A 1093554-nucleotide genomic window follows, 5' to 3' on the forward strand; every position below is an offset into this window, starting at 1 on the left:
GACCGACGCTGACGCCTTGAGCTCCTGGCCAAATTTCAAGACTCCTTTTCAACATCAAGAGTTGGCCGCACGCCTCTGACCAGGCATCGAATCATTACCGAGGAAACGGCGAGACCTATTCACCAGAACCCTTATCGCGTGGCTCCAAAAGAACGTGAAGCGATACAACAGCAGGTAAACAGAATGCTTGAAGATGACGTCATTCAGCTTTAACAGAGCCCCTGGGCGTCGCCTGTGGTCCTCGTTAAGAAAAACTACGGCAGCCTGCGCTTCTGTGGGGATTACCGGAAGCTAAATCAGGTGACCAAGAAAGACGTATATCCACTACCGCGTATAGACGACTCTCTCGACAGACTTCGACATGCTCGATACTTCTCTTCAATGGACTTGCGGAGTGGATATTGGCAAATCGAGGTGGACCCGAGAGACCGCGAGAAGACCGATTTTGTGACACCAGATGGGTTATATGAATTTAAGGTCTTGCCATTCGGTTTGTGCTCCGCCCCTGCTACCTTTCAAAGACTCATGGATACCGTGCTTTCTGGGTTGAAGTGGAAAACATGCTTAGTATATCTAGACGACGTCATAGTGTTTTCCGCGACATTTGACGAGCACCTTGAAAGACTTGAGGTGGTCTTACGAGCCATACGGTCCGCGGGCCTGACGTTGAATCCTGAGAAGTGCCACTTTTGCTACGAAGAGCTGCGATTTTTTTTGGTCATGTCGTCAGTCATGCTGGTGTTCGTCCCGATCCTGAAAAAATCGCAGCCGTAGAACAGTTCCCTATGCCAACCGATAAAAAGGCTGTCAGACGCTTTCTCGGCCTCTGCGCATATTATCGACGATTTATCGTGGACTTCGCACGCATAGCATCACTGCTAACTCACCTGACGAGAGAAGACGTCACCTTTGAGTGGAATAACGAAGATGAAGCTGCTTTTAACGATCTTCGCCAGCGACTACAAACACCCCCAGTCCTTGCCCACTTCAACGATATAGCCCCTACAATGCTTCACACCGATGCTAGCAATGCTGGTCTGGGAGCTGTGCTTGTGCAGCAGCAAGAGGGCACAGAAAGGGTAATCGCTTACGCAAGCAGAACGTTAACACGCGCTGAGGCTAATTACTCTACGACTGAGAAGGAGATGTCTCGCCGTGGTATGGGCGGTCACACAATTTCGTCTGTATTTATATGGCTGCCCCTTCAAAGTAATTAGCGACCACCACTCACTGTGTTGGTTAACTAATTTTAAAGATCCTACCGGCCGATTAGCGCATTGGAGTCTCAGGCTGCAGGAATTCGATATGGCAGTTGTACATAACTCAGGGAAGCGACATATGGACGCCGACTGTTTGTCCCGTTGACCCATTGAGTCGGCAACCCTACCCGAGGAGAAGGAAACATCATTTCTCGGTGTCCTCGGCACGACCACCCTTGCGCAGCAACAACGAGACGACGCTGAGTTGCTTGGCTTAATTACCTACTTGGACAGCAGATCTCGGAAGCCGCCAAGAGTTTTCGCAAGAGCGTTGTCATCATTTTGTTTACGCGGCAGAGTACTGTTTAAAAAAATTTTCGTTGACGGGATCTGCCTATCTACTCGTCGTCCCAGCAGCCCTTCGCACCAAAGTACTGAAAGCATGCCACAACGACGTTACCTCTGGTCACTTGGGTTACACAAGAACGTTGGCCAGGGCACAGCAAAGGTATTACTAGCCAAGACTAACCACAGCCGTGAAGCACCACGTTCGTACCTGTCTCGACTGCCAGCGACGCAAGTCACCGCCAACTAAACCAGCTGGCCTCCTGCAACCCCGTACAGGTCCCAATGACTCCATTCTACCAGATCGGCATGGACATTTTGGGCCCACTCTCCACTTCTACTGCATGCAACCGATGGGTTATCGTCACGACGGATTATTTGACCCGTTATGCCGAGGCAAAGGCTATCCAGAGCGGTACAGCAGCGGAGGTGGCAAGATTTTTTATCGAAAATATTGTACTGAGGCATGGTGCACCAACCGTCGTAATCACAGACAGAGGAACCGCATTTCCAGCAGTTCTTTTGGACCATGTTTTGATGCTGAGAGGAACAACGCATCGTAAGACCACCGCATACCACCCGCAAACGAACGGGCTGACAGAGCGTCTAAACAAAACCATTGAAGACATGCTTTATATGTACGTAGACGTCAAACACAAAAATTGGGATACAATCTTGCCTTACATAACGTTTGCATACAACACGGCCAAGCAAGAAACGACCCGCATGACACCTTTCAGCCTCGTTCACGGACGAGAAGTACGAACCATGTTAGATGCAATGTTACCACACGAAGGCGACGACATCGTCCCGGACGCCGACACGTTTACGGAACGCGCAGAAGAAGCTAGGCAACTTGCACGTTTACGGATCAGCCAGCAGCAAGACTACGATGCAGGCCGCTACAATGCTCACCGCAGAACAGTCGTCTACCAAACTGGCGACAAAGTATGGGTTTGGACGCCCGTACGAAAACGAGGACTTTCCGAAAAACTCTTAAGAAGACACTTTGGACCGTACCTAGTTGTGCGACGACTGAGCGATGTCACTTACGAAGTTGTTCCCGACTGTTCGTATAGTACAAGGCGTCGCCAGCACCATCCTGAACTCGTTCACGTAGTCCGCATGAAACCTTACGTCAGCGAGTGATTGCGTGATACTTTACTTTAGAAAAATAAACTGCATTACAGACTGCGCATCGGGGCGATGCTCTTTGAGAGAGAAGCAACTGACGTGTGTCTACATGTGGACGATTAGTGGGCCTCTAGCTTCTCTCGAGGCCGAAGAAGACGATCTTGCGGCTAAGCTGTTGAGCACACGCTGTGTATATATATATATATATATATATATATATATATATATATATATATATATATATATATATATATATATATATATATCATGAAGTCTTGGTTTGGAAGACCTTTATTAGGCCCGAAGAAGCGGCAGCCGACAGCTGAGATGAACGAACCAAGATGATGATGCTACGTGACAACGATGAGGATGCATGAGCCACAGATGATTATGATGATAATGTACAGATGAAGAGGATTGGTATACTAAATGCCCACACTAATCCCCCCCCCCCCCCGTGAAAGCGGCCAGCCTGGCCGCGGCAAGTCAAGGGGACAAAGAACGTCGCATGAAGGGCTTCATACGGGAGACATGGACGACCTCAGTAGTTCGATAACGGCGATCTGCTGGGGCTACAAGTGGCGTCACGCGATAATTTACTAGTGAAGTTTCTTCAAGAACTGTGTACGGCCCGATAAACCGTGGCTGGAATTAGTCGCACAAACCAGGTGTGCGAATAGGCGTCAAAAGGAGCACTTCGTCTCCAGGTTGAAAGGATACAGCACGATGCGATTCATCATAAACCAGCTTTCTGTCTTGCTGTCGGGCTTCAGTGTTTATACGAGCACGTTGGCGGCTCTCTGCGAGCCGTAAAACGTATTCCTCTGGAGAGGATGGAGATGAATCCACATGGCAGGTAAAGAAAGAGACGTCGAGGAGAGAAGTAGGGGAGCGTCCATAAACTAGGTAAAATGGGGAGTAGCCGGTTGTCCGCTGAATAGCCGTATTGTAGGCGAAAGTTACGAATGGTAGGACTACATCCCAGTTCTTTTGGTCTGGTTGAATGTAGGCGGCGATCATGTCAGCAAGAGTGCGGTGGAATCGCTCAGTGAGGCCGTTAGTTTGGGGATGATAACTAGAGGCAGTCTTGTGAGCGTGCTGTTGGATCCCCCGTCATCCTCTCGACCACTCTACCCCACACCTCCACCACGTATGAAGTCTTGGTTTGGAAGACCTTTATTAGGCCCGAAGAAGCGGCAGCCGACAGCTGAGATGAACGAACCAAGATGATGATGCTACGTGACAACGATGAGGATGCATGAGCCACAGATGATAATTATGATAATGTACAGATGAAGACAATTGGTATACTAAATGTCCACAATATATATATATATATTGTTACGGGGGTTTATTGAGGTACACAGCGACCGGGAAGATAGCAGCAGCAGCAGCAAGCAAAGCGTAGCCAGGGAGCGAACAGCCGAGCGAGCCAGGTGATGGCAATGTGCTTCAGCATGTGTCCATCTTCTTCCTCAGAATAACCCCCGGTATCGAGAGGTAGCCATCCCGGCGACCTAGAGATAGGTCAGAGGGTCATAATACGGCTTGAGATGGTTAATGTGGACTGTTTCTCGCCCCCCCCCCCCCCGACGATGAAGGTTGGAAGATGGCATAACGGGTTGAACCACATAAATAACAGGAGAGGTCTGCGCAACCACGCGGTAGGTTCCGTGACACTTCGGAAGAAGCTTAGGCGAAAGGCCGGGAGCAGCAACTGGCGGGACCCAAAGGCACACGAGAGAGTTGACGCTGAAAGGGTCAGGAGGGATGTCGGAGTCATGACGCTGTTTTTGGCGACACTGTTGGTCGTAGGTGAAAGAACGGGCCAGTTGTCGGCATTTCTCGGCGTGGTGAGCCACCGCAGACACAGGCTGGTAGTCGTCAACGTCTGGATGATATGGTAGAATTGTATCAATGGTGCTAGAGGGTTCACGGCCGTAGAGCAAGAAGAATGGTGTGAATCTGGTGGTAGCTTGAGAGGCGGTGTTGTAGGCGAACGTGACAAATGGAAGAACAAGATCCCAATTGCAGTGGTCTGACGCAACGTACATTGACAGTATGTCACCCAGAGTTCGGTTAAACCATTCCGTTAATCCGTTTGTCTGTGGATGATATGCGGTAGTGGTGCGGTGAATAATTCTGCATTCGGATAGGAGTGATTGCAACACGTCTGAGAGAAATACACGGCCACGATCACTGAGCAGTTCCCGAGGGGCGCCATGGCGGAGAACAAAGCTCCGTAGAACTATAGTGTACTAGAATATGGGGTAGTGTGTTCACGAGCAGCCATGGCTGCCGCAGTTTGTATCGACAGCCACGAGATGGCGCCACCTTAGCATTGCCTGTGGCGAGACCGCACGCTGCAGAGCAGGTGGTGCAAGGTCAGTGCAGGTCGGTTGGTGCAGGAGCAGCGCGCTCCGCGAGATTAGTTTTCTTTTATTTCTTTGATTTTGTGAACACCGTTATTATTTTTTCTCTCCTTATAAATAACTTGCGTTGCGACTACTGTAGATGTGGGACACGGGCAACGTTGCAGTGATGTTGACCACGTGAACGGGGTAGGCGGCTGTTTTGAAGAAGTTCGGGGCACCCAGTTAGTTGCTAAACAGCTAGAGCCGAACACGAAGGGGACTTAGTGCGAGTCTACTAACAAAATCGAGCACGTGTGTGTAGGTGGCAGCTTCCAACAGTTGTTGAGGTAGGAGAGTTAGCGGAGGCGGCTGGATAGCGGGATTAGGGTGGAGCTTAGGGCTGTCGGGCGCTTGGTTCGATGGTCGGGCGGGCGATGGCTAAGGAGGCTAGAAAAACCACGGGCGAGAGTGAGCTGGTGCAGTGCGAAGAATGCAAGTGCTGGTGCTACTTGAACGAGACAGAATTCTCGAGTTTGGCTGACGTGCAGAAGGCGAGCTTCATGTGCAGGCTGTGCGAGGCATTGAAGGCGGCCGTGCAGTGCGTGGAGGCTAGCTTCGAGGAGCTTCAGGGGGAGCTTAGGGCGGAACGGGAGCAGAAGATATAACTCTAACATCCTAACAACTCTAACAGAATCTCTAACACACTATTTCTGCAGGACAGACGCTTATAAGTTCTCATATTTTCCACGCACGGTCTCAGATTGGAACGAAACACCTCGGGCATCCTCATAAAATATATTTCTCCTTCGCTCTAAACAGCATTATCCTGAAAACTCAGGATTTTGATCTTTTATTACAGCGTTTTTCTTTTCGTTTTCTTTTTCATCTTGTATGTGCTGTACTTATTGTATACTTATGTATTCATTACTTTCTTGGCTTGAACGGTGAAAATAATTGTTTCTATTGTTTTGTATTTAATATGTATGTATGTTTTACTTTAATCGCACAACATATGAAGTATGAATTTGTGGTGTTTTTTTTCTCTTTTGCCCGGTACATTCATTATTATGAAATAATTTGCTATGTCGCTCTTTGTGTTCACTATGAGTGTATGAAACACTCAACCCAAACAATCTTTATGCCACTTATTGTTTCAACTATGTCTCCTTGTAACTGCCTACCTGCTTGGACCTAAGGGTCTGTAGTATGTAATAAATAAAAAACTTCAAAAACAGCTCGCAGCGTCACGTGAGCGGGAGGAGGGTACCGCCAGCCTACTAGAGCAAATCAAGGGTCACCTTCGAAAAGAACGGGAGGGGTGGACTGAGCTCGAGCAGCGGGTAAAGGAGCTAATGGCGCTTTACCCCGGCCCCGAGGGGTGTGAGACGGAAGGCATGGGTAGCGGAGAAGGTGACAGGCGGGAAGAAACAGGTGAGAAGGGAGGTCAGGGCGCCGCAGTGTCTGGCCACAACACGGAGGCCCCGAGAACATACAGCTCGGTGGCGCGGCAGTCTTCGAGCAGGGCAGGAACACAGGACAGGCGGCAGAGAGAAAAACAGGTGAACCAAACAGGGGCGTCATCACAAACAGGAAGCCAGCGATTGGAGCGAAGAAGGGTCCTGGTGGTGGGGGACTCTAAGGTCGCCAGGATTAGGGATGGCGTCTTCGAGACAGTGAAGGATGATGGGAGAGTGAGGGTGGAGGCCCAGTCAGGGAAGGGCATGGTGGATGCACTGGCCAAAGCTCAGGAGGTTGTAGAGAACAGCATGGAGGGCGAAAATTTCGTTATTATTCACGCTGGGCTCAATGATGTGTTGAAGGGCAAGGATGAGAACCTTCAAAGACAGTTAAAGGATGGGATGCGTAAGCTCCGAGAAGCCTCTGGGAGTGTGCATGTGACCATATGCACAGTCGCAGAGGTCTGGGGGTAGTCTCGTGGTATTGAAAGGAGGGAAGTGGAGGCTAACTGTGTGATCAAGGGTATGAGCCGGCAACTCAAATACGGCGTAATGGAGCTGAACCAAGACGTGTACGAGCCCGGAGCTCGCCCCTTTGCACAGGATGGCATTCACTACAGTGGTGCGACGGGCAGGAGGGTTGGTAATAGGATAGGTCGTCAAGCCACAGCTTTTATAGAGGGGCCCAGAGCTCTGAGGCCAACAGTGTAGCAGAAGACGGTTCTAAAGGTGCACAAATATTTGAGCCACACGGAGTCCATGGGAGAAGAAATAAACGTAAGCACAAGGGCCGAGCTAATTCAGACGTAGGCTATATTAACATGCTGGGTGGCACAAATAGGTTAAAGTGGGAAGAGATAGAAGAGCAGTTGAGGCAGGAGGAGCTGATGGTATGTGGGGTTGTGGAGACACATCTTCGGTACATTGAGCAACCACCTTGCAATCCGAACTACGTAAGGCAATATTGCAATAGAACAGAAAGCAGAAAAAAGGGGGTGGAATTGTTGCATTCATACATAAAAGTATGGGTTGGCAAAGAGTCAAGCAGGGATACATGGAACATCTATGGTTAGGAAGGAAAGTCTGACACCCCTTGCTTTGGTGTACTTGTGGACGGGAGCAAAGACCACAGAGGAAAACCAGGCAATGGTGGAGTGTATATCAGAGGATATTGAGGAATTAGGAGGAGAGTGCGAGACAATGATACAAGGAGATATGAATGCGCACATAGAAGATTTAGATGGTTATACTGACCCAACAGGCAAATTGATCATGGCTATGTGTGAAAGGCATGATTTAATCATTTGCAACCGTACTGAGAAGTGTGAAGGGCAAATAACATAGGAGGTAGGAAGGCTGCAGTCAACGATAGATTATGCACTGATGTCACATAGGATGCATGATAGGCTCAGGTGAATGCGCATAGATGAATGTGGCTCCAGAAGTCTGGGTAGTGATCACAAACGTATCAAGCTAAGTTTTGGAAGAGCAGGGAAAGTGGGAAGGAGACAAGATGAGCTACTACAGGAAAAATTTTATTTAGAAAAGCAAATGGAAATAGCTACTAAGCAAATTGAGAAAGTAATCACTGAGGATAATGAAGCAGTGTGGACATACACGAATCTAATTAAACTTTTTGAGCTAGAGCTTGCTAAGGCACGTGACAAGTCACCCCGGAAAAGAAGACACAAACCCAAGAGTTGGTGTGATGAGGAAGTTAAGAGGGCCATAGCAAAACGTCAGGAAGCTTCTAGCGAACACACACATGCTAAGCAACGGGGTGAACCGTCAGATGATGTTGAAAGAAAATGGGACATCTTTTTAAGCTGTAAAGGGAAGCAGCCCTTCTGATAAATGAAAAGATGGGAAGAAAGGAGGCTCAGTGGTTGGCAGAAGTACATAAAACAAATAAAAAGGCAGCTGCGAAATTTTGGGACCATCTAAGCTCCCTAAGAAATAAGGCAAGCCTAGAACAGAGGTTTATAACTACAGCTCAAGGTGTTATGCTAGATGGGGGCGATGCTATTGACTATATAAGAACAAGGGTGTCAGAAAAATTTCAACAAAGGAGAACTTTATGCACCACAATAGAAAAGGATAAATCAAGTGGCGCGATGGCTCCGTTTTCACAAGAGTGGGAAAGGGCTGAGAAAAGGGTTCCTAGTAGTACATCAACAGGCCCAGATGGCATTCCAATTATGCTGATAAAGACATTAGGACCGAAGTCTAAGCAGGCTTTGAGAGAGGCAGTGAGCAAAATAATAATCGATGAAGAAGTTCCCAATGGATGGAAAATTAGCAGGATGAGCATGATCTATAAAGGAAATGAGGACAAAGCTGGCATAAACAACTACCGTCTTATAGCAGTGACATCAGTGGTCTACAGGCTGGCAATACAGATTATAAAGGAAAGACTGCAGGCATGGATAGAGGATGAGGGGGTGCTGGGGGAACTGCAGAATGGGTTTCGGAAACACAGGCGGTTGGAAGACAATCTGTTCTCACTGATGCAGTGCATCGAAATTGCAGAAAAGGAACTCAGGCCCCTGTGGCTAGCATTTTTGAATATCAAGGAAGCGCACGATAACATGGTTCAAGAGAACTTGTGGGGAATACTGGAAGCACTAGGTGTGTAAGATGGCGTCACTAATCTTTTAAAAAATATCTATAAAAGTAACAAGGTAGTTATAAAATAGGAAAAACAGATATCCAAACCCACAGAGGTAAAACGGGGCCTTAGGCAGGGGTGTCCTCTGTCATCCTTGTTGTTCATGATGTACCCTCAGGGATTAGAGGCCAAATTAGAGGGAAGTGGACTAGGATTCGTCAAACAAGGAAAACTCATTGAACAGGCACTACCAGCATTGATGTACGCAAATGATATAGTGCTAGTGGCCGACAACAAGGAAGATTTTCAGAGATTGGTGGACATCTGCGGTAATGAGGGAGATCGGTTAGATTTCCGATTCAGTAAGGAAAAATCAGCAGTCATGATTTTGAATGATAATGAAGGTAGTGAGCTCAGAAGTTCAGAAGAATGAGATCAGAAGTTCAAGCAAGATTAGAAATTAAGCAACGTGGAATAGTTAGGCTTGCCTTAGGAGCTCACGGGAATACACCAAATCAGGGAGTACAAGGTGATATGAGATGGACATCATTTGAGGGCAGGGAAGCTAGAAGCACGATAAAATTTGAGAAGCGATTGAGAGAAATGTTGGAGGAGCGTTGGGCTAGGAAGGTTTTCAGCTACTTGTACATAAAAAGTGTCGATACACAATGAAGGAAGCGAACCAGAAAATTGACGGGTAAATACTTAGAAAACAGCAGGGGGCCAAACCAAAAAGAACGATCAGTTAAGAAGAAGGTGAAGGAAACGTAGACTGACATGTGGAGAATTGGCATGATTAAGAAGTCCGCACTAGAGATCTATCAAACTTTTAAGCAGGAAAATGCCAAGGAAAGGATCTATGATAATACTCGGGGTAGTTCTCTACTGTTTGAGGCCAGGACGGGGTATTGCGAACCAAGACATATCGGGCCAAATACGAAGGGGTGGGCACGGTATGCAGTGAGTGTGGAGAGGAAACTGCCGAACACTTGATAATGTTCTGTAAAGGGCTTCACCCTATAGTTCAGGATGCTGGCTCAGAGTTTTTCAAAGCACTGGGGTTTAGAGACAGGGAGGGAAAAATAGACTTTAAGCGGGTACAATTAACTAGAAGGTGGTTATCTAATTGGTGGCTAAAGTCAAGGCACGAGTGAAAATTAAACTCTTCGCTTCAAAGTACCAGTCCTATATTTTACTATGTAAATGAGGGAAAAAAAGATAAATCTAGTTGGTGATTCACTAAGTATTACGGCTAGGTGGCGTTAGCCGCCGCCCGATCTAAAGGGGACAGTCACGTCAATCTATCCATCCATCCATTCATCCATGTCACCTCACGCAATTGCCCTTCATGCACTTCTGTGCTTTGATATTAGTAATAGCTAGGGCTTCACGTCCCAAACCACCATAGGATTATGAGAGACGCCGTAGAGGAGTGCTCCGGAAATTCGACCATTTGGGCCACCCAAATCTTAATACACGAGCCTACAGCATTTTCGCCTCCATCTAAATTGCAGTCGCTGAAGCCTCGATTCAATCCCGCGACCTGTGCTTGCATACGTCACGCTTAATAGTCTTGTGTTTAATTGCTGACACGTCCGCGAAAAGCTTTCTGAATGGGTGGGTTCGTACTGCATTAAAAAAAAAAAAACGAAATGTCAAAGCTGCAACGCACGGTGCGAATGCAGGTATTAAAAAACGATGGTGAAGCAGTCATTTCATGCAGGTATTAACACTTACATGAAATGCAGAGTTAATATCTGCAATCATGCAGGTATTAACAAATGACGGCGAAGCAAATGGATGGATTGATGGGAATGTGCCCTATAGATTGGGCAGTGGCTAACGCCACCTAGCTGTAATACTTAGTGAACCAACAATTAGATTTATCTTCTTTCCCCTTTAATAGTAAAATATATAGGACTGGTACTTTACAGTGAAGGGTTTAATTTTTACTCATGCCTTGACTTCAGCCACTATTCAGATAACCTCCTTCTGGTTGATTCTATCCGCTTAAAATCTATATTGCCCTCCCTGTCTCTAAACCCCAGTGCTTTGAAAAACTCTGCGCCATCATCCTGAACTATAGGGTGAAGCCCTTTACAGAACATTATCAAGTGTTCGGCAGTTTCTTCATCCTTTCCCCATGCACTGCATACCGTGTCTGCCCCTTCGTATTTGGCCCGATATGTCTTGGTTCACAATACTTCCGTCCTTGCCTCAAACAGTAGAGAACTACCCTGGGTATTATCATAGATCCTTTCCTTGGCAATTTCCTGCTTCAAAGTTCGATAGATCTCTAGCGTGGACTTCTTAATCATGCCAATTCTCCTCATGTCAGTACCCGTTTCCTCCCCCTGCTGTTTGCTTACCATTTCCCCCTCAATTTTCTGGTTCGCTTCCTCCATTTTGTATCGACATTCTTCATGTACAAGTAGCTGAAAACCTTCCTAGCCCAACGCTTTTCCCCCATTTCTCTCAATCGCTTCTTAAATTTTATCTTGGTGCTAGCTTTCCTGCTCTCAAATGATGTCCATCCCATATCACCTTGTACTCCTTGAATTGGTGTATTCCCGTGAGCTCCTAAAGCAAGCCTACCTACTCCACGTTGCTTAATTTCAAATCTTGCTTGAACTTCTGATCTCATGCACAAGACCGCATTGCCGAACGTAAGACCAAGAATCTCCAGGAATGACTGGTCTGACGGTAATAGCGCAGGGTAATAGCGCAGAGCCTCCAAGCGGCGTCGAGGGGCAGAACCGAGAGAGCAAAGAGAGAGGGCACGGTGGGCGCAGCGGGGCTCACGCGGTCACAAAAGAACGAGTCATGGCTGAAGCGGACGTTCCAAACGAGGCCGGTATGCAGACTTTTGTTGTATATTTCTCTTTCGTAGTTCGTGCCTTAGTACTTTTAGGAACCACAAATGATTGTGTGTCCCTCGGCGCGTTCAGTGTGTTACCATCATCTGGGGCGTCAGAGTAGCGCTATTGTCCATCGTCTATTGTAAGAATGGGTCTGTTGGTGGCGATTCTTGGCGAAACTTGCAGCGCACTACAAAGACATTCAGGTGATGATAGGACTTCCTACAGAATGTTTGTTGAACTGAAAAGAAACGTGTATGTGTTGGTTAGTTGCATGCACGGCTCAGAGCTGTGCCGACAAAGCAAAATAAAATAGCACGGTAACTACCGGTGCGGGAGCAGATTGAATGAACCACTTGAAATGCAATCTGACGCGCGTGGAGCTGTGCCACTGCGTTTTGTTCAGGAATACAAACAGAAGTTAGAGCTGCAGCAAAAGCCATTGTTCTTTTCCCAGCGCCGTCCTTAGTCGACTCCACCGGTTCTGTGTGCTCGTGAAACTGTTGTGCACTGCCCCTTGTGCTCTTCTAACCTTCGGGTTGTCCAAAGGCAAAATGACGGCATCTTGGGGGCGAAACAGCGCGAAAACAACGACCACAGAGAAAGGAACAAACAGGAGTGAACTACCAAACGCTTTCATTTGTGCGACCACGAATAAATACACTTTTTCACATGAGGGGAGGAGATCGAAAGAGCGCGTTGCCCTAAACGCTGCATATGTTTATTGAATTGAGTTTATTTTGCAACAAGGTTGCGAGGAGACCAGGCGAAAAAGCTGCATTGAGCAGCTTGAGGGTAATCTGGCCACCTCATACACTGAGCAGTTACAGCGGTTGAAACAGAAGTATGCCATATACAGAACAAAGCAGTAAGAACAGTAAGCAGACACGGTAAGAAATAATGAACAAAGATGTTGTGTAAACATATGAAAAGCCAAGAAGAAAAATAGCCGTTGTGATGAAAACAGCAAAAAACAACCAAAAAAACCGAGGAACCTACGGCAGTACAAGCAATCATACAAGTATGTCATTTAGCCTTTTTAGTACCAGAGTAGATACATCCAGGCTATTTTCTTTGCGTAATTGATTTAAAATAGTTGGTGGACAAAACTACAGCACTTGTTCACCATATCTAGTTCTGCTTTTGTTGACAATTCAAGGTTCTAAATGATGAAATTTATAAAAATAATTATGTTGTTGTAAGCATGCCAGTTTTGTAAAAGCATTATCATTGTTAATTTTTCTCATTCTACACATGCGACAAAGCCTGTATGTGTACAAGGATTAGATTCAGTTTTTATGGTACTAAGCTTTGTGAACCAAGGAGCAGTGTGCCAAATATATGGCACCCTGGAGACAAGGCAAATGTCTCTTTCTTATACCGTCAGTCGGTGAATGTTTCCGGCTGTAGTTGCACCCAGGCTAGAATTTCATATTAAACAAAAGAAAGAAGCATTGAATTTTATAAAGTATTATAAATAGATCTAGAAAAATAATTACAATGGCAACACATAGCACCTATTGCTCTAGATAATTTACCAAGTGATTCACTTGAAAATCCAATGACAGAGCTTCAGACAAATATACGCAAAGGGATTTGAAAGAGGGTGATATTTCTATTTCAGTATTGGCTTTACTGTGGCTTTGTAGAAATTGTTTATCATGTAGATGAAACATTACATTTGTTTGTACTACATTAATCTTAAGATAGTTACTTGCCACCCACTTGTGTTTACTTGCAAAAGTCTTGTTGGCTCGATTTGGCATTTTAGAACCAAAAGGTCCATTTGTTTTGCCTGCTCTTCGTGAACCGGTACACGGAGGGGCTGCACTTGGCATTCGTTTCATGTGTTCAACATGGGGGCAGCGGCACCGCAGTATTCGTTTCGAAAAAAGTGCAGCTGTCGTGCAAGGCTAGTTCACGAATTCCCTGCACCTGCTCGTGAGGTTGAGCCAGCTGCAGCAGACGACACAGCCGATTGCATTCGTGTCTGTTTTAGTGATGTGCAACAAGTACTACAGTGAACATTTTCCGGAAGACACATGCCAAGCAACATAGCCGGCGCCGTCTTCTACGAACCACAGGCTCTGCAACACTTGAGACGGCCGACGAGTAATAGGGCTTGTACAATGTCTGCACTCTCGTATTCGTTACCATGTCTCGTCGCTGCTGTGCTTGCTGAAACGTCACCTGCACGAAGATAACACCCAGACGGCATCACTGTGAACTAGTTCTGGAAGTGCAGGGTCAATTGGGGGGATCTAAAGTCACCCTGAAGAAATATGCTTGTATGTTTCTTGAGGGTGCACTGTGCACTGTTGCCAGGTTTGGCTATAAATAGCTAAATTGGGCGATACAAAAAAATTTTTGGTATTGACTTGGGCTACTTGGCTGTGTGGCTGTACTTGGGCTACTGAAAATCAGGGACCTGGCTTTATTTGGGCTGTGAGAGTTACTGTCATGATCAGTGGTCCTGAGGTGACTCTCATGGGGCAGAAGCAAATCTCAAAAAGTACCTTGACGTTTGAAAAGGCCATAAGTGTGAAAATTCACGAGAAATTCACATGCTTTGTCGCCTAAGCGAGCGGAAAACTATGCCACGATCTATGACCATTGATCTATGACCATTTTCGAACCAGCGACAGTGGAATGCCTTTCTGCCTCTCGGGAAGCTGCATTTTGTACTAGTATATGTGGCCTCCGAGATTTCAGGCTACAATCGCAGATTGGAGGCAAAGGAGTTGGATGTGTATATGTGTAGACACATGTGGGCCTTCAAAACCTCTTGATGTTGAGCCAGTTTCCTAATGTTGTTTTCAACGAGATTGCAGGCGCAGTGCCGTACAACCTACAGAAGTTCGAGGGGATACGAAGCAAATAATTAGTTACCCACGCGGTCATGAATAATGAGCTCACACGTTTCACCTAACAATAGATTTCGACGTTTGTGCTTTGCGTGACATCTGTGTTGTCTGGAGCAAGTTCACCCAGAAGAATTTAATGCTTCTTCTATTGCATTGTCCACAGTGGTAGGCTACTAGTTATGGTGTTTGACTCCTGAATTAAGGATAAAATCCTGGCCGTGGTAGCTGCATTACCATGAAGGCAAACATGCTGCGGAAGTGTGCATGCTTAGATACATCAATAAAAAGCCCCAGATGGTCGGACTTTCTGGAACTCACCACTGCGGTGTCCCATAATCATTTCGTCATTTTGAGGACTTGGAACCTCAACTATTATTACCGTTTCTGCAGCTAGATTACTCAGTATCGCAACAACATGACATTATACATGCTGTAGTGAAGAAAGAGAGATTGTATACAAGTGTGCTTGAGTAACTTTTTATTTGGTGGCGGCAAACTGAATTGGACTCATGAGCTGAATATTTATTGAGAACGTGGACTGCCGGTATTGATCAATCGATCACAAAATTAAAAAAAAAAAAAAAAAGAGAAAAATATTCTTGGCCCTTTTTGGCTTTATGTGCATAAATCTGCAGAGTTGGAGATAACTTGACCTATACGACATCTCTCATCGGAGGGTCATTTTCCAATGGAGAGACGCAGGTTGCGTAATGTAGTTTTCATTTCGTTATATTTTTGTTTTCAGTAAACATGCGGTACTTGGTTTAGAAAGCAGCGAAACGTTACTTTCGTCGCGTTCCTGAACACAAGGTGTTTGATAGTTGATACACTAACAAACAGGTATTGTAGTAGTTGAATGGGAAAACGTAAGTTCAAGTGAAGCTTCACATAAATATGGGTATAGTATTTGGCTACAAATATTTTTTCCTTTTCCATCTTTTCTTACACTTTGGCTACATTTTCCCGACGCCACCTTGTTTGGCCTGCCAACACTGCTGTGCAGATAGCCAATCGCCATGTCTGGTAATGCTATCGATGATGCGCTGATAGATGCTGACCCCACATGATGCATTTCAAAGGCTTCGTAGATTTCTCATGCTCGGGAGTCTCGACAACCGCGAATGGTGCGGGCCAGCTGGAAACAGGCGCTAGACCGGCACCTAGCACAATGAATCGCCATATTGCTGCCAGTTTTCGTTTCAAAGATGGCTAGTGCGTTTGAGTAGAAGATTAACTTGTGAAATTATGAAAACTTTTCACATTAAAAGAATGGGAGACAAATGTGTTTAAAGGAGCATGAGTTATCTCTTCAACGGGTCGCGCGACTTTATCTACCGGAACATTGCAGGTCGTGCGGTTGTCGTCCCATTTTTAAGAGAACCACCGTCATCTTCAAGCATACTAGCCAACTAACAAGAGAAATCGCTGATCATATCATATAAAGATTAGGGGTAGCAAGTGCATTACTAGTGAACCATCAGTCGCACTGCATGAAAAAGAATTTAGTTATTTAGGCCAATCTTGATTATCCCCATAAGTGTGAGAACGCTACCTCGGTGCACCTCTTTTTCTGCGCATGTCGTGTTGTAAGCTGCCAGTACTTATATACATTTCACCCCTTTTTTACAAGAAACAACAGTTGTGAGCCAGCGCCGTCTTTTCTTTCTCTTTTGCTCCTTTCCTGTCCTGTGTTTTCTGGTGTTGCGCTGTAAATAAGTTTACCATGGATTTTAACCAACTGGCCGAACTCACCGTCTTACTAAGAAGTTTATGTGCTTGGCTCATGTGATATCCGGTGACGTTCTGAATTTTTTTTTATGCACGTGGTGTTGCTTAATACTTTGTTTCACGGTCTCACTTATGCCCACCTCTGCTTTGCCCGGCACTGTTTTCCTGTTCTGGATTTTCAAAACAAATCTTTCAGTTGCAAGACAGCACTGCGGTCTGTGCGCTTTGTGTTCCTCCCGTCTTTGTCTCTAGGGCTGCGTCGATCAGGCAAGCAAAACCGTGTGTCCACTGCGAACAAAACAAAGTACCTCTTAAGTGTGCATCCAGGTACTTTATCTCTGCCTTGGTTAATGCAAGAGAAGGCCCATAGCCACACAGTTATCATCGGCTTCTAAGATGTTGCCAGTTTCTTGCCTTCCGACAGCCTTTTTTTTCTGCGTGATGAGCTGCTGTGTTATTCGATAGTGAGTACATTCTCTCTTGCAGGCTAATTGCTGGTAGAAATGGATATTGATTATAACGAAGTAGTTACGAATCCCCCTCCAACTTCGTTATAACCAGGTGTGCCGAAGTGCACCTAATAGTAAAATTACCTGCTCCAGAACTAAACTGCTTCAAGGTGCTCCTAATCTCAAGAATACTTGCTCCAAAATGCTCCAAAAGTAAAATTTTACTGCTCTAAAGTGCTCCAAAAGTAATATTTTGCTGCTCCAAAGTGTACCAAAACTAAAATTTTACTGCTCCAAATCGGCAGTCCCCAATAGAATCACTGGGCGCTCTATCCACAGCAACACGATCACGCTCGTTGTTGCCTTTAGAAATGCTTTTTATTTATTTATTTATTTATTTATTTATTTCACAATACTGCAGGCCAGCATGGCCCAGGCAGGAGTGGAATTACAGAAAGAAAAGAATACAGAAATCAGTGATAACAACACTGGCAGCGCAAGCAATATATCACAACACTCGTAGCATAACAGTTTAACAGTAATATGACAGCAATATAAAAGTTTATAACGCAGCATAACAGCAATATAACAGTTACAATGATTCAATGTTCAATACAACACAAATATTGCTCAAGGACTTCGTCAAAATCGTCTGCCTCGCAAACGAACTTAGGTAGACTGTTCCAATCCGAGACAGTGCGGGGGAAAAAACTCTGTTTGAATGCCTCTGTTTTGGCAAAAATGTGTTGTAGGGTGTGTTTGTGAGCGTTGCGCGTAGTTCTCGCTGTAGTGGTCTTTAAATATGAAGGTGCAGACATACCAAGTTTTCCGTTAAAAATATTGCGCAAGAATTTAAGTCGACTGATTTTTCTGCGGACAGCCAAGGTGGGGATGTTATTAGCATTCATGAGTTGAGTTGGTGAATCTAGTCTTTTGTACTTATTGAATATAAATCTGATGGCTTTCTTTTGTAGCGCTTCTAAGCTCTGTATGTCTTTTTTCGTGTACGGATCCCATACAACGGACGCATACTCCAATTTAGGTCTGATAATTGCATTATACGCTTGAAGTTTAACATTCACAGTTGCCTTTGCAAGCTTCCTTTTCAAAAAGCACAGCTTCCGAAAAGCTGAAGTGCATATTGACGAAATGTGTGCTCGCCACGTCATATCACTTGAAAGAGTGATCCCTAAATACTTATACTGCGTTACCGATTGAATGGGTGAGCCATGAATATTGTAGGTAAACACACTAGGATTTGTTTTTCGCGTTATATTTATGAGCACTGTTTTATCAACGTTTAATTCCATGTCCCATGCTGCGCACCAGCATTCAATGTTGCGAAGAGCTTGCTGTAATAGGTTATGGTCGTCAGAGCAGGTTATTTCTTTAAACACAACACAATCATCCGCGAAAAGCTTAATAGACACTGTGTCAGGGATTGCTTGCACTAAATCATTTACATATATAAGGAATAATAGTGGCCCCAACACACTTCCCTGTGGCACACCAGAAGTGACATTGAGCATCCCAGATACACTAGATTTAATTTCGACGAACTGTTTTCTATTAGTTAAATAAGATTCAACCCACTTAATAAGATAAAGCGGCAATCCTATGTTACGTAATTTCAGAAGTAATTTACTATGCGGAACCTTATCAAACGCTTTAGAAAAATCGAGTAGAAGTATATCAGTTTGCCCTGATCGATCTAAAACTGCCATAAAATCATGGATAGTTATAACCAATTGCGTTGTTGTGGACAATCCCTTCCGAAATCCATGTTGGCAAGGGGACAAGATGTTATTATCCGCTAAGAAGCACTGAATATTTTGAGCCACTATGTGTTCTAGTAACTTGCAACTTACTGAAGTTAAGGAAACCGGTCTGTAATTAGAAACAATTGATTTATCTCCCTTCTTATGGATGGGCACAACACGCGCAATCTTCCAGTCACCCGGAACTTCACCACTACGCAATGATTTATTAAATACCTCTGTCAAGAAATCAGTTATCTGTGTAGAATAGCGCTTTAAAAATGTATTTGGGATTTGGTCTGGTCCTATACTTTTTTTGGTGCTCAGTTTTCTTAGTAAAATCAAAACACCCTCCCTTGTGACAGTGGGAATGTTCACCTCGTTAACAATAGCTGGCAGAGGTACATAAGCATTGGAAAAAGTGAAGACGCTGTGAAAATATTCATTGAATGCCTGCGATATTAAGAAGCCGTCAGTTTCGTATTTGCCGTCCAGTTTAATTCTATTCACTGTTTCATTGGTTTGAGCCAGAAATCTCCAGAATTTAGCAGGATCTTCTTTAATAAATGAAGGGAGAGTGACTTGATAGTAATGTGTCCTAGCATCATTTACTTTGGTCGCCAAATTTCTTTTCAAAACCTCAAATTTTTCGGGTGCTACGTTTTTACGCTTTCTAAGTCGCTTGATTCTGCGTTTAATGTGGATAATCTCCCGAGATATCCATGGATGTTTACGGTTCTGGCGTACCTTCCGGAAGGGGACAAACTGCTGAATGGAGAACCAGACCGCACTTTTAAATCGCATCCACAATGCATGGACATCATCGTGCGTGCTGTAGCTTAGTACACTGTCTAAGTAATCTGTGATTGCTGTATCATCAGCGCGATCAAAATCTTTGACATCCACTGAATGTGTACTCGAACGCACTACAGAGCATCGATAAGGCCAAGAGAAAAACAACAAACTGTGGTCTGACACTCCTTTTTCAACTGTGATAACACCATTTAAAAAGATATCGCTGACAAAGAATAAGTCCAAGACAGCACTGTTGCGCGTAGGCTCACAGACAATTTGGTCAAGGTTCAGAGCTAACATTGCGTCTAAAACAACATCACTCGATTTATATTGCCCGTAAGCTAAGTTCTTCCATTTGATAGCTGGAAGGTTGAAGTCACCTGTAATCATGATGTGACGTGTACGGTTTAAAAGGAGATGGTCGTAAAGCTGTTCGAGAAAAGAATCTGAGACTTCCGGGGCTTTATAAACAACACAAAGCATAAAGGTTAAACCATTTACAGTGACGTTGAGGAACAGGCTTTCGTGATCGGCAATCTGATTGATCAAACATACATCAATACCAAGTTTACAAATAACCGCAACTCCTCCGCCACGTGTGCCTCGATCACGCCTGTGCATCTGATAGCCGGGAGGAATAATTTCGTCATCTCGTACACCATCATGCAACCAAGTCTCAGTGATAACAACCACATGAGGGTCGTACGTCAAAAGCAATAGTTCTAATTTATCCGCTTTGTTCACAATGCTTCTTGCGTTGAAAGAGAGCATACGAAGGTTCTTAAATGCAGACGGTGAAAGCTACGCTGTTTGTGTAGGATCTTTGCCAGATCGAACAATGACACGCGTGTTCGAAACATCATCCCATGCGTAGAACTGTGAATCAACACGCAATTTATCCTTTACCAGCGCAATCCTCTTGCCTTGCTCTTTCTCGACTTTGGCGCTTTGCCATAGCAGTTTTCGTTTTCTTAGCGTGTCAGCAGAAAAGTCATTTTGCACGGAAATTTGTGTTCCCTTCAGCTTTTTGCAGTTCCGCAGCACTTCCTGTTTTTCCGTATAATTTTGAAAAAACAGAATTACAGGTCGCTTTCCAGCACGTTTTCCCAAACGGTGTATTCTAGCAACAGACAAGCACTTTACGCCGAGCCTATCCTCAAACACCTCTTTTATTACTTTCTGCCGTAGAACATCCTCCGTTTCATTCGCTCGCTCCTCTATGCCAAACACAACAAGGTTCGACATCCGACTCCGGTCTTCCAGATCTGTAAGCTTTTCCTGCTGCAGCATGAGTGTTTGCTGAATTTTTTCAACCGAATTGTTGAGAGTTTCAAAACTGTCCACTTTCCGGGCTATTTCTCTTACATTTGTTTCTAATTTGGTCATTCGGGTCGAGAAAGAGCTAACACTTTTCTCGGCAACTTCCAACCGCTGTTTAAGCTCTGCTAAATCTTCCCTAATAGCCTGCTGGCCCTGTATCAGTGTCTGGAGCATTTCAGTATTGGTAGGACCTGGATTCAATTCCACATCACCACAGAGTAGCAGTTTGCACACATGGTAGCACTCGTACGCCAAAGCAATCAAAGTCCGTGGGCACGGCACGACAACAACACCTCTTTCATCACTACAGTATGAACCAACACAACTAACCTGGAACAAGAATGCGGGACGCATGGTTAATGGTCCGCTTCTCGAGTTTTCGCCGTGCCCACTGAAGAATCCGATTTGAAGCTGTTCTTTTATATGCGTTGAACTGGCCGATGTCACGCATGCGCTGCCGATATCCTGTCCAAGATACGAGGTCCAGTTGATGGCAAATTCCGTGAAGTTGTCGCCTGTTCCATAAGCATGCGAAGCGCAGGTGCGATTCGGCGGTGTCCAAGAAGCAGCGACAATTGGCAGCAAAGCCATCTGGAACAAGAATGCGGGACGCATGGTTAATGGTCCGCTTCTCGAGTTTTCGCCGTGCCCACTGAAGAATCCGATTTGAAGCTGTTCTTTTATATGCGTTGAACTGGCCGATGTCACGCATGCGCTGCCGATATCCTGTCCAAGATACGAGGTCCAGTTGATGGCAAATTCCGTGAAGTTGTCGCCTGTTCCATAAGCATGCGAAGCGCAGGTGCGATTCGGCGGTGTCCAAGAAGCAGCGACAATTGGCAGCAAAGCCATCTGGAACAAGAATGCGGGACGCATGGTTAATGGTCCGCTTCTCGAGTTTTCGCCGTGCCCAATGTGTACCACTGTCCTCTCACAGTGCTCTTCGTAGAGTTAAGTAATGCATCATGACCCGGAACATCCAGGATTACTTCTTTCAATGCGTTGTTTCTGTGCACTTGTCCTCTTTTGCGTGTTTACAATAACAGAAGTGCAATTTTGTCAGTGATTTAAAACAGCGCCAGGTGGCGGCCTCACCCAAAACGTTGGTATCACTCATTTCTTACATCCAGACCAAAAATAGCCTTGCAAAGTGTCTGATTTGCCTGGATGTAACTCCATGTTCCCCAACTAGGCTAGCGCCATAAAAAATTGCTGCTAGACTAGGGCAAAGACACAACACCTGCAAAGCAGGCGACGTTAGCCTAAGTTTGACATACAATGAGTCACGCTCTTCAGCTTGTCGCACTGCTTTCTTTGGTGCCGCTCTCACCATTAACTACGACTGCTATTACAGGTATCTATTATAACAAGTGCGTGTTTTGTCATTAATTATTCACATTAGTCGTTGGGTGGAGTTGTATCACTAATCATCGACGTGTATGCACCTATGTTACATGGTGAATTAGCTGTCGAACACTAACAGACCTTGTACAAGTTATATATCAATGCACGATAAACATAGAACACGTGAGGACACACTTTTTACTTCAGTGTTATACAGATTTCTGAATGGTGGAAGGATCAACCATGTTTTTTAAAATGAAAAGGCTTTCAGCCGGAGCTCACCTAGGCTCCACTGACGTATATCTGTCACGAATATGACGCTGTAAAATATATACTAACGGGGTGCAAAGAAAAAAATTAGAAGAAAAAGCTCCGAATTCGGGCATTGAACCAGTGACCTGTCGCTCCTCAGCGCGTGGCACAAAGCACTATGCCACAGAGCGCACATTGCTCAGCATGCTAACAGCGAACCTTTTGTACCATTTATATAAAACAAGTACTTTTGGTGGTCCTCGGAGCTCAGCAACTTCAGCGCGTTTTTGTCATCAGTAGCGAGACAGCACGGGGGCTGCTATAAACGTCGTTGCACCGCGCACCTTGCTATACGCACGCGCCTCCACATTACACGATCAAAGTGCATATAGATGTTCTCTGGCACGGTCGTTCACTCGGACGCGTGCTTACCTTGGGATTTGGCCGCTTTCTATCACTTGTACTTCCATCGCAAGCTCGCTTTGAGGTTGCAGTGATTAAAGAAAGCACAAAGGCCGGTTCCCTTCGCTGACGCGGTTGTGTTCACGATTGGAGTGTGCTTTTCTCGCACGAATAGGTGATCATTGTGCCAGTTGTTTGGGCTCAACCTGTCCCCGCAGGGGCGCCTGCGCAGGTAGGCGTTTGGTGTGTAGCGACACCACGTACCCGAGCTAACGGGGGAGTTTCTACTCCCTCCCACGCCTAGCCGTGCGTGGCTTTGCCGTGTCCGGGGTAAAGGGGATCCTGGGGGTTGAGCCGACGCTAGGTGATTGGACCTTTAAGGCCCCCCGGCAGAGGCAACACACCCCTTTGGCCCCGGCTTCACGTAGACGGCACTCCTGGGCTGACCCACCCAGGGGAAATCGGCAGTCGCCTTTTCCTATCTCTCTCTTCCTACATCTTAGTCTTTTCTCGTCTTTAAATCTATCCTGTCTTCTTCTCTCTTCCATTTACTTCCGATTTTTCCTGGCGGCAAGGGTTAACCTTGTGTAATTACTCAACCTTGAGTAGCTATATTTGGTTATAGTGGCAATGTACGGCTGGCGTCTGCAGCCTTATGCTATTAAGTGCTTCAGCGTCCCCTGGTTGGACTCCATGGTGGGTGGCCGCCATTGCTGCCGAAAAAAAAGAACACTATTATGGGAACACCTGCATTTCCCCATCTCCTAGATCGTCTTCCGCTTAAGAGGGGACGCACCGATGAAATATTACTTTTCAACCAACCCAGACAATGCTTTCCGAAATTCCATGTAGTGCACAGCGAAAAGCCAACAAAACAAGCCAGAGCCATATCTCCATTTCTTGTTGCTAAATCTCTGACTGAGCTCTTTGGCCAAGGATACAAGGTTACAAAGATGGCTAGCGGAGACCTTCTCCTTGAGCTGCCAGAAAAACACCACTATGAAAAACTTGGCAGTCTCAAAGCATTTGGCAATATCCCAGTATCTGTTTCACCTCATAGATCAATGAACACCTCACGCGGAGTTGTTTCAGAAGCAGACCTTCTTGAAATGTCCGAACAGGAACTGCTTGAAGGGTGGAAAGAACAAAATGTCACGGATGTGAAACGAATCGTCATCAGACGCGACAACAAAGAAATACCTACCAAACATATAATACTCACTTTTGCATCTAGCACACTGCCTTCATCTATAGACACAGGCTACATCAAACTCTCTGTCCGTCCCTACATTCCCAATCCGAGACGGTGTTATAAATGTCAACGATTTGGTCATGGTTCGCAGAACTGCCGAGGTCAGGAAACTTGTGCAAGATGTGGTGGCCGCGGCCACCCATCTGATAACTGTGTTACCACGCCTCACTGCGTGAATTGTGACGGGGAACACGCCGCGTATTCGCGTTCGTGTCCTAACTGGAAGAAAGAAAAAGAAATCATCACTCTTAAAGTCAAAGAAAACATCACATTCAAAGAAGCAAGACGAAGAGTGTCGCCATTTTACGGCGCAACATATGCTGATGCGGCGCGTCAGGGGGCAACGCCGCACCAGCCCTCGCCACCCCTTCGGCCTGCGCAGAGCGAGCCGTTGGCTGTGGCACCTGCCCCCAAGGCGGCTGTAGCCCAGGCTACACCGCCTACTCCCAAGCAGAGACCGGAGACTCCAGAGTCTTCGGGTCTCAAGGCCTCCCCTCACCAGGCGAGGCCCAAAATCCAAACTAACAGCCCGCACGTGCGGGCTTCCAGTGCCTCCGAGAAGGCAATGGATACGTCGGCACCCTTGGTGCCGAAAGAGCGGCGTGGCTCCTTGGAGCGCGCCAAGAAAACAAAAAAGCAAATAACAGGGCCTGGTGACGGCCCTGTTAAGTGAACTCAAACTCCCCGTCTAAACAGCCACTCGCATTTTGTACACACAGCATTATTTTACATTCACCATGAACACTCAAATTATACAATGGAACGTCAGGGGCCTTCTCAGAAACCTTGACGACATCCAAGAACTCCTACACGAACACTCACCAAAAGTGCTGTGTGTACAAGAAACACACCTTAATTCAAAGCACACAAATTTTCTTCGCAAATACGTTATTTTTCGAAAGGACCGTGATGATGCCATGACATCATCCGGAGGTCTTGCCATCATAGTGAATCAAGGAATTGCATGCACACACTTACAACTCCAAACATCCCTTGAGGCAGTGGCTGTTCGAGCGGTTCTTTTTGATAAACGAATCACAATCTGCACTATTTACATCCCTCCTAGCTATCATCTGCAAAAACGTGATTTACACTCTTTAATTGATGAACTTCCGGAGCCTTATGTTCTCCTTAGAGACTTCAATGCGCATAGCAGGCTATGGGGAGACTCTCGTTGGGACGCGCGAGGTCGACTGATTGAACAATTCCTTCTCTCGTCGAACGCATGTCTCCTAAATAGAAAAGAACCAACCTATTATAATCTCGCACATAACACCTACTCCTCCATAGACCTAAGCATAGTGTCTCCATCTCTTGTGCCTCTACTCCAGTGGAAAGTCGTCAGTAATCTGTACGGAAGTGACCACTGTCTCGTAGTTTTGAGCACAACTACAGCAACTGAGTGTACACCCCGTGTTCCCAAATGGCTCATGAACAGAGCCGACTGGGAACGGTTTCATACCATCGCTCGTATAGATTGGAGTGACATATGTACTTTAAGCATTGATGTTGCTGTCGACTACTTCACAGCTTTTTTGATTGATGCTGCAACAAAATGCATCCCACAAACAAATGGGCACCCAGGAAAACGGCGTGTGCCATGGTGGAACTCTGAATGCCGAAACGCGCGCAAACAGCAAAACAGAGCTTGGAGGCTGCTTCGGAACTCACCGACAGCCGAAAATCTTGACACCTTCAAGAAAATAAAGTCTCAAGGCAGGAGAACGCGTCGGCAGGCCAGAAGAGAAAGCTGGCAGAAGTTTTTGTCAGGGATCAATTTATACACACAGGAAGCTAAAGTCTGGAACATGGTCGGTAGGATAGCAGGAAAACAAGTACACACACTTACACTCGTGGACACTCGGGGTGATACCTTGGAAGATCAGGCAAACTTCCTCGGTGCACACTTCGAACAGGTGTCCAGCTCATCCCACTATACTGACACTTTCCAAAAATACAGAACAAGAATAGAAAAGCAGAAACTCGAACACAAATGCACTAGATACGAGGCATATAATCAAGCGTTCAGTCTAGCTGAGCTGCGAATGTCTCTAAACTCCTGCAGTACTTCTGCCCCAGGTTCTGACCGTGTCGTTTATGAAATGTTAAAAAACCTACCGATCGAAACACGAAAAACCTTACTTTGTTTGTACAATGCTATCTGGTTTTCTGGCACTATCCCTAACTCCTGGAAAGAGGCTATTATAATTCCCATTTTGAAAGAGGGCAAGGACCCTTCTTTACCTTCGAGTTACAGGCCTATTGCACTCACAAGCTGCTTGTGCAAAATCTTCGAAAAAATGATAAACTGCAGACTTGTACATTTCCTTGAAACAAACAATTTGCTTGACCCATTTCAGTGCGGGTTTCGAGAAAGTAGATCCACCACAGACCACCTTGTTCGTATCGAGGCACAGATCAGGGACGCCTTCATCCATAAACCATATTTTCTCTCTGTATTCCTCGATATCGAAAAGGCTTATGATACTACATGGCGTTTCGGAATTCTAAGAGACCTGTCCCACCTTGGCGTGCGCGGAAGAATGTTCCACATACTCGAAAGTTACCTGTCAAACCGGACATTCCGTGTCCGAGTGGGCACGGCTCTTTCCCAAACATTCGTTCAGGAAACAGGCGTGCCACAAGGTGGTGTACTTAGCTGCACACTTTTTCTCATCAAGATGAATTCCTTGCACTTGTCCATCCCTCGCAATATGTTTTATTGTACATATGTCGACGACGTCCAGCTTGGCTTTAGATCTTGCAACCTGGTAATGTGTGAGCGACAGGTTCAGTTAGGTTTAAACAAGGTCTCCAAATGGGCAGAGGAAAACGGATTCCGACTGAACCCACTAAAGAGCACGTGTGTCTTGTTCTCCCGAAAAAGAGGCATGCACTCAGAACCTGACATTGAATTGAACGGTCAACGTCTGTCTGTCAATGTGGAGCATAAATTCTTAGGACTAATCTTGGACAACAAGTTGACATTCGTGCCGTACATCAAGTATTTAAAAACAAAATGTTTAAAAGCCATGAATGTTTTAAAAGTGTTGTCACGTACTACGTGGGGTAGTGACAGGCAATGTCTCATGAATCTGTATCGAAGCCTCATTCGCACCCGCTTAGATTATGGGGCCATTGTTTATCAGTCTGCAACACAAAGTGCTTTGAAGATGCTGGACCTCGTGCACCATTTGGGCATCCGCCTTTCTACGGGTGCTTTTCGCACCAGCCCCGTAGAAAGCCTTTATGTTGAGTCGAATGAGTGGTCGCTTCATCTGCAGAGAACTTACATGTCCTTTGTTTATTTCCTTAAGGTGAAAGCAGATAAGAAGCACCCCTCATACTCTACAATTAAAGACTTGTCGAGCTCCATTCTTTTTCAAAACAGGCCTTCAATGAGGCAGCCCTTCTCAGTTCGCCTGAAGGGTCTAGCTGAGGACACTGGAGTGTCACTCGAACACAGTTTAATGGCTCCTGTAGCATACCCGCCACCGTGGCAGTGGCAGACTATAGATTGCGATGTGTCTTTTTTAGAAGTTACTAAACATGCGCCTATTGCCCATATCCGAACATACTTCCTGGAACTTCAACACAAATACACACGTCCTGAGTTCTTTACAGATGCCTCCAAGTCTAACTCCTCTGTGTCCTACGCTGCTGTCGGCCCATCCTTTTCGGATGCTGGCCCTCTACATCCAGGCACAAGTATCTTCACAGCGGAAGCCTACGCGATACTTGTGGCGGCTAAACACATCAAGCAATTACAAATACAAAAAGCAGTAATTTATACAGACTCCCTCAGTGTAATAACGGCTCTGCACACTCTTAAAAAACACAAAAACCCAGTCCTTGTCTCACTTTACTCCATTTTATGCACACTATACACACTCAAACAACATGTTGTAGTGTGCTGGGTGCCAGGGCACCGTGAGATTCAAGGCAACGTGAGGGCGGATCAGCTCGCTGCATCCGTCCACAAAAGCACTGCCCCTACACCCATATCAATCCCGGCCATTGATCTTAAGCCGTCTCTCAAACGAAACCTCAGAGTATACTGGCAGAGCAAGTGGGATACACACACACAAAACAAACTACACGTTATTAAGCCACACCTTGGTCATTGGCTGCCTGTATCAAAATCGCGTCATACAGAGGTAATACTAACGAGACTCAGGATAGGACACACATACACGACACACACACACCTTTTGTCCGGTGGCGATCCACCATTGTGTGACAGATGTGGTGAAGTATTGACAGTCCTTCACATTTTAATTGAGTGCAAACAATTGGACACTGTAAGAAAACAACACTTTCCATTACCCTACCGACAACATATACCTTTGCACCCTGCAATGTTCGTCGGTAGGGAACCGCTTTTTAGTCACAAATCATTGTTAGCGTTTTTTAAAGAAATTCATAGTTTTCACATCATATACCCGGGCATCCCGTAGCATGACCTCTCCAGAGAGGTTTTTGCTGCGGTGGTTACACAAGAAAGCACTTGCCTCACGGCCCTTGGATGCAAGGGTATGAACGAGTGAGGCACTTGTGCTAATGCCATACATATCCACCATCGTCTTTTGTTATCACCAACTTTTGTCATCTATTCACACCGCACACACCTTTCACGACATGGTCATGATTTTATTACTTGTATGTTTTTACCCGCCTTACCGCGAGGAATTTTATGGCCCTTATACAGCCGCTTATCACAATCATTGTCCATGTTTTTAGTAAGATGAACTGGCGCTCTTTGGCCATGAAATGGCCCTTGCGCCATAAAACATCAAACATCATCATGGGCTCAACCTGTGCAATTGTTTCGTGCGTCTTTTTTTCTGTTGGAGCAGCGTGCTTTTAATGTCAAGCTGTAATAGGTATTGGTCTGGGCTCGTCCTTTGTATGCTCATTTCTGGCGTACTTCCTGCTTCAGGTGCGCACTGCAAGTTTTTAGCTGCTTGCCATTGTTAGCGTGACATTGCAGTTTGTTGCTGTAGCATTCATTCCTTCACCCTTACGGCGAAAGAATGCACAATAAATGCTCAACTACCTCTATGAAGACATGTTTTGTATTACAATTTTTAAAAAGAAGGATCAGCCACATTGCTACCTCAATATGGCAAGCAAAGCCATTACTCCTTTTCACTGCAACACCACAGGGTGTGTACAGGTCCTTGAAAGCTACAGAATTGTTGTTTGACCTTGGAAACCTTTCACTGTTTTGAGTCCTCATTAGAGGTCTTTTCACTGGGTTTGGCAATTTCAGCTGACAAGCACAATGCATGCATGGGGCGTTCACGATTATGTCTGCCGAAATTCGCAATGCTATGTGCCGCGGAATGGGTTCTAATTTCAAGATAAGCGCTGCTTTCCCTTCTTTTCACGAGTGCATACCCAGAGAATGAGGGCATGATGTAGACGTAGAAATTGCCCTGCGTAGACTGCAGTGTTGTGACGTTGGTCCTCTACGTAGAAGACTTTGATGTGGCCAACAGTAACATGTGACAAGGCAAAAATTATTTGACATGACAGGTTTAGTTTGTGTAGTTTATTGCTTGAATAGATGAATAACACTTGGGATAAATGAGGAGACACAAAAAGTGAAGGTGTGCGTCTCTTTGATTTTTTCCCTGTTGATCGCAACGAGATGCAGGGCTAATGTGCCTGTATTTTGCATGCTTCGTGTCTCCTTGGTTGGCACATTGAGCAGACATCAGTCCTGGAAATGAAATTATTGACCCTGTGCGTTCGAGCACTAAACATGCTTATCTATTCTACTTCGTCTAGGCAAGCGTTTTCAAACGAACGCGCACCAAGGTATTCATCCGGCAGAAACAGGCAGTAGACCACAAAATAACGCTAGTCAACAAAACAACGCCGGTCACATGCTAGGGGGTTAGACTTAATCGGGTGCGTTATGGGCACGTAAGCATTTGCTCGGATGCAGGACAGGATTGAGAAATTTGGCTTGCTATGGCTATGCGGGATTGAGCGGCTAGGGTTTTGATCTCGCCTCCTGTTGTCGTGATTTTGCACCGCTTCAAAATACTGGTTTCTTAGTTGTAATGAACCCATTGCAAAAATTCTGGTGGCCTGATGCTTCCCTTTGAACGTACAACTGCCAGCGTCAAACTAGAATTTCTCATAGGGCCTGGTGAGTGGCCCTTTAGAACCCCTCATAAATAAGTGTGACAATGACTTCATCAGCATCTTGGGTTTGGTGGAGGGGCTGCAGTTTGGATGGGGGCTTGGCAAACTCTTTAATTTTAGAAACAATAATACAGTTGAACTTGGATGGTTTGGATGGGTATGTTGATAATTATATATTAGAGGAGAAGGATTGAAGGAGGAAGGACAGGTAGGTTAGCCAGTTCTCAGACCGGCCGGCTACTCTGTGTATATATTAGAGATGCAGTAGATAAGTAGCATGCTTGTCTGCATCACTACTTTTATAGTTGTTTGTAGGCTTTGCTGTGAAACCAATGTATGTCTGTATTCATTGTCTGTTTCTGCTTGCTTAATTCCTAATCCCCGCAGGGGCGCCTGCGCAGGTAGGCGTTTGGTGTGTAGTGACACCACGGACCCGAGCTAACGGGGGAGTTTTGACTCCCTCCCACGCCTTGCCGTGCGTGGCTTTGCCGTGTCCGGGGAAAAGGGGATCCTGGGGGTTGAGCTGACGCTGGGTGATTGGACCTTTGAGGCCCCCCGGCAGAGGCAACACAGCCCTTTGGCCCTGGCTTCACGTAGACGGCATCCCCGGATTGACCCGCCTGGGGGGAATCGGCAGTCGCCGTTTCCTGTCTCCCCCTCACATCTTCGTCTTTCCTCTTACTTTAAATCTTTCCTGTCCTCTACTCTCTTCCGCTGACTTCCGTGTTTCCTGGCGGCAAGGGTTAACCCCGTGTGGCTATCCTACCTTGGATACACCATATTCGGTTATAGTGGTGGTGTACAGCTGGCGTCTGCAGGTCCTGTGCTTACAGACCCTGCAGCGTCCCCTTGTAGGACTCCATGGTGGGTGGGTGGCGCCGCTGCCGAAAATAAACCTTTTCTTATGGCTAGCTTCTTCCCCCCACTCCCTGATCGCCCTCAGAAAAGAGGGCGCACCGATGAAGTATTCCAGTTTTTTGGTCACCAGAGAGTATCCTTTCCCCGATTCCACGTTATCCACGCTGACACACCCGGCAAACCAGTGAGAACAATTTCATCTTTTCTTGTTTCAAAGTCTTTGACAGAAATCTTTCGCCCAGGATATAAAGCTTCGAGAATGGCAAGTGGTGACCTCCTGTTGGAGCTCCGCGACCAGAAACAATATGAAAAACTGCCTAACCTAACGAAATTTGCAGATACAAAATTAATAGTAACCCCACACCGAACCATGAACACCACCCGTGGCGTTGTCTCAGATGATGACCTGTTAGGGCTGACGGAGGCTGAACTCCTGGAGGGTTTCAGCGAACAGAATGTCATAAACGTAAAACTAATTAGCATGAGGCGTGATGGCAAAGAAGTCCAGACTAAACACCTGATACTTACCTTCAGTTCAGGTGTACTGCCCGACTCCGTTGAGGCTGGGTATATCAATCTTCGAGTGAGGCCGTATATAATATACCAAACCCCCTCCGATGTTTCAAATGCCAGCGGTTCGGCCACAGTTCACAGAACTGCCGTGGCCGCCTAACTTGTGCGAAATGCAGTGCTGACGAACACACATCTGATGCCTGTGAAAACTCTCCCCACTGTGCGAACTGTAACGGGGAGCATGCCGCATACTCACGGTCATGCCCAAGCTGGAAATAAGAAAAGAAAATTGTCACAATTAAAGTACAACAAAACATTTCATTTAGGGAGGCACGAAGGCAGGTGTTCTACCTGCCAGAAACCAGCTTTGCCGAAGTGGCGCGTCAGGGGGCAGCGCCACGACGGCCCCCGGCGCCTGTCTGGCACACGTGTAGTGAGCCAGCGGTGACGCCATCCACCCCCTCGGCGGTTGCAGCCAGTGCTGCTCCGCCATCGAAGAAAGACCCACCAACCTCCAGGCTGGGGGCCGCGAAGGCCTTGTCTTTAGAGGCGAGGCCCTCAAAACAACTGCAGCGCTCGCAAGAGCATGTCAGCCAACTGGGAACTGTTCCGAGAAAACACATTTTTAGATGGAGAGGACATTGCTGATTTTAATATAGACGATGCTGTGGCTTACCTAACAGATTTTATTATTGACACTGCAGTGAAATGTATTAAGCAAACTAACAGAATGACTAATAAGCGTCGCATCCCATGGTGGAATGACGATTGTCGGAAAGCGCGAAATAGTCAAAATAAAGCTTGGAGATTACTCCGAAATTACCCAACGGCTGAAAACCTCGTCAATTTCAAACAGGTGAAGTCACAAGCTAGAAGAACGCGTCGTCTTGCAAAGAAAGAAAGTTGGAATAGGTACATCTCTGGTATCAATTCTTACACCGACGAAACAAAGGTTTGGAATAGGGTAAACAAGTTAATGGGTCGGGAGTCTCACCCCCTACCCTTGGTAAATAGCCGAGGTGAGAGCTTAGAGGAGCAGGCGGACTGCCTAGGCGAACACTTTGAATACGTCTCAAGTGCATCAAACTATACAGAAACGTTCTTAAAATTGAAAGAACGCGAAGAGCGACAGCCCCTTAAATGTAAGCGTCCATCCAGTGAGTCTTACAACTGCCCATTTACATTAGCTGAACTTAAGGCATCTCTTGCGTGCTGTAACAACTCAGCGCCAGGTGTTGATCGTATAACATACGAAATGGTCAAGCACCTTCACCCCGAAGCACTAAAAACACTCCTAACTCTCTTCAATATCATGTGGGCAGCTGGGTATATTCCATTGTCATGGAAAGAAGCTATAGTCATCCCAGTACTTAAACAAGGCAAAGATCCGTCCTTGGCCGCCAGCTACAGGCCAATAGCGCTAACAAGCTGTCTATGCAAACTGTATGAGAAAATGATAAACCGGCGCTTAATCCACTTTCTAGAAAGTAACAGTATACTAGACCCCCTTCAGTGTGGTTTCAGAGAGGGGAGGTCGACAACAGACCGCCTTTTCGCATAGAGACATACATCAGAGATGCATTTATTCATAGGCAGTTCGTACTTTCGGTATTCCTAGACTTAGAGAAGGCCTACGACACCACATGGCGGTTCGGGATTCTCCGCGATCTTGCCACTATGGGCATCCGTGGGAACATGCTAAACACAATTAAAAGTTATTTGTCTAACCGAACCTTTCTCGTGAAAGTGGGAAATGCTCTCTCTAGAACTTTTACCCAAGAGACTGGTGTTCCGCAAGGGGGCGTGCTTAGTTGCACACTCTTTCTTGTAAAAATGAACTCCCTGCAGTCAGTCATTCCAAGCGCGATGTTTCATTCCGTGTATGTTGATGATGTGCAGATGAGTTTCAAATCATGCAATATGTCTACCTGCGAGCGACAAGTGCAGCTTGGAATGAATAAATTCTCTAAATGGGCGGATGAAAATGGTTTTAAAATAAACACGAAGAAAAGTACTTGCATACTTTTCTCCAACAAACGAGGGGTAATGCCACTACCAAATGTTGCGATCAAGGGAGACCAACTCTCTGTGAGCAGCGAGCAGAAATTCCTGGGAACCACTTTAGATTCTAAGCTGACGTTTATTCCCCATATTAAATATGTCAAAATGAAATGTTTGAAAGCGATGAACGTCCTAAAACTCCTGTCACGTACAACATGGGGTAGTGATCGAAAGTGCCTCTTGAAGTTATACAAAAGCCTTGTCGGGTCACGCCTTGATTATGCCTCTATAATTTATCATTCCGCAACACCAAGTGCATTAAAAATCCTAGACCCCGTTCACCATCTGGGTATCCGACTTGCAACTGGTGCTTTCAGGACCAGTCCGATCCAGAGCCTCTATGTAGAGTCGAATCAGTGGTCACTTCACCTGCAGCGATCCTATAGCAGTTTCACATATTTTTTAAAGGTACGCGCAAACATCAAGCATCCATCTTATTCAACTATAAACGATATGACCGCTGCCACCCTTTTCCATAATCGCCCCACAGTGAGAAAGCCGTTCTCTTTGCGTGTGAGAAACTTAAGTGAAGAAATGGGTGTTCCGCTGCTAGAACTTTGTCCTACGCCCACAGCGATACTTTTACCCCCGTGGCAGTGGCAGCTTATACACTGTGACACCTCATTTGTCGAGATCACTAAACACGCACCAAAAGCACATATTAAAATGCATTTCCGAGAACTCCAGTCTAAGTACTCATGCGCAGAGTTTTATACCGACGCTTCTAAGTCGCATGCAGGGGTGGCTTATGCAGCCGTTGGACCATTCTTCTCGGAATCCGGTGTGCTGCACCCGGAAATAAGCATATTTACGGCTGAGGGTTATGCACTATTGTCGGCTGTGAAGCATATACGGAAATCAAACATACAAAAATCAATTATATTCACAGACTCATTAAGCGTCGTAAATGCATTAGGATCACTTTTCAGATTGAGAAATCCGGTAATAACTGAGCTGTATTCCGTCCTATGTACTGCGTACATGTCCAACCAGCTTGTTACTATTTGCTGGGTACCTGGCCATAGAAGCATCGAGGGCAATGTGCTAGCTGATGAAATGGCCACCTCAATTATATTGCGCGCTATTAACTCCACCGCTACTGTCTGCAACAGACCTAAAACCCTTCCTACGTAAGAAACTGCGAAACCACTGGCAACGCTTGTGGGACACAGAAACAAATAATAAGCTTCACTTGATTAAGCCGCGGTTGGGTTACTGGCCCTCCGCTACAAGAACACGGCGAACTGATGTCCTATTCTGTCGCCTCAGAATAGGACACACTTATGGTACCCATAGCTTTCTGCTGACTGGCGATGAACCTCCTACTTGTGGTAGATGTGGTGAGAGGCTAACCGTCCTCCACGTCCTCCTGGAGTGTCCTGAAGCTGAAAGTGAGAGAAAGAAATATTTTGCTTTAGCATACGGCTATAATCTTCCTCTGCATCCGATTATGTTTCTCGGTGAAGAGCCGCTCTTTGATGCAAAATCAGTTTTAAGCTTTTTAAAGGATGTAGTATTGAATGTTTTTAGCCCAACATTGAATGTTTTTAGCCCAACAGGTTCGTAGCGCATTCTCTGTTCAGAGGATGCCGCTGTGATAGCAGCTTTCAATGAGCCCAGGCCTCCATGCTCTTGTTTTAAGGGCTCTGTCGAGGCGCTGGTGCTCCATGCCAAGTTTTTATTTCACATACATATCACTTTTAAACCATTTTGTGTTTCCATAGCACACATCATTTGTCATTGCCATATTTTTACTATATATATTTTTTTATGCACTTACAGCGACTGTTTTTAGGCCCATTTACAGCCACGTCACATCTGTTTTATCTACACTGAACATTGCACTGAACATCATCGCTCTGGCGCTCTTTGGCCACATCTGGCCCTTGTGCCAATAAACTCCACTAATCAATCATCAGCTTAATTCCTAATGGAAGTTTATACAAGGCCTCTGCTTTGTTGCTTCTTGCACCTTTGATTTTGAGCTGTAGGTTATAAATTTTTTCTTGTAATGAAAAGTAGGCAAGCCCATACGTTTTGTGAATGACGCAGACCAGAAAAAAAAATCTCTTGCAGCTTGAGTGAACTCAAGGTCGGTAGTTAGTAAGGAGTGTTAAATTTTTTTCAGGTTCTTAGAACAAACATGTAGGAGCAGTGTGTGTTGTCCATTGCAGTGCTGGTGGAGCGTGTTTTTCTTCGCTTTGTGACGGCCGAGAGTGACGAGCAGTTTGAGTCTGTGCTTTCCAAGTTTCTGCTTCCTGTCTTGGGCAAACTGAGCAGCCCCCATGAGAGCATTCGCAAGAAGGTCTGTACCCCTTTGGTGTTCTTTTTTTTTTTTTTTGCAGTCCTCATTATTCATTTTTTCTTAAGACTGCTTCATAAAGTTCAGGGCAGTTGTAGATCTCTGGGGGTGCTACTGTTCAGAAAACAAAAGGAGACATTGCTTAATGGCACATCACAAGGGATTTAATTACAAGCAGTAAAATTGCACCCTGCTAACAGCACTCGTCGAACAAATGAACTAATCAGCAAACTGTAAGAAACACTAAAACCAAGACCCAAACCATGTTAACAGTTACTTCAGGTGTGCCTCAAGGGTCTCTTTTGGGATATTTGTTATTTTTGATATATATCAATGATATTGTGTAGGGTCTTCATTGCAATGTCAGATTATATGCAGATGACTGCGCCATTTATAGGAACATAATAAACGAACACGATGTCATTAGCCTACAAACCGATTTAAACAAAATTCAAACTTGGTGTTTCACATGGTGTATGTCTTCGAATAGTACTAAATGTCAGTTTATATCTTTTACTCGCAAGCGTTTGCCTGTGAGATCGGATTATCATTTGGACGATACATCATTTGAATGGGTACAGCATTACAAATGCCTTGGCGTTTCTTTTTCGGAAAATCTGTCATGGACTAGGCATGTTGAACATGTTACATTAAAATCTTCCTGAATGCTTAACCTCATTAGACGCAATTTTCACAAAGCCCCCAGGAGCGTTAAAGAATACCTTTTATAATACGAACATTCGTTCATTACTCGAGTATGCTTGCGCAGCATGGGACCCAGACACCGTCTGTCTTGTAAATAAACTTGAGCGTATCCAGAATCGTGCAGCCAGGCTTGTCTCTGGTAATTACAACTATGAAAGCAGGATCTCATTAATTAAAGACAACCTTGGCTGGAAAACCCTAGCCCAATGCCCTAGCCCAACCCTAGCCCTAGCCCAACCCTAGCCCTAGCCCAACCCTAGCCCAACCCAATGGTTTGACGAATATGACTCGCTGGTCATGACATGAATGATGTCATAATCCGGTTGCATATGTTGTCAAACACTTTCCACCAGGCAGTGGCACAAGCCCACCAGCAGGTGTGTGCCACAGGCATGCGGGTATGTGCGACGGGTTATTGACACTTCATATCTACCCAGGAACCGCTAGAACACACATGGGTAATTTGAATATGTGATCACATACTTCATGACACCAAAACAGGCAAAAAAAGGGTTCCACACTCGCCGTAATGGCAACAGGTGGCATTGACTTGTGTCCCGGAGGATGTTATGTTGTGTTCCGGAGGATTGTTGTGTCCCGGAGGACGTTAACAAGGTTTTAAAACTGGGACCCAAGTTCGCGTTTGAACCGAATGTTCCATCGGCGGAAAAAGTAGCTTTTTCAAGGAACATTTCCCAGTATGTGCCTGAAGGCGAGCAGATAAGGTGCGTGTCTGATTGTATAGATGTATGTACTCAAACGTCATTGGCTAGGCGAAGGCTCTCCCCTGACAAGTTGGTCGTCGAATTTTTACAGGGAAATGGGCTTAGGGTTTGTTTGTCGGATAAGGGAGGAATGTTTGTGGTCATGAATGAGGGCGTTTACAATGAAAAATCTGAGACAGCCGTATTGAAGAATATTTAAAAAGTGGACATAAAAACAGGAAAGGAGAAACAGCAAGCTATTGCTATGCTGCAAGATAGGAATCTGTCCGGTCTTGTCAGTAGAGTAAAAAGGGCAAAAGAATTAAACTTGCAAGTTTTTGTCTCCGTGAAAACCCATAAATTTAATTCCCCGGTCAGAGCCCATTGTATCTGAAAAAGCGACTTGGCTGTCTGAGATGTCGTGTTACTTGCAGATGCACCTGGAAGCCCTCAATGTAGTCAACCCTTTTGTAGTAAAGAACTCTGAAGGTGTAGATTTTCTCAAAATTAATAACCTGGGTTCTTGTTCGGCTTTCAGCATCGACATTGAGGACATGTTTTACTCCTTACCGCATGTTGAACTTCTGCAGAGTGTTAAGTCGTGTGGTTGAGGACAATAACGAAATTAATTTGATTAACAGTTGCGGTGTTTCCTTGGAAAGCTTTCTGGAATTGCTGACGTTTTACTTGCGATCAATGTGTGTGGAGTGGAAAATGGACTTTTATGTCCAGAAATTTGGTGTTTGCATCGGATCTAGGGTGGCACCAGTTTTAAAGAATATTTTCCTGGGACAAGTCGACAGGTCCATTGCCGATAAATTGATGAATATGTCCTGCCGCATTTTTTGGTATGTTGATGATTTCCTTATTGTAATGAAAACCAACAGTCAGCATAGCATGAGAGCTAACATATTAAACTTTTTTTAAGGATTCTGGCCATGGGCTCAAGTTCACCTATGAGCTGCCTGAAAAAGGAGAGCTTCAGTTTCTTGATATTAGAATGTGGTTTCACGAGGAACATTTGTGTTGGCAGTACAAGCCCCGATCCGTAAAGGGTATCTTGCCGTTGACCTCAGGCCATTCTAAGATAGTTAAGTCCGGCATTATTTATGCTGCGCTGCGGAGTGCGCTACTGAAAACCTGCACGCATGCGTTGAAAGAAAGTTTCATGAGCCAGGTTGAGAGGCTGAAGTTGGCGGGCTACCCTGATACGGAAATATTCAGGAGTTGTCAAAAGCTAATCAAGTGGGTCAAAGTCGTAAGTGATAAGCACAGGAGAACAGAGCGCGAGCGCAATGAAAAGAAACCGGTTGTGATACCCTATGTGCACAAGTTTTCACATTGCTTGAAAAATGTGGCCAGAAGGTATGGGGTTGGGTCTACGAAAGACCTGCTCATACTGTCGGGAAAAGAGAAAAAATAGATATGTTCAGTGTACACGTGTGTTGTATATCTATTGCCATTGTCATGGGGGGGGAGGGGGGTTACATAGGACAAACCGGGCGGTGCATTAACGTAAGACTAAAAGAACACTTAACCTCTTTAACGGCTGCCGGCGGGTTGTACCTGCCAGCTCATTGTAGGGAGTGTGGCTGCCAACCGTTGGCAGATAAAGCCACTTGTTTATTTGGACATTGAGATAAGTGCACCAGGGAAGTGATGGAGGCTTTTTTCATTGAAAAGGAGGGGGAAATGTGTGTAAGCAAGCCGTCTGTGGCCCTTGGTAAAAAAGAAGTTCGGTACCTGGGTTCAGCTCTGCCATGCTAAAGTGATTGTTAGTTTGTTGGGGACCATTCCGTAAGTTTTTGGCAAGTAAGAAGGCATGTTTGTTGTGTTTTTACGGGATTGTTACACACGTGTTGATTATCAATATGAATAGGCTTGTCTCATACCTCATTTGCTTTGATGCGCAGATGCCTTTGGTTGTCCACGTGACCGGGTCAAATGCTTGATATATGTGCTTGTATCTTTCAATAAAGTTTAGTTGCGAGTTCATCGCAGTGTCGTCTCTTCCTCTGTCCTTGTCTATATTTTGTGCTGTTTTTACTTTCCAAGTTTGATAGACACGTCATTCCAACATGCCGCCGTAGACATCGCTGGACTAGTGATCCTGATTTCAAAGAAGGGTGTCAGGATTTGTGCTTATGTGCCTGGCACGTTTGGCTTGTGCAAGTGGAATGTACACGTGAAGGCAAAAAGGGGTAACATAAACACGACCTTCATTACATACAAACCAATGTACGTACTCAGAAGAAATAGAAACATATGACTTAACAAATAAATCGATGTCCTATGCTCAAAACTACTAGCATCCCTCACACAGCATCTATTAACGTCTGTTTAGAACTAGCGGTGGCTTACACTCATTGTCAGACGCTGTCACAAGCCCGTCACTTAATGTGTATCTCGGCGGCGATGTTGCGGGTTGCTTTTTTGGTGAACCTCGTTGCTAGCCACGAGACACGTGCCGGCGGCACTCCTGGAACGCCGAGCCACCTGTGGCCCGTGGGCAGTTGCCAGGGCAGACGGGTAGCTGAGAGCCCGGGCTCGTTGAAGGTCGGCGGCATGACACTGGCCCGTCCCGGTAGCTCACTGCGCAGCTTGCCAGCCAGCTGGATGCCTGGAGCATGAAGACGGCTGCTCGCCGAGGCAGGAACTCAGGGGAGCCTGCAAGGTCTCAATGACTGGGCCAAGACCCAGACTGCCCAGATCATCTGCCGTCTTCTCTGCCCTGGCCAACGTTTTCCCCAATTTCTTCTGTAGCTCACGTTTCATACATTTATTTTCTTCTTTCTCTTCTACTATCACCTGTCATTGGGCAACTGGTACATTCTTACCCTAGTGGATTTCACCGCCCAGTACCCGCATGCAGTGGCTTTGCCCGCAATCGATTCAGCGACGGTAACATATAGGCTGCTGGAAATTGTTTTTCCGAATAGGATTCCTATGGGAGATTCTCTGTGATAAAGCATCTTGCTTCACGTCAGAGCTCATAGAAAAGGTGAATGCTTTTACGGCTATTCATCATTTGACCTCAACGCCTTACCACCCTATATGCAACAGCTTGGTCGAAAGATTCAATGGCGCCTTGAAACAGATGTTGCACAAATTATGTGAAGAGAAGCCGAATTCTTGGGACTGATTCCTTGCACCTTTGTTATTTCTTTATCGAGAAGTACCTCAGGCCAGTATAGGCTTCTCACTGTTTCAATTAATATACGGCCGGCGCATCCGAGAACCCTGGGATATTCTCAAGGAACTCTGGATAGGGGAAGACCTAGGGGAAGATATCACGACCACCTACGGATATGTGCTTGATCTGAGAAAACGTTTTTAACACACTTTGAAACTGGCTCAAGAGAATCTGGCCCGACCTCAAAACACGCTGAAGTATTATGATTGAATCTCCAAAACACAAATCAAATATGGTGACCGGGCCCCTATATTACTTCCAGCTAGCAAAAAAAAAAAAAAAGCTTCTTAAGCACTGGAAGGGGCCAATTCTAGTTACAGTAAAAAAGAGTGACCATGACTGTTTGTTGGACCTTGGACACACCACAAAACTGTTTCACATAAAAATGCTCAAGTGTTACAAGGGACAGCAACCGAAAGTCAGACTTCATCATTCATCGTTGTTGAAAGAGAAGAATGAGATTCACCTTTGCCCACATTTAATGTAAATGAGAGATGTTGAGTCGGTGACTCTCGGAAGTAAGTTAGACGAAGCACAGCGTGCCAACTTGTGCAATTTCTAGGCTGGGTTCCGAGACGTGTTTTCTGAAGTTCCAGAAAAGACGAACCTTCTAGAGTGTTGACTAGAGCTTACTACATTAGAGCCAACGTCTTTAGACACTTTTCAGTTTGCAAACTCGCTTCGAGAGGCGTCGTCGTTTTGTCGCCGTTGTGAAAGGTGGCGCTGGCGTTCCGTTGAGATCAGTTGGGAAGCAGTGAGTGGCGGTGACGCTTGCTTAAGACACGTGCTTTTGGTGTGTTGCTGGCGCTCGCACGTTCATCACGCCTGTCCTTCCAGCTTGGACACGTTCTACAGTGGTATGAACTCTTTGCAGTGGATACCGTGGAGTGTCAGCGCGGATTCTCGACATGCCGACGTGCACCGAGCCCGGCTGTCGTTCGGGGTATGCTTCGGCAGCTGCAAATCCCGGACCGCGACATTTTTTCAAGCCCCCAAAGGACCCTGACTTACTGAAGGCATGGCAAAACGCAATTCCACGGAAGAACTTTAAGGTAACGCCAAAAACGTACGTCTGTGACATTCATTTCGAGCCTGTAGACATCATAAGCTGCTATGAGCACACAGTGAACGGTCAAACCGTAACGATACCGTGCGGCAGATGGACACTGAAGGAGCGCGCTGTGCCTCGAATTTTTCCGAACGTACCAAAGCATCTCTCAAAACCAACGGTGCCGAAGTCGGCAAGAAAGCCACCCATAGTGAGGTCAGTGGTTTTCGCCCAAGTTTCTTCCTGCCAAAGTGATGAATATTTGTACGACGAAACTGGCGCTTGTGACGGCATGGATGTTGATGAATGCACCGATGTTATCACGCTAGGAACTGCGCCCTGGCTTGCTGTTGTGCAGGGCAGCCCGACATTTAATTCGTGGAATGTGAGGGCTTCTATCATCCAAGTTACCTTCTACAAACTCGAAGAGTCTGGGGGCGTTGTGTACATTGAAAAGGCGGTTGTGATCCGGCAAGACTTGGCGACTGAAGTTAGTTCAAGAGGTGTGCTTGTCCCGCCGTGCAGCTACATCGAGAAAGATGGAAACATTCCGACCCTGCTAACAAGCCAGAAGAATTTAACAATGTGTCTTCGCTACATCGATGCGCTCAAGATTTGCCCTGGGTGTAAATGTGAGCTGTTTCCACGTATTTCATCGTCAAAGGAAGCCATGAAAAGGCAGGGTGTATGGCGAAACAAGAAATGCATGGTGCTGTCAAATGAGCACTTGTGCCCTCCATGCAAAAAACAAAAAAAAACTTTGGTGATAGAATGAAGCGTCGTCCTAAAAAAGCACAAAACGGAAGGCTGAACGTGAAATTCAAAACCTAAAGAAAAAGGCCATCAGGGCCACTGTGTTTCGCGAAAGAGCTAGAAGAGAAGTGTCTACACTGAGACGCTGTTTGTCTGAAGTTTCAGCGAGCAAAGTTGAAAAAGCAGTGGAAAGTCTTCCGCAAGCACAGCAACTTGCCTTTAGGTCAGCATTGAAAGTCGCAAAGGCGAAATCGCCGCGAGGAAGGCGTTATGAACAGGAATGGCTCATGACTTGTCTTCTATTGAGAATTTCAAGCCCAAGAGCTTATAGACTAATGTCAAAAATGAAGCTCATGCCACTTCGAACAACCACAAGGCAGAGACAAATGATGAAAGGAATGCCATGTGAATTCGGCTTCAACAAGGTATCTCTTGACAGTATTGGGGCCTTTATGAAGAATAAAGCACGAGTACAATGCTACGGAACGCTAGTACTGGACGAGATGAAGGTGCGAGAGGTTGTCGCATTTAACAAGAGTACTTACAAGGTTGATGGCTTCGTTGATTATGGAAATGGTCATGACTCAGAAACAACAGCCGACCACGCTTTGGTACTCATGTTTGTGCCTTTATTTCACTCCTGGGTGCAACCAATTGCAAGTTTTGCTACGAGACATGCAGCCTCTGGAAGAGTGCTAGCGAGGCTTGTTTTAGAAGCCATTTTGCAGTGCAACAATGCAACAGTCGTCGCTGTTATCAGTGATGGTGCCAGCACGAACAAGGCCATGTGGTCATGTTTTGGTATCAAGGGCAAGCTTCATGAACCGAAACACAGAGTTGACCATCCTTGTGTACCTGATCAGCAGCCCTACTTCCTGTGCTATGTACCGCACATCATCAAGTGCATAAGGAACCATCTCATGCGCCACAAGTATGGCATGGTAAGTAGATTAGAATGTTTTTACTTATTTTTCATGAGTGAGCAACTCTGAATTAAGGAGTGGCTTCTGCAATGGAACACCTTTCTTCGTCTCACTGTTGTTTTTAAAAATTGCAGATCGGTGAACACAAAATAAACTTTGACCCCTATCGAAGACTCCAAGAAGTAGATGGGAAACAGCAGCTTTGGGTGGTTCTGAAATTGACAAAAGAGCACGTGAGCCCAGACAATCTGCGAAAGATGAACGTGAGTCTGGCTGTACAGGTAAACAAAAATGCCCTATCTACCATATTTAAATGCCTTTCATAGTTGACAACTGCTTGTTAATATGCACAAATGTTTGTTTATAAAAATAAAGCCGCAAATTTTTCATATATGTTGTTCTCAGCTTTTCAGCCGAAGCACTGCCATTGGGTTAAAAGTGTACCTGTGGTTAGAGGAGCCTGACCTGAAAGACTGCCATGGAACTGCTCAATTCACCCTCATGGTGAACAACCTGTTCGATGCCCTGAATGTGAAGCTTCCGAAGTTTGGAATAACAAGTTCGTCAAAGGAAGTTGAGGTAACGATAATATTGTACAACATCTGTTGCACTGTTGTGAAATAGTACAGATAATGCTTCATAACATCTGTTGCATTGTTGTGAAATTAATTTGCTCACCGGCTTATTTTGAAGGTCATCCAGGAGTTCCTTGATGCTGTAAATACGACCGAGGAAAACCATATCACCAATGGGACAGTGATGTTTGCATCGCAAGTTACAATGGAGTCACTTCGTGTTACGCTTGCATCAGTACGGGACCTCATAACAGATCTTCTCTCTAAAGGAGCGCGTTATGTGCTCACGGGCAAACTAAACGAGGATCCTTTAGAGGTAAGCCGTTTGTTCTTTTTGTTTATCACGTTTATGTTTGCGCACATTGCTTTTCTAAAAAAACGCGTCTTCCTTTTTTTTCAGAAATTTTTTGGTGTGACAAGAAGTTATGGAGGGGATGAGGATCACCCTACCCTAATCAGCTTTGCACACATATATAGGCTTCTGAGCCTGTATACACCAATCAGCACTTGTGTCACTGGGAACGTGAGTTATGAGCAGACTTTTGTGCTTGCCACTGTTGCAAACAGCATGAAAAGGGGAAGAAAGGACACACTGTCGTCCCACGAAAGACTCCAGGAGGCTATTCGAGCGAAGTTGGCAGAAATCTCTTCTACTGCACAGAATGAAACACCGACACCACCTGATCATGGGTACTCCACACCAGCAGCACAGGACTGTGTTATTTACTACTTGTGCGGCTATCTTGTCCACTCTTACCTCAAGCATCAGAGGTGTTCTGACTGTGTACGTAATATCCAGTCCGAAAATGCGGAGTGCCCGGAGGCATTTCTCACTTTGGAGAGGGAATTTAAGCACGAGAGCCTCAAATTGCCATCAGCCTCAAATTGTATGTTTCGAGGCATCGAAGCCAAAATTTCGGATGAGCTGCAAAAGAACCGGCTCTGCTCAGAGACATTTTGGAGCCTCCTTGACGCTCTTGAGGACTGCGACATTACTAGTGTGGGCTGTTCTGTTCACAAGGCCACCACTACGGCAGAGCTTCTTCACTCCTACATAGTGCTAAGACTGCATTTCGCTGCCAGAGATACTTGTAAAAGCTTCAGCTCTTCAGAAAAAGTCGCATCTGCTAGAAAGAAAGTGAAGCTGATGTGAAGGCTTGCAGTACAACTCTGACCACTTAACCCTTGTAAATATGTCCCTGTAAATAATGCAGCTGCTGCTTTCAGTTTCATGACGTCAAATAAAAATTACAAAACAATTTTTTTCTGGATTCCTTGCTGGTTCTTGATTTTCTAAGCTTTTCAGCGGATTTTGGCCGTGTAACACGTGTTCTGGTAAGGTTAGAATATCGCTGAGCATTACGGGATCCTGGGGTGATTTGCACATATACTGGCCAAAAATAAACGCCGGCTACAACGCGAACAGGAATGAAGGTAAGCGCGCTGTACAGTTTGCCTTTTCTTTTTGTCATGTCTTACGTGCTGTTTGTTTCTAGTTATAATGTTGCAAAAAAAAATGAAAAAGCTTTTTTCGGTAAAGGTTAAATGCGAGCGAAGTTTCACTTCTGCTTCTCGAATAAAAGAGTTAACCGCTGAACCGCTGCGGTAGTCTCCTGTCGGCGCCTTTCCCGTTGTAGCAGTAGCAGACGACGCGCCGAGATCGATCCTAACGCTACCGCAGCGCCACCGCCTGGTTGGCGATTGCGGTAAGCCGCCCCATGCCAATGAAATGCCGCGCGCTTTGCCAACTGAAGCTATCTAAAAACGTCGATTAGAGCTGACCAACATTTCACAATATTCCCTGCCTCTGCATTTGCAGTAGAGGTATGTTTACCGAGGCTAAGTAGTAATGGGGCACCAGAATGCGAGTGTCCGGATGAATAAAAGGAAAGGCGTGATGGAAAGTTGGTTCACGTTTATTTTTCTTTTACCAACCCTCACAGTCCTCTTTGTTTATACAGATTGAATGAAAGTGTAGTCATTAGAGCTATGGTAATTATGGTCAGCCCTTGCAATTGTTCACGACTTTGTGTTTTTTCGCAAGCCACCCGTTTTTTGTGTGCAGGTGATGGAGCTGCTGGTGCATGTGAACAAGCGACTCAAATCGCGGCCACAGGTGCAGCTGCCGGTGGAGGCCCTGCTTACTCATTATGCAGCCTCTGCTGGCGGCCAGCAGCAGTCTTCATTTTTTGTCAACTTCGCTCTCGTGTACCTGCGCATGGGATTTCCCCGTTTGCCCTCATGCCAGCAAGTGGAACTGCTGCCCCGACTCATGGAGTGCCTGACTCTCAACAAGCAGCACCAAGATGAGTGAGTGGGCTCTCAATCATCCCGAATATCATTCCAGAAGATCTCAGTTTATCATAGTGTGTATCTTGCTTTATAGCAAGTTATCAGGAATTGTTAACATCTTTCACTAACTATGCCCCGCCGTGGTGGTCTAGTGGCTAAGGTACTCGGCTGCTGACCCGCAGGTCGCGGGTTCAAATCCCGGCTGCGGCGGCTGCATTTTCGATGGAGGCGGAAATGTCGTAGGCCCGTGTGCTCAGATTTGGGTGCACGTTAAAGAACCCCAGGTGGTCAAAATTTCCGGAGTCCTCCACTACAGCGTCTCTCATAATCATAGGGTGGTTTTGGGGCGTTAAACCCCACAAATCAATCAATCTTTCACTAACTATTTCAAGGTAAAGTACTATAATTAATTGAATCCCCTTGCCACACAGGCATTTCAAAGCCCTCCCTATAGTCTGCTGTGTTGGGCCACTTGTTGCAGCTATATTTCAAATATGGCACTCCTTCTGTCTGATCTTTATTCTTCTAATTTTCATTCTTCTCGTTGGCACTGTTTTTTTTTTTTCATCTTCGTTCTTCTAATTGGTGCTCCAGCCTCAGCTTCGTTCTTTTCCTTAGCATGCTTCATGTCTCATCTTCGTTCTTCTCATTCATGGCGCTCTTTTGGTTTCATCTTCGTTCTCTTCCTCGGCTCTCTTTTTGTCTCATCTTTCTTCTCATTGGTGCTCCTTCTGTGTCATGTTCACTCTTCTCTATAATGGTACTCTTTTTGTCTCATTTTTCTTCATCTCATTGGCACATCTTCTGTCTCATCTTCGTTCTTTTTCTTGGTGCTTTTTTTGTCTCATCTTCGTTCTTCTAATTTATGGCACTCTTTTGATCTCCTCATCATTCTTTTCCTTGGCGCTCTTTTTGTCTCCTCTTTCTTCTCATTGGTGCTCCTTCTGTGTCATCTTCGCTCTTCTCATTAATGGCACTCTTTCTGTCTCATCCTTCTTCTCGTTTGTGCCTCTTCTGTCTCATCTACGTTCTTTTCCTTGCTGCTCTTTTTGTCTCAGATTCATTCTTCTCATTGGTGCTCTTTCTATATTTGCTTTTCTGTTAATAGCACTCTTTGTGTCTCATCTTTGTTCTTCTCGTTAGCAGATCTTCTGTCTCAACTTCCTTGTTTTCCTTGGCGATCTTTTTGTCTCATCTTTCTTCTCATTAGTGCTCCTTCTGTGTCATCTTTGCTCTTCTCATTAACGGCACTCTTTCTGTCTCATCTTTGTTCTTTTCATTAGCACCCGTTCTTTCTCACCTTTGTTCTTTTCTTTGGCACTCGTTTTGTCTCATCTTTCTTCTGATTGGTGCTCTTTCTGTGTCATGTTCACTCTTCTCTTGAATGGCACTCTTTCTCTCTCATCATCGTTCTTTTCTTTGGAGCTCTTTTGTCTCATCGTTGTTCTTCTCAATTAAGGTGCTCTTTTGGTCTCGTGTTCGTTCTTTTCTTTAGCGCTCTTCTTGTCTCATCTTTCTGCTCATTGGTGCTCCTTCTGTCTCATGTTCACTCTTCTCGTTAATGGCACTCTTTCTGTCTCATCTTTGTTCTTTTCATTAACACCTCTTCTTTCTCATCTTTGTTCTTTTCCTTGGCACTCTTTTTGTCTCATATTTCTTCTGATTGGTGCTCCTTCTGTGTCATGTTCACACTTCTCATTAATGGTACTCTTTCTCTCTCATCATTGTTCTTTTCTTTGGAGCTCTTTTGTCTCATCTTTGTTCTTCTCATATATGGTGTTCTTTGGTCTCATCTTTGTTCTTTTCCTTAGTGCTCTTCTTGTCTCATCTTTCTACTCATGGGTGCACCTTCTGTCTCATGTTCACTCTTCTTATTAATGGCTCTCTTTCTGTCTCATCTTTGTTCTTCTCATTGGCACCTCTTCTGGCACGTCTTTCAAGCTCTCTATAGTCCATTTACTCAATAGTCAAGGAAGGCCTGCTACAAGAGATGCTTCAAAGGCCATTAGGTCAATGTCTACAGTCACACACCAGTCACAACGTCAATGTCAATGTCTACAGTAACTACGGAACAGACTAAAAATTTCGTTGACGCGGAAGTTTTGTTGTGGTAAATGTAAATGTATAAGCTTATAAAGGCATTTTATTTCTTAGTGTAGTTTGTGCGAAGTTTCAGTTTGTTTACAGTTGTTTATGTTACAGTATATGTCCATACATTTTTAGTATATTTTCTGAGCATCATGCATTTTTTTTCATAAATGTGCGGTGCTGATACGCTGGTCTTGTCATTCGAGTCCATTGCCGCACATATTTCTGACTGTGTACAGTAGTTTCATTGTCAACACGACCCTGGAATATTATGGGGTGACACTTTCTGAAGCATTGTGTATGTTAAGCAGCGCACCACTGCTTGCATTTTGGCACAGTCTTTGCATGCAAGGGGAGCTAATATTATATTCTATGTTCTTCCCACACAGTGTTGTAACAGGAAGAGTGAGTGGGGCAGGCAGGGATTCTCACAACCATGTGCTCAGCAGTCTCTCTCTGATGTTCCATGTGCAAAGAAAAAAGTTATGTACAGGTCCTATTAATACACTACAGAGAGGCAACAACAATGTCAGAATTCGTCTTCTCACGCCGTATCTGAAGGCTAATAGTTTAAAGACCGATTCCAGTTAGCACTTCACACTTAGCCAGACAACATCTTCATTTCATTTGCAATTTTTACTAACAGCAGGTCACTCAGAGAAATCTTTGTCACTTCCCTTTGCTGCAAAAGCTGTGTGGCAGATATGAGTACACTGCTTCCTACCGAAAAACTCTTTCAAATAGTGCGGGGATCTAAAGAGCGAGTTTGAAGTTTGGTTCACTGATTTTCGAAAACGTTCGAATAGCATCTGATTCTGTTAGAATCTTCTTAACGTGAGAATATTGTCGCAACGTGGAAAGAAGAGGACACAAGGCTATGTTTCTGGGAGAACAGCAAGGCTCTAGTCTCACACAAGCTCAAAAACCGTGACATTAATCGTGACATTAGCCTCCTTTTCAAGAAGGCGTCATCCTGATGCTTCGTTATCATGACGGCAGAATATGTGGTCACTTGCAGCTCACAGGTTCATTTGTACAAATAAGGCTTCATCCGAACTACGTTCACAACTTCTGGTGCATGTCATTGACGCCTTGAACAATGTGGGCTGTCGGGAATAACCTCATAGTTAACACCACTGAGACGCCAAAGGACCTTATATGGCCTGAAGTACTGCCTTAAGAGCTTCTCTGAGAGGCCACGACGGCGAACTGGGGTCCAGATGCAAACTTTCTCTCCTGGTTCATGGGAGACTGGCTGGTGACAAAGATTGTAGTGCCTTGTGTCAAAGTCCTGGTGTCAACGAATACGTATGCGGGCAAGTTGGCAGGCTTCTTCAGCAAGCTGAGTTATGTAGTCTGCAATTGTTTCAACGCCATCGTTTTTATGGGTCAACATAGCATCGAGCATGGTTGTGACGTCATGGTCATGGAGAAGACAGAATGGTGTCATGCATGTTCTCTCTTGCTGTGCCGTATTGTAAGCGCAAGTGACGTAAGGAAGTATCTTATGCTCCACATCGACGTACATGCGAAGCATATCCGCAAGGGTTTTGCTCAGCCGTTCTGTCAGACCATTTGTTTGTAGATGGTATGCTGTGTTACGCCGGTGAGATGTTCCACTTAGGCTTGAAACTGTGTGTAATAGCTCGGCTGTGAATGCTTTTCCTCTGTCAGTTATTACTACACATGGAGTGCCATGCCTCAGGACTATATTCTCAATGAAAAACCGGGCTGCTTCACTGGCCGTGCCCCGCTCCAAAGCCTTGGTTTCGGCGTAGCGAGTGAGATAGTCTGTGGCTACAATTATTCATTTGCGACCAGCAGCCAGAGTTGGAAATCGTCCTAGAAGATTCATTTCGACTTGAGCAAATGGAGTTTCCGGTACATAAATTGGATGGAGGAGCCCTGCTGGTCTGACGGCTGGCACTTTCCTACGTTGGCACTCAAGACAAGTCCGAACGTGCTGTTGAACGGTTGCGGTCAGTCTCGGCCAATAGTAATTCTGTATCACTCGGCATAGCGTTCGTGGGTAGCCTAAATGACACTCCTCTAGCACTTCTTTCCGGAGTGGTGTTGGGATGACAAGTAAGTAGGTGTTGCCGCTCGGAGAAAAGCTCACCTTGTATAATACCTCGTTGCGCAAACAAAACAGTGCTACCCCTCTTGTGAAGAGCTTTGGCATAGCAGATGTGCGTCTCTCCAAGAAATCAATAAAGGGTTGCAACTTGGGGTCGTCCCGTTGCTGGTGTACGATTGTAGACGTATTGACAACACCGACAAACGCTGTGTTGTCGTCATCTTCGGCATTTGCATCTTGTAATGGGGCGCGATAAAGCAGTCGCCGTCCGTATGTCGCTTCTGTTACATGTGTAGATTAACTGATGGCCAGGCGGTAGTAACTACCGTGAACAGTAGGCCATTAGGCCCGCGAAGAACACGAGAACATGTTGAGCCCTTTGCCCAGAACGAACTATGGTTTATTGTTTCCGAAACGGCCACTCCGTCGCTGTGCCAGGCTTGCACAGCTCAACACAACTATCAGCGTCGCGTGGGGGCGCTGCATTTGAGCCAACGTTGAAACACTCCTCCCCTCTTAGGAGGAAGACTACGGGGAGTACCTATTCACCGGTTTCCTAGTTCTTGTGCCACGTCGCAACTTCGGCGTGCTAGGCGTAGGCACGACAGAGTCACTGTTCACATGCACACCTCTGTTGAGCGCAGTCCCGTCGCTCTCCGTGGCACAGCTACTCCCTGAGAAGCTAGTTCCAGGTAGCTGTTCCTGGTGAGGCACTTCTGGAACAGTTGGCGCATGATGAAGCGGTGGCTCCAACTGTGGTGGAGCTGCAGTGATAGCAGTTTCAAGAGAGGCCAATGTTTCTGTCTGCACAAGGCGCAAGTGGTCGCTGTGTCGGTTTCCCAAGGTGCCATCTTCAAAACGGACACTGGCTGATGATGGAGTGACGTTCATGACACTGGCAGGCACCCAGGGTGTGCCCCTGTTTCGCGCGCACGCATCATCACCTGGCTGCAGTGATGGAGCCTGCCGGGATCCTCTGTCAGCATACAACTTCTGCTTGAGTTGTTTTAGGAATACAGATGCCTGAAGGCTTGGCCTGATGACATCCAACGGAGTCTTGAACATTCTTCCTGTCAAGAGTTCACACGGTGGCCGACCTGTCACTTCATGTTGTGTGGTCCTATAGTGGTACAGAAACCTGGAGATCTGCGTTTGGAAGTTCCCAGAACCAGGCTTCTTGAGTTTGTTTTTTACAGTTTGTACAACTCGTTCAGCTGCACCATTTGAGGCAGGGTGATACGGCAGTACAAGCATGTGGCGTATTCCATTTCGAGTCAAGAACTCAAGGTACTGGGCACTGGTGAAGGCAGGACCGTTGTCTAAAACTATGACATCAGGCAGGCCATGCTGAGCAAATGCAATTCTCAGTGCAGAAATGGTAACTTCTGCAGATGTGGAAGACACAGGAAAGACTTCTATCCACTTTGAGAACGCATCCACAATAACCAAGAATGTGTGACCTAGGAATGGTCCCCCGAAGTCAATGTGAAGCCTTGACCAGGGTCGCTGTGGAAAAGACCTCGACGTCTGCTGAACCGGCTGTGCAGCTCGATGTTGAGTCTGGCACGTAGCGCAGCTCTTCACGCTGTTGGCAATATCATTGCCAATGCCTGGCCACCAAACATGGCTCCTGGCAATCATCTTGCTCTTCTCGATACCTGGGTGGCTGGCATGAAGAACACCAAGAACTTGGGCCTGCAATGACTTTGGGATCACTACTCTTAATCCCCAGAGTAGGCAATCCTCATGGAGACCGAGTTCTGAGCTTCTGGTATTGAAATGGTTCCACTCTGGTCCTACTGGGAGGCTTTCTCCTTTCAGAACAGCAAGAACAACATGGCCCAGAACTGGGTCATTTCGTGTGGCTCGGGCCACAACACCTGGTGAAAGGAGTCTCGGATATGCCTCCTCTAGCAAGAAGATTTCAGCAGGTCGTGGTAATGCAGTAGTGTCAGTTGGGAGAGGCAGTCTACTAAGAGCATCAGCGTGGCCGAGCTCTTTGCCAGGCTTGTATACAAGTTCGTACTTGTAAACAGTAAGCTTCAGAGCCCACCTGACCATTTGAGGCGAAGCTTGCACAGAAACGGGCTTGTTGGCACCCAGCAGTCCAAGAAGTGGCTTGTGGTCAGTGTGTGCTTCTAATGAGATGCCCACAAGTACTGGTGGAACCGATCCATGCCAAACACTAAAGCCAGTGCCTCCTTGTCGAGTTGACTGTAGTTTTGTTCTGCTTTTGACAAGCTCCTCGAGGCAAAAGCAATGGGATGTTCCCGGCCACCAGCATCTTTGTGCGCCAGAACTGCACCTATACCATAAGGCGATACGTCACAGCTGAGGCAAACAGGCCTGGCAGGCGTTGAAATGCACAAGAACTGGAGCTGATGTCACTAAGTGCTTGCAGGCATTGAATTCTTGTTGTTGTTCATGTCTCCACTCCCACTTCTCCCCTTCACAAAGAAGTAAGTGCAGTCGATGAAAGAGTGACGAAAGATTGGGTAAGAAGCACCTGCAGAAGTTTACAAGTCCCAAGAAACTCTGAAGTTCCCTGACATCCTGAGGCACAGGAGCATGCAGAATGGCTGCTACCTTGTCAACATTTGGGGAAAGGCCTCTCTTGCTGATGAGGTGCCCGAGATACTCAACTTGCGGCACGAAGAAATGACATTTTTCAAGTTTCATTTTAAGGCCAGATTCCTGAAGCTTGCTAAGTACAGCACGAAGGTTGCAAAGGTGCTCAGCATCATTTGCGCCAGTCACAAGAATGTCGTCAAAATAGACTGCTACATGGGGCAGTCCCCTGAACAAGTTCTCCATCTCGTGCTGAAATATGGCAGGAGCAGATAAGACGCCAAAGGCAACCGGGTGTGCTGAAATAACCCCATATGTGTCGAAATTGTGAAGAACTCCCTAGAGGCCTTGCACAAGGACAACTTGCTGGTACGCATCTCGCAAATCCAATTTTGTGAATTTCTCACCTCCAGCAAGCACAGTCCACAGATCCTCGGTGCTTGGAATGGGATACTGCTCCACTGTTGCCATTGGGTTTATGGTGACACCAAAGTCTCCACAGATTCTGATACGTCCATCCCTTTTGGTCACAGGAACAGTAAGTGCAGCCCACTTTGCTGTCTTGACTGAAACAAAAATGGAATCTCTTCTTAGTCTATGGATTTCTTGAGTTACTCCATCCGTCAAGGCGTACGGCATTGGACGTAGCTTGAAGAACCGAGGCAAAGCGTATGAAGGAACATGTAGAGAAGCTTTAGCACCCTCGAATGAACCCAGGCCTTCTTCAAACACTTCGGCGTAGTCTTGGACTAGGTGTTTGACATTGGAGAGTGCATGGATGTTCACTTCAACGTCGGAGACGCCGATGCCCGGCTCACGCATCCAGTTGCGTCCAAAAAGAGTGGGCGATCAGTCTCAGGTCAAAAATAGGTAGGTCCGCCTCCCTGCCATGAAACTTCACACTGACGTCAGCTTTGCCATGAACGTTTTTTAGTTCCCCAAAATAGCTTCGCAGAAGCACTTGTGACGGCTGCACAGAAATCGAAGGCTAAAGCTGACGAAGACGCGCCTTGGAGAGACACTTGCCCCCATGTCCACTTCCATGAGGAGCGGCTTGCCGCAAACGTAACGGCGTAACGTAACGGCGAAAGGCGAAGGCGGCGTGTTGTAGTCGACCGGCCACATGTCAAAAACTTCGTAAGATGAAGTGGTAGCGGCGTCCTGCTTGCGTACTGTATTAACACGATGACTGTTACTCGACGACGGTGAACTGCAAGCCGAGAACGAACGTGCCTTGGTAGGGCTGTTGCTTTGGGCTTGGCTGTCCCTTCGTCGCGAATTGCACACCTTCGCCAAATGACCTCGTTTGTGGTAGTAATTGGAGATTGTCTTCACATGCTTGCATTTTGATGCAAGATGTCCGTCCCCACAGCGGTAGCAGGTGACGCCCCCAAAACCTGACGAGACACGGCGAGTCCAGAAAGCGCTGCTTGTGTTTGGTTGCGCTATCTCACCTGCGCCCCTTTTTGCTGCTTCCATTGCCAGGGCGGTCTGCACGGCGTCGTCGAAGGTGAGGTCCGGTTTTTTCAGAAGTCTTGTTTGGACATCCACGTTGTTTATGCCACACACGACGCGGTCGCGGAGCATGTTTTTGAGTTCAGCCCCGAAGCTGCAGTGCTCGGACAGGCTTTTTAGTGCTGCGATAAAATTGCTGACTGATTCCCCTTCCACGCGAACACGCAAGTTGAAACGAAAACGCTGCACGATGGCAGAGGGCTTCGGACAATAATGGCTTCCAAGAGCTTGAAGACTCTTGTCCAGTGTCTTGTCACTGGGCTTGGCGGGCTTGACCAAATTGCGGAGCAAAGCATACGTTTTCTGCCCGCAGCAGCTGATGAACACAGCAGTACGCTTGTCTGGGGCGACATCATTCGCCAGGAAAAATGCTTTGAGCCGGTCCACGTAACAGGGCCAGTCGTGTCCTCCCCCCTCGAATGGCTCGAGGTTGCCGAAACCTGGCATGGTGAACAGATGGCAGAGAGGTGCGTGAACGAAGACTTACATGAAACTTCCTTTCATCCTCGTCGCCAGTTGTTACATGTGTAGATTAACTGATGGTTAGGCGGTAGTGACTACTGTGAACAGTAGGCCATCAGGCCCGTGAAGAACACGAGAACATGTTAAGCCCCTTGCCCAGAACGAACTGTGGTTTATTGTTTCCAAAACGGCCACCCTGCCGCTGTGCCAGGCTTGCACAGCTCAACACAACTATCAGCGCCGTGTGGGGGCGCTGCATTTGAGCCACCAATGTAACAGCTTCCCTGATTTTTAAACTATAGCCATATTGAATTCTTGAAGCTTGAGGCTCCAGCGCGCTAATTGTCCTGACGGGTCCTTTGTGTTGGTTAACCAGCAAAAAGAGTGGTGGTCGCTGATGACTTTAAATGGGCGACAGTACAAATAGGGGTGAAACTTCATGACCGCCCACACCACCTCAACGCACTCTTTTTCAGTGGTGGAGTAATCCTCCTCTGTACTGCAGATAGTCCTACTTACATAAGCAATTACTCGTTCGGTGCCATCTTATTACTTATTCGGCGCCTTCAGTGTGATCCGCTGTCGGAGCGTCGTCGTCGAAGTGTCCGAGAACTGGCGAGTTTTGAAGATGTCGCAGCTCGTTGAACGCTGCCTGCTGCTCTTCACTCCACATGAACGGGACGTCTTCTCGGGTGAGTTGTGTCAAAGATGATAAAATAAAAATTCACAATGAGGTGTCGGTAATAGGCGCAGAGGCCTAAAAACTGATGGCGTAGGAAAACTTGCGACAGCGGCTATTTTGTCTGGGTCAGGCCGTACACCTTCCCTGCTGACGAGGTGTCCCAAGAAAAGAAGCTCTTCGAAGCCAAAGTGAAATTTTTCTGGCTGAAGCATTAGTCCGGCCGATCTTATCGCCTGAAATAACTCGTGTAGTCGCTTGAAGTGCTCGTCAAATGTCGCTGGAAGTAAAATGACATCGTCCAAATATACCAGGCAGGTTTGCCACTTCAAGCCTGATAGGACTGTGTCCATGAGCCGCTGAAACGTTGCTGGTGCTGAGCACAAGCAAAACGGGAGAACTTTAAACTCATAAAGACTATCCGGTGTCACGAATGCTGTTCTTTCTCGATCCCTTTCGTAAAGTTCTATTTGCCAATATCCACTCCGTAAATCTATCGACGAGAAATAATGTGCATGGCGTAGTCGATTGAGGGAATCGTCTCTATGAGGTAGCGGGTAAACGTCCTTTTTCGTAACCTGATTGAGCTTGCAGTAGTCAACACAGAAACGTAAGGTGCCATCTTTTTTTTTTTTCACCAATACTACCGGCGATGCCCAAAAATTTCTTGACAGCTCAATAACATCATCCTGAAGCATCTTTCGCACCTGACTTTCTGTGGCCTCACGTTCCCACGGAGCTACTAGGTATGGGTTCTGCTGTATGAGTCTGGCCATTTCATCCGTAATGATGTGATGTTTCATCAACGGCGTTTGGCGAACTCTGGACGTGAAAGAAAAACAGTTCCGAAACTCATTAATAAGCTTCAGAAGACCTTGTTTCTGTGGGGCAGTAAACTTGGGCCTACGTCGACTCATAGAGGGGCTGACCCGGTGACATCGCCTTTCTCCATAGTCAGGCAGCCTACAATCTCAGTGAGCTCCTCCACGTATGCGATTGTACCTCTCGCAAGATGTTGTCGCTCAGTACTGAAGTTCGTAACCAAAACGTGCGTGTGTCCACAATTGAGGCTTACGACTGTTCTTGCAATAGATTAGCCATGGCATTGCTCATAGCAATGCTGAAATTTGTTCGACGATGTGGCCGAAGTTGCCTGGGTGGTCGCATGTTACCGCTACGAGAGCACTTGATGGGGTTTGAAGGGTCACGTGATCTTCGAAGACGTGTAGATGTTTATGTCGCTGGTCGTTACATCTCACATTTGAAACTTGATCTTGGGCCATCCAAAAATGTTAGAGCAGGGTTATTCGCAGATGACTGTCATATATACAGAGGTGAAATCTATTAGTGACCAGATACTCTTAAATAACTTCTTAGGAAAAGTTCAACAATGGTGCGACATGTGGCAGATGTCTCTTGACCTGCCTCGCCGCGGCGGTCTAGTGGCGAAGGTACTCGGCTGCTGACCCGCAGGTCGCGGGATCGAATCCCGGCTGTGGCGGCTGCATTTCCGATGGAGGCGGAAATGTTGTAGGCCCATGTGCTCAGATTTGGGTGCACGTTAAAGAACCCCGGGTAGTCGAAATTTTTGGAGCTTTCCACTACGGCGTCTCTCATAATCATATGGTGGTTTTGGGACGTTAAACCCCACATATCCATCCATGTCTCTTGACCCAGCAAAGACAGTATGTATGACCATCATACACAAACATGAACCTCTGTCATTCACATACAGTCGAGCCCACATATAACGGCCCCTTTAAAATGAACTTTTGCTTAAAACCAACAATATCCGCGTGACCGTCAAAATATATAGAGGTTCAATGGCACAATATCGCACTTACAACGAACGTCTCCGAGTGCTGCTGATCTGATGCAGCGAACGGAGTCAGCGGTCTGCCGACTTCCCGGGAAACCAGTGTCGACCACCGATCAGGCATCAGCGAGGTGCCCATACATTCTTATTGTTAAACGCCGACCCTGCCTCCACGCCTCGCTAGTTGCCGCTCTCCCCGACCGCTTTTTGTTACGCACCCCTCCGTCCTTTGCCCCCCCCCCCCCCCCCTGCTACCCTGGGTACACCGCATTGCCAGACGAGGCCCGTGTTTTCACACTGCGACCGGTCATCTTTCAAAGACCGGTCGGCCATCTGCCTCGTTTTTGATCGCTGCTACTGTCGTTGGCGTCGCCGGCCTGGAGTGACCAGACCATTTGCCAACATCGTTGGCCACCAATTGTATGATATTCTGCATCTAGTGCATGCGCGTACGATACCCCACCGATTCTGATAATTTGCGATTACTTTCGTGTTTAGGACTTGTTTTCACCCACTTTGCACTCGGATGAGCATGCCTTCCGCGCGCGTACAGAAGCGCGAAAACGGCTGTTAATTTGCGCGGAACAAATCGCTAAATGTCGAATTTCGTGAGGCCACGCAAACCCGCCGGCGCAACAAAACGATTTTTTGACAACGGCCGCCGATTCTTCGAACACCGCCGCGCGCACCGATTCAGGCGGCCATGCACCCTTTCCAAGTTTTTCTGCGTGCGAGTTTCCCGGACCTTTCAAGCAAGCTACCCAACCTACCTCCTTCCGGTGTGTTTTGGTTTTTAAGGTCGCCCTCCCGCCGCATCCTCCCCTCTGTTCATCGCAACTCCTTGCCCTTCTCTCGCAAGTCTGCTCACCTCTCTTGATCACAACCCCTTCACCCGTCTCCGCTGGTCCGCGACGCCCACCACGCTGGCTCGAATTAGTTTCGTTTTCTGACTGGAAACGGGCCTAGAGCTGTTCCACGCGCTCTGGCATGTGTGTCGCGTGTGCGCGTCTTGCTCGCTCTTGGTGTGCGTGTGTGGTCATGATGGCCGACGAGAAGACTAGCACGCTTTTTCGCGCAAACTGTGACCGTTTGGCTTGAGCGTAATCAGCGCGTTAGGTGCCACGTTGCGGAGCGCTTGCTCATAGCTGTTGACCACCTGGCAGGCAACTCGCGGCTTCGGGAATCCCTGTATTCAGCTGTGGAGATGGTGAATATTTTGTGGGCGGCAGTGATGACTACATGCGCACGAAACTGTTTTTGCGAGGCCGACTTCGTCGACATCGAGCCTGATGCCAAGCCTGAAGCTTCCGAACTGCGGCGGCGATTTGTGGCCACGCGTCGTAGACTCCGACCTGGAAGAGCGGGTGGGACATCTGTTGCGATGGTTTAATTACGGCCAATGATGATGATGCCGACACTGCAGAACCGTGCACGGATTGGGCCATTGTGAATTAAGTACGTGGCAAGAGCGATTTGGAGGAATCGGATTGCGAGAACGACGAAACTTTGGAGCCAGTGCCTCATGTAGCTTATGCCGCCTCAACGAACGAGCACCTTGCCGTTTTAAATGAACTCGAGACCGCCCTTATCGCTTCTGCTCTTTGAAACACGTGCATCGCGGACATATTGGGGCAAAAAAAGTTTATGTTTTCACTCGCAACTTTTTTTAAAAGCTGTGTTTCATTTACTACGAACTTCGGGATACAGCGAACGGATGCTGCGTCACGCTCAGGTTCGTTATAAGCGGGCTCGACTGTACACTCTATAAGGAGAACCACTTCATTGAGTAACAGAGTACAAATATCTCTGAATTTTAATAACATCTGACCTTAGTTGGGCACCACACATTAAAAAGGTAGTAGGGAAAGCCAACCAGAGATTAGGTTATATTTGACGTGTAAACTGGCTTTTCCAGCCACAAGATTGACTGCTTACAAATTGCTCGTGCTCCTGTGGGAAAGCACGCGCACCCAGCCTCCCTTTCCCTTTTCACGGCAGCGTGAAATCCTAATTGCAGGAGTGCGGCTGGAGCTTTAGTTAGGCTTCTGCATCAGCCGCACATAGGGCAGACCCCCTATAGGCCCTATATTAGAATATGCATGTGAAGTGTGGAATCCGTATTTTAAAGATTCAGAGTCAAAACTAGAGCAAGTTCAAAGACGTGCATTGCGGTTCATTTATTCCCGATACCGTCGGCAAGACGCCGTAACACCACTTTTCGCGAGGGCCAACCTGCCCTTACTTAACGTCAGGAGGAAGGAGAAACGACTTAGCTTTTTCTATTTAATCATTAATGAGCTGCTACTGGTTGATAAGTCTCACTACATAAATGAATCTGAGACCCGCATAGCACGAATTAAACATAGTGTGCAGGTTAAGAAAAGTAGATTTCACAAAGATTGCTAAAAATACTCATTCTTCCTTTCAACAGCACGTGACTGGAATTGTCTCCCTGCAAACATTGTAAACGTAGGGACTTGTGATCAGTTTTCTGCACTCGTGTCCGAATATTTTCAACAATAGGGCGTATATCACAGTATCGCTGTATTCTATTGTTCCGTTGACTGCTTGCTGTTTTTTGATGTATTGTTACCACTTCTGTCTTGGTTCTGATGAGGACCGACAGTATCTGTAGATAAATAAATAAAAAGACTGGCCTGTCTGAAATGTCTATGACGGTGCCGTATTCACAGAGGAAATCCATCCCCAAGGCCAGGTCTGTGCAGCACTCAGACAAAATCACGACTGTGGCAACGAAAACTGAATCACTGATACTAATTCTCGCAGTGAACTTTCCAGTCGGCGTCATCGGTTGACCCCCCCGCGGTTCTCATGTTAGGCCCCGGGGCGTCCATGAAGTTTTAACTTTTTTAAGCCAGTCGGCAAGCTTTCTGCTCATGATAGAGAAATGTGCGCCAGTATCTACTAGCGCTGTCACAAGACGTCCGTCTATGTAAACAGCTATGTTGGCGCTTACGATTTCCCTTGGGGTCGGCGGCGTTGCATAGTTTGCCGTATCGTACTGGTACTGGAGGTATTGCAGCATCTCGACGGGCGGCAACCTTCCCTCCAAAGGTCGCAGCTGTTAGTTTCCCTGATGAGGGCTTGGGACCTGCCCCGTACAGCATCGGTGTAACTACGACAGTTCGACGAAGAGCTCTGCGAAGGTGACGGAGAGCGGGATCGACGATACAGAGCGGATGGCTGTGCTTGCGGGTGTGCGCTGTCACGTCGGGTGTTGAAGTAGGGTCGTGAAAGCGTCGGCGCATAAGTCGGGTATCTTTGTTTACGATATGGGCAGATGTGGTAAACATGCCCAGCTTCTCCGCAATGGAAACACAGTGGACGCCGGTCGGCGGAGCGCCACAGATCCGTTTTGCGAACGGATGGCCGACTGGTGGGCACCCTCGGCGATCAAGTTGCAGGTGTCTGCGGAGGGTAGAATGGAGTTTCTGTATGTGCGTTATATTGCGGAGTCGTCATCGTTGGTGGCGGAGGTGGCGGCGGCAGTGGGTTGTAGAGTGGTCAGTGAGCCAGTACAGAATGAGCCAGTGCAGACAAGTTGTGTGGCACTGGCGACGGATGACGGGCGGCTGACGCATAGTTAATAGATGCCTGGGCTGGTAGTGATTTTAGGCAGCGAAAACGCTTGCCTGATTTTCTGCCGCACAACTTCTCCAACTGAAGTCATCGCAGGTTCTTGCGGAGTCGCAAGGGAGCTGTGGATCGCCTTACGAACAACCTCATGAATAAGCTCACGCAGAGAATCGTCACTGCCGGCTGTCAGATCAGAGATGCTGATTGAGGTGTCGTTCGGTCGGTCGTAATAGCGAGACCGTTGCTGCAGAATTCTCGATAGGTGTAGCTTCTTTGATGAATTCCGCAACGGTCGTCGGTGGATTGCGAAGAAGGCCAGCAAACAGCTGTTCTTTGACGCCTCACATCAAATGGCGGAGTTATTTGGCTTCAGGCATGTTAGGGTCAGCCCATCGAAATAGGCAGATCATGTTCTCTGCAAACATGGTGACACTCTCATTCGGTTTCTGGACGCAAGACTCGGTGAGTTGCTAAGCAAAATCACGGGGGTCGTTGTTTGCGAAGGTGCTGAGAATCTGCTGTTGAAATTCATCCCATGAAGACAGCGTTGCCTCGTGGTTCTCATTGGTTCTCATACCACGTACGAGTGCTGTCCGCTAAAGCAAAGTGACAGCTTTAGCTGGGTGTTCCAGCGGTTCGCCTTGGCGACTTGCTCATACTCGGCTGACCAGTCCTCAACGTCTTCATAATCCTCGCCCTGGAACGTCTCCGGAATCTGAGGCAGCTCAAAAGTCAGCTTGGCAGAACCTGCAGTTGCCATTTCTACAGGCGGAGTGCGTTGCTGGGGAATTTCCAGGGGAATCGCCTCAGGGCTAAGGCGTCGCTGTTGGCGACTGTAGCGGTGGACAGGGTTATCCACTGAAGGAACCCGTTGCGGTGTCGGACTTGAAGTGCTGGGTCACGGAGGAGTCCCGAGCATCAGTCGTAGAAGCCCAGCACCTCCACCAGTGTCGCAACGTGGAAAGAACAGGACAGAAGGCTTCTTTTCGACGAGAACAGCACACAAGCACAAAAACGCAAGAGCAGATGCGCAATGTCGTCGTCTTCGAAAAATGCCAGAAACTGCCACTCCTTCTTCCTCCTCTGTTGTACTTACGGCTAATAATTATGACAATATGTACCAGTTGCTACTGGCTGATCTAAGAACAGATGATGAGCTCAAAGGCATATTTGAGGTGAAATACACTGGGAAGTCTTACGCTGGCCTCACAGACTCAAATATTGAAGAAACTAGCCGTAGCCATGATAAGCGTTCGGCAGTACATACATACGTCTGTGAACAGATCTGTACAAGAAATAAGTTTGCCTTTTTGACTTGAAAGAAGGAATCTTGCCTTTCTGACTAGCCAGTGAAGACCCCATGAATTTCGGCATCTATCGGTGAGCATCCTTGATGTAGATATTTGTGATTCGAATAAAAATGCTCAGCACCACAGGCCGGGTTTAGGCTTTTTTTTTACGTGTAGCCAGTGCTTGTGAATTGCAATCTTGTGACACTCATCTTGAGAAAGATTATTTGTATTGCAGTTTCGCACACTATTTCCAATATCTGAAATTTTTTTTCGTTGAATTTTCGGACCCAGTAAAAATGTTGACTGGTACAAGCAGAAGGGGGTGTAGAAGCTCTAGTTGAAAGTGGCCAGCAATGTTAGCAGGGAGTGCTGGATAAGGTGTGTCGTCTGGTTTGTTTTATTCAAAGGGGCAGTTCAAGTATTTTAATAAGCAGTTCTGTCATACAGTAGACTCCCTTTAAGACGAACTTGAAGGGACCATGATCATTTGTTCATCTTACCAAGAGTTGCTCTTATCAGAAGTGCCCCCAGAAATGAAATGCTAACATGCCAAGTACACCCAAATATGTTGCTTGAAAATGCTGAATGAAGCACAGTAAAACCTCATTAATTCGAACTCGGTTATTTCGAAATCCCACTTAATTTGAAAGATTTTCGCGGTCCTGTATCTTGTAGTGTAAGTTTGAGAGGATAATTTGAAGTGGCGGCCGGCACCAGTCTTGTTAGTTCGAAAAACTTGGGTGCCATGTGCCAGCTCCAGATCCCAATTTCGTCGCAAATTCGCTGAAACGACGGCCCTTAATAGCCACAAAGCAATGTAACGTAGGGATACTAACGAGTGGCAGCTTAAGCACCCCAGCTTCTCGACTTCCAGCGCAAAAAAAAAAAAAACGGTCTCGTGGTCAACCGAAATGTGGGCCTGCGGAAAACGAAACATTCTTTACTGCAATATAGTGATGACGCGCGGGCAGCATATCGCATGTTTATCGCAAGGTCAGCGAATTATTGTTTACCCATTCTTTCTGGGATTGCAAAGAAATGAATTAAGTACAGTTTGGCGGAATTCGCGATGTATGCAAACCTGAGATGGCCGATTGCTCCAGCAATTCGTGTCTTTGCACTGCTGGCGGAGTTCTCGCCAGCAACACCTACTTCGAAAACTAAGTTCAAAGGTTTAAAAGGTCACTTTTTCCATACCAAAACACATTGCGAGTTTTGTCTTACTAGCCAATAATAAATTCCTAATTATACCAGAAAAAATGTGCAAATGGCCGCACCCTGACATGCTGACGCAGCGAGGAGCTGTCGACATGCCTCCCGTGTGTCACTACTGTTCTGCAGCGAAGATGTTTTGTTTTCTGCAGGCACACATTTTAGTTGATCACGACGTTTTGTTTTTTTTGTGGCAGTAGCGAGGTTTATCGTTCCTTCGTATTTGCCGCAGAAATAAGACGAGGTATTGCTTGAAAACCTAACCCTTGGTGCCCCAAGCTAGCTGGCACAGCAAACGACGAGCACTGATTACTTTGAATAGTTGCAAGTTGTTTGCATCCCACTTTTTTTATGTTCTGTTAATTCGAAAACCCACTTAATTCAAAGATTACTGGCAGCCCCAGTGACTTCGAACTAATGAGGTTTTACTATATACCTAAATGGGGAGGAAAAGAACAAGAAAAGGCATTTATTCAACTCAGCTTGATAAAAATTATGCTTTCAAGTTGAGTACTTAGACTAATCTAACTAGTACTTGATTTCACGAGTTCATAATAAATATGCTCTTGAATAAATTGGTACCGAATTTTAATAATAAAACTGTAGCACGACCCTAGAAAAAAAAATTTATTCCTCTGGCTCTTCACCTTCTGAGAGGCTGTTTTAATGGCCTTGCTTTCACTTTTGGATGCGCCTTTATTGCATACCGCTAGCTTGACAAAGCCAATATTTGCCAAGTTGCTTATGAAACTTTGCAACGTTTCTTTGAGGTTCGGATCTTTTCTTATTTTCAGCCCGCTGCAACTTTTCCTGAAGGATATACACTGAATGTCTTCGTTTACGCTACTTTCGATCACAAGCCTCAAGCACATAAAGTACACAAGATGCAGCTATATTTAGTGTACAAAATTCCCTTGCATTTTCCCTTCTAGCCGAGCTCTTGTGTTCTGTTCTCCACTGTATTCCTGTCGGGAAACTAAACAACGGGAGGAGAATATTTATTTATTTATTCATTCATTTATTTGTCATACTGTTAACCCTCACTTGAGGGTCGTTACAGGGAGGGTGAAGGATTGAGTTGCAAAAAATTAAATATTTGAAGAAATTGTAAAATGAACTCTGTAACATATAGCATATTTATATGAGAAACACAGTTACATGCTTTTTTACTCAGTACATTCACAACATGATATCTATGACCGTTGAAACATTTATAAGGAAACACATACATGAACACTAATAACTATACATTTTCAACAAAATGCCTATCAAGAGCAACCTCAATATCACTCAAAGTTCTTTTTTGCACCATATCATTCGGTAATTCATTCCACATATTAATAGCATCGGGAAAGAAAGAAAATCGGAAGATATCTGTTCGAGCATGTATTGGTTGTATGAATGTAGTGCATGTTGTTCTTGGAAACCTTTTGTAAGAATGCTTCAAATAATCATCCCTGTTTATTTTCACCCCGGCATGCAAGATATGAAAAAGAAGTTTCAACCTCTGTTTCCGCCTTCTTAATTATAGCGATTCTAAATCATATACTTTTAACATTTCAGTAACAGGATTCCTTCTTCGATATTTGGAGCAGATAAAGCGAGCTGAGATTCTCTGAATGCATTCTAATTTCCTTTTTAAGACCTTTTGGTGCGGGCTCCATACAGCACCAGCGTATTCCAACAGCTTGTTACTATGAGCGGGTCATAATAAGCTTTCAGGTGCTCCACGTTGACGATGGTGTATGTCCGCAGATTGTTCGACGGCTTCGATCAGATAGTTGACCGGAGATGTGTGCTCGATGACACGGTAAGGGCCTTCGTATTTGGGAAGAAGTTTAGGAGAGAGGCCAGCTACAAAGGTCAGGATCAAGAGCCATACAAGTGCACCTGGAAGGAACGTGGGCTCAGACAGACGTGGTGGAGCTGTTACAAATACACTTCTGCCGCTCTTGCTCATGCGTGGTAAAAGTCTTGGCAAGCTTGCGACACTCTTCAGCAAGCCTGGCTGTCTCAGAAATAAGTGCACACTCATATGGATCCGGCGTGTACGGGAGTATCGTGCCGATGGTGTGTGACGGGTGCCTTCCGTACAGCAAGAAGAAAGGTGAAAAACCGGTCGTACTCTGAGGGTTATGACATTCCCCTCGAAGCAAGGTAACAGTATACGGAGATGGGTTGGTTACAAAAATAGCAGCATTGCTCTGGGTGACTTGCACGGTCGCGAAAGGTACTAACAACTCTTTCCTGCTACAAGCGCGGTCGGATGGCGAAATGAGTGCAATTGTGTTCGGAGAGACCAGCGCAGTAGAGCGATACAGCCGTCCTCGAGTTTGGAGGCACTGTTGTATCGTCTTTCATGAGAATCTTGCTCAGTGTCAAGGGACTGTCTTCTGGTGTCAAATGTGAGAAGGGTGAGAGCTCAATTTCGGCGGAGGCACAATGGATGACGGCGTCGTGGCAGGAGAGAAAGTCCCATCCCATGATGACGTCATGAGAGCATGCCGGAATGATGATGAATTGGGCATCGTAAAGAACGTCCTAAACGCGAGCTGTGCACCCTGCTGTAGGATGAATACGATGCAAACTAGCAGTACGGAGGGACAACCCAGAAAGTGGCATCGTCACTTTTCGAAGTAAGCGGCAAAGTTTTTCGTCCATAACTGTTACGGCAGCTCCAGTGTCAATAAGAGCCGATGCATGAACATTGTCCACAAGCACGTCAAAGACATTCGAGGGGCTGCTCTGAGGGCTTTCACATTGAGATAGCCTCGCAGTCCTTGCCTCTGGGACTGTGACGCCTAGATTTCCCGCTCATGAGCAGCCGAACTCAGCCGCATGGGGGACAGGAAATGACGTCGTGGAGATGGCGACCTTCGAGGAGAGGGCCTGGGCGAGACGACAGTGGCATAGACGGCAGTTCATCGTTCTATGGACGGCTAAGCTGGCCGGCAACAGGCGAAGAAATGGGAGCCGGCTGTACTCGAGAGCAATAACGGGCTACGTTACCGGCTTAAGGGGGGGCGCGGCAAGTAAAGTGCCGATTTTGGTCAAAATATGCGATTTTCTGATTTATTTTTTTTCGTAATCTTCAGACCTTCAACTTCCTTGTTCTAAAATATTACAGCGAAACGTGCGCTACAAATCCCGCAAATAGTGTTTTTGCCGAGGCTAGTCGCCGAAAAGTGCGAAAAAAAAGCCCCTGAAACGGTGTTGTTCACGCCGCACAAACGCGCCAAGTTGTTGACCGTGGGCCGCCATTTTGGTAGCTTTGGAAAGAGGAGAAAGCCGGCTTCCCGATGGTCGCGGTCTCGTATTTGGCCGAGTGAAAATAAAAGCGCGAGGAGCAAGTAAAAAAACGAAAACGAAGAACGGCAATTGGCTGCGCGGGTCACGTGGTAGCAGGCGCGACCTCTTACTGGTCAAAGCTGCGCCGCGCACCTTGGCAACCTTGGAAGCGCGAGCGCATCTGCGGCCGCCGTGTCGAGAATCATCCGGCGTGCGCTTCGTTTTTTGCCAGTTTGCTGTTTTTGTGATAGTTCGCGTGCTTTTTTTACCAAGCTTTGTTTACATCGGTGGTCTCTTCTGAGTGCTTGCTCATACTGCGGTGCTATGTTGCCGCAAAAAAAGTTCCGGAGCGTCCACAAGTACGGCAAGCGTCGGAAAGCTTGGAACAAAGGGCAGACGACTGCGGCTGCCGTCCCAGTCGCAGTTCCGGACGGAGCATGCTCTTCAAGCGTCACGGAGCCTCTACTCAGACCCTTCGCTGATTGTTGTGAGGCCGAGAGTGTGGAAGGTGCCACATCGTCGTATGTCAGACCGCCGGATGCCGTCGACCGTGATGGACGCTCTCGCGAACCCGATTGCGCTGGCACCGCGTCGGCAGCCGTTGCAACTCCGGGCGTGCGCGCGTCGAACATTCTATCGCGAGTTTCGGCCCAGATTCCGAGCAGTGAAGAAATCGCGCAGCGGGCGCAGACAAGGCGGGATGTTTTGGATGCCGTAGCATCGAAGTCCGCTTCAAAGCGGAAGCTCGAGCTTCTGAACGAAGGCTGCGACGAAAATGACGGCGGTAAGGACTCCACATTCTTCATTGTAAATAAGAAGATGCTGAACGGTCTGCTTTCGTCAGTAAAGTGCAACAAGTGCGACGAAGGGTCGATACGCCTCGAGACTACGCACTGCCTTGGACTCGCGGCGAGGATGAAACTTTTTTGTGACAATTGTGGCAGAGTGAACAGTGCGTGGTCGTCCCCGAGGTGCTCCGGGCAACAAAAAACGAACCCCTTTGAGGTAAACGTGCGTGCTTTGAGGGCTGTGCAATCAGTTGGCAGAAAACAATCTGCCATAAATGACATTTTTTCTGCGATGGACATTTCGCATCGAGCACTGCACCACAAGTCCTACCAGAGACTGCAAAGGAAGTACAGCCACCCTGCCACCACATCAGCTGCCACCCGCATTGAAGCAGAAAGTGCACAGAAGGTGCATGACATTTACAAGGACCTAGGAGGAGTGCCAGGCAACATTGACGTCATTTACGACGGCACGTGGATGACGAGGGGGCACAGAAGTCATATTGGCGTGGGCTGTGTAATCGAGCTGTACACAGGCTTGGTCTTGGACCACTGTGTCCTGTCCAACTACTGCCAAGGCTGTGCTGTTGGCCCCAAGCCTGGTGACGACAACTATGAGGAGTGGCTTGAGAAACACAAGCCACAGTGCCAAAAGAACACCGATGCTAATGCAGGCCAAATGGAAGTAGAAGCAGCTAGGATCATGTTTGAAAGATCGTTTACCAAGTACAAGCTTCGATACATCAATGTGCTCTGCGACGGTGACAGCCGTACGTACCTTGCCCTCACGCAAGACAAGGTGTATGGCTACATGGTGATTAAGAAACAGGAGTGTGTGAACCATGTGAAAAAAAGAATGGGCACTTCCTTGCGCAACCTTCTTGATGAGCACAAATCCAAAGGCCGAGGACTGAGCATGGGTGGCAAAGGCCGGCTGACGCAGGGCCTGATAAAGAAGTTGACGAATTATTATGGCTGGGCCATTAAGAGCCACCCCAACGATGTTCCTGGCATGGAGAGGGCCATCATGGCCACTTATTACCATGTAACATCCACAGACCAGGATCCACACCACAACCTGTGCCCAAGTGGGACTGACTCCTGGTGCCCGCACAATCAGGCATTGGCCAAGGGAGAGCCGCTGCCGCCTCACAAACATAAACTGCCCCCTCACGTGCGAGTGGCACTGCTGCCAATCTATAAGCGCCTCTCGAACAAAGAGCTCCTTGAAAGGTGTGCGCAGGGAAAAACCCAGAACGCTGTGGAGAGTATGAACAGCCTCATTTGGTCACTCCAGTCCAAGAGCCAGTTCGCCTCCCTTCGAAGTGTGGAAAGTGCAGTTGCAGATGCAGTCTGCCGTTTCAATGGTGGCTGCAAGAGTGCGCTGCAAGAGATCACTGCTCAACTGGGCTTCAATCCAGGAGACTGCTCTTTGCGGCGAGCAGCCGAAAAGGATGCCAAAAGGGTAAAGAGGGCTCAAAAGGCGCATTGTTCCACGACAAAGAAGCGCAAAACTGGGTTGCGCTCTACAGAGGCCAAGGCCACAGCATCTCAGGATTACTGCCCAGGAGGATTCTGAGTGTTTTAGGCATGTTGTGAACTTCCAAACAAGAGTGAACTTTCAAAGTCAGTTTTCTCAACTCTTGATTTTCGCCTATGTGCCTTCGCTAGAACATCTGTCATTTTCTAACAAAGACTGATAGAGTCGTTCCGTTTTTTGCACTAGGCTCAGGAGGCCTTTAGCAGTGCAATAAAGCTTTATCTCTCTTCTTACTCATCATTTAAAATTTTTAGAACACATTTTATAATTACTGCGATGTGTGCGCAAAACAACATCCATGTTTTGGAAATTTTATTTATGGTTACAAGAACTAGAAAAATCAACTAATAGCTTCTTTGCACAAGTTGATGCTTTGGGAACATAATAATATGAAAAAATAATTTCATTTAGCAATAATTATCTCTTTAAGTGTGAAGAGCATTAATTAGTATAATTATGCTTGTAACTCAAAAAGTACAAGAGGTATTTGAAAACGGTTTTCATATTTGGAATCCTCACAATCATCCACATACACACACCAAATTTCATCACAAACAGTACATTAATAAAAAAATTAGTTTTACTTGCCACGTCCCCCCTTAACCGCAAGCAAAGCAGATGGGCCGGTTGTCGGGCGTGCGCCATCAGTTCGCCGGGGTGGGTCTCGCCCAGAACGGTGGCTGAAAAGGCTGCATGGTGGGCTGAAAATGAGGCTGAGGGGTTGCGCCAACATACATAGTGGGCATACCCGCTGCCAAGGACGGAGGTCGAGAGGCAGCTTCGGCGTTAGTTAGAGTGGCCGGTGCTGGAACGACTTGAGGCGGCCTGGCGACAACTTGGGCGTAGCTGAGGGGCGCAGGAGCCGGAGGTTGTTAAGGGTGGTACGCAGGCATGACCTCCGCTATTTCCTGCTTAATCGCCCGACGGATGGGAGGGAGAAGGGTAGTGGCCGATTGTTGAACAGCCGGTGGGTGGGCAAAGGGCAAAAGAGAGAACTGGTGCGCGATTTTCTCATAGATGAAGGACTTGAGGTCTGTCATCAACGCCACTTCGTCACAACTGGCCTCCAAGCCAGCAAGCAATGCAGCTCGTGATGGAGAGCGACGTGTCATCGAACGCTGCCGGCGGAGCTCCTCGTAGCTCTGACACAATGTAACTACCTCAGCCACTGTGCCGGGGTTTTTGGCAAGCAGCATCGTGAAGGCATCATCGTCATTGTCTTTCATGATGTTCCGGATCTTGTCAGACTTGGGCATAATTTGATTCGATTTGTTGCACAAGTCTAGTACATCTTCAATATAGCTGGTGAATCACTCACCAGCCTGCTGAGCACGTTTACTCAAGCGCTGCTCGGCTTGCAGCTTACGAATGGCAGGGCGGCCGATAACGTTGATTACAGCGGTCTTAAAATCGGACCAGGTTGTAAAATCAGACGCGTGGTTGTTGTACCACAAACTGGCTACGTCCGCGAGGTAGGACACCAAGTTTCTCAACTTGCCGTCCTCGTCCCATTTGTTGGGGACGCTCACTCATCTTCTTAAAGCTGTGATCACATCTTAAAGATGCAACTGCATCTTGTAATCTTCTATTTTGCAATAAAAAGTCTTCCTGCTTTGGCCAAGGCAATCTTTTATTGTTGTTTTTACAATATAACAAAGATATAAGTGGTTTATGACATGAGTGGCTCTACTGTAAGCATAAAATTTATACATAGATATCAAGCTCGAGAAGGCAGGTCCGACAACATAATATCAAATGACATGCTGAGGTCTCATTCCTTAATTGCTCACAACCTTTAAATTTGCTAGATTGCAGTCTACAGATACAAATCCAAATTTATATGAAATGCATGCAATCTTGGCATGCATTTATCTTGGCAGATAAACTCAAACATTTCCTTTTGAGCATTTCAGTTGGTTGGTTAGCTTTGTAAATGATCAATAATTATAAGATCTGCAAACACTGCCACAATATAGTATGTGAGCTCACATTATCAAGCACAGAATATAATTGTGAGAAGTACAGGAATTATATAATCAGCCCTCAACAGGATGAATGCATTAACCTCAAGATTCTGGGCGACCATGCATAAGTAAAAAAAAAAGCCTTGTGGTGAGAGGCGTAGTTTCAGGAGATTATTTCATGCTGTGAAGGTTGTAAGACTCCACTCTTCATACGCTCTTGTGCATGCTTGTGTGACTTCAAGAAAGGGGCCTCGTAGGTCAACATTGTTGATCATCAGAATGCCCGAGAACCTTCGAGAGTGTAGCCCATGTGGTGCGGGGAAGTTGTTTCTTTTTCTTGCACTGTTATATGTGCTGAGCATGTGTAATTCGATCGAGACATCACAACAAACTTGCCGAAGAGCATTTGCTCCCCTAATGTGAAGTGGATGTGCTATCTGTGTCTGATATCTTGTGTAATGCCACCCGATATCATTATAAAGCAGCCACGCGCACGCATGCACACACACACAACAATGCGATAGCTTCTCTAGGAAGTGGTGTTTGCCTTTTATGACGGTGAATACAAAAAAAAATAAAAAAATCGGGGCATATTTATGGAGTGATTGATGGTGAGGGGTGCGAAGCGTCCGTGCGTGCACCTGCTGCCCATGCACGCGTCCGTCTGTCCGTACGTCCATTCGTACGTGCATCTGTCTGTGCATTCGACCGTTAGTTCATGCATGCGTCTGTGCATTCATCTGTGTGTCCGTCTGTCTGTCTGTGTGTCTGTATTTCTGGTAATGAGCACGAGCCGCTTGGCCCTCCGCTCCGCTTTATTTATGATCCACCGCGTTCGGCGACGATCCAAAAGACCGGCATGCGTTTGTATTGTATCTTGGGAGCCGAGCGCTCCACGCGTGCCATGAAAGCATATCGTATCTGTTTAACGCTTAACTCGAAGAGCTTATCTGGTAATGGCTTAAAGACATGCCCCTTCTAAATCCTATATATGTACACGTATGCAATAAAGCTCGTTCTGTTTTCCACCAGTACCCAGCGCAGCATGTTTGGCTTCCTGAGCGAGACGATACATGGGGTCACAAGTGGGATCTGTATTAAAGCAAGGCTTTGATCTTCGGCGGCCAGCGCTGCGAGGAATACGCAATGTACTCGTTAACCCATTATTGCCCCTTGTTGCATATCTGCAACACCCATGTCCGTGCCCTGCCGATTGCAAGGATCCTAATGCACCGGTATAGGTTGTTCATACTATGTTATTTTGAGGGTTCTTTGTTCCAAGCAGTACAATTTTCAGCCGCTTGGGGGCCACATTCGTCGTATCTGCAGTTTTCAAAATGGCAGCATCCACGTCGTCGTCGAGCTCCGCAAACAAGGTACCGTAAATATTTTTTTATGAGCCCTCAGTTTAACCTGCGCTGCTTTTTTCACTAAATGTGTGTTCGAAACACTCTTGACAGTAATCTAGAATCCAAAAGTTAGATTTTTGCTTGCTCTGTTCGAGAAAATATTTTTTGCACGTGGTGTGTTGCACATATGCAACAGTGGGCACTAAATGCCACAATTTTCATTGTTGCAAATATGCAACTTGGCTTTTCTGCTTAAAACACGTCTTACATATCGTGACACGCATTCGTTTGGAGTGTGTGAACGGATGTTTGTTTGCTAATTTTGCTGTTTTAACAATTTTTCAGGGACATACTGCAATTTCAACCTCAACATTCTATTCTGTTCTAAAAGAGAGGCCAAAGCGTTTTGTTCATGCAAACCTGCTGGATGTTATCGACCCTAATGAGAGCGATTTTTCCGCTGATGAAAAAAAAAGTGACAAAGAAGTCTCTGGAGACAGCAGTGATGAAGGAGATGCCATCCAAATTGAGGTAACAAAAGCTAAGGAAGAGGTTGCTACCTCGACAGATGCGCCTCCTGTAGATCGGACACCGCGGAACATGAAAAGGCGGTACACATGGGTGAAGAAGAATTTTGATATCGAGGCAGGTAGTTTCGAGAACAACTTTCCGCTGCCACCTGCAGAGCTGCTGAGTGCACTGGAATTCTTTGGCATGTTTGTTTCTCGATCCATGCTAAAGGCTGTCGTCGATGAAAGCAATAAGTACTACTTTCAAAAACATGGAACCACTCTAAACTTCACCGTAGAAAAACTTACACCTGTGCTGGGCATGTTTTTCAGGATGGGACTCGTAAACATGCACAGGGTTCGTGCTTACTGGGAAAATGGAAGTAGATATGAATTAGTAGCCCAGGTAATGTCCCATAACAGATTCGAAAAGATCACAAGCCACCTGCATTTTTTCGATAATGAAGCGGCCAATGACAAAGTAAAAGAAGACAAATGCTGGAAAGTGCGCCCATGGATCAGTTCCTTGCGCAGCAACATGGTTGTCTTGCCCCAAGAAAAAAAATCTGCAGTGGACGAAATCTTGATCCCTTTCTGTGGGCGGTGTTACATTCGTCAGTACATGCCTAATAAATCAAAGAGTAAATGGGGTCTAAAACTTTGGGCACGTTCCGGGGAATCAGGTCTATGTTATGATTTTGATGTCTACCAGCGCTGCAACAAAGGTTTTTATGGCAGCCAGGGTGGCTACCAGCTTGGGTTGGGAGATGCTGTCGTGCTCCAGCTGTGTTCCAGCCTACCGAAGCGCGACGACAACCTAGTCGTCGCTGATAACTTCTTCACAGGCCCTCAGCTTGTAGAGGAGCTTTCAAGAATGAGAATTTCCTATATTGGTACGGTTCGTGAAAACAGACTGAGCTGCAGCAAGTTGATGGAGGAGAAATTGATGAAAAAGCAAGGTCGGGGCACCTGTGATACTTCAGTCACTTTGTGTGACCAAAAGACAATGGCGGCAGCGAAGTGGCATGACAACCGCACTGTTACTCTTCTTTCAAACTGCATTTGTGCTGACTCGCTTACATCAGTCAAAAGGTGGGACAGCAAGGAGAAAAAGCACATTTTTTTCAATTGCCCAGCGATCATTCCTTCCTACAACAGATCAATGGGTGGCGTGGATCTTCTTGACAAAATGGGCTTCTCCTATCGCTTTTCTAACAGGTCTAAACGCTGGTATATATATTTGTTTTGGCACACGCTCAAAATATCAGCCGTTAATGCATGGTTCATGCACAATGCGCCAGCAGCACAAACGGCCGCCTACATCCTTGAGAGAATTCCTCTCTGAGCTTGAAACAAGTCTGATCTTACTCAACAAACGACCACCAGGGCGCCCTTCGATTCAGAATGTCACACCATTCAAGAAAGTGTGCCTAAATGTCCCCCGGGATGTCAGAAGAGACAGCAAGGAGCACTGGCCCACATGGAATGCAAAACGGAACCGCTGTAACGCATGCCCAGGAGGGTACACCTATGTTTCGTGTGCCAAGTGTAAGGTGATGTTGTGTTTCAACAAAGACTGTAACTGTTTTGTTAGTTTCACCAGTAGGCGCCAAACAGCTATGCTTCAGTTTTGTGCTTTGTTCAATTTGAAAATTCACCAAAATAATTGGTGGCAATAAAAAGTTTTTTTTCACTTGTCTTGGCGTCCATTTTATACACTACTGCGCCTTGTTGCACATATGCAACATCCCATTAATAATTTGCAGACTATATCTTCAAGTTTTTTATTGAACATTTGTACTCCTAGTGACTCTAAGAGCATGGCCAAGAAATATTTTGAAGTTTGAAAAAATGTTTCTCATACTGGGAATTATTGGGTTAAGGCTGCCTGGGCCGCTAAACACGACAGGAGAAGCAAGCGAAAACTGGCAAACATTTAAGCAGAGATTCGAGCTTTTCTTTGCGGCATTTAAACTCAGTGACAAGCAGCGATCAGTATCGTCAAAGACAGCGCTCCTTCTCAGTGCAGCAGGTGAAGACGTCATCGAGATATTTAATACGCTGAGCTTCAAGGAAGGCGAAGACAAGGCTGACTATGCAACGGCCACCAAGAAATTTGACAAATATTTCACGTTGCAGACTAACGAAGCACACGAATGCTACGTATTTCGGAAGAGAATTCAAAGCCAAGGTGAGCCATTCGAGCACTTTTTATGGGATCTGAAGAAACAGACATGAGCATGCAATTTTTGGCACGCTTCTAAATTCCATGGTCCGAGACCAGATTTTGTATGGAACCAACGATGACAGGGCCAGAAAAAAGCTGCTCAGGGATGGCGAATTGACACCGCAGAAGGCTGAGCATGTCTGCAAGGCAGCGGAAACATCAGCTTTTCACCTAGAAAGCTGGGAACAAGGTCAAAGGCAAGTAGACGTCATTCGCAATGCAGGTCCAAGCCCCAAAACTGCGCATGTGAAGATGTACACGTTCTCCGAGTGAGGCCGCACACATCAGCCTGGATACTGCCCTTCGTTTTGACGAACTTGCAGAAAATGTCAAGAGAGGAACCATTTTGCAATTTTCTGCAGGTCCTCGGCGCTGGTTGGGGAAATTCAAGATCACGAAGATGACTTCAGCGTGTTAGAAGTATCGACCAGAGGAGTAATAAGCCATCGGGATTGGACGGTTGGAATGAGCGTAAACAACGTTTCGGTCGAACTTAAAGTAAATACTGGGTCTCAGGCCAACTTGCTACCCGTTGGAATGTTCGATAAGATGCACCCAAGCTCCTAAATGAAGTAGAGTGGCGTGGTGCTAAATTCATACGGTGGAGACACAATCAAGCATCTTGGAGTCGTCCATATGGAAGTGACGCTCGGTGACCAAGCTATTCCTCTCGATTTTTTTGTAGTATGCAATGGTCACCAAGCAGTGCTGGGCCTACAAGCAAACGAACGCCTCGGATTGCTCTCACGCGTTCACAGCGTATCAAAGGACGGCCGTGAAGAACTTGTGAAAGACCTCAGTCATCTTTTCACAGGAACTAGCTGCTTTTTTTTTCGTCCATATGGAAGTGACGCTCGGTGACCAAGCTATTCCTCTCGATTTTTTTGTAGTATGCAAAGGTCACCAAGCAATGCTGGGCCTACAAGCAAACGAACGCCTCGGATTGCTCTCACGCGTTCACAGCGTATCAAAGGATGGCCGTGAAGAACTTGTGAAAGACTTCAGTCATCTTTTCACAGGAACTAGCTGCGGGAAAAAAGCGTATCACATGGTGCTTCAAGACAACACTGTGCCATTCATTCAACCAGTGTGACGCGTACTGTTGGCCCTGACGGAACCACTACGGGACGAACTCGACAGAATGGAGCATGCCGGAATCGTTACGAGAGTCACCGAGCCTACTGACTGGGTGAGTGCCCTTGTGATCGTTCGGAAAAAGAACGGGAAAATTCGTCTCTGTATAGACCCTAGGAAAATGAATGAATGCATAAAAAGGAAGCACTACATAATGCCGCGACAAGAGGATTTAGAATCTGAGCTAGCGGGTACAACTGTGTTCTCCCGCTTGAACACTAACTGTGGATTTCACCAAATCCCCTTGGATGACCCTATATCGCGGATTTGCACGTTCTCTACTCCATTTGGTCGTTATCGCTTTTTACGATTACCCTTCGGCATAAGATCCGCCTCAGAAGTGTTTCGAAAAACGCTGAATGAAATTTTCGAAGGTCTTCCCGGCATGAAAATATACGTGGACGATATTTTGGTATGGGGTTCGTCGGTAGAAGAGCACAACGAACGTCTCAAATCTGTGTTGCTTGCTGCAGAATGCGCCGGATTGACCTTCAATCCTGATAAGTGCAGTATCAGCGTCCAGGATATCGAGTTTCTTGAAGACGTAATTGATAAAGCAGGCATCAAGCCAAGCCCGACGCTGATTATTTGCTTGCTGCACATGCCGACCCCAGAAGACAAGCTTATGGTGCAAAGAATTTTAGGTGTCAACTATTTCAGCAAGTTTCTTCCTTCACTAGCTCAAAGAATTGCTCTTCTTAGAATTTTGATCAGACAAGATACAGTCTTCGAAAGGACTGATAATCATGCGAAATAATGGAAGGAACTCTGTGACTACCTAAGCATACAGCCTGTGTTGTCGCTATTTGATCAGGCTAAACCCACAAAAGTGTCGTGTGATGCATTCCGAGACGGAATAGGTGCCGCTTTGTTGCAGTGATGTAACGACACGTGGAAGCCCGTGGCGTACGCATCACGAGTGCTTACCGAAACACAATGTTATTCTTAAATTGAAAAACAAGCTATGACAGTGGTGTTCGGCTGTGAAACGTTTAATCACGTCGTCTACGGTCGCCAGTTTATTGCTGAAACAGACCATTACCGTTTGGTCGCGATTTCCCAGATGGCGATTGGTGACATGCCTCCGAGCTTGCGAAAATTCTTTCCGAGATTGCTGCATTATGACGTTTAATCAAAATTTGTTCCAGGGAAGCACCTCCTCCTTGCTAACATGTTGTCACTGCTACCTCGACAGCAACAATGTGGAAGTACATGTCGTGAGTACAGTCTCTTCACTTGTTAGTGAAGGCACATGGAGACGGCTAGCCACGGAAATGGCGCGAGACGAACAGCTAAGGAACGTGCTGTGGGATCTAGAGGCTGGAAAATGCTTGGAGGGGCAGGGGAAACGATTCGAGGGAGAGTTATCAAACGTACAAGGAGTCTTGCTCAAAGACTGCTAAGTGGTTATTCCGGCTAGCATGAAAGGCAAAACACTTGAAAGAATTCACCCCGGGCACTTGGGAATCAGCAAAAGCAAGGCCAGGGCAAGACAAGTAGTTTTTTGGCCGGGAATGAACTCTGACGTAGAATCGTTTTCCAGGCGTGTTCTATCTGCAAAAAAGTACGCATATAGCCCAGCCTTTAGAGCCTTTACTGATGCACCCCGTGCAGGACCAACCGTAGTACCGCGTCGGCATTGACATTTTTGACTACGCAGGAGATCGTACCTGTGTGTTTACGATGCCCTGACAAACTTTCCCGAAGTTGAACCCCTCAAATAAATGGCGGCCAAAACAATCATTGATGTAACAAGCGCGATTTTTGCTAGGCACGGCATTCTCTTGGAAGTTTGCTCTGACAATGGCCCTCAATTTTTATGACGTGAATTTGCATTGTTCTCACGACTGTATGATTTCAAGCACGTTACGTCTAGCCCAAGATACCCACACTCTAATGGGTTGCCGAAAAAAGGCGTTCAGATAACCAAGGACATCCTCAAAAAAAAAAAAAAAAAACAAGTTAAGCAAAACAAGGTATCTGGTTGGAATTGCTTGCTTTCAGGACCACCCCACTCGAGTGCGGCTCATCAATAGCTAAGCTGCTGATGGGACGAGGGCTTCACACAACTATTCCTGATCCTGACGTTCAAGGCAACACCAGGCAAGAGGTACTCTGGCGCCCTCAAACAGACCACTCTAGAAACCATTGGCGCACCTGAGCCCGTGAGATAAGGTCCTGATCAAGAAAGGTACATGGGCGACGAAAGCTAAAGTACTCAAGTCTGCTGGTCACCCCAGCTCGTACACAGTCACAGAAAACGGCACTGTGCTCAGGTGCAACCGGCAGCACCCGTTACTCGCATGGGAGCCTTTTCGACGCAACGACCAGGAGTACGACGCCGACGACGACTTTGAGGTAGAGTCTAGGCAAAGCAACGCGATAACATATCGACATGCAGAATGGACAGCTCCGTCTACGCCCGCACAGCCCATTGCCCCAACAAGTGTCTCGTCCTCGACAGCCCCAAAAAGGTCGCTCAGACAACTTCGAGCGCCTCCACGTCTGGCCTACAACCAGAACTTCGTGCAAATGCCTTGAACTAGTGTGCCTGGCAACTTTCATTTATGTTCTTTTTTCCGGTCCTTGTTTTGTTTCCAAACAGAGGAAAATGTATCGCATTTTGGGAGCTGAGCGCTCCACGTGTGCTACGAAAGCGTATCGTATCTGTCTAACGCTTAACTCGAACAGCTTATTTGTTAATGGCTTAAAGACACGCCCTTTCTAAATCTTATATATGTACACGTATGCAATTAAGCTCTTTCTGTTTTCCACCAGTGCCCAGCACAGCATGTTTGGCTTCCTGAACAAGACGATACAGCATTCATCGCGCACCCAGGCACAGCCTGCAGAGCAGCCAATCGAAGAGTAGTGGTACAGGCCATCTAAAGTGTGCTTACTCAAGTGCATTTTGTATTTACTTTTATGAGACAGCATCATCTATTATACTGTTTGGGAGATGCTGCCCTTTTTTCTTCTTTTTGTCTTCTGCGGGTTAAGCCTGATGCAGGACAAGGTTAGACCAAGAGGAGCTTCACCCCTAAAGAGACGTAGTATCAGGTAGTATGTGGTTGCATCGTCTGACCCGGAATGAAGAGCTGCTTGATAAATTACAGTGGGCTCTTGTTAATTCAAACTCGAAGGGACCTCTGAGCTTTGTTTGAAATATCAAGAAGTTTGAATTATCAGAAGTTCTTATATAGATGACTATGAGTGAAGCAACACCACACATTATGATGAGGCATTGATTTTATCGCATCTGAAAATTTTGTAAAGTGCTCTTAAGTCATAACTGCATGCTATGAACAGAAAGCAGAGGTGTCATGTCCACAAGTTTATTGGTCATTTACTGCTGATCAGACCTTTTAAAGAAATCGTGAATTGCCAACTGCTTCATAGCTGTGGGTATGTGCCTTCAGCACAAAGCTCTCTACTATACCAGTTGAGAAGCATCATGGTTTACCATGCGTGTGTTTCATTTCAAACATTTGTTTACTTGTAAAGCATTTTTCCTTGAAGGTCTCGGGTGCTTAATTTTCATTTTTAGATTGTTATTAATATATAATCACTCAAATGTTTAAAAAAAGCAGCTGATATTTTCCAGTATGGACCTGCAAAAAGTACAAATTAACTGAATAAGGGAGTTTGAATTAAAAGGCTTTTAAATACATTGAAACAATAGAGAGACAACCAAAAAAATTGGAATATAGTTTGAAATAATCAAAAGTATGATTTATCAGAGTTTAAATTATTGTGAGTCTACTGTAAATTAATTCTAGGCTTGTGCGGATAGTGAATTTCATGTTCGAAGCTAATTCAAAGCTAACAGTAATCTTGGTCTAATCGAATTCAAATGGTGTGTATGACATATAAAAAAAGGGAATATTTATAATGACCAAACTAACCTGTACAATGTTCTTTCTTTTTCATTGTAATAAGGTTTCTATGCAAATGCCTTTTTTTTTTTTTCGTTACAAAGAAGTTGAACCAACTGTGAGTAGAAGCGGGATTTGAGGGTCGGTAGAATGGAAGTGATAACCTGTACGAAACATAGCATTTTAAAATTTATTATACTTGAGGAATATACGCTGTCATAACAAGATGTTAAGCTTAATAAAATTAATTGATTTGAGGGTAATATTTTCATTTAAAGAGGTTGTCTGACTTTCAAGTAGCCATGAAATGGATTCACTAAAGAAGCGTATTGCCTCATGAATTCACCGCCGCACAAATTTTTCGAATCCGTCCAGTACGAGCGGAGTTGCGAAGATTTGTCGCACGCTGCGATTGCAGTTTCTTTTTTCGTCCCCACAAATTAGCTAGATGCTAAACAGGGAGGGATGGCACCAGGAAAAAGGAAATATGTCGCGCGCGCCTCGTGACCTTGAGCACTTTCTCTCTCTCTCTCTTTTTTTTTCTTTCGAATATGTGGCCCTTTAATGATATCACGCACGTAGGTGTGGACAAGCGGTGGCCTTCCGCAGAAGTCCAAGTGTAACGACCGGGTGCGCCGTGCTGAAATCAGCAAATGGCTTTGACATGTGATTTTTGAGCTTGCTGTGTCATCTGCCAAGAGAAGAGAAATTTTTAGCTGACTTTGAGCATTCGTTGTGAATTGTAGGCCACATGCTGCAATGTAATATCTGGTTCGCATGTTTTTGGTAGCCTTGACTACCGATCGGCAGCGTTTTCTCACCATGCTCAATAAGTGTTGCGGGGCCCTTTAAAACTTGAAATGGGGCTTCGTCACAGAGCGAGTTTCTCTTAGATAGGTGCTTTCACGGTTTAGCCATTCTACACTGCATTGAAACCAGCTTTACAGGCAGTTATATGCGGATTAATATACACCTTTTCGATCATTGCATTTTCGATCATTGAATACTCCGAAATTTTCAATAATTTAAATTCGAATCTAAGCGAATTCGAATGCAGTAGACTCTCAGTAAACGGAACCTAAAGGGACCGGGAAATTCTGTTCCATTTAACAGGAGTTTCGTTTACTGAGAGGTGAACATGGGTGCAGAATACAAACCCGAAACGTAGCATTGCAGAGGCAATAGTTCCGTTTAACAGATTTCCATTTACTGAAATGCCCCGCCGCGGTGTTCTAGTGGCTAAGGTACTCGGCTGCTAATCCGCAGGTCCACGGCTGCTAATCCGCGTGATCAAATTCCGGCTGTGGCGGCTGCATTTCCGATGGAGGCGGAGATGTTGTAGGCCCGTGTGCTCAGATTTGGGTGCACGAACCTCATGTGGTCAAAATTTCCAGAGCCCTCCACTACGGCGTCTCTCATAATCATATGGTGGTTTCGAGACATTAAACCCCACATATCAATCAATCAATCAATCAATCAATTATTTACTGAAATTCTACTGTACTCTACTATTTGTTCCAATATTCAAAGCGTTCGAATATTTCCGCAAGCCTAATTAATTCTTTCTTAGCCATGTTTCACACTGCTGCTGTATTTATACTGTACGAATTGGTAGCTGAATACTGGCACGGGTACGCTGATATAGAGGCGAGAGCTGGCCAATGTGCCTGTTTGCCTGCACAACCCACACTAGTCACCATACTCGCCTTGCACGTGACACATGGCGTAGCGGAGCCCCGCCCTAGATGGGTGAGTTGTAAAAACGTCTCCACTATTGTTTTCTCAAAAGAAGACCCCTGCAGTAAAAAAAAATCTGGTGTCTATTGGAGCAGCAATATATGTCTCTTCAGCCAGTGTCAGAACGATGGGTGGCACACAATCTTGTCTAAGCTTTCGTTCTTTAGGCTTCATTTGACTCTGTGTTGCCTGAACCGCTTTGTTGCCAAACGAAGTTCAGCAATTGTTCAGCAATTTTACTATATTACTTTAACATTTTTAGGCTTAACAATTAAAAGCAGCTCATTAAGTTTACAGTGGTCTATTCTTTTATTGGAAACAAACACCTAAACACAACAATAAACAATGCCACAAGTGCATTTGAAGCTGCAAGCACGAAAATTGGGCAAATCCATGAGCTATTCATTCTGGCACCAGAGTTCCCTGTAGTAAATAAATATTAAAGGAAACGTAGTAGTTCAGAGAGCCCCTCCACAAATGATGAAATGAACTGTCACCGCAGGATACTGAATCTGGCCCTGGGTGCCATCCCGCACGTGGTTGCTGCCCACCAAGCAGTGGGCGGCAAGGGGCCGGCCCTTCCCGTTCCCTTAGGACAGAGCGAGGCCTGGGCCCTGCTGCGCGACCGACTGCTGGATTTGCTGTTGCTTCCCTATGGCAGCCCGGTGGACGGGGGGAAGAGTGCGCCCCCCGGGCTCAGCATGACTGCTGTCTCCTGCCTGCAGGGGTGCAGCCCCGAAGAGCTGGAGCAGCGCAAAATGGCCGTCGTACAGCTCCTGGCTGATGGGGGACTCTACCCCGAGCACTCTGTCGTCCTCCACCTCCTGGTGGCTGCTGCCGATACGCGACACAGGTGACGCTTCCACTCCATTATGCAGACAGGATGTGCACACAAGAAAAAAAGTGAGGGCACCACAAACCGACAACAGGGGAACAGAAAAGGGGAACGAAGATTTGTGAGCACATACCCGTGTAATATGCAAATCTATCGATTCGGCTTGTGTGGGGGTCTGCGCAAAATGTAACTGTTAAGGAGGGACACGGTTTCTAGAATAGGCAAAAACGGCTAAAAAGGCGATATTAGGAAAGTCTAATTTTTAGCATTTTTAGGCCTATATGCACATGTCAAGTTATTAACACTGAACTCTATGAGTAAACGGGTTAAAATCGGTTTTAAAGTTTCCACGGGAGTGCCAAGATGACCCCGCAGCAGGTAAAACTTGCTCGAACTTGTTCAAACTTCTGGCTCACGGTACTGGTGGAAGAGCTTGCCAGTTGGTGCTATTTTGAGCTGATTTCATCGTGCGCGTTTTACTGCCCTTCAGAATAGTGTCACAAAAAAACGGCTGCCCTTATACTTTTTCTGAAGTCCCCTTCTCGACTGCTTATTGGCTGGAGCGTCCACGCGCCAAGCAAGCCTGCTGTATCTCTTCCTGTTGGGTGATGCGGCCAAGGTTTCTTGCATTTTTTTTGTATTTTGATCATTGGCATCTGGCTCCCCCTATTACACATGTTCATTTTCTTTCCCACTCATAATATGCAATCATTGTACTGGCTTTCCATTAATTGCGTGCATGACTGGAGATGTTCGTGTTAAAAAAAAATGCGTCAAGCATGCGGCAAAAAAAAAATAAATGCACGGTTGCAGAAAGCAGCGGACAATGGCTGAAGAGTTTACCCGATGCATCTGGAGCAACGCATTCCAGCTGTGGCACGCAGCCGTTGGAGCCTGTTGAGTATGAAGAGGTGCACTCTCCTGAGTCTAGCTGCGACACTTCCTCGGATATTCACGTTGTCCCTTCCAGCAGCATTCAAGACCGCATTGATCCTGAATTTTATTCCATGGACAAGTATTCTAAGTGCACCAGAAATGCAGCAAGCTTGAAGCCACCGAGTTTCTTGCAAAAATACCCAGAAAGAAATCTGGGGCCACCTTCTATGTTAATTTCTTAAAAGCGCCGTTGGAGCACTGGTAATGACTGTATATGTGTCTGCAAGGCTTGTGTTGGCTGGTGTTTAGCGAGGCTTTGGCTCAAAAGCAGATACTACTGCGTAAATAAAGCATCTCTAAAACAAAGCTGTTATAAGCTGACCTCTTTCATGCAGAATATTTCTAAAATGAAAGTCCACTTACCTTTGCGGCACAACCAAAGGGTGAAAGACAAAAATAGATGACATAAAGTGGCAGAGAGAATGCTACCTTTGTCGTCTGCCTGCCAAGAATAGTGGCCATTGGTTACTGTTTACATTTTGTAAATTTGTACATCGATGCAAAAGTTTTCAGGCTTAAATAAAACACGTTTCTGTGCGGTGACAAATAATGAATAGCTTATTACATGCTCTTTTAGTAAGAAATAATCAATTTTGACACAAGGAAAGTGTCGAAGCCAGAGCGTTTTCGAGGTGTCTGGGCTTTACGTGAACGATACAAATCCAAGTTAACGTTAAAGCTCACATATACCATTATTCCCTTGCATTTAGCAGCTCACTAGCACCAGATTTCCCTCTAGGTATTTTTTTGAGAAACTCTATGCTTGAAGGTCCCACTGCAGTCGCCCGACTTGGGGACCCTCGTCTGAACACTTTTAACTGCGAGCTTTGTACTTTAAATGAATAAAACTTAACTGAACTGAAGGTATTCCTGGCATCGTAGTGCATGGCGGAACACAAGTTCAAGCTCCTAAGTTTTTAATCTGGAAAGTGATGGCAAAGAGAATGGGACAGAATTGCTGTTGTTGACTTGGCGGGGATAGGATCGGTATTCGGGCTTGTCACTCGCATTGAGTGTCGTGGAAAAAGCATGACTTTATTAAAGGCCAACAGAGAGTACAAGCTTTGATTGAAGCTTGTAGTCATGTGCAACAGTTGCTATTTTAACAAAGAGCGTATTTTGTCCCCTCGTGTAGCCAACGAGATGGATGCTGAAGTAAGAACATTAGAGGTCAATTTTTGTGCGATTAAGGCTATCAACAGTATTCGAAGAGGGGCAATGACTTTGTCAAACTTCTTCGCCATGATGAATATCACAATACAGTAGACTCAGTAAATGGAACCTGAAGGGACTGGGAAAATATGTTTCATTTAACAGGAAATCCTGTTAGGATTTCCTGTTAGGATTTCCTGTTCGAGAGATGAACATGGGTGCAGAATACAAGCCCGACACCAAGCATTGCAGAGGTAATAGTTTCGTTTAAGCACTAGTTTCGTTTAACTGATGCCCGTTTACTGAGAGTCTACTGGAATCACTCTCTGGATTTTGTGCTGACCGGTTGGGCCCCGCGACCTCCGACGACAGCGCAGCTTTGGCCGACTGGGCTCGCCCTACGCCATCTCCTGACACGGACAAGAGCTCTCGCCGAGTGGTGCCCCTTCCTCAAACTCCGACGACCGTGTCCATATTTCTTATCTCTTCTTTATTTCCGTTGTTCTCTGTCGTTTGCTGTCTCTGCGCTTCGCTCTCTCCTTTCTCTCACTCTCTTTTTACCTTTTGATCTTATCCTTTTACTCCCTCCTCTACCCCCATTCTTTGTGAGGTACTGTTGAGGTGACCCCCCCTTGAAAGACAGTTACAGGGCTCACTTTTCTCTTCGTTTCATTTAAAATCCCTCACTGAGAGTCTACTGTACTTAAAAAAAGCCATATAAACATAATGAAAAGCCCTGCAGTATGACTGCTGCTGAATGTGAAGCGGCAAGTGTTTCTCACGTCAAAGTGCTCTATGTGGAGTTCGGCAACGTGCCTGGAAACTCTCGGTACAAAGAAGGGTGAGCGCGCATTTCTTTCCTGTCCATCGGCTCTTTTTGTTTGGGGCTCGCTCGGATTTCGTCAAGGGCGCCTTGCGTCCGTGGTGAATGCTTACCTTTCATTGCCCCTTTCGAACGCTAGGCCGAAGAGCAGTGTAGTGTTTTCGTGCGTGGTCCTACTACTCCGACCCATACCTCTAGAAGCCAACCCGAGCGGAATTACCCCTCGTTCGCGCGATCAGGCCCTGTTGTCCCTGATTGCAAGAGCGCGCAACATAGTCGCGAGGGCCCGTTTCCCGCAAGGGTGTGTCATTGTGAGCCCTTTTGCCCGCGAAAACGTGCTTGCGGCACTCTTTGTGTTGTACTTTTCGCCTGTAGCGGGGATAAGCCTCGTTTGCTATCTTGCTGAGTTTTGCAACAGGTGCTGTACTGCGTTTTTGTTGTTGCCGCAGGCAATAAAGAGTTGCGACTTGTTTGAGAGCAGTACTGTGCTCTTGCCACGCTGGGCTCCGCGCCTTGGCTGTCCAAACGCGCGTGTGCAGTGGTGTTACAACGAGACGTTGAGGCTTACTAAGACCGCACCCACGCTAGTGGCCGTACACCTTCGGGATACGCTGTACACTACACCTGGCAGGGCCAAATTGGGGTGGCCTTGGCAAGAACTTGGGCCATCCTGTATAACATCTCAGTACTATGCAGGAATACGCACCTGAATATACTCGATAGAACATTCGCTGTACAGAGCATATCCAAGTGGCATTTTCAATTACCACGCCATTTTGCATGGAGAGTAAATATCCAGCCAGTACACCTGCAGTGCTACTGCAGATGGGGACCACACATAAGCTGATTCAAGCTGTGCATGCATTAATGTAAATGGCCTACACATCTTGCAATAAGAACTCCTTTTCATGAATCAGCTAACTATATCCACCTCAAGTGCACGTGTTAATGTTTGCATATTTACTAGGCACCTCCTGCTTTGCCCCAAGCAATACACCTTTTCAACAATGGCTCCTAATGTGCGGGATCAACTTTTGATGGGAGCTGCCACATAAGCAGCCACATATGTTTCCTGTGCTTGCCAGATTTATCTCGGGACATTGTGCGAGGCAGAAACGTTCTGAATGCGACACACATTCCTACATATAGCGCTGGGAGGGTGGACTATTTGAACCGACTCTCACTGCAGTGTTTATTTGCTAAGCGTGACAGGAATGCAGCTGCTACGCTCACGTTAGAGGAAGACCGCAAATCTTATAGCTTGCAAGACTTCTTCAAAGAAATGCTTGTAGTACCAGGCACGAGCAGTACTTTTTCATCTGATGAAGCCACACACATGTCATGTGTGAGCAAACTCTCAGTTTTCCTCACAGTTAAAGAATTCGCGTTTTTAGATACGTAGCTGATAAGCTTCGTGTTGAATTTATTGGTGTTTCAAACTATTAACGATCTATATGATTAGGTGCTCAAGTTTGACATGGCTCAGGTGGCTTTTTTAGGTGCGTGCTGCTGATTCATGGGGGGGGGGGGGGGGTGTGAAATTTTCTATAAACATTAAGTTGTTAATCCAGTGCTTGTAAATCCAACGGTAGTTCTTCGCGTGGTTTTTTGCTGGTTTTATCTTCCTAAAAAATGAAACAGGTACTCAATGACTTCTCTCATTTGTTTACTGCAATGCCTGTATGTTCAACCCTCACTCAGTACTGCATTGACACTGGAGAGAAAGGGTGGGCCTGAGAGATGCAAGCTGCGGCCAGCGAATGATAAAAAGCAAAAGATCTTTAAAGGATGCGCAAATGGCCTCTTGGGGTAGAGCCTTATAAGACTTAGCCCCAGCCCTTAGACTAGTGCCCCATTGCTTGTTGCCAACAGGTGTGGAGGCTACTGGCTTGCTGTGGGCTACGCACGCACCTGAAAACCTGCCTACCCAATGCTTCCAATGGAGTGGCTCCTACCACAATCGGGCCATGCCATGTTGTTCTCGAGCTTTAACCTCTCCCAGGGGCTTCTTCATATCCCTGTGTTTGAGGCTGACATGGTGGAAACAGTCTTTATCTGCCATGAATACACATTTGAGTTTACGAGAATGCCCGTCAGGGTGGCGAGTGGCTTCACATCTTGATCAACCGGCTGTTGCAAGGAATGAATCATACCTTCGCTGCATTTATACACGATGTCCTTCTCTACTCTGAAAGTATCGAGAGCCATGTGGAGTGTCTAATGAAAACGCTGCAGCGCACTGAGAATGCTGGCCTTACGATTAATCCTGATAAAATGCATATCTTCCATCAGTATCTTAAGGACTTGGGCCACGTCATCTCCCCTGAGCAGTGCGAACCAGATGGAAGAAAAAGTGTGGGTGGTGCTATATTATTGAAGACTAGAGATGCAAAGTGTGGGAAAAAAAGGGAAAATTCTGTTAAAAACTAGTTATTTTTCTGCACAGTTGGAAAAATTGGCCAAAATTTCCACGAAATAAAACGTACTGAAATAAAGCTTAGGCAACATGCAGCATTGAACGTAAAACCGAAATATCGCTCAACATCAAACGACGGCTGACCACTCATCATCGACATCACATAAAGTCAGCTCAACTTGTTTTAGCGTAGTTTCGTCGTTTGTGTGTGGGCATGTTGGGTACGGTTTATAATGTTTTGGTACTCGTTCTTCTTCAGTTTTATGCTTCCTTAGTACACTTCTGCCACCTGCAGCGGAAGTCTGCTTATAAAGCGGTGTGCAAGTAGACTCTGCAATGGTTGGGCTAATTTCTGATATGGATGTACTACCGTATTTACTCGCATAATCCTCGCACTTTTTTTGCCGCAAAACTTATGCAAAGTTGGAGGGTGCGAGAATTACTTGGGGAAAACTCTCCACGAAAATGTACCGAGCGAAGAAGAAAGCAAAGTGGCTGCAAATCGGGATTCTCACACCAGCAACTTACAGCAAGCTTTAAGAAGTACTAATTAGAACTTACCTCTACAATAAAAGCAGAGGTTCAACACAAGGAAAGATTTATTTCAGACACAAAAAGTTGAAGCAAATAGTCGAGAATTAAAATACCATACGCAAAGCTTGTGGGCGTTGCGGCCGTAGCGGTAGCGTTCGTCGCTCAACAGGAGCCCTCAAAAGTCGAGCGTAGGACGTCAGTATTGGGCTGATGGCTATTTAACAGAATCGTCCGCAGTTTCCTTCTGAAGAAATTTACCAATAATCCCAGTTCTAGGCACACGGCAGGCCCAACGCGTCTTGGTGGCTTTCAGCTGCCGCCACCAGTAGCGAACACAAAACTTGTAGACTCCGAAGGGCCTATCGGCGGCCCTATTGCCGTCGTTTAGTGCAAGATCTATCACTTGCAACTTGAAGCAGCCACGTAGCTTCAGTATCACCCCATAACGTGCCAAGATTACCGGCACAGCATACAAAACACGCCGCAACGTACATTGGCCACTTCGGCTTGGCTTAGATTACATTGAATCTGCATGCAATAGTACGCTTAATGCTTAAGAGATGGCGCCAGATGGCACGTGCTATCATCATCAGTGGCTGGAACGAGCAGGCGACATTATTGCGGCAGTTTTCGGGGGTGCGATAATTAGTCGAGGAAAAAAAGAAATCGTATTTTGTTTGGGCGAAGTGGGGGGTGCGAGAATTATGCGAGTGCGAGGATTACACGAGTACATACGGTACATGCTTGAAGAGACCAGGGGTGGGGAACGGGGACTTGCTGTCTGTAAGTACTGCAACAGCACCTATGTTTTTCCTACTGCGACATATTAACATGATGAAGAAAGCGACAGATGAAGCCAGTGATACTGACTCTGACTAATAGTTTGGACTTCATCTTTCTACCATCTTAACGTGGTTTCCATAGACATTCCTGGGTTATTTTTTTTATGTGCCATAATAATTCTGGGAAGCCACACCCATCCACAGAGTAGGAAATGAGCTTGCGGTGATGCTGCCAGCCTGCTATTCATCATGCTGTATTCGTTTGTCAAAAGAGAAGAAGCGTTTTATTTCTGTCATTTACATAATGAAAGTTATTACTCTTGACACTTGGTAATAAACAGATATCATATGGAAATAAGATACTAAATAAAATTTGTCATTTTTCATTTTTTCGGTAATTTCGGAAAAAAAAAACATGAAAAACTGTTTTTTTTCTCACTGTTCCAAATCCACAAATTTTGCTTCTCTAGGCAAGAGCCACCATGATTTAACAGTTGCACACTTTCCTGGAACTTGGTGGTTATTATTGCAGCTGCATACCACACTTCTCACTAACAGCACACCATGAAGAAAAATGAACCCTGGCGGAGGGGAGAGAGGCTTTCACTGCGCTCAGGCAGTCCTTAGTCTAGGATGCAGCAACTTATATCAATTAGTATAGTACTATTTTCATCCCCACGGTATCAATTACGCCACCAAACAACGATGCCACCGCTCATGCGAGCAAACTATGGACCTACAATATCAAATGCCCCGGTTATTAAACCTTGTGAGGAGTGACATAGAGATTCGCACACCCCGTTTCAAACAGTGTGTAAAAAGCTCTCTGTTAAATTCTATGATAACTTATCACTAACTTTTTATACACCATTTATGCATGTCTGGTCTTTATTACAGTTTCAAGCTTCATAATTTAATGCATTTAGGTACATAATCTTGAACAGTTTGAATGATATTTGAATATGTTTTTTTTTTCTTCATGAAGCGTTTTGCATGATGATTTTCATGAAGTGTTTTTATGAGTTTTTTAAAATTTTTTTTTAAATGTTTTTTATCGTATCGTCTCATGAAGTGTTCCTATATGTTTTTATACTCTGGAGGTACTTGTATAATGTGAAACTGTACTGCTTTTTTTCTGCATTTAAAGATGTGTAGTACATGCCAATGCTTTATTGTTGTACATGCATCTAAACCTCTGTCAGAGCCTCTGTCAGGTCACATGGCCTGACAGAGGCTCTTTTATTTTTTTGTAAAAGAAAGAAATAATAATAAAACAAAACAAAGCCTTCCATATCGAAATAAACTCTCCTTGGTGGTTGAAACGGATGCAAGTGGCATTGGCATTGCAGGTGGGCTACTGCAGGCTGGCCCTGGTGAACTGCAGCCAGTTTTCTTCATTAGCAGGGCTCTGACACATGCCGAAAGCCACTGAACTGTCCAGGAGTGGGAATGCCTTGCAATGGTGTGGCAATGTACAAATACAGCGCGTGTTGTGTGTGCAAAGTTTGAGATTCACTGACACCACTCATCTCTGTCACACATGCTTACCTCTGACCATGCTTCGCCCAGGGTCGAGTGTTGGTTTCCTCGGCTGCAGACTTACAAAATTGCAGAAGCAAGCACAGACGGGGCTTGGCAAATTATACCCGCAGATGCCCTGAGTAGAGCTCCTCTTCAATTTTAGGACACCCCAGTGACAGCTTGCTGAAGAGACTGTTTCCCATTGTAGCACAAGAACATGAAGGGAACATACATTTGAGCTAGTAGAAGTTGCCTTGGAGAACTATACAACAGCCTTAAGAGACACTGGATAACTTGTACAAGAGCAGGCTTGTGACAGCTGCTTCTCTAAACTGAGAGCCGTGGTCCAAGGGGTTGTGCTCGCAAATTCAGACCCAGATCATTGTCTTTTTCATGATCTGGCAGAAACAACAGAACTGGAGCCAACTGGACCGCTAGTTCAGAAAAAGGCAAAAAAAAAAAAAAAACCGCCAGGCTTGCTTGAAAGGCACCGCACAGTCACAGCGAAAGGCTTTTCAGGGCCTTTTTTAAACACTGATTGGGTAACTGCTACAAACACACTTGCTTGGTACCCACTATTTCATTAATAATAATAATAGTTTCTGGGTTTCTATGTTTTTTGCAGCGAAAGCTATTGTGAGATCGCAACTCGTGTCTCCCGCAGCACTGTAGTTGTCTGCCGCCACTGGTATGCGTAACCACATCGCGCGAAATTAGAAAAAAAAAATGTAGTACTAATGACACAGTGGGGCTCGTACCCGGGTCTGATGGGTGCCAGCCCAGTATTCTACCACTGAGCCACGCGGTGCTTGGGACTTGTTGGCAAACTTGCCTTATGCAGGCTTGGTGTCGGGAAAGCAATCACGTTAATACGACTTATAAAGCATTTCAAAACAGCAAAAGAACAAGCAGTCATCGCACAATGCGAATCGCATAACGAGTGGGTCGTCCAATGCTCCAACTCATTACAGAAGCTTGTTCTTGTTCGCCTATTAACTGTGGGGCATACCCTCTTCAGGCATAATTCTTCATCGTCGTAAGCCAGTGCATGAACAATTGGCACAAAATTCCTTGCAATAGCTTAGCGGATGCCACGCTTCTCAGAAGAATGACGAAAAATAGCATAGAGAATGCCAGCGTACTACCCTTTAATTTTTATTATTAATGCTGTAGTGGGCATCAAGCAAGTGTGCTTGCAGCAGTTACACAACGAGTGTTTACAAAAGGCTCTGAAAGGCCGCTCTTCTAGCTTTCGCTATGAAAAAACGCCAGGCCTTCTGCGCAGGCTTGGTGTTTTTCTTATTTCGCGATAGTGGTTACAGACACCGGCGGCAGACAACTACGGCGGCGCGGGTGACCCGAGTTTTGATCTCGTAATAGCTTTCGCTGTAAAAGTGAAGTGCTACAGACCAGGCCACGGTGGTTCACGCAGGGTTTTTCAAAACTTGAAGACATGTAGCGACACAATTTGTCTGGCTGGGCATGCAGGCGGGCATATCAAGGTATCTATAAAGCTGTGCTACCTGTCAGCACACAGGAGCTTGGCGCAAGATTCCTGAAGGGCTGATTAGCAGTCAGTGGGCAACAGCACCCATGGAAGAGCATAGTGTTGACATAATTTGGACCTTTGCTATCTACACCTTGTGACCACAAATAGCACTCACTAGTGGTCACCAAATAGTTCACAATGTTTTCAGTGCTGTTTTCTCAACGAGCAGCAACCAGTGCGAAAATACTGGAGTGCATGGTTCAAGTCTTTTGCTGCCATGGGACACTTGTGGCCATCACCAGTGACAACGGAAAGCCCTTTGTTTGCTCCTTATGACACAAGCTCCTGAAAAATTGGGGATTGAAGGATCGGTATACTTAGCCTTGTCTACAAGCGTACTGAACTAACTCCAAAGACCGGGACTGCCATATACCCGAGATCGGTCTTGCCATGCGCACAGCGAAGAGCATAGTTACCGGATATCCTCCTGCATTTTTTTCTGTATGGCAGAAGGTCGCGCACTCTGTGGAAATCTGGAAGCGACAAGTAGGACTCGGGACCTCCCGAAGCAGCACACCATGTGCTTGCTGCAGAACTCGGGAAGCGCCTAGGAGAAGCCTTGAAATATGCTAAGAAGCCAAGGAAAGGGCACGCAGTCGAACCCGTCTAAACAAACTCGAAAGTGTTGCGATAAATGGTCATTATATCAGTAGTTCGTTGTATACGGACCTGTTCTTAAAAACATCCACTTAGTAGCCAAATCGTGCTTTTTCTTGTATTTATCTTATCAAGAAGTGGGAGCAACCCCCTGTCGACGTGTTAAACAACGCTCGAATGCTTCCAAGTGAATTCAACCTCGTTCGCAATGAGCTCACGTCGTTCCCCTGAAGCACGGTACCGTCACATCTAACCAATCATTTCTGGCTAGTTGGGTGCAGCACGTCACTTACTTGGCTCTAGCTGTCGCACGGCAGCTCTCTTGGGGTCCAGTGTATGTGCGCGTTTGGGCTTTCTTCGCACACGCTTTATTTGGGGTCGTGCTTAGGTGTGGCGAGTAGCCTCTTCGTTCGCGTGATGCGCGCAAGCGTCCTCGCATCACCCGGCAGCAGCAAACTTGTGAGTGGCAGCATGACGGGCTTGTTCTAGTGTCACTCAACCGAGCAGCTATCTGCAAGTGACTGTGATAGGGTTGCCGGAAATGAGTTAAAATGGCACGTTCATTGCCGCGGCCACCTCACCATTGCTCTTTTCTGCAATTATTCGTTCAGGCACTGCTGCCTTTGCGGCGAAGTCGCCATCAACTAATCGATTGGTCTCTGTCGTTACCGAAACGTGGAAAAGATTTTGCGGCACATTGTCGTGCCAGAGAGTTGAGCATCGTAGTGAACTTTTATGCATCAAAATTTATCGCTCCTCGCATTTATGGCTTCTTGCATTCAAAGGCATTGTTGGTTAATTGTCGGCAGTCATAGAGGCTGAGAACGGCATCAGAAAAGTTTGCCTTATGCCAGGGGTGTACACCCAGGGGGTGGCACACCAGGCCCATGCCCCTGAAGTTTTTTGCGCCATGGCATAGAAAGGGAAAATGACCATTCAAGGGTGTGGTGAAGAAACGTCTGGAAAGTGAGCAATTTCGCTCGCAACGTTCGAAACCTGCATGCAGTGCTCGCCGCGGCCTACGGTACTTTCGTCCCAAGTAAACTGCAACGGGGTACACGCGAGCATGCACCTGTTACATGCTTTACAATGTCTGTAAAATTTTTTTCGTTTCATATGCGCTATATTTTTACTGCGACCACGTCAGAAGTGTTCGTTGTAAAAGTCGAAGGCTTTGAAAAATGTTTGTTGTATGTGTACACAATTTCAAAGTGTAGCATAGGAAAACAAAGACAGTGAAGACATGAATCAGAGACAGCGAAGACATGAAGGTCCGTGGCGTAGCTGTCCCTGTCTACGTGTCGTGCTCGTATTTCAAACCATCATGAATCACCAACTCTCCCAATGAACTATTTTGGCAATCTATCCAGCCTAACCCAATGCATATGCAACTTTTAAACTAATGTTTATTTGTTTATTTTTCCGATAGAGGCGGAAATGCTGTAGGCCCGTGTGCTCAGATTCGGCTGCATGTTACAGGTAATCAAAACTTCCTGAGCCCTCCACTACGGCATCTCCCATAATCATATGGTGGTATTAGACGTTAAACTCCACGTATCAATCAATCAATCAATCATTTATTTGATTATTTATTCATATTGTTAGCCAAAACCAATAAAGAATGGAGTAATGAAATACACTTCACACGTGGTTCAAGATGTAAGCACTGCACAGTGAAATCAGGACTGAGAACACATCTGGCAGCTTTAAACAAGCCTACAGCATACAGCGCATACAAATCGTAATTAAAAAAAATATGAATCCAACCGAAAATACAATATGCAAATTAATTCAAGTTTTACGCAGCAGTGGCCAATGATGAAAATAGAGTAAGATAATTGCAAACACTCAATGAAAGCTGTACCATATGTATCAAAATTTTCAAAATTTAGGAACTTTTCAACATCGCATACAATTACTTGAAATTGTGCCAAAGCATACATGCCACTTATCACTAGAAAAAAAAGAAAGGAAGGTAAAAAGTAATAACACAAAAGTAATATTGTCATAGATCGTGACGTTGATGAAGGCAGTAGTCGTTATGTACAAGATAAAACTGTTTATTTGGCCTGCCGGTAAGCGGAAAGTAAAGTTACAGCAACACACTGGCATTGATAGTGATGAACAGAGCGGGGGTCGTCGACGAACTGACAAGCGGTGATGCACATCGGCATTTATACATGTGCCGTCGAAAAATATTCCAGTGTCATTGCTAGCGACCATATAAGTACCGGAAGAATCTGTAATGTTCGTGTTGTGCACGTAATCGCATTGGAAGGTTCTATGATTATCTCGGTGATTTTTAGTCAATCATTCGGTTGCATAAAGCAGCATGTGTAATAAGGCAATAAGTAAACTTAAAAGTAGGGCGGCAATATGGTTATATGGAAGAATAATAGGAGAGTACCATTTTTTCAAATTCTTATGAAAAATCAATTTTGGTTATGCTATGCGGTAGTATTTTCCACCCTTCAATTGTTTTGAGAAAGAGCAAGTATTTAAACGTGTCGATTTCTGTAGGTATGGGCACAAATTGATCCTGATGGCTAGACCTAGCAGACAGGGAAACATGTGGCATTTTGTTTTGTGTGTATCTGTGAGGGTTAAAGCTAAAACAGTTGTGTTTCATTAGGTGGATGAATTTTTATCTTCCAAATTTTCGCTGCAATGAAAGCACAGGCAAGTATAGCTGAATGAGCATTTCAGTCACTCGCCATTGCCCACGGTAACAATGCCCAGTGATTATTTTTTTTTCATGAATCGAACATAAACAGACTTCGTAACATATGCTGTTGGGCTAGTTGGTGTGTAACTGTGCAGACCATCGTTGGCGCAAACTTAAAAGACGTCGAAAGAAGAGACTTCGAAAAGCACACACTCGCAACTGACTTTTATTGAACCGAAGCTCGTCTTATAAACCCTCACACATGCGTACAACCACAAGAAGAGACTAAGCAACTAGAATCACAATCTATCAGATAGAAAATCAAATTCGTTATTATACAATGACAAAGATGGAACACTGATACATTGGTCGCCAAATTGTCTAATAAGCATCGCCTCTGCCAATTCACGGGCCACTTTGTCTTTGCTTCTTAGCAATATTCTTGTACCGTGGAGTAGCGCTTCACACGAGCATTCCTTACAATGATGCGGCAAATGCGAACCCGTGCCGTTTCTCATTGACAGTGCATTCCTGCGCATGAGCTACTTTCCTTGAACAGACACATATCCAGCAGGGCTAAGGCTGAAGACCAGGAGAGGTGCGTTCTGGGTGGAGCTGATAGCTTGCTAAGGACTGTTCCTAAAGGAAGTCTTAAGGGGGGAGGCTACCCTGGAGACCGAACTTTTTTATTTTTTAGGATATCTGCATGAAACTTTCAGGGGTTGTTCACTACAATAAAACTAGCACAACTGCTAAGTTTCACGAAGCTGTGTTTCTTAGTTCCAGAGTTATTGAGGTTTAACTGGGTGCTTCACATGGGTGCCTGAGAAAGAGTCGTGAGAAATCCCAGGACATAGTAGAAAGCTGAAATTCATTGTGGTCATTCCTTGATAGCTATCCCAGGACGCTACAAAGCTGTTTTTTTTAATTCCCCCCCCCCCCCCCCAAAATTTTCACGCAACTTTGAATTTGATGTAACCAGTAATGACCAGATTCATCAAAAATTAATTGTTTATTATAAATTAACAGCACCAATTTTCAAAAATAGGAGCTTGTTACGCCCTTCCAAGGTCATTCAGGAACAGAATAAAAAAAAGGGCTCACAAATCTGATGAACGGTTTTCGAGTTCTTGCTTTCCTCAGCACCACAACTAGCGAAAAAATCCGTTCTGAGAAAACAGGCCGAGAAAGTTCAAAACACGTGTTTTCTTCAAAAAGCTCCAGCACAGTAGCTAGAAGTGTCCTGGCGCACTCTTTTCTTCTTTTGCCTGGCCTCCATCTTCTCTTGGTGTCTTTTAGAATTCTTTTTTAGGCGTAAAGCGTCTTTTTCACGAGCTCGCTGGATGGCCAGATGACCTGGTTGAAGTCCAATGGAGTCCGATATCACTTGGGTTGCTTTGCAGCGGCCGGCATTGTAGCGCAGCACTGCTTCATGCAGTGCTGTTTCTACCGCGATCAAGGATGAGTGTTGTTCCTTCGGCATCAGAGACCACAGAATGGAGTAAAATGATTCTGATGCATTTTGCGTCTTCGCTCCCAGGCAGCGCTGAAGAAGCTACTTTTGTGACAGTCTTTCGTAGATGGGCAGCATAGCTGCAGCGACATAGTCCGGTAGGCTGTGTTTATGTTTTGGCTGTGGCTCACGCTTTGCCTCTGCAGCTCTATGGCGGCAGCACGATTGAGCCCCCTCTGGGCAAAGTTCATGGTGAGGGTCCTGGTCAGTCGATGTGACGTGGTGATATGTTGCCATCACTGCACGGTGCATGGCTGTTAGGTCAGTTGGATTGTTTCTCAGGGCCCAACCATAATATCCTGTCAGCTTTTCAATGAGGGCTTTAGTCAGCTTCCCCTTCCCACTCAGTGGCTTATCACTTTTCTGCACAATGTTTCGAAGAGCACTTCCAATCCTTTTCTGAACATGGTTCAGACATTCTTCTTTTACAATTGGTACTAGCCCGTACACATTCTCTTCTGTGAGGGCAGCGAAGGTACGGCTGTCTCCGTCGGACACAAGAGTGGTGTACCGCAGGCCATGCTTGGATACAGACCGCCCAAAGAGAATCAAGTCTGCCTCCACTTCCATGCTTCCCGATTTTGCGTCTGTGTTTTTCTGGCAAATGTGGTGCTTCTGCCAGCTTTCGTATGCTGCATCTCCAAGTTTGGGCCCTGTTTGGCATCCAAGGCAGTGGTTTGAAAGAGCTACAGCATCCAAGATGAGACCTGTAAAGAAGTCAATTACCGATCCCATTCCGATGTGTGACCCCGCTTATGCCATGTGCCATCGTACACTACTGTGATGTCCTTGCAGAAGCTGGGGTCCATTTCTTTATATGTTTTGATCACTGCTGTGGCAGAATCAGCATAAAACTTCTCCAAAGCGGTGGCCTCTGGCTTCCTGAATGTCTCTTTCAAGTGCTTTTGAAACGTCTTGTGGTGAAGACCTCTGTAAGAGACGTTCATGGCAGCCCAAAAGTCATTAAGAGCTGTTTGCCCCTTGCCTATTTGCTTTATAGCCATTATGGCGCGGACATTTACATCGAAGGCCTGCGTGTCCTTTTTGCGGGGTGATGTCCATAATTTATCGACAGTGCCACAAGAGGCGCACACGACTTCAAGTTTTGTTGCAAGTCCAAGCTTGGTGCTTTCTCGGACAGTCATAGCACCTTTCAAACATTCTTTGCACACTGTGCGGCTGAGCACGACGTTAAAGATGTTCATTTGAACGAGCGAAAAATGTTCGCCCTCACTTGTCACTGCAGGTGCAAGAGCCGGCTGCATCAGTTGAAATTTCTTCTGCGTCGCCGGCGTAGACTCGAGTTCAGCGCGAACGGCGTCACGACGTTTCGCATTCGCATCGATTTCTTCCTTCGTTAGGAAACGCGTCCGCAGATGAAGCGATGGTCCACTCACGCTCGATGGCGGCACCGATTCAGACGAAGTGCTGGGTCCGGCGATATCAGAAGCACTCGGTGTCACGCTCGATGGCACCGATTCAGACGAAGTGCTGGGTCCGGCGATATCAGAAGCACTCGGTGTCACACTGGATGGCATCGATTCGGAGCACGTGTCGAGCCCGGCCATCTCGGAAACACTCGGTGCATTTGCGGCTCCAGCCACACTCGATGTGTCGGATTCTCGACTGGCAACAGCCGACAACACAGTTCCGTCGCTGCAAGCGTCTACGCAGTCGGCACCCGCAGCAGAATAGCGGAATTTCGATGATCGTACAAGCCGCATAGCGCGCCTCCGCGCACCGGACTTCCGCACTGACTTCGGCTTCGTTGCCGGCATCGCCCGCAACAACAAAGACGAAAGGCACAGAACTAGTGCAAAAAGAAAAAAAAAAAACGAGAGAAAATGATCGAAAAGATAGCACAAAGCGAAGAGCGGCTCATAAGCACACGTCTGTCGAGGCGGACGTAGCAGAGAGCAACAACGAAGCGAGCGCGCTGGACGCGCCATCGAGAGGAGCGACCACCCCCGCTGCTGCACAGCAGCTAATGGCGGGCACGCTTTCTCCCGCGAGATATGAATGCGCTGCTCTAGTCAATCAGCGCTCCGCATCGCATCGCGGGAAAACGCCAATAGCGTCTCAACTGTGCTGCCGACGCCATTTTGCAAGGCGGCGAACGAGAGAGAAAGAATTCACGGTCAAAACAACACCAAGATGGCACGGGACGACCGCATGGTCCGGGAATGGCGTGCGCGCGAAGTTTGGTTTGATTTCGGGATTTGCGCCTGTTTTGGACGCCGCGGCGGCCTCGAAATTAGTATTTTTTTTTCATTTTGCGGTTGAATTAGGTGCTGATAATTACAGAATAGGTAGTTTATGAGACATACAACCCAAAAGTGTGGTTTTTCAAAAGCCGACTTTTTCGCGATTTTTCGGTTTTCAAGAGCCGCGCCCCCCCTTAATGGGCGTGACCCCATAGATGGGGTGGTGTGCTTCCTCAGTAAGAATGATTTGTGTGTGCTAGTGTTGGACAAAGAAGGTGGTTTTGTGCTCATGAAGAAAGGGTTCTTCAGAGTAAAGGCCACTGACGCCATGCGGAAGAACTTCAAGGAAGTGCGGGTTTCTGCCCCAAAAGTAAAGTCTAAGGCTGTTGCCTTGTGTAATGAGCACGGACTGACAAGGCTGGCAAAGAGCATTAGTGAGTGCAAGAGAGACAAGCTGTATGTATTTTTTAGTGTGAAAACTCACAAACCAGATATGCCTTTTAGGACCATTGTCAGCGAAAATAGAACATGGCAGGTAATGGTGAGTCGTTACTTATGGAAACAATTTAGCACTCTTTTGTTAGACGACCCGTTCTCTGTCAAGAATTCCTGTGACATATTTGACTATCTTCAGGACAGTAGCTCTGTAGGAAAGTTTTTCTCTGTCGATGTCGAGGATCCCTTTTATTCGGTACCACACAGGGAGTTACTCGGGTGCGTGCAGTCGTGCATAGAGAACAATGGGTCTGTGTCTTTTATGAACCATGCCGGAGTTCGGTAGAGAGTTTTTTAGCGCTCTTAAAATTTTATCTTGGAGCAACGTTTATTTCATTTGAAGAAAAGCGTACAAAAGGAAGGTATTTGTATTGGTTCGTGTGCAGCACCTGTGCTGTGTAATATCTTCCTGGCTCAGATTGACCAGCACCTTGACTGTGTTTTGTCCGGAGACAAGGTGTTACGCGTTTTTAGATGCGTCGACGATTTTTTGGTTCTTTTGAAGAAGGAGTCAAATGAGTGCTACTCTGCATGTGTCACTTTTGTTTTAGATAAGTTTAGAGCATTTGGACAAGGACTCAAATTTACACATGAGCTTCCTGTCAATGACGGATTGCAATATTTAGATATTCATCTCAGGCTTGACAAAAACCATGTGTGTTGGATGTATCATCCTCGTGCTCAGAAGGCTTTTTTGCTGTATCATTCCGCTCATTCTAAAGTAGTAAAAAGGACCATTGCTAGTACGAGCTTACAATTGGCTCTTACTAGGTCTTGCCGCCACGTTCTTGATGAAAGTTTCAGGGAGCAAATAACCGGGCTCGTGTTTGCGGGTTTTCTTTCGTTCGTGTTAACGACAGTATGCGAAGCTTTACTGAGAAAATGTCGACATGACGCCACCGGCAATTCTGGCACAAAGGAAAAACACAGAAGAAGCGTCCTGTTGTCATTCCGTATGTGCACAGAGTAGCTCATTCATTGAAGCACGTTGTCTCTCGTTTTGAGGTCCCTGTCGTGTTCTCGGCACCTCGGAGGCTTTTGCGCATTTGTGCTCGTTCGTGTGGCGTACCAAGTGCTCATTGAAGCACGAAAGGACGTTTTTGAATTGTTTGGTAGGCATTGTCTACTTGATCCTGCTCAGTTGCGGCAAGCTGTACATTGGCCAGTCGGGCCGTTGTATAAGCGATCGCTTAAGGGAACATGCACTGTCAATGAGAAACGGCACGGGTTCGCATTTGCCCCATCATTTTAAGGAGTGCTCGTGTGAACCGCTACTGCACTGCACGAGAATATTGCTAAGAAGCAAAGATAAAGTGGCCCGTGAATTGGCAGAGGCGATGTTTATTAGACAATTTGGCGACCAATGTATCAGTGTTCAATCTTTGTCATTGTATATTAATGAATTTGATTTTCTATCTGATAGATTGTGATTATAGTTGGTTGGTTTCTTCTTGTGGTTGTACGCATGTGTGAGGGTTTATAACACGAGCTTCGGTTCAATAAAAGTGAGTTGCGAGTGTGCGCTTTTCCGAGTATCTTCTTTTGACGTATTTTAAATTCGCGCCAATGATGGTCTGCACAAAAACAGACTTGTTGCAATTTTTTTTTGCAACTACTTTGATTTCTAGTGGTTTATTGTACTTAAGCCCTTTGATGCTGTTAGGATCATTGGAAAATCTCCTACTCGTGGCAAATATTGTCTTATATTTTCCTTAATTTCTAGATTAGTAGACCACTGCTGTTGATTATATTGACATTTTAGATGTTCTCTATCATTGATATTTCAGTGTGAAAAATAATATTAGTGTCCTTTTAAAGGGACACTAAAGTAAAACAATGAATCATTGAAGACTGATAAGTGATACTGCGAAAAGTTTGATGTCGTTAATTTTACCATCATGAGACAGCTCTGTGCAGTTTGTCTTTTGGGGGTCAGAAGCTTGACTCAGGTATGTGAAGTTTGAAATAATTAAGGTTGTGGCCTGTCACAGTAAAATGCTGTAACACTGCTTTTGGTTTCTTTGTCATGTCCGCACGATGACCATTCAATCTAACATTAACAGGCTCTCGTTTTGCCAGTGTACTGTTGGTGACAATATGAACGTTTGATCATGTAGATGAACGTTTGAAGTAGTTTAAGTAAAGCTATAATGCTTGTTTAACTATGAGACTTCAGCAAAAGGGAGAGTTGGGCTAGTTGGCTAGTATTCATATAGGAACAGCGCAGAGACGAGTCACAAAGAAAGACAGAACAGCGCTCGTGTTGTTCAGTTTTACGTTGTGATTCGTCTCTGCGATGTTCTAATATGAGACCTTTATGAACTACAAGACTTGCAAACACCTTCAGTATTATGTCCAGGGATGGAAGTGACTTTTGTAATGGAGCATAGTGGCGCCAGCTCTGTTCCACTGTGAAAGAAGAGGTTGACGTCGGTGTGGCTCGTGCTTGCCGGGTTCCTGCCTGAACCAGCTTGTTGCGGCTAACGCTTCTTCAATAACAACAAACGTTTATACGTGAACTCACTCGTTGCATTTGGTGGAAACGTGCTGGGTAACGTCCTGGAGCTGCGCAGCCGTAAGCTACCATCTGATTCCGCAATGAACGAGTGCGTCGATCCCCCACAAGCCTCTTCCACGCCGCTGCCTGTCACGTGCCCTGGTGTACTTCGTCTGCGTGACCGACCAGTCTATAACGACACTGAAGATCACGATGTCGAGGACTGGCTGGCAGAGTATGAGCGTGCCAGCGCAATTAACAAGTGGGATGACCCTGCGAAGCTGACTCACGTCATCTTATACCTGACAGATTTGGCCAACCTATGGTTTACCAACCACCAAACCGACATCCCCACCTGGTCGGTTTTCAAAAAGACCGGGTCCTCGTTTTTCGGTCGTCCAGCTATGCGCAAGCTTCGCACTGAACTTGGCCTGCGGGGATGATTTCAGCGAAATGGTGAGAGTTTCACCAGCTACATTGAGGATGTGATCGGCCCCTGTAGGCGAGTGGATGTGAGGATGACGGAGGCTGACAGAATGGAGCATATAATGGAAGGCATTGATAACGACGCTTTTCATATGCTTGTGGCCAAAGACCCACAGACCGTCACGACCGTGATTCTGCTGTGTCAAAGTATTAATGAGCTGCGCAAGCAGCGAATTTTCACACATCGCGCTAATACACAAACAGCAGATATTTCGGCTTTGGAGTGCAAAAGCAGTGGCCCCGACTACACCGTATTGATACCTCAAATTCAACAGTACATCCGGAAGGAAGTTGCTCGACAGCTCTCTCTTGTGGCCACCATCAACGAGACCTCCTCAGCGCTGGACCACTCACTTGGCTGTGCTAATCATACGCAAGTTGCCGAGGCTTTCCCTTCGCCCGCGTCCCTAGTATCAGGTACTGCACCACTGACTTATGCAGAAGTGGTGCAGTATTATCGTGGCAGAAGCAGGTTAACTACGTAACCGGAAAGGCGGGAAAAATGCTGGGCTTCATTCGCAGGAACTCTGGTGCATTCAGTCAGTCCACACGTGAGCTACTCTACAAGACGTACGTGAGGTCCGTCCTCGAGTACGCTTGTGTAGTGTGGGACCCTACGACGGCGCGCGACGTTATTAAACTTGAAAGAGTTCAGAATCTCGGTGCGAGGTACGTGTCCCGTCAATACACAATTAATTTCAGTGCAGCAAGAACTAAGGAAGAACTCAAATGGGATACCCTGGTAGAACGACGCAGAAAGCTGCGCCTGAAGCTTTTTCATTCCATTTACTATGGTACGATTAACATGCAGAGAGACATATATATAATACCGCCTAACTATAGGTCCCAACGCGTGGACCATGAGCGAAAAGTAAGAGAGGTTCTATGCCGCACGGAACTTTTTAAGAAATCTTTCTTTCCAAAAACAATCCACGACTGGAATAGGTTACCTGCTGACATCGTCAACGTAGTTTCGAATGAGATGTTTTTTGCCCTGCTGAAATGATTGTTTCTTTGATCTTTTTAGGACGTACTGTATGTATTACTGTTCTTATCTTTTGTTCTTCTTTCTTTTGTCCTCACACTGTATGCAGAAGGGAATTGTGGCTATACTCCGATATCAAATCACTTATTTTTCCTGTTGAAGTGACTCAACCTTGTAGTGTTCTTGTTTCTCACATATACTGCATACTGCTGTGAATAACTTATATTGTCGATCTGCTGTAGCTGTTGTTGTTGCTATTACCGTTTTCCACGCTTTATATATGACAAAATAATGAACTGTCCAGACTGACTGTAAACCCCTCCCCCACTGTAATGCCTCTGGCGCTGTGGGTACTAAATAAATAAATAAATAAATAAATAATAAATAAGCCATCCGCCGACCTCCTGCCCAACCTCCGCTGACCTCCGCTCCCTTCATACAGTCCAGCCACCAACTACTACAGGTCGCCAGTTTCACTTTATGCGGTAAATCAACCCTTCTCGCCAGCTCGAGCACCTGTAAACTCTTGGCGTACTTCAGATTACCGGCCCGTTTGCTACAACTGTGGTATTCCAGGGCATATCGCGCGCTACTGTCGCCGCCGTAGAATCTATTTTAATGATGCTCAGCATTCTGGCAACATTCCTCGGCAATCAGAATCACATGTTACACCTGATGCACCTGACCCCCGCTCACGTCGACCAGACTTCAGCCCACGTCGATCACCTTCACCCCGTCTTCAATCTCCTTCTCCCATGCTTTGCCGTCCCAACCACGCCCAGGAGGAAAACTAACAGTCGCAGTTCCTAAGGCAAGAACTGCGCCACCGACGAAATTTCCAAGGCCTCATTTTTCGCTTCCTAACGATATTGCCGTGTTTATGAACGGTTTCGCCACAACGGCTCTTGTCGACACAGGTGCCGCCGTTTGTGTAATCAGTGAAGTGTTATGCCGCATACTGAACAAAGTGACGACTCCACTGGTTGAGATTTCCTTACGCACAGCAAGTTCGCAGCACGTCCAGCCTTCTGCCACATGAACTGCTCGTGTTGTGATTCAAAGAGTGCTTTACATTGTTGAATTTGTCGTCCTTCTGCATGCGTCTCACGAAATGATCCTGGGACGGAACTTTCTTTCCCCTAATCATGAGGTTGACGTCTGCGCTCGTGTACAACTCATTTTGTTTCCGTTTAGCACAACTATCATAGATCTCCCTTGCTCACCCAAAAAGGTAATCGTCGCCACTGACGTCATCCCTGCTTTTCCGTTTGCCGTGGTGCCTATTTTGTGCAACTTCGTCCCTGATTCAACTCCCCTCTTTATGTCGTCCCACGAATGCGCTCGTTGCCGAAGCCTTGTCGTCCCGTTTGCCATCATAACACTTACCGATGGTTCCAGTGCTGTGCACGTGTGCAATCCGTTCTCTTGTTCCGCTACCTTATTGCATGGCGAATGTATTGGGCGTCTTGACGCTTATGATGCCACCTTTTCTTTCGATGCCCCTTCCGATACGACGCCGGTGTCCGTGGATGCTGTCACGATTGCCACCGCACCCTCACTACCTAAAGAAGACGTTCTATTGCGCAGCGTAGACACCGGGCTTACGCAAGACCAGCGCAATCAGCTCATTCAACTACTTTACTGCGCCTCCTTCGACTATGGACAACCTCCCTTGGGACGCAAGTCAGTTGTTGCTCACCATATCGACACTGGTCTTCATAATCCGCTTCGTCAGCGCCACTACCGCGTCTCGCAGGCTGTGCGTGACGTCATGACTCAACACGTCGATGAGATGCTGCAACTTGGTGTCATTCAACACTTACACAGTCCTTGGGCTTCACCAGTGGTCCTCGTGCGATAAAAGGATGGCTCCAATAGGTTTTGCGTGGATTATCGGTGACTAAACAAGATCACACGCAAGGATGTTTTTCCCCTGCCACATTGATGACGCCTTGGATTGCCTTCAAGGTGCAGAGTTTTTCTCTTCACTGGATCTGCGCTCTGGATATTGGCAAGTGTCAATGGCCGAACCAGACCGTCCAAAAACGGGTTTTGTGACCCCTGACGGCTTATATGAAGTTAATGTGATGCCCTCCGGTCTTGGCAATGCACGGCGACTTTTCAAAGGATGATGGACAGTCCTCAAGGGGCTTAAATGGCACATCTGCCTTTGCTATTTAGATGACATGGTTGTATTCTCTGCAAATTTTTAAACTCGTCTTTCCCATCTGGAACAAGTTCTCCAGTGCCTTACGGCAGCCGGGTTGCAACTGAACTTCAAAAAATGTCATTTGGCGCCCGCAAACTTGTAATTCTTGGCCACGTCGTCTGAAAAGAAGGAATATCGCCAGACCCTGCTAAATTGTGTGCCGTTGCCGAGTACCCCAAGCCTACTACCCTAAAGGAGCTTTGTAGGCTTGTGCTCGTATTTTCAGTGTTTCATCTGCAATTTTGCTTCTATAACTGCCCCACTGACTCAGCTTCTTTCCAGTAGCGCGGACCTCTCGGGCTGGAATTCCCATTGCGATGATGCATTCACGATGCTGCGCCGGCTACTCACGTCTCCGCTAGTTCTCTATCACTTCGATCCCAATGCACCTATTGAAGTTCACACGGATGCTAGCGGCGTTGGCCTCAGTGCCATTCTCGCTCAACGCTAGAATGGCTGCGACGAGTACCTTGTCGCCTATGCCAGCCGTACCCTAACGAAAGCACAGTCCAACTATTTCGTCACAGAAAAGGAGTGCTTGGCTATATTTGGGCTTTAGTAGGAATATTTTGCACTTGCCTTTACAGACGCCTGTTTGATGTTGTTACAGATCACCATGCCTTATGCTGGCTATCGTCCATGAGAGACCCTACTGGCCGCCTTGCTCGTTGGGCTTTACGCCTTCAGGAATATGAAATCCGTGCTGTTTATAGCTCAGGACGTGGATATTCAGACGCTGATGCCCTATCCCGTTCTTCGCTGCCTCCTAACCTTGCCTGCTTACCAACTGCCATCTGCGATTCGTCAACGCTGAGCATCACCGACATGCCAGCCGAGCAGCGCAAGGATCCCTGGATCAATTCTCTGCTCGACTTCCTCTCTCACAGTTCGTCAAAACCGACTTCATGCGCCCTTTGTCGTCAAGCAAAACACTTTTCTGTCCGTGAAGGCTTGTATCGCCGCAATTGCCTAACGGATGGCCGCAGGTGGCTCCTTGTCATCCCCTGTCATTTGTGCTCGGACATCTGCGCTGCCTTTCATGACGACTCCCAGTGTGGCTACGCTGGAGTATTCAAGACTTACTCTCGCCTTCGTCTAAGGTACTACTGGCATGGCATGTATCGGCACATTTGCCAGTATGTTCGGTCATATGCCACGTGTCAACACTGCAAGACACCTTCTCACAGCACTGCGTGCCCTTTGCAACCCTTAACCTGTCCAGTGAGACCATTCGACCACCTCGGAATTTATATTCATGGTCCTCTACCTACCACTCTTCGAGGCAACCGGTGGATTATCGTCGCCGTCGATCATTTGACATGTTACACTGAAACATCTGCGCTGCCTGCTTCCACTGCAAAAGCCCTTGCGTCCTTTCTTCTTCACCATCTGATTTTTCAACACGGTGCACCTCGTGAATCACTGAGTGACTGTGGATGCATGTTTCTCTCGAACGCCGTCGACGAGCTGCTCAAGGAATGTCGCACTGTCCATCGGGAAACCTCGGCATATCATCCTCAAACCAATGGCATGACAGAACCCTATAATCGTACCCTTGAAGATATGCTTGCCATGTATGCGCCTGACGACCACACTAATTGGGACCAAGTGCTCCCTTTTGTCACGTACGCGTACAACTCTGCGCCACAAACAACCACCGGCTTCCGTCCTTTCTTCCTCCTGTACGGACGTGAATCATCATGCTCCACGGACACCATTCTCCCTTACAGACCTGATGCTTCCAAAGTGACGCCTGTTTTCAAAGCAGCTGCTTATGCCGAAGAGTGTCATCAACTCGCTCCCTCGTTTACCGTGCAAGACCAATGGCGCCAGAAAATTGACCACGATGCCTCTGCGTCTAGTGCCCACTATAACCCAGGAATGTTGGTCTGGCTGTAGGTCTCGTCTACCCTCCCGGTCTTTCCCCAAAGCTTTCGTCGAAATACCATGGCCCCTACTGTGTGGTGTGACAAACATCTCCCGTCAACTATGAAGTTGAGTCCATTGATCCACCTTCGGACCAACGCTACTGTGGCCGTGAAACGGTTCACGTATTAGGCATCAAACCGTGCTATAACCCACCTGTCCTGTCATATCCTTAAATCGCCAGGTTGGCTCTTTTCTGCACGGGGAGTACCGTAATTACTCGAATCTAACGCGCACTTTTTTCCGGTTAAGCGAGGTCATAAATCGCATGCGCGTTAGAATCGAGTACGAAAAAAAAAATGAATACGGTCATTCTATTGCCATCGGCATTTCCAAAATGGCCGCCCCCTACGTGCGTTGGCATGACGCGTCGGCCATTTCTGCCTATGTGTTTCCCATGTGTGGCACTTCGTACGTGTGCTAGGAGTTCGTCATCTTGTAGTGCATTAGCATCGACGGCATGGAAGGGCCGACTTCAAAAACTCGACGAGTGCACCACGATGCCGCTTTTAAAAGAAATGTCATCACGTGCGCCGAAACGGACGGAAATCGGGTCGCATCGCGGTCGTTCGGAGTTCCCGAAACGTGCATGCGGTACTGGCGGAAAAAAAAAGCAGAATATTGTCGACAGCAAACATTCATGCAAAGGCTTCAGTGGACCACAGCAGGGTCGATTTCCGCAAATTGAAGAGCTGTTGGGCGAGTATATGATTGAGCAGTGAGCGGCCCGTGACGACAAAACTGCTCCAAGTGCAGGCTATGCAGTTAGCCTTAGAAAAAGGGCTAATGCGGAGCCAGTTTAAAGTGAGCAGGTGCTGGCTAACTAACTTTATGAAGAGGAAAGGCTTTTCCCTCCGAAGGCGAACGGGCATATGCCAAAAGTTGCCGGAAAAGTACGAAGAAAAGCTTCAGTTTTCAGAGGTTCGTTCTAAACTTGCGGCACAACAACGGCTACCTGCTTGGGCAAATCGAGAATGCCGATCAGACGCTTCTTTACTTCGACATGCCTGGCACCACAACCGTCGAGAAGAAGGGGGCGAAGCAAGTCGGGCCATGGTAACACTAGAGTGACGGCAATACTCCGTTGCACGTCAGATGAGCCCAAGCTTCCCCCGTACCTCAAATTTAAACGGAAGACGCTCGCGAAAGGAGTCGTTTTCCTAAGTGGTGTGATCGTGCGGGCCAACAAGAAAAATGGGTGCAGGTTGCAATCGATGTCTTACTGTTTTTTTTCGTCGTGGAAACCGGGTGCGTGTTACAATCGAGGGCGCAGTAGAATCGAGTAAATACGGTAATTGTTCCGGAGCATAGTGGCGCCAGCTCTGTGCCAGTGTGAAAGAAGACGTTGACATCCCTGTGGCTCGTGCTTGCCGGGTTCCTGCCTGAACCAGCTTGTTGCAGCTAATGCTTCTTCAATAATAACAAGTGTCTATACGTGAACTTGCTCGTTGCAGCTTTTACTTTTTGGAACGTACTCTGAGCAGGAAAAGTAATGTTTTGGGGCAGATGTAAGTGTTTTCGGAGAAATTACAAAATTTGCCATACACTAATTGGAGTTCACAGCATCATCGAATTATCTAATAAATATAATATTTATATAAAATATATTCACAGACGGCAGTGCCACAGATGACACACTTATGGTGGGTTATTTCCCAGTGTGCTACACTGCACCAAGAAGTGATACCGGCTTGTGCAAACATGTTACCTATGCTAAGATTCGAAAATGGGAACACTAAGATTATGAAGATTTGTTGCTCTAATATGTCACTGGTAAAATGTGACTGCTTATATATACAATTGTCTTGGTTCATAGGGGCAGTGTATCAGGTATGTTAAAGCAGAAACAAAAATCACTGCTTTTAAAACAGCACGACAGTTATTAATTGATCGAATGTCAATGTGATGCAACTCCAAGTCTTGGCAGCATTGTTAATCACCTGCCTTTTGTCTTGCTTTTCTGTTTCTGGTGGCTCCCGCAAACTGGGCATTGAGGTTTCGAAAGACGGCGTGCGTTTTTGGGGGCCATTGGTGCTTTGATCATCGAAATTTTGGTTTTTTTATGAGGCAAAAGTGATGGGAATAAACTGGGGCAAATGTCACTGTTGAGATGCCGTTAGTGCCCGATTTACGGACTTCCTAAGAACTGCAAAATCATCCGAAAAAAGGTTCATGCCTTTTTATTCTGCCAGAATAATCAAATCGCCACAGCAGCATCTCAATTAGCTGCGATGTCTGCCAGAGTACACTTATCGGGCATTTTAGTGCACGTCCAGACTCTCGTAAATACATTCAGGACGTACCGACGTCCATTTACAAATATGCCTCGCGTGATGAGCGCCGCCAATACCATTTAAGCGGGGAATAAGTTGTGTATTTATCGCATCAAGCCTGTAGAAACGATGATGCAGAGCATAACGGGTGTGGAAGAATATAGGAATACTTTTTCCAATTTCTGCGATGTGTGTGTGCACTTGGCAGATGCGCCACTGTACAAAAATTTCTTGCAACATCTCCAGTCGCATGTGGAATTAGTTGTGTGCAGCACATCGCGAACGCAGCTGATGCCGTTCCTACTGGGGCGCTTTCACACGCACGTATTTGTCATGAAAATGTGTTCTTGACGCCCACTCCATTCTTGGTGGCACACTGGGGCGCGATGATGAGCTGCTTTCGTTCGTGAAGGCACACCACGTCTTTGCGGTGCATGTTTAGCCGACTAGCTCAGAAAGAAAGTGTGGAAGGCAGGGCGGTGCGTGTGGGTGAATAAAAGCGTGCAGTACGCCGACAAATGCACCACATACAGTAACAAGCAGTTAGCCGAAGATGCTTATCATAAAGCAATTGAGTCTTACTGGTGTGCTTGCAGCATTGCTGCCTTCACACCTGCGAGCATTTCCGGTGCTTATTCATGAGACATCACTTAACTGCACAGTGATACCGGCCCCTTCAAACATTTTTTTTTTGTCTGCTTCACCCAATAGCTCTTATGCATTGTGGCAAAGCTGACTCTCGGACATTATTGTGATGTCGAATGACTGTTAAAGGGAGATGCTACTCGAAGACACTTTTTCTTCAATATTCACCCTAAAGCAATGAAACTTGAGCTGTTTACGAAACTTTTTATGCTGATTTCAAATACATAATTAGTTTTCTTGCAAGTTACAAACCTTTGGCTCTGCAACATGATGAAGTGAAAACCTTAATCCTTTTGCCCCCCCCCCCCTCTTTTCATGCCTAAAATTCTGTGATTTTTACCATTCATAGTTCATAATGCTTCAAATGAAGCGTAGAGTGCAAGTAACTAATTAGGAAGCACATATAAAATATGTAATATGCGTGAAAAATAATAGTCGTTAAAAGTTCATATTTCACCTACCCTAATAAAGGTATACATACAATTTTTTGATATACAATAAAATATTAAAATTTAAACTAGATAATTGCATTTGTCATACTTTGGAAAAAAATTGGGCAAAATTTTATGCAGATCCAAGCCTTAGAAGTGTCCGAAAAAGGAGGGGCACATTGGAAAAAAATGGCAAAAGTTGTGTTTTGAAAAAAACGAGTTTTAAAGTGAAAATTGAGTTATTTATGAAAGATATTATTAAATCAGATGAAATTTGCACACCAAAAAGAACAATCCTTCTTGTAGTGGCCACTGCGACTAAAATACGCCAGCACCATGAATTTATCCCTCTCAACGTTTCGTGGCCGACTCCTCACAGACATTTCGCTTACAGACAGGGCTATGAAACGCTTGCCAAACTTCCGCTCCATCTGGCAAAGCCTTGTGCCAACTGCAAGCTAGGAAGAAGCTCCACAGGACTGCAAAATCCAAACTAAGTCCAGTGTCATGCCATTTTGCAGCCATGTTTGTGCCACATACCGTCGTACATAATGGCAATATCGTCCCTGTTAAGTTCTCTCACTGCGAGCTCTTTCGATCTCTCAAGATTGGTGCTGACGTTATCCATTGCCGCATCACGAACTTTCCGGCTGACGGGTGTGAATGACTTTGATGCATTCGCTTTTGCAGGCCAATAACTGCCGCAAATCGGACCAGCTGCTCGTAGCCTATTCCTACAGAGCGTGCTGCACAACAGCTTTCACTTGCGAGCAATGCCTTTTTTCATTCATAATGGAGATAATTACACGAGAAAAGCATTGTTCAGCTTCGCTGCTCGACAAGACATGGACCCCGCAAATACGTTTCACAGCACATACAGGCGCGCAGCGGCCAATGGCCGTCCCCGATTCATACCATGTGATAAGCCAGTCGCGGCGCTCGAAAAATGTGCAGAAGAGTGATTCTTTTTATTATTTCTTGCGCTGCATCAGCGAAAGAAACGGTTGTTATTTGAAGAGTGAGGCTCAACTCTTCGACTCATGTGATCAACAATGGCTAGCGGCGGCGTATTATCGGCGGCAAGGTGCTCGAAGACTGCACACTTTCGACCTTTTAACTGGCACCTTCTGCTCTTCAGATGAAATTTTAAAGCATTTCCGGTTAAGTCACGACCTGTATTATTTCTTCATAACAGTAGAGGTACTAATCCTATCAAAACAGGCGAAAATAAAAAATTGGTAGTTTTGGAAAGAACTCGCGTTTTCCGCCCACATCTCCCTTTAAGAGCGTTAATTTAAGCTGACAAGGTCATAGACGTAGCAGAGGCAGGGCTTTTATGTAATGCTGTTTCGTACCTGGAATTTTGGCTGAAAGTCCAAGAAATTGGACACCGAAGAGTTTCAGGTTCTAAAATTTCAGATTTCTTTATACATAGACATCCATAGAGCTGTGGCTTCAGATGCTCTCGCGAAATCGTCCGAAACTTGCGTCGAAAAAATTGCCAGCCAAGTTATTTTTAGTCTTGTTATATTGAAGTGCTACGGTTTTAAATTTCATCATTGGCTCTGGCTTATAAATTCAGTCAGGTTATCTGTGGGTAATTGAATGCTCTTTTTTTATGTATTATGCTTGAATAGTGTGCAGCACATTGTGATTTTATCATTCGTGAGTTGTCAACACAGGATGGGGAAGATGGAAGCCTGCGATGAAAAAAATCTGTAAACAGGGGCTGTGTCAGGTCGACGTTTCGACAAGCACACCTTTTTTAAGGCTAGAACAGAACAGCTCTGTTCCAGCCTCGAGGAAGACAAATCCGCTTGTCAAAATGTCTGCTTGACAAAACCCTTGTTTACGGATTCTGTTTATAAACAGAATATAGGTATTAAAATTGGTTCTAGCTGCATTTGCTCCAGAAGCCCGTTTTGATGCTCCAAAACGCATTTTTTCTTGCCCCAAAAGCTGCTCAAAAGCAGCTTTTGCCAGGAGCATCACTCTAATACACTTTGTATTTTGCAGTGAGCTTTCCACCCTTGCAATGTAGAGCTTGCTGGCACTTTGTGAAACGCATGGGTTTTTGCAGGTCCATCACAGTGAATAGGGGTTTTACACCTTAATCAAAAACAAATAATTGCATGCAAATGATGGAAAACAAAATCACGGGTCGCTGAATTCGCTTCACCATGCTGAATCCACAACAATAACGCAATTTCAACATGTTTCACTCATCAGGTCACTCTCTCGGGTTATTTTTTTTGGTTGTCAGAGCTGCCTTTCAGTCTGTGCCTTGATTATGCTCTTAAATAACATTGTTGGATAAACGACTTCCTCTTCACCTATGTTAATATTTATGTTCTGTGTATCATTTTGTAATCATTGAATTTGTAAATGTTGTATAATTGTTGTCACACAAACAATACTCAATCACGTTATCTGCCCCAATTGTAGCTGTCATGTAGTAATGATAATTTTTATTTGTGCAACCTTAGAAAATTTCGGGTAACATGCGAGTTTTGAGAGAAAAGACATCTCTTATTACCGTGTGTCTGCTAGCTGGTCACCACAAGATGAGAGACTCTGAGCACTCAAACTGCTTATGGCAGCTTTTGTCGGGGGTCCTGCTATTGTGTAACCATGTTTACATAAGAAATAAATAAGTGGCGTGAAGTGGAGTTGTTGTGGCAGGCACTCTCGGAGCTCGGTGCAAAGCAGGTTGTCACACTGCAGCGTAGATAAATCTGCTGCTTCTCACTATGCTTTGAACATGACACACGTCTTTTTGTACAAGACCCTATGCAGCGTCAAAAAAAACAGTCCAAGAACTGTCGCGTGAACATACCGTTCATTTGTTGTAAGTGCTTGCACATTGCCACTGCCAATCATAACATGCACCAGCTGCGGGTGCTAGACCTAACTACGACGGCAAAAGTTTTCGCAGACCACCTCTCTGCCGGAGGTTCAAAACTGAGTTTATTGTAGTAACGTTAATTGTTAATGGTGCTTCTTATGACAACCATGGTTCAGCAAAGCACCTAATGCTCCCCTTCTTTCCTTTGCTGATGCAATTCCCTCCTGCACCCACAGTACCCTTCTCTCCCTCCTTTGTTTGTGTTGGAGCACTCCTTGTCAGAAAGGCACTCAACCACTGTTTTAGGGTGTGTTTTTTTTTTTCATTGTAGAACCCAGTTGACACTCTCAAAATGTATAACATCACAGCAATTAGTGCTGGAATTTAAAGGTTGCATTTCCACCTGCATTCTCTTTTTACTTGTCTTCTCACTGCAAACGAGGTGATTTTTTCAAATTGTGAAACAGTAATTTACTGATGCTTGAGTCTCTGAATGCAGCCATGGGAGCAGCGTATTTCTAGTGCAGCCACCACACTCTTTGAACCATTAATGTAGTGGTTCTCAAATGGGGGTCCACGAAGCCATTTCTATGATCCGCGAAGCCCTTACCCGTATCTTTTTTTAGGCGTGACTGTGCCACGTATTGATGAACTGTCCAAAATGAAGTGATGCGGCACATTTGTTTGATGTTTTTGGTAGCAATGAAAAGCACCTGTTTCATGCTCCAGTTGTGTTAGTTTATCTACGTACCCCCCACTCCCTTCTCTCCCCTTCGCTGCAAGGGGTCCCCCGTCATTTCTGCCAGTTCACAAGGGGTCCCCGACACATCCATGGCTCAGAACCACTGCATTAGTGCATTTTGACACGTGGCTCTGTTTTAATTCAATGAACTTTCACCTTGCTGTCACAGTATTATTAATTTTTATATTGATGCTTAACAGCCGCGTTGTGGCGGCTCCGTTCACGTGGCTTGGCTAAAGCCCTATTACCCCCTTTCGACTTCATCTGTGTAGATTGAGCATCGGGACAGTGATTCTACCGCCGCAGGCTATGATGCATAACAGCCGCCACAATGTGGCGGCGTGGAGGAAAAGGAAAATGAAGTCAGTTTTGGTTGTTGCTGAAGTGGCGCCATCTTGCTCGCTGAGCTTTGTATATCGTAAATAGGTTATTAAAAAGTTACTTGTAACATTATGTTTTATGCACTTTCAGTACCCTCATGGCTCCACCTAACACTACTATTGTTGATCACTATCTTGGAGCTCTTTGGGCATCACTAATCCTTGTTCCATTAACAGTGGTGGAAAACCTTCACCAATCACTCGAACCTGTGCCAACTGGAAATTGCACCTTGCTGCTCCAGAAGGGTCTTTTTTGTTTAATTTGCATCATTGCTGCACCTCAAGGTAATTGTGAAACCGAAAGTAATCGTGAGTGAACTTACGAGATGGTCGCCATCTTGTACACGTGCGCTTCTGCAACAACAGCACGAAATCGGCCAATCAATTATTTCAGTGGCAGTGCGGCAGTGGAATTGCGGCAGTGCCTTTTCTGGAAACCTCTGACGATTGAAGGCGATGTGGTGACCACCGAAAAGTGTGCCACTATGACATTGCCAGCAAAAAACTTAGGTGTGCAGCGTAGCATCGCTTTAAGTCTACTGCACGCTTTTAGTAGCCGGCGACTACCTGAGTGCGCAAAGGCACTGATCGCTGGCGCCTTCATCGTTCTACGGAACAGTGTTCACCGTGCACCGCTTTGCAGAAACGAAAGCAGCTCACTGTTGCGAAGTGGAGCCTTGTGGATCGCGGGCACCTAGACAGCAAGCATACTGCATGTTTTCATAAAGCGACTACACTAACGCACCTCAGTCCCCTGCCATGACAGCTAGAGCATCGCTTGCAGAAAGCTGGCATCATCACATTAACGCAATAGCCTTCTCACCGCATGTGTGCACGGCTTGAAGTGGAGTGGGTGCTAGCAGCTCGGCATGGTGTGTACGCCAAATAGGCAAAGTGCTGTACGCAACTATCCAGCAAATGATCAGCTCCCCTGCGACCATACTGCCTCTCAGAAAAGCTGTTTCTGTTTCCGCTAAGTAGCAGATCGCGGCGCACATTTATTGCGAACAGTTGCTTATGTCCGTTTCGTCGCTTTGTTAGTCGACTGCAAATCGAGGACACCGCAGTAGTTTCGAAACGCTCCTTGATGTCGCCACTGCGTGTCGTGAGACGGCCGTGTGAGATGGTGCAAGAGGGCTGATCATTTCTGAAAATTGGCGAAGAGAAAGAAAAAAATGGCTTTGTGGTGGGCACTTTACGCAATATTTGCTGCGACACTGTACTAATTCTTTCTTCAGCGGCGATGGCACACGTAAAGAAGTGGTGTATGGATTTTGGTGACTAATGATTACTATGTTTATTGGACAGTTAACCGCATTCTCGGCACCTTTGTACATATTAACGAGGTTTTAATGTAACAAGCTTTGATCATGAGGGTGCGGGGGGGTACATAGGCCTGTACAACGTTCCTCTCCAGGGGTTGGCGAAGGTACGTTGCAGTGCCCCCTCCCTAATCAATGTACATGGCTGGCTTTGCACCCCCCTTTTACCCCCGACCCCCTGCTCTACTTCCCGTGTGCATGCCTATCTGAGTGAGTGTTTGCGTGCGCTGCTAGAACTTCATGCTGCAGCGAGCTAGATGGTGTAATATCCTTCACTGTTTTATGTCTTTGCTTCTGTATAGGATGCTGCTTTTGTTTATTTTTTGTGCTTATTTTATGGGCTTGCTGCTTCTGTATAAATGCTCATGTGGACTGAGAGAACATTAAACTAAATGAAAGCTAAGTTTTTTTTCTCTTTATGTATCATGAAAAGCCCGTGTGTGCTCAAAACACAAAGGTAGCTGCTCCAAAAGCAGGTTTTGCCTTCTCCATTGGCCGCTCCAAAATGCTGGAAGGCATTCCCACCACTGCATTAACACCACCACATGACATTGCTCGTAGCCAGGAATACAAGATTACTTTGATTAGTTTTTCTAATACCTACCAGTAATGAAAGTGGAGGCTTGCTGTTGGGCTATGCAACAGCTAATTTTGGGGTTATTTTCCTTGTGGTTGCAGATATATGTATTAGCTTTGCACTCAGTGTTACTACACAGGCAATCTGTGGACCGTTATCAAATGCTTTCTTCATTTGGTTGTGAAAATATCATGTTTTCCTACCAGAGTGACCAGGGATGGTGCAATGTTATTCGATATATGCATTACAAATTCAAACCCATTTGGAGACCATAAGCCGTATCGTGTCAAGTGGTCTTAGCGACCACTTGCCAGTGTTTTAGTGTGCCCAGCCGTGGTGGTTTAGTGGCTAAGGTACTCGGCTGCTACCAACAGTTCGCGAGATTGAATGCCGGCTGCGGCGTCTGCATTATAGATGGAGGTGAAAATGCTGCAGGCCCGTGTGCTCAGATTTGGGTGCATGTTAAAGAACCTCAGGTAATCAAAATTTCCGGAGCCCTCCACTACTGCATCTCTCATAATCATATGATGCTTTTGGGGTGTTAAACCCCACATACCAATCAATCAATCGGTGTTGTCTTTCATACCCTTGTCCTTGAAACACCAAAAGCAACAGAAGGAAATCCCCAGCAAAAGCTTATTCTTTCATCTTGTCAAAACAGCAGATTGAAGTGATATATATAAGATAAAAGTTGCTGATAAAGCCTATAATGGGTTTCTGAATGCATCACGTCACTGTTACAACACAGCATTTTCTAGAGAAGTGTCTTTTTCAAAGAGAAATTTGCTGGAAGCCTTGGATGGACTGCTCGCTTCATGAATGTTTTCAAATAAAAAACGGGCTTTGTAAAAAAATTTTAAGCCTACGTGAACCCAAAGCATTTGCTGAATACAAAAAAATACCGCAACGCGCTTACATCAGACTTTGAAAAGGCTAAACGAGAATATTGTTACGGGGAAGATTTAGTTGCTGACATAGGGTCTAGCTAACGCCGTGTAGAGTGCACAGTACTGCAGGCCAACAGGGCAGCTTGAGAGTTCAACCCACAACAACCGCGTTGTCGTCTTCCTTCATTCGGGTGTCATTTAAGTGTTTGTACCGGATCGACAGTTGTGTACCGGATCGACAGATATGTATCATTACCGTGGCCAGTAAGGCACATTCTTGGTGCCTGTTAAATGGGCGAGTCAGCGTTGTAGGGCTTCAGACGAGAAACATGCACTAAGTTTCGTTCTGGGTGTAGTAGCCGATGAGTTAGTTGCCGTGGAAATCTCATAGGTCACCAGTGTGACCTGACGAAGGACTCAGTAGGGCCCAACATATAGCGATAGTAGTTTCTGGTAAAGGGCAACACGTTGACATGGGAGCCACAGGAGAACAAGAGAGCCTGCAGAAAAAACGGCATCCCTATGTGAACGGTCGTACGGAGACTTTTGAGCTCTCTGCGAACCGAGTGCAGGCTACTGAGTGTGCCATGAGGGCACGGGTGATGGCTTCTTGAGCGTATCAAGGGGAGGATGGTTGGACAGACAAAAGCAGGGCGTCAAAGGGCAGTAAGGAATGACGGCCGAAGAGTTGATAAAACTGTGAGTCGGCAGCTGTTTCATGACGTGATGAGTTGTAGGCGAAGGTGACAAATGGCAGAACTATGTCCCAGTCAGTGTGGTCGCCACACATGTACATAGAAGGCATTTCTGTCAATGTATGGTTGAAGCGCTCCATAAGACTGTTAGTCTGAGGGTAATAAGATGAGGTGAAGTTGTGATGGGTAGCACAAGATCGAAATAGATCATCTACCACACGAGATGGAAAGCAGCGAACATGGTCTGTGAGTAGGTGAGATGAAGCGCCATGCTGGGGAATGATGTCGTAGAGCAGGAAGTCTGCAACCTCAGTCGCGCAGCTGGTTGGTAGCGCTCGAGTGATTGCATACTGAGGGGTATAATCTGTGGCCACTGCAATGCATTTATTTCCATTTGTTGAAGTAGGAAAGGGACCAGCAAGTCCAACTCTACTCGATAAAATGGCTCAGCTGTAATTGAAGGAGACTGGCAGTGCGAGTCATAGACTTCTTCCGCGCTGGCAGAGGTCGCAAGATGCAACATAACGACGAACGGAGTGGTAAAGACTCTTCCAGAATACCCGTTGTCGAACACGGTCGTAGATTCTTGAGACGCCTAAATGTCCAGCGGTTGGAGCGTCGTGAAATTGTTGCAGAACATCATTGTGCAGGTGATCTGCTACGACGAGTAAAAGTTTCACGCTGTAAGGGTGTAAGTCGCAATGGTACAATATATTGTCTTAAAGCAGGAATCTGCCAAGTGAAGGGTCAGTATTGCTCGATTGAAGGTGGTCAGTGATGGAGAGCGGCGATGGATCTTAGTGTTAGTGTTGTTTGTTCCCCACGTGCAGAAAGTCAGTGATGGCTAAGGTGCAGGCATCAGATTCCAAATCGGTGGAGCTGGGTGAATCAACGGGGTGTCGGGTTAGCAGTCGGCATAGCTGTGCAGCTTGCTAGATTTGTACACAACCAAAAACGTGTACTCCTGTAATGGTAGTGCCCAACGGCCCAGTCTTCCTGAAGGGTCCTCAAGTGTTGACAGCCAGCAAAGAGCATGATTGTCTGTGATGACTGAACGGACGTCCGCATAGTATGAATAGAATTTCGCGATGGCCCAGGCAAAAGCTAAGCATTGCCGCTCAGTGATGGAATAATTTTTTTCCGTTTACCACAGAAGGCTACTCTAGCATAGGCTATCACGCAGTTAATGCCATTCTGTATCTGAGCGAGTATAGCACCAATGCCATGGCCACTTGCCCCTGTGCGAAGCTCTGTTTGAGCGGCTGTATCGAAATGAGCCTACACAATCTTATGAGGAAAAAAAAAATTTCACAACATATAGGCTAACTCAAGAAAGGTCTGAGAAACAGTGGATGCCATTTCTGGGAAAAAAGAAAGCAGGATATGATATCACAGAAATGCAAGAAAGAAACTTGGTGCTTGTGATAAGTGGAGTGCGTGTTTAAAGTGCGTGCCTTGAAAAAGTGAGCAATAGGAAAATATTGAAGAACGTGTGAAAGGTGGCCGAGGTAGAAGAAGACGATGGTGAAGATGTAAAGAGCGAAAGCACGCGGATACGTGGCGAGACGTCAGTAAAACAAAGGAAAAGACATCCAATGGAAAAGCAACACGGATATTTCAAGGACCAATGGCTGGGCACCACGAAAGTGTAGAATCTCCAATCAAGACCGAACAAGTGGGCCAGAGCAGAAGGAGAAGCCTGAGGAGAGCAGAGCAGGAGGGTTCTAACAGGGTGGGGGCATGGGAAGGTCGTCACCAAACTGGGCGCTGAAAATAGGCCGTCAGGCGTTGAACCCAAGCCACCAAGACTTCAACCGGCCGGGGCCTCCTGTCGTCGCGTTCCCGCTCGAGGGAACCATACAGCCATCCGGTCCTAAACTCCTGCCCAGGGCCTGCGGACTTCGGTGCCGTCAGGTGAGCAACAGCCGTCTGGCTATGGGCCCGAGCTGTGCGTCCAGCTGCCTGGCCAGGTCCACCCTGTTTCCTCGACGCGCCACCAAGAGCCAGCATTCTCTCCTCATCGACATGTCCACTCCCAATTCCAGGGCCACCACGTTCCGGTCCGGTTTCAGAACGCATCGCTAGCTGCAGCGTTCTTTCATCACCGACAAGCCTGTGTCTTAAGGCCGGAGCCACCGCGTTCCGGTTTGCTCATCATCGCTAGAATTCAGTGTGTGGGTGAAACCGAACTGATATCTTGCACTACTCTGAGACTCACCTGGGTTCGAACTGAATAGCGTAGTTATGTTAATTGTCTTGCATTTTGGACGTCGTTTTCAGTGTTTTACCGTATCCAATGAACAGTTTATTAGGTGTTTCAGTGTCGTGGGGAATTTTTGTCTTTTTACCCTTCTATTACTTTTTTTTGTGTGGGTTTTGTTCGAAGCCAGGCGGCTTTGTCCTTATTAACAAAACTTTCTGAGGCTCAGCCCAAGAGAAACAAATTAGCAGCAAGAACCTGCATCACAGTGCTGCGTGGCGAGAACCTAGCCAGTACCATAAATCGACCTTTCGTCAATGCGGGCGCATACAGTAGCTGCACTAGAAGCGAAGATGACTCGTGCTTTGAAGAAACTACAGCTATGCAGAATTCAATCTTTATGCTTCCTACTGACAGTGCTGAGATAGCTAGCCTATTAAATAAATTTAAAAGCAATGGAATGCCAGGTACAGATGAAATTACCCCTGCTGAACTAAAGATATGTTCGCTAATATCCGGGGTGCTTGCTTACGTAATAAATCTTGTACTGACAACAGGCATGTTTCTGGCACAGTTTTAAGTTGCAAGGGTTGCACCCCAATTTATTAAGGAGATGGCATTAATAATATCTCACATTATAGACTTGTTTCAGTACTTTCGACATTATCAAAGGTTTTTGAAGACACTATTCATGACAGATTGTTATCCTTTTTTAATAAGCATGATATCATCACAAAATGTCAGTGTGGTTTTCAGAAAAATTAAGTCTACTGAACAATCATTAACAATTAATAAAGATCAAATAATTGCAAATATGGAAAATAAGAAATTTACACTTGCTGTATATTCAAAAACCTTTGATTCAATACGCTATCACATATTACGACGAAAACTATCATGGCACGGCATGCGTGAGATCACCTTTGTGCTTTATGAAAACTATGCGTAACCGGTACCAACTAGCACAAATGAAGACAGCTACATCTAGTCAGCTTCAGTTGACCCAAAGAGGGGTTCTGTATTGGGTCCTTTGCTCTTTTTGCTTTATGTTAATGATATTCTATATATACCCGCCTCACCACCGCTTATTATGTATGCAGATGGCATAAAACAGTTTTTAAGTCAAAGCACATGGAAACACTAGAAAAAAATGTAAATAAGTATATGACGTCACTCTAAAACTGGCTTAAACAAAACGAGCTACAGTTAAATGCCAAGAAGAAGACATATATTATATTTTGCCCAATAAATAAACAAGTTATATACACTCAAACCTTGATATAATGAACGCAGATATAACGAAATATTGGATATATCGAAGTATATGAAAAGAGGTCTTGCAAGAGATATAGTGTTAAAAATAAACCTTTATAATGAATTTTTAGATATAACGAACTTGTTTTTGTGTAAGATGCAGTTTTGTTATATTGAGGTTTGAGTGTATGACATAAAAATAAGCTTTGATGGAAACACCTTAAAACGAGAAAAACACTAAGTTTCTTGAGGTATGCTTCAGGGATGACTTAATGTAGAACGTCCACGTTAATCATTTAGTTAGGCAACTCGCGGGAACGGTAGGATGCCTGCACAGAATTGGTTCCCTCATTGCTCAGTGGCTGAAGAAAAAGTTTCTACAATGCCCTATTCTATTTGAGACTTTGTTATGGCATACTAATATGGGGTACGAAAACAACGAAAGGTTAAAACAAACTTATAATGTTACAACAGAAAATAATTTGCTCTTATAAAAGTTACCAGGGTAGAATAAATGGTTTGTGCACTTTAGTGCTCTTTCATAAACATGAAATGATAAAGTCAAACCAAATATATCATTTTAAACTGCTTCAAGAGGTACACAAAAACAAGTCGTATAAACAAAAAGAAAATGACCAACGTTATCCTACCAGAAGAAACCTACAGCGTTTACCCAAGAACCAGGAGAAATTATGGAAAACAAGTGCTGCATCACCAATCAACACGATTAGTTAATGAATTCCAAAATGTCTAGCAGTTTGATGTCAGTTTAGGGACACTTAAAAACAATTTAAATAAATTTTAATTTGACGAAATAACTTATCGTCACTTATCTATATTGTGTAAAAAAGAGTAGGTAAAGTTGGACTGTAACATATTCACTAGTGTTTGGAGAAGGTGTTGTTTCATTGTGGTATACGAATCATCCAGTATTGTTTCTGTATCTTTTTTTCTATTTTCTCTTTTTTATATTTAAGACTTGCATATCTGCAGTATTTCAAGGGTATTATATGTCGCATATTTTTGATTACTGTATTTTATTGTTAGTACGCATGTGGTACATGACATGTTAGAGTTTTATTGCTGTTATATCTGCAAAAAAAAAAATTCTTTATCTGTGACGAACTAGAGGCTAGAGGTGCAGAGGTCTTTTTCAGGCCACAGCCAGACTAGAGGAGCGGCACGCGCACACACTCTTACGGCCTGCGCTTCGTGTCTTGTTCCCACCTTTCGCCACTGCTACTTCATGGTGCTGCAACCCAACCTTTTCTTCAACCCTCCGTAATGACACTCTCCTCTGTGCAAGGGTTTCCTCCTCGATTCAAATGCTGGTCATAAGTGAGCCGTTGATTAAGAAAATAGAGGAGGGAGCGGGTGGTGGGTTGTCTTGAAGTGCCCTCACTTGCAACGAGCAGTGAAGAATCCGCCCTATTATTCTCTCAGTAGGTGCGCAGGCCGTAAAAGAGTGTGCACATGCCACTCTTCTAGTCCTGTTGTGGTCAGGCGTATGAAATGCCTTTTGCCATCTCAAGAAATAGAATAAGATTACTACTACTACTATTACTACTACTACTACTACTACTACTACTACTACTACTACTACTACTACTACTACTACTACTACTACTACTACTATTACTACTACTGCTGCTGCTACTACTACTACTACCACTACTATTACTACTACTACTACTACTAAATTTATGGACAAATAGGCGACTTGATTGGATACCATAACAATTTCTAATGAATTCTCATTTTTGTTTTAGCATTGGACATAATTGAAACGTTGCTCAGCTAGTAGATCACTTGAAAATGAAGTGAAGCAGCAGGTGCTTTTGTTGACGTGGCTATTTTAACATCCTCCTTAGCTGAAATGCAGCTGCTATTGGTGAGCCATTCAAATATGTGAGGTTCGTCGAGCAAATGGTTGTACGTGGCAGTGGTGGCATCTTGTGGGAACCAGCTTCTTGTGCTCTTGTGCAGGGGCATGAATGCTAGCGCCACATTACAGCATGAAGATGATGCTGTGCTTAGTAAGGCAATCAGTTAGGAACACAATTTGATGAAAATCTTTGCAGGGTCCACTTACCTAATCGTCACCGGTTACCTTGGAGGGAAGCAATGCAAACGACGGGTGCACTGACTTGTTTCAGATGTGATTGCATTTCTAGGTTACACTCTGCTTCTGGTCTGTTTCAGTGTTGCTGGCGCAGCTGAACTCAAGATGAAGACACTGGCAACGTACGTATGCCTTCGATTGTCTTAAGGGTTCCTTGAATTACAGAGCTGCAGTGGGAAAACCACAGGTGACCAGGGAAGCTTAGCAGGTATGCAGGCTTTTTGCCTGCCATTTTTAACGCATGCATCATGCCAGCTATTGTCGATTCTTCCACTGAGCTCTTCACCACTTGCGTCTCTGTCGCAGCTGTAAATTGGGTTAATTGTAGCAAGGCCTTCAAGTCTGTCACGTCAACCATTTCATTTGCATACGCTAGGCTTGTGTGAATAGCGAATTTTTGATTCGAAGCAAATTTGAAGCAAACAATAATCTTGGTGGAATGATTGCGAATCAACTGAGTAGTATTTATCACATATTATGTAGAAAAATGGGCATATTTTTCATAATCTTGCTAACCTGAACAATATTTTGTTAAAGACTGTCTGCCGCTCGGAAAAATTTTTCGGATTGTGGCGAAAATGAGATCGTTCATCATATTGGTGGCAATGGGCATGCTTTTGTATCATAAAAAATGAATTATAAATAAAATTTGATAATGGTAGCTGACTAAGATTGCCCACTAGCGTCACCCAACAGCAATGTAGGTCAATATATTGGCCGGACAAGAAATCTACGCAGGTAGACTGATTTTGCTTAAAAACAAACATCTGTCATTTGAAATTCCGTTTACGCACTTAGGCAGCTTTAGGTTGTGCCAAAGTAGTTTTTAATTTTCTTCTTGCACATTGAAAGAGGCACCCAGTGGCGCTGCCACTGGTGTGTTCGCTTGCCTGCATGCCTGCTGGCAAACGGCAGAGAAACGTGAGCGCTGCGTCTGCTGCCACTCATAAGAACAACGAAAAATGCCTGCATGCTTTAAACGACCACCAATGTACTCATTTTAATATTAAGCAAAAGTTGATATAGCCTGAAAAAACCCCGTGTGATTTCAGTTTTGGACTTTCGCCAGCAGTACAATTGTCATCACCTTCATCAACCAATGTTGTTCATCCGATCGATGGAAGAAGACGGAACGTACATAGAAAATTTCTGTTTAAAAAATTTTTTTACACATTCTATGAAAACAGCTGCAAGGTTGGACACTTCAGATGGTATGCTCTTTATTGCAACACAAAATGGAAAAAACAGTAAAGGATGGTAGACAGTTCCTTTGAGAATTGAAACAAGGCCAGTGCAGATGCCATTTTTTGAGCTTCAAGGAAGTTGAAGCAACTTTGAATAGTAGCAGTTGGACAATTGCTTCAGGAGGGCCGCATTGACGAAGCAACTTTGAATAGTAGCAGTTGGACAATTGCTTCAGGAGGGCCGCATTGACTGTTGCGTGCTAGTCTATCTGGGCCACGCAACGAGTTGGTCTGATGATGTGACAACAATGTCTTTGTCAGTCGATACTGGCTGTGCCTGGGTGGTCTCTCTGGCATGCCACGACAGGTCGTGTTGAGGTGTCGAAGCCTCATGTGGCTGCCATTGACTGTGGCGTAGTGGCTGCTGGTCTTGGCCACGCTGGCATCTGGCAGATGTAACTGCCGATGGTGACTCAGGAGGGTGCGTCAATAGTCGGACGTGTCTCCGCAGTTTTGAAGAAGTGCATGCACTTCATGTCGATGCACTGCCATGACGCGAGCAAGCCGTAATGTATGGCGCTGCTGAGGAAGGTGCATTCATTGTTTCAGGGCTGCGTAGTAGGGACATGTGTAAAAGGTCTAATAGTTGTGGTATTGTCTTCAAGGGGCCAGTAGAATGCCTGAGCATGTCAGGTACAGATCTGGCCCTTTCATATGCTCAAGCACTGGTGAGCTTGGAAGTGGCCTCGCCAACTGCTGTGGCTTGTAGGTCTTGTCTGGTGTAGGAAATGCCAACATAGCTTCTTCCATCTGGGGCGGAGAATACAGCTAGTGACCAGTCATATTTGCCCAGGGACATTCTGAAGAAGCCTTCATTGGTGTGGCTGGTGCGGGTATCTTCCGCGCCGAGGTTATGCCCCTCATGATCTTCATCAGAGAGCAAGAAAAGGAATGGCTGCGGCTCTTCTGGCAGTACAGGGGCCGATGACTCCACATGCCCATGTGGTGTCGAGTTTGGAGGTGGCTTTGCTAAGTGCTGAGTCTTGAAGGTGGCGCTATTGTCTGCCGCTGGGCTGGAAGGCAGCGATGAGCCATCGAGCTCACATCTCACATGAACTCGATTCCTGGGAATGGGCGCGTTGGTAAAGGGCACAACTGTGCCGCACCCTTCACACTCTGGTTCATCGAGAGAAGGTGGGGTGATTGACAGCCGAGGTGCCAATTCAGGTGCCCGGTGGACAACTTGAGTCGGCAGTGAGGGCAGCACTGCCTTGCGAAAGTGACTGAAAGACAGTAGTCAGTCTGGTACACCATTGAAGCCATGACTGTTGCTGCATGCCTTCGTAGTTGTGCCAGGCTTTAGCAGCATCGCCAAAGTGGTCGATGGCCACCAGCCATTTTCGACACTCTGACCAGGCATAGTGGGCGTCAAGAGCATTCACCGTTTCGACTCGCTGAGTAGCATTGTCTTAGAACCCTCAAAACTGTGGCAGTTCCGATGCAACTGTAGATGGTTGTGCCGAGTACAGAGACCTGGTAGTACACACAGCGAAACGATCTAGCTCCTGGGCAAGCAAGGATGTGGCCCGCATGACATTCGTAGGTAGGGCACACGAGGAGCCTAAGGAGCCAGGAGCGATGACTGCGAAGATTACGGGGTACTTACGGGGTACCCCGGTACTCACGATGGGCATTAAGACTCCTTAGTTCAAAGGTGCCAGTTGCTGATACAAGTGTTGTTGGCCTCGCAGATGATCTTCATAGCACCTTCGAAGGAGCCACCGGGGGAACCATTGGCAGCGGCTGAGGATGATTCTGTTGTCGCAGCGATGAGGGCGGCGATGTTCCAAATCATAGAAGCATGGTGAATGCGATGATTAGAAGTGTTGGTATAATACTGTCAAGTCATCGAGGAGGCCTGAATGCCGTCCCCGGACGGTGCTTGTAGCACCAGCAGGTCAGCGGTTACCAAGGAGGCCTGTACGCCATCCCTGAACTGGCTCCCTGCTGCAGCATGCTTCCAGACGCCATGGCTTAGGAAGCGTTCCTAAAGTGGCGGGCCTGTTATGTCGCAAACACAAGCACAGGTGGTTGTTATGTGCGTCTGAAAAAGATGTAGTGCCCTGATGTGATGTGCGCACTAGAAGACGACGACGAAGTCGCTGTTGCGTGTGCGGAGATGTGCGCACGTGCTGAGTTTCAAGTTTTGTGGGGAAAGAAAAAAAAAAAAAAGAAGAGGAGAAAGTACTGAGTGTTAGATGGAGTCGGGGGACCGGGCCTGAGTGTCAAGGCTCTAGCACAGAATTCAGGAGTTGAAGCTGCGGGCTTCGCGTGGCCGCTGACGTCCTCTGCCTCCGACGCTCCATTCGGCAAAACGCCCGCTCTTTGACAGCCTTTTGAAGACGCCACTGGCCTCTCCAATGCTACCAGCATCGCACGTCTTCTCTCATTGCCAGGCACGTTCGACTTCAGTACGGGTGAGCCTGTGTTGACTAGGACTGACTTTTTATCAAAGCTCATTAGAGACTGCTATTAGTTCACATTGTTTTCCCGTTGGGTTTTCTGTTTTCTCTGTGCGTTAGTGTGCGAGTTTCATGTTTTTATGAAGTCTTATTATTCCTAAACCTGCAAGCAGCCTTGTTGTTTATTGGGACGGATCGTGTTCCCAATCATACATACATTAAGAACCACACGTTATATCATTACAATGGAGCAGGACAGATACTACTACCCTTTCCAGCTTCCTCTCTCTCATGCTTTTGGCTTACTTCCTGCTGAGACACACCAGCTGCTTGGCTACTTTTGCATATGTACTTCAGAGTAAAGTTTTCTTGGTGGCTGGCAAGTCGTAGTGACAGCGTCCCATTCTTTCTTTCTGGAGGCTTTTGCAAAGGCACGTTGTTCACTTTTGGCTGCAAAGGTTGAAAGTGCGTCTGGCCAATGCGATGGTCAAGTATAAAGAGACTGTGGAAGAGCGTGTTGTTTGTCGGTACCTTTTCGGTAAGACTTTGTGAAGCGACGGCATCCAGCGGCATTTTGCTGCTGTTGTTGGGACTGTGACTTCTGCCTTAAGGTTCAGTTGTCGTACTGTGCCATTGTAACGAATGAGACTGACAAAAAACAGCACCCTAGCTGCAGGCCGGCTGTTCTTATTCTGACTTCTTTCTTTTCCGCTTCGAGCTAGCAGAGCTCATGCTAGTGCCTGAGCGCCGCTCTTGCTTCCTTGTAATATGTGTATGTACACACACACACACAAACACACACACACAAAAGATCATGTGCCGCGCAACATTACATCTGATCGATGAAACAAATTTTTTGTTCAGATAAGGCAATAGATGGCTGGCTAATGCAATTTCCAACATCCTTTGCGATGTGGTAAGCCTCAGCAATCTCACGTGTACATTGATTATGATGGTGACCGATCATTGAGGTCCGATCAAAAGGAGGTGTGCACCTGCAATCACTGCAATGGCTGGCGAGGTGAGACGAAACCCCACCCTTCAAAAAAGAGACCAGCGCTTGTCCTGTCTCCTTCTATAGTGTGTTTTCATTTTGTGCGCTGCCCACTGTAATCAAGTTCCAACTCACCGCCTTTCGGTTTTACTACAGTGTAATCTTTTTATTAGGGTTGTACGAATATTTGAGTGCCTTGAATATTTGTACAAGTGTTGTTGTACTTGAATTCACTTTGATTCGAATTTAACTTACTGAAAATTTAAAAGTATTCGAAACGAATAAATAGGTGTAAGTTCCTTCACATTCAACCTTCTGTAAAGGTGATATAACTGCAGTGGAGTTGTGCTAAGCCGTGAAAACACTTATTTGAAAGAAATTCGCTTTGTCCTGAAGTCGTACTTAAGGTTACTATAGCATATTATCCTCACATTGATTACTCTCCATACAAGTTTAAAGGCGTGTTATACTGGCTTCTATTCAAGTATAGTAAATTTCAAAACTGAATATATTTTACTAGCTATCAGTCTCATTCTACCGAAACTAAATCCTGTTACTATTCAAAGTTGTTTCCAATTTTTTTGAACCAAAGAGAATGCCATTTGCGTGAGCCTTTTTTAAAATTTACTTTGCAGGTTAGTTGGGTCATGACAATTATTCACCTTTTTCTTTATGATATGCGATAAATACTGTTTGAATTCTATTTGACATTGTTCAAAACAAATGGCTCTTTGCCTTTGAATGTGCTTCAAACCTACAATTCACTATTCACACAAGCCTAGCTTTTATTAATGTTAGTCTTTTTACTACATATTTGAAATAAAAATCTTAAGCGCAATTTCCTTCCATGAAAGGACAGCGCTTCCCACCAATGTTGCTCAAGGATCAGCATTCATACGTGTGCGTTTGTCAATTAAAAAGCAATGATTGTGCATATCTGAGGCACCATAACAACACGTATATATTGTGCATGTTTGTCTTTTACTCGAAAAGACATAAGTAATTCTAAGGACAGTAGCGCTTATCACGCTGGGCTGACCATGCAACACTTGCACGGAACGGGAAGTGTTTTCAGCGCTTTGCTAAGACGAGACGGTGGTGGCACCTACCTGTCACCTTGCTTTCTACACCTTATCACCTCTGAGACGGGCGCGCACACCCGTCTCAGGGCCAGGCGCTTTGTTTTTCTAAAAAACTGCCAGATGGGGCTCATGTCTCACGTGTGACGTGACTTGATGCACTCGTTCGCCTCCGCTGCACGCTTGAGGCCCTCTAATGCAGCGCTTCCGGAATACCATTCACCGATTTTCTTGCACAGAGCATCAAATAAATTATTTGTTCACTCTCTCCACACGCAAGACTATTGTCTTTCAACGACATTTGCAGATTACATGCAGATACGGGGCCAATGTTTTTTCTCCTATTTATCCACATGGGTAAAATGAGGTTTGTGCAATTGGAATAAAGGTTTTGGTCAATTTAATTAGTATACTTTGCTTAAATGAAACTTCTGATAAATGGAACAGTTTTCTGGATCCCCTTCGAGTTTCATTTAAGAGAAGTCGACTGTACTCACCATAGGCCTTGCAAAACTGCTGAACCTTGGCCAGTGTAGCTACAAATACTCAAATGAAACCTGCAGATACCTCTGATACTTGCACACCTCAGTAAATATACTGACAAATAATCACATTGATGCAAGCAACGCAGGTCTTCGAGCTGTTCTTGTGCAGGGGACTGATGAACTAGAAAGGGCCATGAGTTATGCTAGCCGGTTGCAAACCAAGGCCGAAGGCAACCATTCCATAACAGAAAAAGAATGCCTTGTCATCATAGATGCTACATCAAAATTTCACCCCTTAATTTACGGCAGGCCTTTCAATGTTGTGAGCAGCCACCATGCCTTGCACTAGCTAGCTAACTTGAAGGACCCCTCAAGTTGCCTCACACTGTGGAGTCCACAACTTTATATATTAAATATTATTGTCCTTCAAAAGAATGAAAACATTTAGATGACGACTGCCTGTCTCGTGCCCCATTTGACCGACTGCCGCTAGATGACGAGGACAGTGACTGCTTCTTAAGGACGTTAAGTGCGGATGACTTTGCTGAATGACAGCAAGCCAATCCAGAACTCAAAGACCTTGTGCAACACCTCGAGGAAGGGCCATCATTGTTCCAAAGATATTCATGTGGGGATTGGCGTCATCAAAAGTGTTCAAGGGGGGATTGGCGTCATTTTTCTGGCAGAATGGCATTTTTTGGAACAACTTTTAGCTATTTTGAGCGAACTACCTGCTCAATATAATTTCAGTATTGATTCCAAAGGTTCTGGAAGTTCTACAAGACAACTCGGTGGCCAGAAGCCATAAATTCATTGGCACACTGTGAGCATACTAAAAAAGTACTACTGGCTTCGCCTCACTGCCGACGTCACCCATTCCATAAGGACTTGCCGGTATTGTCAGCGACCCAACACACTGCCAACTAGGCCAACCGGACTTCTGCAGCCCATTGAACAACCTTGCCAGTTATTCCAGCTATCAGGATGTACTAACTGGGGCTGTTCATGGTGTCGACTTCTCAGAACAAATGTATTGTCGTAGCTACCGACTACCTCACCCGCTATGTCGAGACAAGGGCCCTGCCTATAGGCAGTGCCGATGAGGTACTGCTGCGCATAAACGACATGCTATGACCATGCAATGCAATCGCCCCCACGCACCCGCTTGTGAGAGAAATGCGTCTGCGAACTCTGCCAGGCCCCAAAGACTCGCTGCTTTCCTCTATGCTTATCTTCAACGACAGGGTGGCGCTGCCGGCTGCTTGTGTGTCCCATGTGGATAAAGCGACTTTACACGAGGTGCTAGTACCGTCACAAGGTATGTTTTGCTGTGGTGCAAAATTTATTTAAAGCAGCATCAAAAAAGTATAAAAAAGTACAGCAATGTTTGTTTTTCACAACTGTGCAATAGATACCTATGCAGTTTTAAACAACTTTATCGTTCTTTCTTTCTTTGGTATTACGCTGCTGCATATAGTCATGTGGTCGTGACGTAGACGAGGGGAGCTGACTGCAGGTGGAATAATAAACTGTTTATTCAAGCCGAACTTGTGGCCACATAAAAGAAAAGTTAGCTTACACCAAGACACTGGCACTGATAGATGTTCGACTCTGGAGTTTTGCGGACACGCAGAGCTCCCTGTCGACACAGTTTTGAGTAGTGCAAAGCCAGATTCCCTTGCACAGTTTGCTGTGCAACCAGGTGCAACGATAGCGTACGAAACAACGATTGAGGTAAGTATTAGATGTATTTGAGCATAGAACACTCAGAAAAAGAGGTACGAATTTCTCTCCGCTAGTTGGACGCGTTACCAAACCGCCGTGAAGTGCTTGCTGGTTCACTCGCCTGAACGATGGTGAAAACAAGAGCAGAAACAACGACTCTGCGCCCTACAAAGAAAGACTCCGGTTGACGCTGCTGTTGCGTTGGGAATTGTCACGAATGTGGATGACTTCAGTTTTACTGATTTCCACAGCTTTCGCAAAGCAGAATGCCGAGAGTGCTAAATACAGGCCGTTGCGAACATGTTCATGTCGTGTTGGGTAAGCGAATACTCGCGTTCTTCACACCCGTTCGCTTGAGTAAGTGTGATAATGTAGGTCTCCTGTTATTGTTTTGAGTAGCCTTGATGGAGAATCGTGGTTACTTTGATTATCAAGCTTAGCAGACCCTCAGACCGCGGTGCACGACGGGCAACAGTATATAGACATGTGACTCCCGGCCACGATAAACATCGCACATGCTGCGACCACCGATAATCTGAAGTTATTGCCACCGCCCAGCATTACGCACTCTAGGGCTTTGAAGACTCTAAGTGCCGGCTTTAACTAGAAAATGCGAACACGTGCGTCATACAGGTAAATCGCAAAATGATCGCAACCACAAACAGTTTTTCTTTCTTTCTTTTTATTTGTTGTTGGTCTTCAGGATTACTGGAGCTATCAAAAGGCATCGGTTTTGCCTTTCGTATTACACTGAGAAACTGGACATGCATGTATCCCCATTTGCAGTAAATAGAAACTGAAGACAACTGTCAATAGAGCATTCGAGCATGCGTAATAAAACACCTAAGTGCACAGTAAGCGAGAAATTGATGAAAATTGCAACTGCAAAGCGAAAATCACCATGGCCATTCGTGCTGGATAAAGCGAGCTTCGTACCACTGATCGCATACATTTTTCCTGTATGCACTTCACCGCTTTCGCATCATGTGTATGCCCAAGTTTAGTGCTTGCCTCGAACTCGATGTCATGCAATGCTCGCTTGCACTTAAATAGCCAGGTGCAGCTCGCCAAAAAATAAATTAAACATATTTTGCATTCTGCCTGCATTTCATTTTGATGAGCTTCCTACTTCTATGAAGCGAGCTTGGATTGAAGGAAGAAGCTTGCCAGGTCCTTGATTTTCAGAAAACTGTGCCTCAAGACCAACGAAAAAGGAGGGCCTATGCACATTCGCTTGCGGACGGCTCTCTGTGCACTACCCAATTATGGCCGATGGCAGCGTTTTTCACAGCGCCGCCTGGGCAAAGTCTTACGTCTATAGCGGCAAGCAGAGCGTCGACCGTCAATCACCTGACAAGTGGCGAAGCGTGTCGGCATTTATACACTCACCATTGAACATTCTAGCGTTATCGCTAGCGGCGACGTAGATTCTAGAGTAATCTGAAATGCTCACAACGTGAGCATAATCTCAACAAAATGATCTATGGCAGCCCTGAAGCTTCTCGAACACTGTAGGCGCAGTTTGCGCTGAGAATCGCGTACAGCGTAACGAGGTGATAAGAAAACTTGAGGAAGAAACGTGGCAATATATACAGTTAGTTATTATAACGAATCTCTATATAACGAATTCCTCAATATGACAAAGTTTTTCTATTCCCCGCTGTTGCTCCATGGAAACACATGTATTTGCGACTTCTATGTAACAAAGTAACAGTGGGAGACAACTTTGATATAGAGGGAGACAACCTGATAAGAACACACAAGGTGGCGGTATTTTTATGTTTATCAATGAACTTTTTTTATAGTAGTGGACTGTCCGCTACTTTTCATCATTCAGAATCCGTTTGGACAAGGTCCGACTTAACAATGGAAATTGCTTTGTAGTTGGTTCCTTCTAACCAATCCCCTAGCTCGACTAACAACCCAGAATCATTCGATGGGTTGTCACGATTTTTAAATACAATAAGCTGCGACTTTATTCTTGGAGGAGATTTCAATATGCCTTTGGTTGCCTGGAATAATGGCAAACCTGTCTTCTCCGACTCGAGTTCACAGTCTTCTTCTTTCTCAGAGCCTGTCACAACAAATGATCCGACTCAATTTGTATCTGAGTGCACAAGACAAGGTCCCTCTTCCGCCAGCATGATGGATTTGATTTTCGCTAACTCTGAGTCATTGCTACATGATGTGGTTGTCATCCCAGGTATCAGTGACCAAGACTGTGTTGTTGCCACTTACACTAACAAATCATTAAGATCAGCCCACAAACAACATCGAAACGCTTATTTTTATGAGCAAGGTGATTAAGCGTCTTTGACTCAAGAACTTTGTCTTTCCTACCCTGAATTCTGTGAAATTGCCGAGTCAATTAACACGGATGACTTGTGGTCTATTTTTCGTCATACATTGATGAATTTGGTTGAATACATTCCTTCTCAACTCTTAACAAGTCGACAAATGACAAACCATGGGTAAATAAGGAAATTTGAACTTTAATGAGCAGGAAACGCTGCCTCTACGCTGCATATGTAAAAAATTGCAAACAGAGTGTGTCTGAAGAAATGCGTGATATAGGCTATGAAATAAAACATTTATTTAAAGTAAGTAAGGAAAAATTACATTTTTTCGCTCAATGCAGCTCTCGGAAATAGTCCTAAAGAATTTCGGAAATTTATTAAAGTGTAATAATGTATTTATTAAAATTTAATAAAGAATTTATTAAAGTAAAGAGGTGAACGTGATATCAAATCTTTATTCAATGGAGAAGCAGTGTTTGATAAATATGAAAAAGGCTTGTTCTTTTAACTCTTGTTTTAAAACAGTGTTTTCCAACACGCGCTAAACAACTTCCCCTAATTCCAGATTTACCCTACGAGAATATGCCCATGGTCACTGTCACGTACAATAGTGTTCTTAAGCTGCTTTGTAACCTGAAAAATAATTCAGCTGGAGGTTCTGATGGCATACCAGTCAAGGTAATCAAAGCATGTCGTCGGGAAATACCTGATTTCTTAGTCGTCTTGTTCAATAAATCTTTACACAGTAGTTCGTACCAACACAATGGAAAACAGCTGGAGTTGTTCCCATTCACAAAAGTGGTCCCAAACATTCTATACAGAAGTATAGACTGATTTTGCTAACTTCTGTATATTGTAAAACTTTAGAACAGACCATTCACAATACTGTGATGAAACACCTCGAAAACAATGGTTTCTTTTCACCTTTTCAACACGGGTTCAGGTTTGGCTTGTCCTGCACAATGCAGTTGGTTGATATTCGCCATGATCTTTTTTTACTCCTACGATTCAGGATTTCAAGCTGATTGCATTTTTTTAGATTTTAGGAAGGCTTTCGATACTGTTCCACATGATTTGCTATTGTATAAATTAACATCTCTTTGTATTCAACCGGCAATAGTTGTTTGGATTAAAAATTACCTTTCCGGAAGAACGCAGCGTGTTATAATCAATGGCTTTACGTCAACTGGAATAACGGTAACTTCAGGCATGCCGCATGGATCTGTGTTGGGGCCTTAGTTATTTTTGATTTATAGCAATGATATTGTGCAGGGTCTTCAATGCAATGTCAGATTATGTGCAGATGGCTGCGTCATTTATAGGCACATAAGAAGCGAACATGATGTCATAAGCCTACAAACCAATTTAAACACAATTCGAACTTGGTGTTCCTCATGGTGTATGTCTTTGAATAGTACTAAATGTAAATTTATATTTTTAGCCACAAACATTTGCCTGTGAGATTGAATTATCATTTGGACAACATATCACTTGAACGGGTACAGCATTACAAATACAGTAAAAGCTTGTTAATTCGGATTTCACGGGACAGGAAAAACTGTCTGAATCAACAGAATGCCAAATTAACGAATGAACAGGGAAAACAACATTTAAAATAAAGCTGCAGAAGCATACCTTTATTTGTTGAAGTATTTCGTAATTGTCGTCTGCGTTTTCGCGCAGATTCCGACTGACATCACAATTTTTCTTAACTGTTCCAAATGGCCAACAGCACGCAAGCTGTCGGGGGTGTTCAGGCAAGCGTCCTCTAATATTAACAGCGCCTTCGAGACTTCCCGTGAGGTGTGATGAGGTCGCGGCTGTATCTCCTCGCATGATTCTTCGTCGGAATCGTGATCTTCATGGGCGCGCATGACATCATTAATAATCTCTTGATCGGTCAGGAGACCACTCGTGGCGACACCATTATCAATCGTGATGTAGTCCTGAAAGGTCACATCTGTGGGAAGGACAGCATCGAAAGTCGGGCAGTTATCGTCGGTGGACTCGGCTGACACCTCCTCGATACCATCGTCAGCTACTGCTGCATGCTCGGGCCTCACAAAACCGCTGTGCCGAAAACAGTTGGCAATAACTTGCGGCGGAGTGTTTTTCCACACGTGGGCGATGATGTGCACTGCGCCGAGTAAGTCCACTTGATACAACTTTCCAGCTTCTGAGCATAGGATCATTCGCTCTAGCAGGTGCTTGCGGTACTTCGACTTCACGTAGTGAATGATACCCTGATCCATCGGCTGAAGAGCAGACGTAGTGTTGGGCGGCAAAAAAACTACTTTGATGCTCTTCAGTTCGACTGTACAGTTATGGGCACTGCAGTTTTCAACAACCATAATTATCTTGCGGTCCTTCGACGTGAAGTGCCGGTCCAACTGCTGCAGCCAGCCGCGAAAAATGTCCGATGTCATCCATGCCTTTCTGTTCGCTGTGGACTCGACAGGAAGGCTTTTGACGTTCTTAAAACAATGTGGCTTAAGCGCCTTCCCGACGCCAAGTAGTGGCAAGCGCTCCATGCCAGTCATATTGGCGGCAAGAAGCACAGTTATCCTTTGCTTGCCACCAATGCACGCGTCCCCTTTGAAAGTCGCCGTCTTGTCGGGCAGTGCTCTGAAAAATAGAGCAGTTTCATCTGCATTGAACACGTCACGTGGTTCATATGCGGCGATGTGCTCCAGCAGCTTCACATTTCTCCACTCGGTGGTCGCGCTTTCGTCAACACTGGCCTTTTCGCTGCACACACTCCTGAAGACAAGTTCGTGTCTCTCTCGAACAAACCTCGCAAACCACCCTTCTGACGCTTTGAACGATTCAATATTCATCATTGCAGCGTACTTCTCACCTTGCGCCATGATGAGAGGTCCGCTCAAAGGCAGATGCTCGTTGCTACAGTCAGTAATCCACCGGAGCAAAGCTTCTTCGAGCTGGGGATGAGCTGCGGTTCGCAACCGCTTTCTAGAGGCATGAAACTTCTCGCTTTCGAAGGCTTGTCGAATCTGTTGTTCATTTTTCACGTACGTTCCCAGCGTGCTCCGTTTCACGTTGTACTTGGTCATAACCTGCTGTCGCGATTTGCCGTTCTTCAGTGCTTCCAAAATTTCCACTTTAGTCACCAAGTTCTTCGTGTCGTAGTTCTGCCGCTTTTTCGGCGTTATCACTGTAGCGCACGATGGTGGTGGCATGCAAATACGGTCACAACTCCGCAAGAAGAGATGGTTCCGACACGATAACACAAAGGAAAATGGCATCGGAGGCGCTGAGTGAAGAAGAAAGAAGACGCCGACGTTCGGTGACGCTGCGATCGCCCCCACTAGTTGATGATGATGGCGATGCCACTCAGGTTTCGGTTTCACTCCAGTGGTGCCAGCGCTGCTTTATCACACTTTTGTGTAGCAGTAGCCGTCAGCATTTGTCCGAATTAAGCGGTGCGGAGCCAAATTCCAACGAAATAACGAAAGTTTGGTTCCATAGATTAACATGCACTTTGGCCGGGACCAATAGAGCCGTCCGAATTATCCGAATTTCCGAATTAACGGGTGTCGAATTAATGAGCTTTACTGTACCTTGGCGTTTATTTTTCAGAAAATTTGTCATGGACTATATTGAACATGTTACATTAAAATCTTCCCGAATGCAAAAGAGTGGCTACTTGGGTTGTTACAGTCGAACCCCGCTACAACAAAACTGAAGGGGCGCGGAAATAATTTCGTAGAAGCGAAAATTTCATTGTAGTGAAATAAAAATAATATAGCCATTCTGAACTAGTAAAACGAACGTTTATTTTCAAAATTTAAAAAAGTGTCCGCTGCTTTTTATTCTATCCCAGCTGTGTTACGACGCGATTCTTACCCATGCATAGTGAGGCAATGGTGAAAAGCACGCTGAAACAATGACTACAACTGCTTTCGTGAATGAACCAAACAGTTGCATTAACACGTTAACACCAGCAGCTATCCGCTGTCAAAACGCTGAGATGGCAGCAGGGTATCGTGGAGCGGTGACTTTTGCCTTATTTTATGCCATTCTTATCATCTATCATCACTGACGACTAGCTGATTTTGTTGGTAATGCGGACGAACAGCCGCTCTGATTAGTTACCACACTGGCCAAGCGTGAACAAAATGACAAACATTGGAATCGGAAACGGCATTGTTGTGCAGATGCACCCAGCAGCTGCGCGAAGGAAACCATGAACTAAGCAACTGAGCTTCAGCTTCGGATCATCTGCGGCTATACAGTAAACTCAATGTTTAGCATTCTGATGCATTTTCAGAACTCGAAAACACGTCGACGAAGTCTAAAACACGCGTTGGAACCACCAAAACCGCCGTTGTTCAGCAAGCATGGGCACCGCCATTGCTCGATAGCGATAGCAATCAGACTGCCCTGCTTTCGCCATTGATATTCATGTATCTTTATTTAAAGCGTGTTATTTCTCTCCGTTACCTTATGCAAGTTTATTAGCTGCACTTTCTGCTGTTTTGATAAGTAATCTTAAAGCTATTAGCATGAGAATAATGCTGGTTCATGACACCGCTGATGTACCCCATAAGGTATACAATTATTACGCAAACTTTGCCTATTTTGTATTAGCCGGTCTTTCAGCGACTGATTGTAAAAAAAAAAGAAACGCCTATTATGTTGGAAGTCAACGATCCACTGTGCAACAGACCTTCCGAAACTCATACATTGTCCGCGTCATCCTCGCGAGGTGATGATGCACTGGAGTTACCAGTATGCAGGAGAGGTACCCGCCCTGAAGGATTGGTTGGGTATAGTATAGCTAATGCCTGTTCACGAGTATCTTCATGTATCGTATACCGCAAGACAACAGGCGTATTTGGGACGTCTTTTCCCCACAAAACAATGACGGGCATCTGGCTCGCTCACTCGCTTTCTTTTTCCACCACATCTCTGCACTCACTTTTTTGTGTGAACTCTTTTACAATCTTGCAAAACAAAAAAAGCGTATTTTGGGCTGTGTTTCTATTTCGACACAGAAGAGCCATCAATCTCGCGTATCCTTCCATTATCCCCGGGCGTGCGGTACAACCAAGTCGTAAATTACATGCGTGCTATTAGTTTGAAAAATACATTTTGGATGGGAAAGTGAGTAAGAGTGCCAAATGTTTTATTGCGATAGCAATTATATGGACACTCTCGGCTGGATTTTGCCACTGACGTCGACATGGGCGTCGGCCTCAATGTCATGCACTGTATATATATTGAAAACACAAGAAAGAAAAAAAAAGTCCAGAAAAAACTCTCCGGCGCGCGGAATCGTACGAGGGACCTCTGCGTCGTGAAAGCGAGGCGTTAACCAATGAGCCACCCCGGAGCACATTTTTCACCATTCAAAAGGCAAGCTACTTATATCTGCCACTTACCGCTGCTCACGAGTATCTCGGCGGGGGGGGGGGGAATTGTGTTTTCAGCATTACCAGCAAGATGCCGCAAAGAGCGCGGGTCGCCACATCGCGTGGCGGCGCCCGCTCTAATCTCCTGCACATACTTTGCCCGGCGAGGAGGGGAAGGTTGTACGCCCTGGCTGGCCTCGGGCTTTACCTGGAACGTTTCTGCTGCAGTTACCTGGTGCACAAATGTCACTGCAATCATTTTAGTCTCCATTTGCAAAAAGCGCACGTTTTTCAGGCACAGGCAAAGTAACAAATGAGATGCTTATTCGCGTGCATCCGCACCTGTGAGTACTTTTGGTGCGTCATTTGTGCGTAAGGATTGCGGGGCATGTTTCGATCTGCTTTCCATTCTGCACGTGACCTTTCAATTCGTTGCCATCGGGCTCATTGCTTTGCCTTTCTGGCAAAGCTGTGACTTTTTGGAGTGCAAGAAACACATGGGCAATAGATGTTGGCGGTATTATGCTAGTTCATAAGTGGAGACTTCGATTACCCGCTAAATGCAGTCAAGTTTCTTCGACTTCGTTCAATAAGCTAAAACTGCGACACCATGTTGCTCACGCTAGCTTACAATAAACTCCTGCTGAGAACAATAGGTTAGAGCACAATATGGGCCGACACTCGTATTGTGTTCACTTGCCGTGATGGAGCTGCAAAACATAAGACACGTCATGCCAATCATGATTGAATACAAAAGCTGAAAGTATGCCATTTATTACTCAATATTTTTCAATATCCCGATTCGCTGTATCGAAGCCGTTCTGCGCAACTTGTTGGGCTGGCCGGACAGAATCATAAACAACTTTTTGCCTTCGCATGAATTGTTGCGGCATCCAAAGGCGCAGCAGCTATCCATGGCAACCAACACTGAGGTTCGCTTTGTGCAGTGAGTATCTCCAAAGGTGCACAGGTAAAAGCACAGGCACTGCGTGCCAGCACATCCACGCTGCCGCACCCCAGAGCAAAGATGGCAGTCTCGGACGATAGTAAACAGAGGAAATTTCCCCGTGGTCCCATGTGACAGCCGTTGGCCAATGCCGACGCAGTGGTGGCCTCGGAGAGGTCAGGAGAGCGAGAAGAGAGGAGGCATGCAGTTAACCAAGTCCATCACTCTTTTGAGGAGTTCTAGGGGCTTCAGGCAGGCGCGCTTGCACCCCACAAGCCGGCGCTACCGTCGTCCTCGCGACCACGGGAGCACGTGCGGGTATGCCCCCTTCCTTGATTCCAAACCAAAATAATAAAAAAAACTATTTTTACGTGTTGGCAGTGCCACGCTGTTAATTAGCTTCACATATGTGGGGCCGCGCTGCATATGGAGGGCGCTTTACGGAATAGTTTTCCGTGGTATCCGTATCTGAGTCTGCGTTGTTCGCTCTTTGTTTTTGACGTCATGCGCGCATGCATAGTTTCACTGCGCGCATATGGTGTGGGGTCCGACGACGTTCAGCTTTAATACAATTATAAGACAGTCTCGGCTGGTTTATTACTGTCACCGCCGCAACAATTCACCGCATGTGTATACGTATATATATATATATATATATATATATATATATATATATATATGAACACTCAAGAAAGAAAAAAAAAGCCGCCCGCACTCGGCGCTCAGCTCGTCACAATGCACTGACGTCCTTTTCTCCCATGTGTACTTTGCCCACGATGGGGGGGTGGGGTTTGATGCTTGTGCGCGCGCGCTAATCCTTCGGTGGGGAGAATCGTGCTCCTTCGACTTTGATTGGAACAATTGCGTTTAGTTGTCCGGCGCACAAACATGCACTTCGCTCGCTGACAGGCACTGTTTGCAAAAATGGTGTGCTTTTCATGCACAGAGAAGTAATAACTGGGGAATTTGTTAGTTCGCGGTCATATCTGTACCTGTGATTACGTTTCGTGCCTCGTTTTCTAAATCAGTGCGTTAAGTGTTGAGCAGTAAACGTTAGTTTGCTCTCGTCTATGTATGTTTTTTTGTGCGTCATTTGTGCATGAGCAGCGTGCTGCACGTTTCGATCTGCTTGCCATTTTCAGCCTGTGGGGATCTGAGGTGCGCCCGCGACTATTTCGCGGGCATTCCGCCACATGGCCACAACCTTTTGCTTTTCTGCTCTGCTAACACCACGTGGCGATAGATGGCACCGCGTGCGAGCGGCACGGGTTACGTGCGCGCCGAGGGAGCTGACGGTCTCTCCTCCGTGGTCAGCGCCGGGTAAGCACGTGTTTTCCTTCGTCCGCGTCCTCTTTGGGAATCGCCGGACTGTAGCCTGCCTGGGGGTGGTTTTTGACACCTCGGCAGGCGTGTTTACTTCAGTGCTAGCTTTGGTAGCGTACGCTAAGCCCACAGCGGTGCCTAGTGCTCGAAGTGGTCGTACCACAACGAGCCGCACTTGCCGTAGGCCTACGCGTACGAGGTTTGCCCTAACACTCGTGACCAGGCCCAGTGGCCATCGTGAGAGTGCACAGCATAGCCGCGAGGGACCTTCTCCCGACCAGCGTGTCAAAGCTCGCCATTGCCAGCTGCCACGTGCTCGCAGTTTTCCCCTTATTGTGAACGTCCGCGTGCGGGTGCCTTTGCTCCCCACGTCCCTGGAGCGGACGTTGTACTGTTGTTCGGGGTGCCGCCAAAGGCAATAAAGTGTTGTGTGTTTTGTATTGGAACACTGTGTTTGCCGTGCCGCGCTAAACGCCCTATTAGTTGAGTGCGCAGAGAGCGGTGCGTTACACACGAGTAAACGGAGTCGCGGCCCTGTGGCTCGCTAAGCGTGACCCGCCGTGATCATCCGCAGTTAGTAGCGGAGGCACCATACTGGCACCCAACGCGGTATCAAAGGCTCATTAAGCCTTTGGTTAGTCTTAGCTGAGTCAGCCCGCCTTTGCAAATCAGGCTCGCTGCGTCTACCCGTGTTATGTCTACTCCGTGTGAGTTTTGTTCGCTGACGCTTTTAGCAGATACTGCATTGCTCGAGAACAGGGCCAGTGCCCCCCTTGAGCATCACAATCACGCATCCTCACTTGTCACAAGCCCCAGTCGGGATGACACGAGGCGCTACGTATCAGCTCCCACTGGAGAGGTAGCGTGTTTTGGGTCCGGGGCCATAGCCCAACCCGAACAGTGCACAAGGCCAAATTGGACTACTACTGCTCCCTTTGGAATGCATGGCAGTTCCATGTCACAGCGCTTCAAAACGGCTCTCAGAGGAGCTTCCGGGGCGCAGAACGGCACCACGGCCTCAGCCGTTGCCGAATTTTGCCCGCTGGCTGCTACGCAACCCAGTCGCCAAGCTAATTTCGAGCACGCGCCTGCACCGCTAGCCGCATGCGGCCTAGCAATTTCACGTGAAGCTGCCCCTATAGTCAGCTGTGAACAACAGGGGCTCCCCAATGTCGCGACGGCCGGTATCCATTTTGAAACCGCGCCGCTTATCGAGCTCGGAGACAGTTCACCATCGCTCGCCCGCGCCGCTAATGCACCGACAGCTTCCTTTGAAGCGGGCGCACAGACGCTGCTGCAAAATCCCGCCCAAATGATTGAGGCACTCACGGGGACAGTCCAAACGCTTTCGGTCGTTCCGAAACGCCCTCATCCCGCTGTCATGTTGGTCGTTCCGACCTACAGCGGTTATGGTGATCTGCAAAGTGCAAGAGATTACCTGGACTCCCTCACACGTTATCAGAGAGCCATGGGTCTAGACGACCAGGAAGTGCTCGGACGCCTCGTCCCGGCTGCAGTGACAGACACGGCGGCCAGGTGGCATCGGCTTTCCGGTCACCGAGCAGCAACTCTTGATGAGTTCTGCGCGGCCTTCCTGCGCGAATTTTTACCCGCTGACTACGAGAGTAGGATGCGACGCGAGCTCGAGCTCCGCACACAAGCTCCTGATGAGTCGCTTCAGGAGTACGTAAGCGCGATGGAAGACCTTTTTTCTATCGCTGAGCCTAGAGCCTCGAACGAGGAGCGCGTCGAGCGGGTGATTAGGCAGGCACACCCGACTTTTTCGGCATACCTGCGCGGCAGTCGCTTCCGTGATTTGGAGGAATTGGCCGTCGAGGCAAAGCGTATCTAATGCGACATTCTCGCCGCGCGTTCCTGTCGCCCGCCACTGCCAGCCAGCGAGGCCCTCGAACCGCGCTGCGCGTGGGGAGGGGCCATGACCCTTCCTCGGCGGCAACAGCCCGCCGGAGCTGCCTTTGTGGCTACTGCTACAGGTGGGCGCACGTGGGAGATAAGCGATCGAGCTTTACATCCCTACACGTACAAGAGGCGTGCAGCCGGTGCTGCATCGCAACTTGATGCGCGCGAGCAGGGACGAAATCCGACCCAGTGCATCACCGGTGGTATCGGTCGTCAGAGCATTTCCTTTGATCACGCGGCGAACTGACCCCTGCAGCTCGAAGCTGCTCCGTCTCGGGAAAGGGACCGCGATGGAGTGCGCTGCTTCCGCTGCCGTCAACGAGGGCACATAGCGAGGGAGTGCTTCGCGTTTGTGCCTCCTGTGAGGCAGGGAAACGGGGCCGCGGGCCGTTCGCGAAGGCACGAGCGGCTGAACCCTTGCTTCTCCCCTCTGCGTACCGGGCAAGCAGTCTTGCTGGAGCGCACGCGCCGTTTATTTCGGTCACCATTGTTAGTCGCAAATTCTCGGCGTTGCTGGACACGGGCGCAAGCACTTCGTTGTTTGGCGAACAGGTGTTGTCCCGCTTGCAGAAGCGCTCAGTGCGCTTGCGGGACAGCCGAACGACATTCACCCTCGCGAAAGGCGTGGCTCAGTCGGCGGGCGCCGCGAGGTTGACTGTCAGATGGGGAGGCCGAATGAGACGCGCGCGTTTCGTTTATCTTCCAGGGCTCAGTGTTCCTGTGATTCTCGGTCGGGACTTTCTCCTAAAAACCGGTATCGTAGTGGACATTGCGAATGGAGGCTATCATGACGGACCTTTTTCCGAGCTAAAGCAGTTCGTCAGCCCACCGGTGCTTTCTATTGCCTGTGCAGTTGAAGCGTCGAAACCGTGTCACATGCAAACTTCGGGGGGCAGGCCCCTGCGCTATGCACTCGTCGGCTCAAAATCCCCAAAAGGATCGAGCGGCACAACACGAAAAGGCTCCGCATTCTTTGATCGCCTGTGCGACTCAATTGGATGATACACAGAAGGCTCGTTTATCGGCAGTGTTGCGCGAATACAATGAGCTCTTCACCGATCAACCAAGCTGTACCGATTTGGTGAGCCATTCGATCGAAACTGGCGACGCGCTTCCTTTGAAGTGTAACCCCAGGCCCGTCACTCAGGCCAAGAGGCAGGTAATTGACGGCTTGCTGGACGAGATGCTCTCAGCTGGCATTGTTCGCTGTTTGTCCAGCGCCTGGGCGTCTCCAATTGTGTTGGTGCCTAAGAAAGATGGCAGTCATTGCCTGTGCGTAGACTACCGCCTTCTGAACGGAGTGACTCGTAAGGATGCCTATCGGCTCCCCACGATTAGCTGCATCGTAGGAAACCTCGGCACTGCGCGGTATTTTACTATATTAGATGCCTCCAAAGGTTACCTACAGGTCCGGATGGATGAGCGTGACCGGTGCAAGACCGTGTTCACGTCCTACAGAGGGTTATTTGAGTTCACTCGCATGCCCTTTGGTCTTTGCAATGCTCCTGGGACGTTTCAGAGACTCATGGACCGCATCCTCGGGGAAGCAAAGTGGTCTTACTGCATGTGCTACCTCGACGACATCGTGATTTATTCACGAACCTTCGAAGAGCATTTGGCCCACATTGCCGATGTGCTCAAGAGGGTGAGAGCCGCCGGGATGACGTTAAATCTCGCAAAGGCCCAACTAGCGTGAGCCCGTGTTCAGTTACTTGGCTTCACGCTGGGCGAAGGCTCCATTGAGCCAGATTGGGGGAAACTTCGAGCAATCTTCGATTTCCCCGTGCCCAAGGACGTGCGCGGCCTACGCCGCTTTCTCGGAATGACCAATTTTTACCGGTCGTTCATTCCGTCCTGTGCCCGAGTGCAGGCGCCCTTGACCAAGGTCTTGGGTAAGTCAGCTGAGTGGCGATGGGGACCTGAGCAGCAAGAGACGTTTTGCCGTCTGTCTAGCGCCATTGCGGAGACGGCGCAGCTCAAGCTCCCCGACCTGACCAGACCGTTTTTTGTCCAGACTGACGCAAGCGATTTGGGATTAGGAGCAATTCTCCTACAAGAATACGATGGTGTGTTGCAGCCGCTGGCCTTTGCCAGCCGCTCGTTGATACTCGCGGAAAGGAATTATTCCGTGATCGAGAGGGAGTGTCTCCCCATCGTGTTTTCACTGCGGAAGTTTGATGTCTACCTTGATGGGACAAAATTTGTGGTGCAAACAGATCACAGCGCGCTTAGCTGGCTGATGGGGCTCCGTGAGCCTGCAGGTAGGCTAGCGCGCTGGGCTCTCCTAGTACAGCATTATGACTTTTTAGTGCAGTATCGGAAGGGGAGCACTAACGTGGTAGCTAATGCGCTATCTCGTGTCTACCAGGAGCCTGGATCCCGGTGCGACAACCGTTAGCGGTGCCTTTGTGCAAGCGAGCGGCGCGGGCGAAACGGCGGCGGAGCTGCCGAGTGGAGAAAAGGGTGAGTGCGCCGACGAGCAAACCCTTTCCACGGGCCAGGCAAGCAGCGCGCCGCGAAGCGAGCGAGAGGGGGAGCGAAAGGGAAGCGAACCTATGTCGCCAATGTGAGCGGAGGCGATGGCTGCAGTCCTGAGTGGGAACGATACCAAACTCCCCTTTGGGAGAATGGGAATCGCTTTCAGCAGACAAGAGTTACTGAAGGCCCAGCAAGATGATCCGTTTTGTCGCGAGTTGAGCGACAGTCTCAGGGAGACGGAGCGTCGAGACGCTGCTGGTAGTGCGGCGGGCGCAGAGGGACGGGAACCGGCGTGTGTCGCTGGGTCCCCCGCGGATACTTACTTGCTGGACCATTATAGACTCCTGCTGAAATACATAGCCACCGATGAGGAGTCAGTGAACCCGTTTAAGGTGGTTGTGCCCAAAAGTCCGAGAGGTGCACTGTTGCGAGCCTCTCACGACAAGCCCATGGCCGGTCACCTGAGTGGCTCTAAAGTTTTTGCGAAACTGAGCAAGGTTGTGACTTGGCTTGGCATGAAGCGTCACATTTTTCGCTATTGCCGTTCCTGCCACGTCTGTTAAGCGGTGAAATCAAGGGGTGGCAAGCCGCCCGGCTAGATGAAACCAATTGTCAGTGAGTGTCCGTGGCAAGTAGCCACCTGTGATCTAATGGGGCCATTCCCCAGGAGTAAGCAGGGGTTCATACATCTGATGGTAGTCGATCATTTTCCCAAATGGGTGGAGTTGTTTCCGCTTCGGAAAGTGACAGCGCGAGCAGTGCTAGAGAGGCTACAGGAAGTGTTTTGTCGGTACGGCTTTCTGAAAAGATTGATCTCGGACATTGCGTCGTATTTCACCGCTAGGGTGTTTGGTGATACGTGCCATTCCCTAGGAATAAATCACTGCACCTCTTCGCCCTATCATCCCCAGTCCAATTTGACGGAGCGAAGCAATCGTACGCTCAAACCGATGTTGGCGGCCTTTGCCGAAAGTCAAAAGGACTAGGCAGACCATTTGAGTGAACTCCCGTTTGCAATCCGAACCTCCGAGAGTCGCTCTACTGGTTTCTCTCCCGCCTTCCTTAATTTCGGAAGGGAGTTCGCAAATTCGGTGACCAGTGTCATGCAATGCCAGCTCAGAGACGAGGAAGAACCGGCAGACTGTTCTGCTTACGCTTCAACACTTCTGGACAGGCTTTGTCGAGCTCTCAGTAGAGCGAGGCAGAGTTTGGCATCGGCCAGGGCCGAGCAAAAGGCCCAGTACGACCGAAAACGTCGCCACCTTTCACTTAAGGTAGGTGACCTCGTCCTGAAGCGCAACCATGCTCTTAGCGACGCGAGCAAGGGTTTCTCAGCTTCGCTCGCTCCAAAGTGGCTTGGTCCGTACCGAGTGGAGAAAGCTTGGACTCCACTCGCGTACTTGCTGAAAGGCCCGCTTTCGGGAAAACTCAGCCATGCCCACATCGCAGACCTGAAAGCCTTTGCGTTGAGGTCTGACGAGCCTGCGCCAGCGCCCAGTGGCTCTTCGCGCAAGCAACGGCGCACACCCGAAGCGGCGGACCGCATTCGGACCACGCACCAGTATAATCTGAGGAAGTGGTCACCTGAGTGATTTCGCGCCGGACGGCGGGCTTATTTCCGCAACCAAAGGCCCTCATTTTTACTGTCTAGTCTCAGTTAGCTAACTTCTTTACAGCCAGTGCTTGCAAAGAAGTCTGTTCTGCCCAGTTACTGCTGCTGATTGTCATTTGAGTGTTCTTATTTACTTGATGTTTTTTTCGTGTTTTCTTTTTTTCTTCTCGCTGGAGGAGGGGATTGTGAATTGGTGCTTTAGCGTGGGGAGAGGGACAAAGGACTCTGCACCTTCATTTACGGGGCGCGTTTGGAGACCCGACCATCGGAGGTGTGTGTGCGTGCGTGTGGCGACAACTTAAGAAGTCACCTACCCCTACACCACCTTGGACTCTAGAGGTGTTCGAAGACCTGCGGTCATTAGGCAGCCCGGTAGTGCCCTGCTCCCGACCGTCGCTGATAAGCTCTGCTGGCCTTTCTATCACGGCTCCTGCACGAGGCCAGCTGTCGCAGACGCTGTGCACGACTCGACCGACGCCGCAGGACACCTCGTAACCAAAGGATTTGGCGACCTTGATTCCAGCAGAAGGGCCGGTTGTCGCAGCGAGGTCCATCCAAACCTCCACCGAGGCGGCGTTCGTCGGACTCGCAGGGCTGTCGTCAACATCGATGAGACGAAGGTGAGCCCGTTCCTAGCATGAGGGCCTCAACCAGAACCCTCCCCATGCACTCTCGCATCCACGCGGTCGCCCAACCAAGTCAAACATTACGTGACGCTGCCCCTCCGAGCCAAGGACGCGCTCTTGCGTGAGCATCACGAACTCCCGTTACCCCTCTTCTGTGGAGCCAGTGTATTTCTGAAGTGTATTCTTGTGTTGTTTTATTTTTTTTCTTCAGCAGCAGTTGCAGAGCGAGGCTGAGGCTAGCTGTTGCCCATTGCATGACGCCTTTGCATGCATGGGCGACGACCGGCTTCCTTTGCAGACCAGTATATTGGGTGAACTAAGGAGAGGAGGATGTGGGGATCTAAGGCGCACCCGCGACCATTTCGCGGGTATTTTGCCACATGGCCACACCCTTTTGCTTTTCTGCTCTGCTAACACCACGTGGCGATAGATGGCACCACGTGCGGGCGGTACGGGTTACGTGCGCGCCGAGGGAGCTGACGGTGTCACCTCCGTGGTCGGCGCCGGGTAAGCGCGTGTTTTCCTTCGTCTGCGTCCCCTTTGGGAATCGCCCGACTGTAGCCTGCCTGGGGTGGCCTTGGGCACCTCGGCAGGCGTGTTTACTTGAGTGCTAGCTTCGGTAGCGTACGCTAAGCCCACAGCGGTGCCTAGTGCTCGAAGTGGTCGTACCACAACGAGCCGCACTTGCCGTAGGCCTACGCGTACGAGGTTTGCCCTAACACTCGTGACCAGGCCCAGTGGCCATCGTGAGAGTGCACAGCATAGCCGCGAGGGACCTTCTCCCGACCAGCGTGTCAAAGCTCGCCATTGCCAGCTGCCACGTGCTCGCAGTTTTCCCCTTATTGTGAACGTCCGCGTGCGGGTGCCTTTGCTACCCGCGTCCCGGGAGCGGACGTTGTACTGTTGTTCGGGGGGCCGCCAGAGGCAATAAAGTGTTGTGTATTTTGCATTAGAACACTGTCTGTTTGCCGCGCTGCGCTAAACGCCTTATTAGTTGAGCGCGCGCGGAGCAATGCGCTACACGCGAGTAAACGGAGTCGCGGCCGTGTGGCTCGCTAAGCATGAACCCGCGGTGATCATCCGCTACGGTGAGTAGCGGGGTCACCATAAGCCTTACATTCTAAGTTGTTGTTATCGCATTCATTGCTTCGCCCTCGTGGCGAAACAGTGATTTCTTAATTTCGGACAGCCGTGTTGTCACCACAGAGGAAATTTCAGATTAAGCACTGATGGAAACTTCCGAGACCACGGTGACGACGGATCTTCGAAGGTCCACTCGTCACATGCTTCTGTCTTGCGCCTCGCCGTGAGTTAGCAGGCTGATAGCTTTCGTGGTTAGCCTATTAGTTCTAGCAACACCATGGCGTGCCGAATGCAATGCAATGAACATGATAGCAAAAAAAATTGTGATGTGTTAAGAAGTAAGGCTGGCAGCCAACTCTTCTGGATCCAGTATCGCGGAACTGCTACAAAACACTGGGGTGAGCTAATACAGCTGCTCCAGGAAGAAGTGCTCTTTTCACACAGTCTCTTCGCATTGAAACTGCACTGATACTCGCCGAGATGGCAAGCGCGCCAGCAATCGTGACCGCCCTTATTATTAAAAAGTTATTTATTGCTACTCGAGCGATCCCCCCCTCATCCCCACGTGGTTTCATGCTCATTCAAGACCAGTGGTTCCCTTTCTGTTTGAGCAATTAATAACAGTTCTAACACGTGTGAGACGTTATGTTATGTACCGTACTTTCCACACGATAGGGATGGGGAGACTCATTTGATCTTTGCTTCAGCAGCACTTGTGCGATTTTACCCGCTTGTGAAAGTTATGATGCGCGGGAGCATGTTATCAATTCGAACTTGTTACGGAACGTGGCAGCGATGGCAAAAACCCACTGAGAGTGTCCACGACTTAATACGGAACGTGGCAGCGATGGCAAAAACCCGCTGAGAGTGTCCATATATTGTAACAAGACTGATTGTTGGCCTAATTGGTACTTGCTTAATGACATACTTTCGCCGCGATTATCACAAACACAGAGTAAAGGAACACACAGCAGTGCTTGTGCTTGTCGTTACGTGTTCCTTTACTTTGCGAGATATTTGCGGCCAAAGTACGTCATTAAGTGTCCATATAATTGCTATCGCAATAATAACGCTGTTTTATACTGTAGAATAAGTTTTTTGGGTAAGCTCTGCCTTCAGTCCCCCTTTTGTTTATTCTCGCATTTATTTTCCAAATTTTCGTGCTAAACTTGCATATAACAAAATCCTCTTTATAAAGAATTTTTCCCAGAATTTAGCGATTTCGTTACGTCCAGGTTTAACTGTATACTATTGCATGCTTGTGATCTTTGTTACTGGCAGTGCTGCTGTCTGTGTCCTTGTACTTGTCCTAAAAGTAAGGCATTCTTTGGCTGCGCCCAATCATCATCTCTGGTTGTTGCCATCGTGTGACCACAATGGCCACAATAAGTGACATCGTGACATTGTGTGAAAAGATTTTCTAAATATCACAGGCAAGTGTTAGATTAGGTTGAATGCTACAATAATTCATTGCAAGCAACCATGTTAGAATATTTAATGATGTGACAAAAACTCTTTGCATAAATGGTCATGTGTATTTGATGTATCCCCTACTACCTAAGGGCTGGATAGAAATGCTCACGGTAGTCACGATTTGGATTCAGCACATGCAAGCACTAGACTGATTTACGCAGGGGTGGCTACTTTTAGGAATTGAAATAATGATAGTTTGGTCCTGTAGAAAATGTGTGTTGTGCTAGCTCGTACCTAAAGTTGAGACGGAATTAAACGAAAAAAAAAAAAATTAATGAACCTGTGTTAAATTGTTGCAACTGTGTTCTGTTACCTTACCTAGTGAGGAGTGCATGCAATGCTGTTTAGGTCTTCCATTTAGGCTACTCAGCATAATTTTTTATGGGAGAATGATGTCTTTGTTTTCACACAGTGCCCTTGACTGGAACGATGAAACCTTTGTCAACGGCCTCTATAATCTTTACCTTGGAAGTTGTGTTCCAGTGGTGAGTAGCATGCTGATTGTGCTGTAGCTGCATGTTTGGGTTGTTCACTTATGTTGCTTGCTGGCGGAGTTCATTCAAAAGAGTGTATGGAGGAAACAAAGAAAAACTAGAAAGCACCACCAATAAGACAAGCTGGTGTGCAATGTACTGGGATAAAGTGGACTGAAAAAGTACTCAAGTGGGTTTTGTGTGGTTAAAGTGGTTACTTGGAAGTGCTGGTACGACATAGTGAAAAAACAAACATTGTGAAAAACGAGAGACCAGACGAAGAAGTACACACACAGGGCGCTGACTTACATGAAAAAAATTTATTCTTCGAACCACACATATTTATCTATGCACTGGAACAAGAAAAGAAGCAGCAAAAGTGAAAGTCCAAAAAAAAAAAAACTAGTAAATCATTCTCATAGCTCGTGCAATCAACCAGATAAGAAGACAACTTCCTTATCTGAGAGGGCAACCGAAGGCCTACTCACACACGTGTCCCCAGTCTAGCAATCTCCAAGGCCTTCAGTATTTCACACATAAGCTTGTCACGATAACACTTGATAACCGCACATGACTGAAAATCAGGGGGTACACCCACGATCCCGGCAGTGAATTCCTAGGTGGCCAGACACCGTTGAGGAAATGCTGTAAGCGTGTTCCTTGAGACGCTCATTCAGACATCTCCCAGTTCCTCCTATGTATAATTTACCACTGGACAATGGTATAGAACACACCACGCCATGAACGCATGGAACGAACTTATTCCGATGCTTAGTGGTGGTCTCTCTAGCTCCTGCAAGTGGTGGTCTCTCTAGCTCCTAGGTTGATGGCTCTACACATGCTAGTTAGGTTCTCCTGGGCAGAAAAAACAACCTCGACGTCACATCTGCAGATGCCTGAAGTGAAGTACTAGGTGGTGCCTGCTCCCGACATCTTGTTTGTTCTTTCCCGCATCACTGTAATCTGTAAATACTGTAAATACACCCATTTTATGTCATCTCCCCGTAACAATATCATTGAAGTATTCTATCTTTCTAACTACTGCATAATATTCCACCTTATGTATTTATAAAGGGTAGGTTGGGTATCAATAATAAGTGCACTAGGTTTCACAATATCTTAATTTTCTACATCCTCGATTTAACACAACTATGTAAAATGTGTGGAGTTGTTGACACTTTTTGTAAAGCTGTTTGAGCCGCATAGTGCACATGGGTCGTGCTGAAGCCGTATTTTGGAGTCACAGCTATTGAGCGGTAGGTCGCGTTGTGTTCGCGAGCGGTAATCACTACTATCATCATCATGGTTAGAAAGCATTAGTGCCGGTGGCACCGCCTGGCGGCACGTCTTAGTGGCAGCGCACAAGAATAAGCTGGTCTCTTGTGGCGTGGGGCGGTAGCGCGGACGGTTGCCTCCAGCGGTGGGTCTGCCGTGGATGGCTGTCTGCAGTGGGCCTATGCGGTGATTCAGGTGTTAGTGACATTGCCTTGTTTGCCATGTTGTTAAGTGTTGTTTAATATTGTGTAAGGATCTCTTAGCGTGTTGATCACGATAGATGTTATAGTTATTTGGCTGACTATATTGCCATGTTCCATTTCCCAAGTTTTGTTATCGTCCCAAAACACTACACAATTTTCAGCGCAAACCGCGCCTGCAGTTTTCGAGAAGCTTCCGGACTGTAGTAGACCATTTCAATAAGATCACGCCTACTCTGCGAACTGTACAGATTATTCTGGAACCTACGCCACCGCCAGCGATAACGTTAGAACATTCGATGGCAAGAGTATAAATGCCGACGCGCTTCGCCGCTTGTCAGTAGTTGATCGACGGCCGACGCTCCGTTCGCGGCTATCAGTCCAAGACTGCTATAGTAATCGGACTTTCCGTTTACCGGGCACAGGTTCGCCCAAATAAACAGTTAAATTCCAACGCAAGGTCTTCTGTCTTCGGCCACGTCATGACCCCGTGACATCTGGGGGAGGTGCTGCTTCTTTGATGTTCCGGACGCCCCCTTCAAGCCGCGACCCCAGCCCAAGCGGCAAAGAAGACACGGACGCTAACCCTGAACAGCGAACAAGCCGCAGGCAGAGGGGACTACAACCAGAGTACGGGCTCCTTCCTGAAGCAGCCAGGCAGACCCGGATCCCGACATCAACTACTGCAACCATGACCACCCCCGTGCAGCCTGCACCACTCCTGCTCCGGCAACCCAAAGAGCCGCCAACTTTCCGCGGTTCGCCACTGGAAGACTTGGAAAGCTGGATCGAAAGGTTTGACCGCGTCGCGGCCTTCAATGACTGGACAGACGACGACAAGCTCCGGCATGTGTATTTCGCCTTAGAAGATGCTGCTCGGACCTTGTTCGAGAATCAAGAGCGAAGCCTTACAACGTGGGACGTCTTTCGCCCCAGGTTCCTCACTACTTTCGCAAGTGTGGTCTGCAAGGAGAAGGCCGCAGCTCTTCTCGAAACCCGCATGCAGATGCCAAACGAAAACGTGGCGCTATTCACGAAACATATGATTAAACTTTTCCGCCACGCTGACTCCGACATGTCAGCGGAGAGGAAGGTCCGTCTGCTCATGCGAGGAGTAAAGCAGGAGCCGGGCTGATCAGAAACCCGCCAAAGACGGTCGCCGAATTCATTTCAGAAGCATCTACGATAGAGAAGACGCTTGAGATGCGCAAGCGGCAATATAACCGTGGCTTCTTGTCTACAAGCTACGCCTGCATTCAAGCGCTTGGAACCACTGACTTGCGTGAGACGATCCGAGCGATCGTGCAAGAAGAGCTGCGAAAATTACTTCCTTCAGCGCAGCCTCACGTGCTATCAATCGCCGACGTCGTACGCCAGGAGATCCAGCAATCGCTGGGCGTTTCTCAGCCTCAAGAGCCTCAGCTGCAAGCCATGAGCTATGCTGCTGCAGCCGGCCGTCACGCTCCTCCTCCACGCGCACGCCAAAACACTGCCCCATCACACTTCTGTCGCCAGACGCCACCACCCCCACCGACGTCCTATCGTCCGCCAGCGGCCCAGCGCAGTGCGCCGAGGAAGACTGACGTCTGGCGCACCCCTGACCACTGCCCGCTCTGCTACCACTGCGGCAAGGCTGGACACACATACTGCCGCTGCCAGTACCGACAGATGGGACTGCGTGGCTTCGCCGTCAATGCACCACATCCACAGCCAGGAGAACAGCCACGTGACATCGCCGACTACCTCACAGGAACTCAATGGACACCACGAAGCCCTTCCCGTTCGCCGTCGCCCAGCCGCCGCACGTCACCGCACCACCGGCAGTACTCTGGCCCTAGCCCGTATCCGGGAAACTAAGGGCAGCAACCGATGGAGGGGCGTTTCCTGTGCGATGAACTACCGAAGATCCCTCAACGACGACGCCGCCGCGACGGAGCTTTCTGAACACTGCGCCAATCAGGCAAAGTCCTGACGTTGAAACCTCACTTACCGAAGGTGACCTGACGACGCAACATGGAAGCAGCGGAACAAGCCGACGCAGTTGTGACCCGACGCCACGCCCTAACTGCAACGCGAGACGGCGAACTAGCGACCTCTACGTTCTTATCGGCGGCCACAGTGTGACCGCTCTCATCGATACTGGAGCCGACTATTCCGTCATCAGTGGGTCGTTCGCCGCGAAGTTGAAGAAAGTTAGGACAGCTTGGAAAGGCCCTGAAATCCGCACAGCCGGAGGTCATCTCGTAACGCCTGCAGGAATCTGCATAGCAAGAGTCATCATTAATGGCCTTATTTATCCTGCAGACTTCGTAGTCCTGCAGCGTTGCTCGAGAAGTGTCATCCTTGGCATGGACTTCTTATGCCTCTATGGTGCAGTCATCAACCTAAGAACAAAGTCGCTAACGTTATCCACAGAAGAAGCACTACCGCCATGCACGCCGTCAGGAAACCACGCCTTGAATATGCTGGAAGATAAGTCATCATTCCGCCTCACTCCAGCGTCATTATTTCAGCCAGTGCTCCTAAATCACCTTACTTGGAAGGCGTCATTGAAGGCAGTCAGCATCTGTTAGTCACCCGCAATATTTGCGTTGCAAGAGGAATTGTAGAGCTGCGGAGAGGCAAAGCAATAGTTATGCTCACGAATTTCAGCAGTGAGTACAAACATTGAAACAAAGGAACGGCGGTCACATACATAGAAAAAATTGTGGAAGGCACCAGTGCTTTCGCCCTCGCTGATTTTGCTGAACCTGCTCAGAGGAACCAAGCCCCTCCCTCAGCTTTCAACGTCGATCCCAGCCTTCCGAACCATAAGCAAGAACAGCTCAAGACCCTGCTTCTGCAATACAAAGATTTCTTTTCGTCGTCATCAAAAACTCGGCAGACCCCAATCACGAAACATCGCATCATAACCGAGGAAAATGCCAGAACACTCCGTCAGAGTCTGTACAGGGTTTCAATGCGAGAACGCGAGGTCATGAAGAGACAAGTTGAAATGCTGCGAGATGATGTCATCCAGCCGTCCAAGAGTCCATGGGCGTCCCCCGTGGTGTTAGTGAAAAAAAAACGATGTAACCCTACGTTTCTGCGTCGATTATCGCCGCCTGAACAAAACCAGAAGAAAGGACGCGTATCCTCTACCACGAACAGATGACGCACTTGATCGGCTCTATAACGCCAAGTACTTTTCGTCAATGGACATCAAGACTGGCTATTGACAAATCGAAGTCGACAAAAGAGACCGAAAGAAGACGGCGTTTATAACACCGGACGGCCTCTTCGAGTTTGAGGTGATGCCCTTCAGTCTTTGCTCAGCGCCTGCCACTTTTCAATGCATTATGGATACAGTACTGGCAGGATTGAAGTGGCAGACTTGCCTTGTGTACTTGTACGACGTCGTCATGTTTTTTTCGAGTTTCGACGAGCATCTTTCGGGGCCCTGAAGCTGTACTTCAAGCAATCAAGACGTCCGGGCTCACACTGAAGTCAGAAAAGTGCAGATTTGCGTACGAGGAGCTCTTGTTTCTGGAGCACGTTATTAGCAAGTCTGGCGTTCGTCCAGATCCACGGAAAACAGCCGCCACCGTCGACTTGCCGCCGCCCACTGACAAGAAGGCAGTGCGCCGATTTCTGGGCCTATGCGCCTATTATAGACGGTTCGTGAAAAACTTCCCCCGCATCGCCGATCCTCTCACTAACCTTACCAAGGCCGACGTGGGATTCAAGTGGGAAACGTGGCAGGAACACGCTTTCCAGGAACTTAAACATCGCCTCCAGATGCCTCCGTTATTTGCCCATTTTGACGAATTCGCCGAGACAGAAATACACACTGACGCAAGCAGCGTAGGTCTTGGCGCCGTTCTTTTGAAGAGGGCTGACGGACTTGAAAGGGTTATTAGTTACGCCAACCGATCGCTATCCAAAGCAGAAGCCAATTATTCCACAACAGAAAAGGAGTGCATCGCCATCATCTGGGCTACGTCGAAATTTCTACCCTACCTCTACGGCAGGCCCTTCAAAGTTGTGAGCGACCACCACGCCTTGTGTTGGCTAGCCACCTCTAAGGAACCTTCAGGTCGCCTCGCACAATGGAGCCTGAGACTTCAAGAATATGACATTACCATCGTTTACAAGTCCGGCAAGAAACACTCCAATGCCGACTGTCTCTCTCGTGCGCCTGTCGACCAACCACCACCCGACGACCCGGATGAGGACTACTTCTTGGGAACGATAACTGCCAACGACTTCGCTGAACGACAGCGTGCCGACCCAGAACTTAAGGCCTTAATAGAATACCTCGAAGGCAGAACCGCGGAAGTTCCAAAGGTATTCAAGCGAGCACTTGCGTCGTTCTTCCTGTGAAACAGTCTTCTCCAAAAGAAAAATTTTCACCGCGTCGAGCTAAGTACCTCCTTGTGGTGCCTTCAGCTCTGCGACCAGAACTCCTGCAGGCCCTGCACGACGATCCGACGGCAGGGCACCTCAGTGTTTCTCACACGCTCGCGAGGATACAAGAAAGGTACTACTGGTCACGTCTTACCACCGACGTCACTCGTTATGTGAGGACATGCCGGGACTGTCAGCGACGCAAGGCACCGCCGACAAGGCCAGCAGGACTTCTGCAACCAATTGAACCACCTTGCCGACTTTTCCAGCAGATTGGTATGGACTTACTGGGGCGGTTCCCGACGTCGGCTTTCGGAAACAAGTGGATCGTGGTAGCTACAGACTACCTCACCCGCTACGCCGAGACAAAAGCCCTTCCCAAAGGCAGTGCATTCGAGGTAGCTAAGTTCTTCGTCGAAAGTATCGTCCTACGTCACGGTGCTCCGGAGGTCCTTATCACCGACAGAGGAATGGCATTTACTGCTGACTTAACTCAAACGAGCTTGGCATACAGCCAGACAAACCACCGCCGGACGATTACGTACCACCCACAGACCAATGGCCTCACCGAGCGAGCGGCTTAAGATGATCGCTGACATGCTGGCAATGTACGTCGATGTCGAACACAAGACGTGGGACGGCATTTTTCCGTACGTGACCTTCGCATACAACACGGCGGTGCAAGAGACGATGCAGATAGCTCCATACAAATTGAGCTACGGAAGGAGCCCGGCAACGACGCTCGATGCCATGTTACCCAACATCACCAACGAAGAAAACCTCGATATGAGTGAGTATCTTCAACGCGCTGAAGAAGCCCGACAACTCGCGCGTCTCCGTATCAAGAATCAACAGACGACTGACAGCGGCCGTTACAATCTTCGACGACGCTTCGTGGAATACCAGCCCGGTGAACGTGGGTGTGGACGCCGATACGCCGACGTGGATTAAGTGAAAAGCTTCTGCGACGGTACTTCGGACCGCACAGGGTGGTTCGAAGTCTCGGCCCACTTGATTACGAGGTTGTCCCCGATGGCATCACGAACTCTCAACGACGCCGATCGCGACCTGAAGTCATCCATGTCGCGCGCCTCAAGCCGTTTCATGCGCGTTAACAAACTGAAAGAGTGTCTTTTATATTATTATTGTAATTTATTCATTGTATTTTCTTGCAATATTGTTGTACCTTCATCTTTAGTTAAAGCATCGGGATGATGCCTTTTTCAGAGGGGGGCAATGCCACATTCCATTTCCCAAGTTTTGTTATCGTCCCAAAACACTACACAATTCTCAGCGCAAACCGCGCCTGCAGTTTTCGAGAAGCTTCCGGACTGTAGTAGACCATTTCGATAAGATCACGCCTACTCTGCGAACTGTACAGATTATTCTGGAACCTACGCCACCGCCAGCGATAACGCTAGAACATTCGATGGCAAGAGTTTAAATGGCGACGCGCTTCGCCGCTTGTCAGTAGTTGATCGACGGCCGACGCTCCGTTCGCGGCTATCAGTCCAAGACTGCTATAGTAATCGGACTTTCCGTTTACCGGGCACAGGTTCGCCCAAATAAACAGTTAAATTCCAACGCAAAGTCTCCTGTCTTCGGCCACGTCACGACCCCGTGACAATATCGTCGATCAAAAACCAGTTAAATAAATGTGTTCTCTTTTGGTTCGGTCTGATCGCGTCTACTGTGTGCATTCACTCCAAGAGCGTGGCTCTCGCCAACTCGAGACCCCACACTGGCTGCTCCACGTGGAGCTCTTGGAGCATCGAACGACAGTGGTCGTGGTTCGGTACAAGCTTTTGTTAGAGACGGGGTAGAGTAGTCCTGGGGGGAATTCATTGCTAGCGTCGGGGTTGTGCTTCGCTGAGAGCGACGAGATTGTTTGTTGTGGCGTGTTTGAAGTTGTCGGCACGTTGCGTTTTTATTTTTTTCCTGCTCACAAGTGTTTTTTTTTTTTTTTCTTATTTTGCTGCTGTTAGTTCAAGAACGTTGTTCAGTTAGGGCGAGAGCCATGGGGTCTGCATCCTGGGGTGAGTAAAGCTTAGAGCACGTGGATTGTATGCCAAGCCTGAAGTGAGTCAGTACAGAAGCCGTTGGTGGTCCGTTTTTCTGTAAATAGCTTCTTCTATCTCTTTTGGGCTCAGTTAGCCGGTGTCGTTGCTGTCTGGTATTGCGGCTCGACGCCGGGGTGTTGTGACACCGTTCAGGACGGTGGACGCCGATCGCTCGTTAAGTTGCGGTGTGCGGCGAGCGATAGGGCCACATTACAGAGTGGATGTCTGCTTGCTGCTGCCTCTTCTGCGCCTAGGCTGGGTGCTTGGTGAATGCCGGTTGTTGTCAAGCGACTTATTAGGCCTAAGGCTCTCTGCAGCCACCTGTCACACATGGCGCAACTATGTGGATCGTGGTGTTGAGGTATTGCACTCTGCTTCCCTCACTTTTTGTTATCTTGCGATGCACGAGTTAGCAAAAGTGACCTTTGTTTTATTTTTGAGCTGGGCATCTCCGCCTCCGCCGATGTATTAGCTAGCATTACTGACCATTGTACCACGTGGGCGAGAAGTCCGAAGCTTCCTTTTCTTTGCTCTACTGCATTGTTTTTTCAAGTGTTTTGAATTTGCGTGGCGGGAGTTATGTTGCCCCCGGCTGGCTGTCTTCTGCACATCGTCAGCGCCGCTGGCGAGGAATGCGGTTGTGAGGTCGGGTAATGGGGATGTCTGGGACCTGCGCAACTGCCTGCAGTCCGGCGCCCTCCTGGGTGCTGGTCGCAACCGGAAGACGTGTCAGCGCGAGTAACGGCTCGTCGCGCTGACGGCAACGTTGCTGTTGCGGGGACTGGTACTGAGGTGAGATCGTCGAGCCGGACAGTGCAGCAGTGTCGACTGGCAGTGGTGTTGTCGTGCATGGACATTCTTTAGGGACATGTGTTGTCATTTTTTTTTAGAGCTTCTGTAGCTGATTCTTTCATGTTTCTTTCGGGATATACTTTGAAAGAAGGTTGGGGAGAAATGGGGGTGCTAACATCTCCTGTGAAGTTGTTTGTGCGGGGTGGTGGATGTGTATCGCACAGAAGCCGTATTAGGGGTCACAGCTATTGAGCGGTAGGTGGCGTTGTGCTTGTGAGCGTTTATTGCCACCATCATCATGTGGTTAGAAAACAATAAGCGCCAGTGGAGACGCCTGGCGGAAAGCCTTGGTGGCTGCGCACAAGAAATAAGCTGGTCTCTTGTGGTGTGGGGCGGTAGCGGACGGTTGCCTCCAGCGGTCTGCTGTGGACGGCACCGCAGGCCGTCTGCGGTCCCAAGTAATGAGTCAAGCGTTAGCGACATCGCCTTGTTTGTCATGTTGTTGAGTGTTGTTTAATAATGTGTAAGGATGTCTTAGCGTGTTGATCACGATTGATGTTATAGTAATTCGGCTGACGATATCGTCATTCTAAAGGTAGTTAAATAAATACAGTGTTGTTTGGTTTGTTCCGACTGCGTCTGCTTTGCCAGTTCACTCCGAGAGCATGGCTCTCGCTAACTCGAGACTCCAGAAATGGCATCATCATTTTCCTCGCGTAAAATTTGGAACGACCTTCCACTATCACTTAAACAGCTAACTTCGTCAAACACATTCAGACATGAACGAAAGCTTTAAATTTTTTGTCAATAGTTTCATTGATAGCTTTATTTGCTTTCATTTTGGTCATTTTTCAGTGTATAATATTGCTTATTTGATGTTTTTTATGCTAAACATGTGTTGCTTTTTGAATTTTTTTTTCCCTTTAGAATTGTATTCCACATTTTTTTCGTGTGCTTACTGTACACCTTCACTTTTATGTATTTTTAACGGAGGGTCCTGTTTGCAATCACTAGCTTTGGGGCTCTCGTCTGCATATCGTTCTGTACCGATCATTGTAGGTTGAATTTTGTTTATTTGATGTTTTTTCATGCTAAACATGTGTTGCTTTTTTAAGTTTTTTTTTTCCTTTAGAATTGTATTCCACATTTTTTTCGTGTGCTTACTGTACACCTTCACTTTTATGTATTTTTAACGGAGGATCCTGTTTGCAATCACTAAATTTGGGGCTCTCGTCTGCATATCGTTCTGTACCGATCATTCTAGGTTGAATTTTGTATTCCACATTTTTTTCGTGTGCTTACTGTACACCTTCACTTTTATGTATTTTTAACGGAAGGTCCTGTTTGCAATCACTAGCTTTGGGGCTCTCGTCTGCATATCGTTCTGTACCGATCATTCTAGGTTGAATTGTAATAAATTGAAACTGAACCATTGATAATGACAGGAACGGAAAAATTACCCGCTTCTGGAGCACGCACCAGTTGCTTAATTACTGTTGACTGCTCGTGGGCATTAGCATCATCAGTTGTTCGTTATCTTGCTGTTTTGCGAACAACATTTTATGACAAAATGACCACATTTAGAGCAATTTGAACACAGCTTATGGATTATGGTGGCGTTTTTTTGCAATCTTTCACAAACAGGCCTCACTGATTGAGTCAAATGCCATGATGAAGTTGTTTTGTCTTTGTATGCTCTTTCTCGGTGGGTTGCTTTTTGCTACTCGGCCTTCTGAGCAACCGCACAACTCTATGCTATCCGTGCGTGGATGATGCATAGGCTTTCGAGCCGAACACTTTGCATGTTTAGTGAATGTTTGCATGTTTGGTGTCTAGTGAATGTCATTGTGAGAGGGCTCCTGTGTTTGTGCAGAACCACAGTCTCAACGTTTTCATCATAATACCTAATCTGATCAAAGCGCGAAAAAAAAAGGGTCACATCATCTAGGCGCCTAAATGTGTTGGTAAAGAAGCACTTTTTTGCCTTGGGTGATAGCGTAGCCATGATGACTTGACCTTTTTCATGTTGTAAAACAGGATAATTTCACTGTTTCAATAGGTGAAATTTTTGGGAGGCGAAGTCTGTACATGACTTTCCAGCAAGTTTCATTGCTCTAAACATTCCCTGTTTAAACATTGGCTGCTTAAATGTTACATTGCAACTCATGTGATAATGCAGCAGTCATGTAACCATCATATAGTAAGGTATCATGTAACCATATTATATGTAAGGTCTATAACTGATTATAGACCTTACATATATTCATGTAAGGTCTATAACTGGGAGCCTTGAGATAATAAATGGTATGGTGACTTCATCAAGAACGCTGAAAATTCTGAACCACTAGTCGACTTGGTGTTATCAGGGATTTAAATCTTTCCCGAGATGCGATAAGGAGTTCGCCTCAAAACTTGAAAGTTGGTTGTCAATTGCTTCACTATTACATATGCATAGTTTGTTTTTGCCTCTAGCTTCGCTTTGTTGATTTATCGAGCCGCATTTAAGATTCATCGGCACTCTGCTCTCCTTCGCACTCATGCTTGATTTGGCACCAGAATTCTCACGAGTTTTTAACTCCAAGCACTCAATGCCTTCTACGAGTGGAGCAAGTAAGTTACAAAAAAAGTTGTGACTTGCCTTCAGCTGCTTGCCAAGAGGTGGCTTTGGTGGATTGTTGTCTCTAGCGGTCTGGTGATCCTTCAGAAGCATTTGTTTCAGTCAGTCCCTTCAGTTCATGTCGTAGCTGATTTACCTTGGTCCTTGGGGCACTGGCTTCAGACAGAGCTGACCTGTTGGCTTCCACCTGGGCGGTGTCGTCCAACTGTTCGGACACATTCATGGAAGACGAGATGATTGCCATTTTGGGATCACGGAGCTGATGCTGTCCTGCAGTCAGTGGTTGAGCCAAAGGAAACGTAAAGAGCGATATCTCAACATATAAAATATAAATGTCTTCTTAGCTCACCCTGAGCCATGGGGCACCAAATATGACAACGTGCAATTTGTAGTGTACACGTATCCTGAAGGAGTACGGCCACTAGCGTAGGTCCGGTCTTGGCGAGTTGCAGGGCACGCGTTAACCATTGCCATGGCGAGAACATGGTACTGCTTAAGGTCGCAACACTTTATTGCCTGCGGCAACACCAAAGACGCAACACATAGCCCGTTGCAACAGGGGTGGCGGGAAAGCAAATGGGCTTATCCACGCCCTGGGCGAGAAGTACTACACAGGGTTTCGTGAGCACGTCCTTGTGGCCAAAGGTGATTCACGGGGACACCGGGACAAAGGGCCCGGTCGCTCGAGCGAGGGCAAACTCCGCTCGCGTTAACTTCCGAGAGATACGAGTCAGCGTAGTATGACCACGCGTTAAGACACTGCACCACTCTTTGGCCTAGCGTAGGAAAGGAAGGGCGACAAAAGGTAAGCGTTCCCCGTAGGCACAAGGCGTCGTTGGCGAAGTTCGAACGAGCCCCAAACAAAGGAGTTGACGGACGGTAAAGCAATGCGTGCTTACCTCATGTCATCCCGGAGAGGTTATCTCTCAGTCCCGACACGCGCGCGAAACGTCCCGAGAAGCTTTGCGCACGGCGCCACAGTCGACATTTGCTACCGGGTGAGAGGGGTTAAACGTCACTCCCTGCTCCCCCAGCGCAGCAGACCGCGGAGCAGGGGAGTCATGTCGGGACATAAGAACGGCAAAAATTGGCGACAAAGCTTGCGCAAAGGCGGCGGGCTAGCCTCGATTCCCACAAATTTTAGCTTTTGGAGCTCCGCCGCTGTGGCGTAGTTGCTAAGGTATTCGGCTGCTGACCTGCATGTCGTTGTATCGTATCATGGCTGCAGCTGCTGTATTTTCGATTGAGGTGAACGTGCTGAAGGCCCGTGTGCTCAGATTTAGGTGCACATTAAAGAACCCCAGATGGTCGAAATTTGCGGAACCCTCCACTATAGCGTCTCTAGTAATCATATGGTAGTTCTAGGAAGTTAGACTCTGCATATCTTAATCAATTTTGGCTGTTGCTCATATGTTGGTTCTGAGGCCGTGCAAGAGAGACGTCTGAATGCGTTGGAGACTAGGAAGGGACTGTAAGCTCTTTTCTTTTAATACTTGAATCTCCAATCAAGCGCAAGCACAATGCTCATCCTCATTGTTTTCTTTGAACCAAGACACGGTACACGCACCGACCATCATCTGCTAGCCAACTTTTCTGTGTAGCCCTTAAGCCAGAATACCAGATACTGGTGTCAGTTACCTGTATTGTGTTGCCTTCTGTGTACGCAGCCCAATAAGTCCATGAAGCGAAATGCCATCTGGCTGAGGAACCTGCGTCTGGTAATCTAACTCTTGTCAGATAATGCAGTGTTTGCTCAAATCTTAACTGGCGTCTACTTTATATTGCAACAAACAATTCAGGCAGTCCAGAGAAAACAATTTATTGTGTGTCAACTTGTTGAACACAAGGAAAAAGCAAGAAGTGTTCTCTTGCTTGCTCGGGCAGCTCGTCACTTCTTCCTCTCTTCTGGCTCAGTCTTCTATGATCTGATCTCGTGCGCTAAAGGTGCGTGTAGTCGTGGCCGATTGTTGTGGATACAGCGGGCCGTTGTCTGCTAAGAGAGCGAGTTTATTTTGAACACTTTTATGGTATGCGTTATTATTCCCCCTCCAAGCACATCGTCTCGGTGCATATGCCGGCGAGGGAGACGGTGTTATCTCTTAAAGGCGTCGTTGATAGTGGCATTCAGCATAGAGTTGAGAATTTTCACTGCCGGTCGTAGTATGGTTTCATTCTAACCACGGGAACAGTTTCTGTGTGACGTCTGCATCTGGAGGAACTAACTTGTCTTTCCAATGAAACTTCGTAGTTCAAGGGGCTAATTCGATGCAGGACTCGGTAGAGGCCAAAGTAACAATAAAGAAGGTTTTCGGAAAGGCCAGGTGTTCGCACAGGGGTTCATATCCATGCGCTGGCATGTCCGGGCAAGCTACGCGGGTGCGCTGCACGGGCCTACGTCACAACGCAGCGCCATTTCCCATTGGGCGCACGTGACATCCTCCTCTCCTACGAGCTGTGTTGCGCCCGACGATCCGCTCGTCGCGGCAGATGCTCTCAGGCCTTCACGAGGGGTTTACGCGCTGCTAAGCAGGCGGCTTCTCGTTCGTGCGTTCGACTTCGGCCCTTGTGCGGGAGTCGTAGCGCCCTAGGCAAGTGTACTTGCTCGCTCTTGCGGAGTTCCCTATACAGCCTGCAAGCCCGTGAGTGTCGCACTGTGCTGCATCTTGGGTTAATAAACCCGTTGTTGTTATCCTGCCTCGTGCGTGGTTTCTGCGCCGTGCCGGAGGAAACGACGAACCCGGCCGCAACGTCTTCGCACACAGCGGCAGTGGAGGACGTCGCATCTCTACACGGTTGCGCATAGTAGGTAAGCCTTGTGCAAACCTATCTCCACACTCTTCATCTCCACCACCATGATAATGCATGCTCGCGTAACAACACGGACAACTTTCTGCATCGGAGGCTTGCAAGGGCCTGTTGGTTTGTCATGCCTACTGTCCCCCTCGTTTTCTGTGTCTGCGCTGCAATGCACGATTGATTGATTTCAGAAGTTTAGGTTTCACAATTCGTCCATAGTGTTTTTAAAAACGGTTCCCTTGCAAAGAGATAGAATAGTTCAGTATGTGGCAAAATTCAAGCTCATTGGCATAAAGTTTACCAAAAAAAATAGCAACTGTGTCAATGCCAAGCATATCAGTGTGAAGTGGGACGTGTGATGATTGATGCAATTCGTACAGGAAAAGGTTTCCTGCCGTTGAAGAAGGCCTTTCAATTATGTGCAAATGCTTAGGTGTTACGGTATCACCTTGTCATGAGACCCAGTTTCTCCTAGCATTGTCTAGAAAGACTTCAATAGGGCATTCGTATGTGCTCGACAGAGCTGAGGACGATGTGCTTTGGGAGGGCAGTAACGGGGGCAGTGACAATGATTCCAAGTCGGTCCTCATGATAAGTGATCCCAACTAGACTGTGTGTGACCAGAACAAATTGTTTAAAGTGCTTGATTATTCTGTTAAATAAACAAGTACACTTCGTTCATGCTCCAATTTGTTTTCTTTCTTTACTTGAACAGTGCACACGTTAGGACTATTATACATTATTTCGTATGTGTTCACCAAATCTATGGGTAACTTGCACGCCCCCTTCTTGAAGATCCAAAATTATAAAAAACTAGCAAAAGTAATGCATGTAAATAGAGTATGAGGGTGTAGATCTTGGAAGGGTGACGTCCTCTATGCTGGTGTTGACAGTAGCTGGCAGCGGCGCTCCTTGTTGGCTTCTGGTGCGATGACTATCTATCACAACACTGTCTTTTCTAGGCAGCATTACCAGTGAGCCATATTTTTCTCAGTTTTGATCATAAGCTGGTGCGTTCTTTTAAGTTCTCAAGTCTGAGCCATATTTAGTGTTTGGTGCTAGAATCTATTGAAAGAAATTATTGGCCTCAATTTAGCGAGACTATGTCCCAGAGTCTGTTCAAGGTAACTGGTGATGAGTCGCCCTGCTAGAGAAGTCTCCCATGTGTGCTCTATGGCTACTAAAATGATGCTGTTCTCCCTCAATGTTGCAGGCCTCGTCAACCGTTAGTGAGCAGAGCCGCACGCCAGCCGACACCCGACTCCGTCTCAAAATCTTGCCGTGCCTGACCAAGTCAAGCCGAGCTGCATCTATGCTGCCCCTTGCACTGATGGTAGGTGCTGCTGCAGACCGTGTTGGTCAGAGATGAAAGGTTGGGAGAGGGAAGTTTTGCAATGTTTTGCTTCATGGATGTTGCACATTTTCTTGAACACTGCTCTTGAAAATAATGCTTCAAAATGTTTGAAGCATTGAAAACAATGCTTCAAATGTGGCTAGTGAACAGAGTGACTTTTTTTATGCCTCCCAATTAAGCTCACGAAAAGGGCTATAGTGGTCACTTTTTGCTGATACCATAGCCCTGCATTCCACGTGGATGCCTCATTTTGAAATACAATTGCCATGATTAGTGCTTGTCCAGTCTACATGCGTTGCCCATGAGGTAGCACAGTTTTGCCCATACGCAACTTTACATTTCACTGACTTCATCGGTTTGTTACCTACAAAATTGCACCTAGGCCCTGCAATGCCTCAGTTTTGGTCATGCTATCCATATTTTTATTTTCCTGTACTGTAGTGGTACAGGCTGAGACATCCGGTACCGGCAGAACAAAAGCCTTGAAAATCAAGGAACATTTTGCGACTTTAGCGCTAGATGAGGGGCACAGTGCTGTGGCACGTTTGTTTTCCTTCTCACCAGTTCCTTCCACTAGCCTTCTTCACTCTGGCAGTAGCAATACGTAGAGGAAGCCTTTCTCGTTGGTACCCTGTTCGCTGATGAGAAAAGGGCACAGGCCATGTGAGAAACGAAATACAGTTGAAGCGGGTTGTACTGCACTGTAACTTCCTCATCGCAGCATTTATTTGCAAAATTTTTGAAGTAGCATGTTCACATTGTATAAACATTAAATTATCTCTCCATCAAAAATTTTCTCTGCAAGTTCTTTACTGCTCCTCAAAATTTTTATACGATAACACTAGCATCAGCATAATACGAGGTCCATTAGAAAAGTATCTGCCCTTATTCTTTTTGTGAGCTTCTGATGGATTTGAAAGAACGGCGCTTGCATCAGCCAACCTTGAACCTACTTGCACATGCGTGAATTTTTTCCTGCCTGCCAAGGGCGTCTGTTGCTGGGACTAAGCGTTTGAGTGAGGTAGTGCGCGGTGCTCTCATCGGTTTTTCATTGCAAGAAAAATGACGAAGAGACTGGAGCAGTGTTACTGCATCAAATTTTGCCAGAAACCGGCCGACAGTGAAGTGGAAACCATTGGGAAGATCAAGACTGCTTTCGATGACGGCGCTACGAACCGCATACAAAGTGGTACAACCGGTTTCAAATAACTGCACATCAGTGGAGAGCGACCAATGCTCCGGACCACCATCAACATGCGAAAATGGCCAGGTCATTGCCGAAGTGAACACTGTGGTGATGCGAGACCGTCGTGTGACTATCCAGGAAATCGCGGAAGAGGTGGGCAATAGCAATTTCTCTGCACATTGCATTATGACCGAAGATTTGGCCATGAAGAGAGTTGCAGCGAAATTCTTGCCAAAACTACTCACGGTGGAGAAAAAGCAACTTTGTGTTGAAGTCTATGGTGACCCCGCTACTAACTTCAGCGTATGATCACCGCGGGTTCACGCTTAGCTAGCCACAGGGCCGCGACTCCGTCACCTACTCGCGTGTAGCGCACCGCTCCACGGGCACTCAACTAATCAGGCATTTAGCGCGGTGCAGCAAACAGACAGTGTTCTAATACAAAACACACAACACTTTATTGCCTTTGGCGGCACCCCGAACAACAGTACAATGTCCGCTCCCGAGACGTGGGGAGCAAAGGCACCCGCACGCGGACGTTCACAATAAGAGGCAACCGCGAGCACGTCGCAGCTGGCAATGGCGAGCTTTGACACGCTGGTCGGAAAAAGGTCCCTCACGGCTATGCTGCGCACTCTCACGATGGCCACTGGGCCTGGTCGCGAGTGTTAGGGCAAACCTCGTACGCGTAGGCCTACGGCAAGTGCGGCTCAATGTGGTACGACCACTTCAAGCACTAGGCACCGCTGTGGGCTTAGCGTACGCTACCGAAGCTGCACTCAAGTAAACACGCCTGCCGAAGTGTTAAAGGCCACCCCAGGCAGGCTACAGTCCGGCTATTCTCAAAGGGGACACGGACGAAGGAAAACACATGCTTAGCTGGCGCCGACCACGGAAAAGAGAAAGCTTTCTCGGCGCGCATGTAACACGTGCCGCACCCGCATGTGGCCCCATCTATCGCCACACGCCGTTACCAGAGCAGAAAGAGCAAAAGGGTGTGGCCGTGCGGTTGAATGCCCGCGAAATGGTCTCGGGCACGCCTCAGATCCCCACAAGTCTTCCGGGCCATGCTGGATTTCAAAAGCAGTGACCTTAACTTCATGAACAGCATTATCCCTGGTGATGAGTCTTGGGTGTACAGGTACGACCCAAAAATCAAATCCCAGTCATCACAGTGGAAGCATTGCATGTCACCTAGACCAAAGAAGGCAAATAGCTTCCGTAAAGCGTGGCAGCTCGTTTTCCCGCATTTTGCAGAGAACGCGTCATATGCCGAAGTGGTTCGAGGGGGGTCAGCACCACTACTGTTTTTGGCAATGCCTTAAACTACGCGTCACGTGCCGAGGCGAATGCCAACCGCCCCCATAGGGGGAGCAGCCTCGGCTGTGCCGCCATCCTGAAACACAGCCCCACCGAAGGCCCCTGTGATCTCTAGCAGCAGCAAGGGCACCACACTAACTAAAGAGGTCTCTCCGACCTCCGGCCCGGTGGAGTTGAAGGCTCCATCCGTCGCGATGAAGTCTACACCAAGAACAGGACTGTCTGGCACCTCTCCTGAGGCGATGGACACTTTTGGTGCCCCAGTGCAGACTGCACCAAAGGAATGGCGAGGTCCCCTCGACTGCGCCAAAAAAAAAAGGTAATTACAGGGCTTCAAATGACCTTGTAAAATAAGTCACTTCTCCTTTTGATACAGTAGCCACACTCATTTTGTACACACTTCTTTACTACCATAAAGAGACAAAAATTATACTGTGGAACATCAGAGGACTACTTCGAATTTTTGACGATGTGCAAGAACTTCTGCTGAAACATTCTTCAAAAGTGCTGTGTGTACAGGTAACACACCTAAAATTTAAGAATATGAATTTTTTGTGTCTCTATGCTATCTTCCGAAAGGACAGAGAGGATGCTGTACCGTCATCTGGTAGTGTAGCCATAATTGTTAATCGAGGAGTAGCATGTACTCACGTACTTCTACTAACATTCCTAGAGGCAGTGGCTCGTCATCATCTCGTCATAAACTCAACATCTGCTCTCTATACATACCCCCACAACACACCGCCTTGATACACATGAATTTCAGTCTTTAATAGATGATTTACCAAAACCTTATCTGGTTTGGGGGACTTGAATGCGCACAGCAGTTAATGGGGTGACTGTCGCTGTGGTGCACAAGGTCGTCTCATTGAACAGTTCCTCTTTTCATCAGGTGCCTGTCTGTTGAATAGCAAAGAGCCAACATGTTACAACCTCGCTAACAATGCTTACTCGTCGATAGACCTTAGCATTGCATCTTCATTATTTTTATCCTTATTCCAATGGGAAATTATAATAAATCTTTTCAGAAGTGACCACTTTTCTGTTTTATTGAGCACACCGTTATAAACGAATGTCCTCCACAGGTTCCCAAAAGGCTCATGGAAAAAGCTGTTTGGGACCAGTTTTATGAGACAACGTGTTTTAAGTAGGACTGACATATCATATCATGTTCAAGCGTAAATGAAGCTGTAGAAAAGTGCTTTGTATTAAAGCCTTTTTGACTGACATTGCAACTCAATGCATCCCTCAAACATCTGGACTGCCCAGCAAACCACGTGTCCCATGGTGGAACGAGTGCAGAAATGCTCGCAACAAGCAAAATAAAGAATTGAAGTTGCTCTGTGACTCTTCTACAGCGGAGAATTTTACAAATTTTAAAAACATAAAGTCCCAAGGGAGGAGGACATGCCGACAGGCAAGAAGAGAATGTTGGCACAAATTTTTATCAGGCGCAACCTGATAAGGGTAAAGTACGGAACAGGGTTAGTAGGGTGATGGGAAGACAAGTGCATTCGCTCTTTCGTCCATAAACAATTTTTTTATTTTGATACTGCTCGATATAGAAAAGGCGTATGACACCACATGGCGGTTTGGCATACTGCGAGACCTCTCACACCGAGGTGTGCAAGGTAGTATGCTGATGATAATCGAAAGTTATTTGTCAAATCTCACTTTTCGTGTTCAAGTGGGCAATGTCTTGTCTAAAACATTTGCCCAGGAGACTGGAGTGCACGAAGGTGCTGTACTAAGTTGCACACTTTTTATTATAAAAATGAACAGCCTACACTTCTACATTCCACGCAATATGTTTTATTGCACATATGTCAACGACGTGCAACCTTGCAAATATGCGAGCAGCAAGTCCAACTTGGCTTGATTAAGGTAACAAAGTGGGCTGATGATAAGGGCTCACCCTTCACTCACAAAAGAGCACATGCATTCTATTCTCAAGAAAGAGAAGTCTCCATCCAGATTCGATCATTGACTTGCACGTTCTGCAGCTACCAGTGAAACCTGAACAGAAATTTTTCGGTATAATTTTAGACGTGAAATTAACATTTGCACCTCACATCGAAAAATCTCGAAAACAAGTGTTTAAGAACCATAAGCGTTTTAAAAGTGTTGTCGCCCACTACGTAGGAAGTGACAGAAAATGTCTGGTGAATCTTTACAAAAGCCTCACATGAATATATCTAGATTATGGTGCGGTCGTCCATCATTCTGCAACACAAAGCACATTGCTAATGCTTGATGCTATCCATCATTTGGGCATTCTTCTCTCTACGTGTGCCTTTTCGCGCTAGCCTGGTAGAAAGCCTCTACGTTGAATCAAATGAGTGGTCGCTCCATTTACTGAGATGTTACATGTCTTTTACATATTACCTGAAAACGATCGCAAACAAGAAACACCCCTCGAACTCCACAAACCGATTTGTCCAGCTCTGCCCTATTTGAAAACTGTCCTTCATTGAAAAAGCCCTACTCGCTTTCTGCGAGCGACATAGCCGAGGAAACGGGTGTTCCGCTGCTTCAACACTGTCCAATGGGTCTTCCTGCACATCTGCCACCGTGACAGTGCAGGCTCATAAAAAGCGATGTCCTTTGCAGGTCACGAAACATGCGCCTATTGCACATATCCCCAAATACTTTCTAGAACTTCAGCACAAATATAATTGTCCGGAATTCTTTACAGATCCCTTGAAGTTTGGTTCCTGTGTAATGGTGCGGTCGGTCTGTCCTTTTCGGACGCCGGTGTTCTGCACCCTAATATGAGCATATTCACATCGGAAGCGTACGCGATACTTGCAGTTGTGAAAAACATTGAACAATCAAAAATACTAAAGGGAGTAATTTACACCAATTCTTTAAGCTCTTGAAACTCTGAAAAAGCACAAAAATCCTGTCGTCGTCCCACTTTACTGACGGTTATGCACGGTGTGCACCCTCAAACAACACTTCGTAGTTTGCTGGGTGCGAGGGCATGGGAAGATCCAAGGTAACCTGATGGCAGATCAGCTATCTAGATCCGTCCACATAAACTCTGTCAATGCATTCATAGCCATTCCTGGGCTTGACCTCAAACCTTTTCTCAAACGACAGCTCAGAGCTTATTGGCGAAGTACATATATGGGATAGCCACACGCAAAATGAACTACACGTTGTCAAGCCACAGCTTGTCAATTGTCCGCCAGTGTCAAAATCAGGCCACACAGACGTAACACTTACAAGGCTAAGATTAGGACACGCACATAGTACATATTCATATCTTCTGTGCGAATGTGATCCGCCCTTGTGCGAAAGATGTGGTGAACCCCTCACCAATCTCCACATTCTAATCCAATGCAGCGAACAGCGCACTTCTAGAAAAAGCACTTCTCATCATCCTACCGAGAGCTAATGCCACTTTATCCATCAATGTTCATTCGTAAGGATCCACTTTCCTATCATCAGCCACTATTTGCATGTTTAGAAGATGTTGCTAGTTTTAACGTCATCTACCCCATTAACCTGTAGCGTGAGCTCGGAAGAGAGGTCACTGCTGCAGAAGATACATTACAAAGCACCTGTCTCGCTGCCCTTGGATACAAGGGCATTGAGAAACGTTCATGCTGTATCATCACTCATTATGATCATTATCAGAACCGTTAGCCACTCATCTTCACTGAACACATTTCATGTCACCCTCATGATTTTAATACCTTTATGATGTACCCGCTGTTAGCGCGAGGAACTTTAGGCCTTTCTACAGCCAGTCATCACACTCATTGCCATTGCCACCCATCACACCCATAGTTGTTTTCTGTCATGAGGTCAGGACAACAACGAAAGGAGCAGACAGTAGGTCAAAGATTAAACTATTTATTCGGGCGGAACTTGTGGCCAACAAATGAAAACTAAGATAACAGCGAAGCACTGGCACTGATAGCAGCGGGCAGAGCGTCGGCCGTCGATCAACTGACAAATGGTGAAGTCCATCGGCATTTATACACTTGCAATCAAATGATCTAGCGTTATCGCTAGTGGGGACTTAGGTTCCAGAATATTCTCTGCTGTTCACGATGTGGGCGTAATCTTAACACAACGATCAACTACAGCCTCGAAGCTTTTCGACCATCGTATGCGGGGTTTGCGCTGAACGTAGTGTAACGGGGTGATAACAAATTTGAAGAAAGGAACATGGCATTGCCCCCCTCTGAAAAAGACATCGTCCTGTTGCATTAAAAAAAAGACGAAGGTACAATAATAAAGGCAATAAACAACAAGTATAAGCAATAAAACACAGCAAAAACTACAAAATTCAGTCCTCAGGTTTGCCCATGAAATGGCTTGAGGCGCACTAGATGGTGGACGACTTCAAGTCGAGCACGGCGCTGTTGAGAGTTAGTAATGCCGTTGGGGACAACCTCGTGGTCCAGTGGTCCGAGACGTCAAACCACTCTGTACGGTCCGAAGTACCGTCTTAGAAGTTTTTCACTGAGTCCACGTAGGCGTATCGGCGTCCATACCCAGACACAGTCACCGGGCTGGTACTCCACGAAGCTTTGTCGAAGATTGTAGCGGCGGCTGTCGGCTACCTGCTGATTCTTGATGCGTAGGTGGGCGAGTTGACGAGCTTCTTCTGCACGCTGAAGGTAGACGATAACGTCGAGGTTTTCTTCATCAGGGATGTTTGGCAGCATGGCGTCGAGTGTCATTGTTGGGTCCCTTCCGTAGACCAACTTGTACGGTGTGGGGTCTCAAGGTTGTGAGCGACACCACCACGCTTTTGGATGAACGGACACAGCAGACGCGGTCGGAACAAACTAAACAACAACACACATTTATTTAACTGCTTTTTGATCGACGATATTGTCAGCAGAATTATTATACATAGATCGTAATTAACACACTAAGACATCCTTACACATTATTAAAAGCACTCAACAACAACATGACAAACAAGGTGGTGTCGCCAATGCCTGACTCACTACGCGGGCCCCCGGCAGACGGCCTGTGGTGCCGTGCACTGGGGACACAGGTCGAGAGGCAACTGTTCGCGCCAAACGCCACAAGCCGAAGAAGTGGAAACCAGCCTATTTCTTGCACGCCGCCACCAAGGCTTCTCGCCAGGCGTCGCCGTCCGCGCTAACCCTCTAACAACCATCATGATGATGGTGGCGATAAATACGCTCACGAGCACAGCGCCACCTACCACCCGATAGTTGTAACACGAAATGCGGCTTATGCTTGAGACACATGCGCCAACGTAGTGCAAACAACTTTACAGAGGGTGCCAGCACCCCCACATCCCCCCAACCTTAATTCGAACTTTCAAACTATTTATTTACCAGACAAAACTGGAAGGTCGCCAAGGCTAAATAGTTTATTTATTTACCAGACAAAACTGGAAGGTCGCCAAGGCTAAAAGCCATGAGAACGGCTTCACAAAGGCCCTGGTCACCTGCACATACACATGGCATTAGTGTGGAAATGATTAGAGGTACATAACTTGCAATTACTAATATAAAACATGAACAATGCATGCTAGCTCAAAAGTGATTTCACAATTGATTATTACAAAATACATGTTATGATTGTGCAATAAAAAGAGTTTCAAGAATCAAGGTACATCGTGCATAGACCATCGTATACATTGACACTTTTGCACTTTAAAGCACACATATATGCATTTTGTGAAGCACAAAGTACATACATATGCAAGATAACAAGATGTAGCATGATACAATGTATTTAACACAAGACTAAACTATGAAAAATACGAGACTATGAGAAAACATTGTTTCGCATGTTCCTATGACGCCAGAGATAAGAAATGAGTGTAATTGTTTCTTGTTGCAGGGGATCGTACTTTCGTGCGTGTTAAGTGTTTTGGGAACGTTGTAGGCCAAGGCTTGGTATTTATACATGGTGCGGAAATACGGTAAAAAACCAAATGTCTGTATTTATTTCTTGTGGGAACTGAAATGACACGAAGCTCGAGACGTGAAAGCGATTTAATGAAGTTGGAGAGCTTCGTATTTGAGAAATAAGGTGTGTTCAATAAGCGAAATGTATAAAGGTTGTCAGCTCATATTATATTGAATTCTTGAAAAGCTTCACGCATAGTTCCGAACAGGTCAATATTTCGATTTGGCGGACTATCTTTTTTTTGCAGAGTAATGACTTTATTTATGTTTGCTTTGCTTGTCGTGGCCCATACTAGAGAACAATACATTAGATGTGAGTTAAACAGCACGTAATATATCTGAAGTTTGACAGAGTCACCAAAGCAGAGCCATTCAAAGTTAGGGGACTTGACTTCACAGGACCTCTTTACGCAAAGGAAAAGTACCAGATAGTGAAGCGATATGTACTGATAGTCACCTGTGCGGCAACGAATCGAGTACACTTGGAAGTTACCAACATTTTGTCATCGTCAAGTTTTTTACAAGCATTCCGACGATTCACAGCTCGATGGGGATTGCCAGCAGTTAATCTATTCGGACAATGCCAAAATATTTATAAAAGCTGAAAAGGAAATCAACGAAATGCTCGAAACAATTAAGCACGAGGTCTTAAAAGATTACTGCAGTGGCCAACAAATTCAGCGGAAAATGATACCCGAGTGCGCGCTGTGATGGAGAGGATTTTACGAGCGCCTCTTAAGAAGCCTGAAGACGTCGATGCGAAAGATAATATCGAAAAGTACAGCTTCGGTAGAGGAGCTACGCACTATTGTTGCAGAAGTTGAAGGAGCACTCAACAATCGACCGTTGACTTACGTGTATGGAGAACCTGACGAGCCAATGCCACTAACGCCGGCAGACATCATAGGCGGACGGCAACAGCTTCAGGACAGACACACAAGACTGTACAACGGTGACATTGAAGACACATGGTGAATCAGATGCAAACTAGTGCGAGCTTGGTGGAAAAGATGGCATCGAAAATACATCTAGGAAATTGGAGCTGCGGTCAAAGCCAAGACGCGGCAAGCAAAACCACTTTCACAGGGTGACATCGTGTTGGTTGAGGACAAGGCTCCGAGTACATTTTGGAAAATGTGCCGAATTGAAAAACTCTACCCTGGGTGAGACGGAATAACAAGAGCTTGTCTTCTTCGCACAGGCAAAAAAAAGAACTTCTAAGAAGATCTGTGAACCACATATACCCCTATTGAGGTTTGTTTCAAATAGCCCGCAAGAGCTATCCTATTTTAAGTTGGGCGGGCGGGAGCCTATATAAAATATCATCATCAAACGCCAGAAGAAGAAAGAAGACTGCTGCCTGGAGCAAGCGCATGCTACTTCATTTCTTCAAATAAACCACATTCGTTCGAAGCAGTCCCTCATCTCGATCATCTTAATATTTGTCTCTTTACGGCGCTTTTCACACCAGCCCCAGCAGAAAGCCTGTATGTCAAATGGAACAAATGTCGCTCCATCTCCAGAGGTGTTACATGTCTTTTGTATATTACCCCAAAGCAAATGCAGGCAAGGAACACCCATCCTACTCTACAATCAATGATTTTTTCAGCTTTGCCCTATTTGAAAACCGTCCTTCGATAAAAAAGCCTGCTCGCTTTACGTTAGGGGCATAGCTGAGAAAAACGGGTGTTCCACTGCTTCAACACTGTCTAATGGCCCTCGCTGCACATCTACCGCTGTGGCATCAGCAGCTCATAGAATGAAATGCATCTTTAGTAGAAGTTACGAAACACGCGTATTGCGCATATCCGTACATACTACTATTTCCTGAAATTGTGCAACTCAAATACACTTGCCCTGAATTCTTTACATATGCCTCCTCAGAGTCTCACTCTTCAGTGTTCTGCAGTGTTCTGCAATGACGGCGTTCTGTATCGAAATACAAGAATATTTACAACAGAAGTGTATGCCACACTTGCCCCTGGTAAATGCATTATAAACACTTAAAACTACAAAAGACAGTAATTTAGACCGATTCTTTAAGTGTTATAGCTCTCAAAACTCTTCAAAAGCAGAAAAATTCTGTCCTTACTTTACTCACTTTACTCACTTTTATGCACACTCTACACAATCAAGCAACATGTCGTGTGCTGGGTGCAAGCATAGAGTTTGCTATAAATACACTATAGAGAACTCTGGTGCTAGTGTCTATGGAAGCTGCAATGCATAGTGCTTCAGCAAGGATGGGCATGATCGGTAATACACGGATTTGCCTAATATTCATACATTATGCTCCGTTTAGTTTCGCAGGGCTTGATACTGCTTTGTCATGAAACAATAATCAGTAATAGCTTATCAGTTGCCCTATACCATCTTAATTTTTTAGGCTCACCAATTGGAATTGGGCCACAAAGTTCAAACCGGTTAGTTCTTTTATTCAAAACAAAACCGAAACACTCCAATAAACGAAGTAACAATTGTCTTTGAAACTTGCAAGCATTAAGACTTGGCAAATCCATGTACTGCCCATCATTCCCATGCTCGCTGAACAATCCTCGTGCCAGAGTCCCCTCCACCTAAATTCAGGAAACTCTGAGTGCCTTGGCACTCATAGAGTTTCCAAAGGGAGATCCAAAGTAACATAGTGAGAGACCACCTAGCTGGATTCGTCCACATAAACTCTGCCAATACATCCATAGCCATTCCTGCGCTTGACCTCAAACCTTTCCTTAAATGACAGCTCAAAGCTTATTGGCAGAGCACATGGGATAGTCATACAGAAAATAAATTACACATTATCAAGGCGCTCCAGTGTCAAAATCGTGGCACACAGACGTAACACTTACTAGGTTAAGAACAGGATGCCTACACAAGACACATTCATACCTTCTGTCCAGCACATATTCATACCCATGTACGACTGTGTGCTCATATTTGGGTGCACGTTGCAGAACCCCAGGTGGTCGAAATTTTTGGAGCCCTCCACTGTGGCGTCTCTCATCATATGGTGGTTTTGAGACGTTAAACCCCATATATCTATCATTACTCATGTATGAGAAATGTGGTGAACCACTTACCATTCCTCACAATTTATTGCATTGCACGGAACTACACACTCTTAAAAGAAAAACCACTTCCCATCACCATAACGGAAACAAATGCCACTTCATGCAACAATGTTTGTTGGTAGGGGCCTACTTTTCAAATGCAAGTCGCTATTTTCATTTTTAAAAAATGTTCCCAGTTTTTAAAAAATCTTCCTACCCTGGTAATCAGCTGCGCAGCCTCTGAAGAGAGGTTGTCACAGCAGTAGATATTAGGCTTGTGCAAATATTAGAAAGCTTTGAGTATTGAACGAATAATGCAGTATTCGAATTTGATTTGAATTGTATTTAAATTATTAAAAATATCGAATTATTCGAAACGAACGAGTAGGTACATATAATCCTCATGTAACATTCTGTAAAGGTGGTCTCGCTGCAGTGAAGTTCTAAGCCATGAAAGCATCTATTCAAGCATATTAGTTTACATGTAAATGTGGTTTTACTCTATTGAAGTGGTGCTAAGCAGCCAAAACAGGTACTCAGGAAAAATTCACGCTGCAGCAATGCCCCACTTCATAATTTCTGTTTCATTGTTTATTTTATTTTCAGTTTAAAAGCTCGTTACACGGACTTGTATGCTCTAAGTATAGCAAATTTTAAAATGTAGCATATTTTACTGGCTATCACTTGGACTGTACTGAAAGTCAAATCCTGCTACTATTCAAAGTTGTTGCCACTTCTTTAGATGCAAAAAAAATGTTATTTGCACAGGCCTTGCCTTAATTAAAAAGTATATACATATTGTGCAGGTTTGTTTGATTATGACAAATATGCACCTTTTTCTTTACAATAGGTGATATATATATATTATTCGAATTTGATTCGAAATTATTTGCTTCAACCCTAAAATTCACTATTCGCACAAGCCTAGTAGATACATATGTTAAAAAGCACTTGTCTTGAGGCCCTTGGAAAAAAGGTGTTGAAAGGAGATCGTGCTTTGTCATCTGTCCATAGTTCTACCATTAGAACTTTTTGCCACTCATTTTCACTGCACACATTACATGTCATCCTCATAATATTATTACCTATATGTTTTACCCGCCTTAAGTGTGAAGAATGTTCGGCCCCTCAGTGACCATACCACTGCATTAATATTTTGTCTCATGTACTGGCACCCTTTGGCTATCACGTAGCCTTTGCGCTGATAAAGACGATGTATCATCATTATGGGTCTCTGCACCGGCTGTGCCATCCTGTTGGTAGTTGTGAGGTTGACGACACGTTTGAACAGCCTACCCATGCATTGTCATTGTAGGAGGCTCAATGGATGATTCAGTCTCCCTGGAACATTGTTTTTACAAAGGACCTCCTCTGAGTCACGTGGAGCACCTAGATGCTCTTGAGAAAGATGTGTGCCAGCTTCGTGTGAAGCAATCAGAGCTGGCAGGACATGCCTTCTCCACAATCTAGTGGTACAGTATAGACCGCTTATAACATAAGTTGTGGGAGTGCTGGAGTTGCAAATATTCGCACTATAAGTGGTACGAAACTATAACCGAAACATCCTTCTTCAAAGCTCATACTTTTGCAAAATGTGTTGAGCATGCAACTTTGCGTGTTCGAGAATCGAAGCATGCAATGGATTGTGCTTACAACCACTTGAATTTCTGAATGTTCAAAAATTTTATCGTTCATAGAGCTGCATTGCCATAGAAATGAACGCGGAAGGGCGAAGGAAGTGTGGGTGAAAGTCTAACAAAAAAAAGCACCATCGCGAAAATTTGTGAATTGCTTATCACACCGCTTCAATTGCATGCTTTAACGAAAACTGTGTCAAATCATGTTCAAAATTTCATGCACTGAATGACATCAATCGTTTCATTTTATGAGCACGCACAAGATTTTAAGACATCGCAGATGAATTGCGAAGTACTATTCGAGTCCTACACGTGCCACCCTTGTTGACATTGATATGTTTTCCTTCCCTTCAAGTGCGGCCATTGCAAGGAGTTTCACTCATTCTGTACCAAACGGCAACCTAGACAGCACGCAGCCACTACCGATGTGCAACCAACACTAATTAATTAGGCCTAGCCTGCTGTTTGGCATGTTGTCGTGGGCCTACCTTTCTAGACGTTTCTGTTGTCTTTCCCCTTTTCTTTTCATATGTGCCGCGCTAATACAAGCTAAGTTCGTGTCGTAGAAAGTTTGTCTGAAATATGAAGATTTGGCGTGAAAAAGATCACACTGAAACACCGAACCAAGAACAGTACGTGTGACACGAAGTTTGCGGTGTTGGGAGATCAACAATGATGAAGACCTGCAAAAGTTATGTAAAATAGCGCACTATCAGCAAAGGCAAAAGCTATAGCGTCGTAAAGTCGTAAATTAAATAAAAATTGATGGACGAGATAGCAAACACGATATCTATAGGCAGATTGATAACGATGACACTCGACAGGAAACTCTTGAGCACATGCACTCGGTAAGGACAGGGGTGCACGGGTGACAGCCAGTGGCCGAAGCCATGGTAGCGACACTAGTATACTGTAGCTGCGTTGGCGCCGGTGCAGAGGCTTATCCGTCGCCTAGGCACCCGCCTTCTTTCCACTTAATGAGTGCACGCAGCATGTCGCGGTTTTTTGCTTCCTTTTTTCACCCTTCGTTTTTTCCCTTTGCAACCCCTCCTTCTCTGTAATAACCTTGTCACTCGGTCCCCAGCGATTCACCCAGAGCGCCACCTTTCAGACGCGCACTTGCTACCACGTTTGTCACTACGATTTTCCAGCAACTGCATTATAAGCGGTCTTTCATCTTGGGGGACTGCACAATAAGAGCTCAACCGCAACACGTTTTTAGTCATTTACCACAAGGCCTAATGAGCTAGAGTGACGAAAGCAATGAATCGTAGCTGTTCATTGGCAAAAGCAAGCTGCTCAGTCATCATGCAAGTCAATGCATGATGACGGAGCAGCTTTTCATGCGTTGATTCTGCCATATCGGTGCTTGTTTGATGCACTGGATCATGTTGACATTGGTAGGCGACGAAAGTTATTGCAGCCTGAGCATATGTTAACTCGGTTAAACTGCCTTGTGAGAGCCCTTCGCTCAAACATTCTGTTGTTGTCAATATTTGGCTTGCGTTCGGTAGGCTCGACTACCGATCCGCAGCGTTTTCTGACACAGCTCAAAAAGTGTTGCAGGGCCCAGAGCAGATTTCTTCTGGACAGGTGTTTTCACGGTTTAGCACTTCAACACTGCAGTGAAATTACATATACAGGGGGTACATTTGGATTAATATGCATCTATTTGTTCCTTGCAAATATTTTGAAATTTTCTATAATTTAAATTTGAATTGAAGTGAATACGAATACTCTACTATTTGTTTGAATATTGGAATCATTCAAATATTTGCACAAGTCTAATTCACGGAACCCGTTTCGACCTTTGAAATTGCTTGCTGCAAATGGCAGCGCTACATTGGTGATGCGGTGGCATTGTTACAACCCCTGGAAGTCATTTAGTTCTAGTGGCAAGTTGAACAACGCATAAAAAGTTCAATTGCAAGCGCAGCTGATCACATAATGCGGTCGTCCTCCGGAATGCAGACCGTGCAGCAGCTCGCCCAGCAACCGGTTCATGTGTCACGGCTAGCGAGTGCATCAGTGTTGCCCGACTTTCAAGCCGCTCGCTCGTTTATAAAACTATTTTATTATAAATTAGTGCCTTGACCAAATTCGCTCAAATTCGCCAGCTTGTCTGTGAACGTACAAGAATCAACCCATACAACATAGATTATGGTTTAAAATTGGGTGTCATAACCCCTTTGAGGGGAAACATGGCATTTTAAAAAGCTTTTCTATTTCTTAATAGGTTTTCATAAAACTTAGGGAGTTTATGTGTAACTTCCTTTTTATGTTTAGGAAGATACTTGTTCCCCAAGAGGCTCATGAGTTATTTGGTATTTTGTAAGCTATGCACTATACCAGAAAAATAATTGCGCATATAAAATCAGCAGACAAATGTGCATACACTCACCAAGTTTTATCAATATCTGTCAAGAAATAAAAAGCTTTTTTTAGGAGCAGTGCCCCCCTTAAAGATTCGACAAACAGCACTACATCACCAAACAACATGTATTCTCTAAAGTTGATTCATGCTCTCACTCGACCAACAACTTCCTCACTGGCAGACTTCTCACAGACCGATTATGACCCTCCGTCATTGCGCCACCTTGCACTTGGATAGGTGAAGCTTCTACATGATGTGTCTTAGCGTTGCACAGCAAAACCCGTAGGGTAGGGCTACATCCTTTTCACAGATTCGTCTTTGGTATCAGACGGTGCTGCTCTGATTTCTCGGTATCTTCTTACCTTGTGCAAGCATTTGGCTGTCTCAGGATTGTGTTCTGCAGAGAGGGCAAGCAGCACACTTTCGGCTTTTTTTTATTTTCAATGTGTAGGAACCAGCAACGCCAGGTTTTCATGCCGTTGTTTGAAATTGTCACCACGAATTTTGTTAAGCGCTTGTTGGTGACAAACACCATACACAAGTCCACTTTTACAGAACTAGTCTAGTGCCTGACCGAAGACAAAATCATATGGGTGAAGCTCGTTCATCTCTTTACAGGAAAGCTTTACAAAGCACTGTCTGCTCGGCTTCCCCAACGTACTGCTGCCTGAGCCTGTATAGTGACTTTCAGTAGCGCTTTTGTAGGCATTGCACTAGGCATGTACATTTCCGATTTCATTTCTTTTCTTTCACAGCGATGGGCTGTGGCGTAACATGATACCAATCATGTAGGTAAGGGTACGCTCACCTGCTGTTCATGACCAAGCGTCACACAACAAACACTGTTGTGATTGCTATTATTCAATTAGTGCATTCTCTCAACCTTGAAGACCTGGTTGGGCCAAGTTCTGAATGGTTTCGTGCATGCAAAGTTACAACAGAGTGAAACAGGCAGTTTGACCACATTCGTCGCTAAGTGCACACAAAGCTGACACGGTATCACAAATGAATACTACTACGAAAAAATAAACTATAAATGCAAAAAGTGGGATGCAGTATGTAACAAAGGCACGAGAAGAGAATAACACAGGCGCCTCTGTTGTTTTCTTCTCTAGTCTCTGTTTCATAGTGCGCCTCACTTTTTGCATTCACAATGAACCATTACTAACTAGCCCAAATGGCTGTGTTGCTAGAAACTCAAAAGTTGTCTCTATGGTTGTGTACGAATGTGTATACAATTTTCAGGACAGCTGCATGGCACAACAGTTCACTGCGTTGTTCACAGAAGGAAGCTTCACGGGACTCATAAGAAAAGCAATAAACATTAGCTTCAAATGCACTTGTAATTGTACCATCTCGCATGGTGAAATGAGCTTTAGAAATGATGCTGAGTGAAATGACAAGTGAAGGCGTAATCTCCAAGCACCCACATTATAACCCATTGATTCCTCACTAAGATGACAGTGAGCGCGCCATGTCTCTTTTGAACGTATGCTAGTTCAAAGCCTTCGGGATAGCTTCCACAAAAAAACTAGCCAGGTTGCTTCTGGCGATCTGTGGGCTCCCACAGGTAGCCAGAATCACCCATTCTGAGAATATGAATGCCAAATGGCAGGGCCTCGTGCAGAAAAAAAGCTCACTTGCTGGCTCCAGCAGCCCACGGATAGCCAGAAGTGGAAAATGGAAAAGGAAAAAGGAACAAGTCACACCTTCGACATCTAGTCACACCTTCAGCAGTGGCACTTGTGGCTTTGTTGCAAGCAACTGCTGCTTTGTTGCGAAAAGTAAGAAGAAGCATAGTCTCCAAGATGTGTGTTTAGTAACTGCAAATATGTCGCTGTGTCGCAGATCTTGAAGGCCATACTTTTCGGGCCCGCTTGCCATCAAGTGTGAGGAAACAGGGACGGCAGTGGGAACAGTGCAATAAGGCTGCTGAGTCACTTCATGTTCATTACATTTTGGTGCTTTTGGCAATAGGCCTTGTTGAAGAACACTATGGCCGTGCATTGCAACCTACAAATGGAGAGAAAGATAAAAAAAAAAGAGTGGGAGGTTAACCAGAAAAAGACAGGTTTGCTACGCTGTGCTTGGGCAGGGGAAAGGGGGTGTAAAAAGTACAAAGCATGAGTCTCACTACCAACTCGGGAGGGCCCCACGTTGGCTTCTGCAAGAGTTAATGGTAGTTTGCTAAGAACTAAAGCAGAAAAAAGGCCTCCACCTCCCTGAAAGGACTTGTAAGAAAATTTGAATGCATTTGTTGTGCCGAGAGAGGCTACTGTTGCCGTCAGACATTCGCCTTCAGCGACTTCTGTCATCGCCTTGAGAGGCGCCCAGCCGATGAACCTTCGAGAGTGAAAAGCGAGCGGACGGGAGACTGTGGCGCCAGCATTCTCGGCTTGGCGTTGGCATTTCACAGCGGCGTTTCGAGCACACATTTCTAGATGTGTTTGAGAGGCGCTCAGCCAGTGAAGGGTCGAGAGTGAGGCCCCAGCGAAAGGGAGAGTGGGGTGCAGGGAGGACAGAGGGCGAACGGCCATAGAAAGAGCGGTGAAGCGCTGCACCTACTCCCTCCTACATTCTCCCACCACATGCTCTAGTTGCTAGGGCCAAGGATAAGCGCGCGTGTACACAGCTGTTGCTATGGGAGAGAAGAAAATGCCTGCCGGCGCGCGGACACCGCCGGATGCCTCACATAGCCCGACTAAAAAATGCCTTCGCATCTAAAGGAATGGCATTGTACGCCCCTTTGTTGGCTCTCTACGATTGCTTTGGCCCCTAAAAAAGTGGCCTGGGTTGGTAATCTCTGGCAAAAATTTCCTGCTGGTTGGCTATTGGTTCGAGTATGGAACCAGCAGACAATGAAACCAGTAGATGATGGAACCAGCAGGTGATGAAACCAGCAGGTGATAGAAGCAGCAGCTGATGGAACCAGTAGCTAATGGAACTAGTAGCTGGTGGTTCCAGCACAGTGTTGCAGGCCGTCGGCCAACTTGTAACTTGCCGTCATGGAGCATACCTCCAAGCAACAAAGCTGACAATAAGCTAAATTGAAGCTGCATATTATCAGCTGCAAGCTTTATTGCAGCTCTAACTCTTTCGTTGCAGGGCGAAAATGGTTGTTTTTCATATGTCTCAAGAATATAGTTTTTGCCAGTTTGAAAAGTACTTCAGCACACTTCAAAGCATATCAAACTTTGCACAATTAAATGCTCTTTCTAATAAATATATGTTGTAGAGCAGCAAAAATATTTTGGAATAAATAAAAATGTGAGATTGGGTGAAATTCTTGGTTGCCAGATGGTACACAGTGCAAAAAAAAAAAACACTATATATGCAAAAATATTCAAAACATAGACTTTAACAAGGTGCTTGATTGGGATGGTTGGTGCTGCATGGTAGACGAAGAAAGTTCTTGACAGCGCAAACGACAGGAGGATATAGGAGACGAGAACAGAGTGCTGAACTAACAACCAAAGTTTATTGCAATCCAAGTGCAATATATAGGAAAAACAGAATCTCCGCATAACCACGCAACATCAGCAAAATCAGACATACACAAGCCGAATGGCCTACTTAATCAAGAGCCAGTCATATCAGGGGACCCTAGATAATGAAATTCACAGCCGTGAAGAAAAATCGAAGGTTTGCTAACACAGAAAGCACCAAATTGTTTAATGTGGAAGGCTTCGCTAATCTCGCGCTCGCGCTGATCACACACTTTTTACAATGGTCCGCCAAGTGGCTGGGAGGAGCCTTTTAGAGAGTAAGCGTGCTCCCTCAACCGATCATTGATGGATCGGCCTGTTTGGCCAATGTAACAAAGCCCGCATGTAAACAATATCTTGTATACAATTGCTAAAACACATGCAACATAGCGCGTAGCGTGTTTTTTGGTGCATGCTTCTTTCTTAGGTCCTTCAATATTAACTCTGCGACATAGCCCGGCGAGTTTGTCGCGTGCGCAGAACACAACTCGTACACCTATTTTGCCAGTGATCTTTTTTAGCCCATGGGAAACCTCGTATACATAGAGAATAACAGCTGTGCTGGAATGTGGTTTGTTGAGTAGGCTGTTGCTTTGTTCCTTATCAGGCACTCTTAGTGACGTAAGAAGAGTCTCGGCGATTGAAGTTAGGAGGGAATTAGAAAAACCTGCTTGTTGAAGACGATGAACTTGCTTTGAAAAACTACATTCTACCTGGTGGTGACAAGAGCGAGTTAGAACTGCTTTTAGGCAAGAAAAAGCGATGCCACGCTTGACTAGCTTAGAATGGGCGCACTTAATAAGAAGGCTTTTCTTTGAGCGTGGCTCCTACTGCCAACAGACATGGTCCACCAAAAAAAGCATTTCTAAGTCTAGGAATCATAGCTTCTCATCAGAAATAAGCTACGACATTAATTCAAGTTGCTTCGTTTTATGCCGAAATACGTCAAAAAATCTCACCGATGGTTTGTCAGGGGTCAAATTGGTCGATGGGGCAAAACACTAAAAAGTCTTCAACGTAGCCGAACACTTTAACTGTGCTTGTCTGATGAAGGTTAGCCATAAGACTTCTGTCATACCGCGCGAGTAAAAGGTCACTAAGAACTGGAGCTAAACAAGAGCCAGTGTACACTCCTTCCCGCGGAGTGTAGAAGGTGTTCTTGGGAAGTACAAAAGTCGAAACTAGATGAAAGCGCAGTAGTTATAAAGACCTGTGAACAAGAATTCCACATGCATTCTGAAATTAGGTGCAGCCTTAAGGCTCAATGCACTGGCTGACTTCATCGCACACAAGGTCATGAGGTAAAGAATAAAACAAGTCCTTGACATCAACAGAGAAGGCACTTAATCGTTTTGGGCACTCAGTCCGGAGGTAATCACTGACGGTGACTGCGCTCTTGATTCGACAAGACTCATCAATGGGCAGGACTGCTAAAGACCTTTGCAGATACAAGGCAACAGGATGCTGCCAAGTACCGGGCTCGGAAATGATTGCTCTGAAGGGATTGCCTTCTTTGTGTGTTTTCACTGGAAAAAAAAGACCGAGAGGCTCAGGCCTTTTGCCATTTTTAAGGACTTTGCCAAAGTGGTTAGCCACGCTTCATCGCACAGTTTTGCCGCTTGCGTCCTCACTCTAGTTTCTTTGATGGCTGGGAGCACCTTGAAATTCTTCTGCATGGCTTCTTCAGCCTTGCTTTCATACAAACGTTTCAGCATAAGCACAAACCCTCCTTCCTTATCAAATTGGAGAAGCTTGACCTCGGCCCTTCGTAGGCTGGTGACCACGGCACTAGACCGTTGTCGAGCCGTCTTGACGCCTTGCGGAAGGCACTCGACTCCCTCCTGGACGAGTCGACCAATTTTGTCATCTTTTGCTCCTCCAACGGTGCTTCTTACGAGACCAAGCAGCTCCACCTTGTCCAGTTTTGGATGCTCGCAGAATTTCAGTCCATTTTGCAATAACATTTTTACACCTGCTCGTCTCTTCGTCTTCTATCCCCTCCTGTCGTTTGCGCTGTCAAGCACTTTCATCTATCAAAACATGGAAAATTTAGAATATACATTTTGTAGGTAAATGACCCAGGAAACAGCGTAAAAACTAATGAATGCTGTACAAAATGTTCCTCTTCACATAGACAAAGAAAATCAGAACCGAGGTGCTGCTACATTGCTCGTGCCGTGCGGTGAAGCATTGCATAGTTTTTCATGAGACACAAGTGTACTCCTACTCTTTTCTCAGTAAACTTTTGTTGTCTTGTGATAATTTAATTAAAAAAAGAAAGTCTCTATGCGTTTCATTAGACACCTGTGGTGTGAATAATTTCTCTATATATGAAGTTTCATATGAACTTCTCTATTTCATCTAGCGTTACGTCTTTTCATAAGCCAGCTCACTCCGCATAGGTTGGCGTTCTCATATATGCATCTATGAATATTTTTTTCTCGTTTTTGCTCAAATCGTATTAAAAAAAAGGATAATATCGCATGTAGTTCTAAAAGGTTTTGCACTGCTTCATAGTCAGGGACAAGATATGCTCTGGGAGCCTTCTTGTAGTTAGGAGAAGCTCTGCAGCCTGTGCCAGCACACCGCGCTTCAGCGAAGTGTCTACCATGCACGTAACCAGAGTAGCTATAAGATTGTGCACAAAGGACACAGTCTTATAGCTACTGGTTTGCTTAATATAATTAAACCTACAATTGGACGTATAACTTAGCAGTTATTGTGTGCCAATGGGGTACTGGATTCAATATTTCGCTTATTCGAGATTTCGAAAACTTGAAAAAAGCTTCGTTTTCTTCCCAGTGATGTATATATTTGGTTTCTTAGCCATAGAGAATGAACACTTGAGGTCATGGTAAAATGTGCATCATGTACCCCGTATGGCAACCATTCTAAATTGTCTTTAATAATGACTGGCATTAATTTCTGTAGTTAAAAAAAAATAAATTAAAATTAATAAAACACGGGTATGATGAAGAGAGGCGGCGCTGTCCTGCCTCTATTTTTCGGGCTACAGAAACAAATGCCAGCTATCGCAACCAACTAGCTCGCTTTATCACCTTGACGGATTTTATTATGAATGCACGCGATGCTATAATGTCACTGGGTGCATTCACTGATGGAACTGAGTCAAGCCAACTTAGAACTAGCAAGTCAGCTGCTGGTTCCAGCAGCATTACGGGAGAAAACCAGTGACCTACTGAAACCAGCATGAAAAAACCACTAAGCACTCTGCTGGGACCAGTACAGTAAATGGGTTGGCTGCTGGGACCAGCGTAAAACCATTAAGCCCACTGCTGGAACCAATATAACCGGCAGGTTAGTTGCTGGTTCCACCGGAAACCAGCAGCTCCCAGCAGAAAGCGAGCAGGAAATTTTCACCTGGGATAGGATGCAACTGGGACAATCTACTGATTGTGCATTAAACATGCAGATGCACTCACAAGTGCTGCACATACAGCCAAACCATCACGGCAGTCACACTGCATCTAAGGCGTGAAAAAGAAACGACAACCTCTTAGAACACTGCTAAAAGATGATTGGTGTTTTTTTATGAAAAGTGCACTTGTGGGGCTTTGACAGGGGGCAGCATTCGATATAGTATTGGAAGTTTCTTTGTGCAGGTGTTCAGTGTGTTTGTGCACCAGCTCCCTACTTTTGCATTGAATGTTCAAGGGGACTTGTCAACTCTTTATATAGCCAATAATTTGATGTATCCAAGTTTGATATCTCTGATTCTTTTGTCTCATTTTGTTTATCAAGCTTTGTCTCATGTTCTTGGTTGTTTGTGTTTTCATTTGATGTTTGCTCACTCGACTTACACTCCGTGCTTTTTCTGCACTGTTGCTGCAGGTCACTTTCGACACGCTTAACAGCCCGGGCAATGCCAAGCTGAAGGGCATGGCACTGGAATTCATCCAAGCTGTGTGCAACAAGTGAGTGTGACTGGCTCTCTCTCGTTCAGGAAGGGCTTGCAAAAGTATTGGTTTAGTTCAAAGGGAATAGTGCAGGATGGTTCGCGGGCACAAGTAGCGGCAAGGTTTGCATACAGCGTTGACTAAAGCATACAAAATACAATTGCCCCTTTTAAGGATATAAACAGGTTTGATTTGGGTAATGGCTCATCGTTAAGGGGGGACAAGGGTATGAAAAAAACTTTTTTATTATAACTTTTAAAATTTTTTATCCTACTGTCATGAAAATTACCATACATGTGTATCATTGAATGGAGATTTCAGATATCTCATTTAGAAAAGAAGTAATGATAAATTTGCGCATTTTAGTTAGGTAATTCTTTACGGGTCGAAATGGTAACTTGCTATAGAAAAAGTTTTCAAAACTACATGTTTCTTCTAAAAGGTTCATCCCACAGGCTAAAGCAAACTAGATGTCAGAACAGTTACTTCTTTGATCAGAAATAATTTAAAACTTGGCAGGTAGAAACGAGCTTCCAGTAATTAGCTGGTATTTTTTATATATCGCATTTACTCACGTAATGAATGCACTTTTTTTTCTTGAAAAATCGGAGCAAAGTTGGGGGGCGCGTTTACTACGCGGGGTAAATTTTATGTAACTTTTTCGAGAGGAGCAAAAGATGTGGTAATGCAAAAAATAGTTAGCTGGCTTAACCTTTCGCAATTGACATACGCGTACTCTGTTTGGAAATAGCTTCTTTGTTGCACTTTACTCATCTTCGGTGGTTGATGGTGCTCTCTTCTGCAAGCTGACCCCAGGTCTCCCGCGCACGCCATAAAAGTGTTTTGCGGCTATCTTTTCTCGCAATCGTTGAACCGCAACAGTGGCATATGCTGTGATCTTTAGGCGTGCCCAAGAGCGTGCACTACAAGGCCACGATGCACTTTGCCAACTTCGCGGCAAGCTTGCACGACGACCATGACGACGCCATTAACATTGTAGCAAGTAACCAACATCCTTTTGCAATCGACATACACATACACTGTTTGAAAACAGCTTCTTTGTTCCGCTTAACTCATCATCCGTGGCTGATCGCGTCATCTTCTGCAAGCTGTCCCCAGGCCGCCCGCGCACGCCATGAAAGTGTTTTGTGGCTATCTTTTCTCACAATTGTTTAACCGCAACAGTGGTCTGCTCTATTCTTGAGGGGCGCCCAAAAGTGTGCGCTACAATGCTACGACCCAATTTGCCAACTTCGACGCAACCTCGCACGATGACCGTAATGACCCTGACAACACCGTTAACATTGTAGCAAGTAGCCAACATTGTAGCAAGCTACCCCCGAAGCATCAAAACAAACTGTCCACAGCTACATTAACGACAAAATAAGGCTGCTGCCTTGCTTTTACATGAGAAGTTCCTCCATGCACGGATAACAAGTAAATCGAGAATTGGGGATGCTACCCTGCTGCCGAAATCATCACAATCTTTTCTAGACAACAAGCGATTTTTTCAGATTTTCCAGAAACCTGCGACACTATAGTGATGAATGACCCTTCGCGACAGCAAATCTTGTCGTCATCACCTGAACAACATTAGCATGTATTGGCCTTTTTTTAAACTGCCCGCATCGATTGGCATGGGCAGTTTCGTGACCTTCGCTCACTGTGTGCTTATCAGCTGTGACGTCTTTACACTCGCACCATTTGTGAACGCCGCTGTGGCACACAGATGAAAAAGACGGGGACATGCTGCGCACAGATATAAAGACAAACTATGCGGCCTGTGGCAACGGGTGAAGGGGAGGGTGTAAGCGAGCCGATATGGGTGGGCAAAATAATGAAAAACGGAAAAAATCCAACGTGTAAGAAGGCGTCAGGTGTCCGTTAGCGGGACTGCAGCGGATGAATGAAGGGGGTGCGTTTATTACTCCGGGGAAAATATTAATTTTGATGAGTGAAGTTGTGGGTTCGTTTATTATGCGAGTGCTTTCATTACGCAAGTAAATTTGGTTATTACACTGTTGAGAGAAAAAGAAGAGCCTTAGCCTGTAGTTCAAGTGCTGTGGAAAAGAATGGTACCAAGTTTGTTTAGAAATCTTCACAGAATGTTGCTCAAAACGTCACAAAAATGACAATGCCTAGAAAATTATGTTTTCAGTTTTAAAAACATTTATAATTTCATATATCAAGCTTTTAGCAAAAAAAAAATGGCATTTTACCAAAATATTAAATTTTTCTAAAACATACTTACGACTATAAATACCTCGAATTGCAATTTTTTAAGGTCGGCTCTTTTTACAATATCGTGCTATCCTCGTCCCCCCTTAACGAACTGCAACTTATATACCTTCGTACAGTGATTCCACCCCTGCACCAAACTGCACCAAAGTGCGCCAAATCGGATTTGCTGCGCCATCGTGATAATATGAACCGAGATTGCACCAAACTGTGCCAAAGTCTCAGATTTCGGGGTAGTCTATCACTGGCAATAGCCACACCGGTGGGTCAAAAGATGTGCAGCTTGTTGTCTGGGCTGCCAAAGTTGCAACCACGTATACCTAGAATTATTTTGCATAATTATCAGAGGTCACGCGTGCGTCCCTTATAATCCACGGGGCTACGCTTGGTGTTGACACAGGTTTTGTTGTGCAAGTCAGCTCAATGGCATAATGTGCTCTCTGCAGTGACTCACAAAAGGGCATGTGAATTGTGGGAACATGTTTACACTTTTCCTCAAATATGCTTCATTCATGGGAAGAGATTTTTCGTAATTCCTTCTACCAGCACATCTGCGCTTTAATCACTGTTGCAGTAAAAGCCCCCTGAAAAGCCCTGTCCTTTACGAGCTAGTGAGTGATAGGGTCCTAGTGTGAATTTTTTGCGTGCTTTTTTAAAAATGTCGTCTCGCCTTCTGGTTGTAGCAGCTGCAATTCGGTTTTAATACACTCAGCTTTGAGTAGAGGTCCCATCGCTGATGGTCGTGGTGTAGGAAGGACGGCTTACTGTCGAAGGGCTAGGCCTTGTTACATATCTGCCCCTCTAGTTCCTAGAACCAATAGCTGATGGTTAAAAAATATTCAGCATGACAGCATTGCATTCATTGCTCCATTCTGGAGGATGGGCGGCTGCGTCGCGTGAAGGGCATAGTCGCTGGTGCGCGCTATCTCGAGGCATTATGAAACAGCTCGTAAACTTGTGCTATCAGAGTCTACATCGTTTTGGCACATCTGTCTGTACCTGGTTCCTGCAAGTGTGAGCCTAGGTGATAGTACGAAAACCGCATCGGCACCTCAAGCGGCCACAGTCCTTTTAACCAGCGTTCTTTTGAGTTACGCAAGATCTGCTCCCAAAGGTACAATTTGTTAGTTTCCCTTAAGCTTTTGTCATTGAATGCAATACCAACAAATTGTATTGTTATATGAAGTAAGGCTTGACGTCATCTGCGAAGAGCACTAGTGGGCGGCCAGGTTGCCATTTGAAAATCCGCACACACGCCGTATGCTCAAAAAACTTGCTGCATTCGCTGTGTTTGAGATCCGTACGTCGACATGGGTGACTAGCGAGCCCAGAACACTTCTTGCATGCAGATGCACATACAGAACCAATGGTGCGGTGATGTTGCCATCTTGCAGATCAACGCTCAGTGCATGAACCCTTTGTGGCAATTCCAGGGTGTGAAACATTTTTGCAGTATTTTTTGTGGTGACAGTTGTACACGTAGAAGAAAGAGCCATTTCTGAAACCTGCTGAAATAGCGCGTGTCAGCGGAAGTTCACAGTTGCTGCTCTGGTGACACTCCTCCCCCCTGTATTCCTTCATGCTCCTTGAAAAAAGTTGGGGCATGTTTCTCTGCTAGAGTAGCAATGTATGGCAGTGCTGACATGCAGGGTGATGTTATGGCATGCGCCTTTCGTGCAATCAATTAATCAATCTATCAATCAATGAAACTTTATTTTCATGAATAGATATATGCAAATACAGAGATTATTTGGACCGATAGCCTACAGTGGCTAGTGGACGGTCCAATACAATGTGCAACATAAAAAAGTGTACAGGTAAGCTTTGAGGTGACAAACAAAAGCAATCATGTGAATACAGATAACTGCAGACATGCATACTTATTAGCTTGCAGCTAGCTTTCTATACATAGGCACTTATTAAAAAAATACAGTGAAAATCGAATCAAACACACACAAGCTTACATGTCTTGACTTCACAGAAAAAACAATTTATATGCCATACTGAAATTACATGCTGTTGTAATCTCTAGGGAGATCCTGTTCCATATTTTTGTTCCATAAAACTGTATCAGTCTTTCTCAGTAAACATCAAAACATTTGGGCAGATCGAAATTACCATTCGAAGCATGTCGTGTATTGCGATTAGGAATTGAAAAAAGATCAGCAGCCAAAGATGAATTTCTATTAATTATGCTATTTACACCGGAACCGAGAAAATGTGTTGTGATTGGAAAATATTACATAGTGATTCACCTTGGCTTATGATTTTCAGTTTGCGCTTTTGAAGTCATTCAAGAGTTTTTAAATAACTGTTAGACGTTACACCGCACGATTCCAGACAGTAACCTATGTGACAATGACACAATGAAAAGTAGAAGATAGGTTGGCTCTTTTCATCTCTGCATCAGTCACATTCATTAGCCCCACTTGCACGCTTTTTCCAGCATGAACAACATACAATGCACGAGGGGAGGGGATGTTATCCATTTGGACGTTACACAAAACATAACAGCGACAACAAGAGCCAGTTGAGGAGTGGGGCGTTTCGAAGTGAAGAGTGCCACGCTCTATTAGTGAACGGACACAGTAGACACGGTTGGAACGAACCAAAACAACACACATTTATTTAACTACTTTTAAAACAGCGACATTGTCAGCCAAATTATTATAACATTACAGTCGACTCCCGGTAATTCGAAGTCGCTTAATTGGAAGTTTCGGTTAATTAGAAATGAGCAAGTGGTCCCATCAGTTTTGCATGCAATCGTATAGAAAGAAATGCTCGATAATTCGAAGTTAAAAACCCATAATATTGGTTAATTAGAAGTTTTTTCAATCGACAGTCTCGTGGCGACCGTAATTTTACAGTAAAATGGGGAACTTTTTATATGCCAAAACATCTGCCGGACCGCGCTGGTGTCTTCGCCATCACTACTGTCCGCAGCGCCACAGATCTTGAAGCGACAATCTTTTTAACGCTGGCGAATCGCATCGGCGGCATTGACTGACTCTTTAGTTGACTTTTGTCGAGACTCGAGTGTGTCACCGCGTCACCCGCGCGCTGGGTTGATTCCACACGTGTTTCCGCGCTTCTGATTTTGAGTGTTGTGGTGGTGACGTACGTTTGATAATGGCAACTCGTTGCCCTTACCGAACGCTAGACCTAGCGACGAAAGTTGAAGTCTTGAAGGAAGTTGACCAGGGAGGCACCGCCAAACAAGACATTGCAAGAAAGTACGGCATTAAGCCTAACACGCTGTCGACTTTCACCGACATGCTAGCGCGAGGTTGGACCCGCGTGAAAGAAGAAACCATCGCCAATTGTTTCCGGGCCTGTGGTTTCATGGAAAACTCGGGGGATGCTTCTCCTTGTGCGCCAGTGGAAGTGCAAACAAATGAGCTCGACAACGGTAGCTTTCGCGCCGCTCTCGGTGATGTCCGTTTTGACGAGTATGTCGCTGTGGACAGCAACGTCGAAACATGCGGTCCACTAACGGACAGCGAAATCGTGCAGATGGTTCGGCCCCATGACTGCATTCCTGAAAATGACGATGATGACGACGACATCGGAAATGAGCCACCACCGAGGGCTGCCGATGTAGCTGCTGGTCTTGCTCTTGCGCAGCGGTTTTTTGTTGGAGAACACAACGCCGAAGAAGCACTTCGACACGTGTATTCCTTACAAAACTTGCTAGCCGCAGCCAGATTCGGCAAGCAGAAGATGACAGACTATTTTTCCTCAAAACTGTCGCGCTTTTAAACTAATAAAAGTGCCGTTATTAGTGCTTTTTGCTTAATTCGAAGTTCGTTTAATTTGAAGTTTTTTGTGGTTCCTGTGAACTTCGTATTAACGGGAGTCGACTGTAATTGGGATCAACACACTAAAACAACAACCTTACACAAAATTACACAACACTCAAAAACATAAAACAAGGCGGCTTTGCCAACGCTTGACTCACCACGACGGCTCTTGGTGCGCCACCCGCAGTGCCACGCACCGGGGATCCATCGCTTCTTTCGGTTCGCGCCAACCACCACCCGCCAAAGAGTACCGCTTCTTTCTCCTCCTTCACCACCAAGGCTTGCCGTGCGACGTCATGGCTGGCGCTACCATTCTAACTACCATCATAATGATAGTGGTGGTGATAAACGCTCGTGAGCAGAACGCTCAACAGTTGTGACCCTCTAAGTATAGCTTCTTTGCCAGACACGCGCGCCGTGAGGCGCAAACAGCATTACAGAATGTTCACACATGTTCACACCCTTACAGGATGTTCACACAATTGCTGTCGCATTAAAAACAAAATGGATTTTGTCTTTGAGTCGTCTTAGGCATATGCATAAAGTATATGCATAAAAAACAGAGGCATATACCCGGTGAGTTTGGTTTTTTGTTCTTCTTTTTGCACTTCTTTCTAGAAGATGCTTAGGGGTTTCCGGAGTATAGACAAAACGCCTCTGCCGTATAAAACTTTGCAGCAAAAGAAAAACAAATTTTGTTAAATCACGTAGGCCTAGCACAGAGAAATGTGTGTCGAAAGAGGTTGACCAAAATTTATGAGACTAGCTAAGTGTCATCATGTTACCATCCAGTAATATAATCGGTTAGGAAGAAAAACGACCTCTTTTTTTTCTTGGAGTCGTCTTAGAGGAATGCCGTTGGGACTGTGTGAGTCTCTAGTGTTGTATGTCAGAGGGTTTGTCTACTATGTCTGCTGATAACCTCCATTTGTGTATTTTGAATGTTATTTCATGAAGTACAATTTTATTCAACCTGTATTGTTTATTTGCTATGAAAACAAATAGCTGAACAATATATTCAAAAATGCTCAACAGCATCACACCATTTATTTTGAATCATCAAGTGAAATAAGGAGAGCTCCAAAATTGATTGGCTCCATGAGATTTGCAATGAATCCAAATATTTGTTAGCTTATCACAAGAACCCCAAAATAATTCTTCATGCCCTTGAATGTAAATGCAGCTTGCTTTTCCAATGTGATTCATGACACAACGTTAGCTGCTCCATAGATCTCCCAGATGCAAAATTACCTGCTCCCAGATGCTTTGCAATGGGAAAGTTTACTGCTCCGAAGTGCTCTAAAAATGAAAATTTTGCTGCTCCGAAAAATTGCTCCAATTCAGAAGACCACAGTAGCATCACTGCTTTAAAAAAAATGAATCAATGCGTTAGTAGTATGTTCATTCATCCTCAAAGTAAGAGTTTGCGGCGATACGTATCTTTTGTAACATGCACTCGCAGTGTTGTGCTGCTTCACTGCAGTGAAGCCACCTTTACAGGGAGTTGAAAGGCGGGCAGATTTGTATAAGAGGAGGACGAATAAACTTTATTATAAGAAACCAGCAGGTTTAGGTGTCAGGGCCTAGGCCTCCCATGAAGGGACGTCAAGGGTTTGCCTCGACGACGCCACACAGGCATGCTGGGTCGCCCAGGTTTGGTCGTCAAGAGCGGGCCCCACAGAGCCTCATGGAGCTTCGACGTAAGGGTCGTGGCGTTAGTGTGTCTGCACTGTGCCAGGCACTTCCACAGCAGTTTGTTTAAATTCAGATTTTTTTTACATCATTGGCATCATGATACAAATGCTAGGGAGCTTGCAGAAGCCTTTTTCATAAAAAAGAATATTAATAGTTGTGTTAGCTCACCATCTATATCTCTTTTAGATTGCGAAATCTCGTTACTGGATGACACTTGATCACGGTAGAGCCTTCCCCCTTGTATTTCTCTTTCCCACTGTGTTTTTCTGTGATATACTTTTTTCTGTGAATAAATCCACGTTTCGGTCTGCACTTATCTGTCTCCTCCTTTTGCGTTCCATCAGTTTGCTCTTTTTCATCCATTTCGAGTACTTCAAAATTTTGAATAATTAAAATTTATATCAAAGTGAATTCAAATACAGTCGAGCTTGCTTATAATGAACCTGAGACCTGACGCGGCATTCGTTCGCTGTATCCCGAAGTTCGTAATAAATTCAAAGCAGTTTTTAAAAAAGTTGCGAGTTAAAACACAAAACTTTTTGCCCCAAAAAGACCGTGTTTAGAATAGGAACAGTGATAAGGGCGGTCTCGGGTTCATTTAAAACGGCAGCGTGCTCGTTTGCCGATGCCCGCGGCATAAGCTGCACGAGCCTCTGGCTCCAAAGTTTTTGCATTCTCGGAATTTGATTCCTCCAAATTGCTCTTGCTGTGTACTTCATTCACAATGACTTGATCCGTGCACGGTTCCGCGGTTGTTCGCATTATCATCGGCCGTAATTAAACCATCACAACAGATGTCTCAGCCGCTCTTCTAGGTCGGAGTCAACGACGCGCTGCCACAAATCGCCGCCGCAGTGGTCCTGTTTGAAAATTTCAGGCTCGACATCGGGCCCGACGTTGACGAAGTCAGCCTTGCGAAAACAGTTTCGCGCGCATGTAGCCGTGACCGCCGCCCACAAAATATTCACCATCTCCACAGCTGAATACCGGGATGCCTGAAGCGGCAAATTGGCTGCCAGGTGGTCAACAGCTATGAGCAAACGCTCTGCAACACGGCGCCTAACACGCGGATTATGCCCAAGCCCAGCGGTTACACTTTCAACGCTTTGTTGAGGGGCAGGAAAAAGCGTGCAAGGCCTCCCAATCGCCATCCTGACCACACACGCACACGGAGAGCGAGCAACACACGCCAGAACGCGTGGTAGAGCTCTGAGCCTGTTGCTAGTCAGAAATCAAAACTTCTGAATTTTAGTCAGTGTGGCTGGCGCGGCGAAGCGGTGGAGATGAGCAAAGGAGTTGTGTCAAGAGAGAAGAACGGATTTTCGAGAGAAGGGCAAGGAGTTGCGATAGAGTGAAGAGAGGGGAAGATACGGCGGGAAGGCGATCTTGAAAACCAAAACACGCGGGAAAGAGGCAGGTCTAGCAGCTTGCTTGAAAGGACCGCCAAACGCGGAACGCGTGCGTAGAAAAAATGGAAAGAGTGCCTGCGAGCACAAAGGTCTAAGCATAGCCACCTCGATCGGCGCGCGCGGCAGTCTTCAAAGAATCAGCGGCCGTGGTCAAAGAATCGTGCTGTTGCGCCGGCGAGTTGGCATGGCCTCACCGACTTCGATGTTTCGTGGCTCGTTTCGCCCAAATTAACAGCTGTTTCTACGCTTCCGCACGTGTGTGGAGGGAATGCGGAGCTGAGTGCGAAGTGAGCAAGAACAGCCCCTAAACATGAAAAGAATCTCAAATTACCAAAATGGGTGGGGTAGCGTATGTGCGTGCACTAGAACGATACGATAAGACTAGATGCAGATGATCGGATACAGATGATGTTGGCAAATGGTCTGGTCGTCACTCTAGGCCGGCGACGTCAACGACGGTACCAGTGATAAAAAACAGGGGAGATGGCCGACCGGTTTTTGGAAGATGAGTGGCAGTGTGAAAACACGGGCTATGTCTGGCTATGCGTGGGTGCTCAGAGTAGAGGGGGACAAAGGAGTGAAGGGTGCGTAACAAAGAGCGGTCGGGGAGAGTGGCAACTAGAGGGGCGCAGAGGCAGGGTCGGCGTTAAACAATAAAAATCTATGGGCACCTCGCCGATGCCCCATTCAGGGTCAAAAGTGGTTTCCCGGGAAGTCGGCAGAGGGCGGACTCCGTTCGCTGTAACCGATCGGTGGCGCTCGGAGACGTTCGTTGTAAGTGCGATTTGGTGTCATTGAAACAATGTATATTTTCACGGTCACGTGGATATTGTTTAAGCGAAAGTTCGTTTTAAGTGGGGCCACTATATGTGGCTTGACTGTAATGTAATAGTCATCTAAATATTCAAAGTGCTCGAATATTTGCGCCAGCCTACTTATGTCACAAATTTCACCACCACAGATGTATTAAGCGGGTTTACTAAACAGTAACGTGTTTTACTGCTTTACTACAAACTTCTACATAATACTGTTTTAAGCCCGTAAATAGCATTAACATATCAAAAGTCCGCATTTTTATTACAATCCACCTCAACCACATTACTATGCATTTCCTGCATAAGGAATAACTACAGATCACATTAATTTTATTATTTTGCGTCAAAACTGTGGAACTCTACGTTGTACCATTGCATCATCCGCACCATATCATTTATGAGAGTTTTTATTCACACTAACTTGCAAAATTTATAACCTGCCATTTCCCACGCCAGCAGCAAAGCTATCGCTAGCATGCCAACAACTGCGGACGATGCTCCAGTTCTGCCTTCAGTGGAACGACCTATCATGATCTACCCGCCACGCAAGCATAGGGTCAGCATGCCATCCTGCATCCAAGTTCTCCTGTTCCCGCTGAACAAGGTGGTCCCGTATCCACACATACCCCACGCCATACCCTGGAACAGCCTGAGCCTTCTGCGCTGCACAACTTGCTGCCGAACACCTCTGAAGACAGCGCAAAGGAACTTGAGCCATTTGAGCACTCCCAACATAAACTTCAACTTCGCAGTCATTATGACGAGTGCTGCTCAAGTTCAGGCGACAGAGATGTGCCAGCGTCAGTACCATCCAGGTGCTTCACGAGTGCCTGCCACCAAGCCATCTCTGTTCAACGCGCCTGCCTGCCACTTCCTCTACAGCTCGTCGAAAATTGCAGTGTGAATTGCAGAGCTTTTCTTCCTGCATGCCGTTCCAGGGACCATCGACCAGCATGCTCATGCCTGCACCTCATGCAGACAGCGTCAGTTTCTCAAGGACGCTCATGCCTACAACGATCATGCAACACTTGCGACAACTGCCTTCACGAGGCATCCTCACGCTCCGCACTATCCTCACTGAGACATTATCTGAAAAGCGACCGATGGTGGCGCCGATGCCCGCAGTCACCAGGGCCTCGGCGGGTTGCATCACTGCTGCCCACAACATCTGTTCGGCATGCACCTCGCCCACTCTGTGGCTCCCAGTGTCGTCTGCCGGAACTTTCGAATGCCCAACCTTTATCCACAATGAGGACTCAGACTTTCCACGGACAATCCACGGACTGTCGCTCATGTACATAGATCTGTCTCCCTTCTTTTTTTTGTACATATGTTTTCGATCACGCAAAGCGCTAGGGAAAGGAGCCTATGTAGCACCACGCTAAATTTGGCCAGCTGCGTCGCTCGTGTGGCGTGGGTCACGAGGAATTAGAGAACGGCTGAGCTCCTGGCCTGGCTGGACGCTGCAGCAGCGACTCTGGCTTTGCCTGCCTCCCGAATAAAAGCTGTGACCTTGGCACGGGCTTTTCGCCGCCGTCTCCCTCTCCTTCCTCAACAGTATTTATATGTATTTACTGTGTTTTTATGAATCTATTATGAGTTTGTTGTATGTCTTTGCCTTTGTCTGGGCTTATTTGCTCTGTGGCTGAGTGGCAACTACTTCTGCAACAGCCCCTGAATTGCCTCCGGGTTTCTACCCGTATAATAATAATTGGCCATTACATGTATAGTTCGCAATAAAAATTGACTGATTGACGGGGGTGTTCCCACTTATTGTAGAGCACTCAGACATTAATCTTCATCAGCAGCAAAGACATAATTAAAGTGAGCAGCTGTGTGGGTTCACATGTAATGGACTCATATAATGGACCCATATAATGGGCCCTTAGTGGGCAATGAACAACTGTACCTGCAGTAGGCATTTTAGGATAGTTTGAATTGGCCACTATTAGGCATGCAGTCATACGCTTTCTTGCAGCTCGGTTGAGGCATCCACCTAGATCCGAAGCCAGGCCAGCAATGGAGAAGGCAGTGTGCACATGGTCTCGTAATGCTATCGTGTTGTACTCTTAAAAGCAAAGCTCAGGAATCCTCCAAGTCTTTGTTTTATCTATTTTTGTTTTTGACAACATTGGCTCAATGAATTTTCCAGGAACTTGGTGTGTTAAGTCTATGGCTCCCCCTCAGGGAGCAGTGTGCCTTCTTTTTACCGATTAAGAGCTGCGTAGTGCGTAGTACACTGTCATAGTCTTTGATGTCATGGTGTTTGGAGTGGTGTAGCCACCTGCATGTTGTTATTGCATGCCTTCTCGCTTGCCAGTCAGCTTCTCATGGCAAGCATGGGTATTTTGAAATTGTGAAAGAGTAATTAGTCAACATGGGAAGAATTGTTTTTCTCCTTACTGTCCCTTAATATCTGTGTTGTGTGTGTTAATTTTTCTGCATTCACAAGCAAGCTGCTGAAATGTTAGCTCATTTAATCGAGCAGTTACTTTATCATAAAGTTTTTTATAAATCACATGAATGGCCCGAGAGTCCAGACTCGCCAGCCATGACATTACAAGCTGCTTGCTTCTCGACAGTCTTTATTTTTGTAAATGCTATTGCTCAGTGGCCAGCTTTATATGCAACTTAACTATTTCAGCCTTATTGAGCGTTTGCACTGAAATTGAGCGGCTGATGCTTTAGGAGAAGGCAGAAGCTCCGCTCTATGCAGCACATAACATTGCCCACAAGTTGGCAGAATGATGGCCACTGGCACTGGGTGAAGGCCATAGCCGGCGACATCTAGGGCGGACTTTGCACTGAAGTGCTATTGTTTTACAGTCAATTTTTCATATATGTATAAGCAGAATAGACCTTTGAATTCTATTTTTATCTGAAAACTCAAATTATTTAAGTTCAGAAGGGTTGCTGATCAGGCGAGTTGGTCATCCATGAACGTAGCGTGTATTAGCGCACTACATAAAAGAAAGGGCCTACCTATCTCTACGTCTGCATCATGTCCCTTTCTTTTACGTACTGCGCTAATACACACTATGTTCAAATTATTGCATAATCATGTCATGGCCTTTCAATAAAGATTGAAAATGGTCTGGTGTCAAAGCGATGTTCCCAGCACCAAGTTTGTGCAAGGTGAGCTAGCTGCCCCACAATAAAAAAAAGCACTATCAAACGAGGAGATGTTAGATCCCTTTTGTGTAAGGGGCATTGTATACAAAATTCCACTTTCATGTGGAAAATTACCACGTGGCCAGAGTGGTAAACACCTGATCTGCAAGAGCACATGGGGGATGTTGGTAGTACAGCAATATGGGGGCAACTTGCTGGCCATTATTGTGTAGTGAGACAATGAGGGAGGATAGCTATTTAAGAAAGAGCCGATTTTTTTTTCCTATGGGCAACATCTCACTGTTTCTTCATTTGTGTCAGTGTTTTTCTTTTTGGAATTTCGTTGGTGCTTGTCCTGTCTTCATTTTGTCTGTTTTCTTGTTTTTTTTTTGCTTTAGTTTCAGCTGTTTTAAATCTGAGCTGAAAGGCACTCCAGAGAAAGTCATTTTGGATTTTAGTACTTTTAAATTGTATCATGATGGTGAAGGGTAACATTTGCCTTTCCTAAGCCAGTGCTTTTCAGTAAAAAAATGGCTGTTCGCATCTGTTGTGTTGCATGACTTGACTATTGCAGCAACCCTGAAGACAAGCTGAGCATGGTGGGAGGCCAGCTGATGGCAACTCTGCTGCAGTTAGCATTGCCTTCCCAGGATATGGTGCGTTGGCCTTGGAGCTTATCTTATTCACTATTACAGCCACACTGTTACACTGAGTAAAGGCACAAACACACCAGCATAAAAACGTGCATAGCTCACGACCGACAAAAAAATGCTGCAGCCACACTAGCTCCTTCTTTTTAGATTGTTGCGGGGGCAGGCCGATGTCACTGCATCTGCAGTGTGTCTTTATTGGGGGGAGTCATGCATGTTTGCAACAGCATAGAGAAGATTATGTTGGCCCTGAAGCCTTTGTTGAAAGAGTGTGTACTTTGGTTGCCGTGTCTGAGATGAGGCTTATTCGTAAAGAATGAGATATGCGTGCACAAGGTTTTTTCTGAAAGACGTGCGCTCCAAGCCAAACCAACCTGCTCATCAGGACGAAATGAATGTCCAAGCGGGTCCACATAAAATTGGTCCTGACTGTGTCGTTCACTGAAGGTGCCACTCCTAATGGTTTTCCGCAAAAGTGGCATGGGGTGCACCTTATGGAATAGTGCACAGATTTTCTGAATGCTGCCTTCTAGCAGCTTTGGAGAATCACACATAGCCACTAATAGTGGGCCACACACATTGTTTTGCTAGCGTAATTACTCTACTAACAACTTGCACCGGCAGACAAGTGTTTACACCTTGCAAGATGGCTGCTGTCTTGGGTAACTGTACTAGAGCGAACAGGAATAAAATTGTAAGGATCACTACAAACTCAATTTTCGCAAAAGATTAGTTTCATCATCCGCAATGCCTTATATTTCCTGTACCAAAGTTATTTCATTCGGAATGCTCGCAGAGTACCCACCCTCATAAATTAACTTTGTCAGCACGTGCTGTAAGCACTGAAATGTGGCTTAACTCGTCCATTTGCGATTTGAAGATTCTTCCGCTCTTTCCCCACTTCGATTTATTTCGCAAAGATCGTGCCGACGGTATACGTGGTGGTGGCGTTCTCATCGCCGCAAGCCATGAGCTACGATGCATCCCGATAATGATGCAATCACCTCTAGAAATGCTATGGTTATGTTGCACCGCATCGTTCCCGCCCACTATTCTTGGCATTTGCCGTTTTAAATAAACTCGAGACCGCCCTAATCGCTTCTGCTCTTGGAAACACGTGCGTCACGGACTTTTGGGGGCAAAAAAGTTCGTGTTTTCACTCGCAACTTTTTTTTAAGAGCTGTTTCATTTACTACAAACTTCGGGATACAGCGAACAAATGTCGCGTCACGCTCAGGTTCGTTATAAGCGGGCTCGACTAATTAAAAAGGCGACCATACAAATCCTAGTAACTACCGTCTCATTTTCCTCACCAGCGTCTGTTCGAAACTAATGGAGCATATTTTACACTCACACATTGCCAAATTTCTGTCATCTGTCAGCTTTTTTCATCCTAACCAGCACGGATTTTGCAAAGCTCACTCTTGCAACACTCGGCTCGCTCTATTCATGCATGATTTACATTCCAACCTGGATCACAACATCGTCACTGAGGCTCTATTCTTGAACTTCGAGAAAGCATTTGATGAAGTATCGCACATTCTTCCAGTGCTAAAGTTTCGAACCTAAACGTACACCCCAACACAGTTAACCGGTTGGTGAATTCTTGACCGATTGCCTATTTGTTTCCACCAGCTCATGTTCCTCCATTCTATCCCCTGTTTTATCTAGTGTGCCGCAGGGCTCCGTACTTGGACCGCCACTCTTTCTTGTATATATTAATGACCTTCCAGATAATGTATCATCAAATATACGCCTCTTTGCGGATGACTGTGTTCTGTATCGTCAAATAGCAAACTCCATAGACTCCTCTCTCCAGCATGATCTCCTCGAAATCCAAACATGGTGCAACCGATGGTACATGTCTCTCAACGTAAGTAAGTGCTCTCACGAATCTTTTCATCGCTGCCGTAACTATGTAGCATCTTCGTACTCCCTCAACAACAACACCTTGACTCAATGCTACATTTTTAAATACCTAGGAGCACATATATCTAGCGACTTGTCCTGGACCCATTATATACACCAACTAACCAATTCCTGCAATCGATTATTAGTTTATCTATGCCGTAACTTATAATCAGCATTCTCTACAGTCAAGTTGCTTGCATATAAAATGTTAATACAATCAAAACTATAATATGTCTCTACTATCTACGACAACCACCAAGTTGACATAGCATGTAGTTAACTCTTGAATCGGTCCAAAGGCATGCTGCAAGGTTTATTCTCTCTGATTACTCCTACAAGACAAGTGTATCCGCCCTGAAATCCCAGCTATGCATCCCCTCACTTTATTCTCACTGCAAGGCTGCTCATCTAATCTTTTAGGTTTTTCTATTCACTGCCTCCAGGAAACCAAATCATCATTCCTACACATCGTTCCTCTCGTCACTCTCACCAAAATGCTGTGTATCAGCCACATGCACACACGACCACCCATCAACATTAATTTTTTCTGCATACTGCTGGAGAATGGAATGCTCTCTCTTCATATATCGCCCTCATCACTGACATTGCTTAATTCAAGGCTGCAGTCGAAGACCATCTTTCAAGTCATGAAATATAACCTGACCGGCCAGTATTTTCTCTTTGCCCACTCCTTATGTAGTGTCCCAAGTGGGACCTTTGAGGTATTATGAATAAATGAATAAATAAGTGAATAAAAAGTAGCTCAGGGTAATGCCAAAGTTCTCAGAGCCATTTCACACCCTTAAAGCAGATGTTCATAGAGACCAGTAAAGGCAGGCCACTTGCTGGAAGATGTCGAGATTTATGTAGGGTCACCTGTGTACCAAGTGGTGCACAGCATTCTGTAGCCTCTCTTATGTGATGCAGGACATGCGTCTCCGAGTGCTGGCCTGTTCTGCCCTTGGCCACTTAAGCCGCAAGTTGCCCCGCTTGGTGGCCAATGACCTGAGCCTGGTTCAGACGCTGTTCAATGGGCTGGCCAAGGTTTGTCATTCTCTGCTTGCTTTGGTCACACCAGTGCTTTTGTCATGCTCTTACTTAATTAGGCACTCCACAAGTGAGGAAAGAAAGCGCTGCCTCAGAGCTCAGTTGCCTGCAACGAGCCCTGTAGAGAGCCTTTACGGTGAGTCGAATGAGTGGTCAATCTGCCTGCAGAGGTCCTACATGTCTTTTATCTATTATCTGAAAGTGAACGGTGATAAGGAACACTCTACCCATTTCATAATAAATGATTTGTCTTGTTCTGCACTTTTTGGAAATCACCCCTCGATGAAGCAGCCTTACTCACTTCGCGTGAAGGGCCTAGGCGAAATAACAGGTGTGTCCCTTTTTGAACAATTTCTCATGGCTCTTACTGCACACCTACCGCCGTTGCAGTGCCCGTTCATAGAATGTGATGTATCCTTTGTGGAAGTGACGAAGCATGCACCTATTGCACATATACACACATACTTCATGGAACTTAAACACAAATATGCTTGCCCTAAATTTTTTACAGATGCCTTCAGGTCTCTCACTCCTGTGTCCTATGCAGCTTTAGGCCCATTCTTTTCTTCTTCCGGTATTCGGCACCCTCAAACAAGCATTTTCATTGCAGAAGCTCATGCGCTCTTGGCCCCTAAGCACGGAGACGAGGCGACTTGAAAAGAAATAAACTTTATTTGAGCGAACTTTTGCCCATAAACGAATTGCGTGAAAAGACTGTCGGTGGCCTCGAAACGGCCTGCTCGGTTCAGCATCAAGGGAAGAAATACCCCTGCTCTCTTCGCCAGTACGCATCAGATTATCACTTGGTCCCACTGCTTATCAAAGGCATGCCTACCGCGCGAGCGACGGAACAACGTGTTACCGACGCCACACTGTAGATAAACTGAGGACGGTGCTGCGCGACGAAGTGGGCACCATTATAAATGCACGTGGCAAGGCTCCCCACGAAAGGGCATTGTCCTGATGCTACAACGTAATGAATGGAAATGAAATTGGGAGCTTTCTTAACAATTGGTGCAGGAAAAAACATACACATCACAAAAGATTGTCCATGAGTCCGCTAACGCTGGAAAAACTTTTTCATGTGCACGACATGCACCAGGGCGTGCCCGGCTTCATTGAGATTGCATAACCCCATCAGGAACATCTTCATATGTGAGCAGCCCCAGACGCCGTGTGATCTTGTAAGGTCCAAAGTAGCGACGGAGGAGCTTCTCGCTGAGACTGTGACAGCGAATTGGTGTCCATACCATTACACGGTCACTGGGTGCGAAATCCTGCTTGCGGCATCCCAAGTTGTAGTGTCGGGCATTCCTCGTGTTGCTGCTTCTTTATGAGTGTTCGGGCAAGCTGGCGGGCTTCCTCTGCGCGTTGTAGAAATCCGGCAACATCTTCGTCGATGTTCTCATCATCAACATGTGGTAGCATGGCGTCCAGCGTAGTCGTAGCATCTCGGCCATGAACAAGTTTGAAAGGCGTCACATGGGTTGTCTCCTGCTGCGCCGTATTATACGCGAACGTAACCTAGGGTAGAACTTCGTCCCACGTCTTGTGCTCGCCGTCCACGTACATAGTGAGCATATCGGCAAGCGTCTTGTTGAAACGTTTCGTGATCCCGTTTGTCTGGGGTTGGTAGGTTGTCGTACGGCGATGACAGGTGTGGCTGAAATGCAATATCTGTTGTGTGAGCTCTGCAGTGAACACCATTCTCCTGTCGTTAATAAGGACCTCAGGTGCGCCATGACGGAGAACGATGTTCCTCACAAAGAATCTTGCAACCTCTAGTGCACTCCCTGACGGTAACGTTTTCGATTCGACGTAGCGCGTCAGGTAGTCTGTAGCCATCACTACCCATTTGTTCGCGTTAGATGACGTCGGGAATGGAACAAGCAGGTCCATACCGATTTGCTGAAAGGGCTTCATGGGGGGTCAATTGGCTGCAAGAGTCCAGCCGGCCTAACAGGTGGGGTCTTGCGCTGTCGACAGTCCCGGCAGGTTCTTACATAGTGAGCAATGTCGGCGTTGAGACGCGGTCAGTAGTATTTTTTCTGATTCTTGATAAAGTACGAGCGAATCCAAGATGTTTGGCGGTCGGCTCGTCGTGAGACGCCTGCAAAATCTCTTGCCGCAGATTGTATGGTACGACTAAAAGGTATGTCGACCTATTTGGTGCAAGGTTCTTCCAGAGTATGCCATTGCGGAGGCACAGTGACGAGGTGACACGCCTGTACATCCTGAGTGGTGAATCGGTCTGGCTATCCAAGAAGTCAATGACTCTGCATAGGTTGGGATCTGTGCGTTGTCTGCGAAGTCACCAGCACTGATTAGCCTGAGAAAACTGTCGTCGTCATCGTCATTAGGTGGAGCTGGTTCATTGGCTGCTCTAGACAGGCAGTCCGCATCTGAATGTTTTCTTTCCGACTTGTAGACCACTGTTACATCAAACTCCTGTAACTGTAAGCTCCAACGAGCTAAGCGACCGGACGGGTCCTTCAGGTTAGCGAGTCAGCACAAGGCATGGTGGTCGCTGACTACTTTGAATGGTCTGCTGTGCAAGTACGGTCGAAACTTTGTGACTGCCCAAATGACAGCGAGACACTCCTTTTCGGTTGTGGAGTAGTTGCATTCAGCCTTCGAAAGAGACCTGCTGCCGTACGTGATGACCCGTTCCTGCCCGTCCTTTGTTTGGACCAATACAGCGCCAAGCCCTAAGCCGCTTGGGTCTGTGTAAACCTCAGTCTCGGCGTCCTCATCGAAGTGACCAAGTAGTGGCGGCGACTGTAGCCGTCGCTGAAGTTCTCGGAAGGAGTCTTCTTGTGGCTTCTGCCACTCATACTTCACATTGGATTTCGTGAGGCGAGTAAGAGACTCGGCGAATTGTGAGAAGTTTCGGACGAAACGCCTGTAATAGGCGCAAAGTCCCAGAAACCTCTCCGCCGCTTTCTTGCGAGCTGGTGGAGGAAAGTTTCCGATGGCGGCTGTTTTCTGGGGGTCAGGGCATTCTTCAAAGTTCGCTGCAAAAACAACATCGTCTAGATAAACGAGGCAGGTTTGCCACTTGAGTCCTGCCAAAACTGTGTCCATAACCCGTCGAAACGTGGCGGGTACAGATCAAAGTTCAAATGGCATGACTTGAAATTCAAATAGGCCATTCGGTGTAATGAATGCGGTCTTTTCCTGGTCTTTTTCATCGACTTGAATCTGCCAATATTCGCTCTTCAAGTCCATCGAGGAAAAGTACTTGGCACTGCAGAGTCGATCAAGAGCGTCATCTATTCTTGGTAGGGGGCACACATCTTTTCTCGTGATGCCGTTGAGTCGGCGTTAATCAACGTAAAACCTCAGTGTACCATCTTTCTTCTTCACGAGTACAAAAGGTGAAGACCACGGGCTATTCGATGGCTTAATGATGTTTTCGTGAAACATTTCCTCCACTTGTTTTCTGATTGCGTCTCGCTCTCGCGGTGAAACGCGATATAGGCTATGGCAGATGAGTCAGACTGATTCGTCGGTGATTACACGGTGCTTCGCAATCAGCGTGTGTCCGATTTTTGATGTCTTTGAGAAGCATTAGGCATAACCCAGAAGAAGGCTGCGTAGCTTTCCTTGCTTGTGCTCTGGAAGGGCAGGATTTGCGTCAAAAGTCGGGTCATCTTTCATCAGCAATTATACGTCGGCGGATGATCGTGACAGCGTACATGCGCTTCCTACTTAGTCAATCGATTCTACAAATGCGATCATCGTGCTATTATTCAAGTGCTCGTGCTCAGAACTAAGTTTGTTACAAGAATGTCTGCTCGCCCTCGATGTAATTTCACGACGTTACGTGCCACACATATTTGTCGATCGAAAAGCAACTGCGCATTCGTTTCGACGATCACGACTCCGGCTGATTTTTCTTTCATTTCAATGGATGCGAAGGTGCTTGTACGAGGTGGGATTGTCACTTCATCATCAAGGATTGCGAGGAGGGCACTTGGGTAGCCGTTGCATTCCGGTAACGAGGATTGTTCAGTGGTAAGCGTAAAAGATCCCGTTTTGAGGTCGATCACTGCACCATTTTCGGTCAGGAAATCCATCCCAAGGATGACATCATGTGAAAACTGTTGCAGAACGACAAAGTTCACTGGGTACGTATTACCGTGAAAAATCACTCGTGCGGTGCAACGTTCAATTGGCATTACGAGATGCCTTCCTGCCGTGCGAATTTGTAGTCCGTACCACGTATTTCTGACTTTCCTCAGATGTGCTGCAAACAGTCCGCCTATCACTGAGCAATCGGCGCCAGTGTCAACGAAAGCGGTTACTTGACGTTCGTCGATCATGACCTGTAAGTCGGCACTTGGCGTATGGCTTCGAGGTTGAGTAGTGATCGATTGTGCGGTGTGTCGCTTGGACTGGTCACGGCTATGTCGAGTGCAAGTTTCGAACTGTCGGCTATGTCGAGTGCAAGTTTCGAGTGCAAGTCGCGGTGTTAAGTCGTAGTGACCCAGCGTCAGATCGTGTCATCACGCCGTCTGGTGGCGTCACACCGCCGCGGCAACGGTTCGTAATGTTGGACAGTCTTGCTTAGATCGCTGAGAAGCGGCGTTATCTCCGTATGTCGCTGTCGTTAGTTTCTCTGATGAGGGCTTGAAGATCGCCCTCCTGCTCCATAGAAACGCGCTGATTGTGGCGACTGGGTGTGGCGTGATTAAGGTGAAGGCAACCTGGAGCGGGACTGCGCTTGTCCTTCCATTTCCCTCAGATATGCCTCGATTTCATGCGGCCGCTGGCCTGGAAGGGGGCGGGGGGGCGTTGACGCTGAAACCACTTAGGCCCGTTTGACGTTAAGGGCATGTTTGAAGTACGTGGCCAGGTTCGTTACAGTGGAAGCATAACAGGCATCGGTTTGGTGTCCGCCAAAGGTCAGCCTTCTTCGCAGTGGCTTCTTGATAAGCCATAGGTCGGCTTTGCAGCGGCGGTCGTGGTAACGGGGTGTAGGGCTGGGGCAGGGGTGACGGTGTGTATGTATCCGTGCGCGTGACCAAAGGCATCTGGCTACTGATGGCATCGGCATAAGTCATGACTGCAGGCTGCAGCACTGTTTGCAAGACCGTCTGGGTCGGAAATGCTGGTCCGAGCACCTGATGCAGCTCCATGCGAATGACGCTTGTCAGAGGTGCGACGTATGGGCTAGCCGCAGGGAGCAATTTCTGAAGTTCTTCGCGGATTATGGTCCGTATGGTAGCACGAAGACTATGAGCGTCGAGTGTATCGAAGTCTACGTTGCCTGAAGAAACAGCTGACAAGCTGCGATTGTATTGTCTGGCTCGCAGGTCAAGTGTTTTTTCAATCGTTGCCGCCTCTATCACAAATTCTGCAACTGGGTTCGGTCGGTTGCGAATGAGGCCGACGAACAACTGTTCCTTCACGGCTTGCATCAGGTACTGGAGTTTCTTTTCCTCAGCCATATCGTCGTCTACGTGTCAGAAGATTTTCTTCATTTCCTCGACAAACAGTTACAGGCTCATTATGGTGCTGCTGACGGGTCTGGAGCATGGCTTCAGCCTGTTCCTTTCATTAAGCTTGTGGGAATGTAGATGCCAGTCGTCATTTTAAAATGTCCCTAGTCATCAGGGAAGTCTCCTGGTTTTCATACCATGTTCGGGCGAAGTCTTCGAGAGAGAAAAAGACGTTGTGCAGCTTGTCTTCTTCCGACCACTTGTTATACGATGCAATTCTCTCGAACCTATCCAGCCATTCTTGCGAGTCCTCGCATGCGAAGCCATCAAACTTCGGTGGTTCCTTCGGTTGTTGGAACGTAAACGTAGTGGAAGCAGTGGCGTTTGTCATCTTTGTTGAAAGATGCGCTGCCACGGGTCGTTCAGGGTCTCGCAACAGTCCGTACTCCAAAGGCAGTCCCAGGCACCTTCGACTGGTTCTGATTTCTTTCGAGTTCTCTACCTTCACTGCTTCGGTGCAGTCGTCTTTGCGTAAGGGGCTAGCTTCACGGCTTGAAGGGGGTGTTCCAACCATAAGCATCTCCACCAAATGTCACACTTGCGTGGCGCTCTTGGCCCGTAAGCACGAAGATGAGGCGACTTGAAAAGAAATTAACTTTATTTCAGCGAACTCGCGCCCATAAAAGAGTTGCGTGAAAAGACTGTCGGTGGCCTCAAAACGGCCTGCTCGGTTCAGCGTCGGTGGTAGGAATACTAGTACTCTCTTCGCCGGTATGCATCAGATTATCGTGTGGTCCCACTGCTTATCAAAGGCATGCCCAGCCCGCAAGCGACAGAACGACGCTTTACCGACACTACACTGTAGATAAGCTGAGGACGGTGCTGCGTGACGAAGTGGGCACCAACATAAATGCACATGGCAATATTAAGGAATTAAAACTAGAGTGCGCGGTTGTATACACGGACTCTCTGAGTGTCGCAACAGCTTTGAAAACAATGAAAAAACATAAAATTCTAGTGCTTGTATCGCTTTACTCGCTTTTATGCATGATCTACGCACTCAAACGGCATGTTGTAGTGTGCTGGGTGCCAGGGCACCGCGATATTCCTAGAAACGTGGCCGCGGACCAGCTTGCTGTATCCGCGTAAAACAACGCTGCCACCAACCCATCTTTGACTCCCCATGCACTTCACATGAAGCACTTCCTAAAACAAAGCCTTAGAGGATATTGGCAGTGCCTATATCCTCTAAGGCTCTAATAATGTGCTTGATTTAATTTTTTGCAATGACCAAACTCTAATCTCTTCTGTCACAACAATACCAAGTATAAGCGACCACGAAGTCGTTGTTGGATCAATAAGTTGCGATATCGTGCGCCGCCCGAATCCGTTACCGCGAAAAGTGTTTTATTATAATCGCGGAGATTATGTCTCTCTTTCCCGAGAGCTAGATCAGTTTTTACCGGAGTTCAGACAACATGCTACCAACCTGGATTTGAATACTACATGGCACTTGTTCAAAACTTAGCTTTTATCACTGATACGCACTAATGTTCCGTCACGGGTGCTTTCCTCAAAGCGTAGAACTAGTAAGCCCTAGATGAACAGCAGCCTCAAGGCCTTGATTAATCGCAGGCACCGCGTGTATCGAAAGTACCGCCAGACACCACAACGCGAGCTACATGAAACGTTAAAACAACTAAACAAGAGTGTTGCTAAACAGATGCGCTGCGCTGAACTTGAGCATCTGGGTCGCCTAACTGATAGGATCAAAAATAACCCGAAAGAAGTATGGAAGTACGTTAAAAGCAAGCAGGCTGTGAAGGAAACGATTCCAGATGTTATAGATGACCTCAACTTCAGCGCAGACTTAAAGGGCAAAGCTGAGAGATTCAATTTTTATTTTCAGTCTGTTTTCACCCAATCAGTTTGCCTACCCAGCGGCCCCCAGTTAGTCAGAAAAAATTCAGAAATGTTTGAAATATGTTTTACTGAACGTGGAGTCTTAGCTCTGCTACAAAAAATTAAGGTAAATGCGGCACCTGGTCCTGATGCTATTCCTAATTATGTTTTAAAAAACTGTGCTGCCTCACTTGTACCATTTCTAGTCTTGCTCTTCGAAAAATCAATGGCGCTTGGCTGTTTACCTGACGACTGGAAAAGTGCTAACGTTGCCCCTATCTTCAAAGCTGGAGGCAAAACGCGAACAAAAAATTACAGACCGATCTCGCTAACTTGTGTAATATGTAAATTGATGGAACACATTATCTATACCAATTTAATCTCCCATCTTCAAGATAATAACTTTTTATGCACTACGCAACACGGTTTCAGAAAAGGGTTGTCCTGCGATACTCAACTAATTGAATTTAGTCATGATATAGCTGCCTCGATCGACAATGGATGCCAAGTGGACTGTGTATTTTTAGATTTTCAAAAATCCTTTGATTCTGTATCACACAATTTATTATTACTTAAACTGTCTGCTCTAAATATCCCTCCCTCTTTGTTGAAGTGGCTTGAAGCGTATCTTGTTGGTAGAAAACAGCGGGTTGTTCTCGAGGGAGTGAATTCATCTGAAGTCGATGTCTTATCAGGGGTCCCCCAGGGATCTGTTCTGGGACCCCTTCTTTTTTTGATATTTATAAATGATATAACCCAACAAGTATCCAGCCGCATGCGCATGTATGCAGATGACTGCTGCATATATCGTGACGTCACGTCTGCTCAAGATTCTGCTCAACTACAAAGTGATCTAAATGCTGTGTTATCATGGTGCACCACATGGAACATGACACTTAACTTTTCAAAATGTAATACCGTTCGCTTCACAAACAAAAAGAAAATTCTAAATACGAATTACTTTCTTGGCGAGAATCGTTTGGAAGTTGTGTCTAAATATAAGTACCTAGGCGTTTTCTTTACGAGCAACCTATCCTGGAACGACCACATTGAATACGTCGGTGCTAAAGCGAGTCGTGTATTGAACTTCCTGAAGCGTAACTTTAAACAGGCCCCACCTAAACTAAACGCTCTATCTTTCTAACGTTCGCTCAATTTTAGAGTACGGTTGTGGGGCTTGGGATCCAGACACTAAAATATGCACTAATGCGCTAGAAAGGGTTCAGAAACGAGCAGCGCGTTTTGTGTCTGGTAACTATGATTTCACTAACCGCTCTTCGTACATTCGTAAACACTTGGGTTGGCCTCTCCTGCAGGACAGGCGCAAATTCTTAAGATTAAATCTATTTCATAATATTTATATTGGTAGCACTGGTTTAAATAAAGACGTGTACATTAAAGATCCCACTTATGTATCCTCTCGCCTAGATCACTCCCGCAAAGTTCGCGAATACCGATGTCGCATAAATACTTACAAAAACTCCTTCTTCCCGAAAACCACACACGAATGGAACAACCTACCAGAATATATTGTATCCACCCCCCCACCCTCATTTCAAAATGCTCTGTCACAATTTTTGTTGAAATGAAAGATGCCAATTTCTATCTGCATTTCTGTTTGTGTTTTACTTTTCCTTGATTGCCTCATCTTCCCGAGAATGTGTACACACTGTATAAGCTGAGCATGCTTACTTGTTTTGTTATCGGTATTCATACCCTGTATCAATTTCAAGTTTTATGTCTCCTCCCCCCTACTGTAATGCCCAAACTGGGCGCTGTAGGTACTCGAATAAATAAATAAATAAATAAAATAAATAAATATGGGATAGGCAGACTGAAAATAAACTACATATTATCAAACCCAAACTTGAAAATCGGCCACCAGTATCTAGATCACGCTATGCACAAGTAACACTTACCAGGCTACGAATAGGACACACACAGCACACATTCATATCTTCTGTCTGGTGGTGAACAACTCAGCTGTGACAAATGTGGCGAACAACTTAGTTTTCCACATCCTTGTCCAGTGCAGCGAGTTGGATGGTATCAGAAAAAAACATTTTTTACTGCCCTGTCGACAGCAGCTTCCACTGCACCCTTCTATGTTCATCGGTAGGGATGCACTGTTTAAACAAAAGTTATTGTTGGCATTTTTAAAAAAGTACATGGTTTTACCACTATATTCCGAGGTGACCCGCAGCGTGGCCTCGGCCTGGAGGTTGCTGCTGTGGCCGCATAGACAGCACCCTGCCTTGCGGCCCTTGTGTTCAAGGGCACTGATGGGGCAAATGTGCTAAATATCATGTCATCCCCAAAGTTTTCTTTATTCTTTTAATATGAGTATTGCCATTAGTCTTTAGTTGATTATTTCACCTCACTCACATGGTTTTAATATATTATATGTTTTATCCGCCTTAAGGCAAGCAATTTTAGGCCCTTATACAGCCCTGTAGCATGGTCTTAGTTGATATGCTTCACATGTTATTGTTAAATCGCGAATCATTGCCACTCTTCCATCTTTTCTATGGCGCTCTTTGGCCAAGACATCGCCCTTGCGCTATTAAAACCTACATATCATCATCATCATCAGTTGCCTGCAACGGTGGTCTATTGGTTGCAGTGCTGGGCCGCTCACTCGCAGGTTGTGGGATCGCATCCTGGTCCCGACGACCGCATTTTCAATAGAGGCGAAGATGCTTGAGGCCTTTGTTTCTAGATTTAGATGCTCGTTAGAAGATCCCAGAAGGTCGTAATTTCCGGAGCTCTTTGCTGTAGTGTCTTTAATAGTCATGTCATGGTTTTCAGACAATAAACAACAACAGTTATTATTATTATTTTTACCATAAATTCAGCTTATTTTTTCATTTATGAAAAACAAATTGGATAAGCATTTTTCAACCATTCTGTAGAGCTAATACAGTTCAACTTTGATATAAAGAAATTGATAAATTCTTGACGAAATTTGTTAAAAGGAGCATTTCGTTGTATTCAGGTTGTTGTGGTCGCGAAATAGCGAGTGAGCGCCACGCTCTTGGAGTAAATGGACTCAGCAGACGCGGTCGGAACAAACCAAACAATACACATTTATTTAGGTACTCTTTGATCGACAATATTGTCACCCGAATTATTATAACATCAATCGTGCTCGACATGCTTGGACATCCTTACACAACTATCCGAAGGTTGTAGCTTCAGTCTTTGCCGGAGGAAAGTTGCGTGTTTGTCCACCCTAATTTCTGAACGATTTTATCGTGAATGCTGTACTATAATCAAAAAGCTACTAATAACGTCTCCTATATTTTTCATATGCCGTTTGTCTGTTTTTATTGAAGGACTGTATATACATCTGCACTGCTTTATAATAAATTTCAGTTAAAAGATGGTGCTGCATCTTTGTACTACGCTGGCGGAAAAGGAAAGATGGGTGGAGATCCCTCCAATCGCATTTGCTCGGAGCAGCCTTTGCAATCGAGTTAACTTGTCAGATAGATATGCAGAGGCACGGTTGTTGTCTTCAAAATATCAACAAATGATATATGCTGGAACACATTTAAAATCAACTTTACAGTGCTTGTCATACCATTACTTGCAGAACAGCCCTTTGGTTTCTGTTTAAACAACCCACTCCCTTCTACATCATAAGTTTGTGTTGGCTGCCACTACCCTTGCAAGTGTTCTCCAAGCAGACTTCTTGAAATGAAGAGGGGGCAGACTTGCATGGAAGCACAAAGGCTGATGTCCTTGCTTTTGCTGGGCATTTTTATGGGTCATGCATATTTACATCTCAGAGGCAATTATCACTGCACCCAGAAAGCCTTCATTGAAGAAAGTTGTCTGTGCGGTGACCACGTCCATGCGGTTTTGTGTTCATGTAGCCAGCTATGTTCGCATGAAAACCACGCTACGTCCCACCTCACTTGTTTAGCGCCCTCTGAAACCGAAATCGTGACTGAGCAAATGAAAACCTTTTTTTTAGGTAACTAACTCTTCCATCCACGATGAGTGTGTCATTAACTGCGTATTGCAACAAAAAAAACGCTATGCAATTATTTTGTGTGAGCGCTCAGGCTGTGTCTACAAATTATAATTCAGCCCTTAAATGCTTCTTTTGTTCTCTGACATGCAGGAGGGTCAGAGGCTCAGACAGAAACCTTACATAATAAACAACACTCCACAACATGACAAAGAAGGCGGTGTCGCTAGCACTTGACTCACCACGTGGGGCCACTGCAGACGGCTCGCGGTGCCTTACACGGCAGACCCACCGCTGGCAGCGACCGTCCACGCTACCGCCCCACGCCAAAAAAGACTCGCTCAACTCTCTCTGCTGCCACCAAGGCTTGCCTGCTACCAGGGGTCACTGGCGGCGCTAGCGCTCTAACAACCATGATGATGATAGTATCACCGCTCGCGAACACAACGCCACCTATCACTTAATAGTTGTCACCCCCGAAATATGGCTTCTGTGCAAGATAAGAGAAAGCATCCCCACAAGGTTCTGTACGAAAATTTGGAAGGTAAACACGGAAATTATACAAAAAGAGGACTGAAGGCAGGGCTAACCCAAAACACTTATTTTACAGTAAAAAACTGCATTATTATTGCGATGGCAATTATATGTACCCTCTCGGTAGGTTTTTGCCGCTGCCGCCATGCTCCCTAACAAGTCCAAATTGATAACATGCCCCCGTGCATCCTAACTTTCACGAGCCGGTAAAAGCGCGCGAGTGTTGCTGTAGCAGAGATCAAATGACTGGCCCATCCCTATCGATTGGAACGTGCATAAGATAACATCTCCAGTGTGTTAGAACTGCCGTCGAATGCTCAAACAGAAGTAAACCACCTGTCTTGAACGAGCATGAAACAACGTTAAGGAAGAGGGGGCGGGTTCGCTCGAGTAGCAATAATGAACTTGGATTTTAAGGGCGGTACCGATTGCTAACACACTTGCTATCTCGGCGAGTATGAGTGTGATTTGAACGCGAAGGGACTGTGTGAAAGGAGCACTTCTCCCTGGAGGGACCGTATTTGCTCACACCAGCGTTTTGTAGGAGTTCCACGATATCAGATTCAAAAGAGTTGGCTGCCAGCCTTACTTCTTACAACATTACAATTTCTTGCTGTCGTGTTCATTGCATTACATTTAATGCGTCGTCATGTTGCCAGAACTATTCGGCTAATTGCGAAAGCTACCAGCATGCGAACTCCCGGGGCAAGACGGAAGCGCATGACAAGTCGACCTCTGAAGATCCATCGTCACCATGGTCTCGGAGAGTTTCCATCAGCGCCTAGTCTGACATGCCCTCAGTGGTGACGACACAGTTGTCTGAAATTAAAAAAAGTCACAGTTTCGCAGCAAGAGGAAAGTAATGAACGTAATAGCAACATCTTGGAATGTAACACTGTGAATAGCAAGCAGATTGAAACATGCAGTTGCGCTGCTTATGCAAAAATGACACACAAAAATAACATACTCAGGACGAGATTAAACTAACAACGCTTATTGCTTGACACTTAACGTACTGTAAAAGCGAAAGCGAGGCACGAAATGTAATCACAGGTGCAAATATGAGTGCGAACTAACAAGTGCCTCAGTTAATACTTCGCTGTGTTTGAAAAGCGCACTCTTTAAATAAACGGTGCTTGTCCACCCGTAAACTAAACGCAATCCTTCCAGTCAAAGTCGAAGGCGCGTGATTCTCTTTTCTGGAGGATAAGAGCGCACGCACAAGCATCTAACCCCCCCCCATTCGTGGGGCAAAGTACGCGAGGAAGATAAGTGCGCGTCAGGGCATCATGACGAGCTGAGGGCAGGCGGCTTTAATTTCTTAAGTTTTCATATATATATATATATATATATACATATACACACATATATATATATGTATATACACACACACATATATATATATATATATATATATATATATATATATATATATATATATATATATATATATATATATTGTAACAGCGAGCTGTGATAAGATGGTTTTATTTACAGGAGGTGAACGATGGTCGTTTGCGGCAGCACACTGCGATCGTGCCAAGACTCTTCGTCTTCCTCTGCTTCTCTTCTCTACCTTTTTCTAGTCTGTTACATTCCCCCGCAAGCAGACGAAGCCCGTAGGGCGAGTTATGATGCACAAGGAGGGTAGAAAGGTTTCAGACGAGACACGTGACTGAGCTGCGTTCTGCTCGATCGTCGACCATTGGACAAAAAACGAGCTATTGCACAAGTGGGCTGGCTTAGACGCTCCAAAACTACAAAAGGGCCTGAATATCGTGACAGAAGCTTTTGACACAATCCACGCTTTCGTTGCGGTGTCCAAAGTAACACCAAGTCACCTTTTTCGAATAAAACCGGTTCGTGATGGTCGTCGTATCGTTCCTTCGAACGACATTGAGAGGCCAGAGTACGAAGACGAGCGATTCGACGGACTTCTTTCGTGAGGCACAGGGTGTTTGATACAGAGTCGTACCGGACGAGTGGGAAGGCGGTGACTTGCGGCGTTGGCAGTGAGGGCAGCCCATTACGAATTTTCGAACAAAATTATACATTTCGCGCCACTAGAAGCGATGGCGAATGCGTTGGTAAGTTTTGAAAACTTCGGCATGACCACATTTGGGATCGTCGTGAAAGGAGGCACAGATTTGTGATCGCAAGCTGCGCGGGACAACCAAGAGCTACTTACGACCTTCAGGGGCGTAGTTGCGTCGGTGTAGCAGCCCATCACAAATGGCAAAATGAGCAGCTTGACGTCGGAGAGTCGGGAGGTAAAGGCGAACGCGACAGGGCGTCGGCGTCAGAATGCTTGCGTCCGCTGCGATAGATGACGTGAATGTCGTGCTCCTGGATTTGCAGTGCCACCGAGCTAGGCGGCCAGAAGGATCCTTCAATGTGGCGAGCCAACAAAGTGCATGGTGGTCCATTACCAGGTCAAATGGGCGACCGTACAAATAAGGGCGGAACTTGCGAAGCACCCACACTAGCGCCATGCACTCCTTTTTAGTGACGCTGTAATTGGCCTCAGCTTTAGTAAGCGTGCGACTCGCATAAGCGACGATGTATTCGGAGTAGCCCGGCTTGCGTTGGGCGAGGACAGCGCCAAGACCGACCCCGCTAGCGTCTGTGTGAACTTTCGTTGCAGCTGTTGGGTCGAAATGCCGAAGAATTGGAGGAGATGTTAGCAGACTACGGAGCGTGGCAAACGCAACGTCGCAGTCAGGAGACCATGATGAAAGGTCTGCGTCACCGCGTAGGAGGTTGGTCAGTGGTGACATGATCGACGCAAAATTTCACACGAAGCGCTGGAAGTACGAGCATAGTCCAACAAAACTGCGTAATTCTTTCAGTGTAGTAGGTTTCGGGAACTCAGTGACTGCTTGCAGTTTTGCAGGGTCGGGTAGAACACCATGCTTGGACACGATGTGTCCCAAGATGGACAGCTCTCGTGCGGCGAAGCGGCACTTTTTAAGGTTCAGTTGTAGCCCAGCGTTGATTAAACACGTCAGAACCAGTTCGAGCCGAAACAGATGCGTAGGAAAATCGGGAGAGAAACAACAATGTCGTCGAGGTAGCATAGACGCACAGACCACTTCAGTCCACGCAGTGTGTTGTCCATGAGTCGTTCAGATGTGGCAGGAGCATTACAAAGCCCAAATGGCATTACGTTAAATTCATACAGGCCATCTGGTGTAATGAACGCAGTTTTCTGGTGATCAGCTTCTGCCATAGGAACCTGCCAGTATCCTGATCGTAAGTCTAAGGAGGAGAAGAATTTGGCTCCTTGGAGGCTGTCAAGGGCGTCGTCGATGCGCGGCAATGGATAGACGTCTTTCTGCGTCACCTTGTTTAATCGCGGTGGCTGCTGCGGGAAGGGAAGGGTAGTCGACGCAAAATCGAATCGATCCATCCTTCTTTCGAACTAGAACGACAGATGTTCAAGGACTGTGCGATGGTTGAATGACGCGACGGCGTGGCATCTCTTCGACCTGGTCATTGATGACGTGACGTTCTGCAGCAGAGACACGGTACGGTCTTTGACGCAATGGCTGGTGCGAACCGGTGTCAATGTAGTGATGCACTGCGGAAGTCCGACCCAATTGCGGCTGAGAAACGTCGAATGAATTTGCGAAGTGCTGGAGAAGATTAAGAAACTCGGCGCGTTCATGGGCACTTAAGGTGTCGGTGATGGAACTCGAGAAGGTGTCACTCGACGAGCATTCCAGTGGGGAAAGGGCATGAAGTTGTGTCGAGGCGTTACTGCACGATTCGTCTGGCATGTTAAGGGATAAAGAGGAATCAAGGTACTCCACTCGACCGAGACATTCGCCGGCAAGTAGCGTAAGCGGTGCAGAAAGGTTGTTGTGGACGAAAATATTGCTTCGGCCAGCAGTGACGTCAAGTGTAGCGAAAGGCAAGGAAACGGCTCTGCGGCTCATGAAAATGTCGGAAGGTGTAAACATTACTGTAGCATCGTTATGGTCATCACAGCAAACAGGGACAACGGCAAGAGGGGCTGGCGGAATTTAAGTGTCTTCACGCACGACGAGTTTTGGGGACCGCTTAAGAGTTTCGTGCAAAGGTTCATCAGACAGGTGCGAAAATTGAACTTAAGCGCATGCGCAGTCGATGACGGCATGATGATGTGACAGGAAGTCCCACCTGAGGATAACGTCGTGCGAGCACACCGAAAAGACGATGAACTCGACAATGTACTTAGAGCCTTGGATGAATATGCGGGCTGTACAGGTGCCGAGAGGTCGAACTGGTTGTGCGCTAGCCGTACGAAGCGATAGTCCAGAGAGCGGCATGGTCACTTTGCATAGTGAGCGGCAGAGCTGGGCGGCTATAACAGAAACGGCAGCACCTGTGTCGATAAGGGCAAAGGTAGTAACACCATTGACAGATATGGCGACGACGTTAGGAGGTGAAGTGTGAGGACTTGGGCATTTCGACGGCGGCGCAGTTCTTGCCTCTGGAACTACGGCGTTTAGTTTTCCCGGTTGGAGGAAGCGGGTCGGGGACGCATTGGGGACAGAGATCGCCTGCGCGGAGACGGCGAGCGGGGAGAGTGAGTCGGAGATGGGGGCTGGGGGGACTGAGACTCGGGAAGGTTAGTGTAGCTATACTGCGGTGAGGGGTAGGGAGCAAGTAGGTGCATGGGCTGCGGGTCATACGGTTACGGCCAAGTAGCGTTGTGTTGCAATTGGAAGCGACAACGACAATATGGTGCCACGTGTCCTGGAGTACCGCAGATGTAGCAGATTGGTCGATTGTCAGCAGTGCGCCAGGAATTGCTGACTCTAGGTGTGTCCCACGGTGTTGAAAGAGGGGTAGAGTGGGGAGCAAGTGCAGACATGGGGGGCAAATGCTGCTGGCGGGGTCTGCTGCGTACCACCTGGGCATAAGTAAGAGGTGCGGCCACGGGCTGCATAGCCGGCGCACGGGGAACAGGCATGGCCACAGGCTGCTGGTGGGCAGCGACGGGAACAGCCTGAGCTACCTCTTCGGCAATAACGTCGCAGAGTGGGGAGGGCAGACGAGAGGACGGTGGCTGCTGCGGGAAGGGAATCAACGACAGCTGCCGAGCTACTTCTTCATGCACAAAGTCTTTGATCTCTTGCAGGGTTGTTGAGTAATCAGGAACAGAAGTAACACTAGATAGTGAGTCAGCGTGTGAGGAAAATGGCCGAGTCAGGGCGCGCTGCTTCCTCAACTCGTCGAAACTTTGACATAAAGTCACAAGTTCCGCAGCGGTGGCAGGATTGCGCGCCAGGAGCATCTGAAATGCGCCGTCATTTATCCCTTTGAGGATGTGTTGAATCTTCTCCGACTCGGGCATGGCGCTGTTCACACGGTTGCAAAGACCAATAGTGTCTTCGATATAACTGGTGAATGATTCAGGTGGCTTCTGTGCGCGAATCCGCAAGCGTTGTTCGGCTCTGGACTTGCGAACAGCGGGTCGGTCGAAAACGTCAGCAAACGACGTTTCGAAGATGGACCACGTCGTAATGTCGTTTTTGTGGTTGTTATACCACATTTCGGCCACGTCAGTGAGGTAAAAGATGACGTTAGTCAACTTGTCCGCATCATCCCACTTGTTGTTTGCGCTCACCAGTACGTAGTTAGCAAACCAGTCTTCCACGTCGGTCTCATCAGCTCCGCTAATGACCTCGGGCTCTCGCAAACGAAGAACGCCGAGGTTGCGGGGGGATGGAGTGGAAGAGCCAGGTTGCGCGTTGTTGGTAGCCATGATGGGAGGTAGCGTTCGGTTGCGCATCTCCTGGTTTAGGCGACGGCGAATGGCAGCACCCAGGTTCAGGCGACGGGGAATGTCAGCACTCTCCACCAATTGAAAAGGGGTTTATTGGCGACGGTTGCGACTGTGGTCCTACGATGAAACACGATCAAAAAAGAGCAATGGTCAAGCAGATGCCGGCGATGATCAGCACGAGCCGAGCTAGAGAAGCCCAGCATCCAGTACCCAAGCGATGGCGATGTTGCTTGCCAACGATGCGTTTTCTTCTTCGCAATATATATATATTGTTACGGTTGAATTAAACGATAGGTGGATTTATTTACAGGGTGAGGATGAAGTTCGTAAGACGCGGTAAGGATGGAGTCCTCCGGCCGCACCAAACAATGTCGTCTTCCTCTTCTACCTACCCGGCACATACTACGGCCTGGCTCATACCGGAGCAATCCCCGGTTCACAGACGAAGCCCGCTGGGCGAGTTTATATCACTGGAGGGATGAAACTTCTTGAGGCGAGCCACGTGCACCAACTGCGTTCGATTTGACCGACGAGAAGGTGTCGCCAGGCGTGCCACAATGTACGTCAAGTCAGTCAAGCGATCTACAATGACGTAGGGGCCTGTGTACTGCGGTAAAAACTTTTGACATAAACCAGGTTTTCGTTTGGGGTCCACAACCACATGAATTCACCTTTGCAGAATGAAATGGCATCATGGCGTTGATCGTATCGTTGCTTGGAGCGATCTTGTGATGCCAGTATGCGCAAGCGAGCAATTTGGCGGGCTTCTTCAGCCCGGCATAATGTTTCGGCCAGGGACTCATCGGTATGGAGCTTAAATGGGAGGATTGTATCAAGGGAGCTGCGTGGTGATCGAGCGTAGAGCAGGTAGGAGGGCGTGAAGTCCGTGGTCTCGTGCTTCGCTGTATTGTATGCATAAGTAATAAATGGTAAGATCTCATCCCAGTTTTTGTGATTGGATGCGACGTACATTGCGAGCATGTTAGTAAGAGTTCGATTGGTACGTTCTACAAGGCCATTCGTCTGGGGATGGTATGGTGTCGAATGTCTGAACTGTGAAGTGCACAGGTGAAGCAATTCTTCCACAGCGTCCGCGACGAATTGGGGACCACGGTCACTGATGATTACTTGAGGTGGACCATGGGGAAGAACAACGGAGCGTAACAAAAAGGCAGCGGCGCCATCAGCTGTAGAAGATGGTATCGCAGCGGTTTCGGCGTATCTGGCAAGGTAGTCGACGCACACTATTATCGAGCGGTTGTTGTTTGAAGATCGCGGAAATGGGCCCAATAGGTCTATGCCCACTTGCTCGAAAGGCGTAGTAGGTGGTTCTACGAGATGAAGAAGGGCGTGCGGTGCACTGGTAGGTCGTTTGTGGCGGTGGCGATTCTCGCAGCTTGAGACGTATTGTTTCGTAAAATCTCGCATTCGGGGCCAGTAAAAACGCTGCTGCACTCGATGCAGGGTGCGAATGAACCCAAGGTGTCCTGACGTTGGATCATCGTGCATAGTGCAGAGAACGTCTCATCGAAGACTTTGAGGTACAACCAGTAAAGAACGTGCGCCGGTTGCTGAGTAATTCGTTTTGGACAACAGTCCATCACGAATGCGAAAGCGACCACTGCCTTTGAGATTCCGAGCGTCAACCAACAAAGGGTCTAAAGATAAATCATTCAATTGTTCTCCTTTGAAGATATTGGCGTCAGGAAATGTGTGAGAGACCGCAGCAAAACAGATGTCAAGGGTATCTGCACTGTCCTCCGTCGTGGTCATAGGTAGGGGAGAAAGGCAATCAGCGTCCGAATGACGTCGTCCACTTCTGTACGAAATGCTGAAGTCAAATTCTTGAAGGCGTAAAGCCCATCGAGCAAGGCGGCCTGAAGGGTCTCGGAGAGTAACAAGCCAACATAATGAATGATCAAGCCAACATAATGAATGATGGTCTGTCAGAATCGTGAATGGACGACCGTAGAGGTAACATCGAAACTTCTGAATGGCGAATACAGCCGCTAAACATTCTTGCTCTGTCACCGTATAATTGATTTCAGCCTTGCTTAGAGATCGACTCGTATAAGCAACAACATGCTCTGCATTATCATGGCGCTGAACAAGCACACCTCCGATGCCAATTCCACTTGCGTCACTGTGCACTTCTGTAGGAGCTGAACGATCAAAATGACGAAGAATAGGCTCGGATTTCAGTTCAGAAAACGCGGCATCACAATCAGGTGTCCATTCGAATGGGCTGTCTTTTCGCAACAAGCTCGTCAGTGGGTGTACTACGTCCGCGAATCGGGGCACAAAGCGGCGAAAGTAGGACCATAGGCCCAAGAAGCTGCAAAGTTCCTTCAGTGTCTGGGGTGGTTTGAATGTGCCGACTGCTTCGATTTTGCGGGGATCTGGCCTGACGCCATCTTTGTCAACTAGGTGACTGCGGACTAAAGCTTGTCGTTCACCAAACCGGCACTTCTTAGAGTTCGAAATCAAGCCAGCCTTTCCGACACAGTCTAAAACAAGGCTTAAACGGACGTTGTGCTCTTCGAAGGTACGCCCAAAATTGACGTCATCCAGGTAGCATAAGCACACCTCCCATTTAAGACCACGAAGAACAGAGTCCATAAACCTTTCAAAAGTGGCGGGGGCGTTGCAAAGCCCAAACGGCATCACATTGAATTGGTACAGTCCATCAGGCGTCACGAATGCGGTCTTCTCCTTGTCTGAAGGGTGCATAGGTATCTGCCAATATCCTGATTGTAGGTCTATCGAGGAAAAGTACGAAGCCCAGTGTAAGCAGTCAATAACATCGTCAATCCTAAGCAGCGGATATACATCTTTTTTGGTCACGGCGTTGAGTCTTTTGTAATCAACGCAGAACCGCCAGGCATCATCTTTCTCCTTAACCAAGGTGACTGGTGCTCCCCACGGGCTACACGACTCTTCAATAACACCCTTCTTCAGCATTTCCTGAACCTGGTCGGCAATAACTTTTCGTTCTGATGACGACACTCGGTAAGGCTTTTGTCGCATCGGAGGGGCAGTGCTTGTGTCAGTCCTATGGTGAGCATGAGAACATGGGAAAAGTAGTGGCTTCTCCTCTTGGCAAAAGTCAAACACAGAAGCATGTCGCCTCAACAGATGGCGTAACGTCTGCTGCTCGTGTGACCGCAAAGTGGCGCTAATCATGCCTAGGATCTGCGACTCGTAAGAGCAACTGCGCTTGCCAGAGACTGTACGTTTCTCGCTTTCATCGTTCTTGACGACCGCTACAGAACCTTCAGTGGAATCATCGAAGACGCCAGACTTCATTCCTCGAAGGAGCACAACCGGCATTGGCGAACAGTTCAGTGCCCATAGAAAGGTTGCTCCTTCATCAACAGATACCAAACAACGAGGGACGAGTATGCCTTTCTTAGCGCATTGAACGATGGCAGGTTCAACGATGGCGTCAAAAGATGTGGCAGATTCTGGGGTGAACACCGCAACTGACCTCATTGACCATGGCGGCACTGTCAGCTCATCGGAAACAATCAGAGCGTCCTTCGCAGCCTGCGGGCCTCATCGACGAGGGCAGGAACAATGTCACCGCTGACGGAAAGTTCACCGCTTCTACAGTCGACGAAAGCGCCACATCCTTGGAGAAAGTCAAGACCGAGAATCACATCGTGGGTACAACGTTGCAGCACAAGAAACTGTGTTGGGAACACCTTTTCTGCCAATAAGACATTGACGGCACAAACTCCGACAGGATGAAGTACTTCCCCACCAACACCACGAAACCTTGATGATTCGCCCCAAGAAAACATAACTTTGCGGCCAATGCGACTTGAAAGAAAGACTCATAACTGATATCGTAGCACCAGTGTCCACCAACGCACTTGTACAAAAGCCATCTGTTTCCACACGTATCTTGTTCTTGGACATTATAACTGGCGGAGGCATCTGAGGCAAATCCTGTTGTGCGACCTCACCTCCATCGATCGCGCTGGCTAGTTTCCCCGTGGCGGCGGTGAGGACAGGTGTCGTCCCGGCGAAGGTGAACGATGCAGTCGGCCAGATGGAGGCGTCAAACTACGGTCAGAAGTGGTAGAACTGCCAGGGTGATTTCCCTACCGTGAGGTATTCCTGGAATAGGCAGGCCAATGACAGTTGTTGTGACCAGTGCCCGCTGGCGGAAACTCTGATGGGGAACGATATCGGAATGTCGGCTCTCTCTGTTGACGACAGAACCGAGCTATATGCCCGGCGATACCGCAGCGGTAGCACACAGGGGCTTGGCGGTATGCATTGTACTCCTGGAAGGCATTGCGCTGACGTGGTGGTGGCACGGGTACATCTTCGTTCGGGTCGTAATAGGTGTTGGCTGGCTGATGGGGGTAACTGAAGCGGTCTTCATACCTCGGCAGTGGGTAGTTATTGTGCTGTGACCTCGGGGGTGAGGGTGGCCTGTAGTTGCAGTCATCGTTGCCTGCTGTGGCAATTGGCACGGAAGGGCGAGAGGGAGGCGGTGCGGGTGTAGCTTCGTACGGCGTCGAGCGAGCATGTCGAGTGAGCTCTTCCTGAACGATCTGGCGCATTGTCGACGCGAGATCAAGCGGCTTGTATTTGTCAACACTTGCCACGGTGGTTACATTCGGTAGGCGACCGAACTTGGGGGTGATACGTCGCATCTTCAGGGTCTCGAATGTGCGACACTGGATTATGACGTCGGTTACCGTAGCAAGGCTGTCTTTGCTGATGAGGAACTGATACACGTCCTCGGCAATGCCCTTCAGCAGGTGGCCAACTTTGTCTTCCTCTGACATAGAAGTGTTGACAATCTTGCAGGGCTTCAAGATTGCCTCGACATAGGTCGTGCACGTCTCTCCTGGGATCTGAGCTCTCTGCAGTAACGTTTGTTCCGCCTGCTTTCTCTTAGCTACGGAGTCTCCGAAGCACGCTCTTATTTCGGAAACGAAGCGATCCTATGACGTTAGGGCATCTTCGTGGTTCTTGTACCACACGAGTGCTGTGTCCGTTAAGAAAAATACTACATTGGTCAGCTGGGTCGCCGCGTCCCACTAGTAGTATTTGCTCACCCGTTTGTAGTGTGTGAGTCAGGCATTCACGTCCTCGCCAGATTCGCCACCGAATGTGCGAGGCACTATCAGATCCTGATGCACCCAGGGACCAGCCGCACGCGAACCTGGTACTAGTGGTGCTGCTGGGACTGGTAGAAGGTCTGCAGCTGCGGGGATCCGGTTTCCTTCTTCGCCGTGAGACATCTCAGCTGCCAGTGGTAAAGGGGACAGTCCAGCAAGGCGGCGGCTTCGTCGTAGATCAGGCGCTTGAAGCGTCGTGGTGCTTGGTTGACTACCCAGCGCCTCCACCACAAAACTGTTACGGTTTAACTAAAGGATAGGTGGATTTATTTACAGGGTGACTATGAAGTTCGGCAGACGCGATAAAGATGGAGTCCTCCGGCTGCACAAGACAACGTCATCTTCCTCTTCTACCTACCCGGCACATACTACAGTCCGGCTCATACCGTAGCAATATATATATATATATATATATATATATATATATATATATATATATATATGTATATATATATATATATATATATATATATATATATATATATATATATATATATATAAATTCCTTGGACATCTCCTGTGGTCTTAGTTAAAAAGGACAACACCTGGCGTTTTTGCGTCGACTATCGCCACCTGAATCAAATCACCAAGAACATTTATCCTCTACCCCGAATCGATGATGCGCTCGACTGCCTCCATGGCGCCAACTATTTCTCGTCCCTTGACCTTCGATCAGGATACTGGCGAATTTCGGTCGACGACCGCGAGAAGACAGCATTCATCACACCCGACGGCCTTTACCAATTCAAGGTCATGCCTTTTGGGTTGTGCGATGCCCCGGCTACTTTTGAACGTGATGGACTCTCTTCTCCGCGGTTTCAAATAGTCGACCTGCCCTTGCTTAGAAGTGTGGCAGCTTGGGCTAGTTGGTGTGGCATGACGATAGTTATAGCGCGAGAACAAAACGACGACACAGAGACAAGAAGGACACGAAAAACACGTGTCTCGTGTCTTTCGTGTCCTTCTTGTCTCTGTGTCGTCGTTTTGTTCTCGCGCTATAACTATCGTCCTGCCCTTGCTATCTGGACGATGTAATCGTTTTTTCGCCCTCCTTCCAAAGCTACCTGTCTCGTCTCTCGGCAATTCTTAACGTTTTTCGTTGCGCTGGTCTCCAACTGAATTCGTGGAAATGCTCATTTGAACTCCGGCACATTAAACTACTTGGCCACCTTGTTGACGCCACTGGCATTCAACCCGACCCTGACAAAGTCCGTGCAGTCCGAGAATTCCCGGTTCCGCGTTTCACACAAGAAGTTCGCAGTTTTATTGGGCTCTGCTCATACTTCTGGCGTTTTGTTTTCAACTTCCCAAATATTGCTAGGCCCCTCACGGATCTCCTCAAAAAGAATGTGGCCTTTTCTTGGGGGAAGGACCAAGAACATTCCTTCGCGTCATTGATTACCGCCCTCACATCACCGCCTGTGTTGGCTCATTTCGATCACGAGGCTCGAACAGAGCTTCGCATTGATGAAAGCGGCCATGGCATTGGTGCTATACTCGCTCAGATACAAAATGGCACCAGCCGTGTGATAGCCTACGCTAGTCGCCTTCTGTCGCAAGCGGAAAAAAGTTATTTCATCACTGAGCGGGAATGCTTAGCCCTCATTTGGGCCATTGCGAAATTCCGTCCGTATAAGTACGAACGTTCGTTCACCGTCATCACGGACCATCATGCGCTTTGCTGGCTGTGGACGCTTAAAGACTCTACAGGAAGACTCGGCGGATGGGCACTTAGATTACAGGAGTACGTTTTCGGCTGTGTACAAATTTGGAAAGCTGCACAGTGATGCTGACTGCTTATCCCGCAATCCCGTAGATCCACCTAACTCCACTGATTTGGAATCTGATGCCTCCGTTTTAGCCATTATTGACCGCCTTCAATCGTGTCATATTGACCCTTTCCTTAGCAGATTCCTGCTTCAAGACAACGTTTTGTATCGTCGCAACTTACAGCCCGACGGCACAGAAATTTTACTCGTCGCACCACATTACCTGTGAAAGGATGTTCTGCGACAATTCCACGACGCTCGAACTTCTGGACATCTAGGAGTCTCCAGAACTTACGACCGTATTCGACGACGAGTATTCTGGAAGGGTTTCTACCGCTCCGTTCGCCATTACATCGCATCTTGCCACCTCTGCCAGCATCGAAAGAAGCCTACGACATCCCTGCTGGTCTTCTTCATCCTATTGAAGTTCCATCTGAGCCGTTTTATCGAGTGGGGTTGGACTTCCTTGGTTTCTTTCCTACTTCTACAACTGAAAATAAATGAATTGCAGTGGCCACAGATTATGGCTCTCGGTATGCAATCACTCGAGCTCTACCAACCAGCTGCGCAACAGACGTTGCCAACTTCCTACTCTACGACATTATTCTGCAGCATGGCGCTCCGTTTCACCTGCTCACAGACCGTGGTCGCTACCTTCTATCTTGTGTGGTTGATGATCTAATCCGATCTTGTGCTACCCATCACAACTTCACCACATCTTACCACTCTCAGAGTAACGGCCTTACAGAGCGCCTAAACCGAACATTGACATACATGCTTTCCATGTACGTATCTACCGACCACACTGATTGGGACATAGCTCTGCCGTTCATCACCTTCGCCTATAACTCGTCGCGTCATGAAACAGTGGGCTGCTCCCCATTTTATCTACTCTTCGGACGTCATCCCTTACTGCCCTTCGACACACTGTTTTCATCAAACCAACCATCCTCCACTTCGTACGCTCAGGATGCGATCACCCATGCTCTCACGGCACGCGCGGTAGCCCGCGCTTGGTTATGGTCGTCGCAGACAGCACAAAAATCTCTTTACGACCGTCGACATAGGGATGCCGTTTTTTCTGCAGGATCTCTTGTTCTCCTGTGGCTCCCATCTTGACGTGTTGGCCTCTGTGAGAAACTACTATCGCGATATGCTGGGCCCTACTGAGTCCTTCATCAGGTCACACGTGTGACCTACGAGATTGCCGCTACCACAAACTCATCGGCTGCGGCACCCAGAATGGAAATAGTCCACGTTTCCCGTCTCAAGCCCCACAACGCGGACTCGCCATTTAACAGGCACCGAGAATGTGCCTTACTGGCCAGGGTAATGATACATATATGGAACTGTCGATCCGGAACAAACACTTAAATGACACCGGAATGAAGGAAGATGACAACGCGGTTCTGGTGGGTTCAACTCTCAATCTTCCCCCATTGGCCTGCATGACTGTGCGCTCTTTAAGCCATTAGCAAGACCTGCTGTTGGTGAATAAATCTTCCCCGTAAGAATATATATATATATATATATATATATATATATATATAGGAAAATTAAGTATACGCCTCTAAAAAAACAGTTTATCGGTGACGTTTGGATCGGAGACCGATCTTCATCAGTCTGGTCTGATGAAGATCGGTCTCCGATCGAAATGTCACCAATAAACAGTTATTTAGATGCGTATACTTAGTTTCCCTTAGGGGGGACGTGGGTTCTAAAATTTTTTTTTCATTTTTTGCTAAATCTTGACCAAACTTCACTACCTAGGCTAGTTTTTCATGCTGATTTCAAATATCTAATTTGTTTCTTAATATTTCAAGTGGTTTAGAAAATATAAAGGTCTGAATCTTAGGTAATTGCGTACTTCTTACGGGACTTCTTGGCAATTTATTCTTGCTAAATCCAAAAAGTGAATGCATAATCCCAATGCTGGAGACTTGCTGTAGGGGGTGATGCTATCTTTATCCATTTTAAGGCATTTATAAGCAAGAAAACGGACAAACATTTATGGTCACTATATTACAATAAGTTTCTCTCACTAAAATCTTCAATGGTAATTTTTAATGTGATGCTAGAGAAATAGAAATAGCATCACCCCCTAGATCATGTCAAGACGAATAAAATGATACCAGCTTTGTCGCATTCACTCAAGTTTAACATAGGAAAAACCCCCGTAAGGCCGAGTGCAATGTGGAAAAACATCGAACTGAGAAAAACGCTTTTGAAGTTTTTAGCAACTTTAACTTTTGCTAATGTGAAGCTACAGCGATAATAATGACATCATTCTGTAGCTGTATATTATAGGATAAATGGTCATGCTAAATTTCACTGTACCCACTCAGAATACTGCTTACAGCTTATTCTAGAACTATAAAATAGTCATTGAAGCAGTATGAGAATTATTATTTTTTACTTTGTGGTCATTCCAGTGCCTTGCAAGTGAAAGGAACACAAAAAAATCATGTAATAATGTTATCCTTGGATAGACAATAGATTTACACAATGTTTAGGTCTAAAACCAAGAATATTTATTTTTGCAAAAATTCTCACTATTTGCCATCATGACTGTTTACAGCAGACTAGGGCTGTAAGCAGAGTCCCCTGCTGGCTTGTGACGCTTTGAAAGTCTTTCCTTTATTGAACTACTGTCGAGATGCTCTCTTTGCGGTTTTTGCAGCCTGCCCTTGTCCTTTTCAAGGCTGCGACGCACCAAGGTATTGCCAGCCTGTAGCCCAGCATCTGGGCTACAGCGCTGGCAATAACTTGGTGCCTCAGTTACGAAATCAGGCAGGCTGTCCTTGTGTGGTGGCGGCTTCTCATTTTTCGCAAGAGCTCTCTGAAATTTGCACCAGGATGCAGGGTCTTCAGGGCAAAGGTCATGCTTTGGTGCTTCGTCAGTTGAAGTCATGTGGTTCAAAATTGCTGGAACAGCCTTCTGCATACCTGGAACATCGTTCCTGTGGCTTCTCAATGCGTAGCCATAGTCTTAGGTGATCTTCTTTATCTTTTGTTGCGTAAGTCTGCCCTTTCCACCAAGTGAGCCATCTTGAGCTTTTTTTTTCTCTACAAGGGTACGTAAGGCAGCTCCCATACGCTTGTGTACATGATTTATGCAGTCCTTTTTGGCCACCTTTATTAAGCCGTACACCTCTTTTTCTGTGAGTGCATGGAATGTCCTGCTCTCGCTGTCCGACAGCATTGTCGTATAACGAGGCTTGGGCATTTCAAGTGACCGCTCAAACAAGCATAGCGCTGCCCCCACTTCCATCTGGCCAGCATTACAATCAACATTCTTCTGGCACAGAGGGGCATGCTGAATGAGCCAGGCAGAATGTCCTGCTTCTCCTTTTTTGGGTCCTGTGGTGCAAGCCAGGCAAAAGTTGGATAGCACGATATGGTCTATCACGAGGCCACTATACATCTCAACAATGCAGCCAACACATATATGCGAGTTATGTCCACTCGTAAGCCAGTTGCCGTTATAAATGACGTCGACATTTCCGGGCGCGTTGCCTAACTCCGCATAGAGCTCCTTGACGCGAGCAACGCTCGCCGCTTCGCATTTGGCAGCAGTCGCACAGCAGGCGTCTTTCATTAAATTCATGTGGCTTTGGTAACTCTTGTGGTGAAGCCCTCGATGCGAAATATTCATCCTGGCGAAGAAGTCCGACAGAGCCGTTGCCCCCTTGCCGATACTGTTGATGGCCTTCATGGCACGCATATTAACTTCAAACGGCCTTAATTTGGCATCGGTCTCGTCGGCTATACGTGGGGACGAAAAAAGCTCTTCGCGAAAGTCACAACTGCTGCACGTGACTATGAGCTTTGAACACAGCCCGTACTCTTTCTTGGCCTTTGAAATTGTGACGCTTCTTTCACCGCATTCTGGGCATGCGACAAGTCCAAATACGAGCGTATCGCCGTCAGATCAATAATAACAAATTTTGTCCCGTTTTCTTTGCCACTATCTTCCAGATCAATATCTACTAACTCGAACTTACGTTCCGTCGCGCACTGCGATGCGAGTGATGCCTTCAAGCCCGCTGCATTGCTGACTGCGCTTCTCGTGCACTCAGCGAACTCGTCCGCAGAATAAAACGCCGTGTCAGTGCAGTCTAGGATGCTGCTGGAAGTGCAAGATGACGATCCGACGACGACACAATTTGATGAGGTGCTGCTGCAAGGCACAGGAGAGTGCACCGCTTTGGACACAAGCAGCTGCGACTGCGCGCCGTCGTCGGAATGCACCGCTTCGGCGGCATCGGGTGAAATTGGCTGCACGTTGTCGGCTGCTTTCTTCTGGCAGGCGTTACATGGGCGCCTCCGTTTCTTCGCCGTACGCTTGGCGCGTCTTCTTCTTTAGACGAGCGTCTCCAATCATGCCGGCAAAAGACTGTAAGTCGGTGCGTCGGTCGCGTAGCCCAAGCAGGCACGTGCGGGAAGCAGACGAACAACGTGCGTGAACGGGAACCGATGGCCGATGAACAATATACAAAAGAAAGGGCGGGCAACTTTGGCCGCCTCAGCCAATGGGAAGCGAAGAAGAGGGGGCTCGCCCGATGCGCGCGCGCTCCGGCCAATCAGCGGCCCGGAAGGGGGCTCCGGAAAAGGGGCGAGGGCTGTCATTCTGTTTAAGCGATGCCATTTTGAAGGGTGGCAAAATGCGCACAAAGGAATCAGCTTCAAAACAAGCCCAAGATGGCGGCGCGTGAAGTTTGAACAAATTTGACCTGCCATGGGTTGTTTTGCGGCTCCCGTGGCGACTTCATAATCAATTTTAATCTATTTACTGATCGAATTCAGCGTTCACAATTTCAAATATTGCATTTTCTCAAAATCGACTTTTTGGCCATTTTTCACCATTCTAAGACCTGCCTCCCCCCTTAATTCTACGGCTCTCCTTGTCTAACTCCGTAATCATGAGTTGCAGTTTGTCCCCTGAGTTACTCAGCAATGCAATGTCATCGGCGAAGCGCAGTTTACTAAGGTACTCGCCATCAACTCTTATCCCTAACTGTTCCCATTCTAGGTTTCTGAAAACCTCCTGTAAGCACGCGGTAAATAGCATTGGGGAGATTGTGTCCCCCTGCCTTACACCCTTCTTGATTGGTATTCTGTTGCTTTCTTTATGAAGCACTATGGTAGCAGTTGATCCCCTGTAGATTTCTTCCAGGATGTTTATATATTGTCGCTAGGTGAAAATAACAGAATACAGGACGACGGTGCGACCAGAAAAAACGAGGTCTGTATTAACAGAACAAAAGAGCAGCCGCTTCGACTTCTTCTTCCTCGGAGGAACCGTGGGTGCTGTCCACGCTCATCACTTCATCGTCCTCTGTCTTCTTTCCCAGCCTTTAGCCGTGACATTAGCCTCCCATTCAAAAAAGTATCGTCCCGATCCTTTATAATCAAAGCGGTTTGTACTTGTTGGAAATGCAGGAGTTCATTCGGAGAAATAAAGCTTCATGCGTACCACATGCACAACTTCTGGAGCATACCTTCGACGCCTTGAAGAGTGGGCAGTATCAGGAACAACCTCATAATTAATGTCACTGAGACGTCGCAGAACTTTATAGGGACCGAAGTACTGTCTTAACAGTTTTTCTGAGAGGCCACGGCGCCGAATAGGTGTCCATATCCAAGCTTTCTCTCCTGGCTCGTAGGAGACTAGTCGGTGACGAAGGTTGTACCGTCTTGAATCGTAGCCCTGCTGGCGACTAATACATAGGCGAGCAAGTTGTCGGGCTTCTTTGGCCAGCTGAGTGATATAATCAGCATCCGTTTCAGCGTCTTTGCACTCGTGCGGCAGCATAGCATCCAGCATAGTGGTGACTTCACGACCATGAAGAAGGCGGAATGGCGTTGTTCTTGTTGTTTTTTGGTGAGCCGTGTTATAGGCGAACGTGACATACGGCAAGATCTCGTCCCAGTTTTTATGCTCCACATCGACGTACATGCAGAGCATATCCGCTAGTGTCTTGTTGAGACGCTCCGTAAGACCATTCGCTTGTGGATGATACGCCGTTGTTCGCCGGTGGGATGTGCCACTAAGTTTTAAAACTGACTGTAATTGTTCGGCTGCAAATGCAGTTCCCCTGTCAGTTATTACCACTGATGGAGCACCATGTCTCAGCACCACATTCTCTACGAAAAATCGGGCTGCTTCACTTGCCGTGCCCCTCTCCAAAGCCTTGGTTTCGGCGTAACGAGTGAGGTAGTCGGTGGCTACTATAATCCATCTGCGACCTGCTGATGAGGTTGGAAATGGGCCCAAAATATCCATTCCGACTTGAGCGAATGGAGTAACAGGCACGTCAATAGGGTGGAGGAGGCCTGCTGATTTGACGGGTGGAACTTTTCTGCGCGGGCAATCAAGGCACGTCCGAACATAGTGTTGAACGGTCGCCGTCAGTCTTGGCCAGTAGTATTTCTGCCTCACTCTGCACAACGTACGCGTGTAACCCAGGTGGCCGGATGTTGGTTCATCGTGGCATGCCTGTAATACTTCGCTCCTTAGAGATGTTGGGACGACGAGTAAGTAGTCGTTTCCGTGTGGCGTGAAGTTCATCTTATACAGGACGTCGTTGCGCAAGCAAAATGACGATCGCCCTCTCGCAAACAGTCTAGGTACAGCTGAAGTGCGACCCTCTAAAAAACGTATTATGGGTTCTAGTTCGGGGTCATCTCGTTGCAGCTGTACGACAGTTGCCATGTTTACAACTCTGACAAAGGCTGTATCGTCATCTTCTGCCGTCGCAGGTTCGTATGGCGCACGAGAAAGGCAATCAGCGTCTGAATGTCGCTTCCCCGATCTGTAGACCACCGTCGTGTCAAATTCTTGAAGCTTCAGGCTCCAGCGCGCCAACCGTCCTGAAGGGTCTCTTAAATTCGTCAGCCAGCAGAGGGAGTGATGGTCGCCAATAACATTAAAAGGACGACCATACAGGTATGGGCGGAATTTTATAACCGCCCACACCACCGCAAGGCGCTCTTTTTCCGTAGTGGAATAATTTTCTTCCGCACGTGAAAGAGTTCTGCTCGCGTAAGCAATTACTCGTTCGGCGCCATCCTGCCACTGCACGAGTACAGCTCCTAAGCCGACATTGCTAGCGTCGGTGTGCACTGTTGTCGGTGCGTCATCATCAAAGTGTGCGAGGACTGGTGGCTTCTGAAGGCGTTGCCGCAGCTCGTCGAATGATTTTTGCTGCTCTTCATTCCATACGAATGCGACGTCTTCTCTGGTAAGGCGGGTCAACGGCGAGGCAATGCGCGAGAAGTTCTCAATGAAGCGTCGGTAGTAAGCACACAGTCCTAAAAACCGTCAACGGCCTTTTTGTCAGTTGGCGCTGGAAAATTCGTAACGGCAGCTATTTTTTCAGGGTCAGGCCACACACCTTCACTACTGACAAGATGCCTCAGGAACAGAAGCTCTTCGAAGCCGAAATGGCATTTTTCCGGCTTGAGTGTTAGTCCGGCGGAACGGATAGCTTCAAATACTGAGTGCAGTCGCCTGACGTGTTCATCGAATGTGGCAGAAAATACGATGACGTCATCTAAATACACTCAGCACGTCTGCCACTTGACGCCTGATAGTACGGTGTCCATTAGCCGCTGAAACGTTGCCGGTGCTGAGCACAAGCCAAATGGAAGTACCTTAAATTCAAAAAGGCCATCAGGTGTCAGGAAAGCTGTTTTCTCCCGGTCTCTTTCATCGACTTCTATCTGCCAATACCCACTCCTTAGATCCATCGACGAGAAATAACGCGCGTGGCGTAGTCGATCGAGTGAACCGTCGATACGTGGAAGTGGGTAGACGTCTTTTTTTGTCACCTGATTAAGCTTGCGGTAATCCACGCAGAAACGTAAGGTGCCGTCTTTTTTCTTCACTAATACAACCGGCAAAGCCCAAGGGCTTTTCGACGCCTGAATAACGTCGTCTTCAAGCATCTGTCGCACCTGCTTTTCGATGGCTTCACGTTCTCGCGGAGCTACCCGGTACGGGTTTTGCCTGATGGGTCTGGTCATGTCGTCCGTTATAATTCGATGTTTCGTCAGCGGCGTTTGACGGACCCTGGAAATCGAAGAGAAACAATCTTCAAACATGTTAATAAGCTGCATGATACTTTGCTTCTGCGCCGGCAGCAAACTTGGGCCAATATCAACAGATAGAGGTGCGGGGGTCAGATCAGTTGAATTATCTTTTTCAAGAGTTAGGCAGTCTGTCATCTCGGCGAACTCTTCCACGTACGCGACTGCCATGCCCCTCGTTAGATGTCGGAGTTCAGAGCTGAAGTTCGTAACAAGAACGTGCGTGTGTCCGCATTTTATGCTTACGACGCCTCTTGCGATAGATAAACCATGGCTGAATAGCAGTGTTGGAATTTGCTCGGCGATGTTTTCAGAATCGCTCGACGTGTCACATGTCGCAGCCACGAGTGCACTCGACCGCGATGGGATGGTCACGTCTTCGAAGACGCGCAAAGGCTGACGTCGCTGGTCTGTACAGGGCACATTCGAAACTTGATCTGGGGCCGTCCAAAACTTAACCGATCTCTCAAGAATGTTGATAATGGCACCGTATTCACACAAGAACTCCATGCCCAAGATCAGGTCTTTGCAGCACTCCGGTAAATTTACGAAAGTAGCGACGAAATCTGAACTGCCGATATTAATTCGAGCTGTACATTTGCCCGTCGGCGTCACCAATTGACCTCCTGCGGTTCTTATGATTGGGCCCGTCCATATTATTCTTATTTTCTTTAGGCAGTCGGCGAGTTTACGGCTGATAATAGAGAAGTCCGCACCAGTATCTACCAGTGCTGTTATTGGGCGTCCGTCTATACAAATGTCTAGATTGGCGCTTACGATTTCCGTTGATGTCGGTGACGTCGTATCGTCCTTGGTATCGTGCGTCATACGATCCGCGGTATCATTCGTCGTATTGCGTCGTAGAGAAGATGTTGGGGGTGTGATAGCATCTCGACGGGCGGGGACCTTCCTCCCAAAGGTCGCAGCTGTTAGTTTCCCCGACGAGGGCTAGGAGATCTGCCCGGACCACCTCGGAGTAACTGCGCTGTGGCGTCGAGCTCGGTGCAGGTGAAGGAGAGCGGGGTTGATGATACGGCACTTTGGGTTACTGTGCTTGCGGGCCTGCACTGCTGTCACAGCGGTTATCGAAATAGGCACGAAGGGAGGTTCGTAGAAAGTTGTGATGTCTACGGTCACGGTACGGGCAATTGCGGAAAATATGGCCGGCTTCTCCGCAATGAAAGCAAAGTGGTCGACGATCGACGGTGCGCCACAAGTCAGTCTTACGGATGAATGGTCGACTGGTGGGCATATCTTGCGACCAAGATGCAGATGTCGGCGGAGTGTACATCGGCGCGGTTTGCATAGGCACGTTGGACTGTGGATACGACTGCGGCGGATTGGGAGCTGGGGCCCAGGGCTCGTTGTAAGGCCCTTGGCTCACGTCGCGATAAGCCAGTGGTGACGAGTTGTACGACACTGGAGTGGGTCGACGGACAGCTGATGCGTAGCTTACAGATCGCTGGTCTGAGAGCGATTCGGGCAACGAAAATGCCTGGCGGAGTTCTTGCCGCACAAATTCTGCAATGCAAGCCATGATATTTTCTTGCGGAGTCACTAGGAGGTTTCGGATCTCCTCCCGAATGACCTCACGAATGAGTTCGCGCAGAGAGCACTCACTACCGGCACTCAAAGCAGAGAGGCTGGGAGATGTTTTGTGTGGTTTGTCATGGTATCGGCGCCGTTGCTGTAGTGCTCGCTCGATTGTTGTAGCCTCTTTGACGAATTCCACTACGTTTGTTGGTGGGTTGCGTAGGAGACCGGCAAACAGCTCTTCCTTGACGCCCCTCATCAGATGTCGGAGTTTTTTACCTTCAGGCATCTCGGGGTCGGCCCGCTGAAATAGGCGGGCCATGTCTTCCGCAAACATGGCGACGCACTCGTTTGGTTTCTGTATGCGTGCCTCGATGAGCTGCAGAGCAGAATCACGGCGGTCGATGTTTGCGAATGTCCCGAGAATTTGCTGCCGAAATTCCTCCCACGAAGACAGCGTTGACTCGTGGTTCTCGTACCACGTACGAGCGCTGTCTGCCAAAGCAAAGTAGACGCGCGATAGCTTTTGTTCAGTGGGCCAGCGGTTGGCTTTGGCCACTCGCTCATACTGGGCTAACCAGTCCTCGACGTCTTCATAAGCCTCACCGTGGAAGGTCTCAGGAATTAGAGGCTGATCAACAGTAAGCTGTGAAGGCCCTCCGGTAGCCATTTCTCCTGGTACGGTGTGTTGCTGGAGAAGTTCGAGTGGGATCGCCCCGAGACTAAGGCCTCGCTGTCGGCGACTGTAGCGGTGGACAAGAGTATCCACTGCAGAAACGGATTGCGGTGGTGGACTCGATGTGCTAGGGCGCGGAGTTGTCCCAAGCATCAGTTGAAGAAGTCCAGCACCTCTACCAATGTCGCTAGGTGAAAATAACAGAATACAGGACGACGGTGCGACCAGAAAAAACGAGGTCTGTATTAACAGAACAAAAGAGCAGCCGCTTCGACTTCTTCTTCTTCGGAGGAACCGTGGGTGCTGTCCACGCTCATCACTTCATCGTCCTCTGTCTTCTTTCCCGGCCTTTAGCCGTGACAATATACTTCATCGACGCCCTGATTCCGCAGTGTCTGCATGACGGCTGATATGCAGCCGTCATGCAGCCATTATGCAAGATGCAGCTGTTATAAGAAAGAAAAGTGGGTGAAACATAACTTGCAGTGGGCAGGAACCGAACCTGCGACCTTCGAATAATGCGTTCGATGCTCTACCACTGAGCTACCACAGCATCTATCCCCCCAGCCATTTTATTGGGTATATATGTGAATTTAAACGTGGGAGTATCAGTCAGCGCCACCAGAAGCCATGGCGGCGAGTGTGGCACACTCTTTATGAGCCTGTTTGGCGTCAAGTAGCACGTGAACTTTTTACAAGCTGGCAGCTGACCACTAGTCTCTCGTATACAACCTAAAGGCACCAAGTCTGCCAGTACGAGACCCTCGTTAATGAATAAGGGAAAGAAGTGCATACTTAAGGGCTTGTTTTTTCGTGTTTTGACACCATAATAATTAAATCTAACAGACAATAATGCCAAGAAAAGTATAGGGGAAGTTAATAGGCCGCATTGTATAGTAAGCTTGAAGAAAGAAAAATGGCTGAAAAGACAACTTGCTGTGGGCAGCAAACGAACCTGCATCCTTCGAATAATGCGTTCGAAGCTCTATTACTGAGCTACCACAGCAGCTATTTATTCCTCAAGGCTTCTGGTGGCGCTGACTGACACTCTCATGTTTAACTTCACATATATACCCAATAAAGTGACTTGGTCGAAATGCCGTCGTTCCGTTTTCTCAGTCATGTCCACTGTAATCATGCGCTTGCCCTGCTGATCACGCACGATTCGGTCTTGTAGCCTGCGTTTGAGATACGATTCAAAATGGCATTTTTTTGCCAGCCGCTTTATTTTAACAATAAACTTCTGTACACTCTATGCTTCTAGTTGTGATCGAGTTAAAAAAAGCATAACTTGCCGCTATTCCGTTGACTTCTGGGGCATAGTACTCCTCGAGGTACTTAGCGGCGGCATCATAGTTGAGTGCATTTATTTGGCTTGGATTGCAGTGTCTCTGAACTACTCTAATCGCGCTATCTGGTAGCGAGGTCACTAACACTCTTGTTGGTTCGTCATGTCCATGATCTCTTGTACTTGGAAGCAGGATTCAAAGCGAATTTGGAACGTTGACGACGTTCCTTCAAACACTAGTGGCCATTCCACACTCATGGCCCTGCAGATCCAGGACTCATTGGGGTGTTCATTGTCCTCGTTGCCATTGTTACAATGTACAACACTCACTCAACAAAACATACGTGGCTCGTTGTTTACTACACATCAGCATGAGCTTCGAATAACCCGAGTTCATGCACAGCGTGAGCTCGGGTTGTGTTTGAGGGGAGAAGGAACTGTGAGATGTCAGAGGTAATGAGAGTAGTACTGCATAGGCTTTGAGGACAAGGCTAGGCTTTGGCGGGAACACAGGACAAGATGGCATGAAGTTGTGTACGCACGGTGGTGTCGTGAAATGTAAAGTGTGGGATGACAGTGAACGTTGGACCTCGGTGGTGATCGACAAGTGAGACGTGGACACTCCATTTGGTATTTTCTTGATAATTGAAAGAATCATACCCCCAGACACGTGATATTTTTTTCCTGTTGTGGGCTTGCCATCACCCTCTATAAAGTCGTTTGCAGCTAACGGTACACGTGCGTCTTGCGAATGACTCTCAGCTAGGTCTGCTGCTGAGTGAGGTGTTGCTGTGTTTCCAAAGGTTAGGGTCTGCAGGAATGCCGGCAGTGCTGCTCACGGCGAAAAGCCTAGGCCTGCGCATGTGATGCAGTAGTGAATCTCTTTTAGGTTTTGCATTGGTCGGAGATGGACTTCTCTTGTGATGGGTCAAAGGGGGATGACACCGTGATTTGTTTTCTCTGGATTTCTCATGGCTAATTGAATGTTGGGAACACCACAATCACAGCGGAACCTTGTATGAGTGTTATATTGCTCGTATTTGGTCATGTTGCTTGTGTGCTGTATTAGCATATCGAAAAATTACATAAGGTTATTTACCTTGTCACTAGTTATGTATCAGAAATGGCTGGTAATATCGTCATTGAAAAAGCAATTGCTCATTTGTTTAATGACATCTACTAGCAGTGTCCGTTTGTTCCAAGAGCTGTGATCTATTGACACCCCACACTGAATTGGTCTACTGACTCGAAGGGCACAAGTTCGATCCCGGTTGTAGCATTCACATTTCGATGGAGGCATAATGCTGAATGCTTGTGTTCTGTGTGATGTAGAAGCTCTTTAAACGATGTCAGACGGATGAAATTTTTGGAGCCTACCAATACGGCATCTGTTACAATTGCATCGTGGTTCTGGGATGCAAAAACCGAGATATAATTTTTTTCTTAACCATTTATTTGCCGAGTGTTCTTTAATGTGTTTTATGTGCGGGCCGTTGTATCTTTTTTTCACCTGGTTACCTTATTGTGGCTCACACACAGTACTTACAATAGACGTGGCACATTTGGTCTTGATGAGGCAGTATTGTGTGGTTCCACGGAACTGTGATGCGGCATTGTGCACTCATAAATACTGTGGCTGCCTGAATGAAAATTTGGCTTTGACCTGAAGGCTTGCTCTTTGGTGGTGGCTAAAACAGGAGGAAAGCAGCGAGGGTCGCCTGGCCCTGCAGGAGGCTCTGGTGGCCGTGGGTCCAGCGTACGCCGCCTGGGCCGACAACGACACTCGGCAGATGCTGCTGGCCCTGGTGTCGACGCATGGGTCCGCTTCAAGCGCCAATTGCCGACATGCGGCCCTGCGCTATGCGGCCACTGTTTACGCAGCCGACTATGCACCAGCTCGTTACCTGCTGCTCATGGCTGCCGGTGACAGGTGAGCGCCGTCGCTCCGCTTTCATTTTCGGCAAGTGAGGGGCCTCGGGTTACCCCCCCCCCCCCCCCCCCTTGTCTGTGTGTAGATAAATCTTTTCTGGGGCTAACACCAAGGGCTAACACCCCCCACCCCCACCCCCCTAAAAAAACACATTTACCCAACATTGCAGTTTGGTTCATGTTTGATGTCAACCCATCAAAAGAAATTGAGGAATGCATTTTTAATGCATTTTTTTATTGTCCTCTTAGCTCTTTTGCAGTGTAAGCTGTTATGAGGTTACAACAGCTGTGAATTTTGGGGACAACATCATCCATTTAGGTTGCCAGGTGTTTATTAGATTAGTAGAATACCAGGTACTCGTAATAGCTCGTATGCAGACATAATGCTAGAAATAATGGTCAGCTGTGGTATCGTTCAAATAGTGAATGACTGAATACAAACACAGCACCATTGCCAGTCAACTGCTCGTTTCATAAAACTGGTTACATTCATGAATGAAGGAAAGAAGTGTAAACTTAAGGGCTTGTTTTTTTTTTTTTTGTTAGACAATGATAATGAGAACTAAAAGATAGTGATGCCAAGGAACATATAGGAGATGTTATGTAATTGTTATGTAAATGAGAAAAAGAAAAGTGAGCAAAAAAGTAACTTGCCGCCGGCACAGACCATGACATACAAATAATGCATTTCGTGGTCAACACGATATATGGATGCAGGTTAAGACGGTCCCGGTGGGAAGTTATCTTTTCATCCACTTGTCTTTCTTCTTATTCACTTTACAATTATTTATTTATTTATTGAAAATACCTTACAGGCCAGAAGGCATTGAGTAAGGGGGGTTACAGTGAAAAATCGCATGTAAATTTCAAAATAAAATTACTAGTAATAACATCTCTTATACTTTCTTTGGCATCACTGTCTGTTGGTTCTCATTGATGTTTTCAGCCGTGGTATCATCAAGACATGATATCAGACCTTAAATAAATAGTAGCTGCTCTCACCGTGATGAAGGAAAGATTCCAAACAGCCCAAACCAAAGCGCGAACAGATTCCAAAGCCCAAACAGCCTCTGAGTACATATTTCAGTGAGCTGATGGCATGTAATTTTGAACTACGTGCCAACGTGCCCCCACAGGATGAAAATGAAAGCACATCGTAACAGCACTTCTGGTGTCTCTTGTATCAGACTGTTTATCTCACTTCTTGGCCAGAAAATAAAGCAAGCAGAAAAGTACAACTCGTGGGTAACCTGCAATGTTATTCATTTAAAGCTTGTAGGGACCTCACTACTCATCGTAACGGAAGATAACCACGGGTTCAGGCTTAGTGAGCCACCTGGCCGCGTCTCTGTCACCTGCTCACGTGTAGCGCACTGCTCCGCACCCGCACGACTGACAAAGAGTCTAGCGCGACGCAGCAAAAAGCTCCTGCCACGAACATTCACGATAAAGGGAAGACCGCGAGCACGTCGCAGCTGGCAGTGGGGAGCTTTGACACGCCAGTCAGGAAAAACCCTCCGCGACTATGCTGCGCACTCTCACGATGGCCACGGAGTCTGGTTGTGAAAGTTAGGACAAACCTCGTACGTGTAGGGCTCCGGCAAGTGCGGCTTGGCATGGTATGACTACTTCAAACACTAGGCACTGCTGTTTGGCTTAGCTTATGGTAGTGAAGCTGAGACTGAGGTACACACGTTGGACGGGGATGCCTAGGTGCTAAGGCAGGCTATAATCCGGCGATTCCCAAAGCGGACGTGGACGAAGGAAAAACGCCGGCTTACCCAGCGCGCCAGCCAAGAAGGAGAGAACCTTTCCGGCGCGCACGTGATTCGGCCTCGCTGATTCTCGCAGCCCTCGAGAACATGCGCTGCGCCTACGCGCATCTATCGCCACACGCCGTTACCAAAGCATGAAAAAGAAAAGGGAGCGGCCGTACAGCCGAATTGCCTGCGAAATAGTCGCGGGCGTTCCACAGATCTCCACAAGGTATGATTGCAATGTGTATGCAAACAGGTTCCTCACATACTAAATGTGCAATGTCCGGGTTTAGCACACAAGTACGAAAAGAGCTGGAAGATGGGCAAACCTAGTTCTTTTCAATTGTACTGCTCGATTACATGGTTCACGACCCGGAAAACAAAGTTGTGGAGGTACTTGCTCTTTTTGAAGATGAGTGATACACAGTTACTGCCACGCTCCTTTTCTCAAGTTTTGTTATCGCCCCAATACACTACATAGTTCTCAGTGCAAACCGGGCCTGCAGTTTTTGAGAAGCTTCAGAACTGTAGTAGATCATTTCAATAAAATTACGCCCATTCCGCGAACTGTGCAGATAATTCTGGAACCTTTGTCACTGCTAGGGATAATGCTAGAACATTCGATGGCAAGTGTATAAATGCCGACGCGCTTCGCCGCTTGTCAATTGATCGACAGCCGACGCTGCATGCGCCGCTATCAGTGCAAGTGTGCTACCGTAACCCGACTTTCCGTTTAGCGGGCACAGGTTCGCCCAATTAAACAATTTGATTTTACCATTCCGTCTCCTGCCTTCAACCACGTCACGAGTACGTGATATCTGGTGGAGGTGCCGGGTGTCGATTCCAGTACCTCCCACTTGCCCAGCGAGGAGCTGTGAAGGAGCTGCGAAAAAGCCACCGGCAGCAAGGTCTACCACCGGAGCACGGGCCTCTGCAAGAGAAGGCGCGGAAGACCAAAGCCATGACCTCTACTGTGGTGACATTGACAACTGCAGCGTCCCAGCCCGCAATCGTCATGCATCATGCACCCAGGGAACCACCAACTTTCCATGGGTCATCGTTCGAAGACCCGGAGACCGCGCTAGAAACATACGATTGCGTGGCTGCCCTCAACCACTGGGACACTGAAGAAAAGCTCCATTGTGTGTACTTCTACCTGGAAGACACCGCAAGGACCTGGCTTGAAAATCGGGAGTTTGCGCTCGAAACATGGGATGTCTTCAGTGGCGCATTCCTGCAAACGTTCGCGAGCGTCGCTCGCAAGGAGAGGGCCGCTGCTTTACTAGAGACCCGGGTTCAGCTACCAAATGAAAATGTCACCATTTTCACAGAGAAATGACTCTCCTATTCCGTCACGCTGACCCGGACATGCCTGAGGAAAAGAAAGTTCGTTTCCTCGTGCGAGGGGTCAAACAGAAGCTCTTCGCGAGACTGATGACGAATCCACGGAACACCGTCCAAGAATTTGTAGCCGAAGCGACCACTATTGAAAAGATTCGGGACATGCGCACCAGACAGTATAATCGTCGCCTGACTCCAGATTGCGCTGCTGCTCAAGCCATTGACTCCAAAGCCCTGCGTGAAACGATCCGAGCAATCGTGCGGGAATAGCTGCGCAAGCTGTTGCCTTCGGCGCAGCCGCAAGTGGATTCGATCGCCGACATTGTGCGAGAAAATCGGAAATCACTTCTAATTACCCAAGCACCACTGCCCAAGCTGGAAGCTATGAGCTAAGCTGCTGCAGTGTGCCGCAACGCTCCTCCCCGTCCACGCCAAAACACGACCCCGCGACCCCCACTGATGTCGTACCCTTTGCCAGCGGACCAGCGCAGTGCGCCAAGGAAAACCGACATTTGGCGTGCACCTGACAACTGCTTGTACTGCTACCACTGCGACGAGGTTGGGCTCACCTACCACCGTTGCCAGTACCAACAGATGGGACTGTGTGGCTTCGCTGTCAATGCACCACGTCCGTAGCCAGGGAGACGGCCACGTGACATTACCGACTACCTGACAGGAACTCAATGGACTCCACGAAGTCCTTCCCATTTGCCGTTGCCCAGCCGCCGCATGTCACCACACCACCGGCAGTACTCTGGCCCAGTGCGAGGCCGGTCTCCCAGCCCGTATTCAGGAAACTAAGGGCAGCAACTGATAGAGGTGCGGTTGCTGTGCGACCAACTTCTGAAGATCCTCCGTCGACAACGCCGCGACGGAGCATTCTGAACACTACGCCAATCAGGCAAAGTCCTGACGTTGAAACCTCACTTACCGAAGGTGACCTGACGAGGCAACATGGAAGCAGCGGAACAAGCCGACGCAGCCGTGATCCGAAGCCACGCCCTAACTGCAATGCGAGACAGCGAACTAGCGACCTCTACGTTCTTATCGACGGCCACAGTGTGACCGCTCTCATCGATACTGAAGCCGACTATTCCGTCATCAGTGGATCGTTCGCCGCGAAGTTGAAGAAAGTTAGGACAGCTTGCGAAGGCCCCGAAATCCGCACAGCCGGAAGTCATCTCGTAACGCCGGCAGGAATCTGCACAGCAAGAGTCACCATTAATGGCCGTATTTATCCTGCAGACTTCGTAGTCCTGCAGCGTTGCTCGAGAGATGTCATCCTTGGCATGGACTTCTTATGCCTCCATGGTGCAGTCATCAACCTAAGAACAAAGTCGATAACGTTATCCACAGAAGAAGCACTACCGCCACGCACGCCGTCGGAAAACCACGCCTTGAATGTGCTGGAAGATAAGTCACCATTTTGCCTCGCTCCAGCGTCATTACTTCAGTCGGTGCTCCTAAGTTACCTAACTTGGAAGGCGTCATTCAAGGCAGTCAGCATCTATTAGTTACCCGCAATATTTGCGTTACAAGAGGAATTGCAGAGCTGTGAAGAGGCAAAGCAATAGTTATGCTCACGTATTTCAGCAGTGAGTACAAACATGTAAACAAAGGAACGGCAGTCACATACATAGAAAAAATTGTGGAAGGCACCAGTGCTTTCGCCCTCGCTGATTCTGCTGAACCTGCTCAGAGGAACCAAGCCCCTCCCTCAGCTTTCGACGTCAATCCCAGCCTTCCGAACCATAAGCAAGAACAGCTCAAGACCCTGCTTCTGCAATACAAAGATTGCTTTTCGTCGTCATCGAAAACTCGGCAGACCCCAATCACGAAACATCGCATCATAACCGAGGAAAATGCCAGAACACTCCGTCAGAGTCTGTACAGGGTTTCAATGCGAGAACGCGAGGCCATGAAGAGACAAGTTGAAATGCTGCGAGATGATGTCATCCAGCCGTCCAAGAGTCCATGGGCGTCCGGCCGTGGTGTTAGTGAAAAAAAACGATGTAACCCTACGTTTCTGCGTCGATTATCGCTGCCTGAACAAAATCAAAAGAAAGGATGTGTATCCTCTACCACGAATTGATGACGCACTTGATCGGCTCTATAACGCCAAGTACTTTTCGTCAATGAACCTCAAGACTGGCTATTGACAAATTGAAGTCGACGAAAGAGACCGAGGGAAGACGGCGTTTATAACACTGGACGGCCTCTTCGAGTTTAAGGTGATTCCCTTCGGTCTTTGCTCAGCGCCTGCCACTTTTCAATGCATTATAGATACAGTACTGGCAGGACTGAAGTGGCAGACTTGCCTTGCGTCATGTTTTCCTCGAGTTTCGACGAGCATCTTCAGGGTCCTGAAGCTGTACTTCAAGCAATCAAGACGTCCGGGCTCACACTGAAGCCAGAAAAGTGCAGATATGCGTACGAGGAGCTCTTGTTCCTGGGGCACGTGATTAGCAAATCTGGAGTTCGTCCCGATCCACGAAAAAGAGCCGCCATCGCCGACTTCCCGCCGCCCACTGACAAGAAGGCAGTGCGCCGATTTCTGGGCCTGTGCGCCTATTATAGGCGGTTTGTGAACAACTTCGCCCGCATCGCTGATCCACTCACTAACCTTACCAAGGCTGACGTGGAGTTCAAGTGGGAAACGCCGCAGAAACGTGCTTTCCAGGAGCTTAAACATCGCCTCCAGACGCCTCCGTTATTTGCCCATTTCGACGAATTCGCTGAGACAGAAATACACACTGACGCAAGCAGCGTAGGTCTCGGCACCGTTTTTGTGCTGAGGGCTGACGGACTGGAAAGGGTTATTAGTTACGCCAGCCTATCGCTATCCGAAGCAGAAGCCAATTACTCCACAACAGAAAAGGAGTGCCTTGCCATCATCATGGCTACGTCGAAACTTGTCCCTACCTCTACTGCAAGCTTTTCAAAGTTGTGAGCGACCACCACGCCTTGTGTTGGCTAGCTACCTTGAAGGACCAGGTCGCCTCGCACCATGGAGCCCGAGACTTCAAGAATATGACATTACCGTCATTTACAAGTCCGGCAAGAAACACTCCAACGCCGACTGTCTCTCTCGTGCCCCTGTGGACCAACCACTGCCCGAAAACCCGGATGAGGACTACTTCTTGGGAATGATAAGTGCCGACGACTTTGCTGAGTGACAGCATGCCGACCCGAAACTTAAGGCCTTAATAGAATACCTCGAAGGCAGAACCGCCGAAGTTCCAAAGGTATTCAAGCGAGCACTTGTGTCGTTCTTCCTGCGAAACGGTCTTCTCCAAAAGAAAAACTTCTCACTGCTTCGAGCCAAGTACCTGCTTGTGGTGCTTTCAGCTCTGCGATGAGAACTCCTGCAGGCCCTGCACAGCGATCTGACGGCAGGGCACCTCGTTGTTTCCCGCACGCTCGTGAGGATACAAGAGAGGTACTACTGGCCACGTCTTACTGCTGATGTCACTCGTTATGTGAGGACATGCCGGGACTGTCAGCGACGCAAGACGCCGTTGACAAGGCCAGCGGGACTTCTGCAGCCCATCTAACCACCTCGTCGGCCATGCTAGCAGATTGGTATGGACCTACTGGGGCCGTTTTCCACGTCAGCTTCCGGAAACAAGTGGATCGTGGTAGCTACCTACTACTTCACTCGCCACGCCGAGATAAAAGCCCTGCCCAAGAGCAGTGCATCCGAAGTAGCTAAGTTCTTTGTCGAAAATATCGTCCTACGTCACGGCGCCCCGGAGGTCCTCATCACCGACAGAGGAACGGCATTTACTGCTGGCCTTAGCTCAAGTGATCTTGGCATGCAGTCAGACAAGCCACCGCCGGACGACAGCATACCACCCACAGACCAACGGCCTCACGGAGCGGCTAAAGAAGACGATCGCCGACATGCTGGCAATGTATGTCGATGTTCAACACAAGACGTGGGACGCAATTCTTCCGTACGTGACCTTCGCATACAACACGGAGGTGCAGGAGACGACGCAGATATCTCCATACAAATTGGTCTACAGAAGAAGCCCGGTAACTACGCTCAATATCATGTTACTCAACGTCACAGACGAAGAAAACCTCGATCTGAGTGAGTACTTCCAGCGCGCCGAAGAAACCCGACAACTCGCGTGCCTTTGTATCAAGAACCAACAGATGACCGACAGCCGCCGTTACAATCTTCGACGACGCTTCATGGAATACCAGCCTGGTGAACCTGTTTGGGTGTGGACGCCGATACGCCGACGTGGACTTGGTGAAAAGCTTCTGCAATGGTACTTCGGACCGTACAGTATCGTTTGATGTCTCAGCCTACTCGATTACGAGGTTGTCCCCGACAGCATCATGAACTCTCAATGACGCCGATCGCGACCTGAAGTCGTCCATGTCGTGCGCCTCAAGCCGTTTCATGCGCGTTAACAAACTGAAACAGTGTTTTTTGTATTATTGCTGTATCATATTTATTCTTTGTACTTTCTTGCATTATTGTTGTACCTTCATCTTCCATTAAAGCATCGAGACGATGCCTTTCTCAGAGGGGGGCAATGCCACGTTCCTTTTCCCAAGTTTTGTTATCGCCCCAATACACTACACAGTTCTCAGCGAAAACCGCGTTTGCAGTTTTCAAGAAGCTTCAGGACTGTAGTAGATAATGTCGATATTATCACGCCCACTCCGCGAACTGTACATATTATTCTGGAACTTTCGTCACTGCTATCTAGCCATATCGCTAGAACATTTGATGGCAAGTGTATAAATGCCGCCGCTTGTCAATTAGATCGACGGCCGCCGCTGCATGCGCCGCTATCAGTGCAAGTGTGCTACCGTAACCCAACTTTTCATTTAGCGAGCACAGGTTCGCCCAAATAAACAGTTTGATCTGACCATTCCGTCTCCTGCCTTCAACCACGTCACGACCACGTGACATCTGGTGGAGGTGCTAGGCATCGATCCCAGTACCTCCCAGTATCCAGTAGTGAGCAAAGCTTTGACCAGTGCTTTTGCGGCAGCCAGCTGCGTCGTCCCGTCTGTTCACGTGTGTCCCAGGAAGACACACGTGAGTTGTTTTGACTGAAATAGATTCGGCTAGTTGTGTTGATCTTTTGAGACTCTCACCTTGGGGAAAAACTCTACATTCGTGTGTTCGGCCACTCCTAGCCACTATAAGACCGCAACGCTGATGTTGGCGCTTGCGACTGAGACCCCTCTCCCACCCCCTTTTGTTTTTTGCGGATTTTTTTTGTCTTTTTCTTAGTATTAATGCCCACCCCCCCCCTCCCCGTTGCGAAAATCTCCCGAATTCAGAATCCTTGAACTTGGCAGGTATGCAAGGCATACAATGAACCTTTCTGCTTGGCTAAACTACATGCCTCATTTACCTGCTGCAATAAATCTACCCCAGGCCCATACCATGTGGCATATGAAATGTTAAAACACCTGCCTACTGAAACTCAAAAAGCTCTCCTCTCCCTGTATATTGCGATATGGTTTTCCAGCCAGCTACCCTTAGCCTGTACGGAAGCTATCATTATCCCGATTCTAAAACAAGGCAAGGACCCATCTTCAGTTTCCAGCTAAAGGCCAGTAGCCTTAACCAAGTGTCTTTGCAAGGTATTTGAGAAAATTATAAACTGGTGTGTGATGCACTTCCTTGAAAATAATGGCCTACTTGACGTATACCATTGTGGGTTTCGAGAGGCTCGGTCCACCACTGACCACCTTGTCCATATCGAAGCACAAATTCGCGACGCTTTCATTCATGAGCAATATTTTCTTTCTGTGTTCCTCGATAAGGAAAAGGCATATTGTGACGACGCCAGATTGACGAGCACACAAAGCGCCTCAAACAAATATCGATATCGATCGCAGGAAACAGACTGCAACCACTTCTCTGTCTTTTGCCCTCAGCCAAGGACACTCGCGTTGCTTCGTTGTCCTCACCACTGGCACATACGCACAGCATTATTTCCCCTTAAAAAAAAACATACGTCCCGATGTTAAATGTTCGAGAAGCAAGGCGAAACCGAAACTGCACAGTTAGTCACTGAAAGTAAGGCTTCATCCGAAGCACGTGGACAATTTCTGGTGAATGTCTGCACCACTTCGAACACTGCACGCCATTCAGAACAACCTCGTAGTTGTCGTCACTGATGCGTCGCAGAACCTTGTAGGGTCCGAAGTATCTTCGCAACAGCTTTTCGGAGAGCCCACGCTGACGAAGAGGTGTCCAGACCCATACTTTGTCGTTGACGTTGTATATGACGGGTCTGGGCCGGAGGTTCTAATGTTTGGCATCGTCGTCTTGTTGTTTGGTGATTCGCAACCTGGCAAGTTGTCTGGCTTTTTCTGCTAGCTGGGTAAAAAAACTCTTCGACGTTCATCTCATTGCCATCATTTTCATGAGGGAGCCTTGCGTCTAACGTTGTCGTAACCTCGCGTCCGTAAAGGAGACTGAAGGGTGTCTTCCGAGTGGTCTCCTGACGAGCTGTGTTGTAGGCGAACGTGACGTAGGGCAAAATGACGTCCCAGTTCTTGTGCTCTACATCTACGTACATGCTTATCATGTCAGCCAGGGTCTTGTTGAGGTGTTCGGTGAGTCCGTTGGTCTGGGGATGATACGCCGCTGTCTTCCTGTGAGCTGTACCACTTAGTCGGAAAATGGTGTCCAAAAGCTCGGCCATGATCGCAGTACCTCTGTCGGTGATGACTATTGCGGGAGCACCTTTTCTTAAGACAATTGGTTCAAAGAAGAATTGCGCCGCTTCAACTGCCGTTGCCCGTGGCAGAGCGGCTGTCTCCGCGTATCGGGTCAGGTAATCCGTGGCGACGATTATCTACCTGTTTTCAGTGGCAGACTTTGGGAAGGGGCCCAGAAAATCCATGCCAATTTGTGCGAACGGTGTCGCTGGCACTCGGATAGGCTGCAGCAGGCCAGCTGGTTTGATGGATGGTGGCTTATTATTATTTTTTGGCAGTTTCTGGCAAGGGATTGAGCTCGGAAGCCAGGCCTCGCAGACGGCGGCTGAAACGGTGGACTTGTGTGTCGAGGGGTGGTAGTGATTCCGGGCTCAAATGTCGGGTTCGCGAAGGGGTGCCAAGCATGAAGACGTACCCAGCACCTCCACCAGCGTGACGACGCGAGATTGACGAGCACACAAAGCGCCTCAAACAAATACGATTTATCGATCGCAGGAAACAGACTGCAACGACTTCTTCGTCTTTTGCCCTCGGCCAAGGACACTCGCGCTGCTTCGTTGTCCTCAACGCTGGCACATGCGCGCGGCAATATGATACTCCATGGCGCTTTGGCCTCTTGCGAGACCTGTCACATTTAGGTGTCCAGGGTATAATGCTGACAGTCATCGAAAGCTACCTGTCCAACCAGACATTCAGTGTCCGAATCGGCACTGTCTTATCTCGAATATTTGTACAAGAAACAGGAGTACCACAAGCAGGTGTTTTGAGTATCACACTTTTAAAAGTCAAAATGAATTCTTTGCACTTGTCTTTCTCACGCAATATTGTCACAATGCAGAAACAGCAGCAGTTGAATACAGGAAACTCGCTTTAATTGTACCACACTGGCAAACTGATCGGAAGAGAACCTCGTCTTTTTTCTCTCGCTGCGCGTGTTCTTCGTTGTTCTCTTGGTGCTGCATATTCAATGTGGCATTTGCACCCCTCTAGAGAGCAGCGTCCCGATGCTCTTCTACAAAAGACGGTGTTGTAGATGTATGCTGTTCATCAGTCCGAAAAATAGGGCTTCATTCGCACAACGTGCACGATTTCTGGCTTTTGCTGGCGAGTTGTCGAGGGGCTGTCAGGAACGACCACGTAATTAACGTCGCTCAGGCGTTGTAAAACTGTGTAGGGGCCAAAGTACCTCTTCAGCAGTTTTTCAGACAGTCCCCGGCGGCCCCTTACCGAGACTTTGTCGCCGGGCCAATAGACCACATGTAGGTGTCGCAGATTATAACGTAGGGCGTCGTAATTTTGCTGCTGAGTGGTTCGGACGCATGCAAGCTGCCTCGCTTCTTCTGCTCGTTGGGTAAAAGATGCAGCGTCCAAATCGATGTCATTGTAGTCGTGCAGTAGCATGGCGTGAAGCATCGTTGTCACTTCACGGCCATGAAGGAGACTGAACGGCGTTCTTTGTGTAGTTTCTTGCTGCACCATACTATAGGCGAACGTGATATACGGTAGAATATCATCCCAGTTCTTGGGATTCACGTCAACGGACATACTCAACATGTCGGCAATAGTTGTGTTGAGGCGTTCTGTTAAGCCGTTGGTTTGTGGATGATAGGAAGTGGTTTTCCGATGGGCTGTTCCACTGAGCTCAAGCACTGTCTTCAGGAGCGCGGCCGTGAAAGTGGCACCTCGATTCGTTATTATGATTGTCGGAGAATTGTGCCTCAGGACGATATTTTCTACGAAGAATCGTGCGGTTTTAACGGCGTTGCCACTTGACAAAGCCTTTGCTTCCGCGTAGCGCGTAAGATAATCAGTGGCGACTATCACCCACTTGTTGCCAGCATGGGAAGTCGGATATGGTCCGAGGAGATCCATTCTAATTTGGACAAAAGGTACCATGGGCACTTGAATTGGTTGTAATAGTCCATCTGGTTTTAACGGTGGCGATTTTCGTTGTTGGCAATCGAGGCACGTGCACACGTAATGCTTCACAATAGCTGGAAGTCTTGGCCAGTAGTATTTCTGTTAGATTCTGGCCAATGTGCGTGTGTATCCGAGATAACCAGACGTTGGCTCATCGTGGCAAGCACAAAGTATCTCCTCACGGATCGACGTCGGAACGACAAGTAGTAGGGTGCTTCCTCTAGGAGAAAAGTTCTTCTTATAGAGAACACCACTACGTAAGCAGAATGACGGCAGGCTCCTTGCAAATCTTCTAGGGACGGTTGTTGTCCGGCCATTCAAAAATTCTATAAGGAGAAGCAACTCGCTGTCTTCTTTCTGCTTGCACGAAATCGTAGTGGTGACGACGGCTGCTACAAACGCCATGCTGTCATCTTCTGTGTTATCGCCGCGCTTTATCGGTGACCTTGATAAGCCATCGGCGTCGGCGTGCTGCCGTCCGGACTTATACACGACCGTCATATCAAACTCTTGAAGGCTTAAGCTCCACCGTGCGAGCCGACCAGACGGGTCTTTCAAGTTGGTCAGCCAGCAGAGGGAATGATGGTCGCTGACTACGTGGAAGGAACGACCATAGAGGTACGGACGAAACTTCATAACCGCTTATACGACAGCAAGACACTCTTTTTTCTATTATGGAGTAGTTGGACTCGGCACGGGAAAGCATCCTACTAGCATATGCGATCACACGCTCGGCTGAGTCTTTCCACTGGACGAGTACAGCGCCTAAACCCATGTTGCTGGCATCTATGTGGGCCATGGTAGGAGCATCCTAATCAAAATGAGCAAGCACAGGTGGCGTCTGCAGACGTTGTCAGAGATCGTCGAATGCCGCCTGTTGGTCGTCGCCTTATGTGAACGAAACGTCTTTTCTTGCGAGTCGTATTAACGGCGAGGCTATGTGGGAGAAATTGGCAATAAACTTTCGGTAGTATGCGCATAGGCCTAGGAAACGCCTGACTGTTTTCTTGTCTGCTGGCACCGGAAATTTTCTGACGGCCGCAATCTTATCGGGATCAGGTCGAACACCTTCATGGCTCACCACATGGTCTAAAAATTGGAGCTCCTTGAAACCGAAATGACACTTCTCGGGTTTCAGTGTAAGGCCGGCAGACCTTATTGCCCTGAATACCGATAGCAGCCTGCTCAGGTGTTCCTCAAGTGTTTTTGAGGAAACAATGACGTCGTCCAGATAGAGCAGACATGTCTGCTACTTAAGGCCTGACAGAACGGTATCCACATCAGTCTCTGAAATGTTGCGGGGGCTGAGCACAATCCGAATGGCAAGACTTTAAATTTATAAAGCCTGTCAGGCATTACAGAAGCCGTTTTTTTCTCTATCTCGCTCGTCGACCTCAATTCGCCAACACCCACTTTTGAGGTTCATTGACGAAAAATAGCGTGCATACCTCAGCCTGTCGAGTGAATCATTGATGCGCGGTAATGGGTATACGTACCGTATTTACACAATTGTAAGACAACTCGAATGTAAGACGACCCCCCCAAAATCGCATCTCAAAAAAAAAAAAAAAAAAAAAAAACTCACGTAGGCTGCAAGCTTCACCTCTAGTTCCGGAAAGCGGCCAGACTTCGGCCCGCCAAAGCCACGGCGCTTGGAGTCGCACCAGAAAATTTCCTCGCGCTGAAGCTGCCACTTCCGCACCACACATTCACCGATTCCGAACTTTCGTCCTCGTGTCACGGCACTCATGTCAGACAAAAGTGACTCGAGAGAGCCGGTCGTGGACACAAGCGACAGGAGCAGGCGGCGACGCGCCCGCTTAGAAAATTGTATCACAAAGAGGAGCTCTTCCATCAACTACCAATACCCCCCCCCCCCCCCCCCCTACGGCAGCTCTTCTATCGATTACCGGTGCTCCCTCAAGAGCCGTGCGCTCGTCATAAAGGCACTCGTAATGCGCGCAGTAGATGCTAAAAAAAGAAAAGCTTTTGTTTAAGCACGCGGAAAACTATGCGCTTTGGGTTGAGCGGGAAACTATTCGAGATGACAATACATATGGTTCGTTTTCGATTCTAAGACGACCCCCCAACATTTGATTGTCAAATTTGAAAAAAAGGGTCGTCTTACAATCGTGTAAATACGGTATTTCTTTCTCACATGGTTCAGCTTGCAGTAGTCGACACAAAATTGCAAGCATCCGTCTTTCTTTTTGACCAGCACTACCGGCGATGCCCAAGGACTTCTTGACGGCTGGATGACGACATCATCGAGCATTTTCTTCACTTGTTCCTGGATTGCTTCGCGCTCTTTCGGTGCTACGCGGTATGGGTTCTGTTGTATTGGCCTTGCCGTCTTCTCTGTTATTATCCGGTACTTCGTCAGTGGCGTTTGACTGACCCTCGAGGTCAAAGATCTACTAGACGCTGTCTCTGCGCTGGTGACATATCCGTGCTTATGTCAATGGGTGGTGGGGCTGACGTGGCTTTCGGCTCGTCCTGTTGTACTACACAGCACTCGCGGATTTCAGTGATCTCGTCCAAGGAGGCAACTGTAGTGCCTTGTGTAATGTGTCGTCGCTCGTTGGTAAAATTCGTCAACAAAACGTCCGCTTCACCGCACACAACATTGACGATACTTCTGGCAATTGCAACACCTCAAGAAAGTAGAAGCGTCAATACTTGTTCAGCGATTCCCTCTCCAGTATTCTGCTCGCGGTACGTGACTGAGGTACAGTCACATCGCCAATGACTCGCAGGGATTTTCAGTGTAGCACTGCGCTTTGATCCGCTGAAAAGGTCGGTACACCATCTGGTATATTGATGATGGCACCATATTCATGCAAGAAATCCATCCCCAAGATTGCCTGTTTGCAACACTCAGAAAGAACAACGAAAGTTGCGACGAAAGATGCATCCCCTATCTTCATTCTTGCGGTGCACTTTTCGGTAGGTGTGAGTAGCGGCCCTCCAGCTCCTCTAATCTGTGGTCCTGTCCATTCCATTCTAACCTTCTTGAGCTTGTGTGCCAGACTCTCACTCAATATTGAGAAGTCCGCGCCAGTGTCAACCAATGCCATGACGTCATGTCCGTCAATCATAATTGCAACTTCGGCAGTAACAACCCCATCTTTCGTCGATTCATTGAAAATGTGTCTCTCTTCGCTCGGCAGTATTGGGGGATTTTCAGCACCTCCACTATTTGCAACCTTCCCCCTGAGGTCGCTGCTTTTAGTTTCTCCGGCGTGGATTAGGAGATCTCCCTCTTGGCATGTCAGTGGTGCTCCATCTAGAGGATGGAGAACAACGCCCAGGAGAGGGTGAGCGCGACCGAAACCCAGGAGGAAAATCCCACGGGGTCATGACACTCGTGTCGACGTCAGGTGTTTCGTTGAAATGGCGCCGAAGAATAGTGGAACGAAACTAGTGGAACGAAACCCTTGGTACCCTGCGATGCGATACGGGCAATACCGAACGATTTGGCCTGCTTCCCCTCAATGAAAGCACAGGGGCCAATGGTCCGGGGTACGCCAGATGTCAGTCTTGCGAAGTGGTGGCCGCCTCGGCGTTGTAGTTTCCCTATAGTACCAAGGCGCTGTCGGCGGATGTTGCTGGTGGTACTGATGTGGTGTCGGCACGTTCGCTGGCTGTCTGCGGACTATGTCTGCATAGCTTGCTCTGGGAGTGCTCGTGTACGGCTCAGGAAGCGAGAGCGCTTGCCTGATCTCCTGGCGTACAACTTATGTTACTGAGGCGATCCCGCAGTCATTCGGTTTGGCGACGAGCTTCTTGACCTCTTCTTGTATGATTTCTTGTATCAGTTGGCGCAAAGAACCTTCGTCGGGTGTTGTTGCTGTGGTCTTGGCTGCCACGCTGATCGGTGCACTGTGGGTTGGGCGGTCATACTGGCGATAACGTAGATGCAGTGCGCGTTCGATAGATGTCACCTTCTTGGAGAATTCATCAACACTTGTAGGCGGGTTTCGTACGAGACCAGCGCAGAGCTGCTCCCTAACGCATGAGGTGGCTAACCTTTTTGGCTTCCGGCATATTAGGATCTGCTCGACGAAATAGCCGCGCCATGTCCTCAACAAACATCGTAACGGATTCATTTGGTTTCTGAATCCGTGACTCGAGGAGACGCTGTGCGATTTCTCGTCTTTCAGTGCTCGCGAAGGTGTCTAAAAACTTCTGCGGGAACTCATTCCAAGACGACCACACGCGATTCGTGAACCATGTTCGGGCTCCGTCTTGAAACAGAAAATAAACGTAGCCCAATTTCTGTGTGGTGTTCCACCCGTTAACATTCCTCGAGCCAGTCATGTGCGTCCTCATATGCGTTTCCGTGGAAGTCAACCGGAAGTCGGGGGTTCAAAACAGTTACCTGTGTCGTGCTTGGGCTGGACATGTTGGGGCCAGTGCTTCCAGGCGCCGTCATGCTTTCTGGCACAGTCACGCTTTCCCGCAATGGACCGAACTCCGGGCTGAGGCCTAACAGGCGGCGGTTGCAGCGGTGAACGAGGGTGTCGATGCGCGGAAGTCTTTCTGGACTAGATGCGAGGCTGTTGTCAGGCGTCCCGAACATGTACCCAGCACCTCCACCAGTGTCACAATGCAGAAACAGCAGCAGTTGAATACAGGAAACTCGCTTTGTACCACACTGGCCAACTGATGGGAAGAGAACCTCATCTTCTTTGCGGGTGTTCTTCGTTGTTCTCTTGGTGCTGCATATTCAATGTGGCAATATTTTTTACTACATATATGTCGATGATGTACAGGTTGGTTACAAATCTTGCAGCATCTCAATGTGTCAACGTCAAGTTTAATTAGGTTTGAACAAAGTTTCTCAATGAGCAGATAAGAATGGTTTTAAACTAAACGCAAAAAAGAGCACTTGCATCTTGTTCAGATGAAAAAAGGGCCTCCATCCTGACCCCGTCATTGACCTGCATGGTCACTGTTTGCCAGTGGAGACCGAGCACAAGTTTCTTGGACTAATATTAGACCGAAAACTAACCTTCATCCCTCACACGAAGTATTTAAAAGACAGGTACCTAAAAACCATAAATATTCTGAAAGTGTTATCACGCACTACGTGGGGTAGTAACAGGAAATGTCTGATGAATTTATATAAAAGCCTTGTACGCATGCGCCTAGATTACGGTGCCATAATCTATCAGTCTGCGACACCATAAGCCTTAAAGATTCTTGACCCTGCCCACCATTTAGGCGGGTGCTCTCTAGGGGTGCTTTTCGGACCAGCCCCGTAGAGAGCCTGTACGCAGAATCAAATGAATGGTTGCTCCATCTGTAGAGTTGTTACATGTCTTTTACATTCTACGTCAAGTTTAACACTGATGGGGAACATCCCACTCACCCCACAGTTAATGATCTGTCCAATTATATCTTGTTTAATAACTGTTCTTCGCTGAGACAGCCCTACCCGCTCCATGTCAGAAGGCTCGCTGAGGAAGCAGCTGTGCCACTTGTAGAACACCGTTTGATGGCTCCGGCAGTATATCCGCCACCATGGAAGTGGCAAGTTATAGACTGCAACCTATCTTACGTGGAAATCACCAAACATGCACCTACTGCACATATCTGCTCGCACTTCCTCGAACTACAACACAAGTACACATGTCCAGAATTTTTAACAGATGCTTCAAAGTCTCACACTGGTGTGTCCTATGCAGCTGTTTGCCCATCCTTGTCTAACTCTGGTATTAATGCGATAGCCTTAAAGAGCTCACGTCGCAGAAAACCCGCCGCCGACGTCAGCCCCGTTGGTTGTGAGTGAAAAATTGTCTGTACATCTGTGACCGAAAAATCAAGTTACCAAGATAGCCGCAAGAGGCTGCTACTTGTTCACGCGTGCGCGCGCAATCACACTGAAAAAGTTGCGCGTTTGAAAAAAGAAAAGTGCTCAAGGTCACGAGGTGCGGTAGTTTCTTTGTCGTGCCACCCCTCCCTGCTTAGCTTCCAGCACTTTCGTCGGGATGAGAGAAGAGATAATGCAATTTGCAGCATGCGACAAACCCTTGTAACTCCACTCGCACTGATCGGATTCCTAAAATTTTTGCGGCTTCGAATTCGTGAGGCAATAAGCTATTCTAAAGAATTCATTCTTTTGTTACTTGAAAAACTATTTTAGGGCCCCTTTAACGCATTTTGTTGACAGGTGCCACAACGAAAACGAGCCCATTCGGTGATAATAACGCACGCTGATCCAATCTACTGTGTGTTTGTGTGCATGCATGTGTACGTAACAAAACATATGATTAAGTATGCACTTAGCGGTTGAAGGGTTCACTAGGGGCCGGATTTCGCTATCGCGTTCAACTCTTAAAGGCGAACCTTAAGGGTCTCCCAATTTTTCTGCACTCCGAAACAAGCATCTTTACAGCTGAGGCTCACGCGGTATCTGTGGCCGTCAAGCATATTAAGGAACTGTGACTACAATGCGCAGCAATATACACAGATTCGCTGATTGTAGTAATGGCTCTGAAAACTCTGCGAAAACATAAAAATCCTGTCCTTGTGTCTTTGTACTCGTTATTATGCACGATCGATGCTCTTAAATGGCATGATGTAGTGTGCTGGGTGCCAGAGCACTGCGAAATCGCTGGAAACGTGTTGGCAGATCAGTGAGCCGTCTATGCTCAACACAATGCTGCCGGCAATACATACATCCGTAGCTGTCCCTGCACTTGATCTGAAACCTTTTCTACGACGGGAGCTTAGGGCATACTGGCAGTGCCTGTGGGATAGCCAAACAGAAAACAAACATGTTATCAAACCGAGAATCGGAAATTGACCAACAATATCCAGATCACGCTACACACAGTCACAGAAGACTACAGATAAAACACACACACTCGACAAATTCATACCTTTTGTGTGGTGATGATTCACCATTGTGCGAGACATGGGAAGAACTGCTAATGGTTCTCCTAATCCTTGTCCAGTGCAGTGATTTAGATTCTCTCAAAAAAAAGCACTTTTTATTGCCCTACCGACAACAAATACCCTTGCACCCATCAATGTTTATCGGTAGCATGCCCCTTTTTCCACATGAATTATTGCTGGCATTTTTAAAAGACGTACATACTTTAAACGTCTCATACCCAGGCGCTCCGTAGCACGATCTGTGAAGAGAGATCGCTGCTGCGGTGGCTACATCTCCATCATTGTTTTACTATATCACTACGTTTCGCCATTCGCTCTAACTTCACATAATTCACGCTAATCTCATGGTTTTAATTAGGCTTGTGTGAATTTTAATGTTCGAACAAATAGTTGAATATTCGAATTCGCTTCGATTCGAATTTAAATCATCGAATATTTTTGAAGTATTTGCAATGAACGAATAAATGTATATTAATCCGCATGTTACTGCCTGTAAAGGTGGTTTCACTGCAATGTATTGGTGCTAAGTCATGAAAACACTTACGTAAGGAAAATTCACTTTGCCGCGAATCTCCCCTTTAAATTTAGAGGGGCCCTGCAACACTTACTGAACATCGTCAGAAAACGCTGCCGATCGGTAGTCGAGACTACCGAGAAGACGCGAGGCAAAGTATCACTGCACGCGGCCTGTAATTCACAGTAAATTTTCAAAGCTGAAAATTGCTTTCTTTCCTTGGCAAATGACACTACAAGCTCGAAAATCACTTGTCACAGCCAAGAAGGAATATACGGCTCTGGTCACATCCATTGGCTGATTTGAGCATGGCGTACTCGTCGTTACTGGAGCCGTTGCTTGAAAAGCCATGTATTCGAAGGGAAAAAAAAAGAAAGAGGTGCTCAAGGTCATGAGGTGCGTGTGACGTTGTTTCTTTCATCGTGCCATTCCTCCCTGCTTAGCTTCCAGCTATTCATCGGGACAAGAAGAGAGAATACAATTGCAGCGTGCAAAAAATTTTTGAAACTCTGCCCATACTGGACTGAAACTAGAAACTTTGCGGGGGTATATTTGTGAGGCAACAAGCATGTTTACTGGCTCCATGGCTACTTGAAAAAGTGTTGCAGGGCCCCTTTAAAAGAACATGTTACCCTCAAATCAATTCAATTTATTAAGCTTGTTATGATGGCTTATATGCTCCAAGTATAATAAATTTTAAAACATTAACCTTTTCAGCCCTGGATTTTTGTTTTGATAGGGTAGATTTTTCGTGAGTGTTCTAGGGGCGAAGCTCCTTAAGGCGTGGGCTGTGCGTCCCCTGTATGTAGCCACCTCTCGTTTAGTTCTTGGAGTCTCCACTAGATGGCGGTACCGTCTCCCGTATGTCGCCTCCTCTCGTTTAGTTCTTGCAGTGTTCACTAGATAGCGGCACCATCTCCTGCATGTAGCCACCTCTCGTTTAGTTCTTTCAGTGCTCACTAGATGGCGGGACCTGTGGCTGATGATGAAAAGATGCAAGATGTTATAAAATAGGAATGATGTCACATATGCCACGTGTCATTGGTGGAAGGCAATCGTTCGATTTAGTGGGGCGACGTACGCTAGGGGGAGCATTGTAATAAAATCGAGTAGGCAAAATGTACGGAAGATTCATGGTTTACCAGGTTTTCCTCCCACTCATCATCATTCACTTCGTGGATATGGTGGCACTTTTTCTTGTAGTTGGGTCTTCAGACGACCAAAAACCAAAAATTTAGCCAGTGGTGCAAGCATTTTTTGAATAATTGACGTGGCATCTAATTAGGTCATCAAGGCTTAGTGATTGGAAAATGAAAAAAATTTGCTTCTTTATTTCTGCTAAATATTAGTGTACACAAAATGGGATCCAAGGACTTACTTTTCATCATTATACTTATTGAAACAGCGTCGGTACGACGTCCCGAAAATCGCACTTACCCACCTCACCTTACAAGCCCCAGCTTCACCGAAGACTTTTCTCGCGCTTCTTGTTATTTGTGGCTTGTAGCTCCCCAAACATGCCCCAATTTTGATGTCAATTGCAGTGGGGATCATTGAAAAACCATTGCACCAAGAATGAGTAGTATTGGTTACGTTTTCGAAATGATAGGGGAGATTATGCGCGATGGTGTCAATTGACACCGCCAGGGCCCAAAGGGTCAAGTCTCTTACAGGTTATCACTCGAATCCTACCGAAACTACTTCTTAAGGTTGTTTCGACTTCCTTTGAACGAAAAAAAAAGGCATTTGCATAGAGCCCTTATTTCAATTCAAAAGAACTATTGTGCGGGTTAGGAAGGTCATGATAAATATTCCCTTTTTTTTGCATGTCTTGCATACCATTCGAATTAGATTCAAAATTATTCGATCAAAATCGCTATTCGCTTCGAACCTAAAATTCAGTATTCGCACAAGCCTAGTTTTAACGCGTCTGTTTTTACCAGAGTTAGCGCGAGGAATTTTAAGGCCCTTTTGCAGCTATTTATCATAATCATTGCTCGCATCACTTGTCCATTGACCTGGCGCTCTTTGGCCATCAAATGGCCCTTGCACCATAAAACACCACACACCATCATAAATCATACTAATGAGGGTCAGTGTGCGGCATCCCAAAAGACTTTCTTTTTCTTACTCATGCACATGGGCATCACTACTGTTTCCAATCATGCTGTGAGCAAGAAACACCTGCACCAACCAGCCTAACAGCACGTTTTACTGAAGAGACATCTAGCTGCTGTGAGCTTGCCACGAAGTGCTTCCCAGACAAATATCAGTGCGTGTTTTGGGGCTTGACCCAACTCGCCATATCTGTGACTGCGACAAGTGAATGTGTACGAGCTGTGCCAAGCGCACGTGCTAAAGGTGCGCCTGCCAAACCTGTGGCCATTGTGCTTGATGAGAAGGCATCTTTAAATGATTTTCTAGACAAGAAATTGGTCACAAAAGAAATTGTTTAGTGCTTGGACAGTATAGCAACCCATGCTTCTTTTGTTTACCACTCAAGGGTCTGTTTCAAATGTGCAGAGTTTTCGAAGCAGACATACCGATCATATAACTTGCTCTAAATCATTATAAAACTGGAAATGGGAAATTTGGAAAAAAAAAAAATCGTAGACACTTCCATAATTCACTTTGAAGGATGTGTCCAGTTGAGTCAAGTAAATGTCCAATTTATCCTGATGTTCACCAAAAGTTGGGGTGCAGAGTCTCGTAGCCAGCCAGTGGCCATGAACATTGGCATTTTGAGGTGGACGCTACATTTATCGACCGAGAATCTCAGCATCACCAGATCACCTCTGCTCGTGGCTAGGGCAGCGAAAGTTGGTAACTTTAATTCCATCTTTGTCACCACTGTTGTAGTGAGCGACAGCACTTGGCAAGGAACAGATGCAGAGCAGCTTTATTTGGCAAACAACAAAATACATGACACAAGACAAAGACAGCACGACATATTGGACAGATGTTGGCACCGCACATCTTATCACATGGTACTGACTCCTATAATGAGAACTTAGCAATGAGTAAAGTTATATTTTCCGTGAAGAGAATTCTAGGTAGCTACTGACTCCTAATGAGAACTTAGCAATGAGGAAAATTATATTTTGCGTGAAGAGCGTTCTAGGTGACAGAGTCGTCACATGGTAGAGTAGGGCAGTGAGAAGTAACGCACAGGAATGTACCCGAATTAATGCTTTATCAGCAACTCATTGGCCTCTTCTTTTTTTAAGACATATCCCAACTGCTCATTGCTGTCCAGTACAGTTATCTTCCCCGGGAAGAAAGAAGCTATCCCGGCGACTTATGGGTAGCAAGCACAGGCAGATCATAGTAACACTTTAAACGTTCAGCATGCACAGTATCATGCTTCTGATGGCCCTTGTCTGAAGGTGCTTCTAAGGGTTCAACAGTATAATTCACGGGAGACATTTGCTTTACCACACAGTATGGACCCTGCTATTTCAAAACAAATTTTTGTGACAATCCAAGGCTTGTGGCAGATGCCCCAAGCCATACTAGCAAGCCAGGATCATAAGATGCAGGGGCGACCGCAGGATCTCGGCGGTGCTTTTGACGTTGCTGGTCCTCAAATATGAACATGCGGGAAAGCTTGCGGCATGCTTTTGCGTGAGCAGCTTCAGAAAGGGATGGATGTTTCGTGGCATCAGGGCTACATGAAAAAATAGTGTCCATGGTGGAGGATGGCTCATACCCATAAAGTAGAAAGAAGAGAGAAAAGCTCGTGATGGCCTGCGTGGCAGTATTATGGGCATATGTGACAAATGGGAACACATGGTCCCAGTTGGTGTGGTCAGACGCGACATACATAGTCAACATGTCACCAAGAAGAGTTCAATTAAAATGTTCCATCATTCCATTACTCTGCGGATGACATGCACTTGTGGTGCGGTTTGTGAATTATACGGCATTTTTCGGCGAGAGCTTCAATGACGTCATGGAGAAACATTCGGCCTCTGTCACTGAGTAATTTTCTTGAGGCATCGTGGTACAGAATGACGTGGTGCAAGACAAACGAGGAAACAACACCTGCAGTAGCACGAGGTAAAGGTGAAGTTTCTGCATAACGTGTCAGATGGTCGATGACTTGAATCACCCATTGGTTGCCATCAGAGGTGCTCGGTAAAGTATCATAAAGATTGATTTTTACATGATCAAATACATGGGTTGGGTAAGGCAAAGGTTGCATTGGGGCAGTTGAACAGCGAGAAAGATCCTTGCCACGTTGGCATGCGACCCAGGAGTGTACACAGTGATTGACGAAGTGGCACTTGCCGTGCCAGTACTAGCGAAGGCGTAGGCGCTTGAAAGTTTTAAATACACCTGCATGCACGCATTGTGGCTCATCATGAAACGCCGCACAGATGTCCGAGTGGAGATGCCGAGCAACGACAAGCGACCTTTTTTGGCGGTTGTAAGATGATTGCTGCGGTTTAAAAGTCCATCATGAACAGAGTGTTGTGCGTGGCGATGCAATGCCTGGCTGAACATAGAAACAATGCCTGGTTTAACATAGAAAGTTGAACATAGAAACAATTCATTGGTCCTTCTTCTGCTCGGAAAGCAAAAGCACGTTGGTAGCAGAGAGGGAGGACTGGGCTGGCGGTGTGTTAGGGGAATTGTTCTCATTAGTGGAAAGCGAGACAAGGTGCGTGCGTCGGGAGTGTTTTCTGCCGAAACGATAGACAAGCGATAGACGATAGACGTTATATTCTTGTAGCTGTAGTGCCCATCAAGCGAGACAACCTGAAGGCTCTTTTAAGGAAAAGAGCCAGCCTAGGGAATGGTGGTCCGTTATTATGTCTGTATAACTGTTTTTTTTTTATCGGAACAAGCGTCTCTTTGTTACATTGCCTAGTCATTTAGACTGCAAAATATTGATTATTTATTTTTTGGGAGGCCATATTTGTCAAAAATTCAATGAAAAGTGGTAGTTACGCCAGCCAGAATAAGTGCCTAACGGGTGCCTGAATTCAGTAATGCATTGGCATTATCGTAACCGAAGGTTGGAGCTATGCAGTGAACTAGGATAGATAATATACAGTAAATATCAAGGAAGGTATGTTAAAGAACTCCTAAAGACAGAGAAAAAATGCCAATTTAGACTGAACTTGTTTGCAAAATTAGCTTGAATTAAAAAATAATTGATCAAACTCTTTTATCCTGGTTCACTGCACAGATAAATATATTGTACCGAATTTCAGTTCGAAACATACACTGAGAAAAAAAGTTATGAAAGTTGTCGTCACATGATTCTGAGCAAGCTCTTATTTTGAGGAAAACATAAACAAAGATTTCAGAGCGGGCACAAGATGTCATAAACTTCGCACAGAGTCCTGAAATGCACCAGGTTCATAGGTGGGTTCTTCTTGAATAGCATTCTGGTCTCCTTTTTTTCGTGTGACTGCTCTTCTTTTCTTTTTGGCCTTTTTCGTCCCATCTGCTGACTTGCGTTTGGCATTTTGCATGCACTTGTGATCTCTGACGATGCAAGCTTTCGTAGTGTAGTACCGTGGTTTTATGCCAGCTTGCCTCAGGATGTCTAGGGTGCTTACACTGTCATTATTGAAGTGTACAGCATCATGCAAGGCAAACATTACTGTAAGCAAGCTTACGTAGACCTCTTTGGGAGCCCGCTGCCATATCAAACCATTAAAGCATTCATTTGCATTTGGTGTCCTTCCATGCAAACATTTCATCGGATGTTCATCCGAGCTCAAATCACTGTACAAAGTTATAACTTTGTCGAGCACATCATTCAGAAATCCTCCTTTGTGCACATACTTTCCATGGTCGAGTGCTTCGACCCTTCTGTACCCACACCAGCTGTACGGTTCAAGTGGGCACAGACCATGTCTCGAATGCTTGTCGGTAGAGCTGCTATAAAAAAGACTGGCAAGGGTAGCCTGCTCTATTGCAGAAGAGTTGCCCACATTAGTTCTTATGGCAATGCCATAGTAGTTTTGCAGACAGCCAATGAGGGCATCAGTGAGCTTACCCCTACCCCTGAGACCGTGCACTGCCTTCCTCAGTTTGCTGAGGTGACAGCGAACACGCTTCTGGAGCTGCCCAATGCATTCCAGTTTGTGGAAACTGTCCTTTCTATACATGTATCTCACAGCGGCATAGCTTTTTGAATCACCATCACCGCAGAATTTCAGGTATTTCAAGCCTCTTTTTGGCTGCAACTTTTCAAATATTTGGTACAGACCAATTCTCTCTATACTGCCAGCACTTCCTTCATGGTTTGCTTAACAGGAAGTGTGCTTTGCCTGCTATTCCTGATAAGAAGCACATTCTGGCCTAAACTTCCTTTTAGTTTTACAAGATTTACACGAGCTATAAAGGGCCTCAACATCAATGGCTTTTTCCGTGTCAGCAGAAATCACAGACACGCATACCTTCAAAGATGAATGGCCACGCTTAAGCCATGTGCCATCATCTGAAAGGCCACACTCAGCACTGCCCACAACACGACGAAGCTCCACAGGAGCATCAGCCATAGATTTTGACGCAACTTCTTCTGCCGCTGCAGAAAGCCAAGATGAGAATTTGTCGTAAGCAGAGTGACATGAAAGAGTGGACATGTTCATGACTTTGGCAATCTTTTCACACCTACGTGCCCTTTTCCTAACTGGCGCATCGCGTAAACAAGACGAACATCATTTTCATTAGCACGTCCCACCTTTTAGATGGATTATATGAATGCTCGAACCCACAGTCAGTACATGCGATCGCACAAGTTTAACACATCTCTTGATGAAAGCATTCCTCGAGCTTCAGCATTGGGTTCATGCATCCAGGGCATGTCGGTGATGAAAACCTGAAGAAAAAATTATGAATGTTGACAAGCCTGTTCCCTTGGAGCTAAGAATTCATCGGAGCCTTGTACGTTTTCGTAATGTCCGCAAGCTTCCTCGCGGTTGCCGAAATATCCACACCCATGTCAGAAGGGAGCCTCGTCGTCATGTAGAGATTTTCACCAAACTTGCGCTTCCTTGCCTTCTGAGTTCTGCACTTAGGCATGGTCCAGGTGGCCTAAGAACACACACGTTGCAGCATTCACACGGGGAAGAAATGCAGAACGATGCCTGACGTAGCCCGGCCAAGGTGAACAACAAACATTCCATGAACAACAAACATTCCATCTTGCATCCCCCTTGTGGCTGTTTTTAGACATTTAAAAACAATTTGAAACACAAACTTATATATCATGACATTCTCCTATGTAACAGTCAACATAAAATTTATGAAGTATTTTGAGTATTATTAATATACACGAAAAACACTTAATTTCGAAATCAACACATTGTGGTTTCAGTTTCGGTATACAAGTATGGGGCATAGAAATCTGGCTGTAACTCGCAAGCTAATGAATATAGGAGGATAATTTTTATTGCTACATGTTTTTGAATGTTCGGGTGTTCAGGAAAAACAAAAATAAAAAATATCGCAGAAAAAAATTTTGGCTTTGAACGGTGGCTTACCACCATGGTGATGTGTCATTACAGCCAAGAGGAGATCCGGCGGGAGGCACTCAAGGCACTGTACCCTGCAGCCGAAGCCAGCACGCAGTTCCCACCGTTTACCGACATGTTGCAGCTCGTCCTTAGCAAGGTGGGACTTGTTTTGGGGCAGTGCAGCATGGCTCTTTCAGCCGAACAACAGTTTGCAGGCACTTGTCGCCCAATGGATTATCTACAATAGAGCAAACATGCGCATTGTCTTTGGTGATGCCACACTAAAAAAAGTTCATTTTGGTGCAACTTAAAAGTGCTTCTGTATGTCGACACGGTGGTTATAGTTGCAGAAGGCCTTTTTACTATCATGTTTAATTTTTTGTAAGGCAGTAGACTATCCGTAAATTTAAATCTTTTAACTGAAATTGTTACCTAGATGCAACCTCTGCTACTAATATGATTCGTGTAGACTGTTTGAAGAACCTTGTGTCTCCTGGCCACAGGAACCATATCTGTGCCTTATTGCACCTTGGACACATGCTCGCCAAGCCCAAAGACTGCACTGCTCACCTGTGAACTGTCAAAGGGGGATAATTTACAAAGTACTATGCGAGTATTGCAACGCTGCTTACATTGGTGAAACAGGCAGCAACAAAGGATAAGTGAGGCTCAAAGAACACTAAGGAGCATCGCTTAAGCCACCCATGTGCGTTCTAAGACAAAGCACATTGAACACTGCTGGACAACATGACATGTCTTTGACTTCAACAATGGGACAACATTGGTGCAGGAGCAAAGGTGGGGTGAAAAAAAGTCCTGAAATCATGGTTTATCCGTCTCAAAAAATTGGTGCGCAACAGAAACTGCCGTTTCCTACCAGAGAGAGAGAGAGAGAGAGAGAAATGAAGAGGAAAGGCAGTGAGGTTAAGCAAGCTTCGGCTCAGTTGGCTACTTGGGGTGGGGAAAAGGAGAAATAATAGAAAGTAAAAAGAGAAAAAAAGAGTAAGAAAGAGATCGCTAAATAGTCGGCTCGAGACCACGCAGCATGGTCTCGTGTTGTTCTTTTACAAGCGCTCGGTGAGTCTGGTCTCCTACCAGACATTTATTCGGACATATGGGGCTAGCAGTGGACTGGGCGACTTCCGCTCGTTTAGTTGGATTATACGGAGGAGGCCACCTGCATAGGTGGCACAACATATATTTAGATTTGTTGTATTTTTTTTTTGTTAAGGGGGAACGCGGGTCTTAGAAAAGTAAAAAATGGCCAAAAAATCGATTTTGAGAAAAAGGTATTTTTCGAATCTTTGAACCTATAAACACCTCTCCTCAAATTATTAACGCTAAATTCGATAAAAAAATAGGTTAAAATCTATTTTCCAACCATCACGGGAGTCGCAAAACAACCCGCAAAACAGAAAATTTGTTCGAACTTCCCGCGCGCGCTGCCAGCGAAGCAGCCGGCGGATCGGCGCCATCTTGGGCTTGTTTTGAAGCTGGTTCCTTTGTGCGCGTTTTGCAGGCTCTCATTTTGGCGTAGCTCCAACACAACGACTGCCCTCCCCCGTTTTGCGAAGCCGTCTGCCGGACCGCTGATTGGCTAGAGTGCGCGCGCGCCGGCGAGCCTCCCGTCTCGCGCTTACCATTGACTGGCGCGGCGGCGCGGCCACGGTTGCTCGCTCTTTTTGTTTGTTTGTTTGGTTTTGCTCCGTCGGCACCTGCTCTCGTGCGTGTTATCTCGTCTGCTACCCGCTCGTGTACCGACGTCGCCGACGTATACGTCTTTCTGCATTTCGCCGGCATGGCTTGGGAAGCTCGCCTGAAGAAGAACACTCGTCAAGCTTTCGGCAGGAAACGAAAGCGAGCATGGAATGCGCGGCAGAAGGGAGTGGCCTGCGCGCCGCCGAGAACGCCGGAGATGGCCGAGGCAGCGCATTCTGACGCTGCCTCGGCCATATTAATGAGATATTAATATCTCATTAATATTGTGTTAAAACACGGAAAAACGAGCCCTTAGGTATACACTTCTTTCCCTTATATATATATATATATATATATATATAATATATTGTAGCGAAGCCTCCGAACTATGAAATGGGTCGAACTCTTGAGTACCTTCTAGTGGGGCTACCCAACAAGGACGCCGCTCGCCCTGAGGGCCCGTGCTTGGCTGTGACTGTCGCCATTGTGTATTCTCGCTCGTTGCCGGCTAATAAACGCCTTAACAATTTGGTGGAGAGTGCTGCGATCCCTGTGTATGCCTTTGGAGCTACGATCACGTACCCTGCCATCTACTATGTACCAAGACGCTTCTCAGCAAACGCCTCCTCCAATGCCACCCCCTTGTCCCGGTGTCCCTAGAATCCGCGATCCACCCATCTTCACTGGCGCTGATGGCACTGACGTGGAGGACTGGCTCGCCATTTACGACCGCGTGAGGGTCCCCAACAAATGGGACGAGGACGGCAAGCTGACCAACTTGGTGTTTTACCTTGCCGGTGTCGCCAGTTTGTGGTACAACAACCACGCGTCCGATTTTGCCATCTGGTCCGATTTCAAGACCGCAATCGTCAACGTCTTCGGCCGCCCTGCTGTTCGCAAGCTGCAAGCCGAGCAGCGCTTGCGTGAACGTGCTCAGGAGGCTGGTGAGTCATTCACCAGCTATATTGAAGATGTCCTCGACCTATGTAACAAATCCAATCACACCATGTCCGAGTCTGACAAGATCCGAAACATCATGAAAGGCATCGACGATGATGCCTTCACGATGCTGCTCGCCAAATACCCCGGCACGGTGGCTGAGGTCATCACACTGTGCCAGAGCTACGAGGAGCTCCGCCGGCAGCGTTCGATGACCCGACGCTCCCCACCACGAGCTGCAACGCTTGCTGGCTTGGAGGCCAGTTGTGACCAAGTGGCGTTGATGGCAGAACTGAAGTCCTTTATCCGTGAGGAAATCGCGCGTCAGTTCTCCCTCCTGCCCTTTTCCCACCAACCTGCTGTTCAACAATCGGCTACTACCCTTCTCCCTCCCATCCTCCGAGCGATTGAACAGGAAATAGCGGAGGTAATGCCTGCTTACCACCCCCAACAGCCTCCGGCTCCTGCGTCCCTGAGTTGCGCGCAAGTGGTCGCCAGGCCACCCCAAGTCGTTCAAGCACCCGCCCCTCTGACCTACGCTGAAGCTGCTGCACGACCTCCGTCCGTTGCAGCGGGTATGCCCGCTACGTGTGTTGACGTAACCCCTCAGCCTCAGCTTCAGTCCACCATGCAGCCACCGTTCCGTCCATGAGCCCTTGCGACATGGGTGAGACCTACCCTGGTGAACAGATGGCGCACACCCGACAACCGGCCCATCTGCTTTGCCTGCGGTTACGCCGGTCACGTGGCCCGTTATTGCCATCGCGTACAGCCGGCTCCAATTTCTTCACCTGTTGCTGGCCAACTCAGCCGTCCTTATCGCGAAGAACCGCCGTCTATGCCACCTCGATCTCGCCCAGGTCCATCTCGAAGATCACAGTCTCCACGACGCCGTTCCCTGTCTCCCATGCGGCCAAGTGCGGCAGCTCATGAGCGGGAAAACTAGTCGTCGCAGTCCCTGAGGCAAGGACTGCGACGCTATCGCAATGTGAAAGCCCTCAGAGCAGTCCCTCGAATGTCATTGACGTGCTTGTGGACGGTGTTTGTGCATCGGCTCTTATTGACACTGGAGCTGCCGTATCAGTTATGGACGAAAAACTCTGCCACTTACTTCGAAAAGTGACGACGCCACTTTCTGGGTTATCCCTCCGTACTGCAAGTTTGCACCGGATTCATCCTACAGCAGGGTGCACAGCTCGCGTTGTCATCCAGGACGTTCTGTATGTCGCCCAGTTCATCGTCATTCAGGCATGCTCTCATGACGTCATCTTGGGATGGGACTTTCTCTCCCGCCATGACGCTGTCATCCATTGTGCCGCCGCCGAAATTGAGCTCTCACCCTTCTCGCATTTGACGCCAGAAGACAGTCCCCCGACACTGAGCAAGATTCTAACGAAAGACGATACAACAGTGCCTCCAAACTCGACAACGGCTGTGTCTGTCTACTGCGCTGGTCTCTCCGACACCATTGGACTTGTTTCGCCATCTGACCGCGCTTGCAGCAGGAAAGGGTTGCTAGTACCTTTCGCGACCGTGCAGTCAACCAGGGCAACACTGCTATTTTTGTAACCAACCCGTTCCCGTACGCTGTTACCTTGCTTCAAGGGGAATGTCTCGGCAGAGTGGAACCAGTCGACGACGCACAAGTCCTGGACGTACCCGATGACACGCGCGCTCCCAGGTCTTGTACCATCAATGCTGTTTCCACTTCTGATTCGTCGTCTGCTGATGTATTTGGCCCCTCCATCGCTGACAACCTTACGGCCGTACAGCGTTCCCAACTTCTGGACCTGTTACAAGAATATCGTTCTTCTTTCGATGTCGGACGAAGTTCTCTCGGTCGCACGTCCGTTGTTACGCATCGCATCGACACTGGTGCCCATCCACCTTTACGGCAACGTCCATATCGCGTGTCGCCTGCTGAACGTCGAGTAATTAATGATCAGGTTGACGATATGCTCTGACGCGACGTTATTCGGCCCTCCGACAGTCCATGGGCGTCTCCTGTTGTTCTTGTTGCGAAGAAAGACGGTTCTGTGCGGTTCTGTGTGGACTACAGACGGCTCAATAGGATCACTCGCAGGGATGTTTATCCACTGCCACGCATCGATGACGCGATTGACAGCCTTCATGGAGCCGATTTTTTTTCTTCTCTCGATCTGCGCTCGGGGTACTGGCAAGTACCCATGGCTGACGACGCTCGACCAAAGACCGCTTTCGTCACGCCAGACGGCTTGTACGAGTTTAACGTCATGCCGTTTGGTCTATGTAATGCACCTGCGACCTTTGAGCGCATGATGGACACCGTTTTGCGCAACTTGAAATGGTACACGTGCTTGTGTTACCTCGACGATGTCATTGTCTTTGCTCCGGATTTCTCCACGCATCCCCAACGTCTGAAAGAAGTTTTCGCACGTGTGAGCAATGCCGGCTTACAACTAAATCTGAAAAAGTGCCGCTTTGCAGCACGGCAACTCACTATACTGGGGTACGTCGTGTCCAAAGACGGCATTCTTCCTGATCCTGCCAAGCTTCAGGCCGTGGCCGAATTCCCCAAACCTGCATCTGTCAAAGAACTGCGTAGTTTCGTGGGCCTGTGCTCATACATCCGACGCTTCATACGAAATTTCGCCACGATCATATCACCGCTGACGAAGCTCCTTGGAAGCAACGGGCCCTTCAATTCATGGTCATCCGAGTGCGACGACGCGTTCGCGAAGCTCCGCCATTTGTTGACGTCGCCTCCCATTCTACGCCACTACGACCCTATTGCCCCAACGGAGGTGCACACGGACGCCAGTGGAGTAGGCCTCGGCGCTGTCCTGGCGCAGCGAAAACCCGGATTCCCTGAATATGTCGTAGCATATGCAAGCCGTACGCTCACGAGAGCCGAGAAAAACTACACCGTCACGGAGAAAGAGTGCCTGGCGATCGTCTGGGCTCTTACAAAGTTTCGACCTTATTTGTATGGTCGCCCATTCGATGTCGTCACCGACCATCATGCACTATGCTGGCTTTCATCATTGAAGGATCCCTCAGGCCGTCTCGCCCGTTGGGCTCTTCGCTTACAAGACTACGATATCCGCGTGCTGTACCGCAACGGACGCCAGCATGCTGACGCCGACGCCCTCTCGCGCTCCCCTCTGCCTGAAGGTGATGTGCTCTGCTCAGTATCCTCGGCTGCTGTTTCTGCCATTGATGTTGACATCATCGCTACCGAACAGCGAAAGGATAATTGCATCGGCCCGCTCATCGACATGCTCTCTGATCCATCCGCAACGCCATCCACGCGTGCATTGCGTCGTCAAGCTCGCCATTTCGCCATTCGTGACGGCCTCCTACACCGACGCAATTACGACGCCTACGGCCGGCAGTGGTTACTCGTGATACCCCGCAGTCTGCGGTCAGAGATATGTGAATCCTTCCATTCTGATCCGCAATGCGCGCACTCTGGGGTATTCAAAACCTACCATCGCATTCGACAACGCTACTTCTGGCGCGGGATGTACCGCTATGTGCAGCAGTTCGTTCGCTCTTGCCTCGCTTGCCAACGCCGTAAACCGTCAGCCCACATGTCGCACGCCAGTCTACAACCGTTACCTTGCCCTGACCGTCCCTTTGGGCGCGTAGGTATCGATTTGTATGGACCACTTCCTCTGACGTCGGCTGGTAACCGCTGGGCCATCGTTGCCGTTGACCATTTAACGCGATACGCCGAAAACGCCGCTCTCCCTGCGGCTGCTGCGCGCGATGTTGCGTCCTTCCTGCTGCATCGATTTATACTGCGCCACGGACCACCCCAAGAGCTTCTCAGCGATCGAGGCCGTGTCTTCTTGTCGGAAGTCGTCAAAGCCATTCTGACGGAGTGCCATTCTGTCCACCACAAAACTACTGCTTACCACCCACAGACGAATGGCCTCACCGAACGCTTTAACCGCACCCTCGGCGACATGCTTTCTATGTACGTCGCTGCCAACCACACTGATTGGGATAATATACTGCCCTTCGTCACCTACGCCTACAACACCGCCCCTCAGAGCACGACTGGTTTTTCACCTTTCTACTTGCTGTACGGAAGGCACCCGTCGCACACCATGGACACGATACTCCCGTACACGCCGGATCCATCTGAGTGTACACCTATTTCCGAGACAGCCAGGCTTGCTGAAGAGTGTCGCGAGCTTGCCAAGACTTTTACGACGCAAGAACAAGAGCGGCAGAAGAGTATCCGGGATGGCTCCACCACTTCTGAGCCCACGTTCCTTCCTGGTGCGCTTGTATGGCTCTCGATCCCGACCTCTGCCGCTGGCCTCTCTTCCAAACTACGTCCCAAATACGAAGGCCCCTACCGTGTCATCGAGCGCACCTCACCCGTCAACTATCTGATCGAACCCGTTGAACAATCTTCGGACATGCGCCGCCGTGGGCGAGACATCGTCAATGTGGAGCGCCTGAAGCCTTATTATGACCCGCTCATAATAACAAGCTGTTAGGTCGCCAGGCGGCTCCCTCTTCGACCCCGGGGTAATTGTAGCGAAGCCTCCGAACTATGAAATGGGTCGAACTCTTGAGTACCTTCTAGTGGGGCTACCCAACAAGGACGCCGCTCGCCCTGAGGGCCCGTGCTTGGCTGTGACTGTCGCCATTGTGTATTCTCGCTCGTTGCCGGCTAATAAACGCCTTAACAATATATATATATATATATAGTGGTGATGCTCGACTGCTGACCCACAGGCTCTAATAGCCACATTTTTGATGGAGGTGAAAATGCTGGATGCTTGTGTACATTAAGGGGCACATAGAAGGCTTCCAGACAGTTGGAATTTCCGGACCGCTCCTCTGTGATATTCCTTGTAATTACATCATGTTTTTGGGATGTTAGATGCCTATAGTTATTATTGTTTTGTGTGCTTTTTCCCTTGCATGTTCTATTTGTAGGCTCTGGATAATTCTCTTTTCGTGACATGATTTTTTCTGCTATGGTATTCCCTTTTTCGGGTAATAACGTTTTGCTGGCTCAGAAATGTTCTGATGCTGTTCCTGTGCGCAAGATCCAGCTTGATGCACTCGAAACTTGTGAAATGTCTTAGAATATTTGTATCACACTTTGTGTGTGATGTGAATAGCTGCAGTCATCCGAGAGCATCGTAGCAAAAGAATTGACAGGTGCTTGAGTTGGTTGGTATGATTCATCATTCAGTGCACAATAGTAGACAACGAAAAAAAGAGCCAGAGACAAAGCAACTCTCCAGTCGTTCAGTAGAAACTAGAACAACTTAGATACATCATAGTCACAAGCACACCTGGTGGTTATGGAACACATTGTGATATTGAGATGCCATGATCCACAATCAAACTTTACATTTATCCGGTCCGCTAAAGCAGCGTCATAAAGCCTTAAAAACACGTGCTCGGCAGGAAAGCAATGTCCTCGTCTGATTACAATACAGAGGCCTGGCTGCACACCAACCTGTGTTGTTTTTCATTTACTTTGCTCTTTGTCATTGCTGGCAGTGCATTAGAAGATAAAGTTGTGCGAGCAATAGTTGAATACCTCCTTAAGGGGCCCTGCAACACTTTTCTAAGTAGTGATAGAATGCATTCACTAAAGGAACTTGTTGCCTCATGAATTCACCGCAGTGAATATTTTCGCGATTTGTTCAGTACGAGCTGAGTTACGAAGAATGGTCCCAAGCTCCAATGTCATTCTTTCTTCTTTTGCCTCCGAGAGCACTAAGCATGGAGGGGTGTGTGGTGTTTGCGAAAGACGTAAGAAGCACCAACAGCATCACCGTACAAAAAGACGTTTATTGTACGCAACACATCGAATATATACATAAAGGACAGACGCACCCCCTGGGGGTGAAAGAACACAAAGTAAAAACCGAAACTGAATAAAACGTACTCCCTCTCTTATATGTAGTGATTAGTTGTTAGTAAGTGTTAGTAAGAAACCCCTATGCATGCACTGTACATTTTACACGCTGTATACACATACATATTTACACTACATACACACTGTGCTATACACACAGGCAACTAGTGGGTCTGATAGTCCTTGAGCCAGACCGGTGGCCGGCGCTCTCGGGACGGCCGATGGGGATGCTGCACGGCCGGAGATGGTAATGAGCTTGCAGAGCTCTGTAGTACACCAGGAGACTGCGATTGCGGCCCGGGAGAAGACGGCTGCAGCATGGCAGGCTCCGGTACAAGCAGCTGCGGATCAGGAGCAGGCGACTGCGGTACGGCAGACTGTAGTACGCCAGGAGGCGGCAGCTGCGACCCGGGAGAAGGCGGCGGCGGCAGGGCAGGCTGGCTGCGGCACTTGAACCGGAAGCTGTGGCGCAGGTAGCTCCGAACGTTGGTATGGTGGACTCGTGCCCCTCTCAGGAACCCGGGAAAGCTTGGAGGCGTTCCATGTTCGGCCGTCTGCAAGTCGGAAAGAGGCAGGTCCCCTCCTCCCCAACACCTCAGTTGGCGAGGAAAAGGAGCGATCCCCCTTTAAGCGAACGGACGGCTTCTTGATATGAACGAAATCACCCACAGCTATCTTTGGCTGCTTAGCAGCTCTCCTGCGGTCCGTGTACTCCTTACTGCTTTGCTGTTGAAGCCGGACCCTTTGGCGCAGTCGCGCCAGTTCCTTTGCTGGGTCTTTTGCAAACGCTGGTGCCGAAAACCCCACAACATTCAATCTGGTTCGGGGCATTCGCCCATGCAGCAGAACTGCTGGGGCAACTCCAGTGGTAGCCTGTGGAGTACAGCGGTAAATAGAGAGGTTGAATAGAGAAATTGTAGCATAGGAGTTGCGCATTCCAGCGTGCAATTCGAAGTGGCCTTCTGCCACGTCCTTGCGAAGACAGCAACGATACCAACGCCTGATGGTCCGTTCGAATCTTGAAATGCCGACCCCAAAGGTAAGTGTGCCATCGTTCGCACGCCCAAATGCATGCCAACACTTCGCGTTCGCCGACCGAGTACTTTCTTTCTGCTGGTGACAAGGTACGAGACGCAAAAGCCACTGTGCGGAGCTCATGGCCATTTTTCTGCTGCAGAACGGCTACCAGCCCACAGTCAGAAGCGTCGGTCGACACGATGACTGGAAGTGATGGATCGAACATGTGGAGAACTGTACTTGAAGAAAGCATTTCCTTGACCCTCCGGAAACTGCTGTCTGCTTCGGCTGACCAGATGAATGGCTCATTCTTGCGAAGCAGAACGCGCATAGGCTCGACCACCTGGGTCAAGCGGGGAACAAACTTGGAATAGTATTCTACAAGACCCAGGAATGAACGGAGGGCAGCAACATCTGTTGGCACTGGAGTGTTAACTACCGAGTCTACTTTCTCTGGAAGCGGCGAGATACCTTGTGCTGTGACCTTATGCCCTAGGAAAGAAAGTTCTGGAACGTCGAAGAGGCATTTGTCATTCAATTTCAGGCCTGCGTACTTGACTTTCTGCAAGACCTTTGTTAAGTTCAGAAGATGTTCTTCTGCACTTTTCCCAAAGACTATCACGTCATCAATGTAGAACAACACACCAGGGCAGCCATCTAGAATTGTGGCCATCATCTTCTGAAATGCCGCTGGGGCAGAAGCTAACCCAAAGCAAACTCTCTTGAACCGAAAAAGTCCTTCATGCGTGATGAAGGCTGTCAGGTCCCTGCTGTCAGGTCCCTGCTGTCAGGTCCCTGCTGTCAGGGTGCAAAAGAACCTGATGGTAGGCAGAAGCCAAGTCAAGTTTTGAGAATAGTGTCGCGCCTACCAAGGCATGAAGGAGTTCCTCTGTGTGAGGCAACGGGAAGCTGCCTGGTACAATAGCCTTGTTAGGCTCCCGGAGGTCAACACAAATTCTGATGGTGCCGTCTTTCTTGTCAACGACAACAATGGGCAAAACCCATTCAGAAGCATCGATGCGTTCGATGATGTCAAGGCTCAGCAATCTGTGAAGTTCATTTGACACTGGTTCCTGAAGTGAATATGGAAGACGGCGCAGCTTCGAAGATACCGACTACACGCCTTGCTGAATCTTGACACGATGCGTAAACCGCTTAGCAAGACCCAACTCGGGACTGAAAACTGAACCGAAATCGTGTTCCAAGGCTGGCGGAAGGTTTGCTTGCCTGGGTTGCTCTAGTGACTGCATCGAAATGTGACAAGGTGTCTGGTCATTAACAGACGGCGGCAGGGCAACGGACGTGTGCAGGCACTCAAGAGTGGAGCCCTGTATTCGAAGATTTAAAGCCTTAATGCCGTCAAGGCCAATCAGACAAGTTCCTTGGCGAACGATGTAGAAAAGAAGTGGTGCAGAGCGCCCTTTAAACTGAACATCTGCCTGGAAACAGCCTAGCACGAAAATTGGGCGCTTCGAATAGTCAACCAAAGTGACATGCGGAGCTGGGAGGAGCAAACCGCTTTGAAAATGTTGGTGAAATTCTTGCTCTGATAGAATTGAAACAGACGACCCTGAGTCAACAAGGAACGACAACTTGACATCCGCTACGCGCACTTGTATGTTAATTGCGCTGCGAGCGAGATGCTACACAGTCAAAACTTGCTCAGAACTTCCCCCTGACAAAGCATCGTCATCGATGCCAACTTCACGAATCCTGCCTTGCATTTGACGCTTGCGGTTGCATACTTTCTGAAAGTGGCCCTTGATACCGCAAAACAAACACTTCTTTCCCTGCGCAGGGCACTGTGACGTTGATGCGCGGTGATTCCGCGAGCCGCATCGGAAACAGTGTGGTGAAACGGACCGGCTATGTCGGCCTCGCCGAGGGGGGCGGGGCCCCTGCTGCGCACGCGAACCGCTAGCGCTTGGAGAGTTTTGCTGAAAATGCGCTTTTGGCTGGAAATTGAATTTTCGCGAAGAATGCGAATACTGGGAACGACGCCGTACAGAAACAGGCTCGACCGAACCAGAAAATTCCTTCAGCTCTTCAGCTGCTTGCTCAAACTGAAGAGCGATCCGCACTGCGCTCTCGATCGAAAAAGAGGAACCCTCGAGCAGCAACCGTTCGCGTACGCGGTTGGAAACAACGCCGGCAACAAATTGGTCCCGCAGAGCATCATCTTGTGAAGCGAACGAACAATGCGAAACGAGCTCCCGTAAAGCAGCAACAAAGTCATGAACGGACTCGCCTGCATGTTGGCTGCGGCGGTGGAAACGATGACGCTCGACGACGACGTTACACGTCGTGGAAAACTGCTGCCGTAAGGCGATGAGTGCAGCCTCGTACTCGTCAGTAGCGGTCGCGGGAGGCTTCTCTTGTACTTCCGGTGCTGCGGCGCTTGCTGGTGCTGCGGCATTTGACCTTGCAGGTAAAGTCCGGTAAACACGCTGCCCTTCCGCCCCCAAACAATGCAGAAGAATGGCCTTGCGTCGCGCTGGTGGGAACTCGGCTGCTCCGGACGCTTGAAGGTAGACTGTTAAAGTCTGCGCCCACTTTTCCCATGGAAGTGACGGCCGGCCGGGCGTCGGGAGGAACGGCGGCGGCGGAGCAAGGCCGGAGAAACTTATGGCAGGGTGGACCCGGACGACACTCGATGCTGAAGGTAGCTTGACGTGTTTATCCCATCCTCGTCGCCAATGTGGTGTTTGCGAAAGACGTAAGAAGCACCGGCAGCACCACCATACAAAAAGACGTTTATTGTACGCAACACATCGAATATATACATAAAGGACAGACGCGCCCCCTGGGGGTGAAAGAACACAAAGTAAAAACCGAAACTGAATATAACAGGGTGTGAAGGAAATGCGTCATGTGTGCTTTGGGACCTTGAGCATTTTCTCTCTTTGAAATGCAGAACTTTTCAGTGCATTAGCATGTGCTGGGGTTGACAAGTTGTGGCCTTTCTTAGCGCCCCCAGTAATGACTGAGCGTGCTTTGCTCAAATCAGTGAATGGCTCCATACTTGGCCTGGGGCTAAGCGTCAATTGTTGAGGGAAGAGGGGAAGTGATTTTTAGCTGATTTTGAGAATTTATTGTAAATTTCAGGCCGCATGCTGCTCTCTAATATTTTGCTCGTGGGTTGTCTGGAGCCTCGACTACCGATCAGCAGCATTTTCTGACCTTGCTCGAAAAGTGTTTCCAAAGCCCATTTGAAAGGTCCAAAGAGGCCCTGCCCCAATGACCGAAGCGTGCGAGCTAATTGCCTGTGTGACTAATGAAGTAATCCCATTCATAGACTTCACATTGTTCTTCGAAGGCAGGTTTCTGCTTCTCTGGAGTCTGGAGTGCTGTCTGCCCATTCGTGTAGGCATTGAGAGCATTACCCTCTGAGAATGAGGACACTTGTATCCGACTAAACGCCTTGTTGAAGCCTTATTGGCTGTTTTTTTATCACAGTTACCACAACATGACAGTATACATTACCTCATTGGTGATGGGACGTTCTGGCCGTCTTGTAATGAGGTCAGGCGAGTCACAAAAGGAAGGTCCCTCTCGCCCGCTTTCAGGTGTGGTGTGAATGAGGTATGTGCTACGAGTGTTGCGTAATCTGAGGTGTCCTTGTAATCACTGCATTTGGAATCCACTGTAAGTGGCTGCCTTACCTGCAGGCAGGGGCCACAGCATCAGCTGGCCTTCCCCACGTTTCAAGCCTTCCCTGGAGCCAATTGCAGTATTCACAGGTGAGCCATCATAATCCTGTACTTAATTTCAGTCGTTTGTGGTGGGCCCTGTTGGTGAGTGACTGAAGACAGTGTATGTACTATTGTTTATGCTTTCAGTGGCAAGCTGAATTCCAAGTAAAGGCCTGATGGCAACTCACATGAAGCTCGCAACTGATGAAAAACATCGGTTACCAGCTTTCCGAAAATGGAGTCGCACGAGGTGTTTTATAGAAATATAGCAAGTGAAGTGCACATCCATTGTGAATACAGTACAACCTCGTTACAACACGTCTGCTTGTAAGGAGGTTACAAGCTGATGTAGTGATTCAACATACAAATTACAACATACCCATTAGCATCATTATGCCAGCTACACTATTTGTTTCATTTAGGCTTGTGGAAATATTTGAATGCTTCAAATATTCAAACAAATAGTAGAGTACTTGAATTTGCTCCTATTCGGATTTCAATTATTAAAAATTTCAAAGTATTCGCGGTGAACGAATAGGTGTATAATAATCCGCATGTAACCTTTTGCAAAGGTGGTTTCGCTGCAGTGTAGGGGTGCTAAGCCGTGAGAGCACCTGACCAGGGTAATGGCGCTCTGCAATGAAGCCCCCCTTCAAATTTAAGAGGGCCCTGCAACACTTTTAGATGCGAAGCAGCTCTTTAACTAGCCTGTGTAACCCTGTCCGTCCGTGTCTCCGTGCTAACGTGCTGCACCTTGTTTCTCCCTCCGCAGTCGTACGAACGATGCCATGTAGGTCAAGTCACTCTCTCGCTCACCCGCCACGGCTGCCGGCTCCACCCAACACAGCTAGGTGGTGTTGCTTCTTCGCCTGCCCGCTCGCAACACACTTCTCTCACTTCAACCTCACCATTGCCTGCAACCCTTGATTTCACGCCGAGTGGAAACATTCGTTCGGCTTGTTTATTTCCGATGAAACTTACATGAAGCCCAACCAGCCTCCCGGGTCTTTGCGTTTCAAAGAAACGTTTACTCGAAAGAAAGCTACACTGAGTTTCGCTTAAAACCGTTCTTCCAGCACCCACGTCGGCGCCCATTTCATCCGGGTCAACGGCGTGTGCACTGCTGCTGCTTCGCATCCGATCATGGTTCCCTTTCGGGAGATGGTTCATAACTTTCTGAGCATGGTCAGAATACGCTGCCGATCGATAGCCAAGGTACCGAGAACATGCGATTCAAATATTATAGCGTAGCATGAGGCTTGCCATTAAGAATAAATTTTCTAAGTGAGCTGAAAATCGTTCTCTTCTCTCGACAAATGACATCACTATCTGGAAAATCACTTGTCACAGCCACTTTTTCTGTCATTGGCTGATTTGAGCATGGCTAATGGGTTGTTGCTGGGTCCACCGCAGGAGGCTGGGGCTTGTCCACGCACATGTGCGCAATCTCACTGAAAAGCCTCGTATTCGAAAAAAAAATAGTGCTCAAGGTCACCAGGTGCGGTTGGCGTATTTTTTCTCCCCAGGTTATCTCTCGCTGCTTAGCTTCCAGCACTCTCGTTGAGGCAAGAAGTGAGAATGCAATTGCAGTGTGTGACAAATCTTTGCAACTCTGCTCGTACTAGATGGATTCTAAAAATTTTTGTGATGGCGAATTCGTGAGGCAATCAGTGAATCCATTTCGCAACTACTTGAAAAAGTGTTACAGGGCCCCTTTAAATGAGCTTATTACCCTCAAATCGATTCCTCACTCTTTAAAACCTTGTTAGAAGTTTAGAAGCTTGTTATGCTGGCTTACATGCTTTCAGTATAATAAACTTCAATATGTTACGTATTTTATGTGTCGTCACTTGCATCCTACCAAATGTCAAATCCTATTACTACTCAACATTGTTTCAACTTTCTTTGAATGAAAAAAAGAAAAAGGGCCTTGGCATAGAGGTCTTATTTCAATTTTCAAAAAAATGCTTTACTGGTTATTTAGGTTATGAAAAATATGTCCATTTTTCTTAATATGTCATGGATACTATTCGAGCTTGATTTGAACTTATTCAACCAAAATCACTATTCGCTTCGGGTTTGCTTCGAACATAAAGTTCACTGTTCGCACAAGCCTTACATTATTGATAGAGTTTTGCTTACTACAGATTTTGGTACAAACAATATTCGAATATAATTAACTAAAATGTGATGCCAGCAACGCAGTCACAACTATTTGCAGCGGACATCCCAAATTCAGTAACTTCTTACTAAAAAATTGGCATACTTTCAGGACGGCAACAGCGCACCAGGAAGTTCGTGTATCGATTTAAAAACGAAGGCCACCAATTTGCTGTGTGTTAATTGTCAGTTGCCTAACTAAAGTGGCAAAGAAATCTGCGCGCAGCGTGCTTTGTCTTTTGTTATGGGGCACTGACGCTGAAATTGCTAGGCGCTGGTTCGAGTGGTCGCTGCATATCGCTGAGCTTGGCTGGAAGGTCCGCCGTTCATGCACAATATGCCCATCTGTGGTTTTCAGGAGCCAGCGGATTATGTAATTCGTCGCTGTTGACAAAGCACAATATCGCTTTTTCAATTTGGCATGTACGCTAACGTGATGGTCTTGCCCGTGAAATTCAGAGTAAAGTTAGGCCTAGCCATGACTTCAAGCAGAAATCTCATTTGTAATGTATGTGGCTGCGGTGTCCGATGTTTAAAAGTATGTCATGCTTGATTGTCAGTACAGTCGAACACAGATATATCGAACTTGAAGGGGATCGTGAATTAGTTCGATATATTGAAAATTCGGTATAAAAATAATGCAGACTCCGAAAGCTTACCTGTAGCAGACCATCACCTACAATAGGCGCATTCAGGAATGACAACTAATTCCGCATACACGCCGCAACAAAATGTTTTATTTGCTTGAAAAAAAAAAAAAAAACCCTTATCTTGGCTTGCTTCTTCATTTCCCATATGAACTTGAAGGCGCTCGTCTCGATCTTATCATGGCTTTCTAGTTGCAACAGCCCGGTTCACTCCATGTTGCTGACGCAACGGTGTATGGAAGCCGAACGCTGCCACCACTTCCGCGGTGGAGTATGTGCGTGTAACCAGCGCCTTGTCCAGACGGTCCTGCTCGTCACTTGAGCTCTCGGCTTGGAATCCTGGGTCCTGCGACCGTAGTTGCTATGTCCTCGTCAGTGAGGCTTGCAATGGCCTGAACATTGCAATCCGCTTCCACGAAATCGTCCGCAGACAGTTCATGTGGAACAGCTGTCAGCAACAGGGACGACAACTCGTTAAACGCCTTGTCTAAGTGCTTGCTGTTGTCTTCACCGGTTTTCACAAGTTCCGCCATCACACGACAGGCTCCCGACGTATGCTGCTCCGCCACCTTTGCCTTGTTATCGGCCTTGTTCTTCAACAACACACTAGAAGTGCTGCGTGGTATCCCGAAGTAGTCCGCGGCGGTCGAACATTTTTTGCCCGTCTCAACACGCTGATTAGCCTTCAACGTCGTCGCAAAGTCAAGGATCTTGTGCTTCTTGACGCTCGCCATAGCTACACGAGAAGTCGACAGTTCTAGGAGTCAGCAGCGGCTTTGCACACCACACACGCAAAAGAAGAATGCTGCACATACAGTGGTACGTAGACGACGTGACAACGAAAGTGGACTTCGCCAAAAAAGCGCTCGCTAGGTGATGGTTACTGGCAAGGGCAACAGAAAAAGGCGCGATCTGTGGTTGGCTGATCAAAACTCTCAAAACAGTAACAAAAAAATTTTTAAAAATGCAAAAGGAGGAGGCCGTCAGCTTCTTTGTTTCTGCTCTCTGACCTGATGGGTACACAGGGAAACCATGAGAGAAAAAGAAAAAAAAAAAGCCATTTCGCAAGTTGCAGGCCGTGCAGTCCAAGCCCCTTTGCCTTTATCTTTTTTCGGGCGTTTTAGGTTTAGACGGAGGTGCAGGGTCAAGCGGAGGTCGCTGGGCGCTGCGAGTGCCAAAGCGCACTTACAACTCGAGTGCGGAGTCGCGCTACCGCAGAGATCGTGGGGCACGGTAAGTGCCGAAGCGCCCCTTGCAGCTCGCGCAGTGTTCGATATATCCGAAGGTGGCTAAAATTATGGTTCGATATAAAATGCGAATTCCTATACTTTTACAATGGAATTTCAAGGGGATAACTTGCAAAAATTCTATATATTGGTTTGATATATCCATGTTCAACTGTATAAAGAGCTGTGCCGCCATGGTCATCGTCTCAAGTTCCGAGGGCTGATTGGCAGATTGTCCAACGAGACGCTCTTACAGTAGATCCAAGAAGCGCATATGCTGTTCGCGATGAGCTTGGCGCGCTATCGTAATCTGATAACTGAACTTCCGCTTGCAGCTGCCTTCACTGTTTCGTGACTAGTGAACACAGAACGAGAGAGAAAACGTCACTAGGTAGCATGGTTGTGCCGTTCAGACGCTATAATTTTCTGAAAAACTTTTTTGTTTGTGATTTCCGAAATAACTCTTGCCTTCTCGGCTGGTGCGAAAATTCTTTACAGCACTTCTGCGTAGTTTTCACTGAAGATATTTTGGAATCAGATATAAAGAAAAAAGTGGGGGCCACAGAAACTCGGAAACTAAGTGTGATTTTCAAAAAATCATTTTTTTATGCCCCTGTTGAGAGTAAATTCATTTATGACTTGTAATTCTCCCTGGTTATGGGAGACCTATTCAGTGTTTATGTAAAAGTCTTTTGTAACAGCACTTGGATTTTACAGACCCCTTTTATAACAGACCAAATTCCTCGTCACTATGGAGGTCTGGTGTACTGTAACAGTGCTTGAGTCATGCACCTCAAGAATACTCCATAATTGCATGTTTAGAATGCACATGGGGGGAGCTGCTCGAGGGTCACACAACTGTAGTCTTCCCCACTTGACTCCTAATGATTTGATAGATGCTGAACCGTCTTTTCCATCCTTACTACCCTGATTGAAAACTTCGCAATCAACGAGCTGTGAATTCATAGTGATTATTTTGTAGTTGATTGACCCTACAAAAAAGATGACGAGACTTTAGCGTTTTGTCCTGTAATTTTTCTTTTGGTGTCCTTTAATGTTAAAAAATAATCTCTTATAGATCCACATACCAACTAGCCTGCCAATGCATTGTGTTTAACCAGCTATGGCCTATTCCTTGACTCCACACATCCTATATTGCAACTCCTCTATTGTACAGTCCAATCATTTATAATGATCCCAGATATAGTCCAACTTTCTATAAGAGACCCTGATATAAGAGACAAATGGGTATAATAGACAGCAGTGTGGCAATAGTAAAGTAAGGGTTGCTCAGAAAATACATATGAGGTATTGTGCTTATAAGAGACATCTCGTATGAGAGACAAGAACTGCTGTCTGGAGCATGCCTCCTATAAAGGGTTTAAGTGTGTAATGATTTTTGGCTATTACAACCTTATTTCAGTGCACTTATGATTTTCCTATGTTACCCGCTGAAACTGAGTCCACATGCAGCAAGCATTTTTCAAAGCCTCCGACATTTACAAGAAACACTTCTGAAACGATTGCAGATAATATATAATGCATACGAAGCGAAAAAAAAAAAAATGTTAGAACAGCCATTCGAAAGCATGTGATAGGCATACGCTCACGTGTGCCCCGTTGCAGTTTACTTGCGACAAAGATATCATAGACTGCAGTGAGCACAGCGCACAGATTTTGCACGTTGCAAGCGAAATCGTTCACTTGCAGAACGGAAGTCACTTACAGAACGGCAGTGAGGGGGAAAAAAAAAGAAACGGAATAAGAGGAAGAATGAAGACTTGCGGTCAGCCTTCGCACGGCAAACTTCCGATGCCATTCGCGGCATCTGCGATCGTCGACGATTAACCAACAAGGCCTTCGATTGCAAGAAGCCATAAATGGGAGAAGCGATTGCCTCGTGTGTCTTGTGCTTGAGTACGGTTCTTCAGTGCACATGTGTAAGATAATAATAATAATAATAATTATAATAAGAAAAAGAAAAAAGAAGATTGTGTGTGGTTTTCGATTCCAAAAGCACGCTATGATTATGAGAGACGCCGTCATGTAGGGCTCCGGGCATTTCGACTATCTGGTATAATTTAGCATGCAACTGTCATCTCACAGCATACTGTCACTTTGCCATTTCGCGTTCATCGAAATGCTACTGCCATGACAGAGATTGAACCCGTGAGTTTCAGGCCAGCAGCCGAGCACCTTAACCTATGCTCCACCGCGATGGATGGTGCACACATGTGTGGCAGATGGTTTGTTCTAGTGCTGTGATGCTGCTGTGGAACTCAAACGCCAGAAAACACAGTACTGTGAAGTACCGTATATTCTTGAACTTCTCAGCGCAAAAACTTCCGACAAGTAACACAAAAGACGAGGACGAGCGCAGACTTTCAACTAGATTTATAACTACTGCGACGCACATATATATGTTACAAAAAAGACGATAAGATCACTTGCTTATAAAACACAAAAATAAAAACACTATTGATGGTTTGCTGATGCAGCAAACCATCAATAGCGTTATCTGAAAAAGAATTGGCGTTTTATATTCGGCACGAGATGGTCCGGGGTGAGCACGTGGTTTCTTGCAGTCTTTTTTTACTTTTGGTTTTGTGTTTTTTATTTTTGTGTTTTGTAAGCAAGTGATCTTGTCGTCTGTTTTGTAACATATATATGTGCTTCGTAGTAGTAATAAATTTAGTTGAAAGTCTGCGCTCGTCCTCGTTTTTCGTGTTACTTGTCGGAAGTTTTTGCGCTGAGAAGTTCAATAATGCATTACCCACTAGCCCAATCCCACACTTTACCATATATTCCCCTGAAATCTGCAGTGTTGGGAAATGTATTCGTAATACATGCAAACCTTGTTTTAATATAAAGAGATACAATGAAATAATAGATATAACGAAGTAAATGAAATTCTCCTTGAAAACACCATTGAGAACCATGCATTTTAAACCTCGTTGTAACTTGACCGGTAAATGGATATAACAAACTCAAATAGTCTACCAAAAAAAAAAAAAAAACCTAGTGTGTTAAGTATAGCTTTTTCTGCGGAGTTTGACGCTCGTTCGGCACAGCTCTTTCAAAACTCCCGCGCAGACGTACAGCCACGCCCCGCGACAGCCACAGCCCGCGACAGCCACGCCCCGCGACAGCCACGCCCCGCGACAGCCACGCCCCGCGCGGCTGGGAGAGTCGTCCTTTTTACACAGCCAGCGGAGAGGATTGAGGAAGCGCTCAGCAGGTCACATGACCGAGAAGCGGTGCTGGGGTGCAAAGCGATTTCTCTCTCACGGCGGCAAGGACTGCGTCTCCGCTGCTACCATGGCTGCTTGCTCTACACCGAGAAAGGAGGACTCTCCGCGACAGCTTTCTTTTATTTTTTCCTCTCTCTGTGTTCGTGGTCTTGAAAGGAGAAGGGTCTCTACGTGCAGAGACGGAAAATGGAGAAGCTTGGAACAGGCGCATTGCAGATTGGTGTTTGAGAGAGAGCAAACAATCCGCCGCAGTCTTTTCTTTTCTTTTCTTCTTTTCCTTCTTCGCGCAAGGAGGTGCTACCGCGAAATTGGACATGGTGCTGAGAGCATTTTCGGAGCGTGGTATGTTCGAATTAACCGTCGCATGTGCTTGCGCGTTCCAATTACAGGGAGTTTTCGCCCATGGAAATACACATAGCTTTGATGGTACCTCAGCGTGAGTTCGAATTACCCGAAAGTTTGAAATAATGAGATTTGACTGAGTTTATTTTTCGTGGCACGCATGGTCGCGTAGTGGTACATTGGGCCGCAAGGCGGCTTCCTTCTTTGCATGCTTATAGGTGTGCGCCCAACTGAGCATACATTGCCACAAACTATTATAATCTATATAACGAAATAATTGTGGCTCCCCTTCAACTTTGTTATAAGGAAATTAGAGTGTAGAGGGCTTCTTTTTGTAACAAATGAGCACTGAAACAGGCACGTACTGCCGCTTACAGCATTAAATCAGTGTGCTGACTGTTTCCTCAAGGGGTGCACGCATTGAAAAATCAAGTATTGAAAGGCAGCCATGACGTGCTGTTAGCCTCTTCACCAAAGACACCATCGCGACAGCTTAAAGGCCATGCAGATCGGTATAATTCAAGACATCACAGTGAGGTCGACCGCAAATGCACCAGCGAGATGAATGCCTTTCCACCTAGCTACTTGCTATGCCGAACAATGACTTGGAATGTTTGCGAAACTTCAGAGGATCCCAACGATAGACGACGAAGAGTAGGACAGGCTGGTGAGAAAGGTATGTTGTTCGAGTGGTGTGGTCAGTCGATTTCGAAAAATCAAGTGATGATGCCGTCGGAAATAGTATTACTTTAGCGCAGCTGAGTTTGAGCATGAAGAAAGAATGCTATACGGTCAAGATGGAAAAAATAGCGCTCATTCTTGTCTTCTGTTTTTTCCTTCTTGACCATATAGCATTTCTTCCTCATACCAAAAGTGAGGTGCCCTAAAGCAGTCCCATTTTTTCATGCACCAACTCGCCCAGTCAGCAGTACTTAGGCTGTGGGAGCACAGTTTTTAAGAGTGTCACCAGAAACAACAACGATCAGCACTGGAGTTTGTTTGAGCGTTTCCTGGAAGAGAAATATTCGAGAAACGTTCGAAGAATTGTGGAGTGCACACGTTTGGTGAATATTCAACGCCTTTAAGTGTTCTTCAATAGTTCATAATGGGTTGCATTTGCAGTGAAGGAAGTTTGTTCTTATTGTTTTAAGCACTATATTGTTGTGAGTGGTAACTGAAATGTGCTGAGTGTGCATGTTTCTGTAATTGTTGTACTGTCTTTAACTGAGAATACATTTTGTTTTTGCTGCCAACTCTGGGCTCTAACTTGGCTTTTAGACCACAACGGGCATTTTTAATGCATTTCGTGGGCCAATATGTCAGTCCTTGGAACCTGCGCGGTGATTTTCTGCCCATTAACGGTATCACCGACATTTTCCATTTCAGGTGCAAGCAGCACTCATGGAGTGTATGAAGGCCCACACTATGAAAGATTAGCACTGCTAGGGCACACGATTTATATATATATCGGGTAGTAGATCTAATAATGACTTCAGTATTCAACCTTTAATGTGAAACTTCAGAACACATTATTTACAGCCTGATTAGTGTCACTACCGCGCATACTGATTTGTGTGAGTGTGTGGGGGGAAGAAGTTCGCCATCAAGTGCTTGATGAGTGTTGCGAGATCAGGCGTGATGTTAACTAGACACAAAATGCCGCCTTGGCGGTACGTAGCAGGCCACACCTTCTTTTAATGTAGCGACTGTGGTATAGTGAAGCACGAGTGCGCCCTTAAAAAGTTTTAAGTGCCATGTGCTTTTTAAAGCTAGTTTCGGTTCCTAGTGTACCTTGACGTCACAGGGTATTGTTGCATCCGCGGGCCGCGCAAAGGCGCGCCGAAGAACAGAGCTTACGTCGGTCAGCAAGAGAGCAGAACGTCCTTTATTGTCAAGCCAGGCTCGCTTATATTCAGTAGAACATAAGAGGGTAAGGGAAACGAGGAAGAGCAGCGGCGATAGCTGCCGCCGTGACAGAACGGAAGATGCGCACGTAATCGTGCGCGCTGCGCAATGGTGGCGTCGTTGCAGAATATGCAGCACTTCTTTCTCCTTAAAAGTGGAACCACTCCACTGGTCGGCGTGTTCTCATAGAACGCCTCAGGATTTGTTGGGGGCTCCTTGCAGTGTTATCCGTGGGGGCTGATCTGGTCGTAGGTTGAGGTGGGGAGGCGACGCTGGGGACTGTACCGAAGAGTTTGCACACCGCGGCGTGTTGGTCGCCAGATGACCTTTCCTTGCTGTCCTTGGCGGGCTGGATGCCAGGCGTTGCTCGATCACACCGTCAGGCTGCTGCTCGTGCTCCACTAAACTGTTGTGTTGCAAGCGCACTTGATCGGCGTGTCGCCGGGCCAGTCCTCCTGAAGTTTCCACGGTAGCCATCATTGATCCAAACGTAGTCTTGACCCGTCCCGGTATCCACTTGTCACCGCTATCATAGTTCCGCACGTAGACACTGGTCTCGGGTAGTGACGTCCAGTCGTCTTAACCTTGCAACGGCTCTGCAAGAGTAGAAGGAAAACGCGAGTCCAGCCGGGACCGGACTTGGTAACCGCGAAGCATCTCTGCTGGCGACTTCCCATTTTTCTGTGGAGTTCTCCGGTAGTTGTACAAGAGTCGCACTTGATTGTCCTCCATCTTTCCTCCTTTCATTTTTCGAAGCCCCTTCTTTATGGTTCGCACTACTCTTTCGGCCGCCCCATTTGACTGGGGGTGGTAGGGGGCGCACCTTTGATGTACTATGTTATTGTTCTTTACAAGTGTCTCAAATTCCTAGCTGGTAAATTGCGGACCATTATCAGAAATTAAGGTTCGTGGGACACCAAACCTGCTAAAAATGGCACGCAGGCAGTTTACCGTGGTTTCACTGGTTGCGTGCACCAGCGGTATGGCTTCGATCCATTTTGTATGCGTGTCGACTACCACCAGAATAATTTTTTCTGCGATCGGACCCGCAAAATCTACGTGAACACGAGACCACTTGTCATTCGTCGCTGGCCAGCTGACTGGCGGGGCTGCTGTAGGCATCGGTAGGTTCTGGATGCAGCTTTGACACGAAGTCGATTTTTGTTCGATATCTCCATCCAGTCCTGGCCACCAAAACAGCGAACGTGCAACAGCTTTCATAGCCGATGATCCCTGGTGCGTGTCATGCAGTAGACGCAACACTCGGGTACGAACCTCTTCTGGTATCACTACACGGTTTCCTAAGTAGACTAGCTCATGAGCCACTGACAACTCCAACTTCAAGTCGAAGTATGGCAGGACTAAATGATGTAAGGAGTTTTTTGTTTTAGGCCACCCGTTCAGTGTATAATGTGTAACCTCGGACAGGACTGGGCCAGTGGCAGTCAAAATCTTCAGCTCGCGTGTGGTCACTCCCCCTTCTTCGAGCGTTTCCAGGGACAGAACATATTCGGCTGGTTGAACATCCGGGGCAGGTTCCGCAGCTCGCCGGGGTAGACAGCTCAGGGCGTCGGAGTTGAACATCTGCCTCCCTGGAGTGTACTGAAGCTTGTATTGGTAGGCCCCGAGGCAAAGCGCCCACCGTTGAATTCGGGCGGCAGCCATCATTGGTGTCTGGCGGTCCGGTCTCAGCAGGCCCAGCAGTGGTTAGTGATCGGTCACCAGCGTGAATTCTCACCCTACAAGATAGTCACGAAATTTTGTCACTCCAAAAATGAGCGCCAGCGCCTCTCGTTCTAGTTGAGAATAGTTCCGCTCTGCTTGTGTCAATGTTCTGGAATGGAACCCAATGGGTTTATAAACATTGCCTACTGTGTAAAACAGAGCTGCTCTGACACCGTGGGGGGATGCATCACATTCCAACTTCAACTCTTTGTTTGAATCGAAAGGCACTGACACTTGTGCATCTTTGAGCCTTCGCTTCGCAGCTGTAAAAGCAGCTTCGTGCTGTTCCTTCCAAATCCAGCGCGCATTTTTTTCTAGCAGCTGATATAAAGAAAAAAGCGCAGTTGACATGCTAGGCAGGAACTTCGCTTAAAATGTCAGCATTCCAAGAAACGAGCGCAGCTCGGTAACATTGCGAGGACTTGGTGCCTCAACAATAGCGTTCACGTTCTTTTCTGTTGGGTGAAGACCATCTCGGTCGATTTGGTGCCCAAGATACGTCACAGATGGTCTGCGTAGTTCGCACTTATCAAATCTGAGCTTTATTCCCCGTTCGCAGAAGCGCTGCAGAACGTTTCTTAGTCTCTCGCCATTATCATTCTTTCTCTCTGACACAAGTACGTCGTTTAGATAAGCTTGTATGCCCGGCAGACCTGCCAATACCTCATCCATCTTTCTTTAAAAGATTGCCGGTGCGGATGCTATTCCGAACGGCAGCCTATTAAAGCAAAACAGGCCTCTGTGCATGTTAATGGTGCAGATTTTTCTTGCAGCTTCATCGAGTGGTACTTGGTTGTAGGCATCGCGCAGGTCAAGAGTGCTAAAGCATTCACCATCGCTTAAGCGAGCAAACATGTCCTCAATCACGGGCAACGGGTATTGCTCGGTGGCACAAGCTGGGTTCAGGATGGCTTTAAAATCCCCGCAAACTCGGACAGTGCCGTCTTTCTTTAAGACCACCACGATTGGCGTTGCCCAATCGGCATGCTTCACTGGCGACAACACTCCTATTGAAACCAGCCGGTCCAGCTCTTGCGTAACTTTATCGCGCAAAGCCTAGGAAAGGGGCCGTGCCTTACAGAATTTTGGAATGGCGTATTCTTTTAGGTGCAGACTGGCGAGGGTTCCCTCGATTAGACCCAGGTCGGAAGAAAAGACGTCCTGGTAGTCGTCGAAGATGCTGTTGATGTGGTAGCTGCGGTCTTTGTCTTCCGGAGGGACGTCCCGTGCGGCTGCCTGCAATATTGGAGCTCCTGCGTTATCGAGTAAACGAAGCAAATCACGGCCGCACAAGCTTGGCCCCGCACCGTCCAACACAGTCAGCAAACAGTTCACGGACACCCCTTCGTAGCGGACGCGTAACTGAAGTTCTTCGAGGACTGGTAGGCGGCCTAGGTAGCATGGAAGCTTCATACCGGAGGCTCTCAGACTTGGTCACTGCCTGTGGTGCTTCTCATAAAGTTCGCGAGAAATGACGATGATCGGTGACTCGGTGTCTATCTTCATTGGCAATTCAATGCCCCCCCCACACGAATACTCACCGAATTGGGGGTTCCAAAACGTTCTTCCTTTTAGACGCTAGTGTCCAGATATGGGCCGTTTCCATTTCCTCGTTAGAGAAGCCTTCTGAGACCGTCAAAGTGTTGGTTCGCCTCGTTCTAGAGTCATTTGCATGCGGTGCACGGCTTCGGCGCTTTCGTGCAAGGTGGCCTTTACGTTTACACTGATAACACCGTGACCTGGCCTAGGGACCGTCATCATCCTCGTGTTTTCCACTACCGCATCTGCCACAGCTTTTGACTTGAGAAGTCTTCCGTTCCTGTTGTCCCTACATTTTTCCAGACGCGTTTACTTGTAGTGGTGGTGTGTCTTCCGCATTCATCTTTTTTACATCTGTTTGTGCAGCTTCGGCTGCTATTGCTATAGCGTTTGCTTCTTCAAGCGTTAAGTCTTTTCTTGACAATAGCTGTTTCTGCAATGCACTAGAATGTACGCCGCAAACAATGCGCTCCCGTAGCATCTGCTCCAGTGCACCTCAGAAGTTGCAGTTATCAGCTATCCGCCGAATTTCCACCAAAAAGCTATGCATAGGCTTTGCTTCAGCTTGGCACTGGTTGAAAAATTTGTAGCTTTCAAAAATTTCGTTTCTTTTTGGGTCATAATACTTGCTGAGCGTGGCCACTGCTTCTTCGCAAGTCAAGGAATTCGGCGCGCGCGATGCTATTTTCTCTGCCAATGTCTCTACCGTGTGCATGCTCAATGCCGCCACAAGTAATGCTCTCTTTGTTGCTGAATTCTCAATGGCGTTCGCTTCAAAGAAAGCTTCTACTTTGATAAGGTATGGTTTCCACTTTGCTTTCATCGAAGTCTGGTAGCTTGAGATGGGCCATGTCGCCCCACGGCGTGCTGCGGTCTTCGGGTTCCTTCTTCGCGACTAACACGTTGCCAATCCTCGTCGCCACTGTTGCATCCGCGGGCCAAGCAAAGGCATGCCGAAGAACAGAGCTTACGCCGGTCAGCAAGAGAGCAGAACGTCCTTTATTGTCAAGCCAGGCTCGCTTATATTTAGTAGAACGTAAGAGAGGAAGGGAAACGAGGGAGAGGAGAGGCGATAGCTGCCGCCGCGACAGAACGAAAGATGCGCACGTCATCGTGCGCGCCGCGCAATAAGTGGCGTCGGCGCAGAATATGCAGCAGGTATGAGCTTCTCTTTACGTGCTCACACAAGACATTGTGGGTGGCATTTCAACAGCTGCTCGACACCATGGTTTTATTAGTGACGTGCAAGTGGCCCTTTTGAATGTTTCGGTTACTCACAAGTGGCTGTTGGTTTTTGAAGTTTTGGTGCCCTACATCATCAGAACTACAGGTTTTCTCGCTCACTTTAATCCAAGTGCCAGCTTAAATCATTCACACGCCATTGAAATAGTCTGAGCACCAAGCTATTTAATCCCTGTGTCAAACATTTAATCCAAGTGCCAACTCAATTAGGCCGCGTGCCAGTGAGTTTAAGTGCCACCATGTTTAATCCGTTTGCCAACGGCTTTAATTCAGGTGTCAGTCAGTTTAATTCATGCACAAAAAGCAGAATACGGGGCGTAGAAAACGTCAGTACCACTCAAACGCAGTTTCTACAATATATAAGATAATAGTGGCAAAGGAGAACAAATCATTGTTATTTGTATTGGCCGCTAATTTTTGTGTGAAAAAAATCACTGTCGTTGCTTGTTTGCTTGAGCCGTGTTTGTACTTTGCTTTGTGTTGTAGGGTCTGGATGATGTGAGCAGCATGCTCTTGGAGTAAACGGACACAGCAGACATGGTCGGACCAATATAAACAACACGCATTTATTTAACTACTTTTAGAAACGATGACATTGTCTGCAGAATTATTATAACTGCAATGAGGGCAGTGGGCATGGAGCTCAAGTATAGAAAAGGAAGAAGACTTGCTGTGATTGCAGGCTTGCGTTCAGTTAGCCCTTGCGCTAAATAAAGCTTTCGTTCGCCGAGTCAACTCCTGCTGGTTCAACACCCCGTTTCAAGTGGTGGAAGTGCTGGGATACATCTGGTCCTTCGCAACCTGGATACCTGGAACTTCGCAACCCCACACTCCAACCACCTTCCGCAATGACTGATTCGGGACCCTCTCAGGCCGCCACTCCAGGTCTCGCACCCATACCTGTCTTCTGCGCTGGCGCTCTCCGGCAGCGCGACCCCCCATATTTGGTGGCACAGAGGACCAAGATGTGGACAACTGGATTGCCGAGTATGAACTGGTGAGCGCGTACAATAAGTGTAACACAGCCGATAAGCTCACAAATGTGAGTTTTCACCTGATCGACGTGGCGAAACTATATTACAGGAATCACCAAAGTGATTTCAGTACCTGGTCGGAATTGGCAAAAACCCTCTCGGAAGTCTTTGGACGTCCTGCTGTCCGCTGCCTTCGTGCTGAACAGCGCTTGCGTGGCAGAGTACAGAGAACAGATGAGACTTTCACGAGCTACATCGAAGATGTGCTCTTCCTCTGCCAGCTCGTCAACCCGACTCTGGATGAGGCAGGCAAGATAAAAAAACATCATGAAAGGAATCGACGACGGTGCATTCCAAATGCTTACTGCGAAGTGTCCCCAGACGGTCGCCGAGGTGATTCAGCTCTGCCAAAGTTATGATGAGCTGCGTAGGCAACGTGCTTCCACACGCGCTGCTCAAGCCACCGCAGACCTCTCATCCCTCGACTATCGCCATGACACTGCCTACCACTCTGCTTTAATGCCACTCATAAAGCAAGTCATACGCGAGGAGGTCGCCCGGCAGCTGTCTATAATCACCAGAACTACCGAGCCGATGACACCCTTATCGCCTTTGCTTCGCCAGGTCATTGAATCGCAAGTTGCCGAAGCATTGCCGCCAGCTCAGGCTCCACCATCCGTTACCGCACCACTAACATATGCAGCCGCTGTTGCTCGGCCACGCGCTCCATCGTCTCCGGCTATCTATGAAGCAACTCGCCACGTTTATTCGTCGACGCCACCTGCCCGCCCGTTGACTGTCCCGTCTCCGGCTGTATACGAAACAACTCGGAACGTTTATATGAAGCCGCCGTCTGCACGACCGTTTCCGGTACCTTATTCAGCGACAAGTGCCCCTACCGTCAGCCAGTGGCGCACTCCGGATAATCGGCCAATATGTTTTTCATGTGGCATCCCAGGCCACATAGCTCTACACTGCCGCCTTCGCAGCTTCCCTTCTCACGAAATTGCAGGGGCCTCACACTACATGCCCACTCAGCCGCGGTATCCCGTTCCTGCCGATCCACTTCTAGACGTACGTACCGGTCGCCGCCCATCCGGCTCAAGCCGTTCGCCTTCTCCTCGTCGCAGATCTATTTCTCCGATGTTACGTCGCAACAGCCCACCGCGAGGGAAAAACTGACGGGCGCAGTTCCGGAGGCAAGAACTGCGTTGGCAGCAAAAATTTCAAGACCTAACTGCTGTCCCTCGAACGAAATCGAACTCTATATTGATGGCATTAAAGTGCACGGACTTGTTGACACTGGAACTGCCGTATCTGTAATTAGCGAGAAACTGCGCCGAAACTTGAAGAAAGTGACCACGCAACTTACCGACCTATCTTTGCAGACAGCTACGTCCCATCATATTCAGCCTTAGCTCTGTGCACTGCACAAGTCATCATTCAAGGAGCGATGTACGTCGTCACATTTGTAGTTTTTTTATTCCGTTCTTCGCACGACGTTATCCTTGGATGGAACTTTCTTTCGTCAAATTCTGCTTTGGTCGACTGTGCTCGTTCCGAACTCGCATTATCTGTGCCGTGCTATGACCCCCACGATGGCGCTTCGTGTAGAGTGTTTGCTGCTTATGACATTGACATTGTGCCTTTCTCAGCTGTTGTTGTCTCGGTGTCGTGTGCCTCCCCTCCGAAATTGCCTGTGTTGTTTATGCTATCGGTCCCATCTGCGTTCCGTCGAAATATCATGCTTCCGTTTGCCGTCGTCGTTTTTCGCAACGGTCACGCTGCCAGTTATGTGTGCAATCCTTCGGACAGCTCGTCATCCCTACTACATGGAGAATGCCTGGGAAGCTACGAACCTTACGAGTGCATTCTTATGGCTACTATACCCAATTCTACGGTTTCGCTCCCAATTTGTGCTGTCACTCCTACCAACACGCCTAATGATGTTCTCGACGTATTCTCAAATGCCATCGACTCTGAGCTCGCACCAACTCAGCGCGAAGAGATTATAAATTTTCTACTCCGCTTTCGCTCTTCATTCGATTGTGACCAGTCAGGCTTAGGCCGAACCTCTGCGTTCGTTCACCGTATTGACACCGGTCAACAAGCCCCGCTAAGACAGCGTCCGTACCGTGTATCATCTGCTGAATGCCGTGTCATCAATGAACAAGTGGACGACATGTTGAAACGTGGCATCATCGAGCCCTCCAACAGTCCCTGGGCTTCACCGGTTGTTCTCATCAAGAAAAAAGACGGATTCATCCGGTTCTGCGTTGACTACCGCCGACTCAACAAGATAACGCGCAAAGACGTATATCCTCTGCCACACATCGATGATGCTCTGGACTGCCTACAAGGTGCAGACTTTTTTTCTTTGTTAGATTTACGCTCCGGCTACTGGCAGGTGCCCATGGCAGAGGGCGACCGCCCGAAGACAGCCTTTGTAACACCGGATGGAGTATATGAATTCACCGTTATGCCCTTTGGCCTCTGCAATGCGCCTGCCACTTTCGAAAGGATGATGGATACCATCTTGCGAGGTCTGAAATGGAAAACGTGCCTCTGTTATTTGAACGACATTGTGGTATTTTCAAGCGACTTTGCGACCCACCTCAGCCGCCTCGAGTAAGTTCTTACGTGCCTTTCCACGGCGGGACTTCAACTTAACTTGAAGAAATGCCACTTCGGCACTCGCAAGCTTGTAATTCTCGGCCATGTAGTTTCTAAGGACGACATTCTCCCGGACCCTACGAAATTTAATGCAGTTGCGGCGTTCCCAAAGCCAACCATCATCAAAGAGCTTCGAAGCTTCATCGGCCTATGTTCTTACTTCCGGCGCTACGTCCGCAATTTCGCCTCCATTATCGCCCCCTTGACCAATCTTCTTGCCGAAAGTTCTGATTTGTCAGCGTGGTCGCAGGCGTGTGATGATGCATTTCAGGAACTCCGACGGCTCCTCACCACGCCTCCCATACTCCGACATTTCGATCTGTCTGCTCCAACGGAGCTTCATACAAACGCTAGTGGTGTCGGGCTAGGGGCCATACTGGCCCAACGCAAGGATGGCTTTGACGAGTACGTCATTGCCTATGCCAGCCACACCCTCAGTAAAGCCGAGAAGAATTACAGTGTAACTGAAAAGGAGTGCCTTGCGATTATTTGGGCAATCGGAAAATTTCGGCCTTATTTATATGGACGTCCATTTGATATTGTAACAGACCACCATGCGCTTTGCTGGTCATCTTCACTAAAAGATCCTAATGGTCGGCTCGCTTGTTGGGCATTGCGGTTACAGGAGTTTGATATCCGTGTTATCTACCGTTCTGGCGGGAAGCATTCCGACGCCGATGCCCTGTCACGTTCGCCATTGGCTTCAGAGCCTGTTGGCTCGCCTATCTCCACCAGTGCTGCCTTGGGCATCAGCATTTTCGACATGCCTTCCGAGCAACACAAAGATGCTTGGATTTCTTCTCTTTTGGATTTGCTCTCAAACCGGACGCCCGCTCCAGTTTCCAGGACGCTTTGCCGTCAAGCAGGACACTTCGCTATTTGGGATAACCTGCTTTACCGCCGAAACTACAGCTCGATGGGCCCTAAGTGGTTGCTCGTCATTCCCCAACATCTGCGCTCTGACATCTGTGCCACGTTCCACAATGATTCGCAATGTGGCCACGCTGGTGTGTTAAAAACATACACTCACTTGCAGCTGCGGTACTACTGGCGCGGTATGTACCGTTTCGTTCGCCGTTACGTAAGGTCTTGCCTTACGTGCCAGCGACGCAAAATGCCCACTCAGCATGCCACAGGTCCCTTGCAGCCGTTGCCATGTCCAGCACGAGCTTTCGATCGTGTCGGAATCGACCGTTACGGTCCGCTTCCCTATACTTCGAGTAGCAACCGCTGGGTCATTGTCGCTATCGACCACCTAATGCGGTACGCTGAAACAGCTGCGTTACCTTCTGCTACCGCAAAAGACGTTGCATGTTTTATACTGCACAACCTGGTTTTAAGGCATGGAGCACCTCGAGAGTTACTAAGCGACCGCGGCCGCGTTTTTTTCTCCGATGCCATCAAAGCGTTGTTGAGCGAGTGTCCCATCATACACCGCACTACCACATCCTATCATCCGCAAACTAATGGGTTGACAGAGCGTTTTAATCGTACACTTGGGGATATGCTGGGCAAGTACGCTTCATCCGACCAGTCAAATTGGGGTAGCATGCTGCCTTTTGTGACATATGCTTACAACACTGCAACGCAAAGCACCACTGGATTTTCGCCTTTCTTTCTGCTTTATGAACACGAGCCATCATCAACAATGGATACTATTCTTTCTTATCGACCGGACCCTTCAGAGATGACTACCGTCTCTCGAGCAGCAGCACACGCTGAAGAATGTCGGAAGCTTGCTCGTGCGTTCATGTCACATGACCAGACGCGCCAAAAACATCGCCACGACGCGTCAACCACGTTTATGAGCTTTGCTCCGAACTCACTGGTGTGGTTATGGATTTCCTCTACTCCTCCAGGACTCTCCCACAAGCTTTCGTCCAGGTACCATGGCCCTTATCGAGTTGTACGCCAAACATCTCCTGTCAACTACCTGGTCGAGCCGCTGGATGCATCTCCGGACAAGCGCCGTCGGGGACAAGAAATCGTACACATCTCTCGGCTCAAGCCACACCATGACCCTTCTGTGTACACCTGTCCTTAGGTCGCCAGGATGGCTCCCTCATCGCCCAGGGGTGATTGTAACGAGGGCAGTGGGAATGGAGCTCGAGTATAGAAAAGGAAGAAGACTTGCTGTGATCGCAGGCTTGCGTTCAGTTAGCCCTTGCGCTAAATAAAGCTTTCGTTCGCCAAGTCAGCTCCTGCTGGTTCAACACCCCGTTTCATAACATTAAATTAATTTGATCATGCCAAGATAACCTTACACAATATTACACAATGCTCAAAAATGTAACAAACACAGGAACACACACTAGCCAACTTCGCCAACGCTCAACTTACCACAAGGGCCCCCGGCGCGCGCCCCGCAGTGCCGCGCGCCGGGGGCCTACCGCTACAACCATTCGCACCACCCGCCACCCGTAAAAGAGGCACGCTTGTCTCTCTTGTGCCGCCACCCAGGTTTGCCGCCAGGCATCATGGCTGGTGCTATGCACTAACCGTGATGATGATAGTTGTTAAAAACGCTCGCGAGCACATCGCCACCTACCGCTCGATAATTTGCACCCCTGTATGTGGCTTATGTGCAAGACACATGCACTACGAGGCGAAAACAACTTTACAGGGGGGTGTCAGCACACCCAAAGTGTAAGTTTGTAGATGAGTGCTTAACCTGGGTGAAATCTTTTTAATGTCAACGAGAAAGAAAGCAGGAACACGTTATCGAATATGTTGCGTTCATCACAGTCATGTTTGGCACAAGCGAAGGATGGCCAGTTGGTAGACTGTACCTGACGAAAAGGGAAGATAATAAAAAGGAGCTGCGCAGACAAGGCACTTAGCCATTCGCCTCTGAACGCGTCTTTGTTGCCAAAGTACTGTTGACTGTGCGAGTTGGTGCACGATAAAAGGATATTGCTTTAGCACAGCTCAGTTTGAGCGTGAAGATGCTATACAGTCAAGAAGGGGGAAAAACAGATGACAGCTACCTTTCGTTTATTGCATACCTTTACAACACATTATATAGCTAATTCCACGTGATGCCACACACATTCAAAACCGTAAATATGTGGTGCAGCACACGTTACTAAGGAAACCTAGTGTTGATCTCATCTCAAATTAAAAATCCTATATCAATGCTTCACAGCACACACTCCAAAAAATTGAGCTCTTTTTCAGATAAGGCCACAGACGGCGTACTCACACACAGCTTCGCACATTCTGTGATAACATTCGCCTCAATAATTTCTTGTGTCAATTGGTTATAACTGTAGTCCAAGATGACACAGTGGTGCATGTATACATCTTGCAACGCATAGCCAGGAACCCACCAGGAAACTTGTTTTTTTACATTGTAAGAGTGCTCGCACAGAGGGTCATTAACATACCTACCAGTCTGTCCTACGTAAACTGCGCCAAATGACAGCAGGAACATGTAGACGACAGCTAGGGCGCATTCAAAAAACTTAGTTACGTGCTTCTTTCCACAGGTGGGTTGCACCTCCTTCTTGGTGTTCCTAAGCTTACATAGACGACTTAGTTTGTGTGGAGCAGAAAACAATACGTGGACATTTCCTCTCAGGGCTATCTTTTTTAAAATGGTGAGAACTTTGATGTATATGGTGCGACACTGGTTTTTCCAACATCGGGCTCACCATTTGTCTGCCGCCATCTTTGCATACGCGGACCGTGCAATAAACACTCAGCTACCAACACCTTCCCCAACACTGGATAGCCTGCCAAGGATAATTGCTTGCTTTGTCCTGCAGAACTAGCGGCCATAGTGTCGTGGCATGACTCCATCAGGGCATTTCTAAAACATAACCTGGCAATTTTTCCTTTTATCAGCTTTGAATTCACCGAATGGCACTTCAGGCACTCCAGGCTTTTCTGTTATGTGAACAATTTCTTGTTTTTTATTGAGTGTACATCAGTTGACATTGAACAGCAGGTTGCAGAAATCCTGCCAATAATTAAGGAGTGTCTTGCACCACTTGAAGTGATGTATGAAATACCGCAAGAAGGCACAATCTGCTTTCTTTACCTTCGTCTCTCTTGTTCGTTTGAAGACACTTGCTGGTGCTAAATACCTCGGTCGGAAGAGCCTCTCTTTCAGTACAATTCAGTGCTTTCAAAGTTGATAAAACAAGCGATTATCAAATTATGTTTTAGAAATGCCCTGATGAAGTCATTTACAATTTATATGTAAAAAACAAGATTTCTTCTGGTGGTTTCCTCTAAACTGAGCTGCCCAAAAGCAATATCACTTTGTTGCCAAACCCCGTGAGCTTTTTGTTTACCGCACCTGGCGCTGGTGAGTCACCCGCATGGCGGAAGCGTTCTCACAGTGAGCCAGTTTGAGAAACAAGTGGTCCCAGTCGCGACACCACTCCCGACAAAATAATGTGATGGCTTGCTGTCACAGTAAGTGTGTACAGATGGCAGCATCGTGAGTATTAAATCCAGACAGCCAACCAGCTGTCTAGCCAAGCTTGTTGTTGCGCTAAAGTATCTTCAAGCTGTACGTTGACAAAATGACAGAGTTCTTCTTTAGCCGTTTTCTTGGAGGTTGAGGACAGCAAAGTGTGGGAACACTGAGGCGGAGACACATCTTTGAGGAAAAGAGAGTTTTTCTGCAATGGTGGAGCATCAAGAAGGGGTTCGTCCCACAAGGCTGTCTCAGATGAGACGGGAGGTATTTAATATAGAGTACTGGAGAGTAGCAAAGCTTAGTACTCGAGAACGAGATCTAGAAGCATGGACAGAGGTGGTGCTTGGTGCCCACTCTGATCCAGGGTTTGATACTACATCAAGAAGTTGGTGTCAATGTGTCCAGCATACTAAGAGTTCGGCAAGTAACACTGACGTTTATTACAGCCCAGTGCGCACTGTGCAGTTTAGTGGCTGCCCCGGCCTTTGATGATTGTAAACAAGTTTCAGTGTGTAAATAAACTGAAGTTTGCCAGGAACTAAGCAACCGGGCCTGTCCAATCCTTTAACGTATTCTCGTGGTCATCTGAGCCATCGGGATTATTTCTATCCCAAACCTAACTGTTCCTAAACTCATAATTGGATTTGTATAGCATTACATGACCAGGACAGGTCATGTAATGCTAATTACAGACAGTGGTCATTGTCGGGATGCATACCAAGTGCCGGGATGCATACCAAGATAAGGAAAACTTGGCCGTGGGCAGCGATGGCTCAAAAGCAGGTACATAATCAAGAAATTAGGAGGCCCTCACAGGGCAGAGAGAATCACAGATAATTCGAAGATGTTTTTGCCCAGCGCACATGACATAAACTTATGATCCTGATGTGGACAACGGAAGTCTTTTTTTACATTCATATTAACTGTTATTTTTTTTATTTAAACAAAATTTAGCGTATCCAATGAAACTTGCGTGTTTCAAGCAGACGCGTTTCTGCAACACTAGCGTCGTCTGTTACATGAAAACAGGAATATGTCCTTTGTTGCTTTTATAAAAAACATAATTCCACATGAACCCAGATAAATGCAAGTTCAGTTTTTATAAATGGTTATTTCTTATTTGAAGAGCGGATGAATATCGTCTGTCGGTCACCATCGTTCTCACCGGACTTTGGAGACAACTGCAAACGCATCAGTGAATAAGCAGCTAAATGCCGTCTGCTGAGCAGACGACATGAGTCTCTGCATATGCCATGGTTTAGATGATTAGCCGAAATAATGCAGTAGCGATGAAGCATAGACTAACATGGGCTTTATGAGCAACTATGCTTAGTACCCGTAAATCCAATTAATAGTAATGCACACATTTTTTTAAGCTGTATGACAATAAAACGTTTGGTGGAAATAGCGGTGCACACACCTTATTTCATAAAAGCTGGCATGTATAAGCGAGTAAAAAGTGCTTCCTGATGCTTCATGTTTATACACTTTTGACACTTAAACTGCATAAAGTGGCAAACCGTGTGTTTCTGGTGCATAGATTAAACTGACTGACATTTGAGTCAAAGCCATTGGCAATTAAAATAAACATCGTAGCACTTGGATTAAACTCACTGGCACGCGGCATAACTGAGTTGGCGCTTGGATTAAATATGTTGGCACTTGGATTAAATGTTTCTTGCATGGATTAAATAGCTTTGCGCTCAGATTATTTCAGTCACGTGGGGATATGTAAGCTGGCACTCGAAATAAAGTGAGTGGGAAACCTGTAGTTGCATGAAGTCACCGTAATTCGGGCCTAATATCAAGCTGGTGTCGATGTTAAGGTACACCTCATAAAAATTGTCTTGAATGTCAAAAAATAAAATATCTGGGCAGCATTTGCCGAGGTTCGCATTTGCTCAGAGCTATCTCTGTATACAAAATATTTGTATGGCACTGTAAACATACCTTCAAGAATTGATGTCAGTACCCGTTTAATATAGAACCCTGCCCAAAACCTCTATGCACCCTGTTGTCACGAATATGAAGGCCATCAGTGCCTGTCATGTGGAGGTGTTATTGTGGAGCGCACAACTTAGTGTCAGGTTTGCTGTACTGGCATTCTTGTGCAGTGCATTGTTTTCGAGGCCTGGTCCCTGCATTTGCAGGTGCTGCGATACCTGCGTCGGTGCCTGCATGCAAGTGCTGGAGTGACTGGGGCGCCCGACGAGCGGTCACTTCGGGATTCCACGGGGGCACCTCGCGTCTGCCGCTACCTGCACTCGCTGGCCGCTCAAGGGGACAAGAAGCCGGAGCTGTACGCGCAGCTTCTGGTGCGATTCCTGCCCCTGGCTACGGGTATGGACAATGGTTGAGGCATTCGCCTGACTCGCTTGCTGCAACGGGTCTTCGTGTGATGTGCAGATGAAGGCCCCCTGGTTTCCCTGGTAGAGCTGGTTGCATCGGCTGCGCCTGACCAGTCCTTCAGCCTTCTGGAAGCAGGGACAGGGGTCCTCAAGGCAGGTTACTCTCGTCACCTGTACGACTCAGATTGACCAGCGTAACCCAAGTGAATGCTCCTTGTCCACCAAAGTAACTGGGTCCCACAAGAAGCTCTCGCCATGTAGCTTAGAAGTAGTCACCATGTTTACAAAGGGGCTGTTATCATAGAAGAATACAGCTGAGGACAGATTTATGAAAAGTGTTGGGACTAGGGCTGTGGGAATACTTGAGCGTTTGAGTATTTGTAGTAGTTTTTGTTATTCTATTAGGTGTACAGCAATCTATATCAAAAATTAATAGGCACAAAACTAAAGCAATGTGCGAACACAAATGCAGTTGTGGTGATCACAGGTTACCACTAAAGTACGTGCGCTGATTCGACCTAATACTGCTTGCCGCAACGCTGTGGACGAAACTGCATCCATGGGAACAAAAATTGCAGCGGCACAGTTCTAAACGCACACGCATGGCTTGCGCGGCGGCCACACATCGAAAACATTACCACCGTTTGGCGCAACCCCTGTGCAGGAAATCGAGCTCGCTATCGTCGCGTTCATCGATAGAGAATACGCTGCGAAGATGCGCAGCTCACACAGCCGTAGACTGAAGGCAATAAGACTGTAAAATGGCACGAAGCATTATGGCTATCCTGTCGATCACTTATTGATAGGGTAGTGCGAAGCTTCAGCACTTTCAGTTGCAGTTTTGAGTTGACCTCTAACAAAGCTTTGGCACGCTCGTTCACGGCACTGTGCACTCAGCATGCACCAGTAGCCTTCTGAATATCGTATTTATTGTGTAGCCTTGCTCCTAAATATAACCGGCACTCCGGACTACAAGTCGCGGGAGAAAGAAAAAAGAAATCTTGTATTGACGCAAGGCCGCCTTTCTTGCATAACCGTAAAGGCGCACCATGAAGCCAACTTGCGGACTGAAATTCTCATATATCCTACACACTGGCTTTAGCTAATTAAATTCTATATATTTTGAACGTGTTACACGCAAAAAAATACGTTCACTCGCTGTGCGGCCTGGTATACCCGACCCTGATTGTCTGCAAGCATAGAGTTTTCGAAAATTCACTAGAGGGGACTCGGGCGCTGCGATCGTTCAGCGACCATTGAAATGATGGATAGTGCAAGGATTCGCCTAGTCTTCGTACTTGAGGGCAGTGAATTGCACTTGTGGCTTCGTTTATTGCTGTGTTCTGGTTTAGTTTTGAAAGAAAAAATGAACCCTTTTGATTTTTGTGACCCTATTTGAAGTGGAAAGACTAAAAGATTAAGCGCAGCCTTATAACATTCACTGGTTTTGTTTCGTGACAGAACAGCAGCAAGCCACAATAACACACACTGAGCCAGAAGTACAAAGATTAGACAAATTCGTGTACAACCCATCATTCCCATGCTCGCTGAAGCGCCATGCATTGCTGCTCTCATAGACACTAGGGCCAGAGTTCCCTCTATTGAATATATAGTAAACTCTATGCCTGCAGGGGCTGCTATTGTCCGGCAGGGAAGCAGTGCGCGAGTGTGCTGCTCAACTGGTGGGCCTGCTGATGGCCTCGCACCCTCCAGACACCTTTCGTGGAGACCTGCAGGCACTCTGCACAGACATCCGAAGAAAAACAGAGGTGAGTGCTCATGCTCTGGTGTCTGACTGCAATCCTTCTGCCTGTGTACTGAATGAGAGGCCCAAGGATGCTTGCCAAAGGCAGGGGCAATTTGCAAACTTTGCATCATCTATGAGAATGATGTGCACGAATCTCATTTCCTTATTTGCTTTACCACCTCAGCTCAAGATTATTGACGAAACCTTCCTGCATTCATTTTTTTTTCCTCTTTCCAGGGCCTCGTCTGATAAACTCCTCTTTCCCAGAAGGCATTAGCTTATTCTTAGACAGGACGGCCAAGCAATGACCCATGACCAATCACTCAGCTAGAGTGCAAAAAGTGAGCCCACGGTAGCATCGTACAGCGATGCCCTTTTGAGTCAAGGTTCAAATTAGTTTGTCCAGAATATATGTACATGCACTGTCCAGCAAGGTTTGTCTGGTCAGTATAAGTTGGTCATGGACCGTTTGTTGGTCATTGGGACATGTGTCTCCTATCTGCCACTCCAAGCATAAACGGCATTGTGTGCTCAGAGTGAGATTGAAAATGGTTAAATGCTTATGTAGATAATTACCACAACTTATGATTTGTAGTTTTTCTTTAATTTGGAGGTGTCAGTAGTAGCACAAGTTGCCTTGTTTTTTTTTGCTGTTCTGACTCTTGACATGCTAGCATTAAGGTAATCATTCATAATGAAAGAAATGTCCATCCAGCAAGTGCAAAATATGCTTCTTTGATTCCTGCAATGCAGTTTGCTGAGCATAGCAGTTGAAACCTGAGCCTAGCAAGCTTTTGTCACCTTTGCTTTTTACTAGGTTTGTGCGAAAAGTGAATTTTAAATTCGAAGCAAACGGTGATTTTGGCTAAATAATATCGAATCAAGTTCGAATAGAATAAATGTTGCGTAAAGAACTAACCTGCACAATATATACATTTTTAAGAAGGCCTTTATGCAAGAGATTTATTTTTTTTCATTCAAGGGAAGTCAAAACAACTTTGAGAAGTAGCAGGATTTGACTTTCAGTAGGATGCAAGTGATAACCTGTAAAATACATAATGTTATTCATTACAGCTATAGTGTATAAGCTGGCAAAACAAGCTTTAAAGGTTAGAAAAGGATCGATTGAATTGAGGATAATATGTTTATTTAAAGGATTCCTGCAACAGTTTTTTAAGTTGTCATAGAATCTATTCATTAAAAAAGATTATTGCGTTATGAATTACTCACCGCAAAAATTTTTCGAATCTGTCCAGTATGAGCAGAGGCATAAAGATTTGCTACATTCTGCAATTGCATTCTTTCTTCTCGTCCCGACGAAAGTGCTTAAAGCAAAGCAGCAAGGAATGGCATAGGGAAGGAAAATACGTTTCTTGTGGGTCGTGACCCTGAGCACTTTTTCTCTTTGAATATGGGAATTTTCAGTGCGATTATGCATGTACGTGTGGACATGTCGCGGCCACACGCAGCAGCTCCAGTAACGACCCAGCGCCCCATGCTCAAATCAGCCAATGGCTGGTACAATTGCAGTGATGAGCGATTTTTGGCATTGTGGTGTCGTTTGCCAAAAGAATAGAGCAATTTTTATCTGACGTTGAGAATTTATTGTGAATTTCAGGTCACGTGCTGCGCTATAATAATTAGCTCGCGTGTTTTCGGTAGCCTCGATTACCGATCGGCAGCATTTGCTGACCATGCTCAAAAAGTGTTGCAGGGCCCCTTTAAACTTAAAGTGGGGCTTTGCGGCAGAGCAAATTTCTCCTGGGTAGGTGCTGTCACGGCTGAGCACTACTATACTGCAGTGAAACCACCTTTACAGGCAGTTACAAGCGGCTTAGTATACATTTATTCGTTCATGTCGAATACTTAGGTATTCGATAATTTAAATTCGAATCAAAGCGAATTTGAATACTATACTACTCGTTCGAATATACGAGGCATTCGAATATTTGCACAAGACTACTTTTTACGGTATTTACAGACTTTTTCAAAAAATTTTTACGTTGATTTTGCTTTTTTAATTTATACTTCTTGCTCCCATACATTGCTAAAAGACAGACAATGTGACAGAGTGTGCTGCAAGAGATATTTTTCATGTTGCACATGGGCAAAGCACAGGCTATGTTCCGCCACTACATGCAACAGGTGTCAATGGGGCTGCCCATCCGTGATGGAAAAACGCACGAAGCTTGTTTGGGGAGAACTTTAAGAGCGCTTCCACTTTTGCTTGTCTGCTCATAGAGACTGATTATGCTGGGCATAGGATAGCACCAAGAGAACAACGTGACACAAAGTGCAAACCACCATCACTTCATTGACGTCATGAGTAAGGCGACTCTTTATACATTTTTACAATGACATTGTGCATTGCAGCAGTGCACTCCCACTAAATGTATATAACAGTGGTGCAAGTTAAAATCTCAAGAACATCACTTAATGTACATACTGTGACTTGCCAACGACATTGAGCATCACAGCAGCACAAAGTAATTATAACAAAACATCACTGCACATGTGGCATGCCATGCAGATATGCTTTTTTTTAAAGACGATAGTCTTTCTTAGGGACCTTCGACAGAAAAATTTTGGTCTGTCTGTCTGTTTGTACATTTGTCTGTTTGTCTGCCCTAGCGATACCTCAAACGGCACCAAACGGCCAACCCCATCCGCAGCGCCCACCAATATTGCTCAAGGTTTAGCGTTCATAGATGTGCGATTGTCAATTGAAAAAGCAAATATTGCTCATATCTGAGACGCCATAACCACATGTCTATGTTTTGTATGTCTGCCTTTATACTAGAAGAGGCTAACACAAGTAACTCTAAGAACTGTAGCGTTTATCGCGCTGCGCTGACAGTGCAACCCGATGCTCAAGGAGGTGTTTCCAACGCTTCGCTATGACGACACGGTGGTGGCACCTGCTCATCGCTTTGCATTCTACACCTTATCACCTCCGAGACTGGCGCGCATCTTTCTCCGCGGTCGCGCGCCTTCGTTTTCGAAGATAGCTACCAGATGGCGCTTGTGTCTAATGTGCTTAGATGCGCTTGTTAGCCTCCGCTACACGCTCGAGGCACTCTTAAGGGGGGACGCGGCCCTTGAAAACCGAAAAATCGCGAAAAAGTCGGTTTTTGAGAAACCACATTTTTGGGTTGTATGTCTCATAAACTACCTATTCTGTAATTATCAGCACCTAATTCAACCGCAAAGTGCAAAAAAAATACTATTTTCGAGGCCGCCGCGGCGTCCAAAACAGGCGCAAATCCCGAAATGAAACCAAACTTCGCGCGCGCGCCATTCCAGGACCATGCGGTCGTCCCGCGCCATCTTGGTGTTGTTTTGACCGTGAATTCTTTCTCTCTCGTTCGCCGCCTTGCAAAATGGCGTCGGCAGCACAGTTGAGACGCTATTGGCGTTTTCCCGCGATGCGATGTGGAGCGCTGATTGGCTAGAGCAGCGCATTCATATCTCGCGTGAGAAAGCGTGCCCGCCATTGGCTGCTGTGCAGCAGCAGGGGCGGTCGCTCCTCTCGATGGCGCGTCCAGCGCGCTCGCTTCGTTGTTGCTCTCTGCTCCGTCCGCTTCGACAGACGTCTGCTTACGAGCCGCTCTTCGCCTTGTGCTATCTTTTCGATCATTTTCTCTCGTTTGCTTTCTTTTTTGCACTAGTTCTGTGCCTTTCGTCTTTGTTGTTGCGGGCGATGCCGGCAACGAAGCCGAAGTCAGTGCGGAAGTCCGGTGCGCGGAGGCGCGCTATGCGGCTTGTACGATCATCGAAATTCCGCTATTCTGCTGCGGGTGCCGACTGCGTAGACGCTTGCAGCGACGGAACTGTGTTGTCGGCTGTCGCCAGTCGAGAATCCGACACATCGAGTGTGGCTGGAGCCGCAAATGCACCGCGTGTTTCCGAGATCGCCGGGCTCGACACGTGCTCCGAATCGATGCCATCCAGTGTGACATCGAGTGCTTCTAATATCGCCGGACCCAGCACTTCGTCTGAATCGGTGCCGCCATCGAGCGTGAGTGGACCGTCGCTTCATCTGCGAACGCGTTTCCTAACGAAGGAAGAAATTGATGCGAATGCGAAACGTCGTGACGCCGTTCGCGCTGAACTCGAGTCTACGCCGGCGACGCAGAAGAAATTTCAACTGATGCAGCCGGCTCTTGCACCTGCAGTGACAAGTGAGGGCGAACATTTTTCGCTCGTTCAAATGAACATCTTTAAGGTCGTGCTCAGCCGCACAGTGTGCAAAGAATGTTTGAAAGGTGCTATGACTGTCCGAGAAAGCACCAAGCTTGGACTTGCAACAAAACTTGAAGTCGTGTGCGCCTCTTGTGGCACTGTCGATAAATTATGGACATCACCCCGCAAAAAGGACACGCAGGCCTTCGATGTAAATGTCCGCGCCATAATGGCTATAAAGCAAATAGGCAAGGGGCAAACAGCTCTTAATGACTTTTGGGCTGCCATGAACGTCTCTTACAGAGGTCTTCACCACAAGACGTTTCAAAAGCACTTGAAAGAGACGTTCAGGAAGCCAGAGGCCACCGCTTTGGAGAAGTTTTATGCTGATTCTGCCACAGCAGTGATCAAAACATATAAAGAAATGGACCCCAGCTTCTGCAAGGACATCACCGTAGTGTACGATGGCACATGGCATAAGCGGGGTCACACATCGGAGTGGGATCGGTAATTGACTTCTTTACAGGTCTCATCTTGGATGCTGTAGTTCTTTCAAACCACTGCCTTGGATGCCAAACAGGGCCCAAACTTGGAGATGCAGCATACGAAAGCTGGCAGAAGCACCACATTTGCCAGAAAAACACAGACGCAAAATCGGGAAGCGTGGAAGTGGAGGCAGGCTTGACTCTCTTTGGGCGGTCTGTGTCCAAGCATGGCCTGTGGTACACCACTCTTGTGTCCGATGGAGACAGCCGTACCTTCGCTGCCCTCACAGAAGAGAATGTGTACGGGCTAGTGCCAATTGTAAAAGAAGAATGTCTGAACCATGTTCAGAAAAGGATTGGAAGTGCTCTTCGAAACATTGTGCAGAAAAGTGATAAGCCACTGAGTGGTTAGGGGAAGCTGACTAAAGCCCTCATTGAAAAGCTGACAGGATATTATAGTTGGGCCCTGAGAAACAATTCAACTGACCTAACAGCCATGCAGCGTGCAGTGATGGCAACATATCACCACGTCACATCGACTGACCAGGACCCTCACCATGAACTTTGCCCAGAGGGGGCTCAATCGTGGTGCCGCCTTAGAGCTGCAGAGGCAAAGCGTGAGCCACAGCCAAAACATAAACACAGCCTACCGGACTATGTCGCTGCAGCTATGCTGCCCATCTACGAAAGACTGTCACAAAAGTCGCTTCTTCAGCGCTACGTGGGAGCGAAGACGCAAAATGCATCAGAATCATTCCACTCCATTCTGTGGTCTCTGATGCCGAAGGAACAACACTCATCCTTGATCGCGGTAGAAACAGCACTGCATGAAGCAGTGCTGCGCTGCAATGCCGGCTGCTGCAAAGCAACCCAAGTGATATTGGACTCCAGTGGACTTCAACCAGGTCATCTGGCCATCCAGCGAGCTTGTGAAAAAGACGCTCTACGCCTAAAAAAGAATTCTAAAAGACACCAAGAGAAGATGGAGGCCAGGCAAAAGAAGAAAAGAGTGCGCCAGGACACTTCTAGCTACTGTGCTGGAGCTTTTTGAAGAAAACACGTGTTTTGAACTTTCTCGGCCTGTTTTCTCAGAACGGATTTTTTTGCTAGTTGTGATGCTGAGGAAAGCAAGAACTCGAAAACCGTTCATCAGATTTGTGTGCCATTTTTTTTATTCTGTTCCTGAATGACTTTGCAAGGGCGTAACAAGCTCCTTTTTTTGAAAATTGGTGCTGTTAATTTATAATAAACAATTAATTTTTAATGAATCTGGTCATTACTGGTTACATCAAATTCAAAGTTGCGGGAAAATTTTGGGGGGGGGGGGGAATTAAAAAAAACGGCTTTGTAGCACCCTGGGATAGCTATCAAGGAATGACCACAATGAATTTCAGCTTTCTACTATGTCCTGGGATTTCTCACGACTCTTCCTCAGGCACCCATGTGAAGCACCCAGTTAAACCTCAATAACTCTGGAACTAAGAAACACAGCTTCGTGAAACTTAGCAGTTGTGCTAGTTTTATTGTAGTGAACAACCCCTGAAAGTTTCATCCAGATATCTTAAAATATAAGAAAGTTCGGTCTCCAGGGTAGCCTCCCCCCTTAACGCAGCGCCCTCAGAATACCATTCACCGATTTTCTTGTGCAGAACATCAAATAAACGTTTTGTTCGCTCTCTCCAGACGCAAGACTATCGTCTTTCGACAACATTTACAGTGTAACATGTAGATTCGGGCCAATTTTTTCTTAGATAGTACACCTGTCATTGAAATGTGTGAGGGTGTGGGCTTTGATAATGAGGCAGATCATTTCATCCTTGCTTATCCCTAAAATCATGCACTGGTAGACTTTTGGTGCTGTGAAGAGGTCAGAGGCTTATCCTATGAGAGCAAACAGGCATGGTGCAGCATTCTGCATCACCGTAGTGCACGAGGGCGTTGCGACCGAGTTCGTCGACTCTCCGACATGGTGATGAAGAGGCAATTGAGACAGGTTGTCATGAAACAGTAGGTTTATTAACCCACGGTGCAGTGCAGTGTGACAACCGTGGGCTTGGCGGCCAACAAGGAAACTCTGCAAAACCGGCCAAGTGTATGCTTGCTAGCGGCGCTACGACTGTCCCACAAAAGGCAGCAGTTTAGCATATGGACGAGAAGTTGCCTGCCAGAGCAGCGCATCACCACCTCGTGAAAAAGATGATCTCCTCTGCAGCTTCAGACTAGTGGCCAATGAGGACACGCGTGCACAGGGGCATGCTCTGGCATGTCATGCACTCAAGCCATGGGGCACTGGCAGGCATGCTAGCTGTGGCGATAGGCGCCAAGGGAAGGGCACATCCGCTGTGCAAACCCACACTTGTTGCAGTAAAGTGCCAGCCAACCTGCTGTCTTGTTTTTTTACATCATCTGTGTAATTGCAATGTCAGTCATTGAGGCGACAGCTGGTTAGCCCAACATGAAAACAGCTGCATGTCAAGGGGAGGTGCATCTCGAAAAATGCAAGTTATTTCTAAAGTTACGTATATATATTTTTAAATTGCTTTCACAAGTGTAGTTTTTCTACTTTCATGACAAAAAAAAAGATGGCTGTAATTAAGCTCAAAGTAAGCTAAAATAGTCTTTAAAGAGCACAAGGTGGCTATATAAAAACAAAAGATAGATGTCTAAGAGTCTCCTGGAAATCGTCACCTGGCTGCTTGCCATTGCATTTCGCATGAGGAGTTAACCAAAGCCACATGCTCAATATAACCACGTTTTCCAAGCTCTCAAAATGAAAGGAATCATATTAAAAAACATGTCATTGCCCCAATGATTTCATTGCTACATTTGAAATGCATTGTTTATTTTTTTTCGAGTTGCAAATTTGCAGCTTTTGCAGTTGCAGTTATGAAACAACACTTGGATCTGGGGAGTTTATTTTTTCTTGGTTGTCACTCTCCTGGCTGTCTCACTGCGTTCAGATGTTCTCACAATCCCAAGAAGTTTTCCTGCAGGTGACACTGCTAGGGGCTTCAGGGTAAGCCGCTTCCGAAAGACAGGTTCCGTGAAACTCGAGCTCATCAGGCAGGGCGAGACTTGTTAAGGGCATTTGTTAGGCTCAGGTTGGCTGTGTTTCTTTTTATGAGTTTCAAAAAATGTGCACAATTGAAAAGGAGAAGAGCTTTATTTTTCTGGGTTTATAAAAGTGTGGTTTCCTTTCAGCTCATTTTGTGTAGGGTCAGGATACCTCGAGTAGCCACAGGGCATCACTACCGTATAAACCAGAATATCAGTCGAGATATTTTCAATAAAACAACAAGCTAAAGTCGCTCCTTGTATTATATAGCGGTGTCTAGCCGACAATGCACCGCTGTCTGGCAACATGTGGCTTGCATGTGCATGAGTAGCTGGATACGGCCATATTCGCATTCAAATCTAATAGCAGGTTGTTTTTTTCTCTCTTGTCTGTTTTTTTGTGTTCGTGATTTGCCTCCGATCTGCTCTAAGTTCTCGCTCCGCTTGACATTGTATTTAATTTTTAGTGGTCTTTTTTTTGTTCACTGAATATGAGTAGCGGTACGAGAAGGCAGTACTCAGCTGCGTTTAAACCAGAGGTTGATGAGTTCGCAGAAGCGAATGGGAATATGACTGCTCAGTGCCGCTTTGGTGTATCAGAAAAAAACGTGCGCTATTGGAGGGTGCAGAAAGGGAAGCTGCAGATGTGCAATTCCGGAAAATGTTATTTCGTGGGCGAAGTACGGTTCATCCGCAGCTGGAGGATACCCTAGGTAACTTTGTTTGGAAAGTTCATGTGTGCTCCCTGCCAGTGACCGTGGATACCATTCGCAAGAAAGCTGTGGAACTCACTCGAGAAACTGGGCTCACGAGAGAAGAGTTTCGTGCACTAAACTCTTGGGTGCATCGATTCATGAGACGCAAAGGATTTTGTTTCCGGTGGCACACATCCATCTGTCAAAAGTTTCCAGACGAGTTCGAGGACAAGCTTATAAACTTTCAGGGCTTTGTGAACCGGCTTTGGGAACATGATGGGGCAGATTGACAATGCCGATGAGACCCCCTTGTGGTTTGACATGCCTTCATCGACCATGATCATGCAGCGTGACGCCAAGGATATGAAGCTGTTGTCTACTGGGAACAAGCACTCGTGCTTCACCGCCATGCTGGCATGCATGGCAGATGATAGAAAGCTTCCGTCCTTCATCATTTTTAAATGTAAGACAATGTCGAAGGAAGTGTTCCCACCCGGTGTTGTCATTCGCGTCAACAAAAAGGGATACATGGGTGAGACCATGATGCTAGAATGAATACGAGTAGTCTGAAACCGTCAGCCAGTTGCACTGCTGCGTCTTTGCAGCATGGTGGTCTTAGATGGGTTTTGTGGTCACTTAAACGATGCTGTGAAGCGTGCAGTGGGCGATAGAAAAACGGACCTCGTTGTGATACCAGGTGGTATGACGTCCACCCTCCAATCGATCGACGTTGCGCTAAGCAAGCCGTTGAAGAACTGAGTGCGGCTGGAGTACCAAAAGTGGATGTCTGGCGACAACCCAAAGACACCGACGCGCTGCCTATAGAGGCCTTCGCTTGCGACTGTTTGTGGCTGGGTGCTTTCTGCCTGGCGTTCCTTGCCAGATTCCATGGTGGAAAATGCTTTTAAGAAATGTTCCATCAGTAACTCACTGTATGCCACGGAAGACAACGCACTGTGGGAGGTGGCCAGTGACAAACTTGTCTTCAGAAGACAGTGGTGCTTCGTCTGACGAATAGGAACAGTTGCGGTGGTGGTTGAGGGGAGCTCCAACGATCGGGGTGCGGTGCACCCTATTCGCAAATAAATGTCGTTCGACAATTTTGGGTTGTTTTCCTTTTTTTTTCTTTTTTCGTAACCTGAACATGGGGGGTCGACCTATATTCCCACTCGATCTATAGTCCGTTTTATATGGTAGATATGGCTGTAAACATCAAAACGCATTTGGCAAGTACTGTATTTTCTGTGAAAGCAAGTCCATGTTGTGTAAAGGTGTGTGCATGTGCATATTCCATCCACTTGTTATGAGTAAAAGGGTGCAAGGTGCATACCAGGTGCTGGAATGTGGTGGTGGTGCACAACTTGCCACGTTAACATAAGCAATTGTTTGGAAAAAAGCCCCTGGTGTGCAACACAAGCTTTGTTGAAGAACCCTCAGAAGATGAGGTGGCATTGTCCTGTGTAACGCTTGATGAGGAAGGTGAATGCAGACAGCGTCGCTCTCGCGATGAAGGTTTGGTTAACAAGGATCTGAAGGTGACAACGTGAGGGTGCCAGAATGCAGCCGCCGATCACGGTTATCACCGGGAATAGGTGTTCTCAAGTGGTACGCCCCGCAGTCATGCACTACACCTGCACTACTCCCTACTCCCCGGTTTCTTGCCGCACCCATTGCCTCGCTCCGGACTGCCTTCAAAGCATCCAAACAGAGTTTAAAGCCGTGCTTCGCGAAGGTACTTCCCACCGCTTGTTGAAAGCTGTGGGAATTGAGGCTAGCCCGCCGCCTTTGCGCGAGCTTTGCTGCCTTTTCTGCCGTTCTCATGTCCCGAGATGACTCCCCTCCTCCATGGTCTGCTGCGCTGGGAGAGTAGGGAGGGACGTGTAACACCTCTCACTCGGTAGCGGATGTCGACTGTGGCACTGTGCGCAAAGTCTCTCCGGACGTTTCGCGCTTGCGCATCGGGAGCGAGAGAGAGACCTCACCGGGGACGACATGGGGGTAAGCACGCTTTTCTTTTCCGTCCGTCAGCCCCCTTTGGGGCTCGTTTGGACTTCGCCAACAGCGCCTTGTGGGCGCGGCGAACGCTTACCTTATGTCGCCCTCCTGCCAAACGCTAGGCCGAAAAGCGGTACGGTGTTCTAGTGCGTGATCAAACTGCGCCAACCCGTATCTCTCGTATCTCTCCGAAGCCAACACGAGCGCCTTTGCCCTCACACGAGCAACCGGGCCTTGGTCCCGGTGTCTCCGTGGATCACTTTTACCATGGAGATGTGCTCGTGGCACATTGTGTAGTACTTTATGCCTGTGGCGTGGTTAAGCCCATTTGCTTTCACGCTGCGCCTTAGCAACGGGCTGTACTTCATTTTGGTGTTGCCACAGGCAATAAAGTGTTGCGACCTTGAGCAGTATTGTGTTTTCGCCACAGCGACAGTTAACGCGTGCCCTGCGGCTTGCTAAGACTAGACCCACGCTGGTGGCCATACTCCTTCGGGATACGTGTCACTACAAAGCTTATGCCTCGCCACTTTATTTACTACGAAAGAAAACCGATGGCGGGCGCCTCTGTGTAGATGTTCGCATTTCCGCTTTCATGAGGATATAGCAGCATTCCTCGTATGTGTGCTGGCTGACACTTCAAAGGATGTCTAATAATTGCTCTGGGGTGGGCTGCTGAACTCCTACGAAAACTTGCCACTAACACGGTTTTACTCATTTACCGCAAGGCCTTATGAGAAAGAGTGATGAAAGCAATGGATCACCACTGTGTGTGTGGGCAGACGAGCTGATCCGACATTGAGCGAGTTTATGCGCCACTTCTTGTGCTCAGGTTTAGCTATGTCGTATCGGCGCTCATTGGAAGCACTCGATCATGTTGACACTGGTAAACGACAAAAGTTATCGTAGCTGAAGCATATGTTGGTTTACTTTGACGCCGTGCAAGGGCACTTTGCTCGAGCATTCTTTATTTATTATTTACAGTAACAGCAATGCGGTAATCCTTGACTTCAGAAAGAACAAGCAGTGATTTTGGCGTCGCATTTGTATTCAAAAGAAATCGGATGTTCATCGCGAGCTCCACCTTATATCTGGGTCTTGTTGCGGTGGTATGCAAGATGCTTCTTTTATATTCAGCAACTAAATGATTCACTCCAACTAGACAGTAGCGCTGACAGTTTGTTTTTCTTTGCATTCGGAGGTGATCACATGTCTCCTCGGCGGCCGTGCTCCCACGGCATCATATATTGATACTTTTTGGCAGTCTGACTGACCACACTACATCATTAAACACGTCTCCCAGGTTAAAATATTGTTACGAGGGACTGTGTTGATTTAAAGATGAGGTGAAATGGCGTTGTGAAAGAGCAGCGTACTTCCGAGACAGGTCTAGAATGCTTCACCCAATCACAGTCCAAGCGCCGCTCCACTACTCTTTTTCTTTCGCGCCCCGTAGGCTCGCCCATCTTCGTTTCATTTCCCCCGGCGGCAGACGAAGCTCGCCGAGCGAGTTAAATAGGCCTATGATGGTACTGTTTGAGGCGGGCTACGTGAACAATTTGCGTAGTGCGCGAACGCCGGTTATTGGCTGTGACTCGGGTGACAACGTAATTCACGTCACTGAGACGAGGGACTATCACGAATGGGCCGGAATAGTTTGCTAGAAACTTCTGGTACAATCCTTTTTTACGAACAGGAGTACACAGCCACACGTAGTCACCAGTAGAAAACTCTACGGGGATATGCTTAGCATCGTAGCGACTCTTGTTGTGTTCTTGTGAAGACAATGTTCAAAGGCGTGCTAGTTGACGTGCTTCTTCAGCGCGGCACAACGTCTGAGCGATTGACAGATCTTTCTGATGCGAGAAAGGTAATAGAGTGTCCAGAAAACTCTGTGGATTTCGTGCGTAAAACAGAAAGAAGGGCGAATGTCCAGTAGCTTCATGCTTCGCGGTGTTATACGCGTAAGTAACAAACGGTAAGACGGCGTCCCAGTTCCTGTGGTCAGCATCAACGTACATCGATAGCATATTCGTGAGAGTTCGATTTGTTCTCTGTGAGACCGTTAGTTTGCAGATGGTAAGGGGTGGAGTGGCGATACGAGGAGCCACAGAGGCGCAAAATTTCTTCAACCAATCAGTGATAAATTGTCATCCAAAATCACTGATGACAACCTGTGGAGCACCGTGACGCAGTATGACCCGTTGTAACAAAAAACAAGAAACAGCGGCTGCTGTGGCCGATGTCAGTGCGTCCGTTTCCGTATAACGCGTTAAATAATCCACGCACACTATAACATATCGGTGGCCCGATGGGGTCTTAGGAAGGGGTCCAAGCAAGTCGATGCCGACTTTTTCAAAAGGGGATGTCGGTGGAGGGATGGGCTGCAAATAACCTGCCGGGGCAGTGGTGGATCGCTTGTGGCGCTGACATATAGCGCAGCTGGCGACGTACTGTTTTGTGGTCTTCCACATTTTCGGCCAGTAGAACCTCTCATGTAGTCGATGTAGCGTACGTGTGAAACCGAGATGACCGGATGTTATGTCATCATGCACAGAACGAAAGACGACCTGGGGCAGGCTTTCCGGCACCACTAGAAGCAACGGGAGGCCATCGGCTGAATAGTTTCTTTTACACAGCAAGCCATTTGAAATTTTAAAGTGCTTGTCGACGGAGTTATGTGCAGCTTCGAGCAAGGGTTTCAGAGTAGGGTCGCGCTGCTGCTCACGTTTGAAGCTGCTGGTATCTAGGAAGTCGGACGAGACAGAAACTAAATAGTCATCAATGTCATCGTTGTCAGCGTTGGTGTGTACTGAAGGAAGGCTGGATAAGCAGTCGGCATCTGTGTGACATCGTCCGCTCTTATAGGTAACAGAAAAGCTGTACTCTTGGAGGCGTAACGCCCAACAAGCCAGCCGGCCAGACAGGTCACGAAGTCCCACAAGCCAGCATAGTGAGTGGTGATCGGTCACTATTGTAAACTCGCGGCCATGTAGATACGGTCGGAACTTCTGAATGGCGAAGACGACTGCTAAGCACCCGAGCTCGGTGACGGTGTAGTTCTTCACTGCTCGGGTCAGTGTCCGACTGGCATATGCTACGACGTGCTGACGGCTGTTGCAGAGTTGGACCAGCACAGCACCAACACCTAGCCCACTAGCATCAGTATCAAGTTCAGTCAAAGCATCTGGATCAAAATGCTTTAGGATGGGTCCTGAAGTCAATAAAAACTTCAGCTGTTGAAATGCAGCCTCACATTTATCATCCCACAAGTACGATGTGTCTTTATGAAGAAGGGACGTCAGTGGGGAGGCAAGTTGTGCGAAGTTCTTAATAAATCGGCGGAAATATGAGCACAGACCCAGAAAACTTCGCAGGTCCTTCACTGTTCGTGGTGGTTCAAAGTTGCGAACCATTGCGGTCTTCTGTGGGTCTGGTCGCACGCCTTCTTTATCCATGAGAAAGCCTAATACGAGGGCTTAACGTTCTCCAAAATGACACTTCTTTGAGTTTAAAACAAGGCCAGCTTCGCATAAGCATTCAAACACAAGCGACTAGCGGTGGTTATGCACTTGAAAAGTCTTGCCGTAGATAATCACGTCATCTAAATGGCACATGCAAATTTCCCATTTCAGTCCACGGAGTACTGTATCCATAAATCTCTCGAATGTCGCTGGAGCATTGCACAAACCAAAGGGCATAACGTTAAATTCAAAGAGACCGTCTGGTGTTACAAAGGCCGTCTTCTCTTTATCTGAGGAATGCATAGGAATTTGCCAATACCCAGAGCGCAAGTCAACAGAAGGAAAATAGGAGGCAGAATGTAGGCAGTCCACGGCGTCATCTATACGCGGCAGAGGGTAGACGTCTTTCTTTGTGATGGCATTTAGGCGACGATAGTCTACGCAGAATCTCCATGAATTACCCTTTTTCTTGACTAGAATGACAGGAGCTGCCCATGGACTACACGATTCTTGTATGACGCCCTTCTTTAGCATGTCTTCAACTTGCTCAGCGATGGCTTTCCTTTCTGAAGGCGATACACGATAGGGCTTCTGGCGTATTGGTGGTGCTTGGCCTGTATAGATGCGGTGTTGCGTACGTGAAGACGGTGGCGTAACGGTAGACGTCTCGTCTTGGGCAAAGTCAAAGACTGAGGCGTAGCGTGCAATCACCTCCTGCAGCAGCGACCGTTCAGTTGATGGAAGTGACTTGTTAATCGTACAGTCAATGCTGGCAGAATAGTCGGGGTACGAGTTGGTGTGGGGTTTCTTGACATCCACCGACAGTTGGAGTGACCGTATGGTAAGAGTACTTTGCTCTTGAAAGCTTGCCAATTTAAGTCCTGCAGGCAGATATATGGGCTGCGCGGAAACGTTCACAGTCCACAAATCGGCACAACCATCGACAGTGAGCACGAGGCAACGAGGCACAATAACGTTTTTCTTAAGTGCGTTACTGAAGTTTGGCTCGGCTAAACCGTAGTAAAAACCCGCACAAGAACGCGAAGAGTTTACACGCACAAACATTGCGGTATGCGGGGCCAACCAGACGTCTTCACACACGGAAAACACTTCCAAGCAGTCATCAATGGTATCTTTCGTTAATGGAGACGGCAACAGGGGACGAAAAATAATCTCACCACTATCACAATCTAGAGTTGCACCACATTCCCGCAAAAAATCTATATCTAAAATGACGTCGTGGGTCGCTCGTGCAAGCACCGTTAGTTCAGCTCGAAACGTTTGATTTCCTACAGAAAGTAAAACGGAACAAACTCCAACCGGGCTCAACGTTTCTCTCCCTATGCCGCGGAACGTACCACTCCGATTCCAAGCAAACATTACTTTCGTCCCAAGGCGATTTTTAAAAGACATGCTCATTATGGAAATGGCAGCACCGGTATCAACTAGTGCAACAGTACTCACATTCTCTACAAAAACACTCACTTTGTTCTCAACCATTACAACACAATGGGATCTTGGGGAAGTTGATTTTGCGGCCTCGCCCACATTGGTCGCACCAGTTAGTTTCCCAGTGGTGGTGGCATCCCCGAGCGGCGACGCGGAGACGGGGATCGCTGTTGGCGTGCGGGTGGTGGGGTAACGCTGTGGTCGGAGCAAGGCGAATCAGCACGTGCTGTGTGTTGCCCTTGGAAAGAACCCTGAAATGGTCGAGACTCGCCAGCAGGTACATAGGGCGTGTACACGCTGAATCGTGGAGCTCGCTGCTGGCGACGGTAGCAGTACCTAGCGATGTGTCCAGGTAGCCCGCAGTTGTAGCAAGTACGGGTGTCGCTTCTAGTCGTCCCCGGCGAAGTAGAGCTCGTCGGTTGATAAAAGCCGGGCGATGGTGGCCGAGGAGTAAATTTCTGTGATGCAGCTTGCCTACGTTCCTGGTTTTCGAGTGGTAGTTCACTCCTTCGTTCGAACCGATCGGTGTAATTCGGGGGAGGCTCGAAGTAGCTCTGTCGCATCCGAGATACCAGTGGTTCATGGGGCCGTTGGTCGAATGCACACTGATGGCAGACACCAGCAGTATCCACAGCTTGCAGTTGAGCTAGTTCTTCCTTAACCACTCGTCTTATAAGGGAAGAGATGTTGTCCTGCGATGGAAGGTTAACACTTGCAATCGTGGGCACATTCTCAAGACGTCCAAATTTCGGTAGGACTCTCCTCCTCTTTAGCGCTTCAAACGCTCGGCAGTGTCTCCTTAGGTCGAAAGGTGTGTGTAAGTCTTCCTTAGTGATAAGAAAATTGTACACGTCTTCCGCGATTCGCTTGAGCAGATGACCTACCTTGTCTTCGTCACACATGGTCGCACTCACGATTCCGCAAAGCTTCAAGACGACCTCGATGTAGGTGGTGCATGTTTCGCCAGGTAACTGAGCTCTGCGTGAAAGCGTTTGCTCCCTCTGCTTGACCTTAGCTGTTGGATCACCAAAACACCTCTACAGCTCGTCCACGAAAATGTCCCATGTGGTCAATGCACTCTCATGGTTGTCGAACCAAAGAGACGCGGTGCCGACAAGAAAAAACACCACGTTCTTGAGCTGCTTAGCAGTGCTCCAGCGGTTGCTGCGACTCACTCTTTGGTAGTGCTTGAGCCAGTCGTCAACATCGTCATCCGGCTGCCCCGAAAAAGTCCTCGGCTGACGTTCCGGCATGCCGCAGCGAGCTTGTCCTGGCGGGTGAGTGTGTTGCTCATCAGCAACGAGGTTGTTATGGCCTGCTTCCGCGTCCTCCATGTCTGGTAGCTGTGGTGGCAAGCCTGCCAAGCGTCTGCTCTGTCGCGAAATCGGTAGAGCTGGGTCGTCCAGATCGATGTACCCGGCACCTTCCACCAAACTGTTACGAGTGACTGTGTTTATTTAAAGATGAGGTGAAATGGCATTGTGAATGAGCAGCGTACTTCTGAGGCAGGCCTAGAACGCTTCACCCAACCACACAGTCAAAGCGCCGCTCCACTACTCTTCTTCTTCTTCCGCGCCCCGTAGGCTCGCGCATCTTCGTTTCAATATTCTAACTGGGAACAACTGGGACCAATTAAAGTGGTACAAGGTCAAATTCCTAGTGGGGACCAGTTGCGGGTTGGTTTCAACTGGGACCTGTGGGCAACTGCTCCCCACTAGGAATTTGACTATAAACCACTTGAACTGGTCCCAATTATTGTTTCCTGTTTCCAGTGGACCCCTGCATTGCCTATATAGACAAGGAAGCTTGGCGTTGAAACTGGACTTCATTTATTAGAAACTGCAGATTCAATGCGCATGGGCCGTGAAGCATCTTGATTGCTTTCTTGTTTTGGAAAGATGGCAGACGCTGGCAATTTTATAGATCTCATGTGTACAAAATAATCTGAACGAAATAATTACACTGTTAGCAAAACTGTAATGACTACAGTACCCCACATGCAATATGTGCGGGGTACTGAAACTCCCCAGTAAGGTTGTATGCGCTGCGTGGCCCACGTATCTCACCCAAAAGCCGCATTTCGGGGTGACAACCACCTGGCAATAGATGGCGTGTTAGCGACAGTTGACCACCACTATTGTCATCACCATCATGATGTAGCGCCGTCGGTGACTACTGGCGGAAAGCAAGACTTGGTGGCAGACGAGATTTCAGCGAGGCTCTTCTGCGCGTGGCGGTTGCCGCGGACGGTTGTCTCTAGCGTGGGTCCTCGACGCATGGTACCGCGGGCCGCGCGTCGGGGCTCCTCGTGGTAAGTAAAGCGTTGGCGACGCGTCGCCTTTGGTGTATTATTGTGTGTTTGTCGTGTTGTTGTGTTCTGTTGTTTGTATGGTAGCGTGTTGATAACGATTGATGTATTGATTCGGCAAACGATATCGTCGTTCTGAAATTGGGTAAATAAATGTATGTGGTTCTTTGATTGCCCCGACCGCGTCTACTGTGTCCATTCACTCCAAGAGCGTGGCATGGCGCGCGTTCGCCATTTCGAGACACCCACAAATACTACCAGAAATTAAACTTCATCAATATCAAACTAGTATCGGCTTATTAGAAAATCATGCATTGGGCCTCAAAGTATAGCCAATATTGCTTTAAACGAAAACAAAAGTACTATAGTCGCAATTAGGGACAGTTCCTGTAAACAGGAACTGTGGCTTTTAATGCACACCTCTTAATGTGTGACTCGATCGATGAATATACCATTGTGAGATATTTTCATGAAGCAATCATAACTGAGGTCCGGCTCACTCTGGCATTTCAACATGTCATTGCAATTTTCTACAAATACATCTATCATACAGTAAACAACATTTGTGAATAAATAGGCATGCCTATTTTTATATTTGTATATTGGTAAAAGGCACACATACACCACAGTATAATATACAGCCTTGCACAATAATTAATAACACAATTAACTCATACCGCGTACAATTGTAGATTCTAATTTCCTCAAGAATTCTCACAAATGTCACAGTACATATGCAGAGATCACGTATTGGTCTATTTCGATTTTTAAACCATGAAGTTTATCTCCGCGGCAAAAAAATAAAAGCATCGTACAGCAAAGCCGAAGCTCACACAAAGAAAACAGGTTTGGCAATATTTAATTGCCGAGCAAATACCTGCCTTTTCTCAGTATTTCAGAAAGAGTTACAAGTTTGCACGGCTATACTTCGTAGTTATTTAGCATGCTGTTCAATTCAAGTGTTGCCTGATCGAAACTCATTTTACTCATTTTTTTTGTTTGACGCTTCAAAACAAATGACAGCGAATCTGTAGTGTTTAAAGCATTATTTACAAGGCAATGTTTGATCATCTCCACTCTCAAAACACTCTGTGTTTCGTTATATATATCAATATCAATATCTTCACTTCCTCAAAGAAGAAGAGATAAATTACCTTAAAACGGCTGCGCCCCGCCGCGGTAGTCTAGTGGCTAAGGTACTCGGCTGCTGACCCGCAGGTCGCGGGTTCAAATCCCGGCTGCGGCGGCTGCATTTCCGATGGAGGCGGAAATGTTGTAGGCCCATGTGCTTAGATTTGGGTGCACGTTAAAGAACCCCAGGTGGTCTAAATTTCCGGAGCCCTCCACTACGGCGTCTCTCATAATCATATAGTGGTTTTGGGACGTTAAACCCCACATATCAATCAATCAACCTTAAAACGGCTGCATTGCAAACAAGGCAGCCAGCGCGGCATTCCGAACACGATGGATCCACATATCCATCTTGTCACAGACAAAAACACTCGTCCGAAGATGGCCTGAAGTCGTAAACTCTTCCAGGTGTGAAACTGTCGACCTCTAATCAAAATACCTAAATTATGCATGCCATGAATCTACGTTTTTCATCAAGAACATCACAACTGTGCTGCGCTTTTGTGCCTTTTTGTGGCATGGTAGATGGTCCTAGTCACATGTGCTTTACGGAACTGCTCGTCACTGTGTGAAAACTTTTTTCTTCCTGTGCGCCGATTTTATTTATCATTGGGGAATCTGCGCTTAATAAATAATTTTAGTCTATTTTACATTTATGTCCGATTATACATCACATGTTTTATTCAGTATTTGAGCGTAAGATTAGATACGCAACTACAGTGAATGGCTGCCAGCCATTCAGGTAGAACGTGAGAGAGAAAAAGCGGGAGAGAGTTGTAGATGTTTGTGGTAAAGCCGTTTGTGGTGGTGTACGATGCACATTTGCGTTAAAACTTTGCAGCATTGTCGGCAGTCTCTGCCACGGTAGCTACAGGCTCGGCGCTGTGTCATTTTTTTTGTTGTTGTTGGAAAGTAATACCTGTGCAGCACACAAGGCTGTCAAGCAGGAATGCTCCATGCAAGATAAATCTAATTCAGAAATATTATAGCCTGGCGTCAATCGAGACCACTTTGCCTGCGTATTGTCACCACGATGGATGTAACAATATTGTCAACAGCTTAATAAAGCTAAAACTAGCGTACATTTAAATGCAATGTTTTGCACACTTGTGCAGCTTAACATTCCGTGATAATGCCGTATTTTCTCGAGTAATGAACCCACTCGCTAAGGAAACCCCCTCCCCCCCCCCCCTCATCTTGGTTCTTGAAAAAAAAAAAAAGAAAAAAACTTTATCAAATGTGTTTATTTTATTTTGGTGTGCTAGACGGTGCCATCGACGATCAAAAAAACGGTAATCAAGCTGCTATATCAGAAAATAATGACGCAATAAAAGTCAAAACATAGTTAGGCAATCATGCTAAGCACTGGCGAGCAGCGCGAGCGTAGAAAATGTCAGTCAACATTTAAAAGTCACGATGGATGGATTAATATGGCTGTACTTTTTAGATTGGGCGGCAGCTAATGCCACCTAGCCATAATACTTAGTGAACAAAAACTAATTGTATCTTTTTTTTATAAATAGTGAAGTTAAGGGCTGATACTTTGCCGTGAAGGATTTTCACTCGTGCGTTGATTGTAGCCACCAATCAGATAACCTCCTTCTAGTTATTTCTCCTCGCTTAAAGTCCATTTTGTCCTCCCTGTGTATAAACCCTATTGCTTTGAAAAACTCTGTGTCATCATCCTGAACTAAACGGCGAAGCCCTTCTCATAACATTATCAGGTGTTCGGCAGTTTTCTCTTCCTCTCCACAGTCACTGCATACTGTGTCTACCCCTTCGTATTTGGCCCGATATGTCGCAATACTTCCGTCCTGGCTTCAAACAGTACAGAACTACCCCGTAATTATCATAGATCCTTTTCTTGGCAATTTCCTGCTTGAAAGTTTGATAGAGCTCTAGTGCAGACTTCTTAATCATGCCAATTCTCCACATGTTAGTCTCCGTTTCTTTCACCTTCTTCTTAAATGAGAGTTATTTTTGGTTTGGCCCCTGCTGTTTTTTAAGTATTTACCCGTGAATTTTCTGGTTCACTTCCTTTATTTTGTATCGACATTCCTCATGTTCATCAATCTTTGCAAATCTTCCTTGTTGTCAGCCATTAGCACTATATCATCTGCGTACATGAATGCTGGTAGTGCCTGTTCGAAGAGTTTTCCTTGTTTGACGAAAGAGAGGTTAAAGCCAAGTTCACTCCCCTCTAATTTGGCCTCTAATCCTTGTAGGTACCTCATGAATAACAAGGGTGACAGAGGACACCCCTGCCTAAGCCCCCGTTTTACCTCTGTGGGCTTGGATACCTGTTTTTCCCATTTTATAACTAACTTGTTACTTTTATAGATATCCTTCAAAAAATTGGTGACTCCATTTTCCTCATCTAGTGTGTCCAGTATTCCCCACAAGTCCGCTTGAATCACGTTATCGTACGCTCCCTTGATATCCAAAAATTCTACCCACAGGGGCCTGTGTTCCTTTTCTGCTGTTTCGATGCACTGTGTTAGTGAGAACAGATTGTCTTCCTCCCTCTTTTGTTTCCGAAACTCATCTTGCAGTTACCCCAGCACCCCCTCATTCTCTATCCATGCCTGTAGTCTTTCCTTTATAATCTGCAACACCAGTCTGTAAACCACTGACGTCACTGTTATAGCTTTGTCCCCCTTTTCTTTATAGGTCATGCTCATTCTGCTAAGTGTCCACCCATCAACAACTTCACCATTGATTATTGTTTTGCTCGCTGCCTCTGTCAAAGATTGCTTATACTTGTGACCCAATTCCTTTATCAGCCTAATTGGGAAGCCATCAGGGCCTGCAGATGTACTACTAGAAACCCTCATCTCAGCCCTTTCCCATTCTTGTTGTGAAAATGGAGCCAGTGCGCAACTTGCTCTATCCTTGTTTAGTAAGGTGCATAAGGGACTTCCTTGTTGCAATTTTTCTGTCATCTATGTTACAATAATAGCGAAAGTTGGGCTATTTGGTCGTTCATACTTTAGAAGTAAAAAGTCTCTTCCTCTGCCCTTGTCTATATTTTTGCACTGTTTTTACTTCCCAAGTCATCTATATTCCTATATAGTGTAACGAACAAATACAAAGCCTTCAGTTAAAACAACTGCTTATTTAGTGTGAACCTGTGCCTGTTAACTCAAGCTATTCAACTTGAGAAGCATTATTAATGCAATACCAATTATATTGCCACGTTCCATTTCCCAAGTTTTTGTTATCGTCCCAAAACACCACACGATTTTCAGCGTGAACCGCGCCTGCAGTTTTCGAGAAGGTTCCGGACTGTAGTAGATCATTTCGATAAGATCACGCCCACTGTGCGAACGGTACAGATTGTTCTGGAATGTACGCCACCGCCAGCGATAGCGCTAGAACATTTGGCGGCAAGAGTATTAATGACAACGCGCTTCGCCGCTTGTCAGTTGTTGATCGAAGGCCGACGCTCCGTTCGCTGCTATCAGTCCGAGACTGCTATGTGTGCGAGACTGCTGCTGTAATTAGACTTTCCGTTTACCGGGCACAGGTTCGCCCAAATAAACAATTAAATCCCAACACGAAGTCTCCTGTCTTCGGCCACGTCACGATCCCGTGACAATATGGACACTCGCGGCGGGTTTTTGCCGTCGCTGCCATGCTCCGTAACAAGTCCAAATTGATAATACATATGCATCCGCGCATCGTAACTTTCACAAGCGGGTGACAGCGCGCGAACGCTGCTGAAGCAGAGATCAAAAGAGTCGGCCCATCTCTATCGCCTGAAAAGTGCATAGCATCTCCTGCATGTTGTTAGAACTGCTTGTTGTTATAACTGCAGTTGAATGCTCAAACAGAAAGTAAACCACCCGTCTTGAATGAGCATGGAACAACGCGACCAGGGGGGGTGCAGTTTCAACGCGAAGGGACTAAGTGAAATGAGCACTTTTCCCTGGAGCGGCCGTATGCTCACACCGGCATTTTTTTTTTTCGTAGGAGTTTCGTGATATCGGATGCAAAAGAGTTGGCTGTTAGCCTTACTTCTTATAACATCACAATTTTTCGCTATCGCGGTCATTGCATTGCATTGAACGAGCCACCGTGCTGCCAGAACTAATCACCTAATCGCGAAAAATACCAGCGTGCAATATTGCGGCCCGGCACTAAACGGAAATGCGTGATGAGTTGACCTCCGAAGATCCGTCATCACCTTGGTCTCGGAGACTTTCAATCAGCGCCTAATCTGACATCCCCTCAGTGGTGAGAACACGGTTGTCCGAAATTAAGGAAACTCAGTTTCGCCGCAAGGGCGGAGCAGTGAATGTGATAACAACAACTTGGAATGTAACACTTAGAACGGCAAGCAGATCAAAACGGGCAGTGCCGTGCTCATGCACAAATGACACACGAAAACAACATACACAGCACGACAGCAAACTAACGTTTACCGCTCGACACATACCGCGCTGTTAAAACAAAAACGAGGCCCGAAATGTAATGAGTGCGTACTAACAGTTGCCTCAGTTCTTACTTTGCTGTGTTTAAAAAGCGCACCCTTTTTCAAATGACGCCCGTCCAGCGAGCGAAGTGATCTTTGTATACCCCAGCTACTAAACGCAATCGTTCCGGTCATAGTCGAAGGCGCGCGATTCTCCCCACCGAAAGATAAGGGACCACGCACATGCATCTAACACCTCCCCCTCTCCTTCATTCGCGTGGCAATGTACTACACGTCAGCGCACCGTGACGAGCTGGGCACATAGCAATGGTGGCTTTTTTTTTTTTTGAGTTTTCATATATACAGATTGGTATTCTGTTGCTTTCTTTATGGAAGCAACAGAATACCAATCTGAAGGGTGAATACCAATCAAGAATGGTGTAAGCCAGGGGGACACAATCTCCCCAATGCTATTTACCGCTTGCTTACAGGAGGTTTTCAGAAGCCTAGAATGGGAATAGTTAGGGATAAGAGTTAATGGAGATTACCTTAGTAACCTGCGCTTCGCCGATGACATTGCATTGCTGAGTAACTCAGGACGAATTGCAACTCATGATTACGGAGTTACACAGGGAGAGCAGAAAGGTGGGTCTTAAAATTAATCTGCAGAAAACGAAAGTAATGTACAACAACCTCGGAAAGGAACAGCGCTTCGAGATAGGTAATAGTGCACTTGAAGTTGTAAAAGACTATGTCTACTTAGGGCAGGTAATAACCGCAGAGCCTAACCACGAGATTGAAGTAACTAGAAGACTAAGAATGGGGTGGAGCACATTCGGCAAGCACTCTCAAATTATGACAGGTAGACTGCCACTATCCCTCAAGAGGAAGGTATATAACAGCTGTATCTTGCCGGTACTTAGCTACGGAGCAAAAACCTGGAGACTTACAAAGAAGGTTCAGCTTAAATGAGGACGACGCAGCGAGCAATGGAAAAAAAAAATGGCAGGTGTAACCTTAAGAGACAAGAAGAGAGCAGAGGGGATTAGGGAACAAACGGGGGTTAAGGATATAATGGTTGAAATAAAGAAGAGGAAATGGACATGGGCCGGGCATGTAGCGCGTAGACAGGATAACCGCTGGTCATTAAGGGTAACTAACTGGATTCCCAGAGAAGGAAAGCGGGTTAGGGGGCGACAGAAGGTTAGGTGGGCAAGAAGGTTAGGTGGGCAGATGAGATTAGGAAGTTTGCGGGTATAAATTGGCAGCAGCAAGCACAGGACCAGGTTAACTGGCGGAATATGGGAGAGGCCTTTGTCCTGCAGTGAACGTAGTCAGACTGATGATGATAATGATGATATAGAGATACTCTATATATACGATGAATAACGGCGGCGGCAAAAACTAGCCGAGACTGTCCATATTCATAATCGCTATCACAGTAAAAAAAGCATAGCTGAAAGTCATCGGGGGCCATACCATGTGCGCGCAGTGACACAATGCACGCATGCACGGCTTCGAAAACAAAGAGTGAACGACACACACAAATACCACGGAAAACTATTCAGTAAAGCGGCCTCCATATGCAGCTAGGCACCTAATATGTGACGCTACTTAAAAGTGTGGCACTGCCAACGCGCAATAGTACAGTCGAATCTTATTATTTAGAACACGCTTAATACGAACTTCCGGTTGATTCGAACTCACGATAAGGTCCCGTCAAAGCTAGGTGTATTCTAACAAGCGAAAGCGCCCGGTAATCCGACTGCCCAAGCACTTCTGATGGTTAATTCGAACATACCGCGCTCAGAAAATGCTCTCAGCACCCTGCCCGATCCCGCGTCAGCACCCCCAACACCTCAACACTGCCTGTGAAGGCAATGAAAAGGAAAGAAAAGGCCGCAATGGAATGTTTGTTCTCTTTCAAATGCTGATCTGCAAGGCACCCGTGTTACGCTTCTCTCTTTTCCGTCCCTGCCACGTAAAGACCCTCCTCCTTCAAACGCTGCGCGCGAGGAGAGATAGAAAAAAAAAAAGACAGCTGTCGCTGAGTGAATGAATGTGTGATTGAAGGAAAAGAAAAAGGCACTATCTTCCGCAGCCCTTTCCCCTTGCGCGAGCATGGCTTTGCGCCTGAAGGTGCAAAGGGAGGGGGGGGAATCTCACGTGCCGCTGCCACACTTCCCCCTTTCCCTTACCTGCCACCAACGCCGACTAAATTTCAAGGCCAAAAGGCTGCCGCAGTGATGTCAGAGGGTGGGGGCCCAGTTACGCCGCGAATGCGGCGTAAAGCCTGTGTTTCGTTCACGTTTTAGGAGAACGAACGCTCCCGCTCTCGCAGCTGCTGCGGCTAGATTGGGCCGAATAAAAGATGTGGAAAAAAAAGTCTTACTGAGCATGCTCAGTTGGGCAACTGGGCCCCCAACCTCTGACGTCACTGCGGCAGCCTTTCCGCCTTGAAATTTAGTCGGCATTGCTGCCGCACAACCCTTCTCTCAACAACGCGCACAAAGAGAGCAAAAAAAAAGCTGCCATGAATATCGATCTGCTTCTCTACGCATGGAGACGCTCCTCCTTTCTCGTCACGTGCTGGCCATACTGTGGCTGTCTAGCGGGAGTGGGAGGCTCTGCTACAGAGCAGTGGTTGTCATCCTTAGAAAGTGTCGGTGCTGGACGTTTCTGCGCGGAACTTCTCTTGCCAGGAGAATGCTGAAGCTGAAGTAGAAATGCTTTGCAAGCTGGGAGGCAAATCTGTGCAAACGCTCATCACCGATTAGTTCAATTAATAACAGATGTCCTGTGATTTGTGAATAAATGTAAGTTTTCCTAAACTTCCCCCTTGTGTGTTAGCTCAATGCACATGCGCCACTGCATGGAGAGCCCTCTGTTTATTTAACTTTCATTAATTCGAACTTCTTTTAATTTGAACATTTTTTTGGGCCCCTTCGAGTTCGAATTATCGAGATTTGACTGTAGTTTGTTTTTGTTTTGTTTTTTTAGTAAGGAGGGGGGCACGCCCGGTGGCAAGAACGGCTGCATTGTAAGCGCGTGGGGTGCAGGCCCACCAGCCAGCCTCACGCCGGCACGACCTGCGTGCCCCCTGCTGCCGCTTCGCACTTCGTCAGCAGTGGGGCAACTGAATAAAATTTTCCTGTAGCTGCTCATTTTGTCTCCTTCCCACTTTCACTGCTCTTCCAAAACTTAGCTTGATACGTTTGTGATCACTACCCAGACTTCTGAAGCCACATTCATCTATGTGCATTTCCCTGAGCCCATCATACATCGTTTGTGACATTAGTGCATAATCTATCGTCAACTTCAGCCCTTCACACTTCTCAGTACTGTTGCCAATGATCAAATATGCCTTTCACACATATCCATGATCATTTTGCCTGTTGGGTCAGTATACCCATCTATATCTTCTATTATCTGCTAGTATAATTACCTTGCACTCTCCTCCTAATTCCTCAATGTCATTTGTTATACACTCTACCATTGCTTGGTTTTCCTCTCTGGCCTTTGCTCCCGTCCACAAGTACACAAAACCAAGGAGTGTCGTTTACCCAGCTACTTTCCCTTTTAACCATAACTGTGCCCTGCATCCCTGCTTGACTCTTTGCCAACCCATACTTTTACGTATAAATGCCACAATTCCACCCTTCTTTTTGGTGCCTTCTGTTCTATTGCAACATTACCATATGTAGTCCGGATTGCAAAATGGTTGCTATATGTCCCGAAGATGTGTCTCCACAACCCCATATACTATCAGCTCCTCCTGCCGTAACTGCTCTTCTATCTCTTCCCACTTTAACGTATTCCTGCCACCCTGCGTGTTAATATACCCTATGTATGATTTACCTTGGCCGTTGCGTTGTGCTTAAGTCGATTTCTTCTCCCATGAACCCCTTGTGGCTTCAATATTGGTGCCCCTTTAGAATCGTCTCTGGCTACACTGTTGGCCTCAGGGCTCTGGGTCTCTATAAAAAAGCTGTGGCTTGAAGACCCATCCCATTGCCTACCCTCCTGCCTGTCACACCATTGTAATAAATGCCATCTTGTGCAAAGGTGCGAGCGGCGGGTTCGTACACATCATGTTTCACCTGCATTATGCTGTATCCGAGCTACTGGCTCATACCCCTTATGACACAGCTAGCATCCACTACTCTTCTTTTAATCCTGCGAGACTGCCCCCAGACCTCTGGCACTGTGCATATGGTTACATGCACACGCCTAGAGGCCTCTCGGTGTTTACACATCCCGCCCTCTGTCTCTGAAGGCTCTGACTCTTTCCTTTCAGCACATCATTGAGACCAGCATGAATAATGACAAGATTTTTGCCCTCTATGCTGCTTTCTACACCCTCCTGAGCTTTGGCGAGAGCATTCACCATGCTCTTCCCTGACGGGGCCTCCACTCTCACTCTCCTTCACTGTCAAAAAGAAGCCATCCCTAACCCTGGCCACGTTGGAGTCCCCCACCATGAGGACCCTTCTACGCTCCAATGGCTGGCTTCCTGTTTGCGATGGCACCCTTGTTTGCTCCCCCTGTTTCTCTCTCTGCCATGAGTCCAGTGTTCCTGCCCTGCTCGAAGACTGCTGCGCCGCAGAGCTCTATGTTCTCAAAGCCTCCGTGCTGTGGTCAGACAATGCGGCCCCCTGATCTCCCTTCCACCTGTTCCCTCATGCCTGTCGCCTTCTCTGCTACTCCCGCTTTTCCACCTCACACCAGTCAGGGCCGGGACAAAGCACCATTAGCTCCTTTACTTGCTGCTCGAACTCGGCCCGCCCTTCACGTTCTTTTCTAAGGTCACCCTTTATTTGCTCTAATAGGCTGGCGGTAGCCTTCTTCCCTTCGCCTGACACTCTGAGCTGATTTTGGAGTTCTATCCTCTGCTCTCATTCCGCCCTCAGCTCCCTGTTTAGTCCCTCTATGCTAGCCTCCATGCACTGTACCGTCGCCTTCAGTGCCTCGCACAGCCTGCACACAAACCTTGCCTTCTCCGTGTCAGCCATACTCGTGAAAGCTGTCTCGTCCAGGTAGCACCAGCGCTTGCATTCTTCGCACTGTACCAGCTTGCTCTCGGCCATGGTTTTTCTACTCTCCTTAGCTATCCCCCGCCTTACCATCGGACCGAGGGCTCGACAGCCCTAAGTTCAAGCCTAATCCCGCTATCCAGCTGTCTCTGCTAACTCTCCTACCTCAATAACTGTTTGAAGCTGGCACCTACACTGTACACACACGTGTTCAACTTCACTAACAGCTTCTCACGAGGTCCACTTTGCGTTTAGGTCTTAGTTTAACAACTAAACGGGTGCACCGAACTTGTTCAAAAATGTCGTTTATTCCGACATTAGCCTACCCCATTCACCACGTGTGCAACGTCACTGCAACATTGCCCGTGGCCCACACCCACAGTACCCGCAACGCAAGTCACCGTAGATTGATTAGAAAAAACAAAAAAAATAATGGTGTTTATAACAGTTGCCCTGATGAGTAACTCAGGAGATGAATTACAGCTTACGATTATAGAACTGAACATGGAAAGCAGAAAATTAGGTCTGAAAATGAATGTGCACAAAACTAATGTGCCAAAGTCTCGGCAGAAAATAGCACTTTGGGTAGGTGGAAAGACGCTGGAAGTTGTAAAAGAATATGTCCACTTAGAATAGGTAGTAATCGTGGAGCCGAACCATGAGAGTGAGGTAACTAGAAGAATAAGGATGAGGTAGATCAGATTCGGCAATATTCTCAAATCACGAATGGTAATCTGCCACTAACCCTCCAGAGAAAGGTGTATAACAGCTGCATCTTGCCAGTAATTACTTATGAAGCCAAAACCTGGAGGCTTACAAAGAGGGTTCAGCTTAAAGTGAGGACGACGCAGCGAGTGATGGAAAGCAAAGTGATAGGTGTAACTTTTAGAGACATGAAAAGAGCAGAGTGGGTCAGGGAACGAAGCGGCGTTAAGGATGTCATAGTTGAAATCAAGAAGAAATGAACATGGGCCTGGCATGTAGCAGGGAGGCAAGATAACCGCTGATAATTAAGAGTAACTGACTGGATTCCCAAAGAAGGCAAACGCACGAAATTGGATGAGCTGATGAGATTAAAAAGTTCGCAGGTATAACGTGGCAACAGAAAGCACAAGACCGGGTCGTTTGGGGGATCATCGGAGAGGCTTTTGCCCTGCAGTGGATGTAGCCAGGCTGATGATGATGATGATGATGGTGGTGATGTGATAATTCATTTTGTCAAATAGCTTTCATCAAATCAATAAAAGCAGATCCCGCGGGTAGTCCTTTGTGAATAGCTTGTTTAGTTTCCTCAGTGGAGGTAATTAGTGCCAGCTCAGTTCCCCGCAGGGGCGCCTGCGCAAGTAGGCGTTTGGTGTGTAGCGACACCACGGATCTGAGCTAACGGGGGAGTTTTGACTCCCTCCCACGCCTAGCCGTGCGTGGCTTTGCCGTGTCCGGGGAAAAGGGGATCCTGGGGGTTGAGCCGACGCTGGGTGATTGGACCTTTAAGGCCCCCCGGCAGAAGCAACACACCCCTTTGGCCCCGGCTTCACGTAGACGGCACCCCTGGGCTGACCCACCCAGGGGAAATCGGCAGTCGCCTTTTCCTATCTCTCTCTCCCTACATCTTCGTCTTTATCTCTTACTGTTTATCTCTCCTGTCTTCTACTCTCTTCCGTTTACTTCCAAACTTCCTGGCGGCTAGGGTTAACCCTGTGCAAATAGCCTACCTTGGTCTAGGCGCATTGGGTTATAGTGGCGTTGTACGACTGGCGTCTGCAGGTTTCAGCATCCGCAAACCTGTAGCGTCCCCTCGTTGGGCTCCGTGGTGGGTGGCCGCCAACGCTGCTGAACAAAAATAAGACAGGCATGCACGGGGCATTCCCCTTACTGTCTGATCGTACTGGCTTAAAGCGGGTACGCACTGATGATATAAACTTTTTTAACCAGCCCAAAGAAACATATCCTCACTATCATGTTATCCACTGTGAAAAAACTGAAAAGCAAGCCAGAACCGTCTTTCCTTTCCTGGTTTCTAGATGTCTTACCGAAACTCTTGGCACAGGATACAAGGTAACCAAAATGGCTAGTGAAGACCTTTTCCTCGAAATCCGTGGCACAGAACAATTTGAAAAGCTAGACCGTCTTTCATATTTCGGTGGCATACCAATAACCATAACACCACATAGATCAATGAACACAACTCGCGGAGTGGTATCTGACATGGACTTACTTGACTTGACCGAGACTGAACTTTTGGAAGGGTGGAAGAGCCAAAATGTCACTAATGTACAGAGAATCATCATTAGAAGAGATAATAAGGAAACACCGACGAAACACTTAATACTCACATTTGCATCCAGTAAACTACCGGAATCTATTCAAACAGAATACACAAAGACATCTATCAGGCCGTACATACCAAACCCTCGTCGTTGCTTCCAATGCCAGAGGTATGGCCATGGCTCTAAAACCTGTCGTGGTCGCCAGACTTGTGCACAATGTGGAGTCCTAGGCCACGTGTCTGAGAACTGCAAACAACCGCCACACTGTGTAAACTGCGAAGGAAACCATGCCGCATATTCACACTCCTGCACACACTGGAAAAAAGAAAAAGAAATAATTACGTTGAAGGTGAAGGAGAACATTACATTTAAGGAAGCACGGCGAAGAGTCGCTCCATTCTATGGACCTACATACGCTGATGCGGCGCGTCAGGGGGCACCGCCGCACCAGCCCCCGCCACTCCTTCGGCCCGCACATACCGAGCCGGTGGTTGTGGCACCTGCCCCCAAGGCGGCTGAAGCCCAGGCTACACCGCCTACTCCCAAACAGAGATTGGAGACTCCAGAGTCCTCCGGTCTCAAGGCCTCACCTCACCAGGCGAGGCCCGAAATTCGAATTAACAGCCCGCACGTGCGGGCATCCAATGTCTCCGAGGAGGCAATGGATACGTCGGCACTCTTGGTGCCGAAAGAGCGGCGTGGCTCCCTGGAACGCGTCAAGAAAACAAAAAAGCAGATAACAGGGCCTGGTGATGGCCCGGTTAAGTGAACTCAAACTCCCTGTCTAAACAGCCACTCGCTTTTCGTACACACAGCACTATTTTACATTCACCATGAACACTCAAATTATACAATGGAACGTCAGGGGCCTTCTCAGAAACCTTGACGACATCCAAGAACTCTTACATGAACACTCACCAAAAGTGCTGTGTGTACAAGAAACACACCTTAATGTAAAACACACAAATTTTCTTCGTAAATATGTTATTTTCCGAAAAGGCCGTGTTGATGCTATGACATCATCCGGAGGTGTTGCCATCATAGTGAATCAAGGAATAGCATGCACACACTTACAACTCCAAACATCCCTTGAGGCAGTGGCTGTTCGAGCGGTTCTTTTTGATAAACTGATCACAATCTGCACTATTTACATTCCTCCTAGCTATCAGCTGCAAAAACGCGATTTACACTCTCTAATTGATGAACTTCCGGAGCCTTATGTTCTCCTTGGAGACTTTAATGCGCATAGCAGGCTATGGGGTGACTCTCGGTATGACGCACGAGGTCGACTGATCGAACAGTTCCTTATCTCATCGAGCGCGTGTCTTCTAAATCGAAAAGAACCAACCTATTATAACCTCGCTAATAACATCTACTCCTCCATAGACCTGAGCATAGTATCTCCATCTCTTGTGTCTTCTCTCCAGTGGAAAGTCGTCAGTAATCTGTACGGAAGTGACCACTTCCCCGTAGTTTTGGGCACAACGACAGTAACTGAGTGTCCACCACGTGTTCCCAAGTGGCTCATAAACAGAGCTGACTGGTAACAGTTTTATACTATCGCTTGTCTAGGTTGGAATGACATCTGTACTTTGAGCATTGATGTTGCTGTGAACTACTTCACAGCGTTTTTGATTGATGCTGCAACAAAATGCATCCCACAAACAAATGGACACCCTGGAAAACGATGTGTGCCATGGTGGAACTCTGAATGCCGAAACACGCGCAAACAGCAAAACAGAGCTTGTGGGCTGCTTCGGAACTCACCGACAGCCGAAAATCTTGAAACCTTCAAGAAAATAAAGTCTCAAGGCAGGAGAATGCGTCGGCAGGCCAGAAGAGAAAGCTGGCAGAAGTTTTTATCAGGGGTTAATTCATACACACAGGAGGCTAAAGTCTGGAACATGGTCGGTAGGATAGCAGGAAAACAAGTACACACACTTCCACTCGTAAACACTCAGGGTGATACCTTGGAAGATCAGGCAAACTTCCTCGGTGCACACTTCGAACAGGTATCCAGCTCGTCCCACTATACTGACACTTTCCAAAAATACAGAACAAGAATAGAAAAGCAGAAACTCGAACACAAATCCACTAGATACGAGGCATATAACCAAGCTTTCAGTCTAGCTGAGCTCCGAACATCTCTAAACTCCTGCAGTACTTCTGCCTGGGTTCTGACCGTGTGATGTATGAAATGTTAAAAAACCTACCAAACGAAACCCGAAAAACCTTACTTTGTTTGTACAATGCTATTTGGTCTTCTGGCACTATTCCTACCTCCTGGAAAGAGGCTATTGTTATTCCCATTTTGAAAGAGGGCAAGGACCCTTCTTTACCCTCGAGTTAAAGGCCTATAGCACTTACAAGCTGCTTGTGCAAAGTCTTCGAAAAAATGATAAACTGCCGACTTGTACATTTTCTTGAAACAAATAATTTGCTCGACCCATTTCAGTGCGGGTTTCGAGAAAGTAGATCCACCGCAGACCACCTTGTTCGTATCGAGGCACAGATCAGAGACGCCTTCGTCCATAAACAATATTTTCTCTCTGTGTTCCTCGATATCGAAAAGGCTTATGATACAACATGGAGTTTCGGAATTCTAAGAGACCTGTCTCACCTTGGTGTGCGCGGAAGAATGTTTCATATAATCGAAAGAGACCTGTCAAACCGGACATTCCGTGTCCGTCTGGGCAGTGTGCTCTCTCAAACATTTCTCCAGGAAACAGGCGTGCCACAAGGTGGTGTGCTTAGTTGCACACTTTTTATTATTAAAATGAATTCTTTGCACTTGTCCATTTCCCGCAATATGTTCTATTGTACATATGTCGACGGCGTTCAGCTTGGCTTCAAGTCATGCAACTTGGCCATGTGTGAGTGGCAGGTTCAGCTGGGTTTAAATAAGGTCTCCAAATGGGCAGATGAAAACGGATTTCGACTTAACCCACAAAAAAGCACGTGTGTCTTGTTCTCTCGCAAGAGAGGCATGCACTCGGAACCTGACATTCGACTGAACGGGCAACGTCTGTCCGTCAAAGCCGAGCATAAATTCTTAGGCTTAATCTTTGACAACAAGTTGACCTTCGTACCCCACATAAAGTATTTAAAAACAAAATGTTTAAAAGCCTTGAATGTTATAAAAGTGTTGTCACGTACTACGTGGGGTAGTGACAGGAAATGCCTCATGAACCTGTATAGAAGCCTAATTCGCACCCGCTTAGATTATGGGGCCATTGTTTATCAGTCTGCGACTCAAAGTGCTTTGAAGATGCTGGATCCCGTGCACCATTCGGGCATCCGCCTTTCTACGGGTGCTTTTCGCACCAGCCCCGTAGAAAGCCTTTACATTGAGTCAAATGAGTGGTCGCTTCATCTGCAAAGAACCTACATGTCCTTTGTATATTTCCTTAAGGTGAAAGCAGACAAGAGGCACCCCTCATACTCTACTATTAATGACTTGTCGAGCTCCATTCTTTTTCAAAACAGGCCTTCGATGAGGCAGCCCTTCTCGGTTCGCCTGAAGGGTCTAGCTGAGGACACTGGAGTGTCACTCGAACACAGTTTAATGGCTCCTGTAGCATACCCGCCACCGTGGCAGTGGCAGACTATAGATTGCGATGTGTCTTTCCTAGAAGTTACTAAACATGCGCCTATTGCCCATATTCGAACATACTTCTTGGAACTTCAACACAAATACACACGTCCTGAGTTTTTTACAGATGCCTCTAAGTCTAACTCCTCTGTGTCCTTCGCTGCTGTTGGCCCTTCCTTTTCGGATGCTGGCCCTCTACATCCAGGCACAAGTATCTTCACAGCGGAAGCTTACGCGATACTTGTGGCAGCTAAACACATCAAACAATCACAGATACAAAAAGCAGTAATTTTTACAGACTCCCTCAATGTGGTAACAGCTCTGCACAGTCTTAAAAAACAAAAAAACCCTGTCCTCGTTTCACTTTACTCCATTTTATGCACACTCTACACACTCAACCGACATGTTGTTGTGTGCTGGGTGCCAGGGCACCGTGAGATTCAAGGCAACACGATGGCGGATCAGCTTGCTGCATCCGTCCACGAAAGCACCGCCATTTTACTTTTATCAATCCCGGCCCTTGATCTTAAGCCGTCTCTCAAACGAAAACTCGGGGACTACTGGCAGAGCAAGTGGGATACACACACACAAAACAAACTACACGTTATCAAGCCACACCTTGGCCCTTGCCCACCAGTATCGAAATCACGTCACACAGAGGTAACATTAACGAGGGTCAGGATAGGACACACATACACGACACACTCATATCTTTTCTCCGGTGGCGATCCACCATTGTGTGACAGATGTGGTCAAGCACTTACAGTTCTTCACATTTCAATTCAGTGCAAACAATTGGACACTCTAAGAAAACAACACTCTCCTTCACCCTACCGACATCATATACCTTTACACTCTGCAATGTTCGTCGGTAGGGAACCGCCTTTTAGTCACAAATCATTGTTAGCGTTTTTAAAAGAAATTCATAGCTTTCATGTCATATACCCGGGCATACCGTAGCACGACCTCTCCAGAGAGGTTTTCGCTGTGGTGGCTACACAATAAAGCACTTGCCTCACGACCCTTGGACGCAAGGGTATGAACGAGTGAGGCACTTGTGCTAATGCCATACATGTCCCACATCGTTTTTATTATCACTAACTTTTGCCATCTATTCGCACCACACACACCTTTCACGGCATGGTCATGATTTTATTAATTGTATGTTTTTACCCGCTTTACTGCGAGGAATTTTATGGCCCTTATACAGCCGCTAATCACAATCATTGTCCACATTCCTGTCTCATGTACTGGCGCTCTTTGGCCATCAAATGGCCCTTGCACCAAAAAACACCATATATCATCAGTGCCAGCTCAGTTGAATATCCTGGACCCAATCCAAGTTGTTGTAGAGACAAAAGGCTAAATTTTTAATCTTATGTGGAATAGTTTTTCAATTAATTCACCAAAAAAAAAGGGAGGATACAGATAGGCCAATAATTCTAGACAGAAGTCTTATCACCCCTCTTAAAAACGAAAACTAGTTTATCAACTTTATGGTAGCTCGAAAATACACCTCCAGAAAAGCGCTTGTTAACAATATGTGCCAAAGGTTGGGATATTATGATTGAAACTTGTTGTACTTTAATCAATATGATCTAAACCAGCACTCTTGGTCTTCAATAATATGACGATCTGAAAGACTTCATCTGCGGATGTTGAATGTAAATAAAATAAATGACCACACCGCAGTGCGTATATCATGTACATGATTTGCTGATTGATGCTTACCCACAGATGTGCAGGAATCCTCCATAAATGTAGTGGCCACTTTTTCGGGGTCGGTATACATTTTGTCAGCTTGCTTTATTATTATTGTAGGTGCTGAGCACTCTTTCTGTTCAAAAATTTTTTGATGATTTGCCAGCAGTATTACGCGTATCTTTTAAAAATGATATCCAGGTAGTAATTGCACTTAGCACGCTTTAACAAAGAAGATGATGTCACTGAAGAATTCTGAAAGCGTGATTTTATTGCAAGGTTGAAAGACTGCAATTTTAGTTTTTTTATGAAGGTTATTCTATTTATTATAGGACTTCAAGAACGAGTTGCTTATCTATTAATTTCTAGGTGAACAATACCACTTCATGACAGTAGTGGAAGTGGTGCGTGCCTCTATACATTTAGCAATTACTTCTGAGAAAGACTTGCGTATCTTTTAAAAATGATATCCAGGTAGTAATTGCACCTAGCACACTTTAACAAAGAAGATGATGTCACTGAAGAATTGTGAAAGCGTGATTTTATTGCAAGGTTGAAAGACTGCAATTTTAGTTTTTTTATGAAGATTATTCTATTTATTATAGGACTTCAAGAACGAGTTGCTTATCTAATAATTTCTAGGTGAACAATACCACTTCATGACAGTAGTGGAAGTGGTGCGTGCTTCTATACATTTATCAATTACTTCTGAGAAAGACTCAGCAGTCTTTTCTGTGCAGTCCTCATGAGCAACTGAAGTTCAGGCGACTACACTAATTATTTTGACAAATTCAGTGATCCCACTGTTGTGCCAACTGAGCTAAAGTGCGCCAAATCAGATTTACTGCACCATTCTGTTAATATCAACAGAAAGTGCGCCAAAGTGCGCCAAATTCAGATTTGGAAGTGTGTATCACCGGCAATAGCCACGCCTGCGCGTCAAAACATGTGCATCTTGTTTTCGAGGCCACTAAAGTCACAATCGCGTCCCTAAAATTACTCCCCTCAATTAAGAGTGGTCGTGCGTGTGTCCTAAGTAATCCACGATGCTATGTTCCGTGCCGACGCAACTTCTGTTGTGCAAGTCTGGTTAACGGTAAAACGTGCTCCCCGCAGAGGCTTGTGACGTCTAGTCCAAGCAATGCAGGAAACTGTGGCGGTGATTTGTCGGTGGACTTCTTGATATCGCAGTCTGTGCCAGCAGTCTGTGCGACGACCACAAAAAAATAAGCGTTACCATTGATCAAAGCTTAACAAGTGACTCAGTCGGCTGCAATAGAGTCAACTGCTAAATGGCATGAAAAAAAAAAAGGCAGTGTATAACTGTTGCTTCTTCATGTTGTGGGGTCTCAAAATGGAGAGCGAGCACCAGGCTTTTGGAACATGGACACAGCGGACGCGATTGGTCCAAACTAAACACACACTTTTATTTGACTACATTTAGAAATGACAGGATCGTCAGCTGAATCACTATAACATTAATCGTGATCAACACGCTAAGACAACCTTATGCAATATTTAACAATACTCAACAAAATGAGAAACAAAACGGTTTCGCTAACGCCTGACTCACCACAAGGGCCCCCGGCAAACGGCCCGCGGTGCTGTGCACCGGGGTCTCACTGCGAGAGACAACAAAAGGCTCGCCCAATTCTCTAGTGCCCCCACCAAGACCGGCCACCAGGAGTCACCACCAGCGCTACCATCTAACCATGATGATGATGATTGTGGTGATCAACGCTATCCTACACAACGCCACCTACAGCGCAATAAAAGTGACCCCGAATTACGGCTTCTGCGCGAGACACGTGCGCCTCGCGGCGCAAACAATTTTACAGGGGGTGTCAGCACCCTCACATCTCCTATATTAATTCAAATCATATCCCAGAAAAAAAAAAAAAACAGAAATAGGCTACACAGGCTTTAACAAAAATGACAACCCATGTCTCTAAAAGAATGTTCGTGCACCACGACACCGCCACCGGTCTACACTGCTGCACTGTTCGGGTCAATGACTTCACCTCAGTACCGGTCCCGCAACGGCAATGTTGCCGTCGGCATGAGAACCCATCACTTGCACCGAGACGTCTTGTGGTTCCGACCAGCGCTCACGAGAGCGCCAAACTGCAGGCAGTTGCGCAGGTCCCAGGCATGTCAGTCGCCCGACCTCACGATAGCATTCCTGGTTAGCGGCGCTGCCGGCGTGCAGAGGACAGCCTGCTGCGGGTTACATCACTTGCACTGCGTACATTCAAAACACTCGACAGAACAGTGCAGTAGGGCAAAGGAAAGGGAGCTTCGGGCACTTCCCCCACGTGATACAACGGCCAGTACTGCTAGATAATACATTGGCGGCAGCCAAGACGTGCAAAAAAATAAAACAAAAGTCGCTTTTTCTGACTTGTGCAATGCAAGATAAAGAAAAAAAGAGGGAAGGAAAGTGCAACACCTCAATGCCACGATCCACCTAGTTGTGCCACGTGCAACAGGTGGATGCGCAGAGCCCCAGGCATAATGAGTCGTTTGACAACAACCGGCATCCACCCAGCACCCAGCCTAGGTGTAGAAGAGGCAGCCGCAAGGAGACATCCACTCTGTAAGGTGGCCCCTATCGCTCGCTGCTCACAGTAGCTTACTGAGCGATCGGCATTTACAGTCCCGGACGGTGTCACGACGCTCCAGCGTCATGCCGCAATACGAGACAGCAACGATGCCGGACTCCCCGAGTCCAAAGAAATAGAATAAGCTATTTACAGAAAATCGGACCACCCACGAAGCTTCTATACTCATTCGCTTCAGGCTTGGCCTACAGTCCACATGCCTTAAGCTTTGCTCACCCCAGGATGCTGACTGCATGGTTCTGGCCCCAACTAAACGTTCTTTAAAACCAACAACAAAAACACTTGCGAGCTAAAGAAAAAATCAAAGTGCCGACAAGTTAAAACACGTCACAAAAACGAAATCTTTGCTCCCGACAAAGCATACCGCCGACGCTAGCAGTGGAAGTCCCCCTAGGCACCCTAAGCCTACTCTTCTCCGGCTCAAACAAAAGCTTGTATAGAACCGCGAAAACTGTCATCCGATGCTCCAGGAGCTCCACGTTGGGCAAGCAGTGTGGGGTCTTGGAAGAAAGAGCGAGCACCACGCCCGTGGACCATGAACACAGCAGACACAGTCGGTCCAAACCAAACACACACTTTTATTTACCTACTTTAAGAAACAACGATATCGTCAGCCGCATTGCTATAACATCAATTGTGATCAACACGCTAAGACAACCTCATACAATATTGTTACGGAAGAGAGGAGATGCCGTATCGACGAGGCTGTGGATGAAATATATTTCAAACCAGCAGCACTGGTTGACCAGACACTGAGCCGAGACCACTTTTCGTCCTCTTCGTCAGGCACACACGCGCATCGTCTCACAAAATGTCAACATGCATGTAGAATAATTCCCGGCGGCAGAAGCGCTGTCTCGGCGCATCTAGATGTCAAAGTCAGCAGGAGAGTGGTAAGGCACCAAGCCTGCCACATGTACGATACCGGTGGTCTGTGGGGCAGTTGAAGGAGATTAAGCAGCAGGGGCAATTTCGTATGTCACAGGAGTAACCTCACGAAGGACTATATATGGACTTGTGTAGCGGGATATAAGTTTTTCTGACAAGCCGACTTGACGGATCGGGGACCACAGCAGCACCAATGAACCGGGCAAGAAGTGCACGTCGCGGTGCCATTGATCGTACAAATGATCAACGGCGATTTCGCGTGCGTGGGCAGCCCGAGTGATAGCGTCGAGGGCATATTCCCTGGTTGGTGTCACGGTAGACGGAATAACTGTACCTAGGGGTAATGTAGGTTCTCGGGCGAACAACAGAAAAAATGGGGAGTACGCGGCAGTGTCATGGGGAGAAGAATTACATGCATATGTCACGTATGACAATGCAAGGTCCCCGTCAGAGTGGTTGGAAGAAACATATTTCGCAAGCATGTCTGTAAGTGTTCGATTCAGGCGCTCTGTGAGTCCATTTGCCTGCGGGTGGTACGACTTTGGGGGCTTGTGCCTCATTTCACATGACTGAAGGATATCTATTGGCTATGACCTTTGATAGAAATGGATTGATATGTGGGGTTTAATGTCCCTAAACCATCATATGATTATGAGAGACGTACTTTTGATAGAAAGGTGCGGCCGCGGTGTGTAAGCAGCTGGCGTAGAGCTCCATGTTGCAAGATAACGGCCTTGAGGAGGAAGTTGGCGATATCCGTGGCGCAGCTTGTTGGAAGTGCTCGCCTGATTTTATAGCGCGTGGCGTAGTGCATGGCCCAGGAGGTCTAAGCCAACGCCCAAGAAAGGTTCTGACGAAATGTCAAGTGGTTGAATGTGCCCGGCAGGAAGTGTGTGTGGTGTTTTGCAGCGCTGACATTTATCACAAGCCACAACGTATTTTCTGATTGAGCGTGAAAGCCCTGGCCAAAAGAAGAAGCGTCAGCGAATCCAGTCGGAAGTGCTTGACACACAAAGGTGACAGGCAGTTGGGAGGTCATGGAGTTCATGAAGAACTGCCGAGCAGAGGTTTTTTGGAATTACGAGCAGCTGGGCTGGTCCATCTGGGTAGAAGTTCTGGCGGTATAGGACACCATCGTGGAGGACGAATGAGCGATGGGACCTGTCGTAAAATGGTGATACGAGATTTTCGATTATATCATGCAAGGATGCGTCACGGCGTTGCTCGTCACCAATGTGGGTCAGTTGCGAAACAAAGAAAACGCAATTATCAGTGTCGGTGTCGGGAATGGTGCTCAATTCATCGACCAGGTAGCAGGAGAGGCAGTCTACGTCTTTGTGTAGGCGTCCCGACTTGTATGTGGCTGTATAGGTATATTCTTTCAGTCGCAGAGCCCAGCGCCCAAGCTGGCCAGTAAGATCCTTCAGTGACGAAAGCCAACATAGCGCATGGTGGTTCTTTATTACAGAGAAATTGGTGCCATATAAATATGGGCAGAACTTCGTGACTGCCCAAAGAAGAGCAATACATTCATGCTCTGTTATTGAATAGTTGGGCTCGACAGCTGTGAGAAGGCAGCTAGCGTAGGCGATAACTCAGTCATGTCCCCGCTGGCGTGGGGCTAGGACGGCTCCAATCCCGTGACCACTCGAATCGGTTCGGACTATATTCTTGCAGTCGCAGAGCCCAGCGCCCAAGCCGGCCAGTAAGATCCTTCAGTGACAAAAGCCAACATCATAGCACATGGTGGTTCGTTACTACAGAGAAATTCGTGCCATATAAATATGGGCGGAACTTTGTGACTGCCCAAAGAAGAGCAATACATTCACGCTCTGTTATTGAATAGTTGGGTTCGACAGCTGTGAAAAGGCGGCTAGCGTACGTGATAACTCGGTCGTGTCCCCGCTGGCGTGGGGCTGGGCGGCTCCAATCCCGTGACCACTCAAATCTGTTCGGACTTCTGTTGGGGTGAATGGGTCAAAGTGGGCCAATATAGGTGGAGTCGTGAGGAGGGTGATTAGGTGAGAAAAAGCGGCAGCTTGAGCGGAACCTCACGTAAAAGTCATGTCTTTCTTCAGAAGGTCGGTGAGTGGTCGAGCAATCGTTGCAAAATTTTTCACGAACGTTCTAAATTAGGAACAAAGTCCCACAAAGCTCTGCACGTCCTTGACAGACTGGGGTACAGAAAAGCTCATAACGGCACGAATTTTCTCCGGGTCAGGCTGCACACCTGATGCGTCGACAAGGTGGCCCAACACCATAATCTGCTGGCGGCCCAAGTGACATTTCGAGGAGTTTAGTTGAACGCCAGCAGTGCGGAAGATGTCGAGAATCGCTGACAAATGCTGGAGGTGTGTCTCAAATGTAGGCAAATATAAAAGGATCTCATCCAGGTGGCACAGGCATGTTGACCACTTGAACCCTTGTAATAGCGAGTCCATCATATGATCAAGTATGGCTGGGGCATTGCATAGCCCAAACGACATCACCTTGAATTGGTATAGGCCCTCGGAAGTTACAAACGCAGTCTTTTTTTGGTTTTTCTCGTCCACCGCAATCTGCCAATAGCCAGAACGTAGGTCAATGGAAGAAAAGTATCGCGTGCCGTGAATACAATCGAGGGCATTATCAATTTGGGGCAAAGAATAGATGTCCTTTTTCGTGATTTGATTAAGATGGCAGCAATCAATGCAGAAGCGCCACGTCATCTTTCTTTTTAACGAGCACAACAGGAGATGCCCAAAGGCTCAAGGAGGGTTCAATAATTTATTTGGCTAGCATTTTGTTGACTTCTTTTTGAATTATCTTACGCTTTGTGGCAGACAATGAATATTGTCGGCAGTGAATGGGAGGAGAATCAGCAGTATTAATGCGGTGCTTCATGAAGGAAGTCTGACCGAGTGGGCTGCTGTCGATGTCAAATATGTTGCAGTAAGAAGCCAGAAGGCGGAATAGGGCATCGGATTGCTCAAGTTTAAGTTTCGGGTCGATCATGGGGCGCAATGCCGCATCAGTGGATCTGGCATCCTGCGGGCGACATGGAAGATCGGAGCATGCGTCTGCCGCAAAGGCGGTGATGTAGGCGTCTATTAAGGGTCAAAGCATGGCAACTGAAATTTTGTGTGGTAGTACTTGCTGCGTGAAACCGAAATTGATAATGGGCAGACATGTTCGGTTAGAGGCCATGGTTACGACAGAGTGTGGCACAGTGATTTCACGCACCAGGAGAACATCAGAAATAGGCGTGATGACATAATCACCATCAACAGCGGGTGGACTCGTTGCCAATTCAGTGAATTTGAGGGCTTGTTGCGGTATCTGACTGAAGTCTGTGGTACAGAGGCTTTTCAGCAGCTTGTGGCGAGAATCCGGAAGAAGAAGAAGTTCTAAACAGAGAGTGCCAGCGGAACAGTCGATCAGGGCAGAATGCGTCGATAAGAAGTCCATGCCGAAGATGAGGTCATGAGGGCAATCGTCAAGCAGGGTAAATAAAACAGGAACATGGCAGCCGGCAAGGCTAATACGAGCGGTACACCTTCCAATGACGGCCACAGTTTCACCATCGGCGACATGGACGGCTTGTGTTGTGGCAGTCGTCGGTACTTTTTTGAGACGGCGACAGAGAGGAGCACTCATTATAGACACCCGAGTTCCAGGGTCGACTAAAGCCGTCAATGAAAGACCGTCCACATGCACTTCCAGCAACTTTTTATTAGTCAGGAGCGTCAACGGAGGATTTGGGTCAGTTGTACTTAATACAGCACCACCTCCAGAAGCTGCATAATCTAGTTTTCGGTTCGGAAAGATCCATAGTTAGACGGTGATAGATAGCGACGGGGTTGGGGAGACGGAGAACGGCGGCGTTGCGGTGACGGTGAACGAGTGGTAGAGCGGCTGTTAGGTGCGTCGGAAGCAGGATACCCATGGCTGGGCGAATACCGACGGGGGTTCGCGTATGGTCGAGGAGAAAAAGAAAATTGGCTCCAACGGGGGGGGGGGGGGGGGGGCGTCAAAGTGCTGCGGCAGTAGCGAGAGACATAGCCAACTCGGTGACAGCAGAAGCAGATTGGCTTGTCGTATGCTGTTCTCCATTCCGTCTGATTGCAGGATCGGGGCAGAAAGTATGGGTCATGGCGTGGTGCATTTATTGGCGTCGGTCTGTAGTCTGATCAGAAGACGGAGCAGGTGACAGGAAAACCAAGGTTAGCAATTTCTTGTCGCAGGACTGCCTGAATAACTGACACCGCCGAAGGTGTTTCCACGGTGCCCTGGTCGAGTGGAAGTGGATGAAACGGCGCCGGACGGGCTGCCTCAAGCTCGCGCCGAACGATGCGTGTAACATTCTTGTGCAAGGGTGGTGTGGCACCGAGATCAGTACAGGTTGACGGGATAGCCGTGTTTGGGAGCCGCGAAAATTGAGGCAGAACTTGGCAATTTTCGGCCATTTCAAAACGGCGGCATTCCTTAATTATTAGATCTACGGTCGTGATGTTGTCATACACAAGCAAGTTGAAAGCGTCGTCCATGATGCCTTTGAGTATGTGGCCCACAAAAGTGTCGTCCGCGATGCCCTTGAGTATGTGGCCCACCTTGTCGCTCTCGGTCATTTCCTCGTCCGCTTTGAGACACAACTCGAGCACGTCTTGTATGTTTGATACATACGACTTGGTTGGTGGACTGTACAAGGGTGGCAAGTTCTTGTCGTGCGGCCATTTGTCGACTGGACGGGTCCCTAAAGGTGTCGCGTAGTCAAAGTGTCCCAGCTGGCATGCTCGGCCTCATGAGCGTTGAACCATACACGCGGGGTGCCATCCAAGTAAAATATTACGTTGGCGAGCATTATGGTAGGGTCCCATCTGAGACAGGCTAACGCGCTCGTACATGTGGAGCCAGTAGTCGACGTCAAGGCCAGGCTGGGCAGAGAACGTATTGGGATCACGGGGGTGGGACACCGCAAGGTACGTAGTAGCTGGTGCTCCAGCTGAAGGTGGTGGCGGGTTGTTATCATTGGAAGCCATGGCAGGAGGCTGGACGGTGCGGCCACTTCGGAGTTTCGTGGTGAGGACGGGGAACGTTCCACCTCTATCAAATATGTTACAGAAGAGAAGAGACTCCATATCGACGAGGCTGTGGATGAAATATATTTCAAACCAGCAGCACCAGTTGACCAGACACTGAGCCGAGACCACTCTTCGTCCTCTTCGTCAGGCACACACGCACATCGTCCCACAAAATGTCAACATGCATGTAGCAACTTTAAAGAATACTCAACAAGATGACAAACAAGGCGATGTCGCTAATACCTGACTCACCACAAGGGCCCCCGGCAGATTCCACTGCGAGAGACTACCATTCACGCAAACTACCCAGTGCGGAAGAATCTCGCTCTATTCTCTTGTGCTGCTACCAAGGGCTGCCGCCAGGGGTCACCGCCGGCGCTACAGATTTAATCATGATTATGATGATCGTGGTGATCAACGCTAGCTAACACAATGCCACCTACCGCTCAATAGTTGTGACCTCGAAACACAATTTCTGCACGAGCCACGTGCGCCACGCAGCGCAAAGAACTTTACAGGGGGTGTCAGCTCCCCCACAGTGTGAACACAAAAAGATACATCAACCAATACAACACTAAGTTCACTGATGTTTTGGCACCCAATATGGGAGCCTTATTCACAATAAAAGCCATAAGAAAGGCCCAGCGTACTTATGTACGCCTAAGTATGTGACGTTGGCAGCGAGAGTACATCGTCAGAAGCGTCCCATCACTCCTGTTCAGTGTGTCTGTATCTGGATTGCAGGTGTAGGGACGATGCAAGCTTCTTTTCTTTGTCCACAACACGTAGGCTTGACCAGTCAATTTCGTGCCTTGTATATTCCAGGTGTTCAGCGAAGGAATGCCTGGCCAGGCATCGTTTTGCGACGTCATATTTGCATTGATGAGCTCTTTTATTCAAATCACCCGTTCCACCGATATACTGGTTTCACAATATATGGCAGTCTATAATAAACAAGACCAGGGGAATCTCTGCTTTGCAACTTGTCCTTCACATTCATTAAAACATTCCTTAGCTTCGATATTTGTAGAAGCACTATTTTCATGCTTGTTGCTTCTGGATATCACACAGTATAGCCGCCTTTCGAATCGTAACATTACTCACGTACGTGAATTTGTGCATGCTTGTTTGGAAACGATTTCGACTGGGTTTGAAGGCCTTCTTGTTAGGCTAGAACTGCAATCAGCAGTGGCTTGCCGGGCTTATCATGCCTTTTATAAATATTATACTATCATCATCATTATTATTATTATTATTATTATTATTATTATTATTATTATTATTATTGGTGAGACAACAGCAAATGTCCTCAGCTACACACTTATTGCTAGTAGCTCGCATTTCAAGTGTAGCATTTGGTTAACTCCAGCTAAACTTTTCATTTCAGTTTCTTAAGATTATTCTATTAAATAGGTTTTTATTTTTTTGCGTCACGTCCATAGAAGAGTATGTAAACGAAGGTAACATATGCCGGCATTCGTGATTCATCTGTGGAATCGAGGAAGCTGTTGCAACTTGACAGATTTCTTCTTGCCACCACATATTTAAACGTCGGCACTTTAAACGCTAGCCCAAGCTTTCATTGCAGGCGTCTGAGGACTTCCGTAGCATTTCAAGCGTCGAAGCACAGAGAAATAAAACAGCAACATGCTCGTTGAAAAAAAAATTTTGCCGTACGGCTTGGTGTTCACAACATTTGTGTTAGTCGTTCTCAAGGCAAGGCAAGGTGCACAGAATGTGCGAGTAGTAGTTATTCTCTTTTTGCTAAAAATTATATTTTATTAGGCAAGGATGTTCTATAGAACCTCTGGAGTGGCAGTCCCGGCTGCCGTTATTGGGAACAAGTGAAGCCGGCGGCGGCCATATTGCCAGAGGAAAGACAGGGTGGAACCGCCATAGACGGCCATCAAAACGGGCGTCAATTTGAAATTCCATGATGAAAAAAAAAAATGAGATGGAACCACTTTTTGGTTACACCAACGAACCAATTCTTCTTCTCATTTATGAAGCAAATTATTTAGTGCATACATTGTCAGCTGCTCACTGTCAGAATAATCTGTTGTCAATGGCTTTTTTGCTAAGTCAAAGCAAAGGCTCACAATTAGGGGTAATACTGGGCGCTTCGTTTCTTGGTTGCTCTGCTAAGCAGCTGCGAGATGTCCGAGTCCCTTTTCTGACAGAAGGCTCCTGTTGGTCAACGCCTTCACAAGTTCCCTGGAGTCATCTAAGCGCTTCGAAAGTGTATGATTTCATTGTTGCAACGTCTTCACCTTCTTCTTAATTTGCTGTATTTTTTTCGGCATTTCTCACTTTTTGCTGATTGAAAGCTCTAGGAGTCGGCATAGCATATTCTTCAATCGGCTCTTCTATGTCCAAAGCAGGCAATAAGGGCTCCCAGGCTTCGGTGGGTCTCTTTTTCTTTTTGGCAGCAAAGAAAAAAAAAAAAAACCAAGAGAGTCTTTTGTTTAATTTGCGGTTGCTTTGGTAACTATTGCGGCACAAAAAGGTTTTAGTACGTATTAGGTGTTTTAAGAAATGTGCCTGCAGATACTCAATATGAAGGGGAACGTAACATTAGCTCGCTTCTTTCATATACGTGCTTGTATGTGTCTGTCGGCAGATCACTAGAAAATATATAAGGAAGTTGAAAAATTAAGGGGTGACACTGGTCTTGAAACTTTTTTTTATTTTGAGTATTTAGTGCTGAAAATTTTATGGGATATCCATTTCTCACAGCTGAAAAGAAATATGCAATTAGTTTTCAGCTGTCTTTTTCAGATTTTAAAATATTGACTGTTCCATAAACTTGCATTCTGCCCACTGTTTAGACAGCTCTCTTATAAAATATTGCTGCAAATTAGATATGGTAGTGTTCTGTAAAGAACAGAGAGTGCAAGGAAACCGTAACTTTATTTTTAGCTTCATTGGTTCAAGAGTTATGGCCTTAACAAATAGACTCTTCAGAAATCTGAAACTGTTGCTTGATTATATCCCTAAATTAATCACTGTTCTTAATGAAGTTATCATAATGTATTGGTCTTGTTGCACTTATGAATGTATATGCTTTCGAAGGCTGCAAGAATTATCAAAATCCAACCACTAGATCAAAAGATAGTGTGGGCATTGGCCTCGTACGTGATGAAAAATGGTGTTTTGAGAAAACGAGAAAAGAAGTTTAGGGACATGGTGAGCATGTATATTCAACAGGGAATAGTGTGAATCAGTGCAGCAATGATGCTAGAAGTCTATAGGAGTGTAGTCATCATTCCTCGAGCGCTTTCTTTTCATTGCACGCCAGATGTTTCCAGGGTTTCCATAGTTCGGATTGGCATGCAGCGTTTTGAAGGTACTTGAGCAGTCGTCAGTAATGTGCGCGGCAGCCTTCTACAAAAAAGGAAACATTCCCACTTTCATGTAATCTTTATGTCTTTGCATCTCTGTGAAAATTCAGAGCGAAAAAAAAAAATGCAATTCAATGCAGTTTGTCCGTTTGTTGTGTCGCACGAACCGCGAGCACATTGATCTCAAACGGGCCGCGTTTCGCACACACCCCCCCCCCCCCCCCCTTCTCGGCGAGCTCTGTACAAATTTCAGTTCCCCGCACTCATCACATGTCAGCACAAGTTTCGTGGCGATGCCATATTCCAGATCTTTCTCGGAAATGCTGCCAGGCCCGCCACACACACCTCACTTCATACGCTGAAGCAGCTTACGACGGTGAACGGCGTTCCAGTTGTCGCGGTCGCTTTCGAGTCTCAAAAAACAGACTGCTCGCATCGTGAGGCTGACGTCCACGAACGGTCCCTTTGAATGTCACTCGCATGACACGCAAGGGCCAGTTTTTCAGCGTTGTAAACCAGGGGAGTGCTGATACGCAGATCTCGCGTGTGATCGTTGGCCTCGGGCTATAGCGTCCGGGATCGCGGAAGCTGCGTTCGTGATAGCGTTGGCACAGCCAGCTTTTCCGTGTTCTTGGCGGCAAATGGTTTCACTGATAAGATGCTGCATGCTCTCAGACGTCGTTTTCACTTCTTTTTGAACGCATGAGCAGTATAGAACTTTTGATGACCGCCTGCCATCGCACCGATCGCACAGCCGTCGCTTAGGCCTCGTCACAAAATGGCGGATTGCACACCACTTACTAGCAGACGAATCCCTTGACATCCAATAGGGAACCAGAAACTGTCCCACGTGATAAAAATGCACCAATGATGTGCGAGTATTTGGTTTTTCTCTATTCGCGATAGCTGCGTTGTAGCTAGACGAAAAGCATTCTTCCACTAGGAACAAACAGAAGAAAACGGCTTTCAAATGAGACCAAAATGACTGTGCTACTTGGCGTGGTTCTCGGGCACCGTGTCGTCGAATATGATCGTTATTGAAGTGGTTTCATGAGAAAAAATGGTGACGAAACTGACTTTGAGATCGAATTATTCAACAAATACGTATTACATGGCAATAGCATTTTAGGAACACCTTCAAGCCCTCTATATTATTTTTTTTAAATACTTCAGAAAATTGGTTTTTCGGAAATTTTTTGCCCTTTAAGACTCGTGTCTTTCTTTAAAGCTAAAGTTAGTGAAGAGAGGTAATTAAGTAAACTGCGAGTCACCAGTAATTTTGCCAGAGTTATCAAACTCTCACTAATTTACAGGCAACATCGAAACCGAAGCAAGGATGCCGCGTGCGACCGACAAACTCCAGGAGACGTACCCCAAATGAACCATTTATAAGTATGAATGTAGTGGCCTCAGTTATGCATAATATTTATCGACTTCCATTGGCGACGTGTGTTGTCATGGAAAGCGCAGCCTTCAGAGCCTAGAAACGAGGTAGCTCGATGTTTGATATAACGCCACTCTCTCATTCTGGCAACCTCATCTATCGGCGTTTTGGTTTTGGTTTCGCCGGCAAGATAAAATGGATTTCAAAAGTGTCTCGTCTTGTTTTCGATGCAGTTGCTTATTTTCGTGACTGCAATTTATTGAAGCTACGTCAAGGAGGTAGAAACTAACAGGTTTTTGCAGATGCACTGGGAAAGCAGGAAAAATCGCAGGTACACTGCCAGGCCGCAGTCTAGTTGTCTGCCCCATTCTGTCAAAGCAGCATTCTTCGAAGTGAATGAAAAAGAGGTGGTCACCGTCCTTAGCATTTCAACTATTTTTTCGAACAGCATGTTCCCAGGCAGAATGCAGCGCACTGTCTTTCAGAAACCTGTAACACAGATAATCACGACATTGAATATTCTCTACGATTGTGCATTCCTCAATAAACATGCACCGAATTTTGTATTCACTCGCCGAAAAAATATGCATGCATGCCATCAGTGAAGTCTTGTAAGACAACACCAGAAAACTTGGAATTCAAATGGCATTCAGACGTCCGACTCGTTCCCATGTTTGATAAGCGCAGCCATGGCCCGCAAGTACTTTTTGCTTCGTTCATAAACTTAAAACTCACGGAAAACTTCATCTCAACGAGCATTTAAAGCTTAAAGTTACCTTCTATGCAGCTATATGCATGTGTTACACCTGCACCTTTCATATTGTTTCTAATTTAATAGCATACGCGAAAAAACAGGCGATTGTCAGTGAATGAAGTGAGAATACTTACTTGCGAAGAGTGATCCCAGGCCTCTTCTTGATGTAATTTGTGCAGCCGTAAGCGACGCACAAAGTCATCATAGCCTTGTAAAGTCTTTAACTGCTTTACAAAAGCATATCACAGTCTCCAAAGGCCACTGCGAAGGCGAAGCTACGAAGCGCGCTTGTAGCTCCGCCCTCTTGTGACGCCATATTGCGCCGCCATATTGATAAAGGAAGTCTTTCCTTTATCTATACGGCCGCAACCGGTGTCACTTATGGAGGCGCCACTTTCACTGCAGAAAACATAGTATATAACCTCCTTGTTAGGCAGGGACGCAAATCAATAGTAAATACAGCAATCCAGGTCAAATCATATCCAATCGAATCGACATCCTGCGCCACCTCCACTGATTCGTCGATATGTGGGGTTTAATGCCCCAAAACCACCATATGAATAAGAAAGACGCCGTAGTGGAGGGCTTCGGAAATTTCGACCACCCGGTGTTCTTTAACGTGCACCCAAATCTGAGCACACGGACCTACAAAATTTCCGCCTCCATAAAAAATGGAGCCGCCGCAGCCGGGATTTGATCCCGCGACCTGCGGGTCAGCACGAGTACCTTAGCCACTAGACCACCACGGCGGGGCGCCACCTCCACTTCAGAAGACATAGTATAGAACCTCCTTGTTAGGCAGGGATGCAAATCAATAATAAATACAGCCATCCAGGTCAAACCATATTCAATTCAATCCACATTCTAAATAGCTAAGTCAGTAAAAACAGCATTTCAGGTTGTCCAATATACATTCTGAGTGGTGCTACAGTCATTATAGTGAACTGGAATATACTCCAGTGGCGGAACCAGCCAGACTCCTGCGTCCTCCCTTACACGGATCCTGCAAGATGGCACCACTTCCTCGTTTCCTAGCAGCTTTGACTGCGTTGTTGCACTATAGCAGGTTCCTTCAAACTTTCATTTGTGAATAATTTTATTTACTTGTATGTTTGCTTCCTAGTTCTTTCAGACATCAAACAGCCAACTAGCTCACTGCCTGGCTCAGAGATTTCATTTTGGCCAAATCTACATATTTTTTCACATTTACCGCACCTGCTCAGAACATTTTGAGCATGTGTGGTAAATGTGTTTTTTTTATTATATGATGATTAAAGGCAAATTACATGACCGTAACGTCTGCTTGGAAAGCTCTGTGCGCTGGAAACAAACCCTCGAGTGGTAAAAAAATATCAGGTACACCTGATATTTTTTGCCACACGACGGTTCGTTTCCAGCGCACAGAGCTTTCCAAGCAGACGTTACGGTCATGTAATTTGCCTTTAATCATCATAGAAAACATGGAAAAGTCAAAGAATTTGGAAAAATCAAATTGCTCGACACCGTGGAAGTATAACAACTGGGACACTTGTTAGTTTGCACTCATCTGTTCTCTTGATGGTGTTTCGTGTGTCGTTTGTAAAGAGCGCGTTAAGTGTCGAGTGGTACACGCTAGTTCGCTTTCATTCTGTGTAAGTTGTTTTTGTGTGTCGTTTGTGTGTAAGCAGCACACTGAACATTTCCAACTGCTTGCCGTTTTCAGCATTACATTGCATGTTGTTGCTATCACATTCATTGCTTCGCCCTTGCGGTGAAAATGTGACTTTTTTATCTCTGCTTTAGCTGTGTTCGTCACCCCTGCTCGCGTTCTTTTGCCCGCTTGTAAAACACATGATGCGTGGGGGGATGTTATCTATTGGGTTATTACACAAAACATGACGGCGATGGCCAGTGGCATAGCACATCGGGGACGTGCCACCTCCCCCCCCCCCCCCCTTGATATATTTTTTGCCATGGCCTAAATATAGTTAAATATGTTTACATGTTCCCCCTTGTGATTAAGGTGCACCCCCCCCCCCCCCCACGTAAAAAAGTTTTACCTATGCCCCTGGCGATGGCAAAGACCGGTCAAGAAAGTTCTTGTAATTGCTATCGCAGTAACAATAAAATGGCTCTCGCCTTCTAGTTGTCTTATGCGTAGGCATAAGGTACCTTGTAAGGTTTTTTCTTCTTTAAGCACTGCTTTCTAGAACACTACAGGGGGATTTTGCAGTATAGACAGAATGCCCTAGCCACAGAAAACATCACTGTAAAAGGAAAATGAAGTTTGTTAAATCTTATAGTTTCAGCACAGAGAGATGAGTGCCGTAAGAGGTTGGCTTTATGAGACTAGCCAAATGACGTCATGTCAAGTTCAGCAGTATAATCAGTTGTAAAGCAAAAACCTTTCTATATCCTTGGATTTGTCTAAGGAAAATGCAGTTATCACTGTGTGTGTGTCTATAGAGTTCTAGTATGTCACAGTGTTTGCGTACCGTATGTGCTGATAACTTCATAAGGGTATAGAATGTTATTTCATAAAGTGCCCCGCCGCAGTGGTCGAGTGGCTAAGGTACTTGGCTGCTGACCCGCAGGTCGTGGGATCGAATCCCGGCTGCGGCGGCCGCATTTCCGATGGAGGCGGAAATGTTGTAGGCCCGTGTGCTCAGATTTGAATGCATGTTAAAGAACCCCAGGTGGTATAAATTTCCGGAGCCCTCCACTACGGCATCTTTCATAATCATATGGTGGTTTTGGGACGTTAAACCCCACATATCAATCATTATTTCATAAAGTACATTTTATTCAACCAGTATTCTGTTTATTTACTTCAAAAAAAATCACTGAGCAAGTTTTTTCAGAATGGCCAACATAATGATGCTATTATTTTTGCGTCATCAACTAAAATAGGGAGGTCTTCTAAAATGACTGGCTTCATGAGATTTGAAATGAATGGAAATATTTCTAGCTCTTCACAAGAGACAAGAGCCCCAAAATAATTATTCATGCCCTAATGTAAATTCAACTTGCTTCTCCTCCAGGGTGTGAAGTTAGCTGCTCCAGATTGCTCCGAAACAGAAAATTTTGCTGCTCAAATATGCTCTGAATAGAAACTTTTGCTGCTCAAAGTACTCTGAAATGGAAATTTTGCTGCTTCAGAAACCGCTCCAAATCAAAAGACCTTGGTGTCATCACTGCAAATTTATCTTAATCGATTCGGTGTTTTCTGAAAATGTTACTGGTTGTGGTGTACTTAAAACCCGAAAAGGAAAAAAAAACATGATTATGATCTGTAATACTATAATCTATCACACCAACAATGTGATCACTTGAAACATTCGAGATTATATGACCTATTAATGTATTCTAACATAGATTGCATCTAGTTGATGTGGAAATATGCAAAGTAAAGCCAGTACAGTATAAGCAGTGCATATATTCCAAGCACGATGCCCTATCAAGATCAGTGATATTTATGTTGAAATCGCCACATAACACAGCGTTATTTTCTTTCACTAGGTTGTTGAGAATGCTGTTTAACTGAAAACAAAAGTCTGAACGTGATGATGAAGGTGACCGATAAATGGAAGCTATGATAGTGTTACGGCTATTAACTGGTATGACACTATCGTTAAATTCAAGCCAGGTCGATTCATATAAATTTTGTTGAAGATGATGTCAAAAAGACGTGTGTATGTTGTGGATAAATTTACAAGTATGGCACTGCCACCACTAGGACAGAACTGTCGATTACAGTATTCAAAGTGATAGCCTGGCAATTCATATAAGTTACCATCATTGTCAGATATCCAAATCTCATATCAGCGTATGACAGAAAATGACTGATCAAGCAAGGAGAGCACTGCAACAAGATCATCCTGATGTTCACTAAGAGTGCAAATGTTTTAATGCAGTAGCGATAGCACTGGTGACTTCTCATGTAGCAATTCTGATGTTTGCTGGCATAAGAACGCAGCCATGTTTATCGAAAGTTGGTCAACCAATTCCCTTGCATTCCCGCAACCCTTTTCTTTTTCTTTTTGTCACTCGTTTTCCCAATACTGACTTATTTGGTAGGAAAGCATTCTTTCTGGTGCACACACTCTAGCTTTACTGCAGCGTGAAAGTTTGTTTTTCATCACAAATTAACTTGCCTTTTCTGCTGTTTTCCACTTCATTTAAATTTTTTTCTAATAATTAAGCACTTTTTGTATTTCTGAACAACTTTCTTGCCTGTTTGCTTTGAAAAGTTTTTTTTGAATATTTAGGCCTTGCCCCTCTCCGAAAAAAAAATTTGCCCACGTGCCTACTAGTTGGCAGTTTTGGTCTCCACAGTGCAGGATAAACATTTCAAAGCTTGTGGGGATGCAAGCGCCCATGCTCTCTTTCTCTTTATAGCAGCATGGCAGCCTAGCTGCGGAGACACGTCGGTTTCGCGATAGAGACAATGAAACCTCTTTCAAAGGGCTGTTCACCCCACGGCTGGCGCGCGCTATCTCCCTTTTCCGGCTTGCAAAATAGGTTATCCTTATTAAGATAGGGAAACCGGGAGGTAGGTTAGAACGAACGGGCTCACAGAGAGAAGGTCTGTTGCGCTGGCCACGGCCACAGGGAAGACAATCCCATGATTTTCCTGCGAGCCAAGGCGATCGACGACAACAGGCGTAAAGGTCCTAAAGTCCTAGAGCGGACAATCCCTCTACGTGACTTTTACGCATAATTGCTAACATACGTAACGATAAAGTGTTGTTTTGTTTACCTTGCCTGTTGCCTTATTTGCCCGAACCCGTGTAGCTGTGACTCGAGCTACGGAAGGAGAAGACTAATCATGCACGGTATGACTGTGTTTGGCTGGAACATTAGATAGGCTTTTGCACCAGCCGGGCTGTGGGCAGACCCCCCTCACTCTTTTCAGACCCCTCAGGTTTTTCACCAGGTTGGAGTCCGCAGGGGCGCCTGCACAAGTAGGCGTTTGGTGTGTAGCGACACCACGGACCCGAGCTAACGGGGGTGTCTTGACTCCCTCCCACGCCTAGCCGTGCGTCGCTTTGCCGTGTCCGGGGAAAAGGGGATCCGGGGGTTGAGCCAACGCTGGGTGATTGGACCTTTAAGGCCCCCCGGCAGAGGCAACACACCCCTTTGGCCCCGGCTTCACGTAGACGGCACCTCTGGGCTGACCCACCCAGGGGAAATCGGCAGTCGCCTTTTCCTATCTCTTTCTCCCTACATCTTCGTCTTTATCTCTTACTGTTTATCTGTCCTGTCTTCTACTCTCTTCTGTTTACTTCCAAACTTCCTGGCGGCTAGGGTTAACCCTGTGCAAATAGCCTACCTTGGTCTAGGCGCATTGGGTTATAGTGGCGTTGTACGGCTGGCGTCTGCAGGTTTTAGCATCCGCTAACTTGTAGCGTCCCCTCGTTGGGCTCCGTGGTGGGTGGCCGCCAACGCTGCTGAACAACATACAATTAGCATGCAGAAAGCATTCCCTTTACTCTGTGATCGTGCCTCCTCAAAGCGGGTACGCACCGAAGACATCAATTTTTTCATCCGGCCAAGACAAATGTTTCCTCATTTCCACGTTATACACTGCGAAAAAACTAACAAGCAAGCCAGAACTGTATCCCCCTTCGTAGTTTCTAGATGCTTAACCGAAACTCTCGGTGCCGGGTACAAGGTTACCAAAATGGCCAGTGGAGATCTACTCCTTGAAATACGTGACAAAGACCAATTCGATAAACTGAACACCATCACAACGTTTGGAGACACACCCATCAGTATTACGCCACACAGGTCCATGAACTCATCTCGCGGGGTCGTATCGGACGCAGATTTGCTTGACCTGACCGAAGCTGAACTTCTGGAAGGATGGAAGAGCCAGAACGTGACAAACGTACAGCGTATTAAGATAAGAAGAGATCAAAAAGAAATACCAACCAAACACTTAGTACTGACCTTTGCTTCCAGCGATTTGCCGGAAACCATTCAGACTGGGTATACAAAGACATCTGTGAGGCCATATATTCCCAACCCCCGTCGTTGCTTCCAATGTCAGAGATATGGCCACGGCTCGCAAAGCTGTCGTGGCCGGAAAACTTGTGCTCTGTGTGGAGTCGTGGGCCATGCGTCCGACAACTGCGAAGCACCTGCACACTGTGTGAATTGTGGCGGTAGTCATGCCGCGTACTCACGTTCCTGTTCTTTCTGGAAAAAAGAAAAAGAGATCGTCACTTTAAAAATAAAAGAAAACATTACATTTAAAGAAGCAAGAAAAAGAGTCTCGCCATTTTATGGCCCCACATATGCTGATGCGCCGCGCCAGGGGGCAGTGTCGCACCAGCCCTCGCCACTCCTTCGGCCTGCGCAGAGCAAGCCATTGATTGCCTGTGGCGCCTGCCCCTAAGGCGGCAGTAGTTGAGTCTACTCCGCCTACTATCGAACAGAGACCAGGGACTCCAGGGTCCTCAGGTCTCAAGGCCTCACCTCGCCAGGCGAGGCCCAAGCTTCGAAAAACCAGCTCGCATGAGCGGGCATCCAGTGCCTCCGAGGAGGCAATGGATACGGCGGCACCCCTGGTGCCAAAAGAGCGGCGCGGCTCTCTGGAGCGCGCCAAGAAAACTAAAAAGCTCATAACAGGGCCTGATAATAGCCCTGCTACTTGAGCTCGACCTTTCAGCTTAAACAAGTCACTCCCTTAATGTACACACAGCCCTACTTTACTTCCAATATGGAAACACAAATTATACATTGGAACGTCAGAGGCCTGCTTAAAAACCTCGACGACGTCCAAGAGCTTTTATACAAACACTCACCTCAAGTGCTGTGTGTACAGGAAACACATCTGAAATCCTCCAATACAAATTTTTTACGTGCTTACGTCATATACCGAAAGGACCGAGATGATGCTGTGGCGTCATCCGGTGGCGTAGCCATTATTATTAACCAAGGAGTAGCGTGTACACATTTACCACTCCAGATATCCCTTGAGGCGGTGGCTGTTCGAGCGGTACTTTTAAACAAACTCGTCACCATCTGCTCTTTGTATGTACCTCCCCACCACCGTCTTGAAAGACGTGAATTTCAGTCTTTAATAGATGAACTGCCTGAACCCTATTTGCTTCTTGGGGACCTAAATGCACATAGTGGACTCTGGGGTGATTCTCGCTGTGATGCACGAGGTCGTCTCATTGAACAATTTCTCTTCTCTTCCGGTGCCTGTTTGTTGAATAGGAAAGAGCCAACATACTATAACGTTGCCAACAAAACTTACTCGTCTATCGACCTCAGCATCGTATCACCTTCACTCCTACCCCTACTCAAATGGAAAACCATAAATAATCTATATGGTAGGGACCATTTTCCTGTACTGCTGAGTTCACAAACAACATATGAAGGTCCTCTACACGTTCCCAAATGGCTGATAAACAAAGCAGACTGGGAACAGTTCCATAACACTACACGTTTGAGTTGGACAGACATATGTAGGTTAAACATAGATGAAGCTGTGCAGTATTTCACAGCTTTTCTAACTGACGCAGCAGCCAGGAGCATACTGCAAACATCTGGGATTCCCGGCAAACGACACGTCCCATGGTGGAACACGGAGTGTCGTAATGCGCGAAAGGAACAGAACAGGGCATGGAGATCGCTGCGGAACTCGCCAACAGCGGAAAACCTCGAGAGCTTTAAGAAAATAAAATCTCGAGGCAGGAGAACGCGTCGGCAGGCCAGAAGAGAAAGTTGGCACAAGTTTTTATCAGGAATAAATTCGTATACACAAGAGGCCAAAGTCTGGAACATGGTTCGTAGGGTAGCAGGAAGAAAAGTACACTCACTCCCACTCGTAAACACTCAGGGTGATACCTTGGAAGATCAGGCGAACTTCCTCGGTGCACACTTTGAACGGGTATCCAGCTTGTCCCACTATACTGACACTTTCCGAAAATACAGAACAAGAATAGAAAAGCAGAAACTCGAACACAAATCCATCAGATACGAGGCATATAACCAAGCTTTCTGTCTAGCTGAGCTCCGAACATCTCTAAACTCCTGCAGTACTTCTGCCCCAGGTTTTGACCGTGTGATGTATGAAATGTTAAAAAACCTACCAAACGAAACCCGAAAAACCTTACTTTGTTTGTACAATGCTATTTGGTCTTCTGGCACTATTCCTACCTCCTGGAAAGAGGCTATTGTTATTCCCATTTTGAAAGAAGGCAAGGACCCTTCTTTACCCTCGAGTTATAGGCCTATAGCACTTACAAGCTGCTTGTGCAAAGTCTTCGAAAAAATGATAAACTGCCGACTTGTACATTTTCTTGAAACAAATAATTTGCTCGACCCATTTCAGTGCAGGTTTCGAGAAAGTAGATCCACCACAGACCACCTTGTTCGTATCGAGGCACAGATCAGAGACGCCTTCGTCCATAAACAATATTTTCTCTCTGTGTTCCTCGATATCGAAAAGGCTTATGATACAACATGGCGTTTCGGAATTCTAAGAGACCTGTCCCACCTTGGTGTGCGCGGAAGAATGTTTCATATAATCGAAAGTTACCTGTCAAACCGGACATTCCGTGTCTGTCTGGGCAGTGTGCTCTCCCAAACATTTGTCCAGGAAACAGGCGTGCCACAAGGTGGTGTGCTTAGTTGCACACTTTTTATTATTGAAATGAATTCTTTGCACTTGTCCATTCCCCACAATATGTTCTATTGTACATATGTCGATGACGTTCAGCTTGGCTTTAAGTCATGCAACTTGGCCATGTGTGAGCGGCAGGTACAGCTGGGTTTAAATAAGGCCTCCAAATGGGCAAATGAAAACAGATTTCGACTTAACCCACAAAAAAGCACATGTGTCTTGTTCTCTCGAAAGAGAGGCATGCACTCGGAACCTGACATTCGTCTGAATGGGCTACGTCTGTCCGTCAAAGCCGAGCATAAATTCTTAGGCTTAATCTTTGACAACAAGTTGACCTTCGTACCCCACATAAAGTATTTAAAAACAAAATGTTTGAAAGCCTTGAATGTTATAAAAGTGTTGTCACGTACTACGTGGGGTAGTGACAGGAAATGCCTCATGAACCTGTATAGAAGCCTTATTCGCACCCGCTTAGATTATGGGGCCATTGTTTATCAGTCTGCTACTCAAAGTGCTTTGAAGATGTTGGATCCCGTGCACCATTCGGGCATCCGCCTTTTTACGGGTGCTTTTCGCACCAGCCCCGTAGAAAGCCTTTACGTTGAGTCAAATGAGTGGTCGCTTCATCTGCAAAGAACCTACATGTCCTTTGTATATTTCCTTAAAGTGAAAGCAGACGAGAGGCACCCCTCATACTCTACTATAATGACTTGTCGAGCTCCATTCTTTTTCAAAACAGGCCTTCAATGAGGCAGCCCTTCTCAGTTCGCCTGAAGGGTCTAGCTGAGGACACTGGAGTGTCACTCGAACACAGTTTAATGGCTCCTGTAGCATACCCGCCACCGTGGCAGTGGCAGAATATAGATTGTGATGTGTCTTTCCAAGAGGTTACTAAACATGCGCCTATTGCCCATATTCGAACATACTTCTTGGAACTTCAACACAAATACACACGTCCTGAGTTTTTTACAGATGCCTCTAAGTCTAACTTTTCTGTGTCCTACGCTGCTATTGGCCCTTCCTTTTCGGATGCTGGCCCTCTACATCCAGGCACAAGTATCTTCACAGCGGAAGCTTACGCGATACTTGTGGCAGCTAAACACATCAAACAATCACAAATACAAAAAGCAGTAATTTATACAGACTCCCTCAGTGTGGTAACGGCTCTGCACAGTCTTAAAAAACAAAAAAACCCTGTCCTCGTTTCCCTTTACTTCATTTTATGCACACTCTACACACTCAACCAACATGTTGTAGTGTGCTGGGTGCCAGGGCACCGTGAGATTCAAGGCAACGTGAGGGCGGATCAGCTCGCTGCTTCCGTCCACAAAAGCACTGCCCCTACACCCATATCAATCCCGGCCCTTGATCTTAAGCCGTCTCTCAAACGAAACCTCAGGGTATACTGGCAGAGCAAGTGGGATACACACACACAAAACAAACTACACGTTATTAAGCCACACCTTGGTCATTGGCTTCCCGTATCGAAATCGCGTCATACAGAGGTAATACTAACGAGACTCAAGATGGGACACACATACACGACACACACATATCTTTTGTCTGGTGGCGATCCACCATTGTGTGACAGATGTGGTGAAGCATTGACAGTCCTTCACATGTTAATCCAGTGCAAACACTTAGAAAATCTACGAAAACAACATTTTCCAGTACCCTACCGACAGCATATACCTTTACACCCTGCAATGTTCGTCGGTAGGGAACCGCTTTTTAGTCATAAATCAGTGTTAGTGTTTTTAAAAGAAATTCATAATTTTCATATCATATACCCGGGCATACCGTAGCACGACCTCTCTAGAGAGGTCTTTGCTGCGGTGGCTACACAGGAAAGCACTTGCCTCACGGCCCTTGCACGCAAAGGTACTAACGTGTGAGGTACTTGTGCTAATGCCATACATATCCACCATCTTATTATCACCAACTTTTGTCATCATTCACACCATACACATCTTTCACGGCATGGTCATCATTTTATTACTTGTGTGTTCTTACCCGCCTTATCGCGAGGAATTTTATGGCCCTTATACAGCCGCTTATCACAATCATAGTCCATATTTTTAGTAAGATGAAATGGCGCTCTTTGGCCAAAAAATGGCCCTTGCGCCAAAAAACGCCATATATCATCAACATTCCACCAGGTTGGGGCGTTCATGGATCACCAGCTACCAGCCCAGTGCCAACGAAATGATTGAGCAGTTTCTCCTACAGCTCAAGGCAACCTTCATGTGCCATCCTAACTCAACTTGGCTCGAGGCTCTCTGAGCTGTTGCTTTTTGTCTGTGTACCACTTTCGGACCAGACATCCAGGCCACACCAGTAGAGCTTGTTTAAGGTGAGCCACTTTGCCTACCTGGGTACTTTTCTTCACTTCAGTTCCCGACATGACCAGCACGGACCTTACAGACTTTATCGCCTGGCTCCATTGTACAATAGGTACACTGCACCCATCGCCAGCACCACGTCACACTAAGCCGACTGAGTTTGTGTTTCAGAAATTGGCAACATGCTCACATGCTTTTCTTTCCCACGACGCTGTATGTGCACTTTTCCAGCCACAATATTTTGGACCATATAAAGTCCTCTGTTGTAACAAGACCTTCACCCTGCAAATCAGAGGGAAGGACGTTTGTGGCTCCATTGACCAACTGAAGCCATGGTACATCCTCTCCGAGAAAAATACTACACACTCTAAGGTGCCTTCCTTAATTCAATCATGTCTACGTACAAGGCCTCAGTCGTGTCATACAACACACACTTCGGACACCGGGTACCTTTGACCTTAAGGGGGCCTCTGTGTGTGGGGGAGGGTGCAGTGACGAAACGTTGTGGCGTCGCTTCCGCGCCTGCGTGCCACCTCAATGTGCCTGAACAGGAGCATCAGCGATATGAACACTCTTGCCGAACGGAAGCTACAAAAACTGTGTATATGCCCCTGATCATATCAGTTGTTATGTCTGTCGTGTGGAAGCAATGAAGTTATGCATTCCAAAACTCTCCTGACCATGTGGACGATATCATACATTGTACGTAATTAGTTTCAAGCCTCAGCTTCTTTTGTCTCTTTTTGCCAATTGTATGGATACTACTGAATCAATGCTAAAATGATCAGTTTTTTATTTTAAAAAGCTGTCCTTCAGGCGTAGCATTGCTTAATTATCTGCAAGGCTGCAGAAGTACAATCTGTGTGTGCCTTCCTGGTGGTTCACAGGGTGGTTCGTTGGAGGGGAGGCAGTCGTCCCTCCTGGTGCTCGCGCATGCCCTCTGCCGCCGCCACCAAGCAGGCCTGGGCCTCGAGGGAGTCGCCGAGGCCATCACCCTACTAGCTGACACCTTTTGTAAGTGGCAGTGCTTACAATGTGCAGCCCATGTCATACATTGCTAAATGAATAGCACTTGAGCACTGTTTTGGGAGAGGGGATTCACAGAACACATGTTTTTTAGTCTCACAAATGTAACTCAAGGAAAATGCTCACAGAAGTCTGTGGCGTATAGGCATACATGGCATATTCTGCTCAGTTCAAAGTAATCTTTCAAGTCTTACGAAGGAATGCAATTTTGCCTAGAGTCAAATTCAACCATGGTATCAAGGCATGCAATGATCGCTTCAAAAAAAAAAAATTTACGAAGCAAGATTTTATTATCTCTTCGTGGGGCCTGGTTAAGCAGCACTTTGCTTCTTTATTTGCTGTACTATTTATTAATTTGTGGTTTATCCCAGGCAGCACCACCTCTATTTTTTCATTGCCCTTGTTCCCTCGTGCTTACGACTGTTTAGTGGTGTAGCACATTATAAGCAAGCCTTGAGTTCATGCGCTAAATAGCATAAACTGCCGCTGCAACAAGGTGATGCTTTTTTTGCTCACAACTGGCAATGCGAATGCCGACTATGAAATTTCTCCAAAATGAACTCTTACAATTGTGTTAATATAAAAAAAAGCACAGCCTCCGAAATTATGCTTCCCAGTTCTGCTGTGCAGGATTTAAGTTAACGCGATAGCTCTCGAGATGCTTCACAGAACTCTGGGGATTTTCTCATAATTCATGCTTCAGAGGATCGTGTAAGCAAGCAGTTTTTCTTTTGCTTGTGTGCTATAGAACACACTAAGAAAGGCTGGACACACATGAATGCAACACACTTGCTGAAGCTACCCAGACAACAGTAACACATTTTCAGTGTGTTTTAAAAATGTTTTCGTGAGAACGTTTGAACATCCAGAGAACATGCTCAACTAGTACAGATGGAGTCCAAGGAAGATCTTATTGTCCAGCCTCGGTAGGTTTTCTGAAGATCCACAAATGGTTCACCAGAGCATTCCTGGCACTATTTCAGGATTTGTAGGGGACTGAAACATAGTCAAATTGAATAGTATTGAAAATTAGGCAAGTTGGTAACGATTCATTGTTCGAGGTTGTAAACAGCGTGAAAAATGAAGACAGAGGAATATGAAGACACAGGACGAGCGCTGACTTTCAACTGAAAACTATTCCTGGCACTATTTCAGGATTTGTAGGGGACTGAAACATAGTCAAATTGAGTAGTATTGAAAATTGGGCAAGTTGGTAACGATTCATTGTTCGAGGTAAACAGCGCAAAAAATGAAGACAGAGGAATATGAAGACACAGGACGAGCGCTGACTTTCAACTGAAAACTATTCCTGGCACTATTTCAGGATTTGTAGGGGACTGAAACGTAGTCAAATTGAGTAGTATTGAAAATTGGGCAAGTTGGTAATGATTCATTGTTCGAGGTAAACAGCGCGAAAAATGAAGACAAAGGAATATGAAGACACAGGACGAGCGCTGACTTTCAACTGAAAACTTTAATGAAGAAACACCGTATTGATACGGGGAAGATTTATTCACCGACAGCGGGTCTTGCTAATGCCTTAAAGAGCGCACAGTCATGCAGGCGAACGAGGAAAACTCGAGGGTCCAACCCACAACAACCACGTTGTCGTCTTCCTCCTTTTAGGTTCCATTTTAGCTGTGCCGAAGCGACAGTTCCATACACTTGTCATCACCCCGGCTGGTAAGGCACTGTCTCGGTGCTTGTTAAATGAGCGAGTCAGCGTTATAGGGCTTGAGACGAAAAACGTGGACTACTTCCATTCTGGGTGCAGCAGCCGATGAGTTTGTGGTAGCAGAAATCTCGTAGGTCACAGTTGTGACCTGACGAAGGACTCAGTAAGGCCCAGGCCCAGCGTGTCGCGATAGTAGTTTCTCGCAGAGGCCAACACATCGAGATTGGAGCCATAGGTGAACAAGAGATCCCGCAGAAAAAACCAACTGCATCCCTATGCCGACGGTCGTAAAGAGACTTTTGTGCTGTCTGCGACGACAATAACCGAGCGCGGGCTATCGCGCGTGCCGTGAGGGTACGGGTGATGGCATCCTGAGCGTACGAAGTGGAGGATGGCTGGTCTAAAGAAAGCAGTGTGTTGAAGGGCAGTAAGGGATGACGTCCGAAGAGTAGATAAAATGGGGAGTAGCCCACTGTTTCATGACGCGACGAGTTAAAGGCGAAAGTAAGGAGCGGCAGAGCTATGTTCCAATCGGTGTAGTCGGTAGATACGTACATAAAACGCATGTTTGTCAATGTGTGGTTTATGCGCTCTGTAAGGCCGTTAGTCTGAGGGTGGTAAGATTTGGTGAGGTTATGACGGGTAGCACAAGATCGAAGTAGATCATCAACCACACGAAATAGAAAGTGGCTACCATGGTGTGTGAGTAGGTGAGACAGAGTGCCATGCTGGAGAATAATTTCGTAAAGCAGGAAGTCGGCAACGTCGGTTGCGCCGCTGGTTGGTAGCGTTCGAGTGATTGCATACCCAGTGGCATAATTTGTGGGCACTGAAATTCTTTTATTTCCAGTTGTGGAAGTAGGAAAGGGTTCTAGCAAGTCCAACCCCACTCGATAAAATGGCTCGGCTTAAACATCGATAGGCTGAAGAAGACCTACAGGGGGAGTCGTAGGCTTCTTTCGGCGCTGGCAGAGGTCGCAAGATGCGACGTAATGGCGAACAGAGCGGTAGAGACCCTTCCAGAATACTCGTCGTCAAACGTGGTCGTAATTTCTGCGAGACGCCTAGATGTCCAGAAGTTGGAGCGCGTGAAATTGTCGCAGAACATCCTTTCGCAGGTGATGTGGTACGGCGAGTAAAAGTTCCGCACCATGAGGGTGTAAGTTGGGGCGGTACAAAACATTGTCTTGAAGCAGGAATCTGCTAAGGGAAGGGTCAGTATGATGCGATTGAAGGCAGTCAGTGATGGTGAGCAGCGATGGATGTCGGCGCTGTTCGTCGGCCACGTTCATAAAGTCAGTGATGGCTAAAACGCAGGCAACGGATTCCAAATCGGTGAAGTTAGGTGGATCAATGAAGTGCCGGTATAAGCAGTCAGCATCGCTGTGCAGCTTTCCAGATTTGTGCACAACCGAGAACGTGTGCTTCTGTAATCGAAGTGCCTATCGGCCGAGTCTTTCTGTAAGGTCCTTAAGCGTCAACGGCCAGCAAAGTGCACGATGGTCCATGATGACTGCAAACGAACGTCCGTATAAGTACGGACAGAATTTCGCAATGGCCCAAATGAAGGCTGAGCATTTCTGCTCAATGATGGAATAATTTTTTTTCGCTTGCGACAGAAGGCGACTAGCGTAGGCTATCACAGGGTTCATGTCATTCTGTGTCTGAGCGAGTATAGCACCAATGACATGGCTGCTTGCATCGGTGCGAAGCTCTGTTCGAGCGGCTGTTTAGGCTATCACAGGGTTCATGCCATTCTGTGTCTGAGCGAGTATAGCACCAATGACATGGCTGCTTGCATCGGTGCGAAGCTCTGTTCGAGCGGCTGGTTCAAAATGAGCCAACACAGGGGGTGATGTGAGGATGGTAACCAGCGACACAAAGAAATGTTCTTGGTCCTTCCTCCAAGAAAGGGGCACATTCTTTTTGAGGAGATCCGTGAGGAGCCTAGCAATATTTGGGAAGTTGAAGACAAAGCGGCAGAAGTATGAGCAGAGCCCAATAAAACTGCGAACTTCTTGTGTGAAACGCGGAAGCGAGAATTCTCGGACTGCACGAACTTTGTCAGGGTCGAGTTGTACACCGATAGCGTCAACAACGTGGCCGAGTAGTTTAATCTGCTGGTGTCCAAATGCGCATTTTGACAAATTCAGTTGGAAACTAGCGCAACGAAAAACTTTTAGAATTGCCGAGACACGACACGGGTGGCTTTCGAAGGAGGGCGATAACACGATTACATCGTCCAGATAGCAAAGGCAGGTCAACCATTTGGAACCGCAGAGAAAAGAGTTCATCATACGTTCAAAAGTAGCCGGAGCATTGTACAACCCAGAAGGCATGACCTTGAATTGGTAAAGGCCCTCAGGTGTGATGAATGCGGTCTTCTGGCGGTCACAGTCGTCGACCGAAATTTGCCAGTATCCGAATCTAAGGTCAAGGGACAAGAAATAGTTGGAGTTATGGAGGCAGTTGAGCGCGTCATCGATTCGGGGTAGAGGATAAACGTCCTTCTTGGTGATGCGATTCAGGTGGCGATAGTCATCGCAAAAGCGCCAGGTGTTGTCCTTCTTTTTAACTTAGATCACAGGGGATGCCCAAGGACTCGATGAAGGCCCAATGACGTCTTTGCTGAGCATTTTCTGGACCTCCGTCTGTATAACTTGGTGCTCAGCATGTGACACGCGGTAAGGGCGCTTGTGTAGTAGACTGGCATCGCCGGTGTCGATGCGGTGGACTGCAGCACTTCTGCTGCCCAAGGGACGGTCGTCGATAATATCCAGGTAAGAAAATAGAACATCCCAGAGCGCTGCAACTTGGGAAGGTAAGAGGTCGCTGGATATCATTCTGTTGAGGAACACCTTATATTGCGGGGTGATGACAGGCTTTGCCACGGTCTTAGTGTCAGAGGTGAAAGAACAAGCCGAACATTCATTCAGGGTGGAAAGATCGGCTAAAGTGATGCCTTGTGGAAGAACTTGGGTCGACGTAGAGAATTTCAGAACAGGGAATAGCGCCGTGTTGTTAGCAACAACCACTATGGTATGTGGTAGTCCGATGTGGTGCGTAAGGGTCACATCAATGAGGGGAGCCACCAGATAGCCTCCATCAGGAACGAACGGAAAGGGCGACATAGGAATGTACATAGCAGCCTGGGACGTTAGTCGTAGAGACTCCACAGATCGTAGCCGAGTGCGACTTGGAGGAATGAAACTTGTGCACAAAAGCAATTCGGCCATAAGATACCGGTAGAACAACCGATGAGGGCGGGGTGGGTGGTTAAAAAATAAATTCCAAGGATGACGTCGTGTGGACAAGCATTGGGGACTGCGAAAAGAAGGGAAGTGTGGTGCCCGGCAACAGTAACGGGGGCAGTGCACATGCCAAGCACCAATGTTCGACTTTCGTTGGCCACTCGAACAGTAGAGAACATAACAGGTGTGAGAACCTTTTTCAGGCGAGATCGAAGTGTAGAACTCATAAGAGATACTTGGGCACCAGTGTCAAATAAAGCAGTAACGGCGAAGCCATCAAGGAACACTCAAAGTAAATTGCGCCTTGAATTTGTAGCCTATTGATGGTTTTCGTTCCGAGTCGTCAAAGCAGTGCCACTTCCAGGAGCTGCACTCGTCAGTTTTCCAGGGGATGACCAGAATAAGCTGGTGACGGAGAGCGGCGGCGTTGAGGGGAGCGTGACGGCCGACCCTGAGGTGACTGCGAGCGGCTAGACCAGTTTCTTAGGGCGACAACGTCAGCGTGGGACGGTTCGGAGCATGGAGATGAACGGCGAGGTGAAGAGTCCTAAAGATGGTCATCTGGAAGAGCGGGTTGCGAATACTGTCCACGGTCCTGACAGTGGTCGACATTACGAAAGCTTGGCCGGAAATACCACCTCATGGGCAATGGTGGGAGATGCGCTCAACTCGAGAGCAAGCAAAGCAGATGGGTCGATCATCGTGCGTGCGCCACTCAGATGGATTTGGGTAGTGTGGTGGAAACCGAGAAGTCGAAGCTCCTGCAGCGACAAGGGGAGCGGAGTAGTGGTCAGCTTTGTGGACAGGAGTGCTCTTGGGCTGCAGCATGTGTCTGGCGGCCTGGGGAACCTGGACGCCCAGGCTAGCAAACTCCTAACGTACAACGGCTTGAATAACGAAACTGTTACCCAGTTGTCTTGCGCAGGGGGCTGATAGAAAGCGGGCGCCGTTGCCGCCAGCTCCTGGCGAACGATCTTTGCGATATTGGCAGGCGGTGCAAGTGAACGGGGCGTTGCAGAATCCTCGTAAGATGAAGTCACAGCGGTGTTTAGTAGTCTCCAGATGTGGTGGGCTATTTGCCTGCTTTTAGCCTGTTCAAATCGTTGGCATTCAGATATAATGGAGTCGACAGTAGTACAGTTTTCACACATTAGTATGCTGAAAGCATCGTCAACAATGCCTTTCAACACGTTGCTGGTCTTGGCCGCCTTGGACATGTCTTTGCCAGTATGTCTTGGACGTATGTGACATACGACTCTGTCGATGATTGAACACGTGACACGAGTTCCTGCCTGGCTGCCATCTGTCCAGCAACTGACCGACGGAACATGTCGCCAAGCTTTTGCTTGCATGTGTTCTAGGGGGTTAATTCTTATTCATGCGTCTCATACCAGGCCATGCCGTGCCCCATAGGTAGAATAAAATATTTGCCAGCATAAGCATCTCGTCCTACCTGAAGTGCTTTCTGACGCGCTCAAATAATGCGAGCCATTTTTCAACGTCCGTGCTGTCCGTCCCAGAAAACGTGCCAGGGTTAAGAAGGGGGGGGGGGGGAATTACAGGTGATGGAGCCAATGCGGATGGCGAGGCCTGAGTGCCTGGTTTAAGGCATCGTGGCTGGACAAAGCTGGCGTCCACTGCGGAGTTCCAGAGCTCACATAAAAAGGCAGCGCAAAAACTCGGGAAAAAAGAAGGACAGTAGAGACAGAGCGCTGACTAACAACTGAAATTTTATTGCCATCACCTGTGCATATATATGTGTCTGAAATGTGATTGAGAGGAGGTTTAGAAGCAAGAAATGGAGGCTGGTTTTAACCAGCAATAAAAACTGCAAACGATAAAATCTTCAAAGGAACGCGGGCAAGCGTGATGAGTGAAATGCTTCAGGTCATGAAAAGCAAATGACACGGAAAATCAAAGAAAGTCTTTAAGATATCTAATTTCAGCGTCGGACAAGTATATGGAAGGCCTGCTCACGCACTTGTCACCTGCTTCATGAATGAAGAAAGCCTCAACAATCTCGCGCTCTATCTTATCCCTCCCCATTCCTTCTTTTTTCCCGAGTTTTTGCGCTGCCCTTTCTATGTGAGCACTATGAACCAACTAGCCCAAACCAAAGTACTTCTGGAGTTCCAAAGCCGGGTTGTGTGAAGACTCCACACCTTCCACCAAAAGATGTTACGGGGAAGATTTATTCACCGACAGCGGGTCTTGCTAACACCTTAAAGAGTGCACAGTCATGCAGGCCAACGAGGAAAGCTCGAGGGTCCAACCCACAACAACCACGTTTACGTCTTTCTCCTTTTGGGTGCCATATCAGGTGTGTCAGAGCGACAGTTTCATACACGTCTCAACTCATATACAGTTATTTTTCCATGCTCTTGAATGGCGACAAAACTAAAGAAACTAAAATAACTGCTGTGTAGACACGAGGCATCTTGCCCTAATGTTAGTAGCAGTAGTCTAAAAATGTTAATTCTTTATCAAGGAAAGCGATTGATGGTTCACTGTCGCAGTTTTTGTTGGCCTTTTAAATTCTGTAGGCTTCCAAATTTCTTTTGCCAGCTGCTCGCGCTGGCGGAAAAGAAGCTTCATTCTCGAAAAATCTAGAGTGCATCCAGAGTCCCGGCAGTGCATAGCCAAGTGTGTCAGAAATGCAATACCACGAAGGGAATTTCGGTGCTCCCTCAGTCTAGACTTGACACACTGCCCCACCTGGCCAATATGACAAGGGAAATTTTTGAAGCCTACAGAATTCAGACGCCACGCTCGGTATGCCGAGTGTAGTGTGAGAAACGAAGAAGGAGACCCCGACACGATCGTCTGGTTACGTCGAAGGTCAAGGAACAAATGAGCGAGCCAGCGCCCCTGGCTCGTGCTCGTGCTCGCCGCCTCTTTTTCCTCCTTTATTTGCAACACCCTCCCGCAGCCGGCAAATTGCAGCGAAGTTCAGGTGCACAGAGGCAGAAGTTGAGGCGGACATTGGCAAGCAAGATGCGAACAATAGAAAGGGTGAGTGGGCTAGACAACGACGATGGAGGGCTTTGGGGACGCGGTCACGCTTGGGGAGGCGGTGGTTTGTCTTGCAGGATAAGTCATTCAATCTTGCTATGATGTCCAGAATACTTGGGGGTCACGTTATTAGCCATTTTTGGGTCATAGTGGTGGCTTTTTCTCTTCTTGCGCCGCTTGTAGTATGAGCAGTCTGATCTAAGCCTGCTTTCATAAACTCTCGAGGTTTTCTGATACTTTGTGTGCCCTTGCGAGGGATGTTCATGATCTGCTCCTGGTGTTGCATCTGTAGCTTCTGTCTCTTTCGCGCAATTATGTGCTGCTTGTTCACCTCAGGTGTCAGGTGGTCCTGAGCATGCGCCTGGCTCACAGGTGCTTCTGAGCTGCATGAAGACTGCAAGATCGACGATGACTTTCTTCCTCGCTTGAAGAGGAGGACGATGATGCTGAAGCATTTTAGTTCTTTCGGGCAGTGACGTTGCCAACAGCCTGAATCTTGACCGTGTTCAGAGGCAGTTGGGGTTTATCTACGCGCTCTGTGGCCGGTAGCAGATTGTAAGCGTCCATCACGGCGTCATGACGTTTTTGGGCGCATGAGTCTGATGATGGGCGGCGTTTTCGGAGTCATCTCCATAGACATCGCTTGCAGGAGTTTCTAGAGAAATGGTTCATCACGGTGTGCCGCACTCCGCGAAAATCTTTGTTTCCGCCGGTTTCCTGCATGAGGCGCGTGGCGTAGTACTGGAGCAGTGCGGTGTGGCACTCGTACATCCAGCGCAGGTCTCTGGTGTCAGGTGCCATCTTCTTGTGATGTTCGGTGGCGTCGTAGACGGTCATGGGGTCCATGAAGGTTGAGTGTGGCTCGTAGCAGCACTTCTACTCGCACTCTCGATAGTCGACTTTCTTGGGCTTAAGGGGAGACGAACTGGAGACCCCACCGCCAGGATCAGGTTTTAGGTGCATGTAGGACGAAAAGTAGGGCTCCACGTGTTGTTGTTCACGAGCCATGTCTTGGAAGTTCATGGTGCTGTGTGACGGATAGTTTATGCGTTCGCTCTCTTGACCTGGGAAGTGGGACTGCTTTTGCAAGCTGTGGTTCAGGCCGTGAGAAGCCGGGTCCTTGTAGTCTATGTGCACGGTGCATTCGAGGTTTGCCTTGACGATCGAACTCTTAAAGGCATACCTTGGTGATAAGTCCTTGCACTGAAGCGCCATGTATCGCGTGGAAAGCGATAGATTTTCGGCATGTACCCAAAACTTGTTGGAGTTGTAGTTGTCGTTGAAGTCGGGAGGCCAGTGGAATGCGAAGTCGTCGCTTCCTTCGACGTTGAAGCGGGAGAAGTTCTGAGACCGGTGGAAGGCAAAGTCGTGGTCTGCTCTGACGTTGAGGCGAGAGGGTTAAGGAGGCCGGTCGAAGGCGAAATCACGGCCAGCGATGTGGATGCGAGAGCGGTTGAGAAGCCGGTCGAAGGCAAAGTTGTGGCTCGTTGCGACGTCGATGCGAGAGGAGTCGAGATGCCTGCCCAAGGCGAAGTTGCGGCCTGCTCCGACATCGAAGCGAGTGGAGTCGATAGGCCGGACAAAAATGAAGTTGCTGCCTGTTGCGACGTCAAGGCGAGAGGAGTTGAAAGGCTGATCGAAGACGAAATTGCTGCCTGCTTCAATGTCGAGACAAGAAGGGTCAAAAGGCTCATCGGTGATGAAGTTGCTGCCTGCTTTGACGTTGAGGCGAGATGGGTCGAAATGTTGATTGAAGACGACGTCACAGCGGGTGGCGAAGTGTAGGCGAGAGGCTTACAGAGTTGGGTGGATGTGACTGCAACAAATACGGGTGCGGTTCATGGGCACGGTTTGACTGCGTGACGAACTCTTGCTTTAGCACAGATGACTCTATCCTCGAACTCGCTGGCTGTAGTCAGGTCCGCTACCAATTCCTCATAATGAAGCACAGCCTGGATTTCCTTGTTCACGTCTATGAGTTTGGCATCCTTTGTGACGATGAGGGTGAGTACATCTTCGAGCTTATTAACAGGGGTTGACGAGTCTTCCAGCAGGGCATTGAGCGATAAGAGGTGTTGCGTGATGACTTTTGGGACGAAGTAGCGCGTGGTGATGATTTGAGGTCCATGGGCGAGAGTTGAGGTCCAGACGACCGGGTGGATCTCAGCACCAGAACAAAGTGTGGAAAATGAAAGGGGCTCGGACCCGATCGTCCGGCTACATCGAAGGTCAATGGAACAACTGAGCGAGCCAGGGCCCCTGGCTCGGGCTTGTGCCTGGCGCCCCTTCTTCCTCCTTTATTTGCAACACGTGGGTTCGCTTGGCATCTCAAAAAGCTCAGCGACCGCAACTCCTGTTTTTGTGCGAAAAAGTGCTATTTGCGTTCACTAGTGATAACATCGCTTTTAGAATGCAGCAGGGATCAAACTGTCTTTGCACACTTGTAAGTCTTTTTTTTTTCAAGCGCTTCAGCTTTTAAGGTGTCATGCACGTTACTGCGTGACTTAGTGCAAGCCCAGCAGAGCTGCTCTTGGCCACTGGTGCTGCCCTCATGTGTGGCCCTGGGACAGCTTGGCGCAGCCCTGGCACTGCCATTGCCCCCTGGCCAAGTGGAAGGTGGGCCACCAGCGACGCAAGGAGCACTGGTGTACGCACTGACCTCCCTGCTACACAATGCGAAGGCACCTTCCAAGGTGAGATTTACCATGTCTGCATCTAGCTAGACTGCGCCACTATCATCGAAGAGAACCTCGAGGGGCCGGGAACGTGCACTCTGTTTGACAGGAGTTTTGTTTACTTAGAGATAAACAATGGTGCATAGCCAGTTTTATTAGAGACAGCCATTTCATCTAAGAGATTTTTTGTTTACTGAGAGTCTACTATACTTGCTAACAGGATTGTGAATTATTGCTCAGAAAGTGCTGGTGTGTGTGATGTTAACAAATGCGAGGTACTGTTTTGTTATAGAAACAAATACACTAATTATTAACGTTGCCATAGGTTGCCTGTAGGCTTGCACTTGCTGTGTGTTATGGAAGTGAGTTTTGAAATTCTAATTGCTTTATTCAAGCAGATAAATGCAGCATTAGGTTTAAACATTACACAGAGTAAATTGAGTTCATGTACATTGATCGTGCACATTGCCTCGCACTTATAGAGGCAGTTCCTACTATAAGAAATTGCAATTATGCGTGCCGGCAAGTGTTTATGTGCATCTGTGGCTAATGTTAAGAACATAACATCGGGAAGATTAATGTGATGCTCAGATGCTAGAGCATTAAAACCAGGCCAACAGTTTGATATGCATTCCTTGATGTATTTGCACATGAGGCCCATTCAGTTTTGCTGTTTTTCTAAACTGCAGGAGATTTATATAAAACTTTTGTTCTAGTCTCTGATGAAGTGTTCAATGTGGTTTTGACACTAGCACCTTGAATTTGTTTGCCTTTATTGGGAGTAATTTTCTCCCTCCCGGCTGCGGCGGCTACTTTTCCGATGGAGGCGGAAATGTTGTAGGCCCGTGTGCTCAGATTTGGGTGCACACCAGGTGGTCGAAATTTCCGGAGCCCTCCACTACAGCGTCTCTCATAATCATATGGTGGTTTTGGGACGTTAACCCCACAAATTAATCGAGTAATTTTCTCCCCCTGATTTAAGGCATCAGCACGTTATGTTTTGTCTAACCGTCAGAACCTTCAGAACACTGCTGCAGTCCCATTGCAATCTGCATTTATTATTGGGCTACCAAAAATGGATAAGTTCATCCCTGTACAGTTTACATCTTTTCTTACCTTGAGGAAATGGGCTTATGTACAGAATGTCAGGGTGCTTTGTACAACAGCTGATGGGGTAGGCTGCTGTGCCATGCTATCATTGATGGAGAAAGAACAGGCGACCTTAAATGAAAACGACCATCTGAAGCTGTCGAGTGCTGGCGGGTCATGGTGAATGGTGCTCGCTTGTAAATAGACTTGGAATACTGCTATGGAACATTATCAAAGTCTGGCTAAGTAAATGTTTATTCTAATGGCATTTGCTTTGATATTACACTTAACTTGTTAGCTTGAGCGCAGACAAGAGGCCATTTAGCTTCGGCCACTTCTACACAAGTCAGAGAGGTCGTTGTGTTGTCCAGAGATAATTGGAACACAAGAGATAGCTAACTGAAGGCTCACCATCTAATTTACCTCTGCGTTGGCAAGAGTGTAAGCGCATGCCAAAATCCAATGAATGCGTAGTTTTTTACTGGCGCAGCATTGAACTAGGTGCGTTATTGGTTTAGGCCTGGCATATTGATAATAGTGGTAGTGCATGCATGAGCCAACCATCGATTAGCTTTCACTAGGAAATCACATGCCTGAATCTCTCACGTATACCCCTACTGATGGATATGTTTGTCTGGGCATGAGTGTATAAGCTTTTGTGTAGAGCTGTGCAAATAGCAAAATTTTGGGAGCAAGGCGAATTAAAATATTAAAGTTTCAATGCCAATAAAATCGAATATTTTTAGAATACTTTGAAGTGAAGTTTTTTTTTTTTTTTCTTGAAAAAGGTTGCAGAGATTCCTAAGCACATTGTTATGTGATGGGAAGATGAAAGTATTTCTTTTGGCTAGGTTGGTGAAGTGTCTTAGAAATGGTGTTTCCTAGTTGTTGTATATGAGGCAATGCAGAGCCCGGATTGTATTTACACGATTTCCTGGAACCAATGTGGTGTTGACAGCACATTACATGTGAGAGGGAAACTATTTTTTTTCTCCATCTCACCCCTTTTTAACAAATTTCTGGACCCTCCTCTACGGCATCTCTCATAATCATATGGTGGTTTTGGTACGTTAGGCCCCACATATTACCGTATTTACTCGCATAATTCTCGCACTTTTTTTGGCGGAAAACGGATGCAAAGTTAGGGGGTGTGAGAATTACGTGGGGAAAACTTTCCACGAAGACGTACAGAGAGAAAAAGAAAACGAAGTGGCCGCAAATCGGGATTCTCACACCAGCAACTAACAGCAAGCTTTGAAAAGTACTAATTAAAACTTACCTTAACGATAAAAGCACAGGTTCAACACAAGGCAAGGCGTCTCTCATAATCATATAGTGGTTTTGGGACGTTAAACCCCACATATTAATCAATCAATCAACACAAGGCAAGATTTATTTGAGACACAAAAAGTGCGAGCAAATAGTCGGGAATGCGTGATGCACCATACACAAAGCTTGTGGGCGTTGTGGGCGTAGCGGTAGCGTTCCTCGCTCAATGGAAGCACTCAAATGGTAAGCGTAGGACGTTAGTATTGGGCTGATGGCTATTTAACAGAATAGTCCGCAGTTTCCTTCTGAAGAAATAAAGTTTATCATCGATCCCACTTTTGTACGCACATGGCAGGCCCAACTAATCTTGGTGGCTTTCAGCTGCTGTCTCCAGTAGTGAACAGAAAACTCGTAGACTCAGAAAGGCCTTCCGGCGGCCTTATTGCCGTTGTTTAGTGTATGATCTATCACTTTCGACTTGAAATCAGCCGTGAAGCATCAGTATCGCGTCATAACGTGGCAAGATTACCGACACAAGGTATAAAACACGCCGCAACGCACACTTGCCCCTTTGGCTTGGCTTGGATTTTTGTGCAATAATAGTTAAGCTTGATGCTTAAGAGATGGCACCAGACGGCGCACGCTATCATCAACAGTGGTTGTAACAAGCAGACGACATTATTGCGGCAGTTTTATGGTTGCAATAATCACTCGAGGAAAAACAGAAATCACATTTTTGTTGGACGATGTGGGGGGTGCGAGAATTATGCGAGTGTGAGGATTACGCGAGTAAATACGGTAATCAATCACCCCTCCTCAACATCTGTGGAGGCCCAAATAATTTGGTGGACAAGGATAAGTGCTCTCTTCGAAATGATAGTTGGTTATCTTCTGCCCTGTAGTTGTTGATGTATAAAAACATCGTAAATTTTGGATGCTGAAAAATCTTTGACCTTTAGATCTAAAACGACATTAATTAAAGGCTCCATCTTTACCTTGTAGCCTCTAACCAGCGCTTTCGAGAGTCAGTCCAGTGTTGCAGAATCGGTGCCTCCATTCAATTCCAACTCCCCTCCAGAAAATTATAACTTGCCGTAATTTCATTTATTTCAATTGCTTGCAATGAAAAACTTTGCCCATTTTCACTCCGGAAATGGCTGGGCAGTTCAATTCCATTCCTGCAATTCCTCAAAAGGAAAGGCATCTTGATAATTTCATTGGGTTAAGAATGAATGCCCCCTAAATGCAAAATAGGTTACCAAGGTCGAGGGACAGTAGCTTAGTGGTATATATCGTCCAGTACAACGACCCTACTAATTCTCATGGAGCAGTTCTTCCCCTAACTATATTATTTGCTTAATGAGCAGATTTTCATGGCCAGTACAGCAACAAAAGTAAAAACAAAGTGATAGGTGGAGAGAGGTAGACAGCAGGCGGTTGGAGTGCCGCCAAGGGGAAAAAATCATGAGGCATTGGGGGGGGGGGGGGGGGGGGAGGAGTTATTCCAATGCCTTAGTTCCGCACAACAAATACCAATGCAATGGCATAGAGTGACGGTTACACAAAGAATAGAGAACTTCGGAGCAACACAGTCTACAAAAGAACCGAATCGTAATAGGTGCTCTGCTTAGAAATGTAGCATGTTTGTAATCAGCTAAGCCATTTTAAATATGCATTTTTATTGTTAAATTCAAGGCTGTCGCTTAATAATGTTTGAAGTTTGAAAAACAGCAGTATAGACGAAAATGTGCTCTATTTCTAGAAAAGATGCAATTCCATTTCCATTTCATTCTGTGTAAAAAGTGCTTGCCATAAAACACTGAGCGAGCGGCCCCCTCCATTTTTCGGCAAATTTGAAATAAGCACCAATGACTGGTCCGAGACCAAACAAGCTCCCCCCCCCCCCCCCTGCCAAATCTGGTCAGATTATCTCCATAGATGAGGCACTTGTGTGGCCTTTTACGGTATATACATTCCGATTTCATCTCTTCAAGCGTTGTCCCTAAGCTTGTGCGAATAGTGAATTTTAGGTTTGAAGCGAATTTAAAGCGAATAGTGATTCTGTCTGAATAATTTTGAATTGAGTTCGAATAGTATTTAATACATATAAAGAAGAATGAGCACATTTATCATGACCTAACTAACCGGCGCAATATATTTAGAAAATTATAATAGGGCCTCTATGCAAATGCCATTTTCTTTTTTTTTTTTTTTTGTTAGAAGGAAGTTGAAAGAACTTTGAGTAGTAGCAGGATTAGACTTTTAGCAGGGTGCGAGACATAACCCTTAAAATATGGAACATTTTAAAATGTATTATACTTTGAGCATGTAAGTCATCGTAACTAGCTCTTAAGCTTAATAAAATGAATTGATTTGAGAATAATATTTTATTTAAAGGTGTCGTGCAACACTTTTTCAAGTAGCCATAGAATAAATTCACTGAAGAAGCTTATGTGTTGCCTCATGAATTCACTGCCACCCATAATTTTCGAATCCGTCCAGTACGCGCAGTTGCAAATATTTCTCCCGCGCTGCTAGTGCATTCTTTCTTCTCAACCTGAGGAAAGCGCTGGAATCTAAGCAGGGAGGTATGGCCCAGGAAAAGAAAATACGTCACGTGCTTGGAGTCATTTGCCGAGAAAAGAGAGCAAATTTTAGTTGACATTAAGAATTTCTTGTCAATCGCATGCCGTGTGCTGCGCTATAGATTCTGGCTTGCATGTCCCCGGTACACATGACTACTTATCGGCAACGTTTTCTGACAACGCTCAAAAAATTTTGCAGGGCCCATTTAAATTTGAAAGGGGACCTTGCGGCTGAGTGGATTTCTCCTGGATTAGTCTTTTGCGGTTCAGCACCTCTACACTGCAGTGAAACCACTTGTACAGGTGGTACAGTTGAAATAACATGCATCTATTCGTTCCTTGCGAATACTTCGAAAATTTCAATAATTTAAATTTTATATCGAAGTGAATTCGAATACCCTACTATTCGTTCAAATATTTGAAGCATTCGAATATTCGCACACGTTTAGTTGTAGCCATTGCATTCTGATTCCAGAGTGGCAACTCTGGAATCAGAAGCGCTCTTTTCTGTCCTTGTTTTGTCGCTTTTCTAGGTTGCCTTGTTCCTTTATTAAGTTCTGCAACACAAATCTCTTTACAGGTGTAGTATAGCCCTAAAGCAGCTGTGCCTTTAATATGATTGGGATGCAGTGAAAAATAATAAATAAGAAGGGGCCACTTTGATGGTGCAGTGCATTTCTATGTTGGAAGCAGTGTTTGCTTCAGTTAATATATTTGATAGTTAATACATTTGCTACCACAGCAGAGCTAGAAAGGCAGCTTTGCTGCAATGCGAGAGTGCAATGGAGTGAAGCATATTAGAAATCTAAAGGCGCTACTGTCGATCAGACGTTGATTGTGTTTGTCTTTGGGAAGTACTTGTAATAGCGAGAATTCCAGTGCGAATCAAATAAAATAGCAAGCACTTTTTGAAAACTATTGGAAAGTTGCACGCAGTTGTTTACCTTTGCCTCCTCTGTCTTTCAAGTGCGGAGTACTTGAGGGGTCGTATGCTGTCGTCATCGCTTGGCGTAACACAGGCAGAACCACGTGTAGCCACCTCAGCTTGCGCCAAAGAGAATTCCTCTTGTTCTACGAGTTAATGCAGGCACAGCAATCTGTTGCACATTGAGCGCTTGCTCGTACCAAGGGGATCTTCTTCCTTATCTTTTTCAAGCAGGTGCGCATTGTTAAGATGAGCTGCAAATGTTTTATTTGTGCTTTCAGAAGCATTGCTCACTGTCTACTGATTCCTATTAGTGAGGTAAAGAAAGATATAAATTCATTATGTTTGCAGAGATTCAAGGTGCAGTGTAATGCAGGGATCATTTCAAAAGTTGTGGGTACAGCACAGTTGTGATATCCGTTTGTTTAAAAATTTTTTGCAGTCCTACAGAAATTTTTAAACTAAATGCAAGAAATTAACTTTAATCGAGACGGTTTCTGGCAGCCCCCCGCAAGGATTGTGGGCACTTCCCTAATCTGTATAGCTGTATTGTTATCTTCGGGTTTAGGAATGAGCTCACAGGTGAAATAAAAGAAGCCAAAGCTATAGAAAAAAGGTGAATCTTTTGTGTGAGTGCACAATCAGTTATTTTGACAAAATCGGGAACGAGATTTCTTACAGTGAGATCACATGAAAGTTGAGTTGTGTACGCTCAAACTTCAATATAACGAATCTGGGATATAACGAAATGACGGTTATAATGAAGCAAATGAAAAATAGTCTCGCAATAGATTTAGTGCTAAGAATAGACCTTTATTGAATTTTCAGATATAGCGAATTCATTTTTATGTAAGATGCAAGTTTGTGAAAATGAAGTTCGAGTGTATTTCGTGCTTGTACAAGATGGGTGTGAAAGGCATTGAATAAACAGTTGGAAGCTTAGCACCTACTTTTTCCTTTTTGTCTGTTTCCTTGGTATATGTACCATAAAATCACGATGATATGATGACGGTTGATGCGAATTTCGCGATGATACGAATTTTAAGGTTGCTTCGGTAGGACTACATCATACAAAATACACTGCGACTCAGTGTTATACAAATGATTTTGCCAGCAACCGTGGATGATACGAACATGCGATTGAGTGCTGCACGCGAGTGGCGCAACGCGCCTTGTCTGTGGGAGAAAGGCCCCATCACACTTGGCCTCAAAGGGCCAAGTGCGATGGGGCCTAAGTGTGATTCGGCCAAACTCACTGTAACTTCCTTCGCTTCACCGCCGGAAAAGTGGCCGGAAAACGATGTTGCGAGGCCGACATGAAAAAATCGATCTGAGACCAATTTTGCTGCCACGCGATAGTAGATCACCTTTCTGCTTTGGCTTTGGCTACACCGGCTGTGCTGGCTCTCAAACCACATGATGTTAACTACCATGCAATGAGCTGTATATTTAAAATGGCGGCCAATGCGTCGACGGGTGCGTCGGCGCAAACGCAAACTACCCGCTACGCACAATGAAGCTCACCGCCTTGAAAAAGACGCCTTCATCAAGAGCCTGGTTTGAATTACGATTGCTGTGAACACAAGAAGTAGAAGAAGGTGCAGCAGGAGGGAGTCAACATGCCCTAAACGTGTCTCTCTTTTGCACTGCCGGCTGAATCTGTAGCTGCCGCTGCATCTGTTTGTTTCATTTCTCCTGACGTATCTCCCGAAACAATGTATGCCAAAGTGTAAACTGTTTTTTTTTTTTTTTCAGTCATTTGTGCATAAATAAAACTCTGTAGGGATTTAAATGCTCAGGAATAAACTCTCAAGTGGCAAAGACGGCGGCGGTGGCATGTATACGAGGGCCAAAACGAATGTTCAACGGGCACGTACGTGGTTTTGCGGCCACTGTGGCGTTTTTGCTTGAATTCTTGTGTGTGAATTCTCTTGAACTGATTTTATTCGTATCGACTTTGCGGCACATTTTTCCTGCCGTCTTAAGCGGCGAAGCAAGTGAGTTTTCAGTAAGTTTTGCCGTTCTCGCTCCCTTCGATGCCGAGTGTAAACGCGCCTTATAGTGCCAGCAGCATGAGTGAGGAAACTAAGGCACTTTATTGAGAGGTGGTGAAAACTGCAAAGTTCAAAAGAACCTCGTGGACTTTTTTCAGCAAGAAGTAGTTGACCCCAATAAAGTTTTTGTTCATCTTCATGATCAGCTTTACCTTGCTTTTGGTTCATACGATTTCGGGATAATACGAATATTTTGCATGCTCCCTTGAAATTTGTATCATCGATACTTTACTATACTGCACTAGTGTGAGCTAAGTTCATGGTTTCAGTCTTTCATGCTCTCTTCCCTTGTTTGTAGCAGTGTAAAGTGTGAGAATGTGCCCAGACAGTGCATTAGTATGCCAAAGTAAATTAAAACACTGAGAATAGCAGGAAAGTCTCCCACTTTTAAATGAAGTAGAATATGGCCATCCACTGATTATTGTGCTTGTACCCTGCAGTCAGTTCCTTTGGGTATAATTATATCTCACATAGCAGTAAGCCATTTATTTTCTTTCAGGACAGCCATTTTTTATTTTGTTTTGAAATGTGATTCTTTTGTGCACGTCCGTTTTTGTGCACGTCCGGCATAATTTAGCGTAGTGTTTGCATGCATGTATTTCTGACAGTATGGAAATTTTTCGGTTGACTGACTAGCTAAATGGTTTAGTTGGCACATTGTGGAGTGCCCATATGGTTAATTCGTCACCTGCTGCAGAAAATGGCATGCAGTTGCGTGATGCCTTTTCAGTGCCGGGAAGAGGCGGCTCGCACCCTGGGCCTGCTCTGCCTGGGACAGCCGGACTTCCCACACGTGCACCAGGTGCTCACTGGGCTGCTCAAGTGTGGCCTGGTCGAGGTGAGCCAGGGCTGTAACGTACGTTTTTGCATCCAGGCGGCTTTGCTACAGTATTGAAGACTGTATATCTAGTGTGTATGTGAACTGGGCTTACAAAAACAGCAAGAGCTCAGACATTAAGCAAATAATTGGTTCATAGGCTCATAAGCAAGTAATTGGTTCACACTTGACAGTGTAAAAGACAATTATTGAATGGAAAGTTTTGGACTGTTCGAACCGAGCAGCATTGCCCTGTCATGCTTCAATGAACTTCATGCATTTAAAAGCTCAGCACATCAAGTTATAAATAAATACACCGACGACATACGGAGTTGTGCACTACCATGGCATCCAATGCAGGTGGCCGAAAGTACTTGTTGCTATCATTGCCACGGTGCACTGCGAGCTTGACAGCATGAGCTAGAAGGGAAAGGGCAAGGGCACCAGCACCAACATTTGTGCAAGCATGGTAGCGGGAAGGTGAGCTTCACTCTTGTCACAGCATTCAAGCCAGCAGTTAGGAAGCGGTACTGTTACTTGTTGAATGTAGATTTCCCCAGATGAATCTTTTGGAGCTGCTGCAGGCACTGTACTTTTATAACTGTCACATGGCAGTAATTATATTACTGATATGCCCAGTGAAAATGGCCATGGCATAAAATGGGGACAAAGGTGTGAGGGTGCCTTCACCCCCTGTAAAGTTATTTACACATCATCGTTCGCACACGTCTCATGGATCAGCGGCGTATAGGTTTAACAGCCGCTAAGAGAGACAAGGCACTGTGGTTGCACGGGGTAGAGGTGGCATGGAGAAGCAGCTGCATCACTCTACTGGTGGTGGAGAAGCTAGGCCGCTGCACGCAGAATAGCAGGGAGCCTCTTTTTGGGATTGGCGTAATGCAGTGACGGACATCTCCTATGGTCGACTCCTGGAAAACAGGATCATGGGTCGTTTTTCGTGGATGTCTCGCGGAGAGTCGAACGTCAATGACACTGCATGCACAGTACCTTGCTGTTGCTATGTTTGTGTGTTGTGTTGGTTTATTGTATAAGGCTGTTTAACATGTCACTAGTGGTCTGTTTGGCTCGGCTGGCAATATCGTAGTCTGTAAAAGCAGGTTAATAAATGTTCACATGTTAGTTTGCTTGAGTGCATCTACTGTGTCCATGTGTTTCGAGGGCGTTGTTTTCTTCTTCATACCCCATACAAGAAAAACCGAACAGCCATGGAATATCCTAAGAGCACGACATCCCAACACACATTTTGTTAATGCACAACTGGCATCACCTTCACCAAGTTTTGCCTGCAATCCTGTTTGACCCACTGCCCCGCCGCGGTGGTCTAGTGGCTAAGGTACTCGGCTGCTGACCCGCAGGTCGCGGGTTCGATTTCGGCTGCGGCGGCTGCATTTCCGATGGAGGCGGAAATGTTGTAGGCCCGTGTACTCAGATTTGGGTGCACGTTAAAGAACCCCAGGTGGTCAAAATTTCCGGAGCCCTCCACTACGGCGTCTCTCATAATCAAATGGTGGTTTTGGGACGTTAAACCCCACAAATCAATCAATCCTGTTTGACCCACTGTTACCACCACTCCACCACTAGTGTATTAAGGCATGGATGGCCTGTGCAGTTCAAGGCAGGCTGGGAACTCAACAATGTCTCAATACAAGAGTTCAATGCCCCGCCACAGTGGTCTAGTGGCTAAGGTACTCGGCTGCTGACCCGCAGGTCGCGGGATCAAATCCCGGCTGTGGCGGCTGCATTTCCGATGGAGGCGTAAATGTTGTAGGCCCGTGTACTCAGCTTTGGGTGCACATTAAAGAACCTAAGGTGGTCAAAATTTCCAGAGCCCTCCACTATGGCGTCTCCCATAATCAAATAGTGGTTTTGGGACGTTAAACCCCACAAATCAAATCAAATCCAGGAGTTCAAGTTCCTGGAGTACGGTCTCCAGAGTGGCGTTAAGCTATACCTCAACCTTTGCAGCACGACCCATGCCCTTCAATAAACTGCTATATGCTGGAGACTTACAGTGTCGGCTCTCATTCTCAGCCATAGACTGAGTGCTCTATATGTTACAGTCGAACCCCATTACAATGAAACTGACGGGGCACGAAAAAAATTTCGTTGAAGCGAAAATTTTGTTGTAGTGAAATCGAAAAAAATATAGCTGATCTGAGCTAGCAAAACAAAAGAACGTTTATTCTTAAAATACAAAAAATGCCCCCTGCTTCCCCTTCTTTCCCAGCACCATCACGACGTCATTCTCATTCATGCTTCGCGAGACCATGGTGAAAAGCATGCTGAAACACGCCCAAAACCGCCTTTGTGAACGAACCAAACAGTTGCATTAACACGTTAACACCAGCAGCTGTCCGCCGTCAAAAGTATCCGACAACGCCGCGATTAAGGCAGGGTATCGTGGAGAGGTGATTTTTGCAATATTCTATGCCATTTTTATCATCCATCTCTCGCAGCCAGCTGATTTTGTTGATAATGTGGATGAACAGCCGCTCTGATTAGTTACCACACTGGCCAAGCGCAAACATAATGATAAGCACCGGAATTGGAAAAGGCATCATTCCGCGGTTGCACCCAGTAACTGCGTGAAAAAAAACCATGAACTGAGCTTTATCTTCGGATTGTCTGCGGCTCAAAGTAAACTAGTGGTAAAACCAGGGCAGTCTCATTGCCATCGCTATCGAGCAATGGCGGCGCCCATGCTTCTGAACAATGATGGTAGAGCGGCAGTTTCTGGTGGCGCCAACGCGTATTTTAGACTTCGTTGACGCATATTCAGGCTCTGAAAATGCATAGAAATGTTAAAGATTGGTTTTACTCATAGCAATAAGTATCTGAGCCTGGAATTACATCGTAAAGTTTTGTTGCAGCGGGAAGATCGAAGAAAAAGTGTTCGCTGTAGTGACAATATTTATGCATTGACTCCTATGAACTGCTGACGGGGAATCGTGAATTTTTTTGTTGTAGCAGAAATGTCGTTGAAGTGGCGTTCGTTGTAGCAGAGTTCAACTGTAGTCGTTTCCACCACCTATTTAAAAAAAAATTTTGCTTATGTGGACTTGAAAATAGCACTAGGACAGGTTGCAGATTAAAAACAACAAGGCAGAGTGCTGACTGACAACAACTTCATTTGGCTGTAGCCTACCATGTACCCTCAGAAAAAACAAACAAAAGAAAAACAAAAATCAATTTTGGAAGACAAGCACTTCAGTGTTCTCTGAAGTTCTTGTTCTCTGAAGTGCTTGAGAGCATTCAAGTAATCTGAACCACAAGCAGGGAAGCAATTTGGGCTTAAATTGTTTAAAATGCAGAGGTTCACCAAACTTTCCTTCGTGCAAGGTACTAAATAGTCATCACCATGAGTTTGGAAGCTCACATAATTCTTCGGAAGTGTGATTGGTGTGTTTGCACAGTATCGTTATCGCTTAGTTAGAAGGAAATTAGTATCTTAGATAATTCACATAAACATGTAAGCTATCTCTTGTTATCTGGACAGTGTTAGGCATTTGTTACTTCGTAATTTCGTATATAGAAGCAGTTTAGAGGGTTATATTTAACTTTTTCATGGTCAGTGGTATACATAAACATCCTCTGCTAACACCATCAAGTTGGTTGAAGGTGTAGAAGGAGTGCCTTTTACATGTTTAGAAGGAGTGCCTTTTACGATAATTTGTCCTACGTGGCATGGGGTGCCACATTGTGAGAAATACATGGAATTTTTTTCCTGTGCTGATATTTTTATTCACTACAGCAGTGCACTGGCTAGTTTCAGCTTTGCCCTTTGAATTGTTCCTACTTGTCGCGCTCGCAAATTTGGTGGCTTTCTTGTTTACAGTCTTTCAAAAGGTGACTGATTTGTTTACTCTCTCATTTGTTGCTCTCTAGAACGTGGTCAAGTGCAGGAGCTGACGGACACAAACAATGCCACTGTGGTTCTGTGTCCTGTTTTACGGACTTGCAAAAACCATGTCTGTCTCATTGTAAATAAGATGAAAGATTATTATAGGTTTCTGGCTTGTTTTTCACTTTCCGGACACACGCGAAACCATATGGCTTTCTTCAGTGCACTCGCCTGCACAATTCAACTGCACTATAAAAGTGTGTAGTTTTTCATCTACAATCTACACCTAGTGGATAACTCCAGTAAAATGCCGCTCGACTGCTGAATGAGATTCTGAATTGTTAGATGTTGGTCCATCCTCGAAGGAGTTACTTGTTCAAGAAGTTCATTGTAGAAGTTCAGGCTCAGATGTTGATGAGCTAGGAACAGTTTATAAGTGCGCAGCAAGACGATGCTGATTTGATCCCAGGTGACTTTTCTTTTTCCCACTTCACGCCACTTTGTGCACTTATTCATGTATGTCTTGTGGGGGTGCTGACACTTCCTGTAAAGTTGTTTGCGCCGCGTGCCGCACGTGATTCGCACAGAAGCCATGTTTTAGGGATGACAACTATTGAGCGATAGGTGGGGTTGTGTTCGTGAGCGATGATCACCACTATTATCATCATGGTTGGCAAATCGGTAGTGCCGGTGGTGACTCCTGGTGGAAGGCAAGCCTTGGTGGCGGGCAAGAGAGTTGAGTGAGTGAGTCTCTTCGGCTGGTGGCAGTTGGCGCGAACGGTTGCCTCTAGCATGGGTCTGCTGTAGTCGACACCGGGGGTTGTCTGCGGTAGGACCTTGTGGTAAGTCAAACGTTGGCGATGCCGCCTTGGCTGTGTTATTGTGCGTTATGTTGTTGAATGTTGTTTAATAATGTGTAAGGTTGTTTAGGGTATGTATCACAGTTGATGTTAAATGATTCAGCTGATGATATCACCTATCAAAAAATAGTTAAATAAATATGTGTTTGATTTGGTTGGCTTCGACCGCATCTGCGGTGTTCGTTCACTCCAAGAGTGCGTCGCTCGACCACGTTGAGACCCCACAGTATGTACAGTATAGAAATGTTTATTGCAACAGATAATTTGGGATAAGTCATAAAGGGTTTTTTTTAGAATTTATCTTGCTATTGCTTATGAATAAACCATGTTCATGCAATAGTAGCAATGGCATTTTTTCCACTTTATGGCCACCCTGAAAAAAATTACAGTATGCTTTTTTTTCTGAAATAGATTCTATGGAAGGATTTAAAACTGGAATAAAAAAACATTGATCCTGGCAGGTCACATTTGGTGAAACCCTCAAAAGGCTAAACACATGGCTGAAGTAGAGATTCAGTTGCCAATATGTTTATTGCAGCGTACGTGTGGTTGTAAATAACATTAATGTGCCTTTGCGGATCGCAGAGTGCTGACGTGGAAGTACATTTCACTGTGGGTGAGTCCTTGTGCTGTGCTGTGCTGGGCAAGACATCGCCACTCTGCAGAGACCCTTGGACCACTGAAGAGGCAGAGTACAAGGTTGGCTTACCTGCACTTCCCTGCTTCTCTTGTGTGCCTGATGTGTAGGTATGGTCTAAAATGTACCAACTACTTAAGGTGGGTTGGGTGACATTGTACTACTTGAATCACCAAGGGCATATTTTTTATTGTATCGTGGTACTCGGGAAGTTTAAATTGTAGATTACTACTATGTAATCGATAAATTTGAAAGTGAAGCTTTCGCATATGGCTGTGTTCTATGTAATGGGTGGCATGCTTTGAATCATGGGTAATTATGCGGTAAACTTTTTTCCGACTTGCCATGCACCTAAAGTGGCCTAACAGAATAGTTGCAAAAACATGTGTGCCTTTTGTAGTGAGCGGTCAGCTTTAAACAATGAAATCATTATGATAATCACATGTTCTGACGCCCGCAGGCAATGTATGCTTATACCACGCATTATTACTGCGATATTACATGTTGTATTGTGAAGCATGTATGCGAGACAGGTGTGTTTCTAAAGCATGAAAATACTTTCACTGTATTTCCAAGCAGACACGTGCCCGTGTGGAAGGACAGTGCTTCCCCTGCAAGGGACCTGGGTTCGATCCTCACTAAAGTCAAACTTTTATTCGCATATTTCTCAATGTTTAGGTGACGCACAAGATGATAATTTTGCGCTGACAACTAACAACATCGACGCTGAATTTTTGCGAAATGAGCTATTGATTAATGCGATCACATTAATATAGACCTGTAAAGTTCTTGTAAAGGTAGTTTCACTTGAGTGGAGGCATTCAATACTGTGAATACATCTTTCCATGAAGTAATTCGAATCGAATCATTATTCGCCAAGCCTAGTAATACAGTATTTACTCGTGTAATGAATGCACACACACAATAATTAAACACACCCCACAGCTTCAGTCTTCAAAATTTGAATTTATTTTTCTCTGCGTAATAAACGCATCCGCTACATTCATCTGCTGCAGTCCCGATAACCGACACTTGGCGCCTCCTTGCCCGTTGGATCCCTTCCGTTTTTAACTATTAGGCCAACCCACCTCGGCGCTCGCTCCCTCCCCTTTTCCCGTTGACATGTGCCATATTGTTGTTCTTCCTATCTGTCCGCAGCACGTTCCCATCTTTTGTTATCTGTGCGCCACAGCGGGGTTCACAAACTGTGCGAGCGCAGAGACAGAGCGAGCTAAGGTTATGAAACTGCCTACGTCAACTGACGGTCGCTTCCTGCAAATACGAAATTTTAGGGCCCAACGACATGCATGCGATTTTCGAGCGACGACAGCATAGGCTGTTGTGAAGAGCCATTCGTCGCTATCATGTCACAGGTTTCTAGAAAACCAGAAAACATCGCTTGTCGTCCAGAAAAAGTCGTGACGATTTCTGCAACATAGTAGCATACCCGATTCTCGCTTCGTTTGTTCTCAGCGTGTACAGGAACTTCTCATGTGGAAGTGAGGTGGCGGCCATATTTTGTCGTTAATCTTGTTGTCGACGGTTTGCTCTGATGCTTCGGGGGTATTTGCTGCAATGTTGGTTTACTTGCTACAGTGTGGGGGTCATCGTACGAGGTTGCCGCCAAGTTAACAAAGTGCGTCGTAGTGTTGTAGCGCACGCTTTTGGGCGCCCCTTGGGATTACTGCAGATACCACTGTTGCGGTTAAATGCTTGCGAGAAAAAATAGTTACGAAAAGGTGTTTGACTCAGTTTCAACATTAGTAATTCAGGGACTGCAAAATCAGGGCATCGAACAACCTTACATAAACATACTGGAAGAAATCTACAGTGGATCCATAGCCACAATAGTCCTCCATAAAGAAAGCGACAGAATCCCAATAAAGAAGGGTGTAAGGCATGGAGACACATTCTCATCAGTGCTATTCACTGCATGTTTACAGGACGTTTTCAGAGCATTTGTTTAGATAGAGTTAGGCATATTAGTTCCTAGAGTGTATCTTAGTACCCTGCATATTCTGATGACATTGCATTGATGAGTAACTCAGTGGACGAATTACAGCTTATGATATCTGAACTGGACATGCACAGCAGAAGAGTAGGTCTGAAAATTGATATGCATAAAACTAAAATAGTGTGTGACAGTCTCGCCAGAGAACAGCGCTTCGCGATAAGTGGCGAGACGCTGGAAGTTGTAAAGGAATATGTCTACTTAGGACAGGTAGTAACCGTGGAGCCAAACCATGAGAGTGAAATAACTAAAAGAATAAGGATGAGATGGACCACATTCGTCAAGTATTCTCAAATCATAAATGGTAATCCGCCACTAACCCTCCAGAAAAAGGTGTGTAATAGCTGTATCTTGCCAGTACTTACCTATGGAGCAGAAACTTGGAGGCTTACAAAGAGGGTTCAGCTTAAATTGAGGACGACACAGCGAGCAATGGAGAGGAAAATAATAGGTGTAAGCTTAAGAAACGAAAAGAGAGCAGAGTTGGTCAGAGAACAAATAGAGGTTAACGGTATCATAGTTGAAATTAAGAAGAAAAAATGAACATGGGCCGGGCATGTAGTGCAAAGGCAGGATAACAGCTGGTCATTAAGGATAACTGACTGGATTCCCAGAGAAGGCAAACACACGAACGGTACATAGAAAGTTAGGTGGGTCGGTGAGATTTAAAAGTTTACAGGTGTAACATGGCAACGGAAAGCACAAGGCCGGGTTGTATGGCGGATCATGGGGGAGGCCTTTGCCCTGCACTGGGCATAGCAAGGCTGATGATGGTGATGAGTAATAAGTGATTCCAGGAACAATGTGCTGCTTTTGTAATTGCTGGAAGACAGTATACGGTTTATAATAGCAGTTGTCATTCTGTGCAGCCACCTGTCGGAGCAACAGCCAACCTGTGCGAGATGGAGTGGCTAATGTCACAGCTGCTAGACAATTACCTGTGCCACCCGCGACCTGGTGCCCGCCAGGTAAGTGGCTGGCTATTTCCATCGGTTGTTCGGTGTACAAACGCCGTTCTTGTCAATCAATGTAGACACAGATGTGATTCTTGGAAGCTATTTTTACTTGCAATAACCTACCTCAGGTGTATTGCTGTGTCTTGCATTAAAGGCACAGTGTACCTAAACAATACTCAGTCAATCAACAAACTTTATTCACAAATCGCCCTGAAGAGCCAATACGCCTCAAGAGGGTGGGTCGGCTGGGGGACCACACTCATTATAGAACAGAGAAGACACACCACTCCACCAAACTGCAGGCCCTCCGGACAGCCCAAATTAGGACGTCCCGGTCTAAGCTGGTGATTGCTGTTCACCAGGCATCCTCTGTGCAGAGCGGCTTGCCATTGCGCAGTGTTGTGCATTGCCAGAGCATGTGGGATAACGTGCATTGTTTCTCATGGCATTGAGGCATTATGCTCTCAATAAACTTACTGTAAACCAAGCCCGACGGGTAAGTACCGGTTTGCAGCATTCTTAAAGTGATGAGAAAACTCTCACTCGAACTAACTCGTATCGACTGCATCAGACATGCGACGATATTACTATATGGTGCACGGGGGTAGAGATGGATATGTTAAGGATTCTCACCAGCAGGCCCTCAAGTGCACGGAAGAGTTTTTGGATAGCACAGGGCTGCACTCGTCCACTGCCAAATCAGAGCTTCTTCTCTACACACAGCCAGAGAACTGCAAGTTTACTACCGTCGTAATTCCACCGGAAGTGATAAGGATCGAAATTCACACACGGTCAGCGCAGGCCATCCCCCAAGTCGTCGAAATCCAAATATTGGGCATGTTCCTAGAAGAGCACGGCAGTAACTCTTGTACAGTCGAGCCCGACTATATCGAACCTGTTTATATCAAATTATGTGATGTGAGTGTGAGTATGAAAGTCAGTGAGTGCGTATGAGTGTGCAAACGTGTGAGTATGAACGTGAGTGAGTTCTTATGTGTGTGAGTTGGCGTGAGTGCGATCGTGAGCGAGTGCCTACAACTCCATGACTGTGTGTAGGCTTGAGTATGAACGTGAATGAGTGCTTGTAAATATGAGTAGTCGTGGGTATAAAATCGTGCGATCCTGTGCAGGGAAGTACGGCTTAAGGCTGGGGACGTGTACAATATCAGTGGACGGCAGAGACGATGAGGATGGAGTGCCCAAGGGGGCGATCTCATAGGTGACCTCGGTCAGTTGGCGCAAGATTTTGTAAGGCCTGTTGTAGCAAGCGAGGAACTTCGAGGACAGGCCAACGTGACGGGAGGGAGTCCAGAGCAAGACCAACGATCCTGGGGAGTAAGAGACAGCACTGTGACGGCTGTCGTAGCGATCCTTTTAAGAGAGCTGCGAGGCAGAAAGAGGATCCTGTTACAATCCGGCGGGCCGCTTGAGCCCGAATAGTCGCATCGCGAGCGTACTCGGTAGGAGTGTTAGTATGCGACGGCAGAAGAGTGTCAAAAGGCAAAGGGGGGTGACGATCGTACAAGAGATAGAAGGGAGAAAAGCCAGCGGTGTCATGTCGTCACGAGTTGTAGGCAAACGTCACGTAAGGCAAAGTGCATTCCAATCACGATGATCTGCAGAAACATACATCGATAGCATTGTCGTCAGTGTGCGGTTAAGGCGCTCAGTGAGTCCATTTGTTTGCGGGTGGTAGGCAGTGGTGAGTTTATGATGTGTGGAACACGAGCGAAGAATGTCGTCCATGACCTTGGAGAGAAATGAACGACCACGGTCGGTCAGCAGTTGACGCGGTGCTCCATGGTGGAGAATAACGTCATGAAGAAGAAAGTCCGCGACATCAGTAGCACAGCTTGTTAATAGCGCTCGCGTGATGGCAAAGCGTGTTGCGTAGTCTGTAGCCACCACTACCCACTTATTCCCACTCAGAGACGTTGGAAATGGTCCAATGAGATCGAGCCCGACGCGGTAGAACGGGTCTGTTGGAATGTCGATAGGCTGAAGTGGGCCTGGTGGTGCCAATGAAGGATGCATGCGGCGCTGACAAGACTGACAAGATGCAACATATCGGCGCACAAAGCGGTAAAGGCCTGGCCAGAAGACTCGACGTCGTACATGGTGATACGTGCGGGCTGTTCCGAGATGCCCAGCAGTTGGGGCATCATGAAGTTTGTGGGGATCTGAGGCGCGCCCGCGACCATTTCGCGGGCATTCCGCCACACGGCCACACCCTTTTGCTTTCCCGCTCTGTTAACACCACGTGGCGATAGATGGCACCACGTGCGGGCACGGCACGCGGTACGCGCGCGCCGATGGAGCGCTCTTTTTTCCGTGGGTCGGCGCCGGGTAAGCACGTGTTTTCCTTCGTCCGCGTCCCCTTTGGGAATCGTGGACTGTAGCCTGCCCAGGGGGCCTTGGGCACTCCGGCAGGCCTGTTTACTTGAGTGCTGGCTTTGGTAGCGTACGCTAAGCCCAGAGCGGTGCCTAGTGCTTGAAGTGGTCGTACCACGAGCCGCACTTGAGTTAGGCCTACGCGTACGAAGTTTGCCCTAACACTCGCGACCAGGCCCATTGGCCATCGTGAGAGTGCGCAGCATAGCCGCGAGGAACCTTTTCCCAACCGGCGTGTCAAAGCTCGGCATTGCCAGCTGCGACGTGCTCGCGGTTTTCCCCTTATTGTGAACGTCCGCGTGCGGGTGCCTTTGCTACCCGCGTCCCGGGAGCGGACGTTGTACTGTTGTTCGGGGTGCCGCCAGAGGCAATAAAGTGTTGTGTACTTTTGCATTAGAACACTGTCTATTTGCCGCGCCGCGCTAAACGCCTTATTAGTTGAGCGCGCGCGGAGCGGTGCGCTACACGCGAGTAAACGAAGTAGCGGCCCTGTGGCTCGCTAAGCGTGAACCCGCGGTGATTGTCCGCGGCAGCTAGTAGCAGCGGGGGTCACCATAAGTTGTTCGAGCACAATGGAACGGAGCGTTGCAGGAACTACCAGAAATATTTCTGGGCCTTCGGTGCTTGTGTTGCGCCTGTAGAGAATTCCGTCATGAAGCGTGAAGAGGCGAAGGGAAGGATCCGAGGTGTCGGAAGCTAGACAGCGTATGATAGACCGCAAATTGGCATCACTGAGTTGTTCCCTACGTAGGTCCGTGAAATCAGAAATGGCAAAGACACAAGCATCAGAATCGTGCGCTGACAGGTCAGGGGGATCGACGGGATGGCGAGATAGACGGTTGGCATCGTGGTGCACTTGGCCAGACCTGTAACTCACGTCAAAGCTATATTCCTGTAGCATTAAAGCCTAACGACCCAGGCGTTGTTGTTACCCAGGAGTAACACTCCTGGGCAACAACGACTTTGGCAACAGCCCTTTAGGAAAGACGTCAGTTGTTACCCAGGACTAAAAACTAACGTCTTTCCTAAAGGGCTGTCGCCAACATCGAAGCTGTTCCTGAAGGATACCAAGATATGCCGGAAATCGACTGCCCGTGCTGGAACGAAGTCTGGCGCGATCATCTTGTCAAAGTCGACATAAGTGGAGCTCTGTGAAAAGGTTGCAGTAGCAGGCAAAGGAGCGTCTGCAATGAATGCAGAAACAGAATATTTACTGATGAAAGAGACGTTGGCTAGAGTCATGCCATCTGGAACAACTTGAGCGCACCAGCTGAAGTTTAGTATCGGTAGCGACGCCACATTATTCGTAATCGTCAACAGAGTATGAGGAAGGGCAACATTTCTGTCTAATAACACGTCCAAAATCGGTGCCAGCACATAACCACCGTCGGGTACCGGAGGAAAAGACCTCATGGTTACATAGGTAACAGCTTGGGGCACCAGGCGAACGTATTCGACAGAACACAAACATGGTTGAGGTGTAGTTGGAGTCTCATAGCAATAAGGTAGGTGTTACAATGTTGGTTCAAATGCAGTGCCCCGACGCAGCGCTGATAGTTACGTTGAGCTGTGCAAGCCTGGCACAGAGGCGGAGTGGCCGTTTTGGAAACAATAAACGACAGTTCGTTCTGGGCTAAGGGCTCAACATGTTCTCGTGTTCTTCGCGGGCCTGATGGCCCGCGAAGAACACGGTAGTCACGCGGTGGCCCGCGTGAACACGGTGGCCCGCGAAGAACACGGTAGTCGAAGTTCACGGTAGTCACTACCGCCTCGCCATCAGTTAATCTACACATGTAACAACTGACGACGAAGATGAAAGGAAGTTTCATCTAAGTCTTCGTTCCCGCAGCTCTCTGCCATCTGTTCACCATGCCAAGTTTCGGCAACCTCGAGCCATTCGAGGGGGGAGGAGACGACTGGCCCTGTTACGTGGACCGGCTCAAAGTATTTTTCCTGGCGAATGATGTCGTCCCAGACAAGCGTGCTGCCGTGTTCATGAGCTGCTGGGGGTAGAAAACGTATGCTTTGTTCCGCAATTTGGTCAAGCCCACCAAGCCCAGTGACAAGAATCTGGACAAGATACTTCAAGTACTTGGAAGCCATTATTGTCCTCCTTTGTCACTCCTTCATCAACTGCACTTACTTCTTTGTGAAGGGAAGAAGTGGGAGTGGAGACATGAACAACAAGATGCATTCAATGCCTGCAAGCACTTGGTGACATCAGCTCCAGTTGTACATTTCAAGCCTGCCAGGCCTATTTGCCTCAGCTGTGACGCATCGCCTTATGGTATAGGTGCAGTTCTGGTGCACAAAGATGCTGATGGCGGGGAACATCCCATTGCTTTTGCCTCGAGGAGCTTGTCAAAAGCAGAACAAAACTACAGTCAACTCGACAAGGAGGCACTGGCTTTAGTGTTTGGTGTAGATCGGTTCCACCAGTACTTGTGGGGCATCTCATTCGAAGCGCACACTGACCACAAGCCACTTCTTGGACTGCTGGGTGCCAACAAGCCCGTTCCCATGCAAGCTTCACCTCGAATGGTCAGGTGGGCTCTGAAGCTTTCTGCTTACAAGTACGAACTTGTATACAAGCTTGGCCAAGAGCCCGGTCATGCTGATGCTCCTAGTAGAATGCCTCTCCCAACTGACATTACTGCATTACCACGACCTGCTGAAATCTTGCTAGAGGAGGCATATCCGAAACTCCTTTCACCAGGTGTTGTTGTGGCCCAAGCCACACGAATTGATTCAGTTCTGGGCCATGTTGTTCTTGCTATTCTAAAAGGAGAAAGCCTCTCAGTAGGACCAGAGTGGAACCCTTTCAATACCAGAAGCTCAGAACTCGGTCTTCATGATGGTTGCCTACTCTGGGGATCAAGAGTAGTGATACCAAAGTCATTGCAGCCCAAGTTCTTGGTGTTCTTCATGTCAGCCACCCAGGTATTGAGAAGAGCAAGATGATTGCCAGGAGCCATGTTTCGTGGCCAGGCATTGACAGCGATATTGCCAACAGCGTGAAGAGCTGCGCCACGTGCCAGACTCAACATCGAGCTCCACAGCCAGTTCAGCAGACGCCGTGGCCTTTTCCACAGCGACCCTGGTCAAGGCTTCACATTGATTTTGGGGGACCATTTCTAGGTCACACATTCTTGGTTATTGTGGATGCGTTCTCAAAGTGGATAGAAGTCTTTCCTGTGTCTTCCACATCTGCAGAATCTACCATTTCTGCATAGAGAATTGCATTCGCTCAGCATGGCCTGCCTGATGTCATAGTTTCAGACAACGGTCCGGCCTTCACCAGTGCCCAGTATCTTGAGTTCTTAACTCGAAATGAAATACGCCGCATGCTTGTACCCCCATATCACCCTGCCTCAAATGATGCAGCTGAAAGAGTTGTACAAACTGTGAAGAAGAAACTCAAGAAGTCTGGTTCTGGAAACTTCCAAACGCAGATCTCCAGGTTTCTGTTTCACTATAGGACCACATCACATAAAGTGACAGGTCGGCCACCGTGTGAACTCTTGACAGGAAGAATGTTCAAGACTCCGTTGGATGTCCTCAGGCCAAGCCTGCAGGCATCAGTATTCCTAAAACAACTCAAGCAGAAGTTGTATGCTGACAGAGGGTCCCGGCAGGCTCCATCACTGCAGCCAGGTGATGATGTGTACGTGCGAAACTTTCGCAGGGGCACACTCTGGGTGCCTGCCAGGGTTGTGAACGTCACTCCATCATCACCCAGTGTCCGTTTTGAAGGTGGCACCTTGGGAAACCGACACAGAGACCACTTGCGCCTTGTGCAGACAGAAACGTTGGCCTCTCCTGAAACTGCTATCACTGCAGCTCCACCACAGTTGGAGCCGCCGCTTCATCATGCACCAGCTGTTCCAGAAGTGCCTCATCAGGAACAGCTACCTGGAACTAGCTTCTCTGGGAGTAGCTGTGCCACGGAGAGCGACGGGACTGCGCTCAACAGTGGTGTGCATGTGAACAGTGACTCTGTCGTGCCTACGCCTAGCACACCGAAGTTGCGGCGTGGCACAAGAACTAGGAAACTGGTGAATAGGTACTCCCTGTAGTCTTCCTTCTAAGAGGGGAGGAGTTTTACAATGTTGGTTCTAATGCAGCGCCTCACGCGGCGCTGATAGTTGTGTTGAGCTGTGCAAGCCTGGCACAGCGGCGTGGTGGCTGTTTTGGAAACAATAAACGACAGTTCGTTCTCGTTCTGGGCTAAGGGCTCAACATGTTCTTGTGTTCTTCGCGGGCCTGATGGCCTACTGTTCACGGTAGTCACTACCGCCTAGTCATCAGTTATCTACACATGTAACAGTAGGTCAAGCTGAAGTAAGCCTATTCCACAGTCAATTAAGGCAGAGTGCGCGGCAAGAAAGTCCATGCTGAGGATGAGTTCATGAGAGCACTTCTCGAGCACGGCAAAAAGCACAGTTGTGAAGCGGTCAGCAACACTAACACGTGCGGAGCACATCCCAAGCACAGGGAAAGTTTCACCGTCGGCGACTTGGATGAGCGGCACTGTGGGTGGTGTTAAAACCTTTTTAAGGCGGCGGCGAAGCTCCGAGTTCGTCACCGAAATGTGGGACCCTGTGTCTACAAGGGCAACAACAAGTGCATCGTCTACTTTAACGTCTATGAGGTTGCGTCGTGTCGGCATAGTCAGAGGATTTGGCTGGCAAATCGTCGATGCAGCATCACCTCTGGGAGCTGCATCGTCTAGTTTTCCCGAGCCAGTTATGCAGTCGGTGAAGGACGGCGAAATTGGGGTGAGCCCGACAGTGGGCGACGAGACAGCGCTGAGCGGGACTGGTGGCCGGGAGGGGACGGTGACCGACGATGCACCGTCGATGAACCGTTACCACCGGCTGGCTAAGGCAACTCGTGGCGAGTTCCGAAGTGGCCATCATCTGCCTCTGCACGACGGTTGTAGCCATAGGAAGGCTGACGCCAATACCACCTGCTATTGCAATAGCGGGCCACGTGACCAACACGATGACAGTTAAAGCAAATGGGCCGGTCATCAGCAGTCCTCCACTCAGCGGGATTGCGAGAGCACGCTGGGAACGTCTGCCCTTGGGCGTAGGAAACTGGTGTACAACGGTCAGCCGGTCAGGAGGGGCCGGTGGTGCCAGATTCCAGGCCCACGTTCGAAAGCTCTTGGCGAACGATGGCATGCACTAGAGGCACCATTTGGGAGCTGAACTCACAGGCACGAGAGAAAGTTGAATCGGGAGACATAGCTTCAAGTTCTCGACGGATGATCTTCGTGACGTGCTCTGCAGTCAGCGATGCCTGTGGTACAGGCATGTCTTCACACGACCATGTTGCTGCGGTGTTGGGAAGTCGAGCGAACTGATGGGAAATGCGTCGACTTTTGACGGCCTCAAAACGCCGGCACTCTTGGATAATGGCATCTACTGCGTCACAGTCTTTGCAAATAAGCAAATCAAATGCGTCATCGGCAATGCCTTTTAATATGTGCGCTACCTTCTCGGACTCCTCTATGCCGTCGTCTGCTTTGCAGCAAAGGGCGAGCACGTCCTGTATGTAAGACAGGTAAGACTCCGATGACGTTTGAGCGCGAGATGCCAGCTCCTTCTTGGCCGCTGTCTTCCTGCCAGTCTATTTGCCGAACAGTTCACACATCTTTTTTTTTGCACGCATCTCAGCTGCCAATTTCCGCTTCGTGGTTCTTAAACCACATTTTGGCTGCCCCTTCAGGTAAAATAGGATGTTCGCCAACATGAGCGTTTCGTCCCAGCGATAATTCCTGCTTGTTCGCTCGTGCAGCAGCAACCACTCTTCAATGTCGACGTTGTGGGTTTCGCAGTACGTGCCAGGGTCTTTCAGCTGGGGCAGAACAACTGCCGTCGTTGCGGTGGCCACTGCGGGAGCTGGAGCCAAACCCTCTTGTGCCATCGTGGAAGAAACCAAGTGTCGGCCGCTGCGTAGCTCCGTCTTGTTACCCGGCACCACCACCAAGATGTCATGGGGTGAGGGTAGGCAGAGGGTAAAAATATATTTACCGATTGTAGACGGAGTACACAGTGTCCTTGAACCAAAAATGGCGGAGTGGCAACCCCCCACTAGCTTTTGTACAATCGTCGTCTTCATCGCCTTTATGGTGCCGTTGTTGATGATAATGATGACTTGTATCAATATAACAAGGCACCGTTCATTTCATGGCCGATCCCCTTTGGTGCCTTGCGCAAGATTAATAAGGACCAACCAACAAACTGATGTACTAGCTTGATTCTATCGAGTGTGCTTACGCTGCTGGGTGGCTACTTGTGTTTGCGTTAAATGCTACGTAACTCAGTTCGCCCTTTCGCTCATGGACCCATCAACTGATGAAAGCACTAATTGACCTCGCATTGCATTCCTCAAAACTGAGAACGGTACACGGTGAGTTAGTAGTTATTAAGGTCCATTAAAACGTGTCATCAGCCTTGATCTAAAAGAAAATTTCTTGCATGCGTTTCTTTTCTCACCAGCTTTATGGCAGCAAAAACATCACGCAAAATCATAGCCCCTGCAGAGGGTGTCTCAGACCAATTCAAGCACATATCGACAGATTGCGAGACTACAGAAGAAATAGGAACTAAACAGTTTTTACGTCCCACAGTCGTGATCCACTGATTTTGCTGCTGCCCAATAAAGCAGGAACAACTTGAGAAGCTCTGAAACTTCGTTCCTGCAGGACACAGCGTGTACCTGTTGGTACAATTGACTACGGAGCAGTTGATGATTCAGATAAACTATGTGCTAACGCACGTTGGGGAATGTTTTATTCTGCTTGGGCTCTTAACGTTTGTCTTCCCTGACGCCCGTGCAGCTGCGCGCCATTCTCAGTGCATGGAGTATATAAGTGCGAACTAACAAGTGCCCCATTGGTTACTTTGCTGTGTTTGAAAAGTGCACTCTTTTTGCAAACGGCGCCTGTCCAGCGAGCGAAGTGATCATTGTGCACCCGGCAACCAAATGCAATTGTTTCAGTCAAAGTCAAGGCGCGCGATTGTCCCCACCGAAGGATAAACGCATGCGCACAAGCATCTACCATTCCCTCCCCCTCATTTGCAAGGCAAAGTACGGGTGGGAGATAAGCGCGGGCGGCTTTTTTCGCGGGGCAAAGTAGTACGCATGGGAGATAAGTCGTCAGCACATCGTGGTGAGCTAGGCGCCGAGCGCAAGTGGCTTTTTTAAAATTTCTTGAGTTTTCATATATATAGATAGGTATACATATATAGTGAGTGGCAGCGACGGCAGCGACAATAAACCAGCCGAGACTATCCATATAATGGCTATCACAATAAAAAAAATCAAAGCTGAAGGTCGTCGAAACCACACCATGCACGCGCAGTGAAACCATGCACGCGCGCTAGGTGTCGAAAACGAAGATCAAACGACATGGACACCGACACGGATACCACGGAGTACTATTCAGTAAAGCGCCTTCCATATGCAGCGCAGCCCCACATATCTGATGCTAACTAAAAGTGTGACACTGCCAACGCACAAAAGTAGTTTCCTTTTTGTAATTTTGGTTTGGAGGGGGGGCACACCTGCGCTTGCGTCGGCGAGAACGACTGCAACGCCGGCCCGAGGAGTGCAGGCCCGCCTTCAAGCCTCGCGCTCACCCGCACGCAATAACGAGCGCTCTTTCTCTCCTGGTTTGCCGTGCACGCCTCCGCTGCTTCGTCGGTGGTGGGGCAGCCGTGTGAAATGCATGCCCGTACTAAAATGCCAAAATGCGAAGGAAAATGCTTAGATTGCTTGTGGGAAAAATTCAATTCATCACGGTTGTCTCCCGCTGTTGTTTTGTTAGGCAAACAGGCCTGGCAGGGTTGAAATGCACAAGAACTGGAGCTGATGTCACCAAGTGCTTGCAGGCAGTGAATGCATTTCGTTGTTCTTGTCTTCACTCCCACTTCTTCCCTTCACAAAGAAGCAAGTGCAGTGGACGAACGAGTTACGAAAGATTGGGTAAGAAGCGCCTGTGACAAAAGGAGGGACAAAAGATTGGGTAAGAAACACGAAAATGAGTGCCGCGTTGGGGCGTTGCATTTGAGCTAACATTGTAACAAAATTCCCCTTGTCTCCCGTGCTATTCATGGTCCTGGTAGTTACCATAGAGAGGAAACCGAGAGAGAGCGACGCATGCTTCAACCTTACCTGCTGGAATTAGGCAGTGATTTGCCTGCGCCGTCTGCCAGCCCTATTTTATACCGATGACATTGTGCTACTTGCAGATAACACAAAGGAGCTACAGCGTTTGCTAGGCATATGTTCAGAGGAGGCACAGACTATTGGTCTGCTCTTCAACCCCGCAAAATCGGCATGCATGGTTATGGGGAACCAAAAGAACCCCATGCAATACACTGAAAACAGGCTCATGCTCCAGGGAAACCCTATAGAGTGGACAAACATGTACAGATACTTGGTAGTGACATTGTCATCTGCACCTCACTATACACACCACTGCGAGAGTGAACTTAAACCCAGAGTAATAAGAAAGCGTGCCTTTCTAAACTACAGGGCACTTTGGACATTCAACAGATCTGAAGTCACCAGAGAGCTCTGGGAGTCAGTAGTGGTTCGGGTTTGACTTTTGCAAACAGTGTGCTCTGCTCGTTATCCGGGACATTTCAGTCCCTTGAAGCACGTCAGAGGGAGGCAGGTAGAGCCGCACTGGGAGTCCACAGGGGCGTACGAAATGAGGTGGTGTAAGGCGAGGTGGGCTGGTCTTTATTTGAGGCTCAGGAAGCAGTGTCCAAACTCGCTTATGAGCGCCGCCTGAGTCAACTACCAGACAAACGTATGGCGCGTGAGGTGTATAAGTACATCCACCCAAAGTGCGTCAGCACAAAGTAGGTGCTGCGCACAAAACGCCTGGCGGAGCGGTACGAGGTTGCACCATGCCGACTTACGGAGAAACCTCAGCAGGACAGGAGGACCAAGGTATGGTACGCCGTCCAAGAGGCTGAAAGTGCCAGCTGACAAACGAGGGCAGCAGGAAATCCCGCTTTGAGTTTCTACAGAAAAGCAACACAAGCGATGGAGGAAAAACCATTGTACGAAAGCTTAAAGGGAAGCGGTCTGCTATGTAAAACCAGGTGCGGCATGTTGCGAACCCGATTGCTGCGGGCGACGTACACACTGAACCTCGACACGACATACCCCCTTTGCACCCTAGCGGAAGAAAGCATTGAGAACATCGTGCTTCGCTGCCTATCATTGCAACAACAGGTCTCCACCACTTCTTCTGCGGCCGCTACGCCACCCGAACAACGGCAGAAATTGCTGCTGGTTTCCGGGAGTCACAAGAGCAACTGCAATGGGAAGCGGTGAAGGCAATGAAGCGTCGATTTGAACAATGGTGGTGTGCTAACCATCTGCAGGACAGAAAAGGTCCGGCAGCAAGTACACCAAACTAATAATTAGACACTTATTGTACCAGATCCGAATTTTCAGTTTGATTGCCCGTTACAAAAGGCGAGGCAACAATATCATCAGCGTCATCAGGGTAGTAGCGGAGTTGCAGTCTTTGTTATCATCGTCTTTAGAGAGTGTCAGCGCTAGACATAGCCGCGCGCAACTTCTCTTGCCAGGAGAATGCTGAAGCTGAAGTAGACATGCTTTGCAAGCTGCGTGCAAAATTGATTGACTCTTTGCAAGGAAACGTGTGCAGACGTGCATCACCAATTACTTCAATCAATGGCAGATGTGCTGCGATTTGTGAATAAATGTCAGTCTTCTGAAACTCCCCCCTCGTGTGTTGGCTCAATGCTCATGTGCCACTGTATGGGGAGCCCTCCGTTTACTTAGCTTTTATTAATTCGAACTTCTTTTAAACGAAAAAATTTTCGGGCCTCTTCGAGTTCGAATTATCGAGATATGACTGTACATATTTTGTCGTTTCACGTAAGTAATCGCAGTGCTGCACTGAATGCTATCAAGCAGGCATGCTCCCAACGAAGCAAGGACATTATGAACACCCCGAGATCAATCAGGCCGCGACAGATGTAAAAGATTTACAACAGCAGCTATTTAATATTAGTTGAATGTACTGAATGCTGTTGAATGTTTGACTGCATTGTGTATAGCGCACTTGCACAAGATAATCCACGATAGTAAATACACATCAGGTGAGGTGAGACTATTAATAATATTATAAATAAGCTAAGGGGATGACGTTTAAACAAGAAAAGATAGCTGCTTTCAGTTCAACTGGTCATCTTGTAGGTGGCCAGTTGAGTTGTAACTGGGGCCAACTGCCAACTGGAGCCAGTTGCAACTGTAATCACCTGAGACCAGTTAAGTTGTAACTTGTACCAGTTGCAACTGTGATCAACTGATACCAGTTAAGTTGTAACTTGTACCAGTTGCAACTGGAATCAACTGGGTTAGTTCCCAACTGGGACCAGGTAAGTTATAACTGGTACCAGATGCTAACTGGAACCAGTTGTAACTGGTATCAACTGGGGTCAGTTAGTTTCCAACTGGAACCACTTGCCAACTGGAACCAGTTGCAACTGGAGTCAACTGGGAACAGTTAGTTTCGGACTGGAACCAGCTGATGCCAGTTGGTACTAGTTGGAACCAGTTGGATTCCCAGTTAATTTTCATTTAGGAAGCCTTGCCAGAAAGGTGCTGCTGAACTTCAGCATATTCTCGCTGTTACTTTGCATCAGAAATGAAAGGTGTGTTTGCCAACAATCTCTTGTGACTCTAGGCTTCAAATCCTTGGCATCCACCTAAGTTTGAATTGGTTGACTCGGTCTCCCTTTGCGGCAGCAGTGAAACTTTGTTGTGTTGAAGTCATGGACAAGCATTCTCTATAGTACTGAGGTTAATATAATTGCATGGCTGGTGCTTAAAACGTGAGAGTTTAGGGCTAAGTAGCGCACACAGTTTTGTTTCCACTGTCTCCAGTTCATGTCACATCAGTGCAATTTTCACTAGAACACTCACCTTTAGCAGCCAGATTGGTAGTGACATGATGCTGTTATCTCGAGCCATTGCATATACCCATCATATATACTAAATGTTTTCGTACTGGACGTGTGAGTATTCTATGTGGAGCTGTTTAAGTGTCGTGTCAGACTGTGCGAGGGAGGGGATGTCTGCACAGGCGGCGTGCGTGTGGACCCTAAGCCTCTTGAAGCGCTGCAGTCAGCAAAGTCCCGTGCTATTGCAACTCGAGCACGCCCAAGCGGCCCTGCTCAACTTGCTGGCCGACCGCAGCGGTGAGTTGATGCCTCTTTTGACAGGGTTTGTATCATTCATGTGCACTGAGTCGAGTGAAATCTTGGACCACTCACTTTTCAGCCTGCCTGCATAGATTGAGAGAAGTGGTGTATGCAGAAATTGTAAATTATAGACAGAAAAGTTGTACGAGGTTTAATTGATATGTTAGGCCACACTTAAAAAGACAATTTTTTTTAACGAAAAGCGTCGACTTTTTTTTTCTTTCTCGGTAAGCATGTCTTATTTAAATTGCCCACCTATATGAAGTCCAAAAAAGTACTTGTTTTATGTTTTTCCTGGTGTTTCTTATGTTAAAATGTATTGAAATTGTAAGAAAACTATGCACCTACGCTAGAAATAAGACACAGAGCCATCTTTTCCTTAGCATTCTTAAACGAGCAGTGACATCAACTTGATGCATGTCCCGTTCATTTTCTCAGTGCATTATTGTCAACCACCTAGTTACAATTCAGTATTAATATTGTTACGAGGCAGTGGGCATGGCTCGGCTGTCGTAGACGAATCGATGAAGAAGTGGACTCGCCGCACGAGATGCTGGCAGCCCTGGGGTGTCACACCTTTCTGTAAATATTAGAAATACACTCGTTTCTCTCTTCCATGTATTTGTAATCCCCGTAACAAATTGGTGGAGGTGCTGGGTACTTGAGCTGTCTTGGATAACCGACCTGTGATGGAGCAGGAGCGAATTCACATGGCAACACAGATGATGTTTGGTGTGTGCATGTATTCATTGCATTGCCAGAGTTTTGCGCGTCTTAGGTACATACCTCCTGCGAGGGGTATCCATCAGTATATTGTTTGATGCTTTTTTTTGGGGGGGGGGTGCGAGGGGGATTTACTTGTTTTATCATATCGCTCGATTCCTTTGCCTTTTAGGACTGTGTGCTAACGCCAACGCGCAAGTACAGCAGGTTGTTTTGAATTCGTGCGAATTCATTCCTGTATGTCACAAAGTGATCATACCCAAGACAACGGTACACCAACTAAATTCTGCAGAGCTTGAAGTTAAAACAGAGTTCAAGCCTCTGCCAGGTCTTCCACCTCGACTTCCCCAAGGTCTTCCCCCTCGACTTCCACGAGGTCTTTCCCGTCGACCACTGCGAGGTCTTCCATCAGCGGGAGAATAGCCACGACCTTGGCATTTTGGGTCTCCCCACCAGAAGGATCGTGAAGCTTTGTGGCATAGCAGGCCTTCTCGACTTCGACCACATTCTGGAGCAGAGCCCATAGGGGAGACCCACGCCGAGGGAGGCGCTGCGGAGCGTGGCGCTGTCAGTCAATGCGGGGAGAAAACTGGTTACTCGAGTCTTCGCCCCTCCGCTGTCCCATTCAACCTGCCTTAAAAACGCTTTTCTTTGCTCGTGCGCTGCACGCGTTCTGCACGTGTTTTTGAGAGTTTCGCGTCGCGTGCGGTGCGCTCTATCCGTATTTATTAGGATGCCGCAATTGAGGATTTTTTTTCGTGGCAGCACTTTAGTAAAAGGGCAGCGAAGCAAGTTGTAGCAGACGACGCCGTCCTCGTCGGAGCGAAGTGCGTTTCGCAAGTGAAAGACGACGCTGTTTACGAGGTTAGAGGTGAATAAAACTTTTTGTACGTTCATTATTATATGCTTGTTTTATTTGGTTTACTCTGTGTACTATGCACTATGTTTGTTCCTAGATGGATGGGTAAGGCCGCTTCTCGTGCTTTAGGTTAAGCGGTTAAGCTCATTGCTGTAAAGGTATTTTATCTTTTACACGTATCAAAAATGCACCGTGTTGTTCGGGCTGCCCCTGCACACTCAGTAACAACTAGTTCACTGTATCTGCTAACGGACGTGCAACAACGGCTAATGCATTTTTTTCTTTTTTTCATAGTTGTCCAAGCTTTTGGCAACCACACACTTTCGTCGGCGCTACGTAGATTTAAAAATATATAACAACACATTACCAATACCACATGTGAACACAGCTTCAACTACTACGTCCCCAACAATATCGAATAATAGTAGCAGCATAAAATATTTATTCACTATTTTTTAACAGTGCTCTAAAGACGGGCGTTGAAAATCTATACTTTTAAGATGGGGACGTGCATCTCCGAGTAACTCGATAGATTAGAGAAACGGTGACGCTGGAATGAACACACGTAATTTTGAATTTATTGTGCGCGTGCTAATGTTTATGAAAAAAAAATTGTTTACATACTTTTTTCGGGGCACTGCTTTAATCCATTTCTGTCGTCTGCTTGTTTCGTACCATCGGTTTGGGAATCGGTAGAATTTCACTGGTGGAGTCGACCTCTTCGTGTTTGCATGGTTATTGTGACAGATGACGACGCAGCGATGTCACCCCCTTTTCTGTTGGGGTGACATCGCGGAACGAGGGACGTTTCACGTGCAGCGCGTGCTTCGCAAATGCGTGGAAGCCAAAGGGAGCGGAAGGGTCGGAAGGCTCTACTGTTGTGCGATTTTTCTGGCAGGGGAAAGGCAAGCGCTGGCGTCGCCGGGCAAACTTGAGCGGGTCTCCCCTATGTCCTGTGGCCAGCTTCGCCACGAGCTCTGACAGGGCAGGAAACTGCACGAGATGACCGTGAGGTACAGGACTCGCAGGAACCTGCACATGTCGTGCTGTGTCTCCCGGTGGCCACGTCCCAGTCCGTGCACCGACATGCGTTTCAGCTCTCCGGCCATATCTGCGATGCGGTACTGGTAGTCGATGAAAGTGACCTCCAGCGAGAAGTAGCCGCCGCACTCGGTCGACTTTGCGAGCGACAGCTCTCCTGTGGAATCAGTGCGAGGGGCTCGTTCGCTTTCCGGTTCCTCAACTTGTGTCTCAAAGACCAGAGCGCTGTTGATCTCGCCCAACGTGGCAAGGCAATCATCTTTTAGGTAGCAAAAGAAGGACAACGCTCTCAGGTACTGGTGGTAGTCTTGGCCCTCCAGTTTGGCGGCCATGTGTCGGAGCAGCGAATCGCTCAGCTCGCTCTATTTGCGGTGGGCCTTCACAAGAACCTTCTCGCACTCCCTAGCACTCAGGAGACGAGAAATCACGGTCCTTGGTCATCGTGTAAGTGATGCTGGCGTCCAACCGTACCCTGACAAAATTAGCACTGTAAAAAACTTTTCTCTGCCTTCTTCTATTAAAGATCTTTGTTGTTTTGTGGTTTTATGCTCGTACTTCGGATGTTTTGTATGCAATTTCGCTACAATTGCACGACCACTAACTGATCTTCTCAAAAAGAATGCGCCCTTCTCGTGGGGCCAAGACCAAGCAGCTGCGTTTTCCACGCTAATCGAACTGCTCACTTCACCACCAATACTGGCTCACTTCGACCCGTTCGCGAGCACCGATGTTCGCACAGACATCAGTGCTCACGGCGTTGGGGCCGACCTCACTCGACACCAGGGAGGCCAAATGCGTGTTATTGCGTATGCCAGCCGCCTTCTCTCCACATTTGAGCGAAACTATTCGGTAACGGAGGGCAAGTGTCTTGCGTTGGTCTGGGCTGTAGCGAAATCCCTAGTTGTATGGCCCAAAGTTTTCAGTTATTATGAACCACCGCACTCTGTGTTGGTTGTTGTTGCTCAAGGACCCAACTGGTCGCCTAGGTTGCTGGGCTCTACGTCTCCAGGAGTACCTTTTTTTTTTTTTTTTTTTTTTTGAAGTGAACAGATTTTATTTTTGGAGAGAATACAGAAAAACGAAGCGAAGCGAAAGGCCATACGGCCTGATGTGGCTTCGCTACGCGAAAAAAGTTCAGCAAACAGTGCTACATTGAATAATAATCACAATACAAGGAGCAGCATAATAACAGAAAAACAGAAATAGCATAAAAGCAAAAATAGGTGACATATAAGTACAAAAAATAGGCTGCATAGACACACAGAATCAGACATCGAGGCTCTTTTCATTACATATAAAAAACACACATACATATTGATATATTCATATAATACACTAACATAATAATACATTGCCCATATGTTCGTACATGCTATTGTATATACACGCATTTTGTACCTAAAGGTGAGAGCATATGTGGAACCTAGCCAGAAGTTTATTGGAAACATGATGTTTACTATACTCAATTAATGAGGAGATGTTTTATGTGATATTTGAATTGCATTAATGAGAGGTTAAAATTTTATTGTTCACCTAAATGATTTATAAGCTGTGGGGTGCGGTATGCAATTAGGGCTTTATCATATCTAGTCCTAGTAGCAGGAACGCGAAATTGTTGCCTACGGAGCGAGTATATGAGTGCACCTTCCGGTGCCGTAATAGTGTGGAGTTTATTTTTATAAATGTAAAGTAATAGCTTATATTCATACACCTGTCTTGCTTTGAGTATATCATGTTTTATGAATAATGGACCGCTAGGAATCTGCCTTGGGTGGCCATAATAATCATCGAATAGGCCTTTCTGTAAGATTTCTAGTTTATTTAAATTCTTCTCACTTGTAGTGCCCCATACTAGCATACTATAATTTAAACGCGAATAAAAAAGAGAATAGTATATCTTTTTTTTTTTTTTAGCCAAATTGGTATAAGTGGATTTATTTTAAATATACACCCACCTGTTTTACTTAGTTCGGATGCGAGACTATCAACATGAGTATTCCAATACAAATTTTCTTGGAACCACACTCCGAGGAATTTTCGCGATTTAACCTGCTCCAGCCTTTGCTTCTTCAAAAAGATGTTAATGTCGTCCTCGTAAGGCTTGTTAATAGGCTGGAATACTATGTACTTACTTTTAAATATATTAAGGATGAGCTTATTTTGATGAAGCCATTTTTCTAATTTGAGTAAGTAATCATTTACTTCAGTTTCAAGGTGCATGAGTATTCTACCTTTAAAAAGTGTGTTGGTGTCGTCAGCGTAAATAATTCATTTTGGGGATCTTGGAATGTCACACAGATCATTAATATATGTTATAAATAGTAACGGTCCAAGAATTGAACCCTGCAGGACACCATTACTCGCCTAATCCTCGCATTAGTGTAATTCTCCCCCCCTCCACATCAGCCAACAAAAATTCAATTTTTTTTTCCTTGAGTAATAATCGCACCCTCGAAAATTGCCACAATAATGTCTTCTGCTCGTTTCAGCCGTTGATGATGATAGCATGCACCATCTGGTGCCATCTCTTAAGCATCGCGCATACTATTATTGCACGGAGATTCAATCCAAGCCAAGCTAAAGCGGCCAGCGTGCCTTGCAGCGTGTTTTGTATGTTGTGTCGGTAATCTTGTTATAGGGCAATACTGAAGCTACACGGCTGCTTTCAAGTTGAAAGTGATTGATCATGCGCTAAACAACGGCAACAGGGTCTCCACTAGGCCCTTTGGAGTCGACAAGTTTTGTTTTCGCTAGTGGCGACGGCAGCTGAAAGCCACCAAGATGCGTTGGGGCTGCCGTGTGCCTAAGACTGAGATTGATAGTAAACTTTATTTCTTCAGAAGGAAACTGCGGACTATTACATAGCCATCAGTTCAATTCTGACACCCTACACTTACCTTTTGAGGGCTCCTGTTGAGTGACGAAGGCTACCGCTACGCCCGCAACGTCCATAAGTTGTGCGCATGGTATTCTAATTCTCAACTATTTGCTTGCACTTTTTGTGTCTCAAATAAATCTTGCCTTGTGTTGAACTTCTGCTTTTATTGTTAAGGTATATTTTAATTAGTACTTCTCAAAGCTTGCTGTTAGTTGCTGGTGTGAATATCCCAATTTCCGGGCCACTTCGTTTTCTTTTTGGCTCTGTACATTTTCGGGTGACCGCCAGGGGGCCACGGAGTGCAGACACGCATGTCGCGTTGGGTCCGCAGATTTTGAGTGATTCTCAGCGTGAAATCGAAGAATTGACGGACACCTTCTTACAGTGAAGAAAGTGGAAGTTCCACGGAACCCCGGGATACCGCTGTCAAGTAGCTGGACGGTTAATTTTCGGCACATCGACCGCTTTTCTGTAACGCCGACGAACGCCCGACGCTGTTGCCTCCTGCTCCTGTACATAATGCACTTGGCCTAGCCCACGTACACTGGTGTCTTGAGCCCCCTCAAGGCGGTGTCTTCTCGGGTTAATGCCACAGGATGGCTACGATGAGTGTGGATGGTGGGGATATCACGCATTAAGAGTATGAGAACGAAGCAGGTTGGCGCTTTGTGAACAGAAGAAGACGAGCCAACAAAGAAACCACAACGCATGAAGCCAAGGACCAAGAAACGCACTTCTTAAACGAGAATAGATGGAGGAAGGGACAGAGAGCAAGACAAATTGTGGCTGGGAGCAGGATGCCCCGTCTGCCGAAGGAAGATTACAAGATAATTGTGCGCCCACGTGACGGCCTCAAGGTCACTGGCTACGGGATCAATAGTCTAGAAGGGTGCGTCGCCAACGCCGTTAAAATACCCAGGAATGAATAGGAAGAAGACACGGTATGTGCCAACTATAAACAGAACATTCTAGTCATCTAGTGGTCAGCACACCATCAGAGGAGCGCGCCGAAAAATACCGAACCACCGCTCAACTGAAGATTGGGGACAAGGAATTTATAGCCAATGCGTACGAGTCAGCTCCGCAAGATACATGGAAAGGGGTTATCCAAGGAGTAACGCAGGACGTGTCTCCAAGAGAGATCGTGGAAATGCTGGTAACCCCGAGAAATCCGACGGTCCTCATGGCCAAGAGGATGGGAAACACCACGAACGTCATCGTCCTCTTCGATGGGCATCGCGTTCCAAGTTATGTGAGCTACGGAAGAGCACTGGTCAAGTGCTCACTATACTGCAAGAAAATAGACGTGTGCTACCAGTGTGGACGCCTTGGTCACAGAGCTAACGTCTGCCCGAGCCGGAATAGCAGAATATGCAGAGGGTGCGGGGCTGAGAACCCACCGCAGGACCATGAGTGCGAAGTGAAGTGCCAGCTGTGTGGAAAGGACCACCCGACGGCAGATCGCCATTGCAAGGCCAGATTCAAGGTACCGTACCTGGTGAAACGACGCTGCTTGGAACGAGACGGAAGCGAAAGCACTTCACACGCAAAGATGGGGCGACTCAGGTCAACCGTCGGAGGCGGGACGCATCCGGACCAGAAGCCTTCACCAAGCTTCAAGCACAAGACAAAAACCGCTCTACGTTTACTACCACCACATCTATGTCGAGATCCAGATCGAGGTCCAGATCGAGGTCTAGACCCAAGACCGGCAATACCGGGTCTCCCCGACCATAGAAGGGAGGAGGATCCCAAAGCCCAAAAAGGACCAAGCGGCGTATGTGGCACCGCGAGACCTTTCCAGGTGAGCTGGGCTGATGTAGCTTACGGGGCGCGCGCACAGGCAGAGGCTGCTCTTCAATGTAGGATTAAGGCGCTGGAGAACAAATTGGCGCAGATCAGGCTGAACAATGTTGCATTTATGAATGAGATTAAAAAACTCGGGGAAGAAAATGACTTTCTGAAAAACGGAGGGGTTACACGCAACGAGGAAACCTCACAAGCTTTAACGGAGGAAAAAGGCGCAGCAATGGATGAAGAGGTAGCAGCCCTCACCCCCGTTAAACGTAAACCAGAGAACGCTCCGATTAAAAGCGTGGTAAAGAAACCCAAAGCAGTGGCGACGCCACAAGAAAGCCAGGAGGAATTCGCAAACATTATGGAAGCCAAAATGGAACAAACTGAAAGAAAATTGCAAACTAAGCTCGAGCAACAAGGAGTTAGATTTGAGGCAAACATAGAGGCCAAAATCGAGGAGCTAGGCAAGACGATATTGCAGAAAGTGCAGCAAATGGTGGCTGATTTCGACGCCAAGCTAGCAATATGGGGATCGCAGTCAAGTGGTGGGGGCCCAGTTAAGACGTCTTTCAAACCATACGCTAGGACTTCGGTGCCCACCGAGGGATCGGAGAGCCTGTAACGCCGCCATAGACAGACAAATTAGCTACACGATTTGGCAATGGAATTGTTGAGGATATAATTGAAAACGATACATTTTGCAACATCTTAAAGACACCAGCACCCAGAATGTTATAATAGTGCAAGAAACGCACGGGCTGGCCAAATTGTCGGGATATAAGTCATTCAGCAGTGCTGATGGGGAGACAAAGGTATTAGCAATGCTGGTTAAGCGAAATCACGCGGTGGTGCAACATGACATGGAAATTAAGGCAATAAATCACATTCTCCTCGAACTCATACCCACGCGGAAAACTGAGGACAGTCTTTTTGTATTGAATATTTACAGCAGTCCTAAATGCAGAAAGCGCAAATTTCACATGCTGTTTCGAAAAACCCTCGCTATAATGGGCAACCGGGCGCTAGTGATTGGAGGAGATTTCAACGCCCCACACAGTGCATGAGGATAGAGGATCGAAACCCAGAAAGGCAGGAACTTGTGGTTGGACGCACAGGAGGAGGGCCTGACGCTCGTGACCGATCCATTCATTCCTACAAGAACAGGTGTAAGGAAAGGACTTAAAGACCCGAGGAACTTCAAACCAAAACTGAAGAAGACGAGTGGAGGGCAGGTGGCATGAAGGCGACAACAAGAAATGAAGAAAAGAAGGCACGTGCGATTACGAGGCAACTGTGCGCCAATCAGCTGATGACCAGTGGTGGCCCATAGAGGTGGCGTGCCACGATTGGGCCACGTGCGACCATGACGTGGCAGTAGGCTGTGGGGCTGGGGACGAGCCGGAGCAGCGGCAGACGGGAGACAGCGGGCCGAAGCGTCGGACGCAGGCGATCCAGGTTCCGGCCAGGGAACGCGGCCATCCACGCTGCTGCCGTCCAACTACCAGCTGGGGCGGCATTGCCGGCACGAGTACTGCATCTCGGGGCGCGGCCTGGCCTGCTGTTCTCTTCCTTGCCACGATTGGGCCACGTGCGACCATGACGTGGCAGTAGGCTGTGGGGCTGGGGACGAGCCGGAGCAGCGGCAGACGGGAGACAGCGGGCCGAAGCGTCGGACGCAGGCGATCCAGGTTCCGGCCAGGGAACGCGGCCATCCACGCTGCTGCCGTCCAACTACCAGCTGGGGCGGCATTGCCGGCACGAGTACTGCATCTCGGGGCGCGGCCTGGCCTGCTGTTCTCTTCCTTGCCGAGGGCATCAAGGATCTCGGCGAGGCGTCTCTGCGGTCAGCCGTTCAACACAGCGATGAACGTGGCCTGGCTATTGGTCACGGTTGCGTCGAGCATCGCGTCTCGGCGCACGCTTTTCGCTGGACGGGCTGGCCATTCCCCGCATGGAGCATCGCGTCTCCGATGCAGGTTGACTGCTCAGTAGTCGCACGCATGCCATCAAGCGCCGGTGTCACCAGAGTGTCGCACTTCGGCAAGGGACGAGCGAGATGTTCTGCCGGGCGAGACGCGGGAGTGCGCGCAGGGGAGCACGGAGCCGGGCGAGGTTCAGGGTGGCCGAGGATCCAGGTGCCAGGGGAGTTCTGGCTGAATCGAGGATCGCCGAGCGGTGCCGAGCCGTACCGAGCGACGCGCCAGACTCGGACGTGGGCCGCGAGCTCATTGAGCTGCAGTGTGCACCCGAGGGTACCTGGCGGTGCTCTGGCCAAGAAGAAGGAGCGTGCGGAAAAGAGCTCGAGGGTTGAGGCCACGAAGGCAGAGAAAGCGGTGCGCCGCTCGAGAGGACGAGTTTCTGGCAGCGTTCCTGAGCCGGACGTGAGACCCGTACGTGTCGGCCAGGTTGAGCTCCAGTGTGTCTGTTCAAGGTCCAAGGCCGAGACCTGCCGAACGGCTCCTGCCTGGGTGCAGTGGCCGGGAGCAGGTTCGTGGACGAGGCCTACCGGGTGTAGTCGTCGTGAGCCGTGGCCTGATCCAAGACCTCCGGAGTTGCGACCCTGACTGCTGGGTTGGCCGCGACGTCCGACTCAACGGCGCTGCACACGGTAGCGTATCCGTGCGTCGTCAGCCGTTCCACCCATGCCATGAAATAAAAAGTTCATGTTAATCCTTTCTCGTCCGCTGTCAACAAACATAGTGACGAACGTCCGTTAACCATCACAATAAATGGACCTTGTACAGGCCGACGGACTCGACCTCGACCAGACACACCTTGTTCTTCTCGGTTTTGTGCAATTCCTGGTCCAGGAATGGGAACGTCGCAGTTTGGGTCCTCATCGTCCCGACATGATGCGGTCGTCGACGTGCGCGAGGGCAAAGGTGACAGAGCAATGTAAACGCATCCGTGTGCGGCTGGAACGGCTGACCGTTGAGACGCCTTTAAGTCCTTTTCTTACAACAGGTACTAGCGTTTGCACGAATACCATGCCAGGTTTGACGTTCACAAAAAACATACTGGACACGCAGTGGACCAATACGCAACATGACTTGGGAAGCGATCATTTTATACTTGAAGTAACCGTGAGGGCAGGGCCGCGGAAGGCAAATGGCAGACAACTTAAGCTTGTCGATTGGGACAAGTTCCAGAACATCAGAGAGGAGCCCGACGAAATAATACAGAGTATTGAGGAATGGACCAAAAAGTTATAACGAGACGTGGAGGCCGCACACAAACGGTGCCACCGGAGGCGCAGCTAGAGTATGTAGACAATAAGCTTCTCCACATGTGGGAAGCTAAGGAAGGCTTACAACGGAGGTGGAAAAACCGAGGGCACAACCGGACACTTCTTAGAAGGATAGCTAAATTGAACAGGGATATAGAGCAATACGCCCAGCAGCTGTGCAGACAACTGCGGGAGGAAAAGTGCAATGACATGGACAACCAGATAGGAATGGCGAAAACGTGTACCATCCTTAGACATTTGTTAAACCCGGACGGAAACAAGTTGGCAGAAAGACACAATATTAATCGGTTAATACAACGATATCAAGGTACAGAACAGGATTTCCTGAATGAAATCAAGAAAACATGCATCTCTCAAGCGCTTCCCGTTACACACCCTGATTACACAGGGCTGGCAAATGATGATTTTGACAACGAGATCGGGAAGGCGGAAGTGAGGGTCGTCTTGCAAAAACTCAATGCTAGATCAGCACCTGGACCAGATGGCATAACTAACAAAACGCTATGCAATTTGGATAACGAGTCCATAACCAAGTTAACTGAATTCATTAACAAATCATGGAAAGCAGGACAGATTCCGCAACAATGGAAGACTGCAAAAATCGTGTTAATACCGAAGCCAGGCAAGCGACTGCAGATTGCGGACTTGAGACCCATATCTCTCACATCTTGCGTGGGGAAACTCATGGAGCACATAATTCTGGAGCGAATAACTACCTATCTCGAGGACCGGGATGCGCTTCCACCCACAATGATAGGGTTCAGAAGGAACTTCTCAACGCAAGACACAATGCTACAGTTAAAACATCAGATTATAGATAATCCGGGAACAGCGACAAAGGACATTCTAGGGTTAGACCTCAAGAACGCCTTTGATAATGCAACCCATGCAACAGTGCTAAAAAGGGTAAAGGATGTAGATCTGGGACAATGGACGTACAATTACGTACGTAATTTCCTGAAGGGAAGGAAGGCAAAGATCATGATAGGAGGCCTAGTTTCGGAGGAAATTGAGATGGGCAGTGCAGGTACAACGCAAGGCTCGGTATTATCACCTATGTTATTCAATCTGGCTCTAATTGGACTGCCAACCAAACTCCAAGCAATCGAAGGACTGAATCATACAATATATGCAGGCGACATCACCCTATGGGTGAGAAGTGGTAGTGATGGTCAAATAAAGGAAACCCTTCAAACAGCAGTCGAAACGGTTAAGCGGTATCTGGAAGGTACTGGGCTAGTCAGCTCTGCGGAAAAATCAGAGCTGTTGCTGTACAGATCTACTCGTAGAGGTCGCAAACCAGGCAACTGCCTGCAAGATCTCGCTCATAGAGAAGAAATACAGTTAAGAACAGCCGATAAAAAAACCATACCCATAGTCAACAGGATCAAGGTACTGGGTCTGCTCATCGAAGCCAAGGGCAACAATGGAGATATCCTCAGGCGACTGGATGCAACTGTAGCCCAAATTATGAGACTCATAAAAAGGACAGCAACTAAGCACAGTGGCATGAGGCAGAAAAACACGATAAGGTTGATACAGGCATTCGTGATAAGTAGAATAGTATACGAAGCGCCGTACTTATAATGAGAAGTCGCAGAAAAGATCAAGTTAGACTGCCTCATTCGAAAAATATTCAAACTAGCTATAGGGCTACCGATTAGCACAAGCACCGACAAACTGTTACAGCTAGGCCTGCACAATGCCATAGATGAGCTTATTGAGGCGCAGCACACGCCGCAATATGAACGTCTCTCTAAGACACGAGCAGGAAGACATATTCTAGAGCGACTAGGCATAACGTATCACACGCAACACGGCATCAAGGTGGACATCCCAAAAGAGACCAGGAAAACAATGATGATACCACTCTTGCCAAAAAATATGCACCCCGAACTCAATAAGCTCAGACGAGAGACGAGCAAAACAAATACAAAAAAAGTTCGGTAATGACAAGGATGCAGTTTTCGTAGACGCTGCTCGATACAAGCGCAGACGAGGGTTCGAGAATTCAAGGACTCCTGGCCGTAACCTGGGCGGGGCCAATCGCCCACCCCATCTACTCGCCAGACTCTGAATGAAGTTTTCCTCCTCCTCCCCCTCCTGTACATTTTGGTGGAAAGTTTTCTCCGTGATTCTCGCACTCCCCAACATTGCATCGGTTTTCCAACAAAGAAGTGCGAGGTTTATGCGAGTAAATATGGTACAACTTGGACGTAATTTTTAAGTCTGGCAGGTTGCACTAAGATGCCGATTGTCTCTCGCGTTATCCGGTGGACCCTGCTAGCCTCACTGTCCATGAGAGCGATTCTTGTGTGCTTGCCATATCTGATTTGGGCCATACGGCACAGAGCAGTGCCGGGACGCAACCCTCAAGACGGTCATTGAGCAAGTATCTTTAGGACACTCCGACCCTTCGCTCCGTCAATATGTCCTTTGCAACGAAATTGTGTATCGCCACAACATGAAGCCTGATGGCCCGGAATTTTCATTAGTTATTCCCCAACACCTGTGTGCCACCATTCTTCAACATCTACATGACGCTCCGACGGCAGGACATCTGGGTTTTTCACGCACCTATCACTGCATGCGGCAAGGGTTCTTTTGACCTGGCGTGTATAAATTTGTGCGCCGCTATGTTGCTGCTTGCAAGCGCTGCCAGCGTCGCAAACGTCCTGCTCTCCGTATGGTTGACCTGCTCCAACCTGTCGACGTTCCCCCAGAACCATTTTTCTACGTCGGCCTCGACTTGCTCGGACCTTTCCCGTCTGTGTCAGGCAACAAATTGATCGCTGTCGCAACTGACTATGCGACCAGATACACTATACAGTGCAGACCACTTATAACGTAACCGCTTTTTACGCGGGACTGGTTATAACGTGGGTTTTTTGACCACCGATATGTCGCCCATACAACTCAATGTATAGGCCGACTGTTTATTGCGTAGGCACGCGAAGGAGAATACCGGTTATAGTGCGGAGTTTTTAGGCGCGTGACCATAAAATCGGCGAACGGAGGATGGTTGGCACGGTTTCCGGGCGGCGTTCTCGGCGCGCCGGAACAATGGGAGTGTGAGCGGGAGGGCGCACGTGGAGACCGCCGCGAATAGTCAAACATTGTGGAGGAGGAAAGAGGGTACAGTAGGGAGGGAGTCGAGAAGACCTTGGAAGGAGGGAGCGTGTTTTCGTCACCGTGGCGACCGTGGCAGTGTGCAATCCAGGTGCGCGCTGCGCGGAGTGGGGGAGAGAAGCGGTAGCGTGCTTTATTTTTTTTCTCAACCTCCTTCTTTTGCCTCTTTGGATTTGCTGTGTGCGCTTCGCCGTGTCGTTGCCGTCTGAGAGCCCAGAGCACGTCTGTTGCGTAGCTCCTGTCGCCATAGCGTCGGTGGCGTCTTCAAGCGGTGTGAAAAAACGCCGTGCCTTATCGCTAGAGATTAAGGAATGCGTCATAAGGGACATTGAGAGTGGCCTGAAGAAGGCGTCGGTGGCGGCGAAATACGACGTTTCTGACATGACCGTGTCGACCATCTACAAAAACAAGGACAAACTGCGGCAGCAACTGCAGCAAGATTCGTCTTCCCTGTCACGGAAGAGAATGCGTACGTCAAAATACGAAGACGTGGACGCAGTGCTGTTCAGGTGGTTCCACGAAGTTAGGGCTCAGAACATCCCAGTAAGTGGCCCTATGCTCCAATAAAAGGCCAAGTGTCTCGGAGCTCTTTTAGGCCACGACGACTTTAATCCACTCAACGGGTGGATTCAGCATTTCAAAAATCGCCATGGCATCAGCTGCAAAGTGGTGTGCGGAGAAAGCGGCGCTGTCGATGACGAGTCTATCGAAGTCTGGCTTCGCTTGAACTTGGAGAGTATGCTGTCGACCTGTACTGACAGAGACATTTATAATGCCAATGAAGCTGGTTTATTTTATAACTTTTTGCCCAACCGCACGCTTGCACTGAAAGGCGAAGCCTGCTCCGGCCGCAAGGTCTCAAAGGAGCGCATAACTGTATTGTTTTGCGCCAATTTGGACAGGAGTGACAAGCGCCGCCTCTTTGTCATAGATAAATCGGCAAGGCCACGTTGCTTTAAAAAGCGAGAGTGCCTGCCAGTGATCTGAAAAGCCAATAAAAAGGCGTGGATGACGCAGGATTTGTTCACCAGCTGGCTTTGCAAGTTTGATGAGGATATGGTGGCAGAGAAGCGGTGGGTCGTGCTTATCCTCGATAACTGCACGGCCCACAACGTCAAACCGAAGTTGACCGCAGTCAACCTAAAGTTTTTGCCTGCCAACACTACAGCAAAAAGTCAACCTCTCGACCAGGGTGTCATCGAAACCGTAAAGGCGCTGTACAAAAAGCGCATTTGCGAGAGAGTTTTGCTGAGCATGCAGCAGCAGCAGCCTCTTAAAGTGAACTTAAGAGGCGCAATTGACATGGTGGTCGCTTCATGGTGGCAGGTAAAGGCCGATACCATAAGCAAGTGTTTCAAGAGGGCAGACTTCGTACGCAATGCGGAGGCTCTGGAAGACGATGAGCAGAGCGACACGTCCCTCGCCGATGAGACCCTCAACATTGACGATGTGTGGTCCTGCCTCGTTGACAGCAACTTTGTAACCGCCACTGACACTTTCCAAGAATTTGTCGATGCCGGGGAGTCGGAGCTTTCTGTCTGCGAGGAAGCGAGCACAGATGTCGCGATCATCGCAGCGGTGCGCGGTAGTGCAGAGGTTGCAGCGGACGACGAGTCGGACGACGAAGACGATGTCGACGCGACGCCAGAACCAGATTTCCCGTGCAAAGACGCATTGGAATACCTCGCTAAAGTGCAAACGTACTGCGCAAAAAACAGTTTGAGCGAGAAATCGCTTCTGTGCTCAAGCTTTGTGGAGGACGAAATTGTTCGCAGCGCTGTTCACAAGCATCGCCAGACAAAAATAACGGCGTTCTTCCGCTGATGCCGGACTTGAGAACTTTGTTTCCATGCCGTGTTGTGATTGTGTTGAATGTGTCTGTGAGTGAAAAGTATAGTAAATTGCTTTTGAAAGGTGGGTTGCCCTTTTGACATAGGCAAAGGCCGAAAAAAGCATGCTTTGGTTATAACGCGGTACCGCTTATAGTGAGATTTTTACAATTCCCGTGACTTACGTTGTAAGCGGTCTACACTGTAACTCGTGCCTTGCCAAGTAGTTTCACAACAGACGTCACAGACTTTCTACTGAATGACGTCATTCTGCGGCATGGGGCTCCGCGCCAGTTTCCGACGGATCGTGGCCGCAGCTTCCTCGCAAAAGTTATCGACGAAATCCTTCGTAGCTGCTCTATCGCACATCACCATACTACTGCCTACCATCCCCAGACCAACAGTCTCGCGGAGCGCCTTAAACGAACTCTTACAGACATGTTGTCCATACGTCTCTGCTGACCACCGTGACTGGGCGCAACGCTACACTTCGTTACGTTTGTTTACAATTTGTCAAGGCATGACACCGCCGGCTATTCTCCGTTTTTTCTTCTGTACGGCGGCAACCCTGCGTTACCATTCGACACGCTTCTTCCTTCTGATACTACCAAACCAACGGTGTATGCCCAAGACGTTGCTTCTCGAGCCCGCATCGCTCGCCAAATTGCGCACACTAGGCACACTGCTTCTTAGCCCTAACAAAAAGTCCACTACGATGACTGGCACCGCGACGTTGATTATCCTGCTGACTCTCTCGTCCTACTTTGGACGCCATATCGACGTGAAGGCTTGTGCGAGAAGCTCCTCCCACGATACACAGGGCCCTACAAAGTCTCCGCTAGGTCATCGACATCAACTACCTCATCACTCCCATTCAACTACACTCATCTTATGTTACACCACCTACTGATGTTGTTCATGTGTCGCGACTGAAACGCTACTATACTGCCAGCCCTGATTGACTTAGCGACGCCGTGACGGCGCTTCGTCCGCCGGGAGTGATGTTATGAAGTAGTGGGCATGTCTCCACCATCATATACGAATTGATGAAAAAGAAGCGGACTCGCCGTGCGAGATGCTGGCAGCCCTGGGGTGTCACACCTACCTGTAAATATTGGAAATACACTCGTTTCTCTCTTCCGTGTGTTTGTAATCACCGTAACAATATTGCAACAGAGGAATAAATAATATATGTGTAATATCGATTCTTATGACAAGTATTCAAACCACTTCAAAGCTGGAGCAAAGCCCGCCAATTTTCAGCGCCTTCAAGTGGTCACCTATCGTAGTGGGCACCCGTCGCAGTGAGACATAGAACATCATACATTGAAGCGGCTACATATAATGCCATGCTGGATCCCCAGTGTTACGGGCCAAATGGGCGCCACCATTCAGGTACACAATTCACTTCTTTCCGATGGAAGCGGAAATGCTGTAGGCCTGTGTGCTCACATTTGGGCGCATGTTGAAGAACCCCAAATGGTCGAAATTTCCAGAGCGCTCCACTACGGCGTCTCTCAAAATCATATGATAGTTTTGGGATGTTAAACCCCACATATCAATCAACAATTCACTTCCAAAACAAAAAGCGAACCAACACAACTGTAATGAAACACTTGTCTGTTCATTCTCATCAATATTGTGCCTAACAGAAACGATCAAGCCCTTAAAATTCCCACTTCCTATAGACACAAGAGAAAATTCAAGGCATGACAACACTATGCACAGCTGTAACTTGTACCTTTAGCTTGTACTTGTACCTTTATAATACAAGTAACAGCTGTTACTTGTATTTATAACTTGTACCTGCCAAACTGCCAACCTCGAAATTTGGGAGAATATATCGTAGTGTGGAATGTGGGAAGTGGGTGTGTTAAATAAAACTAGAATGGCGCGCCCACCGCGGACCATAAAGAGAAAGCGGCCGCTTTATTTTTTCTATGCAGCGATGTCTGGGCACTTTTAATGATGGCAGAGAAACTTATTTATTTGTGGTATATAGGGGGTCCGTCTTATGTACGAATACGCAGAAGCCTATAGCTAAAGTTCCAGCCGCACACAGTCGTACCGTGCACAATTAACGTCCCCTATCTGTAGCTTTTCATTGCAGCTACACAGGTTCGGGTGAACAAGGCAATAGGCTAGGTCAACAACACACTTTATTGCTATATATGCGTTAGCAATAATGTGTAAATGTCGCGTGGCAAAACTACACAAACAAGGGTAGACGCTTACTCCTTGGTCGTTGTCGTCCTAGGTTTATAAGGGGTTGGGGCTTCAACCTCCTTTTTCCAAGGCTGATGTCAGAGAGAGTGTCCGGTTGTCAGCACACTGGTTTTCTTTACTGCCCCGGTTTCCCTCTCCCTGAGGAGAACACGTTCCCTCACTGAGGGAGGGGAAACCCGTTCCATGTGCTGGGAAAGGGGGATCATGAGCACAGGCCACGGGGGTGTTCGATCCCTTCGCAATAGGCTTTATTGACTCTCGAAGGTACAATCGTGTCCCTGCAACTAGGCTGCCACGCTGCCGTAAAAGGCAAAGGAAGGCTGGGCGCACGTGCTCCCCCACAAGTAATGTATTGCTGCCGAGCTCATAGAGGGGAGAGTTCAAATCAGGGCTTCGCTGCGGCTGTCGCTCCGCAAGCCTCATCGGTCAGCTGGACTGAGCTGGCTGTTCCAGCTGTCCAGCACTTCCTCTATTGCTTTATAGTAGAACGTTGTCCATTGTAATTACCCTTTTAAAAGAAGGTACATTACTCAAAGTGATATGGAAAAAAACAAAAACAGAAACATTTACTTGTTCAGTGCGATTACACTGAGATTGCACAGCAACAATTAACGCATCATGAATTGCCCACTGCACCAAGAAGTTTGAGCGTTAGGGCTGTCTAACAACTGTCACAGTATAGCCGCAGACAGCAACATTATTTTCCTTTAATAAAAAAAGACTGTAGAGCCAGATATGATCCTACAGTGATGACCTCGAAAACAACCACTTCTGAACCAGTGCGCTTACCCGCTACACCACCACTGCTTCACAATGGTTTTGTCTAAATTGACAACAAGTTTATAGTAATGGCCCCCTAAATTTTAACGATTACACTACGGTGACGGGCGTCCTCATTTTTACTACTCTGCTGCTCTAACGGGTCCCCTCACTTTTACGTTATAACTAAGCTAACACACCCCCTCACTAAAGTGATTGGTTTTTACAGTGATGGGGTCCGTCACTATAGTTGCGCTGCTGTCATGATGGGCCCCGTTACTATTAAGATTACATCTCAGATACACGCTACAAGGAACGGGCTTCGCTGATTTCGCAACAGTACTGCGCTGACTGGCCTTGTCGTCATAGTCAGGGCAAATCCTTGCTCATGAGCCTTTCAAAAGCATTCCCTGATGTTGAGCTTTTTTTTTTTCAGCGTACGAGCTCCATCTCAGTGACAAGAAGTGCAATTCCGAATCTAGAGATTATGGTAGTTTATTGTTATTGTATCCCCACCGGGGCATCATCTGACAGAGACAGTCTGGCCACGCTAACGCCAGAGCGCTGTGAAGAACGTCAAGCTAGGCCAAGAACCGGGAGGGGAACTTCTTATTCAGAGAGCAAGCGTTTGCGCGTAGCAATGGTTCACAATATCACCGTTGGTTGTGTGACGCCTTGCAACACATCCCATTGAAACCGAAACTGATCGGAGGTGATGAAATGCCCAACACAACATCATCTTCCCCTAGAAAGGAAGGAGATGTAAACTTTTGTGCACTTGTTCAAGAGAACGCGAATTATATAAAACTAGTACCACAGTAGGCAATCACAGTTGTTTCAAACATTACACAGCAGCAAGGCACTGAAACTGACACATAGCAACACGTGCAAGATATACCTATAAAAATGCAAAAAATCCCTGGTGCACATGACAATTTGGAAAACATTTGAAAATGTGTTGTAGCAAATTACAAAATCAAACATCATGATACAATAGTTATCACATGTAGAAATTGGAGTATTATAAATTAGTCTGCTCAAGGAACAGAATCCTTGTAACGCACCGGTTTTTACGGCATTGCTTGGAACGACGCCATGCCGGAGAATGAGGTGAAAGATCTACTGGCGTAGCCTTATCCATCGAAACATTTTGAGCTCATAGTCGGGGAGCAGTAGCGATTCTGAAGTGTCTGTACATGACACATCTGTACCTGAGACATCTTTCCCCCCCTTCGAAACAATCTGCACTGGGGCTGGGCACATCAGCTGTTTCTCGTGAGCGTGCCTGTAAGGTGGTTTGTGGAAGAGTCACTAACCAGAGCGTTGCAGCAGAACATGGAGGTGGGGAGTAATTCTGTTGCCTGAATGAAGAATTAGCTGTACCTGAGACATCTTTCCCCCCCTTCGAAACAATCTGCACTGGGGCTGGGCACATCAGCTGTTTCTCGTGAGCATGCCTGTAAGGTGGTTTGTGGAAGAGTCACTAACCAGGGCGTTGCAGCAGAACATGGAGGTGGGGAGTAATTCTGTTGCCTGAATGAAGAATTAGGCAGAGGAAGTGAATTCTTCTGTTAAGCTCAGTTTTGCTCTGCACGAACCAGTGTGAGCTTTGAAGCATTCCATACATTGCCATCACTCAGGTGGAATGAAGTCTGTCCAAGTTTACTAGTAATAGTGTATGGACCCTTGTACTTAATTTGCTTGGCCAGAAGACGCACTTTGACCCTGTGGCCCACCTGTAACTTAGGAGGCTTTGCTCCACGCTTTGAATCAATGCGTTGCTTAGTTGCCTGTTACTTATGGAATACTCGCGTTCTCACAGGATCCAACGTTGGCAAAGGAGCAGAAGACTTTGAGTGTAACCCTGCAATGTTGATTCCAGAATGTGGTTGGCGATTATGTGAAAGTTGTGCAGGTGAAAAGCCTGTTGTTACTTGAGGCGTAAAATGATATGTGCTTAAGTACTCTGTAACAGCATGTTTCAGTGGGTGGCATTCAAGTTGAGCGAGCTGAATTTGCTCTTTCAGAGCTCTGTTAAAACGTTCAACTTGGCCGTTGCTTTGTGAATGGTAGTTCGATGAGCAAAAATGCTGAATGCCTCTTTCTGAGAGAAAAGTTTTAAATAGTTGAAACTTGAACTGAGGACCGTTGTCTGTAACAATTGACCCAGGGAAGCCTTCCCTACAGAAAAGTGCTGTCAAGAATGTCATGACGTCTTCAGAAGTGACTGCAGGAGTTAAACAAACTTCCGGCCACTTAGAATGGTAGTCAACTAATGTAAATGCAAATCTGCAGTCATATGGAGCACGTTCAAGTAGACCGACAATGTCCATGCGTAGCTTTTCCTACAGTTTTCTTGGCCAGGGAACAGGCTGGAGGGGTGCAAAACATGTTTTGCGGATCTATCAGCTGTTTGACATACAACACAGTTGTGAACAGTACGTTCAACTTAGTTATCTAAGCCAGGCCACCAGTATCACTCTCTAAGCTGTTGTTTCGTCCTGACAATGCCTGGGTGGCTTTCATGAGCCAATTGCACAAGTATGTCGCATACTGATGTAGGAATGATGACTCTATCTGCGCAAAAAACTAAGTTTTCTACACAGGTCAGCTCAAATCGGACTGCAAAGTCGGGCATTAATTCTGCTGGCAGAGATTTCTTATCTGGCCAGCCATTAGCAATGAATGCAAGCACATGTTGCAATGTAGTATCGTCAGCAGTTACTGTCTATAGGTCAGCTTTACTTATGCAAGGAGTAACGAGAGAGATTATTTCTTCTTCTAGTTTGGGCAAACTGGAAACTGCAAAGGTAAACGAGAAAGTGCATCCGCCATAACGTTATGTGAACCTTTACAGTACTGTACAATGAAGTTGTAGTATAACAGTCTGGCACACCGGCGAGAAATGTGTAATGGGCGTCGGCCCTCTCATCAAGTAACGTAACAAAAGCTTGATGATCAGTGCATAATGAAAAATGTCTACGCCATAATAACACATGTCATTTCTCACAAGCAAGGAAGCAGGCTAGGGCTTCACGCTCACCAGCAGAGTATCTGTGTTCAGCAGGAGACAAAGTTCTCGAAGCACAAGCAATTGTAATTAACTGGTCCCCTTTGAGTTGTTGAAACACGGCACCCAATTTTATGCTCGACGCATCAGTCGTAATGATTATTGGAAGCTTCTCGTCAAAAAGTTGAATAAGTGGTTTTGCAGCTATTACTTCTTTGATATTGTTAAAGCTGAATTAGCTTCCTTGGACCAGTTGAATGTTTGGCCTTTATCCAACACGGAAAGCAGTGGTTCAACACTATCGGCGCAATGTGGATTGAACTTTGAGTAATAGACAGCGAGATCAAAAAAAAGAATGCAAGGTTTTAGAATCTGCAAGTGCAGGTGCATAGCCCCGCCACGGTGGTCTAGTGGCTAAGGTACTCGGCTTCTGACCAGCAGGTTGGGCGTTCGAATCCCGACTGCGGCGGCTGCATTTCCGGGAAATGTTGTAGGCCCGTGTGCTCAGATTTGGGTGCACGTTAAGGAACCCCAGGTGGTCGAAATTTCAGAGCCCGCCACTACGGCGTCTCTCATAATCATATGGTGGTTTTGGGATGTTAAACCTCACATATCAATCAATCAATCATTAAGTGCAGGTGCATTAACAAAAGCATGCACTTTGGATTCAAGAAGAGACAGTCATCTGGCACTGACATTGTGTCCTAAAAATTCAATTTGTTTGACAGCAAAGACACATTTGTCGTTCAGTTCCATTCCTGTGCTTCTTATGCGTCTTAGTACAGCTTGTAATTTAGAATCATGCTCAACACGTGTTTGACCCCAGACCAAAATGTCGTCTAAGTAGCACAGTACTCCAGAGCAGTCTTTCAAAATGTCTGACATCATTTTCTAAAAAAAACCAGGCGCAGATGCAAGCCCAAAGCAAACTCTACGGAATCTGAATAAAGCATCATGCGTTACAAAGGTAGTTGAGTCTCTACTTAATTCTGAAATGCTAACCTGATGGTACGCTTATGCAAGATCTAGCTTTGAAAAGTAAACAGCACCTGTAAGTTGCTGGAGAAGTTCTTCGATGTGGGGTAGGGGAAACCCATCAACCACGGTAGCTTTGTTTGGTTCACGCAAGTCCACACAACGTCGTAAGGAATCATTCTTTTTCTTCACCATGAGCAGTGGAGAGACCCAATCTGATCCTAAAACTCATTCGATGAGGCCTGCTTTTTCAAGACGAGAAAGTTCATTGGAGATTTGTTGTCAAAGCAGGAATGGCAATCTGGCAGTTCAAAGCAGGAATGGCAATCTGGCAGTTTGGCAACGACTGGCTGCACACCTGGATGGCGTTTCACTTCGTGCATGTAGCCTTTCAACAGTCCAAGCTCCTGGGTGAAGAGGTGATGAAATTCAGAAGGAGTATTGGCAGGAATTCTTGGAGTTTCTGAACTTGAAACTTGTTAGCAGGACAGTGTTGCACCATCGATGGTTATGTTAAGGCTTTGAATGGCATCCAACCCAAGAAATGAAGAACCCTCTTTCGTCACGTAGAATGTGACAGCAGCAGTGGTACCATTGTATCGAATGCTTGTAGAGAGGTATCCGAGGTTAGGAATGCATTTCTTCGAATAGTCGTGAAGAACAACGTACGAGTCAAGTAGTATGGCCCCCGAAAAGTACTTCTTGAAATATTGGTAGTTAAGCAACGATACGGTTGCACTGGTGTCAACGAGGAAAGCAATTTTGACTTGACCAACTTGAACAGTAATCTTCAGCGCGAAGGACGGCTGGAGCATTTATTGATGTTTAGGATTGTAACTGTGTTTGCTACAGCAGTATCTTGTTCTTCAGTTACGTTCTGTTGAGACGTGCTGACATTCGATGAGTGGCATACAGCTCGGTAGTGACCTCATTTCCCGCTGGCAGAACAAGTGCGGTTGCGGGCTGGACAATTAGGAAAATTCGCGTAGTGTTAATGCGATCCGCATCTGTAGCAGGCACCTGATTTAGACTGGTGTGGTCCATCCAGGTGGCTAGCGAAATTTGATGTAGTAGGACGGGAGTCGTGATGCCCGCGGCCATGTTGGCTTCCAGCTGAGTTCTGTCGGGGAGGCCGTCGGCCATGCTTTTGTTCAGCTGATCGCGGACCATGGAATTGGCAGAAGCGCCGAAGTCGCATTCGCTCGCGATCATCTCTAAAGCACAAATGTAGTCAGTAACTTATTCCCCCGCATATGCTTGCGCATTTAGAAGTAATGACGCTCTAAAACTTCATTGCTTTGAGCCTTGAAATGATTCTCCAGTAGTGTGAGTGTTTTGATGTATTCACTCTGCGTGCCTTTGTCTAGAATCCCGTCTCTGCTTCCCGCCTAATCCTGTGCATTTTGTAGTGTCCAGTAGTGTCTGTCCACTTAGAGTGCGTTTACTAGTAGACTCTTCTTCAGATCGAGCCGGGGGGTGTCTCCAGCGGTGACATTGACGGCCTGAAAGACACGGCGCCATTTGGCCCAAGATACGGGAGGGGCGCCCGGAGTTTGCAGGAACGGGAGAGGAGTAATCTTGGAAGTCATGCTGGAACGTTGAGGCACTGAAGAGTCGCAGTCACCAGTATACGTTGGCGAGCCACCAGTACCAGCAAGCAGTGGCCAAACGTGCAGGAATGTTCACAGTAGGCCTAACACATTTTGTGCAGCATGCAAGTAGAGTGGTGGCCTGTAAATGTGCCCAAAAAGGTGGCAATCCGCATACAAAATCAGCGGAAGATGTCGGCAAAGTACGTAAGCTGCTTACTTTTTGTTTATCTCGTCGCCAGTTTGTTGCATTGCCGCCAGGGCACTGTCCAATGAAAACAATAGGCACTAACGCGCCCGAGCGCTGTGAAGAACATCACGCTAGGCTGAGAACCGGGAAGGGGGCTCTTTATTTAGACAGCACGCATTGGCACGTAGCAATGGTTCACAATATTGCGATTGCGTGGCACCATGCGACACATCCCATTGAAATCGAAACTGATCTGAGGTCATGAAATGCCCAACACAACAATTGTTCTTACAGTTTTCGCAGTAATCGTTAAACTATGTTAAACTATGTTCTTCACGCTCTGCAGATTTCTTCAAGCATGCGTACTTGGAATAGGTGGAAGTGTTTTTGGCAGTATTGGGAATCATTCTCTGTAGAACTCAAGAAGTGCCTGTGTACTTGTATCTGATAATTGCCAATGTTGCAGCTCACATTGCTTGCGTAGGAACACAATAATATCATAATAAATAGTCATTTCATTTGCATTCAATATGTGTCTGTTTTTGCTGTGTCCTAATTTGATGCATTAGTCAGACAGAAAGTAGCGCTTTCTATGTTAGTATACCAATCTCTCAAGTATTTGTTTTCGTGCCTGTTTTCTCATGTGCAATGCACGGGTTAGGGGAGTGGTCATAGAGCATGATTGTGTGGGATGCCGCTTCGATGGAAGGACACATTTCAACATGAAAAATAGCAACTGTTTATTACTTTGGTAGCACTAGCACCGCAAGCATGCCGTCGCTGATCTCGAACAGTTCGAGAAACAATAGTTATCTTTTGGGTTTGGCAGCTTGGATTTGTCGCCATCAATATTAACGTAAGCGTTCGGTGGCGCTGTCTTTTATTGGACACATGTTGCAGCAAGCGGCCGAGTCAAACTGCCTGCATTGATTTATGCACAGTGTGTCGCCACAAATGTGAGAAGTGTACTCGTTCAAAGTCAATTGATGATCATTAGTTGAACAGCCTTTGGGGCAATTGCATGGCTATGTTGGCTCATTTGTGCTGTTACAAACTGTAGCTTCTTTTTTTTTTTTTCTCCTGTTGTAAATACAGGCCCCGTTCATCTTCGCTTAAAATTACCTGCATTTGTGGAAAAATTTATGATTTTGCTAATATTTGCTAAATTGGAGGCCTAACATTGTTATTTCACCTGCCTATTTTTGGCATCTAAAACAGGCTTCAATATTCGGCCTCTGCAGATGACAAGCTGGTGTGCTTGCAGCTATGATCGTGGGGTGTGTTCACTAGTTCGTCTTGTAAAACCTGTGTCATCCTTTTGGTAGTTCGTGCAATATGGCTGAACTGATGAAAGAACAGTTTCATGTGCTACAAAATAATTAGACGATGGAAACCTCGAGGAAAAATAGGCAAAAGAAAAGAACATCATTTGCAGGTAACTTTATTCTCTCAAAACCGGTGCAATGTATACACCATGATACATGTGCAACAACGTGCTATGAAAGGGAAAGAAGACAACCACCCGTTTGTAGCATGAAGCCATTGCCTTCTTTTCCAGTCTTGACCCTTCCATCATTGCGAGTTTCCGCAAAACTTGTTTGCAACAACACGCTACGTGTCGCATCACAACAATTGACCGCTCTCATTGCAAGTGCATGGTGATGCATGTTGTGTACAATGTGACGGTCTTGAAGTTAGTCATGAATGACGCTTTTTCTTTTTGTCTATTCTTCTTGGTGGTTCATGTCGCCTCATTAAGTTGTAGCAGGCACCAACTAGCCAAACAACAAGTTACACTCAAGTTTCAATTGCAAAGGAGTTTCAGTGGTTTAAAATGGGCAAGTGCCAAAAGAAGTCTGGTTGGTATTTTCGGCGTATGCCTGCATCACTGTGACAATGCTGATTGGTGGTGTATGCTTGCAGAACTGACCCAAAGCTTGGCCTCCAAGTGCCTGAGCTTGCTGTACGAGCTGAGTGACCAGGCCAACCGTGAGCAGCTGGTGGCTCAGCTGCTGGACACGCTCACATCTGGGCGCAAGTGAGCACTGTCTTTCGCTCTGGGACTTCCTACATGCTTATTCCAAATCACATTTGCCTTACATCATCACCATCACCATCAGCTTGACTACGTCCACTGCAGGACAAAGGACTCTCCCATGATTCTATTTTTTTATTTTTTTATTTATTACATACTGCCGATCTCATATGGCGGCCTTAGGCAGGAGTGGGGCATAAATACACAACACAGAACAAGCTCAAAGTATTGAATAGAACTGCACAAACAAAAAAGAAATACATGACTTAGTATTCTGCAAATCAACGGCATTGGCAAAATATGCAAAAGCAACGAAAGGGAACCAATTGCACAGCAGTTAGTACTCGCATAGCACAAGGTACTCACATTAAGTATTTACATAGAAGAAAGCATTGCAGGTACAGTGCAGTCCACTTATAACGATATCGAGAAAACCTAAAAATATGATAGTTATAACCGGTGATCGTTATATCTGGACTGCCGCCAAAAAATCCTCGCCGAACGTACCTTTTGTAGCTCCAGGCTTCATTTCGCTATTTTCACCAATTAATAAATATTGTAGATAGTAGGATGTCAAAAACAAGACTTTATTTCTTACTCCGAAGAACGCATCACGGGTTCGCTGAGGAAGAGAGACTGACCAACGGCGAGGTGGGAGCAGTGGGAGGAAGAAAGCACAGCCACAGGTACACAGCCGGAATGCCAACGAGGCCCCGCCCCGATGCCGCCGCGCCGCTTTGCTTTTCGCTTTTTTTATTTTCTCTCCCTTTCCCGCTTTCGTTCGGCAAGCTACGAGTAGCTTGCCGGCTTGCCGTTGTAGAAGGCGGGGAGCCGCGGAGCGCGGCGCTTTGCTTTTCGCATTTTTTTTTTTAATTCTCTCAGCCTCTCCGCGGTCGACGCGCGGCGAGGCGCAAAACGTGACACAGCTGGCGCCATCTGTAGCGCGTCGCGCCAACTCGCCATGCTCTCCTCGGCTTTTTGAACGGCCGGGACGCGGTGCCGGCGCTGTGCTGCAGTGGCGGCAGATACGTACTCGCCTACGCTAACTTTTCGTCTTGTCTCGGCATAGTTCGTTTCAGAGGAACTTATCAATCTAAATGTTACGATTATTCTGAATGAAACATGTCGTCCACGGCAAACTTTTCATCGTTGTATCCGATATGCGGTGGATAACATATCGTTATATATGGTTTTTTTCCCCATAGCCCCAATGCATAAAATGAGACTGTTAAGTCGACCCATCGTTATAACCGATATATCGTTATATGTGGTATCGTTATAAGTGGACTGCACTGTACTGACATTGTACTTACATAGCACAAAAAGTCAAAGAAAAAAAAGAAAAAAGAGAAAGAAAGTTTCACCATTTATTCGAACACAGCAAAGTGAAAGCGAATGCAAGTGAGTACATGACTTTACATGACGCTTCGAGCATAGTGGCGATTAAAGAACTTCATTTCTGATCACCTGCAGAAAGAATCAATGTTGGAACGTTCTACCACATGAGGAGATAAGGCGTTCCACTCGACGATTGTCCGAGGAAAGTAAGAGTACGTAAAAGTGTTTGTTCTGCACCTTAGCTCGGCCACCTTTTTTGCGTGAGTTAGTCAACTCGGTCCTGTGCTTGCTGCTGCCATTTTTCCCGCAAGCTTTCCAATCTCATCTGCCCACCTAACTTTTTGTATCCCCCTAACCCGCTTGCCTTCTCTGGGAATCCAGTCATTTATTCTTCGTGACCAGCGATTATACTATTTACGCGGTACATGCTTGGCCCATGTTCATTTCTTCTTCTTGATTTCAACTATGATATCCCTAACCCCAGTTTGTTCCCTGATCCACTCTGTTCTCTTCTTATCTCTTAAGGTTACACCTACCATATTCCTTTCCACCGCTCGCTGCGTTGACCTCAATTTAAGCTTAACCCTCTTTGTAAGCCTACAGGTTTCTGCTCTGTAAGTACTGGCAGAATGCAGCTGGTATATACAGTCGAATCTTGATAATTCAAACTCGAGGGGGCCCGAAAGTTTGTTCGCATTAAAAAAAGTTCAAATTAATGAAAGCTAAATAAACAGAGGGCTCTCCATGCAGTGGCGCATGTGCATTGAGCTAACAGACGAGGGGGAAGTTTAGGAAAACTTTCATTTATTCACAAGTCACAGGACATCCGTTATTAATTGAAGCAATTGGTGATGCGTGTCTGCGCTCGTTTGCCTTGCAGCGAGTCAATCAATTTCGCTTGCAGCTTGCAAAGCATTTCTGCTTTGGCTTCAGCATCCTCCTGGCAATAGAAGTTGCGCGCGAAAATGTCTAGCGCCGACACTTTCTAAAGACGACGACAATGGCTGCTGCGTAGTGGAGCCTCCCACTCTCCGCTACGTAGCCACAGCCTGGCCAGCACGTGACGAGAAAAGAGGAGCGTCTCCACGCGGAGAAAAGCAGATCGGCATTTTGAGAAAAAACCAACACTCCACGGCAGCTCTTTTTTTTTTTTTTTTTTTTGCTCTCATAAACTACCTATTCTGTAATTATCAGCACCTAATTCAACCGCAAAGTGCAAAAAAAATAGTATTTTCGAGGCCGCCGCGGCGTCCAAAACAGGTGCAAATCCCGAAATCAAACCAAACTTCGCGCGCGCGCCATTCCCGGACCATGCGGTCGTCCCGCGCATGGTATTAAAAGGAGAAGGGATACTTGGCAGGGACAGGAAAGAGGAAGTGTGGCACCGGCACGTGAGAGACCTCCCCCCCCCACCCCCATTCAAGGTGCAGAGCCGTGCTCCCACAAGGGGCAAGGGCTGCAGAAGACAGTGCCTTTTTTCTATCCTTCAACCACACATTCATTGAACCCAGTGACGGCTTTCTTGTTTTTTTTCCTCTCTCTCTCTCTTTGCACGTGGAGTTGGAAGAAGGAGGGTCTTTACGTGGGAGGGACGGAAAAGGGAGAATCGTGACATGGGCGAGTCGCAGATCGGCATTTGAGAGAGAGCAAACATTCCACCGCAGCCTTTTCTTTCCTTTTCATTTCTTTCGCGCGCAGTGTTGAGGTGTGGCAGGTACCGCCGCGCAATTGGGCGGGGTGCTGAGAGCATTTTTGGAGTGCAGTATGTTCGAATTAACCGCCGGAAGTGCTTGGGTGTTCGAATTACTGAGCGTTTTCACCCAATGGAATACACATAGCTATGACGGGACCTCATCTCGAGTTTGAATTAACCGGAAGTTTGAAGTAAGCGTGTTCGAAATAATGAAATTCGACTGTACTTTCGTCTTGAGGGATTGTGGCAGTCTATCATTCATGATGTGTGAATGCTTGCTGAATGTGCTGCACCCCATTCATATTCTTTCAGTTACTTCAATCTCGTGGTTCAGCTCCACGGTTATTACCTGCCTTAAGTAGACAGTCTTTTACAACTTCAATTGCACTATTACCTATCTTGAAGTGCTGTTCTCTTCCGAGGTTGTTGTACATTACTTTCATTTTCTGCAGATTAATTTTAAGACCTACCTTTCTGCTCTCCTTGTCTAACTCAGTAATATTGAGTTGCAATTCATCACCTGAGTTACTCAGCATTGCAATGTCATCCGCGAAGCACAAGTTACTAAGGTACTCTCCATTAGCTCTTATCCCTAACCCTTGCTATTCTAGGCCTCTGAAAACCTTCTGTTATCACACGGTAAATAGCATTGGGGAGATTGTATCAGCTTGTCTTACACCCTTCTTGATGGGTATTCTGTCGCTTTTTTTATGGAACATTATAATGGCAGTTGATTGGAGATTTATTCAGAAATGTTTACATATGCTTCGTTGATGCCCTGATTCTGCATTGCCTGGATGACTGCTGATATTTCTACTGAATAAAATGCCTTATCCTAATCCATGAAGGATATGAGTTTTGATTGCCATATTCTGAGCTTTTCTCTATTACCGCATTGATAGGATGAATGTGGTCGATTGTTGAGCAGTCTGTTCAAAATTCTGCTTGTTCCTTTAGTTGATTGATTGTTTTCTTAATTTTGTTAGCAATTACCTTAGTAAATAGTTTGCAAAGGACGGAGAGCAAGCTGGTCAGCCTGTAATTCTTCAAGCCCTTGTCATCTCCTTTCATGTGTATTAAGATGATGTTGGCATTTTGCCGAGAATTCCGTACTCTTCCTGTCAGGAGACACTTCGTAAACAAGGTGGCTAGTTTTTTTAACACAATCTGTCCTCACCATCAGCTTTGCCTCTCTGCATTCCCTCCAAGGCTTTTCTGACTTTTTCTGTCATTACTGGGAGGATGTCATCTGGGTTACTGCTAAGCTTGTGCGAATAGTGAATTTTAGGCTCAGTAGTACTTATGACATGTGAAGAGAAACGGGCATATTTCTTATGACCCAACTGACCTGCAGAAGATTTTTTTGAATTGAGATAGGGCCTATATGCAAATGCTATTTTTTTTTTCCGTTCACAAGAAGTCAAAATGACTTTGAGTAGTAGCAGAATTTGACTTTCGGCAGGATGCGGGTCATAACGCTTATTATATGTAACATTTTTAAGTCTATTATACTCGGAGCATATAAGCCGTCATAACAAGCTTTTAAGCTTAATAAAATGAATTGATTTAAAGGTAATATTTTTATTTAAAAGGGCCGTGCGACACTTTTCCAAGGAGCCATGGAATGGATTCACTAAAGAAGTTTATTGCCTGAGGAATTAACTGCCCCAAAAATATTTAGAATCCTTCCAATACGTGCAGAGCTGCAAAGGTTGTTGCTTGCTGCAAGTGAATTCTCTCTTCTCATCCCTATGAAAGTTTTGGAAGCTAAACCCCGCCGCGGTGGTCAAGAGGCTAAGGTACTCGGCTGCTGACCCGCAGGTCGCGGGTTAAAATCCCGGCTGCGGCGGCTGCACTTCCGATGGAGGCGGAAATGTCGAGGCCCGTGTGCTCAGATTTGGGTGCACGTTAAAGAACCCCAGGTGGTCAAAATTTCCGGAGCCCTCCACTACGGCGTCTCTCAAAATCATATGGTGGATTTGGGATGTTAAACCCCACAAATCAATCAATTCTGGAAGCTAAGCCGAGAGGGATAGCACGAGGAAAGAAAATATGTCATGCGTGCTTTCTGAGCTTGTGGAGTCATTTGCGGAGAGAAGTGAGCAATTTTTCACTGACTTTGAGAGTTTGTTGTGAATTGCACGCCGCTCGCTGCACTATAATCTTTGGCTTGCGTATTCTTGGTAGCCTCGACTACCGATCGGCAGCATTTTCTTACAATGCTCAAAAAGTATTGCAGGGCCCCTTTAAATATGAAAAAGGGCTTCGTGGCAAAGCGGATTTCTTCATAAGTGCTTTCACGGTTTAGCACCCCTACACCGCAGTGAAACCACCTTTACAAGCGGTACATTCAGATTAATCTGCATCTATTTGTTCCTTGCAAATACTTCAAAATTGTCAATAATTTAAATTCAAATCGAAGTGAATCCGAATACCCTACTATTCATTTGAATATTCAAAGCATTCGAATATTTGCACAAGCATAGTTACTGCTAGTTTTTACATTATGGTCGTGGTTGTCCCAGCTTTTGTACAGATCTCTGTGTTGTGTATAAGTCTTGTTAACATAGTCATGTATAAGTTGCACTTTTTGCTTCATCAAATCTTGCTTGGGCTAAGGTTATACACTAATAGTGGCTATTGATACACAATAACACACTGCACACTGCAGTGCTACTGAAAATACTGTTGTGAATAATTTCTTAAAGTGAGGACAAATAGGACTGTTTTATTTCCTTGTTTAATGTTTAATCACGGTATGGGGAAGGGGGGGGGGGCACAAGCTCACTTTATTGGCCCACTCTCATATTGTCCACTGCCACACGACATTAGAGTGACGCAGCGCACACAACACAAAAAACTTTGCAAGCTATTCGCACACTCCCCAACAACACACCAGAGGGCCTTCCAAGGTTGGGACACAGTGGCAAGTCTGCTGCTGCATGCAATTTCGGAGGCCATAGTATTGGATAGTTTCTTTTTTTCAGATTTTTGCATCCGAAAGGGCCAGGGTGTGAGTTATGCATGAGGGTGGCTTATACACAAGTATATTCCGTATATTGTCGCATATAAGTCGAACTTTTGTTTTTAATTGGAGTGCCTAGTTTAGGGGATAGGCTTATACGAGGATTTTTACACGACTAGTGGGGGGGGGTAAAAAAAAGAAACGCAAGGCAACCAATGTTCACTAAGGTTGTTACTATTACTATGCGCCTATTTTATATTCATATTAAGGGGGGAGGCTACCCTGGAGACCGAACTTTTTTATCTTTTAAGATATCTGGATGAATCTTTCAGGGGTTGTTCACTACAATAAAACTAGCACAACTGCTAAGTTTCACGAAGCTGTGTTTTTTAGTTCCAGAGTTATTGAGGTTTAACTGGGTGCTTCACATGGGTGCCTGAGGAAGAGTCGTGAGAAATCCCAGGACATAGTAGAAAGCTGAAATTCATTGTGGTCATTCCTTGATAGCTATACCAGGGCGCTACAAAGCCGTTTTTTTTTTATTTCCCCCCCCCCCCCAAAATTTTCACGCAACTTTGAATTTGATGTAACCAGTAATGACCAGATTCATCAAAAATTAATTGTTTATTATAAATTAACAGCACCAATTTTCAAAAAAAAGAGCTTGTTACGCCCTTGCAAGGTCATTCAGGAACAGAATAAAAAAAACGGCACACAAATCTGATGAACGGTTTTCGAGTTCTTGCTTTCCTCAGCACCACAACTAGCAAAAAAATCCGTTCTGAGAAAACAGGCCGAGAAAGTTTAAAACACGTGTTTTCTTCAAAAGCTCCAGCACAGTAGCTAGAAGTGTCCTGGCGCACTCTTTTCTTCTTTTGCCTGGCCTCCATCTTCTCTTGGTGTCTTTTCGAATTCTTTTTTAGGCGTAAAGCGTCTTTTTCACAAGCTCGCTGGATGGCCAGATGACCTAGTTGAAGTCCAATGGAGTCCGATATCACTTGGGTTGCTTTGCAGCAGCCGGCATTGTAGCGCAGCACTGCTTCATGCAGTGCTGTTTCTACCGCGATCAAGGATGAGTGTTGTTCCTTCGGCATCAGAGACCACAGAATGGAGTGGAATGATTCTGATGCATTTTGCGTCTTCGCTCCCAGGCAGCGCTGAAGAAGCGACTTTTGTGACAGTCTTTCGTAGATGGGCAGCATAGCCGCAGCGACATAGTCCGGTAGGCTGTGTTTATGTTTTGGCTGTGGCTCACGCTTTGCCTCTGCAGCTCTATGGCGGCACCACGATTGAGCCCCCTCTGGGCAAAGTTCATGGTGAGGGTCCTGGTCAGTCGATGTGACGTGGTGATATGTTGCCATCACTGCATGCTGCATGGCTGTTAGGTCAGTTGAATTGTTTCTCAGGGCCCAACCATAATATCCTGTCAGCTTTTCAATGAGGGCTTTAAGGTTAGGTTAGGTTAGGTTAGATTAGGTTGGGTTGAGTTGGGTTAGGTTAGGTTAGGTTAGGTTAGGTTGGGTTAGGTTAGTTTAGGTTAGGTTAGGTTAGGTTGGGTTGGGTTGGGTTAGGTTTTAGTCAGCTTCCCCTTCCCACTCAGTGGCTTATCACTTTTCTGCACAATGTTTCGAAGAGCACTTCCAATCCTTTTCTGAACATGGTTCAGACATTCTTCTTTTACAATTGGCACTAGCCCGTACACATTCTCTTCTGTGAGGGCAGCGAAGGTACGGCTGTCTCCGTCGAACACAAGAGTGGTGTACCGCAGGCCATGCTTGGATACAGACCGCCCAAAGAGAATCGAGCCTGCCTCCACTTCCATGCTTCCCGATTTTGCGTCTGTGTTTTTCTGGAAAATGTGGTGCTTCTGCCAGCTTTCGTATGCTGCATCTTCAGGTTTGGGCCCTGTTTGGCATCCAAGGCAGTGGTTTGAAAAAACTACAGCATCCAAGATGAGACCTGTAAAGAAGTCAATTACCGATCCCACTCCGATGTGTGATGTGTGACCCCGCTTATGCCATGTGCCATCGTACACTACGGTGATGTCCTTGCAGAAGCTGGGGTCCATTTCTTTATATGTTTTGATCACTGCTGTGGCAGAATCAGCATGAAACTTCTCCAAAGCGGTGGCCTCTGGCTTCCTGAACGTCTCTTTCAAGTGCTTTTGAAACGTCTTGTGGTGAAGACCTCTGTAAGAGACGTTCATGGCAGCCCAAAAGTCATTAAGAGCTGTTTGCCCCTTGCCTATTTGCTTTATTGCTATTATGGCGCGGACATTTACATCGAAGGCCTGCGTGTCCTTTTTGCGGGGTGATGTCCGTAATTTATCGACGGTGCCACAAGAGGCGCACACGACTTCAAATTTTGTTGCAAGTCCATGCTTGGTGCTCTCTCGGATAGTCATAGCACCTGTCAAACATTCTTTGCACACTGTGCGGCTGAGCACGACGTTAAAGATGTTCATTTGAACGAGCGAAAAATGTTCGCCCTCACTTGTCACTGCAGGTGCAAGAGCCGGCTGCATCAGTTGAAATTTCTTCTGCTTCGCCGGCGTAGACTCGAGTTCAGCGCGAACGGCGTCACGACGCTTCGCATTCGCATCGATTTCTTCCTTCATTAGGAAACGCGTCCGCAGATGAAGCGACGGTCCACTCACGCTCGATGGCAGCACCGATTCAGACGAAGTGCTGGGTCCGGCGATATCAGAAGCACTCGGTGTCACACTGGATGGCATCGATTCGGAGCACGTGTCGAGCCCGGCGATCTCAGAAACACTCTGTGCATTTGCGGCTCCAGCCACACTTGATGTGTCGGATTCTCGACTGGCGACAACCGACAACACAGTTCCGTCGCTGCAAGCGTCTAGGCCGTCGGCACCCGCAGCAGAATAGCGGAATTTCGATGATCGTACAAGCCGCATAGTGCGCCTCCGCGCACCGGACTTCCGCACTGACTTCGGCTTCGTTGCCGGCATCGCCCGCAAAACAAAGACGAAAGGCACAGAACTAGTGTAAAAAGGAAAAAAAAAAACGAGAGAAAATGATCGAAAAGATAGCACAAGGCAAAGAGTGGCTCGTAGGCAGACGTCTGTCGAGGCGGACGAAGCAGAGAGCAACAACGAAGCGAGCGCGCTGGACGCGCCATCGAGAGGAGCGACCGCCCCCGCTGCTGCACAGCAGCCAATGGCGGGCACGCTTTCTCCCGCGAGATATGAATGCGCTGTTCTAGCCAATCAGCGCTCCGCATCGCATTGCGAAAAAACGCCAATAGCGTCTCAACTGTGCTGCCGACGCCATTTTGCAATGCGGCGAACGAGAGAGAAAGAATTCACGGTCAAAACAACACCAAGATGGCGCGGGACGACCGCATGGTCCGGAAATGGCGCGCGCGCGAAGTTTGGTTTGATTTCGGGATTTGCGCCGGTTTTGGACGCCGCGGCGGCCAAAACCGGCGCAAATAGTATTTTTTTGCACTTTGCGCAAATAGTATTTTTTTGCACTTTGCGGTTGAATTAGGTGCTGGTAATTGCAGAATGGGTAGTTTATGAGACATACAACCCCAAAATGTGGTTTTTCAAAAACCGACTTTTTCGCGATTTTTCGGTTTTCAAGGGCCGCGTCCCCCCTTAAAGCAAAGACGAAAAGATTATTATATTTTACACAATTTTTAAGTATGGCACTAAGTGCTCTGACGGTACAGTGGTTCAACGCGTCGAATTCAGCCTCCAGAGATCCTCTTGCATGCAGGATTCTCAGAGACCGGACGAAAAGCTTCGGCTTCAGCATGGGCTTTGAATGGGTTCACGACCTGTGTCGGAGTGCATTGTGGGCGGTGCATGTTCATTCTGCTTAGCAAGCTCTCGATAGACTGCACTCACGCTCTTTAGGTCATATCCCTTTCATCCGCATCAAAATGGCTCCAATGCGTCGACGCATCCACAGTGCCGTGTTCAAGCGAAAAAGTGATCTTCACGCTGAATCAACGAGCAACCTTTTAACAGAGCGTGAATTCGGCGTCTCGAAGAAATGTGTGCAATTCTAGCACCAACAAAGGGATAAACTTCTCGCGTGCACTAAATCACGAGAATCGTTCTGGGGACCGAAGGAAGTAATATACCCTGCCATCGAGGAAGCTGTCAACAACTGGGTCGGCGAACAGCAGGAGAAAGGCCTGAAATTCTCTTGCGACGACATTCAGGTGAACCCTCGCAGTGTTGCGAATGGATTGAAATCGCCCACAGTGAGTCTAAAATTTCTAAGAACTGGGTGACTAATTTTATGAATCCGTACAGGCTGAGCCTCAGGCGGCACACGACTATTTGTCACAAGCCACCTGAGGAATATGAAAAAAAAAAAAAAAAGAATTCTTGAAGTGAATGGAAGGGAGAGCACAACAACACACTCGACCAGATCGGCTACGCGGATCGAACACCTGTCTGGTTTGATATGCCGAACAAACGGACCATGTCCGCAAAAGGTGAGCGGCAAGTGCTCCTGATGGCTACTGGCAATGAGCACAACCGTTCTATGGTAATGCTGTGCTGCACTGCGCACGACCACAAGCTGCCACCTTTTATTGTTTTCAAGCAAAAGACAATGCCCAAGGAGAAATTCTCTCTTAAGGTGATTGTTCACGTCAATGAGAAGGACTTTTTCATGAAGGAGACTTCTGTGATGGTTCCGTCTTGTCTGTATCATGGTCTCTATAGATGTTCAACGAGACAGGAACAGCAAGGAACACGAAAAACCATTTATGAAAATGAAACTGAACGAAGAACCGAATACACAAAAGACATGTTAAATGCTTTATGACAGTTTCCCACACACTATATATATACAAGACTAGAAAGTCGTATTTACAGAGTCAAAGGGGCGTTGCCTTGACTTGGCTCCGGCGTCAAGTCGCACGACTCGTCCCGTCCGTGAAGCTCATTGTGTCCATGGTCCTGGCCGTAAGCTCCACCATCAGGTCCCTAAGGTGTCCGGTCATTGAAGCGTCAGGTCCCCACAGCGGCTGTGCCGCTTGTCGTTCTTGGTGGGCCACCAACGGAGCATTGCTGCATGCCGTCTGGCGCACGACAACGGGGTTGCAATTGCTGGGCCGAGCTGGTGGAACCCTTGGCCGCGCCCCGCAGCTCACAGGGCGTTGCTGCGAAGGCTGGGGCATGTTCTTTTTAGGAGCTGTGCCCGTGGGGTTCGGGCAAACACCGTGTTGGTTCGACCCCTCGTCTGCGCACATTAGCGTTCCAAGACCCCGCACCTCCATCTCCCTCGGTCATGTCGACACACATTCCCTTTTTTTCTTCTTCCTCTTTTCTCATTTCTATTGATATTGTTCTTTTCTCTCGTTTTTCTCTTCTTCTCACTTTTCTACCTCCAGTTGACATGTTCATGACAATGCTACCCCTCTTTTTAAGAGTTTTTCTTCATGAAAAACTGCTCTTGCCGTCTGAGGGTTTTCCGTCGTCATCGAGCGATATATACATGGCCTCTTGCTGCAGTTCACTAGCACATTCGCAACTCGCATCACCCCACTATCACAAATGCACCGCACCTCACATCTATTTCACTAATAAGTCAAGTCACCTACGTCATATAGTTCAGGCGTCACCCGCACGCGGAATGTCCTGTGATTACGGTCACAATTTCAATAAATGCTCTCGATAGCCGAAATATTAGGTCCTCAACACACTTAAAGTAACAGAGTAACTACTATGAATACTCAACACATTCGCTAGTTCAGCGTCTGTGAAACTTTCGCTTTACGAAACTTCAGGCACAAACTAGGGTACTTTGAGCCTCACCCTCTACATGTTAACACAATCTTCTTTCTCCTTGCCCATCTGCTTTCAACATCTTTCGACAAATTTTTCCACATCTCTATGCAACCCAGTCTAAAACACTGCTTTAGTTAGTTCTATTACAGTCGGCCTCACTTCTTTGTGCATCTTGGCATGACACTTCTCTAATATAGCTACCCTATAATTTGCCGGCGCCATCAATTGCATACACCATCTCCCTTTCTTCACGAATTTTTGGTATACCACCCCTTTATTCAGTATGTACATCACACCTTCTCTCATTCCTTCATTTATTGGTCTACTTCCAATCCTATGTACAGCATACTTCAGTGACTCATCATACTTTTGCTCTTTACCAAACTCAGCTGTCGACATGCCTGATTCATCCAGTACTGCAGTCACATTAAGCTCGTGTCTTTCCTTTTTTTTCACTTATCACCTCCTTCGAAACCGCTGCTCCTCTCTTTCTTTCTAGCGTCCTTTCCATGCCGTCACTTGCGTGTGGACTCTGCATTTTCCTTTCCTGCAGTGGCTGCTCTATTGCTCTTACCCCTTTCACATTTCCTAAAACTATGTGATATAAAGGCTTTTCTATACACAGAGCATCTACACGTCCTGTATAGTACGGCGTATCTAACGTAATCCTCGCCTGTGGCAAACATCATTTTGACCCATCTACCAAGCACCACGTGTGATGTCCTTTCTGTAAACTCTCTGTCGTCTACCAAACGTCTTCTAACCAACACCGTATTGGCCCTGGTGTCTCGAAGTTCTGATACAGGTTTACCATTCACTGTCCGTCCAACAATCAGCAAACTGTTCTTATCTAGGCCCGCTGTGGTCACCGCTGCGCTTACTATATTTGGTGTGTTTCTTTCTTCCATGCCATTTTCCTCTACTTCTCTGTGAGCTAGTATTGCTGCTGTTTGACCTAGGGGTTTCCACCTACATTCCTCAGTCTTATGCTCCCACACACAGCATATCTTGCAATAACCACTTTCCTGTTGTCCACCACCTCTGAATCGACAGTTACAGGCTTGATGAACAATGCGATTACACAAGAAGCAACGTTGCTGCTGCCTATGTCCATTATTTCTCGGTTTGAAGCTCGACTCTTCCTCTTCTCTGACCCTGCCTTTATTTATATCTCCCAAGTTTCTGATCCCCTGGGCTTCTATATACTGGTCAGAGTGGTCGGCTACTTTATCAAGAGACTCTAGCGTCCTTTCCTTTAAGAAGACGCACAACTTTGGGTGACAACAAGCAAAGAATTGCTCTCTCAAACATGCAGTCGCGAAAACCTTCATACGTTTCGGACGTTTCAGTCATGTCCAACCATTTGTCAAGTAGCTAGACAAATGGCTCACAAACTGCTTTCCCGTTTCACCATCTTCGAGCTTGCACTTCCGAAATCTTTCACAGAATCCCTCCGCATTGAGCCTAAACTGCTGAAGCAGCGCTTTCTCTACTTTGTCATAGTCCATCGACTCAGGAGCAGGCATTCTTCCAAATACACACAAAGCCTCACCAACTAAACACGGACTGCGCTCCGTCGCCCACTCACTCTTAGGCCATTCTTGTCCCAAAGCGACTCTTTCAAATCGATGCAGATAAGCATTCAGATTATCCCTTTTCTCATCAAAGGGAGCCATCAGCTTGCGCGGACAAATGCTCTTCGCTCTAGGGGTGGTCTCCTGTTCGGCAGAAACAGATGATCTAATGTCATCATCTCATGCCAGATGCGTGTGCTAAACATAACTTAAGGGGGGACGTGGGGATCAAATCACGAAATTCTCACAAAAAAACGAATTTTGGATAAGGACAGATTTGGATTCTGCATCACCATTTCTATCATATCTAAAAATATTTCCGCCGAAAACGATCTCAAAGTGAGCTTAAAAAATGTTTTTCTGACCGCGGATCGCAAAAAGCTGGCTGAAATCTGCGCGAAAATGGCCCATTTTCGAGCGCGATACTTCCGCGCCTTCGCCGCCGCTCGCGGAAAGCTTGGTGTCACTGGAAAGCTTGCTTCACCGCCGTACTTCTCCTGGTGAAACCACGACTCTACGAGCTAAGATAAACGCACAAACAGAAAAAATGCGAAGGCATCCGCGACGCCTTAGACGCGCATCCATTGGTCGCTCCTGTCACGTGGTACTGAGCGCGCTCTGTGAGTGGCTGCTGGGACGCGCTTGCTTGCGCTGGTCGTCTGCTCCGCGCACGCACGTCTGCTACGCACACGCTGGCGCACTATAGCTTGCGAATCCCCTACCGATACGCCGATACGGTCGCCGATACGCCAACTCTTCTCTAGCGCGAGGCTTAGCGCCCGCAATGGATCGTCGCGTGGACCGGAAGCGCAGGACGAAGTACCGGACGAAGTACGCTTACGGGAAGCGTAAACGCAAGCCTCCTGTTGGGAAAACGAAGCAGTCAGCAGCGATTGAATCAGACGAACCGAGTACCGCGTGTCGTCGGAAGCCGACACCTGCTCGCTGCCGATGCTCGGCAGTGAGGCCTATGACGCGGGGCCGTCAACTAGCCGCGACGTTGCGGTGCGGCCCGAACGCGAAAGAAGTTTCGTTTTCGCTGCGGCGGGTGACGATGCGGTGCCGGCTGTTCAAAGTGACGGTGAATCGACGCCTGGCAGTGACACTGAAGACCCGGGGCCATCAACTAGCCGTGGCATCACGGTGCGGTGTGAACGCGAGAAAAGTTTCGTTTTCGCGGCGGCGGACGACGACGTGGTGCCAGCTGTCCAGGATGTCGGCGATCGTTTGCCTCAGCGGAAGCGCACCGTTCAAATACACCTGGAACCTCGTTTCGTGTCCTCGGAAGGCGCCGAGAAGCAAGCCAGCAGTGTCCGCAATGCACTTCGCGAGTGTCGGCAACGGAGCGGAAGTTCGGGTTCGCGCAGCAAACGGAGCAAACATCGGCAACAAAAGAGGATGAGTTCACCCTAATTCAGGTTTCTGCCATGAATTCCCTAATAGGACCTGCACTCTGCCCAAAATGTTGTAAGAAGACTTTGTCAGTGCAGCATGGGACAAAATTGGGCCTGGCAGTAAAACTGGTACTTTTGTGTGCTTCCTGTGGCCCTATTCATTCACCTTGGTCATCCAGTAGAAAATCCGAAGGAAGGGCTTTTGAAGTCAACCTAAGAGCCATGCAAGCAATCAAGTCCATTGGAAAAGGGCCCACTGCCCTGAATGGCTTCTGGGCTACAATGAATGTCTCTCATCGGGGCATTCATCAAAAAACCTATCAGGAACACCTAAAAAAAACATTCAAACCAGGAGCAGAGGAAGCTGCACAAAACATCTTTGCAGATGCTGTGCTTGCGGTAAAAGACGTGTACAGTAAGATGCAGCCATCAAGCCCAAACAACATCACAGTTGTGTATGACGGCACGTGGCTTACAAGAGGCCACAGCTCACACATTGGGGTAGGATGTATTATTGAGTTTTACACGGGGCTTGTGCTGGATTGCACAGTCCTTTCCAACTTCTGTCTTGGGTGTTGTCAACAACCAGCAGAGAGCGACCCCAACTTCGTCACTTGGGCTGAGAAACATCAATGTCAGAAGAATACTGATGTTGGCTCCGGACAGATGGAAGTGGAGGCTGCTCTGACACTTTTCAGGCGCTCTGTCAGCAGGTATGGCCTCCGCTACACCAACATTATATGTGATGGTGACAGCCGAACCTATCTTGCTCTGTGCAAAGATGAGGTGTACGGCTTCATACCACTGACCAAAGAAGACTGCGTGAACCATGTGCAGAAGAGAATGGGCACCGCTCTCCGCACACTGGTGACAAGAGCTAAGAAAGGGGAGCCATTGGGTGGGAGAGGTGGACTGACGCAGGAGTTGATTAAAAAACTGACCAGCTACTACGGGTTAGCCTTGCAAAAACACACAAGTGTCCCTGACATGCAAAGGGCCGTGATGGCCACTTTTTATCTCGTCACGTCCACCGACGACGAGCCTCACCATGAGCTCTGCCCACCTGGCCCTGATAGCTGGTGCAAACATCGTTCAGCACAGGCCAAAATGGAGCCAGCACCACCTCACAGGTATAACCTGTCGAAACGTGTAGCGGAGGCTCTGCTGCCTGTATACCAACGTCTCTCTGACCCGCAACTGTTGGAGCGATGCAAAGGCAACAAAACTCAGAATGCGGCGGAAAGCTTGCATTCAATTATTTGGTCACTGACTTCAAAGGACCAACACGCTTCATTGTTCGCAGTGGAGACAACAGGACATGAAGCAGTTGCACGCTGCAATTTTGGGAATTTGCGAGTTTAGACTGAAATGTGCAAGTCCGTGGGCATCAAACCTGCTAGCCTCGCCCTTCAAAGAGCTCAAGAAAAAGACCAGCAAAGAAAACGAAAAGCACGCAGTGCAGAAAAAATGAAAGAGAAAGGACGTAAGAAGACCCTCGCAAGCAAAGACACAAAGTATTACAGTCCCGGGGAATTTTGATGGACCTTTACTGACTGTTCAACTTTAACGCCAGTTTTCTCAGAAACGTGTTTTTACCCGACTGTCCAGCTTGCCACGATGCTTGCATGACTATGGCTTGACGGATTTTCATGTGGTTTTTTGCATTGTGTTCCTCAGTGAATTTTCTATGTCGTGACGTTTTCATATTTGTTAATTACTACCTCAGTATTTTTACTCCTAAGCTAATTTCACATTATGATAACGACCACATTTACAAGCATGTATACAATGTTCTCTGTAAAATAAAAACAGAGTCATAAAAATATTTGCAGAATGTCACGACATCAACCATCCCAATGGCTAAAATATAAGAGCAACTATAGGCTTCTACCATGTTTTTTTGTCACACCAGGCTTTGGGCAAGTTTGGTAGTACACTGATGGATAAAAAAATTTATAATGCCAGAACTACTGGAGATAGCTGAATGAAACTTTGTCATTTATCATTTAGCGCAGTTTCCAGTAAGCATGCCAAATTTCATTGCTCTAAGACAAAAACTAAAGAATTTCACTTTCGATCCCCACCTCCCCCCTTAAAGAGAAGTATCTCCTTCTCGGCTTCACTTGCCTCACGAGCTTCCTTTTTCACGTGCTCCTCTTTGCTGAGCCCCAACGCCGTCGTATTTCCCAACAATTTTTCGTAGTCCATGCTCCTGTGACGTGAGAGACCAATTAGCAAGGATAATTAATCCTGGCAGGCTCGCGACTCTTTTTTTCATGCTCTCTGTAGATGTTCATTGAGACAGGAACAGCAAGGAACATGAAAACTCGTTTATGAAAATGAAACTGAACGGAGAACCTAATTTACAAAAGACATGTTAAATGCGCTACGACAGTTTCCCACACACTTTATATATATATATATATATATATATATATATATATATATATATATATATATATATATATATATATATATATATATATGTATGTATATATATGTATTATATATATATATACATACAAGACTAGAGAGTCGTGTTTGCAGAGTTCAAGGGGCGTTGCCTTGACTTAGCTCCAGCGTCGAGTCGTACAGCTCGTCTCGTTTGCGAAGCTCGTTGCGTCGATGGTCCCAGCTGTAAGCTGCACCGTTAGGTGTTCGGTCACCCAAGCATTGGGTCCCCACAACGTTGTACCGCTTGTCATTTTTGGTGCGCCGCCTACGGAGCATCGCTGCAGGACGTCTGGCGGGTGACAATGGGGTTGCAGTTCCTGGGCCCTGCTGGTCGAACTCCTGGCTGCGCCCCGCAGCTCACAGAGCATTGCTGCGAAGGCTGGGGCACGTCCGTTTTAGGAGCTGTGCTCGTTGGGTTTTAGAAAACACCGTGCTGCTTCGACCCCTCGTCTGCGCACGTCTGCGTTCCAAGACCCCGGGCCCCCGTCTCCCTCGGCCATGTCGTCGCTTGTGCCCATTTTTTTTTCTTCCTCTTTTCTCATTTCTCTTCATTGATATTGTTATTTTCTCTCGTTTCTTCTTCCTCTTCTTCTCGCTCTTCTACCCCCCCAGTTGACATGTTCATGAGTCTGGCTTGGGCGCCCATAGGGTCTTCTCAGGCCCAAAAGCATGCTTGTGCTAGACTCGTTCTGAGAGCACATCACGGAACGCACGAAGAGAACCGTGGCGTACGCGGATTGCCAGTTGGCGATAATCCTGGGCGGCTTGACCCCAGTGCTACAGCCGCTGGGCGTGGCACTCGACATGCCATTTAAGGACCGGGTGGCGGCACTTTACGAAGACTGGATAGACCAGGACAACAAACCCGAAATACCGACGGGGCATGTGAGGCGGGCTCCTTTGAGCACTGTGGCACAGTGGCCGTCTGATGTTTGGTACAAGCTGCCAGACAGCATGGTGCGTGAAGCTTTCGTGAAAGCACGCGATCACAACTGCCACATGAAGGCTTAAGGTTGTAGTTTGCTGGCAAGAAAATGTTTGTTTTGTAAATGGGGACAATTTTTAAAAATAATTTACTTGTAGATTACTTGTAGATTTTTTTCAGCTTTCCAGGTCAAAAGATAGGGGAGGGGGTCTTCTTATGTTCGGAGTTAGCTTATATGCAGCAATATAGGGTAAACCCAAACCTCATTACAACAGTCTCCTATGCCACAAATATATTCTTTATTATATTGAAAAATTTGTTATAAATGATTGTTTGCTACACTGCATCTACTACAAAGCTATTCTTCACTTCCTTTGTTATAAGCAATAGTTCGTTATATCAAGATTTTAGTGGGTGGGCAACCATTCACAGATGGCTACCCTGTGTATGAGCTCATGATGTGGAACAGCACAGGTGTGGCCTTTTAGCCTCGGCAATTTTCTGTCTAGCTGTGCCAAGGAGGCCAACGTTTGTGCATGTTGCAAGCTACCTGTTTTAAAAGGTTGAACTGAGTGGCCATGCTGACTTATTGCTGCATAAAACACAGGTCCACTGTGGAAATCACGGAGGACACCCGGCTCTTTGACGAAGGCACACTGGGGAGCACACCTACAGGGTGAGTCTAAACGATAAACTTTAACTCTTATCTCAAAGACTCATGCAGCATGATATATAAGACTAATGTGTATTTGCATGAGATAAGTGGGCTGCTGTCACTTCATCAGTGTAGGTGCATACATCAGCAGGGTCGGTACCATCAAATTGAGAACAATTCTGCACTTTGAAGATGTTTTCTGGCCTCGCTGCAACTCCATTGTCATTTGCAATATGTCAGGAGGTCCCCCGCATTTTTGCTTTTCACAGAAATTCATGAACAAAGTTTGCAATACCATCCACGCTTTATTATGTCCAGTAATAAAGGTGCTGACTAACCCTCTCACATTTAAAATGCACATGTAAATGGACAGGGCGGTGACTATACCACTGTAGCTCGGTTGGTAGAGTATTGGATGCGTTATTCGAAGGTCATAGGTTGATTGATTTGATTGATTGATTTGTGGGGTTTAACGTCCCAAAACCACCATATGATTATGAGAGACGCCGTAGTGGAGGGCTCCGGAAATTTTGACCACCTGAGGTTCTTTAACGTGCACCCAAATCTGAGCACACGGGCCTCGACATTTCCGCCTCCATCGGAAATGCAGCCGCCGCAGCCGGGATTCGAACCCGCGACCTGCGGGTCAGCAGCCGAGTACCTTAGCCACTAGACCACCGCGGCGGGGCGAAGGTCATAGGTTCACTCCCTGCCAGGGGCACTTTACCCTCTTTGTCGTTTTTGTCAGTTCTAATTGATGTTGTGTCTAACAAGGCAAGAAATGAGCCCTTTATCAAATGAGTATGTCGACCCATGGAAAAAGAGGGAAGAAAATAAAATAAGGCTGTGAAATGAAAGTACAGTCGAATCTTGTTGATTCGAACACCCTTAATTCGAACTTCCGAATAATGTGACGCGCCCGTGTCACTCTTCTCCCTTTTCCGTCCCTGCCATGTAAAGACCCTTCTCCCAACGCCGCGCGCAAAGAAAGAAAGCTGTCGCTGGGTCGAATGAATGTGTGATTGAAGGAAAGAGAAAAGGCACTATCTTCTGCAGCCCTTTCCCCTTGGGGGAGCATGGCTCTGCACTTTGAAGGGAAGGGGGGTCTCTCACGCGCTAGTGCCTCGTCCCTGCCACGTAACCCTTCTCCTTTCAACGGCCTGCGTGAAGAGAGAGAAAAAAAAAAAAGCTGCCGTGGAGTGTTGGTTTTCTCTCAAAATGCTGATCTGCTTCTCTCCGTGTGGAGACGCTCCTCCTTTCTCGTCACGTGCTGGCCATGCTGCGGCTGCGTAGCGGAGAGCGAGAGGCTCCGCTACGCAGCAGTCGTTGGTGTCGTCTTCAGCTCGGCTCGGACGTTGTGGCTGCTTTCGCTGGCTAGGCCTACGATCCTACCTGGTCTCAAATACAGTTCTTGTTGTCCCAGGTCTTTATTATATTTGGTGGAGTTTGCTGGGTCTCCTCACAATCCTGGAGTTGCGAAGCCGGACTCGACCTGCCGTTGTGGCCACTACATCTGCCACAAGCCCTCCATTATTGGCTTCCCAGGCTATCGTGTGCTTCAGCACGATCCGTGAGCGAAACCCTCCCATATTCAGCGGCACTGACAATCACGACGTCGATGACTGGCTGGCTACCTACGAGCTCGTGAGTGTCTTGAACACATGGGACGAAGCCACGAAACTGGCCACCGTCGGCCTTTACTTTAGTGACATTGTCCACTTGTGGCTTCGGAACCATGAAACCGACATTCCAACCCGGACAGCATTCAAGACAAAGTTCAGCGAAGTCTTCGGTCGTCCTGCTGTCCGCAATTTGTGTGGAGCAATGCTTTCAGCCAAGATTACAGCTACCTGGTGAGAATTTTACTAGTTACATAGAGGATGTCATTGACTTGTGCAAATGCATCGATGCCAACATGGCTGAAGTGAACCGCATCAAGCATATTATTAAGGGTATCAATGAAGATGCATTCCAGATGCTCATTTCAAAAAGCCCTGCTACTGTCGCCCAAGTTGCCGAGCTCTGCCAAAACTATGATGAGCTCCGCCGGCAACGTCTCGACACCCACTGTGCTGTCCCATATCAAAAATCAATGTCCGCTTTAACTCCCTCGCAACATCCCGTCTTCCTTTCGCAGATCAGAGATTTTGTGCACGAAGAAGTTGCCCGCCAACTCTCGCTCATCTCCGGCCTACTGGAGCGCAGTGCACCGCTTAGCCCTACACTAAGGACTATTATACAAGACCAAGTGTCTGAGGTCTTTTCTCCGCAGCTGGTGCCACCAGTCGATGCACCGTTGACGTACGCCGAAGCACAAGCAAGACCTCGACCACAGACGTTCCGAGCGCCGCCTCCACTGCCTGCTCCTGTTTATACCACCGAGCCGCCACGACCTCCAGTCCACCGAGTCCCTAATCCATGGTGCACTTTTCGCGTGGTCTACCCGGACACGTCGCACGTCTGTGCCGCCGCCGCCCACTCCACTCCCGTGCAAACCCACATCCATATGAGTACGACCACACGTACACTCCCTACACTCCAGACACCAAATTGCACCCTCCTCGACCAATCCACCGACCAGCTTCTGATCGCCGATCTCCTTATTCGTGTCGTCGCTCGCCCTCCTCGATGCGCCGTCGCTCCCCTACAATCGACGTCGAAAACTAAATGACACAGTTCCCGAGGCAAGAACTGCGTCCTCATCGCAAAGCACAAGCCCTCTTCGTTAGCAGCCGAATCTAATTAATGCCGTTCCTGAAGGTGTGCCCTTACTTGCCCTTATTGATACTAGTGCCGCTATTTTTGTCATCGCTGAAAAAGTTTGCCGTTCAATTTGAAAAGTGACAATGCCTTACTTTGGTTCGTGTCTTCAAACTGCCACTGCACAGCCTGTGGCCGCGTGTACCGCTAGACTTGTAATTCAAGGAGTGCCCTACACAGTGCAGTTCGTAGTACTCCCGCACTGTTCTCACGACATCATTTTAGGTTGGGATTTTCTCTCTCCCATCACCAAGCCGTCATTGATTGCACCCGCACCGAAGTCGTCTTTTGTTCCCTTGGTGATGCTCTACATGTGGACGATCCCCCTTCCTACGCGAAGTTGGTCTTCAGTGACGACACCCAGATCCCTCCGTGCGCTACTGTCTTCGTATCTGTGTCATATTCCGCCGTCATCGACGCTACCACATTCTTCACACCTTCCACTGTTTTCGTACATCGCCACCTATCACCGCTCCCAACCGCTCTCCTTACTCTTCAAGGTGGTGCAACCAACGTGCCTGTGGGGAATCCATTCCCAATCACGATTACGCTGCTTCGGGGTGAATGTATCGGCTCAATGGAATCATTCGAAGCCATTGCTGCACTTGACGTTCCTGATGGATCACCGGAATTCGGCACCTTCTCCTGTAGTTCCGTGAATGGCCCTTTCACTGCGGACATTTTAAACCGTGTCATCGAGGAAGGCCTAAACACACAACAAAGGTGTGAGCTCTTGAGCCTCCTTGACAAGTTTCGGCCATCTTTTGGCAGTCACAGGGCTACATTAGGTCGAACATCTACTGTATGCCACCAGAGTGACACAGGTATTCACCCACCACTACGGCAGCGACCGTACCGTGTTTTGCCGATGGAACGCCGGGTCATCGATGAATAAGCAGCATCGTTCAACTATCAAACAGTCCTTGGGCGTCACCGGTTGTTTTAGTTAAAAAGAAGGATGGCATGATACGCTTTTGCGTAGATTATCGTCGTCTAAACAAAACAACATGAAAGGATGTTTATCCTTTGCCTCAGATCGATGACGCGCTCGACTCTTTACAGGGCACAAAATTCTTTTCTTTCCTTGATCTACGCTCTGGGTATTGGCAAGTGCCCATGAATCCGAATGATAGGCCAAAAACTGCCTTTGTTACACCAGAAAGCTTATACGAATTTAACGTGATGCCATTCGGTTTATGCAATGCTCCGGCCACATTTGAGCATATGATGGACACTATCCTACGAGCGAGGCCGTGTTTGTGTTTCTTAGGTGATGCGGTGGTATTTTCGCTCGATTTTCCCATGCACCTTTGTCGCTTAGAACAAGTTCTACGCTGCCTCTCTGCAGCAGGCCTCCAACTAAACTCGAAGAAGTGTCACTTTGGAGCACGCAAGCTCACCATTTTTGGACACGTCGTGTCGAAGGATGGCATTCTTCCTGACCCTGTTAAGCTGTTCGCAAGTTCTCGGGGCCCGCGTTTCTTAAGGAGCTGCGTAGTTTCATTGGGCTTTGCTCATACTTCCGCCGCTTCGTACGGGATTTCCCCTCTATCATGGCACCTCTGACAGACCTACTTCAGGGAGACCGCAATCTATCTGTGTGGTCTCCAGCGTGGGACAGTGCCTTTGCGAAGCTCCGTGAACTGCTTACAACACCACCCATACTGCGTCATTTCGATTCAAGCGCTCCCATAGAAATCCACACGGATGCTAGCAGTGTCAGTCTTGGTGCTGTACTTGCCCAACGAAAGCCTGGTTAGCTAGAATATGTTCTTGCGTACGCGTACCGCACTCTTACAAGAACAGAAGCAAATTGTTCGGTAACTGAGAAAGAATGCCTAGCGATCATCTGGGCCATTACAAAATTTCGGCCTTATCTGTATGGCCGCCCTTTCGATGTTGTTACCGACCACCACGCGCTCTGCTGGTTATCCTCCCTCAAGGATCCCTCCGGACACTTGGCACGATGGCCTTCACCGCTCTAAGAGTACGACATCCGTGTCAATTATCGCTCAGGCCAGAAGCACGGTGATGCCGATGCTCTTTCGCGTTCACCTGTTTCTACTGATATTGCGAGTGTCTCCATCCAAGACAATTTCCTTCCACTACCAGGACCCATCAACTTGGCTGCGGAGCAGCGCAAAGATTCGTGGATTGCGTCTCTGATGGATTACCTATCTGAAACACTCGCCCGCCGCCATCTCGAGCGCTACACCGACAAGCCTCCCACTTCGCCGTCCGTGATAGAATACTTTATCGCCGCTGACCTTGACGGCCGCAAATGGCTACTTGTCATACCCAGGCATCTCCGTGCCAGCATATGTGCTGCTTTCCATGCCGATCCGCATGCCGGTTTGTTAAAAACCTACGCCAGACTACGTTTTCGGTTTTATTGGCGCGGCATGTACATATTCGTTCAAAAGTACATTCGATCTTGCACAGAGTGCCAACGCCGCAAGCATGATCCTAGCCGTCCTACTGCACCAATGCAGCCGTTACCCTGCCCAGTGCGATTATTCAGCCGGGTTGGAATATACCTTTGTGGTCCTCTGCCATATGCATCAGCTGGGAATCGCTGGATTATTGTAGCAATCCACCATCTCACGAGATATGCAAAAACGGACGCTTTACCAGCTGCGACGGCACGTGACGTTGTATCTTTTCTGCTGCAACGTTTTTTTCTGCGTCACGGCGCTCCACGTGAACTTTTGAGCGACCGAGGCCATGTCTTTCTCACGGATGTTATTCAAGAACTTCTTGCTGAATGCCATATGATTCACCGCTGTACTACCGCATATCGCCCACAAACAAACGGCTTGACCGAACATTTCAACCGCACTCTTGGTGACAGGCTTTCTATGTATGTCGCTTCCGACCACACCAACTGGGATCTTATCCTTCCCTACGTAACGTACGCTTACAACATTGCACCTCAAGCGACGACAGGTTTTTCGCTCTTCTTCTTACTCTATGGTCAAGAGCCATCAATTCCAATCGACACCTATCTCCCCTACCGACCACCAGTTTCCGAAGCCACTCGGGTATGTGGAAGAATGTCGGCAATTAGCTCGCACCTTTAGAACACAAGAACAAGGGCCGCAAAATCGTGCACGTGGATTGTCTCAAACCGTATCACGAACCACTTGTCCTCATGACACCTTATTAGACCTACTTGGCTCCGTCTTCAGATAGGGGCAAATATGTAATGAAAAAGTAATGCGTCATGCAGAGCTCGGCAATCGCAGCGGCAGTGCTAATTATGAGACGCTCGGCTCAGACGCTGTGGCTGCTTTTGCTGGCTAGGCCTACGATCCTACCTGGTCTCAAATAACAGGTCTGGTTGTCCCAGTTCTTTATTATAATATAAACGATAGTCGGAATTGACAACTCTGCGCGATTCATAATATATGCAGATGACACTACTCTACTTTTTACCGTGCGAAATGCTATTGATGCTATAATTGATGCCAATTGCACATTATCAATGCTATCATCATGGAGCTCAGACAATTCTCTTAAAATAAATGCTGTTAAAACAAAGGCTGTCTTGTTTAGACCCACAAACCATAAAATAGAAGCTCAAAATGGCTTGTACAGTCAAATCTGGATAATTTGAACTCGGAGGGGCCCGAAAATTTCTTTGAATTGAAAGAAGTCGAATTTACGAAGGCTAAATAAACGGAGGGCTCTCCATGCAGTGGCGCATGTGCATTGAGCTAACACACGAGGGCAATGTTTAGGAAAACTTACATTTATTCACAAATCACAGGACATCTATTATTAATTGAAGCAATCGATGATGCGCGTCTGCACACGTTTGCCTAGCAGCAAGTCAATCAATTTGGCACGCAGCTTGCAAAAAGCATTTTTACTTTGGCTTCAGCACCTGGCAAGAGAAGTTGCACGCGGAAATGTCCTGCGCCGACACTCTCTAAAGATGACGACAACAACAACTGCTGCGTAGCGGAGCCAGCACGTGACGAGAAAGGAGGAGCGTCTCCACGCAGAGAGAAGCAGATCTGCATTTGAGAAAAAAACTAACACTCCATGACAGCTTGTTTTTTTTTTTTTTTTTTTTTTTTTCCTGGCAGAAACGGGATAGGGGGAGCGTGGCACCAACGCATGAGAGATCCCCCTCCCCCCTCAAGGCTGTGGGAATGGAGGCTAGCCCGCTGCCTTTGCGCGGGCTTTGCTGCCTTCTCTGCCGTTCTCATGTCCCGACATGTCTGCCCTCCTTTGCTGTCTGCCGCGCTGAGAGAGCGGAGTGACGTTTACCTCTCTCACCCGGTAGCGGATGTTGGCTGTGGCGCCGCGCGTGGAGCCTCCCGAGAGGTTCTCGCGCGCTGCGTCAGGGGCAGACAGTACTCTCCGGGACAGCAAATGGTGAGCCACGCAATCTTTTCCGTCCAACGACTCCCGTCACTCGGGGGCTCGTCGGACTTCGCTGACGGCGCCTCGCGCCCGAAGCGAACGCTCACCTTTTGTTGCCCCACTGCGTACTCACGGCCGGAGGGCGGTACGGTGCCCTAGTGCGTGGCCTAGCTACGCCGACCCGTCTCCCTTCGAAGCCAACGCGAGCGCCTTTGCCCTCGCTCGAGCAACCGGGCCTTGGTCCCGGTGTCTCCGTGGATCACCTTTACCGCGGAGACGTGCTTGTGACACCCTGTGTAGTACTTTGTGCCCGTGGCGTGGATAAGCCTACTTGCTTTCTCGCCGCGCCTCTTTGCAACGGGCTGTACTGCGTTTGGTGTTGCCACAATAAAGTGTTGGGACTTTGAACAGTATCGTGTTCTCGCCACGGCGACGGTTAAGGCGTGCCCTGCGGCTCGCTAAGACCGGACCCACGCTGGTGGCCGTACTCCTTCGGGATACGTGTACACCACAAGGCGCAGAGCCGTGCTCCCGCAAGGAGCAAGGGCTGCAGAAGATAGTGCCTTTTTCCTTTCCTTGAACCACACATTCATTCAACCCAGCGATAGCTTTCTTTTTTTTTCTTCCTCCCTCTCTTTGCGCGCGGTGTTGGAAGAAGCGGGGTCTTTACGTGGCAGGGACGGAAAAGGGAGAAGCGTGACACGGGCTGTGGCAGAGCGGCATTGAAAGAGAGTAAACATTTCACCACAGCCTTTTCTTTCCTTTTTATTTCCTTTCCGCGCAGTGTTGAGATGTCGCAGGTGCCGCCCCGGCATTGGGCGGGGAGCTGAGAGCATTTTAGGAGCACGGTATGTTCGAATTAACCCTCGCAAGTGCTTGCGCGTTCAAATTACCGGCTGTTTCGCCCATTGAAATACACATAGCTTTATCAGGACACCATCGTGAGTTCGAATTAACCAGAAGTTCGAATTAAGCGTGTTCAAATCAATGAGATTCGACTGTACTATCAAAATTCATCTGTAGAAATTGGGCCTTCCGTAAAGAGTCTCGGTGTTTTGTTTGAGGAACACATGTCTTGGAATAAGCACACTGAACTAATCACTGGTAAGATTTCGAGGGTGTGCGGTATTTTCGACTATTGCAAATACTATTTGCCTAAAAATATTAAGCTTGTTATTTATAACAGCCTATTTGCATCGCACAATAAGTACTGTTACTTAGTCTAGGGTATGACGACACTGACTAACATGAATATTCGCGTAATCCAGAAAAAAGCAATTCATGTCGTCATGAGCGCGCCATACAACGCTCGCACTGAACCATTTTTTATTGAGCTTAACTTAATTCCGCTTCCATCATCATACGAAAAGACACTGTCTAAGCGTTATCACACTGGTGTCCCGAAAAAAAAAAACTTTTTACGCAACCTTTCTTGCCTAACAGGAAATAAAAAGCTACGCATGACTTTTCTCACTGAAAAATGAGAACTTCCATGCAAGCTAACCAACTATGGCAAACAGATGTTATGTTAATTAATGTCATACCATTTGAGTAGTACAAATTAGCCTGTATATAGCCTGTCTTTAAAGCAAAAAAAAAAAAAAACTTGATACATTTTGTTTTGGGGGAAGGGTGGGGTGTTGTTATCGACTCTGCGTATGTGTATGCGTGTTAATTTACATAGGTATGTGTCTGTATGTTTGCTGTGCATGTTTGCCGTTATTTGTATGCATATTGTAGCGATGGTGAGGCAGAAAGGCTAATAAAACAAGTGTATTTATTAGGGCGAACTTGTGCCCACGAGTCTACTGACTATGGTCGTCGAAGTCCGAGTTAGTCGAGTTCCACAGATCCAACTGTCTTCTTCTTCTTTGTAGCCAGTGCGCATGCCAATTGGGTCTTGCCTAGGGCTCATGCCACGATAGTCGCGGTGAGCTACTTTAACGTGGCCAAACTGTCGTGGCATTATCCCCCTCCTCAGATGCATTGTCCCGATGCTTGAGACAGTGAAAAGATGCATGCGCGCTATCACTCCTTTTCCAACGATCTGTCGGGATAGGGCTTCGTGCGCACTACGTCTACCACTTCCGTGGGATCGCAGCGTCTGGTGCTCTCATGTCTAGCGGATCTGACTTCGTAAGTGATGTCGCTGATATGGTGGAGTACTTCATAAGGGCTGAAGTATCAGCAAAGAAACTTTTCAGAGTTCGCGGTGGCACACTGGGATCCATATCCACACTTTGTCACCAGGCTGATAAAGTGCGTCACTGCGTCGCTTGTTGTACCGACTAGAATCGATGCGCTGTTGCCGACGTATTCGGTATCTTGCCATTTGTCGTGCTTCTTCAACTCTTTGCAAGAAGTCATATAAGTCAGGTGAATAGCTGCTTTCATCCCGTAGTGGTAACATGGCATCCAGTGGGGTGGTTACTCATCTGCCGAATACCACTTCAAAAGGGGCAATGCGGGTTGTTTCTTGAATGGATGCATTATAAGCAAATGTTATGTAGGGTAATATTTTATCCCACTGTTTATGTTCAACATTGACATACATTGATAGCATGTCGATCAGCATTCTGTTGAGGCGTTCAGTTAAGCCATTTGACTGAGGTTGACACGTCGTTGTTCTTTTGTGATCGGTATTTTTTATGCGCATCAGGCATTGCATTAGGTCTGCAGTAAATGCGGGGCCCCAATCCGTAATAACTGCGATGGAATTACCATGTCTGAGGACTATGTTATTCACAAAGAACTTGGCGACTTCGGCAGCTGTAGCACTGTACAGAGGGTAAGTCTCAGCATAACGGGTCAGATAGTCTGTGGCTGGGACTATCCACTTCTTGCCTGCACACAATGTCGGGAAAGGTCCTAGGAAGTCCGTGCCGACTTGTTGGAATGGGTCGTACGGAGGGTCTATTGGCTGGAGAAGGCCGGCTGGTTTTACGGGTGGAGTTTTGTGTCGTTGACCTTGAAGACAAGGTTTCACATAGCGCTGTACTAATGCGAGCAGTTTAGGCTGTTACAATTAAACCTGCTTATAACGAACCTCCATACAACAAATTTCTGGATATAACGAAGTTTTTCAATTCTACACTGTCACTTCATTGAAGCACAAGTATTTGCGACCGTTACGTAACAAAGTAACGGCAGGAGACAATTTTGATATAACGAATTTTTCCTACGGACAATCTAGAAATTTTGCTCCGAATTTTGGCATTTTGGTACGAGCATGCATCTTCCGTGGTTGCCCTGTCGTCAACGAAACGCGAAGCGACGGCAGCACGCACGGCACACAAGGCGAGAGCGAGTGCTCGTTATTGCGCGCGAGTGTGCGCAAGGCGGGCTGGCGGGCCTGCACTCCACGAGCGTTGTAACCGCCATTCTCACCGCCGCGGGCACATGCGCGGGTTGTCCTCCCACTCCAAACCAAAATAAAAAAAAACTACTTTTGCGCGTTGGGCTGCGCTACCTATGGAGGGCGCTATACTGAATAGTTTTTCACGGTAATCGTGCCTGCGTCGTTTGCTCTTCGTTTTCAATGCCGCGCGTGCAAACTGTGCACGCATGGTGTGGCCCAGACGAAGTTCAGTTTTTTTTTTTTTCTTATAGTGTTAGCAATTTTAGGGGAGATGACCGCTAGGGGGCCGTATAGACCAGACGCGTCTCGCATGGGCTCCTGCTTTTCGTGCTTTTTAACCCGAAACAAGGCCAGTGACGAACGCAAGAGTTTCACAGCCTCAGCCGCCAAGACACGAGGAATCGGCGGACACCTGCTTCTTTTGGGTGAGTGCATTCTGTCTCAAGATATAAGACCTAATTCCCGACAAGCGCGCGTCAAGTTTATTAAGCCTAACGTCAAGTTCGTTCCTGGGCAAAGCCGCGCGGCGCGTGCACAACGCGCTCAGGCGTTCTTGACGGCACGGCACGAGCGCTCGCGCTCACCGTGGCGAAAAGCTTAGAATGAGCAGAGACGCAGCCGCAGCAAGCGAAATGCAAAAAAACCAGCAAGACGAAGAAAATACAATGCAAACTGACCAAGTGGACGCAAACAAAACAACAGAAAATTTGTGGACCTATGACGCTGGCAGTGGCAGAACAATTGCAGCGCAAAGCGCTTGGATCACAAGAAATAAGAAAGACAAGAAGGCTGTCGCCAATCCAAGGTCACCGGCCAACCAACCCACAGAGCAGCCACCTATCAATGAGCAGACGCTAAAGTCATCACCAACGCAGCAACAACGCAGGCCCAAGATGCCACCTCTGCCGCTCGATGACTTCAAGATCGTCTACCGCCCGCAAGCAGGTCTTGACCTCGCCAAATGGAACACCGTCGCTGTCACGCATGCCATCGGCAGAGTGAGTGGACTATCACAGCAAGACTTTAACGACAAGGTACGCGTACAAGTCCAGAGAATGGAAAACCTAATCATCGCAAGCACCGCCGCCAAAGAAGACGCCAAGAAGCTGGTAAGCATCCAGAAAATACAGCTTGGAGGAAATTTTTACACTGTGAATGGCAACATCAGAACACCGAACGATGTCTCCAGAGGCGTCATCAGCGGCTTGATACCCGGTACGAGCACCGCAGAACTCATGGCTGGAATTCGCGCACCGGCAAGATACACAGTTCTTCATGCCCGAATGCTAGGTCAATCGACCGCGGCAGTCGTCTTCTTTGAAGGACCGCACGTTCCCTACTACATAATTTTCCAGAGCGTAGACTTCCGCTGCAGACCATATCGTAAGTCAGTGCAGTATTGCCGAGCTTGTGGCAATACGGGTCGCCGCCAGGACGTCTGTCCGAAACCTATCCCCGATTTCTGCTATAAATGTGGCAAGGCCGGACGAAACGCAGGGACATGAATGCGCACCCATCTGCAAGATCTGCGGGGAAGGACACGAAACAGCTAGTAAAGAATGCAAAAGGAGACTAAAGCCAAGTCCACCACCCTTCAACGTAAGACAACAGCGCCTCAACAGACTTCAAGAAATAGACAACAACTGGAACGCCAGCGGAGAAGAGTGCCCTAAGGTTAGCATATCGGCCACTACATCTAACAGTAACAATGAGGGCCGCGTCTCCACGCGCAGCAGTTCCAAGTCAAAATTGCGTTCGAGTTCGCGCTCCCACTCTCGCACGCGTTCCGTCTCTGCGCGCAGTAGATCCAAATCAATACTGCGTTCCAGTTCGCGCTCCCGCTCTTGCACGCGCTCGCGTTCCGTTAAATGTGCGAGCTACGCTGCCATGGCAAGTGGATCTAATGACCGCAGCAGATTAACCTCCTCAAAGTCGGACACCTCATCCATACAGGGTCTCGAAGATAGACTGAAAAATTAGCAAGAAAAGCTCCAGAATCAGCACAGCCAACTGCAAAGCCAACAAAGTCTCATAAATAAACTGCTTCAGAGTCAAAAACGACAACAAGAGCTCATTGACAAACTACTTGAAAAGTGCACGCATCAGCAAGGAAATTCGGACAATGCAGAACAACAATATCAAGAACAAGCAAACTCAAGCACAGAGCCGGCAACGACGCTGACCAAGGTAGGCGTCCAAGCCCTAGTGAACGCAAGGTGCACGATATTCGAAGAATCTTTCATGAATAACATGCACGCCACGATGGAAAAGATTGTCCAGTCTGCAATAGAAAAAACAGCCTCAATGTTTGAACACAAGATGACTACGCTTAATGCCGAAATTGATGGGATTGCTGCGCAAGTCAACAGTTTCATCTGACACGTGAAGAAAATTTACGTAACCATGGCACAGTTCGACAGCTTCAACAACCCACGCCAAATCACTCGGAAGAAGGCACCAGCGAACAGTCACAATGCCTCTCGCTCAGTCTCGCCGAGTCGCGATGGTAGGCGTGACATCGAATCGATTGAAGATGGCAGTCCCTAACCATAAGTATAAGAACCAGCATTCAACTTTACGCATATGGCAATGGAACTGTCGGTCATACCGCCCTCGACACGCAAGCCTACAGGAATTCATCAAGCTTAAGCAACCAGACATCATTGCACTTCAGCAAACCAACACGCAGAACGTACGACTGCAAGGCTACACGACCTGCGCACAAACCCATCGAACTGCCATACTTGTCAAGAAAGCACTTTCAATGCAAAAACACGAAATCGAGGACACTCAAATAGAGCATACCCTAATAGAGATTCTGCCGGAACGAAAGACGCAGCAAAGTCTTTTCATAACCAATATATACAGCCCCCCACGAGTTTAAGGTCATGCCCTTTGGTCTTTGCTCGGCGCCTGCGACGTTCCAACGGGTTATGGACACAGTACTCGCAGGCTTGAAGTGGCAGACTTGCCGCGTCTACTTGGACGACGTAGTCGTATTTTCTTCCAACTTCGACGAGCACCTCCGGCGCCTTGAAGCTGTTCTTCGGGTAATCAAAGCCTCGGGACTTACCCTGAAGCCAGAAAAGTGCCGCTTAGCCTACGAGGAACTATTGTTCCTTGGCCAGCAAGTCGGGAGTGCTCCCTGATCCACAGAAAACAGCTGCGATCGCCGACTTTCCTGCACCCACCGACAAGAAAGCAGTACGCCGATTTCTTGGCCTCTGCGCTTATTACAGGCGCTTCGTGAAGAACTTTTCGCGGATCGCCGAGCCACTGACATACCTCACGAAGGCCGACGTCGACTTCAAATGGGAAACGCCGCAAGTCGAGGCATTTCAAGAATTAAAGCGACGCCTGCAAACGCCGCCAATACTGGCGCACTTCGACGAAGAAGCTGCCACCGAAATTCACACGGACGCAAGCAGCACAGGGCTCGGCGCCGTGATCGTGCAGAGGACCGACGGACTTGAAAGGGTCATCAGTTACGTTAGCCGGTCACTTTCGAAGGCAGAAGCCAATTATTCCACGACAGAAAAGGAATGCCTTGCCATCATCTGGGCTACATCAAAGTTCCGCCCCTACCTGTACGGCAGGCCTTTCAAAGTCGTGAGTGACCACCACACCTTGTGTTGGCTAGCTAACTTGAAGGATCCATCAGGACGCCTCGCACGGTGGAGTCTCAGACTACAAGAATTTGACATCACCGTCGTCTACAAGAGCAGACGAAAGCACTCCGACGCCGACTGCTTGTCTCGCGCCCCTGTCGATCCGCCGCCCCAGGATGACCAGGACGACGACTCTTTCCTGGGACCCATAAGTACCGACGACTTCGCGGAACGCCAACGAGCTGACCCAGAGCTCAAGATCCTCATGGACTACCTGCAAGGCAAGACCGCCGACGTGCCGAAAGTATTTCGCCGAGGACTGGCTTCGTTTTTCCTGCGAAACAACGTCCTCCTGAAGAAGAACTTCTCGCCTCTCCGCGCTGACCACCTCCTCGTGGTGCCTTCAGCGTTACGTCCAGAGGTTCGGAAGCATTACACGACGACCCGACAGCCGGACATCTTGGTGTTTGCCGCACACTGTCACGAATACAAGAGAAGTACTATTGGCCTCGCCTCACTGCCGACGTCGCCCACTACGTAAAAACATGCAGAGACTGTCAGCGACGCAAGACGCCGACAACTAGGCCAGCCGGACTTCTGCAACCCGTCGAACCACCTCAACGGCCATTCCAACAAATCGGCATGGACTTACTGGGGCCGTTCCCGACGTCAACTTCTGGCAACAAATGGATTGTCGTAGCGACTGACTACCTCACCCGCTATGCCGAAACAAGGGCCCTGGCCAAGGGCACTGCCGCCGAGGTCGCCAAGTTCTTCATTGAGAACATCGTCGTCCGCCACGGAGCCCCTGAGGTCCTCATCACCGACAGAGGTACGGCCTTTACGGCTGACCTAACGCAAGCGATCTTGAGGTACAGTCAGACAAGCCACCGCCGAACCACCGCGTACCACCCATAGACGAATGGCCTCACCGAGCGTCTAAATAAGACCATCGCCGACATGCTGGCCATGTACGTGGACGTCGAGCACAAGACGTGGGACGCCATACTCCCGTATGTAACCTTCGCATACAACACGGCCGTGCAGGAAACGACGCAGTTTGCTCCATACAAGCTCGTCTACGGACGGAGCCCAACAACGACGCTTGACGCCATGCTACCGGTCGGCACCGACGAAGAAGACCTTGACGTCCCCAGCTACCTGGATCGCGCTGAAGAAGCTCGAGAGCTAGCCCGCCTGCGTATCAAGAGCCAACAGACGGTCGACAGGCGCCACTACAACCTTCGACGACACCACACCGAATACCAACCCGGCGACCTTGTCTGGGTCTGGATGCCGATACGACGACGGGGATTGTCTGAGAAGCTCCCGCGACGCTACTTTGGACCCTACAAGGTAGTCCGACGTCGTGGTGAACTGGACTATGAGGTCGTGCCCGATGACTTAACGTCATCCCAACGACGCCGTGCACGACCCGAAGTCGTACACGTGGTGCGACTTAAACCTTATTACGCGCGCTGATTAGCTGTGACGCATTGTTAATGTAATTTATTGCATGTACTCTCTCTTATGTTCTGTCTTTAGCATCGGGACGATGCTTTTTCAGAGGGGGGTAGTGACATGTGCGGTTCTTTTGGTTTACGAAGAAAGCCGCTATCACTTTCTGTTAAGCGCAACGCAGGCCGCGTTTATCTTGTATGCCACTCTGGAACGCGTTATGACGCGTGTATAAAAGACTGACACGTGCGGTTCTTTTGGTTTTACGAAGGAAGCCGCTATCACTTTCTCTTAAGCGCAACGCAGGCCGCGTTTATCTTGTATGCCACTCTGGAACGCGTTACGACGCGTGTATAAAAGCCGGCGCAGTGTGCCACTGGGGGGTCTTTTTTTTTCCGTCGGCCGACGACTGTTCACGCCGCTGTTGCTGTGAGTTGTGTTTGGCCCTGTTTTGCTGGGCACAAGTTCGCCCAATAAACAGTTCGCCTGACACCGCCCTGACTCCTGCGTGCTTCCTCTCAAGTGCTGCGTGTATCACAACCTCGTGACAATATGCTATTAGACGAGTGGGGGCCGGGGAGCTGCGCAAATTTCGTTTAAGGTAACCCAAAGTGCTTGAGTCCTTAGCGGTGGTTTTTTCTACATGATTGGACCAAAAGTGGTTAGGGGTGAAATGTATTCTTAGGTACTTGTAACTGAGCGCAGGGCATAAGGGTCTTTCATTTAGGTTATATGTGAAGGTAGAGTTAAATCGCTTGTGACTAAAGGTCAATAATTTGCACTTATCAGAGTTAAGAGATATTTGCCAAGATAGGTACCATTCCTAATACTATCTAGATCCTGTTGAAGAGCAATGTGGTCACTTGGAGAACAAATTTTTCGATAAATTATACAATCATCAGCAAATAAACGGATGGAGGAGGTAATGTTAGTGGGTAAGTCGTTTATATAAATAAGAAATAACAAGAGTCCTGAGACGCTACCCTGTGGTACTTTGGATGTAACGTCGCATAACGGGGAATAGTTGTCAATAGTTGTGAACTGTTTGCTAAATGACAAAAAATTTCTTATCCATAAGATAGAGAATGAATCTAGAAGCAAGGATTATAGTTTGGCGATTAGACGACAGTGAGGTACCAGATCAAGTGCCTTAGAAAAATCAATAAATACACAATCAGTTTGAAGATATTGTTCCATATTAAATTATAAATCAGTAGTAGTAAATTCCAGTAATTGTGTTTCACAGGAAAAACCTTTCCTAAAGCCGTGTTGTTTCGGGGAAAAAAATTATCTTCTAAATGCTGCGCGGTTTTGGAGGCAAGTATATGCTCTAGGAGTTTCGACGCAATACATGTTAGTGAGAAGGGACGATAGTTCTCTACTTTGCTTTTGTCCCCAGATTTCAATATTTGTACTACTTTTCCAATTTTCCAATGAAACGAAATTTCACCTTATGCGAGGGACTGTTTAAAGATATACTACAGGATGATGCCGGCAAAGGGAATGGTCTGCTGGAGAAGTTTTGTGTTGATGGCGTCCATTCCAGACGAGGTGGACACTTTAAGATTTTTTATTAGTGACGTAATTCCTTCGATGGTGATATCTATCGGACTCATAAATGGATAGTCAACATCTAAAACCGATAGAATACTGGAGTAGTCTTTTTTCGTGAACTTCGCGGAAAAGAAGTCGTTGAAAACTCGGGGGCATGCTTCTTGCGTTATCGGGGTGCCAGTGTCATTGCGAAGGGAAATGTGATTAGGTGCGCTAGCAGGTGATATTGTTCGCCAGAATTTTTCAGGGTTGTGCGCCATTAAAGATTATAGGTCATATAGCAAATACTTTTGCTTTGCTTTACGAACAACACTGCAGTATGCTTTTTCTGAGGCTCTGTGGTTATTAGTTGCAGTGGCTGTTTTTGAACCTTTGGCGATTTTAAACAGACGCTTTTTCCTATTTCGAAGAGTGCGAAGTTTTTTGTTGAACCATGGCTTTGAAGAACTAAGGCGGAAAGATATACCTGGGATATGAGTGTCAATTAGTTCCAATAGCTTTGTTTTATACAAAGACCAGTTATCACGATGTAGGAATACTTAGGTGTTGACACTGACCGGGTGCCGCGGCGGAGAACGGGGCCAGATCTTGTTCGCCCTTTTAGTACATGCGCTGTCAGCAGCGGCGCGGGGTGCTGCGAATAAGGAGCGGCAATTGCTTGCGGAGTGGAGTGCGCTGCTACGGTGGTTACGCGCCGTGCTTGCTTTCCGTGCCGTTAAAGCTGTTTTTCGGTGTTTTCTGCTGCAGTGTGCACAACAAATACTAGACGTTATGCTTCAGCTGGGCGGCCGGCGCCGTGCGTAGCTTTTTGTGTCGTGGTTTGGGACCAGCCGCAATGATGGTTATGCAAGCTCACGTGGTGGAGCGGGCCAAGGCAGTGCGTGTATGTCGCGGCCTGTGTGTTTGGTGGCCCTGATGTGTTTGTTGTGGCAGTGCACGGTGTTCAAGTGGCACGCTTGCAAAATTTAGCCTGGCTCATAGGTCGACTAGGACGCAGCAAAGGGTAAGAAGCCGGGGTAAGAAGTGCTTCGTACCCAACTTCAGATCGGGCTACCAAAGGTGCGTTGATCATGTGCCGCTTTTCAAAGCTCCATCGGAGCCTGCTCGTCTTGAACTTTGGCGCCTGGCCATTCCTAGAGCAGATAGATATTGTAACCGAGTGACTGCGTCTGTGCGAAGCATTTTCCTGAGCAGCAGATATCGAAATCGTACTACGCTGAGTTTGATGGCCAGGTGCTTTTAAATGCACTCAACAAGAGACCGGTACTATCGGCGAATGCTGTATCTAGCATTTTTTCCGGGATGCCCCAAATATCTAACAAAGCAGACAACTTCAAGAAAGCCCCCCCTAGAAAAGAAGAAAAAAGGAAAAAAAAAGGGAAAAGGAATATGTTGGTAAAGTTGTATAATTTGCCCCACCCTATAATGTTCAGTGGGAAATTTTGTGGCCCACCAAGCTGCTTTGCCAGGCCGACTTTAATTATTCTCAACAGACATCCGCCAATCCCAATGTACAGTCGCGTAAGTATATGATATCTGCGCGGGCATATCTGAGATAGACAGCCGCTCAGCAGCGTCGATATCAGTGCAAATGACGACCTTGACAGGAAGAACGCCAGGGACATTTTCATTGATCATTTTCTTTCCGTGTAGCTATCAATGCACTGCCCTAGCCATGTAAACGTCATAAAAGTAGCCTTGATTTCATTGTGGACCGAGCAATCGCGCGTAGAGCGGTGGAGGGGGTATTTTCGATGCAGTCGAAACACGAAACGTAGCTGAAGAGCCCCAGTAAGTCGGGCTAATATTACCATATTGTCTACAGGGCGGGCATCACACTGCTCAGGCAACATTTCATGATACGCGTAGGCTCTCTGCCAGAATTGGCGAGCATGCACGTTTAAGACATTTTATTTTATGATGCGGTAAAGTAGCTATGCTATGCTCTCGGGAGTCGTGCGCATGAACGAAAAGAGGGAGAGATAATAAACATTATTTAGTTGCCTAGTGGAGTTCTTAGCTGTTGACCAGAAGCCCCTGGGATCTTGCAGCGTTTTTGGACACCAAAGTTATTTGCAATAAACTCACTTCCACATCGAACTCGGAAGGGTCGCCGGCCGCGTTCTCGCGGCTCTTCCGCGCACTCCCGCAGTTTCAGCAAGTAAAAATGTCAGTAACCGAAAATGATTTGGTGTCGACAGCAGTTTCAATCGTTGTGTGCCTTGCTGCAATTAAAAAAAACTTAACTTACATGGCGCAACATCGAAAGATCCCGCAACATCTGCACTTCGGCAGCCGCAACGTTTCGACCAGAAAGGCCCCCGTGGCGTGGCGTCGTCTGCCGGCGGTCGAGCGAAGCGCATGGATTGCCGAACAAGATTTGGCCGCGCCGCTGCGTGGAGTGTCAACATCTAAATATTCCTACACCGTGGTTCTATTGCACGGAGGTTCCGAAGGCTTTTTTCCGAATGTAATTTCTTCCACTTTGCAGATCACCATACTCGCTATAGGTCGGAACGGCCAACATGACAGTGGGACAAGGGTGTTTTGGAATGGCGGAAAACGTTTGGACTGCTCCCGCGAGTGCCTGAATCATTTGGATGGCATTTTGCAGCAGCGTCTGTGCGCCCGCTTCAAAGGAAGGTGTCGGTGCATTAGCGGCGCAGGCGAGCGATGGAAAACTGTCTGCAATTTCGATAAGCGGCGCTGTTTCGAAATGAATACCGGCCATCACGCCATTGGGGAGCGCCTGTTGTTCAGAGCTGACTCTTGACGCAGCTTGATGTGAAATTGCTAGGCCGCTTGTGGTTAGCATTACAGGCGCGTGCTCAAAGTGAGCCTGGCTGCTGGGTTGCGTAGCAACCAGCAAGAAAAATTTGGCAAAGGCTGAGGCAGCATTTCCGATCTGTGCCTCTAAAGCTCTACAGAGAGCTGTTTGGGAGCGCTGTGACATCGAAGTGCCATGCATTCCAAAGGGAGCAGTAGCAGTCCGATTTGCCTGTGTGCACTGTTCAAGTTGGCTATGGCCCCAGACCCAAAGCACGCTACCTTTCAGGTAGGAGCTGTTACATAGCGCCTCGTGTCATTCCGTCTGGGGCTTGTGACAAGTGAGGTGCTAGATTGTGATGCTCAAGGGGGGCACTGGCCCTGTTCTCGAGCAGCGCGGCATCTGCTAAAAGCGTCACAATGCGGATAACACGGCGAGCCTAATTCACAGATGCGGGCTGACACTGCTAAGTCTTATCAAAGGCTTAATGAGCCTTTATGGTGCGTCGGGCGCCAGTGTGGTGACCTTGCTACTCACCGTAGTGGATGATCGCCGCGGGTTCAGGCGTAGCAACACACAGGGCCGCGTCCCCGTCACCTAATGACTTGTGGCGCACCGCTCGGCGCGCGTTCAACTAACAATGCGTTTAGAGCGGTGCGACAAAAGAGACAGTGTTCGATTAACAGAAATACACAATAACTTTATTGCCTTTGGCAGCACCCCGAACAACAGTACATCTTTTGCGGCAGGGATGCGGAGAGCAAAGGCTTCCGCACGCGAACGTTCACGATAAGGGGAAACCGAGAGCACGTCGCAGCTGGCAATGGTGAGCTTTGACACGCCGGTCGGGAAAACGTCCCTCGCAGCTATGCTGCGCACTCTCACGATGGCCACTGGACCTGGTCGCGAGAGTAAGGGCAAACTTCGTACGCGTAGGCCTACGGCAAGTGTGGCTCAGTGTGGTGCGACCACTTTAAGCATTAGGCACCGCTGTTGGCTTAGCGTACGGTACCGAGTTTAACACTCAGGTAAACACGCCTGCCTGGAATTTCAAGGCACCATGGCAAGCTACAGTCCTGTGGGGACGTGGATGAAAACACGTGCTTAGTAGGCGCCGACCAACGGAGGAGAGACCCTTTCCGGCCCGCACGTGACTTGGCCTTGCTGATTCTCGCAGCCCCCAAAAACACGCGCCGTTCCCGCACGTGGTGCCATCTATTGCCAGGCGCCGTTACCAGAGCATGGGAAAGGAGAAGCGGCCGTACGGCAGAATGCCCATGATATAGTCACAGGCGCACCTCAGATCCCCACAAGCTTTGCTCTTTAGTGTCGAACCAAGCTTGAGCAGTATCTTCTAATATGATATACACTTGCCAGAGCTTGTGATCGTTGGTCCAGTCATTGAAGACAGCGACACGGTCGAACTTTTCAATCCAGCTTTTCGGGTCTTCCAGTGACGAACGACGGAAAATTGGCGGCTCTTTGAGTTGTTGGAGCTGGAGTGGTGCAGGTGGCACAGGTGCTGTCATTGGCGCCGTTGTTGACGTCAACGTCCTGGTCTTCCAAGTCCTGTCCGGTAAAAGCCATATTCCGGTGGCAGACTTTGTTGCCCCTGCAGCTAACTCGCTGCTCGTGGCTGGCGTCGGTGTTTTCTCTGCGGCATGGGCTGGGTTCACGACTTGACGGGATCGTACAGTACATGGAAGAAGCAGCGCCTCCACCAGAAGGCACGGGTTCGTGACACAGAGAAAGGGAGCCGACTGCAGATCGAATAATAAGCTGTTTATTTGGACTTAACTTGTGGCCATGTAAAAGGAAAGTCAGAAACAGCAACACACTGTCACTGATAGTGGCGAGCAGAGGGTGGGCCGTCGATGAACTGACAAGCCGTGAGGCGTGTCGGCATTCCAGCGTTATCGCTAGCGGGGATGTGAGTTCCAGAGCAATCTGTAATGTTCACGAAATGGGCGTAATCTTAACAAAATGATTTATTGCAGTCCGGAAGCTTCTCGAACTGTGTAGGGGCGGCTTGTGCTGAAAATTACTGACAGCGAAACAGTGCGATAACAAAGCGTAAGAAGGGAATGTGGCAATACCATGTGACCAGATAGTTGTGTTGTACGTAGCCTGTCTGTGCAATAACCGGTCATATGGTTTTATGGGAGTGATTATCCTGTGTATTTATAGGCGGTGCATTGTTTTCACAATGAAAAATCGTGAAGTCAGCGCTGCGTGTGTTCCCTGTCTGCGAGTCCCTTGTCTTTTTAGCCCTGTTTTCTCACTATGTACAATCAACAAGCCCAGCTCTCCACACTTTCGAATTTCAAATAATTATACGAAATTTTAAGATATTAAAAATTAACAAATAAACATAACCACATATAATTTTTTGTAAAGTGGGTTTCACTGCAGTGGAGGTTGCTATATCGTGAAAACATCTGTCCTAGAGAAATCTCCACTGCCATGAAGCCCCACTACAAGATTAAATAAACACAGGGATCCAACTCCTTCACCAACTGCGCAATACATGTGCACCTTGTTTTCGGGGCCACCAAAGTCACAATAATGTACCAATTTTATTGTGCTGAATAAACTGCGGTCGCGCGTGTGTCCTAAAATCCACGAGGCAATGTTCAGTGCTAAGACAACTCTGTTGTGCAAGTCCGCTCAACGGCAAAACGCTCTTTCCGTAGGGGCTCATGACGTTAAGTCTAATCGGTAGCGTGAAAGCATGACGACAATGCATCGGCGCATGTTGTCTGTTCCAGGAACGCTGCTGATCGTTTATATTGCCGCGTGCATAGCTGCATTTAGCGGCGAAATAGCGACGACAACGAAGAACGTGGATTTGCTTGAGAGGCGCAGCGCAGGCGAGTGAAGAAGACGACAATCTTAGCGGCCTTCTCTGAGAGCGTCTCTACAAGTTCCACTGTCCGTGTTTTTAAATAAACCCCCTGTAATTTATAACCCGCAACACTGGTGGAGGTGCGGGGTACTACCACCTCATTATCAGAACCCCTGTGAGAAGCCCCGAGTCCAGACCTACGAGACAGCCACGCGTGGAGACGCCTGTGCACCGCTCAAGCCGTCGCTTTCGAGGTCTTGAACCAGAATTTGGCCTTTTAAAGGGAGCAACACTTCTGACAGTCACCCCTACTCAAGAAATGGCAAGGAGTCCTGCACAGGTGACGGTCCAGAATATGCGCATTCCTGAACCATTTCGTAGCCGGCCGAACGAAGATGCGCAAGACTGGCTTGAGCAGTTTGAACGGGTAACTAAATTGAACTACTGGAGTCTCGATGGAAAGCTCTTCTACGTATACTTCCCCCTTGAAGACGGCACGAACACGTGGTTTATAAACCGGGAGGCAACATTGACGACATGGGAGGAGTTTTGTTGCCGGTTTCTTGACACCTTCGGTAACACGGACCGACGCGAAAACGCACAACGCCTTCTTGAAGGACGCACCCAACAGCTGCATGAAAGCGCCGCCATGTTTGCTGAGGATATGGTGCGTCTGTGCCACCACGCGGACCCCAACATGCCCGAGGCTCGAAACCTAAGCCATCTCATGAGGAGCGTCAAAGAGCAGCTATTTGTTGGTCTTGTGCGCAATCCGCCGACAACAGTGGACGAGTTCACCAGGAAGGCCACCGCAATAGAGCGTGCACTGCAGCAACGGTACCAACAGTCTGATCGCCCGGGCACCGGCGCACCTGCAGGCGCCGCCGCACTTACCGCAAACGACGAGTTTTCTCTACGCCACCTGATTAGACAGATTGTGCGTGAGGAGATTGTGAAGGAGAACGCAAAATACACATTGCAGTCACAGGCACCACCGCAGCAGTAGTCCACGGTAGCCTCCGTCGCTGAAGTCGTTCGCCATGAACTTCGACAAGCGTTTGCCTCTCCTCAGCAATATTCCGCTCCACCGCACCGTCCAAACTCATGTACCTATGCAGACGCTGTGCATCGTCCATTGGCTCCAGAAGTATCCTACCAGCCGAACGGGTTCAGCTATGCACGCGGCAATATAGTTGCACAGCATGTAATGAAGCAATTTTCACCAATAACGACATGCGTGTCACCAGAATGTCTGTGACGTCTATGTTTCAACACCACGATTTAAATTTCCATGCTTCACATCCACAGAACATATAAATGGTGGGAATATGTTGACACTTTTCCTCTAATATACTTTAGAGCTGTTTTGTAATTCCTTCCACCACCACACCCGCATTTTAATCACTGTGGTGGCAGAATCCTCTATAGACCCTTCGCTTTTCAACTGCACGTTTCTAGGGCCTGAATATGAAATTCTTGGGTGCTTTTGGTTTTTAAATGTCATGTGATTTATAAAAGCATGCCTCCTGGTCGTAGCAGCTGCAATTCAGTTTTGATACACGCAGCTATAGTGAGGCCATCGCTGGTGGCTCTCGCGTAGGAAGGCCTGTGGAGTGGCTACACCTTGTTGCACGTCCGCCACTCGCTTTCCAGGGTCAGTAGCTGATGGTTAAAAAAAAAGTGAGCATCACGGCATCGTCTTTCTTGCTTTGTTTTGAAGGAAGGGGTAGAGGGAGACTGCTGTGTCGCTTGAAGTAGCTGGCGTGTGCTATCTTGAGGCATAATAAGACTGCTCGTTAACTTTCTGTGCTACTAACATGTGCTTTGCACTTAGATAACTGACAGCATGAAAGCTTCTGCAATTAGAGTAATCATTGCCCCTTTATCCAGCGTTCTTTTGAGCTATGCGATATTGTATCTAAAATAAGATACAATTTGTTAGTTTCATTTGTGCTCTTAGGAGTGAATGCGATACCAACAAATTGTATTGTTATACCAAATAATAAGGTGTGACGTCATCCGTGAGAAGCCCTAGTGGCGGGGTTGCCTTTTTCAAGGTCTGCGCACTCGCAAAAACTTGCTGCACGATCGGTGTTCTATATCCGCGACTTGGGTGACTAGAGACCCCCGCAACATTTCTTGCACGCTGATACACGTACAGATGGAATCAAACTTGTCTATAGTGCCCAGCCGGCCACTCCAGCTGGTATTTTCTTTAGAATTATGTAAAGAGAGATGCAGTAATTCTACCAAACATGGTCTACTGGTTATTAGGCCCTTGGGCTGTAATATAAGCATTAACGGAACCTTGTAACTGGCATGAGATAGAAGCCGCGGCCAACAAGTGTCGACAGTCACATGCTCCGCTGCTCTAGACCAGTGTGATTCTATCTGTACAGTACGCACGATTGTGTGACTGCCTTGCAATAAAGGCTCTGTGCATACCCTTATATGGCCACTCTGGAAAGCGAAGCGTTTTTCGCACAGTCTGTTCGCGTGGAGAGTACAAGGTAGAAGGGTATACCAGCTGTAAATAGCTCGTGCATCAGCAGTGACACCTTTGAAGTCACAAGTCATAACATAACATCAGTCTAGTGACATAACATCAGTCTAGTGACATAAAATATTGCTGCAAAAGGAAAATGAAGTATGTTAAATCGTGTAGTTTCAGCACAGAGATGAGTGGAGAGGGAGGTTAGCTTTCTGAGACTAGCTGAATGACGTTGTATTACGCCCAGCAGTCTAGTCAGTCATGAAATTTTTTTTTTATTCTTGAAGTCATCTTGGGAAAAGGCACTTGGAACTGTGTGAGTCTCTAGCGTTGTACGTCACAGCGTTTGTCTACCATATCTGCTGATAACCACCTAGGTGTGCTTATTGCTGTTTCATGAAGTACAATTTTATTCAACCTGTATTCTGTTGATTTGCTACAGAAATAATCATTGAACAAGTTTTTCCAGATTGCTTGACAGCATGATGTCATTATTTTTGCATCATCAACTGAAATAGATAGTGCTTCTAGGATGATTGGCTCCATGAAAATAATGTAGTGAATTTAAATATTTCTAGCTCTTCACAAGAGCCTCATAATTTTTTCATGTCCTTGAATGTAAATGCAACGTGCTTATCCTCCAGAATTCGAAGTTAGCTGATTCAGATTGCGCCAAAGTGGAAATTTCGCTCCTCCAAAGTGCTTTAAGATAGAAAATTTTGCTGCTAAGAAGGGCTCCAAAATGAAAATTTCGCAGCTCTGAAAATTGCTCCAAATCGGAAGACATCGGTGGCGTCACTGTGAATATGTCACCCTCATGTTGATTAATCATTTTTAAGTTCAACAGCTTGGTATACCGGTTTATATTCTTCAAGCATAGTAAACTTTTAACCGTAACATGTTTTTGAGGTTATCACTCGCATTCCACCAAAAGTACAATCTTGCTACTGTTCAGTGTTGCTTTCACTTCTCTTTGAATAAAAAAAAATGACATTTACACAGCAGGTTAGTTTGGTCGTCACGAGTAGGATCATTTTTTTATAGCATGTGATATATGTTATTAAAATTGAATTCAAAAGGATTCGACCATACCACTATTCGCTTAGAACTTAAAATTCACTACTTGCGCATGCCTAGGTGAAAGTGGTGGAAAAGGGGCATTTGCTGCCAGTATAAGAAATCTTCTGTGGGGAAGCCAAAATGTCTTTTAAACTTGCTTTTACCGTATTCTGAATTTGTTTTTTGCAACTGCTCGGAATAATGATTGAGCGTAGAGCTTGCCCACCACGATAGGTTGCGACATCATGGAGCAGGTTCGCTGCTTGGGGACAACCAAGAGCTTGTGCAGTTTGAACAACACCAGCTAGTCCAATTTCACCAAGTTTGAAAAGGCAATAGCAAGAGTTATCATGTACAGTGACTGCTTCAGTAATTAGAATAAGATCTACAAAGATAGGGTGTGCATACGCGGGAAGGAATATCATCACATCCTTCATGTCTCCGTGGTTGCACGTTCAGGTGAAGCTTCGGTCAAGTACAGTTGGACGTGAAGTGACACTTTGCTGCTTTTTGCAGAGGCAGCCTGACCACGTATCGTGAGCTGTGTTCTGTGGCGACTGACCTGAACCAGCCAGACCTGATGTACAAGTTCATGCACCTGGCCAACCACCATGCTCTTTGGAACTCCAAAAAGGTCTCTCCTTTTGTATTCTGCTAGTGATAACAATTCAGCCGGCTCTCATATCAAGGTGGCTGCCCATATCTTGCCACGCAAGACACTACAGCATGCGCTGCCATATAAATGTGCACCTCTCCCCCCTAAGGCCCATCCGCTGGCCCTCTTCAACCACAGTTGATTTCTTCCAATTATAAGGGGGTTTATTGACCGAAACCAACTGCCTAATTTGAGGGGTGCACACGCTCAGCTCTTCGTAGTTATCGTCATATACCTGCTCCTACTTCGTACTGTCTCTCTTCCCCACTACACTTGCCCAGGGCTGAAGAGGAGCCAATCTGGCAACTCCAGGTGAAGAAAGCACAAAGGGATCGTTGTTGGGGTTTAAGTGGCTGATGTGAACTGCTTCACAACTATGGTATAATCTGTCGTCATGACATGTCAGTGGTTCAATGACGTTGTTGGCCAGCGATGTGCATTGTTGTAACCACTGCACTCAATGACGTCGAAATGTGGTGGTGTTGGACGCCGGCACACAGAATGTGATGGGGAGCAAAGTGCAGCACGTGCACCCAAAATCTTTCCTACGACAAGAAGGGAATTTTTCGGCTCGAGGGCATCGATGGGCCATGAAGCCGGTGTCCCTTAATAGTTGTGGCGTTGTCTGAAAGGGCTTGCAATGCCTCAGCATGTCTTCTATGTGTTTATACACATTTTTCATGTTGGCTTGCTCAATCCCCATTAGCACATGGGAACCGTCTGCAAATTCTGCCAGTGACAGCTCTCGTATCTGCGATAGCTGTCCTCCTGGGCCTGAGAGCATATTGATGATTCTCTTGGACTTGTCCAGTTCCTTGGCTTGGAGCGTGTCATAGAGTTTCACACAATACAGTCGAACCCATGTATATCAAACTCGCCAGAAAACATTTATTAGTTCGATGTATGGCATAATTTGATTAAGCCTGGTATAGGTTTTGACACATAGGCACATAACAAACTAGAATAAAAGTACTTTGTTAATATGATGACTTCTTTGCTTCTTTGCTGTGGAACAAAATTGTCCCGGATTTTTTTCTGTGTGAACGACTTCGCTGCCTGCGACAGCACGCACGCCTCCACGTTGTCCAACGAGTCGGAGCAGCTGAGGCCGCAACCTTCCACATTCAAGCAATAGCGCCAGACCAACGCAAATGCACTAATCACTTCGAAGGATGTAGGCAATGGGCCGTCGTCGATTTCCATATTGCTGTCGCTTTGGCTCGGGGTCGGCAGGACGTCTGCAATGTAATCCTCATCCTGTAATTGGCCCATGATGGGGACATCATCGTCCGCACTGACGAACTCGTCGAATGTCGATCCGTCGATAGCACCTGGGAACTCTGCCAGCTCATTCCAAACTTCGGCGGAAACACCTGCAGTGTTTTCAGTGCTGTCCGAATTTGGGGTGTCATCACCAGGCATGCGGAAGCCGGCATGCCTAAAGCAGTTCTAGATTGTCTCCTTCCTGACATCTGCCCACGGTCTACTCAACATAGAAATAGCTTCGAGCAAGTCAGTCTTAAGCTCCCTGTCGACACGAAGGTTCTGCAGAAGCCTTTCCACCAGGCGCTTCCAATAGCCGGCTTTCATTGCGCGTATAACGCCTTGATCCAGTGGTCGCAGTACAGAGACGTTTGGGGGCAAAAAACGCAGCTCGATGTTGCTGGAGGTCGTACTGCAGTGATGCGATAAACAATTGTCCACGAGCAGGCACACCTTGCGATTTTCGCCTACCAAATCATCATTCCACAACAATAGCCATCTGCTGAAAAGCTCCCCGGTCATACACGCTTTTAAGTTTGCTCGGTAGCTAGGTAACTGGTAGCGACAGCGCATTTCGAAAACACCGCGGTGCCGTGCTTTTCCCGATAACCAGAGGTTGAAGCTTTTTCGACCCGTCTAAATTAGCTGCCAACAGCACGGACACACGAGCTTTGTTTGCCTTGCCGCCGCTTATCTTGTCGCCACGATACGCGAGTGTCTTTTTTGGCAACTTTTGTCAAAATAGAGGGGTTTCATCCACATCGAAGATATCTTGGGCTCTATATCTTGCTGCGAGGTCCTTGTCTTTCTGCTCGATCATAGGGCCGGACATTGGGGTGTTTCTCGACCGGAGGTCCACAAACCACTTGTAAACGGCCGCTCAACATCTTCGTACACAGCAGCGTGGGCATGTCGGGCGCCACGGGCACCTGGCTTTTTGTCCGACTTGCCCTGATGTCTGCCTTGTTCTTCAGGATAGTACTCAAAGTTCTCCTTGGAATTTTGTACACGGCGGCGATGTCAGACTTCTTTTCACCGCGCTCAACCCAATTGATGATTTCAAGTTTCGCAGCGAGCGGCAAACTTTGCCTCTTTGCGCAAGCCGTGATGACAGCGCGCCAATACAGTTCACAGAGCACCAACAGGCAACACCACAGACCACACTGAATCGGCAGCAGCAGGCACACAAGCATAAAGAAAGAAAAAATGGGGCTTACTTCTACCGCCTCCGCGCCTCGGAGAAAGCACGACGGCCTCTGATTAACTGTAAGCGCTGCGAGCGGCCCAGGATCATTTCTTGGAGGGGGGTGTTCGCCCGCGCACAACTGGGTCTAACCAACTTTTTCTAGGGTGGCGCCGGCAGTTTTTCCCGCCACTGCGAGGGAAAGCCAACTTGCTGGGGCACTTTTGTTACGCGACATCGGCAACGAAAGAGCATCATAGACGATGAAAGCGACCGTGCTCGTGTTGTTGTTCATGCTGTTCTTCCATCTTGGCTGCAGCTGCCTCTGACTCTCCCTGTATATTTTGTAAATATATTTATTTCATTCATTCTCTCACCCCATAACATTTGGTGGAGGTGCGGGGTACAACACGATATCACGGAGCTCCGCAGTGGCCGACGCTTGGATTTTTCCACCATGGCAAACCAGGGACCGGCTCCCGCCGAGGCGACTACAACAACAACTGTTGTTCTTCCGCAGCTAAAAGATCCTGGCACGTTCTGTGGCACGGATGATGTCGACATCGAAGAATGGTTGCCGTTGTAGGAAGGCACAAGTAAGAATTACCGCTGGGATGAAACTTCTATGTTAGCCAATATCCTGTTCTACTTGAAAGGAACAGCAAAAGTGTGCTGCATTGACCACCTGCCCGCCAAATCCTCTGACCATGCTGCCGACTCGACGCAACCTTATTGACATTGAAGTAGATGACACACCCGTTGTTGCACTGGTGGACACAGGGGCTCACATATCAGTGATGAATTCAGAACTTCATTGCCGCCTTAGGAAAGTTTTAACGCCACCCACAGTGCCACTCATCCAGGTCGCCGACGGCGACACGTTTCCCGTGCCTGGAATGTGTTCCGCGCGTATAAGTGTGGCTGATCGCTCCACGACAGTGCTATTTGCTGTGCTCGAGAAATGTTCCCATGAACTTATCCTCGGCATGGACTTTTTATCCGCCCACTCTGCCCTTATTGATTGTGGAACCGGCATGCTTCAACTTGATTTACCGTGTTATCATGACGACCCAACACCAGCTCAACCCCGTCTGTGTTCTGCAGATCACGTTCGCCTAGCACCTCAAGCCGTTACTTACGTGAACCTGAGATCTGTCCCTCCTGTTCCCGATGGTGACTACATGTTGACACCTATTGCTGACGTTCTGCTGGCCGAAAATGTTGCCGTGCCTCATCCTAAACTTCAGCTAGTGCGCTCAAGTTATCCCAGATGGTATGACTTTGACAAAAGTTTTTTCTATAGATGCTGCCATTTCGGTGTTCCTTGCCGAATCTTCTTCGTCCTCTGCTCTGTTTTCATCCTCGAAGAGCGCAGCGGATGCCACCATCGACAAGATGATCGCTCCGGACCTTCTTCCAGCGCAGACAGCTGACATCCGGCACCTGCTGAAATCCTAACGCGACATCTTTGATTTTGATGACCGCCTTTTGCATCAGACATCCTTTGTAACTCATAGGATTAACACTGGAGACGCCAGCCCCATCCGATGACGTCCTTATAGCGTGTCTAATGCTGAGCGACAAGTTATCCAGCACGAAGTTGAAGAAATGCTCACAAAAGACGTCATCGAACCTTCTTGCAGACCATGGGCATCGCCGGTTGTGCTAGTCAAGAAGAAGGATGGCAGCTGGCGCTTCTGCGTAGACTACCGTCACTTAAACAAAAAAACACGTAAGGACGTATATCCACTGCCGCGTATTGACAATGCTCTCGACTGCCTGCATGGGTCTGCCTACTTTTCATCTATCGACTTGCGATCAGGATACTGGCACATTTCTGTCGATCATCAAGACCGTGAGAAAACCGCATTCATCACACCGAATGGACTTTTCCAGTTCAAGGTTATGTCATTCGGATTGTGTAATGCACCAGCCACATTTGAAAGAATGATGGACTCTCTCTTGCGTGGATACAAATGGACCACGTGCCTGTGCTATCTCGATGACGTCATTGTATTTTCACCTACATTCGAAAGCCACCTTAGCCGCCTAACGGCTGCTCTTGAGGTTTTCCGGAAAGCAGGACTTCAGCTCAACTCTTCCTAATGTCGCTTTGGCTGTCGGGAAATCACTGTGCTCGGCCACCTTGTCAGTGCTCGAGGCATGCAACCTGATTCTGACAAAATTCGAGTTGTCAAAGATTTTTCCATACCACGTTTCGCAAAAGATGTACAGAGTTTTATCGGCCTTTGTTCTTACTTTCGTCGTTTCGTGAAGAATTTTGCTGACATTGCCCGACCATATACGGAGCTACTGAAAAAGGACATGCCTATTTATTGGGGTACTGACCAAGCAACTGCCTTCAGCACCCTTACAATGTTACTTACTTCCCCACCCATCTTGGCCCATTTCGACCCGTCAGCCCATACTGAAGTTTGTACCGATGCCAGTGGACGTGGAATTGGTGCTGTTCTCACCCGGCGGCAACGAGGACAAGATCGCGTCATTGCTTATGCCAGTCACCTCTTTTCTCCTTCGGAGAGCAAGTTTTCCATTACAGAGCGTGAGTGCTTCGCACTAGTCTGGGCAGTCGGAAAATTTCGACCACACTTGTTTGGCCGCACCTTTTTGGTAATTACAGATCACCATGCCTTGTGCTGGCTGTCGTCCCTTAAAGATCCTACAGGACGACTTGGCAGTTGGGCCTTGAAACTACAAGAATACAGCTTCGACGTGGGATACAAATCTGGCCTGATGCACCAGGATGCCGACTGTCTATCCCGTCACCCCGTGGACCCACTTGACCTTTCAGCACATGATTCTGACCCTTGCGTCTTCGCCATGTCGGCTTTCACCGACATACGCAGGGAGCAACTCAGCGATGTCCACTTGCGGTCTATCATGCAGAGTCTACGCTTGCCCCACGTAGACCTGTCGCTACACTTGTTCGTTCTACACGATGGCATTCTTTACTGACGCAACACCAGCGCCGAAGGACCAGAGCTACTACTCGTAGTTCCTGCGACATTCCGTTCCGCTGTACTTGAACAGCTTCACGACGCCCCAACCGCGGGACATCTCGGGGTCACGCGCACGTACGATCGCGTGCGGCGTAGATTCTTCTGGCCAGGCCTTTACCGTTCTGTGCGCCGATACGTTGCTGCATGTGAGTCCTGCCAGCGCTCCAAACATTCCACCTTGCCACCAGCTGGTCCGCTCCAACCAATAGACATACCCACCGTTCCCTTCTACCGCGTCGGTCTTGATCTCGTTGGACCATTTCCTACTTCTCTCACTGGAAACAAGTGGATAGCCATAGCCACTGATTGCGCCACAAGATACGCTGTCACACGAGCGCTACCGACAAGCTGTGCCACTGACGTCGCGGACTTCTTGCTTCATGACGTAATTCTTCACCATGGCACTCCTCGACAGCTGCTGACTGATCGTGGTCGCTCATTTCTTTCAAAAGTAGTAAGTGACATCCTTCGCTCGTGTTCGACGCGTCACAAGCTCACTACGGCCTATCACTTACAAACAAATGGTCTTTCCGAGCGCCTAAATCGAACATTGACAACAATGCTCTCCATGTACGTTTCGAAAGATCACCTTGATTGGGATAGTACTTTGCCTTATGTGACATTCGCGTACGATTCGTCACGCCACAAAACCGCTGGCTTCTCCCCCTTCTATTTATTGTTTGGCCGCCATCCAGCGTTACCCTTCTAGACTCTTATCCCATCAACTTCGCAAACGGTTACAGAGTACGCCCGGGATGCCACTGCTTGGGCTCAAGTGGCCCACCAAATCGCACGGGAACGTCTTCTTGGCTCGCAGCTCTCTCAGAAGGCCCACTACGATAGCCATCACAGAGTAGTTTCCTACTCTCCAGGTTCATTGGTCCTCCTCTGGACACCATGCCGCCACGTTGGCCTCTCTTCGAAGCTCCTGTCTCGCTACTCGGGGCCTTACAAGGTTTTACACCGACTTACCGATGTCACATACAAGATTGCTCTGTTGGAAAGTCAGTCATCGTCGTCCCCAACCGCTACTGACGTCGTCCACGTGACCCACCTCAAACCGTACATATCCGCATATGACCCTACTCTCCTTTAGGTGCCGAGACGGCGCTGCCAGCAGCGGGGGGTTATATGTTACGCGACATCGGCAACGAAAGAGCATCATAGACGACGAAGACGATGAAAGCGACCGTGCTCGTGTTGTTGTTGCTGCTGTTCTTCCATCTTGGCTGCAGCTGCCTCTGACTCTCCCTGTATATTTTGTAAATACATTTATTTCATTCTCTCACCCCTGTAACACTTTTGAGGCACATGGAGTTTGATATATCAGTTGTCGTTGCTATTTTCGTTCGATAAAACAGTAACCTTTGCTATATATTCTCAATGCAAACTTACCGTGTTTAGGAATTGTTCGATATGCGGGATAGCCCCGCCGCGGTGGTCTAGTGGCTAAGGTACTCAGCTGCTGACTCGCAGGGCGCGGGTTCGAATCCCGGCTGCGGCGGCTGCATTTCCGATGGAGGCGGAAATGTTGTAGGCCCATGTGCTCAGATTTGGGTGCACGTTAAAGAACCCCAGGTGGTCTAAATTTCCGGAGCCCTCCACTACGGCGTCTCTCATAATCATATAGTGGTTTTGGGACGTTAAACCCCACATATCAATCAATCGATATGCGGGATGATTTGATATAAACGGGTTCGATATAGTCGGGCTCGACTGTAATACCCACAGAAGAATCTGACACTGTGATCGTGTATACTCAGGGGAATTATGGGAAGTACAGGCTTTGGATTGGATTGCATTAGCTTGGGAACTTCTTACGGATCTTTTTCTACAGTTTCAGTTTCGCTCTTCGCGCAGCGTGGTTAGGGTAGGGTGCGGTGCAAAGCACTGAAGAAGCACCTTTGTTGTTCAAAGAGGCTGAAGACCACTAGTCTGTGATTTGCAGCATATGTGAAGCTTTCTAAGTCGTATTTAACTGTTGAAGCGAAGTGTGGTTTACTCACCGCTGCACACAGATGTAGCGTCTCATGCCAGTGCAAAGTATTACATTGTGCTCACATTTGTTTGTTAGTGTGTCTTGCCAAAACTCATTTAAATTGGCTGCAAAACGACGGTGAAGCTAAGTAGATGTACCATCTCTCTCCTCTGGCTTCACAACAAAACCAGAAGTGCGTTGGGGACAGACCACTTGGACAGATGCACCTGACATCACAGCAAATTAAACCTTCAGTGTTTTTTCCTAATACTGTACTGTTATTACCATAAATATTGCCCTGCCACGATGGTCTAGTGGCTAAGGTACTCGGCTGCTGACCAGCAGTTTGCGGGGTGGAATCTTGGCTGCGGCGGCTGCATTTCCACTGGAAGCGGAAATGTTGTAGGGCCGTGTGCTCAGATTTGGGCGCATGTTAAAAAACCCCGGGTGGTCAAAACTTCCTCAGTCCTCCACTGCCGTGTCTTTCATATTCATATGGTGGTTTTGGGACGTTGAACCCCACATATCATCATCATTATTATAAATATATAATGCGTACTTTCAAGGGCAAAACAATTTTCAAGTGTTGTAAAAATAATTTATTTTATGTTGATGCCAAATCTGGAACGCAGTGGCAGAGTGATTCATACTCTATTCTGGTGGTTAAATTTGTCTAGGTTTCATTTCTACGGCATTGTCACGAAAACTTTTTGAAAAAAGATTGTGTACAAAAAAATGAAGCAAGTTTCAATTAAACACAACTTCATATCACTTTGTTCTATACTAGGCAAACAAGCGTCACAATTCTCAAAAAACGTAATTCATGCGAATCGAATCCGAAGCCTGTAATTTCTATAATTTCCTTCAGGGTGTAAGCGCCGCTGAAGAAGCCCGCAGAGACACTAGTGCCAGATTCTCCTCTAAGTATTATTGTATGAAACTCTATAGAGCCTGTCAAGCACTGAGTTATCTATAATGTGCATGTCCTCACGCACTGGTGAGCATGAAGGCCCCATTGCCCACAGCTGGGGCTTGTGGGTGGTATATTCCTCTGGTGTGGTGGGAGTCGAGAAATTCTAAATGTGTGACGTGTAGCCCTGCTCACAGCCAGTGTCATTGTCAGCTGAGTGTCCTTTTGCATCCGCAATTCTGTCTACTCAGGGGCTCCAAGAAACAGATGAGCAGTTTCAGTTTCAGTTTATTCATTAATTCAAAATACAAAATTCGTAGAATGTAGTATGCCGGCTAGGGTTCCAAAGTCAAGCGACTGCAGTGGGACCCTCGGTTAACAATAACAATAAAATTATTAATTATAACAGCACGTAAAATACGCAACACAAGTGAAAAGTAAACAGTGAACTTACATAAAATAACATCAAGTAAACAAAAAAAGGCATTCAGAATGCGACACAAGAACAATAGTAATAAGTTATACAAGTAAAACATAATCACGCCATAATGAAATAACCTAAATTTGCAGAGACTTACCAATTTCATGCCCGAATACATAAGAATCGTTAAGTATTCATAGTTGTCAACCTAGTTATGCAAGATGAAGTTTTTAAGTTCACGTTTGAATGCATGAAAAGATGATGATGATTTTAGTGTATAGGGCAGGTTATTCCACAGTTTAATGATCGCGAAGACGGACGTCATTTTGCCATAATGGGAGTTACATTTAGGTAAAAGGAAGTTGTGACTGTGGGCGAATCTAGTGCTATTGGTGTTAGTGAGTAAACTAGCATAGATTAAATCAAACACAAGCTGTTTGTTAAGTTGTTTATATAACAATATGATTAAGTGAAAATTAAATAAGCCCGACACAGTTAGAATACAGTTAGCCTGAAGAGTTGGGGTAGCATTAGAATAGAATGAACTGTTGGTAATAATGCGAATGGCCTGATTCTGAATGTGCTGTACAGACGAAATATGAGTGTTATATGTATTTCCCCATGATGTAATGCCATAGGTGATGTGACTATGTATGGAGGCAAAGTATAAAGACAATAAGGCTTCAAGTGAAAAAAAAAAAAAAACGAGATTTGATGAGTGATCTCATACCAAATGCTGTTTTTTGTTTGACGTAAAGAATTTGATTGGTGAACTTTAAATAAGGGTCTAATTTTACGCCCAGAAAACACACACAGTTAGACGCAGGAATGAAATGATTGTCAATGAACGCTTGTAGAATGAAAGGTAGCATTTTTTGTGATGTTTTAAAAACCATGAACTGAGTTTTGAGCGGATTTAAAATTAAGTTGTTTAAGCGACACCGTTCAACGACATTAGTCAGTTCTTTGTTCAACATATTGATCAGAGTAGGTAATGATTTATGCGAGATGGAAATGGTCGTATCATCAGCGTAAAGAATAACTTTAGAATCTTCAAGGCAGTCAGGCAAATCAATAATATAGATACAAAACAGTAAGGGTACAAGAATAGAACCTTGTGGGACCCCTTGATTAATTATTTTAACCTTAGCATTAACGCCCCGAATACAGACTGATTGTTCACGATCAAGAAGGTAGTTTTTTATGAAGGTCAAGGATGGGCCAGTGATACCCAAGGACTCTAATTTGCTAAATAAAATATTATGACTAATGGTATCAAAGGCTTTCGTGAAATCAAGAAATACAGACCCTGTGAAATTACCGTTGTCGATGGACGTTTTCAAAAAATCCGTTAATGATAGCAATGCTAAGTTCGTAGAACTAATAGCAGGGAAACCGAATTGGCAAGGCTTTACCAGCTTAAATTTATTGGGGTACTTGTTAATACGTTTCAGAAATAATTTTTCAATAAGTTTGCTGATGGAAGACAAAATAGAAATAGAACGGTAGTTACGGACATCTGTCGTGTCACCTTTTTTGTGTACTAGGATTAACTTGGCTTTTTTCAGTGAGCTAGGAAATATACCATGTTTAAAAATGACATTAATTATATTGCTTAAGACTTCTGAGATGTCTGGAGCAGCAAGTTTTAAATGCAACGCCAATTCATTGTCTAGTCCAGTGCTACAGTTTTTTAGACTCAGGATTGTAGAATAGACTTCGTCATTGGTAACAGGAAATAGAAAGAATGAATGGATACAGCGGGTAAGGGTGTACGAGGATACTTTGGGTCTATCATTGTATATTTCATAAAAGTAATCACTAAAAGACTCGGCTATGTCAGAGGACTCAGTACAGATTTGCTGTTTATACCTAATTTCATCAATTACATTACTAACCTGAGGTCTGTTTTAAAAGTCATTGAAAAGTTTTCATTTTTTCTTTGGGTCATTTCTTGCTTTACAGAATTTTTTTTCATAATAAAATCGTTTTGATTGTTTCTGCAGTTTATTCAACATCTTACTATATTTTTTATACCCAAGTCTCAAATTCACATTAAATGGCTGTTTTTTTTTTTTTTGTTCCTGTAGAGATGATCTTTTTTCCGCATACTAGTTAACAAGCCTTGAGTTAACCAGGGATTACTTTGAAACCTATATATTTTCTTGCATTTAACAGTTTTAGTGTTTGCATGCACAGCATTAAAAAATAGGGAGCAGAAGTTGCCTAGTGCTTTTTCAGGATTTTCTAAGGTGCTAATGGAAGACCACTCAGAGCCTTGAATTGCCTTGATAAAGTTTTCCTGATCGAAGGTTGACGTGAAATGGCACGTGTTAAGGCGAGGTAGATTTACGGCGAAAGTTACAAAGACAGGATGATGATCAGTGATGCACACATCAATGACTCCTGCGCTAGGGGTTGGCAAAAAATTGCTTAATACGTGGTCAATGAGCGGGCTTGTCCCAGGGGGTGAAAATCGAGTAGGGGATGAAATTAAGGATTCAAGCCCGAAGCCAAGAAAACAATCACTATATGCTATGGTGCTGTTGTTATCTGTATCCATTAGGTTAATGTTGATAACCAAAACAACTTGCTTATTTTCTGCGGTGATAATGTCGAGTGCAGCAGCTAAATTATGTAGAAAATGCGGAATAGACGAAGATGGAGAATGGTAAATGCATGCAATGATCACTTTATTTAAACAGAGGAGGGGAAGGCAGCCTCGATCTATACAGATTCACAGTTCGGAATATTCAGAGATAGGTCAGTCCTGCGCTTGTACTTTATCTCGGGCGATAAAGTACAAGTCACAAGTACAGTCAAGGTAGTTCTCTTCACAAACTTTTTTTTCATAGGAGGGATGGTTGGCAGAGGAAAGAACTGCACCATCGCGACATTGTTTGTCTCGAGCTATAGTGCCGAGAGGTGCACTGTCGATATAGCAAGCCTAACATCTCTCATTCGCAGTAGAGAATGGGTTGGCAGGGAGGGGACGTAGTCATGAAAGAGCACTCGAAAGAGGCTTGTAAACTTGGAACACCATGAGGCCAAGATTGTAACCTGATCTCTTCGTAGATGTGCTATGTCTTGGTGGCCATCAACCGAAGTCAGTTGATGGCCACCCACAATTTCTGCTAGTCAGTCCAGCTTTTGCGAACTCCGAACAGGTTGATGGTCATCCCCAGTTTTCAGCATGGTCCTGGAAACGGCCGAGCTCTGGAATCTCACAGGAAACTGGCAATGGCAGTACGGCAGGCATGAATCCGCAGTGGGCCTACGTCAGCAGCCCATTTGTTCTGAGAGCTGCATGGTGGAATGCTGGAGCTTGCAGCAGTTCTAAAGTCAGCGGGCATCAAGTTTTTGTGAGGTGGCCGCAGCCAACACTGCATTGATTCTGCATAATGCTGGCGACAAGACTGGAGACAGCCTGAAGCTCAATGCTTTAATGGGGTTAGTCGTGCTGCATGGTTGCGCAACTGTATGCAGCAGGCTGGCATCTAGGCTGGCATCTGCAGAGGGTACAGGGACTCCAGTGATACCTTTTCGAAGACTAGATGGTTCATACTTGAAAAATTGACTTGCTGTGCAAACTTGAAGGAAAACGAGAAGGGAGACAGGAAAGAGCGCAGACTATCAACTGTTTATTGTCGTGTCATGAAACCAATATATAGGCACGCTACGCTGCGCTTCCATGATGCGTACAAAACCAAAGGTCCGGCAAACAAAGCCGTCACAAAACACCTCAAATGTGACAACCGCCACAGTCTAAGCTGCGTATTCACAAGATGTACACTTCTATTCTATCTAATTTCTTATTTTTTTTTTCATCTTTTTATTGCACCCAGGATAATCAAAAGTGTGAACATAGGAAAACGTACTCTAAAAGCTTTTTTTTTTACTTTTAAAGAGCACTTAGCACAAAATAAAACAATAAAACAACATTTTTTTAATCACCTCAAAGCAGCACTGAAGCAGCACTGAACGATGAAGCAGTACGCCGAGAGAGTCAAGAAACAAAACGTTATGAAACATTACTTAGCGTCGCATGGGAAATAAAACGGGAGATATGACTGCACACTCATAAAAAGGTCAACAAAAGAAAAGAAAAGAACACCTTGCAAGGTGCTGCCCACAACATTAAACATGACCGTGTAGGAAGACTATTTTTCTCTCCGAAAGTGAAATTGAAGGCATGCTTATGCATATGTCATTAAATTGCCTGATAAAATATGTTTCGATATTCTCCCTTTTGGTCTTTTCACATGCCTTAGCCATGACTGACGCATTCTCGAATCGAGGGTTGCATCCACATCTCCTACAGTGGAAATCTAAATGACACCATTTTTTTCTTTTACAACCAGACTGTGCTCACGCATGCGCGTGTTAGTTGAGACAGCGCCCCGTCTGCCCTATGTACGCCCTTTCACACTACAAAGGGATCAAAGAAACAACTGAAAATACACACTTAATGAACACGTTTGCATGCTTTTTTGAGCATCCCGCCTTTTTCTGTTTAGTAATTAACGAACAGATCTGACCTAACTTTGTAGGTGTGAAAAATGCTACATCAACACCGTACCCATTAGCCATCTTTTTTACATTGTGGGAAACGCTATGCAGGTATGGCATAACACACACAGGCCTCTTCTCCCTTTCTTTGGCATTAAGACCCCCGCCATTGTATCTTTTAAGAAGGCTTTCGCTAGCACTAGATATACAGTTCAACCTGGATACAGTGTACAACCAATAAACGAAACTTGCTTAAACGAAAATACCTCATTAACGAAACTAAACGGGCTCGTATGGCTGGATTTCTGTGTTGTGCAGGATAATTTGTCGGTTAATTGAAACAGTGCTTATTGGTCACCTACGGTTTGACTGCACCAACTCTAAACACAGCATAGACTTGCTCATGCCAAAGGTAGTCTCACAACCATGGCAACACCTTGAGATTGAGATAAGCCAATCTAGTAGCCATTCTTGCTTGTGGCGGTGGGAGGAAAGTCAGCGAGTCAATGGTGCGTTAGTCCTATTTGTGCGGCTAAGTGCAGTGGATCATGGTGTTATTTCAGCTTCATGGAAAGGAAGTAGCCACACCATGCACTCTCACTTGAAAAAAAAAAAAAAAAAAAACTTCAGATTCTTCAGGAGCTCGATCGAAGCGGCCTGCCCAGGACGGAGGTGGCGAAAAAATATATTCCGAAATCGACGCTGTCGCGGATCTAGAAAGGCAGAAAAAAGATTGAAGGCATTGTTAAGAACAAGACCTTTATATCTGAACTGATGCAGATGCAGACGACGCCTTATGAACAACTAGAAAAAGTTCTTTTTCTTTGGTTCAAGCGTGCACGGAGTTCCAATTTGCCCTTAAGTGGATCAAATCTGGAGCAGAAAGCTCGAGAGATCGCCATGCAAATGGGTGTAAAGAACTTTGTCCTAAGCGATGGATGGCTTAGCCGCTTCAAAACGCACCATTGCCTATTCTTCAAAGCAATCTCAGGTGAGAGTGGTGCAGTCAACAGGGACATTTGCACCGACTGCCAACAGGTGCGGCTTAAGGAAATCTTGATGAGCTTTGAGTCACAAGCCCCGCAGGGGCGCCTGCGCAAGTAGGCGTTTGGTGTGTAGCGACACCACGGACCCGAGCTAACGGGGGAGTTTCTACTCCCTCCCACGCCTAGCCATGCGTGGCTTTGCCATGTCCGGGGAAAAGGGGATCCTGGGGGTTGAGCCGACGCCGGGTGATTGGACCTTTAAGGCCCCCGGCAGAGGCAACACACCCCTTTGGCCCCGGCTTCACGTAGACGGCACCCCTGGGCTGACCCACCCAGGGGAAATCGGCAGTCGCCTTTTCTTATCTCTCTCTCCCTACATCTTCGTCTTTATCTCTCACTATTTATCTGTCCTGTCTTCTACTCTCTTCTGCCTACTTCCAAACTTCCTGGCGGCTAGGGTTAACCCTGTGCAAATAGCCTACCTTGGTCTAGGCGCATTGGGTTATAGTAGCGTTGTACGGCTGGCGTCTGCAGGTTTTAGCACCCGCAAACTTGTAGCGTCCCCTTGTTGGGCTCCGTGGTGGGTGGCCGCCAACGCTTCTGAAGAAAATTAAACTGGCATACATAGAGCATTTCCCTTATTAAGTGACCGTATCGCCTTAAAGCGCGTACGCACCGAAGACTTAGGATTTTTCAACCGATCAAGTGAAAACTTCCCCCATTTTTATGTTATACATAGTGAGATAAGCAGCAAGCAAGCTAGAACTGTATCCCCCTTTGTAGTAGCCAGCTGTCTCACAGAAACTCCTTGAGCCGGGTACAAAGTTACCAAAATGGCCAGCGGAGACCTCCTCCTTGAAGTTCGAGAAAAAGAACAGTTTGAAAAGCTACAGAATTTTTCAACTTTTGGTGACACTCCCATCACTGTAACGCCACACAGATCCATGAACACAACCCATGGAGTAGTATCTGATGCTGATTTGCTCGGCTTGACTGAAGAGGAACTTCTGGAGGGGTGGAAGAGTCAGAATGTGACCAATGTACAAAGGATCACCATTAGAAGAGACAACAAGGTGACACCAACAAAACACCTAATACTCACGTTTGCTTCCAGTAATCTGCCAGAAAGTATTCAAACAGGGTACACTAAGACGTCGATCAGGCCATACATACCTAACCCACGTCGTTGTTTTAAATGCCAGAAGTATGGCCACGGCTCACAAAGCTGTCGTGGTCACCAAACTTGTGCACAATGTGGAGTATCAGGCCACAATTCTGACAATTGCGAAGAACCATCACACTGTGTGAACTGAGGCGGAAAGCATGCCGCATACTCACGGTCTTGCTCATTTTGGGAAAAAGAAAAAGAAATCATCACATTGAAAATTAAAGAAAATATCACATTCAAGGAAGCAAGACGATGAGTGTCGCCATTTTGCTGATGCGGTGCGTCAGGGGGCAACGCCGCACCAGCCCTCGCCACTCCTTCGGCCAGCGCAGAGCGAGCCGTCGGCTGTGGCGCCTGCCCCCAAGGCGGCAGTAGTACAGTCTACTCCGCCTCCTAGCGAATTGAGGCCGGAGACTCCAGGGTCCTCTGGTCTCAAGGCCTCCCCTCACCAGGCAAGGCCTAAAATCCGAACCACTAGCTCGCATGTGCGGGCACCCAGTGCCTCTGAGGAGGCAATGGACACAATGGTACCTTTGGTACCAAAACTGCGGTGCGGCTCCTTGGAGCCCGCCAAGAAAAATAAAAAACCAATAACGGGGCCGGACGATCGTCCTGCCACCTGAATTAACAAGCTAACTCCAACACAGGGTACTCTTTGTACACACAGCAGCGTCCCTCTTGTTTAAATATGCAGACAGAAATATTACAGTGGAACATCCGAGGCCTTCTTCGAAACCTCGATGACTTACAAGAACTCCTCTATGAACACAATTCAAGAGTGCTGTGTGTACAAGAGACACACTTAAAACGAACTAACACAAACTTTTTACGTAACTACATAATCTTCCGAAAGGATAGAGATGATGCCATGCTACCATCTGGTGGTGTAGCGGTTATAGTAAGTCAAGGTATAGCATGCACACAATTACCCATTCAAACTTCCCTCGAGGCGGTGGCTGTCCGAGCAGTTATTCTAAACAAACTTGTCACTGTCTGCTCTCTGTACATACCTCCGCACCACCGTCTTGAAAAACTTCAATTCCAGTCTTTAATAGATGAACTACCTGAACCTTATCTGGTCCTTGGGAACCTGAACGCACATAATGGTTTGTGGGGTGACTCTCGCTGTGATGCACGAAGTCGTCTCATTGAACAATTCCTCATTTCATCAGGTGCTTGTCTGTTGAATAGGAAAGAGGCAAGATACTACAACTTTTCCAACAAAACTTACTCTTCCATAGACCTCAGTATCGCATCTCCTTCACTTGTACCATTGCTTCAGTGGAAAGTCATAAATAATCCATATGGAAGTGACCATTTTCCTTTAGCTTTGAGTACACCAATACTATATGAATGTCCTCCACATGTTCCCAAATGGCTGGTAAACAAAGCCGACTGGAAACAATTTCAAAAGATTACTCACTTAAGTTGGGCTGACGTATGCGGATTAGGTATAGATGAAGCTGTGCAGTACTTCACGGCTTTTCTTACTGACGCAGCAGCCAAGTGCATTCTACAAACATCTGGACTGCCCGGCAAACGACACGTCACGTGGTAGAACACTGAGTGTCAGAATGCGCGAAAGGAACAGAACAGGGCATGGAGGTTGCTGCGAAACTCGCCGACAGCGGAAAACCTTGAGAGCTTTAAGAAAATAAAATCTCGAGGCAGGAGAACGCGCCAGAAGAGAAAGCTGGCACAATTTTTTTCAGGGATAAATTCATATACACAAGAGGCTAAAGTCTGGAACATGATTCGTAGGGTAGTAGGAAAACAAGTACACTCACTCCCACTCGTAAACACACAGGGTGACAGCCTGGAAGATCAGGCAAACTTCCTCGGTGCACACTACGAGCAAGTGTCTAGCTCGTCACACTATACTGAAGCTTTCCAAAGATATAAAGCAAAGATAGAAGAGCAGAAACTAGAATACAAGTGTACAAATCACGAGGCATACAACCAACCTTTCAACTTAGCTGAGCTACAAACATCACTAAACTCTTGCAGTAATTCTGCCCCAGGCTACGACCGTGTTACATATCAAATGTTGAAAAACCTGCAGCTCAAAACGCGAAAAACTTTACTTTCTCTATACAATGCTATCTGGCTTTCTGGCACCATCCCTGCTTCCTGGAAAGAGGCTATTGTTATCCCTATTTTGAAACAGGGCAAGGACCCTTCCTCAGTTTCAAGTTATAGGCCCATTGCACTAACCAGCTGCCTTTGTAACTTTTTTGAAAAAAAGATAAACCGTCGACTTTTATATTTCCTTGAAACACACAATCTGCTTGACCAATACCAATGTAGGTTTCGAGAGGGTAGATCCACCACCGACCATCTGGTGCGTATCGAGGCACAGATCCGAGACGCTTTCATCCATAAACAATACTTCCTCTCTGTGTTTCTTGATATCGAGAAGGCTTACGACACAACATGGCGTTTTGGCATATTAAGAGATTTGTTTCACCTGGCTGTGCGCGGTAGAATGCTTTCCATAATCGAGAGTTACTTGTCCAATCGGAAATTCCGTGTCCGTGTGGGCAGTATTCTCTCCCAAACATTTGTGCAAGAAACGGGAGTACCGCAAGGTGGTGTACTTAGTTGTACACTTCTTATTATCAAAATGAATTTCTTGCACCTGTCCGTCCCCCGCAACATGTTTTATTCCACATATGTCGACGACGTCCAGCTTGGCTTTAAGTCATGCAACCTAGCAATATGTGAGCGGCAGGTTCAGTTAGGTTTAAACAAGGTGTCCTAATGGGCAGAGGAAAACGGGTTCCGGCTGAACCCAGAAAAAAGCACCTGTGTCTTGTTCTCCAGAAAGAGAGGCGTGCACTCAGAACCTGACATTATCCCGGCTGCGGCGGCTGCATTTCCGATGGAGGCGGAAATGTTGTAGGCCCGTGTGCTCAGATTTGGGTGCACGTTAAAGAACCCCAGGTGGTCTAAATTTCCGGATCCCTCCACTACGGCGTCTCTCATAATCATATAGTGGTTTTGGGACGTTAAACCCCACATATCAATCAATCAGAACCTGACATTGAACTGAACGGTCAACATCTGTCTGTCTATGCGGAGCATGAATTCTTAGGCTTAATCTTGGACAACAAGTGGACCTTCGTACCGCACATAAAGTATTTAAAAACAAAATGTTTGAAAGCCATGAATGTTGTAAAAGTGTTGTCACGTACTACGTGGGGTAGTGACAGGCAATGTCTCATGAACCTGTATAGAAGCCTCATTCGCACCCGCTTAGATCATGGGGCCGTTGTTTATCACTCTGGACTCAAAGTGCTTTGAAGATGCAGGACTCCGTGCACCATTTGGGCATCCGCCTTTCTACGGGTGCTTTTCGCACCAGCCCCGTAGAAAGCCTTTACGTTGAGTCAAATGAGTGGTCGCTTCACCTGCAGAGAACTTACATGTCCTTTATTTATTTTCTTAAGGTGAAAGCAGACAAGAAGCACCCCTCATACTCTACTATTATTGATTTGTCGAGCTCCATTCTGTTTCAAAACAGGCCTTCGATGAGGCAGCCCTTCTCAGTTCGCCTGAAGGGTCTAGCTGAGGACACTGGAGTGTCACTTGAACACAGTGTAATGGCTCCTGTAGCATACCCGCCACCGTGGCAGACTATAGATTGCGATGTGTCTTTCCTAGAAGTTACTAAACATGCACCTATTGCCCATATCCGAACATACTTCCTGGAACTTCAACACAAATACACACGTCCTGAGTTCTTTACAGATGCCTCCAAATCCAACTCCTCTGTGTCCTACGCTGCTGTCGGCCCATCCTTTTCAGATGCTGGCCCTCTACATCCAGGCACAAGTATCTTCACAGCAGAAGCTTACGCGATACTTGTGGCAGCAAAACACATCAAACAATTACAAATACCAAAAGCAGTAATTTACACAGACTCCCTCAGTGTGGTAACGGCTCTGCACAGTTTTAAAAAACAAAAAAAATTGCGTCCTTGTCTCACTTTACTCCACTTTGTGCACACTCTACACACTCAAACAACATGTTGTAGTGTGCTGGGTGCCAGGGCACCGTGAGATCGAAGGCAACATGAGGGCGGATCAGCTCGCTGCATCCGTCCACGAGGGCACCGCCACTACACCCATATCAATTCCAGCCCTTGATCTTAAGCCGTCTCTCAAACAAAAGCTCAGGGACTACTGGCAGAGCAAGTGGGACAGACTCACACAAAACAAGCTACACGTTATCAAGCCACACCTTGACCATTGGCCACCAGTATCAAAATCACGTCCGGTAACAGAGGTAACACTAACAAGACTCAGGATAGGACACACATACACGACACACACACATCTTTTGTCCGGTGGCGATCCACCATTGTGTGATAAATGTGGTGAGGCATTAACAGTTCTTCACATTTTAATCCAATGTAAACAATCAGACACTCTTAGAAGACAACACTTTCCATTACCCTACCGACAACATATACCTTTACACCCTGCAATGTTTGTCGGTAGAGAACCGCTTTTTAGTCATAAATCATTGTTAGCGTTTTTAAAAGAAATTCAGAGTTTTCATATCATATACCCGGGCATTCCGTAGCACGACCTCTGCAGAGAGGTTTTCGCTGCGGTGGCTACACAACAAAGCACTTGCCTCACGGCCCTTGGACACAAGGGTATGAACGAGTGAGGCACTTGTGCTAATGCCATACATGTCCACCATTGTTTTTATTATCACCAACTTTTGTCATCTATTTGCACCACACACACCTTTCACGGCATGGTCATGATTTTATTACTTGTATGTTCTTACCCGTTTTACCGCGAGGAATTTTATGGCCCTTATACAGCCGCTAATCACAATCATTGTCCACATTCCTTGTCCCATGAACTGGCGCTCTTTGGCCATCAAATGGCCCTTGCGCCAAAAAACACCATATATCATCATCATTTGAGTCACGAGACGTCTTCACCGTCGACGAGATGGGTCTTTTTTATAAGGCGCTTCCATCAAAGGCGAAGCCTGTAGTGGAGGAAAACTTGGTAAAGATCGCATGACTGTGCTGGTAAGTGCAAACATGGCAGGAAATGAGAAATTGAAGCTGTTGGAAATAGGAAAATCAAGGCACCCACGTTGTTTCAAAGGCATTCGACGCCTTCCTGTTGCGTACCATGCGAACCGAAGAGGGTGGATGACCATGGCCATTTTCGAAAACTGGCTACGGGAGGAAGACGCAAGACTTACGAGGCAAATCAGGAAGGTTGTCTTCATCGTAAATAATTGCCCAGCCCACATTCAGGTTCAAGGACTCCAAGCCATCACTCTGGAGTTCTTGCCAGCCAATGCAATGGCAGTGATCCAGCCAATGGATCAAGGATTCAATGGAGCAATGGATTCAGAACATTGATATTTAGAAAGTTCATTACTGCAGACAATCGCTCCATCAAATCCTGCTTAGAGCAGGCAGCTGGAAATGCTACAGCATAGATTTATTGGCAGCCATTCACATTTTGACTCGTGCCTTGGAGCAAGTGAAGGCAACAACAATGCACAGATGCTTTCATCATGCTGGCTTTTAAGCGACAGAAAACAGTACCGGATAAAGTAAGCCCTGCTGATGTAAACATTGAGACAGTATTCAGTCAGGTCGTGCCCTCTGCCCCTTTCACGCTGCAGGACTATGAATCAATTGATGAAACTGTTCATACCTGTTGGAAGAGACTGTCAAGGAAATGATTGCCAAAGTGCACGATGAGGATCAACCTGCCAGCAATGAATGTGATGACAATACTGCCAGTGCAGTGGTGCCACCAGACCGATCAGCTAAAGAGGCTGTAGAACTTTTGCAGCACTATTTTGAGCATGAGGCTTATCCAGAATTTCCAGCTAATTTGTCAGGCATTGGTGCGTACCTTGTAAAAAAACAACTCAAGCTTGCCAAACAAACCACTCTTCGCTTCTTTTTTTTCTCCTACTCATCCTCATGAATAAGGTGAGGTTTGTGCTATCTGAATAAAGGTCTTGGTTCACTAAATAAGTGTACTTTCTTAAATGAAACTTCTGATAAATGGAACAATTTATGGATTCTCTTCGAGTTCTGTTTAGGAGGAGCCGACTGTATAATGAAATAGATATTCTCGACAAAATTTCTTATGAAGAGGATTTCGTTATATGCAGGCTTGGTAGGAAAATTTGGGAAATAAGTGCTTAAATTGAACAAAAAGGGGACTGAAGACACAGCTGACCCAAAACACTTATTTTAGAGTAAAAAAACTGAGTTAATATTGCGATATCAACTATATGGACACTATCGGCAAGATTTTGCCGTCACTGCCATGTTCCATAACAAGTCCAGATTGATAACTGCCCCGGTATCGTAACATTTACGAGCGGGTAAAAGCACGCGAACCATGCTAAAGCAGAGATCAAATCAGTCGACCCATCCCTATCGTCTGGAAAGTATAACATCTTCCGCGTGTTAGAACTGCCGTCGAATGCTCAAACAGAAAGTAAACCACCCGTCTTGAGCGAGCATGAAACAGCACGGGGAGGGGATATTGCTAAATTAGTAATAATGAACTTGAATTTTAAAGACGGCCGTAATCACTGGCGCGCTTGCTATCTCAGAGAGTAGTATTGAAAATTGTCCGAGTCGGTATTGATTGTCCAGCGCTTGTCTTGTGTCTTCCTACTCCTCTGTCTTCGTTTTTCGCGCTGTTTACCTTGAAAAAATACTATCTCAAGGAGTATCGGTGCGGTTTCAATGCGAAGGGGCAGTGTGAAAAGAACACTTCACCCTGGAGCGACTGTACTTGCTCACACCAGCATTTTGTAGGATTTCCGCTATATTGAATTCAAAAGAGTGGGCTGCCAGCCTCACTTCTTATAACATTACAATATTTTGCTTTCACGTTTATTGCATTAAATTCAATGCGCCGTTGTGGCGAAAGACGGAAGGGCGTGACGAGTCGACCTCTGAAGATCCATCGTCACCGTGGTCTCTATCAGTGCCTAATCTGACATCCCCTTGGTGGTGACGACATGGTTGTCAGAAATTAAGAAAGTAAAAGTCATAGTTTCACTGCAACAGTGAAGAAATGAATAGCAACAGCTTGGAATGTAACGCTGAGAACGGCAAGCGGATCAAAATGTGCAGCGTGCTGCTTACACACAAATGGCGCACAAAAACAACATACACAGGACGAGAGTGAAATGACAATGTTTACCGCTCGACACTCGACGCACTGTTTAAACAAAAACACGGCACAAAACCTAATCACAGGTACAGATATGAGTGTGAACTAACAAGTGCCCTAGTTGTCACTTCGCTGTGTTTGAAAAGCGCTCTTTTTTCTCAATTGATTAATATGTGGGGTTTAACGTCCCAAAACCATCATATGATTATGAGAGACGCTGTAGTGGAGGGCTCCGGAAATTTCGACCACCTGAGGTTCTTTAACGTGCACCCAAATCTGAGCACACGGGCCTACAACATGTCCTCCTCCATCGGAAATGCTGCGGCCGCAGCCGGGATAGGAACCCGCGACCTGCGGGTCAGCAGCCGAGTACCTTAGCCACTAGACCACTGCGGCAGGGCCACTTTTTTCTCAAACGGCGCCCGTCTAGCGAGTCAAGTGATCTTCGTTCACCTGGCAACTGAACGCAATCATTCTGGTCAAATTCGAAGACGCACGGTTCTCCCCACTGAAGGGGAGCGCAGGCTTACAAGCATCCTCCCCCCCCTCCCCCCATTTACCGGGCAAAGCACGCGTGGAAGTAAGCACGCATCGGCGCATTGTGACGATCTGGGTGCCGAGCGTGGGCGGCTTTTTTTTTTTTTTATCTTCAGTTTTCTTGTATTAGATACGTATACATAGACAGTGAATGACTGCGGCGAAGAAAAAAACCAGCCGAGACTGTCTATATAATTGCTTTCGCAATAAAAAAAAAAAGAAGGAAAGCTGAACATCGTCTGAAGCCACACCATGCCCGTGCGCACTGCGTCCAAAACGAAGAGCGAAAGACACGGAAACACACTGATATTGCGCAAAACTCTTTGGTAAAGTGCCCTCCATATGCAGCGCAGCCCCACATATGGAACGCTAACTAAAGGCGTGGCACTGTCAACGCGCGAAAGTATAGTTTTATTATTATTTTTTTATTTTGGCCGAGGGGAGGGGGGGAGACACAGCGGGGCATGCCCCCACGGCAGCGAGATTGGGGGGGGGGGGGGTGGCAACGCCGACTCATGGGTTGCGCGCCCGCCTGGTGCTCACTGGCGCGCAATAACCAGCGCTCGCTCTCGCCTGGTGCACCATGCACGCCTCCGCCGCTACGGCGCCGCCGGGGCAGCGGTTGTCGCGAAAGATGCATGCTTGTACCAAAATGCCCAAATGCGGAACAAAATTTCTAGATTGTCCGGCGGGAAATTCGTTATATCAAGGTCGTCTCACACTGTTACTTTGTTTCAAAAAGGTTGCGAATACATGTGCTTCTATGAAGCGACGGCGGGGAATAGAAAAATTTTGTTATGTCAAGGAATTCGTTATATGAAGGTTTGTTATAAGCAGGTTTAACTGTAATCTGTTTCGGGTACCCAGCGGTGCTCAGTTGTGTGCCAATTGAATCTCACATTTTTCGAACACTTCAAAGTGAAATAACAGAAAAGAGGTTTCAGAGGATCTCAAAGCACATTCTTGTGAGTTAAAAACATGGAAGTGGGTTTTTTTTTTTCTGTTGGCTAGATTGGAGAAGGGCAGTAGGGATGCCGTTCCCTAGTTATTGTTTGAGGCAATGCAGAGACTGAATTGTATTTACATGATTTCCTGCAACCAATGTAGTGTCGACAGCACCTTACACATGAGAGGAAATGATTCTTTTTATTTCTCCACCTCACTCCTCTTCAACTTTTGTAGAGGCACAAGTGAATCAGTGGACTAAGGTGCACTGCCCTCGAATTCAAAGTTCATAATCTGCCCTGTAGATACCAATGTTTATAAAAATATCTGAAATTTCGAATACTAATAATCTTTTACCTTTATATTTCAAGTTAAATTAATTAAAGTCCCAATTGCATAGGCTTCAGCACAATTAGGCAAAGACCATAGGAGACACACTGACGAGCACTGTTACGTACCAACTCGCCCAATTATGTACCAACTCACCCAAGTTAAAGTGCTTTTGGAACTAATTAAAGTCTCCCCCTCTTCTTGGAGGTTCGAACCAGCACTACCATAAACCAATCAGGTTACAACTGTAGCCTTAAAGGCAGCTTAGCCACAATATTGAAATGCAATGGGGCGAAGCATGTTAAAATTTTGAAGCTGCCATTGTCAATTAGATATTTATTGTCTTTGGGAAGTACGAATACTTCACAAATAGTCAAAATTCTAGTGCAAATTGAACCAAATAGCAAACACTATTTGAAAAATGCTCAAAAGTTTGAATATTCGCACACGCCTGGCTTATGTTACTTTGGTAGTTGGGTTCACACCAGTCACATTTTGTCAAGAAGTTGTGTTAAGTATTTGACCAGAGGTGTAGTACTGATCATCTGAGCAGCTATGAGCCGCAAAAAAGAAAACTAAATTTTCAGCAGAGTTCATGAGTCGCAGTGTCTGTTGCAGGGGGCAGCGTTTGGGTTTGGCAGCATTGCCGATAAAGCTGGCGAGCAGCTCAAGGAGCACCTGGGTGCCATTGTGCCCAAGCTCTACCGTTACCGGTACGACCCAAACCCAAGTGTAAGGGCTTCATTTGGCTCCATCTGGGCTGCCCTTGTCAAGGAACCAGTGCGCACGGTGAGTCCTACCGAGAACACTTTTGTCAGAGGTGTTTGATGCTTGCTGACATGCTTCTGGACACCTTGTAACACATTTTTTTCACCTTCAGTGTTGATGCAATGTTTTTTGGTAGCCCTTGTGATTTGTTTTACTGCACTGCAAACCATTAGGGCACATCTTCATGCACACCTCTTTTTGTCTACACCATCTAGCACTTCGACACGATTGGGGCCAGTGTAACATACTAGGAACACACCCTCACGGCTTTTTAGTCAGACGAGAAACATGGGAATGCAATATTTGGTAATAATTCAGCTCTAGCACTTTCTTAAGTATCATGCTCCATTCTCCATTTGAATCTCCTCTCAGGTAAAAATTTTCATTCTCAGTTGTATTATGGAAGCTGGAGAGATTCCCAGTTGTGATTCTTCATTTCTAGCTAAAAATGAAAGAATGTGTGAGTTTCACCTCACTGCTATAGCATGCACATTGGCATGGTTGCTACAGAACCTGTTCATCGTTCATCCAGTGCACTGCACACAGCCAGAGGATATGGTGGGGAAACTTGACAGCTTTTATTTGAACACTTAATTGTAGCAAGTACTAGATGTAGAATGAGTTTCTTATATTCTTGTAGACCACCTGAAAACAATATTCATGCACATTCAGTAAACATTAAGACCACATTGACCTATAAAACACAGTCTTAGCAAAAGTAGTATTGATTTTATCAAATCACATGAGTAGCATCTATACAGCTTTCCAAAGCAGTACAATACACCTTCGTCATACACCCAAAGGCACAGCAGTTAAAAGCAAAGGCGTTTTCTCAGCAAGATCTGATGGGCGCTGCAGTTTATACAGCAGGTGCTATGCAACGATTACCGTATTTACTCGCCTGATGAATGCACTTTTCTCACTTTTTTTCTTGAAAAATTGGAGCAAAGTTGGGGGTATGCTTAATATGTGGGGCAAACTTTATGAAAACTTTATCGGGATCAGCAAAAAATGCGCTAATGCAAAAAAAATTTAGGTCGCTTAGCTTTTTCGCAGTTGGAGTATGCGTAGGCTGTTTGGAAACAGCTTCTTTGTTGCACTTTACTCATTTTCGGTAGTTTATAGTGCTATCTTCTGCAAGCTGTCCACCCGTCGCTAGCGCACAGCATAAAAGTGTTTTGTGGCGCAATCTTATAACTGCAACAGTGGTATCTGCTGTGATCTTGAGGGGCACCAAGAAGCTTGTGCTACGACACACTTTGCCAACTTCGTGGCAACCTCGCACGATGATCACGATAAAGCTGTTCACATTGTAGCAAGTAACCAACATTGCAGCAAGCGACCTTCTAAGTATAAAAAGAAACCATCAATAAGAAGATTAACGACAAAATACGGCCACCACCTCACTTCTACATGAGAAGTTCCTATACGCGTGGAGAACAAGCAAAGGGATAATATGGGGTTTTACCATGCTGCGGAAATCGTCATGGATCATTTCTGGGCTACAAGCGATTTTTCTCTGGTTTTCCAGAAACCTCCAATGCCATAGTGACGAATGACTCTTCGCGACAGCAAATCCTGTCGTCACTCGAAAATCGCGTGCATGTCGTTGGGCCTTAAAACTCGTATTTGCAAGAAGTGACCGTCGGTTGGCGCAGGAAGTTTTGTGACTTTCGCTCACTGTGTGCTTATACGCTGCAATGCCTCTACTCTCTTACCGTTCGTGAGCACCACTTTGGCGCACAAATAAAAAACGGGGACGTGCTACGCATAGATAGAAATAAAAACGATAAGACCCGCGGCAACGAAGAAAAGGGGGAAGGCCGAGTTGAGGTAGCGGAGGAGGGTTGGCATAATAATAAAAACGAAAGAGATTTAATGGGTGAGGAGGCGCCAGGTGTCAGTTAGCGGGACTGCAGTGGATGAGTGTAGGGAGCGTGTTTATTACGCGGGGAAAAAAATTTTAATTTCGACGACTGAAGTTGGTCGTGCATTTAATACGCGAGTGCATTCGTTATGCAAGCAAATACGGTATTTTCATTGACCTAAATCTACTCCAAATAAACTTCAAACGACTTCACTAGCACATATGCATAATTACTGGCGTTTGTTGCAAAGACCCATGCACGCCATTTGCACAAGCATTGCATGGCACAGGGTTATTGGTGACAAAGACTTTTTGTACAAGCCAGCCTACAGTGTACTTGGAGCATATCCCCTTCAGGCGCGAATTAAATCTGGCAACGTGAAAATGTTTTTTTGTTCATAATTTCAATATTTAAGCCTTTTAAAGTAAGAAACTCGAAACAAATGCAAAATATGCTTATTGGTTCAATTTTTGCTCAGCGTCCACATTTGTGGACATTGCGCCTCAAAGCAGTAATATTAGTGAAAAGCGACAAAGAAGAAAACACGCTTTCCATTTAAATTCAAAATAACTTCTTTCAAAGTAATGTTGAGAGAAGTTACCAGAAAAAGTCTATTCAGTGTGAAAGAGGTCGAAGCAGTCATTCTGCGATGTCAGGCAAAGAAAAATGTCACACTTCCTGCAGCGGACGCGGCTCTTGGATGAGCATCCATCCCTCCTGCAGCGTTGTGCGTTGGGTATGTTCATTTGCTGTGGCCAGTGCTGTATGCCGTCATAGCGAAGAGTGCTCACTGGCAGGGGTGACGCATTGGGTGCCTTCCTTTTCATCACCTGGGGGTTCTCACTGCTTGGTCGCCCACGCTTTTTCTGGGGCTTGTTGACGCTCAGCTGATGATGATGATGATGATGATGATGATGATGATCCTTGATAGTCTGGCGCACACCCACAAAGAGGGATCGGCCAAGAACCGGGCGGCAGGATCTTAACTAAAAGGCTAATGGTTTTTCAAACAAAACGTAATTTTGTGTTCTCTTCGTTCTCTTCCTCCTTTTCGTCGTCCGAAATGTCTCCATCGGAAACATCTCCATTGGCTATTTTTTAAGGACGTCTTCCACTGTTTCACCGTCGACTTTTTGTCGTCTCGATGCATGATCCTGAATTCCTGGTGACAAAAAATATTAACGTAAACATCATTTGATGCTGCCGGAAGTGAAACACAGAGAAATAGCAGCCCTTCAACAAAGGAGGCACTGAAGCGCAGTGTCCACGTTCGTGGACGCGAAATTTAGCTGAACCTTTCTGTCATTACAAATGATTTCCTATTGCCAAAATATTGTTAAAAGGCATGCGGGATATCTTAGTTATTACTGACAAATGCAAAATTTCACGCCAGCTAAAAAGGTACGAAGTAAACGATAAAAACATCAGAGCCACTTACGCGTCCCGCCATAGAAAGTGGAGGCGTCCAGTTTGAATTTTGTTTACGATGTTATTTTGAACAAAATGCAAGAGATGGCGCCACGCGTCCTTGCAGCAAGATGCAGAGGTTGCGGGAGCATTGTTTGCGCGCGAGATTCAAGACCGATTTTCGAAACACCTAGGTGTGAACTTGGCGTCCACAAATGTGGACGTTGCGCCTGAAGGGGATATATAAACATTGCGTACAAACATTTGGGACGAAGGTTCACTTATACTTTAAATATATATGTGCAAAACTCACCTCCAAATGGAAGAATCAGAGTTGACATAACTGATGTCCCTCGATCCGCACTCAATCCAACACATCAGACACAGTACAGCAGTAAAAACTACTCGAACATGCTGTCATCACTCCTAGCACTTTCCAGTAATTAAACTTACCGAAAATAACTAATTTCATGCAACTGACACCCAGGTATTCCTCAAAGAAACTTGCTAGACTATCGAACACCAAGCGCACACACGTATCGATTGCTCCAGGACAAGCTGCCATGTGCTGTACAAAACTATGGCGGCTTTATAATTTATTTGGTTTATTAGACAACTGTTATTGATGATGGTATTTAAAAAAAACTGTTTTATGCTATGTTCATAATAAATACTAGGCTGTTATTTAGCACTGCGAAATGATACGAGAATAATGCTACTGAAATATCAACCAAACTCACGACAGTGTGACATTTTTCGTAGCTGTGGTATCGGAGAGAGCGAGCTTGCAAAGGTCACTATTATTCGATCATGGCAGTCAAAAGTGAATGTTAAACGAAAAGTACCTTTTCACAAGGCAGAAACTGCTATAGTTTAAACACTACTTGTTCACGCAGCGGCTCAATGAACAACTGAGCAAGCACCTGGTTGGACGTCTACAGCTGTAAATTTTGCAACGCTGTGTCGGCTGGGCTGCACAGTCATTACTAAGGTCAAATGAAGGTGTGTCTAGCCCCAGCCACATACTTCTCTCATTTTGTGGTTTGCAACCCAGCCATACGGGGCACCGAAGATCACAGTTCTAAAGTGTCTGCCATGTGATAAATATTTCAACTCATCCTCAAATGCACAGGCTGCATTACAGAGGGGTCACTTTGCATTGTGTTTAGAAAGAAAAAAAAATGAAATTTCAGCATTCGATGTGTAACGCGAGCGGCTTTAGGTAATGAAAATCCTGAAAAAACTTGCATTACTTTCAAGTAAACAGGGTGTAGACTTCATCTGCTATCACTTCTTGTACAGTCAAACCTCGTTAGTGAGTACCTGCTTTAAGCGTACTAACAGTTGAAGCGTAGTTGTGACGAATCCCGGAAGAATCTCGTAAATACTAATGCATTTGTCTTGAATGTAAGCATTTGACAGAAGTCCGTCTGGTTGGGTATGAAACTGGGAGATGATTTAGACTCCAACCAAAAGTTTTGAAGAAACACGACGTTTCGAAACCGACTTGGTTCGTTCCTCAGCGGTGACTGCGAAAGCTACATAGCAGCGGCATCTTGAAAGCACTCGCGGGATGGATAATGATCCCCCCTCTCTCTTTCTCGTTTTGCTGTGGAGTGCAGTCCGTGTGTATACACGGGGGAAAGGTTCCGAGAGAGTGGTTGATGTTATGGGCTGTCCTCTGGATGTGCCACGACTCGAGTAACAACCTTCTCCTTCAGTTCGGCTCACTTTCGAGAATGGCCGTCGCTTCGAAATTTATTTGCTGTTCCATTGTCTCAGCAGGCTCGGTGACTGCAGTGCACTCTTTCTAGAACTGCCGCACATTGTTTGCATGTTGCTTCATTCGTTCCGGTTGGTTTTTCGTCTCACCGATATACGACGAGGGGCACTCGGCGCATGGAATTTTGTAAACGACACCGGGGGCCCTGTCTTGTAGGCCGTTCTTTCGGGCGGGGGAAGAGGCGGACCAGCGTAAACAAAGGCATGTGCACGATGCAAACCCCTTCCTTCTTGAATATCCGCACCAACATCTCGCTCGTTCCCTGAACGTATGGAACTGGTACGCGTTTCGAGGGGCTGCCAATTAAGGTAGATTGAGATTTTCGTATCCTCTGTTGCTCTGTGCGGCGGGTGGCGGCTCGACTGAACTTTTTTGGGTATCAGTTTTTTCCTACGTTCGCAATTACGTGGGCCTCTTCTTTCTTCCGCTCTGTGTCATTAGAGCATAAGTTCCTTGCTCTCTCGAGTAGCGTGGTCACAACCGAAGCCTTGTGGCAGGCGGGGTGGGAAGAATCGAATTGAAAGTGCACCCAAATCTGAGCGCACGGGCCTACAATATTTTCGCCTTCATTGGAAATGCAGCTGCCGCAGTCGGAATTCGAACCCGCGACCTGCGGGTCAGCAGCCGAGTACCTTTGCCACTAGACCACCGCGGTGGGGTGCCAGTGTGTGTTGGCTTCTTATGAACAGAGAACTCCAGGCCGTTGCGCTTTCTTGCCACCCGGACGTCGAGAAAGGGCAGCGAGTGGTCGCTTGCACACTCAGGAAGCTTTTTCTGCGTTATATGGACAATTGCTTTTGCGTCATTAAGACGTCTGAAGTTGAAAACTTCAGACAACACCTAAATTCCGTGCACCCAGCCATACAATTCTCAAACGAGTGTGGAAGCGACCACTGCCTGCCCTTTCTCGACGTCCGGGTGGCAAGAAAGCGCAACGGCCTAGAGTTCTGCGTTCATAGGAAGCCAATGCACACTGGCCGCTACCTTCAATTCGATTCTTCTCACCCCGCCTGCCACAAGGCCTCGGTTGTGACCACGCTACTTGAGAGAGCAAGGAACTTTACTCTAATGACACAGAGCGAAACAAAGAAGAGGCTCACGTAATTGCGGACCGAAGAAAAAAACGGATGCCCGAAAACTTAATTCGAGCCGCCACCTGCTGCGCAGAGCAACAGAGGATACGAAAAACCCAATCGACCTTCATTGGCAGCCCCTCGAAATGGCTACCGGTTTTATACGTTCAGGGAACGAGCGAGATGTTGGCACGAATCATTAAGAAGGAAGGGGTTCGCATCACACATGTGACCGACGGTACATCTGGAGGCAAGGAACGTGACGATGATGGAGGCTGACAGATGGTCCTTACCGTTCGTCAAAGAAAGCTCTCGTGAAAGCGGCAAAGAAACTCACGACAATAGAGGGAGACTATGACTTCATGAGTCTTACATCCAAGTCACTTTCGCAACCTACGTTGCAAAGAAGACCACAGAAGCGGAAACTACCACCACTCCCCAAGGAAGACTTCAAAATCATTGTAAGACCATCTCAAGGACTACCTATAAGAGAACTAAGGGCACCACGAATTGCAGAAGCAGTTGTGAACGCGTGTCAAGGTACAATAAGCGGCAGCCAATTTTTGCTCCGGCTGAAGCCAGGATCCAACATGTTCATCATCTCCACTCCCAACCAGGACGTGGCTGATATCACCAGAAAAATCACAAGCCTCACTGTCAACGCAAGATTGCACGCTGTCAATGCCTATGCAGCAGTGGGAGACGGCACACGAAAAAAAGTCATACATTGTCTGACTCCCAACACAAGCCCAGAAACTCTCCTGGCAAATCTACGCATACGGACACAAAGAGTTGAGTTCCTAAGAGCCAGAATGCTTGGAGAGACGAAGACAGCGATGATTATGCTTTTTAGCCCCATAACACCAAGATTTGTGTATTATATGGGCTGCGAGGTCCCCTGTTTCCCATTCAAGAATACTATACAATTTCGCTATGCCTGTTAGCAAACGGGCACAGAACAGACGTTTGCCCAACGCCTACCATCGCCGTTTGTCACAACTGTGGTATGAAAGAGCCTCAACCGGACCATCCTTGCAACCCTGTATGTTCCACGTGTGGAGAGGGACACTTCACGGGAACCAAAAAATGCAAACAGCGCTTCAAACAGTCCGTAAGGCAGCAGCATTCTAAGGTGCCAGAGGGGACGACAGACAAAAAGGCCACTAACGGAGCCTTGCCATCGCCGCCAAAACCAAGGTGGTATGCATTGAAAGACACTGACAATAATGAAGAATGGCCACAGCTTGGAAACCAGGCGGACCCAGCCGAAAGGAAAAGGCACAAGGCACGATCAGGAAGAAAAGTAAGAAACATCACGAACTAGGAGCCCCAAAGTCCCTACCTACCTCCTGTCCTCAATCTCGATCCCCTACCCCAACCAGGACACCTTGAGTGCTGGGAGTGTGACCCAGCAGCAGGTGAGCGAGGCGGCGGGGACGGCGCGAGGGGCGACCCCAATAACATCCTACGCTCATCAGAGAATACTTCCCGAAATGCGATATTTAAAGCAGTCGTTGGGCAAACTCAAATTGGAATTAGCAGCTCTCAGGATGCAATTACAAAACTCCATGGGTGCATTATTCAAAACGAATCACGCAGATAAACCCTCCACTCAGCCCATCACCTTAGAAAGTATTGGAAAAATGATGAGCCAACTGGTGCGACAGATGCACAGTCTGCAAAACTTTCAGCAACAATTGTATGCAGAGCTTCAGAGCCACAAGGCTTATGTGCATGTGCAATTGAATAAACAGCAAAGCTCACGTAAAAGAGCTTGCAGTGATTCGGTTGCTCCCATGGCTAGTAAAATTAAAAATGGGGCAGCCTCTCACTCTTCAGATGTCGAGAGTGTGATTAGCCATGGCCAGTAATACAACTCGCACCACTGACATCATTAAGTTATGGCATTGAAACTGCCGCTCGTTCCAAAAGTGAGCGGCGGTGCTGCAATCATACATGGACGCTGCAATTACACAACCTGACGTGATATGTTTGCAGGAAATTGGCAAGAGCGTAATAAAATTAAGAGATTATTGCGCTATCCAGAATTTAAAATACTCTTGGATCGCCACATTGGTGCACAAAGGTATTGCGAGCAGTGTATACCATCAGTCTGAGTGCCCAACCAAGCACCAATTGATTGAGCTCTATACCAGCAAAAGGGGTAAAGCCAAAACATTTATTTTTAATATTTACAGCCCTCCAAGAGAGCATCACGTTAACTTTCTCAAGATGCTTGAGTGGGCTTTTGGGCACGTGGGACATAAAGACAGATCAGTCTTCGCAGGTGACTTCAATGCTCCCCACACTTGTTGGGGATACCGGAAAAACACCAGGAAAGACGCAGATTTATTGCAGAGATATGAGCTGCAACTAGAGACTATGCCCCAGGTGGCTACTAGACTAGGCAATAGTGTTCGCATGGACACATATCCAGATCTAACATTTACATACAATATTAAAAGCAGATTGTGGCAAAATCTTGAGAATATGGGGAGTGATCACTTCATAATCAGTTTTTCTACTTCTACTCTGAAGCTCAAAAGGTCGTATGGGATTGCTAAAATAACCAATTGGGAGGCCTACAGGCAGTATCCGGTGATGCAGCAGCCGCTAGAAACGCTAGACAACTGGGTGGACGATACGAGGAAGGCGCACAGCTTACATACCAAGCACATCAAAATAAATGAAAAAGCTCCAGCAGTGGACCCCCACCTCATGTATTTATGGAAAGGCCGGCGCAGCATCATGAAAAGGTGGAAAAGGCAGAGATTGAATAGAAAGGTGAAAGCCAGAATCGCAGAGTTGTCCGTAAAAGCTAATGAATATGCCCGAGAGCTCCAGGCTAGTAATTGGGTCACCTTCTGTGATTCTCTGAGGGGAACGCTCTCTACAACTAAAACGTGGGCAATATTGAAAAGTATGCAAGACCCCATGAACACGAAAACTACTACAACTAGAAGATTGCGAACTTTAGCGGGAGAATTGAAAGGGGATGATGACGCTTTACTGCAAATCCTTCGGGAGAAATACATTGGCAGGGGTGGGGAAAATAGACAGGATCTAGAATACAAGGGTTTAAAAAATCAGGACTTGGATTCCCCGATAAGTGAGCAAGAGGTCTTAGCGGCTGCAATGTCGCGTTAAAGGCATTCGGCTCCAGGAGAAGACGGAATAACTAATGCGATGTTGAGAAATATGAGCAATAAGCAACTTAGAAAAATTACCCAATACTTTAACGAAAAAGTTTGGGCAGTAGGAGAAATCCTTAGCCAATGGAAGGAGGCCAACATATTTCTTATTCCAAAACCTGGAAAGGATAAAACGCTCCACAGCCTTCGACCCATATCGTTGACACCATGCCTAAGCAAACCAGGCTTTCTGAATACAGTTAAGCCTCGTTATAACGAAATTGGAGGGCCGCCGCTATTTTCTCGTTATAACCAATATTTCGTTATAGCCGTAGCGGGCATTTACCGCAAATATTATGCACTGTACTTACTCCCAAAAAATAGCGGGCGAAATAGCATCCCGCCGCACGGTGGTATGCAACAAAATAACCGCATTCCCAAATAAAAAGGAAAAAGTCATGCACTTGTTTTAATGCACTTCAAAATGCACAGCTTGCATTTCAGGCAGAGCTGCAAAGAAGTCCGTAATTAAACGATGCATCTTCCTGATGCGAACGATGGCTTGCTCAGCTGCGGCCGCAATGTTCAAGCCATCTTCGCCGCCCTCGTGAGCGCCGAAGTAGCGGCACAGTACGTCCACCGCATCTAATGCCTCCGACGCCGTCGGCACGTTTGTCTCCTGCTCGTCGACAGAGTCATTGTCACTGGTTTCGTTACGATCACTGACAGTGCGCATAATATCGTCATTCAGGAGCTGCTCCATTGCCACCACTTCCGAGTCCGCACTCGGATAGTCGCAAAACGACTCGCTGTCAGGCACGACACCGGCGTCGCGAAGTGCCGTCCATGATGCAGTGACTTCGTCTGATGTGGCAAAACCATCCGGCACAGTGGGCTCGTCTGATGGCTCATCGCTGGCATCTGGTGCGGCGGCAAATGAGGCGTGTCGAAAGCAGTTTGCGATCGTGGTCGCCGTCACACTCATCCACGCTGCCTGAAGCATTTCGAGCGCAGCGTACAAGTCAACATCGGTGTCTCGCTTCATCCTCATGTTGAGCAGGAGCTTGTCTATCACACGCTTGCGGTAACCTGCCTTCAGCGACATAATCACGCCTTGGTCAAGCGGCTGCATTTTTGCTGTGCAGTTGGCAGGAAAGAACAGCAGCTCGATGTTTTGAAGCACGGCAGTGGTATGGTGGGCGGTGCAGTTAGCTAAAACAAGGCACACCTTGCTGTTCGCCTTTGCCAGCTTCTCGTCCCATTCGCAAAGCCATTTTGAAAAAATCTCCCAGGTCATCCAGGCTTTGCGATTGGCTACGTACTTGACTGGGAGCTGCCTCTTCCCCTTAAAGCAGCGAGGGGATGCACTTTTGCCAATTACGAAAATTGGCAGCTTCTCAGAGCCGGTCATGTTTGCACAAAGTAGCACAGTGATCCGCAGCTTACTTTGTTTGCCGCCATGGCACGGCTCGCTTTTAAGGGCTAACGTCTTGTGCAGCAACATCTTGAAAAAGAGAGCGGTTTCGTCCGCGTTAAAAATATCCTCCGCGCTGTATTTTTCTGGCAGCCACACGATGTTTTCTTTCGCCCACTTGGTAGCCTCTGCTTCGTCGACAAATAGTGATTCGCCGCAGACCGCTCTCCGGACAATGTCGTGGCGCTTCTTGAAGCGTTGGAGCCAACCCGAACTTGCTACGAAGTTGTCATAGCCCATGATGCAGGCAAAGTCTCTCGCTTTTCTTTGCAGCAAGGCGCCGCTCACCGGCAGATTCACGGCCTGCGTGTCCAAGAACCATTCAAAAACGGCCCTTTCGACCGCTTCAAAGGCAAGTGCCCTCATCCTCTTAGCGCTTCCTTTCACGCCACGTGCAACAGCGTCGATGATGGACTCCTGCTTGCTCAAGATGGTTGACAGTGTGCTTGTCGATATGCCAAAGTCTCTTGCCACGTTGTCTTTCTTGGTCCCCGATTCGACGGCTCTTATCATAGCCGCCTTCTGATCTAGCGTTATGCACTTTCGCTTCCCGCCTGGCGCATTCATGTTGCTGGAATCACGAGCGCAGCACGATAAAAGATAAGGCGGAAGCGATCGGAAAAAAGAAGAAACACGCACGCAAAAGCAACGCGGCTCACATCGGCGAGCGACAACACTTGCAGAGAGAGTGACTGTGAAGAGGAAGAGGCGCTCTTTTGCGCTGCCCTCTAGGAACCGGTTACTCAAGGGGAAGGGGGTATGTAAGATTCGGAAGCGCGCGTCAGCGCCATGAGAAAGGGGAGAGGAAGAATATAAAGACACAAGAGAAAAGAAAAGGGCGAGACTTTCGCGGAGCTGCGGAGCGCTCCGCTGTCGGTGGTAGCCAAGCGGCGCACGTGCAGCGACCTCTCCTCCGGAAACAGCGCGTGCCGTCTGCTTTGTGCGCGTTGCTGAAGGGCGTGTGGCGGGAGTTTTGAACTGCCAAATACAGTTCTCGCGTTGCGCGCCGTCTCAAATTCGCATTGTGCACTGTCCTGACATCGGCTCAAAATTTTACTTCCTAACAAAATTTGTTCGTTATATCCCATAACAGGCAAATTTCGCCTCGTTAAAATGAGGTTTTGAATACACTGGTTTGTATGGGGACTTTCAAGGGGAATTAGGATTTGCTCGTTATATCCATTATTTCGTTATAGCCCGTCTCGTTATAACAAGGTTTAACTGTATATAGAAAGAGAGAATTATCTGTCTCACAAAATGTATGGATTCAGACAGTATTTGTCTACGCAAGATATATTCTTGCGAATAAAAGATGAAGTGATTCAGAATGTAACCACTGGAGGCGAGAACGTAGTCGCAGTGCTGGATTTGAGGCAGGAATTCGATACAATCTCTCATAGACTTGTACTGGAAGAGCTTCAATTATTGAATTGTGGTGCTCGAACATTTTGCTATATCAAATCATTTCTTTTCAACAGCACAGCAACCATTGGCATGGAGAACATACGCTCCCAAAAATTTTCAATGCCAAATAGAGGCACACCGCAAGGCGCAGTACTTTCTCCACTCCTCTTTAATATACAATGAATCGACTAGCAAAGCAGCTGGAGCAAATCCCTGACCTCTAATTCGCGCTCTACGCCGATGATATCACTCTGGGGGTGAACCATGGCTCACTGGGAATGAAGGAGCAAACTTTTCAAGAAGCGATCGACACTGTCTAGGCATTTGCTGAAAATAATGGCATGACATGTGCACCAGATAAATCAGAATTTATTCGCATTCATGGCAGAAATTATAGAAACAAATTAGCCATACAACTAAGCATAGGAGATCAAATGCTGCCGGAGAGACAAACGATGAGAATATTAGGTTTATGGCTGCAAAGCAACAAAAGAGCAAGCTTTGGGCACTGCGCTGTGCTCCCGACAGGGTAGCAGAAATTAGGTGCCTTTTCTCATCTTCTAACCACTACCACCACCTACTGCACGCTTTTAGTAGGCGACTACCTGAACGCGCTGGGCCGCTGATCACTGCCGCTTCGTTTTTCGTGACCGTGATCAAGCATGCACCGCCTTACAGAAATGCAAGCAGCTCGTTGTCACAGAGTTTAGCATTGAGGGTAGCGGGCACCGAGAACGAAACCTTGCTTCGTTATACCAACACGTGCACCATACAGGGAGCGTAGCACTGTTGTTATTATGCTGGACGCTTTTGTTTAGCAACAGCCCAAACGCGCCTCCATCCGCTGCCAGGACTTCTAGAGCATCAAGGAGAGCGCATTACTTGCAGAAAGCTCTTCGTCGCCGCGTTAACCCAGCAGGCTACTCACTGAATCTGTGCATGGCCTGAAGCGGAGAGGGTCTAGTTTACAGCAAGCAGATTGGCAGTCACGGTGTACGCAGAGTGAGTGAAGTGCTGCACGCAACTAACTATGCAGTAAATGATTTGGCTTTCCGCGACTGTACCGGGTTAAAAAAATTGCATCAGGTTTGGCTAGAAAGCAAACCACGGAAAAACTATCACGGACAGCCGAATGTGTCTGTTCTGTCGCTGTAGCACACTGCGGATCCCGGCGTAGTTTTGAAATGCTCATCGGCGTCGCCACCGCGTGCTATCTGGCAGTTGTGCAATAGTAAGAAACATTCTGGTACTTTGGCAAAAGGAAAGAAATGGCTTTTCTGTGGGCACTTCAGCCAATATTTCTCGTGGCACTGAGTTTCTTCCTTTGTTGGCTGCGGCTGGTGGTTAATCTATAGTATCTTTAGTGCGTAGTTATGCTGCCATCCCCGGCAGGCTCGCATTAACGGGGTTTCACTGTAGAGAAATTTTTCGTTTAGCTGCAATTTTTTTCTCAACTAATCACTTCTTCGCCTTTTCATGCTGATTGAGCAAATTATTTTCCAACTGAATCTGGAAGAATTTCCAGCTAAAAATATATGTTCCAAACAGGGACTAGAAAACTTCAATCTGGAAATGGAAATGATTCCTGACTGGCAAGTCATTTCCAGGTTGACGTTTCCCAGTCCCAGTTTGGAAGTTATATTTCCAGCTAGAAATGGGCTTTATTTTCAGCTGAAATAGGAAGCCCACCCCTTGAAGAGCAGTTTCTTGCTAAAATCGAAGTTGGAAACCCAATTTACAAGTGGGAATTCACATCCTATTTTTATGTGGGCTGTGGAGAAAGATCCCATTTCATTTTGCTCACAAAACCACAAGGATGTTCTGTAGTCGGTATGGCATAAATTGTTGTTTGCATATTGTCACAGTTTGTGAAAGGCAAACTCTATAAACACATTGTGTGGCATATTAATTTTGCAAACTATGCAATGTATCGTGATAATATTGCAGTGCCAGAGCTGGCAGGTTGCTGAGGGTGAAACTTGCACAGGATAGATCTTTTTTGTTGGAAAAGCATGCTTTGAATGTAGGAATTGCACCACTACTACTGGGATCGAAAGAGTGACCTAATACATACCAAGGAAGTGTTATGGACAGCTGTGGGCGTTGGAACTATGCCATCAATTTTGGATTGAATCGGAGGAGTGCATTACCAATCTTGGACTCTGTGTTGTGTTATCATAGAATTGGTATTTTGTTCTTTAATGCAAATATTTAACATAATCAGTTCACTTCTTAGCATCTTTTCGTCTTATCCATTCAAATATTAGTTATCCATGATTGCTGGACTTTTGTTCAGAGACCGAAGGAGTTTTGCTGTACTTCGGTGAATAAACCTCTCTAAGGGCTGTAGCAAGAGTAAAAGCCAGTGTGTGGGGATATAAAGCCGATAATAGTTGCATTCGAGATGAGTGGATAATATGATTACGAGTATGTATGGTTGAAGCAGAAACTGCTGGTCTAGCTGGTCCTGTGTAAATTATGCAAACAATTGTCTGAACAAAAGAAAACGCACACAGAAAAAAAATGAAGACCATCATTCTCTTTATCGTAGTGTTCGTTTTCTCTTGGTGCACTTGCTTAGCTTGCTTCATTTGCCATCACCCTCAACAAAGGTCTGCTTCGGGAAAAAGGCACTGAATTCAGTGGGTTCTAATGCAATTAGCGGGAGCGCTTGCAAGTTACGAATAAGTTCATTGATTATATCAGGTTCATTCAGTTCTAGCACGGTGCACAGGTGGGTACAGTGCAACGACCATTACTATTAGTACTAGAATTTCAGTCAATACAAGTCTTTATCTTTGTCCTTCAAGCCAAGGAATTCTACCGTCGGGTATGTGAAGTGTCCCCAAGACAGACATAATATTGAAAAAAAGTGGTTTCGTTCTATATGTTCGTCAACCGTGGCATATGCATGCACCTTCATCTAAAATTATATGAACGCATAAAACAGGCATGACCATTCGCACACGCTATGGAGTGAATAAAAATAATCACTCAATATTGTTCTCAGGACTAAAAATTATGATTACACAATGGTGATGTCAATAGGTTGATGAAACAATTGAGTTCACCCCTACTCATTTGCTAATGGCTCGCTCAATCTGAGACTCATTGAGATTGTAATCAGCAAGGCATACACAGACTCATCAAAATCCTGACCAATCACTCACCAGAATCCTACTCAGCCAAACTAACTCGGGCTCAAGCTCTCAAAAATTTTACTGACCCACTTGGACTCGCAGCCTAATTTCAGCTTGAATGAGTGACGCATGAGTAGTTTTGCCAACCTATGATCACTATTGGTCGATCTGTACATTCATGCTACAAAAAGAGTTGAATAAAGGCAAAGCTTGCTAGTTTTGTAGTGTTTTAATGTTGTTCTCTAATAAACAGTTTCTCAATGGGCTATTATATTGAAACTGTTGGCATTTGCCGGCAATTATCAGGACATGCTGTTTCAAATGAACAACCTGAGAACTTGAGCTCATTTCCCATGTACAGTCGACTCTCGTTAATTCAAACTCGAAGAGACCTCTGAAATTTGTTTGAATTATCAATAAGTTTGAATTACCAGATAGATGACTCTGGGTGATGTGACACCACACATTATGATTTGGCATTGATTTTATCACATTTAAAAATATTTTTGGTGTTTTAAGCCCTAACTGCATGCAGTGAACAGAAAGCAGAGGTGTAAAGTCAACAAGTTTATTGGCCATTTACTGCTGATCATTCCTTTCAAAGAAATTGTGACTTGCCAACTCCTTCTTCAATTGCTATAGCTATGTGCCTTCAGCACAAAGCTCTCTATACCAGTTGAGAAGCATCATGGTTTACCATGCATGTGCTTCGTTTCAAACATTTGTTTACTTGCAAAGCCTTTTTCGTTGATTGATTTGTGGGGTTTAACGTCCCAAAACCACCATTTGATTATGAGAGACGCCGTAGTGGAAGGCTTCGGAAATTTTGACCACCTGGGGTTCTTTAACGTGCACGCAATTCTGAGTACACGGGCCTCCAACATTTCCGCCTCCATCGGAAATGCAGCCGCCGCAGCCGGGAATCGAACCCGCGACCTGCGGGTCAGCAGCCGAGTACCTTAGCCACTAGACCACCGCGGCGGGGCTCCTTTTTTGTTGAAGGCCTCAGGTGCTTATTTTTTTATTTTTAGACTATTACAGTCGAATCTCAATAATTCGAACACACTTAATTCGAACTTCCGGTTAATTCGAACTCATGATAGGGTCCCATCAAAGCTATGTGTATTCTAATGGGCGAAAATGCCCGGTAATTCGAATACGCAAGCACTTGTGACGGTTAATTCGAACATACCGGGCTCTGAAAATGCTCTCAGCACCCCGCCCAATCTCGGGGCGGCACCTGCGACACCTCAACGCTGCGCACAAAAGAAATGAAAACTAAAGAAAAGGCTGCGTTGAAACGTTTGTTCTCTCTCAAATGCTGATCTGTGACACGCCTGTGTCACGCTTCTCCCTTTTTCGTCCCTGCCACGTGAAGACCCTTCTCCTTCGAACGTGCAAAATAAAAAGGAGGAAAAAAAAAAAGCTGTCGCTGGGTTGAATGAATGTGTGGTTTAAGGAAAGGAAAAAGGCACTATCTTCTGCAGCCTTTGCCCCTTGCGGCAGCACGGCTCTGTGCCTTGAGGGGGGGGGTCTAAAACAAAAAAAAAACTGCCGTGGAGTGTTGGTTTTCTCTCAAATGCCGATCTGCTTCTCTCCGTGTGGAGACGCTCCCCGTTTCTTGTCACGTGCTGGCCATGCTGCGGCTGCGTAGCGGAGAGACTCCGCAGTCGTTGTCGTCGTCTTTGGAAAGTGTTGGCACAGGGCATTTCCGCGCTCAACTTCTCTTGCCAGGAGAATACTGAAGCCGAAGTAGAAATGCTGCGCAAGCTGCGTGCAAAATTGATTGACTTGCTGCAAGACAAACGTGTGCAAATGCGCATCACTGAATACTTCAAATTGTGGGGAGCAGGTGCGCCCAGCCTCCCTTTCCCTTTTAGGGCAGCGCACGCGCCTGGTTGCGGGGACCCCTTCCCCCACGGCCGGCGCGTGCGATTCCCCCCCCCTTTCCCGGCGCCAGGAACAGGTTCCCCTCTCCCTCAGCGAGGAAAGGTGCCATTCTCGTCAGGGAAAGGGAAATCGGGTCGGGGAACAAAACGAGCGGGCAAACGGGCGCTCGCTCTCTGACACCAGCGACCATCCCAGGAGGACGAACCCGCAACCCCTCCTGCGAGCCGAGGACGTCCACGACCGAGGTGTAAGCGTCAACACCTTTGTTATCTGTAGTATCTCCCCGCGACAGTGACGCGCGATTGCTAACGCTTAGCAATAAAGTGTTTGTTGTTGATCTGGCCAGTTGCCTTATTCGCCCGAACCCGTAGTAGTAGCTGCAATGAGGCAAGCTACGGTTGGGGGACGTTAACCGTGCACGGAACGACTGTGTGCGGCTGAAACATTAGCTATAGGCTTCTGCGTCAGCCGTACATAGGACGGTCCCCCAACATCTGGCGCCCAACGTAACGAATTTGGCAACGCGGCTAGTTCTGTGGACGCGAGCAAGTGCCAGGGCGCTCTTCCACACGTAGGATAATAGGCATGTCGGAATTCCAAGATTTGTCAATGTTGTCGGATGTCGCGTCGCAGAGTGGCGATCCTTTGGCTAACGCGGGGGTACTGTTAGGACTTTCCGACAGCGTAGAGCTTGGTCGTTTCACGCGGGATGATCAGGAGGGTGCAGAGACCGCGTTAGCAGAGAGTAGGCCTACGACGGAGAGCGGCCCGCATGGCGCTCCGGCATCTCGCGACGCGAACAGAGAGGCGCCGCCACAAGTTACGACACGCGCCTCAACTATAGGCGAGTCTTCGGGCAACAGTTTGCCCTCGAGCGAGGTACTCTTACAGAATGCGCTGTCAGTTATGCAGAGCCTCGCGAGCGCCCTGCAGAACACAGCGCAGGCCCCCGTGCAAAATGTGCGACCACGTGTCAAGGTAGACGTTCCGACCTACACGGGTTACCACGACTGCAAGAGCGCCAACGAGTATCTCGACCGGTTGCTCCATTATCAGCAGGCGACGGGTCTTTCTGATGCCGAACTTCTCGAGCGCGTGGTCCCGGTGTCGCTCACGGAGCAAGCGGCTCGGTGGTTCCGACTAACCGGACATCGCGCCCGTACGGTAGAAGAGTTCCGCGAAAGCTTTCGCGGCGAATTCCTACCGGCTAATTATGAGTGGCGTTTGCGGAGGGAGTTGGAGCTGCGCACCCAGCATCCGGACGAATCCTTGCTGGAATACGTACGGGCGATGGACGAATTGTATCGTCTCGCGAACCCTCACGCCACCAACGCGGAAAAGGTCGAGCGTGTTACCCGACAGGCGCACCCGACTTTCGCGGCGCACTTCAGGGGATGCAGGTTCGCAGACCTCGAAGAGCTCGCCACCGAGGCGAAGCGCATACAAGGGGACATCCTCGCAGCGCGTTCGTATCGCCCCCCTCCGCCCGCCGCGCAGTCAATCGAGCCTCGCTGTGCATGGAACGGCGGCGCAGTGACTTCAGAAGCGTTTAGGGGTAACGCATCAGCATCGTACGCTGATGAGCACGTGTCACGCGGTTGGGAGCTGTCAAACCGCGCTTTAGACCCCTACGCTTACGCGCTCCGTACGGCACACGCCGCCCCTGCGCGTGACATTCCAAGGCAGGAGCACGTGGTTGACGCGAGGCCTAACGAGCGGCGCAATCCAGAGCGAGGACCACCTGATCGAGGCGAGTTACGAGCGAACCGGCGTGGTGTCCGCGGTCCTTGCTATCGGTGCGGCGCGCCAGGGCACATCGCTCGCGAATGCGACCGCACGCCGGGTCAGGAGCAAACGCGCGGTTCGGGAAACGGACGGCGCCGCCGGTGATCCACATGGGACCCCGCGCGGCGATTAGTAATCCTACCGATGCGTTCGGATCACTTGCACCGTCGGTCTGTCGCGCAGGTGATGCCGTAGACTCGCCCGCGCCGCTAATCGAGTTAACGATAGCTCGGAAAAAGTTCGTAGCACTTTTGGATACTGGGGCAAGCGCTTCTTTATTCGGTGACGATGTGTTGCACCATCTCCGCGAGAACAACATCCGCTTGAGGCAAAGCAACACCATCTTCCGTCTAGCTACGGGCACAGCACAATCGAGCGGCGCGGCTAGGCTAGTGATCCGCTGGGACAGACGCGTGAGGCGACAACGTTTCGTGCATCTTCCAGGGCTGTCAATGTCTCTAATCCTGGGTCGAGACTTCCTCGCTAAGTCGGGTATTGTCATTGACATTGCAAACGGTGGTTACCGAGAGCGCGACGGAGACGCGCTGAAGCTTTTCTCGAAGGCCTCCGCATTGACAAAAGCATGCCAATCGCAGGGAGAGGCGCGAGTACGCGAGGAGGAAAGCGCGCCGAGAAAGCGAGTAAACGCCCCGCCGGAGCAATGTGCTGCGCTGCAGGAAAGGGCAGTGCACCCGCTTTTGGTACAGGCACAGAGCCTACTAGAGGGGGAACGAGCGCAGCTGTCGTCGCTGTTGTACGAATATGACGCGATGTTTACTGACTGTCCCGGCCGCACTACGCTGGTTAAGCATAGAATTGACACGGGTGATGCACGCCCTTGGAAATGCAATCCCCGACCAATCAGCTTAGCTAAGCGGAAAGCACTAGACGCCGCCTTGGACGAACTCATCGAAACAGGCGTAGTTGAGAGGTCAAACAGCCCATGGGGTTTCCCGGTAGTTCTAGTTCCAAAGAAAGATGATACGTATCGCCTTTGTGTAGACTACCGCAGGCTGAATGAAATTACGAAGAAGGACGCGTATCCTCTTCCCTCCATTTCATCGTTAGTATCCAATCTAGGCGGGGCGAAGTACTTCACAACGCTCGATGCTAGCCGCGGATATTTTCAGGTTGAGATGGACGAGCGGGATAAAGAGAAGTCAGCTTTCACGTGCCACAGAGGACTTTTCCAATTCAGGAGAATGTCGTTTGGCTTGGTGGGCGCTCCCGCTACGTATCAGAGGCTAATGGACCGTGTTTTGGGAGATGCAAAGTGGCAGCACGCACTCGCATATCTAGACGACATAGTGGTTTACTCGAAAACGTTCGAAGAGCACGTGCGCCACTTGAGAGACGTTCTAGAACGGCTGAGGTCTGCGGGCATCACTTTGAACCCAAACAAAGCTCAGATAGCGGCGACCCGAATAACATTATTGGGATTTACGCTTGACGAGGGTCGCATTTTGCCGGATAAGGGTAAGCTTGAAGCGATAGTGAGCTATCCATCGCCGAACAATGTCGGTGAGCTGAGGCGCTTTTTGGGGATGGTGAATTTTTATCGCCAATTCATTCCAGATTGCGCGGCAGTGCAGGCGCCTTTAACGAAGCTCTTGAGGAATGGTGAGCGTTGGGCTTGGAGCCAAGAGCAAGAGGCCGCACTGCGTCGCCTCACGAAGTTGCTGGCCAACACGGCTCAGCTGCAGCTACCCGATTTGAACAGGGAGTTTGTTATTCACACCGATGCAAGCGACCTGGGCTTAGGAGCAATTTTGCTTCAGGAGCATGGAGGTTCCCTCCGACCGATTGCGTTCGCGAGCCGTACGTTGACACCGGCGGAGAGGAACTACTCAGTAACCGAGAAAGAGTGTCTGGCGATAGTTTTTGCTCTCCGTAAGTTTGACTTTTACATAGACGGAGTTGCGTTTGTGATTGAAACGGACCACATGGCGCTCACGTGGTTGAGGCGTTTGAACGAACCAAGTGGCCGATTGGCGCGTTGGGCATTGTTGCTGCAGCGTTATGACTTCACCGTCCGCTACCGCAAGGGTAAGAACAATGCCGCGGCCGACGCACTATCGCGTGCTCCAGTTCGACACGAGGCAAGTCACGCGACTAATTCGGAACGAACTGAGAGCGAGACACTCGCGCTAACGCAAACAGCGGAGCAAACGTTAGTTCGAGCTAAGAGCGTGAACCACGTAGAGGCTGTCGTTAGCGCAGGGATTGTTTTCAGCAGAAGGGAGCTGTTAGAAGCTCAGCAGAAAGATCCATTTTGTCGAAAGGTGTTCGACGGGCTCCGGGAGCCGGGTGGTAGTGAGGCCACCGCGCACAAGGGGGCAGCTGGTATTGCTGTCGGTGCGGAGCGCTCGGCAACAGCTGGTAGTGCTGTGAGCGCGCTGGATTCATATCTGCTAGATTCTGACGGCGTCCTGCTGAGGTACATTCCATCCGACGATGACACAAGTGAGTCATTTAAAGTCGTGATACCGCGCGCGTTGAGAGGAGCGCTTCTTCGCTACTTTCATGACTCGTGCATTGGTGGGCATGCGAGCGGCCCTAAGACTTACGCTAAGTTGTGTCGCCTCGCTACCTGGCCAGGTATGAAGCGGGATGTGATTCGCTACGCCCGTTCATGTCGTGTGTGCCAAAGCGTCAAGCCGCGAGGAGGACGTCCGCCCGGCCTCATGCAACCGATTAACAGTCAGACTCCCTGGCAAATCGCAGCGTGTGACGTAATGGGCCCGTACCCCTCAACTCCTAGCAGAAATAAGTTCTTGCTGGTGATCACGGATCACTTCACTAAATGGGTAGAACTTTTTCCCCTTAGGAAGCTGACGGCTCGAGTGATTTTAGAGAAGTTGATGGAGGTTTTTACCAGGTTCGGGTTCCCCGAGCAGTTGATTACAGACAACGCGTCTTATTTCACTGCGAAGGTGTTTGTTGACACGTGCGCCGCGTTGGGCATTAAGCACAAGAAAACAACCACCTACCATGCTCAGTCGAACCCCACGGAGCGAGTCAATCGCAACATCAAGCACATGCTTGTCGCGTTCTCTGAAAGACATAAGGACTGGGATACCTATCTTCCAGAGATCGGTTTTGCATTACGATCGACCGTAAACCGATCGACTGGGTATGCGCCTTCTTCTCTGAACTTGGGGAGAGAACTGCCGAATCCGATGGAGACCGTACTCGCGGACCGCAGTGGAGTGCCAGTGGCGACATCAGCACGCGCTGAATACGCAACGCAGCTGCGCGAGAAGCTAGCGGAAGCTTTACATAAAGCTCGACATAATCTCCGCACTGCTAGGGCACAGCAGAAGGCGCAGTATGACCGCACGCGTAGGAACGTACACTACGAAGTGGGCGATCTGGTGATGCGGCGCCATCATGTTCTCAGTAATGCTAGCAAACAGTTTGCTGCCTCGCTGGCACCGAAATGGTCCGGGCCGTACCGAGTGCGAGAGAAAGTTTCTTCGCTCGTTTATCGACTCGCGAACATGAAAGGCAAACCGAGCGGCGGACCGGTGCATGTATGTGACTTGAAACGCTACATAGCACGGGAGGCGCATGAGGACTACGGTCAGTCCCCCTCCAAGCCGCGCGCGGCGGGTGAGATGGTTCGACACCGGGTCAGGAGCCCAGAACCGCGCTACTTCCTGCGTAACAGTCGGAGGCAACTGTGCACGGTAGGCCGCGTTTGATATGTTCGACGCGGGGTGCAAGGGTTAGCGCGCAACACATGTGCGATTGTTAACCTGTCGTTCTTTATCTGTATCACTCTCACCGAACAGATGGAGCGCCATTGGGAACAGCACCGCCGGAACAGCAAGGAGAGGAGACCACCTCCTTACGGCCAGCCCCCACCCCCACCAACGTCCACATGGCAGCCCTACCCCACTGCGGCCCGGCCGCGAACGCCGAGGCAGAGCCACTCGAGCCGCCGCCACCGAGGGGGTCCGCGCGCGCTGCCGCCTGGTCACCAACTCTCGGCTTCGCCGTCACCATCACGACCCGCCGGTTCACAGGGAACGAGACCAGGGTCCCAACGCGGCGAGCCGACCGCATCGCCTCACGGCCGCAACCACCGAGACGTGGCAACCTGGACCAGCCAGGATGGAGGCGACCCTCCGGTGTCTTACGTCTCCTCGAGGCCCTGGCGCCGGCAGGAAAGGGCCCGAGTTGGGGTCGCCCCAGCGCACCTGTATCGCCCTTTTCAGGGGCGCACGGTAGAGGACGCGGACCGGAGGGCTAACGGGGCTTGCCTTCCAGTGCCCGCAGGGACGCGGTTCTGCGAGTGCGGCGCCGTGGTGATCCATAACTCCCACGAATTGGGGAAATTACACCGGCACCGCACCCAGGCTACCCAACCATCCAGCCGCGAATCATCCCAGGAGCGCTCCGGCGCCGCGGTTCGGGCCATGCTGGCGCGGGCGGCCCAGGAGGCGGACTTCGCGCAGTGGCTGCTGAGAGTTGCCTCAGGCCACGCGTCCAGCGAGAGTCCGCCTGCGCCGCTATCAATAACGGCTACCGTAGAGCGGGGGGCGGCGGGGCCGGGAGAGACATTGGTGGCGGCTGCATTGACACCGGAGGTGGCGTCAATGACCTTGGAGGCGGGTGAGAGAGCGGTGGGGGCTCCGGCGGTGCCCGCGGCAGACACCGAACGGTCCGAGGGCATGGACGTAGACCAGGCCCTTCTGGCCTATCTAGAGGACGAATAAAACGAATTATTCCCTCTTTGCAGTCTCTGTCGTTCGGGGGCCTTCTTAAGGGGGGAGGAGATGTGGGGAGCAGGTGCGCCCAGCCTCCCTTTCCCTTTTAGGGCAGCGCACGCGCCTGGTTGCGGGGACCCCTTCCCCCACGGCCGGCGCGTGCGATTCCCCCCCCCCTTTCCCGGCGCCAGGAACAGGTTCCCCTCTCCCTCAGCGAGGAAAGGTGCCATTCTCGTCAGGGAAAGGGAAATCGGGTCGGGGAACAAAACGAGCGGGCAAACGGGCGCTCGCTCTCTGACACCAGCGACCATCCCAGGAGGACGAACCCGCAACCCCTCCTGCGAGCCGAGGACGTCCACGACCGAGGTGTAAGCGTCAACACCTTTGTTATCTGTAGTATCTCCCCGCGACAGTGACGCGCGATTGCTAACGCTTAGCAATAAAGTGTTTGTTGTTGATCTGGCCAGTTGCCTTATTCGCCCGAACCCGTAGTAGTAGCTGCAATGAGGCAAGCTACGGTTGGGGGACGTTAACCGTGCACGGAACGACTGTGTGCGGCTGAAACATTAGCTATAGGCTTCTGCGTCAGCCGTACATAGGACGGTCCCCCAACAAAATAATAACAGACGTCCTGTGATTTGTTAATAAATGCTAGTCTTCTGAAACTTCTCCTTCGTGTGTTAGCTCAATGCACATGCGCCGCTACATGGAAAGCCCTCGGTTTATTTAGCTTTCAATAATTCAAACTTCTTTTAATTCAAACAAATTTTCGGGCCCCTTCGAGTTTGAATTATAGAGATTCGACTATAGGATTATTTAAGCACGTAATTTTTTAAATAGTAGTAGGAAAGCAGCAGATATTTTCTGGCATGGAAGTGTAAAAAGTATGAATTGACTGAATGATGGAGTTTGAATTAAGATGCTTTTAAATACACTGAAAGAATAGAGGGCCAACAAAAAAAAATTGAATTTTGTTTGAATTAACCCAAGGTATGAATTATCACAGTTTGAATTATCGTGAATCGACTGTAGTCTGAAAATAGCCTGGCTTATAGTTGTGGTAATTTTTAGATCTAATATGGCAGAATTCACGCTGATAGTTATTTTGTGCCAGTTAAGGCTGTGTACCTGCATGCGTCGCCTGCCTCTTAGGTGCAACACTAGACCAGGAACACTGCACCATATGGCGCTCCGGGCATATAGCAGAAAATGGTAACAATATTACGGACAGTGCAGCTCGAGCTATTACTCACCAAGCGACTGTCCCTTGTCCAGATACCCACCTGCTACTCCAGGCTCTCCACACACCTCGACATATCTTAGAACAGCAGCGGTGACAACGACGGCGATACTCCTCACTTCATTTTCAGCTCAGTGTAAAAGAAGCACATATTAAGCGCAAATACTACATATCCGCACCTGCGTATAAAACATGCGATACACCCAACAGCATACGCTGGTTCTTACCCGTGGTGTGGAGAACAGCCAACACTTGCTCACATTGCGTGGGAATGTGAGTTAAGGCCAGCCAAAATTAATACGCCTCAGATTCCAGCGAAAACATTCATGATGGAGCAGTGGGAGACCTTGCTCGCCGGCGTCTCTCATAATCATATAGTGGTTTTGGGACGTTAAACCCCACATATCAATCAACCTTGCTCGCCAGCGCAGAAAACAAGGCCCAAGTGGCGCTCTTGGACCAAACCTGGACTGAGGAGCCCTGGACTAGGGGCTCACCTACCTGCTTTTAACCCTTATTTAATTTTTTTCTTTGTAATAGATGTTTTCTCATTTTATTTCTTGTTTAAAAGGTGCGCAATTACGGCTACCAAGTGTAGCTCAGTCGCTAATATTTCATGAACAGGTCATGAATGTGTGTATGTTATTTGGTTTGTGGGAGTGCTGACACCCTCTGCAAGACAGCTTTCTAAGCTGGTTGCACACTTGTTTCACTGACAAATAAAATGTGAGCTCTTGGCTTGGGCAGCTGAAGTTATACTGCTTGTATAGAATGAGTTTACGTGGCTATTATCAGAAGAGGGCTGAGAATGCTGATGTATGTTCAAGTGACATCACTGGCAAGATGGAGAGTCACTCATAGGAAATAGCCATGAACACAAGTGGTACTCTCAAGTTGTGCCTCCTGCTTGGTCCACAAGGCTTGTCATGTCGCAAAAGAAAGGAGACCGCACTCGTAACATTAGAAATAATGAAGTGCACGAGCAGGCAAATGATGCCACAGCTCACTATTTTGTTTACTTGCAGGTTGATCTGTACTTCAAGGAAATCATGGTGGATGTCATGCAGCACTTGACCAGCAATGAGTGGCGTGTGCGGGAATCCAGGTGGGGTGTTCCTGCTGACCATGATTATGGATAGGTAGAAGCACCTGCCGACTGTTTTTTATATATTCATGCTTCATCATGCTCTCTGGGGTGCAATCTTGTACACACTCCATGATAGAATGTTCTATTGTACTGCGTGAGACTGCTCAAGGCCTGCGCATGTGGACAGGGCCTGAAAGAGCCAGTGCTGTCAATTATTTTGTCATCTGTTGAAATAATGACGACTTGTGGTCAAAGAACGGGGAGGTGTCTTTACTCAGCAAGGGCTTGCTCCAAATCCTAACTTCGTTTGTTTTCCTCCTCTCGTCTCTCATGCCGCTCTTCCCAAGTCCATGTTCGAATTCTTTATCCATGCAATAGCTTTGATAAGTGCAGAAAATAGGGTGTTTGCCTTGGTGTCGGCATGAGAATTTTCAATTGTGAGGGAAAAGTGTCTTTTTTTTGTTTGCATTACTGAAAAATATAGATGCAAATAAATCGAGTAATACCGTATTTACTCGAAAAATGCTCGCACTCGCATAATTCTCGCACCCCCCACATCGTCCGACAAAAATATGATTTCTTTTTTTCCTCGAGTAATTATCGCACCCCCAAAAAACTGCCGCAATAATGTCGTCTGCTCATTCAAACCACTGATGATGATAGCACGCACCATCTGGTGCCATCTCTTGTGCATCAAGCACGGAGATTCAATTCAATCTTAGCCAAAGTGACAAGCTCGCGTTGCGGCATGTTTTGTATGTTGTGTCGGTAATCTTGTCACATTATGGGGCGATACCGAAGCTACACAGCTAATTTCAAGCTGAAAGTGATAGATCATGCACTAAACAACGGCAACAGGGCCGCCGGTAGGCCCTTCGGAGTCTGCGAGTTTTGTGTTCGCTACTGGTGACAGCAGCTGAAAGCCACCAAGACGCGTTCGGCCTTCCGTGCACCTAAAACTGGGATTGATGGTAAACTTTATTTCTTCTGCAGGAATCTGCAGACGATTTTCTTAAATAGCCATTAACCCAATACTGACGTCCTACGCTTACCTTTTGAGGGTTTCTGTTGAGCAAAAAACACTAGTGCTACACCCGCAACGCCCACAAGCTTTGCGTTTCGTATTCTAATTCTCGACTATTTTCTTGCACTTTTTGTGTCTCAAATAAAACTTGTTTTGTGTTGAAGCTGTGTTTTTATTGTTGGGGCAAGTTTTAATTAGTGCTTCTCAAAGCTTGCTGTTAGTTGCTGATGTGAGAATCCTGATTTGCGGCCACCTTCCCCGTAAGTTTTCCCCGCGTAATTCTCGCACCGCTCAACTTTGCATCAGTTTCTCGTCAAAAAAAAGTGCGAGGATTATGCGAGTAAATAGGCTAAGTATAGTTGAACCCCTTTATAATAGGCATGCTCTGGGCAGCAATTCTTGTCTCTTATATTAGATGTCTCTTCTACTCATTTCTCTCTTATATCAGTGTCTCTTATAAAGTGGTTTGCCTGAATTTCCAGGCTCGAGTGAAAATTGAACCCTGGCATTTTGTGTGGCAGGCAGGTGTTCTACTACACAGCTACGTATCTGCTAGAAAATGTGGTTACACTCACTTCCTTTGCTTGGAAATCACTGAAAATAACGTTCATGCTTTACAAACACATGCGTACTGTATACAGGCTTCACAATACAGCATGTAATATTGCAGTAATAATGCATGGTACAAGCATACATTGCGACTGGGCATCAGAACGTATGTGTAGGCAAGTGTGGGCGCAGGTTAGTCAGACGGGCACAGGAAACACCCATAGACGAAGAGACACCTCTTTATATACATATCGGCACAAACACGGGACTACACTACACAACATATATACATGCACATACAAGTAACTAACTATGTTTCACACTCATACCACACCAGTTAATTTCGGTGTGGAGTTGTTGAAGAGCGAAACTCCGAGCTCTCGTCCGGCGTACCCCGAACAAGGGGCGGGTTGCAATGGTGCGCGGAACCAAGTCGGCGGCGCATGCCGTCTGGTCGTAGTCTCAGCGGGCCGGAAGAGGGCCGCGTGGACTTGGCGTCAGGATGGGGGTGAGTTGCCTCCTCTGAGTCAGGACTGGTGCGTGGCCCGACTCAGCTGATGCAGGCTAGGAAGAAGCTCAGTGCAGCAGTGTCGGCGCCTGGCACAACACCACGGACGTCAACAGGAACAGTGACACAAAGGGTAGCTTGAACTGTACCAGCTAAGAATGGAACCTTGGACAGCAACTGGCCAGCACCAGGGACAACGCCAGCACTCGCCAGGAACGTCGCTGGGGAACCGCAGCCAGGGACAGGTGGGGCGATGTGGAGATGCCCAGCCTAGTAGTCCATGGGATTGTGGAAGCCAGGATGGGCCCCGGACTAGCAGCGTCTGATCGAGACGTCCAGACGGGGCTCGCTGCTTGACCGCCCGATGCGTTTCTCTTCCGCTCGCCAAAAGATTGTGGGGGTGTTGACACCCTCTGCAAAGTTGTTTGCGCAGCGTGGCGCATGTGTCTCGCCCAAAAGCCATATTTCGGGGGGACAACCACCGGACGATAGATGGCATTGTGTTCGCGGTGAGTACTACTATCATCATCATGGTTGGTAGAGTTGTAGCGCCGGTGGTGACCCCTGGCGGAAAGCAAGCCTTGGTGGCGGGCGAGAGTTGAGCAAGTCTCTTCTGCGCGTGGCGGTTGCCGCGAACGGTTGTCTCTAGCGTGGGCCCCGGTGCTCGGCACCACGGGTCCGCGCCAGGGACCCTCGTGGTAAGACAAGTGTTGGCGAACCCGCCTTGTCGTGTTATTATGCTTGTCATATTATTGTGTGTTTGTTGTGTTATTGTGTTTGTCATGTTATTGTGTGTTTATCGTGTTATTGTGTTTGTCATGGAGTGTATGGTCATATTGTGTTTGTCATGGAGTGTATGGTCATATTGTGTACAGATGTCCTAGTGTGTTGCTAACGATTGATGTATTGATTCAGCGGGCGATATCATTGTTGTAAATTAGTTAAATAAATGTGTGTATGTTGTTTGGTTGGTACTGACCATGTCTACAGGGCGTGGTGGCGTGTCGCCCGCCAATTCGAGACCCCACACTGCCGGCCCAACTTGGAGCCCTTGGAGCGTCAGACGACTGTTTTCGCGGTTTGGTACATGCTTTTGTTAGAGCCGGGGTAGAGTAGGCCTAGAGGGACTTCTCGTTGCTAGCGTCGGCAGTGTGCTTCGTTGGAGAAGCAAGGAGATTGGTTTTGTGATGTGTTTGAACTTGTCGGCAGGTCGAGTTTTTATTTTTTTCTGCTCGCAAGTTTTTTTTTTTAGTTAGTTGTTTAAGAACATTGTTCAGATGTGACGAGAGCCATGCGGTCTGCATCCTGGGGTGAGCAAGGCTTAAAGCACGTGGATTGTAGGCCAGGCCCGAAGGGAGTGAGTACGGAAGCCTCGTGGGTGGTCGGATTTTTCTATAAATAGCTTCTTCTATCTCCTTGGGTTCAGGGAGGCGGGCGTCGTTGCTGTGTGGTATTGCGGCTCGACGCCGAGGCGTCGTAACACCGTCCGGGGCGTCGAAATTGCCCCGCCACAATGATCTAGTGGCTAAGGTACTCGGCTGCTGGCCCGCAGGTCGCGGGTTCAAATCCCAGCTGCGGCTGCATCTCCGATGGAGGCGGAAATGTTGTAGGCCCGTGTGCTCAGATTTGGCTGCACGTTAAAGAACCCCAGGTGGTCGAAATTTCCAGAGCCCTTCACTATGGCGTCTCTCATAATCATATAGTTGTTTTGGGACATTAAACCCCACATATCGATCGATCGGGGCGTCGTAACACCGTCCGGACCTGTGGACGCCGATCGCTCGATAAGCTGCTGTGTGCGGCGAGCGATAGGACCACCATACAGAGTGGATGTCTCCTCGCCGTTGCCCCTTTAATGCCTAGGCTGGGTGCTGCGTGGATGCCGGTTGTTGCCGAGTGACTCATTAGGCCTAATGCTCTGCGCAGCCGCCTGTCGCACGCGGCACAACCAGGAAGATCGTGGCGTGAAGGTGTTGCACCCTGCTTCCCTCATTTTTTTTTTAATCTTGCAATGCACGAGTTATGAAAAAGTTTTGTTTTGTTTTTTTCAATTTTTGAGCTGGACATCTCAGCCGCTGCCAATGTATTACCTAGCAGTACTGACCATCATACCACGTGGGCGAAAAGCCCGAAGCTCCCTTCTCTAGGCCCTCCTTTATTGTTTCTGTCGAGTGTTTTAGAATGTGTCAGCGGGAGTGTTGTAATCCACAGCTGGCTGTCTCCTGTACATTGTCAGCGCCGCTAGCCAGAAATGCGGTCGTAAGGTCGGGGGATAGAGATGCTTGCGACCTGAGCAACTGCCTGCAGTTCAGCGCCCTCGTGAGTGCTGGTCGCAACTCGACGTGTCGGCACTGGTGACGGTTCGTCGCGCCGATGGTTGCGGGACCGGTACTGAGGTGATGTCGAGCCTGACAGTGCAGCAGTGTCAAGCGGCAGCGGTGTCGTGGTGCATGGACATTATAAAGGGACTTGTGTTGTGATTTTTTTTGTTAGAGCTTGTTGTAGCTGACTTCTTTGTTTTCGGAATATGGTTTGAATTAAGGTTGGGGAGATGTGGGAGTACTAACACCCCTCGTAAGGTTGTTTGCGCTGCGTGGCACTCTTGTCTCGCCCAAAAGCCTTATTTCGGAGGTGACAGCCACCGGGCGATAGATGGCATTGTGTTCGTGGTGAGCACCACTATCATCATCATGGTTGGCAGAGTGGTAGCACCGGGGGTGACCCCTGGTGGAAAGCAAGCCTTGGTGGCGGGCGAGAGTTGAGCGAGTTTCTTCTGCGTGTGGCGGTTGCCGCGAATGGTTGTCTCTAGCTTGGGTCCTCGGTGCTCGGCCCTGCGGGTACGCGCCGGGGCCCTCATGGTAAGTCAAGAGTTGGCAACGATGCCTTGTCGTGTTATTGTGTTTGTCATGTTATTGTGTGTTTGTCGTGTTTTGCATTTGTCATGTTATTGTGTGTTTGTTGTGTAATTGTGTTTGTCATAGAGTGTGTATGGTCATATTGTGTACGGATGTCCTGGTGTGTTGATAACGATTGATGTATCGATTCGGTGGACAATATCGTTGTTCAAAAGTAGTTAAATAAATGTATATGTTGTTGTTTGGTCTACTTCACCCAATCATCATTAATCACCATCACGGCGATAACTGCGCACTTCAAATCGGTCCCGCACACTGCACACGAATGCTCATCGACGACAACTCGCACATCTCAAGTCAATGTTTTCACTACAATGTGATTATCATGACGACTTCAGGGTTTAAAGCCAGCCAACCAATGCAAAAGGCACACACGTGTTTCCTATCACGTAGCGAATGCATGGCAAGTAGAAAAGTATCTCACAAGCATAATTTTCCGTGGTTTAAAGTATGCTACCTATTACACAAAATGCAGCCATATATGGAAGTTTTACTGACATAAGCCCCTTTTAACTTTATAGGTTACATTGTACAGGGCTGGAAGTGCTGCGCCATTTGGGCCATTCTGCAGCAATTTGACATACTGCGGCAGACTGATCAAAACAACGGTATCCATGATAATTGTCGATTGGAAGAGTAAACCGCTGAATCTAGCCGACTATTATCATCGAACAAGCAATGGCGGCATAAAAGACCCGGCCGCACACATATCGAGTGTAGTTCGATCATGTTGTGATCCGGTTCATTCATGGGGTTTGCTACTTGTCTACTCACCGTTATCGCCATGGCTTTCCCACAAAAGATGTGGCGTTAGCACGAGTAACTGCGAAAGATCTAGTGATGCAGTGAAACCTCGATAGTTGGTAGCAGCCGAATACGTGGCATGATCGTGCACTAAATGGCAGTGTGCATTTACAAGTACCAACGTGCATCTCTTGACGTGCGCTATCGCCACCAATAAAGAAATACAGCACCACTGCAGATGTTGCCCAAAGTGTCCTCCAGAAAGACTTCCTTTATGCTAAAGTGGTGCAAAGATACTGGGCTGGCACTGTCGTACGATTGTTTCATTGCACGCAGTGGCGACGCCTTGGAGCATTTCGAAACTGTTGAAGGGTCCAGAATACGCAGCAAATAAAATGGCGACAGAATGAACACTATCAGCTTTCTGCGATGCGTATTGCCGCTCCTGTACTGCGATTTGATACTAAGCGACAACTGACAGTTTCATTAAAACATCCAAGTTGATGCCATCGTTTCAACTCGAAGAGCGAGGGTCAGGGCACAAAACCTTGCCTCTATTCGAGCTATTAATGAGCAAGTGATGATTTTGAGTACTTCATTGAAACATGGAGCAGGTGCGTGGTCTTTGATAATCTCCTGGTTAGTTGCATGCAGCATGGCACCTATATGCGGCCCATGCCGTCACTTCCTGGCAGCTCATCGTATTGTGTGCGCGGGCTTGCTGTGTGAATTGCTCGTCCCCACTTTGCGCCAGACCGAGCGGAGATGAGCCAACTAGTGTGTTTAATTAGTGTAGGGATAACGAAGTTCGGCCAAGCGAAGTGCAGGGCGATAATCTGTACTCCTCCGTTTCTCATATCAGATGCAAGACAACAGAGGCTAGCAATACTCCTTGCAGTAGATGCGTTCATGTAAAAAAATATTCCTATGTTTTTTCCACCAAGAATATATTCTTTTTTTTTTTCGTTTCAGGCTGAGTAATAAATCAGCATGTTTTGTATCACACACGCACACACACAGACGCGTAGACGCGCTTTGGGGTGGTAAATTTGGTAAGCTCGTTAGTGCTGAAGGTTTAGTTTATGAAAAATCATTCGAATTTTTTTTCTTAGTGAGAAATAGTTTTGATTGATGATGATGCTTGATCCTAGAAAGCTGCCCCAAAACTAACTCGCATTGCTTAAATACAAACCTTTTGGTGCTCCGAATCTGCTCCAAAACTCCCCTTTGACAGCACCAAAGCTGCTCGAAAACAGCGTTAATACCACTTTCTAAGCTGCTCCAAAATTCTGAAGCACGCTTCTATCCTTGCATTGTATTAATCCACTTCTCAACTAACACCATACGATAAAAAATTAAAGCATATCCACGGAGTGAATATGATGAGTTGGGTGAATTTGTCCGTCTGTCTGTGTGTTCATCAATTGCGTTTGTCCGTCCGTCCGTGCATCAGTTTGTCTGCCCGTCTATCCGTCCGCCCGTCCGTCTGTGCTTCAGTCTATCTGTGCATTCGTTTTTAGGAATCAAGGCTAGCCCGCCGGCTTTGCGCGGACTTTGCCGCCTCTTTCTGCTTTCTCATGTCCTGACATGATCTCCTCTCCTCCGCGGTCTTCCGTGCTGGGAGAGCGAGGAGGGACGCTTAACCCCTCTCACCCGGTAGTGGATGTCGACTCTTGCGCCGCGTGGAAAGTCTCCCGAAAGGTTTCACGCGCGTGCGTCTGGAGTGAGAGAGACCTCTCCGGGGACGACATGGGGGTAGGCACGCTTTTCTTTTCTGTCTGTCGGCTCCCTTCGTTTAGAGCTTGTTCGGACACCGCCAATAGTGCTTTGGGCCTGCGGCAAACGCTTACCTTATGTCGCCCCCCCCCCCCCCCCCCTTCCGAGCGCTAGGCTGAAGTGTGGTGCAGTGTCCTTGTGTGTGGCCAAGCTACGCCGACCCGTATCTCTCCGAAGCCAGCGCGAGTGCCTTTGCCCTTGCTGGAGCAACCGGGCCTTGGTCCCGGTGTCTCTGTGAATCACTTTTACCACGGCACCCTGTGTAGTACTTCTCGCCTGTGGCGTGGATAAGCCCATTTGCTTTCCCGCTGGGCCTTTGCAACGGGCTGTACTGCTTTTTGGTGTTGCCGCAGGCAATAAAGTGTTGTGACATTGAGCAGTATCGTGTTTTCGCCACGGCGATGGTCAACGCGTGCCCTGTGGCTCCCTAAGACCGCACCCACGCTAGTGGCCGTAATCCTTCGAGATACGTGTCACTACACGTTCATCTGTCTGTCTGTTTGTCTATCTGTTCATCTGTCTGATGCTGCCGGTTATGGCTGTCGTAGGACAGGGTTAAGCTAAAAGAAGCTTCGCCTCTAAAAAGTGTGCACTAAATGGTTAAACTACGTACTAGGGACAGAATATTGCTATTGTGTTCAATCTTTAAAAGCGAAGCTTAAGGGTACACCAATTTTGTTGGTGTAATAGTGTACCAGTAACGTCCGTGATTAACATGAACGTTGGTTGTGAGGATGAAGATGTTTGATCAAGTGTCAAGGTGAATGCATCCACTGCACTCACATTAAATATTGCTATAGCTACAAAACGGCCATAGATGTTGGCCAAGCTTTCTTCTATCAGTGTACAGTGACCATTCAACTTCTTACGCAAAAACACATTTAACTTTAGTGTTATACTGTTTTCCATCATGGAGGGATCAACCATGTTTTTCTTTTTATGTTGAAGAGACCAGCAACTAGCCATCCTGGTGGAAATGAAAAGAGTGTGAATTTTAATGACCAATTCAAGCATCTTTTTTCATCATCTGGATAGGATTTATATTTTTAAAAGGTGAAAAACTGGCATTTTATGCACTTAATGGAAGAGCCTAGAAGCTGGAATATAGACTTATTCGATTTCCTCTACATACTGTGATGCTTTCATGCATGCTATAATTAGTGCTCAAAATAAGAGTAGTCTTACCATTAATCATTCCCGTTACATTCTGTGCTGCTTACAAGGTAAAAGCAGTTGCACGCTGGTAGTGGCGCTGCTTTGTTGCACTGAGTCAAGCATGTTGAGCCACGGTATATGCATCTGCAGTGCATGCAGGCGTCACAAACTGTTCTTGTGCCCAGTTCCTACCATTTCCTGGAAGTTGTTCGTTGTAGATATATGACCAAAAATATATTTCAAAGGCATAAATATATGTGCTTCTTTGGAAAGGGAAACAACAACAAAAAGAGAATACATCGACATACATACATGGTTCCTGCCCTGCAACACTCAAGTTACCTGTGATGTATCACTGCTTTGCATAGGCCTTCATGTTGAAGAAAGGGTCACTCAATCAATGACCGACCGCAAGGGCACAAGAGCAACCTCAAGACCAAAACTGGCAGCAGTCTGGCAATGCATAGTGCTGATTGTGGCTGTACTCCCAATTTTTCACAGACAAGCATCCTGCGCAGACATCCAGATGGAGATGGATAATCGCGAGAAATCTACAAAGTGTGGACGATTCATTCCCATTCCATTAATCAATCATACTAACAATGTGATCAATAATCTCCACATTAGAAATTTGCAAATTTGTGGACTAGTTGACACAAACACGTAGTGCTTGCTCTCCTATGCCCCTTTCTAAAGAATTGTTTATATTTGCACCTACGTAATTAAATCCCATGTTGTTAGCCAGTACCAATTCTTGCCTGTCTTCCTTGTATTTTTGGCCCGCATTGTTTACATTCATGAAGCTGTGCCAAGTAGCTCAAGTTCAAACCTTATTGTTTTCAATTACTTGTTTTCTTTCTTGTTTTTTTTTGCTAATTAAAAAAATTCTTTGTAGAGATTTCTCCTCTTGAGGCTGTATTAATTCTCTTTTGGCATGAATTAGGATCAAAATGGGTGAGTATCTGGGGAAGATTGTCGCATGCAGGTGAAAATGGCCAATCTTTTCATGTGGTGTGCAGCTGCCTGGCCTTGTCTGATCTGTTGAGTGGCCGCAACCTGGACAACGTGCTCGACCATGTGCCTGATCTCTGGGAGAGCCTGTTTCGTGTGCAGGACGACATCAAGGCAAGCAACACCAGCAGCCCACTCGAAGCTTCGTGTATACAGTAAAATCTCGGTATAATGAACTTTAGGGGATCGCGGTAATTCGTTCATTGTTTTGAAAGGTCGTTATAGTGAAAGCCCCGGAATTAACCATAACTACTTATTTTTCACCGACTAAAACGTCTTACCTTTACAACTGTAGTTCCTTGAACTCGTTTTTCACGATAAAAAACAAATGCACAAGTGAACACCAAAATATGCACGTTTCCTTAAAGAAGTCTGTTTTTTTTTTCCAACACGTGCAGCACATACTTTGCTGTGCAAGGCCTCCAGCTCATCCATATTTTCCACTTTCTCCTTAGCGAAAACTGCTTCCCATTCTTTGTCGCAAGCAGAGATGTACTCATTGTAGTAGCACCGCAGCGCGAACACTGACTTGCTTTAGAGACACGATAAGTAATCACCGAAAAGATGAACATGACTGACAAGGCCTCCTCAGAGAACACCTATACCCCTTTGGCCTCTTAGATCACATGTAGAAGTGACAAAGATAACTAAAACCCGACGCGTCGCAGCTGTCATTGCCTCTTCCGATGAAAAGACAGAGCTAAAGAAAGAAAATTCCTCGTGTTTCATTTTCTGCTCCCTCACTGTCTTAGGTTTTCCAAGCCCAGGCTTTCTGCTCCGCAACTCCTCCTCTGTCTGTCTGACCTTCCCTCCTGTGTTGCCTTCGCCTCTGCACTAGTAAACCTGCAGCGTCAGCGTTTCGACAAAAAGATCGAAAAAAATTTGCCTTTTTTTTTTTCCTCCGCACCGTCGCGCATTTTCCGAGAAGCTAAGCGTTCGTTTGCTTTGTCGTCTGCTTGGGTACCGCTTAGGTAAACGGGCGACTCCATCGTCAACTCCTGCACTTTAAGCTGGACAATGGGGTTCTCTACCGCCACGTCTACCAGCCTGACGGTCAGCGCTGGGTTCCTGTACTGCCACGCTCTCTTCGACTTCAGGTGCTCGAAGCCTTCCACGACGACTTGACTGCTGGCCATCTTGGTTTTAAAAAAACTCTTGACCGCATTCGATGTCGTTATTACTGGCCTGGCCTTTCTTCTAGTGTAGCGCGGTACGTCGGTTCCTGCTACCTATGCTAGCGTCGTAAACTCCCCACGTCTGCACCTGCTGGGCCTCTACAGCCATTTCCGTGCCCTTCAATGCCGTTCGAGGTTGTAGGTGTTGACCTTTACGGGCCTCTCCCCGTCACACCTGCTGGCAAACGATGGATAGTGACCGCCGTGGACCACCTGACGCGCTACGCTGAGACTTCCTCTGTTATTACAGGCTCAGCTGTGGAAGTTGCAGACTTTATTCTTCATGCCATAATCCTGCGTCATGGGGCTCCTCGTGTACTGCTTAGTGACCGCGGCAAAGTGTTCCAGTCACAAATTGTAAATGAAGTACTGTGCGCTTCTGGGACTACTCACAAGACAGCTTCAAGCTACCACCCTCAGACAAATGGTCTCACGGAAAGATTTCACCGAACCCTTGCTGACATGATAGCCGTTTACGTCCAACCCGACCACAAAAACTGGAATACTCTTTTACCATTCCTTACATTCGCTTATAACACCACTGTTCAGTGAACAACTTGCTACTCACCGTTTTACCTTGTGTACGGACGTACCCCGACTACCTTTCTCGACGTCTCCTTCTTTAACAGCCTTGGGAATTAATGTCAGTCTTCTAGCGAAGAATACATTTCCCGCCTGGCCCACTCTCGCCATCAGACACGCATCAATACTGAAGCGAGACAGCACGAGCGGAAGATCATCTATGACGCACCCCACCACGTTGTGTCTTTCCAACCTGGTGACGAAGTGCTGCTTTTGACCCCTATTCACACTCCTGGTCTCTACGACAAATTCCAATCACGCTTCATTGGGCCATACATTGTTTTAGGACAGACTTCGCTGGTCAATTATCGTGTGACACCACTCGTCGCCCCAACAGACCGCCGCTACCGCAGCACAGAGATTATCCACGTTTGTTGCATGAAACCTTTCACGCGACGTTCCCCGTCACATTGACTTACGGCGGCCAGGGTGTCCGCTTCCAAGTGGGGGGAATGAGTGTGGGCATTTGTTACTTACATCGTCCTCATCCTTGCATGATCACAATCACTATCATCCGCTTGTCTCTTTGTCCTCATTGCCACTCTGGGTCATCGTCTCTGTACTGGCTCTGCCCGTTCGTTTTGCGAGGTCTTTCCTCAAATAAACGCTGACGCAGCCAAGACTACCAAAACTTCATAGTATGACTATGTCTGCCGCATTGGCCTCGCCATACCACTGGCCACTACACCTACTCGTCATTATGTTTACCATCAGTTATATCCGGCCTCTATCATTCCTATACTAATGCAGCCGTTAGCCTACGCCTCGCCACCGGCTGCTCGTTGGCAGTGGCGCAACACACGGCGGGTCCACTGCCAGCGCTGTGGAGGGATCGGCCATGTTGGCCGCCAGTGCTCCACGGCTAGGCAAAATGTGCCGTCCATGTGTTTCAACTGCGGTTAACCGGGACACTTGCGGGTCGAATGCCCAGACAACCGGATTCTGGGAAACCGCCGTTGGTAGATGTTGTGCCGGCGGGCATCTACGACTGCGCGCTCCAGGTTGCGACTGCTGCTGGCCGAAAAGAACACATGCTCGATATTCGCATTAGAGCGACGACGTTTCAGGCTCTCTTAGACACTGGGTCCAGCATAAGTCTTCTAGGACAACAGGCGATGGTGACCGCCAAAGCCACAGGGGCCAGCCATAAAAGAGAGATACGAGTACTCCGCTTAGCTGCAGGCTGGTTCTCTACCTCGCTCTCATGCAAGATACACTGGGTAGCAGGCTCTTGCCAGCAGCGTTTTTTGTGTGTGCCCGACCTTTGTTGCGACATAGCACTCGGGAGAGGCTTTCTGTCTGTGACCAAAATATCATTTCATGTTCCACTTGGAGGTTGGACAATCGGTACTGAACCGCAGTGCATGGTGCCTTTCATCAAGGGAGAGCGCCGGGTTAAAGGAGGGCTAGACAGCGAAGAGACCTGTCACCTGCAAGTAATATTCGCTGGGCCATCTGACCTTGCTGCCAACTCAGAAATCTCCACCGCCAGTAACCCCACACATCTCACAGCTCAGGACAACGTAGACAAAAGTCTAGCACAAGTGCTTGAGACCTGCTACGGTGGTCTAGTGTATAAGGTACTCGGCTGCTAGCCTGCAGGTCGTGGGATCGAATCCCAGCTGGGGCGGCTGCATTTTTGATGGAGGCAAAAATGCTGTGGGCCCGTGTGCTCAGATTTTGGTGCACGTTAAACAACCCCAGGTGGTCGAAATTTCCGGAGTTTTTCACTACGGCGTCACTCATAATCATATGGTGGTTTGGGGATGTTAAACCCCACGTATCAATCAATCAGCACATGTGCTTGGGTACTTCAGCCCAATTATTACTGCTACTCCAGGTTGCACTACACTTTCTGAGCACTGCATTGACACTGGGGATAGCCAACCTGTACGTTGCAAAGTTCGCCCTGTCAACGCTAAAAAAAAAGGCCATCATGGACAGCTGCATTGCTGCTCCGGAGAAAGAACTCATATGCTCAAGCACCAGCGAGTGGACTAGTTCTCCTCTTCTTGTTGAAAAGAAGTTCAGTGGATTCCGCCTTGCAGTCAATTATCGGCCACTGAATAGCCATACAAGTGTGCCTGCCTATCCCATGCCCAGGACTGACTGGCTCTTGGCACATTTGGAATGGTTTTCAAGTTTTGACCTTTCGCAATGGTTTTTCCAGATCCCAGTGCGTGAGCAAGATATTCCCAAGACTGAATTTATCTGCCACCAGGGTACTTACAAGTTTACTAGGATGCCCTTTGGTGTTGCAGGTACAAACCTTCTAATTTGGTAGACACTGTTTTCGGCAGTGTAAATCACAGATTTGCAATGGCATTTGTCAACGATGTCTTAGTTTATTCAGACACCCTTGATGACCTCGTGGAACACATTTAATATGTATTAGAGCGCATCCGAAGAGCAGGCCTCGTCATTAATCCAGACAAGATTCAACTCTGCCACGATTCCCTCAAGTTCCTTGGACATGTCATTTCATCTGGGCAGTGTAGACCTGATCAGGGCAAGGTGAAGCAATACTTTTTTGCAAACTAGTTGGTTCATACTTGAAAAATTGATTTGCTGCACAAACTTGAAGGAAAGCAAGGGAGACAGGAAAGAGTGCAGAGAGCGCAGGAAACTGTGCTCTTTCCTGTCTCCCTTGTTTTCCTTCAAGTTTGTGCGGCAAATCAATTTTTCGGAGCAAGGTGCTTGCTGTAATCGGAAAAAAAAGAACAGTGAAAAACCACACAAAGACAGCGAATAACAACTACACAGAACAAGCTCTGGACTTACAACCGAATGTTTATTCAAGAATTGTACACACCACCCCCAACTTATGAAACAACAGTGCATGTGTAAAACAGGACCATCTGAGCCATGTCAACCTTGGCACCTAACTGTTCATGTCATGAAAGGTGTGACGCAATGATAAAATTTGTAGAGGGACTTTCCATCTGCTCGTTGAAAGTCGACACAGAAAAAAAGACAGGTTAACAATCGCACATGTGTTGCGTGCGAACCCACCTCGTGTCGAACTTATCACCTCGTGTCGAACACATCACCTCGTGTCGAACACATCACCTCGTGTCGAACACATCACCTCGTGTCGAACACATCACCTCGTGTCGAACACATCACCTCGTGTCGAACATATCAAACCTCGTGTCCCTCGTGTCGAACATATCAAACCTCGTTTGCACCTCGTGTCGAACATATCAAACGCGGCCTGCTGTGGAGAGTTTTCTCCACCTGTTGCACAGGAAGTAACACGGTTCTAGGCTCCTCACTCGGGTGTCGAGCATTCTCACCCACCGCTCGCCGCCTGGAGGGGAACTGGCTGTAATCCTCGTGCTCTTCGCATGACATGTAGCGTTTCAAGTCGCATATGGGCACCTGTCAGCCGCTCGGTTTGCCTTTCATGTTCGCGAGCCGATAAACGAGCGAAGAAACTTTCTCATGCACTCGGTACGGCCCAGACCATTTCGGTGCCAGCAAGGCAGCAAGCTGTTTGCTAGCATCGCTGAGAACATGATGGCGCCGCAGCACCAGATTGCCCAATTCGTAGTGTACATTCCGATGCATGCGGTCGTACTGCGCCTTCTGCTGGGCCCTAACAGTGTGCTGAAATTATGCCAAGCTTTATGTAAAGCTTCGGCTAACTTCTCGCACAGCTGCGTTGCATATTCAGCGTGTGCTGATGTCGCCACTGGCACTTCACTGTGATCTGCGAGAATGGTCTCTATCGAATTCTGCAGTTCTCTCCCCAGGTTCAAAGAAGGCACATACACAGTCGATAGGTTTACGCAATCGATCGTTATGAAGAACCGATCTCTGGAAGGTAGGTATCCCAATACCTATGTCTTTCAGAGAATGCAACATGCATGTGCTTGATGTTGTGATTGACTCGCTTCGTGGGGTTCGACGGAACAAGGTAGGTGGTTGTTTTCTTGTGCTTAATGCCCAACGCGGCATACGTGTCAACAAACATCTTCGCAAGGAAATAAAACGCGTTGTCTGTGATAAACTGCTCAGGGAACCTGAACTTGGTAAACACCTTCATCAACTTCTCTACAATCACTCGAGCCATCAGCTACATAAGGGGGAAAATTTCAACCCATTTAGTTAAGTGATCTGCGATCACCACTAAATGCTATGAGTTGTGGGGTACTGGCCCATTATGTCCCATGCCGCGATTTGTCAGGGAGTCTGACTGTGTATCGGTTGCATGGAGCCAGGTGTACGTCCGCCTCGTGGCTTGACGCTTTGGCACACACGACATAAATGGGTGTAGTGAATTACATCCTGATTCATGCCTGGCCAGGTAGCGAGGGGACACAACTTAGCATAAGTCTTAAAGCCGCTCGCATGCGCAGCAATTCACGGGTCATGAAAGTAGCGAAGTGCTTCTCTCAACGTGCGCAGTATCACGACTTTGAATGAATCACTTGTGTCATCGTCGGATGGGATGTACCTCAGCAGGGCGCCGTCAGAATCCAGCAGATATGAATCCAGCGCGCTCACAGCACTGCCAGCTGTTGCCGAGCGTTCCGCACCGACAAAAACACCAGCTTCCCCCATCTGTGCAGTGGCCTCACTACCACCTGGCTCCCAAAGCTCGTCGAACACCTTTTGACAAAATGGATCTTTCTGCTGAGCTTCTAACAGTTCCCTTCTGCTGAAAACAATCCCTGCGCTAACAACAGCCTCTACATGGTTCACGCTTTTGCCTTGAACTGACAATTGCTTCGCTGTTTTCGTTAGCACGAGTGTCTCGCTCTCAGTTCATTCCAAGTTAGTCGCGTGACTTGCCTCATGTCGGACTGGAGCACGCGATAGTGCGTAGGCCACGGCGTTGTTCTTACCCTTGCGGTAGCGAACGGTGAAATAGTAATGCTCCAGTAGCAATGCCCGACGTGGCAGGCGGCCACTTGGTTCATTCAAGCATCTCAACCACGTGAGCGCCATGTGGTCCGTCTCAATTACAGACACAACTCCGTCGATGTAAAAGTCAAACCTGCAGAGTGTGAAAACTATCGTGAGACACTCTTTCTCGGTTACCGAGTGGCTCTTCTCCGCCAGTGTCAACCAACAGCTCATGAACGCAATCGTTCAGAGAGAATCTCCATGCTCCTGAAGCAGAATCGCTCCTAAGCTCAGGTCGCTTGTGTCTCTGTGAATCACAAACTCTCTGTTCAAATCGGGTAGCTGCAGCAGAGCCATGTTCGCCAGCAAATTTGTGAGGCAATGCTGTGCGGCCTCCTCCTCACTGCTCCCAGCTCAATGCTGGCCATTCCCAAAGAGCTTCGTCAAAGGTGCCTGCACTGCGGCACAGTCTGGAATGGATTGGTGATAAATGCTCACCGCCCCCAGAAAGCGCCTCAGCTCACTGATATTGTTCGGTGATGGATAGCTGACAATCGCTTCAAGCTTATTGTTATCTGGCAAAATGCTACCCTCGTCAACCGTGAATCCCAGTAATGTTATTCGGGACGCCGCTATCTCAACTTTCTTCGGGTTCGAGTGATGTCCGCACACCTCAGCCTTTCTAGAACACCTCTCATATGCCGCAAGTGCTCCTCGAACGTTTTCCAGTAAACCACTATGTCGTCTAGATATGCGAGAGCATGCTGCCACTTTGCGTATTCCAAAACACGGTCCATTAGCCTCTGATTCGTAGTGGGAGTTTCTACCAAGACAAAAATTCTCCTGAATGGGAAAAGTCCTCTGTGGCATGTGAAAGCTGACTTCTTTTTATCCCGCTTGTCTATCTCAACCTGAAAATATCCATGGCTAGCGTCGAGTGTGGTGTAGTACTTTGCCCCGCCTAGGTTGGATACTAGCAATGAAATTGAGGGAGAAGGGTACACGTCCATCTTCGTAACCTCATTCAGCCTGTGGTAGTCTACACGAAAGCGATATGTATCAATTTTCTCTGGGACAAGAACTCCCGGGAAACCCCATGGGTTGTTTGACCTCTCAACTACGCCTGTGTCAATGAGTTCGTCCAAGGCAATGTCAAGTGCTTTCTGCGTAGCCAAGCTTATCAGTCGGGGATCGCATTTTCAAGGCCGTGCATCACACGTGCTATGCTTGACCAGCGTAGTGTGGCCGGGGCAATCGGTGAACATCGCGTCGTACTCGTACAACAGTGATCACAGCTGTGCTCGTTCCCCTTCTGGCAGGCTCTGTGCCTCTACCATAAGCGGTTGCAGTTACCTTGCCAATAGTGCGGCACATTGTTCCGGCGGGGTGGTTACTCTCTTTCTCGGCGCGCTTTCCTGCTCGCGTACATTACTCTTCCTGTGATTGGCATGTCTTTTTCAATGTGCAGAAGCCTTCGAGAAAAGCTTTAGCGAATCTCTGTCGCGCTTTTGGTGACCGCCGTTTGCAATGTCAATGACAATACCCGACTAGGCGAGGAAGTCTCGACCCAGGATTAGAGACATTTACAGCCCAGGAATATTCACAAAATGTTTGTCTCACGTGTCTATCCCAGCGGATCACTAGACTAGTTGCGCCGCTTGATTGGGCTGTGCCCGTAGCAAGGCGGAAGATGGTGTTGCTTTGTCTCAAGTGGGTATTGTTCTCGCGGAGATGGGGCAACACATCCTCCCCAAATAAAGAAGCGCTTGCCCCTGTATCCAAAAGTGCTAAGAACTTCTTTCGAGCTATCGTTAACTCGATCAACGGTGCGGGTGAGTCTACGGCATCACAGGCACATCAGGCAGAGGGTGCCAGTGATCCGAACGCATTGGTAGGATGACTGATCGCCGCGCAGTGCCTGATGTGGATCACCGGCAGCGCCGTCTGTTTCACGAACCGCGCATTTGCTCCCTACCCAGTGTGCGGTCGCATTTGCGGGCGATGTGCCGTGGTGCGCCACACCGATAGCAAGGACCATGAAAACTTAGCCGGCTCGATCGCAAGTCGCTTTGATCTGGTAATCCTCGCTCCGGGTTGAGCAGCTTGTTAGGCCTCGTGTCTATCGTGCACGCCTGCCGTGGAATGGCACGCGCGGAGGTGGCACGGGCTGTATGGAGCACGTAAACGTAGGGTTTCAAAGCGCAGTCTGACACATCCCAACCGCGTGGTAAGTGCTCATCAGTGATCAATGCTAACGCTTTACCCCTAAATGCTTCTGAGGCTACCGTGCTGCGATTCCACGCACAGCAAGGCTCGATTGACTGCGCTGCGAGCGGAGGTGGGCGATAGGATCGCGCTGCGAGCATGCCCCCTTGTATACACTTCGCCTTGGTAGCGAGCTCTTCTAGGTCTGCAAACTTGCATCCCCTGAAGTGCGCCGCAAAAGTCGGGTGCACCTGTCGCGTAACGCGAGGGTTAGCGAGATGGTACAGTTCGTTCATCGCCCGTATATACACTAGCAAAGATTATTCCGGATGCCAGATGCGTAGCTCCAATTTACTCGGCAAATGCCACTCATGATTAGCCCGTACGAATTCGCCGCAGAAGTTGTCACGAAACTGTTCTATCATGTGGGTGCGATGTCGGGTCTTCCGGAACCATCAAGCCGCTTGCTCGGTGAGTGACACCGGGACCACACGCTCGAGAAGTTCGGCGTCAGAAAGCCCTGTCGCCTGCTGATAATGGAGCAATCGCTCAAGGTACTTGTTGGCACTCTTGGAGTCATGGTAACCTGTGTAGGTAGGCATGTCTACCTTGACACGTGGTCGCACAGTCTGCAAGGGGGCCTGCGCTGTGTTTTGCAGGGTGCTCGCCAGGCTTTGCATAACTGACAGCGCATTGTGTAAGAGTACCTCACTCGAGGGCAAACTGTTGCACGAAGACTCGCCTACAGTTGCGGCATGTGTTGGAGCAACTTGTGGTGGCACCTTTCTCTTTGAGTCCCGAGCTGACTGAGTTCATGGCGTGGCACTTACCATTGTAGGCCTAATTTCTGCTTACACGGTCTCTGCACCCTCCTGGTCGTCCCGTGTGAAATGACCAAAATCTATGCTGTCGGAAAGTTTACAGTGCCCCTGCATCAGCAAAAGGATCACCACTCTGCGACGCGGCATCAGACGACATTGACAAATCTTGGAATTTCAACGTGCCTGTTGTCCTACGTGTGGAGCAGACTTCAAGAATTTGACATTACCGTCGTGTACAAGTCAGGAAGAAAACACTCCGACGCTGACTGCTCACCCCTGCCCTCGTTGACCCACTGCCACAAGACTACGAGAATGGCGACCGAGGATTGTATTTTTGTTGTTGTTGGTTTTTTTTTATGGCTAGTACTTATAGTTTATTTCCTACCTTCCTTGTTGTGCTTTCATCTTTTGTTAAAGCATCGGGACGATTCCTTTTTCTGAGGGGGGCAATGCCACATTCCTTTCTTAAGTTTTGTTGTTGCCCCATTACACTGTTAGTAACTCTCAGCGCAAACCACAACGCTTTCAGTGTTTGAGAAGCTTCAGTAGGTGGTTTTGTTAAAATCACATCATCTTCACAAACATTACAGATTATTCTGTAACCTATGCGGCCGCTAGCGATAACGTTAGGATATTCAACGGCATGTGTATAAATGCCGACAAGCTTCACGGCTTGTCAGGTAATTTTGCAGCGTGTGCTCTGTTGTCGCTATCAGTGATAGTGTCTTGCTCTAATCTGATTTTCCTTTTATGTGGTCTCAAGTTCAGCCAAATAAACAAGTTCATCTTACCATTCAGCTTGCTCCCTTCGTCCGCGTCATGACCCCGTGACAATATCGTTGGCAGAGTGTTTTTTCGTGCGTAGCGATGCAGTTTCAGCGCAGTGTAAGAAACACTAGGGTCTTTAGAATTATGTATCTATCTATATAGCTTGCAAAGAAACACACCATCGAATACTTTCATATTAATGTTACACCTCAGATATGCGTAATATTTGCTTTTTTGATTGAAAATGTTCTCAAGCATGAATGCAGCCACCAGTTGAAGATAGCTGGGCACTCGGCAAGTGCTTAAGCTTTCACTGAGTGGCTGAAGTGTGTGACAGACATTTCTGCATTCAAGTGTCCCAAAAAAAGACTACCATCTTTTTAAAAAAAAACTTCAAAAAATTTACAAAAGAAATTGTTGAATATGAGATTCATGTCACACTGGTGAAACCCTTATCACAGCACCCTCATGTCACAGATAAAGCTTAAAGGATTGCATGTAGGTTAAGCTAATTAAGCTTAGTCAGATCAGTCTATAGTAATTGATACAAACAAGTACTGACAGGTACTATTTGATACCAATTAAGCTGCCATAATTAACGTAGTTACGATTACAAGATGGTCTAGTTAAGCCGGTATATTCCGACCTGTTTAGGTAACTTTCGGCAAGCCAATCGGCACTAATCAATACCAATCTCTACTGATTGATACAGAATAAGTGAGAATAGGCTGTACAGTTAAAGCAAGATGCAACAAAATTGACAAATTCGCAAAAAATTTGTTGTATAGAGAATTTAGTAATATGTAGGTCTGGTACAAAAATTCGAGAAGTTAACCCACAAAAAATAAACAAAAGGGGAACTGAAGGCACAGCTAACCTAAAACACTTATTTAGCGGTAAAAGACTGTGTTATTATTGCGATAGCAGTTATATGAACACTCTTGGCAGATTTTTGCCGTCGCCATCATAATATGTCACAAGTTCAAATCGATAACATGCTCCTACGCATCGCAGCCTTTACGAGCGGGTAAAAGTGCGCGAGCGCTGCTGAAGCTCCGATCGAATAAGTCGGCCCATCTCTGGTGCCTAGTCGGCACATAAAATGACATCCCCTCGCGTGTTAGAACTGTTCTCAGATGCTCAAACAGAAAGGCGACCACACGTCTTGGACGAACATGAAAAAACGCAGGGGCGTTGAGGGTTTGCTCAAGTATAGCAACTGAGAACTTTCATTTTAAGGGCACGATTGCTAGCGCGCATGCTACCTTCATAAGCATTAGTGCGCTTTCAACGTGAAGAGACTGTGTGAAATGTGCAATTCCCCCCGGAACGGCCGTATTTGCTTACACTAAGGTTTTGTATGAGTTCTGCGATATCGGATCCTGAAGAATCGTCTACCAGCCTTACTTCCTATAACATTGCAATTTGTTGCTGTCGCATTTATTGCATTGCATTCAACGCATTGTTGTGTTGTTGCCAGTGCTAATCGACTAATCGCAAAGGCTACGGTCCAACGAACTCGTGGCGTGGCGCAAGACTGTAGCGTGTGATGAATCGGCCTCCGAAGATGCGTCATTGTTACCGTGGTGTCAAAGAGTTTGCATCAGCACCTAATCTGACATCCCCTCAGTAGTGATGACATGGTTGTCTGCATTAAAAAAAAGCAAAACTGAATGTTGTCGGGGGCCACACCATGCACGTGCAGTGAAACCATGCACCATACACGCCTGCACGGTGTCGGCAACGCAGCAGGAATGATGTGGTACTGCGGAAAACTATTCGGTAAAGAGCGCTTCATATGCAGCATTAACCCCCATACGTGAGGCTAACTAAAAGCATGGCACTACCAACGCAGCAGTAGTTTTATTGTCTTGCTTTTTGTTTGGAGGGAGGTGGAGGGTACATTCGAGCATGCGTCCGCGGTGGCGAAAGCAGCGGCAACGCCAGCTCGTGGGGCGCTGACTCACCTGCTCACCTCACACACACCGATGTGCAATAACAGGTGCTCGCTCTCCTGGCAGCCGCCGGGCCACGAGCATGTTTTGTTCACCTCTGTGGCTTCATGTGTAATTAGCAGGGGGGCAACTGCGAAAGATGCATGCTCGTGGCAAAATGACAAAATTGGGACAAAATTCCTAGATTGTTCAGGACGAAAATTCGTTTCAAGTATGTCTCCCGCTGTTACTTTTTGTTACATAGAGGTCACGAGCACATGTGCTTCTATGGAGTTACGGCGGGGAATAGAAAAGCTTCATTATATTGAGGAATTCGTTACAGGGGTGTTTTTGTTAAGGTTCAACTGTATTGTTGTGGTTAGTGTTGGATCTTGCTAAATAATATGAGCTCTCATAGCTACGAGATAGATTTAGGTGTAACTAGGTTGTGTTCATTCTTATTAAGTTCAATTAAGCTAATCCAAATTATGCTATTTTTGAACAGGTCAATTCTAAGTTGAGATAGGCTATCCAGTTTTGACTGCGTAGAAAAGGAAGTACGGGTAATGCCGTATTACGATGGTGTTTAACAAGTCAGTATTGAGTAAGTTGTAATTGTGTGGGCTGTTGGATGACTGAGTATGGCCACATTAAGTCAATGCAGATTAAGCCAGATTAAGCTAATCTGGATTATCATAATACCGAACAAGTAAATTTTGAGTGAGTTAGAGTACCTAGCCCATTGAATGCACGAGCACAGCCCACGTTAAGCCAATCTAGATTAAGCTAGTCTTGAACAAGTCAGTTTTAGTTGAGATTGTCTAGTCAATAGATGACCGAGTTTGATCATGTTAAGCCCTCGTAGATTAAGCTAGATTAAGCTAATACTGAAAAGTGAAATCTTAGGGAGTTGAAATTGCGTAGCCAGTTGTATGAGTATGTTTATAATAATACCATGCAGATTAGGCCAAATTAAGCTAATTCTGTACAAAATTTTGAGTAAGTCAGTTAGGTGGCTGACTATGGCTAGCCAGTTGGGTGACTGAATATGGCCATATTGGGGCTGGATTAGGAAAATGCTGAATAAGTGAATTTTGAGTGAGTTGAGATTGTTCAGCCAGTTGGATGCCTGAGTAAAACCAAGTCAAGCCAACCCATATCAACACAGATTAAGCTAAGCTAAACAAGGGAATTTTAAGTAAGTATAGATTGCCTAGCCAGCGGGCACATTGAGTATGTCTAAATAAGACCATGCGGATTAGACCATGTGATTAGCATGCCAAATTTGGTACAAATATATAAAAGGTTCAATATAGCTCCATGATCGGGGGATATATATGCTATGATCAGTCATTTATATTCGTGATACACTATCATGCCAAGCAATTTTGCAGTGTGTGTCACGCATCAGACTCTGTTAATCACATCCTGTGCATGTGCCCTGAACACGCGGTCGAAAAACAATCACTAAAGCGCCTCACAGATTGCCTAAACTGCCGACCCTTTTCTGAAGAAAAGCTTTTGGGTGCTTGGGAATGTGTAGTTCACGCCGAATGCAGCTTAAAGCAAGGCAAGTTTAGAATGCACGTGCTAATGAGAGCATGTGCTAATCTAGCTAATGTAGAGTCTTTTGTGCGTGTCCTACCCCGAACGGGACAGTGTGTGCAGTGACTCATTGTACAGGAAGACTTATTCTTGGTATACATCAAGTTAATAAAATGGCCCTTGTAGCTCCATGACTTGGTCACGTGTGTCATGGTGCACGTGGCATGCATGGCATGATTTTTATGGCCAGTCATAGGCCCGTATTCATAAACCAACCTTGACGTTACCTCACGTTTTCCTCAAGTTCCTGTACTCTCTACAATCGTTAAAAGGGCACAAAAATGGTAATAGGGTAGACGATAACAACAAGATTGGTTAATGAACACTGGCATACTTTGTTCACCATGCGCAATAACGGTTTAGAAGTTATTAAGAGAACCCGAGGTAAGGTTGAGGTTGGTTTGTGAATACGAGCCATAATGTTCAACATGCGCTCTTCTGATACATTGTCAATGTTGGTGCGCATCAAGTTAATAAAAGACTTGTTAGGGCTCATTGATCAGGTAATGTACATCATGGTGTTCGTGACATGCAGGCTATTGTTTTTATGTTCATCATATTTTCTCGTCATGCCACACCAATTTTGGTATACATCAAGGGAATCAATCAACCGCGAGAGCACTAAGGCCTACATGGCCAGTTAGATGGATAGGCCGACAGATACGCTGAAACTGTCTTTGCTTTGCAACGAAATGCATTGCTTGTAATCATTTTTGCCTAATAATTAGTGCTAGTGGTTACTAACATTATATGTAGAAGCCCTACGATCAGAAGTGAAAAACTGAGCCACATCGCTGTGATGAATCATTACGCTAATGATTCATCACATCGCTGTGATGAATCATTACGCTAATGATTCATCAGTACTTGCTAGGCAATGTCAGTGAATTGAAACCATTGAATGTGAATGAAAATGGCACCTGCAAAGACAGTGTCTCCATCCTATACCGGAAGAGCACATTGAGGTGCCCTAGCCACGCTCGTTTTCTGTTGCCAACTCGACGAGGTCACACCAGTCATGTGACCCATGTCATGCTGGGCAACTGCCCCTTTTCACCCTTCTTAAGGACGCCCGCAATAAACGTGGGGTAATACTCTCTCACCAGTCTCACTCGTAGCTCGTCTGTATGTTGCCTGTCTGCATTCCTCTCGTTTGTAGGCCTCTTCGTCGGCCTGTCGTACGGTTGGGCCACACTCCTTGCCATTCTATACTCACAATAATTTGTTATATGTGGGTTAAACTGTACAAATTTTAACCAACCAAATGACATTTTTTGAAGCTGCCCTCTGCAGTTACCCTCTGCACCACAACCAGTTCTATAAAATTATATAGATGTCTTGCCATAACGCCAACTTCATGATTGCTTTTGAGCCAGTGTGTAAGGGCAATAGAAACTCATGATGCTAGTAAAGGTCCTGCTCAGTTTGGCTGTACCTATTGTTACAAAGCAGAAAACATGGCCACTGTTGATAGACGTGATTTGCTTGAGGTTTTCATCTTGCTTTCATGTGATTTCAGGCTGCAGCTGTCTCGTTTTCTTGGCACACAATGGTTTCACTGCTACACATTCATAGGATTGTTTAATAAGCAAGTGGCTCGGTTCAGTATAAACAATATCATTACAGCCCTCTGGGCAACATCCAAGTTTTTTATGACCAGCTGCTGTGACACAATAGGCACAATAGCTTCATTTAACTGTAGGCTTCTGTGAATACTACTGTATTTGAATTCACTTTGATTTCAATTTAAATTGTTCGAAATGTTGAATTCGAAATGGAGGAAAAGGTGTTATAAGTCTGCATGTAACTCCTCTTGCAAGGGTAGTTTCACTGCTGTAAAGGTTTCTAAAACCCTTTTCACTAGGCAAATTCAGTGCCATTTACAAAGAATGACATTAAGTGGACCTAGTGTTATTTTATCTGCGTGCTGTCACACGTTGAACACAAATGTCATTTTAAAATGATGACCGTCACCTTGGCTCTTCTGAGTCATCGATTTTGGGAGAAATAAAGATATACCAAAGCTTACATGCAACATGCATGTATCTACAAAAAGAATTTTTGTGGGTGAAAAGGTGCTGCTAGAATACAAACGCGGCAATTTTGCGCAACTTGCCAAAGCTGCATGACACACTCAAAAACCAACATGGCCAACGATATGCTCAACTGGTCGTGAATACAGTCAGCTGAAACGGAGCGCATGACTTACTTCCCGACTGCAGAAATGAAACGGCTTTAGGGAACGTAGCGGAACTACGCAGTAATCAATTCGCCACCTTTCGTACTTCATCATTACAGCGAAAAACTATATGTGATGACGGCGTTGTAATATTACCAAAAGTGCATGGCCTTGTTTATGTTTGCCGTTGCGCGGAGAAACATTTCAGCTCATTTGCATGACTATATCTGCTATTATGAAATCATTCTGCAATTAAGAATATACATGCTGACGTAGGGGCAAAGCTGACAGACGACTCGTCAGGCTTCGACATGTGCGCGTACGTTTCTACGGTGATCCACTGGCTCAAACTGGCGTGGCTATATATGAAACCTGTACCATCGTACGTCAAACTGAGTGTGCCCCTAGCTAATTGCATGCAGTGCATCGCCTACTAAGCTCACTTCATCAGCTCCGCGCCCCGTAACGTATAGACATGCATTTGCACTTCCGTAGACATCTTTTTTCTTCGTGCTCACTCAGCACAGAACCAAGCAAAGGTTAAGAGACTATTTTGTCGAGCCAATGCGGCGGCAGCGAGTTGCCTTCGTTTCCACGAGCGATACGCACTTGCGTTCCTGCGCACAAGGACGCGGCAGCACACGGCCTGGTCAGTACGCTTACAATAATTGTAACAGCGCTAAACCATAACAGTGCTAAACCGCTAAGCCACATGTACTGCCACACCGGCAGTACATGATTTAGATTGATTGAGATATTTATCGTTGGTAGGTTTGTCGTGATGATTTGCCGCCGCATTTGTTGGTAGCCGTGGTCACGCTCCCATGAATTTCCATGCAAGCATGATCACCGCACTTGTGCCAAAGTCATAGTAATCATTGCATAATCTACTGAGGCTTTTATGGCAAATGCGCAAAATCGTAAGTTCTTCACAGTTGCAAATGCTAACAAATAAGCCTGTGTGAATAGTGAATTGTAGGTTTGAAGCGAATAGTGGTTTTAGTCAAATAATTTCGTATCGTATTCAAGAAGTATATATGACATGTAAAGAAAAATAGGCATATTTATCATGACCTTACTAACCTGCACAGTATTTAAAAAAAAAATGAAATAGAGCCTTCATGCAAATTCTTTTTTTTTTTTTTTTTTCAAAAGAAGTCAGAAGATTTTTAAATAGTAGCGGGATTTTACTTTCAGTAGGATGCAAGTCATAACCCTTAAAATACGTAACATTTTAAGATTTAAATAATTAATTATAATAATTATTAAGCAAATAGCCCATCATAACTAGCTTTTAAAGTTAATAAAATGAATAGATTTGAGAGTAATATTCTCTCCTAAAGGGGCTGTGTGACACTTTTTTAAGCATTCACTGAAAACTCAATCTTATTTATTGCCTCATGAATTCACCGCTGCAAATATTTTTCCAATCCGTACAGTACACACGAAGTTACAAAGATTTCTCACACGGTGCAAGTGCCTTCTGTCTTCTCATCCAGACGAAAGCACGGGAAACTAAGCAGGAAGGGATGGCATCGCAAAAGGAAATACGTCACACCTGCTTTCTGAGCTTGTGGAGTAATTTGCCGAGAGAGCAATTTTTAGCTGACTTTGAGAATTTGTTGTGAATCGCACGCCGCGTTCTGCGCTATAATATTTGATTTGCGTGTCCCCAGTAGCCTCGACTGCCGATCGGCTGCGTTTTCTGACAATGCCCAAAGAGAATTGCAGGGCCCTTTTAAATTTGAAGGGAAGCGTTGTGGCAGAGCAGATTTCTCCGGGATAGGTTTTTTCGCAGTTACACTCCTACACTGCTGTGAAACCACCTTTACAGGCGGTACATTCGGATTAGTATGCATTTATTTGTTCCTTGCGAATACTTCGAAATTTTCAATGATTCAAATTCGTACTGAAGTGAATTCAAATACCCTAATATTTATTTGAATATTCTAAGCATTCGTATAATCACACAAGCTTACGAAGGAATGTTCGTGAACATCGAATATTCAAAATTTTTCAATGTGGTTATCGAATTGAATATGCATAATACAAATGAAATATTCGCCGATTTGAAACTTTCTAATATTTGCACACGCCTAGTTTTTTCGATCTAAGAAATGTTTTAAATATCAAATTAGCTACCGTATGTACAGTAGACCCTCAGTAAACGGAAATCTGTTAAATGGAACATATTTTCCCGGTCCCTTCAGGTTCTGCTTACTGAGAGTCTACTGTACTAGCGTATGAACACACCTTTTTATCAGAAAAGTTGACGTCAATTTGGAGGGAAGGTTCATTATGCGGGAGAAAAAAAAATTAGTAGAACTATAAAGGCAAAAATTTCTTAGTACCATCATTAATAGCAAATGAGGGTACTAAGAAATTCACTGTCCAACCACTGCTGGTCTTTAGTTGAGTGGTAAGACCATGAAGCCTCTACTTTAGAACTGGCGCTCACTACAAAAGAAAACTGTCTTTGTTCTGGCCCACGAAATCAGTGACGAAGCTTGTTCATCGCCTGAAGCTCTTGTTTTTTTCCATAACGAACGCGCACCGATCAACATCGAAGTGTCTTCCAGTTTCTTGGTTTCTATGCTTCAGTGCATGCTTGACCACCTTTAAGTTTAAAGAAGAATGGGTATTTGGGCTAGTTGGTTGAATTCCATGTTAGTAGGGGTTGTGGCGTAAGCACGAAAGTGCTGGAATGCCATAAGGACAAATTAACCCACGAAATAGCTGAGGTGTATCATATCAGGAAATCTGGTGAGAAATGCGTAAGCCAGTTTTCGGTGGCTTTGCATGAAAAAGAGACTGCGCTTTTGGATAAGGGTTAATCATTGTGCCTTCGTTTTATTGGACACTCTCCATAACTATGTCATGTTGCTCAAATTTGCTTGTTGGAAGATTTTACCTGTTCGTATATATGAACATATGCGTTCTGAAAAATAAATTCACTTGGTAGTCAGCACTCGTGTTGTTTCTCTTTGCCTTCCGTACCCTTTCCTCTCAGCACTTTCGTGCTTGTGCTACAATCTCTATTAACATTTAAGTTTAAAATTGTCCATGTAGCTAGCATATTGGCCAGTTGTGCCTTGCACAGCAGGTGTTCAACGAAGTTCACTACAACAAACTCCACATCAAACCCACATCTATTGGCAATGCACGCACGTAGTGGCTGCACATCGCACCGTTCGTGCGGTGGGCATGGTTGCGCTTTGTTTATTGCTTTGTTTCCATGCTGCTGTGCTTGCATGGTGCTATAAGCTGATCGAAGGTTTCTTCTGCGTTCGACAAATGGCGCTCTGCCGCAAAAGGCTCAGCTTTTAAATTTTGATCGACATTGTACGCGCTTGCGTTCCTCACAACTATTCAGCATGATTGTTAAACTATGTTTTGACTTTTATTGCACCGTTAATTTCTGATATAATGTTGTGATGTAATGTTTCGATCGTTAACGGCTCCGGCTGTTTCACCACAGTAAAATAAATTTCAAGTTCAGAATAACAGATTGCTTACATGGGTAGTATAAGGGCAGCACTTTTTTTCCGCAATTTTTATGAGAAAGTATAAAATGGGTGAAGGGTCCACCGAGAATGGCAAGCAAATGACACATTAATTGCCAAGTTTCATTGGACATTCAGGCTCTTTGAGGAGGACTTTTTCTGGCATGGCGTCTTCACCAGATCTCTGGCTGAACAAAATCTATACTCAATATTTTGATGGCACATTGCTTGTTTCAACACTCTATGTGAAAAAGTAGCTTTCAATGACCATAGACTGTGTAAAAGTTCAATTTAATTATGCTTTGTTATGACAATATAAATTGCTTATGTTACTATTTTGGTTATATTGGTATTGAACTTCATTTGTACTTTTGGAATTCTTATTGCAAGAAATGACCTCATGCACAGTATTGTGACCACCCGTAGTGCAAGAATGGTGACATTGAACTGCATGAGTACATCAGCACGGAAAGTGACTTAGAGCAGTGTGAAAAATGAGACCATTCAAAGAACCATGGATCTTCAGCAAGGCGTGATTGATGTTTTCTCTTCCATGCAGGAATCTGTCCGTAAAGCAAGCGAGTCTTCCCTGAGAGCATTGACTAAAGTAAGTGATTTTTCATCTGTGCAGCAGCTTGAGGAAAAAGCAAGATCTGCTGCTACTCTTGGTGACAGAACTTTTTTTCACAGCACTGTGGAAGCTATAGGACCAATGTGCACGCCTGCTACCGCACCTAGGAATACTAGTACTTAACTCTACTAATCATTTTCTCATTTGCCTTGCTCATTTAAGTGCCGCTTTATTGTGAGACAGTTTCAGGAAGCTGGTCACAGTTGTTCTTCACCTTGAAAAAATGTCTTCCTTTTTTTTTAATTTCCCAGACTACACCACCACCTTTTCAGCCAGCCCATCTTGAATCAGCGTTGAGTCAGTGCGCAGCCGCAAACGGGCTGTTTAGTTCTCTTTAAAAAATTTACTTGTAATAGGATGTACTAAACAATTGAAATGTTTCTCCCATTCTCCCTCTCTTTTTTACATAGGGGATAGTTTCAAGGTTTTGCACTGTTGGGGGAATGGGACGGTGCGTCTATCTCTGCTGCACATTCCTCAGACACGTTAGCCAGGTACTCATTAGATGGTACTAACGTACCCACTGCGTGACTGTAATAGCTGGCATCTTTGGCAGATGGAGCTTTCTGTCACTGCAAACGGGCCATTGCCTTTCGTGAGTCTGACAATGACATGTGAGGTTTTGATAATGACTGCCATGACATTTGTAAAATCAATCAGCCTAATTTATATATTCAAGGGACAAAGGTACTATTTTTGTTGCCAATTTTAGTTTTTAAAATTTGCGTGTGTTCATTACATGGGGTTATCAGCAGTAATAACATCTCAGCCTTGGTACGCAATACCTGCAGAATGAAAAGCAGCTCTGACGTCTTTTGTCCTCCTAAATAAGATATGGGGTTAACCTATTACAGAAGTTGTGATTAAACTGCCAGTGTAAGAAACCATCAGTGCAGCAAAGCTTGTGCAACTCCTTTAATGTCTGATGTTGAAGTATCCATGATAATGATGGCTGAAGTCACTTGAACCACTGTGTCACAATACGTTTTACTCCTCCCAAGTGGTGCCCCCTCTACCCACAAGGCAGGGTGGAATGGGGCAGATTTTAGCCATCACAAACTATATTTTTACACCTTCATCAGGATTGGTAGAAACTAGTGCATCTCGGAAGCTTTGCAGCTTTATCAAACCTGTATGAATCATACATCGTTCTGCATTCGAGTGCGACAAAGCTGAAGATACAGTTCCAAAGAGTGTCACAAGCCTTCTCTATCCGTTTTTCTAAATGCGTTATCTAAATGTGTTACCAATGTGAGTGAGCTAAACTGAAATGAGCCACCAGCTTTTGCACGAATGAGTGGAAGCCCCAGCTCCGTAGCCAATGTCAAGTGTCGCCAAGTGTAGGTTAGCTCATAGCTTTCATGTCGTTAGTTGCTGTAAAACGGATGTTTATGTGCTCCTTCGGCCAGTTGTGTCTCTTCAGATGCTTTAAGCAGTGTCATAATCCTTTATTATAAGTGGCTCTTTAGACACTTGTTAGACCACATTGTGTTCGTCTGGCAATATGTTTCTTGCCAGACCTGCAACACCAGTGAACTGAATGGCTTGCAAGATGTTGACCCCGCCTTGCTTCTGCAGGCTTGTGTGCGGACCTGTGATGCTCAGGCAAAAGGCCGAGAGCATGCTCTGGGAGTGATAATTCCCAGCGTTGCCAAGGGCCTGTCCAGCAGCGTGGCTGAAGCGCGGCATACCAGGTATAGGCTCCACAGTGTGCTCTCTCTGCACATTCTCTCGTAGGGTTCAGGCGGTTCTCGATGGCAGACTTGAATTCAAATCATCATCATCATCATCAGCCTGACTACGTCCACTGCAGGACAAAGGCCTCTCCCATGTTCCGCCAGTTAACCCGGTCCTGTGCTTGCTGCTGCCAATTTATACCCGCAAACTTCTTAATCTCATCTGGCCACCTAACCTTCTGTCGCCCCCTAACCCGCTTCCCTTCTCTGGGAATCCAGTTAGTTACCCTTAATGACCAGCGGTTATCCTGTCTACGCGCTACATGCCCGGCCCATGTCCATTTCCTCTTCTTTATTTCAACGATTATATCCTTAACCCCCGTTTGTCCCCTAATCCACTCTGCTCTCTTCTTGTCTCTTAAGGTTACACCTACCATTTTTCTTTTCATTGCTCGCTGCGTCGTCCTCAATTTAAGCTGAACCCTCTTTGTAAGTCTCCAGGTTTCTGCTCCGTAGCTAAGTACCCGCAAGATACAGCTGTTATATACCTTCCTCTTGAGGGATAGTGGCAATCTACCTGTCATGATTTGAGAGTGCTTGCCGAATGTGCTCCACCCCATTCTTATTCTTCTAGTTACTTCAATCTCGTGGTTAGGCTCTGCAGTTATTACCTGCCCTAAGTAGACATAGTCTTTTACAACTTCAAGTGCACTATTACCTATCTCGAAGCGCTGTTCCTTTCCGAGGTTGTTGTACATTACTTTCGTTTTCTGCAGATTAATTTTAAGACCCACCTTTCTGCTCTCCCTGTGTAACTCCGTAATCATGAGTTGCAGTTCGTCCCCGGAGTTACTCAGCAATGCAATGTCATCGGCGAAGCGCAGGTTACTAAGATATTCTCCATTAACTCTTATCCCTAACTGTTCCCATTCTAGGCTTCTGAAAACCTCCTGTAAGCACGCGGTAAATAGCATTGGGGAGATTGTGTCCCCCTGCCTTGATTGGTATTCTGTTGCTTTCTTTATGAAACACTATGGTAGCAGTTGATCCCCTGTATATTTCTTCAAGAATGTTTACATATACTTCATCTACGCCCTGATTCTGGAGTGTCTGCATGACGGCTGATATTTCTACTGAATCGAACGCCTTCTCATAATCTATGAAGGCTATGTATAGTGGTTGGTTATACTCTGAGCATTTCTCTATTCCCTGATTGATAGTATGAATGTGGTCAATTGTTGAGTAGCCTGTTCGAAATCCTGCTTGTTCTTTTGGTTGATTGAATTCTAATGTTTTCTTTACTCTGTTAGCAATTACTTTTGTAAATAGCTTGTATACTACAGAGAGCAAGCTGATCGGCCTGTAATTCTTGAAGTCCTTGTCATCTCCTTTCTTATGTATTAAGATGATGTTAGCGTTCTTCCAAGACTCTGGTACCTTTCCCGTCAGGAGACACCTCATAAACAGGGTGGCTAGTTTTTCTAAGACAATCTGTCCTCCATCTTTCAGCAGGTCTGATGTTACCTGATCCTCACCAGCAGCTTTGCCTCTTTGCATGCTCTCCAAAGCTTTTCTGACTTCTTCTATCATTACTGGTGGGGTGTCATCTGGGTTACTGCTAGTTCTTATAGTATTAAGGTCGTGGTTGTCTCGGCTACTGTACAGATCTCTGTAAAACTCCTCCGCTATTTTAACTATCCTATCCATATTAGTAGTTATTTTGCCTTCTTTGTTCCTTAGTGCATACATCTGACTTTTGCCTATCCCAAGTTTCCTCTTCACTGCTTTGACGCTTCCTCCGTTTTTCAGAGCGTGTTCAATTCTCTCCATGTTATACCTTCTTACATCGCATACCTTACGCCTAGTAATCAACTTCGAAAGCTCTGCCAGCTCTATTTTGTCTGTTGTACTTGAGACTTTCATGCGCTGACGCTTCTTAATTAGGTTCTTCGTTTCCTGGGAAAGCTTGCCAGTGTCCTGTCTAACTACCCTGCCTCCAACTTCCACTGCACACTCCGTAATGATACTCGTCAGATTATCAATCATTGTATCTACGCTAAGGTTGGTTTCCTCACTAAGAGCCGAGTACCTGTTCTGCAGCGACACTCTGAATTCCTGTACTTTCCCTCTCAGTGCTAGCTCATTGATTGGCTTCTTGCGTATCAGTTTCTGTCGTTCCTTCTTCAAGTCTAGGGGAATTCAAGACCGTACCATTCTATGGTCACTGCATCGTACCTTGCCAACCACTTCCACATCCTGCACGATTTCTGGGTGTGCAGTCATTATAAAGTCTATTTCGTTCTTATTTTCCCCATTAGGGCTCCTCCATGTCCACTTGCGGTTTTCTCGTTTTCGGTAGAAGGTATTCAAAATCCGCAAGTTATTGCGTTCTGCGAATTCTACTAGTAGCTCTCCTCTGGCGTTTCTAGTGCCGATGCCATAATCTCCTGCTGCCTGGTCTCCAGCCTGCTTCTTCCCTACCTTTGCATTAAAGTCGCCCATCACTATAGTATACTGTGTTTTTACCTTACTCATTGCCGATTCCACGTCTTCATAGAAGCTTTCAACTGAAGCGTCATCATGACTGGATGTAGGCGCGTAAGCCTGTACTACCTTTATCTTGTATCTTTTATTCAGTTTAATTACAATACCTACCACCCTTTCATTAATGCTATAGTATTCCTCTATGTTGCCAGCTATGTTTCTGTGAATTAGGAACCCCACTCCCAGTTCTCTTCTGTCTGCCAAGCCCCGATAGCAAAGGACGTGCCCATTCTGTAGCACAGTATAGGCCTCATCTGTCCTCCTAACCTCACTGAGCCCTATTATATCCCATTTAACACCCTCTAGCTCCTCGAGCAGTACAGCTAGACTTCCCTCACTAGATAAGGTTCTAGCGTTAAATGTTGCCAAGTTCAGGTTCCAATGAATTCAAATAATTGGCACTAACAGATAGATTGCACGGGTATATACGAGTATACACTCATGTAAGGGTCACACTTTTTCTTGTCGGTCCTGCCGTGCAGTTTCGTTTAAGCCGTAGATAACGATGTTATTTGTTTGACTGGTTTTCTAAGTCACAAATGTTTTTGCTCATTTAGTTGACATTTTTGCTCATTTGATAGTTGCTACGCACTCATCAACTTGTTCATAGTATTGGTTTAAAGCGGACAATGCCGCTTCTACTTGCTTTAGTCTTTGCTGTGCACTCTCAAGTCCATTTTCAAGGGTAGCCTGTGAAAACTTAATTGAAGTGACCATAGCAAGAATTTTATCCAGCTTATCGGGACATGGATTCTCCTTCACATCACCACGGAGTTGCGAAAGCATTTGGACAACAAAAAGTGACTCCTAGCAACAAGATAGCAGATCTTGTTTTCAGCTTTTTAAATGAATGTCACTTCAGCGCTGTTTACAATCCTACTGAATGTGTTCATTTAATACAAAGGTAGGTGCTGCCTTGAAAGAATTGCAACTAGCGACTTCTCCGAAAAGTTTGAGTGCACATAATTATTCCATCTTTAATACATGGCACTTTTTAAGAAAAAATGAATGCTTCTTGTGTGATTAATTATGGCATATGATTATAATTGAAATGTGCAAGGAAAGGAAAAGAAAAAGAAAGAAGACTCCGACGAAGCATTGCCTCCGGCAAGAGTGGACTGCAATAAGGCGCATTCGAGCCCGTTTGCATCACCCACTGATTTGCTTGGTATGTTTAGTAACCTACAAAAGCCACAAAACGTCGAAATCGGAAAAAGGAGAGCAGTAGAAACCGAGACAGAGAGCTGAGATGTGGCCCTAACAACTGACGTTAATTTCGGAACAACCTTCCTTCTAAGTTCGTACAACGCATGCGCAGATAACAAACCAAAAACACCTGACAAGCTAATCTTGGCAAATCACCCTTGTGCTAAAAACAAACATTCTTTCCTGGTGAGATAAACTGAGGCTGCACTAAAACATTTGTCAGGACCTAGTTTCCAGATATGAAATGCCTCAATAATCTTCCATTCACGCTGCCTCTTAGCTTTACCTAAAATTGTAACCTTATCGAAGAGGAGCAAACAACCACACGACTTGCAGTTACCGACTGCCTGAGGGTAGAAAGTTTTCATGCTTTCTCAGCCGAACATTGACACATCGACCAGACTGTCCAACGTAAAACATGTCGCAACTTAACGGGATGCCATACACCGCACATGTGATATACGCACAGTATTTCTTCTCATGTTTTATGTCACACAAACTGATTATTGTGCCGAGCTGCTCACCCCTCGTGCAAGTTTGTATGAATTCACCTTTGATTAATAGCACACATATTTTATAGACAAGCAAAGACATTGTGGTTCAATATACAGTCGACTCTCATTAATTTATACTTGAAGGACCTCTAAATTCTGTTTGAATTATCAGAAGTTTTCGGATAGATGACTATGGGCGAGGTAACACCACATATTATGACTAGGCATTGATCTTATCAAATTTAAAAATTTCTCAGTATTCTTAAACCGTAACTGCACGCAATAAACAGAAAGCAGAGGTCTAAAGTACACAAGTTTATTGGCCATTTACTGCTGATCAAACCTTTTAAAAAAAATTGTGAATTCCCAACTGCTTCATTGCTATAGGTATGTGCCTTCAGCACAAAGCTCCCTATACTAGTTGAGAAGCATCATGGTTTACAATGCGTGGGCTTTGTTTCAAACATTTGTTTACTAGTGAAGCCTTTTTCTTGAATGCCTCAGGTGCTTATTTTTCATTTTAGACTATTAGGATTATTAGAGCCCACAAATTTTAAATAGTAGTAAGAAAGGAGCAGATATTTTCTGGCATGGAAGTGTAAAAAGTATGAATTAACTGAATGATGGAGTGTGAATTAAGAGGCTTTTAAATACATTGAAAGAATAAAGGGCCAACCAAAAAATTTAATTTTGTTTGAATTAACCGAAAGTAAATTATCAGAGTTTGAATTATCGTGAGTTTACTTACAGTAGAGGCAAGGTACCTAAAACAACCTGGAGGCCAGTGTATCAGCTTGCCATCTTGGTTTCTCTTTTTTAAAAATAAGCATGCTCTTGTTACTGATGAAGTGGGATACATTTTGTGCAAGTTTTTTTTTCTTTTTTATTGCATGTGTTAAGGGGCTTATTGGCAGAGCAAAACGCAGACAGCGTTCGGCTAAGCGCAGCACCCACGAGCTCATGCCGATGGCGATGCCCCTGAAGCGCCCAGCAATGCCGCTGAGGCCACTCTTCTTCTTCTTCACTATAATGGCCCTCCGCAGAAAAACGCGCCATCCTGGTGGCTTAGAGAGAAGAAACAACTGATGGGTCATAGTACGGCTTGAGGCAAGACACGTGAACAATGTCACAGCCACGGTAGCGTAGGTCTGTGGATGGCATGATGGGCTCCACGATGTAGTTGACGGGTGACGTTTATTCTACAACACAGTATGGTCCGAGGTATTTGAGAACAAGTTTTGCGGAGCGGCCAGGTGCAGTACCAGGTACCTGAAGCCACACCAAAGAACCAGGAAGAAAATTTGAAGCCGTACGGTCCCCAGGTTTATGGGATTACTGCTGCCACTGGTCTTTGGTAGAAAAGGAGCGGGCAAGCTGGCGGCGTTCTTCGGCATTTCAGGTAGCTTTAAACAAAGTAGTACTTTCTGACTCATCAGCTTTATATGGAAGAATATTGTCTAACGTATTGAAAGGTTCTTGTCCGTATAGAAAAAAGTACAACGAAAACCCAGTAGTAGCTTGTACAGCAGTATTATTTGCGCAGGTGACGAATGGGAGAACTTGGTCCTATTTCGAATGATCAGAGGCGATGTACATCAACAGCATATCACCAAGAGTACGGTACTTGTGGGGTGCACAGTTCGGCATTCGTTGAGTAATGCTTTCAAAGCATCAGAAAGGAAGGCACGGCCTCTGTCACTTGAGAGCTCGCGAGGTGCACCATGACGCAGAACGAAATGTCCCAACAAAAACATTCCATCACGAGCTGTGGCAGTCAGCAGCGCGGCTGTTTTGGCATAGCGTGTCAGATGGTCTATCGCAACAACAATCCAGTGGTTACCAGCTAGAATATATGGTAGCGGTCCATAAATGTCAATGCCAACATGAAAAAAGGTCAATTAGGACAAGGAAAAGGTTCCCATCGCGAAGCCCACCGTCGACCTCACCATACGCTCCCAAAATCGCCCCACCAAGGAGCACGGTCAGCAGAGAATTTCCATGTGATGCTGAGCAGACAGATAATTGCCGACCTAACTTCCCCTAATAGTGTCGTACACAGCACCAAGTTCGCAAGAAGCACTTTTAAAGCACAAGGCATTGTCAGAGTAAATCACTGAAAAGAATCAACAACGAGCAGTGAAACACCGAAAGGCTTCCAAGAAACTAGAAACAAGCTCTAGATGAACAGCGCCTACTACCACCCAAGTGAATAGTACAATGTATGATTTCTGTGTTGGCTCACTTGTCAAGTACACTGGTCCAATAAAATCTACGCCAGTAATCTCAAACGGTTTTGACACATCCACTTGGTGAGCAAGTAGTGCTGCCATAGGAACTGTCGCAGGCTTCATCCTTAACCGCGCGCACCAGGTACACCACCCGATCACTATTTTCACACACTGCTTTGCCTTCGTCACCCAGAAGTGCTCTTGGAGTTCTGCGATGTTTGTTACGACTTCTGCATGTAGAAGCCTCTGGTGTAAGCGGGATGTGATGAGTTCAGTTGCGATGTGGTTACCGGGGAGCAGAATCGAGTGTTTGATGCCCTCGTAGTACACGACATTCCAATACCTTGTTTGGATTTTTAGCAATCCATCCTCCTTGGAAAGAATGCAGAGCAAATTCCGAATTCTCGACTCCTTGGGTAGATATCGCCCAGTCTGTGGAGAGCTACAAATTCACGGCCGTATCGTTGCTTTTGGATAATGGACAGCCAATACCTTTCAGAGGCGACAAGCTCCATCGTCGTTAAGTGTCCTTGAGGAGTTGGCCGGTCATGGCAGGCTGCAACAAACCTCAGTATCCAGGTCGTGACGTGTAGCACCAGCAACCAAGAACTATATTTTTTTAAGTCCAAAACAGTGTGCATTGATGTCGAGGACAAATAGAGTGTACCTACCTGTGTCTACTTCGGACTCCTCTTTTAGATCATATTGAAGACCATTCAGATTAGTATTCACGTGCTTAGGCAATTCTTCACTTCTTGCCAGCCAAGCTGGTCCTCTCCACCGAATCTCCTTGTCAATTAGATTTTTCCACCGGTGTGCCTTGGGAAAATAAGTCCGCTGGGTTCTCTTTTTCAGAACAATATCGTATTTATTTGCATAATCCTCACACTTCTTTTGTGGAAAATCGATGCAATGTTGGAGGGTGCGAAAATTACGCGGGGAAAACTTTCCGCGAAAACGTATAGAGGAAAAAAAATTAAGTGGCCCCAAATTGAGATTCTCACACCAGCAACTAAGAGCAAGCTTTGAGAAGTGCTCATTAAAACTTACCTCGACAATAAAAGCACAGGTTCAACTCAAGGCAAGATTTATTTGAGACACAAAAGGCGCAAGCAAATAGTTGAGAATTAGAATATTGTACACAAATCTTGTTGACGTTGCAGGCGTAGCGGTAGCATTCCTGGCTCAACAGGAGCCCGCATAAGGTAAGCGTGGGATGTCAGTATTGGGCTGATGGCCATTTAACAGAATCATTCGCACTTGCCTTCTGACGAACTTAAGTTTACCATCAATCCCAGTATTAGGCATACGGCAGGCCTAAAGCTTCTTGGTGGCTCTCAGCTGTCGTCACCAGTAGCAAACACAAAACTCGTTGACTCCGAAGGGCCTACGGCGGTTTTGTTGCCGTTGTTCAGTGCATGAGCAATCACTTTCAACTTGTAAGCAGCTGTGTAGCTTCCGTATCGCCCATAACGTAACAAAATTACGGACACAACGTACAAAACGTGCCCTAATGCCCACTTGCTACTTTGGCTTGGCTTGGATTGAATCTCAGTAAAATAATAGTATGCTCTATGCTCGATGCTCAGGAGATGGTGCAAGATGGCAAGCACTATCATATATCAGTACTAGCTGGAATGATCAGACGACATTATTGCGGCAATTTTCGGGGGTGCGATAATTACTCGAAGAAAAAAAGAAATCGCATTTTTCTTTGGCGATAGGGAAGATGCAAAAATGATGCAAGTGCGAGGAATACGCGAGTAAATACGGTAGTTCCATTGGGAAGAGTTGGTGAGATCTTGGATTTCTGCCACTCTGTTTTTTACAAACTGCTGCCACCTTGAAGGGATGCCTCGGATACAACCCAGTGCCACTGTTGAATCGGTCTAAAAATAGCAGTTAGAAGAAGTGATTTTCATTGCGCCAGTTATGAACTTTGCTAGTCGGACACCCAATAAAGCTCCAAGAAGCTCGAGTCGTAGAAGTGAAAGCTGTTTTATGGGAGCAACTCAGGCCTTTTCTATGAGTATTTGATCTGGTGCACCATCGCGGTTGTGCCACAGGTAAGCAACAGCCCCGTGAGCGGCCTTGCTTGCGTCCATGAAAACACGCAGCTCATAATCCAAGTCACTGATTGACAAACGAAACTTGGGCACTAAAAGAGTCTTAATGCAACGAACTTCTCTGCACAACATATCGCATTCTTGGGCAAGTTGAGTTGGAATTTCACAATCCCAATTTAGTGGTATTTGCCAAATGCACTCAAATAGTACTTTGGCGCGGATTATAAATGTTGCTGCAAGACCGAGAGGATCAAACAAGTGAGTGGAAGTCTGTCAGAGGAACCGTTTCTTTAGCTTATCTCCTTGTCGACATTCAAGAACAGGATCGACGTTCAAGCTTAGCCTGCCTGACCTGGTGTTCCACAGTAGTCCCAGTATCTTCGCGTGGTCCGGCTGTTCTACGCAGCTTTCTAGGTCAGTGCAGGTAGTTGCCCACTTCTGTAATTTTATGCCAGGAGTAAAAATCAGTGCAGGCACAGTCGATCGGTTGCTGAATGCCCACTGCTACGCGATGAAGCTAGTGACGCAGAGGCCTACTGATCGCAAACGTGACAATATCAAGCACAGCCTGCAGGCGTTCTTTGCTGCTGGATGCGGCTCGCCACTCCATGCAAAAAACACAGCACGTGGACAGCGCGACCTTCGATCAGCACAATTTATCTTTCGTGGCTGCCGCTTCGCGTGAAGATGACTTGTGAACGTGCGTCTCCGAGTCCTATAAGACAGTTCTGTTTTAATAAATTCACTCACCTGTGGCTATGTTGCATTTCTTGAATAATAATAATTAGTAGTAAGCACTCTTGCTTTCCCTATGTATATATATATATATATATATATATATATATATATATATATATATATATATATATATATATATTTTTGCCAGCAAAAACAAGACCTGCAGCCAGGAGTCCACCCGAACCAGAGCAACAAAACGTTTTCTTCTTCTTCGTTGCCCAAAACGGGTATGAGCCACAGCGGCTCGTTCATCAATGGTGGCATTACCCCCTCTCCCAAGAAGCATCGTCTCGATGCTGTACATGAAGGCAAAAAAAAAAAAAAAGAAAATGAGATGAAAATTACCATGCAAGCAAAATGAATGGCGTAAGGCGGAATAACATAGTTGGTTGTGGAGCCAAGAGTTAAATGAGAAATAAGAAAAATAGGAAAGAATGTAAGGGAGAGACGAATAAAGTCAGTCACTCACTGGCGATTCACAGCGCGAAAAGAATGGTTCCAGTCGTGAAACGTGAACGACTTCAGTTCGCGGGGTGAAACGGAAACGTCTCGAAGTGCCTTCTGGGAGAACCTCGTATGTGACGTCGCTGAGACGTCGTACGACCTTGTAAGGGCCGAAGTAGCGGCGAAGAAGCTTTTGGCGAAGAAGCTTTTCTGAACGGCCACGTTGTCGGATAGGGGTCCACACCCAGACTTCATCACCGGGCTTGAAAATAACTTCACGGTGACGAAGATTGTAGCGGCGTGCGTCTGCGGTTTGGTGATGTTGAATACGGTGACGAGCAATTTGACGGGCCTCTTCTGCACACTGCGGGAATTCGGCGGCATCGGTGCGGTATATTCCTAAGTTGTCGGGCAGGAGCATGGCGTCGAGCATCGTCGTGACCTAGCGACCGTGGACTAAACGAAAAGGTGTGAAACCGGTACTTTCTTGAACAGCAGTTTTATACGCAAAATTTACGTAGGGAAGTATGGTGTCCCAGTTCTTGTGATCGATGTCTACTTACATTGATAGCATGTCTGCAATTGTCTTATTGTGTCGTTCAGTCAGCCCATTTGCTTGCGGGTGGTAAGCCGTTATTTTACGATGTTCCGTGCCACTTAATCGCAAGACTTCCTGCAGCATCTCTGCGGTGAAAGCTGTCCCACGATCAGTTATGACGACAGCTGGAGCACCGTGACGTAAGACGATGCTGTTCACGAAAAATTGGGCGACATCTGCTGCGGTTGCTTTTGGAAGCGTCTTCGTTTCACAGTAGCGTGTTAAGTAGTCGGTAGCGACCACAATCTACCGGTTTCCAGACGAAGACGTGGGGAATGACCCCAGCAAGTCCATGCCAATCTGATTAAAGGGCGCCTTTGGTGGGCCTATTGGTTGCAGTAGTCCCGCTGGTCGTAAAGGTGGAACTATATGTCGCTGACAGTCGCGACATGTGTGAACGTAATGCTTCACAGTCTTTGCGAGACGTGGCCAGTAGTAGGAGCGTTGAATCCGTTGCAGCGTGCGCGTATAGCCGAGGTGTCCGGATGATGGCTCATCATGACACGCACGTAAAATGTCACCACGAAGCGTAGTTGGCGCAACAAGCAGATACATAGCTTGTGTAGGATAAAAGTTCTTTTTGTAAAGCACTCCATCGCGGAAACAAAAGGAGGATAGCGAGCGTGCAAAGCTTCGAGGAAGGTGGGAATTGCGTCCTTCCAGGTAGTCAATGAGCGGAATGAGCTCCGAGTCGTGACGCTGTTGCTCAGCCAAGCGGGTTGCTGATACGGCAGAAAGAAAAGTGTCGTCGTCTTCAAGGTCAGTGTTGGCATTTTCGACCGGTGCACGTGAGAGACAGTCGGCGTCGGTGTGTTTCCGCCCAGATTTGTGGACGATGGTGACATTGAAATCTTGTAGCCGAAGGCTCCATCGTGCTAGACGACCTGAGGGATCTTTGAGATTTGCGAGCCAACAAAAGGGAATGGTGGTCGCTAACTGCCCTGAATGGGCGGCCATACAAGTATGGGCGGAACTTTGTTATGGCCCAGACAACAGCAAGGCATTCCTTCTCGGTTGCAGAATAGTTTTTCTCCGCTGGGGATGATGTTCTGCTCGCATATGCGATCACGCGCTCTACGCCATTATGCCACCGAACTAATACGCTCCTAGTCCAACGTTGCTGGCGTTAGTGTGTAATTCCGTGTCAGCGCTTTCGTCAAAATGACCCAGTACAGGCGGAGCCTGGAGGAGGTTTTGGAGGGTGTTGAACGCATGACACTGATCAGTACCCCAAACAAACGAGACACCGTCTTTTGTAAGCTTGTTGAGGGGTTCAGCAATCTTCGAAAAGTTTTTCACAAAGCGCCTGTAATACGCACAGAGCCCCAGAAATCAGCGTAGGTCGCGCTTATTTGTGGGCACGGGAAAGGCCGAAACAGCACGGGTTTTCTCCGGATCTAGGCGGATACCGCCATGGCTCACAACGTGGCCAAGGAATTTCAGTTCTTCATATCCAAAATGACATTTCTCGGGTTTGTGAGAAAGCCCTGCTGTTCTGATTGCTTGAAGTACTGCATGAAGGCGTTGGACGTGTTGTTCAAACGTGTCTGCAAAGACCACGACGTCATCAAGGTAAACAAGACATGATTGCCATTTGAGCCCTGTGAGAACCGTATCCATCATTCTTTGGAAAGTTGCTGGCGCTGAGCATAGACCGAAAGGCAACACTTTAAACTCGTACAGGCCGTCGGGAGTAATAAACGCCGTCTTTTCGCGGTCGCGCTCATTCACTGCGATTTGCCAGTAGCCGCTACGCAAATCCATGGAGGAAAAATATTTAGCGTTGCGTATACGGTCTAACGAGTCATCTATCCGGGCTAGAGGATGAATGTCCTTTTTGGTGACCTTGTTCAGTTTACGGTAATCAACGCAAAAACGCAACGTACTGTCCTTCTTCTTTACTAGCACAACTGGCGAAGCCCAGGGACTGGTTGATGGCTGGATGACGTCGTCCTGGAGCATCTGCTGGACTTGGTCACGTATAGCGTCTTGCTCTTTTTGCGACACCCTATAGGCGTGTTGTCGAATGAGTCTCTCGGTGGGTTCCGTGATGATACGGTGCTGAGCAAGTGGTGTCTGTTTAACCTTTGACGCAGTGGCAAAACAGTCTTGAAATGAGCCGAGTAAACGCAAAAGGCTTTCTCGTTGAGACGAAGGTAGTCTCTCGCTTACGACGAGAGTGCTCGCGAACGCCTCGTCAGGGTGGCCATTCGATGAAAATAAAGCTAATGTGGGCGAACCATCGGCATCGGCAAGTTCTTCACAATATGCAATGGCAGTGTGTTTCGTTAGGTGGCGATATTCGACTACAGAGATATATAACAGAAACAATAAATCAGCTTACGAGAGAGAACCATTACAAACTACACAAACTAACAAGAATGGAACTACGGTGAAGAAAGTTCGAAGATATAAACAGGTGAAGGCATACGTGTGATGACCAGCAGCGTTGCGTCCCCGACGATCGGATGCGAGAAGTCGAAGAGAGTTCTGGCACGACTGCGATGTCGGCGGTGTTGCAACGCTGGTGGCTCCGGAAGGCTAGTGCTTACAGGTGACTTCGAGCAGGTTGAGCTAACTCGAGGCGAAGTCCCGATGTCTACGTTGCAGACCTTAATATCGCGTCACAGCTAGACGAACGGCTAAGTTTAGGTGGCCAGCCGATACAGAGCCACACTAAAAACTTCTAGAAGAGATGCTTGTTGATCTGTTTCTACACCATCTTGGTCAGCGACTAGTCTGCCTAGCAGGGCAAAATCCTGCGCTTAAATCCCCCTCGTGTCTCCTCGCTCTCTTCCTTAGGGACAAGAGACCTCTACATGGGTCCAATCATGCGCGTTTAATTGAGGGGAAACTCCGCCCCAAAAATATTTTGACCCCACCCCTTTTTTAATTGGGAGAGGGCCCACAGCTAGCGAGAGTGACAACCTGTCGGGTTGTTGTCATACGGCTTGGCCACTAGAGCGTTTCCCACGCTTTTCTCCATGGAAACGGTCAAACGTTTGGCTCTCAGCCGGGCGTATTGTAGTCTAATCCTTGTTCGGGGTATACCGCGGCCTTCTACGACCTTGCAGACGCCGCCACAGTTACAAAAGGATTAACCGTCGGCGGCGACGTTCTAAGAAGAGCACCTCATTTTGCACTTCTCGGCTCCCTTTCATCCGCCGCCGTTTCTCACGGTCAGTCGGGGAGTACGGCGCCCGTTAATTGCCGTGACGCGGTGTCGCCGAAAATGGCCGTCCTTGACATTGCCCCTCACTTTCAGAATGTCATTCATAACATTTGTTCACACGGAGGGGAATTTTTCGACAACAAGGAACAAAACACCACCAATAAGGGAGACATGAGGGCTGTCCCTCTCATACACAACATAAATAGGTAGATTGCATCAAAGTACCAACAAAAGAAAAAACAAACAATCGTTAGAGTACCAGCTTCAGTTACACGCAACAATATCAATGCGCCATACAAACAAGAAGAGGAAATAGCCGTGTACGGCAGCCATCAATACAGAATACACTGCACGAATGTATACTACGAAACAAAACAGGTGCGCTTCTTTACTGTAGGGCAATCTTTCAATGTGCATTACAACAAGTAAAACAACCAATGCACCAAGCAAAAAGAAAATAACTCAAAATACATTTCTTATGCAATGAAATACGCACATACAAACAGAAAACAACCGACGAAAGAAAAAAAAACATGCTCATAGACCTCAAGTCTCAATGCGCGCACGACAACTGTACCGGGTCACGCCAATCCTAATCAATTTACGAGATCATTCAGTTTATGCTAACATCTTCCTCAAATGCTCATTCATGCCACATCCCCATGGCAGTGGAGGCATACGATGCCACACTAAACCTTTGAAAAAACTAGAAAAATGACACCTTTTCTCGGTTTTTACCTTATGCAAATTTTCGCACTCATGATTAAACTAATTCGACGCTAACTCTCAGCCTTTGGCTCTGTGGTTTCCCTTCTGAACAATTTACACCGCATCACGTAACTTGCAAAAATTATGACTGAAGTCTGCATCTGCAAAGCAACACTAAGTAACCACACTTAGCACGCACGTGCAACAATTCTTCAAACTGACCGCCCCCCCTTTTCTCAATTAGATTCGCTTGAATCGCACACGATGGGGTCGCGTTCCCGGCGGCTTTCGAGTACGCCAGAGGTTACAAAAAGCACGAACGCCAGGCTGTGTCCCGCTGTCATGCCTCATGCTGCATTTCGGCCGGCTCCCCTCAGGAATGTGCAAGGGACGCCAGAAACAGGGGGGAAGCCTGGGTAATAGTGTCTTTGTGGTCGCCCCCACGCAGTACTTAGCCGTTGTGCCTTTTCGACTTTGAACCCTCGGGCCAGGCCGCTTTCCCGAAGTCGTCGAAATGAACCGCGCGTTTCGTTCGGGTGACGCACCTCTTTTTCCCCCTCTACACCTGGCTCGCCGCTTGTGCCTCCATGAACGCCACCATTGACGTTTCTTGAAACGGATTAACGGCCTAGCCTTTCGTCTCTGTCGGGACGGAGTTGGACCAGCCCTAGGCTCACGCAGTGTGGTACGCTTCCTCTTCTTTCTTTTTCGGCGATGTTTGCGTACCTCCTTTCCCTCGATGTCATCATCGTGTCGCTTCGGGACCTCAAAAGTTGGGAAGCTTGTTGGAGCTGGTGCTAGGTCTTCCCTCCCGATAACGCTTTTTGAACTCTGCGTCACGACGGACTGTCGGGCCAAATTAGCTTTGTCAACACTGATAAAGCCATTAACTGGGCCCTCTCCGACGGCATCGGTGCATTCCTGGAGCGTCGCGTCCTCGCTCTGATTCGCCACTGTGCTAATCAAGCCTACATTTGACGATGTCGAAACGTACTCTTGAGACACGAAGGAGGTTTCCAGCATCTTACTGGGCCCATTAGGGCTGCTGGCACTCTCCTCATCCACCCAAGGAACGTCTTTCGACATCGTCTCTACCTCCAGACCGGCCAAGGCCTCGTTCTCAGCATACTCTACCTTGATGCCTTCTAAAATACGCGGGCCCTTTTCTGGCGCGATCTCTGGTTCTAGCACTTCCTGCCACACTTTAACGTTCATCGCTTTCCGACGCGCCTCGCTTTCAGACTGTTGTCTTTCTGTTTCGCGCTTTCTTTCAGACTCTTGTCTGAGCTGCTCTTCTTTTGTCCAGACAGACGTTCCGAATATCCGGAGCATCTCTGCCTTAACTACCTCGTTGTTCGTGTTCTGCTGACTGAGTCGCGCAACAGCTTCATTTGCCTCGCAAGGCATAACCGTGAGTAGCCCTTGACACCATGTGTCTCGCTCAAATGACAGTTTCTCGCCGGCATCGCCATGCTCACTGCTGGATCGGCTAACCCTGCTACCCTCACTGAGGCGAATCTTTAATTGCAGTAACTGCACTTCCCGTTCTCCGGCTTCCCTTGCCGCTTCTCGTTTTTTCGCCCTTTCTTTGCGCTCTCTTTCCCTTTCTTTTTCCCTTTTCTCCCGGGCCCGTGCCCGCTCTTCTCTGGCTAACGCCTGCGCCTGTTCCTGCTGCTCCATAACACATTGTCTCAGTTCGGCGCCCTCGAGGCCTAACTGTTTACCGTACGCGATCCACTTATCAAAATCCATACACTCCATACTGCAACTGTCACTATAATGCCACTATAAAAACAGCGCAATCATTGCAGGATGCAACCGCTTCAACTGTGCGGCTCTATCACAACGCTGTCCGCACGGTTCTCGTTCACCCCTCACTGTCTTGCTCTTGTACGGAACGTCCTGTCTTGCGGACGGCAGTTTTGTTACAAGCTGCCACTCTAGCGTCGCCAGCGCGAAGTCGGCGACGGGAATGACAGCAGGTGGGTTCGTTCCGCACGCAAGCAGAGACAGTGAAGAGATCAGAGACGTGAGAAAACAAAACAACTTTACTCTAATGATATTGCAGCACACGGGATCTAATATAACACTTCAATACAACTAACAAAATACATTGACACTTGATACAACTACAGAGATATATAACAGAAACAATAAATCAGCTTACGAGAGAGAACTATTACAAACTACACAAACTAACAAGAATGGAACTACGGAGGAGAAAGTTCGAAGATATAAACAGGTGAAGGCATACGTGTGATGACCGGCAGCGTTGCGTCCCCGACGATCGGATGCGAGAAGTCGAAGAGAGTTCTGGCACAACTGCGATGTCGGCGGTGTTGCAACGCTGGTGGCTCCGGGAGGCTAGTGCTTGCAGGTGACTTCGAGCAGGTTGAGCTAACTCGAGGCGAAGTCTTGATGTCTACGTTGCAGACGTTAATATCGCGTCACAGCTAGACGAACGGCTAAGTTTAGGTGGCCAGCCGATACAGAGCCACACTAAAAACTTCTAGAAGAGATGCTTGTTGATCTGTTTCTACACCATCTTGGTCAGCGACTAGTCTGCCTAGCAGGGCAAAATCCTGCGCTTAAATCCCCCTCGTGTCTCCTCGCTCTCTTCCTTGGGGACAAGAGACCTCTACATGGGTCCAATCATGCGCGTTTAATTGAGGGGAAACTCCGCCCCAAAAATATTTTGATCCCACCCCTTTTTTAATTGGGAGAGGGCCCACAGCTAGCGAGAGTGACAACCTGTCGGGTTGTTGTCATACGGCTTGGCCACTAGAGCGTTTCCCACGCTTTTCTCCGTGGGAACGGTCAAACGTTTGGCTCTCAGCCGGGCGTCTTGTAGTCTAATCCTTGTTCGGGGTATACCGCGGCCTTCTACGACCTTGCAGACGCCGCCACAGTTACAAAAGGATTAACCGTCGGCGGCGACGTTCTAAGAAGAGCACCCCATTTTGCACTTCTCGGCTCCCTTTCATCCGCCGCCATTTCTCACGGTCAGTCGGGGAGTACGGCGCCCGTTAATTGCCGTGACGCGGTGTCGCCGAAAATGGCCGTTCGTGACAGAGGCATAATGCCGCGTAAAAAAAAAGAAACACGTACAGAAAAAAAACTAGGCCCAAAGACAAATGCGTGTTATCATTTTGTTTCCTCAGTGTTCGTTTCATCCCATTGGTCCAGTACGTCGCAATACTACCAAGCTAAATGAACAATCAGTACCGTTCGTATTATTGGAGACATTAATTTTGTTTGAATAACAAGATAAGAGCAAACAATAATGCAAGATATTACTTCCATTGCCACATCAGGATGATCACTTTGCGTTTTATGTGCACTTCAGGACAAAGACATATTGGAATTATCTCTTATTCACTCTCCCCCACGACGGCCTCCTAATTTCTTGATTATGTAGCTGCTTTTGACCCATCACTGCCCACGGCCAGGTTTTCGATACCTTGATATGTATTCCGGCACTCCTATAAACAAAGCTTGTCCTTCGCATTATATGACCTGTCCCAGTCATGTAATGTTGTAGTGTGTGCCGAAGCCAATTATGAGCTTTAGTGACGGACACTGAATTTCATTGCGCAGTAAAATAGTTGCTAATATGTTCCTGCGTTTTCTTTCACTTTCATTAAAATTTTTCCACCTGTGGCAAGCACTCATTATACAAACTTGCACATAGCAAAGTATAAGCACTCCGAACATGGCTCAAGCGAACCACGGCAGTAATTTTTTTTCACGAATACCATCGGCGAATACCAATATTAATAATTTATTCTACCTTCCGACTACTGTCTTTTATATGGTAGGAACTGCATTTCATTTGCACTGCTGTTTATACGCCCCGTATTCAGCCTTTTGTGCATGGATTAAACTGACTGGCACCTGAATTAAAGTCATTGGCAATTGGATTAAACACGGTGGCACTTGGATTAAACTCACTGGCACGCGGCCTTATTGAGTTGGGGCTTGGATTAAATATGTTGGTGCTTGGATTAAATGATTGGCACATGTATTAAATAATTTGGCACTCAGTCTATTTTAATGGCGTGCAGATTATTTAAGCCGCGCTCTTGGATTAAAGTGAGGGGGAAAACCTGTAGTATTTTACGCAAACGTCGACCACGATGTTTCGTTTCAAACACATTGACAGTAATGTCGATTCGTCCCAGCACCTTTAGATTCCTTTTTCCGGAAACATCTTCTTTGATAAAAAAGCGCTGGCTACCGCTATCAAGAATGCCTCTTGTATAGCAGAAAGCCTTTGCGCCATTTATCTATCCTCTGAAGGTTAGCAATAGTATTGCGTCAGGGGTCCTACTGCTATCTGACAGAGCGTAAATAGAGGTACTGCTCGTAGCGCGTTGTGGTAGCGTCATTATTTTAACACCTTTACTAGCATGTCTAGAATATATCGAAGAAGCATGCCTTCTATGACAATGTGAGCAGCTCACCTTCTGTCGACAGTCTGTTGCTTGATCTCCTTTTGTGGTACATCTGAAGCAGCAGCCATTTGTCGACAGAAGGCGCTTGTTCTCTGAGTCAGGAAGCGATGCGTCGCAGTGCAATGTTGGGTAGAATTTCTGGCAAAAAAAGCACGCCTTAACGGCACTGTTAAGGTCTGCTGCTGACGCCATTGGCTAATTATTGTGGTTGCCGGAGGTCTGTAGTTCATTGCTCGGTGACATTCGTCGTTGGTAGGTGGTTTGCTCTCTGCACACAACGTCGATGCGTAGGTACTTGAGCAATTGTCAAATTTTTTCCGAGATCGGCGGGTTTGCACTTTACGCTCAAGTCACCATCGTCGGTGATATTCCATCGTTATGTCTTGTAGAATCTATTTCATTAGCACCTCGCACAGCATGGCAGAGTAGCAAGATACAGACACGTCGAGGCCTTTGAGCCCTCTTATGTTGATTCGAACAAAGTCGTAAAAGCTTCCCAGGGCACTAGCGTTCGCTGACGTAGTGACCAGACGTAGAGTGCAAAGATTTTCGAGATGCCTCTGCTCAATCATGCGCATGTCTCCGAACCGCTCCTTCAGTATAGAAATGGCATCCTCATAACTGTTGTCTGTTGTCAGTATGCCTACAATAGCCTTTGCAGCAGGGCGGTCGAGAAGAGATCAGAGGTAGTGAAACCGATCGACATTATTAAAGCACGAGGTCTCGTATACAGAGTATCGAAAGAGGACCCAAAATGGTCTATTTTGAGGGGGAGCTGTCGAGTCTTATTAGGTCTAGCTTAGGAAGCCTGGCTCCTGTGCCGCTGGAAATACCTGACAGAGCTGCTTGACGCGGCAAAGAAGAGTAGGTTGGCAACTCACTGTTGGTCATTGCTGGCCCTGATGTTCGGACAGCCAGCTCCTGGATGTGATGTTTAAGAAGGCTAATGCTCCCCACAGTTCAGTCCTCGTACTCTAGCACAGAGTCCATGTTCGCCAGTACCGAGTCATAGTGGGTGTGCAGTGCTTCGTTTGCCTTTGCGAGCTTGTCGGCATATTTCTTCAGGCGCTGAAGAATGTTGTGAAGCCCTGCCAGGTCAATTTCATTAGAGGCCAGAAGCTCATCAACTCCATTGATGATCTTGGTGCTGTGTTGCCGTTGAGCTGCTTTCGTGTTTCGCAGGCGTTTCATGGTCCTTCTTGAACCGGGTCAAGTTTCGACACCAATGTAAATCCGAAGATTTCTTTCATAGATAACCGGGTTTAAAAGATTAATATGCCTGGAGATCAAGAGCAGAGCGTCTCAACGCAGCTGTTTATTGCGGCGCAGATCCAAGACAAAAAACCTCATGTCACGCGCCATCCTCGTTCTTTTTTTCATCTAGCGCATGCAATGTCCACTGTTTCTAAGAGCGGTGGTTGTCATTGTTGCCGCAGTCGAGGTCATGGCCATAGTTTTCCTAGCCTTGTCTTGTAGAGGCCCGTACTCCGGTGGTAGACCCTGCTGCCTGTGGCTTGATCGCTGCTCCTGGATGGTGTCAGTGTCTTCTCTGCGATGTGGGCTGGGTTCACTGCTTGATGGGGGTGTCCGGTACTTGAATGAAGCAGCACCTCCACCAGATATCACCGGGTCGTGAGGGGGACAAAGGGAGCGAACTGTAATTTCAAAGTGAAACTGTTTATTCGACTGAACTTGTTGCCTATAAACTGAAGGTCAGATTGCAACGATGCCCACTAGCACTGATAGCGGCCAACAGAGCATTAGCTGTCGATAAACTCGGAAGCTGCAAAATGTGTCGGCATTTGTACACTTGACAGCAAATATTCTAGAATTATATCACTAGTGTTGATGTAGGTTCCAGAATAAATGCGTCATGTTCATGAAGTGGGCGTAATCATAAAGGGCCAGTAAACCACCTCCAATTTTTTTTTTTCAAGCATTTCAAGTAAATGCGTGTATCGTGTACAGAATTCCGTCATGATCAACGATTCTGCACGTGGCAGTGCTACGAGCTGCCGGCGCGCCACAAATTCGAAGAAACGATTCCTCCTCCTTTCCGGGCCTTTCTGGGCTTTTCAGGCCTCCGCATGACGTGCTGTACCATCATTTCAGAAGCGCTGAGCCAAATATGCCAAATATGCTGTGACTGGTTGAAAAAAAGCCTACAACTTCCGATCAGTCTGCAAGCAGCTCCCCGCGCTGCTTGTTGTTATTCGTCGTGTTGCCCGCGTGTGTGTAACACGTGCAGGGCACGGCGTGTCCCTGTATGGGTCCATTGCATTGGCAATCCTTTGAAGGCGTGCGCTCAACACGAGTTCCATACCGGCACGATTATGGCAGCCACTGTTCGCCAACAAGCACGCAACTGACGGAGTCGACGGCCGGAGTCCCGTCAATTGGAACTGGATGGTGTTTCAAGCAGCTCGTCAGGGATGATGTATGGCATGCGAAATTGGGAGGGGCACTCGCGAGAAGGCAAAGGGGCGTGGGAGAGGATACCAGTGGAGGGAAGCGCAAGAGAGAGTGAAAGGTGTGGTAGTCACGGTTTTGATAATCAAACGTGTCTAACTCCGCTATTACTGCACCGTTTCGAAAAATTATCACAGCTCCGTGTTCGTCGTACACTCATGCACAATTTTCCCGCCACAACTCAATTTTGACCTCTGGGTGGTTTACGGGCCCTTAACAAAATGATCTACTGCAGTCCTAAAGATTCTCGAACACTGTTGGCATGTTTTGTGTTGAGGATTACTGACAGTGAAATGGAACGATAACAATAATTTAAAGAGAATGCGGCACTATCATCTTTGTTCCTGGCTTGCACTTATGATTTCTTTCGTAGCTGCGCTTCTGTCACGCAATTTTTTTACATAACATGGCTTCTTGCGCGACACAATAACACCTAGGAGGGTTTTTTTTTTTTTTTTTTTGAAACAGTATCGAGCATTCACATGATTCTGTGCTACTACATCAGGTGTGCTACACCTTATGGTACCGATGATTGTTTACTTTTTATTCTGGTTCAAACCCCCGATTTCTAAAGACAGTAGTCTTTCTTGGGATCCTTCAGTGCAAGAATTTGGTCTTTCGTTTTTGTCCGTTTGTATGGTGGTCTGCATTTCTTTCTGTTTTTCTGTCTGTCAAATGAATCAGCCACCCAGTGAAAATTTAAGCTGTTGCTCAATGCCAAACCTTAATGATCTGAAGGCTGTGTTCATACTTGTGAACATTGTTCATCAAAAAGCAATCAAAAAGCAAATATTAGGCATATTTGACGTGCAACATCACTTTGTAGGAATTTGTTAGTGTGTTTCTTTATTTAGAAAACGCACAGGTACATAATGTAAAGGCCCTACTGTTTCTTACACTGCACTGACAATGCTACACTATGAATGTAAAAAGAAGTGGGTGTTTCCTACGCGTTGCTTAGACCACATGGTGCTGCCGCCTACCAGTGGCTCTGTGTTTTACAAAAACTTTGTTTCTTGACATTACTGTCACATGGCGTTTATATCTCACGCAGCACCTCCACATCATTTTTCGACAACCTTTGCAGGAAAGCAAGCAGATAGATACCCGGCAATTTCTTAAAATTCATCGTGGCTTTTTATTCATGAACAACACCACTGATACGGATGGCGGGGCTAGAATTTCCACAACAGGAGTTTTTTATTGCCATTACATGCATTTTGTTTTTCTTAAAGAGAATTCGATGGCACAGGTAGGTAATTCACTGAATAGTAAAAGTGTCCTCATAAGAACAGACATGAGGTCTCCGTTACAGATTTTAATAAAATTTGTGCTAAGGACAGGTGTTGCTTCCAAAACTATGATTTTCAAGTTAGTTCTGGCAAAAATATCTTGGTATTCTTAAAAAAATTTATATACAAATATGAGTGGCAAAAAGCACTTTTGTGCCACTTTTGCAATTTCTAAACATTCAGTGCATTTAATGAAAAAACGATGCACACCAGTTGGTTTATTTCAAAGTACAAGTGAAATTCAATATTGTGAGTATTTTATTTCTCTTAGGTGTCAAATTACTTTTGAGTAAAAAAAAGGTCATAACCACGGTGAATGGAACAAAATAACCTTATTTGTGGAGCTATTGCTGCATCCAGCTTTAACTGGTGATAGTAAAACTTGGTACCTACGGACCTCAACATCTGTTTATTTTCTAAATGATTTGTCGATTTTGCATGCATCGTTATAGTTGATAGTTTCGCTGAAACGTAAGTGGTTTATCAAAAATGCCAAAGCTTGAATGTAGTGTTTTAAATAATGCCAGTTTGAATTTTTTTGTCTTATTACTTTGATTGAAGTCAAGCGTGCTGTATACCATTCTGCTTCGAAAAAATGTTGCCCTATTTGAATCACCAACAACAGGGCTATAATTAGGGGAAGTTGAGGGAAGTAGTGACAGCTCCCCCGAAACTTTTTCATGCAACTTTTCGGGAGATACTAAAGTATTTACCCAGCTTCACATCAACCACATGTTGCCAAAGTCAGCTTTTATTACACATAAATACTACCCCATTCTTGGATGTGGCCCTGGCTAACTAGTTATAATGCATCTGATGCGTCCAACTCTGCCGAGTGGCCGCACCATTAATTCAGTGCTGCAAATCGAATAGCAGGTAAAAATAATTTCACATGGCCAGGAAATGCTCTCATCGGCATTCGATGCTCCTGAGAGTACGTGAGCCAAACAACACAGGAGATCACATGGATAGGGAATTTACAATTTGAGTTCAAAGTGTGCTAGAAAACGCCACATTTCCAAATCAACTGCATCATGTAGCCAAGAGACACTGCTGTTTGCCGGCTTTAAAAGGGCCCCTTTAAAGTAAAAATGGTGTGCAGTAGATTTGTGGCTATGCGGCACTTTGGCCTGGGTGGAAACAATTTATTCTGACTGGTTTTTGTGTTGTCCAAAACTAATGTGTCATCTCTTTTAGCTCTAGCAGGGATGCCATTGCACTACACAGAGGCTGAGTGATTTCAAGTGGGAAGTTGCTTTTTGGAATGTAGAATTGCAACACAGATATCTACTTTTCTGAAAATTATACTTTGGTTTCTGCCACTACTCATTCCTTACCTGATCAATTTTCATGCATTGGACAGACCATTGTTTGAGTCATTATAACATTCTATATCGCATCAGCGACCAGTGGAACCCCCTCTTTTTTATTATCTAAGTCTTCTGTCATGATTTTCTAAACTTTGGCAGAGTCTAATTTCACCCCTTTTGTGCGCTGAAAAGCTGAATATGTCGACGGTGCAATAAGATGGCAAATGTTATTTTGGAGAAGTTACATATTTTTAGAAAAGATGGAATTCGAAAAGTGCTTTTTCTCTGTCATTCAAATGATAATTCTGAAGAAGCTTTGTAATTGTTGTTCTAGGTAAGCTACAGCCATAAAATTTCTCTCGTTGGACTCCTTGACATCCGCGGAATGCAGTGCCCTTTAATTCAGTGTTATTTGTAGCCAGTATAATCAAAATATAACTAAACGATGTGCTTATCATAGTTTCAAGCCTAATGGCACAGCGTTCATGAAAAAGTCACAGCTTTGCTGCAAAGAAGAAGCAATGAATGCGATAGCAACAAATTGTAACGTCACACGAAGAATAGTAAGCAAATCGAAAGGTGCCCCACATTGCTCCCCCACTAATGATGCACGAAACGTACTCACAGGTACAGATGAATTAAAGTGTCTCAGCTTTTAATTGACTGTGTCTGAAAAGCACGCCCTTTTTGCAAACGGACACTGTGCAGCAAGTACAGTAACCTCTGTGCACCCAGTAACTACAACAGAATCTTTCAAGTGAACGCCCATGGCGTACGGTTCTCCACACCGCTAGATAAGCGCACACATGCATGAGCGGCTACCCCTCCCCCCCCCCCCCTTTCCGCGGGGCAAAGTACGTGTGGGAGATGAGCGCATGTCGTCATGTCGTGATAATCTGGCGAGGTGCACTCATTGCGCCATCTTGCTGGTAATGCTAAAAGCAAGATAGTTTCCCCCAGATGCCTATCGCTAGCGGTAAGTGGTAGAAATAAATAGCTTGCCGTTTCAATGTTGAAGGAACTGCTCCTTCGTGGCAAAGTGATTAACGCCATGCAATCACAAGCAAGAAGTCAGATGTTATATGCCGCACGCAGTAGTTTTTTTCTGGATTAGGTATTTTTCTTTCTTGCATTTTCATGTATGTAGATACGTACACATATACGGTGAATGACGGTGGTGGCCAACGCCGATGACGGCGGCAAAATTTAGCCGAGAGTATCTATTATAATCTATTATAATTCCTATCGCAATAAAAGTCAATCACTGAAGTTTTCATTGTTGGTGCAGCTTAGACACCCTGGTGCAGCTGAGCCGCAGTGCCGGGCCCGCCCTGAGGCCCCACTTGGCGCTGCTGTTTGGTGCCCTGCTCGATGCCCTCAGTGAACTCGAGTCCCCGGTGCTGAACCAGCTGAGCGTGCGCGCCGATGCTGATGAACGGGACCGGGTAAGCCTCTCCACGTCAGCTTCAGAGTGCTTAATAGCAGCCTCACTTGATGACTGCCTTGCTTTTCGCTAAGTGCAGTACATCAATCTGTACGAGGCAACACTTACTTTTTTATGACTTTGATGAAACAATGAGACACGTGAAACACACCCTTTTTGTATGTGACCAGCTGAAGAAATCTGAAGTGCATTCATAGCAAGATGTCCTCATGAGGCACAGTTGTGAATTTCAGTAAGCATTTATTAACAGCGGCATTTGTCATCAGTTCAAGCACTACCCCTGAAAAATTCTGCATGCAATACAAAAACTTGTGTGACCTTAGAAAACAGGGTTCAACCTGAAATCCAGCACATGCATTCTGTGTGACAGTCAAGTGTTTTATTACCCAATGGTCACATCAGGTGAGAAGGATTGTTAAGAAATGTAATATTGCATAGTAGCAGTGCAGGATCGCACCGTGTGAACTGCATAAGGAGTGGATAGTGTAAAGGTTTCAAATAGGCTTGTGAGAATATTCGAATGCTTCCAATATTGAAACAAATAGTAAAGTATTCGAATTTAAATTGCAGAAAATTTCAAAGTATTCGCAATGAACAAGTAGGTGTAAATTAATCTTCATGTAAGAGCTTGTAAAGGTGGTTTCACTGCAATATACAGTGCTAAGTCGCGAAAGCACCTATCCAGAGAAAATGCACTTTGCCGTGAAGCCTTACTTTACATTAAAAGGGGCCCTGGAACACATTTTCAGCATGGCCAGAAAACTTTCCTGATCAGTGGTCGAGGCTATTGAGAACACGCAAGCCAAATAATACTATTGCGCAGTACGCGACCTGCAATTCACAATGAATTCTCAAAGCCAGCCAAAAGTTGCTCTCTTCTCTCGACAAACGACGCCACAAGCTCAAAAATCACTTGTCACAACCTTTGTATCAGCCATTGGCTGATTTGAACATGCCCGCTTGGTCACTAAGGGGGCAGCCACGGGAGACGGCCACTTGTTCATGCATACATGCGCAAGTGCACTGAAAAAGCCACCTATTCGAAAAAAAGAGAAGAAGCGCTCAAGGTCATGAGGAGCATGTGAGGTGTTTTCTTTTCTTATGCCGTTCCTCCCTGCATAACTTCCAGTGCTTTCATTGGGACGAGAAGAGAGAATGCAAGTGCAGCGTCTGACAAATCTTTGCAAATCCGCTCGTATTGGACGGATTCTAAAATTTTTTGCCGTGGGGTGAATTCGTAAGGCGATGAGCTTCTTTAGTGAATACGTTTTATGGTTATTTGAAAAAGTGTTGCAGGGCCCCTTTAAATTAAAATATTACCCCCAAATTGATTCATCATTTTTTAAGCCTAATAGCTTGTTACGACAGCTTATATGCTAAGTATAATAAATTTTAAAATTGTATGTATTTTACAGGTAACAGGTTACTTGTATCCTACTGAAAGTCAAATCCTGCTACTACTCAATGTTGTTTAGACTTTCTTTAAACAAAAAAAAGGCATTTGCATAAAGGTCTTATTTCAATAAAAAATATTTTACAGGTTAATTAGGTCATGATACATATGGCCATTTTTTTTATATGTCATATTACTATTCAAATGTTGTTCGAAATTATTTGACCAAACTCACTATTCACTTCGAATTTGCTTCAAACTTTAAATTCACTATTCGCACGAGCCTAGTTTCAAACAATTGCAAATTGCTCACCCATGAAGCAAGTATTCATGAGGAGATGAAACTGCGCTTGCTCAGGCATCCCAATAAAGTCATGCAATCGGGTACAGCGCTGACACACCTTCTGTCGCAACTATCTGATGAAGCTCGACAGTTCAAGGTCATTCTGCGCCGATTCATCGCGTGCACTTTGCATGCGAACGGTTATCTTAGGCCTCCTTACAAATTCCCAATTCAGTAAATAAATGAGGATGAAGGTGCCACATAAAATATAGCACCCGTGTGATATGTTTTGTATAAAGTAAAAACTCAAAGTTTTTATTAAGTGGTTTGTTTCAAGACCTGTATGGCCACTTATTAGGGCAGCATATCAATTAGTCTAGCAAAAATATTTGTCTTCTTTTATTACTGACACGAAAGCTGGAAAGTGGGGAAAATTTTACACTATAGGTAGCCATTTATTGCACTTCATTTTCTTCCTCTGTAAATAACCATCATCATTTGCTTGTGCATCTTCTTCATTGGCGCCATCCTGCTGCTCCTGAAATAAAGTATCACCGGAACCGTGTTATTTCAAATGGTGGAGATGCGGGGTATCAATTCCCGTACCTCTCACGTTTACAACTGGAAAGAGGCGTTGAAGTTAGCACACGTGCAGTTTTATGTATCCAAAGTAACCAAGATATGGTCCCTGAATCACGAGAACCAATTCCATGATTGGTCTTCTGTCTTTAAGAATGAGCCATGGCAGATTTTCGGCAGACCCACGGTTTGTTCATAAGTTGCAAGGAAGACACAGGCTGCTCACGTTCAGCATTATGGCGAGTCTTACACTGTTTATATTGAAGATCAGCTTGTGCTTTGCCGTTGCGTCAACGATGTAATGACAGAAACCAAATGCGTACAACAACTTCTGAAGTGTATAGGACCTACCACTTTTTTATGGCCTCGTTGCGCACGACCCTTCGATGGTTTCAGTCGTCGTCTCTGTGTAACAGTGGCTTCAGTCAATCCGCCTTGCAAGCCTTGCACATCACCTTGCAACAATGCTCATGCATAATGGGCCTCTTCCGGTCTGCATGGAATTATCAGAGAAGAAATGACAGTATTTTACAGTACCCACCATGCCAAAACTTCACCATAACTCCAACCGGTTTCATACGCACACGTTTCTGCAATGCAGCTCTCGCAGTCTCCAGCCGCACAACCCGTGTCTGCTCATAATCATCTCGTACTTCTGGTTGCTCGTTCTCCAAACTCGCCCTACCATTCTGCCTTGTGTGCCCCATGACCTAATTGCTATTACTATGGCATTCGGGGATTTATTTTTTGGGTTTGTCGATGCCACCCGCAAGACAAAGGTTGTGATCGTGCCGTTTTGAAATGCGATGTGCCAATTTCTCGAGCTTACCAATGTTATGCCAACAATGCTTTCACTTGCTGATCTACATCTTCTGTAGACTTTTCCCGACACGATCAAGAATACATGTGGCTTCTGACAATGCTCTGTTTGGCCACCTTTAAGCTGTCTCTCAACTTCCTGCCTAGCGGTCAGAAAACTGAACTGCGCAGATTTTGGAGGGAAAACTGCATTGGCGCGAAATGATACCAGTCCCCCTAGCGAACGTCAAAGATGTTATTGGGGACTGTGCAAGGTGTGCAGGTGTTGGCTTTGAGATAGACACGAAATGTTACACGTGCAGGCTTGTATTCTCATTTACAAAAATGTGAAGATGCCCTACCTAGGATCATCTTTGATTGGGACCATTAAGCAATTGTTCAACCATTAGTCCATTGTACAGCACATGTCTTCATTGACATTATTCATCGACATATCATTTTTGCAGTGTTAATTTAGTGTGCTCGTGAGCTACCACAATTACTTGTATAATAAACCCACTTGCATAAGAAACGCAGCCCTTATATTGGTCCTTAAACAAATCTATTTTATAATATATCTGTTCATATTGATACAAAGTATCATTACCAGGAAAAACAAGGGAAGCATGGGCAGAGAAGGAAGACGACGTTGCCTCCACTGCGATCCCCCTGAGTGGGTACGAGCCATGGCGGTGGAGATCATCATCATTGTACTGTGATCGCGGACTCAGGGTCCATTAAAACCCCCCATTAAGTTACCTTACTTTGTGTAACAATTTGGTGAAAGGTGCTGGGTAGGACGAACCCAAAGACGGGAGCTTCACTACCAAGACTTCGTCACAGCCGCCGCCTCGCCGGACTTCCACCTTCGACGATCGTAATGGCCCAAGAGCAGCCATCCAACGCTTCGAGGCCAACTACGATGGGTTCCGTGCCGTACTACAGAGTGCCACCAAACTTCGGCGGGACCTCAGGAGAAGACGTCGACGTGTGGCTCAAGAACTACAAGCGGGTGAGCAGAAGCAATGGCTGGGACTCGAACGAACAGCTCAATCATGTCATATTCTCGTTAACTGACACCGCCCTTATGTGGTACGAGAACCACGAGGACATGTTCACGACTTGGGAACGTTTTGTTGAAGAAGTGCTTCGGTGATTCGGACGCAAAGAAGAAACGCGCGGAGCAAACATTGTCTCAGAGGGCACAGCTTCCAGCAGAAACATGTACGACATACATTGAAGAAATATTGAAGCTGTGCAAGATCGTGAATGGGAGGATGTCTGAAGAAGACAAGGCTGGACACGTTCTCAAGAGTATAGCCGAAGACAATTTCTTAATTGGGAAAGACTGCTTGAACTCCGTGTCCGACGTGATGAAGCACTGTCGTACCTTTGAATCCCTCAAGATGCGACGAATTTCTCCGAAATTCGGCCGCCTGTCCAATGTCCCCACTGTGGCTAGTGTTGAAACAGTGCTGCCTAACGACCTTGCTTTGACCATACGGCAGATCGTCAAAGAAGAGCTGCTTCGATGTCAGCAGAGTTATCATCGCCCCAGCGATTTTCAGGATGGGTACGTAAGCGAACCAGAACGTGTGCGGACTCTTGTTTCTCTTCCACCATGGCAACCATCGATCAACGCAGCAGACGCTTATGAATATCAAGGCACACGGCAGGCTGGATTCCCCCGTCAACCACCTCCCAACTACGGACAAAGTTTTCGCCCACCTGTTTACCCAACATCGCCTCCCTACAGGGCCCCCGAAGGACGGTACCACTATCCCATGCCTTCCGAGAGGAGTCGTTACTCTGAGCAACAACGTGCCCCTCGACCAAGTCCGGTATGCTACAACTGTGGTGTCCCGGGTCACAGCGCACGTTTTTGTGACCACCGTCCATATCAGCGACAGTCTTGGCACACGTCTCACCAACCTTTCGACCATCCGCACTCCACGTCACGGAAACCACGCGCACCTACCGGGTCACGCTACCTGGTACCCGCTACCCGGGTCTCGCCGGCCTGTGATCGAAGTTTGACACCACCACCAGCTCCCCGTGCTCCACGATCGCCATCGCCACGGCGACGCGCACGTACACCACTGCCGGAAAACTAGTCGGTGCGGCCAGTGAGGGTGAGGCCGCGAGATCACAGGTGCTATCTACAGGTATACCCACGTCAGCGTTTATGTTAAAGAACAAAGTTCATGTAGTTGTCGATGGAGTGGCTACTATGGCACTTGTGGATACAGCCGCGACAGTCTCGGTGATGAGTGTAAATTTTAAAAACCTGCTGGGACCAAAAGTGATGTTTTACCTGAACCGTGGGGTGACATTTCGTGGTGTAAGTGGGGACGTGTTGTGTCCGGTGGGATATTGTACTGTGGACGTCTCGCTGTGTGGCAAGGTGTTTTGCACAGAGTTTGCGGTTATTCCGCGGTCTACACATGACGTTATCTTGGGTATTGACTTCTTGTGTGAGTGTGGGGCAACTGTAGACTGCAGAAGTGGGCATCTTTCTATACATGGTACTTTCCCAACGGCGCTCTTGGAAAATTCCCGTCCGGAGGAATGCATCTTGTTCGTCTCCGTGGACTCAGTCTTTCCTGCATTTTCTGGTGTGTGTGTTCCCGTGACATGTTCCAGCAACAACTGTGGCACGTTTGACGCCACACTCGAACCGATTCCCTTGGCATGTCTGAAAAAGAACATTCTCATTCCCCATTGTATAGTGCCAGTCGTTGATGGACGGGCCGGTGTGTGGACAATGAACAGTTTCATGGAGCCTGCAATTCTGCCAGGCGGCATGAAACTTGCTGTATTTAGACCCGAATCATGTACGATGCTGGTTGCGCTTCTTGATGCTACAAGCCAAAATGAACATCTAGGCTTAGAAGGTTCAGAAGATGCCCGATTGCTACAAATGGTCAGCAAGTCACTTGACCAAAGCGAACGTCATACACAGCTCGATGTTCTATTCAAGCACACGAAAGTGTTCGATTTTTCTAAATATAGCCAAAGGCCCTTAATCCCAGCGTCCCGGATACGTCATCAGATCCACACCGAGTCGGCGCATCCCATTAGGCAGAAACCTTATCGAGTGGCACCATCGGAGTGCAAGATCATCAACTAGCAAGTCCAAGAAATGCTGGAAAAGGGAATAATACAGGAATCGGCAAGTCCGTGGGCTGCTCCTGTCATTCTAGTGAGGAAAAAGGATGGTACGTGGAGATTTTGCGTTGACTACTGCCGACTCAATTCTGTTACCAAGAAAGACGTTTATCCACTGCCGCGCATCGATGACGCTCTAGACTGCCTGCATTCCGCGTCCTACTTTTCATCTGTCGACCTGAGATCAGGTTACTGGCAAATCCCGATGCACGCAGCTGACAAAGAAAAGACGGCATTCGTTACGACCGACGGACTTTACGAGTTCAACGTTATGCCATTCGGATTATGCAGTGCTCCTGCGACATTCGAAAGATTTATAGACTCTATATTGCGTGGTTTAAAATGGCATATATGCATGTGTTACCTTGATGATGTCGTAATTTTTGGACGTACGTTTGAGGAGCACAACACTCGCCTAGACCTTGTGCTAAGCTGCATTGAAAAAGCTGGCCTTGTATTGAATTCAAAAAAGTGCCACTTTGGCGAGCGACAGACATTGGTGTTAGGACATCTCGTCGACAAAGATGGCATTCGACCTGACCCACAAAAGACAGCGGCCGTTGAATCGTTTGAGCATCCTAAATCTGTGAATTAACTGCGTAGCTTCATCGGGCTCTGCTCGTATTTCCGCCGGTTCGTACCCAAGTTTGCGAATGTGGTTCACCCCCTGACGAACCTTCTACGCAAGAACAGCCTGTTTCAGTGGACCTCCGAGTGTGATGCCGCTTTTAACAAGCTGAAGTGTTTCTTAACTTCGCAGCCAATACTTCGGCACTTCAATCCTTCGTCGCCCACGGGAATTCACACAGATGCAAGTGGCATCGGTATCGGTGCCGTTCTCGTTCAGCGTTCTGGCAAGAAGGAACACGTTGTGGCGTACGCAAGTCGTTCTTTAAGCAAGCCTGAACGCAACTACACAGTGACCGAACAGGAATGCCTAGCGGTAGTCTTTGCCGTGCAACGGTTTCGCTCATACATCTATGGTCGCCCGTTCGCTATCGTCACAGATCACCATTCCCTGTGTTGGCTGGTCAACCTTCGTGGCCCATCCGGCCGCCTCGCACGATGGGCCATTCGTTTGCAAGAACATGTATTCACCATTTCATACAAGACTGGCCGTCTACACGCTGATGCGGATTGCCTCTCCAGAATGCCGCTATCATTGACAGATTGGGAAGCCGATAACTTTGACCACCTTATCGCTTCTCTGTCGTCTGGCTTTCCCGATGCCGTGACTTTCGCCACTGAGCAGCGTAATGACCCAAGCTTAAAAGCTCTCTTCCCTGGAGCGAGAAATTCATTAGGCGAAGGCCGATTCTGCGTCCGAAATGGTCTTCTTTACCAGAGAAACTTGTCCACGACGGGCGCCCGCTTTCTGCTGGTTGTTCCTGCGTCCCTCCAAACGTCTGTTCTGCGTCTCACGCATGATGACCCCACCTCTGGCCATCTAGGCACCGCACGAACACTTAGTCGCACGAAAGAGCGGTTCTATTGGCCGAAAATGAGCGAAACAATTCAGAACTACGTGGCCAGCTGTACGCAGTGCCAGAGCCACAAGCGGCCCTCCTCGGGTCCTGTTGGTCACCTGCAACCGGTAAAGCCTCCCGGTTCCCCTTTTGAGAAGGTTGGCATTGACCTGATGGGACCATTTCCACGCTCCTCAAAAAGTAACCGGTGGATAATTGTATGCGCCGACTACCTGACGCGGTACTGCGAGACGGCTGCCTTATGCTCCGCCACGGCAGTCCAGGTTTCGGAGTTCCTGTTGCATTCAGTCATCCTCCGACACGGACCTCCTCGCGTGATAACTTCCGTTGTAACAATAACAGACCCTTTGTTATTCAAGACTGCAATTTCTCAGCAATGCTTGTAACTATACGCAGTTTCCATTATCTATCTTTGTCTTGTATGTGCTTGAATTCTTATACATTTTTAGTTGACTTATGTTGCCTTCCCGATTTGCGCATCTGACACTTGTTTCTTTATTTTTTTTTTCTTGTGTGTTATAAATGTTGTACCCACCCCCTCTGTAATGCCCTACGGGCCCTGAGGGTATTCTAATAAATAAATAAATAAATAAATAAATAATAAGTGACTGTGGACGACAATTTACCGCTGATATTGTCGAATCATTACTTCATTTGTGTGCCTCCAAGTTCCGACACTCAACTGCATATCATCCGCAAACTAACGGTCTCACTGAGCGCACAAACCGAAGCTTGATCAACATGTTGTCAATGTACGTCGCCTCTGACCACAAAAACTGGGATGAAGTATTACCATTCGTCACGTACGCCTTCCACACGTGGAAACACGAAACGACAGGCTACAGCCCTTTCTATGTGCTCTACGCTCGCTCACCTTGACATACGCTGGACACTATCTTTCTTTTTGTCATCCATGAGGATTTAACAATTGCGGAAACCTTGTGTCGTGCGGAAGAGACCCGTCGACTTGCCTGCTTACGTACACTGGCAGCGCAAGAGTCCTCCAAAACTCGCTACGACAGTCAACACAGGCATGTAACCTATACTCCCGGTGATCTAGTGTGGGTGTGGACACTAATACGCAGACGTGGCTTGAGCCAAAAGCTACTGGCACACTATGCCGGTCCTTTTGTAATACTCCGTCGTGTCAGCAAGGTCAACTTTGAAATTGCACGTGTCACCACTAGTGGCCGACGTTCATGCAAGACAGAGGTGACGCATGTTGCCCGCCTGAAGCCGTTTACACGAAGGATGCAAGAATGAGAAGAGGAATGATACAAAGTATCACTACCAGGAAAAACAAGGGAAGCATGGGCAGAGAAGGAAGACGACGTTGCCTCGACTGCGATCCCCCTGAGTAAGTACGAGCCATGGAGGCGGAGATCATCATCATTGTACTGTGATCGCGGACTCAGCGTCCATTAAAACCCCCCATTAAGTTACCTTACTTTGTGTAACAATATTATGTGTGTGTGATAGCTAGTGCCATTGATAATTGAAACAATGTTAAATCATGCCATTACACTACAAAATAATGATGCAATAAAAGTAAAAACATGTTTAACAACCATGCTAGACAGTTGCAAGCTGCGCTAGTGCGGACGACATTGATCAAAATTTAAAAGTCGTGCCCTTTGCCACAGAGAGCCATCTGTCAAATGCAGATGAAACCGTTTTGCTTATAGGGCCATGCAAGCACGGCGATGCGAAAACAAAGCAAAAAAACAATAAGCATCTGCGCCCACCACGCCGACGACATGATGTGCACCCACAACGTGCATGCGCCGCCATCCGACACTGCACTTTTATTGACGTGTTTGCAGTCGTAATGAACTTCATCAAGACACCTGCTGCGTAGGACACGATCAGCCATTATGTTAGCTAAACGGCCAGTTTTAATGTTGAAGTTGGTCGAGCATACGCTGGAGCATGGGAATTGAGCAGCCGAATGTCACTTAAGCATCGATTCGTGCAAGTTTGTTACTGTCAGAAGCAAAAAGAGCATTGGGCTACTTAACAGTTTCGCTGTACATTTTTTAGCTAAAACAAGGACAGTTTCTTTTTGTAGAGAGCGAGTTCTCGAATAGGTTTTTAAAGGCTCTGCAGTCCTGCCACTGAAGAGTAGGCCTGCAGCAGTTGGAGAGAGTTTGTTAATACTGTCATACAAAACATTTGCTGTTTTAATGCCCATCGCTTTTTTTATTTCATGTAATCAACCCTCCACCGAAATTGGTGCAAACTTTTCTGAAGAAAACGGGGGTTATACGTGAGTAAATATGGAAATTTTAGGTTTGAACTTTCACTTGTGTTGTCATGTAGACTGGGGCTTTGAACGTGTAGTCCAGATGGCTAAGACTGATCACTGCAGCACCCATATTGACGAGAAGCGATAGCGTTTTTTCACAGCTGCAGGTTCTATACTGTCTGTCCCTAGGTCAGGAGCAACTCACCATTGTCACTTCTACGCACACTGCCAATGGCGAAGTGTTTATCCCTCCTTACAGCCGCTGTTTAGTTCGTCACATTGTACTGAGATCCAGCTTGGCGTGGTTCAAATACTACAAAGCCGCTGAAGTTATCGGCCTAAACACCGCCACTGGTACTATCCTCCTACCTCAAGGTCCTGCGATGACCTGTTATGCAAATACCAAACCGGTATCGCTAGTCCCTCTTGATACCTTGCAAACTCAGTCTCAACAGGGCAAGCCTGTTACTTCTGCCACCTTTTCAACCGGGATAAATCCAGACCTTCCTGCTCCTTAACGTGAGGCGTTGCTGAAATTGCTAACAAAACATCAGGCCTCCTTCAACGCTAATTCTTTGTTGCTCGGGCAGACCACAGTTGTGCATCATGGTATCAGCACCGTTAGTAAGAATATTGTATGCCGTCGTCCCTATCGTGTTTTGTTGGCAGAGCGCAAAACCGTTAAGGAGAACGTGGGTGACATCCTCAGAAGAAACATCATATGACCCTCTGCCAGGTCTTGGTCATAACCTAACCTTTTAGTTCAAAAGAAGGGTGAATTGGTACGATTTTGTGTCGACCACTGCATACTCAACAAGATCACCCGAAAAGATGTACGCATATCTGATGCCTCGTATAACTGACTCGTTGCAAGGCTCGCAATACTTCTCCACTCTTGACCTTCAGTCTCGACACTGGCAGATTCCAATGGACCAAGTAGACAAAAGATTGCCTTTTCGACTTCGGATGATCCTTACGAGTTTAACGTAATGCCCTTCGGCCTATGTAAGGCCTAGCCACATTTGAAAGGATGATTGACACTGTTTTTCACAGCCACAAGCAGAAAGCTTGTCTATGCTACTTTGACGATATCCGCATGCCTTCCTCCACTTTTGCTGACCATCTGAAATGCCAAAATGAAGTGCTCACTTGCCTAGACTTCAACTGAACATGAAGAAGTGCCACTTCAGTAAAACAACGATCATAGTTCTCATACATCTCGTTAGCAATATAAAATTTTTTTAAAATAACTAGATGGGATTCTGGCACTGTGTTCAATCAGCGATCATGGGAATGGTGTGTAGCGCACAGACTTGCCTAGTCTTCGTGCTTGCAGGCTTCGAACGCACTTGTGGCTTTGATCGTTGGTGTGTTTTTGTTTTGTTTTGAATAAAAGAACAGACCGTTTTGAACTTTGTGGCGCGATTTGAATTGGTGAGCCTAAAAGGTTAAGGGGGGGCGCGGGTCTTAGAATGGTGAAAAATGGCCAAAAAGTCGATTTTGAGAAAATGCAATATTTGAAATCTTTAGACCTATAAGCACGTGTGCTCATATTGTGAGCGCTGAATTCGATCAGTAAATGGATTAAAATTGATTATGAAGCCGCCACGGGAGCCGCAAAACAACCCACGGCAGGTCAAATTCGTTTAAACTTCTCGCGCGCGCCGCCGACAAGGCAGTTGGCCGAAAGCCGCCATCTTGGGCTTGTTTTGAAGCTGATTCCTTTGTGCGCATTTTGCCACCCTTCAAAATGTCGTCGCTTAAACAGAAGGGTTTTCCTCGCCCCTTTTCCGGAGCCCCCTTTCGGGCCGCTGACTGGCCGGAGCGCGCGCGCACCAGGCGAGCCCCCTGTTTCTCGCTTCCCATTGGCTGATGCAGGCAAAGTTGCCCGCGCTTTTTTTTTGTATATTGTTCGTCGGCCACCCGTTCCCGTTCGCGCACGTTGTTCGTCTGCTTCCCGCACGTGCCTGCTTGTGCTATGCGACCGACGCACCGACTTTCCGTCTTTTGCCGGCATGATTGGAGACGCTCGTCTAAAGAAGAAGACGTGCCAAGCGTACGGCAAGAAACGGAGGCGCCCGTGGAACGCCCGCCAGAAGAAAGCCGCCGACAACGTGCAGCCGATTTCGCCCGATGTCGCCGAAGCGGCGCATTCCGACGACGGCGCGCAGCTGCGGCCCCTTGTGTCCGAAACGGTGCACTCTCCTGTGCCTTGCAGCAGCACCTCATCAAATTGTGTCGTCGTCGGATCGTCATCTTGCACTTACACGAGTTTGCTGAGTGCGCGAGAAATGCAGCAGGCTTGAAGGCATCACTCGCATCGCAGTGCGCAACGGAACGTAAGTTCGAGTTACTAGATATTGATCTAGAGGATAGTGGCAAAGAAAACGGGACAGAATTTGTTATTGTTGATCTGGCGGCGATACGCTTGTTATTTGGACTTGTCACGTGCCCAGAATGCGGTGAAAGAAGCGTCACTATTTCAAAGGCCAAGAAAGAGTACGGGCTGTGTTCGAAGCTCATAGTCACGTGCGGCAGTTGTGACTTTCGCGAAGATTTTCGTCCCCGCGTATAGCCGACGAGAACGACGCCAAAATAAGGCCGTTTGAAGTTAATATGCATGCCCTGAAGGCCATCAACAGTATCGGCAAGGGGGCAACAGCTCTGTCGGACTTCTTCGCCGGGATAAATATTTCGCATCGAGGGCTTCACCACAAGAGTTACCAAAGCCACATGAATATAATGAAAGAAGCCTGCTGTGCGACTGCTGCCGAATGCGAAGCGGTGAACGTTGCTCGCGTCAAGGAGCTCTCTGCAAAGTTCGGCAACGCGCCCGGAAACGTCGACGTCATTTATGACAGCACCTGGCTTACGCATTGACATAGCTCGCATATATGTGTTGGCTGCATTGTTGAGATGTATAGTGGCCTCGTGATAGACCATATCGTGCTATGCAACTTTTGCCTGGCTTGCACCACAGGACCCAAGGAAGGAGAAGCAGGACATTCTGCCTGGCTCATTCAGCATACCCCTCTGTGCCAGAAGAATGTTAATTGTAATGCTGGCCAGATGGAAGTGGAGGCAGCACTACGCTTGCTTGAGCGGTCTCTTGAAAAGCACAAGCTTCGTTATACGACAATGCTGTCGAACGGCGACAGCAGGACATTCCATGCACTCACAGAGAGAGAGGTGTATGGCTTCATAAAGGTGGCCAAAAAGGACTGCATAAATCATGTACACAAGCGTATGGGAGCTGCCTTACGTACCCTTGTAGAGAAAAAAAAAAAGCTCAAGGTGGCTCACTTGGTGGAAAGGGCAGACTTAAACAACAGAAGATAAAGAAGATCACCTAATACTATGGCTACGCATTGAGAAGCCACAGGAACGATGTTGCAGGTATGCAGAAGGCTGTTCTAGCAACGTTGAACCACATGTCTTCAACTGACGAAGCACCAAAGCATGACCTTTGCCCTGAAGGCCCTGCATCCTGGTGCAAATTTCAGAGAGCTCTTGCGAAAAATGAGAAGCCGCCACCACACAAGGACAGCCTGCCTGATTTCGTAACTGAGGCATTGGAGCCTGTGTTTAGGCGGCTGAGCGACAATGCCCTCTTTGAAAGGTGCAGCGATGGGATCACCCAGAACCCATGTGAGAGCCTGCACGCTATGATTTGGCAGCAGGCCCCCAAAACTCAGCATGCATTCTTGAGGAGCATTGAAAGGGCAGTTGCCGAAGCCATGAGCCGCTTCAACCTAGGCACAACCAGGAGGAACGTGGAAATTGCCGAGAAGCTGGGCTACAGCGCTGGCAATAACTTGGTGCGTCGCAGCCTTGAGAAGGACAAGGGCAGGCTGCAAAAATCGCGAAGAGAGAATCTGACAGCAGTTCAATAAAGGAAAGACTTTCAAAGCGTCACAAGCCAGCAGGGGACTTTGTTTACAGCCCTGGTCTGCTGTAAATAGTCATGATGGCAATAGTGAGAATTAATGCAAAAATAAATATTCTTGGTTTTAGACCTAAACATGGTGTAAATCTATTGTCTATCCAAGGACAATATTATGACACGATTTTTTTGTGTTCCTTTCACTTGCAAGGCACTGGAACGACCACAAAATGAAAAAGTAATAATTCTTTGAGTCAATGACTATTTTATAGTTCTAGAACAAGCTGTGAGCAGTATTCTGGGTGGGTGCAGTGAAATTTAGCATGGCCACTTATCCTATAATATAGAGCTACAGAATGATGTCATTAATATCGCTGTAGCTTCACTTTAGCAAAAGTTAAAGTTGCTAGAAACTTCAAATGCATTTTTCTCAGTTCGATGTTTTTGCACATTGCACTCGGCCTTACGGGGGTTTTTTCTATGTTAAGCTTGAGTGAATACTACAAAGTTGGTATTATTTTATTCGTTTTGACATGATCTAGGGGGTGATGCTATTTGTATTTCGCTAGCATTACTTAAAAAATTACCATTGAAGATTTTAGTTTTTTTTTAGAGAGAAATTTATTGTAATATAGTGACCAAAAGTGTTCGTCCATTTTCTTGCTTATAAAATGCCTTCAAATGGATAAAAATAGCATCACCCCCTACAGCAAGTCTCCAGCATTGGGATTATGCATTCACTTTTTGGATTTAGCAAAAATAAATTCCCAAGAAGTCCCGTAAGAATTACGCAATTAATTAAGATTCAGACCTTCATATTTTCTAAACCACTTGAAATATTAAGAAACAAATTAGAGATTTGCAATCAGCATGAAAAAATAGCTTAGGTAGTGAAGTTTGGTTAAGATTGAGCAAAAAATTTTTAAAAAAATTAGAACCCACCTCTTAAGGTGGTGAGGCGTATCTTCTAAACCTGTGCTGATTGTTTTTTTGTGACAATGCAGCTCTGAACCGCACGAAGGCAAACGGAGCCAGAACAATGTTTTGAAGTATTCATTTACTATCTATCATTCCCATGCTCATTGAAGCGCTGTGCATTGCAACTTCCGGTAACTCTAGCTCCAGAGTTTCCTCTAGTGTATTTATAGGAAACTCTATGTTTAAGAGAGATGGCATTCAGCCCAATTCAGACAAAGTTTCGGCAGTACTCAACTTTCCACGCCCATTTTGTACAAAGGAACTGCGCAGCTTCCTTGGGCTCACGTCATACTTTCAACGCTTCATCCGCAACTTTTCCACCATTGCCACTCAACTCCTCTAGCTCCTTGCTTGTACCGTTTCCTTTAATTGGGATGATCAGTGTGAAGCCGCACTCCAAGTACTCAAGCATGCACTGACATCCCTACCGGTTCTTTGTTATTTCGATGACAAGGCACCTACGTTACTACACACTGATGCTAGTGGGCAAGGAATAGGTATCATTTTTCTACAGCACTACCGTGAATTTCGCAAGAAAGTTGTTGCGAAATCAGTTGTTTCTGACCCTTGCAGAAAAGAGAGAAAAAAAAAAAAGAAAGCTGTAGCGGAGTCTTGGCTTTCTCTCACACGCCGGTACCACGCTTCCCCATTTCTCGTTCCTGCCACATAAACCCTTCTCGTTTTAACAACGCGCGCGAAAAGAGCAAAAACAAAAAGCTGCCGTAGAGTGTTGGTTTTCTCTCAAATACCAATCTGCTTCTCTCTGCGAGGAGACGCTCCTCCTTTCTCGTCAAGTGTTGGCCACGCTGCGGCTGTGGTGCAAAGGGTAGTAGCAGAGACGCAGTCGTTGTTGTCGTCGTTTTTTGAGTTGAGGCGCTGTGCCGGGCTCCCTACCGGGTTGCAGAAATTGAGCACCTTCTTTCTTTTGTAACCACTCTTTTTTTCTCTTCTAACCACTACTCCACCCACTGTCTTCAGAGAGCGCCGGCACTGGACATTGCCGCGTGCAACTTCCCTTGCCAGGAGAATGCTGAAGCAGAAGTAGAAATGTTTTGCAAGCTGCGTGCAAAATTGATTGACTCGCCGTGCAGACGCGCATCACTGATTGCTTCAAATCGTGACGGATGTCCTGTTCTTTGTGAATAAATGTAAGTCTTCTGAAACTTCCATCTTGTGTGTTAATGCACATGTGCCACTGCATGGTGAGCCCTCCCCAGCATGGTGAGCCCTTCTTTTCTTTTTCCTCCCTCTGCTCTTTGTTCATTCACTCCATATTCCCTCCTTCGTAGCGACCTCGTTGCTTGCCCGGGCTGCACCTTGTGCACCTCCTTTCAGACGTACATTCGCTACCACGTTTGTCACAACGATTTCCCTAGAACAGTGTTATAACTGGTCTTCCATCTTAGGGTAATGCACAATAAGCGATGTGTGTATACATGCGGTTTTATGGCAGGGTAAACGGTAGTCAAAGAAGACCATATTGTAACCAGTTGTCCACTATAAGGGGTTACATTATATATGGTCTATAGTGCATATCCAACCTGACCACCATAACAGGAATGTGATTTTCCCATTTGTCACATTTGTGTATAGTAGGTCTGTTCAATGAACCACAGGCTACTCTTTGTTTTTCATAGTATATATGGATGCCAAGCAACCTATTCACTCGAAGTTTTTTCTTCTGGCCTCATCAATTGTTAGTATGTGTTCCATATTGCCCAGCACCGTTTTCGCACTTGGATAAACACTGAAGCTAGCCAAGAAGATGGCAAACATTGCTACGATGCCACTCACCGTGTCGTTTACCATTGCCCTGGCAGTGATATACTCCTATTGACGCCTGCACAAACCCCTGCTTTATGCGAAAAGCTTGAGTCTCACTATATTGTTCCCTACGAAGTTACAAAACAGATCACGCCAGTGAACTACTGTGTCACAACTCTTCATGCCCCCTCTGCCATCGGACAGAGGTCATGCATGTTTCATGTCTCAAGCCGTTTTATATGCATTCCACGTGTAATTCACAGCCCAGCTACCTGCTTCGGTCAGCTGAAGAAATCAGTGTAGGCATTTATTGGGCTTCAGCTGTAAATAATCATCATCAGTCATTTGCTCATGTGTCTTTCTCGTCGGTGTCATATTGCTGTTCCTGGAATACAGTGTCAGCTGAACAATGTTATTTCATTATAAGAAACGGCATTGCGTTTTTTTTTTGTCATGTACATAGGAATACATGTAAACCATGGCAACGTGCTGGAAGCATCCTCTATTGGGCTGCGGCGAAAATTGCATCTGCCTTGATGCAATATTGCATCGTCCTCGGGTGCTTTTCCTCCTCAAATTATTCTTTCTCCATGGGCTCAACTATTGTTTTTCATTATTAGTGAAAACATAAAAGAATGTGGAGCTAGGTAGGTGCATATATTTCCTTACTGATGCATACTGGGTGCAGTGCAGGCTACTTAAAATGCAAGTGCTTATAGTGTGGGGACAGTTACGACTCAGTCTTATTCGACTCCCGTTTATCCTCCTGTACAACCCCATGTGTACACATACCACTTAATGTGTGGTCCCCCAAAAGAAACGACTGGTTATAATGTGGTTGCCAGAAAATCTTTCTGATAAACATGATGGTGGGTCCGTGGTGTGCCTGTGGTGTGGGAGCGATGAGGTCGTCACAATGAACGCGGGGACACAGTGTGAATAAGCAGGTAGGCGGAGGAGGGATGAGAAAAAAAATAGAGACCTTAGGAGCGCTGTGCAAGCTGGCTAAGTGAGAAAGGAGGGCGTTTTTCTAGGAGACAGAGAAGCCTTTGCACTGCTACAGCGTCCGGCCGAGAGTGCTCCGCACGGAATGTGTAATCACATCCTCATCAAGTGTACCTTGAGTTTGCTGTCTAGAAAAGCATTATCATCATCGCACTTGCAAAGGTGCTGCATTTGCTACCTTGTCTGCAAATTTAATTGCTTGATGATGTGAACTACTAACTTTCACTGCAAGTGACTTGCATAAGCTTGGCGGGCTTTTGTCACTGTTGATCTCTCAGTTGCAGACCCAAACTTGGTATCACCTGCACTGATCTTGGGTCAGTGCTTGAGTGTGACCTTTTCAACGGCTGATTTTCATGTTGTTTTCGTTGAACTTTCCATGACAGCATGCCAATCCGCCACCTAGGCCTAATCAGTGCAGGTTGCTTTTTGGCAGTGGTTGCAGCTCATCGAAGTTGTTGATTGATATGGAATCAACAAAGCTCTTCGTGGTGGCTGCACTTGAAGGAAAGGAAAATCATATCGTTAATCAAAATGCGGGCAGGGGTGGAATGTGTAAAACTGAAATGGTGGTTCACAATTCCATTTCAATGTCTTGGGCACTTTGGTGCATTCAAGACTAGGACTTGAAATGAAATTTTGGTCACGGTTCAACATAGTTTGTGTAATATGCATAATAGATGGTCTGAAATGGAGGCGGCGAATTTTTGTCATGGTGCTTTTTTATGTAGTTTTGTTTCATTTCTTCTGCAATCATTTCGTTGGTATTATTGGCCTTAATTAAGACATTAATTTTTGAAAATTCGAATGTTTTAATGGTTGTAAGCACCCCTCATCGCATGACTTGATTCTAAGATGCACGACTGCATTCTCAACTCATTCTGTACATGTGCGGCCTTTAAAAAAGCTTGTTTTGCTTATAGTGTATTACCGCTTACAGTGCAAATATTCGTGACTCCATCGACTTGAGTTATAAGCACTTTCTGCTGTATTTTGCTCAAGTTTGCAGTCTTCTAAAGCAAGAAGGCTCACAAAAGGAAAAGTACTTTCATGAGGGATTCTAAGCATAGGGTTTTATAATAGTACACCCGAGAGAACTTCGGCGCTAATGTCTATGGGAGCTGCAAAGCACGGTGCTTGAGCCAGCATGGGAATGATGGGCAGTACGCGTATTTGAGGCATAGAGCCAACTTGTCGTAAGACTAAGTTCAGCAGTTCTCCACCATTTTTTATCTGCTTATAAAGTTCACAACAGTCCCTTCTTTCATTCGAAACAGTATCAAAGCACAACAGCAAACAAAGCTACACGTCCAACCACGTTCAAAGCCTGCAAGCATGAAGACTAGGCAACTCCGTGCACTACCTATCATTGCCATGGCGGCTGCATGATTGCAGCACCACAGTTTCCTCTAGTAAATATTGTACAAAACTCTGTGGTTGAGAGGGTCGATTTCAATGCCGAACATAATTGCAGCCAGGCTTGTGCTTGTGCTTTAGTATGTCACCAGTTTATAGCAGGTGCCGAGTTTTTTTCTTGTTGCTTATGTGACAGAGGGATCAATGCTGACAGTTTTGAGTTGGCAAGAAATATTTAGGCATCTAAAACTGAAAAGTGCTGCTATATGGCATCATTCTGTTAGAAACTAGTACTCCTTTGTTTTTTTTCATGCATAATAATGAAGGTATAATATTTTGTAAATACTAAATCCACATTGTAAAAATGTTTGACACCGGCAATTACCATAGTGTTCTATGAAGCTTGTTCCTTGAACGATTCTCAGTCGTAGCATTTTGTTGTTGTTGTCTTTGGTGTTGTGCAGCTGGATGCAGCAAGAGTTGCCGCATCTCGAACCTCGCCAGCCATGGAAACCATCAACTACGTAAGTGGCCGTATCTTGAACTGTGATGTCTCTTGCGGATAGGTGGCCAAACCTCAGGCGGTCTGGCCTGGGCTTCTTGTATGTGTTGGCACTTTATCGAAGTTGTATCAAATTTCAGGACAAAAACAAGAAAATAAGGGGTAGAGAAAGCAGGTCTCTTCCTTTACCTTTTCTTCAAGTTCTTTGTATTATTGCAATGTTCAAAGAAAGCTGCAGCTAATGCCGTGTTGGGTGCTTATTTATTTAGTTTTTATCCTAAGGTTTGCTCAAACTGCCAACAGTGTGCCAAACCCATATGAACACTTCACCCAACAAAACAGGACTCATTGGAGCTTGTAAAAATGAAATATCTTTGAAACACGAGGTGTCGCTAGAGCGGACGTGTAGTCAGGGAGCTTGTGTTGATCTTGAAGAGGACAAGCTGTCTTTTCAAATTGTTGACACTAGCAGCATGCCGTGTTGCAAAGATTTTTCACTTTCTCTGCTTGCATGCAAGTGTGTGAAGCATGAGTGTTTCTTTTCAGTTGTTCATAAACCACCCCTTTCCCTTGACATAAAAACACCTTGGGGTTAGTAAGATGCTAAAGTAGGAGTGGAGATACAGCAATCGCTATATTTGCTGAACGCATCTCTCTCGACTCACTTCGTTCTGGCGGAGAAGCCAGTGCCTTTTGCACACCTCGCTCTAGAGGTGTGCGCTGCTGCCGCCGCCCATTCTTGCTCACGTCGTTCGCATTGCCGCCGAAGTTTGGCTTATTTTTACCCGAGCGGGGAATCTGGCCATAAATACATCACTTCAACTTCTTTTCTGCCGCTTTAAGATTTCTGGAAGTGGCATTTGCGGTGTCGTGATTGCTTTATTGATTTCATGTTTACATGCGCTTTTCATGTAAGGGCCTTAAAACAGCTTCTGAAGATGCACTGTTGAGCGTGTTGTTTCTCTTGGCGATTCTCGTTCTTTTGGTGCCCTTCGTGACGCCAGAACAGTGATTCACGTGACATGATTAGGGCACATACTTTATATATACTCGTGGACAACTTTTCTTCGCATTGAAGGGAAAGCTACAGGGGCAGAGCTACTGCACATGAACTCTTCCGCCAAGTAGTCCAGTCCAACTCGCGCTTCGAATGACGGTGGTGTTTGAATAATAACACTGCATATGTGAGACAGCCATATGTAAGTGAAGTTTGTCAAGTTTCTTCGGTGAGTCGTCGGAACAGCTGGATGGCAACGAGCACTCACCCTAAAGTGAAGACGCCATTTTGACAGGTACATAAAACGAGTGATGTTTTGACGAGTGAAGAACCATGAAATCACATTGCAAGAAGTAAAAGAATTATGAATATGTCATTGGTGTATGCTGCGTCTTCATATAAACAACATTCTGTATAAAATAAGGTAATGTTGTTTTTTATAATTTTCATGCAGAAAATACGGACACAATTGTGTGACTATATTTTTCAGTGGTGGCACATGTCCAGTTTGGCGTCATAGCATTCCCTTCATTGCCAATAAATGCTCTCTGCAAGTACGGAACGGTCTATGTACGACAAATATGAAGTGTAAATTGTTTTGTACCCTCCTTTGCCATGCGCTCGCAACCAGCTAGCCCCGTTCTTCCTCTCGTCTCGCATAACTATCATGCGCAATGAGCTTGTAATTTCGCTGCATTTTGTGACTTTTTGATTGCGCAAATGCAAATAAGAAAAGTGTAGCCAATTAGTTCGAAATCTTGATAAGCTCAATGCTTAGCACTCACATTGCACACATGATATATGAAAACATAAATGTCGAAGAGCCTGGGAGAATTGTAGTAAAGAGAGAGTAGTGCAATATAATTGAGAACCAAACGAAAGGAAAACGCTCCGAATCGTTTCATCCTCCCAATAGACGAATTCTTTACAGCAAAGACAACGCAACGCTCCATAACAAATACCTGCCCGCTTTGACAGTTTTTGTATATTTTTTGGTTTCGAGAAGAAATATATGGACACTCTCTACAGACTTTCATCATCCCTGTCATGTTCCGTATAAAGCTCAATTAAATTAGTCTTGTACGCACACTGTATGCTGCTCCTGCAGATAAAATATCACGAGCGCTATAGCGAGGGACACAGGTGAAGCATACATGAAACAAGCTGCCTTTCTCCATGGTAAAAAGAATGCATGCGATAACATCACTCCGCGTGCGAAGCCTACCTTTGATTGCTCCTCAACTGGAGAGGAAGCCCTGTCTCGCTTTTACTGGACAAAGGAGTATGAAGGGATACTCGGGTGGGAGGCTGCATGGCTCGACCCACATCAGTGAACTTTGAATATAAGGGCGTGGTCGCGAGTTCTAGCATGTGCTAACGCCTTCACTATTTTAGCAGGCACCAGCGAACGGCTCGTTTACCTTTCTGCATGCTATAATATCACTGTGCAAATCCTGCTTTTTTCTGGGAGCAGCCGTATTCCCATACACTAGCGTTTTACAGTTTTGCGAGTTTAGATAAAAAGAGTAAGTGGCAGCCTAAGTTCATTATGGGTCTGCGAGCTGCTATCGCACGGTAAAATGTGAAGTCGTCGAAGGTTTTTTATCATAATTTTATTTAAGTTGCCTCAAACTTGGGGTGTTACCCTCAAAGACCTTAGATGAAAACTTTTTGAACTTTCTTAAAGCTGATGACTCTTGTGTCATCAGCTTCTGGCCTCGCGGCTGGAAGGTGGCTGTGTGTCATGTGTATCAAGTGTTGTATTTGTATTCATTGTGCACTGGACACATTAGTGTCATATTTTGAGGAATTTGATTGTGGGTGATTTTGCTGTGTAGATGCGCTCTTGCTTAAGTTTTGTGTAATGCCTGTCAAAGTGTGTGCCACACAAATATGTTAAATGAAGCCCTAGACACCCCTGCTACCATAAAAATATAATCAGGCTCACTCGTCGCATAAAGTGCTTATGTAAGAATCTTCATTCCAAGTGTAATGATAATGCTTCTTGAGGTGATGCATTAGAAAGTAAATAGAAGCTAAAATCAAGAGGCTAACAACTACTATCTTAGCAATGCATGCACTACAGTTATTAAAAAAATCTATCTAGATTCTAAAGGTCGATTACTCCTGTATCGCCTATGCCCTCTTTGTTTATTCTTGATGGCCAGTCCTCCTCAAATCCGGAAGCTATAGCAAATGCCTGCAATAATTAGTTCAAGTCTGTTTTTTTTTCTACCGCTAACGGCATCACTCCCTCATTTCCTGCGTTCAGCAAACGACCTGCTGTTTCTAATCTTGAGTTGAGCTCCTCTGAAGTGCATAACTTAATAGTAATTTTCAAGTCTCGATACACACTTGTCTAGACGGTATGCCAAAAATACTTTTAAAGTGTTAGTCAGTTTGGTGTGCTAATTATCTTACTGTAATATTTAAAAAGCTCAGTAGACTCTCAGTAAACGGAACCTGAAGAGACTGGAAAAATATGTTCCATTTAACAGGAGTTCCGTTTATTCAGAACTGAACATAGGTGCAGAATGCAAGCTCGAAACCGAGCATTACAGAAATAATAGTTCTGTTTAAGCAGTAGTTCCGTCTAACAGATTTCCGTTTACTGAGAGTCTACTGTAGATCTGTGCAACAGTTCCTCAACTGCAGAAATGAGTCCCCTTGAGTCCGCGAAAAAGCAAATAGCAAATTATAGGCTGTTATCTTTGCTTTCTATACCAGCTCCTTACTTTTGGACCATATAATCAACGAATAATATGTGGAATACCCAAATGCACACAACCTATTTTCCCGATGACTACACAGTTGCTTGAATGTACGCACGACATTGTTGCTTCCTTTAACGACCGTAGACAGATTTATGCCTTATTTATTGACTATTTCAAGGGTTTTGACATGGCTTGCCATGTAAAGCTTTTTTTTTTCACAATTTTGGCGACAACAAGCTCATCGATTGGATAACTAATTTCTTGAAATAGAGCTTAAAGTTTGTTATGTTCAACAATGCGAAGTTATCTGACGTACAGATCAAGTAAGGGGCAACGTTACTAGAACAAACTCAGTTTGATAGCTCCACCGGAGAGGCGGGCAGTGTAGCGGTCCCGAGAACTAGTAGCGCTGCAGTCCTGTCTTGCTCTAGCAACCCGGGGGCGCGTGTTGTGAACGGCGGCGGTGACGTGCAAGCGGCTACAGCGAGTGGTGCGCTGTATTCCCACGTCACTTTTCAGACTTTTTGCACTGCGTAGTTTTTTGTACGAAAACACGTTTGTCATGAATGAGGCATAGCGAGGAAGAGCAGATTTATCTACATTGAGGTACGCGGACTAGCTTTGCACCAGGCTCCAACAGCGGTGATCACAATGACTGCTCCGCACCACACAACTTGTTCATTCATTTGTTTGTTTATTTATTAAATTATTTTCTGTTTAAGTACGGTGCACAGTGGCGTGGGCCAACATAAAAGCTGCTATAAGGAGCTACAGAACCTCATATATGTCGCCTCCGATTTCTTTCGCCCAGCGGTGACGAGCTAGCAGCCGAATGATCGTAAGCAAGTTTGCTGTCCAGCCTTGCAGGTTACCCGAGAGAATTCATATTGTAGTTTATTATTATTATTATCATTATTATTATTATTATTACTATTATTATTATTATTATTACACGCGGTAGCAATTGGTGGATATGGCAGAGGTGATTCGGTTGAGTATTATGTATATTGTGGGACAATTACAAGTCACAAACACAAAAATTACAAAACTTGAAGGACGCTTGAGCTTCGCCTTGTGGGGGTGCTGACACCCCCCCCCCCCCCTGTAAAGTTGTCTGCGCCGCATGGCGCGCGTGTCTCGCCCCAAGGCTTTATTTCGGTGGTGACCACCGCCGGGCGATAGATGGCGTTGTGTTCGCTTAGAGTACCACTGTTGGTAGAGTGGTAGCACCGGCGGTGGTCCCTGGCGGAAGGCAGGCCTTGGCGGTGGGCGAGCGTTGAGCGAGCCTCTTCTGCGCGTGGCGGCTGCCGCGGACGGTTGTCTGTAGCGCGGGTCCCCGGTGCTCAGCACCGCGGGCTTCGCGCCGGGGTCCTGCGTGGAAAGTCAGGCGTTGGCGACGCCGCCTTGGGTATGTGTTAGTGTGTTGGGTGTGTTAGTGTGTGTTTAGTGTGTCACTGCGTTATGTTGTTTGTATGGTAGCGTGTTAATCGAAATTGGTGTAACATTCGGCGGACGATATCCTCGTCTAAATTAGTTAATAAATGTATGTATGTGGTGTGCTGTGCACCGACCGCGTCAACTGTGTTCGTTCACTCCAAGAGCGTGGCGTAACGAGGCGCGCGTTCTCCTCGTCGAGACCCCACAGCCTTCAAGACTAGACTGCTATAGCGTAACCGGGCCCTGTGCGAATCACCTTCTCAACTACTAGTGTAGCTTCGTTCTCGGTGTATGCCTCAACTGTGCCGTGAAGGAATGAACGACTGTGCATGCAACACTGGTCGTTTCAAAGTATTGTAGAATGTCTACTGCAAGTACAGTTCCGAAGTGCCCCACTGCCCCATAATTCTTCCTTTTGTGAATCAGCAAAGGGGGCATTACGCGGGCGTAAAGCAACACACAAACATAAGTAAGCGCCCTGTAATTACTGAGCCTTTCTAACACCCACTTGTTGCGCATTTCACATGTTTAGACGCCTACACTTGTACCACTCATTATTGAGTGGATAGAAGAAGTACCTTTTACTACATGAACAAAAGAAGTTTAAACATAAGGCCTCGCTTTTTTGGCTGCACACAATAATAATGAGAATTCATACTACATAAAATTCATAGTTTCTTTTTTTTTTTTTTCGAATCAGTTTCGACCATTGGTGTGCCTCTCTCTGGAGTAACACCTTATTGCCACGCAAACAGCCTGGGATCGATTTCGCTTGTGCTGAAGTTCTTTTTCTTTATTGGCAGGTTTCTTGATTTTTTTTCTTGGTTATGGACAAGATAATGATTTGCACTCACAAACGAAGACGCTGCCAGCGACGCCAACACCGGAATTTCTGTAAAACGAACTCGTTAAAGCTATCGTGTTTAAATAATATACACTCAAACCTTATTATAACGAAGTTTAAGGGGAAGCACAACTATTTCGTTATATCCATTATTTCGTTATATCGATTATAACAGTTTGTGGCTATGTATGCTCAGATGGGCGCACACCTATAATTAGAGCATGCAAAGAAGGAAACCACCTTGCGGCCCGATGTACTGCTACGCGACGACGCGTGCAACAAAAAATAAACACAGTCAAACCTCAATAATTCGAACACGCTTAATTCGAACTTTCGATTAATTTGAACTTACGCTGACGTCCCGTCAAAGCTATGTGTATTCCAATGGGCGAAAACACCCTGTAATTCGAACTCGCAAGCACTTGCGGCAGTTAAATAATACATACCGGGCTCCGAAAATGCCACGACACCTCTCAATGCTGCGCGCGAAGAAGGAAAAGAAGAAAAGAAAAGACTGTGGTGGATTGTTTGCTCTCTCTCAAATGTTGATCTGCGATGCTCCTGTGCCACGCTGCTCTTTTTTTAGTCTGCCCGTAGAAACCCTTCTCTTTTCAAGTCCACGCGCGGAAAAAAAAAAAAGAAAAATGCTGTCTCCGAGAGTCCTCCTTTCTCGGTGCAGAGGGTAGCAGTGGAGACGCAGTCGTTGCCGTCATCTTTAAGACGCGGAAAGGGAAATCGCTTTGCACCGCGGCGCCGCTTCTCAGTCATGTCACCCGCTGAGCGCTTCCTCAATTCTCTCCACTGGCTGTGTGAGGAGGACGGCTCTCTCGGCCGCACGTGGGGTAGCTGTAAGGTCGGGGCGGTAGTTTTAAAAGAGCTCCCTAGAACTGGCGTCAAACTCCACAGAAAATGATATACTTTACACACTACGGTTGTCTTCTTTATAGACTATTTGATAGACTATTTTACAGACTTTTTTATAGACTCTTTTATAGACTATAGACTATTTTATAGACTATCTGATAGAGTTTGTTATATTCATTTACCAATCAATTTTACTTTGTTATAACGAGGTTTAAAGTGCATGGTTTTCAATGGAGCTTTCAAGGGGAATTTTATTTGCTTCGTTATATCCATTATTTCATTTTATCTCATTATGTTATAATGAAGTTTGAGTGTACAACAAATAAGAATTTTAAATATAAGTATACGTGAGGAGTCAGTCATTTATCCTACAACTTAATTTGAGAGCATGCTCAAAGCACGCACTGAAAGGTGTTTTTAACCTCTGTGACCAGACGATCGTAACAATTTAAGACCATGTTACTATAGTAGAACTTTTAAATCAGGTGTAATAAAGTGAATCAATTGCATGCCATCGTTTAGTTTCTATTGGGGTATAAACCACTTATGTTGACCATTACAGACCTGCGAAGAAATTCGGCGCTATTCAGAAGGTGGCACCAAGTATTGCTTTGCAAAGATAGAAAGCTCACTGCCAAACGCAAAGTCTATGACGTTCAGTGTGAGAATGACGGCATTGAACGCGCTACCGTCATGTATTGCTGGGCAAGAAGTCTTGATCTCACTTGGAAAGTTGGAGCTCGCACTTGGTACCCATCAGCGATTCCACCCCATATATGGAAGCCGAAATGTTCATAACCAAAGCGCCAGAATGCTCAGTGCCCAGTTTGGAGGAGCCGCCATAAACAGAACAGCAAGACAAAAGGCAGCAAGACACAAACGTATGTGTGCTGGTGTTTTGTCACTGACCAGGTTTTGTTACGTTTCTTTCCTATTACAGCAATGGATATTTTTTTGAATCGCAGTGTTCTCATGTCTGAGTCTTAGATTAGGCCACGGTGGCACATCTTGGTGTCACTTCTCAATACAGCGAAGTGCACTAGGAAGTAGCACCATGAGTGTACTGCATCTGGGGGTACGTTTGTAAAAAATTCAATGAGTGACAATGTGCAAAGAGGATCTCTAGAATCTTGCACAAGTATCTCTGCAGCAGACGCGCCCAAACCAAATGAAAGTGCACTCATTCAGATGAGGTGTTTTCAAGAAGTCTGCTTAGATCATCCCTTACACGACCTTCTTTCTACATTAAAAGCAATTGAGAAAACTGCCGAGAGGCTTTTCACGAAAACCTCCTGGTTGATGACCTTTTTGGATTGTGCTTGAAAAGTTTGAGTGGTCACCACTGCATCTTTTGATTATACCGCTCATAATGAGAACGTCAGGGTAATGTTCGGGAATTTTCTTTTTTTTTTTTTTCAAGAAAACTAATCGGGAGTTTTCTGAAAAGGAGAAAAATACGAGAAAGGAGGTGAAGTTGCTGTAACATTTTGCACTCTGCTCTCGATTGGTAGCCGTCGCCAAGACTTTTCTGATGAACGGTGTGAAGCGCGGGTACTATTTCTTGAAGAATGTTTTTTATTTTTTGTAACTAGTAGAAAGCATGAGTACTGTTTTTATAGAGCATTTTTGTATTCCAGTAAGTCAACTTGTTTGAGGCTTTTACAGGCGTTTTGGGCCGTTTTTCGTTTAGGCCAGATGACAGTGGTTAAAATGCCAGCGGTCATATTTATGCTGAAAATGCTCATTTATGTAGAATTTCCTGTAATTGGAGGTTAAACCGAATGCAGACAGCGCAAATATAGACAGGACACCGATTCTTAGTGAACTTGCAATGAGCAACACATCCGAGCCAGTCTATACAGGAGACCTTGTCCAGTCCGCAAATGCGACACGAGAATGTCGACTGGAAGTGCATGATGAATAGGTAAGTGTGACAACAGTACAACAGGGAAGCCAGCGCGAGGAACAGCGCAGCGAACTGCTGCCGCGGTACGCCGCCATAGCAGACGATGCGCCAAGAGTAGCGCAAGATCAGACTGCAGTGTCGCTAGTTCTCGCGACCGCCGTTTGGTCTATCCTCGTTCGCTGGCGGAGATACGGAGCTTTGAAACTGAGTTTAATCTAGTAACGTTGGTCAAGGGTGCCTGGAGGCTCAGTGCTTGGGCCGCTTTTGTTTATAATTTCTATAAGGGATGCAGCTGAGATTATGAGTCACGCCCAAATTAAGTTTAAAATGTATACAGATGACTGCGTAATCTGTAAAATCATCTCCAATACTCAAGGTCAAGATGTGCTGATTACTGTTTTTTTTTTGTCTTTTTGTAACAGGAGGGAAACATGTCAATTGTCCAGTAACTCCAAAAATGCCGTAGTCATGACATTTTCAAATAAGAATTGGCCTCTTCATTTTGCATATACTAATGACGATGTAAGTCTAGTACGTATCATGGAGTTCAAATACATTGGTGCAACTCTTCCAACAAATTTAACATGGGACTATATTTCAGAACCTTACAATATCTTTGAAAACATCGGTATCTCCGACACAAGTTTAGCAACTAGACAAAAGGATGCGAACTGACAGCTTATGAGCTTTTGGCTAAACTCGAATAGGAGTTCATGACTTGACCAGAGACATTACATAGCTATGTGAAAATCTGTTAAAAAAGCAATACTGTTGATATTTTGTCGCTTTGATCAGTGTTTCTTATTGCTTCGTATCTGCATAATTTATCACTGCAGCTTCTGTCGAACATTGGTGCACTTGCAAGCGTGTCATTCCCCTGCACAAATAAGATGGTTCACACTGGTTCCACTGTTCAAGCACCCATATCGTTCCTTGCATCTTGTGCTCACCATACACGGTGATTTGATTCTCTAAATATTGTGCGCAATAGATTAATAAGGAATTGTTTTTGTCTTCTTTTGTTTGTGGTTTGAATTTCTGTGAAACGTGAATTTTTAGAATGAGCTTGATTTGTAATTGCGTGAACACACCCATCATCAGCCTGACTACGCCCTCTGCAGGGCAAAGACCTCTCCCATGATTCGCCAATCAATCTGGTCTTGTGCTTTAGGCTGCCACGTTATAGCTGTGAACTTTTTAATCTCATGGGCCCACTGAACAGTCTGCCTCCCCTTCGTGTGTTGCTTTCTCTGGGATTCAGTCAGTTGCCCTTAATAACCAGTCATTTTCTGCCTACGTGTTGCTTGCCTGGCCCATGTTCATTTCTTCTTCTTTATTCCAACTATGATACCCTTAACCCCGCGCGACTTGTTCTCAGATCCACTCTGCTCTCTTCTTGTCTCTTAAGATTACACCTATAATTTTCCTTTTCATTGCTTGTTCTCAATTCAGGTTGAATCCTCTTTGTAAATATCCAGGTTTCTGCTTCGTAGAGAACTACCGGCACGATGCAGCTGTTATATACCTCTCTCTTGACTATTAGCGGCAAATAATTATCCACATGTATTTATATTTTAACATGTATGTTATTATGTTAAGTTGTATTTTTGAAGGTACTGAACATTTGCATTTACACTTGTTATGTCTCGAAAACTGAAAGAGCAGTATTTGTAAATAAATAACATTAGGGCATGCTGCTGTCACTTCAAGTGTTTTGTTCGTTCGGGGAAACAGATTTATTTTATTTTATTTTTTCAAAATTCAAGAAACAAGTCTTGAATTGTGATCGTATCCCCCCTCTCCTACGCGCGCCGCACCGCCGCCAATCCGATGGACTTTGCGCAGTTGACACGCCACCGCCAAAGGTGGAAACACCGGCGCGCCGCCGCCAACAATATTGGTATTGGCGCACAAGTCTACCTTGCTCTGAGGTTGTGTGGTTTCCTTTCTGCATAACATGGCAGTGTTGATGACTGCTTCTGCTAACTCTTAGTTCTGGTTGGCTGATTTTTGCTGTGCTGCAGCTGCTGTAGCTGCATGTTCTGGGGCAGTGTATTCACTTTCTTCACTCGGAAGAACTGGATGCACTTCAAGCGCGTGCTGGTTAAGCCACGGCAAGCCGTTGTTTTGTCCTAGATGCGAGCGCCCAACCACTTGTTACAGGCTAGCGCATTTCTTTTCTTCAGTTTAAAACAGTGCCTAACTGTCGCACTGTAAAAAGCTCAAGCCGACTAAATAAGTCATCAATAAAGTCGTTTCACGAGAGAGCACCCCGAAATTGTATCCTAGCTTTACAAAGAAATAAGCAATGAGGTATGATTAGGAATCATCTAAATTTTTGTTTGCCCCTACGAAGTGAACTGGCTGAGCATAATTCTTCACTGTCACCACATATTTGCAATATATAGCTGACTGCACTGAAGGCTTTCTAGAAAGTGTCTCATTCTGGGGAGGTGGATCCCCTGTGCAATATGCCGCTGGTGTAGCGTCGGCAGCATTGGCGTAACATAAGTCAGCATATACGCTTGGGTTTTCTCACGAGCGCATATACCATGATGCATGAGCTCATTATGAGCTAGCCTGTTGGAAAACGCAGGGTGCTTTCCCAGTGCCATACATAAATTGTATGACCAGTGTGGCGCGGGGTACTAGTGGGCTGCCACACTGCACGATGCACGCTTGACGTTGTTGTGCGGCACACCCATTTCGAGCCAAGATCGGGCTTTTAAATTGGTTTTGAAAATTCTGCTGAGGGCCAGATCGTATTTCCGACTAAAACACAAGCACTGTAATAAAAAAAAAAAGCCCCCACCTCCCCGAAAGGAATCGTGAGGAAATGCGAATGCATTTCTTGTGCCGAGAGTACACAGCATAGTAACTTTAATGGCGTAAATAGATGGTGAGATGAGGATTTGTACCATAATTATTTATTTACACATTGATTGGCTCCTGTTTGTATTGTCATCACTGTTCAACCCACTTGTAACGATCCCAAATATAACGATCTATCGGTTATAATGACCATATTTTGGTGCACTTACTATTTTCCTATGCTACCGCTTGAAACTGAGTCCACATGCAGCAAACATTTTTCAAAGCCTCCTACTTTAACAACAAACACTTCCAACATGGTTGCTGCAAAAATTTAGCACACACGAAGCAAAAAGAAAAAGTTAAGACAGGCATTCTGAAGTATGTGACAGGCACACTCACATGTGCACCGCTGAAGTCCACTTGTGACGAAGATAACACAGAACGCGGCGAGCACTGCACGCAGATTTCGGACGTCACGAGCAAAGTCGCTCACTTTCCAGCCGTTTATTCACAGGCAGAACAAAAGTGAGGGGGGAAAAAAACGAAAAGAAAAAATAGGAGGCAGAAGGGAGAATTGCAGTCAGATTTCGCATGGCAACCTTTTCTGATGCGGTTTTCGGCATCTACTACCGCCAAAAATAAACCAACAATGCCTTCGAACGCAAGAAGCCATAAATGCGAGAAGCAATAACTTTTGTTGCGTGAAAGTTGTGGTGTACACATATCCCGAAGAAGTACGGCCACCAGCGTGGGTCCGGTCTTAGCGAGCCGCAGGGCACGCGTTAACCGTCGCCGTGGCGAGAACACAATACTGCTAAAAGTCGCAACACTTTATTGTGGCAACACCAAACGCAGTACAGCTCGTTGCAAAGGGGCGGCGGGAAAGCAAATAGGCTTATCCACGCCACGGGCATAAAGTACTATACAGGGTGCCATGAGCACGTCTTCGCGGTAAAGGTGTTCCACGGAGACACCGAGACCAAGGCCCGGTTGCTCGAGCGAGGACAAAAGCGCTCGCGTTGGCTTCAGAGGGAGACGGGCTGGCGTAGCTAGGCCACACACTAGGACACCATACCGTCCTTCGGCCGTGCGTACGCAGTGGGGCAACAAAAGGTGAGCGTTCGCCTCGGGCGCGAGGCGCTGTCAGCGAAGTCCGACGAGCCCCGAGCGACGGGAGTCGACGGACGGAAAAGATTGCGTGGCTCACCGTTTACCGTTTGCAGTCCCGGAGAGTATCTGTCTGCCCGCTCGCAACACAGCGCGAAAACCTCTCGGGAGACTCCGCGCGCGGCGCCACAGTCAACATCTGCTACCGGGTGAGGGGGTTAAACGTCACTCCGCTCTCCCAGCGCGGCAGACAGCAAATGAGGGCAGACATGTCGGGACATGAGAACGGCAGAAAAGGCGGCTAAGCCCTCGCAAAAGCAGCGGGATAGCCTCAATTCCCACATCCCCCTCTCCTAAATTTGCCCTTTACCGGTCTGTAAAAAACAGCCGCATATCACCCATGCAGTTAAAATGACACTGCTATGAGCGACAGCTAACCTCAGTCCAGCCCTGTTACTGCTGCTAAAAAAATGATGACAAAGGAGAAACAAAAACATAAATAACAAAATAAACACATGGCACTATAAAAACAATTGCGAAAGGGAGCACAAGGAAGTGGGACTAGTGTTCATGGTGCTGAAGCAGGATAGCGTCCACTGCGCGGAGGGGCAGAAGGGCGTGACAGTGTCCGCAGGTTGTGATGCCCGAGTGTGAAGTCAGAGGCACGGAAGGGGCTCACTGATGGCTCGTTGCTGCTCTTGTTTAGCTGCAAGTCTGACGAACGCCGCCTCGGTTGTGGTTCGGAGGCCCCGCATTTCTGGCTCGATGACGGAGCTGGGACGTTCGGGCAGCCGGGCCTCTCCAGTGATCAGGGAGGCCGAACCAGAATTGGCTGCGAGGCGCCCTGGCGATAGCTGCTTTCAGCTGGCCTCACGCAGGAGCCATGGTGGGAAAGGCAGCAGGGCTTCTTCGGCGACAGCCGAGAGCAGAGCACAGCACAGCTAGACGGTTTGACGTCAGTGGGTCAATGCCCCCCCAGCACCTCCAGTGTCCGCGTCGATGGGGGAAGCCATGACGCACTCTTCACAGACACGCACTGAAGCGTCACACAGTTACACGCGCACAGAAGCACGCACGCACACACACCGCCGACGGCTGCGCGAGCGTAGGCGCGAAGCGTCCTTCGTCTTTCTCGCTCCCGGCAAGCACCGACACTCAAGGTCACACACAGTAGACGAAATGAACACGGGGAAAAAAAGTAAAAACTCTCGGAAACCGTCGCACATTTCGCGACAAAACGGGTCACTTTGCTGGGCCTTCAGAAGCTCTTCTCTGCTGAAAGCGATGCCGATTCTCCCAAAATGGGGGAGTCTGGTATCGCACCTACTCAGGACTGCAGCAACAACCGCTTGAGTCGGCCGTACGAGTTGGCTCTCGGCCTCGTGGCCTTCAGAAAGCTCCCCCGCTCGACCGCTTCGCGGTGCACCGCTTACCTGGTTAGCAGCAAAGGTTTGTCCGCATGGGGACTCACCCTTCTCGCCGAATGGCGGCGAAGCTGCTGTTTCGCCCCCGACACTTGCATGTGCTAAGGCACCGCTAACGGCTGTCGCACTGGGATCATGGTCCTCGGCCGACAATGGGGCACGAGGTAGCGCGTCAGCTACCACGTTGGTGCTCCCCTTTCGATACTGCACTGAAAAGTCATAGTGCTGTATCAGGAGAGCCCAGCGCGCCAGCCTGCCGGCAGGCTCACGGAGCCGCATCAGCCAGCTGAGCGCACTGTGATCCGTTTGCACCAAGAATTTCGTCCCATCAGGATAGACGTCAAACTTCCGCAGTGCAAACACGATGGCGAGGCACTTCTTTTCGGTCACCGAATAATTTTTCTCCGCAGTGACCAAGGAGCGGCCGGTAAAGGCCAACGGCTGCAACACGCCATCGTATTGCTGTAGGGGAACAGCTTCTAAACCCAGATTGCTCGCATCAGTTTGTACAACGAACGGTCTGATCAGGTCGGGGAGCTTGAGCTGCGCTGTCTCCGCCATGGCGTTAGACAGTCGACAAAACGCCTCCTGCTGCTCAAGTCCCCATTGCCACTCAGGAGACTTACCCAAGAGTTTGCTCAAGGGCGCCTGCAGTCGGGCACAGGACGGAATGAAGGAACGGTAAAAGTTGACCATTCCTAAAAAGTGGCGAAAGCCACGTACGTCCTTGGGCGCGGGAAAATCGAGAATAGCTCGAAGTTTCTCCCGATCCGGCTCTATGGAGCCTTCGCCCAGTGTAAACCCGAGCAACTGAACACGGGTCTGCGCTGATTGGACCTTAGCGGGGTTTAATGTCATCCCGGCGGTCCTTACCCTCTCGAGTACATCGGCAACATAGGCCAAGTGCTTTTCGAAGATTCGTGAAGAAATCACAATGTCGTCGAGGTAGCACATGCAGTATGACCACTTTGCTTCCCCGAGGACGCGGTCCATGAGTCTTTAAAACGTCGCAGAAGCATTGCAAAGAGACCCTCTATTTATTTATTTATTTATTTATTTATTTATAAATACTGCAATCCCTGATAGGGATTTTAGCAGGCGGGTTACAGTGCATAAAAAGGATACATGGTTTACAACAACTGTACAATTCAACGCAGATGAAATGGCTCTTCTTCTCGGGTACAGAAAGTTGTTACAAATAATACAACAACAGAGGATTGTTATACAATGCTAATTAAGGTGGGACTCAAACAAACTTAGAGAAGGCTGTAGAACTTGTGAATTCTGAAGTTTATTCCAATCGGAAATAGTTTTGGGAAAGAAGGAATACTTATAACAGTTAGTACGTGTGCGATGGGGGGTGACTGTTAGTTGGTGTCTTTGTCTGGTCGCGTACCCAGCTGAAAATGAAATCACATCTGAAAAATCTATTTTATAATGCCCCTTGATTATTTGATAGAAACACTTCAGTCGCGTTAAAAGATTCCTGTGTGCTAACGATGGTAAGTCGGCTCGTCGTAGAAGTTTGATAACTGAAGTGCGCCCAAATTTGTTAAATATGTAGCACGCAGCCTTCTTTTGTACGTTTTCCAAACTGCTGATGTTTGTCTTTGTGTATGGATCCCAGATAACGACGCAATATTCTAATGCTGGTCGAACTACTGATTTGTACGCAAGTAAACGAACATCAGGAGTGGAAAGTTTCAGTGCTCGTCTAAGAAAGAAAAGGTTTCTATTCGCGGCAGCAATCACAAAATCAATGTGCTTATTCCAATTAAGATTATTAGTTATTCATAAACCGAGGTACTTATATTGAGTTACTTCTCTCAGAGTGGTTGCATTCACAGAGTTGTTAAAGACAAAGGGATTCTTTTTCTGGGTAATTCTCATGACTACAGTTCTATCTATCGAAGTTTACAGCCATCTGCCATTGGTCACACCACGTGATAACTTTCTGAAGGGCATCGTTTAGAATAAATTGATCTGACATGCTGCTTATTTGAGAGTAAATTATGCAATCATCTGCAAAAAGTTTCATTTTCACAGGAACCAGAAAGAGGATGGGACCAAGCACCGAACCCTGGGGAACGCCCGAGCTAACCGTTAGCCTACAGGAGCCGCTGTTTTTAAAATTAACAAACTGTTCTCGGTCTGATAGGTATGCCAAGATCCATTTAAGTAATTGGTTGTTCCTGAAAATTTTGTCTAGTTTTAAAAGTAATTTTTTGGTGTGAAACTTTATCAAAGGCTTTGGAGAAATCCGTGAAAATGGCTTTGGTTTGATTGCCGTTATTAATAGAGATAGCAAAGTTATGCACTGTCTGTACCAGCTGGGTGCAGGTAGAGTATCCCTTCCGGAACCCATGTTGAAAGTTGATTAGTACACTATGTGTTTCCAGAAATTCAGATATGTGATTGTGTATAATGTGTTCTAGTAATTTGCAGCAAGTTGATGTTAAAGAAATTGGACGGTAGTTACTAATCATTTGCTTGGGTTCTGTCTTATGTAATGGCTTCACTCTGGCGGTTCTCCAGTCACTCAGCCATTCTCCCTCATGTAAAGATCTCGAAAACAAGACATGTAAATATTTTGAAGTCCGTTCTGCGCAACGCTGTAAGAACATGTTCGGGATATTGTATGGTCCTGGCGACTTTTTTACATCAAGCTTTAAAAGCATATTAAGAATACCTTCTTCACTTATTACTACGCCTGACATGGGGGGAAAATTCGCTTCAAATATCGGAAGTGAACCATTGTCTTGTACAAAGACAGATTTAAAGTGCTTGTTAAATGCATTAGAAATAATAGATTCATCGTTTACTCGCACACCGTCAATATCGAACACGTCACAGACTGAAGATGTTGGACTGATTGTCTGCCAAAATTTGTCAGGGGTGGTGGCTATAAACCTTGGGAGAGACTCACTATAATAGCGGTTTTTATCTTCAGTCAGCTGAATTTTGAGCTTGCAGCTAATTTCAAATATTTTTGTTTTTCTACAAGAAGTGCATTTGCGTGACTGTTGCTTTTTTTGCCTTCTTAATTGCCTTTTCAGACGTAATGTGTCCCGAGTGATCCAGGGATTTTTTTTTGGCATTCTTTTTGTGATGCGCGGTACAAATCGCTCGACACATTCATTAACAATATCTTTAAAGAAATTCCAAAGACTTTCAACGTCAAGACTATTGTGTGAAAGGGCATCAAAGGTAAAAGACAGCATATCTATGATTGATGTGTCGTCTGCGCGAGAGAAATTTGGGAAAGCTTTAGTTTTTAAGTTCTTGTTTAGGGAAACATCTGATAGTTCCAGGAGCACAGCCTTGTAATCCGATATTTCGGGATAAATACTGCAAGCTGTCTTGGAAGAAATTGACCGCTAACAAAAAAAAAGATCAAGGATTGCCGAAGAGCTACCTTGTACTCTGTTAAAGTCATCGACAATCTAATAAATCAAACGTAAAGGCAATATCTAACATTTCTTCACCAAATGAATTATTACGGGTTTTAAGCGAGAAGGCTTTCCATTCAACATCAGGCAAATTAAAATCCCCACTCAAAATAATGCGATCACCGATCTGTACATGTTTGTCGAGGTATGTCCGCAGCTCTTCCAATACTGTAATAGTGGAGCTGGGGGGCCTGTAGATACCTCCAATGATGAATTTTGTGCTGCCATGAAAGGCCTTGCAAAAAACACCTTCAACATTAGGTATATCAGGCATTCTTATGACGTTTAAAGAATTTTTATATATCAGAGCAACTCCTCCCCCTTTACTGCCCCGATCTTTCCGGTATACGCTGTAGCCAGCTGGTGCAAATTTGCTATCGTATATGTCTTTGTGTAACCAGGTTTCGGTTAGAACAGCGATATGGGGATCATGCGTGAGCAACAAGGCCTCTAACTCAGTTATCTTATTTACAACACTTCTACAGTTCACGTTGACAACTTTCAAGCACTGAGGGTCAGCTTTGTACCGTCAGTTTTGCTTGTTTGTCATTCTAAACCTTGAATCGTTAAGTTCATCCCAACCAAACAATACGCTGTTGATACTCAGTTTGTCATAGGCAAGTTTTACCTTAGCACCATCCTCATTATCTTTTACAGCGCTTTTCCACAATTTCCTTTGAATTTCCCGAACTCTGAAGGAAAAGTCCTCTGAGAGCGAAAACGGAGTGTCTTTTAGCTTGTGCGCCGTCATTAGTACTGACACTTTTTCTCGGTAATCCTTAACCGCATAATTACCAGGCGAGGCTTATTCTCTTGTTTCTTGCCAAGCCTATGGCACCGCTCAATAGTTTCGGCAGTTAACTTTAGTTTTTCTTGGAATACCTTATCCTTTACTCTTGTTAGCAGCTCCTCGCCTGTCTCTTCTTTAACTTCGTCTAAACCGTATAAAATGAGGTTGTTTCTACGACTCCTATTTTCCATGTCATCTACTTTTCTAGATAGCGACGATAATCCTTGTTCAAAATTAGAAACTGATGTTTCTATTTCGCAGATTTGGTTCCCCAACTTGTTCAACAGCAATAGCTGCTGATCCATCCGCTCTACCCTTTCGGTTAAGGTCGATATCTTACTATCGATTACGTTCTGATTGCTGCATATAGCTTCTATAATTTCATTTGTTTTGGCTTGACCAGCGAGGAGCGCTTCCAACATTTCCTTTTCCGTGGGACCAGGATTTGATTCAATATCGCCACACACTAACAAGTTCGTTGGTAAGGAACAAATACAACTAAGTACACACTTTATTATTGTGGGACAAGGCAACAGCACTAAAAAACGGTCATCGCTGCGGTAGCAATGCGTAAGCAAATGTTTACAAACCTGTAGAACAAAACAAAACGGATTCCTTAACATGTTGCCGTTTGTGCTGCTGCCGTGCCCACTGAAGGACGACGGTGCTCCTTCTCTTCTTATACTGGTTGCGGGCTGGACAAGTTGTGACGTCATCTGATGAGACGCTCCTCCTGTCGGCATCCATGCATACTTTTGAACGAGGAACAGGCTCGTGTTGCTGACGAGGTGATAGCCGCTTGATGATAGCCGCTTGATGATAGCCGGATACCAGCTCCTGCAATCTGATCGGCACTTGCTGCTTCTGCACTGCAGCCGGGCGGTGTGAGCGCGCTTCCAAGAAGAATCGCCGTCACCTGTCGAACAAAGCAGAACGGATTCCTTAACATGTTGCCGTTTGTGCTGCTGCCGTGCCCACTGAAGGACGACGGTGCTCCTTCTCTTCTTATACTGGTTGCGGGCTGGACAAGTTGTGACGTCATCTGATGAGACGCTCCTCCTGTCGGCATTCATGCATACTTTTGAACGAGGAACAGGCTCGTGTTGCTAACGAGGTGATAGCCGCTTGATCATAGCCGGATACCAGCTCCTGCAATCTGATCGGCACTTGCTGCTTCTGCACTGCAGCCGGGCGGTGTGAGCGCGCTTCCAAGAAGAATCGCCGTCACCTGTAGAACAAAGTAGAACGGATTCCATAACATGTTGTCGTTTGTGCTGCTGCCGTGCCCACTGTGGGACGTGAACGCAGTTTTACACTGGTCACGGTTACCCATCCGGACCTGTAGGTAACCTTTAGAGGCGTCAAGCGTGGTAAAGTACCGTGAATCACCCAGGTTACCTACGATGGAGTTTATCGTGGGGAGCGGATAGGCATCCTTACGAGTCACTCCATTCAGACAGCGATAGTCGACGCAAAAGCGATAACTGCCATCTTTCTTAGGCACCAGCACAATTGGAGACGCCCAGGAGCTAGACGAGCGGCGAATAATGCCAGCCGCAAGCATGTCGTCTAGCAACCCATCGATAATCTGCCTTTTGGCGAGACTGACGGGCCTAGGGTTACACTTCAAAGGAAGCGCGTCACCAGTTTCGATCACATGGCTCACTAAATCGGTGCAGCCAGGTTGATCGGTGAAGAGCTCGTCGTATTGACATATCAGTGTCGACAGACGAGCCTTCTGTGCTTCATCCAACTGAGTCGCGCAGGCGACCAAAGGATGTAGTGCCTCTTCGTGTCGTGTCGGTCGATCCACACAGGGGTTTCGAGCCGACGAGCGTGGAACGCCAGGGTATGACCCCGGAGTTGGCGCACGACACGGTTCGTGCCACGCCTCTCGTTCCTGAAGGGGACTGTGAGAGGGCAAATGCGTTGAGCGGGGGCTTTGCCCCGAACTCTGCGCAGGGCATGTTTCCGGCGCTTCTGCCGCAAAGGCGACGGTAAGCGCCGGCGGGCTGATGAACGGCTTGAGTTGGCAAAATGGGCCATCACGATAGCCGCCATTCGCAATGTCCACAAGGATACCGGTTTTAAGGAGAAAGTCCCGACCGAGAATCACTGGAACATTGAGCCCTGGAAGATGAACAAGACGGCAGCGTCTCATTCGATCTCCCCATCGGACAGTCAACCTTGCAGCGCCTACCGAATGGGCCACGCCTTTCGCAGGGGTGAATGTCGTTCGGCTGTCCCGCAACCGCACTGAGTGCTTCTGCAAGTGGGACAACACCTGTTCGCCGAACAACGAGGCGCTAGCGCCCGTGTCGAGCAAAGCCGAAAATTCACGGCCGGCAATGGTAACCGGAATGAACAGCGCGTGTGTATCAGCAAGAAAAGTGCTTGCCCTGCACGCAGAGGGAAGAAGCAAAGGTTGGGTCGCTCGTGCGTTTACGAATGACTCAGAAGCCCGCTTCCCTGCCTCGCAGGAGGCCTGGGTCCGGTGCATTGCCTTGCTATGTGCCCTCGTTCATGGCAGCGGTAACAGGGCACTCCATCACGGTCTGTATTCCCAGACGGAGCAGCCTCAAGCTGTCGTGATCGGCTCGCTTCGTTATCGCAGGATACGTTTCTGCGAGCCGCACCTCCCACATTACGTTGGGTCGGAAAGCGTCCCTGTGTGGAGGTTTCAGGTGGAGCAGCGCAGGCTGCCCGCCTTTCATGCTTAAAGGGATCAAGAGCGCGATCGCTGAACTCCCACGCACAGCCGGTTGCAGCCTCAAAGGCAGCGCCGAGAGGCTGTTGCCGTTGAGGAAGGGTCATGGCCTCTCTCTAAGCGCAGCGCGGCTCAAGGGCATCGCTGGCTGGCTGCAGCAGGCGATAGGCACGCGCGGCGAGAATGTCGCTTTGGATGCACTTCGCCTCGGCGGCCAACTCGTCCAAGTCACGGAAGCGGTTGCCGCGCAGGTATGCCGAAAAAGTCGGATGTGCCTGCCGTATCACTCGTTCGACGCACTCCTCGTTCAAGGCTCAGGGCTTAGCGATAGAAATACATACTCCTGTAAATACTCATCAAGAGCTTGTGTACAGAGCTCAAGCTCTCGCCGCATCCTACTTTCGTAGTCAGCGGGTAGGAATTCGCGCAAAAAGCCCACACGAAACTTCTCGAGGGATGCTGCACGGTAACCGGTAAGCCGAGACCATCTCGCCGCCGTGTCAGTCAGTGCAGGTGGAACAAGGCTCAGGGCTTAGCGATAGAAATACATACTCCTGTAAATACTCATCAGGAGCTTGTGTACAGAGCTCGAGCTCTCGCCGCATCCTACTTTCGTAGTCAGCGGGTAGGAATTCGCGCAAAAAGCCCGCACGAAACTTCTCGAGGGATGCTGCACGGTAACCGGTAAGCCGAGACCATCTCGCCGCCGTGTCAGTCAGTGCAGGTGGAACAACACGTTTGAGAACCACCTGATCATCCAAACCCATTGCTCTTTGATAACGTGACAGAGAGCTGAGGTAATCTCAGGCGGTGAGCAAATCATCATATCCGCTTTAGGCTGGAACAGGCACTGCTCTTCGGTAACTGCTCTTCGGTCTAGCCGAAAGCGTTTGCACAGCTCCCGATAGTGCTTGGAAATCTTGGAGCAATGTCTGCCTTTTTCAGCTATGTCTGCGTCTTTGCACCCATTTCGCAGGAAGCTGTTGGTGCATTAACTGCGCGGTCGAGCGAAGGTGAGCAGTCTCCCAGCTAAATCATTGGCGTGGTGTCAAATGTACCACCGCCCTGCGCGCCACTCCCAGCGCAAAAGAGGCTCCTTGCAGGATTTGCCTGCTGTCGAACATAATGCACACTTGGTGCGATGGTAGCCGGCTCAGCGTGCCTTCTCAGCGTGCGTTTGAAGTGTCGGTTGCACATCTGACAGCAGGCAAAAGTTGGCAAAGGCGAAAGTTTGCACCCCGTCAATTTCGCAGAAAACCGACTGCGAGCGCTATGCCGACGAACTGCCATGCATGCCAAAGGGCGCATTAGCAGTCAGAGGCACTTGTGCGTACCGTTCGGGTAGGGCAAGAGGCTCACTCCGAAACGACGCACCATCTTTAAAGGGAGCGGATAGGTGCCTCGTGTCTTCATCGCAATAGGGGGTGACGACATGAACGGGTGCCGATGGGTTCCTATCAATAGAGGCAAAACCCTTCTTGTGCAACGCAGCATCCGCTAAAAAGGACAGCAAACGAAAATCCCGCAAAGCAGGCATGTTGGGACAAGCCCGAATCACGCAGGCGAACTAACTCGCTAAGAGCAGTCAAAAGCTTAGAGCTTTTGATACCGCATTGGGCGCCAGTGTAGTGTACACGTATTCCGAAGAATTACGGCGAAGAATTACGGGTCCGGTCTGAGCGAGTCCCAGGGCGCACATTAACCGTTGCCGTGGCGAGATCACAGTACCGCTCAAGTTCACAACACTTTATTGTCTGCGACACAACACTTTATTGTACCGAGCCTGTTGCAAAAGGCCCGGCGGGAAAGCAAATGTGCTTATCCACGCCACTGGCGAAAAGTACTACACAGGGTGCCGTAAGCACGCCTCCGTGGGCAAAGGTGATTCATGGGGACACCGAAACAAAGGGCCCGAATGCTCGAGCGAGGGCAGAGGTGCTCGTATTGGCTTCGAGAGATACGGGTCAGCGTAGTTTGACTATGCACTTGGACACCGCACCACTCTTTGGCCTAGCGTTCACAAAGGACAATAAATTGTGTGCGTTCGCCCTGGGTGCAAGGCGCTGTTGGCGAAGTCTGATGAGCCCTGAACAACAGGAGCCAATGGACAGAAAAGAAATGCGTGCTCACCTTCAACTATCTCGGAAAGATCTGACCTACCCCATTTTATTATAAATGAGTTTAAGAGGCATTCATCTTAGCGTACAGTAGAATCGCAGTGATGTGAAACCGCGGCAGATAGGAATTTGTGAAAATATCCTGCCAAATTCCACTATGTTCATTGGGCCTAAATTTCAATGCTCTGAGCACATTTCCTAATCGCGGTGGGAGATAAGAACTTTAGTACAAAAACCCTTGAACGAAGGTCGAGAGCAGCGTACTCAAAGCTTTGGAAATACGCGTGCGACTGGCGCATGCACTGTCTTCTACAGTGCGTGTGATTGTCGTTGCCACAACCTCTGTAGACGAAACCGCGGTCACTCTTGACACGATCATGTATGGTGATGACGTAACTGACAGAACCCCGAAAGTGTGCTATCAACCAGTCAAAGCAGTGCTGCTTTCCCCAAACTCTGTGGACAGAGCTGCGGCAGATGTGATCTCAGATCGCATAAAACAACTTACTTTTGGAGTGTGTCATTCCAAGCACATGGGGATTGTAAAAAGAACTACCATTTGCCACAACCGTCGCGCACAAAATTGCGGTCAGGGCGACATTATAGCGATCTACGAGCTTGGAGGGCACGCAGCGGTAGATTGAAGGATGTAAGTACGAAAAAAAAAAAAAAAAACGAAAGTCGTAGTTTCGTTGTAAGGGCGAAGCAATGAATGCTACAGCAACAAACCGGAGTGTCACACTGAGAACAGCAAGCAGATCGAAACGTGCAGCGCGCTGCTCTCGCGCAAATGCAAAAAAACTATACATACAAGACGAGAGTGAATTGACAACGTTTACCACTCAATACGTAACACACTGTTTAAACAAAAACGATGCAGGATACGTAATCATGGGTACTGATGAGTACAACCTAACAAGTGTCCCAGTTGTCATACCACGTTGTGTATGAAAAGCGTGCTCTTTTTGCAAAGGGAGCACGTAGACGGCACCCCTGGGCTGACCCACCCAGGGGAAATCGGCAGTCGCCTTTTCCTATCTCTCTCTCCCTACATCTTCGTCTTTTGTTCTCACTTTACATCTTTCCTGTATTCTCCTCACTTCTTTTTACTTCCAATTTTTCCTGGCGGCAAGGGTTAACCTAGTGTAAATATCCAACCTTGGGTAGATATATTAGGTTATAGCGGCCATGTACGGCTGGCGCTTGCGCCTCCTTCGCGTCTCGCAGCGTCCCCTTGTTGGGCTCGGTGGTGGGTGGCTGGCATGGCCGCCGAAAAAGCTATCAAATTTATGGGAACCCCTAGCCCTGTCACAACTAATCGCCCCTCTAAGAGGTGGCGCACCGATGTAATTCTTGAATTTCTCCCGAACAAAAAGACAACTTCCCAAAATACCACATTATCCATTGTGAAAATACAGAAAAGAAAGCTAGAAACATTTCACCTTTCCTTGTATCGAAATGCCTTATAGAAACGCTGGGCGCAGGCTACAAGGCCACAAAGACCGCCAGTGGTGATCTGTTACTTGAAGTAAAAGACAACGCACAGTACCAGAGACTACATAAACTCACAGCATTTAGGGATCAGCCTATCACAATCACACCACATCGAACCATGAACACAGTGAAGGGTGTTGTATCAGATGGAGACCTGATGGACCTCTCTGATGATGAACTTCTAACAGGCTGGAAAGAGGAAAATGTCATTCAGGTGCAGCGTATCAAAATAAGAAGAGAAAATAAGGAAATCCCAACGAAGCACGTCATACTCACTTTCGCATCTAGCACCCTCCCAACTGAAATAGCAACAGGATATCTTAAACTGCCAGTTAGACCATACATACCCAACCCGAGGCGCTGCTTTAAGTGTCAGAGGTTCGGGCACGGCTCCCAGAGCTGCCGAGGACAGATTACCTGCGCAAAATGTGGCACCAAAGGTCATACCGCTGACGATGACTGTCAGCTACAAGTGCACTGTGCAAACTGTGAGGGTGACCATCCTGCATATTCCAGGTCATGCGTGGCCTGGAAAATGGAAAAAGAAATTATTAGTACAAAGTTTAAATTGAACATAAGCTTCCGTGAAGCGCGGCAGCGCGTTTCCCCGCACTTTTCTGGGAACACATCGTACGCCGAAGTGGCGCGAGGGGGGTCAGCACCACTTCGGTTTTCGGCAATGCCTTGGACCACGCCCAGCGTGCCGAGGCAAACGCCACAAGCCCCCATGGGGGGAGCAGCCTCGGCTGCCCCACCCTCCTTGAATACAGCCCCACCGAAGGCGCCTGTGAACCTTGGCAGCAGCCAGGGCACCACACAAACTAAAGAGGTCCCCTCGACCTCCAGCCCGGTGGGGTTTAAGGCTCCGTCTGTCACGACGAAGCCTACAACGAAAACATTATCTGTCGCCTCTCCTGAGGCGATGGCCACATCAACTGCACCGGCGCAGACTGCGCCAAAAGAGCGGCGGGGTTCCCTCGACCGCTCTAAAAAAGACAAAACGGTAATTACAGGGCCTTCTAAAGGCTCTGTAAGATAAGTCACTTCTCTCTTTAGACACCAGCCACACTCATTTCGTACACACAGCACTTCTTCACTCCCATAATGGAGACACAAATTATACAATGGAACGTCAGAGGACTACTTCGAAACCTCGACGATGTCCAAGAACTTCTAAACAAACATTCTCCAAAAGTGCTGTGTGTACAGGAAACACACTTAAAATCCAAGAATACAAATTTTTTGCGTCAATATGTTGTCTTTCGAAAGGACAGAGATGATGCTGTGGCATCATCTGGTGGTGTAGCCATTATTGTTAATCGAGGAGTAGCATGTAGCCATCTACCACTACTAACATCCCTAGAGGCAGTGGCTGTTCGAGCAGTTCTATTGAATAAGCTCGTCACCATCTGCTCTCTATACATACCGCCGCAACACCGCCTGGAAAAACATGATTTTCACTCTTTAATAGCCGAGTTACCAGAACCTTATCTGGTTCTAGGGGACCTGAATGCGCACAGCGGTTTATGGGGTGACTGTCGATGTGATGCACGAGGTCGTCTCATCGAACAGTTCCTCTTTTCATCAGGTGCTTGTCTGTTGAATAGAAAACAGGCAACATATTATAACCTTGCAAACAATACTTACTCCTCCATAGACCTCAGTATCGCATCTCCTTCACTTGTACCATTACTTCAGTGGAAAGTCATAAATAACCCATACGGAAGTGACCATTTTCCTTTGCTTTTGAGTACACCAATAATACATGAATGTCCTCCACATGTTCCCAAATGGCTGATAAACAACGCTGACTGGGAACAATTTCAAAAAATTACTCACTTAAATTGGACCGAAATATGCGGATTAGGCATAGATGAAGCTGTGAAGTACTTCACAGCTTTTCTAACTGACGCAGGAGCCAGGTGCATACCACAAACATCTGGAATGCCCGGCAAACGACACGTCCCATGGTGGAACACGGAGTGTCGTAATGCGCGAAAGGAACAGAACAGGGCATGGAGATTGCTGCGCAACTCGCCAACAGCGGAAAATCTTGACACGTTCAAGAAAATAAAGTCTCAAGGAAGGAGAACGCGTCGGCAGGCCAGAAGAGAAAGCTGGCAGAAGTTTTTGTCAGGGATCAATTCATACACACAGGAGGCAAAAGTCTGGAACATGGTCGGTAGGATAGCAGGGAAACAAGTACACACACTTCCACTCGTAAACACTCAAGGTGATACCTTGGAAGATCAGGCAAACTTCCTCGGGGCACATTTTGAACGGGTGTCCAGCTCGTCCCACTATACTGACACTTTCCAAAAATACAGAACAAGAATAGAAAAGCAGAAACTCGAACACAAATCCACTAGATACGAGGCATATAATCAAGCTTTCAGTCTAGCGGAGCTCCGAACATCTCTAAACTCCTGCAGCACTTCTGCCCCAGGTTCTGACCGTGTGGTGTATGAAATGCTAAAAAACCTACCAGCTGAAACACGAAAAACCTTACTTTGTTTGTACAATGCTCTCTGGTTTTCTGGCACTATCCCTACCTCCTGGAAAGAGGCTCTTATTATTCCCATTTTGAAAGAGGGCAAGGACCCTTCTTTAGCTTCAAGTTATAGGCCTATTGCACTTACAAGCTGCTTGTGCAAAGTATTCGAAAAAATGATAAACTGCCGACTTGTACATATCCTTGAAACAAACAATTTCCTCGACCCATTTCAGTGCGGGTTTCGAGAAAGTAGATCCACCACAGACCACCTTGTTCGTATCGAGGCATAGATCAGAGACGCCTTTGTCCATAAACAATATTTTCTCTCTGTGTTCCTCGATATCGAAAAGGCGTATGATACAACATGGCGTTTCGGAATTCTAAGAGACCTGTCCCACCTTGGTGTGCGCGGAAGAATGTTTCATATAATCGAGAGTTACCTGTCAAACCGGACATTCCGTGTCCGTCTGGGCAGTGTGCTCTCTCAAACATTTGTCCAGAAAACAGGCGTGCCACAAGGTGGCGTGCTTAGTTGCACACTTTTTATTATCAAAATGAATTCTTTGCACTTGTCCATTCCCCGCAATATGTTCTATTGTACATATGTCGACGACGTTCAGTTTGGCTTCAAGTCATGCAACTTGGCCATGTGTGAGCGGCAGGTTCAGCTGGGTTTAAATGAGGTCTCCAAACGGTCGTGCCGAGCATAAATTCTTAGGCTTAATCTTGGACAACAAGTTGACCTTCGTACCGTACATCAAGTATTTAAAAACAAAATGTTTAAAAGCCATGAATGTTATAAAAGTGTTGTCACGTACTACGTGGGGTAGTGATAGGCAATGCCTCATGAACCTCTATAAAAGCCTCATCCGCACCCGCTTAGATTACGGGGCCGTTGTCTATCAGTCTGCCACTTAAAGTGCCTTGAAGATGCTTGACCCCGTGCACCATTTGGGCATCCGCCTTTCTACGGGTGCTTTTCGCACCAGCCCCGTAGAAAGCCTTTATGTTGAGTCAAATGAGTGGTCGCTTCATCTGCAGAGAACTTACATGTCCTTTGTTTATTTCCTTAAGGTGAAAGCAGACAAGAAGCACCCCTCATACTCTACAATTAATGATTTGTCGAGCTCAACTCTGTTTCAAAACAGGCCTTCGATAAGGCAGCCCTTCTCAATTCGCCTGAAGTGTCTAGCTGAAGAAACTGAAGTGTCACTTGAACACAGTTTAATGGCTCCTGTAGCATACCCGCCACCGTGGCAGTGGCAGAATATAGACTGCGATGTGTCTTTCCTAGAGGTTACAAAACATGCACCTATTGCCCATATCCGAACATACTTTCTGGAACTTCAACACAAATACACATGTCCTGAGTTCTTCACAGATGCCTCCAAGACTAACTCCTCTGTGTCCTACGCTGCTGTCGGCCCATCCTTTTCGGATGCTGGCCCTCTACATCCACGCACAAGTATCTTCACAGCGGAAGCTTACGCGATACTGGTGGCAGCTAAACACATCAAACAACTACAAATACAAAAAGCAGTAATTTATACAGACTCCCTCAGTGTGGTAACGGCTCTGCACAGTCTTAAAAAACAAAAAAACCCAGTCCTTGTCTCACTTTACTCCATTTCGTGCACACTTTACACGCAGAAACAACATGTTGTAGTGTGCTGGGTGCCAGGGCACCGTGAGATCCAAGGCAACGTGAGGGCGGATCAGCTCGCTGCATCCGTCCACAAAAGCACTGCCCCTACATCCATATCAATCCCGGTCCTTGATCTTAAGGCGTCTCTCAAACGAAACCTCAGGGACTACTGGCAGAGCAAGTGGGATACACACACACAAAACAAACTACACGTTATCAAGCCACACCTTGGCCATTGGCCACCAGTATCAAAATCACGTCTAACAGAGGTAACACTAACAAGACTCAGGATAGGGCACACATACACGACACACACACATCTTTTATCCGGTGGTGATCCACCATTGTGTGATAAATGTGGTGAGGCTTTAACAGTTCTTCACGTTTTAATCCAATGTAAACAGTTAGACACTCTAAGAAGACAACACTTCCCATTACCCTACCGACAACATATACCTTTACACCCTGCAATGTTTGTCGGTAGGGAACCACTTTTCACCCATAAATCATTGTTAGCTTTTTTAAGAGATGTTAATTTTTACCATGTATTATACCCAGGCATTGCGTAGCGTGACCTCTCAAGAGAGGTCGCTGCTGCTGAGATTACATTTAAAAGCACTTGCCTCGCAGCCCTTGGACACAAGGGCACTGATGAGGCAAGTGTGCTAGTGCCAAATATTTTTACGTTTTTATTATCAAAACCTTTGTCACCCTTTTTAATATGCATATCACGCCACTGTCATGTCTTTAATACTTATGTTTTTACCCGCATTATCGCGAGGAATTTTAAGGCCCCTATACAGCCACGCAACATATCATTGTGCACATCTCTATACTCATTGAAATGGCGCTCTTTGGCCATCAATTGGCCCTTGCGCCATAAAACACCACACATCATCATTTTGCAAAGGGAGCCTGTGCAAAGACCGAAGGGACCTTTGTGGGCCCAGCAACTAATGAAGTCGCTCCAGTGAAAGACGTAGGCTCACGATTCTCTCCGCCAAAGGATAAGCGCGCATGCACAAGCATCTAAATCCGCCCCCCCTCCAACCGTGCTGCAAAGTATGTGCGAAAGATAAGCATGCGTTGGTGCATCGCGACGAGCTGTTTTTTTTTTTTTTTTTCTTTTCTGAGTGTTCAAAATATATACATATACGTATATATATATATATACGGTGAATGACAGCAGTGACGGCAAGAAAGCCAGCCTAGACTGTCCATATAATTGCTATCGTAATAAATAAAAGGGGCCAGACACATTTTGGCGTTCCTGTCGAAAAAATCTAGTAGTGAGCAAAGCTTTGACTCGTGCTTTTGCGGCAGCCAGCTGCGTCGTCCTGTTCATTCACATGTGTTCCAGGAAGACATACACGAGTTGTTTTGACGGAAATAGATTCTGTTAGTTGTGTTGATCCTTTGAGACTTTCACTTTAGTGGGAAACCCTACCCTTGTGTTCGGCCACCCCAAGCCACTATAAGACTGCAATGCTGATGTTGGTGCTTGTGGTTGAGACACCTCACCCTCTCTTGTTTTTCTAGACGTCTTTAGTTTTTTTTTTTTGGTGCCGAAAAAAGTAAAAGCAAATAAGTCAGCCCCCCCTCCTCCCGTTTCGGAAATCTTCCAGATTCAGAATCCTTGAACTTGGTAGGTATGCTACAAGGCACCTCGCAAAAAGTAACTAAATAAAAAAAGCTGTTTTGTACCTGAGATGTAGACAGGAAGTTTAAAAAATCGAATGCTGAAGATTTCTAGCATCCACAGTTCTGAATGTTCATGTAAGTTGACATCTGCGAAACAGATTTGGAACTTCCTAACTCCAAGAGAGCACAACCTCGTCTGCCACATCAGTTAAAAGAGGAAAAGAGGCTGGAGAAATTGCATTCTCGCCACTCACGTGTTGTGTTGGCGCAACACTTCGGTTTCACCTAATCATGTACGAATACATTTCGGCCTCTGCATTGCCTCATTCTCATCAAGACTACTGCGAAATAAACTCCGTCAGCGCTTCATGAATCTAGTGAAAATAAACACTTTCATATCGCTATGTCTAACAAGAATATGCCTAGCAGTACTCTACAACTTCTTTTTTTGCTAAATTTTGATCAATACCAAAAATATTGCTATTTGCACTCCTCAAATCAAAGCTGTTGTCTTTACTTGCACTGTTTAGTGAACATCAAATAAATAATTTGTAGTTTGTGTGGAAGATGGTTTTATTGTCAGGTTCTGCTGCATACAGCTAACGCCTGGCATTGAGTTTTGTATCGTTGTACCTTTTCGCAGCCTTGAAGCCTCACACCTGCGCATGCAATAGTGCGAGCTCGTGTGTTCATATAACTGTTCTTGCTCCTGCTCTAGTTACAGAATAACCAATCGGTCAGTCATAGCTTTACTTATTCTGGAATCAAGCATGACAACTCTTTGCAGCAAACAGTTTATTGAAAGGTCTTCTCATGGTGAATCACTCATTCTTTTCTGCTGTGAAGTGTGTGCAGTTTGTGGATGCTTCGGTGCTGCCGGAGCTGGTGCCCCGCCTGGTGGAGCAGAGCAAGTCTGCAGTCGGGTTGGGCACCAAGGCAGGGTGCTGCCACCTGGCCACCACCCTGGCCCATCAGTGCCCCCTGGACCTGGAGCCATTCACTGGTCAGTCCTCTGTGAGATATTGGTCAGGGCCTGGGTGCTCAGCCAACTAGAGATGGAGTTCAGATAAAGACACGATGTTTATATACATTTATTTACAGTATACTGCAGTCAGAAAGGAACATGCAGGTGGAAATTTACACAGTTGCAAGTTTACAAGCACAGGGAGATTCATGGGCCACATGAGCTCACAGAAGAGTGAGCAAAGCAAATCTACCGGCATATCTAGAAGTATTACGAAAACAAAAAAAGAAAGAAAAAGCCAGCACAACCTAACTAGAACACAAAATAATACATTTTCACAGGAGAGTGACTCATATATAAGAAAAAAAAAACACATCCTCACCTTTCCACTCTAAAAACTCCCATAATCGAGTGCAAAACATATGACAATGGCAATTGTAGAGAAAAAAAAAAGTTCTCCCCTAAATGGGTGTGTAAATAGAGGATTTGCTATCTATGAAGTAACACTGCATGAAAAAAAAACAGTAAAAAAAAGATGAAACGCAAAATAAAAAGCGGAGAGAAAAAAATAAAGTCACATAAACACTCAGTAGTTTTTTGCATTTCTAAATGGGTAAGTAGCACACTTTCAAATGTTCTTGCAGATCCTAAGAAAAAATATTTTTAGGCAGTAAATTCTAACTCCAATCCATCAGTTTGTGGAAAATAAGAAAACTTGAAAAAAGTAGTGCGTGTTCAATAAAAAAGTAGATTATGTGCATGTCGATTTTTCGGCATGCGCAACAAAAATGGCTCAAGATATGCGCGCGCACATTTGCATCAAGTCTGATGTGACAAAGCAAATATACAAATTTGTTCTGGTATTTTTCTGTGTTGCCCTAAGGTTGGAATCTTATTTGCAAGCATTAGAGATGACGGTGAATTTTTCTTTCAACGTACTGCCTGCCTCTGTACCATCTCGAGCCTGTGCATATCTTTTTTTGTAGTGGGGATCCCAAACTACACTCGCATATTCAACTTTAGGCAAAACATAGGTTTTCTAGGTGAGAAGCATTGCATCGGGGTTTTTTAGTTTGTGCCCGAGTAAGCCAAAACTGCGAGTAGCTGCTATGCAGATTTCGATGTGGAAGGACCATGTAAGTTTTTTGGACATTGTCAATCCCAAACACAGTTAAATCCCTTTATAGGAGGCATGCTCCAGGCAGCAATTCTTGCCTGTTACATGAGATGTCTCTTAGAAGCAGGGTACCTCGCATGCATTTTCCTATCCACCCGCATTGTATTGTAGGCACACTGGTGTCTCTTATATCCATTTGTCTCTTATATCAGTGTCTCTTATAAAGGGGTTCAACTGTATGTGTACTCTGTGGCTTCTGCGACAGTGTCATTACTAATTTTATATGTGTATAAGAAAGGTCTTTTTATTACTTACGCGTAGCGGCATAGTTTTCTTGAAATTCAGGGACATTGACCATGTTGTGCACCACTCCTGAGTTTTTGCTGGTCTGGTGTTCAAAGAAATTAGGTTATTTTTCATTTATATGGGTATAGCGCACCACGACAAGGACACAAAAAGAGACACACACACAGCGCCGTGTGTGTCTCTTTTTTTCTGTCCTTGTCATGGTGCGCTATACCCATATAAATGATGAACCCCAACCAGCTAGCCAGGCAACGTGCCTTAGCAAATTGGTCATTTTCACTAGTTATTTCATTGAAAATCAAACAATCATCGATAAAACAGCCCAATTTGACCATCAGGGCACACAGCTACGGTAATATCGTTCACATACAAAAGAAAAAGAATTGGTCCCAACGCTTCCCTGAGGCACCCCAGATGTAACTGGCAGGTACGTAGATGAGCACCTGTCAACATCAACAAACTTGAGTTCAGTTGGACAATTACTATTTGATTCAATTTTGAATCAAAAATGGCATACGAAGTTTGTGAAGTTTGTTCCTGTGGGAAACAGGGTCAAAAGCTTTGCTGAAATCCAAAAATATAAATCAATCTGACCGGTCAAGCCGAGGGTTAAAGCGGTCTCAGGAATAGTAGTAGTAAACTGTGTGATTGTTGAAAGGCTTTTATGAAAGCCATGCTGGTGATGAGAAAGCAGTTTATTTCATTCGAGAAATTCGGTTATGAAATGTATGAGTATGTGTTCAAGTATTTTGCAGCAGGATGACATCAGGGATATCAGGTGGTCCTTTTCCTTTTTTAAGCGGTCTCCTTTCTTGTGAAGTGCCACTACACGAACGACTACGCCAATCATCTGGAATGATAGCTAGCTTTCAACAGGAACAAAAATCGCAGTGAGAGTGTAAGACACAGGCTTGGCTTACCGGTGCAAGAAAGCTTTGGGAATGTTGTCTGGGCCGCCTGAAGATCTTTCTTTAAGGTTCAGTGAAGAAGAAAAAACACCCTCAACAGATATAAAGTTTTCATTAAAATTTGATGGCCCAAATAACCAGATGCCATTTTCGGCTGTAGAGAATATGGAATAAAAGTATTCATCACATCAGCTTTGCCACTAGATTTGGTTGTGAGTACAATCTCGATAATGCGAATTCAAAGGGTCATGCAATTTATTTGTGTCATTTCGAATTTGTATAAACCAAAAACAAGTTAAAGCTGATCATGAAGGTGAAAAAAAATTTATTGGTGTCAACTACTTGCTGAAAATGTCCATGGTGTTCTTTTGAACTTTTCCGCCTTCACCACCTCTAAATAATTAAGTGCTGCAGTTTCTTCACTAACGCTGCTGGTGCTATAGGCAGTATTCACCTCTGAGCAATCCTGTGCTGCCGCAGCTTACGCTTCGGCTATCCGCACAGCATGCGGACAATGCGAAAAACGCACTACTTCCGGCAGCCATGACTAGGGCCATATACATATGTGTGTGCCTCTGCGTGATACTAAAATTGAGCCGTTTTTCGCGTCCATCATCTGTTATCACCCTTCATTGTGTTGTATTTGTGTGCAGACATCGCGCAAAATGGAAGGGTGACGAGGGTGAAAATGTAAAAGCAGGTGAATTTTATTCCTTGCCAAACAGTATTCACAGTCCTGTAGCCGTACGCTGCAGGTTGCGGCGAAGCGTCGTGGCGAGTGATTCAGCCGTCTTCGCCAGGCTCATTTTAACAAGGCTGTGGGGTGAGTGCTTGAGAGTGGTTCACTTGTGAATGGAAACTCAGTTGATTTCAGATTCTGGCAGCTTTGAGTGATTCAGACGCGAACAAAACACGAAAATGAAGAAATCTCACTAACACAGTAAATGCAGGCGGTTTCAGTACTCTGGCAGAGACGTCTGCGAAAAGCACAACCACAGCAGAATACTCAACATTGGAATATTCATATTAATACATGCGCTGTACACTGCGAGCTTAAATGAGGGGCACACACTTTTATTTTTCTTGCTAAAGTGACTTGGCTCGCTTGCGGCAAAGAACAGGTGGCTTTAACCTTGGTCTATTGAATAATTTAATGATCCTGATACTTTTCGTTTGATTGATCAAAGCTGGGGGTAAGCCAACCACATCGAAATTTCAGTCTCGTGTGCACTTTACGGCAATGTAATCGGCCTCATGTAATGGTGTTTTCAAGTGTAAGTTTGTAAGCGCTGTTAAGCCCATCGCTTCAACTAGATTCATAAAACATCGCACTAGTATCAAATTCTTGGGTAAACTTGACTTTAGCACTTACAGATAGAGTATAACTTCAGATTATCTTAATTTTGTGCCCACAGGGACGCAGTGACCGTGACTTTTCAGGGAAGGTTCAGGGACAAACCGACTAGTAACGCATCCAACGATTTCATGGCTTTGAGTCATTCGTGCGTCACAAAACTTGTCTTATAAGCATCAAGCAGTCCTTTATGTCTCGGAGTTTCACCTTCGAAACAAGTCTGTTGTCAAATGCGGCTTCCTCACTCGTCGGAATTACTGGGTGAACGCACACTGCAGAAAGCCACTTTGTTTGTGTGTTGCTATTTAGCATCGGTGTCCGATTTCTCAGCGTACACGCTCAAGTGAGTCGAACACGCATCGCGCATGGCTGCAGCAGCTTCGCAAATGGTAAGTCTCGTAACTTCTAAATCCAGATAAAATAAAACAAGAGCAACGTGCTCGCAGTAACTTGTGTGCACCTGTTGAAACTGCCGGACCCAACTGCTGGTACACCGCCAGCCACCTTTATAATGGCCTTCAATTTGGTGGTCACGCGGTTGCCAACACAGCTGGTGCACTTTACGCTACTGCTCCCGCCAAGCTGACGTCCTGCGAATATACCTATAGACGCGTTCACACTTTGCATCATAGGGAGGGTAAGCGGAAAAACTTACTGGAAATTTACTTCCTTCGCTGCTTAACCAGCCGGAAAAACGTGCCGCGATGTCAACACGAAAAAAATTTCAGCCGGAAAAATTCAAGCAAAAATGGCAGAGCCGCCGCAAAACCACGTCCGCATCCATCAAAAATGTTCACATTCGTTCTGCCTACCGCCGCCGCCTTTGCTTATTGGGAATTCATTTCATTTTGCCCATTTCCTGAGCATCAAAAATCATACCGAGTTCTAGTTATGCATTCAAAGCTCTGAAAAGAAAGTTTACTCTGCACAAACATTTTTTAGGGAGATACGCCAGAGAAACGACACGAGCGGACGCTCTGTTAGTGGCAGCGACGGATTCAGCCGGCAGTACAAAAGACACATTAAAGGATGCCGACTTGCTTCTGCTGCATCTTCTACATCCGCCCTTCGCAGCGATTCTGATGCAAACCAGGTTCTTGATGAACCCGTCCTTGTCAAGGTCGTGAGCTTTGCTGTGCTGTGTGGCCAGTTCACGATTGCGCCAATACGAGCCACCGCCGACGCTTTTGCTGCCATGTTTAATTTGCAGCTCATTGTTTACATCACATAGTTTGAGAGCTAGTGCAGCCAGTGTAGCGAAACTTGCGAAGCAAAAAAGCAATCTGCTATTGCATAGCAGAACAATTGGTCTCGGGCTGATTTAGTCGCGTCAGCCTCGCGCGTAGTTTTACGACCACTTAGGCTGCGGAGCGAGAGAAATTCTCACGAATTCTGCCGCATTCACTTTTTTCATGGCGCACTATGAACGGACCTTCTTTCCATAGACAAGCAGCATGCAGCGGTCAATCGCATGTTCCCATTATCCCCAGTGGCTAAGGAAACTGTTTGTACACATAACACCGAATCACGACGTATTTTACATAACGTAGTCTATTCAAAGCAACCTTAAAATTCCTATCATCGAAATTCTACTGTAGACTCATCCGCTTCTTTTATTTTGTCTATTTGTTTAGAATTGGAGCGCAGAAAACATCAGAACTTTTGAGGATTAGTTTTCGTAAAACTTTGCAAAGTAGTCTCAAAATATTTGTTTTTTGTGCAAGACAGCACGCAGTGTAATTTTTCCCGAAGTTGATGCAGTGATTCATTATTGGCGACCTTTTTTCTATGAATCGTTTTTTTATTCGGTTATGGCCTTTTTTTTCTTTGTTCATTTGATCTTGCACGTCAAATGAATAATGTTTCTATCAACCCAGGCGTTGTGGCAATTTAACTTAATATGCCTCATAGGAACAGAAGTTGCAGTGCACTTTCGAACTGTTGCTTTATAATTTCACAAAGTGACAGCATCATAGTTTCGGAAGTTATCTGCAAGTCCCAACAACTTGGGGGAATATTGTGTCATCATTCGCCTGACTAAAGTTTTTGACAGTTTTGCTCTTTGGCCAAGTCTTCGTGCAATTTTTCATAGAGCAAGAAAAAAAAGTAACTTATGGTCCTATGTACCATCCTCTACACAATCGGAATAATCAGCAATGCTTCTGGTGACAGATATAAGATCAAATAGTCTACCATCCCCTTCAGACCCACGGGGTGTTTCTTGAATAACTTGGAACTTGCCAGTATTATATTTAGCAATTTATTGTCTAGCAAGTGAAATGTACTGGTGTAAACACCGATTGATTGATGCGAGATTAAAATATCCAGCCATAATTAGTGTTCCGCTAAAGTTCGTCGATATGTAATCTTATTGGGGGGGGGGGGAGACGTAGGTCTGTAGACAGCACACAGTAAAAGTGCACGTCACCAGCAGCTTACCTTTAACCTCCTCTGTCCCTGGGTACCTAATTGGGTACCATTGTTCTAAAGGCTACAGATAATCACAGTTCGATATCCACGTGTTGAAATTTGTTTTGGCACAATAAGGATGAGTTGCTTTCACAAAGCCCTAGAATGTGGTGCCGTGTGTCTAGTCATATTCGCAAAACGAGCGAACGAAAATGACCGAGTACTGCACGAGCGCTCGGATGCAAACTGCACAAGCATTTGGCTGCGTCCTTGTGATCAATGAATGCTATTTTTCTTAGTTACAGTGTGAACGACATCATCTGTAGTGGATTCTTTTAACTCGGGACACCTTATCGACAATATTGAAAGTCATTTCGGTCTGATATTTTTGTTGCACTGAATCTCAAAGACATCAAAAGTTCAGGAGTACACAAATAAGCACCATCACATTTTGAGACAACTGTTCAATTTCTTGAATTCATTTTTTTTTCGTTTCTTTTTAGGGCAGGGAGGCAAATAAAAACACAGTAAAACACAGTTTCGCAAAAGCTTTTTTCATTGGTGCATTCTTGGGACTGAGGAAGTTGAAAAAAGACTTTCATGGTTTTCTAACTGAGGTAGTAATGTAGCTGATAATGTGTTTATTAATATAACAGCGATGCCATCTCTAAATGACGTACGATCGTGACGAAAAAATATGATGAGATTTGTCAACTATTACTTCGTCTGGCACGTCATCATGCAGCCATGTTTCCGTTATTATCATGATATGGGGATCGTGGCTAAAAAGGAGGCCCTCGAGTTCACTTGTTTTGTTCACAATTCCCTGTGCCCACTGCCAAAGAACTGGTGCAGGCTTTTTTTTATAAGCACATCATGACATCATGGATATCGGGAATGGAAAGTGAGTGCTGGTGATTCTGCACAGAAAGATTTCTTCTGGTGGCAAAGGACAGTGCTGATAGTCAAAGCTATCTGCACTGTCACCCATGTTGAGCTCCTCGTATACTCGCGCCTATTCCTGCAATTGCCTCTTGTTCTACATGCCTCTTGTTCTACATTTGGAGGAGCGTTATAGTCGCTCGCATCCACAAGACTAGCAGCGTTGCCAAATTCGTTTGCATTGGGCGCCAGATGTAGAGGGTCTATCCTATGTTTGGCTGACGCAGAGGCCTAGCTAATGTTCCAGCCGCACACAGTTGCACTGTGCACGATCAACGTCCCCTATCCGTAGCTTGAATCATCGCAGCTACATGGGTTCGGGTGAATATTTTAGGCAACAGGCTAGGTCAACAAACAACGCTTTATTGCTCTGTATTAGCAATAGCACGTCAATATCGCTTAGAGACTTCAGATAACAAAAGTGTAGACGCTTACACTTCAGTCACTGTCATCCTTTGCTCAAAGGGGGTTCCGGGTTCGACCTTCTTCTTTCGTCACCAGTATCAGAGAAACCGTGCGCTTTTCGGCACGCTGATTTTCTTTATCGTCCAGGTTTCCCTTTCATAGCACGTATACATTCCCTCGTTGAGGGAGAGGTCACCCATTCCGTGCGCTAGGAAAGGGGATTCGCGAGCTCCGGCTGCGGGAGTGTTCCATCCCTTCGCAAGAGGCTTTATTGACTCGTGTCTTGAAGGGACATTCATGTCCCCGCAACTAGGCTTCACGCTGCCGTAAAAGGGAAAGGCTGGCTGAGCCCACGTGCTCCCCCACATGTTGCAAGAAAGTTCTGAGCGGAGTAAGTGTGCACCCTAGCGCGAGTTACGAGGAAATCATGACAGGGACAAGTGATATTGGATGCGAGCATGTGACGAATATAATAATAGAAGTGACACCAAAGCTGTGTCAGAAAACTGACTGAAAAAGTCACCTCCACACATTATCGATGTGGCGAACCTTTGGAAATCATATTTTGAGAAATACAGTCGAACTTTGCCACAACGAACGCGGCTTCAACGAAATTTCCGCTACAACAAAAAATTCACAATGCCCTGTCAGCCGTCCATAAAAGTAACTGCATGAATATTGTCGCCACAACAAACACTTTTTCTTCAATCGTCCTGCTTCAACGAAATTTTACAATGCAATTCAAGGCTCAGATGCTTGTTGCTTCGCAGTAAATGCAATCTTTAACATTTCGATGCATTTTCAGAGCTTAAAAATGTGTTAACGAAGTCTAAAACACGCGTTGGCATCAAGTTTTTCACAAATACCTAGAGGGAAGTGGGGTGCCACCGTCTATGTGAATTTCTTAAGGGGCGATGTTGGAGCACTGGGAATGACGTTATATGTGTCTGTGAGGCTTGTGTTGGCTGGTGTTGAGCAAGGCTTCGACTCAAAAGCGAATACGACTGCGTTAATAAAGCTTCTCCAAAACAAAACGTTTAAAAGCGGATCTCATTCATGCGTATTATATTTTAAAATAAAAGTCCACTGACCTTGACGGCACAACCAAATGGCAAAGGAAAGAAACAGACGACATAAAAGTTGCAGAGGGAACGCTCGCTTTGTCGTCTGCCTGCCTAGTTTAGCAACCATTGGTTTCTTCTTACGCTTCGTAAAATTGTACATCAACGTAGAAGGTTCTAGTGTTAAATAAAACACGTTTGCGTGCAATGACAAAAATAAATAGCTTATTACATGCTTCTTTAGTAAGAAATCAACCATTTCAACGTGAACCCAAACGCGTCTTCGAGGTATACAAATCCGAGTCAAGTTCGAAGCTCACATATCCCGTCATACCCTTGCATCCAGCAGCTCACTAGCGCCAGATTTCCCTCTAGGTGTGATTGTGAGAAACTCTATGGTTGGCACCACCAAAAACCGCCGCTGTTCAGCAAACTTGGGTGCTGCCATTGCTCGATAGCGATGGTAATGAGACTTCCCTGCTTTTGTTTTGTTACTGGCTTGCTTTTGAGCCGCAGACAATCCAAAGCTGGAACTCAGTCATGGTTTCCTTCTTGCAGCTGCTGAGTCCAATCGCGACACGATGCCTTTTCCGATTCCGATGCTTATCATTATGTTCGCGCTTGGCCAGTGTGCTAACTAATCAGAGCGGCTGTTCGTCTGCATTATCAACAAAATCAGTTAGCCGTGAGTGATGAATGATAATAATGGCATAGAATAATGCAAAAGTCGCCGCTCCACGATACCATGCCTCCATCTCTGCGTTGTCAGATACTTTTGATGGCGGACAGCTGTTAGTGTTGACGTGTTAATGCCGCTGTTTGGTTCGTTCGCGAAAGCGGCTTGAGGCGTTGTTTCTGCATGCTTTTCACCATGGTCTCGCTATGCATGGGTGAGAATCACGTTGTGACGCTGCTGGGAAAGAATAGGAAGCAGCGGACATTTTTTTGAATTTCGAGAATAGACGATCCTTTGTTTTGCTAGCTCAGACCAGCTGTATTTTTTTCGATTTCATTACAACAAAATTTTCCCTTCAACGAATTTTTTCCCGCGCCCTGTCAGTTTCGTTGCAGCGGGGTTCGACTGTAATACCTTCCCAACTCTAAACAACAGCTCTCTATTGAATAGCTGGAATAAATTTCAGAAAATTATAACCGCTCAAGAGTGTAAGATTGTGGAGCTGATGCCATAATTTCATAATTGACTTGCTAAGGTTCTTTGATTACAGAATTTTTGTTACTAAAGTATAACCACTATCGGCGTGTTTTAGCTTGTAAGTTTGTTGGGTGGTTTGATCTACCATAGTTAAGGAATATTGCAATAAATACTAAAACACACACAAGAAAACAAGTGAAGACAATGCTTCTTGAATTGCTACATATTTTGCATGCTCTTTTTACCTATTCGGTGGGTTACTACAGCAATGGGCAGAAAGAAAGATGCGCAATGTCTTTTGTGTCACAAGCCAGGTTGGAACGCACAGTTGCATTTGAGGAAGGTGGTTGTTTTCAGCTCTTCATTGCAGGCAGTGAACACAGTCAAAATGATGCCCAAATGAGGGAGTTTGGGCATTTGAAAAGATCGGAGTTTCCGTGTAAACTACATGGGCGGACAATTTTCCTTGGCCATATGAAAAAAGCTGCACTTGCAAAGCTTTTGCACATTTCTGCTTTTGAAGTGTGCTCCAGCCGACTTGGTCATAGTCCAGTTTCTTTTGGTTTTTCAAGCTTTGCCTAGCTTCTCTGCGTGTATCATGGCAAGCAGTATAGCTTTTTATAACATAGCAATTATGAGAGGCATTTGGTTTGTTGCAAGTGCAGGTATATAAGCTTATCTTATGCTTACCCAAGAAATATCTATTTAAATGCATGGTCATTGTTTGAGTAGCCACAAGCCATTTCATAGTGCATCTTTATTATCAGCATATTTTAAACCCACTGCAGAGGCCATATTCATAGGTCATAAATGATGTTGCTAAATAGTTGCCTTTGATGTTCGAGACTGGAAGGTTGGGAGTGTCATCTAGTATTTCCAGCAGCATCACAGTGCTTCGTAGTGCTCTTGACATGCTTGGAATAAATTGGTACACCTTTTTACAGTTGATTGTTGGGGAAGTTCACAGTGAGATAGGTGGTAACTTCTACAGTTTCTTGGTCAATATGTGCAGCATTTTTCATGCTTTTGACGAACATTACCTTGTGTTTTCAGTTATTGTTCTGTAAACAGAGGGCTTTCTCATTTTTTTTTTGTGTGTGGTGGAATTTGAGAGCAGTACAAACTGTTCATTGCTCGTTATGCAAAGTTTTCTCACTCACATTCACATATTTTTATTTTGCATTCGAAGTTCGCTTCAATTTAGAAGTTTGAAAACTATCAAACCAGCGTCAGCAGCAGTCTTACCACATGCTTTGTTTTTTTGTGATAAAACAAAGTGAAGGTGTCAAAAAGCACTATAATAAATATGCCTTCAGAAAGTGCATATCTCTTGTTCTGGTGCAGCTTATAAAAACGTATTTCAAGTTTTTGAATTGGCAGAGATAACTATATAGGTAGATTAAATTTCATTTGTCTAACTCAACCAATAAAGAAAACTTGCAACACCCACATCTCTCTTTGAGATGAAAGACCAACTAGCCAAGCAGCCTGTTCTACAAACGAATTGCCCAAACAGCATCTGTACACAGGGATATGTGAAAGCATACGTGTAATCATTGCTTTGTGCACTGCACTACTTACACATTGCTGGATAAACTGCAGGCAAGCTGCTTCGAGCTTTCGTTCGTGGCCTGAGTGACCGAAATGCCACCGTGCGGCGCTGCTGTGCCACCGCAGTGGGCCACTTGAGCAAGGTGAGGCTGTGTTATATCTTATCGGCGCATAGCTGATGAGTAACGACATTACAGCTCTTATTGCTGGCAGTGAACTGACTGCATAGGGCCCGCCTCTGCCCTATTGTCCTTTATTTATAATCACACGCTAGGTGGCGCTGCCAACTAGTCACACATAACACCTCCCCACACCAGACAGCTTCTAGGGGAGAGTATCGACACACTGGATCTTCACTCGTTGAGATCTGCGGAGTGTTGGTGAGACAGCATTGGTTTGAGGTGTCAGTGGTGCAGGTTGAGGTGCCATGGACACTGGCGTCGCTTCAGCATTAACTGGAGTTTCTGCATCAAGTAATGGCTGTCCTGCGTGCATTATTCCAGGTGAACCAGAATAAGGAGGCTGAATACGGTCATCTGGTCTGATGTGATCACTATGAGGATTGCTGCTAAACCCATCAGAAAGTTCCAGTTGCACGAGCGATGAGCTAGTGGAAGTAATAACAGTAGCTGGTAGCCATGAGAGGCCCAGTCTTGAGTTGTTAACAAGAATGTATAATCCTGGTTGTGGCAACAGAGCTTGACCTGCACTCTTATCCTGATGTAGTTTCTGCTTCAACTGCTTCAACACTACATTACTCCGAGCATCAGGACACAAAGCCTTGAGTGGTGTTCGAAGGGTCCTGCCCATAAGTAGCTCTGCCAGGGTCCTTCCAGTGAGGCTGTGTTGTGTTGTCCTGTACTGGAATAGCATTTGGTTAATCTGGGTCAGGAAATCACCAGCTGTTGACTTTTTAGATTGTTTTTTACCAGCTGAACAACACGTTCAGCTGCACCATTTGATGCAGGATGGTAGGGTGGCACTCTGATGCCTCTACTTGGGTTTCTTTCCAAAAACTACTGAAATTTAGCACCAGTGAGCAGCAAAAACTGTTTTTAGACTGCTTATTGTGGCATCAGAAGATGGTGATGTCACAGGAATTACCTCAACCCACTTTGAGTAGGCGTCTACAATGACTAGAAAGTAATGTCTCTTAAATGGGCCTCCAAAATTGACATGTAGGTGCGACCATCGCCTTTCTGGAAATGGCCACGGTGTCGACTGCACTGGCCGGCACACATGCTGGTACTCTTTGCATACAACACAGGATTTTACTTTGTGCGTGACGTCCTCGTCTATATCAGGCCACCACACATGGCTTCGGGCAACGGCTTTCATTTTCTCGATACCTGGGTGACCCTCATGAAGTAACTATGGTGTCATGGGAATTATCACCCTCGTTCCCCAAAGAAGAGAGCTGTCCTGCAGACTGAGCTCATTTTCTCGAGTCCTGTATAGGTTCTATTCTCTGCCTTGGGGGAGATCACCATCATAAAACAAGGTGTCACGAATCCTTGACAAAATGGAATCTTTGCTAGTTGCCTGAGCGATAGCTGCAGATGACAAAACTTCTGGATATTTGCCTTCCACTATAAACACATCTGCTGGGGGCCTCCACAGGGAAACCTTTAGTTTCTTATAATAACCGGCTCAGTTCATCTGCCTGGCTAATGGTTTGTCATGGGCGATAGACCAGGGTGCAATTGTAAGCCGAACAACAGAAAAGCCCATCATATGACTCGCAGGGAGCTGGGGTCAGGAATGGTTTTGTCGTGGCCAAACAGTGCGAACAAAAGCCTGTGGTTCGTGACAGCTTCAAAATGTCTCCCCCACAGGTACTGCCCGAATCTAGTTACGCCAAAAATCAGTGCAAGTGCCTCACAGTCCATTTGGCAATAGTTATTTTCAGCTGGCTGTAGGCTCCTGGATGCAAATGCAATGGGACACTCTATGCCATGGGACGCTCTATGCCATGAGAGTCACGCTGGGACAGTACAGCTCCAAGCCCAAAAGGGGCGGCTTCACAAGCAGGTACGAGTTCCTGCTAAGGATCATAATGTCCTAGGACTGGTGCTGAAGTGAGAAGTCGCTTGGCTTCAGCAACTGCATCCTCATGTTCTTTTTGCGAGCACCAGGGCACTCCAGCTGACAGAATTTGTGCTAAGGATGAAAAACAGCAGAAGGGTTGGGCATGAACCTTATGTACTAGTTAACCAACCCTAGGAAGCTCTGCAACTCTTTGACATTGCCTGGGAGAGGAGCTTTGATGACTCCTTCAACCTTGTGTGCTGTCGGATGTAATCCATCAGCACCAATGATGTGTCAGAGGTACTCCATCCTGTTCATCATAAATTTACATTTGCTGGATTTCAGCTTGAGTCCTCTTTCTTACATTCACTGGAAAACCTTTTTTTAGATTGCTGATGTGGTCCTTGTCATCCGTACCCGTCACTAAGATGTCATGGAAGTATGCCACTACGTGACGCAAACCCTGCAGGAGAGTCTCAATCTCTCGCTGGAAAATCGAAGGTGCTGCTAAAATCCCAAATGGTAGCCTCTTGTATTGGAACAAACCCTTCGGTGTGTTGATTGTAGTGAGCGTTCTTGAGGAGGGCTCCAAAACTAACTGCTGGTAAGCATCCTTGAGATCAAGTTTAGTGAACTTGACTCCTCCTGAAAGTTTGGCCCACAGCTCTTCAGCCTTGGGAGTGGGGTACTTGTCAACTATGGCAACCGGATTGACCGTAACATTTTAATCTCCACAAATGCGCAAGCCACCATCTTTTTTTTAACATCAGGACAATTGGTGCTGCCCATTCAGATGAAGATGCCCATTCAGATGACTGGCTCTAGGATGTCTTCTCGCAGGAGCCTCAAAAGTTATTCACACACCTTGTCCATGAGTGCAAGAAAAACTGTATGGGCCTTGAAGAAATGTGGCTTTGCTGCCTCATTAACTGCCAGTTTAACAGACACACCAAGAAACATGCCTGGGCCATTCGAAAACAGCCTTGGGTGCTGGTCAATTATCTGCTCGACATGGCTCAATGAGCAGACATTGGTTATATTGTAGATGGGTATTTTCAGTCCTTCAATCCAATCCCTATCTAAAAGTGATGGGGCATCACCTTCAGCAACAAGCAAGGGAAGTACCTAAAAGTAGTTGTTGTGCTTCGCAGATACAGTTACCTTACCTGTGATGGGTTTAATGTCAACACAGTAACTTCTGAGCTGGACGTTGCATTGCTGACGAGGCAGTGATAGAACTTGACGGCGCCAAGTTGCTTCTCCAGTGATAGACACACTCGCGCCAGTGTAGAGTTCCATTTGAAATGGGCGCCCCTGTACTTGAAGCTGCACCATGAAAGGCTTAGGTGCAGACGCATTGGACCTTAGAACCAACTTCCACATGTTGTATACAGTTTTCTCGTCAGATGACGAATGTGAGCTACGCCGTACTGATTGAGTAACACTGTGATGTGGGTCATCAACAGCATGGACTGGAACTTGCTCTTTAGCATTCTTTTTCAACTCATGCATGGAAGTGCGACGGTTGCTGCCAGCGTTTTTTGACAGGCACATTCTTGCTAGGTGGCCCAACTTCTCGCAGTAGCTGCAAGCTTTGCTAACGTGCGGACACTCCGTGGCATAGTGGGCGTCGCCGCATCGGTAGCAACTGAGGTGCTTTCTGTCAAACGTCATGAGTGCATCTACATTCCCGGTCCCGGCTCCTTTCGTTGCACCAAGCCCAATCGCGTCGCATTTGGTGGACTCCATGGCGAGAGCCGTAGATACGGCAGTTTCAAGTGTGAAGTTTGGCTCCTCGAGAAGGCGAGTTAGCACTTGCGGGTTCCTTATGCTGCATACGATGCGGTCACGCAGTAGGTCATTCAGAAGCGCGCCGAACTCGCAATGCTCCAGGAGCTTCTCGAGGGCGGTAACGAACATGCTAACTGATTCGCCCTCTTCACGAACGTGACTATTGAACTTGAAACGACTCACCACTACTGATGGCTTTGGCGAAAAATGGTTGCTCAGCGTTTTCAAATAGTCGTCTAGAGTAGTTTCAGTCGACTTGTTGCATGCATAAAGGCTGCACAGAATAGAGTAGGTGCGTGACCCGCAGCTGCTGAGGAACACTGCGCGTTGCTTGTCGTCCTGCAGGTCGTTCGTCGCGAAGAATTGCTGCATTCATTCAAGGTATTCTTGCCAGGGACCACTGTCTGAGTCGAATGATTCTAGTGAACCATACTTCGGCATGTTGCCGTTAGTAAAGTTTTTATCTCGTCACCAATGTTATATCTTTTCGGCACACAGCTGGTGAGTAACCACACAACAGCTGTTTTTGCTGACGGTGAAGTGACTGCGTAGGGCCTGCCTCTGCCCTATTGTTTTTTAATTAATATCACACGCTAGGTGGCGCCACCAACTAGTCACACATATATCAGGATGCTTAGCCGTGAAGCAGCAGTGAAAAAGGAAGAGGTGGTCTGAGCGCCATTACTCTTGCTCCTTCTGCCATGGCGGTCATTCGGCGGCCTGCGTTATTTTGCTGGTCAGTGTAGTTGACTTGCCTTGTCTTGTGAAGGTATTGCGGCTTTAGGAAGGTGTGGCACGAGCTCAAGAATCTAATGTCGGGGGCAGTGATGCAATAACTGTGTCAATTGCACCAAACTGCGCCAAGACGGGAAACCTGCTACATCCTGCTACATTTCCTCCTTTCTGCGCCAAAACTGCACCTAATTACAAAATACTATCGAAAAAATGGGCACAGCACGTCACCGGCAACAACGCGCGGTTAGCGGTGGCCTGTAACCTTCCAATGTTGCCACATGGGAGAAAAATCAATGTCTGACCGGGGGATGGGGGGGAGGGGGATATGGTGAGACGCTGATTTATGGGGAGGCAAAGACAATTGTCCCCAGACTGGTGTAAATTAGCGTGACCCCCTCGAAAATGCACCTCGGACACCGGCTCGCGGCAAGCTGGTGTCCGAGGCTTCGAGGTAATCCTGTTTGGCAGTGTTAACTAGATAGACGAACGGGCACACATACAGATGCACGGACGGATGGACGCATGGACGGACGCAAGGGCGGATGCATGGACGAACGCATGGGCGGATGCACAGATTGACGTGCAGACGCACGAACGGACACGCGCAGGGACGGGCGGATGGACGTACGGACGGTCACACAGATAGACGCATGGACGGACGGAAGCAAGAACGACTAAACGGATGGATGTTTCGCCCCACTCTCCATCATTCACCCCGTGGATGTGCTTCCATTTTTTTTTTTTTTTTTTTTTTTTTGTCATCAAAGCTCCACATTTTGCGGATCGTCACTGAACTCAGCCGCCAAGTGCATCACGTGTCATCTGCGCTGTCCATGTGGCTGTGCACTTCACGGTCATATGGAGTGCTGTCAATAAGCTTTTGTGATGTGATTTAGACCTGCTTGGTGCAGTGCTTGGTATTGCCGCGAGCGTCTATGAATAATCCGAGACAATGAAAGTTTTGTAGATTATCGTTTCCGTGACCTCTAAAAACTGAACTCTTCGGTCGACCACTGTGCTCACACCACGTACTCGATCGAGACTCGAGCACATCTGTAGTGCCAGTCCTTGCATGGTGAAGGAAGAACATGACTTTCTGCAGACCTTGACAAGATGTCAGGCAAGCATACAACTAACTAAGCAACAGCTTTTTTGGAATGAAAAAAAAAATTAAGCAGTGCTGCTAGTCTTCAAACACATAGGGATTTATTCGTTCCTCAATAATAACTGCTCTCCTAAATTATTTCGGTGGCCTGAATGCAGCATCAACTTGTAGTTGGTTGCCTCTCATTAAAAAGAATGCACTGAAAGGCTTTAAAATTAGTCTGGATTAATATTCTGTGATGGTATACAATTTAGGTTAGGGGAAGACAGAAGGTTAGGTGGGCAGATGAGATTAAGAAGTTTGCGGGTATAAATTGGCAGCAGCAAGCACAGGACCGGGTTATCTGGCGGAACATGGGAGAGGTCTTTGCCCTGCAGTGGACGTAGCCAGGCTGCTGATGATGATGATGTTATACAATCATCTCCAAACATCCATTATTGCACAGAACTTCTTAATTGAAAAGTGTTCCTCCTTAGTTCACCGCTTCTCTTGACACGGTCAGTGTCCCACTTGGCAGTGGGCCTTGAGCTGCTCCAAAATAAATTTTTGGTTGCTCCAAAATCATAAGCTCACTATCTCCTCCAGTGACAGCAGAGAAAGTAATACAATTGATAGATAGAAAAAAATGCTCCAGGTGCCAACCAGTGCGGACGTCAGAAGATCGGCTCCTGCTTTCAAGAACGCTTTCGTGTGGAATCCACAGATTTGTCGCCGAGATTCAGTCACATCATGTGCCTAAGTTCTCAAGGAATGAATAGATACTGCTTTTGTGTCAGTGAGTGGACTTTTAAACAAATTTTGGTACATTTGTACATGGCAACACCATCAGAAGATTTTAGTTTAACCAAAAAACCGATTGCCGCCAATGTGCCGGCCCGGCCCCAACGGGACTCAACGCTCTGTGCATTCAAGAAGTGGCCACTGAGGATGCAATGCCAAGCAGACAGAGAGGACATCTCTTCAGAGGATTGCACGAAACACATGGGTTGGAAGCAGGCCAAAATGAGACGCGTAGCCACAGTTAGCGGTCCCGCGCCCAAGGGCTCGACCAAGGCTGGCTTTGTGGGAGATGCTCGAGCCAGTCGTAGTGGATATGATACCAAGCACATCGTAGTGGATATAACACCAAGCACAGGATCGTGCGAGCAGGACGCATGTCGCCACTATTCAAGAACTTCAGCAAAATTTTGCTACAACCAAGTGGAGGATTAGACATTTCGAGAATTGGCACTGGAGCCGTTGCTGATGCAGTAGTACTGGCGTCAAAGAGGACGAGGCAATGCAGGACATCATCTGTTCCAACTTGCATTATGGTGTCAAGCACTCTGGACCAAGACAGAGCTTCAAGATACCTCAAGGTCAAGAAAATTGACATTGGAGACAAAGTTTTTAAGGCTAGCGTGTACACCACGGCACCCCACGATGCTTGTAAAGGAGTGATTCGCGGGATCCCCGTAAGGAGTACTCGGGACATTGTGACCCGAAAAATAGTGAACGGGAGCAACTCACTGGCGCTATAGACTAAGAGAATCGAGCACAATGAGACAATCATCAGAGCGTTCAAGGGTTCGTGAGATATGGTCCTTCACTTTTGCAGTGCTCCCTTTACCGCAAACATTTGGACATTAGTTACGTCTGTGGAAAGCTGAGACATCGGTCTGACGTCTGTCCGAACCCACCTGAAACCATCTGCAAAGGTTGTTAGATCAAGAATCCAGATAAGCTGCACCAGTGCAATCCAAGATGCAGGCTATGCGACAGTCACCACCCAACGGCAGACAAGGAGTGCAAGAACATTTTTTCAGTGCCATGCGCCGTCAGACACAGACGTTGGGAAATATTGCAAGCAGCCGCGGAAGCACGTGACACATCAATGACATCAAGTCCAGACTTCAACGACTGAGCAGCTGTTTCCAGCCGTCAGGACCCAAAACATCCTGACTACACAAGAACAGGATGGGTGCCTCCACCCCAAGGGTAGGTCGTGCTCCAGCAGAGGTTCTACACCAAAGGCTCGCTCCTAATCACAGGGGCACTTGAGCTCTCAAGGCCTCTCTAGGTGACGAGCGACCTAGATGTCACCCGAATGGCCATCTGCCTGACGTCCAGTTTGAGATCACGGCTTCCAAACCGGGGAGTATTCGTGCAGGTAAGCTACCAGAGCATGATAGAATTGCACAACTAGAACAAGAAAACACAAAGCCTGCAAAATCAAATGAGAGACTATCAGCAGAGTTAAAAGGAATTAAAAAAATCTTCTCACTACGCTAAGTAGCACGCAGTCTTCACAGCAAACGCTTCAGCCAATTAACATCTCTGTAGCTGAAAATGTGGAAGACTCGAGAGCAACAAAAAAGAGAGCAGGGACGGTAGAACACTTGGAAGCCAACCAAACGACCATGTCAGATGTGAAATGGGTCCTCGATACGCTCGGCAAGGTAGCAGCCAATCTTGGTGAGCAGATGGGCAGGCTACAATCAAGTGTGGTGGTACTAGAAGAGCATATGACTTTACGCATAGCAAAGGTCAAAGCATACCTGCACAGCACAGCAGTTCCTCCTCATGTGCCAAACTCGCCTTTCTGGTCACCAACACTAGTGATACCAAACCAGTTGATGGGTGCAGCTTCAGACTCTGGTAGCCTATGTACAGTCAAACCTCGTTAGTGTGAACCCACTTTAAGCATACTAACGGTTAAAACGTAGTTGCGACGAATTTCCGACCGAGTCTCATAGTCTAATGCATTCGCGAACCACTTAAGCCGTAGTGTTCGGCCTATGTCTACCGGTTGTGTGTACTAACTGCTTACAGGGATAACATTTCGGGCGACAAAATTTTATTGCCATGCTGAACTTTTCAGACACCACAATGTGTCATAAATGGTTTTCCATCATGTTGATAAGTGCGCAAATCAGCCGATAAGTTATTTCGACTCCCGCGTGATTGCGACGCTGATATTGCGAGTAACCATCGGGGGAAACAACAAAGGCGAGGTGTGGCGACCACCGACAAACGCGCTGGTATGACTTAGCATCGACGAAAAGCCTTATCACAGTAAACATATCGGTTATCTGCTCAGGCACGCGTTTGGCATACCGTCACTTTAGGCCCACTGCACGCTTTTTGTAGGTGACTGCCTGAACGCGGTGGGCCGCCGATCGCTGCCACTTCATTTTGCGGGACCATGTTCAAGAGCGCGCCGCTTTACAGAAATGCAAGCAGCTCGCCGTCACGGAGTTTAGCGTTGCCGATCACAGGCACCGAGAAACCTTGCTGTATTATGCCAACATGCACACCGTACAGCGGGGGTAGCGATGTTGTTACTGTACTACACACTTTTATTTAGCGACACCTCAAATGTGCCTCCATCTGCTGCCAGGACTGCTAGAGCATCGCGGAGAGCACATTGCTTGGGGAAAGCTCTTCATTGCCACGTTAACCCAGCAGTCTACTCGCCGAACCTACGCATGGTCTGAAGTGGAGAGGGTGTACTTTACCGCAAGCAGATCGGCAGTCACGGTGGGCGTCAAGTGAGCGAAGCGCTGCACCAACTAGCCATGCAGTGAAAGGTTTGGCTCTCTGCAACTGTACCGTGTTTCGAAAATGAAAACTGCGTCATTTTTTGCTTAGAAGCAGACCATGAAACAACTGCATCGTGGACAGTCAATTGTGTCCGTTCTGTCGCTGTACATGCATGCTGCGTATCCCGGATCCCGCGGCAGTTTTGAAGTGCGAGTCGAAAACTTTTCTGCACTTTAGCTAAAGGGAAAAAATGGCTTTCAATGACCATTTCAGGCAATATTTCCAGTGGCACCGAGTTTCTTCCTTTGTTGGCAGAGATGGCGCATGCCAGGAGATGCAAATTTGCAGCTGGTGGTTAATGCGTGGTATGTTTAGTGCGTAATTAAGCTGTCATCCTCAGCAGGTACGTATTAATGGGGTTTCACTGTAATAACCATCATGGCAGCGCTAAATAAGGCATTCTGTATCTGGCAATGGAACTGTAGAAGATACCCTAAAAAGGAGGCAACTCTACAGCAGAACTCTACAGCAGTATATCAGGAGTAGTCAAGAAAAACTTCATATCATACTATGGCAGGAAACCCTATCACCACAATTGATGCTGCCTGGATTGTGGTCTGTGATGGGGGTACTGAAGGGAGGGCCGTATACACCCTTATATGCAACAAACTAATGCACGTTACCCACAACGCTAAGAGAGAAGCAGGCAGGTTAAAATATGTCGTGGTAGAGATTGTGCCAGGTACCAGCAACCATCAGAGCATCTTTATTCCTGACATATTTAGCAGTCCAAAGAAGCAAAAGAAATAGTTCAAGACGGTTCTAAAGAAAGCTGTTTGTACCGCTGGGTAATATTCACTCTTTATAGCAGGTAACTTCAATGTCTCCCACCATACACGTGGCCACAAGCACTGCACTGGCAAAGGAAATCGACTTTGGCATAGTGCCAGTGAACTTGATCTTACCCTAATCACAGATCTCAGCCTATCAACAAACATTGGTACATCCTCTTGCAGGGACTCCACCCCAGACCTTACATTTATAAAGAACATCAAGAAGCCCAGTGGATTAACCTTGCTAAAGACCTTGGGAGTGACCACTGTATTCTTGCCATACTCTCTCTCTGCGTAAGAAGCAGAGAGAGTTGCACTTCACAGACTAAGATAAGTTCAGGAAGTTAAGGACATAAAGGGAAAAATACTGCCACAGACCAGGATTGGAGCAGTAGGTCAAGCAGATACAAGAGGACATCAAATCTGTCTCTTCGAGCCTTACCACAGATCTTCCAGTTAAAAAAAATGAATAGCCGGCCCGCTCATCTTCTTGAGGCAAGGAAAGCGCTACTGAACCGCTGGAAGAGTGTGTGCCTGAACCGAAGATGGAAGAAGAAGATAGCTGAAGTAAACAATTCAGTCGAAGAGTATTGTCGCACACTATTTATGCAGCAATGAGACGAAATCTGCGACTTCGTTGACAGTCAGATGCGCAATGGCAAGACATGGAGCATGCTAAACATCTCCTCAGCGAAAACACCACCAAAACTAATCAAAGGCAAGTTATCGTGCGAATTTCGCATAAAGAGATAAGGCTCTCTATAGAACAGCAAGTCGTGCAGCAGCTTGTGCACAAGTACCTCCCAATGAAAACAGGATTCTCACCACCAAGTGGGACAGTACTTCAGGACAGTAGTAGATCATTTCGTTAAGATCAGCCCACTCCGCGAACATTACAGATTATTCTGGAACCTACGTCGCCGTTAGCGATAACGCTAGAACATTAGATGGCAAATGTACAAATGCCGACGGACTTCGCTGCTTGTCAGTTGATCGACGGTCGACGTTCTGTTTGCTGCTATCAGTGCCAGTGTCCTGCTCTAATCTGACTTTCTTTTTGCGTGGCCACAAGTTCTACTCGAATAAGCAGTTTCCTTTTCGACCTGAAGTCTGTTCTTTTAATCAACGTCTCGACGCCGTGACATCTGCTGGAGGGGCTGGGTATCCATCCCCAATCTCTCGGGGATCGGTACTGGCAGGATTGAAGCTGCAGAATTGCCTTGTGTACTTGGACAAGGTTGTCGTGTTTTCCTTGAGTTTCGACAGGCATCTTCGGCGCCTTGAAGCTGTACTTCAAGCCATCAAGAAGCCCGGACTCACCTTGCTGCTTTGTTTCATTGTTACGTTCGATGATGTTATCTCTTTAAGGATGCTGTGTTCGCTGTTTCAGTCGGCTTACATTCGAGGTAATTTTGGGGGGTGGGGAGGGGGGCTTCGGGCTTTTGGAGGAGTCGACTTAGAATCGGGGTTGGCCTAGACACGAGTAAATACGGTACTTGTCAGTCGTAAAAGAAGTTCCACTTGATCAGCATTATGCCTAATACAGTCTACTCTCAACAACATCACAAACAAGGCGGTGTCATGAACGCCTGACTCACCGCAAGGGCCCCCGGAAGACGACCCGCGGTGCCAAGCGCCAGGGTTCCACTGCGAGAGACAAAAGTTCGTGCCAAACACTACCTGCCAAAGAGACCCATTTCTTTCTTGTGTGTCGCTACCCAGGCTTCCCACCAGGCATCACTGCCGGCGCTATACCATGATGATGATGATGATGATGGTGGTGGTGGTAATAAACGCTCGCGAGCACAACACCACCTACCGCGCAATAATTGCGGCCCCTGAATGTGGCTTTTGCGCCACATTCAAAAACTGTTTATTCGAGTTGTTTGCGCCACGAGGCGCAAACAACTTTACCCACATTTTTTTAACCTTAATTCAAATCGTATCCCGAAAAAAATATATATAATGAAAGAAATCAGCTACACAAGGCCTAACAAAAGAGGACAACACATGTCTCTAAAGTATAGTGAACTAAATAGGAGTAGTCCGACGAGGGCGGTCCTCCCGGGGAGGCCGCTTGCACGGAAACCACTAGGTGGCGCTGCGGCGCCTTTCTCCTTTAGGTAGTTATAAAGTGGGAAAAACAGGTATCCAAGCCTGCAGAGGTAAAACGGGGGCTTAGGCAGGGGTGCCCCCTGTCACCCTTATTATTCATGATGTACCTACAAGGATTAGAGGCAAAATTAGAGGGAAGTGGACTGGGCTTCAACCTCTCTTTAGTCAAACAAGGAAAACTTATTAATCAGGCACTACCAGCATTAATGTACGCAGATGATATAGTGCTAATGGCCAACAACAAGGAAGATTTGCAGAGATTGATGGACATCTGCAGTAATGAGGGAGATAGGTTAGATTTTAGATTCAGTAAGGAAAAATCAGCAGTCATGATTTTCAATGACAACGAAGGTAGTGAGCTTAGAATACAGGAGGTCACGCTAGAGATAACAGATAAATACAAATATCTGGGCGTATGGATAAGCAATGGGGCCCGAGTGCCTAAGGGAACACGAAATATACGTGATGATTTAATAAGGTAACAGGAATGCAGCGGTAATGAAAAACAGGGCACTGTGGAATTACAATAGGTATGATGTTGTGAGAGGAATATAGAAAGGGGTCATGGTTCCTGGGCTGACGTTCGGCAATGCGGTCTTGTGCATGAGATCAGAAGTTCGAGCAAGAATAGAAATTAAGCAACGTAGAATAGGTAGGCTTGCTTTAGGAGCTCACGGGAATACACCAAATCAGGGAGTACAAGGTGATATGGGATGGACATCATTTGAGGGCAGGGAAGCTAGCAGCAAGATAAAATTTGAGAAGCGATTGAGAGAAATGGGGGAAGAGCGTTGGGCTAGGAAGGTTTTCAGCTACTTGTACATGAAGAATGTCGATACAAAATGGAGGAAGCGAACCAGGAAGTTGACTGGTAAATACTTAGAAAACAGCAGGTGGCCAAACCAAAAAGAACTATCGGTTAAGAAGAAAGTGAAGGAAACGGAGACTGACATGTGGAGAATGGGCATGATAAAGAAGTCCGCACTAGAGATCTATCGAACTTTTAAGCAGGAAATTGCCAAGGAAAGGATCTATGATAATACTCGGGGTAGTTCTCTACTGTTTGAGGCCAGAACAGGAGTGCTGCGAACCAAGACATATCGGGCCAAATACGAAGGGGTAGACACAGTATGCAGTGCGTGTGGAGAGGAAGAAGAAACTGCCGAACACTTGATAATGTTCTGTAAAGGGCTTCACCCTATAGTTCAGGATGATGGTGCAGAGTTTTTCAAAGCACTGGGGTTTAGGGACCGGGAGGGCAAAATAAACTTTAAGCGGGTAGACTTAACTAGAAGGAGATTATCTGATTGGTGGCTAAAGTCAAGGCACGAGTGAAAATTAAACTCTTCACTGCAAAGTACGAATCCTCAAACTCTTTTTTTTTAAGGAAAAAAAAATATAGTTTTTGGTTCATTAGGTATTACGGCTTGGTGGCGCTAGCCACCGCCCGATCTAAAGGGTACAGCTATATCCATCCATCCATCCATCCATCCTTTCGAACTGTCACGGTGGACGGACGTGTTTTTTTAGCGCTCCCAATCGACTGCGCAGATAAGTGTTTTTGCATGTTTTCAGCTTGTCTTCATAATTATAAGGCAGCAGTTGAAATCTTCGTAGCACTTATTTTATGGTACGGCTTTTTCGGGGGCCAGTCACCAGGTATTTATTAGTTAGTGGGAGTGTGTGTGTTTGAATTTTTTGTTGTTTTTTTTTCTTTTGCAACCTCGTGGAAGAGGTGCGCGTACATTGAACACACAAATTTTTGTAGTAGAGCCTAGACTTTCTTTTTTTTTTTTTTTCGTAGGGCAGGGCTCGAGTTTGGTAATTATCGAGTATAGGGACAATTGGGTCAGAAAGACATGGTTAAAAAGACTGTAAAGTGTTCAGGATGTGGAGTGGGTTCGAAAGTGGACCCAAGTGTAGAAGCGGAAGGAGAAGAGGCTGACGCGAAGTGTAGGCAATGTGAGGTCGAGGAAAAAATGGAGAAAATGATGGTTACCCAGAGTGACCTGCTGATAAGAATCACCGAGCTTGAGACTGCATTGGTGACAGAGCAAGAGAAAACGAGTGCTATGGGAGAAAGGCTGAAGTCTGCCGAGGAAGCACTAGCCAAGGTGAACAGAGGAGCGGCCTACGGAGAGAACAGTAGGGAACCAGCAACCAGAATGGCGGAGAAGAAAGAGCAAGCAAGTTTGGAAAAAACGGGTTCAGCCGATTCAATTGTCGCAAGTCTAAACAGACTTTGAGAGAGGCAGTAAGCAGAACAATAATCGATAGTGAAGTCCCCGATAGATGGAAGCTCAGCAGGATGAGCATGATCTATAAAGGAAAAGGGGACAAAGCTGACATAAACAACTACCGTCCTATAAAAGTGACATCAGTGGTCTACAGGCTGGCGATGCAGATTATAAAGGAAAGACTGCAGGCATGGATAGAGGATGAGGGGGTGCTAAGGGAACTGCGGAATGGGTTTCGGAAACACTGGAGGTTGAAAGGCAATCTGTTCTCACTGACCCGGTGCATCGAAATATCAGAAAAGGAACACAGGCCCCTGTGGCTAGCATTTTTGGATATCAAGGAAGCGTACGATAGCGTGGTTCAAGAGGAATTGTGGGGAATACTGGACACACTAGGCGTGGAACATGTAGTTCCTAATCTTTTAAAGGATATCTATAAAGGTAACAAGGTAGTTATAAAGTGGAAAAAACAGGTATCCCAGCCTGCAGAGGTAAAACGGGGGCTCAGGCAGGGATGTCCCCTGTCACCCTTATTATTCATGATGTACCTACAAGGATTAGAGGCCAAATTAGAGGGAAGTGGACTGGGCTTCAACCTCTCATTCGTCAAACAAGGAAAACTGATTGAACTGGCGCTACCAGCATTGATGTACGCAGATGATATACGGCAGTGCTAATGGCGGACAACAAGGAAGATTTGCAGATTGGTGGACATCTGCGGTAATGAGGGAGATATGTTAGATTTCAGATTCAGTAAGGAAAAATCATCAGTCATGATTTTTAATGACAATGAAGGTAGTGAGCTTAGAGTACAGGAGGTCACGCTAGAGATAACAGATAAATACAAATATCTGGGCGTATGGATAAGCAATGGGGCCCGAGTGCCTAAGGGAACACGAAATATACGTGATGATTTAATAAAGTAACAGGAATGCAGCGGTAATGAAAAACAGGGCACTGTGGAATTACAATAGGTATGATGTTGTGAGAGGAATATGGAAAGGGGTCATGGTTCCTGGTCTAACGTTCGGCAATGCGGTCTTGTGCATGAGATCAGAAGTTCAAGTAAGATTAGAAAATAAGCAACGTGGAATAGGTAGGCTTGCTTTAGGAGCTCAAGGGAATACACCAAATCAGGGAGTACAAGGTGATATGGGATGGACATCATTTGAGGGCAGAGAAGCTAGCAGCAAGATAAAATTTGAGAAGCGGGTGAGAGAAATGGGGGAGGAGCGTTGGGCTAAGAAGGTATTCAGCTATTTGTACATGAAGAATGTCGATACAAAACGGAGGAAGCGAACCAGAAAATTGACTGGTAAATACTTGGAAAACAGCAGGGGGCCAAACCAAAAAGAATTATCGGTTAAGAAGAAGGTGAAGGAAGCTGAGACCAATATGTGGAGAATTGGCATGATTAAGAAGTCCGCACTTGAGGTCTATCGAACTTTTAAGCAGGAAATTGCCAAGGAAAGGATCTATGATAATACTCGGGGTAGTTCTCTACTGTTTGAGGCCAGGACGGGAGTATTGCAAACCAAGACATATCGGACCAAATACGAAGGGGTAGACACGGAAAGCAGTGCGTGTGGAGAGGAAGAAGAAACTCCCGAACACTTGATAATGTTCTGCAAAGGGCTTTACTCTATAGTTCAGGATGATGGCGCAGAGTTTTTCAAAGCACTGGGGTTTAGGGACAGGGAGGGCAAAATAAACTTTAAGCAGGTAGAATGAGGTTATCTGATTGATGGCTAAAGTCAAGGCACGAGTGAAAATTAAACCCTTCACTGCAAAGTCTGAACCCTTAACCTCACTTTTTAAGAAAAAAAAAATAAATCTAGTTTTTGGTTCATTAAGTATTACGGCTTGGTGGCGCTAGCAACCGCCCGATCTAAAGGGTACAGCTATATCCATCCATCCATCCATTCATCCCGTAGTGTGCCGCAGTGGGCGCTTGTTTGCCGCACTTTCAAATGAGGAGTGCGATTTGTTTAACGTTGATGCTAGACCCCTTATTACCTAAATTGTTCAACACTCAAGAACATGAGTGTTGTGCAATATTGTGTAATGTTGTTGAGCATGTGGATCACAACTGATGTTAAAATAATTTTGCTGGTGATATCGTCATTCTCAAAGTAGTTAAATAAATGACTGTTGTTTTGGTTCGTTACGACCACGTCTGCTGTGTCCGTGATCCAAGAGCACGGCCCTCTCACCACACTGACACCCCACATAGGTGCCAAACTGGAGCTTTTGGCGCATCCGATAACAGTTTTTTGCGGTTCGGTACAGGCTTTTGTTTGAGCCATGGTGGAGTAGGCCTAGGGTGCCTATGGGTACAAACGATGCGATGTCACCAACACCTAACTCACCCCAGGGGCCCCAGGTAGACGGCCCGCGATGCCGTACACCGGGGTCCCTCTGCAAGAGACAACCGTTTGTGCAAAACGCCACCTGCCAAAGACACCGTATTCTTTCTTGTATGGCGCCACCTAGGCTTCCCACTAGGCATCACCGCCAGTGCTATATTATGATGATGATGATGGTGGTAATAAATGCTCCTGAGCACAACGCCACCTACCGCGAGATAGTTGCGACCCCTGAATGCGGCTTCTGCTCGAGACATGTGTGTCTCGAGGTGCAAACAACTTTACAGGGGGTGTTAGCGCCTTCATTATTTCAAGCACCAGCAGCGGTTATTAACAAATTTACTGCTCAAGTTCCATGTAATGAGTGAGTGCTATTACAGTAGGTGCAGGGTTGCTATGCAGCCCCCACACCGAAGCAAAGCATAGCCCGAATAATAATAGTTTGCTGCAGGGTTTTTTCAGCCACTTCTGTTGGGCGTCTTGGAATAAATTTTCCTTCTTGTTTTTGTAGACAAAAAGGCATATTTACTCATATTGTGCCACCTATTGACTTCTGGGAGCTGTGTATCCCGTGCAGCATCAGAGGCCCACTGGAAAATTCACAATTAGACTGAGAGTTTCATATGCTGAGCAGCACTTAGGTACTTCTCACTATAACACTTATAATTTGACAGTGGAACTTCCCTGCTGGGAGCACCAGAAAGTCTTACTTTCAAAACATGATTGATTTATATGTGGGGTTTAATTTCCCAAAACCACCCTATGATTTTGAGAGACGCCGTAGTGGAGGACTTCGGAAATTTCGACCAGCTGAGGTTCTTTAACGTGCACCCAAACCTGAGCACACGAGCCTACAACATTTTCGCCTCCATCCTTTCAAAACTCGGGTCGCTATGCCTAACAATGTTACCGCAATGAACAGCAAACGCCTACTACAAAAAACAAACAAAAGCTTTTTATTAACACTTGGCTCAGAAAGAAAGTTGTGATAAGAGACTGGTGAGCACCCTTGAGCGATGGTGCAGTTACTTTGTGCAGTGTTTCAGTCAGCTGCAACTTTCACTTTCACTTTTACTCCTTATAGACCCCACCAGGGGGTATTACATAAGGGGTGGGTTACAATATATACAACAGGTTGAACACCTTATTATATGGTATAATGTGATGGGATCGCTTCAATGAAGGCAGTAGGGCTTGAGTTAGCGATTTCTTGTGTAAGGTCGTTCCAGTCCTTGGCTGCTCGAGGAAAAAAAGAAGATGCAAAGGTGACTGTGCGAGCTTGAGGACGGGCAACGTTTAAGGAGTGACCAATGCGATAGGATATGCGTGATGGTGGCAAAATATACGGTGCTTGATTTAGTGCGCTGTGGTAGAATTTATGAAATAATGATAAACTAGCAATGTGACGTCTATTAGAAAGTTGTAAACTGGATTCCGATTTCAAGGATGTTACGCTGATATCCTATGAAAAGGCGGAATGAATGAAATGAATGGCACGATTCTGAAAAGCCTCAAGGGTATTTGTGAGGAATATCTGGCGAGAATCCGAAATGGCTGATGCGTATTCTAGTTTCGGCCGTATTAGTGTTTTGTAAGCTAGTAACTTTACATGCTGTGGAGCGCTTTGTAAATGACGTGGTAAAAACCCAAATGTTTTGTTAGATGATGCAATAACGTTGTTCACATGCGCACACCAGTCGAGATTATTCGATATTGTCACACCTAAGTATTGAATCTTTGGCGGGACCATCGTCCTTTTAAACTGGCTTGGCTTCGCAGAAGGCCACTGATGGGGACAGGTGAAGTTTAAAACTACTATGGCATTAGCATGCAGAGAGCAGTGTGGTCAAGTCAGTTGTCAGCCCATGTCAACATGGCAAAAGTGTGCTTTATGCACCCGATTTCGAACAAAAGTGCCACTAATTTTGTCCACTGTAGCCGATAGTTCATTCTATCGCGGTTCGTAATAAGCGAACTTCGCTCTAATAATTTAATACACAGACCACACTTGGGCTAAACAATGATTGGTTGTATCTGCAAGTCCGTTGTACATGGGTCCGTTGTAATGAGCATAGACTGCATATTGTCACGCGGTTGTGACACACGCAGCACTTGAGAGGAAGCACACAGGAGTCAGGGCGATGTCGGGCGAACTGTTTATTGGGCGAACTTGTGCCCAGCAAAACAAGGCCAAACACAACTCACAGCAACAGCGGCGTGAACAGTCGTCGGTCGACGGAAAAAGACTGCCTAGTGGCGCACTGCGCCGGCTTTTTATACACGCATCATATCGCGTTCTCGATTTATTTCTGGAGCTCCAGAAGCTACTAAAATGTGCGCGTCAAGCATGCAAAGTTTCAAGAATGATCCACACGGTTCCATAGTGGCATGCAAGATAAACGCGGCCTGCGTTGCGCTTAACAGAAAGTGATAACAATGCTCCCCGTAAACAATCACAACGAGCGCGCGTGTCACTGGAAAGTGATAGCGGCTTTCTTCGTAAACCAAAAGAACCGCACGTGTCACTACCCCCCCCCCTGAAAAAGCATCGTCTCGATGCTAAAGACAAGACATAAGAGAGAGTACATGCAATAAATTACATTAACAATGCGTCACAGCTAATCAGCGCGCGTAATAAGGTTTAAGTCGCACCACGTGTACGACTTCGGGTCTTGCACGGCGTCGTTGGGATGACGTTAAGCCATCGGGCACGACCTCATAGTCCAGTTCACCACGACGTCGGACTACCTTGTAGGGTCCAAAGTAGCGTCGCAAGAGCTTCTCAGACAATCCCCGTCGTCGTATCGGCGTCCAGACCCAGACAAGGTCGCCGGGTTGGTATTCGGTGTGGTGTCGTCGAAGGTTGTAGTGGCGCCTGTCGACCGTCTGTTGGCTCTTGATACGCAGGCGGGCTAGCTGTCGAGCTTCTTCAGCGCGATCCAGGTAGCTGGCGACGTCGAGGTCTTCTTCGTCGGTGCCGACCGGTAGCATGGCGTCAAGCGTCGTTGTTGGGCTCCGTCCGTATACGAGCTTGTATAGAGCAAACTGCGTCGTTTCCTGCACGGCCATGTTGTACGCGAAGGTTACATACGGGAGTATGGCGTCCCACGTCTTGTGTTCGATGTCCACGTACATGGCCAGCATGTCGGCGATGGTCTTATTTAGACGCTCGGTGAGGCCATTCGTCTGTGGTGGTACGCGGTGGTTCGGCGGTGGCTTGTCTGACTGTACCTCAAGATCGCCTCCGTTAGGTCAGCCGTAAAGGCCGTACCTCTGTCGGTGATGAGGACCTCGGGGGCTCCGTGGCGGAGGACGATGTTCTCAATGAAGAACTTGGCGACCTCGGCGGCAGTGCCCTTGGGCAAGGCCCTTGTTTCGGCATAGCGGGTGAGGTAGTCAGTCGCTACGACAATCCATTTGTTGCCAGAAGTTGACGTCGGGAACGGCCCCAGTAAGTCCATGCCGATTTGTTGGAATGGCCGTCGAGGTGGTTCGATGGGTTGCAGAAGTCCGGCTGGCCTAGTTGTCGGCGTCTTGCGTCGCTGACAGTCTCTGCATGTCTTTACGTAGTGGGCGACGTCGGCAGTGAGGCGAGGCCAATAGTACTTCTCTTGTATTCGTGACAGTGTGCGGGAAACACCAAGATGTTCGGCTGTCGGGTCGTCGTGTAATGCTTCCAGAACCTCTGGACGTAACGCTGGAGGCACCACGAGGAGGTGGTCGGCGCGGAGCGGCGAGAAGTTCTTCTTCAGGAGGACGTTGTTCCGCAGGAAAAACGAAGCCAGTCCTCGGCGGAATACTTTCGGCACGTCGGCGGTCTTGCCTTGCAGGTAGTCCATGAGGATCTTGAGCTCTGGGTCAGCTCGTTGGCGTTCCGCGAAGTCGTCGGTACTTATGGGTCCCAGGAAAGAGTCGTCGTCCCGGTCATCCTGGTGCGGCGGATCGACAGGGGTGCGAGACAAGCAGTCGGCGTCGGAGTGCTTTCGTCCGCTCTTGTAGACGACGGTGATGTCAAATTCTTGTAGGCTGAGACTTCACCGGGCGAGGCGCCCTGATGGATCCTTCAAGTTAGCTAGCCAACACAAGGCGTGGTGGTCACTCACGACTTTGAAAGGCCTGCCGTACAGGTAGGGGCGGAACTTTGATGTAGCCCAGATGATGGCAAGGCATTCCTTTTCTGTCGTGGAATAATTGGCTTCTGCTTTCGAAAGTGACCGGCTAGCGTAACTGATGACCCTTTCAAGTCCGTCGGTCCTCTGCACGCGCACGGCGTCGAGCCCTGTGCTGCTTGCGTCCGTGTGAATTTCGGTGTCAGCTTCTTCGTCGAAGTGCGCCAGTATTGGCGGCGTTTGCAGGCGTCGCTTTAATTCTTGAAATGCCTCGACTTGCGGCGTTTCCCATTTGAAGTTGATGTCGGCCTTCGTGAGGTACGTCAGCGGCTCGGCGATCCGCGAAAAGTTCTTCACGAAGCGCCTGTAATAAGCGCAGAGGCCAAGAAATCGGCGTACTGCTTTCTTGTCGGTGGGTGCAGGAAAGTCGGCGATCGCAGCTGTTTTCTGTGGATCAGGGAGCACTCCCGACTTGCTGATAACGTGGCCAAGGAACAATAGCTCCTCGTAGGCGAAGCGGCACTTTTCTGGCTTCAGGGTAAGTCCCGAGGCTTTGATTACCCGAAGAACAGCTTCAAGGTGCCGGAGGTGCTCGTCGAAGTTGGAAGAAAATACGACTACGTCGTCCAAGTAGACGAGGCAAGTCTGCCACTTCAAGCCTGCGAGTACTGTGTCCATAACCCGTTGGAACGTCGCGGGCGCCGAGCAAAGACCAAAGGGCATGACCTTAAACTCGAACAGGCCGTCTGGTGTTATGAAGGCAGTCTTCTCTCGGTCTCTCTCGTCTACTTCGATTTGCCAGTAGCCGGTTTTGAGGTCCATCGACGAAAAATACTTGGCGTTGTAGAGTCTGTCCAGAGCATCGTCTACCCGTGGGAGGGGATACACGTCTTTCTTCGTGATCTTGTTCAGGCGACGATAATCGACGCAAAAACGTAGGGTTCCGTCCTTCTTCCTCACTAACACCACGGGTGATGCCCACGGGCTCGTAGACGGCTGAATGATGTCGTCACGCAGCATTTCGTCGACTTGTTGCTTGATGGCCTCGCGTTCCCGTGCAGAAACTCGGTAGGGGCTCTGACGGAGCGGACTGGCATATTCGTCGGTTATGATGCGATGTTTCGCGAGAGGGGTCTGACGAAGCCTCGATGACGACGAGAAGCAGTCCTTGTATTGGTGGAGTAAGGCTTTGAGCTCCTTTTGTTGCTGTCTGGAAAGGCCTTGACTTACGTCGAAGGCGGGCGCGGAAACTGCTGTCGACGTTGCGGCTCCCTGAGAATCGGTGAGGGCGAAGGCATTGCTCGTTTCCACAAATTCGCTTAGATGTGCTACTGTCGTGCCCCTATTCAAGTGCCTATATTCGTTGCTGAAGTTCGTCACCATTACCTTGGCTTCGCCGTTGTGAGGCTTGGCTATGCCTCTTGCGACGCACATCTGACGGTCTAGGAGCAGGTGCTGGTCGCCTTCGATGACATTTTGTAAGTTGGTAGACGCTTTGGTGCCGACGGAAATGATGACGCTCGACAGTGGCGGGATGGTTACCTGCTCTTCTGTTACATTCAAGGCATTGTGAGCGACGTTGCAGTCTGACGCCGTTGCATTATCCGTGGACAGTGTGATTGACCTGGATCTTAGGTCGATGACTGCGCCTTGCTGGTCCAGGAAATCCATGCCTAAAATGACGTCTCGCGAGCATTGCTGCAGGACCACAAAACTCACAGAATACGTCTGGCTGTGAATCGTGACTCTTGCCGTGCAGGTTCCAGTCGGTGTTATAAGGTGGCCCCCTGCTGTTCGGATATCCGTCATATGTCAATATGATGATGCAGTATGGCCCCTATTTTTAGTGCTTCCATTCAGATGGTAGCATCTTACAGAATAGACTGCAGTTGCTCCGGTTTCACTAGTGCATGAGCCAACAAGTTTCTCAAGTGTTGATTGGCAAGGCAGCCTGAAAACGTTCTTCAGTCTCATTCAAGCCAATTCAACCTTATTTGGTTGTCAGCCACTTTCTCACATTGCCTTTCGGTTTTCCACAGGCGTGTGTTTCTTGTTCGTTATGAGGAAAGGGCAGCACCTACAAGTGGTGCAACAGTCCATTGCATCGATGCGCCGCCAGTGCCTCAATGGGCCACTTGGAGCCATTTATGTTTCCACCAGTGTGCTACAAATCATCATCTCTCTCTCTCTACTAAGCCCACATTCCTTGCAAGTGCATGTGCACAAAGGGGTACACTAATGATAAAAGGGGTAGGCTTTCAGAAAGTCAGGGTTTTTTCAGCCCCTCAAACAAAGAGAAAGGATGTAAATTATACAAAGTCAATCACATTTTTAACGTGACTGAAAGCACGGAGTGTTTTGAAAGCACTCTTTTACGAGGCCAGCCAGCGTAAACCTCAAAGCATAGGCTGTCACTATCGATGTTTGTGTGCATTCTATGTGTCATTTTTCCGGCTTGTTTTTGAGTAAACGATGGTATTTGTATCTGATAAGTGTTAGACGATTCCTTGCGATGGGTGCAAGTAAAATACGAAACTGCACATGTCATATTTAGTAATGTGTGGTGTCTCTATGTGGGGAAAGGCACTACGCTCTTGGAGTGAACGGACACAGTAAACACGGTTGGAACAAACCAAACAACACACATTTATTTAACTACCTTTAGAACGACGATATCGTCCGCCGAATTATTACACATCATTTGTGATCAACACGCTAAACAGCCTTACAGAAAATTACGCAACACTCAGCAACATGACAAACAAGGCAATGTTGCAAAGGCCTGACTCATACCACAAGGGCTCCCCCGGCAGACGACCCGCGGTGCCGTGCATCGAAGTCCCACGGTGAGAGATAACCGTTCGTGCCAAACACCACTAGCCAAAGAGGACAGCTCATATCTCGGGTGCCGCCACCCAGGCCTGCCATTAGGTGTCAGTGCCAGTGCTACACACGAACCATTATGATGATAGCGGTGGAAAACGCTCGCGAGTACAACACCACCTACCACTAGATAGATGTCACCCCTGAATGCGGCTTTTGCGCAAGAGACGTGCGCTACGAGGTGCAAACAACTTTACAGGAGGTGTTAGCACCCTTGCAGTGGGTAAGTGCCAAGTTGGACTTGCGTGTACATTAGTATCGTGATAGTGCTAAAGATGTATGTATGTGTGCCTTCTTTGTGCCCTTGTTTTTAGTGCGCTATTACCATTCTTAATCATGGAATACCAACGTGCCCCGATGTCCACCTTAGTGTTAATGAGTTCGTTTTGCAGGAATTTCGGCGTCAGCGTCATTGGTTGTGAGCAACGAGAGGGGCTCTGAAGGCCCATATAATAGCAAAAAGTTCAGACATATTTATTCATCAGCAGCAGCAGAACCATAGACAAAATGAAAATGCTGTGTATGATCGCATGTTTCCCTGCAGATGCATAGTGAACCCTTTGCTGATTCACAAAAATGATAATTATGGTGTAGTGGGCACTTAACAATTGTGCTTGCGATAGGCATTCAATGTTACTCTGAAACGGCCAATGTGACATGCATAGGTGTTGTTTTCTTACAGCACAGTTGGGGTATGCACCGAGAACAGAAGCAGGCCAGCAGTTTAGAGGGCAATTCACACAATGTCTAAATACACTATCACCATCTGCTATCAAAGCCCAAGTTGGACTTTAATAGCAGGTGGCGATACAAAAAATGATGGCGTACAATCCTATGGCATACAAAAAAAATGACAAAAAAAAGCAATCCGAGGGATTTCAGTTTAATTAATATTAATATTCGCAGCGTGGCTAACAAAGCCGTGGAATTTGAACACCTTCTAATGTACTACAATCCAGATGTTGTCGTCGTGATAGAAACTTGGCTACGCCCTGAAATAAAAGACAGTGAACTAATCCCTCCTGGTTATGCCGTGTTCTGCAAGGATAGGGATGTGCGTGGCGGAGGCGTAGCCATTGTTTGTAAAAAAGATATTGAACTGATCGTTATGGATGACTGTCCCAACACTGAAGAAAGTATTTGGTGCAAAACGGTGTTTCTTGGTGTTCCCTTTGTTATCGGCGCTGTTTACCGACGTCCAAACGCTCTCATTTCATTTATAGAAAGTCTGCAGGATTACATGTGCAATAACGTTCCTCCTAGCACCCGTGTCATTATTGCGGTAGATTTCAACCTACGAGGAATAGATTGGGCTGATCTTACAGTGGGTTCAACAGATGTTGCACATTGTGAAGCCTTGTTGAACCTCTCTTTCAGTTAAGATCTCACGAAAGTTGTTTGGGATAACACTAGGATTTCACCGACCTCCGAGTCGTTACTTGACCTGGTACTCATTTCAAGTAATATAACAGAATGTAGTGTTTCTGTCGAAGATGGATTATCAGATCATAAATTGGCTTTGCTTTCTGTTAAGGAAGCACTACCCACGAAGAATTCAAAGTCTGCTATCTGTATAAGAGACTATAGTAACGCAGATGATGTTAGCATTTTGGAACGTCTCCAGTTGTTATTGTATTCCTTCAATTGGGTGACTGACATCAGCACTTTGTGGGATAGATTTAAGAATATCGTAAATAGCTGTCTGGACAAGTTCGTGCCAAAACGAACCAAGGCAGTAAAAAAACGTAATCCTTAAACGCAAAATAATTCAGCTTAAACGTAAAATAAGACGCAAAAATCGGAACAAAAGAAAACGGAACGGTGATTTCGCAGCTTTCCCGAACACTTAAGCATATGCTCAAGACTTCGAAAGAGACATTCACCACAACGTTTCTGGCGTCGCCTTGCCCCTTCGTGCGAACAGATACAGTATGCGTGTGTTGACGGCAATATTATTAACGATTGTGCACAAATTGCTGAAAAATACAATGAATACTATGAATACGTTCATTCTGTGTTCGTTCCACGGGAGCCAACGTCATCTGATATTGCTGAGACTCCCACTGATGGTATGTTGCGTATGCCTGACATCGTTTTCACAGAGGAGGGTATACTTGCGTTACTGCTTAACCTGGACACTAAAAAATCGGCTGGCCCTAATGGTATCCCAAATGAATTTTTAAAACGAGGTGCGGAATAGGTAACTAAGTATCTCTGTATCATTTTTAAGGTGTCATTAGACCAGCACAAACTACCATCTGATTGGCTGACCGCCAAAATTACTCCTATTCATAAATCCGGTGATAGACACACCATTGGAAATTACAGACCTATTTCACTTTCATCCACATGTTGCAAAATGATGGAACATGTGATATCAAAAAGATTGTTTAATTACTTTGAAAATGCTAATATTTTTCTTCCGAACCAACGTGGTTTCAGGCAAAAACTGTCTAGAGTTACACAGCTCATTGATAGTATACATGATTTTTCTAGCATATTAAACGAGAAAGGTCAATTAGATGCTGTCTGCCTAGACTTCTCGAAAGCATTTGACCGCGTTCCGCACCCTCAACTTCTTGATTAATTGTTCAGTCTTGGCCTTAACATCAATATTATCAAATGGATTAAGTCATATTTAGTAAGAACACAGTTTGTACAGGTAAATGGCGCGAAATCCCGACTGTTGCCCGTAACATCAGGTGTCCCTCAGGGATCGGTGCTAGGCCCTGTAATTTTTCTCAGTTATATAAATGACATTGCTGACCATATAACCCGAATATTAAGGTTCGACTTTTTGCAGACAACTGCCTGATTTACACCACTGTAACCAGCCGCAGTGATCAAATCGCCTTAAATTCTGCATAAAAATTATTAGTGACTGGTGCGATACGTGGAAAATGAAAATAAACTACAGTAAGACTATGTATATAAAGATAACCAATAAAATTAGCCCCGCCGCGGTGGTCTAGTGGCTAAGGTACTCGGCTGCTGACCCGCAGGTCGCGGGCTCAAATCCCGGCTGCGGCGGCTGCATTTCCGACGGAGGCGGAAATGGCGTAGGCCCGTGTGCTCAGATTTGGGCGCACGTTAAAGAACCCCAGGTGGTCAAAATTTCCGGAGTCCTCCACTACGGCGTCTCTCATAATCATATGGTGGTTTTGGGACGTTAAACTCCACAAATCATTCAATCAACCAATAAAATTAAAAATATACGCTCCTTCGAATATTAGATGGATGGCAGGGCTCTAAGCCGTGTGAATTATTTTAAGTACCTCTAACTATATCCAATGATCTGTGTGAATTATTTTAAGTACCTCTAACTATATCCAATAATCTAAACTGGAAAACACACATAGATAACATATGCTCCTCAGCTGAAAAAAAGCTCTGGTGCTTGAGGCGAAAGTTAAAACTTGCCCCAGAGCAAACTAAATCAACTGCGTACTTAACGCTTGTTCGTCCTACTCTAGAGTATGGGAGCGTCGTCTGGGACTCCTTTAAAAACAACCTGATAGAAAGAATTGAAAAAAATCCAAAAAACAGCCGTAAGATTCATCTAATAAAAATATCGATCAACTGATTTCGTTACCGAGATGATTAGCAAATTAAACTTGCCTTTTCTTGCTCAACGCACGAGGATAGCTAGATTGAAAATTCTGTATCTTATTCATCGTCACTGGTTTATTTTCAATACCCAAAAATATATAAAACAGCGAGTGTCCCGAACAGTCAGAAGCAGCCACCAAGAGCATATTCTACCAATTCCAGCACGAATAGATTCACATAAATACTCGTTTTTACCCAGAACAATCGAGGAGTGGAACTCACTGCCACATGAACTACTGACAGATGACAATGTAAGCGAATTTGAAACTGGGATAACTAAACTTTTCACTTTGACTGCAGACACATAGCCTATACATTGCGGATTTAACTTACCTAAAGAAAACTGTCGTTTCTTGTTGTAAAAGAGCCGATTCCTTCAGCGACCGCGGAAAAATTGATAGTTCCAGGATCTACTAGTGTCTATACCTCTTCTTGCTTGGATTGTACCTTTTTTATCATTGTATAACGTGTACTACTGCATTTTGTCTTTTGCGTGTACTGTACCTTTAGTCTGTCCTCGATTGCGACTGCATTTTTTCCCTTTTTTCTTGTATATCTTGGAACGCAACCACCCTGTAACGGCCTTCAGCCAACAGTATTGATAAATAAATAAATTAAATAAATAAAGTGTCCTTAAGTTTTTGGCACAATATATATGGCACAAAAACCAGACAACAACTGGAACACATTGTCACTGGTTGTGTTGCATCTGTTGTGTGTTTGTTGCACTGTAGTGTGCTGTAATAACATGTGGCAGTTCCCAAAGTTATTTGTGGTGTAGTCGAGCTTCGTTTGTAGATGTTGCTTGCATTGTGTGAGTGTTCAAGTAAGTTTGTCTCTCACCAGCTTTACCCGTGTTAGTTAGCAGTCACATAACGCAATGGAATGGCATGGCATGGCTTGCACAGACAGTGCTGCTAAGGGCAATGGCAGTACAGTTCAACTTTGTTAATATGTACCTGCCAGGAATGGCGGCATAACTATGTTTTGAGTGTACTATGCATTAACCACTAGCTACAAGTTTGCATCTTTTTATGTGCACCATCGCCACCAACAAAGGAATAAATACAGTGCCACAGCAAATATATGCCGAAAATGCTCAACAGAAAGCCATTTCTTTGTTTTCACCCAAGTGCAGAAAATATTCTGTCACCCTTGCACAAATGTCCGACATCATGCAATGGCGACACCAAGGAGCATTTTTAAACTACAGTGCAGTCCGGGAGACACAGTGTGGGATAGCAACAGGGCTGATGTAATACGCTATCCGCGATACATGCCTCTCACGATTTGCTACTAAGCGGAAGTGTTTTTCGAAAATCGGTACTGTCACAGAAAGTTGTTCGTCTAATACGCTAATGGTGTGCAGCGCTTCGCCTGCTTGACGCACGCCGTGACTTCCAAGCCACTTTCTGTAGAATGTGTCCACTCCGCTCCAGACCTTGCATGTATCCGTCGAGTAGCCTGTTGCCTTTCTGAAGGGATGCGCGCTCTAGAATACTCTACTAGTGGTCTTGGTAGCGAAGGCACACATGGGTGGTTGCAAATAAAAGCACTGCAACAGCGCTACACTTGCTGAGCCGGCTGTGCTCGTGCACTTAGCGATGCAGCAAGATTTCTCGGCGCCTGTGACCCGGAAGGCTCAACTTTGTAACAGCAAGCCGATTAGTACTTTTCTACAAAGCAATACACGCTTGAACACAGTCCTGCACAATGAAGCAGCAGCTATCGGGGATCCAGCATGTTCTGACTGTTGCCTATTAACACGTCGCCACCTCGTCTTCGTCTCCCTCCCCCTCATTATGACCCTCAAAAGCACCGCCTTAATCGCGCGGAAGTCAGAATAATTGATTGGCTGATTTTTGCCCTCATAAAAATGACTCCATTTGCTGCACACTGTGGCGTCTGCAAGTTCATTGGTCCAGTAAATTTTCATGGTGCGAAATGTTGTTGCAGGACACAGTTGGTACGCACTAACCTGTAAGCATAAGACGAACCATTATGGCTTAAGTCGTTTGCAAATGCATTAGTGTCTCTAAGACAGGGATTCGTTGCAACTACATTTTAACTATTATGACATTTAAGGCGGGTATGTATTAAGGAAGTTTGACTGTACAAGGAGAACAAAATTTTTAATTCTCGCGGTCCGTGACGTATTGCCAGGTTCACAGTACTTCTTGTTTGCAAACTGTTCTGCTAGACGAACTGCAGTATAGCAGAAAAACAGTAGCAGCGTGCGAGGTCGAATGGCTAGATCTGTCGACGGCTTTCCTCCAATGAAATGTAGGCTACAGACTTCAGATCACTTTGCTGGCTGCCAATTAGTTCCACTAGCACTGTGAAAATATCACTTCATTTGCAGGAGAGTAAACGCACAGCAAACTGGCTACAGCATGTACTTGATAAACGTAAACAAAATCACATGCTTTGCACAGCGTACAGTAATCGATTGTTCATGCTTGTTTTTGAAACATAGTCATGGCAAAAAACTGAGAAACTTTGTTTTATATCCATAGTTCTTATAGTTATGAACGGAAGATGCGAGTCAAACAATGTAATTTTTTTCGAAGATTACATATTTTTTGTTTTTATTTGCTTTCACAGGTTCAGTCCCTCTACTTTCACGACAAAAAAATGTACTGAACATTGTAATTAAACTCAAAGCATGTTAAAATCGCTCTTAAAGAGCACAAGATGGCTACTAAACACCTAGGAGAGCTCATTGTTCCCTGGAAATCGTCACCTGGCTGCTTCCCATTTCAATTTACCTAAGCAGCTCACTAAAGCCACATGCTTAACATGACCATCATTGCCAAGCTGTCATGATGGAAGAAATCATAATAAAAAAATCTATTTTTTACGCGTAGATGCGTTTTTACTTATCTTTAAAATGTGTCTATGACGGGCTGTGTTGGCCGTCGAATATACTGGGTTCCGAGGCGGCCTAAAAAAGAAGTCCACACTCTTTCAAGATCGGGAAGGGACTGCCAGACCCTTTTTTTCTTATTTCACGTTCCTCGAGTGCCCGCGAGCTTGGCGCCGATCTACTTCGTTATCCTCGTGCAAAGGCGCGAGACACGCACTGAGCTTCGTCTGCTATCGCTCCTCACATGCCCGGGTTTAGAAACTAGTCGCCCCGGCTTCATACACAAAACACTAAGACAGACATAACTACACTAACACAAACATTCCTATCTGTATTTATTTACAAAAGTCAATAAAATATGGCCTATCCACTTTCAGCCACAAAAAATATATACAAGCACCAACAACTATGTACGCTGCACGGCACCCATGTACACCTTAGTCTGAAGCATTGGGTTGCTCCATGTGAGCAATGGGGTTCAGATATGGTCTTAATTATTCAACATGCACAATGTCACTTCCCATGTTGTCCACGAGTTCGATCTCGTAGTTCACGGGAGACAGTTTGTTCACTATCTTATAAGGTCCGATATACGATGTAATTGTTTTCACACCAGACGTTGGAGCCTTGAGTAGCACCAGTTGTCCTCTTTCAAACACAACATCCTTGTGGTGCTTGTCAAAGTGCCGCTTCTGTTTTTCTTGAGCCAGTCGGATGTGCATGGCTGTGAGCTTTCTGGCTTTTTGTAGTCGTTCACGCACTACCGTGAAATAGTTTGATTCTTCTTTGAGCTCTTCAAGCTCTCGGCAGCTGTATACAACATCTAATGCTAGCACCAGATCCCTACCGTAGACCAGGAAGAAGGGAGTTTGGCGAACCGTGTCTTGTACCCTGTGTTGTAACAAAATATAATATAAGGGAGGACATCAACCCATTTTTCTCTCCCGGCGGTAGTCATGGCAATCATCTGTTTGATTGTCTTATTGGCTCTTTCGCACAAGCCGTTTGCTGCAGGGTGATATGCGGTAGTGGCAGCATGTCTCATGCCACGATGTTTGAAGCATGCTTCAGTAGAGCACGGCATTATCTGAGTACCGCGGTCTGTGATAATTGCAGCTGGGCATCCATGCTTCAAGATGATCCGTCGTTCGACAAAACTTTGGACAGTTGCGGCCTCTATGCTCTGGAGTGGTTTCGCCTCCACGAACTTTGTGAAGTAATCAATGTCTACAATGATGTACTTGTTATCTCTTGAAGTTTTGAATGGCCCTATTATGTCCATCTCGACTGTGTGAAATGGGCTGTAGACATTTATTGGCTGTAATAGACCGTAAGGCACCAATGTCGACATTTTCATCCTCTGACGAAGGTCACAGTGACGTACGTACCTTCTGACATCTGCATAGAGCTTCGGCCAGTCATACTTTGACCGAAGGGCATTTAATGTGCGCCTGATCCCCATGTAGCCATCGTATAATCCTTCATGCATTTCACGAAGTGCCTCGGCTTGTTGTGTAGGAAGACAGAGGAGAAATCGACTGCTGACTGGACCTTGGTCTTTTTTGTACGACACGTCATTATGCGTAATAAATTTTTTTTGCACGCGTTTCTGTTGCTTTTTCCTGCCCAGTGCACCCCTAAGCATATCCAGGACTTTAGTGCAAAATGCATCCTGACGCTCCTCCCCACCCATGTTGTCACAGAATCGCAGTGATGGATATGGTACTGCGAAATTCGGTTCAGCATCATCAACAATGGGGGGATTCCTGGAAAGACAATCTGGTGCACTGTGCAGAATTCCTGATTGAATTTCAAGGCTTCTATTTTGAACCTTGTATATATGTTCTGAAGGTTCGAAATGTGTTCTTCAAATGTCCTGCTGAAGACTACGCAGTCATCTGTATACACAAGGGCATCGTTGTATTTAATACCGTCAATGATAGCATCCACAGCTCGCTGACCTGTGAATGGGGCACCTTCAAGGCCAAATGGCATCCGGAGGAATTAGTGAAGACCCCATGGCGTGACACCTTCAAAGCCAAATGGCATCCGGAGGAATTAGTGGAAACCCCATGGCGTGACGAAGGCAGTCTTCTGTATGTCATCTGGATGCATGGCGATCTGATAAAATCCAGACACCAAGCCTATAACAGCAAAGTACTTGCTTCCGGTGAGTGCCTGCAGCGCATCTTCAATTCTTGGGAAGGGTACACAATGTCCTCAGTGACTGCGTTGAGATGTTGGTAATCAACGCACATGCTCATCGTCCCTTCTTTCTTTGCTACAAGGACAAGGGGTAACGCCCAAAAACTCCGAGAAGGTCGCACTATATTGGCATCAATGAGGTTCTTGATCATACTTTTGACGAGATCACGCTGTGCTGGTGACAATCTGCGAGGACGTTGCGATATTGGCTTTGCGTTTCCAGTTGGAACGCAATGTTACCCAACTGTGCAGGAGCCTACATCAGTACTTGACTGTGCAAAGCAAACCGAATTTTGCATCAACAAATCCTTCATGACCTGCAGCTCATTGGAAGATAACGTTATTACAATGTTAAAGCTGGCGTCTCCTATCGCGAGTGAGCGGTGCTGCAGATCGACGACTGTATGAGCTGGTGGTGCATCAAGGTCTACAGGAGGAGGACGGCATTAAATTCGAAGGATCTGTTGGCAGTCCTTTCCAGAAAGTTCAGTATCCTCAATTCTGCTTGCTTCTTCAATGAGGCCAATTATCATCTGATATGGAGCAAGAGGGCTTGAGAAGAGCAGTTCGTGATCACAACTTTTGTTGTATTTTTCGGTGTAGCTGTTACCATGGGTTCCACTATGACTGAATAGTGGTCGTACAAGAGCTTTGTCCCGAGGATGGCCATTAAATGATTTTCATCAAGAGCTTTGTCCCGGGGATGACCATTAAATGATTTTCATCTTCCGACATGCGATGCCAGGCCACAGGAACTAACTTCCGCGATAAAGCTGGCAGTGGTTGCTCCCTAACTAGGTAGACCTTGCGTAGGCTTTGGGGAACTGATACCGCGAAGCTCTCCGAGCCCCAGTCGATGACGGCTCTTGAAGCTCGCAAGAAGTCATCGCCTAGCAGTATTCTTTCGTGAGGTAACTGGGGAACAATAACAAAGTCATGCTGCAGGGTTTGGTCGTCCACTGTCACCACAGCACTGACTTGACCTAAATTTTGTAGCTGACGGCTGCTTGCTCCTACCAAACGTAGAATTGAAGGCTTTATGCTTTATTGGAGTTTGTCAACTATTGGTGCCATAATCAAGCTTTTGACAGCTCCAGAGTCCAAGATGCCTTTAATCGTCTGTCCGTTGATGGTGACAGGAACAGAAAACGTACCCGCTTCAGAAACACATGATACCTGCTCAATTACCGTACTGGCGACTGCTCGCGGGCATCGGCGTCACCAGCTGTTCGTTTCCCCACTGTTGTGAGCTGGAAGATTTGAAATCTTCCTGTCATTTAAAAAATTCTTCAATTAGCAAAAGACGACACTGCGTGACGAAATGGCCACTTCTGGAGCAGTTCAAGCACAGTTTACGAACTCTCAAGGCATTTCCTTGCGATCTTTCAAAAACACGCGTTGCGGAACGAGTCGATTGCTGCAATGGAAATGACTTCGCTTTTGTATCCCCTTTTATCTTTCTCTCAGCTACTTCATCATCTGAGGAACCGTTAAACTCTATGCTCTCCGCGCGTTGACAATGGCGCATAGGCTTCCGAGGCAAACGCTTTGTCATAACACGGCGTTCGGCAGATGACGTTGTGGATGGCGTTCCGTGTTCTTTTGCAGCCAAAGTCTGAATGCTTTCCTCCGAATCCCTGATCTGGTCAAAACACAGAAATGAGCTTATCATATCGTGTAGCCACTTAAATGTTTTATCAAAAAAGTGCTCCTTCGCCTTGGATGACAGAATAGCCATGATAACTTGGAAATTTTCTTGTAGTACAGGATAGTGGCACTGCTCCATCAGGCCGAGCTTTTGGTATGCTAAGTCTGTACATGTTGCGTTGCGCCGAACAGTCGCTGCTTAGATGTTACATCGCAGTCCATGTTATAACATCGGCGGAACGCTGCCTTCATGTCAGCCCAATTACTGATACTAGCCATCTTTGTGTGGCGGTGCATTCATGTAAAGTCTTTAGCTGGGAGCCTTGAAATAATGAATGGTATGGCAACCTCATCGGAAACGCAGAAGGTTCTAAACCAATAATCAACTTGGTGAAACCAGGCGTTTAAGTCTGTCCTGAGAAGCGGTAAGAAGCTCGCCACGAAACTCGAAAGTCGGTTGCGAGTGTCTTCACTGTTAGGCATGCACATGGGAGTATCGCTTCTGGCTTGTCTTTGTTGCTTTCTTGAGCCGCGTTTGAGATTCATCGACGCACTGCTCTCTTCTGCACTCGTGCTTGATTCGGCGTCAGAATTTTCATGCATTTTTAACTCCAGACGCTCGATGCGCTCTACTAGTGGAGCAAGTAAGTTACACATGAGATGGTGACTTGCCTTCATCTGCGAGTCAAGAGGCGGTTTTGGTGCGTCCTTGTCTTTGGGGGTGTCGTGGTTTTTGAGAATCATCAGTTTTAGTTCCTCCGATTCAGCTGACCCACCTCATCCCTTAGGATATCGGCTTCAGACACAGCTGACTGGTAGGCTTCCACCCGGGCGGCATCATCCAGCTGCCTGAACACGTCAATAGAACACGGGGCCGTCGCAATCTTGGGATCACGGAGCCGACGTTGTCCGAATGTCAGTGGTTCAGCCAAAGGACCCCGTAGGAAGCGACGTCCCCAGATAGAAGATATAAACGTCTTTTTAGTTCACCTCGAGCCGTTGCGTGCCAATTGTAACGTTCCGTTGTGGCCGTCGAATATACTGGGTTCCGAGGCGGCCTAAGAAGAACGTCCACACTCTTTCAAGATCAGGAAGGGACTGCCACACCCTTTTTTTTTTATTCCACGTTTCTCGAGCACCCGCGAGCTCGGCGCCGATCTACTTCGTTTTCCTCGCACAAAGGCGCAAGACACGCACCGAGCATCGTCTGCTATCGCTCGTCACAGTGTCTTTCTCGAGATCCATTTTTGAGCAACTTCTTGAGTTTGGACATATGATGATTTTGGTACTTGCGACTGTCCGACCGGGATGAAATTTAGCACACATATTCCTTAATCGGAGCATGCCTTGTGCCACACAATACCTTGCAAAGTGCAACATTGAGCAGTTGTGGCTTAGCCTTGTTAAGTACTAATACTAGATTGAGGTGTACCCAATGAGTTTGCATTGTGCTAGATGCAGACCATGTGGAAAAGTGCTTGATGGCTCGGCAAAGGGAGAGTGTGTGATGAAGAGCCACTCTCAGTGGAAGGATTCAGTCCATTGGATGTACTCATGGGCAGTGTCACAATCTGCTCAGAAATCATGGATGAGGGCTTTGAGATGCCTGTACTTAGAATAGATAACCCAGCAGCATGGCGGTGATCACAAGTACTGACTGAAGACTCTGCTCGTTGGTGTTCAGTATGGTAATGAACAGTGTTTCCTGCCAAACCTGGCGGGCCAACGAAGCTTATCGTAGAGGGGTGCCTTGTGTTTGTTATTCCATGGAGTCCACAATAGCCTTTTTTTTTTTTTAGTTCGTGATCAGGAAAAGAGATTTTTGCGATCTCCAGAAATATGCATTGGAGTCATTAGTCAAGATCACTTGCAATATGCAAACCTTTTCGGCAACATCTATTTTCTGCACAATCTCTGAAAAGAAGAATAACGGCTTCCCCATCTAGTGCTTCCACTTCTACAGCTAGTCATGTGTGTTGCTTGACACGGGCTCATAAAACAAAATTACGGACGCATGGCATGTGTAGTGCAGAATATGGGGTGTACAGATGCAAGAGCAGTGCACGATGCTGCGCTCACTGCACTATACAAATCACCCACATATATTTCATTTCATCACTGCTTAAAAGGCAAGGAGAGGATCGGGTCGATCCTTCCTTCCAAAACCACTGCCGAAAAACATTCTGCTCCACCAAGTGGTTGTTATGCCTCGCCCAAATCTATGGGGTCTTTGTCCTTCGCTCGGCGATGGTTGCAGAATATCGTGCAATACCATGTCGCCGGCTCCTTTTGTCACGAAGTTGCCCCTGACCAAGTGGTTTTCAGCAGCTCAGAGCAACATTCTGAAGCGGTGTCAAAGCAGCAGTTGTACGGCCATTTCTTCAGGGTCGTCGGTTTGCCTCGCCAAATACCCCTAGACACACCCGATCGATGGACTGCCTAGACAGGGTTATGTGCAGTCTGTGCGGCTTCGCTTTCCTTGGCGCCTTAAGCCTTCTTTTCCCGCACAGCACATCCTGCCTGGCAGCGATGTCTCCTCAATGAGTCATCTCTGCGCTTGAGACTCCCCGTCATCGCACTAAGCTAGTTGTGCCGTGTATTGCGTGTGTGTTTATCCCTCACCGTGCAACGAACTGGGCGTGCCTCTTCCCCTTTTATAAGTTGAGAGGGAAGCAGTGTTGGACTTTCCCCTTCAGGGGCGCAGAGGAAGACGACGATATTGATAAGAAGTATCACTACCAGGAAAAACAAGGGAAGCGCGGGTAGAGAATGAAGACGACGTTGCCTTCACTGCGATCCCTCTGAGTGGGTACGAGCCATGGCGGTGGAGATCGTCATCATCATACGGTGATCGCGGACTCAGGGCCCATTAACCCCCCCCCCCATTAAGTTACCTTAATTTGTGTAACAATTTGGTGGAAGGTGCTGGGTAGGACGAACCCAAAGACGGGACCTTCACTACCAGGACTTCGTCGCAGCCGCCGCCTCGCCGGACTTCCACCTTCGCCGATCGTAATGGCCCAAGAGCAGCCATCCAACGCTTCGAGGCCAACTCCGATGGGTTCCGTGCCGTACTACAGAGTGCCACCAAACTTCGGCGAGACCTCAGGAGAAGACGTCGACATGTGGCTCAAGAACTACAAGCGGGTGAGCAGAAGCAATGGCTGGGACTCGAACGAACAGCTCAATCATGTCGTATTCTCGTTAACTGAAACCGCCCTTATGTGGTACGAGAACCACGAGGACATGTTCACGACTTGGGAACGTTTTGTTGAAGAAGTGCAGAAGTGCTTCGGTGATTCGGACGCAAAGAAGAAACGCGCGGAGCAGACATTGTCCCAGAGGGCACAGCTTCCAGCAGAAACATGTACGACATACATTGAAGAAATATTGAAGCTGTGCAAGATCGTGAATGGGAGGATGTCTGAAGAAGACAAGGTTGGACACGTTCTCAAGGGTATAGCCGAAGACGTGTACAATTTCTTAATTGGGAAAGACTGCTTGAACTCCGTGTCCGACATGATGAAGCACTGTCGTACCTTTGAATCCCTCAAGATGCGACCAATTTCTCCGAAATTCGGCCGCCTGTCCAACGTCCCCACTGTGGCTAGTGTTGAAACAGTGCCACCTAACGACCTTGCTTTGACCATACGGCAGATCGTTAGAGAAGAGCTGCTTCGATGTCAGCAGAGCTATCATCGCCCCAGCGATTTTCAGGATGGGTACGTAAGCGAACCAGAACGTGTGCGGACTCTTGTTTCTCTTCCACCATGGCAACCATCGATCAACGCAACAGACGCTTATGAATATCAAGGCACATGGCAGGCTGGATTCCCCTGTCAACCACCTCCCAACTACGAACGAAGTTTTCACCCACCTGTTTACCCAAAATCGCCTCCCTACAGGGCCCCCAAAGGACGGTACCACTATCTCATGCCTTCCGAGAGGAGTCGTTACTCTGAGCAACAACGTGCCCCTCGACCAAGTCCGGTATGCTACAACTGTGGTGTCCCGGGTCACATCGCACGTTTTTGTGACCACCGCCCATATCAGCGACAGTCTTCGCACATGTCTCACCAACCTTTCGACCATCCGCTCTCCACGTCACGGAAACCACGCGCACCTACCGGATCACGCTACCCCTCGCCGGCCTCTGATCGAAGTTTGACACCACCACCAGCTCCCCGTGCTCCACGATCGCCATCGGCACGGCGACGCGCACGCACACCGCCGCCGGAAAACTAGTCGGTGCGGCCAGTGGGGGTGAGGCCGCGAGATCACAGGTGCTATCTACAGGTGTACCCCCGTCAGCGTTTATGTTGAAGAACAAAGTTCATGTCGTTGTCGATGGAGTGGCTACTATGGCACTTGTGGATACAGGCGCGACAGTCTCGGTGATGAGTGTAAATTTTAAAAACCTGCTGGGACCAAAAGTGATGTTTTGCCTGAACCGTGGGGTGACATTTCGTGGTGTAAGTGGTGACGTGTTGTGTCCGGTGGGATATTGTACTGTGGACGTCTCGCTGTGTGGCAAGGTGTTTTGCACAGAGTTTGCGGTTATTCCGCGGTCTACACATGACGTTATCTTGGGTATTGACTTCTTGTGTGAGTGTGGGGCAACTGTAGACTGCAGAAATGGGTATCTTTCTATACACGGTACTTTCCCAACGGCGCTCTTGGAAAATTCCCGTCCGGAGGAATGCATCTTTTTCGTCTCCGTGGACACAGTCGTTCCTGCATTTTCTGCTGTGTGTGTTCTCGTGACATGTTCTAGCAACAACTGTGGCACGTTTGACGCCACGCTCGAACCGATTCCCTTGGCATGCCTGAAAAAGAACCCCATTGCATTCTCATTCCCCATTGCATAGTGCCAGTCGTTGATGGACGGGCAGGTGTGTGGACAATGAACAGTTCCATGGAGCCTGCAATTCTGCCAGGCGGCATGAAACTTGCAGTATTTAGACTCGAATCATGTACGACGCTGGTTGCGCTTCTTGATGCTACAAGCCAAAATGAACATCTAGGCTTAGAAGGTTCAGAAGATGCCCAATTGCTACAAATGGTCAGCAAGTCACTTGACCAAAGCGAACGTCATACACTGCTCGACGTTCTATCCAAGCACTCGAAAGTGTTCGATTTTTCTAAAAATAGCCAAAGGCCCTTAATTCCAGCGTCCCGGATACGTCATCAGATCCACACCGAGTCGGCGCATCCCATTAGGCAGAAACCTTATCGAGTGGCACCATCAGAGCGCAAGATCATCAACGAGCAAGTCCAAAAAATGCTGGAAAAGGGAATAATACAGGAATCGGCAAGTCCGTGGGCTGCTCCTGTCATTCTAGTGAGGAAAAAGGATGGTACGTGGAGATTTTGCGTTGACTACCGCCGACTGAATTCTGTTACCAAGAAAGACGTTTATCCACTGCCGCGCATCGATGACGCTCTAGACTGCCTGCATTCCGCGTCCTACTTTTCATCTGTCGACCTGAGATCAGGTTACTGGCAAATTCCGATGCACGCAGCTGACAAAGAAAAGACGGCATTTGTTACGACCGACGGACTTTACGAGTTCAACGTTATGCCATTTGAATTATGTAATGCTCCTGCGACATTCGAAAGATTTATGGGCTCTATATTGCGTGGTTTAAAATGGCATATATGCATTTGTTACCTTGATGATGTCGTAATTTTTGGACGTACGTTTGAGGGACACAACACTCGCCTAGACCTCGTGCTAAGCTGCATTGAAAAAGCTGGCCTTGTATTGAATTCGAAAAAGTGCCATTTTGGCGAGCGACAGACATTGGTGTTAGAACATCTCGTCGACAAAGACGGCATTAGACCTGACCCACAAAAGACCGCGGCCGTTGAATCGTTCGAGCGTCCTAAATCTGTGAAACAACTGCGTAGCTTCATCGGGCTCTGCTCGTATTTCCGCCGGTTCGTACCCAAGTTTGCGGATGTGGTTCACCCCCTGACGAGCCTTCTACGCAAGAACAGCCTGTTTCAGTGGACCTCCGAGTGTGATGCCGCTTTTCACAAGCTGAAGTGTTTGTCAACTTCGCAGCCAATACTTCAGCACTTCAATCCTTCATCGCCCACGGAAATTCACACAGATGCAAGTGGCATCGGTATCGGTGCCGTTCTCGTTCAGCGTTCTGGCAAGAAGGAACACGTTGTGGCGTACGCAAGTCGTTCTTTAAGCAAGCCTGAACGCAACTACACAGTGACCGAACAGGAATGCCTAGCGGTAGTCCTTGCCGTGCAACGGTTTCGCTCATACATCTATGGTCGCCCGTTTGCTATCGTCACAGATCACCATTCCCTGTGTTGGCTGGTCAACCTTCGTGGCCCATCCGGCCGCCTCGCACGATGGGCCATTCGTTTGCAAGAACATGTATTCACCATTTCATACAAGACTGGCCGTCTACACGCTGATGCGGATTGCCTCTCGAGAATGCCGCTATCATCGACAGATTGTGAAGGCGATAACTTTGACCACCTTATCGCTTCTCTGTCGTCTGGCTTTTGCGATGCCGTGACTTTCGCCGCTGAGCAGCGTAATGACCCAAGCTTGAAAGCTCTCTTCCCTGGAGCGAGAAATTCATTAAGCGAAGGCCGATTCTGCATCCGAAATGGTCTTCTTTACCAGAGAAACTTGTCCACGATGGGCGCCCGCTTTCTGCTAGTTGTTCCTGCGTCCCTCCAAACTTCTGTTCTGCGTCTCACGCATGATGACCCCACCTCTGGCCATCTAGGCACCGCACGAACACTTAGTCGCACGAAAGAGCGGTTCTATTGGCCGAAAATGAGCAAGACAATTCAGAACTACGTGGCCAGCTGTACGCAGTGACAGAGCCACAAGCGGCCCTCCTCGGGTCCAGTTGGTCACCTGCAACCTGTAAAGCCTCCCAGTTCTCCTTTTGAAAAGGTCGGCATTGATCTGATGGGACCATTTCCACGCTCCTCGAAAGGTAACCGGTGGATAATTGTATGCGCCGACTACCTGACGCGGTACTGCGAGACGGCTGCCTCATGCTCCGCCACGGCAGACCAGGTTTCGGAGTTCCTGTTGCATTCAGTCATCCTCCGACACGGACCTCCTTGCGTGATAATAAGTGACCGTGGACGACAATTTACCGCTGATATTGTCGAATCATTACTTCGTTTGTGTGCCTCCAAGTTCCGACACTCAACTGCGTATCATCCACAAACTAACGGCCTCACCGAGCGCACAAATCGAACGTTGATCATCATGTTGTCAAAGTACGTCGCCTCCGACCACAAAAACTGGGATGAAGTTTTACCATTTGTCACGTACGCCTTCAACACGTCGAAACACGAAAGGACAGGCTACAGCCCTTTCTATCTGCTCTACGCTCGCTCACCTCGACATACGCTGGACACTATCTTTCCTTTTGTCGTCCATGACAATTTAACAATTGCGGAAACTTTCTGTCGTGCGGAAGAGACACGTCGACTTGCCTGCCTACGTACACTGGCAGCGCAAGAGTCCTCTAAAACTCGCTACGACAAGCAACATAGGCATGTAACCTATGCCCCCGGTGATCTAGTGTGGGTGTGGACCCCAATACGCAGACGTGGCTTGTGCCAAAAGCTACTGGCACACTACGCCGGTCCTTTCGTGATACTCCATCGTCTCAGCGATGTCAACTATGAAATTGCACGTGTCACCGCTAGTGGCCGACATTCATGCAAGACAGAGGTGACGCATGTTGCCCGCCTGAAGCCGTTTACACGAAGGATGCAAGAATGACTCTCCCAGAGGGCTTCGTCTGAGACCGGAGGAATGATAAGAAGTATCACTACCAGGAAAAACAAGGGAAGCGCGGGTAGGGAATGAAGACGACGTTGCCTTCACTGCGATCCCTCTGAGTGGGTACGAGCCATGGCGGTGGAGATCGTCATCATCATACGGTGATCGCGGACTCAGGGCCCATTAAACCCCCCCCCCCCCCCCATTAAGTTACCTTAATTTGTGTAACAATATGATTAGAGTGTTCTGGACTTATTGTTTTCCCTTGCAAGGAATCTTGGGAAGACCCAGGATATAAAACGTGAGCGCAGAGATGATCGATGATGCTTCTTTCTTTCTGATTGTTTCACGCTACTATGAACATGTAAACACTCTGTATAAATCTTCTTGTTACCTACTCCGGCTCCTCTCCCCGTCTTCTCCTGAGGCTCGGATGGCTCCGGTCAGGATCCTGCTATCCAAAGTCTAACATGGTGCAGAGTTTGAAAAATGCGTTTGAAAAAATACCACATGCAACTCACCCATATGACCATTAGCACGAGCAGAAGTTTGAGCTTATTGCAACGGTCTTCTTCTGCAATGGCATTGAAACTTGCTTGAATTGAAATTGTGAAAAAATGCACGGGGGGGGGGGGGGGGGGGCGCATTATGTTTAGATGAAAAATAGATGGTGTTCTGTGAACATGCAGATGCAGAAAGTTAGAGGTGAAATGCAATGTTATATCTGTTGTTTTGTTATACTGAAGATTGTTATGCAGAGGCTTAACAATATTTATTTTTACTTTGTTGCAGCCAGAAATTAGAGCACATCATCAGAGCGCTCCTTGAGCACTCTGATGATGTGAGCTCTCCTTTGATGTGAAAAGGTGCTCAAATAAAAAGACTTTGTCACTAAGAGCATTTGTGTCAAGACAAGAGTGTGATATGAGTGATTACATGTGCGTGTCAAAAAACAGCGTCTCTCTACTGTACGTAGAACTCAAAAAGCTGTCTCTGCACACAGCTGAGAAATTAGACAAGAATTAGAATGAAGCTTTTCTGCTTATTCGACCGTCTGTTGTTTCCTTTCGTGAAAGCTATGAACTGTCTAACCTGGGATGAAATTTTGATAAATTGTTTATAATTTTTAATTAAGTGATTTTTATAACAAACAGCTTTTTCTTTTAATTCCGTAGTGAATTGCCATTGTAATTTTTGAGGCGTAAGTATCTTTATCTACTGTAGATGTGTGGCTTGCAATTTTTTGTCTTATGTTTGCACTAGTTATCCTTGCATGCTTATGCAGGTGGCCAAGGAGAGCGATGTTGACCGGCTGTTCACCAAACTACAGATGTGGTACATGGAGGGGGATGGTGGGTACATCTTTTGTACTCCTTTTTGACGGTGGGTGTGCCTACGGCGGTCTGCTGTTGAGAGAGACAGCTTTCGTTGTAAATACTTAGTATCTGGAGTAGCAACCACTAAATTAGGCTGAGATTATAGCCACCCAAAGGTGAGCAGAAACTTGCAAGCTGTGAGACAACTTTGAATGAGAGCCAATGAAACTTGCCATGTCTCATCTGGAAGGCAAAGGCAGCTGCTTTTCATTGCTCTGATGTATGCCCTTAGGAGGCTTCAGCAATGGAATTATTGCTAGTTCATCACAGTATCTTTCGGTGTGGTCTGTTTTGCTGCACTGTTCAATCTTTTATAAGTACAAACCAACTTGCCTGAGCATCCTTACTATGCTGCTTTGATTGCAAAGCTTTTTTTTTTTTTAATTGTTTGCATCTCCAGCGAAGGTTCTATGTTTTCAAATGAATTGGACCCAAAGTTCTAAACTATGAGGGAATGAAGGTCCGTTTTTTCAAAGCATTGTAAATCTCTGCAGCAGATGTGACCAGCAAAAACTGTTTGATGTGAGAGCATGTGTTAGTAGGCACTACTTAGTGAGAAGTTGCGTACGATGAAAGTCAAAGTCATTGCCAAGTCGTTGGTGGTTGTAGAAACAAAGTGGCCACTGCTGATGTGATCACTGGGGGAGCAAGCGATTTTACTTGGCGATTGTGAGGGGATCTTGAGGATCTTACTGAATGTGGATGAAAAAGACTGCAGTCTTTGAAGTTCTAGACTGCACTGTTGGGCAAGAAAATAGATAGTGGCTCCACCAAACTGCTTTGACTTGTCATGCTATGCATTATCATCATCATCAGCAGTTGCAGCAGCCTAACAGCATCAACTGCTTCAGTCGTGTGTGCTTTTTGCTGCCACATTATATGTACTTGCAAACTTATTATTCTTATCTGTCCACCTAGGTTTCTGTCTCTCACTAACCGGGGCTGCTTGCCTTCTCTTGAAACTCAGTCAGCTATCCTTAATGACCAGCAGTTATCCTGCCTACATGCTAGGAGCCCGGTCCACGTTCATTTCTTCTTCTTGATTTCAATTGTGATATTTTTAATCCTGGTTTGTTCTCTGACTCGCTCTGCTCTTTTCTTGTCTGTTAAGGTTTCACCTATCATTTTCCTTTCCATTGCTCGCTGCGTCCAGGTTGCGGGATCGAATGCCGGCTGCGACTGGTGCATTTGGGTGCACGTTAAAGAAAATATGGGTGCACGTTAAAGAACCCCAGGTGGTCGAAATTTTCGGAGCCCTTCACTACGGCGTCTCTCATAATCTTATGGAGGTTTTGGGAGGTTAAATCTCACATATCAATCAATCAATCAATCGCTCACTGCATCATCCTCAATTTAAACTGTACTATCATTCTAAGCCTCCAGGTTTCTCCTTTATAGGTAAGTACTAGCAAGACGCAGCTGTTATATACTTTTCCTTTGAGGGTTAGTGGCTGATTACCATTCATTATTAGGAATGCTTGGTGAATGTAATCCACCCTATTATTATTGTGCTAGTTACTTTAATCTCATGATTTGGCTCTGCTGTTACTACTGCTTCTAAGTAGACATACATATTTCTCTACAACTTCTAGTTCCACCTATCGCAAAGTGCTGTTTTCGGCCAATACTGTTGCAAACTACTTTAGTTTTGCGCATGTTAATTTTCAGACCTACTCTTCTGCTTTCCGTGCACAGTTGAATAATCATAAACTTTAATTGGTCCCCTGAGAGGCTCAATAATGCAATGCCATCAGTGAATCGCTCATTACTGAGACACAGTTAATTATAACGAACCTCTATATAATGAATACCTTGATAAAACAAAGCTTTGATATTTCCCACTGTTGCTCCATAGAAGCACATGTATTTGTCCTCTGTGTAACAATGTAACAAAAGGAAACAACCTTGATATAACAAATTTTCCCCAAGGACAATCTAGGAATTATGCTGTCTATTTTGGCATTTTGGTAAGAGCATGCATTTTCTGCAGCTGCCCCGCCGCCGACAAAGCGCGGTGTGGAGGCGGCTCGCACGGCACACCAGGCGAGAGCGAGCGCTCGTTGTTGCTGGTGGGTGAATGCATGGCGGGCCTGCATTATGAGCCGGCGTTGCCACCGTTCTCGCTGCCGCGGGCGCACGCGCAGGTGTTTCCCCCCTCCCCCCACTTTGAATAACAAAAAAAAATTACTTTTACGCGTTGGCAATGCCATGCTTTTAGTTAGCGTCACACATGTGGGGGCCGTGCTGCATATGGAGGGCACTTTACCGAATAGTCTTCCGCATTATCCGTGTCTGTGTCCATGTCGTCCGTTCTTGTTTTAGACGCCGTGCGCACATGAATAGTTTCACTGCGCAAATGGTGTGGCCCCCGGCAGAGTTCAGCATTGCTTTTTTTTTATTTATTATGATATCAATTATATATATGGATAGTCTTGGCTGGTTTCTTACCATGGCAGCGGTCATTCACTGTATATGTATCTCTATATATTTATATGAAAACTCAAGAAGAAAAAAAAAGCCGCCCACGCTCGGCACCCAGCTCATCACAATGCGCAGACACGCGCTAATCTTTCTCGCATACTTTGCCCCTCGAATGGAGGGGGGGGGGGAGGGGTAGACGCGTGTGTGCGCGCGCTTATCCTTCGGTAGGGAGAATCGTGCACCTTCGACTTTGACCGGTACAATTGGGTTTAGTTGCTGGGTGCACTAAGATCACATTGCTCGCTTAACAGGCACTGTTTGCGAAAAGAGTGTGCTTTTCAAACACAGCAAAGTAACAACTGGGGCACTGTTAGTTCGCACTAATATCTGTACCTGTGGTTGCGTTTTTTGTTTGTTTTTGTTTAAACAGCACGTTAAGTGTTGAGCGGTAAACGTTAGTTCGCTCTCATCAGGTGTGTTGACCACTTGTGCCCACGACGTGATACTTGAATGGGATTTTTTGTCACGCCACCACGCCATAATTGACTGCGCTCGCGCGCAGGTGGAATTATCTGTGTTTTCAGATGCGCCATCTACCGACAATGAGCGCACTCACCTTGGCAAGCTTCTTGTTGCTTCCGACGTTGATGTTCCTCCTCTTAGTGCCATCGTTGTCCTTGTCAATCGCACTGAATTATCCGGCTCTACCGTTGTGTTCTCCCCATCTTACGTTTTCAGTAAGCCGACTTCATTCAAAGAACTTAGGAGCTTCATCGGCTTTTGCTCGTATTTTCGTCGTTTCGTCCACAACTTTGCAACAATAATAGCCCCACGTACACAACTACTGAACGGTCCAGCTAATCTTTCTAACTGGACCCCGGCATGCGACGAAGCTTTCCTTACACTGCGCCGCCTGCTTACGTCCCCACCGATTTTACGCCATTACGACCCAAGTGCCCCCACTGAAGTGCACACAGATGCCAGTGGCGTTGGTCTGGGAGCAGTACTTGCGCAACGATAGCCCAGTATTCCAGAGTACATCGTCACATACGCAAGCCGCGCACTCACGAAAGCGGAGATGAACTACTCCGTAACTGAAAAAGAATGCCTCGCAATCATTTGGACGTTAAGCAAGTTTCGTCCTTACTTGTACGGACAGAGTTTCGACGTTGTGACCGATCACCACGCACTTTGTTGGTTGGCGTCGCTAAAAGATCCTTCAGGTCGCCTTGGACGTTGGGCTCTTCGCCTACAAGAATTTGACATTCGTGTCATCTACCGCTCAGGACGAAAACACTCTGATGCGGACGCCCTCTCACGATCACCAATGAGATCCACCGCAGACCTGCATTCGGACACCAACCTCTCCATCGCTCTCATTTCCGTCACAAGCATGTCGTCTGAACAGCGGAAAGACCCATGGATAACATCTCTCCATTACATTCTTTCCGACTCTTCAACGTCTGCGTACCCATGCGCTCTTCACCGCCAAACCACACACTTCGCAATACGGGACGCGCAACTATACCGCAGAAACTACCACGCGGATGGTCGTAAATGGCTCTTGGTTATACGACGCCACATGCGATCTGATGTCTGTGCGTATTTTCATGCCGACCCACAACATGCTCACGCTGGTGTGTTAAAAACATATCAGCGGATCTGCCAGCGTTGCTACTGGCGTGGTATGTACACTTTTGTACGAAAATACATTCGGTCTTGTTCATTATGCCAACGACGAAAGACAGCTGCCCATTCACCCGGATTATTACAGCCTCTACCGTGTCTGGCGCGCCCTTTCGACCACGTTGGTGTCGATCTATATGGTCCCCTTCCTTACACTGCCACTGGAAATTGTTTGATGGATCATTGTCGCCGTCGACCATCTGACGAGGTATGCTGAAACAGCTCCACTACCTACGGCTGGTGCACGTGACGTAGCCAATTTCGTTTTGCGACGCTTTGTACTGCGTCACTGGGTACCACGTGAACTACTAAGTGATCGAGGGCGTGTCTTTTTACCCGAAGTTAAACAACTCCTTCAGGCATGCCGCACGGTGCACCGCACCTCTACAGCCTACCACCAGCAGACCGACGGTCTGAGCGCTTCAACCGAACGCTAGGAGACATGCTCGCCATGTATGTCAATTCCGACCAATCGAACTGGGATGTCATTTCCCCATTTGTGACCTATGCGTACAACACCGCGACGCAGTCAACCACAGGCTTCTCGCCTTTCTTTCTTCTATATGGGCGTGAGCCATGCTCCACCCTTGACACCATTTTGCCGTATCGTCCCGACGTCTCCGACTTCAACGCTCTTTCTGAAATTTTGCACCATGCTGAAGAGTGTCATCAGTTGGCCCGATAATTCACCTAGGACAAGCAAGCATTCGAAAAAGACCGCCACGACCGCGACCAGCAAGTCGAGACTTTTGCCGTGGGCTCGCTCGTTTGGCTCCGACTGCCCTTCCACTCCCCAGGTCTGTCCGCTAAGTTTGCCCCCAAGTTTCATGGTCCTTAACGCGTCGTCGAACGTCGATCTCCTGTCACATACGTGATCGAGCCGGTCACGCCATCTACAGACAGGCCATGCCTTGGTCGTGAGACCGTCCACGTGAGTCGTCTCAAGCCATATCACGACCCACTCCTAATCTCGTCACCTTGACTTGCCAGGATGGCTCGTCTTCGTCGCCGGGGTATTGTAGAGAGGAAGAAGATTATGTGCCGCAGTGGGTCACGCCTTTAACAAGAGGAGCCGAGCGCGAGCTGTTCTCCCGAGCGTTGTGTTTCCTGCGTCGGTTGCTGCTGCCCGCTTTCCGCAATAATATATGTGCTGTGCAAGTACTACTTACGCCAATAAATCCCGTTTCAGAGTTTTCTTCGTCATTTGTGCGTGAGGGCGCTGCACATTTCGATCTGCTTATCATTCTCAGCATTACCTTACAAGTTGTTGCTATCGCATTCATCGCTTCGCCCTTGCAGTGAAACTGCCTTTTCTAAATTTCGGGCAAGAATATCATTATCACTGAGGTGATGTTAGATTAGGCAGTGATGAAAACTCCGAGACCGCGGTGAGGACGGGTCTTCGAAGCTGGACACGTCATGCGCTTCCATCATGCACTGCGAGTTCACAGGCTGGTAGCTTACGCGATTAGCCAATTAGTTCTGGCAACACGACGGCGCATTGAATGCTATGCAATAAGCAAGATAGCAAAAAATTGTAATGTTATCACAAATAAGGCTGGCAGCCAACTCTTTTGGATCCAGCATTGCGGAACTCCTACGAAACACTAGTGTGAGCGAATTCGGTCGCTCTTCAGAGAAGTACTCTTTTCACACAGTCTCTTCACGTTAAAACCACACTGATACTCCCGAGATAGAAAGCACGGCAGCGATCACGGCTGCCTTTATTATGCAAGTTCATTATTGCTACTCGAGCCATTTCGCCCCCCTCCCTCCCCCCGCTCCCCGCGTTGCTTCATGCTCGTCCGAGACGGGTGGCATACTTTCTGTTTGATCAATTGATGGCAGTTCTAACACACAAGAGATGTTATCTTAGCACTTTCCAGGCAATAGGAATGGGCCGACTCATTTGACCTCAGCTGCAGCAGCACTCACACGCTTTTACCCGCTCGTGAAAGTTACGATGCGCAGAGGCATGTTATCGATTTGGACTTGTTTTTAAACACTAGCGCAATGGCAAAAACTCATCGATTGTGTCTATATAATTGTTATCGCAATAGTAACGCACTTTTTTTTACTGATAAATAAGTGTTTTGGGGTAGCTCTGCCTTCAGTTCCCCTTTTATTTAATTTGTGCGTTTATTTTCTGAATTGTCGTACCAAACCTGCATATAACGAGATACTCTTTGTAACGAATTTTTTTATGATGTATCAATTTCATCATATCCAGGTTTAACTGTACTCTCAATGGACTCTTCATCCTTACTCTTCCAATTCTTGGGCACTGAAAACCTCTTGTAAATATGTGGTGAATGAAATTGTGTCTCCCTGCCCTGCACCCTTCTTTATTGCGATGCTGTAGCTTTCTTTAAGGAGAACTATGGTGACTGTGAATTTGCTGTAGATTTCTTCTATTATGTTTACATAAGATTTCTCGATGCTCTGATTGCGAAGCACTTGCATCACTGCTGATGTCTCAACTGAGTAAAATGCTGTTTTTTAATCTATGAAGAGTATGTATAGAAGTTGGTTGTATTCCATGCATTTTTCTATCACCTGATTGAGGTCTTTCAACAGCAGAAAGAACCGTGTCATCCCTAAGTGCTACATGAGTAGAAGTTGATGTACATTTGTTAGAGATTCACGAAAAAAAATCTGGGATCAAATAACTTCAGACTGAAGTTTAGAGCTTAAAACAAGTCATTGAACAACAAAACACTAATCTGACAAATATTGAGGATAGAAGTTGGGGCTGCAGCATCATTATTCATCGAATTAGTGAGCAACAAGGCGAAAATAAAAAATCGCTGCGATGTGAAGTGATCCACGAACTCTTCTCACAAAAGCTTCTCACAAAAGCTATCTGGAATTTCTCAAAAAGTGGCTGGCACAGCTGAGACTTTTTCTTAATCACGCACTGTTGTAATCGCGAGAAACGTGTCAGTAATGTTATCTGTCTTTTGTTGTTGATTGCGCAGAGCATGCATGCGCATCCGTTGTTGGCGCTGTTAACTTGTTAAAAGCGCGGCGACCAGGCTGTGTCGCATCAGTTGTGTTCCTGCCCTCAGATGCAATAAATGGTTTTCGAACACCGGCATCTTCATTCCAACACGCGCGAATGTCAGCCTTTCCTGCTGCGACAGTTGCGGTGCTGCGGAAGAGCACTCTCTTTTACACTTATAGTTCACTGTAACCATACTGTAGAGTACCCATAAGTATATACTGCGCATCTGGGTGAAAGAAGGTGAGGGAAAAGGTACCGCAATTTGTGTGTCTGTCTGTCTTGGCCCCTGCATTACGCATGCTAGGCCTACGCTTGCCTAGACGTCAGTTGTGTTTGTTACGTGGTTTTGGGGGTTCAGTGTTGCCCCGAGTTAAGTTGAAAGGTTGATGGGGGTATTAAAACCAAAGAGGCACTTGCATGTATCTCCGCATTCGTACACATTGGTGTTTCGATGCTTTGTGACTTCGCAAAAAGGTGACAAGTGCGGAAAGGTGCACATGGTGTACGATGCACGCCTGTAATGTAGGTGTTTCAAGCGATGGCAAGACCGAGAAGCATTAGAACTTCGTTCGTGCTGCCGAAGGGTGTGGCAACATCGGGACTTTTTTCAAAAGCGCTGCGAAGACAGTGCGATCCGCGCAGAATGTCTATGTATTCACGGGATTTCTAGCAGAACACAACTTGTCCCTTAGCGTGTGATTATGTAGGACCGTTGTTTCGAAAATGACTCTGAAGTGCGAGGACGTGAAACAGTACAGGTGTGGACGCACGCGAGCAACCGTCATCATCGGGAAAATGCCTGTAGATGCCGAAAACACAATGGTGGAGGCTCTGAAATGCAGCCCTTTTGTCACAAATGTTCAAGTCTCGGTAATTTCTGATATAACCTCCCCCCCCCGGTGCGGTGTCCCAAATTTTCATGCTTCTAGGTTGGCAGGACTGTAAAAAACTGCATAATGAGTGAGAAAAAGGACGCTTTTTTACCTTTCAAAATGTGACAAAGACAAACTAGACCAATGAAACACACTTTTGGTACTGTCATTGTTTTGCAAGAAGTGTTTCCGAGATAAGCCATGTGAATTCAGTAAGTAATGAACGCGGAACCTTTAAGGCTTCACATGTTTTTACACAGTGGTTCAGGCCGAGATGGTTGATAGGGCAGCTGAGTGTAGGCACTCTTGTTGTGCAGTGCACTCAGTGGATGGTGCTGTAGCTGTATGAGTGGAACCACTCGAAGTTGTAACTTGCACCCCTCCTGTGAGTGTGTGCATGCACAACACTGAATGGACATTGAGCAGGATGTTGTATTTCAGTCTCCCAGAGTTGTGTTAGCCCAAAAAACGTTTTCATCAACTGCTGTTCCAGTTTGCATGTTTCAAAATGTACTTGAGTATTAGTTATGAAGATAATCCTAGTACACTAGACTCTCGATAATCCAAACACTGACAATATATAGTTTCAGGTAATTCAAACAAGAATCAATTTTTTGTTTGGCCCTCTATTTTTTCAATGTATTTAAAAGCCTCTTAGTTCAAACTTTCTCATTTGGTTAATCTATACTTTTTGTTATTCCATACCAGAAAATGTCTGCTCCTGTCGTACTACTATTGAAAAATTTGGGTGCTTATATAACCCTAACTGTCTAAAAATGAAAAATAGGCAACTCAGGCCTTCAAGGAAAAAGGCTTTGCTAGTAAACAAGTGTTTTCAAGGAAGCACACACAAGGTGATCCATAATGTGTTTCAGCTGGTATAGAGACCTTTGTGCTGAAGGCATTAACAGCATAGAAGTTGTTGGCAATTCACAATTTCTTAAGAGGTCTGATCAGCAGTAAATAGCTAGGCAATGAACTTGTGGACCTTACACCTCTGCTGAAGCTTTTCATTGCGTGCAGTTAGGTTTTAAAAACCTCCATGTGCTCAGATTTGGGTGCACGTCGAAGAACTCCTGGTGGGTCAAAATTTCCAGAGCCCTTCACTATGGCGTCTCTGATAATCAAATGGTGGTTCTGGGACGTTAAATCTGACATATCAATAAGGTTTAAAGCATATGAAGAATTTTTAAGCGTGATAAAAATCAATGCCTAATTACAATGTGTGGTATCACCTCACCCACAGTCATTTATCTGAGAACTTCTGATAATTCAAACTTCTTGATAATTGAAACAAAGTTTAGACGTCTCTTCGAGTTTAAATTTACGAGTATATGAAGTTACGAGTATATGAAGTTTCACATTTGGCTATCGATAGCTTTTTCAAGGCTTCAATGTGGCCGCATTGGTGTGGATACCACAGCAAAGACAGAGGAGGAGAATGGCACAAAATGCTTACAAACTTTGCTCTTTTCAAGAGCTTTATTGGGTTTTGGTTTCTCCACACCTCAGTTGCCTGTCTTGCCATCAGATGTGTGCATACCCTGTATTGCTCTTTTCCTTTGTCTAGCTTAAGCGTCTCCTAACACATGCTTACATTCTTCAGAGCTTAAAAGGGGCAGACCTTCATTGGCAGTAAAAGCAGCACTGCCAAGTTCAAAAGACAGGAAACAGGAATGGTATAGAAGATCATCTAACAACTGGTTAAGTGAACCCATAATTAGCATGAGATAAATGCATGTGTTTTTACTATCACTATCATCCATGTTAACTAAAGAGGTTTTCCCCAGTGCCTTTTTGTTTGTCTTTTGCCCCCCATTTTTTTTTAAACTTTTTCAGTCATTTCATTAAACCATCAGTTAAGGCGCACTTCATCTGCGTCATGCCTGTTTTTTGTTTTTTAAACTTAGCAGTGCTGCCTTTATGACCTCGTATATTCGAAATAGCCCTCTCGCAAGCTCTTCAGAATCAACCTTCTTGTTCGATTAGGCCTCACGGTTAGGCCCTATGGTCATTGTGCATGTGTGCTTCATAGGCATGTGAAGACTTCTTAAAGCTGTGGCTTGCTAATCATTCTTCATTTCTGACCCTTCAGCCACATACGTAGTAGAGTGTCTGATGCCAGAGCAGGGTAAATGTGCTTTCCATGAATTTTGCTGTGTTTTAGGAAACACTAGTTGGCTCTAGTATGTCGTTCCTGAGTGTGTGCTTGTTGCAGTGACAACTGATGCTATCTTGAAGCTTGCTAAGCCTGAATTTGCACTGGCTGGTGGAGTATTCGGCACACATAGTTCATTTGTGAGCGTTACTTTTGGAGCTGTCCTCATGCAATATTTTATTGCTGCTCCTTGTCTTCGCAGACGAAGTGGTGCAGTGGGCGTGTGCGTACACTATGCAGGCTGTGGCGCGACACGCTCCCGATCGACTCCGAGCACACGCAGCCAGTGCCCTGCCACTTGCCTTTTTTGCCAAGCACTCCACACCCCCAGGTGAATCGACTATTTCATAACTTACCAGTAAGCTTTAATATGCTGTGGATGTGGAACTCTGTGCATGTGGGGAAGTAGTGTCGAAGCACTTCCAGAGGGCATACAATGGAGCTGTAGAAAAAAGAGGAAGGAATAAATGCGTGCGGGTAAAAAAGTTGAAACTATGAACGGCGTTCGATTGGATTTCTTTGCTGAGTCATAGCTTTTTTTCACATTGTGGTGCCAAAGCGCTCATGCGGACACTTCTTCATTGCACGACTCGAGAGGACTTTCTACTAAACTGCGTCCTACTATGGGTGGCGAGGACTGCAACGAATCTGACCGACATGGAGCCAGACCCTATAGGCTTGAACACCGAATCTGATGGATTGCATCAAGACTAAGCTCTCTGCTCGACGAGCCCAAAACACGAAGCTTTTACAGAAAGCAAGGTCGCTGCTCACAGAACCTACCACAGACAAGCCCAAGCTTACAGGTATATTTATAACCATTTGTCAGCAAACAACAACCAGCTCTCAAAAATCAATGAGCGTCTTGAAGTGCACCTAGCTGACGAGAAGCTCGAAGCAGAATATGTCGTGGCGTCCGAGTAAAACGACCAAGCTATCGGCATGCTCGCCGAAAGTTTCTACAAGATAGACGGTTTGACCCGCGGGGGCAGTACAGTAGCGACTGCTCCTCAGAACGCGACCCCATCACCTCCTGATGCCCTGACCATAATTGGCTCAAGACTGCCGAACCTTGGCATACCAACACTTAGAGGTGACAAACAGGAATGGTTGGCTTTCTGGGAGCAGTTCGAGCATACTTGTGCACCTGAACAATGCTTTATCAACCACAACGAAATATTTCTATCTACATCATTATCTTGAGGGTGATGCGGCAGCAGCAATATGTGGTTTTTCAACTTCTGAAGCTTGTTACGCAGACGCCATTGAATCATTGAGGAAACGCTTCAAAAATTCGAAGTGGATCTAGCAATACCACCTGTTGAGACAGAGAAGAGACTGACACCCGTGTTGGCCTGGTAGAACCCTTCCTTTTTTATTCTCTCTTTTTATTGCGTGCTCACGTGCAGCCCCGCCCTGTGCTCGCTTGTTCACGCGTCTTGTGCCCTGCATCGCGTTTCCCGCCACCGTTTTCCTGGGGTAGATTCAACTTCTTCCCGGGGTTGCAGCGTGCGTGCTTGCGTCCAGTCAAAACAGCCGGTTTGATGCCATCTGGGTAGGCGAGTTTGAAATACTTGTTGCAGTCAGCCCTGCCTAGAAATGCCTCAACTACTCTGTGTCATTTCCACTGCAGCGCCGGGGCTTCCTCATCATTGACAGTCACCAAGCCAAAAACGCTCAGTTGGGACAAAAGGAGTGGCTTGCAGTGATGATCAGAGGGCAGGAAAAAGTATTAACTATTCTCTTTTCTTTCTTCTTTTCCACAGTCAGAAAAGCCTTTTGCACTTCACATGCCCTCGCAAGTCATGCTTGTCGGACACAGGTCAACAGCACCTAGTTCTTACTGGTAGCCCCTTGGTACGCTTGCCAGTTAGGAGTAGCAATCGTGACAGCGCCCGTGCATTTTCGGTGTCCTTGCACTGTTGCATCCGAAAGCAGTCATGTACTGCAATGTCTTAGTGATCGTACGACAAGAGTGAGGGGGCAACGTAGAATGCGGAGGTCAGACAGAGTAGCACATTCCAATGCCGCCTTATTCGGCAAGTTCTCGGTGTCGGATAAAGGAGGCTCATTCCTATAGATGTCCTGCTTCCATCTACGTTCGTTCCTGTTCTCCTTTGATGGTGTGGCTCTGCAATCACGTCTTGAGATGCCCCAAAGCGAACACATAGTCTCTCCAGGCCTTGAAATGGCAGCTGGCGATGGCGACCATGGTGTCGATGCCGAGCATGGCAGATGATGCTGTGTCAGGACGTTCGTTGCCTTGTGAGCTTGAGACGATCTGCCTGAAATGGTTTCTTCATGTGACATTCGGGTCTTCTGGCTTTCCACTTCACCTTGAATGAACTTTGGGATGGTGTTCTTTTCCTCTTCACTCAATTGTACTGCAGAGTTCACGGCGTCTGTGTCGCCCAACGTTCGCTTTCGATACTCGATCACCAAGTCATGTGGTGATGAGCGCAGGAGTTTCTGGTGCGGAACTACCGCGTACTCTGAAGACGGCATACCAAAGCCTTCCAAACATTCGGTCTTGAACTGGATGTTCTTGAAATCGTCCTGTTGCCTTGATATTTGTGACGATAACTCGGACGGGTCTGTGGGAAGTAAGCTGGCGGTTCGTTTGTCGACGAGATCTTTGTGGCCATACCTATCAGGGGGCACCTCAGCGACGACGTTGCAGTTCCTCTTGGTCAGGCATGTTTCATCAGTGTGTAACCTCATATGGCAGGCCTTCGGCGTTTAAACATCTGTGGGCTGAGGGTATGTGTAAATAGACGTGCCATAATGCTCCCGAAAACCCGCCAACTCACGGTCCTCACTGCAAAAGCCAGGCACTTGAAGCTTCGGCAGGGTGTCTCGCACGCCAGGCGCCCGGGGCGTGCTGCGTTCGGTGAAGTTGTGGCTGGTTCTGTCCGAGCGGGTAGCTCCACTGAAGTTGCTGGATGCATTACTCATACCCACGTGCCTCGGGGGGTTGGCTTCGAGGACGGTAGAGCCGTCCTGTGCACGCGTGTTCATTGCAGATCGAAGCCTGCTGATGGCTTTCGTGGCCTTTTCGTGGTAATCCAGAGCGCTCATAACTTAGTCGTCAAACTCCACACTGTCGAGGGCATCGGCGATCTGTTTGTTTAGTGCGCCGAGAGCTGTTTCCTTGTTGCGAAGCCCGTCGATGAACTCCTGCAAGTTGGCGGAAGATGGTACAGTGCCTTGCAGGAAGATCTGGCTGTCCTCAGACAGGAGTCGGAAGGTGGCACCGCGAAAGATGCTTCGATGTCTGCGTAGCTTGTCCATCTTGGGAACGTATCGGTGTGAGGGTGTTGGCCTTCTCCCGAGTTTCGGCACAATTAATGTTGAGACAGAGAAGAGATCGACACCTGCATTGCCCTGGTAGAACCCTTCCTTTTTTTTCTCTTTTTAGTGCGTGCTCACGAGCAGCCCCGCCCTCCACTAGCTTGTTCGTGTGCCTTGTGCCCTGCATTTGGCACCACCGTTTTCCTGCGGTAGATTCAACACCACCTATTAGCGTTTTGCAATCTATCTCGCGTAAAGTCGGGAAGCCAAGTTCATGGCCTCTAGAGACTTTACGGTGCTGTGCAGCTGGACATCTGGTGTCTAACTGCCGTAAACGTTCCCATGCTGAGTTTTTCAGATTTTACAGAAAGCCCTACTGTATGACATCATCTTGGCCTACACACATGGAAAGCGCAGTCAAGCACTAAGATAAAATGGGTCAGCTGCAAATGTCTTCGAGCCAGTCATAGTAGCTGCTACATCTGATGCGGAGCTAAAAAAGCTGCTCACTTTGCACATATTGAGCTAGAAAGTTGGGAGCAGTGTAAGCCCTTTAATGACCGACCGGTGTATGATTGTGCTCAGAGAACTTGAGGCAGCAGCAGCAACACCACTTCGGTACGGTACAACGCATCGAGCAGTGAAAAAACATGGCACACCCGCCTGTGACACTAACCTCTTCATCGATTTTAAGAAAGGAATGCTGGCGAAAGACAATCGCTGCTATCGATGCACATCCCAAGGCCATCAAGCACATTCTTGCCACATCAAACTCACCTGCTTGAGTTGTCACGGGAGGCACGCCTCAAGTGTGTGCAACCCTCGCTACAGAACAAACCTGACAACAGTACCTTCTCGACCACTGGACGCATCCGGTTGCATTGAAGAAATTGTCATCACGAGCGGTTATGCTGTGTGACAAGAATTCGCCGAGTGGGAGTGAGAGAAATGACGGCAAAGTATACCTGCAGACTTCTCGCGCTTTCATCATCAAAAACGGCAGGTCAAGATATGTCAGAGGGATTCTTAACGGAGGCAGTCAGTGATCTTTCATTACAGAAGACCTCGCCACCAAACTAGATTTGCAGGTACTGAGAAAGACCCAGGTTGCATTAAAAATGTCTGGCAACATATCCTAAACCTTGGTGGAAGGACGAAAGTTCATTCAAGTTTCCTTGCGTAGCCAGTACTCTGCTCGCATCTTCATCATTCGGGCACTAGTCATCACACCTGTCACATACTGTCGCCACATCTGTCACATCTTTTCGCCAACAGGTGATAGCCGCATTTTGCAGCAGTTAGTTTCGAGGGCCAAGTCATTGGTGACAAAGAGAAATTTCTTGAGGTGGAGACAGAGACCGGCATCAGCTTTTTGATTGCAGCTGACCCCCTGTGGAAGTTGACTGCTGAAGAAGTTCTGGAATTGGTCAGGACCAATACGGCACTTGGATGGACAGTGCGAGGACCCAGTTGTCAAAGTGCCTCTTTTGACGGTAACACTAACCACGTGGTCAGTGCTTTGCGAGTGGAAACGATTAGCGACGATGACACGATCTCGCAAATTCTACAGTCAATTCGAAACCTCAAATCAGCGGACATCACAGATTCTGGCAAATGCACTTTCATGAGTGCAGGCGTCCAAAAAATGATTCGAGATGAAAATGGGAAAAATACGGCAGAACTGTTTTGATAAGATGGCTCAAAACTGACACTTGAAACAAATCATGATGCCACACCCACACGTTCACAAAAACTGACAAGTTAATCGACAAAGCTTTCCGGCAATGCAAAGTGCCAGGCAGTGGCGTAGCCAGGGGGGGGGGGGGGGGTCGCACTCCCCCCCCCCCCTGCCACTTACAAACTTTTTTTTCATCGCTTGGCACTAACATGGTTTAGGAACTAAACGCTGCTACTATCACAATATTATTTTTGGGCACTTTTACAATGAATCATGTCTGTATATGAAAAAATATGTCGCGGTGTTTCTCAAGGCTCTGGCACGTGAGATTTTGGGCAGGAATCTCGGCCGCAAGCGTTTTAAGTTGGCTCGGCGACGGGATTAATGCTTGAGCAGCCATCAGAACAGATCTCGCTAGAGTCGATCACTGTAATAATTTTCAATAGGCAAAGGTTAGCTTTAATGGATAAAGCCAGACACAGTTGGTAGGTGTGATAGGCCACGTTAAAGCATATTACAGGATGACTCTTCATACGTGTGCTAACTTATGCTTGACATGACTAGAAGGGCACACCGAGTAATTTCTGGAACTAGTGACATGAGGCACGAAAAGAAATGCACATAATGGAGAAACATGGGTAGGCATGTTATCACATAAAATTAGGAGCAAATTAAATAGTAACCATAGTTCTTTACAAAAAATGAAAGAAACTCTGTACAAGCAATGTCTGACACAGCAAAAAGACACATAGCGGAATACTGTTGATTATCTTTTTGAATTGACACGAAGATTATCTTACGCATTACATGTCATATTGTATGCACCATATGTTACCAAAAATTTCCGAGAATCGCCGCGTTCAAATTTGGGTTGTTGTTGCATTGCCATTCACACCTTTCTTATCCGCAAACCACGTCTGCAAGGGAAAGGTGCCACTGAAAAGCAAGGAATAGGCAACAGGAGCAAACCGAATCACTCTGCCATGCTGTCATAGTGACTTTCAGCAATATGTCTCACACAGTGTAACTTGCTTCCTTAAAGGTGGGCAAAAAGTAGAACATACTGGTTTTACCAAAACCATGTTTTTTACTCCCCGCCAGGGTGGTCCATTGGTTATGGGGCTCTATTGCTGACCCGCAGGTATTGCTGACCCACAGTATTGAATCTCTGTGGTATTTTCGATGTAGGCAAAAATGCTTTAGGCCCGTGCACTTTGATTTAGGTGAATTTAAAGAACCAAGGCTGTGAAATTTTCGAAGCGCCCCACTACAAATTCTCTCGTAATCACATGGTGATTTTGGGATGTAAACCCCATCAATTGATCATTAAGGACTATGTTTTTACTGTTGTTCAGAAAATCTCAATCCAAGAATAACTTCAGTTAACTTTCTTTCTTGATTTTTAGCAGGCACCTATGGTTGATACCACACAAATATTCAGCTGAAGCCGTCTACGTGCTGGTAAAGAACAGAGAGAATGTTTTCCAGGTGGACTTGTATTTCATGGTGGATGTTCAGAGAGCAATGCCAAGCAATCTTTCATTTGTTATTGTAGCTCTCGGGTACAACTTTAGACGTCCAGCGATGAAAAAGAGCATTCCGCTTCAGCTGTGCTCACCGGTATAGTTGCCGGAATCTTTAGAAGATGGTGCATGTTTGGGAAATATACCTCTCGGCAATTGACAACCGCTTGCATCGCAGGCATGCTCAATGTTTTTTGCTTCCATTTCGCAGCCCATACTGCTAACTTACCCTTGCAATGCCGAAGTTGAGAGGATGTTCGAGTACACGTCAGCAAACTTCTTGGCAGTGGGAAGAGTGGCAGATTGTGGAAAATCCTGTGGCAGACAAGAGCAAAGTATTTTCAAGGTGTGCCGATGTCTTTTAATGCGCCCAAATACTGAAAGCCTAAAGTGCTCTTCATCGCTAGCCACTGGCACGTTACTTCGATGAAGCTGCCTACCTGTGACAAGCAGCATTCTCATTTTCGCCAGTTGTCAAGTGCGCACTGAGAACAGCATCGCCTTTCGGGAAATAACCATCAAGCGTTATACCGTACGGCATTTCGGCATGACCATCAAGTTTCATAGAAGAGCGCTGATCGACCCAGGACATGAACTACCCAGTAATACGTGTAGGCAGCGTACATCAATGAGGAGACTTCTCATTGTAGCTAGCAACGCGTTCAGCAAAGTTCGGGTAGTGACCCTGAATGCGAGAAACGAGAACTTCAGCGAGGATACATGTCGGCTGGTAAAGTTCCGCCTTAAACACTAGGGCTCGTTTCTTGCCTGGTGGGAAGATTTGCGGGTATAAATTTCCTCCGCTTACCCTCAGGTGCCGGTAAGATCGCGCTCGCTTAGTATCTTACTCTGCGCCAGACGTCTCACGTTGGTGATTGCACCCATACCTGGTAGTTTCTGGCGCGTTGCGATGAAATACTACAAACATGAACGAACGTGAAGGAGTTGATGGCAGCACTGAAAATCCAGCAACTCACATCAGGATGCCCGAAACAGACAACGAAGAGGCATGAATGGTGCATGGTAGAGCATAAGTAAACTCGCGTTGCATGCGCTGGCAGTTCTCGTTGGAGTTTACACGTTCTGCAGAATGGATTATGGTGAACAACTCCGGAGTTCATTCCTTCATCATTTGTAAACTGATCACTGAAGATTTTGTGTGGTTTGAGTCTGCTTGCAGCTGTTCGCGTCATTGTAAGTGCTAGAAACATGAATGCACCTATGTTGCCCGCTGAAATACTGGGTGTTCAAACTCAAGCTTTATGATTTTTTTTAAATTAGCTGCTTGAAGGCACGTGAGAACCACTTGTGCAAATAAGTAAAGTGGCGAGGGGGACAAAAAGATAATTTTTGCTGTCAGCAGCCCAAATAACTAAAGCCTAATAATTAACTGTTTACTGGCTACGGTAAGTTGACATGATTATATTGATAAAATGTTGGCAGTGTTGTTTGTTCACAGTTTCAGTTGGAAGATTTTTTCTAGCGCGCCTGTGCTCTGAGATGTCCGGTTTCAAAGTTTAATTGCTTTTTGCATGATTACGCATTACGCATGCAAGAAGGTGAGGGTCAGAGCAAAGCTCCTCTCTAAAGTGATGCATCTGCTGTGTGCGCTATTTATTGTGTGAAGAGGGTGAAAGGGTGTGTATATATATATATATATATATATATATATATATATATATATATATAAGGGAAACAAGTGTATACCTAAAAGCTCGTTTTTCGTGTTTTTACACAATATTAATGAGATCTAACAGACAATAATGCCAAGGAAGGTATAGGGGAAGTTGTGTGTGTGTGTGTGCGTGTGTGTGTGTGTGTGCGTGCGTGTGCGTGGGGGGGGGGGGGGGGAGCAATGGTTGGTATAGGCCGAGAAGAAAGTAGTGCAGAATGGAATAGGCATGGCGTATGAGCCAGGCCACGTCTTCCAGTCATCATAGCGTCACACAAGTCGAGAGGATGGAGACCTGCCAGCCCCTTCATTGGTCGCACATCATCGACAAGGTTCTCTGCAAGACACCCTGACCATGAATGAACAACCGAACCAGCAGTACGCATCGACGAGCATCATGACGGCATTATCGACTGACCTTTCCATCCCCAAGTACACCGAAGCAGCGGACGATGGACCCGTGCAGGACTGGTTCTACCTGTTCAGGCTCCCTGCTATCGCTGCATCATGGTCGGAACGGGAGATGGTCGCCAACTTTACGGACCACGTCTCGGGTAAGGCCTTCAAATTCTACCTCATCCATATATTTCAAAACCACGAGTCATGGGAAAATATCAAACGGGAAGTGATCGTTTGGTTTAAAAAATATAATGACGACTATGACGAAGACTTGCTTATGGTCCACCATTCACAGACAATCGCGCTCGGTCGTCACACTCAAAAGCAGTCTTCACGCATGAACCCACTGTCTGCTTTTTCATCACGTGGATCTCTTATTGCTCACCGTTTGCCTCATAAGGACGCCGCGACCACAGTAGACGACTTGACGCTTCACGAAAATACCCTGTCAAGCCATGCACTTTTAGGACGGGTTCATTCATCACCGTGCAGTGAACACACATTAGACAATCGAAACAAAGTAAAAGGTTCAGGCGAATCGAACATCGCACGCTGCCAAGCGCAAGAGTCCTTCGTAGTGAACAGTGCAGAAGAAGCCTCCAGAGACCTTTTTGTCGATTCTAGTGCACCACCTTCATTTTCTTTTGAGAATCACGACAATCCAACGACTACCAACTATTTATTGGTCACACCAACTATCAAAGAAAAGCAGGCTCATGTTACTAAAGGAGTACCACCTCGTCGGGTTCCGCAACATCAGCAGTGCCATCAAGAACTCAAAGAACACCAGAAACCACGGCAGTTGCATCAAGCACTACGATGAACTAAAATAAGATCACAAGCAGATTTGCGGCTTAAGGATGGTCGTCAGGAACGACACCAACTAAAGGAAAGACTAAGTCAACACCTGAGCCATATTCGTAGAAGGAAACGTCAAGGAAGTCTTCTGTACCAGATATCATGGCATCATGTACAATCCTACTGACGGAGATACCACCACAGAAAACCACAAAACAGACTGAACGCTACCATTAGCAAAATGCAGGAACACAGGCATCATATCATCAACTTCGGTTCTCGCAAACGCAAGCTGGAAGCAATGCTTCTGTCTCAGCCAGGACACAGAATACAGCGCCCACGACAGAAAATTCGGCGCCTACGACGTCCGACCTTCAAAGGCTACAAGGGCGCCCGACCTCTTTCATTCTTTGCAGCTGCTGAAGCCGTGTCATGGTCAGTGCAGTTGTTCAGGACGCGGTTATCTTTTCCAGAACGCCACAGTCAGTCTCACCCACCAGAACTCCTGCGTTATCCGGACTGCTGCACTCTCTCCTGAAGTTTTTGAAAGTTTAGGTAACTCATCTGGAGCATAGAACCAATTGTGAATTTTGACATTTGTGACTTTTCAACTTCTCCTTGTTTACTTCTTCTTGTTTGTGTTTCATGCCTTCTTTCGTGGGGAAGGGGAATTGTGTGACGTATGAAGCGATGAAGCGATGGTTGGTAGAGGCCGAGAAGGAAGAAGTGCAGAATGGAATAGGCATGGGGTATGAGCCAGGCCACGTATCCCAGTCATCATAGCGTCACATGTGTGTGTGTGTGTGTGTGTGTGTGTGTGTGTGTGTGCGTGTGTGTGCGTGTGCGTGTGCGTGTGTGTGTGTGTGTGAGAGAACATAAGAAAGTAGCGATGGTTAGGAGTTAGAAGTAGAAGCCGAGAAGGAAGAAGAGAGAATGGAATAAAAATGGCTTATGAGCCAGGCCACGTCTCCCAGTCATCGTAGCGTCACACGAGTCGGCAGGATGGAGACCTGCCTGCCCCTTCATCAGTCGCTTATCATCTACACAGTTCTCCGCTTGACACCCTGAGCATACATGGACTACCGTGCAAGCACCTAGCATTACGCATCGACCAGCATCATGTCAAAAGCACCTACTGACCTTCCCATCCCCAAGTACACCGGAGCAGCGGACGATGGACCCGCACAAGACTGGTTCGACCTGTTCGAGCTCTACGCTACCGCTGCATCTTGGTCGGAACGAGAGATGATCATCAACTTCACTGACTACATCTCAGGTGAGGCATTCAAATTTTACCTCACCCAGATCTTCGAGAACGATGAGTCTTGGAAAAAGTTCAAAGAAGAAATGGTCACCCGTTTCAAAGAATACGATGAAGATCTGTCCGTACCTCATCAGCGGAAGGCTTTTCAACTCACCCATTACAGTTACGCGAAGTCGTCCCGCAGTAAGCCTATTTTCCAAACGAGACATCAGAGAAAATATACCACCATTACACCATCAAATGGCTCTTCCGAAAAAATGTCACGCATTCGGACACCGACTGGTATCTTGCACGTGGCAACAGACAAGGTAAAGCCTCCATGTACCGAAAGGAATCTAGACCATTTCACCAAAAGACTAAACGTAACAAGACGGTAAGTTGGGCCAGTTGGTTAGGATCCATCGTGAACTTACAGCGCAACACCAGAAAAAATACAGGACAGGGAAGGAGCAAAAGAGAAAGAAAAGACAGCACTGGCTCACAACCGTTGTTTATTGAAAAAAACGGGGTGAAAAGTATATGTATAGGTACTGGCAGCCTACATCACAACATGCGCAAAATACGAGGTGCACTGAGGTAGCGTTGTCACACTCATGGAAATAAACAAGGTTGGCCTAAATAACTTAATTCTTTTTCATGCAGTGTGACGGATGGTTCACTAACGCACTTGCTACACGTAATCTTTATATGATATGCCTCAGCGATTTCTCTTGTTAGCTGGTTAGGATGCTTGAAGATGATGGTGGTTCTCTCAAAAATGGGATGACAACCGCATGACCTGCAATGTTCCGGCAGATGAAGTCGCGCGATCCTTTGAAAAGATAACTCATGCTCCCTTAAACGAACATTCACACAGCATTTCGTTTGTCTCACATACTTCCTACCACAAGATAATGGAGTTAAATACCCAGCTTTTTTTACGCATGCGATGTACTTGTTCTTATGATTCACAGCGCACCTCCCTTTGGCTTGTTTGTTGCTTAGCGCATTATCAACCATCGGGCAAATGCGACCTACCTTTTGTTTGGCGGAAAAAAGGAACGTCGACACCATACCTTGAGCATACTTTTTTCAGCCCATGTGGCGATTTGTGTACATAAGGAAACACTGCTCTTTTTCTTTTTCCATCAGTTTTTCCTTATGTACAAAAATTGGTACACAAATTATCACAAATTATGTACACAAATTCCTTATGTACACCAATCAACCAGGCTGTGCCGATTTGGTGAGCCATTCGATTGAAACTGGTGACACGCTTCCTTTGAAGTGTAACCCCAGGACCATCAGCCAGGCCAAAAGGCAGGTAATTGATGGCTTGCTGGATGAGATGCTCTCAGCTGGCATAGTTCGCCGTTCGTCCAGCGCCTGGGCGTCTCCAATTGTGTTGGTGCCTAAGAAAGATGGCAGTCATCGCCTGTTCGTAGACTACCGCCGTCTGAACAGAGTGCCTCGTAAGGATGCCTATCCGCTCCCCATAATTAGCTCCATCGTAGAAAACCTCGGCACTGCTCGGTATTTTATCATATTAGATGCCTCCAAAGGTTACTTACAGGTCTGGATGGATGTGCGTGACCGGTGCAAGACCGCGTTCACGTCCCACAGAGGGTTATTTGAGTTCACACATATGCCCTTTGGTCTTTGCAATGCTCCTGCGGCTTTTCAGAGACTCATGGATCGCATCCTCGGGGAAGCAAAGTGGTCTTACTGCATGTGCTACCTCGACGTCATCGTGATTTATTCACGCACCTTCAAAGAGCACTTGGCCCACATTACCGATGTGCTCGAGAGAGTGAGAGGCGCCGCGATGACGTTGAATCCCACAAAGGCCCAGCTAGCGCACACTCGAGTTCAGTTACTTGGCCTCATGCTGGGCGAAGGCTCCATTGAGCCAGATCAGGAGAAACTTCGAGCAATCCTCGATTTCCCCGTGCCCAAGGACGTACCCGGCCTGCGCCGCTTTCTCGGAATGGCCAATTTTTACTGGTCGTTCATACCGTCCTGTTCCCCAGTGCAGGCGCCCTTGACCAAGCTCTTGGGTAAGTCAGCTGAGTGGCGATGGGGACCTGAGCAGCAAGAGGCGTTTTGCCGTCTGTCTAGCACCATTGCGGAGACGACGCAGCTCAAGCTCCCCGACCTGACCAGACCGTTTGTTGCCCAGACTGACGCAAGCGATCTGGGATTAGGAGCAGTTTTCTTACAAAAATACGATGGTGTGTTGCAGCCGTAGGGCCTTTGCCAGCCACTCGTTGATACCCGCGGAAAGGAATTATTCAGTGATCGAGAGGGAGTGTCTCGCCATCGTGTTTGCACTGCGGAAGTTGATGTCTACCTTGATGGGACAAAATTTGTGGTGCAGACAGATCACAGCGCGCTTAGCTGGCTCATGCGGCTCTGGAGCCTGCAGGCAGGCTAGCGCGCTGGGTTCTCCTAATACAGCATTATGACTTTTCAGTGCAGTATCGGAAGGAGAGCGCTAACGTGGTAGCTGACGCACTATCTCGTGCCCCAGTGTCTACCAGGAGCCTAGATTCTGGTGTGACAACCGCTAGCGGTGACATTGCGCAAACGAGCGACGTGGGCGAAACGGGGGCGGAGCCGCCGAGTGGAGAAAAGGGCGAGTGCACCGACGAGCAAACCCTTTCCATTGATGGATGGATGGATGTGGCTGTACCCTTTAGATCAGGCGGCGGCTAAAGCCCCCTAGCCGTAATACTTAGTGAACTAACCACTAGATTTATCTTTTTTTTTTCCCTCTAAATAGTGAAGTTGAGGACTGGTACTTTGCAGTGAAGGGTTTAATCTTCACTCGTGCCTTGACTTTAGCCACCAATCAGATAGCCTCCCTTGTAGTTAAGTCTACCCGCTTAAAGTCAATTTTGCCCTTCCTGTCCCTAAACCCCAGTGCTTTGAAAAATTCTGCGCCATCCTCCTAAACTATAGGGTGAAGCCCTTTACAGAACATTATCAAGTGTTCGGTAGTTTCTTCTTCCTCTCCACACGCACTGCATCCCGTGTCTACCCCTTTGTATTTAGCCCGATATGTCTTGGTTAGCAATACTCCCGTCCTGGCCTAAAACAGTAGAGAACTACCCCGAGTATTATCATAGATTCTTTCCTTGGCAATTTCCTGCTTAAAAGTTCGATAGATCTCCAGTGCGGACTTCTTAATCATGCCAACTCTTCACATGTCAGTCTTCGTTTTCTTCACTTTCTTCTTAACCGATAGTTCTTTTTGGTTTGGCCTCCTGCTGTTTTCTAAGTGTTTACCAGTCAATTTCCTGGTTCGCTTCCTTCATTTTGTATCGACATTCATGTACAAGCAGCTGAAAACCTTCCTAGCCCAACGCTCCCGCCCCATTTCTCTCAATCGCTTCTCAAATTTTATCTTGCTGCTAGCTTCCCTGCCCTCAAATGATGTCCATCCCATATCACCTTGTACTACCTGATTTGGTGTATTACCGTGAGCTCCTAAAGCAAGCCTACCTATTCCACGTTGCTTAATTTCTAATCTTGCTTGAACTTCTGATCTCATGCACAAGACCGCATTGCCGAACGTTAGACCAGGAACCATGACCCCTTTCCATATTCCTCTCACAACATCATACCTATTGTAATTTCACAGTGCCCTATTTTTTATCACTGCTGCATTTCTCTTACCTTTAGTGTTCACGTATATTTCGTGTTCTTTTAGGTACCGTATTTACTCGATTCTACCGCGCCCTCGATTGTAACGCGCACCCGATTTCCACCGCGAAAAAAAAAACGTAAGACATCGATTGCAACGCGCACCCATTTTTCTCGCTGGCCCGCACGATCACACCACTCGAAAAAACGACTCCTTTTGGGAGCGTCTTCCATTTAAATATGAGGTACGGGCGAAGCTTGTGCCCATCTGACGTGTAACAGAGCATTGCCGTCACTGTAGTTTTACCGTGGACCGATGTCAGCACGCGAACTTGCTTCGCCCCGTTCTTGTGGTGCCAGGCATGTCGAAGTAAAGAGGCGTCTGACCAGCATTCCCGATTTGCCTAAGCAGGTAGCCGTTGTTGCGCCGCAAGTTTAGGACGAACCTCTGAAAACTAAAGCTTTTCATCGTACTCCACTGCAAAACTTTTCTCATATGCATGTTCCCCTTCGGAGGGAAAAGCCTTTCCTCTTCATAAAGTTAGTTAGCCAGCACCTGCTCGCTTTAAACTGGCTCCGCATTAGACCTTTTTCTAAGACTAATTGCATAGCCCGCACTTGGAGCAGTTCTGTCGTCACGGGCTGCTGTGCCGCTCGCTGCTCAAGCACATACTCGCCGAGCAGCTCTTTATTTGCGGAAACCGACCTTGCTGTGGTCCACTGAAGCCTTTGCGTGAAGCTTTGCTGTCGACAATCTTCTGCTTTTGTTTTCGCCGGTCCCGCACGCACGTTTCGGGAACTCCGAACGACCGCGATGCGGCCCGATTTCCGTCCGTTTCTGCACACGCGATGACTTTTCTTTTAAAAGCGCATTGTGGTGCACTCGAGTTTTTGGAGTCGGCCCTTCCACGCCGTCGATGCTAATGCACTACTAGATGACGAACTCCTCAGCACACGTACGAAGTGCCGCTCATGGGAAACACATAGGCAGAAATGGCCGACGCACGTAGGGGGCGGCCATTTTGGATTTGCCGATGGCAATAGATTGACTGCAATTTTTTCGTTTGTACTCGATTTTAACGCGCATGCGACTTATGAACTCGCTTAACCGGAAAAAAGGTGCGCGTTAGATTCGAGTAATTACGGTAATTGTTTCATTGCTTATCCATACACCCAGATATTTGTATTTATCTGTTATCTCTACCGTGACTTCCTGTATCCGAAGCTCGCAACCTTCATTATCATTAAAAATCATGACTGCTGATTTTTCTTTACTGAATCTGAAACCTAACCTATCTCCCTCATTACCGCAGATGTCCATCGATCTCTGTGTCACGCAGTTTATTCACGTACAGACCTACTGGAAGGCCGAGGAACGCCAGAAGAGGGAGGAACGCCAACAGGCCGAAAATACAAAACAAACGCAAGCTCGGGTCGCGCGTGCACCAACGCTGTGGCTTGCCGTTTCATGCTGCTTCGTCGTCGTTCGCATAGTTCCCTACATTGGCCCCCGGTGAATAGCGTAGCCAACCTGGCGACTTAAGGCGTAGTCACTATAGCGGGGTCGTAATACGGCTTCAGGCGACTCACTTGCACAATTTCTCGGCCACGACGGCGTAAGTCATGAGACTGTGTCAATGGCTCAATCTCATAATTGACGGGTGACGTACGGGCGAGAATGCGGTAGGGCCCGTGGTATCGTGCCAGTAATTTCGACGAAAGGCCAGGAGTGCTCGGTGGAACCCAGAGCCAAACGAGAGCACCAGTCGTGAAAGTATAGAGATGTCGGCCGGTGTCAAGCCGTAGCTTCTGGTGGCCTTGGTCCTCGGTTGTCAGAGAACGGGCCAATCGTCTGCAATCTTCTGCGTACCTGGCAACATCAGAAATTGCAGTGTACTCAGAGGAGTCGGGCGTGTATGGGAGGATAGTGTCCAGCGTGCACGATGGTTCGCGTCCGTACAACAGAAAGAAAGGGGAGAATCCTGTTGTCGCGTGCGTAGCGGTGTTATACGCATACGTGACGAATGGAAGGATAGTGTCCCAATTAGTCTGGTCTGAAGCTGTGTACATCGTCAACATATCACCGAGAGTGCGATTAAATCGTTCTGTGAGGCCATTCGTCTGCGGGTGATATGCTGTCGTCAGGCGATGAACCATGTTGCACTGAGCGAGCAACGCTTGAATGGCGTCAGACAAGAAAACACGCCCCCGGTCGCTCAAAAGTTCGCTGGGAGCACCATGGCGAAGAACAAAGTTGCGCAAGATGAAAAACGCAACTTCCCTCGCGGTTGCTGCGGGTAGTGCTGCTGCCTCCGCGTAACGCGTGAGGTGGTCCACGCCGACAATTATCCACCTATTTCCAGAAGACGACGTGGGAAGTGGTCCGTATAAGTCGATACCGACGCGGTCAAACGGACGCGCTGGACAAGGCAGAGGCTGAAGTGTACCGGCAGGGCGTTGAGGTGGGACTTTACGTCGCTGGCATGCAGTACAAGCACGTACGTACTTGCGAACAAATGTGTACATGCCGCGCCAGTAGTACCGCTGACGTAGACGGTTGTACGTTTTGAGAGCGCCAGCGTGAGCGCTTTGCGGGTCGTTGTGGAAAGCAGTACAGATTTCCGAGCGCATGTGGCTGGGTATCACTAACAGCCACTTCCTACCTTCAGACATGTAATTCCGCCGATAGAGTAGGTCGTCTCGAATAGCGAAATGTGTGGCTTGACGGCGGATAGTTCTTGACACTAAATTAGCTAACGGATCAGTCAAAAAGGCGAGGAGTTGGGAAATCCACACATCTTTGCGTTGTTCCGATGCCATGTCTGTGAAGTCGATTGGTGTTATGACAGCTGAAGAAGGTGACGAGGAGGCTGGGTCAGCCGGTAGCGGCGAGCGGGATAGCGCATCAGCGTCGGAGTGCTTGCGGCCGGATCGGTATACAACACGAATGTCGTATTCCTGTAGGCGAAGCGCCCAACGACCAAGGCGCCCCGACGGGTCTTTGAGCGATGATAGCCAGCATAGAGCGTGGTGGTCCGTAACGACTTCGAAAGGGCGGCCATAAAGGTATAGGCGGAACTTCGTCAAAGCCCAGACAATTGCGAGGCACTCTTTCTCCGTGACGGAATAATTACACTCGGCTTTCTTGAGGGTTCGACTCGCGTAAGCGACCACGTATTCTTGCTGCCCTGGTTTTCGTTGAGCCAATACAGCACCAAGACCGACACCACTGGCGTCGGTGTGGACCTCCGTAGGCGCATCAGGGTCAAAATGTCGTAGAATTGGAGGTGATAATAATAACCGCCGAAGCGCGGTGAAGGATTCGTCGCACTCTTTTGACCAAGCAGAAATGCCTTTGGAAGTTGTCAACAGGTTGGTAAGAGGCGCGATGATGGAAGAGAAGTTGCGCACAAATCGACGAAAGTATGAGCACAGGCCGATAAAACTTCGAAGCGTCTTGATGGAATTGGGCTTCGGATAGTCGGCCACGGCGCGGAGTTTCGCCGGATCCGGGAGAACACCCTCTTTGCAGACGACGTGACCCAGTATGGTGAGCTGACGTGCGGCAAAATGGCACTTCTTGATGTTAAGTTGAAGGCCAGCAGAGGTGAGACACGTGAGAATAGCACGAAGACGAACAAGGTGAGTGGAAAAGTCGCGAGAAAAAACGACGATATCGTCTAGGTAGCAAAGGCACGTGTTCCACTTGTAGCCGCGAAGGATGGCGTCCATCATCCGTTCGAAGGTAGCTGGGGCGTTGCAGAGTCCAAACGGCATGACGTTAAACTCATACAGCCCATCAGGTGTTACAAATGCAGTCTTCGATCGGTCAGGATCAGCCATTGGAACTTGCCAATATCCTGAGCGTAAATCTAAGGAGGAGAAATATTCTGCCCCTTGCAAGCAATCGAGAGCGTCGTCGATGCGTGGCAACGGGTACACATCCTTCCGAGTTATCTTATTGAGCCGGCGGTAGTCGACACAGAATCGGATAGACCCATCCTTTTTGCGCACAAGTACAACAGGGGACGTCCAAGAGCTCTGCGATGGCTGGATGACACCACGCTTGAGCATATCGTCGACTTGTTCGTTGATAATACGGCGCTCTTCCGCTGAAACTCGATATGGTCGTTGGCGTAAGGGAGCATGAGTACCGGTGTCAATGTGGTGCGTGATGTTTGCTGTGCGACCCAAAGATGGTTGAGCGCAATCGAAGACAGAACGGAACTCTCGAAGAAGGGACAAGAGTTCGCTTCTTTGTGTCGGCGATAGCTCAGCGGCAACAGAGGGCTGGAATGAGTCTGGAGCGGGCACTGTGGCCACAGGTGGCGTCATAGCATTGAGCTGGAGGTGAGGTGCGTGTTCGGCGAACTCTAGAGGGCGCAAGAGGTCAACGTCTTGTATGTTACCCAAACATTCTCCGCGAAGTAAGGTAACTGGCGACGATAGCGAGTTCGCGACGAGCATGGCGGTAGCACCGGATTCCACGGTGAGTACGGCAAAGGGCAGGTGTAGGCTACGGCGGCGGGTAAATACGTGAGACGGAGTGAACAAAACAGTTCCGGCAGGAGCGGCCGTACAGGTCGGGGCTACAAGGGCGGATGTTCTCGGTGCTATTTCCGTGTCTGCAACAACGACAAGTTTGTAAGGTTCAGGAAGAGAATCCACAAAACAAGAGGTTGGCAGCGGTGTAAGGGCAACTTCTGCACGTGAGCAATCTATGATGGCCCGATGACGCGAAAGAAAGTGCCATCCAAGAATGACTACGTCGGAGCAGGATGCCAGCACAAAAAATTCAATGGCATAAAGTTCACCTTGGATAATGACACGTGCAGTGCACACAGCTGTAGGTTCTATGCACTGCGAGTTGGCCGTGTGGAGCATCAGGCCCGAAAGAGGCGTCGTCACCTTTTTCAACTTGCGGCATAAGGGCTCACATATTATGGAAACGGCGGCCCCTGTGTCGATAAGCGCTTGTGCGGCGGTCCCCTCAACATTGACGTCAATAATGTTTTGCGGCGAGAAAGATGGAGGCCTTAAGCAGTTCGAATTGTATGCAGCTGTTGCCTCCGGAGCTGCAGCGATCAGTTTCCCTCTTCCGTAGCAGGTCGGCGACGCATAGGTGACAGGGAGCGTCGTCGTGGCGATGGTGACCGATGGTTTGCGTAGGGTCGAGGACCGTCAGTGGTGTACCTTGATGGCGTCCTAGACCACGACGCCATTGGCCGGCCCACGGCATCGACTGGAGGGAGATCTCGGCGACAGTGGCTGGCGACGTGTCCAGCGATACCACAGGCGAAACAGATGGGCCTATTATCTGGCGTCCTCCAAGCGTCTGAGCGACGGTAAAATGGAGCTGGAGATCTCGCGTAGGGATACGGCGCCGCAATTGGGGTTGTAGGCACGACATAGGGTGGCGTGGCAGGTTGAGCATACGGCATACGCTGTTGCGTAGGCCGAGCAGCGACGGCGGCGTACGTGAGAGGCGTTGTGACTGGTGGTTGCTGATGCACCGGCGGAAGGGCTTCAGCGACTTGGGTCCGAATGACGTGTTGGAGGTCCGGTGCCAAAGCTTGCGTGGGCTCATGTGTCAGTGGCAGCAGTGACAGCTGGCGCGCTACCTCTTCGCGGACGAAGTCCTTGATTGTCGAAAGCAGCGGCTGCTGGTCGGTAGGATGGGCAGCTAGGTGCAAGCTTGCGAGCGTGTCTGGCGTCGTGATGGCTTGACGAGCAATTGCGCGCTGCCTACGCAATTCATCGAAGCTTTGGCAGAGGGAAACGAGGACAGCAATGGTGGGGGGATTTCTCGCGAGCAACATCTGAAAGGCGCCGTCGTCAATGCCTTTCAATATGTGCCTGATTTTTTCTTCCTCAGGCATGGTAGAGTTGATGCGGTTGCATAGATGCAACACATCTTCAATGTAGCCCGTGTAGGTCTCGCCTGGTTGCTGCGCACGGTGACGTAAACGGTGCTCGGCTTGAAGCTTGCGTGCCGCAGGTCGTCCAAAGACGTCCGTAATAGCCGTCTTGAATGCAGACCACGTAGTAATGTCAGCTGCATGGTTATTAAACCACAGTTGCGCGGTGTCCGCAAGGTAGAATGTGACGTAGCCAAGCTTACTTGGGTCGTCCCATTTGTTACTTGCGCCGACTTTGTCGTACCTCGCCAACCAATCTTCGACGTCCGACTCAGTGGAGCCCGTGAAGATAGGAGGGTCTCGTTGAGGATACACGGCACCGCAAGTGACATGGACGGTCGAAGGTCCCACCTGGAGAGGCGTCTCGGTGGCCATGTTCGTGTCACGTAGAGGGGGAAGCTTACGGGAGCGAAGTTCCAGGTTTGTACGGGAGTCCACACACCTCCACCAGATGTCACGCAGTTTATTCACGTACAGACCTACTGGAAGGCCGAGGAACGCCAGAAGAGCGAGGAACGCCAACAGGCCGAAAATACAAAACAAACGCAAGCTCGGGTCGCGCGTGCACCAACGCTGTGGCTTGCCATTTCATGCTGCTTCGTCGTCGTTCGCATAGTTCCCTACATCTGCAAATCTTTCTTGTTGTCGGCCATTAACATTATATCATCTGCGTACATCAATGCTGGTAGTGCCTGTTCAACGAGTTTTCCTTGTTTGACGAAAGAGAGGTTGAAGCCAAGTCCACTTCCCTTTTATTTGGCCTCTAATCCTCGTAGGTATGTCATGAATAACAAGAGAGACAGAGGACACCCCTGCCTAGGTCCCCGTTTTATTTTTGTGGGCTCAAATACCTGTTTTTCCCACTTTATAACTACCTTATTACTTTTGTAGATATACTTTAAATGATTGGTGACTCCAGCTTCCACACCCAGTGTGTGCAGTATTCCCCACAAGTCCTCTTGAACCACGCTATCGTACGCTCCCTTGATATCCAAAAATGCTAGCTAAAGGGGCCTGTGTTCCTTTCCTGCTATTTCGATGCACTGCATCAGTGAGAACAGATTGTCTTCCAACCTCCTGTGTTTCCGAAACCCATTCTGCAGTTCCCTCAGCACCCCCTCATCCTCTATCGATTCCTGCAGTCTTTCGTTTACAATCTGAATCGCCAGCCTGTAGACCACTGATGTCACTGTTATAGGACGGTAGTTGTTTATGTCAGCTTTGTCCCCCTTTCCTTTATAGATCATGCTCATCTTCCTAAGTTTCCATACATTCGGGACTCCATTATCAATTGTTGTTTTGCTCAATGCTTCTATCAAAGTCTGTTAGACTTCGGATACAATGTCTTTATCAGTATAATTGGAATGCCATCTGGGCCTGTTGACTACGAACCCTCTTCTCAGCCCTTTCGCACTCTCGTTGTGAAAATGAAGCCATTGCACCACTTGATCCATCCTTGTCTATTGTGGTGCATAAGGCACTTCTTTTTGTGAAATTTTTCTGTCACCCTTGTTCTTATATGTTCAATAGCTTTGTCCCTTTCTAGCCTTGCACCTTGAGCTGTAGTTATAAACCTCTGCTCTAGGCTTGTTTCATTTCTTAAGGAGTTCAGATGGCTCCGAAATTTCGCAGCTGCCTTTCTGTCCTTTTTATGTACTTCTGCCAGCCACTGAGCACCCTTTTTTTTTAATATTTTCATTGATCAGGCAGGAGGTATGGTTTCCTTCTAGAACTTAGAAAGGTGTCCCATTTTCTTTCAACATCGTCTGTCGGGTCACCCCACTGCTTAGCATGTCTGTGTTCTCTAAGGGCTTCCAGACGTTTTGCATTATTGCTCTCTTAACTTCCTCATCCCACCAACTCTCAGGCTTGTGTCTTCTTTTCCGGGGTCACTTGTCACGTGCCTTAGTAAGCTCTAGCTCAGTCTAATTAGATTTGTGTATGTCCACACTGTTTTTTTATCCTCAGTGATAACTTTCTCAATTTGTTTAGTAGCAATTGCTATTTGCCTTTCTGAATGAAAATTTTTCTGTAGTTGCTCATCTTGTCTCCTTCCCACTTTCATTGCTCTTCCAAAACTTAGCTTGATACGTTTGTGATCACTACCCAGACTTCTGGAGCCACCTTCATCTATGTGCATTCCCCTGAGCTTACCATACATCCCATGTGACATCAGTGCGTAATCTATCGTTGACTGCAGCCTTCCTACTTCCCATGTTATTTGCCCTTCACACTTCTCGGTACTGTTGCAGATGATCAAATCATGCCTTTCACACATATCCATGATCATTTTGCCTGTTGAGTCAGTATACCCATCTATATCTTCTATGTGTGCATTCATATCACCTAGTATAATTATCTCGCACTCTCCTCCTAATTTCTCAACGCTGTTTGATACACACTCGACCATTGCCTGGTTTTCCTCTTTGGACTTTGCTCCTGTCCACAAGTATACCAAACCAAGGAGTGTCATTTGCCCTGCCGCTTTCCCTTTTAGCCATAAATGTTCCTTGCACTCCTGCTTGACCCTTTGCCAGTCTGTACTTTTATGAATGAATGCGCCAATACCACCCCCCTTTCTGCTGCCTTTTGTTCAATTACAATATTCCCATGCGTAGTCGGGATTGCAAGGTGGTTGCTCCATGTCCATGAAGATGTGTCTCGACAACCCCATATACATACCATCAGTTCCTCCGGCCTCAACTGCTCATCTATCTCTTCCCACTGTAACCTATTTCTGCCACCCTGCATGTTAATATAGCCTATGTCTGACTTAGCTCGGCCCTTGTGCTTACCTCGATTTCTTCTCCCATGGACTCCGTGTGGCTCGAATATTTGTGCCCCTTTAGAACCGTCTTCGGCTACGCTGTTGGCCTCAGAGCTCGGGGCCCCCTAAAAAAGCTGTGGCTTGTCGACCTATCCTACTACCAACCCTCCTGCCCGTCGCACCACTGTAGTGAATGCCATTCTGTGCAAAGGGGCGAGCGCCGGGCTCGTATACATCTTGGTTCACCTCCATTGCACTGTATCCGAGTTGCCGGCTCATACCCTTGATCACACAGTTGGCCTCCACTACCCTCCTTTCAATCCCACGAGACTGACCCCAGACCTCTGGGACTGTGGATATGGTCACATGCACACTCCCAGAGGCTTCTTGGAGCTTACGCATCCCATCCTTCAACTGTGTTTGAAGGTTCTGATCCTTGCCCTTCAACACATCATTGAGCCCAGCATGAATAATTATGAGATTTTCGCCCTCCATGCTGTCCTCTACAACCTCCTGAGCTTTGGCCAGTGCATCCACCATGCCCTTCCCTGACTGGGCCTCCACCCTCACTGTCCCATCATCCTTCACTGTCTCGAAGACGCCATCCCTAACCCTGGCGACCTTAGAGTCCCCCACCACCAGGACCCTTCTTCGCTCCAATCGCTGGCTTCCTGTTTGTGATGACGCCCCTGTTTGGTTCACCTGTTTTTCTCTCTGCCGCCTGTCCTGTGTTCCTGCCCTGCTCGAAGACTGCCGCGCCACCGAGCTGTATGTTCTCGGGGCCTCCGTGTTGTGGCCAGACACTGCGGCACCCTGACCTCCCTTCTCACCTGTTCCTTCCCGCCTGTCACCTTCTCCGCTACCCATGCCTTCCGTCTCACACTGCTCAGGCCCGGGGCAAAGCGCCATCAGCTCCTTTACCCACTGCTCGAGCTCGGTCCGCCCTTCCCATTCCTTTCGAAGGTCGCCCTTCATTTGCTCTAATAGGCTGGCGGTAGCCTCCTCCCGCACACGCGATGCTCCGAGCTGTTTTTGGAGTTCTATCATATTCTCCCGTTCCGCCCTAAGCTCCCCCTGAAGCCCCTTGATGCTAGCCTCCGTGTGCTGCACAGCCGCCTTCAGTGCCTCGCACAGCCTGCACACGAAGCTCGCCTTCTGCGCGTCGGCCAAACTCGTGAATGCTGTCTCATCTAAGTAGCACCAGCGCTTGCATTCTTCGCACTGCACCAGCTCACTGTTTGCTCAAACGGTGAGCTAACAGCGCCACCGCAGAGCTACGGCGGCAGGCGGCAACAGCTATCATTGCAAAGGCCGTAAGGGGGGAGCAGAGGAAGAAGTAGAGTCCGGCTGTGGTCAGCCTTCCCCGCTGTTGTAGTGCTGTGGAAAAGCACTCTCCACTGCATTTATAGTTCATTGACCATATTGTTTAGTACCGCTAAGTATGTACTGTGCGTCTGGGTGAAAGCTGGCATACAGCTGCGAGATGCGCTCGCCACAGTACTAAAAGAAGGCGAGGAAAAAGGTACTGTTACTTCTGCATCTGTCTCTTAGCACCCGCATTTTGTACTCAAGGCCTATGCTGCCTGTCTGTGCGTTGGTTGTGTTTGTTACATAATTGTGGGGGTAGCCTGTGCATTGGTTGTGTTTGTTACATAATTGTGGGGGTAGCGTGTTTCCCTGAGTTCAGTTGCAAGGTCGATGGCAGTGTCAGAAGCAAGCGAGTACGTACAAGTATTTGTAGACTCATACACAGCTGAGTGCTTTGTCACTTCGCACAAAAGCGACAAGTACAGATTCTGTACCACATGCACCTGTTATGTAAGCACGTCGGCAAGGCCCATCTAAAAGTGCACATCGCTTCACAGAATTGGCAAAACTATGCTCGGGCTGCAGAGAGGCAGGCCAACATTGGAAGTTTCTTCCAAAAGAGCTGGAAAGACGGTGCGATCCGCGCGAAATGCCTATTCGCGAGATTTTTTGTTGAACGCCGCTCACCGTAGTGACACAGGACCGCTATTTCAGAAAATGTTTCCGAAGTGCGAGGACGGGAAGCGGTATGGGTGCAGACATACAAGAACGACGGTCATCATCAGGGAAATGGCTGCACATGCCGAAAACACAATGGTGGAGGCCCTGAAATGCCACGCAATTTTGCAGTCGCAGTAGGTGAAAGCAGCAAAGGCAGCAGACGTCTGTTTTAGTGATTTCCGAGAGGTAACCCCCCTCCCCGGTGAGGTCTCCCGAATTTTTATGCTGCTAGGTTGTCAGGTTTGCACGTAACTGCACAGAAAGAAAAATTTTTTATTCTAAGAATATCACTGTTCAAGTAGCTACAATGGTAGCAGGTATCAGCGCATTGGGTGACAACAGTAAGCAGGAACAAAACTGGTGTATGCTCTGTCAGAATGCAAAGACATCTCTTTGCATAATTTTACAATCCTGCCCTTTGGGGTTAGTGCATGCTCACGAATGATTTTGTGCAGCACATAATAAACATAATAAATCACAACATGGGTCACGCGCAGTTGTCTGCCGCTGCTAGTGTCCGTAACCACATCGTGCGAAATTATAAAAAAACCTAGCACACAGTGGGGCTCAAACCCCAGTCCACTCGGTGCCAGCCCAGTATTCTATTTTTGAGCTACACCGGTGCTTGTGACTTGTTGACAAACTTGCCTTACGCAGGCGTGATGTCGGGAAAGCAATCACGTTAATATGACTTATAAAGTGTTTTAAAACAGCCAAAGAACAACCAGTCGTCGCACAATACGAATGGCATAACAAGTGGGCTGTCCAATGCTCCAACCCATTACATAAGCTTGTTCTTGTTCCCCTATTAACTGTGGCGCAGAACCACTCCAGCCATAATTCCTCATCGCCGTCAGCCACTGCATGAACAATGGCACAAAATTCTTTGCAAGTGTTTACAGGATACCACGCTTCTCAGCATGATGATGAAATATAGTATAGCCAATGCTGGCCTACCACCAAAAAAAATTTATTATTAATGCCCTAGTGGGTATCAAGCAAGTGTGCTTGCGGTAGTTACCCAATGAGAGTTTTAAAAAGGCTTTGAAAGGCTGCTCTTCTAGCTTTTGTTGGGACTGTGCTGCACCTTCCGTGCAGGCCTGGCATTTTTGTGCAGCACATAATAAGCTTTAATCAGGTTCACTGGTAGGGGACATTGTGGAAAAACTTGTAGATACTCTCATATGGACAATGTGATAAAGTCCCATTAAAATGAATTGAGTCTATAAAACAACGCATTGTTGATGTGGCGTCGGTCACAAAAGTGTAATGCTAGGTTTGGTCCCAGGACCACTCAGCAGGGAACTGAATTGACCCACGTACACACAAATAAGTTATGCTAAAGAACAGATCACAAAATTTGCGTTAGGCATGCAGTGAATACAGTGTTAACATGCAAGAAGGTTTTCCACGCATTTCAAAGCAATACTGCAAGACGTGTTAATATTTGTGACCGTCTTTTCGCGGAGTTTTAAGCAGTGAATCTGAACCAAGCCTGCCCAATTTTCAGTCATGCTACCATGCAAGATGTGCAACCCTAAAGCTACTGCTATAGTCTCTTTGATAAAGAAATTTTCTCTTGCCATGTTACACCGGTCAGTCACCAGAGTTGTGTCCAGAACAAGGTAGATTGCAACGAGCCAGTTGCCGGTGAGGTGACACCGGTAGTACTGTCTTGTGAGGTCAGTATTACCAGGGTCCTTTAACACTTTTTACTGGTCATGAAACTCCCGCGTAACTCTATGGGAGAGGTTCACATACCGCCAGCACTTTCCGTGCTGCGGAGATAGGAAACCAGGTGCTGCTGGCCCCCATTAGGGGAGTGTGGGCGTGGAGTAGTGTTGTCCATGCTGGTTGCCCCCCTTTTTCCTATTCGTGGACGTCTCGCCGTGACAGCAATACCCAACACTTGTTGTGAGCTGAACTGTCACTCAGAATACAAACGCACTGCCAGAAAAGTATCTCTGTTTTGTTTACCAGCCGATGCAGAATAACGCGACAGGTGGAAACGTGCGATCCCGGGACAGGAGACTGTCAGATTTTCAATCAACTCTAAGTATGTTTGTGCGTGCAAAAAACGTTTCAATGCAAGTGACATGATTCAAGCAGACGTATGTACAGTGAATGGAAACATCATTTCACTGCTTCGAGATTCACCAAGACTGGGGGAAAGCGACATACCAAGAATTTTCCAAGGTTTGCCTGCTTACCTGTTCAAACCAAAACAGCATTTGCGAACAGTAACAAAGCTCCCACCTGTGAAAAGGCCACAATAGCTTTCTCCAGACTTCGCCCTGCTGCAGTGGGCTAGTGGCTAAGGTACTCGGCTGCTAACCCACAGGTCGGGGGATCGAATCCCGGCTGCGGCGGCTGCATTTTCTTTGGAGGCGGAAATGCTGTAGGCCCGTGTGCTCAGATTTGGGTGCGTGTTGAAGAACCCCAGCTGGTCAAAATTACAAAAGCCCTCCACTACAGAGTCTCGCATAATGATATGGCGGTTTTGGAACGTTAAATCTCACATATCAATCGATCAATGAATTATCAAGCTTTCTCCAGACTGTGACGTGACAGTCGCGATTGCGGGCATCTACAATGCAATCTACAAAAAAAAATGACGGCAAGTTCGACACAAAGCTTCAAAGATTGATACTTTGGCAGTTATTTTCGACGATTAATTGTGGGAGCTTGTTGAATGCATGCAAGACTTGATTCATCGGAGTCAACGAGGGACTGCATTTTGGAATACCTGGGCAGCTATGTTGCAAAACAGCTTGTGAAAGTAAGCTGCAAGGACTGTCTCTAAACACTCAAAACAACTGCGGAAAGTCAACTGCATTCACTGAAATTAGGACGAGATGATTTGCAAAAATGCCATAGGAGCAACTATTGTGCCTCTTGTAAATTGCGAAGGAATATGTAGAAATGTGCACAGTAGGCCTGTGCCAATGTCTACATGAACATCGTTGAGGATATTTTGCTGGATGACCGCACTTTGTCTGCACTTTTTATTCGTGAACAAAATAAACTGTTTGGGGTTGGTGGTCCTTCATCACGAAGAAAAAAGAACCAAAGATATAAATTATTTTCAGTGTTCTTTTTTGCGTCGTTCACTCCATCTCCCAAATTTTCATCTACGGCTCATCAAAGATTTAAATAAACTATATGTGCCTGTGCTCATAGAAGTTAGGGATTCTCGACAATTGCCAGTAACTGCAGCAAACAAATTAATTATGTTGAGAATTTCGCCCACATTTGCCTACAGGGCATAGCGCAGGGGGAAAATTTCTTACCCACTGCCAGGTGAGTGGTACAAACGTTTGCTTCCCGTTAGGAAGAAATATTTCCCACACAAAGTGCTAAAGTGTGTCTGAAAAAGACACTGCATAAGGAAAATTCTAGAAAGAGTAGTGGAGTTTTTTTGTATAGTAATTTATCAGTGTGAGCTGAATAACTGGTTTGATGGAAGCTAGAGGTCGATTTTGATTTGCTCTGGTATTTACATAGAAGGCTAACTGAAACGGTCAACTCATGGTAATTGCAACAGTATATGGAAATGGGGAAAAAAAAAAAGAGCCTCTTATACTGGACCTTAGCAGTGTTATGAAATCTGCATGCATAAAATGAAAAAAGCTTTTGAGTAAAAGTTCTTCATAGTACCTATATCTAGCAAAAACAGTTCACTTCACTTTCACCTAATTATTTTTCGGTTCTTCAAAATAAAAGTTGCCATTGATGACACCAAAGAAAAAAAAAAGAAAAACAACATAAGTATTCCTTTCGTTTCATGGTATGTCAATCGGTACCTTGATTTTTAAGCTGTGTTTCACTAACAATATTTTTCAAGAGGTAATTCGAAGCTACTCATGCCAAGTTAGCCTGATATACAGCTTGTTTATTGGCACGGGAACTTCTATTGGCAGTTTCATGATGAGCCCCCAGAACGAACCCTGGCGTTGCTGTGGTCGCGCTGATAAGACGTCACGACAAGAACAATCCTCTTCCGACGTCGCTTGTCTCCTTTTTCTGCACTCGCGGTATACCCACACTTTAGCAATACGTCGGGGATTTCCTCAATTGCGGGACACAAATTTCTCAAAATACAAAATGAGAGGTTTCATAACTCCTGAAAGTTATCCAGGCCGAAAAAGATCATTTTTTGGCTTAAGATAGGCAGACTTCCATCTGAACCATAGGCGTATCAGCCGGGGGAGCAAGTGGGGTGCTAGCCCCCCCACCAAGATGAGGTAGGGGGCTGAGCCCCTCCGCTTCCGACAGTGGTCAATGTTGGCTGCACAATAAGGAAACAAACAACTAAGGCGGTGTTTTCTTTGACCATAGTAATCACTCAGTTATAATGTCACGAGGGGATCAATATGTTACGAGAAAATGTTACATATAATGAAATATTTCCAACAATTCTGCTGTGAATATTTTTCTAGTAGACTCTTTGCGGTGCGGGCTGCTGTACAACACTTTCACGCCTTGTGCTGTAGCACTGAGGGCAGGGTAGCCCTGAACAGAGCTAGCCTGCTCTGTATTAGATTACATCATTGGCTCATGCTTTTATTCTGCTGTGCTCGGCTTGCTGATGCAGCTACAGATGGGAATGAGCAAAGTTTCTATGGACTAATGAAAACATTTGCTGCTTCACAAAAATAATTTTCTTTCGTAGAAAAGGAATAGCATCACCGCTACTCTGCAGCTGCGGTGAGCCTATAAGTGTGATAAATTCTTTTCAATGTTTGGTTTTGCCGTACTAAAAGATGAAAAAAAAAAAAGGTTTGTGCTTCAGTGTTCGATCAACCAAATTAGTGATCACTTTTGCTTATGGTACCTTGTAACGGGGGCAGCAGCTTTCAAAGTGGCGACGAATAAAACGGTGGAATCGAGCAGTGCGAAGCTCAACTTATAATCTTTCTCTGAAACTTGATCCCACGAAACAGAGAGGTAGTTAAAGTCCGTGGCTTTTTGCACTAAGTAGACTTGAAGCGCACAGGTGCAGGGCTGCTTATTCCTCTCTCTCGGCAAGAATGAATTAATTGTATTAATGCAGAGAGTTGTGAGGTGATGCATAAAAAATAGTCGTCATATCCACAAAGGGATGTGATTGAAGAGTTGCTTGCTCGAAGTTGATCGCGCAACCCACGAATCCTCTGTGTACATCTCCCACCATCATATATAGACATGACTACTTTAGTATATAGCCCAGCACTGTCTGTTTGCATGTTTCTGCACATACCCCATGCTTCATAGTAGAAAACTGTGTCTTGCTTGCAGTTTTTTCATACAGTCATAACCATATCGCACAAGTGCCTATGTTTATCAATAGTGACACGATATATGCCATATCCATGACGATAATAGTTAAGGGGGGCAGACTGGTCTTAGACATTTTTCGTCTTCAGTGATCTTGATCAAGCTGCACACGGTTATGCAGTTTTTTCTGCTGATTTCAAATATTTAATTAGTTTTCCTGTAACTCACCATGTTCCTGAGATAATTTAGGTAAGTTCACTCCTATTGTTTAAGGCTGCCATAGAAAAAAAGTGCTTAATTAAAAGTGATATTTAAGATATGCCAACATAGACTAATGACTAAAGAGTGAAAGTGTGCAAGAGTTTTCTGGTTTTTAGGTCTTTGTTGGTTATTTTACAGCAAAATGAACTATCTATTTTCAAAAGCAGTTAGATTAATGTTACACTTTTTCTTAGTAATTAATTAAAAAAGCTTGTGCTCTAAATTCTGCTCCCATACTTGCATTCCACACACATACAGGTTTCCACTGCAAAAAGACTTATTGTTGTACCTGCCCTAGCAGCAGAGATATTGAGGCCTCAAAATTGAACAGTCGTAAATTTACTTTTTTGAGAAAAATGGAAAAAACTAAGAAAGCAGTTTCTTCAAAAAGCAACACTCATGGTGCGCATGTTTTGCAATCCTCATAAAGGTGCTCATAAATTGGTAGCAGAGCTTTAGACACAGGCGCTGGCAAATTTTAAATAAGCCTCAAAGTCGGTCCCGCATTTTTTTGCAGGTTCTGCATGTTAACAGCCCCAAGAATCTAGACAGTTGAAATGACATTACAAAAAAAGTACTACTTTTTGGTGTGTGAAAATTTGCAGAGATATAGAAAAATACTTGCAGAAACCAAATACCATGTCAACTTTAAAAAATGAATTTTTTTGTCACTTTTTGGTCCCAAAGACCAGTCTGCTCCCTTGAGCACATGGTGGGGGCCCACGCCGTACTTATCTATTTAAAAAAGTGTGTTGTTACGTGTACCCTGTATTCCCTGACGAAGGCAGGCTCTCCTGCAGCGGAAACTGTGAACAAATAAAGATTTCCGTGCGTTTATCCGTAGTTTCTTCATGCATATATATATATATATATATATATATATATATATATATATATATATATATATATAGCCTGGCCATGGTTTCGACAAAGTTAGGGCCACTATTATTCAGTCCGGTTTTAGGACAAATCACGATAGAGAAGTGAGGGAATCCTTCTTGATCCACAAATTTAACACCATTCGTTCAGGTATCAATGAAAACGTAGGAAAGCTCACCTGCCTCACACCTTAACAACATGACTTCTTAGATTAGTAAAAATTTTATAGTATATTGAAATGTATATTAGTCAACCGTGGTTTTTTTACTTCAGAGCTCTTTTACATGTCCTGCTAACTATACTGTGCTACAATCGGTGATGTACGTGACTTACTGGAACTAGTGCCCCGCTCAGCATCTTGTCTTATTCTTCATGTTGGAACGGTCGATGTGACTTCGAGTTCGGGACACGAGGCGTTTGCAAAATACCGCGATCTACTTGAAAGCATTGCAAAAGACCGCCCAGAAATTCGGCGAATTTACGCCACACTGATACTGCCTAGAAGTGGAAACCGTCGACAAAGAAACCGTAACCTGACATTCGTCCGACGCTGCAACAGAGAAGCATCAGTGTTCAACAACATGCTTCGAAATTTTTGCCGCTATTCCCGGCTAGTTTGCTACCTCGATCATGAAATCGAATGGTTACCACCCACACACGTCTTCGCAGCAGACGGCCTTCATATGAGCTTCGAAGGTGTGTCGTTGCTTACAAGCCACATCCGCCACCTGTGCTTCAGGAGACCGGTGGATGCGACATCAGCTGCCTGGTGCGATTCATCAACGAATGACGACTCTCCGTATCGAGTGGATCGAGCTGGGCGACCTTCAGCACCCAGTCATCCTACAGCACAGCCGAACTCAAGAAACAACACCGCGCCGACAGCAACCCTCACCCTGACGAGCAAGCCTTCCGTAGCAGAGAATGTCACCTCGAAAGCATTGCGCGCCCACATGAACAAGTCGCAATCTACACAGCCTACGTCTTGTCTACCGCTACCTGCTGTCGTTGCATCACTTTCGCCGTCTCAACCACGCTACGGACTCCGGAACACGGGCACAACCACGAGAGGAACGAACTGACTAACACAAGGCCAGCTGGGTGAGAGTACTTTGTCTGTTGGCTCAATGAACTTTTTATGGACCAGGAAGGTTATAGGAAAGCGGACTCATTGTTAATCGCACATTTCTATGCTTAGAATGTATGTCGCGGCAACAAGTGCTCCTAAAGGTTTGCAACTAAAACTGCAGCCGGCCACATCAGAGATGTCAAAGAAAAACCTGTCAAGGTGTAACAACACCTTAAATCGGGCGTCTGTTGAATTAACCAGCATACTTATTAGCCATTATGAATCATCAGAAAAAGGTATGCGGAATCAGGAAAAACAGCTTGTGCAATCCTCTCAGTTTACGACTGAAGAATTAAAAACTCTCGAATTATATCGGTCACAGAAGTTAGCCGAGCTGGATGCTAAAAAGTTAAAGAAGGTCGCGCGTGACAACTTAAGAAAAAAGGAATGCTCCCGACAAGGAAGCATTCTAACTACAGCTGTAATGCGCCAGTCTGAGCTGGAAAGTAAATCTTCTGGACAGGATAACATTATAAATTTGTCATGTTACGATCTATGAATTGAGGAACGTAGTGTGTTATCTCGAGGACCTAATTTTTACCCTGCAACAGGAGGCTATAGTGAATTTCAGTTGGTGAAGGATCTTCACAATTTCGAACGTAACATGCGCCTCCGTGAGTACTTTTATGATCGGTCCTCGGCTCACAATACCGATAGCTCATCATTGCCATCCTACAAGCATTGGACACCTCCCTCCCAAAGAGACAAATGTCTGGACCTTTATATCAGAGCTGTACAACGCGATGTCATGCAGGCATATAAAGAACGTACACCATTGCACCGCAACCTTACTGACAGAGAGCAACAAGCAATTGAATCCCTCGCAAGTCGTAATGACATAATTATAAAACCTGCAGCTAAAGGAGGTGCCATTGTTGTAATGAACCGAAGCAACTATATCAGCGAAGGCTATAGGCAGCTCAGTGATGCATCTTATTACAAGCGGCAAGATCATGACCCAACAAACGAGTTCAAAGATATTGTTCGTGATAGTTTTACTGCGCTCTTTAATGATAAAGAAATAAGCTATGGCACTCTGAAAATCCTAATACCGTTGAGCCCAGCAGCTGGCAGGTTTTACCTTCTTCCCAAAATTCATGAGAGAGATAATTCCGGTAGACCGATAATTTCTGGAATTGGAACAGTGACTGAGAACCTTTCCCGTTATGTAGATAGCCTCATCAACACCATTCCGTCCAGCTTTTCTTCTTACATTAAGGATACCAATCACTTTCTATCAGATATTGTTGACCTACAGGTTCCTCAAAATTCGTTTCTCGTTACGTTAGATGTCACGTCACTATACACTAATATCCCTCACTCAGATGGCATCGAGGCAGTTATCTGCGCGTACCACGATTGCGATGCCGACAAACCAGTTTTCGCATCTACGTTAGCTACGTTGCTTAAGCTCATTCTTGAACTTAACAATTTCGAATTTGATGGGGCACATTATGTTCAAGTTAGCGGTACATCTATGGGCACAAGAATCGGACCAAACTACGCAAACATATTTATGGGGCTCCTTGAAAACAAATTTCTTGCAAATTGTGAATATAAGCCATTTTACTATAAGCGGTTCATCGATGACGTTTTCCTAATCTGGCACCATAGTGAATCGCAACTTCTTTCTTTCATAGCAGATCTTAACAACGCTCATCCGGCGATTTCTTTTTTGCACTTTTATTCACCTGTGAACATAAACTTTCTTGATGTCATGGTCACTCTACGTAACGGGAAGCTGATAACTAATATTTACAGGAAACCCACGAATAGGCAGCAATATCTTCACTTTAGTAGTAGTCACGTGAAACACAATAAAACTAGTATTCCCTACAGCCAAGCAGTCCATTTTAAAAGAATATGCTCTGATAGCAGCAAATTTTCCCGCCACTGCGAACAACTTCGGAGCGCGCTCGAAAAACAGAGCTATCCAGCCAGCATAATCACAGACGCCATCAAACGTGCAGAAGTGCTCGACCTTTCAGACCTGCTGAGTACTAACAAAAGACCCAAAGATTGTTCGCGGACTAATCTAATTTTGACACATGCGGCCTCAGCTCCAAATGTGAACCATATCTTAAAGAAACATTTCAACATTTTAATACAGAGCGAGCGGCTCAAAGGAATCTTTACAGAACAACCACGCGTGGTCTACCGACGATCGCGGAACCTTCGTCATTTACTAACCTCATCTAAAACCATGTGTTCACATCATGAAGGCTGTCATCCCTGCAACAAACCACGTTGCAAAGTGTGCGCGCACATGACGACATCTAAAACAGTTTTAAGTACATCGTCCAGTTTTTCTTTAAAGATAAATGGGAACTACACGTGTGATAGTATCAACGTCATCTATCTTCTCGAGTGTTCAACATCCGGAGCTCAGTACATAGGTCAAACAGAGACAAGTTTCAGAATTCGTTTTAATAATCACCGTGCACATGCCGTAAGCCTCCCTAATCTACCGCTGTCAAAGCACGTCAGTATGCCTGGCCATGGTTTCGACAAAATTAGGGCCACTATTATTCAGTCCGGTTTTAAGACAAATCACGATAGGGAAGTGAGGGAATCCTTCTTGATCCACAAATTTAACACCATTCGTTCAGGTATCAATGAAAACGTAGGATAGCTCACCTGCCTCACACTATAACAACACGACTTCTTAGATTAGTAAAAATTTTATAGTATATTGAAATGTATATTAGTCAACCGGGGTTTCTTTACTTCAGAGCTCTTTTACATGTCCTGCTAACTATACTGTGCCCCGCGTGTTGATGCGCAAGGAAATTTGAAACTTCTATATTCATGCACCCGCCGCATGTCAGTCATGTCAACACAAGGTTCTGACAGATTACCATTTTTTCACTTTCATTGTCCTAGCTGCTGTACCGAGAGTTCATCACGTGAGCTTATAAAAGCGGCTGCATTGTATCATACCTACTTACTCTGACGAAGGCCGTGCCACGGCTGAAACGTTAGTAAATACAATATCCTTTTCAAATGTGCTATCTGCAAGTTCATTCAATAAATATATATATATATAAAAGCTTGCTTCCCACTCATCAAGGATTTGGTACGCCACTGGTCCAAGCAAAAGATTTACTGCGAAAATTGCTGTTTTCGTTGTGTACACCAAGAAATAGGAAAATATGCCAAGTGGTGCTAACGTGATTACAACTAGGCATAGACTCTAGGATAGAGAACACATGTGTGCCGAAGTATCACAAATGATATTAGGATGCTTCTAATTCTTTAAATACATTGTGCTTTACTGTGGAAGTTATGCCTGTGTCTACAAATAATCTAAAGTTTGAAAGAATTGTGCTTTCTCCAACAGGAGACTTACATAAATCGGACTCATTAAGCACAAACTTCACATATTCGGAAAATAAATGAAATAGTACTGACGCACACACAACGCTTTCGGAAATGTTGGGATATATTAATTTACTCAGATCATATGTTCATGTTTCTTTTCAACAGTCTCTAGGCATTGTGTAGTCATATAGGTGAAATTCTGGGGTGATCTATAGCTGCATCACAAACAGTAATGTTCACTTCACATGAGAGCACCACTGATAGCAACTATTTCAACAAAAGTGCATAAAAGTCGAAATAAACTCTTTTGATAGTGCAGTCAGCGACGTGGCCCCAGCAATAATTAAAAAAGCTTTTCCTCGATGAGGTGACGACAGCTAGTTCTTACTTCATGACCACGTACGGGTAATCAACAGCAAGGGAAAGCAATTTATGAGGTGGCTACTTAAACTGGGTGTGGGACAACACCGTTGCTATTATTCTGCATGGAGGCAGGATCTGACAGCAATGTGAATTTCCACACATAACCTCAATAAATTCCGTGAAATGAAGCTCTACAATTATTGCGAAAGAAACATGAAACTGAACGTGTTAGCAAGTATAACAGACAAAACAGCAGCGGGCGAGCGCTTTCGAGATATTTTTCGAGACTCGATAGTGCACGTGAGGGCAACACGTCAGATAAAGCACTGTCCGTAGATACGAGCGTTTCTTCGATACAAAGAACCCTAGAGGAGGGAAACCGTGAAGAGCTTCTCCTAATTAATGTAAATATTGTGTTTCACGTCTTGCATGATCATGCGCCAGTGAGTTTGTTGTATCAAAGGAAAGGTGTTTTCTTACTTTTCAGACCCGTCGGAATGCGGCTGCCATGGCCAGAAATGGAATTCATCATCAGGATTAACAGCACGACACAGACCTTTTTACCCCTTTCACATTGCCTACGAGCAAGTGCGCGATTGTGCTATAGTAAACATTTATTGTTTTTCCAGGAACATTAACGAATGTGTTTTCATCATTCATCTGGGGCTTGAGACGAGGGGAAACTGAATGCAAACAGCTGAACAGTGCACGAAGCGAGCGCATCACTATGTAGGCACGCGGCGGCGGGCATCGAAGAGTCCGCTCCGTGACGTCACCCAGGCCTCCCACCAGAAGGCGCCACTTCAACTTCTCGGGGCTAATAAAATAAAGTGACAATTAGTCCGAAAATGAGCATTACATGCAGCCAGAACACAGCTGCTCTGCAATCTCTTGCACAAAATGTGTTAACCTGTCAGCCATCTGACATGAGTCACAGTGTTCAGGTTATTTGTATTTGTATTAGCGTTGCATATGCGTTTTCGACAGGTGGTGCGAGCAACAGATCCCTGATTTCACTGGCTATGGCGGGCGGCAGACTGCTGACTACGTAGTGGTATTTCGTAAGGTCTGCGGTGATTCGTCTGGCTGCGAACTTAGATTCCACTTGTATGAACCAAAGTGCAGGGTCCGCAGTCCGAAAAGGGGGCAGCTTACCGTCGACTGAAAAGACTGTCGGAGGGGCGTCGGTCGTGGACGTTGAATCCATATTGCGGCTGGTTCGACACTCCAGTCGCTGTGTCTGTATTCCAAGTCCGGGTCACCAATGTTGAGACGCGTCGCTCGGCAGAGCTGCGCAAGTGAACAACTCGCGTCCCAAACAACAACTGACTTTTATTATCACCCTTCCTCTCGAAGATAACTTTCTCGTACGGGCGCATGCGCTCTCTGCACCGCACACAGAAGCACCGCTTTGCGTCGCCACAGTACTCCCCCCCCTAGTGAGTGCACGCACAACGGCCGCACTCGGACGACCCACTGCGGTTCATAAGTTCATTCGCACCGGGGGTCTCGTACACCGTCCATTCCGCGTAAACCGTTTGAGAACTTGTTGGGGCTGCGCTACGTGATCTGCCGGGGGTGCCTGCAAAGATGGAGCTCGAGGTGGTGCAGGTGCTTCGCTGTCGGAGTCCACGTGTGCTGATTTTACGCGGTCTAGAGAAACCACGTCGTGACGACCACCTCTGTCGATTGTAATGTGCTTGTCTGCCTGTCGCAGCACCTTGAAAGGCCCGTCGTACGGGGGCTGGAGTGGAGGCTGTACGGCGTCGTGCCTCACAAACGCGTGAGAGCAGGAGGAGAGTTCCCGGTCCACGTAGACTGGCCGGGCTACGGGCGGACGCGGAGAAACAGCGCGTAGCTTGCTCACGATGTCTCGCAGTCGCACGGCGTAGTCCGCGTTCGCATACACGTTTTCGCCTTACTGGTAGTGAAAAACTCCTCTGGGAGGCGAAGCGTTGTTCCGTACACCAGTTCAGCGGAGCAGCATCCAATATCTGCTTTCAAAGCCGTCCTAACGCCCAACAGAACAAACGGCAGTGCCTCTACCCAACTGTGACTCGCAGTAGCCGTCAGGCTCGTCTTCAGATGGCGATGGAACCTTTCCACTATACCGTTGCTTATCGGATGGTAGGCAGTTGTTCTGATGCGGTGAGTACCCAAGAGCTGGGTGACGCTTGTGAACAGGGCGGACTCAAACTGTGTTCCGCGATCCGTAGTCACGGTTGCCGGCACTCCGAAGCGGACCACCCAGTGGAAGATAAATGCGCGGGCGACGGTAGCAGTCATGTCTGGAATGGGCACGGCCTTCGGCCATCGCATGAAGCGATCGATGCAGGTTAGCAAGTAGCTTTGCCCCTGGCACAACGGCAGTGGTCCCACAATGTCAATATGCACATGGGCAAATCGACAGTCCGGCAGAGGAAAGGATCCCAAGAGAGTCACAGTATGTCGCTGAACTTTAAAGCGCTGGCATGCGATGCACTCTCGTGTCCAGTATCGGACATTCCGGTTTATTCCTGGCCACACGAACCTCGCTGTGCATAGCCGTTGCGTGGCTCGAATCCCGGGATGCGCCAGGTTGTGCAGCAGGTAAAAAATGTTGCGACGGAGGTTCGAGGGGACGAACGGTCGGGCCTTGCCTGTAGACATGTCGCAGCATACGGATCCTGTGGGTTCTGCCAACCATTGCGGCTTCAAGGCGCTGGTTGAAGACGTCAGTAGACGCTTCAATTGTCCATCACTGCGTTGAGCCGTCGTAAGTGTGGTGAAGTCCACGCCGCTCGGCAGGCTGATGGCATTCACTGGACCGCGCGAAAGAGCGTCGGCAGCAGCATTATCTGTGCCACTAACATGGCGTATATCTGTCGGGAATTCTGCGATGTACGACATTTGGCGGAGCTCCCGTGCCATGTGCGCACCAGAATCGGAGGTGAGTAGCGTAGGTGAGGCAATGCGTAGGTGAGTGGCTTGTGATCCGTGAGCACAAAAAATTCTTGTCCTTCCACATAATGTCGGAAATGCCGGATAGCCGCGTATATGGCCAGGAGTATATGACCGAAGGTGCTGTACTTTCGTTCGGACGGGCTCAGTTTTCTGGAGAAGAAGGAAATGGGTCGCCACACTCCGCTCACTTTCTGCTGCAACACGGCTCCAATCGCTGCATGGGAGGCGTCCACCATGACGCACTGAGGAACACCCAGCTGCAGGTACGTGAGCATGGTAGCATTTGCGAGAGCTTCCTTTATCATCCGGAATGCTTGTGTGGATTGGTCGTTCCACTGAATGGCAGTTGCCTTAGATCCAGATGCCGCAAGTAGGCTGTGGAGAGGGTGAAGAATGTTAGCGCATTTCGGGATAAACCTACGGTAGAAATTCACGAGTCCCAGGAACTCTCGAAGCTGGCGGAGGTTTTTCGGCTGTGGAAACTGCCGTACTGCTTCCACCTTGTCCTTCTGGGGCTGTACTCCGGCACTTGAAATGCTGTGGCCCAAAAATGATAGTGTCGGTACCCCAAACACGCACTTTGCCGTATTGATAACGATGCCGTTCTCTGTCAGTCGCTGAAGTACGTTGCGCAGATGCCGCTTGTGCTCTTCAGGAGTGCTGCTAGCAATCAGAAGATCATCAAGGTATACCTTAAAAAAAAGTCGAGGCCACGGACAATGCCATCCATAAACCGTTGAAAAGTTTGGCCGGCATTGCGTAAGCCGAAAGGCATGCGTAGGAACTTGAACATTCCGAACGACGTTGTTATTGCGGTCTTGGGGATATCCTCCGGTGCTACGGGTATCTGATGATATGCTTGCACTAGATCTATTTTAGAGAAAATGGTAGCATCATGCAGGAAGGAGGTCATGTCATGAATGTGCGGGACTGGGTAACGGTCTGGCATCGTTACCCGGTTCAGCGCTCGATAGTCCCCGCAAGGGCGCCAATCGCCGTCTGTTGATTTTGGGACCATGTGAAGAGGTGACGCATATGGGCTGGATGAAGGACGTACTATCCTGAGTTCCATCATGTGGGCAAACGCCTGTCGAGCCAACCGCAGCTTCTCGGGTGACAGGCGCCGTGGTCGCGCATAGACCGGTGGGCCTGTGGTTTCGATGTGATGCAGGACACCGTGCTTTACTTCTGGAAATGCCTGTGGCTGTCGTGTCAGCTCTGGGAACTCTTGTAGTATTGCGGTGAAGTACGCTTCTCCAGCCGGACTAAGCAAGGCCGGGCTGATAGGGGGGTGCCAACACGGCGTGCCTTGTACCGCTCCCCGAGAAACAGAATCTTGAAGCCGTTTGTTGCGGACGTCGACCAACAGACCGAAGAACTGGAGAAAATCTGCACCTAGTATGGCGAATTTGACATCAGCAGCTATGAACACCCAGCTAAACATTCTGCCGAAACCGAAGTTCAGCGACAGTGAACGATGGCCATATGTTGTTATCACCGTGTTATTGACAGCTTGCAAGGGCGATGTACTAGGTTTCTTTCTTTCAGCTTGTGACGCCGGTATAACGCTCTCCTCGGCGCCTGTGTCCACTAAGAAACGTACTCCGTTGTTGCGGTCGGTAATAAAAAATACTGAGGGACGACTTGGAGGCAACGTAGTAGCACTGGTCGCCCTCAGTGCCTGCCGCGGCTGTTTCCCGAGTGCGCGACGGTGGGACACATTTACGCGCACTACCGTATTTACTCGATTCTACCGTGCCCTCGATTGTAACGCGCACCTGATTTCCACCACGAAAAAAAAAAAAACATAAGACATCGATTGCAACGCGCACCCATTTTTTCTCGCTGGCCCGCATGATCACACCACTCGAAAAAACGACTCCTTTCGGGAGCGTCTTCCATTTAAATATGAGGTACGGGCGAAGCTTGTGCCCATCTGACGTGTAACAGAGCATTGCCGTCACTGTAGTTTTACCGTGGACCGATGTCAGCACGCGAACTTGCTTCGCCCCCTTCTTCTCGACGGTTGTGGTGCCAGGCATGTCGAAGTAAAGAGGCGTCTGATCGGCATTCCCGATTTGCTTAAGCAGGTAGTCGTTGTTGCGCCGCAAGTTTAGGACGAACCCCTGAAAACTGTGAAGCTTTTCATCATACTCCTCCGCAAAACTTTTCGCATATGCATGTTCCCCTTCGGAGGGAAAAGCCTTTCCTCTTCATAAAGTTAGTTAGCCATCACCTGCTCGCTTTAAACTGGCTCCGCATTAGACCTTTTTTTAAGACTAATTGCATAGCCTGCACTTGGAGCAGTTCTGCCGTCACGGGCCGCTGTGCTGTTCGCTGCTAAAGCACATACTCGCCGAGCAGCTCTTTAATTTGCGGAAACCGACCCTGCTGTGGTCCACTAAAGCCTTTGCTGTCGAAAATCTTCTGCTTTTGTTTCCGCCGGTCCCGCATGCACATTTCGGGAACTCCGAACGACCGCAATGCGGCCCGATTTCCGTCCATTTCTGCACACGCGATGACTTTTCTTTTAAAAGCGGCATCGTGGTGCACTCGAGTTTTTGGAGTCGGCCATTCCACGCCGTCGATGCTAATGCACTACTAGATGACGAACTCCTCAGCACACGTACAAAGTGCCGCACATGAGAAACACATAGGCAGAAATAAACGACGCGCCATGCCGACGCACGTAGGGGGCGGCCATTTTAGATTTGCCGATGGCAATAGATTGGCCGTACTTTTTTTGCTCGTACTCGATTCTAACGCGCATGCGATTTATGAACTCGCTTAACCGGAAAAAAGGTGCGCGTTAGATTCGAGTAATTACGGTACTTCCGAACCTCCGATGATACCAGCAGATATGCTCGTGCTGCTCTTGTGATAGCGGCATGTTAGGCTCGGTTATCGTTTGCGCCCTCCTGCTAGCGTGCAAAGCTGATACTGTTTCGGCAAGTCGAGCAATCTCCTCACGCATCTCTTGAAGTTCGTTTAGAGGCTGTTGCGCTTGCACGGCAGCCATGGGTGTGGGCGGTGTCATTGCTACCAGTTTGTCAGCAAGTTCGACGGCTGCGGTTAAATCCTTGTGCTCTGAGGCCGCGATGACCATGCGGACGCCTGAAGGCAACTTTTGCAAATAAAGTTCTCGGAGCAATACTCCATCTATCGTGTTTGATGTTCCGCCGAGCAACTGTTGCATGTGCCGCAAAAGCTGACTAGGAGTACGGTCGCCGAGTTCCGTGCCGTGAAGCAATTGCTGCAGTCGTTGTGGTTCGGAGGGCGTAACTGGGCGAATAAGGGTTTCTTTTAGCGTTGCATATGCGTTTTCGACAGGTGGTGCGAGCAACAGATTCCTGATTTCACTGGCTATGGCGGGCGGCAGACTGCTGACTACGTAGTGGTATTTCGTAAGGTCTGCGGTGATTCGTCTGGCTGCGAACTGAGATTCCACTTGTATGAACCAAAGTGCGGGGTCTGCAGTCCAAAAAAGGGGCAGCTTACCGTCGACTGAGAAGACTGTCGGAGGGGCGTCGGTCGTGGACGTTGAATCCATATTGCGGCTGGTTCGACACTCCGGTCGCTGTGTCTGTATTCCGAGTCCAGGTCACCAATGTTGAGACGCGTCGCTCGGCAGAGCTGCGCAAGTGAACAACTCGCGTCCCAAACAACAACTGACTTTTATTATCACCCTTCCTCTCGAAGATAACTTTCTCGTGCGGGCGCATGCGCTCTCTGCACCGCACACAGAAGCATCGCTTTGCGTCGCCACACTACTCACTGCTATGATTTGTTAATGGGAAGGCGGTGAAGCGAAATATCCAAAGAAGTGTATTTGATGTCAAGTTTTTTCGCAAATGCGCAAATGCCCTACCAAGCACAGCCGATCAATGTCCTTTTGCTTATGGTGGCACCTTTGGTGGACACTTTTGTTCCTATATGAAACTTTCGCGAGAGTTTCATGATTGGTAAAAGGTACGGAAGGACCCTGGTAGTACTCTCTTGTGGGATCAGAGAGAGTGCCTTTCACCTAATTATTTCACAGCACTTTCACCTAATTATTGTTAATTTTTCAAAATAAAAGATCAAACTATAACACCAAAGAAAAAAGAAAATGAGTGTTCCTCCCATTCTCTGGTATCTCAATCGGTGCCTTGATATTAAGCTGTGTTTCATTAAGAATATTCTTCAAGAGATAATTCAAAGCTACTAATGCCAGTTAGCCTGATATACAGCTTTATTTATTGGCACATGAACTTCTATTGGTAGTACACATAGACACAGTAGACTCTGTCGAGCAACAAACACGTGAACTTCCTCACAAAAAGGCGAACTTGCTGGTTAAGTCTAATACATAACTACTAATAGGACAAATAATCTAATACTATGCAAACAGAGCACACAGAAAACATAACGATGCAGCATGTACAATGTACTGTAGTCTGACTCCTCACGAGGAGCCCGGAGGAAATGAGATAGGGAATCATTGCCTTTAGCCTCTTGCGAAACATGTCTGTCCCCGCACACTGCCGAACCCCAAAGAGGGCAAATTCTTTTTTTATGTGCCTGCGCAGCTTTGCTTTTACCAGGGGGAGCTTCTGTTTCCACCATGCAAACGAAGCGCTATCTCACGCGCCAGGAACTAAATACACCAACTACGACCCACTGGAACCATGGTTTACAGGGGCTGATAGCACCCCCACAATCTTTGTCTCAAATACCTTTTGCTTGAGTATATTGTATTGTATTGCAGTACAGTTTCAAAGTATCTTTACCCATCCCTGAGAATCAAATGCTTTTCTTGCAGAGGGCAAGACACGTGACGAGTCTCCATCTGCAGTTTGGGAAGAGGTCTGGGTGGAATTCACTACAGGTGCGTGGCTACATTCTATTTATATTCTCTGCTTTTGCACAGCTATTGCTTCAATTGGTTATGCTGAAATTACTGTCTTGTCATGCACATTACAGTAGTCACCACTCAAGTCCATCTTCAGTGAATGTCTGAGCAGTGTGTGTGACACGGGGCTATGAGGCTGCACACGGCTGTGTTAAGGGAGGGGGGGGGGGCTACATTTGATGAGTGACTTTTTTATTTATGTATAGATCTGAACAAAATTTCCACAGTTTGTGTGTTTAGATGTGCAGGTTCTACAAATGTAGTTACTTTTTTGATAGGTCAAGTAGTTTACAAGATACTCCACAACCAATGTAAAACTGGGTCCTAAATTTGTTTGCAGCCTAATTAGCATCTAAGCAGGAAGCACCAAAACATTTGCGACAGTGTAGAAACAATGTAGGATGTTTAAGGAGTGCAATATGCTATAAATCAATTTGCTGGGCCAATTTCAGCTGGAGTTAGAGGACTTCAATGTTCAGAGAAAAACAAGCCATCTTTACCTGTCATGCATGTAACCTAATTAGACATTTTATTGATGTGTATATTGCCTTCAAAATTGGCATATTGCATACTGCATGCGTTTATCTTTCTGGCGAAGAAAGAATTATGCTGATAGCTCAAATAGAACAGAAATTATTTTCCCTCCAACTTGGCAAATGTGCCAAAACTCATGTTCTGAGAAAACGAGAAAAAACATTTCAAAACACCTGTATTGCAAAAATACTAATAAAATATTATGAAATTGCACCAGGGGCATAATCTGGATGCATCCCATCTTTATGCTTCTCTTTGACCAGCTTTCTCAGACTTTGGGACGCTTCTCTCTATTTATTTCAGGTTGCACTCTGACGACAGTTCTTTCTAGCACTCAGGAATGTGCTGCTGAATATCGCGATGTCCAGCTGCTCTTGAATTGCAGCAGATGTATTGACATTGCCCATGTTGAAGCATAGTACAGCTTCTGCAGCAGCAGCTTGCACAGCAAAATGAAGAGCGTGCTGCTCCTTTGATACCAAGCTCCAAATCACGGATCGAAGGCTTTCGTGTGAATTTTGAGTTTTGCCTTGCTGGCGTCTTGCCTTGATGCCACACCGCTTGACTTCGAAAAGCGCTCAATTTTTTGCACTGTTGCGGACAGCGACGAAAGACCCTCCAACGTCATGGTTGTCTCGCCGGCGCGCGCATCGTGAACTTTACTGGCATTGCTCACATCAGCGTCTACCCACACACGGCCGGAGTCGACATAGCGCACGCTGTCGGGGAGGCCCGTGTCTACGTGCACTTCACCATTGCTGATAGCATCGGCGCGGACGGAGCGTCCGCTTTCCAGGAAGCTGTCTCGCACACTCCTTCATTGATAACGTCTTCAGTACACAGGCGGCCAGCGTTCATGCCACGTACGCTTGAGGAACCATCTTCGGTTACAATGGTGTTATCAAGACCGTGTTATCAAACAACGTTGACCCTTGCTTCTGCGACATAGTAGCAGCACGAATGGTCTTTCGGCAAAGTTCTGTTTGGCGTCTCATACCCCTGTTGCCAGAATTTGGGATGGTTGTTGCCAGGCTGCCGCCAATATTGGCAGAGAAATTTTATTCTTGTGGTTGTGGCTTCTGTGTGAGGGTTTGGTGTCGTCCGTGGTGCATTTCGTGAGTGCGAGAACTATGTTGGTTGTTTTAAATAACGGAATCGACGTAAAAGCGCCTTGCAAGAAGTCGGGGTGCATTTTCTTGCTGTGTGCGTTGCTGTGCAATTTAGAGATCGTGTCTCAGAGTTAGGACACGGCTGCTGAATGAGAGAGCGCACAGGTTTGGCTCGCCGCGTGTTCCGAAACCGGCGTGACAGGTCTAGTTCCTGAACCGCCGCTACGACGCCACCAGGGGAGGGGGGGGGGCAGTTTTCGCGAGCGCCCATTGAATCGCATGCGCGGCGTGCTTGCGGTAGTTACGATTGAGCATGTACATCTTTGTGTGACCCGCGAAATCCTTTAATATCCATCTGGTGTGTGCGCACCAGGTAATTACCGACCTTGCTTTTAGATACCTGCAGCCCTTGAAAATTTTGGTATTGTCTTACGCGAGATAGAACCTTGCACACCGATCAGTTTTCGCAAAAATGAGAATTGTGAGCACATTTTACTCAGATCCTACAAGATCACAACTAACAGATCTGGAAGAGCTACACCTTTCTAATGCATCTAAATTAATTATAGTTACTGAGTATGGCGCTTCAGAAAACGTTGCTTCAGATTTAATAAGCTCATTTAGAATATGTAACCTCGGCAACTGTAGTTGCCACTGTTCTTTTAACACAAAATAAGATAGACCACTCACTTCCTTCAAACACGTTTATAGCATTCATACAATGCAGTATCAGATGCAACATCCGCGACATATACTTAGCATGTGTGCATTCTCATAACAGTCGACTCAAACCTCTGAAATTTCAGTGACTCTAGCTTCAATGCTGGCGATTGAGCGAGCAATACTTTTTTGCAGACTAGTTGGTTCATACTTGAAAAATTGAATTGCTGCACAAACTTGAAGAAAAAACAAGAGAGACACGCTGCGCTCTTTCCTGTCTCTCTTGTTTTTTCTTCAAGTTTGTGCAGCAATTCAATTTTTCAAGTGAGCGAGCAGTTCTCAAGTGAACGATATGAAAACTCAAACTCAAACATCAAATGAATGTTTTCTTCACTCTCTCCACACGCAAGACTATCGTCTTTTGACGACATTTGCAGATTAACATGCAGATACGGGTCCGATTTTTTTATCCAGTGGCCATAGTTAGGGAATTAACAACGCGTCGTTCGTCGTGCATTTCGCGAGTGTGACGTGCGCGATGAATTTGTTCGCGAGTGTGTGTGTGACATAATTAACGGAATGAACCACACATTGCAGAAGTCGGGGCACGTTATCTTGCTGTGTGCGTAGCTTTGAAATTAAGAGATCTCGTCTCAGTATTAAGGACGACGAGGAAACTGAATAGAGTCGCAGCAGGCGGTGCGCTGCCCCCCCCCCCCCTTCTTTTTTTTTTTTTTTTTCACAGCTGATTATGTCGTGCCGATCACACGCCACGGCGGAGACGCTACACTTACCCTAGCTGTGTCAGCACAAGACATATTGTTCGGACTCATGTACATATGAAGAATAAACGTGCCAAGGCTGGATAATTGGGGTACGTCGAATATGCTACATCTGGTCGACGCGGCATGATCAGGTGTAAAAAAAAAGCTCCAGGCCTGCGCGGTAGGTGCAGCACAGTCACAGCGAAAGCTAGAAGAGTGGCCTTTCAGAGCCTTTTCAAAACACTCATTGCGTAACTACTGCAAGCACACATGCTTGGTACCCACTAGGGCATTACTAATAAACTTTTGGGTAGTAGGCCGACATTCGCTATGCTATTTTTCGTCATTCTTCTGAGAAGCATGGTATCTACTAAACACTTGCTAGGAACTTTGTGCCAATTGTCTATGCAGTGGCTGACGACGATGAGGAATTATGGCTGAAGTGGATCTGCGCCACAATTAATAGGGGAACAAGAACAAGCTTATGTAATGGGTTGGAGCATTGGACAGCCGACTCGTTACACCATTCGTATTGTGCGACGACTGGTTCTTCTTTCGCTGTTTTAAAACACTTCATAAGTCGTATTCACGCGATCGCTTTCCCAACATCACGCCTGCGTAAGGCAAATTTGCCTACAAGTCGCAAGCACTGGGAGTAGCTCAGTGGTAGAATACTGGGCTGGCACCCAGTGGACCCGGGTTCGAACCCCACTGTGCCATTGGTGATAGGTCATGCATGCCTAAGGCAAGTTTGACAAGTTACAAGCACTGTCGTAACTCAGTGGTAGAATATTAGGCTGGCACCCAGCGGAACCAGGTTCAAGCGCCACTGTGTCATTGGTGCAAGGTTTTTTTTTTTTTTTCTGATTTCACGCAATGTGGTTACGGACACCGGCGGTGGCAGCAGACAACATGCAACTGCGCGTGACCCGAGTTGTGATCTCATAACAGATCTCGCTGTAAAAAAAAAAAAAGGAGGGGAGGGGTAGTGCACTGCCTGCTGCGACTCTATTCAGTTTTTTCATTCATTTTTTCCATAATAAGACGCGATCTCTTCATTGCACAGCTGCACACACAGCAAGGAAACTCGTCAGACTTCTGCAACGCGCGGTTCATTCGGTTAATTATGTCGCACACACTCACGAACAAATTTATCGCACGGCGACAGCGCGGCAATGAATGCAGGGCGGACAGCGCTTCGTTGTTGTATCAGAAGCCAAACAGAACCTTGCTAGGCTTTCTGCCTTTCTTTCTCTTTCATGAACGGCAAAAATGATGCTGCGATCAAAACTTTTTCGCACCGTTCGGCGTAGCGAGACGCACAAACTCGTTAGAGATACGAGTCACGATACTTTCGCAGGAGCAATACCCTTTCAAAATGGAGGCAGACACTTTAGCAAGTTTTCCTGGCCAATCGGGAAGCGTCATTTTGGTCCTTTGTGTCAAGTAATCAATGGAATCGCACACTGCGTGTAATTTTGACTTCTGTTTTTTGATCGATGAGATGTGATTGATGTGGGTTCCAGATGAAGGTTGCATATTCAGTCTTTGAACGGACAAGTGTAAGGTATGCTAGCTTTTTAGTGGTAAGTTTGCCAAGTACAGGCTTCTTTTAATAAATCCAAGTGTTTTTGACACCTTACTAGTTATTATATTTATGTGCTCATTCCATGATAGATAAGATGATAAATGAATTCCGATGTATTTAAATGTGGATACTTTTTCAACGGGGACGTCATTAATTTTATATTGGTTCAGTTCTGTTTTATGTGCTCTTGTAAATGTCATGGCCTTAGTTTTGGAAGTGTTGATTTGCATTTGCCACTAATGGCACCAAAAGGTGAGTTTATTAAGATCGGACTGTAATGATTCATAAGCTTTGGTGCTGTCAACGTTTCTGTAAATGATGCAGTCATCCGCAAATAATTTGATTGTAGATGATAAATCATGTCCAATGTCGTTTGTGTAAATGAGAAACAAAATTGGTCTGAGGACCGATCCCTGCGGAACACCACACTTTACATGTGAAAGTAAAAATGTATGTCCATTGACATAAACTGATTGGCTGCGGTTGGTCAGAAAATTAGTTATCCATGCAATGATTTGCTGTTCATGTTCATATTCGTTAACTTAATCATCAGGCGAATGTGTGGAACCTTGTCAAATGCCTTTGCGAAATCAATGAATGCTGAAAAATGGCAACTAAAATAGATAATATAGGTGTTTTTGTTAGTTTCATCAACATTTTTGAGCAGATGTTATCTGGTCCAAGAGCTGATCTAACTGGAATGCGATCTATAGCAGCCTCTACACCCTCCCGAGTGATTATTAGGTCAGGAATTGCAGCGTTTATTTTTGAGAACCTGAGATTCGGCGGTATTGGTTCTTCTGATGTAAAAACCGTACAAAAATAGTTGTTTAGCTCGTCTGCAACTTTGGACTGCAAAAGCGGCTCACGGTTCTTCGTTATTGACACAACGAACGAAGTTGATGATTTCGAATTCACTATTTCCCGAAATTTTTTAGAGTTGCTTTTCAAAAGTTGTGACAAGTCGTAGTTGTAAAACTTCCCTTTCGCTGCGTTGATCTCGGCTTTGCACAGTCCTGACTGTTCACGATAGCATTCCCAGTCGTGGTTCACATTCGAACGTTCCGCATTTAAGTACATTCTTTTTTTTTATTTGTGGAGTGTTTCTCTTGTTTTGTAAATCACATATTTCTGCTTGAAGACGCGATGGTGATCTTTGGCATATGTTTTTCCTTAAGTTCATGTAACGCATCTTCGAGGATCCGCCAGTTTTCATTTGTATCATAATCGTGAAATGTTACGAAAAACTGCCTAGAAAATGATATTAGTCACTACTTAACCCATGTGCATTGGCTTTGTTGTAGTCGTATATTGTTTTCTTTGGATTGCATGGTTTTTACATTTTATGATGTACGCGCAGTGGATAACATTGTGGTCACTCATGTAGTGAAGGACTCGCAATACCATGCTTCGTGGGTCTGTAGTCAGCACAAGATCTAACAGTGAAATACCATGAGTGGGACATGTCACCATCTGGCTTAAACTAAACAAAGAAAGAACATCAAGAAACTGCCGACATTCATGCTTTCTTGTGCCATCGATAGGTTTGCATCGCAGCCAGTCGATTACGGTATGGTTAAAATCCCCTGCAAGTATAATTTCTGATGATGGATATTTGGTTTGAATAATGTTTAGCGAATCGTGAAACATTTCAACAAAATAAATAGAACTGGGTGACCGATAGAAAACTCCAACAACGCAACTTACAGAAGGTGATAACTGCAGCGCGATCCACAATATTTCGGCGTCACACAAAGTGTCTATAATATGTGCCCTGAAATTCTTATCAACAGCAATAATGATGCCATCACCACATAATGTATATCTATCTTTTCTAAATAAAAAAAAAAAAGCTTTTCAATAGCGATATCTCACTGTCAGCTATGTCAGCAGTCAGCCAAGTGTCAGTACCAAAGACTACATACGGGGAACAGCATTCAATGAAAGTGTGCAGGTGACCTTGTTTGTTTAAAAGACTTTGAAAATTTGATACTATGATTGATAAGGAAAGACTGGGATGTATTTTTTACGTAATTGGTTTGTCTCACGAGGACAGTGATCTGGGAGCACTACCACTTTGTTTACGAAGGAATCGAACACATAGTGCTTGTTAGCAAGAATTAGCTTATCAAAAACCAGCTTGAATTTCTCAATAAGTTGGCGGTTTGCCCGAGCAAAATCACGAAGCTTATTTCTAATATTACGCAGGCGCTGCGAATAATTTTCTTCTACCCATACCCGGACAGAAGCACTGTCTTTAATTTCGAAGGCATTCTTTAAAATTTGATTTTTATCCTTAAGGTTCAGAAACTTTACTATTATGGAGCGATTATATCCCGGCTTTTCTTGCCCGAGTCTGTGGCCGCGTTCAATTACGTCAGGCTGAATATCAAAGGTTTTCGTCAGGAATTCTGCAATTAGCTTTATTGTGTCCGTCTATTTTTTAGTTTTTTTTTTTCTCAGGAATTCCTTTGAATATCAAGTTATTGCTGCGCATTCGGTTGTTCAAATCATCCACAACAATATTTGTTTGGTCAAGTTGTTTCGTTTCAATGGTTTTGATCTGATCCAGAGTTTCCTGCAAGAGCGGGCCCATTGCAGTTACATCTCTGTGAAAGCTGTCTACTGCTTCTAAGTGTTTTTCTATTTGTGACAGTCGTTTTTTCACATCTGTGATGTTCAAATGAATGTTCTTGAGTTTAGTGGATACATCCTTTTGATACTTCTCATTAGTAGCAGAGAGTTCTTTGAGCAAATTTATCACCTGATCCATTTTATCAGGACCTGGGATTATTTCCACGTCTCCTGCACTTATAATCATGTGGGCTACATAGAACAAAACAACAAACAGTCGTCCCCACCACTACATGACCTAAATGTTGATGATGGTCGCTGCCACACGGGTGAACACGACTTCGTATTTCTGCTATGCGCGACAAAACAGCCGATTCTGGCATATGAACATAGGTCAATGCCCATTTGTGCCTAATAATCATGCACTGTTTAAGTTTGGGGGTTTGCAGCCTGGTTGGAATTGCACAAAAAATTTGCGCCTGGAGCGCTAAAGACTCACCTGCAATGGCAAAAAAAGCTGCTTAGCGCAGTGCAACTGCCTGCTAATCCCGTATGCTGCCCGCTGCTGAGGCCTTTTACAGATGATGGGGTGGCGCTGCAATGCGTCCTCGAATCACCTTCGCGAGATTGCACAGTGGCCACTTCCACGGCGCAAAGCGATATGTTACCAAGACACGAGGCAGCGATGTCCGTGTTGTTGCGTGATGGTTCGTCTACTCCCGAGCGCAAGCAGCTGAATTGTAGCAGCAATCAGCGGGCACTTCGCATGTACACGTGCAGGCTACCTACAATGGCGAAAAAGATAGCTTAGCACAATGCATTTGACTGCAAATCCCCTGAGCAATAGAATAGAAGACAGAAAAAAGGGGGGTGGAATAGGTGCATTTATACATAAAATTATGGGTTGGCAAAGAGTCAAGGAGGGATGCATGGAAAATTTATTGTTACGAGGGAAAGTCTGACACTCCTTGGTTTGGTGCACTTGGGGATGGGAGCAAAGGCCAGAGAGGAAAACCAGTCAATGGTGGAGTGTATATCAAAGGACATTGAGGAATTAGGAGGGGAGTGCGAGATATTATACTAGGAAATACGAATGCGCACATAGAAGATATAGATGGGTATACCGACCCAACAGGCAAAATGATCATGGATATGTGTGAAAGGTATGAATTGATCACTTGCAACAGTACTGAGAAGTGTGAAGGGCAAATAATATGGGAGGTAGGAAGGCTGCAGTCGATGACAGATTACGCACTGATGTCACATAGGATGTATGTGGCTCAGGGGAATGCACATAGATGAATGTGGCTCCAGAAGTCTGGGTAATGATCACAAATGTATCAAGCTAAGTTTTAGAAAAGCAGTGAAAGTAGGGAGTAGACAAGATGAGCAGCTACAGGAAAAATTTTATTCAGAAAAGCAAATAGAAATAGCTACTAAACAAATTGAGAAAGTAATCACTGAGGATAATAAAACAGTGTGGACGTACTAGAATCTAATTAGACTGTTTGGGCTTGCTAAGGCGCGTGACAAGTCACCCCGGAAAAGAAGACACAAGCCCAAGAGTTGGTGGGATGAGGAAGTTAAGAGAGCCACAGCAAAAGGTCAGGAAGCCTCTAGGGAACACAAACATGCTAAGCAGTGGGGTGAACCGACAGATGATGTTGAAATAAAATGGGACATCTTTCTAAGCTGTAGAAGGGAAGCATTCTTTCTGATCAATGAAAAGATTAGAAGAAAGAGGTCTCAGTGGCTGGCAGAAGTACATAAAAAGGTTAGAAAGGCAGCTGCAAAGTTTTGGAACCATCTAAGCTCCCTAAGAAATGAAACAAGCCTAGAGCAGAGGTTTATAACTACAGCTCAAGGTGCTAGGCTAGAAGGGGACGAAGCTATTGAATGTATAAGAACAAGGGTGACAGAAAAATTTGAACAAAGGAGTGCTTTATGCACCACAATAGACAAGGATGAATCAAGTGGCGCAATGGCTCCATTTTCACAACAAGAGTGGGAATGGGCTGAGAAAAGGGTTCCTAGTAGTACATCAACAGGCCCAGATGGCATTCCAATTAGGCTGATAGAGACATTAGGTCCGAAGTCTAAGCAGGCTTTGAGAGAGGCAGTGACCAAAATAATAATCGATGGTGAAGTTCCCGATGGATAGAAACTCAGTAGGATGAGCATGATCTATAAAGAAAAGGGGGACAAAGCTGACATAAACAACTACCGTCCTATAACAGTGATATCAGTGGTCTACAGGCTGGCGATGCAGATTATAAAGGAAAGACTGCAGGCATGGATAGAGGATGAGGGGGTGCTAAGGGAACTGCGGAATGGGTTTCGGAAACACGGGAGGTTGAAAGGCAATCTGTTCTCACTGATGCAGTGCATCGAAATAGCAGGAAAGGAACACAGGCCCCTTTAGCTAGCATTTTTGGATATCAAGGGAGCGTACGATAGCGTGGTTCAAGAGGACTTGTGGGGAATACTGCACACACTGGGTCTGGAAGCTGGAGTCACCAATCATTTAAAGGATATCTACAAAAGTGACTAGGTAGTTATAAAGTGGGAAAAACAGGTATCTGAGCCCACAAAAATAAAACGGGGGCTTAGGCAGGGGTGTCCTCTGTCTCCCTTGTTATTCATGACATACCTACAAGGATTAGAGGCCAAATAAAAGGGAAGTGGACTTGGCTTCAACCTCTCTTTCGTCAAACAAGGAGAACTCATTGAACAGGCACTACCAGCATTGATGTACGCAGATGATATAATGTTAATAGCTGACAACAAGAAAGATTTGCAGAGATTGATGGACATCTGCGGTGATGAGAGGTAGGTTAGGTTTCATATTCAATAAACAAAAATCAGCAGTCATGATTTTTAATGATAATGAAGGTTGTGAGCTTCGGATACAGGAAATCACGCTAGAGATAACAGATAAATACAAATATCTGGGTGTATGGATAAGCAATGGGACCGATTACCTAAGGGAACACGAAATATATGTTGTAGAAAACAGATTGAATATGGAGCTTGGAGGCGAGGAAGAAGAAGTAGCCAGGGGCACGCTCTGCATTTCTTTTTCCTGTTCTGTCAACAATAAACCGAACACGTATCTGTTCTGCGGTCTCTCTGGTCCTTCTGAAACATGGTGCCGTGACCAGGATGATCTGAAGACAGACGCACAGACTTCAACCCCATTCGCAACAACGGGTTGAAGAACGAAGCAGCGGCGTCTGGCTCAAGGACGAACCGTCGAGAGAAGGACCACGACCGACGACTGTTGGCGACGCACATAAACAGGCAAGAGCTCTTTCAACACGTTTTAATCATGAATAAAGAGGTCCTATCGAAGAAGCGGAAGACGCTTCGAGCAAATGTGACGACGCTTACGAGCGAAATCGATAAGAAGATAGAAGAAGACGCAGATCGAGCGCAACTTACGACACTTCTGAACCAGATGAAGAGCGTGTTGCAGACACTAAGACAAGTTAACGAACAAATAAAACCATTCATTGAAGAAGACGACGCTGAGGCAGAATTTGAAAGAGTTTTGCATTATGAGATGAAGATCGTCGCTGCAACGACAAAAATAGAGGAGCAATTATGCAAGTTAGAACAAGTGATGCAAAGGACTACGAGAATAGTCACAGAACAGGCAAGCTCAGTGCAAGGTACTAACCAAATCTCGGAGACGCAAGAGCTTGTTAAGTTGCCACGCCTTGAAATGATCAAGTTTGATGGGAAAGAAACAGCATGGCCAAGGTTTTGGCATCAGTTCGAGACATCGGTACATAACAAAGTGAACATGCCGAAGAATAAAAAATTTAATTACCTTCTGGCGTCTCTGAGTGGGGAGGCTGCGTCCCTCATAGAAGGTTTGCAGTTTTCTGATCAGAATTACGAGCATGCAGTCACTCTTTTGATAGAAACCTTCGGACGAGAAGATAATTTAAAAGAGACCTACATAAAAGAGCTTGCAAATTTGGAAGCAGTGAAGAGTCCTAAAGATGTAGATGGGTTGAAGAAACTCTTCCAAAAGTTGCAAGTGAACACACGAGCATTGCAGTCTTTAGAAGTGGAAATGGGTAGTTACGCCACAGTGATAAACCCTGTTGTAAAATCTGCGCTACCGGTGGATGTAAGGATTGAGATGAAGATGAAGGAGATAGAGAAAGGTGACAACAGACAAGCAACTACGGAATCGAACTCGGCGTCAAGAGACAGCATGAGCAGTTTGAAAGAAATAATGCAGTTTTTAAAGATATACATACGCAGTAGAAAAGAAACTCGAGAGGAAAAATACGACGTTACCCAGTCACCACACAGTACGAGGCAGACTAGAACATCTGCGCTTCAAAGCACCTTGATGAAAAAATGCATCTTCTGCGAGATGACTGGACACTACACGGAAGATTGCAGAAGTAGCATTAGTATGCAACAGAAGAAAGAAGCCTTGCAACGGGAACGAAGGTGCTTCATATGCACCAGACCTCACCACACGGCGAAGATATGCCGCGCTAACGTACGCTGCAAAACATGCAAGGGAAGGCACGCGACATCCATGTGTCGACCACGTGCGCCTGCAGAAAAGTCAACACAGAAGCAAAGCGGTAATGATGTTGAGCAAGTGTGCAAAAGCGCGCAACCTGACCGGTTAGACACCAGCAAGTCCTGCAACATGCACGCACAGCAGTTTGATGAACACAAGTGCATACTACTGCAGACAGCCTTTTCGTGGACGGAGGGAGAAGACAGCGAGTGCTACGCACGGATTCTGCTGGACAACGGGAGCCAGAGGACATTCATCCTCAAAAGATTGTCGAGAAAACTAGCGTGCAAGGTAAAAAGATCCGAAAGGATTACCGTAGAATCATTTGGAGGAGGAGAGATGGAACTAGACATGAAAGTCGTCGAGGTCAGCGTGAGGAAGGATCCCACATCGGAGCCAGTCACGATTGAGGCACTGGAGAAAGAAGTTATATCCTGTGACGTGCTACCATCGCCACCGTTGACAATACACGAAAGAGCAAGATCGATCGGAATTTGTTTGGCTGATGACAACGAGAAGACGGACAAAGAAAGAAAAAATATGGAAACTTCTATATTAATTGGAGCAGATTATTACTGGGCTGTAGTCACTGGTCGCATTAGCGAGATTCATTCAAAAGTAATAGCAGTAGAAACAATATTGGGATGGACGGTCCAAGGTTCTGTAGGACTGCATTGTGTGCCGATGAAATCATCGACGGTTATGGTACTCAAGGTCAGTGCCAAATCGGACACGACTGTGGACGAACTGCAGAGATTCTGGGACTTAGAAAACATGGGCATCAAGGAGAAACCAGCAACAAAGATGAACGATGAACATGTGCTAGAGTACGTCTGACAAACAATGGAGTTCAAGGCAGGAAGATACCAAGTGCGGCTACCATGGAAGGAAAACGTGACATTGGACGACAACACCACCATTGCAGAGAAGAGGCTTATCCAGGTGACCAACAAATTCTGCAAGGATAAAGATGAGCTCCTAGCCTATGACAAAGCTATTCGAGAGTACTTTGAGCAAGAAATAGAAGAAAACGTCGAAGAAGGTGCTGGATCCGATATACAGAACAAGTTTGTATACTACATGCCGCATCAAGCACTAATTAAAAAGGACCGAACAACGACAAAAATACGGATCGTCTTTGACGCATCGTCAAGCCAGAATCCAGGTGAATCCTTGAACGTCAACTTGGAAAAGAGGCCAAACCTAAACCCTGACATCATAAGCTTGCTGATGAACTTTCGACATCACAAGATCGCTATGTCAGCCGACGTGGAAAAAGTATTCTTCAGATCAAGATACATGAAAATGACCGAGACGCACTGCGATTTATGTGGTGGGAAAGAATACCCATCGAAGATATGCCAACCCCGAAGATAAAAACGTGGAGGATGACGAGGGTTACTTTCGGAACTACACCAAGTAGCTTCCTTCTAGCGGCCACGGTTCATCGACGTTTGGATAAATTAGAAGAAAAATATCCTGCAGTTGTGGCGCAACTCCGGAAAGGAATCTACGTCGATGACGTTTTACTAGGAGCCGACGAATACTCGACATCGACAAAGATATACAAAGAAGCACGAGATATTTTTCGCAATGTGGGAATGAATTTAAGAAAATTGATTTCAAATGACGCTGAGCTAAGAAAACTCTTTGATGAAGAAGGAGAGGATCTCGATCGAGGGATAAGAAAAGAGAGACAAATCAAGATTTTGGGACTGAAATGGAATTTCGTAGACGACGTGTTGAGCTTTCCCGACACTACATGGCGAAATGACAAGGACATGAGACAACTCTCAAAAAGACAGGTTTTGCAGGCCATGGCAAAGCTATATGACCCTTTAGGTTTTTTGACACCATTTTCAGTTAGAGCAAAAATATTGCTGCAAAATATTTGGATGAATAAACTGAAATGGGATAACCCGTTACCAAGCCAGCATAGATCAGCTTGGAAGGACTGGTCGGAAGGACTTAGATGACTTCACCGTTAACAGATGCTATGACAACAGACAAGCTGAAGTGAAAGCATCGACTCTACATGTGTTCTCCGATGCGAGTCTAATGGCGTATGGAGCAGCAGCATACATTGTAACAAAATACTCCGATGGAAGCAATGAAGCCAATTTAATCATTGCAAAGGGTAGAGTCGCTCCAATCAAAAAGATCACACTAGCAAGATTGGAGTTGTTGGCGGCCACAATATCAGTCAGATTGGCCAGTCATATAACTGAGAATTTCATCAGGAACCTAAGGTATGTGAAATTCTGGACTGACTCTCAAATTGTATTGTGCTGCATAAAGTCTAACAAGGCGAAAGATCTATTTGTTCACAACCGCGCAGCAGAAATTAAGAGCAAGTCCAATGAGAGTCAATGGGGTTATGTTAAAAATGATGAAAATCCTGCGGATTTGATGACAAGGGGAATGAAGATGAAACGTTTGCTGGACAGTGAATTATGGTGGAAAGGCCCCGAGTGGATCAAGAATGAAAAACAAAGGCCTGATTATGACATTACGCAAGAATCGGACAGTGATTACAACAAAGACGAAGAAAAGACCATGACAAGCCTAACTACCACCACGAGTGAAGAAAAAATAATTGATGTGAGCAGGTTTGGATTATACAAGAAAGCGTTACGAGTTACTGCGTAGGTGATGCGTTATATAGGAAACCGACGAAAAGAAAGGAAAACAGGTTCGCTGACAGGAGAAGAATTGGACAAGGCAGAGTTTGTGCTGATAAAGCAGGAGCAGAAAACGCTACAAAATGCAGTGGCACGAATATATGACGACATGAATCTGTACGGCACGAACATCTTCGAAGATGATCAAGGTGTCCTGAGAGTAAAAGGGAGGCTTCAGTGGAGTGATTCGAGCTTTGATGCGAAGCTTCCTATTATTTTACCAGGAGAAAGTCACTTTTCAGAACTCCTAGTTCTGAACGCGCATCAAGTAACAATGCACAGTTGCGTTGCGGCAACATTGACACATCTAAGAACGAAGTTTTGGATTCTGCGTGCCCGACAGATGGTGAAATATGTGATAAAGAAATGCATCACATGTAGGAGATTCAATTCTAGACCAATGGCACAAGATATTCCACCACTACCAGCTGACAGGATAACACAGACGATGCCATTCGACATAGTTGGTATAGACTTTGCTGGACCGCTATATGCTCGAGAGGAGAAAGGCGAAAAAGTTACAAAGTTTTACATTGTGATATTTACGTGTGCAGTAACAAGAGCCATACAACTGGAGTTAGTCAAGAGGATGTCATCAGAAGCGTTTATACAAGCATTCCGAAGATTCGTAGCTAGAAGAGGATTGTGTACAACTATTTACAGTGATAATGCAAGAGCATTCAAGAAATCTGAGAAAGAGATGAACAAGATATTAAAGATGGAAGATGAAAGGGTTCAACAGTATACCAGTAACCTCAAAATAAAATGGAAGTTTATTGTAGAGTTAGCTCCGTAGTGGGGAGGATTTTATGAAAGACTGATCAGATGCTTTAAGACATCCATGGCAGAAACTATAGGTGCTCGACTTTTGGATGAAGAAAAACTACGGACTGTGGTTGTTGAAGCAGAAGGAGTACTTAACAACCGGCCTCTTACTTACATGTATGACGATCCTAACGAGCCACAACCCATCACACCAGCGGACGTTATAGGAGGCAGGCAAGCAATGAACAAGCAGGAAGAAAACAGACTCGGAGAATACAGTTTGCTGAATTACTGGAGTGCGAGAAAACAGGCAATGATAACATGGTGGACCAGATGGAAAAAGGAGTACCTGAGGGAGCTTAAGTGTGCCAGCTGAAAAACAGAGCGTCACGCAAATGTACAAGAAGGAGATGTACTTCTGCTTGGAGAAGCGCGAAAAAGAACTCAGTGGAAACTCTGCAAGGTCGAAAAGATTTTCCCAGGCAAGGATGGACTAGTGAGAACATGCTTGCTTCGTACACCTGAAGGAAAATTAGTCAAGAGGCCGATTCAACTGTTGTATTCGCTCGAAGGTTGCTTCGGTTGAATCTGGCCGGCGGGAAGATGTAGAAAACAGATTGAAGATGGAGCTTGGAGGCGAGGAAGAAGAAGTAGCCAGGGGCACGCTCTGCATTTTTTTTTCCTGTTCTGTCAACAATAAACCGAAGACGTATCTGTTCTGCGGTCTCTCTGGTTCTTCTAAAACATACGTGAACACTAAAGGTAAGAGAAATGCAGCAGTGATGAAAAATAGGGCACTGTGGAATTACAATAGGTATGATGTTGTGAGAGGAATATGGAAAGGGGTCATGGTTCCTGGTCTAACGTTCGGCAATGCGGTCTTGTGCATGAGATCAGAAGTTCAAGCAAGATTAGAAATTAAGCAACGTGGAATAGGTAGGCTTGCTTTAGGAGCTCACGGGAATACACCAAATCAGGTAGTACAAGGTGATATGGGATGGACATCATTTGAGGGCAGGGAAGCTAGCAGCAATAAAAAATTTGAGAAGTGATTGAGAGAAATGGGGGGGGGGGGGGGGAGCATTGGGCTAGGAAGGTTTTCAGCTACTTGTACATGAAGAATGTTGATACAAAATGAAGGAAGCGAACCAGGAAACTGACTGGTAAATACTTAGAAAACAGCAGGTGGCCAAACCAAAAAGAACTATCGGTTAAGAAGAAAGTGAAGGAAGCGAAGACTGACATGTGAAGAGTTGGCATGACTAAGAAGTCCGCACTGGAGATCTATCGAACTTTTAAGCAGGAAATTGCCAAGGAAAGGATCTATGATAATACTCGGGGTAGTTCTCTACTGTTTGAGGCCAGAACGTGAGTATTGCTAACCAAGACATATCGGGCTAAATACGAAGGGGTAGACACGGTATGCAGTGCATGTGGAGAGGAGGATAAAACTGCCGAACACTTGATAATGTTCTGTAAAGGGCTTCACCCTATAGTTCAGGATGATGGCGCAGAGTTTTTCAATGCACTGGGGTTTAGGGACAGGGAGGGCAAAATAGACTTTAAGTGGGTGGAATTAACTAGAAGGAAGTTATCTGATTGGTGGCTAAAGTCAAGGAAAGTGAAAATTAAAGCACTCGGGTTTATGGACAGGGAGGGCAAAATAGACTTCAAGCGGGTAAAATTAACTAGAAAAAGGTTATTTGATTGGTGGCTAAAGTCAAGGCACGAGTGAAAATTAAACCCGTCACTGCAAAGTACTAGTTTTCAACATCACTATTTAAAGGAAAAAAAAAATCTAGTTTTTGGTTCACTAAGCATTACGGCTAGGTGACGTTAGCCGCTGCCCGATCTAAAGGGTACAGCCATATTAATCCGTCCATCCATCCATCCTGCCTCAGTAAAGTGCGTATGGGACGTGGATCGTGTAAATGAAGTCTTCACACTTTTGCTCGGTGCTGTGCTGAGTAAGTACAAAGAAAAAAAAATCTCTTTGCGAGGGCAAACGTACATACATACGTTACAGGGTGCAGCGCTGACGAAATTGGCTTAGTGTGCAATGCACTGCACGCAACTAGCTAAAGTTGCGCTCAGATTGATGATTGATAGTAATGGGTTTTATGTATAGCCACGCCAGTTTTTGCGAATGGATCACCATACAAACGTACGCGTACATGCCGAAGCCTGACGAGTCATCCGTCACCTGTGCCGCTACTTCAGTCTGTATACTCTCTTCATAGTTTCAGAACATGTTTTCATTATAGCGGATGTGGTCATGCAAACGAGCTGAAGTGTTTTTCTGCTGAATGGCAACTATAAAAAAAGCCATGCACTTTTCGGTAATGTTATAATGGCATCATAAAACATGTTGATAATGGCAGCGCACGTAAGGTGACAGATGGATTAAATATTCAGTTCCGCTGCGTTCCCAACAGCGCCTTTGGAAATTGGTAGTATGCGCATTGTGCTCGCGTAGCAATGTCTCCTTCTATCAACCTTTCATTACACCGTTGCTGCTATCTTACTCTTTTGCCAACGTCCATTTACTGCCGTCAACAGCTAGTGCGTGCGCCGAAGGGGGTCGTAATGTGACAAAATAGTGCTCTCACCGCCTGTAGTTGTGGCTGCGTTAACAAGAAGGTGTATTTCAGGTGTCTTTCTATCACACATCAATATTCATTTTGAACATATTTTAACACAGCGCACGCCTGCACAGACACATCTCGCACACTTATCGCGCGTTATCGCTGCGCGCCAGGTACATCTCAGTCATGATCATGCAGCTATCAGTGCAACAGAGCACTGATAGCACAGATCACAAAATGGCGAGTCCCCGAGAAAGGCAACGGGAACAAGCCAGATAACCTGTATTACTATGTAGCTGAAAAATGCCCCAAGTAATCCTATTTTTCTTAAGGGCATGACCAGTGAGAACAGAGGAAAAATATTTTTTAAAAACTATAAAATCGGTGTCTTATTAGCCAAAACCGATATTTTAGGAACCTGGATGAATTGAGACCACCTAGGCTACTATAATGATCGATTAGACTTAAGTAAACGGGTGTTGACTCTTCAAACGGGTGTTGACACAATCAAACCGCCTCATGCTCACTAGTCACCATGCTTTTCTCTTATTTTTTTTGCTTAATATGTGGATTGAACTCAAGACATCACAGCTACAAGCTTATGCTTGCTGGCAAGTACAGATGGTTACATTTTTTAGTGTGCTATAACTAACTAGAATAACAAGTTTACTGCATGCAACCTAAATATGAGCAAAATATTGCTGGTGATAAAAAAAAACTGCACCTCTTCATTATTCAATATTTGATTTGTATTCGCAGCTATGTATTCGTATTCGATTCGTATTGGAAAATTTTTATATTTGCACACCCCTAGTGATAAACATTGCTCCATTAACAATGCCAAAGCTCAATAAAACAAATTATATTTTTTAAATGAAGCACATAAGCGAGCTTCAAGAACCAGCTACGTACACAGAAATGCACCTGGATAGGAGTTTGATTCACATAATCAGCAGTTCAGAGTGGTCGCATGGCGACTAGTCTTAAGCTAAGCTCTTTTATGCTTCTATACTTGTATCAATACACTCGAGAATCGGGCAAAGTCTGCTCAAGTGTGCTGCGAAAAGATAGGGCCAGTGTACTTTCTTCACTGCTAAATATTCAGTTGCCTTGTGTGTTGCTGGAGCCAATGTTGTGATAACATTGACAGTAGTTTATGGGACCACTGTTGATCACTGGCTTTGCTTTGCCGACAATCACGACAGTGGCACAGAAATGAGGAAGAATTTTGCATTAGTATCACGACTTTTCTCTCAATTCAATAAACCACTTTGTTGTGCAGCTTTTCCACAGTGCCCCTTGCAGCTCACATAATTCTGACTAGCGAATTATGGAAGGCTAAGTGGAGCTTATAGACTGCAAACGGTGTACGTGTTAGCTTCTTAGAGGGCCACAGCAGATCGCAAATAAAGTGTAAGAATTGATTTTTTTTTTCTTGAAGGCGAGCTGCCAGAGCAAAGTTTTTTTTGCAGCAAAAGAATTAAAACTGTCAATTTGCACATAATACAAGCTGATACCAACCCAGCAAGATCACTGATGCAAGCACACATGGCATAGGGTGCTTTGGCTCATTATAGTTCATGAACGAAGCGCATGACAACAAACAATATTTAAACTTTCTTTGGACTGAAATGAGTAGTATTCGATAAATAATTTTTTTCAGAATTGATACCTGAGCTCCTTTTATAATATATTTTTAAAATAAGCTTTTTTTAAAAAACTCTTTTAATCATCACAATGAGCCTGACTACGCCTACTGCAAGGCAAACGCCTCTTCTATGATCCTCCAATCAACCCGGTTTTGTGCTTTTAGTTGCCAGGTTATACCTGCTAACTTTTTAATATCATCGGCCCACCTAATTTTCTGTCTCCCCTTCGTGCATTTGCCTTCTCTAGGAATCCAGTCAGTTACCCTTAATTACCTGCGGTTATCCGGCCTACGTGCTACTTGCCCAGCCCATGTCCATTTATTCTTCTTGATTTCAACTATGATATCCTTAACTCCGGTTTGTTCCCTGACCCACTCTGCCCTCTTCTTGTCTCTTAAGGTTACACCTATTATTTTCCTTTTCGTCGCTCGCTGCGTCGTCCTCAATTTAAAGTGAACCCTCTTAGCAAGCCTCCAGGTTTCTGTGCCGTAGGTATGTACTGGCTAGAGGCAGCTGTTTATACCTCCCTCTGGAGGGTTATTTCAATCTCACGGTTCAGCTTCGCGGTTGTTACTTGTCCTAAGTAAACATATTCTTTTACAACTTCCAGCATCTCTCTACCTGTCGCAAATTGCTGTTTTCTGCAGGGACTCTTGCACATTACTTTAGTCTTGTGCATATTATTTTCAGACCTACTTTTCTGGTTTCCGTTTCCAGTTCAGTAATCATGAGCTGTAATTAGTCCCCCGAGAAAACTTTTCTTCAACTATCCTTTTTTTTTTTACAGTGCCTCTTTTAAAACGATCTTTCACACAAGTGTTGCAAAGGCATTGTTCTATAGCCCTTAATACTTGCGGGATTTTGATATATGAAATGCATGAAACTGCATTGAAGTTAGCACACATTTTTAATTCATGATGTGTTTGTCCTTGTTTCAAATTTTTTTTTAATTTCGTGGACAGCATTAGAAAACAATTGTTGTGATTCAGTGTTATACATGATAAAACTTGCAGAAAAATATTTTTGACACAGCATTTATAGCTCGCCTCAAGTTTCACTGTGAGATGGAAAAATACCACTAAGAACAGTTATAAGAGTTTCCCGCCACGACCTTCAAATGTTTTTTTGTTCTCACACTAGGAGCATTTCTTGGAGATCAGATTTTCATCTCTGAGTGCTTGTCAGATGGAAATGCTGTCGTGTGGCGAGCTGCACTCAGGTTCACTTGACTTTCATCGGAATATACAAGAAAGCCTGATGATCAAACAAGCTCTTGCATGACAAACAAAATGCAAAACAAAGTCTCATTTTTTGAAACACTGAAGTAAAGAAACCAAATGCAACTTCACTGCTATGAAACCTGAGGAAGTGCACAGCACGGTGAAGCAGCAAATACTGTTCGTAGAGTGCGTTGTTTAACCAAGTGCCAATTGATGGTACTAATGTTTGAGGTATATGCATGTAGGGTTCCCCCGTACAAGTATTATCAAGTTGGTGAGATTCACAATCCCACTGGGCAAAGTGTGCACGACTTTTTGATGCGCTACATCGACTTCTTGCTTGTTACAGCAGTGGAGACACACGTCATCGCCAGCAATTTCCCTCAGGTTGTTTTTCTTTTTTCTTCAAATGTGGCAACGAAGCACTGGCAAAGTGTGCGTGCGAGGAGTACCTGTGCTTTTGGCGAAGCAGTGGCATCATTTTTGTGGAAGTAAAGAGCTTGTTTTCAAAGCATTTTAATGAGTTTGAGTTAAATAATGTGATTACTTTTTGGCTAATTCAGGTAACTAAGTTATTCTATACCTTTTTCATTCTTTTTAACTCGAGTTTGAGCATCGCTAGCTTTGATGTATCCTGTATTGAACACTTTGAGCGCAAAATTCACGGGGGGACGACGAGCCAGTTCTCTGAAATGCTGTGCATTTAAAGGTCCATGGATGCAGGGGATGAGTCTGGTGTGCGCCTCTACCTGAATGAGGTGCTGTCCTTGGTCAACCAGGCTCTGGCCAGTGCTGTGTGGTCGTTGCGACGTCAAGGGGCAGCTGCCTCCTGCTCGGTGGCGCGCACTCTTGGAGCTGCACTCGAGTGGCGCCTGGCTGAAACCCTTATCCAGTCGCTGCTAGCTGCACTGCCAGGACGCACCTGGCAGGGCAAGGTGATATCTCTTAGCTACAATCTCAGAATCATGCGAAAATGCTTTTGTGAGATGAGTGCAACACTGATTCAAGTTCTAAGGCAGAAGTGATGCAATAATCATTAGTGTGTGATGACATAATTATATGACGCCATCATGGCATCACAGTTTCCCAAAATTTGGGATTTCACATGATCACATAATCACACAACAAAACTGCGCTGGCTGCACAAAGCCTTTAAACGGGGGCGTAGGATAACCAATACATTGACTGACCAAAAGATGGTGGCTTTTGCCATTCGATCACCTTAGGGGAATAAACCCTGAGAGTTTTTTAAAGGGACACTAAAGCATATCTGTCTATTCTTCTAAATTATTCAGGAGACTCCCAAGTTTGAACCTAACTGCTCAATTGTCTAAATGCTATTTCGAATCTCCCAAAAAGTGGCTGGTGCAGCAGACGCGCTTTTTTTTTTAATCACGTATGTATGTCAGCCTTAAATGCTTAAAAAACTCGGGAAAAAGAAGGACAGAAGAGACAGAGTGCTGACTAACAACTGAAATTTTATTACCATCACCTGTGCATATATATGTGCCTAAAGTGTGATTGATAGGAGGTGTAAAAGCAAGAAAAGAAGGCTGGTTTTGACCTGCGATAAAAACTGCAAACGATAAAATCTTCAAAGGGACTCGCGCAAGCGTGATGAGTGAAATGCATCAGGTCATGATAAAGCAAATGACACGGAAAATCAAAGAAAGCCTCTAAGATAACTAATTTCAGCGTCAGACAAGGAAATGGAAGGCCTGCTCACGCACTTGTCACCTGCTTCACGAATGAAGAAAGCCTCAACAATCTGCAATAAAATTTCAGTTGTTAGTCAGCACTCTGTCTCTTCTGTCCTTCTTTTTCCGTATTTTTGTGCTGTCTTTTTTATGTTAGCACTATAAACCAACTAGCCCAAACCAAAGTACTTCTCGAGCCTTAAATTGCTGCAACAGTTGTCATGCTGTGGAAGATTACTCGCCATAACACTTCAGGTTCATTGGAATCATACCGTAAAGTACCATTAAGTATGTACCACACACCTGGCCGACGGCTGGCGGCCGCGACACATGCTCGCAGCCGTACCAAAAGAAAGCGAGAGAAAAGGACAACATTTACGTCTGTCTTAGCTCCCACATTTTGAATGCTATAAGCCTCTGCAACTTGGATAGGCGTCAGTTGTGTTTGTTGCATGGTTGTGGGGGTTGTGTATTTCCCCTAGTTTGGTTGGAAGGTTGATGTTAGTGTCAAAAGCAAAGAAGCACTTGCAAGTGTTTGTGGACTCATGCTCTGAGTTTTGGTGCTTTGCGACTTTGTGAAAAGGTGACAAATATGGATTTTGTACCATGTGTGTCTGTGATGTACCGCGGCGTTTCCCACAGAGGTAAAGCTGGCTTAAAGATGCGCATCGCTTCATGGAAGCATCAGAACTACGTTCGTGCTGCGGAGGGACAGCACAACATCATTAGTTTCTTCAAGAAAAGCTTCGAAGACAGTGAGAATTTCGTGCAGAATGCCTATTCATGACATTTTCTGTGGAAGGCTACTCCGCGTTAGCGATCACGCAGAACCGTTGTTTCGGCAAATGTTTCCGAAGTGCAACGACGTGAAGCGGTACGAGTGCGGAGGCACGAAAACACATGCCATCGTTGGGGAAATGGCTGCAGATGCCGAAAACACAATGTTGGAGGCCCTAAAACGCCATGCTTTTGCAATTGCAGAATACGGAACAGAAGCAACAAAAGCGGGTCGCAAATGTCTCAGTTTCATCAATTTCCGAAATGCAAAATATTCCCCCGCCCCCTCTCACTGCGGTCTCTCGAATTTCCGTGCCGCTAGGTTGGCAGGTAGAAAAAAACATTTTTTTTATAATAGCACATTACATATTTCAGCTTTTTTTTTAGCATTCACAGAAGACAAGGACAAGAAAGATAGAGAGTGCTCGTGTGTCTCTCTTAATCTTGTCCTTGTATTCTGTTCATGCTTGAAAAAAAGTTAGGATATGGATACTTATGTACCAACTTGCCAAGCCATCAGTTTTACTGTAGTACATTGCAATTTCTGAGTATAGAAAACTGCTAGAAGACACTTGTTATACTTCTGCATCCCAGCGTCTGCATATGGGGACAAAACATATCAGTATGCACTATTTCACCTACAACAAATGGGGGCTGCCATCTTGTGCTGGTGAGCCAAGATTTTTTTGTTTTTTTTTTATATTGCGACATAAATTCATGTAATAAGATTATACAACATTACATGCACCAACCCAGCCATTTTCATATGTATGCGTATACCATAACATTGTTTGTTTAGTCGTTAAGGATGCAAAACACAGGTTAACAGCCCAATCTGGCAGTACTGATACCCATTCATAAAATATTTTATAATGGCATCAGGCTGACCACCACAATGCTTTAAAAATTGAAACTACTTCAGCATTTCATAAAAACATATGTATGTGCCTACTTGTGTGCAGAAACAGCGACATCAATGTACACAGAACAATGGCGTTCTTCTCAAGTCGACTGTGGTGGTGCACGCCTTCTCTCTTTTTTTTATAACTTTCCTCTTGATTTGCATGAGTATGAATATTATTCAGCTTTTTCAAGAAAATGAAGGGCTTATCTTGCTCTTGTGTGAGTTTTTTTGTACTGAGAACAACCAAAAATTTGAGAGCCGAGTTGTTGCTGCGGCGTCCCCGTTAGTGGATATCATGCATACTGGGTTCGTTGAAGAAGCTTATAGAATGCTGAATGGTTGTAGGATACATAATCGGTCATATAGTTGAGTACACTTTTTTAGAAGTGTTTGAGAATCTATTGGTTTATTGACGACATGCTATACTTTTTTCTAACAGAAGAAAATGTTCTGATTTGGAAAGCATAGATGAAAAATGGGTAGAAGCCATCAGCAATCGGCAAACGAAATTCTCTTGAGCAATGCTGCTGCTGTTAATGAAAGCAATGGGTTTGAATGTAACCATGAATGTATTAGTGATGATGATAAACTACAATAAAGATGATGATGAACATGTTGAAGTAGAGCTATGGCAAGCAAATGAGCCTGGATTGGGGATAATGATGGTGATGATGAGTGTGTTAAACATAAAGATTAAGGCATTGGTGATAGCTGTAATGAACGATGACGACAGTGTTGAATTGAAGCCATTTATGATGATGATAATAATAATGACAAAGGCATTGAATATGGCAAGTTTTTGATGATGATAATGATTATTGCGTTAAAACAGAGTTGTTCGCATAGCAGTGTACCCATGTTTAGTGAAAAAATGGGGGCTAGAGTAACTGGTGTTTTCAGTGTCCACATATTGTACACTTGTTTTTTTCTAGAACAAGAGCTGTGTTTTACGGTCATATATTCATTCTCATTTTCGTAGATAATATTATACGTATTTCTTGTAACTCTTTTTTTTCTGTTTGTACATATTACGTACCCACAAAAAATTATTTACTTGCGCAGCCGAACTTGCTGTCATATTCAAGAGGCTCAGCTAAAAAAATGTGGGAAAATGCTGGTTGCAACACCACCTTGGCATTCCCACACCAAATCCCAAGCCGTCATAAATATTAAGGGCATCCACTAGGTCATATGAACTTCTTTATCTATAAAAGTTTAGCACATTGTCCTCTATGGGGGTCATAGACTTAAAATTAAAAATATTAAGTTTTAGTAAACTTCATTGAGCCTTTGTTACCGAAATACGAAAATAAACACACAAAAAATGCACTTTGAAATCCGTGACGTCAGGCTAGTTGTTGCCCTAGGAGAAGCGACCGCCCACTTCGATCTGAACTTGCTCTTGCTACACGCCAACTGTGCTAAAAGCAACAAATAACTAGTGAAATCAGCCATTGATTTGTTTTATCTTACTCTAAAGATGAAGCATCAGATACCTTTTGGCATTACTAGCAAGATATGCTGTTGGCTTAACTGCATCTGCTAAGCCTAATACAGCGAGGCAGTGCTCGGGCTGCGTTTACAGACCAAAAACAGTGTATCGCTAAGTATCGGACTTGCGACTTTGCCAAGCGTTTCGCTCATGTTGGATTCTTCTTCGTTGAAAACAAAAAAAGAGAGGAATGGAGCATTGCAGCGGAAGACTCGAAAGAATGTGTCGACAGTAGGCTTGTGTGAATGTTCGGCTGCTTCAAATATCTGAACGAATAGTAGAGTATTCAAACTCATTTTAATTTGAATTTAAATTATCAAATATTTCGACATGAGCGAATAGATGTATATTAAACCGCATGTAACTGTTTGTACAGGTGGTTTCACTGCAGTATAGTGGTGCTAAACCGTGAAAGCACTTCTTCAGGGTTAGTTTGCCTTGCTGCAAAGCCTTATTTCAAATTTAAAGGGGCCCTGCTACATGTCTTCAGCATGGTTAGTCAACGCTGCCGATCGGTAGTCGGGGCTACTGAGAATAAGCGAGCTATATAATGTAGCGCAGTAGATGACCTGGAATTCACAGTAAATTCTCAAAGTGAGGTAAAAATTGCTCTTTTCTCTTGGCAAATGACGCCACAATGGCAAAAATCGCTCGTCACAGCCATTGTACCAGCCATTCGCTGATTTGAGCATTGGGTGCTTGGTCGTTACTGGGCCTGCTGCGGGCGGTTACGACATGACCACATGTAGATGTGCGATCGCACTAGAAAGCTATGTGTTCAAGGAAAAAAAAAAAGGGAGAGAAAGAATGTCAAGGTTACAACACACGCGTGACGTATTTTCTTTCCCTATACATGACATCTCTCCCAGCTTTGCTTGAAGCGCTTTCGTCTTTACGAGAAGATAGTGCTATAGCAGCATGTGGCAAATCCTTGCGACTCCGCTCATACTGGACAGATTCTAAAAATTTTTGCGACAGTTAATTCATAAGGCAATAAGCTTCTTGCATAGAGGCGTTGTTTGAATAAAAATATACTTTGCAGGTTAGTTAGGTCATGATAAATATGTCTATTTTTCTTTATACATCATATGTTCTATTCGAATTCAATTCAAATTATTTCACCAATATCACTATTCGATTTGAATCTAAAATTCACTATTCACACAAGCTTAGTCGGTGAAAATTGTGTTAGAAAGAAACTGTGACAATCAGTGTTCCCCATGTAATAAGTTGAGCACTTTGATTTGAGTGCATTTTTTTCCAAGGTCACCAGTTTCACCAGTTCTTATCATTTATCACCCAGTCACTGGTCTCACATGTGTGTAAATATATAGGTGTATAAGAAATGTCATTGAGTGAGACTGCGCAATGTCACATCTCTAAGTTATCAAATTTTTCGAAAGAGCCGAAGTTGGTGGCTTGGTGTAATTGCTTGTTCCAGATTTTTTACTGTATTTGGAAGTTGATAAACCAGTCATATTAACTGCAATGAGCGTGCAGACAAATTCAGTGAGTGACAGTGAGCAGATGAATACATGTGCAGGAGCTAATCGCTCTTGCTATTGGCTGAGGGGCCTTGCAGCCCCTACAGTGCTGAAAGAAACGTCTGAAACAAAATATAAACAATGATTTCAGTGTCTGTAGAAGAATTTATTGACGCTAAGTATGAAGCCAGTGATCAAGAGTTTCCACCAGAAAATTTTTAGATGGTATTGTTTTCTCGTGAAATGTTGCACCTTTTTCTTTCTGCGAGAGATAAGTACCATTTGCCAGCAGGAAGCACGTGCAATCGATGATCTCAGAGTCTGCTACCCACCAAATATCGTTGGCTCGACGCAGTAGCAAAGTCTTCGTCGAAGTGCTTGTTGCACACAGCTCATAGCTAATGACTGGTCGCTGGTTCTTCGGTTCACATCCCACACTTCATGCAGTTTTGGGGCCCCATCGGTACTGGTTCAGACTGAGAAGTCCGGCGCTCTGGCACAGATCACACCATGTTCGTTGCATTCAGAGGGAGCCTGTGGTCTTATTGGGTTGAGTTCAACAGTGTTCCATATACAAGAAAACCTCTGCACTTAAATAGTGCAACTGCAACTGCAACAACGGTTGAACGTGAAACTCTTTTTCGAAGCATGCAGCAACACTTCTCAAGCAGCCGATGCTGAAACCATGTGATCCTCCAAGTATGTCACATCGATGGTGATGTTTCCAGCTGTGGGCCTAGCTTCGAATAGCACCCCTCCACTTCAGTGGAACCACCTTTACCTGGGTCACATGTGATTTATATGCATTTACACCTTCATTCCATGAGCTTCGAAATTTCGAGTAATTTAAATATGTTAGAGTGAATTCAGATACTGCAACATTCATTGGAATATTCGAAATGCTCGAATATCTGCACATGCCCAATTAAGACACAATCAAGCTCTCACCTTTGTTACCATCATGTGTGCTTAGCGGCTTGGAAGGCGTTTTGGAGATAGTTGTCAGTGCTGTTCTTTCGGACATAAACGGCAGATTTGTTTGATGCATGTTTCCCTTGGTTTAGCTTGTGAGTGGGATCTCTTCTATGCCTAATCTTCTTGGTGTCTAAGGCAAGCTTCCAGCAGCAACATGCCTAATTGCAACCCATGCACTAAGGGCTAACAGGTGCTAGATGCCTTATCAGTTGTGGCCACAAGCTATCAATGTTGTGGCTTGATGCAGAGTCAACAAAACATTTTTCATGTTCCATTTAAAAGAGACAACTTAAATTTTCACCGAGAACGGGTGTGCGCGTATGCAACACTGGTGGTTCGTGGTCATCTCTTTTTCAACATTGAATATGCACCCAGAAAATCGAAACCGTATAGTTTCTGAAAAACGTATAGTTTCTGTGCAGTGTAGTGTTGTAGCAAAGCCCACATTAACTAGAAGATTTGAATGGTTGGTCGGTGGCTTACGGCTGTGGCTCTTTTTATTGCGATAGCAATTATATGGACACTCTCGGCTAGATTTTTCTGCTGGCGTCGACGTGGGCATCAATGTCATGCACCATATATGTATACGTATCTATATATATGAAAACGCAAGAAAGAAAAAAATTCATAAAATAGACTCCGGTGCGCAGAATTGATCGTGAGACCTCGGTGTTTGTGAGTGCGAGGCATTAACCACTGAGCCACCGAAAGGTACCTTCTGCTATGTTCAAACGGCAAGCTATATATATCTACCACTTAACTCTAATGGCAGGCATCTCAGGGAGGTACTATTCAGCGTTATCAGCAAGATGGCCCAGTGAGCGCACGGCAGCTCTCATCTCTCTCGCGTACTTAGGCCCGTGTAAAAAATAAGGAGGTGCACACTCGAGTGCGCGCCCTTATCTTGCAGAGGGGAGAATCGACTAGCCTTTGGATTTCGTGGGAACGATTCTGTTGTAGTTGCCGGGCGCAAAAAGGTCACTGAAATCGTTGCACCGCTTCAATTTGCGAAAAGGGCGCGCTTTTCAGAAACAGAAAAGTAACAACTGAGACGCTTATTCGCATTCATCTGTAACTGTGACTACGTTAGTGGGTCATTTGTGCCTGTGAAACACGAGGAACGTTTTGATCTGCTTGCCAATCTGCGCGTGACATTCCAATTTGTTGCTATTGCGCTCATCGCTTCGCCTTTGCGACTAAACTGTGACTTTTTTTTTTCTCGAGTTTGTTATGGTAGGACCACAGGTCTGAAGACGTTATTTGCAAATTTTAGCAGTTTCACACTTACAGCCCAGATGTGTGCCTGGATTGTAGGACTGACGCGACTGCTTGTTGTTCTTGTTTTACACTTGTGCTGTGAAGCAGCATTGGCATGGGCAGCAGAGTAGAAGGATGCCCTGTGTGCGTGTCCTTCTCCTCGTCTGGTCTGTTGTCCTCTCTCGTGCTATTTTACTTCGAATGCGAACCAACTAGCCTGAAAGTTCATCTTGACACTTGTGCACCTTGAAAAATGTTGTTTTGGTTACACTCTTAAACCTCGATGTAAAAAACCATGTATAACTTGATACCGGTTATAACGAAGTAAATAAACTCTTGTATTGCATGATATATTGTGTTAGGAATATACCTTTATAATGAATATCGGGCCCCGTCGCAGTTGTCTAGTGGCTAAGGTACTCGGCTACTGACCCGCAGGTCGCGGGTTCGAATACCAGCTACGGCGGCTGCATTTCCGATGGAGGCGGAAATGTTGTAGGCCCGTGTGCTCAGATTTGGGTGCACGTTAAATAACCCCAGGTGGTCGAAATTTCCGTAGCCCTCCACTACGGCGTCTCTCATAATCATATAGTGGTTTTGGGACGTTAAACCCCACATATCAATCAATCAAATCAATCAAATAATGAATGTCGGATACAACAAACTTATTTTAGAGTAAGATGCAACTTTGTTATAATGGGGTTTGAGTGTAGTGTTGAACCGTGTATAGCGCAGGTATTCGTGACTCAGGTGACATACTATATGAGTGGTCTATATGGTACTTTCAGTTTCACAATATGTTCGACCATTTACCCCAAGCCATGGCTATATACACTATGCCAACAGTACTACATTTTCACTCATATACGTACAATGATGCATCCAATGACAACTTCACAGAGGTATCACCTAAAGTAATTGTTTTCTATTGGCCGTGCTGGGTCTAACTTTATTGAAACATGATACTGCAGGTGCTCTAAAAATTTTGTTGTTGCTTAGGCATGATTAAATCATGAGGCAACATTGCAATTTTTTTTAAGTGTAGGCATGTAATCAACCGCTGTAGCCCTAAATATTATTATTGTTTATCTTGTTTCCTGGTTGTCACGTCTTTTTCTTATGGTTCCTTCAAAAACATGTAATATTATCTGCTGTGTGTATATTTTCTTCATCTCTCAGGAGGCCCTCCTGAAAGCCTTGTCCATTGTATGCAGTAATTGCATGTAAGTACATGAGCATCCTTCACATTTGGTGTGGCCATCAGAATCACATTTGCATTTTGCAGGAAAGCAAAAAAATTATGAAGGCACAAAGGTGTGAACAGTTGAACATAGCCATGCAATTGTCCTTTCTTTTCTAATGATTTGCAAAATACAGTCTCTCCATTTAGTCTGTTGCAAAATACAGTCCCTCCATTTAGTCTGTAGCATGGTGAGTGAAGTGTAAATCAACGCATTCTAGGGCAGGTTTCCGTTTAATCTGGCTGAAATGAGAAGCACAGGAGTAGATAGTCCGATCGTTAAAAAAACCAGAAAGGTGGGATGCCTTGTTTGTTCCATAGTTTCGCATTCACCAACCGCTCGTGCCATTTCAGCGCAGCAATGGGTCAGCGCATCTGCCTTCACTGCTGCTAGCGGATGTTTTCCAGAAGTTGGTTGAAAAAGAAGACCAGGTTTCACCTGCTAGAGTTCCGAACAGTCAACAGTCACTGTTCCCTAGTAGCATGAAATACTGGGAGGACGCTTGAGCTTTGCCTTCAAGAGTAGATAGCCTTGTGTGCATAGCCTTCTCAATCGCGAGCATAGATAGAAAAGGAACATCTGTGCACTTGCATAATGGCCCTGTCAAACTATTCGAGAATGCCCACTGCTAGTGCTGTTGCGAGTTATCAAGGTGCCCACTATGCGCCTGTAGAAGGACAACCTGTGCAGCTGCACACACTGTTGTTTATGTCAGTGTGCTTTGCAAGTGGTATGCAGCTCTAAACTACACTTCTGTCATGCTAAGGACACTCCTCGCACTACGTGACGATGTTCATGGAGTGTTCTTAAGCACAGCCGTGGTTCTGTGACACAAAAGTCTTGGGTTTCCTTTCTACTATAGGTGAAATTTTTTGTGTTTGATTTTTTTATTTGCATCTGTCTCGAATTTTGGCCACGGAACACCGCTGATTTTTTGCTCACAGCCAACAACGGTGATGTCAACACCAGAATTTCTGAAAAGTGAGTTCTTTGCTATTATCACGTTAATAATAGTCTAAAACTGCACTCAATACAGAAATTTGAGATCGAATGGCATTCACATAGCCAACCATCTTCAAATTAGGCATTTATAGGTACTTAGTCGTTTATTTTATTTATTTATTTAATTATGCTGCCAATTCCTCACGGGATTCTCGCAGGAAGGGCATAGACAAAGTACATGTCAGAGATTTTCAGGAAATGTGGGGTTACACAGTCGGTGGAGTGTAGTACACGTTATATATTCTTCATTGAATAAGTATGAACTAGGAACGCATACATTTTACAAAAGCTACATACCATACAGGTTTTGATATTACAGGTTACAGAAAAAAAACTCTTCATTATAAATCTTCTCAAAACTTCATGATTTAGTGATAAGATGAAACACAAATGAGTTGATACACACATTCACTCGGTGATAACAAGTTATGGTCACATCATGTCAATTTTCTTCTCTACCAGCCTTCAGAACTCTGTTAAACTCGTGGTACCAGTTGTTGAGTTGCCTAGAGAATTCCAATCCCTTATTGCTAATGGAAAAAAAGCATACTTGAAAGAATCTACGTTGAACCAGTATTCTGTAAGCCCTTGGGGATGTTTTAGTCTGGTTAGCTTTGTTCGATCAACGGATATATAGTCTGGCACAAACACAAAAGATAGGATTTTAGAGCCACTATAAAAACACTGTAAAGGCCCTTGCTGGCCTCTAATTCATGCTCATATATCAAAGTGGAGTGACGGGAACACAAGGAACAAAATAGGCATTCGTCTAAAATGTGGTATCTAATCATGACTCAATCAGAGCAATCATAAAAAGAGTAGGTTTTTATTTTTGCCATATATAAAACTTCTACTTTTTTGTTTCCCAAATTTTCTGAAATACAGTCGAGCCCGCTCATAACGAACCTGAGCAGCGTGACGGGGCATCTGTTCGCTGTATCCCGAAGTTCGTAGTAAATGAAACACAGCTTTTCAAAAACGTTACAAGTCAAAATACAAACTTTTTTTGCCCCAAAAAGTGTGTGATGAACGTGTTTTGAAGAGCAGTAGCGATAAGGGTAGTCTCGAGTTCACTTAAAACGGCAGTGTGCTCGTTCACCGAGGTTCGTGGCATAAGCTGCATGAAGCACTGGCTCCAAAGTTTCGTCGTTCTTGCAATCCGATTCCTCCAAATCGCTCTCGCCACGTACTTCATTCACGATGCCCCAATTCGTGCACGATTCTGCAGTGTCGGCATTATCATTGGCCGTAATTAAACCATCGCAACAGATGTCCCACCCGCTCTCCCAGGTCGGAGTCAACGACGCGCTGCCACAAATCGCTGCCGCAGTTCGGAAACTTCAGGCTCAGCATCGGGCCCGACGTCGAGAAAGTCGGCCTCGCGAAAACAGTTTCGCGCACATGTAGCCGTCACTGCCGCCCACGAAATATTCATCATCTCCACGCTCAGCTGAATACCGGGACGCCCGAAGCGGCAAGTTGGCTGCCAGGTGGTCAATAGCTATGAGCAAGCGCTCCGCAACGCGGCACCTAACGCGCGGATTACGCTCAAGCCAAGCGGTCACACTTTCGATGTGTTGTTGAGCAGCAGGAAAAAGCGTGCCAGTCCTCCCGTTGGCCATCATGACCACACACGCACACCAAGAGCGAGCAAAACGCGCACACGCGACAAACATGCCAGAACGCGTGGAACAGCTCTGCATCCGTTTCCAGTCAGAAAACGAAACTTATTCGAGCGAGCGTGGCAGGCATCGCGGAGCGATGAAGACGGGCGAAGGAGTTGTGATCAAAAGAGAAGAGGAAAGCAGACTTGCGAGAGAAGGGCAAGAACTTGCAATAAAGAGAGGGGAGGATGCGGCGGAAGGGCGACCTTGAAAACCAAAACACACGGAAGGAGCCAGGTTGGGTAGCTTGCTTGAAAGGTCTGCGAAACTTGCACGTAGAAAACTTGGAAAGAGTGCCTGCGCGCGCAGAAGTCAAAACATGGCTGCCTGGATTGGTGCGCGTGGTGGTGTTCCAAGAATCGGCGGCTGTGATGAAAAAATCGTTTTGTTGCACTGGCGAGTTCGCGTGGCCTTACGAACTTCTATATTTCACTGTTTGTTCCGCGCTAACTAACAGCCGTTTTTGCACTTTGCACGTGCGCGGAAGGCATGCTTAGTTGAGTGTGAAGTGAGCGAGAACAAGTCCTAAACACAAAATGAATCGCAAATTATCAGAGTCGGTGGGGTAGCGTACGTGCGTGCACTAGACGCAGGCTATCGGATGGAGTTGGTGGCCGACGATGTTAGCAAATGGTCTGGTCACTCCAGGCTGGCGACGCCAACGTCAGTACCAGCGATCAAAAACAGGGTAGACGGCCATCCGGTCTTTGAAAGATTCATGGCAGTGTAAAAACACGCCCCGCCGCGGTGGTCTAGTGGCTAAGGTACTCGGCTGCTGACCCGCAGGTCGCGGGTTCAAATCCCGGCTGCGGCGGCTGCATTTCTGATGTAGGCGGAAATGTCGAGGCCCGTGTGCTCAGATTTGGGTGCACGTTAAAGAACCCCAAGTGGTCAAAATTTCCGGAGCCCTCCACTACGGCGTCTCTCATAATCATATGGTGGTTTTGGGACGTTAAACCCCACAAATCAATCAATCAGTGTAAAAACACGGGCCTCGTCTGGTAATGCGGGGTGCTCAAAGTAGCAGGGGGACAAAGGACGGAGGAGTGCGTAAAAAAAAAGCAGTCGTGACATGGAGGAAGGGAACAACTTTCTTTCCTCTATGGGTTGGGGAGAGCGGCAACTAGAGGGTCGTAGAGGCGGGGTCGGCATTTAACAATAAGAATGTTTCGGCACCTCGCCAATGCCTGATCGAGGGTCGAAATTGGTTTCCCGGGAAGTCGGCAGATGGCTGACTCCATTCACTGTAACCGATCAGCGGGGCTTGGAGACGTTCGTTGTGTGATTTTGTGCCATTGAACAAATGTATATTTTCACGGTCACGCAGATATTGTTCATTTTAAGCGAAAGTTCGTTTTAAGTGGGGCCATTATATGTGGGTTCGACTCTACTTATACTGCGGAAAAACTTTTTTTTTTCCTTTGTTTGTTATGTATGAAGCCTGAGGCAGACTTGTGTCACATACTGCTGTATTTACTCGCATAATAGACGCACTTTCTTTCCCGTCACGTTCGGGGTGCACCTATTGCCCGGGGTAAAATTTTTGAAAACTTTGTTTTAAACTACAACATAGACCACTGATAAGATGAGTCGCCAAAGTCGCGATATTCACACTACTGTCAAAATAACCTTCTTCATAGGCTACACTTGCGTAAAACATGTTGAGCAAGCAGTCTTGAGTGTACGAGAATCGAGGCATGCGATGCAGTGTGCTCATAAGCATTGGAATTTCCAGAAATTGCCATCCAAAGATCCACGTTTCCAACAAAACGAACATGAAAAAAGAAGTACGAAAGGAAGTGCTATCGCAGAAGTTCACCAGTTGAGCTTCAAGCCAGCCCTGAAATTTCGTGTGCTGAACGGTACCGATCATTTGATTTCACGGGCTCGCACCCCATATCCAAAGACATTGCATTCGAATCACAAACCACTATTCGAGTGTTACAAGCCCTACCCATGCCCCACTTTCTTCAAGTAGAGCCACCACAAAGATTCCGTACAAAAACCCCAACTTAAAACAACACGAAAATTAGGCATCAAAAAGATCGTACTCCTGCACTGATACACAAGTAGCGTGCATGATACAATGTTTAGGTTTGCGGCTGGGAAATCAACGGCGACAAAAGTCCGCCGAGCTTGTGCAAGTCTGTGCAGTGGCAGCAAAGGCAAAAGCTTGTATGGGGAAGCTGAAAATAGCTTTTAAATTTGCCTACAAGGTAGCAAACCCGATAACAATGACACTTTTCCTGGCAGGAAACTGAAAGCTTACTTAATGAGGCCATGATCGCACGTTCCATGTGGAATGTGTGCGGCTAGTGCAGTGATGCCGTGGGCTTCTTTCTTTTTTTTTTCTTGCTCCAGTTAACGTAGGGGGACGTGGAATTGTAACTGTGCAATTATGGTACACAGTGATCCTACTCCTGCGCCAAAGTGCGCCAAATCAGATTGACTGCGCTATCCTGATAATATCATCCTAAATGGTGCCAAACTGCGCCAAAGTCGGATTTGGGAGCATCTATCACCAGAAGTAGCCACGTCGGCGCATCAATGCATGTGCACCTTGTTCTTTGGGCCGCCAAAGTCACAATCATGTACCTATTCTAATACGCTGAATAAACTGCTGTTGCGCATGCGTCCTAAAATCCATGATGCTACATTTGGTGCTGAGGCAACTCTGCTGTGCAAGTTTGCCTAACAATGAAACACTCTCTCGACAGGGGCTCATGATGTCTAGTCCAGTCGGTAGCGTGAAACTGTGGCAACGATTCATCAGCGCACATCGTTCGTTCCAGGAACGCTGCTGATAGTTCATAGAAGAGTTGCGTGGCATGTAATAAAGCAATTGTTACTAATAACTGCACCCATGCCACCAGAATGTCAGTTGATGTCTATGTCTGAACGTTGCAATCTAATTTTCCGTGCTTCGGGTCTGCAGAAGAACACGTAAATAGTGGGAACGCGTTGACACTTTTTTTTTAATATACTTTATGCATGGATCATCATACAGAAGAGCTTTTTCATAATTCCTTTCACCAGCAGATCTGTGTTCATAATTGCTGTGGCAGTAAAAGCCCCTAAATAACTCTGCTCTTTTGAACTCGAGATTGCTAGGGTCCAAATGGAAACTTCTCGCATGCTTTCTTTTTAAATGTCATCTCATTTATAAAAGCATGCCTCCTGGTTGTAGCAGCCGCAATTCGGTTTTAATACACGCAGCTGTAGTGAGGCCATCGCTGTTGGCATTGGCGTTGGAAGGCCTGTAGATCGGCTACGCCTTGTTACATGTCCGGCTCTCACTTTCTAGGGTCAATAGCTGATGGTTAAAAAAATTAACATCTTGGCATCTCATTCACTGCTTTGTTTTCAAGGGAGGCGAGGAGGGGAGACTGCTGCGTCACTTGAAGTAGCTGGCGTGCACTATCTCAAGACGTAATGAGACTGCTCGTTAACAACTGACATCTGCATCGTGTTTATATAAGTGACAGCATGAAGGCTTCAGCAACTAGAGTGATCATTGTCCTTTTAGCCAGCATTCTTTTGAGTTATACGATATCATATCTAAAATAAGATACAATTTGTTAGTTTCACTTACGCTCTGAGCAGTGAATGCGATACCAACAAATTGTATTGTTATACCAAATAATAAGACGTGACATCATCCCTGAGAAACACTAGCGGCAGTGTTGCCATTTTCAAGGTCCGGGGACTCGCGAAAACTTGCTGCATGCGCAGTGTTCGATATCCGCTACTTGGGTCACTAGAGACCCCCAAAACATCTCTTGCACGCCGATGCACATACAAATGGAAGCATACTTGTGTAGCCGATCGCTCCAGCTGGGGTTTTTTTTTTTTTTTTTTGTCCAGAAATATGTAAATAGAGAATCCATAATGCCACCAAACATTGTCGTACTGCGTGTTAGGCTCTTGTTGTAATGTGAACATCAACGAAAGCTTGTAGCTAATGGGAGATAGAAGCCACGGCTAACAACAGTGTTGACTGGCACGCGCTATGCTGCTCTAAACCAGTGTGATTCTATCTGTACAGCACGAACAGCATGTACGAATGGACTTTCGAAAGGGTGTAACAATGATGAGGCTGACTTGCGCTGAAGGCTCAGTGCCGCTCTATAAAGCAAAGCACTTTTAACACAGCCTGTTCACCTTGAGAGTACAAGGTAGAAGATAGCGAGTGCACCAGCGATCACACCCTTAAAATCAAAGCTCATAACAATGTCTCCCCCCCCCCCCTCGCATTCCTAGCTCTGTCCTTCCGGTTCCTTGGACAAGGGGGCGCATTCCTCTCTGCTTGAGTAACAATCGAAAGGAGATAGGTCGGCTCTTCTTATCTCTGCTTTAGTCACGTTCGTTGCACCTGCCCGCGCCCTTTTAACTGCATGTAAAACGGGATGCGCCACGGGATGATATCGATCTGGTCATTACACTACACAAAACATGATGGCCAGTCGCGTAGCGGGGGAGGGGGAGGGGGGGGGGGCACATCAGGAACGTGCCTCTCCACCTCCAAATTTTTTTTTTGACATGGCATATATAGTGCAAAATAATCTTTTGTCTGCCCCCTCCCCCTTCAGATCAAGGTGCACCCCCTCTTTTTTTTTTAATTTCTGGCTACATTTCTGGCAACGGCAAAAACCAGTTGCGAATGTCCGTATAATTGCTATCCCATTAAAAACAAAATGGATCTTGCCTTCGGGGTGTCTCAAGTCTTAAACGTATACATAAGGTACTCTATGAGATTTTTTTTATGCACTGCTTTCTAGCGGACATGGTAGGGGGTTTTTGGAGTGTAGGCAGGCCCTGATGACATAAAATATTGCTGCAAAAGCAAAGTGAAGTTTGTTAAATTGTGTAGTTTCAGCACAGAGATGAGTGCCGGAGGAGGTTGGCTTTCTGAAACAAGCTGAATGATGTCATATTACGCTCATCAGTCTAATCAGTTGTGAAGAAAAAGAACCTTTTTTTGTTCTTCAAGTCACCTTAGGGAAATGCCCTTGGGACTGTGCGAGTCTCTAGTGTTGTACATCACAGCGTTTGTCTACCATATCTGCGGATAACCACATAGGTGTATTTATATTGTTCTTTCATGAATTACTATTTTATTCAACTTGTATTCTGTTTATTTCCTACAAGTTTTCCGAGAATGCTCAACAGCATAAGCCCATTATTTTTGCATCATCAACTGAAATACGGAGTGCTTGTAAGATTATTGGCTCCATGATATTTGCAATGAATCTACATATTTCTAGCTATTCACAAGTGCCTCAGAATGATTTTTCATGTCTTTTAACGTAAATGTAGCGTGCTTCTTCTCCAAAATTTTAAGTTAGCTGCTCCAGATTGCTCCAAAATGGAAAATTTTATTTCTCCAAAGTGCTCCAAAATGAAAAATCTTGCTGCTCCAAAGTGCTGCAAATGAAAAATTTTGCTGCTCCAAAGTGCTCTAAAATGAAATTTTTGCTGCTCCAAATTGGAAGACTTCGATGGCATCACTGGGTACAGAACTACTGATCACGGTCAAGTTTAGAGTGCGCCTATTATGCACGGAAATAACAAAAATTAACCCGTGGGGTTCGGGTTTCATATATATATATTTTGTGCATTTACCAATGACATACGCTAGGCCATCACTTAATGTGTGTGCTACTTGTCTAATTACTGAGGATAAGTGCATCTGTGTATTCAAAAGTGATTAATATGAACTTTAATTACTATAGAAATGGGAGACTGAATCGTCTAAATGTAGAATGTTCCTTCAAAGGCTAGTCGTCTGCCAACTTGCACTGCTTTTCTTTTTTCAATTGACCGGGCTCTTTATTTCACTGTTCTTATGACACCAGTTGTCAGACAAGTGGCAAAAGACCAGCTTGCAGTCAGCTATGGGTGAACTTCTAGAAAGTTTTTATCGGCATGAGAATCCATGATTTAATCTTTTTGTATCATGCACACTGACAAAATATCGGGAAAGGCCAAGTGCTGTATGAAGCTAGCAAATAAAAATTGAGAGACGCCTAAAAGGAGAAATGACACCACATGTGCAACCGCTGTGCGTCTAAATTGTTCATTGCTGGCACTTGGCATTTTTCACTGAGCTTTATGAGCCACCTATAGAAGCTGCTTTTGTAGCCAGCTCAACAGTACGATCACTTTGTTTGGCCCGCTTTCCCGACAAGGACAAGGAAGAGTCGACGCTGGGCAAGGGTTGGGGCTCCTGGCGCATGCAACGACCGACAGCCCGCAGCTGTACTCCTTTGTAGATTCTTCATTCATAGCACCATCTGGTGAACAGGCTGTGAAAAAAGATCCGGCAATGCAGATTGTGTCCCTTCTAGATGAGCCAAGTCGGTGTTTGATGTGGTGGTGTCCCTCCCTTGCTCACCCTTCAGTTGCAAGATTTACTTGGAATACATGGCCTATCAGAAACGTTCCTTAGGGGCACTGTGGACTTGATCGTTTGGAACAGTAATGACATTAGTGCGCATTTTCATGGACAGGTTGGCTTATTTATTAATCTTAGCAGGTTTTTTGATTGCAGTCCCTGTGAAAGGATCAACATTTAAAGTTTTTTATTATTTGCTTAATCGAAAGCTAAGGCTCGACCCCGCATCATACTTATTTGAGGCGCACTCGTCATGCTCGTACGTTTTCTATATATTCCGCAAACAACTACAAATTGGAATGATCTGTCTCCTGGCCAACTATTGTCCTTAGCATAGTCCAGTGCCTCCTCGTAGGTTACTTTTTAAGCAGTCTCTTGTCCCATTGTTAATAATAATTGGTTCTATTTGATTCGCTCGATAATTTCTTTGACTGTTACTGTATTCACACTCATCTATTTGTATTGCCTTTTCTCCTATTGTATTACTTTCAGTTCTTCTAGATTCTGTTAGTATTATTTGCTTGCTATCTACCTTTCTTTTGCAATGTTTCATGCTTTTGTATTTCCTCTCCTGCATGAGCCCTGTGGCCTGCAGTATTTCTGTAAATAACTAAATAAATGAAAAAATTACAAGTACATTTGTCCAGATAGACAAGGCATAACAGGGCACATCAGTTAGTGAATCGATCAATCACACAGTGCATTTATAACATTTCACAAATTTTTCCACAAATGTGCATCTGGTTTTTCCAGTTCAGCAATTTTTCCACAAACTGTGCATCTGGTTTTTCCTGCAAGGAACCATCTAGCTGTTCTAAATGCTGACAACTCTTGTAAGAAAAAAAAATACTGAAAGCTGTTTACAAATGGCCAAAAATGGAAAATTGTGAATGGCTGGAATCCGTGCGTGGTACGCCTGCTAGAAACAGGTGCTTGAATGCAACTGTGGCCTTGCACACTCTTGTGCAGCAAAGTGATATGCTGAGGCGTGCATCGTTGGGTTCTAACGATAAAATGCATGCGCGAGATGAAGGATAAAAATTATATCAGTGGAAAATGAACCGTGTTGCTTTCTTTTGTATGGCCTCAAGCGTCCTTATGTCAGATGGGGCAGTGTGAGTCGACCCTAGGCGTACTGTAGTAATGGCCTGATGAGGGATTTATAATTAGTTGATTTGCAGTCTCTGGTAGACTGCGTGAGGGTTTTGTTCAAGTATTTCACTTTCCTAAATGGCCAGGCACAAATGTTCTCAATTTGAAGGTGCAACATTAGGCATGGAATAAATCTAATTACAAAATATTTGAAGCTTGTACTGTCCACATCATTTCTTGTCTCCTCCCTAACTTCGTTCTCCGCAGCAACTGTAGCATAATTTTTTCTGTCTTGAAAAACCATCTAGCCTAATACCTCATCTTGCTCAAAATATTTGAAGGTATTCACTAAATTAAGGTAGTGACCATTGCGACTATAAATGAAACTTTGCAGCTGCTTTTTATTAGCAAAGGTGTTTTTGGAGTCTTTTGGTTGGTAATACTTATTTGCCACATGGTTCTCTAACCGCAAAAGAACAAAAATGCATTGTTAGGCCTTCTTGATCACATTGTGTTAGTTTCATTGGTATAAAGCATGCAGTCATCAGCATTCATTTACAGTTTCACGGGTGTGTTCTTCATTACCTGTGTGACATTATTAAAGCAAATTATGTGTCTCTTCATTTTGTTTGATTCGGTTTGTCACCATTCATTGTATTATGCTATGTTAAAACCTCTGTATGCACCCGCTTATGTAATGCCTTCGGGCCCTTAAGGTGTAGTAAATGAAATGAAATATAAATAATGAACAATAGGTGCCCATGGACCGAGCCCTGGGGACTTCAGAAGTAACTTTGGTCGACAATAGCTGTGCATGATTGAAAGTAACAAACTGTGAACTTAAACATTACCAACCAGCTATCCAGCCAAGTATTTTGTCATTACTATTAATTTTGCTGAACCTAATAACAGGATTTTCGTTGCGCACCATATCATATGCCTTGCTATTATCTATGAATATGGCATCGACCTGTTCTTGATTATTGAAAGCCAGAGCAATGTAGTAAATGAAATGAAATATAAATAATGAACAATAGGGGCCCATGGACCGAGCCCTGGGGACTTCAGAAGTAACTGTGGTCGACAATAGCTGTGCATGATTGAAAGTAACCAATTGTGAACTTAAACATTACCAACCAGCTATCCAGCCAAGTATTTTGTCATTACTATTAATTTTGCTGAACCTAATAACAAGATTTTTTTTGCGCACCATGTCAGATGCCTTGCTATTATCTATGAATATGGCATCGACCTGTTCTTGATTATTGAAAGCCAGAGCAATGTCATGCATAAATTCAGTGAGGTGAGAAGTTGTAAAAAAGACAGAACACAAAGCATGCTGACTTTCTGGTAGTATGTTGATATCAGTGAGGTACTGAATAGTATGCTTATGAATTATAGGCAGCGTTGGGCAAAGATAATTTGACATTGTATCACAATATGATACAATTAAGTTACTGAGGCAAAAAGTATCGGAGATTCAGATACAAGATACTACCACAAAAATTGTATCCGATACGATACTTCTATACATTCGCAAATTTTTTGCTATAGACCTCCAGAATATGGTAGCAAATGCGTTCGCGCAAAAAATGACGACTCGCAAAGTTCTGCAATGTACCTAATTTCATTTTAATGAAATGTTTGTTCATATCTCAGAAGCAAATAGCTTTACTTTCGGAGAGCTTACTAGGGTTGCTTTTAGCTGCCTTACAGGACAGCTCTGCAGATGCTGAATTCACTGACAGCTGCTCTTGCTTGTCATTTTTGTAATTGATGGGAGTCGCTGCTGAGCTTGCCAACCGGCTAGCGGGTTGCCATCTAAGCACACAAGCTTCAGTATGAAGCCATTGCACAATGGCACAAATACTAGAGTGCACTTCTGCCTTGCACAGAGAAAACCATTTCGCAATAACGAGTCATCGGTGTATAACTGCAATGATGCTGGAAGCGACATACTTTGTTGTGCATTGTTATTTTTCACATTGCTCTCATCTGCTGGACTGAAGTGTTCATTATGTATATACTCACTAACGTGCAATCGATTTTGCTTCAGCGAGAAAACATGTGCACATTAGAAACTGCTTCACTTTATTGTATTGTCTCATGATGGTGACTACATGAAGGCAGTCACTCTGGTAGAGACGAAACTTTTTATTTGGTGCAGAAAACTAAGTACCTCAAATTGAAATCATAGTATGCTGTTATCAGTAGTAATTGTGACCGGCTGTACGCATCTTGTTTTTTATATCAGTGATCGAGCCTTCCAGCACCAAAGCTTGCATAAGCTCACTAATGAACTAGTATGCGCGTACTGGGCATAATCTTAACAATGATTGCCGAGTTTTTAGGTCTCAAAACCACAATATGGTTATGAGAGACAGAGAACATGTGTTCTTTAACATGCGATCGAAGCTGAGTACATGGGAGTCTAGCATTTCCTTTCCGTTGAAATGCGGTCACCGTGCCTAAATTTGCACGTAATCATAAAAGAACAATCTGAGGCAATATGGAAAATTACAAAACGTTGCAGCGTGGCTTGTGCCGAATGGTGATTACTTTTATGTTATAGACTTGATCACACCAAATTTTAATGAAAATGTTGCAAGGGAAGGCTGCCCGACAGCATGGTCTAACTGCAACATGAGATGACGAACTAGCGACCTCAATGTTTTATCGGCCGCCAGTGTGACAACTCTCGTCGACATCGGAGCCAACTAATCCGTGATCAGCGAGCCGTTCGCCACGAAGTTAAAGAAAGTTAAGATCTCATGTGAAGGCTTTGATATTCGAACAGCTGGAATTCACCTAGTAACACAGCAGAAATCTGCACAGCGAGAGTCTCCATTAACAACCGGATTTACCCTGCAAGCTTCATAGTCCTACAAGGTTTCTACAGAGACGTTATTATTGGTATGGACTTCATAGGTCTTCACGGTGCAGTCATCAACCTGAGATCAAAGTGGATAACACTACTGATAGAAAAACCGCAGCTGCTGCAGAAGCCATCAGGAAGGTACGCCTTGAATGTGCTGGAAGACCAAATCACAATTCCTCCTCGCTCTAGCGTCAGAATTTTCGTCTGCACTCAAGAATCAACGGCCATGCAAGGTGTTGTTGAAGGCCACCAGTACGTGTTTATCAACTACAAGATCAGCATTGCTAGAGGAATAGCCAAGCTGCGAGGAGGGAAAACAATAGTGAGGCTCTCGAACATCAGCAACGCGTACAAGCTCGTGAGCAAAGGCACCATGGTTGCCTATATAGAAGACATAGTGGAAACCAGCTGTCCTCACCAAGTTTACCGAACCAGCTACGACGAACCAAGCTTGTCACCTAGCTTTTGATGTTAACGCAAGCCTCCTGGTGCATAAACAAGAACAACTCAGAACTCTGCTCTGACAATACAAAGAGTGTTTCTTATTGTTGTCAGGAGTTTGGCAGACACCGGTTGCAAAACATCACATTCCAACAGAAAAGATTTCCAGGTCACTCCGTCAAAGCTCAGAGTGTCGACCCAAGAATGTGCAACATAAATGAGCAAGTCGAGGAAATGTTACGCGACGGCATTATCCAGCCTTCAAAGAGTCCATGGGCGTCACCCGTTGTGTTGGTCAAGAAGGACGTGTACCCTATACCCCAGATAAACGTCGTCCTGGATCGACATCCCAATTCAAGGTACTTTTCTTCAATGGACCTCAAAACTGGGTATTGGCAGATTGAAGGCAATGAGAGAGACCGAGAAAAACTGCCTTCGTAACACTGGATGGCCTGTTCAAGTTCAAGGTCATGCCCTTTGGTCTTTGCTCTTGCTCAACACCCACGACTTTCCAGCGAGTCATTCCAGTACTGGCTGGCTTGAAGTGGCAGACTTGCCTCGTTCACTTGGTTGATGTCGTTGTGTTTTCCTCGAACTTTGACGAACACCTACAGTGTCTTGAATCCTTACTTCAAGCTATCGAGAGCTCTGGACTTACCTTAAAGCCAGAAAAAAGCAGCTTCGCGTACAAAGAGCTCCTCTTTTTGGGTCATGAAATCAGCAAGTCGGGGGTGCACCCAGACCCCCCAGAAAACATCTGCCATCGCCGCCTTCCCGCAACCTTTCGATAAGAAGGCCGTGCACCGATTTCTCAGTTTGTGCACCTATTACAGACGCTTTGTCAAGGACTTCTCACGAATCGCCTAGTCTCTAACGCAGCTTGCGAAAACTGATGTCAAATTCAGGTGGGAAACGGCACAAGTTGATGCATTTTAGGAACTGAAACAATGACTGCAGACGCCTCCGATACTTGCACACTTTGGCGAATACACTGATAAGAAAACCTACACTGTCACAAGCAGCATAGTTCTCAACATCGTTCTTGTGCAGAAGACTAAGGGAGAAGAAAGCGTTATCAATTATGCTAGCCGGTTGCTATCGATGGCAGAAGGCAACTATACCACAACCGAAGAAGAGTGCCTTGCCATCATCTGGGCTATGTCAAAAAGTTTCACTCCTATCTCTATAGAAGGCCCTTTGAAGTTGTGACCACCACAACTTGTGCTGGCTAGCAAGCTTGAAAGATCCTTCAACTCTTCTCGCACGGTGGAGTCAAAGACTTCAAGAATTCAGCATTTCCGTCGAATACAAGTCAAGACGAAGACACTCCGGCACTGACTGGCTGTCCCATGCCTCCGTTGACCCACCGCCGCCGAACGAGGAGGACAGCGACTACCATATTTACTCGCATCATGAATGCACTTTTTTTCTAAAAAAGTCAGAGCAAAGTTGGGGGTGCATTTAGTATGTGGGGCAAATTTTATGAAAACTTTTTTGAGATGAGCAAATACTGTGGTAATGCAAAAAAAAAGTTGAGTCGCTTAGCTTTTTGCAATTGACATACACATACATTGTTTGGAAACAACTTTTTTGTTGCACTTCATTCATCTTCAGTGGTTGATGGAGTGATCTTCTGCAAGCTGTTCCCGCACCACCCGCGCACACCATAAAAGCGTTTCGCGGCTATTTTTTCTCGCAATCGTTTAACCGCAATAGTGGTATCTGCTGTTATCTCGAGCGGCCCCAAACGCGTATGATACGACTCACTTCGCCAACTTTGCAGCAACCTCACACGACGACCGCACCGCCGCCGTTGACATTGTAGCAAGTGACCAAACATTGTAGCAAGCTGATTGTGATTGATTGGTATGCGGGGCTTAACGTCCCAAAACCACTTTATGATTATAAGAGACAGTGTAGTGGAAGGCTCCGAAAATTTCGACCACCTGATTTCTTTAATGTGCATTTAAATCTGAGCACACGAGCCTACAGCATTTTTGCCTCCATCATAAATTTAGTCATCGCAGCCGGGATTCGGTTCCACTACCTGTGGGTCAGCAGCCAAGTACCTTAGCCACAAGACCAGCGCGGCGGGGCCATTGCAGCAAGCTACCACTGAGCATCAAAACAAACCGTCGATAAGAAAATTAATGACAAAATATGCCCGCTGCCTCGCTGTCTACATAAGAAGTTACTGTAGACAAGATAGCCTATATCTTGCAGTTCCTTGAGGTACACGCAGATAGCAAGCACGAAGAACAAATTGCAACCGAAGCAAGAATCGAGGTGCTATCATGGTGCAGAAATGGTCACTATCTTTTCTGGGCGACAAGAGATTTTATCGCGATAGTTTTAGAGAGCTTGTGTCACAGAAATTCCGCTGTCGGTGTCAGCACCGTTGGTTGTGAGTGAAAAATCGTCCCTGAGCGAAAAATCGAGAAAGAAGCAAATAAAATTATGGATAAAATTTTTGGTCTCATTAAGTATCGAAACCGGGCCGTTCGTGTGGCAAGCAGGTGTTCCACCACAAAGCCACAATGTTACTTGCAGCTGCTTCAAGAAAAAACAGTACATAAATGCTATGTAGTGGAAGGAGTCTCCTTAACGCATTTCGTTTGACAGGTGGTCATGACAAAAACATGCCCATTCGGCGATCTGTAGGCGCATTTGGGAGGTCATCAAATTACGTCGAAAAAGGCCGAGATAGTGCAGCCATTGCCTCTAAAAACATACAGGAACTTTCAAACAGTTCTAAAAATGGACATATCATGCCTTTTCAAAAGGATAGATCAAGCAAACGAAAAATGCTAGATAATGTGCTGCCATCTGTGAGACATTGTGCGACTTTATGGCCTCCGAGATGGCGAGTGCGCAGCGTGTATCTTGGAGGCCATGCGACTCTTGCTTTAGATTAAAAACCTGTATGTACAATTTGCACGCACGCTGGTACAATCTACTGTGTGTGTGTGTGCGTGCGTGCGTGCGCGTGTGTGTGTGTGTGTGTGTGTGTGTGTGTGTGTGTGTGTGTGTGTGTGTGTGTGTGTGTGTGTGTGTAAGAAAACATATTAATAAGTATGCACTTAGCGGTTGAAGGGTGCACTAGGCGCCAGATTTTGCTATCACCTTCATCTCTTAAAGACGAAGCTTAAAGGTCCTCCAACTTTTTTCTGCTTTTCCAGGAACCTGCGACGCGATGGCGACAAATAGCTCTTTGCTACAGTCATGCCGACACCAAATCCTGTCGCCGTTGCTCGAAAATTTCGTACATTTGGTTGGGTCCTAAAGTTTCATACTTGCAGGAGGCGACCATCAGCTGGCGCGGGCACTTACGTTACCTTCGCGCGCTGTGTGCATATAAGCTGTCGTGTCTCTATACTCGCACCGTTTGTGAACCCCGCTGTGGGGCATATATGATTAAAAAAAGACTGAAGACGTGCCACACACAGATAGAAAAACAATACAGTGCGCATCAGCGGGTGAGGGGGGGGAGGAAACTAGAGTGCCCGAGAGAGGTCGGGGTAATAATAAAGATTGGAAAAGATTTAACGGGCAAGAAGGCGCCTTGTGTCGGTTAGAGGGACTGAAGCGGATGAATGGAAGGGGTTCGTTTATTACGCAGGGGAAGAAAATCTAAAATATGACGACTGAAGTTGGGGGTGCATTTATTGTGTGAGTGCGCTCATTACGCGAGTAAACACGGTACTTCTTGGGAACCTTAAACACCGATGACTTTGCCAAACGACAGTGAGCCGATCCGGAACTCAAGGGCCTTGCAGAATACCTCAAGGGCAAGGCCACCTTTGTTCTAAAAGTATTCAAGCGAGGAACTGAGTCATTTTTCTTTCTAAACAGCATTCTCCTAAAGAAAAACTTCTCCCAACTTGCCAACTACCTTTTTGTAGTACCTTCAGCGTTACGTCCAGAAGTTTTGGATGCTCTATGTTCACTATACATGAACGGCAGACTTAAATGTCCGTAAAGTCTGGGTTGTGATCTTGAAAGGCATAAGGTCTGTGTCGTAGCTCCGGTGGGCGGCACTGAAAGCAGCGGAGTGGACGAGGGTTGCGAGGGACGGCCACTGCTGGCAGAAGCAATGATGGTCGTCCGTTCGGGCCGGCAGTAAAAGTAGCGAGCCCACGACGCAGGCGTGACTTTCGGCGATGACCTAATGCTAAATGGCGCATTGCATGGGCATCTATGCGACAGGCGTGCGGACACAAGCCGGTTAGGCGAAGAAAGTGCTTAACAGCGCAAACGACAGGAGGGGATAGAAGAGACGAGAACAGAGCGCTGAACGAACAACGAAAGTTTATTGCAACCCAACTGCAATATATAGGAAAACAGAATCTTAGCATAACCATACAATATCAGCAAAATCAGACATACATGTGCCGAACGGCCTACCTTATCAAGAGCTAGTCACACCAGGGGACCCTAGATAATGGAATTCACAGCCGTGAAGAAAAATCTAAGGTACGCTAACACAGGAAGCATCAAATTGTTGAATGTGGAAGGCTTCGCTAATCTCCCGCTCGCGCTGATTTTTATATCGCCCCATAATCACACACTTGTAAAAAATTGGCTGGCAGCCACACTTTTTACAATGGTCCGCCAAGTGGCTGAGAACGGAGCCTTTTAGAGAGTAAGCATGCTCCCTCAAGCGATCATTGATGCAACGGCCTGTTTGGCCAATGTAACAGAGCCCGCATATAAACAATATCTTGTGTACAATCACTAAAACACATTCAACATAGCGTGTAGCGTGTTTCTTAGTGCATGCTTTTTTCTTAGGTCCTTCATTATTAACTCTGCGACATAGCCCAGCGAGCTTGTCGCGTGCGCAGATCACAACTCGTAGAGCCATTTTGCAAGCAACCTTTTTTAGCCTATGGGAAACCTCGTGTACGTAGGGAATAACAGCCGTGCTAGAATGTGGTTTGTTGAGTAGGCTGTTGCTTTGTCCCTTATCAGGCACTCTTAGTGACGTAAGGAGAGTTTCGGCGATGGAAGTTAGCAGGGGTATAGGAAAACCTGCTTGTATAAGGTGATGAACTTTGTGGGGTCTCGCCGAGGCGAACGAGCGCATCGCCACGCCACGCTCTTGGAGTGAACGGACACAGCAGACGCGGTCGATACAAAGCACACAACATACATACATTTATTAACTAATTTAGACGACGATATCGTCCGCCGAATGATACATCAATTTTAATTAACACGCTACCATACAAACAACATAACGCAGTGACACACTAAACACACAATAACATGATAAACACACACTAACACATACCCAAGGCGGCGTCGCCAACGCCTGACTTTCCACGTGGGACCCCGGCGCGAAGCCCGCAGTGCCGAGCACCGGGGACCCACGCTACAGACAACCATTCGCGGCAGCCGCCACGCGCAGAAGAGGCTCGCTCAACTCTCGCTCACCACCAAGGCCCGCCTTCTGCCAGGGGCCACCGCCGGCGCTACCACTCTACCAACAGTGGCACTCAAAGCGAACACAACGCCATCTATCGCCCGGCGGTGGTCACCACCGAAATAAAGCCTTGGGGCGAAACACGAGCGCCACGCCGCGCAGACAACTTTACAGGGAGGTTGTCAGCACCCCCACATTCCCCCAACCTTAAATCAAACCATATCCCGAAATCAAAAATTAGCTATACAAGCTTTAACAAAAAAAAATGATATCGCACGACCATAATGTCCTTGCACCATGACACCGCCGCTGGTTGACAATGCCGCACTGTCCGGCTACCCTTCACCTCAGTACCGGCCCCGCAACAGCAACATTGCCGTCGGCGCGACGATTCGTCGCTAGCGTCGACACGTCTGCCAGTTGCGACCAGCACTCGCGAGGGCGCCGGACTGCAGGCAGTTGCGCAGGTCCCAGGCATCTCCATCGCCCGACCTCACGACCACATTCCTGGCCAGCGACGCTGACGATGTGCAGGACAGCCGGCCGTAGATGACATCCCTCCCACTGAATACATCAATAACAACAGCAAAAAAATTGAAAGAAAACAATCGAGCAAGTCCTCGGGAAGGGAGCTTCGAACTTTTCGTCCACGTGGTACGTTGGTCAGTACTGCTAGCTAATACATCGGTGGCGGCCGAGACGCCCATCAAAATAAAACAAAAATCACTTTTCCTAACCCTTGCATCGCAAGATAAAAAAAAGTGAGGGAAGCAGAGCACAACACCTCAACGCCACGATCCACCTAGTTGTGCCACGTGCGACAGGCGGCTGCGCAGAGCCTTAGGCCTAATGAGTCGCTCGGCAACAACCGGCATCCACCCAGCACCCAGCCTAGGCGCAGAAGAGGCAGCCGCGAGGAGACGTCCACTCTGTGAGGTGGCCCTATCGCTCGCCACACACAGCAGCTTACCGAACGATCGGCGTCCACCACCCCGGGCGGTGTCACGACGCCTCGGCGTTGAGCCGCAATACCAGACAGCAACGACGCCCGGCTCCCTGAGCCCAAAGATATAGAAGAAGCTATTTACAGAAAATCGGACCACCCACGAGGCTTCCGTACTCACTCGCTTCGGGCCTGGCCTACAAACCACGTGCTCTAGGCCTTGCTCACCCCAGGATGCGGACCGCATGGCTCTCGTCCTAATTCCACAACGTTTTTGAAAACTAACAACAACAAAAAATAACAACACTTGCGAGCAAAAAATAAATAAATAGAAAGTCAACCTGCCGACAAATTCAAACACGTTACAAAGCCAATCTCCTCGCTTCTCAACAAAGCACACCACCGACGCTAGCAAAGAAGTCCCCCCTAGGCCTACTCTACTCCTGCTCTAACAAAATCTCTGTATGGAACCACAAAAACTGTCGTCCGATACTCCAAGAGCCCCACGTTGGGCAGTCTAGAAATCTTAGCTTGTCATCAGAAATAAGCTGCAACGTTAATTCAAGTTGCTTCATTTCATGCCGAAATACGTCATAAATCGCACCGGCGGTTCGTTGAGGGTCAAATTGGTCGATGGGGTAAAACACTAAAAAGTCGTCAACGTAGCGGAACACTTTAACTGTGCTTTTCTGATGAAGGTTAGCCATGAGACTTCTGTCATAGCGTGCGAGTAAAAGGTCACTAAGAACCGGAGCTAAACAAGAGCCAATGCACACCCCTTCCCGCTGAGTGCAGAAGGTGTCCTTGTGAAGTACAATGGTCAAAAGCAGATAAAAGCGCAGTAGTTCTAAAAACCTGTGAATGCCGAAATTGGCTGGATTGTGGCGTAGTAATTTTCTCCTGACGCATACCGTAGATGGTGAGCTGCACAGGAAGTGGCAGGGCAGTGTTGTAAATGCGGCGTTGGTGCTGTGGTGCTGCGCAAGATGTCGTAGTCGCAATGCCAACCGCTGGTGTGTGGAGAACCGATACCTGTCTGCCTTTTGAATTTGACAACATGTCAGCGGGTGTCTTCACCGTACTTGCGCCTTCTTGCCTTAAATGCCAGCACTCTGAGGTATTTCGGAAGGGCCGGTGGAAAGCTGCCCGTGCGCTTGACTCTGGGTACAATGACGTCGCCGTCTTTAACGCACAGCCAGGAGACATGCGAAGCTTTGGTCGGGTGTCGACGTATTTGGAGTCGGGGCGCTTATTTCCGGGGTCGTTAAGGAGGATGGTGCGCAGAGAAAGCACAGGCTTTGCAGTAGGACTGGGTCTTGAAGCAGCATTGGTGGTATTCCCTCGAAGGTCCGGTGACGAGCAGCACGCACGCAAACAGCATGATCATTGACTGCTTGCGTGGCTGTTGTATCATATGCGGGTAGTTGCAATTTTGGCTGGCCCGGTGCGTTGTACGCGGTTATCATCGTCTTAGTGGTAGGCTCAGTGGTTGGGCCCGAGAAGTCACCAGGTGGATTAGCTGGCTCGTCTGTCATCGGCGAATCCGGAGTCGGTGCAGTAAGACAGGACTCTACGATTGATCCGATGGTGTGTGGAGCCATAACTGGAATCAAATCTGCCACGGAAAGGGGTGCAAGTAGCACTGGGGGCAAAGTCAAGACCTCGGAGACGGAAACTGGAGACACCGAGGTGGCGGGCGTTACGGTCAACAGGCCGCGTGAAGCGGCAGAGCGATCTCCGACACCTGCATAGCCTGGGGTTGATGGCAGGGCGTTAGTCTCGACTGGCTGTGTTGCGGGAGGATCTCATAATGATTAGCTAGGCATCGCGGTGTCGCTTTTGGGAAGGCGATGTTTGGTGTCATAATACTGGAGCACAGCGTCGCGCAGATGATCATAAAGATGAGAGCTCCACACGAAGTATGTGAGGTGGCGTTTGAGGTCTCGCGGAAGATGGTAATTCAGTACCTCAAACATTATTTCTTGGAGCCAGATGCCGTTGAGCTCCAAGGCTGCCTTGATCTTGGAACCATGACTCGATGCAGGAGGACGAGAATGGAGGTGGAGGCGGGTCGAAGTGTAGCTGCAAGGCTTGAGCTGGCTGAAACATAGCCGCGAAGCTCAGAGGCAGCGGTGCTGTGCCAGTTGCTTGTTCCTACGTGCGTAGTCACCAAATGTTTGGGTACGAGAGACGAGACAGTGGCGATGTGCCCGTGCCGAGGCCACAGCTTTATTTGGAACGCGAGCGTAGGCTGAGTCGCAGCTGCAACATCTAGCCAGGCAAGGAGCTAGGCCGATCTCGAATTCCTCGTGGCTCGCGCATCCCGAGCCACGCGGCTCACTTCTTTTTTATCGTGGCAGCTGGCCAAGACAGCTCCAGTAAGTGACAAGGGATCTCCCCTTTCATGAAAGCATTTTTCGTTCGGTTCATTAAACTCAAAAGCATAGGTATATAAAAATTGATTAACTGACATGCAACTTATCTCCATATTCTTGCATTGACAAATTTATGTAAGGCTCAGTAACACTTGCGGCCACATGTCAGATGCTGAATTCAGCCAATCGTTGTGCTTACTTTTCAGTTCAGTTACTGTGAAGAATTGTCTGCCCAGAAGTCTATGTTGTTGTAAATAGCAGCTACCTGTGTACTGTTCAGCACCTACCTGCAAACAGCAGAAATGTGCAAAAGGCCTCTAATAAAAAAGGCCTCTGATATTCAAGGGCAATAACTTAATCACACGGCCAGTTTTTGGAGTGTAGCAGACTATTACAGCTGTAGGAGGAATTTATTGCACTGCTTGCATGTTGCCTTTACGTGCTGAGGTATTCTTATTGACTCTCGGGCATGAGATAGATGTTCCTTAGATGGTCACACCTCAGGTTCAGTGCTATTTATGCAGCTTGGCAAGTGCGGAACCAGGAGAAATTTATCCATGGCTCATAAAAGCCACTTTGAGAAACCGTACATTAGGGCCTTGCATGTTCCCATTTCATGAAAATTTGCTTAAGAATTCTATGCAACTTTTTTGTGTAATTCTGTTTGAAATTACTTGAAGAATATTTTATTCTATCACACACAAACTATAATATTTGAATTATCTTCGCATCTGAATTGTGGCTATTGAAACAGCTTTGGTAATTCTGTAAGCTGGAAAAACTCTTAGAGTGCTGTGGCTTTCTAGATTCATTTTAGAAAAAGTGCTGATTATGTGGAAAAACAAATTGTCTTCTCCTCCCATTCTCACAGTGCAGGACCTCAAGTGGATGGCGGCCGCCCATCGGCACAGCAGGCTCTGCTCAATGAGGTACACCTTTGAGGGGCGTGGGCACACCTCTGATTTTCTATCGGCTATTCCGCGCAGAAAGTTACAGACGGAAATGAAAAGGTGACAAGGGAGAAATGCAGAGTTATGACCCTCTATTTCAATCAGCAGATCATTTTGTGAGCTTATTGGCCACTCCTGGGGCAGTGAGTTGTCTTGAACATGGCCGTGCATTGGTCACACAAAAAAGAAATTGAAATCTGCTTGCTATGTTATGTGCTCATTTATACAAGGCGTTATTGTTTAGCCAAACGTTTTTTTTAAATAAAAATGCTATGTTTATTGGGCCTGTGTCATCTTTGCAAACGAACTGTGCACCAAAGCGGAAAGCTTGGCTGCACCTAAAGCTATACTTTAATGAGAAATAACAGACTCATAATTTAACTTTTAATTAATTTGAGGGCAGCTATTTATATTGAAGTATTGCAAGACATGACAATTGAAAGCATGTTCATTGTTTTTTCATCTGAAAAACACCCATAGTTCAAAATGATAGTTATCGAAATTGGGGGCCCAAATCCAGGCAGTACTGAAACTGAGCTCTCTGGGCATGCAGGAAATACATCTTCTGGGTTATGTCAGACCAGAAAGATCACTAGACCCACCTAAAGAAAAGGCACATTGTAGCAGAAGTTGGTCACAAAAAAAATGCCAAATTTTCACTCCATTAGACCACTTATTCTTGCGTTTAATGCGTGGCCTAAAATCCTGATGCACTGAGGGCACATGTGCACTGCACTGAAAGTGCAATCAAATCACCTCGAAATAGACCTGTGTTTGAGGTTCATGCTGTGTACACATTAGCCTTGCAATCAGTTCAATTACCCGTGTCCTCTTGGCCCCAGGTCTCGGAGGCCTTCCTGCGAGAATGTCGACGTGACAACCGTACATACCGAGAGCAGGCAGTCTGCTACCTGGCTCAGCTGCTGCAAGCCCAGCGGCTGGATCGGTTTGGGCCCCTGTTGGATGTTCTCGAGGGTCCACTGCTCAAGGTGTGCTTTCTTTTGGGGCTAAGAAATAAAACTTTAACAAAATTTATTTTAGGAAAGCCTGATGTTTCTAAACTAGATTGGCTTTTTCAAGGGTGAGAAGGCTTGAGATGTGCGGTGCTTATGTACAGTTACTTGCCGTGCATGCGACACTTGCCATGACTTGTCGCAAGCCCCAGCAATAGGGGGAGGGCAATATCCTTGTGGGGCGGTTCATGTTTGTTGCTATCTGCTGAATGGGCTAGGATTTGAGGACGAGCTGTCGGTGAGGGTTCTTTTCTTTAGAATCACCACGTTGTCAGAATATATGTGGTGGTCAAACTACTCACAATGTTCTGCTACTGTGCTCCATTCGATGTTCAATTGATGAAGTCATCCTTGTGCTGCTGCATTTTTTCGTGGATGCTCTCTGTTTCCCCAGTGTAAGAAGTGGGGCAGTCGGCACACGCAGTTGGGCACACGACACCCTGAGTTTTTTTTCACTAGTGCGCGATCTTTGCGCCCAGAAATGAAGCTGCCGATGGAGGGGGTTGGCTTGTGGGCAACATCGACCCATGTCTTTCGCAGTATAGGGGTATTACTTGGATGGCGCTGGCGATGTTCAGAATCGACCCAGAGTCATCGTTGCAGCGATGCGGGTGTCATGTTTTCCCAGTCTTTTCTCTTGTGGAGAGCTCTGCGAATAAACACTACTGTATAGCCATTGATGCAGTGATCACAGACTATTTTCTCTTTCCTACTTCCGTCTCTGTGGCGATGAGCAGATTCTTTTGACCCTGCTAACAAGGCATTGCGCCATGTGACAGTTGAGGTGGTTCGACCTGAAGTGGAAACAGCATCCTGTGTGTGGGTAGGTTTTCTGAAAACCAAGAAAATAAGGCTGTGTCGTTGCTGTGTTGTATGCCGCGTGCTTCCACCTTTCAAGCCATGTTTTATTTATTTATTTATTTATTTATTTATTTATTTATTTATTTATTTATAAAATACTGTGGACAAAACTCCAAGCAGGGTGAGCAAAAATACATACTAATACCAGAACACAAGGTTGCAAAGTGGCCTTTACAACATGATTTTGGTTGTAAAACGGAAAAAAGAAAAACTTGGTAATGATACAACCATAAAGAAGCAACAAAAGAACAGCATCCGCACAAATGGGCACTAAAGTGTCCCTTTCATTGAAGTGGTACTCTCAATTACTGTGACACCACTCAAGAAAGCAACAGTTCCCTCAGGTCAACACCTTTGGCATTTCATTCATGAACAATTGAATTGTTGCAGCTACAAGCCACGTTTTTGTCTGTCTCATTTTCTATGCTAATTACTGCCTTGCTTTCTTTCATACAGCTCTCATAGTCATCATTCATCTGTTTTACAGAATCACAGTGGTGAGCCTCAGGCTCTTCCCAGCAGAAATCCACTATTTGCATTCCTATGCCCACCCTAATTTCTATAGCTTTTGCCAAACTCAGACCTTTGCTCCCCACCTCAATCTAAAGCAATGCACTCAGACCAGTACAAGTATGCATTCAAGTCCTTCCATATGTCATGAAAGGACAGATCTAGGAGGTTTTGTCTCTGGTATGGATTCCCTGTGCGCCTCTCACTCAGGATGAACTGCTCCTCTTTATTCCTCCTCTCGGTTTCTTTCCTGTGCTCGCTCATCTCTCTGCCTCTCTTGCTCGCGATCGTAAAAGCTAATCACTTCTTTCCCCAATAAACCAAGCGATACATCCAACTCTAAAATTTTCATTAAGTTCATGCTCTTTTGCCAAACAGAAATCTGTGGGACACGAATAAAAATATAACTAAAGGGATCCTGGCAAGCTCACCACTTACTTTTGTAACGGATGTCCAGACAACAGTTGATGAAAGGAAGGAAAAAGGCAAGATCTTTATAAACACATTGATCTTAATTACACACGAAAGGAAAACACTCTATATCCCAAAATCAGCTGCAAATGCGATGAAGCAACACATGCAATAAAATATCTCAGCCCGTGTGTTAGAGAGCTTGAAAAATCACCAAGCCTATCCTTAAAAGGTGTGTACACAAGAATAGAATTGTTCACGACCATACACACCAAGGAAAAGAAGCTTTAACGACCCGGCATGTTTCTTCTTGTGAACATGACTTTGAGGGCTTTTTCCAATTCCTTGGGGACAGTATGCAGCCAGCCGAAGTGGGGAAGCTGCCGAGGACGACCAGGAGGCCTTTGACCTGGAGTTGCAGCTGCAGTTCCAGGAGGTGGCCTTCAATGCCTTGGGTCAGGCTTGGCCACAACAGGCGCCCGACACCCAGGGTGGGTTCTCGTGAAGGAGTTTCTGCTACATCAACCATAGCAGGCACTCTTGTACTATCTTTTGAGATCTTGGCAAGCAGAAGGCTGCTTCACATGTGCCCATGGGCCTTTCCTGAGCTAACTTCTCACCATACATTCTGGCACCGTACACTGTGTGAATAGGTCGTATCATGCTCACTTTTTTCTTTACCTTCCAAAGTACAAAAAGTGTGGAGTAGCAAGGTCTCTTAAAAGTTAATAATCGCAGCCTAGTTGAATAATGCACAGGCTGTTTTATCCATGCAGTGCGAACAGATGGCTGCGAATTCCTGATGGCCACATGTGCAAACAGTGCCATGAGTATATAGCGTTAGAACAGGAGCTTGGGTGAGAGGGTGACTATTCGTAGTAAAATTGCAAAATTGCAGTACGCTGCATTCAACTTCATGGACAAATTGAAGTTGACAAGCAAGCTCTGAACTACTTATTTTTGAGAAAGAAACAGCATATCAGTCATCTGCATCTGTCAAAAAGAGTCCAAGAAATTACAAAAACAGACAGCATGACTTCAAGCAGAACTTAAAAGTGCTAATTTTATGCCACTGACTTCAGCAGATGACTTACTAATAGGCTTGCTCACATGTGATTACCTTTGTCAAAATTCTCACTTATTTCATTTTAGTTTACTCCTGTTTGAAAATGGAACAGGCTTATAACAGAAGAGAGGATCATAATGACTTTGTCCAGGGTGCTGATCAATTGTCATTTATTTCTTATCAATAGCATTGACTGGTCCATAACCCCTGGAGGGTTTTATTTATTTATTTTTTTTGCCAAATGCAGCGCACTTTTCTTCCTGACTTGGTTTATGCGTTTTTTTTTTTTGTGCAGATTTAAATAATATTTTGGATGCGCTTGAAAAATGAAGACACAGTAAAAATTTAAGTAACAACAGTAAGAAGAAGATGGAAGCTTGAAATGAAGCAAATTCATAAACAGCAGTTTGAGCCAATGTTTCGACAACGGGACTCGTCTTCCCCAAGGCTAGAACAGAACAGCTCTGTTCTAGTCTTGAGGAAGACAAGTTCGCTTGTCGGAATGTCGGATCGAGCACAACTCCTGCCTACAAATTTTTTTATCCAAGACACAGTGAGGCATACACAAACCTAAAACAAAAATCTTCAAAAGGGCCTATTTCAAAAAAGAATATATTCAAAATTTAGTATAGTGACCGAGAGGAAAACATTTTATATGGATAAAAATGTGTTGCTTATTTGTCAATAATAAAACAAACAAGAAACCTATCTGGAAAATAAAAATTTTTTACAAGCTTCGAAAAAAGTGGTTGCTTGATTATTGCCACTTTTGTGCTAGCCAGAATCAGCATGCTACATAGGCTTCTTCAAAAATGTCTTCCGATTGTGATGCACTTTCAAACTGGTTAGCAATTACTTGTCTCAACAGCTGACGTCCAGTGAACCCATAAGCTGGCCAACCCACTCCGACTTACTCAGACTTAGATCGGGCTGTTAGTCTGAGTTTAAGTGTGTCCACGCAAGTAATGTTTTGGTGTGTTCGAGGGGGACAAGGATCAGCTGAGAAAAATTGTAATGAGTCTGAGCTTGAGTGATTATGGTTGTGTAAATATTGTTGCATCAGAGTCCAAGTGGGCTTCGCCATTAATGAAGCCTCGGTTTGTTCGATTTTCCACTTCTGGCTACCCGCGGGCTGCAAGAGCCAGCCAGAGCGCGCTAATTTTTCTCGGACTGCTCCGACCCCCCTTCGTTTTTCTCGGGTTGGACGGTTCTGGCTACCCGCGGGGAGCTCGAGGGTAGCCAGACGTTTTCAGGACAATTTAGTTGTGGAAGCTCTTCTAAAGGATTTTGGGCAGGTTCCGGGCTAGCAGACACCGAAAAGATACGATACGTGCCTACCGCCATCTTCTTAAGGACTTGACGAATAGCAATGTGGGTGCTTGGGGACTGCGCTTTTGCTTGTCATTACGCCTAGTGTAATCTTCTAAAGCCTGTTCTGTCGTGCGAGATGGATTGATTACGAGTGGTGGTAAGTGTTTGAAGCTACTGTTTATTGCTTTAGTTGCGTTTCCCGTGAAGCTTCCTTCCGTGAACAACGTGGTGACCTGTCGCCTGCTAGCTACATCTTGCACATGCCTGGAAAGTTATGTGCACGTTTGTATGCATGCACGCTTGGAGACAATTTTCATGTATTTTGTTCTTATTAGTCATTTGTAGTGCCGTGCCTGCTTTAGTGCACTTAGCAAAGACGACTGTAGTCGAACTAGCTCACTCTGTCGTATGTTTGCATGAATGAACCGCTTAAGAACATGAATACTCGGTCTTCAATGGTGGTAGAATGCCCTGATTGAATAAGAAAGATCACGACAGTTGTTTTCAAGTGTGTGATGCTCGCTGGTCGCGAACGGCGTACTTCAGCCAGCATACGCTAATACGGGTCGACGCGAGAAAAGAAATGGAGATGAATTCAGAAACGTATACAGGTAAACTTGCTTATAACGAAACTCAATATAACGAATTTCACGATATAACGAAGTTTTTCTATTCCCCGCCATTGCTCCATAAAAGCAAATGTATTTGCGGCCTCTATGTAACAAAGTATGAGCGGGAGACAACTGCATTTCAACATTTTGGTACAAGCATGCATCTTCCGTGGCTGCCCGTCGCCGACAAAGCGCGAAGCGGTGGTGGTGTGTTCCGCATATCAGGCGAAAGTGAGCGCTTGTTATAGCGCGCGCGTGGCATGAGGCGCGCAGGCAGGCCTACACAGTGCACACCATGACCCACGTTGCCGCCGTTCTCGCCACAACGGGTGCATGCGCGGGTGTCCTCCACCCCCCAACCCCCACTCCCCCACTTCAAACAAAAAAAAGGAAAAGAAAACTACTTTTACGCATTGGCAGTGCCACGCTTTTTGTTAGCGTCACATATGTGGGGCTGCGCTGCATATGGAGAGGGCTTTACCGCATAGTTTTCCGCAGTATCGGTGTCTGTGTCTGTGTCGTTCGCTCTTCGTTTTCAACGCCATGTGCATGTGCATAGTTTCACTGTGCGTACAGGCTGCCGACGACGTTCAGCCTTGCTTTTTTTTTATTGCCATAGTCTTGGCTGGTTTTTTGTCGTCGCCATTACGCCCGTAATTCACTGTATATGTATACGTATCTACAATAGCGCACTCAGGATTGCTGTCTGAGGGGAGGGGGGGGGTTGAAACGAAAATAAAGCTAAAGTACCACATAATAAATAATTATTTTAGGTTATATTATCATCAATTAGAATATTAAGAATAATAATAATTATTATTATCATCGTCATTATCAATATTGTATACAATGCAATGACGATGACAATGATGTCTTAGTGTTTTTACTGAGAGACCTTGAAAAACCTTGAGAAGGCCAACAAACCGTTTGATGAAGCAGTGCACGAAGAAAATAAACAAAAATCGATTAAAGCAAGGCGTAACATAATTCTCGACAGAGATGTCTGGCAAATACTTACTTTTTCTAGCTTTTCAGCTCCATTTAGTGATTCTGGTGCTGACGTGTCGGCCGGCTGGTGGTCAAACAATGCTGTTTAAAAAAAAATTGGCATTTATGTTAGAGAAAAGAAAGAAGGAACGCAAGAAAGGGACATGGTGACACCTGGCGCAGTGTGCCTTTCTTGTGCCCCAATTATTGTGTATTTTGTCTTTTTACCTGAGTAATCAGTAAATGCGATACAAACAAGCCCCATTGGGAACTTTAGCAGTTAAAGAACTGCAACTGAGCATTTTCTGGATAATGCGAACAAAATATTTTACCTTATATATTTAACTTCTTTTGAGCCTCGGGACTACAAGTATGAAAGTGCACCATAAATATGCTTAATTCGAACTTCCGGTTAATTTGAGCTCACGGTGATGTCCCGTCAAAGCTATGTGTACCCCAATGGGTGAAAACGCACAGTAATTCAAACACGCAAGCACTTGCGACGGTTAATTCGAACATACTGTGCTCCAAAAATGCTCAGCAACCCCTCCAATCCCACAGCGGCACCTCAGACACCTCAACGCTGTGCACGAAGGAAAGGAACAACTCTCTCAAATGCAGATCTGCGACGCGCCTGTGCCACGCTTCTTCATTTTCCACCCCTGCCACGTAAAGACCCTTCTCCTTCCAACGCCATGCACAAAGAGAGAAAAAAAAGTTGTCGCAGAGTGTGGCTCTCTCTCACGCGCCGGTGCCACGCTTTCCCCTTTCCCGTGTCTGCCACGTAACCCTTCTCCTTTCAAAGATGCATGCGAGGAAAGCCGAAAAAAAAAAGCTGTTGTGGAGTGTTGGTTCTCTCTCAAATGCCAATCTGCTTTTCTCCGCGTCGAGTTGCTCCTCCTTTCTCGTCACGTGCTGGCCACGCTGCAGCTTAGGCGCAGAGGGTAGTAGCGGAGATGCAGTCGTTGTTGTCGCCGTCTTTAGAGAGTGTCGGCGCTGGACAATTCCGCGCACAACTTCTCTTGCTAGGAGAATGCTGAAGCCGAAGTAGACATGCTTTGCAAGCTGCGTGCGAAATTGATTGACTCTCTGCAAGGCAAACGTGTGCAGACGCGCATCACCGATTGCTTCAATTAATGACGGATGTCCTGCGATTTGTGAATAAATGTAAGTCTTCTGAAACTTCCCCCTCAAGTGTTAGCTCAATGCAAATGCGCCACTACATGGGGAACCCTCCATTTACTCAGCTTTCATTAATTCAAACTTTTTTTTATTTCAAACGAATTTTCGGGCCCCTTTGAGTTCGAATTATTGAGATTCGACTGTATAAGCTTTGCGGTATTGATTATAAGGAATATTTACAGCTCAACGCAGCGCGCGTGTAGTAAAATTCTCAGCTTACGGATCAACTGCATTGTAACTATGCTTACCAATTCGCAGTGTCATTTGCGTGCTCAAGTTTCCTAAGCATCCTAAGTGATGACTAATCGATGAACGCATCTGATGGTGACATGTGCCGAGTAATGATTGATATGTGGGGTTTAACGTCCCAAAACCATCATTTGATTATGAGAGACGCAATATGTGCCGAGTAATCGCTTCCTTTTTGGCTGTAATCGAGGATTCCGGTTCTGTTGCTGCATGTCTTGCATCTCAATGCGGAATCTTTTTCTGGAGGTTGGTGAGGATCATGTTTAGCTGGTACTTCAGCGATGCCTGTGGTTTGTTCGGAAGCACACTACCGATGCACCTTCGCGCAGTAGACACAGAGCTTAAGTTGTAGCAAGCGAACTGAACGTATGCATGCATGGGTGGCTTTCGGCGGAAGTACCGCGTGCAAGAAAGAAGGGGTAAAAGAAGAGAGCGTGACACATGGCTTTTGAAAAAAAAAAAAGCAAGAAAAGGTGAACTCCACCAATATACCTTTCGCAAGTTCCCAAAGCCATTTTTCCTCAGTACCACGGCGTCTTACTGCTTCCTTCTTCGCAACTGTAGATTTTGCATGGCAGTCGGGCTTGCTTGGGATCCCTGCATGTGTGCAGTGCGGGGTAGCTGGCGGCTATGCTGAAGGCGCACATGCTATAAGGCTTGCTCAGAAAGGCAGGAACCACAGCATACATGCGGGGTAGCTGGCGACTATGCTGAAGGCGCACACGCTATAAGGCTTGCTCAGAAATGCAGGAACCACAGAGTACGTACGTGCTTAAACTAATATCACCATGTGCTTCTGCTGCAGAGTCTCTGCAGTTTGCAGTCGCTTTGACGAACGCCGCGCACAAGGCCGCCCTTCTTCTCGCTACTCCAGTGCTCATTGTACATCCGCTGTCCAGGAGAAAATGCACAACCACCCTTCTTGAGACACCATTTGCCTGCACAAGTCCCGAAGAAAACAGAAAACACGTGTTTCAAAGCTCCTTCTGATCTTTAAAAGTGGGCATTTTCCCGATGTTTTGAAATGCATACGGAGGAGAGGCACGAACCACCTGTCCCCATCCTCGGCTGCGGGCAACGCTTTCGAAGTGTGAAAGTCAGCGAGACTTCTTTGCTCTTTTTTTTTCAGTAGCTGAGTACGTGAGCAGTTATTCGAACATGTGGTTTCACTTTGAAGACGCGTGCGCAGCATCGTTTCCGGTTTGGAATTGGCCATAGCTCGGCCTTTCTCTCTCCTGTTTTGGAGTTCGAGTGTGTGTAGCCGCAGCGAAAGTGGACGGGCCACTCGTGTTCTTACTATCACCCGACTCAGCTTTCCACGAATGGCACGTCACCCAAGTTCGCTTCAAATGGGCGATGGTTTCACTGGCACCTCGGACAACGGAGAGTGATATGTTTATGTCGTGGTGTTGATAAGGGGAATACTGTTGCTGCATTTCTAAAATTGCATCGTTGTTTACTTGGTTTAAATAAACAATCTTGGGTAACCGTTTTCGGCAAGATTGATAAATATATCATGTTTTTTTTTCTCTTTTTTAGTCCTGTTCTGCACTCGATTGCGGCTCTTCGCATTACCGTCTTTACAACTGATGTATCGCAGATTTCTAGGTGGTCTGAAGTGAAGTGAGGATATCGGTTAGGGTAGGTGTGTTTGCAGTTTTATTTTCAGGTTGAGAGAACATCCAAAAGCGACAATGAGCCTCTGTTTCAAGAGGAACTCAATACTTGTTCAATAAATTTAGATGTGAGATTTAATTGAACTTAAGATTTCATGAAACGACAGTCCTTCATATGGATCTGGTCCTTTAGAAGATATGGCTACGGTTGGAATGGAGTAAAAGCATGTTGCTTGGCATGTTTCATTGTTTTCTTTGTTGCGGCAACATGCAGACACGGGCTCAGAGTTCCTGAGAAAGTTCGTATATTTAACAAACTTAATGCATTGTGATGAGGCAAGAAAAAAAAAGAGTTGCACAATGTATCTGGAAAGGCAAGGGTGCCTGAAATACTTTTTTATTCCTTTTTTTTGTTTCAGAGGATCGATAGTTACTTGATATCATCCAGCCAATTTGAATTATACACCGTTTGCACATCAACAGTGATGCTAATTGGAAAGACTTTAAATACAAAGACCATTGTAGCAGCAATACACGTTTTCCTTTGTTCTTACTTCGTGTTTTGAGGAGCTCGTTTATCATGCAAAAAGAATGTTTTTCGGCTAGTAGTGTGCTTATTGTTGACTATTAAAGGAAAACAAGCTACATGACAGACGCAATTCTTGTTCACTATAATGTAAAGTATTTGGGAAATAGTAACGAAACCGCCACCGGCATCGAAACTGGAAATGGGCACCCCGTGTTTTACTTCTATTGCGAGTAAGGCTATTGAATGAACTTACCTGTGATTTCTATAGTATTAGCTTCGTGACCTTTCTATTTGAAGAAAGTTGCACATTTAAAGCAACTTGAGCGTAATGTTATTACTTTGCAGCTTCGTCACATCACACCTTTAGGGCATTTAAATGAAGCCGTGTGAGGCCGATAGTTTAGTGGTATCTAGGCACTTGAAATCTTAATCACTAATTGCATTAGGAGCGTCCAAGAGAACCAGGTATTTGCATATATGAAAGTCAGTGCAGTAGATTTACCAGTGTGAACCGGATAATGTTATAAACGGTGAGCAACCCTGTGAACTTTTGTCCTGGCAATACATGTATGAAAGGGAAAGAAGACAGCCATTTGTTTGTAGCACAAAGCCGCAAGGAAATTCATGTGGATTTCTCAGAAAGCAGCCATCTTAGTTGCCAAAAAATTGGTTTTGGTATGTGGTTCGAACCAGGACCAACACCTATCTGGGGCAGTCACTCTGCCAATTGAGCTAACCAGAAAGCTAGCATTTGACAGTGCGAGGGTGTACTTGCCGACAACTCGAAGCAGATGGACACAAGTATTACAAATGTATGTTGCAAATGTTGCTCATTTGCAACATACATGTAAGTAGCATTGCATACACAGCTGGTTGAGCTGCTAGATGTAATATATTTTGAAAAGACATGCACTGTGCATCCAAGCCAAGTCACGCAGGGGATTGTCATTGTACACAGCCCCTCTTTCACCAAGAATAAAATGAAAACGGTCAAACTGATGACTCGTGAAAGCCCCCTTTTTTTTTTACAAAGCTGCTTCACTGGAAGAAAATGCAGCTCGAACCACAGAGCATGCGGTTTCTACTCTTTCAGTATAGGAGTAGAATAGGATATAATTAATGGAATAAATCAGGCAGTTTCGCCCTCAAGCCACTTCTTGGATTGAAACGACAACAACATAGAAATAAGCTGCAATTATGGTAGGGGGGAGGGGGTCTATCTCTGGGGGGTTACAACTTCCTACCCCTCCCCGAGTCAGTGCTCCAATGCGTATATATATATATATATATATATATATATATATATATATATATATATATATATATATATATATATATATATATATATATTGCCACGTTTCATTTCACAAGTTTTTGTTATCGTTCCGAAACACCCCACGATTCTCGGCGCAAACCGCGCCTGCAGGTTTCTAGAAGGTTCCGGACTGTAGTAGATCATTTCGATAAGATCACGCCCACTGTGCGAACGGTACAGATTGTTCTGGAACCTACGCCACCGCCAGCGATAACGCTGGAACATTCGACGGCAAGGGTATAAATGCCGACGCGCTTCGCCGCTTGTCAGTTGTTGATCGAAGGCCGACGCTGCGTTCGCCGCTATCAGTCCGAGACTGCTATCTGTGCAAGACTGCTGCTGTAATTAGACTTTCCCTTTACCGGGCACAGGTTCGCCCAAATAAACATTTAAATCCCAACACGAAGTTTCCTGTCTTTGGCCACGTCACGACCCCGTGACATCTGGTGGAGGTGCTGCTTCGTTCATGTACCGGACGCCCCCGTCAAGCCGTGAACCCAGCCCCCGTCGCGGAGAAGACACCGACGCCAACCAAGAACAGCAAACGAGCCGCCGACAGCAAGGTCTCCCACCGGAGTACGGCCTTCTACAAGACAAGGCGCGGAAGACCAAGACCATGACCTCGACTGCAGCGACAATGACAACCGGAGCGCCCCAGCCCGCGATCGTAATTCATCAACCCAGGGAACCACCAACGTTCCATGGCTCATCGTTTGCAGACCCGGAAACCTGGCTGGAAACATACGACCGTGTGGCCGCCCTCAACCACTGGGACAACGAAGAAAAGCTCCGTCGTGTGTACTTCTACCTGGAAGACACCGCAAGGACCTGGCTAGAGAATCAGGAGTCCACGCTCCGAACGTGGGATGTCTTCTGCGGCGCATTTCTGCAAACGTTCGCAAGCGTCGCTCGCAAAGAGAGGGCCGCTGCTCTACTCGAGACCCGGGTTCAGCTACCAAATGAAAAGGTTAGAATTTTCACAGAGGAGATGACCCGCCTATTCCGTCACGCTGACCCAGACATGCCTGAGGAAAAGAAAGTTCGTTTCCTCATGCGAGGGGTCAAACAGGAGCTCTTCGCGGGACTAATGAGGAATCCACCGAACACCGTCCAAGAATTCGTATCCGAGGCGACCACCATCGAAAAAACGCTGGACATGCGCACCAGACAGTATAATCGTCGCCTGACTTCAGAATGCGCTGCTGCTCAAGCCAGTGACTCCGACGACCTGCGTGAAACGATCCGAGCGATCGTGCGGGAAGAGCTGCGCAAACTGTTGCCTTCGGCGCAGCCTCAAGTGGATTCGATCGCCGACATTGTGCGAGAAGAAGTCCGGCAATCGCTTCGAATTCCCGAAACACCGCCGCCCGAGCCAGAAACTATGAGCTACGCCGCTGCAGTGCGCCACAACGCTCCTCCCCGTCCACGCCAAAACGCCGCCCCGTCACACTTCCGTCGCCAGACGCCCCCGCCGCCACCACCCCAACCGACGTCCTACCGTTCCCCAGCGGGCCAGCGCAGTGCACCGAGGAAAACGGACGTTTGGCGTGCACCTGACAACCGCCCGCTCTGCTACCACTGCGGCGAGGCCGGGCACACATACCGCCGTTGCCAGTACCGACAGATGGGACTGCGTGGCTTCGCCGTCAATGCACCGCGTCCGCAGCCAGGAGATCGGCCACGTGACATCGCCGACTACCTGGCAGGAACTCAATGGACACCACGAAGTCCTTCCCGTTCGCCGTCGCCCAGCCGCCGCATGTCACCGCACCCCCGGCAGTACTCTTGCCCAACGCGGGGCCGGTCTCCTAGCCCGTATCCGGGAAACTAAGGGCAGCAACCGATGGAGGTGCGGTTGCTGTGCGACGAACTACCGAAGATCCTTCAACGACGACGCCGACGCGACGGAGCTTTTTGAACACAACACCAACCAGGCAAAGCCCTGAAGGCAAAAGCTCACTTACCGAAGGTGGCCGGACGACGCAACATGGAAGCAGCGGAACAAGCCGACGTAGCCGTGACCCGACGCCACGCCCTAACTGTAATGCGAGACGGCGAACTAGCGACCTCGACGTTCTTATCGACGGCCACAGTGTGACTGCTCTCGTCGATACTGGAGCCGACTATTCTGTCATCAGTGGGTTGTTCGCCGCGAAGTTAAAGAAAGTTAGGACAGCTTGGAAAGGCCCTGAAATCAGCACAGCCGGAGGTCATCTCGTAACGCCTGCAGGAATCTGCACAGCGAGAGTGACCATTAACGGCCGTATTTATCCTACAGACTTCGTAGTCCTACAGCGTTGCTCGAGAGATGTCATCCTTGGCATGGACTTCTTATGCCTCCATGGTGCTGTCATCAACCTAAAAACAAAGTCGATAACGTTATCCACAGAAGAAGCACTACCGCCGCGCACGCCGTCAGGACACCATGCCTTGAATGTGCTGGACTCAAGCGTCATTATTTCAGTCGGCGCTCCTAAATCACCTGACTTGGAAGGCGTCGTTGAAGGCAGTCAGCATCTGTTGGTCACCCGAAATATTTGCGTCGCAAGAGGAATTGCAGAGCTGCGGGGAGGCAAAGCAACGGTTATGCTCACGAATTTCAGCAATGAGTACAAACATGTTAACAAAGGAACAACGGTCGCATACATCGAAGAAATTGTCGAAGCCACCAGTGCTTTCGCCCTCACCGATTCTGCGGAACCTGCTCAGAGGAACCAAGCCCCTCCCATAGCTTTCGACGTCAATCCCAGACTTCCGAACGATAAGTAAGAACAGCTCAAGGCCCTGCTCCTGCAATACGAAGATTGCTTTTCGTCGTCATCGAAAATTCGGCAGACCCCAATCACGAAACATCGAATCATCACCGAAGAAAATGCCAGACCACTCCGTCAGAGTCCGTACAGGGTTTCGACGCGAGAACGTGAGGCAATGAAGAGACAAGTTGATGAAATGCTGCGAGATGACATTATCCAGCCGTCCAAGAGTCCGTGGGCATCCCCCGTGGTGTTAGTGAAGAAAAAGGATGGGACCTTACGTTTCTGCGTCGATTATCGCCGCCTGAACAAAATCACAAGAAAGGACGTGTATCCTCTCCCACGAATAGACGACGCACTTGATCGGCTCCATAACGCCAAGTACTTCTCGTCAATGGACCTCAAGACTGGCTATTGGCTAATTGAAGTCGACGAAAGAGACCGAGGGAAGACGGCGTTTATAACACCGGACGGCCTCTTCGAGTTTAAGGTGATGCCCTTCGGCCTTTGCTCAGCGCCTGCAACTTTTCAACGCGTTATGGATACAGTACTGGCAGGATTGAAGTGGCAGACTTGCCTTGTGTACTTGGACGACGTCGTCGTGTTTTCCTCGAGTTTCGACGATCGACGAGCATCTTCGGCGCCTTGAAGCTGTACTTCAAGCCATCAAGACGTCCGGACTCACACTGAAGCCAGAAAAGTGCAGAATTGCGTATGAGGAGCTCTTGTTTCTGGGGCACGTTATCAGCAAGTCTGGAGTTCGTCCCGATCCACGGAAAACAGCTGCCATCGCCGACTTCCCGCCACCCACTGACAAGAAGGCCGTGCGCCGATTTCTGGGCCTGTGCGCCTATTATAGGCGGTTCGTGAAAAACTTCGCCCGCATCGCCGATCCTCTCACTAACCTTACCAAGGCCGACTCGGAGTTCAAGTGGGAAACGCCACAGGAACACGCTTTCCAGGAGCTTAAACATCGCCTCCAGACGCCTCCGTTACTTGCCCATTTCGACGAATTCGCCGAGACAGAAATACATACTGACGCAAGCAGCGTAGGTCTTGGCGCCGTTCTTGTGCAGAGGGCTGACGGAATTAAAAGGGTTATTAGTTACGCCAGCCGATCGCTATCCAAAGCAGAAGCAAATTATTCCACAACAGAAAAGGAGTGCCTCGCCATCATCTGGGCTACATCGAAATTTCGCCCCTACCTCTACGGCAGGCCCTTCAAAGTTGTGAGCGACCACCACGCCTTGTGTTGGCTAGCCACCCTGAAGGACCCTTCAGGTCGCCTCGCACGATGGAGCCTGAGACTTCAAGAATATGACATTACTGTCATTTACAAGTCCGGCAAAAAACATCCGACGCTGACTGTTTCTCTCATGCGCCTGTCGACCAACCGCTACCCGACGACTCGGATGATGACTACTTCTTGGGAACGATAACTACCGACGACTTCGCTGAACGACAGCGGGCCGACCCGGAACTTAAAGCCCTAATAGAATACCTCGAAGGCAGGACCACCGAAGTCCCGAAGGTATTCAAGCGCGCACTTGCGTCGTTCTTTCTACGAAACGGTCTTCTACAAAAGAAAAACTTTTCACCGCTTCGAGCTAAGTACCTCCTTGTGGTGCCTTCAGCTCTGCGACCAGAACTCCTGCAGGCCCTGCACGACGATCCGACGGCAGGGCACCTCGGTGTTTCCCGCACGCTCGCGAGGATACAAGAAAGGTACTACTGGCCACGTCTTACCACCGACGTCACTCGTTATGTGAGGACATGCCGGGACTGTCAGCGACGCAAGACACCGCCGACAAGGCCAGCGGGACTTCTGCAGCCAATTGATCCACCTTGCCGACCTTTCCAGCAGATTGGTATGGACCTACTGGGGCCGTTCCCAACGTGGGCTTTCGGAAACAAGTGGATCGTGGTAGCTACCGACTACCTCACCTGCTACGCCGAGACAAAAGCCCTGCCAAAAGGCAGTGCATCCGAGGTAGCTAAGTTCTTCGTCGAAAATATCGTCCTACGTCACGGTGCTCCGGAGGTCCTTATCACCGACGGAGGAACGGCATTCACTACCGACTTAACTCAAGCGATCTTGGCATACAGCCAAACAAACCACCGCCGGACGACAGCGTACCACCCACAGACCAACGGCCTCACCGAGCGGCTTAACAAGACGATCACCGACATGCTGTCAATGTACGTCGATGTCGAACACAAGACGTGGGACGCCATTGTTCCGTATGTGACCTTCGCATACAACACGGCGGTGCAGGAGACTACGCAGTTATCTCCATACAAATTGGTCTACGGAAGGAGCCCGGCAACGTTGCTCGATGCCATGTTACCCAACGTCACCGACGAAGAAAACCTCGATGTGAGCGAGTACCTTCAACGCGCCGAAGAAGCCCGACAACTCGCGCGTCTCCGTATCAAAAATCAACAGACGACCGACAGCCACCATTACAACCTTCGACGACGCTTCGTGGAATACCAGCCCGGTGAACGTGTTTGGGTGTGGACGCCGATACGCCGACGTGGACTAAGTGAAAAGCTTCTGCGACGGTACTTCGGACCGTACAAGGTGGTTCGACGTCTCGGCCCACTTGATTACGAGGTTGTCCCCGACGGCATCACGAACTCTCAACGACGCCGATCGCGACCTGAAGTCGTCCATGTCGGGCGCCTCAAGCCGTTTCATGCACGTTAACAAACTGAAACAGTGTTTTTTGTATTATTGTTGTATTGTAATTTATTCATTGTACTTTTTTGCATTATTATTGTACCTTCATCTTTAGTTAAAGCATCGGGACGATGCCTTTTTTCAGAGGGGGGCAATGCCACGTTCCATTTCACAAGTTTTTGTTATCGTTCCGAAACACCACACGATTCTCGACGCAAACCGCGCCTGCAGGTTTCTAGAAGGTTCCGGACTGTAGTAGATCATTTCGATAAGATCACGCCCACTGTGCGAACGGTACAGATTGTTCTGGAACCTACGCCACCGCCAGCGATAACGCTGGAACATTCGACGGCAAGGGTATAAATGCCGACGCGCTTCGCCGCTTGTCAGTTGTTGATCGAAGGCCGACGCTGCGTTCGCCGCTATCAGTCCGAGACTGCTATCTGTGCAAGACTGCTGCTGTAATTAGACTTTCCCTTTACCGGGCACAGGTTCGCCCAAATAAACATTTAAATCCCAACACGAAGTTTCCTGTCTTTGGCCACGTCACGACCCCGTGACAATATATATATATGGTGGAGGTGCTCAACAATCGGCTACTACCATTCTTCCACCCATCCGCCGAGCAATTGAGCAGGAAATAGCGGAGGTCATGCCTGCGTACCAACCACAACATCTTCCGGCCCCTGCGCCCCCAAGTTACGCCCAAGTGGTCGCCAGGCCGCCGCCTCCAGTCGTTCAACCGCCCGCCCCACTGACTTATGCCGAAGCTGTCGCACGACCTCCATCCTTTGCAGCGGGTATGCCGGCTACGTATGTTGACGTGACCTCTCAGACTCAGCTCCAGCACCCCCTGCAGCCTTTCCAGCCACCGTTCCGTCCATCGGCTCTTGCGTCATGGACAAGACCTACCCCAGCGAACCGATGGCACACACCCGACAACCGGCACATCTGCTTTGCCTGCGGTTACGCCGGTCACGTAGCCCGTTATTCCCATCGCTTACAGCCGGCTCCAATTTCTTCGCCTGTTGCTGGCCACCTCAGCCGTCCCTATCACGACGAACCACCGTCTATGCCACCGCCGTCTCGCCCAGGTCCATCTCCTCGAAGGTCGCCGTCTCCACGACGTCATTCCCTGTCCCTCGTGAGGCCAAGTTCGGCTACTCATGAGCGGGAAAACTAGTCGTCGCAGTCCCCGAGGCAAGGACTGCGAAGCTATTGCAATGTGAAAGCCCTCAGAGCCGCCCATCTAATGTAATAGACGTGCTTGTGGGCGGTGTTCATGCATCTGCTCTTATTGACACTGGAGCTGCAGTATCCGTTATGGACAAAAACTTTTGTCGCTTGCTTCGAAAAGTGACGACGCCGATTTCTGGGTTGTCCCTTCGTACTGCCAGTTCGCATCGTATCCATCCTTCAGCAGAGTGCACAGCTCGCGTTGTCGTTCAGGACGTTCTGTATGTCGGCCAATTCATCATCATTCCTGCATGCTCTCATGACGTCATTCTGGGGTGGGATTTTCTCTTCCGCAACGACGCCGTCATCCATTTATTTTTATTTATTTATTAAAATACCCTCAGGGCCCGTAGGGCATTACAGAAAATTCATCATCATTCCTGCATGCTCTCATGACGTCATTCTGGGGTGGGATTTTCTCTTCCGCAACGACGCCGTCATCCATTTATTTTTATTTATTTATTAGAATACCCTCAGGGCCCGTAGGGCATTACAGAGGGGGTGGGTACAACATATATAACACACAAGAAAAAAAGACAAAATAAAGAAACAAGTGTCAGATGCGCAAATCAGGAAGGCAACATAATTCAACTAAAAATGTATAAGAATTCAAGCACATACAAGACAAAGATAGATAATGGAAACTGCATATAGTTACAAGCATTGCTGAGAAATTGCAGTCTTGAATAACAAAGGGTCTGTTATTGTTACAACGGAAGAGGGAAGGTGGTTCTAATCGGCGGCTGTTTTCGTTAAGAAGGCTGCTGAAAAGAATTTGGTGCGGCAAAACGGAATGGCAACCTTATGCTGATGATCAATGCGCGATGAGTGGTATGACGGTTGTGAAATGAGGTCTCGCTTCATTGATGGATTGTGAAAAAATATCTTATGAAAAAAATGCAGTCGCGCCAGTTTCCTCCGGACAGTTAAATTGGGTAGGTCAAGGTTAGATTTCATTTCTGATATGCTAGCCGTACGGGAATAATTAGAACAAATGAACCGAACTGAGCGGTTCTGAACAGATTCTAACGCGTTAATTAAATTTTGCTGCACGGGATCCCATATAGCGGACGCGTACTCAAGCTTTGGGCGAATTAGTGATCAGTATAATAGAATTTTGAGGGACAGCGGAGCGCGAGAAAAGTTGCGACGTAAGTATCCTAGCGTTCGGTTAGCGTTATTACAGATGTAGGTAACATGCGTGTGCCAAGATAGATTGTTGGTAATGTAAACGCCATTGTGCCGCTGCCGAAATTGAACTCTCACCCTTCTCGCATTTGACGTCGGAAGACAGTCCCTCGAAACTGAGCAAGATTCTCGTGAAAGACGATACCATAGTGCCTCCAAGCTCGGCAATGAGTGTATCTGTCTACTGCGCTGGACTCTCCGACACAATTGCACTCGTTTGGCCATCCGAGCGTTTTTGCCGAAGGAAAGGGTTGCTAGTACCTTTCGCGATTGTGCAAATCACCCAGAGCAACGCCGCTATTTTTGTGACCAACCCATCCCCGTACACTGTTACCTTGGTTTGAGGGGAATGTCTCAGCAGAGTGGAACCAGTGGATGACGAACAATTCCTGGACGTACCTGATGACTCGCATTGTCCCAATTCACGAACCGTCAGTGCTGTTTCCACTTATGATTCATCATCTCCTGATGTATTTGGCCCCTACATTGATGACAATCTTACGTCGGTACAGCGCTCCCAGCTTCTGGACCTGCTGCGAGAATATCATTCTTCTTTCGATGTCGGGCGAAGTTTTCTAGGTCGCGCGTCCGCTGTTACACATCGTATCGACACTGGTGCCCATCCACCATTACGGCAACGTCCCTTCCGCGTGTCGCCTGCTGAACGTCAGTAAATTAACGAGCAGGTTGATGATATGCTCAGACGCGACGTTATTCGGCCCTCGGACAGTCCATGGGCATCTCCTGTTGTTCTTGTTGCGAAGAAAGACGGTTCTGTGCGTTTCTGTGTGGACTACAGACGGCTAAATAAGATCACTCGCAAGGATGTTTACCCACTGCCGCGCATCGATGACGCAATTGACAGCCTTCACGGAGCCGAATTTTTTTCTTCTCTCGATCTGCGCTCGGGGTACTGGCAAGTACCCATGGCTGATGACGCTCGACCGAAGACTGCGTTCATCACACTCGACGGCTTGTACGAATTCAACGTCATGCCGTTTGGTCTATGTAATGCACCTGCGACCTTTGAGCGCATGATGGACACCGTTCTGCGCAACTTGAAATGGCACACGTGCCTGTGTTACCTCGATGACGTTGTTGTGTTTGCCCCAGATTTCTCCATGCATCTCCAACGTCTGAAAGAAGTTTCCGCACGTGTGAGCGATGCCGGCTTGCAACTAAATCTGAAGAAGTGCCGCTTTGCAGCTTGGCAACTCACCATCCTAGGGTACGTCGTGTCTAAGGATGGCATTCTTCCTGACCCAGCCAAGCTTCGGGCCGTGGCTGAGTTCCCCAAACCTGCGTCCATCAAAGAACTGCGTAGTTTCGTGGGCCTGTGCTCATACTTCCGACGCTTCATACGAAACTTTGCTACGATTATATCACCGCTGACGAAGCTCCTTGGAAGTAACGGGCCCCTCAATTCGTGGTCGTCTCAGTGCGACGACGCGTTCGCGAAGCTCCGCCATTTGCTGACGTCTCCTCCCATTCTACGCCACTACGACCCTATGGCCCCGACGGAGGTGCACACAGACGCCAGCGGTGTAGGCCTCGGTGCTGTCCTGGCGCAGCGCAAACCCGGATTCCCTGAATATGTCGTAGCATATGCAAGCCGTACGCTCACGAGAGCCGAGACAAACTACACCATCACAAAGAAAGAGTGCCTGGTGATCGTCTGGGCCCTTACAAAGTTTCGACCTTATTTGTATGGTCGCCCATTCGATGTCGTCACTGACCATCATGCACTATGCTGGCTTTCATCATTGAAAGATCCCTCAGGCCGTCTCGCCCGTTGGGCTCGCTTACAAGACTACGACATCCGCATGCTGTACCGCAACGGACGCCAGCATGCTGACGCCGATGCCCTCTCACGCTCCCCTTTGCCTGAAGGTGATGTGCTCTGCTCAGTGTCCTCGGCTGCTGTTTCTGCCATTGATGTTGACATCATCGCTACCGAACAGCGAAAGGATAATTGGATCGGCCCGCTCATCGACTTGCTCTCTGTTCCATCCGCAACGCCATCCACGAGTGCCTTGCGTAGTCAAGCTCGCCATTTCGCCATCTGTGATGGCCTTCTACACCGACGCAATTACGACGCCGATGGCCGGCACTGGTTACTCGTGATACCCCGCAGTCTGCGGTCAGAGATATGTAAATCCTTCCATTCTGATCCGCAATGCGCACACTCTGGGGTATTCAAAACCTACCATCGCATTCGACAACGCTACTTCTGGCGCGGGTGTACCGCTACGTGCAGCAGTTCGTTCGCTCCTGCCTCGCTTGCCAACGCCGCAAACTGTCAGCACACATGTCGCCAGCCAGTCTGCAACCGTTACCTTGCCCTGAGCGTCCGTTTGGGCGCATGGGTATCGATTTGTATGTACCACTTCCTCTGACGCCGGTTGGTAACCGCTGGGCCATCGTCGCCGTAGATCATTTAACGCGATACGCCGAAACTGCCGCTATCCCTGCAGCTACTGCACGTGATGTAGCGTCCTTTCTACTGCATGGATTCATACTGCGCCACGGTCCACCTCAGGAGCTTCTCAGCGATCGAGGCCGTGTCTTCTTGCCAAAAGTCGTCGAAGCTGTTCTCATGGAGTGCCATTCTGTCCACCGCAAAGCAACTGCTTACGACCCACCCGCAGACGAATGGTCTGACCGAACGCTTTAACCACACCCTCGGCGACATGCTTTCGATGTACGTCGCCGCCAACCACACGAATTAGGATACTATACTGCCCTTCGTCACCTACGCCTACAACACTGCCCCTCAGAGCACGACCGGCTTTTCACCTTTCTTCTTGCTGTACGGAAGGCACCCGTCACACACCATCAAGACGATACTCCCGTACACGCCGGATCCATCTGAGTGTGCACCTATTTCCGAGACAGGCAGGCTTGCTGAAGAGTGTCGCGAGCTGGCCAAGACATTTACGACGCATGAGCAAGAGCAGCAGAAGAGTATTCGTGATGGTTCCGCCACTTCTGAACCCACGTTCCTTCCTGGTTCCCTTGTATGGCTCTCAAGCCCGACCTCTCTAGCTGGCCTTTCTTCCAAACTACTCCCGAAATATGAAGGTCCCTACCGTGTGATCGAGCGTACATCTCCAGTCAACTATCTTGTCGAGCCAATTGAACAATCTTCGGACATGCGCCGTCGCGGGCGCGACATAGTCAATGGAGCGCCTGAAGGCTTACTATGACCCGCTGGTAGTGACAAGCTGTTGGGTCGCCAGGCGGTTCCCTCTTCGGACCCGGGGGTAATTGTAGAGAAGCCGCCGAACACTGAAGTGGGTCAAACTCTCAAGTGTTCTCTAGTTGGTCTACCCAAAAAGGACGTCGCTCGCGCTGAGAGTCCGTGCTTGGCCGTTACTGTCGCCATTGTGTATACTCGCTGTGTGCCTGCTAATAAATGCCATAACAATATATATATATATATATATATATATATATATATATATATATATATATCCAGTGGAAAAATACCAAAAAGTGGAGGACGGGCAAAACGAAAACTTTTTATTTTTCCTACGTTTCAGCCGGGGACCGGCCTTCATCAGGGATAAAAACCTGATGAAGGCCATGGGCAGGACACGTCATGATGAAGGCCATAAGTTGCCCTGGGCAGGACACGGCAAGTTATCTTTTCACCCACTTTTCACCCACTTTTCTTTCTTCACATTTATCTTACAATTCGGTCCAATAAACTCCCTGATACTTTCCTCGGCATTATTATCTGTTAGATTTCATTAATATTGTGTCAAAACATAGAAAAACGAGCCCTTAAGTACACACTTCTTTCTAATATATATATATATATATATATATATATATATATATATATATATATATATATATATATATATATATATATTTATTTATTTTATTTAATAATACTGTCAACTCTCATGCAAGAGTCCTTACAGAGAGGGTAACATAACAAAACATTATAGCAAAAAGAATATTATTAGAAAATACAGAAATACAGGATGGATCAAGATCAAACGTTAGATAATCATCCAAGGTCTGTTCAAATTTCGACAAATCGTTCTGGTCAACAACACTCACCGGCAATTCATTCCACGTTTCATTAGGAAAAAAGGAGTATTTGAAACTATCCATACGAGTCCTGTACGTTTGAATGGCCTTGTTGTGGTTGTTTCTTGAGCTCTTTTTACCTGGTGGCAGTAAATATATATATATATATATATATATATATATATATATATATATATATATATATATATATATATATATATATATATATATAGATGAAATAGATGATCAGAGTTTCTTCCGGCTACCGTTAAAAAAGTTATAAACTTCGAGAATAGTGCAGTATAGGAAACAAAACAATAAAATATTTATTTAATCCTAACAGTTTCGGCTGGTGGACCAGCCTTCTTCGGAGGATGTAAGTGAAATGATACAAGTTCCTGTAGCAGAGGGTCACCCTCACAGTTTAAAGACCCTCCAAAAAAAAGAGACAAACGGGCGAACGAGGTAGCAACAGACAACGAGAAGCAGAAGAAGGAGAGGAACAATGCCCAGTAACAATGCCAGAATTACCCGCTCGTTTCCAGCGGCTCTCCGTCGCTCCTTTCTAGTTCCTCTCCTTCTTCTGCTTCTTGTTGTCTGTTGCTACCTCGTTCGCCCGTTTCTCTTTTTTTTGGAGGGTCTTTAAACTGTGAGGGTGACCCTCTGCTACGGGAACTTGTATCATTTCACTTACATCCTCCGAAGAAGGCTGGTCCACCAGCCGAAACTGTTAGGATTAAATAAATATTTTATTGTTTTGTTTCCTATACTGCACTATTCTCGAAGTTTATAACTATATATATATATATATATATATATATATATATATATATATATATGTGTGTGTGTGTGTGCGTGCGTGTGTGTGTGTGTGATTATTTTTTTGTTTGCTGTTGCTGTTTTTTTTGCCATGTGTAAAAAAAGGAAAAAGGAGGGAAAAAAAGTTCTTTAATTGCACTGTATTCTTTTTCTTTTTTTAATTTCGTTTCCTGTATTTATTGATGCATTTTTCTCCTATATTTTTTTGTTTTGTACTTGCTCTCTTTACTCAATGCCTTATTGGGCTCTGTGAGGTATCATGAATAAATAATTAAATATGTGTGTGTGTGTGTGTGTGTGTGTGTGTGTGTGTGTGTGTGTGTGTGTGTGTGTGTGTGTGTGTAAACTCAAGAAAGAAGCAAAGAAAGCCGCCCACACTCGGTGCCCAGCTCTTAGCTCGTCACGATGCGGGGAGGGGGGGGGGTAGAGGCGTGTACGCGCGCTTATCCTTGGTTGGAGAGAATCGCGTCTTGGACTTTGCCGGGAACGATTGCGTTTAGTTGCCGGGCGCACAAAGATCACTTCACTCTTTGGACAGGCGGAAAAGCGTGCGCTTTTTAAACCACGGCATGGCTAGTCTGCACCTGAGCGCGCGCAGGTGCAGTGTAGCCCGGCCGTGTTCAAACACAGGGAAGTAACAACTGGGGCACGTGTTAGTTCGCACTTATATCCGTATACCTGTGATTCCGTTTCGTGCCTCGTTTATTTTTTTTTTAACAGCACGGTAAGTGTCGAGCTATAAACGTTAGTTCGCTCTTGTGAGGTGCATGTTTTTTCGAGCGCAATTTGTGCGTGAGCAGCGCACTGCGCATTTCGATCTGCTTGCCGTTCTCAGCATTTCGTTCCAACTTGTTCCTATCAAATTTGTTGCTTCGCCCTTGAGGCAAAACTGTGACTTTTCTTAATTTCCGACAACCGTGTGGTCACCACCGAGGGAATATCAGATTAGGCGCTAATGGAAACTCTCCGACACTACGGTGATGACGGATCTTCAGAGGTCGACTCGTCACGTGCTTCCGCCTTGCGCTGCACCGCAAGTTCGCAGGCTCGTAGCTTTGGCGATTAGCCAATTAGTTCTGGCAACAACAGGACGGCGCGTTCAATGCAATGCAATGAACACAATAGCAAAAAAAAAATTTAATGTTATAAGAAGTAAGACTGGCAGCCAACTCTTTTGGATTCGATATCGCTGAACTCCTACAAAACGCTAGTGTGAGCAAATATGGCCACTCCTGGGAGAAATGCTCTTTTCACACAGTTCCTTCATGTTGAAACCACACTGATACTCGCCGAGATAGCAAGCACTCCTATGATCGCAACTGCCCTTAAGATCCAAGTTCATTATGGCTACTAATGTTAGATGAAGCTGTCGAGCACTAATCAAAATACCTCAATTGTGCGTGCCATGCTTGTTTCTCATCAAGAACAACACAACTGCGCCGCGCTTACGGGCCTATCCATGGCACAGTAGCTAGCCCTTGCCACATGTGCTATACGAAACTACTCGTCACTGCGTTAATTTTTCTGTCTGTGCTCTTACTTCATTGAAAATTGCAAAATCTGCACTTGATGAATCATTTTGGTCTGTTTTATATTTCAGTTTGATTATACTTTACTGTTTTATTCAGTATTTGAGCATAAGATTAGATTGGCAACTACAGTGACGACTGCCAGCCATTCAGGTAGAACATGAAAGAGGAAGTGGGAGAGAGTAGTAGATGTTTGTAGTAAAACACCATTTGTGGTGGTGTACAATGCACTTTAGCGCTGGAGTTCGCAGCATTATAGGATATCGGCAGTTTCGGCCGTGGTATAGCCACAGGCTCGGAACTGGTTTTTTTTTTGGGGGGGAGGGGTGGTGTAGTAATGCACCTGTGCAGCACACAGGGCTGTCAAGCAGGCATGCCCGCTGCGAGATAATTTGGCAATATTACAGCCTGACGTCGATTAGTACCACATCACCTGCGTATTGTCACCGTGATTGACGTAAAAATATTGGCAGCAGCTTAATACAGTTGAAATTACTAAAGCTAAAACAAGCGTACGTTTGAATGCAACGTGTTTGTGCACTTGTGCAAATGAATATTCCGTGATAATATCAATTTAGTAGAGTCAGTGAGGTTAAAATAACGCACAGATGATGAGGAAAAAATAAATATAATAGATTTGCAAATCATGAGACACTCATTTTATTATCGTCTTACATGTCCTACTAGGCTGGTGGTCTGGTAAAATTCCGTCTGCATAGACAAAAAAAAAAAAAAACTTCAATAAAGCCTATTCATTGAGGTGTGTAAGCGGGCCTGCAGTCGGGTGATGAACAATGTTTATTGGGGTTGAAACGAAGTAGATATAGGCAAGAACGGTGACGTAACAGGTCACATGATTTTAACTAAATGGCCGGTGACGTCGAAGTGACTCAGCCATGCTACATCTCCCTTTTCTAAGGGAAGCAAATAATTACACTGGTCTTTCTGGTTGTGGGTAGCGGCAGGGTTCCCGGTGGGGCCTTGTCCTTCTCCGTAGCTCTTGAGCGAGCTGGGCATCGTCTAGTAGTTCGGACCAGTCACGAGGTCTCTCTTCAGGATGTGTAGGTGCGTCTCGCAGATGCTCGCGTGTGCGTCTAATTTCCTAGCCCTCTTCCGTCATCACCACTACGGAGCGCAGCGTCTCAGCTGGCCTTAGAACGACCGCAGGTGTCCAGGTCTTTTCATGGGTATCGTATGTAGTCACCCTCTGGCCAGGTGATAGAGGTGGCAGGTGCCTGGAGCGGCGATTGTAGTAGATCCTCTGGCGTTGGCAGATTTCCTGGAGACGGTTATGAACGGCTCGGTCGGACACAGTTTCCGGCACCAGGTAACTTGAGGGTACAGGCAGCAGGGTCCTCGTCTGCCTTCCCATCAGTCTCTGCACAGGGGATTTCAAAACAGAATCTCGCGGTGTATTACGCCATTTAAGCAGAGCCATGTGGAAATCAGGCGTTCCAAGAGAGCACTTCTTTAATAGCTTTTTTGCTTCTTGTACGGCCCACTCTGTCATACCATTTGAGCGTGGATGATATAAGCTTGATGTTACGTGGGTTATGCCGAGCCCATATAAAATGTCTTTGAATTATGTGCTGTTAAATGGCGGCCCATTATCTCTGCACAGTTTAAGCCGTAATCCATGAACCGAAAAAAGTTCTGTGCACCAAGACTTCAGCTGATTAGCAGTGGTATGGCGAAATTTCCTTATTTCAAAAAAGAAGGAATAGAAATCGACAATAATGGCAAACTGTCGGCCCCCGTAAAAGAATAGGTTTATTCCTACAGCTTCCCAGGGCAAGTTTGTAACCTCATGGCTCAAAAGCGGCATCTTTGCGTTTCGGGGCTGATGCTTTTGGCACATTTTTGCAGTTTCGACAAAATTGCTCTATGTCGCTTGCCAGGCAGAGCCAGAACATGACACTTCCTGCCTTCATCTTATTGGCTCCGGGGTGTGCGACGTGCAAAAGCCAATATTTCTGCTTTCATCGAACTTAATATGATCACCTTGTTGCTGGGAAATAGGAGCCCGTCTTGTGCGTGTATCTCCTCCTGATATCACCAGCATCGGCGGATAGCTTCTGGAACCTAGTGCTTCTTGTCAGGCCAACTAGTCAGTGCATATTCCCGCAGCTTGGAGAGAACGGTATCGTTGTTGGTTGCTGCGGGAATACTTTGTATACGGGGTTCCGAGGCTGAAACGAATTCCAGCACATTTACTTGAAACTGCGCAGTTTCCTCGCACATGCTCACTGTGCTTGGAAAACGCGACGAAGCATCAGCAAGAAAAAGATCTTTGCCTGGCTTATAAACCAGTTTGATCGGATAGCGCTGCATGCAAGTTCAGCCTCATGCGTTGCAAGCGAAGGGTACACTGATGCAGCGGCTTGTTAATTATTGGTACTAAAGGCCTGTGGTTGGTCTCTACAATCACTTCTGCTTGACCAAAAACATAGTCATAGAACTTCGTGCAACCATGTGCTATCGCCAACATTTCTTTCTCAATTTGTGCATAGTTTTGTTGCGCCTCTGTGAGCGACCGGGACGAAAAAGCGTTGGGGCGGCCGTCTTACATGAAAACTGCTCCGACTCCTAATTGGCTTGCATCAACCAAGAGAATGAAAGGCTTTTTAGGGTTGAAAAAAGCCAAAACGAGTGCTTTCGTCAAGGATTGACGCAAGGTCTCAAAACTCTTTTGCTGCGCCTCCGTCCAAACCCATGCAATGTCTTTACACAACAGTGTTTGAAGCGGAGCGGTTACCTCTCACATGTTGGGAATGAATCTCTGCACGAAATTCATCGTGCCAAGAAATACTTGCAGTTCTTTCTTGTTCTTCGGTTTCGGTATTCCAAGTATGTCTTGTACCCTCTCCGGATCAAGGCGTAGGCCTTCTGTAGTGAGTATGTGTCCCAGATACCGGACCTCCGGCTGCAGAAAGGCACTTTTCTTGGGGTTAAGTTGGAGGTTGTGCTGTTGACACCGGGATAACACAAGTTTTAAGCTGCAGTCGTGCTCTTCTTTAGTTCTGCCCCATACTAATACGTCATCCATCACAACCGCCACACAGGACAAGCCTTTCAAAACGCGGTACATTGCTGCTTGGAATATTTCTGGGGCCGAAGCTATTCCGAACGGCATGCGTAGGAACCGATAGCGACCATATGGAGTGCTCATGTGGGTGCAAAGTTTGGAGCTCGGCTCGCTAAGCGGAATCTGCCACAACCCTGAAGCTGCATCAAGCGTAGAAAAGAATCTTGCTCCGGCAAGCCTAGGAGCGACATCCTCTAACGTTGGCATGGGATAGTTTTCACGGAGCATGGCTTGATTGAGCGATGTTGGATCCAGGCAAATTCAAACTTTGTCTCCTTTAACAATAATAACCATATGGCTGGACCATTCTGTAGGTTCAGTTACCTTTGTTATGACGCCCTGATCCTCTATACGCTGAAGTTCCGCTCTAGTCTTGTCCTGCAGGGCCACGGGGACTCTTCGAGCTGGTACGACGACACCCACGGCGCCGGGCTTGAGTTTTATTTCATACTCGTAGTCCTTGAGCTCACCCAGTCCTGTGAAGACATCTGCAAAAGGTTGGGCTGGCTGGTAAAGTTGATCGTCATCAATGTGCTGTACCCGGTGGATAAATTCAAGGCGTTCGGCTGCTGAACCACTCAGAGTCGCTGGTACACTTTGCTCTATGATGTAGAATGTTTCGTGGACCACCCTCTTATTGGCTGAAAGCCGCAGGTGCACTTTTGCTTGGGCGGTTGCCTTGTGGCTAAAAAATGCTGTTAGCGTGACCCGGCAAGCCTGCTCTGGTGCAAGCCATGCTACAAGGTGCTACAAATCTATGTCATACGCAATCGAGTCAAACTTTTTTTCATCTTTCGTTGTGAAGAAATGTACAACCAGAACATGTTGCACTTCCAGTTAGAACATAACTGTGACCAGCAGCTTCCAGTTGAACTGGTGATGGTCCCCATTGGCGACCAGTTGAGCTGTAACTGGGACCAGCTATACTAACTGGAACGACTTACAAATGGGACTAATTGTTCCTATTGATTCCCAGCTGAAACCTGTTGAGCTGTAACTGGGACCAGTTACTAACTGGAACCACTTACTAACTGGAACCACTTGTAACTGGGACCAACTGTTCCCAGTTGATTCCCAACTGAAACCAGTTGACCTGCAGCTGGGACCAGTTGATCCCACTTAATGCCCGTTAAAACCATTTGGATTCCCGTTTGCACATTTTGACCTGGGGCACCTTTATTTTCCGAATTTTTGTACCAAACCTGCATATAACGAAATCCTCTTTAAAATGAATTTTTCCAAGAATTTATAAGTTTCGTTATATCTAGGTTTAACTAAATCATTTTATTGCCTATTTCATCGTTGCCTTTGTCCTTTTCACTTCTTAGCAGTAATACTGTGCAATATGCATGGTTATGACCTACTGTAGCCCAAATCAAAACTGAGCTACATGAGATTTCCGAAGTTCTACTTACTGGAAAAAAGGTCCAGGCAACTGGTAAAACTAGTCAAAAATGTGTTATGCAGAAGTTTATCTTAGATGCAACTTGCACTCGTAGTATCGATGTCACCACATGTCTAAAGTTGAGACTAAAACACAAGTTGGTCAACGCGTGTTTGCGACATGCTCTATGCGATAGCTGAGCAGGTATATTTTCAAGTTCTTTCTGGGACACGATCACTTTCGGGATATATTGCGTTGTGTTGTGCAGTGACTGTTACGTGTATAAGCAGACGTGAGCTTGTTAAGGCTCTAGCGTCAGCTCACATTGCATTGTTCTCGAGGTGCCGTGCGCCTGCTGGCTGTTTTGTTCGCTGACGCGGCGAGTTGAAAGTGATCGTGGGAGTGTACAAAGTCGTTCCCCAAATGCATTTAGGGTAGTATTTCAGCTCTTCAGAAATCTTAGCCACGAATTTCCATGTGCACAATGTGAAATAAACCGATGCACACGTGGCGCATTGTTTCGTTTGCTGCTACAACAGCAGCGTTTCTTTAAGTTTACGCTGGCTGTCCCAGCATTCGATTTTGCTATCTTCGGGCAGCTTCGGGTTGTCTCGGGTTCCCTACACATGTGACCACGACGCTGTTTTCTGTCCTGATCGGAACTAGCTGGCTGACCCTCTGACCAGCTCTGGCTGCCAGAGAGCTGCCAGAGGCCTGAAAATAGAAGACCCCCTATAACGAAGACTCCCTTAAAGAACTCTACCACATCACAGTCCCATACCTTCAGTAAATTGGCATACAAGGAGGGAGGAAAGAGGATGGCTCCCATCAACATTTCGCACCTTGGCTATGCCAGTGGTAATAGGCAATAAAAGCTCACTCTCACTGCTGCCTCGTTGTCTGCACTCTTCACACTAGCTGAAATTCGGACAAATGCAGGGCGGCTTACATGAAAATGCACATTTACGCTTTGTGTGAGACATAATTATGTGCAGATTTCACTGGCACTGAAACCTGCCTTCTATTAGCGCATTTTTAATAGGTATGCCATTTTTGTGCGAGTGGTATAACTTATGCCTTTTATACTCGCATATTCTTGCTTTGAGGTTTGTAGAAGCAGTGTTGACTGAAATGCTCATGTGATGCAGAGAAGTATCGTGGCCGGCTGTGTGATCTGCTGCTGAGCAACTTTTCGGGAGGCACATGGAAGGTGCAGCTAGCCATCATCAAGGCACTGCACACATTTGTGCTCAGGTAAGTTCTCTGGCGTTACCGTAGTTTTTCTAAAGCACAACAGCAAGCGGAAGACAGAAGCTTGCATTAAGTTTTCAGTTGGCCTTAAACTAAGCTTCGACCCACGCTTTCCTAACAGCCGGCTGCGCTGTCCTGTCTGTTCACGTGTCCCAGAAAGATGTACACAAGTTCTTTTGACAGAAATAGATTTTGCTAGTTGTTTTGATGACACGAAATTTTGAGAGATATAAATATGTTCACCCCTCTTTGAGACTCTCATCTTTTACTGTAGTAAGAAAACCCTACCCTCAGGTGTTCCACCACTCCAAGCTGGTATGACACTACACAACACTGATGATTACTGACTATCTTTACCCCCCCCCCCCTCCCAGCCTCTCTTTTTTTGGGGGGGGGATGTTTTCCTTTGCATTCAAAAATGAAAGGGGGGCAAATAATTCAGTGTGACATCCCCCCACTGCCCTTCCTGTTATGTAAATCTCCCAGATTCAGAAACTTTGAAATTTACAGTTATATATATCGGCAACGACCTGACAAACTTCTCATTTTCAAAACAGTAATTCGGCATGAGTTGATATGGTTTAGTTTTCCAAAACTGCATGGCAAATAAAGTTTTACTGTGCCAAATCACAAATAAATGAAGTGAAAGGCTTGTAATGCTCTTCGGTGCTGGCTTCTTCCCTTTTGTACAAGCGCTGAAGCTAGTGAAACTGAAGTGCAGACTAGATGTTAGATAGCAATTGAAGAGTGTTGCTTGCAGACGGTAGCAATATCCATTGGTTTATACGAGTGCAATAACCGTGCACAAATCGCAAGAAGTTCATTGTCTCTGCAAGAAGTCCATTGTGGTTCATTGTCTGTAAGTATAATTCATCCTTTCGGGCAAAATTATGATCCACTGTCTGGAAATGTGTCAAATTTGCATGGCATAGTTTCAAAGTGTGTGCACGCACACACAAACACGCGCGCACACACACACACACACATTGAGATCTAACAGACAATAATACCAAGGAATATATAGGGGAAGTTATTAGAACCAATGTAATGCGAATAAGAAGACAGAAAAGTGGGTGAAAAGATAACTTGCCGTGAGCAGGGCAAGTTATCTCACGGCAAGTTATCTTTTCACCCACTTTTCTTTCTTCTTATTTACATTATATTGGTTCTTATAACTTTTCCTATATATTCCTTGATATTATTGTCTGTTAGATCTCATTATTATTGTGTCAAAGCACGGAAAAACGAGCCCTTAGGTATACACTTCTTTCCCTTATATATATATATATCCACAAGTAGACACATTTAAGTCGCACGTCACCACCCCCTATACCATATCCATGCAATGCTACCCTTTAGAACAGCCGCTGTCGAAGAGGTGAAATTCACAGTGCGCATTAGTACAAAACCACGCTATATTCAGCTTCGCCAACTGTAAAGGTTGTGTGCAGGGCTACCCAGGATTTTTTTTTTTTTTTTTTTTTTTAGGTACGGGGAAGGTGCAGCAGAACGACTAACTTTGGCAATTGGTGGCCACTGTGAATACTTGTAAATATTTTAGTACAGCCTGAAAAGTTAAACTACGAAAAAATTTCTAGGTGTAGGGGTTCAGGTTTCCTTCCTCTCTCCTCTTTGCTAACGGCCTGTTGGATCTGCATGCATTTTAAATAGTACTTTTTTTTTTCAATTTCAGAGCTTTCTGAGTGCAGCTCACTTCCAATAAATTGGCTCAGTTATTCTGTGTATTGTAGATGCCTAAACAACGAAGACAAAAGAAATCAGTGTAAGACACGCCCTTTCTGAATTATTTTCGATCTGTCACAAGGACTTTTATAGACCTCAAATTCAGTAGATTGGCGTGTCATACTTCAAGGGCTATGGCAATGGCATCATGAGCTAGATATGAATGATGGGCAGGTACGAAGAAATCTGCATCAAGAAAGCGCGACCGAGGAGCCGAAGCGCATAGCAGTTCATGCACGCGGCGCGCGGCTCTTTCAGTACTATTCGACTGCAGCGCCGTCACTACGGGCAACGTGGAAGGGACCAGGCAGCGAGACACGGTCACGCCACTCAACACTTCTAGTACACTCTAGTTGCGAATCACAGTAGGACAAACGCTATTCTAAAACTCATATGGCGCCCGCAGCGCTTGCAAACGGTATTCTGAAACGCCCTAATCTCGCGCAAACATAACCTCAAGATCCTCCCAATACGCAAGCATTTAATACGAATAGCATAGCATTTAATACAAATAGTGCATAGCATTTGATACGAATGCACCGAGTGGGTGTATGATGGTTATCAGCCAGGGACCTTGCGAACGGAGCAGTTGACGCAAAACAAGCCTTGTAATGCCACAAAGAGCGTTCAACAGCATCGCAACCATAGCCGCAGATGTCATATACAGCTTACCGCTCGTAACAATCGTTACGTTCATAACAATGGATGCTCCTGGATCATTTGTGGTATCTCCTTGCAGAAACACACGAAAGTTATTACAGCTGCATCGAACGGAACACGATATTCAAGCGGAGAACTCGGGTCTTCTCAAAGCTCACTAGCAAAGCGTCAAACGGCCCGGAAGGGAAATGGCCGTCGCCGCTCAATGTTGCCCGCATGCAGCCTACCTTTGCGGTACTCATAAATTTTTTCCAGTGACTCTACGCATAATGAGCTTCATCGATTTACACGTTCCGGACGGCTCCGGACGCCGGCGCCGCATTAGTTTTTTTGGGGACCTACTGGAAGCTCCGCCCACTGGTCCGGGATCACTCGGATGCATGTTCGTTTTTCGCCTGCCTGGCGGCTTGCGGGCGGCCCGGTACCACCCAAACAATTTCTTTTGGGCGGCTGGCAGACGACAGCGTGGTGCGCATACTGTGCGGCTATCTTAAGTTAGACACGGGAAATTTTCGATGCGCTACTCTCTTTTTGCTTTTCTGTCCGCTTCTCGCATGTTTCTGGATTTCGCATTGTTAGCGCACCCAGTTCTTGTCATCGGTGTTCTGAGCCACGTTGAGCAGGTGTGTATTCTGGAAGGTCGGGCAAACACTCATTATGCTCGCTAAGAGAAACAGCGGTGGAACGACCGGGCTGGTCTACGATGCGCACGCGATCGAGTAGTTCACTTACAAAAAGTTGCATCACAACAGAAATAGGTATAATTCACAACCTAAATGCTGTTTAGGTTGCAAATGAGTCAGCCTTGTGGCCTGTGTTTCAGCTATGGAGGGAGCAGACGGCATAGCCAGGCATAGTAGACGCCACAGCGGAAGCAGTCAGCATAAAGCGCGCAGATGGTTTGAGGCCGCTCGGGCTGGCTCGGGACTTCTAGATCACGTGCATGTGACGTAGCCACCTGTGAACAGTGGCGTCCAGGGGCCGTCCACGAGTGATCCGGGACTTGGTAAATCGGTGAAGCTCAATGTCTATTCCTCGATATAACGAGGTTTTTATATTCTCCGCCGTTGCTCCATAGAAGCACATGTATTTTCGTTCTTTACGTAACAAAGCAACAGCGGGAGACAACCGTGATATAATGAGTTTGCCCAACGGAAAATCTAAGACTTTTGCTCCGCGTTTTGTCATTTTGGTACAAGCATGCATCTTCCGCAGTTGCCTCATTGCTGATGGAGCGTGAAGCGGCGGCAGCGGGCACGCCGGCCGCGTCGACGTGAGACGGGCACGCGTGCCTGCACCCCATGAGCCTGCGCTGCAGCCGTTCTCGCCGCCGGCTGTGCCTCCCCCCCCCCCCCCCCCACTCATCAAAAAAAGAAAACTGGATGGATGGATGGATGTGGCTGTAACCTTTAGATCCGGCGGCGGCTAACGCCACCTAGATATAATATTTAGTGAACTAACGACTAGATTTATCTTTTTTTTTTCTTTTAGATAGTGAAGTTGAGGACTGGTACTTAGAAGTGAAAGATTTAATTTTCACTCGTGCATTGACTTTAGCCATCAATCAGATAACCTCCCTGTAGTTAAATCTACTCGCTTAAAATTTATTTTACCCTCCCTGTCCCTAAACCCCAGTGCTTTGAAAAACTCTGCGCCATCATCCTGAACTAAAGTGTGAAGCCCTTCACAGAACATTATCAAGTGTTTGGCAGTTTCCTCCTCCTCCCCACATGCACTGCATACCGTGTCTATCGCTTCGTATTTAGCCCAATGTGTCTTGGTTCGCAATACTCCCGTCCTGGCCTCAAACAGTAGAGAACTACCCCGAGTATTATCATAGATTCTTTCCTTGGCTATTTCCTGCTTAAAAGTTTGATAGATCTCTAGTGCGGACTTAATCATGCCAACTCTCCACATGTCAGTCTCCGTTTCCTTCACTTTCTTCCTAACCGATAGTTCTTTTTGGTTTGGCCACCTGCTGTTTTCTAAGCATTTACTCCTCAGTTTCCTAGTTGGCTTCCTCCATTTTGTATCTACATTCTTCATGTACAAGTAGCTGAATACCTTCCTAGCCCAACGCTCCTCCCCCATTTCTCTCAATCGCTTCTCAAATTTTATCTTGCTGCTAGCTTCCCTGCTCTCAAATGATATCCATCCCATATCACCTTGTACTCCCAGATTTGGTTCCGCTTACTGATCGATTATTATTCCGCTTACTGCCTCTCTCAAAGTCTGTTTAGACTTCTGACCCAATGTCTTTATCAGCATAATTGGAATGCCATCTGAGCCTGTTGATGTACTACTTGGAACCCTCTTCTCAGCCCTTTCCCACTCTCGTTGTAAAACTGGAGCCATTGCACCACTTGATCAATCCTTGTCTATTCTGGTGCATAAAACACTTCTTTGTTGAAATTTTTCTGTCACCCTTGTTCTTATACATTCAAAAGCTTTGTCCCCTTCTAGCCTAGCACCTTGATCTGTAGTTATCAACCTCTTCTCTAGGTTTGTTTCATTTCTTAGGGAGTTTAGATGGTTCCAAAATTTCGCAGCTGCCTTTCTATCTTTTTTATGTACTTCTGCCAGCCACTGAGCACCCTTTCTTCTAATCTTTTCACTGATCAGAAGTCATGCTTCCCTTCGAGAGCTTAGAAAGATGTCCCATTTTCTTTCAACATCATCTGTCGGTTCACCCCGCTGCTTAGCATGTCTGTGTTCCCTAGAGGCTTCCTGACGTTTTGCTATGGCTCTCTTAACTTCCTCATCCCACCAACTCTTGGGTTTGTGTCTTCTTTTCCGGGGTGACTTGTCACGCGTCTTAGCAAGCTCTAGTCCAAACAGTCTAATTATATTTGTCTATGTCCACACAGTTTTATTATCCTCTGTGATTACTTTCTCAATTTGTTTAGTAGCAATTTCTATTTGCCTTTCTGAATGAAAATTTTCCTGTAGTTGCTCATCTTGTCTCCTTCCCACTTTTGCTGCTCTTCCAAAACTTAGCTTGATACGTTTGTGATCACTACCCAGACTTCTGGAGACACCTTCGTCTATCTGCATTCCCCTGAGCTTATCGTACATCCTATGTGACATCAGTGCGTAATCAACCGTTGACTTCAGCCTTCCTACCTCTCATGTTATTTGCCCTTCACTCTTCTCAGTACTGTTGCAAATGATCAAATCATGCCTTTCACACATATCTATGATGATTTTGCCTGTTGAGTCAGTATATCCATCTATATCTTCTATGTGCGCATTCATATCTGCTAGTATATTTATCTCCCACTTTCTTCCTAATTCCTCAATGTCGTTTGATATACACTCGACCATTGCCTGGTTTTTCTCTTCGGCCTTTGCTCCCGTCCACAAGTACACCAAACCAAGGAGTGTCATATGCCCTGCCATTTTCCCTTTTAGCCATAAATGTTCCTTGCACTCCTGCTTGACCCATTGCCAGTCTGTACTTTTATGAATGAATGCCCCAATACCACCCCCTTTCTGCTGCCTTCTGTTCTATTACAATATTCCCATACGTAGTCCGGATTGCAAGGTGGTTGCTCCATGTCCCGAAGATGTGTCTCCACAACTCTATATACCATCAGTTCCTCCTGCCTCAACTGCTCTTCTATCTCTTCCCACTTTAACCTATTTGTGCCACCCAGCATGTTAATATAGCCTACGTCTGAATTAGCTCGGCCCTTGTGCTTACGTTTTTTTCTTCTCCCATGGACTTCGTGTGGCTCAAATATTTGTGCACCTTTAGAACCGTCTTCTGCTACACTGTTGGCCTCAGAGCTCTGGGCCCCTCTATAAAAGCTGTGGCTTGACGACCTATCCTATTACCAACCCTCCTGCCCGTCACACCACTGTAGTGAATGCCATCCTGTGCAAAGGGGCGAGCTCCGGGCTCGTACACGTCTTGGTTCAGCTCCATTACGCCGTATTTGAGTTGCCGGCTCATTCCCTTGATCACACAGTTGGCCTCCACTTCCCTCCTTTCAATCCCACGAGACTACCCCCAGACCTCTGGGACTGTGCATATGGTCACATGCGCACTCCCAGAGGCTTCTCGGAGCTTACGCATCCCATCCTTTAACTGTCTTTGAAGGTTCTCATCCTTGCCCTTCAACACATCATTGAGCCCAGCATGAATAATAACGAAATTTTCGCCCTCCATGCTGTTCTCTACAACCTCCTGAGCTTTGGCCAGTGCATCCATCATGCCCTTCCCTGACTGGGTCTCCACCCTCTCTCTCCCATCTTCCTTCACTGTCTTGAAGACGCCATTCCTAACCTTGGCCTCGTTAGAGTCCCCCACCACCAGGACCCTTCTATGCTCCAATCGCTGGCTTCTTGTTTGTGATGGCGCCCCTGTTTGCTTCACCTGTTTCTCTCTCTGCCGTCTGTCCTGTGTTGCTGCCCTCTCGAAGACTGCCGTGCCACCGAGCTATATGTTCTCGGGGCCTCCGTGTTGTGGCCAGACACTGCGGCGCCCTGACCTCCCTTCTCACCTGTTCCCTCCCGCCTGTCACCTTCTCCGCTACCCATGCCTTCCGTCTCACACCGCTCAGGGCCGGGGCAAAGCGCCATCAGTTCTTTTACCCGCTGCTAGAGCTCGGTCCACCCTTCCTGTTCCTTTCGAAGGTCGCCCTTCATTTGCTCTAATAGGCTGGGGGTAGCTTCCTCCCGCTCACGCGATGCTCCGAGCTGTTTTTGGGGTTCTATCCTCTGCTCCCGTTCCGCCCTAAGCTCCCCCTGCTGAAGTCCCTCGATGCTAGCCTCCATGCGCTGCACGGCCGCCTTCAGTGCCTCGCACAGCCTGCACACGAAGCTCGCCCTCTGCACGTCGGCCAAGCTCGTGAATGCTGTCTCGTCCAAGTAGCACCAGCGCTTGCATTCTTCGCACTGCACCAGCTCACTCTCGCCTGTGGTTTTCCTAGCCTCCTTAGTCATCGCCCGCCTGACCATCGCACCGAGCACCCGACAGCCCTAAGTTCAACCCTTATCCCGCTATCCAGCCGTCTCTGCTAACTCTTCTTCCTCAAGAGCTGTTAGAAGCTGCCGCCTACACCGCACACATACGTGTTCAATTTCACTAGTAGCCTCTCACTAGGTCCCCTTCGTGTTGGGCTCTAGCTTTTTAACAACTAACCGGGCGCCCCGACGTTCTTCAAAACAGCCGCCTAGCCCCTTCACGTGATCACCGTCACTACAACGTTGCCCGTGTCCCACGCCTACAGTACTTGCAACGCTAATTATTGATTAGGAGAAAAAAAAAATAATGTTGTTCACAAACACAAAGAAATGAAGAGAAACTTATCTCTCGTTGCGCGCTGCTTCTGCACCAACCGACCTTGCACTACCTTGAACTACTGCGCGTTGGCAGCACCACGCTTTTAGGTAGAGTCACATATGCGGGGCCACACTGCATATGGAGGGCGCTTTAACGAATAGTTTTCAGTGGTATCCGTGTATGTGTCCGTGCCATTCGCTTTTCGTTTTCGACGCCGTGCGCGCCTGCATAGTTTCACTGCACGCGCATAGTGTGGCCCCCGAACGACATTCAGCTTTGCTTTGTTTATTTTTATTGTGATAGCAATTATGTATATAGACAGTCTTGGCTGGTTTTTTGTCGCCGCCATCATTCATCGTATATGTATAGTATCCATATATATGAACACTGAAGAAAAAAAAATTGGCCGTGTATCTGCATGTTAATGTGCAAATGCCGTCGAAAGACAATAGTCTTCTGTGTGGAGAGAGTGAACAAAACATTTATTTGATGTTCTGCGCAAGAAAATCGGTGAATAGTATTCAGGAGGCGCTGCGTTAGAGTGCCTCGAGCGTGCAGCGGAGGCGAACAAGCGCATCAAGTCACAACACACGTGAGACATAAGCGCTATCTGGCCGTTTTCATAGAAAACAAAGCGCGTGGCTCTCAGACAAGCGTGCGCGCCCGTCTCAGAGGTGATAAGGTGTAGAACGCAAGGCGACGGGCAGATGCCACCACCCTGTCGTCTTAGCAAAGTGTTGGTAACACTTGCCTTTTCGTGGAAGCGTTGCATGGTCAGCGCGACGTGATAAACGCTACGGTCCTTAGAATTACGTATGTCATTTCTAGTAAAAGACGCACATACAGAATATATACGTGTTGTTATGGCACCTCAGATATGCGCAATAATTACTTTTTAATTGGCAATCGCTCACGTATGAACGCTGAAGCTTGAGCAACATTGGGGGGCGCTGCAAATGGGGTCGATCGTGTGGGGGTATCTGCTGGCGCCGTTAAAGTATCCGGAACCGTTAAGGGTGGACAAACAGACAAATGTAAAGACAGACCAAAATTTTCATGTCAAAGGTCCCCAAGAAAGGCTATCGTTTTTAATATTGTTTTTAAAAAGCCACCCGCGCTAAGCACCCAGCTTGTCACGGTGTGCCGACACACACTTATATCCCACTCGTACATTGCCACCTGAATGGAGAGGGGTTAGATGCGCGTGCGCGGGCGCTTATCTTTTGGTGGGGAGAATCGCGCACCTCCGACTTTGACCGGAACGATTGCATTCAGTTGCCGAGTACACAAAGATCACTTCGCTCGCTGGACAGGCGCCGTTTGCAAAAAGAGTGCGCTTTTTAAACACAGCGAAGTAACAACTGAGGCACTTGTTAGTTCGTAAACAGCGCGCTAAGTGTCGAGCAGTAAACGTTGTTAGTTTGCTGTCATCCTGTGTATGTTGTTTTCGTGCGTAATTTGTGCGTGAGCAGCGCTCTACACGTTTCATTGTGCTTGTCATTCTAAGCATTACATTTAGGTTCTTATAACATTCATTGCTTTACCCTTGTGGCGAAACTGTGACTTTCCTTAATTTTGGACAACCGTGTCCTCACTACCGAGGGTATGTAAGATTAGGCGCTGATGGAAACTCTCCGAGAACACGGTGATGATGGTTTTTTATGAGGTCGCTTTTGTTTTGCACCGCCCAGCGAGATCGCAGGCTGGTAGCTTTCGTAATTAGCCAATTAGTTCTGGCAGCACGGCGGCACGTTCAATGCAATGCAATGATCGCGATAGTAAAAAATTGTAATGTTATAAGAAGTAAAGTTGGCAGCCAACTCTTCTGGATCCAATGTCGCTAAACTCCTACCAAAAAAAAAAAAAAACACTGGTGTGAGTATACGGCCGCTCCAGGGAGAAGTGCTCTTTTCACACATTCCCTTCACGTTGAAACCGCACCCCTCTTGCCAGCGTTGTTTCATGCTCGTTCGAGATGGCTGTTTTACTTTCTGTTTGAGCATTCGATGGCAGGTCTAACACCAGTGCGCGGGAGAATTTATGCACTTTTCAGGCGATATGTATGGGCCGAATCATTTGTTCTCTGCTTCAGCAGCGTTCGCACGCTTTCGCCCGCATCGTGAAAGTTACGGTGCGCGAAGGCATATGTATTATCAATTTGAACTTGTTACGGAACACGGCAAAAACCCGCTGCGAGTGTTTATATAATTGGTATCGCGAGTGTTTATAATTGGTAAGTGGTAACACTTATTTGGTAAAATAAGTGTTATGGGCTAGCTCTGCCTTCAGTTCCTCTTTTGATTAATTTGCGCGTTTATTTTCAAACTTTCATACCGAACCTGCATATAACTAAATCCTCTTTATAAAGAATTTTTCTGGGAATTTATTAATTTCTTTATATCTAGGTTTAACTGTAATACCGAGGGGAAGCAATCATCTCACGGACCATAAAGCAATGATAATGAAGGCAAAACAAAATCCACAGCTCCACACAGCTTACCATTTATGACCAATAAACATCTTATATAACTGTACACCGCTTTGTCACTCGTTTACATGCATAAGTGGGCGATGTCATGGGTGATTTACGGTAACAACGAATGATCTCACAGCCTCGCCTACTCACCATCATTCACTTCATGGATATGTTGTGATTATTTTTGAGCTGCACTGTTGTGTTGATGATGACAGCTTCGAGGTCCTATCAAGGCCACGCATTTCCCTCTCTTCTATCGAAGGCTCCAAGGTTGAAAAAGCTGTCTGATTTTCATCAGCTCTTCTTTCTTCACACTTGCATTATAATTACTTCAAATAACATCCCCTATACTTTTCTTGGCATCAATGTCTGTTAGTTCTGATTATTATTGTGCCTAAAAAAGAAAAAATGAGCCCTTAAGTTTACACTTGTTCCCTTCATTCTGAAAAAGTGGGACATACATGTCTCACTGCCCGCTGAGAGACAGTCAATTAATTTAAAAGAAGTACTCTTTTAATATGCCAATTTACAGCTGCCTTACAAAAACTTGAAGGACAGAGCCTACAAATACCAACTCTTCTATCATGAAAAAAGTAATCTAATAAGGTCCATTGTACATCCACTCACCAATCACACTCAAGCAGAAGATGTGGGTACTGGCCTAGCCTACAACAGTCCAATTTTTTGACCATGAAGGAAGCTACACTGCTTCCTCGATGGTAAGGTACTTCCCTGCAATAAATAGAATGAAGATTGACTACTGCAATCAACTGCATGCAATGCAAGCGACTATCTACACTTTCAAAAATCCCCGCAGGGGCGCCTGCGCAAGTAGGCGTTTGGTGTGTAGCAACACCACGGACCCGAGCTAACGGGGGAGTTTCTACTCCCCCCCACGCCTAGCCGTGCGTGGCTTTGCCGTGTCCGTGGAAAAGGGGATCCCGGGGGTTGAGCCGACGCTGGGCGATTGGACCTTTAAGGCCCCCCCCCCCCCCCCCCCGGCAGAGGCAACACACCCCTTTGGCCCCGGCTTCACGTAGACGGCACCCCTGGGCTGACCCACCCAGGGGAAATCGGCAGTCGCCTTTTCCTATCTCTGTCTTCCTACATCTTCGTCTTTATCTCTACTTTTTATCTGTCCTGTCTTCTCCTCTTTTCCGTTTACTTCAGAATTTCCTGGCGGCGAGGGTTAACCCTGTGTAGTTACCCAACCTTGGGTAGTTATATTCGGTTATAGCGGCGATGCATGGCTGGCGTCTCCAAGTGTTCACTAGTCAACCTTGTAGCGTCCCCTTGTTGGGCTCGGTGGTGGGTGGCCACCATCGCCGCCGAACTTTATTGTATTTTATGGCAAAATCTTTCCCCCCCTTCCTGATCGCTCCCTAAAAAGGTGGCGCACCGAAGATACTTTCTTGCCTAACACACCAAAGCCCACATTCCCAAAGTACCATGTAATTCACAGTCAAAACGAAAAGAAGACAGTCCGAGCTATTTCACCTTTCCTCGTCTCCAAAACTCTCACAGAAGCAATAGGCCCAGGTTACAAAGTAACAAAGATGGGAAGTGGCGATCTTCTTCTGGAGGTTCGTGACAAAGCTCAGTATGAAAAGCTGTCTAAGCTTGTGGCCTTTGGGGAAACCCCTGTTTCGGTGGGCCCACATAGGTCCATGAACACTGTCCGTGGCGTAATTTCTGATGATGATCTTACTGAGCTTTCTGAAAGTGAGCTGCTCGAAGGTTGGCAGGACCAGAACATGGTCAAAGTCCAACGAATAACAATAAGATGCAACAACAAACTGACCCCTACAAAACACGTAATAATTACCTTCGGAACAAGTGACCTACCAGAATCAATCGAAACCGGCTATTGTAAGCTTCGTGTAAGACCATACATTCCCAACCCTCGTCGATGTTTCAAGTGCCAACGTTTCGGTCATGGATCGCAGAGTTGCAGAGGGCGTGCCACTTGCGCAAAGTGCGCATCCATTCAACACATATCAGACAACTGCACCTCAGAAACAACTCATTGTTCGAACTGTAAAGGAGATCACGCTGCCTACTCACGATCATGCCCCGCATAGAAAAAAGAGAAACAAATAGTAGAACTTAAAGTTAAATTTAATCTCACATTCCAAGAAGCGCGCCAACGCTTCGCAATACGCAACCCATTTTATCCCTCCTTTGCAGATGTGACGCGCCGGGGCGCCGCGCCACATGCCTCGGCACCCGCGAATTCCACACAGTGTGTGGCCGCGGTCGTGCCACCAGCGCCCCCGGCTGGAGCAGCCTGTACTGCTCCGCCACCTGACAAACAGGGCCGGCAGACCCTAGTGTCTGCTGAACCTCGGACACTGCAGGCGCAGTCAGGTCCGAAAGTTCAGTGAGTGTGCCTGCCCAGCAGGCACCATCCACCACCTCACACGAGGTGATGGATACAAATCCCACTCCTCCGGCGCCTCAGACGCCGAAGGATAGGCGCAACTCCTTGGAGCGCGCCAAAAAAGAAAAACCTCGAATCACAGGGCCCTCAAAAGGCCCTGTAAACTAACGCAACACCTCTGTATGCACAGCACCACACTAAATTAAAATGACACAAATACTACAGTGGAACGTCAGAGGACTGTTGAGAAACCTCGACGATATCCAGGAACTTTTACACAAACATACACCTAAAGTGCTGTGCGTACAAGAGACACACCTCAAACCGAAACACACCAACTTTTTACGTCTCTACATTATCTTTCGGAAAGACCGGAATGATGCCATTGTGCCATCCGGTGGTGTTGCCATTATAGTCAATCAAGGGATTGCATGCACACACCTAACATTACAAACATCCCTTGAGGCGGTGGCTGTTCGAGCAGTTCTATTGAATAAGCTCGTCACCATCTGCTCTCTATACATACCTCCACAACACCGTCTCGAAAAGCATGAATTCGAGTCCCTCATAGACGAACTTCCAGAACCTTATATTCTTCTGGGAGATTTCAATGCACATAGCAATCTGTGGGGTGACTCTCGCTGCGATGCTCGAGGTCGCCTGATTGAACAGCTTCTTTTTTCTTGCGGTGCATGCTTTCTGAATCGGAAAGCGCCAACATACTACAACATTGCTAACAATACGTACTCAGCAATAGACCTCAGCATAATATCCCCATCACTCCTGCCTCTACTTAAATGGGAAGTTATTAATGATCCATATGGTAGTGACCATTTTCCTATCGTTATCAGCTCATCAATAACAAGTACATGTCCTGCACAAGTTCCAAAATGGCTCACCGACAAAGCTGATTGGGGAAAGTTTCAAAAAATGACTTTATTATCTTGGACTGACATGGCGGCATTGAGCATAGAGGATGCTGTATGCTACTTTACAGCTTTCTTGGTTGATGCAGCAGCAAAATGTATTCCCCAAACATGTGGACCGTCAAGCAAACGACGAGTCCCATGGTGGAATAATGAGTGCCGTGATGCTAGAAAAAAACAAAATAAGGCATGGAGGTTGCTTAGAGACTCGCCCACAGCCGAGAATCTTGTAAACTTTAAGAACGTCAAGTCGCAAGCAAGGAGGACGCGCCGACAGGCGAGAAGAGAAAGTTGGCACAAATTCGTATCGGGCATTAACTCATACACAGATGAGTCGAGAGTCTGGAGCATGGTTGGTAAGGTGGCAGGACGAGAAGCACATTCGCTTCCTCTAGTGAACACACAAGGGGAGAGTTTGGAAGACCAGGCAAACACTCTCGGAGCGCACTTTGAACAGGTCTCCAGCTCAACACACTATAGTGAAGCGTTCCGACGATACAAAACCGCAATAGAAAAACAGAGATTAGAGCGCAAGCCCAGAACACATGAGGCATACAACGAACCTTTCTGTTTTGCTGAACTGCAGGCCTCACTTGCCTGCTGCAATAAATCTGCCCCAGGCCCGGACCGTGTGGCATATGAAATGTTGAAACACCTGCCCACTGAAACCCAGAAAGCTCTCCTCTCTCTCTATAATGCGATATGGTCTTCTGGCGAGCTACCCTCAGCCAGGAAGGAAGCTATCATTATCCCAATTCTAAAACAAGGCAAGGACCCGGCCTCAGTTTCCAGCTACAGGCCAATAGCATTAACCAGCTGTATTTGCAAAGTCTGATTAACAGGCGCCTGATGCACTTCCTTGAAATTAGTGGCCTACTTGACCCATACCAGTGTGGTTTTCGAGAGGCTCGGTCCACCACTGACCACCTTGTTCGTATCGAGGCGCAAATTCGCGACGCTTTTGTTCATAAGCAATTTTTTCTTTCTGTGTTTCTCGATATGGAAAAGGCATATGACACTGCATGGCGCTTCGGCATATTGCGAGACCTGTCACATTTAGGTGTGCGGGGTAGAATGCTGACAGTTATCGAAGGCTACCTGTCCAACCGTACATTCCGTGTCTAAGTTGGCACTCTCTTATCTCGAGTATTTGTCCAAGAAATGGGAGTGCCACAAGGAGGTGTATTGAGCTGTACACTTTTCATAGTTAAAATGAATTCTTTGCACCTGTCTTACCCACGAAATATTTTTTACTGCATATATGTCGATGATGTGCAGATTGGTTACAAATCTTTCAACATCTCAATGTGCCAACGTCAAGTTCAACTAGGGTTGAACAAGGTATCTCAATGGGCAAACAAGAATGGTTTTATACTCAACGCGCAAAAGAGCACTTGTGTCTTGTTCAGCCGAAAGAGGGGCCTCCACCATCCTGACCCCGACATTGACCTGCATGGTCAACCTCTGTCAGTGAAGACCGAGCACAAGTTTCTCGGTCTCATATTAGACACTAAGCTAACTTTCATCCCACACATAAAGTATTTAAGGGACAGGTGCTTAAAAACAATGAACATTTTGAAAGTGTTGTCACACACTACATGGGGAAGTGACAGGAAATGTTTAATTAACTTATATAAAAGCCTCGTACGCACACGCCTAGATTACGGCGCTATAGTCTATCAGTCGGCAACACCATCAGCCTTGAAAATTCTCGACCCTGTCCACCATCTAGGCATTCGCCTCTCTACGGGTGCTTTCCGCACCAGCCCTGTGGAGAGCCTGTACGTGGATTCGAATGAATGGTCGCTCCACCTACAAAGATGTTCCCTGTCCTTTTTGTACTTTTTCAAGGTGAAGGCAGACAAGAAACATTTTCCTATTTCACAATTAATGATTTGTCTTGTTCTGGCTTGTTCGAGAACCGACCTTCGGTTAGGCAGCCCTACGCGCTGCGTGTAAGGAGCTTGGCCGAAGGAACAGGTGTGCCTCTTCTTGAACCCAGTTTGATGGCTCCTGCAACATATCTGCCACCGTGGCAGTGGCAGCTTATAGACTGTGATGTTTCTTTTGTTGATGTCACAAAGCACGCACCACTTGCACACATACATACATACTTTTTAGAACTACAACATAAATACACATGCCCTGAGTTCTTTACTGATGCGTCAAAGTCAAACACTTCTGTGTCATATGCAGCAATAGGCCAATCCTTTTCTGAGGCCGGCGTTCTTCATCCTAATGCAAGCATTTTCACAGGAGAAACTTACGCAATACTGGCGGTCGTAAAACACATTAAACAGATAAAATTACAAAAGGCGGTAATATACACAGATTCCCTAAGCGTGGTCAAAGACCTGAAAACTCCTAAAAAACACAAGAACCCCGTGCTGGTGTCACTCTACTTACTTCTGTGCACACTCTACGCATCAAAACAGCATGTCGTTGTCTGCTGGGTTCCAGGGCACCGTGAAATACAAGGGAACGTTTTGGCCGACTATCTGGCTGCTTGCGCCAATGTCACTACTGCCAATGCACCAACACCAGTCCCTGCACTTGACTTAAAACCTTTTATAAAACGAAAGCTCAGGGGGTATTGGCAGAGCATGTGGGATAAACAAACAGATAATAAACTCCATGCTATTAAGCCGCAACTAGGTTATTGGCCGCCACTATCAAAATCACGACACACGGAAGTAATACTAACAAGGCTTAGGACTGGACACACACATTCTACACATTCATTTCTTCTGTCTACCGGTAATCCACCATATTGTGAGAGATGTGGAGAGCCCCTTACGGTTGTCCACATTCTCGTCCAGTGCAATGAGCTAGATGCTCTAAGAAAAAAGCACTTTTTACTGCCCTACCGACAGCAGCTCCCTCTACACCCTGGGATGCTCATCGGTAGGGATCCGCTTTTTAAACTGCAAACACTTTTTACATTTTTAAAAGAAGTGCAAAGCTTTCACCCGATATTTCGAGGTCATCCGTAGCACGACCTCTATAGAGTGGTCGTGGCTGCGGTGACTATATCTTCATCATGGCTTTATTATTATGACATTTTGCCATCAGCTATCACCACACATATGTCACGTCACTGTCATGATTTTATTACTTTCATGTTTTAACCCGCGTTAGAGCGAGGAATTTTAAGGCCCCTTTACAGCCACGCATCATATCATTGTTCATATCTGTAGTCAATTGAAATGGCGCTCCTTGGCCATCAATTGGCCCTTGCGCCACTAAAAAACTACTCATCATCATCATCAACACTTTCAAAAATAGATCACTAAACGGCTGTCATTTTTGCATCAAGCAGATTTTTAAGAAAACTTTGTCAGTAGAAACAAAGGAAACCACCATAATAGGATATTTAGGAGCTCGTGAGTATGACGTGCTTGCCTCTCATGCTGATGAATCAGGTGGAGGGCACACCGAAACTTGATAGAAAGGCTGCAGCGCGTGCAAACGAAATTGTTCGTTTGAAACACGCACATGTGCTTTCACATCACAAATATAACCAAAACAACTACCACAACGTCTTTCTAGAACATTCGTGCTGCTGCACTAAATATCTGAAAGCAATTGATTCAGTGGCTTTGATCTAAAGAATTGAAACATGCTGAAAAAAAAAATAATAAGGGGGACCTATGAGTCACACTGCTGCACAAAAGGTTAATAGAAAAAGCACTAAGACGAAAGTTTTCAATGACTTTTGCAAGGATTTTGACGTGGTTTCTTGAAATACCCACGCACACTAATGGGTGCCGTGTTGACAACGTTGACTCTGTTCATTGAGAACATCACGCTGTTCTGTCATTCTCTGTGCAAAGCACTCTGGTCAGACATTCATGTGTGCTCAGAATGTGTGCAGATGGTATTCCACAGATGGCAGTGTGTGACTGCTTCTGTCTATTTCTCAACGTTATGTCCCATTGAACTTTATTTTTTGCTGGTATATTCTCTTCTTGGACAGGCTCTCATGGCCAGTGCAGGCATCTGAAGAGGTGGTGTCCATGGTCAATGGTATTGTGCAAGTGGCGTGCGAGGCTTTGGGTGAGTAGCAACTGGTGGCTGAAGGCTGTCTTTGGAGTACTGCACTGTTTTTCTCAGCCCAGACCTGGTCATTTTGGAGATGCACTACTGCTATCATACCACTTTCACACGGGCTGACCTCTCCTGTATGCAGTAAAAGCATAGTTGAGGGTACTCACCATAAATTCCTATATATGTTACTTTTGTTGTACCAGAACAAGTGATTTCCTATTGTTCCCACAACACTAGGCTTGTGCAAAAAGTGAATTTTAAGTTCAAACCGAATTCTGATCAAATAGTAATTTAGGTTCAATAATTTCAAATGGAAATCAAATAGTATACATAATTTGCATTAACGTCACGGTTGTCACCATTTTAGGGCCTCCAGCGGCTTGACATGCTGCATGAGCTTAAATGGTGACTTCAGATTAGTGCCAGTGCCCCTCGCATTCCTTTTTTGTTCTGCTTTGGCGCAGCTCACAAACAGAAATAAGTAGGGAAAGCACCTAAGAACGAAGAACCGAATTACTCAGGTCTTATGCTGCGCTGGCGCTCTCTGATGAGATAAAAAGTCACGGTGCCCACCATCTTGGGGCCCCCTGCTGGTTGAGATGCTGAATGAGTTTAAACGGTGACATCAGAATGGTGCCAGTGCCTTTCGTGTCCCCCTTTTTTTTTTCTGCCTTGGCGCAGCTCGCAAACAGAAGAAAATGGGGAAAGCACCTAAGAACGAAGGACCGAACGACTCTGTGTCTTCTGGGCACTGACACTCTCTGATGGGATACAAAGGCACCATTCTTGCCATCTTATGGCCCCCAACTGGTTGAGATGCTGCATGAGCTTAAGCAGTGACATCAAATTAGTCCCGGTGATCCTTGCCTTCCTTTTTTGTTATTATGCCTTGGCACAGCTCGCAATCGGAAGAAAATAGGGAAAGCACCTAAGAACGAAGAACCGGAAGACTTGGGTCTTATGCTGCACTGACACTCTCTGATGAGGTAATAAGTCACAAGAAGGAAAATCTGGGCTAGTTAGTGATGGTTTATTTTTGACAACTCACAGGACAAGGATATATATGAAGTATAGGACAACACGAGTGCTGACTCTCAACTAAAGATTTATTAAAAGAAAGGCACAAATATATACACAGGTTAGCCTGCTTCGACAGAGCAACTATGCATGTGCAGCAGAGTCATTCATGTAATGTGACTTTTTGAGGACACGTGGAGCATCTACGTGCGTCAAGAAACAAGAAACCTATCTACACAACTGGCCATACTTACAAGAAACAGACTTGTGAAGCATTGCAAGATAGTTGGCACTTTATAAATTGCAGTTCCTTTTCGCTAAGGGGAACAGACGGATAGCTTATGCACCCTTCACATTCTCTGTCGATGAAGATAGCCTCTATTATCTCCCTTGTGTTCTGATGCCTATGGCGGAACAAAATGGCTGTGAGCCAATGGTGAGGGAAGTCTATGGCTTCCCTCACCATTGGCTCGCAACCCCATGGCAGGTGCAAACTGCCTGTAGCCCTCAGCGATGCCAAATGCTCCCTCAATCTAATATTTACACATCGTCTGGTTTGACCAATATATATGCACCCGCATGACAACGGCAACCTCTACACAACACCTGACTTGCATCTAATGTATCTATCTTTCTATTTTTCTGAACATGAACCGCGAGCCTTACCAACACACGATAGTTTCCTATGCAAATGGGAGCAAATATTGGCAAGTTTATTGGGGGCAGATAAGGCCACATGCACCCCATATCGGCTTCCTGCCTTCTTCTGACAGTGCGAAAAATTATGTACTCAAGGTACAACCACCAGCCTCCTTTCCTTTTGCCCTTGCTCTATTGTATTTTTTGCCGTATTAGCACCCTTAACCCACTTGACAAGGTTATGGCAGGCTCTCACGATTTCCATTTCCGGGTATCCGGACGTCTGCGGTTTTTCTAACTGGCTCTGAAAACTTTCTTTCAGAGAATGTGTGCAGCTTTTTTGTAGGACAGCGTGCAGTGCTGCGCACATGATACTGGATTTCATCGTTTCAGAATGACTAGACGAAAAGTTCAACATCGCTTTTACAGAGCGTGGTTTAAATACCCAGCACAAATGGTCCTTCTTAACTCTGAGTTTAATGTCCAGGATCTCAAGTTCTGCGCCAGCGGGTAGCTCACACGTGAATTTCAATCCCTTGCCGCATGCCTTAAAAATTCTTAGAATTTTATCTACCCTGCTACGCTGGCTGTTGTGCTCTGTGATGACCAAAAACGTATCGAAAGGTACGCAAGGCCAAGCTACCTAAGCGCTGGGCGGCTGCTTTATCAACGCAGCTGAGGAATATATGGCTTAAGATTGGGGCCACCCTTGACCCAATACAGATTCCTGACTTCTGCACAAAAAGGTCCCCGTTCCATTCACCTGCAGAGAATGTGGTTGTGAGCCAATGGTGAGGGAAGCAGATATTTTGTTCCGCCATAAGCATCAGAACACAAGGGAGATAATTGAGGCTATCTTCATCGACAGAGAATGTGAAGGGTGCATAAGCTATCCGTGTGTTCCCCTTAGCGAAAAGGAACTACAATTTCTAAAGTGCCAACTATCTTAGAATGCTTCGCAAGTCCGTTTTTTTGTTAGTATGGCCTGTTGTGTAGATATGTTTCTCGTTTCTTGACGCACATGGATGCTCCACGTGTCGTGAAAAAGTCCTATCACGTGAATGACTCTGCTGCACATGCGTAGTTGCTCTGTCGAAGCAGGCTAACCTTTGTATATATTCGTGCCTTTCTTCTAATAAATCTTTAGTTGAGAGTCAGCGCTCATGTTGTCCTATACTTCATCTGCGTCCTTCTTGCACTGTGAGTTATCGAAAATCATAAGTCACGGTTGCGACCATCTTAGGGCCCCCAGCTGATTGAGATGCTGCATGAGCTTAAACAATGGCATCAGCTTAGTACCGGTGCCCCTCGCGTTCTTTTTTTGTTTTTCCTTGGCGCAGCTCGCAAACAGAAGACACTAGGAAAAACTGCTAAGAACAAAGGACCGAACGACTCCGTGTCTTCTGCTGCACTGACACTCTCCGATGAGATAAAAAGTCGCAGTTGTTGCCATTTAGAGCCTCCAGCTGGTTGAGATGTTGCATGATTTTAAATGGTGGCATCAGATTAGTACCAGTTCCCCTCGCTTTCCTTTTTTGTTCTGCCTTGGCGCAGCTCGCAAACAGAAGAAAATAGGGAAAGCACTTGAGAACGAAGGACCGAACGACTCCGTTTCTTATGATGCTGCGACATTCTCTGATGCGATAAAAAGTCACGGTTGCCGTCATCTCAGGGCCCCCAGCTGGTAGAGATGCTGCATGAGCTTAAACGGGGACATCAGATTAGGACCAGTGCCCCTGGCGTTCTTTATTTGTTCGTCCTTGGCACAGCTAGCAAACAGAAGAAAATAGGGAAAAGAGCATAAGAACAAAGGACCGAACGACTCCGTTTCTTATGATGCTGTGACACTTTCTGATGGGATAAAAAGTCGCGGTGCCATCATTTTAGGGCCCCCCAGCTGGTTGAGATGCTTTATGAGCTTAAACGGAGACATCAGATTAGTGCCAGTGCCCCTTGCGTTCCTTTTCTATTCTGCCTTGGCGCAGCTCACACAAAGAAGAAAATAGGGAAAGCACTTAAGAACGAAGGACCAAATGACTCTGTGTCTTCTGCTGCTTTGACACTCCCTGATAAGATAAAAAGTGATGGTTTCCGCCATTTTAGGGCCCCCGGTTGGTTTATATCAATCAATCAAATGTTTATTTCCAAAAATTTTCTTACAGTTTATTGGGGGTCCTTCAGGTGGAAAGCTGTTGCAAACAGCTTGGGAGTGCCTTAAAGCCCTTTATAGCAGCATGCACTTTACACTTTGTTCAACAAAATAAACTAAGTAAATGTACATAAGTTGTATAAATTACATATTAATAGGAACATATAAGAAATGAGTTTGTGTACAGCAGTGTTTGTTTGACAAAGTTATTGAAAAGCAAGAAATCAGTAAAAAAATGCAACTTCATGTGATAACTAAATGTAGAAGTAAATACCATAAATATAAATACCACCAAAATGAATACCATAAAAGTGGTTCTCAAATGAGAATCCGCAGACACTAGGGGGTTTGCGAATCCACTTTTGTGATCGGCGAAACCCTCAACTGCTGTTTTTTTTACATTTCTTGGAGTTCAGTCCGGCCATGACTCAAAGTAAATACCGAAACAGGTTGAATTTGCCTGTAGATATGCAACTGTGTTTAAGTGCGACTGCGTCACATATTGATGAACTGTCCAAAATGAAGTGATGTGGCACGTTTGTTTGATGTTTTGGTAGCAATAACAGGCACCTGTTTCACGCTCCAATTGTGTTTATTTACCTAAGTACTCCCCCCCCCCTCCCTCCCCTCTGCTGCAAGGGGTCCCCATCACTTCCACCAGTCCACAAGGGGTCCCCGACACGTCCATGATGGCTGAGAACCACTTCCATAAAATATTGAGAACGGTACTTTTAGCAATTGTTTACTAAGTCTATATACTTGTTCTCACACAAGCTTCATGCATAGGTGGGACCAAAAAAAAGATGTCATATCTCTTTTCGTGTTAAGGCATGAATATCAATATTTTCCTTTTCATACTTATTCAGATGTGAAGGGACATTGTAGATGATTGATTCCATTAGATAATTGGTATGCCTTTTCACAACAAGATATTTGTCTTGACTACGAATGCATTGGTCACTGTACTGCCGTTGTAGTCCTGACAGTGATTTTGTAAGTGAAGAGAGCTTTTTAGTGGAAAACAAGTATTAATAGAGCAAACACCTCAGTAACTCTGATTATGCTAAATCTAGCAAAAAGAAGTAATGTTGTGTGGAGATATGGAATGTTGGCTATGATTCGGAATACACGTTTCTGAAGAACAAGAATTTTCTGTATGTCAGTATTTGTAGTGGTGCCTCACACAAGCATGCAGTAATTAATGTGGGATTTAAAAAGTGCCTGATAAATTTGTAGTTTCACCTTTTCTGGAAAGAAATGGCAACATCATGACAAGGCACCTGTTGCTGATTCCAAGCATTTCGACAATATGTCAACATAGGCGTCTCTCATAATCACATGGTGGTTATGGGACGCTAAACCCCACATATCAATCAATATGTCAGCATATGGTGTTCAAGTCAGCACACTATTAAAAATGACACCAAGTACCCTATGTTCGCCGACAATCTATATTGGTACATTATCAAGTAGTAGTTCGTCGCATAAAGGTACCTGTCTGCCCCTGGTCCTAAACAGGATTGCTTTTTATTTTTTGTTAATAATTTTAAGGCTGTTGCGGGAGGACCATTCTGATACTGTTGAAAAGAGTGCGTTCGTCTTATGAACGACCTTGCTAGCCTTTGGACCAGAGACAAAACAATTGTTGGTTCATGCCATTAATCTAGATGCCCAACATAAGGGGGCCTAATACCCGTGCCACACGGGCATAGAAAATGACATTTGGTGGCGAAGGCCTTCAGTTCCCGAATGACATTCGTTTCGCCGGCGCTGCTACACGTCCAAAGTAAATGACATTTGACTTGCTGATGTCGATCACAGCACCTTCCAAGTGAGCATTGAGTGAATAGCAATAAAAAAAATTAAGAAGCATTTACAAGCTTCATACACATTAGATAATTATCAAATGTAGAAATAAGCGTATTACGCTGTCCTAAGTTTTAGTTTCTTGCTTTGTTTTACAATGTTGCAGCCGACCGTAGCAACCTAAGCCAACACTAGTCAGATCCACAGCGTAAATAGACACTAAAATTGACAAGCGTTTCATTATCAATACTTTATTTTCTTCGTATAACGTTCAAAGCATCTTTTTAAGACTTTAGTGCAAATAAAAGACAGGAAATTTCATTTTTAGCTCGATATGATTTGTTTTATATACTTTCAGTTAAATCGCACTTCGCGAGCTGTGTCATCGAGAGTAGGCATTTCTCAGTCAACTGAGTTCTGGCGAAGGCAGTTGGTGGCGAATGGCATTCGAATGGCATTCGGATGAATGCCATTTTGTTCGCCCGTGTGGCATCGCGCGAATGGCAATAAATCTGAAGGCATTCGGGGGTAAATGCCATTTTTTCTGCCCGTGTGGCACGGGTATAAGATGCTGCCCTGTGAGCACCTGACCTTATTGCCCTGTTGGGGGAAATACTATTTCCTATGACAATGCACTGCCTACGATCAAGCAGATATGAATTCATCAGAGAGTGAGCCACTCCGCAAACATTGTAGGCCATCAACTTTGTTAAAAGATTTTTGTGTTGTAGACGTTTGAATGGCTTACTATGGTCAATAAATACTCTGAGAGCTACATTTTCTTTTTTTAGGTTATTAATAATTATTTCCTTTGGATGCGTGACATTCACAATAGCCTGAACCTTTGACTCAACAGGTGTTGAGCCATGGGAACCGATCTTGTGACCCAAACACTGCAATTCACCCACAGTTAAAATGCACTTGTTATTAGGTTTTATGCCGCATTCGCTGACATGGGAAAGAACTGCATGTAAGTTTGCATCGTGTTCTTCGCAATTTCGACCCCATAACAATATGTCGTCTAGGTAGCATAGTGCACATTTGTAACTTTTAAATATTATACACATCATTTTGTAAAACACAGTGGGGGCAGACATGCACCTGCGGCGAAAACCGAAGAGCCCTTCGTGCGAAACAAATGTGGTTAAGTTTCTACTGTACTCAGAAAGTTCAACTTGGTGATAAGTGGACACAAGATCCAACTTAGAAAAGAATACCGCCCCGGACAGCTGTTGAAGAAGTTCTTCGTTGTGTGGGAGCGGAAACCCGTTGACGACAATTGCCTTGTTTGGTTCACATAAGTCCACGCTCATGCATAGGGAACCATCCTTTTTTTCTACCATGATGAGTGGAGACACCCAGTCGGAAGCGGAGACAGGCTCGGTAATTCCACTGGCTTGAAGACGGGACAGTTCTACAGAAACTTGCTCACGGAGCAGAAGTGGAAGGCTTCGAAGCTTGGCCCGAACTGGTGTGGTTTCTGAAGCGGAAAGAGCCACGCTCTTGGAGTGAATGAACACAACAGACGTGGTCGGTATGAACCAAACACACATTTGTTTAACTATACACTTAGAACGACGATATCGTCAGCCGAATTATTATAACATTAATTGTTATCTACACGCTAAAAAACTTTAAACAATATTAAACAACACTCAACAACATGACAATAAAGGCGGTGTCGCTAACGCCTGATTCACCACAAGGGCCCTTGGCAGATGGCCCGCGGTGCCATGCACCTGGGTCCCACTGTGAGAGACAACCGTTCGCACCAAACGCCACCAGCCAAAAAGAGACTTGCTCAACTCTCTCGTACCGCCACCAAGGCTTGTTGCCAGGGGTCACCACCAGTGCTACCGATCTAACCATGATGACGATAGTGGTGATCAACACTCGCGAACACAATGCCATCTAACTCTCAGTAGCTGTGACACGTGCGCCACGCGGCGCTATTCACTTTACAGAAAGTGTCGGCAAGCACCCCCACACCGGACACACATCAAGTCGACGCATCACTTTATGCACAAAATTGCGCACACAACACAATTCACGGGTGAACAGTTGATGGAATTCACTGGGCGCATTGATCGGAAGATCAGGTTACACGTCGACTTAGGCACAAGTCAGAGAAGCACCAAGAATGTTTAGGGATAATGCCTGTACAGCATCACAACCCAGTGAGGAGCTGCCGTTAGCAGTGACGTGGAAATTAGTTACAGATGCAGTATGACTCCAATACCTGACTTGCGCTGTGAAAGATCCCAAATTATCAATTGTTTCCTTGGAATAATTCTGCAGAACAATGTGCAAAAGAGAAAGCCTAATGCTTGGAAAATGTCTATATAAGGCTGCGGCGCCAAATAACAAGACGAATGCATCAGTGTCCACCAGAAAACTTAGGGGAACATTGCCCACTGTTGCTACAATAGAAGGCGCAGACGTTGTGTGCAACCATCCACATTTACGACAGTACCTTATTTTCTTGGCTGTTACACGAAGTCGGCGAAGAGGCTGCACCTTGACGTGAGGCCGAATGGCATACGGCTTGATAATGTCCGCGTTTACCGCACGCAAAACAAATTCGGTTCTGAACCGGACACTGAGCAAAATTCGCTAAGTGGCGAACTGATCCACAATGGAAGCAAAACACAGGCAGTGACTGTGCAGAAGAATCTTGCATTGAGCTTGGAACTCGCTGTTGGCCTTGAAAAAGCGAAGTCGAAGGCGCGGACAAGCCGTTTTGGAGGCTTCCTCGCCCTCGCGAGACAGAAGGGCGATCATGATGAGCACCATGTTGAAGCTGGAAATCAAGGGGAGCCATCTTGGCCTTCTCATTGAGACGAGGATGAAGGGCTACCATGCTGGCATGACCGGCGAAACAAATGGGCACCATGAGGCCTCTCAGCAGAAAGTTGCTGCACTGAATGCGGAGTGAACAGCTCTAACTGCACGTGCACAAGTTCATCCTATTGTGCAATCGAGAAGGCTTCTAAAAGGCCTTTTTGAAGTAGCTGGCAATGGACATTATCAGATGCGATTCCAATAAACAGTTTTTGAAAATGACAGATCACGTCATTTTCAAGTTGCCGAAACCGCAAGACGTGGCCAGCGACCATAGACCATCGATCAAGTCTACAAAGGGCTCACTGGAGAGCTGACAATGCTCTTGGAAGCTGTAGGGGGTCCGTTCTATATACGGCTGATGCAGAAGCCTAGCTAATGTTTCAGCCGGACACAGTCGTACCGTGCACGATTAATGTCCCCTATCCGTGGCTAGTCTCATTACAGCTACACGGGTTTGGGCAAGTAAGGCAACAGGCTAGGTCAACAACAACATTTTATTGCTAGGCGTTAGCAATAGCGCGCAAACGTCATGAGGAGACAGTACAGAAACAAGAGTAGACGCTCACTGCTTGGTCGTTGATGTCCTCAGCTCACTGGGGTTGAGAGTTCAATCTCCTTCGTTCCTGGCCAGCGTCATAGAGAGCGTGTTGCCGTCCACATGCTAGTTTTGTTCACTGACCCGGTTTTCCTCTCCCTGACGAAGGTTGGTGACAAAGGTTGGAAAGGGGGAATCGCGAGTGCTGACCACGGGGGTGTTCCTTGCCTTCGCAAGAGGCTTTATCGACTCTCGAAGGGACAGTCATGTCCCCAGAACTAGGTTGTCGCGCTGCTGCAAAAGGCAAAGGGAGGCTGGGTGGATATGCTCCCCCACATTCTCCCCTCCTTAAGAAGGCCCCCGAACGACAGAGATTGAAACATGAGAATATTTCGTTATTCATCATTGAGAAAGGCTAGGACGGTGGGTCCCAAGCAGTGCCCTCCTGCGGTTAGCCCTCTGCCATAGGTGCCGCCGGTGCACCACTTGTCTCCACTGCATCCAAAGTAGCCACCACCAAAGTAGCCACCTCCACTTGCCACATGGCCAGTCATCCCCACCGCTGTCACCTCCGCCACCGTGGATTTGGTGGCGGCAGTACTCTGATCGGTTGACCCCCGCCACTCAGGTCGTTGGCGGTGACTGGGGGTACCCAGTCTGTGACGGGTCTTGTTCAGCACTGGCCCCATGCTGCCCTCTCCAGCATAGTTTGGGATGCAGCTCCCCCGCTTCGGCAGGCTCGAGAGTAATCTTCGGTATGCTGCGCTATGGCCTCGAGATAGCAGAGGTCATAAGAGTGTCTGGACAACCATGGGTCAGCCAAGTAGGCTCGTCCTTGTGCCAGCGGCTCCGAGGCAGCTGGCTCTCCCAGCTGTGCTGGCGGCTGGTCAGATATCTTGGTGCCCCTTGCATGCAGGCCCGATGATGAGGACGATGGAGTAGGTTGGAAGTGGCGTTGCTTGGTTGGGTGGGGCCGCGATGACGACATGGATGTTGTTAGGGCTGATCCTGTGAGTTTCCTCTCCGAGCTGTTCCCGCGGCATCTCTTTCTCTTTTGACGCTGCATCTGCTCCATCTGTGTCGACAGCAAAAGGACAGGTTAACGATCGCACATGTGTTGTGGGCGAACCCTTGAACCTCGCGTCAAGCACATCAAACGCGGCTTGCCGTGGAGAGTTGTCTTCGCCTGTTACGCAGGAAGTAACGCGGTTCTGTGTTCGTCACTCGATGTCGAGCGATCTCACTTGCCGCTGCCGGCCTGGAGGGGGACTGACTGTAGTCCTCGTGTTCCTCCTGTGATACATAGCGTTTCAAGTCACATACATGCACTGGTCCGCTGCTCGGTTCGTCTTTCATGTTCGCAAGCCCATAAAAGAGTGACAAAACTTTATCTCGCACTCGGTATGGATCGGACCATTTCAGTGCTAGCGACGCAGCAAACTGTTTGCTAGCATCGCTGAGAACATGATGGCGCCGCAGCACTACATCGCCCACTTTGTAGTGTATGTTCCGATGCATGCGGTCATACTGTGCCCACTCCTGTGCCCTAGCACTGCTAAGAATATGCCGAGCTTTATGTAAAGCTTCTGCTAGCTTCTTGCGCAGCTGCGTTATGTAATCAGCACGTGCTGATGTCCCCACTGCCACTCCACTGCGATCCACAAGTATGGGTGACCATCGGATTAGGCTGTTGTTTCCCCAGGTTCAGAGAAGAAGGCACATACCCAATCGATCGCTTTCTGGTCGGTCGCAATGCAAAACCGATCTCTGGAAGGTAGGTATTGCAGTCCCTATGTCTTTCAGAGAACGCAATAAGCATGTGTCTGATGTTGCGATTGACTCGCTTCGTGTTGTTCGACTGAGCATGGGTGGTTGTTTTCTTGTGCTCGTCGCACGTGTCGCAACGCGTCGCACATGTCAACAAACACTTTTGCAGTAAAATAAGACGCATTTTCTGTAATCAACTGCTCAGTATACCCTAACCTGGTGAAAATATCCATCAACTTCCTCTAAGATCACTCGAGCCGTCAACTTCCTAAGGGGGAAAAGTTCTACCCAATTAGTGGTGTGATCCGTGATCACCAGCAAGAACTTGTTTCTGCTGGGAGTTGTGGGGTACGGGTCCATTACATCACATGCCGTGATTTGCCTGGGAGTCTGACTGTTAATCGGCCGCATAAGGCGGGTGGACGTCTGCCTCGTGGCTTGACGCTTTGGCACACGCGACATGAACGGGCGTAGGGAATTACATCCCGCTTCATGCTTGGCCAGGTAGCGAAGTGACACAACTTAGCGTCAGTCTTAGGGCCTCTCGCATGCCCGGCAATGCACGAGTCATGATAGTAGTGAAGTGCTCCTCTAAACGTGCGCGGTAGCACGACTTTGAATGACTCACTTGCGCAATCGTCGGATAGGATGTACCTCCGCAGGATGCCATCAGAATCAAGCAGATATGATTCTAGCGCGCTTGCAGCACTACTAGCTGTTGCTGAGCGCTCCGCACTGTCAGCAATACCAGCTGCCCACATGTGCGCAGTGGCTTCACTACCATACGGCTCCCAGAGCCCGTTGAACACCTTTCGACAAAAAGGACCTTTCTGCTGAGCTTCTAACAGTTCCCTTCCACTGAAAACAATTCCTGCGTTAACTACAGTCTCTACGTGGCTCACGCGTTTGCCTTGAGCTAACGTTTGCTCCGCTATTTTCATTAGAGCGAATGTCTCGATCTAAGTTTGTTCTGAGTTAGTCGCGGGACTTGGCTCGTGTTGCACTGGAGCACGCGATAGTGTGTCGGCTGCGGCATTGTTCTTAGCCTTGCGGTAGCGAACGGTGAAGTTTTAACGCAGCAGCAGCAATGCCCAATGCGCCAGGCGGCCACTTGATTCGTTCAAGCACCTCAATTACGCGAGCACCATGTGGTCAGTCTCAATCACGAACGTAACTCCGTCGATGTAAAAGTCAAACTTACGGAGCGCGAAAACTATCGCAAGACACCTTTTCTCGGTTACTGAGCAATTCTCCATCAGCGTTCACGAACGGCTTGCGAACGCAATCGGTCGGAGGGAACCTCCATGCTCCTGAAGCAGAATTGCTCCCAAGCCCAGGTCTCTTGCATCTGGGTGAATCACATACTCCCTGCTCAAATCGGGTAGATGCAGCTCGACCGTGTTGGCCTGCAGCTTCTTGAGGCAATGCAGTGCAGCCTCCTGCTCTTGGCTCCAAGCCCAACGCTCGCCATTCCTCAAGAGCTTTGTCAAAAGCACCTGCACTGCCGCGCACTCTGAAATGAATTGGCGATAAAAGTTCACCATCCCCAGAAAGCGCCTGAGCTCACCGATATTATTCAGCGATAGATAGCTGACTATCGCTTCAAGCTTATCCTTATCCAGCAAAATGCGACCTTCATCAAGCGTGAATCCCAATAATGTTATTCGGGTCGCTGCTATCTGAGCTTTGTTTGGGTTCAGAGTGATGTCCGCAGACCTCAGCCTTTCTAGAACGTTTCTCAAGTGGCGCAAGTGCTCCTCGAACGTCTTCGAGTAAACCACTATGTCGTCCAGATATGCGAGTGCATGCTGCCACTTTGTATCTTTCAAAACACGGTCCATTAGCCTCTGATACGTAGCGGGAGCTCCCACCAAGCCAAAAGACATTTGCCTGAATTGGAACAGTCCTCTGTGGCATGTGAAAGCCGATTTCCCTTTATCGCGCTTGTCCATCTCAACCGAAAATATCCATGGCTAGCATCGAGCGTAGTGAGGTACTTCACCCCACCTAGATTGAATACTATTGATGAAATGAAGGGAAGAGGGTATGCGTCTTTCGTAACCTCGTTCAGCCTGCGGTAGTCTACACAAAGGCGATATGTATCATCTTTCTTTGGAACTAGAACTACCAGAAAACTCCATAGGCTGCTCGACCTCTCAACTACGCCTGTGTCGATAAGTTTGTCCAAGGCGGCGTTAATGCTTTCCGCTTAGCCAAGCTGATCAATCGGGGATTGCATTTCCAAGGTCAGGCATCACCTGTGTCAATTCTATGCTCGACCAGCATAGTGCGGCCGGGATGGTCAGTAAACATTCTGTCATACTTGTACAACAGCGATGACAGCTACACTTGTTCCCCTTCTAGTAGGCTCTGTGCCTCTACCAAAAGCGGGTGCACTGCCCTTCCCTGCAGCGCAGCACATTGTTCCGGAGGGGTGGCTACTCGCTTTCTCGGCGTGCTTTCCTTCCCACCTACTCGTGCCTCTCCCTGCGATTGGCATGCTTTTGTCAATGTGGGGGCCTTCAAGAAAAGCTTTAGCGCATCTCCGTCACGTTCTCGATAACCGCGGTTTGCAATGTCAATGACAATACCCGACTTGGCGAGGAAGTCTCGACCAAGAATTCGAGACATTCACAGCCTAGGAAAATGCATGAAACGTTGTCGTCTAAGCGTACATTGTCATCGTAAGCGTACGGGCCCAAAGCGTGGTTTGACAACTCCCAGGCACATGGTACCAGCTGATCAGCGAACGATGCTGACACGTTACCCCTTAACGCTTCTGAAACTACCGCGCTGCCATTTTCCGCACAGCGAGGCTCGACTGACTGTGCTGCGGGTGGAGGTGGACGATACGATCGCGCAGCGAGGGTGTCTCCTTGTATGCGCTTCACCTCAGTGGCAAGCTCTTCTAGGTTTGCGAAGCAATACTTTTTTGCAGACTACTTGGTTCATACTTGAAAAATTGACTTGCTGTGCAAGCTTGAAGGAAAACGAGAAGGGAGACAGGAAAGAGCGCAGACTACCAACTGTTTATTGTCGGTTCATGTCATATTCTTGGCAGCCTTTAACCACTGCCACTTTAACCACTGGATGAGCTGTCCCATTTGGATGTCGTTCGCACCTTTAGGTATGTGGAAGTCGTGACCACTTTATTGTGCTTCGGAAGGTACCATGTGAACGTGTACAAGGTGTTGTGAAAGATGTCCTCGAAGTTTTCAACAGACACTCCAGCTGCCTGAAGTTCACCCATGAAATGCCGGTCGAAAATGAGATCCAGTTTCTGGACCTACGGCTGATGTTTGCAAAGGAGCACATCTGCTTTAAGGGGGGACATGGGTCTTAGAAGGCCAAAAATCGCAAAAAAACCTACTTTGTGAAGCTGACATTTTCAGAATCTGTACCTATTTTTGCACCTATCTGAGAAATTTCTAGCTTCTCGTGTCAATATTTCTGGCGCAAAATCAATTTATAACATCCCTGTGAGATGAATGTGAGCGCAAATTGATGCTAAAATCGCACTTTTTCCGCGCCGAACTGTTGCCGTTACACATAAGCTATCGTGTTCATCTTGGTTTCGTTTGGAAGGGTCGTTCTTCATCTTCAATTTCCGCCACCGCTGGCTCGCCTTTCTCATTAGTTTTTCAGCAAAAACGCGTCATAGAGAAGCAGTAGAGCGCGATTCTATTGGCTCCTTGGGGCACGTGACAAAACCTAGGCATTCGATAGGCCTAGTGGGGTTTGTGGCATCTGGTTCACCGTCGTGACGTGCACGGACATGCGCCATTTTGTTATGGTGCTACTGACTGCCTGCGGCAGTAAAGAAGTTCCCTGTTATAGTAATTTGTGAAGTGGGTGTGGCAATCGTTCGTTCGCTGTGAACTCCCGAGGCTTTGCATAACTGACAGTGCATTCTGTAAGAGTATCTCACTCAAGGGCAAACTGTTGCCCCCAGACTCGTCTACAGTTGCGGCGCGTGCCGGAGCAACTTAAGGCAACGTCTCCCTGTTCTCATTGCGAGATGCCGGAGTGCCATGTGTGACACTTTTCGTCGTAGGCCTAATCTCTGCCAAAGCGGTCTCTGCACCCTTTTGATCATCGCGCGTGAAACGACCAAAATCAACACCGTCGGAAAGTCCTCACAGTGCCCACGCGTTGGCCAAAGGATTGCCACTCTGCGACGCGACATCAGACAACATTGACAAATTTTGGAATTCCGACATTTCCCGTTATCTTACGTGTAGAGGAGCTTCGGCAGTTGCTTGCGTCCACAAAACTAGCTACGTTCCCAAATTGGTAACATTGGGGCCCCAGATGTAGGGGGTCCGTCCTATGTACGGCTGACGCAGAAGCCCAGCTAATGTTTCAGCCGCACACAGTCGTCCCGGGCACGATTAACGTCCCCTATCCGTAGCTAGTCTCATTGCAGCTACATGGGTTCGGGCGAATAAGGCAACAGGCTAGGTCAACAACCACACTTTATTCCTATGCTTTAACAATAGCACGCGAATGTCGCGAGGAGATAGTACGGAAACAAGAGTAGACGCTTACGCCTTGGTCATTGATGTCCTCGGCTCAGGGGGTTGCGGGTTCGACTTCTTTCGTTCCTGGCCAGTGTCAGAGAGAGCGTGCAGTTGTCCGCACGCTAATTTTGTTCACTGACCTGGTTTTTCTCTCCCTGAGGAAGTGAAACCCGTTCTGTGCGCCAGCTAAGGGGGAATCACGAGCACTGGTAGCGGTGGTGTACCATCGCTTCGCAAGAGGCTTTATTGACTCTTGAAGGGACAGTCATGTCCCCGCAACTAGGCTGTCGTCCTGCCGTAAAAGGGAAAGGAAGGCTAGGCACACGTGTTCCCCCACAAAGCGGAGGACACAATCGCAGGACGCGGACACAATCGCTGCGACCTCCAACTTGATGTGTGGAGTTGGAGGCCGCAGTAGAACATGTATGCTGGTCATTCGCGAACGAAAAAACCCTTACTTGGCTCCCATTCAGCACATTCTAAAACCGTAAAAAGTGGCATAGTATTTTCATGTTTGAGAGAAGCACTAACAAAGTCATGTTCAGAAAAAGCTAAAGAAAGCTTCTACCAACAAATATCAGGCTAAGAAATGCTGGGTGCGAAAGACACATGTTGTGTACATCAGCCAACAAATTGATTGGTCACGTATGCAACAACTTTCACAAAAAACAATAACAAGTAATGAAAACAGAAGGAACATAGTGTCAATTCCTTATGCGTACAAGATTGACCATAATCTAAAGAACATAGATTATCGATACTTTCTGGAAGTAGTTTTTGGGCACCAAACAGGCTTAATAAAATATGTTCCAAACTGGACCGTAAAGTTTCCATAGCAGCATGAACTATTGCCGGTGGTTGTACAATAAACCATACAACAAAGTTTGTTCAATGTATCCTAGTAGTCATATATTGTTTGTCGCTATTATGTGGGAAGATATACATCGGCCAGACGGGACGTTGTTTGAACACCCGACTTTTAGAACATAAACGATCATTCACAACTAATATTCATTCTCACATGAAGGCATACTGTTCTCAGTGTGGCTGCTCGCCACTGTTCGGTGACGCAACCGTAGTCTCTCGTCATGGGAACCAGCTTACGAGAGAAATTGTCGAAGCCTTCCACATAATAAAAAAAGGAGATGGCTGCATTAGTCAGTCATTAGTTTCGTTGAGTAACTGAGAAGCCAGCTTCCTCGAAGGACTCTAATTGAATTAGTGCTTGCATGTGTCATATTGTCCTCCATGTTGGTTCAATTCAGTTTCAGGCACGTGTGAATTCACGTCAAAGGTTTTTGGTTTTATATTACATTGCGCTGTTATTTCTTGTTTTATGTAAAAGTTTCTGCGCATAACTGCCGTATACTATCAGTTGAAGCTCGTATTTGCATTGGTATTCTTTCCTTCTTTTATTTCAATTCTGTTTCAGGCACGTGTAAATCCACGCAATGTTTTTTTATAATTATTTGGTAATATTGTCAACCCTCATAGAGGGTCATAACAGAGGGGACATACATAAAGAATGTACAATGTTCATAAAGGTTCTTAATACTTCAACTCATAATGAAAACTGGTATTCTGTTAACTAACAACTGAACATTCAAATAACAATTCAAAATACACAGTCACTTTTCAAAATATTTGCTATGAACATAAAGTCGTTTACATCACTTGGCACTGAAAAAAAATTAATTAGCAATCACGTAAATGCGCTTCTACAGCATTTTTGAAGTCAGTGACATCGTTAAAAAAAAACAATTTCGTTTGGCAATGTTGTACATTTTTATGACTTCTAGAAAAAAGAATATCAAAATGTGTCAGTATATGTACAGTATGGTTTTATGATGCAATCATGGTTAGTTCGGGGATTTATTTTGTGTGGAGAATGTAAATATTTGAGCTTATCTATCTTCAGTTGATCGTGCATTATTTGGAACAATACTTTCAGCCTATATTTATTTTTACGTAGTTCAAGAGGACCTAGGTTGCATCTCCGTAACATCAGTGCGACTGATTCCTTCCTTCAGTACGTTGAACAAATAAAGCGCACCGCTAGTCTCTGTATACTTTCTAGCTTCTTCTTAAGAGTAACATGATAGGGGCTCCAAACAACAGATGAATATTCTAGTACTGTCCTAATGAAGGTGGTGTATGCAATATGTTTTACCTCGCGCAATGCATCCTGCAGCTTTTTTTCTCAATAAATATAACTTTTGATAGGCTTTCGTGCAAATGTTATCTATATGCTCAATCTATGTTAATTTTTTGCATAATTGTTACCCCAAGGTACTTGAACTGGGTCGTACTTATTAACTTGTGGTCACCAATGCTGTACAAAACAGAATGGATTGTTTTCTTTTTGTTGACGTGTGTAAATGTAGATTTAGAATAATTTATTGCCATTTTTAATTTCCAACACCAGTTATCTAAATTTTGCAAAGTGTTCTGAATTTTGATTTGGTCATCTAGTTTGGTAATTGCAGCATAGATTAAGCAGTCATCTGCGAAAAGTTTAACATGAACACCCTCTTTTGCCACACTACTGATATCATTGATGTACAGGAGAAACAATGGTGGTCCCAACACAGAGTCTTGGGACACTCCCGAAAGTACCGCCAAGAGTTGTGATAAGTGACCATCTAGGTTAACTACCTGTGTACGATGTGGTAAATAAGCTTCAATCCATTTTATTACGAGTTCGTTTATTCCTGTACGGTGTAATTTGATGAATAATTGGACATGGGGTACTTTATCAAATGGTTTCGCGAAATCTGCACATATCACATCAACTTAACAGTACGTTATCTTGGGCTAGTTGGTACATATAAGGCTGAAATACGTGGCGCAAGGTTGACAAAAAGAAAAAAGACAAGACAGAAAGAGCACTGTCTCGTCTTTTTTCTCTTTGTCAACCTTGCACCACGTATTTCAGCCTCACATCAACTTGTTGTCTTATATCTATAGCACTCGCAAAATCATGAATTGTTTCTACTAACTGCACCTTGGTTTATGACCCCGTCCTGAAGCCATGTTGGTAAGGGTACAGCAAAACGTTCTGATCCAGAAATGCGAGCACATGTTTTGCAATTGTGTGCTCAAACACTTCGCAAGCAACAGAAGTGAGTGGTACTGGGTGGTAATTTGTTGCCAGTTTGCGATTGCCGCTTTTAAATACAGGAATGACTAATGCAGTGCGCCAATCTCGTGGCAGTGAGTGCGTTGTATAAGATTTCTTGAAGATAATAGTTAGATAATGTGACATCCATTCTGCGTGCGTATTGCTTGAGGAATACAGTTGGTATATCACTGGGACGACTCGATTTTTTCGCATCTAATGTGAGTAGCTGCTGTAATACCCCCTCCCTAGCTATTTCAAGTGTTTCCATTGAAACAGTAGCACAAATTATTAAGGCTTCTTGCGCATTTGCTTTCGTTTCTGGCAGGTTAAATACAAACTGGAAAAATTGGTTAAAATGGTTTGCTATCGCATCTTTTTTCGTTGTAATATCACTACCAACATGTATTTCGTCGACTACTTCTTTCCTATTGCTAAAACACCTCCATAATTTCTCGGGCCAAGATCTAAAGAAATCACTGAGAGTTTCTTCAGAGAATGTTTTTTTTTTCATTTAGCCAAAGAATGCTTAGGATCAATTTTTAGTTTTTTCAGAGCCACTGGCGACTTGCTCTTTTTGCGCAGTCTCTTAATTTTTTCTTTTCTTATGAATTATATCTCGGGTGATCCAATAACTTCTTTGTTTTGTTTTTTTTTACATCTGATAGACCATAATTGTCTATGCAGTAACTTATAACACATTTAAATTCTTGCCATAGCTCTTCTACCAATTTCAAACTAGAGGTGGTCTCGAAGCTTTCAAATTGGGCCTCCAAATAGTCAAGAATTGAAGTATCGTCGACCCTAGTATAGTTTTTAACCTTTACTTGTGTATAGCTCTTCACATATCACGTTGTTCGAACAGACAGCTCAAGACAGATCATCCTGTGATCTAATATACCATCTTCCATCGTCACTTTGTAATCGCTTAACTTATTAGATAGGAACACCAAGTCTAGTAACGACCTTGACATCGGCGTAATTCTGGTATCCTCAAGCACTATTTGCTTCAGATTGTAGGTAAATATAATTTCTAGCATTTTTTTAGCGTTTACTGGTTCCCCACCACTATGAAAAATTTTTCCAGTTTCTATGTAGAATATTAAAATCTCTAGTCATTACCAACCTAGCGTTCCCATTTACATGCTCACATAAAAACTTACAGCTCCATATACAACTCCAATACAATTCCAATAAGGAAAACACTACTGTCACAAGTTAATCTGCACCAGAGAGTCTCTGGTACTTCACAATCAATCAATGAAGCATTTAGAGAACCTTTAACAACTATACACACCCACCTCCCCGTGAGTCTTTGTCCTTTCAAATTATATTGTAACTGGGAGGTACGGCACAATCATTCGGCACATTTTCATGCAACCATGTTTCCGTTGTTGTGTTTATATGAGGATCGTCTGAGAGCAATAAGTACTCAAGGTGCTTAGTCTTGTTCACTACACTGCGAGCATTGAATGAGAGCAATCTTAGCTATTTTCTTGGTGTCTCGAAAGAGCTGCCCGGGCTATCAGATTCGTTTGACTTAGATGGTACGACGCGCTCGCTTCGTTTCGTTTTATCAGTGTCACATTTGCCCAAAAGCAAAAATAGCGCTTGCCTCTGACGTCATCCCATGCGTATAATTCACCATTTATTTTAAGTTTATCATGCACGAGAACTATTTTCGCACCTTCCTCCCTATCTGTGGCAGCGCTTTGCCATAACTTCTTTCGTGTCTGCACTGTTTCCTTCGCATAGTCGTTGCTTATTCTGATTAGAGTACCTGTTTAGTTTTTTGCAGCTTTTAAAAATGGTATCTTTTTCTTCGCCGTCATAAAACCTCAAGATCACTGGTCCTGGTTTATCCGGGTTTACTTTACCGATCCAATGAATTTTTTCTACCGCAGTGACTTCTGTGCCAAGAACTTTTAAAAAAATGTCATTCGCAACACGTCTCTTTAACACTTGCGCAGACTCGTTCGCGCTCTCAGTGAGGCCAAACACTAGGAGAATATTTCGTCTGCTTCTATTTTCATAATGATTTGTCATTTTGCTCTCGCACAGTGGTCTCTAATTTATCTATTCTATCTTTCATTTCATCAAACATTGATAGCACACTTTGCATTTTTTTTCTTTTAGTATTGACTTCCATTTCCAGCAATTTCTTTCCTAATATCATCAATTTTGCTATCTAAAGCATTTTGTTTTTCAAGAATTTCCTGCAAAAGTTCCCCAGTCTTTGAGCTGAGGTTCTCCTCAACGTAAATCCATCAGCAGCAACATCACAGACCAACAATCATTCAAAATAGCATGACATCTGCGTGGACACAGCAGAACTAACAAGCATCTATTATCACTACGATACGTGGAGCTGTAACTGACCTGCAATTAGTAGCAACGGCGTTTTAGACATCTTGCTTGTCAGCCAAGTGCCGTGCCCTCTGAAGCCGATATTCTCGCGCTGTCCCTTTTTGCATTTTGTTTTTCAAGAATTTCCTGCAAAAGTTCCCCAGTCTTTGAGCTGAGGTTCTCCTCAACGTCACCATCCATCAGCAGCAACATCACAGACCAACAATCATTCAAAATAGCATGACATCTGCGTGGACACAGCAGAACTAACAAGCATCTATTATCACTACGATACGTAGAGCTGTAACTGACCTGCAATCAGTAGCAACGGCGTTTTAGACATCTTGCTTGTCAGCCAAGTGCCGTGCCCTCTGAAGCCGATGTTCTCGCGCTGTCCCTTTTGTATACTGGATGCTGGTGACGTCACGCCTGCGGAAGCAAGTTCAGAAAATGTGCACTCCATGCTTGCATTCCTGCAGTGTTGCGCATGAATGACAAAAGAGCAGCCTTCATCAGGTTCCGCAGGCATTCCGACGAAAAACCAAGGCAGCATGTGCAATAGCAGCAACGGCGTTTTAGACATCTTGCTCCTCAGCCAAGTGCCGTGCCCTCTGTTCTTAATGATACCCAGCGCTGTCATTTGCTTATCTGTCATGCACTATCACTTTAGTGTGTGTAAATGGGTTTTTGGCAATGATTCAGTGTTCGTAGTTCTTTTCTGTGTCGCTAGGTATTTGAGTTATACATATATATGAAGTGCTGCTTTTGAAATAAAATTGGTTGCGAGTGTAGCGAGTGTCGTGTTTCTTCTTGTGCTTGTGTCCCGTCGAATTTGCGCTACAACACTATATGTTAAAATGATTACTGTTCAACCTGGTCAAGTCAACATTCCTTTCCTCATTGACACCAATGCGACTGTATCAGCTACTACACTATATGTTAAAATGATTACTGTTCAAGCTGGTCAAGTCAACATCCCTTTCCTCATTAACACCGGTGCGACTGTATCATTGCTTAACTTAAAAGATTTCAAGAAGTACTTTTCGGGGACCAGACTACTTGACTCATACACTGTTCTTCAGGACTATTCAAAGAAATGCATTCCCAACCTCAGATACCTCTCCACAAGCATTCGATACTATGGTACCACTGCTGCTGTCACATTCTACGTGACGAAAGAGGGTTCTTCACTTCTTGGGTCGGATGCCATTCGAAGCCGCCACATAACCATCGACGGTGCAGCATTGTCCTGCGCACAAGTTTCAGGTTCAGAAACTGCAAGAATTCCTGCCAATGTTCCTTCTGAATTTCATCACCTCTTCACCCAGGAACTCGGACTGGTAAAAGGCTACATGCACGAAGTGAAACGCCGTCCAGGCGTGCAGCCAGTAGGTGCCAAACTTCATAGATTGCCATTCCTGCTTCGACAACAAGTCTCCGATGAACTTTCTCGTCTTGAAAAAGCTGGCGTCGTCGAACGATATTCCGCATCATATCGGGTCTCTCCACTGGCCCTAGTGAAAGAAAAAAACTGTTTTATAAGACTCTGTGTGGACCTGCGAAACCAAACAAAGCTATCGTGGTTGATGGATTTCTCCGACCCCGCATCGAAGAACTTTTCCAGCAACTTACAGGTGCTGTTTACTTTTCGAAGCTGTATCTTGCATCAGCATACTATTAGGTTAACTTTTAAGAATCAAGTAGAGTCTTAACTACTTTTGTAACACATGATGGTTTATTCAGATTTTGTAGAGTTTTCTTTGGGCTTGCAACTACCCCTGCTGTTTTTCAGAAAATGATGTCAGACATTTTGAAAGATTGCTCCAGAGTACTGTGCTACTTAGATGACATTTTGGTCTGAGGTTGAACGCAAGCTAATGCATGATGCTAATTTACAAGTTGCATTAAGACACATAAGCAGTACAAGAATGAAACTAAATGACAATGTGTCTTTGCAGTCAAGCAAATTCAATTTTTAGGATACAATGTCAGTGCCAGAGGATTGTCTTCTCTTGAATCATAAGTGCATTATTGTTAATGCACTTGCACCTGTAGATTCTGAAGCCTTGCATTCATTTCTTGGTCTCACTGGCTATTACTCAAAGTTAATTCCACATTATGCTAATGTTGTTGAACCACTGCGTTCCATGTTGTGTAAAGGCCAAACATTCAATTGGTCCAAGGAGGCCAATTCGGTTTTCAACAGATTTCAACAGCTTCTAATCCAGTCATTCGTCTCTTTAATGAGAAGCTTCTGATGGTCATTAAGACTGATGCATTCAACATAGGATTGGGTGCCAAGTTTCAACAACTCAAAGGTGACCAGTTAATCACAATTGCTTTTGCTTCGATAACTTTGTCTCCTGCTGAACGCAGATACTCTGTTGGTGAGCGTAAAGCCCTAGCCTGCTTCTTTGCTTGTGAGAAATGGCATGTGTGCTTCATCATCAAGCTCTTGTTTCATCACTTTCTGCTGGATCAGAGGGCGGATGCCCATTACGCATTTCAGTCTGGTGTGCCAGACTGTTATACTACAACTTCTATGTACAGTACTGCAAGGATTCTCATATGTTGTGGTGGATCCACTTTCCCATTTACCTTTACAGCTTCCAGCCTGCCCAGAGCTGGAAGAAGTAATGATCTCTCTCGTTACTCTTTACATAAGCAAAGCTGACCAGACTGCTGAACATGCAATGTAGCATGTTCAGCAGCTGCTGAACATGCTACATTGCTAATGGCTGGCCGATAAGAAATCTTTGCCACCAGAACTACTGCCCTACTTTGCAGTCAGATTTGAGCTGTCCTGTGTAGAAAACTTAGTTTTTCACACAGATAGAGTCACCATTCCTACATCAGTGTGCGACATATTTGTGCAATTGGCTCATGAAAGCCACCCAGGTATTGTCGGGACAAAACAACAGCTTAGAGAAAGATACTGGTGGCCTGGATTGGATAGTCAAGTTGAACGTGCTTTTTGTAACCGCATTGTAAAACAGCTAATAAATCGGCTAAACCTGTTTTTGCACCCCTCCTGCCTGTTCCATGGCCAATCAAACCGTGGGAAAAGCTAAGCATGGACATTGTCAGTCCACTCAAACGTGCTCTATACGACTGCTGATGGACAATTACATTAGTTTACTACCACTCTAAATGGCCGGAAGTTTGTTTTACTCATGCAGGCACTTCCGTAGTGGTAATTACATTCTTGATGGTAGTTTTCAGTAGGAAGGCTTCCTTGAGGCAATTGTTACGGACAACATTCCTCAGTGTCGCAACTATTTGAGACTTTCCTCTCAGAAAGAGGCATTCAGCATCTTTGCTCATCGAACTACTATTCACAAGCCAACGATCAAGTTGAATGTTTCAACAGAGTTTTGAAAGAGCAAATTCAGCTCGCGCAACTTGAATGCCGCCCACTGAAACATGATGTTACGGAGTACTTAAGCACGTATCGCTTTACGTGTCAAGCTACTACAGACATTTCACCTGCACAACTTTTGAATAATTACCAACTACGTTCTGGAATCCACATTGAAGGGTTACACTCAGTCTTCTACTCCTTTGCCATCATTGGACCCTGTGAGAACATGAGTATTCAATAGGCAATAGGCAACTAAGCAACGCATTGATCTAAAGTGCAGAGCAAAACCTTCTAAGCTACAGGTGGCCGCAGGGTTAAAGTTTGTCTTCCAGGCAAACATATGAAGTACAATGATCTATATACAATTACTAGTCAACTTGGACTGAATTCATTCCACCTGAGTGATGGCAATGTATGGAATGCTTCAAAGCTCATACTGGTTCATGCAGAGCAAAACTCAACTTCACAGCAGAATTCACTTGCTCTGCCTGATTCTTCGTTCAGGCAACAGAATTACTCCGCACCTCCATGTTCTTCTGCAATGCTCCGGTTAGTGACCCTTCCACAAACCACCTTACAGGCACGTTTACAAGAAACGGCTAATGTGCTCAGCCCCAGTGCAGATTGTTTCGAAGGGGGGAAGATGTCTCAGGTATCGATGTGTCATGTATGAACACTCCAGAATTTCTACCACTCTCCGATGATGAGCATGTAGGTGAGCCCCAAGGCTCAATATCTTTTTAAATGGATAAGGCTTCGTCGGTGAATCCTTCACCTTATTCTCCTGCATGCCGTCGTCCCAAGCGACGCCGTGAAAAACCGGCGCGTTACAAGGATTATGTTCCTTGAGCATATTTATTTGTATTACTCCGATTCCTACATGTGATAAGTAGTGTATAATGCTGTTTTGTTTTGTGATTTTGTACAAGATATTGATACAAAACAGCCGTTTTCAACTGTTATGCCAGATTCTAATGTGCACCAAAGATTTATTGCATTTTTACCAGTCTACCTTATGCATGTTACTATACATCAAATTTCAGTGCTTTGCTGCTGTATCTTGTTCTGAACAACTGTGATTCCGTACCGTGGTGCTAGTTCTGTGTAATTCGCGTTCTCTTGTACAAGTACGCGAGAGTTTACGTCTCCCTTCCTTTTTAGGGGGAGATGTCATGGACCTTACATCAGTTTCGCTTTCGATGGAATGTGTCGTATAGCACCACACAACAGCTATGGAATGTGTCGTATAGCACCACGCAACAGCTATATTGTCAACCATTGCTACGTGCTAATGCGTGCTTTCTGAATAAAGAGTCCCCTCGGCTAAGCGTGACGTTCGTTACAATGTTTTGGTGCGAACGTGCTCATTACCTCCGTCACCGGTGCCCCAGCGGCGATACAACAGCTTTCTTCTTTTTTGGGCTCGTGTGTGCAACATGATGAAAATAAAGGAACTATGCAGCCTCTTCCCAACACGCACAATGTGGTAACATATCTGCTTTCAAAGTTGACCCTGTTAGCGCCGTTTCCAGGCGTGGCCGCTAAGTATCAAGCACTCAGTAGGAGTTTGGAATTGATGACTAATGATTTTGGACTACATGGCCGGCAGTTGTAACTTTCACTCAACGACACCTTAGACATTGGAAGCCAGAAAATTTTTGTAAATATACGTGGTAATGGTTAAATCACTCATGTGATGTCATGTTATGAGATACTATCTATTGACATAGTGACGTCCTCTTGTCACCAGGCAGTGTTATTATAGAATAGTATTACAGATGACCAAGACCCATAAGGAGGCCTAACTACGCACTCATTCAATGACGCTTGGAAAGGCAATGATGGCAATGCATTCAGTTTAATGCAACTGATGGTATGGGACGTAAAAAGACGAAACAAGTGCATTAGTAACTAAAGCCACAAGATACTAAGTGAACATCGCTTGACCACTACCACATGTCTCATTTGATGACCATAATAATTCAGCTTTATCATTTGCTTAGAAATATTACCTGTATCACTTGAAGTACTCATACTGAATCATTGAACTGTTGCTGTTCTTATTTTTACTAGAAATGACAAAGTACTCCAGCCTTTGTCTTGAGGCCCTCAAGCTGCTCAAAACCTTTGTGGAGCGCATACAAGGTAAACTCTACTTTTGTGAACAATTTCAGTATTTTCTAGGGCAGGAGTTAGAAATCTGTGGGCCGCATGCTGAGCACTTTTATGTGGCCTGCGGCCACATAAAAGCCTTTTTATGTTGACAGTAAATAGGCTGTTTCAGTACCAGGCAAACATGGTTGCTCTTCTAGTGTAAACAAACATTCCAGCTGGGCACATTATTGTCACTTCTTGGATTTCCTTACCCTCCCAGCCATGCTGTCTTTAAAGTTGCCGACCCTTGTCCTAGGGCATGGGTATAGTAGCACTCATGCTTATTGAACTCCCAAATGTCTGTTTATATCAATGAATAAAATGCCAGTGTAGTAATTGCATTGCACTTGATCACAGGTAATATTTCCTTATCAGCAAGTGTGTGTAGTATTAAAATTTATAAATTGATTTTGAACTGAAGAAATATGGTGGTTCTTAGCAGAAAAGAAAACTTTATTATGGCTTGCGAACTGAACTGCACCATTGAACTACTTCGGCCCAGTAAACTCAGTTTATGACAGGTGCCCAAAGCATTTTGGGGCCACAAAGGAATGACGTCAGTGCACATGAGCCAGATACAGATGACATCTGGGTTTTGCGTCAGGTGCATTATTTGTAATGAATTTAGTGGAGAACCTCAAGAACACTTGGCAACAACCACCATGGAAGTGGTGGCTCTCAGAACCGTATTGGTCCTACATCAAAATAAGCGACTTAGTGTTGTATTTTGTTACATAAATCTTGAATAGTGTCACTTAACCCACTAACAGAGGGCACTGTGAAGATGTTACAGATGTGTATATAAATGGTATCAATAAACCGTGTCGGGCACTTAGTCGCTGGCCCAGCTGAATGTCGCATCGTCCTTTCGTTACTCTCGACATGGCGTCAGAAGTTGGATCTGCATCGTAGTAGAAATTCCTCTGGGCAAGAACACCAAGACAGTGAGCTACCTGCGGCAGCTGTTGGGAAAGCCAAAGTAACATTGGTCGCTGGGCCCCACTAGCAACTGCCTCCTCATTTCAACTTGCAACTGCCTCTCCATTTCGTCTTCGAGAACCCAGAGGCCTTGCAAAGAAGGCGTCAGCAGTTCGAAGACTACAGGTTTGCAAAGGGTCTTCAGCAGAGTGACTTCAGGCAGCGGATGATAAAGTTTGCATCAGAATGCTGCTCTAATGCATGGGAACTAGGTCACGCGACATTTTGTTATTGCAAGTATGCCACGGAGACTGTGCAAATTAGAATGCTGAGTAGTTAGCAAGCTCGATGGATATTTTATACATCCCGCCAATGATCTGTGCAAAAGCGCAATGTTCTACCGTAGTGTTCAACAAACAGGCAAGACAGCTGATGTGTTTTTTATGGCACTGGGAAATATTGTCACGGGGTCGTGACAGTGGCCGAAGACAGGAGACTTCGTGTTGGGATTTAACTGTTTATTTGGGCGAACCTGTGCCCGGTAAACGGAAAGTCCAATTACAGCAGTAGTTTTGCACAGATAGCAGTCTCAGACTGATAGCGGCGAACGGAGCGTCTGTCTTTGATCAACAACTGACAAGCGGCGAAGCGCGTCGGCATTTATACTCTTGCTGTCGAATGTTCTAGCGTTATCGCTGGCGGTGGCGTAGGTTCCAGAACAATCTGTACCGTTCGCACAGTGGGCGTGATCTTATCGAAATGATCTACTACAGTCTGGAACCTTCTCGAAAACTGCAGGCGCGGTTTGCGCTGAGAATCGTGTGGTGTTTTGGGACGATAACAAAAACTTGGGAAATGGAACGTGGCAATATGGTGAAACGCTGCAATTACTCTGCATGGGACATAGAGGAGCGACTGGTCTGCTACTATTTTATCCTTGGCCTTCATGACACGAAGCTATCCGATAAGCTCTGCCGCAATCCAAAGATTACATTAGATGAAGCGCTAATTTGTGACTGTCAAGCGGAAAACACAGAGAAGCAAAGTGCAAATCTTTGAGCATGTTCACCAGCGATGATAACGCATACCAAAGCAATAACTGTACATGAAGTGAAATTCATGCAGATCTGCCCATAGACGCACAACACAGTCAACTTGTGGATTTTGTGGCTGGTCTTTACATCCATGCTCAGAATATGTCCTGCATTTCAAGCAACCTGCAACAAATATGGAAAGAAGGGCCATATTGCAGTGGTTTGCCAGGCAAGTAAGCAACTTTTCGTGGTGAAATTGGTTGCTGGTCAGTTTGAACAGTGCGGCACGGGCCAAGTTCATGGATGTAAAGGTGGATGGAATGCCTCTACGCTTCAAAGTTCACAGCAGCACCGAGGTCACAGTCATCCCCGATACGTTTTCTGGAATTCTGCCATATCTTGAGGTGCCAGAAAGGGAACTTTCAGAACCGCTGGTTGGACGTGCTGGGAACGTGTATCGCCACTCTGCAATAAAAAAACAAGTTGGCAGCGCAACGACTTTACATGCTTCGGTTCGAGGTCATGCCACTTTTGGGATTTTCTGCTATCTGAGAGCTGGGTTTGGTCAAGTATGTGAATCAGATGGTCATAGCACAAGGCAATCAAGCGGCGTCAGACAAGCTGTTCTGTGGTTTAGGTTAGCCGCAAGAAGCGTACACTATGCACGGCTAAAGCCAGATGCTGCCTCCTATTCGCTGCTGGTTCGAAGATGTGCGCCCATGGTGTCGCAAAAGCAGACCCTGACAGGCTTGAAGCAGAGGGGATGATCAGATGTGTGACAAAGCCTACGCCTTAGTGTGCCAGTGCGATCGCTGTATGAGAGGCATCCAAGCGGCATCAGACAAGCTGTTATATGTGGTTTGGGCCAGTTGCCAGAAGTGTACACTATGCGCGGCTAAAGCCAGATGCTGTTCACTATTCGCTATTGAATCTGCATTGATCTCACTAAACTGAACCAGGTAATGTTGCGTGAGCAACGCATTTTGCCCCCGGTAGACCAAGTTTGGGGCTACTGGTAATGCTCAGGCGTTTTCAAAGCTTGATGTGACATCAAGTTTTCATCTAGTAAAACTGGCAGAACTGTCGTTAACTTTCATCACGACGTTCGAATGTTATTGTTACCATCGATTGCCATTTCAAATGATGTTCCACTCTGAATACTTTTAGCGCCAAATGAGTTACATTCTCGAGGGTCAAGATAGAGTTTTAAACATGATGATCAAAATTTTGATTTTTGGCCGTGACCAAGCAGAACTTGACAGCCGGCTTCAATCACGAATAGCTACAGTGCATATAGACGGAGACGACGGAAGTAACATCAGACAAGTGCTGTTTGGTGTTAGCCCTTGTCTTGTGTTACTTACATCGTATCCGTCTATATGTGCGCTGTAGCCTTTTGTGATGCATTGTCATCTAGCCCACCAAGCCATCCTCAGCTCTGATCAGTGCTGTTCGACTGGGAAATGCTGTGCTGACCCTGAACAAGTCGAAACGCCGATTCAGCATAACATGTGTCATGTTCCTCAATGTAGTTATCTGTGGCAGCAGTATTTTGCCGGGCCCAGACAAGCTAGTTGCTGTTGAGCGTGGAACCTCCTGTCGATGTCGGGGGCGTCTGCATTCTATTGGGCATTCCAAACCACATGGGACAATTTTTACCCCATCTGTCAGAGCTGATGACACCCATTCGAGTACTGTACAACAAAAAAAGTGACTGGGCATAGGCATCAGTCCATCAGGTTGCCTTCGAAAAGTCTGCTTGGCTAGCTACCACCCACTGTACCCGACCATAGTATCTGCAGTTTTCAATTTGTTTGGCTCAGGTGCCATTTGGCTACAAGACCAGCTAAGGGAAGAGCACTGCGCCATGGCATATGCATCACGCCCCATCACTCCAGCAGAGCAGATACAGCCAGATGGAAAAAAAAAAGGCTTGGCAGTTACGTGGGCTGTCAAACAGCCTGACGACTATGTGCAGGGCTTGCACTTAATCATCGATACTGATCACTTAAAACTCACATCTCTGCTTGGTTCCATGGACCAAGCACGAAGAATTCACGAAGGATTCAAAGGACTCAACTGACACCCACGAGGTGGCAGTACACGGTATTGAACATTCCAGGGAAGCTACTGGCAACTGCTGATACTCTCTCAAGAGCCCCCATCACATCAGGGTCCCCAGTGGTAAGAAACCAAGTAGAGTTGTATCTCAGTGAGCTTTTTGGCAATGTTGAGGAATGTGCGCACAGCAGTTAGCCTTACAGCGGTTTGTCACCACTAGTTGACAGATGGCGAGTGCATTACCCTTGTGAAGTGCTGCAGGCAAGGTTGGCATCGAAAGAACTAAGTTTCATCAAACGTCTGAAAGTATTGGAAGTGCCAAGGGGAGCTAACAGCGTGCGATGGACTCTTCTTCATAGGAGACCATCGGATGATTCCAGAGGTTCTGCAGAGGGAAGTGTTGGAGTCACTTCACAAGGGTCATCAGGGTGTGAACCACGTAGGGTTCTGTAGTGTGCTTGGGACCATTTCGTGGGCTAATCTCCCATACAGTCGCTTCTTTTCCTTTCCTGTGCTCTGGTAACGGCATATGGCGATAGATGGTGCCACGTGCGGGCGTGGCGGGTGTTCTCGGGAGTGCGAGAATGAGCGAGGTCGAGTCACGTGCGTGCCGGGAAGGGCTCTCCTTTGATGGCCAGCGCCTGGTAAGCGCGTGTTTCTCCTTCGTCCCCATCCTCTTTGGCAATCGCCGGATTGTAGCCTGCCTGGGTGCCTAGGCATCCCCAGTGAGCGTGTTTACCTGAGTGTTAGCTCCGGTACGGTACGCTAAGCCAAACAGCGGTGCCTAGTGCTTACAGTGGCACCAAGCCGCACTTGGCGGAGGCCTATGCACACGAGGTTTGCCCCGACTCTCGCAACCAGGCCCAGTGGCCATCATGAGAGTGCACAGCATAGCCGCGAGGGTCCTTTTCTTGAGCGGCATGTCAAAGCTCGCTATTGCCAGCTGCGATGTCTACCCCTTTATCGTCAACGTCCGTATGCAGGAGCCTTTGCTCCCCGCATCCCAGGAGCAGCCGTTGTACTGTTATTTGGGATGCCGCCAAAGGCGATAAAGTGTTTCTGTGTTGCTGTTAATCGAATGCTGTTTGTTTTGCCGCACTGCGCTAAATGCTTTGTTAGTTGAGTGCATGCAAAAGGGTGTGCTACACATGAGTAGGTGACGGAAATGCGGCCCTGTTGCTCGCTAAGCCTGAACCCGCGGTGATCTTCCGTTAAGGTGAGGTCACCACAACCGATGCAAGGCACGTGTGGGTAATGTTTTGTGGCCTCATATAGGCAAACATATTGTGTCTGGGATGGAATCGTGAATGGTGTGCGACTACCAAAGTCCGGTAGGCCGAGCCTCTGTTGCCAACACCTTCAATAGAGTACCCATGGTAGCAAGTGGGTGCAGATTTGTTTTACACAAAAGGACAAAATTTTCTGATCCTCGTGGACTACTATTCACGCTACCCAGAGGTTATCCCGCTGCACAACATTTCCAGCCAAGCATTAATATCAGCTATCAAGAGTGTCATGGCTTGGTTTGGCATACCGGAAGTGCTTCGAAGTGGCAATAGCCCCCAGTTCCCGTAACACGAGTTCGAACGTTTTGTCCAGACTATGGGTTTAGTCCCATCACTACCAGTCTTGGTTATCCTCAAGTGACTGGTGTGGTGGAATGGGCTGTTAAGACTGTAAAAGATTTTTCCGCAAATGCAAAGATCGGTTCCTGGCACTGCTGGCATATCGTGACACACCAGGTGTCACTGGGTACAGCCTATCTCAACTTTTTATGGAGCGACAGTTACAGACACGCGATTTCCTGCTCAGGGACCATGGCAAGCCGCCACCAGATTCACCATGACCAGACGTCGTCTTCGAAAAAAGACTCTGCCGCCAAGATAAGGCAAACTCGGGACTTCAACCGTCAGCATGGAGCGAGAAAGCTCATACAAAATGCCAAGTCCAAGTTCTCAGCTGGGCCCAGCATTCATGATCATACATCGTGAAAACTCCCAGTAGAGTTATACAACGAAATCAATGGCACTTAGTCACCAGCCCAGCCGAACATCGCATTGTCCTTACGCTCCTCTCTACAGTGACAACTTCAGCAATAAAATAATGCTGATGTAGGTTGTTGCTTTTGTTCTTCTCCCATGTACAGTTGATGCCAGATATATCGAACTTGAAGGCAATCGCAAAAGTTTCAATATATCAATAAATAAACATGAGAAGTAGGCATACTTTAGCCTTATATTAATGCGCTGCAACTCTGGAAACAGCTTTTGTAAATCGTAATAAGCATTAGCATGATGACTTTCACACAGTATGCTTGAGAAAAGGTGACAACTTCTTTTGCAAGTTACCGCACTTTATTTCGCGTTAACATAGTCTGTAGACATGTTTTGCTTTTTGCACGCTGTCATGTTAAAGGCATCCTCATGAATCGCGCATTGAAGGTTTCGTAATAGGCGAATTCAGCAAATATCAGCATCGATGCAGTCAGAGACAGTGACCTCGTCATCTGCACCGATTAACTCGCTTTCTGTACTCCCGCCTGAGGTGGTGCCTGGAAGTGCTAATAAGTAGCAATATTCACTGAGGCACCGTACATTGTTGTCAGCTAAGGTGATGCTTACTAAGTGGTCCCCTGTCACCAGAGTCCACGAGGAAACTGTGCATGACAGTGCTTTGCGTGATGTCGTTGCAAGCACCAGTCATTTTTATCACTACAAGTAATGAAATGTTTATTTTGACTCCCGATGGAACATGCAGCAGTAATCAAATGAGAACTACTGAAGTGCACAAGCTGAAAGGTGACGACGCTGTCTACAAACCACAAAAGAAACGACCATTGATACCTCGGGGATGGCAATGACACTAGCGGCTTTGTCGCAGCAAGCGAAGAGCAAGAAAAATTATAGCCTCCGAGATAAGTAATATATAACCATTAAGGCCGAAATTACATCATTAGGTTATGGCCTGCATGCCATGATGCGTGAGCAAACAAGGAAAGATCGCGCACATCATGACAAGGTCGCAGAGTCATTTCGCATTCATGTGATTTTGGTGCCCATGGCAATGGGCACCTTTGGAAACACTGTGTCCACACAGTACAACCTACAACAGACCACAAATCATGTGCCAGGGCACTCACAAATGCTGCACAACCAATGAATTACGCCACATTTTCGTCACCTACGTGTGATGTGCGATCGAAGTTTGTTATAACGCAACCAAAAAATGAGCAATCTTTGTCAGTATCAATGCACTTTCTAGGCTGCAGCCTGCTGCTGTGTTCAATATATTTAATGTTACATTCGTGGGGGTTCGATATACGTGTGCAACAGTGCCTTACTTTTGCATGGGAAATTCAAGGGGATTTATCAACTGTTCAATATATAGCGAATATTTCTATATATCCGAGTTCGATATACATGGAATCGACTGTATAACTAGAATAACTGATAAAGTTCACGTGCCTTTAAAATTGCTTGTCGCTTTGATTTAAGTGGCAGAATCATACACTGTTGTGTTTACTTTTATGCATGTCAAGTTTTCAATGCTGGACTAGATGAGTTAATGAGGCAGTCGAAACCCTGTCAAAGCCAACCAGCCGTAGTGTTGTTTATAAAGAAAATTTTGAAAATTTTAATATTGCAAATATATAAAAGATATGCAAGGAGGAAATAAATAGCTACAGGAACAAGAAATGAAGTAAAAGAACTAACAACTTTGTCAAATCTGTTGCAGCGCCTCGCATGGTCTGCAGAACATATGACTGTTGGCTTGAATTCATAGAAGAGCGACTACAACAACAAGTAGAGTGCAAAAGATTGTGTCAATTAAGCTTGATGAGAGAGAAAGAGTGAACTTCATTTTGGAGGAAGAAAGGGTGCATAATGTACCGTCCTCGTAAAAATATTAGATACTTTGTTAATTGTGATGATAAATCAACATTATTTAAAATGTGCTCGGCAAAACCCTGTTGCTATTCAAGTGACTATGCCATAACTCTCAGCAATCACAAGACTGATGAGAGAGTTTAAGGGGGAGAGGCCACAGCTATGTCAGTGCAACTGTTGCAATGCGCAGCTGTGCCATCACGTGATCACTGAGAGGGTGTGAGGGGGAGAGGGCACAACTGGCATCATTCTAAAACCCAGATGGACAGATATGAAACATTAAACGCTTTCACTTTAACTCTTTTGTTACCGTGCAAAAATGGCTATTTTTCATGTCTCGGGAATATTGTTTTTGCCAGTTTGAAAAGTACTCCATGACGCATAGCAGCATACCAAATTTTGCAAAATGTAATGCTCTTTCCAAGAAATTTATCTCGTAGAACACCGAAAACAATTTAGGATGAACAAAAATGTGATAGGTGTGTAATTTTTTTGTTGCCAACTGGTAAACAGTGCAATAAAAAACAGTATAAATGCAAAAAATATTTAAAATAAGGAAAATTCAGAACATACATTTTGAAGATGAATGACTCACAAACATTATCAACAATAATAACTGTTCTAGAAAATGTTTCTATTCACATTGACTAAGAAAATCAGAACCAATGTGCTGATTCACTGCTTGTGTCGTGCTGTGAAGCATTGCTTGGTTTTTCTTGAGACACAAGCCAAATCGTACACCTTTCCTAGAAAATTTTTGTTTTTTTATGATTAAAGCCTCCAGATATTCAAATATAGATGGGTAACCGTGATGTGAATAATGCCTATATAAACCAGATGTCCAATGAACTTCGCTGTTTCGTCGGGCGTAACCTATTTCCATGAGCCACCTCACTTCGCATAGCTTGGCGTTTCTATGTTTGCACGCAAGCATAGTTCTTAGCATTTTTCACATGTATTAAAAAAATTACGATATAGCATGAAGCTCTAAAACGTTTCACGCTACTCCGTAGTCAGGGCCAAGATGTGCTCCGGTGGCCTCCTTGTCGTTCTGAGAAGCTCTGCATCTGGCACCAGCACGCTACGCCCCAGCAACGTGTGGACCTCGCACATAACCAGAGTAGCTATAAGATTGTGAGTAAATGTCAGTAGCTACGTACTTGCAGCGGAGAAGACAACTTGAGGCCGTAAACAAAACAAGCCCATGAACGGCTGTGGATGTGTCAGGCTGACGCAAAACATCATCGCAACAAAACTTGAGGAGGCTGAGATTCTGTCATCGATGGATACTAAGCTTGTCCTCGCTCAGTTCAAGTGGGATTGCAAAACAGTTTCAAGCGGTTTGTGTGGTCTTCAGTGCTGGTGTGCACTCATGTGGGCATGATGATGAAGCTGTAGAAGGAACTAGTGGCACTAGATACGACCCTCTGTCTGATATAACGATACAAGCAAAACCAAAGCTGCTGGAAACAGGCTGAGAAGGCCACCTCAATACTTGAAACATGCAAAGACTATCATTAACCAGGGTGTCTACCAACCTAGAAAACTTTGAAAAGTCAGGAGAATTTTTGGTAGAGAATATTTTGCCTGACTCCCAGCAACAGCTCTTTATTGAATAGCTGGCATAAATTTCCAGTAATTATTACTGCTCAACACTGTCAAGTTGCGAAACGGACTCTTTAATTCGATATTTGGCTTGCAAAGGTTCTTACGAATACAAACATTCAATGCTACTTTAGCATAATCATGAGGGGCACACACTTCTGTCAAGTTCTCCAGCCTAGTGCATTTGTACAACAACACACAAACATTGGTCTGCGCAAACATCTTTCAAAAACCACTATGTGGTCAATACGGGCAAATTGAAATTGATTCTGATACTAGAAAGTGCTCGATGCACGATAAACAAATTTCACATGCCAAAATCGATGAACCAAAGCATCAATCACCAGTGATCGATTTTTTGTTAATAGGCACGGTATTGAAAGAGTTAAAACAATTAGGGACACAGGTGAAAGCAGAATGTTCCTACTGCTTAGGCCCCCCTATGCACGGTAATGAAAGAGTTAAAACAATTAGGGACACAGGTGAAAGCAGAATGTTCCTACTGCTTAGGTAGGTAGCCTTGAATTTAGGTAATTCAGAAATAGCATGCGCTGTGCAGTTCAACCAAATGTAGCGATGAATATTCGAGAAATCCAAAATTTTCTTTCACCTAGTGTTCTCTAAACTGTTGACGCTGAATGCATGTGCAATCATTAATGAGTGATAAGTATTCAAGGAGCCTAACTTTGCTGTACCACAAGAATTGACTCATTATTTCGGAAACTGTTTCAGACACTCAGACATCCTGGATCGTTGAGCCATCTTTCAAGAAACTGCGGCACATGATATCGACCGTAGCTACCCGAGACAACATGGAGCTCAAGAACCTGGCCCAGGAAGTAGCCGACATCTTGGCTACATTTACGTGATACACATGAAATAAATATTGTGCACCATACTTTGTTGATGCATATTTTCTGGTGGCTAACATGGTCCATCTTCATGACAGTTATTTGTAGACTGGTTGTCCACGAACCAGGCACATTGTTTGCAGGTCTAGAAGCTATCATACAAATGCATTTTTTGTGTTGCTATAGGCTCTGCAACATGATGTCTGGTTTTTTATTTTCTCATTACCATGGGCAATGTTGAATTATGCATCATTTTAAGAGCAAGAGGCCTAATAAAAACTGAATACATAATTATATGCTGAAACTGATACAACACTATGTATAATGTACAGAAATGATGATGAGAAAGTGGACATTGCTCCGTGTCACGTTATCATTATGGGTTTTCTTTTTTAGCAACGAAGCTGTTAAGGCAGCCATCATTTGTGTGGACTATCTTGTGCGGCCTGCGTATGTGCCACTGAAATTGGGTACATGCCACTACTTACCACTGCTCTGCTTAAAAGAAAAAAGGCTACCGTTAACCAGGTTGGCTACTAACCTGGAAAAATCAGGGAATTTGGACACTTTTGGAAAAGTCATGGAAAGGTTGAACAATTTCTGAAAAACCTGGCCACGTCATGGAACCTGGCAGCAGTTCTGTGCGACCATCACAAAAATAAGCATTACCACTGATCAAAGCTTAAAAAGTCTCCCTCTCAGATGCTACTGCAAGAAGGTGTGTGAATAAAAAAAAAAACAGTGCATAACTCTTGCTTCTGAGTGTAAACACGAAAGGATACATGGACCCATAGAACACATTTACTGACGTTTGTGGGAATTGAGGCTAGCCCGCTATCTTTGCGCGGGCTTTTCTGCCGTCCCATAACTCCCCTCCTCCTCTGTCTGCCGCGCCACGCCGCGGTGGTCTAGTGGCTAAGGTACTCGGCTGCTGACCCGCAGGGCGCGGGTTCGAATCCCGGCTGCGGCGGCTGCATTTCCGATGGAGGCGGAAATGTTGTAGGCCCGTGTACTCAGATTTGGGTGCACGTTAAAGAACCCCAGGTGGTCTAAATTTCCGGAGCCCTCCACTACGGCGTCTCTCATAATCATATAGTGGTTTTGGGACGTTAAACCCCACATATCAATCAATCAATCAATCAATCTGTCTGCCGCGCTGAGAGAGCGAGGAGTGATGCTTAACCCCTCTCACCCCGTAGCGGATGTGGACTGTGGCGTTGCGCACAAGGTCTCCCGAGAGGTTTCGCATGCGTGCGTCGGGAGTGAGTCAGATTTCTGTGGGACAGCTTATGGTGAGCTCGCATTCCCTTTTCCGTCCGTCGACTCCCGTTGTTTGGGGCTCGTCGGACTTTGCTCACGGTGCCTGGCGCCCGAGGCGAATGCTCACCTTTCGTTGCCCCTTTGCGTATGCTCAGCCAAAGGGCGGTACAGTATCCTAGTGCGTGGCCAAGCTATGCCGACCCGTATTTCTCCCCAGCCAACGCGAGCGCCTTTGCCTTCACTCGAGCAACCAGGCCTTAGTCCCGGTGTCTCCGTGAATCACTTTTACCAGGGAGACGTGCTTGCCGCACCCTGTGTAGTACTTTTCGCCCGTGGCGTGGATAAGCCCATTTGCTTTCCCGCCGTGCCTTTGCAACGGGCTGTACTGCGTTTTAGAGTTGCCACAGACGATAAGGTGTTGAGACTTTGAGCAGTATCGTGTTCTCGCCACGGCGACGGTTAACGTGTGCCCTGTGGCTTGCTAAGACTGGACCCATGCTGGTGGCCGTACTCCTTCGGGATACGTGTCACTACACGTTTCAGTACTCAATATGGGGATAGCCTTGTTGACAATAAAAGCCATAAGAAAGGCTTAGTGTACTTAAATAGTACATTTAAATGCGTGACGTAATCAGCGAGAGTACATTGTCAGAAGTGTATCATTATTTCTGTTCAGCGTATGTACAGTCCTCTGTATCTGAATTCTAGGTGCAGGCATGATGCAAGCTTTTTTTAAATGTGGAGTGTTTTATGTCAAACTTACTCGCAAATGCGGTGTCGGCAGTGGTGTCTACATTCCTCGCGTCTCGTTCTAATCGTCGCTCTACCCACTCTCTCGCCTCGCAAGTCCGATGCGGGTAGCGTTAGCTAGTAAAAACTGGCTGGCCGCTCTGCACAACAGTTCACTGACCACCCCTTGAATGTAGGCACTGAATTGGGCATTCGGCATTCAGTAAACGGAGTCCTAACTGCGCTTTCGCTTGACTTGACGCTTTGCTTGACTCGAGTAGATGTGATGAAAGCAACAGTACCTTCAACCAGCACGACCCAACAGTGTCCCAGCATTCGTTTAAGGTAATGCTTCTCTTTCATTCAATAAATGCGAATAATAAGGACGAAATGACAAGCATTCTCACACATTACCTAATTATTCAACACTCACACGATACCCCCACTATTCTGTGACGCATTCACTTTAGTCCCCCCCCCCTCCATGGGAAAATGCAGGTTTTTTTCTTGTCCAGAACAAACAAGTTTTACAAGTCTATTTGGTTATCTGTAGACTCCGCGTGTTCAGCAAGGGCAGTTGAGGCCACGCAACGTTTGGTGGCATCATGTTTGTGTTGTTTAACTCTTTTCTTGAAATCACCAGTTTCACCGATGTACTGGTTGTCATCATTGTGGCAGCCTATGGCATGAACAAGACTAAGGAAATCACATTGGCTAAAGCATTCCTTAGCTTCTTTGGAACATTCACTATCTTGATGTGTTTTTCTTCTACATATTGCCATGTTCCTTCCTTCAAGTTTTGTTATCTCCTCATTACACTATGTTCAGGGCAAACCGCGCCTACGATGTTCGAGAAGCTGCGAGACCGAAGTAGATCATTTTGTCAAGATTACACTCACTTCGTGAATATTACAGGTGCCACACAGGTCCCGTTAATTCGGGAGGCAATCGCCGGGCTAATTCCAAGGGCCGAAGTATCGGCCCCCCGAACCGCACCACGAAAGCATGGACAATTTAGAAGTGGTCCTTTTTGACGCGCCAGCGGACGCCGGCTGTGGCCCAAAGAACAAGTCAGAGCCGAGAGTTGATAAACAAACAAATTATATTCTCAATAATGGCAGATCGAAAACAATACACAAAAATGCACACTCCACAATAGTTGCATACAATATGTCACCAATCAAACAACGTACTACACAGTACAATCAGCCACTCTCGAAACAACGGACACAGACAACAATACGCACTACAATGCAGTCGCATGCATTGAACAACCAAGACACTTAAAGACTAAAGAGATAGAAAACCTATTCAGTTCAAAGTTCTTGGAACAAAAGTCTGGATGATACTCTTCCGAGAATCACTCACTCAAAGTCCAGCGTTGTTGTCGTTCCGCTGCCCCTGAAGTTTCTCTTCCCGGAAACCTCGCGGAAGTTTCTCTTCCAGGAAACCTCGCGTTTTCAAATGGCCACTCTCCAAGCTTCAAACTTCTTCGCCGGAAACACGTCGGCTTCACACACGCAGCTGTTGCCGCGCGTCTTCGCTCGATAGCGGTAAACACACGCTCTTGCCTGTAGCTCGAGCCTTCACTCCTCAGGTGGAAATCCTCTTCTTCTCCTGCTTTGTCCCTACGGACAAAACCTTCGCCGACTACACGGCGGAATCCCTACGCACTCTGGCGCTAACTTCCGTCTTCTCCTGATCTTTCGTCTCGGCTGCTCGATTAAATACCTTCCGCGCAAGATTCCAGAAGGTACTCGTCATTTCGTCGGCGCGATACGCAGCGAAGCCTGGGGAGAGGGCGAGACGGTTCGAATGCCCTCCGCGTCGGATGACTCAACCCGGCGTGACCACGCCTCTCTCCTTCTAGAAATTTCCAGTGCTTGCTCGGCCGCCGATGTGGGGTGAGGAGGTTCGTCGGCGAAGCCACGCTTCCGAGAGGAGAAGCTGGCGCGCCCGGGGAGCCTTTAGATGTTTGTTTTCTTTTCGTTTCTTTTTCGTTGACCTCGCGGCGTCACTCCGGCGGTTCGTCGCGAGAGTTTGGCGGCGCGCCCATTTTTAGCGCTCGTTCTGTGACAACAGGTTATTCTGAAACCTACGTCGTCGCTCATGATAACACTAAGATATTCGATGGCAAGGATATAAATGCCAACACGCTTCGCCGCTTGTCAGTTTATTGACAGCCGACGCTATCAGTGCAAAACTGCAATGCGACTTTCCGTTAACTGGGCGCAGGTTCGCCCAAATAAACAGTTTATTATTCGACTCGCAGTGTGCTTCATTCATCCAAGTCATGATCTCGTGACATCTAGTGGAGGTGCTTCCCGGCCACTGTACCGAACGCGTCCCTCCAGCCGTGAGCCGAGCCCACACCGGCAAGGGGACATCGATGCCAATGCTGAGCAGCGAGCCAGCCGCCGGCAGCAAGGGCTTCCGCCAGAATTTGGATCTCTGCCTGATTTAACTCGGAAGACTAAAACCCGGAGCTCTACCACTGCGACGATGACAGCTTCTGTACCACCTGTACCCATCTCGCTCCTGCAGCCTAGCCTCCCACTTTCTGGCGATCATCGTTTGAAAACCCAGAAAGCTGGCTGGAGACCTACGATAGAGTCGCGGCCTTGAAGAGCTGGGACACCGACGGAAAACTGCGCGCCGTCTATTTTTACCTAGAAGACGTCGCAAAACATGGTTAGAGAACTGGGAACCCACCCTACAAACCTGGGATGTCTTTCGAAGGACGTTCCTGAAGACCTAAGCTTCACGAGCTTCGTCCGCAAGGAACATGCCGCTAGTGCCTTGGAGACACGTGTTCAACTTCCCAACGAAGGTGTGAACATCTTTGTAGATGAGATGACCCGGCTGTACCGTCATGCCGACCTCAACGTGACCGAGGAGAAGAAAGTGAGCTTCCTTATGAGGGGTGTAAAGCAAGAACTTTTTGCCGGACTGGTCAGAAACCTGCCGCAGCCGGTCGCTGATTTCGCCTCGGAAGCATTCATAGTCGAGAAGACGTTCGACACGTGGACATGGGAATACAACCGCAGCTTCTCCGCTACAAGCTACGCTGAGATCCAAGCTCTGGATTGCCTCTGCGCGATATAATCCTAGCGATCGTGCAAGAGGAGCTGGGGAAATTAGTACCTTCAGCGCAGCCTCAAGTGGACTCCATCGCAGACGTCGTACGCCAAGAGATTCAACAATCGCTGGGCATTCCTCACCTTCCACAGCCACAGGTGCAAGCTATGAGCTATGCTGCAGCAGCCCGCTGTCAGGTCCCTACACCACGCCCCCACCAAGACGCCGCATCGCCGCAGTTTAGCCACGCGACAACATCGAGGCCCCCAGCGTTGTCATACAGCCCGCCAGCCGGCCAGCAATACATGCCAAGGAAAACTGACGTTGGGTGCACTTCTGACCATCGCCCGCTATGCTACCACTGCAAGGAAGCTGGCCACACCTACCGCCGCTGCCAGTAACGACAAAAAGAGGCTACGCGGTTTCGACGTGAACGGGCCATCTCCACAGCGGGGTGAACGAACTCAAGATATCGCTGACTACCTCGGAGGAGCACATTCCAACGACCTCACCGTTCCCCGTCGCCAGGCTGCTACATGTCACCGCAACGTCAACAGTACACCGGCCCTGCTCGGGGCCATTCTCGGAGCCCATACTCAGGAAATCTAAGAGCAGCAACCGATGGAGTTGTGGTTGCTGTACGACGAACTACCGAAGATCCTACGCCGCCGCTACGAAATCGCAAGCACCCGTCGCAAGATGAAAAGGGCCTTGATGTCGAGCCTTGGCATCATGAAGACGGCGTGACGCAACGCGGTAGCAGCGGAGAAAATAAGAGAGTTGCACATGATGTCATCCACTTGAGGCGCTAGCAGCGATCGCCTCTGCCCCGAGCGGTGTGAGTCGGAAGGCCTGGGTAGCGGAGAAGGCGAGAGGCGGGAAGGAACAGGCGAGAACGGAGGTTAGGGGGCCGCAGTGTCTGGCCACAGCCCAGAGGCTCTGAGAACATACAGCTCGGCGGCGCGGCAGTCTTCAAGCAGGGCAGAAACACAGGACAGACGGAAGAGAGAGAAACAGGTGAAGCAAACAGGAAGGCAGCAATTCGAGCGTAGAAGGGTCCTAGTGGTAGGGGACTCTAACGTGGCCAGGGTTAGGGATGGCGTCTTCAAGACAGTGAAGGAAGATCGGAGAGTCAGGGTGGAGACACAGTCAGGGAAGAGCATGGTGCATGCACTGGCCAGAGCTCAGGAGGTTGTAGAAAACAGCATAGAGGGCGAAAATCTAGTCATTATTCATGCTGGGCTCAATGATGTGTTGAAGGGCAAGGATCAGAACCTTCAGAGAAAGTTAGAGAATGGGATGCGTAAGCTCCGAGAAGCCTCTGGGAATGTGAATGTGACCATATGCACAGTCCGAGAGGTCTGGGGGCAGCCTCGTGGGATTGAAAGGAGGGTAGTGGAGGCCAATTGTGTGATCAAGGGTTTGAGCCGGCAACTCGAATACAGCGTAACGGAAGTTAACCAATACGTGTACGAGCCCGACGCTCGCCCCTTTGCACAAGACGGCATTCACTACAGTAGTGCGACGGGCAGGAGGATCGGTAACAGAATGGGTCACCAAGCCATACCTTTTTTACAAGGACCCAGGGCCCTGAGGCCAACAGTGTAGCCAAAGACGGATCTAAAGGGACACAAATATTCAAGCCACACGAAGTCCGTGGGAGAAGATATCGACGTAAACACAAGGGCCGAGCTACGTCAGATGTAGGCTATAAGTATCAACATGCATTGTGGCAGGAATACGTTAAAGTGAGAAGAGATAGAAGAGCAGCTGAGGCAAGAGGAGCTGATGGTATATGGAGTTGTGGAGACACATCTTCGGGACATGGAGCAACCACCCTGTAATCCGGACTTCGTATGGGAATATTGCAATAGTACAGAAGGCAGCAAAAAGGGGGGTGGAATTGGTGCATTTTTACATACATAAGAGCATGGGTTGGCAAACAGTCAAGCAGGGATGCATGAAACATTTATGGCCAAGAGGGAAAGTAGCTGGGCAGATGACACTCCTCGGTTTGGTGCACTTGTGGACGGGAGCAAAGGCCAGAGAGGAAAACCAGGCATTGGTGGAGTGTATATCAAAGGACATTGAGCAATTAGGAGGAGAGTGCGAGATAATTATATTAGGAGATATAAATGCGCACATAGAAAATATAGATGGGTATACTGACTTGAGAGGCAAAATGATCATGCATATGTGTGAAAGGCATGATCTGATCATTTGCAACAGTACCGAGAAGTGTGAAGGGCAAATAACATGGGAAGCAGAAAGGCTGAAGTCAACGATAGATTACGCACTGATGTCACATAGGATGTATTATAAGCTCAGGGGAATGCACATAGATGAAGGTGGCTCCAGAAGTCTGGGTAGTGATCACAAACGTATCAAGCTAAGTTTTGGAAGAGCAGCGAAAGTGGGAACAAGACAAGATGAGCAACTACAGGAAAATTTTCATTCAGAAAGACAAATAGAAATTGCTACTAAACAAATTGAGAAAGTAATCACTGAGGATAATAAAGCTGTGTGGACATACACAAATCTAATTAGACTGTTTTGGCTAGAGCTTGCTAAGGCACGTGACAAGTCACCCCGGAAAAGAAGACACAAGCGCAAGAGTTGGTGGGATGAGGAAGTTAAGAGAGCCATAGAAAAACATCAGGAAGCCTCTAGGGAACACAGACATGCTAAGCAGCAGGGTGAACCGACAGATGAGGTTAAAAGAAAATGGGAAATCTTTCTAAGCTCTAAAAGAAAAGCATCCCTCCTTATCAATGAAAAGATTAGAAGAAAGGGAGCTCAGTGACTGGCAGAAGTACATAAAAAGGACAGAAAGGCAGCTGCGAAATTTTGGAACTATCTAAACTCCCTAAGAAATGAAGCAAACCTAGAGCAGAGGTTTATAACTACAGCTCAAGGTGCTAGGCTATTTAATATATAAGAACAACGGTGACAGAAAAATTTCAACAAGGAAGTGTCTTATGCACCACCATGGACAGGAATGGGTCAAGTGGCACAATGGCTCCATTTTCACAACGAGAGTGGGAAAAGGCTGAGAAGAGGGTTCCAAGTAGTACATCAACAGGCCCAGATGGCATTCCAATTATGCTGATAAAGACATTAGGTCCCAAGTCTAAACAGACTTTGAGAGAGGCAGTGAGCAGAACAATAATCGATGGTGAAGTCCTCGATGAATGGAAGCTTAGCAGGATGAGCATGATCTATAAAGGAAAGGGGGACAAAGCTGACATAAACAACTCCCGTCCTATACCTATGACATCTGTGGTCTACAGGCTGGCGATGCAGATTATAAAGGAGACTGTAGGCATGGATAGAGGATGAGGAGGTGCTGGGGGGACTGCAGAATGGGTTTCGGAAACACATGAGGTTGGAAGACAATCTGTTCTCACTTACGCAGTGCATCGAAATAGCAGAAAAGGAACTCAGGCCCCTGTGGCTAGAATTTTGGATATCAAGGGTGCGTACGATAGTGTAGTTCAAGAGGACTTGTGGGTAATACTGGACACACTAGGTGTGGAAGATGGAGTCACTAATCTTTTAACGGAAATCTATGAAAGTTACAAGGTAGTTATAAAGTGGGAAAAACAGGTATCCCAGCCCACAGAGGTGAAACGGGGACTTAGGCAGGGGTGTCCTCTGTCACCCTTGTTATTTATGATGTACCTACAAGGATTAGAGGCCAAATTAGAGGGAAGTGGACTAGGCTTCAACCTCTCTTTAGTCAAACAAGGAAAACTCATTGATCAGGCACTACCAGCATTAATGTACGCAGATGATATTGTTACGAGCAAAACAAGACCTGCAGCCAGGAGTTTACCTGAACCAGAGCAACGAAAATGTTCTCTTCTTCTTCGCAGTCCAAAACGAGTATGAGCCACAGCGGCTCGTTCATCAATGATGGCATTACCTCCTCTCCCAAGAAGCATCATCTCGATGCTGTACATGACGGAAAAAAAAAAGAAAATGAGATGAAAATTCATGCAAGCAAAATGAATGGCGTAAGGCAGAATAACGCAGTTAGTTGTGGAGCCAAGAGTTAAATGAGAAATAAGAAAAATAGGAAAGAATGTAAGGAAAAGACAAAACAAAAAGAAAGACGCGAAGTTACCAATAAAGTCAGTCACTCACTGGCGATTCACAGAGCGAAAAGTATGGTTGGAGCCGTGAAACGTGAACGACTTCAGTTCACGGGGTGAAATGGGAACGTCTGTAAGTGCCTTCTGGGAGAACCTCGTAAGTGACGTCCCTGAAACGTCGTACGAACCTGTAACGGCCGAAAAAGCGGCAAAGAAGCTTTTCTGAACGGCCTCGTTGTCGGATAGGGGTCCACACCCAAACTTCATCACCGGGCTTGAAAATAACTTAACGGTGACAAAGATTGTAGCGGCGCGCGTCTGCGGTTTGGTGATGTTGAATACGGTGACGAGCAAGTTGACGGGCCTCTTCAGCACACTGCGCAAATTTGGCGGCATCCATGTGGTATATTCCTAAGTTGTCGGGCAGCATGGCGTCGAGCATCGTCGTGACCTCGCGACCGTGGACTAAGCGAAAAGGTGTGAAACCGGTACTTTCTTGAACAGCAGTGGTATACACAGAGGTTATGTAGAGAAGTATGGCGTCCCAGTTCTTGGGATCGATGTCCACATACATTGACAGCATGTCTGTAATTGTATTATTGAGCCGTTCAGTCAGCCCGTTTGCTTGCGGGTGGTAAGCCGTTGTTTTACAATGTCCCGTGCCACTTAATCGCAAGACTTCATGCACCATCTCTGCGGTGAAAGCTGTCCCACGATCAGTTATGACGACAGCTGGAGCACCGTGACATAAGACAATGCTGTTAACGAAAAATTGGGCGACATCTGCTGCGGTGGCTTTTGAAAGTGCCTTGGTTTCACAGTAGCGTGTTAAGTAGTCGGTAGCGACCACAATCCACCGGTTTCCAGACGAAGACGTGGGGAACGACCCCAGCAAGTCCATGCTAATCTGATGAAAGGGCGCCTTTGGTGGGCCTATTGGTTGCAGTAGTCCCGCTGGTCGTAAAGGTAGATTCTTACGTCACTGACAGTCGCGACATGTGCGAATGTAGTGCTTCACAGTCTTTGCGAGACGTGGGCAGTAGTAGGAGCGTGGAATCCGTTGCAGCGTGCGCGTATAGTCGAGGTGTCCGGACGATGGCTCATCATGACACGCATGTAAAATGTCACCACGAAGAGTCGTTGGCGCAACAAGCAGAAACATAGTTTGTGTAGGATGAAAATTCTTTTTGTAAAGCACTCCATGGTGGAAACAAAAGGAGGATAGCGAGCCTTCAAAGCTCCGAGGAGGGTGGGAATTGCGTCCTTACAGGTAGTCAATGAGCGAAATGAGCTCAGAGTCGTGACGCTGTTGCTCAGCCAAGCGGGAAGCGGGTTGCTGATACAGCAGAAAGAAAAGTGTCGTCGTCTTCAAGGTCACTGTTGGCATTTTCGACCGGTGGACGTGAGAGACAGTCGGCGTCGGTGTGTTTCCGACCAGATTTGTGGACGATAGTGACATCGAAATCGTGTAGCCCAAGGCTCCATCGTGCTAGACGACCTGAGGGATCTTTGAGATTTGCGAGCCAACAAAGGGAATGGTGGTTGCTAACTACCCTGAATGAGCGGCCATACAAGTATGGGCGGAGCTTTGTTATGGCACGGCCGGACTCGACTCCTTCTCCGGCGCTCCCCTTACGGCCTTCGCATTGGGGCGTTTTGCTGTCTGCCGCCGCAAGTTCGGGGTGGCGCTGCTAGACCACTGTTGCTTCGCCGCCTCCAAGCGCGTTCACGGGCGCAGTGTGCGCGCCACAGCGCTATGGCCATCATAACAGCGCTGAGTACAAGGAACAGAACCAACTGCGGCGCCTGAATTCTCGAAGATGAACCTTTTATCCACACAATACAGCTCGGTCGTTGCATGTGATGAGGTTAAAATGGTATAGTCGACCTCTGAGAGCACCGCTTACCCAGTCGCAACCATTCCGGCAGCTTTCCCGGATTTTTGCACACGCGTGTTGTCACAAGCAACAGTAATCCATTACAGCGCACAAAATTCAGAGAGAAAAAGCAATATTTACTTTGTCGTAAGGTGGACTAGAACTTCCCGTAGGTAGATGGCGATGACTCCGCTTTCCGTTTTGTCGGCTGTCGAGGAGCCGAGGTGGCCGAGGGGCCACGCGCTGCAGGTTCTTTACGCGGCCTCTTCGTAGCCGGGACCATATACGAAGGATACTGATCGAAGACCGTGGGCACGGCTCCTGGACGCAGTTTCCGGATACGATATCCGGGAACATAGTCATTTTCCGTGAAGTGTTTGCTGCACACTACAGTCGACGCGGACTTGTCATTGATGACGAGGTTTTCACGTGAAACGTTTTTCCTCCACTTCGAACACAGTTCCTCATCGCTAGGAAATTGGTGGTACGACACACCCGGTGTCTTCCCTTGCTGTGACTTACACAGCGGCACGCAACAATAAACCATGGCTACGCTAGTGCAGTTAGCGTGCCTGAGCATGTCTGATGCATTGTTTACCCGAGGTCATCAAACGCAGTCAAGAAAAGTCGCAGTCGGCAACGCGGGGAGCCGGCAGCGACGCGGGGAGCCGGCGGAGCTTACAGTGAGGTGGTGCTGCCCTCTACGCGTCAGAAAAAAATATATGCGTGGCGCCGGTATTGAGAAGGCCGTAAGGAGCGTGCGGAAGGAGCGTTGAGTCCGGCCGTGGTTATGGCCCAGACAACAGCGAGGCATTCCTTTTCGGTTGCAGAATAGTTTTTCTCTGCTGGGGATAACGTTCTGCTCGCATAAGCAATCACGCGCTCTACGCCATTATGCCGCTGGACTAATACCGCTCCTAGTCCAACGTTGCTGGCGTCAGTGTGTAATTCCGTGTCAGCGCTTTCGTCAAAATGACCCTGTACAGGCGGAGCCAGGAGGAGGTTTCGGAGGGTGTCAAACGCATGACACTGATCGGGACCCCAAAGAAACGAGACACCGTCTTTTGTAAGCTTGTTGAGGGGTTTAGCAATCTTCGAAAAGTTTTTGACAAAGCGCCTGTAATACGCACGGAGCCCCAGAAATCGACGTAGGTCGCGCTTATTTGTGGGCACGGGAAAGGCGGCAACAGCGCGGGTTTTCTCCGCATCTGCGCGGATGCTGGCATGGCTCAAAACGTGACCAAGGAACTTCAGCTCTTCATGTCCAAAATGACATTTCTCGAGTTTGAGAGAAAGCCCTGCTGTTCTGATTGCCTGAAGTACTGCATGAAGGCGTTGGACGTGTTGTTCAAACCTGTCTGCAAAGACCACGTTTGAACAACACGTCCATCAAGGTGCAAAGGTGCAACACGTCCATCAAGGTGCAAAGACCATCAAGGTAAACAAGACATGATTGCCATTTGAGCCCTGTGAGAACCGTATCCATCATTCTTTGGAAAGTAGCTGGCGCTGATCATAGACTGAAAGGCAACACTTTAAACTCGTACAGGCCGTCGGGAGTAATAAACGCCGTCTTTTCGCGGTCGCGCTCATTCACTGCGATTTGCCAGTAGCCGCTACGCAAATCCATGGAGGAAAAATATTTAGCGTTGCGTATACGGTCTAACGAGTCATCTATCCGGGGTAGAGGATGAACGTCCTTTTTGGTGACCTTGTTCACTTTACGGTAATCAACGCAAAAATGCAACGTACCGTCCTTCTTCTTTACTAGCACAACTGGGGAAGCCCAGGGACTGGTCGATGGCTGGATGACATCGTCCTGAAGCATCTGCTTGACAATTGGTCACGTCTTGCTCTTTTTGCGACACCCTATAGGCATGTTATCGGATGGGTCTCTCGGTGGGTTCCGTGATGATACGATGCTAAACAAGTGGTGTCTGTTTAACCTTTGACGTAGTGGCAAAGCAGTCTTGAAATGAGTTCTGTATACGCACAAGGCTTTCTCGTTGAGCCGAAGGTAGTCTCTCGTTTACGTCGAGAGTGCTCGCGAAGGCTTCGTCAGGGTGGCCATTCGATGAAAATGAAGCTAACGTGGACGAACCATCGGCATCGGCAAGTTCTTCACAATATGCAATTGCAGTGTGTCTCGTTAGGTGGCGATATTCGTCGCTGAAGTTCGTGACCAGCAGGTGAACATGCCTATTGCTAGGCTGAATGATTCCTCGGGCAACACAGATTTGTCGTGAAATAAGGAGAGACAAATTGGACTTTGCAATTACCGCGTCAGACACGTCCTATCCCAATCCTACTTCGACAAAGACGCTGCTTCGAGCTGGGAGAGTCGAAGAATTGTCGGTCACATGGAGCGCTCTTGTCAGTTGCAGCGCAAAAACGATCCTCGAACGACACAAGTAATTCACGGAGGTCGATGACGGCGCCGTATTCACGAAGGAAGTCCATTCCTAGAATGACTGGCCGAGAGCACACGCGCAATACGGGAAAAGAGCCCGCAAATGTCAACGTACGTATACGATAGCGTGCCATGCACATACCGGTAGGCATCACAAGATGGCCGCCTGCCGTGCGCAACTGGGGTCCTTGCCATGGTGTGGTAACCTTCCTCAGTTCAGATGCCAGTGTGGCGCTCATTACGAAATAGTCGGCACCGGTGTCGACGAGGGCGCTGACAGCATGATTTTCGACAAAGACGGCGATATCGGCAGAAACAATCTTCCTGCTGTCGGAGAACACTGCAAAACCGGAATGGTCCTCATCTGGTTGTTGCGTCGAAGGAGGGTCTTTTACAGTTCGCCGGGCTGCGACTTCACCCCCAGAAGTCGCCGTTCCTAGTTTCTCCTGCGGGGACTTCGTGACCGGCTCCTGAAAGGAGCGGAAGACGATGAGGGCAAACTGGGTGATGTAGACCGGCGAGGCGACGGTGATCTCGACTGGTGGTGCTGAATAGTCGAAGGACTTCGCTGGCCCGTGAGATAGCGCGGGCATCGAGCATCAGGATGGAAGCTGCGGAGACCTAGTTGCCGGTATGGACAGTTCCTGTATAGGTGACCCGCTTCACCGCAGTGATAGCAGAGCGGACGGTTATCCGAGGTGCGCCACGTGCTTGCCTTGCTGCCTCTTTGTCTTGAAGTAGACGGCAGATAGGTCCCAGACAACACAAACACAACCTCACGACATCCTCAGTATGCCTCCGTGAGGACAATATGACGCCCTCAGAATGTCCTCTTACGGTACTAGAAAGGCACTAATCCCGTCGCCTTGTCCATACACATAACAACCTCAGCGCATCCTCAAAACAACAATTCAGGACTTTTTCAGTATCTTTTCAGAACAACGATAGCGTGGCCGGTTCGGCACTGTGGGCAGTGATACTACTTAGGATTTACTTCTTTTCATGACATTTTCATACATCAAAAGAAAAACACCTGCGAGGTCTCGGGTGTATATACTGTATCAATCAACGGAGAGGTGACAGTGCTGGACTATTAAAGTAAAACAAACAAAGCTTGTTGACTGAAATTTATTTAACAGTAATTAATCACAATAGACAGCTTTGTCAGGCATTCGAGTCCGCGTATAGTCTGAAAAAAGAAAAGCAGTATCAAGGCAGTCAACACAGCTCAATCAACTACGTTTGTAATTTTCTTGGAAATTTTGACACAGCGTCCTCATCACCACGTGTATCGCGCCCAATGCACTCACTAGTGCTAGAGGCTCCGCATGACAGCCTATCAGTACACTCGACACGAGCGTTGACTTAACTTGCCCGAGGTCGGGTCATGTGTCAGATGCAGAAGTCGATCCTTTCACGTTGGGACCGGGCTGCTTCGAAGCCCAATTGATCGCGATTGGCTGTTGTTCCAGGCTGCTTCGAACCACACCTCGCCGCGGTCGGCTGGTGACAATGCATCCATGATCAGTCTGAACGTTGAGCAGCCCAGTGCACCCATCAACACGGCAATTTACCTACCGTCATTACCTACGACTTACACTCTCACACATATCTCACTTTTAACCACGCACACAAACAACAAAGGACACGAACCTTCACTAGTTCACTGCACTTTCTCTGACAAAACCGCCGCAGCCATTTTGACAGTCAGTTGGCTTGGAATGGCTTGGCTACTTGATTATCTAGAATAGTGCCGCATAGCCTGTGGTTGCCAGCTGCTATTTTGTTACTACGCGCCACAGCGACGTATAATGACAAATTTAGGGCTATGATATTTAAGAACACACTGTTTCAAATGGACATTTCGCAATGCCAGGTTCGATACCTAAGTCAGTTGATTACGCGTGTCTCATTAAGTGCGACGCATAATTTGAAAATTTTCTGCAAACAAAAAACGAGGCGAAAATATACAATAACTTTATGACTGTCAGAAACAAACGTGTGGAGAAAGTTTTCACGTATGAAATGCATCTACTTTGTGCGCAAAAGTCTTCAGGAATTATATCTAAGTGTTCAGTGCAATGCTTTTGTGATCCCCAAAATATCCTTAACAGGACCTTTTCCAGACCAATTGTTCTCAGAAAGCACTCGGAAAGACGTTTCAGGGGCAAACCCAACGTTACTAGACTAGGTTCAGTTGCCAAACTCTCCGCCGACGCCGTGCTTCGCCGGTGTCTCCACTTTCAGTTTGTCCGACAGATGGCGGGAGCGTTCCATCGAGATCCAGCTTTCTCAGCTGCTGCGCCTGCTAGGCGCTATACGGGCGCCGAATTAGCGCGTTTCTTCACGCGTAACCAGATGGAAAACTACAAAAACATCACTGCAACACATCCTAGCCACTGAAGCTCCTTTTATACTTGTATCAAAGCATGCAGCGCGACATGCTTTCGAGTAACGAGTTCGAAGCTGCCGAAAACCATCTGTCGTTTCGCTGCTTTTGCGCATGCCCTGCTTTTTTTACTATCCGAAAATGCGCCGTTGAGAGAGAACGCACATGCTGCATTAGTATTGCGTCCGATTCATGCGGAAATAAGAGGTGGCATCCCTGCCCGTAGTCATGACGCGGGGGGGGGGGGGGGACCGTTTTATCTACCGGCGATGGTAGGATTCGTTTAGTTCCCAGCGGCGTCTTCGGCCATCTGGGCTAGTGACACAAGGCCTGTGTAAGCGGGTCTGTGCTGAGCAGCGCGGCCTCCCACTGCTTCTCATTCGTGATTTGGAATAAAATGGCTAATAGTCTATAGGGGTTTTTCTTTGCAGGGCCAAATCACATGCAATGTAAACGCTTATTCATGCATCTTGGCAGGCACAGAATGACCACTGCAACTAGCAATTTAGCACGAATTAAAAGTTAACAAGGTAAACATCTTTCGTTCGGCGGTTTATTCATAAATGCACTGGTATTCCATTTCAGACCACACTGATCAACAGTACTGTACAAGATGTTTTAGCAAACCGGTCCACAACACTGAATAACAAACTGGTCCAGGAAAGCAACATCCCAGCAATTGTTTGCATTGCTGCAGTCCAGAGAAAGCACATTTTTTCAAACAGGTATTCACAAAAGCCTAGCACGCTTCCTGGCAACTTTAACTTGCACACTTGTGTCTTTGTGTTGCCGTAGGAACCTTGCATAAAAATGCATGCGGGTGACCAGGTAAAACTTCATGATGCGTGCAGAGAGCTCTTCAGAATGAACACCACATCCGACTTGTGCAAGGCTGTGTCCTTGTGTCAAATCTTTGACAATGCACCAAAACAGGTCTCCAAACACTACGTTGTCCCTTGTTCTTTCCGTTATGGCGCTCTCAACATCCGTAAGAAGTGACGTCAAATCTTTTGATGGCAGCTGGAGGGCACCCGGAACAAAAGACCGCATCTCTGTCAGAATGGCTGCAGATGGTACGTCATTAGTAGCAAGAAGAGTAGCCTTACAGTCCCCGCAGCTTGAAAACTTTTCTGCTTTCTTCACTACGTATCCTGCCAGGTAGTACAGAGCAGCATCGTGTGGAGTTGGTCGACCATAGTCGTGCTGGTTTGCATCCTCTTCTGGCAGATTCTCCAACACAATGCTGTGCATGAGCTGTCCGAGCTTGTCTTCTCGCTCCTTCTTCTGATGAAGGACTTCCAGCCTCTTTGAACTCAGGCTCTCCTCCATGGTGACGAGAACAGGATCCGCATCGCCAGTGCAATTTCCTTTTGTCGCCATCTTTAAAGAAGTGTACAGGCTCAAAAGCCTGAATATTTGGCCGAAATGTACTATCGTAGGGTGATCTTCGTCACCACCAAACCACCTCACGACTGAGATGCAACTGAGATGCAAACAGCTTTGTGTTTTTTTCAATGCTGTTCTTTTCGGTCTCATTCAGCATGACCAGGAAGTCTTCTATCACCTGTAGCATGGCAGACAAATGCCCCCTTTAATATATTCGACTCATTGTATAACACAATAAGCATAAGGAAGCCCATTACCTTGATCTTGGGCGAGTTCTTACGGATGCCGGTAGCAGGGTGCTTGGCGTTAAGGACATCAAATAGGTCGTTAACCTGCATCGTGAACATTTCAGTTCCCTCACTGTCCTTTAAGCCTGGCTCACGCTGCTCTCTGTAAAACTTCATCCCAATGGCGACGCTCCTGCTGAATAACTGAAACAAAGGTTTAAAAAATCCAGTATTTGCATTTAGAAAACTTGAATAAAAACTAAATGTACGACACCGGTTAGGTACCTGTGTCGCAAGTCTGACATTCATCTTTTCCAGCTTGCTTGGCTTGACGTGCGAAGATGTGAACTTTGGAACAATCTTGAGGTGGCTGTCCTTTTCAGCTTCGTACAGGTGCACGTAGTTTTGAAAGTTTATGCAGTTGGTGCCAGCCTGGTAAAAAACAGCAAGAAAGGCATAAGTAAATTTCATGTAGGCTATTTGAGCAATCCCGTTTGAATTACCTTTGCATATGTGTGTGTCAGGAGATGGTTTCTCACACACTTTATGATGTGGGGTACATCACATAGGAAATGAAGAAACCGTCCGTCTTCAAGCGTCGGGTGAGGAATCTTGTTGACAGGGTGGTGCAACTTTCCAGATATGCCAAGATGTGTCCACATTGATCGGTTGTTGCCTGCACCATCACTAACAACACCCAGAACTGTTGCACCATGGCGCTCAAGTTGCAGCACCGACTCCACAACAATCTTGGCCAACACAGCCCCAGGAGCTGCCCCCCTAGTGGCGAAACTGGCAATAGGCTGAACCCAATTGTGAAACAAAGGGATGAACATCAGTACAAGGGCATGGTCAGCCAAGGTGGCCTTGCTTTTCGCTCCGGTGTTTTCAAACTCCACAAAGCCATCAAACTTGTACGTGGATTTGTTGAAGTCCACTCCCTCTCTCAGCTTGATTTCATCCAGCACGAGCGTTCCACACTTCTCAACATCACGCTTGCTTGAAAAGAATGCCTCGAGCGCTTTCAGGACCACTTGATTGTAACCATACTCACAGGGTACACCTGAAAGCACCTGGTTAAGTCGACTTGTAGTTGGTAAGGGAAGCAAATTCATCTTGCGTATCAAATTGTAGGCTTTGGGGCTTGAAATGTGGAGAAGAAGGCAGTTCAGCACCCAACTTCTGGTGTATCGCACACCTTGTGGTCCCTTTGCTTCCATTTGTTTCAGAGACATCTTGAATGCTAGTTGTTGAAGAGGCGGAAGTGACATCAGATGCTCATTGATTGATGAGGATCTTTCGCTTGTCAATTTCTCTTTTAGTTCTGCCATATTCTTCATGAAAGACACTCTTGCAGCAGCTGCCCTGATGGCTTTCTTTTGAAGGTTTTTCACCTTTTTCTGTTTGCACACCTGCCTTTTTTGCTTCTGAGAATTCTTTTTCAAAAGCCTGTTTTTTTCATTGCGGAAGAATGAACACGTTGACTGCTTAGCTAGTGCCTGGCATCTGAGTGAAAAACCAGTGCTGCTTTGCACGTCGTATCCGGAGCATGCATGAAGGCTGTGCACTTTGTTTATCAGGTCACTAAGATCTAGCATGGCCTTAATGCTGACGCTCAGAAAAGCCTTCGCCTCGCGGCCTCTCGCACTTGCAGTTGCCACTCCGTCATTGCTTACAACGACGCACTTTTCGATTTGCGGCGCCTTATTTGCGGAGGTCAGTGTGAAAAATGCCGCAAACTTACCGCTGCCGTTTTCCTCAGTGATTCTTTGCCACGATGGTGGTAGCTCAACGCATTCCATTTCAGCAAACGACGGTGCGGATGGCTCGGGCATATCGTCTACCACGACATCGGCAGGAATTTTGCTGCAAGAAGCTTGTGACTGCGGTGATGCTGTTCCTTAATTGGTCAGCGTTTCCATTGCTTTCTCGCTGCCGTTTCCGCCTCTTCTCCGCTGGCTTTGACAAGTACGAGGGCAAGTTCGGGAAGACTTTAGGAAGGGCACCCTCGACGAGACTCCACTTACCCCTCGGGATTTCAACAGTTTCTCCGTTGATCACGTGCACGTACGTTTTGCGAATGTCCTGATCGTGAAAGTGGATGGAGCATACCCTAGACTTCGTTGTGAGGTCTTTGTCTGCGCGGGGTATCGCCCTGTTCCAAGCTGCGCGAAGTCGCTCGTCGCTGGGAGCGGAGAAGAAATGCCGGACCGACGGGCTCGTGTCGTTCCGGTACCCGCTTGTACAGCCAGGTACGCAACACGTCGGCATGATTTGGTCGGCTTAGGGGCACCCACAGTCACCCACAGCACTGCATCGAACAAGGCAATCGATACGTTCAGGCAAACACATCGGTCTGAAAACGTGCACCACATAAAATCACCCGGCGACTGTCCGGCGACTGCCCAAACTGGCTGCGCAGCGCGGCTGGCGAGGCGAAATCCGTGGAGCCGGTTGCGACTGCAGCGCAGTGGGAGCAGTATCGGTGGCCGTTCCGCGCAACGCAACGAAGTTTGTAAACTGAACCTATTCTAGTAACGTTGGGGCAAACCAGCTTGTGTCGTCCTCAGTAAGTACTATAAGGTCAATGAGAACTGTGCGAGGACGATTGTACCATATGAGGACGACCTCAGGACATCGAGTGTTGTCTGGGGTGGGTGTGCTCGGAAACCTTGAGCCGAGAGGCGGGCTCGGAGCAGTGTCGTGGAATGGCTGCATAGCCTGGTACCTTGGCCGCATAGCAGGATCTGTAGCCGGTGGCGCAGGGGATCGCAATGCCGCTGCGTATGTCAGGACTGCGGCCTCGGGAATCAGTGGTGCGATTGGGGCCAGGGGCGTGACGGCCTGCCGGACTTCTTGTCTGATTACATCCGCGAGGGCTGACACAGGTTGATGGGATCCCACTGCCTGAAGCTGTCGCAATTCGTCCCGAACAATACTTCGAATGAAGTCTGCGAGGGCCTGTCTCTCGCTGTCGGAGCCGATAGAGCATGCGGTGGCCGGGATCTGGCGTTCGTATTGTGACGACCGCTGCTGCAGCGTACGTTCCATAGTGGTTGCCTCACTGATGAACTGGGCAACTGTTGTTGTTGTTGTTTGTTGTTGTTGTTGTTGTTGTTGTTGTTGTTGTTGTTTCCCTGTGCAAATGGCTCGTACCCAAAGGAGGGGATTGGCCAATTATAAGGTGAATTTGCCGTATACTTTCAGCATTGCGTCATTCCTACAAAACTTTTGTAACTTTATTTTGATTTGAAATGCCGATATCAAGTTTGCAGAAAAGAAAATAAAGAAAAATAGTGAGACCGTAATTTAGCAAGGAAATCGTTTAGTCGCAGTGATGTATTCCTGAACGGCGAATAAAACATTCCTGTGGCTGAAACCCAGTTTAGAGGCTCCAAATGAAAGAAGATCAGGTTGTGATAATTGCAAGCCCAGTCTTTGAAGAGGTGGTGCTAGTATGCTTTGCCTGAATAAATCGAAACGGCGACAATGTAATAAAAAATGACTGATCGTTTCCTCTTGATTACAGTAAATGCACATAGGGGAATTCAATATACCTGATCTATGCAAGTAAAAATTGAGGGAGGTAATGCGGCAACGAAATTTCGTGATGACAACTTCCATCATTCTTGAATTAGACAGTTCACTGCGCCAGGGGAATAACAAGTGTTTGTACTCTGGAGAAGCCGTCAGTACAGGGTATGATAAATTTCGCCTGATTTTAAATGTGCGAAATTGCACCACCGTTATGTATACTGTATGAGGGAAAATAGGAATAATTGGTGTCGAAAGCGACGCCTTCGCAAGAGAATCAGCTATTTCGTTTAACAACAAACCTTTGTGCCCTGGTGTCCAGATGAAATGAATACTTTCGGAGATGACAGGGAACCAATCATTTAAAAAGTTTCAGTATGGGTGAACGACCAGATGCGGACAGAGAAGAGCACACTGATAATGAATCAGTTATGACTGCTATGACTGGAATGGAAATATTTACCTTTCGCAAAGCTAACATTATTCCCACGAATTCAGCCAGAAAGACAGGAAGAAAATCCGGTAAGCGAAGTGAAAATGACCAATCAAGTACGGGGCAATATATTCCAACACCTGATTTTTCATGTGATTGAGATGCGTCCGTTGCTATAATGACATTTGTTGGCAGAGTACTTAAATCGTCCTGCAATAAACCATTTAAAATGCCTGCAGGTAATAGCTTAGCGTGAGTTGGGAAGATATTATGGTAAACAATTTCTGGAGAATTTTGTTGCTCAGTTAAAGGAATCAGATCACGAAGTTGTACATTTAGAGGCTCAAGTAACGATTGAACAAATACTATTTGTGGTTTGTGAAATCTGGGCCAATGCAAGGAGAAGAATAGGTCAGGATTGGAAATAAAAATGATTTGTTTAGGATTAAACGGTGCTTCATTTGTCGTAAAAAGGTCTGCACAGTAAGAATGTTAAAGCGACATAATAAGGTTGGTATTCGTGCTTCAAGGTATAGCACTGCATTTGCAGTATACTTTGGAAGTCCTAAGCAGAGCCGTAAAACCTCTCTTTCCAGTAGAACGAGCGGCCGAAGCTTGTAGGCTGACGCACCAGAAAAAAGAACGCAGCCAAACTCTGACACAGGTCGCACATACATTTTATATATAATCAAAAGTGCCTTCCTTCTCATACCTGATCTACGATTGCTCAAACTCCGCAATACGCCCATCGCGCGTACTGCTTTTGTCGCGATGTATTCAATGTGAGGGCGCCAATTTAGATGTTCATTATACATAACTCCAAGATATTTTAATGATTGTACTTGTTGAATATCTTGAAGCTTGTAATTAATAGATATGTGCACGGATAGAAAAAACGAGAATAGCACATTTACCGGTATTCAGGTTCAACATCAATCCATCCAGGCAATGTTCTATTTCATTAAGATATGCTTGCAAGATAGTGTAGAGACAGTGGAAGTCGAATGGCTATTTGGGCTAGTTGGTTTGAATTCATGGTAATAAGGGCTGCAGCGCGAGCACGAATGTGCTAGAAGAAACAGACGAAAGGCGAGGCACGGAAAGCAAAGAGGACAACACGAGCGCTGATTGGTCCAAAAAAGTCATGTGTCATAGCAAAGAAAGCAATGTCGTCGGCATAAACATAGGTTTTCACATCTGGATGAACGGGGATGGTACTAAGCAATATGTTGAATAATACCAGGGAAAGTACTGACCCCTGAGGTACACCTCGGGTTTCCTTGTGCTTACAGGAAAAGAAACTGCCTTGATAACAATAGAATTCTCTTCTACTTAAAAATTCCGTCACCCATGCTACTATATAAGGTGGAAGTCCATGACTCCATAACTGATTAGTCAAGATAGAATACTCTACACTATCGTATGCTTTACATATGTCTAACGTTACTAAAGCCGCAAACTGCTTTTTGTGACGGGCAATATGAATACGACTTTCCAGATCTACATGTGCATGCCATATGAAATATCCAGATCTAAAGCCAATTTGGGAAGAACTCAACAGTTGTTTCTCGTTAATAAACCTAATTATACGACCATGAAGTACCCTTTCAATAGGTTTTACTACATTAGATGTTAAGGCTATCGGTCGTATATTTGTCTAAATTATAGCCTGCTTATAGCCTGTTTCTTAAGCAATGGTATAATTTTCGCAATCTTCCATTCAGAAGGCATCCATGCTCTTCTAAGGGATTAATTGACGAGACCTAACAGATCATTCGGATATTCCCTGTGTAGTATTTTCAGCATCATATTTGTTATTCTATCGGGGCCTGGTGCTGCATTTGGCAATCTTTCCATAGCCTGATTTAATTTGGAAGTCTATATTTCTGTGTAGTCATAGATGGTTGTGTAAGCCGAATTAGGAAGGTGCATTGAGAACCTGTTTTCTAATTCTTCAGCCAATTGATTCAATGATTCCAGTAGTTCCTGTGAGGTGTGAACTACTGAGTCAACGTTTCCTGGTATAGGGGTCTTCTTCCTACCACGAAGGAAATTGAATAAAGCACGTTTGTTATTTGATTTAGACAGGTACTTGAAATGTTCTTGGTCATATTGCTCTTTCGCTCGCGATACAGTGCGTTTAAATGTTGCCGCAATGAACTGATAATCCTTCCAATTTTTTTGGACTCTAATTACATATAAGTCTTTTCCATCTTTTCTTCTTCTATAGTCTCGTGTGCACTCATTATTCCACCATCTACTATGTCGGACACTTTTGGATGACGACGAAGCAATTACAAATTCTGAAGTATTCTTGGAGATTTTTAAAGCAGAACAGACATTTCTGCCGAGGTCTTCATTTTGACCACTCGACACTGCCCTAATGTTGGAACGCAAGCAGTCTTTAAATTTTTTGTAATTGATCAATGTTTTCTCTGTCCTTTCAACAGATTTCACAGCACATAAGATTTCAAAGTATACAGGAAGATGGTCACTGTTTGAAGAGAAATCAATTGTTTTCCAAGACTTTATTGAAACACTTGGGCTGCAAAACGTGAGATCTAATACCGATCGTGTCCGTCCACGAATAAATGTAGGCTGTCTATCATTTAGGCAGGTAAGGTTTTTATTAATCATCCAATCCCACAGAAGAGTACCAGAAGGGTCTCTTCGAAATCCCCATGAAACATGATGCGAGTTGAAATCACCAGTCAGAAGCAAATCATTCTTGCAATTAGCTAAGGCAGTATCTAACTGTTGAGTATTATGCAAACCGGTTGGAAAATATGCGTTTATAAGTGAAAAATGGCGGTGCCCTGGCAGACAGAGGTCTATTGCCAAAATTTCACAGTTTGTGGACATAAGCTGAAAAGCTATTCTCGCTGTGCGGCAAAATTTATTCGAGACTAGTATAATTAGACCACCTTCTAGTGATGGATGGTGTAACCGAAATGCTCTAAAATTGTTTAATTCATAATTCTTAATAGGGTTAAGCCAGGTTTCTTGTAATAAGATTATATCCATATATAACTGATTAATTAAGCAAAGTAAGTCAGTAGAAGCAGAAATCAAAGACCTACAATTCCACTGTACTACTTTCAAGGTATCCATGTTGACGAGCGAAACACTTCAGCAACGGCTGCTTCTAAAATACTCTCCTTAATAAGTGCACTGGCATTTTCGCTGCCCTTTTTAGGTTTTGTGTTTGGGCAAAGAGATTTTACAGGAGATCTAGTGCGCTTCTGACGCCTGAAATCTTGGCATACGTCCATTTAATTCTGATCCTCCGCGTGGGTCGACGTAGATGGTACGGACAAAATTGGGGTTTTCTCCTCTCGGCATTGCTGCTGTGGGGCTAAATTCAGCATCTCTTCCACTACACGAGGTGCCGACTTGGCCATCGGTACTGCTACTGCAGAAGCCAGCTGTGTCATCTGTGAGCAAAACACTTGAGAGATGCACTCACTTACGCTCGTAACTATGTGTTCCAGCACTTTCGACATCGCCTTTTCTACTGCAGCCTCAATAAGATTCAGAATCTTCGTCTCACTTAGTTGTTCGTACTTCGACGTGACTCCGGCATATCCAAAGGCCCTATCCTTCACAACTGTTATTGCTTCTCGCCGCGAGCAATGACGTCTGCCCATGATTTCTAGGAGTTGCGTTTCATTAGAGCTTGCGGTGCAGTTCAGGTAATCGGCCGCGTGATTTCTTGCACAGAGGCAGCACTTTTCGGTTTCGGCATTGCACTCCTTTGATGGATGGGTATCGCCACAGATGGGGCAACGTGAATTTGATTTACAGCCCCCTGCACTGTGACCAAAACGCCAACAGTTTTGACATTGGAGAGGACGAGAAGCGAGACGTTTGACTCTGAAAATGAGCGGCCATATTTTCAACTCGGATGAACAGGAAGTGCCGGCAAAGGTAGCAATAACCGACTCAGTGGGGACTTTGTTACCGTTAACCATTCGGTTGCATCGGTACACAGCTATGACCCCAGCATCAGAGAGCTTTTTTAGAGTCTCAGCGGGCGTTAATCTAGAGTCGACTCCCCGTACAATCCCCTTAGTGCGCGCTAAATGAGACGGGATAAATGCATTCACCGGGACCGAAGCAAAAGTCTTGCATTTTAGGATGTCAGAAATGCACGAAGGATCTGACGATTTGCATACCAAACCACCACTTACGAACATCACTTAGCAGCTGAAAGTGCGGCGTCATGGCCTGCAACTCTACCTGGATCGCCTTCGGGGTGTTGAGCCTAATAAATGCACCACTCGAGTGCACCAGCGCAACAGGAATGCTGCCAACACCACTGCAGAAAAAATATTCTAATGGCAATTCATCATTAGGCAAGGAGGCTGACCAAGGGCTGTGCCCTTGGCCAGGAGACAAATTAGACATTAGCACTAATTCAATTGCTTAAAGAAGTAATATGCAACGTCAGCTAGTTTCAACAAGTCAAATTTGCCCAATGCTCAGCCAAACCACCGTCCGAAAGAGTCCGAAGAGACGAGCCCGACTTCTTCGTTCGACACGTCGCTTCACTCGCTTGCCTGCGCGCCGCGCGACAGCCGGGCAACTGTTGGTTGGTTGGTTCCTCAACACCTTGGCGCAACCCACCTAGGGGGATAGGCCATGTTGGGATGGTGCCTTGCTTTTTAAATTAGTTCACTTCTTGAAAGAGAAGGTTGGATTAATTAGGTAATATAGGTAATAATAAAAATGTGTTAAATTTCTAAAAAAACCTTAAAAAGAAAAAAATAATAAACATACAAAAAGAAAATATATACATAAAACAACTGAAGTTACTTATTTTTAGCATTCCATTCTTTTAGATTCTCGTAAGAAATTTGTAACAGCGGTAAAAACGCTCCTGTGGCTAAATCCAAATGCGACTGCGCCAAATGAAAGAATCACTGGAAGTGTCAAGTTTAAGCCCAACTTTCGTAGGGGTTCTTCTAGTAGATTTTCCCTTTGTGTTTTGAATTTTTGGCATGACAAAAAGAAGTGCTCCAAAGATTCCCTCTAATTACAATAAAGGCACAAAGGCGACTGTGCCAGACCCGACCTGTGAAGGTAAAAGTTCAATGAGGGGACTCGACAACGCAGCCTAGTAATCACTATTTCTTCCTTTCTTGATGAACACCACTTGTTCTTCCAAGGGAACTTTAGCTGCGGGAAGTCTGATACAAACAAAGGGGCTTGTTCAAAGTTATTGGCCGTTGTGCGTTTTTCAAAGCGTGCTGCTGTGATATATTCCGAAGTAGGCAAATTAGATAAAACAGGACAATCAAGGGAAGATACAGCTAGTGCATCTGCATGCTCATTCAGAGCTAAACCTCTATGGCCTGGTACCCAAACTAGTCGGACGAGTCGCACATGTGTTGGAATGAGCGAGTAGAAAGTTTCTACGGTACGCGAAAAAGTTGGTGAGCTTAAGGCAGTACAGACCGAGAGACAGTATGTTAAAATAATCACCGCTGATTGATCTTGCGGCACTTTACTTAATGCAAGGACTATTGCCAGTAGTTCAGCTGTTGTCGGTGGATTGTGCACGAGCCCAGCGAAAACCGCTTCTTTTACTCCGCGCATCAAATGCACCTTCTTTTCCTCGGGCATGGCAGGGTCCGCGCGCTTGAAGAGCCGAAGCATGTCCTCGATAAACATGGATACTCGTTCGTTTGGCCGCTGGTTTCTGCAGGTTATGGCTTGTACAGCCCTCTTCTTCCTCTCGGTGTTGCGATAGGCGTCACGGAGCTGACGGCTAAACTCTTGCCAGAATGCAAAGGAGCCCTCGTGGTTCTCGTACCACGTCTTCGCAGAATACTCCAAGTGGAAGTAAACATGGCGCAGCTTGCGAACATCGTCCCATTCGTTGATACTGGCTACCCGATCAAAGTGGTCGATCCATTCATCAAAATCCTCGAAGGTGTCTCCATGGAACGGCTTTGGTGTCTGTGGCACGTGAAAAACATTGGCGAGAAGAGAACAGTGGGCATCGCTGGTTTGGACCGCCTGGCTTGTCATCGGAGTTGCCATCTTTCTGGGTGTCGATGCCAAGGGACCAAATTCAGGGGGTAGCCCACGCAGGCGGCGGCTGCTTCTTGCTCTGAGAGATGCAGCTGTCTCCACGATGGCCGACACAGCCGAAGTACACGTACCCAGCGTCTCCACCAGTAATGTCATGAGCAAAACAAGACCTGCAGCCAGGAGTTCACCTGAACCAGAGCATTTGCTTTGCATCCTCTAATCCATGAGCAACGAAAATGTTCTCTTCCTCTTCGCAGCCCAAAACGAGTATGAGCCACAGCGGCTCATTCATCAATGGTGGCGATATAGTGCTAATGGCCGACAACAAGGAAGTTTTGCAGAGATTGATGGACACCTGTGGTAATGAGGGAGATAGGTTAGATTTTGGATTCAGTAAGGAAAAATCAGTAATCATGATTTTTAATGATAACGAAGGTAGTGAGCTTAGAATACCGGAGGTCGACACGCTAGAGATAAATGATAAATACAAATATCTGGGCATATAGTGTCACGTTACTCTCGACAAACTTGATAAAAAAATGGGCTCGTTTAGTCGACTACTCAAGCAGCGGCTCAGAGAGATCGTCTTCGTCTTCTTTCACACTTCGATCTCACCCAAGCAAACCATGTGGCAATAGTCCCCCCCTTTGAAAGCATCGACTCGATGCTCGTAAATAAAAAAAATGAAGGTATACACACGCAGATATAGAGAACCAAAAGAGGGAGAGTGCCACTACTCGCAGAGCAAATGAGGAAGTTTCGCCAACGCTTCCGCCAAGCGCAAAAAGAAAGGGCATAAAAACACACGAGAACACAAACAGCAGCAGCAACGCAATGTCACGGCATGTCGTAGCACGTGAGACCACAAGGGCTACTGTGTGAAGTAGGGCTTCAGCCGAAGGACATGCACGGTTTCGGGCCGAAGCTGTCGACGAGAAGACGCTGCGCCGTCCGGAAATACCTCGTAGGTAAGATCTGTGATTCGTCTAAGAACCTTGTACGGTCCAAAATAACGGCTTAGGAGTTTTTCGGATAAGCCTGGTCGCCGGACAGGGATCCACACCCACACTCGGTCCCCAGGGTGGTATTTCGATGGCGGAGGTTGTAACGTCGTGCGTTTGCATCTTGTTGGTGACTGGTGTTTATGCGAGCTAGCTGACGAGCTTCTTCGGCGTACTGAGTGTATTGCTCAGCATCTTGAGCAAGTTAATTGCTTTCGTCGCACGGAAGCATAGCATCGAGCATGGTTCGCACGTTGCGTCCGTAAACAAGTCGGAAAGGCGGAAATCGCGTTGTTTCTTGCGTTGCCGTATTATAAGCAAACGTGATGTATGGAAGAATCTCGTCCCAGGTTTTATGTTGTACGTCCACGTACATTGACAGCATGTCCGCTATGGTCTTGTTAAGCCTCTCTGTCAGTCCATTGGATTGCGGATGATAAGCCGTTGTTTTTCGATGACTTGTGCAGCTCAGTTTAAAAATGTCCTCCATCATTCGTGCTGTAAACGACGTCCCTCTGTCCGTAATCACGCATGACGGGGCACCATGCCGTAGGACGATTTGGTGCACGAAGAACTGCGTGACTTCAGAGGCCGTGCCACGGGGTAACGCTTTTGTTTCAGCATAACGCGTAAGATAATCTGTCGCAACTATAATCCATTTGTTCCCAGAGGACGACAAAGGGAAGGGCCCGAGAAGGTCCATTCCCACGAGGTCAAACGGTGTCCGTGGTGGTGCGATCGGCTGGAGCAGGCCCGCGGGTCTCACAGGCGGAGTCTTGCGGCGCTGGCACTCACGGCAGCCTTTCACATATCGATGTACACTAGTTGATAGTCGCGGCCAGTAATACTGTTGGCGTACTCGGGCGAGAGTTCGCGAATAGCCCAAATGTCCTGACGTGGGCTCGTCGTGGCACGCCAGGAGGATTTCATCACGCATGTCGGTAGGAACAACGAGTAGGAAGGCCTTGTCGCTACCACGGGCGTTTTTCTTGTAAAGAATGCCTCTTCTTAGACAAAAAGAGGACAGTTCGCGAGCAATGTGTTGAGGGACCTGAGAGTTGCGGCCTTCCAGGGAATCAATGACTGGGCGTAATTCATCGTCTGCCCGCTGCTTTGACATAAATTCGGAGTCACTAACTGCTCCGAGAAAGGCATCTTCATCTTCGGAGCCCCTGACAGCGTTCCCCACAGGTGCTCGAGAAAGCGCGTCGGCGTCTTCGTGTTTGCGCCCTGACCTGTACACAATCGTAATGTCAAACTCCTGCAAACGCAAACTCCACCGTGCGAGACGGCCGGATGGATCTCTGAGATTTGCCAGCCAGCAGAGCGAGTGGCGGTCAGTCACCACTTTGAAGGGACGACCGTAGAGGTAAGGCCGAAATTTGGTCGTCGCCCACACGACTGCGAGGCATTCTTTTTCTGACGTAAAATAGTTGGTCTCAGCTCGAGAAAGAGTACGACTGGCGTAAGCTATCACATGTTCAACGCCACCATGTCGTTGTACGAGGACAGCGCCAAGTCCGACGTTGCTGGCATCTGTATGAATTTCTGTAGCAGCGTCCTCGTCAAAATGGGCAAGAACAGGGGCTGTTTGCATTCTCCGCCGTAGCTCTGTGAACGCTGCATTTTGTTCTGCGCTCCAAGTAAAAGGCACGTCATCTCGAGTGAGTCGCGTAAGAGGTTCAGCTATCTTCGAGAAGTTGGCGATAAATCGGCGATAATACGCGCACAAGCCAAGGAAACGGCGTACTGCTCTTTTATCTGATGGGACAGGGAAGGCGGCGACAGCAGCAGTTTTGTCTGGATCGGGTCGCACTCCATCTGCACTAATGACATGTCTCAGAAATTTCAGCTCTTCATAGCCGAAATGGCATTTTTGGGGTTTCAGCGTAAGTTCAGCTGTGCGAATGGCTTCCAGAACCTTTCTCAGACGCTTCAGATGTTCTTCAAAGCTCTCGGAAAAGATGACCACATTATCGAGGTAGACAAGGCAGCTTTGCCACTTCAAGCCAGCGAGAACTGTGTCCATCATTCTCTGAAAAGTGGCTGGTGCAGAACAGAGGCCGAAGAGAAGAACTCGGAATTCGTAAAGTCCGTCTGGAGTCACAAACGCGGTTTTTTCTCGGTCTCGTTCATCCACTTCAATTTGCCAATAGCCACTCTTTAGATCGATGGACGAAAAATACTTCGCACGTCGTAACCTGTCGAGGGAGTCGTCTACTCGTGGAAGCGGGTAGACGTCCTTTTTTGTGACGCTATTAAGCTTCCTGTAGTCAATACAGAATCGCAGCGTTCCGTCTTTTTTCTTTACTAGAACGACTGGCGAGGACCAAGCGCTGCTGGATGGTTGAATAATCCCGTCATCGAGCATCTCTTTTACTTGTGTCTGAATAGCCTCGCGTTCTTTGGCAGAAACGCGATAAGGCTGCTGCCGGATGGGGCGGACGTCATCGTCGGTAATAATTCGATGCTTCGTGAGGTGTGTTTGACGGACTTTAGAAGAAGAGGCGAAGCAAGATCTAAACTCCCTTAAAAGGTCGTGAAGTGCAGCCTTTCTCTCGTCTGACAGCGTCGAATTAATGTCGATGTGGTCCAGAAATTCCTTATCCTCATGCGTTTCCTCGGACGCGAAGCACTCCGTGACGTTGGCAACAGGTTCTCCATAAGCTAGGGTGGTTCCACGGAAAAGATGCCGGTGCTCGTAATTGAAGTTCGTAGCTAGTATCGTTGACTGTCCGTCACGGACGCGCACAACACTTCGGGCGGCGCATACACCTTGGAGCAGCAGAAGTGATAAGTTGCTTTCAGCCACCACGTCGCCGTCTTGGAAGTCTTCACAAGTGACTTCGATGGGAACAGTTGCTCGAGGTGGCAGCGTCACACTGTCGTCAGCAACACGCAGCGCAAGTCTACGGCAGTTATCGACGTCTCGATCTGTTTCGCCATGAGTCGAGAAGGTCACGATGCGCTCACGGAGATTTATGATGGCACCGTATTCCCGAAGGAAGTCCATGCCGATAATCAGCTGACGCGAACAGTCGGGGAGAACGAGGCAGCTGAGCACAAACGTTGACGCACGAATTTTCACTCTTGCGGTACATCGACCCAGCGGTGTTACAACGTGTCCTCCAGCTGTTCGAATTCGCGTTCCATTCCACGGCGTGATCACTTTCCTGAGATCTTTCGCTAGCCTCCCGCTGATGATCGAATAGTCTGCACCAGTGTCTACCAATGCACTGACCTGAAGACCGTCAACCAGCACAGGTATGTCGAGCGACACGCGGTCACTAAGTTCAGATGCGGATGTCGGCGTTTCTTCGGCACTGCGATTATTCTCGGACGAAATGCCTTCGGCGTTGCGTGCAAGCATCGATGGGAGGTCTTCCGCACTTTGAGTCCCAGCGACCTTGCCCCCGAAGGCCGCTGCCTTCAGTTTTCCCGACGAGGGCTCGGGGAGCGTTCCCGTGCCGTCACCCCAAAACGTGGCCCAGTGGCTGCGGGTCTCCTCGGAGATGGTGACCGCGATTGCCGTCGTGTAAAGGGTGCACGCTGTTGCGCGAGATATTCTTCGATATCCCTTGGCCTTTGACCAATTCGGGGACGAGGGGAATTGACGGAAAATCCGCGCAGTCCAAGTTGCCGGTATGGGCATTCGCGGTAAATGTGACCAGCCTCACCGCAATGATAGCAGAGGGGTCGTCTGTCTGGCGTACGCCAGAGATCAGACTTGCGCGTCGGTGTACGGCGACTATCGATGTCCAAATCAGCGTGCGCTGACTGAATCGCGACTGACGGCATCATTGTCTGGATCGGGACGTATGGCATTGTCTGGATCGGGACGTGCGGCACTGTCTGGATCGGGACGTGCGGCACTGGCTGGATCGGGACTCCTTGACCCGAAAGAGGAGTGGCAGATCGCAAGGCTTCCGCGTACGTACGACGGCGACTGTCAGTAGACACAGGAGCCGTTTCCAGATCAACCGACGTGGGCGGAAAACGATGGGCGTGCAGCACCTGCTGGACCTCGTCGCGGATGACACTGGTGATAGAACCAACATCGATTTGCCTTGTCCCGTACATCTTTTCCATTTCTTCCCGGACGACAGATCGAATGATCTCGCGAATCCATTCGGGGCTCTTGCTCCCAGGGGTGGCGAAAATCTCGGGAGTTGAGGAAGCATTCACTTGACGGTCAAACTGGGCAGACCGTTGGTGCAGTACTCGCTCCATTGTTGCCGCTTCAGTAAGAAACTCAGCAACACTTTTGGGGGGACTACGCACCAAACCAGCAAAAAGTTGTTCCTTCACACCACGCATGAGGTGGCGCAACTTTTTTTCTTCTGCCATAGCAGGATCCGCTCGCTTGAAAAGCCGTGTCATGTCCTCGACGTACATCGAGACGGTCTCGTTGGGCATCTGGATGCGTGATTGAAGTGCACGCTCCGCCCGTTCGCGGCGGTCGGGACTCCTGTAGGTCTCCAGGAGGCGACGCTGGAACTCGCGCCAAGATGTCAGAACATCATCCCTGTTCAAAAACCACGTCTTGGCACCGTCTTTTAGGCACGTGTACACGTTCCGGAGCTTCGCGGCATCATCCCAGTAATTGATCGCTGCGACACGTTCGAACTCACTCAGCCAGTCGTCAACATCTTCATGCTGCGCTCCGTGAAAGGGGCTAGGCATGAGCGGGTTCTGGACGGTGCAGTAGATCGGCGTGGAAGGTGTCGGAGCTTGCATGGGATCTTGTGTCGAAGTCATAGTCGCTGCGTCAGTGGTTGGTGTCTCAGGCGGTAGGCCTCGTTGGCGGCGGCTTACTCTATGAACAGGAGTGTCCACGGGTGCAGGGCTTGTGTTCCGGCTGCTGGACGGGGTCTTGGGCATCGGGTGGATTGCAAGACGTTGTACCCAGCACCTCCACCAGTCTTGTCACGTTACTCTCGACAAACTTGATAAAAAAATGTGCTCGTTTAGTCGACTACTCAAGCAGCGGCTCAGAGAGATCGTCTTCGTCTTCTTTCACACTTCGATCTCACCCAAGCAAACCATGTGGCAATAGATAAGCAATGGGACCGAGTACCTAAGGGAACGCGAACTATACGTGACAACTAAAGGTAACAGGAATGCAGCAGTGATGAAAAATAGGGCACTGTGGAATTACAATAGGTATGATGTTCTGAGAGGAATATGGAAAGGGTTCGTGGTTCCTGGGCTGACGTTCGGCAATGCGGTCTTGTGCATGAGATGAGAAGGTCAAGCAAGATTAGAAATGAAGCAACGTGGAATAGGTAGGCTTGCTTTAGGAGCTCACGGGAATACACCAAATCAGGGAGTACAAGGTGATACGGGATGGACATCATTTGAGGGCAGGGAAGCTAGCAGCAAGATAAAATTTAAGAAGCGATTGAGAGAAATGGGGGAGGAGCGTTGGGCTAGGAAGCTTTTTACATACTTGTCCATGAAGAATGTCGATACAAAATGGAGGAAGCGAACGAGGAAACTGACTGATAAATACTTAGAAAACAGCAGGTGGACAAACCAAGAAAAAAAAACTATCGGTTAAGAAGAAAGTCAGAGAAACGGAGACTGACATGTGAAAATTGGCATGATTAACAAGTCCGCAATGGAGATCTATCAAACTTTTAAGCAAGAAATTGCCAAGGAAAGGATCTATGATAATACTCGGGGTTGTTCTCTACTATTTGAGGCCAGGACGGGAGTATTGCGAACCAAGACATATCGGGCCAAATACGAAGGGGTAGACACAGTATGCAGTTCGTGTGGAGAGGAAGAAGAAACTACCGAACACTTGATAATGTTCTGTAAAGGGCTTCGCCCTATAGTTCAGGATGATGGCGCAGAGTTTTTCAAAGCATTTGGGTTTAGGGACAGGGAGGGCAAAATAGACTTTAAGCGGGTAGGATTAACTAGAAGGAGGTTATCTGATTGGTGGCTAAAGTCAAGGCACGAGTGAAAATTAAACCCTTCACTACAAAGTACGAATCCTCAACCTCACTACTTAAAGGAAAAAAAAAGATAAACTAGTGGTTCACTAAGTATTACGGCCAGGTTGCGTTAGCCGCCGCCTGATCTAAAGGGTACAGCCACATCCATTCATCCATTCATTCGTCCATCTACTATAGTGTACTAGAATTTGGGGTAGTGTGTTCAGGAAGGAGCCGTGGCTTACGCATTTGGTATCGACAGCCACGAGATGGCGCCACCTTAGCATAAACTTTTCAAGGTCGTGAAAGGTTGTGCAAGGTCGGTTGGTGCAGAAGCAGCGCGTAATGAGAGATAAGTTTCTCTTCATTTCTTTGTATTTGTGAACACCATTATTTTTTCTCCTAATCAATAATTAGCGTTGCGAGTACTGTAGACGTGGGACACGGGCAACGTTGTAGTGACGGTGACCACATGAAAGGGCTAGGCGGCCGTTTTGAAGAAGGTCGGGACGCCCGGTTAGTTGTTAAAGAGCTAGATCCGAACACGAAGGGGACCTAGTGAGAGACTACTAGCGGAATTGAACACGTATGTGTGCAGTGTAGGCGGCAGCTTCAAACAGTTGTTGAGGTAGGGGAGTTAACGGAGGCGGCTGAATAGCGGGATTAGGGTTGAACGTAGGCCTGTCGGGCACTCGGTCCGATGGTCGGGCGGGCGATGGCTAAGGACGCTAGGAAAACCACGAGCGAGAGTGAGCTGGTGAAGTGCGAAGAATGCAAACGCTGGTGCTACTTAGATGAGACAGCATTCACGAGTTTGGCCGACGCGCAGACGGCGAGTTTCATGTGCAGGCAGTGCGAGGCACTGAAGGCGGCCGTGCAGCGCATGGAGGCTAGCATCAAGGGGCTTCAGGGGGAGCTTAGGGCGGAACGGGAGCAGAGGATAGAACTCCAAAAACAGCTCGGAGCGTCGCGTGAGCGGACGGAGGCTACCGCCAGCCTATTTGAGCAAATGAAGGGCGACCTTCGAAACGAACGGGATGGGTGGACCGAGCCCGAGCAGCGGGTAAAGGAGCTACTGGCGCTATGCCCCGGCCCCGAGCGGTGTGAGACGGAAGGCGTGGGTAGCGGAGAAGGTGACAGGCAGGAAGGAACAGGCGAGAAGGGAGGTCAGGGGCCGCAGTGTCTGGCCACAGCACGGAGGCTCCAAGAACATACAGCTCGGTGGTGCAGCAGTCTTCAATCAGGGCAGAGACATAGGATAGACGGCAGAGAGAAAAGCAGGTGAAGCAAACAGGGGCGCCATCACAAACAGGAAGCCAGGGATTGGAGGGTAGAAGAGTCCTAGTGGTGGGGGACTCTAACGTGGCCAGGGTTAGGGATGGCGTCTTCAAGACAGTAAAGGAAAATGGGAGATTGAGGGTGGAGGCACAGTCAGAGAAGAACATGGTGGATGCACTGGCCAAAGCTCAGGAGGTTGTAGAAAACAGCATGGAGAGCGAAAATCTAGTCATTATACAAGCTGGGCTCAATGATGTGTTGAAGGGCAAGGATCAGAACCTTCAGAGAAAGTTAGAAGATAGGATGCGTAAGCTCCGAGAAGCCTCTGGGAGTGTGAATGTGACCATATGCACAGTCCGAGAGGTCTGGGGACAGCCTCGTGGGATTGAAAGGAGGGTAGTGGAGGCCAATTGTGTGATCAAGGGTTTGAGCCGGCACCTCGGATACAGCGTAATGGAAGCTAACCAACACGTGTACGAGCCCGGCGCTCGCCCCTTTGCACAGGATGGCATTCACTACAGTGGTGCGACGGGCAAGAGGATCGGTAGCAGAATGGGTCACCAAGCCATAGCTTTTTAGGGGGACCCAGAACCCTGAGACCAACAGCGTAGCGAAAGACGGACCTAATGGGGCACAAATATTCAAGCCACACGAAGTCCGTGGGAGAAGAAATAGACGTAAGAACAAGGACCGAGCTAAGTTAGACGTAGGCTATATTAACATGCAGAGTGGCAGGAATAGCTTAAATCGGGAAGAGATAGAAGAGCAGTTGAGGCAGGAGGAGCTGATGGGATATGAGGTTGTGAGGACGCATCTTCGGGACATGGAGCAACCACCCTGCAATCCGGACTACGTATGGGAACATTGCAATAGGACAGAAGGCAGCAAAAAGGGGGGTGGAAAAGGTGCATTTAAACATAAGAGCATGGGTTGGCACACAGTCAAGCAGGGATGCATGAAACATTTATGGTTAAGAGAAAAAGTAGCTGGGCAGATTACACTCCTCGGTTTGGTGTACTATGGACGGGAGCAAAGGCCAAAGAGGAAAACCAGGCAATGGTGGAGTGTATATCAAAGGACATTGAGCAATTAGGAGGAGAGTGCGAGATAATTATATTAGGAGATATAAATGCGCACATAGAACATATAGATGGGTATACTGACTCAACAGGCAAAATGATCAAAAATTTGTGTGAAAGGCATGATCTGATCATTTGCAACAGTACCGAGAAGTGTGAAGGGCAAATAACATGGGAAGTAGAAAGGCTGAAGTCAACGATAGATTACGCACTGATGTCACATAGGATGTATTATAAGCTCAGGGGAATGCACATAGATGAAGGTGGCTCCAGAGGTCTGGGTAGTGATCACAAACGTATCAAGCTAAGTTTTGGAAGAGCAGCGAAAGTGGGAGGGAGACAAGTTGAGCAACTACAGGAAAATTTTCCTTCAGAAAGGCAAATAGAAATTGCTACTAAACAAACCGAGAAAGTAATCACAGAGGATAATAAAACTGTGTGGACATAGACAAATATAATTAGACTGTTTGGACTAGAGCTTGCTAAGGCACGTGACAAGTCACCCAGGAAAAGAAGACACAAACCCAAGAGTTGGTGGGATGAGGAAGTTAAGAGAGCCATAGCAAAACGTCAGGAAGCCTCTAGGGAACAAAGACATGCTAAGCAGCGGGGTGAACCGACAGATGAGGTTGAAAAAAAAAAGGGAAATCTTTCCTAGCTCTAGAAGGGAAGCATCCCTCCTGATCAATGAAAATATTACAAAAAAGGGTGCTCAGTGGCTGGCAGAAGTACATAAAAAGGACAGAAAGGCAGCTGCGAAATTTCGGAACTATCAAAACTCCCTAAGAAATGAAACAAACCTAGAGCAGAGGTTCATAACTACAGCTCAAGGTGCTAGGCTATTTAATATATAAGAACAAGGGTGACAGAAAATTTTCAACAAAGAAGTGTCTTATGCACCACAATGGACAGGTATGGATGAAGTGGCACAATGGCTCCATTTTCACAACGAGAGTGGGAAAGGGCTGAGAAGAGGGTCGCAAGTAGTACATCAACAGGCCCAGATGGCATTCCAATTATGCTGATAAAGACATTGGGTCCAAAGTCGAAACAGACTTTGATAGAGGCAGTGAGCAGAACAATAATCTTTGGTTAAGTCCCTGATGGATGGAAACTTAGCAGGATGAGCATGATCTATAAAGCAAAAAGGGGCAAAGCTGACATAAACAACTACCGTCCTATAACAGTGACATCAGTAGTCTACAGGCTGGCAATGCACATTATAAAGGAAAGAATGCAGGCATGGATAGAGAATGAGGGGGTGCTGGAGGAACTGCAGAATGGGTTTTGGAAACACAGGAGGTTGGAAGACAATCTGTTCTCACTGACGCAGTGCTTCGAAATAGCAGAAAAGGAACTCAGGCCCCTGTGGCTAGCATTTTTGGATATCAAAGGAGCGTACGATAGCAAATTTTAAGAGGACTTGTGGGGAATACTAGACGCACTGGGTGTGGAAGATGGAGTCACTAATCTTTTAAAGGAAATCTATAAAAGTAACAAGGTAGTTAGAGAGTGGGAAAAACAAGTATCCAAGCTCACAGAGGTGAAACGGGGACTTGGGCAGGGGTGTCCACTGTCACCCATTTTATTCATGATGTACCTGCAAGGACTAGAGGCCAAAATAGAGGGAAGTGGACATGGCTTCAACCTCTCTTTAGTCAAACAAGGAAAACTCATTGATCAGGCACTACCAGCATTAACGTACACAGATGATATTGTCACGTGCTACAAAAGGTCTTCAACTAGGAAGAACTGAGCCGGCGGAGAGACGCACGGAAAACTGGGAAGATGGCTGCTTCAATAATAAACAACTGGCCAGAGCACGCGCTGCCCCAGAACATCGTCTTCCATTCTCGCGGGCAGCCATGGCTTGCGCTCGCCGTAACTAGCGGCCAAGTCGCATTATTCACCCTCTGAGAAAAAAAAAGGCATCACTCTGATGCTCGGAAAGTACAAAGGCAAAGTCGGGGCGAACCAACAGAAAATACGCGCATACACAAAAACAGCGATATGATTCATGCGCAGTCGCACTACCGCGTGAAGTACGGCTTCAGGCGCACCACATGGACAATCTCTGAGGAGTGCCTTCGCCGTCGTGGTGAGAAGGTGCCGTCAGGGACTACCTCGTAGTTCACATCGCTCACGCGTCGCAAGACTTTGTATGGTCCAAAGTAGCGACTTAGCAATTTTTCAGACAATCCCTTGCATCGAACTGGAGTCCACACCCAAACTTGATCGCCTGTATGGTATTCAACTTGTCGATGCCGAGCGTTGTAGCGGCATGCTTCTGTACTCTGCTGGTGCGTAATGTGTAGGCGTGCTGTCATGCTTCTTCGGCGTACTGGGTAAGCTGCACAGCATCAGGAGTGATCAAAGCATCGCAATTGTGTGGAAGCATCGCATCCAGCATGGTCTGGACCTCACGTCCATAGACAAGACGGAAAGGCGTGAATCGAGTAGTTTCCTGGACGGCAGTATTGTACGCGAATGTGACGTACGGTAGCACCTGGTCCCAGGTCTTATGCTGGACATCTACGTACATAGATAACATGTCAGTGATGGTCTTGTTGAGTCGCTCTGTCAAGCCGTTGCTCTGTGGATGATATGCCGTGGTCTCGCGATGGCTCGTGTAGCTGAGCTCGAATACGTCATGAATGAGCTGGGCCATGAATGCTGTTCCTCTGTCTGTGATTACGCACGACGGGGCGCCATGGCGAAGAACGATCTGGTCCATAAAGAATTGGGCGACGTCGGAAGCAGTAGCGCGTTGTAGTGCCTTTGTTTCGGCGTACTTCGTCAAATAGTCCGTGGCTACTACGATCCACTTGTTGCCGGCAGATGATAGTGGAAAGGGCCCCAGTAAATCCATTCCTATTTGATCAAATGGCGCTCTGGGTGGTTCTATTGGTTGAAGAAGCCCCGCGGGCTTTAGTGGCGGGGATTTGCGGCGTTGACATTCCCGGCAGCTTTTCACGTAACGCTTAACTGATGCAGAAAGCTTAGGCCAGTAGTATGCTTGTCGAACTCGAGCGAGAGTTCGAGAGGAACCTAAGTGACCAGATGTGGGCTCATCGTGGCAGGCAAGAAGAATGTCGTCACGCATGTCTGTTGGCACGACTAGAAGATAGGTTCTCTCATTGCCGTTGGAGTTTTTCTTATACAGGACCCCATCTCGCAGACAGAACGATGACAGACTTCGAGAAATACATCGAGATATGGACGAGTTACGTACTTCAAGGTTTTCGATAACTGCGCGAATTTCATCGTCCGCATGCTGTCGCGTAATCAGATCTGTTGTAGTAAGGGCCCCAAGGAAACCATCGTCATCCTCGGTGTCGTGGCCACAAACTTCGACAGGTGTACGGGATAATGAATCAGCATCTTCGTGCTTGCGGCCCGATTTGTAAGCGATCGTGAAATCGTATTCCTGCAGATGAAGACTCCATCGTGCCAGTCGCCCACACGGGTCCCGTAGGTTGGCTAACCAGCACAACGAATGATGGTCGGTCACTATCTTGAAGTGGCGTCCGTAAAGGTAAGGCATAAATTTCATAGTGGCCCATACAACGGCAAGGCACTCTTTCTCTGACGTGGAGTAGTTTACCTCGGCGCGGGAAAGAGTGCGGCTAGCGTACGCTATCACTCGCTCTGTGCCCTCTTGTTGTTGTACGAGGATAGCACCAATATAGTGCTAATGGCCGACAACAAGGAAGATTTGCAGAGATTGATGGACATCTGCGGTAATGAGGGAGATAGGTTAGATTTTAGATTCAGTAAGGAAATATCAGCAGTCATGATTTTTAATGATAACGAAGGTAGTGAGCTTAGAATACCGGAGGTCGACACGCTAGAGATAACAGATAAATACAAATATCTGGGCATATAGATAAGCAATGGGACCGAGTACCTAAGGGAACGCGAAATATACGTGACAACTAAAGGTAACAGGAATGCAGCAGTGATGAAAAATAGGGCACTGTGGAATTACAATAGGTATGATGTTCTGAGAGGAATATGGAAAGTTCGTGGTTCCTGGGCTGACGTTCGGCAATGCGGTCTTGTGCATGAGATCTGAAGTTAAAGCAAGATTAGAAATTAAGCAACGTGGAATAGGTAGGCTTGCTTTAGGAGCTCATAGGAATACACCAAATCATGGAGTACAAGGTGATACGGCATGGACATCATTTGAGGGCAGGGAAGCTAGCAGCAAGATAAAATTTAAGAAGCGATTGAGAGAAATGGGGGAGGAGCGTTGGGCTAGGAAGCTTTTCAGCTACTTGTACATGAAGAATGACGATACAAAATGGAGGAAGCGAACCAGGAAATTGACTGGTAAACACTTAGAAAACAGCAGGTGGCCAAACAAAAAAGAACTATCGGTTAAAAAGAAAGTGAAGGAAACGGAGACTGACATGTGGAGAATGGGCATGATGAAGAAGTCTGCACTAGAGATCTATCGAACCTTTAAGCAGGAAATTGCCAAGGAAAGGATCTATGATAATACTCGGGGTAGTTCTCTGCTGTTTGAGGCCAGGACGGGAGTATTGCGAACCAAGACATATCGGGCCAAATACGAAGGGGTAGACACAGGATGCAGTGCGTGTGGAGAGGAAGAAGAAACTACCGAACACTTGATAATGTTCTGTAAAGGGCTTCACCGTATAGTTTAGGAGGATGGCGCAGAATTTTTCAAAGCACTGGGGTTTAGGGACAGAAAGGGGAAAATTGACTTTAAGCGGGTAGACGTAACTAGAAGGGAGGCTATCTGATTGGTGGCTAAAGTCAAGGCACGAGTGAAAATTAAACCCTTCACTGCAAAGTACGTGTCCTTAACCTCACTATTTAAAGGAAAAAAGAGATAAATCTAATGATTAGTTCACTAAGAATTACGGCTAGGTGGCGTTAGCCGCCGCCTGATCTAAAGGGTACAGCCACATCCATCCATCTATCCATCCATCCATTCTGTCACCTCATGCTTTGCCTTTTATGCACTTCTGTGCTTTGATATTAGTAATATCAGGGGTTTAACGTCCCAAAACCGTCATACGATTATGAGAGACGACGTAGAGGAGTGCTCCGGAAATTCGACCACCTGGGGTGATTTAACGTGCACCTAAGCCTAGGTACACGCACCTCAGTATTTGCGCCTCTACCGAAAATGCAGGCGCCGCGGCCAGGATTCGACCCCGTGATATGCGCTTGCATACGTAATTGCTGACACGTCCACAAAAAGCTTTCGAATGGGTTTGTTTGCAGTGCATTCAAAACAAAACGTCAAAGCCGCAACACACCGTTTAAGTGCAGGTATTAACAAACGACGGTGAAGCAGTCATCTCTGGGTAAACTGCTTGCAGTTTTTAAAGCTCGATTGGTGAACGAATACAAAATTAGGAAGATTGAGGTATCGAAGGAGCATCTATAAACCCGAAAGTTTCTTGATATTGTTACGTACAATCCAAATGGTGTACGAATAACTGTTTATTGGGGCGAACTTGTGCCCGAAAAGTAGCGGCGTCTGTAACAGGCGATCAGCAAAAAGGGATCAATCTCCGAGAGAGAAAAACCCTCGAGTGGTGGTCCACTTCTTCTTCATCAAAATCCCGTGCTGAGGAAGCGCGCGCCGTCACGGCCTTTTCTTGTTTGATCATAAAGCCGCTGATCTCTTGGGGGGGCGCATGAACTAGCGCGCGTAGTTTGAATACTGCGTTCACCTTGCGTCATTATCCCTCCTCCGAAAACGCATCGTCCCGATGCGTAAAAGCAGTGTTGCTGAGATGGTCTGAATGCGTGATTTCCAATGGAGAAATAGGTATTCCTCATAATCGGGTGTGTATAATTCGATGTTCATTGCCTGTCATAGTATGGCTTCATTCTGACTACATGCACAATTTCTGTGCTCTTTCGGCATCTTGATGAGCTCACTTGTCCTTCCGGTGACACCTCGTAGTTCAAGGAGCTGACGCGACGAAGGACTCGGTAAGGGCCGAAATAGCGGCGCATGAGCTTTTCGGAAAGGCCAGGCGTCCGCACAGGAGTCCAAATCCAAACTAGGTCGCCTGGTGCGTAGTCGACTCCTCTCCGACGAAGGTTGTAACGGTTTGCATCCACGCGTTGTTGTTGTTTTATGCGATGTCGCGCCAACTGCCGTGCTTCTTCGGCTCGCTCAATGAATTCGCTGGTGTCAGGCTTGTGCTCTGTATTGTCGCCTACAGGCAGCATTGCATCTAATGGTGTGGTAACTACTCGACCATAGACTAGCTGGAATGGCGTCACTTTAGTAGTCTCCTGCACAGCAGTATTGTAAGCGAAAGTGGCGTACGGCAGTATCTTGTCCCACGCACGGTGCTCCAAGTCAACGTAAATGGACAACATATCGGTTAGAGTTCTGTTGAGTCGCTCGGTTAGCCCATTAGTTTGGGGGTGGTAAGCCGTTGTTTTCCTATGACTTGTGTGGGTAAGTTTCATAATGGACTGCGTCAGATTGGCTGTGAATGCAGTTCCTCGATCCGTGATAACCACCTTTGGGGCACCATGCCGTAGTACAATGTTAGTGACGAAAAATTCAGCTACTTCTATAGCCGTGCCCCTGGTGAGAGAGGCTGTCTCGGCATACCGGGTTAAGTAGTCTGTCGCCACTACTATCCATCGGTTGCCCATTGATGACGTGGGAAATGGACCAAGTAGATCCATTCCTACTTGTTCGAACGGAGACTCAGGTGGTTCAATTGGTTGGAGAAATCCTGCAGGTTTCAATGGAGGCGTTTTGCGTCTCTGGCAATCTCTACATGTCCTTACATAATGCTGTACAGCATCCAGTAACTTTGGCCAGTAGTATTTTGTGCGGATGCGAGCCAATGTTCTACTCACTCCGAGGTGTCCTGCTGCTGGGTCATCGTGGCAGGCTTCCAGGATTTCGGGTCGCAAGGCCGAAGGAACGACGAGTAGGAATTTCTCCTTGCTGTGCTCGAAGTTTCTTTTGTATAAAACGTTGTTTCTCATGAGGTACGAGGACAATCCCCGGACGAAAACACGAGGAACATGCACGGGTTGCCCTTCCAGATGCTTGATCAGTTTAAGCAACTCCGCGTCAGATCACTGATATTCAGTCATGTCTGCGGTGCTCACGGCCCCAAGAAACGGAAAGTCGTCTCCATCTTCCCCAGGTGCAGATTCCATTGGTGCGCGTGATAGGCAATCAGCATCGCTGTGCTTGCGACCCGACTTGTATACGACTGTTATGTCGTATTCTTGCAACCTGAGGCTCCATCTAGCAAGTCGCCCAGAAGGGTCCTTTAGGCCTGCGAGCCAGCACAACGAGTGATGGTCGCTCACTGCTCGAAATGGTCTGCCATATAAGTACGGTTGGAATGTCTGTATGGCCCATATTACCGCCAGACATTCTTTTTCCGTCGCCGAATAATTTATTTCAGCTCTCGAAAGAGTGCGACTAGCATATGCGACCACTCTTTCCTCTCCGTTTTGCAGCTGCACAAGGACGGCGCCTAGTCCCAAATTGCTTGCGTCCGTGTGAATCTCTGTTTCGGCTTCTTCGTGGAAATGTGCCAGGACAGGGTGGTGTAGGAGTCGCTGTCGTAGCTCATTGAACGCCTCTTCTTGCTCGCTTGTCCAGGTGAAAGGCATGTCTTCTTTCGTCAGTCGGGTTAGTGGCTCCGCAATCTTCGAAAAATCTTTGACGAATCTTCTGTAATAGGCACAAAGTCCTAAGAATCGTCTCACAGCCCTTTTATCTGTCGGTCTAGGAAACTTTTCTACAGCTGCTGTCTTTTCGGGGTCAGGTCGAATGCCTTCAGAGCTAACCACATGACCGAGGAAAAGCAGTTCATGAAAACCAAAATGGCACTTTTGGGGTTTTATCGTCAGCTCTGCTGAACTAATCGCTTCGAGCACAGTTCGTAGTCGTTCCACATGCTGATCGAAGGTGGCCGAAAAGATCACGACGTCATCGAGATAAACAAGGCAGGACTGCCATTTTAACCCGGACAGCACAGTATCCATCATCCGCTGAAATGTGGCGGGTGCGGAACACAGGCCAAATGGGAGTACCTTGAACTCGTATAACCCATCTGGGGTCACGAAAGCAGTTTTCTCGCGATCTCGTTCGTCCACCTCTATCTGCCAGTATCCGCTCTTGAGGTCTAGAGAGGAAAAGAATTTTGCGTCTCGTAGTATGTCAAGCGTGTCATCGATCCTTGGAAGGGGATAGACATCCCGCTTTGTGACGACGTTCAATTTTCGGTAGTCAACGCAGAAGCGCAAGGTCTGGTCCTTTTTCTTTACCAGTACTACAGGTGAGGCCCATGGGCTGGCCGACGGTTGAATTACGTCGTCCCTGAGCATTTCTTCAACTTGGCCTCTGATGACTTCTCTCTCTTTTGGTGACACTCGGTACGGGTGCTGGCAAATAGGTCTAACAGATTGATCGACTATGATGCGGTGTTTGATGATAGATGTTCTTTGCACTTTCGATGACGTGGAAAAACATGAGGCGTACTCCCGTATAAGGCTCTCGATTTTTTGTTTCTGGTTCGGTGATAGGGCTGCTTCGATGTGGATAGATGCGAGTATGGAATCTATACCGTCAGGGTGCAGTGGTGCAGTCTCGGAAGAATTCAAATCCGTAATCGGAACGTAATCATGCAAGTGACCAACCACAGTTCCCTTCGCAAGGTGCTGCACCTCATTTCGGAAATTTGTCAGGAAGACACTCGTACACCCATCACGCAGTCGTACAATACCTCTCGCTGCACAGATTCCTTTCTCGAGTAATAGCCCAGTATTGCTTTCTGCCATTCCTTCATAGTCGTTGTACACATTGCTTTTTACGGTGACAACGATGATGGATCTTGCAGGTACTGTTACATCATCACCTGCAATCTGGAGCGCATCGAATCGTTTTTCACTCTCGAAAGTCGCGATGGCGTGTTTCGTCGAGAACGAGACGCACGTTTCCTGCAAGTTTATCACTGCGCCATTGGCCTGCAAAAAGTCCATTCCGATAATTACATCTCTTGAACACTCCGACAGGACAATGAAGCTGGCGACGTAGGTGAAGCCGCGTATCCCAACTCTAGAGGTACACATGCCTGCCGGATCGATAAGGTGTCCCCCGGCGGTTCGCACTTGTGGTCCTATCCAAGGGGTCAGCACTTTTTTCAGCGTTCTGGCAAGTCCCCTGCTCATGACGGAATAGTCTGCGCCTGTGTCTACTAAAGCATTCGTTTCGTAGCCGTCTATAATTACCGACAAATCAGAAGCTACGTTACCATTTCCGCACGTAGTCTCGTGTCCGACATCACATTTTGAAATCGGCACTGGAGGTTGTTTTCTTGCGTCGGCAGCGGCCTTACCTCCCCAGGTCGCCGATTCTAGTTTTCCCGAAGCGGGCTTTGGGGAAGTCGCCTCGGAGAGTTTGAAGATGGGCGCGGACTTGGTGACCGATACCTCAGTGGCGCTGTCGACCGAGACTGATGCTGCTGCGAGGAGTGAGCCTCTTGACGCGTTGACAAGTACTCCTCGATTTCAAAAGGTCGCTCCCCATTCCGTGGACAGGCAGCGTTTACGGGAAAACCCCGAAGTCCAGCTCGGCGATATGCACACATTCGGTAAAGATGGCCAGCTTCGCCGCAGTGATAACAAAGCGGAATTCGATCAGGAGTGCGCCATATATCAGCTTTTCGGATCCTAGTCTCGGCTGGGGACGGCGTAAATCGAGGTTTCGGCAGATGCGTGCTTGCTGCGGCGAAATAAGGTCCAGGGGCGGCGAAAGGGGGTCCAGGGGCGACGAAATGAGGTACAGGGGTGTTTCTCAGCACCTCGGCGTACGAGACTGTGGGCTGCATCGGAACTGACGCTTGAACAGGCTGGGCTTGTGGCTGCTGCTCACGGACTGCCTGTCTCACCTCCTCCCGAACAACTTCCCCTAAAGACGAGACCATTGAGGGGTTGCCGTTTAGCTTCTGGAGCTCTTCTCGAACCATCGATCGAATGAGCTCTCGTAATACATCGATGCCATTCCCGAAGACTGCTGACACCGCGTCTACGGATGCGACGTTAACATCTCGATTGTAGTGCCTCGCTCGCTGTTGCAGAGTCTTTTCAACCGCTGTCGCCTCGGTGCGAAATTCAGCGACGTTCCGTGGGGGACATCGGAGCAAACCGGCAAAAATCTCCTGCTTCACCCCACGCATCAGGTGCCGAAGTTTCTTGTCCTCGCTCATATTTTGATCAGACCGGCGGAATAACCGGCACATGTCTTCCACATACATTGCGACGCTTTCATTGTTGCGCTGGTTTCTTGCCTGCAAGGCAGCTTCAGCTCTTTCCTTGCGGTCTGTACTCGGGTATGTGGCTAGTAGCTCCCGTCGGAAATCATCCCACGATCGAATGGTACCTTCATGGTTTTCAAACCACGTTCGTGCGCTGTCCTGCAATGCGAAATAAACTCGGCGGAGCTTCCGTTCTTCGGGCCATCCGTTGCAGTTGGCGACGCGCTCAAAACCCTCCAGCCAATCCTCGGCGTCTTCATGAGGATCGCCATGAAAAGGGTCCGGCGTCCGTGGCTCATCGACAACGACGTGCGTGGCAGCGACTGGAGACGAAACGGCGTGTGCGGCAGCAGTTGGAGACGACATTTCGGTATTCTCACCGGAGACAGCTGGAGACACTCTGGGCTCTAGTGGCAGGGGAAATTCCGGCGGCTCACCACGTAGACGACGGCTGGAGCGCCGATGAACTGGCGTGAGCTCAGTTGGTTGGACTGCTCGTGGTTCCGGGCTGCTTCCTCGAAGTCCAACTGGGTTTGGGATCATTACCCAGCACGTCCACCAGAATTGTTACGTACAATCCAAATGGTGTACGAATAACTGTTTATTGGGGCGAACTTGTGCCCGAAAAGTAGCGGCGTCTGTAACAGGCGATCAGCAAAAAGGGATCAATCTCCGAGAGAGAAAAACCCTCGAGTGGTGGTCCACTTCTTCTTCATCAAAATCCCGTGCTGAGGAAGCGCGCGCCGTCACGGCCTTTTCTTGTTTGATCATAAAGCCGCTGATCTCTTGGGGGGGCGCATGAACTAGCGCGCGTAGTTTGAATACTGCGTTCACCTTGCGTCAATATATTACTGCTATACCGAGTCGTAATCTGCACACTGCGACAGCTTCGACTTCCCTCGTTACGCGCGCTGCACCGCTCTTGTCGATAGTTGCATCATGCAATTTTAATTATGTTGCTAGTGTGACAAAACTGCCATTTGATTGAGAGGCACGCCGTAGCTGAAGACTTGGGAATAATTTTGGCAATCTTGGGTCCTTAAACGATTACGCGCCCGCCGAAATACTGCTGCTGTGGCCGGGATATTGCACTGTACAGTCGAAAGGAAATACCACTTGGTACCATGTCAGAAAGTAAGAAGAAACCCTTTATTTACGAGCGTGCATACTGCAGTGAGCAGTAACACTGATCAAACTTGTCGCCATTCCGTGAAATTATCAGTTCACGATCACTTCACCGTGGTGGCACCTTATGAACACCGACTGATTTTCGCGTGCAGCTTTCTCTTTTTTTTTCGGTTTGCTTTTCGAGATTGTTTGATACCTTCACGAAAAAATGAAGTCGTGACAGCACGTAAATGACCGCTCTTTTTTACTCAAGATGCGGTGTGATCGAGCTCGTATAAATTCAAGGTGAAAAAAGCTTGAGTAAGCGTTTCAGCGAAGCTGCAGTCCCTGTAGTGTTCGCCACCTCGGGTTCGCAGTCAGCAGGAAGGTCCATCGATGTACCTGAATCAGTGGCCTCAACGTCGAGACAGGGTGCTGCAGTTTTCTTGGAGATGGTAGATTCGACCGCCGAGTTCTTCCGCTTTCTCCCCAAGAAACACGAAACGTCGTATAAACTTATCGAAACGTCTAGAAAGGTATGCGGACATCTAGGTATAATATTTGACGTTGAATAAACGTTTTTCAAAAGACGTTTTTTAGAAGACGTCGAGAAAACTTTCTTTACAAGAAGTATTTTTCAAAACGTTTACTATAAGTTATTTTTTAGAACTTTGGTAGAATTCGCGGATGAGGTCTCGGGGGTGTTTTCTACGTTTCTTTCCTGTTTTGAACCAAAGTAATATTCGCTTTACATGTTTATGTAGTATATATTTTTACACATTTTTTACATATTTAACTGTGATAATTCAGCTCTCTAGTGTGCTTGCTCAATTGCTTGCTCAAGTGACATCATTCACTTTTTCGGTTCGGCGTTTTGTTTGAATAGTCGGAGTGTCTAGTGGTACGTCTAGAAGTTATGATTGAAGCCGTAAAAATTACGTCCAAACGTAAAAGTAAAAAGAGAGTTAGGTCCAGCGTGACAACAATACAAAACTGGCTTGTGATTCATTCCGTGTCGATGGGCAGTTGTGGCGTAGTTGGTTAGAGCGGCACTATAAGATCTGGTGAGGTCGGTAGTTCGAGCCCCATTGCAGTTATTGTTACTTGTGCTTTTATTTTGTTCGCGCATGTATTGCTTTAACATTTGCGCCTTCTCATCGGTCTCCCGCCAGCCTGACTTGCTGCTAGTGGTCGTCCTGTTCACAGGCCCTTTAATATTGTATGTTTGGTGACTCTCACAGAATTGCCTACATTTATTTTTAATAAAGTGTTATGCAAGTTAGTGCTTTTAATCGGCGAGACGCAAAAAGACACGATAAACTCAAATGCAGCTAGCTGCATTGGTTTCTCATGCACAGCCGTGAGGAGTATTTCCATGGTTTATGAAAGTTTTGATGGCAGAAAGGCGCACTGTAAGGTAGTCTCAGTATAATTTTCTTTATGTCGCTCAGTGTACCATTACCTGACGAGGTAACCAGCAGGGTGCTTCAAAGTACTGACGTGCCACTGCAATGATCTAGGCAATCAGCACTTGATAAACGATGTCCAAGGGCAAGTGCCGACGGCGTTAGCCCATCTAACTACAAAGCAGCTTGTCTGCCTTGCTGAATAACACGCACGGCCTTTGAGTCAGCACGGGAGCATTTACGTTGCAGCGGATGAGAACAGCCGTACGTGTTCGCACTTAACAAAACAGCCGGCAATGCAGTAGCTTTGGCCTTCGGAGATCACACGCTTCGTAAAAACACTACAATAAAGTTGTTTCCATCTATCGTAAGAAAATTTAGCAGACGCACTGGGGTTTCATGCATGTGCGTCCGGTCAGTCACACGTGAACTGTGCAAAAGCATTTATTTCATCGTCGACCTTGTCTTTCGCGAGAAGCGAAAATAGGCAGCAAGTACACTTTTACCTTTGGCAGCACCACGCTTGGCATTGCAATCTATAAAATTCAGCACGTCCAGCAACAATAATCCGCACTTCATTCTGGAAACCTTTCTGGCGCACACACTAGGGTAAAGCTGCGGTGCGGTGGACGGCCGGGCTAGCTACAACCGTCAGGTTCAACTGGGCATCTAGCCATCACATGAAGCAGCGACGACACAGGTTCTCCGGCCCGGCAAGGTTTCGTTTGGCGTTGCATAAATCAGTTGCCAGACTTTGGAGTGGTAGTCGCCAGACTGCCGCTAAATTTGGCTGAAATTGTTTTTTCTGTAGTTGTGGCTTTTTTGTAAGAGTTTGGTGCCATCCGCGGTGCATTTCGCGAGTGCATGAGCGACGCTGGCCCTTTTAATTAACGGAATGAACCGCGTGTTACAGTTGCACAGCAGCGCCGCGCTCGGCTTCTGCTAGGCGCGGTTCATTCCGATAATTAAATTGGCCTCTTAATTGCACAGCAGCGCCGCACTCTACTTCTGCTAGGCGTGGTTCATTCCGTAAATAAAACGAATTCTGTAATGCGCGGTTCATTCCGTTAATTAAAACGGCCTCTTAATTGCGCAGCAGCGCCACGCTTGACTACTGCTAGGCGCGGTTCATTCCGTTAATTAAAACGGCCAGCGTCGCTAGTTCGCGAAATGCACCGCGGATGGCACCAAATTCTCACGGAGAAGCCACAACTACAGAAAAGCTTTTGCAATCAAATTTAGCGGCAATCTGGCAACACTGACCGTCCCAGTCTGGCAACCATTTATGCAACGCCAAAAGGAACTTTGCCTCCAGCCTTCCTTGGGGGCGGCCTAGGCCATGTCCACGATTTTGTCGGAGTTTTCACCACCAACACACACCGCAGGCAGCTACATCTCACACCGTTTTCTCCACCAACACACATCACAGGCAGCTACCATCTCGCGCTGTTTACCTTCCGCAGCCGCAGCGCCCATGGCGCCCCTTGTATTTAACATAATTGTTTTATGAGTTTATTAACACTGCACTGGCAGCAAGGGTTGCAGCAGCGGACAAGCAACTAATTTCGTCCTTGCACTTCGTACAGGTTGCAATTCACGCCTACGGCCATCGACGGACTGTTCGCTTCAAGTGGCATCGACTGAAGTGACGTCAGCTATCCTGTTCACGTCACGACTCGCGCCTGCTGCTATCAACACTCTGGTGAAGTGAAGCGACGCCTATCGGAGTGACTTCATCAGCCGGACTGCCTACAAAAGCGGTTGTCCTGTGCGCCAGCCCGTCATTTGGCAGTAAGGGTTGTGGCAGCGGACAAGCAACTAATTTCGTCCTTGCACTTCGTACAGGTTGCAATTCACGCCTATACGGCCATCGACGGAGTGTTCGCTTCAAGTGGCATCGACTGAAGTGACGTCAGCTATCTTGTTCACGTCACGACTCGCGCCTGCTGCTATCAACACTCTGGTGAAGTGAAGCGACGCCTATCGGAGTGACTTCATCAGCCGGACTGCAGCGGTTGTCCTGTGCGCCAGCCCGTCATTTGGCAGTAAGGGTTGCGGCAGCGGACAAGCAACTAATTTCGTCCTTGCACTTCGTACAGGTTGCAATTCACGCCTACGGCCATCGACGGACTGTTCGCTTCAAGTGGCATCGACTGAAGTGACGTCAGCTATCCTGTTCACGTCACAACTCGCGCCTGCTGCTATCAACACTCTGGTGAAGTGAAGCGACGCCTATCGGAGTGACTTCATCAGCCGGACTGCCTACAAAAGCGGTTGCCCTGTGCGCCAGCCCGTCATTTGGCAGCAAGGGTTGCGGCAGCGGACAAGCAACTAATTTCGTCCTTGCACTTCGTACAGGTTTGTCACATAAACTTTTGCATGTACTAATCCTTCTTAGTCGCTGCCCTGTTGCCATCAGTGTCTCGTGCTTTTTTTCAAGATGCCGTCGTGTGCTGAGCTAGCGAAAGATATAGCAACACTACGTGCTGAATTGGCATCAATGCAAGAAAGTCTGAGCATGTTTAATGGACTGTATGAATCCGTGAAAGTTCAGAATGAAACCATCTTGAAGGAAAATAAGTTTCTGAAAGAAGAAAACGCGAAGCTGTCTCAGCGTCTTACGTCACTCGAGCAGTATTCACGCCTCAATAACGTAGAAATCAAAGGTGTTCCCGTCACGGAAGGTGAAAATTGCCTGGCTGTAATACAAGCTATTGGTAAAAAAATTGGTTGTCCTGTTGTACCTTCCGACATTGACATCGCTCATCGTGTCCCCGCGAAAAAAGACAAGAACATCATCGCGCGTTTCTGCTCGAGATCGAAGCGAACGGAATTCATTAGTAAAGTTAGGAAAGCTAAACTCACCACTTCTGCAATTGGTCTTTCGCGAAGCAGTGACTCACCTTTTTTTGTGAATGATCATCTCACGCCAGAGAACAAGCGTCTTTTCGCGCAAGCTCTCGAATTGAAGAAGGCTAAAGGGTGGCGATTCCTCTGGACCGAAAATTGTGTGATTAAGGCCAGAAAGACTGAAAATAGTCGTGTTTATCGTATTTATAACGCAAACGACCTGGCCATATTTACATAATCAGTGTGCCTGCACATCCTTTTTTTTGTGTTTCTACCATGAACAGAGGCATGTTCTCGTGTGACAAAACGAAAGCATTGCTCCATGATAAACCACCTCAATATTCATTCCTTCATTGCAATATTCGCAGTCTTCGTAAGCATCACGATGATCTGATCAACTTTCTTTCTATACTTGACCATAACTTTTCAATCATCTGTTTGTCGGAAACGTGGCTGACACAGGTAGATGGCAATCTATTTGATCTGCCAGGGTACATCAGTGAACATAGTTACCGTGGAAATCAGAGAAGTGGCGGATCTGCTATCTTTGTGAATTCGTCGATTGCGTACACCCGTCGTCTCGATCTTTCATTCCAAAATTTATTGTGCGAGTCTGTATGGTTAGAGTTCGACCGGAATGTCTTGCCACTCAATAACAGGCCTACAATCCTGGCATCCATTTATCGTTCCCCGTCATCATCTTATTCGGACTTCTGTTCACAGCTAGAAGAAATACTTAATCTCTTAACCAATGAAAATAAGAACATCATCATTTGTGGTGACATCAATATAAACATACTTCCTCCTAGCTGTCAATCGTGCTCTGATTATATCAACTGCTTATTTAGCTATGGTTTCTCTTCCTTAATTGATGTTCCAACTAGGTGTGACACTGCCGGTTCTTGCACGTTAATAGACCACATATTTTCATCATCAACCTCTGATTACACCACCGGAGTGATTGATTATTCCATTACAGATCATTATCCCCTGTTCTTCGCTCTTGGTACCGGAAAACGTGCACAGCACCGTCAATATACGAAAAATTGCTTCAATGAAGCTTTATTTGCACGAAAAGTGCATGACACATGCTGGAATAACGTTTTTCGAGAAGATTGTCCTGAGAAGGCATATTCGATTTTTCTATCAACAATAACGAATTACATTAACGATTGCACAACCCATGTAACCCATAAGCACACATTCTCGTCTTTAGGAATCCATGGATTACAAATGCGCTGCTGCGCTCAATAATAAAGAAAAATAATCTTCACAAAAAGGTGAAATTGCAGCCTTTCAACGCATCTTTGCGAGCTAGATTTAAAAATTATAGCAACATTCTTTCTAGCGTCCTCAAACGTGCAAAACGGGAATATTATGAACGGCGAATAATTAAAAACGGAACAAATACTCGGCGTAATTGGGAGCAAATTAAAGAATTTCTGAATGTTAGGGAGTCCGATGCCAGCATTAAAAAATAATTTACAAAGACAAGGAATACTCTACCGAAGCTGATATATCAAATGTTTTTAGCGATCATATTGCCGCGTGCCAAAATACGCTCTCACTTAGCGTTCCAGCCCATCTTCCACGTAGCCCTCAGTCCTTCTTCCTTCGCCCGGTTTCTTCTTCAGAAGTTTTTAACGTAATTTCTTCCCTCAAAGTTACGGGACCAGGCCTGGACTCCATCCGGCCTTCTAGAATAAAACTGGTTGCTGCAGACATATCATTAGTTTTTGCAGATATTGCTAACAAAATTTTCAGAACCGGTATATTTCCCGAGTTGTTGAGACGTGGTAAAATAATTCCTGTGTACAAAAAAGGCTCTCGTGATAACATTAACAACTATCGCCCCATTTGCATTTTGCCATTTTTTGGCAGTCATTGAAGAGCTTATCTACAGTCGTCTGATGCACGATCTAAACAAATTTAATCTTCTTTCCCCACACCAGTTTGGTTTTAGGAATGGTTATTCAACGGAACAAGCATTGCTCAAATTCATGGATAACATTATACAATTTATTGACGAAGGGTTCGTTGTAGGTGCCATATTCATTGATCTAACAAAGGCATTTGACACACTACAACATTCTATTCTTCTGGATAAGCTCGAGTCTTTTGGTATTACTGGCCCAACTCTAAGTCTTATTCGTAGCTACTTGTCTAACAGGCCACAAGTCGTATATCTTAATGGTCAATTTTCATCGACTAAATTAATTAACTGCGGTGTTCCCCAAGGTTCTATATTAGGTCCGTTGTTATTTCTACTATTCATAAATGACTTACCTAATACGCTTACGTTTTCTAAGTGTTTGCTATATGCTGACGACACGACCATTTACTCACCACATAAATCGCTCACCGCACTTCAAGACACACTTAATGCAGATCTTAACAACGTGCATTCATGGTGTAGAAATAACAAACTTCAGATTAATCCTACTAAAACAACTTTCGTACTCTTTCATAGCCCACAAACTGTGGTTTCTTCCTCCATAACTGTCTTGCTGGATAATTATACTTTACTGGCATCTGACAATGTTAAATTCCTTGGTGTTACTCTCGATAAACATCTTAAATACAATAGTCATGCCAATTCACTTATAAAAAAGGTTTCATTTGGTATCCGCATTATCATTACAACACGTGCATTTTTTCAACCTCATGTTCTCATCTCACTTTATCATGCTTATATTAATAGCCATTTATCATACTGCTTATCATCATGGGGTAACACATACGCCATTCATCTCAAACCGCTTCAACGTCTTGAAAACCAGGCGATCAAGTTAATGACTTTTAGCCCATTCCGTTGCCATTCTCTACCTATCTATCAACATCTTCGAATCCTACCCATTCAACAATTGTTTTATCATAGATTGTCACTCATCACATACCGTCTCATTCATCGCGAAGTATCACTTGATAACATTCCTTTCCATATCTTCGTCAACAGCAATAATACCAGGTTTTCAGAGCGTAATAACTTCCTTTTACCTAAAATCAGATCAAACTATGGCAGATACACAGCACGCTTCTTTTGTGTTCATCTTTGGAATAATATCCCTCTTCATGTTAAGTCGTCTCATTCATTGCAGTCTTTTAAACATAACATGAAAAGCATACTGTTAATTGAGCCCCTTGTTCATTTGTAATAAAACATTTTCATTATTACCTCTACGTTTTCAATTCCTGCTTTTACGTATTCTTGTAGTTTTGTATAATGTTGTTCTGGTAAATTAACTTTTTCGATTTGACTATTTATTGTTCTGTGTTGAATGCACTTTTTATTTTTGTTCGCACTTGTAGCTTTTGCTGCTGTTACTTACCTTTTATGTACCCCATTAACAATAGGAGGTCCTCCTGACAGTTTCTTACTTTGGGACCTCCTGACGCTGTATATATTATGTGAGCTCATTTTTTTTTGTACTCATGTACTCAGCAATGAACTTGAATGAATAAACTTGTGGGCTGATTGACTTGTTAAACACCTGCTTAGTAAAATATTTGTAGGTTTAACGCATTACACATTAATAACTTATACACTTAAATAGTTTTAGTAATTTTTAAAGTGACGTCACTTCCGTGCGGCGCAGGAGCCACTTCTGTGTGGATCTGGCTGCTGCGCCACGCGGCGCAGGAGACGCTGCCTTTTACTTGTCTGGACGTGTTTACCGGTCACTCAGTCAGGCTCAGTCTCCTCTCGAAGAACCGGGTTTGAGTCGATTTCTCTCGTGTTTCAAAAGTGTGCTTGCGCTTTGTGTTGGTGTTTTGTGGTATGTCAGTGCTGCTGATTGCGAAGATGCTCTATGCTCAAGCGAAGACGTGTGGGTTCGTATCGTGGAGGACTCACCAGGTATGTGCCACACTGCGGCTGTCGGCGCTTTGTTATCACTCACCACGTTTTTCCTACCATGTGCACGATAAGTGAACTTTTGTTTACATGGGGACCCAGCTTTTCTGTAGTACTTCAGCAGTGTAAAGGCAAAGTAGCGCGAAGTTAAGCGTGGACAAGTTTTTTTCTTTTGTGTGGAGCGTGAAGCATGCACGCGTAGCGGGAATCCGGCGACAGATTCGAGCAGAGTTGTGACGGCTGTCCAACTCTGTCGGCAGTGGTGTTGGAGGGGGGCCCTGCTCGCGAGCGACCACTATTTTTTTTCATTATTTCTGGGGCGTTTATTAGCTGTAGGCGTTCATGCCTGTTCAAATTGTGCGCTACTGTAGTGAACGTGTCTAAGGCATTTTCATCTGCTGTGCATTCCATTTTAAAGAGCTACAGTATTTATAATTTATGACTTCTATCAGAGAAGTTTTGGCAAGGTTCTGTTTGGCGTCTCTCATTTTTTTTCCTTGCGAGTGGCCAAAGGTATGCCGGTGTGTCCATCCGCGCCGGCACGCGTCTTTATTAACTACCGTGATACTCGAGTTGATGCGTGTTCGTGTGCAGCGTGTTGCATCGTCTTAGGTGAGCTCGCAAAGGTCGCACCTACACTTAAGTGTTCATGCAGCTCGTTTAGTAAAATTCTAACTTTCGGTATACACCAGCAAAATAGGTTGCCTCATGCGGCCTGAAACCGTGCATTTTAAGCCATTCGTTCATCGTGAGCTGTATTTTAGAACAAATATTTCATAGCTAGGCTGAAATACGTGGCGCAAGGTTGACAAAGAGAAAAAAAAAGACGAGACAGAAAGAGCGCCAACGCACAACTAAGTTTATTTTCATGAAGCATTCGCAATGTATAGGCTCTTGGAGGACATGCGCAGACCATTTCATTCACCGCATGTGCAAGCATGAACATTTTTATGATGTAATAACCGATAATTGCAATCATGAAATCCGGGAACCACCATCAAACAGATATGCCTAATGTAAAGACGTCGAAAAAAAACCAAACACACCCAAGCCTGCGCAAAAAAAAAATGCGAGGAAAAACCAGCAAAAAAGGACTGACAGACACTTCGTAGCACCCAACTAAAGTACATCTAGATCCAACGTTTGGAATTCACTGTTATGCAACACAACTGAAGGCACGCTGACGCACGAGTCACCTTGCTTCATTATGTGAAAGGCTTCGAGTAACTCCCGCGCCAGCGCATCCCGGCTCCTTCCAAGTACTCGCGTGCGATCGAACTGCGGCGTGCAGCCACACGAAGCACAGTGAAAGGGCAAATGAGACCCTGTTCCATTCCTAATTGATAAGGCATGCTCCCTTAGACGGTCATTTGTACAGCGCCCTGTCTGGCCTATATAGACCTTGCCACAGCTCAAGGGAATTTCATAAACAGTGCCCACAGCACAACACAGGAACAGCTTTACATGCTTCTTATCGCACACCACCTTGGCACCTCTTGAAGAAATGGGGGCACAGAGCCTTGAAAGCTTATTTGAAGCAGAGAAAACCACTGGCACATGGTGCCGATTTGCAACCTTTTTCAGGTTGTGGGAGATTTTGTGCATGTATGGCACAACATGCGGTCTTTTCCTCTGTCCTTGCAATTGCTCTGGCCTCCTGCGTTCCCCTTTCATCCTCTGCAGCAATGTTTCAGACACACTAAGACCGAATAAGGAAACCCGGCTGCAGTGAGCCGCGATACCTGATTGGAAAAACTATCAAACACTGTGTGCTGGCATGACTTGGACAGTGAAGAACGAAAACACATAGCAGCCATAGACCTCTTCACCACCTTAGAATGTGCAGAATCATAAGAAAGAAGTCCTTTTCTCGTTCTAGGGCTGAACTTCCAGCAGACATTTTTTTCGACGTGTTTGCATTAGGCATATCTGTTTGATGGTGGTTCCCAGATTTCATAATTGCAATTATCGGTTATTACATCATAAAAATGTTCATGCCTGCACGTGCGGTGAATGAAATGGTCTGCGCATGTCCTCCAAGAGCCTATATATTGCGAATGCTTCATGAAAATAAACTTAGTTGTGAGTTGGCGCTCTTTCTGTCTCGTCTTTTTTTCTCTTTGTCAACCTTGCGCCACGTATTTCAGCCTAATATGTACCAACTAGCCCAACATAACGTAGTGTTAAATTTCATAGCTAAATGTGGCCAAATTGCTTTACCTTACTGTGCGAGCACTAATTCAGCCATAAGACCACGCATTCGAGCACAATCGATTTTACTCTGCTTGTTTTCATTATGCTAGTATTTTGATTTGGTTTATTAAATATTTTACGCACCTCACCTAACCTTGCTGTAGAAACTTTGCTAAACACTTTTACATTTATGAACATTACGAACAGTTTGTAGCACCACCTCCAATAAAATTTTCGGATTAATGACAAGCTTAACAGTATATTCGATAAAGTGAACTCTCTAGACATGCTCTACAGATGTTGACGGAATCTGTGGTATGTGCAGAATCAAAATTTTATTTATCACTCAAAACTTGCGATAATGTTATAAATCATGGTAAGCATGCATAAGTCATCCACGTATTGCTGTTAAAATGTAAAATTGAACACCGTATTTATTTGAGAATAATAAATGTAGACTGAAAGTTTTCAAGCTATTGGCAGCAAAGGAATTATACTAATTCGGAAATCAGTTTCATCAAATCTTATTGCTAAATTGCGGTCAACAACTTCCAAGATTCTGGTTCCCTGAGATCGTTGCAGAAGCTTGCATGCTTTGTTGGGATGGTGTGTGGTTCAAGATGAGTGCCTCATATGTTTTTTTTTTGTTTTTTTTTTGCATTGACAGCCTGTGCTGCTTGAGTGAGGGGTATTGCCATTTTAGCCTCCCAGAATCATTGAAACTGATGACCATACTTTGGCAGAACACAATAGCAATTTATTGACACCAATTTATGACATTATAGGTATATTTGTTCCGGTGTGAGCAGCTTGAAAAAAGGTAAATTAGTTGTATTTGAAATCGAATTGATGTTCAATAATATTGGTTACCTACAATGGATACTTGATGAAAGTGCACACCATCATGTATGTGTGGAGGTATCATTGAATTTGCTTTTAACGCACTCTGCACGAGCGCAATTCAAGCATGGTTTTGACACATCTGCAATGTGAAAATTGCATTTTTTTTTATAAGGTTGCAACTGTGTTCACCAAAAACATCAAGAAAGTTTTGTTTGTAACATCTCTAGTTTGTGTACATTCTGCTTGTTTTAAGACACATTGCTTCGAATCATTTTATATATGCTGACAAATTCAGCTTTTCTAAGAGACACATGTGGCTAAGTTGTTTTTTTGGTGTTTCCATCGCAGCCTATGCATGCCCCTCGTACGAACTGAGTGTGAAAGACTTTCGGACAAACCTGTCATCAATGGTGGCTCGTGGAAAAGTTGGCTTCTGAATGTACAGCAGCTGCACATTACTTCTGTTTCCTATGGAAAGGGTACTTCCCTGAGCCTCCTGGTTGCTGTATTTAAGTAGCTCGCATGTTCAGTATGTTCAATATTAGGCCTTTTGTTTTTTCTTAAAAAAACTCAATGCTGTAAGTTGTGTGTGTAAAAGCCACCTTTGTAGATATCTAAGTGTTTAGGAGAACACAATGTGCAACATTAGTTATCACTGTCAGCCTTGCCCTTGAATAAGATTCAATAATGAACTTATTAGTGACGGCAGCAGGTGGTCATGCACGTATTAAAAATTTGAGGCAGTCAATTTTCTACATATGTTCGAAGAATTCTGGCATGCCTGTGCTCAGATATCCCGCTGGAAAAAATAGTTGTGGCTTGTATTATTATGCATGCAGGACAGTGAGCACTAGCACACAGCTACTACTCCCTGAGGTGCCGCATATAATCTGATCATGGATCGAAGCCATAGAGAAGCATTATATTGGTAACCTTTTTACTACCGGCTGGAATATAGCAAGCACTGACTGCTTGTCTCACCAGGGAGTAATATTTTGCTGATCCTCGCTGCCTTGCATGAGTAATCATGAAAGACACAATAAACTTCCGAGAGGAATTCTCAGAGCATAGACATGCTCGAAGAATTTTTCCAAGTGGGAGTGTGTAGAAACACGACTGCCACAAACTGCTCTATGCAAACATACTCACTTAACGTAGGCACCGAAATTTCGGTATTAGTTGATTGGGCAGTTGACAGCATTATCTTTCTTTGTGTTCCCCTGGACACATGACTTATCTGCAAAGGCAGTTTTCTGTTCTTATAGCTAAATTTTATTACAAGCACAAAGCACGTCTCTGAATGTGTCAGTGCTGCTTTCTAAGGTTTTATGTCATGTTCAAATAGGTGTAGTCTGCAGTTAGTCACTTAAAATTGAACTTTTTGCATTGCAATAAGGCTGTAGCAGATCAATGGTTTTATTTTCACTGTAATATTGAATGAATATTTTGTTTTATTGTTGTTGTAACCTTATTTTATTGTCTTCTGGAATTTAATGCCGTAAGTTCAATCAGGTGACTTTCTATTGTCATACTTAATCATACCTAACTTTGCCATTATCTAACCATTTGTGACATATTAGTGATACCTAACCATGTTTAACATTGTTAATGATGACTGACAGAAGGCATTCTGGAATACTGTAGCGTTTTTAACTTCACTGTGTATTTTGTGCGAGTATTTTGGGATGGAATTAGAATTCGGGGTGTTGCGAAAATCACAATTTGATTGTTTAACACAGATTTGTGGTGAAACACATGAATTTCAACTACCTAGATTCTATACCTAAATTTGGAGATGAGAAAAAAATCAATTGTTCGACTGCTGGTTTTTGGCTGTAACAAATTTTCTACCTTTATGTATTTGCTACTGGGCCAATGTGTTTGCTAAGTTAGCCTTCTGAATTTCGTTGCACTGACAGAAGTCTGCTTGAAGAGAACAGTGCCTTTTGTATGTGTGCAGGTTCCTGGACCAAGCATCTGGCCAGCCCCTCAATCGCTTTGTATAAATATAGTTACTATAAAGCATGCAAGTTTTGGGACAAATTGTGCAGTCATTGTCAAGTTTAATAAAGGTTACAAGTATGCAACAAGATTTGTGGAAATTTTGCATTTACTTTTGTATGTGCAGTAGAATGCATTCCAGGCAACACCAGAAACATTGAGTGGACGTTTAAAAGCCCGTCCTGTCTCCAAGCAAAACAGATTATCGTAATGATAGATGGCAGTCACTAATTATTTCTTTCAACAATTATGGCACCAATTTTGCTCATTAGAATAGTTCCAGCCATAATTTCATGCCAAATTATGTTGCTGTTCCTACTTGTCGCTCTCGACAGTGAATGCTAAATGCACTGATTGTGAAACGCTGACATGGTGCAGCAAATTAACCACGGGGAACACGCAACAAGCTGGTTTGCATGAAAAATAAATGTCTAAAAAAGATGGTAAAAGATCTAGCAAAAGTTTTTTTTAGAATTTCGGCAAGAAGTTTACTAGGCTTCTGATAATATAGGTATTGTAAATATTTACAAAAGTTCTTTGAAAAATCTAGGAAGACATTTTTTAGACTTCTTGCTAGAAGTTTTCTAGCCGTATAATAACATGGCGTTAGCACAGCTACAGGAGGTTTTCAAGCTGCTTAGGTTTAACTAACATCGCATTAAGACTTCTTATATACTTTTGGACTATCCTTTTTGGACATTTACTAGAAGTTTTTTAGCTTTTCTTGTGTTTCGTGGGCCGGAGGTCTTGGATGCGGCGCTTTCTTCGTTAAGTATCTTGGAGTGTTAGGCAGTAATATCGGCACAGCGTCCGGCATTATTTCTGGTCTCCTATGTGGTATGCGAACTTCTTCGCCGTTTATAACGTGCACGTAGTCTCCGAGAACACATGTAGGCTCGAAGCGTAGCTCACATACAGAGCAGCTTTCGTTCAAGGTCCCATCCTTTCAATGTAAATTCAGTTCCCAAACCTTCCGTGCTTCGTCTTTGGGTGCAGCGAAAATTGGCGGATGCTCACTTTTTTTTTCAATGGTATACCCTGTTTCGCACCTAGGTGCAAAGCAGTGTCGTTGCCGCCGATGACTTGACATTGCCTCACTGTCGTGTGGCCAGCAAAAACATTGCTAGAAAAACATACGTTAAGCGGGCGCGAACACGAGCAACATGTCGCTGAACAGCACCCGAGAAGGCAGAACGGCGCAGAGCTGACAATCCAAAAAAAAAAAGGTTCAGTGGGAATGTCGATCGGCTGAAGGAATCCAGCTGGTAGGGAAGATGGCTTTCTGCGGCGCTGGCAGGGCTCACAAGCAGCGACGTAGCGTCGAACAGAGCGGGCAAGACCAGGCCAAAAGAAACGACGACGTACACGGTCGTATGTGCGAGAGACGGCCAAGTGGCCCGCCAAAGGAGCGTCATGAAGTTGGTTGAGCAAAGTCGCACGAAGATGTGCTGGTATGACGGGGAGCAAGTCATGGCCATATGAATCGAGGTTACGGCAATACAGGGTCCCGTCTTTAACCGGGAACATTTGTAGAGATGCGTCGCGAGGCATTGACTCAAGCATGTCAATGATGATTCGCAGGGAAGCATCCCGGCGTTGTTCGTGGCCAAGGTTGAGTAGCTACGTCACTGACAGAAGGTCTAGAAAGGTGTCAGTATGGGCAACTTCTTCCACAAGGTAGCGTGATAAACAATCCGCATCTTGATGTGACCGCCCTGTTTTGTACTTTACGGTGAACGTGTATTCTTGTAATCGTAGGGACCAACGAGCGAGGCGTCCTGTGGGATCCTTGAGTGAGTCCAGCTAGCAGAGCACGTGGTGGTCGGTGACTACCCGGAATGAACGCCCGTATAAGTATGGGCGAAACTTGGCGACTGCCCACACAAGAGCGAGACACTCACACTCCGTGATTGAATAGTTGCGCTCGTCGGTAGATAGCAGTCGGCTTGCATACGCTATAACACGGTCATGTCCGCTTGGTGTTGCAATAGCATTGCCCCTATGCCGTGCCCACTAGCGTCAGTGCGAACCTTGGTTGGAGCTGATGGATCGAAATGAGCTAAAATCGGCGGTGTTGTAAGGAGCGTCGTGAGCTGGGAAAAAGATAAGCTTGATCAGCGCCCCAGAAAAACGGGGTGTCATTCTTCAGGAGGTTTGTGAGTGGGCGTGCAATGATCGCGAAATCCTTAACAAACCGTCGAAAGTAGGAGCACAAGCCCACAAAACTGCGAACGTCTTTTGTTGACTTCGTAACAGGAAAGTCCGTGACGGCACGAATTTTCTCGGGATCCGGGCGCACTCCTGTGGCATCGACGACGTGGCCAAGTACGGTTATTTGACCACGAGCGAATTGAAGTCCGGCTCGACGAAAAATTTCAAGAATCGCCGATAAACGCTCGAGATGGGAATCGAATGCGGGCGAGAAAACGATAATGTCTAATTAACATAAGCAGGTTGTCCATTTAAACACTTGGAGCAATGAGTCCATCATTGTTTCAAATGTGGCCGGCGCATTACAGAGACCAAAGGGCATAACTTTGAAGTGATAAAGACCGTCAGGAGTGACGAATGCGGTCTTCTCATGGTCCATCTCGTCCACAGCGATCTGCCAATAGCCAGATCAAAGGTCGATAGTGGAAAAATACGTAGCACCGTAAAGGCAGTCTAAGGCATCGTCGATTCTAGGCAACGGGTAAACATGTTTCTTCGTAATTTTGTTGAGATGCCGATAATCTACACAAAAGCACCATGTTCCATCCTTCTTTCTGATCAGGACGACAGGAGAAGCCCAGGGGCTACAGGAGGGTTCGACTGTGTCTTTTGCAAGCGTCTTTTCGACTTCCTGTTGTATGACTGTACGCTCGGACGCGGAAACACGGTATGGACGTCGGCGAATGGTACTCGCGTCGCCAGTATTGATGCGATGAGTAGCAACACTCGTTCGGCTTAAGGCCGTGCTGGCGAAGTCGAAAATGTCGCTATAGGACTCCAGGACGTGACGAAGGGCTTCCGCTTGATCAGGAGCGAGGTCTGATGGTACCATGTGGTCAAACGTCGGCGCCCGATGAACGTGATAGAGTTGGTTCATGGTCTGAGGTGCAGCAATCATCCACTCTGAAGGATTCAACCGTATGGTCTTGTAGGGCAGTAATTTCGGTCAGGTAGATACCTTGTGGAAGAATTTGGGCAGTGAGGGCAAAATTGACAATAGGAAGGCATGTGTAGTTTTCAAAAATTGTCAAAATGATGTGCGGAACAGCGACGCTATGCGTAAGCATCACGGCATGAATTGGTGCCACCATGTAATCGCCGTCAGGTACAGGTGGCGTAGAGAAGAGGTCGATATGTGTGACACAGTTAGGCGGAAGGCGTGCGAAATCAATGCAGCAAAGACGGCTTCGGGGTGGGTCGGTTGATCAGAAAGTAGAGGCATTTCAAGGCCAAGACAGCCAGCTGAACAATCTATAAGGGCTGAGTGAGCGGTTAGAAAATCCATGCCTAGAATAACTTCATGAGGGCAATTTTCTATAACGGTGAAAAGAACAGCAGTGCTTCTATCGGCGATAGTCACACGGGCAGAGCACATGCCAATAATGGCGGCAGTTCCCCTGTCGGCGACTCGAACGGCTCGGTTCAAAGCGGTTGTGATAACTTTCTTTAGGCGGCGACGAAGAGCAGCACTCATTATGGACACGTGCGCGCCGGTATCGATTAACGCGCGCACAGGTACATTGTCTAAAGTAACTTTCCAGAGATTCCGGGTGGTCGGTAATGTTACACGATGATTTCTTGCAGAGGTCGTCGTCAATGCAGCTTCACCTCCAGAAGCTGCACTGCCTACTTTTCCGGTCGGGGGCGTTGCGAATAGGTCGGAGAGGCAGAATGGCGTTGTGGGGGCGAACGAGATTGACGGCGAGCAGGGGATGGTGAGCGGGCGTAGCGAGGTCTCGTCAGAGGTGCGGCAAAATCAGAGGATGTGGTCGGCATAGGGGAATCAAAATCAAATGCTGAAGACGACTGGTGGACAGAAGTGGCCTGGGTTGGAGGCCCATAGTGTGCCGGCGGAGCCCAGTGATTGCGGCAGTGGCGAGCACTAAGACCGACACGTCAGCAGTTGAAGCATATAGGCTTGTCGTCCAGTGTGCGCCATTCGCACAAATTGCTCTGTCGAGAGTAGTTGGAACCAAAGCGAGGAGCGGAGGGACCACGATAAAAAGACTCGGCAGAATAGGCTGGTTGAACGGGGTGTAGGCCGACGTTCGATAATTCTTGACGAACGACGGCTTGTATCAGTGAGATAGTGGTCGGTGAAGGATCAGGCGTTGGAAATGGAGTGGCTATTGGTTGAGCTGTCTCGACTTCGTGACGAATGATGCGGGTGAGGTTGTCACATCGGGGAACTGGGCGGACGGCGTCATTGCAAGAGGAAGTAGCAGCTGTGTTCGGCAGGCGCGTGATGCCGTGGGTGACGCGGCGGGCTTTGGCCTGTTCTAGACGCCGGCATTCTGTCAGGATCGTGTCAATTCTCGTGACATTATTAAAAACCAGCAGGTTAAAGGCATCGTCAGCAATCCCTTTGGGGACGTGATTAACTTTTTCGTCTTCTGACATGCGCTGGTCGACCTTGCTACAGAGCGCCAAGACGTCAAGAATGTATGAAACGTACGATTCAGTAGAAGTCTGGGCGCGAGTGGCGAGAGCCTTCTTGGCAGCGAGATGACGACCAGATGAATCACCGAAAAGATCAAGGATCTTCGATTTGAAAACATACCAGCCTGTGATTTCGGCTTCATTGGTTTCGAACCATGTCCACGGCGTGCCATCGAGGTAGAACACAACATTGCGAGCATGAGCGTGGGATCACAGCGGTGGGTAGCACTGACCCGCTCGTACCGGTGAAGCCAGGAGTCAACGTCGATGGTACCGTCAGTGGAGAAAGTGCCTGGATCCCGCAGGGGTGGCAGGGTGACGTAGGTTGTCGACCCGGCTCGAGAGTCCGGCGGTGATGCGGCACTGGCAGTTGAAGTAGCCGAAGAGTGCCCGGTGTTGCGACCACTGCGCGTCTCCATCGAGGTGCGGGAGTCGTCCACCTCCACCAATAATGTTACGAGCAACTTATTTAATAAATAAGATACGATGGACGGTGCTCGGCGAAAAAGATGGCGACAGTTCATCAACAGCCAGCAATCAACGTCGTCTTTCTCTTTCTTGCGGCAAGGCTGTGCCGGCTGTTGTGTATCAATATCCTTTAAAAGATTAGTGACTGCATCTTCCACACCTTGTGTGTCCAGTATTCCCCACAAGTCCTCTTGAACCACGCTATTGTACGCTCCCTCGATATCCAAAAATGCTGGCCACAGGGGCCTGTGTTCCTTTTCTGCTATTTCAATGCACTGCGTCAGAGAGAACAGATTGTCTTCCAACCTCCTGTGTTTCCGAAACCCATTCTGCAGTTCCCTCAGCACCCCCTCATCCTCTGTCGATTCCTGCAGTCTTTCGTTTACAATCTGAATCGCCAGCCTGTAGACCACTGATGTCACTGTTATAGGACGGTAGTAGTTTATGTGAGCTTTGTTCCCCTTTCCTTTATAGATCATGCTCATCTTCCTAAGTTTCCATACATTGGGGACTCCATCATCAATTGTTGTTTTGCTCAATGCTTCTATCAAAGTCTGTTAGACTTCGGATACAATGTCTTTATCAGTATAATTGGAATGCCATCTGGGCCTGTTGACTACGAACCCTCTTCTCAGCCCTTTCGCACTGTCGTTGTGAAAATGAAGCCATTGCGCCACTTGATCCATCCTTGTCTAATGTGGTGCTTAAGGCAATTTTGTGGTGAAATGTTTTCTCACCCTTATTTTTATATATTCAATAGCTTCGTCCACTTCTAGTCTAGCACCTTGAGCTGTAGGTATAAACCTCTGCTCTAGGCTTGTCTCATTTCTTAGGGAGCTCCGATGGTTTCAAAATTTCGCAGCTGCCTTTCTATCCTTTTTATGTACTTCTTACAGCCACTGAATCCCCTTTCTTCTAATCGTTTCATTGATCAGGAGGGATGCTTCCCTTCTGCATCTTAGAATAATGTCCCATTTTCTTTCAACATCATCTGTCGGTTCACCCCACTGATTAGCATGTCTGTGTTCCCTAGAGGCTTCCTGACGTTTTGCTATGACTCTCTTAACTTCCTCGTCCCACCAACTTTTGGGTTTGTGTCTTCTTTTCCGGGGTGACTTGTCACGTGCCTTAGCGAGCTCTAGCCAAAACAGTCTAATTAGATTTGTGTATGTCCACACAGCTTTATTATCCTCAGTGAAAATGTTATCAATTTGTTTAGTAGCTATTTCTATTTGCCTTTTTGAATAAAAATTTTTCTGTAGTTGCTCATCTTGTCTCCTTCCCACTTTCACTGCTCTTCCGAAACTTAGTTTGATACGTTTGTGATCACTACCCAGACTTCTGGAGCCACCTTCATCTATGTGCATTCCCCTGAGCTTATCATACATCCTATGTGACATCAATGCGTAATCTATCGTTGACTGCAGCCTTCCTACCTCCCATGTTATTTGCCCTTCACACTTCTCGGTATTGTTGCAAATGATCAAGTCATGCCTTTCACACATATCTATGATAGTTTTGCCTGTTGGGTGAGTATACCCATCTATATCTTCTATGTGCGCATTCATATCTCCTAGTATAATGATATCGCACTCTCCTCCTAATTCCTCATGGTTCTTTTGATATACACACCACCATTTTCTGGTTTTCCTCTCTGGCCTTTGCTCCCGTCCACAAGTACACCAAACCAAGGAGTTTCAACTGCCCAGCTATTTTCCCTCCTAACCATAAATGTTCCATGCATCCCCGCTTGACACTTTGCCAACCCATGCTTTTATATGTGAATGCACCAATCGCCCCCCCCCCCTTCTTGCTGCCTTCTGTTCTATTGCAATATTCTCATACGTAGTCCGAATTGCAAGGTGGTTGCTCCATGTCCCGAAGATGCATCTCCACAACCCAATATATCATCAGCTCCTCCTTCCTCAACTGCTTTTCCATCTCTTCCCACTGTAACTTATTTCTGCCAGCCTGCAAGTTAATAGAGCCTATGTCTGACTTCGCTCCGCCCTTGTGCTTACGTAGATTTCTTCTCACGGACTCCGTGTGGCTTGAATATTTGTGCCAATTTAGAACGGTCTTTGGCTACACTGTTGGCCTCAGGGCTCTGGGTCTCCCTAAAAAGCTGGGGCTTGACATCCCATCCTATTACCGACCCTCCTGCTAGCCGCACCACTGTAGTGAATTCCACCCTGTGCAAAGGGGCGAACGCCGGGCTCGTACACGTCTTGGTTCACTTTTATTAGGCTGTATCCGAGTTGCCAGCTCATCCTCTAATCACACAGTTGGCCTCCACTACTCTCCTTTCAATCCCACGAGACTGTCCCCAGACCTCGGGGACTGTGCATGTAGTCACATGCACACTCGCAGAGACTTCTCGGAGCTTACGCATCGCATCCTCTGTCTCTCAAGGTTGTGATCTTTGCCCTTCAACACATTATTGAGCCCGGCCTGAATAATGATGAGATTTTTGCCCTCCATGCTGTCCTCTACAACCTCCTGAGCTTTGCCCAGTGCATTTACCATGCTCTTCCCTGACTGGGCCTCCACCCTCACTCTCCCACTTTCCTTCACTGTCATGGAGACGTTATCCCTAACCTTGACCACGTTAAAGTCCCCCACTACTAGGACCCTTCTACGCTCCAATCGCTGGCTTCCTGTTTGTGATTGCGCCCCTATTTGCTTCACCTCTTTCTCTGTCGTGTCCTGTTCCTGACCTGCTCGAAGAGTGCCACGTCACTGAGCTGTATGTTCTCGGAGCCTCCGTGCTGTGGCCAGACACTGCAGCCCCTTGACCTCCCTTCTCGCCTGTTCCTTCCCACCTGTCGCCTTCTCCGCGACCCACGCCTTCTGTCTCACACCACTTGGGTCCGGGGCAAAGCGCCATTAGCTCCTTTACCCGCTGCTCGAACTCTGTCCGCACTTCCCGTTCTTTTCGAAGGTCGCCCTTCTATTGCTCTAATAGGCTGGCGGTAGGCTCCTCCCGCTCACGCGACGTTCCGAGCTGTTTTTGGAGTGCTATCCTCTGCTCCCGTTCCACCCTAAGCTCCCCCTGAAGCCCCTCGATGCTAGCCTTCATGCGCTGCACGGCCGCCTTCAGTGCCTCGCACAGCCTGCACACGAAGCTCGCCCTCTACGTGTCGGCCAAACTCGTGAATGCTGTCTGGTCCAAGTAGCACCAGCGCTTGCATTCTTCGCACTGCACCAGCTCACTCTCGCCTGTGGTTTTGCTAGCCTCCTTAGCGATCGTCAGCCGACCATCGCACCGAGCACCCGACAGCCCTAAGTTCAACCTTTATCCCGCTATCCAGCCGTCTCCGCTAACTCTCCTTCCTCAACAGCTGTTAGAAGTTGCCGCCCACACCGCACACACACGTGTTAAATAGTAGCCTCTCACTGTAGGTCCCCTTCGTGTTTGCCCTAGCTTTTTAACATTTAGCCGGGCGCCCCGAACTTTTTCAAAACAGCCGCCTACCCCGTTCACGTGGTCAACGTTTCGTGCAACGTTGCCCGTGTCCCACACCTACAGTGCTCGCAACACATAGGAGAGAAAAAATTGGCCATGTATCTGCCTGTTTATGCAAATGTCGTCAAAATACGATAGACTTGCGTGTAGAAAGAGTGACCAAGACATTTATTTGATGTTCTGCACAAGAAAATTGGTGAGTGGTATTCTGGAGGCACTACGTTAGGGCGCCTCGAGCACGCCTGAAGCGTGCAGCGGAGGCAAACGAACGCATCAAGTCACGTCATAAATGGATGGATGGATTGATGTGGCTGTACCCTTTATATCGGGCGGCGGCTAACGCTACCTAGCCGTAATTCTTAGTGGTAGGATGTGGCACTTGTCACGGCATTCCTACAACCCCTACAGGGTAGGACGCACGCTTTGGAAGACCCTTTCTGTGCCTGCAATATTCTATGCAGGTGACACACTGGCGTACTCGACCCAAACAGTGGGATCTTTGGACCGCCACCAAAACGAACTGGGGTGCTGGCTACTGGGAGGCAGCTTTGCAACAGCAAACGCAGCAATAACAGGGGAGTTAGCCTGGTCAACTTTCGAAGCACGCGAAGCAATGTCAAAAATATAGTATGCGGGCCGGCTAAAGTTCCTACCAGAAACAAATTACAGCCAGTGCATATACCTGCACCTTCAATACAAGGGCATAAAAACACAGTGGATTAAACGACTGGCTTCCCTGGAAAGTAAATTCGACCATAACGCGAAATTAGAAGAAGCAAAATCGGAACGAGAATGACGTCAAATAACAAAAAAAAAACACAATCACCGAAGCTAGCACAGAGAGGTGGCGCATGTCAGCGGCAAAGAAACGGAGCCAGCAGTTATACCTCAAATGCAAGCTGGCTCCAGACTGTGAGCCATTTTACAGGGGCGACCGGGAAAGCGCCCAACTGTTCCAAGCCAGGACGGGGTCTCTGACCACGCAGCAGCGGCGTTGGGAACTGTTCGACGCAGACCCGTCGTGCCGCCTGTGTGGGGCCATGGAGACTCAGAGCAAGGGAGCACCCCAAGCTAAGCCGGGCAGAATATCTGGGTCTCTTAGACGATTCCGTCGACATCCGAGTCGAGCACACCGAGAGCGCCAAGCGACGCCTAAAATTCTTGGACAGGCTGTGCTGGCAGGTGGACAAACACCCCGACAGTGTCCAGCGCAGCAACGACGCCACAGAACCCCTACACGACGCCGACGCCACTGGATAGACTTGACTTGACCTGGCCGGGAGCACTTTTATCGGGTGGTGAAACTGGCAATTCCCTACTAGACTCTTTTTTTCTTCTGAACAGTGAAGTTAAAAACGTGTGTGTGTGTGCTCGCGTGAAGTGCGTGTGAAGCACAAAGTTTTGGCTGGTGGCGCTGGGAGCGCCTGCCTAGTGATGTGTGTGTGTGTATGGGTGCGCGTTAGAGCGCGCAACATTTTGTCCTGTGGCGCTCCGATCGCCTGCCCTGTGCCAAAAGGAATTAGGACCACCTACTTACTTATTACTTACTGAACCACGAACTAGATTTTTATTTTTTCTTTTATATAGTGAAGTATAGAACTGGTACTTTGCAGTGAATGGTTTAATTTTCCCTCCTGCCTTGATTTTAGCCACCAATAAGATAACCTCCTTCTAGTTAATTCTACCCGCTTAAAGTCTATTTTGCCCTCCCTGTCTCTAAACCCTAGAGTTTAGAAAAACTCTGCGCCATCATCCTGAACTATAGAGTGAAGCCCTTTACAGAACATTATGAAGTGTTCTGCCGTTTCCTCCTCCTCTCCACACGCACTGCATACCGTGTCTACTTCGTATTTGGCCCAATAGGTCTTGGTTCGCAATAATCCTGCCCTTGCCTCAAACAGAAGAGAACTACCCCGAGTATTATCACAGATCTTTCCCTTGGCAATTTTCTGCTTAAATGTTTGATGGATCTCCAGTGCGGACTTCTTAATCATGCCGATTCTCCACATATCGATCTCAGCTTCCTTCACTTTCTTCTTAACCGATAATTCTTTTTAGTTTGGCCAACTGCAGTTTTCTAAGTATTTACCAGTCAATTTCCTAGTACGCTTCCTCCGTTTTGTATCGACATTCTTCATGTACAAGTAGCTGAAAACCTTCCTAGCCCAACGCTCCTACCCCACTTCTCCCAATCGCTTCTCAAATTTTATCTTGCTGCTAGCTTCCCAGCCCTCAAATGATGTCCATCCCATATCACCTTGTACTCCATGATTTGGTGTATTCCTATGAGCTCCTAAAGCAAGCCTACCTATTCCACGTTGCTTAATTTCTAATCTTGCTTTAACTTCAGATCTCATGCTCAAGACCGCGTTGCCGAACATCAGCCCAGGAACCATGACCCCTTTCAATATTCCTCTCACAACATCATACCTATTGAAATTCCACAGTGCCCTATTTTTCATCACTGCTGCATTCCTGTTACCTTTAGTCGTTACGTATATTTCGTGTTCCCTTAGGTACTCGGTCCTATTGCTTATCCATACGCCCAGATATTTGTATTTATTTGTTATCGCTAGCGTGACCTCCTATATCCTAAGCTCACTACCTTCATTATCATTAAAAATCATGACTGCCTATTTTTTCTTCTACAATCTGAAATCTAATCTGTCTCTCTCATTACCGCAGATGTCCATCAATCTTTGCGAATCTTCCTTGTCGGCCATTAGCACTATATCATCTGCGTACATCGATGCTGGTAGTTCCTGTTCAATGAGTTTTCCTTGTTTGACGAAAGGGAGGTTGAAGCCAAGTCCACTTCACTCTAATTTGGCCTCTAATCCTCATATGTACATCATTAATAACAAGGGGGACAGAGGACTTGCGAAATGCACAGTGGACGACATCATGTCTTAATTGCACAGCAGTTCACACAGCAAGAGAACACGCCCCGACTTTTGGAACGCTCGTTTTACGTTCATTTTGTTCATTAAAACGGTCAACGTAGCTCACGCACTAGCGAAATTCACCGTGGACGACACCAAACCCTCACGGAGAAGCTACAACTAAAGGGGCAAATTTTTATGCTAAATTTGGTGGCAGTCTGGCAACAGCCACACCAAAGTCTGGCAACTGATTTATGCAACACCAAACAGAACCTTGACAGTGGTTGTGCGTGTTTTGTTCCTAGATAAATATGCTGCCCAGTCTTACATTTTAGCTGCAACACATTCTTAGATACCGAGCAGTATTTATAATATTAAAGTGTTTTTGTGCAACAAAAAACTAATAATACGCTTCACATAGAGAAAATACCTTTAACATCTGAAGTACTTGGCGAAGTTAAACGCCAAAGCGAGCCGATGGCAATAAAACTCTGAATAAAAAGAATATTTTGAAAGATACACATGATGAAAAAAATGTGAATAAAATGTGCTCGAACGTTAGCAGTTATGTTCAAACAAGTGTTTGCGCTGTTCAAGTAGGCAATTCGACCACACACACAGACGAAAGGTCTGATCAAACAAAAGTCAGGCTTCAGTGCTCGATCCGCTACACAGGCACGGCTGTCGGCAGTGTCACGCTACGTTGCGGGTGAACGAAAAATACCTGTGAAAACAAATTTAACAAAACTGAATGTATTAGCAAGTAGGAAAACTTCGCGAGGCGCACCTAACACGAAGCAGCATGCTGTGTTGTCACCCGATGCATCAACCCGAGTTATCACGGTAGTGTTACCACATAAAACGAAAAATATTCGAAAAAAAACGACATGGACATCACGCCCTTGTTTTCCGTTCTCGGTCTTTTTGTTCAATAAGAAAAAAAAAGAGAGTAAATGAACTACCAACATGCCCAAGCATATGCGTCTTAGATACGGTTGATGCTTAGAGCTAACAGGCACCGTCCCTACACATGTATTAATTAGTAAACTAAAATTGACCTGCATCACGAGAGGGCCCGTTAAAAACGGCTGCCACCAAAGGACACCGCAAAAATCTGTTCAATTTCTTTGCCGAACCTCAGCGGCGCACGCTCACTCTGCTTTGTACTCCAAACAATCTAAACAAACAAAAAAACTCGCCCACAATCACATTTCGCCATCATCTCCACGAAACAGTTCGGACAAACAATCTCGCTAAGTACAAATGCTGATTTGTCATCAACTAGTCGAAAACAAAATTGTTTGATGGCGTTATTCTCGTACTCACGCAGTTAACAAAGCGCTGAACGGAACAACGTGAGAACGGTACACTCTAAAACTTTTACACCCTAAAAAGTGTAGAACGGGTGTACGCATTAAAATCACCCTTATGAACACCCTTTTAAGCCACATTTTTTTAAATTTGAGGTGTTCGTAATTAAAACACCCTATTTACACCCTTATATTTGGTGTGTAATGAACAAGGCTACAAATAATTGATTGATATGTGGGGTTTAACGACCCCAAACCACCATACGACTATGAGAGACGCTGTAGTGGAGGGCGCCGGAAATTTCGACCACCTGGGGTTCTTTAACGTGCACCCAAATCTGAGCACACGTGCCTACAAGGCTACAAATGCACGACATTTTCGTGCCATTTTGCTTATACTGTTAGTATATGTTAACCATCTTGATACAAGCAAGGCTCCGACTACTAGCTGCTTGCGAGTCTAGTAATAAATCGAAGCAGAAAGTAATGTGAGCGAAACGCAGTTTTCATCGACAGAGCACGCAAACTACTATAAGATGGAAGATACAATAGGAACGACGCTTGTTCAATAGAGTAAGGGCCAATTCTCCTGTACCTGTTTCTTTCATCTGTGTCATTTGCGTGATTAGTCAACAGTCACAAAGTGCACTGATTTGCCTGAACAAAGTAATGTGGTGCACATTGGTGTAGCCATGCATAGAACACTCCCCCCTCCCCCCGTCTCCCATAAGATCGAAGCTTTTAAAGCTGGAGATAAAACGTCCACCACCTGCAAAAAAACAACAGCACAGTTGTTTAGCCAGAACCACCACGTCAGCAGGCCATCAGGTCCCTTAAAAACGAACATTGACGTCATGTATTTTTAGCAGGCACGTTTTATTTAATTACTGTAGCGAATGTTCCTCTTCATGTGTCCTTAAGAGTGCGTCATGGAAATTAGGAAGAGGACACCGACCATAAATAAAAATGCAGAATGAGGACATTTCGGTGACCTTGACGCAGCCTTGCTAACAATGACAGGAGCCTTGTGGACTAAAGTGCGAACAAAGCTCTCCTGATGATGATGATGATATATGTAGTTTAATGGCGCGAGGGCCATTGATGGCCAAAGAGCGCCAGGAAGTGATATCGGATGAGAGCAATGGTTATGGTGAATGGCTGTAAAAGGGCCTAAAATTCTGCGCTCTAAAGATGCGTAAGACATATATTTATTAAAATCATGAAAGTGAAGTGAAGCATGCCTGGTGAGAACGAGTCTTTAGTTATCATGACATCATAAAATAGGAGCGTTATATTAGCACCGATTTCTCGCCAGCGCCCTTGGTTCCAAGGGCCGGGAGACAGGTGCTCTTTTAGATGTAGCATCCGCTGCAGCAGCCTCCTTTCGGAGGCCGTGCTATCGATCACTTGAGTAGATAACATGGAAAGTATTTACTTCCTTTAAGAATGCATTCAATGCATTATATTTAAAAAGAGGTTCGCGACCAATAAACATAGCTGGGTGAAGGGGTATGTGTTCCTTGTACGCTAGTGGAAAATGTTTTTTCCTGTAAGCCTCTAGCTCAGAGCATTCAAGGAATATGTGAAGTACGGTAAGTGGACGGCCACATCTGTGACAGCTGGGTGGGTCACCACCGGACAAAAGGTGTGTGTGCGTGCTGTGTGTGTGTCCTATTCTAAGCCGACAGAGACTGACCTCTGTACGGCGTGTTTTCGACGTGGGTGGCCAGTTGCCGAGGTATGGTTTAATCAAGCGTAACTTGTTATGAGTTTGTTGATCCCATAACTTCTGCCAGTAAGCCCTGAGCTTTTTCCGTATGTTTGGTTTTAGGTCTATTATAGGGACAGCAACTGAAGAGTTGGCGGAGCTTCCGTTAATTGACGTGGCGAGCTGGTCGGCCAACACATTTCCTTCGATCTCGCGATGTCCTGGCACCCAGCACACGACGATATGTTGCTTGGAAGTATAGGCCGCGCAGAGTATTGAATAGAGGGATATAATTATAGGGTTTCTGTGTTTTTTTAGGGTTTTTCAACGCTTTTACGACACTCAGGGAGTCTGTGTATATAACTACCCTTGGCGTATTCAATTCTTTGATGTGTTTAACGGCTACGAATAACGCGTAAGCCTCGGCTGTAAAAATGCTTGTGCTGGTGGACAGAACGCCGGCATCCGAGAAGAATGGGCCGATCGCCGCATAGGACACACCAGTATGGGACTTGGATGCATCAGTATAATATTCTGGACAGTCGTATTTATGTTGCAGCTCTAACAAATACATCCGAATGTGTATGGGGGAGGCATGCTTTGTGACAGCTACGAAAGATGTGTCACAGTCTATAACCTGCCACTACCAAGGCGGGAGCCGCAGAGCGTGGGAGCTGACGGGGTATTCAGCAGCGGGACATCTGTTTCTTCAGCTAGGTCTCTAACACGCAGCGAGAAAGGGCGTGCCATTGTGGGCCGATTGCAAAAAATTTGAGAGCTGGACAGGTCGTTGATGATGGAATATGCGGGTTGCTCACTGTTCGCATTTACTTTAAGGAAATATATGAAGGAAGAATATGTTCTCTGCAGATGGAGTGACCACTCGTCCAATTCTACATAAAGGCTTTCAGCTGGGCTTGTTCTAAAGGCACCTGTGGACAGGCGGATGCCTTGATGATGAACAGGGTCCAACATTTTCAGAGCGCTTGGCGTGGCAGAGTGATAGACTATTGCCCCATACTCAAGACGTGAGTGTATGAGGCTTCTATACAGATTCATGAGGCACTTTTTGTCGCTGCCCCACGTTGTTCGTGACAGCACCTTTAGGATATTCATTGTTTTCAAGCATTTATTTTTAAGATGTTTTATGCGCGGTACAAAGGTTAACTTCGCATCTAAAATTATACCTAGGAACTTATGTTCTGTGTTTACGGGTAGACACTCACCCTTAAGGACCAGTTCAGGTTCCGGGTGCAAGCCTCTTTTTCGTGAAAAAAAGACACAGGTGCTTCTCTGTGGGTTCAGTTTGAACCCGTTTTCATCAGCCCATTTGGACACCTTGTTAAGGGCGAGCTGAACTTGTCGCTCACAGATCCCAAGAGAACACGATTGAAAACCTATCTGCACATCGTCGACATATATGTTTAATAAAAGATATTACGTGGGATGTACAGACGGAGAGAATTCATTTTTATAATAAAGAGCGTACAGCTGAGCACCCCACCCTGTGGCACTCCGGTTTCCTGTACAAATGTTCGGGACAGAACATTACTCACTCTAACGCGGAAGGTACGATAAGACAGATAGCTTTCAATGACACTGAACATATTACCGTGTATACCTATGTGTGAGAGGTCTCTCAATATTCCAAACCTCCACATAGTATCATAGGCCTTCTCCATGTCGAGGAATACAGATAAGAAAAACTGATTATGAACAAAAGCCTGACGTATGTGTGCCTCGATACGTATAAGATGGTCGGTGGTAGATCGGCCCTCTCTAAACCCGCACTGGTATGGGTCGAGCAATTCGTTTGTTTCTACGTAGTGGCGTAAGCGGCAATTAAATATTTTTTCAAATAGTTTGAAGAGGCAGCTTGTTAACGCTATAGGTCTGTAACTTGATACAGTAGAGGGATCCTTTCCCTGCTTCAAAATTGGAATTATAACAACCTCCTTCCAGGAGGAGAGGATCACACCTGAAAACCATATGCGATTACAAAGAGAGAGGAGGGTTTCTTTAGTTTCGGAGGGTAGTTCCTTCAGCATCGCGTACATTACGTTGTCAGAACCTGGGGTAGATGTATTACAGCAGCTGAGTGCTGTTCGCAGTTCTGCTAAGCAGAATGGTGCATGATATGCCTCATTTCTTGCGGATTTTTTGTATCTTTAGTTTTTCTATTCGTGCCTTGTAATTCTGGAAGGATTCGGAGTAGTGTGAGGAGCTCGATATGTGTTCGAAATGTGTGCCAAGAAAGTTGGCTTGATCGTCCAAGCTTTCCCCGAGGCTATTTACTAGTGGAAGAGAATACGTTTGTTGGCCCTTAATTTTCTTTACCTTATTCCACACTTTTCCCTCATCTGTGTACGAGTTGATACTCGATATAAACTTTGTCCAGCTCTCTCGTCTAGCTTGTCGACGCGTTCTACTTGCCTGCGATTTGACCCGCTTGAAATTTTCTAGGTTTTCTGCTGTAGGGGAATCGCGAAGCAACGCCCATGCCTTGTTCTGAGTGGTCCGTGATTTCCTGCATGCGTCGTTCCACCATGGGACTCGCCGTTTAGAAGACATGCCGCTCGTTTTGGCAATACATTTAGATGCGGCATCAAGTATAAAAGCTGTAAAATACGTGACAGCGTCATCTATGGTCAGGGCAGACAGCTCAGTCCATGTCATGTGTGTAAGAGTTCTATACCCTTCCCAATCAGCTGAGTCAATCTTCCATCGAGAAACCTGCGGGGGTAGTTGATCTTTGTTCGGCGCACTCAGGATGATTGGGAAGTGGTCACTCCCATAAAGGTTTTTAAGAACGTTCCACTTAAAAACAGGTAAAAGGGACGGTGATGAAATGCTAAGATCTATAGAGGAGTACGTGTTGTTTGCAAGGCTAAAATACGTAGGCTCCTTTATATTTAAAAGACATAAACTAGAAGAGAAAAGAAGCTGCTTAATGAGACGTCCTCGCCCATCACAGTGAGCATCGCCCCACAGGACATTGTGTGCATTAAAATCACCTAGAACCAGAAACGGCTCTGGGAGTTCATCTATTAATGATTCTAGATTACGGTTTTGGGACGTTAAACCCCACAAATCAATCATGATTCTAGATTACGTCTGTGTAGCTGTTGATGTGGTGGCATGTACAAAGAACATATGGTAATGAGTTTGTTAAAAAGTACAGCTCGAATGGCCACTGCCTCAAGGGCCGTTTGGAGCTTCAAATGCTGGCATGCTATACTACGATCAACTATAATGGCTACACCGCCAGGTGGTACGACAGGATCCTCCCGGTCTTTTCAGAAAATAATATATGGTCGTAGGAAGTCCTTGTGCTTAGGAGTTAAGTGCGTTTCTTGCACACATAGCACTTTCGCGTTAAACTTACTCAGAAGTTCTTGGACGTCATCTAAATTTCCAAGTATTCCTCTTACGTTCCACTGTATGATTTTGTCCATAGCGGAAAAAAAGGAAAAAAGTACTGTGTGCAAAGAAGATAGAGATTAACTCATTTTACAGGACCTTTGTCAGGCCCTGTAATTGGCGTTCTGTCCTTTTTGGGGCGGTCGAGAGAAGCTCGCCGCTCCTTCGGCGCTTCCTGCGCCGTTTGGCTTGAACTCGGGTCCATAGCCTCTTGCGAGGCACTGGACGCCCGCTCTAAAGAGCGATCTGTGCGTCGCTTAGACTTCGCCTCGATCGACGAAGTCTTTGTCCCCACCGAGCTGGGGGTTGATGAAGCCCCTTTGGCCTCGTAATTGCCCTGGCTGCTGCCAGAGCTTGTAGAGGTCACTGGTGTGGACAGGCTGAATGTGGGCAGGGCAGCGCTGGCGGCTCCCGCCTTAGGGGCTTGTGGCATTGGCCTCGGCACGCTAGGCGCGGTCCGGGCAATTGCCAAGGGCCTATGTGGTGCCGCCCCTCGTTGCACCACTTCGGCAAAAGGTGTTTTTAGTGCTAATGATAGCGAGACCCGTTGTCTTCCTTCCCTGAATGTGATATTTTCCTTAACTTTTATAGTTATTATTTCTTTTTCTCTTTTCCAGGCTGGGCCTGCTCTGGAGTATGCGGGGTGACTACCTTCGCAGTTAGCACAGAGGACCTCGTCATGACTACATTCATCAGCACTGTGGCCGGTTGTGCCACACTTAGCACACATCAGCTGTCCTCGGCAGCTCTGGGATGCATGACCGAATCGCTGGCATTTGAAACAACGCCTCGGGTTTGGAATGAAGGGTCGGACATGAAGTTTTACATAGCTAGTTTCGAGAGTCTCAGGTAAAGTGGTTGAGTTGAAGGTGAGTATCAAGTGCTTTGTTGCTATTTCATTGTTGTTACGTCTGATTTTGATGCGCTGGACATGTGTTACACCTTGGTCCTTCCATCCATTAAAGAGCTTTTCTTCACTCAGTGTCATCAAATCTTCGTCCGATACCACGCCCTTCACTGTATTCATGGTACGGTGTGCACTCACAGAGACGGGGATGTTACCAAAGGCTACGAGGTGTGAGAGTTTATTGTACTGTTCCTTGTCTTTTAATTCGAGAAGCAGATCTCCACTTGCCATCTTCGTGGCCTTATAACCGGTTCCAATGGTCTCTCTCAAGCACTTGGCCACAAGGAAGGGTGAGATTGCTTTAGCTTTTGTAGATGATTGTTCGCAGTGGAGAACATGGTATTTTGGGAAAGTTTCTCTGTTTTTGGGCCAAAGTAGTAAAGTTGCGTCAGTGCGTACCCTTTTCGAAGCTCGATCAATTAAATAGGGGGTCGAGGATCCTATGAGAAAATGTGCATTTTTCGGTAACGGCACCTACCACCCACCACAGAGTCCAACGAGGGGACGTGGCAGAGCATGTGGGCATGTCTGCGCAACGCCAGCAGTACGCAGTTACTATAACCCAATATGGTTTACCCTAGTTTGGATAGCCCAACAAGGTTAACCCTTGCTGCCAGGAAAAACAGAAGTAAATTGAAGAGAGGAGAGATCAGGAAAGATTGAAATTAAGAGCGAAACACGAAGATGAAGAGAGGCAGAGACAGGAAAAGGCGACGGCCGGTTTCCCCTGGGTGGGTCAGCCCAGGGGTGCCGTCTACGTGAAGCCGGGGCCAAAGGGGCGTGTTGCCTCTTCCGGGGGGCCTTAAAGGTCCAATCACCCAGCGTCGGCTCAGCCCCCAGGATCCCCTTTTCCCCGGACATGGCTCAGCCACGCACGGCTAGGCGTGGGAGGGAGCCAAAACTCCCCCATTAGCTCGGGTCCGTGGTGTCGCTACACACCAAACGCCTACTTGCGCAGGCGCCCCTGCGGGGAACAAAGCTCTCCTCAGAGGAGCCGAAACGCATTCTCTAGTTCTCTCTCTCTGTCTGTTTTTTTTTGTGGATCCCCTTCTTTTAATTTATCTAACTTCCCCAGCAGACGTGCTTCGGTCAAAGTCTTGACTTTGTAGGTAGTGAGAAAACAACATTGATGAAATATTTTGAGCCGTGGTCTTGTTCCAAGGACTGCAAGCTAGGTACAAATGTATTGCCGCAACGTGAAGACAGAAGTAGTAATTAACAGGTTGAGAAAGTAGCAGCAGGTCAGTATTTTTATTTACTGCGTGCCAGAGCGTTGCTCTTCTTTCTTGTTATTTCTTGCTGCATAAAAGCGGGCAGATGTGCGTATGCGCTGTCTTCTTCGTCTTCCTAGCAGCACGCACGTGGCAATATGTTCTCATCGAATAGGGTGACGGCCGATGCATGGAATGTTGCAAAGTCTTTACCGAAATGAAAGTGCTGATAAAATATCGCCTGCGTGACATTGAATGTGCAGTCCCTAAAGAGCCATAGAGCTAAGAAAAAAGCCTCAGCTTAGCTTTTTTACCAAAATTCACTACATTAGGTCGGTGAAGGTGCGCTAAACATTGATCCTGAATATTACAAATGTGCGTTCTGACTGGTAGCTCGTGCTGGCCGCACTGGACCGTCACAAAGTTCACTGCGATTCAGATGCACTGTTAAAGAACGAGTATAACGCAACAGATCGCTGCCGTAAGAAAAAAAAAAAGCAGCGCCCGCGCTACCAGCAGAAGGCTGGAGCTAGCGTTGAACCGCATCTAGCCGGTCTGAAAGCGCCACAAGGCGCCGTGAAGTCTCGTTGCCTAGACAGCCTTGGCTGCCCGGTATTGCTGCGCGCCGGGCGCACAGCGCCGGAAAGGGGTCGACATCGTCTTAAGTGCCAACCTCTGGCAAGCGTATGCACGCGCCTACGCGTCAAAAGCGTATAGTCGCGCCTGTGGAGGAAAAGGGCGCGCAACTACTGGCACGTGTCAACCGCGTTGACGCCCACGCGTCCAAGGCCGATGCACAATGTTGCTTGATCTTTTGGCTTAGAACTGTCCAAGTTCAGCACAGAACGGCAGGTTCTCAACTGGAGCGGGAATGTATGTTTTAGACGATATGAGAACACGTTAACAAGTTGATAGTGCTTCAACCACCACAGTTTAGACTATTTTAGAAGTAATTGACATTTCAGTGCCCAAAGTAACTACAGCGGTATGCACCAGAAATCAACATCGGTGCGTGCGCCGCTCCCGCGAATACGTCTAGCATACTGTACGTCTATCATAGGCGTGTGCAGGGTTCTCCTTAGGGAGGGGGGGGGGGAGTTTGTCCCAGTGCCTCTCCCTAGGGCTGACTTAGCACCCCCTCCCTATTATGTTAATATATGGAGTTGACATTGAGCTCTCCCCCCCCTCCTCTCTGCTGTGAATGAGGCGTGGCTGCCCTCCTGATCAGGTTTACAAACCACCGGGTCTCTATACCTGCACTACCAAAGTTACTAACAATATCTTGCATATGCTGGTACCTTCAGTATATTTACACAACATATTTTACATCAGTCAACTTAATAGTCACGCCGGCAACTTCATGATTTGACAGATTTAAGTCAGTCATAAGACTACAATTGAGGCTAAAGTAGCAGGCTTTCGGCTGATGTGTGTGTTCGAAATATCCTCTAATGCAATAAAGCACACCTGGTTCTTATTGATACAACTGATATTGGCCATAAGATAGGAACCAAATACTGCGTAGAATGCCTTTGGGAATTTTCCATATACGAAATGAGCTCTAATGCAACTAACTGTGCCTGACATCTCATGATGTGACAGATATCGGTCATAATATTGCAACTGACCCCTGTATGGAAGACTTCTGGACGTTGTCTTTAGTCAAAGTATTCTCTAAAACGACAAACGACACACAGCTGTTCATGAAGTCACAGATATCGGTCATATTATTGGAACTGAACGCTGTATGGAAGACTGCTGGACGTTGTCTTTAGTCAAAGTATTCTCTAAAACGACACCCAACTGTTCATGAAGTCACATATATCGGTCATATTATTAGAACTGAAACCTTAATGCCAGCCTTCTGGACGTTGTCTTTAGTCAAAGTATTCTCTAAAACGGCAGACGACACCCAACTGTTCATGAAGTCACAGATATCGGTCATAATATTAGAACTGAAACCTTAATGCAAGCCTTATGGACGTTGTCTTTAGTCAAAGTATTCTCTAAAATAACAAACGACACCCAACTGTTCATGAAGTCACAGATAGCGGTCATAAATATTGGAACTGAACCCTGTATGGAAGACTTCTGGACGTTGTCTTTAGTCAAAGTATTCTCTAAAACGACACCCAACTGTTCATGAAGTCACATATATCGGTCATAATATTAGAACTGAAACCTTAATGCAAGCCTTCTGGCCGTTGTCTTTAGTCAAAGTATTCTCTAAAACGACAGACGACACCCAACTGTTCATGAAGTCACAGATAGCGGTCATAAATATTGGAACTGAACCCTGTATGGAAGACTTCTGGACGTTGTCTTTAGTCAAAGTATTCTCTAAAACGACACCCAACTGTTCATGAAGTCACATATATCGGTCATAATATTAGAACTGAAACCTTAATGCAAGCCTTCTGGCCATTGTCTTTAGTCAAAGTATTCTCTAAAACGACAGACGACACCCAGCTGTTCATGAAGTCACAAATATTGGTCATAATATTAGAACTGAAACCTTAATGCAAGACGTGTGGACGTTGTCTTTGGTCAAAGTATTCTCTAAAATGACAAACGACACACAACTGTTCATGAAGTCACAGATAGCGGTCATAAATAATTGAACTGAACCCTGTATGGAAGACTTCCGCACGTTGTCTTTAGTCAAATTATTCTCTAAAACGACCAACGACACCCAACTGTTCATGAAGTCACAGATATCGGTCATAATATTAGAACTGAAACCTTAATGCAAGACTTCTGGACGTTGTCTTCGGTCAAAGTATTCTCTAAAATGACAGACGACACCCAAATGTTCATGAAGTCACAGATATCGGTCATAATATTGGAACTGAATCCTTAATGAAAGATTTTCTGGACGTTGTCTTCAGTCAAAGTATTCTCTAAAACGACAAGTGACACCCAACTTTTTATGAAGTCCCAGATATCGGTAATAATAATGGAAGTGAACCCTGTGTGAAAGACTTCTGGACGTTGTCTTTAGTCAAAGTAGTCTCTAAAACGGCAAATGACGCCCAACTCTTCATGAAGTCACAGATATCGGTCATAATACTGGAACTGAACCCTTCATGGAAGGCAGCCAAAATGTTCTCCAATGCAATAAAACACACCCGAGACATCATGATGCAACAGATATTAGCGACCAGATTGGAACCGAGCACAGCGTTGAACACTTTCGGATGGTATATTTATTTATTTTCAAATACAGCTGCTCACTGTGAGGCTACTGCAAAAGTGGCGTAGATATATACAAAATGAAAGGATTTAAACAGTAATATCACATTAAGTGTGCCAAGGTAAACAAGTATCACTACCCTTGAGTGCCCCCCTGTAATAAATGAGAGAAATAGGACATTATTATAATACAAGTGCCTCCAAAAAGCCAGACACACTGGTATTAGGAATCAAACCAAGTAGATCAGTCCAGTGTTTGATAACTTTATTTGAACGTGTTAGAGAGCTCTACAAATGACTTCTAAGGTGGGTGGTGATTGCGGATCAGTGCTTTGTTGAAGACTTCAGCACTTTGCTGGTAGTTTAAATATCCTTTAACATCTACAAAATGCATCTGACACTTCTTGATGAGACAGACATTGGTTTTGAATTACAGCCAAGCACTGTGGCTTTCACATGTCATCAATTGTGAAAATACGCTATAATGCAATAAAGCATACCAAAAATTTTTGATGGGACAGATACCGATCACAGGATTGCACCAGAGCACCGTACAGAAGTTTTGGCAAGTTTTCTAACAGAACTAAACTGAATATGCTTAAGCGCATGCGTATATATAATCAAAGTTAATGCATATACCAAAAAACTGAACACAAATGAAGGACTCCTTGGAAACACATACAAATATTTAATGTTCGGAACCATCGAATATATACAGCTCATTACAGTCTGGAGGAACAGATAAATACATGCACAGCTCTGAAAGGTCTCATAAGTCACATGAGGTACTTTTTGCATTTCTTCTATACAAAGTGCAGTACCATACTAGCGCACCTTCATTCATTCTGTGCATACATGTGGTGATCAGCAGTAAACGTTGTTAGTTCGATCTCGTCCCGAGTATGTTGTTTTCTAGCGTCATTTATGAGAGAGCAGCGCGCCTCACGTTTATATCACTTGCCGTTACATTCCAAGTTGTTGTTATTGCATTCATTGATTCGCCCTTGCAGCAAAACTGTGACTTTTCTTAATTTCGGACAACCGTGTCCTCAGCACCGAGGGGATGTCAGATTAGGCGCTGTTGGAAACTGTTCGAGACCACGGTGACGACAGATCTTCGGAGGTCGACTCGGCACGCACTTCCGTTTTGCGCCGCGCGGCGAGTTTCCAGGCTGGTAGCTTTCGCGATTAGCCGATTAGTTCCGGCAACACGACGGTGCGTTGAATGCAATGCAATGAACACAATGGCAAAAAATTTTAATGTTATAAGAAGTAAGGATGGCAGCCAACTTTTTTGGATCCAAAGTCGCGGAACTCCTACAAAATATTAGTGTGAGCGAATACGGCCGCTCCAGGAAGAAGTGCACTTTTCACACTGTCGTTTCACGTTGAAATCGCACTGATTATCATCGAGATAGGACGCGCCCCAGCGATCACGACTGCAGTTCAAATCCAAGTTGATTGTTGCTACTCGAGCGATCTTCCCCACCTTCTCGCGTTTTCAGGCTCGTTCAAGACGGGCGGTTTTCTTTCTGTTTGAGCATTCAACGGCAGTTCGAACACGCGTGAGATGTTATCCGCTTTCCAGGCGATAGGCATGGGCGAACTCATTTGATCTCTACTTCAGCAGCGCTCGCGCACTTTTACCTGCTCGTGAAAGTTACCATGCGCAAGGGCATGTTATCAATTTGCACTTGTTGCTGAACATGGCGACGACGGCAAAAACCCACCGAGAGTGTTTATATAATTGCTATCACGATAATGTTGTGTGTGTTTTTTTACTTTAAAATAAGTGTTTTTGGTTAGGTTTGCCTTCAGTCACCCTATTGTTTAATTTGCGCTTTTATTTTCCGAATTTTCGCACCGAACTTGCATATCATGTAATCCTCTTTATAACAAATTTGTCCGAGAATTTATCAATTTTATTATATCCAGGTTTAACTACAGGCGAATTTTTGCGATAGTTTTTTCTATTCGTAGTCTTATTTTTGCGTTCGTCTTGTTGGCAACACAGATCTTTCGATCTTAATTTTGAAAATTGAAATGCACACCGTGTTGCATGCCTCGGTTTTCGGACAGAAGAAAGACTGCATGCTCAACACATTTTGTGCTGGTGCAGCTTATGAAGACTGCTGTTCCAGCTGTAGTATGGAAATTCGCGATTTCGACGACTTATGTTATCAGCGATCAATGCTGTATAGTTGGAATTGATATATTCGGAAATTTCACCCAGCATAATAGGCACATTTGCATTTGGTGCCGAATTTTTTGGAAAAAAAGTGGGCTTGTTATGCGAGTAAATAGAGTAGATCACATGCTGCCTTGAATAACCGTTCACTGGAGCTGGAATATTCTGTGTTTTTTTTACATTGTCAGCAGTGTCTACACAGCACAGGTATGCAACTGGAATGTTTTGCGTTCACAAATTTTGTGCAAATTATTAATAGATTCACTACAATGACGTTTCAAAATACTGATTTTAGCTGTACCGTGAGATTCATTGCACCAAGATTTCACTGTATTAGGTATTCGAATTTGCTGGAATGTTCCAAGTATTTGCTGTGAACGAATTCGGGGGCATTACTAGTCGACATATAAAGTGCCCTCTCCCCCTTCTCTGGTAAAGGTGTTTCAGCTGCAGTGGAAGACTGCTATTCCGACATTGCACCTATTCGAGAGAAATCTGCACTTCAGTGGAGCCCCACTTCAAGGTTGAACGAACACATTATTCTTGCATCAATATATAATTTTTAATGTTTAAAAGCTTGTGATACTGTCTTATATGCTCCGATTATAGTAAATTTTAAAACGTAGCGTAGTTTACAAGTTATCAGTTGCACTACAGTCGAACCGCACTACAACGAATCTGACGGGGCGCGGAAAAGATTTCGTTGAAGCGAGAATTTTGTTGTAGTGAAATCGAAAAAAAATATAGCTGATCTGAGCTACCAATCAAAGGAACGTTTATTCTCAAAATTCAAAAAATGTCCGCTGCTTCTTATTCTTTCCCAGCAGCATCAACACGTGATTCTCACTCATGCATAGCGAGGCCATGGTGAAAAGCACGCTGAAACAACGCCTAAAACCACCTTCGTGAACAAACCAAACAGTTGCATTACACGTTAACACCAGCAGCTGTCCGCCGTCAAAAGTATCTGACAAAGCCGAGATGGAGGCAGGGTATCATGGAGCAGCGACTTTTTGCATTATTCTATGCTATTCTTATCATCCATCACTCGCAGCTAGCTGATTTTGTTGATAATGCGGACAAACAGCCGATACGATTAGTTACCACACCGGCCAAGCGTGAACATGATAGTAACCATCGGAATCGGAAAAGGAATCGTGCCGCGGTTGCACCAAGCAGCTGCGAGAAGGAAACCATGAACTGAGCGACTGAGCTTGAGCTTCGGATCGCCTACGACTCAAAAGCAAGCCAGTGGCAAAACAAAAAAAGGGCAGTCTCATTGCCATCGCTCGGACAATGGCGGTGCCTATGCTTGCTGAATAGTGGCAGTATAGCAGCGGTTTCTGTTGGCACCAACGCGTGTTTTAGACTTCGTTGACGCGTTTTCAAGCTCTGAAAATGCATTGAAATGGTAAATATTTGGTTTACTGCATCACAATAACTATCTGAGCCTGGAATTGCATAGTAAAATTTTGTTTAGGCGAGGCAATTGAAGAAAAAGTGTTCGTTGTGTCGACAATATTTATGCATTGACTCTTATGGACTGCTGATGGGGAATCTTGAATTTTTCGTTGTTGCGGAAATTTCGTTGAAGCGGCATTCGTTGTAGCGGAGTTTGACTGTATACTATGCCACGGTTTTTATGTGACTTCACAGACAGGTTGCTCACCGCAGTGCCCATAGTCACTCTTAATGTCGTTAAAGAGTGTCTGTGCCAGGAAGTCTCTGCTTTCCTCTGTATGTGCAAAAAGAATGTGAAGTAATCTGACGTCACGCTGCATCTCAACCAGGTATCAGTGAATACCGAGTTGAAGGTCGCTTTTACTTTTTTTTGAAACAGGCATTTGCACACGACGTCTTCAATAAAAAAGTATATTCTGCAAGTTTGTTTTGCCATCACGAGTTTGCTCATTTACTTTATAATGTGTGATATTACTTTTTAATCGACCAAATTTCTTCACTTCTAACCAAATTTTTTTTACACGAGCCTAAGTTAAACCATCATACACATAAGCAAGGATAAAGCCGAAAATTGCTAGCTAAATTTGTATTTATCTCGCTACAAAAGTTAGCCAGATTAACAACCACAACCATAGCGCCCAAGATGTCTTGTTCAAGCTGCTGAACGTGGCGGGCCACGAAGCTAGAGCCGAATAGACTATTTTTATGCAATCACAGAATTCCCCTGTGGATGCAGGAAGCTCTGTGGGGAGAGGGTGTACATTGAGCACACCAGCTGTTTCCGTCGCCTGCTGCTCGTTGGCACCGGGGAGCACCAAACGTGAAAGAAAAAAACGTGTCACTACTTCTTGACTGTTCTTGCATCTTAAGTACTATACATGCCTGAGTACATGTGCCTGTATCTCTATGCATGAAATATGAAAGTAATGACGCAGTCAGTGCAAGTATCACTGAGTGGATGTATACGGGATGTAGCAGTTGAGAGGCATGCAAGTTATCACGGGCGGATATGCGCAGTCAAATTGTGCTACCGAGGGCAATATGACCTGAAACTCCATATTCAGAATTGTTCAACGATTGCTTGTTCACAAGTTGAAAAATTAATTGTCCATGATCGCGTGTAATTAACCTGCAAAGACGTTTTACAGTGTTCTGGTACAGCCAAACGCCTTTATAAGAGACACTGATATAAGAGACAAATGGATAGAAGAGACAAATGGATAGAGGAGACACCAGTATGCCTAAAGTAAAATACAGGTTGACAGGAAAATACATACAAGGCACCCTGCTCATAAGAAACATCTCATATAAAGGACAAGAATTGCTGTCCAGAGCATGCCTTTTATGAAGGAGTTCAACTGTATAGAGATTACTATTTGATTTGTATTCACAAGTCATGTGCTGTATGAAGAAGTGAGCACATTCTAAATGTGTTTAAACAAAAAAAAAATAGGACAAGAATTCATTTGTGAGGTTTCTTGCCTTGACAATTTGAAGTCTTCTGGTAGATGCTTTCGATTTACACTGCAGGTTCAGCGAAACCGGTGTTTAAGTTCGCTAGGTGCATTGGAATATTGTTAATCAAAGAAATTGACACCATTCTATGCATAACATCAGTAGCAAAACTTGCGCATGCAAGATAAACAGTAGTTTCATGCTGCAAATTGATCGCCTCAAAGAGGTGGGGTATCCTGCATATCGTTGCATCAGTTCGCCAAAATAGATTCGCATAGCGAAAAAAAGAGATAAAATACGGACACACTACTTTATCGTTGAAAAGTGAAAAAGCTAGAAATATTGCAGTTATTTCCAGGCTTGTGCAAATATTTGAATGCTTCAAATTTTCGGACGAATAATGCACTATTAAAATTTGCTTGGAATGTAATTTAATATACTGAAGCCATTGAATTACTTAAAACAAACGAATAGATGCATATTTGTATGCATGTTACACATAGCATTTAGGCAGCATAACTGCTGGTAATTAAGTGTAACTGACTCTATTTCCAGAGAAGGCAAACGGACAAAGGGGAGACAGAAAGTTACCTGGGCTGATGAGATTAAAAAGTTTGCGAGTATAATGGGGCAACAGGAAGCGCAAGACCGGGTTGATGGCGGATCACGGGAGAAGCCTTTGCTCTGCAATGGGCGTAGTCAAGCTGATGATGATGATCCTCCTTAAAGGTGGTTTTGCTGCAGTGAAGTGGAGCTAAACAGTGAGAGCACTTATTTTGAAAAACTTCAAACTGCTGGGAAGCCTAACTTCAAAGTTGATTGAGGATATTACTCTGATATTTATTCATTCTTTAGGTTAACAAGGTTGCTTTACCGACTTCTATATAGAAACTTTTAAAAAGTAACTTATTTTACAGGCTATCATTTGCATTGCACCGAAAGTCAAATTCTACTACTAGTCAAGTTATTTGCACTTCCTTCGATGCAAAAAAAAAAGGTATTTGCAAAGGCCTTGTTTTGATTTTTTTAAATACTGTGCATGGTAGTTAGGTCATGACAAATATACCAAATTTTCTTTATAATATGCAATATATATATATATATATATATATATATATATATATATATATATATATATATATATATATATATATATATATATATATATGCTACTCGAATTCGGTTCGAATTTTCTTGATCAGAATCCTTATTCGCTTCGAATTCGCTTTGAACCTGGGGGAGGAAGAAACAGGAAGAGGAAGGGCAGGGAGGTTAACCAGATACGGTACATTCACTATTCGCACAAGCCTAGCCATTTTGCATTTGTATAAGAAGTATCATGATTTAAAAAACGTAGGGATGTGTCATGGGGTGAAGGTTGTTTTAGTCACCATAAGTAAAATTACTTGCAAATGTGTGCAGTGGGCAAAATAATGCAGTCAGTGAAGTCATTTGTTGAGGAATTAAACACAGAATTCTCGCTTTTTTGTTCACTTGTGGATCGGCCAGACAGGTGCCCCAGCAAGAATCCCCGCAGGGGCGCCTGCGCAAGTAGGCGTTTGGTGTGTAGCGACACCACGGACCCGAGCTAACGGGGGAGTTTCTACTCCCTCCCACGCCTAGCCGTGCGTGGCTTTGCCGTGTCCGGGGAAAAGGGGATCCTGGGGGCTGAGCCGACGCTGGGTGATCGGACCTTTAAGGCCCCCCGGCAGAGGCAAGACACCCCTTTGGCCCCGGCTTCACGTAGACGGCACCCCTGGGCTGACCCACCCAGGGGAAATCGGCAGTCGCCTTTTTCTATCTCTCTCTCCCTACATCTTCGTCTTTATCTCTCACTTTTTATCTGTCCTGTCTTCTCCTCTCTTCTGTTTACTTCCAAACTTCCTGGCGGCTAGGGTTAACCCTGTGCAAATAGCCTACCTTGGTCTAGGCGCATTGGGTTATAGTAGCGTTGTACGGCTGGCGTCTGCAGGTTTTAGCACCCGCAAACTTGTAGCGTCCCCTCGTTGGGCTCCGTGGTGGGTGGCCGCCAACGCTTCTGAAGAAAATTAAACTGGCATGCATAGAGCATTTTCATTATTAAGTGATCGTACCGCCTTAAAGCGCGTACGCACCGAAGACTTAGGATTTTTCAACCGATCAACTGAGAACTTCCCCCATTTTCATGTTATACATAGTGAGATAAGCAGCAAGCAAGCCAGAACTGTATCCCCCTTTGTAGTAGCCAGATGTCTCACAGAAACTATAGGAGCCGGGTACAAAGTTACCAAAATGGCCAGCGGAGACCTCCTCCTTGAAGTTCGACAAAAAGAACAGTTTGAAAAGCTACAGAATCTTTCAACTTTTGGTGACACTCCCATCACTGTAACGCCACACAGATCCATGAACACAACCCGTGGAGTAGTATCTGATGCTGATTTGCTCGGCTTGACTGAAGACGAACTTCTGGAGGGATGGAAGAGTCAGAATGTGACCAATGTACAAAGGATCACCATTAGAAGAGACAACAAGGTAACACCAACAAAACACCTAATACTCACGTTCGATTCCAGTAATTTGCCAGAAAGTATTCAAACAGGGTACACTAAGACGTCGATCAGACCATACATACCTAACCCACGTCGTTGTTTCAAATGCCAGAAGTATGGCCACGGCTCACAAAGCTGTCGTGGTCACCAAACTTGTGCACAATGTGGAGTGTCAGGCCACAACTCTGACAATTGCGAAGAACCATCACACTGTGTGAACTGTGGCGGAAATCATGCCGCATTCTCACGGTCTTGCTCATTTTGTAAAAAAGAAAAAGAAATTATCACATTGAAAATTAAAGAAAATATCACATTTAAGGAAGCAAGACGAAGAGTGTCGCCATTTTATGGCGCTACATATGCTAATGCGGCGCGTCAGGGGGCAACGCCGCCCCAGCCCTCGTCACTCCTTCGGCCAGCGCAGAGCGAGCCGACGGCTGTGGCACCTGCCTCCAAGGCGGCAGTAGTTCAGTCTACTCCGCCGCCTAGCGAATTGAGGCCGGAGACTCCAGGGTTCTCTGGTCTCAAGGCCTCCCCTCACCAGGCGAGGCCTAAAATCCGAACCACCAGCTCGCATGTGCGGGCAACCAGTGCCTCTGGGGAGGCAATGGATACAACGGTACCTTTGGTTCCAAAAAAGCGGCGCGCCTCGTTGGAGCGCGTTAAGAAAAATAAAAAACCAATAACGGGGCCGGACGACCGTCCTGCCACCTGAATTAACGAGCTCACTCCAACACAGGATACTCTTTGTACACACAGCAGTATCTCTCTTGTTTAAATATGCAGACAGAAATATTACAGCTGAACATCCGAGGCCTTCTTCGAAACCTCGATGACTTACAAGAACTCCTCCATGAACACAATCCAAGAGTGCTGTGTGTACAGGAGACACACTTAAAACGAACTAACACAAATTTTTACGTAACTACATAATCTTCCGAAAGGATAGAGATGATGCCATGCTACCATCCGGTGGTGTAGCGGTTATAGTAAGTCAAGGTATAGCATGCACACAATTACCCCTTCAAACTTCCCTCGAGGCGGTGGCTGTCCGAGCAGTTATTCTAAACAAACTTGTCACTGTTTGCTCTTTGTACATACCTCCGCACCACCGTCTCGAAAAACTTCAATTCCAGTCTTTAATCGACGAACTACCTGAACCTTATCTGGTCCTTGGGGACCTGAACGCACATAATGGTCTGTGGGGTGACTCTCGCTGTGATGCCCGAGGTCGTCTCATTGAACAATTCCTCATTTCATCGGGTGCTTGTCTGTTGAATAGGAAAGAGGCAACATACAATAACCTTGCCAACAAAACTTACTTTTCCATAGACCTCAGTATCGCATCTCCTTCACTTGTACCATTACTTCAGTGGAAAGTCATAAATAATCTATACGGAAGTGACCATTTCCCTTTAGTTTTGAGTACACCAATAATAAATGAATGTCCTCCACATGTTCCCAAATGGCTGGTAAACAAAGCCAACTGGGAACGATTTCAAAGGCTTACTCACCTAAATTGGACTGACATATGCGGGTTAGGCATAGATGAAGCTGTGCAGTACTTCACGGCTTTTCTTACTGACGCAGCAACCAAGTGCATTCCACAAACATCTGGACTGCCCGGCAAACGACACGTTCCGTGGTGTAACACTGAGTGCCAGAATGCGCGAAAGGAACAGAACAGGGCATGGAGGTTGCTGCGGAAGTCGCCGACAGCGGAAAACCTTGAGAGCTTTAGGAAAATAAAATCTCGAGGCAGGAGAACGCGTCGGCAGGCCAGAAAAGAAAGCTGGCACAAGTTTTTATCAGGGATAAATTCATATACACAAGAGGCTAAAGTCTGGAACATGGTTCGTAGGGTAGCAGGAAGACAAGTACACTCACTCCCACTCGTAAACACACAAGGTGATAGCCTGGAAGATCAAGCGAACTTCCTCGGTGCACACTACGAGCAGGTGTCTAGCTCGTCACACTACACTGAAGCTTTCCAAAGACACAAAGCAAAGATAGAAAAGCAGAAACTAGAATCGAAGTGCACAAATTACGAGGAATACAACCAACCTTTCAACTTAGCTGAGCTACAAACATCACTAAACTCTTGCAATAATTCCGCTCCAGGCTACGACCGTGTCGCATATGAAATGTTGAAAAACTTGCCGCTCGAAACGCGAAAAACTTTACTCTCTCTATACAATGCTATCTGGCTTTCAGGCACCATCCCTGCTTCCTGGAAAGAGGCTATTTTTATCCCTATTTTGAAACAGGGCAAGGACCCTTCCTCAGTTTCAAGTTATAGGCCCATTGCACTGACCAGCTGCGTTTGCAAACTTTTTGAAAAAATGATAAACCGCCGACTTTTACATTTCCTTGAAACACACAATCTGCTCGACCAATTTCAGTGTGGGTTTCGGGAGGATAGATCCACCACCGACCATCTGGTGCGTATCGAGGCACAGATCCGAGACGCTTTTGTCCACAAACAATACTTCCTCTCAGTGTTTCTCGATATCGAGAAGGCTTACGACACAACATGGCATTTTGGGATATTAAGAGACTTGTCTCACCTGGGTGTGCGCGGTAGAATGCTTTCCATAATCGAGAGTTACTTGTCCAATCGGAAATTCCGCGTCCGTGTGGGCAGTACTCTCTCCCAAATATTTGTGCAAGAAACGAAAGTACCGCAAGGTGGTGTACCTAGTTGTACACTTTTTATTATAAAAATGAATTCCTTACACCTGTCCATCCCCCGCAACATGTTCTATTCCACATATGTCGATGACGTCCAGCTTGGCTTTAAGTCATGCAACCTAGCAATGTGTGAGCGACAGGTTCAGTTAGGTTTAAACAAGGTCTCCAAATGGGCAGAGGAAAACGGATTCCGGCTGAACCCAGGAAAAAGCACGTGTGTCTTGTTCTCCCGAAAGAGAGGCATGCACTCAGAACCCGACATTGAACTAAACGGCCAACGTCTGTCTGTGAATGCGGAGCATAAATTCCTAGGCTTAATCTTGGACAACAAGTTGACCTTCGTACCACACATAAAGTATTTAAAAACAAAATGTTTAAAAACCATGAATGTTATAAAAGTGTTGTCACGTACTACGTGGGGTAGTGATAGGCAATGCCTCATGAACCTCTATAGAAGCCTTATTCGTACCCGCTTAGATTATGGGGCCGTTGTCTATCAGTCTGCCACTCAAAGTGCCTTGAAAATGCTGGACCCCGTGCACCATTTGGGCATCCGCCTTTCTACGGGTGCTTTTCGCACCAGCCCCGTAGAAAGCCTTTACGTTGACTCAAATGAGTGGTCGCTTCATCTGCAAAGAACCTACATGTCCTTTGTATATTTCCTTAAGGTGAAAGCAGACAAGAGGCACCCCTCATACTCTACTATTATTGACTTGGCGAGCTCCATTCTTTTTCAAAACAGGCCTTCAATGAGGCAGCCCTTCTCAGTTCGCCTGAAGGGTCTAGCTGAGGACACTGGAGTGTCACTCGACCACTGTTTAATGGCTACTGTAGCATACCCGCCACCGTGGCAGTGGCAGACTATAGACTGCGATGTGTCTTTCCTAGAGGTTACAAAACATGCACCTATTGCCCATATCCAAACATACTTTCTGGAACTTCAACACAAATACACACGTCCTGAGTTCTTCACAGATGCCTCCAAGACTAACTCCTCTGTGTCCTACGCTGCTGTCGGCCCATCCTTTTCGGATGCTGGCCCTCTACATCCACGCACAAGTATCTTCACAGCGGAAGCTTACGCGATACTGGTGGCAGCTAAACACATAAAACAATTACAAATACAAAAAGCAGTAATTTATACAGACTCCCTCAGTGTGGTAACGGCTCTGCACAGTCTTAAAAAACAAAAAAACCCAGTCCTTGTCCCACTTTACTCCATTTTGTGCACACTCTACACACAAAAACAACATGTTGTAGTGTGCTGGGTGCCAGGGCACCGTGAGATCCAAGGCAACGTGAGGGCGGATCAGCTCGCTGCATCCGTCCGTGAGAGCACCGCCATTACATCTATATCAATCCCGGCCCTTGATCTTAAGCCGTCTCTCAAACGAAACCTCAGGGACTACTGGCAGAGCAAGTGGGATACACACACACAAAACAAACTACACGTTATCAAGCCACACCTTGGCCATTGGCCACCAGTATCAAAATCACGTCTAACAGAGGTAACACTAACAAGACTCAGGATAGGACACACATACACGACACACACACATCTTTTATCCGGTGGTGATCCACCATTGTGTGATAAATGTGGTGAGACATTAACAGTTCTTCACGTTTTAATTCAATGTAAACATTTAGACACTCTAAGAAGACACCACTTCCCACTATCCTACCGACAACATATACCTTTACACCCTGCAATGTTCGTCGGTAGGGAACCGCTTTTTAGTCACAAATCATTATTAGCGTTTTTAAAGGAAATTCATAATTTTCATATCATATACCCTGGAATACCGTAGCACGACCTCTCTAGAGAGGTTTTTGCTGCGGTGGCTACACAGGAAAGCACTTGCCTCACGGCCCTTGGACGCAAGGGTATGAACGAGTGAGGCACTTGTGCTAATGCCATACATATCCACCATCGTCTTATTATCACCAACTTTTGTCATCATTCACACCACACACATCTTTCACGGCATGGTCATCATTTTATTACTTGTATGTTCTTACCCGCCTTATCGCGAGGAATTTTATGGCCCTTATACAGCCGCTTATCACAATCATTGTCCATATTTTTAGTAAGATGAAATGGCGCTCTTTGGCCAACAAATGGCCCTTGCGCCAAAAAACACCATATATCATCATGCCCCAGCAAGAATAGAAATTTGTTGAATGAAGCTGCCTCAGCTCCCTTCGCTATGTCAGTCGTGCAAATGTAATCCAGTCTTCGAAAGCACAGAAGTTTAGTACCATCAACCTAATCGGACTAAGCGAGAAATTGTGGAGGCATATCATGTAGCAGAAATAATGCCGCACTTTGTGTAAGTTGACCTTCGCAGTTGTCACAAGACAGATATTGTATCCGCTCGCATAATGAACCCAGTCTCCATTTTAGTCCCTGAAAAAAAAAACGTATTTTTAATGTATCTGTGCATTTTATTTTGGTATGATAGCTACTCTAAGGTGAAAATTTTCTGCTGGTTGGCTATTGGTTCCAGCAGTGCTAGTTTATTAGCACATTCACAGTAGGTAATGGAACCAGAAGGTGATAGAACCTGCAGCTGATGGAACCAGTAGCTGGTGGTTCCAGCAGGTGTTGGAACCAGCAGGCGATGGAACCAGCAGGCGATGGAACCAGCAGCTGGTGAAACCAGTAGCTGGTGGTTCCAGCACAGTGTTGCAGGCAGTGAGCCAACTTGTAACTCGTCAATATGAAAAGCACACCTCCAAGCAACAAAGCAGGCAATAAGCCTGATTCGCACTGCATATTGCCAGCTGCAAGCTTTATTGCAGCTCGAACCAGCTGAAATACGGGCTGTTAGTTAGTCCCTTCACAGCTGAACAATTGTCGTCACATTCATTTTCGTAATATTCAGTAATGTGAGTTACAGTGGTATCAATGAGCAGGTTAAGTTTGTTCCCTCAAGAGCATGTAGTTCTAAAGGGGCTGCTTTTCAAAAGTCCGTTTAATACAGCCATAACACACAATTGTTGATCTAATTTTTATTAAAAATCTATTTACACTTGAAAAAGGTAATCTGCCAGCTTCAGCTCCCGCTCGAATCATTCCGGATGAAAATCCACAGGGGACCTTGATCTACACCACTGATGTCTGTATTGTCAAGGGTAGTCAAGTGATGAAGTCAATCTATAACAAAATAAGACTTCGTTGTCTATCCAGATCGTCACTGCAGATATTAATCTTTAAAAAATGCTACTTAACGTCCATTTGCAGAAAGCAGTGCGCGCGATGATGTACATATCGTACATGTACATAAATAAATAAATAAATATTAAGCGAAGAACTTTTACATCTCTACAGCCCCATTAGTTCACTCAGCAAATTATAATTAAGCAGTGTGTTGATACTTCATTACAAGAAGACAAAAGAACATGGTTTACTTACAGCAACCGGCATGCATATGCGAATTCATTAACATCACAAACATCAACGTACGATGACAGTGAGCTTAATAAAGCACAGCATTTTGGATAAGCATGGTTTACTTACATTTGAAATAAATATGCAACGTATTTGCGTGGAAGATCGATCGCTAATATAAACGGTGGGCCTCGATCTGCACTCACAAAATCAAAACAATGCATAGCATAGCACCAAAAACAGCTCAAATGGGCTGATATTCACTTGTTACACTTTTCACAAATGAAACTGACCCAAAAATAAACTATTACATGCTCACGTCACGCAGATTCCAGAAACTTGCAACTAACACACCGATCATACAAATGCAAAGACAGACAAGCTCTGACAAGAGAACAACATGTGTTGTACTAAACTACGAAGCTAAGATGTCATAATATTTTATACGTTATATAAGACTGATATTTCTTATTCTTTCATATGTAAATGAATAAAGCTTTTTATTGTGCAGTTTTGTAGTAAGTAGGTAACTATTCAGTATTAGATTGAAAAAAAACGTCAGTAATAGATGCGAGACTAATGCTACTGAGAAGTTAATGAGTATGGCGACGAATTCAATGCTCGACAATGCTGGCCGCTGTTCAAGATGTAGGAAATGCGGCGTTATTTATGGCGGCGTTTGCCTCTCTAGCAGCGTTGTAGCAGACAAGAGCAAGCTCACTACGGTCTGATCGTAACAGAGATTGGAGAATGGTCAAAACAAAAACGCTCTTTTCCGAGGGAAATCAAGCCAGTACAGAAAATCAGCGAGTACCCTGCTGGTACCACTACAGCCAGTAGGCAGCTTGCTGGGACTACGGGCAGGTCAGTAGGCAGTGTACTGGCCCCAGTAAACAACCTGTAGGCATCTGCTGGAACCACCAAAAAACCAATGGGGACACTGCTGGAATCAGTACAACCAGCCGGCATCTTGCTGGCACCATCAGCAAGCCAGTAGGCAGCTTGCTGGTCCCAATAAAGAACCAGTAGGCACCCTGCTGAAAGCAGCAGAAAATCAGTACGCAAACTGCTGGAATCCGTACAATCAGCAAGAAGCCAGCAGCTTAACTGCTGGTTTCATCAAAAACCAGCAACTCCCACATAAAACCAGCAGGAAATTTTCACTTGGGCTGTCGTTGACAATCGAAACAGCACTAAAACATGTCAATAATCACAAAATAACGATAAAATAAAAACCAAAATGTACCTTTTAGTACTTTTTAATAACCAGAACCTCACATTGCACTCGTGGACAGTGTCAATGTACATTGGTTCCAAATGTATCCGCAAATCGAAGACAACTCATATCTTTAAATCTTTTGTTGCCATCCCTAGCAAAAATACTGATAGAAAAACTGATAGGCTATCAGGTTATTGACAGTTGTATCAGTCTATTAGCGTATCAGTCTATGAGTGTATCAGTCTATGAGTGTATCAGTCTATGAGTGTATCAGTCTATTACTGCATCAGTCTATCAGTGTACCAGTATAAGTGTACCAGCCTATAAGGGTATCATTCTACTCTGATAAGCCCACAAGCGAATCGGTGGTTAGCCAACTGGCAGGTGAACCACTACATCAGAGGTAGCAGGAAACAAATATGAACACAGAAATCAAACAAAATATTTTATTTGACGTGCCATTCCTTATGTTAATCATTTGATTCCATCGAGTCAATAATTTTGTTTGCCATTGCTTTATTGAGGAGCTTCTTCTTTTGCTCAACCTCTCCGATCGAAACGATGTGCTTCAAAAAATAAAGAAATATGCACATGCATATTTCTTCAACCATAATTTGCTTTTTGATAAATCAAAAACAAAGCAACTTATGGGCACTTGTTAAGCAGCAATTTTGTGCACTCTAAATAGAAGAGTGAATATGACAAGGAAATAAGTAGGAGCGCTACAAGTCTGTCTCCTTTATGTTGTTTAAAATTAGTTCGTGGATTCTTGTATAGAAGTACCCAGCTCCAGTAGGCAAAAATTTGACTTGAAGCTCTAGTAAGTAATTATAACGCAAGTTGGCAGTTAAATCTTGGCTGATTATGTGCAAATATGGAGCCATCAACATCCATGAATTTCGGTCAGATTGGAAAATATTGCCTACCTGAAAGCAGAGCATATTTTTCTTTGTCCACGGGAAGTTTTGCCCCCTTTAGTTCGATTGGAGGCTGCGCCAGTAACAGTAACCGGACTAGGCCTGCTGTGGAAAAAAGGGCAACGTCCGCCTCACCAACGAAATGGGACTCACTTTTCAAGCCCATGAGGCGATTGTACAACCCCTTGGGAACAGTAATTTCTTTGCCCCGATGCACCTATAAAACAAGTCAAAGATGATGTGCCCACATCAGCTTGTCAATGCACATTTTATCATTAAATCAAAGCAATATACTTTTAAGAAAAAACATACTACAGTTTTACAATACCTCTCTGTCAGTGGGCACATAAGTGATAAGTGGTGATGCCACCCTCACACTTGAGTAAGCTGCTTCACGGTTGTCCGTGGTCGCTGTGGTGGCTTCACCGTGGCAGCACATGGTGGGGGCAAAGGTGCAAGTTGTTTCTGTTTTTCAGGCTTGTGGCTGCAAAACTCGCAAAGGACGAGATTATTTACTGCACTTAAAAAGTAGAGTGTGCAGAAAAAAGCATATTACGCCCTTAATTGTCATGGTAGCATCCTAGGTGTGCATGGTCAAATAACATATATGATAACATAACATGCAGTTGAGATATGCAATGAAGACATTTCAGAACCATGGTGTGATTATAGGGGATGCCGTAGTGGAGCGCTCAAAAAATTTTGACCAAGTGGTGCTCTCTTTAATATCCAACACGCTGTGAAAGGTGGCGAAGCGCACTTACAAGGGATTAGAAAAACATGCATGCATCACTGCCACATATGAGCCTACATTGCATTCTGCTTTTCAGCAAAATTGCACGCTATAAGAATATGGCAACTTGCTGATGTATACAACCGTAGCAGCAGTGCATTACAACAGCTTATAAACTATTGATAAACAAACGTGTTTGGAAATTTTTCCTGCAAAGAGCATTTTCGACTAGGCTTATTATTTCCAATAGCTTTGTATTTTGAGCCTTAGCCTATATATTCACTTATTTCAGAAGCTCTTTCTCTGTTTTTTTCAGCATCAGCAAACAACAGGTCTCGCCACTGCTTCTTAAAATGGCTGCTGACGGGCTTTGTCTTCTGCTTAACAGCAGCTTGACGTCGTGTTTTTTTAAAAGTGCAGACAACCAAACACACAAATTTCACTGCTAGGTCGCAAGCACAAACAGGGCGTATATCCGAACAAGCAAAACTAATTTTAAACCAGTCAGTTATACAAAAAAGTGACTAAGCTGCTCTCATACCACGAGAGAATAAAATAAAAATAGCTCTTCAGGATACTGCAATTTTGCTACAACGTTCAATACGACGTTCCGGCGCCCGTGCAGTAGTGGAGCAGCGATGCTCTGATATATTTGCTAAGGGGGCGGGGAGTATATCAGAGCATTGGTGCTTCATGTGTGACACGGCACCACGTGCAGAGCAAAATTGGCTGTTGATTATAGTTACGCCGCAGTAGCACATCAGCCACAGTGTCAACGATAGCCAAACTTGGCTGTCGGTAATAGTTACGCTGCAAAGGAGCATATCAGCTGCAGTGTGAGCAATTGCAACTTTTTCAAACGACTCATTGTCCACTTCACATAAGCTGCAGCTATCCGAGGAGTCGCTATTGGGTCTGCAGAATGGATTGATGTTCGTTTTTCTGTTGCATTCCTTTTATCGTCCTCGGCATCTAAGAAAATATGACCAGTAAATAACTTCAAAATGACTGCTTCCTCCTATTTGTTTCGAGGCGCGGACTTACCGTAAAGCTTAATCACTTGAGCGTGGTAGTGGCCCCAGTGTGTGTGATCCTTCAAGAACACCCGGTACCACTTGTGAGGATTAAAATTGCCCGTATCCTTTGGATTGAGGTACCTACATGCACTTACTGGGACTATTCATTTTTAATTATCGTGGAAGCAAACATCTTGGAGAAATGCGAGTGTACAGGCGCAAAACTGAGCTATTAGAGACACATCAAAAGTTCACATGCACCATACACGCACCAACGCCGCCACGAATTCGCCATTGATGACAATGGCAATGCCATTTGGGAATCTCCCGAGTAGTTTATGCAACCACGACCTCTTACTACACATAATTAAATTAGGTTTTTGAAAACGAAATTATTTAAATTGCAAAACATTTACTTCAGGTTTTTACAAGTCTGTAGGGTAGTTTTTCAGAGCTCACAGCTAATAATATATAAACAATGAACGCAGTTACTGTAACGTTGTGTGGCTGTGCATAGCCTCTAAGATGGTGAGCGCGCAATGGCCGGCACGCGGTGGCAATCTCGAAGGTAATGTGCTGTGTCGCCATACTCGCGTTGGTTATGCTAGGTGACATTAGGCGCCACCCAATCTAAAGGGTACAGCCATATCAATCTATCAATCACATCATTTTCGCTACAACCATCTAGCAATAATGGCAGTCAGGGACCGCCATGGCGACCACAGTACAGAACACCACAAGCACGCGGGTTCTCCACAAGCAAGCCTCGCGCCGTGATCTCGTGGCACGTGTTATAATTTTCGGCATATTCCGCGCCGCGTGCACAATTTTTAAGGCACAACAGGCAGGTTGTGATTGTGTAGCCTTGGTCGATGTAATCTATATTTACCCGGTCACTTATTATCGGTCCTGCAGCCTCAGTTTGCATGGACACCATCAAGCGCGCTATTTGAAGTTTGTATCAAGTTCGACAAGAGATGGATTCAACTTAACCACAGCCTCGATCAAAAAGAAGGAAGTGCTGTTTGGAGCCTGGGTCACAATATGTAGTACCTCAGACAATGAACCTATATCATAAAGTGGTGAAAGCACAGTCTGCCAACCAGCTACTCTCAGCAAGAGCATTGATCAGTCTTTAGCTGGTAATAGATGTCTGAAGTAGCGGCGTTACACACGCGAAGTCTGAGTGATGCACATGGTGACAGCAATGAAAATCCTGATCCCAACGACACTTACAACTTCGAGTAAAACTCGCTCGAGCGATTCAGACTGAACGGCAGATGAAGCTCGTGACAATGCTGACATGAACGACACTTTTTAAGTGCAACAGTGGCATGTATTTTACACTGGTGCATGTAAATAAACTGCCAGACTGTGTGTGTGCGCTCACGTGTGTGAGGCCTACATCTCAACTATTCAAGAACACATCTTAGATTAGTTTTTGCTCAAAAACAGAGGAAAAAGCTGTGCTTCTGCCGAAGGATGCGGACAGAGTGTGTGTGCACATGAAAGGTGGACGCGTTTGCTATGTTGCTGATGTACCAAACTTGTTTGAACTTGTGACACACATAGTCAGTCTAATACGAGTTTAGAAAGCTGGGACAACTAAAAGTTGGCTTGATCGTTTCTATTGTTGTTCTCTTCACAACTGAACTTTTTCTATGGTAGGCAGTTTCTTGAGTGTGTGTTATTTTCATTCAAATGCTTTAGCCAATTAGTACATGCTTTTTAATTTATCAATTTTGTGAGGAGAACAGGCAAGTAATAAACAGGTCTGTGCCACCGCTTGGGCTTTGTAAAAAGACACACCTGCGAATAGCGAATGCTTCTATCAACATATCAGCCAAATCTTACAGCTGCGACTTCATTCATTTAGATGACTGTGCTCACTTCGAATTTTAGGATGCCTGTATGTGGTGCAAAACAACTGAGGGCATGCTATTGGCCTGCAGCCAAAATAAATCAAAAGCAGTGTTTCAATTGAATGTGCTTCTTGCCCCAGCGTGCTGCCACATGCTGGCACTGCTGTCCAAAATCTAAAAACATTGCAAATGGTCACACTCGCACATGGGAACGGCAACACGAAAAAGCTACTGTGTTTCTTCAAGCACGCTCTAGATCATAAAGTGTGCTTACATAATGCATTTCTTTACTGCAAAAATTCCCTGTAGTTCTCAGCGCAGCTTGTTGGGGTTGTGACCGGCGATAAAAAAAAGCGGTTGAAGTGCGCAATAAACCCCCCAGTTTGCTTTGAAATATTTGTGGCAGTGAATTTGTAAGGCGTTAAATTTTTACAATGAGGCCAACTAATGATTACTCAAAGAAGCATTTCATTGTTTCTTTAAAGGATCTCATCCAGTATGGATTATGGCACAATTGTAGTGGCTCGTCAATAAAGGCAAAGCACTATGTGAGACAGACAGCTGGGGGTGGCTTGTTTTGTGAAAGGGAGAAACTGAAGCACCACCCGAGGCTTTCAACTCCACGCTGTTTCAAAAAATTATTGTATCGGCTTGCTCATTTCGCAGTAGTGGTGCACTGATAATGAATTTCTACGTCTTGGAATGGTTACTGGCCCTATAGCTAAAAATTAGAAAATTATGTTAGTACCATTCACACGCGTAATGATCACACTCGCATAATGATCGCACCCCTAAATTTTGTCGTCTAAATGCGACTTTTTTTTCCCCCACGTAATGATCGCACCCTGAACTTGCCGCATCGACATGTCATGTGCCGAGTCTAGCTGAACGCGCCTATCATTGTTTCTGTGATCTGAAAGCGGGCATTACTATGCTAATGCCCTAAATTTACTGATATAAATGAAAAAATTCCTTATTTAGATGGAAGAAACTGTTTTGACACACGTGACGTACTCACAACCTCCATAACTGACGCAAAGAAAAAAAAAACGCGGTGGCTTCGCTGCATGGTGCACTTCGCTCTGTCAGCCGCCATGTTTTTTTGTTTTTTTTTTGACATTCCACGCTGTTACAGCGGCGGCCGCCTGTTGGTCGTTCTGTGTTCATCCCGCAGCAATGTTTTTTTTCCCGAGACCACGTTTTTTCGTGTGTGTGCTTTGTGATCGTCTGTTGAAGCGCCGTTTTACCATGGGGCCTGATAGGTGTTCTGTGATGGGGCGGTATGCGAGCTTTACTGCCGCGTTCAAGCTGAAGGCGCTTGACTACGCGCAAGATCACGGCAACCGCGCTGCCGGCAGACACTTCGGCGTCGATGAAATCCGGATCCGATATTGGAAAAAACAGCGCGACATGCTCATGGCTTCTAACAGCACGCGATGGGCTTTCCGTGGACCCAAATCTGGCAAGTTCTCTGACATTGATAAGGCAGTCCTCGAATACGTGAAGGACATGCGCAAAGACGGTTATGCAGTGTCACTAGACATGATACGGACGCAGGCGTGCAGTTTCCCGGAGGCTGGGAATAGCCACAAAGGACATCCGCGCCAGTTCCGGCTGGTCGACACGCTTCATGCGGCGGAATGAACTGTCGCTGGCATTTCCAATGCGCTCCACGGAATGGAAGATGACCCTCTATGGGACAGTGAAGACACTCCCGGTTCCGACAGGTAATCGTGCGGCGACGGCACTGACGCCAGTGATGCTTCGGAGTCTGAATGAACGTTAGGGGGTCAGGGAGGTAAAAAATAAAAGGGCAGAGTGCCATGCATGTAGCTTCTGCGTGATGCGTGCATTTTATTACAAAGGTAAGCCTTAATTTACTTTTATTTTTGGTTATGATCATGGTAGCTACCGTAAGAATTCTCATTGGCGACTTTTTTGCGTTTACGATGCTCAGGATATTTTTTTCACGGAAACTTTACCCCGCGTAATGATCGCATCCCGAAGTTGGAGTCAATTTTTTTGAAAGAAAAGTGCGATCATTATGCGAGCATATACGGTATTGCTCTGTGATGAGAAGTTTGGTTTGTATTGTTTCAAGTTATGTTTATACTGCTATCTGATAAGTTTTAGTATCTTGAAATTTCTAGATGTCTTCTATGATTGTCAGCATAAACTGTGTTGCTATCTGGCACCTGCAACCATATTTGTACATAGAATAAGGCGTTTATCTAGGCTGAAAACTGCTTTGCATAAATGAAGCTCAGTTTCTCAATTATGCATCACCATGAAGCATTGTACATTTTGTTCTACGCATCTAAAAGCTGCCAGTCGCACGCTTTGAGTGCTCGTAATATTTCACACATTGGTAGCCAAGTGTTCAATAGAAAACACTGATACACTAATATACATGCAGAGATGACCATTCAAATATATATGGGCAGTGTGTTCAAAAAATAACTACCGTTAAAATCACAGTAATGCATTTTATGAAGATCTGATAAATGAACAAAAGACTAAAAACCTTTATACTAACATATGCCATATAAATGACCAATCAAACTTATTCAAAAGCTGGTAGCATTGGTAAGTTTGTGTATCAGTCTGATATGAGACTGGTAGCATTGGTAAGAAACTGTATCAGAGGGGTATGGATGTCTATAAGAACTGATAAGACTTTGTATCAATCTAATACAAGACTGGTACAACTTATAGGAAGCTGTATCAGACTGATTCAGACCTCTATCAGAAATTTTGCTAGGGATGCCTATTCAAATCGATCATCGGTGCTTGACACTTTGAATTGTCGATTTTAGCATCTTCAATTTCTTTGTCGTGCACCCAACGCTTTCTAGTACTTAGCCGAGCTACTGAACTTTCGTAATCAGTTTTAATTTCCTTATTTTCACAAAATAGTTAGTTTTTAGCCCTTTTTGTTAACCAGTATACGTGTGCTGTTGATAAAATGCGCTCTGCTTGACGGAACTGCATGCCTCTCGTGTTTATGCTATAGTAACATTAAAACTCTCTAATAAAAAGAACCATAGCCAGTCAAATGTCAAATTAAGGATTCAGATAACAATTTGACAGTGTTGAGCGGTATATTGCCTGAAATTCATGCCATGTATTATATACAGAGCTGGTCCTTCAAGTCGCAAAAGATTTATTCCACAAACTAATTATTTCCGAAGGTCCATTGCATGTATGAAGTGCTAAGGGGATCTTTTCAGCCAGTTTTTAGCAGGTTTGGTTCAGCTTGTATTATAACAAACATTTTTACGTGCTCTTTCTTTCGTCGGACAATCGTTGAGTAGAACGCCTTATCTGCTCATGCGGTAGAACGTTCCAACATTGAATCTTTTCTGCGGGTGATCAGAAATGAAGTTCTATAATCGCCACTAAGCTCGAAGCGTCATGTAAAGTCATGTACTCAATTGCATTCGCTTCCACTTTGCTGTGTTCGAATAAATGGTGAAACTTTCTTCTTTTTTGTTTTTTCCTTTTGACTTTTTGTGCTATGTAAGTACAATGTCAGTACCTGCAATGCTTTCTTCTATGTAAATACTTAATGTGAGTACCTTGTGCTATGCGAGTACTAACTGCCGTGCCATTGGTTCCCTTTCGTTGTTTTTGCATATTTTGCCAATGCCGTTGATTAGCAGAATATTAAGTCATGCATTTATTTTTGTTTGTGCAGTCCTATTCAATACTTCGAGCTTGTTCTGTGTTGTGTATTTATGCCCCACTCCTGCCTAAGGCCTCCATATGAGGCCAGCAGTATGTAATAAATAATAAATATAACTCAGGGCACGTCCAGTGGCGCTGGTTCATACTGTGCCGTCGTCGTCTTGTGTGCATGGCTGCGCACCTGCGCTGCGGAAAACTCGCCCCACTCAAAACTGCCTGGAAACTGTGCCTGAAGTGAATGACGATGAGCTTTGAGTCCGAGAATGACAGCACCTCAGCTTCAAGCGCTCATGGCAACAACACCATGCGTTAGCCTGAGACATCGGTAGCCGTTCAGAGATTGGTTTTGCCTGACACCTCAAGTGGTCTTCACAGCCGCACGTATGCACCTGCTGACCTTTGTGCCAAATCCTTGTGCTACTCTGGTCTTGTGCGAGGTCTACATGTCCCTAGGGAACAATGTGTTGGTGCTGGCTGCAGAGCTTCTCCTCACGACAAGGAGGCCACCAGAGCACATATCTACACCGCAATATGGAGCAATGCGAGACGCTTTAGGAGTGCAGAGTGCATGGGATCTTTTTTTTGTCAACTTTATCTGCAAAAATACAAATAAATATACTTAGATTCATAACGAAAATTTATGTGGAGAGAGGTGGCTCATGGCAAGAGGTAAGGCTAGACAAACTAGTATTGTTCAATAGACTCCTGATTTATGGAGGGATTCTTCACATCGTGGGCATACATCTAAATTAAAACAGCTACACGTTATCGCAAAAAAAGATAGAGAGAGAGAGATGAAAATCAAGCAATGCTTCACTGCATGGCACGATCAGAGTGCAGCAACTCTGTGCAAACGTCCTTTGTCTGTGAATAGAAACATTGTGTAGAAGGTTTAATATTTTTAATACCATTCTTGGGCCATTTATCTTCAAATTGTATAGCGATAGTTTGTTCTCAAAAACATGGTGATAGTTCTTGGAACGATTTTGCCGTGACCTTCATGTCCATCAAACCCCCTGGTGGCATCATGGTGGATGGGCGACCTGTCGCCGAGCATCTCTGTGGTGAAAAACTTGCTGAAATTTGTGTGACGTGGCAGAAAGCATGTTTCCAATCAAAACACAAGTTTTGCGATGTGGCCACGCACTCCGTAGACATTGAGCCAAAGAGAAAAGGCCGAGTTGGTAGTGAAATTTGCAGGTATCCAAGACAAGTTCCTTTTCTATTGGTGGTAGTGCTTGCGAAAGCTTGTTGTAGCAGAAGTATCTAGAAAAAGTATTTGTTATGACGGCACATTTTCACATTGTACTTAATGGGCAGCTGACAGGGAATCACAAATTATTCATCGTGGTGAAAATTTTGTTGTAGCAGTATTATACTATGCCCCTTTGCGCATGCCCTGTTCAAAAAGTTTGGCTGTGCTTGTGCTACGAGGGTGCAGGGGCTTTGTCGAAGGCCAGAAACTCTAATGTTCCTTCTCGAAGGATGAAGGTCGCTAAGACATATATAGTTGTGCCCCATGTGCATACAATGCTGTACCACCACAAGAAGTTTGGGCAACGACATGGAGTTAAGGTCAAGTTTTTTATCCTCAAGGAGCTTGCAGTCTTATGCACGTTCATAGGCGGCCACGAAAACAGGGTGCAAGAAACACTACACAAAATCATATGCAGAATGCAGAGCTGGAGAGGTATATTGCCGCGAACCATGCATTGGGTTTGTTTATTTGTGTTTTGTTTTTTGGCCTGGCTGCGCCGGCCTGTGCTACCGCCGTTTTCACAGCGTTTCGAACAAACGCTATCGAACAACGCTTCAGGCGTTGTTTGATAGTGCCGCTAACCATGCATGGAAACAACGCTTCAAGCGTTGTTTGTTAGAGACGCTGTTCGAAGGAACAGCGTTTCTGACAAACGCTATCACAGCGTTCCCGATACAATTCGACTATTCAAAAAACCCTCGCGCCGAGGGATATAAATTCCCGCACAGCCGATGCCGCGTCATTCGATCGCTGACGCTCACTAGCTTGCCCGTCGTTTTGCTGGCCGCTGCTTCGCCGCCTGTGTATTTTTTTCAGTTGTTAGGGGAGCACAGGTTCGCTCCAATAAACTTGTTTTCCTCATAGACAACTGCGTCGTCCTTTGCTGCGTGACATCTGGTGGAGGTGCGGGGTACATGAACCCTAAGCCATTGCCAAGCCGACAAGCACGCCCAACTCGTGTCAGCCGCCGACAACAAGGCTTTCAGCCAGAGTTTGGACTGCTCCCGGATAAAAAAAAGGAAAGAAGACGTAAGAACCACGATGATCAACGCAGGCACCATGACCAGCGCTACCAACGCTCCCGTCGTTCTGCAACAACCTCGTGAGCCCCCACCATTCCGAGGATCTCCTGGTGAAGACCCGGAAGAGTGGCTGGAGAAGCTGGAGCGCATCCGCATCTTTAACAGGTGGGATGACGAAGAAACGTTTCGTCATGTCTTCGTCTATTTGGAGGATGCAGCTCGAACGTGGTTTGAGAACCATGAAGGCTCCCTAACCGACTGGACTGTCTTTAAGAGCGAATTCCTCAAAATATTCGCTACGGTTGTGTGGAAAGAACGAGCCGCCCTTTTGTGGAGACGCGAATGCAACACCCTAACGAAGGTGTTGTACTCTTCGCTGAGGAGACGAAAATGCTGTTTCGAAGAGCTGACCCCGAAATGGCAGAAGAGAAGAAGGTGCGCTTTCTGATGCGGGGAGTTAAACAAGAGCTCTTCGCTGGACTCATCCGCAACCCCCCTAAGACCGTCGCTGAGTTCGTCACCGAGGCTTCGATGATCAAGAGGACCTTGGATATGCGTTCACGGCAATACTATAGACCACTCAACACCCTTTCGGTGAACCCGGTAAACGCCCCTGGATTGGCGAAGGAAGACTTGCGGGAGACCATCCGCGCCGTCGTTCGCGAGGAACTGAGGAAATTGTTCCCAGCAACGCCGCAGCCTCAAGTCGCCTCCCTCACTGACGTCGTCCGCGAGGAGGTTCAGCAAGCACTGGGGAATTCCACGCCGTCGGAAGCATCTTGCGAACCGCAAGCGATGACCTACTCCGCTGCTGCTCGTCGACCCCGACCCGTCCCAACCCTTTATCAAGAGGCCCCGCCGTGCCGCCGCCCAATGTCGCCCGCCCGACCCCCTGTAACCCGAAACCAGGCGCCCAGGAACACCGAGGTGTGGCGAACGCCAGATAATCGTCCGCTGTGCTACCACTGTGGAGAGGCCGACCACGTCTACCGCCGCTGCCCGTACAAGAGGCTGGGTTTGCGTGGGTTCTCCGTCGACGCACCCCATCCGCGAGCCGGTCAGCGCCCATTTGAGGTCGAAGAATACCTGTGGAACACCAGCCGTGGACCATCCCGTTTCAACCGTTCGCCGTCGCCCTACCCGTACCAATCCCCCAACCGTCGCAGCCATGCTGACTTCGGCTGTGGAAGGTCCCCCAGCCCACGAGGGGGAAACTAAAAGCAGCAACTTCTGGAGGTGAAGTTGCACAACGGCGAGAAAATGAAAACCCTCCAACGACGCAAGACCGTGACTCACGACATGCCCTCATCCCGACGACCCGACGACACCCTGACGAGACCCCCGAAAACGACGACAGCTACGCTGCGCGACGCGTACCCGAAATAACGAAGCCTGCCGCTGAGAAGACAACGATGACGACGCATAGTGCCTGACCATCAACACGTGCAAGCCGCGATACGACGCCCCGACGCACCCGAAATTCGAGGAAAGCGGCATCCGACGTCCAGTTGTCCATCGACGGCCTTGACGTAGTCACCCTCATCGACACGGGAGCTGACTTCTCGGTCATGAGCGGGTCATTCGCGTCCAAGCTAAAGAAAGTTACGACCAGATGGGACGGTCCGCACATACACACAGCAGGAGGCCACCTCGTGACCCCAAGTGGAATGTGCACATCGCGCGTCACCATAGACGGCACTATGTACCCTTCAGAGTTCGTCATTTTGCCTAACTGCTCCCGCGACGTAATTCCCGGAATGGACTTTTTGACGGACAATGGCGCAATAATTGATCTGCAGACCAGGTCGATAACGTTTTCTTCCGATCACTCCACGACGCCGCAGCCAAACCTCTGACACCGTGCTGCTGTAAGGATCGCCGACGATCACGTCACCCTGCCACCCCGCGCAAGCTTGATGACCGCCGTCTATTGTGAAGGTGCTGCTCCTGACGTCGACGCTATCGTGGAGACTGACCAAAGGTTGCTTCTAGACCGCGGTGTGTCTGTCTCAAGAGGCATTGCGCGGTTTAAGCAACGCAGATCCAATGTTTTGGTCACCAATTTCACCGAGGAGTACCAGCATCTAAACAAGGGCGCTGCAACTGCGTTCCTCGAAGAAACGCAAGAAGCGAGTCAAGTGATCGCGGTCGCCACCTTTGAACGCGCACGCGCAGATGCTTCCAGGCTGCCACATCCTTTTGACGTGAACCCGGCGCTGTCGCAAGAAAATCGGGACAGATTACTGGAGTTGCTCCGTCGCTACATCGAGTGTTTTTCCTCGAACTCGAAGTTACGTCAGACACCTTTGGCGAAGCACCGGATAATAACCGAAGATGGAGCCCGACCTATCAGACAGTTACCGTACCGCGTTTCTTCACACGAGCGCGAAGCCATCCGGACTCAAGTTGATGACATGCTCAGCGACGACATAATACAGCCATCAAAAAGTCCATGGGCTGCGCCGGTTGTACTCGTGAAGAAAAAAGATGGCACTTTAAGATTCTGCGTTGACTACCGGAGACTAAACAAAATCACCAAAAAGGACGTGTACCTCCTGCCACGAATCGACGACGCCCTCGACCACCTCTGCCACGCTAAGTACTTCTCATCCATGGATCTGAAGACCGGCTACTGGCAAATTGAAGTGGACGAGAGAGACCGAGAGAAGACTGCGTTTATAACCCCGGACGGTCTGTACAAGTTCAAGGTGATGCCGTTTGGGCTGTGCACGGCGCCCGCAACGTTTCAGAGAGTCATGGACACTGTGCTAGCAGGCCTGAAGTGGCACACTTGCCTCGTATACCTCGACGACATTCGTATTCGCCCGGACTTTCGACGAACACCTCACAAGGTTGGAATCTGTACTCGAGGCCATTCGTACGTCGGGGTTAACGCTGAAGCCTGAGAAGTGCCGTTTCGCGTACGAGGAACTCAAATCTTGGGTCACGCCGTGAACGCCGCGGGAGTCCTACCTGACCCGGCAAAAACATCAGCCATTGTGAACTTCCCAAGGCCGAAAGATAAGAAGGGTGTGCGAAGGTTTCTCGGACTGTGCGCATACTACCGGCGCTTCGTCGCAAACTTCGCACGCATTGCAGAGCCACTCACGCGCCTGACGAAAGAAAGCACCCGTTTCAGCTGGGAAAACGACCAAGAAAAGGCATTCTGCGAGCTGCAACAACGCCTGCAAAACCCGCCCGTGCTCGCTCATTTCGACGAAAACGCCGAAACGGAAATGCACACGGACGCCAGTGATATCGGTTTGGGTGCCGTCCTCGTCCAAAAGCAAAGCGGTTACGAAAAGGTAATCGCCTATGCAAGCCGTGGTCTGTCGAAGGAGGAGAGAAACTACTCTGCCTCCGAGAAAGAGTGCCTGGCTATCATATGGGCCATTTCAAAATTTCGCCCATACGTCTATGGTAGACCGTTTAAAGTTGTGACAGACCATCATGCGCTGTGTTGGCTCACCAATTTAAGGACCCCTCTGGCCGTCTTGGGCGGTGGAGCTTGCGCCTGCAAGAGTTTGACGTTACAATATTCTACAAATCCGGCAGGAAACACTGCGACGCCGACTGCCTGTCCCGCGCCCCCGTCGACCCACCACCACAGGACTCCGATGAAGACAGCGCGTTCTTCGGAGTCGTGACAGAGAGCGACCTCGCCGCCCAGCAGCGTGCCGACCCTGACTTCCGCGCCGTGATCGACTACCTCGAAGGACGCAACGTCGCCGTGCCTAAGGCGTTCAAGCACAACTTACCAGCATTCAGCCTCAAAAACTCCATCCTAGTGAAGAAGAATTTCAACCCCGGAACCAGAACGAATTATCTACTTGTCATCCCCGCAGACCTTCGTGACGAAATTTTGGAAGCGTGCCACGACGAGCCGTCTTCCGGACATCTCGGAACAGCTCGCACGATTACAAAAATCAAGGCGAAATACTTCTGTCCCCACCTTACATCCGATGTCACCCACTACGTCCGGAGCTGCCGTGACTGCCAGCGACGAAAAACACCACCGACGAGACCAGCCGGACTTCTGCAGCCGATCGCCGTCCCAACGAGGCCCTTCCAACAGATCGGAATGGACTTTCTGGGCCCGTTCCCTACATCCCGATCCGCGAACAAATGGATTGTCGTAGCGACAGACTACATGACGCGCTACGCAGAGACCACCGCTCTTCCTAGGGGAACTGCACAAGAAGTTGCAAAGTTCTTTATTAACCAAATTGTGCTGCGACATGGAGCCCCTGAGGTCCTAATTACGGACCACGGAACGACCTTCACTGCGGAGCTCATGCAAGGAATCTTACGCTACAGCAACACAGATCACCGAAGAACAACGGCGTACCACCCCCAAACGAATGGACTAACGGAACGGCTCAATAAAACAATCGCGGATATGCTGTCTATGTACGTCGACGTTGAACATAAAACGTGGGACGAAGTCCTCCCGTACGTCACGTTTGCGTACAAAACGGCTATTCAAGAAACCACGCAGATGACACCGTTCGAGCTCGTCTACGGAAGACGGCCGACTACGATGCTCGACGCCATGCTTCCGCACGTAGAAGACGACGACCTCAACGCCGACGTCCAAGGATACCTCCAACGTGCGGAGGAGGCCCGCCAGCTCGCTCGAGCTCGTATAACGGACCAGCAACTGGTGGATGCCGGACGCTACAATCTCCGACGCCGAGACGCCGAGTACCATCCTGGAGATCGTGTGTGGGTTTGGACTCCCATTCGACGACGTGGGCTCAGTGAGAAACTTCTACGACGCTATTTCGGACCCTACCAGATTCTACGACGTGTTGGCGAACTAACGTATGAAGTGATCCCCGATGGGGACTCCCGTACATCACGACAACGCACGCGGCCCTAAGTCGTCCATGTGGTTCGCTTAAAACCTTTCTACGGACGATGACGAACTTTTAATTTGTGTCGACTGTCTCTTATGTTAGCATCGGGACGATGCACTCTTAGAGGGGGGTAATGCCGCGAACCATGCATTGGGTTTGTTTATTTGTGTTTTGTTTTTTCGGCCTGGCTGCGCCGGCCTGTGCTATCGCCGTTTTCACAGCGTTTCGAACAAATGCTACCACAGCGTTTCGAACAAACGCTACCACAGCGTTCCGAACAAACGCTATCGAACAACGCTTCATGCGTTTTTCGATAGTGCCGCGAACCATGTATAGAAACAACGCTTCAAGCGTTGTTTGTTAGAGAGAGAGAGAATAAACATTTATTACTAACAAATGCACACTGAGCATTCTTTGGGTGGGGCCCTCAGTCCAGGGCTCCATTGCCTTGCGCGACCCTGCGAGCCCGCTGGACCAGCTGCTGCTGTTCCTGCCGGCGTAAGCTGAGCAGTGCAGACTCCCAAGAGGAAGGGGGGGATTGGGAATGGGAGGCACGCCCTGTGGGGCAGAGCATTCCCACGTGGAGTGGTACACCGTCAGTACGGATCCACAGAAGGGGCAGTAGGAGGGGTAGAGAGTCGGATGAAATCGATTTAGCATATAAAGGCAAGGAAATGAATTGGTCTGTAGTTGCAACCAACAGCATCTGCTCTGTTAAGTGAAGGATGAGGGGGAGGATACGTATAACGGCTCTGTCGATAGTACTGCAGCGTAGCGTTGTAGTTTAGTGGTTCTGTCGATGCGTCGTCTGGATTGGACAGCTCTTCCAATGGAGCCCGGCCGGTCAGCTCTCGGGCAACCGCATGAACGCGACGCTGTTCGAACGAACAGCGTTTCTGACAAAAGCCATCACGGCGTTCCCGATACAATTCGACTATTCGAGAAACCCTCACGCCGAGGGATATAAATTCCCGCACAGCCGATGCCGCGTCATTCGATCGCCGACGCTCACTAGCGTGCCCGTCGTTTTGCTGGCCGCTGCTTCGCCGCCTGTGTATTTTTTTCAGTTGTTAGGGGAGCACAGGTTCGCTCCAATAAACTTGTTTTCCTCATAGACCACTGCGTCGTCCTTTGCTGCGTGACAATATCAAATACCTTTGTCATGTGGCTATAGTTGTGTGGCACAAATGGAAAGATGTGCCAACATGCGCACGTGTGAACATCATTTCTCAGTAAAAAAACGCATACAAATGGACACCTACCCTTCTAGTGCCCAGAGTGCGAGTGTAAACCAATGCTGGAAAATTAGAAGATATTGAGCTGCTGCTGCAATAATAGAGCAAGTAAAATTTGCAAAACACACCACACAAGGAAGAAGGGAAATGACTGCGCCAGTGAATCATCTGTTGACTAAAGTATGAAGTCCTTTGCAACTTTTCATTGTCAAATTATTTTATTGCACATGGACATCTTATAAAACTTTGTTATAACTGAGCGTCTAAATTTTTGTATACTGCTGTTTGTGTGTTGGGAGGCAGGCTTGATTACCTTGTTGCAAAGGCTCCTTGATGGGGATCTACCTTACTTCCTTTGTTGTTTTTCTGCATTGCTTGAGCTTACTTTCATTTTGTGGATTGTTAATTTCAATCTTTTTTTCTTGGTTGTTAAAATTATCAACCTTTAGCACTTCTCCAAAAGCACTACACTATGCAGTCGAATCTCGTTATAGCAATCCTCAATATAATATTTTTTTTCGAAAATTCCCCTCCACAAGTCCATTGGCTCATTGTAAAAATGTTTCACAACTACAAACTTCAGCATATTGAATGTTTCAGAATAACTTATCGGATTTTATATCTCTTACATCTTCAGAACACTTTCAAATATTGAATGACGACTTTAAGAAGCTATTCACAGCTGTAAACACAATTCCCAGTGCCGTAGCTGCCACTCTCATCATGATGAGAATGATGACATATTTATCTTTGCCTGCACTATTCAATTGTGCGATAGCCCTGTTGCCATGATCGTCTGGAACATGCTTTTCACGTTAGCTTTTGCCCGTCATCCTTGCTTTTGTCAGGTAGCTTGACCTGCTCGGAAGCAGCATGCAAGCGCTCGTCATCGCCTGGACCCGATGGAGTCACTTAAATAGCCCTTGCTAACCTAGGACGAACAGCTCGGCGTGCCCTTCTAGCTGTATACAATGACTCGTGGAGCAACGGTTTGGTTCCTCCTTCGTGGAAGTGCAGCCGCCTTGTGCCCCTGCTCAAACCAGGTAAATCGCCTCTGGATATGGCCTCCTATTGCCCCATCGCGCTTGCCAGCTGTTTTGGAAAGGTGATGGAGAGAATGGTGCTGACTCGCCTGGAGTGGTACTTGGAACATAACAATATATACCCCGATGCTTTGACCGGCTTTCGACGTGGACGGTCTTCCATAGACAATGTTTTTGATCGTGTCACGTCTGTACAGCAGCAGAAAAGCCTAAAGAGATTATCAGCGGCACTTTTCTTGGATATTAAGGCTGCATACGACAATGTACTACATGAAACCATCCTGGACGCCTTGGGCAGCATTGGATTGGGAGGCCGCGTTTGCCAATGGATCTACAGCTATTTGAAGGACAGAACTTTCTTCGTTCAGACAGAAGATGGCGCAACAAGGCAACATCATACTTATCGCGGCGTACCTCAAGGTGGGGTCCTAAGCCCCATACTTTTCAACCTTGCGCTCATCGGCCTCGTTGACGTCCTGCCACACTCCGTACATCTGTCGATATACGCGGACAACATCTGCATCTGGGCATCAGGGGTCACGCGTCTACACGTACGAGCCAGGCTTCAGACAGCGGCTACACTGACGTCAAACTACCTTCAAGAACGAGGACTGCAGCTGTCATCTGAGAAACGCTCACTGGTTGCGTTTATGCGCAAGACAATGACGCCATACCGCATCAGAATTAATGGACACACGATCAGCTATCAAAAGACTCACCGTTTCCTGGGAGTAATAATAGATCATGATTTGTCTTGGAGCCCTCATATCGCTTACATAAAGAAGAAACTGACCATGATCACCCACGTCCTAAGGTTTCTTGCGGGAAAATCATGGGGTGCATCGGTACGAGCCATGCTTCAACTGTATGCTGCACTTTTTCTTGAGTTCATGCGCTACAGCCTACCTGTGCTTGGCAAGGCCCGCATAACAAACGTACACGTACTCCAGTCATTACAAGCTCAAGCACTGAGAATATGCCTCAGGCTGCCGAGATGCGCATCCTCAGCAGCGACTGTCGCAATCGCTCATGAACACCCTATCACAACCTACATTCATGTCGATGCTTTAAGAACGCACATAAGACATGCCACCCGGATTCAATCGCATCACCTCGCCTCCCTTCCAACTTCCAGGCCACGCTCTGCGTTCTGCTCTATTATTGCCCCACATCGCACGGTGATTCCCACGAACTTCACGCACGCAGCAAGACCGTCGTTACCATTGTGGTGTCTACATCCACTGGAAGCCCTGATAACCATCCCCGGAATGCAAAAGAAGAAAAATTTGTTAAATTTGGCCCTAGAACAAACAACATTACTGTTTCTGCATGAGAAACACAGTGGACGCATTCACTTTTACACGGATGCGTCGGTCTCTTCCACAAGTTCAACAGGCGCAGTGCTAATTCCGGAGAAATCCATCACGATAAAGTTCAGGACCTCGCATCTGACATCATCCACGGCGGTAAAACTCGCCGCCATTCGTGCCGCTCTGGAATTCCAAATTGAAGAACCGCAACAGACATGATCAATATTCTCCGACTCCAAAGCAGCTCTCCAGGGCATCGCCTCGCCATATCGTCATGGACCAAACGAACAGCTAATTGCTGAAATACGACTGCTTCATCACCGGACTATAGAGAAACAACAAGACATAGCGTATCAGTGGATACCAGGCCACTGCAGCATTGATGGAAACGACCGTGCAGATGAAGCAGCCCGAACTGCTCATGATGATGCCCCTTGTGTAGCTATACCATTATCAAGAACGGACGCCACTGCAAGGCTTCGATCACTTGCACGAGAACTGACCCTCGCTCAGTGGAATTCACTGGCATTAACCAACGTCCACCTTCATAATTTGGACCCACACCTACAGCTCCGTCTTCCATCAGGAATAACCAGAGCAGAGGAGACACTTTTGTGCCGTGTGTGGATTGCGGTGGTCTTTACGAATGCTTATTCGTTTCGAATCGGAATGGCCAGCAGCCCGACATGTGACAACTGTGGCTGCGCAGAGACTTTCTCCCCTCTTCTCTGCGAATGTCCTCGCTTCAGCGCGCAAAGAAAAGAACTGTCGAAAGCTTTAGATAGAATAGACAATCGCCAATTGTCGGAAGAAAGGGTATTAGGACACTGGCCGATACCGTCCTCTGCACGCAAGGCATTGAGAGCGCTGTTGCGCTTTCTGCGGGAAAGTGGTCTTAGAGACAGACTGTAAACAGCATCGTCGATCGTCTGATGACCTTCTCGCTCCTATTTTTTACAACGTCTCTTTTCTCTCATCCTTTATCCCCCTTACCCCTTCCCCCGTACAGGGTAGCCAGCCGGTCTGAAAACTGGCTAACCTCCCTGTCCTTCCTCATTTATTCCTCCTCCTCCTCCTCCTTGACCTGCGCGCTGGTGTCTAGCCTTTTTGTTGGTGGTTGAACATTCAAGATGAGCTCCGGAAACAGCACGAAAGGAATGCTACGACGGTGGAAAATGCAATACGAGGGACTTATTGGTTGAAGTCTCTGATAATAACTCACTCATGCTGTACTAACGCTCACACTACCCACAGTGCTTTAACAAAGCGTGCATGTGAGCTTAGCTAATGACCGATAAGATCCGTATCATCCATTGTGATAAGAAAACTGCGACGAGAGTAAAGACGACGTTGAAACAGTGCACGCAAACCAACGAGAAGAATCCTTATTAACTGCTGACGCTTCGCAGTGCGTAACAATGACCTGCCTGCTTACCGTAATAGTTAATTTTTCAGCAGTCGAGCTGCTCACATCAAGGTAGACTGCCCTCTTTCTCAAATGAACGTGCACTGGTTCTGTAACACTTCGAGCTTGTTTTTTTGCACTTATTTGAGCATAATGTGGTTGCTCGCGAATGTATACACAGCATGCGTATGCGGCTCATGTGTTAGTCTTTACTATTCTTGTGCAAATTTTCAACACTTTCTCTAAAAAGACTTTAAAATAACGAATAATTTTTAGCGGTTCTTTGAGATTTTTTGCATTGAAATTTCACTGTAATTGTATTCACCATTGCTACGGATTCTTCTTATGCGTTTCGGCTGCCGTGCAAAGAACACTGTGCCACCAGTGGTGCGGGTGCAACTAGCAACTTCGATGAGGACGGCTTCCTTCATGAAGACTACGGCTGTATCTGTGCCTTGGTAATTCACTGATATTTTTTTATAATGGTGCATTAGTAGCTGTAAGCTATGTCTGTAGACAATTACCAGCATAATTGTGGTCTACACCACAGTGTTGCTTGTGTCTGTACAGTCTAGTGTAGAACATACACACGAACTCTTTTCTTGCCTTTCTTTGTTTGCTCTCTGCTGGAATAGCAAGGCTTAGACAGGGCACCTGTGGTCAGCAATTCTAATGCACCTTAGGTGTCGCCTGTATAATAAAATCAAGGAAATTGACCTCTTCAAACGATAGAAAAAAATAGGGCTACTTGAATATCATGTTGTGCGTTTTTTTTTCGCATGTCACGAAATAATTTTTGTCATTCACTTCAGCTTAGCATCTTGAATTTGCGGTCTTACTTTTTCTTAGAACGGCTGTCGTCGCGCTGGTGTGGGTCTCGCCATTACAGCCCAGAGTCATCTGTACAGGACTCTCCGTATGTATTCTTTCGTATTGTTTTTAAATTATTTTGTTTATTTTGCAGTGATGTTACTGCACTTCTCATGTGTTTGCTAGAGATATCTGAACATTCAATAGCATTCTACAGTTTTTCTTTACAGAAATCTGTTGTCGATAATGCGTCAAGTGCTACAGCTCATTTGCCATCTAGCGCAAAGGCAGGGACATAAGGCTGTGATGTGGCAGCTACGCCGAATGATCGATAGTGGCACACCCTGCTCCATTTCCACTATTCTGCACCAAACGGCGTGTTTTCATAGTTTGATAATGAAACCACAGTCTCTCGAGGCTGAAACATACTCGCATGTGTCTATCCTCATGTCCATGCACCAATATGCCGTGGTTTTATGTGTATATCAAATAAAACGTGTGCGCTTGTCTAGTGGTAGTCGCACCACTTTTGCGTTGCATCATAAACCATTCACTTACAATGCAAGTCGCCGAAGGCAAACATGTACACTTCATTATTTAGAGACTCCACATGTGCAAGACGTTTGGACAGGCAGCAGAAAATTGAGTGATGCGACAGGAACGTAAATTCTTGCCTTAAGTTTTCATCTGTCCGAAACCTAAGGTTTGTTGTGAAAGTACTCTGCCGAGAAAAATAATGCAGCAAAAAAAAAAACATTAACCTTGCAGAAAGTTGCCGACTTGCATTTCAAAGGTTCTCACTTATGTGCCGGATTTCGTTGCAGCATGACAACTGAATTTCTGCTTGCTTTATGCACGATGTCGAAACCCATGCTGACCGCGAACCCAAACTCGAATTTTGCACGTGCACGCTCTCGTTTTCGTAAACGATGTGAGGCTGTGCATTCATAATGAAAGGTTTTTCTATACTACCTATCCCTTTCAAAATGTAACCACTGCGGAGCATTTTGTTGACTCAGGACCAAACTGCACATCCGTGGCCACTACGAAGGGGTTTTGCAGTTAGTGCTCGTTAGGCCTTGCCTGCAGACTTGCAACTCAGCGTGCTGCATCGGGCACTTTGTCCTAGACAACTTGATAACGGGCGCAAATGTAATCGCACTGACTAGCTTAATTGAGAGCAGCACGCGTAGAACCAAATTTGGGTGCTGGGTGCTTTGTTGTGGGAGTGAGATTTTGGGAGGCCATCTTTCATGCACAGCGTGAACTAGTGGTGCAATTTTATAGGCGTTCCGAATGCGGACGGAGGCGGTCCATTCTATCGAGACACTCGTGTTTGGCACATTTGAGCTGTGGGAAATGCCGTGACGCTCTATGTCTCGTGACGAACAGAGGTGTTTCGCTCCATCGAGTCGCCCGGGATAGGCCCATTTGAGCTGTGACGAATGCCGTGACCTTCTATGTCACGTGAGCTAAGGTGTCACACGTCATTTTTCGCCCGTTTCTCATGCGGAGGCGAAGGAACGGTCTGAAGAGCCGTCCGAAACGGATAGATTTAAATTGCTGCGAGGTGGCATGAATTGGATTTAAATGTAGGTGCTTTGCGCCTTTCAGTATCCGAATACTTTGAGAACATGGCATCGCAGCGGGCCTCATGAACTTATGCTGGGATTAAATCCTCCCTATGTTGTCGTAGCCACCCCGTCTGTCTGTCCATGTCCGTTGTCGTAGACAGGCAGACAGACACACGGACAGACAATCATACAGACAGCTGGACATACAGACAGACAGACACGGATGGACAAACAATCAGATGGACAGACAGATAGATGGACAGACAGACAGACGATTGGACGGACGGAGGATTTACGGTTCACCAATGAAACTCTTTCATGCTTCATCCGACTTATTATCAATCACTCCGTGGTGTTACGAGCGTGCTGCATCCCTTGTAGAGACACTAAGTGCGTCCGCCACAGACACTGGGTGCGTCCTTCGCATATCGAAGAAATGGCGCGCATCCCACAGAGGCGCTCGGTGCATCGCTTTTCGCATGCGGCGCATCCCACAGACACACTAGACGTGTCACGTTTCCACTGCGCTCAATCGGCCCACAAGCCGACGTCAAAATTGTGACGCAGTCCTCCATTTCCTACATTGGCTGTTGGCTTCCCCTAGTCCCCGCGAACGATGCGGACCACCCACTTTCTGACGTAACGAACGAAACGCCTCCGTCGAGGTTTGTAACTCGTATAAAATTGCACCACAGGTGTAGAAAACAGATTGAGATGGAGCTCAGAGGCGAGGAAGAAGTGGCCAGGGGCACGCTCTGCACATATATTTTTTATTTTATCGTTCTGTCAACAATAAACCGAAGAAGTATCGGTCCTGCGGTCTCTCTGATCCTTCTGAAACATGGTGCCGTGACCAGGATCTGAGGACAGGCGCAAAGACTTCAACCCCATTCGCAACAACGGGTTGAAGAACGAAGCAGCGGCGTCTGGCTCAAGGACGAACCGTCGAGGAAAGGACCAAGACTGTTGGAGACGCACAAACACAGGCAAGAGCTCTTTCAACACGTTTTAAGCATGAATAAAGAGGTCCTATCGAAGAAGCAGAACACGCTTCGAGCAAATGTGACAACGCTTACGAGTGAAATCGATAAGAAGATAGAAGAAGACGCCGATCGAGCGCAACTTATGACGCTTCTAAACCAGATGAAGAGCGTGTCACAGACGCTATGACAAGCTAACGAACACATTGAACCGTTCATTGAAGAAGACGACGCGGAGGTATAATTTGAAAGAGTTTTGCATTATGAGATGAAGATCGTCGCTGCAACGACAAAAATAGAGGAGCAATTACGCGAGTTAGAACAAGCAACACAACTGACTACGAGAATAGTCACAGAACAGGCGAGCTCAGTGCAAGGTACTAACCAAATCTCGGAGACGCAAGAGCTCGTTAAATTGACACGTCTTGAGATGATCAAGTTTGATGAAAAAAAATAGCATGGCAAAGGTTTTGGCATCAGTTTGAGACTTCGGTGCATAACAGAGTGAACATGCCGAAGAATCAAAAACTTAAGTACCTTCTGGCGTCTCTGAGCGGGGAGGCTGCGTCCCTCATAGAAGGTTTGCAGTTTTCTGATCAGAATTACGAGCATGCAGTTGCTCTTCTAAAAGAAACCTTCGGACGAGAAGATAATTTAAGAAAGACCTACATAAAAGAGCTTGCAAACTTGGAAGCAGTGCAGAGTCCTAAAGTTGTAGATGAGTTGAAGAAACTCTTCCAAAAGTTGCAAGCGAACACACGAGCACTGCAGTCGTTAGGAATGGAAATGAATAGTTATGCCACAGTGATATCTCCTGTTTGAAAGTTAGCGCTACCGGTGGATATGAGGATTGAGATGAAGATGAAGGAAATAGAGAAAGGTGACAACAGACCAGCAACTACGGAATCGGACTAAGCGTCAAGAGGCAGCACGAGCAGTTTGAAATAAATTATGGAGTTTTTAAACATATATATACGCAGCAGAGAAGAAACTCGAGAGGAAAAATACGAAGTGACCCAGTCAACGCACAGTATGAGGCGGACTAGAACATCTACGCTTCAAAGCACCTCGATAAAAAAATTCATCTTCTGTGAGATGACTGGACACTACACGTAAAATTGCAGAAAAAGCATTACTATGCAACAGAAGAAAGAAGCCTTGCAACGGGAGCGAAGGTGCTTCAGATGCACCAGACCTCACCACACGGCGAAGATATGCCGCGCGAACGTACGCTGCAAAACATGCAAGGGAAGGCACGCGACATCCATGTGTCGACCACGTACGCCTGCAGGAAAGTCAGCACAGCAGCAAAGCGGTGATGATGTTGAGCAAGTGCGCAAAAGCGCGCAACCTGACCGGTTAGACACCAGCAAGTCCTGCAACATGCAGGCACGGCAGTCTGGTGAACACAAGTGCATACTAGTGCAGACAGACTTTTTGTGGATAGAGGGAGAAGACAGCGGGTGCTACGCACAGATTTTGCTGGAAAATGGGAGCCAGAGGACATTCATCCTCAAAAGACTGTCAAGAAAACTAGCGTGCAAGGTAAAAAGATCTGAAAGGATTACCGTAGGATCATTTGGAGGAAGAGAGATGGAACTAGACATGAAAGACGTCGAGGTCAGCGTGAGGAAGGATCCCACATCGGAGCCAGTAACGATTGAGGCACTGGATATAGAAGTTATATCCTGTGACGTGCTACCATCGCCACCGTTGACAATACACGAAGGAGCAAGATCAATGGGAATTTGTTTGGCTGATGACAGCGAGAAGAGGGACAAAGAAAGAAAAAATATGGAAACTTCGATATTAATTGAAGCAGATTATTACTGGACTGTAGTCACTGGTCGCATTCGCGAGATTCATCCAAAAGTAATGGCAGTAGAAACGATGTTGGAATGGACAGTCCAAGGTCCTGTAGGACTTCATTGTGAGTCAATAAAATCACCGACAATTATGGTACTCAAGGTCGGTGCCAACTCGAACACGACTGCGGACGAATTGCAGCGATTCTGGGAGTTGGAATACATGGGCATCAAGGAGAAACCTATAACAAATATGAGCGATGAACATGTGCTAGAGTACGCCCGACAAAAAATTAATTTAAAAGCAGGAAGATACCAAGTGCGGCTACCATGGAAGGGAAACGTAACATTGGGCGACAACAACACCATTGCAGAGAAGAGGCGTATCCAAGTGAAAAAGAAATTATACAATGATAAAGATGACCTCCTTGCCTATGACAAAGCTACACGAGAGTACTTCGAGCAAGAAATAGCAGAAAACGTCGAAGAAGATGCTGCATCAGAAATACAGAACAAATTTGTATACTACATGCCGCATCAAGCGGTAATTAAGAAGGACCGAAGAACGACAAAGATACAGATCGTCTTTGACGCGTCATCAAGCGAGAATACAGGGGGATCCTTGAACGACAGCTTGGAAAAGAGGCCAAACATAAACCCCGACAACACAAGTTTGCTGATGAACTTTCGACACCACAAGATCGCCATGTCATCCGACGTGAGAAAAAGCATTCTCACAGATAAAAACACACGAAAATGACCGAGACGCGCTGCGATTCAAGTGGTGGGAAAGAATACCCAACGAAGATATGCCAAGCCCGAAGATAGAAACGTGGAGGATGACGAGGGTTACTTTCGGAACTACACCAAGTAGCTTTCTTCTAGCGGCCACAATTAATCGACATTTGAATAAATTCGAAGAGAAATATTCTGCAGTTGTGGCGCGACTCCGGAAAAGAATCTACATCGATGACGTTTTACAAGGAGCCGACGAATACTCGACATCGACAAAGATATACAAAGAAGCACGAAAAAGAGCACGGTGGAAACTCTGCAAGGTCGAAAAGATTTTCCCAGGCAAGGATGGACTAGGGAGAACATGCTTGCTTCTTACACTTGAGGGAAAATTAGTCAAGAGGCTGATTCAACTGTTGTATTCGCTTCAAGGTTACTTCGGTTAAATATGGCTGGTGGGAAGATGTAGAAAACAGATTGAAGATGGAGCTCAGAGGCGTGGAAGAAGAAGTGGCCAGGGGTACGCTCTGCATATATTTTTTTTATTTTCTCGTTCTGTCAACAATAAACCGAAAACGTATCGGTCCTGCGGTCTCTCTGGTTCTTATAAAACAACAGGTGTTCAGTTTTGAGACATTGACAATAAAGTCACCAGCAGTGACGAGTGGCACGCTGTTTTTATCAGACTTATTGCGGTAAGAAGTCATTCCGGTTGTGGCGTAATGGCAGTGTGTCACTGTCATTGTTTCATTCAGATCATGGATTCATTCGGCTGCTTGTGTCTGTCTTTGGCACAGGCAGGTTGGTGTTTCGTGATGCCAGCAATGTTAAAATTGCACATTATATTGTTTAGGTACACGACCACGCTGGTGTAACTGCTGTGAGGCTGCTTGCTGTGGATGACACACTGCAATCCCCTGACATAGGTGGGCCTCTCGCCATTTCGAGGTACATGTAAACCCTATGGAGCATACTGCAGTATAGGGGCATGGGCAACACGTCTTGAAGAAGCCGATTGTCAAAGTATGGGACAGGATGTTCACACCATTCGTGTCGTAGCCAGACAGTCTTATTTAGCAAACAATCTTCTCCTCCCATACCAATCTTGGTATACACAGAGCATAGAGTGCCCTCCACTACGGCGTCTCTCATAATCATATGGTGGTTTCGGGACGTTAAACCCCACAAATCAATCAACAGAGCATAGAGTTTTGTACAATAATACCTAGAGGGAAATCCGGCACTAGTGTACACGCGGGCTTTTTTGGTGGCACTTGTACCCCATGGGAATTAAGGGAAGTACAGACTTCAGATGGATTACGTTCTAGAAATTTGTGATGCACAAAGTGATATACAGTTATATCTTATTGAAACTTGCTTTATTTTTTGTAAATAACTTTTGTTGCAAAATCTTTTCGTGACTTGAGCTAGAAGTGAAACCTGGACAAATTTAACCATTAAGGTACGAATCTCGGCCATTGCATTACAAATTTGGCATTAAGATATGATGAATTATCTTTTACAGCATTTGAAAATGAACATGCTTGTTTTGCCTTCGAAAGCATGCATTACCTATTTATGGAAAGAGAAGTATAGTATTAAGTGAGAAACACTTAAAATATTGTCTGCTACAATGCCAGGTGTGTATGTTCAAGTGGTCTGGCCTCAACTCATTTCATTGTGAAGTCGAGTCAGAGGAGTGTGACAGTGCATCTACTTAGTTTCGCCATAATTTTGCAGTTGATTTAAATTAGTTTTGGAAAAAGGCGAATATGAAAACGTTAACTTGATGCAATATCTTGCACTGGTGTGGGACGCTACATCTATGCGCACTGGGAGGTGGACGACGCTTCGCCTAAACTGTCAAATACACCTTTAAAGCTTCAACATCGCAGCGAGTCAAAAGACCTAGTGGTCTTCAGCCTATTTGAACTACAAAGGCACTGCTCTGCACTGTGCCCACCACCCATTCCGCGCGAAGAACTAAACTGAAACTGTAGAAAAAGATTCGTAGACATTTTGCTAGCTAACGCAATCGAATCGGAAGCCTGTACTTCCTATGAGTGTACATGATCGTTTCCAGATTCCTCTCAAGGTATTTTGTATAAAACTCTATGAGACATAGTTAAAAAGGTAATCATGAGAGCATCAAGACATAGACATAGATATGGATAGATAAATAGATAGTGTAAGAATTCATTGGACGTCATCTTCTTCATCTGTCAATAACCATCATCAGTCTTCGCCCCGTTCCTGTTCATCATCAGCGCCATATTGCTGTTGCTTTAATAAAGCGTCAGCTGAACCATTGTATTTCAAGTGGTGGAGGTGCTGGGTATAAATAGATAGACGGACGGACAGACGGATGGACGGATAAATAGCAAGCAGGTGGGCATACCAGGCTAGGAAGGCAAGGCAACGCAAGGCAGGTAGGTAGGTAGGTAGGTAGGTAGGTAGGTAGGTAGGTAGGTAGGTAGGTAGGTAGGTAGGTAGGTAGGTAGGTAGGTGGGTGGGTAGGTAGGTAGGTAGGTAGGTAGGTAGGTAGTTAGGTAGGTAGGTAGGTAGGTAGGTAGGTAGGTAGGTAGGTAGGTAGGTAGGTAGGTAGGTAGGCAGCTAGGCAGGCAGGCAGGCAGGCAGGCAGGTAGGTAGGTAGGTAGGTAGGTAGGTAGGTAGGTAGGTAGGTAGGTAGGTAGGTAGGTAGGTAGGTAGGTAGGTAGGTAGGACGGCTCATGTGACACACGCATTTCGGGAGGCAACATCACCGAGCGCGTACCATGTTCTTGTTTGTGGAGCTCTTGAGCACGTATGTGGAGTGTTCACAACTACGAAGCTATAAATGAATCATGTCAGGCAAGAGGTGGCTATACTCTGCAAAAACTTTTCTTGGTCTCGAAAGGAATGCTACGGGGGCGGAGATTTCTGCCCATGTAGCCCTACACGAAGTAGTTCGATTTAACGCGCATCTCGTAATGTGATGAAAAGTGACAGGAGGCACACCATCAGTGTTTGATGTAGACGCATACTCGGGTGCCGCTTAGTGTTTGAGGTATACGTAAAAAGACGACGATGCAGGGCTTTCTCACGTGTCGAAAAAACCGTTAAGGTAAATAAATAGAACTGTCTTGTTGCTGTGCACTGCATCCTGTTTTGAATAGTTTCACATAGAAAATAAAAGACGACTTTTAAATTTCACTTTGAAAATGTGAGTACTTTTGCGGAACTACGTTCACTGGCGATAAGATGCATGTGATTTGGCTCTGTAGCCTTCGCTTCAATGCCAGTAAAATCTGTTGCTGAGTATGGCGAAGGCAGAGTCATCAATGCTGTTGTTGAACAGCTTGCAGATGACTGCCTTGAAGCTAGCAGCTTGTATGATGACGATCGCCAGATTTATAGGGTCGATTTTATGAGGTCTCCGATATTGAGCGTGGCCTTTATGGATTCGAAAAAGGAGCTGACGTATCTGTGAAAGGCTTCGTCTAGTCAAAGCTCCAAAACGGAGTTTAAGATGTGCGTGTGAGAGATGTTGTCAAACGCTTTTTCCAAGCCAAGACCCAGGCTGCCTCTTACGTCCTTTGTGTTCACGTCCATGATTTGATGTTTGAGCAGCTTGATATCTGATTTGATGTTTGAGCAGGCCCCGGAGCTGATCGTCTATTGAGGTTTTGAAGAACTTCCCAAACGTCGCTGGTGGCAAAGGGCTCTCCGGGCTCAGTGCATGGGGGTCCAGTGTAAGGCGAATAGTCTGAACAGCTTGAGGAGCCAATAGGTAAATATCTGTGAGCCAAACCATTCGGTATAGCGTCTTCAGAATCAAACTTTCTGGCGGCATATATGAGCTTGGCAATGGCTTGCCTTTGATTATTCTTGGAATTTGACTCGTTCAAAAGGTGCTTTAGCAAATTCCATTTTCCTCCTATTCTCGTTTGGCCATCAACAGAATTGCACACCTCATCCCACTGCTGCCTAGAGAGGGTCTGGCAGTGGTCCTCGATGGTTCAGTTAAGTTCTGCAATTTTCTCGCGGAGCCGACGATTGAGCCTTTGCCCCTTCCACCTATTGAGTAACGATTTCTTGGCCTCTAGGAGGTGCGCAAGGCAACTGTCGTCCTATTCATTTCCAAATTCGTGTGTATCTTTTTGTCGCCTTACCAACGTCTCCCTTGAGCTGTTTGGCCTATTGATCCAGGTTATGGGTTGAGTCTTTAACTTGCGCGCATTCTTTTCTGATATGTCGGAAGTAATCCCAATCTGTGAAACTAAACTCTCTTACGGGCTTGCCCTTTACACTGATAAGGGTAGCTAGGACATTGTGGTCACTACCTAGATCCACGTACAAGTTGTGCCAAGTAGAAGATTCAACATTTTTAACAAAGGTAAGATCTGGCGTGGAGTCCCTCGTGCAGGAGTTACATGTCCTAGTCGGAAATGCTGGGTCCGTGGCCAGGGTGAGGTTCAAGTTCACTGCTGCTTGCAACAAATCCTCACCTTTACGGGATGACCACAGATAACCCCAAGCCTGATGAGGAGCGTTGAAATCACCCGCAACCACAAGCGGGGAGATACCGGCTCTGGCGACAGCCCTACTCAAGAGTGCCGCTAACCTTTGTCTCGAGTCATTTGGCAAACTATAAATATGCACAATGAAAACGCTACTGTTGAAACAACCCCCCCCCCCTTCCCGAATAATTTCGACCAATAAGTGTTCCACCTTACTAACGTTCATAGAAAGATCATGGGAGATATAGGTGTATCCCTTAGATACGAAGATGCAAATCCCCCTTTGTCTGTCTGCATGAAGAGCGTGAGATGTGTAACCCGGCAGCACGACAGAATCCGACAGCGTCTTCTTAAGCAAAATGGCGTGCGGCTTTTCAAAGTGAGAACGAATGAACTGCTGAAGAACTACCTTCTTGCAGGTAAACCCCCAGCAGTTCCACTGCCAAATCCTGAACTCTTTAGGTGGACGCGCCATGGATAGGCTCGGAAAATATGTGCCTGCGTTCGAGCACGTTGACCTTAGCGTCCAACGCACAGAAGTTGGCATTCATTGTATGGACCTTAGTATCCAGTGCGCTGAATTTGTGCGCTAAGGTATCGACCTTAACATGAACCAATGCAACTGTTTGGCTAAGTGACGTGAACATGTCTCTGATCTCTGTTTTAAAACTATGCAGTTCCTCATCAAGTGCGGGCACCGTCAAAGCCCTCTTTTTGGCTGGACAACAGTACACTGCACGTTCTTGGTGTTTCAACGGGCGTCTCTGCGGGTTTTTCTACGGGCGTTTTCATGGCTGTTTCTATAGGTGTTTCCACGGGCGTTTCCATAGGCGTTCCCCCGCCGCGTTGGTCTAGTGGCTAAGGTACTCGGCTGCTGACCCGCAGCTCGTAGGATTGAATCCCGGCTGCGGTGGCTGCATTTCCGATGGAGGCATAAATGTTGTAGGCCCGTGTTTTCAGATTTGGGTGCACGTTAAAGAACCCCAGGTGGTCGAAATTTCCGGAGCCCTCCACTACAGCGTCTCATATTTATATGGTGGTTTTGGGATGTTAAACCGCATATCAATCAATCCATAGGCGTTTCAATGGGCGTTTAGAGTCTAGAGACCTGAGGAGGTTGTGGAGCCTCACTCTTGGCATTAGTAGCATTTTTAAGTGCGACTATCTCGACTCTAAGTTGCGCGATCGCCTTCTTTAGTGCAGTGTTCTCCCTTTCCAGCTGAATAATTCTATCATTGTTCTGTTCTGGCAGCATGCCCGCCATCACCTGTTTCTGGGATCTTTTGACGCGATCATCCCACTCGGTCGCTTTAGCAGCAGGCACCTGAAGGCTGACGCCTGGGCCCCGCGATTGGGAACAGCTCCGATACAAGGAACAGCTTGTGGATCAGGGACCACTCCTGTATCGGGAGTGCCCCCTCGAGCTCCTGGACTGGGACCTGTACTTGTTGGCCGGTTCGGACAGCTCATGTATCGGTGGGAAGTTCTTGGCAAAGTCGCGTCATTCTCTTCTGCACTGTCTGACGATTTTAGGTATCTCGAATCATTGTGTGCAGGTTCTGTCGGCCGTTGAATGAGGCCCTCCACAGAAGGCGGACTTCGGTGAGCAAACGTGCTGGTCGCCAGGGGAGGTGATTCCACAACCTCGACAGATAACATTTCCTGGAGTGGGGCACACGTCAGCTCTGTGGCCGAGTCTACCACAGGTATAGCCGACATCCGCCTGTCGTCGGTACAGGGTGCACTTGACTATGCTGGGACCACACATGACGTAATTTGCGACTCGAAGTCCTTCAAAGAGGATAACGACTGTGGTAGAATTCTTGATTCCCCGCATTTTGAGAACAGTGGAATTCCTCGGCTTAATAAGAAGCATTCAGAGCTATTCGTCGTCAATTTCCATATCTATGTTTCTGATGATGCCCTTGCTTGTGTTGTCGGGCGCAGCAATGTAAGAGCTAACTTCATACCCTGCTGTAATGGTTAAGGACGTTAGTCACTATGTTTGTTTATAGCGGACGAGAAAGGATTGTGATGTAGTACCTTAAAAATGCGAGCCTAGCAGACGACAGCACCACATCATTTAGAAGATGAGAAGAATGAAGGGGCATTGCAGCGCGCCCATTGAAAAAAGAAGAGGAGACGCTCGCGGGGAACGAAGCCGTTCGGACGCCGGCAAGACGACGCAAGGGAGCCTAGGGCGAACCCGCAACTACGCGCGAGGTTCGAAAGGCCGGGTTCCTGTCCTCGAGCCATTGACGTCCTCGGGGCACGGCGTGTCGGCGTGGCCAGCACGAGTTCTCGGTGAGTGGTTCTGTGGACATCTCCGGTACGGCGAGCGCCCTCGAAAGACCGGAGCTGCTGACCACGTCTACCGAGCCGACGTCGCTGACAGTGTGCGGCTACGCCTAGACCTGGTGATGCCCTCGACAGTGGTATGCTGACCTGGCACCCAAGCGACGACTGCATCCGAGCACGCAACGGGTCCCACTTCAAGGCACCGGGCTACGGCACAGACTGTGAGACTGGTTACTCTTTTCTTTTGTGTGTGAACTACGCGTGTGTATAACTTATAGTACTGTATGTGCAATAGTTTTTGTTCTTCGTCCAATATAACTCCCGTTTGTTTTCCTCACTGTCTCCATCTTCCTCGCGTCACACGCCTTGCTATGTGACGAACATAACACACGACATATCTGGCGTCCGCGAGACAGGACTACTCTTGTTACATCTAAGGAGAGTATCACATCGCATATGCGTGTGTGACGGTCGATGATGGAGGCAGATAAGCTGACGGCGATCGGAAAGGAATTAGGGTTAAGTGGATCAGCACTAAAAGAATGGATGGACCAAGAACGCGCACGCGAAAAAAGAGGCACGTGATGCTCGTCTGGCTGAACGAAATGCCGCGAAAGAAGCCGAGGCAGAGGCAGTCGCTAGATTACAAGCAGAGAAAGAAGTTCTTGAGCTCAAGTTAAAGTTGCATCAGTTAGGTGCGACAGCAGGTAGCACAACTACTGGGCAGCTTACCGAGGGTGCGCCCGTAGGCACCACGCAGAGCTACCGAAGTCCACATAAACTCATCCCAGCCTTTAACGAAGAACGCGATGAGCTGGACGCATATATACAGCGATTTGAGCGCGTCGCTACTAGTCAAGATTGGCCGCAAGACAAATGGGCCCTATCACTAAGCCTTTGCTTGACCGGAAAAGCCTTGAGTGTAGTTGGTAGGATGGCACCAGAACATGCCACGGACTACGTAACGTTGAAGAAAACGCTACTACAACGCTTCAGGTACACAGAAGAAGGCTATCGGACAAAATTTCGATCAGCCAAACCAGATAATTCTGAAACGGGCACGCAGTTTGCCGGGCGTCTATTAGGTTATTTTGACCATTGGCAAGAAATGGCCAAGACAGACCGGACCTACGATGCTCTGCGAGACAAAATTGTCTCGGAGCAGTTTCTCGCGCAATGCCATGAGAAACTCGCTGTGTTTCTTAAGGAAAGAAACTGTGAGAACCTTGAAAAACTTGCGGAGGCTACAGACCACTACTTGGAGGCCCAGGGGTTGATTAACTTTGGCAAATGTAAAGGCGATATCCTGAGCAAGCCTCCAGGTCAAACTCGAACGTCTGAGCGGCAAGATGACAAAGAGAGACCGCAGTGTTTCCTTTGCAACAAAAAGGGTCACAGAGCAGCTGATTGCTGGACCAACACAAAGGGCCCAGGTACAAAGCCACCCTTTGTGGAAAAGGCCGCCGCACTGGGCATAAAACAGCTGACTGCTCCAAAAGGGCCAACAGCGTTGAGAAGGCCTCATGCTCTTTTCAACAAAGAGATGGAGCCAAGATAATTAATTCAGAGTCGCAGGCTTCTCTTTGTGTTCCTTATAGGCCGGAATGCGCAGAAACGCGTCCAGCCAAGCTGAAGGAAAAATCGATGCCCACGGGCGAAGGTGTACTCGAAGGATATCCCGCAACAGTACTGAGAGATACCGGATGCGATTCAATCATTGTCAAAAGGTCTCTTGTGGCGGATAGCAAGCTGACTGGAAAGATTTCCTCGATTTACCTCCTGGACGGACGGTTGATGAAGCTGCCTGAAGCATACGTGGAAATTTTTTCACCGTTCTTCACTGGCAAAACTCGAGCCCTTTGTATGGATACTCTTTTATATGATGTTGTCTTGGGAAATGTGCAAGGCGTTCGAGATGCTCACAATCCTGATAACGATTGGAAGAGCCGTCTTTACACCCAGAACACTGCAGAAGAGTACTCTGGCGCAAAAAAATTTGGTTCTGCACACGGACCCTTGTATGCAAAGACTTCAACATCGGCTGCAAGGAAAACACGTTGCAAGACAAAAGTTGCTGCAGTAAACCGAAAGGCAGGAAATCCACATCTACTTCCGGCTCCAGTTATAAACCCCTTAGACATCAGCCCACAGGACTTTAAAACCAAACAGGAGGAAGACAGCAGCTTGCGGAAATGCTTCGAAGCCGTCAACAAAGAGGTCAAGACCAGGTTTGCTAAAATATTGTTCTTCACGAAGAATGGTATCCTCTATCGCAAGTACACCCTTCACTCTAAGAGGCAGGTGAATCAGCTTGTGGTACCAAGGTGCCTCAGACAATTTGTTATGAAAACGGCCCACGAAGGAATCCTTTCGGGCCATCAGGGAATTAGACGAACTACCGACCGGGTACTCGAAGAGTTCTACTGGCCAGGGGTTCAGTCAGACATCACACGATTTGTTAAATCGTGTGATATATGTCAAAGAACTATTCCCAAGCATTTGGTGGGTCGTGTACCTCTCGGCAACACTCCTATAATTGACACCCCTTTCAAGAGAGTAGCCATTGATATTGTGGGTCCATTATCACCGATGTCAGAGGGCGGAAACAAGTACGTACTGACAATGGTGGACATGACAACGCGTTATCCCGATGCTGTAGCACTGCCGAGCATTGAGACGGAGAAAGTCGCTGAGGCACTTCTGGAGATGTTTTCTCGTGTAGGTGTCCCACGGGAGATAATCAGTGACAGAGGCCCGTCATTCTCGTCACGCCTAATGAAGGAGCTAAGCCGACTTCTCTCCTTCAAACAATTGCCAACAACCCCATATCATCCCATGGCTAATGGCCTTGTAGAGAGGTTCAACGGTACCCTGAAACAAATGATAAGAAGAATGTGTCAGGAGTGTCCGAAGAAATGGGACCGGTACCTGGCGCCCTTACTCTTCGCTTATCGCGAAGTTCCCCAGTCGAGCTTAGGCTTCTCCCCGTTCGACTTGCTCTACGGCCGTTACGTCAGAGGTCCCCTGGCGATATTGAAAGAAATATGGGCCGCTGATCATCTTGATGATGATTTAAAAACATCCTACGGGTACGTAGTCGAACTGCGGAATCGTCTTGAAGACACCTGCCGTCTAGCAAAGGAGGTGCTTCAGAAAGCGAAACTAGTACAAAAGAAACATTATGACCAAAAGGCCAGACCACGTCAATTATCCCCTGGAGACAAAGTTCTGCTTCTGCTTCCATCGGATACCAACAAATTGGTTCTGACGTGGAAGGGACCCTTTAATGTCATTGAAAAGAGAAATGATGTCGACTATTTAATTGACCTCGGTACCAGAAGCACGCTATTTCATATAAACCTACTAAAAAAGTATGAGGAACGGCCGCCTGCACCACCGCATGAAGCATCAGCTGTTTGCCAGGCGGATGACACTGAAAGTGACGAGCTACCATGCGTACCATTCCAACGAAAGGAATCGTCTGCTGACGTAAGCATATCGGAGTCACTTTCTCCTACCCAGCACGTGCAAGTCACCAACTTATTGACCAGATACGACAACGTATTTGCGGATGTTCCTGGCAAAACGCACCTCGTACAGTGCAAGCTAAGATTGACCACGGATAGACCCGTAAGCATACGGCCATACCCTATGCCATTTGCTACCCAAGAAGCGATACAGAAAGAAATAGCAGACATGCTGCGACAAGGCATCATAGAACCATCGGAGTCTGCTTACAATTCACCTGTAGTAGTTGTCAAGAAGAAGGACGGAACGATGCGTTTGTGCATCGATTTCAGACAACTTAACAAGATTATAGTCAATGATAACGAGCCTATACCCCGTGTAGACATCATCTTTGGTAAACTTGGACAAGCAAAATACTTTTCAAAGTTTGACTTCGCTAAAGGCTACTGGCAGGTTCCCATGGAACAAGGCTCAAAACCAATGACTGCTTTTTCGACAGAATCAGGACTGTATCAATTTAGATTCATGCCGTTTGGCATTAAAACCGCCCCAGCTGTGTTTAACCGCCTCATGAGGAAAGTGGTAGCAGACATACCGCACGTTTATTACTACTTTGACGATGTGCTCATTGCTACTGAAACCTGGGCGGAACATATAGCTATACTTGAGTCTTTTCTCAAGCGAGTTCGCGACGCTGGTTTGACCATTCGGCCAACAAAGAGTGAGATTGGTCAAGAGTCAGTCAAATTTCTCGGTCATCTCGTTGGGCAAGGCATTATTCGACCGCAGGTCGAAACGCTCGACAAAATACAAGCTGCGAAGCGTCCACAAACAAAAAAAGAAGTACGCTCGTTCTTGGGCCTTACAGGTTATTACAGAGATTTCGTGCACAACTACTCTGAAGTTTCTTACCCACTGACCGAATTGACCAAGAAGAGGGCCCCAAACAAAGTCCTGTGGGGAGAACGAGAACAGAAGTCTTTTGATGAACTCAAGGTTTTGCTATCTACGCCACCCATTCTAAAAGCACCTGATTTTTCAAAACCGTTTGTACTCCGTACCGATGCATCATCGAGAAGTGTAGGTGCCATACTCATGCAGCGTCACGAAGGAATACTGCATCCAGTGTCATACGCAAGCCGTAGACTACAACCACGTGAAGCTGCTTACGCTACAGTAGAGCGAGAAGCCCTGGCTCTTACGTGGGCGGTTCGGAAATTTCACATCTATCTATTTGGACGTGCATTCATTCTACAGAGTGACCACAAACCGCTTGTGTACATCAAGTCGGCCAAGCATGTGAACAGCCGCGTGTTACGGTGGAGCCTCATTCTTATGGAGTACGACTTTTCGGTCGAGTATATCAAAGGCAGAGACAACATAGGCGCAGATTACATGAGGCGTTTGCCAACTCTGTGAGCAACATCTGTATGAAGAATCGATGTTTAGTGGTACTAATGGCTTATGATGTGAACCCTACAGCGCGATACAAGTATCATGACGCTTTAGTTCTGTGACTTGTGTCTTTTTTTTTCCCTGGTGTGTACTTTTGTGACTGAATGTGCCGAGTGTGCGGGGCTCGGAACTGCTATAGTGTGCAGCGGTGCTTACGTGTGTGTTTCCGTCTGCGAACCAACGTGTCCCCAGTGCCTTCAAGTTCTTCTACCGGAAGAACTTTCTTAAGTGGGGGGTGATGTGATGTAGTACCTTAAAAATGCGAGCCTAGCAGACGACAGCACCACATCATTTAGAAGATGAGAAGAATGAAGGGGCATTGCAGCGCGCCCATTGAAAAAAGAAGAGGAGACGCTCGCGGGGAACGAAGCCGTTCGGACGCCGGCAAGACGACGCAAGGGAGCCTAGGGCGAACCCGCAACTACGCGCGAGGTTCGAAAGGCCGGGTTCCTGTCCTCGAGCCATTGACGTCCTCGGGGCACGGCGTGTCGGCGTGGCCAGCACGAGTTCTCGGTGAGTGGTTCTGTGGACATCTCCGGTACGGCGAGCGCCCTCGAAAGACCGGAGCTGCTGACCACGTCTACCGAGCCGACGTCGCTGACAGTGTGCGGCTACGCCTAGACCTGGTGATGCCCTCGACAGTGGTATGCTGACCTGGCACCCAAGCGACGACTGCATCCGAGCACGCAACGGGTCCCACTTCAAGGCACCGGGCTACGGCACAGACTGTGAGACTGGTTACTCTTTTCTTTTGTGTGTGAACTACGCGTGTGTATAACTTATAGTACTGTATGTGCAATAGTTTTTGTTCTTCGTCCAATATAACTCCCGTTTGTTTTCCTCACTGTCTCCATCTTCCTCGCGTCACACGCCTTGCTATGTGACGAACATAACACACGACATATCTGGCGTCCGCGAGACAGGACTACTCTTGTTACATCTAAGGAGAGTATCACATCGCATATGCGTGTGTGACGGTCGATGATGGAGGCAGATAAGCTGACGGCGATCGGAAAGGAATTAGGGTTAAGTGGATCAGCACTAAAAGAATGGATGGACCAAGAACGCGCACGCGAAAAAAGAGGCACGTGATGCTCGTCTGGCTGAACGAAATGCCGCGAAAGAAGCCGAGGCAGAGGCAGTCGCTAGATTACAAGCAGAGAAAGAAGTTCTTGAGCTCAAGTTAAAGTTGCATCAGTTAGGTGCGACAGCAGGTAGCACAACTACTGGGCAGCTTACCGAGGGTGCGCCCGTAGGCACCACGCAGAGCTACCGAAGTCCACATAAACTCATCCCAGCCTTTAACGAAGAACGCGATGAGCTGGACGCATATATACAGCGATTTGAGCGCGTCGCTACTAGTCAAGATTGGCCGCAAGACAAATGGGCCCTATCACTAAGCCTTTGCTTGACCGGAAAAGCCTTGAGTGTAGTTGGTAGGATGGCACCAGAACATGCCACGGACTACGTAACGTTGAAGAAAACGCTACTACAACGCTTCAGGTACACAGAAGAAGGCTATCGGACAAAATTTCGATCAGCCAAACCAGATAATTCTGAAACGGGCACGCAGTTTGCCGGGCGTCTATTAGGTTATTTTGACCATTGGCAAGAAATGGCCAAGACAGACCGGACCTACGATGCTCTGCGAGACAAAATTGTCTCGGAGCAGTTTCTCGCGCAATGCCATGAGAAACTCGCTGTGTTTCTTAAGGAAAGAAACTGTGAGAACCTTGAAAAACTTGCGGAGGCTACAGACCACTACTTGGAGGCCCAGGGGTTGATTAACTTTGGCAAATGTAAAGGCGATATCCTGAGCAAGCCTCCAGGTCAAACTCGAACGTCTGAGCGGCAAGATGACAAAGAGAGACCGCAGTGTTTCCTTTGCAACAAAAAGGGTCACAGAGCAGCTGATTGCTGGACCAACACAAAGGGCCCAGGTACAAAGCCACCCTTTTGTGGAAAAGGCCGCCGCACTGGGCATAAAACAGCTGACTGCTCCAAAAGGGCCAACAGCGTTGAGAAGGCCTCATGCTCTTTTCAACAAAGAGATGGAGCCAAGATAATTAATTCAGAGTCGCAGGCTTCTCTTTGTGTTCCTTATAGGCCGGAATGCGCAGAAACGCGTCCAGCCAAGCTGAAGGAAAAATCGATGCCCACGGGCGAAGGTGTACTCGAAGGATATCCCGCAACAGTACTGAGAGATACCGGATGCGATTCAATCATTGTCAAAAGGTCTCTTGTGGCGGATAGCAAGCTGACTGGAAAGATTTCCTCGATTTACCTCCTGGACGGACGGTTGATGAAGCTGCCTGAAGCATACGTGGAAATTTTTTCACCGTTCTTCACTGGCAAAACTCGAGCCCTTTGTATGGATACTCTTTTATATGATGTTGTCTTGGGAAATGTGCAAGGCGTTCGAGATGCTCACAATCCTGATAACGATTGGAAGAGCCGTCTTTACACCCAGAACACTGCAGAAGAGTACTCTGGCGCAAAAAAATTTGGTTCTGCACACGGACCCTTGTATGCAAAGACTTCAACATCGGCTGCAAGGAAAACACGTTGCAAGACAAAAGTTGCTGCAGTAAACCGAAAGGCAGGAAATCCACATCTACTTCCGGCTCCAGTTATAAACCCCTTAGACATCAGCCCACAGGACTTTAAAACCAAACAGGAGGAAGACAGCAGCTTGCGGAAATGCTTCGAAGCCGTCAACAAAGAGGTCATGACCAGGTTTGCTAAAATATTGTTCTTCACGAAGAATGGTATCCTCTATCGCAAGTACACCCTTCACTCTAAGAGGCAGGTGAATCAGCTTGTGGTACCAAGGTGCCTCAGACAATTTGTTATGAAAACGGCCCACGAAGGAATCCTTTCGGGCCATCAGGGAATTAGACGAACTACCGACCGGGTACTCGAAGAGTTCTACTGGCCAGGGGTTCAGTCAGACATCACACGATTTGTTAAATCGTGTGATATATGTCAAAGAACTATTCCCAAGCATTTGGTGGGTCGTGTACCTCTCGGCAACACTCCTATAATTGACACCCCTTTCAAGAGAGTAGCCATTGATATTGTGGGTCCATTATCACCGATGTCAGAGGGCGGAAACAAGTACGTACTGACAATGGTGGACATGACAACGCGTTATCCCGATGCTGTAGCACTGCCGAGCATTGAGACGGAGAAAGTCGCTGAGGCACTTCTGGAGATGTTTTCTCGTGTAGGTGTCCCACGGGAGATAATCAGTGACAGAGGCCCGTCATTCTCGTCACGCCTAATGAAGGAGCTAAGCCGACTTCTCTCCTTCAAACAATTGCCAACAACCCCATATCATCCCATGGCTAATGGCCTTGTAGAGAGGTTCAACGGTACCCTGAAACAAATGATAAGAAGAATGTGTCAGGAGTGTCCGAAGAAATGGGACCGGTACCTGGCGCCCTTACTCTTCGCTTATCGCGAAGTTCCCCAGTCGAGCTTAGGCTTCTCCCCGTTCGACTTGCTCTACGGCCGTTACGTCAGAGGTCCCCTGGCGATATTGAAAGAAATATGGGCCGCTGATCATCTTGATGATGATTTAAAAACATCCTACGGGTACGTAGTCGAACTGCGGAATCGTCTTGAAGACACCTGCCGTCTAGCAAAGGAGGTGCTTCAGAAAGCGAAACTAGTACAAAAGAAACATTGTGACCAAAAGGCCAGACCACGTCAATTATCCCCTGGAGACAAAGTTCTGCTTCTGCTTCCATCGGATACCAACAAATTGGTTCTGACGTGGAAGGGACCCTTTAATGTCATTGAAAAGAGAAATGATGTCGACTATTTAATTGACCTCGGTACCAGAAGCACGCTATTTCATATAAACCTACTAAAAAAGTATGAGGAACGGCCGCCTGCACCACCGCATGAAGCATCAGCTGTTTGCCAGGCGGATGACACTGAAAGTGACGAGCTACCATGCGTACCATTCCAACGAAAGGAATCGTCTGCTGACGTAAGCATATCGGAGTCACTTTCTCCTACCCAGCACGTGCAAGTCACCAACTTATTGACCAGATACGACAACGTATTTGCGGATGTTCCTGGCAAAACGCACCTCGTACAGTGCAAGCTAAGATTGACCACGGATAGACCCGTAAGCATACGGCCATACCCTATGCCATTTGCTACCCAAGAAGCGATACAGAAAGAAATAGCAGACATGCTGCGACAAGGCATCATAGAACCATCGGAGTCTGCTTACAATTCACCTGTAGTAGTTGTCAAGAAGAAGGACGGAACGATGCGTTTGTGCATCGATTTCAGACAACTTAACAAGATTATAGTCAATGATAACGAGCCTATACCCCGTGTAGACATCATCTTTGGTAAACTTGGACAAGCAAAATACTTTTCAAAGTTTGACTTCGCTAAAGGCTACTGGCAGGTTCCCATGGAACAAGGCTCAAAACCAATGACTGCTTTTTCGACAGAATCAGGACTGTATCAATTTAGATTCATGCCGTTTGGCATTAAAACCGCCCCAGCTGTGTTTAACCGCCTCATGAGGAAAGTGGTAGCAGACATACCGCACGTTTATTACTACTTTGACGATGTGCTCATTGCTACTGAAACCTGGGCGGAACATATAGCTATACTTGAGTCTTTTCTCAAGCGAGTTCGCGACGCTGGTTTGACCATTCGGCCAACAAAGAGTGAGATTGGTCAAGAGTCAGTCAAATTTCTCGGTCATCTCGTTGGGCAAGGCATTATTCGACCGCAGGTCGAAACGCTCGACAAAATACAAGCTGCGAAGCGTCCACAAACAAAAAAAGAAGTACGCTCGTTCTTGGGCCTTACAGGTTATTACAGAGATTTCGTGCACAACTACTCTGAAGTTTCTTACCCACTGACCGAATTGACCAAGAAGAGGGCCCCAAACAAAGTCCTCTGGGGAGAACGAGAACAGAAGTCTTTTGATGAACTCAAGGTTTTGCTATCTACGCCACCCATTCTAAAAGCACCTGATTTTTCAAAACCGTTTGTACTCCGTACCGATGCATCATCGAGAAGTGTAGGTGCCATACTCATGCAGCGTCACGAAGGAATACTGCATCCAGTGTCATACGCAAGCCGTAGACTACAACCACGTGAAGCTGCTTACGCTACAGTAGAGCGAGAAGCCCTGGCTCTTACGTGGGCGGTTCGGAAATTTCACATCTATCTATTTGGACGTGCATTCATTCTACAGAGTGACCACAAACCGCTTGTGTACATCAAGTCGGCCAAGCATGTGAACAGCCGCGTGTTACGGTGGAGCCTCATTCTTATGGAGTACGACTTTTCGGTCGAGTATATCAAAGGCAGAGACAACATAGGCGCAGATTACATGAGGCGTTTGCCAACTCTGTGAGCAACATCTGTATGAAGAATCGATGTTTAGTGGTACTAATGGCTTATGATGTGAACCCTACAGCGCGATACAAGTATCATGACGCTTTAGTTCTGTGACTTGTGTCTTTTTTTTCCCTGGTGTGTACTTTTGTGACTGAATGTGCCGAGTGTGCGGGGCTCGGAACTGCTATAGTGTGCAGCGGTGCTTACGTGTGTGTTTCCGTCTGCGAACCAACGTGTCCCCAGTGCCTTCAAGTTCTTCTACCGGAAGAACTTTCTTAAGTGGGGGGTGATGTGATGTAGTACCTTAAAAATGCGAGCCTAGCAGACGACAGCACCACATCATTTAGAAGATGAGAAGAATGAAGGGGCATTGCAGCGCGCCCATTGAAAAAAAGAAGAGGAGACGCTCGCGGGGAACGAAGCCGTTCGGACGCCGGCAAGACGACGCAAGGGAGCCTAGGGCGAACCCGCAACTACGCGCGAGGTTCGAAAGGCCGGGTTCCTGTCCTCGAGCCATTGACGTCCTCGGGGCACGGCGTGTCGGCGTGGCCAGCACGAGTTCTCGGTGAGTGGTCATGTGGACATCTCCGGTACGGCGAGCGCCCTCGAAAGACCGGAGCTGCTGACCACGTCTACCGAGCCGACGTCGCTGACAGTGTGCGGCTACGCCTAGACCTGGTGATGCCCTCGACAGTGGTATGCTGACCTGGCACCCAAGCGACGACTGCATCCGAGCACGCAACGGGTCCCACTTCAAGGCACCGGGCTACGGCACAGACTGTGAGACTGGTTACTCTTTTCTTTTGTGTGTGAACTACGCGTGTGTATAACTTATAGTACTGTATGTGCAATAGTTTTTGTTCTTCGTCCAATATAACTCCCGTTTGTTTTCCTCACTGTCTCCATCTTCCTCGCGTCACACGCCTTGCTATGTGACGAACATAACACACGACAAGGATTAACATGAACAATTTAGGCGAACAAAAGAAGCTTTATATTGTACACTAGAGAAGGAAGTGACAGGAGAAAATGAAACTATATGTCCAACCATATACGCCAAGCATCACGCAACATGCACGAGAGTCAGACCGCCATTACTATGCGCAGAGTTCACGGCTACGCCAACTCAGTGTCCAGCGCGTATAGTTCTCGGTTCGTAAGAAGAAACCGCTGTCTCGCAGTTTGGGTCCCCGTCGTCCCGACATGATGCGGTCGTCGACGTGCGCGAGGGAAAAGGTGGCACGGCTGGAATGGCTGACGGCACACGAATGCGCTACCGTGTGCAGCGCCGTTGAGTCGGACGTCGCGGCCAACCCAGCAGTCAGGGTCGCAACTCCTGAGGTCCAGGATCAGGCCACGGCTCACGAGGACCACACCCGGTAGGCCTCGCCCACGAACCTGCTCCCGGCCACTGCACCCAGGCAGGAGCCGTTCAGCAGGCCCCGTCTTTGGACCTTGTACAGGCCGATGGACTCGACCCCGAACAGACACACCAGAACTCGACCTGGCCGACCCGTACGGATCCCACGTCCGGCTCAGGAACGCTGCCAGGAACTCGTCCTCTCGAGCGGCGCACCGCTTCGTCTGCCTTCGTGGCCTCAACCCTCGAGCTTCGGTGGCGCAGATGCCTGGACCAGCGCGAACTCTGACCTCGTTTCCGAGCTCTTGATCACATCCCAGGCGTAGCGGTTCTACGTGCGGGTTATGGCCAGCACGGCACGGTCTGTGCCGTGCTGAAATGCTGCTCGCCACAGCTGCGGTGCGACAGCTCAATCACCGGCGTTCCTCGCCTTGGCCAGGGCACCACCAGGTACCCTCGGGTGTACACTGCAGCTCATGAGCTCGCGGCCCACGTCCGAGTCTGGCGCGTCACTCGGTACGGCTCGGCACCGCTCGGCGATCCTCGATTCAGCCAGCACTCCCCTGGCACCTGGATCGTTGGCCATCCTGAACCTCACCCGGCTCCGTGGTTCTCCGTACACACGCTCACGTCTCGCCCGGCAGAACGTCTCGCTCGTCCCTTGCCGATGTGCGACGCTCTGGTGACACCGGCGCTTGATGGCATGGGTGCGGCTACGGAGCAGTCAACCCGCATCGGAGACGTGATGCTCCATGCGGGGAATGGCCAGCCCGTCCAGCGAAGAGCGTGCGCCGAGGCGCGATGCTCGGCGCAACCGTGACCATTAGCCAGGCCACGTTCATCGCTGTGCCGAACGGCTGACCGTGGAGACGCCTCGCCGAGATCCGCGATGCCCTCGGCAAGCAAGAGAACAGCAGGCCAGGCCGCGCCCCGAGATGCAGTACTCGTGCCGGCAATGCCACCCCAGCTGGTGGTTGGATGGCAGCAGCGTGGACGGCCGCGTTCCCTGGCCTGAACCTGCATCGCCTGCGTCCGACGCTTCGGCCCGCTGGCTCCCGTCTGCCGCTGCTTCGGCTCGTCCCCAGCCACAAAGCCTACCGCCACGTAATGATCACACGTGGCCCAATCGTGGCACACCACTTCTATGGGCCACCGCAAGTCATCAGCTGATTGGCGCACAGTTGCCTCGTAATCGCACGTGCTTTGTCCCGCACCTTCATCGTTGTTTTTCTCGAATCCTCACACCTGCGTTATTAACGGTGATGGCCTCTAGACTTGCGTAGGCCTTAGCGTTGGCTTGCAATGGAGTACAAATCACAACAATGTTCTGCATAGCGTTAGCACAAATGATGTCTTCTGGGATATCCGCAGCGGAGAGACGCGCCGCTGCCGTGAGGGCTTGAGAAATCCGGACGTTACTGGTACTCTTGACGTTCAGGCCTCCCCGAGGCCTAACAATGATTCGAAAATGCTCCCTTGGTAGATGAGGCAGCCTTGACGCGTTGGGTAGGCGTTTATTCACGTTGGCGGGAGATCGGGTGCCAGCGTTCTTGCCGTATGGTGGGCCTTGAACTTCAGCGCCCGTCACGGGTGCTTTAGTTGATACGCTTAGAAAGCGCCGTTGTCCATCCAGAACACTGGAATTCTTCAGGAGAAATGTCCTCCCCTTGCACAGTGACTTGCATAGCCATCTTGATAGCTCAAATGCGCTGAGCCTTGCGTTAGGCTTAGCTAAGCCTAACCGTAGGCCTAGCAAGCCATAGCGGGGTCTAGCAAGAAAGTCCTTCAAAATTCGGTAAAAGATCCATCCTCGTACCAAAATTGTTTACTCATGGTCTTTGAGACTTCAGGCATCAACTGGAGCAAAATGCATCAAACAAATAGCTAACTTTCACAGAAAAAAAGGTGAACAAACAGGAGCCGATGTTTGGACGACTGCATAAATCAGCGCCCTCTAGCGTTTTCCGACCTGCGAGAGCGGGTTGGACATCTGTTGTGATGGTTTAATTACGGCCAATGATGATGCCGACACTGCGGAACCGTGCACATGTTGGGTTATTGTTAATGAAGTACTTGGCGAGAGCGATTCGGAGGAATCAGATTGCGAGAGCGACTAAACTTTGGAGCCAGTGCCTCATGCAGCTTATGCCATGGGCCTCGGCGAACGAGTAACCTGCCGTTTTAAATGAACTCGAGACCGCTCTTATCGCTACTGTTCTTCGAAACACGTGCATCATGGACTTTTTGGACCGAAAAGTTTGTGTTTTCACTCGCAACCTTTTTAAAAGCTATGTTTCATTTACTACAAACTTCGGGATACAGCGAACGTATGCCACGTCACGCTCAAGTTTGTTATAAGCGGGCTCGACTGTACTTCAAATACTTCGAATAGTACAATTCTAGTGCCAGTCAAACAGGGTAGCGAAAATTGTTAGAAATGTATTTCATATAATTGTACACCTCTACAAAAAATATTTGCGGTGCGGCCCTACAATACGGCAGTTTTCATTGTGAACCAACATTGAAGAGAAAGAAAAATCAGATGCATCAGAGCACTGGGCTCACTTAGGCATCTAAGAGCAAACTGGAACTGATGAACTGCTGGAAACTGCATGCATTGATTCACACCCGCCCAGCCATGAAGATTTATCTACCTTGGTAGAACATTTGTGCTGAACTTGTTCTTTCCTGAAAATGTTATGTCTGTACTTCTGCAAAGCTGATCATTTACCGGGGTTCGGACCTTAAACTTCTCATTTTTTTCAGTAAGCCGACATAGTGCAAGAGAGAGAGAGCCTGTTTGTAAAGATCAAAATTCTGGCATTGCAGTTCAACTTGCTCAAACTTAAGTTAAACAGAAAGAAAGAAATGTGCACATTCATTTCCCACAGCCCAGCCCCAGTGAACGCTCAAGCAGCCATGGCTCCAGCGGTGAACCAGGCTGATGCAGGAAGCAAGGCGCCTCGCTATTTCCTGCGAAGCCATGCTCGGCAGGTCTCGCAGGAGCACGTTGCTGATAAGCGAAAGCTTGAGGCCAGGTGGAAGAGCAGTGGCAAGATGAGGCGCCTGGGGAGCCCCCCGAGCAGGCCCATCCCCCGGGGAATCCGGCGTCAGCCATTCCCGGCCAGCATTGCAGCCAGGGACTGCCTCACGGTGGGAGGACATCTTTCGTACAACATTCCTTCTGGTCAACCATGTTGCTAGTGATGTTGAACCAAAACGTTTTCCACTGTATGACATCGGAAAGAACAGTGGTGCTCCGATTGTGCCATTTATGTACAGTGCCATCTTCCTGTGCCTTGTTGCGCACATTCGAGTAAAGCTTGCACCAACTTCACAAAGGTCCACCAACTCTTCTAGTTTACACGACATTGAAGACCATTTATAGTCCAAAAATATTTCTTGTCATGACAAACGTTATGCAGCTTTTCCATAGTGCCGCGATGCTCAATCCATTTCAGCAGTGCACTTTTTGTCACTATATATTCAGCCTAATCAGTCTTTGCCCCTGCTTACATCGTCGTTGCTGAAAGATGAACATGCTGTCAACAATTGCACATATTTGTTAGCGAACTGACATTAAGGCGTAGAGATGTGATCATATAGTTCACAAGTCACTTCGCGTCCCATAATGCAGCCATCACAGACAAGCAGTAACAGCTACCGTATATACTGGCATATTGATCGCACTTTTTTTTTCACAAAATTGACTCGAACTTCGGGATGCGATCATTCCGCGGGGAAAATTTTCCGTGAAAAAATATTCTGAGCACCGGAAACGCAAAAAAGTCTCTAATTAGAATTCTTACGGTAGTTATCATGAGCATAACCAAAAATAAAAGTAAATTAAGGTTACCTTTGTAATAAAATGCACGCATTACGCAGAAGATACATGCATGGCACACTGCCCTTCTATTTTTTACCTCTCTGACTCCCTAACGTTCATTCAGACTTCGAAGCATCACTGGCGTCAGTGTCGTCGCCTCACAATTACCTGTCGGAACCGGCAGTGTCTTCACTGTCCCACAGAGGGTCATCTTCCGTTCCGTGGAGCGCATTGGAAATGCCAGCGACAGTTCATTCCGCCGCATGAAGCGTGTCATCCAGCTGGAACTGGCGCGGAAGTATTTTGTGGCTATTCCCAGCCTCCGTGAAACTGCACGCCTGCGTCCGTATCATGTCTAATGACACTGCATAACCGTCTTTGCGCATGTCCTTCACGTATTCGAGGACTGCCTTATCAATGTCAGAGAACTTGCCAGATTTGGGTCCACGGAAAGCCCTTCGCGTGCTGTTAATAGCCATGAGCATGTCGCGCTGTTTTTTCCAATATCAGATCTGGATTTCGTCGACGCCAAAATGTCTGCCGGCAGCGCGCTTGCCGTGCTCTAGCGCGTAGTCAAGCGCCTTCAGCTTAAACACGGCAGTAAAGCTCGCATACCGCCCCATGGCAAAACGGCGCTTCAACAGACGATCGCAAAGCACACCAAAAAAGTGGTCTCAGGAAAAAAAAACATTGCTGCGTGATGAACACAGGTCGACTAACAGGCGGCCGCCGCTGTAACAGTGCAAAATGTCAAAACAAACATGGCGGCTGACGGAGCGAAGCACTCCGTGGAGCGAAGCCACCAGAACAGCCCGGCCAGAACAGCCATCCTCGCACCAGCATTCCCAGTCGAAACGTGTGCAGTCAGGGTGTGCACTCAACTGCAGATGTGTGCACTCAACTGCAGGACACAAGGCAGGAGCAGGCGCTTTAGGAGCACGGCCAGCTGGGAGGCTGACAGATGCAGCACAAGCGAGCACGCTCTCAGTCTGGGCCGCCGTCGTTGCAGTACGGGAAGTCAAAGTCAAAGGATGGCCCGACCTGTCAGTAGGTGCATCCCTTGTGGATCGGCAGACGCTTCCGTAGTGTCCTCGACGTCCGCACCGCGAACACGTTCGGCTCCTGGCAGGACATGCGGCGGAGTTGGCACAATGCCGCGTCGACCCGCAGCGGTGGCAGGCACCCCTGCGAGCTGGCAGCGAAGCTGGAGAGAAGATGTCCGCAGAAGCGGAGGGCGAGGAGGTGCACACAGGAGAAGTCCCACCGGCGCCTACTTGCACCAAAGTATTCTAGCCACCATAACCGAAGCTTGGGGAGGACGGCTGCCATTTGGCCTAACATCTTGAATCGCTCGGCGAGCTGAGCCGCCATTTTGAATTGAACGCGACGACACTGCGTCGACTTGCGCTCCAGATAACTATAGCAACGCGTGGTCGACGCGCTCCTCCTCTCTTGCTACGTCGAGCGCCTTCTGTTGTGTGAAGTCCTTGCCCATCTTGAAGAAAGTTTTTTGTAGGTGCGGCGACGCGATGCCAGAGACGATATGGTTGATATCGCCCGCCGTGCCGAATTCTGAAAACTTGGCTACTCGGCGTACCTCCTGTATAAATTCTACCGCCGACTGGTCTGGGCCCTGACGCAAGGCTTTGATGTGGGTGCGCAGACACGCCGCGTCCAGTTGCGGGTCAAAGATTTCATTAAGCAGCGCAAGAGCTGCGTCCTACACGTCCAGCGTCGTCTCCAGAGTTTGCCGGTCGATTCCTGGCTCATCTTCGGCGGCACGCAAGGTAGGTGCTAAGTCCCTCGACACCCAATGCGTTCAGAAACATCATCTTCTTGTGCTCCGGCGTGGCGTCCCTGGCAGCGGCGTCGATGTAAACCTGAAACACAGGACCCCACTGCCTCCATGGAACGGCGGTACACCGAGGTACTGAAGGACCGGAGGTGGAGGGACAGCCGCGTTCATGCTTGCCGAAGAGAGTGTCGAGACGGCAGTTCAGGAGAGGCGCGTACGACGGCAGGCCACAGAACACCTACCCACAGAACACCTATACACTACCACTTAGAGAAGGAAAACTATACCTTTGACAGTGCAACCAAAATAAGGGGTAGCGGTGGCGTTGTCAACTAACTTATCCGAACTAGAGACGGTGCTGGTAGCCATATTATCATAGAGAGAACAGCAGGAAACCGGCAACCAGAACTGCGGAGAAGAAAGAGCAAGCAAGTTTGGAAAAAAACAGGTTCAGCCGGTTCACTTGTCGCAAGGCCCAGCTTCAGCGAAGTAGCGGTGGGGCTGGGAGGGGATAAAGCAGCCGGCGTCACCGGTGCAAGTAACCCCCAGGTGCAGGACGCTCCAGCTGAAAAGTCACAGCATGTGATAACCGCCGGGGACTCGAATTTAAATCGATGCACAGAAGCCATCAAAGAGAGGGTAAGAGGTGACAAGAGGGTTGCAGTAGGGGCGTTCCCAGGACGCAAGCGGGAAGCAGTCATATGGCAAACGAGCGCAAAACTCAAAACTACAGCTGATAGACGAAACCTCGTGATAATTTTAGGCGGTTTAAACAATGTCTTGAATGAAGATACAGCAGGACTAGCAACTACACTGGCGAAAGGCGTCGATGACATGCGCGCCACTTCTCCTGAGGTACAGGTAGCGATATGCACAATACCGGAGGTACCGGTGCGTGATAGCAACCTGCAAAGAGTGGTTGTCAACGCAAACCAAGAGATATGGCGGATGAATCAAGAGAAAGGCTTTGAGGTGGTGGAAATAAACAGAGAGGTGCATAGGTGGGGTGGTTTTCAACGAAACAGAATTCACTTCGATGGGCGCCTAGGTCATGAGATGGGTTGGCGACTTGCAGGACGCGCAGTAGGTTTTTTGGGGGGCAAGCGGGCCATTCGGGGTGCAGGATAGCTAGTAACGAGGAAAACAACCAGGGAGACTGTTTGACAGGTGGTATGGACAGATAAGATTCCAAAGTGGCACCAGTATCTAAGATAGGTAGAGTCCGGGGGAGAAATAAACGTAGCCATGAGCGCCGAGCCATTTCAGACATAGGGTATATTAACATGCAGGGTGGTAGGAACAGGCTGAAGTAGGAAGAGATAGAAGAACAGCTAAGGGAAGAGAGGCCGATGGTATACGGTTTTGTAGAAACACATCTCAGGGACATGAAACAACCTCCTAACAATGCGGACTACGCGTGGGAATATTGTAATAGAACAGAAGGCAGCAGAAAGGGGGGGTGGTATTGGGGCATTCATTCATAAAAGTACAGACTGGCAAATGGTCAAGCAAGAGTGCAAGAAACATTTATGGCTAAAAGGGAAAGTGGCAGGGCAAATGACACTCCTTGGTTTCATGTACTTGTGGACGGGAGCAAAGGCCAGAGAGGAAAACCAGGCAATGATAGAGTGTATAATAAAGAACTTTTAGGAACTAGGAGGATAGTGCGAGATAATTATACTAAAAGATATGAATGCACACATCGAAGATATAGATGGGTATACCGACCCGACAGGCAAAATGATCATGGATATGTGTGAATGGCTGGATTTGATCATTTGCAACAGTACCGAGAAGTGTGAAGGGCAATTAACATGGGAGGTAGGAAGGCTGCAGTCGACGATAAATTACGCACTGATGTCACATAGGATGTATGATAAGCTCAGGGGAATGCACATAGATGAAGGTGGCTCCAGAAGTCTGGGTAGTGATCACAAACGTATCAAGCTAAGTTTTGGAAGAGCAGTGAAAATGGGAAGGAGACAAGATGAGCAACTACAGAAAAATTTTTGTTCAGAAAGGCAAATTGAAATAGCCACTAAACAAATTGAGAAAGTAATCACTGAGGATATTAAAACAGTATGGACATACACGAATCGAATTAGACTGTTTGAGCTAGAGCTTGCTAAGGCACGTGAAAAGTCACTCCGGAAAAGAAGACACAAACTCAAAAGTTGGTGGGATGAGGAAGTTAAGAGAGCCATAGCAAAACGTCAGGAAGCCTCTAGGGAACACAGACATGCTAAGCAGCGGGGTGAACCGACAGATGATGTTGAAAGAAAACGGTAAACTTTTCTAAGCTGTAGAAGGGATGCATCTCTTCTACAGCTTGCATCTCTTCTACAGTTGCACAGGTGACGATGCTTCATAGTGTACGCAATTGCAGAAAACACACAGTGGTGCCTCCACTTCTTTTCACAAAAACCGAAAAAAAATCAAGCACTTTGCTTACTCCAGTTAGGAAATGACAGCTACCATTTTCCAAGTCAAAAAGGGACTTTTTAGTGTTTAATTTCATGAATAGTGGGCCATACGTGCAGCTTACATATACTGTGAAACACTAACCACAGTGATAAGTACAATACACATTGATGACCTCACTAATTCTCATACAGAATCGGCCTCCTACATGACAACATGCATCCTTACACTACAATGAGAACCGATGAGAAGATCAAATAGTCTGGTAGGGAACACTAATTGCTCGCTCTGCTGTCTTGTGCCAGCACCGTGTGATTATTTCCTCTTCTTTCACTCGAAACAGTGGCTCGGGGTACGATTTGAAGACAGTGAGAAATTTAAAATCACCTTTCGCAACAGGTTCAATTACCAAGCGCCGATCTTTTATTCAGGTTGACTGAAGAAGCTACTGCGACGGTACTGGAAGCACTAAGAAGTTAGCAGTGATTCTGCAGAAAAGTGAAGTAGGTTTTTGCTAGACTAAGCACACCAATAAAAACTTTTGCTAATGAATATTTACTACTTGGAACCAAATGGCCCTTACTTTTTGAATGACCTTTTATGTTTCTATGCTTTGCATTGACAGATGAATAAATTAGTTTTTTTTCTTTTTTTGTGACAATGGTGCATAGTGATCAAAGACACTGCTCAAACAATGAACAACGGCTAAAGCTGATATCACCCTTTTATTGTTCACTACTTCCTAACTGTCTGCCTCACTTTTATCACGGGTATCATACAAAACTAGTCCTTTTGGCTACATTATTCACACCAATATCAAGGAAATAGCTGTTAGTAGACATTCGAATTATCGACACGTACAAACACAGGCCAACTTTGATTATACCTACTGAGTGCACACAGTCATCATTCTGTTAAAAATTAACATACTTTTAAAAATGCCTTGTCACGCGTCAGGTATTTGGCATAGAACAAATAATATTACAGTAAAAGGTCGTTATTTGAACGCAGTTAATTGAAAGCGCACAGCCCTGTGTATTTCTATTGGGAGAAATCTCTCAGCGATTTGAACACATTGGTATCCACAACAGCTAATTCAAACTGAAAGTCCCTTGTTTTCGTTGCTGCTCGCACAAGTCTGACCAGAGTGATCACAACATTTTGCAAAAACAAACCAAACTAAATTAACTAGAGGAGGAAAACTACTGAGGAGCAGCATTTCTGAGCAGATGAGATTTCAGATGCTGAACTGGAGTCCTTGGACAAGCTAGTAATGATAGTCATGGAGTCACAGTGGAATAAATGCAAGCGAATGCAAAAAACTGATTATTTCATTATGATTGTGTTAACTCTGTAATGTAAACAAAATTTGTTTTTGAAGCATAAGTATTGGCATGCGTTTCAACATCAGGGCTCAATGCTTGCGTGCATGTCGGCGCTTGTTTTTGGCGTATCATAACCCTGATTGCACCCACTGCAGGACAAAGAACTCTCCCATGATTGGGCAATCAAGTTGGTCCTGTGCTTTCTGCTGCCACGTTATACGTACAGAATATTTAATGTTATTGGCCCAACTAACTTCACTTCATGCGTTTTCCTTATTTTTTTACTTTGACAACGAATCTTTATTTGACGAAATTTGTCGAGATTACAAGAAGTGCGACTTCAGAGGTCCCGGAGTGAAAACTGTCGGGGGGACCTCCTAACAAAACATAAATGGGGGTTTACAGAAAAACTAGGCAAACAGTGAGTCATTTATTTTATGTATTTTCTATTGCTTTGGTAATAAATAGTAAAGTAAAGTAAAAAAGTACATGACAAACGCAAACGTAAATGATAAAATAATTTTAACAAAGTCAGACAGAAGAAATCACAATTAATTCAAACAAAGAATAGTGGCACGAACAGCTACACATGTGAACAGCTATAAAAATGGGTAAAAGTGACACTTGGAAGTGTCAACTGCACATTGCGTAGTAGGGTAGACAAAACCTAGTGAATTCTATGTGTCTAACAAAGTGTTAATAAAATTCTTCTTAGTTTTACGTTTGAATGAGAATAATGAAGATGACTTTATATTCGATGGCAATGAATTCCAAATTAAAATGCGTAAAGAATCCATAGTAAATTGCCCATAATTTGTTCTGATTTTAGGAAGGAGTACATTTAGTCATTCTGAAAATCTTGTATTATTGTTATTGATGAAGCTGGAACGAGTAAAACCTGGAATATAGAGATCGGTATTGATAAGACAAAACATTAGAAGTGACACCTTTTGATTGAATAACATGCGCAAAGGTAGAACATTTACACAATGATATATGGGAGCAGAGGGAGATGTACGATTTTTAAATGTAACCAATCGTAATGCCTGCTTTTGCAAAACTTCTAGATGATGAAGAGGTGTGTAATATGTATTACCCCAGGATGAAAGACAGTATGAGAGGTGACTGTGTATGTACGCATAGTATAAAGACTTGAGAATGTCCAGATGAAAAAAATAGCGAGTTTTTATAATGATGTGAACGTTGAATGAGATTTTTTGAATAAGTGATTGTGTATGATAGTGCAGCGTCAGATTTTCATCTAGAACAACACCAAGAAATTTTGTCGTTGTAGTACTTGAAATCACATCATTATTTGAAGAAACGGCAATTGGATGAATGAGCAGATTTTTTGACGAATGAAATAGCATAAATGTTGTCTTAGATTAGTTGATTATCAGCTCTATGAATCCAGTCAGTTACCCTTAATGACCAGCGGTTATTCTGCCTACATACTACGTGCCCAGTCTATGTTCATTTCTTCTTCTTGATTTAAACTACAATATCCTTAACACCGATTTGTTCCCTGACCCACTCTGCTTTCTTCTTGTGTCTTCAGATTACACCTATCATTTTCCTTGCCATCGCTTGCTGCGTCGTCCTCAATTTAAGCTGAACTCTTCTTGTAAGCCTCCAGGTTTCTGCTCCGTAGGTAAGTACGGGCAAGACACAGCTGTTATATCCCATACTCTTGAGGATTAGCGACAGATTATCATTCATGATTTAAGAATGCTTGCCAAATGTGATCCCCCCTTTCTTCTTCTTTTCTATTCTTCTAGGTATTTTACTCTCATGTTTCGGCTCCGCGATTGCTACCTCTGCAGGACATGTCTTGCTTAATGAAGGCACGAGTTCTTGCACAGTTTCTTTCAGTACTTTGATAGTGTGACTGCCAACATGCACGCGGTATCAGTAACTGTTTCAACACTACTATAGCTGTACCTACCATTGCCTTGCAACAGTCCTTACATTCACACCAATCTATATACAATGTGAAAAAGAAGTGCTCCTAAATATGAACTACTGCGAGCCCATTTGTTACCAAGTTATATGTGATACTCTATGCAAAGTTTGTTATGTAGCGTGCAGCACAGTATGTACACCCCATGACATGCACTGTCCAGGAATTTTGAAGCCTGCACAATTCCAGTAAACTGAGTAATTCCTAAAACCAGAAACAACCATCTGTGCACCCAATTTAGTACAGCTTGAACATACCGTACGCTATCGCTGCTTTTCAATATAAGGCTTCTGTTTGTCCGCCTGGCATATTGGTGGCACATGGGGTTGTCACTATGGCACCTGTAGAGCTTCTTACGACTGCATGTGGGCAGCTTCGAAATCAATGGTCTCTCTTTAGTCCAGTTTTCTGAGAAGAAAAAAAAACAGACTCATGAGCAGGGCAAGACAGAAATTGTTGAAAAAATTATGTTCAATAAATAAAATGTCTTCAATCATACCTTGCGAGGATTTTGGCCCATGAGCTTGCTTTCAGTGATGACACATTCTCCGCTGACTTGAGGTAGGTTCAGAGTGATGAGGCATCCAAGAGTACACTGATATGAGCAGTTCCTTGGAGGCTGCAGTTAGGTTGCCAGAAAAGCAAACAGTTCTGGTTACTCTGGTAGAAGCGTGAACGCATTTGTGATGCATGACTAAAAAGAATGTATACGGGAACACTGCATATAAGAAAGGTAGTGTGGAGATAACATTGCTGTTTTTGTGAATTTGTCTTGTGGATGGCATTATAATTAATTTGTTTTAGTAACGTTCTTCAGAGGAAAAAGCTAGGTAATTTCCCAACTTGATGGACTATATGGTTCATGCAAATGTAGTATGCTTCATTGCAAACCTACGAAAATTGCACAACTGCGTATATGTACTAAAGGTTCACTTGGCTCTACTATGCATTGAATTTATGAGCATACATTGCAGCAGACTCATTTTGAGCAGAAACAGGTAGAACTCACGCTGTGGTCGGTGCTACGAATTTCAGCAGTAAAAATATTTTCAGGGAATGTGACAACGAAGTAAACAATCTCAAACATTCACAAGGTGTGCATCTCATTAGCTGTACAAGTTGAAAGCCTTACGAAAGGACAGAAACAAATCGCAGCGCATGCAATATAAAAGGGCCATGTTCAGATGCAAAGAAACGCATTTTTGCTCGCCAGTGAACACGCCCACACTGAGAGAGATTATTCCGTCTTCGTAGGCATTCTCCGAGCGATTTGCCGGCGTTGAATTTTCACGCCGGAGGCTACACAGCCGGACGTCGGTGAAGCGCAGCAGCTGACATGGTTCATAGCCTCTAGACACGTTCCCTTCGTCGTAGCGGCCCGTAAACTCTGACGCAAAAGCTCGCATTGACATATCAAAGCTGAATTAAAACGGAGCTTCGCAATGCCGATCGACAAAAAATACCACAGCTAACCGCGGACAATTTGAACAAGTTAACCGACAGAAATGCAATCGATGCCAATGGGCTGCTGCTTTTCAAGCGTCAGGATGATCTCAGTACTTGAACTAAAACAAACACCGCTTTTGTATTATTAGTAAAGGTAAGATAAAAATATTTTATTCATACTGTTATAAAAACGACGTAGTAACTACTCTTTTATCGATGTTTTGATACAATCTGAAATAAAAATTTCAGCCGCATTGAGCACCCCTAACAGGGAAAATTCCCACTAACTTTGGGCAGTGGGCATGGACGCACGACAGGAATCATGGCCTCACACATCTTTTTCTTCATTCCACAGTTGCTTGGCACCTTCGCTTTTGGCCCGGACTGCCATGGCATCCTTCGTCATGGTGGCATGCTACGCAACGCTTCGGCAACTGCGGACGCAAGCCTTATGGATGAATGTGCCTCACCTGCTTCGTCTTGGTCTGATGTCTACTGCTTGCCGCATTCTGAGAGACGTCCTGTCAACCAGCGCTTCGTAGATGGAAATGCCGTAGATAAACCTTGCTACTGGGCTATGACGGCGGACAGCTTCACAGCTACCCTGTTTTCGTGTACTGCCGTCCTTCTCTGTCGGGAAAGGCGCGTCACAGATCGACAATCGCTTGATATCCACTGCACATCCACGTCATCATCTGCGCTGTTGCTGACCCATTTAAGGTCAGCGCGTCGAACACAGTCTTCAGTGGGCATGGACGCACGACAGGAATCATGGCCTCACACATCTTTTTCTTCATTCCACAGGTCAGTTGTTTTTCTATGACAAGACTAAGATCTAACGATCCATTTATATTCGTGCTTCTATGGCCAGAAGCAGTGCTTGCTCCATTTTGTTCTTTGTTATTACTTTTGTGTAGCAATATTGAAAGCAATCCTGGGCCCCCGAAAGAACAACCATCGCATACGTTAACCGAAGTTCTGAAAACATTGCGCGACTTGAATCAAAGAACTAAAAGAATGGAAGATAATCAAAAAGAAATGCTCGGTACTATTAGTCAGCTAAAACACATCAGGAAACAGTGGCAAGTGCGATATCTTAAATCAAAGTAAGACTCGAGAACGTAGAAACTCAGACGGGCAATTTCGAAAAATGGCAGCATGAATTGGGTGAAGTCGCCGAGGCCATTGGAGGCATCACTAAAGACGTTACCAATTGGATGATGCAGAAGATCGTTCTCGTATGAATAATCTACTGTTTTATGGTATAACGGATATTTCCGGCGAGTCTGCCTTTCAATCAGAGCAGAAAATAATCGACATCCTAAAAAGCACTCTAAACATAAGCGTTCCTAGTTATAACATATCGCGGGCGCTTCGCATCGGTCGGTTTTCTGAAGAAAAATCACGTCCACTAATTGTTAATTTTACTGCCTATAAAACAAAAGAAGAAATCTTATCCAAGCGTACACGGCTAAAAGAAAGTAATATCTCGGTTAGTGACGATTTCTGTGCCGCTACACGCAACGCCAGAAAAACCCTAACAGAATATGGAAGTCTGAATCGGTCATACAAGTTAAGATACAAAAAGCAATTAGTTGATGGAAAGTGCTATGGCTACGATGCTAATGAGCGAAACGTTTACGAAATGATTCCATTGAGTATCATGAATAATACCGCAGCGTCTGCTCGAGTCTTGAGGCCCCGGCGCAATATTTCAACAGCAGCCACATAGGATAAGGCGAAGGGTAGGGACGCTGAACCGATAACATCCAGCCCACCAGTTCTTTTTACTAACATACGTAGTGTCTTACCTAAAAAAGATCTTTTATGCTGCCTAATATATGACTGTGATGCAGATGTAATGGCACTAACCGAGACTTGGTTGACGAGTCAAGTTACGAACTCTGAGTTATTCTACTGCAATAAAAAGTATAATGTTTACCGTGCCCATCGTCCTAAGGGACTAGGTGGTGGTGTATTAATTGCTGTCAATGAATGCTTAGCCTGTTTTCCTGTGGTTATAACATGTGACATAGAATGTGTATGGTGCTGTGTTACTGTCAATTATAAAAAGGTTCTGGTTGGTTGTTGTTATCGAGCACCATCGTCTGCCTCCACTTTTTGTGACAGCATGCACGATTGTTTGTGTCAAATAGGTACTCGTTTCCCCAGTGCACCTATTATACTTATGGGAGACTTTACTTTTCCGAATATTTTGTGGTCAGGCACTTGTTCTTCATGAGATCCAACTTCCACAGAATCAAAACGTTTCATCGACATATGCGTAGACTTTAGCCTAGTTCAAGTTGTTACTTCGCCCACACGTGTAACGAACACCACATCATCTCTTTTAGATCTCGTTATAACGTCATCAACAGATATGATATCCCAGGTTTCACACTCGCCTGGTCTGAGGGATCATGACGCATTGCATTTTACCATTATCTTTCCAATTTTCCGGTCTCATAACAATCTGAAAACCATTCGAGACTACAAAAAAGCCAATTTTACTGCTATCAACCATGAAATTGGTGCTTTACTCGATAATTTCCTTCCTAATGCCGCTGAACGCTCATTGGATGCTAAGTGGAATATGCTTAAAGAAAAAATTCATGGTCTTGTCAACCGGTTCATTCCAACTCCCTCGCTATATGCTCTCATTGACGGCAGCGGAAGCAGCGCACTCTATCACGGTCCCTTTCCAGAGACGGAGCAGTTTCGAGCTGCAGAGATCGGTTCGTCGCGTGATCGAAGGAACCGCCCTGACGAACGTCACCATCGGTAGTGCGCTGGGTCGGATTTCGTCCCTGCTCGCGCGCGCCGAGTTGCGATGCAGCAGAGGCTGCGCGCCTACCCTATGTGTAGAGATCTAAAGCCTGATCACTTAGGCACTGTACCGTGCTTCCGACCGGGCTGCAGAAATTAGGTGCCTTATTTAATCTTCTAACCACTACCACCACCACCACCACCACCACTTATCTCCCACGTGCGCCCCCCTGAGGCGGTAGCCGCAAAGGCAGCTCCGGCGGGCTGTAGCCGCTCGGGAAGGGTCATGGTCCCTCCCTACGCGCAGCACAGTTCAAGGACCTCGCTGGCTGGCGGTGGCGGGTGATAGGCACGCGCGGCGAGAATGTCACCTTGAATACAGTTTGCCTCGACGGCCAACTCCTAAATCACGGAAGCGACTGCCGCGCGGGTACGCCGAAAAAGTCGGGTGTGCCTGCCTGATCACCCGTTTGGCGCGCTCCTCGTTCGAGGCTCTGGGTTCATCGATAGAAAGAAACGTCTTCCATCGCGCATACGTACTCCTGAAGCGACTCATCAGGAGCTTGTGTGCGGAGCTCGAGCTCGCGCCGCATCCTACTCTCGTAGTCAGCGGGTAAAAATTCACGCAGGAAGGCCGCACGGAACTCATCGAGAGTTGCTGCTCGGTGGCCGGAAAGCCGATGCCACCTGGCTGCCGTGTCAGTCAGTGCAGCCGGGACGACGCGTCCGAGCACTTCCTGGTCGTCTAGACCCATGGCTCTCTGGTAAAGTGTGAGGGAGCCCAGGTAATCTCTTGCACTTTGTAGATCACGATACCCGCTGTAGGTCGGAACGGCCAACATGACAGCGGGATGAGGGAATTTCGGAACGGCCGAAAGCGTTTGGACTGCCCCCGTGAGTGCCTGAATCGTTTGGGCGGCATTTTGCAGCAGCGTCTGTGCGCCCGCTTCAAAGGAAGCTGTCGGTGCATTAGCGGCGCGGGCGAGCGATGGGGAACTGTCTCCAAGCTCGGTAAGCGGCGCGGTTTCAGAATGGATACCGGCCGTCGCGACATTCCGGAGCGCCTGTTGCTCATAGCTGCCTCTTGGGGCAGCTTCACGTGAAATTGCTAGGCCGCTTGCGGCTAGCGGTACAGGCGCGTGCTCGAAATAAGCCTGGCTGCTAGGTTGCGTAGCAGCCAGCGGGCAAAATTAGGCAACGGCTGAGGCAGCGTTGCCGATCTGCACCCCGGAAGCTCCACTGAGAGCCGTTTCGGAGCTCTGTGACAAGGAACTGCCTTACATTCCAAAGAGAGCAGTGGCAGTCCAATTTACCCGTGTGCACTGTTCGGGTTGGGCTATGGCCCCGGACCCAAAACACGCTACCTCTCCAGTGGGAGCTGTTGCGTAGCGTCTCGTGTCATTCCGACTGCATGGGGCTTGTGACAAGTTAGGGTGCGCGATTGTGATGCTCTAAGGAGGCACTGGCCCTGCTCTCGAGCAGTGCGGTATCTGCTAAAAGCGACAACGGACAAAACTCACGCGGAGCAGACATAACGCGGCTAAACACGGTGAGCCCGATTCGAAAACGTAGGCTGACTTGGCTCAGACTAATCAAAGCCTCAATAAGCCTTTGATACCACGTTGGGCGCCAGTGTGGTGACCTTGCTACTCACCGTAGCGGATGATCACCGTGGGTTCACGCTTAGCGCACCGAAAAGAGCCTCTCCTTCGTTGGTCAGCGCCGGGTAGGCACGTGTTTCCTCGTCCGCGTCCCCTTTGCGAATTTCCGGACTGTAGCCTGCCTGGGGCCTTGGCATCCCAGCAGGCGTGTTTACTTGAGTGCTAGCTTCGGTACTGTTCGCTAAGCCAACAGCGGTGCCTAGTGCTTCAAATGGTCGTACCACACCAAGCTACACTTGACGTAGGCCTACGCGTACGAGGTTTGCCCGAACTTTCGCGACCAGGCCCAGTGGTAATCGTGAGACTGCTCAGCATAGCCCCAAGGGACCTTTTTCCGAACGGCGTGTCAAAACTCGCCATTGCCTGCTGCGACGTGCTCACGGTTTCCCCTTATCGTGAATGTCTGCGTTGTTACGAAGGCGCGACGCCAACACAGTCCCGAAGGCGCCACTGCTCAGAACTCCGCCGCCAATGTCACCAGCCGTTTGGTAGCGTGTGTTACTCAGCTCGCGACTGCTTCTGCACAGAGCTGATAGATCAGCGGACGGGACGACGGTGAGTTAAGACCAGGTTTATGTACAGCATAGAAATAGAGGCGTTACAAGTTCGGCACTGGGATCGACAGCTTAGGCACTCGAAAAGCTGAGATGTCTTCTCTCGCACGCATCCATCGGCTTCTCTCTGCCGCATAAGTCAACTCCTGTTACGAAGCGCACCGGCAACGAGGTTACGAAGGGCACCACAAAACTCGCCGCTGCCAAGGACACCGGGTGCGCCGACTGCTAAAGGGGCTCGAAGCAACGAGAGGTTTCTCTGAAACATAGGTCTACTGCTGGCGACACGCCGCATGCAGGGCTTTTTTATAGGCACCGGGTGGATCCTTTGAGTCATCAAACGTCCAACCAGAAGCGCCACTGGCCGTGATGTCAGAATCCTTCAACAGGGACCCGCCACTCGCGCGGTTGCACCCAAGGACGAGGGATGTTGCCACGCATTGCGTAAGAATCGCCAGACGTGAAGGTGCTGATTGCTTCATCGGGCTCGTGGGCTGAGGGAGGTCACTGTGCGTTGCGTGACAGACCGGTGCCGCCGCTTAACGACATCGTTGAGTTGATTGTGTCAGGTTGTCTCGAGCGCTATCCTTGACACAGATTGCCTTTGCAGAGGATTTGACGTTCAGTGTGGACTCCCAGTAACTGCACCCCCACCGCCAGACAATGCGCCGTAAAGACGAGCTGCGTCCACGTGACTCGAATGTCGGGCGCGCTCGTTCGCCAAGTCCCTATAGGTTTGCCTCCAGGGCCATGGGGAGAGTGTAGCTCTAGGTTAAGTTCCGTGAACACATCCATTTCTTGAGGACGGATCTCAGCTCCACTGGCTTGTCGCCACAACTTGTCGGCCAGCTTCACTCGTATCTTCTGACAATTTTTGGTTTCAGCACTTGACGATGGTTCTGCAACTTGTCGAGAACGGTTCGACAACAGACAACACACGACACAAGCAAGTGTCCAGGGGCGGCGCCAGGGGGGGGCAAGGGTGGGCTGGAGCCCCCCCAAAATTCTCGCCTGCCCCCCCTATGCCCACCCAAGTGCCCGGAAGCATATATTGAAAACCTAGTAGGAGCAGAGCTAGCAACCGACGGCGAGGGCTGATTGGCTACTTGCGCCGAGGGACACTCTGACGTCACACCATAGCAACGGTGACGGTGCCGCTCCGGACCTTGGCCGCGCGGGCTTTTCCGTCGAGAAGCTGGGCTGCACGACCATATCGAATCAAGCCATACGCAATTCGATGTGGCGATTCGATATGGAGGCTGCTTGCTCGCTCGTTTCAGCGATCGCTTTCCAGACTACAGTACGCAGTGGAACCCAGAGCGCACCAGCGGCACGGCCTTGTTTAAGCTTAAACCGCGTAGGCCGCTGCACAAAAGCACGCAGAAATGTGGTTTGGTGTGAAGGGGAGAAAGATTCGTTCTGCCAGCCTCAAGGACCCCACAACCCGCGAAAGACTTAAAAAATGCTGGCCGTGGACAGCGGGAAGGAAAAGCGCACGTGGCCGTTCGGAGCAAAAAAAGTTAACCTCTGAAACAAAATTGTCATGCAAAACAAGAAAACGAACAAACCTATCAACTACATTTTAGAGAAACAATACTTCCAACCTTTCATCTCCTCTTGCTCAAGTTCGCGGATATTTATTTGTAAGATAGAAATGTGGTGTTTGAAGGGTCACAGCTTATGTACAACGCTGTATACCAGTTTCCTTTATTTCACGAGTTACACATGGCATGATTGGGTCGCAAATCGGCCAAAGTGCGTGTATGTAGGCTCTGCGCAGTTCCGATTAAAGTTGATATAGGGGACATAAAGGCACGTGCTGGCTCCGGAGACTGCGCCGTGCGCATTATTGCAAAACTGTGCGCGATGGGAAACGCCTGCAATGCATTGTAAGCTTTAATTAATACGTATTATTTTATTATTATTTGCTGTTCGATAAAATAACTTAACGGGCGCTTTAGAGCATGTGGACCAAACTAGGTGATATAATAAAGGCACATGCTGGCTCCAGATACTGCGCGTACTTAACAAAGCAGCTCTCCGCGCGATGGGAGGCACCTTCAATGCACTATGAGCTACATCGGCCAGACAGGGCGCTGCCTCAATGACCGACTCAGGGAACACGAAAGAAATCTTAACAATAACGAGAAGTCATCTTGTTGACCACTGCGCGGCGTGCTCGAATTGTGAACTACGGTTCCGCTGCGCAAAAATCCTTGGCAGAAGTAGGCAAAAAACGACCCGTGAAACCTTAGAAGCGTTTTCCATTATAAAAGCAGGTGAGGATTGTGTCAGCGACACTTCCATTGCGCTGTACAAAGCCGAAATTCAATTTCTGACGCGCCTTGTTTGAACGTTTTTTCTGTTTCCTGTTTTAAGGATCGCTGTGACGATGCGCCTGCGCAGCTTGCTGGTATATATACTTGTTGATCTGCGTTCAATAAATCAGTTGTTAGTTTGCGCCTGTGCTCGTCTCTTCTTTCCTTGTGTTGTGTGGTAGCGCTTTTACAATGTATTCCATGGCTTTAATTACAGCCCGTTATTTCGGTACCAAATGTTGCTGATAGGGTTTTTTTAATACAATTCAAAAAAGTTTGTGAACGGCGCAGCAATTTTTCGGCGCAAAATTGCGTAATGCTCTGGGAAAAGCTAGGAATACATTCCTATTTAAGGCAACTTTATTCACTAAACAATGCGCGTCGGATGCGATAGTAGATAGCTATGAGCTTTAAGTACAGCCTATGAGCTTTAAGTACTATGAGCTTTAAGCGCTATGAGCTTTAAGTACAGCCATTGTATTGCGATGCGTAATTTTGGCGATTACATGAAGTTTCTTAATAGAGTTCAAATAACTCCATGAACGGCGCAGCATTTTATTGTTTTTTGCAATGCCCTGGAGAAGTGTAGGAATGCATTCCTAATTAAGGCAACTTTATTCCCTAAATAACGGCGCGCGTAGCGCTCATGGTTTGGCAAGGTTCTCCAGTAGTCATCGGCGGCCAAGCGCAAAACGAGAAGCGCCGCGAGAGAGAGAGCGGTTCGGGCGGCCAAACGCGCGCAGCGCGAAAGCCAAAACCGCATAAGAAGCAGCGGTAACGGTGGCGCGGCCAAAGCGGCCAAGATCCGAAGCGGCGCCGGCGCCGTTGCTATGGCGTGACATCACAGCGTCCCTCGGCTCAAGTAGCCAATCAGCTCTCGCCGCCAGTTGCTAGCTCTGCTCCTACTAGGTTTTCAATATATGCTGCCCGGAAAGCTTACCCAAGGGATGCGGTATCAAAATAAAGTATCAAATTATTGGAAATTTCTGATCACAGGCTATTACCCTCTCACTTGTGATAAACAGGCACTTGAAATACAGTGCGAACAGGCACGATAAGAAAAGAAATGGCTCTGACTGATAGTAGATTGAAACAAGAAAGTCCACAGTTTGTAGTTTGCTCTGCTTGTGTGAAGCAACAAGCTCGTGCGAGATCCTCTTTTCGAAGCGCGCCTTCCCCTCACACACCACCACCGCAGAGAATAAGCTTCGCCCTGCTGGGGCAACGAGCGCTGGGGAACCTTAGACAGGGTGCACGTGCAGTGGCGTAGCCAGGAGGTGGCACATTAGGCCTGTGACCCCCCTCCCTCCAAAAATGCCATCGCATACAGGGCACAAAACAAAACGACGCTCGACCACGTCTGCCTGGCCGGCCCCAACTTCGGATCCAGGTAGTATCCCCCCCCCCCTCACCTTAAACAAATTTCTGCCTGCGTGCCTGTGCACGTGTGGCCATAAGCAGGCTAGAACACAGGAGCAGCAAGCAGCGTGGGCTCAAAACCGTAGACGTTCATATACGGAGCCGGTTTCGATACCTTTTCATGTGAAGTTTAACCTTGGACATAGGGAGATCCCAGCCACCCACGTACGTTTCTTTGCATATTCTGCAGGTGCAGTTGGGAGTACAATGGAACGCCAGAGCGTACGTACGCCGGCGGCTGGGGGTCCCTGGCACTAAATCTAGAACACACAACACACGGATATGCGTGTCGTCTTTAGGCGATGCCAAAGCGGCACGTAAAAAAAACAAAACTGGACAAACTGCCATGGTATTCCATTCGTTTGCTAGCTCTCGCGGTGTAAGACACACACTTTTTTCTTATTTTCTTACTCTGTGCTCGCTCCCAAGCAGTGTTCGTGTCACGCATAGGCATACGCAGGGTTCCCCTTCAGGAGGGGCGAAGGTTCGTCGCAGTGCCACCCCTCCCTCTTATGTCAATGCATGGGGCTGACTTGGCGCTCCCCCCCAGTCGCAGCCTCTATTATATCAATGTGCAGACCTGACTGCGCCCCCCTGCCCCCCGTCGTGAGAGAGAAGACCCGAGAAGTTTGTCCGGCGACGTCAACGCTTCTCTGCCGGAAAAAGCGTACAGCCTCCACTCCCTTTGCTTCCCGCGTATACTTGTGAAGCGCGCGCTGCACGTGAAACAGCCCTCGTTCCGCCATGTCAACGCGACAAAGAGGAGGGAATCATAGCTGTGTCGTCAACTGTGACAATGGCCATGTAAACACGAAGGGGTCGACTTCAACATTCCCAAACAGAAAAAGCAGGCGACAAGCATGGATCGCAACAGTGCGCCGAGACAAGTAAATTTTTTTATAAAAATGAGCACGTGCACGATGCATTTAACCTGACAGGAGTTTATTCCTGCGTCACCACTCCTCTAAGCTTTTGAGTTACATGGAGATACATATCTGCATCTTAAAAGCGCAAATTGCCATATTACTTTCAACTTGCATCTTTTCAGCACTGTCAAAAAATTGCGAAGACATGTTTATGCTGCTACTGTTATTCGATATTGTAGTAGTTGAAGTTGTGTACACATGTGGTATTTGTGATGTGTGATTATATATTTTTTGTATCTAAGCAGCGCCGATGGAAGAATGTGGTTGCCAAAAGCTTCGACAATGATTTGTAGCAGCCATTTCGTGGAAAACTGCAAAGTGACTCAAGCGAGCACACTTCTTATGTACTGAAGATAGTTCCAGCGGCTTACAGGAAACGGGCATCTCACGCAGAAACGGCGCAGAGGTATGATTAGCAGCGAAGCGCATAACTGACAATGCATTTTAAAGCATTCTCTTTAGACTGTTGATTCCAAAATTTACGCTCAGCGAAAATTTGTTCCGCGTACGTGCAATTATCAAGTAAAGCTAGAATAAAAGGGTATTTATCATAAACGTGACCCCTTCATACCACCACGTTTTAAGGGTAAGATTGGAACGCGGTTAGTAACAAGGACATTTGTCTATGCAACAAGCGCGCCCGCCCTGTCTATGTGTTTTCTTCATTTGCAGTATGGTCGTGATTTTGGCGCGAAATTGACTATTTAATTGAGACATGTACCAACTAGCCTAACAACGAGTACAACAAGCGCATTGCTCTTTGGATACCTTTCATTAAATGTAATAATGATTCAAGCAACGGACTACGCACAATGTTTGATAAATAAATTTCCAAACATAGCTATCTCCGTGCAGTTCTCGTATGACATATTTCTGTGCACACCAGATGGTCGCAATCGTTAGTTTTTTTTTCGTTTTTTTTAATGAGGCATTTTGCCATCGCACATGTTTTTATAGGGTTTGATTATGGCGTTGTCTGCTACCACTTGCTCCGCATCTGCTACATGGCTGAGCAGATCGCTGACCTTTCACCAAATTGCTGCCACGAAAAAAATCTTAAATTGCGGCGATCTTAAACGCGACAAAAGCGTGTACATCCTAACCGCGCGCGAGGCGAAACTCTCAAAAACACGTGCAGAACGCGTGTAGCATGGGAGCAAAGGAACAGGTTTTTTAAAGACAGGTTGAAGAGAACATCGGAGAGGTCAACATTCTTGTAACGAGTTTTGCCCCCCCCCCCCATTCAACGGCAGCGGCCGACCCCGCAGCGCCCTCTACGGCGTGGGTCTCCCCTGCCATCCCTCCAACGTTCAGTTTACATTGGCTTGTCTCAGTATGTCACAGAAAAGGTCTATTGCCGACTTTTTTTCGCCTTCGAGCAAGCGGGCCAAGCAAAAAGCTGTCTCCCCCGAGCTTTTTGCTTCCACAGCAGAAGATTCGGAGACGCTTCAGGAACAAGAAAATGCTCAGTGCTTTGTTTCAATTCCGCTTGAAGAGACTGTGCGTAGCATCGCGTCTGACGATGCTTGCCCGTCCTCGTCAGGGCACATGGACCGCGAATGTGATGACCTTTCCGCATCGTGTGCAGCAAGACATCAACCTGGTTCTGCGACAGAATTCACCGCCTCTGATGTGGATGTCGACCACGCAGGCCAGTTGGACATTTCGAAATTCAAGACAGAGCAACCCACGCAGCCAATACTGAACCCATTTCCATCTAAAAAGTACGGCAAATTGAGCAGGAGCTTCAACTCAAACTGGTACCGCCTATTTCCTTGGTTGGAGTACAGCGCGCAGGCTGACGCAGCTTTCTGTTTCCCTTGCAGAATGTTTTCAACTGGTGACAATGAGAAATCTGCATTTATCAATGGTGGATACAGTAATTGGAAAAATGCCCTAGAAAGAGACGGTGGCTTCAGGAAGCACGAAAACTCACTCGTGCATAAGACTTGCCAGGCATCGTGGGTTTCCTTCACGCAGATGAAGGCGGGAGGACAAAGCAGGTCGGTTGCAACACATCTCAGCGACGCGTACTCCAGGGAGGTGCAGGAAAATCGCCTCTATATAGCAACAGTTGCCGATATATTGCGATTTACTGCCGTTCAGGGAATCTCTCAGAGGGGCCACGATGAAAGTGCCAGAAGTGAAAACAAAGGAAACTTCGTTGAGCTCTTGAACTTGTTTGCTAAATATGACGACATTATAGGAAAGAAACTGAATGGTGGAGCAGCGAATGCGAAGTACGTTCATCACTCAATACAAGACCAGATCCTCGAAATTCTCAGCCACATCACATTAACAAGTATAAAGGAAGAGATGAAAAGCTCCCAGTGCTTTGCACTTATCGTCGATGAAACCAAGGATCTAAGTAAGACGGAACAGTTGTCAGTGTTAGTAAGGTACTACCTCAATGGGGCTGTCTTTGAGAGGTTCCTTGGATTCCGCAACGCTGAGCAATTGGATGCTAAGTCACTCCTGAGCTACGTCAAGGAAACGCTGAATCGCTGCGGCATTGATTCTCAACTGTGCATTGCTCAAACATACGATGGTGCAAGTGTCATGAGCGGTACGTCACGAGGCGTCCAGGCACTATTCAGGCAGGAAGTGCCGCAGGCAGTGTACGTACACTGCATGAACCACCGTCTCAATCTTGTCATCGTGGATGTCTGCAAGGCGATAAAACCGGTGAGGAATTTTTTCTCTCTTTTGGAAAGCCTTCATGTATTCCTAAGTGGATCTGCAGTTCACTCCCTCTATCTAGATGTTCAAAAAAGGTTGTCTTTGCCTGTGACAGAGCTGCAGCGTCTCAGCGATACACGATGGGCCTGCCAGATAACGGCTTGCACAGCTGCCATGAAAAGCTTTCCTGCCATTCTTGTATGCCTCAGCGAAGTCATCGCTACAAACAGCAGGTGGGCAACGGAAGCCGGGTGTCTGCTGGAGCAAATGAACTTCTCTTTTCTTTTCCATTTAAGTCTATTCACCAAGCTACTCAGCCGCCTTAAGGTTTTTTCGGACATATTACAAAGTAAAGACCGCAACCTTAGTCAGGCATGCCTCATGGCGCACGCTGTCATTGACGAGTTATCCGAAATCAGAAATTCGCAGAGCGCGTTTGGCACTGTGTGGGAGCAAACCTGCACTATTTCTGAGGAGAACGGGGTCCCCCAAAGGGAAAAGCAGAGAACGAAGCGCCTTCCGCTCCATTTAGAGCAGTTTGTATTAAGTGAAGGACGGCCCGTTGAAGAAGAGTCTCCAGATTCAAAAGAAACTTTCAGAGTCAAAGTTTTTCTGCCCGTTTTGGACCACGTCATTGTGGAACTGACTAGGCGATTTGCGGAAAATAATGACGTACTCTGCGGAGTCAGCGCCCTCCACCCTCAAAGTGAGAATTTTATGGACGTCTCCTTGCTCAAGCCTTTCGCTGAGCACTATGCATGCGACATCAACAGCGTTGAAGTTGAATGCAAGTTGGTAATTAAACTTCTTCAGCGCATCGAAGCCGAAAGGAAGTGCAAGATAGAAACATTGCTGCAATTGGTCACCGTCTTGGAAGAGTATAAGTTAGCCTTTCACGAACTGCACAAGCTAAGTGTTATCGACGTGACGATACCGGCATCATCATCTTCTTGCGAGCGCACATTTTCGTGCCTTCGAAGACTGAAGACTTATCTTCGCAGCAAAATGACTAACAACCGTCTGAGCGACCTAGCTGTGCTTGCGGTAGAACGGTCTCTAGCCAATAAGATAGACCTTCAGCGTGTTGTTGACATGTTCAATGCTGCACACAATAATCGGCGTATACGTCTGCACTAGTATGCCGGTAAATGAAACTCTATAGTACCTTTGCGGCACTTTCATGGGAAAAAATGTTCGGGCACGGAAACCCGCTTCGCCATCGAATAATTCCGGCCGTTTTTCCTCGCTTTCAAACAAACTGCAAAAGGTGCCCCGCTTGTCTGAGGCCACGTCGGTGCCCCGCTTGTGTGGTAAACAGTGCAGTAGGAGAGCTGACACGTTTGTGAAAACTGGTGTACTGTTTAGTCAGATGTGAAATGACTTACCTGCCTATGCGTGATCCAGTTTTACAAATCTATGCTCTTCATTTGTTTATTCTTTTGCTACATTGCTTCTTTTTTTTCCCATTTCCAACGTTTAGCAACACCAGCAGGTGCAAGAACAGCCTTTTAACACTTTGTAATCTGGCGCATCATTACGAAACTTGGAATTGATATGAACATTACTTAGTGGTGTTAGTTATCTCTGATGCTCTGAAATGACTCTTTCGAAGCTATATTGTGATCTAGTTAACACGTGTTATTTTGTTGCTGCTGGTTACCAAGCTTAATTTCTTTTATTTGGTACTGCATTTTGTATATCGGTTGTTTGACAAACTGTATCAATTTTCATTTTACTAGCAATACAACTGCTGTGTAAACATGCTAAATATTAGGTAGTATCCTACTGCGTTGCTCGAATATCTTACTTACACTGGTGTGTTTAGAACCTGGGCCTTTAGCCCAGCCAAACGGTTTCAGCCACCGACTAATTGGTGTCCTCTTGTGTTTTCGGAAGATTGTGATGAAAGATTGTGGTATTTCGTGACTAAGCAGCACTTGCGTGCAGCAAATGAAGCAGTTGCAGGTGAGCTAATAGATAGCTATCCTTGGCGAGATTGCAGTGAACTGCGCATAGCAGTAGATACAGCTACAGCGTACTAGACAGCAAAGACAGCGAAGCAGCATAGCGGCGTCAAACCGGTCGACGCTGATGACGTAGCTGACGTCGTGACACGCAGGCTTGACAAGTTCTAGGAGGCGTTGCTTCGGCTCGACTTCTCCCAGAGGCTTGGCTGGCTACCTCCGACTACATCACAGCTGCGCCCATTTTCTCAAGTTGCTATCGTTCTGGTAATATTATCAAGGAAGCTATAGATCAGCTGTTTTTCGCCCAGCTAATCCCATTCTAACCCGTATAAAGCTAGCGCCTAGGTGATTTCTTTTGTAAGAGTGTAAGAGTTGATTTAGATCAAGAGAAAATCTTTCAGATAATATATTACGTTGAACTCACCTAAGCAGAACAATACGCATGTTTATTGACGTGTTGAGCTACTGAACGAAGCGTAGGTGACATGTAACAGGACATATCGTAGACTTCCATCGAAGAAGTTGGGCGTTTATAAAAGAAGAAAAGGGGAAGAGAGTAAGACAGTGAAAATACAACGCATAAGCTCCCCACTTGCTTGCCCCCCTGGAGGAACTCACTTTTCGTGGTTGCCCCCCCAGTAAAAACATCCTGGCGCCGCCCCTGCAAGTGTCCTCGGTCACCCGACAGAACACCAGACACAGTATAGTACAACATGTGCCTAGCTACGTGTCTCTCGGAATTTCGTTCCCTCTAGATCAAGAGGCACATGTGGGACACAAGACTCTTAAATTGAGAATTCAGATTTATACATGTACAACAACGTAATAAAATAGAATACAACATAAAGTAGACCCCTTGAGATCACTCTGGACGAGAGCGCTCAGCTAAGGCCGTGATGAGGACAAAATTTTGCCCCGAATTGCCAGCGAGAAACCGAAAGGTGGAGAAGGTGCTAACTAAAATTCACGGCTCACTGCGTCTGCATTAGCGTTTAGTTTTCCTTTTTTGTAGCGAACGTCAAAGTTGTGCTGTTGGAGTGTCATGCTCCACCTCAGTAACCGGCCACATTTAGGCGACATGTTATTTAACCAGGTTAGAGGAGAGTGGCCTGTTTCGACCACAAACCTCGAACCGGAGACATAACGGGCTAGCTTTTGAATGGCCCACACGAAGCAAGCACATTCCTTTTTAAAGTACTGTAGTAAATTTTTTTTCGGCCGCCTTCCTTATTTAACTTCATAATTGGTACCAGAAAGCTTCGATATTACTTTTTTAACTTCATAATTGGTATCAGAAAGCTTCGATATAACTTTGGCGGGCCCTTCCCAATGAGCCTCAAGCTTGTTCTTTTTGGACGGCTGCATCAGCATTACCTGATTACCTACTTCAAAGGTGCGCTTCTTCACCGATTTTTCATTGTGCTCCTTCGACAACACTTGTGCAGCCTTCATGTGGCTTTCCACACGATCTTTCATTTTTCCAAGCCTCTGAAAAAGGTTTAGAACATATGCAACTACGTTAGGGTACTCTTCGAATCCCTCCCAGGACTCGCGTAGCATTCGCAATGGTGTTCTTAAACTCCTGCGATACACAAGCTCTGCAGGGTTAAAACCAGTGCCCTCATGAGGAGCTGATCTCAAAGCGATCACAGCGGGATGAATACACGCTTCCTAGTCGCATTTGTGCTCGTAGAAAAGATCTCTTAGTATCCGTTTCAGAACGGAATGCATACGCTCTACCGGATTAGATTGCGGGTGAAGGATCGAGCTGTCCACAACTTTTATTCCACATTTATCAAAAACAGTAGAGGTAAGGCAGCTGGTGAAGACAATTTCATTGTTGCATTGAATTTCAGAAGGAAATCCGACGCGTGCAAATATAGATAGCAGTGCATTCACGACATGAAGGGAATCGAGCTCCTTAAGTGGTACCACTTCCGCAAATTTTGTGGCTACACAGAGGGCCGTCAGGATGTACCAAAAACCTTGCCTTGACTCTGGCAATGGCCCGATGATATCAATTATTAGGCGCCGAAAAGGTTCTGTGATAATGGGCACAGGATTCATGGGGGACTTCCACTTGTCCGTGAACTTCCCCGCTCTCTGACAAGTGACGCATGAGCGTACAAAGTCTTCGATATCTTTGCAGCATTTCGGTCAATAAAACTTTAGGGAAACTCTAGCCTTGGTTTTTGTCATACCGAGATGCCCTGCCAACGCGTTTTCATGCGCCAGTTCCAATAGTTGGCGACGATACTTTTGTGGCACCAAGAGCTGTTCATACTTGCTACCTTGCACATTTGTGTAGCTCCGATACGGGGGCCCTGCCTTCTCAAAAAATGAAACATTCTTTTTCTTTTTTCCCCATGTTTACGCTTTCTATTAGCGATTTAACCGAGAAGTCCTCACGCTGCTCTCGAATGAGCGTTTCTCGATCAACCCTCGACAGCTCACTCCAACTTTCTGCTACAGGCGAAAGCGTTACACCCCTCTCGCTCTAACTCAATAGAGAGTTATAGTATACCGGGCTTACCGGGTGTACCATGATACCGCAAACAAAGTGCGCATGCGCAGATACGTACGCCACCCGAACCGCTTCCCGTACGCGCGGTATTTTTCAGATTTCACGTTACCGTGGTAGCGTAGGTGTACGTAGTGTACGTAAACATGGCGGCGCTCTCGGACGCCCGCTTCGAAGTGATTTTGGCGTAGTTGTTGAAAAACGCACCTTGTTCGCAGCAAACTACTGTTCAAAGTGGCTTCGCTTGCCTTCAGTTAGCTTCGATGACCAAGTATTGCGGATAAGTTGGCGTAGTTTTCGAGATAGCTTCCAATTTCCAACGCGTCTAGGCCTAACTACTAGATCGATGTAAACAAATCGGCAACGTGAAACTTTTCGCATTTGGTGCGTGGTTCATATTTATTTACTTTTAATATCACTCAAATAAACTTCTAATAATGCTTCGCGCGGTGGCATAGGCGAACATTCTCGTTTTCTTATCATTTTCACTGTTTAACTTATTAACCATATAATAGGTGGCGCCACCATCCCAGCTGGGGCACGTAACGCTATCCCGCTAAACTATAAGACGCTGCCCACAACGAACGTTTGCTGCACGGTAACGCCATTCCCTTAACCCACGCTATCACGCTAACGCTAAACTATAACTCTCTAATGGTGCCATGTCGTCTCCTCCGCCGACACAGACCGCGCCAGTCGCTTCGGCGACGGGCCGCTCAAGTGACTGCTCAAATGACTCGCATAGAGAACTTCCTGTCTGAGGTTCTGTCGACTCGCCGCCAGGGTCACACAGATCAGCAGCTTTTGCCCTTGATGCTCGGCCACATTGAACAAGATCAAGTTCGTGCGAAAGCTTCCATGCTTGCGATCGCGTGAGGGCCATGTACGCTAAGTTGGAGAAAAACGATTTACCCTGCTCTTTGAGAAGCTGCTCTGAGTTATTAGAAAATAGATAAGGAAAACGATCGACAAGCGCGGCAGACACAGCCGCTTCGGCGCGAAGCTTACCGAATGGATGACAACCGTAGCGATTGGTAAGCAAGCACTCTGCTCCTCGGTGACTTGTCTGACCCACGCGCATTCTCCTGTAAAGTCATTTGGAGACACCAACGAAGGATGCACAACGTCCATGGTTGCCGCCGAGTCTCGAAGTGCTCGACACGTTTTCACATTCACACTAATTTCTTGGAGATGCGGCTCCAACAACGCCATGTTCTTTCCCGATTCTCGAATAGTTGCGAAAGCAAACTTTTGCTTACAGTTTATTGCGACGTGCCCTTCCTTTTTGCAGTTGTAGCAGATTAGCGGCTTCCGTGATTCAAACGCCCGTGTGGAATCAGTGTGTTGTGTAGGAACCTCACTCGATGTCTCTGCTTCCGTTTGCCCTTCTTCTACAGTGTCCTCCGTAAGAGACGGGTCTTTCCTGAAATTACGGTGCGGAGTGCGTTTCTGCTGATCAGTTTTCTTTGAAAAACCCTCTTTACTTTTATTCTTTTCAACGCGCACTGCCCTACTATGTAACTTTCCGCGAATGTAATACTATTCAGCTAACTCTGCTGCCTCGTTTAGCTGTACTTCGCCAAGCTTGTCCTGCAGCCAAAGCTTGACATCCTCCTCGATGCAGCGGAAGAATTGCTCCAATGCAATGCATTCTACCACATTATCGCGATCGTCATAAACACATTCGCTCTTGAGCCATTCAATTAAATCGGCTTTAAGACGAAACGCGAAGTCAATGTGTAACTCATTCCATTCTTTAGCATACTGGTAACTTTGCCTGAAAGGCTCGGGTGACAACTTCTAACGTCTCAAGAGCACTTCCTTAACCTCGTCATAGCTCTAAAACGCTTCCCTGAACAAGCACGTTATCCCATCGGACACTTCACCGGGAAGAAGACCTAACAGGTTCTGCGCCAAAAGAGACCACTCCAAAGCGTTTCGCTCACAGAAGTGTTCAAACTTGACGAGACACTTCGCCATGTCCTCGCCTACTACAAACGGTGGCAGTTGGTCTCTAATTTTATAACTGCTGACCTGAACTGTCGGAGAAGCTACGCTAAGCGCCTGCGAACACTGTAGGATTGTCAAATCTATTCGTTTACGCTCGAGGTGCTCCTGTCTCTCGGCCTCCTCACGCTCACGACGTTCAAGCCTTTCAGATTCTTCTCGTTAGCGAACTTCTCCCCTTTCAGCCTCTTCGCGGCGTTCTTTGATATCCACCCAGGCCTCATCGACTTCCTCAGCCGACACTCCTTCATCCTTTATGATCTCAAGGATCGCTTGCTTTCGTTTCGCACGGCCCAAAGTAATGCCGAGTTCCTCACAAATTTCGATGAGTTCCTTCACTTTAAGGTTCTCTATTGTTCCCACTAGCCTCTTGCTGTTTGCCCCTGTTAAGAATCTACTCGCCGTACCCACTATAAGTCTACTAGCAAAACGCGCAAGCAATTTTCAACAGTCCCCTGTTTACACCCTCCGCTTTACCTTGGGTTTCAAAGCGCTTCGACTTTGCTTGAAACGATCAAAGCTTACTCTAATGCTTCACACAGCCCTTCTCTAAACTACTGTAACCTGGGCTAGAGTTGTCCGGTGAACTGAGGGGAAAGCATCAGGCACTCACCGCATCGATGTCACTGACGCCGGCCGATCCCGCAGCTGCCAACCACTGTTGCGAAGACAGCGACGCCAACGCGGTCCCGAAGGTGCCACTGCTCTGAACTCCACCGACATGGTCATCAGCCGTTTGGTAGCGTGTTACTCAGCTTGCGTCTGCTTCTGCGCAGAGCTGATAGACGAGCGGACGAGACGACGGTGAGTTAAGGCAAAGTTTATGTACAGCAAAGAAATAGAGGCGTTACGAATTCGGCACTGGGGCCGACAGTTTAGGGACTCGAAGAGCCGAGATGTCTTCTCTCGCACGCTGTTACGAAGCGCACCGCCGACGAGGTTACGATGGGCGCCACGAAACTCGCCGCTGCCAAGGACACCGGGCGCGTCGACAGCGAAGGGGCTCGAACCGACGAGAGGCTTCTCTGATGCCTAGTCAGCTGCTCGCGAGACGCTCTCCAGGGTTTTTTTATAGGCACCAGGTGGATTCTTTGAGTAACCAAATGTCCAACCAGTAAAGCCACTGGCCGTGATGTCGAAATACTCCAATGGGGCCCGCCGCTGCGCGTGGTTGAACCAATGACGAGGGATGTTGCCACGTATTGCGTAAGACTCGCCAGACTGGAAGGCGCCGATTGCTGCGCGTGGTTGCAACCAAGGACGAGTGACGTTCCCCCGCTTGCGTAAGACTCGCCAGACTGGAAGGCGCCGATAGCTTCAACGGGCTCGCGGGCTGAGGGAGCTTGCGGTGCGTTGCATGACAGACCGGTGCCGCCGCTTGATGACGTCGTTCAGTTGATTGCGTCAGGCGGGCTAGAGCGCTGGACTTGACACAGATTGCCTTTGCAGAGGCACTGACGTTCAGTGTGGACTCTCAGACGTAACAGCGTGCGGGAGCCTTTGCTCTCCGCATCCCGGGAGCGGACGTTGTACTGTTGCTCGGGGTGCGGCCAAAGGCAATAAAGTGTTGGTGTATTTCTGTTATTCGAACGCTGTCTGTTTTGCAGCGCCGCGCTAAACACCTTGTTAGTTGAGCGCGCGCGGAGCGGTGCGCTACACGTGAGTAGGTGATGGAGTCGCGGCCCTGTGGCTCGCTAAGCGTGAACCCGCGGTGATCATCCGCTACGGTGAGTAGCGAGGTCACACAACTTATGCTGTGCAAACTATTTATTGATAGTAACATGTAACCTACACCCCTCTAAATGCCATGTTTGTTCCTGACAGTGCAATAAATGAAATAAAAATCCCCGATGGAAATATTTCGCTTATTCCGGAATATTTCTCGTGCTACTAAGACTCAATTCGTACTAAAAAATTGGGCTACCTGAATTTGATACAAGCCGGAAGGTGAAAACCGCACAAAGAGAAGGTTACAAGTACAGTTGAATGTCGATAATTCGAATTCGAGGGGGCCTGAAAATATGCTAGAATTAAAAGAAGTTCGAATTAATGAAAGCTAAGTAAACGGAGGCTCTCCATGCAGTGGCGCATGTGCATTGAGCTAACACACGAGTGGAAAGTTTAAGAAGACTTAAATTTACTCACAAATCACAGGACATTCGTTCTTAATTGAAGTAATCGGTGATGCGCGTCTGCATACGTTTCCCTTGCAGCTAATCATTCGATTTCGCACGCAGCTTGCAAAGCATTTCTACTTCGGCTTCAGACCCCTCCTGGCAAGAGAGGTTGCGCACGAAAATGTCCAGCGCCGACACTTTCTAAAGACGATGACAACAACGACTTCTGTGTAGCAGAGCTTGGCGCACTCCGCTACGCAGCGGCAGCATGGCCAGCACGCGACGACAAAGGAGTAGTGTCTCCACGCGGAGAGAAGCAGATCGGTATTTCAGAGAAAACCAACACTACACGGCAGTTTTTTTTTTTTTTTTTGCTCTCTGCACGCGTGTCGTTGAAAGGAGAAGGGTTATGTGGCAGGAAAGAGAAAGGGAAAAACGTGGCACCGGCCACGGAGGAAGGAAAGGTAAGGAGAGGCCATGACGTCACTTGTTGTGAAGCCGCGATAAGCCGGAAGTCGGCCATATTGACTAGGCAAATTCTCCTCTCTTGTTTGCATATGAATGCGAAGCAGAAGGCGTGACACCCTCTCCGGCTCGGAAAGCACGTGGGCTGCGCAGCGCGTGTGTCGTGACGATCCGAAACTAATGGAACTGGGCTCATCACTCTGAGCCAGTGGGACACCTTCAGCGAAATCGCTTCGTCCGAGTAATTACTGGGAGTAACAGCTCGCTGACAACGAAGCAACTACGAGAGAACGCGCGCTAGATGCACTAACAAAGGCGAGCGCTTTCACGTCATCAATTCAGCAACTGTACAGACAACACGATCGGTCGTGCGCCTTTTACGGTTGCATTCCGCCACGCGGCCGACGCAGCGTCTTGCAACTGTGTCCGTGTTCCGCGTGAAACTCACCGGCGTCAGCATTCTGCGACCGTGGTGACTTTGAGCACGGTGCTAGTGACAGTTGAACGCGGTTGCTGTTACGTTGAGATTACATGCAATGCTGGTGGAGAGTGTACCAAGCGGAACAGAAAAGGTGTTTTAATATGCACATGCAAGTTGTTACTGTACACACAACACACGAAACTACGTATGTGCACATGGTCCTCACGGCGTCTTGCTGGGCTCAACAGCGTCGTCCGTTGTCACAAGCAGGAGCACTGCTCAACCGCCACTGACCTGCAAGGCGTTCGTCGTCATTCAGCTTCGTCATGGTGCCCAACGCAATTTCGCTGAACACTAAGTGCTTCATCCGCATCATCCGCCGCACGACGCATGGATATACACTTGTTCTACGCACTGTTGAAACCCCGTGATGAACAAAGGGATTTGTAAACGTTGCTAAAAGTAATGTAACTGCCAGGAGAACACTGCGTAACCAATAACGCGGCGCAGAGCACAGATATTGTCTGCCACGGCTCAACACGAGACCTGGGGAGGCACACATTCCGCCGCCAGCCGCGGCCGCTCACTGCTAGACGAATAATTGTTATTATTACATCACGTTTACGGCGCTATTCGCCTAGCATGGCTCTTGCGCCACTAAAATCCTCATCAGTATGTTGATAACGCTCTATCTCTGACACCTACTGGCACTAGTGACTTGTTTATGTGCGCAGGGCCTACGGTCGCCTAGACCAGCTCCACTGCGCAACACGTAACCATAGCAATGCCACCATTGTGCCTAGTGAACATGGCCGCCACGATGTCATTTCCGCCACACTTTTCACGCCCCGCGCCGGCTAAGCATGCCCTCTCCTTACATTTCCTTCCTCCGTGGCACCGGCGCAGGAGAGACCCCCCTCAAGGAGCAAAGCCGTGCTCCCACAAGGGGCAAGGGCTGCAGAAGATGGTGCTTTTTTCCTTTCCTTTTATCACACAAGCAGTCAACAGTTTTCTTTTTTCCCTCTCTCTCTTCACACGCTGCGTTTGAAGGAGGAGGGTCTTTACGTGGCAAGAACGGAAAAAGGAGAAGCATGACATGGGCTTGGCACAGATCGACATTTGAGATAGAGCAAACATTCCAACGCAGCACGGAGGAAGGAAAGATAGGAGAGGGCATGCCCAGCCGGCGCGCTACGTGACAAATGTGGAGGAAATGACATCATGGCAGCCATATTCACTGGGCACAATGGCGGCGTTGCTATGGTTACCTGTTGCGCAGTGGAGCTGGTCTAGCAGTGAGCGGCTATGGTGGCTAGAAGGAGAGGTGTCAGCATCGGCGCGCCGGAGAGCGAGCGAGAATTCATCCGGATGCGGCGGCGCTGCGGTTGCTATCGAGACGCTTTCGAGATGGGGCTGGAATTGGTGCATTCATACATAAAAGTACAGACTGGTAAAGGGTCAAGCGGGAGTGCAAGAAAAATTTATGGCTAAAAGGGAAAGTGGCAGGGCAAATGTCACTCCTTGGTTTGGTGTACTTGTGGATGGGAGCAAAGGCCAGAGAAGAAAACCAGGCAATGGTAGAGTGTATATCAAAGGACATTGAGGAGTTAAGAGGAGAGTGCGAGATAATTACACTAGGAGATATGAATGTCCACATAGAAGATATAGATAGGTATATCGACCCAACAGGCAAAATGATCATGGATATATGTGAAAGGCATGATTTGATCATTTGCAAGAGTACCGAGAAGTGTGAAGGGCAAATAACATGGAAGGTAGAAAGGCTGCAATCGACGATAGATTCCGCACTGATGTCACATAGGATATATGATAGGCTCAGGGGAATGCACATAGATGAAGGTGGCTCCGGAAGTCTGGGTAGTGATCACAAACGTATCAAGCTAAGTTTTGGAAGACCATTGAAAGTGGGAAGGAGACAAGAAGAGCAACAACAGGAAAAATTTTATTTAGAAAAGCAAATAGAAATAGCTACTAAATAAATTGAGAAAGTAATCACTGAGGATAATAAAACAGTGTGGACATACAAAAATCTAATTAGACTGTTTGACCTAGAGCTTGCTAAGGCACGTGACAAGTCACCCCGGGAAAGAAGACACAAACCCAAGAGTTGGTGGGATGAGGAAGTTAAGAGAGTCATAGCAAAACGTCAGGAAGCCTCTAGGGAACACAGACATGCTAAGCAGCGGGGTGAACCGACAGATGATGTTGAAAGAAAATGGGACATCTTTCTAAGCTCTCGAAGGGAAGCATGACTCCTGATCAGTGAAAAGATTAGAAAAAAGGGTGCTGAGTGGCTGGCAGAAGTGCATAAAAAGGATAGAAAGGCAGCTGCGAAATTTTGGAACCATCTAAACTCCCTAAGATATGATACAAGTCTAGAACAGAGGTTTATAACTACAGCTCAAGGTGCTAGGCTAGAAGGGGGCGAAGCTATTGAATATATAAGAACAAGGGTGACAGAAAAATTCAACAAAAAAGTACCTTATGCACCACAATAGACAAGGATGGATCAAATGGCGCAATGGCTCCATTTTCACAACGAGAGTGGGAAAGGGCTGAGAAGAGGGTTCCTAGTAGTACATCGGCAGGCCCAGATTGAATTCCTATTATGCTGATAAAGACATTGGGTCTGAAGTGTAAACATACTTTGAGAGAGGCAGTGAGCAAAACAATAATCGAAGGTGAAGTCCCCAATGGATGGAAACTTAGCAGGATGAGCATGATATATAATGGAAAGGGGGACAAAGCTGACATAAGCAACTACCGTCCTATAACAGTGACATCTCTGCTCTACAAGCTGGCAATGCAGATTATAAAGGAAATACTGAAGGCATATATAGAGGATGAGGGGGTGCTTGGGGAACTGCAGAATGGGTTTCGAAAACACAGGAGGTCGGAAGACAATCTGTTCTCACTGACGCAGCGCATCGAATTAGCAGAAAAGGAACACAGGCTTCTGTGGCTAGCATTTTTGGATATCAAGGGAGCGTACGATAACATGGTTGAAGACAACTTGTGGGGAATACTGGACACACTAGGTGTGGAAGATGGAGTCACTAATTTTTTAAAGGATATGTATAAAAGTAACAAGGTAGTTATAAAGTGGAAAAAACAGGTATCAAAGCCCACAGAGGTAAAACGGGGGCTTAGGCAGGGGTGTCCTCTGTCACCCTTGTTATTTATGATGTACCAACAAGGATTAGAGGCCAAATTAGAGGGAAGTTGACTTGGCTTCAACCTCTCTTTCGTCAAACAAGAAAAACTCACTGAACAGGCACTACCAGCATTGATGTACGCAGATGATATAGTGCTAATGGCCGACAACAGGGAAGATTTTCAAAGATTGATGGACATCTGCGGTAATGAGGAAGATAGGTTAGATTTCAGATTCAGTAACAAAAAATCAGCAGTCATGATTTTTAATGATAATGAAGGTAGTGAGCTTAGGATACGGGAGGTCACACTAGAAATGACAGATAAATACAAATATATGGGCGTATGGATAAGCAATGGGACCGTGTACCTAAGGGAACACGAAATATAAGTAACGACTAAAGGTAACAGAAATGCAGCAGTGATGAAAAATAGGGCACTGTGTAGTTACAATAGGTATGATGTAAGAGGAATATAGAAAGGGGTCATGGTTCCGGGTCTGACGTTCGGCAATGCGGTCTTGTGCATGAGATCAGAAAATCACGCAAGATTAGAAATTAAGCAACGTGGAATAGATAGGCTTGCTTTAGGCGCTCACGGGAATACAAGGTGATATGGGATGGACCACATTTGAGGGCAGGGAAGCTAGCAGCAAGATAAAATTTGAGAAGCAATTGAGAGAAATGGGGGAGGAGCGTTGGGATAGGAAGGGATTCAGCTACTTGTACATGAAGAATGTCGATACAAAATGGAGGAAGCGAACCAGAAAATTGACGGGTAAATACTTAGAGAACAGCAGGGGGCTAAACCACAAAGAACTATCGGTTAAGAAGAAGGTGAAGGAAACGGAGACTGACATGTGGAGAATTGGCATGATTAAGAAGTCCGCACTAGAAATCTATCGAACTTTCAAGCAGGGAATTGCCAAGGAAAGGTTCTATGATAATACTCGGGGAAGTTCTTTACTGTTTGAGGCCATGACGGGATTATTGCGAACCAAGACATATCGGGCCAGATACGAAGGGTTAGACATGGTATGCAGTGTATGCGGAGAGGAGTAGAAAACTGCCGAACACTTGATATTGTTCTGTAAAGGGCTTCATCCTATAGTTCAGGATGATAGCACAGAGTTTTTCAAAGCACTGGGGTTTAGAGACAGGGAGGGCAAAATAGACTAAGCGGGTAGAATTAACTAGAAGGAGGTTATCTCATTGGTGGCGAAAGTCAAGGCACGAGTGAAAATTAAACCATTCATTACAAAACACCAGTCCTATACTTCACTATTTAAGGGGAAAAAAGGATAAATCCAGTTCGTGGTTCACTAAATATTCCGGCTAGGTGGCGTTAGTAGCGGCCCGATCTAAAGGGTACAGCCACATCCATCCATTCATCCCCATCCATCCGTCCGTCCGCCCGTCCGTCCGCCCGTCCGTCCATCCATCCAAATGCCCCTCCTCGCGCGCGCGCATGCGTATCAGTCGTTTTTCGTTGCAAATATTTCACGCTACCCTGCGGATTATAACAGTCTGCCTGTCACAATTCTGGCAGCGCGCTGCAAAGCGTGTATTGGCAGTGAAAACTAGTGTTTTCAATTCACTTTGTAGTATATCAGCTACGAAGCCTAGAATATAAGAGTATCAAGTGACTTTCCGTGAGCTTGACACCAAAACAAAGTCCGAGCAGTTTTCACTTTGATGCCGCAGTGTTCTCTGTGAAGTCTCAATGTACGTAAAGGTATCGGCAACCGTTATTTGTATGACTCGTGCAATCAAGGACTAATTTTACAAGCAACCATTTATTTTCAAGAAAGCGAAAAACAACATGAAAATAAACACAGCATATGCATTAAGGTTGGAGGGAACTGCAAGTTATACGGAACTCAGCTAAAGCAAGTGAATAAGGCAACTAAAAAGAACAGTAAATATGCCATGATACAATGGGCATGCATACACACATGACATTAAGATTTTATTGGCAAACATAGATATAGTCAGAAACCAGTTCACAAAAAATTGATTTCTGCATATGTGAAACACAGCCAGACATTGACATCACAGTTGTTAATAGGAGATTTGTAACAATGTGAACAAGACAATAGTATAATCACAAGAAACAGTACAGTGTGAGCAATGCACAATAACGTAAATAAAACCTTGTTCACTGAGTTAACATTATGACAGTTGATTGATTGATTGATTGATTCATTTGTGGGGTTTAACACCCCAAAACCACCATATTATTATGAGAGACGCCGTAGTGGAGGGCTTCGGAAATTTCGACCACCTTGGGTTCTTTAACATGCACCCAAATCTGAGTACACGGGCTTACAACATTTCCGCCTCCATCGGAAATGCAGCCGCCACAGCTGAGATTTGATTCCGCGACCTGCGGTTCAGCAGCCGAGTACCTTAGCCACTAGACTACCATGGCGGGGCAACATACGTCTCAACTTCAAGAACTTAATTTTTTCTCTTTCTTTTGTTTCGATTGGACGCATTTTCTCCAGCAACGAGAACATGCATTCTGGTCAGTCTAAATAATCTAATAATCTGATTCGTCAATCATTCCAGAAACCTCATTGAGGCACCCCACATCTAGCAGCTTATCCAGCTTCTCCTGCAATTTTAGTGAATTATTGTAGATGACTAGACCTAGAAGACTGCTCATAACTCCAGAAGGTATGTTTACACTGGAGGGTGACTGTGCCACACTGTAAAAACTGAGGCAATTCACAGAGATAAAAAATTGTGTCGGCGTAGGGTGATTATTCGAACTAGACATTTGCATCAGAATTGCAAAAAGAATTTTAAGCACGTCTTGGCATAGGCGATACGTCATAAAGTATTTATAGCCCAAGGTTTTCGTGACAGTGCCGGACGGAAAAGGTGCTGGTTAGAGTGACGCGGAGACTTTCGGCAGTTGATTCACTCAGGAACCCACCCTCCTTAAGTACAGCTTTTTCCCAAGTTGCTAAGAACCCGTTGATAACATGCTTGTTGCTACGGATGACGAATCTTTCGTCGAAATGAGCTTCGCACACAACACAGTTCTTTTCCAGTGGTTTGTTAGCGCGAGGAATCACACGCTCCTAGGCCTTGCGCCATTCATCATCGTCGGGTACAGAGAAGATAGACGCTTTTTTCTCCATGCTTGCGGGCCGAAACATATCCCGCATTGCATCCAGATGCAAAGCACTGTCTTTGTTGTTTACCCACCACTGTGGCATGGTCACATAGGCACGTATTGATCCCGAACCCATCCAAATAGGCAAAGAGCAGACGTTGCGACTAGCAAGCATACGAGCAAGCGACTGTCGTGCTAGCGGCTGGCGGGCCCTCTCAACCGATCACGGTGGCGACTTGTGCGCCACTTCACGGCGAAACACCGGCACGCCTCCTTTCAAAGCACGGCTGGGACGTTGCTGACACCTCTCGTTCTAGCCACCATAGAACGGCCGCTGCTGGCGGCGGCATGTGCGCCTCCCCAGGTACACTTCTAGTACACTCTACCCCAGGTCTGGTTGCTGAGCCATGGCGGACAATATCCGAGCTCTGCGCCGCGTTATTGGTTACACAGTGTTTTCTTGGCAGTTACTGTACTCTTAGCAACGTTTACAAATTCTTTTGTTCATCACGGGGTTCCAACAGTGCGTAGAACAAGTGCATATTCGTGTGCCATGCGGCGGATGACGCGAATGAAGCAATTAGTGTCCAGCGAAATTGCGCCGGGCACCATGACGAAGCGGAACGACGACGAATGCCTTGCAGGTCAGTGACGGTTGGGCAGTGCTCCTGCTTGTGACAACGGACGATGCTGTTGAGCCCTGCAAGATGCAATGAGGACAATGTGCACATACGTAGTTTCGTGTTGCGCGTGTACAGCAACAACTTGCATGTGCGTATTAAAACACCTTTTCCGTTCCGTTTCGTATACTCTCCCCCAGCATTGCATGTAATCTCAACGTAACTAGCACCGTGCTCAAAGTCACCACGGTCGCAGAATGCGATGTCGGTGAGTTTCACGCGGAACACGGACACAGTTGCAAGACGCTGCGTCGGCCGCGTGGCGGAATGCAACCGGCGCACGATCGATTAATTGCTGAGTTACATTTGCTGAATTGATGACGTGAAAACACTCGCCGCTGTCAGTGCATCTAGCGCGCGTTCTCATAAACTTGCTTTGTGTCGGGGAGCTGCATCGCTGTGAATACTCGCACGAAATGATTTCGCCGAAGGTGTCGCGCTAGCCCAGAGTGTGTTGAGCACCATTCCATTACTTTCGGATTGTCAGGACACGTGCGTTGCGCAGCTCACGTGCTTTCCGAGCCGGAGAGAGAGCCGTGCCTTCTGCTTTACATTCGGATCTAAACAAGAGAGGGTAATTTGCCCAGTCAGTATGGCCGACTTCCGGCTTCATCGCGGCTTCGCAACGAGTGACGTCAGGGCCTCTCCTACCTTGATTGATTGATTGATTGATTGATTGATTGATTGATATGTGGGGTTTAACGTCCCAAAACCACCATATGATTATAAGAGACGCCGTAGTGGAGGGCTCCGGAAATTTCGACCAGCTGGGGTTCTTTAACGTGCACCCAAATTTGAGCGCACGGGCCTACAACATTTCTGCCTCCACCGGAAATGCAGCCGCTGCAGCCGGGATTCGAACCCGCAACCTGCAGGTCAGCAGCCGAGTAGCCACTAGACCACCGCAGCGGGGCGGCCTCTCCTACCTTTCCTTCCTCCATGCACCGCAGCCTTTTCTTTCCATTTCCTTCGCGGGCAGCGTTGAGGTGTCGCAGGTGCCGCTGCGGGATTGGGCAAGGTGCTGAGAGTATTTTCAAAGTGCTGTATGTTCGAATTAATCGTCGGAAGTGCTTGGGCGTTCGAATTACCGGGCGTTTTCGCCCATCGGAATACACGTAGCTTTGACGGGACCTCATCATAAGTTCGAATTAAGCGTGTTCGAAATAATGAGATTCGACTGTACTATTGACGCAAGCACTGCATTCCTTACTATAGACTCATTCATATCGTTTCACAAGTCCCTGTATTTGCGCTGTTTTATACCTCTATCTCTTAGGTGGTCTCACAGGGATGTGACTTGAGCAATGTCGGCAAAAGAGGCAGTGATAGTTTTGTTCAACAGCATTTTCACGCTGAGTGTTGACAGCTGTGATGTGCTGGGTGAACTAGAATCTTACTAAGCGCGCAGTGCTCAAGTGCTGCATCAGGGACTTGATACGCGCAGTTTAAGGACATTGCTTTGATAAATTCATTATGTTTGTTCACATTAAAAACTTTTCAGTGGGAAAGGAACGGAGCACAAAGACGGAACTACACAACACAGGCGCTGTCTATCAACTTAAGTTTTATTGAATTAAAATTCAAATTCAATTCATTAGGCTTTACGTAGCTCACATTTTAAAAGGCAAACGGACGGCTCAAATATGCAAACATCTCCCGCATCTTTTACGAAGTACGCTTCCCCGAGTTCCCGTGCCCTTCATCACTAGGTTTGTGCATGATGACAGTATTGTCAAAGAACCGTCCTATTCGCGCTGAATTTTTTTCAATATGCGGCAGTTCCAACTCGCCCACCTATCCACTTTACTGCAATTTGTTCAGAGTACCAACTTTTAAGACAGACATGCATTATGTGAATTCATTCAAACGTACTTGAAATTGGGTACAATAATGTTTCTACATTTAGCGTGCACTTGTACGCAGTAGCCACGTTAGGACAACGAAGCTTGAATGTTGTGCCGTATCGACTTATATGCTAAAGAAAAAAAAAAATCTCACGGGGTACCTTATGCGCTTACCAAAGATAAACGAAACGGGAAATCAGTCTTATTTCTTCTCAGCCAATGTACCCAACGTTTCCCCTCCAAGGTATTTCTATATCAAACATGGTTCTCTGACTGCCTTAAAAATGGGCTATACTGTTGGCAACGAAGAATGAAATACGAAGGAAAAAAAGAGTGTTCAGTACGACCGAAAACTACTTAACATTGCTGTTGCTTTCCGCAGAGACTCTAGAGCATTTTGCAACGGCGCTAGTCTTGCTTACTAGATATACAAAGTAGAAGGTGCTCTGGAGGCTTATACTAGAAGCTGGGTTATATGAAGACGTGCGGAGCAATAAACCATGTTACCGCGATACCAAATTAGTGCCGGTGAAAGTGTGGAGAGCACAAAAGAATGCAGGAACCGACCCACTCTAAGTCATTGGCTGAACTTACACTATGCGATAAAAAGTCACGGTGACCACCATATAGCAGAGAGCCTGCCTCTGAAATCAGTTAAAAACAATGTACAATGTCAGAGCGCTAATGATTTGGTTGCGAAGCGTATAATTTAGGCCTTAAATTAATAATCGAAGCAGAAATTATAAACATATTACTAGTGACAAAAAAGTAATATTGGTTGGGCATAACTTCTTCATGTACTATAAATTATTCGTGAATGGACATATTTAAAATTCTTAGTGAGGTCGCGAACTCAACCGAGCTTGAGAAAGATGTCCTAAGCCTGAGAAGCCGTGCATGGCCAGTCCAGATTATATATAATATGAGTCATTTATTAGAGGAAAAGAAATGCGAAGACGCTTGTTTGTGCCTTCCGTATCGGGGTCACGGGTTAGCGCTTTGGAGAGAGGGTATAAATGGGATATGAAGAGGGAGGAGGAGAGGAATAAGGAGGTTAAGAAAGGAAGTAGTCCGCCCTGGCATGGGTAGGGAGGACTACTTGCTGGCACACCGGCCTACTCCTCAACCGTTTCTGAGTCACGAAGAATAGGTGGAAAGAAAAACGGCGCTTCGTCTGCTACAGCCCTTCCGGTTGACGGAACCTTCAAGGCTCAGCTCTTCGCTGCTTGTAGTTATGTGCGGTTCAGTGTAATCGGAGAGGAGGCAAGATAACTGGTAACAACCGCGTCGCAGAAAGTACGTGTTCACTCAGAATTACACTGAACGGCACGCACCTTGAAACATCTGACACAACTTAACACCTTAAAGCACCTCAAAATACCTTAAATACCTTAAACACTTTACCAGAAGAGCTAGGCATCGAACTAGAAGACGTCATTTGGCTATCCACCACTTCAGAGAGAGAAAGTGAGGAACTCGATCACCACGAAGAATATGGCTCGTCGTAGGTGCGCGGTTCTTGGCCTCATTGAGACGCTACTGTGGAGAGAACAAGGTGTATGAAAAACCAGTGCCTCGTTTACTCGCCTGGCACTTCGGCAACTGTGTTTTTCCGGCTTTTGCGCCGGTTTCTCTAAATAAGCTTCAGCGCTTAACTGAGAAAAACTTTCGCGCTCAAAGATCGGCAGAGCTTAGCAGAGTGAAAATATACAAGTTCTCAAAACGAAATGAGAGCGCGAACAACAACACTGTAGAGTAATGTTTGTTTACGCAGCCAAACTGCCAACACCATGTTGAAGGTAGTGAATTATCACAAAATTGTAATAATATTGATATTGAAAATTGCATCAAAATTCAGAATTGAGAAAGACCTGCATCAATACAAACACAATCAAGTTTTAAAAAATTTATGAACATATTTAGAAAAAAATGCCACGTGGAAAAATTGACAGCAGTTTCAGTGACGCCGACCTCTATACTCGCTTCTAAGGCCCGTTACTGCTGTGCGTTTATTTCCTGTGGCGCACACAACGCCCCTCTGTTTCTGGTTTGTTGCAGCGCGCCTACCTGGGCTGGTTGGTACCTGATTAAGAAGTGAACAAACAGCGCTGGACACGGGAAGGCGAGAGGACGACAAAGACGACAGACGAAAGCGTTCGTCTGTCGTCTTCTCAACGTCCCATGTCCAGCGCTGTTTATTCACTTCTCAATCTATTTTGTTTAGTTTTTTTTTCTCTCTGTGTGTGTGTTCACCTCTCTCCGCGCAGCAGTTTGTTTTTCTTCTGGCACTTCCCTCCCTCATTAGGCTTCAGTGTGTATTTTTTGTATTCCTCCTCAGATGGGAAAAGGGGAGAGGGTGACTGCGTGGTACAGTATTCGTGCTGACACGGCAGGCTTTGGGAAAACCTGTTCTACATTGAACCTGTTCTTCTCGTAGCCCGTCTGCTCAGTAGTGGGAGGAGAAATACGAAAATGAGAGGGAGGGTTCAAAGTCATGCGGCACGTGGTAGAGGTTTCGGGAACTAGCCTCTCGTGAGCCGGAATCCTGGCCTCGTGACAAGAGATACCAATAAACAATGCCTTATTGTTGTGCCCCGGGCCGCAAAAGCGGCTACGGAAATGACACCGATCATAATTTTTTTTTGAACCACCCCAAAATCCCGATGAGTTTAAAAAAGCCACCCGCGTATTCTCGCAGGGGGCAGTCGATTAATTGCGTTGCAGAGTGAAAGAGGGGGGGGGGTATCACGTGAATGCTGCGTAAATGGGTATTGTTATTTCGTCTTTATTGTTCTTATTTACTGACTGATGAAGAAGCGTGTCCTTCAACGAGTGTTGGGACGCTGATGTTAGGTTGTGCCCCACTACTGGTTGAAGGTACTGTTGCTTCCAGCGCATCTACTCGAGTCAAGCAAAGCGTAGCCAGAAATGTTTTTCGAGGGGGGAATCGGGCGGGGGGCACCTGCTTCATTTCGGGCAAGGCACCTCCTTGAAATGGTCATTTTTTGCTCTCTATGCTATCGCGAAAAACATTTCGGGGGGCGGGGGCACGAGCCCGGTGTGCCACCCCCTGGCTATGCCCTGCATGAACGCAAACTGCACTCCGTGTAACAAACCGTAAAGGGTCGAACATGCTGTTAGTGAGTGCTGTGATCCATTATTCTTTTGGGATGTGGTACAAAGGACCCTGAAGAAATATCTGCCGATAACACCTCATAGAATACGTTATATTTCAATACAGAATGAGGGTGGTGTTCCATATAATGTGATACTATTACTGGGCCTTTACAGTCTCTACATAAAATGCTTGGCTTTGAGGCACATGAATCCTAACGTAAAATCGGCACGGGAAACTTCATTGAATGTGTAATATGTGCACAAGATATATCGAACGTTGAATTAACCTCCAGATTGTATGGAGGTGTTAGATGAATCCGTGAAAATGAAGCGTTTTTAAACCATCAAAGTGGTGTGAGTAGACTAATGTGGTTTTAATGAATATGTATTTATTTCTGAATCAAAAGGTTCTAAAAAGCAGACGTGTGGTGGTGTAGTAGAACACCAGCTTGCCTCATAAACTCCCCGAGTTAGACCCCCACTCAGACCAAGAATTTTTTAATTTTCATTCTTTCTAAATTTTTTGGTCACGCCCAAGATGATTATTTTTCGCTCACAACCAACGAAACCAACACCGATGCCAGAATTTCCGCGAAACGAACTCGTTAATGCTGTCGGGTTAAAAATGGGCACAAATGCTGTGCCGCATAGATAGGTGGCTGCCTCACAAGTCCAAGATATGTGAGGGACATTTTGAGGCAGACTGTCACGGACGGCCATTTTTGGCGGCCCCGCGTCACGGTAATTAACGGGCGCCGTACTTCCCCACTGACCGTGGGAACGGCGGGCGCATGAAAGGGTGCCGAGAAGTGCAGAATGGGGTGCTCTTCTGGGAACGTCGCCGTCGACGTTTTATCCTTTTGTAACTACGGCGGCGTCTGCAAGGTCGTAGAAGGCCGCGATGTACCCCGAACAAGGATTAGACTACGATACGCACCGGCTGAGAGCCAAACGGTTTGACCATTCCCACGGGGAAAAGCGTGGGAAAACCTCTGGTGGCCAAGCCGTATGACAACAACCCAACAGGTTGTCACTCTCGCTAGTTGAGGGCCCTCTCCCAATTAAAAAGGGGTCGGGTCAAAATATTTTTGAGGCGGAGTTTCCATCAATTAAACGCGCATGATTGGACCCATGTAGAGGTCTCTTGTCCCCAAGGAAGAGAGCGAGGAGACACGATGGGGATTTAAGCGCAGGATTTCGCCCTGCTAGGCAGACTAGTCGCTGACCAACATGGTGTAGAAACAGATCAACAAGCATCTCTTCTAGAAGTTTTTAGTGTGGCTCTGTATCGGCTGGTCACCTAAACTTAGCCGTTCGTCTAGTTGTGACGCGATATTAACGTCTGCAACGTAGACATCGCGACTTCGCCTCGAGTTAGCTCAACCTGCTCGAAGTCACCTGCAAGCACTAGCCTCCCGGAGCCACCAGCGTTGCAACACCGCCGACATCGCAGTCGTGCCAGAACTCTCTTCGACATCTCGCATCCGATCGACGGGGACGCAACGCTGCCGGTCATCACACGTATGCCTTCACCTGTTTATATCTTCCAACTTTCTCCTCCGTCGTTCTATTGTTGTTAGTTCTCTCGCGTAAGCTGATTTATTGTTTTTATATGTATTTTTAGTTGTATCAAGTGTTGATGTATTTTGTTAGTTGTATTGAAGTGTTGTATTAGATCCCGTGTGCTGAAATATCACTAGAGTAAAGTTTGTTTTGTTTTCTCACGTCTTTTCACTGTCTCTGCTTGCGTACGGAACGAACCAACCTGCTGTCATTCCCGTCGCCGACTTCGCGCTGGCGACGCTAGAGTGGCAGCTTGTAACACAGACGATATTGTCAAATATCATAAGCACATTATAAACAGAAATGAAATACTTCCATCTTGCTAGGAAGTGCTGCCACAAGCGCAGCCACAATGTGGCTGCGCTTCCTAGCAAGATGGATCCTTACCAACTGGCCAGATACAATTGTTTATTGAAGTACTTCCACCTCGAGAAAAATGGGCGCTAGCAGCAGGGACATTACCTCGCCTTTTTCCCGGTCTGCCAGAGCGCATCTCGAAGGCACATGTGATGGCAAGAACAAGGAGGTCAGAAAAACAAAAAGAAACGTGCTAGGGAGGAGCTCATGCCAGAAAATGAAATAGGGCTGTCATGGTCATGGAGTTGGTCGAGTGATTCTAGCGACGATGCATCTCCAGGCAGATCAAACATCTTGTCAGCTACACCGTTCACGCTCAACGAAGTGATGAACTTCTCGTTGCTTTCCACATCCAGGAGCCAAGAATTAATCGATAATTCCGTGTCAGGGATCATGTGCGGTGTTTTCTACTGCAAAAATATTGTACCAAGATCTGCTGCTACAAAAAAAAACTGTTATTTTGAACGAAATGGCAGTTTGAGATATTGCCCACAACTATTAGTGTTTATCCAAAACACTGTACAGTGTTTATAAAGTGGCCCACTAGCTTTCTTTCCCTGTGCCTACAGAGGCCACTGCGAGCCAGAAAGCCTGCAAAGGTGCTGAAACCCAAAAAACAAAAGATTCGCAACCTCTCAAAGAGGATTGCCCGTATGGCTGTCGCAAAAAAGAAGAAGCATGAGGAGATCCTGGCTCTTGAGCGAAAGCTTTCCAGTTTCAAATGAGGAAATTAAAGATACCCTAGCTGAATTTCCTCATTTGCTAAGGCTTTCATTTATGACATCGCTGAAGTAACGAGTGTTTGGCAATAACTCAGCGAAATTATTCGAGAAAGATGGCTAATACTTTAGCCATCTTTTGCGCGAGAGTTGGCACGATAACTACGATTTTTTAATACCCTCGCGAGATGATTTTCTCGCGAGAAAGATAGCTAATAACTACGCATTCTGAAAAAAATTGCCACCTCGAGCAAACTGTATTTCTAAAATGCGTTTCCATTATAGCGCAGTGGCCATTTGGCTGGGAAATATTACAGGCAGACTAAAATTGGAAAGAACGTGAAAGATGCTAAGCCGATTACACAAATCAACCAGAATAGAAGGACAATCGCACACTAACAACTCATCCTGTGTACTTCTATTCTGGTGCCTCGTGTTTCGCGCTGTTTATTTTTCTAATGTATAACGAGGTAGCGCACAACACAAGCTTCTTGGGCCCAGCTGATTCCGCCCGAAAACAGCGTTCTTGGGGCTGTCGCTAAATAAATAAGGAAAGAAATAAATAATAATTAGTTTCCTAATCGGAGAGGCTCCTGAATTTTCGTAGAGATTATGGAGCAAATGTTTTACAAATTTTCGTTTTTGAAGTAGTTGAGTTTACCACGCAAGTGTCAATGGCGAATCTCGGTTCTCACGACTGGTGAAAGCTGCAACGACAACGCGGATCACTCGCGCTGCAGCAGACGACGCGCGCGGCAGAAAGAAAAATTAGCTCGTGCCGCCTCCCGCCATCGAGCAGCGTTGCCAGCACACGTTGCCATAGTAACGGGGCAGACACGGCGCCATCTTGTGCCCCAGTCGGTTCACTGCGCCGTGTGCGCGTGTCTGCGTGCGTGCCGCCTGTAACTCGCCGTGACTTTCGTTGACCACGGGAAGCTTTTCGTAACCTGGAGACGCTCCCTGGATTTCGTGCCGACCGGTTGTGCGCCCGCGCGCTCGCGACCTTCGGCGTCATCGTAGCTCTGGCCGACTGGGCTGGCCCTACGTCACCTCCTGTCGCCGGCTGTCTTCGGTGACAGCGCAGCTCTGACCTACTGGACCTGCTCTACGCCATCTACAGACACCGACAACATCTCTCGCAAGTGTACCCCGTCCTCGGACTCCAGTGACCGTTCTTCCATCTTTCCTGTCTCTCCTATCCCCTCAGTTTGTTGTTGCTTCTTCCTCTTTCCTATACCTTTACCTCTACCCTTTTATCCCTCCTTACCCCCATCCCTTTGTGAGCTCTGTGGCGGTGTCGCTCACTGAAGCAGACAATAACGGGGCTCACTTTTCTCTTCCTTTCTCTTAAGAACCACTCCGCTTTTCGTAACCATGCCAGCTCGGTGAACGTGTTGGGAGTTGTATGAGCATCGAAAATGCCCGGCTGTTGCGTTCCGCAAGTACGAACCATTGCAGAAAAGGCATACGGATGTTCCGCTTCCCGGCCAGCCCGAACCGAAGAAAGCGCTGGCTATGGTGGCTAGAATTGGGAGGTGACGCCAACGGGAGCTCGGAGCCGCTCCTTCGTTTCGAGCAGCGCGGCGGTGGCGCTGTCGGCGAAATGGTGATGCTAGTTACGCGCGCGCGCCTTGAGCGCGCGGACCTTTCAAAGATGCTGTTGCTGAAGCATGATTCAGATAAATTGGCGATTCAGATAACTCACTGTGACGATGGCTGATAGAACGCCATTTCAAGCATTAAAAGAAATTGGCTGCCGCTGCAAGACTTCTGTGACGTTGAATCTGCGCAAATTAAAGCTTTCGTTCGCATATCCCTGCAGTGTTTTGGAGTGCAAGGCGACGGCGTTTTTTTAAAAAAAATATTACCAAAGTTCTGGGCGAGGAAAATAAAACAAATATTTATTGCACATCATATTATTAGGAAGATCTATTGCACATCATGGAATACAGGGTAAAATAAAATAAAATGAAAAAATACGCACATTTACATACGCTCGGGAGTAGTTAAAAACATTGAAACATTGCACACAGACAGCGCATCGCTTGGCACTAAGTAATAAGAGGCATACAATCACTTTCCACTCGGCAAAAAAAAATCAATAGAGCTTAAAGTTACAATATCAAACTCAGAGCACGCGTCTAAGCTTCAGCAATTTCATTCTTTCCTGCTTAGCGTTTCGTTTGCTGTTCTGGGCTTTCACATGAAAGTGGAGCCTAGTAAGAACATAAAACTTGATAATTTTGTTTGTGAGGGACATACTGTGGTCAGGGCAGCCAACAAGTGTAAGCTTTCTTAACTGCAAGAAGGAAACCAAGTCCATGATGCTGTCAGGTTTGACTTCTGTAACACTGAAGCAGTGGGTAAAAGTGTTCTCGAGAGTGGTCACGAGTTCATTGAGCTTGACTGATGGGTACAGCAGGCCTCCTCGGTCAACAGCAGCCGTGAGGGATGCTGCAGCTGGAGATGGATCGTTCTCGCCTTGTAGGAGCTGCTGGCTGCACTCTGCACATTTGGTGCTTGCAACGCTTTTTCTTGCCACATATCCAGCCATGTAGAATATGAGTCTGGCATCGCTGCTTTGCACGACCATGTCTGCATGCTCGGTGCCGTGGCCGTATTCATTGAGCACTTCATGTGCTTCGGCAAGGTTTCCTACGTCAAGAAGCTCGTCTAATTTCCTCCGAGGAGTGAGGTCCTTTCCGTTGTCAGCTCCCAGCAGACTTCTCAGCAGTCCTGAGGACACATTGCTTCCTTTCGGTGGTTTTGCCAAATTCTGGAAGCTCAAAGTGTTGACCGAGATTAGGAACTGGGAGGCAGTCGGATGATCATTGCATCCAGACATTTGTCGGACGATTCCAAACAGCCTCTCCAGGGGGTCCTGACTCAAGCGGCATGTCATCATATAGCTGAAGTTCAACTTCATCGTCAGGTAGCGGAGAAGGTGTAGCGTGCTTGATAAGGTAACACGAAGCCCCTCGGCTGTACTGCGGCTTAGGAAACCTCCGGAGCCAGCAGCTGTTTCCCAATCGTCCAGGTAAGTCAAGAAGTTTTGAATGCACTTCTCGTGCATCCCTCCAGGCTTAAGTGCACCCGAACTGCACCTTGAAGTCATGGCCTCAATGAGCCTTCTCATTCTTTCCACAAAGCTGACTGTCGCCGCTGTGCTCCCATGCTTTTCTTCGATGGTTGCATTGTACAAGAAAAGGCCTCTGAGGACTTCATCACTGTAAAGCCGCACTGCATAATTTACCCTCATTTTCTCAAAGCCATTGGGATGCACAACCGATTTGCTAATATGAGGCATGGCTTTGAGAGTCGTGTCATGCTGTTCATCAAGCTTCCGGGCACAGTCAATAGGGTCAACACTGGCATGGCCTTCTGGCAGTTTCACGCCCGTTCGAACAAAGGTGTTCCTCACACATTTAAGAAGGTGTGGGAAGTCCGAGATGAAGTGCAGAAAACGTTCTGGGTCTGTAGGGTGCTGCCTTCTACATACTGTGTTTTCTTTCCTGCCGTGTATGCCGAATGAGTGCCACATGCTTCTGTTCCACGCAGCTCCATCAGTGGTGATAAAGTCTACGTGCAGACCGGCGTTTTCGCTCATGACTACTGCTTCGAGGATTATTTTGCCTAACGTCTCGGACTTCACATTGCTGCGTGATGCGAACACACCAATAATCTGGTGCCACGTGCCTGTAAAAGGCACGAACAATACTACAAGGCCATGGTCACATGCTACGGAGCGCTCACTCTCTGGTGTGAATTTCCCAAGGTCCACAAAACCTTCGATGGTGCCATCGGTTCCCAAGCTCAAGTGTTCAGATAGCTTAATCTCATCAATTAACAGCCCACCATGGCGCTGGAACAAGTCCATAGATTTTGTTTTTTCCGCCACAGCAGCAAACACTTTTTCGCTCAGGCCGAATCCACTCCTGTAACGCTTGAGATATCGACGTAGTGATGTTCGAGAAGGCAACGCCATGATGTTGTTTTTGCGTATATGCTCATAGAGGCGTGGGCTTTTCATGGACATAATAAGGCACTCTAGAGCCCATTCACTTTCATACTTCATCCCTTTCGTGGATTTTCTTTTAGCCGCAGCAAAGCACGCCTTGACTTGTTGCTGCTGCTTAATGGGTAGGGCCTTCACCGCTTCTTCAAATGCTGTAGAATCATTCCGTGCATTCTTTTCTTTCATTTGTTTGATGAGTGATTTAGCCTGCAGGACACTCAGGCGACTCCTTTTCGCTTGCGCTGTTCGCAGCTTAAGCCTGTATGAAAGCTTTTGGGACTGGGCCACATTTTTGCCTTTTCTTCGCCTGTAGGACTCACGATTCAGGAGTAGTCTTCTGAGGTGCTTGCATTGTGGGCAGGCTTTTTCTGGCGTTGGAGCAACCCCACGGCAAGATGGGCTGAAGGTTCTGCCATCAAAAGTCTTCTCCTTGTACTTTAAATTCACTCCAAATTCACCAGTTTTACCAAACCCTCTGCATGGTATCATGGAGTCGACGTCGCGAAGCAACTCTTCTGCCATTTCGATGTCGGTAATGTCAAGGGTCTTTATTTTTGTGGCTTGCACAAAAGCTGTCGCTTGAAGTTTGTTTTCATCTGATGTCATTAGCACATACTTGTCAATAGTCAACTTGTCACCATCTAGTGCGCAAACTGTAAACACCGTGGCGTTGTCGGCTCCAGCAATTAGATGTCGAGCCCAGTAAGCGCTGGGAAGACCACACTTGCGGACGTCGGGAATTGCGGGCACATTCGGAACAGGTATTTGGTTACTGTCGCTTTCTGTGCTGTACGAGCCAGCTGTCTCCTCGCAAGCAGACGTGCTTGGTTCCTGACGCCGAATTTTCGATGGTAGGCCGCAAGTGGATGTTCTTGACGTCCTTTTCTTCGGCACTTTCTTTGAAAGATACGCAGGAACATTTGGGAATATGGTTGGCACCGCGTCAGATTTCAGCACCGGTTTCCCTCGGGGAATCTGAACAGTTTCGCCGTTTATCACATGCGTGTAAAAACGCTCAATAAACTGCTCGTCGAAATGAAGCTCACATAGCGCCGACTTCACGTCCAACGACTTGTCGGCACGGGGTACGGCTCGTTGCCAGGCTTCGAAGAGGGCAGGGTCTTTGGGAACAGAGAAAAGAGAAGCACGCTGACCTTGCTCCCTCGATGACACATAGCCGCTCGTGCAGCCAGGAGCAAAGCAGTGGCGTTGCCTCGCTTTCGTAGTGCTGGAGTTCATCCTAAGGTCGGCACTCACACTGTCATGTCAGCAACTAAATACATTTTGCCATAAGCGAGACATCAACGCGGAAAACTGCACACACCCAGACACGCTTCCAGAGGCGAACCAGCGAACCCAGCGGCGAGTCGACGAGAGAGCGCGGAGCGCGCGCTTCGCCCGCATCAGGATGCATGGATGGATGCTATGAGCGTCCCCTTTATAACGGGGTGGTGACAAGTATGCCACCAGGCTCGACACAAAAAAAAAAAACCTTTTTTCTTTTTTTTATGTTGGCCTAATGCCTCTACTTCGATAAATTCTATCTTAATGGAAAAAAGGTAAATTTTCAGCTTAAGTTCTCTGCCATTTACGGCACACTGTCCATATTTTATTTTTCCAATATTTATTTTTGTCCTTTCTCTCTAATTTTCTGCCACCAATACTCTAACCGTCTCTTACTTATTTCAATCGCGGGTGTGTTCAGCTTTCCATTGTTGTCCCTAAAACCCAAGGCTTCCTGTAGGCTCGTGCCCAAACGTGCACCTGGGTGGATATCTCCACATTCAATCAGAACATGCTCCGCCGTTTCCTTATCTTTCCCGCAGCATGTGCATTGTTCTTCTTCTTTACTGAATCTTGCTTTATAACTACGCGTTCTAAGGCACCCCGATCTCGCTTCAAACAGTAAAGCGCTTCCCCTTGAATTATCGTAAAATGCCTCCCTCCTTATTTCATTTTTGCCCTTTCGGTAGTTAATCAAAGCCGGTTTTTTCTCCATAGCTGCCATCCAGTAAATCCTCTCCGCCTCCCTGACTTTTCCCTTAACGCTCTTTGTTGACATATGGCTCACAATACCAGCCGTATATTTACTAGTGAGTCTTCTAGTTCTTTTTCTCCACTGTGTGTCCACGCTCTTCCTATACAAATAACGGAACACCTTCTCTGCCCATCTACTCTCCTTCATATTTCTTAGCCTTTCTTCGAACCTTATTTTGCTCTGCGCTTGAATTCCCTCGCCTCAAAACCTGCCCACCCCATATCGCCCTTTACAGCCTCGTTTGTCGTCTTCCCGTGAGCACCCAACGCGAGGCGTCCCACAGTCCTTTGATTTACATCCATTCCCGATTGCACCTCTGCCCTCATGCACACCACTGAGTTCCCAAAAGTAAGCCCTGGAACCATTACACCCTTCCACAGACCTCGAAGCACCTCATACCTATTGTATCCCCACAACGCTCTGTGCTTCATTATTGCCGCATTCCTCTTTCCTTTTGCTGCCGAGGCTTTTTCCTGTACCTCCATGTATCTATCACTCTCATTTACCCATACTCCAAGGTACTTGTATTCACTTACCCTCGGTATTTCTTGGCCTTGTATGGACACCGTCTGATCACAGGGATCATTGAATACCATCAAACCACACTTCGTTACACTGAATCCTAGTCCAAGAGCTTCACCTTCCCTTCCACATATATTCGCCAGCTGCTGTATATCATCTCGACTGTCCGCAAATAAGACGATATCGTCCGCATAAAATAAACCTGGAAGCTTCTGCTCTATCATCATGCCGCCCTGTTTGTGTGACAGATTAAAACCAATGTTGCTACCTTCTAGCGCTTTTTCCATACTCACCATGTACAGCATGAATAACAGTGGGGACAAAGGACATCCCTGTCTCAGACCCCTGCTAACCTCAACGTTCTCTTTGCTACGCATTCCTTCCCACTCTATGCAAACTGTATTTTCTCGGTATATCTCCCTCAAAAGCTGTATACAGTCGTCGCCCATGCCCATTCCTTTCAATATATCCCACAAAATTTCCTGATTAACGTTGTCGTATGCCCCAGTGATGTCTAGAAAAGCCACGTACAAGGGCCTATTCTCTATTTTAGATATTTCTATACACTTATTTTAGATATTTCATCACTATGCCGACAGGAGCGCCGTGGTGGCCGTCGCGGCGGCGCTTGAAAACGAGGATCGCGCGCGCTC

At 46.7% G+C, this 1093554-nt stretch overlaps 5 protein-coding genes and 1 long non-coding RNA gene across 14 annotated transcripts; 4 read left to right on the forward strand and 2 right to left on the reverse strand.

Moving 5' to 3' along the window:
* Nucleotides 1-11873: 11873 nt before the first annotated feature.
* LOC119178803 (proteasome adapter and scaffold protein ECM29) lies at nt 11874-893053 on the forward strand. 8 transcript variants are annotated; one of them, XM_075895092.1, is made up of 47 exons: nt 11874-11951; nt 35881-36011; nt 45975-46219; nt 82421-82771; nt 124497-124538; nt 151888-151960; nt 167288-167407; nt 190239-190321; nt 203949-204030; nt 206863-206979; nt 244804-245036; nt 271699-271804; nt 284633-284758; nt 284845-284916; nt 309132-309321; nt 309388-309482; nt 310961-311098; nt 372741-372867; nt 383326-383510; nt 392145-392252; nt 397539-397652; nt 400471-400569; nt 414092-414206; nt 440385-440499; nt 459223-459291; nt 486058-486175; nt 511249-511419; nt 537331-537410; nt 547083-547188; nt 567257-567304; nt 568907-569022; nt 594016-594172; nt 613575-613634; nt 644903-645059; nt 656278-656369; nt 699340-699406; nt 709774-709902; nt 753487-753552; nt 774978-775189; nt 784020-784063; nt 807167-807224; nt 808088-808234; nt 810396-810531; nt 838773-838878; nt 856324-856403; nt 882570-882641; nt 892888-893053. In XM_075895092.1, the coding sequence occupies exons 1-47, from the start codon at nt 11921-11923 to the stop codon at nt 893022-893024; spliced, it is 5526 nt and encodes a 1841-aa protein (XP_075751207.1). In that variant the 5' UTR covers nt 11874-11920; the 3' UTR covers nt 893025-893053. The 8 variants fall into 8 exon arrangements, 7 of the variants coding, with proteins under 7 accessions (XP_075751207.1, XP_075751339.1, XP_075751245.1 ...); XM_075895224.1 differs by lacking the exon at nt 882570-882641; XM_075895130.1 differs by lacking the exon at nt 753487-753552.
* LOC142817793 (uncharacterized) lies at nt 43233-45172 on the forward strand. 2 transcript variants are annotated; one of them, XM_075895529.1, is made up of 4 exons: nt 43233-43615; nt 43740-43913; nt 44028-44225; nt 44310-45172. In XM_075895529.1, exons 1-4 carry the CDS (start codon nt 43592-43594, stop codon nt 45060-45062), a joined length of 1149 nt encoding a protein of 382 aa, XP_075751644.1. In that variant the 5' UTR covers nt 43233-43591; the 3' UTR covers nt 45063-45172. The 2 variants fall into 2 exon arrangements, with proteins under 2 accessions (XP_075751644.1, XP_075751693.1); XM_075895578.1 differs by having other exon boundaries at nt 43233-43597.
* On the forward strand, nt 57670-82411 carry LOC142817781 (uncharacterized). Its single transcript, XM_075895457.1, has 2 exons — nt 57670-72463; nt 72782-82411. The coding sequence occupies exon 1, from the start codon at nt 67120-67122 to the stop codon at nt 69160-69162; it is 2043 nt and encodes a 680-aa protein (XP_075751572.1). The 5' UTR covers nt 57670-67119; the 3' UTR covers nt 69163-72463; nt 72782-82411.
* On the reverse strand, nt 280324-284025 carry LOC142770618 (uncharacterized; the record flags this gene model as incomplete). The annotated part of the gene is made up of 4 exons (XM_075872689.1): nt 280324-280713; nt 280829-281032; nt 282046-282223; nt 283040-284025. Coding segments are annotated over 4 exons (1758 nt in total), but the record flags the coding sequence as incomplete, so codon positions are not given.
* LOC142817812 (uncharacterized) lies at nt 860163-877613 on the reverse strand. The gene is made up of 3 exons (XR_012895378.1): nt 877448-877613; nt 877169-877282; nt 860163-863485 (listed from the first exon to the last, which is right to left on the reverse strand). It is a non-coding gene; the product is annotated as an uncharacterized LOC142817812 (long non-coding RNA).
* Nucleotides 893054-1061996: 168943 nt separating the features above from the next.
* On the forward strand, nt 1061997-1063388 carry LOC142767779 (zinc finger MYM-type protein 1-like). Its single transcript, XM_075870018.1, has one exon. It carries the CDS (start codon nt 1062132-1062134, stop codon nt 1063386-1063388), a length of 1257 nt encoding a protein of 418 aa, XP_075726133.1. The 5' UTR covers nt 1061997-1062131.
* Nucleotides 1063389-1093554: the final 30166 nt, after the last annotated feature.

This window comes from Rhipicephalus microplus, chromosome 1 (assembly GCF_043290135.1).
Source record: "Rhipicephalus microplus isolate Deutch F79 chromosome 1, USDA_Rmic, whole genome shotgun sequence".
NCBI lineage: Eukaryota > Metazoa > Arthropoda > Arachnida > Ixodida > Ixodidae > Rhipicephalus > Rhipicephalus microplus.

Bases quoted from the DNA above. Each gene is read 5' to 3' on its own strand.
- LOC142817781 (XM_075895457.1), top strand. From the start codon at position 67,120: ATGTTGCCGCAAAAAAAGTTCCGGAGCGTCCACAAGTACGGCAAGCGT.
- LOC142817793 (XM_075895529.1), top strand. From the start codon at position 43,592: ATGAACGTGAGTCTGGCTGTACAG. The intron at 43,616-43,739 runs GTAAACAAAAAT...TGTTGTTCTCAG, and splicing joins ACGTGAGTCTGGCTGTACAG to CTTTTCAGCCGAAGCACTGC. The intron at 43,914-44,027 runs GTAACGATAATA...CTTATTTTGAAG, and splicing joins GTTCGTCAAAGGAAGTTGAG to GTCATCCAGGAGTTCCTTGA.
- LOC119178803 (XM_075895092.1), top strand. From the start codon at position 11,921: ATGGCTGAAGCGGACGTTCCAAACGAGGCCG. The intron at 547,189-567,256 runs GCAAGCAACACC...TCTTCCATGCAG, and splicing joins GTGTGCAGGACGACATCAAG to GAATCTGTCCGTAAAGCAAG. The intron at 784,064-807,166 runs GTAAGTACATGA...CCATTCTCACAG, and splicing joins ATTGTATGCAGTAATTGCAT to TGCAGGACCTCAAGTGGATG.
- LOC142767779 (XM_075870018.1), top strand. From the start codon at position 1,062,132: ATGAGCGGTACGTCACGAGGCGTCCAGGCACTATTCAGGCAGGAAGTG.